The sequence below is a fragment of the Python bivittatus genome, unplaced genomic scaffold (assembly GCF_059951505.1).
Source record: "Python bivittatus isolate LINGU-HERP-01145 unplaced genomic scaffold, Pbiv_v1 ctg000840_np1212, whole genome shotgun sequence".
In the NCBI taxonomy this organism is placed as follows: domain Eukaryota; kingdom Metazoa; phylum Chordata; class Lepidosauria; order Squamata; family Pythonidae; genus Python; species Python bivittatus.
In genome coordinates this window covers 31,591,662-32,683,869 of record NW_028277113.1, presented here as the reverse complement: position 1 = coordinate 32,683,869, position 1,092,208 = coordinate 31,591,662, and the positions used below count along the sequence as shown (strand labels likewise).

The 1,092,208-nt window shown below is 37.5% G+C and overlaps 6 protein-coding genes, 1 long non-coding RNA gene and 1 pseudogene across 24 annotated transcripts; 7 read left to right on the top strand and 1 right to left on the bottom strand.

Moving 5' to 3' along the window:
• Positions 1-98,414: 98,414 nt before the first annotated feature.
• On the top strand, positions 98,415-130,790 carry LOC103061425 (nicotinamide phosphoribosyltransferase pseudogene; annotated as a pseudogene).
• A 32,188-nt stretch (positions 130,791-162,978) lies between these two features.
• On the top strand, positions 162,979-689,398 carry PTPRM (protein tyrosine phosphatase receptor type M). Of its 6 annotated transcripts, XM_088130895.1 has the most exons (34): positions 162,979-163,500; positions 309,976-310,098; positions 352,030-352,298; positions 359,731-359,809; positions 360,847-360,962; positions 391,753-391,927; positions 401,095-401,388; positions 454,333-454,641; positions 456,002-456,111; positions 459,299-459,500; positions 466,438-466,540; positions 496,314-496,587; positions 497,587-497,623; positions 504,552-504,626; positions 531,110-531,242; positions 541,581-541,610; positions 573,631-573,782; positions 575,474-575,548; positions 577,150-577,176; positions 584,497-584,684; positions 608,005-608,092; positions 619,638-619,714; positions 622,934-622,970; positions 639,185-639,282; positions 666,870-666,986; positions 667,585-667,739; positions 668,962-669,097; positions 670,848-670,997; positions 671,208-671,381; positions 673,667-673,798; positions 680,265-680,390; positions 681,442-681,605; positions 687,368-687,503; positions 688,533-689,398. In XM_088130895.1, exons 1-34 carry the CDS (start codon positions 163,428-163,430, stop codon positions 688,584-688,586), a joined length of 4,488 nt encoding a protein of 1,495 aa, XP_087987021.1. In that variant the 5' UTR covers positions 162,979-163,427; the 3' UTR covers positions 688,587-689,398. The 6 variants fall into 6 exon arrangements, with proteins under 6 accessions (XP_087987021.1, XP_087987024.1, XP_087987022.1 ...); XM_088130898.1 differs by lacking the exon at positions 504,552-504,626 and having other exon boundaries at positions 162,980-163,500; positions 688,533-689,397; XM_088130896.1 differs by lacking the exon at positions 541,581-541,610 and having other exon boundaries at positions 162,980-163,500; positions 688,533-689,397.
• Positions 689,399-725,265: 35,867 nt separating this feature from the next.
• RAB12 (RAB12, member RAS oncogene family) lies at positions 725,266-743,913 on the top strand. The gene is made up of 6 exons (XM_007439731.3): positions 725,266-725,681; positions 732,290-732,350; positions 739,269-739,407; positions 740,236-740,325; positions 740,968-741,072; positions 742,108-743,913. The coding sequence occupies exons 1-6, from the start codon at positions 725,444-725,446 to the stop codon at positions 742,219-742,221; spliced, it is 747 nt and encodes a 248-aa protein (XP_007439793.1). The 5' UTR covers positions 725,266-725,443; the 3' UTR covers positions 742,222-743,913.
• Positions 743,914-766,945: 23,032 nt separating this feature from the next.
• Positions 766,946-886,296, top strand: MTCL1 (microtubule crosslinking factor 1). Its single transcript, XM_088130690.1, is given in 16 exon segments — positions 766,946-768,426; positions 785,079-785,303; positions 788,378-788,536; positions 818,919-818,978; positions 837,968-839,293; positions 840,150-840,305; positions 857,488-857,580; positions 858,933-859,163; positions 860,645-860,833; positions 863,784-863,951; positions 864,919-865,167; positions 867,867-868,169; positions 872,615-872,646; positions 872,908-874,441; positions 884,910-885,024; positions 885,027-886,296. Coding segments are annotated over 16 exon segments (5,871 nt in total). The 5' UTR covers positions 766,946-767,445; the 3' UTR covers positions 885,077-886,296.
• A 45,809-nt stretch (positions 886,297-932,105) lies between these two features.
• Positions 932,106-960,172, top strand: NDUFV2 (NADH:ubiquinone oxidoreductase core subunit V2). 2 transcript variants are annotated; one of them, XM_088130604.1, is made up of 8 exons: positions 932,106-932,261; positions 940,160-940,225; positions 946,333-946,395; positions 946,548-946,664; positions 947,027-947,195; positions 955,018-955,127; positions 958,795-958,871; positions 960,015-960,172. In XM_088130604.1, the coding sequence occupies exons 1-8, from the start codon at positions 932,220-932,222 to the stop codon at positions 960,106-960,108; spliced, it is 738 nt and encodes a 245-aa protein (XP_087986730.1). In that variant the 5' UTR covers positions 932,106-932,219; the 3' UTR covers positions 960,109-960,172. The 2 variants fall into 2 exon arrangements, with proteins under 2 accessions (XP_087986730.1, XP_087986731.1); XM_088130605.1 differs by lacking the exon at positions 940,160-940,225 and having other exon boundaries at positions 932,138-932,261.
• Positions 942,604-967,701, bottom strand: LOC148213722 (uncharacterized). The gene is made up of 2 exons (XR_015793916.1): positions 967,477-967,701; positions 942,604-942,693 (listed from the first exon to the last, which is right to left on the bottom strand). It is a non-coding gene; the product is annotated as an uncharacterized LOC148213722 (long non-coding RNA).
• A 56-nt stretch (positions 967,702-967,757) lies between these two features.
• On the top strand, positions 967,758-1,062,627 carry ANKRD12 (ankyrin repeat domain 12). 7 transcript variants are annotated; one of them, XM_088130596.1, is made up of 14 exons: positions 967,759-967,967; positions 996,558-996,654; positions 1,005,476-1,005,612; positions 1,022,394-1,022,541; positions 1,031,728-1,031,796; positions 1,034,530-1,034,676; positions 1,035,956-1,036,156; positions 1,039,644-1,039,786; positions 1,041,112-1,041,259; positions 1,042,267-1,046,834; positions 1,052,450-1,052,548; positions 1,052,914-1,053,057; positions 1,057,883-1,057,978; positions 1,061,320-1,062,627. In XM_088130596.1, exons 3-14 carry the CDS (start codon positions 1,005,526-1,005,528, stop codon positions 1,061,503-1,061,505), a joined length of 6,036 nt encoding a protein of 2,011 aa, XP_087986722.1. In that variant the 5' UTR covers positions 967,759-967,967; positions 996,558-996,654; positions 1,005,476-1,005,525; the 3' UTR covers positions 1,061,506-1,062,627. The 7 variants fall into 7 exon arrangements, with proteins under 7 accessions (XP_087986729.1, XP_087986722.1, XP_087986728.1 ...); XM_088130602.1 differs by lacking the exon at positions 1,061,320-1,062,627 and adding an exon at positions 1,059,250-1,061,302; XM_088130597.1 differs by lacking the exon at positions 996,558-996,654.
• Positions 1,062,628-1,067,335: 4,708 nt separating this feature from the next.
• TWSG1 (twisted gastrulation BMP signaling modulator 1) lies at positions 1,067,336-1,091,372 on the top strand. 6 transcript variants are annotated; one of them, XM_007429193.3, is made up of 6 exons: positions 1,067,336-1,067,960; positions 1,069,130-1,069,283; positions 1,069,895-1,070,055; positions 1,082,623-1,082,722; positions 1,087,443-1,087,709; positions 1,088,011-1,091,372. In XM_007429193.3, exons 3-6 carry the CDS (start codon positions 1,069,936-1,069,938, stop codon positions 1,088,190-1,088,192), a joined length of 669 nt encoding a protein of 222 aa, XP_007429255.1. In that variant the 5' UTR covers positions 1,067,336-1,067,960; positions 1,069,130-1,069,283; positions 1,069,895-1,069,935; the 3' UTR covers positions 1,088,193-1,091,372. The 6 variants fall into 6 exon arrangements, with proteins under 6 accessions (XP_007429255.1, XP_007429257.1, XP_007429253.1 ...); XM_007429195.3 differs by lacking the exon at positions 1,069,130-1,069,283 and having other exon boundaries at positions 1,067,336-1,067,618; positions 1,069,900-1,070,055; XM_007429191.3 differs by lacking the exon at positions 1,069,130-1,069,283 and having other exon boundaries at positions 1,067,336-1,067,618.
• The last annotated feature ends 836 nt before the right edge of the window (positions 1,091,373-1,092,208 follow it).

The window sequence follows — 1,092,208 nt, the reverse complement described above, 5'->3', positions numbered from 1 at the left end:
CCATTTAGAATTACAATTTAATTGCAGATTTGGACAGACGCTAGAAATCTTATACAAGACTGTGGATAGGGAAGATATCACATACAATGCACGTATGTATGTCTCGAATAATACACTGATAACAAAGCAAAAGATTCAAGATTCCCTAGACATGTGTTAAATTTTCCCCAGAGCTTTGATGTTATCTTGTCAAGGTTGCCAAACCCAGAACTTGGGGCTACAAGGGTCAGCATGGGGAGTACAAGGATCATACTTATATGATGATAGCTGATTATCATAGGGGATTATATGTGGTAGCTGTGACCTATAGGTTGTGTTGTATGCAAAATATCACAAGTTCAAAACATAACATCCCCATATAGGGAAACATGCTACTAAAAACTCTGGAAAGCAGTGCTAGTCCATGTTGATAGTACAAAGCTAGATAGACTAAGAGCTTGCCTTAGTATAGCAGGTTTATAAGTTCCCTTTGGAGATACTTTAGGATGTGACCCAAGGCTACATGAGGATGCTGCTCATGTTAATTATAGCTACTTCAGTCACACATTTGTTTGGTACACAGTCCCTAGAGACTAGGTATGCTGTTTTCGAATGTCCTTAAATTGTTTGCAAGTAAACAAATTCTATTTCAGAGTCAGCTGATATGCAGCTCTATAAATAGTGTTAGATGCTCCCCAATCAAGCTCTAAGCAAGCATAGCAAAAGAATCTCCTCGCAATTACAAATTAATTAATTCAATTTTGATTAACATATGCTCTCTCCCTCTGCATACTTCTCAGTGCATATCAACTGTGTCCATCTTGCAATGCACACTGAATTCTTTCCTATCTGGGAAATAAAGACGTTAAGTATACAGTTTAATGTACTAAGAATTTATTCAATCCAAATTGCACAAATGCATTGAAACCTTGGAGACAATTAATATAAACATTTATTTATTTACACCACCCTAAGTATGTTTGTATGGTTACATTGCAGCCTGTCAAAAGAATTGGGATACTGTTTAAAATGTGTTGTCTCCTGACTGTTACTCAGTAGACTAATAGAATATTTTAGTCTTATTAAAGGGTCACTTTTAAGGCTTTTGCTTGTTTACATATATAGATTTTTTTCTAGATAAATTTATCTTCTCTAGAGTCTAGAAGCACTAAGTGGGATGTAATCAATTATCTCCAGTTGATAGGCCACTTTGACTCTTTCAGAAAAGCCTGATCTAAATAAACTAATTGGCAGCTCCGTTTTGCGATAAGTGCTGGGAATATATTTCTTAGCAAAAACTTTCTTTATGATTACTCAACAGTGAAAATCCTTCTAGCAATAGACTTGAGTTTTATTTGTCGTGTGCCATTTTGTCACTAGCCTGATTTCTTGTCTAGACCCTGAATCTTTCCTATTGACAAGCTGGGAAGGCAAAGGTTAAAGAAAAGGATGCTGCATCACCAGGTCTTGATGAAAGAAAGCAAACTTCAGAACAAATATTTCTCAAGACCGGCCTCATTTGAACTGACAGAATATATATCCAAGTGCTTTCAAATATACCACAGCCACAAAGAAACAAACTCGGCAGCCATCCACAGGTTTTTTGTTCATAAATGTATCCTGGCAAACTGAGCCAGCTAAGAAGCTTTTGCATTCAAATCTGTCAATCACACCTCAAGAAAGGAAGTTATGATCAGCGGGTGGGCCAACAGGCCGGGAATTGACAATCAATCATGCTGTGCGGCATGATTGAGTCTTGTACATTTCTAAATGGGAGAATTCAACCCACCCAGGGAAACTCCATATAATACAATCTTTCTTTTCCACAATAGTACTTACATTAGTCAAAGTTATAAACTCTTCTATTGCCAATCTACATATAAAGTATTTTATATATTTATATTAAAATTATGTATCTATCAATAAGATAAAAGGTAAAGTTACCTTCTCATGCAGCTGAACCCTTGGTGACAACCTGGATGTATATAATTTTAATACAAAGTGTAAAGTATTAATTCAAACACAATAATCTGTTTGGAAGGCCACATTGACCCCAACACTACTCTTTGGGGGATATACAAATAGATGGAACTGATGGGTAAACACAAAAAATACTCATTCATGAAAACATTCATACACAGAATCACTGGAGTAAGTTTGATTATCTATTATCTACTATGGATATTATCTATTATACACACACACTACATACACATCATATATTTATTGATTATGGGATTGCTGAAGCTTGCAGTTTTATTCTTGCCCCCTCCTCATCACCCATACACACTGCACATCCATTCATTATTTCCTTCCCCTTCAGTCCTTTTCCAATACCACTGCAAAGAAATAATCCGGAACAAAACAGAAGTTTAAGAAACTTTACCTACTCTTCCTTTCAGCAATCCTATCCCAGGTTTATTTTAATCCTGTTATTATTGATTGGGAAGCAGAGGTCTTGGTCATAATCAGTTGATTGTTCATGATTATTGTTCTCTACTGCTCTTAGCAATAGGAAATATAATTATTATCAGGGCCACAAATGTGTTTCTTAATCTTCATCGGTATTTATCTTAGAGTCATTTAGGATATTTTCATATTCTAGGTTTTCATCTTAAGGATGATGTGGCCTCTCCAGTTTTGAGACTGAACAGAAAAACAGGAATTTAATAAAACTAACTTCAAATGTGTAATCAACATTAGTGAATTGGAAGAGAGGAGCATGGACTGGACTTTATGACTTAACCTTTATTGTCTAATAATGCTAGTAGAAAAATAGATACTCTTTGGATATCCATTGTAAATATATTGAATTATAAAGCTCATACAATTATATTATGAAGACTGCATAATCTAAATGTTGTTCCTAATGCAGCCATGTGTTCTACCTCACTGAGGACAATCCTCTATTTGAAGGACTCTATTTATAGGATAAAGAACTATAGAAAGGGAGAATCTAGATCAGGAGTTCCTAAACTTTTTGCCATCATACCTCCCTTTAGTGTAATCTTAATGTATACACCTCCTCTAAAAATCCAAACACCAAAATGGACACAAATGAACAATGAAAACAATACAATAAAGCTTCGGGAAAGGTGAATTTATTATAACAATATAACTAAAAGGTTCTTCACACTTCCCCTTGGCTCTGTCTGTACCTCCCCAAGGGAGGTTCCCCTCACAGCTTGGGAAATCCTGCTTAGAGGGCCTTTCCTATTAACAGTCCCTGAACACCTATCTAAGCACACTGTTATTTGCTATAGTATTGTGAATTATATTTTTTCTTATAAATTATAGGACTTATTTCTGAACTTGCTGTGTAAATAACAGTATCTGCTAATTTCATACAACACTATGATTTATTTCCTTTTTTCTTTTTTTTTCTTTTGCCATGGGTAATAGACTGCTGTAAGTGTTACTGTTTTACCTATTCTATCATGTATATGATGTAACAATATAGACAGATAACAACAGAAACCAGGAGACTGTGAGTTCTAGCCCCACTTAGGACATGAAAGCCAGCTGGGTGACTTTGGGCCAGTCACCCTTTCTCAGCCCACAACGTCAGGCTCGGATGACAAGCCAGTCAATTCCTGTCGCAACCAATGGATCAACATTTGGTTGATCCGAAAAAAGTAGACCCTGCACCCGTGGGAAAACGCTAGGAAGAAAAAAAAAATGATGTAACAATATAAAAAGAGCTCAGCTGGATTAAACCATAAGCTATTCTAAGGTTCTGCATCACACAGGAGCCTATTTGGGATGTATTTGGGAAGCTCACAAGCCTGGAATGGAGGACAATAACCCCTTCAACTCTTGCTTCCCAGCATGTTGCCTTTGATCAGGAGGTAGTAAACAACCATCAATATTAGTAGCCATTGACAGCTTGATTCAGCATGAGCCAGTCCAGTCCCCTTTTAAAGCTATCCTGATCGACTGCCATTATCACAACTGCTGGCAGTGAATTCCACAGTTAAACTATTCCATGTGTGGAAAACAAAGCTCCTTCTGTCAGTCCTGAATCTCCCAGCATTTACTTTCAATAGATGACCTTGAGTTCTGAGATTGTGACAGAGAGAGAGAAAAAACTTCTCTCTGTCCACATTAATTATGCCACAGATGATTTTACATATCTCTATCATGTTTCCTGTCACCACCAAGCTTCACTCCAAGCTTTGTCACATCTCTAAGGGAGGTGTTTCGGCCCCCTAATAATTTTACTGCCCCCCCCCCGTTTGCACCTTTTCAAGCCCTAGAACAGTGTTTCTCAACCTTAGCAACTTTAAGAAGTATGGACTTTAACTCCCAACAATCCCCAGCAAGCATGCTGGCTAGGGAATTTTGGGAGTTGAAGTCCACACGACTTAAAGTTGTTGAGGTTGAAAAACACTTCCCTAGAATAAGGATTCCTAACCTTTTTGTGCCATGGACCCCTTTGAGGGTGATGAAACTTGCAGATTCCTTTTCAGAAAAATGTATTTAAATGCATAGCATAAAATACATAGATTATATTACAATGGAACCCAATTATGCTCTAATACAGTTACCAAAACACTAAAAAACAACAAATATATAATATAGTAATACTTGTGATTTATTACACCATTAAATCAACAAGATAATACTCCTTTTTAGGGTATGACAGTTGTAGATAGTGAAATTTATTGAAGTTAACAAACATTTTGGAGTCTAGAGGCTATAATTACTTTGCTGCCCACACATATATTATTGGGTGAAAAGCTAAACTTCAGTTAGAAGTTAGTAAAAATGAAGTTGTAATTTTTTCCCCATCCAAGTTTATGGACTCCCTGAAATCTAAGAACCCCTGATCTAGAATATACTTTTTAAAATATAGTGACTCGAGGATGGTACACTATACTTCAAGTTGCTATAGATTTGTGTTATGCCATTGTAATATCAGCAGTTCTATTTTCAGCTCTCTTCCTAATAATTCCAAGTACAAAATTGCCTTTTTTAAATAGCAGCTGCACCTTAAGTTGACATTTTGATCAATTTGTCCACTGTGACTCCAAGACCCTTGCCTGGTCAGTCACAGATGAAGTTTGGGGTTGTTGTGCTAACATATATAACTTTAGAATTCTCTATCATACATTTGCCATTCTAAAGCCAATTTACCCAGGAGGACCCTGCTTTGCACATCTAGACTGTGTAGGAATTGTCCATTTTTATTTCTACTTTCTATTTCCTGATTTTTAATCAGTTGCCATGGCACTTCTCACCACAAAATTGAGCAAAACATTCACTGCAGTGCTTCTTTTGATAGAGAAAAGAACTGGCTAAAAGCTATAAGGTTTGTGATCTGAAGGGGGAAAAAAGGGGGGCAGTGAAAATTATAATCCAATTTAGAGAAAATAATAATAAGAAAATAATGTTTTCAAAAATGCTTGGAAATAATATGCCCAGACGTTTACTTGAATGAATGAGTGATTGATCACAATTACATGCTAGTGTTCAGGAGTATATTGTGGCAATAAGGCCAGTGAAGCATGTTACTTCTCCACACTTATTGTGTCTGCAGACTCACATCCAGCCACTTGATCTGGCCATTTTGGAAAGCTACCAACCAATCTCTAACACCAACATCCCCCATTTTTAGGAAGGCTTTTGAAAAAGTGGTGAAGCTTCATCCTCAAAAGATTGTAGAGGAAACAAATGTTATGGACCCTCTTTAGTCAGGTAGGATTTAGGTCTAGTGGGTTATTTTTCTTGGGACCTGGAAAGAATGCCTTCCTGACCTATTACACCTCTCAGTGACATACAATCCCTTGGTATCCATCTGGACCACCTATGTGGGTTGAGGATTGCTAAGTCGCAATTCTATTCACTGTTGGGGAAGAATGATGGTGCTCCTGGTTATCCAATGTAGGGTACTACAGGGCTCAGGGCTCTCTCCTATGCTATGTGAAATTGTTGGAGGAGATCATCTGTCACTCTGTAGTGAGGTATCATTAGTATACTCAAGAATACATCCCTGCCCCAGGCTGGACCAGAAATGCCATCAACATTCTGGCCTGCCGCCTGGTGGCTGTGAGGATGGGTCAAAAAAAAGCTAAGGTTAAATCCTGAAAGATTTATTGCTGATCTATTGGGTTTTATTCTGATTCCAAATTTGGTTTTGGATGGGGGCATATTCCCCTAAAGCAGTGGTTCCACAATTTGGGGGTCTTGTGGGTCCTGTTAGAACATCAGGTAGAAGGTATTCGCCCAGCTTTGGCTGATGCACCAATTAGAGCCCTGTGTGGACTACGGGGTTCTGACCCCAGTGACTCATACCTTCATCACCTAGTTATACTATGCACTCTACATGAAGCTGCATTTGAACATGGCTCAGAAGCAACAAGTGATCCAAAACATAACAGCCCATTTACTAACTGGGGGGGGGGGGGAGAGATTTAACTGTGTGAAATCCATATTACAGACAGTGCATTAGTTACTGGTTTGCTTCTGGGTCCAGTTCAAAGGGCTGGTTATCACTTTTAAAGCCCTGTATGGCTCAGCTCTTTGGTCCTTATCAGCTCATCTTTCCCAGCAAGATCTGTCTTTTAAGGGAGTGTGTTTCTTATTCCACAAGTGAAGCAGTGAGAGCCCAGTGACACACCTTCTCGGTGTCTGCTCCCAACTCTGGAACCCTTTGCCTCCTGATATCTGGGCTGCCCGTAATTCTTGGCCTTTATTCTGCTGGCCATTTTGGTATTGATGGTGGAATAGCTGCCTTAACACAGTTTTCTTTTCTGTTGTAATTATTGAATGCTTCAAAGTAGCAATATATAAAACCTTGTATAATCTGCCTTAATGTATTTTCTACTTCTGTCATAATGTCTGCTGGCTATTCCATGTATTATAAAAATACGAAGAGGAAAATACTTCCACATAAAATAGAAATATTTGTATATTGCTGATATGATATTTATGCACATTGTTTTTTTCATTCTACATAAATATTAACTGGGGGCTTGTAAACAACCAAGGTTTTTCTCAGTAATTGATGAGCTAAACACCTCACTAAATGAGGGTTTTTTTAAACAGAAAACTCTGCATCTGGGTGATGTCAGAGGAATAAGATCCAGCAGCAAGAGTCACCAGAAAATCAATGGACGTTTCTTGCAAAGTAAACAATTCTTGATCCTGCGGATACTGTTTTCCACATTTTTCCCTAAAGACATCTTTCCATAGTACTCTCTTTTGAGGAACTGTAATATCCAATCTGTCTACCAGACAGAAATCCCTTTGTTATTCCTATATGCTTTTTATTTTATTTACTTTATTGCTCAAATACTTCACTGTGGTTGCAACCTAGTTTAACAAAAATAATATATTTAGAGGCTCCTGGAAAGCGTGTATATATATGTGTGTGCGTGTGTGTATGTATGTATGTGTGTGTATGTGTATATATATATATATATATATATATCTATCTATATATATATTTACACGTATATATTCATATCATTAGCACAGCATATTACTTCTAGCATTATGCAAACACAATGCTTTTGATGAGGTCTCCCACTGATTACATATAGTACATCCTGGATGTCCATTTTGTATTTCTGCAGTACAGCTTCATATCTTCCCTGGAACAGAAGCTGCACATTATGAAACAGTTTCTGCAACTACACTGACTTTCATAACTGCAGGATCACAGTAGGCCATTTTGTCTTCTCTTCCTTGCAATAGGTAAAAAAGAAAATACTGGATTCACGTCCCCAGCTTCCAGCATCAGGATATGTTATCTGAGACTTAAATGCATGTTTCGATATCTGGGGCACTTTTGCCTTATTGGGGGGCCACATTGCATTGATAAAATAAGCATCAAACCACTGTGCCAGAATGATGAGAAAAAGCAAAACCAAAATGAGAGGTTCTTAGCAGCTTATCCACACCCCTCCCAACTGCCTACAATGACAGATGTTTGCCATGAATACTAACCAAATTTTCAGCAGCGTCTTTCCTGCATTAGGAAATGGGAACACATTAATGATGACAGGTATCAGCAGCTGGCGTATCTGAACCAGCACTGATCATTGATTAACTAGAGGCCTGGAGAGGAAAATTAGAATTTACATTTATTAGTACCTTGGAATCTTTCCATTATATGTGAGTCTCATAATGCTAGATTTCTCATGGCAATACATTACAGACCCAGCTCTACTGTTCAGGTAAGATAAGTAAGAAGTTAAGGAGCAAAGGAGATGAAGTAGGAGACAGGCAGGAGAAACCACTTAAAAAAGCAAGCAGTGGTGCTGCTTTCATAACTATGAACAGATATTATCAATATTTTTAAAACTTAGATTTGCCTCTCTAAGCAGCATCACATTGATGCTTATAAATATGCCATTTTACTTTTAACTGGTATTGTAAGGACAAGATTTTGGGTTAGAAATTTAGACTCCCACTTAACTGAAAGATCAGGAGGGTCACCAAGCCAACTGGGTTGACTTGCAACATACAGAACTACATATAACTGTCCATGGATGGAAAGGAGGCATAAGGCTATTGTGTTCACATCTAAAATTACTAAACAGCAACCAGTGAATGCCACATCAATCATTGTGATGCTATGAAGCCACCACTGTTTACTGTTATTCAAACCTCAAAAAGCTGGAACGCAGTCCAAAATAGCAGTGATTATTTGTCCTCAAAACTAGCTATGCATATGAAACAATGCAGTCGGGAAACTCAATGCCACTAAGTGAAGAAGCACACGTGAGATCTGAAGACTTCAAACCCATTGTAACTCAAACCAACCTCATTCCAAAGATAAGGCTTGATTGGGAATGGTTCAGCAATCCCCTAATCCCTTGAGAAGTAGCTGCCCGCTACCCGGTTTCCTGGCAGTTACAGCAGAACCTTTTTATATATTTGCCCCAAAGTCAAATATCTAAAGTTAATTCCCAGGCATCCTGTAGTATAGATTTCTGTATCAAATCTCTGTGCATGGAGAAAGGAGAATTCCCAGGAATCAAAGTACTGACGCCTAGCAAAAAGGCTTCCTTGGAAGATCTTAAGTAGTAATCATTCCTCTATTATGGGCATGAAAATCGCTTCTAAAATATTACTGTGCTTGGATGTATTCCAGACATCTCTGTTAACCAGTGTCAAAAAAGTACATGAATTTTGAAAGTTGAACTGGATCAGATTCTATGTCATGTATGTACATCAACAATAAACCATATGCTTGTTCTCATAGTGGTACCATTTGTACACACTAAAATGATCTTGAAAGAAATGGATTACAACTTGAGATAAGTTAGTCCATATCATTTATTTATTACAAGTCAAATGGGAGGGATTTAAAATGTCTCCTTGCTCTCCCTCTCCAGGCTTAATAGGAGTTGCTCTGGAGAAAACTAACACAGGATTGGAATACAATCTTAAAAAATAACATAGGTTTATTTGATTTCTTTTCCTTCACAAATATCTTAAAAGTCTTAGGATATTTTTACAAAACAAAAGTTCCTAGAGCTGATTTGGGAGGTATCAAGCATAACAATATTTTATGCATGGTAAATAATTAATGATGAATTCAGATCTTACCTTGTACCTAAAGAAAAATATCAGTGAGCTGAGATAAATTGGAAACTGCACCTGAGCCAAAGAACTGAAGCCAAAGGAGTTCCATTTTTATGTTTATGTTCTATTAGATGCTGATTTTAAAGGCAATGTTTTATGATGTTCAGGGACTGAGGGATGTGATTTAAAATGCTTTTCAAATAACTAGTCAGTGGGCTGATCTGTACTCTCTGCTTGCACTAGTGCAAGGGCAGGTCATCCACCATTTTGAGAGGGCAGGGATGGTTGACATCATCCTCAGCCTATCACTAGGTTACTAGGAAGGCGATCTTTATCCGGGGGGGGGGGGTTGCTCTGTGTTAAAAGTGGTGTTTTTCCCTTCTGCTGTTCGAGCAAGGCAGTCTAGTGTCTTGATACTATCTAACAACAAATATCTCCATTCCAATTGGACAGTGTATTTTATGGTGGGTATGCCCCCCTCCCAAGTCCCCCCTTTCTGCCATTGACAGCCATGTCATGCTGGGCTGTTGGGCTGCCTGTCACAAAAATGTCACAAAACACTGGACCTTTGGTATTGGTGGTGGTGGTGGGAATCATTAGTGAATGATGAAATGCTGGCCATTTCTGAGTTTTTGGTTCAACAGCTTCAGCAGAGGAACAGAGAAAAGCTGGCTGTTTCTTTGATGATGACTATATGATATTGTTTTAATTGGGTAAATTGACAAAAATCCTTCCACGTTTCTTCTTCTTACCCAAATGACAAGAAAAACAGTAAAGCCATTGCGGTTAGGTTTTTTCCACTCCACCAGTCCTCAAATTGTGACTGGAAAACAATTGGCACTTGCATTCCTGGCACTGGGGTGGAGGTGGGGTAGGGGAGAGGCAGGAGAATCCACCAATCAGAGTCCAGATAGAATACCTGCCATCACTGTAGCCAAAGGGGAGGAAGTGACTGAAACCCAGAAAGGATTTCATAACCCAGCTCCCAGCCAGGGAGATGAGCAGTTGAAGGCTTCAATGCTGAAAAGCCCGGATCTTAACTGACTTTGGATGACTCCAAAAAAGCTATGTAAGATTGGACCTGGTTAGTACTCAGATGCAAGACTAGGGGGCTGTAGTCTGGACTGGGAAGTAAAAATAAAACATCTCAGAAGGAAACTAAGGCAAAGTGCCTCTGTATTTTGACAAGAAAATAGCATAGGCATATCTATATAGCTTTTAGGAGCTGAGGTCAGCTTGAGGTTGACTTTAGAACAATGATAGAAAAAGATTTACTGTGAATTCAATCAAATACCATTTTCAGGATTACTCTGTGCCTGTGATCATACTGTACAGTATAAGTTGTCGAGATTTCTTCATTGGTAACTTATGAGATCTTTTATATCAAGATCTCCAAGGCTTGAAGGATATCTCCATGAGCCATAATAACCAGCTTATAGGTCACTTCTGGGATAAAATTGCTTGCATCTGTACTAACAATATCTGATAATCTCTTCTACTATTATCTGTAGCAATTAGTAATTAAAATAGAATTGTTTACCCTCTTTTATGGAGATTGAGCATATAACTGCAATTAACATGCAAGAATTCCAGGAACAAATGGATTATTTGGACCTATTTCAGTCTAGTGTCAGAGTTAATATCACTCTAATTGATGATTGCCCATGGAATCTAGATAAGGGAAGAAGGCCTTGTTGCTCCAACTGTATTCAGCTCTGATACGGATATATTTGTCATGGATCTGTATAAAGGATTAGCAAACTTTTCAGTTTTGCCTGATGACTCATTTAAAAAATGGCTGAAAACTTCAGAAATCATCTGAAGTCACAAAATTTTGGCAATCTATCTCCACAGTCTTGCACAATAGCAATATGATTTTCTATATGTAATATATTTTTGTCGTTTCCTTTCTTTCTCTGTTTTTGTAAGGTTTTTCTCTTTTCTATCCTCTCCTTTTTGGACTTTTATATTTGTTTGTATAATATATTAAATCAATTAAAATATTTTAAAATACTTTAAATGGGACCTCAGAAGCACACTTGGAAATTTCTATTCATGCTAAATGCTGCTGCTGCTGCTGCTGCTGCTGCTGTTAGAATTTTAGATGCCAGGTCATTTCTGAGTACAACTCAACCTTTAAAGTGTGAAATGGCAAAGGATCTGGTAACATAATGAACTACCTTCCCCCATGTGAATCTCCCTGTACTTTAAGTTAATTTGTTGCACTCCTGTGTGTCATTGTCTTCAAAGTCATGGTCAGTAACATCATGTTCTGAGCCATCATGAGCACAGTTCCAGAGTAACTGAGTCTTTTGTAGTCTTTGCCTGAAAACCTTTAAGTGTCTTTGAATCTAAGCATCATTTCTTTCTTTTCCTAGTCTCTCTTTGTTACCTTTCTACCTATTTGTGCCTTCTCCCATTCAGGAAAGTGCAAAGTAGTAGAATTATTTCAATTCCATGAAAGCATGTAGCACCTGACAATGGTGGAGCAGGGTTTATAGAAAACTGAGTGGCTATTCTCAATCACCAAGACAAGGTGGGCCAGATGAAGCCTGTGGGTTGAAGGCTCTCAGTAATGTACAATTGAAAAATTGCCTTTAAACTCAAAAAGATTGTAATGTTTTGTAGAAGGATGGGAGAGTGAGAGAAGTTATAAAAAGAGAAGAATGGACAGTTGGATAAACAAAGTAAAAGAACAATTAAGACCGAGGAGGGTAAAAAAATACGTTGGTCTACACAGCCCACTCCAAAAGAGATCCTGGCTGACTATTGCTATAAAATATATAACTTGAATGACTGTGGATGGCTCACAATATGGCAAAGAAAATAAATTACAATACAATTCAAAAATATAAAACCAACACCAAAAACACACAGGATAAGAACAAAATAAAGAACAAGATGGAAAATCCAGCCAACCACACAGAAACGTATATCAAGAAAACTCACAAAGGGCTCCAGCCACCCTAACCCAAGGCCTGGAAGAACATCAGGTCTTCAAGGCCCTCTGGAATATTATCAGGTGGGAGCCACCCAGACCTCAGTGCTCTAAAATGCTTCAAAGACTGTGACTGTCTAGTCAGTCATAATTGGAAACTTGCCAGGATGTAGAAAATCATAATCCACTAAAATGGGCAGCAGATGGTGCTGTTGTTCAGGAGACAATCAGTGCCCTCCCTCCCCTAAATTATATATCCTGAAAAGCTTCTGTGAACTTGCTATCATTTTTCCATGCTGGAGTTCTTCCGTAATTTCATCAGTCAGGTTTATTTGCTTTTTTTTTTTTTTTTTTTTTTTGCCATTTTACTATAATCTGGAGTTATGTACAATTTATGCATTTCTACATTTATGGAAGGAACATTGCAGGTCTAGTGGGAGAAAAGATACATCAGAGTGTTGACTCAAATCAGTCACTTTACATCAGAAAAAGACTATCACCTATTTGCATAATGTTTCCCACTGGATCTTATGTATACCCAGTTTAAATGAGGTTCTAACATTTGAGAAACTTTTTTTTTTTTTTTAAGATTTTAGTACTAGTCTGTGGGTGTTGGGAAGTCACTAAATTTTATTAGATATTATCTGGCTCATGAAAATATTTCAACAGATCATTTCATTTCTATCTTTCTGTTTGATGTCTTGATTGGTATTGACTTATTTTGTTTCAGAAAATAACAATGGTGGCTAACTTTTGGGCTGTTCTTCAGTTGTACCTCTTTGTATGGGCAAAGAGAACTTTTGTAGCTCATCCATTGTTTACTTCCTATGGGGATTTTTTGTGTTGCAAAAAAATATACAGTATGTCTGAAAGCACTTCTAAAAGTGATTTCTATTCATCCTTTTTGGCATTACAGGTAGTGACAAAAGTTGGGGATGGAACAGTCTCCAGCCTCTGAACCTAATGTTACCTTCCAGTGTTAGCTCTACCCCATCATATCCTATGTTGACCAAGTAGGTCTGGATTCCATCTAAGCATGAAAACCTAATTCATGCTGGCGACATGGAGCTTACACCAACTGTCTCCAGCCACAGTTTGTTGTGAGCACTACCCCCATCCTCAGTGATTTCAATGTCAGCAATGCTAGATCCAGATGCACCAAGTAAGAAGCTTGATTTGTGAAGGGCTAAAAGCAGTGAGCTATAGCAACTGACAGAAGCTAGCTAGCTTGGGCTGATCTCAAGAATCTAAGCAGGGTTGGACTGGTTAGTTATTGGATGGGATCCCACCAGAAAAACTCAGAATGTTAGGCTAGACTATAGAATTTTTTTTTTTTTTTAAACCAGAAGATGGCAATGGCAAACCACTTCCATACTGTTGCCAAGAAACTATGCTATCACCAGACATTAAGCTTGATTTGAGGGAGTCTTTCCTTTACAATTGGTTGGGATTGTTATTTTCCCCCTTATTTCACAGAATAGCTGTGAGGCAATTTGGCTTTGGAGGCCATAGGATTAAGCGATGTGCTGACTGTGGTGAGCAATGTCGGGACACAGACACTGAACTTTTGGCAAGTACCTTTAAACTGAAAAAGAATTTGGGAGTTGTACAGAGAAAAGAGCTTCTGTGGGATCTAAATGGGTTACACATAGAAATCTGGGTCTTAGTCCAGAGAATACCTTTGACACCCAAAGGGATTACAGACCCAGCTTTTGGCCTGTTTTCAACACAGGCCTGAATCAGCTTACTCTATTAGCAGATCCACACAACTTTTGAACCATTGCACATTCTTCTTATAAATTAAGAAACTGTAATTCCAATCATCTGTACAGATCAATCTAAATCCTGTCTGTACTCAACTGTAGATATATTTTATTAAATATCCACATTGTTATGCAAATTATAAAAAGTACCAATTTGTTTGTGTACAAAATTTTCCCTAACAAATGCATATTTGAACATATGTTTTTAATTTAGAAATTGTACTGCAAATCTAGAGAAGTATATAATTTACATAATCATTTGAAAAATACAGACTCCATTTAAAAACATGGACCAAATTAAATTTCTGACACCCTTTTCATGATGGCTTATTATTTACAGGTAGAGTCACATTTGCCCTTCAGCTTTAGCTACCTTACAAGCATTACCAAATGTTTCTGCAGCTTGGTGGCATTATTATGGAGCTACAACCAGTGAAAGAGTTGGCTTGTGCAGTAAACTATATTTCTACCTGTACTTACTTACAGGTAGCCCTCAACTTACAACCATAATAGGGACTGGAAAATTCATAGTTAAGCAGTGTGGTCGTTAAGTGAGGCATTACGTGACTACACCCAATTTTACAACCTTTTTTGCTGCAGTCATTAAGTGAATCACCATGGTTGTTAAACGAGACATCATGTGACTATGACTTGTGACCTTCCCTGACAGCTTCCCCAGTGACTTTGCTTTTTGGAAGTCGGCTGGGAAGGTCACAAATGGAGATCACGTGACCACAAGATGCTGCAACCATCGTAAATGGATGATGGTTGCCAAGCACCTGAATCATGATCACATGACTGCGGGGACACTGTGACAGTGGTAAGTGCAAGGACCGGTCATAAGTCACTTTTTTCAGTGCCATCGTACCTTTGAACGGTTGCTAAACTAATGGTCATAAGTTGAGAACTGCCTGTATTTTTTAAATTGTAATTCACTTTTCCTTTGCCTCTGCCACAAGTCTCAGTATAAAAAGTATAAAAATGACTGGAAATCATGAAAATGTATTTAGAACAGGCTAAAAACAGCAGCAAGCCAAAATTAACACTCTATAAATAAAATAAGCAACAATAGAATCAAGTACTTGTTGAAGAGGTACATATGCAGTTGCTGCCAGAAATGGATAAAAAAGTAAGATGACCTAACATTTTCCAGCAGAGAATTTCACTGCCCTCAAGAAAACCTTCTTACAAGCTTCTGCCATCTGTGCCTCTGCAGGCAATGGCACTGAGAAATGACTGCCAGCCAATCTGAAAAGATAGGAGAATTTACATGGGAGGGGAAATCTGTTCAGCAGGATACCAACTGAGAACAATAGCCTCAGTAATGTGCATATATTTTGTGAAACGTTCCAGAAAAAGAATGTCAGAATGTTAATTGTTACTTGCTTTAAATTGACATTCGTGTTGGATTTGAGACGGGCATAAATTAGACACAATTATTCCACTGAGGTGATTCCTTTGACTTAAAACTTCACAGGCAGCTTGACCAAGCCCTGGTGCATGGCCTCCAAGAAGCCATATTTTCTCACTCATAAAATGTGAATAATAGCACTTCCCACTTCACAGAAAGATGTGAAACAAATACATGATATAAATGTGTATCATATCCATCCAGAGTTTTGAGCAACATTTCTGTCAATACTTGAAGAGATTTGGATGTTCACAGGATCCAATGGCAAGGTTCATTCACTACACCAAGCCATTATGCTATCTGTTTCTATTTGCCGTCAGCTTTATGAGTGAATAAGGCCATTATACCTTGTTTCACAAACCGTGGTTTAAATATTGCAGCTTAAAATAGTGTAGACACAGCCAGTGTGTAATTAATTCTGTGCCACAATCTCTCCCATTTTTTTTCCATCATAGAACAGTCCACCACCTTCCTCTTTAATTTCACTTTCACCAGTTCTTCCTCCTCCTTTCTCATTTTCAGGAGTGGTATAGAATTTCCTTATAACTTCTTTTGATGATAATTGAGTTTACTATAATGTTGCAAGGTGATACAGGTAGTCCCCAAGGTCTCCCCTTAAGGTGAATTTGTATGTAAGCCAGAACAGTATTATTGTATAATCCTGTATATGTAGTATTGTGTAATGAATTCGAACCATTGTGTATTTAACTTGAATCATTGTGTATTTAACTCAAATTTTGCTACAATAAACTCTGTTCTTAACAGTGGGTTGTCTGTAAACCAGGCGTTCTTAACCCAAGAACTACCTGTAGTAGGTACTGTCATTCTTGCTTTCAGCTACACATCTTTCTACTATTTCGCAGTGCTTCTGGCTGTACATGTCTTTTGTTCTAGAAAAAAGTCCATGAGCAATTTTGTCTTATGATATCTCTTTCTTCAAATTTCATTGGCATATGGAAAATCAGGGAGCTGTAAACTCCTGAAGAGATGATGGTTTAATGAAGGGCAGGACAGTCAAGAAGTGCTGTTAGTGCAAGAATCCTGCATTTCACCCAGGAGAATGTCACCAAAAATTGTTTCCTGCAAAATAGAAGAATTGAAACATACAGAATTAATTTTCAGCATACCAGTGGTCCTATCAACAGCACAAGGAACAACCCATCGTTGCCCTTTTGCTCTGGATTCATTTCCCTTCCTTTGCAGGATACAGCATTTAGCCCTCCCAAAGCAGTGTTGGACAACATCCATGCATGGTTCTAGCAGTGGAGGGGAGGAGACAACATTTCCTTCCTGTTCTTTTGGGCATTTGTGGGCAAAAATAGCATTAGGCCTCATGGAAAGCAAAAGAACAGACTGGACAGCTGTTTCAAGACCTGACTCACTTGTCCTCCACTCCTTTTCTTCCCCACCCTCTGCCTCACTATTCTTTGCCTGCCCAGTTACATCCTTCAGTCTGCCTGATGACTGGATGCTGTGCTGCCCCATATTACTGTTAGCCAGCAGAAATTAATATAGCTACCTCAGTGCCCTCAGCTGCCCAGCCTTTTCAAGTCAGAAGGCTGATCTGCTAGTGCCCGGAGCCATACAAGTCACTACTTGCCACTGGCACGTAAGACACACTGCTGGAATGTGATGTTACTATCAAAGCTACTAATAAATCCAAAGAGTCAAAGAAAGCATTATTTTGCCATGTTCCCTTCATTAAGGCAGCCAGAAAACATATGCTAATGGAAAATATATATTGTCTCCTAATCTAATACACTCAAAATTAGCATATCAATCATGAAAATTAGACAATAAAGTCTAAACCAAAAACCCTGCAAAAAATATATTGCAAAAATAATTAAGAGATAATGTCATTTGGAGAGAGCTTTATCGTAAGACAATGGGCTCCATTTTTTAATCTTGCAAATGACAAATCACAGGCATTTATCAAAAACTATCAAGTCAAAGGCATGTTTTTTTTTCATAGCAAGCAACACATCCATTGACAAAATTTCATTACAATGACACTATTTCTATTAAAATGTATGATTGATAGATGCTTAGGGCAACTGAGTGACAATTTGTTCAGCTGCTTCAGAAAAAAGTTTCTTTCTATGCCAATAAAAGACTGTTGTGAATAAAAATAGATTTGAAAAAAGGAAACTATTCATATTAATACAGTGGCTATGGACTTATAATAAGCCATTAGATACGATGCAACATGACCTAACCAGCTTATATTCCAACTCTTTTTTTTTTTTTTTCTAAAAATGGTTCTTGGATAGAAACTAGTTGTGAAATTATTGCCAACCTCTTTAAAAGATATTAGCAGGTTGCATCTGTGTATTTTAATTTATTTTAATTTTACAGTTGAGAGGCTGCACAACTCCACAAGACTCTGAGTGGATTACAGTGTTAAAATCAAGTACAATAATAAGGAAAAAAGTTATAAATGTCCAGGCAGAACAATCCATAACCAATGACAAATTCTACAAGGGTTTGGCATCCACCCAACCCAGGTTTTCAACAACTTTCTGAATATCACTAATGTGGGAGCCATATGGATCTCTTTGGTGGGGGGGTGGAATTTTACTTTACTATTTACTTACAGGGACACTTTCAGATTATTTTCAAAAGCAGTTTGACTACCTTAAAAAAAAAAAAGAATTGAATGTACAGTTCTCTTGGTTTTGATACCACCCTAACCTTAGGATAGTTTTTTACTCAGAACAAAGTAATTAGTGTCCCATATAACTGCAAATAGTAAAAACAAAAAGTTCGTTTCAAAGAAATTGAACATAGCTGGGATATAGGCAGAGTGCTTAATGTTCAGTGTCTCAATATGATATACTCCCTACTTCACATCCCAAATAAATGGGTATAAGATTACAGTTTTAATTATTTCTTTTCCCTTCTTCGTACTGCATTCCTCTAGTTATTGAAAATAAACTACTATTCACAATCACCTGATTCACACAACACTTCATTTCAACTCAAATAGCACAGAAGGAAAGGCCCTAACCATGTATTAATGGTAGACTCCATTTGAAAGACTGGCCTGGTAGCTATTTTGGAGTTGTTGCATGATCAAACAGAGGTGATGTTTGATACTGGACATATGAGTGACAATGTAACATGAAGTTACTTGTCCCACCAGTCTCACCCCATAGACACCCATGACAAATATGCATGCATGAACATGTACACCGAGCAAGAATTGAACTTGGGCAGGAAAAACCCCAGTCTGAATCCTCACTTGACTACAGAGCTCATTAGCTTAGTGGCTAAGTTCAGTGGGAACTTAGCCACTAAGGTAAGTTTGAGGGGCCATGGACAAGAAGCTTCTCCTCAGCCACTTCCTTTTACTCAGTCTACCATACTTCCCTTTTACTAACTGTACCATTTCCATTCTGGCCACTGCTATCCCATTTCCTGTCTGATTTGTAAAAGTGCTATAGATGCAAAAGCTACACATCCTTAGCCATTTCCAGTTTTACGTTCAATAAGTGACCTGGGTGGCAAGGGATAAGGGCTGTCATTTCTCCACTGCCTTCATTGGCAACACCTTAATAAAGGCAGTTTTTTATTGGTTATGAACTTCTCATGTATATTTTAAGGAATGTCTTTTGAAAATAGGGACATAATGTTACCGTGATGGCCAGGGCTGTAGCTTCCAACTCTTTGAGGGCTTCCTGGTCCACAGGGTAGGGGCTTGCAAAGTGGGACTTATTTACTTAGAAACATTCAAAAGTTTATGCTGTATTTGTAGGGTTACGAGTTTCCATGAAATGTATTCTTGAAATACAGCAAAAGACCGGACAGATAATCATTTTAATTTTTGTTTTTATTTTAATATTTATCTTGGTGTATTTATTATTATATTTCATAATTTAAATCTTCAATATTTTCATGAAATAAATAGTTGACTTCAATTAAAGCATACTTTCATATTCATGTAGGAGCACCTTCTTGAAAAAATAAGCTTTTTTATAGAAAAAAGTAAATAGGCTTGAAGACATCTGAATGGCCACAAAATACATGCTGTATTCATATCTTGGAAAGAGATACTAGACTTTGAGAAGCCAACTATTTTCTCTTGCATATACTTTGGAAAAACAAATTGTATGTTATATTGTCACACAAGAGCATTGTTATAAGATTTTCAATTATTAGAATCTGTTCAAAAAAAAGTTAAACCAGATAATATCAGAATCCAACTGTTGTTCTCAAACAATAGTCCTCCCTGGAAGCTCTCCAGGTGAGTTGAACTTCAAGTCCCAGCACTGCTGCAAATTATGAGCATTTAAATCCAATACGTCTGGAGAGAAGCTTAGCTGAGACACACCTACCTTTAAAAATACCCAAAGAAACAAATCTCCTCCTTGTTCCAGGTGACCTCATAATGGGGACAAATTGGTTCAACAACCCATAAAATGTGCATATGTATGAAAGAAGGACCTTGCCTCTTGAATCAAGGAAAAAACACTTACCTAATTCAATAGGAAATATGACTTCACTGCTTGAAGGTGAAGGGACCATTATATTCTTAGAGGCTAGGATGCATTGGAACGTACACAGCACGTGCTTACTTTAAAATGAACCCAGTGCAGAGATAGAAGTGCAAGTTTCTTCTTCCTTATGCATTTACTTCTAACCAAGAAGCAATGTTTCCAAATGCATTTTAATTACAAAGCAACCGCTGTGTTAACATTGCATTATAAAAGGTAATGCATATGAGATGCGAAACCACAGTGTTACTTTTTGGGTTTAATTAAGATCTGGAAATATGTTTTTTACAATGCGAGCCATACAGCTTAACCTATGAAGGCCATGTTAATTGGGTGGTACAGAAATTATGCCTTTTAAGCATCATGTACAAAAGACCACTGAATTTGGTTTGCTCTTGTGGTTTTAAAAACTGTCTATGTCTATTTCTTTCTATATTGTCTTATTACCAGAGTGACTGCAATTCCGTCTAAACTATTTATCAATACAGAAATATCTATATATTAAAAAGTAACAGCGCAGAATGAATCACCAACAGTTAAATGACAATCAAAATTCTATTAAGGGTTTTTTTTGAGGAACATTCTGCGAGTAATTATGCTACGATATTACTAAAGCCTTGGTATTTTTGATATATTCAGTCTTTGGAGTGATTTTGTACATGCTGCCATCTGTAGGAGCTTGTACATTACTAATTTATAATGATAGTTTTTAGCTTTGTATTGGTTCCCATGGGCTAGGCTTAGCAATACCTGCTCATCCAGATCCATCTTTTTTGCAGAGATAATCGGATTATTCATTTTGTGAGGACAAAAGGAGAGTTAACAAAGGAAAAGTGACAGAGAGCATAAGGTCAGATCTGAGGGACCAGCAACACTTTTTAAAAATTTCTCCCGGTCTTTTTTTGTGTGTGTGCATGTGATGGTGGTGGTGGATATAACAAATCCCCTCTTATTGATATAAATAAAATAAATTAATTTGTACCTGAACCATGAGCTCTATCTATCTCTACCTAGTTTATGGCTGTGGCTGAGAGATGATAGATGCTGCAGAACTTTGCCTAATATTGATCTATTATTAGATTTAGAGACCACCTGACTCCCAGAAGTTGAGGCCACTTACAATAAACAGAAAAAGACAAAACGATTTTAAAAATGTGTGTCCAGAAGAATAAAACAACCAAACATATCTGAAACCAACAAAAAAACTAACAAAACCTCAGTATCTACCCTAACTTTATAAAGCTAAGATGGCGGAAAGAGCAAGAGCCTTGGACAGGTTGTCCTCTTGTTAGCCTGTTTGCTTGTTTGACTTGTATGTGTAGGGATGTGTTGTGGAAGAAGGCTGGCTTCTTTTGGTTGTGCTGCTGGACGACGGACTACTGGAGAATGCATTCGTTGGAGGCATCTCGGGCTGGCTGGAGGGTAGAACCACATTTGTTGGAGGCATCTTAGGCTGCCTTGAGGAGGTGGCTGGTGTGTGTTCTTCCCCCAGCGAGCATTCTTCTCCAATGGGGGCTTTGTGGAGGCTCGTCACAAGTTTGTAGAGAGCCTTGGTGACAGCTGAGTTGACGCCTGGTTGATTGGCAGTGGTGGATGGCTGAATGCTTGCCTGGCGGCAGCAACAACAAAAGCAAAAGAACCAGTTGCATGCTTGAGATGTTTGTGTCTGATTTTTGATTGCAGGAGAGACATGGGGCCCTGTCAACCAATGCTGGGAACTGCACCTACTAGGACGTTGGGGACTGTTGGTGGTGGCTAGGTGGGGTGGAGTGGTGGTAGAGTGGCAGGCTGCTGCTACTGAATGCCAGGTTGGCCTGCAATAAGGCCTACCTCATCTGTAATTTAATCACAGATGAGAGGGTCGACGTGGCATGTATTACCGAGACCTGCTAGGTCTGGAAGGGAGGATGGCCCCTTCAGAAATGTGCCAAGCTGAGTTTCGGGTGTGGCATCAGTCAAGGCTCCAGGGAAAGGGTGGTGGGTGACAATTCCCCACTTTCAGGAGTGCTGCTTTCAGGAGTGCTGTTCCTCAGGTTGCCAGTTGTGAGAGCCTGTTCATTAAGTTGCAACTATTGCTACTGTGCCAGCCTCCCTGCCTGAGCTTCTGGACTCCATTTCTGGGTTGGTGGTGGAGTTCCCCAGACTGATGATCTTGAGGGACTTCAATCTGCCTTCTCTAGGTGTGGGGTCTGAGGCAGCTGAGGAGTTCATGGCTACCATGACAGCCATGGCCCTATCCCCAGTTATCCAGGGCCCGACACGGGACATGGTCACAAACCTGATTGGGTTTTTATGACAGAGCAGTGGCAATGTGTTCTGGAATTGGGGGAACTGCTGGTGTCCCCCTTGTCATGGTCAGATCATGCCCTTATTACCATGGGGTTCTTTGGTGCCACCATCCACTGCAGAGAGGCAGGACCTATTAGATTGGTCTGCCCTCGGGAACTGATGGACCTGGATGGGTTTCAGAGGGAGCTGGGGGCTGTGCCTGCTAGTCTGCTGCATGGTCCATCTGAGGCCTTGATTGCCACCAGGGACAGGAGGGCTGCCGAGGCCTTGAACCAGATCTTGCCTATGCAACCTCTCCCTCTCATGGATCCCGTCATTCTCCATGGTTTACAGAGGAATTGAGGGAGATGAAATGGGAGAAGAGATGTCTAGAGCATCGCTGGCACATGATGAGAGATGAACTCAAGTGAACACAGGTTAGAGCTGCTATAAGGCCTACCTCATGGCAGTAGGAGTGGCTAAGCATCAATATTTCTGCACCCTTATTGCAGCTGCAGATAGTCATCCCTGTTTTCGGTGACATATATCCTCTTGGGTAGAGGGGTTGCAGATACCCCCCTGCAGGGCCATCCAGGAGAATTTCCTCAGCATTTGTTGGATAAAGTTGCTTGAATTCATTCTCAGCTGGACACCGATCTTATTGCAAGTCCTGAGGAGGTGCCCAGGGTAGAGTCTTGCCCTGTTATCTGAGAACAGTTTGAACCTGTTGGACCTGAGGAAGTGGACAAGGTCCTTATGGCTTTGAGTTCAGCCACTTGGTCTTTAGATCCATGCCCCTCCTGGCTAACTAAAGCTGTCTGGGGGGTGTCACGTGAATGGGTTGTGGCAGTGGTGAATTCCTCCTTGGGTGAGGGGATGGTTCCTTCACCTCTTAAGGAGGCGCTGGTTTGCTTCTCCTCAAGAAATCATCGCTGGACCCCACTATACTGGACAATTTTTATCCAGCATCTAACCTCCCCTTTTTGGGGAAGGTGGTGAAGTTTCAGAGGACCCTGGATGAAGGGAATTATCTAGATCCCTTTCAGTCAGGATTCAGGCCTGGGTATGGGACAAAAACAGCATTGATCACACTTCTGGATGATCTCTGGTGGGAGCAGGATGGGGTTGTGCATCCATCCTTGCTCTGCTTGACCTGTCAGCAGCTTTTGATACCATTGACCATGGTATCCTTCTGGACTGGCTCCGGGAATTGGGGGTGGGTGGCACAGTGCTGTGCTAGTTCTCCTCCTTTGTCTGGGGTCAATATCAATAGAAGGAGATTGGGGGGGTGAGAGATCCCACCCTTGGCCCCCTACTCTGTGGGGTACTGCAGGGTTCGATGCTCTCTCCCCTCCTATTCAATATCTACATGAAGCCCCTGGGTGAGCTCATCTGTCGCCATGGGGTGAGGTATCATCAGTACACTGATGATACCCGTTATACAGTATATCTCTGCCCCTGGCAAATTAAGCAATGCTGTTGATGTCATATACCTGTGCCTGGAGGCTGTGGGGATCTGTATGGGGATCAACAGGCTTCAACTGAACCATGGTAAAACTGAGTGGTTTTGGGTTTTGGGGCCTTGTCATTCTGGGACTATACCATCCTTGGTACTGAATGGGATTGCACTGCCCCAGACAGACCTGGTGCACAACTTGGGGTCCTCCTGGACTTGCAACTCCTGCTTGAAGAGCAGGTGGCAGTCATGGCTAGGAGGACCTTTGCATAGCTTTGAGTTGTGTGTCAGTTGCACCTGTTCCTGGATTGGGAGACTCTGCTCATGGTCACTCATGCCCTGGTGACCTCCCAGGTGGACTACTATAATGCGCTCTACATGAGGCTGTCCTTGAAGAATATCTGGAAGCTTCAGTTGGTGCAAAATGCAGTGGTGTGGGCAGTTATGTATGCCCATAGAATGGCACATGTTACACTTCTGCTCCATGAGTTGCATTGGATGCCAGTTTGCTTCCAGGTTCAATTCAAGGTGCTGGTTTTGACCTTTAAAGCCCTTCATGGCATGAGGCTGGGTCATTTGAGGGACTGTTCTTTCCCAATTACTTCCACCCGTCCCATCAGGTCTGGCAGAAGAGGCTTGCTCCGGGTCCCATCTGCTAAGGAACTACAATTGGTGGGACCTAGGAGGTGGACCTTTTCCGCCGTGGCGCCCATCCTGTAGAACATCACCCCCCTCCCACAAGGTGAGACTGGCCCCCTCTTTGACATTCTTCTGGAAGTCCCTTAAAACTTGGTTATGTCAACAGACTTGGGGGTCTTGCAGAAATGGGGATTTAATGAAGTGGCTACATTGTGTGTAACTTCTATGCTCTCCCTACCTTTTTAAGGGTTTTTTTTTTTTGGTAATAATAATATTTATGTTTTAATTCTAGAGTATTTTTGTATTTACTGTTTTTTATGGTTTTATTGTATGCCACCTGGAATCACATTTCTGTGAGATGGGCAGCATATAAATATGATAAATAAACCTAATGCTGCAATTTACATACTTGTGTCAGACTTTGGACACAAATATAAAAGCATGTCATTTACATGATTACATCATTGTATACATGCTATTTTAGCATCATTGTGGTTTGCTCTGGACTGGTGTCTATACTTTTCAGTATAGTATTGGGATCTTTGATGAATAGAGGCTTTCATTGGAAGTGTAACTGATTCTTCAGGAGTTGTAAACCTTGCTCCACTAATCATTGGTTAGATTAGATTCCTACCCTCAGGAACACTCATATGAATACAAAAATGTTTTCCCTCCAACAGGTTCATGGGCTGAAGTTAATGTACAAAGAGGTTCCATAATGGAGAGAGAAAAGGTGGATCTCTTGAGCAGCTAAAGGAAAAAATTGAAAACAAAGTGGACAACTTTCAGAGTCAAGAAAGTTTTACCCTGTGGAGAAGTGGAAAGGACCAGAATTTTCTTTCTGGCATTTCAAAATGAAAATGCTTCTGAAATCCAAGGAATCACCTTTGTACTGGACAAAGAGGGAGTCATAAAAGCAGGGAAAGAGTAAAGGGATGGTGCAAACAATAGAGCAGATCAACCTAGCACTGAATGACTTGATTCTTGTGCATTTATGGGACTGGGATCAAGCCAAGCTTGTTTGGAAAACCATCTCGGTCTTATTTCAGAAAAGATCCAAAGTCTCCAAAGTGCATATTGTCAGAAAGTTATGCAACAAACAGTTAAAGGAGGGAGGGAGTCTAACTTTGCAATTAAATCAGTATGAGAAATTGCAAGATAATTTGAAAGGGAAAACATGGTTATCTGTCAGCCCTTTGAAGTAGTCCAGACAAGAAGCACCAACCATACTAACACTACCTTTATTGTAAGGTTACAGTAACAGAATCTTGCAAGTCTGAAAGTGCCTCTCCCCTCCTTACTTTTACTCTCCAGAAACTAGGAAGGTGCCTTCTAAGATGCTTTCCTCACCTACCCCTCCTTCAGACTTAGATTTCATTTATCAGAACAGTGTGTCAAAAATTCAGAAAATGCCTACTGGTGTGTCACCCCCCCCCAACAAAAGAGAAACAATTCTTTACATATTCATTTATTTTTAAAAAAATACAATCCAATCGTGTGGTGCTATGCATTATATTGTCAGGTTCAGCCCAAGGAACTCCACGAGACAATGCAAATACAGTTCTGTACGTTTATTAGCTTCCACCTCAAGACAGAATCTCACCATACTGAACCCAAGTTCCCAAGCCAGCCAGCCACAACACCGTGAATTCTTTAGGGAGGTGCCAGCCTCATCTTCTTGAACTTCCCACGCTCCTGTTGGGGGCTAAGAACACACTTATCTCCCTGAGCATGGCCTTCATAAGTCCATTCCATCACATATATAATTAAACGTCAAGTAAATTACAAAAATGAAATATGAGTAAAACAAATTCAGTTTCTTTAGTAACTCAAACAGGGAGAATAGTTGTTGTTGGGTGTTGGTGATTGCTGGTGTGTCACCCAAAATGTCGTGGCGTATCGCCTTTGACATGCATGTCATAGGTTTGTGTGATGGAATGGTTTGGTGAAGGCCGTGCTCGGGGAGATAAGCATTTCCTTAGCCCCCAGAAGGAGCATGGGAAGGTGAAGAGGATGAGACTGGCACCACCCTAAGGAATTCACAGTGTTTGCTTGCTGGCTTGGGAAGTTTAGATTCAGTCTGGCGAGATTCTGGCTTGTAGGTGGAAGCTAATAAATGCAGTAGAACTGTATCTGTACTGTCTTGTGGAGTTCTTTGGGCTGAACCTGACAGTTTGCCATCACTGGTCTAGGCTGCGGCTCTTCCTCCTGTCTCCCAAGGTCATTCCCACATACCATTGCACTATACAATTAGAAAGGCTGATTGTTTTGATTCTAAATTCATTGCCTATAAGTTACCAAGCTGTGGTGTATATATTAGAAAGAAGGAGATATTAATTGTACAATGAACCTCTTCCAAGGCTTTGATCTTCTTGAAGGCCAGGAGAAAAGAAAGGAAATGCTTCCTTTGCAATGGCTTGGGTCATTTGCAAATCAAATGTCCTAAGTGAGAAAGACAAGAACCTCTTAGACTACATTCCAAATATAAAATCTGACCTTGGCTCAATATAAGAAAAAGAGATAAAGCTCTCAGAGCAAAAGTTCATGGGCTACCAGATGGCATCATGAGTGACCTCCACCTTTATCAAAGAATAGTAGAGATTTATTGAACTGCCCAATGAATATGTTGTGGCAAATCTAATTCCCCAAGAAAACAACAATTGGAGAGGGTCCAAATGATGATATTATTAGTCCAAAGCTAACAGGTTACAGGGAGTTTTTGGTCTCTTGGATCCTAGGAAAGAGCAAGAGACACAGGATTGCATAGATCTTATGAGGAATGTTTTCATAAAACAATATGAGCAAGCTTCTAGTAGGGGACCCTAACTACAAGACAGTTGCTTTACAACTGATAAGGAAACATAATAACCACAAAAGGAGACACTAGATATCCCTCATTGTGTAAAATTGGCACAGAAACATTCTTAAAAAGCCCCCATAGTATCTTTGACATACAAATTGAGCCAAGGTTCTCACTGTTATTCTAACAGACTGATCCTGTATTTATAGCAGGAATAGATAAGGAATCATGATATCATAATGCCTTGAATCTTTGAGGTGTGATCTCTACAATCAATTAGTCTTTACCAGGCACAGATAGGAACGATAATAAATTCCAGTCCTAAGGTGTTATATGAGAGGTATAGGGAAGGGCATCTATAAACTTAAAGAGATACATGACAGTACTAATAAAAGCAAATATAAGCAAGGCTATAAAATTGATTCACCCTGAGATCTTATTCCCATTAACCACATTTATAAATCTAACATTTTACTTGTCAAATGGATAAAAGGTTACCTCAGCTGGGAGAGGTCCTGCAAGATTCTGTTGAGTGTTAAGTAGAGTTGCCTACATTAACAATTAAAGATTTCTTATATCTGGAATCAAGGCTGCTCTCAATAAAAGATATCTTACAGAAGGGATAATCAAATAAAGAAAATGTGTACAGTACTTGAGAGTTCATAAGAATTGCTTATGAAAGGCACCAACAAAGAACTGCAATAAAAAAAAAATTGCTTAAATTTATGGCACAAGAAAATGAGACATAAAGGCTCAAATGCTGTTTGTGAATTGGGCATTTTAGCCAAATGACTGTAAACCAGTATTGCTTCACATATTATATAGAGGCAAAACACATTACAGCAATAGATATGGGGAAAAAAGAAAGGAATCATTAGACCCAGGGTACAGTGATATCCGTGTGCCAACTCCTGTCACTACACCAAGTGAAAACAATATATGTTAACATTCATAGACAATTTTATTAGGTTTACATTTTGCTACTTACTCAGTGAAAAGATTCAAGTACTGGAGAAATTTAAAGAATATGTGGATTTAGTGAGCAATAAAAAAAGACTCAAATACTGTACACAAACTGTAAAGTCAAATATACACCAGCAGAATGCAAAAGTATATGAAAGAGCAAGAGACTGAGCATAAAACTAGAGTGGTCTATACTGTGGAACAGAATGGTGGGACAGAAAGGGAATTTTGTTCCATGAGATCATGAGATGTTGCTGCAAGATACAGGACTGGCAGATAACTATAGGGAAGAAGCAGATAACAAATAACTAGGCTATTTGCAAAACAGATTCCAAGCAAAAGTCACAGAATTAATGCCATACGAGCTACCACACAGAAGGAAGCTCAGCTTACGGCATACAAAAGTATTTGGTTTTCATATGTATACATATGTGCTAAAAGAAAAGAGAAACAAGCTGAATTGCACGTGTGAGGAAGAAGTGATGGTTGGATACCTACAATATTGCAAGAGAGACATGATCCTAGATCCTGCCAAACAAACCATTAAAATATACAACATTGCTTATTTTGATGAAAGGGAAAAAGAATAACCATAAGGTGTGCAACAACTGGAATCCTATGTAAGAAGGTAAGTGCAACAATCAAGACAGACTGGTTTGAAGTCAAGAGGGTGAGCAGATATTAGGTACTGTATACTTAGAATTCAGACTGCCAGTTAACAGCAACCCCAAACTGGTAGGTTACATGGATGCAGACTGAGGACACAGGACAGTCTGCAAGTGGACGGTTTCTCTATGGCAGGTGGAGTGATGGCAAGTGGAGTGATCAATTTGGTAAGCAAAAAGAGACAGTTGTTCCTCCATTGTCCACCAAAGCAGAGTGTACATCTTTATGCAAGCATGCCAAGCGTCTGTGTGGTAACATAAACAGTTATTGGACTGTGGAATAGATTTGCTAAAGCCAACAGTTCTGTCTCTGGACAATCATGGATGTATTCAAGTCTCCCAGGTGGAGATAATTACATCCAGGAGAAAGCATATGAACACCAAGGACTGCTATGTGTGAGGTGCACAAGAAGAGGGGCTTACTGAACCACTCATCAGAAGAAATGCTGGCAGATGCTGGCATTAAGCCTTTGTCCAGTCAAGGACACAAAACCGCAAGAGATTATGGGAATTGTGGCTTGCCACGTGAGCCAGTCAGTGGCACTGATTCTTCCACCCCTCTTGTCCTATTGACCCAAAGGGCAGTGGGATGGAGATGGAGAGTTAAGAAATCTTTCTGTGTCCCTTGTCTATCATTCTACCTGCTCTTTGTCTATGAGAGTGCTAACTTCAGATAATTACCTTCTGCCTTTATTCCCAAGCACACATGCACAGAGTGATTACTTTCTGATGGCTCTTCCTGGTAAGGTTATGGTGCTAGGCCCTGCATATTTCTGTGACATAGTTCCATAAATAAATCTCCTTTCTGGTATGGTTTTATAATAGTTATAAAACCTTATTCACTATTCAATGCTTAGATTAGATCCCCATGCTCGGGAATGCTCATACTCATGCAGAAATGCTTTCTCTCCACACCTTTTGCTTGCTGATTCCTGGACCAGTAAGAGACCACATACTTTGTGTGGTCACATTGTTGATAATGAAATACTGGGGAAGAAGACTGAATAATTTTTCAAATAAAGAGAGAAGAAATCTCTCATTTATCACATTAACTAAGTTAAGCACAATTCCTACCTTTTCCTGTTATCAGTATTTTCTAGAGAATTATGGGCATTGGCAGGACTTGGTTCTAGCTAATGTTTGTTCTTCTTTGGATCCATTATAGTGAAATAAATAACCAAATGCTTCCCAACTGGATATTCTTTCTAAGCCTTACTCAGGAGGTGGTGGACTTTCCTTTACTGAAAACATGAAAGTGGAAAGGCATGCTACAGCTGCATTCTTTAGTGAAGTCCTACATTGTTAATCCAGTTTGAGTGGGGAGTTGAACAGATGTCCTCTAATGATCTAGATCAGTCTAGGTTCTAGATCAATCACTGGGATCAGCAGGGAATGTTTGGTTGGCCATACCATGAGTTTTCCATCACCTATAGTAATCAGCCATTTTTGCTACCCCATGATACATACAAATAATTTTATGCCAAGTTAAAGAGGATTCAGAAAGATGCATGCTTTTTGGGAATTATGGGAGTTGCAGTCCAGCAGTTTTAATCTCTATTGAGCATTAGGTGGTAGAAAGCCAATTATAAAATCTAAATCAGAGAGGCAATTTGGCATGATACAGGGCTGAGGAATTTTTAGGGTAGGCTATTATGCTTTTAAAAATAGCTGTTGAAGTAAATATATGGCAGGTTCCTTAACAAGTCTGCTATTTGATATACAAGCCCTGTTGCTGTTCTTCTGGAAGGCCTTGACTTGCAGAAGCTTCCAAAGTCAATTATAAACTGAAATTTTGAAATATATTCACTTGATTTTGTTTCTTCCTTTTATTTACCTGCAGGTATCTCAGTATATGTTATGCTACAACCTGATTAGGTTCCTCAATTTTTATATTAAATCACTTTCAACTCAATTTGCTTTCATATTATTTCAAGCCTCTGAAAATGATGGTTAAGGAGAAATGCCCTATTCCCTCTATTTTTAATATTCTTGCATATTATTTCTGGCTTTTATGTATCTACTCATACGCAGATATGGACTTTCTTTAAAAAGCCCTCCCTTGCATAATTTTTCTCCACTGCTTTTAACTTTTGTCTTTTTCCTCACAAAGGAATTTGAAAAGCAGACACTCTCCTCCATTGATGCCTTTTAGTCGGCATTTTGTTTTCAATGGATTTTTTTCTTCAAACCATTTTACATTTGCGACTTGCAGCATCTCTATCCTCTGCTCTTCACAGAATCTCTTCATGATATCCCTGGAGGTTTTTGCCCAATTTTTCAGAGAAAGGATTGATACACATTCCTTTGCTGAACAGTCAGTGGAAAAGCAATGAAGGTCTTAAAGGGTTTGATGCCCAGAGCCAGGCTTCTGATATCCCCAAAGAATGCTGGAAGATGATGCAGCATGGACTAAGTTCAGAAAGAACTTCGGAGATAATCTTTTTAAAATGCCACAGGAAGAACAAAAATGGTTTATTCTCTTTTACCAGCAGCATTCTAGTCTTAGGCTAGCGATGATAAACAACCAGCTTGATACTCCTTTAAAGCAAATTGCTGAACCCCATACTAATCTTTCATGATCTCCTTTTTGCCTGTTTGGGTTCTGTCAAAAATTTCAAGGATATTAAATGCAGTTTCTGGTTGGCCTGCCTTTTATACTCTCACTAGTCCTGAGTTCAAGAGATGATTCCCCCAGAGATTTCTCAAGCTGAATCTCTTTCAGCTCCTATAGAGTTTATTTTCATCAAGCCTGCTGTCAAATCTTCTATCAGCAGAGATACTCTAAGGGGTAATCCCCAGCTCCAGTAAGAAGTTATGAACAGACAACAGATTCACTTTTCCATTAAAACCGGTAACTATACATCTCTACAGACAATATTACAAAGGACACTGATCGAAAAATAACTTTAAAGAATAATAGTTATTGAACTCAATGGGGATGAATCCCTCAGTCCTGAGAGACTGGTTGAGAGATAGCTTCCTTGTGCTCATGCTCTCTTTCTCTCTCCCCCCACCCCCCGGCCACTCAATAGAGCTCCTTAACAGGGCCATATCTTTTAAACACACAGTGGACTAGTAATTCAACACCACCATCAGTTCCCCTCCCCCCCCCATTAGTAAGCCACAGCTGCCTTACAAAAGTCTTATGGAACTGTTTCTCCTGTTCTTCTTTGCAGCTGGTCCATTGTTTTGGAACCACCTCCTTGCTGGCTCATCTATCCAAATCCTCAACATAAAATCAGGATTCATTAGGTGAGGATGATGATGACGGGGGGGGGGGTAGAGTATTGACATTTGTGCTTCTGGTGGGAGAGCTGATCTATCCCTGGGCAACTACATTGTGGGGTAGCACAAATGCACCTCTAAGAGCTTAGGGGCAAAAACAGAGGGTGGGCAGAAGATCCCTCAAACACTTAGCACCTGACAAAAACACTTACAAAGATTTTTTTTGCAGTGTCTGGTGGGTGAGATGGAATTGTTATAGATTATAATAACACCTCATTTTGGCCATGCAACTATAAACCTAGAAACCTGGTGGTCATAAATGGGAAGCATTCGCTGCCTCCAGTCCACCCATTCACATGGTAGTGATCCTGGGTGAAGTCCTGAATGGCTAACTTGAGGCTAACCTGGGATTCAGCAGTAGCAATCTAAGACACCACTGGGTTCTCGATAAGCTCATTTTATGTAGGCAAAGAAAATAAAAGAAATCCTGCTGATTTCTAATTTTCTATGCTTTCAACTGGTCTCATTCAACTCCAGGTCCTTCTTCATCTGAGACTGTACCACATCAAATGAGTTAACAGAGCATTTCATTGCAACTGATCACATTATAATTGATTTATTTTTATTGCTGTATTTTCTTTCTTCTTTTCTCCTTAATTTACTGAAGAGCCATAGTCCATAGGTATTTGTGCAATGAGATATGAATGGAGAAAATTGGTGTATGGCTATGAAGACTTTACTCTAAGAAGGCATTTTCACATTGGTAAATAGGTTTGTCTTACTAGAAATATGGAATAAGGAGGATTCAAGCTTAAAAGTCCAGCACAATTAATCATATACTGTAGCAATAGAAGAAAATGTCCGTAGCACACTCTGTTGCTCCAGCTGCCTGATGTAGGTATTTTCTTTAGGTTGCATGTAAAGCTGTGGCAAATTGAAAGGAAAACAAGATCCGGAGATGCCTAGTCAAGCAGGCAAATGTATTATGTCTCCTTAAATGTGCTGCTTTCCTTTTCAGTTTGCACTTAAGTATTACACAAAACAAGCCTTGCACAGCCTGCTGCATCTGTCTTAAAACAACTACACTGAAACTCTGTCTGCAATGTTTCCCAAGCGATAGTATTTTTACAAAATCCACCCCCAAAGCCTGAATTTTCTTTGTAACATTGTAATTCACCCTCTTAAGTAATGTACAGTCAGAATTCTTCATGAAAAGCATTGAGAAATACCAGACACTTTTATCAAAGAAAATACTATTTTTGTAGAATTAGAACATGGATTGATATACAATGTACTCATCCTTCCAATCTGGTGAGAATTCTTTCACCTTCATAGGGCAAGGGCATCAATTGCCCAGTTTGCCTTTTGCTGTACACTGAGTTGCTGCTGGAAGCTGGAAGAGAAAATTGGGTTCTGGGGGTTGCTGCATGTGTCTTCTTCCACCAAAGTTGCTGTTTGAAATTGGAGCAAAAAACAGTAGGTTTTTTGTATTTTATGGAGCAGACTCGTTGCACAGCAAATCCAAATAACTTTAAGATTAGTAGTGTGTAACAGAGGATGTGAAGATGATTCATTTACTGTAACAACACGAGGAACAATATTTTCTGCTACATCAGCAGAGAAAATGTCCCACATGGATTGACACTGTATCTCCATAGATACTATTGGGGGTACCAAGCTGGGAAGACTGGCTTAACCCATAATCATGTACTTGACGCTTGGATGTCACAAGCATTCTTGAGTGCTCATGAATAGGATTTAGGTATAACTGCCCATTTTCTCTTCTCGTGGCAATTGCAGGAAGCATCAGGGAATATGGGTCTCTATTCACACAGATTGGCTCCCAGCAAAACCTTAGTGTAGAGTTAACCTTATGAGAATAGCCTGGGATGTTTATGACTGTTTGACTTCCAGTGTGTCCTAACAGGACATGTGAGGTTGTCAAATCACAATCTAAAGAGAGTGTCTTATTCTTTAGAAGTTCCAAATCAAGAGGCAAAAGTGCAGCTTTGCCCCATAGGCATGTTTCTTTCACCTTGTTCTCTTGACCACCACCACCTTCATCTGCTATTGCAAGCCAATTCACATGTTGAAGAAGGAAAAGTAGAATGTGTTAGTGAAGGAATGAGCTGAAAAGCTCCTTTTGTGTTTTTCTTTCAAAATATGTCCTGTATCCTGTTAACTCTTTATTCTTTTTATTGTTTGGGGTATTGTAAACAAACCTAGGAAACTGAGCTCACCGACACAAACCTACCTGGACTTCTGCAGCTTCCACAATACCACAATGCAAGAAAAGAGAATGGGAACTTCTATTTGTGTATACTGTGATAAAATCTCAAGGCTTTGTTCTATAGTAAGTAGAATATTTTTTCTCTGTGTTGTTTTCTGGGCTTCTAGTTAGGAGAGGTTAGCTTGTAACCAATTACTTCTTTATAGCATCTCCAGTCTGCTTCTTTTGTGTCCTCTGGGCCTGCACTATAATCATGAGAACCTTATAAAATCTTTTCTTAGCCCCATTAACTTGTGGAAGAGCTACACTGTGAAACATAATTTGTAACTTTATGAACATTAAGCCATTCCAGAAACAGATGACGCCTGGTACCCTGGAAAAAAAAGAACAGTGTGGTGATGCTCAATGCAATTTTCCTTGGAAGGAAAGGGGGGGAAACATTTTTTTTTCAAAATGTTTGCAGTTTAAGTCCCCAGTAGTGCATTTCAAGAGGTCCCAATGATTGTGTTATTCCCCTTTTCCAGGAACACTGTTTCTCAGACTGCCTGCTCCTTGAATATCCATAGTTCTTAGAAGAATTATTCTCTTCATAATTTTTCCATTGCACAAACCTGAGCTGGAAAATGGTACAGAATCCCTTTTTTCTCTTCCAACCTCAGCTCCAGTGTTTTGTTTTTGCAAATGCAGGAACCACATTGCACCAAACAAGAAATCCCCCTGTAGCAACAGTCACAGCAGAATGCTTCCTTCCTCTCTCACCCCCATTTTACATTTTCTGAAAAGTGCTTCAAAGCTCTTTGGTACTAGTGTCACAAACAGCAACATCAAAAGGAGGAACCAGACTATATTTAACCAACCAACCAGTTTAATATAGTCTAAGAAGAGGGGAAAAAGATCATTCATGTAAGTTCCAAATGGCCTGTCAGCCTGTAGTTAGAGTTGAACTTACTGGAAGTCTAAAATTGATAAATGACAATGATTTGATCAAGAAAAGGGTAACATTGACCTATTAATTTAAGAGAAAAAGGATATCTTTGAAACCTTTGTATCTTCTGTTAAATAAACCACCTTTGAGTTTTTACAAGACATTCATGAATATTTCATTATTTCCTGAAAAACTAACATGTTTAAGTATTTATAAAGCTTTCAGATGAATAAGTCAGCTTTAGAACCTGCTTATTCAGTGGCACTATATCTCTGATAGCCAGATGCATGTGGAAATCATAGGACAAGATCATAGTCCTCATGCCCTTTTTTATGACTTTACCAAGGGAACTGCTGGTTGTGGGAAAGGAATGAACCTTAGTCTGCTCTAAAGCAATTCCTTGCCCTTTTAAAAACAGCAGAAAAAAAAAATTACTGCGTTCTGGTTGAAATGAAATTTCTCAACAACAAAATCATTACTTTTTGATGAATATAAGTGTAACATGATTAATTTTACAGGATGGCGGAATATGATGTTTCTGATTACCTGATTATTTTTAAAATGAGAAAGAAAGAGAAGAGGGTGAAACAACAGTAATGCCTCCAGTGTTGGGGCCCATAAGCAGAAGCCAATCGCCTTGCTTACATGGAAGTCAAGCTGAGTCGCCATCCCTTCATTTCCTGTCAGGCTATTAAAAGGTGAGATGATAGAACAAAGTGACAGCTGTGCCTCTAATGTCAGCACCACTGATAGCTGCAGTGATGTCTGTGCACTGCAGTGCTAGAACATTAGCAATTCTTAATAGGAAAGGTATTTTTACTTGTCTGGCATTATTATTTATTCATCCAGCTACATGTAGTGGGAAGTGCATCAGCAGTGTTAGGCATCCACCTCTTGAAATTAGGCCGAATTCTATAATTAGAATAAATTATGCAAAATGGAAAATGATTGTGTGCCATGCATAATTTATTCTGCTTACAAAGTTCGTTTTAAAAGAATGTATTTCTAAAGAACAACAAGAAAGAAAAATATGAAAACTGGGATAATAGCTTGAAAGGCTATTAGCTTAGTGAGCAACGGACAAAGTGGGCTTTGCAATAAAATGCATTTATTGTTTTATTTTATTTCAATTGATTGATATGGATGCTCATCTCACAAATGCGAGCCAGCTAAACACAAAGTGGCATCCAAAAACACCACATACCAGCAGCGTCGGCTCAATTACTCTCCTGGATCCATATCTGGGAAAACAGCCAGGTCTTCAAGGCTTTCTGAAAGGTGAGCAGAATTGGGCCCAGCTGAACCTTGGTCAGCATGGTGTTCCAGAGGCCAGGCTGAGCTACTGAAAGGCATGCTTCCTGGGCCCTAGTTGCCAAGTCCTGGTTGACAGGACTGAGAGCATACTCTTCCTGCCCAATCTAATAGGATGGGTAAGGCCATGGGAGTAAGGTGGTCCCTCAAATACCCTGGCCCCATGCCATGTAGGCTTTTATAGTAATAATCAACTTCTTGAATTGCACCTAGAAACAAACTGGGAGCCAGTGCAACCCCATCCAGAATTAAGGATGGGGAATTACCAGAGTCAGGAAACCTTAATACTCAAAGCTGTTCCATCTTGCTAGTGTTGAGCTGAAATCTGTTCATCTCCATCCAGACTACAACCTCCAGGCATTGAGCAGAGCCTCCACAGAATCACTTAGTTGGCCAGGGGCAGAGATATACTGTACAGCTGAGTATCATCAGCTTTTTTATGATACTTCACCCCATGCATTTATGATACTTCACCCCATGCATTGAATGATGTCACTAGCAGCTGATGTTAAATAGGAGTGGAGAGAGAGTCAAGCCCTGATGCTTCCCACATAAGAGGGGCCATGGGGGAAACCTCTCTCCCCCCAACAACACCAACTGGAACCAACCCTGGAGGAAGGAGGAGAACCATCATAACACTATGATCCTGATTCCCGAGGCTGGTCCAGAAGGATCAATGGAATGGAAGGCTGCTGAGAGATCACAGAGAGCAAGGATGAACATGCTCCCTCCATCCTGCTCCCTCCAGAGGTCCTCCACAAGTGTGACCAATGCTGTTTCAGTCCCATATCCAAGCCTGAAACCTGACTGGAAGGGGTCCAAATAGTCCACTTCATCCAGGGTCTCTAACCTTCTCAACACTTTCTATTAAAAAGGAAAAGGGAAGGTTAGAGACAGAGTGAAAACTGCCCCAAATTGTTTGGTCTAGGGATGGCTTCTTAAGGAGGGATCAGACTACTGCCTACTTAATGGATGGCAAAACCATTTCCTCTCTCAAGGATTCATTCACCACCATCCAGACCCAATCGCATGTCATCTCCTAGGCAGCCTTGGTCAGTCAGGAGGGACATGGATCCAATACCGAGATGGCTGAACTTATAGTCCTGAGAACCCTGTCCTCTTCCTCAAGACTAACAGGGTCAAACTCAGCCCAGATAATCAAGCTAGGACACACTTAATTCAACTCCATGGGATCTGCACCAAGGCCAGAGTCCACTTTAGAGTGAATTCTACTATCTTCTTCACCATGGCCATCTAAATGGATCTCCACCCCCAACTTTCCCAGAAGGGCCTGGGTCATGAAACAGGGCCACCAGGTGGCTATCTGTTGGCATAATAAGGATGGAAAATTAATGATGCCACTCTTATTGCCATAAAGTAGGCCTTAAAGAGGCTTTAAATCATGTTCAGTCAGATTCCATGTTGTCTTCCAACAGTGCCCCAGGGATCTCCTTCTCTGCTTCATCTCCCTAAGCAACTCCATAAATCAAAGGAAGATCTGGGATCCAAGAAGGGAAGATGCTGCATAGGCAAGATTCAATCCAAAACCCCAGGTGCTCTCTCATTCCAAGCAGCAACTAAGGCTTTGGTTGGATCCTGTGTTAAACCAAGAAGAACCCTGAGTCAGCTTGGGGCAGACTAATCAAATAGATCCAACCTCCCTGTAGCAGGGAGCAGCCCCAGAATACTGTAAAGTGATCAGAAAGTGATATTGACCATGACAAGGGAGTGACGGAAATCTCTCCCAACTTTAGATCACATTGCCACTGCTCTGTCAGGAAGACCAGACCCAAAGCGTGACCACCACTATGTGTTCAGCTTTGATTGCCTGGATTGGTCCTGAGCTGTTTCCAACTCAGGGGAGGGCAAATTAAAGTCTCCCAAGACCATAGGCCTGGGGAACTCTACTGCAAACCTGGCCACAAGACTTCAGGAACTCAGTCTGGGAGGTTGCTATGCAGCAGGGAGGCTGGTATAAAAGCCATGATCTCATCTGATCCGTAGACCCCAATTTAACAAACAGGGTCTCACATCCAGTCACATGTTACTGTATGTTGTGCTTCCATCCAGGGACCTCAGTAGCATGGATCTCTTTTTTCAGGATGCTTCACTTTATTCCCCCTTGGCATCCCTTCAGTCTTCAGTTCCCAATTTCTTTCAGTGTTCCAAGTCAGACAGTGTTTCATACCACAAGCCTCATTGGACAGTTTGGGTTCAGCCCAAAATATACTAAACAATTTCTGCACATTTCTGTGAAACTTGGCATTTTTCTGAGCTTACTGATACTCTTATCATGCACAGGAATTTTGTATAATTTTGTCTACATTAGACTAGGGATATAGCAGGAGTGAGCAATCTGAAGATTACGAGTCATCTCCCCAGCACTGTAGTGATTAGACCATTAGAGAAGGTACAAGCAGGCTCAGAGTCATATTCTCATCCACATGGACTTCCCTGGATGTCTTGTGGCCAATCACCATCTCTCAGCCCAGAGCTGTTGCTCTATGGCTAAACATAGGAGTAATCTTTTGTATGCTTTCTTGAGGTCCTTAGAGGGATGGTGGGATACAAGTATAAGAAATAAATACTTCTTTGTGTGGGTTATGAAGTCCCCAATATTCTACTGATAAAATTCAGAGGCAAATTGCAGAATTGTGGCAGTATGATTTCCTACATTTTTCTATAAAATTAGCAGTGAAATAAGTGTGTTAAGCTCCAAAGATTTATTACTTTACTTCAATAATCTACCACCATTTTAAAATGTAAAAGGCTCCCTAATTCTTGATTTGTACCATCACCACCACAGGAATACTATTTAAAGAACTCCTCTGTTTGAGGCCATTTCATTTCATTATTTGTGTCCTATGAAACCGGGAATTTTGCCTAAGTGAACAAACTATAGAAATGCTCCCATGCATTTTAAACTAAGCCACCAAAAAACCAACTATGTTTATGCAACTGGAAATCCAAAATTGGCAGTGTAGGCTGAAGAATACAGAGGCTGAGATCCAACACATCTGGAGAGCATCAGCTGGGAAGGAGCTACACTAAAACTATGTTTTTTGCAGGTGGTTGTATTAATATTCACCTATTTATTTTATGCACATCATATGCACAAAACAACAATAACCCACAGGTGAAACCATGGTATGCATTACAGTAGAGTACAGTTAAAGACAAGACCTTATCATTTCATTAAAACCCTGCTCTCACTGGGACAGGAGGCAACACACTCCACCAAATGATTTATGATGAATATTATAAGTAACCTTGAAGCAGCTTGGATACAAATGAATAAACCACTGGAGTGACACTGACCTGTGGATGATAACAATTGTACAAAGTCAAGTGACCATTTGCTCTAGAATGTTTGTATGGGGGATCTGAAGGTTCAAATCATAAAGCATTAAAACATATGGACAGAGGTTGCTCCTTACACGGAACTGAACATCTGCATTAGTTCAATATTTCTCAGAGAAAAGAGGCAGCCTGCCACTCACTCATCTCTGCAAGATAAAGCCTTTCAACTGAAAATGACGTGTGGCAAATTACTTGCACCCTGCAACAATTTCTTGCTGCTGGGATTCCTGGAAACACAAGCTGTCAAAACAGTCAGTATATTTCTTTATTATTTAAGAGTACTTAACAGGGAAGTTAATCAAGTACTGTATATTATTTCCAGATGCAGATATATTATATCAAGAGGTCTAGCCCTTCAGTGAAGGAGATGGGCTATTTGTCTTATTTGCAAAGGCTCCCTGCATGGAGGATCAAGCCAGGCAGCTTTAAACTACTATTGGTGTTGTGATACTTGGCATTTTCACTCCTGAGAGTATTGGTAAGCTATTTAAGAAGGGTATGTAAGTATCTGACATCATCTATAAGTCAAATGATATATTGGTTAAGCCTTTGAACTGAATTGTTTCTTAAGAACATGACTGGCTCAGAAGCTGAGATTTCATATATGAAATTATGGTTCTCTGTTTTGCTTTGTCCAAATGGCTCCTGCTTGGGAGCAATTTTTTTTTTTGTCCCCATTGGTTACAAAGGCAGTTAGTGACCCCAAAGGGAGTTAATGCTGGGCAAAAGATGAAGATCAAAATTTCTGAAGTTTGCTCCCTTGTAAGTTGCTGAATCTGGCTTTGTATGCCTTGTGGGCTGTCAGGAAAATTTACATTGCTCAAGCATATTTTAGATATGTTTTTAAAATTATTTCCCCCTTCATCTAATTCCATCTGTAGTATTCTGGTATCCTAATTCCCCACCAGGAATAAATGCTATAAATATGTACCAATTTAACCTGTTTTTGAACCTACCTTCCTACTGGGGAAAAAAGAAAATAAACCAAAGGAGAATTCCTTTGGAGTTTATTTACTTTTTTCCTCACTTTTTAATGATTGGATCTGCTGCAAAAATGTACTTCTTGGCAGCATTCATTTTATTCTTTTGTTCCTACATCTTTCTCTATTTTTCATTCAAGGATCATGTTCTTTTCTGTTCTTAATCACTCAAGCATCTCCCTTGGTTGCCTTTCTCCATTTTCTTCCTTGTCCCTTTTCCTTTCCTTTCCTTTCCTTTCCTTTCCTTTCCTTTCCTTTCCTTTCCTTTCCTTTCCTTTCCTTTCCTTTCCTTTCCTTTCCTTTCCTTTCCTTTCCTTTCCTTTCCTTTCCTTTCCTTCCCTTCCCTTCCCTTCCCTTCCCTTCCCTTCCCTTCCCCTTCTTTCCCCTTCCTTCCCCTTCCTTCCTTCCTTCCTTCCTTCCTTCCTTCCTTCCTTCCTTCCTTCCTTCCTTCCTTCCTTCCTTCCTTCCTTCCTTCCTTCCTTCCTTTTTTCTTTTTTGCCTGCTGTTTCCTCTGACCAGATACTGAGATGACGAGAGGAGTTCTTTTGACTGATGGAGCACTGTAGTGATTAGAGTGGTGCTTTGGACCTTGACTTGCACAGAGAGCTCTTTCTTTGTCTTGCTTATGTGTATTTGTGACACGGGCTATTGCTGTCATCTGTTTTACTTCTCTGCACACAGTTTCATTTGGCTGAAACAATTTATCATTTCTGTTTGTATGACATTTTCCCCTACTTCATTTGTGGCCTAGTCCTTGGAGTTTTCTGTAATTTTCTCATGAGTTGTCTCTCACAGAATACTCATATCTGCAAGTTCCAGTTGGTGGCTTCTGCTTGATTTCAAGGACAGGATACAAGCAACTTGATTAACGTAAGGACAGCCTTCTTACAGAGTTTGGAGGGATAAACCCTTATAAATAAGAGACTGTAATGGAAAACTATACAGTTCACCTCTCTGCCTTATGGAATAAATATAGATTTGTGGGGTATTTTTAATTATTAAAAAAAAACATTGTAATGAAATTGACTTCTTATCTTCCTCCAAAATGATAATAGTAATAATTAATTAATTATTCAAACAGGTATACTTTCAAAGCTCTAAGGCATTTCGTTCATCATAAGCAATAAATTAATATATAACAGAATAAAACTGAATAGACATACCATCTGAAGCTAAACCACTTGGAATCATATCTCTAGACTTCACATTCTTCCAGCCATAGATTCAAGGTACATTTTTAGCTGTAAAGAAGGATCACTACCATGAAGAGCATGGTGTTAAAATTGGTGGAAGAAACAACAGTAACCTGTGCTGTGCTGATGACCCTATTCTGATAGCTGAAAATGCAAATGATCTGCAAGCTCTAGTAATGAAAGGCAAGGAGCACAGTGAAAAAATGGGGTTTAGAGTAAATATAAAGAAGACCAAACTAATGACAACAGGTACAACAACCAGTGTTATAACTGACAATGTGAAGATATTGAAGTGATGGATAGCTTCTGCCTTGTACAATTGACTATCAACAGTAAAGGAACTAATAGTCATGAAATATACTGCAGATTAGTAGTAGGTACAGTAAAAATGATATTGAGATGACACAACTTGTCTATATCTATAAAGATCAGAATCATGCAAAAAAAAATTTTTTTCTTTGACACTTTATGGAAGAGCTTGGTTCTGAAGAAAGAGTATTGACACTTTTGAACTTTTGAAGAGAATACCGTGGATAGCCAACAAAACAAAAAATTGGGTCAGAGAACAAATCAATCCAGAATTCTTATTTGAGACAGAAATGATAATTTTTTGGACAGATTATTTGAAGACCCAGCTCTCTTGAGAAATCTATAATGCTGGGAAAAGTGAAAGGAAATAAAAGAAGAGCACGTCCAGCAGCAAGGTAGATGGACTCAATCACAGTAGCAATAGGTGAATAGTTGGAGGATCTAAAGGGACAGATCATCCTGGAAAAGGTCCATATATGTGATCTCTAATAATTGACACTGACTTGATGGCAGGTAATCAAATCACATCAGCCATGAACAGCAGATATGGAGGGCAAATTAATGCTGGCTTCTTGCTTCTAATTAATTGCTTGTTTTGCCATAACTGACTACTTATAAAGTATTCCTATCATATGACCCCATTCAAAAAAAATACCTGCAATAACTCAGCACAAATAAATTAATCTGTAGTGCAGATACAGTGGTACCTCAGGTTACGAATTTAATCCGTTCCGTGACTCTGGTCGCAACCCGATTTGTTCGCAACCTGAAGCAAATTTTCCCATAAGGTTCAATGTAATTACCGTTAATCCGTTCCGGCGTCTGTGGACCACGCATCAAGGGCGGAAAAACGGCCGCGGACCACGCGGCAAGGTGGAAAAACGGCCGCGGACTGTGCGGCAGGGTGGAAAAACGGCTGTGGACCGCGCGGCAGGGCGAAAAAACAGCCGCGGACCACATGGCAAGGGCGGAAAAATGGCCGCGGACCATGTGGCATGGGCAGAAAATGGCCGCGGACCACGTGGCACAGGCGGAAAAATGGCCGCAGACCACGTGTCACGGCGGAAAATGGCTGTGGATCCGGTTCGTACCCCGAGGCGGAGTTCGCAAACCGAGGTAAATTTTTGTGGCCAGAGCTGGTCATAACCCGAAAAGTTCGTAAGCAGAGGCATTCGTAACCCGAGGTACCACTGTAGTCCTATTGTTCCTTAAAAGAGGAAGAAAATGCACATCTTCACCATTAGGGGGCATCCTGGCTCTCAACTTTGCAGGCAGGAGTAGTTCTTACCTGAACGGCTTTTCTCCAAACACTTTGTGAGGGAGTAGAAAAGGAAATACAGCCTCCTGACAATGAATATGGCTGAACTTTAACCAGGATGATGTATGTGTATGAGCATTCAACTATGTGATTTCCTGCTCTGCATTTGAAATCATATAATCTCAAGGAAACTTTATTTCATTATTCTTAGAATGATTGTCTTAAAACTCTAACCTTGCCTTTTCGTATGGGTTTAGTTACATTCCTAAAAGTCCCTGACAGCACAATCAGGCAATTATGGGAGCAGAACTTCCAAGTACTTTGGAAGACACTAAATATGGAGGGATTAGTGAACATTTTTCTTTGCATAGCAGATACAGTAGTTCCATGAACATGCTATTAAAATAGAATTCATATTATCAGCATTCTGGGAAATATTTTATTAAAGGTCCTGTTATCTAAATAGAAGCTAGCAATGATTCTACATATCCACTGTAGAATTTGCAAGTGAAAAAAATTCAATGACTATCTATAATAATAGTGCCCAAAGATGAAGGGACATCTGAACAACTTCTACATCTGGTTGGGTGAAATAAATGTATGACATACATACATTACTCCCTTGTTCACCATAAGATAAAATAACATCATCAAGCACTCATAATAAAAACAAGACATTTCTTTGAAAGAGTTACTTTTAAAGTTATTCTAGGAATATGGGATTCAAGTCTCAATGAACTCAACAGGACTTATTCCCAAGCATATACTGTAGGCTGAAGAGTCCAGCTTAACACACCAGAGGGAATGTGGGAGAAGAAGCAATTAAACCCGTAACACAAGGCAATGAATTGATGTAACTAAGGTCACATAGAACAGGTCAAAATATAGAGATGTTATCCAAGTACAAAGTGCCCTGACTAATGTCTTGTTTATTAAACTAAACTCCTCTCCTTGGGGGAAAAATGCAAGTCCTTATCAGCTCTTAGGCTTTAGGGGACAAGCAGAATGCCACCAATGACAAAAACTAACCTTTTTTAATGTCAGAGGAATCAATTAAAATGAACAGAACTTTCTGTCCTGTAGCCTTGAAATGCATAGTGCACAGTAGTAAGAAAAGGATGAGAGCGCACCCCTATAAACGGGGATTGCTCAAATAGAACAGAAAAATGAGGCTGGAGAGACATGGAGCTTGTGCCCTCCCAAACCTAAAATAGAAAAAAATGACAAGAATCTATAATGAAGAGAAATCGTAACTACTTTTAACTAGGCCATTTCTTCTACTTCCCAGGATTATTGACTCCATTATTGTCAAACCGAACATGTGTGTCACCCTTTGGTTGGAAGCCTTTCCTTTAAAAAAAAAATCTAATTCACAGAGGGGGTCAGAAAAGTGTAATTTGTAAAGGGAATTGGTTTCTTACTTCAAGTACTTATAACGTTCCCTGATATACAGTGTGCATAAACAATTTAAGATTTGTAGTGGTGTTTTCCTGTAGTAGGAAACAAGACTTTAATTTGAAGATCTATCTGGAAACTTTATGATATTCACGGAATATCACAGAGCTTATAAAATAAGATGCAGTAAAAAATTCATTTCAACCAGAGTTTCAGCCTCTTATGTTATATATAATTGAAGAGAAGTCATACTTGGCATTATAGTAATACCACCGTAACGATGGATGCCCTCCATTAATTGACACTAAAGCATCTTTGTGTCGAAGTGACTGAATTGATTAGCAGCACTCAAGTGATGTCAGCCAGCGAATCCGATCAACAGTGAGCTGACATGCAAGCTTATCTGTGTTGTCAGCAGTGAAGCCACATTAAGAAGGTTGCTTACAATGTAATGCATTCAGGGTAAAGAAAGTGACCTTAGATTTATGACAGAGAAGAACAAAACAGCCTGGCCTCTGAGCTTCATGGTCTGAATTACTGATTTTCCATTTAGCTGGGCAACATGAATTTGTTTTTACAATTATGCCAACAATTACTACATCCCTGAATCATAATGCTGCTGTTCAGTCTGTCCTATGCTCTTCTGATATAGCAAGAACATTTCAGTTAGCCCATAAGCAAGCTGCAATTAGATTGTAACATCTCATTATTTTTTAGGTAGGTAAACAAGATTTTTTAGGAACCAGAGCAGGCATTATATACTTGCAGCCATCAGACTATTTGCAGCAAAATCAGTAGCACAGCTCCTTTATGGTGTGCAATTGTACCCTAGCATAACATTCCAGCCATACGAAAGAATGCAATCATATTTTTTGAGAGCCATATTCTCTACACCTCAAAGGGTCTCCAAGGCTGTACTTAGACTAGAGGCTAGGTTAAATAGCACTAAAACAAGAGCTTAGCAATTAATCATAACTTATTGGCTTAGAATCTATCTCCCATGAGACTTTTCTCCATTGTAGTACGTGATAACATTAAATCTCAGTAGGGTAACTAACAAGTTGCTCCACACTGGCATGCCCCTGATTTCCTTCTAAATATGAGTTTTACCAAAGCCACAGATCTTAATAAAGCAAGATGAGAAGATATTGAACTTCAGCATAATTTAGCAGCAGTCCCCAGGTTATATCATCTCCTCAGTGAATCAAGGGAATCACAACCTACATGCTTTTTATTTTAAGTTATCCCATACTCACTCCCAAAGGGTTTTTTCCAGAGCACATTTTAATGTCTCCCCTCTGCAGTTATGGATGGCAGATATAATGGAATCCCTGTAGTTCTTAGACTGCACTCTTGTGTCTCTGGTGAACCTGAAATCTGAACCTAGAACATGTTTTTCTAAGATGTAAATTCTATGCAGAACTGTGTTGCCAATTCATTCGCCCTCTAACTGAAAGACTGCCCGGTCATCCCAATCCATGTTACCTAGAAGTTTTCTTAAATGACAGGGCTCCTGAAATCACCTTTTAATTGCTAGGTTTTGTGCCTTAGCTATAAGGCTACATCATATCCAGATTTATTATTAGAAGCATACCATGCTGTTAGAATGTCATTATATGTTTTGGGTTGTACTTGGATTGTTTTAACTTATTTTTTTACTGGATCTGGACCATAATTGTGGGGAGAGATGGGAGGTGGAGAAATCCAATAAATAAAATAAATAAATAATAAAGATTGATTGATTGATTGGTAGATAGCTAAACAATAGAAACTCACCGATATTCAAAATAGTCATTTATATTAGTCTATAGAAGCAGAAGCAGAGAATAAATGCTCTAAGGATAATCTCGAGGCATGTTTGACTTAAGTGTAAGCTCCACTGAAGCAAACATGACTTAATCCGGAGAAAACTGTGCATAAATGGAGTGCACATTGATATTAAGACCCACTGAACACTACTTCATCTCCATCTCTGGAGGAAAAAAAAAATATTCTTCATAATCCGTGAATGGAAGTGTTGTTTTTGCCTTAGGCCTTACGCATGCTCAGGTAGGAAAAAGTATGTGCTGACTTTATTCATGATTGTTGTTTTTATTTCCTGAATGTTGTATTTAATATTCTGATTTTTCCACCTATGGTAGATAACTATCTGTGGTGGCTCAGCCCAGAATTTCGCAGTGTGTATCCTTTGCTATCTTTAGCAGCTATGCACAGTACTTATTTAAAAAATAATGTGTTCTGCTCATCCCTCACCTTCCATTAAAAAAGCCTCAAAGGAGCAAAGCTGTCCCTGAAGGCAGATGTTGGGGGGGGGGGGAGGCACTGGGGAAGGATTTCATCAAAAAGAATATTTGTTTTCTAGCAATTTTGTAGTGAAAATGCATGGTCATTCCAGTACATGCATCTCTCTAGTAAAGCTGTAAGTACAGGTAGTCTCCAGCTTAAGAACGATTTCGGTTCCCAAGGTCTGTCCTTAAGTCGAATTTGTATGTAAACCAGAACAGTATTATTGTATAATACTGTATAAGTAGCATTGCGTAATGAACTTGAACCATTGTGCATTTAACTCGAACCATTGTGTATTTAACGCAAATTTTGCTATAATAGACTCCGTTCTTAATTATGGGTCGTCCTTAAACTGGGCATTCTTAACCCGGGGACTACCTGTACAGGCAGAAATGTAAAGCTGAAAAGATAGTAACCTCTGACAAATCATCAAGCACTGCTTAAAAGCAATTGCTTTTCCTATATGGCTCCCCACCAATCAGTATTCATGCACCTATTGGCTATGGGTGGCCATTAGTGATTGTTCCTCTATCTTCATTATTGGAGTGGGTTACATGACCACTGTGTCCTGTCAGATATGTCAGAAGTAGGACCTAAAGCTACCAGAGCACCTGAAATGTCTTCAATCTTTTCTTAGGTTTTGTCTTAAGCATGATTTCACACATACCTCATTCCTTTAACGTTTCTTGCTTTCTCTCTCTCCCTCCTTTCTGATTTGTCTGTCTAATAAAAAGTTCAGGAGAACTTAATTTGCATTATTTTGTGTCATTTAAGTCTGCTAGCAAAGTATTGCCCAAATGTGATTCTTGAATACTATTATACAATTGCTGAATGTATGAGTTGGAAAGGACCTTATTTGTCATCTAGGGAAGCCGTCTGCTCAGTGCACAAATCCACTATGTCTAACATCTTGCCCCTGTTGGACATTCCCCCCAGCAAGGGGGAATCCACCAATCTTCTAGGCAGATGGTCTACTACTCAGCAGCTCTTACTATCAGGAAATTCCTCATCATTTTAACCTGAAAAAGTCATTGGCCCTTGTCCTGCTCTCTGTTTCAACAAAGAACAGTCCTGTCTCTCTTGCACATTACATCTGGCTATTCTGTGAAGAAGACAGAATGAAAATTTCTGATGACATTTTATTAATGCATAACTCTTAAAAGCTGTTTTAATGCAGCTGAGTAGTCAGTCTAAATTACTGGCTCATGTTTCATTAAGTCTGATCAAAGGTCATCATGGTTTTGCTTCTCTTATATCATTTATATTTGCCTGCCTGCGGCTGGAGTAAATCTTTCTTTCTTCCAGCCATGTCTGTTACCACTTTTTTTTAGGGCTATTAATTTGTCGCAGTGTATCGTAATGTAGTATAACATTTAGATATGGCAGTTTGATGTGCAATAATATTATTTTGCACAATTAATTCCTGCTTTCCATCTGTACATTCAAAGCACATTCAAAGAGAATATCAGTTATGCTGTCCTATTTTCCAATTATTTTAGCATGTGGGGTTCACACTACAGTATTCTCTTAGATATGAACATGATCCAGTAAATCAAAACATATTATTCTTTAAGCTGCAAAAAGAACAATCTGTGCAATAGTAGTATATATGAGTGCCTGAAACATAAAGAATATTATCTCTAAAAGAAATTTAATCTAGTTTAGATTCTCCCAATAAGTAAAGGGAAAGCTTAATTTTCTCTCCCTGACATTAACAAGGGATTAAAAGTGTTTAAGTTGGATCTGGTCTGGTTCCAAATGATTATAAGAGAAATCTGAATCCAGGTAAATTAGATGGATCCCTAATTTTACAAATATACTGTAGTATAGTAAAAATTGTGGTTCCAAATGAAGTTTTCATTGCCTTAATATCATATCTATGAAAAATATAGTAATTGAAAATGCAGCTCTACTTTCTATTTGTTATGAATATTCTGGTTAGGAAGCCAATTGTATCTAGGAAAGCTTTCATAGCATCTATAGTAGAATCTACTTAATTTGTAATTTGTTTATTGGAAATGTCAACTTATCATCTGCAATTCTGAATATTTGATTTATTCTACAGTACATATCTACTGCCCCAGTCAGGCCAATTCTAGGCTGAATAATTTGAGCTTCATCCAATATCACAAAGATTTTTATGAGAATGTATTACTTGTCCTAGATTTTTATGAATGCAGTTTGAAACGAAGACTATACTGCAGGGTATAGACACAACTAAGTTTATATTAATATATGCTCATGTTATGAATCCTCTTATTATGATTTGGGGAGGACAAGACTAACAGAATTTGATGTTAATATGCAAATTTTTAGATTAAATAAAAGCATGTGAGATAAGCCTGGAGTAATATGTAAAACGGGGGTAACCTCCCTTGGAGGTTCTTCTTGTGACTGAATTGGAGGTCAAGGTCTTAGGTAAAAGGGGGTGGGGTCAGAAACTACACACGCTGAACCACATACAGTACATATGGACATCCACCACCAGTATAAATTCTCATTTTTTTTCCCTTTCTTTCCTTCAGTCATTGAGACATACAGTGTCAGGAGATCTTGAGAGGCTCATAATGCCATAATGACTACTAGTAACTTATCGTAGCCTTATCTTTCATTTTATTTGATACATCTGCCTTTAATGCTGATCAAGTTGGAATCCATCACCACATCTAATGGAAATTACTTTCATAATTTAATAAGTTTGTGGCACACTTTATGTGCCCCTATTCTCCCTCCAATTACCTTCAATTTTGATTTCTCTACTTATGCCATAACACAGTTTCATAGATCTTTGTCTTCTACCTTCATACTTGCCCTTTTTCTAAACACAGTATCCCCACCTTTCTTCATTCAATCCTTGATCATGTTACTTGCTATTTCTACACAATTTTTCTCTGCACATTTTTCACTTTGCAGACTCTATCTAGTATTCCAAGTGTGGTTTCTCTTACAGGCATCTTCTAAAGATATGTGTGTGAAAGAGACAAGATTAAGTTTCACTCCATAAACAAGTTTTAACATATTTAACACTTATACATTAGAAAGAATTCAGAGAGCTCAGCATCCCTGACATACAATCATCAAATAGCTGCAAATTATCTCCCCAAACAGCCTCAACAGTTCTTAGTGGAAGGGTAAAATGGATTTGATATGGACAAATTCAGACTGCATCTGTATACATTGAAGAATAAAAATCCCTCTGAAGTGCATAGAACTAAAGGTTTTACAAATGATTTAGTACCTCTAAGTGCTTCAGAAAGCCAGATGCTGAATCAGCAAATAAGTAAAAAAATTTTCAACAGAATATTGGGATGAAGGGGAAGGAGAGGAAGGAGAAGAGTGAAAAGACTGAGAGTTCTGTTTTATAACACAAAGTAGAATTTAGTCAGAGCTTCCAAACAACAGAGTGCTTTGGATAAATCCTTGGATTATAACAAATGGGGATGTGCTAAACAACACTGAATGCCCATTGCCATGTATTGCATCGCTCTAAAGAATCTCAGGAAGTCACTGAAAGATTTTAGGGATCATCTCAAATCAAACTACTTATTAAGGATGAGCATTAGCTTGTTTGTGTTCTTAGGAGCAATTCTCAAATCAAAATCTTGCTTAAATTGTAATTAACCCAGCAAGTGTCATTTAATTTTGTCAGTAAACAGCAAACCTCTTCACCTGTCTCTCTGAATGATTTATCAAGGATCTTCATATGATGTCTATCCACCCACGGCCAACAAATTTGCTCACAGGTGGCCTGAAGGGAGCAGAGCTTTATTTCATATCCGATTCAGGGGTTCTTAGCAGGGAAGCACCTCCCCTGATCTCAGAGTTGCCTCCACATCTTTAAGTTCTCAAACACAGCCATATCTGGCAAGGTCAGAAGGGGTGATGCCCAGTGATTCCCAGACACTGTCCACTAAACAGGGTCAATGAATATATCTGCCCCCCTAAATCTACCCCATAACCCTAGCAGCACCAGCATAACCATACAGGTAGGGCAAATGTATCTGCAAATATCATTTATTTCTGTCCAAAATAAATTAAAAAAAATATTTTGCCTTCAGAAAAAGCAAAATATAACCATTGCAATTTTTAAAAGCCTGGTTCCAATCCTGCATCTGTTCTTTTGGCAGTCTTCATCCCCTCCAAGATTATAAATGATACCTCCAAATTTCCTTCCATTCTGCTAAAGAAAAAGTTACAGCCATTTGTGTTTTTCCAGTTCTAGTCAAACAGAGTTAAGGAAACTGCTTCTGATCTCAGCTAAAGCATGCTATTTTCCAAAGTAAATCACTGCAGGAACAATCAAAGATATTAGATGAGAATGAGACTCTCCCTGGGAGGCTGATATGAGTGTAGTTGCAGCAAGGAATTCCAACAGCTAAGAGGATGTAATCAGAACCTGTCTCTAGGTGCCTTGGCCATCCAACAAAGACCACACAGTGGAAGCCAAGGCACAAAATTGATAGATGGACCCTGGGAACTGAAATGAGCAAAGAGTCTTCTTCCTAGTCTGGATACACATTTTCCCACTATATAGATTTTGAAATATTTTTGCAAATACAGTATTGTCAGTGAATAAAAGAGTTATGGTTGCAATTATGTGTGCCTTTCCACCCTTCCCATAAGGCCCTTTTAAACTACTTTGTACAAAAATCAATAAAAAATTAAGTATTTATTCTTGAATTATTTTAGGTACTCCATGCCATGCAATAGCCATTTTTCCATAATATAAAATGTACAGACGGTGGGGGCAAGTAGCTCTTCAGTCCAATGAAATCCTATTTTTTGATATTCCTTGTTGTATGGGGGGGGGGGTGTTTCTGCAAGGTCATCATTCCACTTAGTGTAGTACATGTAGACTCACAGTTAGTAACTGCATTTGAGACCTGTTCACTATTGTCAGTGGTCTGAATTTTAGATTTTAGTACTCATATTGTTGTGCACACCAAAGAACTAGTTTTCAGCCACTGATCCATTTTTGCAAACCTACCATAATAAGCAGCAGCAAAAAATCATACAACAATTTTTTTTAAATTGTCATATAAAACAGTATAAACAGTAACTGGCCTACCGTTTTGCACAAAACAGATAGTTGAGAGTGGGAAAGACATTGCAATTTCCTACCACTGCTACTTAATGGTACTGTCTCACAGACATCAAATAGCAACAAGTAAAATGTCCAATCAAGTGCTTCCAGTTTGCAAGCTCCGCAGAGAAAGATCTCTTGATGGAAATCATGAAAGGTCATCCTGGAGGAGCTATATGATATCAAAGAAATTGACTTGCAGTAAATGTAAGTAGGAAGGGAGGGCTTAAGCAGCAAGTGGTCTCAGATCTGGCCAGTTGATTGGTGTCAAACAAGGGGAGACTGTGGACCTCCATGGACTACCAACAATCCATGGGCCGCAGTTAGAGAATAACTGCTTTAAAGGGTACAACAGTGTTGTCCAAACTTGGCCACTTTAAGATGAGTGGACTTCAACTCCCAGAATTCCCCAGCCAGCCAGCCAGCCTCCCAATTCTGGGAGTTGAAGTCCACTCATCTTAAAGTGGCCAAGTTTGGACAACACTGGGGTACAACCAGCAAGGAGGGTTGTTTTTTGTTAAACAAGAGCTGGGAACTCCATCTTGATTGAATCTAGACAATGCTTCTTCTCTTTTGATTGTAAAACTCTGCTGAAGCAAGAAAATGGGCAAATAACAATAAATGTACATTCTTCTCCTTGCAATGTAAATCTGTATCTCCAACAAGACAGTAAGAGTGGCAGCAGCCCAGTGATTTTTAAACCCCAGAATCAGAGGAAATAAAGTTAAATTAGCTGCCAAATTAGGCTTGGCCTTGGAAGAACTTTATTTCTCTTGTCTAACTAACTCAAGGATTTGCTCCGATAAATCTGGCTTACACTGCATTGAAATTTCTTCACAAAGAGCTTTGGTGGGGACAATGGTGGCTTACTCATCTCTCCGTGAGAGGGGAGATGGCACCATGGCTGGATCAGTGGCTAGTAGCAAGCACTAACTGCCCAACTTGCTCCGGATCAAGGAGGAAGCAAGAAATCAACCCATTCGGTCTCCGGTTGTAAACCAGTTGCAGAAATGGAAGCTTCTGTGAACGGCTTGTGAGCAAGCAGCTGGGAGGCGGGGGGTCCATCTTCGTTCACAGCTGTGGTGCAGCCTAAGTATGGACACTAGAGGCGGCTGAATCCCATTTCTAACCTACTTTGCAATGTAACTATTTTTTAACATGAAAGATCTTTCTTTGCTACAGGTAAGTAATTCTCTTGGTGTTTTTTCATAATTTCTGAGACATAATTTAGAATTAGACTTTTATTGTAATTTGAACAACTTGCAAAAAGCTGGAAGATAAGGAGATTACAAAAAAGGTATAAAAGTTACTTATAGTGAAAGGGGAAGATTTATTTGTTATACGTTTAATTTTACGGAACTCCATCTGTATTAATTGGATTTGATTTTTCTATGGGAAAACTTTTGTTTTTCTGTGATGTGCCTGTTAATTAGCTGGATTTTCAAAACAAAAGAAGTTAGTAATTTGAGCTTTTTGTGTGCTGCCTGTTGGTACATGCCTGCAATTACAGCTTGAAAGGCACCAGAGGGCATGAATTGTCTGCTTACTTTCATTTATACAATACCTATGGTTGCTTGCTTTGGGGGAAAGAAAAAAAATGGCTAAAAGAAGCCCTTTGGAGCAGCCATTAGAAGATAAAACTACTTCTTTAAGTTTATTCCAATCAATGTTTGATGAATTAGGAGCTAAATTCAAGTCCCTTGAAAAGAAGATAAAGAAAAGATTGGATAAGATGGTTAATTTTGAAATGAAGGTAGAGATTTATTGAATGTGGATTTGGAGTTCAAAAAAATGCTGGATTATGATGGGGGTATGAACAAAGATGTTGTGGATCTGAAAATGGATTTAAAAATGCCAAAGGATAAAAGTGATATGCAAAAGGCTGCCAGAATGGATTTACAAATGAAACCAACCGATGTCACCATGATCAAAGAGGACATACAAATAATGGAAAAGAAGAGTGACTTGGAAAGACTTTTTATCTTGGATTTGCAAAAGGTGTTGAATCAGTGAGGCTGTTCTTGGGAAGAGACAAAGAGAAATTACTGAGGCTGTTTCTGGGAAAAGACAAGTAGAGAATGACAGGGAATCAACTTGTGGGACACTATTTGAAAGGATTAAAGATTAAGCCCTTTAAAAGTAAATAGAAGGTTCACAAAGTGAACTTATTTGATCCTGATTAATATATATGTTGATGGTTTGGGTGGTTATTAACGGGATCTTTTTCTGACCAGGATTGAATGATGAGGTTTTAATCCCTCTGTGTATAAAGGGGGAGAGTTTTCGTTTGCTTTCTTTTCAGAGAAAATGATAAATTGGATTATAAAATGGATTTATTTTTGACTAAGTTTAAAATATATTTGTTTTTAAATTTATGGAATTTTTGTTCTTATATATGATAACTGCAGTAAGGTTTTTTTTATATGTACAAAGGTGGAAGGATATGACATTCGTACAGTGGAAGAATGGATGGTGAAACTGATAGAGTTGGCTGAGATGGTGAAATTGATGACTTTTATTTGAGGAAACATATTGTGTAATTTTAATGTTAATTGGAAACTTTTCTGGGGCTTTCGGCACGGAACAGGAAAAAATGAAATTATGTTGCATGGATTTGATTATTAGAAATAATATGGGTTTATAATAATAATGAAAGTTATGCTGTAAACTTAGAGCAAGAGATTGATGTTAGCTGTTCCTTATATCAGTTGTGAGGAGGGTCGGAAGTCAGTTCTTTTTCTTTCTTTTATCTTTCTTTTTCTTTCTTTCTTTTGTTTTGTTTTTTTGCACTTTTGAGCTTGGTCATTCTTTTTTCTAATTTTCCATTCTTTTTCTTATTTTCTTCATTTAATATTCATTTTTCTTAGTTTTTACTGTTTCTATTTTAAAATTTAATAAAGTTATTTAAAACAAAAAGAAATTTATTCACAAAACAAACTATACAACTTTAAAGAATCTCTCTTTGAAAGGGACACCAGCATACAGTATTAAACTTATTTTTCCACTAGGAGGCAAAGTGTTATGGACTACTGTACACAGGCAGCCCCTCCTTAAAGCAACTTGTTTTTAAAAAATTGAGATCACCCATATAGGTTGTAATTACCATTAGCTCCTGAGTTTCCAATGCTATAATGAGTAGGGTACATTGGTGGTGTTCACAAATGCAAAATTAGAAATCCCATTATGGGAAATAGGACAGAAAATGGTTAAATGGGATGGGAGCATGACAAAGTATTAAGCTGTCCTTGGAAAATATGATACTCTTATGAGATTTCTCACTGCAATTAAAGTCAGACATGCCAGATGTTTTGAAATATATCAGAGTATTACTGAAAACCTGAAGCCTTTAAAGATTAAAGATAATTCCAACAACCACACATTTAAGAATCTTCAAATTGGCTTGACTGGGAATGCAATGTGCACTTAGCACTAAGGAAATGGTTGAAGTGGATGAATCCCTAGAGGTATTAAATAATGTATTAATTTTAAAAGGGTGTATAAGGACTTCATTTAAGGGGAAAAAAGAAAGCTTTCCAAAGGCAACATTGGAACATTTTGGAGAATACAGTGTGCAGGAGAGATATCTTAATTTTGGAGAAAAAGTAAAAGAAAATATCTTGAAAATACCAAGAAATGAGTGGGAGAGACATTGTAAGGAGCTATTTAAGAGTAATGTTGCATATAGGTAATGCTGATTTTAAGTCTATAGAACCCTGGCAAGAGAGATTAAAAGTTTAATAGATCTCTTATGATCAATAAAGCATCAGGAGAAGGTTATATATAAATATAAAAAGTTCTTCAAGATATTTCAAGAACCATTTCCACTAACTAGAATCTGCCCAGCATGTATATTTTCAATGGGCCCCTTATCTATGTTAGATCAAGGGCATGTGGGTTTTCCTCCATAGCGGCCCCTGATCTTTTGAACACCCTGCCTCTAGAGTTTGAAGACTATCTAGATAATTATTTTTGCAGTTTTTGCTAACTTCTTATGAATGGATTACCACAGTTTTGTTTTTACTATTTGTGTGTGAGTTTTAGTTTTGTTGTGATTGATTTCTAGGTTTTAATCTTACCATAAACCATCCAGAGTTATATGAGCTAGTACTGTATATAAATATTGTAAATAAATAAACAACAAATACCCTGTAAACCTTCTGATGTCTACTGGTACTAAATTAAGCCAACTATGCATTTATTAAAATAAAATATATTTCATTCTTCATTTATGAAATAAAAATATGGAGCCTGAACATCTCTCTAAATATGGACCTTTTTTAAAAAAAAATGTAATTGATCCTTAAGCTATCTGTAATTAAATAAATGTTTAAGTTTTAAAAAAAACTGTATTTATTCAGCTGACTTGAATGCAAATGCAAGTAATAACTCTGTACCTTGGTATATTTGTAAATATAAAATTGACTGCAAACTTTATGTTAATTTCATTTCATATTTTCTACTTAGACCATTAACAAAATTAAGAATGCGGCAAATGCAAACCATCAATCTTAAGGGATTTTTTTTTTTGAATGTACTTTTAGGTATATAGGGAATCCTCAGGTAAATGACAACCGGTTTAAGGATAACCCATAGTTTAGAAAGGTGTCTTGTTCCAGGCCAACACACGCATGCACATGAAGAGGTGGTTGCAATGTTTTACTAGAAATGGCTTGGTAAAATAAATATAAGTGCAAACACACACACATAGTAAAGCAACAAGTCCCAACACTTAGCAAGCTTGCCTTAGCGTGTAAAGTCCAAAGCAATGGGCAGAGAGACAGAGTAGTCAGGCGAAGTCTGAAAGTCAAAACTGGGTACAAGGTTCATCAGCCGATCCAGGTCTAGAGTTGAGGTCATGAGGTTCACAGGTCCAAAATCAAGGTGCACAGAGCAGGGGTTAACAGACAGTTGTTGTCAACAGAGAAGTTGAACTTGCTGCTCCATTTTAGTACAAGCAGCCCCAGGGTAGCTCATTTAGCAGGGTAAGACTCCTTCCTCTCGAATAATTTCGCAGAGCGCCTTTGCTCTACTCTCTTTGCAGCCCACTGAGCTCTTGCGTTGGGAGGGCGAGGTAATTCTGCCCCTTCATCTTCGGAAAGTGGGAACAGCTGTGTCTATTGATTACTGGTCAGCCCCATCTCCTCTGACTGCTCAGTCGGCAGTCCGTCTGGAGCTCTGGAGCTGAAGGCTCATTGCCTGTGGGCACTTCTGAAGCTAACTGCTTGTCAGTCTCCTCCTCTGACTCTGAATCTGAGCCCACCATGACAAAAGAAGCCTACTGTAGCAAAATTTGAGTTAAATAGACAGTGATTCGAGTTAAATACCCAATGGCTCAGGTTCATTACACAATACTACATATACAGTATTATACAATAATATTGTTCCGGCTTACATACAAATTTAACTTAAGGACAGACCTTGGGAATGGAACTTGTTCTTAAACTGGAGACTACCTGTAGTATGTGGCAGAGACCAGGCAGAAAATCTTTTACATTGTTTTATTGCCCTATTTTAAGCTCAACCTATACAAAGCTTTGGTTCCTTGTGCAGGATGAGAAAATAGTTGACCAAAGTAACCAAATTCATTTTTAAATTGCTGCCAAGAACAAAAGAATGCTGCTGATGGTGACTGCTAAAAAAATACTGAAAAATATTGTAGCTGAATAATGCAGTGAACACACAATTGTATTTGATGTTTGATATTACATATTGCCAAGATGATAAATTGTATGTATCTTTTTACTACATACTGTATACTATAAACTATAACATAGTTTTGTGTTATTTATATCTATTTTTCCCTTGGTTGTTACGACCAATAGAACAAATATTATATTTTTTCTCTTACTTCCCAAACTGTCTAATCAAACCTTTATCTCAAGCTTGTTGCACACCCGTAGTTTACCATTAGGTAGTTTCTTTTAATGTTTGAAAAATATTATTGCTTAAAATGAAATATGCAGAAAAAAAACTATTTGGTAATAATGTGATTATTTATTGTGAATGTGCTTAGGGAAAGAGGTTTCCTACACCTATAACTTCTTTGTAACTATGAAGAGTTATATACAGGTAGTCCTCACATAACAACCCAAATCAGCATTTCCATCACTAAGCGAAGTGGTCATTAGGTGAAATATCATGTGACCGCCCTGCTTAGCAATAGCAGTTCTGGCAGTGCCGGTTGTGGTCATTAGGCCAGGACCATGCCATCATTAGGTGAGGACCTCATGCTTCTCCTGTCCTGCCATGCTAGCCTCCGCTTCCTCTCCTCCTACCCGCCTATCTCTCATCCCATCTCTGGCCTTTTGGCTGCCCTGCACTCCACTGCCCCTGCTGCCACCCTCCACCCCTAGCTGATTTTCACCATCTTCTTTTTTCCACTGCTGACAAGGTGTTCCTGGCCTGGCTCTTTGCAAGGCAACTGCTGGCCACGTAAGGCCTTCCCGAGGTCTTGGGTGGGCAGCTGGTGGGGTTCACAGGTGGGCCCATGGGGGCCATGGGTAGGGTAGCAGGAGCTGCAGATGGGATTGCAGGGGCTGCGGGCAGGTGATAAGGAGCATAGGCAGGCTGGAGGGGCTGCAGGCGGGCGCATGCTAGAGTCGAGTAGGTGATTGGGAGGAGAAAAAGCAGCAGGAGCGACGTACAGGAACAACTTGTGACCTTCACTGATGGTTTCCCCATTGACTTTGCTTGTGGGAAGCCAGCAGGGAAGGTCACAAATGGCCATCAAGTGACCATGGGATGCTGTAACTGTCCTAAGTGTGAGCCAGTTGCCAAGCACCTTAATCGTGGTCACTTGACTGTGGGGGTGCTGAGATTGCCGGAACTCTGAGGACCAGTGGTAAGTCCCCCTTGTTCAGCGCTATCATAACTTTGAACAGTCATTGAACAAGTGGTCATAACTCGAGGACTATCTGTAAATAAATCCAGAATAAACAGAAAATAATACAGTGATATATTCTTGGCTGTTGCACTCAGTTGGAATAGATGGGTACAAAAGCGATAGTAGGCAGTTTGTTTTATGAAAAACAAGTGGCATCAATGATGTTACAGGCTTTTTATGAGTTCTCAGGATTTGATGGAAACACTATGCAAAGCGCCTGCTGATATTTTTTTCTCTCTCTGTTTTATTTAAACAAATAGTATCTACTTTTGGTTTCAGTAACATTGGTTAGGGGGGTTATTTTCAGCTGGATAGGCTAAGCCTAAGGTCTTTTACCCTCTCCTTCCTATTTTTACTGATAACCACCAGGAAGAGAATAAAGTTACGTATGGTTTGTGATTTTAAATCAGTGGTTTTCAAACTGGCTGGGGAATGCTGGCTAGGGAATTCTGAGAGAAGTCCACATATCTTAAAGTTACCAAGTTTGAAAAACACTGATTTAAATGTTTTGTAAAGGGGCCTTTTTTTGTACTGAATATCATGCAGCTTAAATGTTGTCTACTGACCTACGTATGTATTCTACGATGCTGGTGTAGCATGTACATACACTGCTCTATTTCTGAAGACTCTGAAGACTTTGACTCTTGCAAGATTCTGTTAATGTAATCTTACAATAAAGATAGAGCTAGTATTCCTGGTTCTACTCTTGTCTGAACTATTTTGCAGGGCCAACATCAATCTTGCAAGACTCAAAGTATTTCTCCCCTCCTTTCCTTTTACTCTGTAGAAACCTTGGTAGGGTCCCTCCTGAAATGCTTCCTATCCCCTTCCTCTCTTTCTGTGGACTGAGATATCTTTTACATGCTGGTTGTCCAGTCTGCGGCTCTCCCTCTTGTCTCCCAAGGTCATTCTTATAAACCATTACAATATTTCACTGCAATCAAAGCACCCCTCTCTTTGATTTTAACAATTATTAATTGTAGCAATGGTGTACATCAGGCCAAATTTGAGTCTTCAGCATATGTTCAGATAGCAAATTGGACCTTTAATTGGACCACTAGACTCTCTCCCACCTCTGAAGATGACACCATTTTGAATTGTGGTTTGCATAATCTTTCCTATCTAGACAATTGCACTTTGCTAGAGCTTCACTATTTTTGGTCATAGCTGGGTGAATAACTAATACAGCAAACAACAGCAAAGATAAAGGCCAATACAAGTTCAGCAGTGAGCAATAATCCCTTGTCACTGGCCATGTTGGCTATTACTCATAGGAACCAAACTCCAGAATGTATTAGAAGGGCACCAAATTGCTTAACCCCAGCCAGAGTTAAGGTTTACAGAAGCCAGCAACAAATTCTAGTAAAAAATTATATTGTTTATTTATTTATTTACCCAATTTATATCCACCCACCTCAACAGGTGACTCTGGGTGGTGAAGAGAATTAAAATAAAATAAAAACAATTTCAAACATTACAAACTGTTCCAGCTCCTAGCCTACTGAGATCAAGGCCTTTTAAAGCTGAGATCTGAGAGTCTTCAACAAGCCACCAGCTGAGCTGGCCTAAGCTAAGCTGCTAGTCCACGAGTAGTTAGAGATAGTCTGGTCATGAGCATGGCCTTTCTCATCAATGGATTTTTTAATCATAGATGTTCTGCTTTTGGTTTTCTATTCTGTTAGCCACTGATTGAGTATGTGCCCTCTGACAGGTAGAGTCTTTGTAAAGTTCCCTTTCAGAATCATAGCAGAAATTCAGTTATTCAGGGGCAACCAATGTTGAAATGTATGCCACAACACAAACTCCACTCCTTACATATTTGGGCATGACGTTGTGATGCAGGTACAAAAGGGGAGACCTTATGTCATGACCCTGTAATTCATGTTTCAACATTTAATGTCATTGTTAATAGGAAAGGAAGCCTATTGAGAAATTCTCTTTTCTGAAGAGTTAGGCCCAAGATTATCACTCCTGAGGAATCAGGGAGCCCGTGGTCATCTTCAGAGTTCATAGGAGCAGTTTGTTTTCTATGGTTTTCTAGTTCAAGAAGCTCCAGCTATTTCTCCAAATAATGTTCATCTGTAGTTGATTGGCAGCTGGAAGGGAGGGATGACAAGTGTTCTACCTTTGCTGACGCCCTGATTTTCTGATCTTATGTGTGATGGAGCAAGATAAGTTTTCCATATAGCTTCCAGAGAACTGATAGGCTGAATAAGCAGGAACAAAAGTCAATGAGACTATTGAAATTTACCAGTAATGTGACATTATTATTAAATCTCACATATTGATACCTTCTTTTACAATCAAAGTTAAGGCAACTGTCTAGGCTAGAGAGATTGGTTGAAAAATTCAATCTGGTTTTCAAGTGCTGAGTTGTTTCAAAACCCCAAATCTAATAACCCAACTTCTGATGGCTCTGCAGTGGCATGCATGTAGTAAGGAATAACAACTTGATACTAGTTTAATAAAGGAACTCTTTTATAGTATATTACTGAAAAAGTACAGAGGGGCATTGGGTCTAGAGGACAGGTTGCTTGAATGCTCTCTTCTTCTTTGCAGATAAAAGAAAGAATGGGTGCCAGCCCTGCTCATTTCCCAGTTGTTCAATGGGAGAAGTGTTTGCTAGACTGAACCTTATTTCTCTGACTTACTGGAGAGACAGACAATAAAAATTCTGAATTGTTCTATCAACAGTGTGGTGAATGCCAAAGAAAAGCTTATAACTGAGAAATACCTCAGAGCCACATTAAAACCACAGAGCTAATTGTTATCTTTATTTCTTCATATTTTTCAACACATTTCTTGTGTCTACTTCTTTCGTAGCTGAGTAAAATTGTCTTTCCATATTCCCATCTTCCAGTTCATCTTTGACCTTCCAGTTTTTAGAATTTTTCTCACTCCATTCTTTTTTCCATCACTGCATTCCTTTCCTTTGCCATGTTTCAGAATGAAAGGCTCTTCGTTGCTCACAATTCCCCTTTTATTCCTTAGCTGTTGTTTTGATAAGCCAGCTTTTTGTCAATTGTATCAGGCTTTGAGCAGTAAGCCTACTTCAGTTATAAGATATTACTTGACCACTTTAGTAATGATAACAATACAAAGATATAATCAATTTCCCCCATTCCAAGGATCAGAAATCAATTGCAAAGCAATATGATTGTGCAGAAGAGTATATGAAAGGGAAGTTTCAGGATGGGAAAAAGGAGAGAAGATATAATTCATGGGCTTTCTAAGATTCATGAGCTCCCTAAAAATAATTTCATTTATGTCATGGTAGAAAACCTAATGGGGAGATGTATATTTACATTTTTAATTATGCTCAAAAAACAGCTGACAAGAAAATCTTAGAAAATGTACACATATTTTTATAATGCTTTATTTGAAAAAGATGATAGAGAATATCAGAAAAAAATATTTACAGTGCAGTCCTATATGTATTTTCTCAGAGGTAAGATTCCAGTGAGGCTTTCTCCAAGGTAATTTTGTCACAGAAAGTAGCTAATTGGATCTGTCTACAAAATACCCCATTATGCTCTGACATTTTATCTGGGTGGAATTCAAGGCTGTGCACTGACAATGGACACTAGTAGTTTGTAAATTTGGTGCAGTATAAATCCATCACACACAAGTGCATGCCTACACATATAGGAGGGTCCCCCACCCAATATACATTTGGAATCTAGCCTCTTGTAACTTAAATCCATTATTTCATGTCCTGGACTCTGGGACAGTGGAAACAGGTCTTGATTTTCTTCTGTGTGACATCCCTTCAGGTACTTGAAGCCCATTATTACCCTCTATCACTTAGCCTCCTTTCTCAAGGCTAAACATTCTCAAATTGTTCCATCTTCATGGGATTTGGGTTTTTTGTTTCTTGGATAAGTTATTGATTGGCAGTGGGGAGGCCTAAGATTTTAGCTCTCCATACAGGTATCACTTTGCTTTCCATCACTAGTGCCTACTATCCCAGCTAGCATGGTGGCACCAGACTTATTGTGAAACAGGATCAAAAGGTCCTTCACCTGTTTCTCTGGAACTCACCATTTTAAAACTGCCTGATTATTTTATACATTTTGTTCTTAATGCTCTGCTTATGAACTGCTGAAGTCAACAAATTCCTTGATTTCTCCCTGAGTTCTGAATCTCTTGTGAATCCTTCATAATTTTGCTAGTAGATATTTGGCAAATTTTATTTTTGATGCTTCCATCTTACAGCTCAGGTGTTTCTAGAAAACATCTTGCAGAGATAAATGGAGGCTCACTTCTTTATATAGCAAATAATTATGTCTTCCTTGCATGTGTTATATGCTATAAAGTGATACACACACACATACATGCACACACACACATATCAGCTGAAGAGCTTTTTGTGATATTTGATGCACTTCTATAGATATCCCTATCTATAGAAGTATTCAAAATCAGCTTATGTAACTACAAAATGGCATTATATAAATTAGATTATAACCAGAGCAGAGTATGTTCAGTAAGAAGCCAGTGTTTTCCCCTAAGTAAGGATTGCAAGATTTAACAGCCTAGTTTCTCTTGCTTCAGAGAAAAGATGATAAAACTGGCTTCTGCAGGCAAGTCTTTGAACACCTGGCATCTGCATTTGATGTTTCTGTGTTTGGTGCAGTGTAAAGCCTCGAACATGGGAGCATGTCATAATGTAACATCTATATATCTCTCTCTGAGAACTTAAGGGAAGATAGACTGTATATACTGTTCCCATAGATTCTATATATCTCTTTCTGCACCAGCACCCAGATAGCCCCATAAAGCCAATGCACTGCATATAGGCATCTAAAAGGAGGGATCTGTGAGTTCAGACCAACAGAGGTTTTGGATCCCATAGAATAAAACCTGGTTATGTCGATCTGATGATCACTAGCATTGTGTAGACCAAGAGCTAATGGGGTGAGTATCATATCATTAGTGAGCATGGAATTAGTTATGATAGCTAAATTAACTCTTCCCATTCTTGTTAGCCTAATCCAGCTAAAATTATATTATTATTATTATTATTATTATTATTATTATTATTATTATTATTGGTTGATTGGACTGCAAGTCAGACAAAAACAAAAAGGCTTATGCCATTAGGTTCTTTAGGACTCAGGCACAATTCCCTTCAGTTGCACAGGATCCTATGGCTCTGAAAAAGAGACTAAGGAGCCCGCCCAATTACAGCAACTACAAATCAGGTCTCATTATCCGCTGTTAGGTGTTAATCTTGATGTAGGTAAACCCAATGTTTCCTGCTGTGATTCCTTTCTAAAACGTCATTTGAATTATGCTTAAGCACCCATTTAAATTTACAAATGTTTTACTATAGCAGAAGTAGAGTCAAATCAGTTGGCAATCCCTAGCACAAGAGGACAAGACACAAAAGCATGCCTTTCCTGTGAGTTACTATGTATGCGTTATTATTCCCACCTCCATTGGCAGGAATTGTTATTCCCAGCATCTTCTGAGAGAAATAGGGGGGAAAAAACATCCACAAAGCTCCTATTTGCTCTCTCTTTGATGCAGACAACCAGTTATTCTTAAGTAAATCTATTCCTCAGCTGTGTTAGGACATCTGCAGTAGGTAAGGGTAATAGAAATAAGCTGAGGGGAGGGTTGGTTGCCCACTTATAATTAGCAATTGTATGCTCTCACAGAGTCCTATTAAAAGAGCACAAATAGTCATGCAGGGGCCTCGCATTATGTTTCACTGGTTCCTGTAATCATAGATGCTTACACAGGAGTCAAGTGCACATCCTTAACAAGAAATCAGAATATGCACTGTGTAAAAATAGAGAAATCCCTCCCCAAGGTCGTGTAAAGCCTCAAACATGGGAGCATGTCATAATGTAACATCTATATATCTCTCTCTGAGATCTTAAGAGAAGATAGACTGTATATACTGTTCCCATAGATTCTATATATCTCTTTCTGCACCAGCACCCAGATAGCCCCGTAAAGCCAATGCACTGCATATAGGCATCTAAAAGGAGGGATCTGTGAGTTCAGACCAACAGAGGTTTTGGACCCCATAGAATAAAACCTGGTTATGTCGATCTGATGATTCCTAATGAGGACGAAAACAGTCATGCACTCTCTCTTGGCGGTCAGTGTAACCAAGTGACTCTTGGTGAGCGACAGGAGGGAAAGCTGTAACCTGCAGTAAGATGAGGGATGTGGATCCATCCACATTGTTCAGAGGGGCTTGAGTGCTCCCTTTCATAATGGAAGGTATTTAATGCTTGTTGAAGAATATGTAACTTCTTAAGGGATTGCCTCTGGTTATCTGAAATACTTTGATATGTTAAAATGCTTTTTAGGACTTTCCTTAAATGTTGAGATGCATGACAATGGAACGTTTCTCTGACAAACATGAAACAATCAAGCCCGTAGAGTTACTCAGCTCCTTATCATGTTTACCAAAAAAAAATCTGCTAAGCAGTTTGACTTTTTTTTTTTTATGTCCATAAACCTGCTTTGCAGAAATGCTGGATGTGTGAATGTAACTAATGCTGAATCATAACAATTCCATCAGCATGAGCAATTGGTGACACCCACAGCCAGGTTTTATCACTTATCTTCCTTTATCTCCTCTGGAGGATATCTAGTGAAGGAAAACTTCCATGTATTTCTGCAATCACCAGAGGCACCACACTGTTTACCTGGGGAGAACAGAAAATGAGGCAAGGAGACAGCTCAGCAACTATCGGCCACAAAGTGCTGATGGGATTTGTTTCTTACAATCTTCTCACCTTGACTCAAATTGCTTTGCTGCTGTTGAAACAAAGAGAAGCAGGGGCTGGGCCAGAAAAAGAGATGGCGGCTTAGCAATTACGGGACATACAAAATGGCAGTGACTGTGTGCAGGAAATAGCAAAAGGCTGACAGTGCAAAGTTGTGGAGAGAAGAAGTGGTTACTGAGGTATATTTGAACTAGGAGGAACTTGTTGGAGAGAAGAACTGGCAAAGATAGAAGATCTCAGTAAAAATAGTCCCAATAAAGGCTTAATGCACTGGAAACATAATGTGCCACAGAATAAAAGTATGAAAATTTTAAAATGGGGGTTAAATTAGGCTGCATGTGATGACACAGAGCTTGGCACTCCAGTCTACCCAAAGAGGACATAATCCCATATCACTCTTGATTTATCCTCCTCCTCCTCCTCAATATGATATTGAGTTCTCATCAGAATTCCCATGCATGGAATGGGATCCTTCTCCCAGCTCTTCTTGATTTTTCCTTTTTCCTAAGCAAAATTGAACCTCTGCAAAACCAGATTGCAGGAAGGGTTAGGAATCTTCATTCCTTGCATGTTGGTCCTGAGCCAAACTGGGGGCCACCATCATTCTGCTTTAATTAGAAACTTAAAAATCAGAGGTGAAATTCGTTGATATGTGATTTATGTTATATTTACTTGGCCCCTTAGAGTGACCCAGCATGTAGTTATGGACCAAGTAGCAGACCTTGATCAGCGGCAGGACCATATAAACCACATGGATAGACACAGTTCTTTTCCATTTTCTGCCACTGCCCATCCCCCACTCCCCCAACCCCCCCAAGTCTTACTCTGCTACTACTGATACCATTGGTAAAAGGCAAATGCTGAAAAAGCCATTCATGACCTGAGTGTGTTATCAGCTCTTTCCTGGCAGGAAGTGTCTCACTGACCATAGAGGACTTTCAGAGTAACTAAACAACCACAGTGATTTGCAGCAGTTGGGTAAAAGAAGTAGACAAAATATACACTAAAAGGTGAATAATTTCGGAAGTGCATTGCTTTATCTGTTTATTTATATAATCCAAGCTAAACCAGGAAAATGGGTAAAACAATCCTCAAATTAGAAAACAAAATATAATAAACTAGAGGAAAACAATACCAAAAACCACTGTTGTCATACCCCTCAAAACTTGGGTGACCAGGTGGGTTTTCAATTAGCAGTGAAACAAAAGCATGTTGGCGATATTATGAGATGGGATCCCATAATCAGTGTGGCATTGTTGAGAAAGCTCTCAATACCTAAAGCAGGATCAGAATTCAGGCAGATGCAGTATGCAGAGAGAGCATCCTCACATCACATTAACATTCTAAGTAACAAAACATTAAACTCCATTTGTTCATCAAGTGTAGGGGCAATGAAAGTATCCTTAGCTAAGCCTCAATATTTACAACATGGAGGGAAGCTTTCGGGTGCCATAGGTTTCCTTTCAGGGGAGGGATTGTACTGCAGGGATGGGGGAAGTCAAGGGGGCATTGGATAATATGGGGGGGGGGCAGATTTGTAGAATGCTTTTTCCTGATACAGTTTATATGCTAACTATATTTTGTTTCCCACCAGAAATGTGCAATAAATCACACTTCTACAATTTAGCTCAAAATTCATTACAGCAATCTCTGCAGGCTTTGAATCTGTCTTATACAAGTAGTCCTTGCTTAACAACTGCCCTGTTTAGTGACTGTTTGAATTTACAACGGTGCTGAAAAAGTAACTTTACAACCAGTCTTTGCACTCATGACCATTGCAGTGTCTCTGCAATCACATGATCAAGATTCAGGTGCTTCACAACTGACAGGTGTTGACAACTTTTGCAGCGTCCCGCAGTCAAGTAACTGCCATTTGTGCACTTCACAGCCACTTGCAACAAGCAGAGTCAATGGAAAAGCCAGCAGTAAAATCGCAAGTTGTGGTCATGTGATGTCTTACTTAACAACCACGGGTGATTTGCTTAACAATCATGGCCAAAGTGAGGTTGTAAGTCTGCCGCAGTCACGTAGTGTATCACTTAATGACCCTGTGGCTTACCAACAGAGTTGCTGGTCCCAATTGTGGTCATTAAGCAAGGACTAACTGTGAAAGTTCAGGCCTGTATGAGGTCACAGGGTAATTAATACTAATATTTCTCAATATTTTGATAGCTACATAGATCCAAGACACATGTGATTGAATGGAAGGCAAGACTTGTTTCAGACTGAGTTTTTCTCATCACTAGCCCTACTGCAGTGTTGTCCAAACTTGGCCACTTTAAGATGAGTGGACTTCAACTCCCAGAATTCCCCAGCCAGCCATGCTGGCTGCGGAATTCTGGGAGTTGAAGTCCACTCATCTTAAAGTGGCCAAGTTTGGACAACACTGCCCTACTGGTAAGTGCTCACACACTCCTTTAAAACATCCTGTCCAATATATATGTATTGGTTATGAAGATAAGATGGCACCCAAAACACTTAATTTCTTGTGGCAAGAGAACCGATACACAAGCTCACATCCATTTGTTCATTCATTCATTCTTACTCATTGATCTGACTTGTCAAATTGTATAAATTCAGTTAGGCAACACTTTCATCCCATCATTTACACAGCCTTCCCTAAACTGGTGCTAGTAGTAGCCCCAGAAGAGCTGGGAAAGATGAAACAATATATTCTAATTATGCACCTCAGATCTCTACTTGGAAATTGTGTGTATCCTAGCTCTGTATTAATCTACAGTAGGGTACAACTTGCATCTTATAAACACATTTTGAAAGATTGGAAGTATACCTTAAGCTGCTGCCCCTGTTTTCATTAGCATGCAATTTTCTCCACCAAATCTCTCTGGCTTAGTGATTGCTTCATTTTCCCAAACAATACTATTGAAATGAGATCCCCTTGCTATTTGTACAACAAAATCTGTCTGGAAGAACTAGGCAGTTAAATCTGCAGAGTAAAATAAATCACTTATTTTTTGGGTAATAAGAAAATAACTTATTTTTCAGTATTTTCAAATCAAGCATCGTTTTGTGTTCTTCAGCTTAAATATATATGCAATTCACTGTAATGTTCATCTTGCTGTTTGTTCAGGAATTACATTTATTTCCACAAGTCTGTTAAACATTATGCACCTTCTATATTTTGTACAAAGATTGTAAGTCTGGATTTGGAAGCAGAAAACTGTATATGTGTGTATTGGTAGAGAATATTAATGTTCCAACAATGAAACAGTTTGACTTTGATAGACTCTACAGTGATGAGCAGCCAAACTGTTAGAAATAGGATTTTTTTCATAATGATACACACACCGAGTGGTACTAAGTTCTGTAAATGAAAATGTACCCATTCCTCAGCATAATCATCTGTCTGTAAATACTTAACAGCTCACCAGGTGCAACACTTTTAAAACTACCAGGCAGATTTTTTTTCTGTAGATAAGAGCTGGTGTGGAAAGGCCAAAGGGAAGGAAAAGGAAAAGGAAGGGCGTCCTGTCTGCATACATTCCCCCAGAAAGCAAAGGCAGGAAAGATGCTTTTCTAAGATATGTCTAGAGTTTATTGTTTTACACAATGCACTTGCAAGCAGAGGGTGCGTCATAAGTGCATGAATATACATTATTTCAAGTCAATGTGGATTTGTGTGGGCATTTTTGACCTGCTATTCAGTGTTCAAAAGTACAATCCTTATCTCCATTATTGGATGTTTTAATACCACTCACATTAACACCCATGTGAACACAAATATCTAGATGTATATAAATAAACCAGATCAAAGTAGTGATGCAAAATCAGAGATTAGCTCTGCACAGAGGCATAAAACCTAATGTTTTAAAAGAGTCCCATTCCATTGTTTCTTGAATGTTAACAAATCAGCTGTTTATTTAACCAAAAAGGTTTGCAATGGTTTTCCAAATGATCTTTTGCTGGGTTTGTTTGGGTTTCTTTTGCTATAAATTTGTAGTGGGTACTCGGTGGTTACATAAATCTAAATGTCTTCCCTCAAGGAAGTGCTGCTGTTGCCAAGAAATATTTTCTCAGTATTCAAAAAGCAATAATATAAAACAACAAAAGGGCAGAAAACAAGGCCTACCTTTCCCCCAGACTCAGCTCTGCAACAAAACCCTTCCATTTCAGGATATTTTTGCTTCTGAATCTAAAATTAAATACCTCTAGCACTAGGTTTTTCAGAAGCAGAGTTTCAAAGTCATGAACAGCAATGCAAGTCCCACACTCTTTATAGAAGCAGAAACAAAATAGATGAGTGGAGGCACCTAAAAATGATCAGATAAATTGTGGCCTTCAGTTCATCTGTCCATATGTTCCACGGTAATGCATTTCACTAATGTAGCTTTTTAAAAATTTTAAACAGCTGTTCTTTACTTTCTTACTTTGTTGATGATTTTTTACTCTATTAATTTTTATTGATCAATAAATCTTTCTATGTTGGTATAAAAATAGATAGATAGACAGACAGACAGATAAGCTACATGAATAAGCCAACCAATACTTACTTCCAATGGTTTCCATCCACCAGCTGTTAGATGGTAATGGTGGAATGGATTTCCTTTGTTTCCCCCTGCAATCTTCCCACATGCCCTGATCCAGTCAGAGGATAAAGCAGATTTGGAAAAAGGTAGTCTCATTGCACAAGTGGAAGACTTCACCCAGTATTGATCCAGACCTGAAGGAAGAATCTTTTTTTAATTATTATTTTTTTATTTTTTATTAACTAAAAAAAAAGCAAAGAAAAAGAACACACAAAATTATAAAAAAAAGGGGGGGAAAGCTAAAAAAAAAAAAAGAAACAAAAACAGACAGGGCATATATTTACAGACATATATCAATAAATGGAAACCATGATTCATTACAGTCATCCATACCTAATCTACATTAATCAATTCTGCAGACCACTGAATAGTTGGAGCTGATCTTTGCAATGCTGAACAGTAAGTCTTTTGGCTGTAATTGCTACTTGGAAATCTTTATACTTTACTTTGGACATTATTACTTATTTCTACGTGGATCATTTTGATGATTGTTGTTGTTATTATTATTATTATTATTGTTATTTAGATAGTTTATCTTTTTCTTCAAAAACCATATTATAAGTATCTTAGCTTGGCTTGCAATGTGATATGTTGTATAAAAAGGCAACCATTCCTGTTTAAATTTGGTTAAACTTCTGTCAATATATACAGTCAGTTTTTCCATTGCTGCATATTCTTCAGTTTTAGTCTCCCAATCCTATATTGACAGCAAGGTTTCTCTTTTTCAATGTTGTGCCAGATTGATTCTTGCCCTGTCAGCATATATCTTAATAAATTATGATGCATTTCATTTATATTCTCTGGGATCTTACCTAATAGAAATATTTGTGGTTTTAATTTAAATTCTATTTTCAGAGTTTTCTGAATGTTTTGTTATATTTCTTTCCAGTACTTTTGAGCGTTTTTTGCATAACTACCATATATGATAAAACATCCCATCTTTGTTGTGGCATTTCCAACATTTATTGTTGTATGATTTATCCATCTTGGCAATTGTTGATGGAGTTATATGCCATCTGTAGAACATTTTGTACCAATTTTCCCTGAGACGGTAACTTTTATTGATTTTTTTCCATAGATCTTCCCATTTTTCCAGTTATTGCATCTTTGAAAGTTTGCATCCATTTATCATACAGTTTTTAATGTGTTCTGTCTCTCAATCATATTTAAATAACAATTTGTAAATAATCCTAATAAATTATCTTGATTCTATAGTAATATTTCAATTCTGTCATCTTTCTTGGGGTCTCTCCTGAAGGAGGAATATTATGAAATCCAATCAAAAGAGCACAAATGTCTACTCAGATCTGTCTGTGGCCATCTCCCAATAGGGAAAAACATGATCCAGTTATTATTCTTATGCACACATGAAGCAAATTTATAAGATAATAAGACTCCAGAATTAGTTGATATACCAGAAGTTCACAGTTTTAACAGGCAATATTAACGTAGTGAATGTTGAGTCCTTGGGCCCTACAGAAAAAGAGGCAAGTGAAAAGTAACAGCTAAAGCAGATTGATTTAGATACTGCCCTAAAGATCAACAGAATAGGATCATGTTGTAAACACACTCACATCTGTGTTGGAAGACAGCTGTGCCCTCTGTCCAATGTAGGGTGTAATGTTTGTTTACTTATAGCACTTTCATGGAGACCATTACAATGGGTAAAGTGTGGTGACTACTGGAGCAGAAACCTCATAAAAAAGCATTGCCCTGAGAAATGAACTTGATTTAAGTGAATGAGCAAAATAGGAATCGCCATGCCCTCCAGCAAATTATTTCCAGTATTGTGATTCTTTGACCAGCAGCCTATGGGACTATCATTGTGGTTGCAAGACTAAGTAGAAGATTGCAAATGACTTTGATCTCTGACATGCTGTTTGCTCTTGTGGTTTGAACTGACACAATTTTTGAAAAAGACTATGCAAAAAGAAAGATGGTGTTACTATAGATTGCCCCAATACTGTACTTCACTAAGCCAGGATCAATTGCTGTCGTTTTTGTACTTTGCAGTACAAAGTCATAGATTCGGTTTTGTTGTGTATGTATACCTAGGGCAAAATGCCAGGTATAAACCCAATAAAAATAGAAGAATCTGCAAAGGAGTGTTGTTTTTTCTTACCCCAAAAGAAGGAGGAAATGACTTCTAGAGTCCAGTAATATTGATTCAGAATCTTGGGCTTAATAGATTTTTGATTAGGAATGAAAAAATAGGAAGAAGCAAATTGCAGCAATGGTCTCCAAGCACAGAATATTGGCAAATCAACCCTATGCAAATCAACATTCATAAGGCTATAATAAAAAACACAATAATTAGAAAGCTCCATTGAAGTCAATACGTTCTTATTTGAAGCAGACCCCTTTAGGTTGGGCCATAAACCTGTAGCCTATATTCCATTTGCTTTTTTAGAAGAATTAGCCTTTCAGTACAGAAAAAGGCAGATCAGTGCACAGTAGCAACTAGACCAGATGTACAAAATATCAGACATCCAGGCATTTCAGCTTCAGTTACACTTGATCTCTGATTGAGCCATTTGGGGCCATTAGGGGAAATAGATGCCAGTGAAGACTTCCTAGTAAGCCAATTGCATTTCATCACTACCTCTGCAACTGAAGATTTTAGAAAATAGTATGGTCATAAGGCAGGAGTGCAGCTAGCCTCCCATTCTAGTCAACCTAATCATGCCTAAGTGGGCATGGAAATTCAGTTTCACTTCTCTGTAGCGCCAAATCTTTTCAACAATTTCTTGCTGTTTTTTTCCAGCCCATGATTGCAACAAACATAGAGTCCCAATTATGGCTTAATAGTTTTCTTTAATTATATGCACTAGCATAATCTCCCTAACCAGTTGTCCTCCAGATGCATTGGTAATGCAATTCCCAGAATTCCCAGCCACAATTATTCCACTGGCTGATTTATGGGATTTGTAGTTTTAATCAATGACACCCACAGGGGGGAATGTGGGAGTGTGGAGCAATGCAAGCCATGATGTGGATTTTTCTAATGTGCCATGATGTCATACCTATGCCCCAACATGGCAGAGTTGGAGGTGTGGCACTGTGCCAATGAAAACAGTAACAGCCTAAGGATGCTGCTGATTTTAAGCACACCTAGAATCCCAGTCTGTACTTCCATATACAGTAAATCTTCATACTGTGCACAATATTATGATGTACATTCTGGTATCTCCTGATCTGATAATCCTTTATGGAATTTACGGCATATTTAGTTCCACACACTATATATCCTACTACCTCTTGATAAAACAAAAGTTTCAGTTTGAGTACTTGCCAATTGAATGTTTGAAATTTGCATTTGACTAACATTCCAATATAATTACATTAAAACATATTTCTGGCTAGCTTTGGTCCTCTGGAATTATTGGTTAAAATGTCCTGAATGGAAAAACAAAAGGAATGCAAATCAACTTCCAGTTCCAATGGATACTTGCAGCTGAAATGTTTTGCAGTGTTTTCTCAATAGCACCCAGTCCTATTCCTTTACTGGAAGTTTGCTACAAGCAGAATTTTAAATAATTACAATACTTGGGCAAATTAAAAGCTACCACCATATTCTTTTTTTTAAAAAGCTTATGTTCCTTATCTAAAGTCAGTGGAGAGAGCCAGTTTGGTGTAGTGGTTAAGGTATCAGCCTAGAAACCAGGAGACCATGAATGCTAGTCCTGCCTTAGGCACAAAGCCAGCTGGGTGACCATAGGCCAATCACTCTCTCTCAGCCCTAGGAAGCAGGCAAGGGCAAACCACTTCCAAAATCTTGACTCATCAAAGTCCATGGAAGTGTCCTTTACTTTGTTTGTTTGTGTGTATGTATTATATATATGTTCCATACAATCAAACAATTCTTTAAAAAAGCTCATTTCCTTTTAAACTCCTTCTGAATTTAGAGTGATTAAAACAATGACAGATTGCTTCTTACGTTTCTTTTTAGTATTATTATACCACTTTATCAGTTCTCAAAATGTTTAGCCAGCATGTGATTTTGGAGGTTGCAGCACCAACATATTTTGAGAGTTCTAGTTTGGGAAAGGTTGACCTAAAACACTGGTATATTAAAACAAGCTATATATTCTGTTATCCAGGCTAGGCCCAAGATGTTTTACTAAATGATAAGGAATCCTAGTCCAACAACCACTCCATTTCCATCATTCAAAGTGAATAGTCACAAATGCAAAGTCAGTTCCAAATATTTGGTCCCCATTCTGGCAAGAAAAAGACAATTATACTTAAGTCAGACATGACATACTAAAATCCAACATGACATCCATGATTATCTGCCTAAGGCAGTTCCTCAGTCTACTGGCCTTGTTGCTGTAGCTCTATGTAGTTGAGTTTTCTAATCACAATTCTACTAGATCAGCAGCCTCTCTGCACCACTGATGGTTGTTCAGTTTAGCACTGTGGCTGGAGTGCCACATGCAGGTCCAGGACATCATAACTCAACAAATCCCCAAACTCAGAGCTACACAGAGTTCCATTTTTAAAAAATATATCAGCAGAGGAACTGTCTTGGCCTTATCTTTGCTCAGCCTAGAGTCAGACGCATAGAGTCCTTCTGGAGAAATAAAGGTGCAGTTTTGTTCTGCAGCATCTGCATTATGTTAAATGTTAAAAGAAACAGAAAGAGGAAATGCCATTCTTGGTGCTTAATAAAAAGAGGGGAGGGAGAAAGAATGAATGCTCAGAGGAGAACGTCAAGAGAGGGCAACTGGGGAAATAGGAGCAGGATCTTTTTTTGGCACCACTGTTCACAGTTTTATAATATCCCTAAAATGGGTTATCAAATGACCTGTTAACAGGACTAGCAGAAAATTATGAGGAATCCACATGCCACTTTTTTTGGGAAAACTTGAGAATGAATTCAAGACTGTGATTTTTCTGATGCCAGAAGCTAAACATATATGTTGGAGCCTACTATACTCTAGAGATACCCTTAAGTGTCACTGTGTCTGCCTGAATAAAACTGGGTGATGCCATCCTGTTTACCACCAAACCTTTTTAGAGTGGGTCTTGGTCCCTCCACTCTGTCCCGAATAGTAATATTCTATTGCTCTAATTTTTATTATTTGAGATTCAGATTCAAGAAACTGTAATTTATCAGTATTTTTCTTTCAAAATGAGCCTGGTCAAAAAAGGAATCCTATTTTAAGTGATAGAACAATGAAATTTAATTAATGGAAGCAGCTTACAATCATAATTACAACTATCTTTTGAAAAAATGTTATACAGTACAAAGTATAAAACAGTTGAGGAGCAAGGAGCTCTCTTGGGAGTAAGTTCTACTGAAATAGCTGGTGCGTCTTCGTGTAGCCAAATGCAAAACTGTAGCATAAAGGTTCTGGGGAGTAACTTTCAAAGGAGGATCTCTTAATCTTTAAATCATCCAATGATCTCTGAGAGAAATGCACAAAAACAGGATGTTGGGGATGTTATGAAACTGGACTGCAGTAAACTAGTGCCTGCGATATAGGCAGAAGAAAAAACTATGGCCATGCAATGCATCTACAAATTTATAGGATATAGAAAGCAGCTACTAAAGGATTAGTAGGGGTCTGCATGTTATGTTTTTACAATTTTTATTTGAAGAGCATAAAGAAAAATGCTTCAAGGTTATCTTCATTCTAAGCTTATCTAAGTTATCATGCCACTCTTGTATTTTGGTGATGTTCCACAGGGTTATAATAAAATTGCTGTCTGAGAATTGCATATAATCTATAAGCATGAAGCATAATTTTCTGATTGTCTAGAGAAGAATACAATGGAATGCTTTGAGAGGACATATCTTTTTATACATTTGGAACTTAGCATCCAGATAAGCAAGGACATACGGGATTCATTACACAAAGCCTGGCTGCTTGCATTAAATTGCAGAGCCATAGGTCTTCCCCTTTGCCCATCATATTTTTTATACAGAAAGCCTCACTATTTTGAAAAAGCACTCAACTATTATGCTTTGAAGTGTTATTTATTTACATTTTATTTATATTTGTGCTCAGTGTATGTATGTCTCCAACATGATTTTTTAACGAGATGGGAAGTGACAAATTTGATTGATGATGATGATGATGATGATGATGATGATGATGATGATGATACCATCCAAATATATCTGGAGGGCCCCAATGATAACATTTCAGATTAAATTATTTTAAAGGAATCTATGTAAAGGATATGTGGTAGACATGGGACAAAAAGAATTTGATATATTAAGGCTCCTAAGTTCTTACATTGTTAAAAGCCTGTTTGGAATCTTGGTATATTCAATCATGATCCTGATTCTCAAATAGTATGATTCGTTCCCCCACCCCCACCCCGGAGTCTAATCTTTTACTGTTATGCAGGTATAACATGATCATCACTACATTTGGAATATCTCTATTGAATTTGGTAGGTTCATTTGGGTGAGCATTTTATTTTGCTCATTTTAAAAATAATAAGAATTTTTATGTTTTCATAAGGAAGAAAAAAAGGGATGCAAGATGAAAAAAAAGTTACTGTAAATGTGGAAAAATGTGAAACAAAGAAATTAGTCTTTCCTAAATGATTCCAGGGAGTGCACGGGGAAACAAGAGCAAGAGGCAAATCATGTATCTCCAGGAATGTAAATCTTTCAACATCAAATGGGACAACTGAGGATTGAAATCTGGGGAAAAGGGAGTGGGCAAAGCAGTGACATAGTGATATCACCGAAGTAGTAAGGCCATAATTTCCAGGATCCATGGTTTTGGCAGGATTATTTGCGGAAGGGTGCTTAGACTTTTTTTTTCTAAGTGGTATTCTGTTGAATACAACTTAAGGGACATTGTCCCTCTTTCTCTCAAGTCACAAAATCAAGGACTTTGCTTGCCAGTCCTTTAGTCTACAGACAATGCACTCCCAGTCCCTGCCTTAACTTCTTACTAAGAATGAAGTAGAAATATTACTAACATTGGAGGTACGGGTTAAATTAATATGATTTGCCTGGGAGGCTCTCCTATTCCCAGATTTCCTGTTGTCATTCAAAAACAGAGGCAGGAGAGAATGTAAAGAAAAGGAAAGGAAGCTACAGAATGGAGCACCAGAAAGGCAAGGGAGAATGCCAGGTCTGGATTGTCTCTAACAGTGTCACCATTTTGGAACCGTTGTCTGAAACCTGAGCGATACAGGTCATTTCTATATTGTTGTCAAGGAAACACCATGGACATTTCATCCATTGAAACACAAGAAATCAAAAAGACCCCAAGGAGATCTTTCCCTTTTTAGTCCACCTTGCCTGGAGCCAGCAGGTTGGGAAAGACTTCTATCTTCTTCATTGCGATCTCTCTGCCCTACTTAAACAGATTCTGCATCTATGCAGCAGCTCATTTAAGACAGCCCATAAAGCAGGTAACATTGAAGGTATTTATGTTTGCCCTAGAAGCCTAGGTAGATTTAATGTGCCAAATTGGATCCAGTGCATTAGGAACCATTCATCTTAAAAAGTATCTCTCCGTTTCATCATGTAATAACTGAAAACAACAACAGGTGGCACATCAAAAGACTGTCTAGCAATTAATTATGCGGATTTTTAAAGTTCATTTTAGAGAGATGTCTTCTGTGAAAAAACACTGAACTGGATTTTTGAAGCAAAGCTCTTTTACGATTTGTTGTACAATTTCAACGTATCTATTTGCTCCACTAAAACCAGTGTGTGTCAGATTTGGAATGACTAAGTCATAATTATTCTACCATATTATATTTCCTCTAGTTATTCTGCAGACATCATTTGGATCCCTCCCCCCCAAAATCTGACCTCTTTATCATGTAAGTAAAAAAAGGTAAGAAAAGAATAGTAGTTTGTATCTTTTAAAGCAACCTGTGGGTATGGAATTGGTTATCTTTCTCTCTACTTTGTTTCTCTCACTGAAATTCTGCGGGGAACAAAAGACAATAAATATCCATCTTATCTGTTTTGTTTTGTTTTGGCCTAATTGAGCAAAGAGTTTCCCAGCAGGAGAATGGAAATTTCAGTGAGTGAAATGACTCAAAAGTCCTGCTTTTAACATTTAAACTGGTGACTGGAACACTAGACTACAGACTTCCAACAGCCCACAGAGTTTGGCCCTCTATTTCCAAACAACCAATGATACCAAACAGGACCATGGTCAGTAAATTGGACCGGCCTGCGCCTGAAGCCTGACCAGACAAAATCAGGCATTTCTCAAGGCCCAATCAAGTAAATGGGAGGTTTAAACATCTGTTTAAATCTCTGATACTGAGGGGGGAAAAGTGCTTAGCTTGGCCTGGATTGTCCCCAGATTATAAATCAAAAGAAATCGAAGTGTGCATTTTTCACCATTTAACTTAAGGATAGAAAGCAAAACAGGTTTACTGTATTGCAAACTGCAATTCATTATCCAGCTAAAAAAATCAATTTGATCTAATATGAAGATCCCTGATTTATTTTTACTGACATATGTCTAAACGTGAATGCTGACAGTTATTGAAATGTACCAAAAGGCCACTATTTGAACTTGAATGAACCTTTTTAAATGCCCGTGGCATATGAATTTATAGCACAGTTATGTCAATGACTTTATTTGTAAGTTTGCATTTTTTGAATCACTAACTCGCCTTTCTGCTTACATAAGTATTCAGGGAAGTTGATGACAATTAAAGCAAAATATAAAACATGGCAATAAATGTAATGCAGTCAAAATTAAAATCAGCATCATTAAAATCAATTAACATTTTAAAGCTTTGTGAACAAGATCCATATTTCCAAACAAATCACACCTTCCTGGAGGGGCCAGTTCCTTCTGATATAAGCAACTGCATATTCCTAGTGGGAGAAGCAGTCTCTCGAACAGGCAGATCCTATGCTATGTAGGGCTTTAAAGGTCAAAATTATGAAGGAGATATTGGGAGCAAGATTTCCCAAGGCAGGAATGTTGAATATGCCACATCACACTAAGTGTGAGAAGTATAACAAAGGGTTTCCATTAAGTTATGGGAAGGGTGAGTGAGGTGCTGAGTTTACATTAAAAAGTTGCTTTAACTTCACCTATCTGAGGGCAATCAACTGTTTATTGTGCCTCTGTCATATTGTACAATAAAGATTCTCAGGTACTTGGCATGCAGTGTGAAGTATCTAAGAAGCTTCAGCCAAATGCAGGCCACTTAAGGGAAGAAGACTGACAAACACCAACTCTTTTGATTGCTTGAAGTAGACAACTGGCAACCAGTGCAGATATTTCAATACATGCTCCTTATATCAGTTGGCAGCCTAGCCATCACACTTTGCCCCAATTGCAATTTCCAGACACTTTTCAACAGTACCACCACACAGAGGGGGTTGCAGTAGTCAGAATAGACTGTAGTCAATTCATGGATAACTGTTGCCAAGTCCAGGAAGGGTTGCAGTTAGCACATTCACTGTAATTATTCAAACATGTTCTTCACCACATGAAGTGAATTGGCAACTTCAGCATGAACATAAAAAGTCCCACAAATGCCATTCCAGTTAGCTTAGGAAGACAGAGTACTTTGTAGTGGGTGGCAGTACAGTCAGAATCTTGCCACCCCTGCCACAATGCAGCAAAAATGCCCAAAATTGGTAGAATTGGCAGATGGAGTTTCTGGTTTTAGTGGGATGAAATTCTAAACAGTAACTAGATGGACAGAACTGGGCAAGGGTAACTCTTCGTCCTCTCTCAACCAGTTAATAAATGCTATGTAGGCATTTTAATCTATTATTAAATTCTGGATAATACTAGTTTTACCAACAATAGACTTGGCATTAAAAAGCAGGTCCTACCTTCAGTGTCACCTAAACTTCCTTGGTTGACTGAAATCTGAAAGGAAAGGAGGCCAAGGTTGCAGCCTCCTCCTGTATCTCCTCCTGCCAATTACTTCTTCAAAAGTTATTCCCAGTCTATGCTCTCTTCCCCACTCTTCCCCATTGCCCTGATATGTCTCATAACGTTAAGCCACAATTAATTAAACAACAAATTGAAACAATTTCAACAGCTTTGCTTATTGGAACCCCAACTCTCTCCTAATGCTCACATATACAGATGAAAAGGTTGGTCAACTCAAGGGCTATTCTAAGGGACAAGCCCGTTTACAGATGCTCATTCAGCAGTGGCCCCACCAGAGGTAGACCCTTCACCCCATGGACATGTGTGATTCATTTCTAATTCTTACATTTAAGTAGCTTTTGCTATAGGATGAGAACCAAGAGATTTTAAAGGGTCGATACTAAAGCATTTGTTTTGCTAAAATTCAACACTCATCTGTACAAATGGGGAAGCTGAGATAGGCTATCTGGACAAATTTAGATAATGCATGCTTGGTTTCTGTACACCACAGCATGGAGACCCCGGTTGTCTTTCCTTCCCCATAGATGATGTGATATGCAATGTTATCCCCTCTTCCTGGAAACAGTCCTACAGATGCTCATGACTCTACAGGTTCCTCAGCTTACCCCAAAGAAAACTTTAAATGACCTGATCCATCAGAGAATAGGAAAACAGGATGCATTCCCAGTCTATGTATAGGTGACCTCAGATAAAGTCTTTATTGTTTCAGAGAGTCATATATTGTGGCTTCACTTAACTCTGCATGTGTGATACTACCAGCTCCCAACTCATGATTCCAATACAAAAACTGTAATAAGCCCAGGAGTTTTCTGAGCAATGTTTGTTAGGGGCCAGAAGCATCTGTGATTCTTAATTCATACGCTTCAGTAGAAAGAACCACAGGATTGTAAAACTCAGATTCTAGGGGAAGATGTTGCATTACAAAACTAAAACCAAGGAAGCAAAGTAGCTGTGCATGCACATATATTCAGAAAGATCAGGGAGTAGCTTCTGAAGTCACCATGTAATAAGTTACAGCTGCTTTATTGATTAAAAGAGAGGAAGTTTGTACACACCCCTGTATATTGCAAAATACCTCTTTCAAAGGTTTTGTATGGCCCCACAGGCTATAGCTTCAAGGTCAAGATTCAATGTTGTCAACTGCCAAGAGAAGCATCAGCATGACAACTGATCTATCTGGGAAAGTGTGAGGCACTAATACTTGATCACATGAGATCCAGTGTAGTTTCATTGATAAGTTAATGAACTGTTGATGGATTCAAATTCTCACTCCACCATGAAGCTCACTAGTGCCCAACTTACTTCACAGGATGGTTGAAAGATAGAAGACTCATGTGGAAGGAAAAGTAAAAGCATTTTTTAAAATAAAAAGTAAGGGAAAAAAGGAAACTTGCTCAGCAGGACTGTTCCAAGCCCAGCAAAGTTTTAGGAGGTGGTATTTCTCAACCAAGGTCTTTCCCTTAACATTTTCACAAGACCGATTTGGATTTTCCTCCTACTTTCTGTTGGCATGTTGAAAATTACACCATAGAGGAGTTGCTACTTTTCCTATAATGAAGATGGATGGTAGAACGTTTTATTTGATCTTTAGTTCTGAAAGCAATAGAAATTTCTACACATTATGGAAATCCTGAGATCAATCAGTATCCCCAAGTGTTATAAAGAACAAGGTCATTTCACATTACGTTAAAAATGCACATACCAGTTCTGACTGCAAAATGCCATTATAATTTATTTGTGCCTGGCAATGTTGCTTTGGGTGGAATTAATATGAGCTTCTAGGCTGAGTTTAGCATTATTTTCAGAGCTTGAAAAGTTCCTATTGTGCATTCACTGTGTTACATCTGAGCCACTGTTCCATACTTTTGTCCAACATGGTTGTAATTATGTATGAATACTAGTGCAAGGAGATGAGGACATGTTAATGTATTTTCAGGGACAGTTAGAATTTCATACATCTAGCCACTCTATTTTAAAGCTAATAAATAAAAAAAATGGCAACATAACCAGAACTTATTAATGAGTAATAAGAAAATAACCCACTTATTAAACAACAAATTGAACGTTTACCACAAGGAAAAATATTGGCAAGCCTTTTCTCACATCAATACACAGCAAGTTCATAGATGGAGCATGAATATATTTCATCTATTCAAAATGTAAAATCAGGTGTGAGAAAGTCTTTACATCAAAATAAAACCATTTTTTTTAGCTATACTCCATGTCTGGTATATCATAGAGTTCTTCATTATTAGAAAGGAGGGTAGGGTACAACACAAGAATTCCAGTGAGTACTTTCGTTCCAAATGCTGGCTGGGGAATTCTGGGAGTTGAAGTCCACACATCTTAAAGTTGCCAAGTTTGGAAAACACTAATCTAAGGCAACGGCCCTCTTGTCCGTTTGCTCAAGCCTTTTGATGCCAAGGGAAGGAATCTCTTTTGTGAAGTTGAAGCAATCTGTGCATGTTCATTGTTACAGTATAAGAAATAACTTTCACACCCTTATTTTGCTTCACAGCACCATATTAACATATTTAATATGTTATGTTGAGTAAACAGGGACCACCATAGGGGAAGTCCCAAACATATGTGTCAATGTACCTTTTATCGTTTTGCGCTTCCAATATATTGAGGATAAAATCCATCCTTTATTAAAAATCCTCTGAATAGTCCAGAAATTCTTGAAAGAGAATCTTTTGTTGGATGAAATTCATCTTCAGGTCAAAACATACATATTTTATATTCTTCAACACACCCACTGATTTTTAAAAACAGGATATTCCAACTCTTTATTCTACTTTTCCTTTAAATTGCTAGTATCTATGTTTATACTACTTTTCAGTTGTTTATACAAAAACCTGTAGATTTTGAATCAGTGAAAGCTTTCTCCAAGAATAATAATTTCAGACAAGACTCAAAAGATATTTTAAGTGAATATATTGCTATTCAGCAATTTTAGGCAATTGAAAATCTTGTTGCAGGACCGCATATGTTTTATAAGTCTTCTTGAAGATAAGCTGAACTAAGATATTAATACCAATTTTTGTCCATAATTTGAGAAAAAAAGTTTTATCTGCAATTCGAACAAGTGATCTCAGAAAGTGTCACTTTCTCATGGGGAAAAAGGACAAATTTAAACTTCCTTCCCAACAACATCCAAGCATGTCTTGCAGTTTTTAATGCAAGATAGACAACTGATATTTGAGTAATATCAGAGTAAGCCCCTGCCAAAAGAATACAGGGAACATATACTAACTGTCTAATTCTGCCCATGAAGTTTTTGAGAAGAATCACTTATGTTCCATAAAGAAACAGAAGTCAAGATATCAACCCAATAACAAGGCTGAAGATATGGGAAGTTACAACCTCCCTCTTCATAAGAACATGTGAAAACCTGGAGATTTATCCTTCCCATAACAGCTTTCTTGATATCCTATTAATCTGTTTAAAGAATTTGGTGGGGATTAACATGTGCATTCTACTCAAAATACATATCAGTCTAGGAGTAACATTTATTTAAGCAACATGTACTCTCCCCACAAAATATAGGTTATTAATATCAAAGGTAATCTGAAATAAACAACTGGAAATATTAACCTCAACAAATGTACAGATCTTCCTAGGAATAGCCATTCTGAGATATTAAAACTACATAATATGAAAGGCTTTCTCCACATCCAGCAAAACTCCCACTACCAAATCCAATGTATCAGATTGAATTTCTACTATATCAATTAATAATCTGGAATCATCCCTTGCTTCCAAGCCCTTTTATAAAACTTGATTTTACAGAATGAAGGCAATTATTTTGAAGTTTTCAGACCAAAGACATTGTAAAAATGTTAGCATCTACAATGAGTTCAGATGGTAGTTTGCACCATCAGCAGGAACTTTACTAGCCTTCAGAAATCACTGTAATAAAAGCATCATTAAAACAATAAGGAACATATTCATTCAAAGAGGCATCATTATAAACCTCCAACAGCATATGACGAAAAATACCTCAATGAATGTCTTATACCAGTACAGATAGTCCTTATTTAGTGACTGCAATTTGTTCTGGCGAACCATGTGACTGAGAGAGAGAGAGAAATGCTGGGAAGATCACTGGTTACTGCCATCTCATTCTCTTGTACAGTGTCCTGTATCTAACCCATTTTCCTCCTTTTTTGACCCTTCACAGGGCAGAGAGATTGTTTAAACAAGTTTCTCTGTAGCAGCAGGTTCCTAAAAAGTGCTAACTGCCAGTTAACAAGCTTAGCTCTATGACTTCCTTGATTAGAATCCTCCAGCCAGCTGCTGCCCAAAACTGACCAGATAGTAATCAGTTTCAACTGAAGGCTTTTGTTGTCTTAAACCCATTGGTTGGAAATCAATGTTTTATTATCATTTACTACTGTTGTATTTGCAAACAATCGCTCTCCAAGGCAGTTGCTAAACGAGGACTATCTGTATGTTAGAAAAACATCAGAACCCAGTACCATTCTTAACTGATTTACTGTAATAGTATCAGCTAATTCATTAAGATATAACAATGCAGCTAAATAAGCAGTTTGGTCATGGATAATCTTTGAAAAATTTAATGTATCTAACAACTGTATAATATATTCATCCAAGACTCATGAATCTAGTTTATAAAGTTAGCATTTTAAAAATGTGAATTTATCAAATTCATCATTCATTATATATTTTATCCTGAGAAACCTTTATAATAGGAATGATGTTACTTTGTTAATATTATGTCATCCTAGAAGCCAGTACTTTACCAGGTTCTTTAGCATTTCTTCATTTTAAAAGTTGTGTTACATGGTCATTAAAACTACAATCTAACTAAATCAAGCACTCTTTTGGTATCACTGATTTCAGCAAGAAAGTTAAGCATGTACTTAAATACCAGCCACTGAAACTGGTAGGACTTAACATTATTAATACTGGTTGGATCAGGAAGTTTTATAGAACAACAGGGAGAAAAAGTAATGAATATGATCTAAAAAAAAGAGTATTAATACATAATTTCAATAGAAAATAGAGAAGCATGAGGAATGATTGTTAGCGTTTGCATGTTCTATTTATAGAATACAGTTCTTAAGTCTCTGCGGTTCATTTAGTAGTTTAGGACATATCTCTAAACTCTAAATATGAATGAATTTCAAATCCATCTAATTATAAAGCCTTGTAGTAAAAAAAACTCGAACTAAAATATTAGAGTTCTCGAATAAAAAGTTTTCAACATTATCAGACATTCTGTGGCTTGTCAGGATGAGAAGAGGTTGACTATTTTTTTGAAAGTGTTTTACAACATTACTGAAATACAGTAGTGATATTCTGCACTGTACTAGATGTGGTGGCCTAAATTTAAACTGCTTATAGCATCATATCAGCTTGTTTTACTTCTTCTGCCAAGCAAGCCTGTCACTTGTTTGTTATTTAATGCCTTTGTCATGCACATTAAAAAAAATATTTTCTTGCAAATTACTTTTTATTATTTCCATGGTCACACAGTCTGCACTTTATAGATGCATGCTGGCATCTCTTTGATAACACGTCAAATGAAAGATATAGCGTATTAATCTAACATTATTAGAGGTAGTATTTGTTAAAAATAAGGGGAAAATTGTTTACTTAAAAGCAATTAAGCCAATTTCATACATAAGTGAAAAAAATAATTGCATTCAACCACATTCAGTGCTGCAAGCTAGCTTTGTTAGGATGTATTTATGTGTTCAACATGTTTTGTTGAAAAGATATGTGTGGTTTAAAAAAAATTATAAAAAGTGGCTTAATTTTATAATAGCCATATTTTTAACTTCTTAACTCATATCTGGCTACAGAAGCAAAATATGTGCTGGAATAACACTGCCAATTCTGGTAAATGCAGATTGAAAGTTTGTGAAAGTAGTATGATTAATTACCTTTTTAAATTCACTGTTTCTTAGTCTCTCTCTCTCTATGTATATATGTTATATTAAAAATTTTTTAACAAGATAAAAACCATACAAATATTGAAAAGAAAGAGTAGATAAAAGTAAAATAGTGCATAGTGAGAAGATAGAAAAAAAAAGAAAAAAAAAGAAAAAGAAAAGATTATAAGGAAACAAATTCTGATCTTAACAGCGGTAATAAATGTGTTTATATTTTGCCCTCTCTAAGGTTATATCATAGTTTCCTTCTTCCTTAAGCTGCCCTTTTTAATCATCAAACCCATAAATCACAAGTTCATTTCTTTTTTCAGCAAAAATGTCCATAAGGGGTTTCCACTCACCAATAAATGTAGTTATTAATCATTCTCTAATCAAACTGGTCAATTTTGCCATCTCTGCTAGTTCTGTCATCTTCACCATCCATTCCTCCATTGTAGGTATCTCAGAGTCTTACCATTTTTACACATATAGTAATCTTGCAGCAGTGATCATATATAACAGTCTTCCATAACTGTTTTCTAATTGTCTATCCATTAATCCCAGCAAAAAAAGTTCTATGCTTGTTAGTCTTGCTTTGCTCATTCTTCCCTCCTTGTTATCTATTCCTTTACTGTTCACTTCTCCCCTTATTTCTATGGCTGTCTTCAGCCAGTTCCTGGGTTACAAATGAGATCCATTTCTAAGTCTGTGTTTAAGTTGAATTTGTAGGTAAGTCAGAACAGGTACATATGGTTCTTATTTAGTGTCAATCAGTCAAATGACTGATGGCGTTTCACCTCTTTCTGATCGCTTTATTATTTCCACTTTATTTTCATCAACACAGTGTTAACGGCAATGTGAACTGACTTAAAATGGCAGACAGCATTCTCCTTCCTCGATCCAACGAACTGCTGAAGCCGCGCAATGTTTTCATGAGCATCACAAAGTAGTGCATGCTTTCATTATTACAAACCATTGTATTTGACTCAATTTTTAATATAATAGGCCTTATGGCAGTCTATTTGTAAGTATGAGTTGTCTGTACGTTGGATGTTCTTAACCCGAGGACTGCCTGTACCCACATTGTCTGCACATAAGCATCCATACATAGAGGACACTTTTGACAGAACCGGCTCAAAAATGAAGCCACTGTTTGAAAATTAAATTGCATACTGTTGATCCTAACCTTTATAGCTTAAATAGCTTAGGGCCTGACTATCTGAGGAATGGCTTCTCCCATTATGAACTGACCTAATCAGAAACCTCTCTCTCCAGCTCATGGAGAGGGTAGGACTTCCTGTTCTGTAAAAAACCAGATGACCACTAGATGGCAGCAGAGTTAGACTTTTCGGTATAGGTAATCCATGCTTAACGACAGTAATTGAGATTGACAACTCCAACTCCATCGCTAAACAACGCTGTCATGAAACACGACATCACTTGACCACACCGAGTTAACGATGGCAATTGCAGCAGTCCCAGTTGTTAGGTGAATCCCACTCAGTCTCAGTGTCCTGTGATCATGTGATCACCATTTGTGACCTTCTGCCAGCTTCCCCACTGGCTTTGCTTATGGAAGGCTGCAGGGAAGGTTGCAAATGGCAATCGCGTGGCCATGGGATGCTGCGATGTTCTAATTGCAAGCCAGTTGCCAAGTGCCCAAATCACAATCACATAACCATGGGGACACTGAATGGCCACAACTACGAGGACCCATTGTAAGTCCTCCTCATTCAGCACTGTTGTAACTTTGAACAGTCGCTGAAAAAGTGGTCATTCAATGAGGATAACGTGTACCACTTTGTGGCCATTTTAGTGATCATATGGCTTTTGCAGTGTAGACCTGGCAGCCTCAGCAGACGGTCTTCTCCCATATCAGTTCCAGGCTGTGGAGCTCTCTTCTTCAAGAATGTGTGGCTGTTTCCCTTTTTCTTTAGGAGGGCAACCTTTTTCTTTAGGAGGATACACCTCCTTCACCAGTCCTTTAATCTGCATTGGATTTAACTTGGAACATTCATTTGTTGATGTTATTGTTAGCGCCTTGAACATGCAAATGCAGTAAATAGGTGGAAAATAAATGCATATTTACATTATATATATTTTCTATCTGCACACCAAAAACGCATACATATTTTACATCATTATTTCAGCTAGGATGGACAAATGGGATTGATCATTATTTAGTGGGAAGGAATTGCATATCAGTGGCCAGTATATATTTGGCCTACAGAAAGTATTCAGTCCCTGGCATCTTCAGACTGGGAGTGTATTGCCAACCAGTGCTGACAATGGACCAGTGATCTATTGTCTGATATAAGTCAGCTTTCTTTCTCCCTATGGTCATATATGCATCTAGTCCTCTTGAGCAGCACAATTACCCATCAAAAGCTCTTGGGAAATTTAAGTGTTTGAAAGGAAAAGATCAGTCCCCCTCCTAATCTGCCCACTCATCCAAATCCTCAAGAGGTTAGGAGACTGATTGAAATGTACAGATAGAGCATCAGCATCTTCTGCCTGAGATCATCAGGGCCAAGGTGTGTTCAGTTCTCACATTCCTCAACAGGAGAAACTTTCTAAAGAAGCACAAGGAAAGCAGGCTTTTGCTGCTGAAGCCAACTCCTGCTCACTTGCCTTGGTCCCAACTTCCACTAAAAATGGAGATGGCAGGGGTGCATGAGAGGGAAACGGAAGGCTCTTCATCACTTCTGCCCCCAGTCAACAGGAATGCTTGCCTTTGAGAACATCTCACTCCACTTCTCAAGCCATCTTGAACTATGTTTTATGATCATAATGGTAGGATGTCCTTTCTCAGGCCCTAACATGACTTGGGAAATCTCTTCCCTTCCTCTGTCATTTTTCTGAATGGTTGAAATAAGGCAAGGGTTATTGGGGGAAGGATAGAGTTCATTACTTTTCTGTTGCTCTTTTGCCTATCTGGATACCAACACTTAGCCAACCTTGGCTGATTTTGAAAATCCAAGCAGGATTGGACCTAGTTAGTACTTGGATGGGAAGGCACTGGTAAATTCCAGAATTATAGGCTGCACCAGGAGGTCAAAAAACTTCCCAGAAAACAATGGCAAAGCACTTCCAAGTCATGAAATCCTCCGGGGTTGAGCTCAGCTCAAAGAGCTTTACTGTTACCTTATTTTAGCCTTATTTTGTTTATAAACTCTGGAATGTGTCTGGTATGCAGATAGTACCAAATAGGTCACCCTCCTAACCCCCAGTAAAATTGCAGCAGTAGCAGCAAGAGCAGGATGTGTTGAAAAATCTAGCTCTTTTCTTGGGTCTATCCCTGTAAACCATTTTTACAGACCTCAAGAGATCTAAGAATGTTACTTACTTGTCCTTCACAGCACTGGAGAAAAATACATTTAACTGGGCTTCACTGTGCCCCTGAATCATAATCTTGTTGCTTGGTAACAATTCCCTTGATCCCCTCAATTCTTGTCAGTGATACTGCATTTGTACTTTGCCCAAATCCTTGATGTGGCAGTTTTAAAATGGAGTGGTTCCATTTTGCATCATCTGCCATCATCATCCCCACTCCACCTCCAAGTTGTTTTTGCACATGGAATCCAGTTTTGGAAAAGAGCTGAGATGTTTCCTGCAATCAACCCAGCATGTAATATAAATGCTTCTTTTCAGATACATCTGGTGATGGCTGTTTTTGTGGATTTATAATTTTTCAAACAACAAGAATAGTTATAGTGATGCTTATTCAGACTGCTATTAACTTGCTTTGGACTTTGGATTGATTGAAAACTTTCTTGCCTGTTCTCCATCAACAGCCGAGTCTCTGACTCCCTAATTGGAAGCTCTGTTGTTATAACTGACTGCCATATTGACAGTACTCCACCTCCAAGACTTCTTAGGAGAAGCATGGATAATGTCTCTTCATTTTTACAGAGATTAAAACTATATTGTACAGCATTTGGGGAAATGCACAATATTTCCTAAATCATACTTAGAGCTATAATCATTCTCAAAATGTATTGTCAAAGTGCTCGCTAAGAGCTATTGAGAAGGAAAAGCTTAGAGAAAAGATGCTTAAGGGAATAACTAAAAGGACAGATTTTCATACAGCAGGTTTTGGATTTCATTTTTATACTGATGATATCAACATCTTGTTTCAAACGCTGCACCCTGCTACTATGTATGTTTTATAATAAGGAGGGATTAAAATACTGAAAATAAAAATAGGAATGTCAGTAATAATCTCCTAAGTAAAAGAGAAAACAATTATTAAAATTGGTTTTTGGTTTCTTTGCAAATTATAGAATTGAGGTATGTTACTGAAAAATAAAGTAGAATTTGAAGACTTTAACAGAAATCCATTAATGTAATAAGATGCTATTACAAACCTGGGGGGAGGATAATTTAACACACCTTCCTTTCAGAGTTTTCTGGTAAAAAAAAAAAGTACTTTGGTTCTCAGCAGGCTAAACTTTCTGACTTATGGCTACTACTTGATGGGCAAGTAGGACCAGGCATATATATGGGATCCTGTCAGTGTACTTGCCCAGACTGCTGCCTAATGTAATTCTTAATTGAACTGACAGAGTTGGTCTCAGAATTGGTGTTAGAGATCCCTAGGCTCAGGATTAGGGGATTTCAAAACGGCTGAGGTGTTTCGAATGGCTAGGAATTCATAGCAGTCATGATAACTATGGACCTAACACAGCTGATCACAGGGCCAACCCATGATGCAAGTCATGTACTTAATTTGGTATTTTGTTCTGTTCGGGTGGAGATTCCTCAGGTTTTCCTGCTCTCATGGATGGATCACTGTCTGATTAAGGCTGGATTAGTGGCTACACCTCATCTCTGTAATGGACTTATTAGGATTATCTGCCTGAAAAGATGATTGGAATCAGCTGGATTCTAAGAGAACGAGGGGCGTGAGGCTGGTTTTTACTATAAATTCCTAGGAGATGTTGGAGTTGACAGTATACCAAATCAAATCGATAGAGCTTTAATGGAGAAAAGGGGAATATATGAAAAACAAGGGAAGGCAAGAATCACACACTGAGAATTTCACATAAAATCAATCCAAACTAGCTTTTTATTATCTCCTAAAAGAATATCTTGGGTGGCAGCACATGTACAGGATTCATTGGAGAAAAGAGGAGGGTGAAAGATCATTTGGACTACCTGCTTGGATGTTGTCAGCCAGACCTTCCTTGCTGCTGCTCTTTCCTTCCTTCTGTGAATACTAGTTCATTGGAAGGACAGATAAAGGGATGGATCTATAGGTAACCGAAAGCTATCCTCTTTAGTTAGACTGATAGTTTTCCCAAGTCAAAGAAAATGTAGCCTATCTCTGATATCTTGGGTCTAGCTAGCCAAGTAGAAATTCTCTAGAGACTAAATCTGCTTTCCTAATGACCCCTTATAGTATGCAAGGTTGATAAAGGTGCAATATAGTTTTTGCTAGATCTGCTATTGTAAAAATTGGATTAGATGGGATGTACTATTCTGGGGGGTGGGATGGGTTAAATCTCACTTATTTAGGTCTCTTAGCATGGAGTCAACTTGCTAGATGGTTTAAGGGACAATTGTCCCATAGCAAACCTAGCAGCTTGTCACAGGCTCAGAGAAAATTTATGCAATTTCCAGCCTCAGATTGACATTGTAAGTTTGAATCAGAAGAGTCATCAGGGCCTTTTCCATTTTCTGACAGTCAAACAAAACAGTTGGTTATTCCTATTGACAAATATGGGGATTTCCTTTCCTCCTGAACGATCCGGACAATATGATGCTGCATTTTTTAAACCTTGCAGATATAAGTAATTTCATGTAAATTTGGCTTGGATTTTGATATGATTTTAAATGTTGCAATTTGGTTCTTCACGCGCTGAATATGTTTCTAAATCTTTAAGTGTATGAGCCCAGATAGAATCAGGGGATTTTAAAAGGATATAACAACCAAAAGTAATAATTCAACTGAAAGAAATGGTTTAGCTCGGTTAAAAAGTTCGGATATGACTATGCATTGTGATATGCTAGCCTTTCATTGTGAGGTTTCTTTTTCAGTGACTGTTTCATTTTGATCATTTGCATCTTGAAGCAGTACCATCTCTCCCAGGGAAACTACGGTGCATGTTTTTGCAATCTATACGGTCCATTCTTAAGAAACCCACGGTCACAATTGTAATCCATACTGCTCCATAACGGTGTTTAGCATTTCAGGCTTCAAATAAATCTAGCTATTCTCTTTGCCCTGCTTAACCTTTTACATATTCCTGATTCATCACAATGTAAGGAAATATGTTGCAAAGGCTACTATTTCCCGAGCATATCAGACTTCTGACCTTGCAGTTGTTGCTTGTAAATCACCGTGTCACATCCGACGGTGGTGGATCATGTTATAAATAAAAGTATTTGCTTGTCAACCATCGTAAGACTGCCAGCACCAGTCTCTGGCTGATATTGAGTTCATAGGCTCAATTCAAATAACTGAATCCCTCTTAGTTCATTTTGCAGCCGTCCCTAGGGCAAATAAGGGCTTCTTCATATGCACACCATATAAAAGAGAGATGCATTAAAAAGTGAGGTAGAACAAGAACATCTGAGCTGACATAAGTCTGTTAAAACTTTATGGACAAAGAGGCAATTTCTCAAATGTTGAAAATCAATGGGAGTCCAGCTTGGGAATTATTATTCATTGTGTCTTGTGGTATTGTGTAAACTTTATTATTCACTTTGTGGACAATGAGAGGAAGTGGGTAGGCAGTACTGCAAAACGATTCCTGACACTTTGTAACATTAAGTTGTACCCCAAAGAATATCTTCCCTGAAACACCTCCACTTTACCACTCTACCGAACCCTTTGTTTTTAAGAGAGAACATCTGCTAAGTTGCTAAGGGAGTGTTGCCATTGTTTTTAAACTGGGATCCAGTTCTGCCTCTTCCTTGTGATAGATCTCAGATTAATTATTATTCAGGAGATGGAATTCTAGATTTATATTACTAATAAGTATGTACTTTGTGTAGCTGCCAGTGCAAGCTGTTTGGAATGCAGGATTGAAAAACGGAGAATTGACATATAAACACTGCAGATCTTGGTAAGCTACAAAGGCAGACAATGCTGTAACAAAAGAGAAAAAAAACCCACATATGTGTCATGGTTCCAACAGGCAACCCTTTCCATCTGACACAGTCACAATTTGCCAAGTGAGCAGCATTTCCCATTCAGCACCTGCTTTATTCAGAGATCTTACTTCCTTCAAAACCATGGGCATTTAGTTATGATTCCTGCATACAAACAAACATCTCATGAAAAGAGACTGTTTCAGGGATCCCATGTTGCTCCTTTGATATAGCTGCAGTTGGATGAGGTTGCTAGAGCAGCAAAATGTTTGGATACCAAATTTAAATCGCAATCCAAGCAAACTCTGTTTTCTAAAGTCTTCAGCAAGGCATGTGGTAACTTAGGAGCGACCATTAAGCAAAACCCTCTGAAATAGGCAAGGAAACACACCTAAGCTTTCTCTTAAGAATGTCTTGCTTCAATAGGAGATCATGCTTTTCAGAAGGAACAGCTCCTCCTGTTTGCCTTCGCATGCCACAAACCCGGTTAGCAAAATTAATTGGGAATGAAATAGAATCTCTGTCATGTGAGAAAAGTTTTTCTAATAAAGTGCAGTGAGCAACATTTGAGATATCAGATTCTATGTCCCTTATTTAGAACAAGAATCTGGACACAGCATGACAGTTTGGGAGGTCATAAATGTTTCTTTGTCCCCTTTCCTTAGAACTTAGAAATGCATTGCTAACCTTTCCAGAATGGCCTTTGAGACCTAACTGGTCCTGATGCATCAAGTAGCCACAGAATACTTTGAGGACTTGGGGGATAATGAGATGGCTGCCTGGGGCCAGAAATGTTGGGGCCAGGAGGCTTAATCCTGTGAAGACCATGCAGATCATAAATAAAAAGTAGTATATTATCTAGTTTTTCAGTTGTATATTCAGTTCTTCATCTAGCAATTGGGGGGAATATTTGCTACACATTCTCCCTTCAATGTCTACAAATAAAGGAACTGTGCCTCACCCAACCAAAATTGGACCTGTTAATAAAACAGCCTGGAATATCCATGAATTAGTCAGAGATGGACTAAGATTAGGGAAATGTATTAGAATGGGGTCAAATTTCTGATGAGATAGCTTAAGCTTAACCTTCTACATGGGGACTAAATGGAGAAAGAGTCACATGTTAAGAGAAAAGGGAAGAGAAAGAGCAGATAAATAAAGCAACTTAGTCATCCAAACTCTATGTTACAGAACCCTGATAAGGAGAAGTGAAATCATATATTAGATTTGAACACATTGTACATGGCAGAAGTTCCCAAAATGTTCCAAATGTAAATGTCAGTCTTCATACCTAATGACAGCTTTTCCCAGCCTGGTGTCTTCATATACATATTGGACTATAATTCCCATCATGTCCAGTCAACATGACCAATCTGGTAGCTTTTAGATTCTACCTTGATTTTGTTTCAACAAACTAAAGCGACTATCCCCCTAGAATATGAATTTATTATATTATATGTACTATATATAAAACCCAGAATTCAGAATTCAGTCTATGAAACCACAGTAGAAGTGAGGCAGAATAGTAAACAGGGAAATCCTGCAAGAGCAATAGTAAATGGCATCTTTAATAGCATCTTCAATACTAACGTATTTATTAGAATGTAAGCTTTTGTAATAACAGTCTATTACATTTATTATTTATTTTTATTGGGTTAATACACAACATGGGGAAAAAAACAAAAAAGAGAAACATAATGTAAAAATAATCAGTTTTTAAAGACAGCAGTAAGCCTTAACCACATGGTATAATACTGATAATTCTTTCCATTTGATCAACAAAGAGCCAGTTCATGAGGGAACACATGCCATTAATTCAAGATGATAAACCCAGAATGGTTCTCTTCCCATTGTAACCAATAAGCTTATTTGCTTGATAAATTCAAAGTTCTTCCTCTATTGATAAGGTTCATATTTTTGATACATAGTTCAACATCAGATTGTCATATTTAATCTTTACTACTGCTCCCCAAAACATAGTAACAAACAAATATTACAGATATTAGACTAAAGAGCGGGACAAGCCCATATCATATGTATAGGTATCTCTCCACTATTTTACCCTTCCAGCATAGCAAACTTGCAGCCCACTTTTCCTAAATATTTCTTGATGTGGCTTTAGTGTTCTTTAAAACACTTGCAGCATAGATGCTGAGTTCTTTTTCAACTAAGAAAATCCAGTTTCTGTTACACACAGAGATCTCACTCATCCCTTTTCCTGGCCTTCATGGGACACTGAAATACAATCACAAATGGCTGGTGTGGGTCTTCCGGGCTGTGTGGCCGTGTTCTGGAAGTTTTGTTTCCTAACGTTTCGCCAGCACCTGTGACTGGCATCTTCAGAGTGCAGGAGCACAGACAGGAGCAGTTCTCTCTGTGCCCAGGGTGATGTAACCCTTTTGTGGGTATTTATAGAGATCTGGGGGGGTGGGGGTGGGGGGGTTGGGTTACTGAGTAGCTGCTTGTTTTGGTGTTAGCATCTGTGTGTATCTTCCTGGGGATTAGGCAGGGTTTTTTCTTCTATTGAATTGTTAACGAGGGGCTGCTAGGGGTGATTAGCAAGTTCATTGTGTGAACTGTTCACATGTCCTGGTGGTTGAGCTGAGTTCGTTGACCTTTTGCAGGCTGTATTTTTCAGGATTGGTAGCCAGGTTTTGTTGATTTTTAGACTCTCCTCTTTTTTATTGAAACTGTGCTGGTGTTTGTGAATCTCAATGGCTTCCCGGTATAGCCTGGTATAGTGGCTGTTGGTGTTGTCCAGTATCTCTGTGTTTTCAAATAGGATTTTGTGTCCAGTGTGCTTGAGAGCATGTTCAGCTACTGCAGATTTTTCTGGTTGCTGCAGTGTCTTTCGTGTTCTTTTATCCTGGTATGGATGCTGCATTTTGTGGTCCTGATGTATACTTGCCTGCAACTGCATGGTATGCGGTATACTCCTGCGGCGGTGAGGGGATCCCTTTTGTCTTTTGCTGATTTTAGCACTTCTTGTACTTTTCTGGTGGGTCTGAAGATTGTTTGGAAATTGTGTTTTTCCATCAGTTTTGCTCCTGTCTGAGCTCCTGCACTCTGAAGATGCCGGTCACAGGTGCTGGCGAAATGTTATGAAACAAAACTTCCAGAACACGGCCACACAGCCCGGAAGACCCACACCAGCCATCGTATGCCGGCCATGAAAGCCTTCGACAATACACAATCACAAATCTTTGTTGTACTTTGACAGATCATAAGAGACATTATCAGCCCAATGCCTCTACCTTAGACTCATACAGAAGGTACCATTTAGGCCACTGAATCCAACCTGTGTTCATTGTACAAAGTCATATTAAAGCACTCCCAACAACTTCCTAAATCTACAGATAATTTGTATGTATGTAGCAAAATAAAGGTAGGTCATTTGCAAGTAATTTGGATTAATGATGTGGAATGTCTTGTTTTAGCAAATCAATGGGTTGTAGTCTTAGAATGTTAAATTAGTGATGTATGATCTTAAGATGAAATTAATTCAATAAAAGATTCTTTTTCAAGCATACCCCAGAGAATGTACAGGGCGGATTGGGTTTCTGCCTCTATATGCCGACATGTATGCCAGATACACATATGCAGTATGGCAGGAGGGGCTTTGACTCATGTGCTTGCTCTACATTGACATAATTTGGTTTAATATTTATAGGGTTGTAAATAGAGTGTTCAGGAAAGACATAAGGGTCAAAGACGTGAATATGATGTTAAATTATATTTCAAAATGTTGGAACCTGTCAAAGTATGAAGAACTGTGGATTTATTGATCATGGGCAATAAAATAAAGCAAAGAAGATTGCTTAATTTTTATGGAAAAACTCTAGTATACCCAAATTAAAATCCTAGATAGAAGACATGCTTACATTGTCTACAGTTGATGCAGGAAAACTGATCAATATTATTCCATGTGCTTAAGATTTAATTTGTTGTTTAAAACTTGAGTGCCACTACATATGTACTTGTTTTAATATTTTTTAAAAATCTATTTTATTTCTTTTTCCTCTAAGCTTTAACTATTTTCTGGATTACTTCATTTTTATTTTCTGTATTACCATTTATTATTGTATATGCTTGTTGCTTCCTTTTTCTTTTCTTCTACAGATTAAAAAGCAATACAATATTTTTAAAATAAAGGATATGACCACTGCAGAATAAATAGAATAAATATTTATTATATGAACACCCCCATAAACTTGTGCACTAGATTTGTTTTCTTAAGTAAAGATCATTACATTTGAAATTCTATTATTTTCAGCCCTATCAACATTATTTTGATTTCTGTTTCTCTCTCCTATGTCTCATCTAATTTGCAAATCTGGTCAGCATGCCATTCATCATATCTTTCAAGTCATTCATAAAAATGTTTAACAATATTGGAATCAAGACCAAAGCCAGTAATATCTAGTAGTATTCAACATCTACATAAAATGTCCTTCCAGTTTGATGAAGAACTTCCTTCAGTATTGTTTTCGAGATAGCTCTGGATTTATAATAACAATCATACTATCCAGGCCACATTTAACAAGCTTGCTAATTAGAACATTCCCAACTTAGAATATATAACATCCAATGTTCAAGTCCCCTTATGGCGTAAGAAAGAGACTTGCCAATTCTGCAAGTTACTTGAGAGAAGTGGGCAGGTGAATATTACTAGATCAGAGCATACAGTATAAACTGGTAAAATGTATAGCTGATATATAGTATTCCAAGTTCACAGATTCATAAAGTTCAGTAGATTCTGTTTCAGGCTCCATATAAGATAATCTCTAAGATGCCTACAAGTGATGTTATTCCTTTGTTAGGTGAAATTCAAGAAAGGAAGGTCCTGCTTGATTATTCAGCTGTACCATTCTGTCAAGTTGAACAATACTTCACTTCCTAGAGGAAGTCATGCTACAACCATGAACCTCATGACTGTCCACAGAAAAAGCCGTGTGGCTTTGCAGATGCCCCAGGCAAGAGATTTTGAAGACTGGATTCACCAGCTAAAAATATCATATAGGGCCAAGCAAAATGAGGCACGCCTCAAAATCAAGAAGAATGATCTTCAGATACTTGGCGGATCTGGAGTAGGAGATGGTATAAGGAAGGAGTAGTAGTGGTAGGTGGAGAACATATGTAGCATATGGACTGAATTTGCATAATCTTGATTTATTGTATAAACAATTGTTCAGAATCCCACATCATGGTAAGCCATAAAGTGCAGTTTATAAACCATAAGGCTGAATTCACACCATTTTAATCCATAACTGAACAATTCACATTACAGTTTAGAGTGTTGTATAAACTAGATCCTTGCCTACGTAGCAAAATGTCCTAAAAGCAGCATTCATCAACTTGAAAATGTACCAGACTGTGCACATAGGCATCCATTTCTGATCACAAAATGATATAATGTGTGTTGTGATGTCAAGAGGTAAGCCCTGTCCTTTCATACTTGCCCTGCAGTGTTGCATGCAAGTATGCAAGGGGAGGAGTTTGCATCACAATGCATGTTTTGTCAGTTTTCTTCCTTCTGGATCCCTATGCAGTTTTCCTGTTTCTATACTACCACACAAAGTGCCCTTTAAAGCATTCTTTTTCTAGTTCTCTGCAGAAAGACAGAGAAATTTTGTTCAGCCTAATCACAATTCGCTGCTTTGACTTTTGTTATGTCTGGCAGAAATCAAGAAAACAGTGCAAGGCCTTTATTTACAGTGATGCTTTATTTTTCTCCCCCAGCACGTTAGTATGAACAAGTAAGGGAAATCCGGCTTATCTTGGCATCCATTTGCCACGACTTGATGTAATCAGCTTTTAAGTCAGACTGTTCGATTTTAGATACCTTGTTGACTGCTTCCAGTATCACTTTGTCCCTTTGCCCAAACATCAGGCAACCATGATCAGCTCAACTTCCACCCTCCACTAGAAGCTGATTATCTCTTTACACTCATGACAACCTTTGACTCTGATCCTGTTTTTCTTCTGGAAAGCAGCTTATTAGTTTCTCAGAAATCCTCATCTGTAGGCCTATTACTTTGCTAAGTTAATGAACAAGAGCCATCTGGACTCATGCCTGGCCGTGTTTGTACCTATGACTGCATTTGTTCTCACTAGTCACATAAGCTATATGTTCACTGGTAAAGCATACTTTATATTTTTTAAAAGTGGAAATCTAGAGGCCAGTGGAATAATCAAGACTATAGCAACGGAGCTGAGACTTCAAGCAGAATAGAGTATAAGTGATAATTAAACTAAATTTTACTTACTTAATTACACTCCTCAAATATATTGTTCTTTCTTTCTAATTTAACAAAGACCGTGCATCTTTAAATTTTGGCTTCTATTAATTAACCAGGTAAGAAATTTCAGAGCCTGGCCAAATCCAAATTATCATTTAAACTGCAGAACTGTGTAAATTCATAATGCAATGTAGTTTATCAGTACAGACATTAGCAGATGTAGAGGGACATTCAAATTCATAGAAAGGTTGGCTTCATATAGTCTGCTAGGCTAAAATATGCTTAGCTAGCATGTGTCATAGAGTGCTTGGTGAACCCAGTTTAATTGTTCAGTAAACCATGTTTAAGTAAATTATGCTTTGTGTATAGTGCAAACATTGCTAGAGTGTTTGCAATTACTATGGATCTATGTCATTTAGGTAGGTGGAGACACCTAGTTGACCTTGGCTGATCTCGCCAAAAGATTAAGCAAATCCAGGCCTGGTTACTACTTTGGTGGAGACTGCCTGGAAATATCATTATTTTAAATAAATTGTGTGGGCAAAAAAATCTGGAAAAAAGATTGTGGAAAACTTATTTATTGTTGCCAAGAAAATGTGAACATGTACATGGTCTCCCAGACCTCAACTTAATTTGAAGGAGAATTTATCTTTAGAAAGCTAGATAGCTAGAAGATAATCAGTTATTGATTTCCTCTATCCTAAATATATTTAATATCTGACTGCTAAAAAAGAGGTATAGTGCTAAAAGACTAATTAGTTTATGGAGGATTCAGTTCTAAAACAGATCAAGCCAAATGGAATATTTTAATTCCTGGGAATCACTTGTATGTGGAAGACTAATCAGAAACAGGAAGCAAGATAAGGTGGAGATCCGGTGCAGAGAACCTGCGGCCTTTACATGGTTGTTGAATTATAACTTTCAGCCACTCCTCATCATTGCCCAAGCTGTCTTAGGCTATTGGTAATTAAAATTCAGCAATGTTCCTGATCCCTAAGATACACCGTTCATGATGTTCTAAATAATTTTAATGACATATCTAAATGAATCCCTGAACATGCAAGCAGAACCTAAACTAGAAAAAAGCACATTTGTTCAGATTAATGAAAAAGATTGAAAAGCAGGACAAATAACACATTTGAATTTTAATAACAAAATATTTAGACAGATATCATGACCAGAATACTATTATTACTACTTGCATAGCTTCTACTGATTTTATTATCAGTATTATTATTATCAGTAATATGAGAAAGTTTTGTAGATACTGTACAGAATCTTGTTTTCTTGTGCCCTTTGGGGCATTTGAAACCCCTCTAATTGCTTTTGCTGAACATTAAACTTTGGATTTGCCTCTCTTATTTTGCTGTTGCTTCAGCATTGTATTTTTAAATATGTTATTGCTATGTTGTTGTAACCAATACTCAGGCTATTTAAAGGGCAATGATAATTCTATAAACAGACATATAAATACACTGGCTATTACACTATAATTAAAGTAAATTGTATACTAATGAATATGTTATAATCAATGTCTATTTTCATCATCTGGTGCTATGTAGTTTAGCCTACCTAACCACTATACGCACTGAATTGCATTCCCTTGTTTCCTGTGTAGAAATAGAAGCCCAATTTTAACTCTCTTTGAAACATTAACCTAACAAGATTGCAGCTTAGTGTTTATTGTCCTGATCCTGCTTAAAGCATCAGACTTTGTCACTAGAATGCCTTTAGAGCTGCAGCCTTCATCACATGGTTACTTCCAAACACATGCTGAACTATACTAACCAGACCAAGAAATAAAGCTGCTGAGGTTTTTCTATTGACCTGAATGGAAGTTGTAATAGTTGAGGGCTATTTGAGCTGTAGGAGGTCTGCATGAATTTCAAAAGGATGCTTTTTGTAGTACTTTCCATGGGAGCAAAAAGAAAAAGTTCATCCCTTATTCAACTTCCATGAGTTGTAACTTTCTAATAGTACCTAAGGGTACCAAAATATAATGTTGAAAGGTGGCAAATACTCCATAGTTAACCAAGTTTCCATGCTATATACAACTTGTTTTACTATCTTGTTTGCATTTGCTAAGCTCCACATAAGGAGCATTGAAAATAACATTCATGTTATAATTATTATTATTAATAATTATTATTATGTCATCTAATCCTGTATAGTTTTTGCATTCTTGGTTTAGTTTCTAACCAAAATCAGAAATTCAGGGAAGTATTGAAGCAAGTATCTGAAATATATTTGTGTTTCCCTTTGGAATCTAATACCATTTGTCCATATAAACTGCTTAGCACGTTTGAACCCTCTAAACCAGTGTTTTTCAAACTTGGCAACGTTAAGATGAGTGGAGAATTCTGGGAGTTGAAATCCACTTATCTTAAGTTGCCAAGTTTGAAAAACATTGCTCTACACTGTAAGGTGAAGCACTGGCAAGTTCAAGCTTTAAGAAATGTATGTAAACTTAAGGCATATCTCTCAACTTTCAAACCATCACCTGATACCTTTCAAGTACTATTGCTCTTAGAAAAAAATGAAAAAGGGACATGGATGAGAGTGCTGAAAAATACTCCATGTAGTTAACTTGCATTATCCACAAAGTGACGCATGACTTTCCTTTGCAATTTTTCTTACTTTCTTCAGAGTCTTGATATCAGTACTAAATCAATTTGTGGAATGAGTTTCTCCAGAAGTTGTAATCTATATCATAGCTTCTGTCTGGAGAAGCCATTATTCTAATACGGGGCACACATAAGATTGTATTGGAATCATCCCTCAAAATTTAAACATGAGTAATACGTATTAAGATTTTTTAATGTAATTTCAAAATATCCCAATAAGAATTTAGCTATAATGAAAATAAAATATGTCTAAGATGTTTGGGAGACAAGGGCTAAGCTAAACTATATAGTTGGCACAAGTAATGAACTTCTTGGAAGGAGGCAATCCAGTCATTCAACAACTTATTCACATGGTTTAGAACAGAGATTCCTTCCAGCATATAAATCTATCACAGTAGTTGAGTGCATAATGGGGACATTGATGAACTGATAAAGAATTCTTATGTTCCAGTCCTAATTCCATTGTTGAAATTAAATTATACTGGAATTCTGTTATAACCCTTTGGGTGGATCTTTTTAGACAAAGATGATATGCTGAGGTAGCTCTGGAAACCACCAAACTAGTGGCTTGGGAAGAACTGGCTCTGGGGAAGAATTTAATCCAGATTATCAAGTACAACCTCCAAAATCACAAGCTCAAAAGGATGAAGGATAGAAAAGTACCAAGTTGCAGGAAATGGTTATCTATAAATACTCCTAGGAGTTGCTATTACACTTCTCTTCTGAATCTTGGTCTGTCCTTTGACTACTCTGTGGCTGTTCCTTTAGACTTAGTGGATTCTGATCTCTGAAAAGAAATATAAGATAGCAATATAAATACTTCATCAAAAGTTTGATTGTGCCCTCTGTGACACCTTTCTGTACATTTTTTTGCTATTAAATTATTATTACTATTATATTTTAAGAAAAGAAATTCTAGTTTAGATGCCCAAACTGTCTTAAAATTAATGGTATTTTAGAAATATTGGCCAAAAGTTTTAGCTGAGACACTTCAGAAGCATAAACAGATGTTTTTTAAAAAAGGAAATAAATAACGTTTCATCCTTTCCAATCAAACAGGTGCAGGAACTGCAATCTACTTGCAGAGAATGTAAGAGATAAAATGTAATGAGTTCATTACATTTCCTCCCACCCCCACAATTGCCTAAAGTTTAGAGCCTATAATAGTTTCAATCACAAATCTATCTACTCTGACTCAGAATCAGATTTACCAGGCCTATCAAGGATATTAAGATTGGATCTATCAACCAGAAAGATTATAGGAAGCAATCAATTAACATTACCTTTGCACCGAAAGAGAAACCACAGAATTGAAGACCTTGATTCTGCAAATAACGTTAACTTATGAGACTAGTCCCATTTTTAAATAATACATACTCAGTTGGGAAGGAGTCATTTCCAAGAATATGGCTTACTTGTTTCTCTAGTTTTTACATTCATTGTATAATGTGTTAACATGCATTATAGTCAAGTCTGTCCTAAAGATGACCCAGAAATGATTAGTATGGAAGGCAGCTGCTTAAGGAATTTTAAAAAGTCCACTGAAAATGAATCTATTTCCACAATCAAATCTGAAGGTTCTGGCACTTACCTCTAAAGACCTACATGGCCTGTGCCACTATAATTGAAGGAAAAATATTCATAGATCAACCTTCTTCTGCACTGAACCCATAGCCTGGTGTGTCCCCTTCCAACTGTCCCAAGCATCAGTGGGACAGCAATTTTCTGTTGGGCTTCTCCATTTCTAGAATTCTCTCCAAGGCCAATCGTTTGGAATTCCTCCATTATCATTTGGACGCCAACCAGATCCTCCTACAAAGCAGCCTGAAAGAGTAACTTTGAGCAGCAGATGCCACTGAGAACACAGTTTCCCACATTCACCATGTTCTTGAGACTCCAAGACCAGGATGAGAACAGCCTTACACTTCAGATGTGCAACTAGCCTATTGTCACTGCAATCTAAAGTATATAATAGGAGATATACTTTTAATTGTTAAAAGAATAATGCTGGGACGGGAATAATCAGAACTGGACCATGGTACACAGATGCCAGGGTTAACTCTTTCCTTTGTACCAATGCAAATCTATCCCTTTCTTGAAGCTGGTATTTGCCTGGCATGAAGGGAATTCATGCAAACATGAAAACCACAGTTGGGGCTGTGATCTCAAATTGTACTAAATAATACCAAAGATTTTACTGAATAGTCTTTTCCAGAACACCCAACATGCAAAAGAACCCCAGAATTCTCACTGTTGTTCAAGGTTGGCTGTATTGCTGCTTTTTAATAATAAATACATAAATGTTGAAAGGGACCACAGTTCTTGTTTTACATAGTAACCATTCATGAAGAAATGGCCTTGAAACACATCCAAGTGCTGGAGGCACACAATTTATTGTTCCTGCTGGAAGCAAGAACATCTCTGACTGTGGCCTTATTTTTTATGTTTTTATAAAAAAAAACATTCTGAGTAATCCGATGGCTCAGAAAAGGGTCTCCAGAGGGCAACATAAAATTTAAAACTTCAAAATAATATATAAACTCTAATAATAAATAAAATATAGCTATGACAACACTGCATCTACTACTAGCTCAGTGTGGCAGGCCTTCCATAAATCTATACGCCAAATGCTTTCTTTAAATAGCTATATGTCTATCCATTTTGGGAGCAAAAGAGCCAATATAAAATTACTCAAAAATGGTGGACCACTTAGCTACTGGTCCAAGCAATTAGACTGACGAACTACAGCAATGTCATCTTTCAAGACAAACTTGTCATTTATAGGAAATGCCCTACTACATAACATTAAAGATCTATCTAAAACATCGTCCCATTTCATAGACTGGAAAACCTAATCCCTTTGCCTGTCACAGTGGAGAACCTAAAGGCAATCCTCTGAGAAATTGGAACTGTAATCTTGGATGCTCTGCCTGTAATGAATGCAGCCTGTCTATGTTCACTACCTAGGTTGCAAAATTGCAGTACACATACTATAAAACCATCATAGATCTCCAATGTGCTTTCAATCAAAAGAAAGTAAAATACAGACAATACTGACCCTGACACATCCCACTCTTCAGGGAATTGAAATAAACACAACAATAGACCTTCCTATGCATCAAATGTGAGGGATGAGGTCCAAGAAATGTGCCATGATAACTTTGCCAGTGCCACAAGATCTTCGTTTTTGTTTCATAGGTAAGATAAAATTTCTTTAAGTTCACCTGTCCCCAAAGTGAGTGAATATCACTCCCACGTTTGTAGGCAGAAATGGCCCTGTGAAAATTGAGAATATGATATCTAGGACACAATTACCTTCCACCTGCATTTCAAAAACAGAGAAGGATAAACAGCAGTAAGGGATTTTCTAGAAAATGACAAAGATAATATATTAAAATGTCAACAAAATCTACTGCTTTAAAATATCACAGTGTAACTAGAATTAAACATTTAGAAATGAGGTTTTGGACTATCTTAAACTTGAACAAAATATGAGACAAAGTCCCTAATAATAGTACCAGAATAAAAATTCAGCCAAATTACCCTGCCTGTGCTTTAGTACAGTCATAATTGCAAAAATATCTGAACAAAAAACGAAGCAGAATCCCAATGCAACCATATGAAAATAATCAGGATAGTCAAATACATTGTATATACATGATTTTAGAAATATACAAGATTAACAAGATGCCAAACCCTCTATTGCGAAAACAGACAAGAGAAAAACATTTTAATAGGTTCAGTTATATAATCACATGGCATATTTAATAAAAAAAGTAAACAGCAAAACTTAAAATGCTTGGTGAGACAAAGAACAAAAAGAGGAAAATCCACAGAATGTCCAAAACCCTTTTATCTCTGGTAACTGAAGTGAAAACAACTCATGTGAAATACATAATTTCAAAATGGCTTGGGCGACGGACTACTTGTTACAGTTGCTGAATATATTTTTGAATCAATTGTGAGAGTCATACATTCTCCAAGGCCTGGGTATTAAAAGAGGAAATGGTTGTATTACAGCTGCAGATACAGGACTGAAGGAAAACAGTGAGGAAAAACAACAACTACCGTACGATTTTGAACCTTCCAAAAATAAATAAATAAATAAATATGTAAACACCCACAAACTTATTCAAGGAAGCAAAATGGACCTCATTACACTTTTACACTGGCATATTTCCATGCCACAAACCCTCTGCAAATCCTCAGATCCAGTCTTGCAATTGTGCGCTGTTTATTCAACACCATCCATTGCCAGATTAGTACCACACACCCTGCCCTGCCCCTGTATCACATTTGTTTTTGTTGTGAAAAGGAGAAAAAAAAACATATGAAACACAATTGCTGGTGGGTTGGCTGATGGGCACCAAGGTGCAAAGGGCAACCTGTCAGCCATGGGAACCTCTAAGGTAGGGTTACCAGAAACCTGAACAGGCAAAGGAGGACACAGATAACCAGAAAGGAGGACAAATGGGAGGAAAAGGAGGACACACTATTTAACTTTCTTGTGTCCATGACACCTTACAGCAAAAAACTTCCAAAAAAAAAGTGCTTAGGCCTACATGAAATTACTTTTTCCAGCATCAGAAAGACTAGTTTTTCAATTGCAATATTTTTCAACAAACCTTTACTTTCAAGAACATATGCTGGCAATAATTTAGAATCAACGTTGACGTGCTTTCCAAATTTCACCATAGAGAGGGATGACAAGTCATGTGATCTACAGACTACAGTGATCATAGATTTGAAGTGGCTAGATAGAAGCCAAATACTGGAATCAGGAAATTAATTATGTAAATCTAGGCTGTTGAGTCTGTCGACAGAAGAGGAAGGAAAGAAGCAGACAATTTACCAAGTCACAATACTCAAAAGTTTCAACAACTACTGTTGTGAAAACAGTTCCTCCCAAAAAACAACCCAAGACACTCAAACTGCTGGACAATAGTTGATTGCAAAGCTATGCCTGCTGGACAGAGGACAAAAAGGAGACATGCGGGTGGGTGGGGGGTGAGTGTTATGGCCCAGTATAAGTGCAGCCAGGCAGGTGGGCACTATGGAGTGCAGATGGGGGAGTGCTGCGGGCAAGCATGTGCTACCGAGTACAAGATCCCCAGACTCCTTGGGAGGAAAAACAGCAGGAGTGGGAGCAACTTACAGGAGCAACTTGTGACCTTCCCTGCTGGCTTCCCCATTGACTTTGCTTGTGGGAAGAGTGGCAGGAAAGGTTGCAAATGGCGATCATGTGACTGTGGGACTTGATTGCCAAGCACCTGAATTGTGATCACGTGACCGCAGGGGTGCTGTGATGGCCTGAACTTCAAGGACCAGTTTTAAGTACCACTTGTTCAGCGCCATCATAACTTTGAAGGGTCGCTGAACGAGTAGTCAGAATCCAAGGACTACCTGTACATGAATATTGCACAGATACAAAAAGGGAAAGACAGCCAAAATAAGCAGCTAAAATTCACTGGTGGGCAAAAAAAAGGCCCAAATATTGATTCTGATTTTTTTCATTTTTACTAATTCATAATTATGTATAATTATAATCTAATTAGGTAGCTTAGACTTTAATGCAATTTATAACCTATTTCTATTAGCTTTAAATACAGTTAAGACTGATAGAAATGTATGACGAAGACTTCCGAGAACATAACAATTATAAAACAAAAACAAAAATCAAACCCTGAAATGAGGGTGGAAAGGGGATAGCATAAATAACCAATTGTTCTGTGTGCCCTGCCTCTCCAGTAATGTTCTCATCTATGCACTAAATCTCTTCGAAAGCAATGGTGCTGAATGAGGTGGGGATATGTTTTTTATTAAATCACACAAGAAAGGGAATCATAGTTCCAAATAGTGTCCAGTTTTGATTGTTCCATTATGTCTTTATTGTCGGTGAGAGTCCTATGAACCAAATAGCCGTGAGTGAATTTTCTGTGGAAAATCCTGTAGCTGTTTTCCATTGTTCTGTTGTTTCCCTTCATGCTGCCTGCTATAGAAAAAGTATAACTGTTGTACACAATACCGGGCTGATTCCTGCATGTTCTCCGGATTGTATTAATAGAGTAGTAAGTTTACATGGCAACCTCCTGGGTAACCCCTAGGAATAATTTTTATAGCAGTTTCCTTTGATTTTGCTAATGCTATCTTTAGCAGTAATTTTTCTCACACCTAAGTCTGGCTATTTGGGGCCAAGGGTGTCTGAAAGAGATCCTGTACCCATAATCATATGAAGTAGAGAAACGAATTTCCCCTAGCTTTGTGAGCAGGGTCCTTCGATAATGTTGTATCTTTCAAATAATTTTCATATCATGATATCGAACCTGTGAAAATAAGTCTTACATAGGAAAGGCAGTCTGAAATGGTGATAAAATGTAACTAAGCAGTGGAAATTACAGTACATTATTTGCAACCTGATTTGCACTTACACAAGGTGAAGTATTGAAGTTAAACGATGAATTCCAAGTGTTGAGAGACTTGGATTACTTCTGAAATCAGCCTAAAATTGAGGATGAAACAATCATAGCAGGAAGAATTATATAATTGTAATAGGTTGCTGTATGTTTTTAGCAATGTTCTCTAGCTTTATTTGTAATGGCTGCCAGGTTAGTAAAGCTAGAACCATGTTTATTTTTGCTATAACGTAAACTAAATTAATCTAATTAATCTAAGCTCTAAAGAAATGAAAGCAGAAGACCATTGTATTAGTCCATAGGTATGTGGTAGAAATTGAAATTACACAGATATGTGACTCATAATTCCTTGACACAAACCCCAGCCATTCATACTTGCATCCTGATGTCATATACAGTACAAGTACATGTATCATGCAGTTTCTAGTATGACATCACAGTTTGTTTCATCATTTGTCCCATACCCTTCTCCCTTGGTAGTTAATTCTGTGAGTGCTTTATTCTATTATAAAGAGTTCAGACATCAGTTTGATCGATTGGATACAGAAAGAACACAGTACTATTTTTGAATTACATAAGTTGTTCACATCAATATGTGAGCATGTTCTCATACATCCAGGATTTTTGAAGAATGTGAAATTAAATCTTTCATATTTCAAACTGAATTGATCATGTGAATTGATCACGCAATAGAATATTGAAGTGGACCATTCCTGAACAAAACCTGCTCCAGGTCACAGAATTATGATGCCACTAGGTCTGTTCCTACTATTTTTTCTCTTTAAATGCATCTGCAGGATACAGGGAAAACAAATCAGATTAGTAGTGTGATGTGAAAAAACTAGAGCCCTGCTCACAGCTGCAAAGAGAAGCCATGCATGAGTTAATTAAAGATAATAGTAGGGTTTGGCACAAAGCACTTTGGCTTCAGTAAACTTTTTCTTCTATTTGTCTATGATCTAATACAGGAAAACAATAAGCATTAACTATTTATCCACCACCTAAAATCTAAGGAGAGTAAAAAGAAAATTACTTGAACTTAGGAAGTAGAAAAATTATTAACCAAAGTACTGCTAGTTTTGGTCTATGTCTTCTAGAATCATCCAGTACTATTCTCTTAGGTATTGTAAGAAAGAAGAATTGAGAGAATCATTGTAAACTTTAATGATCAGAATCCTAAATATACATACTGTATTCATAGATAAGCTTAAATGAAATCAAATGTATTCCCTTTAAAAGAGGTATGTTACAAATGGATTGTGAAGACCAGTATGGTTGCCTTCAACAATAATTAAATGGAAAGAGTAGCGATTCAATCTAGGCCTTGTATTCTTGTTCCCTCTGTTCCTAATGGTTGATTGATATACTAAATGTTTTCTAGGATATGAAAAGATTGTGGAATAGAGTCATTCTATTCTGTCCATCCATCCAGTCTATCTCATTTGTCTCATCAAAATGAGTTTAATTTTGCCGATATGACTAAATGGTATGCCAATATTATGTTCTCTATAATATATCTTTACAACTCCCACGTTGTATTGTATACTCTTGACTGACCAAAGATCAGAATACTCCTTCTATCTGTGATGGCCATCCTCTTTCCCTGAGTGCGCACAGCTTCAAGAAGGACACACATGAAGTGGTGAGGGAGGAAGGGGACACCCATCTAGCCAAAGAGATCAGCCAAATCAACCCTGGCAATCAGTGGGGTGGCAGATGCCACACCTAGATCGCCTCCCATGCCCACATTGTATACATTTACAAAATTGATTTTAAACTAAAGTTTCTTACACACTTTCCAGGCCAATAACATAGTTCAGGCCATATGGATAATGCTGTATGTTTATAATAGAATGAACTTTACATTCAGCCTTATATCTAGTACATTTTTTACACAGTTCTAATCACTTCACTACCACTATGTTTAAAAGGGTTACATACTTTCCATACAAGACATCCCAGATTCAATCTCTGAGATCCAAGACCCTTGACAGAGTCAAATTCTATCTGAAATCTTGAAGGTACAACATCAGCAATAATAGACTAGATGAACACTAGTCAAACAGTAGCCTAACTTGGAAGAGGACAGCATTCTGTGCACCAGAATGGTTTGCAAGTGATATATGATACTATAACTCAGCAATCCTTTAACACTTACTGGTAGCTTTCTTCCACCAGTAAGATTTAATGCCATGTAGTTTTCCTAATATTTACTTCTTATTGCTCCCCTAAAACTCTGTTGCCCTGGAAGCTTTCGGTGTATTTGTTATGCACTCCTGGTGATTTGTTTCATAAGAGGTTTGCTTCTACAAATAAATATTTGCTTAGTCTAGGTTAGGCAGACACCCCAAATATCAGCAGCCACAAAAAAGGTGTTATTTTCTTGGTATAACTACCACTTAAAGATAAAATGCCTCTGGAGAAGCTTCAATTATGCTCTCTCCTTGTAAAGGTAACCCCTTAATTAACTAGATGTCCTTTGAAAGACAGTGTAGGGTGCTAGCCGGATGTGCAGCACATCAATAACATGCCTGTTGCAATTGAAAACATCTGTTTTTCTCGGAAGGCAAAGGACAGGGACATTACTGCCCGGTTGCCAGAATTGTAACTATTTCCCTATAGTTGATATCACTAAAAAAACAGAAAAAGTGTAACAATCACTTTATGGGGGAAACAAAAAAAGAAACAAACCCAAAGCAACCAGAGTTGACTGACTTCATTTCCTCTCCAGATGCCCAGTGACTATAGCTATACAAAAAGACTTCCTGTGCATGATCTTCTAATCAGACAATGGCAGATGGGCCCAGGAGGTAAAAAGTTAAGGCATTCTGGGATGGGTTAAAGTGTATTGTACATTCAAGTGTAAACAGCTATGCAAGGGGTTGCTTGAATGCTTGGAAGAATAGCCCAAGAAAAGCTGCATAACAAGCTAGTATTAATTATCCTTCAGTCACTGAGAAAATAATGAAAGATCAGGCATTAAAAATTAGATCCTTACATCATATAAACCAGGCAGGTTTCCCATTTCATTTCTTCCCAAAGAAACTAAACTTTGTATTCTATGTACAATGTACATTCTTGCATGAACTGCTTTTTCCTAAGGATCTCCTACATGGCTGTGATATTTAAATTATTAAATAGATAAAGGCTGATAATGTGCGTACTAAGTATTAAATATGTGTCCTATTAGAGAGAGAAGCAATCAACCAATCCAGCTTTGTAAGAACCATACCAGAAAGGCACTCTGACATGGCTAGATGTCCTAAGTAGTAGGCTAATGGAAAGTGGCTGGATTGTCCAGCAGGAACAAGTTGGATAGAAGCTAACTGCCATTAGAAAATTCAATAATTGCCATTAGAAAATCCAAATGCCTTCTGTTAAAACAACAAGGAAAAGTCTCTACAATGCAACAAATCTATTTCATTTTCTCTGGAGCCAATAACGGTAGCTTTTAGGCTTCTAAAGTAAACTGCAAATATTCTGATGTTTCATTCAGGGAGACATGGGGGGGGGGGGAGTACTTTTTATAACATAATAAATGGCAGCATTTCTCAGTACCGTTGTGCAATGAACTTTTTGTCTAACTAAAAAGTTCAAAATGATAGTTGTATCTGAATAGGGGACAAATCTATTGACTGATGTAGGTTTTCATATTCATTTGGACATGTCTTCTTATTGTATAAAGACCTTAGGCAGATGCTAGTTATATACAACTAATGTCAATGAAAACACAGTCTACCAGTAACTGGTTTTTATACAGGTACTTCCAAGCTGAATAGTAACTATCCAAAAGAACCTTCAGGAGGATTCAGTCTGTCCTATGTTTCTAAGCAAACAATGAGGCTATAAATCCAGGGGCATTCATGGGTGGGTGGGGGGATCAAAAAACCCCTCAAGATGGAAGCCATAACTGCACAATTGAAGTCTGACCCTTTTTACATGAGATCTTTGGGCAAGAGGCCTGCAGTTGTGTGGCACATGTAAAAAAGGGGACAGAGCTTCAATTGCACAGTTGCAGCTGCACCCATGACTTTTTTGACACCCATCCATCCATGGAAACCCATGCTCTAATCCATTACAATTCTTCCTACCTCAATGTCCTATAAATAGATCCATACAATTCCAAATTGCTTTGGTCTTACTGACTAGAAATTATGGGAATTACATACAACTGGTGGATATCAGGAAGATAATACTAACATCTGTCATGATGTCAGGAACGCCTTTTTTTAGAAAACGTTCATTAGATGTGGCAGTGATATATGTAACACAAATGTAAACAACTTCTCTACTGATTTCATTTATTTATTTACTAACATTTTTATCCAACTCAGTTCCCCAGATCCTGAGCAGCCATCATCTAAATTACAAAAAAGTAATAATAAAACAACAGCAATAACATTAGTAAAAACAAAAGGTAACGAAGCACCACAAGGGTTAATTTGCCAATGTAACATTGCAAAATGCCATTTCACTTGACCCCTGTGAAGGCGCACCTCTTGTACCATTGAACTTGGCTTATTTTGCAGAGAGACAACAGATGATGCCATGTTACTATACTGTTATTTCTATGTTGCCATGGGAGGTCTTTTGATTTTATACTGGCAAGAAAATAAGATGGAAAATTGGAGGTATTTGGGAAAACCATGTTTTGACTTGTTGCTTACTGAAAATTGCTGATTCAGATTTTGGTATGGAAGTCTTTGGGAGAATATTCAGGTCAGGCAGGAAAAGACTTGTTGGACCCCCTGAAGAATTACTGCCAGATAGTGGAGACAATAATAAATAACAGACCAATGATCTGATTTAGTATAAGGCAAATTTCTATGACCCTAAAATAGGTTAGAGAGCTTTACTATACATGTAAGTACATGTAAGAACAGACATGGTCTGTGTGTGTGTGTGTGTGTGTGTGTGTGTGTACACACAGTGGTATCTATGGGAGCAGTCAACAACATCAAAATAGGCAGGACCAAACAATCAAAGCCACAACTTTTTAACATGCACACATGTAAAAAGAGGTGGGGCTTCAATTGCCTGATTATGGCCACCATTTTGATGTCACTGACCACCCCTATGCAGGTGGATAGATGTGTGTGTGTGTCTGTGTGCATATATCTGAGTATACACACACACACATTTACATACAAAAATACTTACACACATATGTGCAAGATTGAACAATTTGGTATACCTGTCTCCAATTCCTCTGCATTCAATGTGGGAACTAAGCCAAGCTCACTAAAGCCAGTAGTACTGATCTTTTCCATTAATCTGGACTGGCAAAAAAATCCAAATATGGGCAGTAGAACTTCCCAAAATATCTTACAGAGTCCCATCAGGTTGTTCCCTCTGCTGAAATGTCTCTGAAAGAATTTAATTCAGGAAGCTTCACAGGAATGAATATGTTGACAGAAGTCCTCTTCCAACAGCCCAGTCAAGTATAATTGTGGACATTTTTGCGGACTGAATTAATGGAGTCACCCTGAGAGGTAAATGTTGTATTTTGCTAGCTGATCTTCCTAATGAATTCATTGTGTCCTGTCCAAGGTAGTTTTGCATATTCAGAGTCAACTGTTAGTTTTACGAACTAATAAAATCAGGTTCTTTATAGGCAATTGTCCTTCTGCTTACACTAAACTGCATATTGCAGGCTGTTCTCATTTACAGAATGAGAACAGGCTGCTAAATTGGTACTGTATTGAGTTCTGTTTTGCTCTTGCTTGCTTGGTATGCACAAATTACTTCCTTTGTTCCCTGCTTTTTTTTTAAAGGTGGTGCAAGAAAGCCAAAGGTTCCCTCTTTGTTTAATCAGACACTGGGAATGCAGTTGCTGAGTTTTCCTCAGTGCTTAGCTCGGAAAATGCCCAAGAACTGTTACAATGGAAGCATTCTACACATGATCAGGGACATAATCACTATGAGAGAAACATTTCTGCAGTTGTCCATTGGGCTTTGGCATCAGGCAATGAAAAAGATTTCTTCAGTAAAAGGAAATGCTTCAGAAGGTAGCTGTTTATCTCCTGTACTCTCAGTTACCCTTGATCCTGCTATATAACTGGTCTTAGGAGAAGATGCTATGGAATTACTGTTAATAGTGATGTTGAGCTGGATCTATCAGACTAGCAAAGTCTGCAGTAGGAGCATTTTGGGAGGAAGACCTCAGTTGTCTGAACAACAACCAAAGCAAAATCCATTTCAGAGTTACATAGACCATTTCTAAAGAACCTCTCTGGCCTGAAGCAGTCAAGAGGGAAGTAAGTCATTCCTGGAGTTTCAAACTTGCTTTGATGATTTAAAGATGGTGATTTTACTGTTGTAAAAACACAACATTGATATATTCTTTAATTTCTGGCATGCAGATTGATATAATGTCAAGAAGAGGAAGGATGCAGTTTTGTGATAGATAGATAGCTTAACCTTCCAACCAGGGCTGATTTCATGAGGGCCCTCAATCACAGTGGTTTTAGGAAGGACATTGAAATGACATTTTACAGACATTTTTTCACTCTCTTTGCAAGTTGACTTTGCACCCATGTAAGGAGATCTTTACACTGAATATCATAGCTATACAAAGCACCACAAAACCACAGAGCAGGTAGTATATCTTTTGAAAATCTTTACGTCAGTCTGAAATTTTGCAGGCTTTACTCCTTCAAAAGGAATTAGTTTGCCTGCAAATATCAATCAGTCTTGCCATTTGTTGACTTTCCCATTAGAACCAAAGGGGAAGATGTCTAGAGGACTGAATAAACAAACTGAAGAAAGACCCTGCTTTAGAAAAGAACTAAAGCAAGATGCTAGCAGAAATCAATAGTGTTTCTATTTCCCTCTTGTACAAACAGGCTGGAAACGAACTACTATTGTATTTTGTTTTTTGTTTTAATCAGAAGTTTTCCTGTTTTTTATTTAAAGAAGTTCTCCTTTTTTAAATGGGAATTCCTCAAATGAAAATACTACTTTTGAAAAATTCTTAGCACTATGGTTTGAGCAAGGAACTTACTGGTCTCAGTCTATCTATGGCTCTGTGGTACAGGTCCATATCACTGTGAGGAATCAAATAACTCTTTCAGCACACCATTTAAGATCAGGATATTAAGTAAATATTATCTCACTTTTTATTTCTATATGCTGAGGCCTGGTAAGCACTAACTTTTACTTTGTCCTGTTACCATCCTTTTGTTGCTTAAGACCTAAGTTTTTTGTCATGATTTTTCCCTAAGAATACTCTTCTAGATGAAAGATTCCACCTTTCATATGGCCACATCTTGGATCAAACTATAGCCTGCTCATTCTTTTGATCAACAGAAACAATAATCAAGAGTTTCTGTTGATTTACTAGAGTTTGTAGTGCAAGTAGACAGCTGCTGGCGTAAACCGGGCAAGGACCAATAAACATAAAGTTGGTGAAAAGACATCAGTCTAGAGCAGTGTTTCTTCCCCTTGGCAACTTTAAGATGGTGCTGGAGAATTTTGGGAGATGAAGTCCACATATCTTAAAGTTATGGAGGTTGAGAAGCACTGCTCTAGATGACTCTTCAGGCTGAGTTTTAAAAAAACAATTCAAGACTTAGCTGTAGGCCAACAAATATTGAAATGTTCCTACTAATGAAAAGCTCATGAAAAGCTCATTATTAAGTAAGAATTCTACCTCTTAAGTAGGTAGTCTTCCACCTGGCCATTGATTGAGCTTGGAATCTCTATATCATAGGATTTTATTTCTGTAAGCAGCCTGGAGTCACCATGAGTGAGTTGGGTGGCCATATAAATTGCTTTAATAAATAAATAAATAAACATGTTTTGGACTCGATGGACTTTTGGACCCAGACAACAGGGATTTTCTTATGCTTTTATGGCTGAGTGGAGGCTGAGCTGATGCTTCAGAGTGGGACACTTCCATTAAGGGAGACACTTTCCTAAATAAATAGGAATTCCCTAATCTGTCTCATAGGCTCCTAGAATATCCTAATATATAACTAAGGGAATTGTAGATATAATAAAAAGAGGAATCATGAGAAGTGGGGAAGAAGGCATGTATCATAATTATGCCAATGAGCACTTTGAATTTCACTGTCACGTTACCAGTGACAATATTTTCGCAACTGAAACAGAACAAAAATATATAACAAAAGAGCTAATACAGAAATCATAAGTTAAATAACCCTTCTCTCCCCCACCTCATATCTTCAGCTAAGAGGGCACCTATTTATAGCTATTTTAAGGTCTTTTTTCATTAAAAGTACCCCCAAATTATTGTCTCAATGCCATGCCTCTTGATCTCTTCCCGGCTGTAGCTGCTCTTTTCCCCACTTGTAAAAATAGCTCCAACTTTATTCATTCTCACATCTTTCAATCAAAATAGATTAATTGGGATTTCAGCCAATATAAAATCAGATACTTGTCTCCTCAGTCTTGGCTATAGAAGCCTTCACAATGGCAAAAGTGCTGCTTCTTAAGAAAGCCAGCAGAATAGCCTCTCAATATTTGGGGAGCGGGAGAGGTACTATATTCCTTTCATGGCTATCCGTCAATTATAAGACTCAATGAATCCTAAATACAAATAGGGGGTCTCGGATAAAAGTCAGCACACCCTGCTCTCCCCATCTCCGTAAATGTGTAGTTGAATTTTCAAAAGGTTTGGTTTTTTTTTTTTATCTCCTTGATTTCCTTTCATTAAATATACATCTAATCTGCTGGAAGATAAAAGACAATTTCATTTTGCATCTTTTGCGGCAGTCTCTTTCAGCCCTCTCATGTTTTGGTTTTGTTCTGGGAACACAGCATAATGGCAGCTGCTCCTACTTCAGTGAAAGAGGCTCCATGCAGAATTCACTTGTAAACATGTAATCACTCCCTACATGGGCAAAAGGGGTTGTTCAGAGTTCATGCACACCTGTGGAAGACTGCTGCTTCTGACTACAAAGATCTGCAGTCCGTATAGAATGACTGATCTTGTAAATGACACAAATACCTTTTTTGCTTCTGAACATCAAAAGCTGAGAAGCTCCATTTTAACAACATGCTATGCTTTGGAACACTGTATTCTATCTGGGAGGAGTAGATCTGCATCATAAAAATCCTATGAAAAGAAGTGGGTGTGAAGAATGATTACCCAAGCAAGAAGCTTACTGTAAATAACTTATACTTGTCTTTATTGAAAATTCCAATCTCATACAAGTTTTTGCAGGACACACATAAGATTTATTTATCATTCCACCAATGTATTGTAACAGTCTCAACTCAACTTTGGATTTGTTAAGTACATTAAAATGGTCAGAAACTGAAGTGAATTGAAAGATTTCTTTCAACTTAGGTTTGGTGCTCCTATAAATAGAAAAGGGGATGCTGCTTCTTATGTGTGGCCTTCATAATACTCTTGACATGTCAGAAACTACCACATCAAGGTTTCTTCCTGATGTGTTAGGTTTCTGCATGCAGGTAAAAGGTTTTTATTTGATGTTCAATTTATTCACAATAACTGCAAGCACTGCCCAGATATTGAAACCTTTCCCCAGTGGATTGTGTTGAAGTATGAAAGAGTGTATCACTTGTCAGTGCATTCTCATGGTATACAACAGAGTGTTCCCAGGTTTTAGATGGGATATTTATTTATTTATTTATTTATTTATTTATTTATTAATCAAATTTATACAGTGCCCATCTCACTATGTAAGTGACTCTAGATGGAGTCCTAGCCAGGTAATGAAATGTTTGCAAGAAAACAACCAAGCTCAGAGAACCCCAAGGACTTCACAGTTCAACCCTGAGCTATACATATTCGCTTCTATTGTGACTCTAGGCAGCTTACAAGTAAAACAACTATACAAATCTTTACAAACATATACAAAGCTAAAAAGCTACAAAAGGCAGACAGGGCATCCTCAGGCTACCAACCACCCCCAATGCTGTGAACCCCCAGTGGGTCCCCATGCAAGTTGGCAGAGCCAGGTCTTTAACACCCTTCTGGAAGGCCTATAGAGAGGGGCGTAATCTCACCTCAGGAGGCAAGATGTTCCAAAGGGCAGGAGCAACTGCAGAAAAGGCTGTCCTTCTAGACCTTGCCAGTTGAAATTCCTTGGCTGACAGGGTGGGACAGGTCGATGTAATTAGGATGATGCCCTTCCTGCAGGACTGGGTGGGACAGGTCAATGTAATTGGGATGAGACAGTTCCTTAGGTAACCTGGGGCCATGCCATAAAGGGCTTTAAAGGTAATAATATCTTGAATTGGGCCCAGAAGCAAACCAGCACCCAATGCAGCTTGCGCAGCAGAAATGTTACATGCGCAGTTCTAAGGGCACCCATAACTGCCCATGCCACCATATTCTGCACCAGCTGCAGCTTCTGGATACTTTTCAAGGGTAGCCCCATGTAGAACACATTCCAATAGTCCATACGGGAGATGACCAGGGCATAAGTGACTGGGAGAAGGGCCTCCCAATCCAGGAAAGGATGCAACTGGTGCACAACATGAAGTTGACCAAAGGCCTTCCTAGCCACAACTGCCACCTGTTCCTTGAGTAGGAATTATGAGTCCAGGAGGACCCCCAGATTGCGCACTGGGTCCGTCTCAGGCAGTGCCACCCCATCCAGGACCAAATATGGTAAGCCCTCAGATACAGAAGCGCCCCACACCCACAGCCACTCCACCTTACCAAGGTTCAGTTGAAGCCTGTTGTTCCCCATCCAGACCCCCGTAGCCTCCAGGCACTGTGAAAGAACATGATGCTGGGAACACCCCCTCCACCGAGAATGAATTCACCATCACTAGGACTACCCACATGTCATCTCCTGGGTGGCCTTGACCAACTGGGAGGGGCATGGACAGGTGGTAGCGCTTACAGACCTGAGGACCCTGTCCACTTCCTCAGGTCCATCAGGATCAAACTGTTGCCAGATAATTGGGTAAGGCATCTCCAAAGGACCTGTGTTATGCTTGGTCTCCAACTGGGAATGAATCCAGGCGATTTTATCTGCCAGATGCACAGCAAATTCCTCCCCGTGGCCCTGAAGGTAAACCTCCAACCCCCCTTACCCAGGAGGGTCTGATTAACCCTAAACAGGGCCACCGGGCAGCCCTCTACAAACACAATAATAGCAGAGAAATACTGATGTTTTGCCACTCTTACTGCCATGAGGTAGGCCTTAATAGCAGCTCTAACTCATGTCTGATCAGATTCTAATAAATTTAATTTTTTGTGACTTTAGCAAATGGTGAGGGTAGAACTTTAAGCAAGGTTATGGAGATTTGGTAAAGATTATGATTTGGTAAAATCAAGCTAAACAAAAGTGTGAATTAAGAGGTTCCAAATATTAAATAATTATTTATATTCAAAATCAGTTGAGAGTTGCTGTTGATGCTCCTTGTTGGGTTTAATATGACTGATTGCCTACTGGGGGCAATTCCAAGTACTGAAAATGTCGCTGACGGATGAGGCTTTCTGGAAAGACTGCAAGATAGGAATCAGGTCCCAGAATTCCTCAAATACTTAATATAGGACTTATTTATTTGTAAACAAAAGGGCAAAGGTTGCAGACCAATAACATTCAGAACCAATATTCAAAGAAACTCATCTTTCAGTGGATGGGTACACATGTTAGGCTAAACTATAGGGTAGCTTGTTTAGTTTGGGTTTAATATGACTGATGGCTTAGCACTCCAATGTGCTATGAGTTTGAATTATGGTAATATACTTTCTTTGACTATTTGTTCTAAATTAAGTGAATATGAGCATGAACTAAGTATTTGTTCTAATTTGTTTTAATTTGAACCTGGAACAGTTTTACTAGATCAATATAAATAAGAGTGCGTGATCTTCTCTGCCTCAATTATTTTTTAAGATTTTTCTCCCGCCTTTTTTATATATATGCAACTCAAGGCAGTGAATATACCTAATACTTCTTCCTCCTTTTTTCCCCACAACAACAACAACCCTATGAGGTAAGTTGGGCTGAGAGAGAATGACTGGCCCAAAGTCATCCAGCTGGTTTTTCATGCCTGAGGCAGGACTAGAACTCACAGTCTTCAGGTTTCTAGGCCAACACCTTAACCACTACACTAAACTGGCTCTCAGGTTCAACCACTGATGTCTGAAATCTAAACCCAAAAATTATCTGGCAGACATAGGAATCAAGACAGACAAGGATCCAGAATACAGGTTACTAGGCTGCAGTTTTCCAATGTTTTCCCCATTGTTTCAGTTGTACAGAAGTGGCTATTTCCATATTTGTTTATTTATTTCATCCATTCATATGGCTACCCAACTTGCAAACTGTGACTCTAGGTAGCTAATTTAGGGTTAAAACAAAAGGACAAGCTAATGAAGCAAAAATAAAAACAACAGAAGAACATAGTATATCCAAGGTCAACTACAATTATATTCCCAACCATTATCAAAAAGGCTCACATCCAGCTCTGTTCAAAATGCGATGCTCATGTCAGCAAAATACAGATGATTTCAGCAACAAAATGCAGTTCGTGGTTTCTTTAAAGGGTGCATTGGACAAACCACTGTATTATAGAAGGCATGAGAAACAGAAATAGACATCTTGGTGAATGGTGAGATACTATAGAAATACAATTATAGCAGGGAAGGAAATGTGAATAATAAATTGAGGGAAAACAGGGGGCAAAAAGCAAAAGGCTTTAGGGTAACTAGTAATATAATTATACACAAGCAGAAGGCATATTTCTTAGGATACAGAAACATGTAGCTTTGTATTTGACCTTCCAGTAACCTAGTTGTAATTATAGATCCTCTTAGTTAGCTAAACTGCTGTTTGATCATTAGACTTTTCTGCTGGCATGACTGCCATTCACATTAAAAGAGTTTGCATAGACACAGCAGTTAAAGGCAAGCAAAATTGCAAGTACAGTAAGTGAATGAGTTGAGGATAGATAAAACACAAGGCCTGGGGCTAAATCCTGAAGTCTTAACATTCATTGTTACAGGAGTGTTTTCTGCCTCAAAGAAAATATATACGGATGAGATTGAAACAGTTGCTGATGCACCAGTACAAGAAACAGTAAAATTTTGGACTATATTTCTTTAATCGCTAATAAAGAGTGCCAGTGTTGATATGAAGACGAAATGGTAAGGCACAGGTTCCATGTGTGAAAAGTCTCAAGTACAGTTCCTTACATCTCTGGAAAGCCACTGCCAACCAAGAGCCATGCAGACCAATAGACTATTCACTATAAAGCCATTTCTAATAATTCCTACAACAACTTCAGTGTTAAGCAGGTTGATGTCTAACCTCAGCATCAGGGTTCCAGAGAATAATCTTAGCCACCAAGTCAAGCATGTTGCATTTTGGTTGAAGAAGCAGTGTGACTAGCAGAACTTTCCTCTCTGGTGGCATCATTGCAGGGACAGGATTATAAAAATCCAAAAAAGAAGGGCAAGGAAGGGCAAAAGAAGAAGGCTTTAGCATTTCCGGCTTTAAGACACAGACAGCCTTAAAGCTAGTCACCCACATTGTCAATGTTGTAAATGTACTGATATTGTTTGTTTCTTTAGAATATTTAAATGAGATTTTTCAAGTAAAATCCCTCTCCCCAAAGATAAATTTTTAAAAAATCAAAACATACAAAAAATTGAATCGCAAAAACTAAAAACCAGCATTTGAAGGCAGTTTACATCCAGCCCACAACTGTTTTAACTGTTTTGAAAGAAAGAACAAAAGAAATATTAAAGTTCTGCTTAAAAATTAATGAAGGTGGAGTCATAAGTCAAATTCTCCATCATGTAAATGTTTAAATATTTTAAAAATAATAAGACAGAAGGGTGTTTTTTCACACTTAATATTAAAAATTAAGTCATTATATCTATTTTACCTATCCTTAGGGCTCCTTTCATCCCGTGTCTGCGCTGCTTTACATAATCTATGCACAAATAAATACTATCATGCTGTAGACATATCTAAACTTAGCAGTAAGTACCAATGTCTTAAATCCAGCTAAAAGAATAATTGCTGTCAGTCTGAGCTGAAAATATATAGCTGTGAAAAGATGCTGTTGAGCTGAAAACTTCATTTGCAGAGCAAATTATAAAAGCAGTCCCATGATGCTTTTATTTAGCAAGCTGTCATTCACAGATAAAAGACAGAATAATGGTCCCAGTGAGTTATGATGCTTTATGACTGCTCAGTAAACAGACAGTTTTGGCAACTGGACATGACTTTAATTGGACTATCTTGTGCATCAGTGCTGACTCAGTTTTAGAGGATGTCAAGTTTCAATTACAGGTAGAAAGGGTCATTGGTCAAATAGATTACCCCCTTTTTTTGGTCTCATTATGTATCATTCTGATAATGTTGAAGTGGGAAGAACAACTATGCTTACATGAAAACTATTTCTAAAAACAAAATGATGATGAAGTAAAAATGAGAGGTTTTAGACTTTCACCAGGTCTAGACATAGATGGAGCAAATGCTTTAAGAAAATTAATCTAAAAATAGCATGTAAAAACAAGCATTCCAGAAACCACTCCAATTGTCAGATCTCTTATTCTTAGTGAATTTCACCTCAACTGAGCTTGAACTCTCTTGACTAATAGATTCACATAGCCCTTAAGGGGAAATGTTTTATGTAATTAGCCATTGCTGTATTATCTATCACATGTAAGCAGTGAATTTGATTCTTAATTATTTGAACTTCTATTTGTTGCTTACAGAAGCAGAAGTAAAATTTAAAGCCTTCCTCTCCATATATTCTTTTCCATTAGTCTCTTTTCATTCAGTAATCAGTTTGTTGCTTGTTTGTGAAATTTAAGTACTTTCACTTTGGGGCCTCTTGGCAGAGGAAGCTCTGGCTAATTCTTGACACAAAGGCTGGATCTTGCTCAATTTAGAATCAATAAACAATAGTTACTACCAATTTGGATTGGAAGCTATTTTTTCTTTCCATGCATAATCACACTCAGTGTTAAATAGCCCTTCAACATTCCTCTTCTTTTTCTCAGTTACTGGCCTGTCTTCTCCTCCACCTCTTAAACTAATCAAGCTTTTTGTCCTCTGAAACTCTCAAAAATTCAATTCCTTCCATACAACCTAATGTTAATTGTGAAGATTTTATACTTGCTTTATGGTTATCATGGCTTTTTGGGGGGCACCGTATTATTGTATTTTCCTGCTTGTAAGACACTTAGAGTTGCAATGACTGAAGTGACATACGTGCCTTTGTAAATAAGTGAAGATAATAAAGCCTTTCTTGAGCATGAGATACACACCTCTGTGTGTGCACACATAGAGTAACCCAGCTGTACAGTTAACAAAAACAAAGGAAAGGTAGAGCTGTTCAATTCTTTCATATTTACCACAGTCTTCTCCAAAAAGAGAGCATGGTTTCATCTGGTAACTGTGAAGAGCAGGATGAAGGGCAGGATAAAAGCTTGAGATTGATAGAAAAGTGATCAAGTAATAGCTGTTAACTTTAAAGTGCTTAATTAAAGATGAATGGCATCTTTACTTGCTGATGGTACAGCAGAATGATGAGGCTACAAAGAAGGCAAATACAATGTTAGGCTGCATCAACAGAAGTGCATTTCCAAATCATAGGAAATAGTAGCATCACTTTTTTTTAAGTCTGTCAGACCTCATCTTGAACCGTATGTCCAGAGGTGTCCTTGGCGAACCGAAATTAAATTAAACGATGGCATTTGTATAATGATACAAACTTTGCCTTAATGTACTTGCATCTTGATATCTGACGCAAGTACTTAATTTTCATTTTTGTGTCATGATGTTGTGGAGCATGTTTCATCCTTTTCTCCCCTGGCTACTACTGTAGAGTCCTTGGGGTTCTCTGAGCTTGGCTGTTTTCTTGCAAACGTTTCGTTACCCGGCTAGGTAACATCTTCAGTGCTGGAATGGAATGGGGTTTGCTCTCTGTTTATATACAGTGGCATGCCCTGCCAGTGTTGGTGGGGGTGTGAATTTTGTTTTGTTTTTTCCCTCTGGTAGTTCCTTGATTAGGGTATTGGTTACTGCTGATTGTATGTCTGGTGATAATCTTGGTGTTAATCTCTGCTTATGTGGGTGATGATTGCTGGTAAGGAGATGTTCTGGTCTTTTGTTTTCCTTTTTATGGTCTCTTTTGAATAGTGTGTAGATGTTGCTTATCTCTATGTGCCTGTTGATGGCTGCCTTGTCTGAATACCAAGCTTCCAGGAATTCCCTCGCATTTTTGGATTTAGCTTGGTCTAAGATACTGACAGTTTCCCAGTTGAAACTATGGTTGAGTTTGTCCATGTGTTCTGAGATTAAGGAGTTTTCATCGTGTCTTCTGAAAGATGAAACCCCATCCCATTCTAGCATTGAAGATGTTACCTAGCTGGGTAACGAAACATTTGCAAGAAAACCGCCAAGCTCAGAGAACCCCAAGGACTCCACAGTTCAACCCTGAGCTACACATATTTGCTTCTATTGGTACCTTGCTACTACTCCCATGGATGCTTATGGTATGTCCACACATTTTAAGGAAGTTCCAGAGAAATTGGATAATATAAGATTAGAATACCTTTTACAGTTTTCCAGAAAATGTATTTTAAGAGTAACAAAACATTCTGTGAATCAATTGGTGTCTCCATTCCTTTTATTTAAATGATAATAAATCTGAGCCAGATGATTCTGTGGGTAATTTTGGCAAAACCCCTTTGAAAAAAATAGGGTGCTACAGATCACTATTGATCACTGTGTGCTAAAAAACAAGTTTTAGATAGGACTAATCAGATCGCATGGTGTCGCAGAGCAGATGTGACTAAAGTAAATGTTTTCTAACAAGAGCCTACTGCTATGACTGCCACTTAAACAATTTTTCTATCTGGACTAGTCAGGCAGAAATATGTTTAGATTTTTCTCTGTGAAAATGCATTCAGACAAAAACAATATAGCCCTTTAGTATATGTATTAAATGAACAAATTTATATATTAGAACTGAAAGTATAAATTTATTCATAGCAATGATTAATTTAGGAATCAGACAATAGACACTATAAATCCTTTTTCACATTAAATGGTAACCTGATCTGATCTTCAAACAAAGAACAAACAAGATAAATGTACTACGAGATATAATTGTTCAGTGTTATTTTTTTTCTATTGTCTGGACATGTTTATCTTTGCTTTTAACTCTATTTCTTGTTTTCTTTTCCTTTTTAATTTTTAAAAAATTATTGAAGGTCACTATGGAAGAAGGTAGTATATAATATTTAATACATTAAATCAGTAAAAAGATTAGTTCTATCTTTGGTCAGGTTTTTTATAGACTTCCTTTTAAGGGGAGGGGGAGGCACTGAAAATAACATTTGTTCACCATCATTTTACCTATCTAGCCTATTACAATTATTTGCAGAATGACCTCTTCACTGTATGTGTTTTGTATACTTTGTGGCATGTCATACCGTAGGTTGTAACTGAAAGGGTTGTTTCTCAAGACATCTCTGAAAAGAACAAGATCTGCTTCAATTTTTTTTTTAAAAAAGGAATAACTACTAGTAGAATGTTAACAGTGATAAGCATCAGACAAGAACACACAAAAAGGGCACAAGAATATATGTTATTATCATGTATTCTGCACAAACCATATATGGCTGAATTTCATGAACTGCTGTTCAGAATACAGATTTTATAGAAGGTAACAGCAATATCTGGGCAAAATTTTTATATTAAAGAATGGATTTGCTGGATTTTGCTAAATCTGGATCTGTCTGCTAAATCAGGCCTACCCATCTTTGCTATGTACATATACACCTACATCTGTGTAAAGTTTTGAAGGGGTGCTTTGCTAGAAGAGGCTTCTGTGGACATGTTGTGCATGAACAGAAGCCTCTTCTGATTCTTCTAGTCAGGTACTGCCCCCAAGCCCCAAAAGCAACTCTGTGTTTGGGCAATGCAGTACAAAACACTCTTCCAGCCACCTGAACTGCTCAACAAGATCTCAATGCAACATGGAGCACCTTGACGGGGGGACATCACCTTCTATACACATGCACACACAACCTCCTTTCAGTATGTATGCCTTCTTCCTTTTTGTTTCAATAGATTTTTAAAATATATTAGTTTTTCCAAATGTGGTTATACTGGACTAAATTTATTGATCCTGTAGCACACTACAGGCTACACAGAAATAAAATATTTTCTGAACAACAGGACAAGATTCATATAGTTAGAATTAACAGTATAGAATTTTTTCTTAAAGTTATAGCTAAATCCATTTAGTGTTTTCCACTGCCATCTTGGGAGGTGTTCCTTCAGAGAACCACAGTCTAAACACTGCTCTAACAATGTCCAGCAGACATAGGCCTAAAACTTTCCTTCGGCAGATCTCTAGTCCTTTTGAGGAACAGCCATTTTGAGACAATCAATTCTCCCTCATGTTTCAGGTTTTTTTCTCCCAATTTTCTCTTAGGCTAATCCTTTATTTCTTCCAGTTTCTCCTATTCTTTGGTAAAGCACTTTAGTTTTTTCCTTCTTTTTCCAGATCTTCCACATACATTAATTTCTTTTCCTGATTATTGCCTGGTAATGTGTCTCCTTCACTCACTCTTGTTGTCTGACCTTGACATTCCATGTCTAGTTACCATATCAGTGGGATGGTAGTTATTTACAAATCTTAAGTCCCATCCATTTCAATGGGTCTATTCTAAGTATAACTAATTCTGAAAGCAGTCAAGTATCTTTTGCTGAATGGAAAGAAAATAGGGCAATTTCACTGCTGATGACTTTGGAAAAAATAGATAGATGAACAGACCTGAAGTTATACTGCATAGCAGTATAAACTTCCAGAGAAAGTTTAAAAAGAAATCAAAATGATGTAAATAATATGCGGTCAATTCAAGCATGTGTATTGCTCCTCACCAAAGACCTCTATAGAAAATAATCAAGGAGATTATTATGATTACATAACAATTTTCAGCACATCAGTCAATCATTACAGCAATACAAACACAATGTAGAGTATGTTGAAAAATACTGTGTATTAAATATCTGGAATGTGATTGCCATATAGGAAATCCAGGGCTAGAAATAGTTTGGATTTCTTATGCTCTGCATATATTTAGAAATTTAATTAGACATCTTAAAATGTTAAGATATTAAGCCTCTGGATAATCTTTTATCATCAAAATTGTCTTCTGCTCCTTTCTAATAATCATTGAGGTTATTAGATTTTATTTTTATTAAGGTGGCTTTTGCCTTTAAAGAAATGAATATATTTATTTCAAAATGGCTTACATGATAAGGCTCAGTACAGGAAGATAATTAAGCAGTAAACATTAACATAATCCTCAAATGATAAAATATATCCAACAGTACTAACATGTAAAATTATTTCAAGTAAACAAATCAAAATGGGGGTGGGGGAGTCTCATTGTATATAAATATTGCAAATTGGTCAAGGTATAAAGAAGAGGAATGTTAGAAACCAAACACCCATATACTTTTTCAAGCAACTTCTTTTCCTTCTTTTCTTTTTTCTTTCTACTTTGTTTTTCTTTTTTATTATTTATAAACAACAAATAACAATGCAAAGGAGACCTTAGTATAAGTATTAAGCTTAAGGTTGAAACCTTGATCATATTGCAAAATAATTCAGTGCATTTTGCAATAGTCTATTGAGCTACACTCAGCTTTAAATATATAATTTAAGCAACCTTATGTTCATTAACATTTCAGAAACTATAGTTAATATTGATATAAACTTTTTATAAATCAAAGAAAAAAGAAAAAAGTCAACATGCCAACTAGGAATTCACGTGTAAAAAAGGGGCAGTACTTCAAATCTGGACTTTTTTGACACACACACACACACACCATGGACTCTCCAGGCTTGCCACATAAACCTGATAAACCTCAGAAGGCCTTTCTTCTTGTGCCTTCAGTCAAATGGTTCTCAAAAATGGGAAGGTGAGAAGCACTTCAATTCTTGATTTCAAAATCATTCTTCAACTAACTTGGCCCCACGCCATTGAAAGTCTGAAAAGCTAAAACCCAGCTCTTTATACTGAATGCAGATTGTGGAGGTGTACAGTATGATCCTTCTTCCTCAGCCCTACCAGCACTTGGGTGCCTTTGGTTTTTTACCAGATGAAATTTCATAACTGACTTCCAAAGCAGTCCAAAATGTTACAGTAGTCTAAGCTAGGTGTCAGTAGGGCATTATGTCCACATAAGGGAACAGCTGGCATATCAGCCCAGCTTGATACAAAATACATTGTGGCTTCTACTGGACCAATGTTTCTTTCATAGACTCAATGCCATTCCTTTTGAACATAAAAATTCATAGATATTGAGTCCAAGCATGTTTCCATGAAACACAGTTCTAATCTGATTCATTGCAACTATCCAAGATCTTGGGAGGAGTTCTTTCAAAGCATGCCTTCCTGTGATCCATTTCACTGAAAATGCAGGGGACTGAGAACACTGGGCTGACTATATGGAAAGCATGTGCTCAGTCACCAAGCTGATGATTGGTGGCATCTCTTCCTCTGCTGGCATCTCTTCTTCCCCCTTATTCTTGCGCAGAGGCTGCTTACAGGGCACGTTGGAAGGAGTGGTGTTCATCCTCTCCACTGCCCTTGTGCCTACCTGGGCCCCTGGCAGCATAGAAAGTGCCGCACCTGGTAACACATTATAAACAAAATCCACCTAATATGAGCAGTTTATTCCTATTTTGAATGTTATGAAAAGATGGAAAACTCCAAATTAAGGAGGAAAAATATGAGGATTTTTTTTAAGGGCTGTAGTACACATTTAATAAATACTTAAAAGGCAAAGTGGTAACCAAAGAGAAAAACAGGCAGTCAAAGAAGTATACAAAAAACACTTTCAAGATGATTTCTTCAATGACACAGGATGGAACTATATTCTTGAGAAGTATGATGGAGGTCTTCTAATAAAGGCCATTCCTGAGGGCTTTGCCATTCCAAGAGGAAATGTGCTTTTCACTGCTGAATACACTGACCCACACTGTTTACTTACACAATAGATCAAGACTATTCTTGTTCAGTCATGGTACCAAATCACAGTAGCTACAAACTCCAGAGAACAAAAGAAGAAATTGGCAAAATACTTGCTAAAAACTTCAGGCAGTTTAGAAGAATTGAAATATAAACTTCATGACTTTGGTTACAGAGGGTCCTTTCACACGAGACTGCAAAAATAGGAGCTTCTGCACAATTGGCTAACTTCAAAGGAATCGATACCATAGCAGGAATTGTTTTAATTATGGAATATTATGGAACAAAATATTCTGTTCCAGGCTATTCTGCTCCCTGCTGAACACAGTATCATAACAGCTTGGGGAAATGACCATGAAAAAGATGCTTACAAACATATTGTGACACATTTTTCTTCAATGCCTGTATCCGAGGTCAGTAACAGTTACGATATTTACAATGCTTGTGAAAAAATGTGGAATGCAGGTTTAAGGCATTTAATTGAGTTGAACCAAAAGTGCAGAAACTCCACTCATTATTTGACCAGGTTCAGGAAATCCTCCTGATACTGTGCTAAAGGTTTTGAAAAGTTTAGGAAAGAAGTTCCATATTATAGAGTATGCAAAAGGTTATAAAGTGTTGCATTCTTACCTCAGAATTATTCAAGGAGATGATGCGGATATCAACACGTTGCAAGACATAGTTATGGGAATGAAACAACAGAAACGGAGCGTTGAAAACATTGCCTTTGGGTCAGGAGGAGCTGTACTGCAGAAATTAACCAAAGATCTCTTGAACTGCTGTTTCAAATCCAGTTATGTGGTTACCAATGGCCTTGGGGTAAACATCTTTAAAGATCCTTAGCTGATCCTAAAAAACATTAAAAGAAAGGAAGATTGTCTTTACTCAGAACTCCAAACAGAGACTTTGTTATAACAGAATAAGGCAAGGGGGACCTAGAAGAATACGGGCAGAACTTCCTTCATACCATGTTTCAGAATGGAGTAGTAATGAAGACATACTCACCTGACAAAGAGAAAGTCCCAAGGTGAAGACTAGTGAACTGCCCATGGCACTTCACTAAGTTTATGCCATGTTTGCGTATGTACAACAATTATGAACAGATAATGGTTTCTTGCGGATATCTGTGTGTTTGCCACACTCTAGCCAAATTATTTGCTAGTTTATGGACAACAACACCCTATTTTTTATTTCTTTATTGTGGCCAGTCTTAAATCAGTGAAATATTTACAGCTGAAAACAGGGCCCATGTGTTCCTAGGGGTCCTCTGCTAGTAGTGATTCAATCTGGTATGGATCTCAATGAGACAATGATGAGATGTTTGGTAGGCAGGTCAAGAGATGCATAATAGTACATCATCATTTTAAGCTTATACTTAACTTGTTTTTTTGTAAAATAAGATTACGTGAAATACATTTAAAGTTTTAATAATTATGTCCTTCCAACTTTTCACGACTTTATGAGCACTCACTTTCAAGAAAATATTGGGGGGGGGGGAACACTCATTGACTTTTTGTCTATCGATCAGCAAATAAAACATGCCCTAAGTTTTATTGTGAAAATGTATTGAATAAGCTCTTGGCACTACAGGATACTTTAAAATTATGCATTAGTTTTTATTTTTAATTAAATTCAGAAAACTTAAATAGAAGGAAAAAATAATCAGTATAGTTATCAACATTAATTTATGTTGTATATTACAAGCCACTTAATTTAAATTGATGCAATATATAGTATACAAATGAAAAGAAAAGAGGGAAAAGGGGAAATGGAAAAAAAGAAGAAAAAAATTTATAGAAATAAATGATAATCATCTAAACAACTCAAGGACCAGTGACCAAATCATTTCAAATATCCATTCATTTGTTGCCTGTCTTGTCAAAAAAGAGCCAATTCAAAAGTTGGCAAACATACATTTTATATAATATGAATGTGTTAGTTTTAGGAAAGAGAAACTAGCTAGTTGAAAAAAGAGTAGCGGTAAAAGATCAATGGTACAAAGCATTTAGCTGTTGATTAGTTAGACAATTCCTTCACAATTCTTTTTCTTTCAATACTTTTGGCAGTAAAACAATAAGTGCCATAATGTTTCAAAAGAGGCAAGTCTCCAGCATTATGGCAAGATAGGAAAATATCTCCAGTAAAATCAAAGATATCAGTTTTCATCAGCAAATTAGGAAATCAATCAAGGTCAGAATAATAATAATAATAATAATAATAATAATAATAATAATAATAATACCGCCGCCGCAGTGAGGCACTACCTTGATGTGATTGTGGGGCTTGTGTGCTTTGAAAAGGATGAGAGCTATGCCAGAGGTTCAATCATACTAGACAGGTCTCATCAGAGGAGCCAGACGAAGAATGTCTCTCCCATAAACAATATGGTGAGATGTAATTTTCAGAAACCCATACCGGATTGGTTGTTGCCTGGGTCAACCAGGACTGTGCTATGTGTTCTAGTTCCTGGACATCTGGTGACAAGTGGGCTACAGGACTCAGGACTGCTGGCTGGGCAACCAGGGCCAGTAGATGCAGGAGTACTGGAAGAAAAGTTGTTTACCTGTCGCAAATACACAAAGACTGAAAACAAAGAAATAATGATTTGCTATTATAAATCAAGTCCAACAAGAAGAGGATATTTGAAAAGAATGCACCAGTTCTGGAAAGAACAACATCCAGAATTAGAAATAACAGAACAGAGGCTAGCAGATCAATGTCAATTTATAACATGAAATAATGTATTCACCGAAGTAGAATGGGAAGAACTGCCAAGGTCTACCCAGGGCAAAGAAATCAAAGCCTTGCCAGAAGTAGCTCAGACAGTAGTCTTCTCCTCATAAAGAACAAAACCCTCTAACTAAAAAACAAGAGGAATTGAAACAAAGAATAACTGAACATCTAGAACAGTGCAAAAGGAACAGAATAAGGTTGCCCGCATTGAAACTTGTTACAAAGAAAATGCTAGCACAAGTATTAAATGATGCCAACAAACAACAACCTTGGATGCAAAATCAACAAATAAGAAAAAAAGCCAAACAATGCACCGCAAAAATGGAAGATCAGGTTGGAAAGTAAGATCAGCATGCTAAGATCAGATGCAAGCAAGCTAGAACAGATGAAAGAAAAGAAGCTGAAGAACAAAAAGACCAAAGAATACCTGATCAAGAAATATCACTTAGAAACAAGGAAGATCAAGGAAGTACTGGAAATAATGAAGCAGCAAATAACAGCCACAGCCAAAAAGATCAGCAGATACGAGGCTCAAATTGCACACTACAGGCAGAATTTTCAATTTCAATTGAATCAGAAATGTTTCTACCAATCCATCAATAGAGAGACTGCAATGAACCATTCAACATCTGACAAAGAAGAAATAGTGCAGTTCTGGGCACAGCTATGGGAAAACCCAAAGAAATACAACAGGAATGCAGCTTGGATAAAAGAGGGGGATAAGAATAAAAAAGAAGCTGAAATGAAAGAATTTTTCATTTTTTCTTGACTTCAGTGAGCTTGATGTTGTCAGCCTGAAAGATGCCCAGGTATTTGTAGTGATCTTCTTCATCCAGATTCTTGATGTGATTTCCATAGGGCATCTTCATTCCTTCAGTTTTCACTACTTTTCCCCTGTTGATGGTAAGGGTGCACATTTGTCCAGTCCAAACTCCATTGCAATATCTTGGCTCTATATCTGGACAGTGTTGAGCAGCGATTCCATTTCAGATAGTGTTTTTCCATACAGCTTCAGGTCATCCATGTAAAGGAGGTGGGATATCCTGGCAGATGAGTCATGCCCTTCATCCACACAGTGACATTGACAGACTCTACTTATCAAGGAGCATAGGTGGGCATGGAATGTTGCAAGTACCCCAGACAGTTGAAGAAAAAAAAAGGGGCATTGGAAAAATATCTGAAGGACAGTGAAGAAGATGCACTGAAGCTACTACACCATGAAGGCTTACTGAATACTGAAGACTGGCCTACAAGAAAGACCAAATGAAGAATAGAAAAGAGACATGGCAAGTCAAAGTACTACATGGCCAGTACACAAAAGAAACTAGCAGGCAAAGCAGATAGCAACAAGACCTGGCAATGGCTAAGAGGAGGAAAGTTGAAGAAAGAGACAGCTAATTCTGACTGCACAAGACAAGCCTTATGAAGAAATGCATACAAAGCCAGAATCGAGAAGATGGCAACAGACAGCAAAAGCTGCCTCTGCAAAGAAGCTGAAAGAACAGTGGACCACCTAGTTAGCTGCTGCAAGAAGATTGCACAGACTGACTACAAACAATGGCATGACAAAGTGGCAACAATGGTGCATTGGAATATCAGCAAGAAATACCATTTGCCTGCAAGCAAGAACTGGTGGGACCACAAAACAGACAAAGTAATAGAAAATGAAGAAGCTAAAGTACTCTGGGACTTCAGAATTCAAACAGACAAGCACCTGCCACACAACACCCCAGACTTAACAATTATTGATAAGAAAGACAAAAAAAGTCTGGATAGTGGACATTGCAATACCTGGAGACAGCAGAATAGAAGAGAAAGAACTGGAGAAAATCACAAAATATAAAAACCTGCAATCAGAAGTAGAATGACTATGGCAAAAGAAAGCAAAGATAGTGCCAATAGTTATAGGCATGTTAGGTGCAATCCCAAAACATCTGGAGCACCACCTGAAGAACATCAGCATTGACAAAATCACCATCAGTCAATTGCAAAAGGTAGTTTTACTTGGAACAGCTTACATCCTGTGATGGTACTTTTACCATAAACAACAACATCTGCCTATCCCAGGTCCTTGGGAAGGACTCAATAAGTGGATAAAAATGCCAAACCCAGTCTAAACATCTGTCTGTGTGACCAACCACCACCACCACCACCACAACAATAATAATAATAGTCTACTCATTCAGATGTTCAATCCCAGAAGAAAAGATTGGTGTAGTGAAATGATAGATACATAGATAATGCCCACAAATCTGATTATAATTACCTGGACGCCTTGGATGATGATAAATCTGTCATGCTTCAAAGACAGTCCAATAAGATTGATTAACCTGTGTACAGTAACCTGTCGTGACAGTTTGGAGAACAAGTGGGACAAAATTTTACAACATATAGTGCTCCTGATTCAGAGTTCAGCCAACCATTTTTTTCAGAATATTCTATTTCCTTCTCTTTATCCTCAATGTTTTGTTGTCTGATGTAATAAAACAATTATCTCACAGACACGTAAATGAAATTCATCCTTAAGATTGACCCAGATACATGGTCAGATTGAAAAAAAGGTGTGTTAATCTCAGGCCCCATTGCTAAGCAGGTAAAAGTAATATTACAGTACCCATCCTAAGGAGATGACCCACTAATCAAAGACAAAGCCAAAACCAAAGCTGATTCCAAGGAAGTTTTCATTAGGAAGCATCTATTACAACAGAATCAAGATTCTTTCTGTGTGACTTCTGTTGTTAAGGTGATTGGAGCCTGAGAACATATGGTAGCCCTACTGTAAAAGGATCTCCAAGCATATGGTCAACATATCCTAGCATCCCTTGAGAATTCTAGGTAAAGAGGCACTGGGACGAGCTGCTTCTGATACAAGAAAATAACATTCATTGTCCCACAAGGTGTTCCCTCTCTTATTTTCTCTTTTGCATTCTAAAGCTTTCTGTTGCAACTCTGTTTCAATTGCTGTGCTCTACCTGGCCCATTTAGCCAGAATCTCCCTCTTTCTCCCCAGGCATCATACATGGAGTTAGGTGCAGAAGAATCCTGCCGAGTATTGTATTATCATTTCTCTATGCAAATCCAAGAGAGTTATACTTCCAGTTCCCTTTGTCTTCCCATTTTCCCTCTATTCAATTATTTAGGTCTAAGTTCTGCATCTCTGACTCTTGGTAACCTATACTGAAAGCCTTCTAGGTGCCTTACTTTGAACCTTATTTTCAGACTTAAAGGTTATTGAAGTATCTGTTTGATTGCCAATTGAATGCCACTTGAATAAGCTTGCTCCTCTTCCCTGGCAATGTATGCTTTTAAATTATAAAATTGAAATGAAATATTGTTTTAGTTTCTTTTTAGTTTTTTTCCTGAATAGATACATGCCAAGCCTGTGTCACAAAAATCCCTTAGCATGTCATTTCCCCGCATGTGCTAATGCTTAAAAGTTTGCCAGTATGTTGCAACCACTTCAAATCCTTACTGGATTATCCCATGGCTAATTGTATCTCCTTGTGCGTGGATGGTGCGGTTTTGATGATATAGGTATGGACAAGTGAGTCTGCTGTTAGTATATATGATGTGTTCAAGAACAAAAGAGCCTTAATGAAGGACATGCAGATAAATTGTGTGAGAAGATTCTGTCTAGCCAAGCTAAACCTGTTGAAATTGACGTACAAAATGTGTCAATATGGACCATGCTGAATATCCTCAGATTCATACCAAGGTGGAGGAGGGTGAGGGGGCAACTTGATGTTCCCAGAAGTAAATCTTCCAAGCTGAAAATGGTTCAATGTGTTCCAGAAAACATTCTGGACAGAGCATCTGGGTTCCATGGCAGACCATCCCTAGAACATCTTAAACTCTTTCTAGCTTGGAGGATTTATTTTTGGAAACCACTAAACTGCCCAAATAGCATGTTCTGAAGGTAGATGGAACATTCCAGAGTTCTCCAGAGCAGTCTGCTCCCAGAGTGACAAATTTTGCATAACCCAAGAGTTAAACTAAGGAGGTATTTATCACAATTTTATCCAAGGAGGAAGAAATTAAGAAACAACCAGTTTTTGTGCATATAATCTGTAACAAGTATCCCATATTTTTCTTTTTAGCTTGAATGTGGTATCATCTGAAATGCTTCTTCACTGCTCTGAAGTTCATTTTCTTCAGCCTTCTAGCAATTTCTGTGTTATGTATAGTCTGAATTTTGTACCAGTTTTAATGTACTACAATTGTTTAAAATGACATAAAGTAAGCATCTTTATAGTGCAACATAGCCTATAAAACTTAAGACTTGTTGAACATTTAGAGAAAGAGTGTGCATAACTAAGTTCCATCTCACCTGAGGCTTTTTACCTGCTTTCATCATTTGCTTCTGCTGCCACACTCCCTTTCATCCCTCCTCTTGATCCTTTCCCTTTCTTTCTCTTTCATCCTTGTTTGTTTCTGGAGCATTTTATTTCCCAGTCACCCATATTAGCTTTGATGCTGCTACTTTCTCACCAGTTGATCTTCATATATCCTCTGTTCCTAGTCTTCCCTAATTCAAATCTCCAATACAAAGTGCCGGCATTTACTTTCAGGCTTCAAGTCAAGCCATTCCTTGATTATGTTAACACATTGTGGCACACAGTCTCTTTTAAGAGGCTCAAATCACATTGAAACAAAGCACTAGCTTAAATGAATCCTGGAAAGTGTGCAAGACTCAGCAAGAAGAATATGACTAGAACTTCTACTTGATATTGCTTGATATTTAGCAATATTTCTGAAAAGTGACCCATAGATATTCTATGCAATGTGAAATTGCATCCTGCATATTTAATGTCTTTGGCAAACTTTTTAAAAAAATGTTTGGGATGGTTTTTTGAGATAAACCCTTTTTATTAATTTATTTAAAGTAATTTTATTGAGCTTTTCCAATTTTCAAGCATCAAAACATTACTCGCTCATTATTAAAGAGGCTTTAAGAATCCATTATAATAAATATTAATTTTTTAAGAGCTGGATTTTAATATCTTCATTTTTAAACCGGATTTTAATAAAGGGGGTGGGTGGGTGGGTGGGTTGGTTGGTTTATTATGCTGGGTTTAAGTTCAGCTAATTTTCTCACACAAACCAAAAGACTTGTGTATTCTCTATATCCATCTATATATCCTGATAATTATGCTGTGCTGTACTTGGATGTTTTCTCACCCAAGGAATATAAAGTATTCATAAAAACACACACCACCTGCAAAGCTCAAAACAATAAATCAGATTCAGAGCCTATCGCTCCACTGTCTCCAGCAAGAAGTTTCTGAGTATCAATCTTAAAATTGGATGGGACAATGGTGTGTGTTCTGCTACAAGGGAATATTTGGAAGATACTCTCAATCACACCAGCTGCCAATTTATGCTGCTCCCTATTGTTCACATCTGTTGCTCTTCTTCATCTTTATTCTGTGTCTACATTCTCAGTTCATTAGTCCGTCTACTGTTGTTTTTATCACTTGCTATTTTTTGTTCTGGTTTTGTCTTCAGTCTGTGCATTAACTTGTTTTTACTTTCTCCTTCCCTTACCTTGGTCCTTGATATATTAAATCACCTTATTTGTGAATGCCATAATAAACTGTAACACATGTGTTAAAAAAAGAAGAAGAGGAAAATTAGATCATTCCCAGGAGTAGACGTAATTAAATTATCACACAAGGCATAGAACTGAGAGGTGATTTTACATATTTATCTCTGACATCTCAGTTACCAAGGATATCTTATAAGCCACAGTTTCAGGCAATGCAAGCTGAATTTTTATAAACTGCAGCATTAGCTGGCAGGAAAATGCCCTTTAAGAGTTAAAGGAAGACTTGCAATGTTACTTTATATTCTTCCTTCTCCAGATTCATCTTGCTGTAAGAAGGGAGACACTTTCCTAAAGTCTGTGAGCTTTCAGAATCCCATTAACTATGTGGGAAGTAATAATGTTAATTACACATATTTGTATTTAATTGATTTGATGTTAATCAAATCAATTATGTTTTTGTCCTGGTTCTATTCACCTGTTGACAATTCTAGCCTTTTAGCCATATAATCTTTCAAGATATTCCAATCTCAGTCTCTCCCTCCCTCCCTCCCTCCCTCCCTTTCTTTATCTCAAAATAGCTGAATATGGTTTGGTCTCATGTGGCTGTTTGAGAATTGTGTATTTTGTTTTTCTCAAGTTTTTTTTTCTTTTTATTCTGCAAATACATGGAACCTTAAAAACTGCATATGGATGGGACCATATACAGTATAAGGATCTAAAATTGCCGCTATAAGGATCCATATCTGCCCTTTGTCTCATGGGTTTATACCAGATATGGGGAACTAGTTCAAAGGCTGGATTAGCCCTAACCTGAATAATGTCATTGTGCAGGGCTCCAGGTCCTACCCCGTCATCCTTCAGTCACCACTGCAGCCAAATTCTATATAAAGGAAGGACTACCTTTCTCTATGTAGAAGATGGAAAAGATTGCTTCCATTCCTTCTTCTGCAGGGAAAAAAATAAACCGGGGGGAGAGGACCCAGAGAAAAGGACTGCAAAATGTTTGTACTATGTGCTCTATTCTCTTTTTCTGTGCTGATTGCTCTCCTTTTTCAGCATGATAAAAAAGGAAAACAGTGAGAAAGGAGATCTATGGAGAGTAGAGACTTCTTGGGGGAAAAAATCCCCAAATTCTGGGTTTCTAGATCGAGGAACCTCTGGTCCATGCAACCATGAACCAAGGTTTCTCACTCTAGACACCCAGAATTTAAGTTAAATATTTGAGATGCAAAAATTTAGAAACCCACCAGTTGACATCAGAGAGTTTTCTGTAGCCCTTTATTGCCTTATAGTGGTTGTCCATAGTTTAGCAGCCAGATTTGGTACTCCTAACAGAAGTATTACATATTTAGTGCCTAACACTAAATCAGAGAAATTTCTTACGTTTTCATATTTGGAGTCATTCTAGCATAACATTGTAACATTTCTGAACACAAACAGGCCAATTGAATCACACACTATTTTCTTTCATTACAAAGGAAGAGTCTCTGGAGCTAGATGAAATATAAACGTTAGTAAATAAATAAAATAAATAAAACAAATAGCTTTTTCTGGGATCAGTCATGTCACTTGGATCAGGAAACAGCAGAGACCCTACAGGTGATCAACCCCAAGTCCTCTATATCAACTTTTATGCCTTTGTGACCTGAGAATTGCTTCCCTTCTATCACTTGAAAGCTCATTCTGCCATTTCCCAGGCACATAAGAATCTCAGGCTTCAGAAACGGGGTTAAGGCCCTTTAAGTCCAGAACCAGCAGCAAGCAGAGGAATCACCTGGTTCTTCTGTCTTCTTATGGCCTCAATTGAGACTAGAGTGGTACTGGAGCAATAGCACTTTTACTGAGAGTTACTATAGCCTTGGAGATTTCCACTATGGAATTCCTCCAAGATCCTGACAACTCTTTGTTTTGCCAGAGCTCAAACTGGCCTTGCCCATTCACGTTCAGTATCATTCCATAAAGTCTTTTTATGGAAAACTGGCCAGGCTAGGAATTACATCTATTACCTTTTGTCTGTGTTCTGTCACACTAGTTAACTGTGCTTTAAATACTCAGCGAGTGCTCTGAAACAGCAGAACAAACAAGCACAATTAGACAAATAAAATAATTGGATAATGTAACAGGAATGTAATAAGAATGTCACAGAGGCATAGACAAATTCATAAAGATGATATCTGGAAAATGCTAGATAATGTTTTGGCATACCGATTAAAGCAGCAACAAGCTCCAAGTTTTATTTCCACTGACAGATTTCAGATTTAAAGACAACTGAAGAATATAATTTTAAGATTTCATGAATTTGATTAAAAATAATAGAAAATGAATTTGACCTTCCCCCCTCAGCTGAATTTTCAGCATATTGTAAGACTCACTTTCTGAGACTATCCGTGCAGAAAAAATAAAATACATTGTTTACAGCATAAAAATAGTACAGTGCCAGGGCTGCATGCCTCTCTTATAGGACTATGTAAAATGCATACATATTCTTTGCACTTAACACCTTAAATGTTTTAACAGGATATGTTTAAATATGGAACCCTACTAGCTTCTTTTTTTTTTTTTAGATTTTTTTTATCCTGCCTTCCTTATTTTTATAAATAACTCAAGGTGGTGAATGTACCTAATACTTCTTCCTCTTCCTTTTTTCCCCACAACAACAACCCTGTGAGGTGAGTTGGGCTGAGAGAGAGTGACTGGCCCAGAGTCACCCAGCTGGCTTCCATGCCTAAGGCAGGAGTGGAACTCACCGTCTCCTGGATTCTAGCCTGGTGCCTTAACCACGAGACCAAACTGGCTTTCTTTTTAGTGCTTTCATCACTTCAACTCCTATCACTGAATTATAGATTGATTTAATTAACAAATACTGATATTAAAATAATATCTGGCATGCCTGCTAGCTGTCATCATAAGAAATTAGCATATTTGAAAGATCCCTATTCATTTTAGATAAGGGGCTGATAACCTAGGATGATTAGGAAATTTTGTACTTTTAATAAAGCAACAATGATCAGGCTATACTGTAAGTACAGTATTTCACTGGAAGGTGAGAAAGGCTTTAATATAATATATTGACATAGCTATTTTTTATTCTTTCCAGATTTTCCTTTCCTCAAAATTTTTAAAATGCTTTTTAAAAATTTCTTTCCAGAGATACAAATGAGGAAGATGGGGTCTTATCTAGCTTATTTTTATTAAAGAGAAACATACAACAGGGTTTTCTTGTTCTTTATTGTTTCATTTGTATTTGGAAACTTTAGCATGTTCCATAAATCAGAATGGGAAGATTCGTGGTTTGATTTTGCAGGTAAAAAAGTATATTGTATTCCAACTTGCAAATGATACTTTGCACGTAAGAATAAACTTGAATCTTCCATACCAAAATAATAAATAGTTTGGGACTTTTTCTGGGTATAATATAAATTAAATCTGAACTTAGGAGCGCTATTTGTCGATATTTAAATTAATGTGTCTCACTCAAATTGAGTATCCAGGATAAAATTAATATGTTAAAAATGGACATTTGGCCATGAATTAAGTTATGTGTAACATTCTTCTATATATTCCTAAAATGTATTTTCATAGGTTTGGTGTACTGTTTCAGAGGTTCATTTGAGAAAACCTTCCTCTTTGTTTGTCACTCAGGTTTTAATTTTCCACATTTACATTTATAACATAAAGCATATCTTCTTTCTTCAGTTAACAAATGGAAAAGTATTCTATTATAAATTTGCCTCCGTGGCCTATCTTGGAATTGGGATATTTGGCATGCTGGTTAAAGCCTCCAGGGAAGGGGCATGTGGGTAGATCATCCCTATTTTTTGAAATAGGAGATTGTTCCAACGGCTCTGAAAGAAAAGGTGATGAACTCCCTCTTTAACACACCATCCTTGGATCCAGCCGATCTGGACAATTTCCCTAAAAAGGAAGAGTTGTTGAGAAGATGGTCACCCTCCAGCTTCAGGGAGTCCTGGAGGAATCAGATTATCTGGACCCTTTTCAGTCAGGAATCAGACTGGGCTATAGTACTGAGATGACTTCGGTCATGCTTGTTGATGACTTGAGGTGACCTCACGATCAAGGTGGTGCACCCATTCTGTCTCTCTTTGATTTCTTAGCAGCCTTTGATACCATCGACCATGGTACCCTTCTTGACCAGCTTACTGGGCTGGGAGTGGAGGGCATTGTTTAGCAGTGGTTTTCCTCCTTCCTCTGAAGCTGGTTGCAGTGGGTGTTGGTGGGAGGGAAGTGATCCAGCCCTAGGCCCCTACTTTGCAGATGCCTTAGGACTCTGCCCTCCCCTTCTTTTTTAGTATCTACATAAAGCCATTCGGGTAAAGTCATTTATTGGTATGGGGTGCAGTATCTTCTATATGCTGGTGATACCCAGTGGTACATTTCTATCCTGAGCTGACCAAGCGAAGCTGTGAGGGTCTAGATGAGGGAGAACAGGCTTCAGCTCAACCCTGGCAAGACTGAGTGGCTATGAGTCCTGGATCTCTTGGATCTGGAAATTGGAATGTTTTCATCTTTGGTTCTGGACAGGGTGGCACTGCCCTGTTCAGACTTGGTATGCAATCTGGGGGTTCTTCTGGACATGCAGCTCCTGCTTGAAGGGCAGGTGACAGTTGTGGCTTGGGGGGCCTTTGCACAACTGGACCTTGTATGCCAGTTACACCCATTCCGGGACCTACAGGCCTTGCTCATGCTAAACAATGCCTTCATCATCTCCTGATTGGACCATTGCAACATGGTCTACATGGGGCTACCCTTAAAGTCCATCTGGAAACTTCAGTTGGTCCAGAATGCAGTGGTGCACACACTTATGGGTGCAGCTCATTATGCCCATGTGACACCACTACTCTGTGTGCTGCACTGGCTCCTAACAGTAGAGGAGCCAGTGCACCCCACTACGCTGGGTGTGACTGAAGGTTCTAGTTATCACTTTTAAAGTCCTAGATGGCATAGGACTAGGTTACTTGCAGGATTGCTTTCTCCCAAGAAAATCTGCCTGCTCCACATTCTCCCATAGAGAGGGCATGTTTCAGATTCCCTCCTTTAAATTTTGCCATCTAATAGGACCCAGGAACCATGTCTTTTTGGTGGTTGCCTCTGTGCTCTGAATGATTTCCTCCTGAATATACAACAGGTCCAACTCTACTTGCCTTTACAAAAGCTGTTACAATCTGGCCTTTTCCTAAGGGGTTTGGGTGATTACAATTTTATATTTTATATATTGGGTTGGTGGTGGTGGTGGTGGTATGATTATTTTTTTCTCTGTTTATTCTTATTTTTGTTGTACACTGCCCAGGGTCATATTGTTTGAATTGGCTGGCCCTGTAAATCCATTAAACAAACAAACAAATAAATAAATCTATACATATTCTCAGCTCAAAGTTATTGCCTTTAGATGCCTCAGAGATTGTGCAGAGAAAGCAAATATTGACAACACAGTAGCTCCCAAAGGTACTGTGGCTTTTCTGTGTATAATATCAGTTTCTTAAGCCCTCTAAAGCATTTCAAATCACCTTTCAGTAAAGGCATAGATAAGCTAAAAATTAAGACTAAAAAATAACTAAAATATTTAATATTAAATAACAATTATTACAAATAATTAATTAATAAATATGTAAAAACAGCAATCACAGCAGCCAGAAGCATTTAAAAAATAAGAGAAAAAGTTAAAGTGCTTTTTAAAAAAAACTGCAAAATGTATCTTCACCTGGTACCTAAATTGCTTCAGCTTTGATATTAATCTCAACCAAAGTGATAACACTCACATTCCCCTCAGAAAAAAAGAACTAGAAGCATTTTGAGAGTCTGATTGCTAAACAGAATATTTGTCAGCATCATCTAGTTTAGCCTACAGGTGTCAAGATCTTCACTACCAAAAGCTCTATTTTTAATCATCTTTAATAGTCGAATCCAAAGCATAGTTTTCTGACTGATATGAACACTCAGCACTAGCAACTATTTAAAGTATGTACCCCCTTTTTGCAGAAATGTGTGGTTTATAAGAAACGGGGCACACTCAGCACTGAGAATGATAAATTAGGGGTTTACAGAATGTGCTCCCAGCTTCTTTGTCTTCAGTTATGAAAACATGTTGATTTGTAATACCCTATTCAGCAGAGAAAGCTCATGAGAAACCATGGACAGCCAACAGAACAAATGGATCCCTGACAAATCAACCCAGAGTTCTCACTCAAGGCACAAATGATCAGGATCAAATTATTCTACTTCAGACACATTATGCAAAGACCTAACTCTCTGGAGAAGGATCTAATGCTGGGAAAAGTGGAAGGAAAGAGAAGAAGAGGACAACCAGCAGCAAGGTGCATGAACTCAGTTATAGTGGCAATGGGTGTACAGTTGGAATACCTGAAGAACCAGGTTAGGGACAGATCATCATGGAGAAAATCTATCTACGTGGTTGCTAGGAGTCGAAAATGACTTGATGGCACATAATCAATAAATCAATTCAGCCCAGAAAGATATGTGCTGAATTAGGTTATTAGAGATTGAAAAACCACTGCAGATTAGGTTTTCAGAGATTAAAAAAAAAAACGTGCAGGTTTTGTTCCTTGAGATATTGTACCAGTTGTAGGAGGACTCTGGTATAGACACTATTAGGGGAAAAATTCACAATTATGGCTAAATTTGAATTGGAGTATGTGACTAGTATTCATATAGTGTATTTCTTACCGGTATATACTGACTCATTTAATTTCTTTCTTGGTTTTGCTTTAATTATTATTATTATAACAGAATAATATTGTCTGGAATCTATTGTAAACCTTTCTTATCTTTTGAATTTCATTCAACTCATATCATTTTTCTGAAAATTATCCCCCCAGTTCATGGCCTAAGATTATAACTAAACACTTAGCACAAAGCACAATAATTTTACACAATAATACTTAATTACACTAAAAATACCAAAGATAGAGGAAAACAAAAAGAATGGCTATCATTAACACCAAGGATCATACAGTTGTAAACTCTGGAGTGAGGGGAGAATTTTAATCAAGACTGCAAAGGCAAATGTATTTTCCTGGTATTTATACAGTATATATTCATGCACACATGCACACGTGTATGTGTATGTATGTACAAACACATATTTGCATCTATATATATCTTGCTTTTTGATGGTTATGTAAGATCTCCACATTTCTAAAGAGGTAAAGAATAAAAGCTGAATAGGGAGCTGAATTCCTGTGTTTCCACAATAATGTCACACCCTGCTCTTTGCTAGTAGAAGACCTCATTCCCTGGAGGAGAGTCTGGATATTGTGCTGTGCAATGGCAAAAAACGATTGGTGACTTGTAGCAGCTCAGAAAAGACTGAATATAATAATTGAAAATGGAAAACCTGTATCCATCAGAAAGTTTAGATGGAATACCACATTTCTATGAACTTCAATTCAAATATCTATATCCTATATTACATGTCACCAGCAACACCATAGAGTTTTTAAACACTGGATTCAAAAGGTGGTTGGAGATCATTAGAAAAAAATGTAAAAGGACTCCTAGAATACTGTGGTATATCCTTAAAACTACTAGGCCGCTGTAATAGTATAACACCTGAATTATGTTGACGTAGAGAGATGATATAAAGATTTTGGAAGCATGAAACTATGTAAGTTTCAGGTAACAGGATTAGATCTAGACTTAATCATAAAAACACCCACTGAATTAACCTGATAATTTAGTCAATGACTTTGACTAAGTCTGGATCCAACTCAGCAATGACTTGCAAGACATTATTTAACTTTCCTTGGGTAGGTAGGTGGCTATATAAATTTGTTAAACAAACAAATAAATAAATGTTTTTTTTAAAATGGCTATTATTTTCTTTTGGTAAATGGTCTTGTTAAGTTCCATAAATATATTTAAGCATTTTGGATCATGCATAAATACATGTGCACCAGCAAAGACAGTTTCAGGGATAGAGGATAGGAGGGAAAAGATTAGGGCTGTTGATGCATGAAGTCCTTTTCTTCTAACAGTTCAGTGGGATTTTCTGCAACTCTGTAGAGCAGTGTTTTTCAACCTCAGCAACTTTAAAATGAGTAGACTTCAGTTCCCAGAATGCTGGGAGTTGCAGTCCACCCATCTCAAAATTGCCGAGGCTGAGAAACACTGCTGTAGAGATTTTTAAAGACTTTCTTTCCCCTTCTTTCTGAGAATAAAACTGCAGTAAAATAAACTTTCAAATGCCTCTCCTCCTTTATGTAAACTGAATGAGAGTACTTCCTTACGTCATGCTTGGCTCCAGAAGACTTTGGTCTTGTCCTCAGTCTGCATGCCCTATCCCTTTGACTATTTAACCTCTAACTAGCAGTTGATTTCAAGCCTTTTCTTAACATTTAGACTTGTGGAAGTTGTTCCTGCTAGTCACGCTGGCCTCCTAGTCTATACCTGGATGCAGCCCATTTTAATCTAGACTTTTAATTCCCAATTTATGTTGCAAATTACCATGGTCGATGATATATAGTCACCTTTCATCCAATTTTAAATGACTTTGACAAATCAGTGACAGTTAAGAGCCTTTATCAGCATCTTGCAAAATATTTTTTCTTCTTCAAGAAAATAAAGGTATTTTCAACTGAGCACACATTTCATCTCTTACCCTCTCATGTGTAAATATGTTTCTTACTTATCAGGCCTATACATATCATTTAAATAAGTTCCCATTATTTTTCAGTGGAGTAACTTGCTGTAGGAAATATTTATGTCTCTTCAGTGGACATCTGCTATTGGTACAAAAGGCAATTCAGGGGAAAATGATTCTATGAAACATGCTTAACTTTCATGCCTCCCTCTTATCCTTCTAAAGTGAAGATCAGGCAGACACTCAATCAATAGTACTGTGGATGAATCCAAACTATTTTCATTTCATAGCTATAAAAAGCAGTACATACATAAGAATAGAAGGCAACTAAAAATGATGGCTTGTACTATTGCCAGAAATATTCACTCACTCTGATAATTTTACTTACCATAGTAAGAATATTAAATAATAATCTTTTGAACAACACAATAAGCGAAACCAACAACTAAGCATAAAGTGAATGTCTGAATACCTGCAAGGGTATGATTTCTTTAAATTATATAGTACAATCAATTCCCGACTTCTAATGTCACGAATTCAAGCTCAGATAATCTGTATAAGAAACAAGGGTCAAAGATTTTATTTATTTATTTAGAAAATTAGTATATCCATCCATTTTAAAAACATAACTTTGAGTGACAAACAGTCCATACAAAAACAATATAACATCCCTCAACCAATTAAAACAATCCAATTAAAAAAACCTTGAGTTACTATGTAACAATTCCTCAAAAACTGACACACATATATTGGATTCCCCTAACATCCTGCCCCTAACACTTGCACAAAATGCCAGGTTTTAACAGGCTTCTGGAAGGCCAAGAAGGTTGGGACCATCCGACTCTCAGATCGGAGGCTATTCCACAGGGCAGCACCACAAAGAGAAGGCATACTTCCTCAATCGAGCAAGATGACACTATTTAATAGAGGGGACCTGGAGCATGTCCACCCTGTCAGATCTGATGGAATGGGCAGAAACCCTCAGATATAGACAGTCCCACAAGTAAGCCGGCCACATGTCATGCAAAGCTTTAAAGGTGATAACCAGTACCTTGAATTGCACCCAGAAGCATACTGGAAGCCAATGCAGCTTGGTGTGTTACATGGGTGAACTTTGGAGCACCCAAAACCACATGTGCCACCATATCCTGCACCAATTGAAGCTTCTGAATGTTCTTCAAAGGCAGCCCCATTTTGAGCACATTGCAGTAATCCAACTGGGAAATCAATTAAGGCAGTACGTGACAGTGGGCGACAGTAAGCAGAACAGTAAGCAGATCCAGGAGCAGGCGCAATTGCCACAGATGAGTCCGTACAGACAGTACATTTTGTTTGACTTATTTATTTATTTAATACAATTTATAGGCTGCCCAACTCCCAATAGCTCTGGGAAACTTACAATTAAAAAGTTAAAAATTACAAAAGACAAAAAGAAACAATGAATACCCCAAAAAACAACATATAACCAAAAACCCCAACCAGCAACAGCTCAACCTTCACTCTGCCCCAAAGCCTGGGAGAATAGCCAGGTCTTTAATAGGTTCCCAAATGTCATCAGGATGGGAGCCATCAGGATCTCTGGCAGATATCATTCCAGAGGGCAGGTGCTGTGACAGACAAGTGTATAGGTATAAAGTATTACATTTGCTTGATATTTACTTAATATATTACTATATTTTTGTAATTCTGATATTGAAATAAAGAGCAGGCATCACTTCCTCTGCTATTCAAAAGACAAAAGAATCACTTCAAATTCCTGAAGGGCCTGGTGGTATGCGAAGCCAATTTTTGAATCAGTTTGAAAAATACAGCTGACAAAATAAATGCAACATATCAGGTACAACTTCAGTTATAAAAGATAAAAGAAGTTTCCATTTTATTTTCCAAAGAAGTTGAACGTAATGAATGGAAACATGTAACAGGAAGAAAGGAATATGTGTTATGCATATATGGTAGTAAAAAAAAAAAGGTAAATACAGTAGGTGTGTAATAGATAACCAGATTGCATTAGAGTAACAGTATTAAACTCTTCCAGTGAGTGAATTAAAAATGATTACAGATACTTTGATTCATTAGCATATTTTATTAACTGCACTTTAAACAGCATGTTCATTTACCTTGATTGCCAAATGAACGGTTACATAGGGAAGGCCAATAACCATTGCTAGCTATGATTCTGAGCATTGCAATCCTTTTATTCTTGGAAGGTATCAGCTTGGAGAAAGCTGGAACACCAGCCATTCAAAAGGTACTATTCTACTGAAGCACTGTTTTTCTGTAAGGAAGAAGTCAAGAAGATCCATAGTTGTTCTAATCAGCTATCCCCTTCTACAGTGCCTATGATTATGAATCAAGATTTGCAGATCAATCTTGATCTAAAATAGAATTTTAAGAGATAATCCAACATACTAGTTGGTTGTCAATTTAATGACATTATGTTTATTAACTGTGCTGCAATACAAAGCTCATCTCCCTGCCATAATGTCAATCTTCCTATAAAGACATGAATACCAACTTGGATTCTTATCTTTATAGGAAGGTTGACATTATGCTGACTAGGACATCAAAGTGTCTTGTCATGCTCTTAGCACTCTGCAATACCTGCTGGGCCTGTCTTCTTGACTGCTGGACCGTTAACCAGTCTCCTCTGCTCAATCTGCCAGGGCCAAACTTCACATGCTGGGATAGACAAATCCCCTATCTGGTCATCCACTGCATCCCACTGCATCCCTGGTCATCCACTGTAGCAGGAGAGTCTCCAGCCATAATGGTTTTTCATGCCACTGGATTAAGGTCTCTTATGCCGAGAGATTGAGACTGCCCCTGTGCAATGGCTGTTCCACTTAAAATGCCATCATGCACAGATTTCCGTTGTGCAATTCATCTTCATCTACAACTCATCTGCAAATCATCTCAGTCCAAACATAATTTGTTGAGCCCTGTGGTGACGTGGGAGTGGCAAAGCAACAGGTGGAGATAACCACTGGCAGTTGTAGTCACAAACCTGCACGTGGGCAGCCCTTGGACCAGTGGTCATTCATCTCAGTACCCTGGGCAGCAGAGTTGTCTGGCAGCATCCAGGGCAAATGGGCAGCCCTTCTAGGATAGAACTGCCCACCCTCGCATGAGGGAGAAGGTTAGAAAAGGTACCCTAAACATTGCCTGCCCCACATCTGGCTAGCTAATCACAGCTGGCAGATCATCTCGTTAGCGATCAAGCATCAAGGAAAACAAATAAAAGAAAATTCACCCATTGGAACGTCCACACCTTGCTGGACAGAGACAAAGTGTCAAGCCCTGAAAGACAAACAGCACCCATAGCAGCTGAACTTCGTCATTATAGCATTGACATTGCTGCATTCAGTGAGACCAGGCTGGCAGACGAGGGTTCATTACAGGAAGCAGTGAGTGGATATATGTTCTTTTAGAAAGGGAAATCACAGACTGACAACAGGACTCACAGAGTAGGTTTTGCATCAAAACTGCTCTGCTGAAGAAGATCTCTACTATTACCCACTGGAATAAATGAACACCTTATGAAGTTCTGCTCTCCTCTCAGCAAGTCCCAGTATATCACCATTGTCAGCGCCTACACACCAACTCTCATGAGTCCAGATGAAGACAAGGAAGATTTCTATGAGGACTTGCACCAGATTATTCAAACAATCTCCACCAGCAACAAACTCATCACTCTGGATGATTTCAATGCTAAGGTGGGGATAGACAGCAACAACTTGTATGGAGTCCTTGGGAGACATGGGGTGGGAAAACTAAATAGCAATGGCCTGCAGCTTCTGAGCAAATGTGCCAAGCACAACATGTGCACCACTAATACAATGTTCAGACTTGCAAATAAGTACAAAACTACCTGGACTCATCCCAGGCCCAAACACTGGCACCTACTTGACTATGTCATAGTATATCAGCGTGACCTTAAAAACATCACCATCACCCGAACCATGTGAGGTGCTGAGTGCTGGACAAATCACAGGCTGGTGCAGTCAGTCCTCAACCTTCACATAGCCCCTTTACATCGTAAGCAACCAAGGACTGTCAGAAAGTAATTCAACATTGGCAGACTGCAAGACCCAGGCCAAGTCCAACGTTTCCAAGATGTACTTAATGAAAAACTCTCTGGCAATTTACCGCTTGTAGGAACTTGTTCTGAAAAGTAGATGCAGTTTAAAGTTGTCATCATGCAGACTGCAACAACTGTATTCGGACTAAAAACCCGGCCACATCAAGGCTGGTTTGATGAAAACCACAAGACCATTTCAGCAGCCCTCCAGGCCAAGAACAAGGCCTATTCAGACTGGCAGAATGATCCATCATCTGTCTCAAAGAAAGATAAGTTTAAGCACCCGCAGCCCAAAGTACAGATGGAACTGCGAGAAATTGCAGGATGAGTGGTGGCAGAGAAAGGCTGAGCAGGTAGAATGCTATGGGGACATGCATGCCACCAGAGGGTTCTTCAGCATCATAAAGTCAGTTTATGGTCCTTCTAAATCAGGATGCTCCCCCCTGCTATCATTTGATGAGTCAAGATTGATCAAAGATCAGGAAGGACTGAAAAACCGCTGGACTGAACACTTTTCCAACCTACTCAATAGGCTGTCCACAGTTGATCATTATGTCTTACAGCAGATTCCTCAGCTGCCAGTCTTGGTTGCCCTAGACCTGCTTCCCTCTAGTGATGAGATCAAGAAAGTGATCTCACAGATGAACTCAAATAAAGCAACAGGACAGATGGCATTCCTGCTGAGATCTACAAAGCACTAGAGCCAGATGCCTTACAGGCGTTTCAAGACAACTTGGAAGACATTTGGTCCATAGAGAAGATGCCGGATGACTTCCACAATGCCCTCATTGTGGCTCTCTGCAAAAATAAGGGAAGCAAATCAGACTGTGGAAACTACAGGGGTATTTCACCGCTGTCCATTGCAGGCAAGATCTTTGCCTGCATTCTCCTGAACAGACTTGTCACTGTCTTGGAAAGGAACCTCCCAGAGATGCAGTGTGACTTTCAGCCAGAACAGAGTACAGCAGACATGATATTTGTCATTAGGCAAGTCCAGGAGAAGTGCATTGAGTGGAACAAGCCTCTTTACTCTGTCTTCATTGACTTGACAAAGGCATTTGACGCTGTAAACAGGGAGGCTCTCTGGATCTCCTGAGACGTTATGGATGCCTGAGGAAATTTGTGAAGTTGATTCAGCTACTCCATGATGGAATGACGGGACAGGTTCTTTACAATGGTGATACATCAGCTGCATTTGCCATTTCCAATGGGATAAAACAGGGTTGTGTGCTAGCCCCAGTCCTGTTCAATCTGTTCTTCACTTGCTGCAAGGGTCTGAAGGAGGGAATGTACATCAGATACCAATTGGATGGTGCTCTCTTTGACTTTTGCCGCTTGAACACACAAAGTGCCTCCACACAGTCATCAAGAAATCCTCTTTGCTGATGACTGTGTGTTCCTGATGCACAAAAACAGTGATCTACAGTTGATGCTAAACAAATGCTCAGATGCTGCTATGCTCTTCAGCCTGACTATCAGCCTGAACAAGACTGAAGTACTTTACCAGCCTGTGCCAAATATCAACCCCCTAGAACCAAAAATCATTGTTGATGACACCCAGCTGACAAATGTAAGCAGCTTCAAATACTTGGGAAGCATCATCTTGAGTGATGGGTCTTTGGACAAAGAAATTGATACCAGGATCAGCAAGGCCAGCCAGGCACTGAGGTGGCTGCGTACTAGAGTGCTCAATCAACACAACATCTGTATCTCCACAAAGCTGAAAATCTGCAGAGCTGTGGTTATCCCTTCTCTTCTATATGAATAGGTGTCCTGTACTCTGTACTGAAGACAGATCAAAAACTGGAGAAATTTCACATGTGTGCTCTCTGTTCTATCCTTGACACTCCTTGGCAAGACCGTGTCTGCAACCTGGAGGTCTTGGATCATGCAGAGTCCACCAGCACTGAGTCCCTGAGTATCAGAGCCCAGATGTGGTGGGTGGGACACATAATCAGAATGGATGACCTCTGTATGCCTCACCAGTTGCTCTAAAGTGTACTGGAATCTGGGAAGAGACCCCAAAATCGACCACGCAAGTGCTACATAGTTGCTGTGAAAGAAACTCTACACCACTGTGACATCCAGCCAAAGGAACTAGAAGCTGCAGCTGCTGATAGAACCCGCTGGTGAGCCCTATGCTATAAGCCTCCACTGGCTTTGAAGACAGGTGCTGCCAAAAACTGATAGAAAACCATGAGAGGCATCACAAAATAACACCCACAGTTACTACTACAATGGACTTCCAGTGCCCCCATTGTGCTAGACTCTGCGTTTCCAGACTGGGAATGCAGAGCCACCTCCGTGTCCACAGATGAACTGCACAACAGTGTGTCTTCTTTGAACCTGAAGGACTATCATATACCATTAAGCTACTGACAATCTGGGACAATGCTGAAGCTTTGTAAAATCTGTAAAGTAATTTTGTTCTATGCAAAAAATATAGAATTACAGATTTATAGGGAAAAACCATTATTTTCTTATAAACAATAACTATTGGAGACTTAAAGTGATGTATGTAGAATAGACTATAATGTATAAAAATGATTAGTGTCACTACTTTAGGATAAGCCTTTTCTTGAACTGAAGCAGCCCTCTGAATACAAGTAGTCCTCACTTAATGATGGTAATTAGGACTGGTGTTTCTGTCGCTAAGTGATGCAGTCGTAAGTGCTACATCACATGACTGTATTGCTTATTGACGGCAATCCCGGCAGTCCCTGTTGCCATCGTTAAGCAAGGATCATGAGTCATTAAGCAAGGACCTCCTTACAACTTCCTGCCAGCTTCCAACAAGCAAAGTCAACTGGGAAGCTGGCAGGAAGTCACAAGTTCTGGGTGGCTTGCAAGCAGGCCAGTGGGTTGATAAGCAGCTGCTGCAGTGCAGCGCAAGTGCAGCCGGGCCACGGGTGGCTGCTGCTGAGTGTAGGAGAGTACACCGGTGACCGACATGGCCAGGTGGGCATGCACTACAGAGTGCGGGGGGGGCATGCTGTGGATGGGCGTGTACTACAGTGTACGAGATCCCCAGGATCTCGTACTCCATAGCCACGCTCCTTGGGAGAAAAAGCAGCAGGAGTGGAAATGACTTACAGGGCAACTTGCGACCTTCTCTGATGGCTTCCCACATTGACTTCGCTTGTGGGAAGTGCAGGGAAGATCACAAATGGTGATCACATGACTGCGGGGTGCTGCAACTGTCGTGTGAGCTGGTTGCCAAGTGCCCAGATCGTGATCATGTGACTGCGGGGGCGCTGGGAAGGTTGGAACTTTGAGAAGCAGTTGTAAGTACCACTCGTTCATCACTGTCTTAACTTTGAACAATCACTGAACCGAGTCATTAACCGAGGACTACCTGTATTTCTAGTAGGTTCTGCAGTAATTTGCTAGTATTTCCATAACCTTAAACAAGTAAGGTTTTGTCCCAGAAACAAGGTTTCATCTAAATCCTATGCACAAGGGAGAGAAAGGTGAAAAGCTTTCTCTGTCCTGTTAAAGTCAATTTTTCTGCAGTGGGACAGAAACCTAACAAAATTATAGTAGAATACCAAAGGGAAAATCTCTCTTTGATATTTCTAGTGCTAAAAATGATTGTGTAAATATTTTTCCTGGAACAAAGACCCCTTAGTGTAGGCTGTTTGAGGAGATGAATTTGTGTGTGCATGTGTGTGCATCCATGCATTGGAGGAGGGAAGAATCACAAAATACTGTATTATATACATTATCCCAATATTCAGTTGTATTCTTTCCCTCCCATTCCATTCTTCCATTTATTCTACATAACCTATTTTAGTCTTTTGCTTAAATCTTATTTTTGTTTGTGCTCAGTGCAGTAATTATTCTAACAGAAGAGAATATATGTAGCTCAGGGTTGAACTGAGGAGTCCTTGGTACTCTCTGAGCTTGGTTGTTTGCTTGCAGACATTTCATCATCCAACTAGGTAACATCATCCTCGGAGAACACCAAGGACTCTGCAGTAATAATTTTCACTGCTTATCACTTTGTATGTTTCCCCCTCGTCTACCCATTATCCAATAAAATGGATGGTCTATGGTCTATGAAAGCTTTTCCTACACAGCAATACAAAACTGGTCAGATGCTACAAAAAGTATTAATTTTACATGTGTGTAAGACTTTGGATGATCATGCCCTTGTGATTCCTTCAGAAAATAATAGAGGGTACCAGCAAAGAATTGAAATCTAGGACAGGAGCTATTTTGTAACCTTTTGTTTCAAAACGGTTTTAAATCTGATTGAAATGTGTTAAATATTTCACTCTTTTATGGCATCATAAGATTTGTAATAGCAATTTTACATGTGTCGGAAGAGAAACTTAAAACAATCAAGCAAAAAGTGAACTAACTACAGTCTTCTGGAAAGCAGGAACATTGTAATTTGAAGGAATACTGAACACATCTGGAGAAGGTGGAAATGAGCTGTGTTGTAATAAATGTTGAGTATAGCAGATGCAAAAGATTAGGATTTGCAATTTGTCTTCATGTGACCAAAGCAGAAGCAAGAATAGTTTTAAATTAAATCCGGTTGGAATGTTCAAACCAATGGAAGTTTAGTCTAAATTTGAGAAGAACTGAAATCAGAAGAAGGGGACACTAAACCCTCCTGTTTGTATTGCAGGTGAATGGATCTTTAATTTTCAAGTGTTGCTCCTTTTTTTGTGATAACCACTATGCTTCCCAGAATACTCCTTGGAAAAGTCTTTTTGAGGGATGGAGAAATAGGATAGCCAGGTCGTATTCTATTATGTCCACCTGAAAAGAGGCAATCCACTGCCTCTTTTGTAGCACTGTAGCACTTTGTAGCACTGATGTGACTACAAAGCTAAGAAGTTTGGGACATTAAGAAGACAAATACATGCAGGGCAAAAGTATTTCTAAAACACAGAAACAGCCAGCCTTGGGGTAAACAAAATCTTATCATTAATAACAGCACAAGCAAATAGAAGGGCCACAGAGGGAAGTAGAAATAGCAAGCCTCCCATATAAATGTAGGATCAGCAAAAACATAAATTCCTGTCAGAATAATGGACTAAAAATATATGGGTTTTGTTGTTTTTGTTCATAACACTCTAAAGCTAGAGGAGGAAAATATGTCTCAAGGTAAAGATATGTTTACGCTGGCATAAATAGCATTGCACCATTTTTTAAAAAACTTTTCAGTAGCAAATATCATTTTATTAGTTCTATGATTGTTTGCTATGCCAGGAAGGAATTCTCAACAATGTTGCCCTTTTGACATTTTTGCACTGGAAATGAAATACCAAATTTGCTCTCCATGTTCAGTCTTAGAACTCATTTCATTCTTGGAACTGGAGTGGGAACAAAGTGTTTCTCTTTGAGATACATTCTTTGAATTGGACTACTTTATTTGACTTCTGATTCCCTTGGCAGTATTCAATAATATCCTGCTTGGTCATGTCCTGTTTATGCTACAGCCACTGAATGGGTCCTTTCCTGTGCCTGTGATGTGGGTGGCTTTGGCCACTGAACCATAAATAAATTGGTTAAGTACCATAGCTTTAAGGAAATTTCCGTATAGTCCCTCATAAAGCACCAAGAAAGTGACCTGTAAGCAGGTTCACTTTTGCTGACTCAAAAATAAAGACAGTATAATGCACTTGAGAAGAGAGCATGCAGAGAACATCATGAACCAATCAATGTTCACTTTCTTTTCTTCTAGCTGACCAACAGGGAAGTGCAATGAACATCATTCTGTCCACTGAACTGCCACCAGTCATAGACTAAAAAATTTCCTCCCACCTTTGACAGTTGGGTAGTCTCAAAACTGAATGAATGAATGAATAGATAGATAGATAGATAGATAGATAGATAGATAGATAGATAGATAGATAGATAGATAGATAAAATTGCTACCCTCCATATTTTTCAATACGTATATTTCTGTGCATTTGTCAAGTAGTTTAAAAAAATCTGAGACTGCTATGCTGAGAAGCAATACAAGAGAAGCTTGATTGTAAAAAAATATAAACAAAAACTCCTTCAAAAGCTTCCTGGCTACTTCCTATGTTGAATTTAAAAGCCTCTGAGACTTGTGAAGATAGAATAATAATATTTCAACTATTTTACAACCAGGTACTTTCTGCAATAGCTGTGACCAAGTGCATGTTGATATGGTGGCTGGATTTGGGGATCAGTGGAATTTACATAAAGCATACAGGAAGAGAGAAAATTGATAGCTGGCTTTAACCCAGGGGCCAGGATGCAGGCTGAGACAAAAGTTCTTGTCCATGAGAAAACTGACCACTCAAAAGATTGTACCAGTTTTGCTGTGGTTTGCAATAAACCAGAGAAGAGACATAAGTCAATTCAGCAGCTCCAAAACATTTAATGTTGTAAGTTTGATCAAGACCAGATCCAATCCCAAGTGGTGCAAAGCAGAGTTTGGGTGTAGAGTAGAAGTCATTTGTTTCTCTAGTGCTTCCATTGAAAGGCTTGGCATCTATTTGTCAAAATGTACTTGCTGCTTCAGAGGTCTATGCTGTTACAGGAACATATATTCCTGCTGGATCAGGCCAAGGCCATTTTAATCTAGTATTTACTTTCTCACAGTGACCAACCAATTGCTGAGAAAGAGGAGGCAGAGAGAAACTCTTCTGCCATTGTTGTTTCCCTGAAACTGGCATTTGGAGGCATTTTCTATGCAGCATGAAGGTAACACTGAATCTTCAAAGCTAATAGAATTCCACAGATCTGTTTTCTATGAACTTATCCAATTTGTTCAAGGAATGAGCAAATCATTAAAAAGGAGTTTCAGAAAAGATTATTCAATCCTGAAAAAGAGGAAAGCATGAGAAAGAAACTCAAATAAACTCCAGCTTCATTTTGCTTGGTATAAGATGGAGTAGAGACAAACATAACAGGCTTTCAAGATTCTGTTTTTCTATCCTATAACAATAATGAACATTCCTTGAATCCCTGCTGTGCTAGTTTTTTGACCTCACCGACTTTGAAGGGTTGACAAACAGTATTCCAGGTTTATTTTCAATCCCCTTTCTAATGATTCCTAGAATGGAATTTGCCCTTTTCACAGCTGCCACACACTAAGTCAACATCTTCATATTCTCTTTGACCATAAGACCCTTTTCCTGATTAGTTACAAAAAACTCAGACCCAGTCAGTATATATATGAAGGAGATTTATATCCCCATGTACATCACTTTATGGTTCTTTAATGTGAATCATATGTGCCACTTGGTTCATCTTTCATCAAATTTGAAGAGATACTGTATTTCTAGGGCTCTTAACAAACACTTTTAGTTTTCAGCAAAAACAGAATTGGCAAGAATATTAAAATAATGATTCATGCAATTCCAATGAATAAAAGTTGCTAAGTTCCCTTATATTCAAATGCTACTTTTCTAGAGCTCTTAACAAACACTTTTAGTTTTCAGCAAAAACAGAATTGTCAAGAATATTAAAATAATGATTCATGCAATTCCAATAAATAAAAGGTGCTAAGTTCCCTTATATTCAAATGCTACTTTTTCAACAATCTAATTCTTGTTCTCCAAGTAGATCTCCTTATTTTGCTAGGCTTCTGTATGACAACAATTACTGAGTAAATGGAAGTCAGAGAAGTTGGTAATAAACCAGTCTGCCAATGGTCTACTACGATATCAGATAGTATTTCTCAGTGTCCTAAGAAAGGCAAGGAAAGCAAAGAGTTCAGATATGAAAAAAGCTGTTGCAAGAATGAAAATTTTGGAAGAGTTCATAGAAATGTTTATAATGTTAAAATACATATGTATATGTATACAATACATGTAATATACCTTTTTTTTTTTACTGTGGCTTGGATTTCATCTGCGTGATATATATTTAATGGCACTACTGTATTACATATACTTTAAAACAGTAGTTATGTTATATGACTGATTTCCCAATGGACAAATAGCTCTCAAATCCTGGCCATTATATCAACCACAACATATCAATATATGTAATTAATTACAATATATGTAATTCTCTTCGCTGAAATAATATTTCTTTCCAAAAAAAGTTAATCTTTTTGTATTTTCAGTATCTGAAAGTTTGACTAGATTGTAGAAAGGTTTGTTGATCCAAAAGCATTTCAGTGCTTAGTGTGTTAAAACATATTTTAGAATGGTTTATGCTTGATCATAATTAGTTGGTTTGATGATTGGTGTATAATGGATATAACATAAGCTCTGTAAGTAGCCTAGAAACAATTCCTATTGCTAGTAGCCAGACTGTCATTGTGCCATTATATTTTCTGCCTGTTGCTATTTTACATTTCCTCTAAGCTGCATGCCTCAGAGCAGCACAGGGCCAGAACACAATGGGGAGGTATATTCAGGCTCAGCTGTCAAACATGGAAGGGGGGGAGGGAAAGAAGGAAAAGGAATGATTTTATGAATTGCACAGCAAGTGAGAGTGGATTTATTATCACACAAGGAACTTGGGTATTGCTTTTAGGCTTCTTCATTTTTATTTATGATCAACTGCCTCATTATTTTTCTGATGGGGGGGGATGAGCCCTGAGACCGAATTCTCTAGTTGCCATTGTTGACAGTGCAGCTGAGGCTGTGGTGTGATGCACTAAATGAGAAAGCTAATGAGACACTTTTGTGAGCTCTGGTTTTCACAAACACACCCTTTCTCCTCCAGCTGAAATAGCTTCCTGCCAGGAACACAAATCCTGATCGGGCTCCTCTGCAAACAAAGCAGCTGTGGGAAAGAGGAAATGCACTCAGTTTCCTCTAGGGCTCCTAAACAGAATGACAAAAAGGAAAGGCACTAGACTCAAATAAAGAAAGAGGAATGGGCAGTAGAAAATGATAAATTCTGCCCCTCCTGAATCTATATCATTTATATGTCTCTCCTTCTATGAAGGTAACCCACTGAGGAACTAGGTTCTGTGTTAGAGGTGTAACTCATCCTGAGATCACCCAAATTTGGAAAATGGGGGAAAACAATAGCTTCAGATTTGGGAGTACAGCATAAGGGTCAGGCCACATTTTATGTCATTTTTTAAAAGGGTAATATACTACCAGTTTTTCACTGAAGACGGAGCAACAGATTTTGCTTATAGGGACAGATATACAAAGTTAATGACCCAGCACTTGGTCATAAGGTTATTTGTTTGTTAGATTTACATGTTGCCTTTCATTCAAGAACTCAATGAGGCATACACAGCATTCCCTCCTCCCATTTTTATGCACAGTAACTCTGCGAGATTTGGGTTGAGTGGCCTAAATCACCCAGTGAGCTTCTGTGATTGAGAGTTGACTTGAAGCCAGGTCTCCTTGGTGTCAGTCCCAACAACTTAACCAATACATCACACTTGAAGAAATCTCTGCCTATGATCCAACCCAAAGGATTGGTCACAGAAGAAGCAGCAATGTTGTCATTTCATCTGATTCCTTAATTTTTTCTTTGAGCAGTACAGAGGTGGTAATTGAGTTCAGTCAACCATATTCTCCCTACAATGCCACTTAGAGATGGAATAAACCAAAGGAGGCAATCTTTTTCAACTTTTATATTTCGTGGCAGGAAGGACTGGGCAAGTGGTGCTTGCCCTACCTACTCACATGCACCCTACCACTGGGTAATCCAGGAGAGAACCTGATTCCTGAGTAAGGAAGAAAAAGAAGGCAGTTGATTAACTTTTTGGGAGCAGCTGCACTTTGTCCTATTTTACCACTTAGCATGAGGAATAATCCCCCCCAACCAGATTTCCAAAGCAGAGGTAGCAAGTTACGGGCTTAAAGCCACATGTCCCCTCAGCTTTGTTTCAGAAACTCTCTGCAAGCAAGCAACTTGGAGCTCTGGTAAAAGCTATGTGTCTAATCCCTGGCAACCTGCTGTGTAGGATGTGGGAGAGAAAACAGGGGTACTGAAAAGAGAAAAAAGTGTGAGTATAAGAGGGCTGCCTATTTTTGGCTCAGATGCTTGCTACCTACCTACCACCTGCTTTGGTCCCACCTATGAGTGGCATACTGCTACTGCATGAGATTCCCCCTCCCACAGCCCAGAGGGAAAGATGAAGTGGTTTCCATGACTAACCTTTCTTTCTGCAAGGTTCAGAATCAGAAGGAGAGCAAATGGAGTGGCAAAGGCAGCCATTCATAATGCATCAGTGTGGGGAAAGCAGCGTGTCAGGAGACTCATATGTAGCCACTTCTTCCCCCTACAACTTCTCTCCAGCTGCGACTGCAGAATGGCTAGGGCAGGAAGGCTGAGATAGTACTAGTCATTATTTATCATTTGACAATCTCTCCTTACCAATAATAGCAGCAGATCACCTGCTTTCCCTGGAAAATGAATGGCATCTGTAATTTGCATTACCTTCCCCCATTTGATGCCCTCCAGATATATTGGGACTTTCATTCCCAGAATGCCCAGCCATAAAGCTTGAGCTATCTGGAAAGCATCAGGTTGGGAAAGAAGAAATAAAACACATTTTTATAGGTGGGGGAAGTTCGAAGTCTGGGACTGGTGTTGATTCAGTTGATGTTTACTTGGTCCTGGATAGAGAACAAGGCTAGTTCAAAGATTGTATGTGTTTGTCTCTGGTTTTAAGCAAGAAAATGTGACTCTGAGCTATAGTGGCTCCTTTTTGGGCTGAACTTGTTTCATACAAATTTGGTCCTTATTGGATATTATAGGTAGTCGTGATTTGTTATGAAGCAGTCTGGAGAAATTGCCTTTAAAAAAACAAAAACACATTTTACTCCTGGGTTTCTCTACTAAAGAACTATTTAGAAATTTCTAAGAAAGACAGTTTGATGTAGTGGTTAAGGTACCAGGCTAGAAACTGGGAGACTGTGACTTCTAGTCCTACCTTAGGCATGAAGCCAGATAGGTGACTTTGGGCTAGTCACTCTCTCTCAGCCCTAGGAAGAATGCAATGGCAAGCCACTTTTGAAAACTGTCGGCCTAGGCCAGTTGCCAGGAGTCAACACTTCCTTGAAGGAAGAAAACCCCCGCATACTTTAATTTCCCATTTTTCATATATATGGAAGACTGTTATTGATATGGTTGAGTCAATCCTGACTCCTGCTGATTAATGAACAAGTCCATGCAGTTTTCCTGGGAACATTTTTGGAAGTGACTTACTAGTACCTTCTTCTTAGGGCTGAGAGAGAGTGCCTGGGCCAAGGTCACCCAGCTGGATTTCAAGCTTAAAGAAAAACTAGAACTCAGGGCCTCCTGGTTTCTAATCCAGTAGCATTAACCACTATATCAAACTGGCTGTCATATGGAGAACTAGTTTGAATGATTAGTTAATGTTTTAAATGGAAGGGGAATATTTTCTCTTTGCATTTTCTTTTTGCATATAAAATAGAAACTACGGCTTGAGTTAGCCACCATCCTCATTCAACAGAAAACAGATTTAGGATATCTGCACTCTGCAGGTTTGACATTTATTTAAAGTTACTCACTAAAGCATACACATCTGCAAAACGGGTATACTTCTAGGATTTGCGCGGACTATGGAGATAGTTCATGACATAACTGGAAAGAGAAAGCTGTTGCTTTAAACAGACATTTATTTACAATTACTCACTAAAGCATACACATCTGCAAAAAGAGTATACTTCTAGGATTTGCGCGGACTATGGAGATAGTTCATGACATAACTGGAAAGAGAAAGCTGTTGCTTTAAACAGATATGCACCGACAGAATATATTCTCTGAGCTTGTACACTGAACAGTTTTTCCTTCTTTTGAAGAAGACTACAAAAGAGCCTAGAGCAACCACATGGCAGTTCCAAATTCTGTATTGTGATAGTTCCACCATTTTGAGACTCCCGGGGTCAACACACTCGGCTGTAAAAACGGGCCTAATCATTTTGCTTTGATGTTTGCATTTTCGAGTGTCTGAAAACATTCCAACAGTGAAGGTTAGCAGCGATGTGAGGTTGCACCAGGCCCACAAAGCGAAGTCTTGAAATAATTTCAGGTTTTGCCTCCTGCAGCTATGACTGCTCTGCCCGCCTACGCTGCTGCATAATACAAACTCGCTATAGTTTATTCTAGGCACGGGACTCCCTCCTTCCTGCTATTTTTATGGGTAGTTCCTATTTTGTTCCCTTTTGTTTTCCCTCGCTCGCAGTCCTCTTGTTTGAGTCCGCTGTTCTTACCGAACCGCTTCTTTCTGAGGGGAGCGGCACTCAGCTAGCGAGCGCGGGCGAGCACGCCTGTCCCGTTAGCTCTTCCCTCCCTCCTCGCCTTCCGCCACAGAGAAAGAGCAGCGTCTTTCGAGTCGCCAGCCAGGCCGCCTGGCTGGCGGCTGGCGGAGGTGCTGCTTCTGTCGCCGCCACTCGCCCTCTAGCGGGGGAAGGCGGCGCTGTCGGCGGCTGGGCGTGACTTGGCAGCTCGCTCTCCGCTGCCTGCTCGCCTGCCTGCCGGGGGGACCGCGAGTCAGTGCGGGGACTCTAGAGCGAGAAGCGAGTTCGTCGCGAAGACGGCGCGGCGCGGCGCGCTTGGCTGAGAGGCTGCGGGGCTGGAGCGGCGCAACAGGAAGCGCGGGCTGAGTGGAGTTGCCCGGCCGCCGGCGGGACTGCTCGGCGGCGCGAGGAGTAAACGGAGCGGCTCTTGCCGCCCCCTCTGCGAAAAGCGGGCACCGTCCAGAAGGGGCCACGGAGGGGGCTGTGGCGCCCATTCTAGCCTCCCCCCCGACCTGGGAGGGCCGGAGACGGGTCTTTGTACGAGGAAAGGAAATATGGGGAAAGTTGAAACTTGCCTCCTGACTTTGGCTGGACTTTTGCTGGCAACGGGAGCAGAGACGGTCACAGGTAAGACACCCCGGAGCCCCCCCCCCCCTTTCCCTGCGAGCAAAAACGAAGCCTGGACTCCCGGAGCAAGGCATGGATGGGGAGCCTCTCACGGGTGGGCTACCGCTGGGTATTGGGAATGATTTTTTCCCTCGTACGGGTGTGACCTTTGGAGCGGCTGCCTGCATGGAAAAAAATAGCAGGGGGGAAAGGGGAGAGACGCCTGGAAGAGAGCAGGGAAGTTCCAGGCGCGGTGGGAGGGAACCCGTTAGTCTGGCTGCCTAGTGCAAAAGTGCAAAAGGAAGGGGGAGAGACTTGGATCGAGTCTGGCACGCTTGAGCCAGCCTCGGAGAGGCGAAGAGAAAAACCTTCTCAGCCAGGAGATCGGGATTCGGGCCAGGCTTTGAGGGGAGCTTTAAGGGCGGTTTAAATCCAGAGCCTTATAAACTTTCGGCTGCTGGCCAGCAGCTTGAGGGCGGTGGCAGGGAGGTTGACCAATTCTGAATTCCTTTTCTTTTCGGGACGCTCCGTCCAGGCAGGGCTGGCGTGGAGATGGATCTTTACCGCTGCACGCTCTGCTCGGTGGGCTTCTGGCGAGTGGTTGGCAGTGGAGCAGAAAGGCTCCGTTGCTCAGAAATCATCTAGGCACCCGCTGGACCTGGGCAGCTTGCACAGACACTAGGCGGTGTGTTCAAGCCCTTTGACAGCAGTTGGTAACATGGCTGGAGATGCAGAAAGGGATGGACCTTCCGGAGTTGCATTGAACGCAAATTGGGCTCCCCTAGAAGTTGGCACGACCGTTTGTGGAGGCAAATTTGGCTCCTCTAGAAGTTGACAGGACCGTTTGTGACAACTTGTGGACAACAGAAGGGAAGCAACACGTGTGCTTTGTTTCTTTCCCTTCTCCTCTGTCAGGATTTAATGTCTTCCAGCTGGTGACAGCAATATTCATCAAGGCATAACTTTTATTGTAAACAAAATCGACCGGGCAGCCTTTTACTTTAGCATCCTCTTTGCTCTGCCTTCCTTTTCTGTCCTGGATCTCCTCCACTATGTATAGCAAAGCAACATGGTTAAATGACATGTGTATATATTTGTAGTGCACAACCTCCTAATTTTGGTCTGTAACTGGGTTGCGAAACAAGACATAGTTGGAAGGAATGATTAACTTCAGATTGTTTTGTTTTCCACACAAAACTTGAACTGTAAAAACCTATGGCAGAAATTGAAGACATCTGGGTTCCATGTCGTGCGTTCTTTGATTAGGAGCGGAAGTAGGACTCTGCTTGCCTCTGCTGCAGAGAGTTTGCTGCTTTGTGCACTAACTTGGTCTTGTGTGCTGAAGCATCCTTGCGTAACTAAATTTTGGGTCTCAAAAATCCACACTTACTTCTATTGACATAGCCTAGTTTAATGGAGTGCTCTAGGGAAGCTCAGAAAATACAAGTCTGTGGTTCCTCAAAATTCTCTTCTCCATCCATAGTTAAGTCAGGAGGTTCATTGGTGTAAAAGATGTTCCAGAGATTGCTTCACTATGAAGCACAGCATTGAGGAAAAGCTCCCCCTGGCTCCCTCTGTGATTTCAGTGATCTTATGCATAGCTGTGAATTATGAAATTTAACATACAGTGTTTCTATTACTGGAAGTCTTCAAATCCATGCTTTAATTAGTTCTTACGTTATTCAAATATAGCTGTACCTCAGTGCCTAGCTGCATAATTTTCTTGACATTTTGTCAAAACTGTTGAGAAAAATGATTATTCCTGTTGAATTGGATGTTTAGAGTTATGTGTAACTGCTAACCAATATTATTATTGCTGTCTTTACTTTAATAGCAATACTTTTTAGTCCACCTCTGCAGTGTTCGAGGTCACATAAGCTGATTTTCATACTAGGTGAGAAGAGAGGTGTTTTTGCAAGTCCATGATTTTGAACCAGTTACATGTGTTGGATGTGGACAGTTTTATGCTAAGAGAGTTGCTGTTATAATTATCTGGGTCAGTCTTTCTACAAAATAGAAGGTACCATATATATCACTATTGACTGGCCTGTCTAACTTATTGGAAAATGAAAGTGTAGTAGACTAACATTTTGTATATTCACTGTAGAATTAAATCATTTGTAATAATACTTAACCATCAAAATTTGAGTAATATATTGAATGTTGAAGTGAGCACCTACTTTAAGAATGGTGTTGTGTTATTGGTGTAGTAGCTTTACTAAATAAATCCAGACATGTAGTTAATTATATCACTCTAAAAGTATCATACATTCAGTTACTCAAATAATAAATCTTTAAAATCAGAAAAGCGTTTTCTAAAACATTTAACTTTCCTTTTAATATCAAATATTGAATCTTAATGTAGAATTTTCAAATTGTGATCAGGGAAAAAAAAGAATCATATTGTAAAAGACTGCTTTAAAGTTTCTGTTTCTAAGCTTTCAAACAATTCTTGGAGAACAAATTAACAATAAAAGCATTGATTTTTTTCTGTGAAATTATTCATTGACAAATTTTATATTCAAGCCCCTGATATTTAAGATAGTAATGAGAATTGATTACAAAGTAAGCAAACACTTATTTGATTATGTCAATAATTGTTATTGTGATTAAAGTCCAAGATTATGTAAACACTAATGTTTTCAGATTATTGAAAAACTTTTACATTTTCATCCTAAAAAAGCAGTTCTGTTTCTTATTATGAAATTTTAGATGCCCATGGAATTTCAGCACAGTTAATAGGCCACCCTATCCTAATAAAGTTTGCATATATTTATTTAATATACGCAAGCTTATTTAATAGTTATTATTGAAATATGGCTATTGAAACAATTGCTGAAAATCAGATACTATTTCTAGCATGCAGTTTTGTAGTCTGTTTATCTGATAGGTTATTTATGACCCAGAGAAGACACATTTTGAAATTTGTTCAAAGGAACCACATTAGAGAAATGAAGAGAGGCTTTTGATGATCTTTCTTGATCATGGAATTTGAATGATGGAATTTGAAAACAAGGTATATTTATAAGAATCTTTTTTTAAAAAATGGCTATACATCAAACAATATTTAGAAACTTGGTGCTTTTTAAAATAAACTTGTCCTAGAAACAGAAAGGCCTGTTATTTGGCTGTACACTTACTTTATAAGATGCAGACAACTGATGCTCCAATCCTGAAACCATTTATTCAAAAGAGTTAGGATTTCATACTAACATTTTAATTGTGTTGTCAGAATGAAATTTTGCTCTGTTTGCTGCCACAGCACCAGAACTGGATTTTAATTTCTATTTAATGATGTGTTTATGGGCTTCTACTAATAGGTCTGAAATAATGTGAAGAGTATAAAAAAGTGATGAGGAAGCAGTTTAAGGCCTTAATTACCTGTAATATCTTTAATTTCTTACAAGGTATATTCATTTCTTTCTGTTATTTTGTTTTTAAATTGAAAGGTTCAAACAGTACAGTGGAAATCTACTGGATTACAAACCAGCATCTGTAAAAGCAGTAGTCATGACTGAAAAAATAAATCAGCATTTGAAAGTCATACTGATAGTGTTAATAGTATAAGCAAATACATTAAAGTTAAGAGCAGTGTTGTAATATTCTTGAATAAATACTTGCAAAAGCAAAGCTGTAGTTATTAAAATATATTTCCATTAATGTAACACATCATTCATTGGTAAATGGAGTGCAGTGATATGTATAAAAATTCTGATCCTGCAATCCCTGTTTGGTTAAATACAAGTTAACTTAATCGTTAAATTCAGAAGTTTCATTGGATCAAAAATGCAGAATTATGACACAGCTGGTACAAAAGCTCTGTGGATACATGCGTAACATGGGAGAAAACTGAAATAATGCCATCTGTACCAGCAGCTTACTGAGTATCAGCCTTATTCCCAGTGAAGTATGTTTGTGTATGCTGGACATTTTTATTAAATAGTGCTGCCCTGTGTGTGTTTTGTGTCTGTGTATTTGGGTTGAAGCACATAGACTCTTATTTAAATGTAATATTCATGCAACAGACTCTAGGCACTATAAGAGACTATTGGACTAGTATATTGAGGATATGGTCCAAGTGATTTACACTATTCTCAGCTTCAGCTGCATTGAGAAAATCATTGTCTGCATCTGCTATACATCTGTACATGTCAATTTATTTCTCTGTGTTTGGCTAATCATTTAACTTTCATGTTGGATTGGTCAAGTAACCTCACTGGAAAGCATTTCATGTGGAGTAATGATTACCCCATAACTATAGTGTAGTATAGTAGTTAAAGGATAGCTAGAACTTGGAAGACCCTGGTACAAGTCCATTCATCCCATGGAAACTTACTGGATAACTTTGGGCCAGTCATTCTCTCTCAATCCAACCTACCTCACAGAGTTCTTGTTATGGGATAAAATTAATAGAGATCACCATAAAAATTGCCTTGAGGTCCTAAAGGAAGTGGGGCTGCAAGTCTTACAATTTAGAACAATACAGTGGTACCTCAGGTCACAAATGCTTCTGTTCACGACCAGTTTGGGTCATGAACACCACCATTTGCAAAATTTTGCTTCTGTTCGCAAACTCGGGTGACGAACAGGATCCATGGCCATTTTCCCTGCTGACACACGTCGTCGTGGCTTCCGGTAGGGAGGAGAACTCTCCCTCCAAACAATAACCGCCTCCCCACCCGCCTTCCTGTCCTCCACGCCTCAAGCAAGGTTAGTGTTCTCCATACTGTACTGTATTGTACTTTGTGTCATATTTTTGTGGTTTAAAAAAAATACATATGGTTCAGAATGGATTAATCGTATTTACATTGAACCTTGTGGGAAAATTTGATTCAGGTCGCGACCAAAATTGGTTGGCGACCAAATTCGTAGGGGTCAGAACGGATTAACCGTATTTACATTGAACCTTATGGGAAAATTTGATTCGGGTCACGACCAATTCGGGTCGCGACCAGAGTCACGGAATGAATTAAGTTCGTGACCTGAGGTACCACTGTATATCATTTCATCCACAGAGGTCTAAAACATACTTATGTGCATCTTCCATCAATTTCTTTTGTTTCTTTTGTGATAGTTTCTAAGCGGCGTGATCCCAGTCCAAAGACCTCTGTGGGTATTGTGCTGCTGTAAAATACTAAAAATGGCAAATACAGGATTACCTTGATGTTTATGCAGCCCTGGGAACTGTCTCATTGTTTTCCCTTGGCCTTAGATGTGGAATTCCAATGATAGGGGTTTCAACTACACTTTTTGCTTTCCTAATACTTTGTTTCTTGTCTATGTCTGTAGTTATGTGATGATGTTAATGCTGAAACTATATCAGACTTGTCTTGTGTTACTTATTAAAAAATTAAAGTTTTCTGTTCAGTCACTGATTAAAATGGCACTGTTATTATGATAATATAGAAGAGAAAAGTATACCCTACAGCCTATTACAAGGATGTTATTACACTGAAGAATTTCTATAATGCATCTTTGGTTTCACAGTTTAGTTATCAGATTCTGTAGGAAAAATTACAGTACTTTAAAATAACCAAGCAAAACATATATTATTTTAAAGCATTAACTGTTGATGTCATCTTTTCGAATGACAGTTGAAAAGTCTGAATTCACACATAGTTGCCGAACACAGAATGCATGCTTGTATACTCAGCTTCACCAATCAAGTAATAATTGAGGATAGAGGGAACAGAAAATGCCCCGTGTCTTCTTTGTCTGAGAAAATGTTCCAGCCACTTGTGATGTGTGTACAGCTGACTTTCCCATTGGGAACTGAACTGAGATAAATTAACAAACTTGCCAAAATAACTGACCTTCAAGCAAATCAGATGCTGCAGTTCCTTGAAAGAAACTGCTGCATTCTTGATAAGTATTCAGCATGCTTTGATTTGGCCATACCTCAGCCTTGCCCAGTAGTTGAATATTAAAAAGTTATTTCATTAAACTATTCTATCATTCTTGTAGCTGGATTACTTCCATTTAAAAGACTATTTTTTTTAAAAAAAACCTTCAGAATTCAAAGAACTACAGTATGTTAGTACTTATACTTCACCATGTTAGTACTTATAGTTCACCCACCAACTTAAGTTGGACTTAAGCAATCTTCAACAACTTTGTACTCTTCAAATGTATTGGAATTGCAATTTCTGGCAATCCTAGGGCCATGTTAACTGGGAATTTTGGGAGATGCAGTCCGAACACATCTGGAGGATGTCACGTTGTGGAAGGCTGAACTTGAGTTACTCAGAGGAGGGCCCCCTGTGCCACATGTCAAAGCACTTTATGTAGCTCAGGGGCTAAATAAAAACAGTGAAACATAAAACAAGAATAGGTAAAATCTTCCTGGGCAGATTTCAGTAGACCTAAATAAGTTATTTGGAGTCTGGGCATTTATTTAGTTAAATTTAAATTATCAGTGGACTTCCTGCATAATGATGATAACTAAAACAACGTAAACACTACTACACTACTGTATATAACTGCTTGTTAATAATTAACAAACCTCTTAACTACAAATGACATAAAATAAAAACAATAAAGGATACATTGTACAACTTTTCAATGTGTCCCATTTAATTCAATAGCAGTTTTTCAGTACAGCTTTATTTTAGTAAATAATGCCAACATATTATTCTGAGTATTATCTATAAAATGTGTGTTCTTCCCAATTTCCTTTTAAATGTGCTTTCCTTATTCCCTAAGTTTTTATATTAAAGGTGTGAAATCTTTCAATTACAAGATTTTGTTTGCTGTGATCTACTGCTGATCACTAGGTGTAGCTGCGTCTCCAAATCCACATTCCTAAACCAAGATTGTAGGCTGGGTTGACTGAGTTTGGCATATTTCAAGCTTAAGAGATTAGAAGCTTTTAAATGAATAAATAATTTGAAATAGTGATGTGTACCTTTTGGAAGGAAAATAAAACATAATGAACAAGGACTCTTGTGATCATTTGTTTACTCTTTATGTTGTTAGCTTATACTTTGCTAGTAGTTTTAACAGAGAGAAATTCCAGTAAAAAAAATTTGTCCATGTTTGGTGAAATAGTACTATAATATGCCATTATATATGTATTTCTGAGATTCTCAAATATCATGTGCTAAAAGTGTAGCATTAAATATTCTGCCAGAATATATTCAGAATCGCTATGCATAAAGGCAGGATAAAAGTGAACTTTAATTTAGCTTGAGATCATATGTTAATGAAATATCAGCTTATGACAACCTTATTGTACCTTCCCAAAGCTCTTTGGATAGTTGTTCCTTTAACACTAGGTTCTATTTTTTTACTGCTGAGTAATAAACTCCTCTTGAACTGAGGGAGACCTAAAAAAAAAAGTCAATAGTACAACCTGAGTTTTTGCGCTTCAAGAAGCAAAAAAGTAAAAAAATTCATAGGGTCAAACAGCTGTTGGGTACCTTCAAAATAATTTGATAGAAATCAGGTACAGTGTTGTAGGACTGCTGTTATTTATTTGAAGGTGTAGCTGCCTTTTGAATATATAATAAATTCTTCAGTTTGGGCATTGCATTCATAGCAACAGACATACGATAGCAACATAAAATCCATAGGATATTTGGAATATATTTAAAACACATGGTACCTAGTTCCATAAAAGTACCCAGTGACACTGAACCCACAATGGGTTTCCCTTTTTTTTTGGTAATAATTTTATTAAAGTTTACAAATATAAAGATAAAAGACTAATACATATAATATAAAAAGTGAAGTAAAGAAAAAATGCAGAGATAAAAAAGAAAAAAAAGGAAAAAAATATGAAGAGGAGAAATATAAAGAAATGACTCCCCCCTCTCTCCAGACAAGTATAAACAACTTCAGTAACTTAACACCTTCTCTGGTATTTCAATAATAAAAAAAAATCTCTTCTTCCCATATCTTATCTTTTATCAGTAAACAAATTGTAAAAACTCATCATTCAGTCCTATTCAGCAAAAGCCCATTAAGAGCTACCAGAAATAATAACATATATATTTTAACCTTAATCAAATAAATCCATTTTATACACCAACTTATCACTTTCTCTGAGGAGTAAAGCAAAAGAAATCTCTCCCCATTTATAAACAAATCTTCAAAGCCTCCCCATTCAGTCCTGGTCAAGAAAAAAATCCATTAATAGCAACCAGAAACCACAACATACAAATTTTAACTCTGATCAAATAAATTATAGTCCTTCTGTTTACTTTTAAAAAGCTTGGTCTTTAATCCCATCAAGTAATATCCCAGAAGTTGATTTCTTATCATTTTTTCTTTGTCTCCTCTGAGGAACAGCTTCAGTAGTTTAACACGTCCCTTTTGGAAATCAGAGGAGGCTATCCAAGTCCCTCTTCTGATTTATTACTTGTATGTCCACTTCAGTTATTGAAATATCAGCCAGTTTCATTTGTAAATCTATTGTGGCATCTTTTTCCATATCACTCTTATAATCTGTCATTTTTAAAGCCGTTTTCAAATCCACATCAACTTTTTCCACATCACTCTAGTAGTCTGGCATTTTTTTAAAATCCATTTTCAAATCCACATTCAAGTCAGCCTGAGTCTTTATTCTGTCCAATAAAATTTGTTCCTCTTCTGCAGCCTCTGTTAGATCCATTTTTATAGAGGCAGACAATCTTGAAAGTAGTTTCTGAGTACATTCTTCCCAGACAGCCTTAATTTCTTCTATAGTCAGATACTGTTGCTCCATTGTATTAATAGGTCTCTTCTCCTTTAATTGTAATCCTTAGTTCTCTTTGGTTTCCTCTAGTCAACCTTCAAAGTCTGCTCTTACCATGTTTATTTTACAATCAGCAAAACTTTCCCATAGATTTCTTACAGTTAATTTCAAAATCTTCATATATACTTTATAAAATTTTAAACAACCCACAGGAAATATTCTTTCAAATCCATCTGACCCTTTAACTTTCCAGAATCAACATTCTAGTCCCTCTTTTGCTGTTTTCCAAAAATTTTTTTTTTCTTTTTATTCCTTCAACTTATATGAAACTTCTTTCATCCAGGATAGAAGGAAGCTCTCCTGGTATAATGGAACTTGCCCTTCAGAAGGTTCTTAACATTCAAAAGATCAATAACAAGCAATTTCCCAAGGTAGTTAAGAGAGGAAGTGTGTGAACCCAGCGTCTGTTTGAAGGTGCCAAGCCGTGGCTTAGGTAGGATGGTTTTCCCTGGCTCCCAGAGCTCTCAAACCCATCGGAGATTGCTATTTTGCAGTCTCTTTGAGGGCGAGCCTCTATATGGAGCAAAATTGTGGGTTATCTTAGTCATCTCCTTGATCTGGAGAGGGGTTCTGAGAAGCCGATCCATTCATTGGTCTCTCTGCTGTGGCTGTCTTCAGTCCACCATTGCTTCCCCAGAAGTCTTGTATTAACAGGGAATTCTAATGTTTGAGTGATAATTAGAATGGTACTAAAGTGGGAGCATAAGAATTTTTAGAAAGAATATTCATACCAATTTGATGAAACTGACAACTGGTATGTGGTAATTGTCATCTCAGAGAGTTGGAAGGTCTGCTAGCTATTGCAATTGTTAGTATAATCTGGTTTCAGACTACATCCAGACATACTAGGATAGGGACTCCCTTCAAGCACTGAAATTTTCACATGGTTATTTAATGAACTGTAGCCTAATGTTCTTGTATGAATAGATATTATTCTTATACAACATGGTAGTTCCTTTGTTTTGAATGTCTTAATGAACATTTACAGTTAAATAGCTGTAAGCTGGCGAAATGTGGTTAGGATCCAAAAGACAGTAAGGTGCTATGTAAATGCGTGCACACTTCTAATAAAATTGTTAAATACTCATTTCCTGCATGCCGTCGGACTCTTTATAGCTCCACAGAAAGCTTTTATTTATTTTTTTATAATAATTTTGCTGGATATTACAATTAAAAGATAAGAACTAATACAAACTAAAAGAAAAAAGATAAAAAAAGAAAAAATAGTGCAGAAAAGAAAGAAAAAGAAATATATAAAGAAATGACTTCCCCCTTCATAACAAGTATGAACAATTTTAGAAACTTATCACTTCCTCTTAAAATACAACAAAAGATCTCTTCTTCCCGTATCTCATCTCTTAACTTATCTATTCTTTGTTTATTATGATAGTTGCATTACTGTATCCCTTGTCTGTCTGTTGTAAAATTTTACAAAAAATTGCCATTCATCCTCTTATCAGTGAGTATTATGTGGTCAGAGCTTATGTTTCCTCTGTATGAATGCTTTGTGTAAAAGGAACAGATGGAAGACATGAGAACCTGCTTAGCATTTGATGGCATCTGTAATGTTAGAAGTTGTTGTTAAGAGGAAAAATGGATAGTATTACAATAGTAATATTCACTAACAAGTTTTTTTAAGTGCCTATACTCAAACTTGTACTCCCATCTTTGTTGCCAGGGAAGTGATAACATATTGAAACACTGCTGGGGTGGATTTAATTAGTTCATCTGTTTTTAGGTAAGGTTGAATGTGGGCATGTGCAGAGAAAGATAATGGGCATTAATCAGAGTTAACCTCTGTCTCTTTTCAAAGTGAACTTGGGATCTGAACCCACAACCCTTAAGAAAAAGACTATTAGAAATCTTATTGTCAGTGCTAGATTATAGATAGAGAGAAATAGATTGACAACTACTAGATTGAAATGAATTTTAAAGCAAAACCAATTCTCTTTTTTTCCAGCTGTCTCAGCATGCCTCTGCGAGTTGCTATCTTTGGAGCTAACTGTGTGGTGATGGTAACACTCAATTCATTCAGTTTCCCCTCTTAAATGTGGGCAGAGGATTCCTTCTTAAGAGCCTAATCAGATAAAATGTAAATAGCTAGCAATTGTGTGATTGGTTTTTAAAAAGCAAGTTGGAGGTGTGTTATTGGAAGCATCTTTCCTGGTCTGAATCAACAAGCTAGCACAAGGAAAGGGAGCTTTAGTGTGAGTTTGAGATGGTTCTCATATCTGTAATTTGCACTGTGGTGTGCTGAGGTGGATAGGAAAGAAGGCTCAAACAGGTAATCCTCATTCAGCGACCACTCATTCAGCAACTGTTTGAAGTTATGACAGTGCTGAACGAGGGGACTTAACGACCATTCCTCATAGTTGTGGCTGTTGCAGCGTCCCCACGGCCATATGATCATGATTTGGGTGCTTGGTAAGTGGCTCACAATTACAGCGGTCGCAGTATCCCACAGTCATGTGATCACCATTTAAGACCTTAACTGCTGGCTTCTGGCAAGCAGAGACAATGGGGAAGCCGACAGGAGGTTGCAAATTATGATCATGTAACCGTGGGACACTGTGACTGCACAGGATTTGCCTAATGATGGTGCATTGCTATCTCGGTGTCTCTAAACTCTGAACATCATAACTGATATTAAAGTAATGTTTTCATCCCTTTAATAAAGCTATGTATAGATATAATTATAATTAGTAGAAGAGTTGGCAATCCTGTTTTGTTGCTAAAGCCTTTTTTTGCCAGCTTCAGGTGCTTCATCAGCAGGAAGTAGTCTGGATACTATAATCCATACTCTGGTAATCTCTCATTTGTATTACTGTAATACATTATAAATGAGGCAGGTCTTGGAAATAACAGGAAACTTTCCACTGGTGCAGAATATGGTGTCAAGAATTTTAGTTGTCTCAACTAATTTTTTGCATATTATATCAAGTTTAAAGCAAGTAGCAGCTGCCTGTTTATTTTCAGGCCCAATTAATTGTCCTGGTGCCAATATTTAAGTCAGAAATGACTTGAGGTACTGAACTAGCATCTGTTTCTTGACAATCTTTTATCAGCAGAATCATATTTAATTACAAAGGAAAGCTTTTTTTTGTAGTAGTAGCATGTTGGTTACCTTTACTGTCCCAAGTAAGAGACAAATTATACAATAAGCAAGGTATACTACATAGCTGTCTTTCAAATATTTATTTCTCAAAATTGAACACATGGTGGTCTAATAAGAATAAGGGAAATCATGCAAGGAATGGCAGAACCTGGTCATTTCCCCCAGCTTCTTTGTTTGTTATATTAAAATAAATTCACAATTCCTAAGAAAGCAATTTAAGGGGAGGCTGCAAAATTGAAAAACAGATTCCCCCCCCCCATGGTTTTAAGTGGATCTAGATGAAATTGGCAATATATGCCTTTCAGTTGTCATGGTCATTTTTTAAGTTTTAGGTAGATCACAAAGCTGGGACTAGAACTCACAGTTTCCAGGTTTCTAGCTTGGTGCTTGAACCATTATACCAAACTGGCTCTCATTTGATACTGGAATGAGTACCAAAAGGATATTACAGTGGATATATCCACTGTCTCTCTTTTCACAGCAGATGAACTGGTTGTTTAGCTTGGTTTTGGGTTATGAAAAGTGAAAACAGAATCAGTGTCAAAACGGTACTAAGCATTTAGAGGAAAATGGTTCTTTTCAGTCAGTTGTTAGTCTTATGACAACTGTGTTAGAAGAACATAACAATATTATTATTACAGAAGAAAATGCACACAACAGCTAGATTCTAGTGAGGATAAAGTCATGACTTCTGAGGAAAGTATAAGAAAGAACTGACACACAATAGGTTCAAAACTTTTTTTAGAGCTATTGATAATTATTGGATGCAGATCAGATCTGAAGTCTGGTTCATACATTACTTGGAGTATTTGATCACCAATGTAATATATAAAGCGAGAAGAGAGAGATAGTTAGTATAGGCAATTGTCACAGATTTACCATAAACTGTGTGAAAAATAACAGTGAAGGCTGAACTAATATTCTGTGGGTATTGATTAAGTGGCATCTCTGTTATTGTTTCAACACAACGGAATGTTGGAAAGAAATTAGGTAAAGGGGCTTGGGACAGCAAGATAACTCTCTGAAAATTGAACAGAATGGGAAAATCTAACAAAAGGAATAGTGAATGGGCCAGATCCTAAATGCAGTTGTAGAGAAAAAAAATTCAGAAAAATCCTCAAATGCTTCCCTATGGAAGAAGTACGTAGGCAGTAGCTCAGACTGTTGTTGCTTCTTCTGTTCTACGGCCCTCCTTCTTCTGTCTCAGGCACATAATCCACAATGTAGCTGTTATTAAGGAGTCTCCAAAACCATGGTCTGCATGCTTTCTCTGTGCTTTCTCATGCTTCTTAAAGAGCATATATAGAGAAGGGCAATTTGGATTAGAGCAAACCTCTGTTTGTTTTCTCCCTTGTGACTAATTAACAATTAATTGCTCTTAGGTTGACATGTAATTTGATGGAATATCATCGACAGAGTATATTCCCCAAGTTTAAGTACATATATTTTCAGTGTAGTCAAGTTGTATCAGTGAAAAGTTTCCTCCTGTTTCTGTCTGTATTCATATGTGTACAAGTTTACGTACATGCATAAAGGACCCTGGCAGTACTACACATGAATCGTCTATTTATTTTTTCAAGTTGCTTTCTAATGCATATTTAATTAAATATCCTTCAATTTGGCAGAATTTATTTTGACTAAGCATGCTTAAGGCTGCACTACGTGTCATGTTCTTTTCCCTAAAGGAGCAGTGAACCATTCCCTTCTTTTCTGAGTTCAGATACAAAGTTGAAAATAAATTGCCCAAACTTTAAGTTAAAACCTATGATAATTTAATTATTATGGAGATATGGAGCATGATGATGGATAGTCAAAGTCCACTGCTCATTTAAGCTTAAATAGAGAAAGTGTTACATAGTTAAGTAGGCTAGACTATTCTTAGCACAAAAGAGCATAATATTCTGTAGGTCAGAGAACTGTAACTCTTTTTCTTTGAAAATAAAAAATAAGCAGTTAATTAGGAAGCCTATAAATAGATAACATGGGATATAACTTTCTGAATGGACTTTTGTAATACATACTATGCCACCTAGAATTAATTATCTTTTTCCTTCTCTTCTGCTGTCTTTACTGCAAGGGACTCATATATTTCTGTTTGTGCTAGTAGCAGCTCCAAATAAAGGCTGATTTTTATATTTTCAAGGGGGAGCACTTCTGCTTTCTGGGTCTGTCACTTCCCCTAAGTCTGTTCTGTTTCTATCATAAATTGTGATAAACTGCAGAATTGGGCCTTATATAATGCTGAGCAACATCTGTTTCTATACCTCTTGACTCTGCCTTTTTTTTTACACCATCCAGATTGATAAACAATTTTGATTTAACATAAAAACTTGCTTACTTTTATACAACTTCTTAATTGGTCCAATAAAGATATTATGATACTGTTGCTTAATGGATTTTTTTACAGCAAAGTAACAATCTCTCTCTCTCTGCGTATGTATATGTAATAAGTAAGAAACGTCTCATTAAATCTATTTTTAAAAATTAAGCAGTGTGTGTGTGTGTGTGTGTTGCTTAATTTTTAAAAATAGATTTAAGTTACATAAAAGAAAGAATAATACTATATAAAACTAGAAAAGAATTTAAATAACATTGTTTTGGGAAGAGGCCTTGGATGCTAATCAGGGCCATTGTTTGGGGTTGGCATCTTCGGCACTTGCTGAAGCCAATCTCCAGCAAGACTCTACTGCCAACTACAGAACTTGTTGGCTCTGCTATTCCATCTTCTTGATGTCACTGCTTCTTTAGCTGTCTCCTCTGAGTTTGAGTAGTGATATTAATAAAAAGAAGAAACCGCAACTACTCTTGCTTATTCCTCTGGCACAAAGATAAAGGGATAGCAAATAGGCAACAGTGACAGCAATGGGAAGACATGGACATATTTCAAGGAAAATTAGAAGAGTTGTATGGTGACCATTGGTCGAGATTAGAAATGAGAAGTTACCAATTTCCATTCAAATTTATAATACTAACTTGTTCATCATTGCATGGAAAGTTAAATAACATATAAATAATAATATTACAAGTTGTTCTTTATTATAAAGAATATTCATTAGTTATGAGTGATGACTTTTTATGCACTTCTTAATCTATGGGGTCCTTGGGGTTCTCTGAACTTGGTTCTTTTCTTGCAAACGTTTCATTACCTGGTTAGGTAACATCTTTAGTGCTAAAATGGGATGGGGTTTGCTCTCTATTTATATGCTGTGGCCTGCCTTGCCACTTCTTAATCTCCCTCTTGGGTAGAGTTTCTCTGATTTGGGGTTGAGATTTTTTAAAAAAATTTCCAATAGGTTTATAAATTTATGATTTAAATTATTAATTGTATTAAAAGTATAAATATTAAATCTTTGCAATGATGAATTAGTTCACTGAGCTTTGGGAGACTATATAGCAAATGTACAAAGTTGATGGAAAAATAAGTGGAAAAGCTGTTTTTTAGAAATACTCTAAAAACATTAGAAATACTATTCTTTACTGACTAAATGGATTCTGTAATTATGTGAACTTGCTGCAGACCTTTGTAGAGAAAGGAATTCTAAACTGCATTAAATGAGAAAACAAAATATATCCTAGAGAATCTTAACATTTTAAAAGTACTACTCTGTAATGAAGAGTTAAGGTGGCATCTATTTACTGAACAGTTTACATCTTTATAGATATGTAATTTTAAACTTCTGCCTTCATTTCAAAAAAATAGTTTTAACTATTTCCCATAGAGATACCATGGTTCTAAGATAGCAAAATGAATTATTTTTTTTAACATAAGCACTATTCACAGAACTGTTTCTCTAACTAATTTTTCCCATCCGCCCCTTCCCCCCAGAATAAGTCTTATACTTTGTAGTGTAGATCATTTTGAACTCCATGCTGAATTCAGTATATGCTAGGTTTGACACTCACTCTGGAATTATATTTGTACATGCATGCATGGCTGAAAAACTGAATTTATGGTGAATGTACTCAAGGACAGAATCTGATACTGGTTCAGATACTTTTGGGGCAACCTTCCAGTTTGCAGAAGATTATTTAATGTTTTTAATATGGGATGAGAAGAATATTTCTTTAATGTAGAATTATAGCTGTATTATGTGCGAGTCCTTTTTGTAATGACTTCAAGTATCTAAATTCCTTGTAGTACCAAACAGTACACATAATGTTTGCCAGGAATGTTCTTTGCAGTGGGCCCAGTTTGTGTGATTCTGCCCCCCCCACCCCGTTACCCCAAATTGATGGATTGTGTGCATGGCCTTCTGAGGGTAAGGCAACATTTAGGGCAGGATCTACATCAGAGACTCTTCTGTGTATGAATCTCCACAAAGGAGATTAATTCATATTATTGTTTGGTAGGCACATGAAATGAATATAATATAGTATTCACTGTGTTTAAAATATGAACGTAAGGCACATATCAGTATATAGCGTTAAGTGCTAGGAGGAGAACATGGTCACATGCTTTTCACCATCTATAGCATTCCTTGTAGCAGTTGCAGTTGTTGATATAGTCATTTACTTCTGAAGTCTACCATGGGGACAAATATGCAGATATATACAAAAACAAATGTCAAAAATGTTATATAGCATATGCTTCTCCCATTTTCTGTATGCCTTTTTTTTTAATGGAGGCCTATCTATAAATGTAATTACCATAACAGATGACTCAAATAGGACAGTCAAGAAAAATATTTATTACTTCCTTTGTTGTTTTGTAACAAGAAGACCTCAGTTTCAGGCGGGGAACAATAAACAAACTCAGCAAGAGATACTGTATGTGGACACTGTAGGCCTTATTAGTGGATGTGGCCAGATCATGACCAGAATTAAGAATCACATCCCACTTACCTTTATTAGCTTCTGAATTGTGCATAGTGGATTTGGATATAGTGGTCTCCTTAGTATAGCACTTGGTAAGTTACAATATTTTGTGGTCTGACATTTATTCAGATACATATGCATAAATTACACATTTTGATTATATCCAGATTAGACTACACCTTGAGCACTATGCAGGACTTTAAGAAAATTCGGAAGCTGTACTTTATTTAGAACACAGCAAACTTAGTATCACTGAGGTCAAGTTTTTTGTCATGTTAAATGAATTTTATATCAGTTGCATTTTGTTGCCAATAAATTTCTAGGGTCATGTTTAAACTTCTGGCTTTTACTTTGAAAAAGCTTTCATACCTTGAGGCTTGATTCAGGGATCACCTGTACCCAGATTAACCTGCCCAAGCACCAAGTTCAGGTTCAATAAATGAACTATTGGATTAGGACCCCTTAAGTGACCTTTTTGAAATTCTTTCTTAGGAAGGTATATTATATTAGTATATTTTAAAAAAAGTTATTTTGTTGACAATTTTATTGATGCCTTTATTTGGCTTCGTGTTTTAGTAGCTGCTGTTTTAATTATTAATTTATTATTTTTGTTTGTAATATTTAATTCAGTATTTTTATTGAATAACTTGAGTATTTTATATGAGAAGACATGAATACATTAAATAAACGAATACATAAATAAAATGTTTATTTTAATATTCACAAACATCAACTTGATGGTTGAATTTTGGTTTCTGTTATTTATTTAATGCCATCAGTACTGTTCGTAGTGCTCCCAAATTACTGTCCTTTTTATTAGAAACATATACTGTTACAGGTTTTCTGAACATGAAAGATCAAGAAAAATGCTAATAGCGGAAATTTACAAGGGCACATTTGGATTTTATTAGAAGTCTTTGTGAGCATTGTGACAAAATGGTTGTCAAAATATCTCAAAATATCAGTTTGTGCACTAACATCCAAGATCCTGTGTTTAAAAATTTCCTTGGTCTAATATCCAGCACATGTCTACATTCCTGATTTCCATCGCCTCCTAGGATTTCTTCCCTGTTCACTCTTTTATTGCTCTTCCTCTGCTGTCGCTGGCTTTTCCTTTTCTCTTTTCAGCTTCTTTTATTCCTTGCCTCTGTCTATGTCTCTGCCCCTCATTGCTGCTCATGATCCTCTTTAGCAGCTTTTAAATAATTTCATTCATTTCAGTTTGGGCTCACAGAATCAAAAGCTATGGCACTCTCATTTTCACCTGTTTTGCCTTCTTTCTTACCTTTCTGAAGAATGGTCTGAATTTACGTACAGCCTAGATACATTTTGGAAAAACTAAAGGAAGAGAGGTGGTTGGATGGCAGGTGAAACTCTGCTTTCCAGCTAAAGCAAAAATTATTCTTAAACATTAGGAGAAAAAATGTACAAAGCAATTTGAGGCAGGAGGTCTTCATATGACTGTGCCAATAGGCATTATGCTACTGAGCCCAGTTCCAGACTGGATTTCGTTTACTGTGTTTAGCTTAAATTCAGTTGTCAAAACAGTACTATTATGTGTATATATACATATCTCATCATTTTTCCAAACACAAAAATTGTCCAATTGAAATACTTGGAGGGAGGGAGAAATCAATGTTGAAATTGCTCCATTTAACTAGTGTTATGTCCATTCCTGAATTAGTGTTATCAAGTAATGCAACCCTGCCCAAAATAAATGCAAAAAAAAAAAATATGCAGAGAATGTTCTATTCTATATGATAGGCAGTTCCTATTATAGAATTGAATTATTATTATTATTATTATTATTATTCTGGCTGCACAAAACCAAGCCTTAAGAACAAATGCATACAAAGCCAGAATTGAGAAGACAGCAACAGACAGCAAATGCCGCCTCTGCAAAGAAGCTGAAGAAACAGTGGACCTCCTAGTCAGCTGCTGCAAGAAGATCGCACAGACTGACTACAAACAATGGCATGACAAAGGAGCAACAATGGTGCATTGGAATATCTGCAAGAAATGCCATTTGCCTGCAAGCAAGAACTGGTGGGACCACAAAACAAACAAAGTAATAGAAAACGAAGAAGCTAGAGTGCCGTGGGACTTTAGAACTCTAACTGACAAGCACCTACCAACACCCCAGACTTAACAACTGTTGATAAGAAAGGCAAAAAAAGTCTGGATAGTGGACATTGCAATACCTGGAGACAGCAGAAGAGAAGAGAAAGAACTGGAGAAAATCACAAAATGCAAAGACCTGCAAATAGAAGTAGAATGACTATGGCAAAAGAAAGCAAAGATAGTACCCATAGTTATAGGCAAATTAGGTGCAATCCCAAAACATCTGGAGCACCACTTGAACACCATCGGCATTGGCAAAATCACCATCAGTCAATTGCAAAAGGCAGCTTTACTTGGAACAGCTTATATCCTGGGACAGTGCCTTTAACACCATCAAACAACAACATCTGCCTATCCCAGGTCCTTGGGAAGGACTTGATAGGTGGATAAAAATGCCAAATCCAGTCTAAACAGCTGTCTGTGCGACTCCTCCTCCTCCTCCTCAATTTATATGCTGCCTGACTCCCAGCAATTCTAAACTAGAACTGTTCAGACTGTTAATAGCAGTTTTCCTTAACAGCCATATATAAAGACACCTTATACCTTTAGGTGTAGGATCCTGTACTTGGCATCATATAATAATAAGTATTATGTGGTACTTTTTCAGAGCTGTGAAAACTAACTTAGTTTAGGAAAGTACTTCCTACTGGTATTCCATAGCAAATAAAAATAATATCCATTGTTCTTTGCGTCCAATTAAACACTCTATTAATTGATTTTTAGTTAACTTTGCAATCATGTATGGTTAATTACTACATCATTCTTTGTATTTTATTTCAAATCTTGCTGGATGAATTAAGATAAGGCCTCAGGGTGGAATACAGTATTAAAAATATGCAATAATAAATAATCTTCATAATAATAACATTAGAAAAAAAAATCCCTTTTTTTTCTACAGAAACTTGATCTGGAAATACTATAAAGTGAGTGGGTTAGGAGGATGTTTTATTTCCACAGCAAAAACCATGGATATCTGGACAAGGTTTTGAACCCTGTTTGTTTCAGCAACCTATTGTCACTCTTTTCTCAGATAGGTCTATTGCTGATAGAGGATCGTGGCTGTGGAATGAAAGTATGTTGGAATAAAAAAAAATAGGAGTAGAATAGTTTTGTGTGTGAACGAGGTAAGGTAAGGTTTTGCAACTGGTTCTACTTTTGCTCTTAAAATAAGGCTCCTCTTGTTTATATTGATAAGGAAGGCTGTTGAAAAACTCAGGTATTGCCCCTCAAAAGGCAGTTTGTATTATTTTTGAAAGATGTCATTTGCTTTTATACTGCAACTACTATTCACTTTAAGTCATGACTTTTGGTGATCAAGAAGCAAATTTCTGTTGGCTTATTAGTTATGTCAGAAAACGACAGACACGGGTTCGGTTATCCAGTAGACAGAAGTTTTTATTGGGCACGTTTGCAAAGGTGGGTCCCTCCCGCAGCAATGGAGGAACCCCGAAGCAAGGTCTGACAGGTTTTTATACCCCCTATCTGTCCTCCCCCTCCTGCGAGGGCTTGGCTCACAATCTCACCTTTTTTACTGCCCCGGAGCGCCGCTAATTAACCGCAAAACCGCAGACATTCCACTTTCCGAATCCAATCAGCGCAATACACATTCCAATCCCCACTTGACCCGACAGCCGCCCCCTGCCGTTTCTCTTCACTCTGGTGCGAACGTGCCTCTTGCCTGCAGTCTTTCCTCCCTCCTGCCGTCCCTCTCCACTCTGGTGCGAGTGTGCCTTCTGCCCATCCTCCCTCCTGCCACCCCCCCAAGGCTGCCCCATGGTGCACAGCGCTCTCCCCTAGCAAACATGGTTCGTTTGAGGCCCTCACTTCTCCCTGCCTTCTCACAATCCCCCTTTTTCTTTTCACGCCTCTGTTGGGCCTCAAACCTGGCTAACAGGATTGCTCCCTCGTCCCGGACCCGGGGCTTCACACACTGGGACAGGTAATTCCCACAAGCAGGGAGACATTGCATTAAGCAACATACTAGGACCAGTAAGGCAATGAAACCAATGGCTAGTACAAAAAGTTGTTTTAACCAAGCAAAGTTAGGTAACCAACTAGTGAGCCACGACCAATTCCATCCCTCTGGATCCTCGGATATGCGAGAGGCTAAGGTCTTCAACTTGGCTAGTTTTGCTTCAACATAATTCTTATTGTTGGTTAGGTTAAAGCAACAAAGACCTTGAAAAGATTCACAGCCTTGTCCTGCCCTTAATAGGAGATAGTCTATAGCTATCCGATTTTGAATGACCACCCTCCTGATCTCAGTGACTTCTTCAGTGAGGGCTGCAATGAGAGAGGATGTAAGGTTGACACTTTTAGCCAGGAGGCAGGCCACCTTCCTTAGGTCCAGGTAAGTTCTTCCGCTTAGTGCAGGAACCCCTACTAAGGAGAGGGCCAGAGCCATGGCTTCTGTTTCGGACAAGAGTGTCACATCACTCTCACAATCAGATGGCAGCTCCCTTTTTCTTTTTTCTTTTGATGGGTGCGCTTGTATTGGAGGCAGGGCATATAGAGAGGTCAGGCGCCCTATGGCACAAGGGCCCCCTGAACTATAGGCTGGAACATAGGTGTAAGCTTCATGTCCACATAACAAAAAGAAACCTTTAGGTAGGTATAGAGGGGTTGAGGCGTAAGGGATATTATAGACCCCTCCACAAGTGAAAGCAGGACCTTTTGAGGGCATTGGGGTGTACGGTTCTGGGTATTGTTGAAATATACACATTGAGTTGCATTGGTTATCCCCAAGAGATTTAGAGCCATTTGCCTTTGATTAGTCCAGGGTCTTGGTATGGGAGAAGACCCAAAATGATAGAACATCCCCCACGGGGATCATCCCCAGTGATCAAAGCTGTCTGTGCCAATTCTACGCCTTTATGTTGGTCATCTCCTCCCCTGCCTTAGTTCAGTTCCTTTTAAGTTTTACTTTGAGTCCGTCTCCCGAACCGCTGATTCAGTTGTCAGAAGAACTTGGTATGGTCCCTCCCAAGACGGCTTCAGCTTCTCATCCTTCCACGTCTTTATCAGGACCTAATCCTCTGGCTTGTGGGGGTGTTGGTCTTTCAGCAAGGGGGCCGTTGAGCGAGGAGTCCCTGTTTTCTTAGAGACAAGAGAGATTGTGACAGTACCAAGAGATACTTTCTCAGGAAGGCATCCTTTAGCTCGGGGATAGGCTCTCCCATTGGAGCCAGGAAAGGTCTTCCCATCATCAGCTCGAATGGGGAGACCCCCACATCCTTGCGAGGGGCTGTCCGCATTCGAAGCAGGGCAACCGGAAGTGTCTTTGTCCAAGATAGCCCTGTTTCCAATCCCAGTTTGGTGAGATGTTGCTTCAACACCCCGTTGGCCCTTCCCACTTTCCCACTGGAGTCAGGATGCCAAGGGGTGTGGAGTTCCCATCGAACCCCCAGGCTCCAGTACCACGGCTTTACAGTGTCTACCAAAGCCTGCACCCCCCAGTGAGACCCTTCATGCAGTTTCTCCACCATCCCCCTCATGCCAGCACGGCTCACTACTGGGGTCCCCTCAATTGTAACCCAATGACCTGCTTCCTCCCTGCAACCTTCCCTTTCCAGCAGCTGTGAGTAAACCCCGTTCCAGCCAAATTTTCCCGAAAATGTGCACTACTCCCCAGGCATATCGCGAGTCTGTGTAGACGGTGAGGGACACTCCCTTTCCCAACTCTAGTGCCCGTTTCAAAGCGTGCACTTCACACAGCTGAGCCGACCAATCCCCTGGTAGTGCCCCCTTCTCTATTGTCTCTCCCTCCGCCGTCACTATCGCATATCCTGACTTCCTTTGTCCCTGCTCTACTCGGCTAGACCCATCCACAAACCAGACTTCACCCTCCTCCATCGGGACCGCCTGCAGGTCCTCCCGGGTCTTTGTTTGCAGCTGCAACAGGGTGGAGCACTCGTGCTCCGCCGGCTCCCATTCTTTCTGCTCCCCCGCAAGAAACTCCGCTGGGTTCAAATTCCTGTCTGTTCCTACCACCACATCAGGACTTATCCGGAGAACTGTCTCATATTTCAACATCCTCCCTTCTGTCATCCAAGCAGCCGCCTGCTGACTAAGCACACTTAAGATCTGATGGGGTGAATGGACAATCACGGGGCTCCCAAAAGTGAGTTTTTTCCCTTCTGTCACTAGTACAGCAGCGGCAGCCACTGCCTGCACACAAGTCGGCCATCCCCTCACCACCGGTTCTAGGGCTTTGCTCAGGAAGGCCACTGGTTGATATTTCCCAGCCCGTCTCTGAGTCAGCACTCCAATGGCAGTTCCCCCATGGGCTGTAACGTATAGGTGAAAGGGGGGGGGGCAAGTTCGGTAGAGCCGGGGCCGTCACCAGGCTCCTTCGTAATTACCCCACTTCTCTGTGTCCCTGTCTGTCCATTCTACCCTGTCAGATGATCCTTTCAACTTCTCATACAGAAACTGAGCCTTGCTCATGTACTCATCTATCCATAGCCTGCAATATCCTACTAGACCCAGAAACCGCCGCACCTCTGTTTTAGTATGAGGGGCTTCAACTGCATTATCCCCTGTATGGGAGAAGGATCAATCAACTTCTCGCCCTTCCGGAGTACATGTCCTAAATACTTGACCTCCCTTTCCACAAATTGGACCTTCCCTTTTGACACCTTCAATCCTTCTTCAGCCAACCAGTTCAATAAAGCCACTGAGTCTTCTCTCACCTTTACTTCCTTCTCTCCAGACACCAACAAATCATCCACATACTGCAGCACCCGAGAACCCCCAGGGGCCCGGAACCCCTGGAGTTTCTCTTCCAATGCCTGTCCAAACAAGAGGGGCTCTCGGTGTACCCCTGGGGCAGCACCGTCCATCTCAGTTGTTGCTTCAGCCCACGCCTCCCATCCCGGGACAGCGGGTATTGGGCTTGCCGCAAACCCGTCACCCCTGGTTTCAAGGGGATGCTAATTGGGGCTATGCGAAACCGCCCCGCCCCCCCTTCTCCTGCCCATACCTCAGGGTTCACAACCTCCACGTCCGCCTCCCGCAACAAACACATCCTTTCTGCCTGTTCCACATTCCACAACTCCACTCCTAGACTACCCATGAGATCCCTTCCCAGCAAGTTCACTCTCGCCTGTGGGATCAGTAACACATCTGCAGTTACCTCCTTCCCATTCCACTCCAGTCTCACTTCCTCCAGTACGTCTGCCTTGACCAGAGAGCCTCCCACCCCCATCACCGATACCGATGCGCCCCGGGATTTCGCAATCCCTGGGATGTTCGAGAGGCTCTGGTGTCCACGAGGAACTGCCGTTCCTCGCCGGTGGGACCCACCGTGATGTTTACCAAGGGTTCCCCGTGGGTCCCGGTTGGGGAACCATGACCCCCCTAGTCGTACAGGGGGAAACTCCTCTCATGTTCTCCCGATGTTCAGCATTATTGGGATCCCAATTTGGGTCTGCCAGAGGGAATTTAGTATCTGCGGCCAGGGCATTTGGGACATTTGCATTCCTTTGCTCCCAAGCCCCGAGCGCAGCTCGCCAAATCTGGCCCCTCTCTTCTGGCGTATAGAGGTGGGCTAAAATGTAATTCAGTTCCCCCAGGAGTATTCCACCGGGCCGAGAAAAAGTTCCAATTGTTCGGCGGCGGTATGGGCGTTCTCTTGCATACGAGGGAGGGTCCTTTTTAATTCCCTCAACTCACTGGGTTTGATGGGAATCGTTACGTAACTGGTGACGGCCACCCCCTGTGCGTTCGTTCCGTTCGGGACTTCCCGGACGGGGAAGGCACTGGCCAACCTTAGAATAAAGGGCACGTTCTGAATGTCTTGGTTCAGCTGGTCCAGCTCTTTCCGCTGCCCGGGATAGGGTGGGGGCGCCGGAGGGGGAGCGATAGGAAGAGGAGGAGGAGGAGGAGGTGGCGGCCCCCATTGAGGTCTAGTCAGCCAGAGGTCCTCCTCATCCTCCTGTTCTTTTTGGACAAAAATTTTGGCTAACTTGGGTCGAGGCCCCTCCCAATGAACATGGAACCAGACTTCCACATAGGGTTCCTGTGTTAACATTTTATGCTCCACAATGTAGTTTTTTAGTTGGGTCACCCAGTAATTACTGGGGATTCCAATGGTAGGGGAATTCGGGGTCCACTAGTGGATATTTTCGCCATTCTTTAGTGCACAAAGTTATCATGGTCGGTTTTTCCAGACCCCTGGTGAATGGACACAACCAGGGTGTCTCCCACTGTTGCAACAATTGTCCTAATGGAGAATCCGTGGGGATTCCCCTACTGCGTTTTTCCCACTGGCCCCTGGCCTTACACTCTTACTCTGCGCCTTACCCATCCTTCCTGACTACGTTTCCCACCTTACAGAAGGTCCCGGACTCTTCTGTCCCCTTGCGGCGTCCAACGCCTCGTAACCACGCTAATCTCCCCGAGATTATGGGTAGGCTGTACTCACCAGACCTCCCGGAGGTCTCCTCGTCGGCCGACTTCCTCTTTACTTCTGTCTGACTGGCGATTGGAGTCCCGTCCTGGACCCGACTCCGGGGAAAACGGGAGACACCTCAACGGGGTGTTACGGCCGATTACTCACCGGTTCCCCACAGTCCGGTCCACGTCGAGGACTCCTGGCTGGCTCGCCAATTTTGTCAGAAAACGACAGACACGGGTTCGGTTATCCAGTAGACAGAAGTTTTTATTGGGCACGTTTGCAAAGGTGGGTCCCTCCCGCAGCAATGGAGGAACCCCGAAGCAAGGTCTGACAGGTTTTTATACCCCCTATCTGTCCTCCCCCTCCTGCGAGGGCTTGGCTCACAATCTCACCTTTTTTACTGCCCCGGAGCGCCGCTAATTAACCGCAAAACCGCAGACATTCCACTTTCCGAATCCAATCAGCGCAATACACATTCCAATCCCCACTTGACCCGACAGCCGCCCCCTGCCGTTTCTCTTCACTCTGGTGCGAACGTGCCTCTTGCCTGCAGTCTTTCCTCCCTCCTGCCGTCCCTCTCCACTCTGGTGCGAGTGTGCCTTCTGCCCATCCTCCCTCCGGCCACCCCCCCAAGGCTGCCCCATGGTGCACAGCGCTCTCCCCTAGCAAACATGGTTCGTTTGAGGCCCTCACTTCTCCCTGCCTTCTCACAGTTATTATCTGTGCAAAGAACTTTCTTTGGAAATACAGCTTAAACTAAAGGTGATTAGTGGTTCAGATCCCATTTGATTAATTAACTTCTGAAACTAGAGGCAAGTGCCTGTGCTCAGTAGCTAAGGAATGTTTCCAAACTTTCCTGATGAAGGACAGAGGGCAAACATTTCAGATTTATCTGATACCCAGAAGAGAAACTTTGAGTGCAGCACCCAAAAGCTGAAGGAGTGCCCTGACCTCTTAGGCAAGCAGCTTCTGCGGCTTCAGTTCAAAGTTGGGCAAGAAGATTATTTGTCAGAAAGCAGTGGCACTTCACAATAGAAACATAATAGTTAAAGCCTACTTTAAAGATATAATCTACTTCTATTCAACTATAGTAACTGTTCTACCAACCAGAGTTATTGAGATGCAGTTGCATAGAATGGATTTTGTTCTGCTTTATAATTCACTTTTAGGCTTTGACTGTATGGTTGTGGCTGTCATCTTGATGCCCCTTTCCCCCAGGACACCACTTTTAGATTATATAACCAATAAAATGGGTGAGTTGGGATTGAAATTAAGATGGCTTTCCACATATGAGCTGTAAAGGTTTTCCTCTCCTTCATATGTAGTCCAACAGTGCAGTTTAGATATTACTAATTGTTACCATGAGACTTGGAGGGAGGTAAGTTTTTTCTCTTTCATTTTTTATGAGGATAGGGATGGTCATCCCTTCCAGTTAAATATACTATTTTATATAATGGGAGCAAAGATTGTGATTATTCCCCAATTTTCCTTAATAAAATACAAAAATATCAATAACGTGGAACCATAATATAGAGTAGATGAATTTTCCAGTGATAGCCTGCTATTATTCTGTTCTACTACTATTATTACTACTACTACTACTATTCCTATCCAATGATATTTCAAAATAAATTAACAAACAAATCCACCACAGTATATTCCAATATTTCTTTGTTCATCTAGCTGTTCATCTAGTGTGTAAATATTTTTCATTTATATTCGTGTTAGAAGTGGTTTATTTAATATAAACTTATGCAGTGGAAAGGGAGAAATTTTTCAGAAAATGGATCTAGGGCCCCTTCTTTATGTGTGTAAGCACTGTAAAACAGAAGGCCTTTTGTAGACTAGCTCATTTCTGGTCAACTTTCATGATTGTATAAGGATGGGGTAACATGGCTGGGCCATTTTGTTCCAAGAAGAGTGAACTGTCAATTTTTAAAAATGTTTCAGTGCATGATTCTCACTTAAACATTTACAGTTCCAGAAGAGAAGGAAGGAATTTTGTTATGGGAACACTTACAAATTTAGTTTATTATTTCTTGATTAGTCAAATGACCATATCAAATCATAACACAGCATCAGCATAGTAAAATTGAGTAAAATTGATACAATGTATTGAAATAAACAGAAAGCATTCATATTTATGAGTAACTATAAAAGTGGTGTGTGTTTGTCTCTATCTTTAGTTACAGTATGTTGTTGAAACAATAACAGAAGTTCTCTATATGGTTTATAGCTGCAGTTAATAAAACATTGATACTTTAAAAGTACTTTAAAAGGTCTGTAGTTAGATTTATATTTAAATGCTTTCTGCATGAATTATCTACAGCTCTGGTATATATATTTTTTAAAAATCTGCTATATTGCTGATTTGTCTATATATTGTCTTTTTTTTCTAAGCAGGAATGGTATTTTAATATCCACTTAGAATGATTTTAGGAATGTTGGATATAAGCTAAGTGAAAGGAAAACTTATGGTACAACTTATAAATGTATAAAATTGACTACTTAGTGACTAATTACCAGTACAGTGTGTTTATTTCTGTCTTTTTTTATCATGAATTGACTACATATTAATAAATTCTATTCATTTCTGGGGCAGAGCAATGTTTAATCATTTTATAGACATGCATAATAAAATATCTAAAGAATTAGCATAATAAACAGTTATTGCTTTCAGGGGTTTTGTTCTTAAGATAATAAAATGTTAAAAAGCGAGCCACTTGAGTAGAAAGTAATTGCACTGACAAGCACCACGCAGCCAGCATTCACAATAAAGTAAACCTTCTTTCAATGTCAGCCTGATTTGCTACACACATAAATGCTTCCTTACATTATGGAAATGTGCTTTTTCTATCAGTGCAAAAGAATAAAAATCTGGATATCTAATTAATCTTATCTGGCAGTTGATTTTATACCCAGGTTAAAAGCAAGAGGCAGGTGGGTCTGTCCCCCATCCTCCTTGTGCATGTCTACAGGCAAATCTTTCCATTAATGTCAAATTTCACCTGTATTTTTAGACATTGTTGCCACATGTCAGTCATAAATGAATTAGTATTGCTATATTTGATTCCTGTACATCAGGGTTTTTGTGGAAAGGGTTTGGTAGAGACCTGCAGGTAGATATTTTAAGCAAGTCCTTAGATCTGAATAAAATGGAAATGAGAATTGATAATTGATATCAAGGAAACTTCTCCAGTAAATTTAATGTCAACTTCAAAATTTAAGTAAGTTTTGAAGAGAGTTTTTGCTTCATCAAGAAGCAGCTTGAGGTCTCCAGTGCACTCTTTACAGTGCTCCAGTATTGACATCAGACCTGCTGTCCCATTATACCAATTGATTTTGAAGACTCAGTGTGTTTATCTGAAACTATAGTATAAGCAGGATTTTTTTTCAGTGGTGGATTTTCTTTTGGCTTTGCTCTTCTTTACTGCATCTCTCAGTTTCTGGATATAAGCAGACCATTGATTAGTGATGGCTGCAATCAAACTATGTAGGGAAGGAATACAAATATACATAGCGCAGTGGTTAGAGCATCGCCTTTGACGTGGGAAACCAGGGTTCAAATTCTGGCTGGTACCTACCTTACCAGTGGGGGTCCTTGGGCAAAGACCCCTTAACGCTTCATCTGCCTACCTCAAATATGAGAGTGACATGGACTTACAGAGCCATGCCAGCTTGGACATTGCCTGGATTAACAAGGTCCACATCAGATGTTGGGGAACCAGGTCAATCTGACAATAAGTGGGCTACTGGAACAAACCATACGTGACGAGACAGAACCTGGAATTGATGGAATGGTACTACAACAGTAGACCTAATGAGGGGATATATGAAACGTATGAGAGAACTATGGATGGACAGAAGACCTACATCCACACTGAGAAACAGCTAGTTATCCAACAATTCAACATAGTGAAGAAGAAGCTGCTCTCACAGCTTGAGATAGACAATCTACACATTACATCCCGGACTCAAGAAGACCCAGAATAACACTTGAATGTGCAGCCAACACCTGAAGCTGGAACGTCACTGCCACCCCCTCCATTACAGAGCACAGCAGCTCAGAAGGGTATTGGGAACAACACCAGAGGCTCAAAACACCAGTTGCTCATAGATAGAGCAGTTACACAAGACTCAAGGTCTAGACAGACCAATCTGAGCACAGCCTGGATTCACTACAGGAAAGCCTATGACTCCATGCCCCACACATGAATCTGTGAATGCCTGACACTATACAAAGTCAACAGGAGACTAAGGACCTTCCTCAATAACTCATTGGGACTATGGAAGACAAAACTGGAAGTCAACTCAAGACAGCTCACAGAGTGGTCATCAAGTGCGGCATATACCAAGGTGATGCACTGCCCCCACTGCTGTTCTGCAGAGGCTTGAACCCCCGCAGCCAGATAATCACTAAGACTGGATATGGGTACAAGTTCAAGAGTGGAACTACCATCAGCCACCTCCTCTACATGGATGACATCAAGCTGTATGCTAAGAGTGAACGAGACATCAACTCACTGATCCACCTCACATGGATCTACAGTGAGAACATTGGGATGTCATTTGGACTGGAGAAGGGTGGCCGGATATAGTAAAGAGAGGGAAGGTAGTTAAGACTGAAGGGGTAGAACTACCAGTGGGCCACATAGCATACATAGAGACCAGCTACAAGTATACCTTGGTATACCACAGTCACATGGGCACCATCATGGTAGTAAACAAGGACCAGAAGCAGTGATGGTGATAGATGTAGCAGTGCCAAGTGGCAGCAATATCAGGAAGAAGGAGTATGAGAAGCTGGAGAAGTACCAGGACCTGAAGGAAGAACTAGAGAGGATGAAGAAAGTAAAGGCCAAAGTAGTCCCATTGGTGGTAGGAGCACTCAGGGCTGTAACTCCTAAGCTGGGAGAGTGGCTCTTACAGGTCCCAGGAACAACAGCAGAGCTCTCTGTCCAGAAGAGTGCAGTGCTAGGAACAACTAAGATACTGCGTAGAACCTTCAAACACATACCACCCATAGGGATGAGAGGGGATTTTATATATATATATATATATTATAAATCCTTAGTTTCACAATCCCTCTTGTGAGGTTGCTGCCTCAAGGTCTCCAATAACTAAAAGCCAATTCTCTCCATTTACCTGTCACCTCTCCCATCCCAAACAGCTGATCTCTAGGCTTTGAGGAGTGGTGGGTAAAGGGGAGAGTCAGCTTTTGTAAAGTTTCCAGGTCACAAACCCCATGAATCAACCAGTGGAAATCTGGCAGGTAAAGAGCCACTTCCTCCTTTTCTCCTGCCGCATCTCCCAGCCTCTGCAACTGGAAGGGGAGACAGGTGAAAGGGGATAGTTGGCTTTTTCAAAACCTCCAGTTCTCCAATCCCATAGACAGGCCTGGTGGGTGAGGGTGGGGATGGCATAGTGTAGTGGAAGAACTTCCTCCTGCTTCATTATACAACATTTCCCCCTCTAGCATTCTACTTTGGGGGGGGGGCTTGTTTTTAAAAAGCCTGTGAAAAACACTTGTGCAAAGCCTATGGCAAGGTTTGACAGATGGTTCAATTGCCGTTCCTGCTCTTTGTCAAAACTTAACTTCTGTACTATCCAGTTCCATTCCACATTATAGAGGATGATGAGTGGATGTTTTAGTGATGGCGGGTTATATTTGGTAGGAGGGGAAGGAAAAAAACTATGGAATCCACTAATCCCTTTCTTCAACATTTCTTGGAAAGAATAAGGACATATCGTTTGATGGGATCCTTCTTGTGTCAGATAGGGCTGCCAGTGTGTATATTGTATTTTATGCCTCGGACATTTTCTGTGGGTTAAAGGATTGGTGGATAGCACTTAATCTATGAAGAAAGGCTTAAAGTCTTTCTTGCTCTGCTTCAGTGATTCAGTTACTTTATTTTTAATAATATGTTAACTCTACATATTTCATTTCTTACAAGATGTAAGTGTATTACTCGGTAGATAGAGTTGTTAGCGCTGTTGAAGAGAGGAGATATAATAACATTGAAGAGGAATTCTGGCCAATCATTACAGTTGTTTAACATATCCATCTTGCCTTCATAATGCCACTGGACTAAACTATTTTGTCAATCACATTTGTTCATTTAAGGAATAGGTGGGATATGAATATTAAATGATATAAAGAAAAGCATATATAAAACCACATTTGTCCTTGGGATTCTTAGCTGCTGTTAGTTGTGCTAAACCTTTAAAGCCTCAGTAGAATGGCTTTCTGTCTGTAGTCAGGAGAAACTTTTCCAGTGCCCTGTTTCTGTTACTTTCATGAGTGCTTCGTATTCTGTTGTACTCTGATAAGATTTTAACCAGGTCTGAGAGGCTTTACTATGAAACTTTTCCATATGGATATCAGAAAATAATACTTTGTTGTAGTACATTGGTGCTAAGCCAGACAGAAGTACAAATGCTAATTAATTACACCTCCATTGGCTTATGATATGTGCATTCAGTCATTCCATCCCTCCATCCCTCCAATTTATATAGCTGCCCATCTTACCCCAGGCGACTCTGGGTGACATACAACAAAGCTAACACTCTCAAGTCCCTTCCAAAGCCCCAAGCCTTTCTGGCTTGTCCCCTCTCTGCACACAACACTCTCCCGTCCCCCCACAGATGGCCTTCCTGGTCCTCTTCCTTTATATCCTGTCTTTCCTTCAGAAACTCAAAGTAGCATGTATAGCATTCTCTTTCCCAATAATAACCCTATGAGATAGTCACTCCCTGAGTGACTGCCAATTTTATATCTATCCTTGGATCTGCCGTATTTTTCCGACTATAAGACGCCCCCATGTACAAGATGCCCCCCATTTTTCCAACCCAAAATTAAGAAATCAATATTTTAAAGATAAAGCAGATCACATTTTTATTTAGTAATTAGGTAACATTTACCTGATACACTCAGTGGGAGGAGGTCTAAACTGTCTCTCTGCAGCTCTGTTTCCATGCTGTTTTGCAAAACTGATTACATTCAGTTTAAATTTTGCACAGTAAGACATTCTCTTATTTATATTTTTATTTTCTGACATCTTTATGGGCTCTCCACCTCCAATGGGATGTGTTCCAATTGGTTTGTTCAGCATCAGCTGACATTAGTTACATAAGGCTCGTGATTGGAGGAAGCCCATTCGTAGAGACAAAGTATGGGCAGGTTCACTTGTGGTTGGAGGCTTGTGATTGGAGGAAGCCCGTTCGCAGAGACAAAGTATGGGCAGTTTCACTTGTGGTTGGAGGCTTGTGATTGGAGGAAGCCCGTTCGCAGAGACAAAGTATGGGCAGTTTCACTCGTGGTTAGAGGCTAGCAATAGGAGGGAGCCCGTTCGCAGAGACAAGGTATGGGCAGTTTTGCCACCACGCGGTTCTCTTTTCGGCTGACTTCCTTGAATAAGACGCCCTTCAATTTTGAGCATAAGGATTTTAGAAAAAAGTATCGTCTTATAGTTGGAAAAATACGGTATTTATTTTCTATTTATTAAGATTATTGTATATTGTAATTTTAATTGATTTTAACTGTTTTGTAAACTGCCCAGAGCTGTTTCTGCGAGATGGGTGGTGACAAATTTGATTGATTGATAAATAAGTAAATAAATAAATAAATAAATAGGTGGTGCTAACAGATGGCCACATACTTTGTTGGAAAATAAAATTGGGAGACCTTTAATACTATATGTATATCTTTGCTGAATAAGAAATGTGCACAAGGAATAAAACTGGGCATGAGTGCAAAAAAAAAAGTTCACATTGCTGGAGGCAACTAGCAAGTGGGGCATAGAAGTAATGCATTCTTTTTATTTATTTTTCATTGTGTAGCAACAGAAGGCAAAATGTAGTTATTCATTGTTTCAAAAGTTTTGCTCTGTAGGGAAGATAATAAAAGAAACATGCAGGCCTAAAGAGATACGGGAAGGAAAACAAGTTCATTTCTTTTTCCTTTCAAGGTTCTTATAAGATATTTTTCAGGGTTTTTATAATACTCTGTACCATAAACTAAACAAACTGGCTGAGTTTCCACAACACAGTAGAGTAAAATGTGTTAAACTAATTTGTGAGCACTATCAGCTTTAAGATGGGATGCAAATTTCATAAGGAACCTACTGAATTAGCAATGCTAGATTGAGTTGTCATGAGAAAGTAGTCAGACTCACACTCATAGTTACTTTATGGTAGAATGATGATTCTATAGCTTTCTAAAGACCAGGAAATCGAATTAAGTGGGGATAAGTATAACTGACTTTTGACCCTGTACTGTTAACTTTTAACTATGTATGAGGTGATATCAGACAATTTAACTGACAAATGTTTCTCTTGGCTCTTATTTATTCATTTGAGCCCATGTCCCATTCTCTTTCTTCATGGCATGAGTATCTTCAGCCAATCCTGGACACGATTCTGCCCTAGTGAAATTGATCAGTAATAGTACACCAATCATTGCTACTGCTACTTAAAGTAAAATACTTTGGTTTAAAATGTGTCCAGATTCAGTTATAGATGTTGAACATTTTTAAATTGTTTTCAATCTGCCTGAAAAAAAGAGGATGGCATCTTACACATACTCCCACTTCATATATTGGATGCAACAGATTTATGAAAAGTTTGTTCTGTGCAGGGAAGAAAGATTGTTGCTGGTAAATAACAAATGAGTTCACTGAAATCTAGATGCATCATTATTGGAAGGGCTGATATGAAAGAGACTGCATAAAGCAGAAGTTTCTATAGCCTATTTTTAGCTAAGTAGTTAATATATACCCTTTCTATACTTCCGTGAGGACACAATACTTCAGCCCATATGGAAGACACTAGTTTTATTTGGAGAGTGTACCCATGTGACTGTATGTCTTCCTACTACTGTAACTATAAGGCCAAATTCTCCAGTGCTGCAGATTAAGGTGCACCAGCCTTCTTCTGTTTACCAGAATTTGGAGAACATTTTCTCTTTTCCTATTTTCCTCCCTCCCCCCAAATTTACATTGGTTGAAATTATACATGTGGCCTTAAAAGAACTACTGCACTTAAAAACAGTACCATAATGCTTTAATCTTATTATCAATCCTCTTCTGTCCTGATTTTTTAACTTACATCATGGCACATGAGGAAAACAACTTTGCTTTATTTATCATGATTGTATGTGAATGTGCATGCGCACATGTGTGCGTGCACACACATGTGCTACTTTCCATTTTTTTCTAGGCCATCAGCTAAAATAGCAACCATATATTTTTGAAGCAGATGAGGAAAAACTTAGCAAAGACAAATTGCTTAGTGAAGACAGATATATTACTGTGCACCTGCATAAGCAATGGTAGGAATATGCTTTGTGGAATGGAGCCATAGTATTGTAAGACAAAAAAGGTTACACTACACTTATTTCATACATGCTGCCAGTATAGTTACCTATATTTTGTTTTATCACAACAATATTTATTTACAAGATCAGAATATTTGAAGTCATACCATTCAAAATGCTTAGAGCGTGGTTATTTCTATTAGTATTCAGTGTGTTTCTGTATTCTGTGGAAGTTAATATTTGGGTTCTGTCTTTAAAATCCTTCCAAATTGGGCAAATACAGATTTTCTCTTGCCTTTTCAACATGACGCAGAGGTTCTAATTGAGCGTGAAATTAACATGGATTTGTTTATTAGCTCAGAATGTTTTATTCACTTTATCAGTAAAGGCAACACAACTCTGGGGATATTGTTGGTTAGTTTGAGCTGGCTTGTTCTTGTATTTTTACGTCATCTGTAAGCTCTAATTTTTTTTTTTAAAGGTATTTATAACAAGGTGAATTTGAAGTTTCATTTCAGGAGAAAGTCAGTACTCTGAACAACTTCCTCCTCTTCCTCCTCCTCCTCCTCCTCCTCCTCCTCCTCCTCCTCCTCCTCCTCCTCCTCCTGTACACTCCTCTCCTGTACACAAAAACGTATAGTTGTTTTTGTTTTGGAATGAAACTTGTTTTTGACAATATTAGATTGGATTGGATAAATATGTTCAGTCTTTCCATCCCATCCCATCCCATCCCATCCCATCCCACCCCATCCCATCCCACCCCATCCCATCCCATCCCATCCCATCCCATCCCATCCCATCCCATCCCATCCCATCCCATCCCATCCCATCCCATCCCATCCCATCCCATCCCATCCCTTGAATTATTAAACATTACCACTGAAGTACACTCATTCTTTTCTTCCAAGCATATATTTTCCAGCATGATTTTACAATTCTCCGTTATGTAATGGAGTTTTTAAAATGAATCTTTGTTAATTTGAGACTACAGCTATTTAAAGAATAATGGTTGAAGAACAAGGTTTAGTTTAGCACAAGGTGGTATTACTATTTGGGCCAACAATCATCTCAGAAATCTACCATGAAATGGAGTAGGAAAGAATTAATCTGTTCCAGTTGCATATTATTTGAATACTATGTAGCTATACATTATATAAAACTTAAATTATATAATTATTAGATAATAATTATTAGATAATAATAAGATAATTATATAAAAATTATCTTAAACAATCTTAACAAAGATCAAGCTCTTAACAAAGGATGAAATCCAGTACAGTGTTTCAGCTGATAGAACTGCTTCCCTTTGCAGAACAAGAAGGGAAGAAATGTCCATTCTCCATCTATCCTGAAAGCCACCATGCTCCCTCAAAATTTGTTTCAGATTTTGTGGGCTGGGGCTGGGGTTAGGAGATGTGAGAGGAAAAAGCTGTATTATGTAAGACGAGACATGTGCATAACATTGGATTTCACCCATATAGCATGAATTTTAGAACTGGGATAATTTTATGGAAGTAGTTTCTGCAGCAAAAACATTGCTCTCATACATTCATCTTAAGCACCTGCTTAAGCACCTGCTTCTGGGACCTTTGCTTCATTTAGGATTTAAGAGCATGTACATGGTTGTGTAAATCCTGATTTAAACTTCTGTAAGCAGTTTAGTAAGCACTTGGGTCTATCAGTGGAAAGACCTCCTCAATCACTATATTGTGAGATAACTAATAGATACATTTGCAGACAGCTTCCTGACAATGCTTTGATTGAAAAGATTTTCTGAGAGCAGGAAATTTGTATCAGTATTTGATCTCTGAAGAATCTTTGAATTAAGATAGATGTAGCTTGATGGTTAATATACCAATCTGCCATTTTTGTTGTAATTTGTGTTATGCTATATAAATCATTTAGGTTCAAGTCTACATTTGGAAAAGCATTCTGAATAACCTTTCTTTTTCAAATCTATTAAAGCATAACAATACCCTAGTGGCACTCTTGATGTGCTGCAAATATAGCATGGCAGGAGCAGATGGATTTGCTTAGACAGGAAATCCTTTGTGGGTTCAAGTATGAAATATCAATTTTTCAAAACATTCTTTTGGGATGCTATGGTGTCAAGTCATAAGAAGATAACAAATGGCTGTTCGGAGCTTTTCTTCTGTGTTGGGTAAGAGTGTGGGTTGGCATATTCTTCATTCATAAACATTGTATAGCACAAAATATGTTAAAAGAACAGATGATTAAATAAATTGAATCCTTATCCATATCCTGTTATTTTAAGAAGTTTGGATGTATATAGTTAATATGTTCATCTGAAGCACATTGCTACCCATCTTCTGGTTTCATATATAAGTACATAGATGAACACTCAAATGAATATGTGTACTTTTGGATTCTTGAACAAAGATCTTTTTCAGAGGTGTGATTTATGTTTCATCAAAAGTGGAGTAACTATATGTAAGTGGGGGATAATTAGTTCCAACAAATATTTTAGTCCAAATTTTATAGACTTTGAACATTTCAGTAAAAAAGCGACTTAATTAACATGTTCACTCATTATCATATAGACTAATACACTGTATCTAATGATCCTAGTTGATACAGAGAATAACAAAGATTGAATTGGAGATATGGCCTGAAAAGGTCATTAACAAAATGGCAGGGCACAGATTGCTACATAGGAGAAAAACTTGAGTGCCAGTGGGACATGGTAGGCAAAATGGATTTAGGTAGAGGAAGAGAAAAGAAATAGGAGTGAACTATTGTAAATGCTTGAGTAAGAGGGTCATGAGAGACTTCACTCAGGACTGGTCATAGTTAGATAGAATATAATCAAATAGAACGTACATTAACATTGTTCTGGAATAGTACTATTTCTGCTGCAGATAAGTAGTTACCTATTTGAATGCTTCATCATGTGAAGCAATCATGTGAAAAATCATTAAAACCTCATCCATTGCCAGTGTCACTGGAAAATAAATTCTGATTCACTTACCTAACATTTAGTTTTCTAAATTCAGGGAGTTTTTCAAAATCATATTATTTATGAAGGCATATGGTTCCCAAATGTGTTTACCATCTCATCACTTCTTTTGGTAATAGTAAAGATAAGAACCACTTTTCTGACAGTCTAAGGTTTGTGAACAGTTACAGAGTTCCGAGAGTCAGCTGATTGATTAGATTATTCAAGGAGTTAACACTTCGGAGATGGCACCATATTCTGTGTTTCTAACCAAATTATATATTTGTTTGGAATACAGTATACAAGTCAGCTTAAAATTGCATTCTTAAAGTTGCAAGAAATGGTTTGAAATACAGCATTGGCACCTAATGGATCCAATGGGATTTCAGAAGGAGCTTGGGGGATTTTCCAAGGCTTTGCTGCACAATTCAACCACTTGGAATGAGAGTCACTGCTTGGAATGAAAGGGTGACAGTTGTCTTGAATTGCCCAGTGTGTGAATTCTGGGGCTCCCTAGTTTTCAAAAATGTTTTGGGAGATGAAACAACAGAAGAGGTGCCTAGTGCACTGCTGGAGAAAAATGAGAAATGAGTCCAACTGAACATATGTAAGATCCTGTATAAAGAGCTACATCAGGGCAATAAGAAGGGGAAAACATAATTATTTCTGTACTGGTCAATGGCCCTGTTCAAGATGATTTGTCCCCTATTGGGAAGGAAGAATCTGAGGAGGGCCACAAGAGGATTATTCTAGGCATATGATGGATAGAGTAATTCAGATCTGTTCTGAGCTAGATTCCTGCTGCGTATATCCTGTTGAGGTAACTGAGGAATACTCTGGCTTGATTTTTTGGGAGGAATTGTAGCCTGTAAATCTTAAAGAAGTGGACAGGTTTCTTGGCGCTATGAGCATAAAGCCATCTCTTTATTAGATCCATGTCCCTTCTGGTTGGTCAAGGCCTCTCAGGAGATGGCATGTAGTCGGGCCCAACTACATTCACCCATAGTGACAGGGTGGTTCCATTGGCCCTTAAGAACATGGTGGTCCACCCTTTCTGAAAGGAGCTATCACTAACTCAAAGTGTTTTCCAATTGTAGAGAAGCTACTTGGGTTGCAATTTCAGAGGGCTCTGGAGGAAGTTGGTTATTTAGCCAAGGCATAATACTAGAGATGGCATTGCTTGCACTTGTGGATGACCACTGACAGGTGTGGGATGGAGATAATATTTCATTCTGGCCCTTCTTGATCACTTGCTGGCTTTCAGTATAATCAATTACAGTATCCTTCTGGATTGGCTCAAGGGCTGGAAGTGAGAACATGATGTTAGGATGGTTCTTCTCCTTCCTCCAGGGCCGTTTCCAAGTGTTGGTAGGGAGTGAGAGATTTAATTGCTGGGGAAGGGGGGCTCAGGTCTTGATGCGTTCCCCTCTCCTACATGAAGCCACTGGGTGAAGTCTTCTGCCAGTATGGGGTTAAGTATGATCAGTATGCTAATGATAACCAGTTACATATTTCAACCTTGGGTCAACCCGACACAAGTGATGCCATCAAAGTTATGTTTCAGTGCCTGGAGACTGTGTGAATGGATGTGGAAGAATGGGCTTGTTCAACCATAGCAAGACTGAGTTCCTGTGGATTTGGGGGCCCCTTGTCAGCCTTGTGAAGTAGACCACACAGGAAACAGCCAGATAAGCTAACTCTACTTTATTGTAAAGTTACATTAACAGAATCTTGCAAGTCTAAAAGTATCTCTCCCCGTCCTCTTTACAGCCCAAGAAACAAGTGAGGGTCTCTTCTGAGCCTTTTGCCCTACCCACATTCCTGCTGCAGGCTAAATTGCCTTTTATCTAACCATTCCCTTGTATCGTGTCCTGTCTTCAGTGAAGGGAGAGAACACCCATGCAGTTGGCAGGCAAAATGCAGGTGGCCTGGGGGCAAGGCTTGCAGAGGTGCTGAGCAGGAATACACACACAGTGTGTGTACACTGTGGAGGGAGTGGAGCATTTAGGAGCAATGTGTTTGCAGTGAGGCTTGTAAAAAAATAAGGAAGGCTTGTTTGGAGAGATGGCAGCAAATGGGTGGGGGAGGCAACAGGAGAGGAGTTGGGGAAGCAGGAGAAAGAGTGACCACATTCACGATAGCTTACTAGAGTCTGAAGAGAAGGCCTAATCTGAGTCAGACAGTCTGTAATCAAATACCACACAATAGCTTGAAAAGTACTGAGGGATGAGCTAGAGACTTAGTCAGGAACACACTGAGGTCGAAACGAAGTAGGAGTCAAGAGCAGGATTTCACAAAGCCAGAAGCCAAAGTTGCTTCCAGCAATGGAAAGCAGTCTCTGTGCAGTTTAAATCCTATCCCCACTGAGAGTGCACAGCTGAGGCTTTCCCTGCTAAGTGATAATGAGGTACCAAGCTTGCTTGCAGAGTTAGCATCTTGCCGCTTGCTCATGAGGCGCTTACTTTGACAGGGGGGATTCTCAGGCCAGGGGTTTGCCAAAGGAGAATCAGTGTTGGCTGAGGAAGAACCCAAGAGGGCATCAGTGCTGGATTCAGTGGCCGCTGAATCAGCAGGGGCAGTGCCCGGTTGGACCTGATCTGCCTGCATCTTGGAGCTTGGTTCTGAGGCCATGACACCTTGGCTGTGTCTCTTCGCCCGGTCTCCCAAGGTCATTCCCACATACTGTTATGCCACTCAACTCTGGAGATTTTTCATTGTTAGTTTGAGTGGGTGCGTACTACTCCAGTTCAAATTTATATGCAGTTTTGGGTCCTCCTAAATTCCTGGCTCCTGCTGGAAGAGCAGGTGGCTAGGAAGGCCTTTGCACAAATTTATATGTCAGGTCTTTCTGTTCTTGGATCAGGGCACTCTAGTCACAACCGCTCATACCACAGTTACCTCCTGTCTGAACTATTGCAGTGTGTTCTAAATGGGACTATTCTTCAAGAAAACTTAAAAACCACGACTGGTTGAGAATGCAACAGCATGAGTAGATATGGATGCCCCTTTATATAAAACTTTCAGCAAATAGGATGACAATTTCTGGCTTTAATTCAGACTGATACCAAGAAGTCACAGGTGCTTAATATTAAATGACAACTTCATCACAGACTATATCCAGATCTAACATAAAAGACCCTTCTGATTCTAGTTGTGCTCACTGGATATATTCCCAATAGAAATTTATTTTTTTTTTGGCCATCTAACGACCATGGTTAATTCCTGTAGCAAATACATGTGAGGGGAAAAAGCGTGTTCACAGTTTTCTATTAAGGTGCAATTTTTCATAGCGATTCCTAGTGTTAGATATTGTGGTCCTATTTACATGAATCTTTATTGTGCAATCCTTTCTTTTTTCCAATACCATTCATTAAAACATGAGTGATTAGTGGGAATTGTGCACACACCTAGATAAACACTGAGTTGGTATTATCTCTGCATTATTTCCTAGTAGATTAGCATACTGCATACTGCTCAGTTTTTAAAAAGATAATGAAATAAATATTTGCAGTTTGAAAGAATATGAAGTGAAATTAAAACAGGCTGCTTTGTAGAAGTTAATATGATCATGAGCAATACTCTAATTAGTTCATAAGAGAAGCTGCAGAGGAATGCATGCCATGAATGTATTTGGAATGGGAGGATTGTAATGGTATGTGGGAATGACCTTGGGAGACAGGAGGAAGAGCACCAGCCTAGACAATAGTCTGATAAACAAAATTTGAATCCAAAGGAGGAAGAGTGGAGAAAGTGTCTCAGAAGGGACCCTCCCTACTTTTCGGAAAGTAAAAGTGAGGGACGGGAGGGGTACTTTCAGACTTGCAAGATTCTGTTCATGTAACCTTACAATAAAGATAGAGCTAATATTCATTGTTGTGCTTCTTGTCTGAACTTCCTCACAGGGCTAACAAGGATCCACCTATACTATGTAAAATTATTCTTGAGGAGTTGGCAAAATGATGCATTCTGATAAAACAAACTTGAATACCTGTGGGCAGCCAGTCACGAAGCAGAACTTTGAAATGGCAATACAGTAAGGCATATGGATGTGGGGGATGAAAATAAAACAAGTTGGGGAAGTGAGCAATAATATGAAGGAGTACCAACACATGTTTCACCCCTCTTCTTTCTGTTGCCTTGGGAAATGCAACTCATGTAAGAAGAGAAATAATGCAGGGTCACATCCATTGCAGATATGAATATCAAGGATGGAGGGAGTACTTCAAATGTGAACATTTTCCACTTATTCTCACAGAGTTGAGTAGAGCATTATATTATATACTAGATTTTCTAAACATGGCACATATAAAAGTTCGCATAAATAGGACAGAAATTTTTTAAAACAGTTATCAAAGCAATTAGTTGTCATGCATGAGCAACTTGGGTTATCATATTGGAAGCTGTCCCACGCTCTCTTAATATTAAGACACAATCACTCATAGATAAAGAACTGGGAAATGCTCTGACCTTGCTCTTCCAATCTCTATCTGCCTTCACATTACTTAGCCTGAATCTTTCTGTCATTGAAAAAGATGAACTCCAAATCCATTTTTCTCCTGCATTGTTTTAAAGCCAGCAATTAATTTGAAAAGCCACTTATTGAGCTAGCTGGAATGATGAGATTTCAATGAATTGAAAACTTTTTTTCAAAGTAGGGATATATAGAATTCATTCACTGAGGAGTTATTTTTTTATTTATGATAGCAAGTTTATGATCTGAGCGAATTTTAAAATCATTTACTTGCATGCAAAAGTTTATAAACAGCAATAAAGCAAATGGGAAAGTATGCAGTGATTAGAAGAGGATTTAGAGGTTCCTACTTCTGATCCTTAAATACACAAAGTTGACTTTTTTAACTAGCAATAGTACTGAAAATGTTGAAATGAATTATAACGATTTCCTAAGATTTTAGTTCTATTTAAATTTAAGAATAAATCTTCTGTAATTAAGTAAGGGTTTTTCTCATTATTGGATTGGGATTATCTTTTCTTACTCAGTTTGATTTATCTGTCTTAAACCTGGTTTAAACTTCCTTCCTAATGGCTCTCAACCTCCTTCTCTGTTTGTGCACATCTTAACACCATAGTGTTAAGCATCTTCCTTGGGCCTGTTTAGAAAAAGAAGCAATACTGTAGTAGTGCATATGACCCTGCTTGAACATTGAGGAGACATCTTTGTCTAGCTGAGATGAATTTAACTAGATCTTCTCTTGCCCAACTATCATAGACCTTGAATTTGGTTTAAATGGACTTTAAATTCCAAAGATATGCTAAGGGATAAGATACACTGTGTATTAAATATGGGCAGATAATCTTTGTTGTTATTATTATTATTATAATAAATAAATGGGGGCCCATATGGGTGAGGGAAATTTGCTAAATTATCTGTCCTCTACGCCCACCCCAGTGCATTTGTTTTTAAGCACTCCATCAATGCTAATGATTTTTTTTTCTTTTTTAAGCACCTTTGCCAGGGATCAAATAGTAAATAGAATACCACAGAGATTTTGATCAGGGTTATCCCCTTCCCGATTCACCATTAATGTCAAAAACAAAAGGATTGTTAATTTGAGTTGTTTAGCTGCCTGGCACACTTAGCAATATGGTTCCTTGAAATAGGTGGTCTTGATTAACATTCCAGTCTAGTTCACTGTGTTTTCATGATTCCAATTAATAGCCCATCTTCCTTCAGGGGTCAAAGAGTCCTGTTTTATGAACTTTGGTGTTAGAATCAGCATAATTGAGTGCAGTTAAAAGAATGCTTTGCAAACTGTTGTAGTAAAAAGTTTTATCTTTGCAAGTTTACTGCATTAGTATTTTCAGTGGTAAATTGAAGCTGCTTAGGATTTATGACTACAGATATAGAAACATGTTGATTATTTTCTTTTCCTTTGTTATAGTAATGCTGATGATAAGAATATTAACCAGAATAATTAATGTACTCTTCTGAAATTTCTAATATGTTTATATAAAGTATAGTTGTTTTGCCATTCAACTACGTGGTCCTTGTTAAGCTTATTGTATTTGCAGTGGCAATCATTCTGGAATACAGAAGTTATTGCATTAAATCCTTTGTTGGCAATTTAGTGTGGGATTGAGTATTGAAATGCAGCAAAGCAAATAATGAAGGCATATGTTTACCTATAACTCTTTTTACCTTGGGAAAAGAATTAAATAGGAACAGTTTGGTCGTTGTCACATTCTTAACAGTTGCTTTCAAGCATGAAACAGTCCCCTGGTTCTCAAAGGATTTACTTAACAGTTTGAATGGAGAGGTCTTTACTGCTAATGGAACTGAGATGGCAGGCTTAAGCAATGGGGTGCTTTATAGTCTCTTTAGCCACTTGAGAAGATGTAGCTTCAAATAGCTGAAATGTCCCTATTTCCAGTGGTGTGCGGGAAGTTGCACAGAGATTGCTGAATAAATAATTTAGAATTGTAGGAATGTCTGCATGTCAGAGTGTTGCATGTGTCTAAAAGCCTGATTTCACAAGGCTTAATATCAGAAGATGTTCTATAGCTTTTGCTTGAGTTGTACCCCAGGGTGCATTTATCTTTTTTTTTTTAAATACTTTTTATTAAGGATTTCAACAATACTAAAAGATGACACAAATAAAAAAATAGAAAGAGAAGTAATACAAACTGCAAAAAAAAAAAGAAAAGAAAACAAAAGAAAGAAAGAGAAAGAAAGAAAAAAGAAAAGAAATAGAAAAAAGAATATTTTAGGAAGTGACTTCCAATCTTCTTCACAGGTATAAGCAAATTTAGTATTTCCCCATCCCTTATAAAATTATGAACATAGTCCACTTCTTCCCATAATCCCCCCTTTCCAGTTCACAAATCCAAAAATCATTGTCATTTCTGCTGGCAAAAAGTCCATAAAGGTTTCCAGCATTTTATGGCAGTATTTTTTATTTTACCTTTGGTCAAACAAATCAACTTTATATCCCCCCTTTTTTTTGGTTCTCACAATCTTGATCTTTTAATTCATCAGGTTGCTGTTGTAGGCTTGAATCTCCATTCAAATTTTCTTCCTGTTTCAAAAATGTATTTAAAACTTTAGAAACACTCTTTTGTAAATCCCTTAATAAGTCTTTGTCCAGGTCATTTTTCTTTCTTTTTTAAATAACTTTATTAAATTTTAAAAAGCAAATAGATAAAAAAAAAACTAGCACAAACTAATAATCAAGAAGAAAAGTAAAAAGCAGAAAAGCTAGAAATATAGGAAGAAAACAAAAGTGATAGAAAATAGAAAAGAGGAAAAAAGAAATATAAAAAGAATAACTTCGAACTACTTATGCAGCAGATATAAATGAGTCATAAAATAACCTCTTACTCTAAAACTACATCTTGACATACATATTTTGTATAATCTATTAATTTAAGTAATCATCAAATCCATATATCATAATTTCATTTTTTTTCCTGTTTCCTGCAAAAAGTCCAAAAGGGGCTTCCAACTAGCCCCCTCCATATTAGTTAATGTTTGGGTTTCTGGGGAAGAATACAGCTCCATTCTTTGTGGAGGTGACGCCCACGGCAGTTAGAGGAATTGGCCTTGCTCCTGCTCTTCGGATCATCTCCAGATAAAGGAGATCAACAGGATCATCCACAGGTACTCCTTACAGAGATTCCCTGTGAAGAGATTGCAGTCTAGCAATCTATAGCAGGTGGAGTGCTCTGGGAGTCAAGGGAAAGATGGCTGGTGTGGGTCTTCCGGGCCGTGTGGCCGTGTTCTGGAAGTTTGTTTCCTAACGTTTCGCCAGCACCTGTGACCAGCATCTTCAGAGTGCAGGAGCACAGGCAGGATCAGTTCTCTCTGTGCCCTGCCTGTGCTCCTGCACTCTGAAGATGCCTGGAAGACCCACACCAGCCCGGAAGACCCACACCAGCCATTGTATGCCGGCCGTGAAAGCCTTTGACAATACAAAGTCAAGGGAAACATCGAGCCCAAGCCAGGGTGCAGAGCCATCAAACAGACACTAGATTTGCTTTACTTCCTCTTTTAGCTAACATCGTAAACTGCCTATTTGTGATTTATTTGGCAATTAAAAACCTCCTGAAAGACAAATTGCTGTACACCGGGAGAATTTCCTACTATCCTGGGAGAAAAAGGACCAAAGTAAGTTTAAAGATCAAAAAGAAATATTTTAATGTTTGGAAACAGTGAAATGGAATTAAGAATGTTGATTGGGGACAATTAAGAGGCTAGATGGATTTGAAACAGCTTTTTAAAGGATTGTTTTAAATGCTTAAGAAAATACAGTAAGTGAATTTGGATTTAATTGCAAGAAAATCTGCCCTGGGAAAGTTTAGCTTCTGAAAATAAACATAAGATAAGACAGATCCTTCAAGGTCAGAAGGAAGAGACACTAACAATATATCTCTTTTAACATAATAGAATTTTTAGCTGTTTGGAATCAGTGTGTCCAGGACCTCTTTGTAAAATTGGGGCTAACGGAGGTTGTAGGGAAAAAAAAAAGATTTTACTGGACAAAATAGCAGTGGAGGACAACTTGAATACGGATTCTAAAATGGACTTTAAAGAAATGCCAGATTATAAGAGAGCCATGGAAGATACAGAAAAAGATGCTGTGGATCTGAAGATGGACTCAAAGTTGCTTGATTATAAGAATGATATGGAGAAAGGAGCTGTAATGGACTGGAAGAATGACTTTGAGAATTATCCTGTTTTGGACATAGAGAAGGGAAATACCAAATCTCTGAAACCTTTTCTGAAAATAGATAGGAAGAGTATGATAAGAGATTGTTATCTGGGGTTTTATTTGAAGAAGAGGCTGAAGACTGAGCCTTTCAAAAAGAAGAGAAAGGAATTCAAGGTAGATTGATCAGGTCAAGGTTAAATTGTCTATGTTTTGAACTTGGATTGTTAATATTGGATTTTCTGTTCCTGACCAGGACTGTAAGATGATGATTTATATCTGTAAGTGATTTATTTGGTTTAGTTTAAAACACACATCTGATTATTATTGGTCTTTTATATGCTTAAGGGGAGAGATCTTTTAGGTTTCACTTCTCAGAAAAAACTTAGAAGCTAACATGCAAAACTGACCTATTTGTTTAAGCTTAAAATTTATAGTTCATTTTTACTGGCACTCTTAATCCTTTTGCTGATTAGATTGATTGTTGAATATATTTTATAATTCAGTTATTATTTAGGGATGAGAAAGGGGATAAAGAGGGTTTTTTTTTTTTTAGTAATAATAGAGAAGGTGTTAAATCACTGTTAATAAATATACTTGTTTGGAGGGAGGGGGAAGTCATCTTTTACATTTCTCTTTCTTTCTTTCTTTCTTTCTTTCTTTCTTTTTCTTTGTAGCTTTTTTAGTTTTGTATTAGTTTATATATATATATATATATATATATATATATATATATATATAAACTTTAATAAAATATTTTTAAAATTAGTCAATGTTTTTTCTATGAGTAAAGCTGTCAATTTTGCCATCTCAGCTAATTCTATCAACTTCACCATCCATTCTTCCATTATAGGTACTGTCAAATCTTTCCACCTTTGAGCATATAAAAGTCTAGCTGCAGTTATCATATAAAAAAAACAAAGGTCCATGAGTTTTTTTCTAGTTGTTTATCCATCAGTCCCAAAAGAAAAGTCTCTGGGTTTGACTGTATATTAACTTTCAAAATCTTCTGAATTAATATATGTATTTGAGTCCAAAATTGATCTCTCTTATCCAGAGAGATTTCATTAGACCAGGCTCATTGCCAGTGGTTTGGTCTTTGCCAACAGCATTGTCTCTGCTCTTCCGGAGATGGCTTAGTTTGCCATTGCCTCACTCGGAAGTCCCTCCCCAGAGTGGATTTATCAATGACTAGTAGGGAGAACTTACTCTGTAGTGATGGACTTCTGTAAAAAAAGGGTATAATTGGCAATTTCTACATCCAGAGGGAATTCATTGGGAAAAAACACACACAGTTAACTTGGCTTTGCTGAATCTGATATTCCAGAAGCTTGGGGGGGGGGGTGTCCATTGCCTGTTGCATCACGCCCAATTAAACACACCAGAGGTGGAAAGATTTTAAAAGCTTTATTTGCACACAAAGAAGGGTGCAGGGAGTAGTCTCCAAAGCAGCACACCATCCTCTAGTGAACAGGGTTTTTATATATTCATACAAGGAGATACAAAGTGAAAAACGAAGTTATAAATTGTACATCCTCAGCTACAAAGCAATAAGTCAGCAGATTGCAAAATTCCCAGTCAACAGGTACACTTGCGTTGCCCTATACTCTATACCTATGCTTTTTACGGATACAAAGGAGACACCTTCACATATCATCCTTATAAGCTTCAGTTGCCTAGTTGCACATTTATGTCATTTACCTCCCTGATTCTTGCTCACGTGCATTGTTAACCCTTTGCACATTGCTTGCAAGCTGCATCTGTGCACTTTCTTCTCTCTTCACATGTCCCAATTATGCACTCATTACTAAAGCTGAAAATTATTAAATAAATCTTTGCAAGGGCGTAACCTTTTACTGCATCAAATCTGTAATGATAGAAATAGAAATGGAAAAGTAGTAAATGTATAACACATAATATATTAACAAATGTCATTCCTTTATAAGGGCATGTTATGACAGAAAAACTGTATAAAGTTCTTAAATGTAAAAATTGAAATTCTTAAAATATATTTATTTTTAATGCCAAGAATATTTCAATTGTTCTTAGTGAATGTTTTTAATTAAAATATTTTTCTGAGATTTCATTGAATGTACATAAAGAAGCACATACTGTATAAAACATTCTGTCTTTGGGATTATTAAATTCTTGAGGCAGTTGTGCTTTGACATTCTTTTGCTACAAATCTCCAGGTTTGACTGATTTCAGTACCACTTACTAATTTACTTACTTTTACAGAACACCTCTCCACTCACATATTCCAGCCAATAAACTCCCACATGCCTCCATCCTCTGTATCACCACATGCTTGTCATACTAGTCAGTTAAGGCTAACAGTCTACTGTTGCTTAGAGCTGTTCAGAGCAGAGAGTGCTAAACAGGGAATTGTTCATAAAAAGGAGAGGTGAAGGAATTAAATGTGAGATTTTGGGGGGAGATTCGTCTCAGTGCTTGGTGAAATTTCTGAGTTTTTTTCTGAGTGTTTTGCTGGCTTGGACTAGTTACAGGTAGTCCTCAACTTATGGCCATCTGTTTAATGACATTTTAAAGTTACAGTGGCATTGAAAAAAGTGACGTATGACTGGTCCTCACACTTAGGGCCATCACAGTGTCTCCATGGTCACTTGATCAAAATTTGGGCGCTTGGCAACTGGCATGTATTTCCAAGGGTTACAGCATTCTGGGATCATGTCATCGCCATTTGCAACTAACAGCAAACCAGGGGGCTTCTGACAAGCAAAGTCAAATGGGAATATCTGGATTTGCTTAACGACTGCATGATTCGCTTAATGAACATGGTGATTAGCTCAACGACTGCAGCAAAAAAGTTTGTAAAATCGGGTGCAACTCACTTAATGATTGCATTGCTTAGCAACAGAAGTTCCAGTCCCAATTGTCATAAGTTGAGGACTACCTGTACTAGATTTCCTGTTCCCTAACAACCAGGGGTGGAATCAGAGAGTCCTTGAGAGGGAGGAGGAACTAAAATTCAAACTTAAAACAGTGGCCATGCATCATCTAAAAAAAAAAAAATCCTAAAATAACAACAACTTAAAAATAACAAATTGTTTTTCTTTTTTATCTTCCAAAGCATATTTAAGCGATCAGGCTAAATATAGATTACATTTAAATAAGTGTATATCTTTTAAAATAGATATGAAGGTAGACAGCTAACAGGAGTGTGAGATATATGTGGTATGCTGCACTGAGCGTCTGTCTGACTACTGGACAGAATCATAGGTGTATGCTTGATGCAAGGCACTCAGGGAATCAGTTAGATCTCATGAGGCCAAGGTGGATGTCATTCAGTGTGAGGAAGTGTAAAGTGATGCACATTGGAGCCAGAAATCCTAACTACTCATACAAATGAATGCAATCAGAGCTAACAGTGACTAATGAGGAACAAGATCTTGGAGTAAGGGTAAATTCAATGAATTTCTCAACACAGTGTGCATCTACCGTAAAAAAGGCCAGTAGCATATAGGGATAATAAGAAATGGTATTGAAAAAAGAGATCCAATATCATAATGCTCTTATATAAATCAGTGGTGCAACTACATCTGGAATATGTATGAATTCTGGTCATCGCATCCAAAAAGGATACAGTGGATCTGGAGAAGGTTCAGAGGAGGGCAACTAAGATGATTAAGGGGCTGGAGCAGCTTCCATAGGAGGAAAAACTCTGATATTTGGGGTTTTTTAGTCTAGAAAGGAGTCAGATGAGAGGGAATATACACGGTGTTGATAAAGTGGACAAGGAGAAGCTATTTTCCCCTAACCCTAACCCTAACCCTAAAATACTAGAATCAGAGTTCATCCAATGAAATTGAATCCTGGAAGAATCAGGACAGACAAAAGGAGTTTGTTTTATACACAAACATGTAATTAACCTTTGCAGTTCACTGCCACAAGATGTGATGCTGGCTGCCAGCTAGGCTGGCTTCAAAAGTGGGTAGTCATGGGGGTCAATAGCTATTATTCTTGATGGCACTGTGACTGCTTCTGAAGGCCATTTGCTAGAAGGCTAGTGGGTTTCCTCATGCAGTTGGTTGGCTACTATGACAACAGACTCCTAGACTAGATTGGCCAGGTGTCTGATCCAGCAGAGCATTGCTTATGTTCTTATATACTGTAGTAGAGAGTGCCAAAAGATTCCCATTCATGCAACTCCAAAGTTGTAATCAGTAACGGCCCAGCTATAGCCAAGCCATTCCGTACAGGCAAGTTTAAATCCCAGTTGTTTGTGATTGAGCATCATGCACCATAAAGAGTTAAATAAGGCAGCAGAAAACCACCCATATAGCTCCTTGGGCAGGATTCTTGCAGAGAACACCAGTTATCCTAGAACAATTCAAGATTCAGTTGGTCTTGAATTGATTCACTGAGTCTTGAATTATAAAACAACAATGTCATTAACACCCTTTTGCATCAGAGGAATCTGCCAAGATACAGACACTGCCAAGATACAGACACTAACAGAGGCTTTAACTGCTTCATTACATATCTCATAGGGGTAAAAGGAAGAAGACCAAAATTAAAGTTCATTCAATTTTTGTATGCCTGGAAGGCAAAAAACCCCAGGAACAAAAGAGAAGAAGACCAACATCAGAGTTTCTAATGAACAGTTCTCTAATCCCTCAGTCACCACAGAAGTGATTAATGAGCCATTAGTTTCTCCTTCGTACTCCTAACCCCCACATTTCATCATATGTTCTTGATGTCTCACAGAGGACTTGAAATTTCCACACAAGTTGAAGGTTTTGCAATTAGGGGTAGCGGATAAGCAGGGGATTTAGACCTTTTGTAATATCTGTTGCTGAAAATCGAGTTACCTAGGGAATGACGTTGGAGTTTATTTGCCCAACTCAAACACATAGCCTGAGGAGTCAATAGGGCAGGGTTTCTCAACCTCAGTAACTTTAAGATGTGTGGACTTCAGCTGGCTGGCTGGGGGATTCTGGGAGTTGAAGTCCACATGTCTTAAAGTTGATAAAGTTGATAAACCTATAATAGGGGCTTAGCTGGGCTGTTATAATTGTAGCATTGGACTTAATTTTTCAGTTTGAACAATTTACCACTAAAAGCAGTCTTTCCTTGCTTTTCCTGACTTCCTTTTTCTTTACCATGTTGGAACTTGGACCAATCTGGCTGACTGCATATTCTGTTCATTGCTTTGTACTTCAATCTTATCTTGGTTTCATGTTTATCTCTGAGTCTTCCAACTGACCACTCACAAGCCTATTCCTGCAAAATCCTGACTCACCAAGCTTCGAGTTTCTTTATTATATTAGTCAAAGAACAAAAATACAGAACCACAAAATTGGGTAAATTGCTAAAAACAATGAGGTACAGTAAAAATATTGATTCTAAGCAGTCTTCTCAATACAGATTGTATAGGCAGCATGACACTATTTAGAGACATAATAAAATTACATCATCCTTATCTGAGAGTAGATTTTGAAGTCAGAATGAATCTTACTGCTGTGGAAACTTATCTTTTAATGGGAATATACATTATACTTAGATGTCCTTATGAAAAATACAATGTAAGAAGAAAGAGCTATGGTTTCCACAAGTCCATTCCACATGAGCGAATCTTCATATGGGATTTTCCTGTTCCAGTAGATCTGTTGGTAACACATTAAAGTGTGCTAATGACATAGCTGTACTATATTTTGAAATTTCAGTTTGACTTAACTATCTAGCTGCACTGTAACAGACTGATTACCAAGATAACTCCCTGTTGGCAGATGTGCTGGTACTGCTTAGTCCCCTATATCTAAACTCTGTGCCTTACTTCTGACTTATCTGATCATAACCCAGAGCTTTTATATAATAGAACCTTGCCATTTAGTAATAAAGTTATCTGCTAAAAGTACAGAAGCAAAACCACCACCAACAAAAAAATAACCAGTAATTTAAAATGTTCATCCACACTGCAGTTTCTACAGTGCTTCTTGATGTGGATTATATCTGCTTATTGATTTGGAACCACATTTGGGACTCACCAGGGTACCAGGAGTGCATTCCTGAAGAACTTTGATTACAAGGACTCCAGAGCTGCAATATTACTAAGTGTCCGTTTATCAGCTTCATAAAGCCTCTGCATTTCAGCTTGGGCTGTAAATAATTTAATTGCCAGCAGTACATATAGAGCCCTTCTGGATCGTTAAAAGGCTTGGATGGCCAGAGTTGACTTCTAAACATTCAGTCATACATAGTCTGATTGCCAGAGATATTTAAGACTGTACCTATCTACTTTGTGTGGTTCAACTTCTGGGGGAAGCTTTTAGGGTGCTTTGCAAAGGTATGTATTTTGGTCTTATTGTAATTTATGTCTAAATCAACCTCTTTGCAAAACAGGGCAAGAAAGTGTAAAGCTCATTTCAGACCCACTGAAGGCTGCAATAGTATAGCTGTATTAACATAAAGAACTGCTGTGATGTGTTTATATGCCAGCTTTAGAGGATGGTGAGTCAGCTTATCTAAAGACAAAACTGGGTTGTTTATATAAAAGTAAACAATAATGGTGCCAAAACACAACCCTGGCTAATGCGTCTCTCAGTCAGAATTTCCTTGTACAGACCTTCTACTTTACATCAGACAGTTATGCAGTAGCAGCAAACACTGATAAATAGGGGACTCCTTCAATTTGTGACTGAATCAAAATCAGACCTAAGTCTACAAAGGCTGCATCTTGATCAAGATCAAAGGTGATCTTGGATTAAATGGATATTTTTTGACCAAATATTGTAAAATTAAGGCTTGATATATCAAAAATCAGCCCTTCATTTATTTATTTACTTCCAGCTCACATTTTAATCCTGTACAGAGTGTTTTTTAAAGAATCAGATTACATGTGGATGACCCTAATTTGTGATTTGAATCTTAAAAGACAGCTGAAAAATATGGATGGAGACTGTTGGGCCTGCTAAGATAATGCATTTCCTGTGGTATGTCTATACAGTATATGTATATGTAAGGGCCTGAGCAGGGTGGGGCCTCCAGTTGGGTGTGTTTGTATTCTCCCCTTGTGATGTGCTGGTGTATTTTTGTGTGTATGTGTGCCCTTGGAAGCATGAGGTGGGCTGCTGTGCAGGACTCTGCTCTGCGTCAGGTGAACGGGATTGAGGAGGGCTTAAAATGGAGCAGTCAGCTGCTTTCCTGGCATATCTGACTGCTTCTCCTGTAGGGATGCACTGGGGGATTATTTATTTATTTATTATTTTGAGAGAAAATTGCTCCTCTGAAAAGCTATTTTCAAACTTGACCTTTCTTTTGCTGGCTTCTCCCATCGCACCAAATTTAGACCCCTTTCTGTTTTGTTTTCTGAGAGTTATCTTGCTGATGGATGGGCAGAGTCCTGACCCTCTTTGTGTAATTTCTTTCCAACATTACACTGGGTTGAAAAGAATAAAATGAAGTATACTGTATAATGTAGATGGTTTTCTTTTGAAATATCTACAACCTCTACTTTTTAGTTTCATTTGTAGAAATGCAGATCTTTCTGGATCAGTTTCTAAAAGTGAAGGTGCTGATCAGAACTGCTGGTGAACCCTTTTATAGAAAATTCTACTATTAGATCATACGAATTAACAGTGGTGATGGTGATTCTTTGGGAAATTCTGTGAATAGGATGCAGTAACATTTTGCTTCTATCACCATGCTCGGGAGAAAAACAATCCTAATAATATCTGGCATGAGCTATGTAGGTTCTGAGAGCTGATACCAATTTCTGAAAAAGTAGAGTGGAAAAAATCTAGCTCAGCTTTAAAAGTCTCTGAAAAAGTGTGACCCTTTTATTAGCTTTTTGCAATATTGTTATGTTTGACTTCCTCTTTTTAGTAACCCTTTTAGTGGCATTTCACTATGGTAAGATAAGCACTTTTATTTAGGTCAGCAGACTCAGTTGCAGGATTTGAAAAGGCAAGCAGCTATAATTTCTCCTTGGGGACTTCTTGACCAAATTTTGTAACGTAGTATAGAATTAATGGATGTAGTATTTTTCTTGTTCACAGAACATGATACTCGTATTTCAGTATGGGCATCTATAGGCACAGTACATCATGAAGCAGCTCTTGGCTTTGATTTTATGAGTGCCGTATGGCTGACTTTAATAGAATGCTACAGTTGTGTAAATTGGGCTTCCTTGTAATAATGGACTGTTTGATTTTCATGCAGTTAGTTATTTCATGGGAACTATAAGAATGAGCCACTTGTACTCTGCATTTCTTACACTATTCTAATATTCTAATATTTCTAATACTGTTGTCTCTTAAGCTAGAGACATGTGGGACTGAATCTTGTATAATAAGCATTCCAAATTCAGCCTTGCCTTTTTCAGTAAATTTAATAGATATAAGTTAATGGGGACTTGAGAATTCTGGCATGGCTTATTCATACTGCTGGCCTTATTGTTTGAGATTTGGCAGCTCAGGAACAGAAAGATTTTGAAGAAAGACAACCCTCAATTTAAGATGACTCTCCTGATGGAAAATTAGACAGATAAAATTTGTCTATCTCTATTATTATAGTCTTGCTAAGTCTAAGATTGGTGTCACATTTTAAAAACAAATTATTTGTCTTTCATATAAAAATAGTTTGTGAGGTATTAGTGTTATGAGGATTATTATGTTATCATATTAATATATTAGTATTATGTGTTGTTATGAATTAGCAATTCAAGGTGCTGGTTTTGACCTTTAAAGCCCTTCATGGCATGGGGCTGGGTTACCTGAGGGACCGCCTCTCCCTGATTACATATGCCAGTCCCATCAGATCTGGCAGAGAAGGCATGCTGCGGATCCTGTCTGCTAGAGAATTACATTTGGCTGGTCCCAGGAGGTGGGGCTTTTCTGCTATGGCGCCTGCCTTGTGGAATCTCCTCCCCCCGGAAGTGAGATTAGCTCCATCCCTCTTAACATTCTGTAAGTCCCTCAAGACCTGGCCATATGATCAGGCCTGGGGTTCCCAGGGGACCGGGTAGATTTTATGATAGCTCCCTTATTAATTTTATCCCCTCCTGTTTTGTGTCTTTTTACTGTTTTTTATATGTAATTGTTTTATGTATTTATTTCTTAATTGTTGTACGCCGCCTAGAGTCACCTTGTGTGAGATGGGCGGCTATATAAATATGGTAAATAAATATGATAAATAAATTTGAAAAGGATTTTTAAAATATTAGTTTTATGAAGACCCTGTTGTTCATAATATATATTATCTATTCTAGCACTGTGCAATTTTATAGAGTCACCCATTGGGGGAGATGGACAGCATACAAATTTAATAATTAATAAATAAATAAATAAATAAACATAAAATAGGAAATGCCATTATTTCCAGTATTTAAATGTAATCCTGATCAGGTGAGAAATGGCAGTTTAAAAACTGATGACATTTATAATAGCTTAGCAAACTATTTGTGGGTGTTGGGAACATTTTTGTAAAAAATTTTGATTGCTTAAATTGCTTTTAAAAATTCTGTAAGCTGACTTGTTTTTCTCCAGATTTCAAGGAAAACAGATGTTTTTCTTGAAAAGAAAACAGATAAAGCTGATAAAGAGCAGAAAGGTTGTTTTTAATGGATGTGAAGTGACAATAAACAGCTTGGAAACTAAAATCAATAAATATGTCATAAACCAGCACTGAAGTGGTAGCTGCTCTTTAACAGAAATGGTTCTGAAGCCCAGAACTCTTTGGATAATGCATTTCTCTTAAGGTCATTTTGTTTTCCACTGATTTTAGTAAACCTACATTTCCTATTTACTGGATTCACCATTCAGACTCTTGTGTAAATTTCCTATTGGATAGAAGGAGGATTGGGAGTTATACATCTTTATTTTATACCATACAAGACAGATCTTTCAGTTTTCATGTTAATCAAAGTAAGGTGGTATTCTTATACTGAACCTTCTTGGATTTTGAAGCACAAGTAGAAATTAAGCATATTTTCATTTTAAACTGAAGACTTCTTGATTATTGCATCTGACATACTTAATTTTCCTAATTCAATTAATAGGATGTCATTAAATATGTAAAAATTGGGAAATCAGAGGTCTTGCTGAGAACCAGGTCAGCAGCCCTGTCAGGCAACCCAGAGTACAAATTAAAATGTGTTTTTAGATTGACTAAAATGATTCAGTCTAATGCTCTGAAGGGGTATAACTATATCTGAGAGTGTCACCTCCGGAACAACATACTGTGTTTAAACATCGAAGTAGAATATTATGTTTAAGCAAATTGTTCCTTGCTGTTGCTGTTGTTCTGTGAACTGTTACCTAAATTGTTCTTTGACTAGGTCAAAGCCCACAATTTCTGTCCATTCTAAGAGTCAGAGTTTTTTCTGTTTTGTTTTTTAATTGGGTCAAAGTGTCTTACAATTAAAAAAATAAAACATTAAAATTAAAACAATAATAAACCAAACAGAAACAAAGAAACAGTGTCTGAAGAAACAGCTATGATCTCCAATCGATCTACTTCAGGGTTTCACAAAAGAATCAAATTTTAATGGCTTTCCAAAAACCAGTAGAATTGGAACCAACTTAATCTTGGCAGAATTGCTGTTGCAAACAAAGAGAGTAGCTACTGAGATGGCTTGTCCATGTAGTCCCTGAAGATGGATGTTCTTTAAGAAAAGGAACTTAAAGAGAACCCAGCTTTCCCAATCTTACTGTATGCTGTCTTTCATATTTTGTTGTTGTTGTTCAGTCGTTAAGTCGTGTCCGACTCTTCGTGACCCCATGAACCATATTGCGCCAGGCCTTCCTGTCCTTCACTGCCTCCCTGAGTTTGCTCAGTTTCATGCTCATTGCTTCAGTGATGCTATCTAACCATCTCATCCTCTGCCGTCCTCTTCTCCTTTTGCCTTCAATCTTTCCCAGCATCAGGGTCTTTTCCAAAGACTCCTCTCTTCGCATGTCTTTCATATGGTTGATGGTAATTACCCACATCTTTTTTTTTCCTTGTGCTGACTCTGCAGTCGGGAATTATAACATATTAGTCAGCTGTGTCCAGCATGAGGGGTGGTGTATTAATCCAGCTTTCTTTTCTATAAATATACAGTGGTACTTTGGTTCATGAACTTAATTCGTTCCACGATTCTGGTCATGAACCGAACTGGTTGCGAACCGAATCAAATTTCCCCATAAGATTCAATGTAAATAAGGTTAATCCGTTTTGACCCCTACGAACGTGGTCGCCAACCGAATTGGTCGCCAACCGAATCAAATTTTCCCATAAGGTTCAATGTAGATAAGGTTAATCCGTTCTGAACCATATGTATTTTTTTTTTAACGACAAAAATATGAAACAAAGTACAGTACAGTACAGTATGAAGAGAGAGAACACTAACCTTGCTTGAGGTGACACCAAAAAGCTTTACAGCAAGTGTCTGTCTGCGACTGCGATCTCGCCTAGAGGAAACCACAACCACGTGTCAGAGCAGGGAAGATGGCCGTAGGTCGTGTTCGTCACCCGATGCAGAGTTCGCGAATGGAAGCAAAAAATTGCGAACGCGGCTGTTCGTGAACCGAATTGTTCATGAACAGAAGCGTTCGTGAACCGAGGTATTACTGTATATGATAAAATAAACAATGGTGTATTTCATCTTTAACTTTTGTTAGTATTCTTACACTAATTTCTTATTTTATCTAAATTTTCTGTGCACACCACTGCTTTGGAAAACATCTTAATATCCCTGTGTACTTTAAGTACATTTTACAGTTATATGTTTCCATGTATATGTGATTGAGGATATACCATAGCATTATTATTTCAAGCAGTGCAGGAAGGGTTTGAGGACAGGTCAATAGATTTTTCCATATCACTCATCCACTGCTGGCAACATATTCATTGCCAATAGAAGAGAAATACCCAGAATCATGGACCTCATCAACCTCTGCCTCATTATATACTTTCAGTTTTATGGACAAATGTACCAACAAATCAGAGGAACACCCATGGGATCATCATTCTCAAGACTCATAGCAGAGAATGTAATGCAGCGTCTAGAAGCTGTAGCACTCCCACGCATACAACAAAAAATATGGATTCAGTATGTAGACATCTTCATCATAATAAAAAAGAAATAACTAGAGAAGACACATGAAACAAACATCTTCAAAGGAATAAAATTCACAAGGGAAGAAGAAAACAACAACACACTACCCTTCCTGGGTATCCTCATCAGCAGAGGAAATACAGCAGTTTAGAAACACAAGTCTATCAAAAAAACAACCCACACTAACCAAATATTCCATTACCAAATTAACAACCCAACTTCCCACAAGAGGAGCCATGTAACAACATTATTCAGACAAGCACAAATGTACTGCAGCAACCCAGAACACTAGAAAAAGGAAACAGATCACTTGTACAACATCTTCAATCCCACACAACTTTATCAAAAAGTGCCTGACCACTCAGCCCACTACAGCACAACCAACACAAGCTATGAAAAGGATAACACTGACATACACCACAAAGATCTCAGAAACAACCAACAGACTATTCCAACCACATGGCATCACTGTAGCACACAAACCAACTAAAGCCCTCCAAAACATCTTAAGTAAACCAAAGATTCAGTAGCCCAAAAATAAAAAACAGGAGTCATCTACAACATAAAGTATAAGGATTGTAATAGCCACTATGTAGGACAGATAAGCAGAAGACTAGCAGAGCACATCCATGAACAACAACTAGCAGTCAGAAGACACGATGAAAATTCCTTAATCTCACAACACGTGGACAGACTCAACCATAGTTTCAACTGGGAAACTCTGAACATTCTAGAGCAAGCTAAATCCAAAAATGCTAGGGAATTCCTGGAAGCTTGGCACTTAGACACATCAGCCATCAATAGACACATACAGATAAACCACATTTACACACCATTCAAAAGAGATAATAAAAAAGCTAAGAAGGAAACAAAAAGACCAGAACACATCCTCTCCAGCAGCCTACACCCAGATAACCAGGAATTAATACCAGACAAACAATCAAGCAAAAAACAATACATTTATTAGGAACTACCAAAGAGACAATCAAGCAGAAAACAGTAACCTAATCAAGGGACTACCAAGGAGAAAACCACACCTCCACTAACGCTGGCAGGACAAGCTACTGTATATAAACAGGAAGTGAACCCCATACCCACTAGCACTGATGATGTTACCTAGTTGGGTAATGAAATCAAACAACCAAGCTCAGAGAGCACCAAGGACTCCACAAATTCATTGTTTTGGAACTTCTGTTTTTTAGTGGGAAATGAAAATTCCTAGTTAAATATGGGGCTATGTTATAAAACCTACAAATTCAAGTTTTTCATTAGTCAGGAGCCCATAACATCTCTAAATGTACTGAATCAACAAAAATTAAATTGGCCTGTTAAGAGCATTGGCATTTCCTTGTTTGAAATAAGAAAGTGCATTCTCTTAATTAATGTTGCAGTATTGCAAAGCGTACCATAAAGGAATAATTCAGTTATTGGCCATAGCATGCTGATATACAGCTTGTAACTGCTTGGTATGTCCTAAATAATAAAAGGCTTTGGGGATTCCAAAATATCTGCTAACGGCAAGGATTGCAGCATTTTTATTATTATTATTGTGGTTGGTCGCAAAGTCAGCCAGATATTTAGACTGGATTTGGAATTTTTATCCACCTGTTGAGTCCTTCCTAAGGACCTGGGATAGGCAGATGTTTGATGGTGTTAAAGGTATCATTGAAGGATGTAAGATGTTCCAAGTAAAGCTGCCTTTTGCGGTTGACTGATGGTGATTTTGTCAATGCTGATGTTGTTCAAGTGGTGCTCCAGATATTTTGAGATTGCACCTAATGCACCCATAACTATGGGTACTATCTTTGCTTTCTTTTGCCATAGTTGTTCTATTTAGAAGTCTATATTTTGTGATTTTCTCCAGTTTTTTCTCTTCTATTCTGCTATCTCCAGGTATTGTGATGTCCATTATCCAGACTTCTTTGTCTTTCTTGTCAACAATTGTTAAGTCTGGGGTGTTGTGTGGCAGGTGCTTGTCTGTTTGAATTCTAAAGTCCCAGAGCACTTTAGCTTCTTCATTTTCTATTACTTCGTCTGTTTTGTGGTCCCACCAGTTCTTGCTTGAGACAAATGGCATTTCTTGCAGATATTCCAATGTACCACTGTTGCTACTTGGTCATGCCATTGTTTGTAGTCAGTCTGCACAGTCTTCTTGCAGCAGCTGATTAGGTAGTCCATTGTTTCTTCATCTGGTGGTGGTGGTGGTGGTGGAGGTGGTGGTGGTATTATTATTATTATTATTATTATTATTTTGCTGTAACAGCAAATACATTTTTTTCCTTTAAAATTCCTGGAGTTTTAGATACCTAGAGTGACTTAATCAGCTGTGATTTTTCTGGTGGAGGTCTTTTTAGAGGGTTACTTCTATGCATGTCTTCAGTGCTTTAATGAAAATAAAGTGTAGCTAATGAATAATGAAGTGACTAAATGACAGTGAGGAACTAGGCTCGAAGCTAATGATATTATATAATTTGTACTACAGTAGAATTGAACAAAATTCTGTCTCCGTTAATGTAAAATTAATGATGTTCTGAATTTACATGGGTGGTGCTGGTATCAGAATATGTTTAAGAGATACAGACAACTTGGAAACCATTTTCCTTCTTTAATTAAATTTCAAAGGTCAGCAAATATCACAGATAATTAAGGATGGATTATCTTGGATATAATTTTTGTTATAACCTTGAGAATGGAAAAAATTCATGTCAGGTTTTCCATAGGTAAATTTTTAATTCAAGACATATATTTAATATAAAGTTTGCTTTGCAATAACATAGTTTGTAGTTTTATGTTCTATTAAAAACATTTACCTCTAGAATGCTGCATCTTTACTCCTATAGAAAGTAAGCTATAATCTTTGGGAATCTCAGACAAATACATGTAGTTTCTTTTATAAATTCATTTTAGTATTTATCAACAGCATAGTCATTGTAATACATTGTTGTTGTGAGATGTTAAAGGGAGAAATTGTCAATAATAAACTATATTGTAACAACCCAGCTGTTCTGTTGTATATGATCCGCTTGATCAGGAAACATCATATGCAGTATGATTGAAAATAAGATAATCTGGGTAGGTAGGAGGGAGGCTGAAAAGGAGAAAAAGAAGCTGAGTTTAATAAAAAACTTAACAATTAAATGCTTCAGGAAATAAACAAGTGAAGGATCAGGGAGCTTATAGGCTAATGGTGGAACGAGAGCATAAAATCAGCAGTGACATAAAAATTTGAAGGAAGAAAAGGTAGAAGGCTCAGAGGTCTCAGTAAAAGAACAGATAAGTCAGTGATTTATTGTAAATAGAAATCTGCTAGTATACAGTTCTGTAGCTTTCTCTAGGTTTTACCAAATTCTTATCTGTGGAAGAAAAATGGCTTCGTGAGCCCTAGTCCTCCTTTCCATTTTAATCTCATGTTATTAAGAAAGGTCTGCTCTAATGGTAATCAGGATCCATGAAGCACTGTAATGCGAAAGCAGTGGGAAGAAACAGTGGAGCTGGAACATATGTTCCATATTTTCTCCATAGGTAACATTTTATAATCCATGAAGAGGACTGATAACATTAAAGTGTTAGTTGCCTCACCATTGGTCACTAATACTATTAATGTATTAGATTTCCTCCTGTGTTCTTTGAGCAGAAGTGTTTCCCACTTCTGCTAGAGATTCTGTAGGTGTTTTAAAATAGTTTGTAAGCTGAGATAAATGTGAATTAAGTTGAGGACTACCTAACAATAATTATTATAATTATAATAAGATGAAGACGATGATGGTGGTGACGATGATGATGAAGATGATATTTAATCATATTTTTACCTATCAGTATTTCTCAATAGTGGAAAGTATCTTGCATGGCCCCCTTCATGGATCACTGCCTTGTCGTGGCGAAGGGGCTTGCGTAACTCAGTGAAGCCATGAGCTATACCGTGCAGGGCCACCCAAGATGGACAGGTCATGACAGAGAGTTCTGACAAAATGTGGTCCACTGGAGAAGGAAATGGCAACCCACTCCAGTATCCTTGCCAAGAAAACCCCATGGACAATGTTAAAAGGCTAAAAGATATGATGCCGGAAGATGAGCCCCTCAGGTCGGAAGGTGTCCAATATGCTACTGGGGAAGAGCGGAGGGCATTTCCAAGTAGCTCCAGAAAGAGTGAAGCGGCTGGGCCAAAGCCGAAAGGACGTTCAGCTGTGGATGTATCTGGAAGCGAAAAGAAGGTCCGATGCTGTAAAGAACAATATTGTATAGGTACCTGGAATGTAAGATCTATGAACCAAGGCAAGCTGGATGTGGTCAAACATGAGATGACAAGATTGAACGTCGACATCTTGGGAATCAGCGAACTGAAATGGACGGGAATGGGTGAATTTAATTCGGGTGACCATTATATCTACTACTGTGGGCAAGAAACCCTTAGAAGAAATGGAGTTGCACTCATAGTGAATAAGAGAGTGGGAAAGGCAGTAATGGGGTACAACCTCAAAAACGACAGAATGATCTCAGTGCGTATCCAAGGCAAACCATTCAATATCACAGTCATCCAAGTCTATGCCCCAACCACTGATGCTGAAGAAGCTGAAGTTGACCGCTTCTATGAAGACCTACAACACCTTCTAGAACTAGCACCAAAAAAAGATGTCCTTTTCATCATAGGGGATTGGAATGCTAAAGTAGGAAGTCAAGGAGTAATCGGAATAACAGGCAAATTTGGCCTTGGAGTACAAAATGAAGCAGGGCAAAGGCTAATAGAGTTCTGTCAAGAGAACAAGCTAGTCATAGCAAACACTCTTTTCCAACAACACAAGAGACGACTCTACACATGGACATCACCAGATGGTCAATGCCGAAACCAGATTGATTATATACTTTGCAGCCAAAGATGGAGAAGCTCTATACAGACAGCAAAAACAAGACCAGGAGCTGACTGTGGCTCAGATCATGAGCTTCTTACTGCAAAATTTAGGCTTAAATTGAAGAATGTAGGGAAAACCACTAGACCACTCAGGTATGACTTAGATCATATTCCTTGTGAGTACACAGTGAAGGTGATGAATAGATTTAGAGGATTAGATTTGGTAGACAGAGTGCCTGAAGAACTATGGACGGAGGTCCGTAACATTGTACAGGAGGCAGCAACTAAAACCATCCCAAAGAAAAAGAAATGCAAGAAAGCAAAATGGCTGTCTGATGAGGCTTTACAAATAGCTGTGGAAAGAAGGAATGCGAAAAGCAAGGGTGAAAGGGAAAGATATAAGCAACTGAATGCAGATTTCCAGAGAATAGCCAGGAGAGATAAGAAGGCCTTCTTAAATGAACAATGCAAAGAAATTGAGGAAAACAATAGAATGGGGAAGACTAGAGATCTCTTCAAGAAAATTGGAGATATGAAAGGAACGTTTAGTGCAAAGATGGGCATGATAAAGGACAAAAAAGGCAGGGACCTAACAGAAGCAGAAGAGATTAAGAAGAGGTGGCAAGAATACACAGAAGAACTATACAAGAAAGATCTTAATGTCCCTGATGTCCACGCTGGTGTGATCACTGACCTTGAGCCAGACATCCTAGAGAGTGAAGTCAAGTGGGCCTTAGGAAGCATTGCTAACAACAAAGCTAGTGGAGATGACAGGATTCCAGCTGAGTTATTTAAAATACTAAAAGATGATGGTGTTAAAGTGCTGCACTCAATATGCCAGCAAGTTTGGAAAACGCAACAGTGGCCACTGGATTGGAAAAGGTCAGTTTACGTTCCAATTCCAAAGAAGGGCAACGCCAAAGAATGCTCAAACTATCGCACAATTGCACTCATTTCACATGCTAGCAAGGTTATGCTCAAAATCCTACAAGCTAGGCTTCAGCAATACATGAACCGAGAACTACCGGATGTACAAGCTGGGTTTCGAAGAGGCAGAGGAACTAGAGATCAAATCGCCAACATTCGCTGGATCATGGAGAAAGCACGAGAGTTCCAGAAAAATATCTACTTCTGCTTCATTGACTATGCAAAAGCCTTTGATTGTGTGGATCACAACAAACTGTGGCAAATTCTTAAAGAGATGGGAATACCAGACCACCTTACCTGTCTCCTGAGAAATCTGTATGCGGGCCAAGAAGCAACAGTTAGAACCGGTCATGGAACAACCGATTGGTTCAAAATAGGGAAAGGAGTACGACAAGGCTGTATACTGTCACCCTGCTTATTTAACCTATATGCAGAGTACATCATGAGAAATGCCAGGCTGGAAGAATCACAAGCCGGAATTAAGATTGCAGGGAGAATCATCAACAACCTCAGATATGCGGACGATACCACCCTAATGGCAGAAAGTGAAGAAGAACTAAAGAGCCTCTTGATGAGGGTGAAAGAGGAGAGTGCAAAAGCTGGCTTGAAACTCAACATTAAAAAAACTAAGATCATGGCATCTGGACCCATCAATTCCTGGCAAATAGAAGGGGTAGAAATGGAAGCAGTAACAGACTTCATTTATTTGGGCTCCAAGATCACCGCAGACGGAGACTGCAGCCATGAAATTAAAAGACGCTTGCTCCTTGGGAGGAAAGCTATGGCAAGCCTAGATAGCATATTAAAAAGCAGAGACGTCACCTTGCCGACAAAGATCCGCATAGTCAAAGCTATGGTTTTTCCAGTAGTAATGTATGGCTGTGAGAGCTGGACCATAAAAAAGGCCGAGCGCCGAAGAATTGATGCCTTTGAACTGTGGTGCTGGAGAAGACTCTTGAGAGTCCCCTGGACTGCTAGGAGGTCAAACCAGTCAATCTTAAAGGAAATCAACCCTGATTGCTCATTGGAAGGATCGATAATGAAGCTCAAGCTCAGATATTTTGGCCACCTAATGCGAAGAGAGATCTCTTTGGAGAAGACCCTGATGCTGGGAAAGATTGAAGGCAAAAGGAGAAGAGGACGGCAGAGGATGAGATGGTTAGATAGCATCACTGAAGCAATGAGCATGAAACTGAGCAAACTCAGGGAGGCAGTGAAGGACAGGAAGGCCTGGCGCAATATGGTTCATGGGGTCACGAAGAGTCGGACACGACTTAACGACTAAACAACAACAACAATCTTGCATGGCAAAGGTGCAGGAAAACCTGTTGATGGTACCTGCCCCACTTAGCTTCCTTGGCAGACTAAATGTCTTTCAGACTTAGAGGAGATAGGAGAAAGTGAAGTGCTAAATCAGTTACTCTGCACTCGTCACTATGCAGGATGGTCTTTGTACTTTATAATGACAACTTTTTCATATGTCCAGTAAATTAGGAAGAGGTTAGTGGTTATACTACTGGTAACTTTACATCCAGCATTTGACAACAGTCTATATAAATCTCGTCATGTAAGTAATTTGGTCCTGTTTTTATGGAAATAAAACTTTCATACATAGTTCATAAAAAATTAGCTGTAATCAAGTATGTAAAATGATTTTTTTTCATAAAACTACAACTGATATGAAATCAGTCAATGTTATACTTTGCATAATTGCATGAGATTTTCATGAATGTAATTGATTTATGGAATGATATTCACAGAAATAAATAAATAAAATTAAAAATCATAAAGCATACTAGGGGTTGCACATTAGGTCTGTTTTTTGTCTCGGGGCAGTTGCAGCTTGATCAGGTTTTGGAGGATGTTGTTATCAGTCTGTTGCCGTGGTCAGATCACTCTCTGATTGCTTTTTGACTTGCTGGTGTCACCTCACCTTGCAGGGAGAAAGGGCCTGTAAGATGGGTGTGCCTCAGGTGCCTGATGGACTTGGTTGAGTTTCAGAGGGAGCTTGGGGTTTTCCCTGAAGATCTGCTGGGCAGTTTGACTTGAGGCCTTGGTTGCAGCCTGGAATAGGTGAGCGGCAGAGGTTCTAGACTGTATTGTCCTAAGTGGCCTTTACTCTTGTACAGATCCTGGGGTGCCCCTTGATTTTCTGAGGGTTTCAGAGAGATTAAGTGAAAGAAAGGACTCCTGAAGTACTGTTGAAGAAAGATGAATGAATCTGACCGAACATGAATAAAAACCCATATCAGGGATTACATTGTGGTGATAAGGGTGGTGAAATGATATTATTTTTCCATCCTTATTGCATTTGCTGAAAGCTGGTCAGTGGTCCTGTTTAAGGTGACCCGGTGCCTGCCAGGGACGGGCAAATCATAGTCTGCTGGGCCACTGTGAGAAATATTCTCACTATATGACAGATAAAGTCGCTTGGATCAGCTCAGATTTGGACTCTGACTGGATAGGTCCAGATGAGATACCCAAGGTATAGTCTTGTAAGGTTATCTGGGACGTAAGGTTATTATTTGAGGAAGTGAACAGGATCCTCCAGGCTGTGAGCTCACCCCCCTGTCTGTTAGATCCAGGCCTCTCTTGGATAGTTAAAGCTACTGGTAGATGATCCTGCAGTTAGGCCCATGCAGTAGGGTCTGTATCTCGTGGAAAGGGGTAGTCCCCTTAGCCTTGAAGGAGGCTCTGGTGTGCCCTGCCCTTTAGAAGCCATTGTGGTATCCAACAATTTCCATTCAGTCTCCAATCTTCCATTTCTAGGGAAAGCATGGAGAGGGTAGTCAGGTTCTGGGGGTTCTGGAGACATTTCATCTTTAATCTTTAATAGGGTTGCACATTCCTGTGCAAGACTGGTCTGCAGTCTGGAGGTCCTCTTGGGCCCACAGTTTTGGCCAAGAGGACCTTTGCACAGGTTCACCTGGTGCCCCAGTTGCACCCATTCCCAGACTGGAAGGCCCTTCAGATAGTCACTCCTGCCTTGGTCATCTCACAATTGGACTACATGGGGCTACTCTTGAAGACCATTCGGAAGCTACAACTGGTCCAGAATGCAGCAGCCAGGGCAGTGATGGGCAAGTTGTGGTACACAAACAGGTCTCCACTGCTTCATGAGTTGCACTTGTTGGCAGTTGGCTTCTGGGTGCAATTCACGGTGCTGGTTATCTCTTATAAAGACTTTCATGCCATAGCCTTTCATGGCATAGAGCCTGGGAGGGACCGCCTGTCTTCATATGTTTCTGCCCATCCAATGGGGTCAGCTAGAGTAGGCACAGCCTGGGTCCCTTTGATTAAGAGACATCATCTTGCAGGAGCCAGAAAGCATGCCTTCTTGGTGATGGTTCCTGACCCTTGAAATGACATCCTCCCTAAGAACTGTACTGCTCCCACCTTACTTATTTTTTGCAAATTGTTAAAGATTTGGTTTTTTTCCCAGGCCTTGGATTATGATGGTGGGTCAAGCCCTTTGGCGGCAGCGGTGGCTGCTGCTGCTGCTGCTGCTGCTGCTGCTGTCGTTGTTGTTGTTGTTGTTGTTATTATTATATTCTTGTGGTCTTTTGTCTTATGGTTGCCTCTTCTGCTCAGTTGTGTTCCTTTTTCTTTGATATATGTTGTTTTCTTTCTGATTCTTTTTAACTGTAAGTCACCCAGAGTCATTGTGGAATCAGGAGGCTTTGAAATTAAAAAAATTAAATTAAATTAAATAACCTCTGCATATAATCATATAAAATGTAACTCTGATTTAGCTAGCCCATAGACCTAAGTGCAATGGAACAAAGGACCTTTGTTCAGCATAAGGTCCTCTATGTATTTTGGCCCATACATCCCATTCTCCATTCATCCTGACACCATGGTAGAAGTGGTACTACATCATCTATGGATGCTGTGTTAGTTAAGACTATTCTAATACCATTCAGAATTCAGATGCAGCAGATTAGCCCTACTTTCCCCTCTCAGTGCTTCTCATCTCTCTGCATGTGAGGATGTTGGGGCAGGGTCCAGTCCATTTTACTTATTTGGTATAATGCCTCAGTAGACATATACTGTACACTGAAGTATTGAGGAGTTCTTTCTTTGATGAATACCTCAGTCTAGGAGATAAGTACAGTGGTACCTCTAGTTACGAACTTAATCCATTCCGTGACTCTGGTTGCAACTCGAGTTGGTCTCAAGTCGAGGTAAAGTTTCCCATAAGGTGCAATGTAAATACGGTTAATCTGTTCCGCCCTCCGAATTTGGTTGCACCACGAGGCAAATTTCCCCCATAAGGTTCAATGTAAATATGGCTAAACAGTTCTGAAACATATGCATTTTATTTTTAAACCTCAAAAACCTTCCAAACGCCACAAAAACCTTCCAAACGCATCAAAACACACCACAAGCCTCACCGAACGTCTCCTTGCTACCGCGATCTCGCCCACAGGAAGTCGCGACCGCGTGGCAGCAGGGAAAATGGCCGCGGATCCGGTTTGTAAGTAGAGGCAGAGTTCGCAAGTAGAGGTAAATTTTTGGGGCCGGAGCTGGTCGTATCTTGAAAAATTCGTAAGGAGGGGCATTCGCAACTAGAGGTACCACTGTATAGTAGACATAGGTACACAGACACATATATGTATGTGCATTCCTGTCTATACTGCAGTCGTCATTCAGTTAACACTGATTTGACAAATGCAGATGAGAATGTGCCTTCCTATTTGTGGTTACTGCCGGTTGTACATCACTGGATCCATGCAACAACAGTTGGATCATGGCCACTCTGTGTCTGCTTTGATGTCTAAGTTCTTATACTGCATTTTGTACTGGTTCTAGAGTATTGTTAGGAGAACTGAAATTGTAACAGCCTCCTAGATTCTTAACTCATTTATTTTGTTTTTATCCTCAGACTGCCTTTTTCTGCTGTTGTAACACCATTAGTGTTAATGACATACGGTAGAGTGATTGAACTTGGACTAATCCTGAGGTTTAAACAAATGAGTCTCTGTTATCTCTAGTTTTCATGTGCCACATCAGAAATCTGATAGAGTAATGTAACATAGTTACATCTAATTGCTGACATAGAAGCATTTAGGCTATTAAAGCAATGACAAGAATGTGAAAAAGATGTTTTCATAGCTTTCCAATGCAGTATGCTAATTCCAAGAGTAAAAAAAAAAAGTCTGCTGTGAAGAATCACTTACACATGGGGGGGGACTTGGTAAGGAATGAATTAAGTTTTTCACACTTTTAATTATTTATTTTAATGTTAATAGTTTATCAAGAAACCACTGATGCATCAGTTGGCAATTATATTCAAAGTTTGAGGCAGTGTTAATATAAAATATTAATATAATATAATATTAATTTATTGAAAATATTTCTATGACTGCCCATATTATATAAAATAACTCCAGGCAGCTAACAATAAATTGACAGGTACCAATATAGAAAAAAATTAAAAACCTGACACCACTAAGTGCCATGACAATTCTATCACAAAACCACAAATGCGGTTCACTTCCCCTCTTGATCCAGTGCCTGAGGGAAAAGTCATGTCTTAATGGCCTTCTGGAAGGCAAGCAGGGTTGCCCCTTGACACACCTAAAGCCCCCTCCCCCCCAGCACCATCTTACTGGAGAATTTTAAAGATGTTTTAGATTTTCTAGACTGGCTTACAAAGGGCTGGTATATGGGTTGCCTTGCCTTCTATCAAATTATTTTATTTTGGATTATTCTAATTCTGGTATGCTGTAGCTCTTGACATATGAGTTGTGTGTTCATGTAGAGGCAAATTGAGACAACAGACACGTCCCTTGGACAGGGAAGCATCTTATTATGGACTGTTACTAATAATATTTTTATTTTCAAATGCTGTCAGCAGATTTGATTAGATCAACAAGAGAAAATAACAGTGGTACAATAAGATTTTTAAAAATAATAATAAAGGGGAGAGAAAAGATTGAAGTGGCAAAGTATCTGAAGAACAGAGGTAGCAAGAATAACAATGATAACTAGCTGGAGAATTACTGTTGCTACTGATGTAGAAGTATGCGCAGCTTTCATATCAGTCAGTAGTAGATAGGGAAATGGATGTTTATATGGAAAGCCAGCGATGCAGTCATCCTCCAGATTGGTGTCCTCCAGATGTATGGGGCTTAGAACTGCCAGAATTCTCAAGTCTAGCATGGCTACTGGTCCAGTAGCCTGGCAATGGAAAGACACCAGGCACCTTATGGCCTTAATTGGGTCATTTCTTTTCTTTGTTGCCAACAAGTTCATCCTCTCCATTCTTTCCAGACTTTGAAAGAGATTGGTGTCCAAAGACACAATGCTTAGTTAACATAATCCTATTCAATATTACCATTGGAGGGTCAATGAGGTAAGAGTAATCTGTATCAATTACTTTGAAAAATAGAGGGAGAAAGATGTATCTTTGTATATTAGTTATGGCTGCATTTAGATTATCAAAATTAACAATTGGGAGTATTTCTTTGTTTACAAAGAAGACCTAGTTTTAAAATTAGATTACATTCAGTTTCTTTTATAAAATTGCTGGCAGTTAAACTCTGTCTCAGCAATTGAAAAATTTAAACAAATTGGGTAGTTACCCAATAACATCTTTTAAAAACAGTCCTAATGTTCATTGAGTTCTGGAAACTGCTTTTTAAAAGGAGACCTAAATCTGAAATACCATATTTATATTGTGAACACACTTCAGTTTACAGATTATTTCATGCACTTTATAAATATCTTGCCATTTATACAATTCTGGGTTATTGAACTTTAGGGAATAAAAGTCTTTCCTTGAGGAGAAGGAGACTGTACTTGCTGACTTTTCCACATCTATGAAGGTTAAAACATGTAGCATCTCCCTTTACTTTAGAATCCTGACTATGAAGAGTTTTAAATTGTGTGAGGAACTATTGCACACAGACTATGCTCCTGTAGCCATAAATTTCTCCTCCAACACACAGACATTTGTGATGGGAATATGATCAGGACTAGGAATATTTGCTATTTTTTCTTACATTGTTGATGTGGATATAAACTTCTGAATACTGTATAGCTAATGAAGATAATGTACTGTTTTATAGCATTTTAATGCCCAAATATCTTTCATTCCTTTAAGTTGTAATCATAAAGCTTTATTTTTAGTTAATAAGAACAGCAGGGATATAAAATGGGGAGGAAAAAAGTATCACAAGGAGACTTTATAGAATATCCAAAATTATACTTCTCTCTTTTCTTGTCTACATGTGTTCAACAAATCTTTTGAAGCCCATACCATGTGATATATTAGAATGGAGTACTAATCCAGTCATGCCAGGAATTAAAGACTACATACCTTCTGAGTAGTTTTATCTCTGCCTTTCAGGTCTTCTAATAAATAGTGTTTATAACACCTAGAATGTTGTTCATGAAGAACAGTGGCAGGCTTCCTTTCACTTCAATTATAACTGACTCCTTACTATCTAAAGCAGCTGGTCTGAGCTAGTAATATAGTTTGCTTTATCAAAGTGTATCCTATATTGTAATTTCTGCAATGGTTCAGTAGTTTCCTGCCTGTTTGCAAATATTCTGCTAGTTTTTTTCCCCCTTTGTCCATTCTCACAAAATCCTTCAAAACTTTCTTTTGTAAATCCAATATCGGAAAGTTATGCAGATTATTCTCTTGGTTTGTTATTTGTATATCCCTTTTAATTATTAAGACATTAGCTGGTTTCATTTGTATATCTAGTGTAGCATCTTTTTCCATATCATTCTTGTGGGCTGTCATTTTTAAATCTACTTCCAAGTCAGTCTCAATCTTGTCTGGTAAAATTTGTTCCTCTTCCATAGCATCTTTTAAACAGTCTATCTATAATGGCAGACACTTTTAAAGTTAACTTCTGTGTTCATTATTCACAATTGTCCTTCAATATGTCCAATGTTAATTTTGCTCCATTCTGTTTTAGTAAGTGAAATTTAAGTGTTATCCTTCTGGTTCTCTCTAGTGTCCAATCTTCAAAGTCCAATCCTATCATGTTTTTTTTTTTTCAGAATTCAAAACAACAGCATTTTCCCAAGGGAAGGATTCTTATAATCAATTTAAGAATCTTATTTCAAATCCATCTGGACCCTTAGTCCATTTGTAACTTTCCAAAATCAATATTCTAATCATCCTTTTGCTGTTTATTTCAAAAAAAGCTTTTTTAAAAAAGTCCTTAAACTTGTATTTAAAACTTCTTTTGCTAAGGATTGAAGGAAACTTACATGGTGTTTTAAAACTTGTTGATCCAGAGATTCCTAATAGCTGAAAAACTGTTAAGAAGCAATTTGCTAAAGTGATTAAGAAATGAGGCTTGGCAAACCTTATGTCCATGTAGGCTGCATTACAGCTGTGTACTTGATTGAAATCCCTCAACTCCCAGGTGCCCAAATCATGAGCTGACCATAAAGACCTCAGTTCCTGCAGTCTACTCGTGAGGAGCAGCTGTCTGGAGTGCAAGTGAGTGATCTCAAAATCTCCCCTTTATCTGGAAAGACTGCGCCAGCCAGAATTCACTATCTGGCCGCTGATCTCCACCACAGTGTGGTGCCCACTCCTTCAGGAATGTCTAGTTTGCCATGAATCCTCACAGGAAGTTTTGAAGAATCTTGTGAGAAGGGACAAATAAAAAATGAAAAGAAATCTAGTTCAAGGACATTTTCTGAAGGGATTATAGATCAAGATAGTTAAAAGTAAAAGGAAGGAATATAAAGTTGGTTTATCTGATCAAGGTTAAAGTAGATATGTTGTTGTCCTGGTAAACCTTAATGGTCTTTTGCTGACCAGGACTGAATGATGAGGCTTTAAGGATTTGTTTATAGATATGAGATATGGGAAGAAGAAATCATTTGTTGTATTTTAAGAGAAGATTACTAAAATTGTTTACACTTGTGATGAAGGGGGAAGTCATTTCTTTATATATTTCTTTTCTTGTTACATTACTCTTACATTCTTATTTTTTCTTTCTTTTCTATTTTTCTATTTTTTCTATTTTTTCTTTTCTGCACTTTCTATTTTTTCTTTTTTTCTTTTCTTTTTTAACTTACATTAGTTTTTAATCTTTTTAATTATAATGTTTAATAAAATTATTATAGAAAATAACCTGTTAGAATTACCATTCTCTGATACTGGCAACATGTTTTATCCCCATTTGCAATACATTCTTGTGCCCAAGAATATATATTTGATTTCATACCATAACATCTGTGAGAATACCATTAAGATGTCCAGTAAGCTTTTGTTAGATCTGTCCTCATTAGACCTTTATTTGTCAAAGCATCTTTATCTGAACTTTCTCAAATGGAATTCAAATAGCATATTGCATTCATAGTGTATATAAGGAATTGTATTTGACACTAATTGTGACTCAGTTTTAATTAATGTAATAGTACAGTGATCAGTTAATTGCTTTAAGTGCAATAAGAGTGAGCCAGCATTTTGTTAGTTATTTTCTAATATCTGATTCCCAGAATGAAGCCAATATAAAATTTGCAGCAAAATAAAAAGACCTACCAAACTAGCTAGTCCTTATTTTTAGAAGTGATTAAATGAATGCAGAAACACAGCTCCATATGTTGTTTTTATCTGATATGCAGAATTTTTTGTTGTCATACTTTTACCAGGAGCACCTATCCTAAGCATACATCTGTTTAGATGTTTATTTTTCCATACACTGCATAGTTTTTGTTCTGCAGCTTCCATCTGCTTTTAAAAATCTCACTCAGCTTTCATTTTAAAGCATGGTGATCACAAGATTATCTGTAGATTAAAAAATTAATTATGAAGCATTTGTTATTAAGAAAAATGGGAGTATGGTTTCTCATTATGCAAAATATGTATGCTTTTGCACTACTGTGGATTTTAAAAAACCCTAATAATCTATCAAATTAGAACCTCGATTTAATTATCATGTTCTGACTTAATATAATAAATATACTACTTCTAAGTCCTGGATTTCAGAATGCAGGACATATTATGTAGATTTTCTTGCATTTAGTATCTAGAATCCCTACAAATCCCTTTAATTCAACACTGTTTACGGATAATCCTTGCAGCTAAGTTATGTGATAAATAAATAAATGTGCTTGCTTTAAATTTATAGCACTTAGTCTTTTATTAAAAGTGCTATGAAATAATGTGTAAAGTGGTGGGGCAAATGAAGATGTAGTTAAAGAAGTCCAATTTTGATTTACTGAGTTTGAAACGTATTTCTACAAAATGTGGTACAGTTATAAACTGGATCTTAAGCAGTTAGTGCTGTTGATTCAAGTATAGCAAGTTAGGGCCTTGAGTAGGATTCTTTGGGCCCCAAGGCAGACGTTTCAGATTGGGCCCAACAATGGAAAGAGAGCTCAGGTACCAACAACCCCCATCTCCAGGCTGCAACAATTGATGACATATGGGAGAAAGGGAAGAGGGTCTGACAGCTAGTTGTTCTCTGTTGCAGTAGAATTAATTAACTAGGGGCTGTACATCATCCTTGGCTGTCCTTCTAAAAATGCAGTGTAATTGTAAATAAGCTATGGTTTCCACAGAGCCCATTCTCCACAAAGCCAATCTTTGTATGAGATTTTCCTGTATCTCCATTCCAGTACAACTGTTGGTAATGAATTAAAACTTATCAGAAACACGTTTTATTTTAACCAGGTTAAAGTAATTTGGTATAGCAAAAGAAGTTTTATTTACCCTTGTCATGCTATGCAGTTCATCAACACTAACTAAATATCAAGATGCATTTACTCCATAGTAGCTTTGACTTCATTTATAGCAAACATAAGGATTACCCTGCATCTCTTTTTCCTGGTCTACATAGGCTAAGTTCACAACCTATAAACCATGGCTTATGAATTAACCACAACTGATGAAGTATGCTTATAATGCTATGCTAAACTCTTACAGTGTGAAGAGTGAACCAAGTCTGTGATTGAGATCCTCAAGGCCAAAGTTTGCTTGGTGAATAACAATACACACGGTGACACATCCACATGCATATATACAACATTTAAAGTCAATTTCATAAAATCAACAACAGAAGTTTGGTTTTTTTTAAAAAAAGATCTCTTGATAATTAAAAAAAGTATGCAAAAGACTGAGCCCACAATCTTAAGTTTACTAAAACTGTTTTATGAGAAATGTTCACCATCTGTTGTTGTTAGAACATTTCTATAGCATGTACTGAATTAAAAATTTTAATGAATAAGATAACCATAAGTTATTTTAATAGAACTACATGCCTGTCAATTTAGATAATCTTACATTTGGAAGTTTTAAGAGAGAGATAAGGCCTTTATCTGTTTCAAAAACAGATTGACTCTGGTTGTAGTATGAAAGACTGAAAGGTTTGCGGCCTCTAAGCAATGCTTGATCTATTTTTCTGTTCATCTAGAAATGGAGCAGGGACATTAATTATTCTGTTTTCTTTTGTTAACCCTCATATCTGAATTATTATTTCATTTAGAAAACAATTCAGCCGTAGAGTTGCCCATTGCAAGTACAATAGATTAACCAACTTTTCTTAAGTTACATTAGAATCTCAATTTGCCATATACCTGCTACTAAGCAGGTACCGGCAGGGGAAAAACACAGTATGGATACAGACATCAATAAAGCTTTTATGAAGCAAAAACTAAAAGAAGCAGGTGGAAGTTAATGTCAGAATTGATTACTATGCAGCAGACTAGCTAAGAGTATGGAATATTTGAAATATTGATACAATTCTTATTGTAATATTTAAATGTCCACCATTTTTTTTATTCATAACATCCTTGATCATAATATTTTATAATTTGACACTATATACTTTTTATTTAAATATTACACATAATTTTTGGAGCATTTTTAATGAATAGTTCTTTCTTCACCGTAAATTAGCAGCTTAATTTAAGACACTTAATGGAAATTGATATAATTGCTAATAGAGATATGTAGAACAAAAAACATTCCATAGTTGTAGTCAAATTAGATGTCAAAATATATATAGATGTTGTAAGAAATCTTGAATAGTTTAAGTGAGGAGCTCACTACTTTCTTTCACCCCAAAAATCACCTCCCCAAAATTGCTATTTACACTTTACAAGAAGCTTCCAAAGATACCAGTGGGACCTTTTTCTGAAATACAAAAAATCAGATATAATGAGATGATTATGTTGGTACTGTGGCAGGGAAATCAGTTTTGACCCTTTCATCTAATCTTCTTTGTCACAAAGGTATTTTTGCTTGCTAATTTACTTCATATGATTAATGTTGGATTTAATTGGCTCTGGAAAGAAAGCAAATCTTCCCAATAAGAAAAGTTCAGTAGTCATATGTCCTCTAAGTTTTATTGCTGTTTTATTGATAAGCTACTGTGGCTGCATTCCCATACCCCATTATGCCATAAACAATGGTTTATAAGCCACAGTAGTTTTGAACATCACACTTTTAATATGATTTATATTGTTTTGGCTTACTGTATGTGTAAATACAGCCATTGTGATATGCCTAGTTTATGGCAGGGATGGGTAATTTGTGATCTGCAGCCTGAATTCTATTCCGAAACATCCCATTTTGCAGCCCTTCAGTGTTCCAAGTTTGTTCCACTTAAATACAGCATTAATTAGTAGGATTATTTTTTCTGTCCCCCCCTCCCAAAAAAGGATGAGAATGGGAGCATCTGGCACATTTTTTCAGGATCTGGGTGAGGTTAAGGGAGCATTGTCTGATCTGGGTGAGGTGAGCATTCATGATCTGGGTGAGGTTAAGGGAGCATTGGAGCATTGTCATTTCACCTTTTTTTATAAAAAATAAGAAAAAACAAGAACTACTCTGAAAAAATTCAGCCATAGCCCTTCTGGTGATATCTCCATGTTACTAGAAGTCCTCCTATAGTGTCCAGCTAGTCAGTGACAGCAAGCCACAATGTTGTCCACCCCGAATTATGGTTTACCATCATGTTTAAACCCAGTCTATGATTTGCAACATTTTTTCAGCGATATGTTTTGCTGAATAGCCATAAGGAAAGTCTCATATGAGCAAATGTGAAAAAAAGCAGCGGTTTCTGTTTCCCAAAATGTTGAGGCAGTTGCCAAGAGAATATTAAAATCAACTAGGCAAGAATTCATCAACAATTATGTTTGATTTGCATAATTAAGAATCACTTTGTAAAATATGTTCTGTTAGGCTACCAATATATGATGTTGGGAACTGACAATTGAATTCTGTCAATCTTGCCACTAATATAAAGTTGCTTCACAACAACTGACATTTTGCAAATTTGCTGAGATGGAGCAATCACTTTATAAAATCTTGAAGCATATTCATTTACAGCCTTTGTGTCATTACAGTTCATACAAAGGTTTCTAGTGAGTCTGGTCTTTTCATTAATAACAGTCAGTTGAAGGGCAGTTTCATTCACACACCTTTATTTAAATATCCTATCTCCATTGAATTCAGTGGAGATGCCCTTTGAAATGTTCTGTCTGTATGTGACACTGTATTGATCAGATATGGGCCAGACTTTCCCAGAAAAAAATAAAGCTATTTTACAGAATTTTCTGCAAATATTATTTGCCAATTTTTGTGGCTGCCACTATGTACCCTTTCTCCACAGGGTGCCGTGATAGAGCTAGGTTCAAAGCATTGTGAAGAGTTAGAAGTGGTGAGCTGGTTGCTAACAATTTGAAAGAGTGAAATAAAAATGAATTCATAAAGGGGTGGGGCGGAGAGAAGCTGCGACTTATTAACACTGTTTATGGTTAATTCTATTTGTACTGAACGGGCAGAAAAAATGCCCACCCCCTCCTTTGTTTCGGCCTAATAGTAAGATGTAGAATTTTGAGTGGCCATTTCCATCACGTTTTACTGACATTTTACAAACATTGTTGAGTCACAGTTTATGTGAGGTTGTTCACATATAACACTAAGCAGAAGTACAGAGCCTTTTGGGAAGAATATACTGCTTTGCTTTTTAATGGACTGCCAGGAGATGGACTCCAAATATTGATGGGGCCAGGACAAAACCTAAAGTAAATTTCATTTTTAATTAAATTCAAATTTAAATAAAAAAGTCATGTTTGCATGTTTATTTCCTATGCACACATGAAAGATGGCAATTTGGTTGTATTTTTTGGGAAATTTTTTGGGTGCAACACATAAGACTTTAGTTCGCTTTAAATTGTTGACCTTTTCATTAAGCATAGTTTACAAACTACACTGGCTGAGTTGACAATACCAAGTAAATCACATTTGGTTCTGCGCAATGTATGAAACCTCAGTTGTATTCCATGTGTTTACACCATACTTCCTCCAGAGCTGGTGCTGTGGATAATGTGAAATTAGCTAGCATATAAAGAACCTAATCCATTTTTCCCAAGTTATTTCGGCATTTATTGTATTACAACATGCACGGGATGATGTGAATGGCTAAGTCTCACTAGTGTTATGCACCTGTGGACATACCACTTTTTTCCTGGAGAAAAAGTGTATATTAATCAGGCAGATGAAGGAGAAAAAATTTTCTCCTTGGGATATCTTTAAACTGGAGGCCAGGACATATGTACATTAAAGTATACTGTAAATTGATGTATTGACAAGAACAGTACTGGAGACAAACAGGTAATGCCTGGAGGTGGCTGGGGTTACAGGCCTTCTTTATTGATAGATGCAAATGATCCCTTTCACCTGATTGGTTTCATTATATTTACAATTAATAAGCATCAATATAATAGACCATTATTTTTATACTGTTATGCTTTTTGTTGAGTTTATAGTGCAGCCTCTTAAATTGCTCCACTAAATTTTAATTTATAATTGAAATTGGAGTTCAATCTAAAATCCCCCAAATTCTTCCTTCACAGAAATGATAGATACTTTTGTTAATCAGCCATAAATGATAGATACTTTTTTCTGAAGTTTCAGTGACCTGAAACTTTTCCCTTGAGTACTGTGAGACCCAGTTTAGTCAGAGCAGGAGGCTGATGCAGAATTCTGGGAGTTGAAGTTCACACATCTTAAAGTTGCCAAGTTTGAAAAACACTGCTCTAGATGAACAGAGAGGACTGCCGCTCATGGTGAGAGCAGAGCTAATTTTTTCTGGGCTGAATGCAAGATAAGGCACTGAACCATAATCCAGAAATCTCTAGGAAGTTGTCAGGCCCAGCCCAAGAACAACAGTGAAACAGCCTAGTTGAGTAAAGTTCCTTTATTTGCTTACACCTTATAGACAGAATCTTGCCAGACTAAAACTATACTACAGCAACTAGTGGATATACCCTGGGAGAATCTAGGGAGCAGCTATCCTGAACCTCTTTCGCTGCAGATTGTTTTGTCTCCTTTCCCCTCCTGGAATGAACCCCCTCCTTCCTGATAGCCTTGATCTCTCACATTGCCTCCTTTTTGTAGACACATTCCATTACAGAAGTCAACAGGAGCTAAGAAGATTTGTTTGTTTGTTTGTTTGTTTGTTCATTCACTCATTTTATATAGCTGCCCAGAGTCTCTGGTCAGAGTTGGGCGGCTGTATAAAATGAATGAATGAATGAATGAATGAATGAATGAATACTTCAACCTTAAAACTGGTGTTTTGGTTTTTATTTCTTCAGAAGGAGACAGAGCTGCCCACATACCTTAGGGCAGTGAGGTAACACTGCAGAGTTGGGTTTCCTCAAATGTCATCATCATCATCATCATCATCATCATCTTCATCATTATCATCATTAAGTTACTTAGGGCAGGGTTCCTCAACCTCAGCAACTTTAAGATGGGTGGACTTCAACTCCCAGAATTCCCTGGGGAATTCTGTGAGTTTAATTCAACCCATCTTAAAGTTGCTGAGGTTGAGGAACCCTGACTTAGTGTGTAAGAGCCCTATCTCTCTCCAAGCCCATATTAAGGGGAAGGAGCTAGACAGTGGGTGGTACTATATGATGACATGTAGGTAGTCCCCAGGTTAAAAATGCCCGGTTTACAGATGACCCATAGTTAAGAATGGAGCCTATTGTAGCAAAATTTGAGTTAAATACACAATAATTAGAGTTAAATACACAATGGTTCGCGTTAATTACACAATACTATTTATACAGTATTATACAATAATGCTGTTCCAGCTTACATACAAATTCGACTTAAGGACAGACCTTGGGAACGGAACTTGTTCTTAAACTGGACTGGGTCCAAAAAGAGCTTTGGTCAAGAGGGTTGAGGCCCCTTCTACCAATGTGCATCCTTCCTCTGGCCATTCACAACAGGCTTGAAATAAGAAATAAGCTATATTTCATTCAAAATTTGTTATATTATCTTCATGTTCAGTGAAAAGGTGGCACAGTGCCTAAGTACGCATATCATACTAATAGGTTACACATGCTATGATTTATTTAATATACCTAGTTTAAAAACAACTTTGCCCCAGCTCTTATTATTCCTCCATATTAGTACAGCTTAGCCAATCTCCCAGTATAGACCAGAGCTTCCCAACCTGGGCAACTTCAAGATGTGTAGACTTCAAGTCCCAGAATTCCCTAGCCAGCATGACCATTGCTAAAAATTCTAGTAGTTGAAGTCCACGCATCTTAAAATTGCTCAGGTTGGGAAACACTGATCTACAAGGAACAAAACTGAAAATTAGAGACTTTTCTTTCTTTTTCCTGTTTTTCTATAGAAGAATGCTTAAGTGATGTGTCTGGAGTCTGAAACTCTATTCAGATAATGTGTTTACTATCTTAATGAAAACTAGTTGCTTGCTTTCAGGTATACAGATTTACTTCTGTGTATGTATATTATATTACAAGACAGTTGTTATGAACAAGATGATTCATAACAACTTCAGAAATGAATCTATCATCAAATGTTTAAGCACACAAATGTGTTAAAAATAGCAAATAAATTTCCAAAAGATAATTATGTCTATGGTGTAAACATCTGCTTACCAAGTAGCTTATTCAGAATTGATCCATTACTATAATTTCCCTTTCCATTTGACTGATATGTTTGCAGAAAACCAGATCAGTCTGATCTTTCTAGCAAGAGACTGCTGCCATCAACTTTTAGTTGTCATTTTAATTTGACAAAATTAGATGGTGTGATATGATTGTTGGACAAATGAATGAAAATAACTACTGTTTTTGAGAGTAGTATTGTGTCAAAATATACCTATTGCAATGGAATTTGTGATATTAAAGTGAATGTCCAAAAAGTATTTCATTTAGATAAACTACTAAAAACTTTCTTTTATATTTTTTGAAGGAAATTTTAGCACTCTTGAATGATTTCTAAGTCCTTCTTAGTTTATGAACGCTGAATAAGATAAAACATGCTGTTAGCATTACGAGAAACATTTTGTTATGAGTGTGGGAGGGAGAACTAAAATTACTTTTACGTTTGGGAATGTGATTTTTTCCATGAAGTAATAATCCCATTATCTGACAGTTTTATGAAGTGTGTCAAGAGGAAAATTCTGTCTATAAAGCTATCATGCCACAAAATTATTTGTATCTCTGATGGATATTGAGTCAATAATTTCTTTCCATATACAAAGTGGCCCATAAAGAAGATCCATCTTAGAAGAGTAAATTCTGAATATCCCTTCTATAATAGGAATATTGTGCGATATACCTCCAGGACTCAGCAGCCATCCTTCTGCATTTAGTTTTAAGTGCTAGCATCTGGAGTTGGCAGAGAGTGAATGCAGTCAATAACAAACATACATTTTCAGATCTTTCATAATATGACAGGATAATAAGGGTCACTAATACTGTGCACTGGATATCATATTGCTTTCTTATAAGGATCTTTTATCTCTTTGGTGAGAATGAAGTGTTCTTACCAAAATGTTACAAAGGGAGTTTCTGATATTTGCTGCTATTACAACACCCACAGTTACAATTTATATTCAGTAATTGTAACTGAGAAAAACTTGGCGAATGTAACTATATAACAAATTTATACTATAGAACACAAACACTTAGTTTATTTTTGTTGTAGGTTATTTACTGTAAATCCCAAGAATGGTTATATTGATTAGAATAGCCCAGCCAATTTTAAATACATGAAAGTTGTGTTTATATGGGATGGTAAGCTACAGTGGATACAGTCCTGTTTTCCTGGTTTGTATAACACTGGAAAGAAACAAAAGGTAGAACCATCTGGATTTTTTAGCCATACCTGTTGAGGAACTGGCAAGAGTATTCAAAGCAGGGCTGCTTATTCAATGCATACCTGAATAATTCTGGCTTAACAGCCTTATGAACTCAGTGTTTGTTCTGATGCATCCATTTACATTAGAGTAAGACCACTGAATTCAGTAGTGATTATTTCTGAATTAACATGCATACATTTGGTTTTTTTAATAATTTTTATTGAAGAATTCTTTAACAAAATAAAAACCATAAGAGAAAATAAAGATAATAAAGAAAAATAGTAAATAGTGAAAAAAGGAAATAGAAATAGAAAAGAAAAGAAAGGAAAAGGAAAAGGAAAAGGAAAAGGAAAAGGAAAAGAAAGATTGTAAAGAAGCAGCTTCCAGTTGTCTTGACAGTGGTTATAGTTATATTTTGCCCTTTCTCTCTAAAGTTATATCATAATTTTCTTCTTTCCATAAGCTACCTATTCTAATCTTCAAACCCATAAATCACAAGTTTATTTTTCTCTTTTTTCCAGCAAAAAGTCCATAAGGGTTTCCAATCACTAATAAAACATACATACATTTGTAATGTAAGTTCCATTGACTCAGTGGAATCTCACTTTAGATATTTTATTCAGTGAGAATACAAAAATTCTAATTTAGCAAATGAAGTGATTATTGCTATGAAAATGGTTGAATAAAATTCATAGAGCTATGTGTATTAAGCAGTCCTTTTGGTACAATTTTGCATTTCATAATTTTTTATCAGTATCGGTGATTAGTAAACTATTTGAAACAGTAACTATTCAGGAAAAAACTCCAGCTTGCTTACTTTTTACAGCTGAGATCACTCCTATTCCACACTGAAATAGGACTGCCATTGGGGAAGTTATTTCCTGATATAAATCTTTCCTACAAAAAAAATGTAACAACTTTCCTCGGAAGATGATCTATAGATCTGAACTGCAGTTAAACATAAATTACTGTTCAAAAGAAATGTGTGCTGCAGTGAAGACCAGAATGTAGTAACTGGATAATACAACAACTATTTCCTAATTTTCCCTTGCCATTCCCCTCCTTTGAGGTTTATGTCACTTTTAGTAAAGTGGTCCAGCTATTCTGTTACAATTTTTGTCTTAATTAAATGCAAATGAAGATAGCACAGTATTCTAGCCCTGGGCTCTCTGTTTTGTGTAATTAACCAATCTGAAATCCTGGAAAAGTAGATACCAAGTGCATGATGCCTGCCTGTTATGGAAGAGAATAGCTAGGATTCTTCTGAAAAATCTGAGGAAATCAAATTGGCAAGGTATGGCAAAATAAGGTTGCCTAGCAAATGTATTTTGAAATGGGTCATGTTATGTCATAGACATTCATATTGAAATTAGTGGTTGTAAGATTTCCTTTTTTATATATATTCCATTGAGAAAATTCTTGATATAACTTCAATACAGAATTTTACAATTTTATAGAAGAGTCTCTTTTTCTCTTGCTGACACTTGTTATCTAATACAAAAATTTTTGAAAGCAGAACTGATTGTATAGTTATGCCTATCATCCCAACACAATAAAGAAGCACTTCATTTCCATTCCTGCCTACATACATCTTTCATTTGGAGATATTATGAAAATGTCATTTTCACCTGCAGGTACCTGAAAGTAAAGTGATAATGAGATTGCTAAAAGCAGCCCTTTATATTGCAAATTAATTTGACAGCATGACATAAATTAATATGATTAAATTATTATCTTAACATTGTACAAATAAACAAGCATTAATATTTCCATAACTTTATCCAGGTCCAGTTTCATCATGTTCCATGTCCAGGTATTCAATATAGATAGGAAATTGTCTCTTAGAGGAAGAAAGCCATCTTCATTGTGTTTCTCTCTAGTCAATGCTTTTTTAAAAAGTTCTTAGTTATTTTGATTTGTATGGTTGCCCCTTTCACCAGAACAACTCTGGGCAGCAAACAGAATTTAGGATTAAAATAATAGTGTAAATAACTGTAAAAAACGTATAACATAAAATCCAAAGATAAAGAAATAGCCGAGAATAAAAAAACCCTCAAAATAACAATAAATGACCCAGGTTTCACTAATTTTCCAACCTCCATACCTGGGCAAACGGCCAGGTCTTAAGTGCTTTCTGGAAGGCCAATAGGTTTGGGACCAGTCTAATCTCAGGGGATAAAGTATTCCACTACAACCAAAAAGGTACACTTCCTGGTTCCTGCAGGATTGGCTTTCTTTTATTGATCTGGAGCATGTCTTTCCTGCCACATATAGTGGCAGGGTGAATAGAGACAACCAGAGAAAAGCAGCCCTTCTGTTTTCCATGTAACTAAATGCTAGGTGCATTTCTCTTAGGCACATGCAAAATTTGTGTTTCGCATTGATTTTATGGAAGAAACTCAATTGACTTTCTTGGTGAATACATTATATTTAATGCAATAAATAATACTAGTATCTACCTATGTATGTTAACAATATGTGCCAATTTTTGGATTTGATCCAACAACTCTTTTTTTAATGTAATTCATGAGTGACAACAGTAAACAGGATACTTGTTAAATCATCTGCAGATTAAACTTAAGGATACAATTCTTCAGAATATGTTAGGCATCTGTTGGATAAAGTCATTCAGATTCACTTCAAGCTGGATTCTGGCCTTGAGGCACATCCTGTGGGCATGGTCTTGCTTGAGTACCTGGGATGAGTTTTATCTTGTTGGACTTGAGGAAATGGAAAGGGTTCTTGGAATGGTAAACTCAGCCACCTGAGATGTCCCACCTGGTTAACTAAGACTGCCCAGGAGATGATGTGTGACTGGATCCAGGTGGTGGTGAATTCTTCCTTGAGATCCAGAGTGTGGTTCTGCCAATGCTGAAGTAGTAGTTTCTTCATTTAACTATCACTGGACCAGACCATGTTGGATAATTTATACCCTAACTCTAGTGTTCCCTTTTTAGGGAAGGTAGTAGAGAAAGTGGTCATGCTCCAGCTTCAGAGAACTCTGGAAGAAGCAGATTATCTGGACCCCTTTCACTCAGGTTTCAGGCCTGGGTATGGGACCAAGATAATATTTGTCATGCTTGTAAATAACCTCTGGTGGAAATAGGATGGGGGTGTACATTGATACTTGGTCTTCCTGACCTCTCAGCAGCTTTTGATACCATCAATTGTGATATCCTTCAGAATCAGCTCAAGGGGGTGCAGTATTGAGGTAGTTCTCCTTCTTCCAGAGTTGGTTCCAGTTAATGTTGATGGGGAAGGGAGAGACAGAGAGAGATCCAGCCCAAGGCCTCTTCTTTGTAAAGTGCCTCAGGGCTCTTCTCAGTGCTGTTTAACCTCTACATGAAGCCATTGGGTGATACTGCTGGTATGGGGTGAAGTATCATCAGTATGCCGATGGTATTCAATCACGTATCTGTTTCTCAGCCTGACCAAGTGATGTTGTTTATTTATTTAGCATATTTATATTTATATGGCCACCCAGAGGTACTCTGGGTGATGAATAAGATAAAAACAAAGGCAAATTCACAATCCATTAAAGAAAAACCATATTGAGCCCCTTTTAAAAATCTTTATAATAGCATAACAAACACACCCACATCAGGACTCCATTAACACTCTGTCTGGAGGGCAAGCAGGGTCAGGGCTTTCTGTATCACAGGGGGCAGGCTGTTCTACAAGACAGACACCATGACAGGTAAAGCATGCTTCCTGGGACTTACCAAGTGACACTGCTTCACCAGTGGGACATGGAGCATGTCCACTTTGCCCAATCTTGTGGGATGGGCAGAAACTATCAGGGAGAGGCAGTCCCCAGGTAACCTATTGAGGTCCTTTTTTGGTGTCTGGAGACTTTAGGCTGAGGAAGAACAGGCTTCAACTCAACTCTAGCAAGAAGAAGTAGCCTTGGGTTTTATGGCTTCCTGGATCCTGTGATCTGTCATCCCTAATTCTGAAAGTTACTGCACAGTTCCATTAATTCTTTTTTTCTTTAATTATTCCTATGAGATGTTTACGTTGTGCAAATGCTGCTGGAGGCTCTGATACTACCTTCATCCTTGGTTTTCTGATATTAGTGCTGTATTTGTAACTCCTGGACTGTTATGGGTTTGGCTGAGTCCATTCCGTTTGGTCTTTCCTCTCTTGCCATTAATCTGAGGGAAAGCCAAGCTGTAATAAACAAACTGTGGACAAGCCTGACAAACATCTGCTTGATACCCTTTGATTTTTCTCTTAATCACTGTCTTTCTAAATAATGCATAGATGTGCTTACTCCCTGTTTGTGAAGTTCACGTTGACAGGAGGCAGATTGCAGTGAAGACCATAAATAAACTGACAGTTTAGGACAAGCAGCTTTTGGCCTCTGGCAATTGAGGAGGCATCCTGCTCCATTTTTGTGACTAAGGACGTTTGTCCCTTTTGAGGACCCTTGTCCTTTCTGATGATAAATTGAGAAAGACAGGCAGCACATGGGTAGGCAAACACCTCATCCAGGCGCTCTGTGCCATTTTACAGTTTCCTCTTGTTTCTGACATTTCCTTTTCTCCCTTTCACCTCCCTCTTCGCAAACAGTTTCTATCTAACATTTGTGACACAGAACTAATAGAAAATGACAGGCTTCATAAATGAGCTCTATTACTCATTTAAAATTATGTGTGGGCTAGTTTAATTATACTGTGCCTATGAAAGAGCTATTTACACTTAATTATCAGCTCCCAGTAATCATCAATCAGGATAAGCAGATTTGGGAGAAAAGAAAAAAAGAGAGATAAGAGCAAGCAGATGTACAGGTATTTCACTTTCAACCTGAGTAATTTTTTTTTTCTTTTAGCCTGTATGATAGGTTTATCTGTTCACAATAGAGGAGCTTGGTTCTCAGCCCTTCATTTGTTATTTCTAATTGTTACTGAATTTTTCACCAGTGCAAATGAGAAAATGGGACCTTAATAGCTAGATAGACCCTGCGTTGTGGCCTGAGCAAGGATTGTAATTACTGTTGATGTCCAGTGTTCTGTTACATAATAAAAATATTTGAGGGGGGGAGTGGAGTTTCCAACAAGTTGGAATTTGTTTGCCAACAGTGTGTCAGTTGTGCTTTGTGTTTGGTCTGGATATATTTTTATTAGATCACTTGTATGTGGATGCATGTATGCATATGGATTTATTCAGATGGTATTCTCTTTTCCTTTTCAGCTGTCAGGCTGCCACTGGGGAAGTACAGTGGGCTTATTTAACCAGTAGAGATGGTAGCAGAAAGTTGGTAGCCTGGCATTATATTACCCTGGTCACCGATATCTAGTATTTGCTACAGGAATGCACTACCTATGGCAGGATGGCCAGCTTGCCCCAAAGCATGGGGGCAACCCCAGAGTTCATCCAAGAAATGATGTCAAAATGGCATTTTTATTTACATATCTAGATAGTAATCATACACTTGTTTTTATTGAAGTTATTGTATTTTAATTTTAATTGTAAATTAAATCAAATTTAATGTTTGTTTTGAGTGACACTTAAAGCTGTGGTATAGTACTAGGCCCATGCAAAGATTATATAATATCAGCTCATAAAATAATGTACATCAGTCTTATCTGTTATAATGGTGAACAGAGAAAAAGTATGTTATTGATGGGAAGCAGGTAGCTGAAATAGATGTTAGGCATGGCTTAAGTAAAATACCAGTTTTTCACAGAAGGGAAGCCTGGTTTGTCTGTAGTTTCCTGGGTTCCTTTCACATAGGGTTTTCTATAATTGTACGGTATCAAATGATAGAAAATTGAAATTGTCAGGGTTGTGTTTTGTTTTACTTGCACGGATGTTTTCCATGATCTATTTGGGTTAACATAAAAAGCTTTCCAAAATACATTTTTAAACATGCTCAAAACTGCTTCATGTTCTTGCTACTTGTTATATTTTAGCCATTGCTGAGAAATAGTATATTGCATTTACCAGAATTCAACTTTAAAATGCCTTAAAATTTAATCACTGAAAAGATCAATACAGACAGTGGCTATCCAGTAATTCCCGAAGCTTATGGGAAGTTTTGAGATATAGTACTTCAATGAATTATTGAATAGTATTTTGGAGAAAGAAGATACTTAAATTTACTTAAAATGTTAGGCTTTTATTTTCCAGTTTCTATTAATGGAATAAACACTTGGAATAAAATTTGGTGACAACTTTCACTAGTTAAAAGGAATGGCACTGGACTTATGAAAACGGCCACTTGACTGTTATCCTTCAGTACGAGTAATTTAGTCCAGAAGCAAAAATGTATTTTGAGTTTTTGCAAAAAGTCACTAGTCAATTGTAATATGCTCTAAATGGCTTTCAATGAGAGTAATACATGCATAGATTTTGGGGGGTTACATAAACTGTATGCCACTTACTAAAATATTCATATTAGCCCAAAGGTGTAATTATTCGGTGAAGCAGGAACCTAAGAAATTAGTTCCTTATTAATGCTTATATGGGCAGTTCATTTTATTTATCTCAAAACTAACTTTTAAATTTTAAAATTCTTAGGGTATTTCATATGCAATATACTCATAGTTTATACATGTTGCTTTCCTGCTTTATTGTTAAAACAAATTCTTTCAATTTAAAACCAGTATCTTAAAACTGCCTTTGTGTATAATTACGTTCATGTATATCAATGCTTTTTAAAGAGTAGATATATATACTGTATGTAGGTCTTTTTTAAAAAAAAAAAAAGTTTTATCTATGTAACAAGCTATAAAATATTTTACATAAACCCAAGGTGTTAACTTGGTCCATTTATCAACAAAGTCATTGAATATATATGCATATATCATCAGAAAATGAAGAAAAAAATATAAATGGAAAGCCCAAAAGTGTGATTGCCAAAGCATGGAATTAATAATAATAATAATAATAATAATTCTATATTTCTTAGAGGGTCAAGATGTGGAAGAATATACTGCAGAAACCAAAAATAAGAAAGAAGTGTTTAAAAATGCATCCAGTTTGGCCTCTTTGTAAAGATGAATATGTTTTTCTATACTCAAGATGTTCTGTCACTATTTTTATATCATCCTATTATCAAGGGCAGAGCTGGGCCTTTCTAGCATGCAATCAATTCTGTTCTTTGCAGGCATGCAGCCTATAAAGCGTTGTATAGAATTAATTTTTTATGTAAAACATCTGTCTCAAAGTTTGTAAAAATACTCGGCAGACCTATTCCAGGATCTCTTGTAAAATGATATCCGGTAATAGTATTTATATGGTAAAATGCTTGTTATCCTGCTTGCAATACACATTTAAGTACATCTGAATCTTCTTTTCTGTGTTCAGGCAATAAGTCCCTCTGGCACATGAATGATTATAGGGTATTATTGTAGTACTTAAGGGAACCTCTTCCCTCTATGACCCTGACTTTGTTCTGCTGGAGGACAGTTTTAATTAATACAGAAAAATAGAAGATGAAATTGTAAGTTAAATTAATGAAGGCTCCTGCCAGAAGAAAAGGGAGAGATCGAAAAGATGGAGAAATTATGATGCGGCAACAAAAGCAGGAATGGCTGTACCATAATTCCTTAGCATTTTTGGAGAAAGGCAGATTTAAGTTACATGTAAGATTGAAGGTAGTGAGGTAGAAATCTCTAATGTTCATGCCAGAGAAAGCCAATTTGTAAAGAAAGAACAAATGAAAGAAACCTTCCAGACTGAGGAATGAGTAGCCAGCCACATGTCCATTACTTGAAAACTTGAGAGGAAGAGATCTAGAATTCAAACCTTGATATAAAAACAGAATGTATTGACATTGTTGATGGAGAACTACTTGTATGTGTGAATTCCTTGTCTGCAGTAAAATGATGTAGCTAACTCTCTTGAGTCTGGCTGGAGAATACAGAGTGAGAGTCTGCTTTAAGTTTTAACACTAGGAGTCTATAGAGGCATAAAGAAGAAAGAATGGAGACTGAATGAGTTTCTGACATTGTATATCAGTGATTCATTATAATCTTTCCAAAAATATATTGAAGACTAGAAGGGGCATGAAAGCTTCCACATCAGGATAGAAACAAATAGGAAGAACAAAAAATACAGCATGGCAATGCTTTATTAGCTGAAGACTCTGGGAAGGTGAGACCTATAGAGGTGAGTGACAGTATTTAAAATTTGCAAAGCTTAGAGTTGGTGTCTGCTGAATTCAGGCTGTGTTAAGTTATTTAAGACTAGCTAAGTGTTGGAACACAATTGAATGTAGAATTAGTTACTTTTGAAAGATTTCCACATGAAACAAACCACCATACTTCGGTAATCTGTGTTGGGACTATGACACCCACTATCCCGAGGCAGCATGGCCAACATACTTGGGAATTTGGGAACTATAATCCAAACATATATGGAGGTTCTCATGTTAAGGAAGGCTGGTCTATCCTTTTGAAATAGAAAGTTTCATTACTTTATTTTTATTTTCATTTCTTTAGATAATTTGTTTTAGTGGCAGTTGGGAAGTCAAATTTGTTCAGTTCTAAAGTGTCTCTTAAATGCAGATGGATACAGGATTTCTTTCGGGTAGAAAAGCGGGCTTCTGCATTTCCAGTTCTTTGTTTTGAAGGCTACTGAATATTTTCTTTTCAACTTCATCAAAAGTTGCAAATACTCCTGGAAGCAAAATTTGTTCTGGCTAACCACCTCCTGTAAGCTATTACACACAAGTTGGAAAAATGTGAGAAAAGACCTTAGGTATATTTGTATCTAGAATTCTTGGTGAGAGGAAATTTATGAAGTATCATATTTTTCTATTAATCATTATTTAACAAACTTCACCAAAAAATAAAAAATGATTAGATAGAACACCACAGTTTCTTTCCATATTGTCAATTCTCCAACATTTTGTATCTTGGTCACTTTTATTTTAGGACCCATTAAAATATATTCACCTGTTTGTGGCTGCTTCAGAAACATATTTGTGCTGTTAAAACATGGTTGATTTCCTCTCCTTCACACACAGGTCAAATGGCAATTCATTGTTAACATGCTAGCATTGTTTCCCAGAGTGATACACAATTCAACCATGCTAATTGTTAATGTGCAACAACTAAGCTGTCAATGGCGACATGAACTGCAGGTGAGAGGAATTCAAATGTTGTTCTTTGCATATAGATTATTGGTGTGAGCAAGGTTTTTTTTTTTTAATAACAATTATTCAGTGCATGTGAATTACCCTACAACCTTAAGGATCACATCTGAATTTATAGCATTCACATCAATCCATTCTTTGTCGTAATTTCTTTGGCATATTGGAGCTTTGTCATCTTTTCTTCACATTTTATTTATTCTTGAAAAAAAATACACATGCACAAGCACGTGCACACACACACACATACATACATATATACATAAACACATGCACACACACATAGTGATCAGGGATAGAGTATTAGATGGTGTGTTTTAACTGCAACAACATAGAATTTAGCCACAGTCCTGGTAATGACAACATTAGAAAGCAAAAGCTTTATCTAATGAAGATCTGTTCATGCTGGATACTGTCACAGAAAAAGTACAATAAGAGAATTATTATGTCCATGTACAGTGACGTAAGAAAATTTCTTTGTCCATGTTCAGCAGTACACAGGCAGTGTATTCTCTTCCAAACCATAAGAGTGAACTTGTTCAGTTAAAGGGATTTTGGAATATCTGCCCAGTAGGAACACTAATGATAACACATTATGCCTTTCCTTCCTCAATCTGGGGAAAGTGAGAGATGTTAAATATTTGTTTAACTTATCTCTTCCCTTCTGTTCCTCCATTAGCACTGTCGATCCAGTGTTCTGTTATTTCCATTTAAAAAACCTGGATCTTAAAACATAGTTTGAATATTGTACAAGATCTTGGCTATTAAAATGAAAATAAACTATTTTATTTTTGTTTTATTTTTCCAGTTAATTTGTTTAAGAATTATAAAGAAAAGAATAAAAGCCAAATATAGGCTACAAAAAATATAAACAGAAAAATAAAAAAGAGAAAAAAGGGGGGGAAAGGGAAAAAGGGGGAACAATGGAAAATAGAAAAAGGAAAAGAAAAAAGGAAGAAGTAACTTCCCTCTTTATCCCAGCAAGTAAAGACAATCTTAATATCTTATCACTATCTCTAAATATAACACAACCTCTCTTCACCCCATATCTCATCTATTGAATAATAATAAAAATAAAAACAAAATCCAAATGCTTTGTCAGTCGTTCCTTACCAGCAAAAGTCCAGTAAGTGCAACCAGATGTAACCATTTTTCTCCTTTAGCCCTGGTTGAATAAGCCAACCTTGTATTCCTTCTCTGAGTTTTTAAAAATACCTTTTAACTCCTTCAAAAAGAATCCCAGAGCTACTTTTCTGTTCATCTGTGTTTCAAGCCAAAAATCTTTCAGAACTTTAGCAGATTTCTTTTGTAAATCCAGTAAGTAAAGTTTGTCCTTTTGTTTGTCATTTCTAATAAAGACCTTCGAAAACTTAAGAGAGCTCTTTTCTATATCCAGTAGAAAAATATTATTCAACTCAGTTTCCTGGTTCAGTATTTGTATATCTCCATTTGGGAATAAGTCATCCATCGGTTCCATTTGTGTGCCATATCTTTCTCTATATCTTTCTCATTACTTGTTACATTTAAGTCCCCCTTCAAAGTAATTTCATAATCATTTCTTGCAACTTGTTCTTGTTCTGTAATTTAATTACAATGTGCTCTGTTAAATTTATCTAGTTTGTCAAGAAGCTTGGCAGACAGATATTCCCAAATTTGTATTATAGAGTTCTGCTCCATTTTCTTTATCCTCTAGCTCCCTCTAGTGTCCACCTTTCAAAGTCCCCTTATCATGAAAAACATGATAAAAACTCAAAACAATCACCATTTTTCTCATGAGAAAATTTCTTCTAGTTAATTCAAAGCTCTTTGTGGGCATTTAAAATTATAATTCCAAGTCTATCTGAGCCTTTAATCCATTGTTAAACTTTCTAAAGTGCATATTCTGAGCACCCTTTTGCTGTTTGATCGGAAAAAAAATATTTTTCAAAAGGTGATAAAAATCGTATTTAAAAGTTCTTTCTCTAAGGAGAAGGTGACTCACCTAATGAATACAATATTACTTGCCGTTCTGAAGGTTCTTAATCCTTTTAAAGCAGCAGGAAAAAAAACAGCAAATATCCAAAGTGATTAAGAAGTGAGGCTTAGTCGAGCTTAATGTCCTTTTAAAAAGGCTGCATTAATGACTGTAAGTAAAGATGGTTCCTCCCTTGACTCCAAAACGACTATTCCTGTGGTTTACTCATGAGGAGCAGCTGTGTGGAGTCACTTGGGCTATCTCAAAGATCTTTCCTTAATCTGGAGAGCATTTGGGCAGCCAGGATCCTGCATTCTCTGCCGATCTCCATTATAAAGCTGTCCTGCTGCAAAAAGGGACTTTTAGTTCGCCATGGCTCTCAACCAGAAGTCAACTATTTAATTTTTTTGGATGTAACAAGTAACTCATATAAGCTAGGATCACCTTCCTGTGGCTGTCAAATAGAGAGGAAGTGCATGGAACAAAATGCTGATAATTTGCTAAATTATAATTTAGCAGATTAGGTCAACTTTGTCTTAAACCTTAAAAAAAGATATAGCCATATTATTTTCTAATTTGTCTGTTACGTACTCTCTCCATGGCCACAATCTTACCTTTGTGCTTTTCTGATGATTAGCACTTTTTTTTCATAAATCCAAATTCTTGTTTCATTCTGATTTTAGAACTCTAAATTGAGTTTAGAATTGTTATATATAGTAAGCAGACAAGAAACATTAAAAAGTCCATAAAGATTCCAAAATAATGGGACCTGGTCGAGTTAAGAAAGGAGGCAAGAGGCACAGATAGCTTTTTTGCATCTTTTTTCTATTAACAGCTGCAAAATCTTGAGAGTAATGGATTTATGCTCTTGGCATAATACATAAGATTTTATACCCTTAACATACAAGGAAAAATATTCTCATGTATTCTTTTGTCTGACATTTTCTTCATAAAACTGAAAATACATTATAAAAGATAGATATTCTTTTTAAGAAAAAGTAGCAGTTCATTTTATCAAATAGGGCATTTGGAAAGATGACAAGAGACAACTTAAAAATGAATAATAAATTTGAAAATATTTCTGAAGTTCAAATGCATATAAAGTCCAAATTTTTCTATTAAATTAATGCCATCTAGTTATTTGTTATTTTCTCAAGAACTTCTTTTCATTCCTGTGGCTGATGATCACAAGAGGCCAATAAATCTTCAGGTAAAGCTTGGTTTATTTGTGTGGAATTGGTTAAAAAGTATTTGATAGAACATTGCTTCAGTTTCTGAATCCTTGTCCAGTTAAAAGTCTAGTTCTTTCTTCTTTATGAAATAATGTATAGATGTTGGTACTTTCTTATTAAAAACAAACAAACTAAGGAAATATTCCACTAATTCTTAGTTAAATAATCATTATTATTTGGGAGGAGAGGAAGGCATTCTAAATAGAATTGAACCTTTTCCTCCAGATATATACTAAATGAAAAGTGTAAAATGAATTTATTAAACTTTGGAGTTTATTGTAACTTCAAATACATTATAGTGCAATAAAAAATATAAAATACAATATTTTTCAAATAGGTAGATTATAATAGTGTGCATAATTGTGAGATAACATCAATATTATTGAATAGGAAAGCAATTTGGTGAATTAGCATGTGAAATACTTTTAATTTTATAGCTTTGTTATCAAATGATATAACTAAAATATATTGCAAAAGATTTGTTGAGTTTTTGCAATAAATTCTGAAAGGTGGGCTACTTTTACTATTTCTACATATCCTTAAAAAATAAATGTTTGGTAAAGCATACTTATACTAAAGCTGTAGCAAAATGAGGTAAACCATTCCCTCTCTCCCTCCACTCCAAGTATATAGCCTTGATTACCTAAACAGATAATTTATATAAAAACCTTCATTTAACCTTGGCAAATGGTGAGAGATTGGAGTATTATCTGAAAATGAAATGCATTTAGTTCATAACTTCTTTCCCAGAGAGATCCTGGTTTTTGTCACTGAACTTTTAATAAAGCAAAATGCATTGTCAAGAAAAAGACTGTTTAAATGCCATATGGTTTTATAAACTAAGTGCCATTTCTAAATTGACCGTGGCATGCTACCACTAATGGTATTAAAGGAAGCTGGGCTCACTTGTCCTAATTATTTTAACCTACCATCTCATGCTGTTTCCATTTGATATCTTGATTATCACTGGTGTAGTGATACCCTGAAGTAGAGGAGTATGTATTATACTGTATCCTGTTTTGTATAATACATATGGAAATATGCATTCTTAGTCCATTGGCTCAAACAACATGGTGCTGTAGTGAATGACTAAATCTGGACATAAGCCAATTTATTTTCTTTTCCTTATTTTTTGTTCATTTGTTTTAAATTCCAGGTAAAGTTATTGATGAACATTTAATTTCAGTCTGAGAAAGTAATTAATTCAGTAATTAATCATGCTCAGGGCCTCAGGCAACATATTGTCTTGACTTGATGTTTCAGCACAACCTGCAATGATATATCAAAACTGCAAAGAAGCCTCTACTGCAAAGTATTTCACTGTATTTCAGTGTTTTTCAGTGTAGAGTGGAGGTTCAGAGGCTGATCCTCCTGACTGCTAATTGGCAGAAGCTGTTCATAAGACATTACACTACACTACAGTTTTAGAACACTTTAAATGTATTGATGCATGCTTACAATGTTTCTAATGATTTTTACCCTACATAGGTAGTTTTAACAACTCAGCTAAAAAACAATGGAACATTTTAGCGTCAGTGATGTGTGAGATTTTGCGATTCTTTAAACTGCATCCCTGCAGGGTTGATTGTTTCCCTCCCAGGTCAGTTGCCCTTTCTGATGTTTATTCCTAATCTTCTCCAGAAGAGAAGGGGAGGAGGGAAGCCAACTTTTTCCTAAACCTTGTTAAGAAGGACGTGTTTGCTGAAAAGTTTGAAATCAGTTCTAATTGAGATACATAGTACCACATATGCATTTCTGTGCCTTGTGTAAAAAAGTTCATCTTCCTTTCTGTACTAGCCAATTACTGATGTACTCACAAAGAAAAATAGATCTGTAATTACAAACACATTAGAATTTAATCAGAAATGGCTTTGCAGATTTTCTTTCTGTTTTATGAAAGCCTGAAAGATGCACACCTCATAAATTACTAATAATAACAACCACAAATAGTAGCATACTTTGTGGAACCACACTGCTGTTAGGATAGACTCAACAAATAAACACAATGTAAAGATGTAAGTGGACATCTTGCAAAAGAAGGGAAGAAAGAAGACATCTGTTACTTTCAAAAAAGTACTACTTTTCCTTAAATACATTGTCATATTTTCTAATAAAAGAGGAGCTGTGTCTTGTTAAAAAAACACTTTATTCCCCAATTATATTGTTTTGCAGTATCTGGAACACAGACTTTGAACATATGTAACCAGTCATCCTATTGAGTATCAGCTGAAATGCACTACAGTGACCAGCTGGGCGTGGAACAGAGCTTGATAAATGCTATATTGTACATAATTATAGTTATGCATATTGTATTTACCCAAAAAAGCTGACCCTCAAGATAACTCCCTCCCCCAAATACACACTCACCCCCCCCAAAGTGTAGACAAAAACGTTGAAACTCAGACAGAAATCCTGCACAATGCACAATTTTCAGTTTGTCAATTTAGGGTTGCTAACTCCCATGTGAAACTCATTCTCTAGACCTCCCTATGTCCAGTTAACATGTGCAAGTGACATATATGTACATTGCATACATAAATATTTCAAAAGCTGCATTAGAAGCAAAAGCATGCTATATAAATAAATGTTAATTTAATTAATAAGTACTGATTTCAAATAATCTATAAAGTAAGATGCATTAAAAAAAAAAGAATATTCATTCTCTGACATACATAACATAAATAAAATTTATTTCTCTCTTCCCAGAAGATACAAGAAAAAGAAGGGAAAAACAAGATGGATGATTTAAGGTGAAGGAGTTTCTGTACTCTGAAGGGAGGAGAAGAGCAAGGTGGTTGTAAAACTGGACTGAGATGAGATGAGGGATAAGGTAACTTAATACAGAGGAAAAAGAGAGGGTTAAGTTCCCTAAAGAAACAATCCTTCTCAAGCTGATTAGTTGATACAAAAACTAAATTTAATAGGCAAGTAGCCTCTCCCATGCAAAAGCAATTCTTAAGCTAATCCTCAAAGGTATCCATGCTTTCCAGCAGCTTCCATTTGCACCTCTTTAACAGCTTATTAGTGAAGGGAAGATAACCCCCCTTTCCCCATTTCATAGTGAACAATTGACAATAGCACAGATAAGAGAAAATCTGACACAATGAAGATGATACTAATTTTTGTCTGAACCCGTGAAGTTATCTCTTGCACAGACATGCATTTTTAGGAACAATGCAGGCAAGAGGACTCATGGAATAGATAGAAATGCTACTGTCTTCTACCAGATGGCTACACCTGTGTATATTAAAATTTAAACTGTATATGATTATACTTTCTTTCAGCCATTTCTTCAGTTCCTTCATCTATATCAGGTTAGGTTTATATAACAGAATTTCATCCATAATATAATTTCTCTGTTACCTCTTCTCATAACAGAAAAACATGTCGGTTTGAAAAAGCTAAATAGTTTATTCATACATACCTGTTAGTATGTTTTTAATCAGGGGCAAGCAATTTTACATCAGTCAGGAATCACAGATCTTCATATACAAGTTCTATTCAAATTTAGCTAAGAACTTGTTTTTTATGGAATGAGAAAATGAGTGCTTCTGGGTCTATTTCATTTCCAGATCCCTACAAATTCAGGAGAATCTGAGATTGGGCTATAGATTATGCTGCTGTAGGTGAACACACCATTTATATCTTACTGTGATGGAATGGAATTATGAAGGCCAAGCTCAGGGAGACAAACATTTTCTTAGCTCGCCAGAACCGTGTGGGAGGAACAAGAGGATGAGACTGGCACCTCCCTGAGGAATTCACACTGTTGTGGCTGGAGGACTTTGGGAACTGGGGTTTTAGTCTCGGAAGATTCTTGCTAGAGGTTGTAGCTAATAAACATCGCTGTACTGAATTGGCATTGTCTCTTAGAGTTCCTTGGGCTAGGCCTGACACTTACATATAAATATTAGATGACAACATCTCAGAATTCAGAGATTATATACTGTAATTCTGCTTGTCTTCTGAGCTCATTCTTCCATCAATTAGGGTAGACTCGAATATGATTATTAAGTTGGTATTTGTTCTACCAACTTAATTGTGTTATCTTACACAATAACAGAGAATGAGACTTAAATTTCAGATTCACTGGTGTTCTCATGCTCCAACCTACAAACTTTTAGTTACCAATAGAAGAGAATAGATGTAGCTCAGGGTTGAACTGTGGAGTCCTTGGTGTTACCAGAGCTTGGTTGTTTTCTTACAGATGTTTCATTACCTGACTAGGTAACATCTTCAATGCTAGAAGGGAGTGAGGTTTGCTCTCTGTTTATATACAGTAACTTGCCTTGTCAGTATTGGTAAGGATGTTGTTTTCTCCTTGGTAGTTCCTTGATTAAGCTGTTGTTTACCGCTTGTTTGTCTGGTGTTAATCCTCATGTTAATCCTTAGTGTTAATCCCTGTTTATCTGGTTGTTGATTGCTGGCGAGGAGGTGTTCACACCAAGTAGCAATCAGAAGGCATGATGAAAACTCCTTAATCTCACAACACATGGACAGACTCAACCATAGTTTCAACCGGGAAACTGTCAGCATCTTAGACCAAGCTAAATCCAAAAATGCAAGGGAATTCTTGGAAACTTGGTATTCAGATAAGGCAGCCATCAACAGGCGCGTAGAAATAAACAGCATCTACTCGCCATTCAAAAGAGACAGTAAAAAGTAAAAAAGGAAACCAAAAGACCAGAACAGATCCTCTCCAGCAGCCTACGCCCAGATAAACAGGGATTAACACCAGGATTAATACCAAACAAACAGTCAAGCAGTAAACAATACCCTTGTCAAGGAACTGCCACCACTAACAAGGCAAACTTCTGTATACAGAGAGCAAAGCCCATTCCCTTGTAGAACTGAAGATGTTTTCTAGCTGGGTAATGAAATGTATGCAAGAAACTTTTAGTCACTTTTGTGGCTATATTTTGCAAGTGAACATATGTGACAACCCCCTCAAAGAATACTGTAGCTCCTTTTAAGAAACCAACTTTAAGTAACAATGAAATTGACTGTTTTATCACCCCTGCAGTATCTTCCACTCCTGATCTCTTTTTTACTTTTGTTGGTGTCCTGTGAACAGGTTTTTGCTGTTGTAAAGCTATGCATTGTTTGTTTCTAGGTTGAGTGACCTCAGCCTATCTTCACTGCTACATAAGGCTGACATACACATGTTAATTGGTGGGGGTGGGGATGGCAGAGGCACAGCGTGTGAATCTTGTAGAGTCATGCACGTTGAAATGCCCTGAAAGGAGAATGTAATTATATGGCTTCCCTAATTAAACAGTGTAGCATAATTGATTGTTATAGTGAAACCATTCCTCAGACTTGCACATAACAGCAAATTTATTCATCCAAAAGTTCAGTAGGAGAATGGCATTTAAACTTTAACCAATTCAACAATTCATCCATGAAATTGTAAAGGAGGCTGCACTAGCGTCCATCAACTAAAATAAAACTACCCAATGGGTTGGAAACTTCAAATTAGAAAAGCTGAAAAGATGCATATGTGTACTTTTTCTGTACTCTTGGGGTTATTCAATTATACTGTGAATTACTATTTCAGATTACTAAAGAACATTTATAAGTCCCTAATGTACAATTAACTGTCCCCATTGATACTGGCCTTGCAGAAGTTAGTGATAATTCAAGAGGGATTCTCAGGAAAACTATGTGTACAACATTCAGATTGATGGATAGCATTTTTCACTAATCAAATCTAATCAAAGTTTATTGATTAGCCCTTAGGTCATATCAAAATACAGAATTTCAAACACAAAATATTGATAAAACCCTATATAAAAACAAATTAAGTAAAATGAAAATAAAGTACGGTGATTTAGCATACAAATAAGTGAGAGTACAAATCATATTTCTATGTCACCCTTACAATTTACCCCAATCAACCCCACATATGCAAACCTCAACTGTATTGTTTTATTCAAATACTGAGATATATTATATATTATTTTCAAATTCTGACCACACATAAAATATGTTGTTTTAATATGTGATTCCCAATGGGTCATTCGTTTAATGTGTGATCCAAGATACATATCTCTCTCCTTCTTATACAGGTTACAATCAAATAATATATATGCTAAATCTTCTATCTCTGATGCCTCACAGATACAAATGCATTCGTTATAAGGAATACGATGAAACCTCCCATATCTAACCATTGTGTCAAGCTGGTCAAATCTCTCTTGGGTAAATACCTCCCTAAGGTGTTTTGGCATTTGTATCTTTAAATAGTTGGCAGTTTGAAAAGTATGTTTATATTGGCTCAACCATTTCAAATTGCCAACCTTACTAAGCGTGATTTTCACTAATCAGCTGATCAAGGCAGCTTAAACTTATCTTATTTAAGTCTTTAAAAATGTATAGTCAATATAACCTCAAAGTTCTGCTATGTATTTGGAAAAACAGGAAAGCTATCCTACAGACTTAGAAGACAATTACCACCCTAATAAATTCTATATTTTAAAATGGCTAATATGGTATGTAGATTTAGAAAGAATGTCACTTTTCTTGCTTTGTAGAATGAAAAGACATAATTGAAATCTATGGTAACAAAGTTAACTGTCACTTTTTCTTCCTCTCTCTTTGTTATATAAGAGCCAGTTTAGCCAAAAAAAAAAAAAAAAAACCCTAATCAGCTGGGAAATTAATATATCTAAAGTGGTTGGTTTTAATAGGAGCAATAAAGCATTTAAAACTTCATATTCAGTGTCAGTCTGTATTAAAAATCCCATGTGATTTTAGGATCACAGACATCACACTTGTTTTAAAACTCAGCACTCAAGGTTATAATGAAGGTATTTGTATAATTCTAAGAAGATTACACTCACATAAAATGAAAGGATTATTGTTTATCTCTTATTTTCTCTTTGATGTGATAGTCCTGTTCTATTAAGCTACCTAAATATAATCCAGTAACAATTATTGAAGTATTAGAATTCTTCCATTATTTGTTTACTGATTCTGGAAACAATGAATAAGAGACTGCAAAAATGGAGGTGATTACCTTAAGCTAAAATGCAGTTGACAGCATTATTTTCCCCAGGATGGCATGAGCCATCCAGGGCAATACTTAGACAATTAATGTTCTTTGCATAGTTTGGATGATTGGATCCAACAGTGATGATGATGTCTTACTATTGGGTTTGGGATATACAGTTCAGAATACAGACAAGTATGATTATGCTTTTTATAGTCAAGTTTAGGAAGGCTTACATTTAGGATCAGTTGTATGGTTACCAAACGAAAGCCCTGAAAAACATCAAATGGATATAAAATATGAATAATATATATTAGCAGCTTTTTTTTCCTTTTGATAAGAAGCTCATTTGTTTTTATTTTAACATACACATCTTCCCTATTTTCTTACTACTTGGTATAACGCAAACACTTCTGTGAATGAATTGGTGTTATGTTGATATTGTTACATTGCAATCAATACTTGTTTATATGGTATTAGTACTTCTATCAAGATGTGCTTTTATTATTTAAGGTACTATTCTCATGATAATGAAAATATCCAAAACTGTTCATATTCCTGAGTTAACTGGTTTACTTTATGTCAAGAATATAACAATACCAATTGGCTACCTGAAGTTTTCCATCTGTTAAGTGGAGAACAAAGAAATGAAATCTAAATGTACATTAGAAAGCAATGAATATACATACCTGTCAATAACTGCAATTAGTCTCTGCAGGATTTACATTTTGTAACTAAATTGGGACATATATTAGCAAAGTTTTACCAACAAGAATGTTTATAGACATGTGTTTGCAAACAATACTAAAGAAGTGGGCTGAAGATAACAGAATTTTAACAAATTTAACAGAAACAAGTGCAGAGCTTTTCACATAGAAAAAGAAATCAAATGTACAGGTAAAGAGTGAATGATACCTAGCTTGATAATAGTAGTTATAAAAAAGTCTTGAAATTGTAGATAATTATAAACTGGATATGAGTCAGCAGTGTGATATTGCTGCCAAAAAAAAGAGAGAGACATATACAGTTTTAGAACGCATCAACAGAAGTTTAGTTTAAAAAATGCAGAATTAATCATTCTTCTCCACTCTGCATTGGTCTGCCTCCCTTTCCAAATACTGTATGCATTTCTGGGCACTCCACCTGAATTACAATTGAAACAAATTGAAACTAGTGCAAAGAAAAGCAAAAAGATGATTTGAGGAATGGAAACTAAGTCCTATGAGGAGTGATTAATGGGGTTGGTCATATTTAAAAAGAAAAAACAACTGAAGAAAAAGGAACGTAATACAGTAGTACCTTTTAAATACTGAAGGGCTGACATGCAAAGAAAGACATGACTTTCTTCTTCAGATGAGTGTAAAGAGCATGGAATAGTAGTAATCAGTCACCAAAGACAGATTCTGTTTACTCAAAACTGTTAGTAAGAACAGTTCAACAGTTGAGCTAGTCTCCTAGGAAGAGATGGACTGCCTTTCTTTTGCTATCGTGAGGCAGAGGCTGAATTTGTATTTCTGCAGTGAGCAGGGCAAATGAACTGGCCTGCTCACTGCAGAAGTACAAATTACTGACCTTAATGAACCTTTCCAGGTCTAGGATTCTGTGTTTTTTTTTAGTATCTCCACTTCTCTCCTCCTATGTATATTAATGCATCAAAGCAAAGCAGAAATATGAGAAGGAAGCCTATAAAATACATGCAACATAAAGATCAAATGGTGTAACTACTGACTATTTCTTGGGCATAGACTGCCTGTGGGATGTAAAGCAGGATGTTCAATGTTCAGTCAAACTGAATTTGACTGTCCAGTTCTCCTTGTCTAATGTTTGGGAGGCCCTGCTGACCAACCTCTTCCTTGGAGTCTTTGATTCCTTAAACAAGGTATATGGCATACAATAGCACTCCCATAGTTTGCTTCATTAGCAGGTAAAGATAGAATGGGGCCTTTGAGGGTTGCTGCTTCAAGATTTCCCAGCACCATGAGCCAGAACAGCAGTCTCTTATTTGCCCTTTGGTTTGTCTCTCTGAAAGGGTAAGGGGCAGTGAAAGTGGATCAGCAATGTGACTTGTCGTAGTAAGTACTTCAGGGAGCAGCGACTTTCCAATGGGAAAGGCAAGCAGTATCTGAAGAGGCTCCATGAGCTGATGTGAACAGAGATAACACTGTGTGTTTGTGTATGCATGTGAATGGTGTGCTGATATGTTTCTGGATAGAAGCAAGGCTATTTAAGATACACTTTTGATTTTTTTCTGACTATCTGGGAGCATGAGGAAATAAAGTGGAAATAAAGGAGTAGATTTCCTTTTTCTGGTTCCAGGCTAGACAGAGACCATAGTTAATTTTGGAATTCATCCCAGTCCTGATTTGTATATATTTCCGGTAGTCTTCTTTTTAATATATTAATTTTACCCCAAATATCACTTTGGGATATGAATACTGACAGACCTATTATATATGACAGGAAAATCAGCATGGCTATTTCTAGAACAATATTCCTTTAATTTGAAATATATCGTATTTCTTTTTAAATGAACAGTGTGTGTATGCACATACATTTGTAGAGCAGTCAGTGTGTGTGCAAGTTATCATGGTATAATAGCATTGTATCCAAAGCTGCTTTTCTTCATAAATCCTTATGTTTAATCCTTCAACCCAGCAAGCAGCATGTTGCCTAGAGAATTAACTTCAGATTGGAGATAAAGAAGGGTCTAAAGTTAATGACATCTCAAAAAGCAAGATTTAATACAATTGCAACTGAAGAAAATAACAGTACTTTAAAAAAAAGAGAATCTTTATAAGATAGTTATGGCAGCTTTGAACTGTATAGTATTCAGCTGTGAATATTCATTGCTGGCTTCAGTGTTATCATCCAGATATATAATTAATATATAATAATATATTTAATAACTACATCCAAAAGTTTATCACCATGTTACTGCATTCTAAAATCACTTTTTTAAAGTTTGTTATTAAACTTCATTTGGCTTCTAATAGTGGATTTAGTACTTGAGCCAAAAATATTGGTTTTTTTTTTCCTCATGGAAGAATGTATGCTATTTAATTGTTTTTAAAAACAATAATAAGATTTTATATATAATAATTTTATTTTAGCTTTGTTGAAAATTTTATGTGGAATAATATTTGCAGTTGTTAGTAATAAAAATGTTCATGAGTTGCCTGAAGTTAACATATTTTAAATAAATGTATTATTGATGGTCCCATCTAAATCTATTTACTGTTAGCTGGGTACTAAATACAGAATCTTTCCTATAGAATCCTTTATATACATATAAGCTATACATATACAATATCTATGGATCAAATTACTCACTGGCACCCTTTCTGCAGCATTTTGCAGCATGGTCTTTTCCAGTTGTACCTATAAATCTGGAAGCTACAGCTGGTACAGAATGCAGCGGCGCGGACAGTTCTTAATGCCCCTAGGAGGGCACGTATAACACCCCTGTTGCGTGAGCTGCATTGGTTGCCAGTTTGTTTCCGGGTCCAATTCAAGGTGTTGGTCATCACCTTTAAAGCCCTTCATGGCATGGGACCAGGTTATCTGAGGAACCGCCTCACCCCGGTCATTTCAGCCCGCCCCACTCGGTCCAGCAGAAGGGGCAGGTTGCAGACCCCACCCATCAAGGAATTTCGATTGGTGGGGTCTAGGCAGAGAGCCTTTTCTGCTGTAGCGCCCGCCCTATGGAACATCTTGCCGCCTGAGGTGTGGTGTGCCCCCTCCCTCATGGCCTTCAGGAAAGAGATCAAATCCTGGCTCTGCCAGAAGGCCTGGGGGCCAGAGGGGAGCCTGCACCTGTGGAGATGGCTGGTGGGGGGAGGGGTTGCCCCCCCCCCCAGCATCTTACAGGTTTTTTAGGGCCAAATTATAGGAGGTTTTTAGGTCATTTTTATATATGTTTTTTAACTATTTATAGATTATGTCCATGTTTGGAGAGTCCTGTGTTTTTTCTTTTTATTATTGTGAGCCGCCCAGAGTCACCCATTGGGGGAGATGGGCGGCATACAAATTTGAAAATAAATAAATAAAAATAAAAATAAATGTCTTAGAGCTTGAACCTGGGGCATTTTTCTTCCAAAAATATGCTTTAGCCAATCTTCTGGAAGCCTAACCTAGATTTCTTAAACTAAGAAATAGTTACACATTGTTGAATATATAGGCTGAAGATAGGATGAATTTTGTTAAAGACATTGTAGAAGAGCTGTGTTAGTTTGTGATGGCCAAAAATCAGGAGCATTTCAACTTCCAGGGCACTGGATGACAGATCTGTTTTGGAAAAGCAGGACTTCAAACAGCATCATCAAGTGAGAAATTGTTGAACTCTCATATCTTAAATTTTGACCTAAATTATAAATCTGAGGAATGTGCAGCAGTCCATAGGTTAGCCAGTTTCTCTTGCAACCATCCACAGAGAGTGGTGAATACATGCAGTCCCCACCAGCACTTGCTTCCTAACGTTTCCCCAGTGATTTTTATTCTGCTGCTCCATTATTCCATTCTTTGCTTTTTCAGCTATTTTTGCTCCCTTGTTCCCTTGCTATCTTTTTTCCCTTCCTCACAATCTCTTCGCTGTCTTTCTGCATCTTTTGTGTCCTTTAGAGAACATAGCATTTCCACATGTACCACTTTGGTAGCATAGCCAGTTCAGACTTACCTTAAATACTATCACACAAAGTCCCATCTTTCAGGCAAAAGCCAGGAGAGTGATGGAATATAGTGAAGTAGTGCCAAGTGCCAAGTGACCAAGTGGTCAAATATTTCTTGAAGCTCTGGTTCATGGTTTAGCAAAGGCCTTAGTTGTTGCATAGAATTAGCATGTGACAAGGGCCCTGGATCAGATTGTGCCTATGCAGACTCTGTGACTGTGAGTCCTGTAGAGCTCCTTGATTTACTGAGGAACTGTGGGAAGTGAAATGACACAAGAGATGCCTAGAGCTTCGCTGGCGAAAGAAGAGTGAAGCCAACTGGACACAGGTAAGAACCTTTATTAGGACTTAACTTGTGGTGATAAGAGCGACCAAACATGATTAATCTTACCAGCTCCCTTGGTGAGGAGGAACCAGGGAAGCCCTTGGTGGGCCGCTGTGAAGAATGTGCTTAGAGTTGGACATTGGCTGGAAGGTCTTTTGGAAGTCACTGAGGTAAAACTAGACTCTCTTATCTGGGAAGAATTTGAACTGGTGACTCACAAGGAAGTGGACAGTGAGTTCTGTCACTTGTTGCTGGACCTTCACTCCTACTAGTCGATTAAGACCTTCCAAGAGGTGGTATGTGGTTGGGTCCAGGAGTTAATTAATGCTTTACTGTGGGAAGGATGGTGCTGCCTGCCTTGAAGAAGGCTATAGTATGCCTCCTCCTTAAAAGGCCATCCTTGGACTAACTGTGTTAGACAAGTTTTGTCTGGCCTTCGATCTCCCCTTTTTAGGAAAAGTGTTGAGCAGGTGGTTAGGCACTCAACTTCAGAGTACCCTGGATGAACTGGTTTATCTGGATCTTTTCCTAAATCTCAATATTTAAACTGTCTTTGGGCTTAGATTTTCATCATTGCAAAGGTTTATGTCAGTGTTTCTTGATCTTTCAACTTTAATATGAGTGGACTTCAAATCTCAGAATTCTGGCTGGTGAATTCTGGGAATTGAAGTCCATCCAACTTAAAGCTGCCAAGGCTGAGAAGCACTGGTTTATGGCTAATCTGAAGAGATTCCTGTTTCTTGCCCTAAATCTGTGTCTCAGTTCAGCTATTACAAAACTGAGTAAACTGATAAGATACTGAAGATCACTTCAGAATTTGATTTTCACATTACCAGTTGAAATAGCTAGAAATAATGATTTAAAGCACTGATCATTCAGAATGCCCACTAGCTATAAAATATAAATAGGATTATCTGGAATAAAAAACACATTTTAAAAAATCTTGGCTTGGCAAGTTACAATGATGTTCTTACTGCTTTTTGAAAGAAAGACCATTATGATGATTTTTGTAAATAATTAGAAGCTATGATTCTCTTAAGAAACATTTGCTTCTTGTCATTTAGCTTCATAATATTGATAGGTTATGAACTATACATCTGCTAAAACTGTTTGAATTGTGCAAATGTATTGTTGTTATAAATAATTGGCTGGCAAAGCATTTGGGGATGCAGGAAGTTTTAAAAGCACTCTTTAAAATCAGTTTTAATTTTGAAAATCTGCATGGTATTCCAGAGTACAATAAAATGCTTATATAAACACTGAAATCCTGCAGTAATTCATTACTAAAGCACAGAGCACGAAAAGACACTTGAATCATCCATTCTGATCTCTTTATAATGATAAAGTAATATTCATTTCTATGTATATTCAGTCTTATTTAGCAGTGCAAAACCTGTCATGTTTATCCTTGTAAAAATGTCTACATAATAGCTTTTTTTCTCAGTAGAATTATTAAAGCTAATATGATTGTATGATTGTAACACTTGTAATGTAAAACATATTCATTTTGGTTTAGTGAAAAATACCACTGACATAACTTTTATAATAGCCTTACTAAGAATTTATTTTTAAAGCTACAAGAAGATTGCATACTGTACTCAACACCACCTTAATCTTTTTTAATGATTGATTCACTATAATGGAGGTAGTTAAGTAGACCAGTTTATTAGAACCAGAGAGTAAGTTATTTATAGCTTGCATTTTAAATCTCAGTATACATGTGCTGAAAGAAGTATTACACGAGAGAACTGTTTAATGACCTAATCCTCTTATCTCAGGAACTAAGCAATAAAAATAGTTATTATTTTTCTGGTTTTATGTAACTTAACCTTGTAATTAAGCATTCTAAATAGAATCTATCCCTTTCCCCTCCCCCCCTTTTTATATGGAGAATTTGATATTGTTTTCTTCCTTAATTTTTGAGATCTGACTTACTAAAGATGCAATATGTAAAGTACAATTCTACATGTCTGTTCGGGAGCAGCTTTCATGGAAATATGTTACTTTCTCAAGGCACTAGTTCTTTCCCCCTTTTCTGGCCAATCCACTGTGCCCTTCCCCAAATCTGTTTTAGAAAGTTCCCATTCTTCAAGTAGGAGGATGCAATCTGGCTTTCCAGATATTGTTAAACTACAGATACAGCATCTGAACTAGCATGAGCAATTCTAAGAGATGCTGGGAATTCAGTTCAGCAACATCTACAAGGCTATGTAGCATACCTCTGGGATAGAAGGAGTAATAGGATGCAGCCTGAGTGGCTGAGTAATGCAGAATTTAGCAAAAATTGTTCATTTGGAAAACCTTACCATATTTTCAGGAGTTGAGTCAGTAGTTTTGTTCTGTAACTATGAAAATACACAGCTTAAAAATTGTCCGACACATCTAGATATTAAGATAAGTGTGTTTGCATCAACATTAATAACTTAAGTACAACAGCTTGGGTCCAAGACCCATGAGCAGTTTATGTGTATGTTTTTGCTCCTATTTTTTACTGCAGCTCCTTGTGCATCCTAAAAAGTCATCCAAGGAATTTGTAGGACATTGTGCAAATGTCAACAGATTTGTGTGCATAGAAAAACCATACGGAATTTGACATTGTTCTCATATTATAAGCAGACATGCCTTTACTTCTGTAAGTGGCTCTGTAGGTCCAGGTCTTTGCCTTTTTATTATCTACTTTTCTGTTACTAAAGCCCAGGGAATAAAGAAAAAAATACTACCTTTAAAAAAGCTGTCCTAAGAGAGTAGTTTCCTTCTGACTTAATCAATGAGGTATCACATTAGGAATAGGGCGTATTAGTATGAACAGGACAATGATGTGCTTTGTCCTATGCCAAGCACAGAAGTCTCTTTGAGACCAGTGCAGCTGACATGATTTTGATGAAGATTTTTAGACAGATTTAAATTGTGCCAATGCATATTCTTTCTTCACTGCCCTAGGAAAGTAAACCACTGGATGGACCTCAAATGATTTCTCCAGAACTATATATCTATCTTGTGTTTCTATAATAATATTGTATAATAACATTATTATTATTATTATTATTATTATTATTATTATTATTATTCTTTGTAGTTGTCACTGGCTATTTATTTATTTATTTATTGAGAGAGAGAGAGAGAAAGAGAGTCATAGACCAAAAATGGGTATTATTTTAAAATATAAACCAATTTGCAAGCATTTGAATATGTAAGAATTGTAGCGACTATATAGAGAATTCTTGTATTCCAAACTAAGAAAAATTACAAATTAATGTGCAAAATTTTAAATTAAAAGTGACAAACCATGTTCCAATTTTCTGATTTTTTTTTCTGGCTTTTTACTTTTCACTGGGTGAAACTCCGTGAAAGGTAGGTATTGGCCCAACAGTGAAATCCTACTTTGGCTCAGAACCACTTAAATTTATATCTAGAGGGGAAGTCAGGTGGGTCTATGTAATGGTATGTGGGAATGACCTAAGAGGCAGGAGGAAGAGCTGCAGCCTAGACAACTGTCATGGAAAAGGTATCGTAGCCCACAGAAGGAAAAGAGATGTGGGAAGCATTTCAGAAGGGATCCTACCTAGTTTTCTGGAAAATAAAACTAAAGAAGGGGAGAAATGTTATTAGACATGCAAGATTCTGTTACTGTAACCTTACAATAAAACAGGGGTTCCCAACCTGGGATGCCCGCACCCCCAGGAAGTGCGAGATGGAATTTCAGGGGGTGCAACAATTTTATGCACTGAGTTAAAAGCTTATTTTTTTTAAGTTCAATTTGTTCACCTGCAGTAGAAGTTAGAGTTTTTTATCTTCAAATGTTATATTAATTTTGTAGGGGGTGTGAACATTAATCAAACATTTCCTAGAGGTATTGAGCATAGAAATAGTTGGAAACCACTACAATAAAGGGACTTCTGGAGGACGAAATGGCAGAGTGAAGATGGCTTCATGAAAAGCAGAGCTGACAACTGTGGCACAATTAAGAGCCAGCAAGTGGACCAGCTCTTCGAAACGTCTCTGGGCAAGGAGAGGACTTATGATTGCCCACAAGTGCTCCAAACAGCTGCTCTTTATGAGGAGACTGCAAAATAATGGTCTCCAGTGGGTTTAGAACTCTGGAAGATGAGGGAATAGCCATCCTTTTCTAATCACTTTTGGAAATTGCTTGTTAACTGATTTTTAGCTATTAGAAACCTTTGGATCGACAAGTCTGACAGCACTGGATGAGTTTCCTTCAATCCTTAATGTAAGAAAGTTTTAACTACAAGTGTAAGAAATGTAATTTAATTTTTTTTTTGAATAAACAGCAAAAGGGTGATTAAAATTATGATTTTAGAAATGTACAAATAGAATAAGGGTCCAGATAAATTTGAAATAAGATTTTGGAATTAATTACAAAGAATCCTTCCCGTTGGAAAATACTTAAAAAAAAAATTTTTTTTTTTTAAATAGTAAGATAAAATTTTAAAAATCGGACACTAGAGGGAACTAAAGATTACAATTAAAGGAGAAGAACACATAAACTTTACTTACAATTACATAATGAAGCAAAATATTCTAACTTTGGACATATTGAAGGATATTTTTGAAAAATGAATGCAGAAGATAATAGTGTCAACAGAGACATCTGCCTCTATGGAGAGACTGTGTCTAAAAGATGTTATGGAAGAGGAACAAGTTTTATCTGACAAGATCGAGACTTTGTTGAAAGTGGATTAACAAATGGCAGGCTACAAGAATGACATGGAAAAAGATGTTACACTGGACATACAAAAGAAACCAGCTGATGTCTTAATAATTAAAAGGGATATACAAACAATAAGCCAAGAGAGTGATCTGGATAATTTCCCTATATTGGATTTACAAAAGAGGCTTGGTAAAGTTTTGAAGAATGGAATGAAGACGGGACAAAGAAAAAATGAAAGGAAATAAAATTCTGTGATATTATTTGAATGGACTAAAGATTAAGATTGTTAGTAGTAAAAGGAAGGAATGTAAAATTGGTTTATTTGATCAAGGTTAAAATAGATGCATTGTTATTTCTGGTAACCCTTAACAGACTTTTGCTGACACCAGGACTGAAATGATGATGCTTTATGGATTTGTTTATAGATAAGAGATGAGATAAGGGAAGAAGAGATCATTTGTGGTATTTTAAAAGGAGGTAATAAGTTACTAAAATTGTTTATACTTGTGATGAAGGTGGGAAGTCAGTTCTTTATATATTTCTTTTCTTTTTCTTTACTATATTCTTTCTTTTCTTTCTTTTCTATTTTTCCATTTTTCTCTTTCTTTTGTACTCTTTTGTTTTATTCTACCTTTCTTTTAGTTTGTATTAGAATTTTTACTATTGTAATTATAATCTTTAATAAAATTACTATACAGGGGAAAAAATCTTACAATAAAGGTAGTGTTAGTATACATGGTGGTGTTTCTTGTCTGGACTACCTTGAAGGGCTGACAATCTATGACTAGGGTGTGAGCTAAAGAAAGAGGACAGTGATTTGTGATATGTACTAATAACTAATGTATGTACTAATATGTGTACTAATAACAAATGTATTACAGATAGTCCTTGCTTAACGACCATTCATTCAGCAACTATTCGAAGTTATGGCAGCGCTGAACAAATGGTAGTTACAACCAGTCCTCAAATTTCTGACCATTGCAGTGCCCCCGCGATTACATGATCAAAATTTGGGCACTTGGCAATCCGCCCGCACTTATGACTGCAGGGGCACTTCAGCTTCCCCCACCTGCCTGTCTTCCCCCTATCTTTGCCCTTTTGGTCTCCCTGCACTCTGCTGCATACCCTTGCTGCCTCCCGCTGCTGCCATCACCCCCAGCTGACCTTCACCATCTTCTTCCTCCTGCTGGTGGCCTGGGATACAGGTGCTACGTGAGGGTGCAGCCCTGGGATGTGCACAGTGAGTGCAGCAGGGCAGCGGAGACTTGCCTGCTGAAGGAAGCTTGCCAGGCCCAGCCAGAGAAGAGGCAGTGGGACAGCGAGGTGCTGGTTGAGGCAGAAGAGGTGGCCGCAGCTCCTTGTGCAATGATGGAGTTGTGTGGGAGGCATTGTCCAGGGTGGCAGCAGAACTGGAGGAAGCAGAGGGACAAGAGCTTTCCGGAGGCACAGTGTATACTGTGTAGCTCACCTTGGAACTGCTCCTGGAAAACTGGTCTGCTCTGTAAAGGTATAAAGGAGATGGTGGGAGATTTGTACTTTGAGATTTGCAAGATTGATGTCAGACTTCCCAGGTAGACCAGACAGGAAAGATGACCAGATGAGCTAATTCTACTTTATTGTAAAGCTATATTGATAGAATCTTGCAAGTCTGAAAGTACAAATCTCCCACTATCTCCTTTATAGTCTGAGAAGTTAGAGAGGGTCCCTTTTGAGCTTCTCTCTCTACCCATTATGCAGCTGCAGGCTATGTCTTCTCTTATCCGTCAGTTCCTTAGGCAGCATCTCTTTGCCTCGTTTCTCAAGGTCTTTCTCACATACCATTACACAGTGGCAAACCACTCCCAAAATCTTGCCAAGAAAACTGCAGGGACTTCTCCAGGCAGTCACCAGGAGTCAACCCTGACTCAAAGGCATGCACACACGCACATATATGCAAAGGTATTAGACAATAATCCTTATTTGTAAATGCAGTACTGAAAAGGAACTTTAATCATTAATTATAAGCAGTTATAATTGTTACACATGCAGTACACAAAACTTACTTTGACTTGGGCATCTTTCAGCCTACTAAACACTTTTTTTCAGGCAAGTGATGGGAAAAGGATGAAATACAGCATTTAGTAAAAGGCAGTTGTTTTGGCCACTGACATTTATTGGTAAATATCAGAATTTATTATATTATTGTTAGTCCACTAAAACATTCTACATTAGTGGTAAACTAACCACAAAATCATGACATTTGTGTGTGGAAGATTTTCTGTAGTAATAAGTTAACACAGTCCCAGCTATTATTTCCTTGTTGGTGTAAGATGAGTAAATATATCTTTAATATTTTTATATTTAAAAGGAAAAAAATATTTTACAGCTTTAGCACATTTATATTGATAGTAGTTATGGATATAATTTTGAATATGGTTTATGCACTTAGAGAATTAGTTACCTTGAACTATTTTTCCCTTTTAAGAAATAAGTGCATTCTAGTCAGTTTTGTATGCTTATGCTCAAATGCTGGAGACAAATGCACATATTACTGTAATATTCTTTTTTTTTCCTCATAGAGTATTTGATTTCCATATTTATCTTAATTACGCAAATGAAGCTATTGCCATATTTTCATTTCAGCAGATCTCTATTCACTACCCATCCATATATTTGTCTCATTGCTGCTGTTCTCATGTTTGCAAATGATCCACAGAAATACAAACAAGACATTTGTAGTTACAATATTTCATTACTAAAGCTGAGAGATGTCAGGCATAATTACTAGGACTAACATCTGTACAGCTTTATTGAAGGATTGTTACCACCAGTGCTGTTAGCTTATACAAAATAGCATTATTCATATGACTAAGGCTTTATAACTATTGCTAAGTTAGGTAGGTAGTATAAGCAGAAACATAATATCCAACAGAGACTCTTTATGGATATACCTCCTGCAAAATTTTTTAAAAATAAAAATCCATAGAGTAATTATCAGAGAATTTAGAGGTAATGCACACCATCCATCTGTAGAAGCCTACAGATGCATTTGGATTTGTATACAAGATTCATTTCCACAAGCTCTCAGTAGAGTGATATGTTTCTGGTGAGGTTTTTTGCTTCTTATAATACACGAAAAGTGAATGTTGTTTTCACACTTTTTTGTCTGAATTAATGCCTGATGTTATCTGGGTAAAGACCTGGAATAGTTAACAAAACCTTTATGAGAAGAATGGAGTAAACATTTCATTTCCTTATGGACCACATTTGTCCATTTTTACACATCTTTTGCCTTTGGATAAGGATAATTCTGTTTAATAACATTTCAGTTGCCAGAAAGCAGTTGGTGTTATCTACGTATATTCCTAACCTTTTAGATAGCCATATAGCTTACATCCCAAGAATTTATGTACTTGCTCATTTGCAAATTAAGGGTACATAAATAAGCAATGCTAATTTGCATTGTATTCTGTGGTGTCTCCAACTGTCAAAAGGCTCTTTGATCAGTGGCCATGTCAGTCAGTGGATCGGAGTTACAGACTTTATTTATTCTTCCTGTTCCACAGCAACCATATTTCATGCAGTTTGATGGGATCCCTGAAATCTTTAAAGCACTTTGGACCCACAGGAGGAAGGGAAATTTGTGAGAATGATATCTCTCCTCCTCTCTCTTGTGCTAATGAAAGCCTGTACTGGTCCCTTGAATAGAATACCAAAATGAAGTGTTTTGCTGTAGTGTGTAATTGATGACAGATTGTACTAAAAACCATTAATTTTATTTATGGTAGGGGCAGTTAAGAGACTTGCTAAGGTTCTGAAGAATTTTGCAAGAAGGGGCAAAAAAAAAAAAAGAACAAATCAAGTTCTAGGACATTATTTGAAGGGATGAAAGAGCAAGTTTGTTAAAGGTAAAAGGAAGTAATATAAAGTTGTTTTATTTGATCAAGGTTAAAATAAATATGTTGTTATCTTTGGTAACCCTTAATGGACTTTTGCTGATCAGGACTGAATAAGGAGGGTTTAAGGATAGATGAGAGATGGGAAGAAGAGATCATTTGCTGCATTTTAAGAGAAGGTGATAAGTTACTAAAATTGTTTATACTTGTGCTGAAGGGGGAAGTTATTTCTTTCTTTATATATTTCTTTTCTTTTTCTTTACTATGTTCTTATTTTTTGTTTCTTTTCTATTTTCTATTTTTTTCTCTTTTCTACACTTTAATTTTTTTCTTATTTTATTTTTTCAGTTTGTATTAGTTTTTATCTTTTTAATTATGTTTAATAAAATTACTGTAAAAATAAGGAGATTTAATTTATTGCAATGTAAATGCACTTTTGAAAAATTTAATAAAGTATGGTAAACTTGTGATGAGGCAATATAGCTAGGTACAGGTAGTCCTCAACTTAACGATGGTAAGTGGGACTGGAATTTCCATCACTAAGCGATTCAGTTGTAAAGCACAACATCACATGACTACATTGCTTAGCGACAGCAGTCACGACACTCCCTGTTGCCATTGTTAACCAAATTCCACTGGTTGCTAGCTGAGGACCCACCCCAATCCAAACTGTAGTGCCTGGGTAGCCCCAGCAGCTTTCTTGAGCTTTGCAGCGTGAAGCCACAGTGCCTGAAGAAGCCACAGCTGTCCCAGCCCAGTCCCAGCCACAGTTGCCCTCGCCCCCCTGCCATCCTGCACTCCACCGCCCCAGCTGACCTTTGCCGTCTTCTTGCTCCCGCTGCTGATGAGGTGTGCCTGTCCTGGCTGATGATGTGTGCCCGCCCTGGCCCCACGTGAAGCCTTTCCCAGGTCTCATGAGGAAACCGCTATGCACAACCTTTGGAGGAAAGGTTTGTGTGGCCAGCAGCTGCCTTGCAAAGGACCAGGCTGGACATATTTGGTCATCTGTGGGAGAAAGAAGATGGAGAAGGTCAGCTAGGGTGGCAGGGGCCGCATAGTGCAGGGGCCAAAACAGCATAGATGTGGGAAGATAGGCAGATGGGGCGAGTTGAAGCGTCCCTGCAGTCAGAAGTGTGGTACTTGTAGAAAAAACCTTACATACTTGTATATTTTCCCATGTTGTGTTAGAAGTTAACCATCTTAAGGCACATTTGTGTCTCATGATTTCTGCTCTTCAACTTTCTTTTCATAGACTATATTATGTTTTCTGATTATGGAATTGATTGATGTACTAACAATCTTTTGTTTATTACTATGTTGCCATGGTTTATGTATGTTTTTTCTCCATGCTGTCATGGTAACATTTCAAAATATGAAAATGTGTAGTGGGGGCAAATAATTTTCATATTTCTTCCTACCACATACATTTAGATCCACCCACATAGTTCTGGGAACTCTATATGATAATGTTTGAAAAAAATCCTAGATTTATCTTATTATCAGAATCTTGTACTGCATAGCATTATCTCCTACTTTAAAAATTTTCCTCTTTTCTATTTAGCTATTTAATAACAAAATCCATTTTTTGTTTTTATCTGGTATTGCTGAAAAAGCAAGGATGTTTGCTACAGATGTATGTCAGTAATGTGAGACCTCTAGGGCAAATTAAATATGTAGGCTTTGTAACAGACGACTTATTGTAAGTAAGTAAGTAAGGCAAATTAAATTTAGTGTTCAATACATGCTATTATTTTTTTAAAAATTATGCAGTGCTGACCAGCTTCTTAGTAGTTTAGGCCTCCACCAATACTTGTGGAATTGGAAGGCAAAAATGAATACTGGTCATGAAATCCAGTTATTAGAGTTGCTTGTTCTGGTAGCAAATGAAAGAAGCCTGTATAAAAAAAAGAGATAACTTAGGAAAGCTGTTAGCAATTTTTTTTCAATTAATGTTTCAAAGATAAAATTAAAAGCACATCCTGAAAAAAGTATACAAGTGATTAAAAGGATGTAGAGAATAAAAAGATGGTTGGTGCTGAAAATGCAACCTAGATGTACAACAGTACATCTTTCTTGGGAGTGTTTCGTAATTAGTGGACTCTGAAAAGGCATACAACCCCAAGTAGCAACTAAGTGTAGGGGTGATAAAGTGCATGTGAAGATGCACTGAACAGGGCACTTACCAATATCTCACAAAATATCTCTATCTCTATCTCTATCGCTATTGCTATCTCCCTCCCTCCCTCCCTACCTCCCTACCTACCTACCTCTGTCTGTCTCTCTCTCTCTCAAGATTTATGCAGCATACTAAGCGATAAGCCATTGTTCTAAACCACTGCTGCAGGATTCATACAATATGGTAAACCAAAAGCAAACAAATCATATTTTTTTTTAGTAAGAAGTGAGAACCCCCTGTGCTTGGAAATGAACCTAAAGTTTCGTCAGCTTTCCTATTTAGATTTTCCATTTTGCATATGCAATTTGTATGTAATAGGTTTTTGTTTTTTTGGTTTATAGCTGTTTATTGCTTTAAAATAATTATTTGACCTTTGCAATAATTGAATGTGTGCTTAGGAGATGGTGAACATGGTTTATTTTTACCCTAAATGTAAACATGTAAATGTATTTATTAATTAAAACATTTAATTTTTGATATATGTTAAATGTAATATGGATCTATTTATTTATTTATTTATTTACATTATTTATGTGCTCCCAACTAGTAATAGCAACTCTGGGTGGCTTACATATGATTAAAAGAATAAAACAGAAAAAGCAACAACAGAACACACAAACACCCAGCACAGCATAATTGAGGCTAACCATATAGCATATTGCCATTCAAAAAAAATTATTTCTGAACAGGCTGATGCAGTACTTTGGCCCAGTGCTTGGGGCCATTTGAACTCAGGGGGAATGCTGTTCCAAAGAGCAGGTGTGTGACAGAGAGGCCCTGCTATCCAAGTCCTGCTACATAACATTGTTTCATAGATGTGACCTGAAGATCCACTGTACTGGATCTCAGGGGACGGGCAAAACAAGAGACTGGTGGTCCTGCAAATAACCCTTTCCTGTTTCATGAATGGCTTTATAGGTGATAATCAGCATCTTGAATTGCACCCAAATGGCTACAGAGAACAAGTATAGCTTGTGAAGTCATAGGTGCACTATGTATACATAGTGCACTATATGCACTATGTGTGCATAGGTGTACACATAGGTGTACTGTGGTGGACTCCTAACTATCCACACCTCTGCATTCTTGGCCAGTTGCAGCTTTTGGATGCTCTTCATGGACAGCCCCATCTACAGTGTTTTATAATAGTCCAAATGGGAGATGCCCAAGGCATGAGTGACTGTAAACCAGCCTCCTCATGTTCATCCAAGAACATGAACAATTGGTGCATAAGATGAATTTGTGCAAAGGTTTTTTAGCCATGTCTGCCACCTTGTTTTATTTGAGGAGCTGAAGTCCAAGAGGACCTCCAAATTGTGCACTGGTTGGTCTTGAGGTGCAAAGCCATTCAGAAGTAAAGATAGAGAGTTCTTAGTACTGGGGGATCCTAAAATCCAAAGCCACTTGATCTTCCTTGGTTAAGCCAATGCCTGTTGTCCCAATCCAGACCTCACAGCCTCCAGACCCTGGGAAAGAACCTTGATGGTACTTCTTGGCCCTAGATGCAAAAGTATAACTGAGTATCATCAGCATGCTGGTGATAGCTGATCCTATACCATTAGATGACCTCACCCAGTGTTTCATGTAGATTTTTTTTTTGCCTTCAAGTCAGTGTTGACTCCTGGTGACGGCAGTTTTCTTGTTAAGATTTCAGAAGTGGTGTGTTACTGCCTGCTTCCTAGGGCTGAGAGTGATTGGCCCAAGGTCACCCAGCTGGCTTCGTACCCAAAGCAGGAGTAGAGCTTACGGTCTCCCATTTTCTAGCCTGTTGTCTTAACCACTACACCAAAATGGTTCTCAGATGTAAAATAGGACCAGAGAAAGAGTACAGCCTGAAAAACAGATCTCTCCCCCATATTAACACTCAGCCCCAAAAGAAAGAGAACCACTATAATACCATGCCTCCCATTCCTAACACTCAAAGTCAGCCTAGAAAGATACCATGACATCTAGTAGTTCAGAATTCTGTAGATGGTAGGTACAACCTATTGAGAAATTATATAAACCTTTGAACTACATGGAATGGAATCAGTAAGTAATCAATTTGGGGACAAAAGGATGTTAATATATAAAATAGCTTTATCTGAACTGGTGAAATATTCTGGGATTGATTTTTATTTGGTTTTAGGATTGATAATTTCCTTCTTGGGCTTGATCCTACAACAAGAGCAGACTCAGTGATATTAGACTTTTTAAAAAAATGTTGATGTATTTAGATAGTTGCTACTTTATTTTTTTGAAAGCTTAAGCCATAATAAAAGTATTAATATTTTTAAAGCAACAGTATATTTTTATGTATAAGTAATCTTACTAACTCATCTTGCAAGCTGCAGCAGGGTGGCTACCTACCTTTCTTGTACAATGAATACATTTTTGGAAGAAATATACTTAGCATAGCATGTTAAAAATAATAATTTTTATTTTAACTTTTCAATATTCTACTCATTTCCTTTTATTTGTCCTTGCTAACTGCAAGTTCTAGCATTGGCTGTTCTTCTAAAATCTGCCATAACAGAGATTTACTGTATGCCATAACTTCCAAATTCCTATCTTCCATATTGTATTAAGCAAGCTGTCTGTCCTTCTAGAACATATTCTTCCTATACATTTAGAATATAATAATAATGAGAACTTACCCTTGCTTTTCAGTATTTGAAATGATTAATCGAATTACACTAATGATGAACATATCTTTGTGGAAGTGCAACATCTTGCTCTGGTTTTAGGTCTATTGGAAAATGTCTCATTAAAAACTCAGATCCTCTCCACCCCTCCCTGACCTAGAAAAAACAGTAACAAACAGGAATTTATTCTTTCATGAAAGATTAAATAAAATACCAGTTCTTGCTTGCTGTTGGGGCTTTTTACTAATTAAGCTGCATGACACAACATATGCAATTCCAAGGAAACAATGTGTAGTGTCAGTGGAGAATTTGTGTAGTTAAAAATCCAAGCAATGCAATAGACTTTTTTTTTTAAAACCCTGGGCCATCATGGTGAACCTGTCTTTCACTTGTGAAGGTAAATATTATAATGTGTGAGGGCTTTCTTGACCAATTATGTGAAATTTTCAGTAAACTTATCAAATTTGATAAGTTTAGTGATGTCAGAAAGTCTTTAGTATACTCTTGCTCTGTTTTGCTTATTTGTCTGCTCTTCATCCTAAGAATTTTCTTTTTAAATTTTTTACTTCAAATGAAGCATTATTGGAGTTCATAATTTTTCATATGTGAAGCTTGATCTAATATTCTTCTGTATTTGTGCTGCCAGATTTTCAAGATTTTTCTGCCATTCATTGTAGGCTACAAAAAGATGCTAAGCAACAAAACATGCATATAAAGAAAATGCCTGGAGTGCAAATTACAGTCACATCCCACTGTGACTGCACTGCTCCCACCCACCCCCCTTAAAAATTCCTGCAAACATAGGTTTATAATTCATCTCTTTCTCTTCTGAATGTTTTAACTGTGTTTAAAACGGTTGATTTTTTAAAAATAAAACTTGATTTGGAAAGCCAGTGTGGTGTAATGGTTAAGGTGCTGGAGTAGGAATGGGGAGACCCAAGTTGTGGTTTTCTCTTTGGCATGGAAGCTGGGTAGTGACTTTGGGCCAGTCACTCTTAGCCCAGATTAGCATCAGGCTTTATGACAAGTCGGCTGAAAAAGAAAACCATTGATAACTTCCCTATGAGAACTAGGCGAGTGCAGTGCAAAAACAAGTGAACCTTGAAACCAAGCAGGACAAACACTAAGAACAACAGTAGGTGCAAATTAAGAAGAATTTGCAAATACTGAACATGCTATGCCTTCCCAGATTAGATTTCAATGTATGTTAATGGCCAGATATTTAGCATGATTGATGGAAATAAGAACCACATGCAAAAATACTTCAACATCTCAATCTTTTATATTAAATTGCCCTGTTCTAAAAGACTGAACAATATAATCAAGTTCCCTCTGTGTAATTTACCAGAGATTACTGATCAAAGGGAATAATATGTTTTGTTCAGAGGCTTTTATATTTAGATCCTAAAATGTGCAATCCATAAATTGAATTTAAACTTTTGCTCTGCTCTTAGCTATTTCAAGCTTTTACGCTGTGAGTTAAACTACGGGTAATATAATGAGTACTGGAACAGGTGTATATTATATGGAGTAGGATTAAATCATCCCTGTCATCTCTAGGAGTGATAAAAATATGAATTTAGGGATATATTTTTTTATGTTCAATCCTTTTAACAAGGCTTATCTTGTATCCTTAATTGCAGGTGCATTAGAATCCCAGCAGTAAACAAAATACTCAAAAGTTTTAATATATTTCATTCAAAAGCTCTGTAAATTTCATTCAGATACAATTAGAAGTGGTAAAATAATTTCATGCTTCATATTTTATTTCATGCATCATATTTATTTAGTTATTTAACAATTGTATATGCTGTCAATTTCAAGTGGCTCATAAACACATAATAACAATAAAATTACAATCTACCAATAAAGACATTCAACAAGCAGTATAAAAATGCTAGAAGGCCTGCGTAAAAAGTAGACGAAGGATGAGTGACTCTAAGCAGGGTCTCCTGACCAAACAATGGCTGCAGTTGGTGCACAAGATGTATCTGTGCAAAAGCCCTCCTAGCCACCCATTACCTGTGTTGTTGGTTCAGTCAGAATATCTTGGGAAGCCTTAATGATATAATGCTAGATATAGCAATATGCTGTACATGGGGCTGCCTACTTGGAAGTTCCATTTAGTCCAAAAAGCAGTTGTGTGGGCAGTGCTGAGTGCACCTTGATATGCCTGTGTGTCATTAATGCTGTGTGAGCTGCATTAGTTGCCAGTTTGCTTCCTGATGCAATTCAAGATGCTGGTTGTAAGCCACACAGAATCATTTGGGAGTTGGGCAGCCTTCTAAATCTAAATGAATGAATAAATTGCAGAAAGTCTTATCTGGTCCTGAAGGTTTAACATACTTTCTATGCTTGTTCAATGTACTTATTTCTATAGCTGTTATTCAGAATACTCTTGATATGATGTGTAAATAAAAATGGCTTTGAAATGGCGGGCATAGAGATGAATGAGATCTAAATGAGTGTCAAGATTCGAAAGGCATAATAGTCATAATCGGCAAAATCATGTGATTTTTCTTTTATAGTATCTTAACCTCTTTCAAGTTTGTCACCAGCCATTTTGGTGTTCAATAGTGAACAGCTAATAGTGAAAGCTAATTCTAAAATATTCAGCAACACAAACTAGACAACATTATTTTTTACATTTTAAGATTGTGTATACATTTTTGTGATTTTATCTTAAGTTCCATCATATTAGCATTTTAAGAACTGGAATCCAATAAGAAAATATATTTGATTTCACTAAAGTAAGGTGGGGGTCTTTATGGTTAACACATTAGTTACTCAGTTGATGTCAGACGTGCCTATTTTGTCAATATACAGGTAGTTTTTGCTTATTGACTGTTTATTCAGCGACTATTCGAAGTTACAACAGTGCTGGAAAAGGAGATTTACGACTGGTACTTGAACTTGCAGCCATTTTGCAGCATCCCCATGGTCAAGTGACTGTGATTTGGATGCTTGGCAATCGATGCACATTTATGACAGTTGCGGTGTCCTGTGGTTATGTGATTGCCATTTGCAACTTTCACAACCAGCTTCTGACAAGCAAAGTCCATGGGGAAGCTGGCAGGAAGTTGCAGGTTGCAGTCATGTGTCATTGTGGTTAACGACCACAACCAGAACTGATGTTGTAAGTCGGGCACAGTCATGTGATATTTCACTTTATGACTGCATTGCTTAGCGATGGGGTTGCTGGTTCCAACTGTGGTCAGAAAGTGAGGACTACCTGTACATTATTTATTTATTGGATACTGCTGGAAGTTAAGCTTTCAGATAACATGAACCTATGGTTTTTAGTGAAATTAGAAGTGAAATTAGAAGTAATATATAAGTTCAGTTGCAATGAGTAAGTAGGTGATTGGGTTGCTAATGACTAATTAGTATAGTCTTAATTTTTGCAGAGCAACTGTATCTAGTTGGTCAGTTATGGTGTTACATATTGAGTGGTAGAATGTTCATGTAAAAAAAAGGCCAATAGGAAATGTTTACTATGTTTAAGAACAATAGTAGTGAAATGTAAGTTAATCTTCTTTGTCATGCTTTTAAACAAACTTTAAAAATCCACACCTAGCCTGCCATCACTTTTAATGTTGCAGTTTGTACCCTAACTTGAATTGTTACTGCCATTAACGGCAAGAAATAGTATGTTACAAAAAGGCAGGCAATATTCATTTTAACACAGTTACTGACATATTATGGACTAATAGTAGCAATTAGGATCCTGTTCAGAATGTAAGGGACATAAAGATTGTTAACTTCCGCAAACTGCACCTTCTCCAATATAACTGCTGCATTTATATAACTATAACTATAAATATATATGTATATGTATAACTACTTTATTCTTGGAAACTCAGAGTTAACCATTGAGTGAGAATATGTTGATGAAGATTCTCAGTCATCCAGGTGGAATTATCTGGAGGTTGAGTCATGGCAACTGGACTTCTTTTCTTATGGTTTGATACGTTTTGCTGCTTGTCCAAGCAGTTTCTTCAGTCTAGAAAGTTGGTTGGGGGGACCCCATAAATGTCTTCCAGGGTGGCTGCGTTTCTCACTAACATGATGGGCTTGTTGAAGGGACAATAGGAGATGTGATTAGTAGAATCTTTGGGATGTGGATGTCTTGCTCCTAATCCCTCACTCATCCCCAAGTGGGTCGTTAAGTGCTGCCTCCCTGGTGAATTTGTGAAGTGGTCTTAATCTTCCTGGGGACTCATGAAAGAGCAGCATGAAAAATGGGAGACAAGTTGTGTCTGAGGCCTCCACCTCTAATGAGGGAAAGATTTTCTGTTTTGGCATAAATGGATTCCTTCACTCCTCTCTCAAACCACCTATCTTCTCTGTCCAAAATGTGAACATTATTGTCCTCAAATGAGTGTCTTTTTTCCTTTAGATGAAGGTAAACTGCTGATTCTGGTCCTGTTTGTTGCTCCTCCTGTGCTGGGCCATCCTCACAGGCTGTTTGGTTTCTCCAATGTAGAGCTCTGAACACTCCTCACTGCACTGGATTGCATATACTACATTGCTCTTCTTATGTTTTAGTATTCGATCTTTATTTATTTATTTAATTTATTTATATATTTGATTTATTCTCCGCCCATCTCCCCCCAATGGGGAACTCTGGGCAGCTCACAAAGTATATATATATATAAACCTAACAATGAGAAATCTTACAATTAGTGCTATTACACTATGTGACCAGCGGGGGTCGCTGGGGGGTCATCCGGGCTTTTTTCCTCCTCTGTAGATCTTTCTCGCCGCTCGCATCGGTCGTTGCTCGTGCTGGCTGCATTCGGAGTTCGGCCAGCACCAGTATTTTGCTCCCCCGTGCAGCACCGCCAGTTCCTCCCATCTAAACGGGAGTCCCCATTTATCTACTCGCAGATGGAATAGCTTTCGAACTGCTGGGTGGGCAGGAGCTAGGACAAGGGACAGGAACTCACCCTGTCCCGTGGAGCTGGGCCCAAACCCCTGGAGTGCTGACCATTTCTGACCGGCAAACTCCAGTGTCATTAAGCCCTTGTGCCACCGCGTCCATGGCGTACAAGCCTCTGTCTCAGTGTGTGAGACATACAGCCACCCTGGAAGACATTTATGGGGTCCCCCCTAACCAACTTTCTAGACTGAAGAAGCTGCTTGGACAAGCAGCGAAACATACCAAACCAAAAGAAAAGTCCAGTTGCCACTCAACCTCTAGACACTGAGTGAGGAAACAAACTAACCTAGCTCAAGTATATCACAGCTTTATTTCTTGCTGTGTCCCTGAAAAAAAATACATTTGGGACAGCCATAAACAGTTTGAAAATGCAGGTTTAGACTGGAATAGCTTTTTTTCAACTTCAGCTGTAGTAATGCTAGTGCCACACTGTATAATTACCGTGTCATCCTTGAATCACTCATTTTGGTGCTTTATATTCTGACAGATATAATTTTAAGGCATATTATTTTATTTCACAGATATTTATAAAGGTATAAAGTATGATTGCAGTTTCTAAATGTACATGTTCCTTTAGGAAAGGAAATATTTGATAAAAAATGTTCTTTTGAATGGTGCTGTTAAATAGATCCAGAACTAACTTTGTATATCAGGTGTTAGGGTCACTTTTTAAAAGTTATGTCCAGAATGTTCTCTATTTTGTAAGTCATAAAATAAAAACATATTTCACTTAAAACTTCTGAAATATTTCTGGCATAATTAGAATATTTTTATCAAAATCAGTGGGGCTGATGACTAATCTAAGTCACATTGCTTCTGTTTAGGAGGGCTACTTGCTCTTTTCAGCAAATGAGACATTGGAGTAAAAACAAAAAAACCCACTAGTTAAGAAAGTGGGTATATGCTTGGAAGTTCAAACTGCATTTGTTTCTGTTTAATCATTCAGATAATGTGAAACATGAGAAATCCTATGCATTCTTATTTTACATAATCTTGTTATTCACATACAATCAAGAGCAATAATGTGTCAGAACTGAGATTTCAAATGTTGGTTGGGCTAGAAGTAGGGAGACCCTGGTTCAAATTCTTAATCATGATTTATGAGATTCACATGCATGAATTACATACAGGGATGTCAGCAGAGATAAGTCACTGACTTCAAATTGGTGGGTGCAACAAGGTGATCACGACCTGCCCTTTTCTGTGTGCATGCAGTGTGTGGTGATGCATGTTAAAAAGGGGTGGGACTTTGATTGCCGATCATGCCCACCATTTTAAAGTCAGTGACTATCTCTGTGGACACCTCTGATTCTGTGCAGAGCCTATTCAGAATTTTCTAGAGTTTACAGAATACTTGGTGGAAATCCTGCCTTTGTACCATGCAAGGCTATACCCAGCTCATGCTTTTTTTTCCTTCTTGTTATCTATTTTATTTTAATTTATTTTACTTATGTCCTTTTTCTGCACCTCAAGAATTTGGAGCAAAACATCATCGTCTCTGTTGTTCGTAAACCTTCTTGTCTCAGCCGTATAGTTTTAAAAGCTCTATTTGGTAAATGCCAGCACTGTAGAAGCAGAAATCTCTCCTTGGATGGGCACAATCATTGTCTCTTCTGCCTTGGTGAAGATCACATATTAGACTTTCATAGGCAGACTAAGCATTTAGTAAACAGGCTCCTCCTAGTCAGTATTTGGGAGCAAGCTCTTAGAATGGCAACCTGGATAACTACTCTAGATCCTTTGACTTCTTGTAAAGCTCATTCCGTGTCTTAGAGGTGTGTCCTGGGACCATGTTTGAGATACTGTGACAGTGATCACTATGTATACTGGCCTTCTGCTCCATATTCTTATGGTCCTCTGCCTAAACACCATTGCTCTCTCCCTAGTTATAATTCTGATTTTTCAGAGCAACCCATAGCTAGCAACTTTATACAGTATTGTTTTTGTATTCCCAGAATGTTTTTTTTCTTCAGGATGTCCCTTAAAAAGCAGATTTCACATCCATATTCTAGATCTCTGTGGCCTCCCTCAGACTGATACATTTTTCTCTGTCAATAGCTAAATGTGCATATTCTGATTTTTCCTGTCCCCAGAACATTAACTGCTATTGACCCTGGTGATCTGCTGTATTAATCATACCATAACATTCGGGCTGATCTTTAAAAAGAAGATAGCTTATTCCAATCAGTTTCCCATCTGTTTCATTACCGTATGCTGAGTTAGTGGACAGGCACCTAGTTTTCCTCCAGGAGGGCTCTGTTCCTATAATAAACATAATTAAACTACAAAGCAGACATAATAGAATAGCATCACCTTTTTGTGGGAGAAAGTATCTGTTCTTATTCCATCAGATCTTTTTCAGATAGAGGGATAAGAATTTACTTCATGAGAGCTTAATATGGCTTACCATGCAGCAGATTCAGCAGTCAAGATTATGGTGTCTTCGCATGCCCTTTTAAGGAAGATAATATCTTTAGTAGCTGTAATATCACCTCATCAAGCAGGAGAGTTAAATGCTTTGTATAGAGAACCACCCAGTCCTTCACCTAGACATCATCTTCCTTCAAAAAGCCATCTCATTCCATTCTGCATTTCATTGAGTCAGAACATTTTATTGCTTAACTTTCCCCAGTGCTTCAATTCTGAAAGAAAGACTGCCCCATTTGCCTGATGTCTAAACTGCACTCATCTTGTGCTTGAATTGAATGGCATTATTCCAAACCAGCTTCTGCCTTTGGCCTTCCAAGGCTTTTCTAAAAGTATAGTCACTCTTCCCAATAATGGTCCAAATGGATAGTAGTAATCTTCACTTTTTTTTAACAAGCAGGCCAAACAGCAGTGCCTCTTTTGAATTGGCCCTGATTGTGCAGGAGCAATAGCAATGTCTATAGCTTTCCTTTACAGAATCCTACTGCTGTAACTATGCCAGGTTTTGTCTCAGTCTTAACTATCATCTGGACTGCTCTCAGAAAAGTAAAGCCTTTGAAAAAGCCAGCTTTTCTTCAGATACCTTCATTTCTTCAGTCATTTTCCTTCTCCAGGTAAAAAGCTACCTACTCACTGATGTGTGCAAATCACAGAGACCACAATGAAGAAGAAACATTTATTTCTCAGTAATTGGAATTCTTCAAGTGGTCATATATCAATTCATGCAACCCTCTCTACTATCCCACTTGCTATCATGTCATCTCAGCATTTCTTCTCAGTTCCACTGTCAATTTCAGGAACCAAGGACAACAATATGAGCTGTATTTAGTCATCTGTGGTACTATATCTATCACATCCTAATTCTTTCCTAATTCTGAGTACAAAGGCTAACAAAGAATAAAGCTGGCAGTTCCTCAGCTGTCCTGAATTTTTTCTCCTTCAGTACTCAGGAAGGGTGGGACTCAGAACTCAGTGTTCTGTCAAAAATAAAAGATTCAAAATGGGCTCTGTGCAGGTGAGTGTGTATGTGTATATATAGATATATATGAATTTTCAAATAAGTCCTAATTCTATTCTAAGAATAGGATTCTAAGTCCTATTAGTCAAATAGCTAATTTTTCCTGCTGAATGGTGACTTGGGGATAGTCTGATCTTTTACCCCAGCCTTTCTCCCTGGGTGGTTCAGCATGTGCCTCTTGAGTTCCTAGAGGGATAGTGGATATGAAGTAACAAATAGGCCTTGGAGTACAGTTCAGAGGGCCTTGGGTAAGGTCTTTAACCAAGACTAAGTGGAAGGGTTTGTTTATAGTGCTTGGGTGTAATTGAATGTTTTGTTTCTATATAGTAATATCTTAATTTTCCAAAACAATGTGCTGTATTGATTTTTTTTTTCAGATTACATTTAAATTATATGTGCAAATCCTAGACCACTGTTTGATTGCATGGTGAACTGGATGAGGGTCAGTAAAGTAAGATTGAATCCTGACAAATAGGCACTAAAGCTAGAGAGGTTACCTACTTTGGATGAGATTGTGTTCCCCTGAGAGAACAATCACAATCTGTATTTCCTAGAGTTCCTAGATAGGGATAATCTGACCACAGTTATCCATGAATTATAGTGACAATATTGTTGATGAAATTGAATACTTCATATGCTGATTGTACAATGATAGATTTCTCCAAGAATTCCCTACTTTGTTCCCTCTCTCCTGCGTCCTGTTCTTCCAGTTGTGCCTTGCATTTCTCCTTTTCCTGCTCATTAAAGTTCCAATCCCATATGTTATTCCCTGCTGAATGAATGGGAAGAGGATTACATTTCACTTTTTAAGCTTTTGTTCCAGCTGCTTATTTTTGGTAGATTTTTAGGTTTGGAACTGAAGGCCAGTAATCCATTTCAACTAATAAATGTTGGTATATCTTGAAATATCTGTGACAAGCCAAAGTGTTTTCCCATTCCCGTGGAGGGTCCATGGCTGCCCACATGCTCTTTGGTAATTCAACAGTAGATATATAAGGATTTTGTATTAAATATTGCCCTTCAAGGTTTACATTTCTGAAATATCTAACTCTGCTTTTTTTGGACAAATCTTTGATTATCACACCATGCCTTTTAGTATTGCAGTTCAATTTTTGAAAAGCTTAAGGTAAGCTTGTGAAATTACATTCACTGTTCCAGGAATTTCACAGTATGGACTTTGGGTTCTGAAGCAAAAGAGATATAATATTTTCAGTGCAAGTGTGATGGAAATGTGCAGTTAATTATGTCCCTTTAAGGATAAGGGCAAATTGCAAGTTTACTATGCTCTATACACTTCACAAGATGAAATTGCATTGGATAACTACTTTTTCCCTTCAATTAAGAGTAGAAAGTTAATAGGTCATCTACTCATTTCATATTTAATATCTGTAACTTCTTCTAAAATTCTTCTTAGAGCAACAGTTAAGAATGACCTTTAAAGTCTCAAGTCTTTAGACCAAAGCAGATATGAATAGCAAGAAAATGGGAATAAGAATGATGTTAGACATTATACTCTCTTAAGCTGCACCTTTTGTTAGTGAATGTTTCCCTTTTTTTGGCTTATAATGATTTCTGTTCTGTCTATTTGGGCAATAGAGCCTATTTCAAGACTGTTTTGCCTGGAATTACTTTATGTGCAAGGCTCTGTTTTGTCTGAAATGAGGAGATGATTGCTGGGCACTGTTGAAGGACATTCCTTCAAATGCAGCATGACTATTCAGAGAATAGTCTTATTGAGCTCAATGGGGCACGCTGTCATTTGAGTGGATCCTTAGGCAAGAACTTTAGATAAGATTCCCTCATGAACATTTCAGCCATGTGATTTCTGTCTTGAAAAAGGAGTGATTCATGCCTTTTTCAGTGATTTATCCCATTTTCAGTTATATTGGTGATTTCAGTGATTTATCCCATTTTCAGTACAATTGGTCTGAGACCTATAGACCAATTGTAAGCCACAGTATACATACTGGGGGGAAAAGAAATCATTTTCAGTTTGTTGATACAGTTGCTCTACATTCATAAATGAGTTCTTCCTCCCATCAATAGGTTGTACTTGGCTTTCTTAGTATTTTAGCCTTTCTCTTTATCATTATTTCTGACTCTTAAAAGCTTCTAGAAAAAGAATTGCATGTAAAAATGTTAAATAAAATTGAAGAGAAATGGCATTGAATCTGTTTAATATATGTAAGTTATAGACAAATGGTCACAACTTAATATATAGAAAAGTAAGAGAAAATAACTGTAATTTTAGATTTAGTAAAATTTTGTGTAAGAACTTATCAGAAAGGAAAGCGTTAAACCACATTGTATTAATATTATTTCTGCTTTCTACCTAGTAATTTAACAGTATGATTCTTAAAAGGGAGATGGGAGGGGCTAGCAAAATAAATGAGATCATTCTAGAAGGCTTTTGCTCTATTTGAACTCTGTCCTCTCAGCATCAAGAAAGAGAGTTTGGTTTGCTTTACAAATATTTGTCATCTTGAATCTTTGTATCTTGAGCTTATTATTTTCATTAATGGCTCAGAGCAAAGAGTAGAACTTAATACAAATTATTGTAAGGGCCCTTATGTCTTTTAATTGATCAACATGGCAAACTGAGTATCTTTGTCTTGCCTTGTATAGTCACTTTCTGAAATCAGCTCTGGAAAAGAAGATGGTGGAAGCACCAAAGCCGATCACATAACCCTAATCAGGGGGTCCTGGGAATTCCTGATGAGTGAAGGATGCAAAGTTTCTGTTTGTCAGTGTGTGATGCAACAGAAACAGACTTTTGTTTGTTTGCAGAGAAAGACAATCTGCTCTGCAGACAGCAGTTGCTAAAAGGAGATAAGCTGAATAGCTGATTTTGTAGTTAGCACATGAGCAAATTGGGCTGAAACTATAGTAGCCTTTGGCAGTGAAAAGAAACCGATTTTTTCTGCTTAGAATGAATAATTTTTCAAGCAAAACAAAACATGAAGAAAATAAAGTATTAAAAATGCCATAGGCAAAGTGAGTAAAGAAAGTATGGCTATAAATACTGTATACTGTGGTTTTATTTTGTTCTGCATATGAATTTCTTCTCCAGGGAATATCGTTGAACAAAAGCTATGTACAATGAAGTAGTTGCTCAAATGTTTATCTATTATTGCATAAAATACACATATTAAACACCTATAAAAATGCAGGTAATAAAATCTGCACATTGGGCATACTTGTACCTACTGTTCATTAGAAATACCCTCCCTCTATTCTCTACAGTGGATTTGTGCCGAGTCAGTATGTTGTGGATGAATGCATTCCTGCGCTTGTTTGAGCATCTGGAGATCTGATCAAAATCACTTACACAACTTTTTGAACAAATGCTGCTTGCTTGTGATGATGATATACAAATGTTGGTACTACACGTCAGAAATACATTCATGAAGGATATTGGTGCTTGTGTGTAATCTTAATAGATCACTGGTTATTGCTGGAATATTTCTTTCTCCAGACCAATTAAAACTCTTAGACATAAAAAACAAAAACAAAACTAAAGCTGTTTTGCTTCCACATTTAAAACTAAAGAACTGTTTTAAATTGTTAAACTGTTTCCTGTTCCTGCTAAATATGTTGGCATCTAAACATACGCAGTGGAAAAGCTATCAAGTAAACAGAAAATCCCATCCGGATTATTGTAGTAATTTGTTGGCTGGCCTTCCTGACTCTTGTATCTGCCCACTGGCTAAGGACCAGGATAGTGTAGTTGTGATACTAGATCTTTCTTAATTCATCCCTATTTTTTTTTTCACCATTCCCTACATCTCCTGGGTCTTCAAGAGCACAGTCAGTTTAAATTGCTGATCCTGACCTATGTACAGCGATGGTTATTTGCTGACCTATGTTCAGTAATTGTTTGAATAACATGCTTACAATTCATGTTTCTTTGTGCTTACTTTGATTGTACAATCAAGGCAAATTAAATTTCCTCACGTTAAAATGGCCACCTCATGTTTTGGGGTTTTTTCCCATCTAGCTCCTAATCGCTTGTCATTGAGTGCCCTTTGAATTATATCTAGGATATGATATTTTTAAGTTTTACAAGACCCTTGAAAGTGATTCCTTTTGCAGAACCTCTGGGAAGCTAATAAAATCAATGGATCATGGAGTCTCCATGTCAGAGATGAAGGAAATGGATACATGCTTTTTAGTAACAGCACCTGCAGAAGAAACTTATTCGTTTCTCTGACTGTTTCAAATATTTATCTGATTGTGATTTCTTACATGCTAACTTGTGTTTTAGCCTGTGCTTTAACACAATTGTAAACATTTTTTTTAAAAAAATCAGTTTTATGTTATTAGTTATTTTGGGGATGGAAGTATTTTGGTAAATAAATTAATTATTAAAAGACACAGTTGTTTTTGTCATCCTTCAACAGTTTAGTAATGCCAAACTTATTTCAATGGTGAGTTTTATTTCTTTTCCTCTTTCCAAAACATAAAATTGTTTCACTTTATTTTTTAGCAAGGATTAAATTTAATTCTAAGCAAACCTTTAAAAAGTGGTGTTAGAGATCCAGGATATAGTATAATACCTGAGAATTATTTGTAATAGTAGGTTTTATATAAATAATAGAAACTTTTATGTATGTAAAATGTCATGTTAAAATATTTTCCATCTGATGTCTAATCTAGCTGCTATAGTTTAACTTCTTAATTGCAGCATATACCTGTGCTTATTAATATTTTATACAACTTTCATTCTTCTGGTTAGGAAAAAAGGTTCTTTATAAACTGCTTTGATATTCATGTCTTTCATAGCAATGCAGTTTCAACTTTATTTCTACTTTGAGCATCAAATCTGTCAGAAGAATGAAGCTTTGATCACTGTTCTTTTTTCTTTGTGTTACACTTAAAACGATTTTGGTATGTATGTTTGTTATCTGCATGGGTTTTTCATATACTCTGTTTCTTCCCTATTTTATCAGGCACAACTTTTTGAATATGCTAAAATTGTTCAAATTTGCATTTACAAAAATACTGGTTCATTTTAGCACCCTTTCCAGATTGATTTACAATTTGGCCCCCTACCTCAGAAAGCTCTTTGCAAGATTTCACACATTAGTCGTTTCATTACAATCAGTGATCATACCATATGATGTGACACAAGGTGATATAAATTAACATAAAATAAGCCCAAATCTAAAATCACAAACAAACGGTCTCTGTTTTACAGTTCAAATAAATTAAGGAAGTTGCTTTGTATTTATCAAGTGAGAGCAGTACATTTTTCTTCTCAGATTCTACGGGCCATGACAGAAAATTTGGCTATCTGGGTCTGAATTTGTAAACAAAAACAGGACTTGACATACATCTGGATAACATCAAGAGGCCTTTAGAAGCAAAGTGAGAGTGTCATATGTCTGTATAAAATACATCACTTAGAAGAACATGCTATGCTAATTCAAGTTCTCTAGATTGGCAAGGGCAAACCCTTACTAAATACAGAATTTTTGTATTTCCCTGCTGAGGGCATTGCATCTTGCCAACCTCAAGATCTTTCTCTAACTTGGAATTGATGCATGTAATAATCTGCTGGTTTCAGAGAACAGGTGATTCTATTCAAATTATAGGAACCTGCAATCAATGACATATATAGTTAGTCAGCCATATCACTTCTTCTTTGTTTGCTTGCTTGCTTCTTTATTTATTTGTTTATTTATTTATCACATTTGTATAGCTGCCCATCTCATGTAGTGACTCTAGGTGACATACATAATAAAACAGTCCAAATACATAAAAACTATTAAAAAGCAACCAATTTAAATTAAAAAGATAAAAACAAAAAACAAAATAGTGGGAAAGCATACAAGAGAGTACATTAAATTAACTATCATCTAACCATCCTGCAGGCTCCACTCTATCATGGGATCTCCAGACAGTTGACAGACAATATTTTAAGGGTCTTCCAGAAGGCCAACAGGGATGGGGCCAACCTCACCTTGGGGGGAATGATGTTTCACATGGCGGGGGCCACAGCAGAAAAGGCTTTCCTCCTAGGTCCCGCCTGACAAAATTCCCTGGCTGATATGCCTCTCCTGCCAGACCTGGTGGGACAGGTAGATGTAACTGGTAGAGGTGGTCCTTCAAATAACCTGGTCCCATGCCATGTAGGGCTTTAAAGGTCATAACCAGCACCTTGAATTGGACCCAGAAGCAAACTGGCAACCAGCTTACAAAGCAGAGGTGTAATGTGTGCAGTTTTTGCAGCACACGTAACTGCCTGCGCCACTGTATTTTGCACCAGCTGAAGCTTCCAGATACTCTTCAAGGGCAGCTCCATGTAGAGCACATTACAGTAGTCCATTCAGGAGTTGACTAGGGCATGAGTGACTAAGAGTGGAATCTCCTAATCCAGGAATGAGTGCAACTGGCACACAAAACGAAGCTGTGCAAAGCCCTCCTGGCCATGACTGCCATTTGCTCTTTGACCAAGAGTCATGAGTCCAGAAGGACCCCCAGATTGCACACTCGGCCTCTTTGGGGCAGTGCAACCCCATACAGTACTAAAGATGGTGATCCCGTTTTATGTTTAATTAAGTCCATTTTAGCTTTAATATCTTTTTTCTTTTTCTTTTTCTTTTTTTTTTTTTTTGAGAATTTCTGCAGCTCTTCTTCCAATTTTTTATAGTCATCCTCAATAGTTTAAAGATCTTTTTCTGCATTGTGTTTCTCGTATAGTCTATTATCTTGATAAACCTTCATTGAGTCAAAGGATTCTTTATCTTTGTTCTTACCAAAAATAAGAGAAAAAAAGAAGCAAAAGGAGAGAAAAAAAAAAAAGAAGGAAAAATAAAAAGAAAAGGAAAAGAAGGAAAAGGCTAAGCCTCTTTAAAAAAAAAAAAAATCCATCTGGGGGGGGGAATAAAGAGCAAAGCAGAGCTTCTAGCAGAAAAAAGAGCTACTGCCACTAATCAAGGCTCTTGTGACTGGCTCAAACTTTCCATCTTAATATTTTCAAAGTCGCTTTCAACTCCACTTTCTTGTTTATAGTTACGGATGGCACCTGTATAAACATGCACATCCCACTATCTAGCACAGGGTCTTTGAGCGTGCGTCACAATGAGAAAAAAAAAAAGCACTAAATCGCGCCTCTAAATGGCAGTGCAACTTTCTTTCATTTACTTTCTCTTAACTCCACTTTCCCCATTTCAAAGTCAAAAAGATATAAATTTCTTATAACAATAAAGAAATCTTAGTAAAAAAAAAAGGCTTAAAATAAAGAGTTATTGAGTATTAAAAAGAGAAAGCCAATCCAGTTAAAAATATATTTTTTTTAAAAGAAAAACATCTTGTCAATTCCACTAAAAAGGGAAAGTTGAAAAGAAAAATTTTCTCCCCCTTCTTTTTTTTAATAGGGTTCAATCTCGCCGCTTAATCCACTTTTCTTCACTTTTAAAAATCTCTTTAAGTTACTTAAGGTGTTCTCTAAGAATAGTTGAATAGTAAAAGTCCATCTCACCCAGTTGACACCCTTCTCTTCCATCTTCCTTTGGAGCTGTCCCGGCTTTCGCAGCCATTTTTGGCTGCCTCTCCTCCGCCGGCTTCAAGAGCTTCTCCCCGGATCGATCTGGGACTTGCGGCGTCCCTGAGATCCGCGGGACACGCCCTTTGCATTCGCCATCTCTACGGGACGGCTTAGGTCCATCGGGACCGTCCGGGAGAGGAGATATCGGCTGCCATCCTGGGAGCCCAGGATCGCCCGCCGTATCGCCGCGACGCCAGCTCCGCCCTCCTACTAAAGATGGTAAATCCCCAGATACAGAAGGCCCCAAAATCCAAAGCCACTCAGTCTTGCCAGGGTTTAACTGAAGCTTGTTGTTCCCCATCCAGACCCCCATAGCCTCCAGGCACTGAAAAAGGACCAACAGCATTGCTTAGCTCACCAGAGGCAGAGATATACAACTGGGTATCATCAGCATACTGATATTGATTCTGGCACTCTGACCTATAGCCAAGAGGGTTCCAGAAAGATGCTATATGACTGAAATCAAACCTTCAAAAGGCAGATCCGAGGAGAATCGAACCCTTAGGTTTAGCTTCTATATATTGATACAAATCTATTAATATAAGAGGAGTTAAGTCCAAGGACTTTAAATTTGACTTTAGCTAATTTTAAAGACAGTGATTCAGATTCCCACCTCTACTCTCAGAAGTCCAACCTCAGGTTGCACTAAAGGCAGTCCTTGAATTACGACTACAATTGTAACTGGAATTTCCATCACTAAGCAATGTAGTTGTAAGGTGAGACATCACATAACCACATCACTTAATGACCGCAATCCCAGCAGTCCCAGTTGCCATCATTAACCGAGAATCACACGTCGTTAAGCAATTGCCCACCCCAATCCAAGCCATTCTGGGCTTGGACCCTCATGGCACCGAGCCTCAGTAAGGTAAGGGACTGCCTCCAACTGCCCCCCACCTATCTACCCCTCTATCTCTGCTCTTCTGGCCACCCTGCACCCTGCCTTGCAGGGTAGCAAGCAGTCCCAGAACCATGTGGCTCTGGGGCTGCTTGCCATGCCCCAGGAAGCTCCAACTACCCCAGCTCTGTCCCAGCTGCAGTCAACCTTGCCACCCTGCACTCCAAGACCCCTGCCACCCTGCGCTCCGCTGCCCAACTGACCTTCGCCGTCTTCTTGCTGCGAAAAGCCCCTTTGCAAAAAGCTTCTGGAGCGTGGCATGTCAAAAAGCTTTAGCTCTGGAGGGCTAAGGATTGCCTAGTGTAACAGGGAGTGCATGGTGGGCCCAGTCTACTAGCCATCCTGAGAAGGAGGATCAGTCTACCTGTGGAAAACAGAAGGGAGAGGGTCAAAGGAGGCAGACAGGGCCCAGTTACTTGGCAATTGCAGCCAGAGGACCAAAGTTCCAGAAGTGAGCCGGTCTCCCCGCGGAAGAAGGGAAAAAAAAGGAGTGGGAGGGAAGAATGGGATGCTGATTTTTTTTTTTTTTTTGCAAGGTAAGTCGAAAGCCAGCCCAGCCCTGCTCAGGAGTTTTTAGCAAAGGGCTTTTTGCAAAAGGGCTTTTTGGAGCAAGAAGATGGCGAAGGTCAGCTGGGGCAGTGGCGTGCAGAGGGTCATGAAAGCATAGATGAGGGGAGATAGGCAGGTGGGGAGAATTGAAGTGCCCCTGAGATCGTAAATATGGGCAGGCTGCCAAGTGCCCAAATTTTGATCACATGACTGCAGGGGCACTTCAGGCACCAGTCGTAAGTCGCTTTTTTCAGTGCCTTCGTTACTTCAAACCGTCACTGAAAGAATGGTCCTAAGTTGAGGATTACCTGTATAACACTGTGAACACAGGAACTTGAAATATTGCACTTAGGAATTTTGATTTACTAATTCCAAGAGGTATAGATTATCATGTGATCCAAGTTGACCTCTAGGTAAGATTTGTGTTAGGGCTCTTGCCTCAAAAATTTATTCCCTAATGTAACCTTTTTTAGTGTACCTTTTTTAGTATGATTTAAATAAGCCAAATGATTATAATTGATAACATGAACTTTTTTTAAAAAAAGGATATATTTGTATATATTTGTAACAATACTACAACTGATTTTTAGGCTTTGATTAAAAAAAAGCTATTTTTTAAAAAATATCAGAACTGCAGTATGATACGTGTTTTGGAAATTTAATTTAAACATACAAAAAAGAAAGAACTATAATATCAACATAACATTGGAGCTCTTGTTTTAGGTAACTGTACAGCACTATAGAAATGATATCATAAATAAAATAATCTCCTGCCTAGGATTAGGGTGAAAAATAGAACTAGCAGTAACTGTGTGATTGCTATTCTCTATGGGGTGCTGTGATTTGTACACAGTGTAGTGACATAAAGTCACAAAAATGTGATTCTCACTGTAACATCCCTTGTGTATCAAAGACTTAACAAAATGGGAAGAAAGAGGCAAAATATGACATTAACATAGTCTTGGGTCCCCTTGTAATAGAATATCATAGCAGATTTCACTGAAATGCTTTGACGTAAAAAAAAAATATTAGTGGAATTGAATGTTACTGTGATACATTCATTGTAAATTTTAAAGAAGGGAGGGAAGAAGGCAAAGAGGGAAAAGTGTCACTTTAATTTAGAGCCAGAAATCCAGTTCCATAAAGGTGTATCTGGGTGAATAGATTAACTGAAACCATTTTAAAGTGATTTTCTTACCCACTATGACAATAATAATCTGTGAGAAACATTAGGCCTGAAAATTTCCACTGAAATGCACTGCAATCAAAGCAAATGTAATGAGTGTTAAAATCAGGATTATTGGTAACTAAGGACCTTTTTTTATAAGTTGTTTATGAAGTTATTTTAAGATTTCATTGAAGTTCTGCAGCAGGTGCAGCAACAACTGAAACTGTGAAAAGTTTGTTGTGCCAGACACTTCTCCATGAGCTAAAGATATCTGGGAAAACATTTGACATAGAAACAAGGCAGCATTTATAGAGCAGCTTGAAAAAAATCTACACACAAAAAGATTCCAAGTAGGTCAGTAAGTTATGCATTTGTGTGAAACATTCTATTAATAAATTGGCTTAAGTACATATTGTAAAGGAAGTCTGCCACATCAGAAATGATAAACATCTATGGGCTGACATTGCTTCCAACATGAGCTCCATTGCAGAGGTTTCTAGTATCTGTGTTGCATGAGAAGCAAGCAGTGTAATCCAAAAATGCCCAAATGGGTTGTCAACCATTTTGTATGTATAGTAGTAAAACCTCTTGGATTAGCCTATGCATCTGGCTAATGTCTCCTAATTATGAGGATTTCTGTTGACTTAGGCTGTATTGTTTATTTGTTTGTTGGCCAGGTACTTAATCAATTTTACAGAAGTATTTTACTAGAAAATAGTGTGTCTAACCACTTTGAACTTAAACAATTTTGTAAGTCATTTTAGTAAGCTTCCTTAAGTAATTATTATTCACTTTGTCAAATCTCAATTAAAGTTAATGTAAACTAGCTTTAATGCAGTCTCTTTTAAGTCAACCTCATCTCCTGGTGACTTCACGGACATGGCCATGCAATATTCTTGGCAGTGGTTTGTTGTTGCATTCTACCAGGATGTTTTTTGACATGTGGTCTCCCATCCAGGTGCTAACCAGGCCTGACCATTCTTCACTTCCAAGCCCAGACAGGGTCAGCCAGGTGCTAAGCAAATGCAGTGTAGAAATGTGAAGAAACAAAGTGGGAGGCAAAAGGAAGAGGGGTTGACTTGTTAGTGTTGTTATTTAGTACAATATCATTTCCTTGATTTATTGTTATTTAAGCTAAATATTTCCTATTGTTGGGTCACTTTAGTCATGGCTGTTCTTTATGTTCCCATGGACCTTTATATAGGGATCCACATGATGCATATCTAGAAATGTATGTACATGTTTCTGGAAATATTCCAGAGAAACTGAATAATCATGTTTAATTGATCACAAATAGTATTTTGACATAAGCATACTCCAATCTGCATTTGTCTCTCCCTTCCCCACATGGCATGTAAAGTACAAAAAATTCTTTTTAAAAATCTGAACATATATGCACAACTTCAGTCTATATTTGTTTAGAATTTTACATTTATGGGTTGCCTTTCCAAAGTTTTCCTCATATACAGTATGTATATTGAAAAAAAACTTTTTGCTGCAGTATTTATTTCCTCAGAAAATTAGCCACATTAAAGAGATCTTCCAATATACAGGTAGTCCTCACTTAATGACCATTTGTTCAGTGACCGTTCAAAGTTACAATGGTGCTGAATGAATGGTACTTACGCCTGGTCCCCGAAGTTATGGCCATTGCAGTGCCCCCATTGTCACATGATCAAAATTTGGGTGCTTGGCAGCCCACCTGCATTTATGACCGCAGGGTGCACTTCAACAACCTTTACCCGTCTATCTTCCGCATCTCTGTCCTTTTAGCCCTTGCATTTCGTGGCCCCTGATGCCCTGCACTCTGCCATACCCAGATGACCTTTGCCGTCTTCTTGCATCTGCTGCTGACAAAGCACGACTTGCCCAGCCCTTTGTGAGGCAGGTGCCGGCTGTGTGAGGCCTGCTTCTAGAGGTCGCGCATGGTGGTTTCCTTGTGAGATCTTGGGAAGAAGGCCTCACTTGGCCAGCAGCTGCCTCGCAAAGGGCCAGGCTGGGCGTGTGTCAGGCCCAGCCCAAGAACAACAATGAAGCAGTCCAGTCGAGTACAGTTCCTTTATTTGCTTATACCTTATAGACAGAATCTTGCCAAACTAATATAGCAACTAGTGGATATACCCTGTAAGATTCTAGGGAGTGGCTGTCCTGAATCTCTTACTCTTCCCACACTCCCCCTGTGGACTGTGTTGCCTTTTGCCTTGCTGGAATGGCGCCCCTCCTTTCTGATAGCCTTGATATCCCACATCACTCTCCTCCTCATAGATGCATTCCCTCACAGTGAGCCTCATCAGTGAAAGCAAGAAGACGAAGGTCAGCTGGGGTGGTGGAGCTCTGGAAGGCAGGGGCCTTGTGGTGCAGGGCAGGAAAGGTGGCTGTGGCTTGGGCTTTGTGCCACACTGCAGTGTTTGGGTGACTGGAGCTTTGCACTGGACTGTGTTACTGGGGCAGCTGTGGCTTCATGCCCCACTGCTGGGCTGGGGAAGCTGGGGTTTTGTACTATGCTGCTGGGCTGAGCTGAGGTGACTGGGGCTTCGCATTGCTGAACTGGGCTGGGGTGATTGTGGCTTTGCACCATGCTGCACTGCTGGGATGGAGCAGATGTGGCTTTGTGCTGGGGTACTTGGGCAGCTGGGCTTTGCGCAGCACTGTGGTACTGGGGCAGCTGTGGCTTTGCGCCACACCTCTGGCTGGGGTGGTTGGGGCTTTGCGCCAGTCTGCTGGGCTAGGCTGAGCTGGGTGGGGCTTCGCACTGCTGGGCTGGGGTGGCTGCAGCTTTGCACCATGCTGTACTGCTGGGCTGGGGTAGCTAAGGCTTTCACTGTGCTACTGGGCTGGAGTGGCTGCAGCTCCATGCTGCCCTGGCATGCTGGGAAGGCTGGGGTTCACACTGCGCTACTGTGTTGGGGTGGCTGCGGCTTTGTGGAAGGCCATAGCAGTTGCTTACATGCCCTCCTGTCCCTGGCAGCAGCCACCCCAGTCCAGGAGCTCCTTGTGACTTCCTGCTGGCTTCCCCATTGACTTTGCTTGTTGCAGGCCAGCAGAAAGTCACAAGGAGGTCATCACTTAATTACCACGATTCTTGCTTAACAACAGCAACAGGGACTGCTGGGATTGTCATCATTAAGTGATGTGGTCACGTGATGTTGAGCTTTATGACTGCATTGCTTAGCGACAGAAATTCCAGTCCCAATTACTGTCATAACCCGAGGACTACCTGTAAAATGTAAATACAGTGGTACCTCTACTTACGAACTTAATCCGTTCCGTGACTCTGATCGCAAGTCGAGTTGGTCGCAAGTCGACGTAAATTTTCCCATAAGGTTCAATGCAATTACCGTTAATCCATTCTGGCATCTGCGAACCACGCGTCACAGGTAGAAAAACGGCCGCTGACCACGCGGCAGGGCGGGAAAATGGCCGCAGACCATGTGTCAGGGGCGGAAAAATGGCCACGGACCACGTGGAACGGGCAGAAAATGGCCGCGGACCATGTGGAACGGGCGGAAAAAATGGCCGCGGACCACGTGGAACGGGCGGAAAATGGCCGCAGGAAGAAAAATGGCCGCGGACCAAGTGGAACGCGTGGAAAATGGCCGCGGACCACGTGGAACGGGCAGAAAAATGGCCGCGGACCACGTGGAACGGGCGGAAAATGGCCACGGACCACGTGGAATGGGCGGAAAATGGCCGCGGATCTGGTTCGTAAATCAAGGCGAGTTCGTAAGTAGAGGTAAATTTTTGGGGCCGGAGCTGGTCGTATCTCGAAAAATTCGTAAGTAGGGGCGTTCGTAAGTAGAGGTACCACTGTATTCTATCATGAAGGTGATGTTTAGAAGAATTATTACAGTTCACTTTCTAAAATTCTGAGCATAGACTAAAAGTATATATATAAATGATGCTGTGACTTTGAGAATGTTTTACTTTTATAAAATTGAGGATGGCTATTTAGCCCAGGACATAACATTAATTAAATAAATAAATAAATAAATAAATAAATAAATAAATAAAATAACATAATTTGTAATGAAATCAGTTCTAAAACTTAATCATACAGTAGACCCTTTATGAAAATAGAGATGTAAGCTAATATGCTTTCTTTGAGGCATATTGCTTGACAATGCAATGGTATGCATATGTATTAAGAATAAACCCACAATAGTTGTTAATAGAATATTCTAAACTGTGGTTTGTGTAACCATGGTTTAATGAATAAACCAACATTGCTGACTTGACAGGGCAAAACATAAATCATGGTTTGTAAAACCACATGAGGAAAAATTCACAGTCAATACACATGATAATTATATAAACCTAGCCATTTGTTTATAAACTTATGGTTTCTATCACAATTTTTTCCACATTCAGAGCAGCATAAATATACATTCAAACTCTTTAATTGTCAGAATATCCCTCACAATTGATTAATTAAGCAACAGCTGATTTAACCTGCCACATAAAATGTATGCCTAGTGTAAGATCCTCAGTGTCAACAGTCAATGTCTCAACAGAGTCAAACAAACTGACTCTGTTTTCTGGAATTAGTGGATAGTAAATTATTGTGCCTTTTTCACCCTTCTTTTGTACTTTTTGGATACCTTCTAACATTTCTTACACTGCTTCTAAATTCTGTGCTTAATCCCCCACACAGTTTTTGTCCATAAAAACCAGAAACTCATGCTTAGGATGTAGTAAATGAGCAGACATCTTAAACCACCTCACATATGTTTTGAATTCAATGGTGCTCCAATGAGATTTGAATTCAATCTCATTGGAGAGATTGACATCCACTTTTTAACAAGTTTTCTCTTGGGTAGAAAATGCAGGGCTGCCAATTGGTCTAAACGATTTAAAGATAATGACTGCAATTTTTAGTTAGAACACAGTGTATAATCATTCTGGCTGCTTCCAGCTGCTGCTTCTTAATGCCAGGTTGGTCTGTAATAAGGCTGCCCTCATCAGTGATTGATTTAATCCTTGATGAGAGGGCAGACCTGGCATGTATCACCAAACGTGGCTGCATCTGTAAGGTGGGGTTGCCCTTTCGGAATTATGTCCAGTTGGGTTTCTGGTGTGGCATCAGCTGAGATCCTGGGGCACGGGTGGAGATTGTCATCCGGGAATCTCTCACAACCTTTAGGGCACTGCATTGCAGGTCACTGGATGTGAGACCCTGTTCATTAAGTTGGGCTCTACGGATCAGTTGGGATTGCTGCTGCTGTATCAACTCCCTGCTGCACAGCAACTTCCCTGCCTGAGCTCCTTGACTCCATTTCTGGACTGGCAGTGGAGTTCCCCAGACTTATGGTTTTGGGGGACTTCAATCTGCCTTCTCTAGCAGTGGGGTCTGAGGTGGCTTGGGAGTTCATGGCCACCATGATGGCCATGGGGCTATTCCAGATCATCCAGAGCCCGACACAGGACAGTGGCCATGTAATCTCAAATTGAGGGAGCTTTCAGTGTCTCCCTTGTCATGGTCAGATCACGCCCTGATTACCATAGGATTCTCCAGTGCCACTATCCACTGCAGGGAGGCTGGACCCATTCGATTGGTCCGCCCCCAGTGACTAATAAACCCAGATGAGTTCCAGAGGGAGCTGGGGGTTGTTCCTGCTGGTCTGCTGCACGTAGTGGGTGTGATCAGGGAGTAGGGAGGCCATGGAAAATGGGTGCTTTTATACAGGATGAATCTACCAGTTGTTAATCGTAAAAACATCTCCAATCTTTTAAAAAGTTGCAATGCTACAACTTTGTAAGTTTACACAGACTTTGAAAATTCAAAGAAAGAATAACTTAAAAAAAACCCCATAGGATTAGAAAAAAGTATTTTGTTGCTATCTTGAAATTATGATTGTGTTATTTCAGATAGTGTTTAATATTGTCTTAAAAAGTGCTAACTTATTCTGTGAAGTTCTCTAAAATCCACAACAGTTTTCTGCCTTTGATTATCAAAGTAAGAATGAGCTTTTTAAATCCAATCATTTAATTGGGCACACAATTTGTCTTTATATCTGGATTTAGAATAAAGTTTAATACAGGAAGAAGCCATTAGGTATCTTCCATGGGTTTTGGATTTAAACTCCCATCAACTTAGGGTCAGCACGACAGTTATGAGAGTTTGAGTTACTTAGCCCTGGAATGATATATAAAACTAATATAGTGTAACCTGGTTTAATAACAAACCAACACTGGGTTATATCTAGATGGTTTAAATCTTTGAATAGCAGGGTTTCTTCTACTCATGAAACCTGCAGAGCTTCAATAGGACAATTTCCCCCCTTTCCCTCGCTGTTCCCTTATACTATCTGTCATATGGTTTCTTTGTCCTTTTCAATAGCATTTAAGAGCAGAATGGATAAAAAAGATTATCTGCCTTCTCCAGGGCACAAATGGAATTCTTGATCCATTGCTGAAAATATCCTATTATATTATTATATATTATATGATTAAATATCCATATTATGTATAATATGCATAGTATGAATCATTAAGAATTTTTAAAATAACGTTCTGAATGTAATTATAAAACAGCACTATACAGACTGAAGATAAAACCAGCTGTTGGGAGTTATTGTAAGTAAACATTTAGGCTGAAAGAGAAAACATAATTTAGATGTGGCCTTATGCATGTTTCTTAAACTTTACAACACTACAGAACACTAAGCAACATATACACACTCCAATGTTCCCTGTAATGTTTTTTCTTTTGGAATGTGCCAGTCCAGTCTTTCTGGAGTAGCAGTCACAAACCGTATTTGCTCTGGAAGACTTGCCGCCAGAAGACTATTTCATTAGCCCCCAGATGGCTCAGTGATGCAGTCATGAGAAACACAATCCTTTCTTTTAAAAAGAGAGTGAAAAATACATTGAAGTATGGTACTCTTATTTATATATTTACACTAAATACACTGATTATTAATTTTAATGGAATATATGAGCCTACATATCACCATATGTTTCATCAGTGTCTGGTCTGAGGTTTGTTAAATAGAGCCTTATTGGAGGTATAGAAATTCAACATGTTTTGATACTAGTTTTTAATTCTGAGTGCTGAAAATTCACATTCTCAAATATGTATTTATTTGATTAGTAAAATTGGATAGATTCAAAACTTCCCCAAACTTTTTTTTTGGATATTCATACCAGCTCTCAGTCTTCAAGGTGTTTGGGAAATATTGACGGTCTGCCAGTTTAAGATGCACTGGCCTAGAACACCAGTATGGTCTTCCCTAACTGGTGCCTTCCAGATGTGTGGTCTTCTCATAATTCTCATAATCCCCAGGCATTACCATGTCCAATATATTGGAAAAACATCAGTAACTGTGCTTGTAAAGTTATTTAATCTACCCTAGTCTAAATTTAAATGGAAGGAAATATTTGCTATGCCAACAAAGATATGTCTGACATCAGAAATTACAGTCAGGGTTATACTTATTGAGGGTACAGCATATGAATAAACATAATCAACAATACATGCGGTGACAGAATGCAGTTGCAAATAGTCTAAGGGGAGTGTTACTGACCCTGTTTTGGTATGTGGATCTTAATTTACTATATGCCTTTGTTGTTACCTCCTTTCTCTGGGCTTAGTGTCTGTTTCATGTATAGGAATGGGACAGCAAATATTGTTAGTGAAGGGCCCCAATTTTCACATATAGAAAGCACATTCTAATTATGTAATTCTGGAGCTTGCACCTCAGTAGTCTCGTAAGAAAAGAGCCATCCTTTTATTCATTATTCAGTCCATTGCTCATGTACCCATTTCCATGCTGTGAATATGTGACATATGTAGTGATTACAACACTCTGGTGCTATTCTGGGGAGTGTGGGGATATTATCATCAGTAAATTCCCACACTGGCTTCTGGGACTGCTCTATCTACAATTTGCTAGTAGCTCTCAGTTCAGAACTAGAACAGGCCTTTGTCTTGACAGATGCTGTACATGACACACTTTGCATATATATCAAAACCTAATCTGTTCACATAAAACTGTGTAATATATCTGAGCCTTAGGAAGTCCTGTCTGATATGAATGGAGCTGTATGATTACATTTCTGATTTATTTATTCTTAAGTGTAGCAAGTTGCAATGTATTTATAATTAAAGTTCAGCTTTGATAATACTGTAGTCTCAGTATCCTAGAAACCAATTTATGTTGAGTTCTTTGGAGAAAATATACAAAGAAGCATGGGTTTGTATGTGGGACTTTGAAGAAAGCAAAAGAGCTCCACTCCATTTTTGAAACTTTCCTTTTTTTCCTTTTTTTCCCCCAGGTGGCTGTTCATTTGATGAACCATTTACATCATGTGGATATAGTCAGTCTGATAATGATGATCTTAACTGGGATCAAGTGAACACATTCATAAAGCCCACAACAGATCCATGGATGCCCACAGGTAGTTCTCGTTGGAAATAATAGTTTTTTATCTGTCTTTTATCACATTTTATAAAGAAATATCATAAATACGTTTTTCCCCCTTTGGTTATATTGTTGCTTAGGAAACATATTAAAATCTGATTTATTTAACATATGTATATCTGGAATTTGAAGTATTACCAAAATTAGAAACTGCTTAGAAATATTTGCTTTCCTGCATTAACATTGTATGTACAGGTAGTCCTCGAGTTATGGCTGCAATTGGGATTGCCATCGCTAAGCGATTCGGCGTGGCATCACGTTACCGCATGGCTTAGTGACAGCAATCCAGGCAGTCCCAGTTGACATTGTAACCCAAGACGCATGATTGTTAAGTGGGAAGCAGAGGGAGACGCAGGTAAGGAATGTGAGGGGTGCCACACGGGGGGGGGAGGCCCTGGGAGGCCTGGTGCAGGCCATGTGTGAGTCGGGGGGGGAGGTGCTTGGTGCTCCATGAGCTTAGGAAGGCCAGGGAATAAATCGCGGGGTGTACGCGATCACAAGGAAGCTGGGGAAAGAGGGCGTGGGGTCCTTGTGTGTGAGTGTAGGAGGCCGAGGAAAGAGGGCACAGGGTGCGTGCTATTGCAGGAAGGCTGTGGACAGAGGGCACAGGGTACATGTGTGTGATAACAGGGAGACCAGGGAAAGATGGTGCGGGGTACATGCGTGCATGTGTGTATGCTCAGGGAGGCCAAAGAAAAAGGGCGCAGGATCTGTGTGTGATCACAGAGAGGCTGTGGAAAGAGGGCATGGGGTATGTGTGTGTGATGTGTGTGATCACAGGAAGACCTTAGAAAATGGGTGCAGGGTGCATGCATGCATGCGATTGCAGGGAGGCCAAGGAGAGAGGGCGTAGAGTACATGTGATTGCAGAGAAACTGGAAAGAGGGCATGCGTGTGAACATAGGTTGGCCAAAGACAGAGGGTGTGGGATGGGTGGAATCACAGGGAGGCAGTGGAAAGAGGGTACAGGGTATGTGCGTGCATATCTGTGATTGCAGGGAGGCTGTGGAAAAAGGGCATGGGGTATGTGAGTGTGAGTGTGCGATCGCAAGGAACCTGTGGGAAATGGGTACGGGGTATGTGCATGTGTGCGATCACAGGGGAGCTGTGGAAAATGGGTGTGGGGTATGTGCATGCGTGTGTGCAATCACAGGAAGGCTGAGGAAGGAGGGCATGGGGTGTGTGCAATTGCAGGGAGGCTGTGGAAAGAGGGTGCGGGGTACGTGCATGTGCTTGTGTGATTGCAGGGAGGCCATGGAAAATGGGCATGTGGGTGTGTGATCTCGGGAGGTGTGGAAAGAGGATGCAAGGCACATACATATGTGTGTGCAATTGTAGGGAGGCCGAGGAAAGAGGGCGCAGGGTACGTGCATTTGTGATCACATGGGAAGCCAAAGGAAAGAGGGGGGAAGGAGGGCATGGTGCATGCAGCAAATAAAGGCCAGGGGGAGGGGATTGTACCCCAGTGACTTGAAACCTTCCTTGCTGGCTTCCCATTGACTTTGCTTGGGTGAGGCTGGTAGGGAAGGGCATAAATGGCAATCACATGACTGCAGGATGCTGCAACTGGTCGTAAGTGCAAGCTGGTTGCCAGGCACCCAAATTTTGTTCACTTGACTGCTGGATCACTGCAGCGGCTGGAACTTTGAGGACCAGTCGTAAGTCCCTTCATTCAGCACCATCATAACTTTGAACGGTCGCTGAACGAATGATTGTAACTTGAAGACTACCTGTAATTGAGTATGTAGCCTGATCAAGGTTAGAGGGCTTCTAAATGTAATGTCATATCAAAAGGATATTGTACTCTATAGAAATAAGAATGATCAGAAAGGAGCAAGACCAGTAAAAAAAGTCCTACTTTACATGATGTTATAATCTAAAAAGTAAACACCTTTTTATAGATATTTATAGATTAATTAAAAGCTCAGAAATTATTCTCCTAACCATATTCACAATTCTGCTGGGAATATTTGTGAATATTCACAATTCAGTATAATCACTTGTGTAATATGCATTTTTTTCTGTAGTTGTTTCCTATTTTTGGTGTTATATAACTATTACATAATGCATCTGTAGGCTGCAATCAGCCAATTTAAACTGAACTGTTAGAACCCTACAGAATTCTGGGCATCTTATTTATAATCAAGCATTTCCTCAATCTGATATTTTGGGGATTTTCCCCAACATCATCTTCTGAATTTTCAGCAGAAGGCCTGATACATAAGTTAAAAAACTTGGCAGTATTGAAGGTGTCACAGTTTTACCTCTTTTTCTGTCTAATGAATGTTTCTGAATATAATACATGTATTTATATAATAATTTTATATATAAAAAAGGTAAACAAGTCTAACATCTATAAAGCAGAGTGAAAACAGTAGTTGTGAATCCATATTTTGTCTTACAGCATACTCCTTATAGACATTGGTTGCTATTTTGGTTTCTCCAGTTATAGCCTAAACCTTATTTAAATCAAATTGTTAAAAGTCTAGTCAATATTGCAAGCTATCAGTTAAACGTATTAGCTAAACTGAAGCACAAAGTTGTAGCCTATAGGAAAATATATAGAATATATTAAACTATTCTAAACTAGCTTTTAAGAATGGCACGTTTTATTCTTATTATTTAGCTATACCAATAATGGCCAATATAAATAGATTTTAACACATGCAATTGTATAATCTCTACTAAAACCACATAACTTAACCATCAAAAGCAATTATATTCATATTGGTCAGTGGAAAAAAATTCAAAAATCTATATTTGTTCAATCTTTTTAATTACACCCAATGAAGATGACAAAAAGTGTTTCTACTCCTGAGGATTTCATTGGACATTACAAGAAGCAGAGTTTGGGAAAGAGCATGAAAGTCCACCATTTCATCCAGAAGTTTGTCATGAAGAGTGAACTTCAGTCAGTCGGCATTGGCTGTTGATTTCAAGCTACACTATGGGACAAATATTCTGAAAACACAAATATCATTAGTGCCAAATTTGGCTCTTGTGATCTAGGTGAAACAAACAGGCATCTGGACCAACAGAAAGTGGATATGAACATTACAATCTGTACATCAGTAAAGCAAGGGATAATGAGTAATGCCTTAAGTAAAAAAAAAAAAAAGTCAAGCCAGATAGTGTAGTGTTACCTAGTGGTTGGAAGAAATTAAATCATAAAATTTCAACATCCTTCTTCAGACTGCAATAATCTTTCTGCATCCTTGGAAGTTGCAAAGGTATTTTCCAAAGCACAGAAAAACAATTAAAACTGTCACAAGCAGTATTTCGCAGTCTTTGATGAACAAAGCTCATGAAAATAAAATATGCAAATTCCATAGTTGAATTATACTTCCATTATGAGCAATCAGAATGGGTCAAGTGTTTCATAAGAGAATACAGTATTATTACCACAGATGGATTTTTTTTTTTTTAGTTCCAGGCATTGCATCCTCCACATGGCTTTGGTCTGGTGTCTAAAAAAACCAAGGAAAAATGTGAATGCACAGGCAGAGTGATAAATTATTTGTTCTTATTCAGTTATTGTCTTGCTTCCAACTCTTTGTGACCCAGTGGATGTTAATAGAGCAAGATTTTCTGTCTGTAGCTACTGCTTTGACTTCTTCTAAACTCATGTTTGTGATATCACTGGTATGTACTGTAGCTCTTTTGCCTTTTATCAGCCTCTTTTTCAATATCTTTGATTTTTACCAGCATCAGCAACTTTTGCATTAAGATTGTGTGTCTAAAATAGTTAGACATTTTCTTCCTTAATTGTGATTGATTTTATTCATTTATTTATTTATGTATTTATTCAGTTTTGGCACTGTCTAACTCCAGACTGACTCTGGATGGCTCACAGTATAACAAAACAAGATGAAAAACTGCAGTACACAATAAATGCTGAACAAGACAGGAAATCCAGCCAAACAGCACAGAAAAAAACATATACAAGCCAAAACTAACAAGGGGCTCCATCTGCCCTTTTAGTGTACTTTATTTTACTTCAACGTGTACTTGCTGATTTGTTATTTTGTGTATTTGGGTCATCTTTTCTTTATAGCTTCTTTTTCCAGTATCAAACTGGAAAAAGACTTTTGCATAAAAGTTTCCTTTATGCAATTTTCTTAAATAACTCTCTTTTCCTTCTCATTCAGTTGTTATCTTTAATTTCTTAATTAATTTTTTCATCTCTTCTGCCAAACTCCTGTTTGTTCTCCCTGTTTGCTAAAGAGTAAGCTCGCTTTATGAGAACTGGGTTCCTATATCCTCTTCAGCTTGTTGAGCAGGAAGAAATGCGTCAGTCACATGCAGTGACCAACAGCAGCAATCGGGAATCACTTAGCATCCTTTCCCCCTCCTAGACTTTCTCTTTTCTCAGCAAAACTTCACACCAAACTCCTATTTGGTCACTCAGTGAGTGACAGTGGATGCACCAGAGGATCATTTGCATATTCTTAAGTGATTCTGGGAAGAGACCAGAAGTCACCACAATACACAGAGCTTGAGCAGCTCAAGCCATAGTTATGACAACTTCAAAAATTTACTTTTCCTCCCTTCCTCTAAAGTATATAAGGGACATCATTACCAGAAATGGGTCCTAAAAGTTACCTGCAAAAGATGTGTTATGCTTTCATCCAGAAGAAAAAGTGGACTTTATTTGTATAAAGTGTCAGTTTGTGGAAATTCTGAAAGCAAAAATTGGTGAACTGGAGGCCAGAGTATCATGCATATACCTCATTTGTCAAGATGAAGACATTTTCAGTAGTGCAGATACTACTTGAGGAAAGGAGGGCAATTTAAGCTTACAGCTTCATCAAAGATGAGAATAAAAGCAGCTGTCAGCACATCACTGTCAGAAGCAAACTAGCCACAAAGCAGCCTTTTCCCCTAGATCTTGACCATCCTCTAGCTTCCAAGGTAGTTTCTGCAAACATGAGTGACGTACAAAAGGCCTGCACAGTTGAAGCTTGTTACCTGATCCATGTACAAGTAGTCCTCACTTAATGACCACAATAGGGACCAGAAAATTGATAGTTAAGCAAGGTGGTCATTAAGTGAATCACCATGTGACCAGACCCAATTTTATGACCATTTTTACGATGGTCATAAAGTAAATCACATGGTCTTTAAGCAAATCCAGCTTCCCCATGACCCTTTTTGCCGGAAACTGGCAAAAAGAGTTGCAAATCGCAATCACATGACCTCAGGACACTGCAACTGGTTGTAAATGTGAACCAGTTGCCAAGTGCCCGAATTGCAGTCATGTGACCGTGAGGGTGGTGCAGCAGTTTGTGATGGTCATAAGTGTGAGTACAGGTCATAAAGCACTTTTTCTGAGGCCATTGTAACTTCAAACTGTTGTTAAACAGTCATTAATTGAGGAATACTTTACAAGGCATCCATCACCAGTGATCAAGAAGAGAATGAAAAGAGATTGTGGCTTGCAGGCAGCACCCTCTTGAGAAGTACAAAAGTTCCCATTTGTCATCCAAATCTGTCATTTTGGTGTGTGTATTGTACCCCAAGTGCCCAAATCTAAGATGTGACAGAAAGATTGACAAGGCTCATCAGACCTGCTAATAACAGACCTTTCCTGCTCATCCATATAAGCACCAATGATACTACAAGGCATGACCTCCTGTGCATCAGGAGTGATTTCGTGGCTTTGAGGAGGAGGGTGAAGAGGCTCAGATGATGTTTTCAGCAATACTTCCCATTGAAGGCAAAAATCCAGCAAGAAAAATAATTTTTAAAATGAACTGCTGGTTGCAACACTGGTACAAGAGACAGAAGTTTGGGTTTTTCCACAGTGGTTCAAGCTTCAGGGAGGGGTTGCTGTTTGAAAAGATGGAATTCATCTCACTGGGAGGGAAAGTACATCTCTGGATGATGACTGATTAACCTGGTCAGGAGGCATTACATTAGAATACAAGAGAGTGGGAGTTGTAAAACCATTGGTGAGTAACAAATTGGCAAGTAATAGATGGCATATAGCAGCAAAGTGAAATGTTTGGGAAATTGCCAGTTTAGCAAAGATCCAAACGAAATGGAGGCATAAATGAAAAGGGAAACCAAGCACAGGGAGTCTAGTCTGTTAATCTAAATGTCTCTACATTAATGCACAAAGTATGGGTAAGAAGAGCCAGTTTGGTGTAGTGTAAAGGTACCAGGTTAGAAACTGGGAGACTCTGAATTCTAGTCCCACCATAGGCACAAAGTCAGCTATGTGACGTTGGGCCAGTCACTCTCTCAGCCTTAGGAAGAATGCAATTGCCAGGAGTCAACATTGACTCAAATGCATCTGTCTGTCTGCCTATCTATCTGTTGTAACAAGCAAGGTAAGCTGGTTGTAATGAATACAAAGGCAAGTATGATATAATAGGGGTTTCAGAAACATTGTGGGATGAATCAAGTCAATCCACATTGGACTTGATGGATATACCTTGTTTCAGAGGTGGTAAGAGTATTATCAGAATCTGGGAAAGAAAATGCAGTTGCTCAAAACATAGTAAATGAGGAACAGGTAGACATTTCAGCCTTATCTCTTAAGTGAGGCCTCAGTCTGTGAGTTACAGAATCAATGAGAAATAAATTCAAACAGCTCAGACCCCGGCCATAATATACTCAATAATAATCGAGGAACACAGTTTTGTTAGTTTCCAAGATTTTGTATTCTAACCCCTTCTTCCTGTGATTAAACTTAATTAATGAGACTCTGTGTGAATCTTGCTTCCTTGGCCATGCACTGCTGTTAGGGGCTTGACAGGAGCAAACACCCGATAGGAGGTGGTTTAATGTTGTATAATAGGAATGAATTTATCTGTACAAAGGTCCATTGAACTAATGGTAACACAAGTATTGAAAGCATCTGGCTTACCATAAAAGGGCAAGCTAACCAGCAGGGACATATTGCTAGGAGTCTGCTACAAACCATCAAACTAGTCAGAAGAGGTAGATAAAGGTTTATTAAAGCAGATAACTGAAGCCTCAAAAAACCATAAAGTGGTTGTGAGGAGATGTTTCACGTTGGAAGACTAATTCTGCCAGACACAAGATGTCAGATAAATTCTTGACTTGTGTCAGTAATAATTTTTACTTTCAAAGCATGGTGGGTGCTAGGGGATCTAATTTGATCCTTACTAACAGTAGGTATTGAAGTAGTGAGAACTTTTGGTACAAGTGACCACACATTAGAATTCTTAATTTTAACAAAAAAGCTTAGTTTTAAATAAACAAAAACCATGGATTTTAGAAAGGCTGATTTTAATAAATGAAGATGGTATGAAGAAAAACTTAAAGGGAAAGGTATTATAGGTGGCTGGGGCTTCTTGAAAAGGAAATTAAGGATAGTGTAGTCTCAAATAGTACCAGTATGGATGAAAACTATGAGACATCTAAAGGAGCCTTGTGATTGAATAAGCAATTCACAAAGGAGGTAAGACTATAAAGACAGATGCTTATTGGAATGGAAAGGTGGGCTGACAACCAAGGAAGTCTAAACTTCAGTTCAGAAATGTAGAAATGAAGTCAGGAAAATATAGGTGGAAAATAGGCTTTGTCAAAAATAGGTCATGTGAAAGAAATCTCATTTTCCTTTATAAGAAAACTACTTTGGTGAACAAACGAAATGCTGAGGATATAACTGGTTGTCAGCATGCTTCCAGGTTCAGTTCAAGTTGTTGATGGTTACTTCTAAAGCCCTTCATGACTTGCGGCTGGGTTAGTTATAGAACCATCTCTCCCAAGTTGAATCTACCTGCCCTGTTAGATCTGGCAGGAGAGGCATGTTCTGGGTATCAAGGAGTGTCACCTGGTATTCAACAGGTAACACTTTCCATGCCAGGACACCCATGATTTCTCCATTAGAAATTGGTTCAGGGGACTCTGTCAGCAGTCATCTCCTTGTCATGGTGATAATAGTGTTACTTGTTTAGTCTACTAATGTGCCAAGTATGAGCTGACATATTCATTGTTAGTTGTTTCAAATGTGGGTAATCAGGTAATATAAAATTAATCCAATAAAGCAGGATTAAAATCCAATTAAGGTAAAAGTATTAAATAATGAGATGAACTAGAAATAGACTTGCCTTTGATCTTATAATTAGTGAAATTGCAGTGACTTGTTGTAACACTGGATATACATTTATTCCTTCTAACCTATGCCCAAGATTGCATATTATTTTTTCTCCATGTTTTTAACTGTTTTTCTGTTTCTATCATAATTATTTATTCATAGTTGTTATGTTATCAGCTGTGACTTTCTAAAGCACATTGAAACCATATTTTCCCTTCCTAGAGTAGGAGGTGCAAGTTACAGGAAAACATAACCCTTTTGTAAAAATAATGAGGATGTAAAAATAATAGGAGCAATTACTTATTCTGCATAGATGATGTGCTCTGTTTCTAATTTGACTGCAGTTATTAATGATCAGAATGTGGGCTGAGATGTCAGCGTTATTCAAATGTCATTAAAAGCTAAAAAAAAAAAAAGCCTGATCAGTAGCTCTCTTTTCTTCGGCTCCTTTCCCCCCAAACTTAGTCATTTTGAATTATAGATTGTATCGTTGTTGTTATTTTGAAAGCTTCTTGGACTTTTCAGCTTTTCTCTCAGTGTTGTATTTCTTTTTATGCAACTTGAATCAAAAGTCTTAGTAAGGTGTAAAATATGGAAGCTCTCCCATTTCAGAATGTGGTTGTAGTTTTTGATTATAATTCTCTCTATATATTCTCTCTTATGAAGATATAATAAATTAGAAATTTATGTTGCTGAAGGGACAAATAATATTACATTGTCCCTGAGTCCCAAATATCACTAATGTCAGAGAAGGTAGGTAATGTTCCAGTCCACTAAGGAAGGTCATGGCCTTCTGAGAATAATAGCATTACTCCCCTGGCCCTTGAGGACTTGTTTTCCCCAAACACTCTGCCTAAGAGATAAGAAGGGAGGATGCTGTGTAGGTAAAGCAAACCAAAAGTTAATTAAGTATCCCTGGAGAGCAGAATACATTATTGAGTTGCCTTTTGCTCCTGAAAGACATTTGATAATATAGTAGAAAAACAGAAGCTTAGAGGTGTTTTAAATAGCTACAGTGGATTCTAGTCTGGTCTTCTGGAATTTTGTAATGAGCTACTGACTCTGACAACAGATATAAACTAGTATTTTCAAAGGCAACTTCTGATGGTTCATATCGATTCCACATAATTCACATATAAAATATTAGGGATCTACTCTTCTCCATATAGGACTAACTGCTTTATATAGTGAAACATCCAGAACAAAAGAGTCTAATTGTATTCCCTCCTATAGAGTTATGTGAATACATGAAATATATGATGAACGGTCTTTGAAAAAATGTAGTCTTCTTCAAAGTGTCATGTGATGCTAATAAATTTATGAAGAAGAATTTGTCCACTCATCAGGGCATATTAATAGTCTTTCATTTTTAATAGTGTTTTATCTATTTAAATGATGTACAATGAATAGGCTTTGCTAGGTTATGGTTGGGTTGAATTGGTGCATTGTGGAAAAACCACATTATATAGAGAGTATGATAAAAAGCCAAGCTGAAGAGCTAGACCAATTAGATAAGTTCAGTCTCAGAAACTTGGTTGGCAATAGAAGATTAGTTAGGATAAAACAGACTTAAGTGACAGAGGCAGCCTTGAATCAACAGGGGGCAGTATGATTAAAAAAAATTTCACCAGAGATTTTGGTAGGAGCAGATTAAATTCACAGCAGATCCATGCCAGGATAAATACTAGATAGAACAGGATATAGTCTATTGTTCATTCTTCTTGGAAAAAAACTTAGTAGGTAGATGAATGTTTCATTTACTTCTAAACTATACCTGGAGTTTTTAAAATTGTTTAAAAAGCTTAGTTAATTTACAGCAGCACAGGGCTGTTGTAAAGAACGGACTTCTTCATGATGCTTTCAAGAGCGTCCATGTGACCAAATCAAATTGTCTAAACTAATAGGTAGAGTAAGAAAAAGTGTGCATTGTTCTAATTTTAATGTAGACTTACCCAAATTGTAGTTTTGGACCTCATGTGCAAATCTAGTCATGCTCACCCACTGGTGTTTGAAATTTGTAACATCATACATTTAATACATTTTCAAAATAGTTTGGGAAATATGTAAAAATTTGTAAGGAAAAGGTTTGGGCATACTGTGCAGTTTTGTGTAAAACAATACAAATGGGGAAGAACTTTCATGAAATGCACATGAATTTTGTGCAGACATTTTAAAGTCCCAAATTAATGAGGAAGCAAGATAAAATTAATTTAAATCAACAGATATCACTGTCTCTATTATCCAGTGACCTATTTCGCAAACAAAAATAAGGGAATTTTAAAATGTTGGGTAGTCAGAGAGCCATTCCCCCATAATCCTCAGCTATTCTGTATAGGTGAAAAGACAGGCTCTTAGTGCTACAAGCCATATTTTGGTTGTCTGCAGTCAGAAAAAAAATCTTAATTGCTTAATATGTTACTAGGTTTTAATTCTTGGATCCTGTACCTATCTATAACAGCTGTTTCCTTTTCAAGTGCTCATGAGTGTCTGTGAATCACTGTGGGAAATCATTGTAGTTTCACATTGGAAAATCACTATAGTTTCACATTGCATCTAACACACTCAGGGTTTTTTTTTCTTGTACTTTTGTTTTCTTTATTTCTTTGCCCCCTGCCCCCCCGTATTATTGGTGTGCATGCCATTGTGTAATCATGATAGGCTTATTGTTTTTATCGCAAGGTCAAATACTGTGAATTGCTTTTGAGAAAGGCTATCCTATGGTCCAGATAGAATACCTGTAGCTATGCATAAAATTGTAGTATAGTAATATCATATGCTGTGCAAGTAGAAATATGAAAAGCACAATCATAGAAGGAAAAGCTGATATGCCAGTAACAGTGGCTGTTTGTTTGTTTTTTTTAATCTGCGCTCAGCCGTTACCGACTCTGCAGTGACTGCTTTGGACGAGTCCTTTGCAGTTTTCAAGGCAAGGTGTTTTGGAAGTGGCTTGCCAGTGCCTCCTTCCTAGAGCAGAGCCCAGCTGGCGAGCGCGGGAGGCGGGGTTTCCGTTGCTTCGCGCCCTTTTCGGGCGAGCGTGGTTTTTTCGCGCTTACCGGCAACTGCTCCTGGCTCCTTTTTGCAAGGCGCCGCCAGCATTTTTCCTCCTACCCATTTATCTACTCATGTGAATTTTCGAACTGTTGGGTTGACAGGAACTGGGGAGGAAACAGGAGCTCATCCTGTTAACGCGAAGGCTGGACTCGAACCGCTGAAGCGTCAACCATTTCTGGCCAGCACCTTTCAGCGTCATTAAGCCGCTGTGCCACTGCATCCAGACAGTGGCTAGTCCTGAACAAAATGTTGCTACCAACTATTGCTGTTGTTCAGTCGTTAAATCGTTTCTGACTCTTCGTGACCCAATGAACCATATTGCACCGGGCCTTCCTGTCCTTCACTGCCTCCCTGAATTTGCTCAGTTTCATGCTCATTGTTTCAGTGATGCTATCTAACCATCTCATCCTCTGCCGTCCTCTTCTCCTTTTGCCTTCAATCTTTCCCAGCATCAGGGTCTTTTCCAGAGAGTCCTTTCTTTGCATTAGGTGACCAAAGTATCTGAGCTTGAGCTTCATTATCAATCCTTCCAATGAGCAATCAGGGTTGATTTCCTTTAAGATTGACTGGTTTGACCTCCTAGCAGTCCAGGGGACTCTTAAGAATCTTCTCCAGCACCACAGTTGCTCTGCAACTATTACTGTCTACCATTACCCTGTTCCTTCCAGTAATGCTGCACATTAACCATGCATAGAAGACATTAATCACTAAGTGATGGTGGCAGTGCCATGATGACATACTAAGTTCATTCCATGCTCTCTCACACAACAGTCAAGGCTGCTAGCTAGAGTCCTAATGTACGGTATTGTTAATGTTGTGCTATAGCTCAGTGCTGAAAAGGATGTCAGCAGATTATTGCATCGACAGGCATTTTAAGTCCAATAGGTGGTAGCTGAATTCTTTGGTAGCAAAGTTTTCAGCAATATAATATGTATTGCATTTCATGTAGGCTGTGTTGAAAAAGTGTTTGAATGATAAGATACCATCTGAAAAAAATTGGAAATGGCATATTTGAAATTTAGTTACAGTATTTTATTAATTTATTGAACATAATTAGAATTTAATATAAATTGTGATAAAATTATTCAAGGGTTGTTGATTTTCTGGGCTATTATAGATGTTAGCGGGCTTATGATTGCTGGTTACCACATGGAGGCTATCAACACAGTCAAGTTGGCATAGAGAATTTCTTTACAGTTAAGTCATGAAGGTAGTACATATCGATGTGTTTCAGTTAAAGTATTCTGAAACATTTTTAGACATTAAAACTGATATAAGAAACAGTAGTATTATAAGTTACTTGGGGTAACTTCAGTATGGGGTTTTCGATTGGTCTGGTCTAGTCAAACAATTAGTTATAAATAATGGAAAATCCTTATTTCCAATTCAGCTTTACTATTTCTCTCTCCTCTAGACCCTGGAAACCCTTACTTATATTTCTGTATTTATTTCTAAATAGGTAATATTTTCATCTTCCTTGTATCTTGATAGAAATTGACTTTTTGAATGGTGCCAACATGATATTGAATGGTGCCATCAGATATTGAACTACAGCAGGTATTCATATAACAAATCAGAAAAAAATGGCAACACAGATACTATTTTAATTTCAGCCCTTTACAATATTACTTTTCAACAAATAACATAGTCAGATCTTGGGGCCATGATATCTGAAAGCATGACTATTATCCATTTATTTATTTAGCAAATTTATATAACCATCCCATCACAAAAAGTTACTTTGGGCGGCTTACAAGCAAAATAACAATTAAAACCATACCACAATGTAAACATCAGACATAAATAGCAACAGAAATAAAAACACGATAGAACATAAAAGAATCCCAAGAGAGTGGGAGCACAGCCATTATTTAGCCTCATTCAGCTACTTTGCAGGCTTGCCATGGGATCCCTAGGATTGACGGAAGAACTTTGTTTTCAAGGTTGTGGAAGGCTAATATAGATGGGGCTAACCTCACCTCAAGGGGAATGATGTTCCAGAGGGTGGAGGCTACAGCAAAAATGGTATGTCTCTGCGTCCCACCAGATGGAACTCCATTGCAGATGGGACCTGGAGCATATCTCTCAAATCCCTCAAATAACCTGGTCTCATGCCATGTAGGGCTTTAAAGTTTAAAACCAGCACCTTGAATTGCATCCAGAAGCAAACTGGCAACAAATGCTGCTCAGGGAACAGAGGTGTAACATGTGCCATCCTAGAGGCACACATAATTGTGTGCATAGCCACATTCTGCACCAGCTGAAGCTTCCGGATGCTCTTCAAGGTCAGCCCCATGTAGAGCGCTTTACAGTAATGCATCTTGGAGGTGACCAGGGCATGAGTGACAGTGAGTAGAATCTCATGGTCCAGGCAGGGGTGCAGCTGGCACACAACAAAAAGCTGTGCAAAGTCCCTCCTAGCCACAACTACCACCTGCTCCTCAAGCAGGAGTCAAGAGTCTAGGTGGACTCCCAAGTTGCGCACTGGGTCTGTCTGGGGTGATGCAACCCCAAGCAGTAACGAAGATGGTAAGTTACCAGACCCAGAAGGCCCCAAAACCCAGAGCCACTCTGTCTTGCCAGGGTTCAGCTGAAGTCTGTTGTTCCCTATCCAGATCCCCACAGCCTCCAGGCAGTGGGACAAGAAATCAACAGCATCACTTAATTTGCCTGCATACTTATGATACCTCACCCCATGGCAACGAATGATTTCACCCAGCAGCTTCATGTAGATGTTAAATAGGAGTTGAGACTGTACCGAATCCTGCAGAACCCCACAAAATAGGGGTCAAGGGTGGGACCTCTTACTCCCAGTCAACACCGATTGGTACTGTTCCTGCAGAAAGGAAGCGAACCAGAGCAAAACTGTGCTGCCCACTCCCAGCCATGGAGCTGATCTAGAAGGATACTATGGTTGATGTATTGAAGGCTGCCGAGAAATCAAGAAGAGCAAGGACAGATGCACTACCCCTGTCCTGCTCCTATCAGAGATCATCCAAAAGTGCCACCAATCCGGTCTTTGTCCCATGCCTAAGCCTGAACCCTGACTGAAAAGAGTCAGATAATCTGCTTCATCCAGGGCCTGCTGAAGCTGCTGCGCAACCACTGCTCCACAACTTTCCCTAAAAAAGGGAGATTGGGACAATGGATGAAAGTTGTCCAGTATGGTGGTATCCAGTGATGGTTTCCTGAGGAGGAGGTGAACCAATAAGGTTTTCTTAAGGGTGGCAGAACAACCCCCCCCCCCGGAAGGATTAACTACTGCTAGGATCCAACCACACAACACCCTCCTAGCAGCCTTAACTAGCCAGGAGGGGCATGGATTTAAGGAGCAGGTGGCTGAGCTCACAGTCATAAGGACCTTGTCCACTTCCTCAGGTTTAGCAGGATCAAACCATTCCCAGATAATTGGGCAAGTCTGTACCCCAGTCATCTCCCTCGGACCTGTATTAAATCTGGTGTCCAACTTGGAATGAAGTCAAGTAATTTTGTCCAACAGATGCTCTGCAAATTCCTCCACCCAGCCTTGTAGGTATACCTCCAAGTGCTCCTTCCCCAGAAGAACTCGTGTCACCTTAAACAAGGCTGCTGGATGGCTGTGTGTGGATGCAATAAGAGCAGAGAAGTATTGTTGCTTCGCTGCTCTTACTGCTACAAGGTAGGCCTTATTAGTGGCTCTCACCTGTGTTTGATTGAGTTTGTCCCTTTTTTACCTCCAGCAGCGCTCTAGATGTCTCTTCTCCTGTTTCATATCCCTCAGCTCCTCCGTGAAACACAGGGAGCAACAGGATCCACGAAAGAGAAGAGGTAACATGGGTGCGATTCAGTCCAAAGCTATAGCCACACTCTCATTCCAAGCGATGGCCAAGCTTCTGTTGGACCGTGCACCCTCAGGAATAACCCCCAGCTCCCTCTGGAACCCATCCAGATCCATCAGTTGCTGGGAGCAGACCAATCTAATAGGTCCTGCCTCCCTGTGGCAGGGGGCAGTGCCAGAGAATTTCATGGTTACCAGGGTGTGATCTGACCATGACAGGGGAGACACTGAAAGCTGCCCCAATTCCAGATGATGTTGCCACTGTTCCGACAAGAAAACCAGATCCAGGGTGTAATCACTGTCCTGTGTCAGGCCCTGGATGACCTGGGATAGGCCCATGGCTGTCATGGTGGCCAGGAACTCCTGAGCCACCTCAGATGCTACTCCCAGAGAAGGTAAGTTGAAGTTCTCCAAGACCCTAAGTCTAGGAACTCCACTGTCAACCCCAAGACGGAGTCAAGGAGCTCAGGCAGAGAGGTTGCTATGCAGCAGGGAGGCTAGTACAATAGCAACAATCCCAGGTAACCCCTAGAGCCCAATTTAAGGAACAGGGCCTCACATCCTACAACTTGTGGAGCAGTGCCGCTGAAAGTTGTAAGAGACTCCTGGATGGCAACTGCCACACCCCCACACCCCTGCCATAGAGTCTCAGCTGATGCCACACCTGAAACCCATCTGGGCACATTTCCAAGAGGGGAACCCCCACCCCCAGACCTAGCCAGGTCTTGGTAATACATACCAGGTCAGCCCTCAAATCTGTGATTAGAGGCCTTATAGGGAGGCCTTATACAGACCAACTTGGCATTTAGCAGCAGCAGCTGAAAGTCAGGACCTCTGAACATCTGCTGACCAGGGAATGGGGCTGAGACCCAGGTTCTGAGACCCAGAACCAGTATGAGGCACTGGGCCACCTTCCTCACGAGGGGCCTGTCTTCAGTCTCCCACCATATCTTCCCATACCCATCACCACCATAATGTCCCCCTCCCAACCCAGGTTCCGTATTTTGCCCATAAAACTCGGGTGCTTGAGTCGGCATGAAGCTGGAAAGAACCTAGTCCCTGAATTTGAGAGAGAAACACCCAATACCTTTGCAAAGTGGCTTTTCAACGCCCACCCCGCCCCCGACAATATGAACCACAAGTACTTCAGGCAAAGCAAAAGGCATTTATTAAGGGTGGCCAAGTCTTTATATAGGATACAGAAACAAATGATACATACATTTGATATATATGACGCATCAGAAAGCAACAAATCAAACAATAAAAGACATTGGTGTGCTTTGTCAGATGTGAAAAAAGACAGACACCCTTAAAGTATGTTGCATCTCATCCTTTCCCATCTGGGTATGTTTCTTTAACACTTGCAACTTTAATCAAGGACTTCAGAATATAGCCCTATTGTTTGGTTGCTGAAAAGGCTAGTTTTTGCACATCAAAGGAAATGGCTTTGGCTCAAAGGAAAAACATGGTTTCCTGATCTTCAAAAGGAGGCAAGTATGCCATGCTAAAATGCTAATATCACCTTTATTAAAATGCTAATAAAGGCTAAAATTTTACGTAACACCTACATGCCTCATCCTATGCCCTCTGGATCTCAATGGAATCTTGCCATTCCAACACCCCCTCCCAGAGGAGCAAGTAGCTGTGTTCCCCAGGCACTTTAGCTAAAAGCTCTCAATGCCACGGGGAAACTCCAAAACCCACCCCTCTTCCACAATCCATGCCCCCCCCCCACACCAGCCGCTCTCACCAGGCTGGCTAGAGGAGCTTCCAAACAATCACATCAGCCACCCCCTTTCCCCCTTCCCATCTCTCACATGGGAGGACAATTAGTTTGACTACAGAAAAAACCCCACCATCTAGAATCTTGCATTTCCAGCCAAACCTAGTCCATCCACCAAGTGGCATCTGCACGTTTAATTTCAGCAGCTCTAAGATGGCCACTGTGCTGTCATTTCCCGGCTCCAGTAACTGTCCAAACCCTAGAATCAGCTTTACAGCCCTGTCCTTTAATATCCAAGTATATCCAAGTGGCATGTGGCTATTTGGTCTTTGGGTCCCCAGCCTTAGAATTCTCCCAAAGACATACAACTTTGCTGTCTTTTTAGCAACGTGCAAAGCACTTTTGTTCTCCCATTTGCTTTTAATATTTTATATTTTAAGTTCTAATCTGTTTAGATTGTGTTGTCAGTGGTTCATGTGTATATGTGTAAATATATAGAGTGCCAGGATTGCCATCACTAAGTGATGTGGTCATGTGACATTGCGCTTTACAACTGCATCACTTAGCCATGGAAATTCCAGTCCCAATTACCGTTGTAACTCGAGGACTACCTGTAAGCAGCTTATTAAAAGAATTTAAAAGGGAAAGAGTGTTTGGAATTGGTTCTAAACTATTCAAAGGAAATTTGGCAAGACTTGGATCTGAAAGGAAAAAAAACCCAAATATGAGTATTGCAGCATAGTTTTGTAGAGAAATTGAGTACAATACTACAAAAATGGATTTGATCAATCTGTTTGTCATCCAGAGATAAATGGAAAGCAGTAAGCAATTATAATGAGTAGTGATAAGATTACACTTTTAATTTTCTCTCTTATTTCCATAAATTCTCTCGTTCAGTGTTCCTTTTATTTTTAGAGAATTAACATTCAGTCTGTGCAAGAATGAATGTTGAGGTTTTAGCAAGCCTATATTAACTTGAGGTTAATTCTGATTTAACTGGTTTATAAATCATTTTGGTTCTTAAGAAATAAGGCATGCTATTATATTAAAGCATGTAGCACAATATCCCTAATTTGGCATTGTATTAACTGGACTTGTTAAATATAGATGATGGGCATTGATAACAGTGTTTGAAGAGAATTGTATGGGGCAGTTGTAGGACTACCTGAACTGAATTGCAAAATCAGGGCAACTGCTAGATAACAACAAAGAGTTAGAGATTTTTGTATCTCTACTGCATGTCAGTATTTTTGCAACCCAGATTTGGTAGTCCTAACAGTTCTGTTGGTTGGCTTAACCTAGCGTTTGGAATTCAGCACAATTTTCAGGAAAAGACATCTGGTTGCATTTAGTTTCTGTTAGGATGTATTCTTGAGGTCTTTTCAGGATTTTATACTAGTCTAAAGGTACCTGATTTACCCAACAGGAAGGCAAGTCCTCCCCCATAATACTTGTGCATTTACAGAGGTCTTCATTATCAAGAACAGAAAATGCTATGTGAATGGGCAGAGCTGTAAATTGCTGCAGACCTTCTTGCAGAAAAGCATGGATGCCTTTAAAATTTAGCCATTGCTTGGAAGGGCCTGTTTGCCTGTTGAATTTAATCCATTATAATGTCTAAAGAGGATTTCTTTCTCTTTTCTTTCTTTCCTATTCAGTTACTTCTTTTGCTTGTCCCATCCCATCCCATTTTGTTCCTCTTACCTTCATTTTCCATTAAAACCTTCTCCTTTTCCTGTCTCCACTCTGTTATTGCTGTTCTTATTTATTTTATTAGATTTGTATTTTGCCTATCATTCAAGAACTCAAGGCAGCATACGTTGTATTCTCACCTCCCATTTTTCCCCACACAGCTCTGTGTGGTGGATTGGGCTGAGAGAAGAGGTTGGACTAGAACTGGGGTTCTCCCACTTCTAGTCTAACATCTTAACAACTAGACCACACTGGCTCCTTCTTCCTCTTCTTCTGTCGTTCCCCCCTCCTTCCCCAGAAGGAGAAGCTGTGATTATGTAGTGTTTTTCTATGTGTGAGAAAGAGAATATATTAAGATGACGAATTGATTTATTTTAATTAGCAATTCTTAATTCAATGTATATTTAATTTTTTTGCCCTGGTCCTACCCTTTATTTTGGAATGTGGCTTCTGACAAGTGTACACATATCTATACAGTATGTGTGCAAATATATATGTGTATCTTTGAATGTTCACCGTCCAAACAAACATTTGGAGAGAAGCTGATAAGATTACAGCTGCTCTGCCTGCTCTTTTTGCAGAATCAGGCTGGTTAAATTCTGCCCATGTGAAATCGTTTTGCAGAGATTCCAACATCTGGTCCTTGGCCATAAACAGAATATTTCCTAGAGTGGGAAGGATGCCACTGGTGGGATGATCTCATAGGAGGTTGTCCCTTTGGCAGTCCTTTAAGGGGGCCCCTCAGATGGCAAAGAGTATCTTAATGTATGTGCATTGGAGAGAGTTGTGGGGGAGGAGAACATATTTCATTTTGCTTGCTTTAATAATTGTGGTTTGGTGCTAAGATACAGAGTTGAAGGAAAATGGGCAATGTACCATGGCTTTAGAGTAAATGGGATTTAATAAATGGCAGCAGAAATATGGTGGGAGGCTATAACCTAGCCATTTTAATGAAAGGAGGTAGGGTATTGATTGTCTCCATTCAAGCTGCAGTCTAACAAAAGAAGTACATACAGGTGACAGCAGAAGTAAACTCTCAAACTTAAAGCTCCTGATTTTTAATGCCAAGTCAATTGCTAGTAAAGGATATCCAGGATTTATTCTTATGAAAGCAGTGACCTGGCAAGTATTATGGAGAACTGGCTGAAAGAGAGGGAGAAGTTAAGCTCTTAACCTCCACCCCTGTGGATTACTCTGTGTTGCAGCCAGCTTGGGTATGAAGGCGGGAGGTGGTGTGGCTTGCCTGTATAAAGGTACAGATACATAAGAATATATGTCAATACAAACTGGTCTGAGTTATTTCATTCCTGTTACATCACTGAACAAATCTTATATGTGTGTTTATAACCACTGTTAGCAGACTCTGTTAAAGCTGCTGAAACCTTTGATCAGGGTAGACCATTCAACTGTATGGCCAATGATAAAGGATTGTGTCAGCGATTGTCTAAAACAATTTATACATACTGTAGATACTACATATCACAAATAATTTAGCATCCTCAATCTGGTTTGATAAACGTCATGTATCTCCTAGTTTGTGGAATATTGGCAACATTAGAGACTACATTGCAAGGTAACTTATTTATGTAAATTCTCTTGACCAAAGCCATTATGGCCAGCAGAAATGAATATCTGTGGGCCAGCCTGGTGACAAACATAGCATTTAATCAGATCCTCAAAATGAAAAAGGCAAGAAGTATAAAGTACAAAAGGTAATAATATATTAACCAGTGATGGAAGAGATTTCCAGGATGGAAAGATACTGAAAGGTATAGTGAGTGGTGTTGTTGGTGTAAATTAGATTTAGGTCAATTCCCTTTCTTTTTTCTTTTTACCTCCTGACTAGAAATAATTGGCTTTTTTATTTTTAATAATCTTTATTATTTTTAACAAAATAAACATTAATTTTAAAGAAAAAGAAAATAATTTAAAAAATAAAAGTACAAACTAAAAATATAAACTAAGAAGAAAAAGAAGGGAAAAAAATCTAATTTATGTTTTATACTTATCAGTAGTCACTGGTTTACTAACGAATTCACTAGTATAATATGAACAATACAATATATTATTGTAAGATATCAGAGAATCTCTGCCATAGTATCACGTGTTGTTGCATCGTTTGATTAGTAGAGAATATTGCCATTTCCAAAACAGATAAATCACACATTTTTGACAACCATTCGTTGACATCTGGAATAATATCACTTTTCCAGTTTCTTAATATAATTCTTTTTGTCCCCCCCTTCTCAATACAACTATAATTCCTGATAAATAGTCAAATTCCAAAGCTTTGGTATATAATTCAACATTACATTAACATCTTTAATATTTAAACATTTTCCCATAAATCTACTAATATACAATAATACACTGTCCCCAAAAGATACTAAAGATCACATGCCCATATCATATGGGTCAATGAGTCCTCAAATTTTTTACCCACCCAGCATAGAAAATCTGATGTCCATCCTTTCAAATACATTCTTTGGGGAGTCCAGTACACCCTAAATACAATTTTTGAGGTATTTTTAATTTCAGATCTGTAGATACCATTTTAACATTTTAAGAGCTTGGTGCTGATAACTTGAAAGATCATGTAAAATTGGTTCAAACATAGGCATCCTGACACATGAAGCCATTGATGTGGCTTTATTGGAAATTTCACTTCTTTAGTCCATGTTTGAAATATCCCAGAAATGTCCACTTTAAAAATATTCTTGAGCTTTTGCTAAAGATATGTTACAGGTTTTATTTCTTTCATAGATTCCAACAAGTAAGAAAGCAACTCAGGTGCCTTTGAGGCAGACAAAGTGTCTGGTCCATATCGATCTGTTAGAACATGCTTAAGCTTAAGATACTTCCAAAGTTACAAATTGGGAAGACCGAATTCAATTTTAAGTTGGGAAAAATCCATAAAATAGTAATTGCATAATGGTTGATTGTCAGCCCTTTGAGGTAGTCCAGACAAGAAGCACAAACCATGAATACTAACAGTATTTTTAGGTTATAATAACAGAATCTTGCACATCTGAAAGCACTTCTCTCCTTCACTTTCATTTTCCAGAAAACTAGGGAACGCCCCTTCTGAGACACTTCCTATGCCCCTTTTGCTTCTGTAGGCTGAGATACCTTTTGCATGATGGTTGACTAGTCTTTGTTTCTTCCTCCTGTCTCCCAAGGTCATTCCCACATACCACTACATGATCTCAGCTTCCACCCAAGCTTTCCAGTAAAATGATTGGCTTTGTGATGGAATGGACTTATGAAGGCCAGGCTCAGGGAGATAAGCGTGTTCTTAGCCCCCAGCAGGAGTGTGGGAAGTTCAAGAAGATGAGGTTGGCACCTCCCTAAAGAATTCACGGTGTTGTGGCTGGCTGGTTTGGGAACTAGGGTTCAGTCTGGGGAGATTTTCTGTCTGGAGGTTGTAGCTAATAAATGCAACAGAACTGTATTTGCATTGTCTCCTGGAGTTCTTTGGGCTGAACCTGACATCAATCTCCCCAGATTGAACCCTAGTTCCCAAGCCAGCCAGCCACAACACCGTGAATTCTTTAGGGAGGTGCCAACCTCATCTTCTTGAACTTCCCACACTCCTGCTGGGGGCTAAGAACACGCTTATCTCCCTGAGCCTGGCCTTCATAAGTCATTCCATCACAGGCTTACAAGTTTTTTACTCATTTTCTGTGCTTTGCTTAAGGTTGCTTATTCTGAAAGGGAAGAACATGACCAGTATGTAAATATGTATACATATAGGTTTTTGTCATAAATAAATTATACTTGTGCCTTACACATTGTTCTTAATAGTTTCCAGGAAGTTAACTTTAGAGTTTTTCCACACAAGTGGATTACAGCGCTTAATTAAGTTCAAATACACATACCAGTTACATTAGGCAAGCCATGCCTAAATCATAATGTTTTCCCTGACCCTCAAACTTTCTCCACAGCTTTTTAGGTCCTTAGACCCATTTTTTCCCTCAACAGAATTATTTCCCAATGCTGGGTGGCAAAGTATTCTTCTATTCTGGTGATTTTAATTTGTTACCCAAACCACTTCGTTCAGGTTCACCAAACCAGGTTCTCCTCCCTCATTCTCTTCAGTAGGTTTCTCAGTTTACTACTACTACTTGTGTAATAGTGGAGTGGAGGAAACATTTGATAGTGTGTGGGGTGTGACTTTTGGAGGGAAGATAGGGAGCTCCATAGTTTATCCAGTTTTGGACCAGTCAGAAACTAAGTTTTGCTGGTGTCTGCGACTAACCTGCACAAACCAAAGCAAAATGTAGCTCAGGATAGTAATAATTGTGCAGATATATTATTCTCCCTGATGCTGTTACCTAGGGTTTTTTTTTTAGATTTTTTTATCCCACCCTTATTATTTTTATAAATAAGGTGGCAAACATACTTAATACTCCTTCCTCTTCTTATTTTCCCTACAACAACCCCGTGAAACGAAACAAAGAAGGATGGGTAGTGCTTGTATATATTTATATAGAAACAGAGCCTTGGATAAGGTGGTATATAAAAGATATACAACACTTAAATGAATGAGGATAGTTCAATCAGAAGAATTAAAGGATAAAAGTTAACAGAATTAAAAGCTACCATCTGTGAAAGTTAATAACTTTGTATATGCAAAATACTGCCACTCGATTTGGTAAATAATATAAACTAGTCTATCGTGATAATTTCTGATCATTACTTTTTATGGTCCTTTGAAATTTTTATTAAGAATCAGGCTTCTGGGTGAGGTGTTATGGCCGGTTAGACATCTCTGTGAGCAGCTCAGCAAGCAAGGAAGCACAGCAGTGGAATTTCCAGCCAGGACATGGTTCTGGCTGACAGAAATTTCTCCAGAGGAAGCAAAAATCGAAGGATCAACCATTTGTGCTCTCATGAGAAAAACTGCAGGAATTTAGTTTTTTGTGGTCAGTCATGGGTTGAGCAGCTTGAGAGCTGAGGATTTACAATGTGCCCTAAATTGCTGTGCAACCTTTATGGACAATGGACTGGCAAAAGCCTTACCTTCTTTATCACTTTACAATTTAATTGCTTTACAACCTAAGAGAGAGATTCTGAACAGCAGTGAAGATCAAAAACTCTTGGTGGGTGCCTTCTTTTTGAAATTAAGAAGAGAAAAAAACCTGCTATTGTAAAGGATTTTAATTTAAAAGCAAGAAGCGTAATAAAATTGTGTTATAAGAAAGTTTCAAACAGACAAAGAGGACAGTGATTTAAAAAATTAGAAGAAATAATTTTTCTGATGAAAGTGCCTTTGAAAATAGCAAAATTAATTAGACTAACAGACTGGACCTTTGTGGGAAAGCTGTTCATTTATTTTTAAGGACAGTAATAATTGGTGGATTTTATAAAACAAGAAGATAAGAATGACATGAGTCAGACTGTATGACTGTGACTACAGAGAGACAATTGGGACTAAAGTGTTAAAAATAGAGGGAAGCAAAACATAAAAAAGAAAGAAGACTGCCTTTTACTTTCACCATAGTAATTGACATGCTTTCATTTTCTCACCATGGCAACCACAAGGAAAGTTTGTGAGATGGGTGGCATACAAGTTTGATTTATAAATAAATAAAAGCCAGACTGTATGACTGTGACTAAGGAGTGCCAGTTGAGACTAAAGTATTAGAGAGAAGGAAAACAGGAAAGAAAGAAGCAGCTTGCTTTTTACTCTTATCATAGTAATTGACATACTTTCACTTTCTCACCATGGCAATTACCAGGAAAGCTGCCAAATTGGGGCAAGAACAAAGGGTTTATTAGAACAAATTACAGAAAAGGGTATTTCATTAGATTTATTGCAGAAAATGTTTGAATAATTTGGCAAAAAGATGACTGGAACAGTTAAAAAGGAAATGGAAGAAGAATTTGCAAGGATGAAAAAATATCTGAAAGAAGAAGTTAAGAAAATTGAAGAATCTGTGAGACAATTGCCTGCAGACTTAAAACAAATTACTGGCAAAGTGGAAGTTTTGGAAGGTAAGACAGAAGTTATAAATAGAGAGTTGGAGAAGGATTTGGACAATTTGACATTATTGGAACTGAGAGGAAAATAATTCTGCTTAAGATTTAGAACAATTCCAGAAGAACATGGAGAAGATATCAGAGAAAAGATTGTTAAATCTCTGTCTGATTTTCTGGATTGGGAGGAAGAATATACTGATAGAGACATTGATAAGGCCTATAGAATCAATATACATTTTGCAAAATTAAGAAATGTACCAAGGGATGTCCTTGCACACTTTGTCAGGAAGAAGACAAGAGACCAAGTTCTACAGCAGCATTTTAATACTGGACTGAAGGTTGATAATACAGATATAATTATACTTAAGGAAATCCCAATTTGAATACTACACAAGAGAAAAGAGTACTTTTTTCTGACAAACTTGAACTGAAGAAAATTCCATTTACCCTGTTTTTCCAACTATAAGACGATATTTTTTTCTAAAACCCTTATGCTAAAAATTGAAGGGCGTCTTATTCAAGGAAGTAAGCCGAGGAGAGAACCATGCCTGCAAACAGGCTTCTTCCTATTGCTAGCCTCCAATCACGAGTGAAATAGCTTGTCTCTGCAAACAGGCTTCCTCCAATCACGAGCCTCCAATCACAAGTGAAACTGCCCATACTGTCTCTGCAAACAGACCTCCTCCAATCACGAGCCTTATGTAACTGACATCAGCTGATGCTGAACAAACCAATTGGAGGAAGTCTGTTTGCAGAGACAAGCTATCGGCAGTTTCACTTGTGACTGAATGTAATCAGTTATGCAAAATAGCATGGAAATAGAGCTGCAGAGAGACGGTTTGGACCTCCTCGCACCAAGTGTATCAGGTAAATGTTACCTAATTACTAAATAAAAATGTGTTCTGCACTATCTTTAAAATATTGATTTCTTAATTTTGGTTGGAAAAGTGGGGGTCGTCTTGTACATGGGGGCGTCTTATTGATGGAAAAATATGGTAGATGGGACAAGTTGGATGATGTTTTTGTTTCTGGCAATACCTGTTTTGACAATGGATGTACCATTTAAATAATGACAGAAAGACATACCTAAATTTATACAGCAAGGGAAAAAAAATGAGTTAAATATAAAGTGTTACAAGATGCAAAGGAAAGAGGAGGATGGGGTTTACTAGATTTGAAATTGTATTTTGATGCTTGTTGTTTGGTCTGGATGAAAGGATGGATGTTGCTGAAAAACAAAATACTTTACAGTTAGAAGATCACAACCTGAGGTTTGGATGGCATGGATATATGGTATGATAAAGTTAAAATTAATGTGAACTTTAAAAATCATGTTATTAGACATGCCATATTGAGAATATGGAATAGATATAAATCCAGATGGTGCTCATAAACACCTTTATGGATCTCAGTTCAAGAAGTATATTATAGAAGAGAAATGGCAGATAAAGATAAATGGTTGATGTACTGGGACTTACTGGAAAACTATCAAGGGGAATTTAAGATCAAGTCAAGAGAACAACTAATAGCAGAAGGATACAGATACCAATGGTTTTCCCATTTACAATTAGTTGAAAGATTTAAAACAGATAAAAAGACTTATGGAGCAAAGTAAGTCAGAATTTGAAATACAATTGTGTACTGATGATGAACATGTAATTGCTAAAATGTACAAACTTTTGTTGAAAATTGAAACAGGAACAGGTTAAAGATTGTATGATAAAGTGGGATAAGAATTTTAATATAATATGCAAATGGATTAGTGGGAAAATATGTGGTTAAAAGGGTTAAAATTTATATTATGTTATGATCTCAAAGAGAATTTTTATAAAATGATGTATTGTTGGTACGTGACCCCAGATAAATTACCTAGAATGTATAAAGGCACTAAAAATGTATGTTGGAAATGTGAACAGCATGAAGGGACATTTTATCATACTTGGTGGACAAGTAAAAAAGCTAAAAAACTTTGAATTAAAATACATACTTTGATGCAGAGGATTTTAATGATTAATATTCAATTGAAACTGCAAGTTTTCCTTTTAGGATTAATGGACAACAGTTAGAAAAAAGCCATGAAAGATTATTTCAATATATGATTACTTTGGTGAGATTACTATATGCACAGAGATGGAAAGATTCAACACTACCCACTATGAAGGAATGGTTGGTGAAGTTGATAGATTTTGCTGAAATGGGTAAATTGACTTCTTTGATTATGGAAAAGACACTATCTACATTTATTGGTGATTGGAAGCCTCTTATGAACTTTTTTGCACAAGAATGAAAAAAGTGAACTTGTGATTTATGGTTTTGATGATTAGACAGGATAGATTATAGAAAGAAGAGCAATATGATGTACCATTAGAGAGAGATGTTAAAAATATATTTGTACTTATAACTGATGTGAAAAATATTGGAATCTACTTCTTTATATCTTTTTTCTTTCTTTTCTGTTTTTTCGTAACTTTTTTTCCTCCTTGTACTCTTTGCTTTTTCTTCTTCTTTCTTACTGTATATTAGTGTTAGTTTTTATTTTCTTGTTTAAAAGCTTTAATAAAATTATATTAAATAGACATTTTTATTAAGAATCATATTGCAAGGAAACAGAACATTATTCAAGGATTGTGAAATGTACATTTAAAAAACTAAAACAGTACTCATGGTTTCTTATCTCTTTCTGAATTCACAACTTTGGATCACTTACAATGAATGGAAGATGTCTTAAATGTAAAGCATGTTTTTTTCTTTCAGTAAGTTAGCTTACTTAATGTTTTAAAATATTAGTATTCATTTCTAATCTTTTACCCATACTTTTAAAAAGATAATATATTTGTTTCAGAAAACCAAAACAACTAACTTTTATAGAGATCTGAATTGGCTGTTGAAGATTCTCAGATCCATAGTTAAAAGTACACACAGTCAGTTTAGGGTTGTTCAGGAACTCCACTTGTTAACTGGCAGTGTAATGCTAACAGGTACCAAAAATGATACAAATATTTTTTTTATTCATTTAAAATATAAACTTGCAATTAAGTACGATCTGACAACAATAGGGACTGGAATTTTAGCGATTTGGTCATTAAGTGAATCGGAGCTGGTTTTATGACCTTTTTTATGATGGTCATTAAGCAAATCACAGTTAAGAGAATCACATGGTTGTTAAGTGAATCGTGGTTGTTAAATGAATCCAGCTTCCCCAGTGGATGTTTTTTTGTCAGAATTTGCTTGACCACATGATTCGCTTAACGACTGTGGTGATGTCAGGCCTATCCCAAGAACAACGATGAAACAGTTCAGTTGAGTACAGTTCCTTTATTTGCTTACACCTTATAGATAGAATCTTGCTAAACTAAAGCTATGCTACAGCAACTAGTGGATATACTGTGAGAGTCTAGGGAGTGAGAGTGTCCTGAATCTCTTACTCTTCCCACACTCCCCCTGTGGACTGTGTTGCCTTTTGCCCTGCTGGAATGGCGCCCCTCCTTCCTGATAGCCTTGATCTCCCACATCACTCTCCTCCTTGTAGATACATTCCATCACAGGAGATTCGCTTAATGACTGTCATAAAAAAGGTTGCAAATCTTGATCACATGACTGCAGGGGTTGTAAAGCACTTTTCCCAAGGGCGTCATAACTCCGTATGATCGTTAAACAAATGGTAATTAAGTGAGGACTACCTATAATATAATAATTGAATCTGTTTATAGATTCATGCATTTTGAATGGCTGTTACTGCATGGCTGGAAACAAAAGAGTAAAGAGAATTAAAATTGATGAGCAAGTGTAATAATTAAATAACCCACCCCCAACAAATTTTGTATCAGAGGCAGACCTCTGTGGCATTGAAATTCAACCAGCAATAAATCAATTTTATCCTTTTCTAGGAGCCCTCCATACAGGTAGAATTATTAGTCCTCTTGTACTTATTTTTAGGACTTTGTTTTGCAAATGTGAGAACAAGTGACCCTTCAATGAAAACTGTGAAAACTGATTGGCTTCCATCTTTCACTTTAGCTTAACTTGGAACTTGCACATTCATGAACTGTACCACAGCCAATCCCTGGCCATCTCCTTGCTGAACTCCTCCAATCCTACTACCAATAATACAGTCAATTTTATTTCCATGTACTCTATCTGGTGATGTTTATGCAGACTCATTTTGGATGTTTGAAGACTATTTTAGCAATGAAGAAATTGTTAGATTGGCAGTAACTGATAAGTCATTCTTCTGTTTCCTTTCATTTTTCTGGGTCATTCGGTCCAACTACAGGTAGTCCTCAGGTTACAATGGCAATTGGGACCAGGATTGTTATTGCTAAGGATGCAGTCATAAAGTGCAATGTTATGTGACCACATTGCTTAGCAACGACAATCCTGGCAGTCCCAGTTACCATAGTAACCCCAGGACACACAGGTCATTAAGTGGGAAGAGGTGGGAGTCTTAGCTAAGGAGCACAACGGGCTGTGGGGTGGGGGTTGCCGTAGGGGTGGGGAAGCCTTGGGAGGGTCAGCAGAGACTGTGTGAAGGTCAGATGAGGCCTTGGGAGGGCTGGTGGAGGCTGCATGTGGCTCGGGAGAGGCCAGGGGAGCCTTGGGATGGCTGGTGGAGGCTGCATGCGGGTTGGGGGAGGCCAGAGGAGCCTTGGGACGGCTGGTGGAGGCTGTGTGTGGGCAGGGATGGTGCTGCGGGTGGGAGAAAAAGCAGCAGGAACAACTTACCCAAAGTGATTTGCAACCTTCCCTGCCAGCTTCCCCATTGACTTTGCTTGTGGGAAGCTGGCAGGGAAGCTCACAAATGACAGTCATGAGACCACAGTGTTCTTTGCTCATCCCTTCCAGAAATATCCCCCTACCACAATTAGGCAACACAGCAGGACTGAAGGGGATATGGAGTGTAGCAGTATATAAAGTAAGCAAATAACACAACAATCATGTATTATGACAGTCTACCTAAGAAGCTTGCAAGTAACTGCTTAATAACCACCAATATTCAGTATCCAGTTTATGTTTCTTCAGGAATGGATGGATGTACATTTATCACCTTCAAAGAGACTGTAATAAACCATCTCACACAGAAGTATTTGTCACTTCTGGATAGTTAGCCTCTCTTGTCAGATTTAGTAAATCATGAACAGACAGTCGAATAGTCATGTGAAGGGCCCTATTTCATGTATCTTATCAATATCCTGTATCTTCAATAGCTGAAATTCTTCTACCAACTCCCAACCAAGTTGTTAAATAGGCTTTTCTGTATGTTTTATTGCAAAAACAGTTGAATCAAAGTTGCTGCAGATGGAAACAATTTTATCTTCATAGAAAATTTCTGTGATATTAGTTGTGCATGTATAAACTTATATCTTGCTTATGTGTATGTATATATACATGTTGATAGGGAGCAAGAGGTCCAGCCTGTGGCCCCTGCTTTGTGGGGTGCTGCAGGGCTCAGTGTTCTCCGGGCTCCTTTTTAACATCTATGTGAAGCGGCTGGGTGAGATCATTCATCACCACAGGATGAGGTATGATCAGTATGCTATTCAATTATACATGTCATTGGTTGCCAGTTTGCTTCTGGGTCCAATTCAAGGTGTTGGCTATCACCCTTAAAGCCCTTCATGGCACAGGACCAGCTTATCTGAGGAGCTGTCTCACCCCGGTTATATCAGCCCGCCCCACTCGGTCTGGCAGAAGGGGCATGTTGCAGACTCAACCGGTCAAGGAATTTCAGCTGGTGGGATCTAGGAAGAGGGCCTTTTCTGCCATGGCCCCCACCCTGTGGAACATACTACCTCCCGAGATGCGGTGTGACCCCACTCTCATGGCCTTTAGGAAGAGCGTGAAATCCTGGCTATGCCAGATGGCCTGGGGGCTGCATGGGGGCTCACACAGTGGAAGTGTCTTGTGGGGTAATTGATGTAACTCCCCCGTCATCTTGGATGTTTTTTAGTTTTTATGTGTAGGGTTTGTTTCTGTAGTCCAACCTTTTAATTAATTAATTAATTTTAATTAATGAATGGGGGTATTTATTTTTTAACTGTTTGTGGCTTTTACTTTTGTTGTGAGTCACCCAGAGTCACCCACTGGGGAAGATGGGGAGCATACAAATTAAATAAATAAATAAATAAATAAATAAATAAGGATCTAAACATGGTTGCAGAGAGGCAACGTTTAAAACAAGAAAACTCATTGGTTGACTCTCAGGATAGTTTATCCTGTAGAATAAAAATTACAGTATTTTTGTGAAAAGTGTGATTCTTTATATTAAATACTAGAAAAGAATATGAGTCATTTATGCATCATATACATGTATAATGGATACTACATACAGTATTTTGCAGCTCCATGTTTTTGTTTACAAAATAAACAGAACTCTTAAGACTTTTGTGCAAATCTCTTGGATAATATTTGCAGAATTGGATAGCAATCAGATTTAAGCAAAATAATAAAATGAAAACAAGTAGGCATGTGTAATGAGCTGTGAGAATAATCTTGAGGAAGCGGATGAAGCACTACAGCCAAGGCAACAGTCAGACAAGAGAAATCTGAGTCCAAAACAGGGATGTAATTTGAGAAAGCGCCTCAAGACGTGACCCTCCCTAGTTCTTTTTAGGATAAAGGCAGGGAGTGGGGAGGCACATTCAGAATTGCAAGATTCTGTTACTGTAAACCTACAATAAAAGTAGTTTTAGTATTCATGACTTTGGTGTTCAATTCTGGTCTATCTTGCAGGGCTGACAGAATACCTTCTATTTGGGATGAGTTACGTGATTACTGTTCACTAGCAATTTTTGTTTTAACCTCATTTTCCTGTAGTGTTCTGTAATATATGAAACCAGTACGTCCTGGTAATAACATAAATATTTTTAATTAAACATCCTTTATAAAAAGCTGCATTTTATTTTATGTTGTTTAGAAAACGATTAAAGCTCTGCTTCATGTAAAATTCTGTTTACTATACAACAGCTTTTGCCCAGCTGTACTACAATTATTTACATTTGCAAGTATGAAGGCACACATCCAACCAGCATTTCAAAGCGGTATTTTATTTAGTTTTAATAAAGCTGGTTAGTCAATATTATTATTTTTTTCTTTTTTGCAAAAATGCACTTTTTAAATGTATCATTCTTTCCCTGAGACTTAAATGAAACTAACAGCAGAGCTTGTGTTACAAAACTTTCCACTGCAGTGCATGATTTCATTTACTTAAGATGTTTTGGAGGGCTTTAGTTGGTTTGTGTGCTACGGCGATGCTTTGTGGTTGGAATAGTCTGTTGGTTGTTTCTGAGATGTTTTTGATGTATGGCAGTGTTATCCTTTTCAGAGCTTGTGTTGGTTAAACATCTTAAATAAACCAAAGACTCAGTAGTCCAAGAGGAAAAAACAGGAGTCATTACAACATACAGTGTAAGGACTGTAATAGCCACTATGTAGGACAGATAGGCGGAAGACTAGCAGAGCGTATCCATGAACACCAACTAGCAGTCAGAAGACACGATGAAAACTCCTTATCTCACAAGTCATGAAGAGACTCAACCACAATTTCAACTGGGAAACTGTGAGCATCCTAGACAAAGCTAAACCCAAAAATGCTACGGAATTCCTGGAAGCTTGGTATTTAGATAAATCAGCCATCAATAGATACATAGAAATAAACCATATTTATACACCATTCAAAAAAGACAACAAAAAGCTAAGAAGGAAACAAAAAGACAAGAACACATCCCTTCCAGCAACCAACACCCACATAAGCAGTATTAACTCCAGACAGTCAAGCAGGAAACAATATCCCAGTCAAGGAACTACCAAGAGGAAAACCACACTCCCACCAACACTGGCAGGGTAAGCTATTGTATATAAACAGGGAGCAAACCCCACAATCACTAGCACTGATGATGTTACTTAGTTGGGTAATGAAATGTCTGCAAGGAAATAACCAACTTCAGAGAGCACCAAGGATTCTACAAAGAAAATTATCCCCTCCCAATATAAGCAGCCAACTAATTACTTCCATATTGAATATGCTTCAGTAATCTACTACTATGGACTTTGCAATTTCTGGTTTTCTTAGATACCTCTAGAACTGAAGCTATTTTGTAAGTGATATAATTCAATTATATTCAAATTGGATCTATTAATTAGCTTCCTTAGCAGGGAGGGACAGAACACAATGAATTAAAACTCCATAATAGTAGAATATCAATTTAAATACATTTTTTGCAATGGTAGCTTATAATGGTGATCAAATATTACAAAAAGTTTTACTATATTAATGAAGAAAGACACAACCTCTAAAGTATCACAAATGACCATTTGGTACAGTGTTATTGTTTTACATATTAAGATTAGGGATCAAAGGTCTGCTCTTTTTTGCAGCTTGCTTTTACAAACAGATGTTTAATCTGAAAATTACCCTTATCCCTAATAGTAATAAAATCATAACATTCCTCCTTTCTTAAAAAGCTTTGTTTTTTAATTTCTAATTTATGTAGGCTATGGATCATTGTCATACTAATTCAGTGTAACTGCCAAATTGATCTCACTCATTTCATACACTTGCATACAGTCTTCAGTCAAATTTCTAAAGCCTCTACAAGAGTTTGTTTCATAACTGTCTCCTTCCAGGAAGCAGCTACTAACAGAAAGACAGAGAGAGAGTTAGGGGTACAGAAGAAATGGATTGCCAGGATGATAATGGTTCAGACCCCACCACTGATTGCTTCATCACTGCCAGTATGATCTCCTAGCAGATTACCATTGGGGGAGGTGACCCTTAACAACAACAAAAAAGATGTTCACCCTTTTTTCAGACCAAAAGCTTAAAAGACCCCCCACCCTTCACCCACCCACAGTCTGGCATCCAACTGGCCAAGCCTCATGTAGTAGAAAAACATTGTCTTGTAAGTCACCTAGCACTATCTTCTAGATTTTGGATTGTTCCAACCAGAAAGGATGATATCACAAACCGAAGCACTGGTTGTTCCTTTATTTTCTTCAACATTTAATGCACACATGGTTCTCACTTTTATGTTACAATATGCTTGGGGATACTGTGTGAAAATGGATTTTTTTTAAATTCCTTTTATCATGGGTTCTCCAGAGAGCTGATGAAAAGGCACATTAAATCACGATTACACCAAAAAAGAAAATGAATTGAAACATAAATATGTAAAGAAATTACTTTCCCCTTCATCACAACAGGTATAAACAATTTTAGTAACCTATTGCCTTCTCATAAAATACAACAAATGATCTTTTTTTCCTCTATTCCCCTCTCTTATCTATAAACAAATCATTAGTCGTTCAGTCCTGATAGCAAAAATCCATTAAGGATTACCAGAAATAACAACATATCTCTTTTAACCTTGATCAAATAACCCAACTTTATATTCCTTCCCTTTGCTTTTAACAATCTTGATCTTTAATCCCTTCAAATAATGCCCTAGAACTTGATTTCTTTTCATTTTTTCTTTGTCCCTTCTCACAAAATTCTTCAAAGCTTTAACAAGCCTCTTTTGTAAATCCAGTAGAGGAAATTATCCAGATCACTCTTTTGGTTTGTTATTTGTATATCCCCTTTAATTATTAAGACATCAGCCGATTTCATTTGTATGTCCAGTTAGCATCTTTTTCCATATCATTCTTGTAGCCTGTCATTTTTAAATCCACTTTCAGATCAGTTTCAGTCTTGTCTGGTAAAACTTGTTCTTCCATAACATTTAAACACAGTCTATCTGTAAGGGCAGACACTCTTAAAAATAAGAATGGGCCCATTGTTCAAAAACATTTCCAATGTTAAAGTATTTTGCTCCGTTCTGTAATTTTCCCATGAGAAGGATTCTCATAATTAATTTTAGAATCGTATTTTAAATTCATCTGGACCCTTAGTCCATTTGTAACTTTCCAAAATCAAAGTTCTAATCATCCTTTTGCTTTTTATTCCAAAAAATATTTTTTTAAGTCCTTAAACTTGTATTTAAAACTTCTTTTGCTAAGGATTGAAGGAAACTCACCCAGTGCTATAAAACTTGCAAATCCAAAGGTCCCTAATAGCTTTAAAGCAGTTAAGCAATTTCTGAAAGTTATTAGAAAAGGAAGTATGTAAACCCAGTGTCCTTAAAGTCACTGACTGCGGTTTGAGCAAAGATGGCCATTCCATTGTTTCCCAGAGTTCTAAACCTGCCAGAGACCGCTATCTTGCAGTCTTCTCATGAGGAGCAGCTGTCTGGAGCACTTGCGGGCAATCTCAAGTCCTCTCCTTGACTGGAGAGGAATTATGAACAGCCAGTCTACTTGCTGGTTCTTCATTCCACCGCGGTCATTGGCTCTGCTTTTAACAAAGCCATCTTCAGTTCGCTATTTCTTCCCCAGAACTCTTTTTTCTTTTTTCTTTACTATATTCTTATTTTTCCTTTCTTTTCTATTTTTCTTTCTATGTTTTTTCTTTTCTGCACTTTCTGTTTTTTCTATTTCTTTTTTTTTTTACTTTTTTTTAGTTTGTATTAGTTTTTATCTTTTTAATTGTAATGTTTAATACAATTACTATTAAAAAAAAATGAAATGTACAGAACAGTAGGCAATTCCTTAGAAAATAGTGGAAACAAAATATTAAATGATACATACATTTAAAATACAATAAATGAAGCAATTGCAATGTAACTGGCTAAAATTCTACTCCAATGGAAGTTTTAAAATCCTGAGTTTTCAAATGCTAATAGAAGTGCCAAGGGAGGAGAGAAACACCTAAAACGTTAATGTTAACTCATGAATAGTCTACCATGCTGGGGAGTGAATCTAAAATCCTAAAGGTAGAATAACACCCAGCAGCTTGTCCCACTAATATCCAGAAAGAAGCAGTGCCCCCCTCTGTCTGTACTCAGCATTTGTCAGCCCACTAGGTAGAAGAGACCAAGAAATAACTCCACAGGATTGCAAAAACTACTTTTATTGACATTGGCTATAATAACAGAATCTTACAGGTCTGGCTGTGGTTTATCTCCTCCTCCTGCTTATTTTTCTTATTCTCAAGGAGGTGTCTGAACTGCTTACAAATGCTTTCTGTCTGTTGTGGACTTAACATATTTTTTACTCCTTGTTGCCCTAGTAACAGAACTTGCATATCTCCATCAAGGTCATCTTCCTTACTCTTTACATTTTTATAATCATGTGTATCTGGGGGATGCGGTGGCGCAGTGGCTTAATGATGCTGAAAGTTGCCGGCCAGAAATGGTCGACAGTTCAGCGGTTCGAGTCCAGCCTTCGCGTTAAACAGGGTGAGCTCCTGTTTCCTCCCCAGTTCCTGTCAACCCAACAGGTCGAAAACTCACGTGAGTAGATAAATGGGTACTCTCACTCCGGTGGGAGGAAAAATGCTGGCGGCGCCTTGCAAAAAGGAGTTGGGAGCAGTTGCCGGTAAGCGCGAAAAACCGCGCGCGCCCGAAAAGGACGTGAAGCAACGGAAACCCCGCCTCCTGTGCTCGCCAGCTGGGCTTTGCCCTAGGAAGGAGGCTCTGGCAAACCACTTCCGAAAAACAATTGCCTTGAAAACTGCAAGGACTCGTCCAAGCAGTCACTGCAGGGTCAGCAATGACTGAGCGCAGACAAAAAAAAAAAAAAAATCATGTGTATCTATCTCTTAGTAACAAAAATAATATCTCCTGATCTGACTGATCATTGTATTTCTAATGTCACTTTCAATTTAACTGAACCCTATTTCTTTTGGTTTTTATTGGCTGCTGGTTCCTTCTTGGGTTCTTCAATATGAAACTAATACCATGTTGCTGGAACTTTATTAATTTCTTTGTTCCTATGCTTTTTAATTAATTTTCTCATATCTAAACTCTATTATTAAGTAATCAGCTTGTAACTCCAACTATTCTTTTCTTCCTTACTGAATTGCCTAACTTGACCTTTCAATTAGAAGGGAAATATGAAATAAGTACAAATAATTTTATACTATATATAGTATACGAACAAAGTAAAATGTGAAGCTCCTGTCATTTGATATATATTGATTGTCACTGACACAGCAAAGTTGATTAAAGTTGATGCTGACTCTCAAAGTAACTGCAGCTAGATCAAATCACGCTTATGTTTCTGTGTTCCAGTGAAACAAAACTATTTTGTACTAAATTACTGTACAACAAAGCTTTGTGAGAAAAGTAATATCACATGAACACAAATTGAAATGTACTTATATAAAAGCAATGTAAATTTTTAAAACATGTTTTCTGTTAATTTCATTAAGTTCTAGAATATTCTAGCAAGTTCTTTATTCTTTCATGATCAAATCATAGTGCTATAAATAAAAAATTCATGCTTTTTATTGCTGATGTTAATTATGAGGAACTACAAGTATGTCATCTTCATTTAGTCAGACTTCAGAGTAATATTTCACAGTGTATAGTATCTCAGTTGAATTATGTCCCATCAAGTTGTTTTCAACTCCTAGTGACCACATAGATAGATTTTTTTTCCATGACGATCTATCCCTAACATGTTCTTTCAAGTCTCTCAACAGTGCACTCATCTTCACTGTAACTGAATTCCTCCACCTTGCTGCTGGTCATTCTCTTCTTCTCTTTCCTTCCACCTTTCCCAGCATTAGAGCCTTTTCCAGAGAGCTAGATCCTCACATAATGCATCTAAAGTACAATAATTTGAGCCTGGTCATTTGTGATTCAAGTAAGAACTCTGGGTTGATTTGTTCAATGATCCATCAGTTTGTTTTCTTGGCTGCCCATGGTATTCTCAGGAGTCTTATCCATCCACAAAGTTCAAAAGTGTCAATATTGTTCCTATCCTGCTTCTTTAAAGTCCAACTTTTGCTTCCATAGAGTGTCACAGGGACTACTGTCACTTGCATGATTTTGATCTTTGTAGGTATAGATGCATCACTGCATTTGAATATCTTTTCCAAGGCCTTCATAGTTGCTCTACCAAGTGCATGTCTGTGGTGTATTTCTTGACTGCTTGTTCCTTTATTGTTCCTGGTTGATCCTAAAAGGCAGAAGCTATCCACCACTTCAATAGCTTCATTGTCAATTCTAAGTCTGGTTGTTGTACCTATTGTCCTTAGCTTGGTTTTCTTTCTGTTTAATTTTAGTCCCATTTTTTCACTGTGCTTTTGTGATGGACTGGAATGGTGGGAGGGGAGTAAAGAATGTGCTCTCATCTCCAGAGGAGCAAAGAAGAGATAAGCAGAGGAGATTGGCACCTCCCTGAGAAATACCATTGGTATGAACTGGCTGAGCCTGGGAACTGGACTCCAGTCTGGGAAGATTCCTGTAAATGGGTTGTAGCTAATAAACCTTGCTGGATAATTTCTGTATGGTCTCCTGGATTTCCTTGGGCTAAGCCCGACAGCTTTTTGACTTTTAATACTAGGGCTTGCAGATCCTTTGCATTTTCTATTATCAGGGTAGTGTCATCAGTATAGCACAGGTTACTGATGTTTCTTCCTCCAATTTAAAACCACATTGATCTTTTTCCAATCCAGTTTCTCTTAATGTACATTCAGCATATAGGTTGAATAAATAAGGGGAGAGTATGCAGCCATGTCACACTCATTTGCCAACGTGGAGTCAGTCTGTTTCGCCATGTTTTGTCTGTACTGTGGCTTCCTGACCTGTATATAAGTTTCTCATGAGGACAATGAGATGTTCTGGGATTCCCATTTCTGAGCACTTTCCTCAGCTTGATGTGATCAACACAATCAAAGGCTTTTGTATAATCAATCAAGCACATACTGACTTCTTTTTGGTATTCTTTGGGTTTCTCAATTAACCAACATGCATCAGCAGTAATGTCTCATGTCTAATGTTCCTTGGCCTTTTCTAAACCCAGCTTGAACATCTGGCATCTCTTTTTCCATGTAGGGCTCTAATTTGTGTTGGATGATCCTAAGCATTATTTTGCTAGCATGTGAAATTAAAGATATTGTATGATAGTTTACACACTCTGTTAAGTCTCCTGTATTTGATATTGGAATGTAGGTTGACCTCTTCCAATTGGTTAGCCACTGTGTTTTCTCCAGATTTGCTGCCATAACTTGGTTAGAAACTTGACTGATTCTTCTTCTGTTGTTTGCCATATTTCAGTGGCTATTTCATCAGTTCTTATAGCCTTCCAACTTGGTAATGACCAGAATGCTGATCTATCTACATCTTCTAGTACTAGAGTTTCTTGTAAGTAAGGAATATCTTCTAAGATATCTTGGATATTGACATCTCTATTGTATAGAATACTCCTTCCATCTTGCTTTGATCTCCTTTGAATCAGTTACTTTCTGTCCATTGGCATCCTTTAGTATACCAATTCGAGATTGGAACCTCCTTCTGAGTTCATAGATCTTTTTAAAGACTTCCCTTGTTTTTCCATGTCTGTTTCCATCTTCAATGTCTTTAAAGATGTTGTTGTAATACTGCTTTTGTCTCTTCTAACAGCTCTCTGAAACTCTTTTTTAAGTTTCTTTCTGAGATTTTTGCCTTTCTTGGCTTTGGCTTCTCTTCCCTTGGCAATTTCCATGATTTGTTCTGACATCCAGTATGCTTTCTTCTCTGTCTTCAGTTTTGGCAGTCTCTTTTCACATTAATTCTTAACAACGTATTTACGTTCATTTAAGTTCATTCCATAATTCCTCTGGTTCTCTGTCAATGAAGTTCAGGACTTCAAAGTGATTCCTGATGTTCTCCTTGAAAATGGTGGGTGTATGTTCAAGATCATATCATGGAAATAGATTGGCTTTCTTTTTCTTCTTTAGCTTAACTTGGAGCTTGCACATGAGAAGTTCGTGATCTGTTCCACAGTCAGCACCTGGCCATGTCTTTGATTCTATAATTGAGCTCCTTCATTTCCTTTTAGCAATAATATAGGCAATTTGATTTCTATATACTCCATCTGGTGATGTCCATGTATAGAGGCTTGTTTGAAGACAGTGTTAGCTATTAAGAAATCAATTGGAGTGGCAGAAATTGATACGCTGGTCTCTTGCTTCATTTCGGTTTCCTAAGCCATACAGTCCAACTACATTTTCCTCTTTCATGTTTCCAACTTTGGCATTCATGTCTCCAGTCACAAGCAGCACATCTTGCATGTTCTTTCAATTTCAAATTTAACATAGAAGTCATCAACCTCCTCTTCTGCATTGGTGGTTGGAGCATAAACTTGAATTATCATCATATTAAAGGGTCGTCTAACCCTAACCCTAACCCTAATTGATGTGATTCCGTCACTGATTGCATTGTAGCCAACTACTGTTCTTGCTATGCCCTTTCTAATTATAAAAGCAACATCGTATCTTCATTGTTTTTCATGTCCTGAGTAATACATGGTGTGATCTTCTGACTGAAAGGGACCCATCCCAGTCATTCTTAATTCACTGATGCCTAAGATGTCAATTTGTAGTTGTTTCATTTCAAGTTCTACTGTGTTGAGCTTTCCTCTGTTCATGCTTCTTACGTTCCATGTTCCTACTGTAATTCTGTCTTTACACCTTTTGATTTTCTTTTCCTGTATGGCAGCATCAGCAACTGGATGTCCCAAAGGCTTTAATCTAGCCACGTCATAAACACTGTTAGTATTCCAAAAGATCCTTTACTCTTCCTCAGTAACATGTTGAGTGCCATCTGAGCTAATGGGCCCATTCTCCTTCGCTACAACATCAGTCATTTTACATTTTCTATCCATGTGGTTTTCTTGGTAAAAATACTGGAGTAGTTTATCATTGCCTTCTCCTATGCAGTGTGAATTGATGCCTTTGCCATTGTCCCTAAAGTGATCATCTGCCTTCAACATCTTCCTATATCGCTGTTGCCCAATATAGGTGCCTGCTTGCTTTATCTGGGCAGTTGGGATGATCTTCACACCTTGGGTAAGCCTGCTGGGAATATACTCTTGGCATGCACTCCCAACATTTTTTGCTCATCCATCCCAGGAACACCCCCCACACACACACCATGATGAGGCAGCACAGCAGGACTTGGAGGGGATTTGTCCATCAAACGCTTTCATAAATTTAAATTTGGCTTTGATCTTTTTGCCCTCACACTGATCCCTTCTTCACAGATTGAGTCCAATTCTCAGTAGGTCCAATTATTATCCCATGTTCCTTGCTCCTAGTTCATAGCAACAGAAACATTGTGTTACTAGGTATATTCATTTTGTTCATTTTTCAGTCAAATCTGCGTAGGACTGAGTCCATCATCAATAGTTCAAAATAAATGTGCATAAGATATTGCAGTCTTTATATTCCTGCGCTTTTAGATATTGATTTCCTTAGTAATTTTTCTATATCCCTAAATTAATATTTATATTATTTTAATATGGAAGAGTAATTCTGTACCTATCCACATTCTGATAGTAATAAGAAACAGCTGAACAAAAAATCCTATGTATCCTATATAAAATTTATGTTATATATAAAACATGTCATTGAGCATATATGTGGCTTACCCAGACATTTGATTTTGATACAATATCCTTCATTTATTTATGTAAACTACCTGAAAAATATACTATGCATACAGTACAGATAGTCCTCTGTTAATGACCATTCTTTCAGCGACCATTCAAAGTTACAGTGGGGCTGAACAAGAAGACTTATGGACGGTCCTCAAAGTTGCAGCCATGGCAGTGTCCCCACGGTCATGTGATTGCAATTCAGGTGCTTTGCAGCTGGCTCGCAATTATGACGGTCGTGGCATCCCGTGGTCATGTGATTGCTATTTGCGACCTTCACTGCCAGATTCCGACAAGCATAGTCAATAGGCAAGCTGGCAGGAGGTTGCAAATGGTGATCATGTGACATTGTGCTTAACAACTGCATGGGATTTACTTAACAACTGCAACTTGAACTGCCAGAACTGCCATGTAAGTCAGCACGGTCATGTGATTGTCACACTTTACGACTGTGTTGCTTGGCGACAGAGTTCCTGGTCCAATTACTGTTGTTAACTGAGGACTACCTGTATAAGACACTGAGTACACATATGGATTATATTGATCCACACAGTGATAACAAGAGTGAATAAGTGTTGTTTCATTAGGGATTCTACAACTTTTTTTTTTTTTTTAGAAAACTGTGGTTTTATTCCTTGTAATGAACAGATGCAGGGAGTCAGGGCAAATATTTAATATTCCTGGGTGTGAATGGAATCACAAAACTAGGAAGAAACTTACTTCCAGTTTGGTGGGTTAATAAAGCTAATGTCTCTGCTTGTTTCTCACCTAGTCCAAAGTAAACCTTATTCTGAGACTGTTTTATAATTATTATACAATATAATATAATACCAACTTACAATGTGTAATTGTAATATATCATAATTGTATGATAGTAGGAAAGCACAAAACATTTTTAATATTTTGAATCCAAAACAATTGTTTCAAGTTTGAAATGGGTTGTTCTGATCATTGTGGACGAGCTCTATCCTTAAAAAGTTTCAAGCTCAAAACATTTTACGCATTTCTATAGGACAACAGAAACTGCATAGCGTGAAAAGAAGAAAAGAAGATGGGGATAGATGGGAAGAGATCTGAAACTATAACCATTTACTGATTTTCTTTTATTTATTTTCTGCAGGATCTTTCATGTTGGTGAACACTACTGAAAGAATTGGCCAAAAAGCCCATCTTTTGCTACCACACCTTAAAGAAAATGACACACATTGCATCGATTTCAATTTTTATGTTTCCAGCAAGAGTGGTTCCAGTCCTGGAATTCTGAATGTTTATGTGAAAGTCAATAATGGTGAGCTTGGAAGTCCAGTTTGGAATATCTCTGAAGCTCCTATTGGTATTTGGAATAGAGTGGAATTGGCAGTCAGCACCTTTTGGCCAAACTTTTACCAGGTATTTTTTTTTTTTTTTGTTCCTTCACTTCTGAAACAGTTTAAAATAAAAATTCTTCCTCCTTTTTCAATGTTTAATCAATTTATACAGTGACTAATGGTCTTATTGGTGTTATATAAATTATTGTAAAAAACACTCCTTTACAAAGTGCATTGGATGAGCCAAATACCTTCTTTGAAATGTGAAAGCAGCTGAATGTACTGGAAGGGTGAGCCGAGCTGCTTCAAAGGCTTTCCCCACCTGTCTGCGTGCTTCTGTGCATGCCGTTTACTTCGCTGGTACTCCTGCAAGTGGTATGGTGTGTGGATAGGCACATAGAGCATTCTGCTGACTCTTTCAGTGGATGCTGCTCCTTAATGCTAGAAATGTGTGGCCCTCCATCTAGCCACATAAATCTTAGAACAAGAAGAGCTTTTAACAAATTAAAATTAAACAAATTAAAATACCTTTTAAGTTGTGATTATGTTGAACAACATCCATGTTGTTTTCTTGGAACAATAGGGCAGTTGCTTGCCATTGTCTTTGTGGGATTTTTTTAAAAAATTCCCCATTCTTGTTTATAGCTCTGGATTTTTCTGATGCTTTCCCATCCAGGACTATCAGGTCCAGCCTTGCTGAGCATTTTTTGAGATCAGCCAGTATCAGCTACATGTTGCAATATGTTTCTGTTAGACAATTATCTATTGAATGAAATTCATCTATTTTATTGTGAGATTCCTCAACTATTCTATGTAATGAAAAGATTGTCTTCCACATAATGATTCCTATAGGCCTGTTTCTCAGAAATCTGCAGACTGTTTAAAAGTCAGAAATTCTTATCTCACAGACCATTTCTCCCTTGAAATATTTATAAAGGAGTGTGCCTCAAGAACAAGTTTAGTTTAACAATTTGATTTTGTTTGATTCAAATCAAATCAAATTTACTTTTTTTCCTGGACCTTCTTACTTTTTGGAACATGGTCCTCACTACAGTACTTAAAAGCCAAATGCATTCCTTGGGGGCTGTCAGTAATTGTGGATCTCTCTTCTGAATGGTTAGGTGTAGTAGATTTTAAATTATCTCTAAAATAAGATTTTATATGAAGTCCCAATAAGGAAAAAGGTCTACATTAAGTCAGAAATATGGGAAGAAATTTTAGGAAATTGTAAATGGTGGATTGCTACTTTACAAACTAGCCGTCATTTCAGCTCAATTTTAGTATCATCATTTTTCAAATATTTTTGTAGTCATTTGATATGGATGCACTTTTTCTTTGTAACATAGAAGTATGAGTTTGCAGCTGTTACGGAGTTTGTAATTAAAAATTGAATTAATCAAAGTCTTAGGGACTATTATTAAGGACTGACTCCCCAGTCACCCTCTGGTGGAGATGGGCAGTGTATAAATTTAATAATAAATAAATAAATAAAAATTATATTCTATGAACTGTTTACATAGGAATAGATTGGTGGTTGGAAGGATATTCAGGTACCATGATGTCTCTGTACCTACAAAGATTAGAATAGTGCAGGCAATGGTATTCCCTGTGACCCTCTAGGGAAGTAAAAGTTGGACTTTGAAGAAGCAGGATAAGAAAGAATATTGACACTTTTGAAATTAGGTGTTAGAGAAGAATCCTGAGAATACCAGGGACAACCAAGAAAACAAACAAATTGAACAAATCAACCCAGAGTTCTAACTCGAGGCACAAATGACCTCGACGGTCAAATTATCATACTTTGGACACATTATGTGAAAACCTAGCTATCTGGAAAAGGCTCTAATACTGGGAAAGGTGGAAGGAAAGAGATGACAAGCAGCAAGATGGATGGTCTCAGTTACAATGGCATTGGGTGCATTGTTAGAAGACCTGAAAGATAAGGTTAGTCCCAGATCGTCATGTAGAAAATCTATCCATGTGGTCACTAAGAGTTGACACCAACTTGATGGCACACAATCAATCAATCCATCAATGAACGATTGGTGGATTCCAATTCTGGCCAGATTAATTTCTTATATGAATGCAGTGGATAAAATTCCTAATAGTTGGCAGGGCACTCTAAGCTGAACCTACCTCACAGAGTTGCTGCTGTAGAGAAAAAAAAAATGAGAGAAAATTCAGAATAAGGCTTAGGCTAATTTTGCTTAACTAATATAGATAAATGTTTTCTTTTATTAAATAGTTATAGTCAAAAATATTTTTGAGAGTAAAAATGTATCAAGAACGTTGAAAAATTAAAACAAATGGAGGTATGAAAAAGATGCATTTTGAGCCTTTTTCCACATTTCATTTTTCACTGGCAGTGAAATCATGACTTAACTGCAGATAATATGCCTGTTACTGGTATAAGGAGAATTTTGAAAAAATAACTTAAAGCTTGAAGTAATGATTGTAAGTTATGTTATGAAAGCTTGTGTTTTGAAAGACAACATACACATTTTTGAATAGCTAAAACAGTGTTAATTTTTTTTACAAAACAATCGTTCTGATGTGCTTAGGGACTTATAAAGTAAGTGGATCTCATTTTACCAGATCTTGGATACAACAAACAACTTCACTCCCAATAATCAAGGATTCTCTGTTAAATTAAGATTTTACTGGGAATGATGCTATTTACATCAGTGACATAAATTGGTACAGTTTGTTTTGTGAATTATTTTCCCAGAAATTTCATATTGAGGAACTGATGTCTTAAAGTAATTCCAGATGAACCTAACATTTCAGCCAACAGTTCTATACAATCTTAGACAAGATCATATATAGCTAAATGCCCTGCAGCGGTGGCCCTTGATCATGCAAAATGTTATTCGTCAGGTACCCAATAAAATATTTTATTTTCCAAAATACTATTTTGTCTATTTGAAAAATATTTTTATTTTGTTTTTGGAGGGTTTTTTCCCGAAGAAAATACAGGCAAATAACTCCCACTAATGCTTATTGAATAGACCCAAGAATCTTAAAAGCAGAGTATGTCACACTTCTGTAGACATTGTGCTGTGTGATACCTCTATATTTAGAAGTTTCTACTGAAATGCTTCTTAGTATGCATGGCCTTCTGAACATAGTTATTGTTTCCTTTCAAGATGTGTGTTGTAGCTATTAATTATTTCTCTAAGCCATGTCTTGTATGAAACAATATAGCTCTAACCTTCATGTTAATTCATGTGCATTTAAATCTAACTTTCCTAGCTAGGTAGTTATTTAATCCCTTCTTAATGATTTGCTTATAGACTGTCCATCAGTAAGTGGTCCACTAGTAAGGTCTCCATAAGTAGACTTCTTCTAGATGCATGCCAAAAATACATCACTATAAAAATGGCTTGCATAAATTTACATCTGCTGTTTAGCTAGCTAGCTAGATATAGATATAATTAGGTATTACATTAATGTAATATAAACATGATGAGTGTAATTTAAATATATATCAGCATAATGAGGAAGTCCTGTATGATCTTTTTACCTATTCATTCTTCTGTCCAGATGTTAGTTAATAATGGATAACTTAAAGGCACCTCTTCTATTTCTTACTTTTTAAAATTCTTTGATCAATCTGTGATCAGCTGATGTAACTTTTGTATCTGCTGCTTTAGAGGAGATATCACTTTCACACTAAAACAGTCTTTTTAAAAAAATTTCAGAGGATTAATTTAAAGCATGAAACTAATTATCATTTAAAAAACAAACTTCCATTCTTCTAGCAGATTCTGTTACAGAACCCTGATGGCAGTTAGTTTCCTTTTGTCTTTAATTTGATATACCCACTGCAGGCAGTTTGCATAACTCTCAAATAAACTCCATGCTCTTTGTCTATACATCATTGCTTTCTATTTTAGGTGAAACAAAACAGGCTGCTGAAAAGCAAACATAACATGAATCCTATGAATCTCAAAATCCATAGCTAAAACCAAATAAAGGTGTGTATGTATGTATGTATGTAAGTGGACTGTTTGTTTTTGATTGAAGGGTATTATAATTCAGTACAGCTGAATTATAAAGAATGAACAGATAAAGCTAATAACCTTAGCTTTTTTGTTATGTTAATTTCTTTGCAGGGCATTTTAAGCATGTTTACTTGACAATACCTCAGTAAGGCTTAGTCTCTAGGAAAGGTATTTAGGAGAACTGCAGCTTCACTTTTATTTAATGACAGATTTAAACTTTCTGATTGCTGCTTCTACAAATGAAGTGCTTGGGGAGCTTGACACTCTGGGGTTTCACATCTATCTGTGTTCAACTCTTATAGACTGCCTTATATCCTGAGTGCTTCATATTATCAAATTTAGTTCAGACTGATCTTGAACCAAGTTAGCTTTTCTCAAGCAGTGAAATACACAGTCTTGTCTCCTTTTATGTTACAGAAGGGCTGTGAACCTAACTTTAATGTAAATAAAATAGGTTTACTGTTGAAACTGCAGGATTATAATGCTTTCATTTAACTTTCTCTGGTCAAAATGTCCATTCGGTGTGGAATTCAGAAAAAGCCATCTTATAATAGCTTGTGCATAGCTTAAAAACAGCTATCCCATAGATTTATGCCCATATGCAACAATAAATAGACACTTGATTCAAGTAGTATCAGTGAGATTCAATCACTACTGCTAAAGATACTGACAGAGACTCTGAGAATAAAATACCGACAGAGACTGAGAGTAAAAATAGAACAAAATATTGCCCTTAACTGACAAGCAATTTACTGTGGAGTAGTTGAAGTCCTTATGGAATAAATAGGTTCAGGATCATGGGCCTTGAAAAATAAATCAGTACAAACAACGTCATAATTACACAAGCCCAATTTTCACTGTTCATATTAAATCACTTCTTTGTTGGAGGCTATAGTTGACATTAATCTCATAAGTTCTTCTTTATCAGTAGAAGTACAAATGATAATGTGAAATGCATACATAAAATGTAGTTATGTCGGGTTGGAGGACATACAAGATGCAAGACAAATAATCCAAGGACTAAATTTTCTTTTTGCTATTTTTTTTTCTAGCTTATTTACACAAGTGCCTTAATTACCCAAATTGATATGAGTAAATTCTTACTCTTTTTCAATACGTTATTATAAATTAAGTTTATGATTAGGTACAATTCACCTTTGGACTACAGGAATTTTAATTGCTTAGAACATGAGGACATGTATTGAAAGAAAATCTATTTATTCCTTTTGTTCTATAGAGCTGACAAGTTGTTTTTACTAGCACGTTTTCAGCAGTAAGCATTTCAGGTAGCAAGTAAGCCCCCTCCCCCATTTCCATTGAGAAGGGAGAAGTGGCAGGAATGAAAAGCTAATTTTGCTCTTCAATGAAGCAGGGAGGATCGGGGACAGTGCAATGTTAAACCGCTTCCCTGTTTCCTGTTTGGCAGGCATCTGAGGGATAGACTGATGTAAGACATCTCTAAGGCAAACGTCCAGCGCTATTTTTCATGAGTACATGTAATCTGTGTTTTAACCAGTTTTTTCCTGGCTGATACGGTAGCTAACTAATATCCCAGGAATCAGAGAAACTGTGTTTACAGTAGCTTTTCTATTCAAGAGGGCTACTTTGCCTCATCTACTTGGTGATTTCCATTTCAGATGTTTCAGCTATGTTGAATTTAAAATGGACAGTTTGGAGTGAAAGTACTAATATTTTTAGAACCTGAAAATCATATAGAAAATAACATCCCCCCCCCCCCCGCAAAAACAGAACATCAAATTCTTCTAGTGTTTCTTTTCATTGTTTTGTCTAAGACTTTCCAGAAGCAGTATTAGTCAGTTGCAAGAAAAATTGTGTTATTTAAAGAATAATATATGGCATATTTTATTTTACAATAAAAAAGCTATGCCATAATAAATGTATTAGACTCTTCATTGTTTTAACTAAGGCACCTTTTTACAACCCAATTCACCTCAAATATTTGAAGTTGACTGTATGATTATTTTATTCAATCTGACTTTGGAGTGCATAAAACACCATAAACTAATAAATTATCCTCTAGCCAACTAATAGGGGAATGCCAAAACAATATGTCAGTGCATATCCCTGAGCTACAGCAGCTCCTGGAAGAACAAAAAGCCCCCTGCCCATTGTAGTTCTATACAGAAATAAGGGGAAAATGCATTGCTTGTTCCCCCTTTTCAGTGCTTGTTATGTACTACTTTCCAGCTGTTTGTTCAGAGAAATATTTGCATGATTGCACTGATATAAAAGTATTTGTTATTAGTTAATTTATTAATTAGTATTTATGCTGAAAACTATGACAAGATTTATAGTCAGGCACTTTTCCCAATAACAGCAAGTACAGTTGAAGTATAGAGATTTTATTTGCGTATTGGGTATAGGGGTAGGGATAGAAGAAAATGGCTTGATTTATTTATTTTGAATATAATGGGAGTAATGCCAGATCACTGACTTTGAATTTATGAATCAGTTTTCCTACTAGCACATCAAGACAATTTTCCAGTTGTCTTGGCTGTGTACTAGGAAAATAGCTTTATATTGGAGGTATGTATCTGTTTATTTTTCTGGACTATCCACCAGCTTTCACTACCATCAAACATTGTCACTTTTTAAGGCCTCGTTGGCTGAACAGAAGCGTCTAACTTTTCTTTCTTGCTTTATACTAATAATATACATAAGAATATATATTATATGAATTATATTATAGGTAGTGCTTATTTAGTGACTGCCTTGTTTAGTGACCATTTGCAGTTACGACGGTGATGAAAAAGTAACTTTGCACCAGTCCTCACACGTACAACCTTTGCAGGTCTGTAAAGCATAGGAAAGCTGAAGGAAGATCTTAAGCACAGTTGCAATTTCACTTAGCGATTGCTTCGCTTAATGACTGAGTTACCAGTCATAATTGTGGTTGCTAAACAAGGACTACCTCTATCTGTGTTATATATTAGATTGATTTCATGATAAAACTTCTTAGATTAATGAATAGGACAGAGCTTTAATGTCTTTCCTCAATATTTTAATCTTTAATATAATTTTCAAGCAGCCAGGAAGCATCAGGGGAGCAGCTGTAGTACGGTACGTTGATGAAGTAATGTTATATTACATTATACTATCTTTCAGTTGATATCACTGTGGAAGAAAACTTGCATACTAAGTGTACAGAAGGTATACTCTGCCAAGTAATTCTTATCCTAATATTTAATCTAACTTGCATAAATTAGATAAACATAAAAAGTTTGGGATTATTTATTGAATCAGGTAATGCATAAGAAATTGGCTGCAAATAAAAATAACAGCCAATGAAGCTGTGCATGGATAAAATTATTGATGTCTATGAATTTGGATTCCTATACTTTCCTGTATTGCTTGAAATGCTTAAGTCTTTGTATTTTTAAATAGTCAGCATTTTATTTAAACAAATAAATAGCTGTACTTATACTAACATTTCAGAAGCATAAATCTATCACCAAATATATTGATATTACTTGCTTTTTCATCTTTCAGGTAGTTTTTGAAGTTATCACTTCAGGTCACCAAGGATATCTGGCTATTGATGATGTGAAGGTTTTAGGACATCCATGTAGTAAGTGAATATTATGTTTTTAATTATTTCATAATATTGTTGGAATAAAGGTAATTTCTTTCTTCTGAATCCCCAAAGGGTTTCTTGATAAAGGGCCTATTTAACTCGGTAGGTGCCTAGAACTCTTGAAACCAAAATACTATGTAAATTTTCTAAGATTGTTGGAAAGCATACTTTGCTAGCTGAAGGTATGAGACTAAGTTACATGTTACATGAACCCGCAAAAGGCAATTGGAGCAGGATCCTGGCTTTCACATATGGGAAAAGGCATTGTTCCAACAGTGTAGTAGATGCTGAATCCATATCACATGCATTTCCTGATCATTCCCAGTAGTAAAATACATTAGTACTAAAATGCCTCAGCAACTCCTGGCTGACCTCATGTGCACTCATAACTTAGACAGTTTGAGACCTAGTTATAGTACTTCGTGGGGAGCCCCTTAGTGAATTGTAAGGCTGTAGGCTAGACTGGAGAGTTGAAAAACATCCCAGAAGTTCATAGCAAGTAAATTCCATGTTATTGCCAAGAAAACTATACAGATGTGTTCATGAAGTCAGTAGGATCTGAACTCAACTTGAACAAGGCTTGATTTTGCTTATTCCACAATTTATTTGAAGTACATAAACTACCTTTCTTTGAGGTACATAAAAATAGTGGTCTTGATAATATCCTAATATTCTTGTCTGATAACTGGTTTCAGTATTTATTATAGCTTTTATTAAAAAACATCAGTTAGATTTTAATCCAGTCTTTATAGAAATGTTTTCCAAGAGAGTTACACAGCCAAAATAATTTGCTTGCTCAATAGAAACAGTAAGCTAAAATTGTTCTTTTATTGGGACTTAGATTCTTGTAAAAAAGGAACATTGGCAATGTAAAACATCTTTATAATATATGATATTGTGAATAATTAGAAACAAATATTTTAAAATTAATTTCAGTCTCAATTTCTCGGCTTACAATACAAATATGTCATTTAGAACAATGTGGTGCTAATAATATAATTCTCCCTTTGCCACTCTTTTATTTTCAACAGCCAGCACACCTCATTTCCTGCGTCTCCAGAGTGTAGAAGTCAATGCTGGCCAGTTTGCTACTTTTCATTGCACTGCCAATGGTAGGACTGTTCAAGGAAACAGGCTTTGGCTACAGGTAACCGTGTTTGTTTCCCTTTCCTTTCTCTATCAAAGGGATACTTTTGAAAATGTGATAAGTTCATGGCTATCCAAAAGCCAAAGTCCAAGAAGGACTGTATGGCAAATGAGAAACTACAACATAGGCACTAGTAATTTTTCTATTTTGGTTCCAGTAATTAAAAGCAAGGGGAAAGAGGTTACATTAATACAAATATTCAGCATCCCCCGGAAGATGCCTAGTGTGTGTTTTTTTTTTTAATCACATGGTATTTATTATTTATAAAGCAGCAGCATAAGTAAGTTTTTTATAAAATTGTGCACTTTTGGAAAAAGCTCCAAACTTACTTGAATTATAGACTAATATATGGCAATTGTATTCAGATAGGAAAACAAAATGATATATATGTGGGACGCAGTGGTGCAGGGCTTTATGACGCTGGGGTTTGCCAATCAGAAATGGTCAGCACTCCAGCAGTTCGGGCCTGGCTCCGCGTGACGTGGTGAGCTCCTGTCACTCGTCCCAGCTTCTGCCAACCTAGCAGTTCGAAAGCAATTCCATCTGCAAGTAGATAACTAGGTACTCCCATTTCGGTGGGAGGAACCAGTGGCGCTATGCGGGGAGCAGAAACTGGTCCGAGACCCAACCTGAATGTGACCGATGCGATCGATGGGAAGAAAGACGTACAAAGAAGGAAAAAGCCCGGATGTGCTGTGACTCCCTAGCGACCGCTGCTGGCTAGATAGTATAGCCGTTAAATTGTTAGATAGAATTAAGATTGCTTAATTGTATATGTTGTACTTTGTGAGCTGCCCAGAGTTCCCCATTGGGGGGAGATGGGTGGAGAATAAATCCAATGTAATTTAATTTAATTTAATATACATATTACATATGTATGTATTTTCTTGCAACTTCAGAGCTGTGGCGTGCCAAGAAGCCCCAGAGCCGTGGCATGAGAAATAGCCACAGAGCTGTGGTAACGGGGCTGCTTGCCATGCCACAGCAGTGGGGCTGCTTGCTGCACCATGGGGCTTCAGGCAACAGTCCTCAATGGCGGTAGTAAGCCCAGCAGACGGAAACAAAACAATGATTGCGACAAGGGGGACAGGGAGGAAGGTCTGTTGGGATGGTGGCAAGGGAATTCAGCATCCTCTTCATGCTGTGCGAGGCAGCCAAAACGGCAGAGATTGGCGGGTGGGGGAAGCTAGGCAGATGGGGAAGTTGAAGGGGAGGCTGTTCCTTACCTTGGAATGGCTGGAAGGGATCAAGCTGGGAATGGCTTAGTTCGGGGGTGGGTCCTCGCCTAATGACCCGCTGAATTCATTTAATGACAGCAACAGGGACTGCCGGAACTGCCATCGCTAAGCAGGGTGGTCATGTGATGTTTCTCTTAATGATTGCTTCACTTAGTGACTGAGTTGCTGGTCCCAATTAGGGTTGTTAAGTGAGTACTACCTGTAGAAAGATGTAACAAGAGCTGTATTTCTAAGAAGAATAACTTCATGTGCTGTTCTGTGAGCTTGTTAGGCAAAATGCTCCAGTATAAAATTTTTAAAAATGGGAAACAGCTTTGTTCAACACTCTTTACTTGTTAACCTTAAAAAAATAGTCTCACTTTTCAACAATTTATATTCATATATTTGCCTGATTTCTATGATTGTAGGCAGTTTTACAACATATATGGCTGGTACATTATTTGCAACATTTGTGCATATCTATCTCGTTAAATCTTGCTTGAGATCCACACATAGTAACATTTTTTAATAAAATATTTGTTTGGTCTTATGTAGATATAAGTGTCCCTTGTTCCAGCAATTATCACTATGCATTTATCCAGAAGGAGCTTTTATGCAAAAATATAAATCGCACCATTTTTATTATGTGCAATCTCTAAAAAATCCAGAAATCATGTTTAGTTTCTGTTATGAAAAAGCTTCAGGCTGGTTTTAGTCAATACTATCTATATAGTATTTGTGCATTATATATGCAATACCTATGTATCTGGATCTTGTTCTGCAGCTGATATTAAGTGGCCCAAGAGCTTATTGAGTGGGAATTTTTGGAGGAAGTGGAAAAAGGATGAAGTTGGAATTTCTTTAGTTCCTTTGAAGTTCAGAAAGGAAGTAATTCTAAGTAAGGAAACTGCCTAACAAAGAGAAATCAGCTGAGGAGCTCCAGAGAGAAATTACCAGTGGTGTTGTCAGGCCACCTTGATCCCACCAATTTGATTTTTAGATTAATAGTCTCATTCCATCTGGTTAGAATTTTTTTTTTTTAATTACATTTAGACCACTAAGTAATGGTCATTTAGAAGATAATTTTAAACTGGAAAATTAACCAATTTAATTCTAATGTATATGAAGTCTTAGAATTGCTATATTCTGTAATATTGTTCTTTTAAAAACAAGGTGTTTAGATCATAGCAGTAAAATCACAGCGTTTTAATAATATATCTGTCACCAGGGCCACTAACCAATGTTTTTTGGCACTATAATGGTTGCTTCACAGATAGGTCTATAAAGAATGTTCCATAATAGTTCAGTTGTACTACTCTAAAATAAGTGCATGCATAAATATTCTCCTTTTGGCATACTTTTCTCTAGATTTTCCAATCCCTGGTTGCACTGTGTTTGTTCACTCCAAGAATTTATGATTAGGATAGCACTGTGTATCATGTGAAAAAGCAATACATAAAAAAATCTCAGGGCATGTGCAGGATTCTTGCTCCTAAATAGCTACAGTTTCTTTGGCCGTATAACGGATGAGTATTGACATTTAGCACTCTCTGCTTTCTGTGCCTGATTCAGCAGTCTAGTTAGCCTTCAAAGACCAGCATGAGATTACTATATCATTAGGTATATTGGCGGCTTTCAATACCGTAGACCACTCTGGCTTCCAGAGGCAGCAATGGCGGACTGAAGACGGCTCCGCTTTCGTGGACCTGACAACCGCAGCAAAAGAGGAGCAGGTGAAGGGATCAGCTCCTCAGATCCCCTGTCCAGATTAAGGAAAGGACAAGGATCGCCCAATAATTTGCTCCATACAGAATCTCCCTGAGAGGAGATTGTAAAATAGCGGTTTCCAACAGGTTTGAGAGTTCTGGGAGCCAAGGGAAAAACATCCTGGCTAAGCCACGGTTTGGTGCCTTTCAAAGAGACCCTGGGTTCGCTTTCTTCCTTTCTTAATTACTTTAGGAAGTTGCTTTTTATGGATTACTTAGAAGTTAAGAAATTTCTGAAGGGCAAGTTCTATTACACCAGGAGAATCTCCTTTTACCTTGGATGATACATGTAAGTCTAAGGATTAAAAAGAAAATATTTACTTTCTGAACAGCAAAAGGGTTTGAAAAGTTAAGGAGCTAGAGGGAAAGAATATTTCCTGTGGGGTGTTTAAAAATTACTAGAAAAAATGAAGATTTTTAAATTAATTGCAAGAAATCCTCCTGTGGGAAAGTTTTCTTGTCTGGGAAATAAACAGATGATAAGGGGACTTGACTGAGGGAACCAGAGAGAACAACCAATTCCATTTAAAGGAGAAGATACAATGGAGCAATAATAGAATGGAGCAATGTTGTATGACTATAGAAGAGTTTAAGGTGGTTTGGGACCAATGTACTCAGAAACTACTTAAAAGATTGTTTGACACTTCAGTAGAGGATATAGAAGAACAATAGATTTCATTGGAGAAAACAGACATTGAGGCTGATTTGAATGTGGATTTGGAGTTTATAAAAATGCTGGATTATAAAAGTGATTTGGAAAAAGATACTGTGGATCTGAAAATGGAAAGATGCTAAAATGGATTTACAGATGAAATCAGCTGTTATCATAATAATTAAAGGGGACATACAAATAATAAACCATAAGAGTGATTTGGAAAGCCTTTTTATTTTGGATTTACAAAAGGGATGTGTTAAACCAATGAGCTATTCCTGAGAAGAGATAAAGAGAAACTATTGAGGCTGTTCCTGAAAGAAGACAAAGAGAAAATGATAAGGAATCAATTGCTGGGCACTATTTATCAGGATTATCAGAAGTCCTACAACACATTCTAAAACTAGCACCAAAAAAAGATGTCCTTTTCATCATAGGGGATTGGAATGCTAAAGTAGGAAGTCAAGGAATAATCGGAATAACAGGCAAGTTTGGCCTTGGAGTACAAAATGAAGCAGGGCAAAGGCTAATAGAGTTCTGTCAAAAGAACAAGCTGGTCATAGCAAACACTCTTTTCCAACAATACAAGAGACGACTCTACACATGGACATCACCAGATGGTCAATACCGAAACCAAATTGATTATATACTTTGCAGTCAAAGATGGAGACGCTCTGTACAGACAGCAAAAACAAGAGCAGGAGCTGACTGTGGCTCAGATCATGAGCTTCTTACTGCAAAATTTAGGCTTAAATTGAAGAATGTAGGAAAAACCACTAGACCACTCAGGTATGACTTAGGTCATATTCCTTGTGAGTACACAGTGAAGGTGACAAATAGATTTAGGGAATCAGATTTGGTAGACAGAGTGCCTGAAGAACTATGGACGGAGGTCCGTAACATTGTACAAGAGGCAGCAACTAAAACCATCCCAAAGAAAAAGAAATGCAAGAAAGCAAAATGGCTGTCTGATGAGGCTTTACAAATAGCTGTGGAAAGAAGGAATGCGAAAAGCAAGGGAAAGGGAAAGACATAACCAACTGAATGCAGATTTCCAGAGAATAGCAAGGAGATAAGAAGGCCTTCTTAAATGAACAATGCAAAGAAATTGAGGAAAACAATAGAATGGGGAAGACTAGAGATCTCTTCAAGAAAATTGGAGATATCAAAGAAACGTTTAGTGCAAAGATGGGCATGATAAAGGACAGAAAAGGCAGGGACCTAACAGAAGCAGAAGAGATTAAGAAGAGGTGGCAAGAATACACAGAAGAACTATACAAGAAAGATCTTAATGTCCCTGATGTCCATGCTGGTGTGATCACTGACCTTGAGCCGGACATCCTAGAGAGCGAAGTCAAGTGGGCCTTAGGAAGCATTACTAACAACAAAGCTAGCGGAGATGACAGTATTCTGGGTGAGTTATTTAAAATACTAAAAGATGATGCTGTTAAAGTGCTGCACTCAATATGCCAGCAAGTTTGGAAAACGCAACAGTGGCCACGGGATTGGAAAAGGTCAGTTTATGTTCCAATTCCAAAGAAGGGCAATGCCAAAGAATGCTCAAACTATCGCACAATTGCGCTCATTTCACATGCTAGCAAGGTTATGCCCAAAATCCTATAAGCCAGGCTTCAGCAGTATGTGAACTGAGAACTACCGGATGTACAAGCTGGGTTTCGAAGAGGCAGAGGAACTAGAGATCAAATTGCCAACATTCGCTGGATCATGGAGAAAGCATGAGAGTTCCAGAAAGACATCTGCTTCTGCTTCATTGACTATGCAAAAGCCTTTGACTGTGTGGATTACAACAAACTGTGGCAAATTCTTAAAGAAATGGGGGTACCAGACCACCTTACCTATCTCCTGAGAAATCTGTATGCGGGCCAAGAAGCAACAGTTAGAACCGGTCATGGAACAACCGATTGGTTCAAAATAGGGAAAGGAGCACGACAAGGCTGTATGCTGTCACCCTGCCTATTTAACTTATATGCAGAGTACATCATGAGAAATGCCAGGCTGGAAGAATCACAAGCTGGAATTAAGATTTCAGGGAGAAACATCAACAACCTCAGACGATACCACCCTAATGGCAGAAAGTGAAGAAGAACTAAAGAGCCTCTTGATGAGGGTGAAAGAGGAGAGTGCAAAAGCTGGCTTGAAACTCAACATTAAAAAAACTAAGATCATGGCATCTGGACCCATTAATTCCTGGCAAATAGAATGGGTAGAAATGGAAGCAGTAACAGACTTCATTTATTTGGGCTCCAAGATCACCGCAGACGGAGACTGCAGCCATGAAATTAAGAGACGTTTGCTCGTTGGGAGGAAAGCTGTGGCAAACCTAGACAGCGTATTAAAAAGCAGAAGCATCACCTTGCCGACAAAGATTCGCATAATCAAAGCTATGGTTTTTCCAGTAGTAATGTATGGCTGTGAGAGCTGGACCATAAAAAAGGCTGAGCACTGAAGAATTCATACTTTTGAACTGTGGTGCTGGAGAAGACTCTTAAGAGTCCCCTGGACTGCTAGGAGGTCAAACCAGTCAATCTTAAAGGAAATCAACCCTGACTGCTCATTGGAAGGCTTAATAATGAAGCTCAAGCTCAGATACTTTGGTCACCTAATGCGAAGAGAGGACTCTCTGGAAAAGACCCTGATGCTGGGAAAGATTGAAGGCAAAAGGAGAAGAGAACGGCAGAGGATGAGATGGTTAGATAGCATCACTGAAGCAATAGCATGAAACTGAGCAAACTCAGGGAGGCAGTGAACACAGGAAGGCGTGGCGCGATATGGTTCATAGGGTCACGAAGAGTCGGACACGACTTAATGACTGAACAACATTTATCAGGATTAAAGACCAAACTTTTTAAAAGTAAAAAGGTTAATAAAGTGAATTTATTTGACTATGGTTAAAATATAGGTTTTGGTTTCTGGTAGTTACCAATGGGATTTCTTTTTGACCAGGAAGAAGGATGAGGTTTTTAAGATTTGTCCATAAGTGGGGAGAGATTTCTTTTGTTTTATTTTTTTAGAGAAAGTGATAAATTGGACTATACATTGATTTTTTTCCTTAAGGTTAAAATATGTATATTATTTCTGGTAGCCCTAAATAGACTTTTGTTGATTAGGATTTTTTACAATTTGATTATTGATAAGAGATGAGATATGGGAAGAAGAGAATTTTTTAATGAAATACTAGAGAAGGTGTTAAGCTGCTGAAACTCTTTATGCTTGTCTGGAGGGAGGGGGAGTCATTTTTTATACATCTTCATTTTTCTTTTCTTTTTTCCTTTCTCTATGTCTTTGCATTTCTCTTTTTTCTTTCTTTACTCTTTATAATTTCCTTAGTTTGTATTAGTTTTTTATCCTTGTACTTGAAAAGTCTAATAAAAATTGTTATTAAAAAAAAATACCATAGACTACTCTATTCTTCTGAGCCGGCTCCATGGTTTGGGGATTGGGCACACCATATTACAGTAATTCTCTTCCTTTCTCCTGGGCTCGTTCCAGTCAGTATTGGTTGGCGAGGAGAGACCATCCCCTAGGATTCTCCTTTGTGGGTTGCCACAAGGTTCTATTCTCTCTCTCCTCCTTTTCAACTTCTACATGAAACCACTGGGTGAGTTCATCTGCTGGTTTGGGGTTCGGCATTGTCAGTACACTGATGATACCCGATTATGTCTTTAGACGTCGGGCTGGCCAAGTGAGGCTGTCGAAGTTCTGCCCCGGTGCCTGGAGGCTGTGTAGGTTTGGGTGGGGAAGAACTGCCTCCGACTCACTCTTACCAAGGCTAGGTGCTGTGGGTGTTTGGAACACCCAGATTTGAGGATGCTCCAACTTTGACTGAGGATGGGGTGGCATTCATCCATTCAAAGGTGGTACGCATTTTGGGGGTCTTCCTGGATTCACAGCTCCTGCCTGATGAACAGATGGCAGTTGTGGCCAGGAAGGCCTTTGCCCAGCTTCATTTGGTGCACCAGTTGTGCCCTTTCCTAGACTGGGGGACCCTCATGGCTTGACTACTGCAATATGCTCTACATGGGGCTTCTTTGAAGTCCACCCAGAAGATTCAGTTGGTCCAGAATGCAGCAGCATGGGCAGGAATGGGCGTTCTTCAGTATGCCCATGTAACACCTCTGCTTTGTGAGCTGCACTGGTTACCACTTTTCTTCTGGGTGCAATTCAAGGTGTTGGTTGCTACCTATAAAGCCCTATATGACATAGGGTCTGGTTACTTGAGAGACTGTCTCCCACAATATCTGCCAAGGCTTGTTTTTAAACATTGTTCATAATTTAAAACCATCCAGAGTCACTGGAATCACATGGCATATCAATTTAATCATTATTATTGTTGGTCGCAGTCAGCCAGTTTAGACTGGAATTGGCATTTTTATCCACCTGTCAAGTCCTTCCCAAGGACCCAGGATAGGCAGATGTTGTTTGATGGTGTTAAAGGTATCATTGCTAGGTGTAAGCTGTTCCAAGTAAAGCAGCCTTTTGCAATTGACTGATGGCAATTTTGTCAATGCCAGTGGTGTTCAAGTGGTGCTCCAGATGTTTTGGAATTGCACCCAAGGTGTCTATTGCTGTTGGTACTATCTTTGCTTTCTTTTGCCACAGTTGTTCTATTTCTACAGTATTTGCAGATCTTTGTATTTTGTGATTTTCTCCAGTTCCTTCCCTTCTATTCTGCTGTCTTTGGGCATTGCAATGTCCACTGTCCAGACTTTTTTTGTCTTTCTTATCAACAATTTTTAACTCATGGGTGTTAATATGGCAGGTGCTTGTCTGTTTGAATTCTAAAGTCCCAGAGAACTTTGGCTTCTTCATTTTCTTTGTCTGTTTTGTGATTCCACCAGTTCTTGCTTGCAGGCAAATGGTATTTCTTGCAGATATTCCAATGCACCACGGTTGCTACTTTGTCATGCTGTTGTTTGTAGTCAGTCTGTGCGATCTTCTTGCAGCAGCTGACTAGGAGGTCCACTGTTTCTTCAGCTTCTTTGCAGAGGCAGCATTTGCTGTCTGTTATTGTCTTCTCAATACTGGCTTTGTATGCATTTGTTCTTAATACTTGGTCCTGTGCAGCCAGAATTAGCTCCTCTGTCTCTTCAACTTTTCTGCTCTCAGCCATTGCCAGGTCTTGTTGTTATCTTCTTTTTCTGCTAGTTTCTTTTGTGTATTGGCCATGTAATACTTTGCTTTGCCATGTCTCTTTTCTATTCTTCATTTGGACTTTCTTGTAGGCCAGTTTGGTCTCTTCAGTATTCAGTAAGCCTTCATGGTGTACTAGCTTCAGTGCATCTTCTTCACTGTACTTCAGATATTCTTCCAGTGCCCTTTTTTCTTCTTCAACTGTCTGGTGTAGTTTCAACATTCCATGCCCACCTATGCTCCTTGGTAAGTAGAGTCTGTCAATGTTGCTGTGTGGACAAAGGGCATGATTCATTTCCATTATTTTTCTGGTCTTCCTATCCAGGGCTTCTAATTCTGCTTGAGTCCAGTCCACTATTCCAGATGTGTATCTAATGACTGGAGTTGCCTAGTTGTTAATTGTCTTGATGGTATTTCCTCCACTGATTTGGATTTTAAGAACTTCTTCACTCTCATGATCACTTCGTATGCATCTACTAATCTTCTTCTTGATTTCAGTATGCTTGATGTTGTCAGCTTGAAAGATGCCCAGATATTTGTACTGATCTTCTTCATCCAGACTTTTGATGTTATTTCCATAGGGCATCTTGATTCCTTCAGTTTTCACTATTTTTCCTCTATTGATGGAAAGGGTGGCACATTTGTCCAGTCCAAACTCCATTGCAATATCTTGGCTGTATATTCGAACAGTGTTGAGCAGTGATTCTATTTCAGAAGGTGTTTTTGCATGTAAAGGAGGTGGGATAGCCTAGCAGATGTTTTTGATGTTTGATAGCCATGGCTTAACTTGTTTAGTATTGTTGACAGAAGAATCAAGAATCAAACAGTAGTGATGCTAGCGAGTCTTCTTGAAAGATTCCTGTCTTGATATTAACCTCTCCCAGTCTATCACCATTGATCAGCAACTGTGTCTTCCATTGTGCCATTGATCTTTGCACAAAACATCTGATGTTTCTACTGGCTTCTGTTATTTCTAGACACTTGATTATCCAATCATGTGGCAGGGAGTTGAATGCCTTCTTGTAATCAATCCAAGCTACATTCAAGTTGGTCTTCCTTCTCTTGCAGTTTTCAAGATCATCTTGTCAATTAAGAGCTGATCATTTGTTCCTCTGCTGTTTAGGCAGTATCCTTTCTGCTCAGATGGAGAGAGCTTGTTTTCAACTAGATGCCATTGGACTGTATCAGCTACAACACCAGTTAGCAATTTGAAAGTTGTTGGTAAGCAGGTAATTGGCCTGTAGTTGCCTGGTGCTGCCACTTTTGCTGGATCTTTCATTATCAGGTAGGTTTTGCCAGATGTTAACCAATCTTCAATTTCACCTCCTTGCAGTATGTTTTTAAACTGCTTGGCAATGAGTGGGTGCAGAGCAGTCAGCTGTTCCAACCAAAACTATGCAGTTCATTTTCACCTGGTGCTGACCAATTCTTGATCTTCCTTGCCCTTTTCTCCAACATTTCTGCTGTTATTAAAAGTTCTTTCACGTCAGCTTCTTTTTTATTCTTATCCACCTCCTTTATCCAAGCTTCATTCTTGTTGTGTTTCTTTGGGTTGTTCCATAGCTGAGCCCAGAACTGCACTGTTTATTCTTTGTCAGGTATTGACTGGTTCATTGCAGTCTCTCCATTGATGGATTGGTAGAAACGTTTCTGATTTGACTGAAATGGAAGATTCTACCTATCATGTGCAATTTGAGCTTTGTATCTTTTGATCTTCTTAGCTATGGCTGTTATTTCCTCTTTATTATTTCCAGTGCTTCTTTGATCTTCCTTGTTTCAAGATGATGTTTCTTGATCAGGTATTCCTTGGTCTTCTTGTTTTTCAGCTTCTTTTCTTTCATCTGTTCTAGCTTGCTTGCATCTGATCTTAGCATCTTATTTTTCAACCTGATCTTCCATTTTGATGGTGCACTGTTTGACTTTTTTTCTTGTTTATTGATTTTGCATCCGAGGTGTTCAGTTGTAATGTAATGCTGTACATTAGTTGGTTTGTTTACTTGGTGTTTATATTTGATATTACAGTATTGGCTTTTCATAATTGTGGTAGCTGTTTCTTTGTAACAAGCTTCAATTCAGGCAACCTTATTCTGCTGTTTTTGTGCTGTTCTAAATGCTCAGTTATTCTTTGTTTCAGTTCTTCTTTTTTCTTTCTTCTTTTGTAAGAAAGCCTTATTCTTTCTAAGGAGAAAGCAGAAGGGTGCTTGGTTTGGGAATGAAAACATTTCAATAGCTATGCTACTTCCTCTACTGCTGACTCCCCCTGGTTTGCCTCTATAGTCTGAACTACTTCTGGCAAGGCTTTGGTTTCTTTGCCCTGGGTACACATTTGTAGTTCTTCTAATTCTACTTCTGTGAATAGTTTATTTTGTAGTATAAATCAACGTTGATCTTCTAACCTCTGCTCTGTTATTTCTGATTCTGGATGTTGTTCTTTCCAGAAGTGGTGCATTCTTTTCAGATATCTTCTTCTTGTTGGACTTGATTTGCAATAGCAGATCATTATTTCTTTGTTTTCAATCTTTGTATATTTGCAACGAGTAAACAACTTTTCTTCCAGTAGTCCTGCAGCTGCTGGTCCTGGTTGCTCAGCCAACAGTCCTAAGTCCTGTAGCTCACTTGTCACCAGATGTCCAGGAACTAGAACACCTAGTGCAGTCCTTGTTGACCCGGATGAAGACCGATCCGGTATAGGTTTCTGTAAATTACATCTCACCTTATTGCCTATGGGAGAGGCACTCTTTGTCTGGCTACTCTGATTATACCTGTCCAGTATGGTTGAACCTCTGGCATAGCTGTCATCCTCCTTGGAGCATTCAAGCCCCACAACCATGGCAAAGTAATATGTCACTGACAGCATTGTTGTTGTTGTTATGATTATGATTATTGCATTATTGTTGTTGGTTGCACAGCTTTAGGCACATGTTTAGAGTGGATTTGGCATTTTTATTACATTATTATTATTATTACACTGAAATGAGCATTTATCTTTTTTTCTGGTGTGCCAAGATGAGTTGCCCTGATGGACATGTCATAATGTTATATTCTCAAAGTTAAAGATTTTTTTCTAAGTACTAGAATGAGCTCAGTGTCATGCCGACACTGAGAAACTATGCCTAATTAAAACACCTGGATATCTGCCTTGTGAGTCAATATACATAATAGAGCAGTGTAAAGCAGTGGAGAGGTTATTGGACATTGTTGGAATTGTCTTTGTATGGCATGCACTGGGATAATATGTGCATCAAGGAGCAGGTGGAGGAAGCATCTAAAACTGAAGACCCAACAGGAGCAAGCAAGACCTAAAAGAAAGATCTACTGTGCAGACTTTAGCTTTCAGAGGATAAAACAGACATCAGCGTGACAAAGGTGCTAGAATGCCAGAAGCTCAGGGAAAAAATAACTTGTTGCTCTTTCCATTCACCTTTCTTAGTTAAAAATGAGGGAAAAAATGAAAGTACTAACAGAAGCTGCAGGTCGGGTGGGGTGAGAATGAAACATCAGACAATCTGAAAAGCATCATTTGGAATTGGCTGTATAGAACTATATATATATATAGTTTATAAGGCCACAATATATATAGGAAATACACATAAGTTGTCTACCTAAAAGCACTGTAACAAAAAACATCACTGTAATTTAGAGAGGAACAATGTGCCTCTATGTGTGTGTGTGTCTGTGTCTGTGTCTGTGTTTGTGTGTCTGGAAAGTGTCTATTTTTTCTCATAGAGAAAAGAGTCAGAAAATTTCCTTGTAGTCCTTTCTTGGTTAAAGCAAATCCTTTTACAATAGAGGCATTTTGCTCCTTGGCTCAGAAGAAAACAAGTTATTGTTACTGAATTGTTTTTTACTGCATGTCTTTACATTGTTAAAAGCATAGTCTTTCAGTAGTGTTAGGCAGTGGTTTTTCTTTTTAATGACACCATTTTAAGTTAGCTGTTACTTCATTTTGTATCTTAGTCTTTATATAGCTTGTCTGTCTGAGATACTTCTTCTTTGCTCCTGTTTTAAAACTGGCTACCTTGTTGTTTTTTTCTTACTGGAGCCACAATCTGCTTTAATGTACTATTTCTTATTTAGCATACATGACCATGAGAGGTTAAAAGCATCCACTTAGTAATGGAAAAGAAAAATAATCACTTAAGCTAGAAAGTGGCTATCAATGAATACCATTAAACTGCCAGTCATATTCATGTTCAGAAATTCACATAAGAAAATAAAGGTAAGAAACTCAAAAATCCAAAAGCTTTTGTTATTGTAGAGGCAGAAGAGCATAAAGCAGGATTAATGATTAAGAGAAATTCATGTTCTCCATAGCTGATGAGAATGAATAAGAAATAAGTACCTTAATACCTTAGTAGCTTCATGCATCTTCTATTCATGGCATTTCTATTGCATTTTTTCTACAACTTAAAATGTTTTATTTCCAGACATAATTATAGTATATATTACACACATGGATAAAATATTTGTAGCTATTCATGCTGAAAAATAAGTATGAAATATCTTTGAATAGTATCTTTGAATAATATACATGTACAGTAGTGTATGTTATTTGGGGCATCACGTTCACAACTGGAACATTTCTGTCAATATCTAAACTAGTAAAGACTATTTTTAAAACAGGTGTACCTCAAAAAAGAATTATTGCCAGAAGGGGAGTATATGCTAAAATTGTTGGGTGAACCAGTTTTATTTTACAAATCTTACTTTCAGATCAAGCTTTCCTATAAATTACTATGAAATTATTTAAAATAAATGATTCTGATGTAATGTCATTCTGTATTTTCATATCCAGCTATTATGACATAGTTGTGTAGTATTTGTGAACTTGGGATTTTAAAGTATCTAATGTAGTCAAACTAATGTTTTCAGCATAAAACATTTACTAATACTAATATTCATAACATATTAGGTAAAATAATTGTCTATTTAATCCACTCTTCCCATTATACTATTTTATCAAAATGCTGCTTGGCTTGTCAAATCTAAGCATTATTTGGAAAAATGATATTACCATTTGCAAAGAACACTACATGGGGCATAGCTACAGTTAATGCTGGTAACTGAGTCTACAACTTCTCTGTCTTAGTAAGGTGTGTTATGTGAAAACCTTGACAGACCAAACCATAATGGCAGTGGAGGTCAACATCTTTGTGTCTCTCCGAGGCTACCATGACATATTAAATATTGTGACTTGGAATGCAAGAGGAGTAAATGATAGAGCTTGAATTAACAAATAAAATGAAAGTGATACATTCTGTGTCTGTGGAACTAAGAGAAAGGGTAAGGATGTACTAGATCTGAATGAAGGTGGTCTGATCTTATGGAATGGACTGGAACATTTGCAAGGAAATGACAGTAGAGATTTAATCGTGAATCAGAGTGCTAAATGTATATGAGAAGGTGTAGATTAGTGTCATCTAAGTTACTGTGAATGCATGTGGAAGTAGGAGTCCATAAACTGGTGATAAATGTGTGTTTTGCTCTAGTGAGTAGTGATGCTGGAAGACCCATAGATGAGTTGGGGTGGGGGGAAATTATGCAATATTATGAATGAATATGTTCCAGGAGAAACAGTTACTGTGCTAACTGTTGCTAAGTGACATGAATGGATCAGTGGGAATCAGATTAGAGAGTATGAAAAAAATGACTGAGCAATCTGGAGATCCAAGAATGAATGAGAATGCTGACTGATCATGATGCAAGACTGAGAGAATTAAGTTACCAGCATGAGGAGAGCTTCTGAACATGGACCAGATCATATTGTCAAAAGTGTACTTTGGGATAAAATGGAAATGGAAGAAAAGAAGTGAAAGAAACTAAGATAAAAATAGAATGACTACAGGAAAAAAGGACAGATAATTAGTCTGCCACCAGAATAAATGGAAAGTGGTTGTAAGAAAAGAGAATGAGAAATAAACTGAAAAGAATTATATTATAGAGTGCCTCAAAAATATGTTTTGAGAGTTACACTAATAGGAAGAATGATAAAAGGATGTTTGATGGAATGATGAAATGAAAGAGACAGTGGATGAGAAAAAATGCACATAAGAGTATTACTTCTGCAAAAATGAGAATGAGAGAATGTTACATTCTGTGTACAAAGAATGTAGTCAAAAATATTTAGGAATGGTTAAGATTAAAAGAGAGATATAAAATATAGAGCTATTTTGCTGGAAATAAAAAAAAGTTTTGAAATGGGTGGAAACAAGGAGCTTCCAGCAGAGTGAATAGAATTAAAAAATAACAGGATGAAATTAATTCAGCTGAAATTGAAGTGAGAGAATTCTGGAAAAAGTATTTTAGAGATTTACCAGGAGTCAGTGTTCATCCTTGAGACTGGGTCATCAGATCCTTAGTAACCCAGTCTCCAGGTGCTGCTGCTACTAAATGCCAAGTCAATGTGTAATAAAGATATCCTTATCCATGACTTGATTATGAAAAAAGTCAGCTGACCTGACCTGTATAAATGAGACCTGGGTGGACTCAAGGGGAGGAGTCCCCTCTTGGAGATGTGCCCACTTGGGTTTTGTGTTTGGCATTAGCCAGAACTCCAGGGCAGGGGAAGAAGAGTGGTAGTTATTACCAAGGATGGTTTTCAGAGGCTCTGTGCTGCAGATACCAGATATGAGATTGTATGATTGAAGCTGGACTCCAGGGAACAGTTGAGTGTGGTGTTGTATCAGTGTCCCTGATGCACAGCAACCTCCCTGCCTGAGTTGTTTGATTCTGTTGTGGATTGGCAGTTGACTCTCTGAGGCTGATGGGCCTTGGGGATTTTAACTTGCCCTCAGCCGGTATTGAGTCAGGAGCAACTCAGGAATTCATGGCTACTATGGCAACCATGGCTCTGTCCCAAATTATTGAGGGCCCAACGGATGCTGTGGGATGAATACTAAATTGTTTTTTGTCTCTGGGCAGATGCAACATGATTTTGTCAGGAACAGATTACTATCTGATTGCTTTTCGGCTTACAGGTGCTATTTCTTTCCCTCAGGGGGGCAGAACTTGTTAGATCTGCCTAGTCTAGTTGCTTAATGGACTCAGAGGTGTTTCAGTGAGCTCTTGGGTTTTTCCTGAAGATACGGCAAGCTATTCATCTGAGCCCTTAGTTTCTGCCTGAAATGGGCAGGTGACAAGGGCCTTAGATCAGATAGTTCCTATGTAGCTTCTTGCTGTACATCAGTCTTGGTTTTCTAAGGACCTCTGAGAGATGAAACATCAGAAGAGATGCCTAGATGCCACTGGAGGAAGTCAAAGAGCAAATTCAACTGAGCAAGTGTAAGAACCTACATTAGGGATTACCTTGTGGCAATATGAATGGTGGAATAGATATTTCTCTGCTGTTATTGTGTCTGTTGATAGCTGACCAACAGCCCTTTTTCAGGTGACCCCCTCTTTTTTGGGCAGAGATGAGCCTCATGACCATCTTTTGAGCTGCTTTGAAGAATATTCTAGGCATCTAGAGGATAAAGTCACTCAGATTCACTCGAGAGTTGGTTTGACTGGGCTGGTCCAGTCAAGTTACCAAAAGCATGGACATATTTAACTTGGGAGGATTTTGATCTTGTAACTCCAAAGGAAGTGGCCAGGAATCTCGGTACTACAAGTAGTCCTCGCTTAACTATCCTAATTGGGACAGAAATTTCTATATCTAAGTGAAGCAATTGTTAGGTGAAACATCACATGACTGCATCACTTAGTGACAGTAGTTCCAGTAGTCCCAGTTGTGGTCATTAGGCCAGGACTGTGACATTGTTAGGTCAGGACCTCATGCTTCTCCTGCGCTGCTGTACCTGCCTCTGCTTTAACTCCCCCTACCCACCTATCTTGCCCTCATCTCTGCCCTTTTGGCCACCCTGTACTATGCTGGCTACCCTTGTTGCCTCCTGCTGCCCCCCGCTCTCCCCAGCTGACCTTCGCCATCTTCTTCCTCCTCCTTGGCACAGGGGCTCTGTCAGCACTGGGCTCACAGCTGCTATTGCCACCCCAGTCACTGAGCTCTTGGCAGGCCTGCCCTGCTTCAGCAGTCTCAGCCCACCTCACATTCCCATATGCATGCCTGTTCCGCCTGCCGGGGCTCCGTGCACCAGACATGGCTTGCTGCCTCCTCCCAGCTGCTGGCTGTGGTCTTGCAAAGCAGCCACTTGTTCCATGAAGGGTAGTACCTCCCAGGAGGCAAGTGAAAGAAAAGTGGGTGCAGGTTGCAGATCATGACCTGGAGCAGCCATGGTCCGGCTAGCAGCTCCCTGCTCAGCACAGCTCTGGCGTGTCTTGGAGCTCCATGGACCAGGTTCTTGCTGTGTGCCTTGCCTGCTGTGCTGTGTACCATCTTGGGGGCAGGGGTCTTTGAACGGTCAGTCTGCCTGCCAGCGCACCATACACTGGACACGGCATGCTGTCTCCTTCCTCCTGCAAAGCCTTGTGAAGGGCCAGTAGCTTCCAACGCACTGAAGCCCGCAGACTGGTTCTCCAGGAATGCTTTCAGCATGTACCCTGCAGCTCACATTGGAAGCTGCTGGCTCTTAACAAGCCTGCAGGCTTCAGTGAGGGGTAGAGGTGAGCCCAGCCCGACAAACCCTACCAGCAGGCCCTCTGTTCACTTGGCCCAGCCTTCTTCCTGCAAAGCTTCATGAAGGGCCAGCAGTTTCCAACACACTGAAGCCTGCAAACCAATTCTCCAGGAGTGTTTCCAGCATATGCTCTGCGGCTTGAGTTAGGAGCTGCTGGCCCTTCACAAGGCTTTTCAGGAGGAAGTCTGGACCAAGAGTGAGCAGAGGGCCTGTGGGCAAGTTCTGTCAGTGCTGGGCTTGCTTACAACTCTGTCTGAAGCCTGCAAGCCAATTCTCCAGAAGTCTTCCAATGTGAGCTGCAAAGTGCATGCTGTACATCCAGGAAGCCCTCATCCTTCTGCTTCCTCCCATCTGCCACCATCCTGAATAGTGCCTCCAGCACAGCCACCACCTTCACCTGGGGAGCCACTGTTGCCTCTCCTGACTTGCCCAGTGACAGAGCATATCGTGCCTCACCGTCCCATCCTGCTGCACTCTCCATGGTCTGCTGGCTATCACTCTCAGCGCTGCCAGCAGAAGATGGGGTTCACTCCTCCACCTGCATTGTTGCCCTATCTCCACTGCTGGCTCAGTCCTGCTGCCCTTCTCTGTGACAGCAGCTGGCCTTAGATGGATGAACAGGCATTGTGAATCATGACAAATATGGATGGAGAACCTTTGCTCCCTGAATGATTGCTGTTTTTACTGGTGTGATTGTTTGGTCTTGTATTGGTTTTTTAAAGGTGTCCAGAGTTGTCTAGAATGGGGTAGCCAACAAATCCAATAAATAAGTAACTGGGAAAATGTTGAAACATGGATGCGGTTTGTTAATGAAGAAGTTGTGTGATATAATGCGTTTGTGAAGACTGCATATGTGCCTGATGATTGAAAGGTTGCTGTTATTGTTATCTGTACAAAGAGAAAGGTAGCACAAGTGAGTGGTATTAGTTTAACAGTGTATGAAGCAACATATGAATGTGGTGGAAGAAATGTGGTTTTCAAGAATACAAGCTATGGACAGCTATAATGAATGGTGTTGTAAACTATTTTTAGCTGTGTTTACTTTTTTTCATAACTTGTGCCTTTCATTTCTTCGGATTATTGTTTCTTACTCCTTTTCTGCATTCTGCTTATCTCAAAAAGAAATAGTATCATGGGTATGTGCTGTACATATGTACTATTATTTAACCTCTACATGAATAAACACTCTTAATAGTTTGTCTTCATATAGATAGCTGATGGTCAAAACATTCATGGGCAACTCACAGGATTCTCCTTACATATTTGAAGTATACAAATACCCTTTACTTTTTTAGTTGAAAGGCAGTTATCCTATTTCTACTTTTGCTGAACTGAATATTTACAATATGTTAAAAATAATAATCAAGACTTATCAGGACCATGTAGAATGCACAACACTTGGAGACTTCCGGTGAGTACCATAACGAGCTGCTGGCAATGGGACCGCATTTACGAGGAAAATCGTGGTTGGATGTTGGATCCAGACTAGCGAAATCTCTTTTGAGGAAGGAGAGATCATTGAGATAACTCACTTGACTCTGGACAGCCGCTCTTCGTGAGTAGACCACTGGAACCATTGTTCTGCAGTCAGCTTATGAGTTGAGTGGCTGGGAGTCAAGGGACACCATCAAGCTCATACTTGGAACTCAGCCTTTTAAGAACATAAAGCTCGACCAAGCCTCATTTCTTAATCACTTTTTGGATTTTTTTTTTTTACTGTTATGAAAATATTAAGATCCGTCAGATCAGCAAGGTTTTATTGTATTCATCAGGTAAGTTGCCTTCTCCTTGGAGAAATATGTTTTTAAATATGATTTTAAAGCTTTGGAAAAAATATTACTTCTTGGATTAAACCACAAAAAGGTGCTTAGAATATGGATTTTGGAAAGTTAATGGCAGATTAAGGGTCCAGATGGACTTGGAATTATAGTTTTGAATTAAGTAGAAGAATTCTTCCCATTGGAAATGGCTATTGTTTGGACTCCTTTAAGAGGAAACATGATAATGGGACCTTGAAGGTTTGACACTAGAAGGGGGTAGTGGATAATAAATTTGTTTTGTTAACAAAGAAATAAAGAATGGAGCATAAAACCTTAATGGATGTTTTTGAATATTGGTCTTCAAAATTACTTGGTATGATAGACGGATTGTGTGTTAATGAAGTTACAGAAGAAATTGCAATGGATAAGTTTGAAATTAATTTGAATATGGAGTTAAATGTGTCAAGCAATGAGAAGCGTATGGAGAAAGATGTACCGGATGCACAAACGAAACTGATAAATGTTTCACTGCCTAAAGGAGATATACAATTATTAAATCAGAAAAGCCATTTGGATAACTTTTTCTTACTGGGTCTACAAAAGAGGTCTGTTAAAGTCTCAAAGAATTTTATGAAAAGTGATTGAAAAAGGACAAACTTTCCTTACTGGATGTACAAAAGAGGTCTGTTAAAGTTTTAAAAGATTCTTAGGTCAGAAAAAGGATGAGCAGAAAGCAAGCTCTGGGAATATATTTGAAGGGGTTAAACATTAAGATTGCTAAAAATTCAGGGAAAGAATATAGGGTTGGCTTATTTGATCAAGGTTAAAATAGAAAATTAGTTATACCTGGTTTCCTTTACTGGACTTTTGCTGACAAAGAACGAATGAAGAGGCTTTTGGATTTGTCTTTTTAGTTAAGAGATGAGTTATGGGTGAAGAGAGTAAATGTTGTATTAAGAGATGGTATAAGCTACTAAAACTGTTTTTACTTGCTGGAATGAAGGAGGAAGTTACCTCTTTTTCTCTTTTTTTCTTTTTCTTTTCTTTTTTACACTTTTTTCCTTTTCGTATTTTCCTTTTTCTATTTCTGTGTTTTTTGTAGTTTGTATTAGTTTTTAATCTTTCTATTTGTAATCCTTAATAAAATTTTTTGAAAAAAGAATAGAATGCAGAATACTTTATAAGCCTTTTAGTAGTGTGCTTTGGAATGTAGTGTTATAGAGTCAAGACAACTATTTTATTTATGTTTACTCTTACATTTAATTATAAGTATATATAGTTAAGATTATTGCTGTACTATCAACTTTGCAAGGGCTGCACCTAAGGCTTTTGGAGTAAACATATTGCTGTGGAATCTCCCATTGTAAATCTCAGCATGAACTATAAAAGCTTAAAATTGCATTCCATTCCTTTTATCATCTTTTGCCAGGATTTTTTTCCAAGTTGTAGGAGACTCAACAGAGGCTTGTGTTTCCACAATATTATTGCCTATTGCAAAACATTTTTTTCAGTAGAATAACAATTAAAGTATTTTATTAAAAGCATGCTTCCCTTTCACCTTCCCAATAGCTTTTTCATTTTCAGATTTATATATGTAAGTTAATGTTACTTTCTTGTAAATATAGCAGTATAACCTTTTTAACCGACTGGCAAAATATTTTTGAAGACAAAATTCTGAAAACACTGCAATACATCTGCTGTTTAGCTGTGGAAGTTTCACTGGCAAAACAGGTTTATTTTTATGATTAAACAGATTTAAAAGCAGATTATTTTGTTAACATTAAATGTATTTAACAAAACAGATTGTACTTTGAATAAAATGAAAAGGTTGCTGTTAGAGAATTCATAGAAGCAGAAGGCATTTCATATGTGGGCTTCGTTAGGTGGTTATTGGAAATGAAACCAGTTTAGAAACATTTAGAAACAGGAATAAGAAATGAAACCATCAGCTACTTGGTAGCCTTAAATTTTGATATACCTTTTAAATAGGGGCCATCTATTTATATAATCTCACCCACAACCCTACAGAGGACAATATTGCAAGACTACTAACTTGTCATTCTTTCTGGTTATGAAGACCTGTTAGTCAAGATGCAGTAACAGACTTCATTTATTTGGGCTCCAAGATCACCGCAGATGGAGACTGCAGCCATGAAATTAAAAGACGCTTGCTGCTTGGGAGGAAAACTATGGCAAACCTAGATAGCATATCAAAAAGCAGAGATGTCACCTTGCCGACAAAGATCCGCATAGTTCAAAGCTATGGTTTTTCCAGTAGTAATGTATAGCTGTGAGAACTGGACCATAAAGAAGGCTGAGCGCCGAAGAATTGATGTCTTTGAATTGTGGTGCTGGAGAAGACTCTTAAGAGTCCCCTGGACTGCTAGGAGGTCAAATCAGTCAATCTTAAAGGAAATCAACCCTGATTGCTCATTGGAAGGATTGATAATGAAGCTCAAGCTCAGATACTTTGGTCACCTAATGTGAAGAGAGGACTCTTTGGAAAAGACCCTGATGCTGGGAAAGATTGAAGGCAAAAGGAGAAGAGGACGGCAGAGGATAAGACGGTTAGATAGCATCACTGAAGCAATGAGCATGAAACTGAGCAAACCCAGGGAGGCAGTGAAGGACAGGAAGGCCTGGAGTGTTATGGTTCATGGGGTCACGAAGAGTCAGACACAACTTAACGACTGAACAACAACAACAACAAGCCTGTAATCAATGTAGTGGTTTCACCTAGAGCTGGTTTTGGAAGTTTTGTGAAGCAGGTTTCAAACTGTTTTACATATATAACATCTTTTTTAATGTAGCAAAATGATTAGCTCATACAACTAGATTAAAGGAAATGCCCTAAGACTGAGGAAAATATTATATTACAAAACAGAGATAAATCTTAGGGAAGGATTGGATGCAAGAATTGCAGCAAATGCAGAGTGCTATCAGCATCTCATTTAAGTTGCAGAGCAAAAAATTCTCCCATTTGGTTTAATAGCTTTAAATTACACTCATCTACTAATTGGATAAGCACCCAAGAAAAGAATGGTTGCAATAAATCAGTCACTGGGATTCACTGCAATAGAGATATTTCCAAATATACTTAACTTGGTATAATTTACAATGATTCATGATAAGGAGAGCTGCAATTTGCAGTCATGCAGAATAACTGCAGCTATGCAGATAGGTTTAATGCACTCTCTATTTTCACCAAATACAGAGAGCCAAAAGAAAGTTAAAGGATAAAAAGCTTCAGGAATGAACCACAATGGCCTACTCAAAGGAAAGTTCAGATTTATTTAGAAAATGAAGCAGTAGTAAAAGTTATTGGAGAGCCAGGATTTGCTTAGTTATTTTGCTCTTGTCTTTGCTTCTGAACTAACTGAGAACTTTTACCTGAAGCTGGCAATGAAAAATCTGGAATAGTCTAAAAGAACTTCTATTACAAAGAACAGTGAAACCTTTTTTACATTTAAAATACATTAATTGTATAGGGTTATTTTTGCTCATGATAGAAAGTAATCTATTTTTATCCAGCTCAGGGAAGAGACATGCTGGAGAGACTGTATGGTTTCAACCCTTCTGGGCTTTAGGATGTTTTGAGGCCATTCTCTCTTGTAGGAGGGTAAAGGAATGTTATCAATATTGGCATATAAGTGCATACATGAGTTTGTTACTTTGTTGATTGTTTCTTACTGTTTTGACCTTATTTATGGATATAGCTTGTATCAGCTTATCAGAATCAATAAGACGTATAAAAAGAGAGAGCGAGAGAGCGAGAGAGCGAGAGAGATTGAGATTCATGTTGTAATCATTTATTGCTTTGTATGCCTGATTTGGGAGTTTTGCCTATCACTGATTTGCAAAAATGAGTATAATCTATGTCCATTTAGTACTGAAACTATTCCTGGAAGCCCTGACAGAGTCACATAATATAGTGATAGTTCTGATTAAATTGATAACATCATTTCCTTTTTAGAAGCTAGAACATCTCCTATAAATCTTTCGCTTCCACCTTGTCTTTTTGTGTACTCTTTCCTCTTAATCTGTTTTATTTTGTTTTTTTAATACTGTATGAGAAGTAAATCCACTTTCGGAGACTCATGGTCATTAGATTTCCAGCTCACATGGAAACTTACTAGATACACTTCTTACACATGTTTATAAGGTGGGTGTAACCACAGGAAAGCAATATCATTTCAATATTGTATAGTAGAATATAATTATTCCAATTGGACCAATATGAAATAAAGAAGGAAAGAAGACCTTACAGCCAAAAGTAAAAAGAGACCTTATAGGTTAGTGAAAATGCTAATATATGCAAAGTGTAATCACAGCTCATTCCCATTTCTAAGGAAGAGAATTAACTTAGTTATGTAAGCTGCTCTGGGAAGTCATTATAAAAGTAAAATCAGGAATTCTGTGAAGCAATTTGCTTGAGAGTATAATGCTATTATTTTTACTGTTGCTTGTCTCTTTCAAGCAAAATTTCCTCTTGGCCTTAAATAAATAGTAATCGCATCTGCATGATAATGCAATGCGCTATGTAGAATATACATATTACAGAATATTCTAGAGCATTTTCTATTAAATCAGTGTTTTTAAATCGACCCATTATGTGAATGCTTACCTACTTTTTTTTTACTGTCATAAGAGTAAGTTATTTCAAAAATGGCCTGAAGGAACATAATGTGCTGAAAACAATGTAGCTGTATTGTTTGTAAAAAGGATTCAGATGCAGACTCAAACATGCTTCCCTTCCAAGCCAACAATGTTATGAGTCTGGGCTGGGCTCCTAATTAGCATACTACTAACCATTCTTTCAGGATGGTTCTTAGGGATTTCCAAAGAGGAGGAAGACAGGAAATAACCACCAGAGAAACTGCTCGGCAGGACTTTTTCCCTCCTCCCATAGCCATTGTTGCTGTGGGTAAAAGGATATGGGAAGGAATGTGGCAACCACTGCATAAACATTCAGTTTGATTGTTGCATTCCTCTCCTTGCTGCAAGAGCCATATCCACCAACTATCCTGTGGAAATAAAAGCATTTGCTTTTAAATAATTTTTACTTCACTTTATTTATAGCTGCTTGTCTCGCTTGTAAGCCATTTTGAGGGCGTCCTGAGAGGCAATATATAAGTTAAGGCTGTATAAATCATTAGGCCTCTCAGGACTTGCTCCACAAAGGTCTGAAGTGGCCATGGCTACTTTGAGGCTTTCCCAAAGTCTTGTGATTTCAGCTGTCTGTCTGAGTGAAAGTATCTTCTGGGCTTTCATGTGCATGCTTGAAAGACATTAAGAGGGCCTGAAGCAACCTGGCTGAAGTTCAAGCTTTTTAATGGTTGCATTGTTTTCTGGTTTCAAGGAACAGATCCAAAGGGGCTTTTCACTTGTGAATGATGTATCTTGTCTCATGATTTGCTCATGCACAATATAAATAATTGTGAATAAATGTGATGTTTGTGAAGAAGAATCAGCAACAGGGAGGACTAGAACCTCCCTTTATGAACTTTATGAACCTTATCAATAAAATGCTCCTGAGCAAAATTGGAAACTTAGGAAGCTGCTAACTCACACATATGTTATCTTAGCAATCATGTTTTGTAAACCATGTATCATGGTTTAATATGAGGTGTGAACCAGGCAGCTATTTTAACTAAAAACATAAATTAGACCAAGGTGTGAGGCAGGTTATTAGATTAGACCCTTAGTCCATTTTGATCAGTATTTTCATTAGTGGCTAACTGAGGTCATGATGATTTTTTTTCTTGCTGTTCCTGGATTGATTCTGGGACCTTCTGGGAACTTTTTCTAGCTGTATTTGGAGTGAACCTGAGATAATCTGTATGTAAACCGCATGCTTAGTTGTGAGTTACAGCCCTACCTGTTGGAATGCACAAAACTTCTAATATTACAGTATAATTAACAAATCTAGAGAACTTCAAAATTATAACGCCCATCCATTTCAGATGGAACAACAAAGCTAAATATTTTTAGAAACATTTTAGTATTAACAATGAGATCTACAAATGATATAAAATCCAGCTCCCTCCCAACTGTTCATACGCCACCATCAGAGAATGACTGACAGACAGAGCAACAGAGTGAACAAGTAGAGAGTTCTTCCATCAATATTTGAAACATTCTCTTTTTTTCAATAGTAATTTTATTAAAAATTACAACTACAACAATAAAAAACTAAAACTAAAAAAGAAAAAGAAAAAAATAGAAGGTGCAGAAAAAAAAGAGAAAGAGAAAGAGAAAAGAAAGATATAAAGAAATGACTTCCCCCTTCATCACAACGAATATACACAATTTTAGTAACGTATCACCTTCTCTTAAAATACAACAAATGATCTCTTCCCATATCCCATCTCTTATCTATAAACAAATCCTTAAAACCTTGTCATTTCAGTACTAGTCAGCAAAAGTCCATTAAGAGTTACCAGAGATAACATACCTGTTTTAACCTTGATCAAATAAACCCACTTTATATTCCTTCCTTTTACTTTTAACAATTTTTTAGTCTCTTCAAATAATGTCCTAAAACTTTCTTTTCATTTTTTCTCTGTCCCTTCTCACAAAATTCTTTAAAGGTTTAACAAGCCTCTTTTGTAAACCCATTATAGGAAAATTATCCAGGTCACTCTCTTGGTTTGTTATTTGGAAATCCCTTTTAATTATTAAGACATTAGGTGATTTCTTCTGTATGTCCAGTGTAACATCTTTTTCCATATCATTCTTGCACCTTGTCATTTTTAAATTCACTTTCAGATCGGTCTCAATCTTGTCTGGTAAAACTTGTTCCTCTTCCTTAAACACAGTCTATCTATAGAGGCAGACACTCTTAAAATTAATTTCTGGGTCCATTGTTCAAAAATATCCTCCATTATGTCCAATGTTAAAATATGTTGCTCCATACTGTATTAGTAAGTCAAATTTAAGTGTTCTTCTCCTTTAATTGTAATGTTTAGTTCCTGTTAATTCCCTCTGGTGTCCAGCCTTCAAAGTCCCATCCTATCATGTCTTTAAAAAAAAAAAAGAATTCAAAATGAGCATTTTTCCATGGGAAGGATTATTTCCAGAATCGTATTTCAAATTTATCTGGACCTTTAGTCCATTTGTAACTTTATAAAATCTAAGTATTAGTCACCCTTTTGCTTTTTATTCCAATTTTTTTTTCTTGCCTTAAACTTGTATTGAAAACTTCTTTCGCTAAGGATTGAAGAAACTCACCCAGTGCTGTAAAACATGTTGATCCAAAGGTTCCTAATAGCTTAATATCACTTAACAAGCAATTTCCAAAAGTGATTAGAAAAGGAAGTATGCGAACCCAGTGTCCTTAAAGGCACCAACTATGATTTGAGCAAGATGGCTACTCCATTGTCTCCCAGAGCTCTAAACCCACCGGAGACCACTGTCTTGTGGTCTCCTCATGAGGAGCAACTGTGGGCAATCTCAAGTCCTCTCCTTGTCCAGAGAAGAATTAGAAAGAGTTGGTCTACTCACCGGCTCTTGATTCTGGTGTGGTTGTCAGCTCTACTTTTAGCAGAGCTGTCTTCAGTTTGCCATTTCTTCCCCGGAAATCTCAGTATTTGAAACATTCTCAAAGTACTGTCAGAAAAGTACAAGCTGATTTACATGAACTAAATGAAGCTTGCACATCACCAACCAAAATGTACTGGCAATATTTAAATTAAGTTGCTCTAAGGAAATAATTTAATACATATTGTTACTGAAAATTTAAGAACAGATTTAGTACATCTTCAGGAGTTGGAGATCATCTTCAGTAGTTTGTTTTTAATTTTTCAGTGACCATTTTTTCCTACATGCATTCTGTTCATAGTACCAAACTGAGATCATTCACAGTAAATCATGTATACATGAGCTTTCTCTTTTATGCCTCTGTGAGCAGTAAAATTATTATTACTGTTAAGTTAGGTTATTATAAGAACATACCATTTACCACTATAATATAAAGAATTATTATCTCCTTGTGACTGCATTCTCTAGCAACTATCACAGTTGCATTTAAGACCAATATACATATTGTAGGGGGTAGAACTGCAAATCATGATAAAGAGATAAAAAGATCTTTTTCTGCTGGGAATATAGATATTCACTGTTTATATTTGATTCTATATTTGGATTAATGGTAAAAAATGCACACATTCCCAACAGCATCATGCAGTTTTCCCTAAAATATGTATTTTTGTGCAAGAATGATATTATAACATTCTAGCGCCTATTCGAAATATGATGCTGTCCAGTCTGCATATTAATTTAAGAAATTCGGCTGGATATCAGTTACCCAGATGAGGGGAATACAGATTAGAATTTGACTTCAACTTTTTAAAAAAGAATGTACTATGACACTGCAGCCTTCCCTCCCCCCAATATGTTGATTGAGAATGTCTGTCAGAAGGATGTAAATGCATTTAAAGGTATACCATTACTGTATTTCCCAGTTTGTGAACCATGTTCAGTTTATGCTATCATAGGGCGAACAGTCTTGATCACCTAAACACAGATACAACTTTCCTAATACTTCCCCCATTAACATGGACGCCTCCATTGTACTCATAATTCTTTTTTTTTCCCTTTCTTTTTTTAAGCTTCTGAAGAGGGGTAAGAAGTAGTACAAATATGATAAATAAAAATCATGGATGGATGAAGTTTTTGGTGTTTGGTTATTATTAAAGAGAGAACTAAACATTCTCAAAATGATTATGTTTTCAAAAAAACCAACAACAGATCCCCCCAAAAGAAGATTGGTTTTTTGTAAAACAAAAGCAAATACAGTTCACTAACAGGATGTCTGAATGCCAAATTCAGGTTCAGTTAATTCCGATTAATTCACCCTGTTTCACATCAGGTTCATTTCAGTCAATTCAAGCTAATAGTCATACGGTTGGCTATGAATATCACAAATTTTCTCTTTCTTATACTGACAAATTCTGTACTGAAATAAAACCTTTTTAAAGCAAAATCTACATTCATAATCAATATTCAAAATTGTTTCCAAGCATTATCACTTTTTGGGCTTCAGCTTCTGAAATTTAAGTCTGAACAGTTAATAAGGCTGCACAGTAAAATCACTTGTAGAAGTTAAATGATTTCATTATTGTTATATTTATTACTGAAATTAAAATTTGTTGTTTAATGTTCAGTCTCCAGTTACTTGGCATAACACTGTTCATCCCTAACTTTCACCTCATGAATTATGTGCACAAGTCAGTTCATATTGACATTATGCAGAGTTTTCTAAAAGCTATAAATAGCATAATAAAGTTACTTTCAACATGTTGACATCTGAACACCATAATTAACAGACTGAGTTCAGCATCTCCTTAATAGGTTGTCGGTTTTGTTTGCTGATATTTTGTTAGCTTTTTCCACTTCATAAAGTCTGGAAGGTTGGGCTTCATATGTTTTGCAACTTAAATGATAAAATGTTAAAAACATAAAACCACTGGCACGATTCAGAGGATATTAGATACGCACAGTTAAGCACTTAAACCCTGCAGATACTCCTGAGCCTTACTTAAGCCGTTGGTTATTTGCAGTACATGGAAGTTAAACCTTGAAGTTTTCTATACATTTTCCTTGCCTAGGCAGTTTCCTTACCAAATCAGTGTTGGTGGGAAAGTTGATAAATGCAAGAGAATGTTCCTGTCCAAGAATGGAACAGGCACCTCAAACAAACTTATCTGTTCCTTGGAGCCAGTCTGTCCAGAAAGATTCGGGGATTCTTTGTAAGGGATCTGGGAGGGGATGTGGCATGTAGACGCTACAGTGGGAGACAGCATTAAGGAAAACTGCTGTATACGCTGTACTCTTCTTCCGTCTCTTGAATATAGCCCAATGATTTAACTCCACCCTGTTTATCCTATACAATCCAGAATTGAATGAGGATGCCACCTGCAATTAAAATCTGGATTTAAAACATGATGGGTAGGGAGGGAAACAATTTTTAGAAACTCCTTCATCTGTACCAATTCTCTAATTTCTCACTTTTAATCATATTCAAGAAAAAAAAAACTAATGGTGCTAATGCGGTTTACTTATTTCTTTCTCTGCTCAATGAACCAAAAATTCAGAATTCTGTAGTTCAGAAACTACTGCTAGTGTAAAACATAGCAAAACTATCAAATCAAATGTATGAATCACCTTGCATGCTCTGAATCAGTTGTAGTGATGTTCTGACCCTTTCTGAGTACAGTTTAAAATGGTTGCTGAGAACTAGGCTATTTGACGGACCACCTCAACATGAGCCTGCCTTGAGTTTTAAGACAAGCTTCTGAAGGTCCTGCCAGAATAGTCATGATAGAAGAAAGGCTGTTTTATGTTTTACCAAAGACTGTTTTGGAATAGTCTTTACTATAAGGTGCACTTTTAAGTTATTTATTTGCCTGCTTATTTGATATATGAAATCTTTTTGTAGCTTAAGCCTTTAAAAGTAATACAATACATTAAAAAATGAAAGAGGTGCATAAATGTCGTAGACATAAATATAAGTCTTTGGAAGAAAATTTTTGCTGAAACAGATGAAACACAAAAAATCACCACTGTGCACTTGAATGTTTCTGTCTTTCCACTACTCCCTGTATTGGTGCTGTTCCTCCATTTTTTAAAAACATATAATAAATATAGAAAACCATATGTATTCATCTATTTAAAATAATATTGATACAGAGATTTGTCTTTTATCCCCTAAGATAGAGATCATAATCCCTAAAGAAAGATGTATTAAGCTAGAACGTTATTTTTAATGTATATATAAGTACATCACAAAAGCTAATTTGCATTTTTTAAAAGATCCAAGATGCTCAAGTGTCACTTGAAAGCAGTACATACGCATCTTGGTTACATGTTCTGTTGATTTCAAATTGAACTTGATCATAAAACTCATCAACCTCCTCTTCTTCTGTATCGGTGGTTGGAGTATAAACTTTAAGGATCATCACATTAAAGGGTGGTCCATGAAGTCTAATCTATATTATTTGGTCATTGATTACATTGCAGCCACACACTATCCTTGTTATACCCTTTCTAACTATAAAAGCAACATCATGTCTTCTTTGTTTTTTATGTCCTGAGTAATAAACAATGTAATCTTCTGACTGGAAGTGTCTGATCCCAGTCCATCTCAATTCACTGATGTCTAAGATGTCAATTTGTAGTCGTTTCATTTCATTGTTCAGTGTGTTGAGCTTTCCTCTGTTCATGCTTCTTACGTTCCATGTTCTCACCATAATTCTGTCTTTGCAGCTTCAGATTTTCCTTTCCTGTATGACAACATCAGCAACTAGATGTCCCAAAGGCTTTAATTTAGCCACGTCTTAAACACTGTTAGTATTCTGAAAGATCTTCTGCTCTTCCTCAGTAACATGTTGAGTGCCATCCAAACTGAGGGACCCATCATCTTTCACTACAATGTCAATCAATTTATATTTTCTGTCCATGCAGTTTTCTTGGTAAAAATACAGAAGTAGTTTATCATTGCCTTCTCCTGCACAGTACAACAGGACTTGGAGGGGATGGGAGGACAAAAATATTTTATATATGCTTATTTATATACCAAGTTTAATCTTAATTTTTATTGTAAAATATTTGTAAATGAAGTATTCCTCCATTATAATTTAAAAAGTTAATTATTGCATTTGTTTTTCATTAGGGATTGCTTGTACAGGATGCACCTCTGAAGGATATGAAAATTTTTAATGATCGTCGATTTGTAGCGTCTTTTAGTGTGGTGAATGCTACTAAACGGGATGCTGGCAATTACCGCTGTATGATTCGCACAGAAGGAGGAGTTGGAGTATCAAATTATGCAGAACTAATCATTAAAGGTATTTCAGAATTGATATACAAATGAAAAGGTTAGAAACCAAATTCCTGAAATGTTTCATATTGAACAAATTGTTTCCATTGGTGATGTTACAAAGTATATAAATTAAAATGACCAACTCAGGTAACTCCAGGCTTGATGCTAATATTAAATGATCTTAGAGGATTATTGGTTGAGGATATGAATTTGCATATACTTTAGTATGCAGATAGACTAAAGACTAAGAATCCAACAGATTTATAGAAAATGTTATACAGACTGTATGATGCACCAAAGAGTATAGATCTGGAAATCTATAAGGTACTTGTGTTTTAGACAGGGAAAATGGAATTAATGATATACATAAATAGGGAAGGGTTAGATCGAGTAGATGAATTTGTATACCATGACACAGTGTTTACCACTTATGGGAAATTGGGTGAAGAAGCAAAAATGGCTGTGTACAACAGCATGTTTCTGCCCACTTTGTTATATTGAACTGGGAGTTGGATATGCCATGTCTATTCAGGAGAATACAAAACTGAGCAACCATTACAAATGAAGTATGTTGAGGTGGTTGGGTATGAAGACAGAGTTATGGGATGGAGATGAAGGAAAGATCAAGAAAACTGTAGAGTTGATATGATCATCAAAAAGATAGAGGTGAGAAGTCGAAAGAACAAAAAGCAGTGTACAAAGCAGTATATGTAGAAGGTGGAACCAAGGATAATTTGCAAAGAACGAATGTTGGAAAATTATAGCAGATGGTTTTGGTGTAAACTAGTTTGAACTATGTTTCCTTATCTTTTTCATAGCTCATACTTTTAATATCTTTGGCTTGCCATTTCTTACTCCTTTACTATGCTTTGCATAGCACTCATTATCCTGAATGGGAATAATGTGATGAATATGTATATATGTATGTATGTATATATATATGGCACTAAAATGGAAGAGGAAAAGGGAGTGATCAACAAAATTATAGCCAGAAAAAGAGGAAAACGAGAAAAAGAAATTCTTTGAAGTTACAGCAATTTACTGCCATTGGTCTTGACCCCACTATGTTGAACCTATTTATCATATTGCTATAATATTTGCTCTTTTCCACCTCTCTCAGCACATTTATTCTGTATGCAGGGAATAATTGCTTACCCTTAGGGTGTAATCCCATTAGCTACTTGTAGTTTGATGAAGTAATTATGGTAATCCCTGTTGCTTGTGCTTTAGCTTTTATGAGACCACATGCAGATCATTCCTTGTGACCTAAAAAGCCCATTTAAACAGTGTACTAACCTTGGAACAGATTATGTTTAAATAATAACATTATGGGGTCTTTAAGCTCATTTACCTGGTTACTGATAGACAGTTACACAGTATTTACATTTCTTTAATTATGTTTCACCAAAAATTGCTTATTTCCATGAAGCATGTTTTTTAAATATATTATTATCGGTAAGGTAAAACAATATGCTATTATGAGTTCCCCTTCAGGCTTTGTGATTAGTTTTGAATGGCTAAGCTTTTTATATAAGAATAATGTTAGTTTGTGTTCTTGTGTTTTTGCTGCATTTTGGGGATTCATCATATATAAATGTTTTCTCATCTGTAGATACACATATAAAGAAAACGATGGTATGTGTGGGCCTTTTCAAACATAATTTCAGACCATAATTTAGCATTATGCATATGAGGTAATAAACAACTTGGACTCACACACTCTCCTTTCTAAGTTTTGCATGCCTTCAAGAAGATTAGGGCTTTTATTTTTAAACCAACTAGAATTCTTCATTAAGTCCAAACACAAAGTGAAGTCTGATTAGGTCAAATAGAACTGGTCAACAAACTAGATCTAACAGTTTGATACTGGCTTATGATACTGGCTTATGATACTGGCTTATTTCATAATAGTAAATTAAAAAGTCAGTCTGAATTTCAATTTAATAATTAAAAATGAAAACAGTTGCTTTTTGTCTCCTGCTAAACATAGGAGGAAAGAAAGGAGGATGGAAGTGTCAGGCCTTTTCTGTGTGACTTTTGCTGCTGGCAGAAGCAGCTAAACAAAACACACTGTTTACCATAATAGGTGACTGGCTTGTTTTGAATCAGCCAGAGTCAGAAGCTATGATTTTTGGTTTCTTTGGAAAAGACAAGCCATGGATTCCAGTTTCTGTATCATAGTAAGCAAACCCCAGGAAACATGATCTGTAGTTTATTTAGCTGCTCCTGCTGAAAGCAGCTTGTTCCTGGAATGCCAAGGAACTAGAACTGATGTCACCCAGGCTAGCTAGGGAATAAAGCATACTATAATCCATGTGCAGTACAATTACATATGAAAAGTGGCGTTTTCATGAATTTTTCTGCAATGGATAATTGATATGTGATTACATAAGGTAAATTAATCCTAAAAAACAAATATTTTCAATTTTATACTAATATTGATTCTGACTGGGGACAGTGATTAGAGTTGTTCTTTAACAGGCTGACCATTGTAGTTACATAATGTTGCCACCTATAATTTGTCATAGAATTAATGTGAAATATTATTTTTTTAAAAAATTCAAGACATGTAATCCATTTATTATAAAGCAAACAACTCTCAGAAAATGAGCATATAACCTAGTACCTCTTTTTAAACAGGATAACATAAAAGAAATCAGACTTAGCAAAAATGAAAAACAGCATGCTACAATAGATTAAATGGGAAGTAAATTAGCATTTTATATACACACTATGTAGAGCCTTTTCTAATATTGGTCAGCTGTAACAGAGATTAGTTTTAGAATAGAATAAGGCTGCCCAAGAAAATTCCAGATTATAACAGAGTTCAAATATTTTTTGAGGTCATACACAGTAAATCTAGTGGTGTCACAGACACAAAGCATTTTGTTAGGTTTTTAAATAAGGGATGTGAGGAAACTATCTTTACTATCCATGGTTTATATTTCTTAATGTTAAATGGAAGATTTAGCATACTGAATAAAACAGAACAAGCCAAACACCTGTAGAACAGAATGTGGAATGTAAAAGCAAGGGATAACATTTTGAAAACTGTGGCAAGATTCAAGATAATATTTCACACAATTAGAGATATGAACTGATTAAAATACTAGTCTTCCGTCTGTCAAATTATTTCTGGATACAAACATCCATGTATCTACATATCCACACTCTCTGTCCCTATCCTTCTAAGGTATCTTCCTATTTATATATTAACACATTATTTCCAAATAATTTATTCTGAGCGAAAGACTACACAGTATTTTCCTCAGTAGTATTACATCTATAATGTGGTTGAGCATAGCTCTATTACTATAAACTGTGAATTGGAATATGTTTTTTCTGATATGATTGCCATGTATGGGGTCTTTTAATGGTTTTCTGTTTAGTGACTCAGTCATGCATACCTGATCTGTTACATGAACAATCTTTGTACATCTTATTACAAGCAATATAGCAGGGACTGATCTCTATGACTCATTGTAATCTTCACATTGTGGCCATTCAGGAGAAGCTGTTCTTACTCAACGTCTTGTAGCAGTATATTCACAGAAGTATGATCAATGCTTAATCTGTAGTACAAAGGGATAATATCTATGATTCACCATCAGAGTTGGAAACACTTTGAAGACATCATTTCAGATGATGTTCTCCCTTACCCCCAAGTATAAGAGCATAGTACCCAAAGCTAGTACTTCAGTCCTGAAGCACAAAATTCTACCAGGTACACTCCCTCTTTTGGGTAGTAAAATTATAATAGTAATAACTTAAATGGCTAATTTGTTGCTCCTTTTCTGACATTCCAATGCAAAGTCAAGAAAAGTAATGACTTTTTCACTCTGCCTAATGGCAGGCGCAGAGGTATCATTGCAGAGGTAACATTTTGATTTTAAAACTATTGTATTTAAATCTGTTGTGAGTCAGTTTCATATAATTTAAGCTGGGTAGTTTAAATTATATGAAAATAAGTAATTGAATACATATTGTAGTGGTGATGCTGGTGATTTTTGGTGTTCTGAGCACAGCAGATCAAAAAATACCCTCAGGGATAGAAAACCATTAAAAATAAAATCTGTTACAAAATACTTGCATGACCTAAAGTAAATTGGTATAAGTACTAACCTTGATAGGCTCAGTCCTGAATGTGAATTTTGAATGGCAGTTCAACAGTCCTTACCAGCACTTGAAATCAGGACGTAATTAACTGTTGTTTCAGCATGGCTACATAAATGCCTCAGGATGCTCTATTTCGTGTTTTGGTTGAAGAAACACACTAATGATTTTAAATGAACCTAAATCATTTTGAGTTAAGCCACAGCTATTTAAATTGCACAGATTCTGCACAAATCTCTGGATTATGAACAATGGAGTAACTGTCTTTGAAATGACAGTGAATTAATAAATATTAAAATGTTTAAGCTACTTTAGCATCACATACTAACAATGTGTGTGCATTGATTGAGTAATATAATTAACAAAAATTCTGTAGGCATTTTAAAGAGTTGAGAGATTTGTCATTTTTATCCCATAAGTAGCAGTAACTGATGCATGAAATCTTCTTGTACTTGTAGTGTTTTTCTCTATGACATTTACCATAGAGAAAACTTTGTGCTATTTATAATAATTATAGGCTTATGCAGTTGTAGGAAATGCCATACACAACTTTACTAGCTTTACTAGATACATTGTCTAACAATTGTTTTTTACTAGGAAGGAGTAAGAGCAAAAGTCGGAATATTAGGAGATAATTACAGTCATAGGGTTGGAAGGGACCTTGGAGGGCTGGCCGGGGAATTCTGGGAGTTGAAATCTACCTGTCTTAAACTTGGCAAGGTTGAGAAACACTGCCTTAGACCATTCAGACAGATGGCTGTCCAACCTTTGTTTGAAAATATCCAGTGATGGAGCACCTACAACCACAAGAAGTAGGCTGTTCCATGCTTAATAGCACTCCTGGCGAGGACATTCCTCTTATTTTGAGTTTGGATCGTTCTCTTTAAAGCTTTGCAAAGCTTCCACCCACTGGTTCATGTCCTACCCTCAGGCACTATGGACTATAATATATAGTGTTATAATAGTGCTAGCAATAATGTGAATAATAGTTTTTAACAAACCCATGGTAGCTTCTAGTAATCACCTTGTTCTTTCTAAGTGCTTGCAAAACCACTGTTTGATTATCTTTTCTAAGATTTTCCCAGGTATTAATATCAGGCTGATTGGTCTGTAGTTTCCTGGGATACTTTCCCCCCCTTTTAAAGGATTGGAACGATGTTAGCTGTTCTCCAGTCTTCTGGCACTTGCCCTGTAATCCAGGAATTCTCAAAGTTACAGTGAGTGGTTTTCAGATCACATATGCCAGTTCCTTTAATACTCTGGGATATAATCCATCCAGCCCTAGCGACCTGAATTTATTCAAAGCAGCTAGGTGCTCTTTCACCACTTCCTGGCCTATTTTGACCTGTTTTTCTCTTCTGCCCCCCGTTGTGCAGCTTTTGACAGATTGGACCACTTTTTCTTTTTGTGAAAAGACAGGTGCAAAATAGGAATTTAGTAGTTCAGCCTTCCCCTTCACCATCCATCCGTCTTCTCTAACCAGTGGACCAAACATTTTCTTGACTTTCCTCTTGTTCCATACATGGCCAAAGATCCCATTTTGGTGGGTTTTTTTTTTTTTTTTTGACATTCATTGCTCATTCTGAGCCTTAGCCTTTGTAATCCCATTCTTACAGATTTGGGCTACTGTATTTCCTAATATTCTGCTTTTGATATATGCCTCCCTTTCCATTTTTTAAACTTGTCCTTTTTTTTTCCTGTTTACCAGGGACTCTTTATGCAACCACAATGGTCTCATCAGCTGTCTCTCATTTTTCTTTGTGTTTGGTATTATTTGTATTTGGGCCTTAATTATCTGTTTTTTCAGAATCTCCCAACTCTCCTGAACTGTTTTTCCCTTCAGGATTTCCATCCATGGAATCCTTTCTCTCTTCCTCTTAGTTTAATGAAGTTGGCTCTCTTGAAATATAGAGCAATAATCAGACTACCTTCCATTCTCTTTGCTTATGGTGAATTATGCTGAATTCTAGGATCATGAGGTCATTCTCTCTGAGGTACTTACAGTTTCCTCAGTAATTTATTTCCTGCTAGTAGATATTAGCTGATTCTCTAGTTTCCTCCTCCACCTTTTGGATACTGAAGTTGTCTGCAAGGTACATCAAGAACCTCTCCCACTTGCCACAGAGTTTAATTCCCAGTACATGTTGGAATAGCTGAAATCTCCCATTACAACAATGGTATAATTGCTGGACATAGATCTGATTTGTGAAAATTTCACCTATTTGATTGAGTGGGCTGCATACACACACACAGCAGAGTCATTATTGTTTCTTTTCCCCTTAATATTCACCCATATGCTTTTGGCAGGGTTTTCACCCTTGAGGTCATGAATTTCCATACAGGTATAGTCATTGTTTATGTATAATACGATTCTCCCCCCTTTGTTGGATCTGTTTCTTTTGAACAAATTATATCCTTCCATTCCAATTGGAATATTATATTCCAATAATGCATTCTGTCCCACCAGGCTTCAATAATAACAACTAAGTCATCCCCATACTGGGGCTTACGTTCTTTCTATAGATGAGAATAGAATCTTTCTATCTATTCTCACTATTTTAGTTTTTGTCTTTTTCCTTTTAGTTCTTTCTTTGCTATGCTCTCTGTTTTGTATTTTAATTGTACTTTTTATATAATATAATAAAGTTTTTATTAAAAAAAAGTACTGCCTTTCTTAAGTTTTCTTGCCACATCTCCTGGTATATTCCTGAGTGCCCCTTATTGCTACTTCCTTTCATGGTGTATGGTTTACTGGCTTCAAACTTATGTTTTGAGTGTAGTTCTGGGTATTGGTATTCCTTTCCCTCCAGATTTAGTTTAAAACCTGGTAGACGAACTAATCAAGATGTCTTCCAACTATATTCTTTTCAGTCTTTGTGAGCTACAGCCCATTTCTTGCCAGAAGCTTTCCTGTAGATAGTGTATAGACCATGGAATCCAAAGTTTTCTCAGTGACACCATCCCTTGAGCCATCCATTCACCTCCAGAATGATACATTCCTTCCTTGGGCCATGAACTTCAGTCAGAAGTATGGATGAAAACACCACCTGTACTCCAAAGTCTCCCTAGCTCCTCTTAGTCCCTCAATATTCTTCTCAGGATCTTTTTGGCTGTGTAATTTGTTCCAAGATGAAACAAAAGAAAGGGATAGTGGTCAGTAGGTTTGATTAGTTGGGTCAGCCTCTCTGTCATGTTCTTCATGAACTTCACACCTGGGAGTCAATAGACTTCCCTTGATAACATGTCTGGTGTGCTGATTGCTGACTCAGTTCCTCTCAGCAGTGAGTCACTCCTCACCATCACATGCCTTTTCCTTTTTGGGACAGCCATTGGATTCTTCACCTCCATGGAAGACTGAGCTTCTCTCCTTCCCATCCTTGGAACACAGGGTGAAAAGCCATCTCTGTCTGTGAGTTACCTTCCAGGTCCAAGGTCCTGAAATTGGGATGAGGCGGGGTGGGGGAGGGAGGACAAGACAGGTTACTTATACAGATACAGACCTTCTCAACAAAAAATGGATTTTCAACACATTGCAATTGTTAGTTGATAAGGTACTTGTAATCTATCTCACATATAACCTGCATCTGCATAGCCAGCCCATCTTCCCCTCCCTCCCATCCTGCCTCATCCCAATTTAAAGCCTACACCAGTGAAGCCACTCTTTGCATCTGATGAACTGAGCTGCAGCTCATGAAAGCTTATGCCTTTTAATAAAATTTGTTTGTTGAAGAAGGTGCTACCTGATTTTCAGTAAAATTATGAACCTCCGGTTGAGGAACAAGCTTTACTGGCTTAGTAATGCTAGCCTCCAATAAAATAGAAAAGGATTTTAAGATTCTTAATTCTTCTTTAACATGGATTAAAATCCAGTCTAGAGAAGGGTTCTTAGTTAAGGTATTGCTTTCACAGGCTGTTGTAGTTCATGTGCATAATAACAGAAATATCTGTAAATCTGCTTAACAGGAATATTCTTCAGAGCTGAAGCAGAGATGCAGGAGTCCTTTGACTTGCCTAATTAGTGTGGGTCATGTTTTTGTCAGGGAGGGAAGAGAGTTTACAAGCTTTGAAAAATATTACAAGTTCTGGCTTTGGTGGAGAAAGAATATAGATAATTTCTAAATTATTTGGAGATGAGTGGTAAAGAGCTCATCTATCTCCATTAGGAACTGTTAATCACAAAAATGAATAGAACTATTAGATGTCATTTTAGGAGAACAGATTTCTTTTTTGTTATTTTGTAAAATGTAATTTATTGATTATAGAATGGAGTAATTTATTTTTAGTTACTTTGAATTTAATTAAGACAAGATAGTCTTTTTAATACTTTTTCAAGTAATGTAATATAGTATCAATAATATCAAGACAAGATGGAAAATTAGAAACCGGGCGTTTATAAACTGAATACTCTTGAACCAAGGTATTGGATGATAAAATAAAATAAACCACTCAGTGTGGTGCACCTAAGATATCACAGTCCTACTATGAGACCAAAAAAAAAAACCCCAATGGAGAAATGTAAGCAAGGGAACTAACAGGAAATGAAAACAAGGATTTGTCACAGTGGTGGTCAATGCAATTTAATATGGAGAAGTAGTAGTGAACAGGAAAGTAGCACTAGCATACTAAGAAATTCCCTCCCACTCTAGTAAGGCAGATTTACTGAAAACTTATTAAATCATTGAAAGGTGCAGTGGTTATAGAGAACTAGAAACCTCACTATCTTTAAATATCTGAGGGTTAGTAGATAGTCCTCTTACATTATGCACTCTAATAAAAAAACTGGTATAAAATTAGAAATGTGTTCACCAAGAAAAGTAAGACTATGCAAAAGCAAAAACTTTTATCAAACATAGTATTTGAAGAGCAAAATGAACTTATCTATATGTTGGGTGGGGAGCTGGCTCTTGTCTTCTCCCTTGTATCCTCAAAAGAAGAAGAGAGATGTCAAGTCCCTGCTTTTGCATTTGAATAGAACAAATGAATAGTAAGAAAATTTTTGCAGAAAAGCCAAAAGTATAGAAAAGTTTCATGTTATATGAGTTTTTTAAAATACATATATACACATTTTTTATGTTTCAGAGCCTCCTGTTCCCATTGCACCTCCTCAACTGTCGTCAGTTGGTGCAACCTATTTATGGATCCAGTTGAATGCCAACTCTATCAATGGAGATGGACCTATAATTGTGAGACAAATAGAATATCGCACCTCAAGCGGAAGTTGGTACGATATACAACCAGTGGATTCGACAAAGTATAAAATTGGACACCTGGATCCTGACACAGAATATGAAATTAGTGTGTTGCTCACTAGACCAGGTGAAGGGGGTACTGGATCTCCTGGACCAGCACTTAAAACAAGAACAAAATGTGCCGGTAAGTAGACCTCTGTATAAAGTAATTCACAATCTCACCATGTCACTTGAAATAACTGAATTTTTGAATTCCAGTTCAACTGTAAAACATTAAAACTAGCAGTTGCTGTCTAGTTACCTAAGTAGAGATTATTAAACTAGAACACTGTTAGGAGTTACTGCTTTCAGTTAAAATGAAGCATGTGTTGAATATTATAATATATTATTTCCTGTCTTTTTATGCCTTGCAAGCTTGGGTCTGAAGGTAGTGCCATCTCAATCTGGGTAGGGAACAAATGCATTTATATGTCTTATATGCTGTTGTCACCTGATCAAGTTACTCCAAGAGAGAAAATGATTGCTGGCTTATCAGTAGGTGACATTTTGAGAGAATAAACATCCTCTTTAGAGATTCAAAATAAATACTTAATGGTAGGCACCTTTGTTAGCAACCGTGTTTCAAGACAAAGAACATAGTAGTCTCCATTAATAAGGCTCTTCATAATCACCACAAAGTAATTATGTGTGATCTCTAATTCTAAAACCATTTGGATTTTACCCAAACTGGATAAATGGGAAGAGAATAATCAAATCTGATTTCTATTCCACTAAAAAGGACGCTTTGCCCCAACACCTCACCTGTAAATGAAGTGAGAATAATGAAGAAATAGTAGAATCAATTTTTGTTTTTTTCTCTACCATTGAATCAACTTGTTTAAGGTCTTTTAGGATGCCACCATAAAAGTGTGCTTATAAAAATATAAACAATTAAAACATTATCAATTACATACTGTACAACTATATGAGGTATAATAAAGGCAACATTAATTTCAGGAGATGGATATAAAGTGAACATTAAAATCATCCCCCAAACCATCTTCTGCACTATCCTAAAGCCCAGTAGTGAAAAAGTTGTGTGTAGTTCTTGGGGAAATATACATCCTAATAGCCCTTAACTGCAGGATTAGAGAGAACTGCTTAAAATCAACTTTATTGTTAGGTGGGTTGAAAAGTTACTGTACTTAAAAACAGGGCCTCTGGGACAAACATTTAATGACGGTCATAAATGAGACAGCTAATGTTTTAGTCAAACACCTTCTATTATACCTCTAATAGTGAGAGTGAAATTTAATTATCAGTAATGGAAGTATATAAAATTGTGGCTGTTAAGAAAGGATGCCAATGGCACTTTGTTTATTCAGCAGTGTGAAGCACAAATTGTTGCACTAGTATTTGTGTAGAGACTTAGGTATGAAAGCAAAAGAAAAAGGTTAAGTTAGCATCCACAGCTGCCAGAAACTGTAAGTGCATTGACATTTATCTACTAGCAGAACATTGTTTGCCTGACACATTATTACTATTTTTTTAACAACTTGAAAAATATCAAGGGGGTGGTGAAACAGTGTTGAAACTTAATGGTGACATATAACCTGTCACCATGGCAACTAATTTAACGTAATGATTTATAGATGTCATGCCAATACAAATATGTATTCAAATGCTTAAAGTGTGCATGTGTATTTATGTATGTATGCCGAGTGTTTCACAGTTGGTAAAAACAAAAAAATATAAAAATAAAATGTTTAAATTGCAGCATGATAACCAAAGCCTCCTAAAATCAGAGATAGTTTATTAAGATTACAGGTGGTCTTTGAGTAACAACCACTTGTTCAGCAAACATTCAAAATTGCAGTAGTGCTGAATGAGCGGGACTTACGACTGGTCCTTGGAGTTCTGGCTGTTTCAGTGTCCCCACCGTCACTTGATCATGAGCTGGGCACTTGGCACCTGGCTTGCAATTCTGACTTTGCAGCAAGCCATAGTCATGTGATTGTGATTTCTGACATTCCCTGCCAGCTTCTCACAAGCAAAGTCAGTTGGGAAGCTGGCAGGCAGTTGGAAGTCATGGTCACGTAAGGTCCTCACTTAACAACACGCATGGTATTTGCTTAACAGTGGCAACTGGGACTGCTGGAATTGCCATTGCTAAGCAATATAGTCAAGTGATGTCGCACTTTACGACTGAGTTGCTTAGCAGTGGCAATTCTGATCCCTATTGCTGTCATAACCCAAGGACTACCAGTAATCACAACATAATCTATAAAGTTTGAATAAAGTAAAAGAAAGTCAAGCTGCAGCCAAAAAAACCTTTCTGTGATTTGGTGCAAAGGTTTCAGATTGTCCCCAGTTTTTTTTTTTTACAGTAGCTTACATTCTTCCCAGTTTGCCTTTTATAGATTTAATTTGAAATCTATGCACCGTGCATACTTGAATGAATAAATACAAGACAACTGGTTCCTGCTGTTAAATCTTTCACTGTAATTAGCAATGCTAATTTTTCTTCTTGTAAGTGCAGTATTTTGGCCCACCAAATATTCCTAAACTACACTTCTCAATAGCTGTAACCAGCTTGCCAGTGTCAAGAAATGGCACCCCTTATGTAAACTGATGCAGAACTCCAGGTTAAACAAATAAACTAAACAAATCGATGTACAAGTAGTAAAGAAACATGAAGCGTCAGTGTATAAATAAGATTATAGGAAACCCAGAAAAGGATGAATGTATGAACTGATATATGGGCATAATGGAATGTAGGATAATTTACAACAGAAAGGTACAGAGAGAAAGTGAAAGGTATAAATGAGGTTTAATTATATTTCCCATTGCATTATGATTGTAATTACTTTTGCATGTTACTCCTTACTCTTTACTCCTTCTGCACATCACATAATGTTCCTTTGATTGATTAAAGTCAGTGTAGACTCTTGGTGACCACACAGGTAGATAATGCTGTTTAATCCAAAGGAAATAGTGTGATGAGTGTCTATTTAAGTATACTAAGATCCTTGAACTATCCTGAAATTTTATGAAGAGTGCTATAGAAACATTTTAAAAAACCCTGAGAAGTATGAGGCTGTTTTTAAACATTTCTCTCAGTTAAAGGAACCATTTTTGAAAATGCAAGGAAAAGCCTGAGTATATAAATATGATATTTGAATAATTTATCTTAGTTGAAATATTTCATTATACAAAGTTGGTTACAAAAATTAGTTGTGACGTATTGTTACAGATTTTTTTGCCTTTCTGGAGGCAACACAAGAGAACAGCAAAATAGTAGCCAGGAGATGCATTCTAGTCTTCCTTCTTTTGCTAAATATAGTTCCATTTACTATATCCTTACAAGGCGTTAAATGGTTAAAAACGTACACTTATAATAAATCAGTAAAATGGTGAACTTATGCTATTCTTAAATGTGCACTATCAGATTAGGAGAATAGAGATTCCTTTAAGAGATGAATCACAGTACCTTTCAATTGTAGTGATAATTGTATGCTACAAGCTTGTTCCCTTAGGGAGGAACAGACCACTTTGCAATTCAAAGCACTGTACCAGGTTTTTTTTTAAGAAGTCTTAATAGTTCCCCAAAATGCTTGAAATATACTTTTGCATAGCACAATGAGATGCCATTCAGTTAGAACAGTCTTTCACTGGTAAATAAAGCTGCATCTATAATTAGAATGAAAGAAAATAAAGACTTTTCCAAAGGCAGCTATAGAATTTGCAGAAAAGCTGTTTTCACATACTTTATGAAAATCTTTTACATACTTTAGAATTCAAATGTATAAACTAAGTACAAGAGGTTAAGATCTGAGGTTAAATAAACACAATTCAATTCCAAATTGTGCAAAGTATCTATAGGCTTCTGCCTAAATTGCTTGTGGACTGCTGGATGTAAGTTGTAAGATAAATTGTCTGTGTTTGATTATCATATTTGATATGCACTAGACCTCATTCACACTGGAATATGTAGTTTACCACTGAAATCATAAAATTCTTAACTATGACTACTAGTTACCACAATACTAAAGCACTGTATTATAGCACCATATCCAAAGCTGTCCAACTAGAAAGACTACAAGTTAGAATGGTAATTAGTACATGAACTGAATCCCTTTTCTGTCCCAATCACAAAATACCAGGTTCCAAGACAAAAATTGATCGTATTCCGCTCTTGCTAAAAGTTTTGTTATTTATGTACAGTATTTATTTCATTTTATTTCAGTGCCACCTGACTCCAACTGATTCTGGGTGGCTCACAAGAAGGCAGTCCAGACAACACACTAATACATATACAAACATATCCAACAAGTGGGTTCCATCTACCCTACTTCAAGGCCGGGGAGAACAGTCAGGTCTTTGAGGCCTTTTGGAAAGCCATCAGGGTGGGACCCATCTGGATCTTAGGGGGAACCTTATTCCAGAGGGTGGGCACCACTACAGAGAAAGCGTGCTTCTTAGGTCCTGAAAGATGACACTGGGAGTTGGTGACACATAATCAGTCAATCAATCAATCAATCAATCAATCAATCAATCCAGTTCTTGCATTTGCACTTGTATAACGCTAAGCCGAACTTGAATTTCTGGAAGTGATGTTCTTCCTAGGATGAAGTGTTCATCTAGGGTATCTGGAGTATACCCATTCTGGAGTACTGGCTAGGCAGAAACACAGGTGATAGGAAGCCCCTCAAATAATCAGGCTCTATGTCATGTTATAAAGATTCCTTTAAGAGATGAATCACAATACTTTTCAATTGTGGTGATAATTGACTAAGCTGGAGTTGGTCTTTCCCCATCCAGGCCTGCACGTACTACAGGCACTGGGACAAGGCTTTGACAGCCTTACTTGGCTGATCTGGATTTGAAAGATATAGTAGAATTGGGTATTATATGATTTTTTTTTTTAATTTAATCTGTGCTCAGTCGTTACTGACTCTGCAGTGACTGCTTTGGACAAGTCCTTTGCAGTTTTCAAGGCAAGGTGTTTCGGAAGTGGTTTGCCAGTGCCTCCTTCCTAGAGCAGAGCCCAGCTGGCGAGCGCAGGAGGCGGGGTTTCCGTTGCTTTGCGCCCTTTTTGGGTGCGCCTGGTTTTTCACGCTTACCAGCAACTGCTCCCAACTCCTTTTTGCAAGGCGCTGGACTGGACTCCAAACCAGCAGATGACTTCACCTAGTAGTTTCATGTAGTGTTGAACAAGAGGGAGGAGAGGATTGAGCCCTGTCGCACTTCACAAGGGAGGGGTCTATGACGTACTTCTCCCCTGCCAATCACCAGCACTGACTTGTGTTTCTGTGTGTGTTTATGAATAAAAATGCAATCAAGATAATTTCAGTATGGAATGTCTGCACCTAAAACATTTTTAGAAGACCTAATATTTGTATTATAGAAATTTGAATTTCTATAGAGGCATGATATTTTTAACAAAGACATGCACATTGAAGAATACATGAAAGGATTTAGCTTCATGACAGAACCTCACTGATCTAGAATAATTAAATGTAATTTGGTGAAGTCTTACCCTGTACCCATTAATTTGTAGGTAAATACCAGCTTGGTGTAGTGGTTAAGGCATCAGGCTAGAAACCTGGAGACTGTGAATTTTAGTCCCATCTTAAGCATGAAGCCAGCTGGGTGACTTTGGGCCAATCACTCTCTCAGTTGTAGGAAGGAGGCGATAGCAAGCCACTTCTGAAAAAACTTGCCAGGAAAACTGCAGGGACTTGTCCAGGCAGTCGCCAGGGGTCAAGAGTGACTTGAAGGCACCAAAAAAAAAAAAAAAGACCTTCTATAATAGAAAGGATATTTATTTAGTAATGGCTTGTTGTATTGTTTATAAATGTTTGGGGCCATTCAGCATATATCCTTTTTAACCTATTATTTTCAGAACTAATTTTTACATGTCTTAGTGTGCTCATTTGTAGCTAGTAATAACAGACTGTGTAGTTATGCTCAGAGAATATAATTTACTGATAATTATTTTGAAGCATAATTACTCTTGTGACAAATAGTGGGCCATCACAAGAGGAATGGAGAATATGGTCACTGTTAGACAACCTGATGTCTCCAGGTGTTTTATTTATAATATTTCTATCCACTTTTTCATTATTAAAACAGTTGCAAAGTAGGATTTTGGACTATAATACCTGACCATTAGTGATGCTATCAGGAAAAAATGGAGAGCATCAGGTTATCTATCAATGAAAAATGTCAGTAAAAACAAAACCTATTGTTCTAAAATAATGTTTACTGTATATGAACCAGATTTTGAAGGAAAATAGTAAATCAGTAGACATTATGTTTTTCTTATTACTAATATAATCAGTTATTCAGTTTTAAAATAAAACCAAGATTGAGCAAATATACAGTTGGAATTCCTACATTACAGGTAGTCCTCGGTTTATGACCACTCATTCAGTGACCGTTCAAAGTTATGACTGTGCTGAATGAAGGGTCTTACGACTGGTCCTCGAAGTTGCAGTTGTTGTAGTGTCCTGCAGTCACATGTTCGCCATTTGTGACCTTCCCTGCCAGTTTCCCGCATGCAAAGTCAATGGGGAAGCCAGCAGGAGGTCGCAAGTCGTTTTGGTAAGTCATTTCTGCTCCCGGTGCTTTTTCTCCCAAGGAGCCCCCAATGCCTGTACTTAAGCCAGACTGTAGCACCTACCCCTACTGCATATAAAAGGCAGTGAGAAAGTCAGAAGTTATTTAACAAATTAACAACTGCAATAAGATAATTGCAGCTTCAATAAAGAGAATCCCTCAAAATACTCCACAGAGTAAAAAAATAAAGTTTCACATCTTTTCTAAATCTGGAGCCTTCTGGATGTGATAAGTTCATAGCTATCAGTATTCCCATTGCAGTGAGTACAAATGAAGGATTTTGTCCTTCATCAGAATTTTAGAGGGCTTGGGCAAATAATGAAGTTATTCCTTTATTTTCCAACCCACTTGCTTCCACCACTAGAGTTTGTTGCAGGGTAAGAGAAAGAATTGCCTCATTATTTGTTTTGAAAAGAGAATCCTATTCATTGTTACTAATGTCATGCAAAATGAGAGGTTGACATCATTCTTGAGTTCTTCCTACTTCTTAGGGGATTCAGAGAAGCAATGACCTGAATAACAAAAGCAAAGAACGGCTGACTGCAACCGGTTTCCCAGCTAATATGGAGCTCAACACTCTCATGGTTTGTGCAGGGAGTTTCTATGAAACTTCTTGTTGCTCTTACTTGGAGGAAGTAATGTTTTTGTTTGCTATCCAGGGTCGCTTGAAATGCTGTGTGGGAGGTTCCATTGTCCACCAGCATTGCACTAACCTACATATTTGCTGATAATAAAAAAAAAGAGTAGTACTTGTTTTAGATTATACAGTGTAGCAGACACAACCTTAGTTTAGTCATTCCATATCATGTAAAAACAAAGAGCTTTTTCTGAAATAATCTCTGCTATTCATTTATAAAATTTGTACAGTATATTAAAATAATGAGCACATTTTATAAAAACGAGCCATGTGTGTATTTTATTACAGTAATTTGATTAATAGTGATGTATAAATAGCTAAAGTTAATGGTAGAGAGAAATCTGTTCTTCTCTACAGCTTCGGAAGTTCAAATTATAGAATTTTAATTGAAATGTTTTTTTCATAGTTTAAAATTAAGACAAAACATGTTATTGTTTATTGGGATGTACTTATGAATTGTGAAGTTTCTTGGCCTATTTTCCAGTATTATTATTTAATCAAAATATATAGGTAATATGCCAAAAAAAATCACATAGTTATCTTTTTAACCAACGAGCTATATTTAAGAACAAAATTAAATATAAATATTATTTCAAAGGAATATCTTCAGAATACATATTATTCAACCATATGAGATATATTTTTATTATTAATTTATTTTTTTCTTGGCTACTGTTTTGTCATTAAAAAAAAGAAAAAAACAGTATATAAAAATTAAAAAGTGTCCTGTCCTTTGAAGAGGACTTGCCACTGGCAATCCAGCAATAATATTCAAATGGGGGTTGAGCAAAATACAAAAGACTTTTAATTAGCATTAAAAAGAACTTTTGCTAAATTTGTTTTTCTGCATGAATAAATAGTGCAGAATTATCTTGGTCATGGGAGAGGGCACTGCTGGATATTGGTGTGGAGTATTAATTAGTGTTTGGGATCTCTCTTTTATTTTGTAACAGGAAAATATAGAAAAACAATACCTGAATTATGCTAAAGGTTTATTTATCAATAAAATTAATCAAGGAACTTACTTTGTATACTAGTTTTTAATTTATGAAAATATTCTCTGCATTCATCTCTACTGATTTTCAGAGATATCTGATTACCTCACTTTTAAAAAAATTGTACATACGTAATATTATAATCAAAGATCTAACCCATGTTAGCCATTCTTAGATACCACATGGTAAATCAGCTCGAGGGGACTTTTAGTTGGCCATGTCAACTAATTGAGTCAAATGGACACATCATCTATTCTTAAAGTCATTGATTTATGAAAACATTCAATCATATATGCACACAATTTTTCCCCCAGAATATTACCTATTTTTACAGGCATCAAGCTATTTTTTTTTTTATCAACATCCTAAACATCCACCCAAGTCTGGTTTAGTCTGAGGAATGAGCTGAAATATGTGAGCTCAATTTAAAAATGAAAAATCTTCAGTTGTTTTACCCCAGAGATGTTAACTTTATCTCCTCAGAGATGTACGGGTGAAACTCGAAAAATTAGAATATCATGCAAATGTTCATTTATGTCAGTAAGGCAACTCAAAAGGTGAAACCAATATATGAGATAGACGCATTACATGCAAAGCGAGATATGTCAAGCCTTACTTTGGTATAATTGTGATGATTATGGCGTACAGCTTATGAAAACCCCAAATTCACAATCTCAGAAAATTAGAATAGTGTGAAAAGGTTCAATATTCTAGGCTCAAAGTGTCCCACTCTAATCAGCTAATGAATCCATAACACCTGCAAAGGGTTTCTGAGCCTTTAAATGGTCTCTCAGGCTGGTTCAGTAGGAATCACAAGCATGGGAAAGACTGCTGACCTGACAGTTGTGCAGAAAACCATCATTGACACCCTCCATAAGGAGGGAAAGCCCCAAAAGGTAATTGCAAAAGAAGTTGGATGTTCCCAAAGTGCTGTATCAAAGCACATCAATAGAAGGTTATGTGGAAGGGAAAAGTGTGGTAGAAAAAGGTGCACAAGCAGCAGGGATGACCGCAGCCTGGAGAGGATTGTCAGGAAAAGGCCATTCAAAAGTGTTGGGGACTTTCACAAGGAGTGGACTGAAGCTGGAGTTAGTGCATCAAGAGCCACCACACACAGGCGTATCCTGGACATGGGCTTCAAATGTCGTATTCCTCTTGTCAAGCCGCTCCTGAACAACAAACAATGTCAGAAGCGTCTTACCTGGGCTACAGAAAAAAAGAACTGGTCTGTTGCCCAGTGGTCCAAAGTCCTCTTTTCTGATGAGAGCAACTTTTGCATCTCATTTGGGAACCAAGGACCCAGAGTCTGGAGGAAGAATGGAGAGGCACTCAATGCATGATGCTTGAAGTCCAGTGTGAAGTTTCCACAGTCTGTGTTGATTTGGGGAGCCATGTCATCTGCTGGTGTTGGTCCACTGTGCTTCATTAAGTCCAGGGTCAACGCAGCCATCTACCAGGAGATTTTGGAGCACTTCATGCTTCCTTCCACAGACGAGCTTTATGGGCATGCTGACTTCATTTTCCAGCAGGACTTGGCACCTGCCCACACTGCCAAAAGTACCAAAACCTGGTTCAATGACCATGGGATTACTGTGCTTGATTGGCCAGCAAACTCGCCTGACCTGAACCCCATAGAGAATCTATGGGGCATTGCCAAGAGAAAGATGAGGGACATGAGACCGAACAATGCAGCGGAGCTGAAGGCCGCTGTTGAAGCATCCTGGTCTTCCATAACACCTCAGCAGTGCCACAGGCTGATAGCATCCATGCCATGCCGCATTGCAGCAGTCATTGCTGCAAAAGGGGCCCAAACCAAGTACTGAGTACATATGCATGCTTATACTTTGCAGAGGTCCGATATTGTTCTATTTCCAATCCTTGTGTTATTGATATCATGTAATATTCTAATTTTCTGAGATTGTGAATTTGGGGTTTTCATAATCTGTACGCCACAATCATCACAATTATACCAAAGTAAGGCTTGACATATCTTGCTTTGCATGTAATGCGTCTATCTCATATATTGGTTTCACCTTTTGAGTTGCCTTACTGACATAAATGAACATTTGCACAATATTCTAATTTTTCGAGTTTCACCTGTATATATTTTCTTTTGATTTGATTTTTAAGGTTTAACAATTATGAATGCTATGGTTGGGTTGATGTGTCCATTTTGATAATAGCACAGCAAAATTTAGAGAGGTCTTAAATCAGTTTAGATTGAAAATTCTGGATAGTTTACCTTTCTATTTAGAACCCAAACACAGTTTATTTCAGTATCAAATAATATTTTCAAGCACAATGTATGTATATCAAACAGCTTTAATATAACTAACAGTGAACAGTTTGAAGAAGTTCGCAAGCAGAATACAAGGGCAGTACGATCTTGATTTGAGATGACATGATTAAAAACTAGTATGTTGTGGAACTTGAATAAAAGTAATCACAAACAAATAGAACAAAATTCAGAATATGGTATTTTCCCCATAAGTATCATGAAACTCAAGCTAATTGTTTGTAAATCTTTTTTTAAAAAAACCATTTTTCTTAATGGATGCACATTGATTTTGTGACTTTGGTTGAAACTTTACATTGAAAATCAAGCTTCAGAATAGCCCAAGGGATCTCCTCATGTTTGAGTAACATAATAGAAAAAAAAAATGAGTGTTAGAGATGCAGTATTAGGGTTTCATAGCCCTTGCTATACAGAATTTATTTAACACATTTATACCCTGCTGCAACATGCAAGATTTTGTTACTGTAACCTTATAATAAAGTAGTATTAGCATTCATAACTCTGGCATTCTAGTCTGGTCTGTCTTGAAGGGCTGACATCAGTCTTGCAAGTCTGAATGCGCCCTCCATTTATTTTCATGAGAACTAGAGAAGGCCATGTCTGAGACACTGACTCAAACTGCATTTCTGTCCCAGACTCATTTCTTTTATCTGACCATTATCTTGGTTGCAGCTCTTCCTCTACGTTATTCCTCCTTCCCATTACAGTTGGTCCCTGCCTGAAAGGTTGTTGGACATTCAGAAGAGGGTTACTGGACAAGACTCTGCCAAAGCAATTAAAGAGGAAAAATAAGGACTTTGCCTCTCTTACTGCAACATGGGCTTGCACCCATTCTTAGTCAAATTCACCCTTCATCATCCTCCAGGCATTGTTTGTTGCTTCATCTCTTGTGTGGCCTCAGAAAACCTAGGAGACAGCTGGGATTGGCAAACATAGAGAGGCTGCTTGAGGGTGAACAGGTCAAGAGCCTGAGGTGCCACTTCTTGTCAGCAGTGAACCAGGCCCTCAGTTCATTCACCTGCCAAATCACTGGGGCATCCCCTAGCCCCTGCCAGAAACTGACAGAATTAATAAGATGCCTAGGGTGGACCACCTAAACGAATCCAGCCTGGTGGAGGGAGAGAACAGCAGTCAGTCACAGCTACACCAGGAAGTGATGTGACCATGACAAAGGGCAGATGGTAATGTCCTCCACATCCAAATCATACAATTGATTGGAGTTAACACCAGGTCTGATGTGTGACCATCACATTCATTGAAGCCAAGATAACTTGGGACAAGCTCATGGTTGTCAAGGAAGCCATGAGCTCTTGAACTGTACTGGGACTGAGCTTCCCAACCAGAAGTACCAGCAGATGAGAATCTCCACCAACAGAATGGCAACCAGATCCAGGCATTCAAGAAGGGAATCTAAGGAGCTGCAGAGTGGCTGGTAGTCCAATAGGACCCCTGGCTTGTCCCTTCACTTAACTTCACATATAGGTATTCACACTCAGTAACCTGCAAGACAATGACCGTGGCTGTAGTCAAGGTATCACAAAAGATCAATGCCACTCCTCCTGAGCCCTAGCATCTAGGTTAGTGCAGGAATTGAAACTCAGATGGACAAATTTCTAAGAGGGCCAAATCAGAGCCTCACTCAGCCAGGTCTCAGTGATGCATGTCAGATCTGCCCGTATATCCATCACCAAATCATGGAGTGACAAGATCAATGCCTTTTTTAAAAAAAGAAAGGAAACAAAAATATTCCAGATATGAATTTAACCTGTATTTTTAAGCACATAGTCCAAAATCAATGAAGTACAGCAGCTAACTTGAAGGACACTGTGGTATGAGCCTCAGGAGTCTCTTAACTTTTAGAGCCTCCTAATGGTGAATGAGATTCTATTCCCCCAAAAGGTACATAAACAATAAAAGTTACTTTGAAGAAACTCTAATACTTTGGCAAAAAAAAGATGAGCTGATAAAATACTCTAATAATTAATGATGCTAGAAGTATATTTTAGAAAGATTCAGTATTTTGATACCCTTATGGAATATGTTTGTTGAAAATTCTAGTACTCCAAAGTTTTCTAAAAGAAATGCTGTTCTCTGTGGTTACTCTGAAAAATACTTAGCCCTCAGTTCTAAATACACATGGAAGGAAATTAACCCAATTTATATCTGAATAAATAATCATGCAATTGTTTCTTGTGGAAGAGGTCCATAAAATACATTTAATTTTTTCAGTTAGGTATAAATATCTAGTAAAAAGTATTTTGCATAATGAGATTTTAATGTTGCTGTTCTTTTAACAGACAATGTAAGATCATTCTCATTACATCAAATGGAAATTGCAGAGCATTTGATATTTACAGTAGGAGTAGAGTTCAATGTGTTCAATGTAAAGCAGAACATAAATCAATAAACAGCTGCTAACATGCTGTAGGAAAATTAAGGCCTGACAAAGTAAGGTAAGCAATTGACAGATTATCAAACTAAAACACTCAAAAGAGTACACTTTTGGGTGCATATGCTGTTTAAATAAGACAAGGGAAAAAAATAAAAAATGCATCTTTCACTGGAGTTCAGTTAACAAGCTAGAAACATGTAATGGAGATCACTTGGGTATTCCAGCTATTCAGATTCAAACTTCTTAGCATTTCTTTTAAACTAGGGAACACTAAACAATTTTAAAATAGAAGTCTGAGCTTTCTGAGTCTAAGCTTTCCCCCTTCCCACCCTTAGAATAATTTGAGCATAAATTTTTATTTCTTGTTGAATTTACAGCAAAGTGTTTCATGACAGTACCTTTATATTCAAGTGCTTTTCCCTCTTTTTTTCACACCAATGGGGTTGTTAATATATACGCTACCTATTTTCAGTCAGATGTTGTTGTGACATTATGATTTTAAGGACTAAGGATTGAATGCATTTCAGTGTTTGCTGTTCAGTTCCACCAATCTTATAGTTCCTGAATTTTTCAAATCTGTATGAATTATTAGTTAAGCAGAAAATAACAACTTGAATCCATATGAGTAGCTGAATCCTAAGTAGCCAAAACAGCTTCATTTTGTAGTGAGGTTTCCTGAGCCTGGCTGGGGGTTGGTACAGATTTTTCATTTGCTCTGCCCACTTTCTTATTATCTTGCCACGGCTTTTTTTGCTCTAGGCTGATCTTATATTTGCCTTGGCAGAAACTGCTTCCATCTAGTTGAAGTGACTTGGGCCTCATCCTAATTCCTTCCAGTACATTTTTCACTCAGGTTAGTGCCTGGAGTTGATCTGCATTAGTCTCTTTGACATCAATGGCAATTAATGCATAATTCATATTCACATGAATGGCAATAAAGCAAAGAGAAGGAACTTCCTTCAGTCAAAGACTGTATCATAGCAAGTGGTAATTTATTAGTAAGGCTGAAACAAATAGGATTAGAGTTGAGAAATGGTTGGGCTCAGGGTTCCTCAACCGTGGCAACTTTAAGATGGGTGGACTTCAACTCCCAGAATTCCCCAGTCAGCCTTGCTGTCTTAATTCCCCAGCCAGCCACCTGTCTTAAAGTTGCCAAGGTTGAGGATCCCTGGTTGGGCTCATTCTGTCCCCTGCCCCCCCCCAACTCCCTTGCAGACTTTCTTCCCTCTTTTGCTCTGTTCCGTACAATTGCTGGACAGGGGTCAGATAATTCTTGCCAGAAATCTAAGTAGTGAGCAGGCTGCAAGATACAATTCTTTTTTGAGAATTGTTTATAACATTTACTATAAGCAGAATTATTTCTAAGTATACCTCCTTTGAGGTATTGGGAGACATGTTTATAGATTTAAAAAAAATTACCTTCATCTTTGTTTTTCCTCTCCTCTCAAGCATGTACATGAAAAAGCATATGGAGTATGATAATTAGATTTTCTTTTTTAAAAAAATGTTTCTTACCAGCACATTGTGCCACTATTGCACCACAAAATTCAATGATAAAATTTTGTATCAAAATGGATTTGCTGACAAACTGTTTATAACTTACACATCTGAACGAAACTGGAAACTGTTTTATATTGATCCAAGACCTCTGTATTTCCCAAGTATCCTTCTATCATGAGTAAATAAACTGAGATTATTCACCCATTGTATTACATTGCAGTAATGTATGAATTCAGAGAAAAAAATGTCAGTTACAGATATTCACTCCCATGCTCTAGCAGTCAACTAGTGCCTTGGAGAAAAAGGTTTTGCTCATCTATGTTCTTCACATTTCATTTCCAAGAGTGGAATTTCATCTGCAAAACTCATTCTGATAAGCTCACTGAACTGCAGAGATTGTCTCCTTTCAATAAATCTGCATTTACACATGTTGTTTAATGCAGCCACCACTGACTAAATCATAGTTTGAAAGGGCATAAAATTTGTACATGTCAGCATACAAATTGTATCTGGTTCCTGACCCCAATCACTCCCTTAACAAAATGGCATACCCTGAATAGATAGGGTTGTTGTAGTCATAATGAAAAATTGTTGCTCAGAGCCTCTGTGTTCTTTTCTTACATTTCATTAGGTGCCTTGGAGGAAGGAGAGCAAATACATTTCTCAAATGACTGGTGTATGTGTGTATCTTAAATTAAGTTCTTCTGTTGCTCAAGTTGCATTCATGACATGAGGCAGGGAATTTTATAAGCATGAGAGCAAAACAAAAGAAAAATGAGATACAACAATGGAGAATTATAAGGGATCAGCATTTGAAAGCTCTCAGTGCTTATTAAAACCTTTAGGTCTTAACAGTGATTTATATTTACATTTTACAAAAAACTCTCTCTCTCTAATCTGCATAGCTCTAATGAAATTTAAAAATTAATTACTGATAATTTAGTATGGAAATTTAATCTAACCTTTAGTTCCCTCCTTGTTTCAGAATTCGGGACAGCACGGTTAATTTAGCATACTAGGAGTATCTCTTATGATGGTCTTAATGCTTATGCCCAAGAATCACTATGAGTATGCATTCAGATATATGTAGTTACACGAAATGGAAACAAAAACAAAAATAAAATAAAGCAAAATAGCATATGCTACATTTTATAAGAATTGTCTTTCACAATTCACACATCTGTGCAAAATGAGTTTTCTTCTCACTATGAAAACATTAAACCCAAATTATAACCACCTAGAGAATGACTGCAGACTGGCTTAAATCCATAGTTCTCTTACTGAAAGATTTAAAAAAAAAAATCTACAGAAGACTTTTGACAAACTAGAGCTTTATTGCTAGTAAAACAAGGAGATAAGGATTTTTTCCTTTGACTCCTCCCCTCTACATGAAAATGCTGCAGGTAGTAGCCTTCAACCAAGGTTAAACTGAAGAAATGGTGGTGGGAGCTATAAAAGGCAAACCAGCAGGACTATTATCTAGATTAAGCCAAGATTGTTCCTCATGGTAGCCCTTGTAGTGGAGGTTGAAGCTCTGGGCTACAGTTATTGAACATTAAAAAGTTAATGTCTTGTTTTTAATTGTACTTTCTCCAAATATCTATAAAAGCAGATTTACACTCTTTTGTTGTATAATATAGTGTAAATATAGTGTAAATGCCAAGGGGAGACGTCATTAGGGAGCTCTTCCCATGGCTTTTTCCCAGAATGGATAGTGTGGACAGCCAGGAAGGTTGCAGTTGTGAGTCAGAAAATAGCAGCAGTGGACCTTCTACCATATCCAAAAAATAAAAGCTCAATACTCACCAAGAGAAATTTCAAAGAAATCCTCAAACACATTGAGGAAGTCTCTCTACCTGAAAAAAGCTTCTGAGAAATTGTTAGACAAATTTTTGGAACACGACTAGTTGTAATAGAAGAGGAAGGGCTAATAAGGGACAACATATTTCAGCAGCAAAAAGCACATTAAAGTAGAACACTGACTTCATGTTTTGTTACATCTAATGGTAGGACCAGGCTAAAAGCAGGAAAATTGAATTCTTGAGGCAACCGTTATTGTAGGAAAATAGAAAAGCAAGTGCTCAGTCAGACTCGAAGGTTTTTCTCGCTAGGAGTTCATGATGTATATAATTCAGAATGGAATTTTTCTACAGCCAAGTTAATGTCCTTAGTGGGTGTAAAATCTACTGATGGGGATGAGGGTGAGAGGGGTGGAGAGGGGACAAGGTAGCTCTAACTTACTGTTGTCTATTTTATTATATGGATTCTGAATAGTTTTTAAGGTTTGAAAGACTATAGAAAAATACTTTATTGCATGTATAAGAATTTAATACTAATATTCCCTTGATAACATTATCAGTGTTTAAATATTGTTCTGTGCACCTTTGTAACAGAACATATAACCCTTATCCACTGAAAAGTATGTGGTTTTCAATTGCTTTCAGTGATGTTTCAGAGCTAGTTAGCCTCTCTGAGGAGTAGTGTTTCATTTTAAAGCAGTCAAGTGAGTCAACTGTATCAGCTGATATACATGCGTGAAGGACTTGAAGAGCATAGCACAATTGATTCCTCTGTTATTTATCTTTGTTATCCCTTCTTCACTTGTGATAAATTTAATATATTCAGGATTGCCATTCAAAAGTTGACTAGACTACAAACATTGCAAGAAGTTACCAGTTAAGAACATTGGCTTAGCTACTAAAGAGCTTTTATTTCTTATTTTTAGATGAAACATTCTAACTGTGTTTCCGATATGGTCTAATTTGTGGTTCAGAATGTTAACCATAAGAAAGAGGCATCATAAAAAACAATTCTACGTAGTAGCTAGAATATTATGCTCTGCTTTTCCTTATTTTGTCACAGGGCACGAACCCTCTTTGCCTTCAGGCAGAAGCAGCATCTGTTCCTTTGGCCTCCTTATGAAAAAGAAATGAAACTTTTACTAACATCTGCATCCTTATTTTTAAAACCAGTTCAGGAAATGTTTTGGGTCCCCTCAATTACACAGTGTCATCTATCTGCCTTTAAGAAAGCCCTAAAATGTGGCTCTTCTCTCAGGCTTTCAGTTAGGGTGTCTGGGACCCCTCTATATTAGGGATGATCATCCTTTCCATTGTTCCCTCCAGACACTTTTAAATGTGCCCCCCCCCCCCGTTTTTAGTTTCGTGAAGCCATTATACTTGTTTTAGAGTTGGGTAGCCTAGAAACTGGATAAATAAATAATTAAATGTTCCCACAGTAGATTTTGCATTTTCAGATAAAGTCCTCCCTATTAATATAGGCAGGCTTATAGGTAAACTCCTTTCAAAAAAATTAGGTAAATGTCCTTGCCTCTGTTCTACACTTAATCTATTAAATGGAAAATAACATTTATGTCCTGAAGTAGCATACAGGCTACACTAAAGCATTCAGAATTTTAGTTTATAACAGGATAGGATAGGAGTCAATTCAGTTAATAATGGGAAATGAGACCACCTCGACTAGTCCTGCCCCTTATACAACTTGGTCGGTCGGTCGGTCGGTCGGGTGGTCGGGCAGTCTATCTATCTATCTATCTATCTATCTATCTATCTATCTATCTATCTATCTATCTATCTATCTATCTATCTTGTATGGCTGCCCATCTCACCAAGTGACTCTGGGCAGCGAACAAAATTTAAAAAATAAAAACAATTAAAATAATGTAAACATCAAAATACATTGCAGCCAAGAATAAAGCACCCATCATAATGATTAAATTATGATGGGTGCTCTATTCTTGGCTTCCCCTGACATCTGCTTTGCCCCTGACATGTGCATGTTCCATACAAATCTCTATAGTTAGGAAACTATATACAGCTGTGATTCGGAACCTCTTCATGCTGCATTCTAAGTCATATAACCTTACAATGGCATTGTGGACATGAGCTCAATGTTGATTGAATGTGTTAGTGAAAATTGTGAATAGTTACATTATAATCAGCATAAGCAGAGTTCCTCACTTCTTTTATATGCTTTGATTTAAGTGATTCAGCCTGACAAAGGTAAACTAGTAACAAGAAATGCATTAAAGCATGCTCCCATACCTATTCATTGTTACAAACAGTCTTTTCATTTCACAAGTTTGACTTCTGATCCATGTTACAGTTTGGAAATTATCATTTAACAATTTATTTATTTATTTATCATATTTATATAGCCGTCCATCTCACATAAAGTTATTGTTAATTATGATTAACTGTAAGAAAAGGAAGATCTGGAAAATTTGAAGCATTAAACTAGAAAGCATCCACAACATGAGTGATTTCTGTTGAATTGCTTTGGACTAAACAAGCTGAATACAACACTTTTCTTCATTTCCTAACATTTGCCATTTCTAGTGAATGTAAATCATTTAAAATTGCCAGTTAGACCAAGTACTGGATAGTAAAATTTGATAAATGTCAAACAAAAAAACAAGCCTATAGCCTTCTAAGACTTCTACCATACTACTAAATAAAAGAGAGAAAGAGATTTTTAAAAAATATGAAGATGATAAGAGGTGCTTAAAGGAAGGTGTGGATTTGTCACATTCACAGCCAGCCAAAATCTATGTTTGCATCCACATATTCATGGAGAGGTGTCCTCTTCCTCATAGGCATGGAGAAATATCCACAGTCTGTCCCTTGGTTGAGATAGAAGCTTTCTGTGATTTTTAAAACAAAGAGAGCTCTGAGGAGAACAGGAAGAATATGTGTACTGGGCTGGGAAAGCAATGAGCTAGAAGCAGCCTTCTCCTGTCTGTGATTAAAGTGGACTTTAAGAAAAGGAATTTCCAGGCCAATTAAAGCAGAGGCAATAGCTGTTTCAAGAGTTTTCTGCTTTTGTAGAACTAGGTAAAATGTCTACCTAGAAACTGTACTAGGATTCTTTGATTTATTTTTTTTCTTCTGTGTATAACTTGAATGTTTAATGACAGCTTTTATTCATTCAGATTGGGCAGGAAGTATTAATTATATGTAGAATCTGTATTATTTAGTCTGTATTATTTAATTCAAGTGTCTCCTATTTCCCAAAGGTGACTGAGGCTTTTATAGCAAATCAGAACTATCTTGGGAGCCTGTTTTGAACATTGCATGTACTTGTTTACATTTTTAATTTTTTCAAAAAGTTTTTTAAAAAGTAACATTTTATCTTTTTATTTTTTAAAAAAATAAGTTGGATTTTATTTATGTCAGGTAAGACTGGTGTATCTCCCAAGTCTTGGATAGGGGGATGAAGAGCTGATTCATCTAGTCATGTGCCTTGATGCTATAAAGCTCAGAGTTGCTATTAAGAAAAATTATTTCACTTTTTTCCTTTTTAATTGCTAGTAAGGCAGCATAGATTATGGCAACCCTCTCTCACCCATGCTACATGTTGGGCATAGGGGGAGGGACCCAGGTAAAGGGTCCCCAGAAGAGAGATAATGGAAGCAGTAACTATTTTGGAGTATTATTCCAAAAGGCAAGAGAACTGAACCAGAGTGTGAAGACCCAGAAGATTTCTGGAAGAGGTTTGGAAATTCCTGCCTTCTGCCCTAAGGATTGAGATATGCCACTGCAGTTGTGGTTAAGAAATTGTGTACAAAAATATATGCAGTAGGAAAAAAGTACAGATAATAGGAGAAATGCTTCAATAATATGCACAAATTTTTATAGAGGCCTCAAATTACCAATGATGTAATTTCATCATTACAAATTATGAAAAAAATGGGATAGCATAAATATATTTTTATTAGTAGCTGCCTGTACACAGTAACGAAGATGACTTTGAGGGAGATATCCAGGAACCGTTACCTATAAGCAAAAAGGGATGAAACATTTTTAAAGTTCAGAACAAGATAACATTCAGAAGTGACTCAGGCATTTGTACATGTAACTGCAGTAAGATTATTGTATGCACAAAAATGGAAAGATTGGGCTTTAATCACAATGGAGGAATGGTTGATGAAGCTGATGGAACTTGCTGAGATGGCTAAATTGACTTCTTTGATCAGGGAAAAGACAACATTTAAATTTATTGCTGACTAGAAACCCCTTATAGACTTTTTGCATGAAACAGAAAAAAATGAACTTATGATTTATGGTTTTGATGATTAGCCAGAATAGATTATAGAAAGAAAAAAATTATGTTGTAACCATAGAGTAAGAGGTACATTTATAATTGTTCTTACAACTGTTGTAAAGAAGATTGGAATCTACTTCTTTGTATCTCTTTATTTTCTATTTTTCTTTTACTTTTTTTCCCCTTTCTTGCACTTTTAGCTTTCTCCTTCATTTCCATGCAAAAAAAAAGAGAGAGAGAAATGGAATGATTCAAAACCCTTTAGTTTAGTGCGCTCAATTTTTTAGTCCAATGTTGAAAGCTTCTCATTTTTGCAAAGAGAACATTAATTTCTCATTGCTTTGTGATTTCCTGTAATTTAGAAAGTGAATGCTCAAAGATGGGTATAACAAAGACATAGAAAGACCTAGTCTGTGAGTTTAAGTATCAAATGTTATTAGAAAACCATGCCAAATTCTACTTCTTGTTTTGTTTTAAACTTTACCTATCTTTAAATTTCTTCACTGATTGTAATGATTGTTGCATGGTAGTACAAGTTCAAATTATTTTTAAACAGGATGTTTTGTAGAAAACTACTGCAAAGTCTATTTATTTCATCATCCAGAATAAAAGCAAATGACATTTGATAAGATATTTCAAAGAGACCAAAATACAATATACATTTTATTTTTTATATTAAAAATTATATCATTTTATTTCTTTGCTTGTAAAAAGTTTTTTGAGATGCCTTGCATCCCAGAACAGCTGTCTTTTTTCCATTCATTTGTTCTTAATTTTACTTGACAGAATTACTCCTCTGTCTGCAAACTGAAGTCACTATTTCACACACATGGACATCAGATACTTTTGTTCTGAAGCAATGATTTTCTAACATATTCACAGTTATAAAACGTTAGCACAATCAGCAGAATATTGAGTGCAGCAGTGCTGAAATCTCTGTCTTAATATTTACAGCCTTAATTTTCACTAGTTTACATCACTTGTCTTCCTATCGATTAAGATATAAAGGAACTGTTAACATGTTAAATTCATTGTTACTTCACTTAGTCAATGTTAATAGTTCCTCAGGAACTAGGAAAAAAAGTGAAGCGTGCATAATTACATCTGAAGAATATTTCAAAATGATTAGAAGACATTATTTTGCCTCCATGATTGTAGTAGTACAAAAATGTATGTGTGCATCCCGGGGCTGCACCCTCGCCCAGTGCCTGAATCCTGGGCTGGCAGCAGGAGGAAGATGTAAAGGTCAGCTATGGGCAGCGGGTGGGGGGGCAGCAGAGGTAGGTGGCAGAGTGCAGGGCAGCCAAAACGGCAGAGATGGGGGAGATAGGTGGGTTGGGGGACTTGAAGTGAAGGCGAGCGCAGCAGGGCAGGTGAAGCGTGAGGTCCGGGCCTAACAACGGCGCTGTCCTGGCTTAAGAACTGCAACTGGTACTACCGGAACTGCCATCACTAAGTGGTGCGGTCATGTGATGTTTTGCCTAACAACCACATTGCTTACCAACGGAAATACTGGTCCCAATTGTGGTCATAAGTCAAGGACTACCTGTAGTTACATTGGTTCTAGGAGTGTAAATCAAAAGGTTCAGTTCAAGCCACAGGGATAAACTCTTTTTCCTTTAAAGATAATGTTTACAGTGTGAGCTATAAACAGTATCTAATTTTCAGATCAGGGGGTCACTTAATCCAAATAAGTGAAATATTTGTAAGTCTAGTTTTGTGAGGGTGTTTTGAACTGTGGGAAAGAAAGTCACTTTAAAAATCCAGCAGACAAAGATGCACATTTCATCCTTATTTCTTAAATGAAGCATAATTCGATCCGTCAGGAAGTCTGGCAAAAAAAGGACAAAACACCTCACTAAGACCCCACCTTTATATTCTAATTAAAACAACAGCTGGAGTATATTTGCCTAGTTTCCAAAGTTCTGTAATCTAACCCTTTTTTCTGGCATTAAACCTGATTAATGAGTGTGTGAATCTAACTTCCTTGATTATGCACTGCTGTTAGGAGCTTGACAAGTTTCTTCAGAATTATCATCTTAATTTTGACAGAACGAAGATGTTCTTTTACACAAGGAGCAGTAAAAATGGTCCAGAGGTTCCATTTTGCTGCAAATGCCATCTTTTAGACATTGAAATGTGAAGAGAAGAAAATTATCACCATTATTTGTTTCATTACTTTTGCTTAAACTACTATTGCTTTGCTGAGAATTTTTCACACATATTTGACACAATAAAGGCTCTTCATTCTTTAGGAATTTGAAGAGCCCTAGTGTTTAATCTTTTAAAAACCCAAGAATTCCAAGTTGAACCTCAGCTTTTTATTTCTTATGTCTGAAAACAAAAGGGCAAAAGGACATCCTGCCAATCTATTTCAAAATGGATTGTTCTTTTCCTCTAAACGTATGCATTAGTACGGGTTCGTGCCATTTTCAGGTTCACAGACATTCTGCAAGGGCGCAGACTTCATTAGATGCTTTCCTGAAAGGACTTGGCTGTAAAAGGTAGTTGCGAAGCTGAGACATGGTTAATGTCATGTCTCCCTGACAAGCTTTGCGCCCTAGAAGTTGACTCTAGAAAGGAAACAAATGTGTACATGGGATTTTGTGCATGTGGTTTGAAACCAAGCTTGCTAGTTTCCCTATGTGTTCACAAAAGAGAAAACAGAGTTGTCTATCATCTTGGTTTTGTGTGCATTAACATTACCTGTATTTCATTAATACAGTCCTTCTGTTCCTTCCATCTATTTTTCCCATTGTGAAGGCTCTGTAATATACAGCAGCTCTATAATAACTCAAGAAGCAACTTTAGAAGGTATGATCTTCTTTTATCTTGAAATTTTTAAAAATGGTCAAAAATAATAAACTATACAAGAAAAACTAGTCATACTCTTAGGAGAGTTATTGAAGTAACTTGTAAGGGGAAAAAAGTAAAGTCACTAAATAAACCTAAGGTTTTTTTTTAATCAAAGTATTTAGTCATTCTTAAGATTGTGCTTTTACTAACAGAAATTTAACAAGTATTCTGCTGAAGTCTTGTTAGCTTAGAGCTAGCCTTAAATACATTAAGTTTTACTAATGCATACTTTTAGTCTATCTGGAACCTGCAGGGAAAAATTTCAGAACTTGTGAGAGTTGAGCAATAAGGTTTAAAAGAGATTTAGGGTGGTAATATTTTATCATGATAGAAACCATAAGTATGAAACATTAAGTAAGCTTAATGTACATTAAGTACAAGTCATCAAGTAAAAATATGTGTATAAATGTAACATTAATGTAAAATAGATATTGTGAGAACATTGGTATACTTGAAATTTTAAAGCCCATGGACATTTTATTCTTGCCACTACAAGAGGAACAATGTAGAAAAGGATTAAACTACCTTAGGCTGTAGCATTGATATAACACTGTAATTTGGATATTTATTTGAAACATGCTACTTATGTATTTGTTGCATTTATTTGTTGAATTAATAGGTGTACTAGGAGCATATATTACAGTCATTGTTCCCCTTAAGCCAAGTCTATGCACAGCCACACAACAGCCATTGCACATCTGCGCACAAGACTCAGTGTTGCTTACTTTTCCCCTTCTGACTTTAAGCAACTGCTCTGGTTCCATGACAGATGCTACTGTTCAAGAGATATTTCTGCAGACCAGAAAACTAGAGGACTTTGGGGTGATGCCCATGCTGCTGCTTACTGACCCCCAAGTGCTGGGGGAGTTTGCCTGATGGGCGGACAGGTTCTCACTTCCCTGCCCAATGCTTATTCATTCACAAACACACACTCCCCTCTGCATACCTGGGCTGCCCTCAGCTTCCTTCCCTTGCTTCCTTCAAGCATCTATGAACTGAGAAGCATCTATACTTGCCAACTGCAGAAAAACTGCCCCCTCTGTGAAGAGCTACTCTAGGAAAGACAGTGCCTCCAGCTAAGCCTTCTAGGGAACCTCAGCAGCACCTTATCCGTGTCTGATGCTGACAAGGCTGCCATCCCCGAAGAGGCCTCTCAGTCCCAGCTGTGCCTGGCGGCAGGAGCTCTTGGTCCCTTGGATATCCTGTCCAGTGGTCACGTCTTGACTGGAGGTTAGAGCTAGGCTAGACCAGCCTTCTGCTGTTCCCAGAATGCTTGAAGGAATCTCATCTGCATCTCAAGATGTAAGCAGCCTCACTTAGCAGCTGCTATCTGGAGGAGAATGTTTCTGTACACTGTACACTGAGGGGTCCATAAAGGTAGCAGAGCTAACAGTTATTGAAAGGCCAATGATTTCTGGCCTGTCCAAGTATAGTGGTGGTCATGTGCACCAGGACATATCTCCACTTCCTGTTGGAACTGGAATACAAAAGTGTAAAAGTTTGTGCACAACTGGAATCTTTGAAGGTTTTCTCCTTGATTTACATGGGTCTAACAATTCAACAGGCCCAAGCCTAGAGGAAGAATCCAGCAATCTTCTTTTGCTTGTGACTCCAGAAGTTTGGAGACTGGAAAGAAATAACCAGGCTAAACCTATCCTAGGCAATATTCCATCTAAATGTTCCCCCAGACTTGCCATTTGCTGCTTAAAAGACATCCTGACTTGTGTGTATGCTTCTGTGGCTTAGAGGGAACAATAATTACGTTGTAAAATAGAAAAAGTTTGACCCACAAATCATATTTGTGGCATATTTTTATTGAAACCCTAGAGTTCCACTACTGGTTAATCTAAACAACATTGAAATTGATGGTCTACTGTAGTAACTTGAGTCTGAAGAAGGCAAATTCACAGAGGTTAAACATTTACCTGTTTTATGCCACAAATTCTAGAGAATAGAGGTAGCAGCTATGAATCCTGAGATCCCATGAAGTAGTCTGGTACTTCCAGTTAGTTTCTAGATGAAATGGTGACAAGATGCTATTTTGTCATTTGTCTACAGTCAACAAAGTATCTTGGGCCAGTCCAATTAAAACATCTTATGAACAGATATAAACACAAGTGATCTTCGTGTTTGTGAGTTCCTTCTCCTCTTCCTATGTGGTTGAAAGGAATCTTTTCACTTCCTCTTTATATTATTCATAGCTTCTTCATGTCTTATTAACTTTGGTTAAATTGACTACAGTTAAATATGGCTAAATGAATTACCATTAATTTAAATTTGTGAGCTTCAGAAATGATATTGTGAAGTTAGCTTGTTTTAAAGGAGCCCCAGTTAAAATTATTCATAGTTTATAATTCAGATGACATAGTAAGCTACAGCTCTTCAAAAGTGGAAGTGAAGACTTTGAAATTCTTCTTGGTTATGCAGATGAAGACAGATCACAGGTACTTTGCAGCTCATGCTGCTGTTACTAAATTTAGAATAGATTTACAACACTGACAATTCTGAGAAGAGAAAATCAAAGTTCAAAATACTCTGAATCAATTTTATTTTTCTTATTACTTACAAAATTCAGAATGCAAAATAATGATCTGCAGATGAGCTAAATGTCTTTTGGTGCAAGCTTTTTTTTTCTAGTGCAAAGATAAATTCTTTCTCACACTTATTATTTCTCTATCTCATGATTATAGATTTTAACACAATATAGAAAACCTCTAACATTGTAATTTAGTTTAGAATTCTCAAAAAGAAAAAAACCTCACAGACTTACATATTTTTAAAAATTTCCAATTTCATCTGTTTTGACTCAGTTCAGAATCAATGTGTAGAAATTTTGCCCATTGTTAATTTTATTTCTCATTTGTAAAATCCAACATGATGTTTATTGTATATATCTGAAATTATGCACAAAATTTGGTTCAATCTAGCAAAAGTTCTGTTTATTATTTTTTAAGTTAATTTCTTGTACTTGCAAAGATTTTTTTGTTGAAACTAAAACTTGAGTCTAAGCATGAATTTCAATTACTTTCACATAACCATCCATAGCTATTGTCCATTATCAACTATCTTAGTTTATTTTTTTAATTAAAAAATTAAAAAGTTGTGTGTATGTATGCACACACACACACATACATACATATACATACATGAGATTCTTTGCAAAATGTTATATATCTGCAATCGTATATTGCTTTAACTGCATTAAGCAGATATATTGTAAATCAGAAACTTTATACATTTGAATAAAAAAATTTCCAATTCAGGCTTGGCATCTTCAGTTTAAAAAATGGAGGGTCAGGGGAGAGGTGAGAAATGAGATAGAAGTTCTGATTCCAGGGTTAGAAGATAATTAAATGAACAGATATATGGATAAACCAATACTGCATGAAATGGACAAATAAACCAACGTCTTATATCCTTTTCTTTTGCAGACTAGACAAATTCCTATTCTGAAGCAAAATGTTCATGAACTTCTTTAGCATATAGTTTTGTACTTTTTAATTCCTATTTTCCTTATAATTAAGTCATGGACACCTTTCTTTCATATGTTTCTTCATACAGATCTGTTTAACATTTGCTACAGATTTCTTATTAGGCTGAGATGCAACAGATCTGTTAAAAGAAGACCTAAACAACCATCACTTGGAATATTCTAGCCACCTGTTTGAATGTTTCTCCAAGTGAGATCTGGAAAGCTGAATGGCACCTACATCGTATGGCAGGCACACAGAGGGTTAGAATCCTCACTTGCAGCCTCCTACAAATGCAGAAGCTGTTTCTCCCTCCCTACTTAGCCCCAAGTCACCAACTTAGGAATTTTCCTTCCTCAACAATTCTGCATAAAGATTCCTCTAGAGAAAAGTCATTTGGGATTATTTTGTGTGCAACTACTTTCTCTGCACAATTGTAATCTCAATAACATGCCAAATAATAAATGATGGTGGGTGAAAACATATGTATGTGGATAGCTGGCCATATTTTCCCAAACATCCACTTGTACAGCCCCAGAAAGTTCCATGGGCATCATTGTAGCCCTCCATGCCAAAAATATTAAAACAGTGGCTATGTGTTTTAGGACCTAAAGCTATTTATTTAGCTCACAGGTGAGACCACATCTAGAATACTGGGCACAATTCTGGGCACCACATTCCAGAAAGATATTGGCAGGTTAAGAGAATTCAGAGATGATATAGGAACTTGAGGTCATGTCTATGCTAAAGGAACTTGGGATGTTCAGTCTGAAGAAAACAAGAGGAGGCATGATAGCAATGTTCTGGTACATCTACAGGGAAGATCATAAAGAAATATTTTCCCACGGTCATAGAAAGTAGGATCAGAAATAATGGGTATCACTTGCACCTACCTAGATTTTGATTAAATATAAAGAAAAACTTCCTGATGGTAAGATCTGTACAGCAGTGGAACAGTCTGTATATGGAAGTGGTTTTTCCATCTCTGGAGGTTTTTAAGGAGAACTGGAGAGCCATATCTCATGGATGGTTTAATTGGTTTTCTTGCACATTGCAGAGGGTTGAACATTGTGGACCCTTCCAACTCTATAATTCTTTGATTCTATATGCTGTTACATTCTTATTATGGCTTATTATTGCAAATCACCTTGATTTCTTTTTGAGATGAAGTGTGATATTGTTTTTTAGATAATAATTATGTTTTACTAAATTTTTATATTATGCTGAGTTAATAAAAGACATCCTGGTCTTTCTATAAACTTTTCTAAAGTTTAATATTGAGGTAGGTCTGCCACATTATTTATGTAAAATATATGCGGGAGCCGAGTATGTGTTATCAGAAAGATTTAGGATAGAAATTGTTTCTGCTTTAGTAGAAAGCTAAGTTTGACATTTAATGCTTGTGTTTTGCAAGGTTCCTTCTAATTCTAGTATTCCATGACTGTAATGGTGATTGCAAGAATTTTATGAAAATAGAAATATTTCTGTGCACTACAATAAAGACATGCTAGTTTTATCTCAGCAGATAAAGATTATTAATTATCAGAGATCTGTTAACATCCCTCATGAAGATCTGTCCTCCCTTAAATTTGGCCATTGCTATGGTTTCTCAAAGATATTATGCTAGTTACTTGAATCCAGTACTTGGTTCAAAACATAGCAAATATTTACATTAAACATTTTGTTATTCACTGTTAACCTTATAAGAAAATTTCATGGCATTCCAAATGTGAATCATTCCATTTATTATGGAATAAAATATTTAATTTACAGTGAAGAAATTTTCAGACTATTCATACATTTGATGTTGATACTTTTGACATTTTGAAATTGTAGTATTTTAAAGTCCTGTGTTTTCTTCTCTACTTGAGTCAGAATATTCCAACCAAAGACAGCTATCCGATGTTCATTATATTTATTTTTTCACATGCTATAAACAGAAAAAGCACTTCTACATGTCATTTCATACCACCAAACTCCTTTGTTCTTGTCAGTCTCATCTTTGGGCAACCAAGATAATTGGGGTGGGGGGCTTCCCAGATAGTAAAATGTATGTTGTGTGATTTGCAACAGGCAGGTTTCATACCAGTGAGAACTCCTGCTAGTGCCTATTTCCAGGGTCCATGGTTCCCACCTCTCCCAATAGCTGTTATGCCTCCAAAGCATTCCAATGCTCTCATGTTGAGTTTTCCTTTTTTTTTTTTCCTTTGGCACAAATTAAATCTTTCTTTTTATATTTTATCCCACCTTTATTTTAGTCAATTCAAGGCAATGTGCATGCTTAATGCTTCTACCTCCTGTTTTGCCCACCACAACAACCCTGAGAATTAAATCGGGCTGAGAGAGAGCAACTGGCCCAGAGGACTAGGACTCACAATCTCCTGGTTTGTAGCCCAGTATCTTAGCCATTACACTAAACTGGCTCATTAAATATGGCCAGGCAAAGCTGGGACAATGTGGTAAGGTGAAAGGAAGAAGCAGATTTCTTCCTCCTTTAATAGTCAAATTGATTCTGGTTATATTCAAATAGCTGTGACAAATAAAATGTTAGGAGTGGTTTTAACGGTTTGAGAATTGTTTAGATGATGGCAACAGTAGCTCTATGGAAATGCTCTTCAACAAAGACACATCCCAGTGCCCACATCCCATAGTAAATTCTTCTACAACTTCTGATGTCTTTTCAGTTCTGGAGGGATTATTCTCTAATAGCTTCCTCTTTTTATTGAGATGGGTACTTTTCTAAATGGTAACCTTCTTGAGATTTAATGTGACCTTCTTTGTATATGGAGATAGTATTATTATTCCAAATGCGCACATTAGTTAATCAGTCATACTATATGTTGATACTGCTCAAAAGATTTTGCAATATAAATTGGAAAAAAAAATTAAATTAAGTGTACCACATGTGGGAAGACCCCCACTCAGGCTAAACAGCCAGAATCAGATTTTGTCCCTTCCATCCCCTCAGGCTCACCAGGAGCAAATATTCCTTCTAGCAATTAGATTTCTTCATTGCTTTCTTCTCCTTTTTTTTCTTTTTACTTGTTCTCCTCTTTTTTCCTTAAGCCTGTGATCTCCAAAGTCTATTTCTTGCTCCTCTCCCTCTGTTGCAGTCTCCCCCTAATTTTGTTGCCATGCAGATCAACGCAGTCAAGGGAGATCAACATGAGGGAAAGCAAACTCACCTTTATAGCATCTTGGATACAAGGTACAGCTGCACAAATGGCAGTGAGGGCAGAGTTCAGCTTTGATGCGATCCATATATCACACTACCAAAACCCAGTATTGGAGTCTTTACAGAAGGAAAGCCAAGCCTAATCTGGTTTATATTTTACCAGAAGCACATCCAGCATCTTGGGATGGCAGCTCAAAAAAAACCTGCTCCAAGAGTTCTTTCTTGTCATCCAAGTGGCAGAAACCACCATTTTAACCACGTTAGGCCAACTGAATCTGACTAAATCCATCTTCTAGCTAAGAAAGAAAGAAAGAAGTAAGGTGAGATATTAAAAGTAATTGAGCATCAGGAGATTGAAGAAATACAAAGGAAGCTGCAGCAGCTGTTTTTTTTTAAAAAAAACTTGTCTGCAACAATACATTTAATTTAGATTCTGTTGAAAACAAGGGCAATAATATACCAAAATTACAACTTTATAGTCACTACAAATAAGAAAACATCTATAACAAAATACCATCACAATGAAATAACCAAGTTATTAGTATGGTTATAGAATGAACTTGGGTTTTTTTTCCCTGTGTGTTTTTGAGGATGATAGAGACAAAGACGAAATATATTCCATCTATATTTTGCTTCTTTTGATAGAGTGCCTTGAGAATATTTATTATTTTCTTTCTTGATTCCTTGTCAACTGGGTGAATAGAGAAAGTTCAAATGCAGTGTTAGGAATATTTTTCCAAAATGTTTGAAAAAAATGCCTAAGGCTAGAATAAAATATTTTACATTTAGCTCATACATTCTTCATGCGTCTTTACTGTATTCTGTGTGAATTTTTAACACTTTCTGCCTCCAAACATTCCAAGTACATTTATAGAGCAGATTAAGGTCTTCCCATTTTAAAGTTGTAACTCAAGTGTAAACTCTGTTAATATAATTTTGTAGCCAGCTTCCTAGCTAAGAAAAAAATGTAAAATATGAATATGCACTTGGACACATATCATTGAAAGAAGAGAGTTAAAGAGGACACAGAACCCAGGAAATAGAAATTGCATGTACAGTTTAGGCATCCCTGATCAAATTGTATGTTTCAACTTCTACATGGTACATTGTTAAACATGCTGTCTTTCTGCAGATTTGTAAGCATGCTTTTTCTATTTATGTGTAGTTGTTTACAATCTGAAAATTTAAAAAATAGTGTACAGTATTTGGCAGTGCAAAAGTTTGGACATCCATTTGGTCAATACTTTGTAACACCTCCATAAGAGTTTCCAATGTTTCCTATACTGTACAGTAGCCAGCTAAGAAATGTTCTATTCTTGCTTTCAGAATTTTTTTCACTCTTCATTGCACACCTCTGGTCATGGACTAGAAACTAGGAGACTGTGAGTTCTAGTCCTCACTTAGTCATGAAAAACACCTGAGTGACTTTCGGCCAGTTATTCTCTCTCAGCTCAGCCCACCTCACAGAGCAGTTGTTGAGGGGAAAATAGGAGGCAGGAGCATAATGTACATTGCTGTGAGTTGTACAAAATAGGGGAGATAAAATCTAACAATAAATTTAAAACAATATTCTTGGGTTTCCTTGCATGCATTGCATATTTGAGAACTTCAAACAGATTTTCAATAATATTCAAGTCTGGGGGCCAGGAAGATCATTCCAAAACCTTTATTTTTCTTTCCTGTAAGTTATATATGATATGTTTTGGATCACTGTCTTGATGAAATACCCAGCTTATTTTCAGGTTCTATTCCCTTAAGGAGTCATTGAAACGTGGTTTATCCAAGGGTTCCTAAATTTTTGCAGGCAACTATATTAATTGTATAGATGAAGATGTAGAAATAATTATTATAATTTAAATGCATCTAGGTACCCTGTGGTCAGTCTGCAGTTCCTGTACTAATTGTTTCTCAGCAGTTTCATCTTTCTCTTCTTCTTCCTCCCTTTTTTTTTTGGTCATTACATCTGAATTGAACTTGACAGCCATTCACATAAGAGAATTGTCTTCTGTACGAGTCCTTAATGTACTATAGGAATAATTTGCTAAACAAATTGCCATAAATAAATTATTCATTTAAATACAGTCTCTTTTAAAATGAAAGATGGCTGAATTACAAGTGGTCTAAGGAGTAAGTCCAATTCATTTCACTGAGGCCTGTATAGGGAAATTTCCTACGTACGGTGCTCCAATGATTTAATACTACTGAAACTGCTGTCAAAAAAATAAATATCACCCATATTAGTATGCGAGCATTCAGGCATACTAGATTTTGCATAATGTATACAAGCAACAATGAGTCTGAAGTTCATGCTACCTTTTTTTTTCCAACTTCTTTCATTCTCTTGCAAAAATTCCTTTTTTTTTCTTTTTTTGCCTAGAACTCCAAACAAGTATTATAACTCCACAATTATATATATTTAGTTAGTTATAAATGCATACACACATACGTGCATTATGCTGACAATTGCTCCTAAAATATATTATTCAGAGAAAGATTCACAGAAAAAGATTTCAGGTGCAGTTTTACCGCATCTTCATGTAGGTTAAAGCATTCTGGAAACCTCATCTCTCCAGTCATAAGTGTAGGTGTACATATGTAAAATGAGTTCAGCAGAGATCCAAATGCACATCATTCTGTGCATGCAAATATTCTTTTCCACACTGTGCCTTACAGCACTTTGTTCTTGAAGCACATTTCAGATTTGGGAACAGATTATTTTTTATTGCATTGATAGTAGCAGTTTCTGTAGTGTGATTCCTGTGTGCTACTCTTGTTAATATACAAGGAACATGGAATGTTACATTATTCTAAATCATATTGGTGGTCTATATAGCTTGGTATTTTGTGCAGTAATCGACTGAAGCTTTTTAGGGTTTCAATCAAATGAATGCACAGTCATACGTCAAATTTAGCACTAAGCTCTTCAAGAGAGTTACACTTCAAGGTTTGTACAGATAAAGTGTAGGTTCTAGGCAGAATCCAAAATCCCATAATGCTGCCACCTAACAGTTGTTAAATATTTCTTGATCTGAGAAATCACATGGCGTTCCATCCATGGGGAAGTTACAGCTATATGAATAAATAAACCCGATGTCATATGAAACCAGTCTTGATTACACATTATATCTAATTGTGGACACAAAACTCATATTATGTTCAGATTCTGAAGTTCCAAATATGCATACATCACCAAAGAAGTTTATAATTGATTCAACTAAACAAATTTAAGTATTTACTACAGTTTAATATGTTTTAAAGCTTATGCCAAAATTGCAAGAAATGAGTCATTAATGAATTAATTATTAATTTATTTTATTAATAAAAAGAATGTTCTTATTTAGAATTTCAGAGCTTGTTATTAGTGAAACATGATTCTGAATATAATCACATTTTAATGAAATGTAACATAATTAAATGGGTTGCCGCTGTTATCAGTTTAAAAATTATATACCCCTAACAGCAGAGTCTTAAAAACTATTGTATCATAATAGAATATAAACAAATGTTTATGCTTGGTTATCCATTGATGTTGGGTCATACTTTTATGGATATTGTTTATAACTAGAACTAGAATTTGCATAGACTAATTTATTGGATTTAATGCATATGCATCACCAAATGCATCTTCCCTCTATATCCTTTACTCTATGCATTTTTATTGCCTGTGAATAACAATGGGCACTATCTATGATAAAAAGGTTAAGTTGTCCTCTGGTTGACTGTATCCAAGCAGTTTTCTTGGGAGCGTAACGGAAATGGTTTGCCACTGCTTTCGGCTGAGATGTTTTCTTGACTTCCCTCTCTAGCCAGCAGCTCTTACATTCCCAAGTGCCAATCATCCAAATACTAATCACGGCCGATCATGCTTAAGTTCCAAAATCAATGAAGATAATTACAATTATAAATGTAAACTATCTTAGCTTTTTAGTCCAATAGTGCTTTTCAAGCTGTAAATAAAATGTGTATCACAGAGAATAATTACATGTACTATATCAGCAGGAGTAAGTCATTTCACTTGGAACACAAGCACAACACAAAACTGTGATCCTAGCTAGAATAAATTGCATTCTACCTTACAGACTTTTAAAAAAATCATTAGATAACCAAAGTCTCAAGAATCTACTTATCAGAGATAAGAGGCAAACGTGTGATCTCTGCTTATGGCATATTCTAATTTGAGTTTTATAGGCAAATTTGCAGACAATTTATTTTCAGGGCAATAATTGCTCTCATCAAGTCCTTTGATTCTATATCTAGGCAACATTCCTGCTTCATTTTCTAGAGTCAATCAATTCTTGAAAAAACAAGTATTGCATTTGGAACTTTCTCATAGGGGAAAAATACTTTAGCCCACAGAAAGGAAGAATGGCTTACAGAAAATGTTAGCCTAATCTTTTCCTAGTAAAGACTCAACATGAAGCTTTATTTATTTAGAAATGTATTATATGTATTCCAGCCTTCCTCAACCTAGTTCTCTCAGGATGTGTTGGATTTTATAATTACTCTAATCCCCAACCAGCATGACCTTTATTATTCCGGTTTGTGACCTGGAGAGTATCTAGTTGTAGAAGGCTGGTCTGTTCTTTAAAAAAAAAGTTAGCCATGAACTAATTGGGAAGGAAAAGTCTTTTCAGTTTCCCAGAATCATGATAAAGTGCTGGGCTTAAGAGCTTTAGTGATATGTGGTAAAACTTTTTTGTGCTAGTTAGTTGATAGATTTTGCCACATATCCCATTAACCTCCTCTAAGCTTTATCTTTAAATATTATCATGGCAATCTTCCCAGAATCTTATCTAGAACTGGATATTAGTATTTGTTCATCACCTATTCTTGTTTTCCTAATTTTTGTCTCTTCAGGAAAAATCTATGTTCCCTATCCATGTGTCAGGAACCAAATTAATTGCATTTGCTGAATCAATGGTCTTGCAAATACAGGTGGAATAAAATAGCAAAAAGTGAAACTTATTATACAAGAATTAACTGAGCATATAACAGATAATAGCAGGTACTATATACTACACACCTTTTCTTCTTTAAAAATACTGATCTAATAGCAAATGAACATGGTACTTTCTCTTGCTTTATAGCAAATGAACATGGTACTTTATAGCATGGTACTTTATAGCAAATGAACATGGTACTTTCTCTTGCTTTCTCTTGCTTTTCTTGCTCGAAAAGCAAGAGAAAGTACCATGTTCATTTGCTATTAGATCAGTATTTTTGGTTTATTTTATAACTTGCCTCTAAAAGCCTCACATTGTCTCCACAGGAATTTTTAACAGGGTGAGAGTAAAACTGCAGTGTGGATTATGATAGCAATTTGCACATATACTTCATACTACAACAACACATCTGAGGAAAAGGGCCCATGTACTAGAATAGGAGCATGATTGATTGATTGATTGATTGATTGATTGATTGATTGATTGATTATGTGCCATAAAGTCATGTTGATTCTTAGTATCCACATAGATTTTCTCCAGAATGATCTGTCTCCAACCTTCAGGTCTTCCAAGAATGCGCCCATCACTGCTGTAATCAAGGCCATCTACCTTGCTGCTTGGTGTCCTCATTTTCTCTTTCCTTCTACCTTTCCCAGCATTATAGACTTCTTAAGAGAGTAGGCCTTCACATATTGTGTCCAAAATATGATAATTTGAGCCTGGCCATTTGTGCCTCAAATGAGAATTCTGGATTTTTTTTAATTAACTAAATATTAAAAAATGAAGGAAAAGAATACACAACATTACATTGATGTCAGTTACAGTTGATTCATTTCATCTTTCACTGTGTTGAGCTTTCCATATTCATGTTTCTTATGTTCCATGTTCAGACTTTAATTTGGTCTTTCAGCTTTAGATTTTCTTTTCCTGCACATACTTTCTATACAGGCAGCAGCCTTTAGTATTTCTGGTTGGTGAGTTTCTAGGCCAATCTGGAGAGACCAGGGATTACTCCTAGATCTTCTGTATGTAAAACCATTGGTCCACCTTTGAGCTAAAGCTTTTCCTTTAATCTTTGAAAAATACTTGAGCATTCTGGAAAGAGCATGTGAGAAAATAACATTCTTGGTCAGGGTTTAGAGCTCATTTTAGTTTTATATAGATGAAGAGCCACTTGGTTCATCAGGTAATGTAACATGAGAACATTTGCATTTTACACTGGATGGCTGCTTTTAAGGTTGTATGTAAGTTCATGGAGCTGTTAATTTTGTGCCTGGTAATAACAACAGCAGCCTGATAGGATCAGAGAATAGATAACCATTTCTGCCAATTCTTGTAATTTAAGCAGTTTATACAGGTCTACCAAGATAGACAAGCCTGAAGTTGAAAACTTGGCATACTAGATCTCTCCTATTTTTTCAGTGGTAAGTCTAGGATTAGGACAGTAACTTTTCACCAGAGGTTAAAATTATCAAATACTAAATTCAAGGAAGCAAATCCCAACATAGTATCTGATAATAGTCATGGACTGGGTGAAGAAAAATGAATTATTGTTTAATTCAGTTTGGACAGAGGTGCTCCTGGTCAATTAAAAGACAGATCAAAGAATTGCTAGTTGTCATGAGAGCCATGTTAGAGAAAAAGGCAGGATATAAATCTAATAAATTATAAATACATACTTTCCTGTTTTCTTTCAACTAGCACTTGGACTCAACTCACAGTTTGTTCTGCCAAAGATCTGGGTATCTTCCCAATAGAATTTTTCATGATATATGAATTCTGAATTGAATCCACTCTCCAAATTAATATTAATTGAAGTAATAACCATTGATAATGAATTGCTTGTAAATTAAAATGTATATTTGTAAAATTAATTTATCTCAAGTCTGCTTGTACAAATCATAAATTGTTCTGTTAGGTGCCCGTGTGTGTGTGCGCACACATACACACACACACACACACACACACACAAAGACTAGAAATGTAGGCTCAGGAAACAAAACTGTGCATGAAGTAAATCCCATTATAGTAAGTCTCTTTGAGCATAGTTGCTGTTACTCTCAGGAGTAAGAGCCATTGGTACTGCTACCTATGTAGCTCAGTTTACTCCATGAATACTGGAGTAAATACTGTTTATTTTTTCCATCTGTTTGCAAAAGGGAAATGGGTTGATAAAATGCATTCTTATTCTGTATTAAGTTTGTTCCATTGAGTTCAGTGGCTTTTTTGTTTTTGTTTTTTTTGGGCGCCTTTGAGTCAGTTTTTTACTCCTGACAACTGCCTGGACTAATCCCTGCAGTTTTCTTGGCAAGGTTTTTTTCGAAGTGGCTTCCCATTGCCTCCTTCTTAGGGCTGAAAGAGAGTGACTGGCCCAAGGTCACCCAGATGGCTTCGTGCCCAAGGTGGGACTAGAACTCATAGTCTGCCAGTTTCTAGACTGATGCCTTAACCACTACACTAAACTGGCTCTTTCAATGGCTCTTACTCCCAGATAAATGTACTTAAGATTTCTAATATTCAGTGAGCATGCTAACCTTGTCTTCCTCTCATCTACATCCATGCATAGAGAGTAACTGTAACGGAGGTGACAAAAGGAAGCTGGGGGGGGGGGTTGCCCCAGACTCTCCTTGAAGTGATTGACAGATTTTTTTTTGGTGCCTTATGCCTCCTTTTCAGCCACTTTATACTTCTTCTCTATATTTGCTTACTTTCAGAAATGTCTTCCTAAATTCTAAGTAAATAAAAGATAGTCCACCCAATGTGCAGATAGTTATTTATCTATCTGTATATATTCCCTCCTTTTGAGTAGCATTATTTGCTGACATTTTTTTCATAAAACTTTTTCATAGTTTTATGAAACTGCACAGCTTTATCACTTGAACTCACAGGTATAATCTTAAATCTTCAGCTAAGTTAACATTGCTAAGTTAATTCAGTTTATCAATAAAATATTAGAAAAGAGATAGGCATGAAACAATTTCTGGGAAACAATTTCTTCCCTTTATTTTTGAATATTTTAAATAATATAAATTTAGATTAATCATAGTTATCAGGTAGATTTTTTTCCTTGAAGACTTAATTTTTTTTTTCATAGCCAGTTCCTTACATAAAAAACAGGAAGGTTCAAAACACATTTGAAATATTTCAAGTTACAAATGGATTGTTCCAATCACACTGGAAGTTTTCTGTGATAGTTCTATTTCAAGAGGCTTTGAACTGGGATGAAAAGGGATATACTGTAGTTTTGGGCTCAGAACAGTTTGTGAACAGACAGAGCAACACTGGAACACATCTGGTAGGATAGAAACTCAGAATGTAGCAGGTCACACTTGAAACAGGGTTTTCAGCACAATTCATTTTGAATCTGAAACACTTTGTACACCATGAACTGAATTTAATTAATAAAATACATTGTTTTCTTCATGAATTTATTTTCTTTTTGATACTCCACAGTAAATGCAAAAGAACTTTTAAGACACAACAAGCTCTTTTGCATTTACTGTGGAGTATCAAAAAGAAAAAAAATCATGCAGAAAACTATTTTAATAATTAAGTGTAGTTCATTTTGAGTTTCCTCTATAAACAAATGATCCACAAGAACATTACTGTAATACCATCATCAAGAAACTTTTCCAGAGCATGGAACATTAAATTGCAATCTAACTCCTTCTGCGCTGTAACTTGATGAATCAGGAATGAAAAGAAAGGACAGATATTAGGCAGCAACTGATAGGAATGTTTATTGATAAACATCTCATTATTGTGAGATATTCATTAGTTAAGATATTATCATCCATTATCAGCTCCTTAATAACTGGATATTTAGTAAACTGGAAAGGAGCCCTTCCAGCTGTAATGTGATTGCCCTCAAAACACAAGTACACTGCTCAATAGACCAGTTAGATAAATACTATTTCTACATATTTTCATACATAAATTATATTTACACAAAAATCACAAAAAATAAAGGTTAATAGAGTAAAGCAATACATTTGGTTAAAGTTTTTAAAACTTCATTTATCTCAATAAATGTTATGAAAGAATAAAAAAAAGGTTGAATTTATCACCGATAGTAATTTTTGTTCTTTTTAAACTTCTTCTCTATTATTTATCAAATGTATATGCTGCTGCATCATAATCTACTCCAGTCTATTGTGTGGCTTTCAACAATATAAAACACAATACAATCACTACAATATAAACAAAAGTGAAACAGCATTACAATAACCAATACAGAATATCAACAAATTAATTAATAAAATCTAGTTTTATATGGAAGAGTTTAGTATACATTATCTGTTGGAAGGCCATCATTTAGAAGGCCAGCCTAACTCCTGGAGGGAGGCTGTTCCAGAGTAGGTACCATGATTAAAACAAAAACAAAAACCTCTGTTTCCTGACTTGGGCAACCCGTTCATTTAACAAAATTGAGGCACCAGAATAAGTTTCTCCCTTGTGGATCTCCAACTGGTCAACTTGGGTTGGAGTTGGTAGTCATAAAATTACCTTGGTGCTCAGCCATAAACAGCTTTATCAGTCAAAACTAGCACTTTGAATTGCACCCAGAAACCAATTGGTAACCAAACCAAAATAAATGTAATATGACCCTAGTAACTAGCGTCAGTAACAGTGTGGGTTGCTGCATTTTGGACCAACTATAGTTTCTGAGTAGTCTTGAAAGGCAGCCCTGTATGAGTACATTGTATAAATCTAATTGTGTAATGCTAACACCAAATTGTTACCCGTGGTCTTTAGTTTTCTTTTCCCAAGAATTTGCTTGATACATCATTCTGGAATACCGTGGATCCAAAATTTGGGAAAGCTAAATTCAGAGTATCCTGGCAAAATAAAACTGTAAGTCTCCAGTACTGCTTTCTACAATGATGGCGCAGTTTTAAAAAGGTGGGAAAGAAACTGCTTCAAACATCAAGTGTTCAGTACTAAGAGACATTTGGCAGATTCTCATGCACCCTAAATTTCCTTTTCCCAGTTTCATCTCACTATCCATATCTTTTCCCTCTGAGCTAGTAATTCTATGCTGACAACTTTTGGTTCAGTTCTATTCATCTTCAAAAGGTTAGTAAGGCTCTTTAAGTGTGTATTTTAATTATAGTATTATATTTATATTATTGATTATTGATTGCATTTATATCTTGTTTCCTCATAGAGGAAAGATCCCAGCAGCAGCTTTCTAATTTATTATTGCTCTTGCTCTTTTTTGTTCCTGCTAAAGCCCTAATACTTCAGTCTTTCCACATCTTTGGTTTGCCTTTCTTCTTTTTTACCTTGTGTGTCTTCTTTTGTATGTTGTAAAAGCCCTAGGGAAAGAATTTCTTTTCTGAGCTGTATCTTAGAGCACTGCCTTAAACCACTGTACTTCTTGTATGTTCTTTGGAATATAATTAGTACAGCATATATACATGATAGAGACATAACAAAGTATCTGGTTGAGTAAATCCATAATTATTGCATTTCTAATCTGTACTGAGGGATAATTACCATAAACCTGAGTGCTTCCTACAGATTTGCATTTTCATCACAGCACCTGGAATGCACTTGGGGTGAATTGACAATGACATAAGTGTGAAATGAAAAATACATGTCTGCACTCCCATATTTTTTCCCGTTTATCAGTAAGAGTCAGGCTTCTTTCAAGCTCAAGAAAGAAAATTGTAAGAACCCATGCTTGTCTGTCTTTGGAACTCTCTAGAATTAGGCTGTCATGAAATGTAAAACTAATGTGTGGTTGTAAAAACTATCACCAGCATTTTCCTTGCTACTGGCTGATGCCTAAGTAGATTTGGGGAAGAAAGGGGTTATTATAAAGTGAGTACTGAATAGCTAGGTATGTCATTTTAACTAAGTAACTAAAATGTCTTACTGGATTTGGAATATAATTTTGTTTATATTCATAGGATTTTTAAAAATGAAAAATGGTTTTCTATGGCGGAGAGATAAGCAAGCAATCTAAGAAGTTTGAAAGTAGGATTGAGCAATACATTTCTTCTTATAAGACATATATATTAGAATTTCAATGAGTCGATTTTTTAAAAACTCTAAATTTTTTTGTGGATAGTTAGATCAGAATCACTAGCTCTTTGATAGACAACACAATAAATGGGTTGTCAAAACAATGTTTCTAGATTTAAGTAAAGTATAGGTAATTATTCAAATAATTTTAACCTCAAGGATATTTGCTTTGAAACAGCAGTTTTCAATATTTTTCTATATGCAAATTATATTGCCATCCAAAGCTTTTGTGGGCTAGTTTCAGAGCAAGCCAGCTTAATATACTTAACTTTACTTAGAATGGCAAGAATTAAAGATATATCATGGGCTGTTAAAAATATAGCTATATCTAGTAATTTATTATACACCTTCACAAACAGTGTTCTTCTCACAGTACATTTGCCTGCAGTAGGCTTACCAGTGTGAAAATAATACTGACCTAATGAGAAAATCTAATTATAATATTATTACATTAACTTCATGAAATAGGCATGGGGGGAGAGAAATATAAGGAAAATGAGTTACAAGCAGGTTGGCAGGCAGATAAGTGGCTGCTGTCGGGTGTGGCAGGGTGTGTGGGGGATGCATGGATGACCAGTGCGGTGCATGGGTGATCCAGTGGGGTGTCTGCTGCAGGGCGCAGGAAGGTGTGCAAGGGGCTGGTGCAAGCATAGCAGGGCTTGGGATTGTTACTGCAGGATGTGGGAGGTTGCACAAGGGTGTACAACAGGAGGGTGTGGCGCAGTATAAGTGTGGCCTGGTTTGGGGTGGCTGCTGCAAGATGGAGGAGGAGCGGGAGGGTGCGGGAGGGGCCGGTGGGGCACAAGTACAGCTGGGTGGGGGTGGCTGCTTCTGGTTGCAGGAGACTTACCAGAGTGACTTGTGATCTTCCCTGCCGGCTTCCCCATTGACTTTGCTTGTGGGAAGCCAGCAGGGAATGTCACAAATGTGATCATGTGACCATGGGACGCTGCAACCGCCATAAGTGTGATCCAGTTGCCAAGCACTCAGATCATGATCACGTGACTGCAGGGATGCTGGGACGGCCAGAATGTCAAGGATCAGTCATAAATACCACTTGTTCAGTGCCGTCATAACTTCAAACATTTGCTGAATGAGTGGTCATTAACCAAGGACTACCTGTATCAAAACCCACTGTGATGGTGAAAATGGAGTGGACAATTGCAGATTATGCATAAATAATGAAAAGAGCAAGTAGATGAATTTATGTACCATGGTAGAAATATTGCTAATGAGGGAAAATATATGGATAAATGTTAAGATATGCAAATGCTGGTAGAAAAGTAATGGATAGTATATGGTCTGTTGCAAGGAATGAATGCTTGCTAGATAAAGCAAAAATGGCTGTTTATTAGAGCACGTTTCTGTTATATGGAAGTGAGAGTAAGGTATGTCAGGAGAAACATGAAACTAAATTGAGTATAGTGGGAATTGTATATAGAAACAGGAATTATAGAGGGTCAAGAATGAATGGTTCTGAATGAATATGCACTGTATATAAAACTGAACAACCAGAACAAAAGAAGCACATTGAAATGGCTTGATCATTCAGAGAGAATTAATGAAGTTCAAATTGCAAAACAAATATCAGAAGGAAGAGTAAACAGACTGAGAGATAGGAAAAGACCAAAGAAGTCATGGCTGAATGGGGTTCATGAGATCCTCAAAAAAAGAGAGGTGAGAAGTTTAAATAGCAAAACAAAGTGTAAAGTTGTTGTATGGATGTGATGGAAATAAAGATGTTTAAAAAGGTGTAGAGAGGTATAGTGAGTAGTGTTCCCATCACTAGTTTTAGCAAAGTTTCCTTTTATTTTTTAATCTCATGCCTTTAATTTCTTTGGCCTATCATTTCTTATTCCTTTTCTGAACTCTGACAACATTACTTATCCTAAAATGGAATTGCATAATGTGAATGTAAGTATGCATACGTTTGCCTTTAAATTATCAATAAAATTGGTTTTCCTGGAGGATTATAATTTAGATAATTACTTGATCAAGATTAATTATGTCTGAAGGCATTATGCTATCCTGTAGTGTTAAAGAATATATTGTTCTGTCACCCAGAGTACTGCATGTGTTTATTTTTTAAATGAATGACTGGTAATTTCTCCACTTGGCCAGATGAATTATTGGGAAAGCTGTACAAATACAGCCAGTGGCTTCTGGTGCACAAAATTAATACATCCTCTGGCTGCAATCCAGCATTGTGTTAAGTGTGCTTCTTGTATTGATTTCAAAGGTCTTAAGCATGTTTAATGGATTGTTGTACAAATGAGAAAATATGTTAAGATTTAAATCTCTCATTTTTCAAAATGGCAGTATTCAGAGTCTAGGTCTGATCTCTAAATAATGTTTACAATTAGATTTTAAATCAGACTGAGCAAACATTCTCAATTTTGTTTTGTTTTTTATGTGCAAAAAGTTTGCTTCTGAATGTTCTCAGAAAATTAAAACCAAAATTTTCTGAAAGCCAGATAACTGCACTCTTCCTGAGAATATTGAAGAAGGCAGTGTGAGATGGAATACTGGATTAGCATTTTTGAAGAATACAGAAGAAATAAAACAAAAATCTGAGATACATTTGTGCTACTACAGAAGGATATTACTACAAAAGGAATATGCTGTTACTGACCAAGGATAAGCATAATGAAGCCTATGATTTGTCATGCCAGAAAGATTTGTCCCACTGAAGTCTGGATTCTACTAAAGTGGTGAAACTAGGTGATAATTTGTAATGTATAGTGGAAGAATGCAAACAATATTGGCTATTTTCCTGCAAAACCTGTTTTGTTTAATGTACCATAAAGCTTATGCCTTGTTAGAGGCTTATATGCCATAGACTGGAATCGTAGAAGAGCTGTCATGCTTAAATATTACATCTGAAATTGTTGCCAATTCACCAATGATATTTGAAAAACGTAAATTTTAGAGTATGAACCTAGCTTTAGGATGACAGGCTATAAATTAGGCCAGCTGATCCAAGTGATTGAAAAATTTCATTAATAATATCCAATATTTATATAGCACTTTTTAATAAAGATATTTCCTAAAACATTGTCACAGAATTTAAACAATTTCAAAATAAACCTTTAGCAACTCCACTTCAAGGGTGTAGAGAGAATTAAGACTCACTGTACTCAGTGCAGCTTACTCCTCGTGTAAGATTGCTGGTTAAAATAACAAGATGAAAAAGAGCTATTCAGAACAAAAATAAAGCAAAGAATGTTAAAAATGCAAATAAGTTTTTGTAATTCTGCAATAGCTCTTAAATATCATGTTTTATCATTTACAACCTCTACCCATATGATTTATATCCACAAATTTCCATCATTTTCTAATATATATTGCAGATTTTCCGCATTCTTTGCTAAAATTCCTTATTCATTAGATTTATATTCCACCTTTCAATCAGGACCAAAGGGCAATGTACATAATGTTTATTGAGAGAAATAAAGTTTTTTCATTGACATTTTAATAGATCAGCTTTATTTATTTTGTTATGATGTAATCTTATGATCTTGCTTATTCCTGCATTATTTTTTGTTTTGTTTATTGACTGCTTTCAAAACACTCTTTGTGTGTGTGTTTGTGCATGTGTAGCATTTAAGTATCTGATAGGAAAGAAGGAAAACAAGTTAAAAAAGAAAACCCCAAACCCTATGAAATAATAGTGGCTGTAGTAAACGCTTATTGCCTCTAACTAGGAGGTGTACATAGGATGCCAGGCAGACCAGTTAAAAATATGACAGTGTAAACCGCATTCAGAGAATGAATAGAAAATGAAGGAGGCATATTCTTACTTGGTGATGTTTATTACTGTCAAGCATTTAATAGCAGCTGCTTGAACCAAGAGTGATTTTTTATAGGCATGACTCTCATAGAATTCTCTTTAGCAAGATTTATTAAGATGAAATTAGTGGTTATACAAGAATTCCAGCAAGTGAAGTATTTGCCATTTAGAACTAATATATCAATGTACAGTGGTACCTCGGGATATGAACTTAATCCGTTCCGTGACTCTGGGCGTATCACGATTTGGTCGTAACCCGAAGGAAATTTCCCCATAGGGTTCAATGTAAATCCGGTTAATCCGTTCCGTCCTCCGAATCTGGTCGAACCCCGAAGCAAATTTTCCCATAAGGTTCAATGTAATTACCGTTAATCTGTTCTGGCGTCCGCGGACCACGCATCAGGGGTGGGAAAATGGCCGGGTGCCGCGCAGTGCGGCGGAAAAATGGCCGCGGACGTGTCAGGGGCGGAAAGATGGCCGCGGACCACGTGTCAGGGTGGAAAAATGACCGTACCCCGAGGCGGAGTTCGCACATCGAGGTAAATTTTTGCGGCCAGAGCTGGTCGTAACCCGAAAAGTTCGTTAGTAGAGGCATTCGTATCCTGAGGTACCACTGTATATATTAGGCAGTCTTTTCTTCGCAGCCTTAACTTTCTCACAGCGCATAATTTAAGTACACAGAATTACATATTACCTACATATTTTGCTCAGTGTATTATGGATTGATCATTTTTAAAAATGCCCTATTTTCATCATGTTTAATTAATACAGTGAGTAACAATAGAAGTCCCATCTCTAAATTAAATGGTTATCTCTTTTAATAGCATATGGTACATCCCCACAATTTCAGCCTCCTATTACTTTTTGTGCTGGAATGGACAAGCAAAAGGAGGAAAAAGGAAGTAATTTTATATACTGGAAAATCTGGAAAACCCAACCCAAACTGCGTTAGAAAGTTAGGAGCCATTAGTGCTTGTGCAGCACAGGCAGCTTATATCTGTGTATTGGTTTCCAGTGAGCAAGCAGTATCCATCTATCCAGCTTGTCGAAAGATTTGAGCCTTAGAGAGGTGGGACCTGAACATATCTTACCCAAGCCTTCTATCCAAATTCTGTATAAAATTTTCTGTATAAGCAGTGAAGCAGACATATACAGCCATATCATTGTCTTTTCATTTTTATGATTCTATTTCACAATCCCCCTGAAGTTTGTAATGAAGCATCAGGGCAGGAAAAAAATCATTGCACCCTGTGCTTTGCTTCTAACCCAAGTTTTTGATTATTAATGACAGGATCCTAAAATTACACCTCACAGATTCTGAAATTGAGTTTTTGAAAAAGCACAGTAGATGTAATTGGAGGTAAAGTATGAAGTTCCAGTGGAATGAGCTGTGAATGGAACCTGCAATAGAAATTGATCCCATCAGTTAGTTTTTTGCTCTGTTCTCTGGGAAAGAAACAACCACCACATGTTACTGACTGTCAAGGAAACGAGGACCATTGATTAAATAGGATGCTCAAGTGCCAGAGGCTACAACTAGACTAGCTGGTACCTAAGACTGTGAGCTGCAGCTGTCAGATTTCACTGCTTGATACCTAGATGAAATTGGCAGAAAGAGAGCGGCATAAAAAATATTCCAGGTGCCGTCAGGTGAATAGCAAAAAGGTACCAGAGAAAGCTTTAGGCATCACAGATTTTGTGCTCCTTAGGGAAGCAATTTTGGCCTCTTACTATGAATCAGTGGTCCTGGATTAGCAATGTGATTCATGCCATTCTGACCAATTTATAATAGGCTAGCATGCTGAGCTCTATGACTCCTTCAATCAAACTGTTATAAAGCGGGAAGGGTCTAGCTTTGTAATCGGTCCTTCCTTCTACAGAATTCCACAAAGTGAGAAGAAAATAAATATATCATGTAAGATTTATATATAATATACAAAATGGTTGCCCTACCAAGTAAACTGCTTTTGAGAGAGATTTAGAATGTAGCACATCTAAATCACACTTTCCTAGTTATGGGCTGATTCACTGAAGCTTGATTTTGTTATTTTGTTTTTCTGTTAATCTATTACAATGATGTTACCTCTTCTTATAGCTCATTCACTTTCAAACAGCCCACTGACTCAAGGTACATTCCACATAGTCTTCATTCTACCTATTCCAGAGACAAGATAGATGCAGTTGAGGCTTCATGGCATTCGGTCTTGGTCAGTAGAATGGAGGAATTAATTAGATGATATTCTGACACACTTTCAACAGAGATACAGAAATTTAGGATCTTCTGCAGTAATGAAATGCTCAAAAGAACAGAGCGCACATGGAGTCTCTGATAATTTAGAAAAGCTTTATTAATTACAACTGCTACACACACATACTCAAAATCATACTCTTGCTCCACTGCAAAACTGGCCAGAAGGTCGGGGAACACAGAAGCCTAAATAGAAGTCTTCCAACAAGTCAGTTTTCCTTTTTATCCTTTGTCAGCTGCATTTTGTCACACATTCCAGCATGATCCCATCTCATCTGTCCTTTTGATGAGCACTAGGTTGCTGGGTCATATGTGACTTGTTGCATGGCAGTTAACTTTCTTATCTCTGGTTGCTGTCATCTGGTCCTTGCCTGATTTCAAAATTGACTTCCTATCTCTTCAGTTGGCTTGCTTCTGTGCATGAATATATTCTTCTCTAGGGTCATATCTTGATTCTGTTCCATCTGTTTCTCCCAACATTTTAGATCTTACAGCATACTCTTCCCCTTGATATTATTTTGGCTTTATAACAAATTCACACATTCATTCACACTACTAACATACACATTAGTAATATTGATTTGCTGCAATCTTAACAATTATTGAGCTCAGGACTTCCAGGAGAGGCAAACTAAACATGTCTCCAAAAGAGCAGAGACAACAACTGTGGCAAAGACCAAAGAACCAGCAAGTAGACTGGTTCTACAGAACATCTCCAGAGAAGGAGAGGATGGGAGATTACTCACATGTGCTCCAGACAGCTGCTTCTCCATGGATTTGAGCGCTGGGAGACACAGGGATCAGTCATTATGCTCACAATCATGGCTGAGCCTTTTAAAGGACACTGAGTTTGCTAACCTCGCTTTCTAATCGCTTTTGGAAATTGCTTATTTAACTAAGGCTATTAGAGATCTTTGCAATGACAAGTTTGAAAAGCCACTTGGTGACTTTACCTTCCTTCTTAAACAAAAAAAAAAAATTAACCATAAGTTTAAAAATTGGAAATAAATGGCAAAAAGCTAAATAAGATTTTGATCTAAGAAAGTTATAAACAAATTAAGGGTCCAGACTAATCTGGAATTTTGAGACTTTTACTATAATATTTTGGAAATAATTAAATAAGAAACTTTAGGTGGGACACAAATTGTTTTGTCTATCTTAAGTCATAACAGATATATGATACTTTATGATTTCAGAAATTGGACTCTAGAGAGGGATAAAGATTCCAGGCAGAAAAGGAAAAGGAAAAAAAAGTGTAAACTTGCCTTTGGTTTTCAGTTAGAGATTTACAAAATGACACAAAACACTATAATATTTGAAATACTTCAGGAGATTTTCAAAGAATGGGGCCAGAAATTAGTGGCTACAGTGTCAGCAATGTCAGCAATGGTGTCTGCTTCCATGGATAGACTATGTCCAAAAAATGTTAATGAAAGAGTGACGGACGTAAAAACAAAACAAAACAAAACCTGATGCAGAAATAGTAGAACCAGAAATACTGGATAATAAAGAGTGTGCATTACAAGATAGAGAAGGCAGCTAAACTGGAAATACAAATGACAAGCCAAGAGAATGATCCTGATAAGGACTTTCTACTGGATTCACAAAGAAAGCTTCGAAAATCAAAGTGGAATTACAAATGATAAATCAAGAGAATGACCTGGATAATGACTTTTTACTGGATTTACAAAAGAGGTTTGCTAAAGCCTCGAAGAAGCCTTTGGGATGGGAAAAAGAAAAACTGAAGAGAGACCAAATCCAACAACAACATCTGAATGAATTAAAGATCAAGATTGTCAGAAGTAAAAGGAAGGAACATAAAGTTGGTTTGCTTGACCAAGGTTAAAATAACATACGTTTCTATAAAACTCTGGTGACCCTTCACAGACTTTTTGCTGACACCACCCCTTGTAAAGTTCATTTATGGATTTGCATATAGATAAGGGGTGGGTTATGGGAAGAAGAGATATTTGTTTGTAACCTTATAAGGGGTGAAGAGTTATCAAATTTATTTATATTTGTGATGAAGATCGGAAGTCACTTCTTTATTTCTTTTCTTTATCTTATTGTCTTCTTTTTTTCCTTTCTTTGTACTCTTTATTTTTTCACTGTATTTCTCCTTTTTCTGAGTTTAATTTGTATTTGCTTTTACTATTGTAATTAAAATTTTCAATAAAAATTGTATTAAAAATTACTGAGTTCACACAAATACTGTTTACAAATATATAAAATTGCATAGAAGTTTTATAGAAATAAAATCATTCTTCCAACCTATTAAACTATTGCACGACCCGTTTTTATTATTGCTATATTTTTATCCCGCCTCTGTCTCTCCCTCTCCCTTTTATGCCTAAGGGAGGCCTAAAACGAACTCACAGTCTCCTGGTTTCTAGGCCAGCACCTTAACCGCTATACCAAACTGGCTCTTTAGTTTCATATAATTTCTTCACCGTAGTTTGTTTATCATTGATCACTTCATGAACCTCTTTAGTAGCATCAGGAATAAAAATATAACATTCTTCTTTTATCAGAGTACAAACACTTTCTTTTGTGGTTATGTAATCTAAAGCCTGTCTGTTTTGTATGTCATTTATTCAATTGCAGCCACTTCCTTAAATAGGCCATAATAGCACTAATACCCCAATTTACTATGTCATTTGCAACTTCATATAAAATACAGTTCCATTTCTTGATTTCCTTAATTGTTCAGGCTACTCTTTAGTTTGGAATCATAATAGCAAAATTTATATCTATCTCAGTTATTGCTCTTTACTTCATCTATTACCTAACTGAAAGTCTCTCATAGAGGCAAATGTTATCAGTATAATAATCCCCTCCCCATCTATGTGGCAAATGTTTGTGTGTCTTGGCTCCACAAATAAAATATTGTCCCACTAAGCAGAGAACCCATTTTTTATAAGATATTGTGTATCAAAGTGCTAGGCTATAATATCCTGTGATATTATGATCTTGTGGTATCATAGCTGAAGTAACATTTCCATTGTTTGTTCAAGCTCCATTTGTAACGTAAGTCATATCACTAGACCTCCCTATGAATGTCAACCCATTATACTGTAAACCAGCATTTCTCAACCTTGGTAGCTTGAAGATGTGTAGAGTTCAACTCCCAGAATTCCCCAGCCAGCCATGTTGGCTGGTGAATTCTGGGAGTTCAAGTCCACACATCTTCAAGCTGCCAAGGTTGAGAAACACTGCTATAAACAATCCAGTCCAATGGGAGGCTGGTATACTCTAATATAGTCATTGACATTTCTGTGTATTATTCACTGTGTGTTTCTTTTAACTGTTATTTCAGTAGGGTTTAATTGATATACTAACATGGGAATCCCTCTATATGCATCTATGGGTATTTGATCACAAATCCAGCAATTGCTTATATTTAAATCTAAAGAATATTGCACTACAGTTTGTAAAAAAAAGTATTCCCTATGCCCCCACTCAAAAGCCTCCAAAATCAAAAACACCAAATACCTTCATGTTGAACGCTGAAAAATAGAAAGCAGGCAACAATGGTCATAAATCTTTGTGCCAATGTTGTACCAAGTGGAATTGACAAATTTTACTTTTACTTTCTTTAGCTTTTCTATACACTGTAGGAGGAGGCCCACGTTTAGTCTGTGATTGCCAAAAATCATAAAGAGTCTGGTACACCTTTTCAGACTAACAAATTTTAGGTAGGATTTAAATTGGGATAAGGCAGGGTAGAAGTACTTTTAATCTGTCTCACACGTAACCCAAATTTGTATAACCTTCCTGTCCTTCTCTCCTTCTCTCCCCTCCTCATCCCAATTTAAATCTATATCAGTTTAGCCACTCTTTGCATCTGATGAAGTGAGCTGTAGCTCACAAAATATTATGTATTTTAATAAAATTTGTTAGTCTGAAAAGGTGCTACCAGATTGTATCATTTGTATGGGATTTTGAGTAGTCCTATCTCTTCTAATGCATATTTCCTCTTTTGAAATTTTGAAATATTTTGGGAAGCCTCTAGATACTCTGCTGCAATAGATTGTTTTGTGGGTAAGATGTGCATATGTCCAGCTCCAGTTGTGTGCAGGCACAGCTATTTAATATGGGCATAGTCTAAGTAAACAGATGTATCTGGTTGTTGGAGTCTAAGCAATTGGAATGGAATCTGATGCTATCAGGCCTTTCAGAAATGAACATAGTGTGCCCAACATATTCCTCTTTTTAAACAATGCTGTTCTTGGAAAATACGTCTTTCATAGACTGGATAGAGACATCATCTAACTCATTTCCCTAATTACACTGCGCTTGAAAACCAGTTTTCAAACTTCAGTTGTTAAAACCAAAAATCTTTCTTTGTATATATTCTTGCATGGAATACAACGAACTTTTGATTGCAGGATACTCAGGAGAAACTGAGTATGCCAACCAAGGAACATCACCTGGACTGTGAAAGCATTGCTCCTTTTCTCCCACATAGAATTTAAGATGGGTGGGGAGCACTTTTGTATGGGTTATATGGGATCTAAATTTTCAGAGTACTTTGGAAATGTTTTTCCTCCAGGAATTTGGCCTGTGCAATGATCACCTCCTTCCCCTATTTGCATAGTGGAGTAGGAATGTACTTGAAAACCAACAGAGAGAGAGAAACAAGTTGAATATCATTACTGAATGGGAGATGCTAAGCTCTCATCCAGCCTCATTTTCACCTCTCTTCCTGTGTAACTAACCACAGAAAGGTGGGAAAAATTGAGTTTTCATGCTCACTATGTATATGACTTATTGCCTACTCTGACTGCTCAACAGATATACCTGACACCATCATTTTTGCATAGGTTAAATTCCTTTTTCACTTAAGATGGATCAGAACTAAGAATCAGGATTAGCAGTGATCATGGTTATTTGCACGAAAAGTTTGCTAGATCAGAGCCAATAGGACAAAAAACGGAATTGAGATGAGAAATATACAAGGAGTTTCACCGCAGACATCTGCCAAACAGATGACTGGAACTGGAAATTAGAGAAAGTAAGAAGGATTTAAGCTCAAAAACCTGAATGCTTCCTGAACAAAAAATGGTTGCTGAAAACAGTAGGTGTGAATATTAAGAGTATATAGCTTGTGATTTTTCTTGCAGATGGAAGAATCTTTGAACATCGCAAGCTTACAGAGATTCATTCCAAGCCAAAAGTGGGGGACTCTTATGGCAATTATTTAGAAAATTCTTAGTGAAAATACATTGATTAATAAACATGAGTTAGAACATGCATATTAATCTGTTTATTATAAGCATTTTCTGGCTCATTAAAACTTATCTTAGTGTACAGCTAGTGAACAAGGAAATTGTCTTTTATCTTCTTGAGTACTTTCATCTGAAATAAAAATCAGATTATTCTGCTACATTTGTATAATAACTCCACTGACTACGTTCTATAGAGTATTTTTGTAGACACACAAAGCAAGTCCACCCTATAGTATAATATAAGAGAATGGTATTTTTAAACTTCCATCGACTTTAACTGTTTGGACAGCATGAATAAAAAGAATATTTTGGTTTTCATGGAAGAGTCAAGGCAGTAACTGTCATAAAATTACTTTTAAAAAATTCCCTATGATACTGTCATCATAAAAATGACTTTAATATAACAAAACTAAACATAGCTCTTGTTGCTGTCTGCCTGTTGCTTGTTGGAGATCTCAGAAAAAAATGTTAAGCTGCTTCATCATTATTTGAGCTGCATGCATAAAGAAATATTCTTTATGGATATTCATTTCACTCTCCAACTTTTTTCCTGAGTTTGTTCAAAAATTAACATTAATTTTCTTGTACATGAAAATGTACGTATGTTTTCTACTTGACTTCCCTTACAGTAAAAATTTTAGAGTAAACATTTATTTTCCAAAACAGTTTTTAACCCTTTTCTATTCTATTTTATCACAGTATTCATGTAAAAAAAAATTAATCTGAGAATTGCATTGCAGTGTTTGGAGAAGCAGAAAATACAAACAATATTTACATTCCTATTCACAGAGTAGTTTGGAAAATTTAAATTAAGTCATTTCATACTAATACAAGAGCCTAAGCAAAGTTCCCCTTTAGTATCTTCAAATGCTTACGTTCAAATGTACGCCTTCACTTTTTTCCAGATCCTGTGCATGGTCCAAGAAAGCTTGAAGTTGTAGATATCAAATCCTGGCAAATCACCATCACCTGGGAGCCATTTGGGTACAATGTAACTCGTTGCCATAGATACAACCTCACAGTCCATTACCGTTACCAAGCTGGTGGACAGGAGCAAGTTAGAGAAGAAGTGAGCTGGGATACTGACAGTTCACACCCTCAGCACACCATTACTAATCTGTCCCCCTACACTAATATCAGTGTCAAACTTGTTCTTATGAATCCTGAGGGACGAAAAGAAAGCCAAGAAATTGTGGTACAAACTGATGAAGATGGTGAGTTTTAAAATGTAACGTTTGTAGCATTTAATATGAATAGAGTGAAATTCTGCTAAGAGGGTCTTTAAAAAGTGTTTTGCATGAGGGAAGTTCCCTGACAGTGTTTGGTGGCTGCTTTACTAGCAGTCCCAGTGAGAGTATTGTCTGTACAAGCACAAGCACACACAGACACCCGGAGACAGCCTTTTAACACAGCTGCATAAGTCTTCCAGAGGCTGTGGCTGTTTTAATGTTTCCAGAAGTGGCATTCCACTTATGCAACACCCTATGTGAAGTCTGCCTTTCTAAAACTTTGCCCAGCCCTAGAGTAGACACATATTTATAGAACTGCTGATTCATATTTGGTCAGGATGAAGTGAGTAAAGCCATGTGCAAGGAATGAAGTTGGGAAGTTAGCAATCAGCAATTGAAAAAAAAGCTTAGAATTTCAACTCAGGAAATGGTCCCATATAAGGGCTTTGACTTCTGTATACTGCAGTAGACAAACCCAATGAACATGACTTTATTCTTGTCGGTATACATAAATATGTAAGTGTATTTTGTTAAGAGAGAATCTATAGTTGAATGGACTGACATGAGAAGATATATTCAGATATGTATGCATGTATGCTATGGTTTTAGTAAAAAAGTTAAGTCATATCTCCAAAGAACCTGGTATTTCATAAAGAAAGCACTTCAGTCTCTTCTCAGGACAGTTTTTTCACACACTGAATGCAAATATCCATTTGCTCATTATGGGAAAATTTTGGAATAACAGGTACAGTGTCTTTTTAAATATTTTCTTAGCAGCAATAGCAAGAAAAACTAAAAAATCTCAGACCCCGTGAAACAAATCAATATGCCAGCATTTCTCAACCTTGGCAACTTTAAGATGTGTGGACTTCAACTCCCAGAATTCCCCAGCCAACTCTGGGAGTTGAAGTCCATATGTCTTAAAGTTACCAAGGTTGAGAAACACCGCAATATGCTATTCTTTAAATACAGAAATCAGCATTTACTTAGATAACATGTAGATATTTATTTACCAGATGCAATTGTAGAGTCTTCCATGCTGCAGAAGAACAACTGGAGACTTGAACCTATATATCTTGCTTTAATAATACCATGCAGTTGTAGAGTTCATTAGCTCTTCTAGTGATAGATCAACTACATGATTTTAACTATTTTGCTGAAGCAGTTCATAGGACAGAACTCTTCACCAGATGTTTTGCCACTGAAAACCATTGCTTCTTTAGAACTGCCTGAATACATCTTATGAGTGTCATTCAAAATGATTTCTGTAATCTTAACAATGAAAGGTCAGTGTTCCTAAGTTACAGTGTACTTTGTTAAACATCTGTATTCTTTTATCCATTAGTTCCAAGTGCTGTTCCACTTGAGTCTATCCAGGGAAATGCTTTTGAGGAGAAGATTTTTCTTCAGTGGAAGGAACCAGTACAAACCTATGGAGTGATCACTTTATATGAAGTATGTTAGATCATACTGTTTAAGTATGGGCTTGATTTTAATAAATATCATAAAGTACTCTTCTTATATATCTGATGGTTTGACCCATTGTTGCAGAATGCAGTTTTTAATTACACTCATGCTGCTTTAGCATTTTAATTAGACACCAGAAAATCACAGAGGAAAAATATAATGTAGTACATAACAATCTCAACATAAGGTGTTAATTTTTGGAACTTGTGATAGCTGTGCTGCTTGTACTTCCATAATATTTTTTGTCTGATAAGTGCAATAGGGTTATATGTGTGCCTCAACTCTACTTTCTAGGCAAATCTCTTTATCATTACACCCCCTTTATCACCTTGGGTGTGTAAACAAATTTTCTCCATCCCATCTCATTCTGTTCCCAAATTATTTTATGCCAACTCCTCTTTTCTACTAATTGATAGGAATCTAACAAGGTTGCAGTATTTTTATACTGTCACTTTGATTTGATACTATGGTCAGATATTTTTAATATTATATACCCATGAAGGGTTTATTCCTGATTCTTTCAAATTTACCTAGCAGAAATTAGGATTTTTTCATAGATCTTGAATCTCTGATAAAGTGATAAAAGGAAAGCAGGAGAGTTGATCTTTAAACAAACAGAATTTAATATTGGTTCAAGGTGACTTTTAGAGGGCTTGTTAGAAAGATCAAGGCAAGAAATATTCAGGAGACATCAACAAAGGAAATGTTTAATCCAGTTGCATTATATGGGAATATGTCTACTCCATATTAAAGCTGTCTTACCTGTTTCCTAACAAAATGATAAAAATACAATATGTGGATACTGTGCCATCCTTTCCAAGGATCTTGCAGTCATATTTTTAATCTGAGTACGTGTTGACCCTGAGACTTGAATAGCTGTAGAAAAACAGGAACATAAGAGACTTCTAATTCAAGGCAGCTTGTACAGAGAATCTTTCAATTCAGTACTGATTATTGGTAGACAAAATGAAGTAGCATTCACATATCTTCCTTCCCATGTTAGAGGTCACTGTTTTTCCCTATAAACTCTTTGCAGACTTTGTAATAAAATAAAACTTACCAGGATTATTAAACTCTGTTAATTATCAAGCCTGGAGTATTATTCTGGCCAGTCATATACATGAATACATGGGTTTTACCAAAGGTAGACTAGCCTAATATTGAAGGGTAAAAAGAGAAAGAGAATCTAATGCTGACTATTATTCAGTGGTGTGCTGGTAAATATTTAAGAACCGTCTCTGCTGGCTCCATGGTTGCCGCCATGCCACACTGCTAGCCATGAAGCAGCTGATCGGCACACTAGGCATAGCTCGGCTCTGCTTTCAACCTGCTCAAAAAATTCTAAAAATTTAACAATAGTCTCTCGCGAGCCAATACGAGCTGGTTACAGGACACCACTGCCATTACTGCATTTTTACAATTTTATTATAACAGAAAATAATAGAACATCTCATTTCTTAAAATGCAAATTCAACAAAATTATATGTTATTTGTTAGTTTAACAGAAGTACTGTAGGGCACCTCTGCCCTTAGATATCTTGGGTAAATATACTGACAAAGGATTATACATATTTTGTTGTCAGCCTATAATCACTGTCAAATCTCTTATCTGACCAAATTAGCATGTTTTTTACTTCATCTGCAGAAAGAGATGTTGAAATGCTATGGAAAAACAAAATAAAAGAAAAATATCTAATTTGGCTTTACAAAGCTTTCAAGTTTTACAACTAGTTGTGAAAAGCTATTTTATTATAAAAGAAGAGATAATTTACTGTGGAAAAATCCCTAAAACTGACTACATTAGATAATTAAAATTTTCTTGGTAATGAAAAAGTTATTCTTCTTGTGATTTATTTTATGTCTAAACCAGCCTTTCTGAGCTACGATTCTGTGAGAGGTTTCTATGGCTTCCACTTGTAGTGGCAGGAACTTTTACATGCCCTCACTCAGCTGCTGGCCTGCTGTTTTGCTGTTGTAAATGTTGTAAAATGTGGATTGAATAGGTTAGAAGTTAATTGTATAGTGATTTTTTAAAAATGTTTATGCCGGGGTTCCCTGAGACCTGAACATTATTTCAAGAATTCCTGCAGGATAAAAATGTTGAGAAAGGCTGATCTAGACCATCTAAATCCATAGTCTTTCGAAACAGAATGAGAAACAACATAGGAGATATAATGGGGAAATATTATGCAAGAATTGCCTCTGAAGAAGCAGTTTGTAGCTGAAACAAAATTTTGTGAGCTGTACTATCAGTCAAGCCTCATAAGCTTGAAAAAAGGTGTTTATTCTGAATGCTTTTGAGCATTGAACAAGGCAAACTATTTTGTTACAACTTTCAAACAAAACATGGCTATTTCAAGAATAGTGATTGCAAGTATTCTGTCTGTTCTACATCCCATGGTTGGAGTGTTATCTTGCCTCTTGCAATTATATTGTTGTTCTTGGGTTTTTTGCTTGTTTATTTAACCTAGCTAATATAGCACCAGGACTTCCAGGTAATTCCTTAATATTAGCATTGGCTTAGACTGGATGGAATGATTAGGAATGTGGGGAGAAATCAGAAAGCACAGTAGTGTCAATTTACCTTGCCAGAAATGAATCTACCTATCCAATTCAGACATCTAGAAAGGGTCTTTTGAGAGTCCCTCCCCCAACGAGGTACATGGGATATGGACTAAGTAGTAGGACTTTTGTAGTAGCTCTTGCTCTTTGGGTCTCCTCTCCCTAGAGGTTCATGCCCCAACCTTGCTTGAATTATTTTAACAGGTTAAATGTATGCCTTTAGTTGATTGTTGGGTGGCCATCATATTGTCAATTATATTGTTTTTAATGCTTGATACTGTTTATTTATCCAATTCATTTTTGTGCTTTGTTGTTAACCTCCCAGAATCCATTTAGAGTGGAGTAGCTTACAAATATTCTTAAATTAATTAAATAAGTATGATCAAACTATTGCATTCTCATAGTAGTTACAATTGTAATCTAAGCTCCTGTGCCTAAAAAAATAACTCATCATACTTTTGTTTGAATCTGTGTTCTATCATTGTATTTCAGATTTGAAACCCTTAAGAGTAAAATAACTTATCACAAGATGTCGACATTGCAGTCTAAAAGATTTAATGAATTAAAATGCAATCTTTGTCCAACTTCTGATGATATTGGTATTCTTTTGCAGGTCACATACAAGGCTGTCAGCTCCTTTGACCCAGAAATAGATTTATCAAACCAAAGTGGACGGGTTCTAAAGCACGGGAATGAGACACATTACCTGTTTTTTGGACTGTATCCTGGAACTACTTATTCTTTCACTATACGAGCCAGTACAGCCAAAGGGTTTGGACCACCTGTAATAAGTCAATTCACCACAAAGATATCAGGTATCATTTAAAATCAGCAACATTTCCATTATGATAAATGTTACATCAGTTTTAAATTGTTTAAAATTTGTAAATTTTACAACTTTATTAAGGAGGACAGGAACATGAAATTAAAATATATTTCCTTTCTAAACAATGGTATCTAAACATTTTTGTACACATCCCTTTCTATACAAAAGTATTATTGATATGAATTTATGTAACTGAATTTTAAGAATGTTGAGACAAACTAAGATAATCAAACATGAAAACATTCAACTCATATCTATATTAATAAAAGGTGGGTTTTTTGGTCAATTTACAAGTTTCTGATCATTTTTAGATTATTTAGTATACAACATCTTTCCCCTATGTAGCATGTGTTTTAACTATATACATTACCCAGAGTCACATGCAAGTGAGATGGGCGGTCATATACATAATAATAATAATAATAATAATAATAATAATAATATCACCCAGTGAGGCACTACTTGGACATGGGTGTGGGACTTGTGTGCTCTGAGGAGGATGAGAACTATGCCAGAGGTTCAACCATACTGGTCTCATCAGAGGAGCCAAAAGAAATGTGTCTCTCCCATACACAATATGGTGAGAAGTAATTTACAGAAACCTGTACAGAATTGGTAGTTGCCTGGTCAACAAGCACCGCGCTAGGTGTTCTAGTTCCTGGACATCTGGTGACAAGTGGGCTGCAAGACTTAGGACTGTTGGCTGAGCAACCAGGGCCAGCAGCTGCAGGACTACTGGAAGAAAAATTGTTTATCTGTTGCAAATATATGAAGACTGAAAACAGTGAAATAATGATCTTCTGTTACAAATTAAGTCCAACCAGAAGACTATATCTGAAAAGAATGTACCAGTTCTGGAAAGAACAACATCCAGAATCAGAAATAACAGGCTAGCAGATCAATGTTGATTTATAATATGAAATAAAGCATTCACAGAAGTAGAATTGGAAGAACTGCAAAGGTTTGCCTAGGGTAAAGAAACCGAAGCCTTACCAGAAGTAGCTCAGACTATAGAGGCAAACCAGGGGCAATCGGCAGTAAAGGAAGCCAGCATAGCTATTGAATTGTTTTCATTCCCAAACCAGGCACCCTCTCCTCTGCCTTCTCCTCAGAAAGAACAAAGCCCTCGGATTAAAAAACAGGAATTGAAACAAAGAATAACTGAATATCTAGAACAGCACAAAAAGAACAGAATAAGGATGCCTGCATTGAAGCTTGTTACAAAGAAACAGCTAGCACAAGTATTAAAATATACCAATACTGTAATATCAAATATAAGCACCAGCTCACTTCAAGAAACAAATCAAATAATGTACAGCATGGCTGCAGTTATAATTGAATACCTTGGGTGCAAAATCAACAAACAAGAAATAGTGCACCATCAAAATGGAAGATCAGGTTGGAAAATAAGATCAGCATACTAAGATCAGATGCAAGCAAGCTAGAACAGATGAAAGAAAAAAAGCTGAAGAACAAGAAGACCAAAGAATACCTGATCAAGAAATATCACCTAGAAACAAGGAAGATCAAAGAAGCACTGGGAATAATAAAGCAGCAGATAACAGCCATAGCCAAGAAGATCAGCAGATACAAAGCTCAAATTGCACGCGAAATTCAGTATCTCCAATTTCAATTGAATTAGAAATGTTTCTACCGATCGATCAATGGAGAGACTGCAATGAACCAGTCAACACCTGACAAACAAGAAACAGTGTGGTTCTGGGCTCAGCTGTGGCACAACCCAAAGAAATACAACAAGAATGAAGCTTGGATAAAGGAGGTGGATAAGAATAAAAAAGAAGCTGACATGAAATAATAATAACAGCAGAAATGGTGGAGAAAAGGGCAAGGAAGATCAAAAATTGGTCAGCACCAGGTGAAAATGAACTGCATAGTTTTGGTTGAAACAGCTGACTGCTCTGCACCCACTCATTGCCAAGCAGTTTAACAACATACTGCAAGGAAGTGAAATTGAAGATTGATTAACATCTGGCAAAACCTAACTGACAATGAAAAATCCAACAAAAGGGGCAGCACCAGGCAACTACAGGCCAATTATCTGTTTACCAACAACTTTTGAATTGCTAACTGGTATGGCAATTGATACAGTCCAACAGCATCTAGTTGAAAACAAGCTCTTTCCATCTGAGCAGAAAGGAAACTGCCCAAACAGCAGAGGAATAAATGATCAGCTCTTAATTGACAAGATGATTTTGAAAATTGCAAGAGAAGGAAGACCAACTTGAATGTAACTTGGATTGATTACAAGAAGGCATTCAACTCCCTGCCACATGATTGGATAATGAAGTGCCTAGAAATAACAGGAGTCAGTAGAAACATCAGAAGCTTTGCTCACAGATCAATGGCACAATGGAAGACACAGTTGCTGGTCAATGGTGATAGACTGGGAGAGGTTAATATCAAGAGATGAATCTTTCAAGGAGACTCACTAGCTCACTACTGTTTGTCATTGCATTGATTCCTCTGTCAACAATACTGAACAAGTTAGGCCATGGCTATCAAACATCAAAAGCATCTGCCAGGCTATCCTACCTCCTTTACATGGACTATCTGAAGCTGTATGAAAAAACACCATCTGAAATAGAATCACTGCTCAACAGTGTCTGAATATAGAGCCAAGATATTACAATGGAGTTTGGACTGGACAGATGTGCCCCCCATACCATCAATAGGGGCAAAATAGTGAAAACTGAAGGAATCAGGATGCCCTGTGGAAATAACATCAAGAGGCTGGATGAAGAAGATCACTCACTACAAACACCTGGGCATCCTTCAAGCGACAACATCAAGCACATTAAAGTCAAGAAGAAGGTTAGTAGATGCATACAAAGTGATCGTGAGAGTGAAGAATATCTTAGTCTAAACTCAGTGGAGGAAATGCCATCAGTGCAATTAACACCTGGGCAATTCCAGTCATTAGATACACAGCTGGAATAGTGGACTGGACTCAAGCAGAACTAGAAGCCCAGGATAGGAAGACCAGAAAAATAATGGCAATGAATCATGCCCTTCGTCTACACAGCAACATTGACAGACTCTACTTACCAAATAGGGTAAGTGGGTGTTGAATATTGCAAGCATACCAGACAGTTGAAGAAGAAAAAAGGACATTGGAAGAATATCTGAAGGACAGTGAAGAAGATGCACTGAAGCTACTATACCATGAAGGCTTACTGAATACTGAAGACTGGCCTACAAGAAAGACCAAATGAAGAATAGAAAAGAGACATGGCAAGTCAACGTACTACATGGCCAGTACACAAAAGAAACTAGCAGGCAAAGCAGATAACAACAAGACCTGGCAATGGCTAAGAGCAGGAAAGTTGAAGAAAGAGATGGAGGAGCTAATTGTGACTGCACAAGACAAGACCTATGAACAAATGCATACAAAGCCAGAATTGAGAAGACAGCAACCGCAGCAAATGCTGCCTCTGCAAAGAAGCTGAAGGAACAGTGGACCTCCTAGTCAGCTGCTGCAAGAAGATCGCACAGACTGACTACAAACAACAGCATGACAAAGTGGCAACAATGGTGCATTGGAATGTCTGCAAGAAATACCATTGGCCTGCAAACAAGAACTGGTAGAATCACAAAACAGATAAAGTAATAGAAAATGAAGAAGCTGAGTTCCCTGGGACCTTAGAATTCAAACAGACAAGCACCTGCCATATTAACACCCGTGAGTTAAAAATTGTTGATAAGAAAGACAAAAAAGCCTGGATAGTGGACATTGCAATATCTAGAAACAGCAGAATAGAAGACAAAGAACTGGAAAAAATCACAAAATACAAAGACCTGCAAATAGAAGTAGAACAGTTTTGGGAAAAGAAAGCAAAGATAGTACCAGTAGTTATAGGCTCCTTAGGTGCAATCCCAAAACATCTGGAGCACCACTTGAAGACCATCTGCATTGACAAAATCACTATCAGTCAATTGCAAAAGGCAGCTTTACTTGGAATGGCTTACATCCTGTGACAACACCTTTAACACCATCAAACAACAACATCTGCCTATCCCAGGTCCTTGGGAAGGACTTGGATAAAAATGCCAAATCCAGTCTAAATATCTGTCTGACTATGCGACCAACCAAAATAAATAATTCCAGAGGTGTGTTTGGACTATAGGCTGACAAATATTTTTATGCATTATGCATTAGTATTGCTCTCTCAAGCACATAGTCTAGATAATACTTGGATGGGACCCGTCAGAGAATCCCAGGGTGATAGGCAAGCCTGGGAGGTCAAAAAGAAGTCTCAGAAAGAGTGGCAAACCACTTTGGTATTGCTGCAAATAGAACCACAGGTTGTTGTTGTTTAGTCGTTAAGTCGTGTCCGACTCTTCGTGACCCCATGAACCATATTGCGCCAGGTCTTCCTGTCCTTCACTGCCTCCCTGAGTTTGCTCAGTTTCATGCTCAGAACCACAGGTAGTCCTCAGCTAATGTCCATTCATTCAATGACTGTTCAAAGTTACAGCAGCACTGAAAAAATGGACATACAAATGATCTTCGAAGTTTTGGCCAACTCAACATCTCTGCAGTCATGTGATTGCAATCCAGGCATCAGATGCCTGGCTCACGATTATGATGTCACAGGGAACTGTGGTCACATGATTGCCAATTGCAACCTTCCCTGCCAGCTTACCACAAGCAACGTGAATGGGGAAGCTGGCCAGAAAGGTTGCAAGTTGCTCTGGTGAGTCCCCCTGGCTTTCCTGTGCTCGCACTCATGCTGTGCTCTCCACCCCATGGCCTTCCTGCCCTCACGCGGTGCCATAGCACCCCCTCCCTCGGTCTCCCCCAACTCTCAGATGGCCTGCTCTGGGCTCCCCCCCGTCATCACTGAGCAATGTAATCACATGATGTTGCACTTTACAACCATATTGCTTAGCGATGGCAATCCTGATCCTAACTGCCATCGTAACCCAAAGACTACCTTTACAAAGATAGGCCCATGAAATCACCAGAAGTTTATCTCAGTTTGAAGGAGATTTTATTTTACTTATTACATGTATTAAAACCATTTTTGTGCAACCTTCAATTTAATAAACTCCCAGTTATAAAACAATAGTGCTTCAGTTATAAAACAGTGTCCAATAAAAAAAATCAATAACAACAATATAAGTGAAGTATTAAAAAGTTGAAAGCAGCACAACTAGCAAGAGGCTTAGGCCTAGAAAAAAGCATTTACCTGGCACCTCCAAATATCAGCCTTTTACAGTGGATATCTATATGCATATGCATTATAACTGAAATACTTTCTCTTGGGTAACCTCTACTTGATTTTGGATGGAAGAAAGAGAGAGGAATGAGGGTCTCTGATGAAAGAAGTAAAGTTAGGGGCAACTGAAGGCAAATCAGTTTGCTATTTTGAATGTTAGCTCAAGCCATTTAGATTATGTTTAGAAATACACTGGTAGCCAGAGTATTATTTAAAAGCTAGTGTGCTATATAGCCTCAGTAGTCAGTCCTAGCCCCATGTCCATAGCGATGCTTTTTTTTAAGCATAGTTATCAGAGCGTCAGTAACTCTAACAAACTTAATGACAGAGTTAATTAGTGAAATAGTTTTAGTAAGGCATCATATAGTATTGTGTACTGTTACTTAGGCATATATTTTATTTACAGATTCTATTAAGTATATATGTTTACCACCTGAAATCCCAAGAAATAAAACATGGATTATTTCTCAAAAGTTCTGAAATCAGTAGTTTCTTGTGCCAGTAACGTTAGGATCTATTCTTGGAAAGTGATGTGAGCGCTGTTCAATTTTTCTGAATTTTAAGGAAAGCATAATTAGGACAAACTTAAGATGGTTAAGCACACTACATTTAAACTTATATATTCCAATATGCCCAATCCAATCGTATTTTAAACTCTAAAATGAACAGGACTTTTGTTTGCTTGTTTGTTTATTTGTTTAGAAAATTATATGGCTGCCTTTCTTAATATAATAATCCTAAGTAGTTTACAGACTGATACCTTGATTTTTGTTACTTACCAACAGCCATATTCAATAGTCTGTAACTTCTATTATTTGCAGAATTATTAAATAATAATGTAGAAAATTTCATTAAAATGCCTGTATTAGCAGGGACAAGCTTAACTTTTCCTCAATCAATACTGAAAATAGTGTACTGCTGAAACTCAACTGTCAACCTACCAGCTGTTACTGTTAAATTAATTTTTTAAAATCTTATTGCATCACCAGCAACAGAATAATGGAATTAATTAAATTATTATTGATTACAAGAAACTTAGAAAAGTGTGGCCCCTCATAGAAAATGAAGTTCTCTTAACTTCCTTTTGAAAGGAATAGACTAAAAAAAAAGTATTCATCGTTGATGTCTGCTCTATGAAATTGAGGATATCAAAAGGATACCCAACAATTTGATTCTGTTTTAAGGCTACACACTTTATCAGTCAAGTTAGAAGGACTATCTGAGAAATCTGGATACAAATTAGGACATAAGAAAGATGAAAACCTAAAGCAGCATGCCCTGACAAAAGTGGAATATGGAGAGCATCTTTGGGAATATAAATTTAAGCTTTTCTTTAGTTCAGTCCTGACTAACAACAGAGTAAGTTATCTTGGTGTCCAGAAAAGATAATAATTCCTAAATTAACAGATTAAAGATTAATGTAAATGGTTAAATAATCAGACTTCATATAAACTCAGATTGTTCATGAACTCACTATTGAGTGTTCTTACATAGAAGGATATCCTAACAGAAGAGCAACATGGTTATTGGTAGGCTGACAAGTTCATTGAAGATAGAGAAATTGGTTTAGAATACTCTGGGTGGATGGCCCTGCTCTAAACATTATTTTAGGAAGAAGATTATTTTAGGATCTAGATGATATGAAAGACATTAAATGAGTTGCTTCATGTGTTCTTGTTTGTCTAGCACCTTCTATGCCACCCTATGAACTGGAAATACCTTTAAATCAAACGGACAGTACTGTGACAGTTCTGCTGAAGCCTGCACAAAGCAGAGGTGCACCAGTCAGGTATTGTGGTGTTGGGGAAGATGTACAAGATTAAAACAAAATTGATTAATTTCTTGACAGTGTTTTCTGGGGATCTTTTCTAATTCAGCACAGTTTAAATCCATGTTTGCATTATCTCTAATTAAACTAAATGGCATACAAGTAAGAAAATCCTTTGATGTAGAGCACTCAGGTATTTATGTGGAGGATTTCAGAACTTAGTCTTTGAAAATAAAGAACAAAGCTGCAGTACTCTTACGTGGGTGGCTTCTTTACTTCAACAAGGTAATTGCTTATTGCAATGCTGTGAGTTCAAGAGTGCATCATTATTTTGTCCTCTGCAACTATGTTTTCTATAACTAATCTCTCTTTTGCAACTGAGGATTTAATCATCATTATTTCAGGTAATCAGCTGAGATGCTAGGAAATTTAAAAACTAAATTAGATCATAATCAAGTTAGGAAGGAAGAAGGAATATAACAATATCCCCCAAAATTCATCTTTAGAATGTTCAACCTGTTTGAAAGCTAAGAGACTGAGCTGTAAATCTACCTTACCTCTGTTGGGAGGTCACTAAATAGTGTTAGGCCAGGTAGTCTTTCAACCTCAGCTTGCTAATCTGCAATATGATGATAAGTTTAATAATATGCTGCAGAATTGCTGTAAGAGTTACAGCAAAATAATCTAAGTCAAATGTTTTGCAAATCGTAAAATGCCATGTGAATGTTTTTCCTCCAGTGCTAAGCATTTTCTATCTTGTTTTTCATTATTTAAGCAAGTTCAAATATTTCTAGCTTGAGCTGTTTCTTGTGCTTGAGCTCTTTTGGCTAAAAATTAAGATGTACTCTTTTGATATTTAAATAGTAGGTAAAATTACCAGATGGAATTCTGGATACTGTGTCAGTTACATTGGCAGTAAAAAGGAAAATAAATCTAATCAATCCTATTTATTATTGTGGAATTTCTTCTTTGCTAATTAGCAAATAGTATGGAGGACCGGATGCTAACTTTCTTCAGCTACCCACTGATAGCACAATATTCCCTATGGGCTGGGCAGGGGATAAAGATAATATTAGAGAATATAGGTTTTTATTTCACCATATGAGGTTAAGCGTGGGAGGAAACACTGATGCTCAATTACATGGAATTTCTCCTGCACATCGTACTTTCAGCATCAGAACTAAACAATTAAAATTATGAAGGACTGCATAAGATGAGATGAGGCTTTCTGAACCCTTCTACAGTGACTTTTTAAAATTGCATTTTCCACTCTTTTTTCTTGAAACAGAAATTATATATAATACTGTATTGTCTTTTAAATAAAAACAATGCCTTATCCTTTCATTGTTAATGACATAGATTGTAAAGTCATTCAAGGATAAAATATAAAAATACATCTTTAGTTATAGTTAGACGGGGGCATTGTTGAACTTCAGATAAGTAATTCAGTTTCCAGAAGCCTCATTTTTAAAAGGTGGGGACAAGATTGTCACATCTATGTTCATTCTAAAGGGCTTTGAGCAACAGATTTTCCCAGTTGATTGTTACTTTAATCTGTATTCATTCTGAGTAAGAAAAATGTAGCCGTACTTTATGTTCTTCACTAAGTGCAATGGCTGTCTATTGATCCTGCTGTAGCTATCTGGCATGGTTAATGCAGTTTCTTGGAACTCTTCTAAACTTTTCAGTGTAAATGATTGTTGTTGCTTTATTGATCAATACATCAGTTCTGTCACATAAAAATCTTTAATTCCTCTGACAGATAGAGGGAGAAAGGTAGAAAGAAAGTAAGCACAAATTCTAGCACATTATTGCCTAGGACTGCTTGTTTACAATTTATACCTCCTTTTATCTTTACACCTAGGAGAAATATAAAATTAGAATGTTGCTTTCTGTTTTAACTTTATTTGGATTCAGTCCACTTCAGTTAGAGTTGCAACATCTTCAGGAACTGACTACATGGCATAATGAATTTAAGAAGCTTTTTAAAAAGAAAACAATTCTATAGAACTCTTCTGAACAAACTGCTATCACTTAATGTAAATCCTCAAAAGCAAACTGTTAGCTTTTAGAAATACAATTTCATTTATTATTGTAATCTTTATTAATCTATACAAAACGTGGAGATTGTTCATTCTATGATCTTGCTTAAAGAATTTTGGAAAATCATTTTGAACTTGTTTGAACTCTTATTTCAATTCCCCCCCCCACACACACACACACACTTTTAGTCTCTTAACTAAATCTTATCTGCATACCTTTGCCCTCCATATCAAAAGAATGTATCTTAATATTGGCTGATATCTTCAATTTGCTAAGTGAATTCTTGTCATCCTCATATATGTAAATATTCTGAGTATATAAAGATTAAATGACTAAGTACTGCCTGCTTTCAGTATAAAATTCAGCCAATGAAAAGAGGTTCAACCTGTGTTTCAGATATATAGTAAATTCCTTTTCTCTCTGCATTCGCTCCAACAAAGAATATGCAACTACCATGTTAATTCTGAGGGAATTTTGTTTCCATTTTCTGAGGTATAGCAAGCATGCTTTCATGGAAAATATGAGAATTTAAACTTGAACAGATTTGTAATACAGTTTTTAATACTTTATTGATTAGTCACTTTAAATCAAGACCACAGATAGTTCATCGTAGTTTTCTTCCATGGATATTCTTTCTTATTAATGCAGAAAACCTTAGAATTTTAAAATTTCATACTACTAGGCCAAAGGGTTATCTTCAAAATATCAGATATAACATCTAATAAATCTGTATAAAATTTAACAAGAATATTTCCTTTGAGTTAGGATTATTGCATTGCTCTATACATGGAACTGTCTTTTAAAAATACAAAATGAAGCAATGACAGTTTTAAAGATGACATTTTGATCATATATTTATTTTTCTATATCAAATTTGTCACTGCCCATCTTGTTAAAAAGCAACTCTGGGCGGTTTACAGAAGAGATAAAATATAATATAAAACTATTTTAAATAATTAATAAATAAATTCTAAGGAATGATAAAATTGGCAAACAGCTCAGGGAGTGTCATCAGGGCACTAGCCACCCCCAGGATTGATTACAACTCTTGTGACACCATGCCAACTGACAAAGTCAGGTCTTAAGTCCTTTCTGGTAAACCGAGAGGGTAGGGGCCCACTGCACCTTGGGGGGAGAATATTCCAAAGGGCGGGGACAACAGCAGAGAAGGCTCTCCTCCTGGGCCCCGCCAGCCAACATTCGCTCGCTGACAGGGTCCGCAGCATGCCCTCTCTGTCTGACCAGGTGGGACCGGTTGATGTGATGGGGGTGAGATGGTCCCTCAGGTAACCTGGATCCATGCCATATAAGGCTTTAAAGGTGATAACCAATACCTTGAATTGGACCCAGAAACAAACTGGCACCCAATGCAGCTCCCGCAGCAGAGGTGTTATATGTGCCATCCCTGGAGCACCCAAGATTGTCTGCATGACTGCATTTTGAACCAGCTGTAGCTTCTGGATACTCTTCAAGGGTAGCCCTATGCAGAGTGCATTGCAGTAGTCTAACCGAGAGATGACCAGGGCGTGAGTGACTGACCGGAGAGTCTCCTGATCCAGGAAGGGGTGTAACTAGCACACCACATGAAGGTGGGCAAAGGCCCTCCTGGCCACAGCTGCCACCTGCTCCTCGAGCAGGAGTCGTGAGTCCAGGAAGACCCCCAGATTACGCACTAGGTCTGTCTGGGGCAATGTAACCTCATCCAAAACCAAAGATGGTAAATTCCTGAATACAGAGGGTCCTCCAATCCACAGCCACTCTGTGTTACTAGGGTTCAGCTGAAGCCTGTTGCACCCCATCCAGACCCCCACAGTCTCCAAGCACCATGAAAGAGTGGTCACGGCATCACTCAAGTCACCCAGGATGGAGATGTATAACTGGGTATCATCTGCATATTGATGATACCTCCTCCCATGGTGATGGATGATCTCACCCCGTGGTTTCATATAGATGTTACAGAGGAGCGGAGAGAGTACCAAACCCTGTGGCATCCCACAATGGAGGGGCTATGGGTTGAGCCTCTCACTCCCAGTCAACATCAATTGGGATCAACCTTGGAGGAAGATAACCAGCACAAAACTGTGCCACCCATTCCCAACTTCCCAAGTCAATCCAAATGGTCAATGGTATTGAAAGTTGCTGAGAGGTCAAGAAGAGCAAGGATGGATGTACTACCCCCATCCCACTTCCGCCAGATATCATCCATGAGTGCAACCAATGCCATTTCTGTCCCAAATCCGGGCCTGAACCCTGACTGAAAAAGATCCAGATAATCCGTTTCCTCCAGGATCCTCTGGAGCTGCAACACCACCACCTTCTCAACCACCTTCCCTAAAAAGGGGAGGTGGGAGACTGGATATAAATTGTCCAATATGGTGGGATCCAGTGATGGTTTCTTGAGGAGGGGATGCAACAGTGTTTCTTTAAAGGCAGCTGGGAACACTCCCTCCCTCAAGGATGAATTCACCATCGCCTGGACCCACCCACATGTCACTTCCTGAGTAGCCTTAACCAGCCAGGAGAGGCATGGATCTAGTTGACGGGTGGTGGCATTGACCGCCCAGAGGATCCTGTCCACTTCCTCGGGTTCAACACGATCAAACCATTCCCAGATAACAGGGTAAGTCCATACCCTGGGCATTTCTACAGACCATGCCCCACACTTTGACATCCAACTGGGACCGAATGCGAAAAATTTTATCTTTCAGATACCCAGAAAACTCCTCTGTATGGCCCTGTAAATGGGCCACTGGGCCCCCCCTTTCCCAAAAGGGACCGGGTGATCTTAAACAGGACTGCTGGGCAGCATTCTGCGGATGTGATAAGAGCAGAGAAATATTGATGTTTCATTGCTCTTACTGCCACAAGGTAGGCCTTAATACCAGCTCTAGCTTGTGTTCAGTCATGTTCTGTCCTTGTTTTCCTCCAGCAGCGCTCTAGGCATCTCTTAATCATTTTCAAGGTCCACAACACCTCCTTAAACCACGGGGAGTATTGGGCTTGATGGGTTAAGAGAGGCTGCACGGGGGTGATCTTGTCCAAGGCCTCAGCTGCTTTCCTATTCCAGGTAGTGGCCAAGGCCTCTGCTGGACCATGCAGCAGACCCTTGGGTATAACCCCCAGCTCCCTTTGGAACCCAATTGGGTCCATCAGTCACCATGGACGGACCAGTTGAATAGGTCCCACCTCTCTGTGGAGGGGGGAAGCATAGTAGAATCTCAGGGCCACCAGGGCATGATCTGACCGTGACAAAGGGGGCAGATGTAATTTGTCCTTCAGATCCCATTGCCACTGCTCTGACAAGAAAACCAAGTCTGGTGTGAGGCGGCTGTCCCGAATCAGGTCACAAATAATCTGGGACAGGGCCATGGCCACCATGGTGGCCATGAACTCCCGAACCACCTCTGAGGCACGCCCTAGGGATGGCAGATTGAAGTCTCTCAAGACCTTAAGTCTGGGGAATTCCACTGCCAGCCCTGCGATGGCCTCCAGCAGCTCAGGTAAGGAGGTTGCTATGCAGCAGGGAACCTGGTACAGTAACAATAGTCCCAACTGTTCTTGTGAACCCAGCTTCAGGAACAGGGTCTCACAACCAGCCACTTGTGGAGCAGCCCCCCTGAAGGCCAACAGAGATTCCTGGATGACAACCACTACCTCTCCTCCCCTGCCCTGGGGTCTCAGCTGGTGCCAGACCATGAACCCGTCTGGGCACATTTCCAAAAGGGGCACCTCTCCTTCAGGGCCCAGCCAGGTCTCAGTGATACACGCCAGGTCATCCTGTTCCTCAGTGATCAGATCACATATAAAAGGGGGGGGCTTGTTAACCTGGTGTTAAGAAGCAGCAGCCGAAAGCCAGGGCCTCTATGGGTCTGCTGTCCAGGGCCTGGGTCTGAGTCCAGAGGGCTGGAACATGCCATCGGTACCAAACACAGGGGGCGTCTTCCTGACAGCGGCCCACCCTCTGATTCCCATCATAACATCCACTCCCCATCACCAGCTGAATGCTATAACCCCCCCAATTCCACCCGGTCCCAGACCTCCAGCTACATAGGTAGGGGACCTTCCATCCTATCATCCAGTAACACACAATCGGGGTGGGTGGGCTCCCTGGCACTTCAGCTCCTGCTCTCAGTGCTGAGGGAATCCTGTCCATCACCCACTGCACCCCCTTCACTGGCTTCTCTCATTGGCCGGTAGGGGCACCCAGTCCATCCCCCGTCACCCCATCTCTCACTCGGGGATGAGTATCTTCACTCACACACACTTACCCACAAACTCAAGAAACATCCTCAGATTCCCCTCCCTGTCTCTCACAATAAGGAGGGAGACCCAACTGTCACTCACTGGAGGGCCCCCAACCCCCTGCCTGGGATCGAACCAGCCGGTCTTCAAATCCTTCGGGCCTCCTCAGGCTGCAGCCGCTGTTCGGCCACCAGCTTCCAAGCCGGTTGTCCAATAGATGCCCTGGCCTTGGGCCTATGCCATCAGTCCAGCCAATTTTCAGGCCCGCAGACTGGCCCAACATCAAGCTCAGCCATATTCCAGGCCGCTGCAGCCCAGGTCTCTTCTCCAGCCGCTCCAGCTGCTCAGTCACTGTGCCGCCCAGCATAACCACGGAGCTCTGTCCGGCCCCTCATTGAGCTCCAACCACCCACGGCTGAGCTCCACTGACCTCCAGGCATATGGGAACAAAGTCTGGGCCACAAACTTCTTCCTCTCCCAGGAACCTTGCCACTCGCTGCCCACCACTCTGCACTGCTGACACAGCTGCCGCTTGCTGCACTGCACCGCCCAGCACAGCTGCAAAGCTCCACCCGGCCACACTGGCCCCCTCTGAGCTTCACCAGGTATATGGCACCAGGGCACCCCCAAAGCCCACAAACCAGCCTTAAGAGCTTCTAGGGCACTCAGGTAAGCTCTCAGGACAAGCACTCCTTGCCTTAACCTAGCATGTTGGCTGGTGCTTGTTCCTGGCCGCCATCTTGGAAATCAGGTATGTTATATGCCACCATTCCATTAATTATTATTTTTTAAGACTTCATTCCATGTTTCAAAAAAATAATTTGAAAGAGGTACCTCAGAATGCACAGTAGCATACAGTAAGTACAACACCTCTTTAAAGCAGCTACAGGCTTCTACATGAGCCTAAAAAAGATATACGACTGCTTTAAGGAGTCACATTAAAAGACAAGGCTCGTTTCTGTAGGCTTCCACACATGCCTGAAAACAGACATAGAGTGCTTTGAAGAGGTGCTGCAGTTGTGATCCTACATGTTCCAAATATCTCTTCTAAATCATTTGTGAAGTGTGTACAGCCCTATCTTCCAACCTGATCCTGGTCTGCCGCTAAGACTTTGGAGGAAGTCTTGCTCTGTGTTCAACTACGGACAGAAATATGCTTGGTGGATATATAGAACAAGGTCTACTAAGATTCTGGAACTGTCTGTCAAGTGTTTGGGCTGGCTTTTTCTTTGTTGCCATTTTAGGTAGAAATAATATTCCAGTGCCTTTGTAAGGGTGCCTAGTTTTAATAATCTGGTTATGTAAGATGGCATGAGAGGGAAGGAGGGAGGGAGGGAGAGAGAGATTGATTTGTATTTTTTTTTCATCACTTTATGTGATTGAAATTGTCTTGGAAACTTTTTAGAGCAAGCAGGAGAAAGGATAATAAATGTGATTGGCTCATGACCTCTAATGTTTCTTGTAGAATCCTGTATATCTGTCTTACAAATTTATCTTCCTAACTGTTTTGCCCATAAGAGCTGAATATGAAACTGTTTCTCTAGCCCTTAGTTACCTTACAATACTGTATTTAACCCATAAGATCTGCACCCAGTCATTGCTTTTCATCAGCTGCGTCCTGATACAAAGAAGATCCATTCCATTTGCATTTTACAACTTTTTATCAATATGTATTCCTAAGATAGATATGACTGTTCTATGATGGTCTGTCAGCACTATATTTAAGAAACAAAAGTTGTATTTTACTTTTCTTGTCTCTTTTTCAATCCATAGCTGAAATTTTGGACAATAGCAGCATAGCTGTCAACTTCAGAGCTGTTGTTCAATAATGAGTAATTGACAATTTGTGCAGAAGAGACTTAACTGAGAGATAACTGTCAGACACAGATATAAATAATAACAGTATCATAGATTATAGCAGGCATTAGGTAGTAGAGTGAGCACTTGAGGGATGGGTCTTTAACATTAAGATTTACTCTTTTACTCTGATTGTCCATTTCATAGAGTGAGAATTCCAGTCACACTGTTCCTATTTGCAGATGGAGCAATTGTTTTCATTTCCCCTCTTCTCAAATTCCCAGCATTAGCACCTCCACTGTTGTGGAAGGTCCCAAACCTCTGGAACAGATGCCAGGAAACACAAAGAACTGACTAAAGTAAAGTTAGCAAAATTCCCCATCCCACCCCATTTAAACAGTAGAATTGACTCACTGAATCAAAGATTTTGACAGATTGCCTTGTAAGTGGGCTAAACATTCAAGCATTAGTCACTCATGAAGCTGGTCAAGGACTTTTGATTTAGGCTGAAGAAGATGAACAGTTGAATGGCTGAATGTCCCCCCTCCCCCATCTTCCCATTCATATCCTTAGATCTAGCAACTTTAGGATACAATCTGGGAAAAGGCTTGAAAGTCCCTTCTTTTCTCACATTTTGTTTTCCTGTACATTTTAATGGGAAGCATTTAGACATGTCATTTCCATTACCTGCATTGTGAAGGTGTACAGTCCAGGAAATCTAGACAAAGTCTAGGTCGTTTTGTAGTCTGAATTATGGACATTATGAGTATGTACTAAAGCAAGAATGAGGAACTTGTGGCTATCCAGACATTACTGAACCATAATTCCTAGCACCCCAGAGAGTGTAACCAATTATTAAGGATAACAAAGAGTTGTGGCATAGCAATACCTGGAAGCTAGAGAGATGGGATGTTCTAAAACTTAAAGATTACTTTGTGATATTTTCACAGTGTTTACGCTGCCATTATAAATGTCAAACAGATATTGTTAGCATCTAATTAAAATTAAGCATTAGGCAATACAAATCAAAGTTTCAGTCTATCATACACATCAATTATATTTGAAATAAACCCAGAATTTCCTTCTCCTTGTGTGTGATAATTATTATCTTACTTTTAAATACTTAGAAAAATACAATTTTTAAGCCAAGCTTCTTACAAATATGTTCATTTGTTTATATTTTTGTAATGATAATTTGCTTCTCTTTTCATTTTCTAGAGGACATGGTTTAAGAATCTGTACAATTGTAGACTTATAGTATATGCTGTAGGTTCATCTCTTTCTATTATGGCCTAAAAACACTTTCTGAATTATAGCTTAACAACCTAAAACATAGTTGAGCAATTCTGTGATATAAAAGTGATAGAGATTTATTGTGGACTGTAATTGTCACTCTATTATGGCAGGCAAATATTCTTATTTATAGTTAAATAATTAATTCCAGTTACATTGACAGAACAGTGTGGTAATTGCTTATATTGTAAACATTTTTCATTTCAATATAACTTGTCCTTGAATTTCACAATGACTAAAATTAATAGTTTTGTTGGATAAGAATAAATAAGGTGTTTGTACTTTACTGATTTATAAGGCAAATTATATGACCATTCCTATATACATTTTAATATAATAGTCATTGGGAACCTCATGAAAAGTTTGCAATAACTTGGTGCTATATGGCACATGACTAAAAAAAACCCTCTAATACTCATTCTCTGAAATGAGTGGGAAGAAAATTCAGAGTAAGAGAATATACGAGGGGGGACCAAAAAAAACCCCCAGAATTATCTTCTGGAGGGCGGGGCCCTTGTAGTACAGGCTTTCCCCGCTAGGTGAGTGTCCTAGGAACCCATCTGCATCAGTGTACCAGCTGGGTTGTTGTGAGAGGCTGTTTGGCTTCAGTGAGTGTTTTGTTTAGAGACTCTTTCAAACGCATTTGCCTATTTTGTGATGGGTGATTCGTGCCTCGCTTGCTCACCCCTGAACAAAGAGACAATCGCCTGACTGCGTGCCGTGCTTTGAAGGAGCAGTTGGAGGCTGACCCTGATTTTTTTTCAGAAGTCATAACTGGAGATAAATCTTGGTGCTGCACCTACGACCCCGAAACGAAACAGCAATCCAGCCAATGGAAAACTGCCACATCCCCACAACTCAAAAAAGCACAAGTGAAGTTGAATGTGAAAACAATGATCATCTGTTTCTTTGATGTGAGAAGGATTGTGCACTTGGACTTTTTTCCTCTGGGTGAAACGGTCAACCAAAGTTTTTATCTGGAAGTTTTGAGAAGGTTGCATCACGATTTGCGGAAGAAACGTCCCGATTGGTGGCAAACAGGTGACTGGTTCTTCCACCGTGACAATGCACCTGCACACACCGTGCTGAGTGTTCAGCAGTTTTGGACCAAAAACAGCATGACCCTTGTGCCCCACCCTCCCTATTCACCCGATCTCGCCCCGTGTGACTTTTTCTTGTTTTCCCGGATGAAAAAAGTCCTCAAAGGGAAATGTTTTGCCAACGTGGAGGAGGTGAAACAAAAAACGGCAGAAGCACTAAACGGCATCAAAATTGACAAGTTCAAAACCTGTTTTGAGCAGTGGAAAAAATGTCTCGATAGCTATATTGCATCAAACGAAGAGTACTTTGAAGGTGACTGAAGTTTGAACATGTAAAAATAAATACACAATTTTTAATAAATAAATTCCAGGGTTGTTTGGGTCCCCTCTCGTATATATGAGAGACTTACATACGTAACACAATAATATCAAAACAGGACATCTAATAAAAACTCATGTTGGCAGTTTTCCATTGTTTAATGGTCTTCAGTTTAGGAACTTATGTTACCTAATCTTTACAGTAATAGTCAAAGCTTAGTTTGAAATTGTTAATTTCTGCAATAGTAATTCAAGGGGTATATTTGTATACTGTTTAGTGTATTATAATCACACTTCTGAACAGCCTCTTTACACAAGGTTTGGGAAGTTAGAATTAGAAGGGGCTTTTGAGGAAGTTTAGGAAGTAATCTGTACTCTTTAATCTTCAGTATATAGAATCACCTATTGAAAGGGGCCATTGGAACCACTGAATTCAGTCCCCTGCTCAGTACAGGAATCTGAGTTAAGATACACTGAACAGATGATTATTCTGGATAATTGATTTTTCTATTAAACTGCTCATCATTAGGAAGTTCTCAAAATTCCATCAAAATGTTTATTCTTGTAATTTTAAGATCATTATTCTATCTTATATATCTCGTAGTCTGGGTTCCTGACTATATCCTGTAGTCTGGGATGACTGAAAACTGATCTTGATTTTCTTCTATGTAGCATCCCTTCAGATACTTGAAAAATGTTGTCATATCTCCACCTCAGTTGTCTTTTCTCAGGGCTAAGCATCCTATTTCCCTCAGTCTCTTCTCAAAAGACTAGTTTCCAGTCCCCTGATCATATCCATTGCTCTTCTTTCTGTCTCTTACAGTTTCTGTGAATCTTTTTTTTAAATATGATGCCTAGACATCACACTCAAGGTATGCTTGACCTGTGACCAGTGGATTTGCTAAGAACATTCAGCACATATCACTGTCAAATGTGTATTTGTACATGTATTTAGGACTTGTCAAATGATATAGAAAAACACAAATGATTGCAGCTATAAAAGCAAGTGGGCAGTTTTGTCTTCAGCTAGACATAACAACTGATGTGAGTGATAATGCATAATTCATAGCATACATATACTATCTAGGATTAGCAATATGAAAGAAGAATGTTTGTTTTGCCGACACTGACTGCTGTAATGGGAGAAGATATTTCTTATAGACCTCTTGATTCTTGAATACTAAGTAGATACTGAAACTTGCTGATCTTTCAGATATATTTGCAGAACTCAGTAAGTTGAATGCTTCAGGGCAAGGTTATAATCACGTGCTAGCCAGAGTAATAGAAAAGTGACAACTTACAAAGGAAAGCTGAAATTATGAGAGGAAAATTGAAAAAAAACCAAGATTGCTTTTTTCCTCATATTAAACTTGCTTCTGGAAGATGAAAGTATTGAATTGTCTGACAAAAAAATGTTACTGTTGAACATTTGAACAAATTAAATTTTGACTTCAACCTCTATAACCTGGAAGATATGACTAAGCACAGCTAGGAGTGTAACCCATTTAACATTATCACTGAAAATTATGATAATAACATTTGAAGCATTGCTGGCCTTCAAGAGAAATCCACTGATGAGGTATTGTGTGGCAATTCTTAAAAAATAAACATAATCACTAAGCACATTCTGGATCAAAGCAGAAAAGATAAAACCAACCCTGGGAAATCAGGTTTTTAAAATTTTATTCCTCTTTTCTGCAATATATTTGTGTGAAGCAGAATTTACTGCATTTCCAATCAGAAATGTCAATCTTTAAAGCTAGGTCATAGCTTAAGATGCAGCATTTCGAATACACTATCATGGTTTGAAGAATTTTAAAAGCTTGTATGAAGTCAAGGATAGCATTTCATGGCTTGACTACTGCATTGCACTTTACGTGGGGCTGCCCTTGAAAACCACCCAGAAGCTTCAACTGCTCCAGAATGCAGCAGCGTGGGCAGTGATGGGCATACCTCAGGATGCCCATGTAACACCTCTGCTTTGCAGACTGCAGTGGTAGTCAAGTTTGCTTCTGGATGTGATTCAAAGTGCTCGTCATTATCTTTAAAGCACTACATGGCACAGAGCTTGGTTACTTGACTCTTTCTCCTTAATACCTGTAGAGAGTAAAGAGGGTGATGACCTTGACAGAGAGAGGGAAGATCAGTTACCAAGGCAATAAGTAGATAAACATTGCTTAAGGTAAATGACAAGGAAGGTTTATGAAATGTCTAGACAGGCACCCCCCTAATTCACATGAATATAAAAGTGAGAGAAGAAGAAGCTCATTCAGACTTCCAAGATTCTGTTAGTATAGCCAATCTTAATAAAAGTTTTAAGGTGGTCCTTGAGTTATGACGGTAATTGGGACTGGAATTTCCATCACTAAGCAATGTGGTTGTAAAGTACAATGTCACATGACTGCATGACTTAGTGATGGCAGTCCCCATTGTCACTGTTAACCAAATCCCACTGGTGTTCAGCAAGGACCCACCCCAATCCAAGCCTTTCCCTCCCAGCCCCAAGCCTCAGTAAGGTAAGGGACTGTCTCCTCTGCCTCCTCTTCAACTCCCCCCACCTGCCTATCTCCTCCCTATCTGTGGCAGTGGCACTGAGGCTAAATTAAAGGCCTGAAGCCTTCAGCAATTTCAGCCAGTCACCACTGCCCCAGCCCTCTACTTCAGCCCTAGCACTGCCACCAAGGAGTGCTGCCTTAAGCCCCACACCACAGCCATCTGCCACAGTGCAAAGCCCCAGCTGCCCCGACCACCCTGTACTCTGCAGGCCCTGCCGCAGCCAGCTGACCATTGCCTCCTCCCGCTGCTGATGAGGCGTGCCCAGCCTGACCCTATGCGAGGCAGTTGCTGGCTATGACAGGATTTTTTTCCGAGACCACCTCCGCCATTCTCCAAATAGTGCATGCTGTTCTCCAAATAGAAGAAGCTTTCCAAAGGCTTTCCAAAGCATCACAAGAATAGTGCTAAGACTGCCCTGGGCCTCTACTTCAGCCCCAGCACCACTGCCACCACTTAGTGCCACTGTGCAGGGCAGCCAAAAGGACAGAAATGGGGGGGGGGATAGGCGGTTGGAGGGAGTTGAAGCACCCCTGCAGTCATAAGTGCGGGCGGGCTACCAAGTGCCCGAATTTTTATCATGTGACCGCAGGGGTGGTCCAACAGCCATAACTTCAGGGACTATGCTTAAGTACCATTCGTTCTGCACCACCATAACTTCAAACAGTTGCTGAATGAATGGTCATTAAGTGAGAAATATATGTATGTGGCATCTGTTTCTTGATCTGGTGTACCTCGCAGGGCTTGACAGCATCTGCCTGGCTGATTTGGTCTGGCATGGTTGGTGCACGCCGGGTTCCTTTGATTAACCAATGTCATCTATTGGGACCCTGGAAGCACACCTTCTCTGCCTTCTGGAATGAGGTTCCCCCAAGATCTGAGCGGCCCCCACCTTACTGGTGTTTTGAAAGGCCTTTGCCCAGGGCTTTGGTGAGCACAAGTGAAGCCCCTTTGGATTATATGGATCTGTTTCTTTTTATTCCCATCCAGTGTCGTCATCTTGCCATCTTTACTCTTGTCTCTTATTATTTTTCTTGTTTTTTAATGTCTTATTTGTAAACTGCCTAGAGTCATTGGGAGTCAGATGGCATATAAATTTAATAAAGTAGTAGTAAAGTAATAAAGTAATAGTAATAGTATTTAATAATACTAATGTCAAGGATCAAATTAATATAATAATGAAGTAAAGGATTGCAATATATAACTATAGCTGTTTTAATTTTGTGCTGTTGTTCAAATATTTCTAAAACTCAGATAAAATAACTATCACACTTCATGATTATATATACAAGTACCTAACTTTCTCCCTGTCCCCTCACCCACAAGCCTTGCTATGGTGCCTCATTGTCAGTCATTATCAGCTAACTTCCTGATCATTAGTTATGTTTTAGAAACTATATTGTTTCTAATTTTGTAGATAGTAAAAAGCAGTATTAATACAAAGAGAAACATGGTCACAGAGCTCACCCTCAGATGAAATCCAAGTCCTCACCAAAGAGAGTAAGAACTCCTGCCTTAAGTGCTTTTGTGGCTGATGAAGATAGATCTTCTGTGGTGAAAATTATTTCTAAACTTGAATTCCTTTTGCCATTGATTACTAGTGCAAATAGCCTGCCTGGATCTGTGAGAATGTGTCTAAAGGCTCTGCTTTAATATCCTGACTTCCTTGCCGAGCAGCCTTTCCCACCATAGTATGATTCAGGTATGTTGGACCGGAAAAGCCATCCTTCCAGCCTACTGACTCAGGATTATATTGTTCATTTCTGGTTGAGGAGATAGATAATCTTGAAATCCATATCTACGTGTAAACTAGTGAAGTCAAATTACGTCAGTTTCCACGGCAACAGGCCAGTATGGCCAGTTGTAAATTAGTATTACATCTCACAGAATTGTCATAATGTCTCTGAAACATGGGCAATAGCAGACAAGGAAATGCCCATATTTTCTTTAAAAAGTTAGCATTACTATGTGTAAAAAAAGATAGAATTATGGGAGCAGCTATAAATTAACCATAGAAGAACCCTAACTATTACCCCTTCTTATGCACATTCAAGAGGATCTGAAATTGTTCTGCAGTGCCACACAGAGTAGTAACAAAGGTTCATAAACATGAATATGATAAACAACCTTATTCATAACAATTTTAATTAATTACTTGGTGAATGTAGCATGTATAATGGAAACCTGACCACCCCCACCCCCAATCTCTGTTGGAAGGGGGACAGAATTCCAGTACATTACTGATGTACATTGATAGCTAATTTAGCTAAATGAGATGAATGAAAAGATCTGCCAACCAGGGTTTGCTCACTTGGAATTCTAAGCCAGATGTAAAGATTAATAATAGGTGGCCTTTTAGGGAACTCTCAGATTCATTCTAATGTTTTACTTATTACTTTATTATCTCAAATGTCCACAACTGGGGTTTTTTTTCCATCTTGCCCTTTGTTCACAATATGGGCTAGTAATTGAGTTCATATTTTTCACCCAACCTTTCAGCTGTAATTAATATTTTATTATATCAGATTTTTATCACTAAATAGCCTAGCAGCAGGATACTTAGCTGCATATATGGGTTTTTAAGTTCTAGTGACTTACTGATGCCAGGTTACTTTCCTGTAATGAGTTATGGTTGAGAGGACACAAAATGCATTTATGGTTCCCAGCTAATATTCGAAAGCAATTTATGACTGATCTTATCAAGATCACAGCCAGACCAAGAGAAATTAAAGTAACAAAAATGGAATATTCATCAATAAGATCCATTTATCATATACAATACAATATACGGAATGTGATCAAAAAGGAGAAAAATGTATGCGTAAGGCTAGTTAAATCTCTTTTTTGGATGTGCGTGTTATTCCATTGTACAAACAAAATCTGGTTAGATCAAATGCCTTTTATACTGTGATTATCAAAGCTTTTCATTATATAGTGAACAATAAATACTTTAACAATGTGATAATCGTTAATACAAATAACCATTTTTATATGTTCATCCATGTATACATAAATCAAAATGCATTTCACATACTTACTAATTATTTAATATAATTAAATTAGTTTCAAGATAGCAGTATTCAACACACAGTTAAAGATATTAATACTATTCTGTTGTATCTAGATGCAGTTATACTATTCTGCTGCATCTAATACATTATCAGAAACTAAGTTTGTAAAGAACACAGAAAATCCACAGTTTTTGTCAGATAGGTTTCCTATTTTGCTACCATTCATACATTTTGCTTCACAAACAATACTTTAGCACACAGTATGTATTTTTATATAATTTTGGGATATACAGTGGTACCTCAGTTCACGAACTTAATTCGTTCCACGATTCTGGTAGCGAACTGAATTGGTTGCGAACCGAATCAAATTTCCCCATAAGGTTCAATGTTAATAAGGTTAATCCGTTCTGAACCATATGTTTAAACCACAAAAATATGAAACAAAGTACAGTACAGTAAGTACAGTATGAAGAGAGAGAACACTAACCTTGCTTGAGGCGACTTCTGGCGTGGAGGACAGGAAAGCGGTTATTGTTTGGAGGGAGAGTCCCCCTCCCTACAGGAAGCCACGACTGCATGTCAGAGCAGGGAAGATGGCCACGGGTCGTGTTCGTCACCCGATGTGGAGTTCGCGAACGGAAGCAAAATTTTGCGAATGGTGCTGTTTGTGAACCGAATTGTTCGTGAACAGAAGCATTCATGAACCGAGGTGTACACTGATTTTTACAAATTGTTCTTCTCAAGAAAGAACAGATAGTAGCAGATACTTTAGCCTTTTATATTTCTTGGTTAAAGGGATCTATGAATGTTGTATTTTGTTTGTATATTTGTATTTTAGCCTACTTTGTACCCATGGTGATAAATCTTAGTACATATTTCTTCTTTGTGTTTTGGTTTGAATGATCCACTGTTTGATTTGGTCTTGGGCCTACTTTTTCTTGCAGTTATAAGCCTATGTTACAACTGACTTCAGAATGCTGATAAAACTCAATTTTTTAAACAAGGGGCAAACATTAAATAACAAAATCAACAAAAACTCTGTATCCAAACACAACGTTCATATTTCAGTAAGGACTACTCCACAATCCACATTTCATAATTTGGGAATAAAATAATGCGATTGTACACTTTATGTATGTTGTATTTATTGCAACAGAAGCTGGAAGATTCAGTCTAAACTGGAAAAGCTGGGGGTTTATTTGGCTTTAAAATAGTCATCCTATGCTGCCTTATATGAACAGAAGAATGTTGTAGCTTTCTTTTCTTTTAAAGGGAAAATGATTATCTTTGCCAGGTATGGTTCAGCCCAGAATAATTAAATATTAAAATGTATGTATCACGTTGAGCTATGGAAATGTACTTACATTCCATGTATTTAGCTAAAACACATTATTCAGAATGGAAAGATATGCAGCTTTGAATCTCCCCAGGCTCTGCTGCAATCAAGATATAATATAAATTAAAAAGCATTTTTCTTCCCTGAGGAAGTAAATAATTGGTCTCAGTCTCATTGTAAATGCCCTCCTGACAACACAGAGGCAAAAACATTCCTTCACTTTCCATTGATGATCCACTTTCCTTAACAGTAGAACCACAGGGATTTCCTGTCTGTGTGCATAGGAACGCTAAGAAAAGGCTTTGCTTGGATCTCTTCTTGGCAGAAAATCCCCTTTGTAAATAGTAATTTAAATCTTTAGAAATATTCCTGTGAAATGGTTGGATGGTCCCAAAGAAGCTTAAAGATTTTGTTCGTTCTCTCTCTCTCTCTCTCTCTCTCTCTCTCTCTCTCTCTCTCTCTCACACACACACACACACACACACACACACACTCTTTCCTTCCATTTTTCCTCCTGTCAAGCTGGAAGTGTTACAGAATATCTTATCCAAGCTACTGGAAAATTTGTATTGGGTATTTCATCTTTAGAGAATGAAATTAAGCCATCTTTTATTTTCTCCTGCTCTAAGACTACATTGGCAGTTTTCCTAGCTTTATTTGTGGAGTCAACCTGCAGGAAACTAGAGGAAAAATAACAGTTTGGCCTACTTCAGAGATTTATAGCCCCCTCGGTTTGAATGAAGAGCATCAACTTAATTCCATTTGCTGGGGAATACGTTACATAAAGATAAAGGAAGCTGAACATGATGGCCACAGCAGGGATAGTTTTGATGAATGCAGATCTCATTTTGCAAACCTACTTTTTGCACTATCAACTTCCAATAAAAAATTGAGTGTCATAAACTGTCAATAGCTTTGAAGGCTAATTTCTTATCACCAGGTTTGAAAGAATCCTTTTGAACAAGAAGGCAGCATGTGTTCTTTCCAATACTGCTGAACTACAACTCTAGCATCCCTTATCCTTGGTCATCCTGGCTAGCAGTGCTGGAAAGACTTAAGAATGCAGGAAGACTAATTGTTTTTTTCTAGTCATGACAGCATTTGCTTAATCTAAACAATTCAGTCAACTCTTTAAAATTAGTGTTTAAATTGGGGGGGGGGAATCAACTACCCCTCCAAAAAGGGGAGTGTTGATTTTTGAAAATAACAGTTATCAATCAGTAAAGATGTGGAGTGCAAAATACGGGCTATTATGCTAATAAACTATCTCAAAGATATGTTTGCGTGGGAAAGAAAAATTAAATTAGCTGCAATTTTCAGAAAAAAATACATGTTCTTCATATTGTACTGGAACAATTGGCAACCAAGAGGACCTATAAATCTAGATCAGGGCTACTGTTATTATTTTAAAAGGTAAGGTAGCTGCCGCTAATAGTAGATGCCAGGGGCTGGGAAATAGATTGCCTATGTTCCTGAAGCTCATCTATTCCACTTAAGTACAGTGAAGACAACTTTCCTGTCACTCTAGTTGCCTCCTCTGTGAAGGCCAGGAGGTCATTTTTTCCTTGGTCTCAGCAATCTTTCACAAATATGCCAAACCTGGACAGTGTGAAATTCAATAAGATACTGGGGAATTATTTTCCTTCTAATGTTTATTTCTGTACTAAAATACTTTAATTTCTCATGGAGAGATATTTATTATAGATAAATACTCCTTCAGAAGGAATTAAAATATGTTAGCACACTAATAGAACACATAAGACATAATAATGGAACGCATAAGGTCCAAGTGCCTTTGTACTCAGCTCCCTTGAAGCTGGGAAAAATCTTTTCTATCTAATTAGGATAAATGCTGTCAGTCATAACAGAAATCATATAATCTGGATGAATCCTATTTCTGACCCACTGCAATAGGTGAAATGCTAAGAGTGCTTAAAAAGGGCATAATGCAACTTCAGACAGCTGAGAAATTATTAAAGAACAAAAGAAATATAGAGATCTGGTTCAATGATTACCAGAGCCATATTTTCTTAATATACATCTCACCAGAAAGTATGTCCATTAGTAAGATTTAAAAAGAGGGTTCACATTATGAATGTAACTCAAAATATCTTGTAACGTTCATTAGCAAGACGAACTCATTTTGTACAGATTTAAAACATATAACTCATAGAATATAGTCAGGTTACCATTGACCTAAGTGCTTATAAGGTGTTAATTTACATCAGAAAGACAGTCTTGTGTGAAAATGGGGCAGCAGACAGGATTTAGCAATTTTTCATTACCACTTGGACTTTGATAAAGGGGAACAGAAAAGAGCTTTGTGACCTTTCAGTGCTTAAATTATTAAAGAGCAAATAGATTTGAGGTCTGGTTGCTCACAGATCTAATCTGTCTTTTAGAGAAAAGATGAAAAGATATTTTGGGTTTGAAATTGCTTTAGTCAACTTGGTTCATTCTTTAATGTATCTCAGGATGAATTCACATATTTTAGAGTGCAGCATACACACACTTCTATACCTGAAGGGTATTTTCTATGCAGTTTTCTGCATTCTTAAGCTGCAGACTGAATCCTATAATTCAGAGAAGTATAACATTGAAAGGATAACTGTATTTTTATCTACTTCTTTGAGAGCAATATATCAAGTCAGTTCATGTTCAAACTTGAACAAAATCCTAATGCTCCTTCTTCCAATTTTCCTAAATCATTCAGTGTTTTGAAGGTAAGTAGTTGAGTACCTCATCAACAGCATTTGGGTCTTACTTGATTATGCTTCTGGATCAAACTATATGTTGCATTATATACTGGTTGACATACTTCAGTGCAAGCATGCAGGTTTCTGAAGAAAGATTTGAACTGTTGCCTGCAGGTTGGGGAGACTTAAAACATCCCATTTTCTCATGTACAAATTAACTGTCCCCAAGACCAACAGAAACATCTGTTCCTGATTAGATTTAATAAAGCAGGAAAATTAAAGGTGGCAAGTTAGGGCAAGTCAACCCTGTCCACATCCTAAAGCTGAAAAACTGAAAATTACCTAAGCAGTAGTGGCTAGACAAGTGAGTGATCATGTATCATTCCAAAATTATTGCTAATGTGGCGTCTAGATCTGAGGATATGCAAACAACTTTAACAGCAAAATGAATGGAAGTAAGTCATTGCAGGGGTTCAAGAGAATGAATGTGGCCTTACTCTTAGTTGTTAAATTATTAAACCATTATTCTCCATCCTCTTCTCTCCATGGGGAACTTTAAAGTTGAAAACGCTTTTACTTGCAAATAGCCTCCAGCTCTTTGTCAATATTTAGTGTTGTTAAGACTAGTTTACCGTACAACTGGGGGGTATAGGTGGTGAGTGGAGATACTGAACATAGCAGCTCAAGTCCATAGTTCAGATCAAATTCATAGTGCTAGAATGGATGTTATATCTAAAGATATTCTTTTACATGACAATTTAGTTAAGGTTTCTGCTACTTCACACCTTCTAGATGTGCTGCAGCTCCCAGAATTCTTGGCCATGCTGATCAATATTGGTGAGTTTTATTACCAATACATCTGAATGGCACTTTTCATGGCCTGTTTTGTGGTTATACTTTCCATATGAAAATGAAATGATAAAGTCCATATAAGCTCATACAAGAAAAATTAGCACTTTTGTAATGGAGCTTATATATTTGTAATTTTGGGTAGAGTCACAGCAAGAGTTTACTCATTTGCAAATGCTTCTAAAAAATAATGTATTGCCTCCCATGAAGTACTTTGAGTTACTTGTATGAAAACCATAGTCTTATATAGTAGCATCGTAATATCCAGAAACCTGGGGAAGAGTGGTACAAAGCTACTCCTCTGTATATTCAATACAATTCATTCCTAGCCTACTGTAAAGGCAGATTTTGCCAATCTTTTCTTGTTCCACTTCTCAGAAGTGGTGTTTCTCAACTTCAAGCTATTCCAAGTGATCATTTTGCAGTGAATCATTCAAATATAAGTTTTGGATCCTGTTGTAATGGATGTGGGAATGACCTTGGGAGACATATGAAAGAGCCACAGACTAGACAAGGTCAGACAAGCGGCAGCTGAGCCCATAGAAGAAATGTGGGTGTGGCAAATGTCTCAGAAGGACCCTCCCTAGTTTCTTGGACTGTAAAGGCAAAGGGGGAGAGATGTAGTTTCATACTTGCAACATTCTGTTAATGTAACCTTACAATAAAGTTAGAATTAGTACTTCTGGGTATGTTTTTGTGTCTCGACTACCTTGCAAGGCTGACACCTATTGACCACCTGTGACTACTGTGGACATGCCTCTCCTCTGTTCCCTGGCCACTAATTTTCAGGATCATTTGCTTTTATCTACAGGAGAATAAGGGTATTTCCACTGTGCCAAAAAGCTATCTCTCCTACTTCTCTTGCCAACCCATGGGTGGCAGTAGAAGAGGACAGAGAAAGGGGAAGCAACTCCTTTTGTTCCAGCTTTCTGCCTCCAAAATTATCCATTTCCCTGTACAGAAAGGAGATGTGGGTAATTGGGCCTCATGGGTGACAAGCAATGGGGAAAGAGAAGGAGGGGAAATGGATCTCTTTTGTGCCAGTTCTTCTGACAGAAAAAAAAAAAAACACTTCTGTCTACAGAGTGGTTGCTGAACTGCTGATTTTCTCTCCTTTGGGTGCTGAGAGAACAGTTCCCCTCCACAAAGGGAAAATGAAGAGTGAATGAAAAAAAAAATCTAGGGAGTGGTAGATTGTTAAATGTAGCTGGAAAGATGTTTAGTACAATTCTGATTTAAAAGATACAAGAAGTGGCAATGAACAAATTTTGGGAAATCCATTGTGATAATATACCTGGCAGGGATTTGTGCACATTAGATTTTTGTACTTCAGCAGGCCATTTAGGTAGACATGAAAGTGAGAATGAAACACAGTTTATTGCTGATTATGAGAAAGCATTTTATAAAGTCAGTAGAATGAATAATGGAATCTCTTACATGAATATGAAGTTGAAGGTTGGTTGCTGAATAAGGTAAGAGCAGTATATGTTGGCTGAGAACCTAAATTATTTGCATCAACAAGGAATAATTAATGTATGAAGGGTATTTGCATTCAACAGGATTATGAGTGAATGATTGCAAGCTATACATAAATGATTTGCTTCTGCTCACTCTGTATGGAAATGAGAGATGAATGTGTTAAGAGAAATGTAAAGATCAGTTGAATACAGAGGGAATGGGATACTTAAGAAATGTTTGTATGGAAAAACAACAGATAGAATCATGAATGAATGAGTGAGTGAATGAATGATGAATGGATATGGACTAAACGCAGTAGTGACAACCAGCATAAAAGAAATGTATTGAGATGGTTTGATCATAACATAAAATTATTGAGAACCAGAAAAGTTAAGTATTTCAAATCAAATTAAAGTTCTACAGCAACAGCCATCTATGTTAACGGTGAGAGAATTGGAAAAAAAGATGAACTATGTTGTTGTTTAGTCAAGTCGTGTCCGACTCTTCGTGACCCCATGAACCATATTGCGCCAGGCCTTCCGGTCCTTCACTGCCTCCCTGAGTTTGCTCAGTTTCATGCTCATTGCTTCAGTGATGCTATCTAACCATCTCATCCTCTGCCGTCCTCTTCTCCTTTTGCCTTCAATCTTTCTCAGCATCAAGGTCTTCTCCAAAGAGATCTCTCTTTGCATTAGGTGACCAAAGTATCTGAGCTTGAGCTTCATTATCGATCCTTCCAATGAGCAATCAGGGTTGATTTCCTTTAAGATTGACTGGTTTGACCTCCTAGCAGTCCAGGGGACTCTCAAGAGTCTTCTCCAGCACCACAGTTCAAAGGCATCGATTCTTCGGCGCTCAGCCTTCTTTATGGTCCAGCTCTCACAGCCATACATTACTACTGGAAAAACCATAGCTTGGACTATGCGGATCTTTGTCGGCAAGGTGACGTCTCTGCTTTTTAATATGCTATCTAGGCTTGCCATGGCTTTCCTCCCAAGGAGCAAGCGTCTTTTAATTTCATGGCTGCAGTCTCCGTCTGCGGTGATCTTGGAGCCCAAATAAATGAAGTCTGTTACTGCTTCCATTTCTACCCCTTCTATTTGCCAGGAATTGATGGGTCCAGATGCCATGATCTTAGTTTTTTTAATGTTGAGTTTCAAGCCAGCTTTCACACTCTCCTCTTTCACCCTCATCAAGAGGCTCTTTAGTTCTTCACTTTCTGCCATTAGGGTGGTATCGTCTGCATATCTGAGGTTGTTGATGATTCTCCCTGCAATCTTAATTCCGGCTTGTGATTCTTCCAGCCTGGCATTTCTCATGATGTACTCTGCATATAGGTTAAATAAGCAGGGTGACAGTATACAGCCTTGTTGTACACCTTTCCCTATTTTGAACCAATCGGTTGTTCCATGACCGGTTCTAACTGTTGCTTCTTGGCCCGCATACAGATTTCCCAGGAGACAGGTAAGGTGGTCTGGTACTCCCATCTCTTTAAGAATTTGCCACAGTTTGTTGTGATCCACACAATCAAAGGCTTTTGCATAGTCAATGAACCAGAAGTAGATATTTTTCTGGAACTCTCGTGCTTTCTCCATGATCCAGCGAATGTTGGCGATTTGATCTCTAGTTCCTCTGCCTCTTCGAAACCCAGCTTGTACATCCGGTAGTTCTTGGTTCATGTATTGCTGAAGCCTAGCTTGTAGGATTTTGAGCATAACCTTGCTAGCATGTGAAATGAGTGCAATTGTGCGATAGTTTGAGCATTCTTTGGCATTGCCCTTCTTTGGAATTGGAACATAAACTGACCTTTTCCAATCCCGTGGCCACTGTTGCGTTTTCCAAACTTGCTGGCATATTGAGTGCAGCACTTTAACACCATCGTCTTTTAGTATTTTAAATAACTCAGCTGGAATACTGTCATCTCCACTAGCTTTGTTGTTAGCAATGCTTCCTAAGGCCCACTTGACTTCACTCTCTAGGATGTCTGGCTCAAGGTCAGTGATCACACCAGCGTGGACATCAGGGACATTAAGATCTTTCTTGTATAGTTCTTCTGTGTATTCTTGCCACCTCGTCTTAATCTCTTCTGCTTCTGTTAGGTCCCTGCCTTTTTTGTCCTTTATCATGCCCATCTTTGCACTAAACGTTCCTTTGATATCTCCAATTTTCTTGAAGAGATCTCTAGTCTTCCCCATTCTATTGTTTTCCTCGATTTCTTTGCATTGTTCATTTAAGAAGGCCTTCTTATCTCTCCTTGCTATTCTCTGGAAATCTGCATTCAGTTGCTTATATTTTTCCCTTTCACCCTTGCTTTTCGCATTCCTTCTTTCCACAGCTATTTGTAAAGCCTCATCAGACAGCCATTTTGCTTTCTTGCATTTCTTTTTCTTTGGGATGGTTTTAGTTGCTGCCTCCTGTACAATGTTACGGACCTCCGTCCATAGTTCTTCAGGCACTCTGTCTACCAAATCTAATCCTCTAAATCTATTCATCACCTTCACTGTGTACTCACAAGGAATATGATCTAAGTCATACCTGAGTGGTCTAGTGGTTTTCCCTACATTCTTCAATTTAAGCCTAAATTTTGCAGTAAGAAGCTCATGATCTGAGCCACAGTCAGCTCCTGGTCTTGTTTTTGCTGTCTGTATAGAGCTTCTCCATCTTTGGCTGCAAAGTATATAATCAATCTGGTTTCGGTATTGACCATCTGGTGATGTCCATGTGTAGAGTCGTCTCTTGTGTTGTTGGAAAAGAGTGTTTGCTATGACTAGCTTGTTCTCTTGCCAGAACTCTATTAGCCTTTGCCCTGCTTCATTTTGTACTCCAAGGCCAAACTTGCCTGTTATTCCGATTACTCCTTGACTTCCTACTTTAGCATTCCAATCCCCTATGATGAAAAGGACATCTTTTTTTGGTGCTAGTTCTAGAAGGTGTTGTAGGTCTTCATAGAAGCGGTCAACCTCAGCTTCTTCGGCATCAGTGGTTGGGGCATAGACTTGGATGACTGTGATATTGAATGGTTTGCCTTGGATACGCACTGAGATCATTCTGTCGTTTTTGAGGTTGTACCCCATTACTGCCTTTCCGACTCTCTTATTGACTATGAGTGCAACTCCATTTCTTCTAAGGGTTTCTTGCCCACAGTAGTAGATATAATGGTCACCCGAATTAAATTCACCCATTCCCGTCCATTTCAGTTTGCTGATTCCCAAGATGTCGATGTTCAGTCTTGTCATCTCATGTTTGACCACATCCAGCTTGCCTTGGTTCATAGATCTTACATTCCAGGTACCTATACAATATTGTTCTTTACAGCATCGGACCTTCTTTTCGCTTCCAGATACATCCACAGCTGAACGTCCTTTCGGCTTTGGCCCAGCCGCTTCACTCTTTCTGGAGCTACTTGGAATTGCCCTCCGCTCTTCCCCAGTAGCATATTGGACACCTTCCGACCTGAGGGGCTCATCTTCCGGGGTCATATCTTTTAGCCTTTTAACATTGTCCATGGGGTTTTCTTGGCAAGGATACTGGAGTGGGTTGCCATTTCCTTCTCCAGTGGACCACATTTTGTCAGAACTCTCTGTCATGACCTGTCCGTCTTGGGTGGCCCTGCATGGTATAGCTCATGGCTTCACTGAGTTACGCAAGCCCCTTCGCCACAACAAGGCAGTGATCCATGAAGGGGAAGATGAACTATACCAAACAAAAAAAACTTTGAATTTGCAAATAAGCCAGGGAGATGGTTGGTGTACAGATTAAGAAAGAAGAAAGAAGAGAAAATGATTATAAAACTTCAAGAAGGAGATACTGTAATGACGGATAATGTGACTATACAAAACATTTTTTCATCAGTATTATTCTAATTTATATAAAAGACAGAAATTTTCTCTGGAAAAAAATAGACGACTACCTAAAAAAACAAAATTTTCCAGAGCTTATGGAAAACCAAAGACAGATTATGAATGGACCTCTAACAATAAAAATGGAAGTATCTGAAACTATAAAAAAGATTAAACCAAGTAAAGCACCAGGACCAGATGGGCTCCCGGGATCTTACTACAAAAGCTTTGAGGATGAAATTTTATAACCACTCCATCCTATGAGGAACTCTATATCGGTGGAAGGTGGGATGCCAGAGTCTTGGAAGGAGGCTAATATAGCATTATTACCTAAAGAAGGACAAGATTTGAACCTAACTAAAAATTATCGACCAATATCCTTATTGAATAATGACTATAAGTTATTCACAACGAATTTAGCAGATAGATTAAAGGTATATTACAAGAATGTATTCATGAAGACCAATGTGGATTTTTATCTAAAAGACAATACAAAGATAATGTTAGAACAAGTGTTGGATATTATAGAATATTTGAAACAGCACAATGAAAAACAAGCTGCATTAATATTTTTTTGGATGCAGAGAAAGCTTTTGACAATTTAAATTGGCCTTTTATGTTTAAAGTTTTGGAAAATATGAATTTTGGAGAAAACTTTATAAAAGGAGTGAAATCCATTTGTATATCACAGAAAGCGCAAAATTATTGTTTTTGTCCTTGTTGTTGTTGTCCTTGAAAGGGATTGTCCTTGAAAGGGATATTGTTGTTGTCCTTGAAAGGGATTGAAGTTTTAATGAAAAAACTGAAAGAATTTGGTGTTTTGGCTGGTTTTAAAGTTAATAAACAAAAGATTAAAATGTTAACAAAAAACATGAACACACAAGAAAAGAAGTGATGAATAAAACAGGTTTTAAGATAGAAAGGTTAAATAATTAGGGGTGAATCTGACAAACAGTAAATGTTGTTTCAAAATAATTATGTTAAGACTTGGTATGAAATTTTTAAAAATATGTTAAGATGGGGAAAATTACGATTATCATTGTTGGAAAGAATTTCTATAATTAAGATGAATGTTTTACCTAGAATTTTATTTCTGTTTCTAACAATACCTTTCGTGACAACTGATGTTTCATTTAAAAAATGGCATAAAGATATATCTAAATTTGTGTGGCAAGGGAAAAAACTGCAAATTAAATATGAAATTTTACAAGATGCTAAAGAAAGAGGAGGTTTAGGTCTTCCAGATATGAAGTTGTACTTTGCAGCTTGTTGTCTGGTTTGAAATAGTGGGTGATTGAGAAATAGGAGATTATTGGAACTAGAAGGGCATGACCTAAGATTTGGGTAGCACAGCTTTTTTATGGTATGATAAAGTTAATGTAGATTTTAAAAATCATTTTATTAGACATGCCATATTTAGAATATGGAATAGATATAAATCTAGGTTGTCTCTGAAGGTTCCTTTATGGCTGTCACCATAAGAAGCTTTTTATAGAAGAAGTTAACCTTAAAATTACACAATGTCTTTTCTTGAGTCAAAGCTGAATCGAATCAAAGTTAAATGGTTAACTTATGGTGATGTATCGGAAGTTTCTCAAAGGGACCTTAAACTATAGACGAGAGGATTTGATATTAGAAGGATATATGTATCAATGGTTTTCCTACAAGAAAGATTTAAAATAGATAAAAGGACTTATGGTTTTGAATATGGTAAAACTGAATTTGAAGCAGAATTATGTTCTAATGATGAACATGTTATGGCAAAGATGTATGAAGTCTTCTTGAAATTAGAAACAGAAGATGAACAAGTTAAGGATTGTATGATAAAATGGCCTAAAAACTTTGGTTATAATATACAGATGGATCAATGGAAGAATATGTGGTTGAAAGGACTGAAATTTACATTGTGTTATAGTCTTAAAGAGAATTTTTATAAAATGCTGTACTGTTGGTATTTGTCACCAGAAAAATTATCTAAAATGTATAAAGGCACTTCAAATGTATGTTGGAAATGTGAACAAGAAGGGACTTTTTATCATCTCTGATGGACTTGTAAAAAAGTGAAAAAAATTTAGAATCAGATACACAATTTATTTCAGAAGATTTTAAAGATTGAAATACAATCAAAACCAGACTTTCCTGTTGGGTTTGATAGATAAACAATTGGAAAAAAACTCATGGAACTTTGTTTTTATATATAAAAACAGCAGCAAGGCTTTTATATGCATAAGAGGTGGAAAGATATGACATTACCTACAATGGAACAATGGATGATGAAATTGATGGAGTTGGCAAAATTGGTGGCTTTGATTCGAGGAAAGACATTGTGTAATTTTAAGGTTAATTGGAAACCTTTTTTGGACTTTTTTGTGAAAAAAATAAAATTATGTTGTATGGATTTGATGATTAGAAATAATATGGGTTAATATAAATAATGAAAGTTATGTTGTAAACTTAGAGTAAGAGTTTGATGTATACTGCTACTTATATCTGTTGTGAGGAGGATCAGAAATCAATTCTTTTTCTTTCTTTGCTTTTACTTTTTTCTTTTTCTGCACTTTTGATCTTGACTACTACTTTTTTCTAATCTTCTTTTTACTTTCTTTAATATTATTTCTTAGATTTTACTGTTTCTGTTTTAAAATTTAATAAAGTTATTTTTAAAAAATCTCTCTGGCTTATTGGACTGTATTATTTTTGCATACTGGAGGGATTTGAAGACCTGGCTCTGCCACCTGGCCTGGGGTGGGGAGGGAAGACATCAGGGGTGAGATTGGCTAGCCCCTTAGAGGCCTGGCATTTGCTACTCTGAACCATCGGCCTCCTGGACTCTTTCTTTTTTAGTAATTGTTTTGTATAGGTTTTAGGTTTTATGTAATTGTATTTTTATTTATTGTTTTAATGAGTTGTGAACCGCCCAGAGTCCCCCATTAGGGGGAGATGGGTGGGGATAAATTTAATAAATAAATAAATTAAAATACCATTTTTCAGCACATTTGAAAATGTTACTGTCTTATTCACATAAAGCAAGATGGAGATTCATACTTACTTTCTTCAAAAAACTGCACCTGGAGACTTTTATCACTATTAAATAGTTTCTGAGAAATATGTCAGACAATGTATTTTATATATTAATATGTACATTTAAAAAGAAAGAATATTAATAATCTTTAATATTAATTTCAAACATTTCTGGTTTTCAAACAATACTGTACTTTATCATAAATACTAGTTCATGTGATTTAAGAGTTGGTTTATTTTCAGGCTTCTAAATTAATGACATTTTTTCCTCATTCCTTGTCTTTCTAACCCTTGCTAGTGTCTACCAAATAGTTGTTGAGGAGGAGCGCCCTCGCAGAACCAAGAAAACAACAGAAATCCTGAAATGCTATCCTGTACCAATTCACTTCCAGAATGCTTCAATTCTGAACTCCCAGTATTATTTTGCAGCTGAGTTTCCAGCCAACAGCATTCAGATTGCTCAGCCTTTTACTATTGGTGACAACAAAACCTACAGTGGCTTTTGGAATACTCCTCTTCTTCCTCATAAAAGTTACAGCATTTATTTTCAAGCCGCCAGCAGAGCTAATGGGGTAAGCCTGAGAACTTTGGTTTAATGCTGTATCCACATCAAGAAATAAAGGCAAAACTAAAACAGCCAAAGGACAAAAATCACACGCACATACACAGTGATTAGACTACCTAACCACCATTGTTTGGAAAAGAAATGAAGCAGGCAAGAATTAAACAGTTGTATCAATGGAAAAAAAAATGGGGGGAAAAAAGTCTGTTCAAAATTATCTTATATATACTCTTTCCAATCTCACTTATTAAATTGTTCATACTTTGTATTATCTGCCTCCTTGGCTTTTTCAACTATATAATATCAATTTACATCAGCCTGAACACTTGTGTTCCCTCTTGATTGTGCTGATATAAACTTTTGGGGCTTTTATCCCCCCTTTTTCAAATAATAAAACAAAAACAAACAAACAGACTAAAAAAATTGTAAAAGGCCCCTCCTTTGCAGATTATATTTTATCTAACAGATTCTAGAATTGTTTTCCATTTTCAGGGCATATGCGCCAGAGCCCTTCAGCTTCTGATAAGCTTTGGTTGTCTCCCTTGACAGCAGAAAAATGTTTTCTGCCAAATACCATAATGGGCCATGTCTTAGAGTGCACTGATAGTGCAGAAATGTGAAATACCATTGATTTTTGTTTGCTTCCCTTACATTGTCTGGTATGTTGTTTAGAACTATCTCACTGACTGTAAAGAAAAGAAAATATCCAAGATCAATGAATTGTCAAAAGGAAAAAAAAAGTATAATGGCTAATATCTCATTCATGTTCTGGTTTAATGTTAAGTGAAGTATTGATGTTACATGTCCAAGTACATTTTCATTCATTTATCTATTACAGGGAAATGAACTAAACTTTTTAGACTAGAGCAGGCAATTGTTAAGCATGAGGACATTAAATAAAGATGATAGGGTTTTTTGACTTAACAGTGGTTTGACACATATAAAAAAACAAACTGTTATTTTCTGGATGTAACTCAGCAAATAATCCCTCCTTTTTTATCTGCTATAGGAAACAAAAATTGACTGCGTCAGAGTAGCTACAAAAGGTATGCTCCTATTATGCATTTCTTCCTGGCCTTAAATCTGTTGACTTCTGTACCAGATTATTTACATTGTTAAATAGACTTACAAGATCCTTTCATGGTACTAAGTATAGATTACTTACATTTATAAGACATGGAACTGTTGGTTTCATTTAATGTAGAAGCCATAGTCTTATAATATATGCATTTAGCTTTTTCCACTCCATTAGTAGCTTTTTGATGCTGCTGTTTGCCTAATGTAAAGCATTATGTATATGGATAATGCAGCATATGTAGGATGCTAGGAACACCATTGTTTTAAACAACAACAAAAAAAACCCATAACATTATAATGGTGTACTTAACTTTCAAAGTTAATTTTTGACAATTTTGGTCAAAAGCTAGAAAAGCTAGACTCTGTATCAGAAATAGACTAATCTACACCATCAGCAGCATTCTGTTAAAAAAAAAAGTTTTGTAAATTTAATGAGACTATAATTCTTACAATTTAGGGAAAGACTTGCATAGCTTTATGAACATTTTTATAACAATTCTTTATATTGTGTTGCAAAGAATTTTTGTTAACTCCTGCTGCAAAACTGAAAGCTGGCTTCTCAGGCATTTCCAGGCAAATGTTCTTAGGATAAAAAGGGATCAGAAAGCCCACAATAGGAATTGTTGCAAGTGCAATTTTCTTATATCATTCTTAGCACATCTCAAACAGCTTTGCTGACACTAGCGCTACTCATTTTATGTATTATTATAACATACATCCTTTTGGCATGATTATATGGTTGTTATAAATGTTTATAAAAAATTATAGCAATTAATTGTATTTCGATATTCTTCATGATGGTATAATATATATAAATGTTCAACACAAAGAGCACAACTGATGATAATGAACAATAATGACGTTTCTTCCATATATTATTCCTAGTCAAGTGGAATTCTATTTACCTTTCCTCTAGTGTTAAATAATTAATCAAGAAGAATAATTGGCCCAATTTATTATAAATAGATGAAATATTAATATTTGTAATCTGATTTTTGTTTAGAAGTTATTCTGCCAACTGCTTCACCATTTGGTAGCTGAACCTTTTTACTCCTATGCTTAGCAAAACAAGGAGAAGTCTTTTCTGCAGTGAAGTTGGTACCATAGCAACAAATAATATCAAAGTAGCCTCTTCAAGAAAAGGAAAGGAAAAGATTCAGCTTTCATTTAAAACATATGCCAGTTCATTTAATGTTATAAAAGCATCTTTGTGAGTACTTTGTAGAACCTCTGAAAAGTCTGTAGTATTCTCAAGGATATAGGACTGGGGGCACGATGTGTGGCATTTATTTGGCAACTCCCTTCCAGAACAGCAATAGCTAAGGTAGGAACAGTTTTAAGTCATGTTTTAGAGTGGAGGTTGGCCATGTGGTATCCATTTGTTGTGCCATGGTGATTGTAATGTATAGACCAGTAAATGGTGTCCACTGACCTCAGAAGTTAGTTACAAATATGAAATTAGCTGAAATCTCTTAAGATTCAAAATAATTCTGCAGAAGTTATATTCATATGTGATATTTGGTCAATTGTTGTTTTTGTTGTTATTATCCTTTTTAATGCAATTCTTTAAAATACTTTGTGTTTTTAATCCCTGTAATACATTTTCAGAATACAAATAACCCTATTATTATCTGAAACAGATTTTTATATCTCAATAAGCATTTGACCAATCAGTTGCATTAACACCTCACCTAAATATAATTTCTGAATATATATGTTACAATACAAGCATTATTTTTTACGTAAATCTTAGTAGTAGTATTCATTCTTTATTATGTCCTGGTCATCAAGATTCTGACCAGAACAAATTCTGCAAGGGAAATGGAAGCAAGCTTTCTGGAAAGAGTGTTTATAAACAAAAAATTGGGAGTCCATCCTGAGACTTCTCCAAGAAACTTCATTTAATCTGTCTTCTGCCAATGAATTCTGAAACAGGGCTTTCAGTCTAGTTTTTTAAGTTACGTATGGCGAGCTAACTGCAGTGAAGGTAGGAAAGTATGGTTAGAACTATGACTTAAAAAGAGAACTAGATTTAAATAATATTTTTTATTGAATAGTACAGTACAGTTAGTCCTCACTTACTGACTGCCTCATTTAGCGGCCCTTCAGAGTTACAGTGGTGTAAAAAAATAGCTTTGTGACCAATCCTCGCCTTTACAACCATCACAGCATCCTGCGGTCACATCATCACCATTCACGTGCTTTGCAACTGGCTTGCAACAAGCAGAGTTAATAGAGAAGGCAGAAGTAAAGTCACGGTCACATCATTTTTCACTTAGCTACTCCAGTACTTCACTTAACAACCAAAGGGGAAGTAAGGTCATAAGCCCATCATGGTCACATGATTTTTCACTTAGTGACCAAGTTGCCAGTCCCACTTGTGGCCCCTAAGCGAGGACTACATGTATATAAAAATTTTTAGTCTTAGCTGTTGGTTGCATGTGTGTGTGTGCCTTTAAGTCAGTCTTGACTCTAGCAAGAACAAGTCTCTAGCAAGAAGAAAAACAGTTTTCTTGGCAGCATTTTCGGAAGTGGCTTGCCATTGCCTCCTTCCTAGAGGTGAGAGAGAGTGACTGGCCCAAGGTCATCCAGCCACCTTTTTGCCTAAGGCAGGATTAGAACTCATGGTCTCCCGGTTTCTAGCCTAGTGCCTTTAACCACTACACCGAATGGGCTCTTTATTTGTTATTAAGATTCATTTATATATAAGATATGAATATTTACATATTTCTTTTTACTTGCTAAGTAAATCTCTGTGCCTGTTCTTTGCATGCCATATTATCCTGCTTTTGTATTGGCCTATTACAGTTTCCTTAGCAATATAATGTTGGTAGAAGAAATATTAAAGATTAGGAACCAAGTTATTTTGAAAAATATCTGTTCAGGTAGCACTGTCATTTGTATCAGTTCTTGTTCCATTCTTGCCTGCCAAAACGTTTTTGCCTACCAGTGAGTTTTGAGTACTAATCAGTTATGTTCACTTATTTTGGTTGTCTCATGCTTTTTTTCCCACCAAATGAGTTAGGGTTAGAGTTCTTGATCAATGGTTGACATTTACCTCTGTGATTTTAGGTATCCATGCCATAATCACAACAAAGCTATTCCACCAATTGATTATGTCCACAGCAGGCAAAAACTTTCTGTGTGGGATTTTAACACTAGTGGCTGGCAAAAAAGGAACAAGAGCCCTTCTGTCTTCTACATTTGGTGGTTCTGGGAATCAAGGCACAGTCCTCTTTGGTGTATAAGCTCAACATGTCATTGATGCGTTTTTCAGTTTTTGTTAAAATGATACATTGTTTGATTCAGATTAAATTTGCAGAAATAAAGTATTTATGTCCCAGGATCAGGAGAAAAGTCACTAACACAAACTTAGGTATCAGCTTTTGTTCCAAGAGATGTTTATTATGTAGAGCAACATAAGGGCAATTATGATAATTAAAGTGCTTCAACAATTACAAGATATTTATCTAAATATATAAATACATTTCTTTTTATATCTAGTCATTGCAATGCCAGAGCCCCATACTTGTCTCTTTTCATGCTTAAGAAGTCAGTCATATCACAACAGGGTAGAACAAGGAAATTAAGAAGATAAAGAGAAGCCTCTTAAATATATTATTGCAGATAGAGGCCTCAGTGACTACATTGTATTTGGTGAGCTATACCTGAAACTGTCCATGCCTGTAAATTTCTCCTGAAAAGAAAAGTGTAAGTTGGACAGTCCCAAAAGTTTAATTTCTTAAATGTTGATAGCATGTTCAATTGCATTTCAGGAAAAGAAACAGCTAAGACAACCTTTATTGATACTAAGGAGTGAAGTATTCTGGGAAGGTTGTTCATTACCACTAGGGAAATGTGCTACTAGCTCAATTCCAGAAAAATGAGATACACTGGACAGTGCATATGCCTGCATGCAGACACACACACACACACACACACTTTTTCCTTTGTCTTCCTAAATTATTGCCATTAAAGTGGGAAAAAAGGGGAAAATAAATGACTTCCAAATGTATCAGTTCAGTTTCATTTGGTCCATCCTAGAACATATAAATGCCATGGAAATTCATCTTTTTAGGAAACACTTCTCTCTTTTTCTTAGGACTGCTACACATAGATAAAAGAGAACTTTGAGTAGGTTGAATTTCTACAACTTATTGAACATTGTATTTACCTTACATTTATAGAAATATGAGCAGTGGTTTTATTTATTAATTTATGTTTTTATATCCTGTTAATATTTTGTCTTTCTACCAAAAAATGTCACTCAAGGCTAACAGTAAGAATAAAAATAAAACAAAAAATCCAAAATGACATTATAAAACACAATAAACATTACTGTTTTCTTCTGTACTTTAAAAATAAGTGCTGCACCTTCCTGAGTTTCTCCCAGCCTAAGTTTTTCTTTCTGAGCCAGATTCTCATGGAAATGACAGTGACAAATCCTCAGCCACACTATCGTACTTGGATATGTCTGGCAAAAATAAAACCATAAAGAAAAGCATAGTTTTGAAATTACTGGAATAGTTCAAACTTTGTTTTGTAATAAGAATTCATACCAGTTGTAGAAGAGAAATCCTATTATTTTTATTATGTATTATATTTTATACATGCTTAAGTCTTTTATCAAGAGTCTTGTAAGAGTTACTAACACCACAGTGTTTCAGAGTTACATGGAGATATTTCAAATAGCAATTTTGAACATAATTGTCTGCAGATAGAGAATAAACTCATTTCTTCATTCATTGCTACATACCTAATTGTACTCAAGCTTTTCTATATACATTTACGTTTTTATATAAACCTTTCCCCCTTAATTTTCAGGAAGGGTTTTTTTTTTTTAAAGCCAGGCCAGAATTCAATTTCTCAGAAGTGTCATCGTAAAATTGTGAATGCTGCATCTGACCTTTAAAAGTTGCTTTATCCCTTCCCTCTCCTCCATCAAACATACTATGCATTGTATGTCTAAAAGCTTAGGAACAATTCAATATGGAAAAGGTTTGAAAATATATTGCAAATACTGTGATACTGCAAATGTGTGATTGTAATCCTTTTAAAGCACTGGTCACCTTTCCTTCTATTCATAAAAGAGACTGTACTTATTTTTCTGTAGTTAGTCATCAGTTTGCAATCAGATTTAACTGGAAGTGGGGACCTGATTATCTGTGGGAGTTATTATTATTATTCTTAAAATAAGACTAACAATAATAATATTAATTTTATAAATATGTTATGGTTTATTATATTATAACCACCCAAAGTTGCTGGGAGTCAGCCGGCATATACATATAAAAAATCTTTGTTACTATTATTAGTGGTAGTAGTATTTACATTTGTATATCACCCCGTTCCCAACAGCTTCATCTGAGTTTCAGATTCAAAGATACTTGTGACTCACAGCTGAAATAAAAAATCCATAATAGTAGTTTTTTTAACATGACTGTTACAGAAACGTGGCTTTTAAATTATGCATTTTACTAACCTTATTTATATTGATTTTTAAAGTTATATAAAAGATTATGTATACATCAAAAATATGAAAAATTTGCTGTAGATATTATTATACAAACATTAAAAACAGATAGAAGGAAGACAGCCAAAACTGTCACAATATACAAAGAAAACAGGTTAAGAAAGACATGAATTCTGCAAAATAGCCTGTATTTGGATGTGCATGTAATATTGAGAACATGTCACTGGAAGAAACTGTTACCCTATTGTTAGTGACAATCTGCTCCAAATCAGTCCTCTTTCACCTCAAACTGCTATTTGCAAAAGTTTTTCAAAAGCATAGAGGTAAGGAGATCCACAGAGGGAATCACCATCATGCAAATAATGGGCACAACCAGGCAATCAAAGCCCTGACCAGTTTTACATGCATGTGATCCATGCAATGCATGTTAAAAAGGAATAAGATTTCAATCATCTGGTCATGCCCACTGTTTTGCCCTCCTCCCCACTGACACCCCTACAAAGATATACATTCTGGTGTCTCTGATGCTACATCCAGTTTTGGCCCTTAACCCAACTAGAGTTCTTTAATTTATTATCTGTAAAGTTCAACATTTGTAACTTAAGATAGAACTAATAAGTTTTCAAAGTGGGAGGGTATTCCCAATATTTTTTAACATAAGAAACATACTGGTTTTTTTTTAAAGAAATGTATTGTAGGATAAAGAAAACTGAATTTATGAATATTCATGTAGTAATGGACATGGGTGAAACTACTGCCTTTCTGCTGCTGTTTTAAGGAACTTTATTTATGAAATATTCAATTTATTTTAATCCCATCAGAAGATCCAATTCAGTTTGGCATTTCATGTGTTATATTTACCTTTTCTGATTCATTTAGTTATTTATATACATTATTTTGGAAGAAATTGTTTTATTTATTTTTCATTGAGTTTCTGCCTTTCTTCTGGTAACTCAAGATAGTACACATAGGGGCAATTTTAAAGTTGTCATACAAAGAACATCAGAAACTGGTTTACATTGCTACATTTCTTCACGTGGTTTTGTATAACTGGATGAAGAAAGGTTACTAGGAATGAATTATACTTTTAGTTATTCAATAGACATACCTGAAATTGTGATTAGTTTTTTTACAGCAGCCATGATAATAAAAATTACTGTCAGTTTATCCATGTATAGTTCAGTTCACATTAATCTTTACTCACATGATTGTGTACCCTAATTAATATCATGATTGTGATATTAATTAGTGTAAATCATTCCTAACTCCTCCCTCCCTCCCTCCCTCCCTCCCTCCCTCCCTCCCTTCCTTCCTTCCTGGAATCAAAACAATTAAAATGGAACAATTTTTTCTTGCTAGCTTAGCTTCAGTCTGGCTTTTTTTTTTCCCATGCATGCTGACCTGGAAATCTTCCTTTGCCTTAGCTGCGATAATCGTGACTCAGCTTACAACACCATACATTCGCATCGCCCCTGCTGCAGGTGATGATCAACTAACAGGTCAGACATTCAAGTACAGACAAGTCATCTTACCATTCCATCTTGCTTTTTTTTTTTTTTTACTTTTTTTCTTCACATCCTCATCATTCTTTGCTTGTAGCTGGTTTATTAAACTGTAGAATTTTTATAGTTCAGCTCTTACATCTTTTGATCATTTGCTAGATTTTGAAAAGTTGAACACTTGTATTCATGAGTGCAAACAATTGGGCTGCATGTTTCATTGTGTATTTGGACATTGGGTTAATTCTTTTAAAGCCTAATGCTGTAAATAATTTCATTCGCCTGACATTCTAGCAGCTTATACATACTTCAGGACTTTGTCATACATACACAGAATTGAAACCAAAGAGCCATTCGCATAACAGGGTAGTAGATGCTGAATTTCCTTGTTCCCAGTGTTTCTTGGAAATATGCTGAATGGGATGGAATTTATAGGAAAGAGGGAACTAATGAAGAATGAAACAGGAATTATACTTCCACCTGATTATCTATTATATTCCCTCATTCCCCTGAGTGTTAGCAGGGCCGTACTGCAGGCCTCTTGGGGAAAAATATTTAGGGACCTTGAAGACCTGCAAAGGTAGAAAGACAGGCCAAGAAGTTCATTCAGCTCCATTATGCTGACAAAGCTCTATTGCAATATTTAGATGTGTCTCAAACTGGATTTATAGAGCATGAGTTACTAGATCTAAACATTTACATTTTTAATTCTAGAAAATTTGAAAAATGCCTTTAACATCCTGAACATAATGTATACAGCATTTAAATCTCTCCTGAATTAAGTAAATATATCATGATGTATATATGTCAGTGGTTAAAAAGGGGGAAGGAAAATACTGAGTATAATATAAAATTCACTATCATACTTGTTACTGAAGAATTCTAATTTTTAGATTTGCTGTATTCTATTCTACTATATATCTCTCAATATAGGAATATGTTAAGAATTTAGTCAGTACCATTCCCAGGAACACACTTTGTAAATATGATGTAACAGCCATTAAATATTTTTTTCTCTCATAAAGTAGCCATTTAGTAAACTTTTATGGGGCTAAATGGTCCATCTTGCAAGGACAACTTACATAATGACACTTTTAAAATAATTTTTGCATATGCATTCTACACAATTTTGAAATAACTTGTATATGTAGATTTTTCTCTCTTTTCGTGTGTGGACAGTGTATGAGTGTTTCCTTTAGTGCTTTCTTTTGCAATCCGTGTGCACAATGAGTTGTTGGCAATGGAAAGTTCAGTGATTATTACACAGTGTTGTAGCACAGACTTAATACTAACCCATACTTTGTTTAGCTATAATTTGTTAGTTGCAATTGCCTAGATTCACATATCAGACTTAACTATAAAATATGATTTACAAACAAAAATAAGGTGTATAGTATAGTAAGTTCTATAGGTGTAGAATAGTATAGTAAGGACCACAGGCACCCAGAAGAATCCACAATGTAATTTACATCAGTCACATCATGACGCAAATGATGTACACTATGTAATTTGTATCATGCAATGACGGTATAATATGAATAACATCACTTGCCGTTTCTGTGGTTACCCTATAGGGCTAATCTTTTTTCTAGAATCTCTTAAGTTTGAGAATTTGTGCAAAGATTGCAGACTTTATATTCCCCCAATCCCATGGAAATTAAATTGGGAAAAATTGAATAAAAAGGATGTTTAGGATACTTTTCCTGACTTACGAAAGTATAATATTTTTGTTAGAAATGGAGAATAGTGAATTATCGCAACATGTATTGTTCTGAAATTACACGAGGCACAAGAAGAATCCAAAATAGAGTAGTAAATATAACGTGTATTAAAATGCTTGTTAGCTGAAGCTATTTCTTAATAGATATGGAAACTGTGATATATGCTAATGTAAGCCATTTTTCGGCAGGATTTCCCCTCAGATTTAAACATTATGTATTTCTATCCTGTTTTAAGACATTTATTGTATATATAAATAATAGCAATACACTAGTAAGTTCACTACTTAGTAAAGAATCTATAGATTATCAATTGAGCTCTGACTGGCAAAAATACCTTATACCAGTGTTTCTTAAACTTTTTGCTCTCAGGAACCCTTTCTGCTTTTAAAAATTATGGAGGACCCCAAAAGAGCTTTTGTTTGTATAGGTTATATTTACTGTATTAAAATTAAATTCATGCATTTGTAGAATATTTATCTATTGAATCATGTATAAATAACAATATTACACCCATCAGATATTAAAATAAATAAAATATTTTTTGTGAAAAGCCCTATTTTCTTAACAAATAAAAAAAATGAGAAGAGTGACATTAATAGAAGAGAATATATGTAGCTCAGGGTTGAACTGTGCAGTCCTTGATGTTCTCTGAGCTTGGTTGTTTTCTTGCAGACATTTCATTGCCCGACTAAGTAACATCTTCAGTGCTAGAAGGGAGTGGGATTTGCTCTCTGTTTATATACAGCAGCTTGCCTGTCAATGTTGGTGAGGGAGTTGTTTTCTCCTTGGTAGACTGTTGTTTACTGCTTGATTGTCTGAGTTGGTAGTTCCTTGATTAGGGTATTGTTTACTGTATTGTTTACTGTTTGATTGTTTGTCTGATATAAATCCTGGTGTTAATCCCTGCTGGGTGTTGTTCGCTGGTAAGGAAGTGTTCTGGTCTTTTAGCCTCCTTTTTAACTTTTTATTGTCTCTTTTGAATGGAGTGTAAATGTTGTTTATCTCTATGTTCCTGTCTGAATACCAAGCTTCCAGGAACTCCCTCACATTTTTAGATTTAGCTTGATCCAAGATGCTGACAGTTTCCCAGTTGAAACTATGGTTGAGTCTGTCCATATGTTGGATGATTAAAGAGTTTTCATTGTGTCTTCTGTCTGCTAGTTGGTGTTCATAGATATATTCTGCCATTCTTCTGCCTGTGTGTCCTACATAGTGGCTGTTACAATCCTTACACTATACTTGTAGATGACTCCCGTTTTTCCTTCTTGGACTACTGAGTCTTTTGATTTACTTAAGATGTTTTGGAGGGCTTTAGTTGGTTTATGTGCTAGGGTGATGCCATATGGTTGTAATAGTCTGTTGGTTGTTTCTGAGAAGTTTCTGATGGATGGCAGTTTTATCCTTTTCGTAGCTTGTGTTGGTTGTGCTGTAGTGGGTTGAATGGACAGGCACTTTGTGATAAAGTTGCAAGGATATCCATTTTGTTGGAAGATGTATAGATGATGTTTCCTTTTTTTGGTGTTCTTGGTTGCTGCAGTGCATTTATGATCATCTGAATAATGTTCTTACACAGCCCCTCTTGTGGGAAGTTGGATTGTTACTTTGGTAATGGAGCACTTGGTTAGTGTGGGTTGTTTTTCAATAGACATGTGTTTCTAATTTGCCATCATTTTCCCTGCTGCTGTGGATATCCAGGAAGGGTAGTGTGTTGTTGTTTTCTTCTTTCTTTGTGAATTTTATGTCTTTGAAGATGTTGTTGTTTGTTTCATGTGTCTTCTCTAGACAAACCAGACAAACAATCAAGCAGTAAACAATACCCTAATCAAGGAACTATCAACTCAGACAAACAATCAAGCAGTAAACAACAGCCTACCAAGGAGAAAACAACTCCCCCACCAACACTGATAGGACAAGCTAATGTATATAAACAGAGAGCAACCCCACTCAGAACACCAAGGACTGCATAAGAGTAACATTGTTTTACATTTTTGCAAATACCTTCAATATCTGGCAAATAATTTTGATTTTGTAGAGGGTCTTGGGGGAACCCCAAGGGTCCTCAGACCACACTTTAAGAAACACTGCCTTAATATTACACCCAATCCCAACAAGAACAAGGAAGGACTACATTTGTCCTGGCACTAGGAATTTCAGTTTGTGTAGTGAGTTCCAAGTCATTTAAAAAGATGTTTGCTCAGAAAATAGCTTCCATATACACTTTGGGTTAAAAGATTAGCATCCTTGGTCCCTTCTCTGCTGCTTAAAAAAGAGAGTTGAAGGTGTCAAAAAGAAGAAATAGGGACCATTAGAGACAGAGAGAAAGCCTAATGGACTTTTGCCCTGCCTCCACCCACTGTTATCTTTAGCCCCAACCACCACATATCCCCAAATAGAAAAAGAACTCAGTCCTTGAAACCCCCCCCACACCAAATTGCCTTTATTGCAAAGTGCGTAAGGTACTGTTTTTGTACATTACACTGTTTTCAATTAACTTAAGTGTTCAATTTGGAATATTTATTTACACCCTCAAATATTTTGGCTAATTTAAAACAAATTTCTACCTTACATGAGTAGGATGTCTGGCGCCAAACAGAAAATCATTTTACTCCACTGAACTGCTTCTGTAGAGTATATGCACATCTGTAAAGCTATTTTCTTGCTGCAATACTTTAATTCTCTTGTATATTAAAATGAATTTTCTGCTTGAAGAAGTGGCAGATAGCAACAATTAAACACCTATAGTGAAACATGATGCAAATTTGGGATGTGTAAAACATATTCACAGTCATTCTGTTCATAGAACAACTGTTTTCAGCAGTTATGCTTAAACTGAAACATGGGTGTTAGTCCAGATACAGAGTGAAATGGAGCTGTTTTGTTCCAGATGCAGATTGAAATGCAGTTGTTCCAGAGAGAACTCTTTTGGGGAATAAGAACAGATAAAATCCAAGAATGGTACACAGAGGTAGATGGGAGGAAAGGAAGGTTCTAGAAACATCAGGGTTGGACAGGCTGCTGTGGTTGGACATCAGTGGTGGCATTGCTGTGAGGAGGGAGGATGTGATATACAGCAATCTTGCCTTGTTCACCCTGTAAAATCATTCAGATTCCTGAGGGCTTTGTTTGGGTTGAAACCTGGAATAATAAAAATGGTCTGAATTTTTTTTTTTTTCTACCAAATCGTTGCCCATCCACAATACAGTAGGTTTGTTCTGGGTTTGGGAAAAAACACATTTTCTGTTTCATGCTCAATTTCAGTTTTTAGTGCCACATGGTTTGCTGCTGAGGCATCATTCCAGTTTTGTCGGCTAAACAGCAAAATGCTGAAACTGGAAGAATTACTCCAATGTAATATACTAATGCTGTAACAATTTTTCAGTTTTCTTACAAGTTCTGAAATTATCAATTCATAAGGTGACATAATTTGATTGGATTTTTCTTCAGCTAATAAATGTATATTTTAATTTTATCAATTGCCTGATTAATGCAAAAGACTAAAAACTATATAATACAATAATATTTGTAGAATTTCTCAGAAAAACAAAAACAATTACCACTGTTACTTTAAAATAATAATTATTGCTCTACATGTTGATAAAGGTTGCTATTCCCCACTGCCTTTATTTCTGGTGATGTAATTTAATGTATAATTGTCTGAACCTGAATACCAGGTGTATCTTTTTTTTTTTTTTTTTTGCCATCTACTTGCATACAGTAATGATCATTTTTCATATGGAACCAAAGATTAAAATATGCTAGGTTATTATATCTCAAACTAATTCAAGATGTCATGCACAGTCATGTTTGTCTCAGAAGTGCCAGTGTTCCCAATTATAAAAGTCCAAATGCCTTTAGAGACATACGTTAGATACTTGGAGCCCAATAAGACACCCTAAGAATAGGGTGTTAAATGAGGCATGGCTGGTGCTGATAGTACATATTTACTACAGAAACTCATAGCAAACAAATACAAGTGCAAGACATACTGAAAAGTATGGAGCAGCCATCACCTGTAGCTTCTAGGTTTGTTTGTTTATTTATTTTATTTATTTATATTTCAAATTTAGATATCGCCCATCTCACAAAAAGGTTTAGATAAAGTCTTCCAATTGACAGGCTCCATCAATTGTCGAACCTGGCTCTGTCACCAACCTTATTGCCTGTATATCTGCTTCATTAGAGCTCCAGCATTTGCTGCATTGATTTTTCAAAGATTCTGAGTCTCTGCATTCTGTAGAGCAGAATGTAAAGTGAATCGAAAATGTGCTTCTTTCTGCAACACCAGCTGAATGCATTTTAATAGGCTGTAGTGTCACTAGTGATTTATTGCCCTTTTTTGTTCTTTTATGTGTTGTATTTGTCATTTCTGTGGTGGCTGTTTCATCTGTAAAACAGTATAGTTACAAGAAAATGCTAAGAGGATCTAGAATTGCCATAGGATGAGGAGTTTCCTTTCTCCCTTGCCCAAGAATTGCTCTTTCTGTGTCCACCCTACCCCACAGCTTTCTCCTTTACAAAAAACTACTGAGTTAAATTACTTTCCCAAAACAAGTTAGTATATTTCAAGTATATTTATTCATGTAGAGCACAAATAAATAATATAAACTAAATAGCTGCAGTTAGTGAATAATGCAGAAGTATAATAGGAATAGAGTATCTTCTGGTAGCAACAACCCCATAAATAGTAAAATAACCCTTTCCCAGTTGTTTACAAAATAAAGTGAAGAACTGATAAGAAAAGTCAGTATGATAAAGTATGATAATTATTGGGACTGCTTTATCACTATCTTATTGTGAAAAACGTAATAAGGGGATATGGTGCTTTGGTTTGCCCTAATTACAGTTAGCCTCAGTGGCTAAAGTCAAGAGTTCCAAAGCTGTCTTTCATTAAATAGTGATCTTTATTATCGTTATATATTGTTAGCAATAGAAATATTGCAAGACTATCACAAAAGTAAAAGGGAAATAAAAAGTCACATTCTTTCTTTTTTATTATTTTCAATCCAGTAGAATGTTGGAAATAATTTATGTAAAAGGGGTTGAGACTGTCTGTTTAGTCATCATCAGTATAACTCTAAAAACTGAATAGAATGTAGTAAAATTTGGTTTGGTCAGAGAAGTTGTTGAAAGATAAATTGAAAAATTGGTCAAATCCAGCTAAGGGTGGCAGGAAAAAAAAATAAAAAAATCTCCCAATGCACATTGTGGAAAAAGACATGGGGCTCAAAATAATAATGACTGATCAGAATAATGGTGAATAAGTCCCCTCCCTCCTGATAATGTGAACCAGAACAGAGCATATGGAACCTGCTCCATGCTTCCTGTACGCATGCATACAAACATGAGAAGAAAGCAGAAAATGCAGAGAGATGCAGTACACAATTATTACATTATACAAAAGAAAATACAAATGCCTCCCATGACCACTGCTGGTAAAGGAGTTAGAAAGAATTCCAGAATAGTTTCCTTATCTTATTATTTTTAATTATTACAGTAGTTGTCTTACCGTTAACAGTATTCTTAGACTGAACAACATCTAGGGAATTTTTACTGAAGTGTGGCTTATACGTATATATTTTAAAATATTAGGATATATGTTTTTTAAACCAGTGATGAAAATCTAGATTTCTTCTGTCCATGGAAGAAGACTATAGGTTCTAAAGCCAAGCCTGTTATTACCATGTGCATTGGCACTGGTTGCCAGCTGGTAGCCAATAGGTTCTTTAGGGTTCAGAGACAATAGGTGCAAATCAGGGTGAAATGTCCAAAACACTTTTACTGAATAAATATTAATAGAGTTGCAGAGAAAAAGATATGCCAATACACATCCCTTCAGCTTGCAAGGAACCACAAAGAAATGGCAGCAGACAAAAGCCCTTTAGGGCTGTCTTTAAATCTAGGCTCAGGTTCAAAATGTAAGGGGTTTTTGTCATCTCTTATACTTTTCTTAACAGACAGTGAAATGGTCTGGAGACTTATTCATTAAACCTTTTACTTACTTAGTCTTAACAGACAGGGAGTATAAATAATCACACCTGGAGATGGCTTGGTGGCACAACTTATCAGTGACTTGTTCATAATTCAGACAGTTGACCCACTTCCAGGGATATTTTTAAATAAGACAGGGTCCCTAGCAGACAACACCTGGAGAAGGCCTGATGACATATCTTGTCAATAACTTGGGAACCCCAATAATTGTCCCTCTGCAAAAGATAATTGCACATGAGATTATTTCTAACATACCGCTACTTTCCCTGCTTCTGTACCTGTCAGGTTAGAGAACTCATGTTGTCTTCTTCATCAATTGTTACAAGTAACAATATAGATAAAAGGCTCAAAGGCAAGAGTGATTTACAATACAATTAAGCAATTTACAAAGCTTACTAAATAACTCGTTCTAAGTGTGCATGTGGAAGAATTCACAATACAAAGCTTATTAAGTTTTACACAATTTACAAGTTTGTCAGAGTATCTTTCTTATATGTGTAATGGATGGCATGAGCAGGGAAGATTCTGGAATGGAACTTCAAGGTTGTCAGGAGGGAGGAAGGACATTCCAGGGCAAGCACCTCCTCAGCCCGCAGCAAGAGTGTGGGAAGACGAAGAGGATGAGGCTGGCCCCTCCCTAGAGCCTCCTGGCTAATAGCCACTAGTTGCTTTAGCATAGTCTGGCAAGATTTTGTCTATTAGGTGCAAGCTAATAAAGGAACTGAACTGTACTGGATTGCCTTGTTGCTGTTCTTGGGCTGAACCTGACATCAATCTCGCCAGACTAAACCTATGCTAAAGCAACTAGTGGCTGTAACCTGTGAGACCCTAGGGAGGGGCCAGCCTCATCCTCTTCGTCTTCCCACACTCTTGCTGCGGGCTAAGGAGGCACTTGCCCTGGAATGTCTCTCCCCGCTCCTGACAACCTTGAAGTTCCATTCCAGAATCTTCCCCGCTCTTGCCATCCATTACATATGTGCAAAATGAAAAAGTAGATCATACCACTGGCTTCTTGACAATCTTCTGCAATGCCACTACACATTGCATTAGTCAAGAAATGCATTCATTTCTGTGGCTTTGCACATTTTCTTAATTGTCTATATTTTCAATAAAATATTGCTCTAGAAGTGTAAGAAGATCCTACAGCTGAGCTGAAGCCTTCTACAATGGTATTTCCAATTTTGCTAGAGGAAGAGTTAGAAAATCTTTTGCTGCTTCTAGGAAATATGTATTCTCTCTGCCTAGCTCTGGAGAGCACATGCCCATCAGTTCTGCTAAGGTCTCCCTTAATATCTATAGATTTTCATCTCTTTCATTATTTTCTTTTTTCCTTTTTTTCCTCTTTTATTCATCTCTGGCAAGGTCAGTGGATTTCCTGCCATGATAGCAAAGCACAGGCAGTAATTCATTGTCTGTGTATACATCAGAGAAATTCTCCAACAGCATGGGCTGAGCCAGGAAGTCAGTGGTATACTAATCTACTCTTGTCTTCCTGCCATGCTCTCCCCAGAAATTACTATTTATAAACAAATCACATGACCCTCACAGCAACCAGAGGGCCCATAATTAATTTACAGTTAAAGAGAGATTTTCTGAGTGACAGAATAAGAAAATTCCACTTGGTGAGTCAACATTCTTTCTGGATTACAAAGGGGAAAAACAGTTTTAAAGATGTAAAAACTTTTGGCAAAAAGCATAACAAGGAGTTGATGTAAAAAAGTTTAAAACGGATAAAGGGCATAGTTAATTTCAAAGATGATGATGATGATGATGTTGATGATGATGATTTTGTGAAAGTGCTTTTGAACAAATTGGAATTAAAATAGACAAATGACCAGACCTTCGTGGGAATTTTTTTTTTTTTTTTACTATTAAAGAATGCAGACAATTGGTGGACTTTACAAAACAAAAGGTAACATGAGCCAGACTGTGATGCTAACTGTAACTATGGAGTACCATTTAAGACAAAAGTATAAAGGGCACAGGAAAACAAAATAGAAAAAAGGAGGGGGAAGCTTACCTTTTCTCCTCCTCATGCAGTTGTGACACTTTCATTTTTGGATTACAATATTATAACAGCAACCACCAGAAAAGTGGCAAAAACAGCAGAGAGGAGGAGAGGATCACTAGAGCAACCTGCAGAGAGAGGAATTTCACCAGATTTAGTTCAGAAAATGTTTGAAGAACTGGGCAGTAAGTTAGCTGAATAATTTGATACTAAATCACTTGATACTAAATTGACAGTTTTTGAAAAAAGAATGGATGAAAGACTTGTAATGATGAAAGAGGAGATGAAAGAAGTTAAGATGTAAAACAAGTGTCTGGAGATATAAAACTAATGACAAAGTGGAAATTCTGGAGAGTTAGAAGTTATAGGCAGAGAGTTGGAAAGAGAACTAGATAATCTGGCTTTATTGGAATTGAGAGAGAATGAATTTTGTTTGAGATTTAGAGCAATCCCATAGGATTCTGGTGAAGATATTAGAGAAAAGTTAAGCTTTAAGCAATTTTTTTGGATTGGGATGAGGAGGATACAGAGGCAGAAATTGATAAAGTATATAGAATAAATACAAGATTTGCAAGAATAAGAAATGTTCCAAGGAATGTTTTGGTGCACTTTGTCAGGAAGAAGACAAGGGATCAAGTTTTGCAGCAGCATTTTTATACAAGACTGAAGATTGATAAGGCAGATGTAATTGTTCCTAAAGATATTCCTATTAGAATCTTGCATAAGTGAAAAGAATATTTTTTCTTGACTGAGAGATTAAAACAGAAAAAGATTCCATTTCGATGGGACAAATTGGAAGATGTGATTTTTACTTTTTAAACAGCAAAGGTTTTGACTGAATTCTGTCCAGAAGGCAAGGAAATTTCTAGAAAAATTTAAAGAGGAATTGGAGGAGATTCAAATGGAGATGTCAGATGAGACTATACAAAAACTTTAACAGGTACAACAGGAAACTGAAAGGGATGATACTGAACTAGGCACTACAGGTATTGATTTTTCTAAATTTTTGGTTGGCTTATGGATTACAAATGCTTAACATGGAATATCAATGGAGCAAATGTTCCTCAAAAGAGAGGGGGGGAATCATTATTTTAAAAAAATTAAAACAAGATATAATTTGCCTACAAGAGATACATATTAGAAAAAAGGACATAAAATATTTGATTTATAAAAATTTGGATGAAGAATTTATTTCAGTGGGAACTAAAAAAAAGAAATGGAGTTGTTTTGTATATAAATCCCCAACTAAAACCAGAACTTGTATTGACTGATAAGCATGGCAGATTTGTTGGTGTGGAAGTTAATTTGCATGGGACTAAGACTTTGATATTAGGAATTTATGCCCCAAAAGAGGTTAAAGTACTGTTCCATAAAGGACTTTTGGAGAGACTAACAGGTTTCTCTTATGAAAATTGGTGTTTGATGAGGGATTGGAATGGTGTGGACTCTCTGCAACTGGATAGAACTTCTGAGAAGAATATTAGAATTACTCATGGCAAATTACCAAAAAGTTTTTTTTTTTAATTTGATGGACAATGTAGGTTGGTTGATATATGGAGACAAAAAAAAATGGCAATTCAAGACATTACACCTACTTTTCTGAAAGACACAGATGCTTTCCAAGAATAGATAATGATTTGGATTTCAAAGAATTTAGCTACTAAGTTAGAGATATTACCAAAGACTTTTTCGGATCATAATCCTGTGAGTTTGGTTTATAAAAGGAAATCTAGTTCTTTTACAAGGAGACTAAATTAAATGTTGCTACAGAAAGAAGCAATAAGGCAGGATTATAGAAAAAAATTAAAATATATTTTTTTAAATATTTTAGATAAAGGTACTGATTGAAGAACGGTTTGGATGCAAATAAAGCTTTCATTAGAGGTTATTTTATAGAATATAATAGTGAACTCAAAAAGAAGAGTCAAAATGCAGGCTATTTTGGATGAGATAAAGAAGATGAACTATGAGGAACTAAAGTCAAGGTTAATGTGGACTTTAAAAATTATTATGTTAGATGTGCCATATGGAGAATGTGGAATAGATTGAAATCCAGGTTGTGCCTCAAAACACCTTTATGGCTCCCAGCATAAGAAGCATTTTATAGACAAGAAATAATAGGCAGACACAAATAGCTAACTTATTGTGAGATACTAGAATTTTCTCAAGGGGAATATAGAATAAAATTAAGAGAATAACTGGTGGCGGAGAGATATAGTTGTCAATGGTTTTCTTATCTACAGTTATTAGAAAGATTTAAAGTAGACAAAAGAGTTTAAGGTTTTGAACATAGTAAATAGAATTGTGTACAAATGATGAATATGTGATTGCTAAAATGTATAAACTTTTATTGAAATTTGAAACACGAAAACAAGTGAAAGAATGTATGATACCCTGGGCTAAAAATTTTGGTTGTAACAGATGAAACAATGGGAAAATATATGGTTGAAAGGATTGAAATTTATGCTATATTATAATCTTAAAGATCATTTTTATAAAATGATGTAGCGTTGGTATATGTCACCAGAGAAATTGTTTAGGATGTATAAAGGCACTTCAAATTTATGTTGGAAATGTGAACAAGAAGGGATATTTTATCATGTTTGGTGGACATGAAAAAAGTTAGAAAATTTTGGATTCAAATACATTACACTGATTCAGAGGATTTTAAAGATTAATATACAATTGAGACCAGAAGTTTTTCTTTTGGGATTGATGGACAAACAGTTGGAAAAAAGTCTTGGAACTTTGTTTTTGTATATGATAACTGCAGCAAGATTATTGCATGCACAAAGATGGAAAGATTCGGCTTTACTCACAATGGAGGAATGGTTGGTGAAGATGATGGAACTCGCTGAGATGGCTAAATTGACTTTGACCATAGAAAAGATATGGTTTATTGCTGACTGGAAACCCCTTATGGATGTTTTGCGTAAAACAGAAAAAAATAAACATGTGATTTATGGTTTTGATGATTAGACAGGATAGATTATAGAAAGAAGAGAGTCATGTTATAACCATAGAGTAAGAGGTAACTTTATAACTGTACCTATAACTGCTGTAAAGAGCGGAAGCAACTTCTTTGTATCTTTTTTTTTTAATATTTTTCTTTTATTTTTGTCCTTTCTTAAACTTTTAGCTTTCTCTTTAATTTCTTTTTATTTTCTTTTTCTTACTTTATATTTGTTTGTTTTAGTTTTTATCTTTCTTTTAATTTTTTTTTAAATAAAATAATATCTTAAAAAAATATTTCCTCAACTTGCTCTGCCAGGTCATTTCCCTAAAGCCTGGTCACTGGTTTTCTGATACCCAGAAAATCCTGGCATACCAAGGCAGTCCACTCCTCTTTGGATAAAGCTTTACTAGGGACCACCTATCCAGGGTAGTGAACAAAATAAGCAGGAAATATTATTTTGGAGTGCAATAACCAAATCAAACAGTAAGGTGGAAGAAGTGGACAGGGGAAATGGTGCCAATTCCCTTCTCCTCCTTCTTCCTCATACTCAAAAACCACCTCTCCAGCCTCTTAGAGGCTGAGGCCTAGTCTGCCTTTGTAGGAGGAGTGATCTAGACAATCAAGAGAAAGAGGAATATCCAACCACTATTCTCTGTAACCATAGAAAATGAATCATATGTAGGAGTATCTCTGGACAAGAAAAAAGACCAACAGCCAGTTCCCAAATCCACCAGGCTTTCCAAAAATCAGACTTTCCACAGCTTCTCAAGAAAGTCTGCTAGACTCTAGGCCTCAAGGAACCAGAATCCCCACCCCATAGGTAACCCAAAGGATCTGCAGGGGGCAAGAAAATCTCCTTTTCTGTCATAGTGCCCACCCTCTGGAATGTCATCCCTCCAGAGATAAAATTTACCACGTCCCTGTTGCCCTTCCACAAGTGTCAGCCTTGCAAGGTACACCAGCCAGAAAACATGCCAGGTGAACTAATTCTACTTTACTGTAAGGTTACATTAACAGAATCTTGCAAATCTGAAAGTACATTTCCCCCCTGTCCCTTTACAGCCCAAGAAACTAGGGAAGCTCCCTTCTCAGCCATTTGCCCCACCCACATTCATGCTACAGGCTAAGTTGCCTTTTATCTGACTGTTCCCTTGGCTACATCTCTTTGTCCTGTCTCCCAAGGTCCTTTCCACATACCATTACAGAAAAGCCTTAAAGACTTGGCTCTGTGCTCTGTATGTGACAGAGACTGTTTCTTGGTTGTAAAGGCCTTAATGTCAGGACTGTTCAGAGTAGGTAAGCTGTTCAGAGAGGCCCTAGATGAGGTCCTAATCAAGACCCAGACAAAAAGAAGACCTTCCTTTAGCTAGCAAAAAACACAAAGGCAAGAGCCTCAAAGCTTCAAACTACATCTCCCATTTCTTTTATCCCTAATCCCTCATGGGCACAGATCATTTTGGGAAACAGAAATGCAAACCAACTTCAACCCCAATCTAGGAAAATAAATCCCTCCCCCCCGAAAAAAAGGGCCTCAAACCATAATCTCAGCCTCCACAGGTGGGAGGCTAATAGAATTTGTCAATTTATAACTCACATAGCATCAATTACTATTTTCCAGTAACTACAATAAGAGTCATGATATCATTTGATCGATTATATGCCCTCAAGTTGTTTTCAACTCCTAGCAACCATGCAGATAGATTTTCTCCAAGTCAATCTATCCCTAACCTGTTCTTTCAGGTCTCCCAATGGTGCACTCATTGCCACTGTAACTGAGTCCATCCACCTTGCTGCTGGTTGTCCTCTTCCTCTCTTTCCTTCCACCTTTCATGATATTATTAAGCCTAGTATATTTATTCTGGTATATTTGCTGTGGTATGATCTTAGGGTGACATAACTGTTATCCTGTTATCCTTCGTTGGTTCATATACTCCATAAACTCATAGAACATAAATCAGTATCAAATGAGGAGTTTATCTGTAAACAATACAGAAAAAATACTATGATACCCTTGTGCAATTTTAACAACTCCATTTGGATTTAAAAAAAGAATTCCTTGTAAATCTCAAATATATACACTCAGCCATGCATCTAATTCCACTTTAGCTCTTTTACACATAGGATACTTATTCTGAAATTCATTTGCTAAGAATGGTGAGTTTTTGTTAGAATGGTTCATCACAACAGACTTATTTTTTAATTTAGTATCAGATCTATTTTCCATTGGTTTTATTATAGAAACTCATTTGTTTTTCCTAAAGGAGGAGCATTGATGTAGGTAATGGTATATATACAGGTAGTCCTTGCTGAACAACCCTAACTGGGACCAGCAACTCTGTCACTAAGCAAAGCAGTCGCTAAGTGGGAAATCACGTGACCGCTACTCTGCTTTCTGGCTGGAAAGAAACATGACTACACAGTTCCACACCTTTGGCTTTTGTTTGCCTCCTAACCACTCCCCTGCCCTTTGGAATGCTTGAGTGCCTGGTTACTATCTTGTACACATCAAAAGCAATGTGATCACATCGCGGACTGGGGCTGGGAGCACAGAACAACGCATAGTGACTGTAGTGGCAATCACATGACTGAGGAATGCTGCAAAGGTCGTAAATAATCGTAAATTGGCTATAAAGCTATTTTTTCAGCACCGTTGTAACTTTGCTGAATGAAGTCAGTAAGAGAGGACTACCTGTATATCTTGCTGAAGGGTGGACTAGTAAATGCTGTTAGTATAAAGGCTAGTGTTATTGTGTCCAGAAATATGCAGGAAAGAGGTGGCACCTAGTTTTTCTGGGTTACATGGATCTACTTTAGACAGTAAATCCAAATAAGACTGTACTGTAAAAAGTCATTTTTTGACATGATTATGGAAAATTTAAAAAATGACAACAAATTAACATGAGTTTCCTTAGTAGTACAATTTTTATCAAATTTGAAATGTTTGTACCATCTGTGTAGCATGTTCTGACACACACATCAGCTTCATTAACACTTGCCAATTCAGAAATATAAAGGAATTAATGTTTTGGAGAAGTTAAGTTTTCCATTTTTCTATCAGTACTTCTTCTTCCCCTTACCCCTTATGCACCTTTCAATAGAAGATGCTCTGACTCTTCTGGAGAAACTATTTGATTGGTGCAGCTTCATATAGAGGAAAAGAAGAAGGTAGAAAACTTGTGAAATTCCTTAAGTTAACTTACTTTAGGATTCCAGCCAATGATTTATATATCAAAAATAAAAACTGATATTTTATAGTTTCTTCTCCTTATTTGCTGACTTTGAACACATGAATAGATGCTGAAGCAGAATTTGAATTCATATGCTGTCTATTCTGCTAAGGAGATCATGTTCAAAAATGGGATACTCCAGATTTTGAAAAGATATAAATTAGGGTGTTGACTATAACCTGTGGGGAAATATTGTTACAAAATATGGAAATTCTTATTAGAAGTTGATATCGTTTTCATTTGAGGCTGTAACTTAGGTAAACAGACAAGGATATCCTTTTAAATCAGGATTGTCATGCAGGCCTCAAAGTAATTTCACTCATGCACATATACACACTAACCACACACTGGTTAGACTTTTCTGTCCCTTCTGTAAGGCTTGGGAAAGCAAGAAAAGTCAGAAAGAGAATCGCTGTCTCTTACCAGTATGGCTCTAGCTCCATGCACACCTTGTTTCAATTTCATCTGCCGTCCTTTTTTTGCTACCCAATTTTTTTTTAAATTGTTGGGATTAACAAAACTTTTTTTTTTTTTTTGGTGCCTCCACGTCAGTGTTGACTCCTGGCGACTACCCAGACAAGTCCCTGCAGTTTTCTTGGCAAGGTTTTTCGGAAGTGGTTTGCCATTGCCTCCTTCCTAGGGCAGAGAGAGAGTGACTGGCCCAAGGTCACCCGGCTGGCTTTGTGCCTAAGGCAGGACTAGAACTCATGGTCTCCCAGTTTCTAGCATGGTGCCATAACCATTACACCAAACTGGCTCTCTCTGTACATGCCAAAACTATGCAGCAGGTATATTTTTCAGTTACACCTACACATTTACACACACACAGAGCAGCCATATTCACATTTAGGGTGAGTTGTGGAAGTAGAGAATCTGAGCATCAGGCAAGATTGTGCAATAGTGCCCAGAGCCTTAAAAGCCTGAACCGATGGTCAATTCCTATTAGAATATTCTTGCTTAAAAATGCAGGTGCGTGGTACAAGCTGGCCGAATTCATACTTTGAGCCATAAACTTTTGCAAAATCAGTGATTACAACTTTAATCATATTTATGAAAGTCAACATTCTTTTAAAATAATAATGACTATAACCTATAGGGTGACATGGAAGATTTTGCATAGCATCTGCTGGGCAAACTTGCTCAGATTTGTTCCCAGTTGGACACCAGCCTTAGTACAAGTCCTGTGGAGTTGCCTGGGGTGCAGCCTAGCCATGTTATCTGGAATGAGTTTGAACCTGAGGAAATATAGAGGGTCCTCATGACTCAGCCACCTGTTTATTAGACTCATGCCCCTCCTGGCTGGTGACATATGATTGGTTTTTAGCAGTGGTGAATTTTTCTATTGGGGGTAGCTCCTTCACACCTTAAAGAGGCATTGATCCAACCCCTCCTCAAGAAGCCATCACTAGACCCAACTGTACTGAACAATTTTCATCCAGTATCCAACCTTCCCATTTTAGGTAAGGTTGCTGAGATGGTGGTCGCACAGCAGCTTCAGAGGATCCTTTTTTTTTTTTTATAGTACAGTAATTTTATTAAAAATTGCACTTAACAACAATAAAAAACTAATACAAACTAAAAAAGAGAGAGAGAGAAAGAAAAAATACAAGGTGCCGGGAAAAAAGGAAATAGAAAAGAAATAAAAAATAATATAGTGAAGAAGAAGAAAAATATATAAAAAATGACTTCCCCCTTCATCACAAGTATAAACAATTTAAGTAACCTATCACTTTCTCTTAAAATACAACAAATGATTTCTTCTTCCCATATCCCATCTCTTGTCTATAAACAAATCTTTAGAACCTCGTCATTTCAGTCCTGATCAGCAAAAGTCCATTAAGGATTACCAGCAAAAGGAAGGAATATAAAGTTGGTTTATCTGATCAAGGTTAAAATAAATATGTTGTTATCTAGACCCCTTTCAGTTGGGTTTCAGGCCTGGTATGGGACTGAAACAGCATTGGTTGCACTTTTTGATGACCTCTGGCAGGAGTGGGATGGATTACTGCATCCATCTTTGCTTTTTTGGACCTTACTGCAGCCTTCAGTACCATCAAATATAGTATCCTTCTGGACCAGGTGCAAGGGTTGTGGTGGGTAGCACATGTCAGCCTGCAAGGTAGTCCAAATGAGAAGCACACCTAGAAGTATTAGCTCTAACTTTATTGTAAGATTACAGTAACAGAATTTTGCAAGTCTGAAAGTACATCTCTCCTGCTTCTCATTTACAGTCCAAGAAACTAGGGAGGGTCCCTTCTGAGATGTTTACCACAACCCCATTCCTTCTGTGGACTCAGCTGCCACTTACCTGATAGTTGTCTAGTCTGTGACTCTTCCTCCTGTCCCCCAAGGTCATTCCCACATACCATTGCAGCGCTGTATTGTGCTGGTTCTCCTCTTTCTTCACAGCCAGTTTCAGTCAGTGTTGATTGGGAGCAAGAGGACTTGTCCTCAGTCCCTACATTGTGGGATACCACAGGGTTCGGTACTTCCTCTGCTCCTGTTTAACATCTACACCAAGCTGCTTGGTGAGGTTATCCGTAACCATGGGGTGAGGTATCATCAGTATGCAAGTGGTACCCATCTGTATATCTTGCCCTGGCAAAGTAAGCAATGCTGTTGATGTCCTGTCTTTGTGCCTGGAGGCTATGGAGGTTTGGATGGGGAACAACAGGCTTCAGCTGAACCATGAGTGGTTTTGGGTTTTGGCACTACCAGCATCTGGGAATTTACTGTCTTTAGTTCTAGATGGGACGGCACTGCCCTAGACAGACCCAGTGTGCAATCTGGGGTCCTTCTGGACTCACGATTCCTGCTTGACGAGCAGGTGGTAGTCGTGGCTAGGAGGACCTTCACACAGCTTCAGGTTGTGCGCCAATTGTGCCATTCCTGGATCAGGAGGCCCATGCTCAGTCACCACCCCATGGATTGCTGTAACATGCTCTACATGGCCCTGTCCTTGAACAGCATCTGGAAGCTTCAGCTGGTACAAAATGCAGTGGCGCAGGCAGTTATATACACACCTAGAACAGTACACATTACACTTCTGCTCCATGAGCTTTATAGGTTACCAGTATGCTTCTAGATTCAATTCAAGGTGCTGGTAATGACCTATAAAACCCTACATGGCATGGAACTAGATTATTTGGGAGACCACCTCTCCCCAATCACATCTACCCATCCCATCAGGTCTGGCAGGAAGGGCATCTTGCATGTTGTCATCTGACACCACCCAGAAGGAGAGCCTTTTCTGCTGCAGCACCTGCCCTTTGGACTATCTTTACCCCTGAGGTCAGACAGGTTCTGCTGGCCTTCCAGAAAGGCCTGAAAATATGGTTTTGTCATCTGGCCTGTGGATCTGGGACTGTGGGTATGAAGCCTATAAAGTGGCTGTATTAATAGGGAAACTGAGTGTGCTCTCCCACAGATTATGGTTTTTTTAATGGTTTTTGTTATGTTTTTGGTTTTTTTGTTGTATTGTTTTTTGTGTTTTTTAACTTTGTATACCGCTTAGAGTCACATATGTGAGCTGGGTGGCTATATAAATTTACCAAATAAATAAATAAACTTAAATAAGAAAGTATTTTGGTTAAGAAATAAAATAAACAGAATTCATTCTACTAAACCTATTGAGACTGAATTAAGGTTACATTTGGTAGATGTACAAATAATGCTTCACTCTTACTTCAGGATCTACATGCTTTTTAAGTTGTTTATTTTGGTCCTTGGGTATCTGGATCAAACAAACAAAACATTCAGAGCTGCCAGCACACATACACCAATTTATATTTTTTAACATTAGCATAATATTATATTGTTCCTGCCAGGGAATTTTTGCAAGAATTTTCGGGTGTTGCTGGCATAGGAGCTATTCTGATTATCACTGTTGTACTGGCTACATGCCACTAAAAGCCACATTGACATCATATGCGTCATAAAAATGACACAGATGATGCAACTTGTATCAAATGTGTCATGACATAAATTGCATATTTCATGCAATTAGTGTGCTAACACAGATCATTCCTCCCTTCCACTTCCCTGCTGTATGTAGAATAGTATCAGTGGGATGGGAGTGAATGCACAATGAGTTGGGGAGAACTACAATTTGCATGGCTTTTATCCTCCTCCTTATTCTCTTCCATGCTTAAATCTTTTGCCCCCTTCATATTCCAAGCTCCCTATCTGTCATCAGTCCTGAATACAGCCTTTTAGGATTTAGGGTCCCTGTTCATTCCCAGCTGAAAATACAGATGAGTCTCTTGAACCGATGTCTTTAGCATTTGACCCAGTTTCTGCATCAACAACACTGCAGCTGCAAGTGCACAGGATCACATACTGCTACAAAAAGGAAAATCTTGAATATTTTCAAGACACCATTTCATTCTGGTAAGCCCCTTGAATTAGGTAATAAAAAAAAGATGCACACCTCTATTTGACAATTTAGTCCAGTCCTAATTTACATGAATCTATGTGCCTAATCACAATGCAGCTGTCACACAGGAGTATAGCATTTCATTTCCTAACTTTGCCTGCAATATGGGTAGGCACTGAAAAGTGATACTACTTGGATCCTGCTGTCTAAATAATAATTTGATTGAATGTCTCTTAAAGATATAAATTTCTGAAGGTGTGATCATTTTCTTTTCCCTCAGGAAGAACAAATGGATGTTTACCAGTTTCCATAATGCACAGGTCAAAAGTCATAGCAAGAGAAAGCAAAATAGAGGAAATATAAAACTATCTTGGGCCAGTTATATCAGGATCTGCCAACTTCTGTAATTGGTTACTGTTCAGTCCATGATGTTCTTTTTTAAAAAAAATATTCTAAAGTGTTGCCCTTGCAATAGTTGATAGGAACATCTGTACAAGACATCCGGTTACAAAAATGGCTGACGAACAAGTACATTTAATGTTGATGAAAAGAAATGCCCCCACTTCTGGTTGGACTTAAAGTAAAAATTAAAGTGCAGTCAATATGTTCTCATAAAGAATGGGATTCATGAATAAAGTAACATCTCAGAAGAAATATATACCATTATGTACACACGTATAATATAATGTTACATTTAACAGGGGTAGTAATGAGTTCAGTGTAGTGAATTAGTGATTTACACTCCAATGTATTTATATTAAATCATTTTCATACCTCTGGCTTTGACTGTACATTCCAGCTGGCAGTTACATGCAATGAAGTCATGTATTTCAGTGGCACTAATAGATGATTACTTAATGTCCAGACTGTGTAAGAGCTCATATGGCTTAGCAAACATGAGACCACAACTGCTTACTAAGATATCAGGACTAGCTTTATTGGTGGCAATTGCAGACCACAGTTCCTCAACCTGGTGCCCTTCATATGTGTGGCTGTAAGGTCTCGGTATCTCCAGCCAACATGCAACTGATAGTTAATCACATCTGGAGGGTATTGGAGAAGGCTGTTGCAAATATTTGTCTTTTTGCCCTTAGATACTGTATTACCTTTTATTACCATTAATGCTTAATTTAATAATTAATTAATACCCATTAATTCCTGGCAAATAGAAGGGGTACAAATGGAAGCAGTTGTTGTTTAGTCGTTAAGTCGTGTCCGACTCTTCGTGACCCCATGAACCATATTGCGCCAGGCCTTCCTGTCCTTCACTGCCTCCCTGAGTTTGCTCAGTTTCATGCTCATTGCTTCAGTGATGCTATCTAACCATCTCATCCTCTGCCGTCCTCTTCTCCTTTTGCCTTCAATCTTTTCCAGCATCAGGGTCTTCTCCAAAGAGATCTCTCTTCGCATTAGGTGACCAAAGTATCTGAGCTTGAGCTTCATTATTGATCCTTCCAATGAGCAATCAGGGTTGATTTCCTTTAAGATTGACTGGTTTGACCTCCTAGCAGTCCAGGGGACTCTCAAGAGTCTTCTCCAGCACCACAGTTCAAAGGCATCAATTCTTCGGCGCTCAGCCTTCTTTATGGTCCAGCTCTCACAGCCATACATTACTACTGGAAAAACCATAGCTTGGACTATGCGGATCTTTGTCGGCAAGGTGACATCTCTGCTTTTTAATATGCTATCTAGGCTTGCCATAGCTTTCCTCCCAAGGAGCAAGCGTCTTTTAATTTCATGGCTGCAGTCTCCGTCTGCGGTGATCTTGGAGCCCAAATAAATGAATTCTGTTACTGCTTCCATTTCTACCCCTTCTATTTGCCAGGAATTGATGGGTCCAGATGCCATGATCTTAGTTTTTTTAATGTTGAGTTTCAAGCCAGCTTTTGCACTCTCCTCTTTCACCCTCATCAAGAGGCTCTTTAGTTCTTCTTCACTTTCTGCCATTAGGGTGATATCGTCTGCATATCTGAGGTTGTTGATGATTCTCCCTGCAATCTTAATTCCAGCTTCTGATTGTTCCAGGCTGGCATTTCTCATGATGTACTCTGCATATAGGTTAAATAAGCAGGGTGACAGTATACAGCCTTGTCGTACACCTTTCCCTATTTTGAACCAATCGGTTGTTCCATGACCGGTTCTAACTGTTGCTTCTTGGCCCGCATACAGATTTCTCAGGAGACAGGTAAGGTGGTCTGGTACTCCCATCTCTTTAAGAATTTGCCACAGTTTGTTGTGATCCACACAATCAAAGGCTTTTGCATAGTCAGTGAAGCAGAAGTAGATATTTTTCTGGAACTCTCATGCTTTCTCCATGATCCAGCGAATGTTGGCGATTTGATCTCTAGTTCCTCTGCCTCTTCGAAACCCAGCTTGTACATCCAGTAGTTCTCGGTTCATGTATTGCTGAAGCCTAGCTTGTAGGATTTTGAGCATAACCTTGCTAGCATGTGAAATGAGTGCAATTGTGCGATAGTTTGAGCATTCTTTGGCATTGCCCTTCTTTGGAAGTGGAACATAAACTGATCTTTTCCAATCCCGTGGCCACTGTTGCATTTTCCAAACTTGCTGGCATATTGAGTGCAGCACTTTAACAGCATCATTTTAATATTTTAAATAACTCAGCTGGAATACTGTCATCTCCACTAGCTTTGTTGTTAGCAATGCTTCCTAAGGCCCACTTGACTTCACTCTCTAGGATGTCTGGCTCAAGGTCAGTGATCACACCAGCGTGGACATCAGGGACATTAAGATCTTTCTTGTATAGTTCTTCTGTGTATTCTTGCCACCTCTTCTTAATCTCTTCTGCTTCTGTTAGGTCCCTGCCTTTTTTGTCCTTTATCATGCCCATCTTTGCACTAAACGTTTCTTTGATATCTCCAATTTTCTTGTAGAGATCTCTAGTCTTCCCCATTCTATTGTTTTCCTCGATTTCTTTGCATTGTTCATTTAAGAAGGCCTTCTTATCTCTCCTTGCTGTTCTCTGGAAATCTGCATTCAGTTGCTTATATCTTTCCCTTTCGCCCTTGCTTTTCGCATTCCTTCTTTCCACAGCTATTTGTAAAGTCTCATCAGACAGCCATTTTGCTTTCTTGAATTTCTTTTTCTTTGGGATGGTTTTAGTTGCTGCCTCCTGTACAATGTTACGGACCTCCGTCCATAGTTCTTCAGGCACTCTGTCTACCAAATCTAATCCTCTAAATCTATTCATCACCTTCACTGTGTACTCACAAGGAATATGATCTAAGTCATACCTGAGTGGTTAGTGGTTTTCCCTATGTTCTTCAATTTAAGCCTAAATTTTGCAGTAAGAAGCTCATGATCTGAGCCACAGTCAGCTCCTGGTCTTGTTTTTGCTGTCTGTATAGAGCTTCTCCATCTTTGGCTGCAAAGTATATAATCAATCTGGTTTCGGTATTGACCATCTGGTGATGTCCATGTGTAGAGTCGTCTCTTGTGTTGTTGGAAAAGAGTGTTTGCTATGACTAGCTTGTTCTCTTGCCAGAACTCTATTAGCCTTTGCCCTGCTTCATTTTGTACTCCAAGGCCAAACCTGCCTGTTATTCCGATTACTCCTTGACTTCCTACTTTAGCATTCCAATCCCCTATGATGAAAAGGACATCTTTTTTTGGTGCTAGTTCTAGAAGGTGTTGTAGGTCTTCATAGAAGCGGTCAACTTCAACTTCTTCAGCATCAGTGGGAAGCAGTAACAGACTTCATTTATTTGGGCTCCAGGATCACGGAGACAGTAGCCATGAAATTAAAAGAAGCTTGCTCCTTGGGAGGAAAGCTATGGCAAACATAATCAGCATATTAAAAAGCAGAGACATCACCTTGCCGACAAAGATCCACATAATCAAAGCTATGGTTTTTCCAGTAGTAATGTATGGCTGTGAGAGCTGGACCATAAAGAAGGCTGAGCGCCGAAGAATTGATGCCTTTGAACTGTGGTGCTGGAGAAGACTCTTAAGAGTCCCTTGGACTGCTAGGAGGTCAAACCAGTCAATCTTAAAGGAAATCATTGGAAGGATTGATAATGAAGCTCAAGCTCAGATAGGTTGGTCTCCTAATGCAAAGAGAGGACTCCTTGGAAAAGACCTTGATGCTGGGAAAGATTGAAGGCGAAAGGAGAAGGGGACGCAGAGGATGAGATGGTTAGATAGCATCACTGAAGCAATGAGCATGAAACTGAGCAAACTCAGGGAGGTAGTGAAGGACAGGAAGGCCTGGCACAATATGGTTCATGGGGTCACGAACAGTCAGACATGACTTAACGACTGAACAACAACAACTGTCTTACTACTAAGGCCATAAGGAAAATGTGACAAACTTAAATGGATATAAAATAGATTGAATTGTGGTTGTGCATCTCTTGTACTCTTTTCCAGCATGGGACCACAGTTCCCCCACTGCTGATCTTTGTGTAGAGTTACAGCAAAGGCCATAGTACGAACACAGTTGGCTATTAAAAAAAAAAAAAACAGAAAGGCTGTAGTGAAAATAACTATAGCTTGCTGGCAGTGTAAAAACACTGACAGTGTAAATTTGTGTGGCCCAGTAGTAAAATATTACCATCTGTAGATCATTATTTCCTCACACTTGGCACATATAAAACATCTGGCTCTCTCAATACTTTCCTCACTTCCCGCTTCTTAATCATGGAAATAACAAAAAGCAAGATAAAAAATTGTGAGATATGCCATGTGAGGAATAATTCAATACTACTAAATACTGGGACAACCAGAGTAGTACTTCCTCTGGTTAGCAACCTTGATATTGTGTTCATTTGTCAAGTTGATATATAATTGGTTCTGGGAATTTTCCAGTGCAGAGAGGATATATTTATCCTATTTGTAGATCGAAAACAAGTTCAATTCTTTATTAGGCACAAAATGGATAGTCATTGTTCAACTAACATTTCAGTTAATTTGTGAGACTGTGCCTGTAAGCTAGCAAAAAGAATTTTGTAAGCCTGATTTTTGCTTGATTTAATGTGAATTTATTTATTTGTTTTATTTGTTATTTACTTACTTATGCTATATGTTGCTGTATTTCCAAAGATTCAAAGTGGCATTGAAAGTCTGACATCATTAGATGTTGAGTAATTTAAAAACCCTGCCTCAGAAGGATTCATTAATACAGTTTCTATGCAAATGATGGCCAACCCCCCCCCCCCACTTAATCAGAGTACTCAAAGACCTTGATGCTATTGTGTGCAGTTCCCCAAATGTTAAAATATAATTACATTTTACTCTTTTCTCATTCACGTCCATGTCAGTTCACAGGAAATTTAATTAGAAAGCTTATAAATCAGACTTGTTTCCAGGATGGTTTGTCTACCTTGTGAAGGTGACATGGGGCCTCAAATGATGGATACTGTCATATTTTGATTAAAATGTCAGAAGGCCTGTAAGGAGGTCAACATAGTGAACTGAATAATGTAGCCTTAACGGTATTAATGCTAAAGTTATTTTTCAGGAAAATGAATGTTCATAAGACATAGATTCTAACGTTCTGTCACATTATGCAATAAACAGAACAAACAGTTTTGTTTTGTTTTTGTAATGAGGAGGTTATAAAAGCTTAAGACAGTAGCTGCTGTAAGGCACTGGTTATCTCATTTAAACAGATATGAAATGTAGGTGCCAGTGGTATGATCATCAGCTGTTTTCTATTTTATGAATAAATTGCTTAGAAGGACTCATTTGCCTGCCAGATGTGACCTAGATTTAGATTTCCAAAGGCAAAAAAGTCTATTGTGTAAAAACAAAACAATTGCTGGTAAAAGGCATGCTAAATTAGCTTATCTCACATTTCCAGGTGTTTAAGCTAATATGTTAAGGAATTAGTGCTACATTTATTAAAAAAATTGCAAAATACATTTCAGCAAATTAAATTTGGATAAAAGCTTACAATAGTTATTGTTTCAATAACTACAATAAAATAGCAAAACAAACTGGGAAGGCAACACCTATAATATAAAATATAACAAATTGGTTTGTGAAAACAGGGCAGTAAGCTGTTGGCACTAAAATTTAGTTTGGCATTAGGAGTAATTACATTTTCTATAAACAACAGCAAGTCCTAGAAATAAAAGATTTAATGCCTGCCAGCCATGATAACTCTTCTTCTTATGATAATAAACTAATAAGCAAAGCATTCAATGTCTTAATTATTTTCTTGTCTCTTTTCAAATATTGACTTTAGGTGCTGCCACTAGGAAGCCAGACCCTGAACCAGAGAAGCAAACTGATCATACTGTTAAAATTGCTGGCGTCATTGCAGGAATCTTGCTGTTTGTTATTATATTTCTTGGAGTTGTATTAGTTATGAAGAAAAGGTGAGTAGTTAATACATTCTATTCTGCTTAATTATTATATTTTATTTTGCCCAATAAACATACTTCTCTGAGTGTTTACGGTCATAAATCTCCTGTATATTTTTAAATAAAATATATCCAAACTTTTTGACCAACCCCTTTTATGGGTGACTTTAAAGAAGTAATGCTGCTTATTACACCTAAAGTTTGCAAGTGTTGAATGAACTCTGACGGCATTTTCCTTTGACAGAATTCTAAGCAAATTAATGTTAGAGTACTTGTGTTAAAATACCCTGACCCTGACAAGTCTATCAGAATATACTGCATGATCAGCCCAATGACATAAGAATAATGTTTATCGGTATCTCTACTGTAACTTGGAGCTAAGGTGAATATTTAATTCCATATGGAAATCATGTAAAATTGCTCAATCAAATGGGCAAGAAGTTGCACAAGCAATTATAGAAAGTAAGTAACATCTTTGGTTTAGTTTTATTGCTTGTACAACAATCCAGTGGAAGAAAAAAATAGCTCTTCCCAAATGGACAGTTCCTTCCACGTGCAAAAGAAAACCTTTAAATTCAATCCAATTCAAGGACAAATGTGAATTTGCTATTTGATTTTTCTTGAAAATTCATATTTTTCTGTCCATAGGGAAAAATAAAATAAAATGATTATACAATATTAGTTTCATTCCAGATAATTTGGGGCATATTTACCAAGTGTTGTAAGGGCAGGGAAAGAATTTGTTCGGAATATTATTAGAGGTTTGATAACTGATTAATATGAATAGCATTATGGAAATATCAGGCTTCGGAACCTCTGAATAACATCAAGAGGTAATATCAAAGAGAAAAAGACACTATTTAAGGCAATGTAAGTAGTGAATATTGCATACTACATTAGGAAAACTGTAAAATCAGTATCTTTATAGTAATTTAGTTTATGCTTAGATTCTTTCTTAAATTTTTATTACAAATTTAGAAAAAGAACACAAAAATACAAAAAAACCAACTTACTAAAAATATCAAAACAATTATAAAAAAATTTAAAATAGAAGAACATCATTAATAACAGAAACAAGCAAAACAGAAAAAAGGAAAAAAATATGGAAAATCTAGGCTTATCACCTATATATGATGCATGAAACAATTTATGAACATTTCAAATGAGAAAACAAACTGTTGTTGCAAAATATCATGAAATCTGTGTCAAAGGGAAATATATTGCATTATTTTTCATTAAACCTAAGTATAATAATTAATAAACCTATTAATTAGTAAACCTCTTGATTGATGGGATTGTAATGTCTTTGAAAAAGATTTGAATGATTGTTTTTAGAATTTCCCTAAATTCATATTATTTAAATGGTATAGACCTTGGAGAGTTTAAGCCATGAAGTAATCTGTCAATTAGCTAGATTCAGAAGATATTTCATGTAGATTAGTTGTATATTAGTAAATCACCATAGAAGATCACTTCGTTAATGTAACAGAAGGGATTTATAAAGAAATTGGAAAGAAATTAATGACAGAAGTAAATGAACATCTGTGAGAAAACCTCTGGTATTAAATTTGGGTCTTGGGTGAACATTGCATCTCTGCATTCATAAAAATATATAAAAATACTTTTGACTTACTTTGATCCCTTTGAAGAAATAAACCCAACCACTATGAAATGGCAATCTAGCCTAAAGAAGAATATGCCCCAGAAGAGGAAGAATCTAAATTACATGTCTAGATCAAGAAATGTTTATGTTTACTTTGATATAACTGCCCTTCTCCAGAATAATAATTTGTCCATTACCAGAAAGTATGTTAAACTAAAAACTGGGAAACCTAAAGTCATAATGTGAGTGAGGATCTTCCAATGGCAGCATGTACATACTTTTAGGAACTACAAGCCAGAATTGCAAAGGAAATACTTACATGGGATTTCAGAAATGAAGCATCACAAGTATGGTTCATGCAAGAAAGGAAGCTGAGAATCTCTGGGGTATATCATTTGTTCTCATTCTGAGCCAGTTCTTAGCAAATATGAGGTTTCCCCTGCCATTTCATTCCTTAATATAGTGGAAGTATTATGCAGGTAGTTCTCTAACATATATCTTTTTTTCTTTTTCATTTCTGATCCTGCTCTTAGAACATATTCATTTTTATTTTTGTTTGCTTGTTTTCCTATTCCATTTTTTCTTTTATGTTGCTTGTGATGTTATAAACCACCATCCATCTCCATCCTCTCCAGAATCAGTACATCGAGCATGGATCTTTCTGCAGCAGGGAAACCTATATACACTGATAAATAATTCTAGCAAGGATTTGGGTGACAAATGGATTATGAATATGTTTATAGGTCTTCAAACCCTATTTGATCTATCTTAATAGTTTAAAACAAAATGAAACAATACCATAAAATAACAGGGCTGATGAAGCAATTTTTATGATATGATTGTTTTAGCTTGGTTAGAATTCCATTTTTAGGTTGGGAATGAGTGTGCGTATTATTTTTCAAGTTAGTAATATAGCAAACTAAAATCTGCAGAGTAAGTATATCAATTTGTCAAGTTGTGTGGTTGTATAGCCACAGTTTCAGGATAAGTATAGTTTATCCACAATGAAACTATACCACATAGTTTCTCTTTCTCAAAATATTTGTATGCTTAATATATTGTGCCCATGCTTTCAGCATTCAGAGGACTTTTAAAACAATTAGGCTTGTGATCTAAATCAAACCTGAATCAGTCCTTCAGAAGTTAATGCTGCATTCATTTACCATGCAAGCAAAGGTAGCAGAAGTTTCACTTCTCCAAAAAATGTTTGAAAATAATGAGTTGTTCTTTTTTTGCAAAGAGATTATAGTTTTAAATTATAGATTTGTAACATGAATTGTGTAATTTTTTTTAAACAATCTATTGTTTGGTATTTTGAAGTGGTGCCTTAATGCCTGTTACATTTGGCTTTGCAGCATTAATTCTATGTACTTCTGGTAAAAAAAAAAGGTGCAGTCTGGCAGGAACTGCTGCTTCCAGTAAGGTCAGGTTTGGAAGATCACTTGCTTCATTCCCAATTCGGTATATGTTTGAATCCTCTCTTTTTAAATATCAATTAGTTTTCAGCCTGTTCTGATAGCATTTCATTCATACCTCTTCAAAATATATGGCTTAGCAGATGTATTTAACTGAAGTTTTTTAATTTCCAGTAAAAAAAAAAATCCAGTAGAAAATTCCTTCACATATTGGTTATGATGTTATAAACCATCATCCATCTCCATCCTCTCCAGAATCAGTACACTGAGCATGGATCTTTCTGCAGCAGGGAAACCTATATACATAAATCTTTAATATCACCCTTCCGTGTTATTATGACTCTGTGATTGCTTTTTGATGCTCAGTATACAGATGGCAGAAAAGTGTACAGGTAGTCCTCGCTTAACGACTGTTTAACAACGGTTTGAAATTACTACGGACTCGGAAAGGGTGCTTTACAGCCTGTACAGCACTTCCAGCCATCATACAATGTTGGGTCGCCCCCCCGCTCCCACAGTCACGTGGCTGCATTTCAGATGCTTAGCAACCAGCTCGCCTTTACAACCAGTTGCCAAGCACTCCACAATCATATGATCGCCATTTGCAATCTTGTTTGCCAGCTTCCCCAGAAAGTCAGTGCAGGGAAGGTTGCAAGTGGAGGGGACAGAGGGAAACCTCTCAGCGGCGTGCAGGAATGGAGCTCAAATCCTGAAGATTTGAGCTCCATTTCTGCACACAGCCATGAGGTTTCCCCTCCCCCTCTCATTGGTGTGCAGGAATGGAACTCAAATCCTGAAGATTTGAGCTCTGTTCCTCCAGCCCCATGAAGGATTTCTGTCAGGCCCAGCCCAAGAACAATAGTGAAACAGTCCAGTCAAGTATAGTTCCTTTATTTGCTTACACCTTATAGACAAAATCTTGCCAAACTAAATCTATACTGCAGCAACCAGTGAATATACCCTGGGAGATTCTAGGGAGTGGCTATCCTGAACCTCTTACTCTTCCCATGCTCCTCTTGCGGGCTGTATTTTCTTTTGTCTCCTTTCACCTCCGGAATGCAACCCCTCCCTCCTGATAGCCTTGATCTCCCACATCACTCTCCTGGTAGATACATTCCATCACTATTTCCCCTCCGACCACAGAAAGAAGGAAAAACCCTTCTGTGGGCTTTAGGAACAGTTGAGAGCAAAAGGGCTGCCTGCCGGGAGGATTTCAGCTCTGTGCGAAGTTGAAATCCTTCAGCAGACAGCTCTTTTACTCTGTCCATTTAATGAGCCGGGAGATCACTTAACGACCACAACTGGGAGTGCCTGGATTGCAGTCTTTGACCAAAGCAGTCACACTCGCTTAATGACTGCTTTGCTCAGTGATTGAGATTCCAGTCCCAATTGTGTTCATCAAGCAAGGACTACTTGTATCTATATATTTTATATGGTAATCTCTAGTAAAGTGCCTTGTGTGCATTTGTGTGTGTGTGTGTGTGTGTGTGTGTGTGTGAATTAGGCTTCTTCATAGCTGAGAATGCTGATTCCAGCTATGGATGTCTTAGGACTCGCGTGGATCTTGGGAACTGAAATCATGCAGTTTTGGGAGTATGGCAGCAGTGTTGCCTTGTTTCACTTCTAGGATATGGACTAGTGCAGGTAAATATTAAGTACATTTATTTAGTTTCATATCATAGATTCATGTCATCGGTAGTTAAAACAAAAGCTTGATAATCTGTAGTAGTAGCCATGGGCTATCAAGATCTGACGCTTAATCAAAATAATAAAAAAGACATAACTTTTCAGTACAAAAGGATGCTACTACTAGACTGTGGATAATAGCAGAGCTGACCATGCTGAATAAATTATGCTGCAGACTACCACATTTCTTGGCTGTTTATAAATTATATAAGAACCGCAATATCAAGCAGAAAATCAGCCAGGTCTTACTTGTCTTAAATTTATTATAAAGCTTATCTTTCTCAATGAAGTTTTCACAGGCATAAAACTATTTGTCAAAGAAGTTTTCACAGGCACAAAACTATGATTTAGTTTTGATAGGCATAATAGCCACTTACGACTTTATTTTACCATAGTAAGAGCCATTGGGATGTATGACTGTTTTGTATAATGCAGCAATGTCAGAAAATTCAGGCCATGTAAAAGGTGCTTTCCTTATATTTTTTCTTCCAGTAGCTGAAGTTACCATAGTATGAGAAGAACCTGGGTGGCAGGCTTTCCTCATGTCCTCTGACCATTTAGTCTTCTAGATAAATAAATGAATTTTTGGTGGTATGAGAATAAAATAAAAAAAATAAACACATGTTGTTTCCATAACTGTAAAGTAATGTTAAAAGGCACTATTTTATTATTCCCATTGATTTATGTAGAAGCTTCAACATATGAACCAGTGATTGGATTTATTTATCCACGGTTGATTGAATAAATCACAATTACTTCAGTTCACCTAAAATACTGTGTCTTGCAAACCACAACGACTGTGTTAAGAATATAAGAACAAGTGCCCTGCTGGATTGGACCCCTGGCCCATTTAGTCTAGCAGTCTGTTCTTACAGTGCTCAACCAACTGCACAAAGATGCCCATTAGTCTCCCAGCAGATGGCCTTCAGAGACAGTCACACTGCTATCAAGGCTATTAGCCATTGAGTCTCATGACTTCCATGAATCAGTTCAACCCCTTTTTTGAAACCAGCCAAGCTGGTAGCCAGTACCACATCTTGTGATAAAGAATTCCAAAGCTTAATTATGCATTGTGTTTTTAAAAATACACTTTGTCCTGATTCTTCCAGGATTCAATTTTATTGGGTGGCCTCTGGTTCTACTATTTTCAGAAGTGGAAAATAACTTCTTCTTGTCTACTTTAGTAAAATTACTATGCATAATTTTATACACTTCAGTCATGTTCCCTCTCATTCACCTCCTTTCTAAAAAACCAAAATATCACACCTTCCTTCATAAGTAAGCTGCTCTAGCCCCCTGAGCATCTTACTTTCTCTCACCTGAACCTTCTGTACTTCCACTACACCCTTTTTGAGGTGTGTTTCACACAATATTCCAGATGCAGTTGTGCCATTAATTTATACATAGATAGTTTTATATATTGATAGATATTGGCATCTCTATTTTCAGCACTGTTCCTTGTTATACTAATTAGCCCTAACATGCTGTTGGCTTTTTTTTTTTTTTTTTACAGAGGATGCATACTGTGTTGACACCTTCATTGAACTGTCTATGGTTATTCCAAGTTCTCTTTCTTCATCAGTCACTGCTAGCTCTGATCCCATTAATTTGTATGAGTAGTTAGGATTTTTGGCACCAATGTGCATCACTTAGTGACACTGAGACAAAAGCAAACAAATGATAGACAAAAATGATGATGTTTGAATTCAGACGTTGTTAAGGATTCTATTAATTTAAATAATAATTTTAAAATATATGTATTTCATCCAATTTGAGAGCTAAAATCATTAAAATACTTTTATTTCCATTTGAGAGCTAGCCATAAATCACCAAAACATCTAAATTTGATTATCTGTTTTAATCATTGTTAAACTGAACAAATCAAGGATTCAGGCTCTTTAAAACGTTTAATTTTTTCTTCATACAAGAGGAACCTGTAGTGTTTAGAACCAAAGGTCCCTGTAGATGAGTCTCCACAGTTTCTGTGGTTAATATTTTGTTGGAACCAGACCATTCCATGCAGTAAAGAATGTAATCATGTTTGTAATCTGTAAATATGAAATCTTATATAAGCTAAGTCATCAAGTAGAACTAAGAGAAACAGTTTGATTTGGACAGGTTATGTTTAGGTTATATTAAGTTAGCAGTGTGTAAAACACTGAAGTGCTATTTTTCTTAATCACTTTGCATAAACAGATTAATTCCTCCCATATAGCCTATAGCATCTCAGAAGTCTCCAACTTCTTTAGAAAAAGTTTGTGCTCATCAGATTACATGCTACCTGCTTTAACCAATTCATCTGACATGAACAGTGGAATTCGACTTCTTTTTTTTAAGAAAAGCATCCCCATGATACTATCAAGACATTGCCAAACTGAAATTTCAAATCAGCAAATACTGCAGAAATCCTTCAGCTTTAATATATTTGCATGAATTATGCAAACACAACTCCTTATTTCATCAATCTTTTGATAGGAAGAACCATTCAAATTCTTATCAAAAGCCTGTTGATATGGCGTAATGCCATTTCACCAGCTGTTTCTTTCTAAGCCCCAAATTGGATCATTATTGCAAATGAGTAAGGGGCAAGAAAAGTATTTAACCAAATGATACTTAAGCCATTGTTCTTGACACACATTAAAGTGTCGAGACCAGAAAACAATAGAAGAAAGTTTTCAAACAATAGTAACAGAAAACAAGGAAGGAAAAATATAGAAAGATGGAAAGATTGCTTTTATTCTGCTGATATGTAGTCAGTAGAGCAGGCCTGCACAACATGTGGTTCGCCAAGCAGACTTGGGTGGTCTGCCAGTGTTTTTTAAAAAGTAAATAAATTTGCCGCCTTTTCCCCAAAAGGCACACTGCCGAGCACCTCCAGCACCTTCAGGCCTCACCAATGTCACAATTCCATTGCTGCTGCTGCCCCGCTAACTACCAAACAGCTGATCTACATGCCAATATTCCTTTGCAGCCTGCAATGATTTTTAATTTATTATTGGGACCCTTTTCCCCCTACAAGTTTTGCAGGACTGCAATAAAGCATAGGACATTCTGGAACATTCTGAAGTTGGAGTGCTTTAGGGAGGCATAGGATTCCTCTGCCTGTGGCATGATATAAGCCTTGCTAAAATTAACTAGTTAGGTAACCATAAGAGGAACAGTATTTTCTTCTATATGTTTTAGTCTGTCGTTTGACTCCTGTCAAGTGTGTGTTTGTATAAAATCTCATCATCTCTTAAAATCAGGGTAGAGTAACTGAGTCAACATCCTGTTCAGTTTTCTTATATCAAGTAGTAGTGTGAAACATTTCCTGAAATTAAAGCAGCTGATTTCTCAATCATTTTAATGCAGAATAATAAATCTCAATATAATTTTGGGAGAGTTCTTCATCCAAGCACGTAACAATTTTATACTGATTCATTATATTTATTGCCATTTCTGAAATTACTTGACAATTCTGAGAGGTATGGTAGCAGCAACTACTTTACATTCCTGTTTTTATAATAAATGTTAGAGAGTGCTGTGTCTTGAGATTCTAAAAAGAAAAGAAAAATGTAATTCTCTATCTTCAAGATGTAGACTGTCAGTATTTCTATAATGCACAGCAGTATGTTCGAAGGAGTTGTTTTTTATGCAGTTCAAAAATGCAATAAATATATAAACACAGCTTTCCTTTTGAAACAACATATTACATCCTCCCCTTTAAACATAATTTTAACATTTGTGAATTTAACAACTCTCTACATGGGGGACGCGGTGGCGCAGCGGCTTAATGACGCTGAAAGTTGCTGGCCAGAAATGGTCAACGCTTCAGCGGTTCAAGTCCAGCCTTCGCGTTAACAGGGTGAGCTCCTGTTCCCTCCCCAGTTCCTGTCAACCCAACAGTTCGAAAACTCACGTGAGTAGATAAATGGGTACTCTCACTCCAGTGGGAGGAAAAATGCTGGCGGCGCCTTGCAAAAAGGAGTTGGGAGCAGTTGCCGGTAAGCGCGAAAAACCGCGCGTGCCCGAAAAGGGCGCGAAGCAACGGAAACCCTGCCTCCTGCGCTCACCAGCTGGGCTCTGCCCTAGGAAGGAGGCTCTGGCAAACCACTTCTGAAACAATTGCCTTGAAAACTGCAAGGACTCGTCCAAGCAGTCACTGCAGAGTCGGTAACGACTGAGCACAGATAAAAAAAAAAAAAAAACGGGGTTAAATATTAAGGAAGTAACTTCTTGGGCATAAACAATACTGGAAAATAAGAATATAAAACCAGCAAACATTTCTATAGGCAAAGAAAATGAGATATAAAATATGATGAAATCTTTCTTTTTAATGGGATGTCTACAACATGTAGCTGGAATAAAAATAACACTATCTACAATAGTGTTTGGCCTATTTATGGTGAAGTGTGGATTGTTTTGTTTTATTTTGCCACAGTCAATAAAATACTGTGCTTATTTCTATATATTATTGTACTGCTACTTGTATATTTCTGTTACCTGTCCTTGCAGCAAGTTAAAATGAATAAGTTGTACCTTAGTTTAGGTTTTAGAATTATTTCTATCTGAAACGTTTCTGCTGTTCTTTGAAGAATCAATACTGCATAGGCTCTTATTTTTGTTTCTATAATTATCAATTTGTTTCTATAATTATTTTTGCTCTAGAGAGAGCTGTATTGTCCTTTAAAAACAAAACAAAACCTAGCAACTTGAATAAATGCTATAGCTCCATCAGGCCTACCAGGGCTGACGCTTGCCATTGGCCTTGATTGTCCAATCATCTCTTTCCACCTTGTAGTACTGGCGAATACCTGCAACCAACTTAACATTAAAATTTTCTGTAATGTGCAGGGAATTATGGGTAATTAAAATGGCTGATAGTTTGTAGCCATTCATCATAGTGTTGATAAAACTGTCATCACTGCTTGTACAGCCACAGTGAAGAAAAGCTATACTTGAAAAAATCTATTATTGACCTACCTGGTTTTTTTTATCATCAGGAAAGAAATAATTTTACTGTAGCAAAACTCTTTAAAAATAGAGATACCAGTAAAAGGCTTCTTTTTGGTATAATGATATCAAAAATATATATCAAAAAATTGATTCCAAGTCAAATAATTATTGTGGATTAAAATACAGACTATAGTTTTATACTTTTAAACTTTATTCTTAACTTTTCAGATCTGAACAAATAGAAATATCTGTTACATTGAAGCATAGCTGACCTTTCAAAAGGTACAAATCTAGAAAGAGCTGCATAACCCACAGTACACTGGCAAAATAAAAACTTTTTTTTTCTATTCCAAATGCCTTAATTATGTTTTAGAGATGTCTGCTCTTATTTCTCCTGGAAGTATTATAATATGAATTATCTGTCTGTCTCTGTATTTATGTCCTATTTGCACGTGAGAGATATATAATTGTTACTGATGGCTACTAAAAAATCTCAGTGATGAATTTACTGCTAAAGATGTTGTGAAGAGTGAATATATCATCTGTCTTTTCCAGATGTGGTGCATGGTATGAGATGCATTCTTGCTATCTTTTCATTTGTTTCTCCAGTTCTAGCCTCATCTCGATTTTTTCATACATTAATATTTGGCTTTTCTTTCCTTCCATTTCATCTTTTCCTACACTGCCTAAAAAATCCTTCCACCATCATGGCAGAAGAAGCTATCACTCCTACACTTATTACCTGTAAGTAACTTACTTGTGCATCATCAGAATCATGCTTTCTGCCATGTTGTTCTTCTGTGCATGAATAGTATATACTAATAATTCCAGTTCTCTTGTGAAACTCAAAACACTTTTCAGCTTTGCTTGAAACAAAACATCCACATGTCATTGCAATGAAATCCATTTCCCCTTAAGTTCCTTTGCCACGTACTGTGTGTTGAAGTATTGTATTTTTTTTCCATTGAAAACAGTTGGAGAAAATAAGCAGAGTTACCAGAATGTACTCTTAAAAATAAGACTCAGTATCTTTAATTAAAATATTTGTACCAGACCCTCTACCTATTTCCTTAGAAGCAATTCTAATCTTATTTAGAATGAGGCCCCAAGTGGGGGTGGGTGGGAGGTTATCTGCTTTTTTGTCCTTATTGAAAACATGGAATGTATATACATGTACAATCGTTTACTGTATATCCACTGCTTTTTAATCTAGTTCGTAACAATGACAGTACTGCTGGAACGTTGTTGGATAATATAACATCAGGCAGTCTTTTCCAATGTAGTGTCTTTTTATACTTTGGATTTCAAATTCCATAATTGTTGCCATGTGGGATAATAATTATCTTGCTGAAGTCCAGTATGTTTGGAAGAAACTAGGTTGGGCAAGGCTTAAGACAGTGATTACCATTTTGATAAATGAGATTCACAAAACAGGAAAGAATGCATATTTGAATTTTTCAAAAAGTTTGCAGGATTTTGTTTACATGTATCTGTGTTCTAAATTCACAAGGATTGTTTATATGATATGATGGTGTAGCAGATAAGTGGACAAGGACCAGAGAGCCCTGATTCAAGTTTTCCCTGAACCATATAAGCTTATTCCTGTCAGAATATCTCACTAGACTGTTGTTGCAATACTAAATATGCTATCTTGAGCTTCAGAATATTTTTACAACTGTAAACTATTTTGTGTATTTAGTTGAATAGAAAGGTAGAAACTGAATGAATGACTAAGCAAATACATTAATGATTTTTCGTTCTTAAAATATCAGATGACTATTACATTTGTCTCACAAATATATTAGGCTTATATATACATCTAGTAAATACTGAATTTCATCCCTGTCCCCCCTTGTAAGAACACCTGGGTTTCACTCTTGAGTCCAAGAGTTCCACCTCCAGTTGTAATAATTTTTTTACAACTTTGGGAGCAACCTTAAATGTGAAGAAACCGTTTATAGATGTTTATCTATAATATCTGTCATTATGACATTTTTTGTCATAAGTTATCATATTTGCATGTGTTTATACTCTTCATATTATAAACTGACACTTACAGTGTTCTTACTTATGGAGGCACAAAAATAATTCCTGTATATGAACTAATTTATCCAGTAAATTGAGAGTCAACCTTACATGGAGACTTCTTATTCTGGCTCAGGCAAGTATCTCAAAATTACAGAGTAGAAATTCAGGAATGATTTCAATGTAAGTAATGTTTTTGTATATTCATCATCTTTACATTGGAGAAAAAATGGGTATAATTTAAAAAGCTGTGGAAAAGGACTGAATAAAACTTTGAAAGTTTTTATTATAAGTATTTAATAAAAATATATTAAGTACTTACAATAAAAAGGTACATTGAACATCTACTTTTGTCTTTGACTATCTTGACCCCTATTAATCTGTGACGAAAAAGTTTATTTATTAGTTTATTTGCCTATTTTCATGTTAGCTGACATTGGAAGCATTATTGTATGTACGGTCTTCTCTATACTGTTTGTATATGGAAATACTTCTTAAGGCTGTGTAATGCTGCATGATGAAGCTACAATTGGATAAGTAATTTATATTGTTTTGGGACTGTAGTTTCATAACAAATTGAACTGTTAGTTTTCAGGGTGATTTAATGAAATATTGAACCATTCCAAGAGCACAACTATAAGAAATGAGGTAAATACACACAAATCAGTTTGTAGCTAAATGAAAGCAACAGATAAAGAAAATGAATTTAGATGTCTTGTTCATGAGCTTTAGTAATTGTTCGCCCAGAAAAGTTAAAGCACACTGTTTATTTCTGTGCAATGACATGTTTTCATTTATATAACTACTATTAATATTCATATATGATATTTAATTGAAATTTATTCTACATTTAAATCCTACATAAGATGCTTTGACCAAAATACTTATCTTGATCTTATTGATGGAAGTTATGACTAGAGTAATATTGATTTGATCTGAGATATGATTTGTCAGAATTCTTTCATATTTTTCACCAGGTAATTAGACTTAGCTTGAAACATTTCTTCATAGTTCCCACCCACCCTTATCCCCCATTATTTTTTCCTTCCCCTTATATCATGGAAATGAATACATTCCTATTTCAGAATTAAACACCCATCTAAGTTTGTACTCAGGAGGAGTCCAAATGGTATCAAATTGTGTTTACCATATAAGAAAGACAGGCAACATAGCCCCAAGGCTAAATACACTAATTTCCTGTGGCGGGGGAAAGCCATAAGTTCAAGATTACAACTGGCAAAGCACTGCTCAGGTTAGTATAAATATGGAGTGAGTGCATTCCAATATCAAGGTTGAGAAAGAATAGCAAAAAGTCCATTGACTCAAAAAGGTTGGGGGCGGGGGGGGGAGAAAAAAAGGCTTAAGATTTAAACCCTGGGCCTGAGAGATACATTGGGTGCTTGATTTCTGTCTTCTGCAGATATAGAACTCTCTTTTTTTCTGCAGTAAAGCAGTTTATCTAGGAATACTGAGTCCTTGACATGTTGTTATCTGGTTCCTGAATGCAGTCAACCCTTTGAGGTAGACCAAATCAGGAAACAGGCAAGTGCTGTTCTGTCATTGTCACAAAATTTCTCCAAAGCTGCTGGAGGCCATATCTAGCTTTCTACCAGGCTTCTTCCTTCCACACAATTATCTAAAAAAAACTAGGTGCCATGTTTATTGAACTGCTTCCCATATTTACACAAATTAATCATATTGCCTTTTGTCTGCAGCTTTGAGCCACACTGAAAATACATCCAATTTTCCACTGTTTCTGCCTGATCCTAGAACGTTCCCCTTGCTCATTGCACACAGCTGCACCGTTACCACCTTACCTAGGTCAGGAGAAGAGGAAAAAATTGAGGTGGAATGTATTTTGGACTTCCAGCAAACATTTAATTTACTGGAAGGCTGCTCAGATACAAAAGCTCATGGGAAGCAGCTGGTGATGTACACAGCCCCACCCTCATTCAACAGTTTCATTTTCAATACAGCCCAAAATACCTCATTGGCCACATATTCCATCTGCAGTATCTGAATCCTGATTGCCAAAGAAGACATGAAAATTCTCCTCCCAATCCAGACTTCCAGGCTGGAGGAGAGGGGGATAGAGAAATTTAAAGGAGACTTTGTCAGAAATGGAACAAGGACACAATATCTTCCAGACTCACACAGCCAGAGGAAATGAGGGTAAATAGACCTCCAGGTCCAGTAGGACAAAGAAATGAGAAGTTAGAGAGGCAGCTAGCATAAGAGCTAAAGCCAGATAAAACCATTGCATAAACATAGAGCAATCTCAAGACCAAGAAAAAGCCCAAAGTCCATGTACTCAGAAGAGAAGGAGAAAAAGGCTTGAGACTTAACTCTGAGTCAGACAATCAATTGATCAGTCTGTCATAGGTAGTTCTACATATATGACTTCTTTCTTGTCTATGATAAAACAATTTCTCTAGAATTATTACACTGTTGACATTTCCGCTATTATGTAGTTCCTAAATGCAGGTTGAGTTTCTGAAAGAGTAAAGGTTTATATCCATGCCTGGCCTTAATTCTGACAAAAAGTGCCTGCTACAGGAGGAGGATGAAGGGAGCCCGTTATGCTTTGTATCATGGGGCTGAAATCAAATCCCTTCACTGATTAATCTAGTTACGTTACAGGAATGAGGAGAGAATGATTCCTCCATACCCCTCTAACCCTTTGTATGCCCCCACAATTTGCTTGCCAAAGATTGAGAATCCTCCAGAAAACATTGGAGGATTGTTAAGAAATACAGGGGGTGAAAATGGATAAGGAAGTTCTGTTGCATACAGTGACTTCCACATTATTGGTTTTCATCCTATGGATATATACTAGGCTTAGTATAGGATCTTTTCTTTTGTCAAAATGATAATCACTACATACATGCACAAAAAGGGAAATGTGTTTTATTTTGAGCTTGGAACAAAATGACGAAATACATAAGCCCCATTGTAAATGTTTTATTAGCTGGAACAAAACTTGAAATGGGCATTCCAATTTTTGTCTGAATAAAATTCAAAACATCTCATATGTCCAACCCATAAAAAACAATGGGAATTCAGGGCCAGTTGCTTTCCCTATTCAGTGTCAAACAACACAGCTGTTGCCCTCAGAGCTATTAGACTCAGGATTGTAACCTTTAAGTGCAACAGCCACTCAAACAAAAAAATCATAGTTATTGCGCAGGCATGGGGAGGAGAGAGATTGGTTGGTGGGAATGTCCCATTAATCTCTCAGGTCACCTGAGCTCTATTATGCAGGTGTTCCATTATATGCTCTGTACATAGAATACATTGTTTTTAATTTACAATTTTACACTGTAAATATTTGCTACTTATTTTGATGGGATGAACAGCAAACAGAATTCATGTCATTTTCAAGAATATTGTTTCATTCTTACAAACTTTGGTGCCAAATAATCATCATAGCCATGATATAAAAAGAACTGCCAATTAGATTTTGCAAAACTTGTTCCATCCCACCACTGTCAGTGGTGCTATTCAATGATAAAGCTCAAGCTGTTTATTCCTCATCTGGAATATATTTTTCCTATTTATATCTATGAAATGACAGCAAGTAAAAGAGGAAAAAATGGAAAGAATATTTACCTGTAACTTTAGAAATTAATGATGCATTATATTAGTTGAGCCTGTCAACTTTAAATCATTGGTAGTTTCTCTTCTTGAATTGGTCCTGAGATTGCCTGCAAAATGTATTAGGTGGCATACATTTTTTCTGCACCATGAGAATACAGAATACAGTTTTATTTCTCTATACACGTGCCTCTGAAATTACCAAAATGATGCCTCCTTCTGTTGGATTTTTAAGAATCATAACCTGCCCTGTTTTAATTCATATAGCTTCAACAATTAACATTATACCTGAATTGTCTACCTGAGTCCAAGTTTTCAAAATATTCAAATCTGATTGTATGTATAAGACCAGCCTCATGTGTTTTTAATATTACCATTGCTTATTTTATGAAGTACAGTAGAGTCTCGCTTATCTGACATAAACGGGCCGCCAGAATGTCGGATAAGCGAAAATGTCGGATAACACACAGTAACGATTGAGTGCGGTAAAAAAAAAACACAAGAACCCCGATCCGCTGCGCCTGTTGCAATCGATTTTTGCGTTGCGGCACCGCACCGTCAGGAGCAACAAGAAAGAGTACACTCACGCTCGCAAACAAGCGGCACTTTTCTTGTCGCTGATTTATGTGTGTTGTGTTTTTTTTAGGGGTATCAGATAAGATGGAATGTCGGATAAGCGAAGGTCGGTTAAACGAGACTCTACTGTATTTTCTTCACTGTTGCTCTCATTTAAGAGAAACCATTATATACCAAAATTTGGGGTACAAATTTTCATGCAAAATTTGTTGCATGAAAGCTTTAATGAAATCTACAAACTGGCTTAAAAATAACAAGAATCAAATTAACTGCAACCAAAGCTGTGCATTTGTTTCCATGACAGTCCTTTGCACTGTGGAGAAAGTGCAATCTCTGTTCATTTATCTGAATTAGTAAACTCAATATCCCTTTTCACTAGAATGTTATGTCATTGTTTTGTCTTACATCTGACACAGTACTTCACAAATAGAGTCTTTTCCAACTACTTTCCCATAAGATGCCATAATTGTAGATCCTTGAAGTGGAATAAGCTGCTCTCACTTTTCAGCACAGTTGGTTTTTGTGATATCTTCTCTAGGACTGTACAATTTAATTAGATTATAGTATCATTAAGTCAAATTTAACCAATGCAAATATGGTATCAGAGGTTGTAGTAGATTAGATTTATTATACTGCATTACAGATAAATTAATAAGCATCATTATTATTGACTTTTAATGAACTATAAGCAAAAATCTGTATAAAGTAACATTAAATCCTCAACTTTAAAATATGACCAAAGTCAGCAAATACTAAACTATGCTTGATTCAATTATCTATTTTTTTAAAGTTGCAGTTTTTAAATAAATGTGTAATCAATTATCAGATGCTATTTATCTTTGTCTATATGTGTACCTCAGTATAGCATGAATCAGAATATATATTCTGAAATAATTTTTTCAAGTTATTTCAAGGTTGTTTCAAATCTGATAATGTGATTAGACCACTAGGAAAAATAATTTACCTAAAATGATAAAATAAATTCCTGAAATTGATCAGTCTGCTCCAAAGAAAACAGAATCTAAAGTTTGCAGTAAATTATTTAAATGTACAGTTCCTAGCTTGCACAGAACAGACTACCTTTATTTCCTACTGAATATACAAATAGAACACAATGCATTGTTGTTTAGTCGTTAAGTCGTGTCCGACTCTTCGTGACCCCATGAACCATATTGCGCCAGGCCTTCCTGTCCTTCACTGCCTCCCTGAGTTTGCTCAGTTTCATGCTCATATAGCTATTTAACATGATTTAGAGCAGTTTTCAACTATAAATATGATTGCTAAAGAAAAATCTTCATTCCCCATTCCCTGCTGATAACAGTAGAACTTGCGTTTGAATAAACATATTAATTTTGCATTGTAAGTAACTCAGTGATTGGCACCTTAGTTATGACTGCAGTAAGGATAATATGTGTTTTTCTATTCTGCTTTTCTAATTATTCACGTAGCTGTGGGATTAATATAAGATAGAAAAGGTCACTTGACGTAATTGGTTACTGCAACACTATTTATGGATTTTTTGGTGATTGTTAGGGTTATACTGTCAGGCAATCAAGCAAATGAGTTCAGGCTAGTGATCCTTAAGAAAATAAATTAACCTCAACAATAAATAAAAGGTTACTATTTACTTCAAGCTCTCCCAAACTACCTAATCTTGATTAATTGTGTTTTCCCCTTTGGGCAATATATACACTTTAAAATGCTATTCAAATTGTTAATGCATATTAATATATATAAAATAATGCTGGTTACTAAATATAATGCATTATTTCTTCTGATAATTAAAATATTCATTTCAAATCTTACTAACATCAAATTAACTTGCTAATATACTGCCCTTTTTTTGAAGGATAGTGCAATTTAGTGTTATTCTAACTTCACATTCACTTTCTAAAATAGGTTTGTCAAAGAGATTGTAATCTGTTCAAGGTTACGGTGAAACTTCACAGTAAAATGAACTTTTAGCCATAATTATGACACCCAATTTTATCATAAACATTTTAACTGGGTTTTTTAAGTTAAAATGTTCAATAAATGAATTGATTGTATCACTATATTTATATAGCAAGTTCAAAACCCATTTCCTGGGTTTAAATTTTAGACCTTAATCTTGGTGTCTGATACTATAGTATTATTCTGTAGTTCTGAATATTTCTGGATTCTGAATGTTTCTGTGTTTTATTTTAATACATAAAGTAAAAGCTCTAATATACGTAAATCAAAAATAAGTGTCCTTACTAGCTTAAAGAAGAGTGTCAAATCTACTAAAGATTAGCTTTGAAAATCATTACTGCAGATATCTTTTTTAATGAACCAGTTTTGTCATTTCTGTGAATAGTTATATTTTTAAATGGCTTGAAAACTAGAATCTGAATTTTAAAAACTGTGTCTGCATTTTGTAATTTCACTGTAAACTATTTTGTTCTATTGAAGGAATAAAATTATAGTAAATTTTAAACACAGAATCCATTTAGGGCAGATGCTGTCCTTTTCATCCCTGTTCTAGTATAGAAGTAAGATATACTACTTGTCATTATGATTGAGGTAATATTTTTATAGCATGCCTCCCTAAGAATGTTTCTCTTTTTGCAATATCTAATTAAACAGTAGTGCATGTATAATTTTAGCAGCATGTTCTTCCCTTCTCTTTCAGTTTTCTCTTCTGGGAGTACTATGCGGGTGGTGTCTACAATATAAGAACTTTTCAATCTTTTTTCTTATGGTCAGAATTTAAAACACACACACACAAACCAGTTTTTCATCCTGCTGTACCAGAAACAGACTGACATTTAGAGTTAATTCATAAATGTAAAAAAGTACAGTATGGACATTTTCATTAATTTTTACATGGATAAATATCTGAGGAAACGGAATTGAAAAAGAAACTTGTTACCTGAAAAACAAAATAAAATAAACCCCCTAAAATATTTGTTTAAGCTAATTGTAGCAGTTTTAGCAGCATGGAAGCCTGAAAAAAGTTGGGCTGCTTTAATGACTGGCACAGAGGTGCTGTGTTCACACAAGGTCCAAAGCACTTCTCCCAAACCATTTCCAAAGAACACAGTGTCATAATAAATATCTGAATTATGTTTCCAGATAATGTATATTGCAATCCACTTGTAGTGCTTCTAGTCCTCTTCCCCAGTGATGTTCCTATTACCCAGCTAGGCATTTTACCATGCTTAGCTATGAAAATGGTTCCACCTTTATACCTTCCAATCTTAATCCTACCTTCCTTCTAAAAATGGAAAAATAATTTGAATTTGACTTTCTGATCCCCAAAATTCTATGCTTCTGCATGTCAGCTAGTAACTTAACAGTACAGAGATCTGGATCTAGCCACAACAGAGGAGCTACTGCTTTCCTCACTGCAGTGGTCTTGGCAGTGTAGGATAATAGTTGGAATATCTGAGGGTCTAATCTGATTGCAGAAAGGATTGAGAATCTAGCTTAGTTTTCCAATGCAGAAACAGACCAGTGGAATTATTTTTGTCTCCCAAGTTCACTTCCCCCTGCAGTCTTCAGCATTATTACCATGTTGTTCCAGAGGTTCTTTCATCCTTCCAGAAGTATAGATAGATGCAAGAAATCATCATAAATTAATTCCCCTTTTTTCCCAAATAGAGTTTCATTGTGAATTGAAACCCATTCACAGGTATTCTGGAGCCAATGTATCAAGTAATGTAAATATATATGACAGGTGTCATTCTCAGATGAAGCATCTGAAAAACTGGAGTAAACTGTTCAGGTTACTGAGAGTGAAAGTAGCTTCTATTTCTAGATAGAATGGGGGACATGGAAATAGCTCATCAGACAGGTGATCACTTAACAATTTATACTTGGAGGAATCTGGCAACCTACCAGTCCTTGGTAGCACATTGTCATGAGATAGCAAAACCAAAAGTAAAGCTTGAGAAATCCTGGGAAAATAAGCACTGTTCATGAAACTTCTGGGATAAAAGTAATGACAAAAGCTTTTCTTATTCTCTCCAAATATATCAAACTCTGTTTTGCTGGTGTCAGCCATCATCAATTGTGATCCATTTTGATGTATTCTCATGCTCCTTGTTTTTATTTTTGTTTTCCTTTGAATCCCTGATGTTGCTGAAGTACATCATTTGATTTATCATTTGGTACTGGAATTTCTTACTCTTTTCTTGGCTTGATCTTCTGGCCAAGTATTGATCTCTGTGCCTGCTGCTACTGTTTCCCTGTCAGCAGTACTCTCATTGCAACTTTGGGTAGAGCAATATATGTTTGAAGAAATAAAGGTTTTGCTTGCTTGCTTGCTTACTTAAGAAGTTCTTGTTCCATCTTTTAATTAAAAAATATTCAGTATGCTTAAATGAATTAGAATTCTATGTTTTTACTTTCAATCTATAATTGATTCATACAGTTTTCTTAAATGTAAGTGATCTGCAATAGGTCAATCAAACACTAAAAGCAGCTAGGAAATTAAAACAGCAAAACAAATTGAGCAGATTAAATTGTTAGATCAGTTCATATCAGAAGTCTCACGGATTGAAATATCCCCAGCCAACAGCTGGGGATATTTCACCACAGCTTTTAACAATGAGCAAATCCAGAAAAGGGCTTCCGAGAAATACAATTATACCTGGACAAACTCAGATAGGAAATAAAGAATATGCAGACAAAGCCCAGTTCTTTTGTTTTAGCACGTAGGTAAAAATAAAGAAAAAAGGCAAGGAAGTAACAGAATGTTAAGGCCTTATATTAATATGGGAGTAGCAAGTATGACAATGCAAAACAAAACGGGGTGAATTTAATGATATTTTCACATTGCTCTCTGCAGTTAGCACTCTCTCAATCAAATAAGAGAGAGCATGAACCAGGAAGTTTTCAGTGTAATAACATAATAACCCACCAGGGCAGAAATTGCTGGTTAAAGAAATAAATTAGGAACTTTATAGAAAGAAAAAAATTGGCTTGTCTATGGTAGTAATTATGTACTTGTTGCTATAGTAAGAAGAGAAAGATTAGACTGTATTAAGCCTATAAATATCTCTTGCAGGAACTTATGCAACCACCAGTGAGCAGGTCCAACACATGCTATCCATTCAACAAAAATGTAGAACACCGAGGGTGCATTTTTGCAATACTGTGAATAAGGAAAAAATCTGTTGCAATCGGTGGGGCTTTTTTTTTCTTTTGGCCTTACCTTCAAGAATGATAATTTTAGCTGGAATTGCTTTGTATTATTTCTATTAGGAGTTTTTTTTTTTTCCTCCCAAAGTGTATATTGTCAAAACTAAATTGCTTAACAGAGGTTTCCTTCCATTTTACAAGCCTTTTGAAAAGTTGCTCTGGAAAGCTGAAATCTGTCTGGAGCACTGTGAGGAAAAACACAGGAGACTTCAGCATAAAGAGAAAATCAGCAAACATCAGTTTTCTGATGTCTTTTCTTCATACAATGAACAATAGTAGTCTAATCCATTGTATTTATTTGGGGCCTCCAGACCTGGAGAATTTCCATCCTTGTTCTAATTAGATCCAGGTCTTGCTAACTTAATACTGAAAAATGAAATGATGCTTCTATGTCATACATTGTGCCACTTTCCTCTTTTTCCATTTTTTAAGTGCTGTCAACTGTGCATTTTTCTGGTGATCTTTTTTTATGCAATAATTAGATGGCATCCACCTAATATTAATTCTTAATTTTGGAAAGAAAATAATGTATTATTAGGTATCCTGCAATAAGTTTAGGTAGCCTTTTCAAAATCAGAAGGATTCTAAAAGATTATGATACAGGTTACAATTTGCTTCATACTTCAAACAGAAAATTTTTCAGACTGGAAATCTGAAGTTGGAGTATGAGGTTCAAGTGTTAAGAATCATGCAGAGAAAAATGTGGATCTTTTATTTCATAAATATACATTAGGAGCTTTCAGAAGACAATTTTATCATTGTGACAAACCATACAAGAATAGCCAAGCAAGTATCTCTTGTGACTGTACATAATGTATAGAAAATAATTACGTTTCATTCACAATATTTCTATAGTGCTTTTCAACCGTAATTATTTTCAGCAGGTCCATGATAATGCATCAGATTTAACAGACGTTTCTTTACAAAACAGGATAATGTCCTGGTGGGGCTATAAAAAGTAATTGCTTTCTCTGACTTTGACTTGTGTTTTGATTTGTTTTGATAGTCACACCATAGCTTGAACTTGTGTGATGGGACCAATCGCCTGAAAAGTTTGTCATATATAATACAGTGTACTAGTTTTGAGTTTATAACTTTGAGTTTATAAGAGTAAGGAAACCACATGCAGTCATCCTGATATACTAATATTTAGCAACAGCAACATTTTATTCTCACTGCTGGCAAATATACTATAGAATATGTTATTGAAACTGATATTTTAATAAGTATAGTTGTTTCTGTGCTTAACAGCATAACTGCAAGCTTACTAGTATATAAATTGGCAAAGCAACAGAATAGAGATTTGGGATTGCTAAATTAGTTAAACAGATGATATACTGAGCCATGTATTTGGTTTGATGAGTACAGCTTACAATGGTGGATACTTTACAGTGCTACTGTAAAGAAATTGGGTGGTATTTCTCTTCAGAAGCAAAGATAGTCTTTTGAACCCGCTGGAAGTTGAAACATTTTGTTTGCATGTGTGCATTTGTGAGAGCAGGAATCTAACATGAGCAATGATTAGTGAAGCAGATTTTATAACATAAAGGAGATCCAATTACAGGAAATGCATTAGATGAATCGGCAAAGCAAACACAGGACATGAAAAGAACATGTTCTATCTTCATGCATGCTTTGGGAAAGCAGAAGGAAGTTACCTCAGATTAGGAATCTTGTATACAAAGAATGGCAGAATGACAGACAAAGAGGGGACACGATCCATAAGTCTGTTTACTCCCAATACATCCTTGCAGGCAGTAGCTTGAAGTGCTGGAGAGTTCATGTTGCTGGATCTGGACTTCCAAATGAACAAACAAGAGATGGAGGGAGAAAGAGAGAAAGAGAGAGAGAGAGAGAGAGAAAGAAAGAAAGAAAGAAAGAAAGAAAGAAAGAAAGAAAGAAAGAAAGAAAGAAAGAAAGAAAGATTCTCATGTTTAATATAGTTATTGTTAACTATACTACAGTTAACAACTATAATACAGTATAGTTAACTATACTACAGTTAAGTAATTGCTTGCCAGAAGTATTCTAACATTTTTCCTACCATTCCAAAAAATGTTCCAAATGTGTGCTCAGTATGTATATGTGTGCATGTGGATAAGTATTGCAGAGTCATTGGTCCCCATCTCGTACCATTCTCTCAGAGGTCCATCAATAGCCATTTTCTCAAAAATATGACAGTTTTGTATGATAACTGTTCATGATAGCTTGGGATGCATTTTATCTTCTTCTTTGTGTGGATTTGAAAACCCTAGTGAGGAGAATTGAATCTTGGCATTTTGGAGTGAACTAGTCCTGGATTGGGTTTTTTATTTATATTTATTTATACACACACACATACACTCCCCAGTTATTTAATGAAAACTGCAGTAGAGAGGTATTTTTCCTTCTATTGATCTATAAATAGAAGGAAGATTAGTTTTAAAAGCATAATAGCTTTTTAGTGAGTGTTTAAAAGAAGGGCAATACCTTATTGTCAGGAAGAGCTTTAAGGGGAAGAAAAATTCAAAAATGAAAGAAAGTGGCCTGCAGCTTAATAGCTATATCACTGAAGGATGCTGTAATGAGACAGAAATGAAAAGTATTTTGATAAGGAAGGTCATTTGCTATTATTCACTTCACTTAAAACTTTCCTGAAACTCCATTTGGGTTTAATTGAGGATGGAATCAAGGCTGAGAAGTCTGTGTCTTTAAGAAGTACCTAGCATATAATTTTATGTATTCATGCCTTTCAACCATTCTTAATTCTTACACAACCAGATATTCCATTTGTTCAGGACTGGACTACAAGGTTCTTAACCATCAAGCTAACACAGTATAATTTAACTTGGCCAAAGTAACACAATGCATGAAGAATTACAGGACAGGATAAATACACTAGTTAAGGGTCCCAATGTGATGTTGAATTTGGAACTTCTCATTGGACCTAGGCATGGCAAAGAGGATAATTCTATGTAATTGGAAAGAAAGTCACTTTCCTGATCTGGGATACGTGTTTGTTATCTATTTTTGATAAAGTATCTGTGTTCTAAAAATGAGAAGGAGATATAGTATGTTGCTATATGACCTAGATTTGATGACAAGCTTAATGATTGAATTAATTGTAGATTATCTGTACTTATAGATACTTCTGTTAATTAGGTTTTGTTATATTAATTCATTCTAATTATTGTAATATTTAGGGATTTTTTTATTCACTGCATTTAATATAGACCTTTTTCTTTTGTATTTCACCATTTTATCAAATAATATTAATGCTAAAAAATAAGAATTATGGGAGACAGTGGTCAGTAAAAATCACAGGTGCATGGAAGGTTCCAAACAGTATTATACAAATGTTAAAGGAACAGAAACGTGATAGAAGTTAATGTATTTGATTATTTTAGAAGCATTTGTCTTTGAGCAAGAAAAAATAAATTCATTTTATTTAGATAAGACATAATATAACAGCATAATAGAAAAACATATTGGATCAGACCAATGGCTCATTTAATGCCAGATGGTGGCCAACCAGAAAGATTCTGGTAGCTCACAACATGGATTGGAGGGTGCTATAACTATAAGTTTTCATCCTGCCTTAGGCACAAATCCAGCTGGGTGACCTTGAGCCAGTCACTCTCTCTCAGCCCTAGGAAGGGGGTAATAACAAGGCACTTCTGAAATCTTGCCAAGAAAACCACAGGGACTTGTCCAGGCAGTTGCCAGGAGTCAACACTGACTCAAAGGCACAATCAATCAATCAATAAAATAACTGGTTCCCAATTGTCACTCAAGGCATGTTGCATTTGACCCCAGGGGAATAAATAGTCAAGGCTAAGAGCCACTGATAGCCTAATCCATGATGAAATTATCCAGACATCTTTTAAAACCTTCTAACTATTGATATCCATCATTCCATTTGTTGGCTACAAAGTTCAGTTTAATTGTGTGTTCTATAAAGACCTAATTTTTCCCATATTTTTCTCATTCCTTAAAAGTTCTGTTAAAACAGTACAACATACACATATCTCCTAAAAATAGCTGGAGCCAATGCATGTATATTCAGTGTTCTGTCACTTTTTCAGAAACTCTTCCCCCTATAAAAATGCATATGTCATTACTATATTAAATGTTAGCTTGTGCTTCAGCCTTCTATCTTTCAGGTACTTTAAGCAACTCATCATTTAAAATAAGATGGTTTCTTCTCTCTTTCTCTCTCTCCTCATGTTATTTGTTTCATGTGCAAGATCAGATAGACAGGCAAAGTTAAGGAAAACTCATTTTTTTAAGGCACATTGGACAATATGTTGAGATAAGTTAGTTCTTTTACAAAAGAAAAATTGCTGTTTAATCAGGATGGAATCATGTATGTAGTACCCAACATTACAGATAAGGAGAGCAATTGTTCTATGGCCTGGACTTTTTTTAAAAATGTTTTTTCAGTTATTAAGGGCTAAAGGAGAATGACTGTGATGAGGTGTTTTTAAATAACAAAAATTGTGCTAACATACTTCATCAGTTTGCCATCAAATTGAACAGCATGATCTTGTGGAACTCTACAGGGCATAAAATAGAAGCTGCCTGCAGATTGCCTATCCTTGTTTTAGTTAGACCTGGATAAAACTAACAGGATCAGGAGAATTTCCAGGTTGGGATAAATGGCTGGAAGAAAAGTGTGCAGATAACACCAAATTAAATAGTTTGTGTAGTTAAACACAAAGATGTAGCCAATGGCTCCAAATAGATCTAACTAGACTGGGAGAGTATCCCTTAAAATGGCAAATGTGGTTCAATTAAATAAATGTAAAATTTTGTACACCAAGACCAAGTCCCCTAAAGCCCCAAAGACTCATGACTGCTCCATCCCAGAACTGCCCCACAGTGCTTTAAACCCCAACTTTTACGGGGTCCAGAAGCATACTATGGTCACTGGTATGGAACACTGCCAAGAGATCTAACAGACCAAGAGGAGCATATGCTTCCATCCAGGTCCAAAAAATGTCATCCACCAAAGTGACCAGTACTGTTTATATCCCCTACTCAGGTATGAATCCTTACTTTAAAACGTTCCCAAAAATCTGTTTCCTCTAAGATTTTCCTGCACCCTCCCCAGCCACTTGCACACCCTCCCCAAGTCTCACTAAGCTTGCGCTGTGCTTCCCCAGCCACTCACACACCCTCCCCCACCCAGCAGCAGCCACCGTTGTGCTCACACCATGCGTCCCCTGCCACTCGCACACTCTCCCCGAGCCTTGCGGTGCTTGTGCCACGCCGTCCCAGCCACTCACTCACCCTCCCCAAGCCTTGCTGTGCTTGCACTGCACCTCCCCAGCCACTTGCACACCGCATTGACTTTGCTTGTTGGAAGCTGGCAGAGGGTCACAAATGGCGACTGTGGGACGCTGCAACCGTGTGGGATTTGCCTAATGACAGCAACTGGGTTGTCACCATGGGTGAGTTGGGCAGCCATAGAAATTTGTTTAATTGATAAATAAATAAATAAAATAAACTGGGACTGCCACAACTGCTTTCATAAGTCAGCACAGTCACGTGACATCGCACTTTACGATTGCGTCACTTAGTGGTGGAGTTGCCGGTCCCAGTCAGCATTAAGTGAGGACTACCTGTAACTCCAAAAAATGGGGTTTCAACTCATTCTGGCACAAAGACCTGGGGGAAAAGCTAGGTCTTAACCACTTTCCTAAAGGCCTGCAGAATCGGCCAGTCATATGTCAGAGGGGAGGTTGTTCTAAAGATCAGGACCTATCACTGAGAAGGCATTCCTCGTGGGTCCAGTTGTTTCAAAGAAGGAACCTGGAGTGTGCCCTCCCTATTGGAGCATATGGGACAGGTGGATACCCTTGGGAGGAGGCGATCCTACAAAGAACCCAGTCCTGTGCCATATAGTTTTGTAAGTGATAACCAACACCTTGAATTGTACCTAGAAGCCTATTGTGAGCCAGTGCAGCATGCAGAGTAGCAGTGTCACATGGGTGTTACAAGAGGTGTCATAACTATCCTCATCAATGCATTTTGGATCAATTGCAGTTTGCAAATGGTCTTCAAGAGCAGCCCAATGTAGAGTATGTTGCAGTAGTCCAGGTGGGAGGTAACTAAGGCATGAATGCGCATAAGCAGAGCTTTGCAATCCAGGAACAGGCACAATTGGCACACAAACATAGTTGTGCAAAGGCCTTCCTGGCCACAGCTGCCACCTAGCTAGAGCTGTGAGTCCAGGAGAACCCCCACACTAAATCCAAATGAGGCAAGCCAACTCTGCTCAGAATCAAGGATGAAATCTCTCCAGTTCCAGGCCCTGTGGTTTTGCTAGGGTTGAACTGAAGCCTGTTCTCCCCCTTCCAAACCCCTGCAGCTTCCAAACACTGAGACAAAACCTTAACAGCTTTACTTGCAGAGCTGGGGGCAGAGATGTTGATGATACTGCCTATGGACCCTATGGACAACCCCTCAGCAGCTTCATGTAGATATTACAAAGGAGGCAGGGGAGAGCCTGAGGCATCACAAAAAGCAGTGGTCTAGGACTAGATCACTTCCTCCCCACCAATACCAACTGGAACACCACAAAATAGTGCCCCCTCTTCCTCACCCCCTAAGCTATTCCAGAAAGATACCATGGTCAATGGTATCAAAGGCCATCAAGAGAACAAGGAAGGCCAGGATAGATGTATCCATCCTGACTCCCATAGGTCATCCACAAGCACAACAAAAGCTGTCTCAGCACTGGATCCCAATCTGAAACCTGACTAAAAGCATCCAGATAATCTGCTTCCTCCAGGATCCATTAGAACTCTAAGCCAACCACTGCCTCAACAAGCTTTTCCAAAAAGGGAAGAGTGGAAACTGCATGAAAATCCTCCAAATCTGTGGGAGCCATAGATGTTTCTGGGGAAGAGGTGGCCACCACCTGTTTCAGAGATGATGGAACCACACCCTCTCTCATGGAAATATTAACATGCACATGGATCCACCCACACATACCCTATCTGGAGGTCTTAACTAGGAAGGGTGTGGATCTTAAACACAGGTGGCACACTCACAATGCCAAGAACCCTGTCTACTTCCTCAGGACTAACAAACTTCTCCCTGGTAACATTGCATGACCATCCCTCAGTCACCTCTATAGGACCTGTCCAGCTGGAATCGAACTCAGATTAAAATTACTCATATCTATTGGGCATTGGTCATAAGACGTGTGTTGTCAGTCTTGTGGGGACTATCAGCCATAGGGAGGAAAGTAAAGCAAAACTTTCACATATCCCTAAATCTGCATCAGAATACCCCAGGAGGAACAGAGAAAATGAGTTTAACTAAAACCACAAAGTACAGAAGGCCACAATTTTTAATAGGAAAGCAAAAAGCAGAACAAGAAATGGATGACTATGTAGGAAAACAAGAACAGGAACAAAGAGACACCTAACTTAAATGGCAAGGCATTAAGCTGGAAATAGGAATAAAATAAAAAGCAGAGTTACAGAATTGTATCAGTTGGATCCACAACAAGTTCACCAGGATACAGGCATCTAAAGTTTAGTCCAGGATCAATGCAAGAAAACAAGCATAATCATGCTAATCAGAAAGTGGACAATAAGTATCCAGACCATCAGTTTCATTCAAATTTAATTGTGGGCTTTGCACTCAAGCCTTACTTGTGTGGTTCCCAGTAGGTATCACATGTACATTATGAGATTACAATGTTGTACTAGTTAGGTCTTCTTCAAGATCCAGGAGTGCTCTTTTTCACGATAAGTTAGAGGTATATAACAGAAAGGCTAAAAGTGCATGTTTTTCAGGATTCAAAATTAACATGATGGCTAGATGAATCCTGTTGATATTTTACATCTTTGAAGCCAAAAAAATACTCAACAAAAACCATGATGAACCATCAACTATAAGTACACCTTATAGGGTTTGAAATATAATGGGTGATAGAGCATTTTTTGGGCTGACTACTGCAGGGAAATAGCAGGTTCAGGAAAAAGTTTAAACTGTAGCTGATCATTTAAAAGTAGGTCTCTGTTTGTGCAGAAGACACATAATGACTATGTCAGTTGTTATTTTTTAAACACTGAAAGGTATGTAGTTCATTTACCAAAAAAAAGGGCTGATTCTACATTGCAAGGATTTGTATCTGCTGATCCAGCAAGTTCAATATACTGTGCAAAAAAAGTATGTATCTAGCCTGAATATGCTGGCACAAAATTCCCCTTTTTTCATTTGCAAATGCGTGAAAAAGTAACACACAAATGCATGTGAAAGTAACACCCAATTCTATACCACACCACAATAAAACATGATTTTATATTGTAGGTTTGAATATGGGGGGGGAAATGCCTTTTGTGATCTTCTTTCCCGACTTCCATGTGCAGTTTGCAAGCTGAGATTTCTGTTTTTGTTAACAGTTAATGATTTTTTTCCTACTTTCTACTCCATAAAGTTGCTTGTTTATGAGTATCATTGATGCAGAAAACTTGGCATCTCTTTTACTTACATTTTTATTAGCTAATTTTTGTATTAGTTTTATTTTTAAAATGTATCCTACATTTTCATAAGTATTAACCCCCTGGGAGTAATCTGAACAGAAAGGTGAAGCATAAACAGAATAAAATAAATAATTACGGCAGCTAAGGGGGCTGAATTCAATGTTTTAAATCATGGCAGGCAGAATATTATCAAAAGCACACTTGAACTAACAACACAGTTGGATCATAAGAAATGAAGAAGGCACCCATTTTAGCAATCAACAGCCAGGGGCAGTAAAGGAGCAGGCTTACTGTACATGCTCTGTAATTTAACAATAATTGTGCAAGCTCTGTTTAAGTGCCTGGAAACTGTGCAAGAAGCAGAAATGCTTGCTGGAGTTTCTCAGTATATACAGTTCCATTAAAAAAGAGTATTTTCACTAAGAGATATTTAGTAAAAGGCAAACATTTGATACAGAAGAGTGTCATATGCCAACTTATCATATTTCCATTATGCTTCTCTTTAGATTATAGGATGCAAAATATCAGACACAGCATCATTTATTATAAAGGCATTTCAAAATAAATTGACACAACCAAAATAAATATTTCAGCTTTTGGTTCAGAAACAAATCTGCTGAAATGTTTTTCCATTTCATATATAATTGCCTATCTTCATCTCTAAATTTAATGTTATGTGCATAATAGCTTTCACATTTTAGAATTGGCTTTGTTGACATTCTCCCATGCTAAGAAAGCTGTTTTACTGGGAGAAGATTTGTAAAGAGAATCAGTCAGTAAACACAGTAAGTTTTGAAAGTTTTAACTAAACAATTTCAATGTATCCTACCAAGGTAGCATTTTTATCTTTATTATTTAAAATAATAACAGACTAATAACAGGTTAGATTCAGTAAGATTCACTTAATTATATATTTAGAGGTCCTGTGAAATCAAAGACTAATCATCCATAAATTTATTAGAGAAGATAAGAGTGCTCAGTCTTACTGAGGAAACATTACATTCTGTGAGACTTAAAAGAAAGCAGAAAGTATAATTAAGACAATCAACAAATGACAAAAAGAGAAATCTTTTCTCTGCCTACTTTGATTTTCCATTTGAAAACCAAGTTAAAGAAGTTGCATCCTATCATTTTCTTGGTACTGCAATTTCTCCTAAGTTGCTACTCTTGTATGAACAGCAGTCATCAGGTTTATAATGGCTCAGCAGCTGTGTCTGGATTGGGAAAAGAATTCCCCAAAATGGATCCTATATTGGTGTCTGTCAGACATGAAAGCTTGTCATAAGATGTCATCTTGAAAATGTATACAGATTTACACATTTAGACACAAGATTTCAGCTTTTTTTCTGGAAAAACATAGTGTATATTTTGATGAGCTGATGAATGGAGGTTTAAAGTGAAGGAATGATATCCTGACAGTTTGTTATTAATGGTTTGGAAAAGCTGACTAATACTTCTGTTTAGAAGGTCTATTTTAAAATGTTTGGTTTAAGATTTAAATGAATTTCCTAGGGGATTTAATTAATTTTCTTCAGCATTTTGTTTTGAAAAAATTAAGCATGATGCGCATGTACATACACACACACAGAAGAAAAGGTGGATAAGCTGTCACTATCCTGGATCAAAAAGTAATGTTAAAAAAAAACACCCTTAGCTACACAAACTGATGCATAACCTCCCTTAATATATTCTTTGTAAGTTCTTTAACAAGACTTTCCAGGTGAAAAGTTATGACTTGGCTGACAGTGTTGCCACCTGATGTTCAGCCAGGAGCCAATAGGTTCTTTAGGATTCAAAGACAATAGACTCAAACCAGGATGAAATACCAAACAGGAGAAAGATACAGAGAAAGAAAGATAAACCTCTCCAAGTCCCTTTGATTCGGCAGGAACTCAGTGGGCAGCAGAAGGATGCAAATTGACATTTCTGGTCAATAACTTGGGAATTCAGATAAGTGACCCTTTGCTAAGAATATGACTATGAGAGCATTGCTTCTAGTTGTAGCTATTATTCCCACTCCCTTTAGGAGATGTTAGATTAGAGAATTTATACTGTTTTCTTTATCTTGATTGTTTCAAGTTAGGAATATAGATAAGAGGCAAGCAAGAGTGATTACAATATAGTGATGCAATCCATAAAGCTTGCTAAGTAACTTCTAATGTGTGGAGGAACTTTCAGTAACAAAGCTTGGTAAATTACACACAAATTGCCTCAGCTGGCTGAATAAGCCTTCCTATAGACATTTCTTCCATGTGCAAAGGGAAAAAAGAGCTCCATCTTTGTGCCCATTTTCCACAGTGTCAATAACTGACCTTCCAAGACCACACAGTTTTCCAAAACCTAACTTTTGAAGGTTAGCTTAAGAACTGAATTGCTCTACCTTTAAAAAATTTCCCTTTGATCCCATTCAGCATTAATTGTCGGCAGGTTTCTTTTTTTACTCACTCAGGGATATGTTGACATAGAAAGGGTCTGTGTGGTGACATTTACCAAAAGTTTGGAGAAGAATATTAAACACCAACAAAAAAAAGTAGATGTACTTTATTTTCGCTTAATTCCAGATCCATCTGAATTATTTCAGCTCCAGTTTGTTCCAGATGAAGTCTGTGTTAATAAAAAGCTTGGTATCCTTTAAGCAGAACTAAACATGCATAGTGGTTTGCTTTGGTCGTTGTAAAAAAAAACAAAAAACAGTCAATTAATTAGTTGGCTGGTTTTTAGGAAGTAATTAAAAAGAGTGCGAATTACCAAAACAACAACATTTTGGAGAATGCTTATTTTTCTCAGTGATTTTAAATAACAGAAATTCTTTCAGCTCTTTTCAGCTAATCACTTAAATGTGCGAAGGCTTGAAAGTGATGAGGTCCCATCCTCTGTTCTCTCAGGCCTTGACAAAGTCAGCCAAGCAGTCCAAAGAGGCTACCACTCAGGTTTATTTCAGCTTGAGCATGGCTCTCCTGCTTTATTATGGTTTTAGTTCATAAGGAGATGACTTGCATTCAAATAAATTAATATGTAACCTGGTCCTTTGTCCATGTATTCAGGTGAATACCTCAAGAACGCACTGGTCATTATAAAAGCTATGAAAGAGTCCACTTGGTAGCATGAGATTGCAATGAGAGAAACAGCAGCCTCTTTGTCACGTCTGTATACTCTGGAGGTGTGTCTTCGGAGGAATTCAGAAAATATTTCTAGCCTGTTCATTCCCAAACTGAATTCTTTCTCTCTGTTTCAGATGTTCCCTTCCTCTCTGTAACCAGACAAATGGGGGTGGGGGATGCATAGGAGATGATTCTTAGAAAGCAGATAATTTCAATCTTCTGTGTTTAATGAGCCAGTGTGGTTGCCTAGAGGTATTCTATATAATAACAATTTTAATCAGTCACCCAAAATTTATGAAGCCAGAATTCTAGTCTGAATTAGCATAAATTAAAGATGTAGTAATTTGTTTTTCCAAAATGATTTGTCTTTAGTAGTTTGGCTATCTAGTACTTTTGTCACTTGACTTTGCATGGAAATCATCATTTGTATAAAAATGCAGACCAGCCAGAAATATGAAATCACTTTTTCCAAGAAAGGCAAGTATTGTAGGCATGAATTGTTTCTTGGGAGGCTGGGGAAGTGGGAAAATATGTTTTATGCTATATGTTGTTTTGCATTATCTGCTATGTGGTTGGAGTTAGGGTGTGAGCTTGCTGAGTAAGGAAATAGAGAACTCTTTGATCTGTCACTCAAGCCAGCACAAAGTCATTGGTAAAATACAACAGTACTTCACTATCATTCAACCATCATTTGTTCCAAAATTAAGGCACGGGAGAAATAGTGCTGTTTAAGGGGGGGAAAAAATCTATATGATTTAAAATGTGGGTTGCAGTGGCAAGGCTCTTGGCTGCCTTAAGATCTATCTTGAATATGTATCTAGCTGATACAAAAGCACAGCAGGGTGACTAGAAACCTATAAGTTCCCTAACTGTCTGGAAAAGATCTGTCTGATTTCATATCATGTAAGGGGCTTTACACAATGAGTGCTACCCACTGAAATAAATTAATCAGTACTTTATTGGGTCAATTCATGTTATGGAATTACTAGTTTTTGTGATAATTATATTTATTTCAGTCAATAACACTTAATCACCATGGATTAGGTTGAAAGAATTTGAATTAATATCCATAATAAAGAAGTGGTAATATTTTCTTCCCATTTCCACTTTCATGAGAGCAAGATATTTGTCTGCCCTAGCACAGCCACCATTTTAGTGTGTTGTTAAAAAAAAACTACTATGTAAAGCTTTACTTTCTGATCATTCTCATGGTAATATAACAAATCACACAGATACTGCTTTAGTTGTGGCTCTTTGCAATTACACCCAATTAGAATGATAATGATTTAAGGTAATCTCTCTCAATAACATAATATTGAACGGGATCTTTAAAGAGTTGAAAAAACAAAATAATAGCAGGATTTGTGTTTTCCAACTCATTAAACTTACACCAGAATTTAGTTTGTATTATGAAATCTAAAAAGTTAAATTACAGCTACGCATGTCATTTTCACAATGTAGCAAATGTCTGATTTTAATGCATGATGTAATGGACAATTTAAATTGCAATGTTTGTCAAATTTTTCAACTTTGTTTCAGAATGGAATATTAATTATGCTCTTAAATATGAGAGGTAAATAAAATGAGCATCCACTGGCTGCCTAGGGGTAAATTGCAGATTACTGACAACGTGACATGGTGTGTTAAATGTCAGCTTTGTCAAACAAATTTAGAGGAACCGTTAAACTATTAGCTTCCTGTTGTTAGCAGGGCTTTTTTGCAGAGCGTGGCTGATCCAAGCAGCAGGAACACTGTACCATATGGAACACTAACAAAGCTAAATTGAAAAAGTGAGATGAATGAGGAGATAACAGCACAGACACACTCAATTAGTTTATAACTGTCTATTAACTTCTGCCAGTGGCTTTGAATAAACAATAGATTAACCACTACACATTTTTGTTTTGTGAGTCTGTGGTAGTATCTGGAACACTGAGACATTTTTCTCAGCTGCTTTTACAACATGACTGCTATACAGTAACTGTTGGAAACTAACTTTCTGTATCAGTTGCGTTATGTTATGTTAGGTCTATGGCTGATTTTGATTTTATTTTATCTCTGTTTTACTGCTGTTATCACAGGCTTTTCCTAGGACAGCTGGGATGAAGTGTGAGAGAAATGGCTATGGAGGGAAGGGAGAGGCAGACAGGTACCATGCCTTCTGATCTTTTCCAAACAATTCCTCTTTCAATTTCCCATTGCATCTTATCCTACTGCTCAATATTAGGTTGGTATGAAACAGCAATAACCCCAGGAGTGGATTTATTTCAGAATGCTAATTAGGTTTGTCTGGGTAGGTAAATAGGGTGGGCTTAATTTATCCTTGCTTGTTCAACTAAGTTCTCAGGACAGCAGCAGTGTTGTAACTAGTAGAGTGCCAGCAGTGTAGTCTCTGCACAGTGCTTTGGATTTGAAGGCAAAAGAAGTGTTTTGAAACATATAGAACCTCCATGTAACTCCTTAAACCATACACATCTATTCCCACCCATCTATTCACTGCAACTGCAGAGGGCAGCTGTGCAATCTCTGAAAAGATGTAGCTGCTTTTAAGGAATTGTAGACAAGGTCCATGTGTTTGCCTGTATGCTCCAAAGCACCTTTTAACCTTTTAATCCAAAGTGTTTGAATCCTAAAGCCTAGGAACAGGGAATATAAAGGACTAGAGGTTCTCTCCCCATTTCTAGTGCTCTATCCAAATAAAAACTTTGGCATAATAGACATTGCCAGTTGGATACTAAGCTATTGCTTTTGGAGACAGAATATGCCAAGAGCGATAGGGTGACTGCACTACATATGGCATGTCAAGCCTAGTGTTGGATGGAATCTAGTTAAATTATTTCTCTCATGCTTTCAGGGTGATTGCTTTGTAATCTTTTAAGTTGTAAGAGCTGCTATTATAGACATCTCATGAACTGAACATTTAGTCTTTTTGTCTCTAATCAGCAGTCATGATCTACATACAGTGTATATCCATTTTTTGCTCATTTTGTCTGATACTTACATTGCTTTTTTGGACCTCGTATATTGATTTGAACCGTGATAGTACTCTGAGATTTCTTAATTATTGTATCTAGACTAATGCGAGAAGTTTTTATTAGAATTATGGTTTGCAAGCACTTCCATTATTGTAGGATTCTGCTTGTTAATATATTTGAATAATATAATACACTGGCATTATTTTCTATCTGTAAAACGTATTGTTTTATAGCAAAAATAATTCGGTGTAAGAAGAAATACTAAGAATTAGTATGAAACATATGTCTCTGTATAGTCTTCCCCAAGTTCTATCTTAAGAAGACAAAAGTTCTTAAAATTTTTCCCCAAAGATTCAGAATTGCACTTATTATGCAAAATGCTAAAATGGAATAAAAGATAACATACTTTCTATTTATTTGTGTAAGAAAGCTAACATTAAAATATAAATATGAAAAAATACTGTGGTACTCCCCAAACTGATTACATGATTGTTATAGCAAAATAATATTGTTCATCTTTGAGAACCTTCTGTTTCAAACCTTATTTAGAAATCAATCTCCTTAAATTCTGTACCTACAGTATTTCACTACATGTAGATGGATGAATACTATGTGCAGCTACAAAAAAAGTAACCATAATTATTACATAGAATTTGCACACATGATGCAGTTTCTTAATTGATAACATGTAATGCATTTAGATTAATCAGGGCACTTCCACATAGGGCTGTTTCCTTTCCCCAGTCCCTCCAAAGTAATTTGAAGATGGCTGTGCAATTGTCTTAATTCCTGCTAACCAGAGAGCACTGCCAATCAGGCAGTGTTTCAGGCAATATTATATTTGTGTGCCTATTCATTCCAAAGCAGCTTTTTGAAATCAGATCTGAAGTGCTAGGCAGCCCTAATAAGCTGCGAAAATCAAACCAGCTTGTTTTTAACAGTGATTCTGAAACTGATTAGCAATTAGTTTGCTGATAAAATTTGCCTGTCAAATCTACTATACCTGGGGAATGGGGCTTTTTTTCAGTTTATTTTTTGCAGCCTACTTTTTTTTGTAGTTTTAAACATACACAAACGTATTTCTTAAGACTTCAGAGGAACTTTTTCTTCTTTCCTCCTGACTGGATCAAAGATCAGCACTAGCACAGAGACCACACTTTGGAAAACACTGTACTGTATTAGAGTTCAGGTAGTGAGAGAAGGGATAAGGTAAAAATCTCCACAAATGAAAAAAATTGTGTGGCTGGAATTTCCAAGGAGCTCTTGCATCACAAATCACAAAATGGATGTTTTCCAGTTTGAACTGCACCATGAGTAGAACAATTGGCTAAGTTATCCAAAAAAGATGTTGTTCTGGGAACACACCAGTAGGCCCTGAGGGTGGACTGTGGTAGGTATCATATGTGGAGAGAGACTCGTACTAAAAAAAGGGAGTGGTAGTTCAACTTCAGATGCTGGCCTTCTCTATTAGGAAAGTTGTAACTCTTGAAGTAAAAAATATGTTTGTGCGTGCGTATCTACACATTAGAGATCACAGGGCTACCATGTTTAGGCTGCAGAAATGCAAATGACTAATAGATAATAACAATGATTTTTTTCTGTAGCTGTTTGCTGCCATCTGCTAGTTCTCTAAAGCAGATATAATAGCCCTAATATTCACATATATGCACAAATACAAACATACAGATGGAAAGGCACATCTATACATATTCATACAGATGAATATTTATGAAAAAATTCACACAGAAGGTTGGAGCATTATGATTTTGGGGTTTAAGCTTTTCAGGGAACAGTACTATTATTCAACAGCAATTTACTTTGTTTTCCACTATGTTGAGATACATAAGTGTTAATACTACTTGTGCTTAAGGCAAATAACACTGTATTGCCTGTGCTTTACTTCAGAAGAAGAAGAAACTAAATGTTATTTTTATAAGCTACCTATTGGAAATTATACATTAGCATAACATCAGAATATTTAGTTATGGCTACAAAGCATGGTGACACTTGAAGATATTAGTCCTCGAGTTATAACCATTTGTTCAGTGACCATTCAAAGATGGTGCTGATCAAAAGGTCTTATGATCAGTCCTCAAAGTTCCAGCTGTTGCAGCACCCCCACAGTCATGTGAGCAAAATTCAGGAGCTTGGCAACCAGCTCACACTTATGACCAGTTGAAGCGTCCCGTTGTCATGTGATCACCATTTGTAACCTTCCCTCCTGGCTTCCCACAAGCAAAGTCAATCAAGAAGCCAGCAGGGAAAGTTGCAACTTGCTTGGGTAAGTCTCCCTGCCCCTTTCTTTGCTCACATGCACCATACCCTCCTTTCTCCCTTCGCTTGTATACATCGCATGCCCTCCTTCCCAGGCCTTCCTACATTCACGAACCCTGCACCCTCCTTCTGTGCTCTCCCTGTGCATGTGCACCACCGCAGCACCCCTTCGCTCAATTCATGTATGGTCTGTGCCAGGCCTCCCAGGGCTTTCCCCATCCCCCACAGCACCCCCACTTGTAATCCGGGACTCCCGCTGCTTCCTGATTAATGACCTGCATGTCTCGTCTTGGAGTTACAAGGGCAATTGGGACTGCCTGGATTGCCATCACTAAACAATGTGGTCACGTGCCGTTGTGTGTTACAGCTGCATCGCTTAGCAACGGCAGTTCCGGTCCTCATTGCTGTCATAACAGGAGGACTACCTGTACTTTAATCCTGAACTCTGAAATGTTATCATAATATGTGTTAATAGTGTCTTGAGCTCTTGTATGAAATGTGGATCTTCCATGGGCTTTGCTATTTTATAGGAAGGCCCTTCAGGCTATATTTGAATTAGCTTTAAAAAGTCTACCATTTAGTTTTATGAAAGTTTAAAAAGGAATTGACATCAGCAGCTCATAGCTCCCATCCATGTTTCAGGCTCTGCCTGCAACTAAAAGCTTGACTTGAATATGAAGGGACTCTTTAATTATTAGTCTTTTCCTCCCTAAACTTATAATTAGTCTCAAGATGATGTTATCAGAATATGTCTATATGGAAAACCAGTTTAAAAATATCATGTCTGTGTTATCAGTTGTCATATATTATCTTGTTAGTCCCAAAGTTGGCCTCAGTATTGCCTATTTATTCAATATTTACTATGCTTATGTGATATTCCCAAAAATACAGAGTGGGGAGGGAAGGAAAGCTCATCAAATATCAGATATAATTTAATAATATAATTTTTAAATAAGAAGAGAAAATCAAACTTCTTACTGATAGAAAAAATACATTGTTTTTTGAATACTATTTTTTCTATTTTTTCATATTTGATAGATTTCTCCTGTTTATTTCTACAGTGCAGTGTCCTCTTGAATGTGCTTATTGAAATATAACTTGGAATAAAACGTAATGAGTACATATATAGCAATTGTAGGTATTATTCTAGTATAATATATAAACCTGTTGAATATATTAATTAAGTAGCAGAGGAAATAGAGACAGGAAATTCAATAGTCTTACATCATCATTCAGTTAAATAATAAACTAGCATCATTCAGATTAATATTTTCTTTTATATAACTATATCACTAGGTTCATTTTCTGGCCAAAATATATGTCTTAACCTGGAATTTTCCCATAGAGTCAGAAACATGCACTGGCTTTTGATTGAGCTTGTAAGGTGATACCAGTAAAAATTGCACTATATTGTATGCCTTCTGAAGTGCCAAACAGATGAGACAGAAGATTAGTACTACATTTGAAATAAGAACGTGCAGGAGCCGTCCGTATATTTGCCTTCTAGATCTGCCAAGTTTTTTTTCTCACTTTCCTTTTCTGATACAGGGAATGTGAGGAATGGGCCTTTGAAAGGGGCAGCTGAGAGTAACATCTGTTGTAACTGTTAAATTCATGTTTACTTATGACCTGGGTCAAGAATTGAAGTGAGTTCAAATAACAAGTAATGCAAATTCACAGCCCAGCCCATAGTTTCCTGACCTTTCAAGCAGCACACATTTTTTGTACTTTCTAAAAGGCTAAAATGCTGTTTTCAGCTCAACCATTCTGCACTTTTCGTATCTGATGAGAAAACAAATATATATAAAAATTTACATATAATATATAACAATTAGCTCTCATGTTGTTTTAAAACAAAAAGAATAGCAAATGCAGATGCAAAAATAAGATTTTATTTTTAACTGACTAGTAATTGGCCTCGTCAATCGTATAGTTACCCTGAAACCTTTTATTATTTTTGTCATTTTTGAGATACTCTGACTATAGAGCCTGTACAATATAATAAGCTATCCTGAACTATATCAAACATCATACGAAAAATGACCAGGGCCTTTTGAGAGAACCACCTCTGAAAGGTCAAAACATAATAGATAGAGAACTCTGAAGGAATATGAAATATTGGGGGAATGTTATTGGTTTTTCAGTCTCATAATGATACGGACAACTAAACTTCTTTCCACATTCAGTGAATGTGTGGAGGGGGGAGGGGGGAAAAGAAATTGTGTCAGTTGTCCCCACCTTTGATCTCATAATGGTTTGAATACAGCCTGCAAACATACTCTGTATACTGGCATGCATCAGGCATCCTGCTGATATGTACTGAACTTGTTTATGTACGCTTGTTTCCTAAGTTCAAACCTTCCAGTGAAAATTGTATGATCATCATATAGAAGAAAAGGAACAATAGGTGCAATTCTAAGCCCTGCTTTACATATTTACCCAAAAGTGCATGTAAATTGGCCAATCCCTTGTTTTTCCACTCTCGCTATAATTACTAAGGCCACAAAAAGGAAACTACATCTTAACCCATGCTTGAAATATTTGAGCAGACATATGAGGGGTATTTTACTGCAGGACAGGAATTTATAATATAGAAAGTAGAGAATCGGTTTATGAGAAATGGATCATAGTAAGAAAGAGAACCTGCAGCTTATGCTTTGCAGGATATGCTTTGGGTGGAGAACATATTTGGATTCTAGAACCTTCAGTTAAAAGGGTCAGAGACCAGATGGTGAGAAAATCTCCACCTGAGGTAATCTCTCCACTAAAATAATTTAATTCTGGATTAAATGGACAGGAAGTCTGACCTGAAAAACAAGACATGCTGGATTAGACTGAAGCCTATCTTAATCCAGCATTATGATTCTCAAAGTGGCCAACAGACTTTTTAGCATTCTCACTGATTGCTTTCCAACCAATGTTCCCTTGTATATTGTCTCCATCAAGGTGACATTCAGTCTTAAAGACTGAGAGCACTTGATAGATCTGTCCTCCATGAATACATCCAAATCACTTTTAAAATCCTGCCAATTAATGATTATCATTACATCTGCTTTTAATGTATAGTGCCATTTCCTGTATAAGAATAGTAGACAAATTCAGTTTATCAACAGTGCATACATAACGGTATAATGCCGTTTGGGTGACAGCTCTCACAGTCTTTCCCTGAAGCACTGTCATTGTGTTCAGTAAAATTTCATTCCAACCATTGTTACTGGTGCTCTGATATATACTATTTAGAGTTGTTCAGACTGATAATAAACCTGCAGCTCCAAGGTTCTTCAGAGCACTGAACTTGCTTTAATTTTCAGAATTCCTCCACAATTTGCCACAAAATTATAATTTTAATGTGGTAGAAGAGGAAAAAACAGCTTTTGGTTTTCAGTGTTTTTCAGAGGATTTTATATAGCTTTGTTTTTTTGTTTTTGTTTTACTTCCTGAGTTATTCTCTTAATATAATTGAACAGATTTTATCTTGGCAGCATTAGCTGTCAGTCTACCAAAGCAGGGCTCGGCAATCTAAATCTTAGCCCCTCAACTTCACACAGCTTATCTTGGCTACTAGGCTCAAACTTGTCTGAAGTCTCTTAGACACACAACATGGCACAACTAGATAAGAAATCTTAGAATGAAGCTTATTGAACACTGATTACCCTCAGACAGTGTGAGAATGCGGTTTGCCTTTGATACCCATAGCTATTTAAACCCATTGTTTCTTTTTCCCACATTTCAGTGGATTCTTCGCCCTGCACTTCATGACCTGAAGCTGAATGGTTATCAGTTATTGACGTAACTGGCATCTCTAGCCTAAGAACTGCTGGCTTTAGGTTTATGTCTCACACCTACTATGTTGTAAGCGTAGTATTTAATGCATCTGATACCCTTATTTGTAGGCCTAGTGAATCTGATCATCAGTTTATACATTTCTGCATCATCTAGCCGTAAACTGAATTAAATGAATTAATCTGAAAATAAATTACATTGATTTCAATGCCTCTTAAGTAGTCACACCAAACTCCCCTGCTCAGCTCTTTGAAATTCAGTCTTGTCTTGGGACTTGCACTCAACCAGGGTCTGGACCCAACTGCCCATTGTTAAAGTCAGGATCCACCTACCAAATCTAGCTAGTTGCAGGACTTTCCTTAGGTGGCTGACAGTCTGCTGGTCCCCCAAATGCAGGCTGGCAAACCAACAGGTTTTCCACTCCAGTTTTAAAATCCAAGGAGTCAATGACTCAGAGACAGCCCAGGATTCTAAAGATGTACTTTGTGCTCAGGAATCCGTAATCCATTTGGTTTTCCTTCCATCTCTATACAGTACATATAACTCTGTAATTATGTATTTTATTAATCTAATTGTATTTATTGCTTTTCTCATTTGTTTTTAGTAGAAATATTTTAGCTGTTTTAAATGGCTTTTATTTTATTTCCATGCTGATGTAGGGGTGAGTGTATATATGGTTGGGGGGGGGAGTTCTTTTTAGCAGAAGTGAATTTACAAATGACATGAAATGATGAATTCTACACTTGCTTATTGAAGCATCATCTCCTTTCTTTAATGTTTCTTCCTCAAGGAAACTGGCTAAAAAGCGAAAGGAGACATTGAGTAGCACACGACAGGAAATGACAGTGATGGTGAACTCAATGGATAAAAGCTATGCTGAACAAGGCACCAACTGTGATGAAGCTTTCTCTTTCATGGACACACACAATCTAAATGGGAGATGTAAGTTGAAATCATTTTAATTTCTGTAGAGCAAATAGAAAAGGGAAGTGTAAAAGGCTCTTAAACGCTTGTTACTCAGTTAGTCCATGGGCAGACTGTTGACCCATCCATGGACTCCAAAATCTCACACTGTGCAACATCTCACATCATATATCTGGGAGATAGAATAGAGTCTTTAATAAAGATAATTTTGCATTTCTGCCTTTCTCGTGCTTCCACATAAAACCACTGACATCAGTGCAGCAGGTGTTCCATTCAATTTCCTCATTTATTGTATAATGCTGCCTGATAGCCTTCATGTTTTGGGGGCCATTTTAAAGAAATGTCATAATGTTTGAATGGTGGTTCTTTAGCTACAACTGACAAATTTCAGAGTTCCTACTATAAGAGAATTCAGTAAATTAATAGTTGTTTTGGAGCTATATTTATCCAGATTTGGATAAATATGGCTCCAAAAAAACTATTAATTGTTGTTTTGAGTACAAGAGTAAAATGGTATTTAAGGTTAGATTCCATAATGCTTTCCTCTATAGTTCCCTTTTTTTTCTCAGGAAGATTAAAGCAGTATATATAGGAAGCTGCCTTACCCAAGGTCAGACAATTTTTCCATCTAGCCAGTATGGACTATTTCAACTATCCCCAGAATAGTACAATCCCAATGTGTAAGAGACTGCAACTTCCATAGAATTCTGAGTAATGCCTCCCCAACCCATGAGTATATATGGTAAGGTATAGCTGATCTATTCTGACTGACAGCAGTTTTCCCAGATCTTAGGTAGTGATCTTTAAACAGATCTCAGCTTTGCTATTTGAAATCTATTCAACTGAAGATGCCAGGAAATGAATTAGAGTCCCTCTTTGGACTCATTCGTTGCTATACTATATTTAGAAGAAGGCATAAACTATACAAAAGTATTTTTACTACTAGTTTTTAAAAAAGAGAAGGAAAAAAATGCAGCCATGAATTAAAATATAATATGCATATAAACTATAGTGCAATAACCCCAAGGAAGAGGATTCAAAAGCATCTATTAGGGCTGTGAAATGCTCTACATTATATTGTAAAAAGACGCCTTGGAACACTTAGGTGCATGAACACAGCACTTGTTTGTAACTAATTAAAGGAGCCACATCTGTTATCTGGATCATATGGCTACAGTAGAAACCTATTCACAACAGCCACATGATTCTGAAAAAGGATACATATTAAATGTCCTTTAGTTCAGTGGATCTTTGTAAATTAATGGGTATAAGATTGTAGCCTAATATAAAGCTTTTTTGGACTAAGTCCTTTCTCAACATTGCCTTTAGCAGCTTGTGGTTTTTTCCTGCACTGTTCCTTCCAGTATCACTGGGGAGAAATCCATACTGCATCTCCATTTTATGATAGATGATCCAGGTGTGGCAAGATATATACCAGATTGAGGCAAAGAGTTCCTAATTGCAGAAGGCACTTACAGAGCATGCAAGAAAATGAAAGAAACACAATATCTATCTAAGAAAACACAAAACATTTAAATAATACTAAGTTACACAAACACTATTGTTCATTTTTCATGGGACGTTTTCTCCACAAAATCATTTTGCTTATCAGATTTGACAATACTTATCATCTAAGGGGGTGACACAAATGTGCTGTTGTTTGCTAATGCCTTTGTTTAGGTTTACTACGTAGTGTTTTCTCTTTCCAGCTGTATCATCACCCTCTTCATTTACAATGAAAACAAACACCCTGAGTACGACAGTTCCCACTTCATATTACCCAGGTAACCAAATATTTCATTGGTTTTTAAATACTATAAATGGTTTACTTTTATAACAAATGGCTACCACAGAGAATGAGAAGCTCAAGCATATCTCTTATACACTCATCCAGCCATCATGTCTCCTCTAGGGTATTGTCGAAGGCTTTCACGGCCGGCATACGAAGGCTGGTGTGGGTCTTCCGGGCTGTGTGGCCGTGTTCTGGAAGTTTTGTTTCCTAACGTTTCGCCAGCATCTGTGACCGGCATCTTCAGAGAGCAGGAGCACAGACAGGAGCAGTTCTCTCTGTGCCCAGGATGATGTGACCCTTTTGTGGGTATTTATAGAGATCTGAAGGGGGGGATTGGGGGTGTGTGGTGGGGGGTTAGGGGGTGTGTGGGGTTTGGGTTAACGAGTGGCTGCTTGTTTTGGTGTCAGAATATGTGTGTATCTTCCTGGGGATTAGGCAGGGTTTTTTCTTCTATTGAGTTGTTAACGAGTGGCTGCTGGGGGTGATTAGGTGATTGGGTGAACCACCAGGATGTGTGAACAGTTCACACAATGAACATGCTAATCACCCCCAGCAGCCACTCGTTAACAACTCAATAGAAGAAAAAACCCTGCCTAATCCCCAGGAAGATACACACAGATGTTGACACCAAAACAAGCAGCCACTTGTTAACCCAAACCCCACACCCCCCCACACATCCCCTAACCCCCCACCGCACCCCCCAATCCCCCTTCAGATCTCTATAAATACCCACAAAAGGGTCACATCATCCTGGGCACAGAGAGAACCGCTCCTGTCTGTGCTCCTGCTCTCTGAAGATGCCAGTCACAGATGCTGGCAAAACGTTAGGAAACAAAACTTCCAGAACACGGCCACACAGCCCGGAAGACCCACACCAGTCTCCTCTAGGGCCTAGCCCAATGTTTCTCAACCTTAGCAACTTTAAAATATATGGACTTCAACTCCCAGAACTCCCCGGCCAGCTGAGAGTTGAAGTCCATATATCTTAAAGTTGCTAAGGTTGAGAAACACTGACCTAGCCTATCAGTTTTTTGAGTACAGGCTGAAATGCTGTACATGGCCAAAGTTTAAACACATACATAAATAATACATTCTTGTGATTGCCCATATAAATAAAATCCTTCCGAAAGAGCTAAATACCTTTTGCATGAAATAACAACTTTCTTATTAGAGTTTTTCACACTTTAGAAAATGATTCTAAAGAAGCACTCCAGACTTTGTTTGAACACTCTTCTACTATTCATTAAAGCCGCATGGCTTTTTCAGGCTTCTGCATGAACTTCAGAACAGATGCCACTCCTCTGAGGAATCCACACATTAAACCAAGATGACTCTTAAAGCAGCAGACTAGTTTTCTTCTTTTCTTCATGCAGAAGCCTGAAAAAGTTGACCTGCTTTAACAAATAGCAGAGGTGCTGCAATCATATGACATCTTGAGCAGTTCTTCAAAAACATTTTCAAAGTGTAAAAGCTCTATTGCTTCTAACTTGTGGCTTTCTGAGCAAAAAAAAAAAAATGGGAACATTTACTAGTCATTTACTTTTCTTTCTCTTTTTACCTTTTCTGCATTGACCTGCTTATGATGTATGACAGATCCATTTGTGCCAACTGCAATTTTAGGTGAGAACATTTCCCTTTATCAGTGTCTGTTGCAGAAACAATAAAAGTTCAGACCTAGGTAGTGAAACATTGTATTTAAACAAGTGTAATATTCTGTTGAAAATGTGCAAACTGTTCTTAATTTAAAATTCAAATGCCAGTTATCACACTGGGTTGTTATTGTCATAGGTGCTTTAGTAGAATGGGGGGGAGGGAATCAGAGGCTTTTAATTATTGGTCATATTTATAAAGTAATGAATTGATAAATCAAAGAACGCAAATTTCATGGCAGTCAAAAGTTCATCATAATTTAGTTTAGAAGTTAATTAGTGTTAAATATGATTTGCAAAATCTGTTAAACTGACATTTTCCTGTTGCCTACAGCATAGTAAAGATTTCCATTTTGTTTTTTATTTGTGTATCACAAATAATTACAATGGGATTGTGACTATCAGAATAACAGCATATAATGTACCACATCCCATACAGGTGGAAATACTATACTAGAATTCTGAGACTAGAAGCATATTTTTACCTTTCTTTTAGGAAACTAAAAACTACTGATTGTCCAGTAAAAAGAGAATGAAGGGAAATGGGTTTACCATGCTGAGATAAAAATAACATGAAATATTACTGCATATGAAATAAATAATAACAAAAATGGGCTGTGCTTTGTACTATTACTGTACTAATCTTAGTCTAACCCAAGCAAAACAATCCGATACCATGTAGTAAGAATTCCACTCCAGTATTTAAATTGTGGCTGCTTTTCTCCTTGTCCTTCTTGGCGTGTAATTTTGCCATAGGAAGTCCAGTTTGAAGTTGTTGAATTTATTATAAACTGTAATGTACATGGGCTTTAAAAAGAGAAAGCAGCTTTAAAACCCACCCATCCAGCAAAAATATTTTGGACTTAAAAATATTAGTACAGGAATCTGCCAAATCATATTCTAAATTGTTTTTAAAGTACTGAAAGTCAAGCGTGATTTTCCTTTGTTTTGTCAGAAACAAAGGCAAAAGAAATCCATTGTGCCTGACTCAACTTGTGATTTCCCCCTACCCACCTCTACAAAATATAAGAAATGCTGTAGTCTAATTGTAATTTGCAAAGATCATTTTAACTGGTATCTAAAGAAAATAATTTCTTATAAATTACCGGAAAGGAGACTGCAGTCACCACAATAATCTAATAATGTGTATGCAAATGAAATTTACACTGATTTTTAAGCATCTGAGATTGTTACACTTACCTTTTCTGTAGCAAGTTGTAGATGTTATGACATTTTCAGCAAACAAAGAGAACCCATTATTATTAAATCATAGAGCTCTGTATGTTTGCTTCTTAATTAGCACAAGGACAGCATCTCACTGTTGTTCATTCAAAAACACACATATTTTTCAGCTTTCAGCATAAGCCTTAAAAAAAAGGTGCCACTACTTGAGGAGTATAATTATCTTAAAGCAGATCCAGGTTTTTTAAAGCTCACGTGGAAGTCTGAAAACAAGATGGGCTGCTTTAATAAATAGCAGAAAGGTGCTATGCATGTGTGAGGTCTGAAGCTCTCCTTCTGAATAAATTATAAAGTTTTGTAGGAAGAGTCCAATACACTTTATTGTTGTATATATTTGTATCTTTTGCTCTGTGTTACAGTTGATAGAAACTACTTTTTCTCTGGTAGAAAAGAGAATTACTAAGCAATCACTTTGATTAACAAAAGTGCATGTTGAGATGTTGTATTTTTATTGCACCAATTAATGAAGTGTTGTTCAAGAACTATTTTGTATAACTTTTAGAAAAGAAACCTTTCTATCAGTAACCCACAAACCTTCCTTTTAGAACTATTTTAATTTCCCTCCTGAGACACCTCTGAATGCCTTAAAATAATAATAAATGATAATGTCAAAGAACTGTATCACTGTTACTTCTTATATGCATTAATTATAACCCCAAACCCTAAACTCCTTTGAAGCTCATCTTAAATGTTTTCAGACATAACACCAAGCTAGATTTATTGTTAGGAGAATAATTAACCACAAGCCTTAGGTGGGTGGGTGAGGGTACCTCTCTTTCCTCTTTTGCAAGCAGTAGTTAGTAGTTTCAATATTTGTATGTATTCCCAGCAAGTCATAGTTTGTCCAGATGACAAATATGTGGCTTGTTATTTGCTTGCAATAAGGATTAAATTCTGACTATTCTCTATAGTCACATGACACCAAATAACTGAATGCCCCTGCTTGTGTTGAAAATTGTCTGATTTGGGGGGGGGCTCTGTGGAGCAAAAGAGGTACTGAGAGGAATGTGAACTTTTTCTGTTTAACTCATAACCATGCAAACTTTTTCAAACCAAGAACTTCATTTGGTTCTTGAATAGGATGCCAATGAGCCATTTTAATAAAAATGTGGGGGGAAAACAAATTATATCTATTCAGTTTCTAAATAAGATCACTTCCCATGCACTTAATAATTTTCCCTTCTGTTACAGTAAAATGATTATTAACATGCAATTTTTCCTGTGCAAGAACTTGGCTATAGTTACATATCTGTTCAAAGTAGCAATTCTTGTATGCTATTTTTTTATGGAAACTAAGTGACTGCAATGTCAGGCCAAGGGTAAACAATTTTAAAATATTTTTAATCTCATTAAATTATAGATATGAAATATGCTTTTACATTTTAAGAAATCTTCAGTAACAGTAGCAGGGACATGCCAACCAAAGTATAACACTTTTAAGTCCAAGCAAGTAGAACTGATGTAAACAGTTCACTTTGACTGTATTCATTTCTGTGTATTTTTTATGACAGTGCCTTTCTGTAGATAAATTTATCACAGACCAGCAAGAACAGCAGTATTCCCATGTAGTTAATTTAATATGGGATGTCTCAGTTAAATTAAAAATCAGATAATATAGTGATGTGCAAAATATCTCAAGTTGAATCATTTCAGGTGTGGAACAGGCCCTTCCAAGCATTTTTGGAAGTCCATGTCTAGGCACACATTTCACACTCAGAATAGATGTTCTGCATTTGAAACAGGACATTCTGCTCTCACAACAATTCAGCCTGAAAATTCCCTATTAGATGTCATGTTCCCATCAAAAATGCTCTTCACTTGAACTGAAAACAGTAAGTAGGCCAATGATATTTCAGTCAGTTTCTCACCACATTGCCATCTTGTTCTGAAACTTAATACTGCAAAAATAAGTAGATATGAGAATTTGTGACTTTCCAAGCCACTTTACACCAGAATGCTGTCAACTTTGTTTCACATATTGGCAACACAGTTTAGAATTTCACATCATTATACATTTTCTAGCAGAAAGGAATAACAGAAGTATAGTATCCAAGTGCCTGCAGATGGGATATTTCAAAGATCCATGTAAATTCCTTTATGAAAAAGTATGTTTCTAATATATAGAGTGATCTGTCAGAAATAACTCTAATAGGCTCTCCATTTTTTATATAAAAGCACAATGTATGAATATGTAACATATATACAAAAGTTGCATTGACCTCGTTTTACAGCACTGCAGTGGACCCCGTTGCTTAACTATAATGTAATAACCTAAAACAGAAACCATAAAGTCTCTACATAATTTGTTTTGAAGTATCATAAACCAATTTCCAACCCTTTCTTTCTTTACTTATTTTCTTATTTATTTTGTCTTTTTGTGTCTCAGCCACCTTGTAATATTCAGGTGCCATTTCAGCAACAACATATTGTAACAACACTTCTCTATCGCCTTTCATACCATGCATCCTAATGCCATGCGTCCCAGTTTTGTTGAAGAGAAGCTAAAGGGAAGTCCATATATCCGTATTTGTATCAGGATAATAAGACAGTCCCACCCCAGAATCTGGGAGAAACTGCCACATTCGTATGACATACATTTGCTATGTATATTCAGAGTTAGGATTCAACCGTTCACCAACTGCTCACTGGGGCAGTGCACTCCATCAGGCCAAAATAATTTCAATAATGTTGGTGTTCTTTCCTTTATCATTTATAGTTCTGTATACATATATTCTGGTTCTCGTCCAGCGTACATCACCTGCCTGATCTAAACAGCAGGGGTATTCACCTTCCAGCCCCAAAGCCTTAATTAAAACTCTCAGAGACTCTCCAAAATGTTGTTATCACATAGTAATTTTAAATGTAACATAAGGGGGAAAAATTCTTCAATACATTGGAAATAATCATAGTATGGAGCTCAACACCTATACATGTAATATTATATTTAATCTAAATCAATTCAAATTAAGCTTAGTTTTAATCCTGACTTTACTTACTTTAGGCCGTGATCCCTCCTTCCCTCTCTCTCTGTCTCTCTCTCTCTTTTTGGGCAGGTGGGATCTGGCTCCCTACATTTAAAAGCTCCAGAGGTTTGTGTAGTACTAATTAAGATGGATCTTGTATACAAATCTAAAAATATTACAGTTTTCATGAGTGGCTGGATTTATGAAATGTGTCTAAGACCCCAGGTGTATTACCGTGGAAACAAAGCAAATAGTTTGATTCTTAAATTCCTTCTTCATTCACAAAAGAAGGCGAGACTTCCATCAATTCCTCCATCCATTCCATACAATTTCTAAAGTTCCTTCAAAATTCAGATTCCAAAAACAGATTTTTGGAAGATGGTCAGGGCTATGGAGAAAAGAAAAAGCCACATTTCATGAAAATTAAATATGTTCAGTTCAATGTTAGAGAAATTAGGTTTAAAATCAATATCTGCAGATTATATTGTTAGCGGAGCTATAGATTAACACCTACTAAATATGAACAGTGAAAGTCATGTCCTTTCAACTGTCCCTTTCATATACCATTTAATCTAACAATGTAAGATAGATAGATAATGTATCCCACTCTTGGAGGAACTCTGATGAGTGTACAGAAGTCTGCATACCCCTCTAGTTGTCTCCAGTGAGCCAGAGGTTTTTTGCATATGGGTCAAGGGTATGACATGTGCACCTGGAACATTTCCTGTCATACCCCCCCCCCAAAAAAAACCAAACAACCCTAAAATGGAATTTCATGTCAGTGGCAAACATGGTGCTGTAAAGCTCAACTCCCACTTTACTTCCAAACTGGAGAGAGAAAGGATTATTTTAAGAAAAGAGTGTTTCTTCTACCCCATTGCTTTTCTCTCAGTTGCTTTTCTAAACATAACGCAACAAATAGTTGTGTAGGTGCAAAACTTGGTATTAAACTGAACAGCCCAAAGTTTTGATTGGCTTATTAGTTTAGGTTCATTCTAGAATAGTCTCTCTAAATGCTATTACTGAAGCACATCAACTTTCCTCACTTTGGTGCCCTCTTCCCCCTCCCCCCAGCTGCACTGGGCTACAGTGTCCATGATTCACAGTGCAGAAGTTTGAACTGGGAATTGTGAGAGTTATTTAAGATAAGGTATTTGGGGAAAGCTAAGTCACACATTTAGACACATTACATAAAAAGCAAGTTCTGAACATTTCAATTTATATACCGGAAGGAAATGCTAAAAATGCTTCTTCTAATATCTGTAGTTATCCCATTCAGTTAGTTCCTTTTCAAAATGTTAGAAGGTACTAACTAAGCAAGGTAACTGGAGATCCCAGCCTGATTTATTTTTTCTTTAGCCAGTATAACATAAAACCAGGTTTATGCTATTCAGATAAATACTTGTTTCAACTTTATATTAATATTTAGAATTAAATATAACATCATTACCAAATCTCCATTAGGAAGATATGCTGGGATTGTACTCATATGAGGCTGTTGTTAGTCATACGTAATCGCTACAAATATTGATAAATGAATATTGAAAGGAGCATATATTGGGACATACCTGTAATTCATAAGGAGCTACAGCGGGATGGTGTTAAGTTCTCATACTACCTTCTCATCCTGGCACCATCAGAAGTGTTGGAACTGTAGCTCCTAGAAGTCCCATTCAACATCTAGAAAGTGTCAAATTAGACACAACTGTTAACAGTCAAAATGTTTCATGTATCTGTGTCTCTGTTTTGCCACTTGAGATTAAATTTATTGGAACCATTAATACACAAACAATAGTGGGTATTTTTTCACACAGAAAGTTAAATCTGTAAAAACCTGCATTACATATTCATCCTTAATGTTCCAGACAGCAAACCACATGATCCGCAGGCTGTCATTTAATCTGATTTGGTCCCATGTAATAAAATAACCCTGCTTAAGGATTTGTGAGTTGCCCATAGTTTTAGAAGGTGATATACTTGTTTATTTTAATTTATATTAAATAGCTTTGTGAATGCTTAATTGTTACAATGGGAAAAAAACTAAAACATTTCATTCTCAGTTGAGGGTGTTTCCTTTTTTTTTTTTTTCCTTGTCACATTAAATTAAGAGCACCAGCACAATTTGGTAAAAGAAAAAGAACATTTTTCTGGTTGTTCAGCCCTTTATGTTTACAAAATATTCAGTTTGTCTGACAGGAAACTAAACTGAAGGTGCTTAAATTACAACCATAAAAATACCTGCAATTATTACTGTAGTACTGTTGCTTATGGCCTGTTTCCTTTTTTTCTTCTCCTCCTTCTCTTTTTTTCCTGATACGTATCTTCTTTAAAGTGCCAATAAATGGTAAGTTTCCCATTGCCCCATCAGAGCTGTGGAGGGTGGGAGTTGGTTTGCTTCACATCAGTTTGGATCGGTCCAGTGGGGTTATATTGTTTGTTGGCCTGCATGTAAGTTGACATGTAACATTTCATGCCTGATGTGATAGACCTTGTTATATATTTACCTAAATTTGCAGCATGCTAACTTCAGTCAAGCATTATCTCCAATCAAAAGCTTCCTCATAGTTATTCTGTGTATTTTCTTTCCTAATATATCCAATTTCCATTTCCATTTTTCTCTTGCTTAACAACCCATATCATTTTATGCATTTTTAAACATTTTGCTTTCCACTAACATGAGTCCTGAATTATTGTGAAAAATAATAAATAGTATCCTACTCCAAGAAATACTTAAGTCCTTATTTATTAGACTAGGACTTGATGAAGTTTCAATCTGAAATTTCTGAACCATTCAGAACTCAATATCTAAAAAAAATTAGATTTCCTAATTTACTGGTAGGTTTAAACAAGTAAATAAAATAATAAAGTATGGTCTGCACATTTTTTATTGTAAACCAATAGACTTCTGCCTCTTTCCAATATCCCGTGATATCTCCATGAATAAGTTACTCAGTAGTTATAATTAACCCACCTAGACAGAGATTATAAAAGATGATGATGGTGTTAAAAGCCATATTCAAATGTATCATTAAGTTTGCATATTAACTGGAAGTAGTCCGATACTTTATTGAGTCTTCTTTTCTTAGATGAAACTCATACCGTCGGAAGTGACACAAGTAGCCTGGTCCAGTCACACACCTACAAGAAACGAGACCCTGTAGATGTGCCATACCAGACAGGCCAGCTTCATCCAGCCATTCGTGTTGCAGATTTACTGCAACATATTACTCAGATGAAATGTGCAGAAGGCTATGGATTCAAGGAGGAATATGAGGTAAGTAAGCTCCATACAACACATACTATGCTGTGTTGTTCTTCCACCAGCTTTTTTAAATTGCAGACAAATTCCCTGAATGGTCATCTATGATGAAGTGATGAAGAGGAGACAGTAAAGAACATTAAGGTCTATCATTTCCAATGTTCTGTTTCCCTCAGAAGCCAACAGAAGTGAAGCCTACAAACAGAATTTGAGCTCTAGGCCTATGCAAAGTTTGAAAGGACCATTTCATTTTGATTTAGTCTAATTAGTCTTAGTCTAAATTTAGTCTGTGCCCCTTCTATAGAGTTTCATACAGGGAAATGACAGTCTGCTTCTAGGACCTGTGGAGGAGCTGCTGCATTGTGCAAAGCAACTACTCTGCTAGCCTTTGACAGTCAGCAGTAGGGTTCTTTGGGATATTCTGGGATCTGGGAAATCTCTTTACCTTTTTCTGGACCGAGGTCAATTTTATTTAAGGAGAAGGAAGAGAAGTTAGCAGGACTCTTTGACTGTACTTTCAGTCATTCTAATAGAAGTCCTTGCTGGTGTGAGCATGCTTATTTGAATGCTCATAACCCTTCTTTTTTTAAAATAATTTTTATTACAGATTTTAACAATAGTAAAAGGTAATACAAAACAAGAGTAAGAGAAGAAAGAAAAATAAAGAGAAGAAAAAATGTAAAGAAAAAAGAAAATGTGTAGAAAAAAGAAAAAGGAAAGGAAAGGAAAAAAAAGATATTTAAGGAAGTGACTTCTGATCTTCTTTACAGCAGTTACAAACAGATTTAATGTACCTCATCCCCCTTTGAAATTACATTACATAGATCACTTTTTCCCATATCCAATCTTTTTCAATTGGTAACTCCTAAAACCATTAACTCAGTTCTATCCATTTTCAGCAAAAAGTGCATAAAGAGTTTCCAGTATTTTGTAAAAGTACTTATCGTCTTGTCCCTGATCAAACAAGTCAATTTTGTATTCCTTTCTCTTACATAGTATTCTGGCATTATTAATTCTTAACTTGACATTAAGGTTGTGGTGGACCTGATCTCCGTCCATATCTTCTTCCCATCCTAAAAAACATTTTAATGCTTCAACAGCCCTCTCCTTACTATTTTTACCAAGTTGTTCTATAAGTACTCTTGGACTGAAATAGAATTCTTTCTCTTTTAATCCAGTAATCATTATCTGCATCATTTTTCGTCTCTTGACTTAATATTTGTATTTCCTCTCTATTATTTCTAGTTTATTTTCCAAACTTTCCACGTTCACTAATTTGTTTCACCTCTCCACTCATTTGTCCTGCAGATTCCTCAGAGTTATTTTTCATCTCTTCTTTTATCTCTTCTTTCAATAGAACAGAATATATATAACTCTGGGTTGAACAGCGGAGTCCTTGTTGCTCTCTGAACTTGGTTGTTTGATTGCAGACATTTCATTACCAGACTAGGTAACATAATCAGTGCTAGTGACTGGGGGGTTTGCTCCCTGTTTATATACAGTAGCTTGCCCTGCCAGTGTTGGTGGGGGTGTGGTTTTGTCCTTGGTAGTTCCTTGATAAGAGTATTGTTTTCTGTTTGATTGTTTGTCTGATGTTAATCCCTGCTTATCTGGGTGTAGGTTGCTGGAGAGGATGTGTTCTGATGTTTTTGTTTCCTTCTTGGCTTTCTTATTGTCTCTTTTGAATGGTGTGTAAATGTGGTCTATGTCTATGTGTCTATTGATGGCGGATGTATCTGAGTGCCAAGCTTCCAGGATTTCCCTAGCATTTTTGGACTTAGCTTGGTCTAGGATACAGTGGTACCTCGGGATACGAACTTAATCCGTTCCGTGACTCTGGGCGTATCCCGAGTTGGTCGTAACCCGAAGGAAATTTCCCCATAGGGTTCAATGTAAATCCGGTTAATCCGTTCCGCCCTCTGAATTTGGTCGCACCCCGAGGCAAATTTCCCCATAGGGTTCAATGTAAATCCGGTTAATCCGTTCCGCCCTCCGCCCGAATTTGGTCGCAACCCGAGGCAATTTCCCATAAGGTTCAATGTAATTACCGTTAATCCGTTCTGGCGTCCACGGACCACACGGAAAGCGGCCAGGCGCGGCGTGCGGCGCGAAAATGGCCGGGTGCAGCGCGGCGCGGCGTGAAAACGGCCCGGCGCGGCGCGAAAACGGCCCGGCGCGGCCCGGCGCAGCGCGAAAACGGCCCGGCGCGGCGTGGCACGAAAACAGCCCGGCGCGGCGCGAAAACGGCCGCGGACCACGCGGCAGGGCCGGAAAAACAGCCGCGGACCACGTGGCACGGGCGGAAAAATGGCCGTGGACCACGTGGCACGGGCAGAAAATGGCCACGGACCACGTGGCACGGGCGGAAAATGGCTCGTACCCCGAGGCGGAGTTCGCAAACCGAGGTAAAATTTTGGGGCCAGAGCTGGTCGTAACCCGAAAAATTCGCAAGCAGAGGCGTTCGTATCCCGAGGTATCACTGTACTCAGTTTCCCAGTTGAAACTATGGTTGAGTCTGTCCATGTGTTATGAGATTAAGCAGTTCATCATGTCTTCTGACTGCTAGTTGGTATTCATGGATGCACTCCATTAGTTTTCTGCCTGTCTGTCCTGCATAGTGGCTGTTACAGTCCTTACACTGTATATTGTAGATGACTTCTGTTTTTTCTTCTTGGGCTACTGGTCTTCTGGTTTACTTAAGATGTTTTTGAGGGCTTTAGTTGGTTTGTGTGCTACTGGGATGCCATGTGGTTGTAATAGTCTATTGGTTGTTTCTGAGATGTTTCTGGTGTATGTCAGTGTTATCCTTTTCATAGCTTGTGTTGGTTGTGCTGTAGTGGGTTGAGTGGTCAGGCACTTTTTCATAAAGTTGCATGGGTATCCATTTTTTGTGGGAAGATGTTGTACAGGCTATCCGTTTCCTTTTTCTGGTGTTCTGGGTTGCTGTAGTGCATTTGTGCTTGTCTGAATAATGAATAATGAAAAACTTCTCTTGTGGGAGGTTGGGTTGATACTTTAGTAACAGAGCACTTGGTTAGTGTGGGTTGTTTTTTGATAGACTTGTGTTTCTAATTTGCTGTCATTTCTCCTGCTAATGAGGATGCCCAGGAAGGGTAGTGTGTTGTTGTTCTCTTCTTCCCTTGTGAATGTTATTCCTTTGAAGATGTTGATTGTTTCATGTGTCTCTTTTAAATGATCCATTCACAAAGATCCTTTGGAATGCCCCAAGTGTAGTACTTTTTTCTGTCATTTCTGGAAGTTTCACTACTTTTCTAATAACAGCCATTTCAATCCAGAAAGGGGGAATTAAAAAATGGCTGTTATTAGAAACGTAGTGAAACTTCCAGAAATTGGAATTCCTTTCTGTAAATTGTCAAGTCTTTAGACCCATTCAGTACACCATAGTTCTGTAGTCAGATGGTCTTTAGCAACTTTCCCTTATCTTTTGTTTTGCAAAGCTGTCCAATTCTTGTCCCTAATTAGTCCAAATAAAACTCTTTCCGACAGAGATATATATTGTTTACTTGTTTTACAAATACTTTCAAATCAGTAAATCCAAATTCAATGGTCCTCTTAGTCTGTTTTAAACTTTCTTAATTTAAACTCTTGGCAAGCTTTTTGCCTTTATTTTGAAATTCTTTAAATTATTCCTTTGCTCTTATCTTTAATCTGGGATGAAAGATCACTCACTGGGTGGCTTGACTGCTCTGCTGTATCAAAGATCTCTCTTTAACTTTGAAATAATTGTCTTCCAAATGTGTTTAAGAAAGTGGGGACTTTTGCAAACCCAGTGCTTTTTTGCAAGCTCTACTGAAACTGAGAGCTCACTGTCTCAGACTCACAAGAAGATTGCAGAACTTCTTCAGATCTTGCAGGTCTTCTCACAAGAAGCAGCCTTTTGGAGCACAAGTGAGCAATCTCCTGGCCTCTCTCTATCTGGAAAGGTGTTGTTGACCCGGGTTTAGTGCCAAGCCACTAGTCTTCACTGCAGTGTCGTCTCTGCTGTTCATGGAGGCACATCAGTCTGCCATTTTCCCCCCACCCAGAAGCCAATGCTCATAACTCTTCTGTCTGCTAGGCTTAGATCTTTTGTCAAATAAGGAGTAAAATGCCACTATAATACAGGTAGTCAACCTACAACCATTCATTCAGAAACTGTTCGAATTTACAACGGCACTGAACAACTGGTCCTCTGGCCATCCCAGCACCCCGCAGTCACATGATCACTATCCTGGGTGATTGGCAACCGGTTCCCACTTACTACTGGTTGCAGTGCCCCACGATCACGTGATCACCATTTGCAGCCTTCCCTGCTGGCTTCCCCAAAAAGTCAATGGGGAAGCCAGCAGGAAAGGTCACAAGTTGCTGGGGTAAGTCTCTCCCACCTGCGCACCCTCTCCCAGCCCCTCTGCACTCACGCCACGCCAACCACTCGTGCACCCCTGCGCAGCCTCCCCAACATGTGCTGCACTCTCATGCACCCCCTCACACCCTCCCTGACCCTTGCCACACCTCCCCCACACACACCCTAACTCACTCCCCCACCCAGCAGCAGCCATTTACCTGCCTGCCAGCCTGGGACTTGCAATTTCCTGCCACTTCCCCACAGACTTTGGTTGTGGGAAGCTGGCAGGAAGTTGCCTTACCTAACAACCATCAGATTTAGTTAATGATGGCAACCGGGACTGCAGGGATTTTCGTTGCTAAGCAATATGGGTGTGCTTTACAACCACAGTGCTTAGCAATGGAAATTCTGGTCCCAATTGTCATAAATTGAGAATTACCTGTCCTGAGCTCAAATATTTATTTATTTATTACAATTTATATGCCGCTCTAATTGAAACTGGACTCTGACATTTATGACCACATCGCTTAGTGACAGAAATTCCAGTCCCAATTGCCATCATAAGTTGAGGACTACCTGTATGTTTGAAATCTTTTTCTATACAACTAACTAGGATATACTTGTAAGAATGGAGATTTTCAGGGGAAAGATCATTATTTCTTATTCCTGCCTCATTGCATGTAGCTATCTGCAAGTTTGTTTTCATTTAGACAGTATTTTTTTAATAAAAGACAAAATACTGAAAAACAGAAATTCCCTGAAAACAGTATGATATGTGCAAGAAAGTGTGCTTTGCTGTGGTTGTTGATACATTGCAGGGCATGTTTGCTTTATGCACATTGGAAGTGCAACTAAATTGCATTTCCAAACTGTAAACTCTGGTTTTTCTTGGGCTAGTGTGAATGGAGCTGCAAACAGCATGTGTTTTTTGTTGTTGTTGGCCAGATCACCATCTTGTTCATGTTTACTTTTCTTGTTTTTTATTTTGTTTATTCATATTGTATTTTATTGTTGTTATATTGTGACCAGCCCAGAGTCGTTTGGAGTCAGGCGGTGCCTAAATGGAATAAATAAATTAAATTATTCTAATTTCACATTACACAGTGCCAGCTGAATCAATCAACTGTTGTCATTACTTCAGATCATTTTCTATTGTACATGCTACAAATACTGACCAAGGCAAAAATCAGTATGGACCACTGACTGGACCCCATCAACAATTAAAAATACCCCATAAATAATTTAAAAAAATAATCCATTAAAAATCAAGTATAAAAAACAAACCCTGTACATAAATACTAAAAACATTCAAGATGATGGGGGAGGGGGGAATTATATGATTATCAGAATATCCTGAAGTATTTCAGGATTTCTAATACTTTGCTGGATAAGGCTCTGCCATTTGACAGAGATAAGAAATATATTTAATCTGATTTTATTATTTTAGCTTGATATTTGAATGACAGACATTTTTCACTACCAGATCAGTTCATACTCAAAATCATATTACATTGAATTATGTTATAATGAGTCACCCATGCAGAGAAACTATTCACCTTCCTGCAGCTGGAGGTTGTTGATCTTAGTCTTAAATGAACCTCCCCTATCCTAAACACACACAGACATACAGACAAAACAACCCTAGAATAACTCTAGTTTTAATTCTGCAAGAATTGAATTGGGTGAACTGCAAATACATCAAGCTAGATTATGCATGCTTACTTAGGAGTCATTTTCACTAAACTCTGGGGCTTGCATCAAAATGACTTTGCCAAGTATTAGCCTGCAACTTACCTTTGAGGCATAACGGGATGAACTAGTCAAAATGGACAAGAAAAACAATATTAGTGAATTATTAATAGTTATCAAGTTTCATTCTGAACATAAATAATGATATAGGAGTAGAAATTTGCTGATTACGTTGCTATTGTATGAATCTCCTGACTGGACCTTTACAGCAATTTCTCTTTCAACTTCTATTCACAAAGAGGCTGTTAAATATTTAGGACATAAACCAGGTGGGAAGACAATCAAAATGGCCAACATCCTCTTGAGGTCCTCAGAACTACCTGAGTTGGGTGTGTGTTTGTTTTTTTAAGGGACCAAATGACTGCCCTCAGCTTTGCATAGGCTTAAAGTACTTTTTTGAGTGATTGATTGATCAATTGCCCATGTTTCTACATCATTGCAACCCAGAGACTTGCAGTGGCTTACATTTTACTCATTTTTTCATTTTAAAATCCCTCAGAATACAGGTCCTGCCCTTGATATATCATGTAAAACGCGGTGCAGCCCTTGAGCTGACAGAAGTGAAACGCTTCTGCTATAAACATTCAATAAATATTCTATATTTATTTATTCATACATTCATTGGATTTATATCTTACTGGAGGCAGGATGCATAACACTACCTCATCTAATTTTCCCCCACAACAACTCTAAAAATTAGATTGGACAGGAAGAAGCTGACTGGCCTTAAGTCATCCAGTAAGCTTCCATGGCTAAAATTAGACTTGGAGATAAGTCTTCTGGTTTTAGACCAAGATTCTGAATATTGTTTACTGGCACACTACATATACAGGATAAGAATGGACATAATAAGTAATGGGAAAAATGCAGAACAAAAAAGATTAGCCTAAAATATATCTGTAATTAATTTGATGCAAAATTTTTCATAAATGATACATTTATAAGGCTCTATGTACTTAAATGCATCCTCTACATTTTGTACACATTTTTAAAATATTTTATTGAACATTTTAAAAGAAAAAAAGAGGCATAATCAAGAAATAAGAGGAAAAATGAAAGCACTTAAATAAGCAGACAAGATTTGCAAGCATCATAAGATTAAGTAAATTAAGAACAAATTCTCAGAATAATGTTAATTTAGTCCTACGTATTTGAATCCCTTACTTCATTTGAAGACTACAGATGATTATTAAAATCAAGTTAATATATGAATATCAAGAAGAGTAATCAGCACAATATGAAATACAAATTAAAATGAAAAATTACAGTCTCATCTAGTCAATAAGAAATTTATTCTTATTTAACAAATGATCCATGACTTAAGTTTAAAAGTTTATGTCAAGAGAAACCCAAATGTCAGATGTGTTATAAGTCCATGGGAAGAATTATAGTCCTAAACTGGTTTGTAGATTAAATTAAATTCTGTATCAGATTTCTTTTTCAAATATGACATCAAGGCATACTCCTATAACTTTGTTTGCCATTCTTCTACAGATTTTATGAGTTATCTGCAAATAATTAGATTTTTTTCTTACCATTTTTATATTTAAAATATTGCTTTTTGGCTAGATAAAGTATTTTATCAGCAGCAACATCTTCTTAACAGCAAAATAAAATTGGTTATAGTTCAGCTATTATATTTCAGATTCACTCTAGTACTCCTTTATAATACTTTCCCCTTTAAAGGTTGATTATTCTTCCAAAATATATAAAACCCGAGAAACAAGTTTTAAAAAAAAAAAAGCTAATATTTAATTCAGTCCATATACTCACTCACTTCCTACTAAAGGAAGTGGCTTGTTTTTCAGAGGATTTTCAATTTCGAATACAGAAGACTTATTTTAAAAGTATTATTAAAAACAGTGAAGATGATCCTAGCACAATATTACTTCAGATATACTTTATATCCCTAAACAGTATGAAAGTTCATATGAGAAAGGGGGCAAACTGGACTCAGAGAGACCAGTCCTCTCACACACGTACCCAGAAGTTTTTGGAAAAAGAAATACAATTTCCAGTGAGCTTGATAGAAAATATAGGGTTGAAAGTATTAAATGAAATTAATATGATGTAGTTCAGTGTTCAGGATATAAGTTATTCGTGCACAGGTAAAGTGTGGGGATACTTTGTCTGTTATAGAGTACACTCAATTAAAGCTTGTAAGTGTCATGCAGCAAAAAAAAAAAACCAGTTTTAGGCTGTATTTATAAAACTAATGCTTGAAATTAAGTGTTCCCCTTTATTCTGCATTACTTATCTGGAGTGCTTAGACCAATTCAGGATATAATGCTTTAATAAGGTACTTTAATACTTATTAATACTTTAATAAGGTATTGTGAGGACTAGCTCTGGCTAATCAGAAATAAATACAGGTAGTCCTCATTTATCTACCACAATAGGGACCAGAAAATTGGTTGTTAAGGGAGTGGTTGTTCAGCGAGTCACCATATGGCCAGACCCGATTTTACGACCATTTTTACAATGTTGTTAAGCAAATCCTGTTTCCCCAATGGATGTTTTTTGCCAGAATTCACTTAATAAGCACATGATTCGCTTAACAACTGTTGTGAAAAAGGTTGCAAATCACAACCATGTGACTGCGGGGACTGGTGCTATGGTTTGCAATGGTCCTAAGTGCAAGCACAGGTCATAAAGCACTTTTTCCAAGGTCATTGTAACTTTGAACTGTCATTAAACAAATGGTCATTAAGCGAGGACTACCTGTAGTTTGAGACAAGGAACAGGTGGGTACTGCTTCTCCCATCCAGAAGTGTCCACTATAACTAGGGCTTACATTTTAGACTTGACAATTGCCAGAATTCTTTCCAAATAGTTTCCTTAGTCTTGCAATAAACATTTTTATCAGAGAGCTGTCTTAATCATTCCCCTCGAGGCTTCTAGTTGTAGCCTGTGCTGGGGGTAACAAAAATTCTAGCAATTCCTCCCACTATTACTGGAGGAAGGAATAACTTCAACTTCTTAGTCCCACACCATTCCTCTTTTTTCAGATTTCCTGGAAGGGAGGAGAGAAGAAAACACTTTTTCAGTTCCAGCCAAAGCACAGATAGAAACAATGGAATAATCATAGGACCTTCCAGGGCCATATATCGAAGGGAAAAGGGAGCAGAGAAGCAGCAAGCTCCTTTATGAACAAGGAAGTGTGGAGAGATAAAATGGAAGGGAATTGATATGAGGACTCATTCTGGGAAGTTCAGAACCAAACAGTCTGAAACTTGACTACTCCATTACGACAGCTTGAGGGCTTCAAGCTTTTGTGCAATGTGGGTAGGAGAAAAGGGTACAAGAATCAGGCACTGTTCCACTATAAATAGAGCTTGCATTTTACTGTTGACAGTTGTTTGAACTCTTTCTGAATGGTTTCCTTAATCTTGCAATAAACATATTTAACAAAGAGTGCATCTTTGAATCACTGACAACAGTGTTCCTAGACTTTGTCTTTCCCATGAGAAGCTGACAGGATTAGACAAATTAAACTAGCTGATAAGGTTGGTTAGGGATACAGAAAAGGAACAATGTGAAAAAAATAGGAAGAAACTCATTCTTTGTAACTTATAGAATACATGACTAAGATGTGAGTGATATCATGGTATTTTGACAATCTTGGAGGTACTTGCCATGTCCTTTTCTGAGATATTTTAACAGGTATACTGCGGTTGTATCCTGAATTACAGTTTTACACTGGAAACAGAACCAGAAATTGGACTAGATGACCACTTACATATGGCTGGCCTACTAGCCAGTTAGTAACTGAATATTTTTAAATAAGTTAAGTTATATTTAAAATGGCTTACCTAATTCTTAAGCTGAATCCACCTTCTAGTTTGAATACTTAGAGTTAGATGATACTACCTTTCATTTAAATGCACAGTCTCACATGTTAGATATTACAAAACGTCCCTTACTAGTTGAAGTGATGATTGAAAATGTGCCAGAGAAAAGTGTAGAAGACCAATGCTATTCCTAAACCTAGCATGTGTCATACCTGAAGATGATTATGGTGGGAATAATATCTGAATAGACCAAGTCATACACAGATCAAAACAAATAAAGAAGCTAGCAAAAGAATAAAATATTCTCTGATATCTTTAAGAATGAGAGTCTCTATTAATTCCTATTTAAAGAAATATAAATGTTTATAAATGCCCTGAAATACCTCAACTTATTCAAACAATTCTTCTGCCCCCCCAAATAAGATAATGTTGTTGCACATTCACACATACATTCTCTCTCTGAAAATGTTTGTATGTGTGTATATGAGTTTTTGTTGTACTTCTTTGCTTTTGCAAAGCCATCACTCACATATTCATGCCAAATCTACTGCCAAATCTATGCCAAATCAGTAGTTTAAAAATATTATTGAAGTGACATTTGGTTGGATAGAATGTTGGATTAAGCCAACATGCTTTTCTCCTTATGTTTAAAACTGTGAAAACAGCTCTGACTTGCTAGTCAGCAGTTGTATTTGAGTAAGTGTCAGCTGAATATGATTCATTTCTTGTCCTCATTATTCCCCAGAATAGATTCAGATAAAGTTCTGAAGGATTAAAAAGAAAAATTAACTGTCTGGTTGGATTTATAAATATATTAGATCTGTCCATCCCTTCGGTTTGCATAGCCCTGCTTCATTGCTGGCTGTATTAGTTTCTTCCCTTCCATATACATGTATCAGAAAATGGGTGTGTGGGTATCCGAGAAGAGAGAGAAAGATACATGAAAACATTTAAGACTAAAATTCAGTCAGCACATTATGGGGAAAATGGTTATTATTCCTAGCCTGCTACATGATTAATACAATGTACAGGTAGTCCTCAATGTATGACCATTCGTTCAGCGACCAAAGTTATGATGGCACTGAACAAATGGTGGTTACGACTGATCCTCAGAGTTCCAGCCATCCCAGCATTCTCACAGTCATGCGATTGCAATCTGGGCACTTGGCATCCGGCTCGCACTTATGACCAGTTGCAGCGCCCCACAATCACATGATCACCATTTGTGACCTTTCCTGCCGGTTTCCCCAGAAAGTCATTGGGGAAGCTGGCAGGGAAGGTCGCAAGTCACTAGGGTTTTCCCTACTCGCGCACCTCCCCCAGCCCCTCTGCACTTATGCCCTGCTGGCCACTCACACACCCCTGCACACCCTCCCCGAGCCTTGCAATGCCTCCCCTGCCACTTGTGCACCCCCATGTATCCTCCTTGATCCTCGCCATGCCTCCCTTGCACAATTCCTTGTGCACCCTCACACACCCTCCCCAACTCTAGCTGCATCTCCCTTGTGCCTCTGTGCACCCTCCCTGATCCTTACCATGCCTCCCCAACACCCTTGCGCACCCCTTTGCTCCCTTGCACACCCTCCCTGACCCTTGCCACACCTCTTTTGCACCCCCTTACACCCTCTCCAACCCTCGCCTATGTGTAGTATCTTTTTAGTTGCCTGGAAAATCCTCTGTCCCCATTTTAAACGTAAGCATATGTGATCATGTGTCTGTGTATATGTAACTATAGAAGGTCAGACTAAAGGATAACCCAGCAACAGTGATGGAGAGATAAGGCAAGAAATATATGGATCAAGAAAACATTGCTGAAGAAATAGATATAAACTGGTTTTAATAAGATTGAATGAGATACAACATAGAATTACAGAGGATGCCTGTGATGGAATGGAATTATGAAGGCCAGGCTCAGGGAGATAAGCATTTTCTTAGCTCGCCGCAGGAGCATGGGAACTACAAGAGGATGAGATGATGTCAGGCCTAGCCCAAGGAACTCCAAGAGACAATGCAAAATCAGTTCAGCTATGTTTATTAGCTACAACCTCTAGCAAGAATCTTCCCAGACTGAAACCCCAGATCCTAAGTCAGCCAGCCACAACAGTGTGAATTTCTCAGGGAGATGCCAATCTCATCCTCTTGTAGTTCCCATGCTCCTGCGGCAAGCTAAGAAAATGCTTATCTCCCTGAGCCTGGCCTTCATAATTCCATTCCATCACAATGCCTCATTTTTCCTTTCTTGGAGACTACATGAAACTGGCTTGGAATTTAGGCCCAGCACCATGTCCAGCCAGGACTTATTTTTAGTTTACAGAAGATGAGGACAATTTATTAGAGGTTTTTTTTTAATTAGCCAAATTAATTTTGTTAGAGGGTGCCTTTGCTTTCGCCTCCTGCTCTTAAAAGACTTGTGAAAGAAGATTTCAATTCTGAAACATATTTTTTAAGATTAATTAGCTGCTCCTCAGCTAAGTTTTTTTTTAAAAAAATTAAAGATTACAGACTTCAAACAAGGACCATATTGCTTTGCAGTACAGTAAGACAGCTGTCTCCACAACTGATCTTGCATGCTAGTCCAATGCAGGTTAAACAACATACCATGTAATTCAATAAAACTTCTTTCCAAGTATATGTGGGTAGAATCCTAAATACAACACACTGATACTTCTATTAACAAAATACTGTTAGGTTTTGGAGGTCAGTGATAATAAACAATCTGGATTTTATAATTAAATTACAAAGTCAAAGTAAAAATAAAAGATTTTTTACAATTTTAACAGTTTAAATTTAAATTCTAAAATTTTAAAAATAAATGTACGATGCACATGTGCATGTATGGTATTCTACTGACTTTCTGGCAGAATTAGCCCAGAATGCAAAGAAATCCTAAAGAAGGAACAGCGCCTAGAAGGATCAAAGAAAATACACAGGTCCCAGTAGCCTTTCTGAGACCATCACCCTGGGGAGATAGCCATTCATAGCATCTCGGGGTTGTAGCCCCTGAAGAGTCACAACTAATCTCACCCTTCAATGTGCAGACAGTGGCCTAGAACTGAAAGCACTATGTCCATCTGAAGCACTATTCCAAATATTTCTGAGCCTTCCATGTGGGGAGGAAATGCATGTGAAAGCAGGCATCTCAAAATAAGCAAAGAAGGAAGAACCATGTCACCTATAAAATGGCTCATTTGGAAGAAACTTTTACTGGGAGGATGTATCTGAACATCATTTCTAAGCTTAACAAGTCATTCCTGTCATAGGCACATGCATATATTTGGATATAAATTTGTGTGGATAATTATATACAATATAATTCACATTGACAGGCATAGGTTTCTAAAATATTCTTGTTAGAGAATTCACTCTTTTGTACTTTATATTTCTAGGTTGTTGGTTTTTTTTGGTCACTCTATTCATAACTCTCCACTGGACACCACATCTGCGGGATATTTATAGATGTCCCTGGATCAACCCAGTTTTGAGAAAAGAGGAATTTCAAAATGGACTTGCACTCTGATTAATATATCAGAGGACTGTTGATAACATAAGAAGTAATTTGTTGCAGACAAAGCACAGTGTATTAGAGAGCTCCTTAATCTAGCAAAGGAAGACATAAGGAGGACAAACAGCTAAGCCTTGGACAAACTCAGCCAAGAAATTAAATATAAAGTAATAGTAGTGATTTACTATTACCATGGATTATCAAGGGAGCCGGCTTGGGATTCTTCATTATTTGCAATTCTCCAGCAGAGACTGATATTGGTGTTAATATAGTGCTTGAGCCAAATATGATTTAATGCGTTGGATATGCTGTAAAATTTTAACAGAGGGGAATTCATTTGCACTGCTGAACAGAATGTCAAATAATGGAAATCAGACTATATCTACAGTACTGTATTCAGCAACTGCAGGTTCATTGCTATAAGAAGGTCCTGCGACAAAATATTATAGAGTACTGCTTCCTGTTCTGGGCCATGAGCCATTTCTCCCACTGGTATACTGATCTCATCTGATTTTCCGCTTTCCTCCCAGTGATGGGAACACAGCCTCTGAGCATACTTAATCCTCACTGGCTGTTTTGGATTATTCTTCCTCCCCACACAAATCTGGATTTAAACCTGTCTGATTTTAGTGTGTCCCTTTCATACCTCTGGACAGAAAGGCTGGATGAAGAAGGAGGAGGAGGAGAAGGAGAGGTGGTAGATGTATCTTTATTTAATTTTCACATCAAAATGATGCTTTTAGAGGAAAGAAAAATATTTTGTAGAGAATCTTTAATTTTCATAGAATCATAAGGTTGAAAAGTACCTTGAAGGTCTTCAACTCCAACTACATGCTCAGGGCAGGCCTCCTCATACCATCCCAGGCAAATGGCTTGCACCCTTGCTTCAAAACCTTCAGGGATAGAATCCTCATGACTCCAGGAGGCAGGTTGTTCCACTGCTTTGTAGCTCTCAAAGGCAGGAAATTCCTCCTTATTTCAAGTTTGGGTCTCCCTCCTTCCACCCATTGGTTCTTGTCCTACTCTTGTGAGGTTTGGAAAATAAAACTTGAAGGGCTGTTACTTTCCTGTAACAGCCCTTCAAGTATTTGGAGATTGCTTTCATATTTCCCTTCAGCCTTCTCTTCTTTAGGCTAAACATACCCACTTCCTTTAACTGTTCTCTGTGGGATTTAGTCTCCAAGATCTTCACCATCCCTGTTGCTATTCTCTGCACTCCTTCTTGTTCCTCAGAGTCCTTCCTGTATTGTGGCAACCAGTACTGGACAGAGTATTCCAGGTGCGGTGTGACCAGAATAGCATAAAGTGGAACCATAATTTTCCATGCTCTTTACTTTTGTTGATGTAGCCCAAGATTGCATTAGCTATTTTGGTAACTGCAGCACATTGCTGGCTCATATTTAATCTCTAGTCTACCAGGACACCCAGATCCTTCTCACAAATACTGCTGCTGAGGCAGGTACCGCCTATCTTGTACCTGTGCACCTGGTTTTTCTTACCTAAATACAGAACTCAACATTTTTTGCCATTGAATTGCTTTTTGTTGGATAGGGCCCAATGTTCAAGTCATTCAGTGTCCTTTTGAATCTTGATCCTGTTTTCTGAGCTACTGGCAATGCCTACCCTCCCATCTACCTCATCTTTTTGAGAAGGTTCACCATCTTGTTATTCTTTCCACTGCTAAAATTTCTCCTTTATTCTGCTTCCATATCATTTTTTCTTTCTAATTAAAACTTTTTTTCCTTGAAGTAGCTACCTAGAAAATGCCAGTGCATCAGGAATCAAATGCTGAATGTGATTATGTCATAGGGCTACATGGCCGCGAGATTTTATTATGGGATGAAAGAATGCATCACTGAAGACAATCAAAGCCAGTTCAGAATAAGAATAATGCTCCCTAAACAAAAACAATCCCAAATTGTCAAATTTTATCCAGCCAAAATTGCTCACAGGGAATATTTTTGGATCAGCTAATAAACAATCCTCTCAAATCCTTTAAAACTTCAACAAAAACACCATTAACTATACTACATGAACCTTCCAATTCTTTTTTTAATATAACATTTATCTGAACACAGGAGAATTATTTCCTTGCTGTACTATGAAAAATGTATAGTTACATACTTGCAGTGGGACATTTAAAATATAGTTTATTTGATTGTGAAAGAAATGGGCTTGTCTATATTCATTGAATAACCAGTTTCATGAAAAATGAGAGCTGCTTCAACATCATGTTAAGACTTTCTGGTTGTTTCTTCAGGGAACAATATAATGTTCTTTCCTGCTTAGTTCTTTGTGGAGGCATTTCTGAAGGCCAAAGACAGTTTAGTTATTGGATAGCTAATTATCCTGTACCTACATTATAGGTTGAATTATGAATATCTACTTTTCTTTCTCATGAAAATGGTTCTTCTACCAAGTAAGCTATTCTGAAAAAATGGATTTCCATTTGGATTGTAAGTCTTTATTGGGCATTGTCTATGTCAAAGTTAGGCATCATTGTACCTATGGGCAGCAATGTACCTGAGAGCACCTCTTTTGGTGCCCACCCAGCTGTATGTGCTAATTAAAATTTCCTTTAATTAACAAAAATTAACTGATAACCAGGCATGTTACAAAACAAATACTAGCTTTCAGCATTACTGCCATTTTCAAGAACACTTCTGGGCCTCATATAGATGCTAGAAATATTAGGAAATAAATTTGATGGGGGCTTACAACCCTGTGCTAGGTTTAATAGTGTTCCCACATACCCAGGAAAAAAGGGGGGATGATAAAGATCATCCTGGGATGTTTAGGTGGGATTATGTCAGGCCTAGCCCAAGGAACTCCAAGAGACAATGCAAAATCAGTTCAGCTATGTTTATTAGCTACAACCTCTAGCAAGAATCTTCCCAGACTGAAACCCCAGGTCCCAAGTCAGCCAGCCACAACAGTGTGAATTCCTCAGGGAGGTGCCAGTCTCATCCTCTTGTAGTTCCCACGCTCTTGTGGCGAGCTAAGAAAATGCTTATCTCCCTGAGCCTGGCCTTCATAATTCCATTCCATCACAGACTAGGAACAATCTCATCAATTTGTCTTTTGGTAATTAGGTACTTTGTATCTGTTTATGCCCATACTTGCAGTTCAAGTGCACTTGACCCACATTAGCATGTTGTAAGGAATCTTATTAAACAAACCCTATGCCTCTGTAATAGCATCTCTGTTTGGCTTTCGGTACAGGTTATTGAACTATTTCTAGTTCAGTAGTTCTCAATATTCTCTGGTACTGTCTGATCTGCTTAGAGAAATAAGAATTTGAATACGGTCTGTGTTACATTTTTTTTTGAAGCATTCTTAAAATAGTGCATTGAATAGGAAGCTATATAGATAGGTTTTTTGATAGTTAAACAGAATCTGGAATCTGAATGAGCTAAAATCCCTCCTGGCAGGTTAGGGTTTTATTTGCATTTTGATAATGTAAAATATTGAGAATCATTAGGGAAAATGTTGTAACATTCAACCTGGACTCACCCATCATTTTAGTTGTGTTTTATAGAACTGAACTGTCTTTGAAAATTGTATCTATGCTGCATGAGAAGCTTACAGTACATGATATATATCCCTGACATACGCACCCTTCTAAATAATAATATATCTGTTTGTGAGAACTGGGAGCTCTAGTTTTAAATACCTTGGTTCTATTTTGTACTTGCAGTGTCCCGGGTTGTACAGTTGAGATGTGTAATTATATCTTGAGAAAATTGATGAGGGAAGAGCAGGGTAATCTGGAAGAGGTTATTGAATCACCAGGCATGTATCTTGCTCAGGAAAAATATATGCTTGTCTATTGGGATGTTTCATTTCCTTATGTGGTACATTCAGAGATAGTTTTGAAAATGCAAAGTAGTTGATATTCATGGAGAGCTTTCATTTTATTGTATAATATTACAGACTCTCCACTATTATGGGTGTTTCCAAGGTTCACTGACTTGCTGTAGAATATATGAGATGTAGTTGGAAACAACACTTTAATTACAGGCTATAAAAAATAGAAAATGGAATTTATTTGTGAAAATGCAACATATATTGCAAAGCAAGTATTTGTTTAAGCTCTCCTGGTAGCATTTTTATTTCAGAAGAGGAACGAACAAGCCTAAATTTTTGGTACACAAGTTAGAAACAATATACCCTGTACATTAATTACACTATAAATGTGCATATTGTACCTAAGGGATTTCTGTAAGAGGAGAATTATAAAATCTTATCAGTTCATTCTATTCATTCTTAGACATAAATCTTAAGGACACATTATTTAAAGTTATAGCTAATTACTTTGCCAAGGAGTATATTGCTAAATTAGAATTTTAATTGTTCTTCCTAGTATATTCTTCAGATAAATGAAAAGTAAGCCCCATATAAAAATTATCTTTCTACAAAAACTTATATTAGAATTTAAAAGGAAGAAAAGTTGCTAGAAGTCTATTAAAATCAATTTGCTTTCTGTACTAATTCTAATTAAATAGGGAAGGGTAGTTTTGCTATTCAAATGTTTTAATTTTAAGACAAGCTTTGTTCAGAAATCACAGCAGGGAAAACTTTAATATACCGTATTGAGCTTATGAAGGAAAGATAACAAATAAATAAATGTCATTATGCAGCCTGTCCAGATGTGTTGGATTAGTCTGCCATTCTCAGAGTTTCCCTTTGGTCATTTGGCTAGGACTTCTGGGAACTGCAGTCTCAATCCTTCCAGAAAGTGCAGGATTAGGGATGGTTCAAACATTACATGCATGGCGCATTCATGAATGGTTGAGGCGGTATTGGGAGTTCTGTGCCCAGACTAAAGCAAGTGTGCTTTCCCTGTGCATAGAGCCTGCATGTTCCATCAGAGGGGCTTTGTGGTGGAAGGCTGGCAGAGAAAGGAAGGGCAGCAGTGTGTGGCAGCAGAGAGGTAGGACAGGTTGGCAAGTGGGTGCAGGGCAGCAAGAAACAAAGATACGCAGTGTTGGAGAGGTAAGGTGAGTGGGTCAGGTGTGTGTGGTAGTAGCAGGGAAGAAAGGCATATGGCAGAAGAAAGGTTGGGCAGGTTGATTGGTGCCTGCAGGGTAGCAGTAGGAAAGAAAGGTGCAGAGAAGATAGGATGGCAGGCTGGATGCCACTCAAATTCAAGCATCTCAGTGGCTTACAGAAAGTAAGGGAAAGAAAGGCATTAGGAAAATTGACAGATGGGCTGGTGCAGAGGCCATGCAGAGGAGAAGGGAGAAAGGAACAAGCTGCACCAGTCTTGCCCTACTTGCTCCTTAAGATTTCTCCAGATTTGTGTCAGCAAAAATTTAAATGGACCAGCTTTTGCTTTGGTCAGATTATGACCTGTCCAGAATTTGAACCACAATGCATTTAGTCTGTGCATGGAACAAAACACATTCTTTTATTTAGTGCATACCTCTTTTATTTTATTTAATGGCAGTTGCTGCATCATATATTTTATCTATCCCTTGTGTTCTTCTTAGGCTGATATGTATTGTCCATTAATTTTACTTGCAGAGTTGGTACTCTTTCCACTAGAACTTGCCACATATTTTAAGGATAAGGTAGTTTTTAAAACAGTTTTTTAACTGTGTTGTGAATATGAGCGTGCATTACCTGTTATTTATTAATGCTACCAACTTTAGAATAGAAACTTGCATTTTGCTCCTGGAGAGCAGTGCTGGAAGGTGGAATCAAGATTAGAAGCAAAAAACAAGTGAGAAGAGTTTGAAATTGTGTGCATCAGTGAGATTCTCCTTCTTTGCTTATTTTAAGCTTTATGAACTCCATTTTATAAATAATAAACAAGCTGCAGAAGTAAAATAATGGTTAGTGTTTCTTGGAAGCAAGCTTGCTTTGTTATTTTGCAGTAAATGGCATTGCTGGTTATCACATCTGACTGGACCTGCATGGTTACATACATGAAACCAGGATGGTAGCAATCTTGCTAATGAGTCAGCACTAACACATGGACATTATTTCTTTAAATTAGGCCAGAGTCCATAATGGTATATAGGACACATAAAAGATTGATTGTGATATGAATTACATCAGGAGAAGATATTCTAGAAAGCTCTAGACAGATGCTAGAGAATGCTCTTTCGAGCAATTTCAGGGAAAGGACATAGTGAGTGGGTTCGAACCACACACTAAAACCTAACCTTGAGTTGACATATCACAATTACTGAATTCATTTACTTAATATACTGTGTGCCCAAATAAACAAACCGTAACAAGTCTTAAGGCAGTTATTTGGCTCATACACAACATGCTAAAACAAATGGCTGGGTTTCCACAACCCTCAGCTATAAGCTACTTAGCCCTATTTTAGCTCAATTGAGCGTGCTGTGTAAATCCAGCCTCTCCTTTCATCAAAAAGGGAGTCAGCACTGCCCCTCACTTCTTATGTTGATTGTTAGTGCAGGCTGCATTTTTTTTCTAGAAAGATATGATTCAGTGGTTAATAACCTTGAATAAGGTGAAAGCTGCATTGAGTAGTTTGTAAATAATATCCTTTGGTGCCAGCCTTGCTGTGATTTACTCAGCAATTTAAGCAAAGATAGGTTTTGCTGAACCTGTCCAACAGTTTTTTTTATTTATATTATTTAGGTGACAATGAGCTGATTTCTCATGTATATATCATTCTGTGTTATTGATTATGAGAACCAGTATGGTTAACATGTTGGACTAGGAGTGGGGAGACCCAGGTTGTAGTCCTCCCTTGGGCACAGAGGCCAGCTGGGTGACTGAGCTTGTCAGTCTCTCTCAGCCTTGCACTGGGAGGTTGAAAAATATCTCTGAAGAAGCCACTTCTGCTCTACTGCCAAAAGAACTGCATGGCCAAGAATCAAGACTGACTTGAAGGCACATATGTATATGTCTGGATGGATAAATTGATGGAATTACGGCAATAGAATTGACATTTCAAAATTCCAACTAAACAGGGGTTATTCTCACTTACTCAAAGTAACATGAGATTTACATTTAAAATATAGTTTGTACTGCGGTTTAGAGTCTTTAAGGTTTTTTAAATGAGCAGCTCTCCTGTAGGATTCTAACACTGTTTATTTTATCTTGAAAGAGAAGATATAAATTCATAGCAGCCAAACTGTTTTTAGCACTAGTCATTCAGGTTCCATCTGAACAGTGCCCACTACTGTGTGCGCTTGGATTTTGTTTCTTTTCTGTGCAGTGGCATACAGGCAGCATTTTTAGCCAAAGCATGATATATACCAAGTAACTGAGCTCTGGCTGATTCCTAAGATAAATTGATTAGTCATTATATAAATTTAATTAAATCCTAATGCTATGATAAGTAAGCGTTAAAGCATTAAACTTAAATTAAAGCGTTAAACCCCAATGATGGGAAATATCACCTGTAAGAAAGCTGATAATCAAATACCCTATTATTTTTTCCTTTGGGCCAAATTTCACTATTAATTGTTGTTACTGAGTTGTCTTGCTTAGTAAAAGAAGCAAAGTGCTTGCACTTCCATCAAGGAGTAACTTTGCCTATATATTAGTCATAACTGCTAAGTTTAAACCAACTTGATTTCATCTGTCTTTCTCTTGACATTCAATTTTTTTATGCATCCTAGTGCTATGTAATAAAGGCCAGCACATCAGATTTAATGATATTGGTAAGATGGAGGCATTCTTTATTTGAAAGCATTCCCATCCTCAGGTCAAAATGATCATCCAATTAAAAATGCAATATGAACACAAGAAGGCACAAAAAAGGAGTATTCAAAACAATTGTTCTTCCATATGAAGACTGTGCCAAAGTAATAATGAATGAACCCTGAATTGGTGTGGAGACCTTCTGGGTCAGGTAGACTTTGCATTTTTCCCCCTTTCTGGAACATTCAGAAGGATTTATAGCTAGCTTTAAAGATGTATAAGACATGCTGAATTCAAGCTGCTTTAAGCTTGGAACAGTTCTTTGGAATGCAAAATGATCATTTAGACCGTTTTAGAGGTGTATAGAATGATAGAAAAAGCCAGTTTTTAAGTCTGAAGCTTAAAACAGGTTATTTCAAATTCAAAATGGCTTGTTTTGCACCCCATACTTAATTAGTTACTGTGGGTTGATGCCTAGAAATTGGTAAGTGCACAAGTGACATTAAAGAATACTGATTCATACATTTTTAACCTTGTACAAATTGTTAAAATTTTATTTATTTATTTATTAGCTGCTGATTGCTTTGTAGAGGAATATTTATTAGCAGAACTGCTAGATTATTTGTTAGGCTAAAGAAAGATTTTTCATTTGGGATATGGTTTTATTTTTATATATCAATTTCTCAACTTCAAAAGATTTGCTAATAATAGAAGGAGTGGGCCAAGCCTGAAACTAAGCTGATTTTTAACCCTTTTAAAATAAAGGCCTTTTTTTACATTAAGCAATGTTTCCTGTGACTGCCAGATGATCTTAAAATCTATTAGGAGTCAAGCATCACGTGTCTACCTCATTTGTGTATGGTTTATTTAAAACAGTTTTCACCAGCTCTTCAGGACATATGGCTATATTTATATTATTGTGTCTTGAAAATCTCCCCAATCATGAGAGTCCTTGGGGTAAATTATAAACTTATTAAAAGATTAAAAGATTTAGAACTAACAAATGCCTCAGAAAACATTTGAGGAAATATAGGTCTCCAAAGCCAAAATTGCAACATAATTTTTAATTTTATTTTTATTTAATAAATTTATATGGCTGCCCAGCTTGCACTCAGTGACTCCAGGTAACTGCAGCATAATACAGGCATTTAAATAAAATCAGAACAAAATAATCAAAACGTAAAATGCCTGAAAAATAATAAATAGCTTAAATTTCTGCAAAACGTACAGGCACAAGAGAAGCCACCTTAGGAAGGTTATTCTTTGAGCTGGACCAGGAGTCCTGGGAAAACCTGTCTCTCTGATATACTTCTGCCTAAATTCATTTGGCAGAACCACCCAAAGGAGGCCCATGATTGATGACCAAAGTGCCTGAAAGGAAGACATCCTTAAGAGCAGGAATAGAAATACTGCATACTGCATCCAGGCTCCAGAATTCTGCAAAGTGAAAAATCCACAGGGCTTGGAGAGGGTGGGGAGGGAGGATCAGACCAGGATGAAAATTATACTATGAAGAATAAATGCATTCACACACACACACATACACCACACACACATAGTATCCATTCCCATAATGGCTCTGGGTGGCTTACAACATACAATGAAGCCACACATAAAAATAATATTAAACCATAACAGCAGGCTTAGCTTTTGTGATTCAGTTTATCTCAAAGGCACCGGATTGAGGGTGCTTATTTTATAAACTTTAATACAATTTTTCTGACCTTATTTGCTCCATCTGTTTTGTTCATGACAATTTTGTGAATACTCAACATTCCTAAACTCTCTGCCTCTGCCTCTGCCTCTGCCTCGAGGTATATGAAGAATTGTATTTATAAGGGAGGGAATTTATCACATTTTAAAATATTAGGGCTATGCACACCCAAAAAGTCACTCAAGAAAAGTACTTTTGAGACTGCAAACACAGCACCTCTCAGCTATTTATTAAAGCAGCTGCTCTTGTTCTCAGGCTTCTGCATGAGCTGTTTTAAGAGCCCTCTTAACTTGAATGAACTGACTGCTTTTTTCAGGCTCACACAGAAAAATGAAAAGAGAAGGACTATTTTAACAAACTGGAGAGAGTTGCTGTGTTCTGCATGGTCTGGAGCACTTCTTCCAAATCATTTTTTACAGGAGCACAACTCTAATTAATATTGTATATTAAGATAGTTTCTAAAGTATAATGGTTTATCACCTAATAATTCAGTCAACATTTGTTTTTTCAAAGTTTTTGTGTGTGTCTCTCTCTAGTGTGTCTGTTGCTACATATTTCCCTTAGCATATCATTCCTTCCCTGCTCCCTTTTTTTTTTTTTAACAGAGTTTCTTTGAAGGACAGTCTGCACCATGGGACTCAGCTAAAAAAGATGAGAACCGCATGAAGAATAGATATGGGAATATCATTGCATGTAAGTGTTGACAACATAATTCTACTACTGTGCAAATTCCTTTTAGTAACTGACAACACTGCCCACTGATATATAGCACTATGTATCTGGAGGAAAAATTGAGTTCTAACTATTATAATAAATAATAGCTAGATAAGTTAGTTAGATATTTATTTATAATAAATAAAGGAATAAATGAATAAGTATTTAAGAATTCAAAAGACTGCAAAATAAAGGAGGTATAATTAACAAGCCATTGTGTCTAGAGTACTGATGTCACTTTTGGATACAGGTACTTGGGTTTGAAGCCTAATTCAGCCATGACACTCACTGAGTAAAGTTGTCTATCTTATCTCTCAATGGATGTGAGGATAAAATAGGAAGATAAAACCACATATACCATATGAAGTGTACAATGGCAACTTCTGTTGCATCATACAATCTGTCTTTACATTCGCTGCAAATCTTTTGAGCTATCTGCCAATAACATGGAAATCATCTGCTTACTGAGGTACACACACAATCTTGTCTCTCACCAATACACTACTACTGTCACTGCAAACATTCCTTATCCTTTTTTCCATAAATACATTAAACAACTGAGGGAACTTCTTGTCTAATTCTCTGCTCAATGTTGAATCATTGGCTAAAGATTCCATTTAGTCTCATGCAAGTTTCACTTCCATCACATACTGTTCTTATCGCATTCATCAACCAAGCCTATAGTCATGCAGAATATTCCATATTTCAAGCCTGTTCACTTTTATCATACATGTTTTCTAAATCAGCACAATAAAGTTTCTTTCATTCAACATTTCTTTTTTTTAAAGAAACTTTATTAATTTTCAATAAAGAATAAAATATAAGGAAACAGAAAAAACAAAGAGAAAGAAAAGTTCAGAAAAAAAGAAATAGTTACAAGTGCAGAAAAGAAAAATAAGAGAGAGAGAGAGAGAGAGAGAGAAAGAAAGAAAGAAAGAAAGAAAGAAAGAAAGACTTCCGACTTTCTTTGTTGCAGATACAAATATAGAAACATAAATCTTTTACTCTAAAAATGTAACTAATACAAAATACTTCTCTAATCCTAAAATCTAACAATTATCAAAACCCCAAGTCAACATGGCATTTTACAATCCCAAGCAAAAAAAGAAAAACAAAAGCAATTTCAAAACATATGCATGGCTAACCCCCCCCCCCGCTTTTTTAAAATTTAAATACATTGTGTAATACATTGTGTCACCATCTCTGCCACTATCATTAATGTCAAATCCTAAATATCTCTGTGTTTTTGTCATCTATGTGCATATAAAAATCTCACTAGTATTATCATATACCACTAGTATTATCATGTACCATCTGTGTTTTTGTCATCTATGTGCATATAAAAATCTCACTAGTATTATCATATACCACTAGTATTATCATGTACCATCTGTGTTTTTGTCATCTATGTGCATATAAAAATCTCACTAGTATTATCATATACCCTTCCCGAAGATAATAGAAGGCACTTTCGTATTTCCCAACATTCCCTTATATAGTCCTAGTAACTTCCCCATTCAGTCCTAATCAACAGGAAACCCCTCTAATAATATCAGGAGTCACAACCTATATTCATTTTTACTACTATTAAGGAACAATAATCTTAATAACATCGTCATACAGTTCTGGTCCCAAAAAATTACCATTAATCTATCAGAAACCACTGCCTATGGTTTAACCATAAGCAAACAGATTTACTTTATACACTTTCTGTTTACTTTTAAGAGGTTCATTCTTTAATCATAACAGATAGTACTTTGCATATTGAATCTTTATTATTTTCTTCTTTTCTTCTTCTTTCAGGAGCAACTTCAATACATTCTCTTTATCTTTTAGTAGTTTAAGACCTTCTCTTTGTAGATCCAAAATAGTGTTACCATTAGACTGATCCAAGTTCTATTTACTCTTAGAGAATCCATTCTCTAAACCTAGCAAACAATGCCTCACAAGTTGAATCTTTACTATTTTCTCCTTGTCATCTTCTTTCAGGAACCATTTCAATAATTTCTCTTTGTCTCTCAGTGATTTAAAGCATTCTTTTTGTAAATCCAAAACAATATCATCACTAGGCTGATCCAAAGTAACTAAGTCCAAAATAAGATTCTTTTTCTTTAAGATCCAGTAAGATATCCATCTCTCTTCTTCCATATCTTTATTATCCATGTTATTCTCCAAAATATCCAACTTGTGTTCAACTTGCCTCACATCAATAGCAGGCTCATTTAATTTAGCATCGAGTTTCTTGTTCAAATTATCAAATTTATCCTCCAGTGACTGAATTATTTTTTCTGCAAAGTTTTGAAACATAATCTTGAAACACTCATCCCTATAGTTTGCTCTCTTAATAGCCATGGTCAATAGTGCTCTCTAGTGTCAAAAATACAAATTACATTCTATCCAAAGTAAATAGTGAAAGGGAGAAAGTCTCTTTATCTTGTTTAAAATTCCTCTCCAGTCAGGGCCAATTAAGTAAGAAAACAAAGCAGTGTTCACACAGTTCCCATATCCACATTCCAATATCAAAAACCCAAGCTCAGATTTGCCAGGAAAAAATAATAATAATAAAAAGAATTCCTTTTCTCTTGTTTCTTAAAAATTAATAAAAAGTCCAAGCCTTTGCCTTTTTTGCTGAATATATAAACTATTTATCTAATTAAAAACAACAACAACAATGTAAATCTTTCCACGAAGCACCTATAGTAGCCAAAAGGAAAAAATACACAGTAACTAAAGAAAGCCTCTCTTTAACCCTAAAGAAGTAAAAACAAACAAACAAACAAAAAGTGATTTTGGAAATGAGAAGGTCAGTGCAAGTGTCCTTTTTTTTTTTTTTTTGGCTTCTTTGCAGCTTGGAACTTGCTGGTAACCCCTTCTCCCAGCTGATCACTCACCAGTTGATCCCAAAAGTCTCCATTTTGAGGTCTTCTGGCTGTGAAAGGCTGTCCGGAAGTCATATGGGATGATTTCTAGGGTTCTCCTTGGATTCAGAGAATTCTTCAGGCTCCAGGAACCTGCCTGAGCCTGAAAAAGTCTGAGAAGATGACTCTTCACTTGAAAAGGGGAGCCTAGCGTATGGTCATTACTCACCGGAAGTCTCATTCAACATTTCTTAATGACCTAGTGAGGAAGAAAATTTGGTCCGCACACCTTCCAGTTGAACTGTACTTCCTAAATTTTGCTCATTGTCATATCCTGTACTCTTTTAATCAGATATCTGCCAATACATTCCCAAGCACACTTAAAAACAAATCCCCCAGTAATTTTTTCATTCATTCTTTCTGTCATTCAAAAGGACCCCATTATATCCCTGCAGCTTGCAAGGTCTTTCAAGCTAAGGTAATACCTCATCTCCTTTATGGTTCTCAGATTTGCTCCCTTGCAAAGCTTAATAAAATTGAAACCATTCAGAATAAGTTTATTAGAGCCATTTTGATGGTACCAAAAAGTGTTAAAAACGCCATCCTAAGGGTAGAATTAGGTATAGTTTCATTGGATGCCAGAGCATGGTGTCTCCTTCTTACCTTCTGGCTAAAGTTACTTCTGTTTCCTATAGGTTTAGCCCCATTAGTATTTAGGGATCATTTCAAATCATCGTGGCAAAAACAAGCCTCAGATATAATTCAATTGCTGGGCTTCTCTGTGGAAAGTCTGTGGTTATTAGGATTTAATAATGCTAGAACCGCCCTTAAACAACGTATCTGGGATATAGATCTACAAACAAATTTAAGTAAGGTGCTACACCCCAATATTTGTCATTTTCTACCACAAGGGTTTGTTCCAGCTTCTTATTTATCATCTGTTACAGTTTTGAAATTTCATAAAGCTTTCTCCTTAGCCAGATTGGACGCAATGCCCTCAGCAGTCCTTTCTGGATGCTTTAAGGGCATTCCTATGCACCTTCAATTATGTCCATGTGGAGATGGCTCAATAGAAACACTAAGCCACATGCTACTATATTGTTCCCTGTATAAGGACTCTAGACAGATATATATATACCCATTACTGAAGATATTTCTGGCAGGGAGTGTGACTTCTATCTAATGCTACTCCTTTCGGACAAAGACCCGGAAATATCCTCCCAAGTTGCCCGGTTCTGTGCTACCATCTGTACAATATGCTCCACCATTATTTAGAGTTAAAATTCCACAACATAGTAGCCTACCTTGATATATTTTAGCACTGTTATTTTAATTACTAGATTAAATAATATTAATTGTTTTGTTTTATAGATATATATAAATGTAAGATGGTTGTTATTGTATACTTTGATTGTATCTGGCCTTAGGGCTGTAATAAACGTGTGTGTGTGTTTTTCCAATAACCCTGTCCTGTAAATACTCTCTCCAGCGCTCTCACTTCAGTTTCATCCCAGATCATTTCATTATTTTTATTTTTAATTCCATTCACTCTGCTGGAAGCGCCATCAAAATTGCTCTGCATTTTCTCTGCTTCTTTTAATCTTAACCACTTCTTGGCTTCCTTGACTACTTTCTGTAGAACTATCTTTTTTCTCTACATACATTGTACAATATCTTTCTCTCCTCATCTCTTGCAACCGTCATTCTCTTATACAGTAAGCATTTTTTCCATCTGCAGCCTCTTTCAGCTGGTCCACAAAGCATTCTTTTTCGTACTTTCCATTAATGTAACTCACACACTTCTGTGATACTTTGGAATATAATTTTCCATTGTGTTCCAAGCTGCTTCCATATCCTCTTTCCTTATATTCACTGTCTGTTCACTCTGTTGGGAAACTAATCTCTCTTCTAATACTTTTTAAAACTGGATTCATGCTTTTTCTTCTTGCAATCATTCCACTTTCATTACTTGGGTTTTGTTGTGGGGTGTTTTTTTTTTTTTTTTGCACCTCTTTCCTTTTCCTCAAAATCTATTTTTCCCAAGTTCCTTGGTAGTACCAAAAAATGGTTTCTCCCACATTCAGAACCTGTCATCATCACCTTTATATCCTTCACTAACTCACCAACACACTTTCATCATAAACAATCAAATCAAAAATGCTTTTAGATTTATGTTCACTCTCATGCCATGTGTAAAATACAACTGAGAGGGAATTCGATATGAGTTGATAGAATTATGAATTATATGTACAGGTTAAATAAGCAAAAATGAAAGGCCAGTATATTAAATTAATGGACTAACAGGAAAATAAACATGTATTTCTTTGGCAACATGTCATTAAACTATGTATTTAATTGCTGAAGGGTTATAAGATTGCTTATAATCAAATAAGATCACTATATTAATGGACTTTAAAATGGATGATATAACTTATGGACTTTTTATTCCCTACGAATTGAAGAAATGTATGAATTACATACGGCATTTACCAGACAGGATGATATATCATAAAACATATTGAAAATTGAAGAAAACTTCTGCATAATAATACCTATGTATATAACTATAGAAAAGATTAAAATATTAATTTCTTATCAAATCAGACTTTTAATTAATCACAGAGATAAGTAAGGAACATTATATCATAAACATTGAATCTATAAATCATTAAGTCCAAGGATCATCACAAAATTAAAATTTATGTCCTTATTACCTTGGTTGCCAGGAAGAAGGCTTTTAACGGTTTTATCAGCCTCTCAGGTAGAGGGCTGGAAATATTTATTTGTTATGAAAACTTGTTACAGGGCCTTAATTTATATGGCCTTCAAAACTAACACCAGGGAAAGTAACAGGTCTATGTGAAGGGCAAGTAATAGATGATAGCTCTCTATCAAGTTTATAGAATATACCTGCCCAAATTCCAGTGCAGAGAGTACTGTTATTTAAAAAACAATACAGAAAACTGGTTGCCCAGTTTTTCAGAATGTTGGTATATCTTATAATTTAGTTTAGATCATGATTGTGTTATTTACTTGCACACCAGTATTCTGTAATTACATGGCAAATTACAAAATTCTTTCTGGTTGCTTATAAGGTCCCTTGATCTAGCTACCAGATACACTTATAGAAAAACATATGATATGTTTGGTAGAATAAATTATTTTAAATGGATATTTGTTTAAGAGAAGTAGGCAAAGCTAATGATTGCTCAGAAAAGAATTCTTTAAGAATTCTTTAAGCTTTAAGAATGAATCTCCTTATTTATTTATTTTATAAAATTAACGTTGCTACCCATCTTAAGTACATAACTGGGTGCCGAACAGTACATATAAAAAGCGTATTTAAAAAAAAGAACCCTTACTATTAAAACAACACAATGCAAAGAAAAATAAATAACCACGTAACGATTCCATAAAGCAAACATATACATTGGGCATCCTGTTCCTTATGGTTGGGGGAAAAGCCTAATTTTAATAGCCTTCCAGAAGGCCAAGAGGGTTGGGACCATCCAAACAGGGAGAGGCTGTTCCATAGGGCAGGCACACCTTCTTAGTCCCACAAGATGGCATGTTTGATAGAGGGGACCTGGAGCATGCCTGCCCTGTTGGATCTAGCAGAACAGGCAGAAACCCTCAGAATTAGATGGTTCTACAAGAAACCTGACCATGTAGTGCTTTAAAGGTGATAACCTGCAACTTGAATTGCATTTGGAAGCATATTGGAAGCCAATGCAGCTTGGGCAAACTTTGAAGCGCCCAAGATTGTGCACACTGCCACATTCTGCACCAGTTGAAGCTTCTGTGCGCTCTTCAAGGACAGCCCCATGTAGAGCACATTGCCGTAATCCATCCAGGAAGTGACTAAGGCATGTGTGACCATGGGCAGAACATCCCAGTCCAGGAATAGATGCAACTGGTCTGCAAAATGACTGTGCAAAGTCCCCACAGCCGCAGCCGCCACATGTCATTCAAGCAGGGACCACGAGTCCAAGAGGTCCCCTAGACTGCACACCAATTCTGCCTGGGGGAGTGCTACCCCATCAAGAGTTAAGGATGAAGAATTACTAGATCTAGGGGCCCAAAAACCCAAACCCACTCAGTCCTGACAGGGTTGAACTGCAACCTGTTTTCCCCCATCTAGATCTTGACAGTCACTAGGCACTGAATAAGAACTATGACAGCATCACTTTTCCAGCACCATAGTAATGCCAAATGTGTGTGTGTGTATGTATGTACGTATGTATGTCAGTACTTTTCCTTTAAAGCTCCATTCCCCAATTCTGCATCCTCCAAATGAATTCAGCTATAATTCCTGTGACCCTTAGCTGGTATAGTAAACACTGGTTTAAAGAAATTTAACAATTGAACTAGTTCAACCCATGGAAACATTTCTGTCTGTGTAATCTCTGTATTTACATATGTATAGAATATATTGGAAATGAGGATCGAAGAGCAAGCAATGCAATTGTGAATTCTTTATCAGAATCCCAAACATAGAGGAAAAGATTTCCTGCATATTTTCCACAACGCTATCCATTCATTCATTCATTCATTCATTCATTCATTCATTCATTCATTCATTCATTCCAAATATAATCTTAAGGCAGTGACAGTAACTTCATTCCTACCTAGGGAGTATAACATTCTCAAGGTGAGAAAGATATTTTTAAGCCATTTTATTGAATCAAGCCCCTTCCCAGGCACACGAGAATATCGGACATCTTTTAACAACTATATGCCATAACCTGTTATTTTAAAAATGGTTTAGAGATCGCAAAATAGTACTATATTTTAATATCACTATAGCAGCACTATTTTGTCCCTTTTTGTTAGCAACAGAAGGCTAGTGTAAATCAACAGTTTATTTCATAATAGCAAAATCAATGAGAAATTAAGCAGTTCAAATTTCTGAATACTCTCCAAAATGGAATTACTGGTGATGAGGTAATTATTATTCAAATATAGAATGCAGGTTATGTTCTTCAGACTATTATATAATTGAAAGAATAGGTGTTTCTCCTGTTATTTTCCAAAACATTGATATTGGTATATAATGAAAAAGAACACAATTCAGTAAGCCTTCCAGAGAAAAAATAATGTGTCCATAAATATATCTCCATATTAACTTCTGTCAAAAAGGTAGCTAGCATAGCACTTGTATATATCATTTCAATGATCATTTTCTTATAAAAAAAAAAGATGTGTAATTGTCCAGTATGCATGAAATATTATTTTTTGCTGAATTTTAAATATGTAAAACAGGCAATTATGCCCAAATTGTCTTCCATTGACATTCATATACTGAAATTCCAGTTAATCTATTTTGGTGTATTCTAGATATGTTAGTCTAATGTAGTATATTCTAGTAACTATTTATAAATAGAAATTTGTAGGCTGACTATTTAGTAAAGAACAGGTTACATCAATTTTAGTATTACAACTAAATTTAAGTTTTAATTTTTTTTATTCTTATTTTGTGGGTCACCTTGAATACTTGCTTGGATAAAAAGGTAGGATATAAATCAAATAAAGCAATCAAATAAAATAATGTCCCCTAATGTTGGAAAGGTTTCCTAAGGATCACTTAGAACTTCCAACTTTATCTAGATATTGAAAGGTATTTGAAATTAATTTCTTGTCACTCAACACTTATTGGCAAATGGTAGTTATAGAGCAGCTCCTCAAATAGTTAATATTCTTCATGTAATCATATTAATTGATCTAAGGTATATTCAGACTCAGCTGATAAAGACAAAAACTGTTGAAAATAAAAGATTGAGGATGCAAAGGAGTATAATCATCAGGCTTTGAACACTAATCTGAAATAAGCTGTTCCTGGGGAAGGGGTACTTGATTAATTTTAATTACTTTTGTAACAGGACTTTTCTTCCCTGTTAAGTGACAACTTCCCCTGATCTCATCTCTAGCCAGTGTTATTCTTTCTTTTCTCTTGCCCTTTCCTTCCACAGTGCAGGTATCAATTCTTCTCACTCCTTCTCCATCCTGTTTCTTTTCTTCTGTGCTTTTTTGCTAGAAACAGTAAGGTTTCTGGGTATGTATGTGTTTTCTTGTGTATTTCTGTATGTGATGGGAACTGGTATGTGTTTTTCATTATATACAAACATACACAAACACACAACATGATAGCAGCAAATACGTTTAATCAGGTGTTATTAATTCCTGGGTTTGCCTTTTTTGGAGTGTGGATTCTGGCAAATATATATAAACATATACAGTCAGGTCCAGAAATATTGGGACATCGACACAATTCTAACATCTTTGGCTCTATACACCACCACAATGGATTTGGAATGAAACAAACACAATGTGCGTTAACTGCAGACTGCCAGCTTTAATTTGAGGGTAGGTACATCCAACTCAGGTGAACGGTGTAGGAATTACAACAGTTTGCATATGTGCCTCCCACTTGTTAAGGGACCAAAAGTAATGGGACAGAATAATAATCATACATCAAACTTTCCCTTTTTAATACTTGGTTGCAAATCCATTGCAGTCAATCACAGCCTGAAGTCTGGAACGCATAGACATCACCAGACGCTGGGTTTCATCCCTGGTGATGCTCTCTCTGCCAGGCCTCTACTGCAACTGTCTTCAGTTCCTGCTTGTTCTTGGGGCATTTTCCCTTCAGTTTTGTCTTCAGCAAGTGAAATGCATGCTCAATGGGATTCAGGCCAGGTGATTGACTTGGCCATTGCATAACATTCCACTTCTGTCCCTTCAAAAACTCTTTGGTTGCTTTTGCAGTATGCTTTGGGTCATTGTCCATCTGTACTGTGAAGCGCCGTCCAATGAGTTCTGCAGCATTTGGCTGAATGTGAGCAGATAATATTGCCCGAAACACTGCAGAATTCATCCTGCTGCTTTTGTCAGCAGTCACATCATCAATAAATACAAGACAACCAGTTCCATTGGCAGCCATACATGCCCACGCCATGACACTACCACCACTATGCTTCACTGATGAGGTGGTATGCTTAGGATCATGAGCCGTTCCTTTCCTTCTCCATACTCTTCTCTTCCCATCACTCTGGTACAAGTTGATCTTGGTCTCATCTGTCCATAGGATGTTGTTCCAGAACTGTGAAGGCTTTTAGATGTCGTTTGGCAAACTCTAATCTGGCCTTCCTGTTTTTGAGGCTCACCAATGGTTTACATCTTGTGGTGAGCCCTCTGTATTCACTCTGGTGATGTCTTCTTTTGATTGTTGACTTTGACACACATACACCTACCTCCTGGAGAGTGTTCTTGATCTGGCCAACTGTTGTGAAGGGTGTTTTCTTCACCAGGGAACGAATTCTTCGGTCATCCACCACAGTTGTTTTCCGTTGTCTCCCAGGTCTTTTGGTGTTGCTGAGCTCACCAGTGCGTTCCTTCTTTTTGAGAATGTTCCAAACAGTTGTTTTGGCCACGCCTAATGTTCTTGCTATCTCTCTGATGGGTTTGTTTTGTTTCTTCAGCCTAATGATGGCTTGCTTCACTGATAGTGACAGCTCTTTGGATCTCATCTTGAGAGTTGACAGCAACAGATTCCACATGCAAATAGCACACTTGAAATGAACTCTGGGCCTTTTATCTGCACATTGTAATTGGGGTACTGAGGGGATATCACACACCTGGCCATGGAACAGCTGAGAAGCCAATTGTCCCATTACTTTTGGTCCCTTAACAAGTGGGAGGCACATATGCAAACTGTTGTAATTCCTACACCGTTCACCTGAGTTGGATGTACATACCCTCAAATTAAAGCTGGCAGTCTGCAGTTAACGCACATTGTGTTTGTTTCATTCCAAATCCATTGTGGTGGTGTATAGAGCCAAAGATGTTAGAATTGTGTCGATGTCCCAATATTTCTGGACCTGACTGTACATATATGCACACTTAAGTGTGACACAGCAGGAACTGGGAAGCATAGTTTGGAATATGGAACAACTGGCACTTGCCTGAATTTTTGTCTGTATTTGTAATTTATTTCTATACACTTTTCAATTTAGGTCCACCTTTTTCAGTAAATGCCATATTCCTTTTCAAAATTCCTGAAGAAAAGAGGATTTAAAGAATGAAAAAATAGAATTCACTTGTATATAAATATATAAATATATATTCATACTTTATATGAAGATCTTGACTAAAACATCATTTCAGTAACAGAATAGCCATTTCCCTAGCAATATCATTTATTCTTCTCTGCTTCCTACTTTGTTATATATCCACAAAGACCAGGAAACAAAAAATAGTAAGAAATAGGAAGGGATGGGCTTTAAACATTATTTGAAGGACAGGTCAACCTAAAATCACAATTAACTTGGCAGTTCGTTCTAAGGTCTATTCTTTTAGTATGTGGATATACATACATAAGGTTGGAAGTTCCTTGGCTTTTCCTTCCAGAGAGTATTCTGCACCTGAGGGAAACATCAACTCAAAAAGAAGGAAAAAAAATAGCTCAATTTTGTGTTCATATGAAACCAAAACCAGCCTTTTAAAGCTGATAATTATACTCCTAATGATAAATATTAGGAGCCCAAAATATATCTTTTAGAAGCAAATGGGTATTCTCTCCAATACAAATATAACTGATCAATGTTATTTTATGACTACTAAGCAGAATACAAATTATTTAATTTATTTTTGTGTGTTCTTTTTTTCAGATGATCATTCTCGAGTGAGACTTCAGCCTGTTGAAGGGGAATTAAACTCAGACTACATCAATGGAAATTATATTGACGTAAGTATACTGATTTATATACCAAACATAACAATTTGTTCAAATATTATTTATTTATTGGCTTTTTAAAAATAGATACTATATATAGGCCAGCTGCCAGTTGCTAAATATTATGAGAACTCATAGTCTGTAAATCTCATGTTTGACATTAAAGCTACCAAAGACTTGTTCATATGAAAATTAAATGGCTCGTTTCCTAACACTGTTGCATTATGGAGTAGAAACTTCCCAATAGTTTTATCTGGCTACTTTTCCTCCCAGGTTTTATGTGTCCCCTCCCCCCACATTAATTTTAGTTTCTGTCAAAGTTTGGCATATAGTAATTCCCTTTTTAAAAGGAAGCTGTTTACAAGATTAATGTGATCAAACTCCATAATTTCTAATGCAATGACTTGCAATCTCCTTCCATCATTTTACTTTTAAGCAACCTTCAGAGTGGAATCTACATCTGTTAACTAGAACTTCTGATGCAAGCAAGACATTTCATTAAATATGTATATTGATTAATTATTGAAGACCGCTTCTTTGTTCATTCTGCATCATGTTAACTTAATGTTTTACATTAGAATAAATTCTTTAAGAGAGAGCAGTTGGAGGGATTGAAAGAATCAAAAGTAGGAGTGAATATTAAGAAGCCATGCCTTTCTGAGTCCCAGCCTACAAAGTGCTTCAAATGTTTTTTGCACATAATGTTATTGTTCCAAAACATAATAATTTGAACTTATATTTTTTCCTTGACTTTTATATACCTTAGAGACTCCTTGATACCATTTTCTAAAACTGATACTTTCATACTCAAAAGTACATTTGAATCATTCTTTTCATTAATTATAATATACAGGTTACAACAAAATCAGGCCACAAAGACCCATGACCTTTGAGCATTCTTAAGTACAGTAAGATTTTCTCTGAAAAGAATATTAATTAATAAAACGTTGTGATTGGTCTATGGGGCTTGACTTTTGGTACACCCTGTATATTTCTGAATATTGTTTTTTACACTGGAAGGCTTTTATTTCACTTTTAATTAAACAGTCTGAACATTATTGTTTATGAGTTGGATACATACTTCAGACATTGCTACAACTTCATTCATATAGCAGATTAATTCATAATCAGTTGGTACCATTGCTCATCATTCACCTGATTGCACGTGTACCTGACTGTTCTTACAGCATTTGCAAGACATTTGCAAACAAGACTTCCATTTGCAAATAGCAGTTGTCCTTATAGAAACATCAGCCATTCATAGTATTGTCTTTAAGTGGCAAAGAGACTTCGTCACTTTCTAGTGATTGGGCAGAGATTGGTTGAGACATCTCTGTTTGGTTACTGGTCATGAAGTGCATATTCTGATTGACTATTTATGCAAGCACTACAGGCTCACAGAAAAGGGTGCTGGTTAAATGTAACAGTCAATAAACTCTGCTTCATTTCAAGTGGGAAATTAGACGACTAGGGTAATGGAAAGGCTGGGTATCTGGAAATATTCTAATCATACTTAGAAAATATCCACTGAAATCATGACTAATTGGAGTCCATTGATTTAAATAGCTTGAGTGTAACTGTGTCTAGATCCAACTCTGTACTAATTCATTTGTTTGAAACTAAATTATAATACAAATATTAATCTAATACTTTCTTTACCAAGATAAATCGTAATGCTTCAGCTAAATCACAGTTCATTATTTAATCTTTCTTAGCTGTTTTCTCCCTATTATATAACACTAAAGTTACTCTAATAGTAAGACAATTAATATAGTTTGGAGTCTCCTTACTATGTTATTAATGGTATGTTGAAGCCGCTTTAAGTCACTGCATAGAATGGCAAATCATTTATGCGTATTACTCATTGAATGAATATTTTCACATTTTCTTCTCTTTTGTGACATGAAAAGAATCCCTTAATTTGCTTAGCAAAATAATTAAAGGAACATCTAAAAGGTTTTTCAGAGGGCATTATATGTATTTTTGTCATCTATCTCATGGTACTGATAAAGATTATGAATAATAACTTTAAATCCTTATTGATTTGGTTGGATACATACATTTATATATTATACATTATACATATATATATTTTATACATTATATTTTTTATTATTATTAGTATATTTTTATCCTGCCTTTTTTATTTATTTATTTATTTATTTATACACACACACACACACACACACATATATATATATATATATATACCCACACTGTATGTATGTATGTATGTATGTATGTATGTGTGTGTATATATATATATATATATATATATATATATATATATATTTAAACAGTTTTAAAACTAATATGGATGATATAACTATGTGAATGTATGTTCAAAGTTTGGCAAAGTTGCTATAATAATAATTTTTAAAAATACAAAATACAATGTGCTCTAGACCCAAATAAATGTCAATTATTTGGTATTAACAAAAAATGTAAATTATTAAAATTAGCTTAGAAATTGTTTTCTCTTTTTTCCCAGCTGGATTTGAGCAACTAATCCAAGTGCATGTATTAAATAAAATGATTTTTCCAGTTGTAAACCAATGACAATTTGAAAGGATTTCATAAGGACTGAATTGCTAAAGATTGTAAACATCTAGTATTAACTTTAGTCATATCAATAGCAGGGTTCTGCTGTGAGCAACATTTCAATCTAATTCTAGTTTACAGATTCACTGTGCAAGACAATAAGAATGACATTTAGGTAGACCAGAATTTTGATTATATATTCATTTGCAATTATATATGAATTTGTAATTATACAAATAAATATACAGTTATAGAACTGTATGTGGATATGCAATTGCATATATATTTTCTGCTTCAGAAACATTGAATGTATTCAAAAAGTAGGATGCAAAAGGGAGATGTGTATGTTAATGATGCAAGTTAATCTTCCTGCTAGTACAGCGTGTACAGGCAATTTCTATTCCAGAGATTGTGAATGTGCAGATTGTCCAGTAGGTCAGATACCATTTACACATTTCTAAACCCCAGTGGTAGCTACTAAAATATTGCTTTGCATAGTTCCACTGACAATCCATTAATTTCAGCATTATTTCTCATACTAAAGTCATATTTCAGTTATTTATTTGCTATTAAGTTTAAAATACTAAGGCCTCTTGCACTTATAGTAAAATAATTTGTACGTGATAATGTTTACATTTTTCACCTTGTACATGTGATAAAACTAGTCACAAAATATTTCAAATATTTCAGGGCTATCATCGACCAAATCACTATATTGCTACTCAAGGTAAGTTTACATCACCTCTATGATTAACTTGATTATGTGTGCTTTTCTTTTTAAATGAGAAACATCCCTGTAAATATTTTGCATTTATTTAAATTATAGTAAATAACAATATTTTAAACCCGGAGTTCATTAAGAGTCCTAATTTCTATACATTACTACTCTCATCTCACAATGCTATATTTTTAAAAAATACCATGGGGGTTTCAGGCAAACTAATATTACAGTTGATACTTGAATATATTTCCATTCCTACAAATTCAAAACTGATAGAGAATAAAAAGCATAATCAATCATATTTGCAAGTGAAGAAAATAGCCAGGAGAGACAGACAGACAGACATCCTGAATTTAGAAAATAGAGTGTTGGTTTTTCTTCTTTATGTAATAAGGAAAGAGACCTCCATTTCTTAGTTCTTTGTAATGAGCACGTAGCATTATTTCTGTTTTCTGTTACACCGTGCTTACCAAAATGATTATTGTGCTTCAGGGATGAACTGGGAGTACAGCTGCCTCAGAAACATTCTGTATTCAAGGATACAGACCTTCAAATTGATTGATTGATTGATTTCCCCATTGTTGGAGAAAACTGTTCAGCCTTGTAGCCTAGTACATTCCTTAGCATTTTGCTTTTGTTTATATCTTAAACTCCGGAGAGAGAGAAAAAAAAATTATAACAAAAGTACTTAACAAAGAGCAGAATTTCATGAATTTACCCAGTTAAAGATCCACAAGAGGTTTGTTTACATATCTGAAAACACTTTTTAAATCATTTAAATTCAAGTCTGTGTTGTTGAAAACAACTGTTAACATCTGTAGAGATTCTCTACTTTATTCCCTTGAAAACATGTGGTTTACACTTTCATTAAATTAATCCTGACTTATTCTTTAATGAATGTATGTAATAAAGACAACCTGATTCCAGAAAACTGGAGTTTCCATCTCCTCCCACAGAAAATGAGTAAAAGATGGGCTATTTTTCCAAAACTATTGTCTTTATTTTATAAGCTAGTGTTGCCACTAACTAGACAGCCCCATCATTCTGCCTACTGACAATTTATTTCAGTTGCAGGTATTATAGTAAGCTGCATCCCATCTAAAAAGAAAAAAAAATGTCATATTTAAACATGATTGGGACAAGTTTAGATAAAGCTCCTTAGTTTAATGCAGATTAATGACCCCACAAAGACAAAGGCATACACTGATGACATAAGCGTCATATTTAGTTTTGATCAGTTTAGTAAAACACTGTGCATTACAGCTGTGTGGCTTAATTCATCCTCACATTTTAGTGACAGAGCATTACTTTCTGCCATCTTTTATAAGTTAACTCTTATTTAGACATTGGAACGTATATGCTGAGAATAAATGGAATTCAGCTTTCCTTTATTACGGTCATACACCTGCATAAGGAGGGTTCAGCTTTAACTATCCATGGTCACCTAGATCCTTTGCTGATAAAAGTTCTGTCCAGAGAGAGAGATAATTTAGAATGGATGCACTACAATAGATAAGTGTGGAAGTTATTTAAACCAGATGAGACTTCTTTATATAGCTTGTGTTCCTTTTGATATTTTCGCTTGAGGGCCTTATTTAATCATTTAAAAGGGGAAATAGTGAGAAGAGCTCCTAAAAATTAATGAGGACCAAAATTGATCTATTTTAGATTGGTCATAAATGGATGAAGTTGAAGACAATTTCAATAATCACCACCACACCTGTTTTCAGATTCTGCTGTATCACTAATAATCATTAACACTGCTGAAGCTGAAATCCTGCAATCCATATTTTCAAGCTCATGCAATACATATTGTATGGGCAGTCCCTGAAGCTTCCTCAAATGTATTCATATTCTTTGTGAAATATACCTATTTAAAATTTGTAAACACTTTATCTAAGCATCTGAACTAAATGCTATAGAAATTCTCCCTTAAGCTATTATGCAGTCATTCTTTCAGCAGGATTTCTGATATAGCTTTTTCTCATCTATGTGGGCATTATGCTCTGTGAGGAAAAGGAATCAGCCCAGGAATCAGTTCAACCTCCCTTAGAGTTGGTTGTGATTGGTATTGTCTGAGGGCTCTTCTTCAGTTCTATTCAGCACATCAAGTGTTGATGAGCAGGTATAATTGGATGCTGCTAAATAGTAGCAAACATCATCAGTTTGTAGTAGGCTACCAATCTGACTTTTAACAAAGCTGGAGAGTTGCATAATCACTTGTTTCTATTTCAGCATCTCCCAAGTGAATCAGAATTAACTTATAGGATTTTGTTTGACAATGGCCTTTTCTTTCCTTCTAATTGTTGTTGAGGAGAGAGTGGTATAAGAAAAGCAAAACATATTTTACCTAATGGTGTATCAAGGGATAATCTAACTACACTGTAAATGGAATACATTTAAAATATGCAAATTGGGGTGGTACTTTATCATTTACTTCTATTCTGCAGAGTGGCTATAATAGACAAAATTTGTCATTAATGGAGACTGAAATGATCTAATGTAATTGGCACTGATGAAAACAGAAAGCACCTTGGTGATCTTGTAAAACTATCTTGTACATCTTCCATAAAATGTATCTGCAGGATAAAGTGAAATTAGAAAGAGTTGTACATTACTCATAGATACATTCATGAAACATTAATTTTGAAGTAACAAAGATAGCCAGCAGTAATTTGAACATGCTTAGATAAGAATCAATGTTATGTATAGCAGATTGTGGCCCTCTTGAAATCATATCACTGAAATTCAGAGGAAAACCACTGAAAAACAGAAATTTGATTTTCCATAATTTTTCAGTTGTAAACCTTAGAATCAATTACAAACTGTACTGTAGGGCTTAACACATATATAAAATAGGCAAGAAAAAGCACACTTGTTTGATCAATCCACTTGCATGACCTTATCAAGATAGCCAAAGGCTGCAGATGGCTGGGAGAAAAAAATTAAATGCAGCTCCTAGTCACCCAAACCCTGGCTCCTGCATCCTCCAGGCCACTACTGAAGATAGCATGGTGTAGACCCTGCTAGGTTTCTCTAGCTCAGGAAGACCTTGAGGTGGTCTCACTGGTACCTCTCCACTGCCCCCTGAGATGGGGAATCTGCCACCTTCTGGGTCATATCTCCACTGCCTCTAGGGCCTCTTCAGGAAGATTTTATTATAGAGTTGCCATTAACTTCTCAAGTTGCTACAGTTCTTTGACTTCCTTGACTGTGATAGCTCTCTTACACATTCACACCAGGTATATATTCTTTTCCGTTTGTGGGCAAAGGTCTGATAGAAACCAGGCACCTTCCATCTTAAAGTCCTGAAGTTCCTCCTAGCACTTTCTGAGATCAGTCCTAGCCAGGACTTCACCATGCCTTTGGACAGTGCATAATTATCCATAATACTTATAAAGCCCTGTATGGCATAGCGCCTGGATATCTGAGAGACCGCTTGTCTCCAACTGTTTCTGCCCACCCAGTATGTTCCAGCAGAGTGGCTGCACTCTAGGTCCCCTCCACTAAACATTGCCATCTTGTGAGACCTCTAGAAAGCATGCCTTCTCTGTTGCGGCCCCCACCCTCTGGGGCATCACTCCAGAGATAAGGATGGTGCCCTCCCTCCTGGAGTTCCAGAAAGCTTTGAAAACCTGGCTTTAGTCCCAGGCCTGGGGTTGATGTTTCTTATTTGTTCGGTGGCCCCTGTTTTGTTTTGTTGATGTTGTCTATTAGATTATTTTAGTCTGGGCTGTCTGCTTGATTTAATGTTTTTGGCTGTTTTTATGTTTTGTATGCCATGCAGAGTCCATTGGAGGTGGCAGCCAATAAATCTAAATAAATAAATAATAATAATATTGCTGCAAGGCATTTTGTAGGCTACTAATCATACAAGAGAGCTCTTGCTATCCCATTGAATCTTAAAAGCTAGAAATAAAAATAACTTCTTTCTGTGCAAGTCCCCTTATTTTTCTGTTAAATAGAATTTAGAAACAAGAAAGAAAAAAAAGGAAAAAAAGTGCCTACCTGTCCCAGCTTAAATGATTGCCTTTGTAACATGTACAAATACCAGTGTCCTTTGAAAAAACAACTTTAAAGAGGACTTTTTGAAAAATCTGGGCTGAGCCCATCATGTAGTAGCATGATTGAACATATCAAGTGGAAGTCTGTAGATTTCAAACTTCCACTTGCAGAAATCCTCTTGGTCTTTACATCTTTGCTCTGCAGTCCTGTATTTGGGGGCATGATGTAGGACTCCTACAATTTGTGTTGCTTTACTGGATATTATGGGTAAATGAAAGCTGACATTAAGCATCCTACTCTCTAGAGAGCCAGTTTGGTGTAGTGGTTAAGGCACCAGGTTAGAAATCAGAAGACTATGAGTTCTAGTCCCACTCACCTGCAGTTTTCTTGGCAAGATTTTGGAAGTGGTTTACCATTGCCTTCTTCCTAGGGCTGAAAGTGACTGGCCCAAGGTCACCCAGCCAGCTTCTTGCCTAAGATGGGACTAGAACGCCAGTCTCCCAGTTTCTAGCCTGATGCCATAACCACTACATCAAAACTGGCTCTATAATATGCTATATTATAGAACCTATATTATATAATTGGATGTAGACACTATAACATAATGCAGAAGTTGTAGAATGACATACATTTTTAGCTGCATGGTTTAGTACAGTCAGTATGGCTGTTAATAATTCTTGGCCAAATTTTTTAGTTTCTCAGTGTGTTAAAATTTTGTTCTGTCTTGAGATAGAATTCTATATACAACTTTCTAAGTGGGTCTCAGAACTGATTCTCCTATTTTAATCATTCAGTGACTTCATTTAATTTATGTCATCTAGCTAAATATCCTGCTTAAATTTGTTTTATTCTTCCTGTGTAGAATCTGGGAGCCTACCTATCCTTTAACAAGGAGTGCATTTTTACCTAGCTGAGAACCACACATAATATTTGAGTGGTGGGAGTGACCAATACAAAAGCTAAATTTGATTTTATTCATTTACATTTGAATTAACTTTGTAGTTAACATGATCACTCACCAGTCATGATTTTAATAACTGTTCATTTGTGTCACGTTAAACTTATAATTTGATAAGAATTTTTTTGAGGTCTCTGGAAATAGCATCTGCGAATTTAGGATGGCAGCTGCTCTGGATCATCAGTTTTTGCATCTCTGCCTGAATGTCTTAGATTGGAGATTACTCAAGTTCTAAAAGAAAATCATTCTAAATATATGCATTCTCTTTTAATAATTGGATATTTTTCAGCTTATTAAAAAAAGGACTATTATGATTAATCATCTTCATCCTTAAGCATGATGGCATTATAATTTGACTTTTGTTTAAATTATTTGTTTAAATTATTTAAACAAAAGTATGATGACATGTTTATCCACTATGATATAATTTTTAACCATGAGATCCACTAGCCCACCCTTTTGCTCTGTTTCTCAACCATGCATTATTTCAATAAGTGCCAGACAACATCATTTTGCAGACTTGTTAAATAGTAATAGTTTTTACCTTTGCTCAACTCTCTATTCATTCTCATTAGAGGCTAACCATAAATATCCTAAGGTTACATTAAGCCATAACTGCATATTTCATCCAAATAATGTTCTAGCTTAATGCTACCTAATAAACCAAGAAAATAAAATAGGCAGTATCTCCTGTAGCAGCAATGTATCTCTTGTCTAGCATAATTTCAGTTTTAAATTCTCTTTAAGTATCCTTCATGCTTGTTTCTTCTCATTTTAATTAGTGTCTATGTTGTGAAATCTCTGCTATGCCTAGTCATTTAGGTCATAAGTCCCACCAATCACTTTATCAAAGAACTGATACTGTAATAGAAGCAAAAAGGCCACTTTTTCTGAGGATGAAATGTATATGTTTACATGTGTTCTGCTTTTACATTTATTATTTATAGTAAGTGTAAAAGAAATAATTAATGCTTCAATTACTTACACTGTGGCAAATTGAGTTAGTCCCACTATTGTAGTATAGCACTGACCAAGAATCATTTTTTTAGGGGATGCGCAAATCTTGCCTTTGTCCCAATGTAGAAGCATATTGGCTCATCTTTTTTTTTTTAATTACAGAAAATATCATCATTATGTGCAACTGCTACTGAAACCGAGGTTTTGTAGAGATCATTGTAGCAGTTCCATACTCTAAATGGTTATTGTGCTGCAACTTTCTTAGCATTGTTAGGAACTTAGTCTTTATTAAGGAAAGTAATAATCAATAATGAAAGTAAATTGAAGGGGCTTTGAAGGAGAAACACCCCTAGTATAAACTCTGATGAGTCATTTCTTATTTTGGTTGTTTTGTTGCTACTTATCTGCTAGTCAGTTATTTGGTTTGTCAAGTAAACCTTGTACATAAAATGTCACATTATTATATAAAAGCACTGCTCTCCCTAACACTCTAATCATTCCAGGAAGTTTCTAAATGTTGACTTTTTCAGGACAAAACACTGAGAAAATATATGCAAAGTAGAACTAAACTGAGATTCCATTTTGTTGAAATTTAGTCTTTGAGGAATTTCAGTCTTTTTTTTTTCAGTCTGTAAATACAGATTCTTTCAGACACTGTCTTTAAATTTAATTTGTATAACAGCTGAAATAGGATGGATATTTTAAAATCCCAAATGCTGAAATTATGCCTGGTTAAAATAAAGTATACATATTGTTCATAGTAATTAGCCAATCAGATTACTGGGTTAATAATCCACAGTTTTGCATACAAATTGAGACACATACTGTGGGAACTCTCCATAGAGATTGTGCATTAACAGTTTTAGTATTCCATAAGGTTACATTAAGAAGAACCACATTTCTGAACTTTTAATTAAACCACTTGGATGCTGTTATTTTGGTTACTGTGTCATCTATTTTTTGGCCTCAGAAAAATCAAATGACATTTTGAGCTCTGTTTCTAATGTATTTTGTTGGCAGCTGGAATTCAAAGCTGCAATTTGAAACACTAAGATATCATGATACCTTTTCTTACAATGTTAGCCTATCCAGATACTAACCAGTGAAAAAAATAGTGTTTTAATTTTCATTTTTTAGTATCCTGTCACTATATTTCTACTAAGATGCCCTATTTTCTGGAAGGATCAAAGTAAGGGGGACAATTACCTTAATTAGTTAAGAGAAATTATTTTCATAAAATATTAAATATTCTGTTGAGAGACTATATCTCAGAAAATCTAGTGATCAGACATAACAAAGCTTCACCACTCCACAAGGGCAAATCAATAGTCATTCTTCAATGTCATGCAAAGCCTGGCACCCAGCAGAGTAAGTGGAACAGTAAGAGTTTAGTTTTAAACAATTTTCAACATTTTTAGTTCTAAAGAGACCTGCTGCATTCATTCAGCACATTAGGCTTTTTGTTGCACATTCTGGAGGTTGCTGTGCTGTCCTTTCCTCATCCCTACTATCTCAGTCTTAAGAGGTAAAGAGAGAATACTAAAAAAAAAGTTATTGCAGTGAGCCCCTTTCAGTATCCATCCAAAACTTGAGGATAGGGATGATGTTTTCACCACAAAGGATATACCATCTCTGCTAATATTATCCAATTCTGTCAAAACAAATGAGGAGCTGTGAGCATTTTGATGTTCCCCATTGCAGCCTGTGGTTGAATCTTTTGTTAGAATTTTGAATGTCTAAGAAGTGTAATCAAATCCGTTTGGCCTTGAACTTGATTCACAAGTTCAAATCAAATCATGCCCTCTTTGAATCCAAATCCCCAATTTGAATCAAATCAGAGCTGATTTGCCCAGGCCTACTAAGCATTATGTTGAAAGAGGTATTAAATACAACTAACAATCCTAGAGAATTGTGCAATTGCAACACATTCTTGTACATTTATGTCCTTTTTGAATAGCAAAAAAAGTCATATTTATCATTTTCCTTTGCTGAAGAGCCTTTATAATAAGCATCATTGTTCATTGTTAGGAGGTTTGTCACTGGATTCATAGTATGAAAAAACTGCATATCCCATTAGGTATCTGAGAATAAGCTTGTTCATAACTGGTACTAAGCCTTGCTGTTTATTTTTGTGACACTCATTCTGACAAACTTCTAGGTCTTTTCTATGTAATTAGTTAAGGCTACACAGAAGCAGGACTTGGTGGACTACGCTCTAAACTGTAAACTTGGTTTCTACAGTGTTTCCTGTGTCTGTTTCCTCCCATCTTGAATCTCTGGAATAAAATTGTTCAGTTTTTGATAACAATAAATCCTGTGCCCCTACCTGCCCTTTAATGCTTTTCAATTCTGTGTCGAGACAAGTGACAGAGTCATAATTTATTCAGATGTCAGAAAATAATTTGAAAAATGTCAAGTAGAAAAGAAAAATAGGATAGAAGAGAATTACTTTCGAAGACAGACAGCTAGCCTTCTTTTTTTCCATGAATATTCTCAGTACAAAAGAACTTTGCTGGGTTTCTGAAGTAGAATTCAGAATAAATAGATTAAAAGTTCTTCATTAAAATCTCTTCCCTCAGATAATTTTAACTACTATTGTCTGGCTTAAGAAACCGGAGTGAGGAGGCAATGCAAATGAAATTTTAAAGAAGACAATTCCCCTCATCATTCATTCCTATAAGATCATGATCTAAACCTTCAAGTTGGCATGGCTGAAAAATATGACTTGAAAAGGGAAAAAGATTGATGGAGTATCTTGGAGGAAAACTTTGATCCAGCTCCTTCCAAAGCTATTGGGATCCCTAGTCTTACAAAATTATATTTCATCCTCTACATCTTTCCCCCCATGCTAATTGTTAGGATCTATTTTGTGGCATGATCTATGACTTATATTCCCCAAAAATATAAATCTACACAGAAAAGACTGTGTGCTAAAGATTAATGGCACAATTTAGTGCCCAGTCATGCAAGCTTAATTTCCACTAATTTAAACAGGACTTACCATAAATGCTATGCAAAGAAATTTGCATATCTTTGCAGAGTATAGAAATAATTATAAAATATACAGGAAGTATATTTTTAAAAATGCTTAGGTGACAGATGCCAAGTGCAGTACCATAAACCATGATGTATCATTGCAGAAGCATTGCTACAGAATTATTTTACCTCATTTCTGATATTGTAGTGTTTATTATCCTATTGGATACAGCATGATATCATGGGCTCAGCTGTGTAATTAAGGAAAATAGCATAGGGCTCTTTTTCCCTTGCTAAACTGCCCTTGGTTATGCACAGTCTGGCAATTACATGAAATTGGAGCCCAATGCCTGTCATGATATCTTGAGCAATTGCAGTGCCCCATAATCTTTCTTGAATTGACTCGCCATAGTGTTCTTGTAGTTCATACATTGCAAGTGCAACCTATACATAGGTTGCACTATAGAAGGCTCAGACTATCTAGGGTTAGGTAAGTCTTGTTCCCTTAGAGTAGCTAGTTTTGGATAAATTCTGTTGCTTCAAATACCATTGTCTTGCTTAAAAGAAATGAAGATATATTTCCTCCCCAGAGATCTGGAATTAGATTGGCTTATTCGAGCCATTTCTAATCAGTCCCAGATGGTGGGAAACCTATTACATCTGACCAAACTTCTCAGACAAAAGTTTCTTTTCCTGCATCAACTGGTCATCAAGACCTTCTTATCTGTTCATTTACCTGGCTCCTGCATCTTATCATCTACTACTGCAAAAGAGAACAGGAGTAAGACTTCTAAATTTCCTAGCCACTACTGAGTACTGATACCTGATTCAGTGTTGCAGCAATACCATATTCAAGCAAGAAGCCATCAAAGCAGCAGCAGTAGGCTGGCAGGCAGTTAAAAATGCATTGGCCTGGCTAGAAGGCAGTTGGCAATCTGATGGTCTGATAAATGGGAATAAGGAGTTCAAGTGGATTGACAGCTTGATTAAAATTTTGGTTGAACAAAAGAAGAGCCAGAATGCCATCTTCATTTTTGAGGCATATTCTGACCCAAGCCATCCCAAAGGTAACTGACACCTCCATTTACACACATATAGGTGCATTAGTGTTATGTCTCTCTCATTCCTCAACATTATTTGAACAGTCATAAATTGAAATAATTAGGCAACAGTGATGCTCTCTTCAGAATGATAAAGGGGTTTGAAGTCATAGAAAAGAGATAGATAAATCTGCTCAAATAAAAAGTTGAGGATACTGGTTTGGGTGGGGTGGTTGTCTGTAAAGTATTTTTGCAGAAGTAGCTAATTCATATCCTTAAGAATGGACAGCTTTTTCAATAAATAATAACTCCTTATAATAAAATGCACCTGCCCTGAGTGCTCCCAACTATTGATACTGATTTTGTGAAGAATAGTTACCTAATTTTAATAGATCTGCTCCTTTTGCAAAGGACCCTGAGACAAAAAAGGGCAAGAGGTTCCAGAAAAATGTTGAACCTTGGAACCTTGTATTTTCTTTGTATTTTCAAATTCAGCGAATTTAACAAATTACTTTAATGAATTATTGTTAAGTGGGCATGTAGGTGGTTTTTATAAATAAAAGTTTAATAGTATTTTTAAATGTTCTTGCTCTTGAAACAAGTGAGTACATCTTAAGATGCAATTAGAGATGTAGGTTATTTGTATCCCCTGCTGGACAAAAACATTTTATTTCAAGAGTGATTACAGCTGCAACTTCTTCTCAGATGTACACAGTTCTGATTTTAAAATGTAAAAGTTATGTTTCAAGAAAGCATCTTGAGTGAGAATAAGATAATAAGTATATCTGTTTCTCTCTAAAAGAGTATATGTGTAATATTCTCATGAATAAGTGACCAACTATGTAGTGTTGTGAGGAAAATTGGAATGGCTACGTATAAATGGTGGATTTTAATAAATGGTAATGATCTATACCTCCAATAGATTTTCTCTAAGCAGGGTGACCTGACAGAGCAAAAAAATACAGTAACAAAGGTCCCAGAAGAATACATGAAAAGCATCCCCTTTGCTCTAAAGAATCAAGTTCATGTTTCAAGAATCAAGTTCAAGTTCATAATTTGATTCCAAAATAGCAAATGTGGGCCGGATTGATTGATTGATTGATTATTAACTAGATTTATAAACTGCTCCAATCATAACCAACTCTGAGCAGTTTAGATATCGAAACGCAGTAATAGGATTTAAAAACTTATATCTCAAAAGAGCCCAAGCACTGAGGAACCAGCAATCCATATACAAACACTCTCCTTACAGGAGGGATCAAAGTCAAAAATTTTCAACTCCAAAGCCTTGCTGAAAAAGTGAAGTCTGAATTACCTTTTGAAAACTTAAAAAAGAGATGAGGCTGATCTGATCTCCAGGGGAATGTCATTCCAGAAAAGGGGAATGCAACTTAGATCCCTATAGATGCTACTCCGTAGGGGTAGGGACCTGGAGGGATCCTTCTCCTCCAGATCTTCACAGATGGGCATATGCTACTGGGAGTAGGAAGTCTCAAAATCATCCAAATCCTGACCCTTATAAGTGCTTTAAAGATGGCAACCAGCAACCTGAATTACACCTTGAAGCAAACTGCTAACCAGTGCAGCTCTTGAAGCAATAACGTTATGTAGACAAACCAGCTGGTGCCCATAACTGCCCGAGCTACTGCATTGTGGAGCAGCTAAAACAGTAAGCTAAATTACACATGGCCAAGGCATGAGTGACAGTGAGCAGAGCCTCCTAATCTGAAAAATGTAATAATCTTTCCAGTATATTTCATCTAACATAGCAGCTGTGCTTTTTGTTGAAAGATGCTTAATCTTTGTTGTTCAGGTCTTAGTCACCTTCATATAAATCTGCTTTAATGAACTCTGCATCAGATTCTCTATGAAGGTACTTTAATTGGTAGAGAATGCCAATGACTTAGCAAAGATTGACACAGATTTGAATAGCTGTACTGTATTTCAGTTGCATTGAAACATCTGGCCTAATTGAAAGGGTCACCTTTTACCTTTAAGGTTGTACATTATCTGGGTTCTGGGTAACTCAAGAAGCATCTTGTCCCATATAAAGATCAGTTAATTTCTAAAAAAATATGTTTCTAGTTGACTACCACTTGGACTTTGGTTGAAAAGCATTGCAAATATTTTATAAAATGTTAAAGCTTTGCCCATTTCTTTAATTTCTGTTTATCTTTCTGCCTTGGATTAGTTCGTTACACATGAAACCCATATTCTAAAATACTATTTGAAATATCTTAAGATAATGAATTCACACTGCATCCCTCCCCTCCTTTTTTATAAACAGTACACAAGGCTACACAATATCTAAAGAACAAACATACACACAGAGTAAAACTATCTAAATATATCTTAAAGCAAAAGCTAAAAGGAAAACAAGCATTTATGTCCATAGAAATTGGATATCTGAAATCAAGAAAACCAGCAGGTAATGTATGAAGCACGCAATGACACAAGTTTTGCTGCACTATTAGAAATACCCAGATATATAAACAAAGATATGATATATAGATCTCAGACTGCCTACCTGGAAAAAATTCCTAAAAGAATTTAATCCACGTCCTTCTGCACGACAGTTGAATATCTCTCCTGTTGAAGAATGAATAGTGTTCTTCTGCACGACAGTGCAGAAGAACACTTTTCATTCTTCAACAGGAGAGATATTGGTGTACTTGGTTATCTATTGTTTATTGGCACTGAGACTGCAATATTAAATAAAGTTAACATAAAAATCCTATAGTATTTTAGCACTATGATATGAGAAAAATAAGCGGTGGCCAACCCTGCATAGAGATAATTGGAAAACAAACATCCATCCCTTTGTAAGTCTGAATCCCAGATACATTGTCTGTGCACTTGGCATTTCCAAAACCAATAAGATAATAAATCCAAGAGAGGACACAGAACTGGAGTTTTTCTCCAGGATTATTTTCCATGGGGATTTGAATTTGTCTTCTAGTATTAAAGAGCCCAAGTTGGCCACGATGCAGGAAAAAATTAGCCAAAGATTGCTTCTACTGAGACTAGTTCTATTTCCAAGCCTAGGATTGCATTTCGTACATACTTGGCAACATGTCAGATGTAAAAAGGAACCATGGTTTTCTACTACATGAATGCAGCAACATTCAGACTTTGCTTGTATCCTCAAAGAATAGATTATAACCTTTCAGTTGAAATAAACAGATCCCCACAATGTTTAAACTTAGGAATTCTCACTTGTTTTGACCCATATTTAGTGAAAACCAATCAGAATCAAACAGAATTAAGATCTCTGCTTTATAGTCTAAACTTGGCTTTCTCAAATTCAGATATAATGATTCATTTTAAATGGCTTATTTAAAGTCAAAAGTGAACATTTCTAACCTCTCACATGCAAAAAGTAGGTAAAGGAAATAAAGAGCACCCAATCTCTAAACTTGCACAGATTTCGCTCATTTAGGAAGAAACATTATTTTATGTTACATTGAAGTTCTGTATAATCCTGTACACATAAGCAAAGAATAGGAATAGACTTGTGTCACCTAAACAACCATGAGTATATGTGCAGAAAAGAAAAGTGCAAAGAGCAAAGTGTTTTTTTTTTTTTAAGCACCACACTGATTTGTGTAGACTACTGAGCAGTGAATTCATTGAAATAAATTGTGGCTGCTAACAAATATATTGAGGTAAAAGTATGCACAGTAAATTACTAATTGAAGTGGCATTGTATTTAATTCCTGAATAGACACTTCTGGAATGTGCCTTTTGAAAAAGAAAGACACATCATATTAGTTCCAAAAAATAATTGATTAACCAGCTTTCTTAGGATAAAATCCAAAATCCTAATCGTGCTTGAACGGAAGTAGATTACCAATTAGAAGGGTAGAATGAGAGGTCATATTCATAGAATATTTCTCATGCAAGAAATTCTTTAAAAGGGACTTCTAAATGTATACTGCAAAGAATTAATACACATGGCCAATTTTACATGTATATATTTTAGGACATTGGTATGAGAGAAAATCAGAATATCAGTGGAAGGCTTCCATAGCATATGTATAATACAAAATAATTACCCATATACTTGTTAGATCAGCTTACGTGTAACTTCCATGTATTCTGTGTGTGTGTAGAGACTTAACTGAAACTTCTATGCATTGAGCATATGTGAACTGAACCCACCAAAATAAAAGGATACTGGCAGAGGTACTATTTCTCCCCAGCTCTCTTCCCTCATTAAGATCAACGGCAAATAAAATTGTCAGGCCTGGCATTTAAACAATTTTCTCTATAGTTATTAAAATAATAAACTGTCTCCAAAAATCTGTCACTTTCAGAAAGAGCAATTTGGGAATTGAGCTAATTAGATCGATAGTGCAAACTCAAGAGAAATATTAAAACTGGAAATACAATCAGTTGAAATGTTTCTTGTGTCAAAAACTTATTTTCTCATGTGAACCCGATGATGTGGATAAATTACTTGAAGTCTTTGGAACCATATCCTTCCAAGTAATTAAAAATCTTCCAGGGCTGAGTTTATCATCTGGCCCTTAGAGATGGTTAATCAGGGACAGTAAGTTCCCACTACATTTAAGGAAGCTGTAGTTAAACACTTGCTTAAAAATATAGAACTTTAAATTATGGATAAATATTACCCACTATGTTACACATCGTTCCTGACTAAGATGATGGAGAAGATTAGCTCTGAACTCCAGGCGATGTGGAATGATACTGATTTTTTGGACCCATTCTGATCTGGCTTCTGGTCTGATCTGGGGACAGAAACAGCCTCGGGTGCTCTCATTACTGAATTAGAATAGAGAGTGATTAGGAGAAATCAACATCCTTGCTACATCATTTCAGCGTGTTTACATTCAGGCTAGATTATTATAACATGCATTAAGTGGGGCTGCCTTTAGAGACAGTTAGGAAGCTGCTGCAGAACATTGCTGTTCAATTATTTGCAGAGTTTAGGCGATTAGAAGATATAACAGCTACCCTGCATCAGTTGCCAGAGCATTTCTAGGCCCAGTTTAGAATGCTTCTGATTATCTTTAAAGTCCTAAATAATTTGTGACTGTGTTATTTGAATATCCACCTACACCTCTCTGTGGTGCATGATTTCAAAGATCAGCCACAAGAGTGCCAGTCCTGTGGTCGTAATACTATTAGGTTAGGACTCCTAACCTAATACTATTAGGTTAGGACATAGCTATGGTAAGCAAGAAGATGGCTCCATTCTTCTCTGCACAATGCTGATGTGAATCCCTGACTGTTTTTAATTAGATCTTTAAAGGCCTGGGTGTTCTCATCTGCCTTTAAATGAGTGGAATCGGTTTATTTTACAAATTTCAGCTTGTAAAATACCAGCACTTTAGTTTATTGTATTTCTGTTGAGAGAGAGAGAGAAATGCCTTTAGGAAGTTTTGCCTTAGAAGGTGGAGGGAATACATTTTTTATCCTCTCAGCCTAGTTAATTAAGGAAAATAACCTCTTCTGTGCGCAGTAGTCAACTCTTCATATTAAGAGGAAACGGTGCATATAAAACCAAATGACAACAAGAAGTTATTAAATATATAGCACCCTAAATCAATCAGCTGCCTTTCTCAACTATTCTCAAAGTTAGTGTAATTGAATTTGCTCTGGAGAAGCATGTTGCAATTATCTTTTGAGTGAACAGAAGTGCCACCCCACATGGCCCCCCAATGTGACTGACTAGACCCATTCACATATAGGCCTATATTCTACATGCAAATCTTTATTCATGCACATGTGCATTGATTTTTAGGCAGAAGATACACATGGAGAGACCATATGCAGCAGACTCTTTCCCCCACCCAAAGTACACCTCTTTAAAAGCCTTCACTAGGACCAAATGAGGCTTTAAAAATGTGATTGCAGAATCAATGAGATGACTTTTCAATAGGGAGTTATAATGTTTAGAGAAGGGATGATTAGCTGATTCTTCAAGCAACAGCTCTCAAAAATATCCCTCCATGTGCCAATTAGACTCCATTGGCACCAAAGAGGGCTTTTGAAGATTTGATTGCAATGCAGGAAAGGAAAAAGCTCTTATGTCTAATTTCTTGCTGATTAGTGAGAAAAGCTTTTTCCTAACTTGGAAGGACAGGCAGAACTTGAAGAAAGAAGCTGGTGGTCCACATGGGAAACTGGAGGTTTCCTATGCCTGCTGAAAGCTACTTTATCAGTTTCAATTTTTTTAAAAAATGTGTCTAACATAATGAAAGTACAGTGTTCCACTTTTCAAATATGCTGAAAATTATCTCTGTATTTATTTGTTTCAGGACCAATGCAAGAAACTATATATGATTTCTGGAGAATGGTCTGGCATGAAAATACAGCAAGTATAGTCATGGTGACAAATCTTGTGGAAGTGGGAAGGGTAAGAATATTTTAGGAACTGTATGTGTGTATTCTATGTGTTCTATTTGCAAACAATAATAAATAATGTGATCACCATAAAGAGGTTTCTATAACAATGTATTCTATGTTTTCTAAAAATATTCCCAATGATCATATAATTAATTTACTTCAGGAGTGAGGAAACAGTGTACCTCCAAATATTGCTGAATGATTATTCCCAAAATTCCCCACCATTGGTCATAAAGGTGGGGCAACTGAGATTTGTAGTACAGCAACATCTGGAGGGATACAAGTTCCTACTGTCATGGAAGGTAAAATAATGGAGCACAATTCTGAGGAGGAAGATTACACATTTTATTGAGACAACAGTTGTTGGGTTTCAACTTGCAGAAGAAGAGGAATAGAGAACAATAGAAAACAATTTAATAGACAGTTTGAATCCTGGCGTTGTTGCTTTTAGGTCTCTGATTCGTTGCTATTTTTAGGAACATAGGAGAAATAGATCCAATTGGTGACTAAGCATAATTGTCAGGGAGAGTTCTGCTGTTGGGAAGTACTAGCAATATTAGAAAAATATCTGTTTATTCTGGTGGAGTGTTGATGAAATTAGGCACATGTCTCCAATCTTCCATGGGATGTTGTGATTCCTGCCTAGGTTTTGTTGTTACCTTGTTGATCTGTCCTGATTAGTTTATACCTAGACAATTGTGTGGAACTTACTTCCTGCTGTTTCTAGACAGTTTCATCCTGCCTGTTTGTTCTAAAGTAAGCAAGGAGCAAAGATTTCTTTTTAGCTGTAAAGGAATTTCAGGGGTAGGAAGGAAATATTTTCATTTATAAAAGATGCTCCAGGGGTAGGGAGAAAACCCAATTTCAGACACTGATTATATAAGACTTGAGGTCACAAAGTGGAATTCTCAGCTGTGTGCAGAAATAAATCAAATGATAATTTTTCCTTATTATTTCAGCCATAACACTACATTCTTGTGATACGATTACTCAGCATTTGACACTTAACACCATAAATGTATTCAGACAAACATAGTGGCACAGTTAAAGGATAACAATAACACAGATAATTTTCAGGAAGAATGAATTCTCATCCAGGAGCAAAATATGTGATGTTATTTAATCTCTTAATTCTTTCTTTCCTAAAAAAGGTTGGGTGGGATTTGGGTGTTTATTATGTCATCCTTCTGAAACCTATTAGCTGCATTGGAGGAAAACATACACTATCATTGGAGGCACATATATTACATTGTGAGGGATTTGAGGTAGGCAGAGTGGATTAATCCACATATTTTATTTTTGTCTACACTTTTTAAAAAAAGAAAAAAACTAACTCTCAACTAAAAATCCTAGTGAATCTTGATTTCCTTAATAATTATTAATAACAAATATTAAATGAGATTCTGCCTTTTAGAACACATGGCTGGTCATTCAGTTTACTTTACATTATTGCTGTAAGGAGAAATGAATTGAGTAAAATCTTTGTCAGCTACTGCAATTCCTAGAAAAAAAAGGATAAAATTTAGTTGCGTTTTTAAACAAACACACATTACTAAAAGGGCAGAGATGTAGGTCAGGGTATTCCATATTTGGAAGAAAGACTATTTTCCAATGGTATGTTTCATTCCCAGATATTTGGAGGGCTACAGAAAAATTCACCTGAGCTTGTTCCAGCATCTAGAAAAAGAAGAAACAAACTCCAAATTAAAAAAAAAAAAAAGGATTCCCTTGTTCCCTTGGGCACTAAGTGCATAAAATAAATGGGGAATGGAAACCATCATGAGATTTCTGTCTAATAACTAATGTGTGTGATATAACTGCTATCTATGATGACCAGATTGCTTAGCGTTACTTAGTGAAGCTATGTTTAGCTTCTTTAACTATTGAAATAAGAGAGGCAATGCATGCATGTTAGAAGTATGTTAGATTATGTTCATCTTATTTTCAAAAGACAGTGAAAAAATAACTAATTTTAAATGATTAATTAGGCATGGGTCACTAAAACACTTGTGATACATGTTTTTAATATCTTGGCAACAGAGTAGTTTATAATTTCCCCTGAAAAATAGATGTGTGGACTTTAGAGTGATCAATTAATTGCTCAATAATATAAGTATTCATGTCATTTCCAACTTCCTTTATTGTAAATTCAGGTTACATTCTATGTTTAGAAATGGGTATTGCTCATGGCTTATTGTGAGTTTAAATCCTACTGCTTAGACATCTAACTGCCTGAACCTGCTCACAAATCAAGGTATAAGACCATATTTTGAGACAAAGCAGTACGATTTGTGAGTATAATTAAGGGCTGCTACAGAAGCACAAAGATGCAACCACTTGGAATGGCAAAAATAGTCTAATTCCTGGAAAATCAATACATTAACTTTCCCTCTTAATACAGAAAATTAAAACAAATTTATTGCTATGAAACAGTCCATATTTATTGCATCTGTTTGATAGCCACATTCCAAAAATGGAGTATATTTAATTGTTATTTATTTATTACATTTGTAATACAGCCAAAATCTGCAAACACTAATAAAATATCCACCAACTATATAGTGTTTAAACACCCGAGTAAGAAAAGTGTAAGACACAGTAATTAAAACAAAAGACAGTGTCATCCCAAACTGTCCCTGAGCACTCTTCAGAAGAACTCCATTTGAACCAACTTCCAGAAAACTATTTTTTTAAAAGAAGTTGTTAAAAAGAAATTAAAGAAGAAAAGCTAGCCCAATTTCTGGAGGGAGGCTAGTCCATAAAATGAGTGCTAAAATTGAAAAGCAACACCTCTGGGCTTCCACCACATTCACCTAATGGAAATAAGGAACCACAAGTAGCTTCTCAGACAAGTCAACATTGGCTGGAGAAGGCAGTTGTCCAAGTACTTTGGCACCAAGCCATTTTGAGAGATAGCTGAATAATTACTGTAGCCTAATTACTGTAAATCAGTTTAGTAGAACACAATAGGTCACAGAAAACACTGTGGAATTTATATCTCTACCAAAGTAATCTGATTTTGTTTCAATATGATATTTATTCAGGTTCATCATTCCATAATGAAACTAACATTGATTTATTTTTAAATAATATTTTAAATAAAGGTTAAAAGATTTATCAGTCCAACATTTGTACTTTACCCTTTCAAAATCAACACTGTCCTACATGTATTTTATCATTATAGTGCTACATCATCAGTCGTTTCCATCTTTGAGTGGTAGTATGGCAGACATCAAGATATCTTGACCTGATATTGTAACATCAACTTTACAAAACATCTTAATACCCTGAAAAATGACACAAGCAGTAATCTAGCTTTCCCCAACTTGATGCCCTGGAGATACGTTAGGACTGTAACTCCCAAAATTTTCTAGCCAGTTAGCTGGAAATCCTAGGAATATTCATCCCAATACATACGGTAAACACCTTGTTGCAGGATTTTCTGTTCTGTAAGCAACACTCCAACATATTAGAATCAATTGAAAGTAACAGTTCTTTTCAGCAAGACCATGCAGCTATTTAGAAATATTATGACTGTCTCTTGTTTTCAAATTATTCAAAAGCAAGTACTGTATGAATCAGAATCACAGCAAGACAGAGGATTAATATCTTCTGATGTGGAATCCCAATTCAGATTCAATCCCTTACCCTTGTTTTTGAATAACAAAAAAGAACAGAAGCTATTACATGCTATGAATTAAATGTTACTTTGACCCTTAATCCCATTTTTCTCTTTTGGGAATGTCAAAATTTTGAAAATAGAATCCATTTATTCTAGGTTAGATCCAGTACAGTATATCATGAACCATATTTTGTTTTTATTTAAAAGATGTATACAGCTGCCCATCTCAACATACTGTGTAACTCTAGAGAGCTAACAACAGTTCATATTATTATAGTATTATCCACAATAATATTCTTGTTTAGCTAGGGTGAAGCATGAATAGCCTGATCCAAAGCTATAGTTCACATTCATGTATTACCTCTTACAAATGTTATCTATCACACAAGAAAGAGTAGGCTAGAACCTCTTTCTTAAATGATAGTCAGGGAGGTTATACAATATCCATGCCATATCTGTGCATTCTCTGTCTGCAAATAGCAAAAGTACAAGCAACTGCCCCTGAATTATATTTTGCAAACCCAATTTTGTTACATTTCACATGGAAATGTAAACAGTGTTCAGCCAAGTTTATGTACAAATAGGAATGCATCCTATTAAAATGATGTATTTTCATAAATCAGACTGAAAAGTTTGGTAAAAGTTGGTTATTTATTTGTTCATTTCATGGAAGCGTGGAGCCTGTAAAAAAGTTATACTGTTTGTAAGTTTTGGAATGCACTGTCTTGATTTTTGTTTTATTATAGTTTTAGCTGTTTTAATTGTATTTTAATGGTTTTGTTTTTAATTTTTTGATTGTTCAGTTTTTGTTATTTTAATCGTGTGCCACCCAGAGTCACATATTTGAGATGGGTGGCTATATAAATTTAATAAATAAATAAATTCAATTTCTATGGCCACCCGCTCAACATATGACTCTGGGCAGTGAAGGGCAAGAGAAAAACAGTAATAAAAACATCAACATGAACTTAAATGCATCATATCTGGGGCAGCACACATAACCACATCAATAAACCCTTAAAAACAGACTCAGCTAGCTCCCTGTGCCTGTCGGAAAATCTAAGTTTTTAACATCTGACCAAAGATCATCTGAACCTCTGCAGAGACATGCTGTTCCACAGGGCAGGTGCAGTGACAGAGACGGTGACTTTTCACTGGGAAAATGATCTCCATGTGTGTATTTGTTTTCCAGTTTTTTGTTAAGAAATTGCCGTTAAAAGTTGAACTAATGTACAACCTGTGTTTTTCCTTCCATCAGTGCCTTGGCACATAGGGCTGTGTTATGTCTCAGCATCTCAGTGTAGTAATTTTAATGGATTTGCTCTTGATTTGGGGAAGATTATGTAGCAGTTCTGTATTTTGAGAATAGGCCAGGTTCCTGCAAAGCCAGACTCATTAATCTTTCTGATTTTGAAGGGTTCTTCTTCCTTCTTTTTTTCCGTTGCTACTCCTCATAACACTCCCTGCTACCATTGTTATTTGACTTTTAGATTTGTTGGGAGACCACCTACCCTATTTGAATCCAAAAGCAAAAGAGGAAGGGAGCAAAGTCCTATTATTTTTCCAGGAAAAAAATAATACCTATTTAACATATTTTCCACATAACTTTTGATAGTCCTTCATGAATTATTCATTTAGGGGTGGATGTGTGTTTGTTTACCCAGCCTGCGTAGTCATTAACTCGGCTACAGCTTTTGCCCTGGAGCTCTCTGCATCAGCGTGGTTTTTAATTGCAGGCAGAGGAGCCACCGAGAGGTTTTCCCTTATGCAGGCACCTGCTACAGATGATTCAGCAACGTCCTTCGCCTCTAGCAGAGCCCAGATACATCTGCCAATACCTGTCATTATCTGAGCCAGGCTTGTCAAAAACCCAGCATCCTTTAAGCTCTCCTGAGTGCCAGCAAGGGACCCTTGTCGGTTTTCCTGGCTCTTGTAGGCTGCCCTGCACCTGGTATTTCAGTTGCAGCAAAATGTGTTTTGATTGTTTTCCTCCTTTAATGAACCTACCTAAGGGACATTTAGCTCTTTATCTGGTAGCATGTTATTGAGTTGCTCACAGTTATCCTGTTGGTGCAGAGAGATGGAAAAAGAAAGCAAGTGAACCAAGCCCCCTACTCTGCCATCCCCATTCCTTGCATTCTTCTGCTATTACACTGATCCATCTGCTTCAGGTCCTGTGACAGAAATCAGCCAAGGACCCCTAGGAATATTTTGCTCTAGTAATTTACACTAATGATTTCTAAGCATATTTAGCCAGTTTTATGACGACCTCATTAGAATGTGACTGAGTTCTAAAAATGCAAACAGTGCTTCATTGTAATTTAAGGTAGCAGCACTGAGTTGCCATGAAAAATCATTTGAAGATGATATATGTAAGAGTTGACTTACAGAGACCTCATGCTGTTGTGGCACATGTGGATTTTAAGAGAAAGATGAATGAGCAGGTCTCTGAAGGAATAACAGTCTGAAGCAGGGGTCTATACTGTGAATCACTACCCAACCAAATGAAGGAACTTTGACAAGATACAGCAAAGAAACCCTACTACCCCAGAAGGTCAGACTCCAGTCTGATGTGCAGAGGATTCTGGTTTGGGCTGATTGACTGGTCTGAGCACTCCAGACCTGGGCTCCTACTGGTGATGGATTGCTCCACCACCTCATTCCATCCTTAACTCAGTGGGAATAGCATCTAAAGTTGGCACTGGTTTTTCTACCAGTCTTTGTAGGGATAAGCAGTTTTGTCCTGTTATTCACCCACTTGCCTCTACAAGAATGATTTCAGAAACATTATTCATCGATGGGCAAGCATAAATTTATTTGGCCAACCTGCACATTATTAGTTAAGGGTGAAAAAGAAATTAATTCTGTGTAGAGATCATTATAATTTTATCATTATATTTACACACATCCACTCACACACATACGTGTACATGTGCAGTAAAATATATGCACAGGTTTGTTTTTTGTTTATTTTGTAGTGGTTAAGCTATTAGACTAGAACTGAGGAAATGCAGGCTTAAATCTAAGCTGAGCCATGGAAAGTCCCTGGATGAGTTTCTTTGGGCCAGTCACTCTCTCTTAGCTCAACCTACTTCGCAAAGTTGTTGTTGTGAGGAAAAATCGAAGGAGGGAATGCTTTGTACACTATCTTGAGCTCCTAGAGGAAAGGCAGGCTATAAATCTAACATATATATGTATGTATAAACTTCATGTAGTTATGAATCAAGTTTCATGTTTGATATAGCATGGCCTTTGGCAAGAAGCAAGTGGCTGTCGGATTCCCATAATATATCTATTGAAAGTAAAATGTTTACTTTCTTTATGTGTGTATATATATAATTTTTATTAAAGCAGTTTTTTACCAAGTTAAAAGATAAACACAAAGCAATATAAAAAAGAAAGAAAAAGGTTTTGAAAACAGTAGAAAGCAAAGAGAAAGAAAAAAACTCAAAAGAAGCGACTTCCAATGTTCTTTACAGCAGTTATTGACATACTTGAAACCATACGTCCCTTCTAAATTACATAAGATGGTTCCCTTTTCCCCATATTCAATCCTTTTTTTTTTTTTTAATCCGCTTTCAATCGTGACCGATTCTATGGAGACTGCCTGGATGAGTCCTTGCAGTTTTCCTGGCAAGGTTTTTTCAGAAGTGGTTTGCCATTGCCTCCTTCCCAGGGCAGAGCCCAGCTGGAGGTCACAAGAAATCAAGTCTCTTCCGTTGCATTGTGTCCAGCAACTGGCAATCAATTCCCGTTTTCCTGTGCAAGGTGCCGCCAGCGTTTTTCCTCCCACCTGGGTGAGAGTACCTATTTATCTACTGGCTTACGCTTTCGAGCTGCTAGGTGGGCAGGAGCTGAGGGCGCAAGATGGGAGCTCACCCCGCCGTGCGGAGCTTGGGCTCAAACTGCTGAAGTGTCAACCATTTCTGGCCAGCAACTTCCAGCATCATTAAGCCGCTGCACCACCGTGTCCCATATGCAACCCTTATTAATCAGTAAATCTAGAAATCACCATTTTTATCCATTTTCAGCAAAAAGTCCATAAAGGGTTTCCCATATTTTATAAAAGTAGTTATTGTTCCCTCCCAAATCAAACAAGTCAGTTTAGCAAGTTCTGCAAGTTCTGCCATCTTCATGATCCATTCCTCAGTTGTGGGCATTTCTGTATTCTTCCATCTTTGTGCATATAATAACCTCGCTGCAGTTACCATATATAAAATCAATCATCCATGAGCTGCAGTTACCGTATATAAAATCAATCATCCATGAGTCTTTTCTAATTGACTATCCATAAGTCCTAATAAGTAAAACTCTGGTTTCATCTGAATGTTATTTTTTTTTAATTAACACTCTGCATCATCATATGTATTTGTGTCCAATATTTTTTTGCTTTTTCACAAGTCCATCATGCATGGTAAAATGTCTCTTCATACTTTTCGTATTTCCAAGAACAATTAGAAGTAACTTTATACATCCTAGATAATTTCTCTGGTGACATATACTAATAGTACATCATTTTATAAAAATTCTCTCTTAAGTTATAAGACAGTTTGAATTTCAGTTCTTTCAGCCACATTCTTTCCCATTGATCCATCTGTATATTATAACCAAAATTATTAGCCCATTTTATCATGCACTCTTTAACTTGTTCTTCCATTTCAAATATTAACCGAAGTTTATGCATGTTAGCAATTACATGTTCATCATTTCTACATAGTTCCATTTCAGGGCTAAATGTTTACTTTCAAGTAGACACACTTGGAATTACGCCATGGATGATTCACCTAGAATTGTTGTTGTTCTTCAGTTAATTAGTCACTGTCTTTATGCCCTGATGGATATAATTTTGCCAAGACTGTCATGAAATGCTTCTTTGAGTTCTTACAAGCTCCTGCTTGTGCCATCAGTGATAGCATCTAGCCACCTTGTCTTCAAGCATCACGGTCTTCTCCAGTGACTCTTGCCTTTGTATGATGGGTTCAAAATAAAGAAGAGCTTCATTAAACAAAAAGAGATTTTTCTAAATGTATTGGATTATGCTTAAATGTTGAACAATGGAATGGGAACTCCTGAAACAAAATTAATTATCAAAGTTCAGGTTGTAAGTAGAGTTCTCCTTCACACAAATATACTTCTTTATATGCTGACTGAAAACAATATAATCATTTCACAATAAAACATTTAAACTGTTATTAAATTCTCCACAAATGGAACAACAAATAATGATAAATATACTCATATTCTTATATTCATTTATCCTAGTGATGACCTTTTTTTAAAAAAAATGTAAACTGCTTCCCAGTGGAAATTATGTAGACATGATAGATTGCTGAAAAGAGGATGCTTTATGAAGTTCAGCAGTTTAAAATCATCTAATCTGGCAGATCAGTAAATAAGATAATATGTCTTATCAGTCAAATAAGATATCTGCTTACTAAATATACAGCCAGGAAGAACCAGTTGGCTTTATTCCATAATTCATAGCAGGAAAGATATCCTTAAGGAGAATAATTGGCGGTTATTCTCTAGGAAGCTAGGCAGATCTTTGTAATCATTTAATAAAGATGTTCCCAGATCAACATTGCTTGCCTCACTGAGCCAGATAGCAGAAAACATGTGCAAAACATTACCCTTTGTAACACTGAAAAAGACCTAGTCAGTTTTCTTACATTCCTTTTTATGTAAGAAGGTGCTGCTTTCGAAAACATAAACTCAGTAGGGAGCCATATATTAAGCCTTAATAAATTGAATAGGAATCCATTTCAAAAGTATGAATATTTAGTTTGAGGACTATATAGATCCCTGAAGAAATGTTTTGGTTCTCAGGTAATGAGGGAATCCAGAATTTACATGTTAGTATCCTTAGGCAAAGTGGTGTCACTGTCTTTTCTACATTGCTACATTGTGCATAGACCACATAGAGTAAAATTTTAATTATTTATTTCTAGAAAGGAAAGAAAGTTGCATGGATGGTTGTTCCTAACCACAATGTCACCAAAATAATGAAATGTGCATTATGATATCATCATACAAGTTCTGCTCTTTTGTACTAGACTCATACTTAGCTGAATACTCTCCAGTATGCAGCATGGCTAGATAAGAACCTTTATTACATACAAGAAGCCACTGAAATATTCTGGCATGTTTCTTTCCCGTACTACCCATGGCTTAATTTGAGATTTTGGCTTTGAAGCTGGCATAGGATATTGCAGCTAGTCACAATTAGACCAAAATAATCAAATGTGCATTGTGACATCACAACTTAAGCTCTCTTCTTTCATACTTTCGTCATAGGTTGCATTTGGATACATAAGAGTTTGTATCACAAACACAGGCAGACACTTAGGGGGGATTTTAAATTCAGTGTCATCTTCCTTTCAAGTAAATGTAGTACATGAGCGAGTTACTCTCTTTCTGTTACCTTCGTACTAAAGTCTAAAATAGTGTCTTGCCTAAGGCTATTTCATGAACTCATGATTGTTATCTGCTGATTTTATTCTTAGGAAGATATTTTTCTAACCTTCAACTGGAATCTTTTTTCCTGAATCTTAACGCTATTATTCCTGTACTCTGTTTTGAGATTTTGGTGTTCTTTCTACCCATTCAAGAAGGCTATCATATTCTCTGTCAGTCTTCTCTTCTCTTCTTATATCTAGTTTCCATCATCTTTTCTCAAAGCTCTCTGCAAAAGACCAGAACATCTCCTCACCAGCAACCATCACCCAGACAAGCAGAGATTAACACCAAGATTATCACCAGACATACAATCAGCAGTAACCAATACCCTAATCAAGGAACTACCAGAGGAAAAAACAAAACAAAATCTATACCCCCACCAACACTGGCAGGGCATGCCACTGTATATAAATAGAGAGCAAAGCCCATTCCATTCTAGCACTGAAGAAGTTACCTAGCCAGGTGATGAAACTTTTGCAAGAAAATAGCCAAGCTCAGAGAACTCCAGGGACTCCACAGTTCAACCCTGAGCTACACATATTCTCTTCTATTAGTTCTGTCTGACCTGAGAATGGCTGGTTCTCACCTTGTCAACCTGAGCCACCCAGTAGTCCAGCTAGAAGGGAAATCATCAGTACTTCAACTGATTTGTCAAAGCATAGTCCAAAGTATATAGTTGTTATATACTTCAAATGGGCTAGACAGCTATCTGTCTGGGATGCTTTAACTTGAATTCCTGCATTGAGACTAAATGGCCCCTCTCTCTGGTTCCATGATTCCTAGTGTAAACTCATGATATTCAGCTAATATTGAACTCAGTGATATCGGATATACTGTTATATGCTATTTTGTACACTCAGCAGTTTTTTACTGTACTCAGCTACTTTCTTTGGTCGCTTGCTGTACCAAAATGTAGCCATTACTCACAGTCACTGTAAAGAGAGTTTGGAGAACTGAGATTAAAAATCTAATATACAGTACTGTGACTGTAAATGACTTCTGTTGTAAATCAAATGGCACCCCCTTTTCTTTCCTTGTTCTAAATACTTTTGAACCCAGCAACTTTAAACCCAAAGCAACTGTACTTTTCCTGTAAGTCAACATTCCTATATCATATAAGAAAAGGAGATGCACATATTTAAAAATGGTTTGTAATGGTTTAAATATTTTCATATCTTGGATCAATGCATCTTAAAAAGAATTACATATAATAAATTATTTTAACTCTATTAAAATTAGCACATGCAAACGTATCTATGCGGTTACTTTCAAATGAGCTTCCAATATCAAGCCTACTATAGATAATCAGGAAGTAAGTTTAATTGCATTGTCTACTACAATATTAATCTGGCTACCAGTTGGTACAATATTAGTACAATATTTATAGCATTCTGAGCTGTAAAGAAGTATGAATTGCTTTGCTTGGTCATCATTACAAATTCCTTCAATTTATATTATGGTCACTTCCCAATGTACTTATTCAAATCTGGGAATAGAATGTTTGCGATCATTATTTCTTCAAAATTAAAAGCTCATGAAAATGTAGAATTAGAAAAGTATTTTATTAAGTCTGACTTGGTAAGAGATAAGGGTGTGCTCAGGGTAATGTTTCAAAAACAGTACTGAAATTCATCCATTTTCTCTACAAACTGGATGAGTCCGTTCTTTTTCCTAAATGTTATTTGATTTCATTTAATATATGGCCATGTCTGAAGCCATATTGCTTCTAAGAATTCATCAGTCTTTAAGATGGAAACCAGCCTTGAATACTCGATAGTCTAGTATATTTCTTAATAACAATCAAGCTTAATCTGTTTATCAGTTCTCATATTTGGTTTCTCATAGATTTTTTTCTTCTGGAATTATATCAAGCCCTGTCGAAAATCATTTAGATAACTAGCTATAACCTGAATTACATAGCCTTTTTAAAATATTTTTATTAAAAGTTTTACAAAGCATTTAAAAACGAATACAAACTAATAAAGAGTAGAAACAGTAAAGAAGAAAGGAAAAAAGAGAGAAAAAGCAAAAGTGCAGAAAAAAAGAATCAAAAAGAAAAAATAGAAGCTTCCGATTTCCTTTCCAGCAAATATAAGTACAATTGCAAAATTATCTCTTACACTATGATTACAAAAAAAGCTCACTTTTTTCTATTATCTTTTTTTTTTTCTAATCATCAAGACCATAAATCATAAGTGCATTTTTCCCCCATTTCATGCAAAAAGTCTGTAAGAGGTTTCCAGTCAACCGTAAATGTAGATGTTTTTTCTCTGATCAAACAGATTAATTTAGCTATCTCTGCAAGTTCCATCATCTTCACCAAACAATCCTCCATTGTAAGTAGTGTTGAACCTTTCCACTTTTCAGCATATAATTAACAAACATTCTCACGCTGGGCTATTCTGTTTAGTTAACTTAGTAATGAAGTATTAAAGCACTTTCGTCAGAAGTAAAAATAGTAAAAATAAAAATAGCAGAATAAAAAAAAAAGACTGTCCCCTTAACCATTTGAAACTTTCTTAGATCTTGTCTTAATTGAGCTTTTTGCCAATAAGTCTTGAATCTTTAAACGAAAGTCTCTCTTGTATTTTTTGTAGTCTCAAAAGAAGGTTTAATTCACCACGAGGAGTCTTATCTTTGCTGCAGAAAGAAATCTCTCTTCAGCTGTAATTGATTACTTTATTAAAGTGATTAAGAGATGGGGAGAGCAAGGCTGTAAAGTCCATAACAGCTCTGCTGCAGTTAGGAGTATAGATGGAAGTCCAGGGTTCTTAGCAGCTCAACTCCTGATCTAGCTGCAAAAACTTTTCCATATCCGCAGTTTTAATCAGAAGGAACCGCCATCTGGAACACACGTGGTTAATCATTCGATCTCCCTTTGGTCCAGGGAGATAAAAGCTGGCCAGAAACACTTCCCAGCCAGCTTCCAAACCACAGGGGCTGATCACACTTTGGAGAGTGTCAGGCTGCCATTCCCCATGGAAGCAACTCCCCTGAATTACATAGCCTTGAAACCTATTATATATATAAGCATCAGTCGCACAAGAAACATATTTCAGAATTAGGTTGTTCTTGGCAATATATTTTATTCCAATCCTCTCACAGTTTAGATGTTTAAATATATAGATAGCTAAATCAGTTGTGTCTGTAGTGGTGCTCAAAAGCAGCCCTTCTTTTTTTTTCTAATAATAGTTGATTATTAAGAGCAAACGCTAGAAATTTGGACTTGAATGTGGGAGATCTTACACAGACATTTTAGTAAAGATTTCAGATGTGTTTGAAACAAAATTGTCTGGTTTGGCTTGAAATTGGCAATCTTTTAATTTTCTTTATTTTTTTATTTGTCAACGTGTATGCCACCTCAATCTCAACATGACAATATATATTGCCCATATATAAAAAATGAAATGTTTGCCAGCTATGTACACCAATTTTATTTATTTAGATTGTAGTCCAATATATTGTAAACGTTAAATTAAATATTTTACTCCATCAGCTATGGTAACATTTTGAACTTAGATTTTGAAAGATATCTTAAAGAATGGGATCCTACTCTTCTATGCAGAACCAATTTCTTCACATGCAGACGCACAGAGGTAATGCTAAGAGAGCACTTTTGACACTGTTGGTAGATTTTAGGAATCAAGAAAACACTAAGGAATGAAAGAATGTTTTAAGTAGCTGAACCCAGGATTGTTTAGCATTCTAAATGTTAAATACAGTACTCAATTCAATACAATTTATTGTATTCATAAAAAAATAATATTACCCTGGGTGAAGTTGGGTACCATCTTTGACATTGGTTGAAACTCTGAAATATATATTATAGCCTAACCTGAGAGATACAGTGGTAAATTGATAAAAAGTGATCACATATTCTTCAGTTAAAGAAGTTAGTAAAGTCACACTTCGTCACTGCCATACATATGGATTCTAGAATCCTGAAATGAAGCAGCAGAGCACAGAGCAAATGTTAAATGCCCAGAGTCTCTGGGTAGCATATATAGTAAAGTTAATTAAATAAATAAATAAATAAATAAATGCCCTTATGTCTTTTCAGTTACACATTTTGGTGTTCATTATTTCAGACTTTATGGTTACATGTCCTATCACCTTTATTCTATAATCCTCCTGCACAACATTCTTTTTTTATACAGTAATTTTTATTAGAGTTTTCAAATACAAGGATAAAATACTTATACAAACTAAAGAAATTAAAAAGGGTAAAAAAAGAAAAAAGAGAAGTGCAAAGATATAGAGAAAAGAAAGAAAAAGAAGAAGATATATAAAAGATGACTTCCCCGTCTCTCCAGACAAGTATAAACAGCTTCAGCAATTTAATACTTTCTCTAGTATTTCATAAAAGAATTCTCTTCTTCCCATATTTCATCTCTTATCAATAATCAAATTATAAAAAATAATCTTTCAGTCCTAATCAGCAAAAGTCCATATAGGGCTACCAAAGATAATAACATATGTATTTTAACCTTAATCAAAGAAATCTATTTTATAGTCCAGTTTATCACTTTCTCTAAAAAGTAAAGCAAAAGAAATCTCTCTCCAGTAAAAATCCTAAAAACCTCGTCCTCAATCCTCAATCTCTGTTTTCTCCAGTGAAATCTGTTGTTCTTCTATATCCTCTATTCAACTGTCAATCTTTTAAGTAGTTTCTGAGTGCATTACTCCCAAACCACCTTAAATTCTACTATAGTCATATAGTATTGCTCCATTCTATTATTGCTCCATTGTATCTTCCCCTTTAAATGGAATCGGTTGTTGTCTTTGGTTCCCTCAGTCAAGTCTCCTTAGCATCTGTTTATTTTCCAGACAAGAAAACTTTCCCATGGGAGGATTTCTTACAATTAATTTCAAAATCTTTTTTTTTTTTTGTAATTTTTAAACACACCACAGGAAATATTCTTTCAAGTCCATCTAGCCCCTTAACTTTTCAAACCCTTTTGCTGTTCAAAAAATAAATCTTTTTTTTTAAACCTTAGACTTACATGTAGTTTCTTTCATCCAAGCTAAAAGGAGATTCTCCCAGTGTAATAAAACTTGCCCTTTTAATCCATAAAAAGCAAGTTCCTAAAGTAATTAAGAGAGGAAGAAGGTGGACCCAATGTCCCTTTGAAAGGTGCTGAACTGCGGCTTGGGTAGTATGTTTTTCCCTCGGCTCCCAGAACTCTCAAACCCGCTGGAGATCGCTATTTTGCAATCTCTTTGCAGGGAGATTCTGTATGGAGCACACTTGGGGGAGATCCTTGTCCTCTCCTTTATCCGGAGAGTTCTGAGGAGCCAATCCCTTCACCAGCTCCTCTCTTCATTGCGGTTGTCAACTCCGCAAAAGTGGAGCCATCTTCAGTCTGCCATTGCTGTCCCCAGAACATTCTGCACAACATTCTGAGAGGTGAACAAATGGTATCATAGCTATAGAAAAAAGATCTATGTGAGGTCTTTTTTCTAGAACATCTGGAGGACAAGTTGAGAAAGGCTATTTTAGGATATTAACAATGATCATAACCAACGTTTTCTTCCTCTTATTCCCCCCTTATATCATACATTGCATGCTTTTTACCATATGTCCATTATTTATTATTTAAATTTCTAGCATCTCCATACCTGGTTATAACTGATTTATGTCATCTTACATGAAAAGTGTCTTGAGGATGTCAGTGAACAAGTATTTATTTCAATGTTGTTGTCTAAAGTAATACATATTTCTGTATCCCAAATTTCTTCATAGACTAATGCCAGATATTGCTCATTTAGCATAACTCCAAATTTGAATTAAATAGCATTAATGACAGTGTTTTATACATATTAATGCCAAAATCTACCCAGATTTAATACCATTTTCCTTATCAGGTTTACCTGTAAATGTAAATTGAAATGAAACTCTTTCCCATCACTTCAGTGAGCACAGTAAATCAATATTTTGATGACATTTATATATCAAAATGTAGATCTGCTGAAGTAGTGCATAAAAGATAAATAGTGCATTAAAACTATTTTTATTCGTTTATTCGTTTATTTAAAGGATTTGTATGGCCGTTCAACTCAAACATTGTGACTCTGGGTGATGTACAATCAAGCGAAAAGGAAAAACAACACAAGATGAAAAATCCTAATTAAAATCCAACAAACATTAATAGGAGACCAGGGTCCCAACACCCAAGGGGGGGAAAAAAACAGGTTTTTAGTACCATTCTGAAGACCAACAGGGTCAGGGCCAACTGTATGTCAGAGGGATGATCATTCCAGAGGGTCAACAGAAAAGACATGCCCTCTGGTTCCCATCATAAGGCATTGTTACAAAGAAAGAACCCTAAATGTTCCCATCATAGTAGAGCATATACTGAGTAGGCAGTACCTGGCTCAACAGTAGTGCCTACGAGAGGGATCTAGGTGTCCTGGTGGACCACCACTTAAGTATGAGTCAGCAGTGTGCTGCAGCTGCCAGAAAAGCCAACACAGTCCTGGGCTGCATCCACAGAAGTAGTATCAAGATCAAGGGAAGTGATAGTATCGCTCTACACCACACTGATGAGGCCACATTTGGAATACTGCATCCAGTTCTGGTTACCACAATACAAAAAAGATGCTGTGGCCCTAGAAAGAGTGCAGAGAAGAGCAACAAAGGTGATAAGGGGTCTGGAGGCTAAATCCTATGAAGAATGGCTAAAGGAACTAGGTATGTTTAGCTTAACAAAGAAAAGACTGAAAGGAGACATGATAACAGTCTTCCAATACTTGAAGGGCTGCCACAGGGAAGAGGACATCAATTTATTCTCCATAGCACCTGAGGGCGGAAGCAATGGGTGGAAGCTCATCAGAGGAGATCCAACCTGGAAATAAGACGGAATTTCCTGACAGTGGAAGTGGAACAGGTTGCCTCCCAGAGCTGAAGGCACTCCATTGCTGGAGGTTTTCAAGAAAAGATTGGACAACCATTTGTCCAAGTTGGTATGAGTACCCCTGCCTTGGGCAGGGGTTGGACTAGAAGACATCCAAGGTCTCTTCCAACCCTATGATTCTATGTGGGACAGGTAGATACCAGTGGGAGGAGGTGGCCCCACAAACACCCTGGCTTTGTGCCCTGTAGTTATGAATATATAGCAAGATTTTTAAAAACTACGGCTAGTATACCCTTAAGACTATTGATATAAATAATACTTTTTATTTTTAAAAAGGCTGAAAGAATAGGATCAGTTTGATAGAATGAGTAGATTATCAGATTCACATAGCTATATAGTTCAGTGGAAGCATCAATCATGGTCTGGTCCTCTTATTGAACCTGTTTCATTGTGGCAAAGAAAAATAAATCAAGTGGAAAGGGTATTGACCTCTGAGAAATATAGTATAAACTTAGGAGATAACATCTGTGCCTACGGTACCTTTTCCCAGTTAGCAACGAACTGCTAAATCCTATTTATCAGACTGTTAGCCTTCCAGAAGTTCATTTTTGGAAAATTGTGGAGGCTGCTGAGGAAATAAAGGGTGGGAAAATCAGTTTCTGTTCACCCTCTTCCACAGACAATGTGATGGTCCAATGTACATTATGCTATATTAGACTGCAAATTAGATCTGAAAATCCCAAGGAAGGGTGCTTTAATAGTTCAAAAGTTAAAGTCTAATTATTGTAATGTCTTTATGTGTTATACATCTGAATGTGGTTCACTTAAATAAGGGGCAGTGGACCCCCTCCCGTGTGCCTTGGAGGAAATGAATTATTCTGACCTGTTTCTTATGGATTAACCTGTAGTGAAACTAGGATGGGGATGTCCTGGTCCTGGTCCTACTTGATCTCTGAGCTGCCTTCAATACCACTGAGCCTGGTTCCATCTGGATCCCCTCCAGAGATTGCATTTTGTAGTAGTTCCTTTCCTTCTCCAAGGATACCTTTGAGGGCAGGAGTGAAGAGGTCAAGCCTAAGGCCCTCTGTTGTAGAGTGCCATAAAGTTCTACCCCTTTGCTCCTTATAATTCTATATGAAGCCACTGGGAGAGGTAATTCACCAGCACAGGTTTGGAGTTATCAGGATACCAATGATATCCACTTGTATATCTCAAACAGGAGATATGGTCAAAGTGCTCTCCCCAGTGCCTGGAGGCTGTGAGGGTCTGGATAAGGAAGAACAGACTAATTTCCACAAGACTGAGTGACTGTGGGTTCAGAAACCAACTGAGACCAATGATATTCCATCTTTGGTTCTGGGTAGACTCATACTCCCCTGGACTGAACTGGTTCATAATTGGAGGTCTTCCTAGACTCAAACTCCTGCTTGAGGGTCAGATGGCAGCTATGGCTAAGAAGGCCTTTCCACAACTCGAACCTGGGCGCTAGATACAAGTATTCCTGGATCAAGAGACCCTGCTCACAATCACTTATGGTCACCTTTCATTGAACTGTTGCAACTTGCGCTATATGAAGTTGCCCTTGAAGACCACCCAGAAACTACAATTGGTCCATAAAGCAACAGCAGCTCAAGTAGTTAAGGGCATCTCTCCATTCATCCAGATAATACCATTGCTGCAAGAGCTGCACTGGTTGCAAGTGGCTTCCAGTGCAATTCAGGAGGCTGCTTGTCACCTTTAAAGCCCCAAATGAATCAAGACCTGGATATCTTTGGGACTGCCTTCTAGTGGTTTCTGCCTGTGCAAGAAAATCTAATAGGGATGTGCCTCTTTTGGTACTACCCCTCTTCTTTGAAACAGTGCTTCACAAAAGGTGAGATCAGCAGCGATCATTTTGGTATTTAGAAAAGCCACCAAGACCTGCTTATTTTGGAAATCCTTCAGGAATTATGAGAATGGTAGGTTCCCACCCAATGGTAGGTTCCTACCCAATGATTGATTGTTACTGATAATGCTATTCCTCAGCATGATGAATAGGAAGGTAATTATTATTTACCATGTGTCATGTTATTATTTATTGTTTATATCTTTTTTGTTTATATATTGTAACAGTGTACAGCATTGTGTTGCCATCTGGTGGCTAGGTGGGAGCCAATACTGTAGGTTCTTTAGGATTCAGCAATAATAGGCTCAAACCAGGTGAAATACTAAAAAGGATTTTATTGAGTAATATTAAGAGAGTTACAAAGAAAGAGAAATATCCCAGACTATATCCCTTCTCTCACTGAGAACTCCCAGAATGGCAGCAGATGCCTGCTAGAGTCAGCAGGTAATTGCACAGCAACTTTTTCTTCCGGGGGCTTTAGGTCTGTGCCAAGGTTCAAACTGTCTGGGGACTTTCATTAGCTTTTTATACTTTTCTTAAGAGACAGTAATATAAACAAACAATAACACTTGGAGATGGCTTGATAGCACATCTTATCATTGACTTGGTCATAACTCAGTGGACCTACTGCCAGGTGTATGTTAAATAAGGCATTATCCCTAGCAGAACAACACCTGAGGATGATCTGATGACATATCTTGTCACTAACTTGGGAAGTTATTTGACCCTTTGCTAAGAATATTGTTATGGGAAATATCATTTCTAGTGTGCAGCTGCTGCTGCTCCTTCTTGACTCAGGAGGTGTCAGATCTTAGAACTTTTTTATCTTAATTGTTACAAGTAGGAACACATATAAAAGGCTCAAAGGTGAGAGTGATTTACAGTACAATGATGCAATTTACAAAGCTTGGTAAGTAACTCCTTCTAAGCATGCATGTGGAGGAATTCATCAATACAAAGTTTGTTAAATTACATACACTGTCTCTGCTGGCTAAGTAACCCCTACTACCCCTCTATGTGCAGAGAAAAGAGGGTCCACACCACTTTCTCCTCACCAATCTTGCATGATGCCACTACAGATACTTAATGTTGCAATTAAAATGGCCTGTAAGCCTGAGTAAATAAATAACTAAATACACTTTCTCCCAAGCCTTATTCCCACCAGACATGTTGTAGGGACCTTTTTACAAGTTTTTCTGCACTCTACCACTGAGCTATAGCTCTTCCTATAACATAATGACAAGAGCGAGAAACAACTGTAGATCAGTGGCAGTGCATCTGCTCTGCACATAGATGACCCCATTATTAATCCCTAGAAGAGCACAGGAGAGGCTTTCATCTAAAATTCTGGAAAGACACTGCCAATCACTGTAAATAAGACTGGATTAGAAGAAGCACCAAAGGCAGCTGTCTTCCTATGCCCAATCTGACCCAAAACAATTGGGACTATCCAAATAAATCCATACATCAACATGATTTGTTGGGAAGCAGACTTAGCACCAACCTTAGAGATAGCCCTGACTGCAGTCTTTTACTTTCTGATATATAAGAGAACGTTGTCATTCTGTGGGGAAAATTAAATCACAGGGCCTATTGCTGAGAGGGTAGTATCTCTTAATCCTTGTCAATAGGTGGTCTGGCCTTACTGGCAGACACTCCACAGTGGACTAGGAATTCTGGGAATACAGTCATAGACTTATAGGGTTGTTGTTCAGTCGTTAAGTTGTGTCCGACTCTTCGTGACCCCATGAACCATATTGCGCCAGGCCTTCCTGTCCTTCACTGCCTCCCTGAGTTTGATCAGTTTCATGCTCATTGCTTCAGTGATGCTATCTAACCATCTCATCCTCTGCCGTCCTCTTCTCCTTTTGCCTTCAATCTTTCCCAGCATCAGGGTCTTTTCCAAAGAGTCCTCTCTTTGCATTAGATGACCAAAGTATCTGAGCTTGAGCTTCATTATCAATCCTTCCAATGAGCAATCAGGGTTGATTTCCTTTAAGATTGACTGGTTTGACCTCCTAGCAGTCCAAGGGACTCTTAAGAGTCTTCTCCAGCACCACAGTTCAAAGGCATCAATTCTTCGGCGCTCAGCCTTCTTTATGGTCCAGCTCTCACAGCCATACATTACTACTGGAAAAACCATAGCTTTGACTATGTGGATCTTTGTCGGCAAGGTGACGTCTCTGCTTTTTAATATGCTATCTAGGTTTGCCATAGCTTTCCTCCCATGGAGCAAGCATCTTTTAATTTCATGGCTGCAGTCTCCATCTGCGGTGATCTTGGAGCCCAAATAAATGAAGTCTGTTACTGCTTCCATTTCTACCCCTTCTATTTGCCAGGAATTGATGGGTCCAGATGCCATGATCTTAGTTTTTTTAACGTTGAGTTTCAAGCCAGCTTTCGCACTCTCCTCTTTCACCCTCAAGAGGCTCTTTAGTTCTTCTTCACTTTCTGCCATTAGGGTGGTATCGTCTGCATATCTGAGGTTATTGATGATTCTCCCTGCAATCTTAATTCCGGCTTGTGATTCTTCCAGCCTGGCATTTCTCATGATGTACTCTGCATATAGGTTAAATAAGCAGGGTGACAGTATACAACCTTGTCGTACACCTTTCCCTATTTTGAACCAATCGGTTGTTCCATGACCGGTTCTAACTGTTGCTTCTTGGCCCGCATACAGATTTCTCAGGAGGCAGGTAAGGTGGTCTGGTACCCCCATCTCTTTAAGAATTTGCCACAGTTTGTTATGATCCACACAATCAAAGGCTTTTGCATAGTCAATGAAGCAGAAGTAGATGTTTTTCTGGAACTCTTGTGCTTTCTCCATGATCCAGCGAATGTTGGCAATTTGATCTCTAGTTCCTCTGTCTCTTTGAAACCCAGCTTGTACATCCGGTAGTTCTCGATTCACATACTGCTGAAGCCTAGCTTGTAGGATTTTGAGCATGACCTTGCTAGCATGTGAAATAAGTGCAATTGTGCGATAGTTTGAGCATTCTTTGGCATTGCCCTTCTTTGGAATTGGAACGTAAACTGACCTTTTCCAATCCCGTGGCCACTGTTGCGTTTTCCAAACTTGCTGGCATATTGAGTGCAGCACTTTAACACCATCATCTTTTAGTATTTTAAATAACTCAGCTGGAATACTGTCATCTCCACTAGCTTTGTTGTTAGCAATGCTTCCTAAGGCCCACTTGACTTCACTCTCTAGGATGTCTGGCTCAAGATCAGTGACCACACCAGCATGGACATCAAGGACATTAAGATCTTTCTTGTATAGTTCTTCTGTGTATTCTTGCCACCTCTTCTTAATCTCTTCTGCTTCTGTTAGGTCCCTGCCTTTTTGGTCCTTTATCATGCCCATCTTTGCATTAAACGTTCCTTTGATATCTCCAATTTTCTTGAAGAGATCTCTAGTCTTCCCCATTCTATTGTTTTCCTCGATTCTTTGCATTGTTCATTTAAGAAGGCCTTCTTATCTCTCCTTGCTATTCTCTGGAAATCTGCATTCAGTTGCCTATATCTTTCCCTTTCGCCCTTGCTTTTCACATTCCTTCTTTCCACAGCTATTTGTAAAGCCTCATCAGACAGCCATTTTGCTTTCTTGCATTTCTTTTTCTTTGGGATGGTTTTAGTTGCTGCCTCCTGTACAATATTACGGACCTCCGTCCATAGTTCTTCAGGCACTCTGTCTACCAAATCTAATCCTCTAAATCTATTCATCACCTTCACTGTGTACTCACAAGGAATATGATCTAAGTCATACCTGAGTGGTCTAGTGGTTTTCCCTACATTCTTCAATTTAAGTCTAAATTTTGCAGTAAGAAGCTCATGATCTGAACCACAGTCAGCTCCTGGTCTTGTTTTTGCTGTCTGTATAGAGCTTCTCCATCTTTGGCTGCAAAATATGTAATCAATCTGGTTTCGGTATTGACCATCTGGTGATGTCCATGTGTAGAGTCGTCTCTTGTGTTGTTGGAAAAGAGTGTTTGCTATGACTAGCTTGTTCTCTTGCCAGAACTCTATTAGCCTTTGCCCTGCTTCATTTTGTACTCCAAGGCCAAACTTGCCTGTTATTCCGATTACTCCTTGACTTCCTACTTTAGCATTCCAATCCCCTATGATGAAAAGGACATCTTTTTTTGGTGCTAGTTCTAGAAGGTGTTGTAGGTCTTCATAGAAGCGGTCAACTTCAGCTTCTTCGGCATCAGTGGTTGGGGCATAGACTTGGATTACTGTGATGTTGAACGGTTTGCCTTGGATACGCACTGAGATCATTCTGTCGTTTTTGAGGTTGTACCCCATTACTGCCTTTCCCACTCTCTTATTGACTATGAGTGCAACTCCATTTCTTCTAAAGGTTTCTTGCCCACAGTAGTAGATATAATGGTCACCTGAATTAAATTCACCCATTCCCATCCATTTCAATTTGCTGATTCCCAAGATGTCGACATTCAATCTTGTCATCTCGTGTTTGACCACATCCAGCTTGCCTTGGTTCATAGATCTTACATTCCAGGTACCTATACAATATTGTTCTTTATAGCGTCGGACCTTCTTTTCGCTTCCAGATACATCCACAGCTGAACATCCTTTCAGCTTTGGCCCAGCCGCTTCACTCTTTCTGGGGCTACTTGGAATTGCCCTCCACTCTTCCCCAGTAGCATGTTGGACACATTCCGACCTGAGGGGCTCATCTTCCGGCGTCATATCTTTTAGCCTTTTAACATTGTCCATGGGGTTTTCTTGGCAAGGATACTGGAGTGGGTTGCCATTTCCTTCTCCAGTGGACCACATTTTGTCAGAACTCTCTGTCATGACCTGTCCGTCTTGGGTGGCCCTGCACGGTATAGCTCATGGCTTCACTGAGTTACGCAAGCCCCTTCGCCACGACAAGGCAGTGATCCATGAAGGGGTTATAGGGTTGGAAAGGGTAATTTAGGTCACCTAATTCAGTGCAGGAATCCAAATTAAACTGTCCCTGACAGATGGGTTGCCCAGCCTCTGCTTGAATACATGTAACAAACAGGAGCCCGCATCCTCTCTGGATAATCGTTTATACTGTTGAGCTGCTCCTACTGTTAGGAAGTTTTTAACATTTATTCGGTTAGGTGGCCTTGGCTAAGAAAGACTGAACCTGCTTAGAACTGTGATGGGAGATGAACAGGAAACTGCAGGACCCTGGAAAGTCGAAAGATATCCTGAGAGAAATCAGTGCCAAATCTCTTCCATATTGTTGCCAAGAAAACAACAGTACATGGTTGTGTACAGATAGTCACCAAGAGTTAAGCTTGACTTGGAGTTTTTAACCTTGAATATTGTAAGATCTTTTTAATAAATACTCTTGCCAACTAGATATTTCCCATCCTGTATCTGTGCATTTTTATTTCTATTTCCTTGTGTTTGTCTCCAGTTAAATTTTGTTGTGTTATTTTCAGCCCATTTCTCCAACTAGTAAGACTTTTGAATTGTACTTCTTCTAAGGTTAACTTGTTAACTGTTCCACCCAATTTTGTGATCTCGGCAAACCTGATAAATATTTACATATCTTCATCTAATTTATCACAATAAATCCTCAAATTAGCAGATCTTGGTTTAGCAGACTTCAGATGCAATAGACTGAATCTGTCAGTACTCTATACTGTATGTTTCTATGCAGGCATAATGTCCCATCTGCATTTTCCTTATGTGTAAAATGTACAAAGACTGTAAAATATACCTATGTAAAAGCCTGTCCGCCATTTTGCACATATGTATAGTGTGCAGGAAATGTGAATGAAGTCCCTAATATAATACACTTTTCCATATAGACTATATAGAGGTGTTCTATGCTCCTTGAAATATAAACATTCTCATTAATAATAATAATTTATTAAAGTCTGTTATAGGGCTTCTTATATTCAGTTTCATAATTACCACCCAAGATTAGTTGCTCTGCAGAAGTAAAGGCATTGCAAAAGTAGCAAGTGCTTTGCAGACCATTTTTCTTAAAACAATCTACTGTTCCCTCGTGTAAGGGAGAAATAATTACCTCCTGCCTTTCTTCTGTTTATCTTCCAGTAGCCAGACACTGAATAACCTGGCCATTAGATCTGGAGGGAGAAAAAGAGTCCCACAGTGCACAGTCTGAAATGCATGATGCATATACAGAAGCCTGCAGAAGTTGGAGAAATCTCTTTTTTAAAAAAAGAATGTATTGAGAAGCCACATTGTCTAGACCTCACGGTTGTTCTGCAAGGAATTTAGCCTTTTTTTTTTTTTTTACACTGTTTAGCCAGCACTATGGAAATTAGCAAGTATTCATCTCAAAGCAATTGTGCTAAAGTTAGATACCTGACTGAACCCTCTGTTGCAGCTGTTTCCTTTTTTATATGGGCCTTGGATAAACTGGAATGAATCAGACTTTACCTATGGAACAGATAGACCACAGGAAATGGAGTCACCACAAGTTTTGGTGATTTACACCAATCTGATGATAATGGGAAATATAGCCGCTTCTGAGCAAAGCACAGGAAAACATATTGTCAGTGAGAAGGAAACCGCTGTGAAACTTTAAACAGGGATTTGAACAATTTTCTCGGTCTTGATTATCAAGCAGAGCAGACAGCCAGAGAAACAGTGAACCTCCATACGTGTTCCTTAAGATTTTGGTTTCCTGACAGCAGCACTTTATGAAACTCTTTCAAAAGGAGTTTTAGGAAATGTTACAGAACTCACAATAAAATGCCAAAAGTAGACAAAAATGATCAGCAATAATGATTTCAGGACTTTCCATCTAGCATTCACGACTCCTCCAGTGCTTTTGAGAAGAGAAATGATCAAAGACTTAAGTACACACCTACAAAATTCAATACACTACACTGTGTGCACAATTATTAGGCAAGTTGTATTTTTGAGGATGAATTTCATTACTGAACAACTACAGTGCTCTCGGTCAATCCAAAATGTTAATAAACCTCAAACCTGAATATTTAAGAAAGTAAAAGTGAGGTTTTGGCTCTCTTAGGAGCATATCTATGTATGCATAATTATTGGGCAACTATTAGTGTGCAGAATTATTATGCAACTAAATGAAAAATGAAAATTCCCCTATCTCACTCGTTTATTTTCACCTGTTAAAGTGAGAATAATAAACAAACAACTCAAAATTTACAAATAAACATTTCTGACATTTCAAACAAAAAATCAGTGACCAATATAGCCACCCTTCTTTGCAATAACAGCCATAAGCCTTCCATTCGTGGAGTCTGTCAGTTTCTTGATCTGTTGATGATCAACTTTTTGTGCAGCAGCAGCCACAGCCTCCTAGACACTGTTCAGAGTGGTGTACTGTTTTCCTTCACCATAAATCTCCCATTTGAGAAGGGCCCACAAGTTCTCAATAGGGTTTAGGTCAGGTGAGGAAGGGGGCCATGTCATTATTCTTTCACCTTTGAGGCCTTTACTGGCTAGCCACACAGTGGAGTACTTTGATGCATGCGATGGAGCATTGTCCTGCATAAACATCATGGTCTTCTTGAAAGATGCAGACTTTTTCCTGTACCACTGCTTGAAGAAAGTGTCTTCTAAAAATTGGTAGTAGGTCTGGGAGTTGATTTTGAGTCCATCTTGAATCCGAAAAGGTCCAACCAGCTCATCTGTAATAATACCAGCCCATACCAGTACCCCACCTCCACCTTGCTGGCGTCTGAGTTGAAGTGGAGCTCTTTGCTCGTTACTGATCCAGCCATGGGCCCATCCATCTGGTCCATCAAGAGTCACTCTCATCTCATCAGTCCATAAAACCTTTGAAAAATCTGTCTTCAGATATTTCTTGGCCCAGTCTTGCCGTTTCAACTTATGTGTCTTGTTCAGTGGTGGTCGAGTTTCAGCCTTCCTTACCTTAGCCATGTCTCTGAGCACTGAACACCTTGTACTTCTGGGCACTCCAGGTAGGTTGCAGTTCTGGAATATGACAGCACTGGAGGATAATGGGTTCCTGGTAGCTTCACGTTTGATTCTTCTCAAATCTTTGGCAGTTAATTTGCGTCTTTTTTTCTCAACACATTTCTTGCAACCCCATTGACCATTTGCAACAAAACGTTTGATGGTTCTGTGGTCACGCCCCAATACCTTAGCAATTTCAAGAGTGCTGCATCCCTCTGAGAGACTTTTTACAATTTTTGACTTTTCAGAGTCAGTTAAATCTCTTTTTTGGCCCATTTTGCCTGAGGAAAAGAAGCTGCCTAATAATTATACACACCTTGCTATAGGGTGTTGATCTCCTTAGGCCACACCCTCCCTCATTACACAAATACATATCACCTGATATGCTTATATCCAATAAGCATTCAGGTTTATACAGCTTGGAAGTGGAAAATATGCATACAAATGATGATATGGTCAAAATACTCACTTGCCTAATAAATGTGCACACAGTGTACAGGCTCAACTGTCTCACGTGCTAATCCAGTTGGGACCAATATTGCCGTATTTTTTTTTCAGTAGCAGCCGTGTTGGAAGAGACAGATTGCAGAAACAGGAACTTCTTTGGGTTATGTGTGTGCATGCACACATTTTTTTCCCCATTTTGAACTAAAGAGTACTCCTGTCTTTAATTCTCTGAACTTCTGTTGGAAGAAGATGCATATTCTTTCAATCTTATTGTCCATTTCCTTATGTAGACAGCACGACTGTTTTATGTGTCATTAGTTTGTATAGCACAGATCACTACAAAAAGTTTAAAGGAATGCTTCAAACTGAAAGATTCAAACCTTAATTTTCTTTTGTATTTCTGAAAGGTCAAGTGCTGTAAATACTGGCCAGATGACACTGAGATATATAAAGACATTAAAGTTACTCTAATAGAGACAGAGCTTCTCGCAGAATATGTGATTCGAACATTTGCAGTAGAAAAGGTGAGCAAAGATACAATTTCTCAATATGTTTTCAGCCATGGCCTTGTTAAAATTAAGACATCTTTAAGTTAACCCTTGTTCCAAACAAAGTTCTTTGTGACTAAAGTTTCACTGTTCTGTACTGGTGAGGTCAGTTTACCCTATTTATTTGTTGCATTGATTTAAAGAATGCCCAGCTCCAGATTCTGGATGCTTTACATAATAAAAAAGACAAAACAATGAAAGAGAAACCAATTATATGTGACTAGAAATACCAAATACAACAGAAGAAAATCATACCAAACAAAAACTTAGATGGGCTCACCCACCACCCTTTCAAAAGCCTGAGAAAATAGCCAGGTTTTCAACATCTTATGTCATATCAACGGAGGGGGGAGGGGGGGCTCATGGATCTCTGGGGAATGCTATTCCAGAAAGCAGGCATCATGCCTTTCTCCTTTTCAGTGGCAAATAAGATAGAAGATGGGAGGTCAACTCCAAATAGTCACTCCAAATTTTAAAAGAGAGCAATATAGAGTTATGTCTCTTTCTGTGTCAGTTGAAAATGCTCACTGCTGCTGCTTTCCTCTTCTCTTGTGATCTGACAATCAATTAACAGAGAGGCGCCCATGAGATCAGAGAAATCAGGCAGTTCCACTTCACTGGCTGGCCAGATCATGGTGTACCGTACCATGCCACAGGTCTTCTCGGATTCGTCCGGCAGGTCAAATCGAAAAGCCCACCTAATGCCGGCCCACTAGTTGTACATTGCAGGTTAGTATTGTGGCTTCTTTAGTTGAAAAAGATGTTGGTCACATTTTATCCTTTTTAAATCCAACACAGCTGGAGCTATCTGGGTGCAATTAATTTGTATGTCATTTTTTAAATTGCTGCAGTTTATGAAGTACCATTCATGGACACGGTATAATGATATATATATTTGTACTCTGAATTTATCTTCCTCAGATGCAACAGATTGAAAAATCTTATTAGATTCAGACCCAATTTAAATGTTATATAGTCTTTCCAAAGGCTTCTGGAATATATTTCTCCATGACGGCAGTTTGCAGTCATTGGCACACCAGTATTACAGCTACTTATTTGAGCCACCATACATGAAAGATGTCATGCACAATGTAACAGTGCAACACTGTTAACCAATCAAGATGAGATGTTAAATGCATTTTTGCATTAGACAAATGGATTTTTAAATGCAAGCAGCACTGATAATTAACAGGATCATTGCAGGCCTGGAGAGAAGATTTAATTGCTGCTGTAATCCCAAAGAATCCTTCATTGTTGTTATTTTAAGTAGAAAGGAAATTCCTCATTAATGCCAGCAGGGATTTTTCCCAAAGCAGACATAAGGTTCAGAAGATAATAATTTGGCCATTTGAATGTTTTACAGCATAAACTTGTTGTTTTTCCCAAGTAGAGAGAGTCTCCTCTCCAACTATGGTGATTAAAACTATTGCTTAAAACTGAGATTCTGAGAAGACTTTATACCATTCTCAGTATGTATATTTTCCTAGGTTTGCAAGCATGTATCCTACCCAGTAAGGCACTACCTTAAGTCAAACCTGTAATACAAAACTACTGTATAAATGCTTTTTTCTATTAGTTAATGTTCTCATGATCTTTCTTTGGCTTTTTTTTTTTGTGCCTTCGAATCAGTGTTAACTCCTGGTGACTGCCTAAATTAGTCCCTTCAGTTTTCTTGGCAAGATTTTGGAAGTGGTTTGCCATTGCCTGCTTCCTAGGGCTGAGAGAGAGTGACTGGCCCATGATCACCCAGATGGCTTTGTGCCTATGTCAGGGCTAGAACTCATGGTCGCCCACTTTCTATCCTGGTACCTTAACCACTACACCAAACTGGCTCTCTCACAATCTTTCTTTGGCATGCCACTCAAGAAAGACATAATCTTTCCATTTTGGTGAAAGGAATTGCTAGCATTTTCTGAATGTTAAAATGATAATTGTGCTTTTGTATTTACAGTGCAGGTGCTGGAAGAACTGGATGTTTCATTGTCATTGACATTATGCTAGACATGGCAGAAAGAGAAGGAGTTGTAGATATATTCAACTGTGTCAGAGAACTTCGATCTCGAAGAGTTAACATGGTGCAAACAGAGGTATTTTAAGCATTCCCTCATTTTCAACTTTCCTGTATTGAATACAATAAAAATGTCTTTTATTCTACCACATATTGAAATGTAAATGAATTTAAGTGTCAGGTGCCCTGTAACTCTTTCTTGAGCTTATTTAGCACTGGTTGTATGGATATTATGCTCAACAAGGTAGCAGCGTGCAGCCAACTTTGGATGATCTGAAAAAGCTAGACCAGGTTGGACTTGGTCAACTGGGAAAATTAAAAAAAAAAAATTCTGGAAGAAGGTGATTGCAATCCATTTCCATACTGTTGCCAAGAAAATTACATGGATATGTCCATGTAGTCACCAGAAGACAAGCTCAATTCCAAGGAGACCTTATGTATACCATACAGAGATGACTCCATTTAGATATCTTACTGTCTTTATTAGATGGTTATCGCAGAAAGAATTAAGGAACACAGAGTAGTAATGTGAGTTGGCAGTTGGCACTAGGAATGCAGAGAATATGAAGTTATGGTGATTCACAAGTGTAATTTTGAAAAGAGAGGCTTAGATGGGAAGAAGGCTTCCTGTTCTAGGCACAGGATAGAAGGCATGCAGGTAGTGATGTACAGAAAACTTAAAATGGGGGACTAAGGAAAAATTAAGCATTTCCCAGAGTAGCAAGTTAAAACTGAGACTGCACATTAGACCTTCAAATTGCTGCATAAGGCAAGTTGCTCACTGCAGTTCTCTAATCATTTGTAAAAGAGAAATGGAGCTAGCTATTATTAATGTACTGGTGACAAGAAGAGGAATTAATTGTATTATGATGAGCATTTTTATAATATTGCAGCTGTTTCTGTGCCATTGATCAAAAATTTTGCAAGATGGCAGTCGTAGCAGTGCGACTGAAATCCTGCCCCTTTAGATGTGCAACATTAACACACATACAGAAGGAGTGGAGCTTTGGTTGCAATGCCACAACCACCATCTTGCCTTTTTTGACCTTCCTTGGAGACACCACTATGATATTATATGCCAAAATAAGAAAGGAAGCCAGTTTGGTTACAGAATTCAGGAGGTGATGGTAGGTAGGTAGGTAGGTAGGTAGGTAGGTAGGTAGGTAGGTAGATAGATAGATAGATAGATAGATAGATAGATAGATAGATAGATAGATAGATAGATATTGATTATGTGCCATCAAGTCATTTTCAACTACAGACACCCCAGTACTGTGCCATGTCAATTCATAATGTAGTCCCTTCCCTAAATCAGGTCCAAAGAGAAAGCAGTATTCTGCACACATTCTCGTTCTCCCTCTCCCTCTCTTTCTCTCATTTTTTAAAGATAAAAATGAAGTATCCTTTCCGATTCTGGTATTCTAAGAGACTCAGTATTTTTTCTTTAGTAATAGTATGATTTTACACTCATTGACAGTCAGAAATAGCATAACAAATATAACAAAAGCAGCATAAAATGAAAAATAACAGTAAAATAAAAAATAAGATAGCTGAATCACTAAAGGAAAAAAGAAAGATTGTATTATCCTGATACTATAATGTATTAAAAATAATACTTTGGGTTATATGAGTTTTTGCCTCTGGGTCTTGGACCTCAAATCCAGGCATTTTTTAATCCTTATTTTCTTACTTGCACCAATAATGAAATCAACAGTCGGAACTGTTTTAAAAATTTGGTGGGACCTATCCCAGATAGAATCTGAGTATGTATTTGATTTGGCTGTGGAACATTGTTTCAACTGTCTGACATCTCTTTTTAATTTCTCCAGGAACAGTATGTATTCATACATGATGCAATACTGGAAGCCTGTCTGTGTGGAGATACTTCTGTTCTAGCTTCACAAGTTAGGTCAGTCTATTATGAAATGAATAAACTGGATCCTCAAACCAATTCAAGTCAGATCAAAGAAGAATTTAGAGTAAGTAAATGATTGAAGCACATTTCAAAAGCCAAATATTGCAAATGGCCCTTTGCCATAGGGTTAAATTTAGCTAGCTTAATTTTTAATATTATTCTGTAAAGCATAGATTGTCTTTAAATCTAACTCCCTGGAAATCAATGTAAGCCCAAAGACATATTCATTCTTGAGTAATTTTCTGACAACTTCATTTTATTTTATTTTTGGTAGACTCTAAACATGGTGACCCCAACCCTACGTGTAGAAGATTGCAGCATAGCACTTTTGCCCCGAAATCATGAGAAGAATCGGTGTATGGACGTACTTCCTCCAGACAGATGTTTGCCTTTCCTTATCACAATAGATGGAGAAAGCAGTAATTACATTAATGCTGCACTGATGGATGTAAGCTCTTGTCTTGGATTTCTTAACTGGGAAAGTCTGTGCTTATCAAAGAACCTGGAAAGTAGCAGGAAGCAAAGCTCCAATCTTTAAAATATGCTTTCCTAAGTTTATTTTAAAAACATTGAACATTCAGATACATTCAACATAAGCTATATAACTGCTAAGCTATTTAGCTGCTAAGATCTGAAAACATTTGTTGAGAGAGAAGCATGCTCTACTAACCAAGGAAGCCAGCCAACTTCACGTTGCATAAACCTTTTTTTTTTTTTAACAAGCCAGCGTCATCAAGTTTCATACATTACTTTGGATAGTTAGGTGGCAATACCTAGCTGACCATGGCTGATCTCAAAAAAGCTCAACAGAGTCAGACTCCATTAGTGCATGAATATAAGGACAAAAAAATACTGGACAGATGGACTGGACTGGGAAGCCATAAAAAAATCTAAAGAAAGGCAATGGCAAACCACTTTTGCATTGTTGCCAAGAACGATATGAATGTGTCCCTGCAGCCTCTTGGAATTGAAATCAATTTGAAGGATAGCCTTTATTGTGATAGTACCGGACATGGTCACACAAAACAATAAACAATGGTTTATATACCATAATGGCTAATTTCACACAACAGACCAAATAACAGAACAGCTTTATGTAATATGTGAGTCTAATTTATATGCCTCATATCTAATGTATGCATATTAACTGTAAAGAGTAGCTCATTACATAACTAAGGCTACAAATATATACATGCTTACTGAGGCTTATTTCAAAGTGTGTGCGAATATGTGTATACAGGCACACATACAAAATGGCTCTTTAAGGCAGCTAGTCAACATAATAATGTTGGGAGAAATTTTTACTTTTCTTTCTCATTTTCATGGTAATGAACAGAAGAGAAAAAAAGCCTGTTGGCATAGATAATACACAGGCCATTACTTCAGTCAATTGACTCTTTTGTAACTGAATGAACATTTGCTAAAGAGTCTTTTACCACCATCCACATTAAATACAGATATGGAAGTTTTAACAACAGTTACATTACTTAAGTAAAAGGATACTTAAATATGTTTTACACTCTTTAGAGATTGGTAGAGTATCTCTGACATTTTAGAACAGCAGTAATTAAGGCTGTCACACATACATACACACATGCCAAGAATGCAGACTTTGGAAAAGGACAAAGATATTCTCAATAACATTCCACGAAAGCAATCTTTTCAAAAAGGACTACTAGTACATAGTTAGCATTTCTATAATTTATAGTAAAGATACATGGAAGGATTGTGTGCTCATAAGGCAGGAGTATCACAGTAGTGATTATGCTATTGATTGGCACTGCCTGTACATATCCAATGTATGGATAGTATTACCAGCAAGTAACCTTGTGATTGCTGAGTGTAATAGGGCCAATGTCAGTGGCTGCTGGTGTTGCTCGGTTGTATTTGTTTCTTCAGTTCCTGTTGTGCTTCTGAGAATATGTTTGCAGCCAGCAAAGCCCTTGCTTGCAGTAGCCACTTTTACTGGATCCCTCAACCTACTGCCCTATAGATGTAGTCCTTCAGCCAGCACAGCTGTTAGGTACATCTGGAGGGCACCAGGCTTGGGAAGTCAGCCTTATTTCATGGCTGTTCCCTCTTCTCCCAAGAGTTGTCAAATAGTACACCTCAAGGCCATCCATGGAGGGGGTTCAAAAAAGTCAAGATGGCAGCCACAACAGCACAATTAAAACACTGCCCCTTTTTTTATATGGGTTGACAAATGTTAAAAAGGGGCAAATATGGTCACAGCTGCCATATTGACTTTTTTTACCCCCTACCCCACGAATATCCCCAGTACATAACTAACCCTTTATCTATTCTTAAAATAAGCCTTGCTTCCCATTCTTTGTCCCTTGTGTTGATAGCATTCTGCTAAGGTACACATTTCACCAGTGACAAGAACCTCTGGTGCAGCTTTAATACTGTATCTATATAACTTCACTATCTCCAAGTTCCGTTGGAAGAATGGGGATTTAAAAGCAATTCTGTTCCTAGTCTGAAGGGCTGTAACTGCTTTCATGTCAGTTCACCAGTAGGTTTCTCTTCCATTTCCATAACATCTAGAATAATTTTTTTTTAAAAAGACTATTCAGATTCAGTGATGTACCAGTTAACTCTGCTACGAAACATATTCTGTGCATTTGTTCTGTTTCTCTCTCTTTCTGAAGTTTTCTTCTTATATTTACTTTCCTACTATAGCTTTAATTCTGACTATTCCTCCATCAAAATATTGTTCCTCTTGTTTTTCAGAGTTATAAGCAGCCCTCAGCTTTTATAGTCACTCAACATCCTTTACCAAATACTGTCAAAGATTTCTGGAGACTGGTTCTAGATTACCATTGCACATCCATAGTGATGCTGAATGATGTGGATCCAGCACAAGTAAGTCAAATAAATGAATTCAGTGAAATTGCATACTTCATAAGTAATGTCTCCTTCAAGTTGAGTTTGACTTTAAGAGACTTCACCTCCATGTAGTTTCCTTGACAACAGTATGGAAGTGGCTTTCCATTACCTGCTTCCAGGATGTTTTTTCCAACTTCCCAGTCTAGCTTATGGTCCTGGAAAAGACCTCCCATTGAAAAAGGAACCAGCCCCAATATATTACAAGATTAAAGCCCTACCTGGAACATCAGTACATGAACATAACTGCAATCTCTCACTAAACACTCTAATTTCTATAAACTCTCAGGCCTTTGCATTCAGTTCTGAAAAGGTGCTTCAAATAACGATGGGGCACAAACATAGCACCTGTATGCAAGTGATTCAAGCAGTGACATCTATAAAGAGTTGCAGCCACACACACACACACACACACGCACATTCTGAGGTTTCTTGGAATTGAATTCAAAGTACTGCGGTACCCTATTAAGACTGAAGCCCACCTTAAGTCCTACTGTGCTGCCTCATCATGGGCAGTGGGGGGTATTCCTGGGAGGGATAAGCAAAGAACACTGCAAGTGTATGCCAAGATTATAGACTTCCAGCAGGGTCACCCAAGGCATTAAGGTAATCTCTGCCAACCTAGCTAAAGCAAGCAGATATCTGTATTGGACAGCAGTGAGATAGAAAGGTGCTGAAGGTAGATGATCACTTTAATGACAACAGCAAAGGCATCATTTCATACTGGTAAAACCTGTATTTTACCAAGAAAGTCATGGATAGATAATATACAATTTGATGATATAGTACCAGATGATGGGCTCTTCAGGTGAGATGGCACTCAATATTCTACTAAGGAAGATATTCAAGCTGGTTTTAGAAAAGGCCAAGAAACAAGAAAAAATTGAAAAAGCCAAGGAATATCAAAAAGTAATCAATATGTGCTTCATTGATTATAGGAAGGCCTTCAGTTGTGTTGGCCATATCAAGCTGTGGAATGTCTTTAGGAAAATGGGAATCCCAGAACATCCATTGTCCTCATGCAAAACCTATACACAGCATAGCAACCCTCACTTCCGATGGAACATAGCAAAACAGACTGGCTCCAACCTAGCAAAGGAATGAGACAATATATATGCTGAATATATATTGAACAAAGCTGGACTGGAGAAGAAGATGAGCATAGTGTTAAAATTGGAGGAAAAAAACCAGTAATCTGCACAATGCTGATGACACTACTCTTATAGCTGAAAATGCAGATATCTGCAAGCTCTAGAAATGAAAGTCAAGGAGTACATGAGAACATGAGATTAAGATTAAATATAAAGAAGATTAAACTAATCACAACAGGTACAGCAGCCAACCTTAGAACTGGCAATGAAGTGATGGATAGTTTTGCCTTTTAGGATCGACTATCAACAGTAAAGGAACTGACAGTTGTGAAATACTTTGCAGGCTAGCACTTAGTAGAATAGCCATAACATTTTATTCTTGAGTGGAAATGTGAATCCTCAGTGTACTGGTCCAAATCAACCATTATTTACTGGGCCACGTAGATGCAAGTTCTGTTTTTGTGATGCTGAAACCCTGCTATTTACAACTGCTTCTTTCTTTCGGAAAAAATGAACATCACTTACTGTCAGCCCCTTTTTTTAATAGGAAGAGCGCCATTAATTGCGAATCCTCATGGGAACATTTTCCTGGGGATGCTGAATGTCAGCTTAAGGAAATGCACTAGCTTATGCTACCGGGAAAGAGACAATTATTTCTCCAGAAAAAGTGTGATACAGATGGTGGCCTGTCATCAGTGCTGCTCAGTAGCCATCTGCACTAAGAACTAAAATGGCGCTGGCATGACTTCCTGAAACACCACACTTCCTTTTAGCCTTACATACAGTACTGTGTTGTGTTCCTCCTGCCTCTTTCTAACTGAAATGGCAGCAAAATCTGTGTCAAGAGTAGTCACTTAGTTCCTGGAAACAACTGAAAGATGAAACTGTCTTACAAAACACTGATGGAATTGAAAAAGTGGTGCCCATACTAGAGTAAAACATGTCTTGTGCAACTATCTGTAGTTGAAATACATAATTGCTAAGCCCTGTTCTCTAGAATTCCTGGCTCATAGTATTTATTGTACTGTTTAATGAAATACTTTGGTTAAAGAGAAGAGCATTAACAGCTGGATCTGCTGTATGCTATATTTATCATAAATAGTTAAAGGAAAATGCTTTTCTTAACACTTGAAATATTTTTGTCATTATTGTTTTAAAGTTCACAAGCAACACCCCTTCTGTAAGTAACTATACATTTCAGGCATTCACTTGCATATTTTTGTATCCCAGCCGCACTCACTTGTCTCCAGGGAAATGTATGAAAGGCAAAAGATCTTGTGTGCTAGTGGGTTATTTTCAGAGTGAACAAGGAAAGGCTTGTGGGATCAAGATGTTTAGTTGCTACTAAAAAGTGCATTTCACTTCTCAGCCATGCTTTCAATGTACAAGAGCAGGAAGCATTTTTAACTTTCCATTGGCCTTTCTTGGTTACCTTTTAAAATTTTGGGGGCCTGCTGTCTGTTGGCAACCACATCTGTTTTGCTACTTCTCTAATGTCTGTTCCAAAACACTAATTAAGGATACATAGGGTGAAGTGGGAGATGAAAATGTACACTTGGCTGAAAATAATTTGTTTACACAATTGATACTACCATACTTGTTTACAGCCTTTGGAGGGGAAAAGTAGTTCTGGTGTACAAATTGAAGAGAGGTATCCCATGTGGCTGACAGCACTGAAAGCTTTCTTGGTTTGGTCAGATAGATTCATAGAATGTAGGGGTTTGGAAGATCATCTTCTCCAGCCTTCTGCAGGAAACCACTACTATAGCATTCCCAACAGATAGCCATGGAGTCCCTGTTTAGATACCTCCAGTGTAGAAGAGCCCACCACCTGCCAAGGTAGTCTGTTCCATTTTTGAACAGTCCTTACCATTATGAAAAAAAATGAAGTCCACACAAATCTACTTCTTTGTCATTTAAACCTGTTACGTCTTATCTTGTCTTCTGAAATAACTCCGAACAATTCTTTCCTGTCTCCTACATGACAGCCCTTTAAAAACAGCTGTCATGTCTCCCTGTAGTCTTCCCTAAACATACCCTCCAACCTTTCCTCATAATTTTTCCTTCCAGACCACTTATCATCTTGATTACTCTCCTCTGGACATGCTCCAGTTTATCAACATCCTTTCAAAAACATGGTGCCTAAAACAGGACACAATATTCAAGGTGTGATTCTAATGCAGCATTAGAGAGGAACAATGACTCCTTGACACTATACTTCTGTTACTGCAGTCTAGGATAACTTTTTTTTTTTTTTTTGCCAGTGCAGCATGCTGTTGGTGCATGTTTAGTTTATGAACAATTAAGAGACCAGATTCTTTTCACATGTAGTTTTGTTCATTATGCTCCCTTCCCATTGTATACTTATGCCTTTGATTTTTCCTACTCAAATGTAGGACTTTACATTTGTTGTATCATCTTGCTGGTTTCTGCCCATTTCTGGCCATTGTTTCAGCTTGTCAGTGTCCTCCTGAATTTTGATACTGTCCTATAAGGAATTTGATATCTTCCTCTTTGTGTCATCCAAAAATTTGAAAATCTCATTTTCTAATCCATCAGCCAAGTCATTTATGAATAAGTTAAACAGCACAGGGCTAGAATAAAGCCATACAGTACACTACTTGACACTCCCTTCTAGTGCTTTTTAACATATTTATAAATGATCTGGAATCAGGCATGACTAGTGGAATAGCTACATTGCTGATGACACTAAATTGTTTAGACTGGTAAAAACTATAAGGGACTGCCAAGAGCTCCAAAGGATTCTTTGCACATTAGAGGAGTAGATGTCAAAATGGCAGATGTCATACACTGTGAGCGAGCATACAGTGATGCACATTGGTGCCAAAAATCCTAACTACTCATACAAACGAATGGGATCAGAGCTAGCAGTGACTGACAAGGAAAGAGATCTTGGACTAATGATAAACAGTTCAACGAAGGCGTCAACACAGTGTGCATCTGCTGTAAAAAAGGCCAAAAAAGGCATGATAGGGCTAATAAGGATAGTAAGAAAGGAATTGAAAACAGAGATGCCAATATCATAATGCCCTTATATAAATCAATGGTGCTGCCACATCTGGAATATTGTGTGTAGTTCTGGTCACCGCACCTCAAAAAGGATATAGTGGAGCTGGAGAAGAAAGAGACAAAGAAAAAATTATAAGAAATCAACTTGTTGGATATTACTTGACGGGATTAAAGACCAAGCTTTTTAAAAGTAAAAAGAAGGACTATAAAATGGATTTATTTGATCAGGGTTAAAATATATATGTTGTGGTTTCTGATAGCTATTAATGGAATTTCTTCTTGACCAGGACTGAATGATGAGGCTTTAAAGATTTGTTTATAAACGGGGAAGGATTTCTTTGGTTTTATTCCTTATAAGTTGGAATACAAAATGGATGTATTTGATTAACATTAAATATATATGTTATTGTTTCTGGTAGCTCTTAATGGACTTTTGCTGAATAGGATTGAATGATGAGTTTTTACAATTTGTTTATTGATAAGAGATGAGTTATAGGAAGAAGAGATCTTTTTTATTATTATTGAAATACTATTGAGGGTGTTAAAGTTACTGAAGTTGTTTATACTTGTCTGGAGGGAGGAGGGAGTCATTTTTTTATATTTCTCATTTTTTTCCTTTTTCCTTTTCCTTTTTCTCTCTCTTTGCACTTTTCTTTTTCTTTACTTCACTTTTCATATTTCTCTTAGTTTGTCTTTTATCTTTGAATTTGTAAATTTTAATAAAATTATTACAAAAAAAAGAAGAGTGTCCAGAAATTGTAGTGAGTGCAAAATGCATCAACCTCATTGTTAATCAGTACAAGATACAGGAATCACGTGATGCTGGTACCAGAAGATGGGTTCTTCTTGCTAATTGCTTCTTAGGTAGCATTTAAGATTAAATTTAAAGCCCAAAATGTCTAAGGGTCTGCCTCTCCCGATGCAAACCTCCGCAAGCATTAAAATCTGAAAATGTCCCCCAGTCTGTCCAGCATGAAATAGAGGGCATTTTCTGGTTGGCTCCCAAGGCGAGAAATGCCTTTCCTCAGGAAATGCAGTTAACCCACATTCTCTTTTCCTCCAGGGCATCAGCCAGGACATGCATTTTTCACCAAGCTTTTAATTGTTACTTGATGTTTGCAAAATTTTAAAATACATTTTTCCATTTTTATTTTTGTAGAGTTCATCTTATTGATTACCAGCCTTGCATATGCAAATGAGTAGAGGGGCAGGATATAAATTAAATCCAAAATACAATCCTTCAATGGTTCCCTGGGTTTGTTTTATTTTGGGTTTTTTGCCTGAGCTGTCTGATGGAGCCCATTTGTACATTGATGTCTAGAATATTGGGAAATGGAGGTTCTGGAAGGATTAAGAAGGACTCAGCCCACATAATACTATCTGCTATTTAAATGGTCCAGAGTATCACTTTGATCCCCTGTGATTACTATACAATGCAGTTGAAACACGTTTTCAAAGTGGAAAAGGAGATATTTATATATATGGAAAGCAGCAAAGGTTCTGATGATATTCAGTATTTTTAAAATAAAGCAAAATGTCTTGAAAAATTAAAAACAGATGTGGTGTTTCATACCCATGATAACCAGCAAGGGAAGGACTTTTTGTGATATCCTCATAGAAACAGAATATTTTCCACAGAGAATTCCTCACATGTGCTTCCCAGTTCTCCTTTTAAAAGAAATTGAAAGCTTTGTTCCATCGCCATTTGGAAATAATTTGGAAAGAATTGCTTTTCTTTCTATTTAGTTTTAAATTATTAATAGTTAAATTCAACTTATTTTAGATTTTTATTTTATTTTGTAAATAATCTTCTAACCATTTTTGTGAAAACAACTCTGTTAATAAGTAAATAAAAATAGAATTATAAACACTAAGTGTCCTTTATAAATGGTTTCTCCTGTAATATATGTATTCCACATTTATGTATACATGTACTACAGATTTCACTGGAGCCTGTGTACTGGAGTAGATTATATTCTCAGAGGCTGAGAATGGTTTCTGCATTTTTCCTTCTAAAAAGGCATAATTGCAGAATACATTAAACACAATAATCCTTTAAAACGGACTTTTCTTGAAAGACTGCAACGTTTCATCCAAAACTTTTGGATATATAAACTTATGTACAAGCGTGATGCCCTTTGATCTTTGGAAATAATCTTACTGTTCTCAGTTAAAAAGAAGTGATAGCCTTTCTTGTATAGACCTCTGTGGCTTTTGGAACTCATATTGGTACATAGAAAATAGCAGTTGAGTATATGGAGCCATCCTGACTTATGTTTCCTAAATGATATAATTATGCATGAATGGATCTCTTTCTTCTACAGTTATGTCCACAATATTGGCCTGAAAATGGTGTTCATCGACATGGTCCTATTCAAGTAGAGTTTGTTTCTGCTGATTTAGAAGAAGATATTATCAGTCGGATATTCCGAATTTATAATGCATCAAGAGTAAGGACCTTATTTAGTTATCTGCTAATTTTCTTATGAGTGATAGAAAAAAATAGATTGGGTTCACATTTTAGGGAATCCATATTTAATTGATGGTTTAGTTTATTATTTATTATTTAATGGAAGCATTCCAAATTATTATTTATACAAAAAAGTCCGATGTGTTCATAAAACACTCCAACTGTAATGTAGAGTAAGTAATGTTCTATAATTGGAACCAGCCTAGAAGCTTCAATTGGAACAAAACAGTGTTACCAAGATTTGGATGAACTTAGAAAATCTAGACCATATCTGGCCAGTGTTAAAGTGCTTAATAAAAACTATGTTGAAATACAAGAATGAAGAACATTCAGTGAGCAACTTTGCCAGGCCTTTTAGCTGGTTATTTATTTATTTGCCAGAATTAAGGGTATATACAAGAATATTATATTTTGAACATTTTTGAACATTAGATACAGAGTGTACAAATTAATAATCCTGAAAACCTTTTTTTCAAATCCCAATTCTATTGTCTGTCAGTAGAATTGGGGAATTTGAAAACCTTTCTTTTCTTTCCTTCTCTTTGTTATAAATTAATAGAAAGTTTCAACAGATAAACAAAATATAGTTTTGCAGAGATGCTAAGGAAGGGAGGATTATTCTGAATGAATGAGTCTGTATTTAGTGTGTTAACAATCAGTCATCAGAGTGAAAATTCATTTCAAAAATTTGACAATAACAAGCATATTAAAAAAGGAGCAACATTATTGGAACTATATTGCACATTTCAGTTTGGTAGCCAGTGATTGCTGTAATATTAATCATATATTCGGCTCTTGCAGCTGTACCATTGTTTCACTCCAGCATATCTGTATTTTCAGCTGTTTAAAATATCATCTTCTTAAATCTGAGATTCAAAGTCACAACTCCAAAATGTAAATTCCTTCAGAACATTGTAAGGAGCAATCTTCTATAATAATGTTCAGTGCAAGTATGTAATGCATATATTATTTGAACTCAGAATAAATAATGCTGTCTTTTTATTCTTCACCTGTTGGTTGGGTCCCCACAGCCCCAGGATGGCTATCGAATGGTGCAGCAGTTTCAGTTCCTGGGATGGCCTATGTACAGAGACACACCTGTATCAAAACGGTCTTTTTTGAAACTCATACGTCAAGTGGACAAGTGGCAGGAAGAATACAATGGAGGAGAAGGCCGTACAGTTGTCCATTGCTTGTAAGTGAATAAAACTGTAAGGTGATCAACAACAGCAACAGTTACAAAGCTGATGTAGAATCTAATTCAAATTCTACAACAACTCTGTAGAGTCAGAGTTGTAATTCTCCATAGTACAGATGGGGCTTATAGGGTGGGGGTGAGGTTGAGAGCACATAGCTTGGCCTAAAGTCACCTGGTGAATTTATTGCAAAAGCAATATTCAGAGTGGAGAGTTCCTGATTTACAGCCCAAAAGCAATTTAACAAACTCATAGACTATCTGTTTGTCAATAGTTGTTCAATACACACAGTGTCTCTCTGAGTACTGCCATACTGAGAACTAAATCAGAGAGGGCTGTAGCCTTTCTGCTCTCCTTATATTCGTCCTGGAGATAACTGTTGTTAACATTGTTTGATGCAGAAGGTTGGATTTTACCTTGCTCCTTTGAAAGGAAGAGGATACCATTCTGCCATTGCTTCATTCTTTGCAATGTACATGAAAACCAATTAAACCATCCTTGAGAGGTGGCTATCTGCCTCTTCTTAAAAATCTTCAGAGATGGAGAACCAACAACTTCTGTAGAACTTCTGTTCCACTATTGTATGGTTCTTATTGTCAGAAGGTTTTTCCAGATATTTAAACATAATCTAGGTACCTGCTCAAATGCCCATTATTTTTTCCTTCCTAATTTCTGTGGCAACAGAAAATAGTTCCAGACCACCTTCACTGTGGCGCTCTTTTATGTACCTGCCCCTCAGTCTTTTCTCCAGACTGAACATAGCAAGTTACATCCATCATGCTCATAGGACATGTCCTCAAGCCCCTGTATCACCTCTGTCATCGTCCTCTGAACCTGATCTAACTATCAGTGTCCTTCAGGAAATGTGTCCACAAGCATACTCAGTATTCCAGGTGTGGTTTCACTAGTGCAGGGTAGAGAAGAACAGATTTTGTCTATCTTGGTATAGTGCTTCTTCTAATATTGTCCAGAACTGATTTAGCCTTCTAGCATCATCTGTCTCATACTGCTGGCTGGCTTATGTGTCAATGATCACACCCAAGTCTTTCTCTGATTAAGCACTTCCAAGTCATAATTCCGCATCTTACGTGTCTGCCTTATGTTTTTCCTCCCTGAATGTAATACTTTACATTTCTTCCTACTGAAGGACATCTTGCTCCTGTCTGCCCAAGCACACATAAAGTCTTTAAGTACTATGCTAGTCATTTTAAAAGAAAACAATACAATAACAAATAATATTAATAACAATAATAATAGCAGAGTGATAAAAATAGAATTTTAATAAGAGGGAATATGAATGCAGAGTAAAATGAACCAAGACACACATCAAGAATTAAAAGCATCTATATTTAATAAGGATAGCAAACTTTTTAAATGCCTAGTGTCTTAATAAATGATAGAATTATATCTACAATTAATAGTGGATATCTAATCATCAGTGTTACGCAGGTCTGTTCATCTAGTACTGCTGCAATAATGAAAGACACAGAAAAAAATTCTACCACATGATGCTAAATACAACATCAAAGGAGGATAGAATTCCAGTAATAAATGATTGGAACACAGGAAGATTTGGATTGTGATAGTGCAGTAACAAAGAAGATAAGATAATAGACTTTTTGCAAAGAGAATTCTTTGTTTATTGCCAACCTGCTTCAAGCAACATAAATACAGAGTCTATATATAGACATTACCGGATGCACAACGCTGCAATCAAACTGACTACATAATAGGAAATGGAAGATGAAGAAGTGCAATCTATTGAGCCTGGTAGAATAGACCGTGATTTATTGATGTCAAATATATGGGCTAACTTAAGAGAATGAAACTGATTGGGTTAACAAGATTTGATCTGGACAGTATACAGTCAGAATATAAGATCAGTGTAAGGAACAGATTCAGTACAATCAATTATGCACAAGAGAATATGAGGAGCTGTAGAAAGAAATGAGACATTGTGAAATTGAAGTGGTAAAAGCAATCCAAAAATGTCAAAGATGAGAAGGTCCAAATAGCTTTCAGAATATGAATGTGGACTTCTAGGACTAGTAAGAAAGAACAAAGAAAGATACCTTATTTGAGAATGTCAACAAAAGAGAAAAACAGTTAAAAGAATGTGAAATGTTCCCTGTGTTCAGAAAAATCACAGAAAAACTTACAGTTGGATTAGAAATGCTCAAAAGTAATCAGGGAAGAGATCTAATAGATGCAAATGAGATTAAAGGAAGATAGATTATACTGATTACTAGATGGCAGCCAAGAGAAACAGAAAACTCTAACTCTTTGCTACCATCTGGTGGTCAGGCAAGCAATAGGTTGATAATCCTTGGTGAAAAATAAGGGGAAACGATTACTGTACTGGATGGAAAGCCTGAAGCATACAGGCATCACAAAATCACATGTTCTGTATGATGGTCGCTTTTTCCACAATTAGTAATGTTGATGGGATTCAAAATTCAGCTGGAAAAATCACTAGTTGCTACCCTCGCAATATCACTTGGTAGCACTAAATGGACACCAGCACAGTTAACAGTCTGAGATATGCAGATAAGATTGCTTGACTAACATCTGATTAACTGTAGAGGAGTGAAGGTGGTAGATAGTTTCGTTTTCTTGGGCTTAAGAATAAAGGTGGACAGTATGCTGGAGGAGTAAAAAGGAGATTAATCCTAAGGAGGAAGACAGTGACAGACAAGATCACAAAGGATAAGGACATTTCTGTGACAACAAAGATCAGAATAGTTAAAGTAAAGTACAAATCCATGTACTTCGGGAATGTGATAGAAGTGGACGAAGGACTAGAAAAATTTACTACATTTGGCCAGGTGAGGGATGAAGAAGAAAACAGTGAATAAGAGGGATGGATGGGGCCAAGATTAAAAGAATGTCCCTGGACGAATTATGGTTGTTGCTAGAGATGGGTCAAGACAGAATATTGCATTTGTCTGGCAGTCACCAGAATCAAGCCTGATTCAATGACTCCTAGCCAAAAAATGTCCAAGAGTACAAAAAATAGACACATACTGGGAAATAATCTGTTTACTATATTCTGTAGTTTGGTCCACAATCTATAAAACCATCTTCAGTGACAACCAGACAATGTCTAAGCTGCGTCAGTATTTCAACTGACTCTTCTTTATTTATGCCTTCTACATTTATTTCTAGCCTTAGTCTAAGACAAATCAGAATAAATGCTACTTTTGTTTAGCATGTTTTGTGAACCCAACCATTTGATTTGCGAGGGGAGTGATTGTGAGAACCTAACCAATTGTAGATTATTCAATAAATGGTGGTCAAACCATGGCTTAGCATGATGTGTGAATTAATGTATGTTCTTCACTTTCTCTCTCTCTCTCTCTCTCTCTTTCTCTCTCATGCACACATACACACACACCCCCTTTCTGACTGAAACGTGACGTTCTTTAAAAAATTAAAAACTAGATTTTTATCTAGATTTTGTTAAAATTACCCCACTTTTCAGCTGATCGGGGTCAGGTAGTTTTATCTCATTGTTTTCTAGTTTTTTCACCTGTTGAATAAAAATTATAATACTTTATTTTGGGAGAAGGTTTAGCTCGTTAATGCTTTGAGATGCACATCTGGGAGGCCCTTTTCAAATGCAAATTGATATTATCTCCCTTGATCACTCATGATATTAAATGGTTGTACCATCTCTCATGTGTGTGCACACGTGCATGGCACTTTGGGGTGGCATAGGACAGAAAAAACTCCAACATAATCCTTTTAAATGACTTTGGTTTAATTAGATGCTCAAAGAATGGCACAATATTATCCAGTATTTTGGCAGCAGGGAGCATTCTTTTCATGCTGTCTGGATGTGACAGATGTGCCATATTGTAGTTTCCTTTGAAAATCAACCATTTGTGCATGTTGTCTTTAAAGAGTTGCAAGCTAACTAGTCTGCACTCTGGTAATTATTAAGGTTTATTATTTTCAATGAAGTGCAGACTAAAGATGCTGATTAGAATAGCTGTAGAAATAATAGGGTTTCTAGAATGGGAGAGAGTCTCTAGAAAATTAAAAATAACTAAAGATAAAACATTATTAAATTTTGGATTTAGTCATGCATCTAAATTCATGCAACACATTTTTTGCAATAAACTGCTTTGTGTTCTGATATTCCTGGGACAAATACAGTTCTTCCAATTGAATATCTACAGTATAAATTCTTGGTTAGCATTAACCATATAGAAGGAACGTTCCACTGCAGATCTTAATGTTACCTATTTGTTTGTTTATTCATTAGATTTATAGGCCGCCCTAATCTGTTATATATCTGGAGAGTTGATAAAAACAAGCAGAGAAAAAAGCTCTTGTCTTTCTAGTGCTATACACATTCAGAGTAGCTAACAAAATTTTAAATCAGTAAGATTCCAAGAAAAAACAATATTAAATATGAGAAGCAGGCAGATACAGCAGGTAAGTTAAGGTATCAGAAATAATATATACTCTCTATAAAGGACTTGATTAAAAAAATGTCTTCATGAAGCAATGAAATACTGCTAAAAAGAATGCAGGCTTTGCCTGTGAGGGAGAGAGCTTCCTAATTAGTCCCTTTTTTCTGTCCCTCTCAACTGGGCGTCCACCACAGTTTAATCATAGAAATAAGTTTTTCCATCAGTTCTTGTATGGGAGAAAGAAGTTTAAAGGTATCATATAAAGATCATGACCTTTTAAAGGCCATCAGTCATTTGAGGTGTGTACAAAAACAAATTGATACTCCTCACAGTCTTTATAGGATAGGTATCATATGGTCATGATCTCAAGCCCACTATTATTCTCAAATAATAATAGATGCAGCGTACGAAGGTTCTTCAAAGGTTACAAGATAGACTCATGTAGAGCATGTTGCAATACCCCCATCTAGATGTCTAAGGCAGGTGTCATCTTGGCCAGGTCTGTCCAAATAATCATAATAGTTTCATTCAATTTAGAAAGCAGGATATTTTTTCCTGAAATAATTGTTTCTGCTTAATTTCACAAAATAAAAATGGAGAAATCTCAAAAATCCTGAGTAGAAAGTGGATAGAATAGATTTGATATCAACACAAACATTCATAGATTGAGCTAAACCCTGGTTTATTTTAATGTGGGTTGTTGAAAAGGCCACAGTTACCAGGTTTATATAGTAAACCAAAGGCCCAGTAGACCAAAACCAAACAGTTAACCTAGAATTGTTACGTAGCATTTTGAGAGCAGAGAGACTGAGATGCTAATCCACCCTCAGCCACAGAAGCTGACTTGGTGACTTTGGGCCAGTCACTCTCTCTTGAAAGGGCCATTTAGTGGAGAAAAATAAGAGGAAGGAATACTGCGTGTATTGCCTGGGGCTCCTGAATGAAAGGTAGAATACAAATCAAACAAATTATACGTTCATATATCCCCAATACATTGGTTCAGCTCAAGTTTCATTGTTAACACAATTCCTTATAGCGTTTCTAATTTAGCCTAACAGGCATGGAGAAAACAATTTTGTGCTCAGGCACAAAGAGTGAAAAGATGAGAAATCTAGGACCCCAAAGTCCATAGCTAGGCTAGCCACAAGCGGTAAACATTTATTCTGCTTAGCCCATTGCACAGTGAATCCAGTCTGGATGGACTATTGAGACAACATGAGCACTCATTGGTTACATAATGGAATAAAATAGGCTTATTTTGGGAGGTGAAAAAAGTCCTTAAGCACTATAAGAAATAACAAAATCTAAAAAGTAATCAAGTCATTTTGCTGTTTTTCTTATAGAAATGGTGGTGGCCGCAGTGGGACATTTTGTGCAATCAGTATTGTTTGTGAAATGCTACAACACCAGAGGGCCGTTGATGTATTCCATGCTGTGAAAACTCTGAGGAATAATAAGCCGAATATGGTGGACCTTCTGGTAGGAGCTCTTTAAACTGCACCACTAAGTAGAAAATTATTCCTGTTCTCATAAGGCATAGTGACATTTTTGTGATTTATGTGGAAAACTGTTCATAAAAGCAAGCCTGTTGTTTTCTAAAGGGGATAATGAAATCACTTGACTTGTAAAAGTATTTTTATACTACTTCTTCCTGAGACTTGTTCTAGATGTGTTAGACTTTTTGTGCAAACGTAACAAGTTTAAACAGAACATCCTTATTAATTTTCTTTTCTGGCAGGGCAATCCAGAAGGAGAACAGACTTTGTATGGCAGAAATAATAGTCATGTAAAATGAAGTGCCAGATTTTCAAATTATATATTTTATAAATAGCTTAATCTCCTAATATTTATCAAGACTGTGAATTTCAGTTTGACATTTAGTGTATTGGACTTAATTATGGTTCTTCTATCTTGCAGAAAGATTAAAAGAGTTCAGAAACAAAGGGCCAGGAGCAATTATTTCCTTGTGTTGTACTTTGTGGAGCTACTTGAAATGTAGAAAGGCTGAAATGCCATTGGTGTTTTACATGTGTGCAAGTATGCACACACACATGGCAATTCAACGTGTCAGGATATAGTCTGTTTTGTTCATATAATATAATTTTGTTCATTATTAATATAAGAAAAAGTTGTGTCTATCCTTGTAGTCATGAAGAAATTCCACTATCGTCATTTGACAATTTGCTAAAAAGTCTCTTTATGTAGTGAAATAAAGTACTTAGGCTATGCTATATAATCAGTTTTTGTTTTGTTTTGTTTTTTCCTGCGAGGAACATGCAGGGTTATTCTTAATCTAGATTTCCAAGTATTCCACTTATGTATTGTGGAGCAGACCATATCATATACCTGGATAATCTTATTGCCAGCGTGCACATGTTTTCCAGACTGAGTCACAGTGGCCCTTTCTCGTAGATGCAAAGGATCTACCCAGAAACCTTTGTCATTAAATATTTTTAATTAATTCATTGTACAACTGACTTCTACTCTTTTCTTGTTTTGATTCTTCAGGATCAGTATAAATTCTGCTATGAAGTGGCTTTGGAGTACTTGAATTCTGGCTGATACTGCGAATAACGTTGGGGGAGGCAAAATGTTTCACTGCTGCAGTCAGAGCGCGTTGCTTCATGATATCTGTGTGTATGAGACGAGGACTTCTCAGTGTTACACTTTAATTGCTTTGTATTGGCTCTTTTCCAGAGCCCAAGAGAGTCTTTCCAAAAACGCTTGCACTGCCCATTTTCCACAGTATGGCTGTTGCTTGAGCCACCCACGGTCCCACACCAACACGCTCCGGGGCTGGACGCCACTGTCATGCAAACCCATCAAAGAGCCTACTCTACCTGCCTAGTCATCTGGTCAATTAAAGAGCACAATTCTATTCTAATGACAATGTTTGTACTTTTCTGTTGTACTATTTTTTGTTGCCAGTGATCCTTGTTATTGTTAAAGCCTAGTGTACATTTTTGTTCTGTGGAGAATGCCGTCTAGCATTTTGATACTGTATTTTAGTTATATTTGTATTGTATTTGCTCCTAATAAACAAAGCACCTGTAGCTTGAACTGAACTAATAGCTACGCCCACAGACCACATTAACCTTGCTGACTTCTATTTTCTGTCCAACTTGTATTGTTTCAGAAGGAGAGATTTGATAAACATCCATTAAGAAAATGGAAAAAATACAGGAGGATCAGATTACTATATCCAAAGCTTTTCCCGTTTGTTTATATTGTAAATATTTTTTATTTCATCAAATTATTTATTCATTAAAAAGAAATCTTTTGTGAAGCACAATGAGTGACAATCATTTTTATTAAATCTTGGAAATGCTTATTGTATTATATTGTACACATTTGTTTATCCTGTCTGGATTTTCAGCTTAATAAATAAGTACATATTTGATAAAATCTCATTTAATATATAGCATCTTATGGCCTACATTTGCCTTCAGGAAAAGCTAAAGGTTTCCAAACTTTCTATTTAATGTAGTATACGCTAAATAGAGCTTCTGACTCCTTATGTTTATAGCTCCGCATTAGAGCAAATTATTTGCATACGTGAATCTCCCAAGTCCTACTCTGTGCTCTCCAGTCATAGAATTTGATAATACTAGTCCGTCTGAAAGTAAGAAAACCAGTTTTGAGGACAATGAATCATTAGGATTGACAGCACTAGGGAAAGCAGATGAACATGTATTTTAAATGAATATAATATAAATATCTTTATATAATATAAATACATTGTATATTAAGCATGTTAATGTTTTACCGTAAACCACCCACAGTCACTTCCTTGTGAGATGGGCGGTGTCTAAATTTGAAATATAAATTAAATAAATAAATAAATATCAAAGCCATTTGGCCCTTAGATGCCGGGTTGTGGGTATACTTGCACACATACAGACACATATCATTTTTACACAGTAGGCACACACCATTCTTACCAGATGTGCACAGAATCTCTGGGAAGTTGAGGTACTAGCCCAGTGTTTTCCAACCTTGGCAACTTGCTGGCTGGGCAATTCTGGGAATTGGAGTCCACACATCTTAAAGTTGCCAAGGTTGGGAAACACTGGTCTAGCCTCTCAATCAACATTTGGGATTGCTCTGCTCTCATTGCAAACAGTGGCAAAGAAATAGTCTCCTCCAGTTTTGCTCCTTTGCCTTACCACAGTGCATCCCTTTTATTATCACTGCTGTTGTTGTTAAATGACAGATGCTTATGACTGTTTATGAATACGGCTGTTCAGGCCTGGTGTTAGTGGCCCCTCTCTTCGCCACTCTGTGTGAGTCTATAATCCATGAAGAACCAGTCTGGCCTTTTAGCCAGTTAATATCAGTGACAGCAACAGCAGAACCAAAGACAAGACAAGGTGCAGTAGAGGAGGGAGAAAAGGATTGTGGGCATCCATGGCCAGCCCCAAACAGCTCATTGTGCATCTACAATATATGATAGTTTGTTACTCTTTGGGAGCTGCTCACATGAAATCTGGGACAGCCTTGAGTGGAGCCTTTCATCCTCACATTGCAAGATCCTGCATTATTTGAAAGTTGTTCTAACACACCAGAGGGGTTCCAACATGGTTCTGACCATTTCAAAATAGGAACAGTTCTTCTCTTTGAACCTCAAATTCTGTTTATTTTTCTACCCTATATGTGTAACTGCTGAGGTTAGGTGACAGAATGCTGATCTATGCTCTCCTCTTGCCAACTGGTCAGTGCCCTTGGCTACTATCTTGTGCCCTGAATTCATAGTTCTTGATGGTCTGCACACCTATTTATTAAATTTCACACAAGTTCTCTGCTATCTAAATCATGGTGTCACTTTTACATCATCTTTCTGACACATACTTCAGTGCAGAATCTGTTTTCCTGACTCAAAATTATTGACTGATAGGTCAGATTTAAATCCCACCTTCAGAAGCTCAAGGAAATATACCTAGTGCTCCTCCCTTTTTTCACAACAACCTTATGAGTTAGCTTGGGCTGAAAGAATATGACTGGCCCCCAAATCACCTAGTGTGCTTCTGTGACTAAGAGTGGACTTGAACCTGGATCTCCTTGGTGCCAATCCAATACTTTAACCATTAGACCACACTGGCTCTCAGTTAAGTACCATGGTCAACAGTATCACACAGGAAGATTCCTTTTCACTTCATCATATATATTCCATCCTGATTGACTTAGTCACAGGTTAAAAAATAATTGGAAAGAAAGTATATTCCTTTCTATATTGATAGCAGCATGTAATTATTGCTATTAACATATGATTCTGGGCTGTTTCTAGTACTAACTTTAAAAACTTTTATATAAACATTGTTACATTAAAAATCATGAATAAATCAGAAATTCTACTCTGACATGATTTATTGGGAACTTAATTGCTGTAGAGCTGTTGGTGATTACAGAGCAGAAAAAGATCCCCCCTTAAGGTAAGATCCAGTTTTCCATAACAGTTTGATGCATTACAGTCATGAAAGAGAAACAGTTTTTAGTGCTATCATTGCCTGTTATCAGAAAATGCTACTTGTTTCTACAGATAGTCCTCATTTAGTGACTGCCTTGTTTAGCAACCATTTGGAGTTACAACAGTGATGAAAAAGTAACTTTGTGGCCAGTCCTCACATTTATGACCTTTGCAGGTCTGTAAAGCAACAGAAAGCTGAAGGAAGATCGTAAGCACAGTTGTGGTTTCACTTAGCGATCGCTTTGCTTAACAACCAAGTTGCTGGTCCCAGTTGTGGTTGCTAAACAAGGACTACCTCTTTAGATGTTTCTATGCTCTCGAAGTTTTTCTTAAATGGGTTTACCATAACTGGGCTGCAAAAATCCCAACTACAAGATAAAAGCAAAAAGACCATTTGATGTACTGTCATCTAATGACTGGGTTTTAGCAACTTAGATATAGTAGCTCTGGACTCTGTCCTGGAATCACACACCAAGCATCAGACTTGAACATAGATGCTATCCCGGAAGGAGAATTAAGAAGAACCTTGGAGAAAAAGAACCAGTGGGGACTAATCTTGAAGCTAAGTTGAAAACTGCAGTTCTATTAAGTGCACAGGCTTTATCCACATAACTGTCCAAACTCAATGTCAGAGGTGTCAGAACAAAGAAGCAAAGTGTGGTTGCTAAACAAGGACTACCTGTTTTGTGAAAAGTAAGTATCTCTTACATCAAACCTAAACTATCATGAAAGGTAACCAGATGTTATTCTCACCAGGTGATTTCTTTTGAGCCATTTTTCTCACCAGGCATTTTATAGAACATTTTTCTAGTGGGCAGGTTGGTTGAGCAGTGGCACAGTCATCAGATAGGCATTTCATGGGAGGAAGTCCCTTAATTGGTGAAAGAAATGCTGAGATAAGTAAGTTCTGATCCTGGAGCAATCTTGTTTCTCTCAGACTTCTGGTTCTATTCCTGTTATTGTTGTTTTTCAAAAACAAAATAAATTCTTCAGCCCTAGTGGCAGTAAAATGCTAACCAAAATACAAAGCCCCCAAAACAGCTATTCAAGAATGCCAACATGGCACTGAGCATTTCTGGAATGCTTATCAAGGACATTCCTCTGTTTGAAACAGTGCTTGTTTGACAGCCTGCCCAGTCAAAGTTTAGGTAACAAAGAGTCATAAAGAAGGAACTCAAGGAACTGGAAATTGCTTATCAACAGTATTTGGCCAGCAGTCTGAAAGTCGCTGTTGAAAAAAATGAGTGCCTTGTAGAGAAATACTAAATGCACTTGATCTAAATAACTAAATAAACCCAAAGTGCACTTTTGATGGGAAAAGTGCATTTTAATTTCCTAAATAGCATTCACAGAGATATCTTAAGGAACATAGCAGAACAAGACCATCGTGATGTGCCTTTTGTTCAATGCCTATGGATGATGATGGCTAAAGAACCAAAATCTTAAACCCTGGTCTGCTTCACTTAATGTAATTATAATAATCCTGAAACAGTGTTATTATCTAAATGGATTCTGTTCACAATTCATATAAAACATAACACTGTGCCTATTAAACTGGATCTTTATTACATCCCATGGCAATCTTGATTTGTAAAGTTATAGCAATAAATATAAAATATAGATCTATCTGGGCTTGAAATTATTGGAGATACGAGGCAGGTATTGCCTCCCCACCTGAGAACAGGAAGAAACTCCTTGAAGGCTTAATTATCCAAGTTCTAACTTTGTGTCCTTTAGTCCTTGTAGGTGTTGCGTCAAATGCCTGCAAAGTACCTGCCAAGTTATACTTAAAGGGAATTGACCTTTGCTGAGAACAGCTTTAATTTGTATCAAAGGCACACACTGCTTAATGCCAAAGCTATCTTTATTGTCTTCCTTGTAGCTGAGTGCTGAAGAGAAACAGTCTTCCCTCTCCCCCCACCTGAATTTGAGAGAACCTGGATCAGACTGTGACGCCGGACATACTTTTATTGGATAGTGCTTTGGGGAAGATATCTTGGCAGACTCGGGCAGGGAAGCTCACACGTTGAAAACAACCATGCAAGGCTTGCTATTCCATTTTTAACAGTGTGGAAACTGAATTCCACAGCCCTTCCCTAATTTCCAGGAAAGTTTCTAATGAATTCAAGAGTGTTTATTGTTATGTGTAACACGGCTGAGGCCCAGAGCATATAAAATCAGGGGTGGAAAAGCCCTGCCAGAAGAATGTTCCTTCATTTCTCCATTCAGCAGACATAGCACACCCAAACTGCTATTAATCAGGAAGTCAAAAAAAGGAAAACTTGGTCCTGCCCATTTATGGAACTATGATAAATTCTTGCCTTGCCACCTGCAGCCCGGCCCCTTTTTTACTTGCATCATGCATTCAATGTACTTAAAAAAGGAGCAGAGCTTTGATCACATGGTTGTGGACACCATTTTGACTTTTTTGAACACACCCCACAGATCCCCCTACTGCACCAATACAAATAATACTGGGTAAAAAGAGGGGAGTACCCAAGTTCAGAAATGTTACCAGCCTATGTCTTAACTAGAAACATGCCTTAAGAACATAAGAGGTTGCAAAGAACAACACTATAATTCCCCTTTTGTTATATATTACAAAAAACAGAGATCTTACAAAGCTGGAAACACATAATTTTCTTTCTTTTTAAATGGATTGAAGACACCCACCAAATGTCCACCTTGCAGCTCTGAAGGTTTTTCAATCTTAATGAAACAGTAAGAAAAAAATTAAACAAGGTGATTAAAAAGATGAGGTTGGAACGAACTTTGATTCCTTAAAAAAGCTACATTAACGGCCCAGAGCATGATGTAAGCCACAACTCCCAGCTGATCGCAAGCGGCGGCAAAAACGAGTTTCTGCTGCCAACTCACAAAAAAAAAAAAAAAAAAAACAGCTGTCCGGAATGCGTGAGGGTAATCTCAAAATCTCTCTTTTATCCAGAGAGAATTATGGGCAGTGTGGATATTTTTTCAGAAGTGGTTTACCTTTGCCTTCTCCCTGGGCCTAAGAGCGAATGAGTGGCCCAAAGGGGCCCAGCTGGCTTCCATGCTTATGGCAAGCCTGGATCTTGGGTTTCTCTGCTCCTAGACCGCACCTTAACCACTAGACCAAACTGGCTCTCCTACTTTACAATCGTCAAATAGCAGCCTATGTCATTCTCTTGACCCTGGTCCATTCTGCAAAGGGGAATGCCTGAGCGTACAGACTAGACTTCATTTAGGAGGTTATGTTGTAATTTGGTCAAACCTTTCACATACTATTAAATTCTCTTTAGAGCTAACCAGCCAGAACAGTTTTTGCAATACAGTTTCCATGACCACTGCTATAAAATGTACTGTATATCTTTCCTCATCCAGGATGGCAGGATCTTCTCCCTGTCCACAGCAGCTGCAGAATTAAGAGCCAGTTGACTCTTAAGGCTGCTGCTCAGCCTTGCAGGACTCAGTGTAACTGCCTATGCAGAACAACAGGAATCCTCATGGGAATGTTGGCCCAGCCCAACAGTGGGTTCATTTTCATCCAGCGCAATGAGCCAATAAATCACGCAGAGTTGAGGAAAGTGGATCCCAACACTTTATTTCTGTGCAAAAACAAAGAGGTGCGCTCAGGACCCAAGTCCACATCAAGCGCCCCTTCATGAAGCCATACAGTGTAAGCAAGGAAGTAATCAGCTGATCAGTACACATCTCAGACATGTGCACAAAAGCATTCTACCCCATAATAGTCCAGTGGGGGGGAAATTAGCATATGAGATTTCCACCTCCGGGTGTGCTTTTTAGCATGCTAATGATAAACTCCAGACCTCTTGTCCGGATCCCTCTAACTGCAGCTGGAGCTGAATGCCACGTCTCCTTTCTTTATCCCAGGAATGGGCTCGCTTACACAATTTCTTTAGCAAGGTGTCAGAGCAACAACCTGCCAGCTAGTCCATGTATGGAACGTTTGTGGTCAGCCTACGAAGGCTTTGTGGCCAGTTTTTCTAGCCCCTGCTAGCAAGTTAAGGAAGTGCTGATTCTTAACAAGCAAAAGCACAGACAAAGTGATTACAATGGAATAACTCTAGCTGAAGCTAATTCAGGCTTATAAAAGCCTCTAATAGTTTGTTAATAAATTGATTCCATTGGCCTCAGGAAAAAGAATCTACTTCTCTTGACAAAAGCTTTTGGAAGTTGAATTATTTCAAGATCTTTACATTTCTATGAAACAAAATGTGTGAAATTACTGCCTTGCTGGATAAAAACAATATCCATTTTATTCCTACTTGAGCTTCATTCTCAATGTCTACAAGATTCCTGTGTTGCATTAATGCATTCATTAACTTAATTCAAAATGTTATCGGTGTTAAATATCAGAATTCTGCTGCACTCAAAACGTGACTGAAAGGAGGGAAGCACAAAATGGTTCAAATGGGAAACATTTTGTCTTTGAAACAGCTGTCTTGAGTGGTGCATACTTGAACCAAAGCATGGAGCAGAAAAAATAAAAAAAACAGAGTGGACTAGTTTTGACTGTTCTCCCTGACTGGAAGTTGTCTGGATTTTGCAATTGGCGTATTATTTTCTGAATTTTCTTCTCTGGGCCTGGACAGCAGAGAGGGATTCATCAAGTCCCTGTTGCCATTGGTTTAGGCTTGGAAGGCTGGGGATGGGGTGAGGGGACGTGGAGACCCGAAGCAAAAGCAGAGCTGAAGCAGACATTTCAAGGGGCCTGTGGCACAGTGGGGGAGCCGTTCTGGGCCTGACTATTTCTTCATCATGCCATTGCTGGCCCATCTAAAACATAAGCCGCTGATGTTCTTCAGGCATAGATTCCTATGGAGAAGTTGGATTTCATGCACGAGTTTGTTTGTATGGTTTCAAAAAATAAGCGGTTAGGAAGCCAATGCAAAAATTATGAGTACAAGGGTTGGATTGGCCTGCTGAGGTTTGGTCTGTGCATATGCATTTCGGGGATGCTGTTGGGTTGTGCTGATTCTGAGGTTTATAAATGCAGTGAGTCTTCGTCTTCAGGGGCTCTCTGAAAGTTCGTGATCACAGAGTCCACATGAGTTACTAGTATCTTTTCTCTCCACAAATTTTCTGTGTTGATGGGTTGCCTTGGCTTGGTTAGCAGCTTGGATATTGGTTCTTGACTTTGAGTATACAGTGGAACCTCGGATTACGAACTTAATTCGTTTCATGACTCTGGTTGCGACCCGAATTGGTCGCGACCCGAAGCAAATTTTCCCATAAGGTTCAATGTAATTACCGTTAATCCGTTCTGGTGTGGAGGACAGGGAGGCGGCTATTGCTTGGAGGGAGAGTCCCCCTCCCTACAACCACGTGTCAGGGGTGGAAAATGGCCACGGATCACGTGTCAGGGGCGGAAAATGGCCGCGGACCACGTGTCAGGGTCAGAAAATGGCCGCGGACCACGTGTCAGGGGCGGAAAAATGGCCATGGACCACATGTCAGGGGCGGAAAAATGGCCGCGGACCACATGTCAGGGGCGGAAAATGGCCGCCGACCAAGTGTCACGGGTGGGAAAATGGCCACGGACCGGGTCACGGGAGGGAAAATGGCCGCGGATCCTGTTTATAACCTGAGGCGGAGTTCGCGAACCAAAGCAAAATTTTGCAGCCGGAGCTGGTCGTCACCCGAAAAGTTCGTGAACAGAAGCGTTCATAACCCGAGGTTCCACTGTATTTGAAAAACCAAAAAGAGTAATTCTGATTTGTTGACTTGCCACGTTCTTGGTGTTCTTCATTGCATGCTTGTGCCTTTTGTTTGTGGAGACTTCATAGTGCCTCTAAAAAGATATAAGCCAGTACATGGTTGGCCTATGTGTTGTTCTGCTCATTTTCTTACGTGCTGCTGTTGACAGCCTATTTTGCTGCAAATGCATGTTTGAATTTTTCGGTCTAACCTGCTACAGATCTTGAGTCCTTTTGGCACTTCAGGTGTAAAAAGAAAAGCTGTTTGTGTCTGAGCAAGGGTTATGACTCATGATAACTCTTTTGTTCTGCCTGCTATTGAGGATGTAAATTACAGGTAGTCCTTGCTTAACAACTGTTCATTTAGTGACTGTTCAAAGTTACAACACTGCTAAAAAAGTGACTTACAACCAGTGCCTCAAGTTACAACTGTCGCAGCGCCCCCTGTGGTTGCGTGATCGCAATTGGCAACCAGCTCACACGACAGTTACAGTGTCCCAGAATCACATGATTGCCATTTGCGACCTTCCCAGCCAGCTTCCAGCAAGCAAAATCAATAGGGAATTGTGTGATATGCTTAACAACCATGTGATTCACTTAACAACCATGGTGATTTACTTAACAACCACCACAAAAAGGTCGTAAAATTGGGTCTGGTCATGTGATGATTCACTTAACAACCTCATTGCTTAGCAACCCAAATTCCGGTCCCAATTGTGGTCATTAAGCGAGGACTACCTGTAATTTACATTTAGGATGTAAATGCTGCCAGTGAGGCAGACAGAGTTTTCTTGTGTGTCCCAGAGTGGAGCTTCTTCTCCTCAGCACTTTCCTTCCTCCTCCTATTTTTTTTTTTGCAAGCTGGCTTCTTGTAGCCTTCAGATGAACTGCTATCCTATCTACATTTGTGATCTTGGGAAGAAAAGAATGGTGCGAGAGACTTTTGTTTTCTATGGGCAAAACACTAAAACCATTGCAGCTTTGTTTCAACAAAACCCAGAGCACTTAAACTGAATCAAAGTTGTTTCCATTAAAATTCAGGCAGCTCACATCCTTTGGACAAAAAATTCTGGGTGAGGTATTTATCAAATTTATACTTGCTGCAATCTCCAGACTGTTAGTTGTTTACAGTAATGAAACATTTTAAAACATTAAAAACCTAAAAACAAAAAAACCCCATATATAACTCAACTGGGCATCCTAAAACTCACCATAGGTGCCCCGGGATATTTCAGTCTCCAAAAGCTCCTGGGAGGCCAAAACAATGGGGGCAGCACCTACAAGCCTCTGCTCACCATACCGCATAGAAATGGGCCATTCCCAACAGTATTCCCCAGGTTATCCCCAGAGTTGCTCTTGAGTGAGATGGGCGGTGACTAAATTTGGAATATAAATAAATAAATAAATCAGATGAGTGATCCTGTTTGGAGAAGGCAATCCTTGAAGGTACCTTGGGATCAAACCATGTAGGGCTTTATAGTGACAACTAGCATATTGAATTGCACCCTGAAGCTAATAGGAAGCCAGTGCTGGGCCTAGAATATAGATAAATGCTAGCTAATAACCATGCTGCTTTATTCTGGACTAACTGAAACTTCTGAACAGACATCAAGAGCAGCCCCATGTAGACCACATTGCAGTAGCTCAGCTGAATGATGACGAAGACACAAATGACTGTTCAGAAGTTATCCTACTCCAAGGAAGGGCTCTAACTGGTGGGCAAAGACCTTCTGGCCACAGCTTCCATCTGCAGTAGCTGTGAATCCAGAAGGACCCCAAAATCATGGACCTGCTCCTTTAGTGCCACCTTCATTGAGAGAGAACATCAGAACAGCCAGAGAATAAACAGCAACTCCACTGTTCATATGTTAGAGATATATAAGGCAGATCAGGGTAACTAATCTTTTATTCTGTTGCGTTTCAGTAAAGATAATGGCTTCCTGTCTCTACACCTTTTGTGTTTTGTGTTTTTCCGTTGCTTTTCCTGTCTTTATTTTTCCTGCAATTAAGTGCTGCGATGTACTTACCAGAACAGCTGTTAAGGAGGGAAATGCGGAATAGCAGCATAGTCTTTTTGTAGGTGACAGAAAAATATGCAACAGTTGGAGCTGTCCCTGAGGAAGGTGAGCAGCATTTGGGAATGTTCTCCTTTCCTTCACACACACACGCATTTTCCATTACATAATATTTTTATGTTCCACAGAGTTCTAAAAAGTTCTTGGGCTTTTCTTTTTCTTCTAAAGTGTTTTTTCATAAAAAAGGAAGTATTTTTGGTCACCTAAAGCAAACCCAGCTTCCACCTTTCTTTGCAGGTCTTTCCTGAACATTCCTTCTCTTCTGGAGAGAATGTGCTTAACTATCTTCACTCTGCTGCACTTTACTACCTCGTTAGCGGAATCTGCTAAGCTTTTTCTTTTCCCCAAAATGTGCATGAGCTTGATCTAGCAAGTTAAGAGTATTAAGGAAAAATTAGAAGGAGGGGAGGAAAGGATAATTCCCAAAGTACCAGAAACCATTTCGGGCTTAGTCAGTTACGATCTTAAAGTTAACATCCAGAGATGGTTCTAGAAAAGCAAGGCAGCTCTGCATCAAAAGGACAGTGAAACAAGATTTGCTGCTTAATAAAACTGAAAGTAGAATTACAGTTATAAAAATTGTGCTTAGCAGACAGAAAATATGCTTAGAATCTTGTCTCAGGATGGATAACCTATGTGCATATAAGTACACGTTGGTCGTTACATGAGGAACAAGATTTAGAAACTAACCAGGAGCTATTTGCATCTGTTGTACTGATTTTCTAATTATTCTGTTTCAGCAATATGAGGTTTTGATTATTGCTGGTAGCCCATGTTCTCTAGGTTCTCCCTTATGAAAAGCCCAACCGTAAAAGAGGAGAAAAGATAATGCAACCTGGTAATAATGGCATATGCTAATTTATGAAAATCTACCTTGCCATCTTGCAAGTTCTGGGCAGCCCATAATCCATCAGGTTTTTTCCTGTCACGGCTTGTTATTATTCAGCCCAGGCCTGCAACAGGCCCTTGTTCAGAGCTTGCTAACCTTGGGATTTGCCAAGGCAAAGAGCAAAGATGTTCTAGGCAAAGAACTAGATCTGACTGACCTTTGGAAACCTTTGGTCCAGAATTAAACAGAAAGGCTTTCATACTTTAAAAGCAAACCAGCGAAGTACATTTTATTTGGGGCTGAATCCTAGGAATCACTTACCAAAGCAACATGCAAGCACAAGAGGGAGAATTCTGCAACATGATTCAAGCTCAACTTTTTCTCAGTTGCTTAATGGCAACAGAAAATTCATTAAAGTAGGTTGGGGAAAATGAATACCTTCCAGGGAGGAAATTCAAGCTGACCAAATATAATCTGAGATGTTTATGTGACTTTCAGGTGATTCCTGTATTGCCTTAAGCAGAACTAACACTGAAGCCGCTTGGTGATAGGATTTTTCTTCACACACAATTGCTGTAGTCTATTTAAAGAGAAACATACAGTCCAATAGCACTTGCATTTATAATGTAGGAGGAGAGCCATGTTAGTCTATAATGGCCAAAGATTTGGAGTCCAGCAGCACCTTCCTGACTAATAAATGCTATGAAAAGGCACAAGTGTTTGTAAGCTGCAGCTCACTTCATCAGATGGGTTTATAAGTGAATTTATTCATGTATAAATGTATCTGAATTTACTGAATTTACAATGTCCTGCAGTGTCCTACATTAGCAGGTAGGGTAACAGTAGGAGAAGGAAATGGTGCTTGAAAAATTACCTGTTCTTATCATTTGCATTTATAATTAGAGCACAAACCATTAGTATTGTGCTACACTTGAAAAACTGAGAGATTATGTGGCCCATTTCAGCTTCCTTTTCTTAAAAAAAGTCTGGTAAATGCATAGGAGCGCAGGTTGTAAAATAAAAGGGCTGCAAAGTTTCACAGCTGCAGACTTGTGTAGGTACACATCAGAAATTAGCTTTCCCCGTCTAACCTAGAACAAGTCTGATGAAGAAGGTCCTTTGTTGAAGAAGAAACGGAGGGAAGCCATATACTTCCTACCTGCAAATATTTTTGCCTATCAGGTGAAGAGTGAAGGGGATGGAGAAGAAATGTTGCAGTGCTGGTTCTACAGTGCAGAAAACACTCACATTGGCAAGAACTGTGTAACAGCTAGATTGGAACATGCCTAGTGCCATTAACAACAATAAGGATTACAAATGAAATATTGGAGAAGAAATATATACCATGTTGTGTATATCATATTAAAGCCTATTGGCTGCTCTATAAGATATGGGTGAGCCATTAAGGACAAGGGGAGGCAAGACCCAGCTATGAAATATGCAGAGTTCAGTCCCTCCAGATGTGCGAGTCTGTGCTTTATTCACAAATGTGTTCTGTCTAGAGAAGAAATGGAGAAGCAGGAAAAGGCTGGGTTTCTCACAGACATACCTTTTAAAGTAAGTTCAATATCTACTATTGTAGATGGATAAATATATCTCAGCTTAGAGAACAGGGCCTCCTGTTTTTTCTTTGAACTATAGGATTGCGGCCTGAAACACAGAGGCCCTTTTATTGAATGAGTTTTTGTACACATTTTCTACTGAGTGTTTGGATGCCATCTTGGTTATTTATATCGTATTGTGCTTTTTGTTTGCTTCCTGTCTGATACTGCGAGCCACTCAGTTGTTTTGGAGTTTGGTGGCACCTAAAGCCAGTGAAATAAATGCATGCATACATACAGTACTTCCACATGAGGATGTTGAACCAGTTCTAATGCAGCCCTGGACCTTTCTGATCCCATGAGGCTGCTCTGCTTGACAGCTCAGCCAATTTATTTGAAACTGTAGTAAAACAAGGAAGGAAGGAAGGAAGGAAGGAAGGAAGGAAGGAAGGAAGGAAGGAAGGAAGGAAGGAAGGAAGGAAGGAAGGAAGGAAGGAAGGAAGCCAGCTCTGCATCTCTGAGGAATTTGTAGAGTTTGTTTCCCTAGTTTGCTGGACATCTTTTAACCTCCACCCAATAGAATCACCAGGAGTTTGGGAAGAAATTTTCACTTATTTACATAGAGTAAGGGCTTAGAGGGAGAGATATAAAAAGTTTCATTTCTCTTTTGCACTGGGGCTGGTGGTAGTGAAGATATTTTCTTTTCTCTGTAGAATATACAACAGCTCTGAACAGGTCAAGGCAGTTATTGTTACTTTGCTTTTAGTGTTTAGCGGCTGGCAATTCTGAGATGCAGAAACTGTGGTCCACAGTCTCTATCAGTCCTGAAAAGAGAATTCCATTGTTAATGGGGGTGAGGATATTTTTATTCATTCATTCTCAGACTTGGGGGCTTCTCTTTGAAGACCATGGCAGGCATTCAAAAGAAAAGCAAACGAGAGGCTGGGAGAATATTAATGAGAAAAATAAATAACTTGATTTCAGCATCAGCGTTGCGATTGGGCTGGATATTTAAGCGTAAACATGCCTTCCAGGGAACAGAAATGACCAGATATGACCAGATACGCAATTTTAATTAATTTCTCTTTACCTCTTCAGCGCTATTTCTCAACATATAAGAAAACATCTGTGTAGCAGGGCATGAGCACTGTAAACTAGATTCAGAAGATATGCTTCAATATGCAAATATAGAACCTATCCGTGACTCATTAGAGTAGCTGCCTCTGTTTTCAGGATTCTGTGGCAGAAGCTGGGTCACCCCAGAAAAAGAAGTGGCTGCTTTAATGAGTCACAGACAGGGATTACATTTTGCACTCCCATGCGTTCCAAAGCACTTCTTAATAATCAAATTTAAAAGATTGTACAGTGCTAGTAACTGGTACATTGGGTGGGGAGACAGGCAATAGGATGGCCATGGATCAGTTTTATAGAGGGCTGGGAATCTTGACTGTTGTTTTCTCACTACATTTGTAGGAATGTAGGTTGAGGAAACGTGGGCTAGATATAGCAGATGGCAGCAAGTGACCACCTAGTGTGCATATAAGCACCTACCCGCTGCCTGTATTCCTTTTCTCCAGGACAGAAGTTTTTGACAGATACAAATAGTAGTCATCATGAAAGCTGCAACACATGCTGCTGGCATGTCATTTTCAGACCTATGCATTCATTACAAAGGAAATTGATCTGTGTATGTCGTTCCTTTCACTGGCATCCATTCCTAACTACAGTGAAATTACACCAAAATGACAACAGGTGTGTCAGGACATCCCAACACAAGCTCCACACTTTTGTACTTGCATCATGATGTCAAATACGAGTACATAAGGGGCAGTCTGCCTCACAACATCACAATGGTTTGTCACTTGTCTGCCCCTCCAATGGCTGCCTGTACTTCCCTGAATTTCATTTCTGTATATGTGTGGATGTGTCTGTAAAATATTCCCTGTCTAAATCAAAGCTTGCAGCTGCATTCGGATAAATTAACCTGCCATTATCTCCTACTTGTTATGAGGAGAAATCAGTGAGATCCAAAACTTTTGTTATCATATATATTCCTCAGTTGACTTGGTTTTCATTAAGGTTTTCTGCGTCCTTTTTTTCCTTCCTGGATTCCAATGGTGCCTAACTTTTGCATATGCAGAACTGGCAGCATTTGTTCCACACATAGCACATGCTTTAAATATACCTGCCAACATTTCAACATCAGAAATAAGAACATAGTTCAATGTGACGGACTTTGCATGCAGCCCATTTTTTCCTTCCACTCCTGCCCCTGCACATATTTGGTCTCTCAAGACCTAAAGAGAGAGTCTTTGTTTAGATACAATAAAAGAAGACATCAAGGAGAGCTAATTAGCAGCACAACTTGTTGCTTTAAAACAGAATTTCTCTAAGCACAACCTTTATGCATGACATGACAATACAAATGCTAAGTTGATATATAAATTCTAGTCATGGAATTATCCAGAATAGATAGTGGCAGATCTTCCATCTAAAAGAAATTCTCCATAAATTCTAGCTATGTTTTTTATAATTCACTAAACCAATGGCACGGCTAGATCAGCTGATGGCCATGTCCATCATGATACCATTTTGTGAACAGGGAGACCCCTGTCAGTGGCCACCATTTTGTAAGAGCACAAATAACATGTCCTCACTACTCTAATGATCCTCCTGGTTCAAAAATGTTGCTGTTAGTGGAATAAAGTCTCCTATCGATAAACAACAAGACCTCGAAATCAGAATCTGAATAAAAATATTGACTTAGTGGTGCTTAGTGGTGTGAATTGGACTAACTAGTAACATTTTTAGACTATAATCCTAACTATGCTAACTATATAGTAACATTTACTCATCAGCAAACTGAGTGAGGCTACTCGGTCTGGCCAGTAAAAATCTGTATACTTTTCTTTGCTGCCATCTCATGGATGTTTGGATCTTTGTGCCTAGATCTGATAGCCCTAATAAAAAATATGTATTTCCAACAGTGTACCAATAATTTTGGTAAAAGAAAATCGCCATTGAAGTCTAGAACATCCAAGTAAGTGGGGAAAGGATTGTGTTGGTGGTGGTGGAAAAGAGGGACTAACTGAAAAAGTATGTTTCCTTTTTGCTTTGGCAGGGAGAGAGATTTTTTTCTTTGTAAAGAAGGCAGCTTTCCTTCCAAGAAATTTGGACTGACCTCACCACCAAAATAATTCCTAACAAGAATTGGCATCATTCTTTTGGCTGCTCTTGTCTGCCACAAACAGCTGTGAGGAAAACACATCTACAGTAGAGAGAAAATAAATGGGACTGGGGCCCACCCTCTCAGTAGCACAGCAAAGTTCATCTGTCCAAAAAGATTTTCTTTGTATTCCAAAAAAAAAAGTATCCTTAATCTTTGCAGTCAGAGGAAATTAGTCCCATCTTGTGCCAAGGCTGCGCTTGTCATGGGCAGGGAGCTTCCTTTTCCATTGTGATCTATAAACATCTTGAAATGTTTCAAGGGCCACCAAATAGAAAATTGCTTTAGCAGCTACAAGAATATGAATGGCATTTTCCAAATCTGCAAATGGTTATAGCCCACAAAATTGCAGGTTGCGTACCAGGAAAAAAATCAGGTTTTACTGGATAAATAATTTTTTAGAACATACAAGAAAAGCTTGACTAATATTAGAACAGTCCACACTGGCTGGCAGAGACGGTGTTTATTATTACACATTTGGAAAAGACCAGATTGGGGACCTTGTTCAGGACTTTGTTGTAAAGAAAATCCAGAGTTTAGTTTTGTCACTATTCAGCTGCTTAACAACAACAACGAAGAGTTTAAAAAAAAAAAAAGACACAATGACAAATGAGCAAAACTGTGAGAAAATTCAAGAACACTATACCTGGAATTTGCCATGATCTGGAATCCCATAATATTACCTGTCTGAGGCTGGGAGACCCCATAATAAAAGTCTAGTCTGGAAGCACTAAAAATTGTCACACAGATAAAGGAGTGTTCTCTGCTGCATGCAGATTTGCCTCAGGGTAAACTTACTTGGAAAATGAATGCAGATTATCAATCAGTCAGAACTATCAAATTGGTTTCCTCTTTCACCAACTTGAATATTTAACTGAATTTTATATTCCAAAAATGGTACACATTTTTGCTTTTTCTTCTTCTCAGCAATCTCTGGGAGAATCCTTGTGATCAGCACTACTTCTGCACTTATGATGACTGAATTTGCAAGGCTGAGGGCACTGTTTCCCAAGCACCTACCTGCATGCTTCCACTTGTATTCCTTCCTTCAATCTGGGCCCTGACTTCTTCACCTGCTAATCCTCTTTTGGCTGCAAGGGAGACCAATGTGCCTCTTCCTGGTGACTGCTGCTCCCAGGGAAGTCTTAGCTCCTCACTTCCTCTCTATGTGTTACCTTTACAACTTCCACACCAATCCCCACAGGTGTGGAAGTTGTAAACTCTTTTCTCAAACTCCAGCTATTTAGCAGTACTTATTCACTGGCTGCATCTTGTTTGCACACTTTGGTATGACCACTTGATGGCAGCCAAGAGAAACAAAACATTCTGACTGTTACCTCCCGGTGGTCAATAGGTAAAACAGTTGACCCATCAACCTATAGTTTTAAGATTTTTATTTTTTTTTTACGTTCAATCAGTTGACAGTACAATGGGAAAGAAAATTGCTTTGAAAGGTAGGCAGCTGCCCAAGGCTATACTGACCCTATAACGGAACAAAGAAACTGCAACCCACACAAATACCTACGCAAGTTATCTATTCCAAATATTGCTGGGCCTTCTCTAGAGCACACTTCAATGCCTTTCCCTCTGCAATCATGGATGGTAGATCTAATCAGGTACCTTTTTGTACAGAAGATAACCCTGTGCCTCTGATGAAGTTGAAACCTTAGAACATGTCTTTTTCAGCTGTAGATTTTACAAAGAATTGTGTTCCTAACTAATTCAGTCCTTAATAGATAGACGGTCTGGCTGTTCAGATCAATGGCATTTAGATTTTTTCCTAAAAAATAAGTATCCTGAAATCACATCCACAATAGCTGAATTCTGTGCCCAAGTTATAAGGCTTCAGTATGTTCAGAACCAACAACACAAGTAAATGATTTACTGAATTAATAAGATATTGTCGTATTCTCAAATTGTATTTTGTTGTTTTAACTTTTATGATCTGGATCATAAAAGTTAAAACAATAAAAGATCAACTTTTATGATCTTTAACTTTTTGGCCTGGAATAAAATGTTCATTTGCTTATTTTAAAAGGTAATGTATGCCAGTTGGAGGCGTCTGTTCACACGGTTGGTAACATTGGGTGGGACAGGAATTTCAGCCAACGGAACTTCCATTCACAGTCCTTAAAATGTTGTCTGGTAACACTATATGGATAGCAACACAGCACAGACCCATTCTAGGGGCACAGTTACAGCATTCTGTGGGGACAGCAAGATTTGGGGTGATGTGATTTCTTGATGGCTCTGGACTGAGAGGAGAACAGCACAGCAACTATGTGGATGTGACCTATTATAAAACTAGCTTATCTACTAGCCATTTTCTTCACTCCATTATGGAATTTTTTAACCATTTTGTCTAATGAAAACTTTTTTAAAAACCTCAAAAGATTGTATACTATTTTACAGTCTTGGCGCAGGATACAAGGGATGATGAGAGCTTCTGAATGTTAGACTTACCATTTCTTAGTGGTGCCAAGAATGAATCTTGAAGAGAAAAGTACACAGAAGACAAGTGAAAGAAATGAAAGTGAAAGTAGAACAACCACAGGAAGGCAAAGTTCAAGTCTGCTATAAGAAAATACAAAAAGATAAATAAATCTCCCAGCAGAATGAATGGGAAGTATATATAAAGAAAGAAGATCTGGAAATGGCATGGAACTGAAGGGAAAGAATTACATTGTGTGACAGAATAATTCCTGCAAAAAATGAGAAGTGAAATATTCTGTAGAGTCTGTATAGAGAAAAGAAAGTAGTTGCACAGAATGCAGCCAAAGAGCAAGCAATGTTTTGCATGAAAATAGAGTTCACAGTTGATTGCAGAATGCAGTAAGAGCAATACAGGATGGAAGAAAGTATGACAATAAATAGAATGCTTAAGAAATGGGTTAACATTGAGTAGGGAGTAAAACAAGAATATGTGACATCACCTTAGTTCAGGCCATGAATATACATGAATTTTTATATGCAGATCATGGTGTATTATTTGCTGTGAACCTGAACAATTTGAGCAAATGTTAGTATGATGCAACAAGGAGTATGGAACTGAAGATTAATGTATCAAATATCAAGACAGTTGCATTTCGCAGGGGAAATAGAGTGAACAATTGCAAGTTATACATAAATGGAGAAAAAAACAGAGCAAGTAGATGAATCTGTGTACCTTGCTAGAATGTTTATGAAGATGACAAAATGGACACAGTTTAAGATGTGCAAATGGTGTTGCAAATAATAAATGTTTATTAAAATAAACAAAATGGCTGGGTATAAGATCATACTTCTGTCCACTTTATTATATGGTAGTAAGAGTGGATTATGTCCAAGAATCTTAGAAGTGACTTCAATGCAGTAGGAATCATTCCTTAAGAAGTAAAACCAGAAGACAGGCAGTCAGGAATGAAGTGATGCTGAAAAAATGTGGATTGAATACAAAAGTGAGTGATCACTATCAAATAAGTAATTTGAGGTGGCTTGGTCATATTAAGAGAATGAGAGAACTGAACAGCACAACAAATGTTGGAAAGAAGAATGAATGGATTGAGGAAAAGAAGAAGACCAAAAAACATGGTTAGACGTTAATGAAATCCTCTAGAACAGAGAGGTCAGAAGCTTAAAGAACAGACAATGTATGAAGCAGTGCACGGGCATGGTGGAAGATAGTATGCAAGGATAGGAAATGAGGAATAATGAGGAATAATGAATGGTGTTTGTATAAACTAGTTTGAACTATTTCTTTTTTCCCCCTTTCATCTCATAACTTTAATTTCTTTAGCTTACTATTTCTTGTTCCTTTTCCACACTCTGCCTTATCTTGCTTATCCAGAAAAGGAATAGCATGTACATACTAAAGGAAAAATCCATTGTTGATTGTTAAATAGATAAATAGAATAGCCTCTAGTTTGTGTTCTACAATTTATGTTTTGTTAACTGGAGAAGCAAGTTACCCATGGTTCTATAAGTCTGGACATACCATGCTTCACATCTATTCCATTTGTTTATCAGAAATTAAAGCTACCTACTTTTAGATTAAAGTAGCAAAAATATTTTTAAAGAAAATCTATGACAGCAAACTGAATTATTTGGAAAATTGCACTTCAAAAATAAATTCCTCAAGATGAACAAGGTTCCAATGTGCTTGAAAAAAATAGGAAATAGATTCTGAAACTTGATCAGCTTTTTCAAAAGCAATGTGACATTAAAAGAAGAAATACTTTCAGTACATTAGTGATCTGTATGGGACCTCAGAGAGAAGGTAAGACAGGGCAATTGGCAGCAGCGTCCATGGCTAGGAGAATAGTCAGATCCACTGAAGGCATCTTCTGTAACACTCTACAGACTTCTATCTAGAATCAGGCCACTAGTATGGACTAGTGATTGCAATGCTTACTTCAATACCACTTACAGCTGATGGTAAAACCCAATTCATTATCTGAATGTAGCATGCCATCTCTTATTATTAAAAAGGGTATATTCATTTGGCAAAACTATAAAGTAACAACCAGTCCCTGATTCTAAGAATATAACTGTCTTGTAAATTAGTGTGTAACTACATAGGTATAAAATTATGTAGCCCAAACGGCCCATTTTACTCAATCTCACTTCTGTTAGAAATGCATATAATTGTAGGCCTCTGAGGATAGCAAATCAAACTTTTGTTTTCAATGAAGCACAATATGCATGTTGGCTTACTGTCAGCTGTCACAAGGTTCACCATCCCAGCAATCCAGTCCTTGATTCAGTATAAAGATCGTGCAGGCTGGTGGCAATGGGGAAGCTGAATTTTCCCTGAACGGGCACCCATGGATCACTACCCCAAAGCAGCCACAAGAACAGCTAAAGAGAAGGGTGGGATTTGGTAACAGAATCGTATATTTAACAAAAGGTGAGACAGAGAGCAATGGAGGTACAAGTGGAATTTAGCCACAAGAAGGTACCTACTTCAGGAGGGGAACCAAGACACTTTCTGCAATGCAATAAAAATCTTAGGGAAAAGGAACCGGTGGGCTGCCATAGAAGAAGAAGGGAACCACTGACACTCTCCAAGTGACCCTTGACAGGTTTCTCCTCTATGACCTAATCCCCAGTTGGCAGGAAACTTTTTTCTCTCTCTCATGCACTGAAATCTAGGCTAAACACAGCCAAATCTGAGACAGCTACAAGAATACCTGAAACATCAGCTGGTCAGGAAAAATGTTATTTCTTAACTTACACACTAGATTGAAAAGACAGGAAATGAGGGCCGTATCTTGCCAAAAAAGACCTTTAAGGATACTTTTGAAGCATCTTACAAAACACAGTGCTGGGAAATTCGCTGCTACTGAGAGTGGGATTAATTACTCCAAAAGTTAAGGACTTGCAAATCATTTCCAGACAACAGACACAGCACTCAACTAGAACTGCAGGGAGCTGTGAACTGTGACATATGGTTGCTCTCAACACTTCCTCCTCTTCATCTGCCTTGTGTTTGAACCAAACTGGATCAGTTCAGTTACCCTGTGATTATTTCTTTGGTCTCAGAATAAAACTAGAGGCTGGATATTGGAAAATTTCTGCGTGCAGAGTTTCGCTCAGAGATTTTTGTCTGTAGCCAAGCGTCTTTCCATGGGAATATTCAGAGCACCTTCCATTAAGTTGGGCCCCAGTTACCTGAACTGCCATGCTAGCTGCAGGTCCTGGAAGTTACTGTGCCAACCCACCTGAAGGCTGGTTTGGAGTACTATTTTATCAGGTCCAGGTTTTCCAAGAGTGTCTCTCTGCAGGTCTGCTTTCAGAAAGCTTATTTAATCCACTCTCTCAGAAACCGTTATAATCTTACAAATCCCCATAATAGGGCAACTGCAAAGAGGAGCTTTCCACAAGAATAAAGATATGGAAATGCCAGAACCACTTTCTGAAAATTACCATTAGATATACGGATGCTTTCATTAATGAAAACTGATTTATGATTGGAAATCCAGTCCATGTCAGTGAGTTACTTTTCACAAAAATGTGTGTAAAAAGTACAATGGCTATTGTATAATTTCTAAAATGCAGTCTCATTTTTTCTATAACTTACATAACTGCACCGATTTATAAATACACACCTATATACTGTACTATATACAGTTTTTATCCTGATGTTTACAACATGGTTGGTCAAGATAATTTCCACTCAGCACCTTATTTACAGCCTCCAGGACCCTACACTAAAATGGCCAAAGTCTAGCAATGTATTTTTCTTTCTTTCTTTTTTTGCCAAAGTTAAGGGTAGTGAAAAGTTTCACGAGGCAAACTGAACTCATTCATAGCTGTAAATACCCCACAGACTCTGAAAAAGGTCAACATTGTGGGCTATAGTTCAGTCATTTTGCTTGCACGTTTCATCAGCATAATTTGGGCCCATTTTTTCTCATCTGGAAAGTGTTAAGGGAGGGGAAAATATCATGAAGACTTCAGAATGTGAACCAGTCCTATTCTCATCTCAACCATCACCACCCTCAGCCTGGGCTCTTTTGACCTTCTGCCCTCTTATCCCAGGGAAGAATTCTGTCAGTTAAGGATTTTGCCCAGGCTGTTAAAAGTAGCTGATCTTGGCCTTAAAAAAAAAAAAACACACACACACAGCATGTGGGGTTTTTTTCTTGCTTGCCAAGCTTGGAAGGGCCTGGAAATTATCCAGCTGCTATTAGCCTGCCTCTAGTTAAAGCATTTACCGTAGGCCTTTCAGCTGGGTGCCACGTGATTTCATTTCATAGAAACAAAACAAAGAATTTCAGGAGTTAGAATGGGGTGCTGATTTATATTTATTTAAGAAGTAAAAACTGAAGCAGATAATATTCCATTGTGGATGAGTGACAGATTTTTATATAAGAGGTTTAGCACTTCTATTCATTCCTGAGAAATGTATTTGTCCTTGCTGCAGTGCTAAACTGTTCCAAAGAACTGGGATGTCTTAAAATATGCTTTTTCCTGAAACAGAAGGAACATGTTAATAGAAGCTTTGACAGAATATAAAATATTATCTGGGCAGCTTCATTTCAGGACCATTGTTTAACTACAGTTTTCAGAGCAAAAATGTTAATATTGATCTGATCTGATATCTACAGCTGTTACCAATCCCTTATTAGCACAGTTTTTTGGGGGGAGAAGAGTAATTGACAAAAAAAAAGTCAAAAAATTGGAATTGAATGGTTTTAGTTCTCATTTCAGCCAAAATATTTTGAGTTGTATAATGATTAAAAATGGGGAGAAGCTTTCCAGACCACCAGATCATGTTTCCTAGGCATATTTTAAAATTTGGAATATTTCTGAATTGACTTTCTTTTTTCAAAACTGTGCCAATTTTCATGTCACTATAATCATGGGCTTGTCTATATTTTTGTGAGTCTAGAATTTGCAATCAGCATCAGTTAATCAATGTTCAGAGTAATTGCCTCAAATATCCTTGAGTCTACTTCACAATGCATCAGGAAGTGAACTCCCAAAAAAGCCTTCAAAGTCCTTCCACCAAGTTAAAATAAAATAACTCACTGCTCTCCATCCACCCAAGAGCCACGTATTTGCTTACATATAGCTAGCTGTCTGGTTGGTTAGCTCCAAAAACAAAAAGCCAAAAAGCTAAGAGGCTGCTTCATCAGGAGTAGTAGAAGAGAAGAACAGAGGTGGTTTGGCCATTGTTTATCAGTTGCTTTGTTTGCCTCTGCTCCGGCTGAGTTTGTTACAATCATGGAAATCTATATATTTCAAGCAGATGATCACCATGCTGTAGGGAATGTACAAGGACTGGTTAATTTCTCTGTCAGTTCATCTCTACAATACGATCAACAGGACAGGGACTTCTTTCAGCTCCCTTTCCACACGTTGCTCCATCTTCTTTACATGAGCGTGAGGACCTGAGTCCCCATTTATGGCGTTCTTTTAAACCTCTTCTTCAGCTCCCCCCATCGTGGGATGTGTTTAAGCAGGATTTGAAAACTTACTTATTTAGACAAGCAGACTGATGATGCTTAGCAAAGTTAGATGGTGATTGAGAATGGCAGTTTGTAAAGTTAAATGATAGGGCTGTTTGTTGTAAATCTTATTGTAAAGTTAGATGGCAAGGGTTTCAGGTTTATAAGTTTAGGATTTCACTGCTGTATAAATGTTATTTTTAGCATGATTGTACATATATATCACAATGTATATTGATTTTATCGCTTTTGTGTAATTTTGACTTGTTAAATTTATGTTAATTTTGATAGTTGTTGGACCATGCTTTGGTGGGAGGCATGTTATAAATATTTTTTTTGTTTTTGCTTGTATTGATCTTAAAAAATGGGAGAGAATAGCCTCAGCCGTAGCAGTTCCATGGTCCTGTTACGTAGCATGCAGAAGCCCTTCTGAGTGGCTTCAGCCACAGGGCAGTTCAGCAACAAACCTTCATAGAGAGCGGTTTCGAGTGGCTTCAAAATTCCTGACAGGATGCTAAGTCTGCATTACAGATTCCCTTCTGAGAAGCTGAGGAAGTTGAGGAAGATCCGTTCAAACAAAACTTCCTCAAAATATTGGATATTTTCACAGGAGGGGAGGGGAGGAGAAAACTGATTGCAAATGCTAGGCTTGAAATGGAAATGAAATAGTTAAGCTAAGCATAGAATTTGGAAGTATGGCAAGAATTCCTTCCAGTGGAAAGCAGATCACTTCCATGTGGCTACAGCACAGGTTCCTAGCATTACACAGGCAATTTTCAAAGGAAAATCTGGTTTTCATTGTTTAGGAGAATGATGGAAGGAAGACAAGTACATCAGATTTGAAATGAGAAGGTTTTTGCATAATGAAAATTGCCAGTAGGTGGGGCATTTTACTGGCAAGCTAAGAGAAGAGTGAACTGCTTTCAAAACTCAAATGGGCCTTAAAAAGAAAGCATTGCCCCACTACGTACTGTTAGGTCTATTATTATCATGAAGGGATTAATTTGTATAAGAGTTCAAACCTGACATTATCAATGCCAGAAACATGTGACACAGTTTTAATGGAGAGAGTATACCTCAACATGTTTTTTTTTTCATGCCCACAGTGTTCGTCTAGCCAGTGCGATAAACCTAGCTTTAAGAGATGGGGCGTTTTAGATCTTCATCCTGTATTTTGGAAATTCAGCACTAATTTGAGCAGCAATAAAGCTTCAAATGTGAATTTTGTTACCAGTATTTTGATAATGAATCTGTGTATTTTTCATTTCCCTTCCTGCATATATAGTGCCGTAACATTACAAAAAAAAAAAAAGCTTTTTTTTTTAATTGATATGCCTGTACAAAAATGCAGATACAGTAATTTATCTTTTATCCACTGTGCAGGTATCAGGATTTTGTTTGTTTTTTTCTGGAGAGTATATAAATAAACATGTATGTGATTTAGTCATACCTGTTAATATATATCACTTGTCATTCAGGTAATCCAGTTTCTTCTCTCAATACAGCTTACTAAAACCTTATGGAAAAAGAATTCCCTTCACTGCTGTTCTGTTGAATAAGAACTGTCAATGCTTTATAGATGAATCACTCAATATTTTAAAAATTGGAAGTTTGCTGTATCAGGCTGCAATCATATTTGTTCAGGGCCAAAGGAGAGATTAGGTTCCCCAAAGTGGTCAATATCGACCCCTAAGGATTGATGGGACTATCCAAGGGGTTGATGTTGTTGTTGTTTTTGTAGTACTATTAAAGTATATTGATTAAATTATTTTCATATAATAAATATTTGGGGGTCGCTGAACAATCTGAAACTTCATGAAGGGATCAATGAGTTGAAAAGTTTGGGGACCCCTGCCTTAGGAAGACAAGGTGCAAGGGCTGGCCTCAGATAGAAACATGCAAACTTCCACCCCCCTCATAGCTCCTGCAAAAATCTCTGCAGGGCTTCCCTTGCTGATGTTGGAGTTCTGTTGGGTAGGGCTTAAAGGAAGGCAGATCCAGAAGTGTATTATGGGTAGATTGGAATGCTTTAGTGCTACTTCATCCCACAAGGCCTATTGCCCTCCTAGTCCCCAGAGAAGGTCCTAGTATGTAAAAATATATGCGAACCCAGAAGCTGGAAATCCATAATTACAAGCAAAAGCAGTGAAATTGTTTAGAGAAGGGAAGGACACTCTAGGACAGGAAGGGAATGAGGAAAATGCCCCTCTCCTCTCCTTTTTGCCTCCCTGGTGAGCCTGGGAAGATTTGGGAAGAAGGATATTGTCTCTTTTTTTCTTCCCAGTGAAGCAAGTAGTATTTTTCTGATAATTTTAATATACTTCATAAGTAATGTTTTTGCTTTTTAAAAATTCTGCATGGATAATCATCACTGCTGCAATACTCCATTAATGTAATATTAAGGGTATTAAGACCCACAATTTATGGCCCTCAGATCTTGTTGAGTGAAGACTTTCTTCATCCTTTATCATTAACCATAATGGTTGGGATTGCTAGATGCTGAGCAACATCTGGAGAGCCTCAAGTTCCCTATCTGCGTATTAAGAGAAAGAACATTTTAGAGGTGCAATGGAGGACATTTCTCTGTGCCCCAAACATAAGCAGCCTCTTCTGAAGTCTCATCTAAAATTTAGAGTTTAAAATCAATACTGAGATCAATACTTTCACACAAAGCAAAAAACCAAGCCAGGTAAAAATGAAATCCCAAACATCATTTCAATATTTTGGGTTTCCATACACACTCCTATTGTGTGGTAGAAGAAACCTGACATTAGGCTTATCTACACAACCTCTTTTGCTGTGCTTTTCCAATCTTGAAGCCATTAAATATTGTTGGCCCCCAGAGTGCAACCTTACCAGGTATCTACATTTTTGTGCATATATCTGTAGATGTGATACTGTAAGTAACTGATGGTTTTTCCTGGCTGAAATTGAAATGTCACCAACAAAAGCTGCCACTTATCACCACACAGAATGCACACATCCATGCAGAAAAATGCTCATATGGTCTGGGTGCTCTATCCTATCTCTTTTTTTCCCCCAGAAGACTATCTACTATTGACCTAATGACCACCAGATGGTAGCAAACAGTTAATCTCTCTTGACTGCAGTGTGCTGGTCATCCAGAGTTGTGTTGCTCAGATGTTGCATAAGTGTTCTTGGCATTTGGAACTATTTCCACTGACTTTAGCTGGGCAAAACACATCCTTAGATGACATTAATCAGTCTACTAGTAATGAATTTACCATTAAACTGAGGGGAAAAAAAGGGGGGGGGGAATAGTTGGAGCCTTGGTTTGCAGCTACTATTTGTACAAATTAATGTATGGAAATCTGAAGTATGACTGAATTTATGTCTGCATAGGTGGACTTGAAAAATCTGTATTGGAGAAAAAAATAACAGCAACTAAGATTGGTTATATGGGGAAAAAATTCTACTGTCAAATATTTAGCATATTCTCAGTTCATTGCTATACACTATGCTATAAATAAATAAATTTGTTACAAATATTAAAGCTGTCATTGGTAAAAGTTGCAATAATGATAACATTTTGCATTTTTGGTGTCAGAATTAATAATCATTGGCATGTTTCCAAACAGCTGTAGAATTCATTTTAGGCAGTATATTTGTGGTTAGGGAGCCATCTTGTGGTATGATCATACTGATAAAAAAAACCTTAAAAATGTATAACCATTTTCTGTTTCATCATAAATAGATTTATGCATGATTAGTCATCTATGTGATCCTTTGTTGCTTAGAAAATAATAAAAAGAGGAAGGATTAGCATGTCAATGTTACAGAGGCTAAGAAATATTTCAACCAGTTTGATTCAAAATGATATATTCATTAGAAGCTTTATAGACTGATTAATGTTATCAGAGAATAGCACAGGATGTGTTTGGCCCAACTAAAGTCAATGGGAACAAAGCAAAGCTCAAATTTTTATATTAATGTTCCCCTTCATCATTATTTCATATAATGCAGTCTGGCACTTAGATTCTCTGCCCTGCTGTTTAAGCCACTTGCTGTTAATAGATTCAATTTTATTAAACAGGTAGAATTCAGGTATAGATAAGAATGTCATTCCAAGTTTAATTAAATATGAAATATATGCACCATAGGCTTCAATGCATAATTAGTAGATGTGATTATTTCAAAGGAGAAGAGCGCTGGATTTCTCTGTTCTATTTTCCAACAGAGTGTTAATTAAATGGCAGCTGTGCCCAGTAATACGAGGAAGTGCCATTTGCAGAAAGTTATGCTGCCCTTGGCCAATCAGCCCACTATAGCTTATACTATTCTATCTCCAGCTGAATAACTCTATGCGTTAATAATGTGTGTATTTGTTGTTCAGTTGTTCAGACTCTTTATAATCCGATGGACATCATTTTCCCAAGATGTTTTGTCAATAACTATTCGAGTTCTTATAAGCGCGTGCTTGTGTCATCCGTGATAGTATCTAGGCATCTTGTCTTCTGTGAGCCTCTTTTTCGATTGCCTTTGATTTTTCTAATCATCTGGGTCTTCTGCAGTGACTCTTTCTTTCACATTATGTGTCCAAAATATCTAAGCTTTAGCTTTTAGTTATTACTGCTTCTAGTTGAGTAGTCTTGTTTCATTTCATTTAGTATTGAATTGTTTGTTCTTGTCAATGGTATTCTCCACGTTTGTTTCAGAAACACAAAGGCACACAAAAGCCATAGAATTTCCTAAAAATCTCATAAAAATTATTTTTAAAAAAAATCAGAAATGGTTATTGTTTTTAACCAAGCTGATATTACATAGAAATTAGCATGTTTTCTGTGTATCAGCACAATCCACACCAGAATATACAGAATCATGCGTGATTCCCTTCTTCTACTTCCCCTCATCTGATGGATTCAGAACAGTGTGATTGGTGAAGGTCATACTGTAACATGTACACTGCAGCCAGCCCACTGCTCTTCTGTCTTAACAATATGGCAGCTTTGCAATCTTGGTTCTCTCTAGCTACATGGACTTTGTTTTCCAGAATGGTCTAGAAAACAATGCTGATTGCGGAATTCTGGGCACTGAAGTCCTTGCATCTGGAGGGAGCCTGTATTGTGAGGTCTAGTTTATGGCAGTGCTCAACCATATTGGAAGATTCTCACTCTGTCATGAGGATTTGAATACCTATCTTTGTATGCAGATAATACTGCATTTTTGGCTGAAAACATGAAAAATTTGTAGCATATGTTAAATTATATGATGCATCAAGGAGCACTGATCCAAAGATTAATACAGTGAAGACCAAGGCAGTTGTATTTGATAGAGGAAATGGCATGAACAATTGTAAATTATATAATATTCACTAAAATGGGGAAATGGATGTAGAGATTTAAAGATGTGCAGACGTTGGTAGAAAGGCAATGAGCTGTATATGAACTGTTACAAGAATTGAATGTTTGTCAAAATACCTGTGTATGGTAGCATGCTGTATTATATGGAAACAAGTGTTGGATATGTCAGGAGTACATAAATAAGTTTTATAGTAAAACAGGAAGAGATAGGGTCAAGTACAATTGGGTGCTGAATAACGTGGATTAAATACAAGAGTGACCAGTATGAAAGAAGGTGGTTTGATCATACTGTACAGAGAAAACAAATATTTAAAGGAAGGGTGAATGCATCAAAAGGAAGAATATTGTGAATATAGAGGGGGAGCGTTGCTTCCCAGTAGGCTCAGACAAAATATACATCGCCTCATACAGGCTGCAGACCTGACAGAAAATTCATATTCCCATGGTAGGTATAGCTCTTGGTCACATACAGAGTCAGATTACCCCACCCCCTTCATCTGCAGGGGTAAAAATTCAGCCCTTTTAAAAACAAAGTGCAGAACTCAAGGACACCATAGATAAAGTTTTCCATCCAGCAGCCTTACAAACAGCACTGTAATTTATCATCTCCATTTTACTTTTTAAAGTTAAAAAAAGTTTTTTTAAATGTATTTTTTCATTGTTTTAATAATTTTTTTGTTTGACTGTTGTGAGCTGCCTAGATTCGTTGAGAGTCAAGCGGCAAAGAAGTTGCTAAGTTGTTAAAGCCCTCAGGAAAATGAAAAGTTGAAAAATCTGGTGCCAAAAAAGAGGCACCATACAGTAATTTTCCCTATTGCTACAGGTTCTCTGATGGCTGAACAAGGGCCCCTGAAGAAAATTATTGACTGGTACAAAGACCCATTCACTTCCAAACAGGACAAAACTCAAACCTTTATCTGTTCAGCTCCTTCATGACTTTTCCAGAATAAATGCTTTGCATAGCATTTTATGGTAGTGGATCCAATGTCTGTTTACTAGCCTTATCCCAGATTATAGCTAAAAGATGCATAATCTATCACAACTACAGTAATGATATACACTTTGGAAATTAGCAGAACTGTACTGAACATGCTCAAAAAGAAAAGAAAAAAAAGATAAGGGGAGGAATTTCTAATGACTATTAGCCAGAAACATGTTCTCTAAGGAGCAACTATGTAGTCAGAATACTGCTAGAAAGTGAGGCTGTGCCATGCATTCAAATGAGATCCTTCGCAGTAAGTGGGAACATGAACTAAGCACATCTCTTCAAATCAACGTATGCATTCATGTATAACCGCTTCGCTGGGAAGACAGCAAAGCAGATGGATACGTACAGGGATATATAGACTGCCAAGAATGGTGTTCAAAGTCACTGGGCAAGCCTTGCATAAGGCACATTTGCTTCAATGATTCAAAGAAAAGTACTTTGTTCACGCTCCCAGACACTGCAAAGTACCCCTTTCAAGTCCTTTGTGTTGCTCTACTACAAACTGCTAGATACAAATAATTAGAAATTGGTGCTGCCATCTTGCACTGCTCATTAACACCCCTGGGACAGCTGGTTGATATGCATCAAAGACACTGGACTGAGCTGCTTGACCAGCAGGGCAATTATTTTCTTCTAAGATCCTAGAACACAGCAAGGGCACTGGGCTCTAAAACAGATCTTATTTATGTCCATGTAAATTAGTTGAAGACCAGCCTGTAAAATGTTAATACGCCAGAAACTTCTGCTACAATCAGTTATATGGCATTTTTAAAGACCTATTGTTACTGCTGGAACTCTGAAACTTAAATTTCACTACTGTATATGAGGAATATGGAACAACACAAAATGTTAAAAGGAAGAGTTTCAATTGATATTCATGGAATGGAAATGTAATGCTAGCAAAGAACTATCCATTACCAAAACAAAGTTGAAAATATAAAGATCAATTTTTTTCCATTTGTATTATTGTCATTTTCCAGACAAATCAAAGATTCTTTCTATGTTCTTTGTAATCAAATAGTATTTTGCATTTTTTAGGGTTAGGAAGATTGCTTATGGAGGGAAGAGGATGGGGTTGGCTAACTTACCTTAATGATGGGTACAATTTCTTTAAAAATCAGCTCTATATTTTAGAAATAAAAACTGTGGATATTAGCATTAGATCAGCAACTGACATACTTAAAAGTAAGCTTCTGTGAAGACAGTAGGATTTAATTAGGAATAAACTTGCATATGACTTATGGGCAGAAAGGCAGGATATAAATCAGCTGTAGGATGGGCCTGCCATACCTGAGCTGGCCTGCAAAGCTATACAGGAAAATCTAACTCTTTGCTGCCATCTACTGGTAGCTCAGATTAAGCCTAGGAACTGCCAAATGATTAACAGCTGTATGGCTAAATAAAAATATATTCTTTCAAAACAAGCAGTCTTTAGTGCATAGATTTGTAAAATCATCATGAATAAAGTTTGAGAATATTCTCTGTTTTGTTTTTGAATTTTATTGAAAGGTATCACTGGTGTGATCTGAGCCGAAACAGTGAAGTGTGATGTTGGTTGTGTCAACAGAAAGATGCATGCACCAGACCAATGCTGCAGCTAATATCTGAATATTTCATAACTAATGAATAATACAAAATGTTAGCTAGCTTACAGTGGAGCTCCTACAGCTGAGCTCCAAAATACTTCCAGCTTAATACTCAGCTGCTCGTGAGGTTGTACCTAAAGTCTCTACATTTATCAGCTTTCAGTCAACTATCTGCTTGATTTAATTCTTATTGCAGTTTTTGCACAAAACATAACTCTTTCTAGTGACCAGAAGCTACCATTTCTGGCATTTTCCACAGGACAATAAGCATTTCATTCTAAGCTACATTCATGGACTTACAACAGCTTCCCACTCCCTCTCCTCATTCTCCCTCCCTGTTTCTCATTCTCTGTCTCTATATAAAATGAAAGTGAAATTTACCTATTAAAGTTTAAGTCAGACTCCTGCTCATTCCACACAGCAAGACTGAAATCCATAATATACCTTTTTCTCAAATTGGGTTTTAACAAAGCAACACAATATAATATAGAGTATAATCTATTAATTAAATTCTATTTAACTTCCTTTCCTTCAAAGAGGCTCTACAGCAGCACTCAGTGTTAGGTTAAATTGAGAAAGAATAGCTGGGCCAAGATCACCTTATAAGTTTACATCACGTCAGTTTTTCAACCACAACAGTATGTGAGATAAAACAGTTGTGTGGTACATTTTACAAAACAAAAAACCACCCCACAATTTAATCACCATGCTCTACTGGCATTGAAATTTTATGAAACCAGATCGCACAACTATTCATTGTAAAGACATAATTAATTTGTGAATATGTGTGGTTGCTTAAAAACATTTTTAAAAGCCATAATTAGTGTAAATTGGGTGGTTTTCTGAAAAACCTTATTCTACATAATTCACATATTCTGGCCATTAAAAATTCATACAAATTACATATAAGTTCCTGAATTCCATAAATGTGGTGCTTTCCGAAACATGTACACAGTGTTGTGAAAACCTTTCTTGTGTACTGCAGTGGCTAGGAACCTCTGACTCTCCAGATGTTCCTGAGCTCCTCCATCCAGCATATCCTGTTTTGAAGAATGGTGGGAGCTGTAGTTCAGTACTATCTGGAACCCTACAAATGTCTGCCCCGTTTAACTGGATCTTAGCCATCTTATAAACAGGCTGAAAAGGCTACAAGAAGCAGCTTTGTTGATACTTAAGCTCTCTCCATAATAGCTTCAAACAAACTCAAAAACAAGTTATTATAATGTAAACTCAGCAAAACAAGGTAATTTTTGAAAGACAGATGGATCTGGAAGCAAGCAAACGAAAAGTGAGGCCATATGCTCTTTGTTTAAATTCCATTGATGAGACATAATATTTTGTAAAGGATGTAACTGAAATCTATGATGAGCATATATAATGTTATTATACTAGAATCTATTTATATTGTTCCCTCAGAAGCTTGATTTATATCTGCCTATAAAAACAAGGAAATGACTTCTGGGGCAGACAAACAAAGGAGCACAATTCTGCTGTCATTTCTGAATCCTATTTATAGTGATGGCATTTTAAAAGTTCAAATGGTTTCATTCTTTACTCTTATAACTGCAGATCTTCTGTCAGCTTTTGTCCCCAGGTCCTCAATTCTGTGAAAATAAAGGTTTAATTTATCACAAAAACAGCAATACTTGGATTTTATGACCTACTGACTTTTCAATTGTTTTTTCCAAACAAAATAATTATAGACATCATCCCAACTTTGTGCCTCGTGGACATAAGGTCCTTAGAAGAGGAGATCCAGAGCTTTTCTTCAGCTATTTTTTGCTTAAGGAAGGAAGCTGGAAGTACGGTTGAGAATTGACGTTTTAAAAGATGTTCCAGCACATTCTTGTGATTGTAACAGTGGCTTCATGTTAAGGAAACATAAGATGAATCTTTTCACCGCTTGACAATAAAAATTGCCATTTTTTTTTTTGTAACTATCTTTGTAGGATGCTATTCTGAAAGGCACACTTAAAGCAATCACTTGAAAAGTTAGCAGTTCTCTTTGAGACTCACTAATATAACCATCCATTAACTGATGTTATATTTCTTATTTTTATATGTTTATATTTATGAGCTTCCCAAAGAGGTACTATGGTGATTTACAGTGTAAAACAATACCATAAATGTAAATCAATATCAAAATATACCTATTAAGAAAACAAATCTTCAAAAAATAGAGAGTGAAATGAATTATATGTAAAGTAATCCAAAAGGGTTGTGAAATGAAAAATTTTAATGACCCATCCTAGGGTTTCCAGATACCTGAACAGGCAAAGGAGGACATGGACAATTGGAAAGGAGGCCAAATGGGGGGAGGGGGGGGAAGAAGACACACTAACTATTTAACTTCTTAGCATCCACAACAAAAATTACAGTGAGAGACTTCCAAAAAAAAAAAAAAAAGTAAGGCCTACATGTATATGAAATTACTTTTTCCAGCATCAGAAAGACTGGTTTTTCAATAGCAGGAACTTGTTAGAAATAGTTAGAAGACAAAAGCCTTCAGCATGTAACTGATTAAGGTCTTGTCAATTTCAGGCAGCAGTGGAAGATACTACAGGTAGTCTTCCTTTAGCAACCACAATTGGGACCAGCAACTCCATCGCTAAGCAAAGCAGTCGCTAAGTGGCAAATCACATGACCATGACTGTGCTTTTCTTTTCCCCACTCCCTCGCCATTGGAATGCTCACGCACTAGGATAATTAACAAGAAGGGAATTAATGTTTGTATTTACATGTATTGAAGAGAAAGGGATTACAAGAGAGTAAGCAGGCACATAATGGGGAATACACTTTGAAAGCAATGTGCTGGTGTCAGCAGCCATGAATGTGCTCAGCAAACAGCTGGTATATTCCCCATTGTGTGCCTGCTTACTCTCTTGTAATCACTACCTCTCAAATCTCTCTGCTCCGCAAGGGGGGGGGGGAGAAAAACAACAGGTTAAGCACCCGACAACTGACTGTAATGACAATCACATGACTGAGGGACACTGTGAAGGCCATAAATGTGGGCATGGTCGTAAAGTTATTTCTTCAGCACCATTGTAACTTTGAATGGTCACTGAATGAGGCAGTTGGTAAGCGAGGACTACCTGTATAGTTCTGGCCATAATATAATATATTCCCCAGAAAAGGGAAGACAATTGGTGCAGCCATCTCTTTTGGCTTTTGTTTATTCAATAAATTAAATAGTTAAACAGGTTAAACATGAGCCAGCAGAGTGATTGAGCTACTAAAAAGGCAAATGCTATATCAGGATGCAATAATTGCAGCACAGAATTCAAATCAGAGGTAGTAGTTTTTCCATCTACTCTGCCATGGTCAGACACCATTGGGAGTATTGTGTTCAGTTCTGCATGCCATAAAGGACAATGTCAAACTAGACCAAGTTCAGAGGAAGGCTACCAAAGTGAAGGGTCCAGAAACCAAGCCCTATGAGGAAGCATTAAAAGATCTGGGTATGTCTACAGAAAAGACAACTAAGGGTGAAAAAGTGACACCCAGAAATGGGTGGATTTATTCACATTACCCCAGAAGGCAGGATTTCAACCAGTGATCTAAAACTACAGGAATGGGGTTCAGGCTAGACATCCGAAGGATCTTCTTGATTGTATGAGCTATCAGCCAGTGGAACAGGCTGCCACATGATATGGTGAGTTCAAACAGAGGCTGGATGGTCATCTGTCAGAAATTTTCTGACAGGACCTCCACCACTAGATGTCTCCTTCAACTCTACAGTTTTATGACCACAGAGTAAGACCATTATATCTGGATTGTGAAAATCTAATTTACTCCTAGAGGGTAACAAAGAATTAAATGCTTTTGAATTAAAAAGTGGCATTCTACAAGCAAGGCACTAACCTCCAACATCATTTTTATTTTGGAATGGATTTCAGCCCCAAACGGGCTCAATAAACTTTTTAAAATGAACACAATTACCCCAGTGCATTGTAAGTCTGCCCACCTACCCAGAAAATATAACAATTAAGGAAAATAGGGACTGTCCTGTTGCAGAGGCTTCCACAAGAGGTTTCAGAAAAGTCAAGATGGCAGCTATGATCAATGTCCTGCTTTTTTCTACAACACACATAAAAAGGGGCACAGCTGGCATTGTAGTCACAGCTGCCACCTTGACTTTCTTGCCACCCCAGCAAAGATTAAGAACTGTGTTCTAGACCACTATTTTGGGTTTTGGCATTGCAAACAATTTCCCAGTATAGGAAACACAACAGATAATTAAAGACAATTATTAAAATACAGCAATGGCTGAAAAGTTGAGAAGGCTTCTATATTGGGGTTGCCCATTAGCAATGGAGCAATGGTACTAAAGATTAAACTACTTTTTAGCAATTTAAAAGGCATTGAACGGACAGAGGTTTTAAAAACATACTCCCTATAAGAACTGCACTCCCAGCCCCAGAAAGCTGTGCTTGAGGGGCACCCGACCAGCCCCTTCCTCCAGACCACTATTGATCCACATGACCACGTATGCTGATTAAATAGACTAAAGTTTCCGTTTCCATTTCCAGTCCTCCAGGCCGCTAGGGGGCGCTTCTTGCCATCGACTCTCTCGTGCCGCCTCTGGCTTCACTTCCGGGAGGCTGCACCCACTGGCTGGACCCCGGTTCTCCCCTTCTGTTTCTTCTTCTTCTCAGGCCGGGGTTAAGGTGTCGCGCACGGCGAGCGAGGGCAACCGGTCCCGGGCCGGGCCCTGACTGAGGTGGCGGGAAGTGGGCCGCGCGAGCCGCATGAGTGGATGGAGCCGGGCTCTGGGCTGCAGCGAAGGGGGCCGGGGTTCGGCGGGGGCGGGCTGGGCTCGGCCGGGGTCTCCCCCGCGCTCTCGGGGCCTCAGGCCCGCCGCAGGAAACAGCCACCACGGCCGGCCGACTTCAAGCTGCAGGTGATCATCATCGGCTCTCGAGGCGTCGGCAAGACCAGCCTGATGGAGCGCTTCACGGACGACACTTTCTGCGAGGCCTGCAAGTCCACCGTAGGTACGAGGAGGCCGGTCGGCGTGTGGTGGCCGGGAAGGGAGAGGAGAGGAAAAGCCTCCCTTGCCTTGGGAGATGGACGGCGCCAGATCGCGTGAGAGGCGGATGCGGGGAGGGCGGGGGCGGGGGGGTAGCCGAGGGCATTGTTCAGGGCTGGGCAAGTGTTGGATTTGCGCTTTGAACTCCCCGAGATACTGCAACCCTCCGCCTTTTCTTTCGGGGGATGCCGCTTCCCTAACAACGACTGTCCTGAAGTCCTCTTTCCTCCTTCCCTCGCTTTCACACACGCAATGCCACAACTGGAAGCGCTTCTAGTGAGGATTGCTGGTGGGATGCATGTCAGGGAAACTCTCCTACTCTCAGAAATGTAGTGCAGTGTTTCTCGACCTTGGCAGCTTTAAGATATGTGAACTTTAACTCCCAGAATTCCCCATCTGGGAATTCTGGGAGTTGCAGTCCACACATCTTAAAACTACCATGGTTGAGAAACACTGATTAGTGCATCATTTTATTACAGGACCAGGAGGCAGTATTTCTTGATTCATCAGGGAAGAAATGAAAAATAAAGCTGCCAATACATCAGTCCTTTTATACACGTTTGTAGAATACTTACACCTGGGATACTGCACACACTTCTGGTCACTTTGCCTCATAAAGGATACTGTAAGAACCTACAACCCTGAATTAAAATGTCTGGAATTATTCTTTTATAGGAAAATGTTACAAAGTTTCACAGAATTTCACAGGCTAGAAACCAGGAGACCATGAGTTCTAGTCCTGCTTTAGGCACAAAGCCAGCTGGGTGACCTTGCGCCAGTCACACACTCTCAGACCGAGGAAGAAGGCAATGGCAAACCACCTCCAAAATCTTGCCAAGAAAATTGCAGGGACTTGTCCATGCAGTCGCCAACTCAAAGGCACCCAAAAGAAAAATTAGATTATATTTGCTGTTTTTGTGTTTTTTTTAACCAAGCATCAGTGGACCTTCAATAACCACAGTACAGTATCTGTCCATTGCTACTGCAGGCACATTCTGTGGTTCTTTCTGTCCATTTGGACATAAATGGCCATGATCAACTGTGATCTAGCAGCAAATGTGTACAAGGGTTTTTCTTCAAGAGGCATGTGACTATAGGTCTCCCTTGTTTTGTTTCTAGATTGTCATGTCCAACTGCAACATGGTGCTTTTTCTCACTGGAACAAGCCAGAGAGGGAAACTTAATGAGAGATAATATATCAATTGATATCAATATATCAACATAGAAACAGATCATGGAACGATTTGCAGCTACAGCTTGGGGAGGGTTGCACATCCATAGGTAAATCAAGACTGGTCCGTATCAGCCTGAATTTTTACAGGCAGAGACCATGAAAATACTACATATTGCACTATCTGCAACCTTTGAACAGTAAAAGTTACATTTTCTTTACAGATTTACTTTTTAAAATTATCAGCCATTTGAAACACTCCTCTATGGTGTGTACATTTTTCCTAAGGAAAAGTTGGGATTGTCATATGGCAGTGCTGTGCATATTTTTTCAGAAGTAAATTCCACTGTTTTCAATAGGGCTTACTCCAAGGTGTATTTAGGACTGCAGCCTTAGTATTTTAATACCATTCTTTTGAGTGAAACCTTTATGGATTAATTTTAATAATTTATAGAATTCCTGCTTCAAATAATACTTCACACATTCTTTTGTCTCCTGGGGAACCTCTGGGCATGTGCCATATGCTTCATTTGCATTGGAAAGATGATTTGTAGCTTATCTTGAGTTAATGAAATGCATTAGCTATATCTATGTGCTTCATAATCAACACATTAAAATTATGATGTTGATAAGCAAGCTGCTTTTCATAAAAATTATACTGACATTAGTGACCTGTTAAAAGAAATATAGTGAACTTCATTCACTAAGGTTCCCTGGTATGACTTGAAAACCACTATCTTGAATTATGATTCAGAAACCAAATAGATAATTCTAGCAGTTCATTGTACCTGCTAAATAGATAGAATTATTCTCATTGGAATAGGCAAGTCAAGTGAAGAAATTAATTTCCTTGGTCAGACCAGATCTACTACCTCTCCTAAAATATTTGTGAAATAAACGTGTTTATTGTTTGTTTCATAAAATGTTTGTGAACATGCCATTTCATGGTTGTGAAAAAACTGCTGCTGGAACTTGACAATGGGGGAGTTGGCTTTTAAGGTAGTTGGTATATCATTTTAACTATCTGCATACTTTATTAAAATTAATTAGTCTACCATGGTAAAATCTTATAGCCATCATATACAGCTCAAGATCAGTGAAGTTTGTATACTTGTGAGACTTTATAGGACTGTCCATTACATAAAGTTGCAGAGAATCTTTCTATATGCTTCTCATTTTACACCATGTTAATGTTAGTAGGCCAATATACATTTAAAATAGATTTATAAGGACTCACTGTGAAATATATTTTAATAGATATAAATTGCATTTACTGCATTCATTAGATTTTAAAACTTAATAGTTCACACTCTTGATTTAAGTTTTCCCTTATTGTGGTTAAAGGATGGGATTTTTTAAATTTAATATGGATTAGTTAATGTAAGGAAATTTTAACTTAAATCAGAATATAGTTATACTATAGAATATAATAACAGATTACTTTGGCTTCAGTTCTATACCTTGGAGCATATCTCATTGCAATCAGGAGAACTTACTTCTGTGTAAACATGTACAAGGTTGCAATATGTGTTTCTTTTAATAGTAACTTACCAACTCTCATGTGTATACTAACTTTAGAAACTGGAAGCAAGAATTGCAGAAGTTAATGAATAGCATTGACTCATCATAGAATTTTTTTTTTTAATTTTGTGTTTGTTTTCAGTGTTTTAGTAGCTGATATTTCCTACATAAAGTGCAAAATGCCTCTTAAAATCTGGAGCAGAGACGTCAAATCCATTTCCCATCCTTCCTATCTTGTGTTCTACCATATGAGAACAGTTATCATGCCACGCAGTCTGCCAAATTCTTGATAAACTCTATTTCTGTAAACCTCTTCTCACATTATATCCACACTTTGGCTTGGTTCCCACATAATACTAAGCCACTATATGAATGTACAAATCATACACTGTATAATTTTTTAGACAAATTTAAATTGTAAGTTGACTCCTTTCTGAGTTGAAAGAAGATTCAGAAATTAATTGTAAATAATATGTGTAAACTAGCTTGATCTGCCGCCTTCAAGAAGAGATGCAGCTGACACAAGTTGAGCAAATATTTTCTTAAACAAACTGCAGGAGTTGTGTCAAACCAGAAACATTTCAAAGTTGCAAACTTCAACCTCCTCAGGTAGTCCTACACCATACAGGATAGTGGAATTCCACTTCCCAGGTCAATTTGTCCATTAATTATCAGTAGTTTGTCTTGACCACATTCAGTCTACTACTGCAGCCTGATAGTAGTATAAGATTGCCACGACTTTTAACATTTGGCACCAGATGAAAGGAGGGAGAGTATATTGATCACATTTAATGGCAAAATCCAGAATGACCTCTCCCAGGAGTTTCATGTAAAGGTTTATTGGGTATCCCAACAGCCAGTTAGTAATGCTCTACTGAGCCTGATAACTTACAGCAATGAAAACATCACAACATAGCTCCATAGACCAATGTCCCCAAAATATACAGTGTTTGAAATCAACATTAGTATCTTAAATTTAACTTGTTCTAATGCCATTACAATGCATTTGTGAAAAACGAAGAAGTAAGTTACACATATTTTGAGTTTAGAAACATCTATAAAGTTTAAAAATAATCTGAATATATATTCTGAATATATAAAATGAACTAAAGAGTGTTATAGTTGCCACTTCTTTATTTGAAAACATTTTAAATAGTCCCTTGCTAAACATTCAACACAATATATATGGAATAAAATCAGTTGATGAACTAAAGACTTGTATCAGCTCATCACAAACAACCAAAAAACAGCCAAATAAGTTCTGAAACAAAGTCTTACATGTCTTTGGAAAAGTGAACAAATGGAGAAAATCTCTGGATTTCAACAAGCCAAGTACTTACTACTTAACGCTATAAACATAAAAGCTTTACTGCTTATTCTGTAACATTTTTCCTTACGGAAGTACAAAGTTGGTTTGATTTGTTTGAGGGAGTGTCTTGTCCACAACTGATTAATGTCCTTCAAAATCAATAAATATTTTTAACTTAATCCTCATGTAAAAAGCCAACATTTAAGCCAGTGTCTCACACTGGCTCTCTGAAAAGGTTTTTGTTCCAAGTTCAGATTCAGAATCCACCTTGTGCAGATAAACATGTGAATTGTAAGAATATATTATGCTAGAATCAAATATCCCATTGCCCCTAAATCAGTTGGCAACCAATAAAATGGAGTACTTTGCTTAAGTATATTGTAAATTTTGCTTTTAAGACTGAACAATCATTTATTCTGGATTGGGTCATCTGTGACATCTAACAAAATGAAAATTGAACCAATGAGTGGAACTAAGTATAGTAAATGAGTGCTGATTTCAAAATAAGAATGGAGATCAGCTGTTAAGTTATAAATATCTGAAGTAGTATAGGAAGAAACAAAACAGATAGGCATGATTTTGTTTTATGATTAACTTCAATTTTGGCTTTGGAAAATAAACGATTTGAGATTCTTAGTGTTTTTCAGTTATATAGAAAGAAGTATATGACTTGTAGGACTTATCTACTAGGCTGTAGGAAAATTACTGTAAGAATTTCACACCAATGTTATTTATGATTTTATCTTAGCATTTTTCAGAATACACTCAACTCCATGATAATTCGTCTAACTTTTAAAGTTGTACAGCTGTAAACAGCAATGATAAAATATGGTTTTGATTTTATAGTCTACTGCAGCATTATGAAGGATATCTTTCTAATGTGTGATTTGGTCAAGCTTCAGGGCTAAGTCTATTCTATATTTGCCTTTTTTTCCCTTTGGCCTACTTGTTCCCTAGTTGACATAGCTTAGACTACAGTTCTGTGCATTGTTATCTGGGACTAAACTCTAATAGATGCAAAGAGATCACTTCAGAATGTGGCTTTTGGCATGTCACTTAAAAGAATGGCCTTTAACCCCTCTCCTCCAGTTTTGCACGCAAAGTTTTATCGTAAGTAGTAAGTAAATAGGAATTGCCAGTCCCTTTAATTGCTTTCCTGTGCATTTTTTTCCTGCCTACCATAATTCTCACCTCTCTTCTTCAAGAACACAAAGTGCTGCTATTATGTTCTTGTAAACATCCCTTGGGGTTCCTCTCCTAGTACATAAACAGAACCAAAGAATACCTGCTAATAATTGTGTCTAGGAGAGTACACTTATTTTATTTTCCTTCTCTGAGACTTAGAGATAAGGGCTCTAAATTGGGGGAGAATGTAAGTACCTCAGGCTGTGTTAGCTTTTCATAGGCACTTCATGTTCAAATGGAAAGAAAACTAAAACTGGCCAATGACAATAATAATAAGGCAGATAAGGAGATTTTGGAGGCACTATAGGGGATAGTTTCTTTCTCTGTCCACCTCAGGAAGGTGAGAGACAGGCAATTATGCAACTCTTAGATCAGATGATCTACATCTGGAGAAACATGACTAAAATAAAATCCAAAAGGGCAATTTGAGACATACCGAGGCTTTGACTGATCCATTTTTTTTTAGAAAATTATCAGACTATTATGGCTTAACACCTATTTTTTTTCTGAACCTCCTGTACATGGACACATGAAAGAGTATACATGTTATGCTATTTGAAAAGCAAAGACCAAGTATTCTTTTGGGTACATAAAACAAGTTGCATGCTCTGCAGATCCTGATCGGGATTTCTGAAAAAACGTTTTTGTCATATTTTATGTGCATTAGATGATATTGTCTATGTATATAGTATATCTTCATGTTGTCAATGAATAATGTTTTCTGTGAGTTTAATGTATTTTTAGTAAATATTGTTTGAAGTCAGTGATACTGCACTCATGAGTGGCTGACCGTTTATCTCACCCATTTGCAATGTATTCTCAAGATCAGATTTCAGTATACTGTGGTGTAAGTTACAGTACCTGGGAAATGTATATGATATATATGAACTTAATGGAGGATCGTTTTTAGAGGTTTTCAGGTTTTTATTGACAATAGTGAAACAAGAATACCACAAGAATGCCACATAAGATCCATGAGCACACTGAAATGGAACACAGTTCCTTTCAGTAAGAATAGGACAACCTTGATTTTTCTAGCTTGATCTTTCTCTCCACTGAAAGGGCAAAATTGAGTTAGATGGAGTTAGAAGTACTTTTTTTAAAATGTAAAGTTTCAGATGATTCCTATAAAACTGGTGAAGGTATGAGGACATCTAGTTTAAGTTAAATAAATCATAACACCAAAGCCTTTGCACTTATTTAAAGCATTTTCAGTTCTGCAGTGCTTAAGATCCATATAGAGTACGTAATACCTGTCTTTTGTCTCCCAGGTAGTATAGGTCCTCATGTTCAACTTGCTTATATATGAACAGGTACAAAACAATCATACCTGTATTTGCATTTGCTGCTTATTCCTCCTCTTTTATTTACTGTATTTTATTTATAGGTGTTGATTTTAAAATCAAAACAGTAGAGCTAAGAGGAAAGAAAATTAGATTACAAATCTGGTAAGTAAAAAAAAAATGCAACCAGCAGAATGTTCTTTGAAGTTTTGTGTTCTAGCATGGTTTCAGTATGCTGCCTAATATGATTAACTTTTAACCCACTTGCTGCTGAATTTCTTTCTCTCACACGGCATATAGCCGTAGGAACAAGCAACTTGTAAAGTAGTGATAAAAAGGTAGAAATGCATATTGTATTATTTATTGAAACATTCTATTCCTACTTTTAAGCCAAATCAGTTTATAATAATTATATGATATAATTATAATAATAATAACATTTATTAAATTATTTATTTATATAATAATTTATTAAATGTATATGCTGCCCGACTCCAGCAACTCCAAAAAGATCAGTTAAGTAAGGAGGGCCTAGTTTAATGATCTCAACACCTTTTCCTAGCTGAGCAATTATCAATAGTTTTTTGGCTTTTAAAAAAGCTGAGTTGGGTTGTCTGGCTTTCTTATTACAGATAAACTTACGTTCTAAAGGGAAAATAATAGTGTAGCAATAGTGTCTCCTCCATTCCAGCATCAGTTCTTGAATCTAAATGTTATTTAATTGATAGTTTATTCACAGTTTTAAACTTGGATAGTCAGACTTGGGAAAGTCCCTGCCATATATGATACTGGCACCCACGAAAAACTGAAGTAAAAAAAAATACAGTTCTTTGATTGGTGATTTCTGACAATAAGAAAAAATGTATTTAAAAGAGTAACATAGTTTAGTTTTTCATAGTCCAAAATATGAGTGATGGTGATTGTCATAAGCAATTTCTTTTATTTAATATCAGATAATTTTTTACACTAGCATGTTACATACCACAAAATTATTCACAGTAGTGTAGTGAAAATAGCTGTTGTGAGAGACTAAACCAGCTTTATTTAGACAATCTTCTGTAAGATAGCTAATGTTATTAGCCCAGTGTATTAATAATACTTCATGCATAATTAATACTAGTAATAACTGCTAGATATGCTAACAGTCTAGTAGGGATGAAGGGGAATTCAATGGTTGTTTGGATAATACCATGGAAACAATTTAGTAGTACTTAACTTTTGCACAGTCAATTCAGTTTACTAACTCCTCTTGGCAGGTCACCATCAACTCTATTTGTCGCACCATGTGTTTGTCTTGCTTCCATCTGAGTTAATTGCTGTTGCATCTTTCGTATCATCCGTTACTCTAATACTTGAAAATTACTGGCATGACTTCATTCCTCATCTGTGTTCCCATCTGGAATCCTAAGGCCACAGAGTTGGTACTTGAGCCAGAATGATGGTTAGCCATGATGGTTTGTACTGAAGCTAATATGAGGTAATGTAGATTTTTCAATGTGCCACTGTCTTTTAGAATAAAGTTAACCAATTATTGTGGCTTGGTTAAACCAATATTCACAGAACAGTTTAGCTTTTGGAAATATACTGGGTGTTCAATCCTTACTGGTGCATGATAGAGAGCCTTTTGGTCCTGAAATTCTCCATACATAGTATTTCCTTAGATATCCCAATAAAAGTTTTAAAAATAGATTAAATTTAGAGCTTAAACAAATGGAACTTTGCACATATAAACGTGAAGTAGTATTTCATTGAAAATAAAGCTCATATGAGATTTCCTACACTTTAATATATAATAAGATGTGTTAATGGTGTTAACCTAGTTAGTTGTAAGGCTTTTTCCATTCAGTGAAGGTGGGCAAAGCATACAAGGATTTTTCTCACCATTTGAATGAATGAAGATGCTCTTTAGATGAAAGGCTTTCACAATACAGTTGTGACTGACACACTCTATATTTTAATATTTGGGCTAAATTCTCATTCAAGTTGTAGTATTTTCCTTTTCCCTCCACTTCCCAATTCATCTTCTAGAAATTGAGAATCTTACTCTATCACTGTTGCATAACATTCTTAACTAATTTCACCTGTAGAATTAAGCAGAGGCTGTTAAAGAATCTGGGCTTCAAGCTTGGCAAATGCTTCTGCTTATCTTCTATTCGCTGTAAAAACAAACCTGATTAGTACTTGGATGGGAGACGATCAAGGAATTCCAGGTCTGTAGACTGGGGGTGAGGGGACTAGAAGAAGGTAATAGTGAACCATTTCTGTTTTGTTGTGTCCAAGAATCCAGTTTGGAGGAAACTTTACTTTTAATTAACCAATTTAACAAGCATTGTTCCTTTTCTTGTTTCCCTTTTCTGTTATCTTGTGTTGGCACAAAACAATTATTTAATCAAAGCTAGAATTCAAGTACATGCCTTTGCATTTTAAGCATGCCTTCATATTTAAGCCTTCTAAAAATGTTTAGTGAAACTAATTTCCCGTTGAACGAGTGTAATTAAGGCTTACATTATCTGCAACAGCAGTACATCAAGATACACTGATTATTACATTAGGAATGGTTGTGTTAAAGTACATACTCAGCATGCCTTATTTTCATTTTATTTAGAAGTACTTATATAGAATCTAGGTCAATTTTTTTCTTTTGTTTGTCCAGTTATGAATTATAGAATATAAAGCATAATATTTTCATAGTCTAGGCAAAGGTTTTCTGAAAATAGTTGAAAAAAAATCTTAAGAATGGCATATAGCAGGAATACATGTATTACACATTCACCTTTTGCTAACCAATATGATAAACCAATATAGGCAGCATAGAAAAGTATAATTGTTAAAAAAAAAATCCCCTCACTTAGAGCCTTAAAGCTTAAATATTTGGCTCCTTTCATAATTGCTCTGTTCTTAGGCCATCAGTTTAGCAATATTTTTTACCCTGGCATCTTCCCTGTTCACATTTGCTGCCTAAAGGTGGGAATGGCAGGAGAAATATTGCTATTTGGAGCAAACTTTAAAAATCCTCTGTTGACTGTTCTACCACAAATAGATAAATGTTATATTGGATAATTATATTTTTAAAGCAACTTCATTTGGTCAAAAACTTACTTAAAATATGAATAAGTTTTGAAACAAATTAGAATGTAAAGCTTGTGGACACAGTAATTGCAAAAGATTTAGATTTCAGTGTAAGCTGCACAGAAACGAGGTTTTATTCATATTTGTGCTCAGTGGCGTTCTTCTGGGAATCATGTGTTGTCTATTTCACCTTCCCCCTCCCCCCCAGCTCTTTGTGCCCAGTGCAAAAGAGTATGGAGGTCTCTGGACCAGCTTGCCTTGGTACCTGTAAGAAGAAAACCAATTCTGAGAACATTACTGTCCTATTTACTTTCTCCAGTAGCAGGAAATCATCTTTGGCTCCTGATTTCCTCTGTGGATCCCACTCGTCTTTCAGCCATCTGACCTCATGGACTTCATATGCTTTTATTGTACAATAACTAAATACGTTATAGTGCCATTGTCTCAAGTATGTAATCCCTGATTTGCTAGGTTCACTTGATCCAATTAAATAGAAATGGTACTGTCTTGGCAGCAGTGAAGAGAAAACTGGCTGTGAAAAAATGCCACCAGGTACAAAATGTAGCATTATTGTTGTTACTGTTGAAACAGAAAAACAAATTGGAATCCTGCTTTGGCAGCCCTACCTTTTCAGTATCCAAAAAGACTAAAAGGATAAGGTAAATATAATTCCAACAATTCAGTGGCATTAAACTTCAAGGATGATTATGCAGCTTGGGCCTCCTTGTTGTGGTAAAAAATTGTCAGTGTAATGACTAAATATAAATGATAAGGTCACTGATTATAATGGACACTGATAATAATGGAAACTAACCAAATGTTTGTTTCTCAGTCTAAAGTGGGAGAACATCTCTTGGGTTTTCACATATATTTCCTTATTCTGCACTGTTGAGTAAAAAGTTGTATTTGACCTATGGATTCGATAGATCTATGTCTGCCCAGGTTCTTTTTGAATCTGCTATTGATTTGTAGATGGAGAACTCAAGGAAACACGGTTTGCAATGCATATGACTGAGACATAGCATTATCTACTATAGGATTTTCCATACTGCTGTTTTTGTTGTTTGGTACTATTAAGTCTTTAGTACCTACATACTGAAGTGTTTATGGCTTGTTTTCCCATTGTAGCTATTCAGTCTCTCTAAACATTTCTCCTCTTGATTGAAAGAACCTCCAAGCTTGTTAAGGAAGAGATATTTGAGGAAAAAATAGATAATCTTGCTGTGCATACAGAAGCAGTTTTGTATGTGCATTGAGTTTATGAATCCTAGTCAGAATACTAATTTGCTTTTTCTACACATGTATTGAACTGTCATAATGTGTAAGAACTGAAACTTAAGGACTTAAGTGACTGAAGGCAGGGTTGGGCAACTAGGGGCCATAATTAACATGAGAGGGGTCTTGATAACAAGATGGGTGTAGCATATCATATGTGGGTGGGCCTGGGTTTGGGAGAAATTGGGAGTTCTTTATGCCTATTTTAGAACATGCCTTATGATTTTCATTTATTTCCCAACTCAGCAGAAAATTGGTGTGTTTTCAACACTCACCCTCTGATGGCCCCAGAAAAGGGTCTCCAGGAACACTGCAGCTCAGGGTCACATGTCCATTTCTGATTGAAAGAGTAGTTTAGGCCTCCTTTGCCCCTCCCTCATGTTTCCAGGCCAGTAAAAATTAAGGGGTCTTGATAACAAGATGGGTGTAGCATATCATATGTGGGTGGGCCTGGGTTTGGGAGAAATTGGGAGTTCTTTATGCCTATTTTAGAACATGCCTTATGATTTTCATTTATTTCCCAACTCAGCAGAAAATTGGTGTGTTTTCAACACTCACCCTCTGATGGCCCCAGAAAAGGGTCTCCAGGAACACTGCAGCTCAGGGTCACATGTCCATTTCTGATTGAAAGAGTAGTTTAGGCCTCCTTTGCCCCTCCCTCATGTTTCCAGGCCAGTAAAAATTAATTTCCTTAAATAGCTGTTTTAATGTTAATATCAAAGACAGTGTCCCTTTGGGGAGAATAATAGTTTCAGGAAGAAACTATGCTTTCTGTAAATGTTGACTCCATTTAATGCATTGTCTACTGTGACCTAAGAATATGGTTTGGCATATTTTGCATTCTGTCTTGGGTAAGAAAATGTAAACCATGCAATATTTGGGGAATCTTGTTCAAGGCTATTGAACTTACCTTGAAGGTATTCCTGATGCTGCAGCAGTGTAAAACTTTTTCTAATCACATCAGGGAAAAAGTTGTTCTCAACATGGCTAAGATGACCTAGTGACATCTAGAAAATGCAGGTAAAGGCAGCATCAGTATCCTGTACACAAAGCTGCCATACGCTGCCCCTTTCCTTGTCAATTTGTTACAGTCATGCTCTTTTCCCTATATGACAAAAATGAAAATGTTAATGTGTATTAAAAATGCAGAAAAGGTGCTAATAAGGTACAGTATTTGCTTTTCCTGGTGAGGAGCTTAGAAAATTCAGAAAAAAGTACTGGAACTGCAAGCTCTCGTCATCCAAAAATTATGTTGAAGAATGAGAATGCCACTTAAAGGACTAATATTACAAAAAGATCTAACTTTCCACATGCAGGGAACAAAGGTTCATAAAAGCGCATTTTTTTGTAAAGATGATATAGCAGTTAAATAATTATTCCAATATTCATACAAATATGCGTCTCCCTAAAAAATATTAAATGCACTGCCTGAAAGGACTTATGGTACATTGATACTTGAGTTCATTAATGTATATGGTAGTATATATGTATATTGTGTGTGTTACAGGATATGCATGTGCTTTGTTTAATGCATACTGATTGTCTGGAACAAGATTAGAACTTCATTTCTTTAAGAGCTTGAAGTATGCAGATTACTGAATGTTTAAATCGGGGATATGTATAAAAACTTACAGGGGCAACTTCAACTTTATTTTATTTATTCAATTTATATCACCACCCACCTCACTTAAGTGACTCTGGGCAGCTTACATAATTAAAAAACAACAATTAGGAATAAAAGCAAAACAAAAGCCATTTATTCACAGTTGCTCCTTCTGGAACCACTTAGAGTGACAATGTTGTTATAGTAAAGTTATAGTATTGTTGACAGAGAGAACTAAAAGAATACTCTTAGTAAGTATTTTTCTCTTCCTAGAAAGCCTAAAACAATTTGATGAACTGAAAGGATTTTTTCTTCCACATGAATAAAACCTATAATAAATTGAAATTCTTCCTTGATGAAAGACAGTTAAAAATAATTATTATTCTCAATTCAAGGAGGGTTGAAATTCTAAAAACAAAATCTCTCATGATCTTTAACATGCTTCTTTGAATCTCTCTTTGAAACTAGGAGGATTTAATTATGAGCAAATGTGTTTGTTTTGAGATAAGTGATTTGAATATAATGGAGCATGAAACATATGCTCAAGGCATATTTCTTGCCATCAGTGCTGCCCAAGAGCAAATGGAGCAGGTCTGAACACTTCACTCTCTTGTACTATTGGAGGGAGTGATAAAGTGACATCATTTTTGTTGCTATATCTAACTAGAATCCTGAGATTATGCAACTCCATGTCTCATTTCTCTGAACTTCTGCTTGGCTTATGCTCTTGTGTTCTTTGTTCTTTTTTTTTTCTTTTTTTTTAACATACCACAATATATGTGTAGCCATAACTGGTGAGATTCTAAAGTAGAAGCTAAACCATTAATAACAAGATTTATAATCATTATATTGCATGCTTGAATCCAGTCACACAGTAGTCTTGTATGAATTTGCCACTGCAGTCACTCACTGAATAGATACATAGTAACAAGATGGGCTTCTGCATGTACATTTCTTACCAAGAAATTATTTTCCTTTGGGGAAGGTTTCTTCTTCTTTTTTTTACACTGCCTGAAGCTGGTACCTCTTGCCTGATGGGTAGGAAAAATGCAGATTTAAGATACAAGTTTTATTTTTTGTAGAAATTTGGGATGATCAGTAAAATGCTTGTATCAACCTTTGCTGCTGCTTCTTAGGGACACAGCAGGTCAGGAAAGATTCAACAGCATTACCTCAGCTTATTACAGAAGTGCCAAGGGAATAATATTGGTATATGATATCACAAAGAAGGAGACGTTTGATGATTTGCCAAAATGGATGAAAATGATTGATAAGGTAAGCTTCAGTTTCTCAAAATGAACAGTGCTGATTTTGGTCCTTAAACTGGGCTTAATGTCAGTGTTAAATGTGGCAGTACAGCTCTGAAGAGTTCTCTAGTAGCAATGCAGCCATTTTCTAGATTCTTGAGTGTTAGCTATCAGTTCTCTATAGTATTGCATTATCAGACATTTCCAAATTGTTAATTGTTAAAACTGAACAGGGTAAAAGATCAAGTTTCACAAATCGATTATATGGCTTTCTAAAAATAGGAAATCTTTATGATCTTTTTCCCCTTCATTGATCTATATTTAAGCATTAAGTGGTAGCACATTATTGAAAAGGCTGGCTTCTAAACATAAAATAAAACCAAAAAAATAGCACTAAATTTGTCAGCTTTTTGTGTATTTATATGCTGAAAGCATTGAAACAAAGCCTCCCCTACCCAATATGATTTAGTACATTATTTTTCTACCTATTTTTCTTAAGTATTTAATAGTCATATAATAGTAGATTGTATTAGAAACAATGTACATCAGAATGCCAATGCATTTCACCAAAAATTATATTATTTTGCAATATTGCTGCAGTATTTGTTACAAATAGGAGTACGTGTGGAACAAAGATGAAACAAAAGCAGTTACTTAATTGTGCTGCTAGAATGATAATTAAGAGAAAATGAACAGGATAAGGCAGAGTCATTCATGGTAATATGTGCACACTGATCCACAACATAATTTATGAAGAACATAACAATCAAATATCTTCACTCTCTTTTATATGAAAACTAGAGCCTTATCTGGAAACAGAGACCATTCTATGACTTCATTGTTGTTTTCCTTCCAGTATGCCTCAGAAGATGCAGAGCTACTATTGGTTGGAAATAAGTTAGACTGTGAAGTGGACAGAGAGATTAGTCGGCAACAGGGAGAAAAAGTAGGTGAAGATAAAGTGAACATCCATTGATTAAAGGAGGGAAGTAATTCTTGTGGAAATGTGAAGGACACAGAAGCATACACAAAAATGTATGTTTAATATCAAATCTATTTCCATTTGTTTGCCTTTAAGCACTGCTTAAGGCAAAGCTCATTACAAGTGATATACAGAGTAAACAAATCAGGTGGTAACTGAGAATTTCTGAGTAATTTATAGCTGGGGTCTGTTTCTCCTGTCAGTCTCCAGATCTTCTTGGTACATAAAAAATAGTGTAATCTTTCAGAGGAATTCTGCCACTGAGGAAATTGCAAAGAAAAGACAATAAAGATTTGCTAGGATTAGAAACCAGCATCATGATAGTGAAAATAAAATTTTAAAACCATAAATCAGCTTATTTCCAATGTTAACCATTTAAAAAAAAAGAATTTCTTTTAATTAAATTAATCTGGGATCCAATCCAGATTGTTTACATTAGTTATCAAACATATTTTTTATTTCTTTTTAATATCACCCATTTAGTTACAGTCACCTAACATTATTGTAACATAAGTTTTAGGATTATTTTTTAATTCAGTGAAACTTAGTTATGATTTTTGAGATTGAAATAACCCAGAAATATAAACCTTTATTTTTTCTCAACAGTTTGCTCAGCAGATAACTGGGATGCGTTTTTGTGAAGCTAGTGCCAAGGATAATTTTAATGTGGATGAAATATTTTTGAAACTAGTTGATGACATTTTAAAAAAGGTAAATGATCTTTGTACTGCAAGAAACCTGCTGTGAAGTCTTATACAAGTAAGCCCTAGAGTTCAGTGGGATTTAATCTGAGGTAACTGTATATAGGATTGTGGCCTTAAAATATTGACTGTTTAAAGTATTATTGTCCACTAAACATAATTGCAGATCAGTTTTATCTACAAATTCTCCACCATCTTTATGCAACATTCAGACTTCTAACAGAATATTGGTTAATTTATGAAACAATTTTAGGAGCTTTTATCAGTGCAGTTGCTGAATTATTTCTGCTTGCTTCAGTTGAATAAGGATTGTATCTTTTTGTTTACTACCATAAGGCAGTAATAAAAATGTTTCATAGGATCACTAATTAACATGGTTGAATGTTAACAGTATATAAGGAAATATGAAATTTTATGGATAATTCTTTAACATATTATTTAAGCAATTAGCATAATCTTACTTTAAGGTACAGTTTAGACCAGATTGTAAAAGCAACACTATGCTTAAATTCTAGACTAGGGGTCTCACACTTGCAGCCTAGGTGCCACGTAAGGCTCTTCAAGTCATTTTGTGTGACTCACTCTCAGACACAGCAGAGGAGAACTCAGTTCAACCTATCTATTTTGAGATCAAGGTTGACTGATGAATGTTGGTAAGCAATACAGAGGTTGACTGTGTGTTTGAATATAAAACCAAAACCTGGTGTTCTGAGGAATGAAAAATGCTGTCAGTAGTGGCCAAAGTGACATGATTAAAAAAATAATGCTGTTGCATAGTAAAAATTGTTTTTCCAGTTAATGAATTTATGTTATTTATGTGGCATATAATGATACTTTTCATTTTCTTCATTTTTGATTTAAAAGAGATTTTTGTATCAATGTATGAAAAACAAAAATGCTGCCACTCTCAGGCTAATGAATTAGTCCTTACATGGCACTCATGAGAATTTGAATTTGAGATCTCTTATAGATGAAAGTATATCAGCTTCAGTAAGATTCTGTGTAAGATGCTGCTGACGTTAATATTTTTGGTTTTCATTTTAAGATGCCTTTGGATGTAATAAGAAATGAATTGTCCAACAGCATCCTGTCCCTACAGCCAGAGCCAGAGATTCCACCAGAACTGCCTCCTCCGAGACCTCATGTCCGTTGTTGCTGACTTCCTGTTGCTTCCCCCAGAATGGAAAAGTTGACTAGCATAAAGGAAGGGGAAAGCTGTTTTATTCTGCATTACAATCATATGGCGGTTGTTTGTTGCACTTTGATTCAGAGTCAGAGCTACACACTAATTTGTAAATATGCAGATATGCAAACCTGGGTAAGATAAGGCTGTAACTGGTTAAACATTGCTCTTTTCAAAAGTGTTTTTTCACTACTCTTTCCCCAGCCCTATAAATATTGTACAATTTGGTGGGAAACACAGCACTCCCAAACCTAGGATGTAAGAAATTAAATGCAAACTTAATTATTCTGAACATAAATGTTGTAATAGTCCTTGATATAAACAGAATCTCTTAGTATATGGTGCTTTCATAGCTTTTTTAAAAAAAATTTTTTTAATTTCAATTTTGACATGTATAATGCTTTCTGAAGCAGCATTATCCCTTATAAATTCAAAGAAATTGAATTGTAGCATCTTCAAATGGCTGGTTAAAACACTTCTGTGTATGATTACTCAGAAGTAAGTCCTTTGGTCATTGGGGCTTAAGGGTTTACTCTAGCGTAGGGATCCAAAGGTTTGACGCCTTTGAGCGCAGTCCATCCAATAAGTATTACAGTAGGCCTCCATTAATTTCAACATGTGATCTCAGACAGGTACTACTGAAGTGAAGGGAGATTGTACAGCAGCAGGATTGAGTTCTAAACACACAGGCAAATGGTGCCACCAGTGCTTCTTTATTTATTAACTCTTACCCTGGGCCATTTGTATGTGTGTACCAAGGCGCTGTGTTCTGTGTAGTTTTTAAAGGATGAATTGGCACCTTGACCTAATTAGTGTCCTCAAAAATAAATTAGCTAGCAGTCAGATTCTGTATAAAGCAGAGAGAGATTTGCAAATTATTTTTTAAAAAAGGTTTAAGAGATATTTCTTCTGTCATAGACAAATTCTTTTAACATTATTTTTAAATCATTTCCTGTGTTATAAGGAATAATATATGTTTATTTGTCTGAAAGAAATTGGAGAGGTTTTTTTTTTTAATATAAGTAAGCTTATTCCCATCAAAAATTCTGAGTTAAAGAAGGATTGGATTTTTTTTGTTTTTGTTTTGGTCAGAATGAATTTGTAAACTGTATCTTTTTGGTATATCTTTTATTAAATCTGCACTGTATACTTTAGTTGTGGTAAGCCAGTAGTTTTGTATTTGAATAACTTGATATGTCTTTAATGTTGTGGTATTGAAAAGCATTGTCGTTCTATACTAATGACATGCCAATAAACTTTTGTATTTATGAATGACAGTGGAACTGCATCTCTTACTAGAATGCCAAATCTCAAATATTGCCCCCCCCAAGAAGATCCAATTTTGAGAGAAATTGTTAAAATTATCTTTATAGTTGGTTAAGCCTGTATATATGGATGTATTGACTTGCAGCAAAATCTTACGCATGCTTTCTCAGTTGTGAGTTTCATTGAGTTCAATGCAATTCAGTCCCTTATCAGTGTTTAGGACTAAAACCCTAATCCAGCTGGTATCCTGTGGCTTGTTACAGTTCTTCAAGAGGCTGTAGCAAAAGTAATTATGATTTATCAATGCATGAACTTCAGTTGTATGTGCTAAGCAATTAGTCTGTATTCCACTGACGTTTCTGCCATTTTCTCTTCAGACTTCTGGGACATAAAAAAGTTACAGTTTAAGTATACAAAATGGTTCCTACTGAACTTAGTATACCTCATTTAAATCATTTAGGTCCAAGTAATTAAAAATGCACAATTGAAATGTATTTCTTCTACCACAATGTGCCTATACAAGTGTCATTCTTCATACAGATACTTTAAGGCTTTCTACCATAATGATTAGATGACGTTTGCCATTTTTGTACCATTGTAGACTTGTATTATAGGTGATAACCGTGAAAACAGACTTACGGACAATACATTTAAACTTGATAAACATTTAGGTGATCTTCCTGTATTTAAAATTTGTTGTTTGCTTTCAATTCTTGAATAAAAATATAAGAAAACAGATCTATATACATGTTTATATCTTACCAGTACTGCTCCTTCTTGTACATTCCATGGAGGACTTTATATATTTTTGGCTGCCTAACAGCCTTCAGATGATGACTAAATATCCCTAGGATTTTTATATTGCATTAATGAGTTTTGACTTTTCATTTTGTTATTACAAAAGAGATGGCTTTGCAAGCTTCAGAGCAATACTCTTGTTCATGCACCACAGGGACCTAACTCCCATAGAAGTGCCTATAGGAGTACAATTAGCAGTCATTTAATTTATGATGAATGCAAATAAGCCAATCAGACTGTTGGAGAAGAAATACGAGGTGCATAATTTCAAAGTAAAAAAAATAAGGGTTGCTAGATTGGGTCACAAATGTTTGTACAGAAATGTACAGCATAATAAGACTTAGGCCTTGGCTAAAACCTGTAGTAACATGCAAAGCCCGTTAGGGGTCACTGGTTTACTTTATATAAAATTCTTTGCACACTATTGCACTTAACATTTTTTAACTAATGTCTTGAACTGCAGGTTTTTTTTTTTACAAGAGTGAGTTGTCTATGCTGCACACAAACTGGAAATACTTTATACAAAAGTATATTTATATATATAGATACAAACGTGCTGTTTATACAAGAACAGCAGAATCATTGCACCAAATCAATGCAAAAAGGCAAGCCTGCACCTCCAGATGAAGGCATTAGGGTAAATTTTACGAATAATTAAATGTTACTAATGTGATCTACTTGGGAATCAAAAAGTGAGTTTGAAGATCCAAGTTGAGGCTTAGGGTCTAGGGCCTTTTTCAACAGTAGTCCTTGAAAATTAGAAATCCTGTCACTGATTTGGATGTAAACAAGAAAAAATCAGGTTACTATTAATTATTTGCTATAAGATGACAGAGAAAGTTATTCCTGGGAGAAATTCCTGGAAAACACTTAAGATCTCTCCAAAGGGGAACAGAATGCTGCTTTTGCCCAGAATTGTATAGCTGCCAATGATTTCTTGCCAATACTTCCCTAGGTTTCCTAGCCATCCCGCCGCCCCATTTAATCCATTAATTTTTAGAGGTTTTAAGTACGTGTGAGTTATTTGCTTCTTGTCTCTCTGCTCCCCCTGCTTTCTTCAACCATAATCTTTATTCACATAGTAAGAATTGTATTTGCAGTACCTATAAGTCTTAGTGTTGAATTTAATGATTAGACATCAAACCATAGGAGACCAGATATGTTATAGGTTAACACACTGAGGAGGCACTCTGATGTTCTGCAGTTATTTTTAACTAGAACTAGACAACCTATGGCCTGTTGGGTCATCCTTTTAGAGATATTTCCTTAACTAAAAAGAAACAGAATGACCACAGGTGGGCAAAAAAGCAGAGGGAGCAGGAGCGACTTCTGACTTCCTGCCAGCTTCCCCATTGACTTTCCTTGTGGGAAGCTGGCAGGGAGCATCAGAAATCACTCCTCCTCCTCAGCTGCCTGCCACTTTGCTGGGTGGAGGGGGAACAAAGGGAGGCAGACCATAAGGAAAACCACCCCCACTCCTCATCCCGGTGTGTCCCAAGGGCACCCCCCAGGGAGGAAGAGGACTCACCCGTCAACCACCGGTGCCCCTCAGCCAGTTCTACCTCACCAGTAGGCATCCAAGTCACTCCCTTGTTCTTCCCTCACTGCCAACCGCTGTTAAGATTGATTTCAGATTTCAGCCTCAGTTCCAAAGCAGCCAATCGCCACTTGCCCGTCAGGCCTTGCCACCAGTCAACTGGGTGCAGGAGCCAGAGGGAGGTGGGAAAGAGGGCAGGAATACACCCCTCCCATCTTCCCTTGCTCCATGCAATGTATGGGCTTCTGGGAAGTGTAGTCAGAAGGTGCAGTGATGCAGAAGCAGCCACAACTTTGCCAAATTTCAATCCCACTGGAGTACTGGGTCCCCAATTTTGGACACATTCTCTAAATTAGCCCATTTGAGGTACGTTGATTCAAAAATGGTTGCCTATGATTCACCATTTTGCCCAATTGAAGGTTACAAACAGGCAAACACAGAGTTTTAGTGGTATATAGATTTCCACAATTTCTTTATTAGTGATGCTCGTTGGGCCTGATACGGTTGACCAACTTTATTAGGTTGCCTCCTTTGCTCTAAAAGATAAGCCTTTGATAATAAAATATAGAGGTCATACACAGGATGCATTCAGTGTGGTAACTAAACTATAAATCACACATCATATTTAAGAGTCACTAATCGCAGTCACATGTAAAGCCTTTAAGGAACCTCATATCACATAAATACACAGAAGATCATTTGACTTAAATGGATCCTTCAAGCCTATTTAAATGCATTCTTGTGTCATGGCTGTGTAATATTTCTAAACACATTTCAGGTGGACAATATATTTCATAAAAACAAACCAATGACATCAGCTTCTGTAACTGATTTCTATCTACCCATTTAAATTGGGGGGAGGGGGGCTTTGTAAAAATGTTAATATCTGTTCATGCCCAGTCTTTGCTTAACTTCAAGAAGTTGGACAAATTCTCTATATGCTCTGGATGGTCCAATACACTGTGATAGAACATGAGAGAAAGGTGAATTCTTAAAACTGTTGGATACAACTAGAATTGTGGCAGCAGGTACAGCTTGCACTAATACTGAAGCATTGTCCTTTGAAAAGAAAGTGGGAGGGAATAGTACGATCTATTTGGTTCAAGTAGCAGTATTGTTCACTGATACAAGTAGAAGATTGGAACTGGCAAAACTCCGAAAAAAAAGAAAAAGGAATGCCCAGAGGAATCCTGAAATAGGACAATGGGAGGCACTTTAGCAATTACAATCAATAGCTCTGCCTGAAACTTGCTTTCAAAAGATGAACCATACCATTTAAACCAGGTTGATATATTTCAGCATGGTCAGCCATCTCTGAAATGGACTTCTATTTTTGGAAGATAAAGTAGATAACATTTCTAGAATATTTGATTAAGAAAAACTTTTAAAAGCAGCATGTCCTTAGCTTCGGTTTTCTTGCTGTCAAAATGTATTAATGCTGCAGCTTTATCCGTATCTAGAGTTAAACAGGGTGTAACAAATTCTTTACTACACTAAAAAGACTTCTTGGTGCAATAAAATAGAACCCATGCTATTTGATTCTTATCTCTATATATTATAAAATCATCTATCAAAAATCAATAGCTCTATGGGATACTGGGTTGGCGTAGCTGAAAAGTCTGAAAAATTGGTTGTCAAATGATATATTTGTATACGTTTAACATGCTAATAAGCAGGAAAATACATAACAGCAAGAACAACAAAGCAATGATTTTGCATCATTTTCCAGATGAGCATGCTTCCAGGATGTGCTTGTAGAATCTGAATGGTGAGAACTTCACTATGATAACAGCTAACATTTGTGAGATTTATACAGAAGAGGCCTGGTCCAAATCAGCCCTGACTGTTAAATGAAGTATTCATGCAACTGGCCTTCATTATTCCTTTAACACATGTTGGCTGACTTTGTTATGGAAATAAACAAAAGAGTCACCAAACTTTCACTCAGATTCTCTTTATGGGACCTACAAGAAACTAATATTCAAATATATACACACATTCAGAAAATCTGGAAGGGGCCAAATATTTTTTCACACAATGGTAGTAGACCTACGTATATCTAGCTCAAAAATTCAAAGAGTATTCATTAAATGGTTCCTCATTAAACTGGGTGAGATGGCAAGTGGATGCTACAAGGATCAGTCTTTGATTCTCAACTCTTCATTTTCACTCATGATTTGGATGATAACAGGAAGGAAATGTTTATCATATGTGCAGATGGTACAAAATATAGTGGTCTAAAAGTTACGCTCAACTAGCTTTGTACATGCTAAAAAGCTGCTAGGATATTCTACACTTCCTATTGGAAAGTATGTATAATTCCTTCAGGAGAAGAATGGCAAATTACATTGTGGGAATATGCCCCTCAATTGACTCCCATTACACTGCTGTTATTCATGCTGCACTGGCTCCCAGCCTCTTTCCAGGTGCAATTCAAGGTGCTGGTTATCACTTTTAAAGTCCTGAATGGTACAGGACCAGGCTATTTGTGCGACCACCTCTCTCTGAGGATATGTGCCTATCCCACCAGGTCCCATCCCTTAAATGTTGCCATCTGGTGGGACCTAGGCAGGGTGCCTTTTCTATAGCAACCCCTGCCCTGTGGAACACCCTTTCCCCCCAGGATCTGGCAGAGCCCCACTCTCTAAGCCTTCTGGAAAGCCATTAAGAGCTGATTCCTCCCCCAGGCACTGGGATAGGGTGAGATTGGAGCCCAGGGATGGTTATGTTGTATGCATCAGAAGAGGATGGCTCAGGCTCCAGGTTTAGTTTGTTTTGTGATTTTACTGTTCTTATTGTCTGGTTTTTATTGCTGTTGGGAGCTGCCCACAGTTCTGTTTCTTAAGATGGGTGGCCATATTTATTATAAAATAAAATAAAATAAAATAAAATAAAAGTCTTAACATTTAAGTCATGGATAATTTGTTAAATAAAGGTAAATTTCTTTTTTATAGTGCCCCAACAATACAAGATATATTCTAATGGCAATGGAAGGTAGCTCTACCTCCATTCTTAAATAGGCAGCGGGGGTGCCCTGTGGGAGGCCCAAAATCTTCCTAATGAAGTTGTTTTGGACTACTTCCAACTGGGCAATAATCTTCTCATCCCAGCCCCAGATCCCAGCCCCATTGAACATCTGGGCTATCACCTTGCCTTGAAATATTTTAAGTGCAAGGACTACAGTTGCCCTCCTTTAGAATAGAACAATTTCAGAATAGCACCCACTGTACACTGGGCAGTTGCTAAGACAGTAGTTAAATGTGTTTTCCATAAAAGGGACTTATGAAAGGTGATGCCTAGATATTTAAAAGAGGGGTATTGCCCTATTTGTTGGGCATTAATTGTTCATATGTGTTTAGTATTACTTCTGCCAAAGACCACTACCTTTGTTTTATTATAATTTATCCTCAGTTTTTCCCTTTTACAATAAATATCTAGTCCAGCCAATAAGCTTCTAAGGCCAACCTTGGTACAGGAAATAAGAGCCATGACATCAGCATACATTAACATTGAAATTTTCCAACCATTGAGTGAAGGAGAGAAAAAACTTTGTGTCTTCATGGTCACTACAATATCATTAACATACATGTTAAATAACAAGGGAGCAAGTAAATAGCCCTGTTTAACTCTTCAATAAAATAGGGTCTGACAAGGACCCTTGTTAGCCCATTCTTACTCTGGCTGTAATGTTAGTATGTAGTTCAATTATTAGTCTGAGAAGGTGCTTATCAATGTCTGTCCTGGCTAATTTCTCCCAAAATCAAGACCTGTCAATAGAATCAAAGGCAGAGGTAAGGTCAATAAAAGTGACATAGAGTTGTTTTGTATGCCCATCGGTGTATTTCTGAATAAGGGACTTCGAAGTGGTACTAACAGTAAGGGTAGTTGATGCTGAAACCAGTTATCCAGAAATATGGTGGATATGTTCAAACAGAAGCTAGACAACTATTTGTCTGGGATGTTTTAAATTGGCTTTTGGCATTGAGCAAGAAGTTGGATTCAACTTTAATGGCCCCTTTCGACTCTATGATTTTATTTTCTTCATAACCTTTTCCTTATCCTGCATAACCTTATCCTATAGACAGATATACAGATGGATAGATTTATCTTCAATTATAAAGTTGTGACTTTTACAAATATGAGCTTTGCTTTCGTATCTACAGCTAAAGATTTTTTTTTCTTAATGGGCCCGGAGTGCTCAAAAATGATTTACATAACATTACATGTGTTTTCTTGGAAGTAAGTTCTATCCAGTTTACAGGCAGATTGCCAATGAAGTGACTTAGGACTGAGTTCTAAGGGTTTTTTTAATAGCTGTTCAAATACTCTACTGCATTTGCCGCCTCTTTCCTCTGCCTGTGTCGTTTTTTCTTTTGCTTGTTTCCTCTTCCTTTTTTCCCTAGAATTTCTGATTCCTGGCTGCTGCTTGCATTTCTCACATCAATGATATTTAATGATTTTTTTTTAATGAATTATGTTGGGTTTTGAAGTTACATTGGTTTAGAACCCATTAGGCAAAATCTGTAGTTCCTCACTCCCCCTCCAATTCTTTAGAGCAAGCTCGAAGATGTGGGGAAGGGGGAGTTATCCCCATTTCACTGCAAAAAGCAAGCTCCGTTGCCTTCAAGAAAAGTGGGACTAGATTCCATCCATTTGGTTGATCTCTACTATATGAAAGCTGATTGTAATTGCGATAACTTCTTGCTATCACCAATCAGAAAGCTGATTGGTGATAGTGAGAAAAGTCAGAGGAATATATTCTTTTTCACATTTCCCAGATCTAAAGCCCTTATCAAAAAGAGCTTCTGAATCTCATCATCTACTCTATGTAGCACATTAAATCTGTGCACTCACTGTGTTATTTATTTTACAGTAGTTTTTCATACATGTTCTATAGGATAAATGACACATATACATTATATTGTCTTGCAAGAATATAAGTTACAAAAGGAGTTTATATATATATAAACTCCTTTTAAAGCAGGATTGCCCCTAAGCTGACAAACAGTAGGCCTCCAAAAAATCCAATCATATTCCACAGCTCCCAGGAACTGAACTGGAGATCTTGTGCATGCAAAGCACCACTGAACTACTTTTTTTTTTTGGTGCCTTTGAATCAGTGTTGACTCCTGGCGACTGCCTGGACAAGTCCTTGCAGTTTTCGTGCAAGATTTCAGAAGTGATTTGCCCTTGCCTGCTTCCTAGGGCTGAGAGAGAGTGACCGGCCCAAAGCTGGCTTCGTGCCTAAGGCGGGACTAGAACTCACGGTCTTCCAATTTCTAGCTTGGTGCCTTAACCACTACATCAAACTGGCTCTCACTGAACTACATATCTTCCTCAAAGTAAGAGCATTTTACCTACTCTCTGAAGAACCACCACAACAAAAGCCACTGATGTTAATGTACTCTTTGTTCAAATGGCCCACTGAAATAACAATATCTCAATTTTTAAATGAAGTACTAAAAGAAGCAGATTCATGACAGAATAAGCAAATACTTGCTTATTTCCAGCTTGCATAGACATATATGCCTGGATGGAAGTGTATAATTTCTTTGTTGGCAAAGTTTTGTCTCTTTTGCATGAGCAAGAAGAGGGTCATTCTGTTCGTGTATAATAGAAAGGCATCCATTTCATCCAGCTGCTGTGTTATTTTGTACAGCATGACTCACAAGAGCAGAGCACAAGATTATCGGGTGGAACTGATTATATAGGATCTTTATTTACCTGTTATTCAGCTGCATAGGAAAGGAGCAAAGGCCCAAATTACAGAAAGTCACTAAAAGGCTTTTTAGGGATGAAAGTGATAGCAGAAGCTCAGTCTTTTAAAATGCTCCATAACAGGTATTGGTAAATACAAATTCAAATGCTGCTCTTTACCATGCCTGCTCAAGAGTAGGAAATGGAAAAATAATACCGGGAATGTCAACAAGTGAAGGTATGTTTAACTTCAGTTTGATTTGTTTTTCCATGCTCATTTTGGTAATGTTTCTCAACTCATGAATATTATGAGCCTGAAATATTTTGCATCACCACACATTAGCTATAGTTTTTCCCTCTATATATTTCAAGGTAAACATAAGAAAAATCAGTGCAATGATTACCACCTATTTTTTTATGGAAGGAAGCATTCCTTTTCTGAAGCCGAACAAATGTCTCATATTGATTTAGACTATTCTGGCATAAATAACTTAGATTTTCCAGGGACACCAAGGGTGGGTGAACAGAAAAGCAAAATGGAGACTGCAACCACGCAATTGAAGTTCTGTCCTCTTTTATGTCACACACGGAAAACTTTTTTGACACCCCCCCCCCGCAGACAACCATGGACTTCCCCAACCTGAAATGTGTTTGGAATTTTCTGAAAATACAGCAGAAACTATAATTCCTAGGCCTCATATTTTTATGTACAATGACATTTACTACTATACAAGGCATGTTACAAAAACCATTATTAGATCAATCAGCTTATCACCTCTAAATCATATTAGTTTCATTTTAATTTTTATTCTGATAGAAAAAGAAAGTGTCAGGCCTAGCCCAAGGAACTCCTGGAGACCGTGCAGGTTCAATCAGCAAGGTTTATTAGCTAGCGCTTATTTACAGAATCTTCTCAGACTGACCAGTAGCTCCCAGGGACAAGTCTCTACTATCTTCTGGAATGTTTAGGGATGCACCAGCTTTCTCCGCTTATCTCCAGAGTGTTGCTCTGGAGACGAGAGCACCGTTTTCACCCCCCTTCCTCCATTCCAGTCCATCACAGAAAGGGAAGAAAAGTAATATATGAATACAAATAGAACAGAATAAAACAGATAAATCAATAAACAAAAAAGGACAAAAAGCTAAATCAAAACTAAATAAAATACAATACCGGACAATTATATCTCAAAAAAAAAGTACTAGAACTCAGTTTTTAAACAATAAATTGAGCCTTGACCACACAGATTCAAAAACAGAGTTGGCCTGTTTCATCAAGCCAACTTTTGATAACTAGTACACAAGAGTCTTTCCAGGAACACATGGTAATATTTTGGTTACAGTCCAAGCAAAGTAAATCCAAAATTCTTCATAGACAAATTCCACATTTTTGGAATATAACTTAATAATGTACTGCAGCTTTAAATCTTGAGTTCCTTCCAATAACCCAGTGCACCATAGCAAGAATAATTAACCAATAAGAAGCATGGACAAAACATGTATATTAGCATAACCTGAAACTGATTGCATCCCCAACCTAAGAAGTTCAAGAACTACATTCTGAAGCTTTGGTTGGTGAGTCTTGACTGAATAAACTGAAGATCAAACTTTTTGATGAATCAGCCTTGATCTAAGATCAAAAGAAACTTAAGACACTTATTTAATGTTTCTTAAACTCTGAGACCATTGATGTTGTAATACAAGAAACTACAAATCTCTATTCAAAATTTCTGATCCATATTTCTTTTAATAAAAATTTGTAATACTTGATAGAAGTGAATTCCTGGTTTAGTCTCTAAAAGTACTTTCTCTAATAGATTCAAAACTGTAAGAGTTTATCAGGCAACCATTGTGTGCAGTCCAAACAAAGAACATAACAAATGCTTTGGCTGAGTAAATTGTCATTCTGCTCTTTCTGGCAGATTATATTCTTTTTATAATCTTTTGAAAATTTGAAGATATTCATAATGAGCTGTTAACTATCCCGTTTCAGCCCATATTTCCCCTCTTGCCAAACTTTGGGCCTCATATGAGTTTCATGATAAGTATATAAAATTATTTAATAGATTATATAATTATATCATGTGTTATATAAAACATAATGTCTGTGAAATAATGAGCTCAAAAGATTTTTGAAGTGGGATATGTAATCCAAACATTTATAACATGAGGAAGTGGCAGGTGGGAAGTGAAGGTGTTGCTACTATTAGAAACTGTGCTAAAGAGAAACAGCTGACATGTTTTCATCTCATCTTTTCTAGTTTATAACCTAGGGCAAATTTGACCTTGAAAGACGATTCAATAAGGCTGATCTCGACAAAAGAAATAAGCCAATGTAGATAATTTTGCTGAAGTGTAACCATAGCATAAAACCAAGCCCATTTCTTCTCCATGATTACATTTTCACTTAAAGATAACCTGTTAGTAATTGCATTTGTTTGAAGGTTTTGATCCTGCCATCCTCTCATTTAAGTTTATGGTGATGCTCATTTAAAACAGTATAAAAGAAACTCATTTACTAAATGCAATCCTGAAGGCTTACTTTAGGTGAAACACGTCAATCATGGAAGAACCAATTAAACAGTTAACTCGACAATTCCACATCTACTCAGAAGTAGACTCCTAAGAGTTGAATAGCATGTACAGACAAAATCAGAGAATTGGATTTCAAACTTTGGCAAGGACAAAATTGTAGCTCCCACAGGCATTAAAATTGTGCATGAGAAGAATGTAACTAGAAAATATTATACCCTCTTTAATGAGAACAAGCAGAACATGGGCGAATACCAATATGAATTCTATGTCATAAAAAAACATGAGAAAAATTGCAGAGGGCAGTATATGGTAAATGGATTATTGATTTTCATGTAACCATCCAGAAAATCATATCTGACATGAATTTGCTCCAGAAAAAACAAAAACAACAAAACCAGCAGTAGTGAATCATAATATTTTGTCATGGCATTTTCTGCACAGCTACATGTGCCATACTCTCTGTGATTCCTAATTGTTGAAACTTTGAGACAGATTTTTTTCCAAAATAAATCACATTATGAATAGAGATCAGGCTTTACCCTTCATAACAGTTGCCATTCTTATTTACATAAGAAGCTGCTTTATAATGACAAAAGATATTGGTCCATCCAGCTGTTGTTGACATTGGTTGACAGCTAATCATCAGGAATTAAGACAGGGCTTTTTCTCAGCTACACTTGAGCCCATTCAGGTGCTATATTGTATTAGCTAGAATACTCCCATATAAACCCACTGCCTCCTGTCAACATCATTATAAGGATATCAGCTTCTGCAGATATCCTCTCATTATGTGATGTCTGCAGAAGGAATATCTTAACACATACGGCTGAATGCATGTTGGCTTCAACATAAGCAGGCAAAAACATGTTATTACCCTTCCTGGTATATAGAGAAGGGCCTCTTCTCCTGATTTTATGGAGCAAGTAGCATGATATGGGAGGAAATTATCTTTCTGATACCCTGAACAATGTAGGACTGTAAAGGCAATCACCAATATTTTGAACTGTGTTTGGAAGCAAATTGGTAATCAATGTATAATCCCTCGGACAGGCAGCCAACATCACCCTGGACCTCAAGAATGGTATATCACCTTCAACTGATTAAAGCTGCCACCTGGATCTCTCAGGTGTAAATCCAAATCCAGGAGCATCTTCAAAGTGGATTCTTCTAGTGTAATACTACCTTAACCAAAATATATTTTCCAGCATTCATCTGTCTCTGATCTGGAGAACTTCTGTTATCTGTGTTAAGCCTGGTTTCTTTTACTGATGTTTTAGACATTGATATTGCATTTCTATACCAACCCATCTTCACTGAAGTACAGTACTATCTTATGCAAAACATTTTGAATTTCCGTCCCAGGGTCCATCTGTCTTTAATATGGAGCACTTTCAAAATTAAAAGTGAGTTGTTTTGGCACTTTCTAATATTTGTATTGATATTCCAACCCATCCCTCAATAAATATTATGGCTAAACTAGGATTTGAATACAGGTTTTCAAAATTCAAGCCTCCCAAACTGCAAATGTACATGAAGCAGTATTGATGTAATTTTGTAGAGAAATACAAGTGAGAATTTGCTCCTCTATTTGATTTTACTTGTAAATTTTCATTTTTACCTTAGCAATATACATACTGCATGCTTCAGAGACCAGTTCTTGCGTTTCTTATAGCATCCAGGCTATAATACTGGTACAATCTTCTTCAGAATTTGTTAAAATTTCATAGTACAGTATGATGTAACAACACCCACAATTGTTTATATTCAGAGGCAATACATAGAGGTGCTTAATTCATAACATTATTTTACTGGTTAATGCTTTTTGCTTGTTTTGTTTTGTTTTTAGGAAAGAAGTCAATATTCCTTGACAAGTAAAAAAAGGAATTGTATTGTCGAAGGCTTTCACGGCCGGCATACGATGGCTGGTGGGGTCTTCCAGGCTGTGTGGCCGTGTTCTGGAAGTTTTGTTTCCTAACGTTTCACCAGCACCTGTGACCGGCATCTTCAGAGTGCAGGGGCACTCTGGGCACAGAGAGAACTGCTCCTGTCTGTGCTTCTGCACTCTGAAGATGCCGGTCACAGGTGCTGGTGAAACGTTAGGAAACAAAACTTCCGGAACATGGCCACACAGCCCAGAAGACCCACACCAGCCAAAAAAAGGAATTGTCTGTCTGTACTCAGTAAAATATGAATGTATTCTTTTTTTCAAAATAAAGTGCCAATAGTGATCTGACATTGTATTACGGATAGTAAGAGACATACACTGGTGGAGTTCACCTACAGCACTAAGCCATGTGATTTTTTTTGTTTGTTTTAGATCATGTTTGAACTAGCTGTTTTGATTTATGTCATAATAGTATGTGTGAACCCAGGACTGAAGCAATAAACCCATAGCTTGACATAGCATTGGGCACAGACAGTCTTCCATGCTCTTCATACTCTAACATAAAAATGTTGAAGCTGTAATACTTTTTGTATTGTTGTGCTATGTCAGTTGTAAGCATGAGACATCATGTTAATATTTTCTTTGTTCATTTATTTTAAAGATTTATATGGCCCCCACCTTGTGGCACACAATTCTGGGCAGCTAACAACAATGATAAAATCACAAAGGGTAAAAACAATTGAAACAATGTAATTTAAATACATGAAAGTTTTGCTGAGGTTTCAGTGATAATTTAATCAGATTATTATTTTCTTTTAGAAAACTAAAAGTTTTGCTTACTTTTTGCTGGTCTTGTTGTTTGTAGTGACATGGGAAAAATGTCATGCTAGAAGTCAGTACTAGAACATATACCGTATTTTCATGTAAAAAGCACATCAATTTTAGTTCCAACTCAGATCCATCTAAAATGGTATCTCAAAGTCGTGACAATTGCAAGGGAGACACAGTAGTTTCAGTACTTCCCATAGGAAGAGTGAAAAAAAAAATCTCTTGAAGATCTTCCCTCTGTCAGACATAATGCAGTTACTACCTTAGGCTCCAAACACCATGTGGCTTTCTTGCAAGGTGAGGAATTGCGCAGCAAACCAGGCATGGCAAAGGCAAGTCCCAGGCCTGTGACTCTGAAAACCTCTTGCCAGCGAAGAAAGATAATACCTTGTAGAATGGGATATTGATCTTTCTTATGGCAGCTTTCTAAGATTAAATCTGTTAATAAATCTGATTTCTACTACATGGGAACAATCATAAATAAACTGATTCACTCCAATTTGCTATGCAACGTAGTTCTTGTTAATGGAGTCAGTGAAAGGTATACTATTGCACTCTAGAGCAGTGTTTCTCAGCCTTGGCAACTTTAAGATGTCTGGACTTCAACTCCCGGAATTCCCCAGCCAGCCTGCTCAGCCTTGGCAACTTTAAGATGTCTGGGCTTCAACTCCCAGAATTCCCCAGCCAGCATGCTCAGCCTTGGCAACTTTAAGATGTTTGGGCTTCAACTCCCAGAATTCCCCAGCCAGCATGCTCAGCCTTGGCAACATTAAGATGTCTGGGCTTCAACTCCCAGAATTCCCCAGCCAGCATGCTCAACCTTGGCAACTTTAAGATGTCTGGGCTTCAACTCCCAGAATTCCCCAGCCAGCATGCTCAACCTTGGCAACTTTAAGATGTCTGGGCTTCAACTCCCAGAATTCCCCAGCCAGCATGCTCAGCCTTGGCAACATTAAGATGTCTGGGCTTCAACTCCCAGAATTCCCCAGCCAGCATGCTCAACCTTGGCAACTTTAAGATGTCTGGGCTTCAACTCCCAGAATTCCCCAGCCAGCATGCTCAACCTTGGCAACTTTAAGATGTCTGGGCTTCAACTCCCAGAATTCCCCAGCCAGCATGCTGGCTGGGGAATTCTGGGAGTTGAAGTCCAGACATCTTAAAGTTGCTAAGGTTGAGAAACACTGTTCTAAAGAAACTGCATGAAATGGACTGAGGGTCGGGAAGCATCTTTTGTTATAAGGAAGGCAAGATAGGCTATTTTATTTTGTGAATAGTTTATTTGTCTTAGATTACAGTACAGGTTCTTGAGTTTTTATAAGATTGCAAGTTATCAACAGAATACATTAATTGATATCTGTTAATAAATCTGATTTATTTGTTAAAGTTAATTGCTTTGGTTTTAGAACACAAAGGCATCTGAATTATTTTCTGGACCTCCATCAATTGAGATTTCAGATAAAATACAACACTAAATGGCTTTGTGTCAAGGTTTCATTACCAGGTACAACAACAAGACTTTCCAAGCAAACTTAAGAATATTATCTAAGTATAGTCATTGTAGAAAATTAGAATCTACTAGAATGGCACCGTATATACAGTCCACATTCCTTTAAGCTCAAAGAGAGAGAGAGAAAGAAGGAAATACAGATGTTATAGTATGCGGTTGCCTTAATGGATTTGTTTGTTTGTTTATTATATGGCTGCCCATTTTAAGAGACAACTCTGAGCAGTCCGATCTTTATTGGAATCAGCACCGTGACCCTGCTAATTCTCCTGAACTTCTTATTAACTTTTCATATCATTGTTCATGGTATCCTTCTGGACCACCTGGCAGGATTGGGCCTTGGGAGCACTGTTTTGCAGTGGTATTGATCCTTCCTAACAGGCTGTATCTAGAAGATACTATGGGACCAGTGGTTGATATCTAAGCTATTAACCTAAGGTGATGTGCAGGTTTCCATCTTGTTACCCACTGTCAACCCTTCAAGGTAGGCAAGGTCAAGAAACACGCACAGAAGGGATCCAGGAATGTTTTTTATTGTTGTAAGATAGAATAACAGAATCTTGAAAGCCTGTCAGAGTTTGTCTTAACCAAACAGATCAAGACAGGGTTCTTTTGAGTTTTTTTTTCATGCTTTCCTCTTTCTTAGAATTGAACAACCTCTTCTGAATCTCCCTTTTTAGCTTTTCATTCATCCCTTACTCATTCCCAAGGCCAGGTTTACTTTCCTTCACATTTGTGCTTTTCATCTACAAGAAACTGATGGGGGAAACTGTCTGGAGTTTTATTGCTTCTTACTACCCAACTCCAAAAAAATGGATCTGTTCCACTGATCCTGATCGTTGCTTTCATTGATGAATATAGATGGTTGATGATAACAATTAAATTATGCCCAAATTTCCGGTAAGAACAATACAAATTCCTTTTTTGATAACTAGTTTAATTGACCACAGAAATTCAGTGGACATAGGATACCTTGACTTCAACAAAGCATTTCACAAAGTCTTCCTGAGATTCTATTAGAGAAGATTGCAAAATGTGGGCTGGACTTCATTACCATCAGACGGATATAGAGCTGGTTGAACAATTATACCTAGGAAGTACAGTGGTACCTCAGTTCACAAACTTAATTCGTTCCGCGACTCTGGTCGCGACCCAAATTGGTCGCGACCCGAATCAAATTTTCCCATAAGGTTCAATGTAATTACGGTTAATCCGTTCTGAACCATATGTTTTTTTTTTTAAAACCACAAAGATATGACACAAAGTACAGTACGAAGAAAGAGAACGCTAACTTTGCTCGACGCAACTTCTGGCGTGGAGGACAGGAAGGCGGGTGGGGAGGCGGTTATTGCTTGGAGGGAGAGTCCCCCTCCCTACAGGACCACATGTCACGGCAGGGAAAGTGGCCACGGATCCTGTTCGTCACCCGATCTGGCGTTCGCGAATGGAAGCAAAATTTTGCGAATGGAGCTGTTCGTGACCTGAATTGGTCATGAACAGAAGCGCTCGTGACCCGAGGTACCACTGTATATGCCAATGGCTCTGTGTCTAGTTGGAAGGAAGCATTGAGTGGTATACTGCTGGGCACTCTTCTAGTCCCTGTGTTGTTCAACATGTATAAATGATTTGCAGAAATTAGGGGTTAGAAAATGTGATGATCAAAGATAGGGGGACAGCAAGCATCTTAAACAGTATTAACATTCAGAAGAATCTTGAAAAGCTGGAACAATGAGCAGAATTAGCAAGGTTAATTTCAACAGGAACAAATGTGAAGCTTTACATATGTTGGGACCACCCTGAGCAGCAATACATTCAAAAAGGAATTGGGTGTCTTGGTGCATCATAAGTGAACATGAGTCAGCAGTGTCAGGCAGCTGCTAAAAAGCAAATGCAACCCTATATTGTATCAACAGAAATACAGTCTTAAGTTTAAGAAAAGTAATTTCCTCTCTATTCTAAGTTGGTCAGACCACACCTAGAATATTACATTCAGTTCTAGGCAGCATATTTTAGGAAAGACACTGATATTGACATTATCTGGAGGAAAGCAATCAAGATGATAAGTGGCCTGGAAGGAAAAAAAACCCAATGAAGGTCAGTTGGAGACATTGGATATGTTTCACTTCCAGAAGAGAAAACTGAGGGGAGATGTAATGACTGTCTTCAATTATTTGAAGGGTTGTTGTGTAGAACACAGGGCAGAATTGTTTAGTGTTCTTCCAGAAGACTGGCAATAAACAGTGGGTTTAAATTGTAAGAAAGCAAATTTTGGTTGAACAGCAGGTAAAATTTCATAACAGTGAGAGCTGTTCAACAATGGAAGAGACTGTCTCAGAAGGTGGTAGAGTCTCTTTCCCTGGAGGTGTTTAAATGGAAGATGGATGGCCTTCTATCAAAGGAAACTGTACCAGATTCATGTTCTAGGCAGAGAATTGAACTAGATGATCTCCACAGTACCTTTTATTTCTAACATTCTATGATCAAATCAATCAATTAGTACAATTATCTGTTTAATTATTTAGCAGGAGTCATAATAGTCAATGTTGTTTCAGCACTGAGCAGCTATTTCCATATTCTGCTAAGGATTTTTTGTGATGGGAGACAAGAGAGGGTTGTGCTGCTAAGCTCAGCCATTCCATTCTAAAAGATATCAAAACAGCTTCAAGCTGCTAACACCAGTGCTAATTTCATGAGGCTCAAACTGTCAGCAAAGTTTGTAATTCAGGGATAAGTGGGTAAAACTCAGATCTATCTCACTTGCCTCATTTATCTGCACATAAACCTACAACAAGTGTGAACACCTAGACCAACAACAATTGGGCTCTTGAGATATTCTGCTGTGTATCAGGGCTTACTGCTTTCTCTTTGCAGTTTTTATAGTTATCATCTGGAATTAGGGTGCCAAGTAATTTAAAAGTACTCAGCCTTTGATCTGATCCAAGGTTTTATTCCAACTGAATCAGATGTCTGAGCCATGGTCTTTTATTATTAAAATGGAAAAAAACACAGGAAGATGTTCAAATAGAAGTGCATTCATCAAAGAAGCAACATGAACTATTTCTTCTCTAGCAGAACAAAATATGCCTTCTTCAATACAGATACAACAAACCATGATTTTATTCATCAACAAACAGGTAAAACTCAGCTGCTTTTAAAAAGATCACTTATAACCTTAAGGTCGATGTAAATATAGACTGGAACAGCAAAGGAATTTATTTGTTTTCACCTGGGAAAAGGGAAGGACTTTTTAAGTTTTGCAAGACTTGAGGACAGAACGTGTGCATCAAGCCTTGTGTAGTCCAATGCATCTATTTTGGCCTTGATTTTGAGAAAACGCTGTAAAACGCCACACTGCCAAAAATGGCAATTTTGCTGCTTGAATCCTGCTGTGGCTCTGGAAACCACAGAATGGATTTGGGACTGCAGGGTGATCGTCCCTATTGTATTGATTCTATTGCTCTGTTGACCTCTACTCGACAGAGGGCAATTGTCAGCAGAAACGAGAGATGGGCAACTGATCTGTTGCATCTTCCCAAGCTCTTTCCTATGAGAGTCTAGTGCACATGTACTTCACAAATGAATCCTAACCCTTGAATACTTAATCTGAGCTACTGAATGGGCAAACTATTTTTTAAAAATGTAACTGATCATGTGTAAATACCAGCTTTTAAGCTAAAGAGGACCATATCAAAAGAAGATCTTCCAGGAGCTGTTGTTCCTGCCCTAAGGATTCATGTAGATTGCAGTATCAACAGTTATTTATTTTTCTAGTAGTACAGACATAAACCCAAAGCACAGGAGCTGCTGTTTGTTGGCAAACACAGTCTGCCTAAAATAAAGATACTGTACTTCCTAAGAAGAATTTCAATTGATTAAAAAAAAACACCTATTTATTTACATCCAATAGTTAATTTCTGGTGGAAAAATATTCTTCAAAACTGGTCAGAAAGATAATATTCAAATGTCTTGTGGAAATAACATGAGGAAGCATGAAATTAAGCATCTCACTTTCTAAAAACAAACTATATCACAGTTACAATATAAAATCCTCTCAGCTCTAACATCTCAGGTCCTGGAAGTATGCAAATGTGCCATGCACACTTCAGCACACAGCATATTCACTCTGCATATCTTGGCACCTTCTTATGAATCCTCAGCTGCCAGAAAGTTCTCAACCTCTATAATGCTCAAAAATAAGAATCTGTCTCACCTTTAATTCATATATTTGAAGCACCTGCCAGTGCTAAACACTAAAGAAAATGCAACTGATATATTGGCATGACATGCTATTTATCCACCCCCAGCCCCATATATGATGGCTTAATATGATGGCCTTGGTCACATAACATACTGAAGTACAAACCCCAATTTAGCTAGTCTAGTTGTGTAAACCCACCTCACACTATTTGCCACACAAAATACATAGTTTCTTTAATTTATCACATTCCTATTTATAGTGATCCTAATTTTATTGTTAGTGCACAGAATTGCAATGGTTCACAAAGTGGTTAATGCTGATGTGGCAACAGATATGTAGGAAACAATAGCATTGCCCTACAAGTATTATCCTGTGCAAATGACACACTTATTTTGTTATGAAAGTATCCTTAATTTGTAAAATGCTGAGATCTGGCTCCAGATCTGATGAGGGAAGTTTAAATTATTTGATAAATGGGCTAGCAGAATTAGCCATTCTTCCCAATCTATCCATGTCCATATAAGGCCATCAGTTAGAGTTTACAAAATATGCTAGGCATGGTCATTTGTAGTTGGGGTATCAAAATTTGAAAGATTCCCAGCTGTATACAACTAGTGCAGGAGCTTTTCAGGATACTGTGTGACAATTACCATGAGGAATCAAAGGGAATGGTAACTTGCAGCCTATGAGAAACTCTTTCCTCTTGATGAGAAGAGGCCCTGGATCCAAAGAGCTGTGGAACTTGTTCTATAAATCCATAAAGCTCTTTAGATTTTCCAAATGCAGGAACCCCATATATTCCATAGGAGTGTCCATTACATGTTCTCAAATTCTAAATGTACACAAAGACCCAGAGAAATTTGGGACCCTATGATGAAAGAAAAAGGATTAGAAAGTACAACTTGTTTGGTCCAAGTCTTGGTGTGGGGCAAAGGAGCAACTTGGCTATGAGTTTAAAATTACTATTCAGGGAATGTCTTAATGACTGTTACTCAGATAGTATTTGGTTAAGCTGCTTAATCTGAGGATTTAAATTCAAGTGTTTTATCTTTGAAAAATAGATGTTGGCCAAGTTCCCTTCTCAGTTCCCTTCAAACACCCTCCCCCAACTCAGTTAAGATATCAAACATCTGGCACTGTGTTATGGGACAACATGAATGTTATGTTATGTGAGAATAATTATTGTTAGCATCGTTAAATTGTTACATGCTCTTTTATTGGTTCCAAAGCTATTTGTTGATCACAATATGTCTGTCAATTTCTCAACTGCAATCAGTTATACATTGCAGCTCTATTTTACTTTGTAAAGCAAATCTAAGATGATAATGCTTATGAGCAAAACACATGATCATCAGTATGTTTATGATACGCACCTATTTATATTGACTACTTAATGCTGTCAAGAGCTTGTCCCAGTGCCTGGAACTATTTGGGTCTGGATGGCAAGAAACAGGCTTAAACTAAACCCTGAGAAGACCCAGTGGCTATGGCTGTATGATTCTTTCCATCTTTGATTCTGAATGGAGTGGCACTTCCCCATATAGAACTGGTACACTACTTTGAAGACTTTCTGGGCTCATATCTCCTGTTCAGAGATGGCAGCTGTGGCCAGGAAGGATTCATTTAATGTGCCAACTGCATCCTTTCCTGGATTGTGAGTTCCTTCCCATGGTTATTCATGGCTTAGTCACCCTGCATGTGGATTATTACAACCTGCTCTACATGAGATTGCCCTTGAAGACCACTCAGAAGCTACAGATGGTCCAGAATGCAGCAGCATGAGCAGTTATGAGTGCACCTCAGTACCCCAATGTAAAACATCTGCTGTATGCAAGTTGCACTGGTTACCAGTGAGCTTCAAGGTGCAATTCAAGGTGCTAGTTATTATCTATTAAGCTCTTCATGACATAGGGCCTGGCTGCCTGAGGGACTGCTGTTCTTCCATCATTTCTGCTTGCCATGTAAAATCCAGCAGAGGTGTATTTCACATTCTATCCATTAAGCCAAGGGTTTTCAATCTTTTTCAGGCTGTGAAACCTGTTTATTAAAAAAAAATCCTGGAAGCCCTGATCAAGAGGCAAAGCTCAAGTCATAGAAAATTGGCTGTAAACATGTTTTTTTTTCTTTTAACCATAGTCTCTTAGTACAGAACCCCACACTAAGCAATGCCATCTAATGGGATGTAGGAAGCATACCTTCTCTGTCACGGCATCTGCCCTTTGGAATAGCATCTCCCTAGAAGTTCAGACTGCCCTGCCGTTACAAGCCTTTCAACGATTGCTAAAAACCTGTTTTTTCCCCCAAGTTCTGGGATACATCAGCTGTTCCCATCTGGTATGCAGTATCTCTTTCAGTTAGGGTATGTCTTGTTTCCTAATTATAATGATTGTTATGTTTACTTAACATAACAATCAGATAAACATTTTATCTGTTTTTAATTTGTACACTGCCCAGAGTCAGGGTTGAATTGGGCAGCCTTATAAATCATAAATTTTACAAAATCCAACATACTTTGCAGCCATAGGTATTACACATGCTTACTTATATATTGCAGTTATAAAACAGTTTTGCTGCATACAACTCCCTAAAGTCAGGGTACATCCAAGAGAATATTTTACTATTGGTGGCACTGCTTCATCTTTCTCTCTTCCTCATTCTGCTAGGTAGAAAGATGCAACAGTATTCCAATAGGCCACTGCTTGAGATAATAGTCTGTTAAATCATTTTGTTATTTTCAGGTTGTGTTATTTGTTTTGCTTAATATCAGGTAAGTATTCTTAATGTTTGTGTTTGCTTTTATTATCATTGCTAACAATAATCCCAAAAATCCAAAACTAGAAACTTCACCTATCTAATGATAGGGCCTACTGAAAGTTATACTGCTTACTCTAGTAGGAAAATAATTTTACAATTTATTTATTTTTAAAAGTCATACAATACATATAATTGTATTATTTCCAAACAGCCAAGACAACATACAAGGCAGGATAAATACTATTTAAATTTATTTACATGGAGACTCAACAGAAGATCATTTTGAGTGACACATGTCTTAGTTTTTGATTTCAGTAAGATGTTATCTATTAATTAGCCAACTTAGACACTTGCACTGGTTGAGATTCCAGTAACAATGGTAAGCACCATCTTTCATGATTATGCCATGACTTTGTAATAAGACAGGGTTTATCTCTATAGTAAACTACACTACATATTACTGAAACGTTTGTTTTCAAGTTTTATACACACTCAGTAAATTACAAGTTCTACTCAGGGACTAAGAACCATTGAAATAAATAAGACATTAAACTAAGACAAGGTTAAGTTCACATGAGAAGTAAACTTAACTTCATGAGAAGTAAAATTGTTTCTTTTTCAGCAGAGTGCTAATTTATTGTTTCATATATTATCACTGTGCTAGAAATATCTACCTTTCATTTTACTTCATTTGCATTATTTTGCTAGACCCTAGCTTTCTTCCCTTTTTTTCTTAAAAAAAAAAAAGCCCAAACAAATCTATCACCAACGCTATTCCACCTATTCTACCATCTTCTATAAAAAATTTTAATGTGAAATTTTCTCAACAAAACATTTTGAATTCTTCATTGGCTGACCTATATCTGATTTAAAAAACCCTGATGTTAATAAATAGTTATGTAAAATATAAAATGGCGAATGCTCAGATTTTGAATTACAAAACACTTCAAATAATTTTAATAAAATGTGTTCAGTTCTTATCTTTATCTTCCACATAATTACATTGATCTACATGACTTATGCGCAGATGACACACTACTACTACAGGCAACATATTTCATTCTCAACATTGGAAAAATGTTCTTTGATCAAATGATCACAGAAATAACATCAAGAATAGGAAACTGGATAATTCCAAGATATTTCCAAAAGTCACAAGAGAAAACAACATTCAACATGGATAAGCCAAAAATCATAATTTCCAGCAACCCACTTCACAAAGATAAAACAGTAAGTCAAGTCTGAGTGCAAGAATACCAGTGTGGAGATCACCGTATCTGTGCAGCACAGTGGTGATGTTCTGTAATGTTACCTGATTGCTCCCCATCCAAACATAAAACTTGTTATTGTGCCAGCATGTGTTACAATAGGCAGAGGTACATGGATGCTGCTGATTCTGTAAAGGGTTTGTTTTTGCCAGGCAACAAATGTTAAGAAAAGAATTTAGGCAGGAACAAAACACCCTAATGGCCACAGAATTAACCCCCCCCCCCATTTATAATAGACGGTAATTGGCACAGGAGCCCCAATAAAAAAGCACGCAGCAGAGATCTCTAGGGAAAAAAGTGGCTCGCGCGGAGAGCAGTTTGGCTGGGTGTCAGAAGGGGAGGATCATGCGCACAGAAGGGGCAGCGTCAATACGGGAGACAGCGGCGTTTGCAGTTTTCTCTATTTCAGGAGCGAAAGCGAGGAGGAAGCAGCCTAGAAAGATCGGAAGATGCGGGAGGAAGGAGGAGGGCTCCAAGGGGATGAATGAGCGTTGGTCTGTGAGCTAGCGAAGCGGAGGAGGGATCCGGAAAACAGTTGCCTTCATGGGAGGCGACGAAAAGGGAGTCGATGTTGCAGGCTGCAACGTTTTGTAGAACTGCATCCAGAGGACTGGGGGAGGAAGAAGAAGTAAGCTTTGCCACCGATTGTGGTTTGTGTTTTTCGACACGGCGGGGGGGGGCGGGGGGAGACAGGCAGAGAGAGGAGAAGTGTTGTTGAATCACAGTAGCGCCAAGGAAAAAGTGTGAGCTTTCTGGTGAGAAAGAAGTAGGAGTGATGAGAGAGCAAACGGGAAAACCAGAGGAAGCCACGGTTGCTGCTGGGCTCCACCGGGAGTACGGTCGTCTCTGCTCTGCTCACTCCTGCTCCTGGGAAAGATTGGAGGAGCCTCAAGTGTCCGCCACTCCCTGGCTGCTCTTTCACCAGCCGGGACTATGGAGACTTTAAACGACACCAGCCTCACCGAGCCTCTCAAGCCGCTGCCGCCCTCGCCGCAGAGTCCCCACCACTCCTTCGCCGAGAAGAAGCGGCTCCACCGAGCTCCTTCTCCTGCCAGACCTTTCCTCAAAGATCTGCACGCCCGGGCATCTTCGGCCAAGCCTCCGCCGGTGCCTCCCAAGTCGCCCAGCCTGTCGGGCAAGCCGCAGCCCCAGCAGGGGGGAGCCCGTCCGCAGTCGCCGGGGCTCTTAGCAACCCAGAGCCGCCTCTCCCGCCGCAGCTGCGCCCAAGGCGCAAAGGCAGCGTCGGCGTCTTTGGGGGCCGGCGCGCCTGGCAAAGTCAGTACCGCCAAATCCGTCCTCTCCAGCAAGAAAGTGGCCCGGGCCCAGGACCAGGCGGGCGGGAAGGCCATCGCAAGGCAGGTCGGGGGTGAGGCCGGCCACCCGTCTGGCAAGAAGAAGGGAAGGCGGTGCGTTCCCTTGGCTCAGCCAGGTGCCTTGGCCCCAGTCGCGGCTGCAAGGATCAGTCACACGGACAGCAGCTCGGACCTTTCCGACTGCCCCTCCGAGCCACTCTCTGATGAACAGAGACTGGCTCAGGCCGCCAGCAGCGATGCTGAATCTGGCACCGGCTCCAGCGACCGGGAGCGCGAGCCGCCGCCTCCCCCTCTTCCCTCAGGACCAGGCGGCGGCCCCCAGCATTCCATGCCCTGTCCGGAGCCATCGAGCAAAGGGCCGGGCGCGGCACCTGCCTCCCCGGCCCCCTCGGACCTCCAAGGCGAGGAGCAGGGCGAGGAGGCAACCCGGGGGAGAGCTCCGGAGAAAGCGTCCGCCAAAAGTGTGCAGCCTGCTGGGAGCCTGCGCCTGGGCGGCAAAATCCCAATGGTGGTTCCCTCCTATGAAGGGCAGCTGGTGGCAGACCAAGAAGAGCTGCTGAGGGAGATAGAGGAGCTGCGCTCAGAAAACGATTACCTCAAGGTAAATGGCGGGAGGCAGGAGGGAGAGGGAAGACTGGGCCTGAAAGGGGGGACCTGAAGGGCCGCGGACGTTGAGAGAAGGAACACCATTTGCTGAGACAAGGGCAGCTAAAAAAAAAAATAGTAATGAAGGAACTCCCTAAGCCAGTTGTTCAAGTCATACAATTGTATTTAGGCACCAGAAACCCCAGTATTGCCCCCTTGCTCATAGGATACTGCTCTTCCTTGTTTTCAGCTCAACAGTCTTGTGCCACTCCTTTGCCTTCTGGAAAATAATGCTGAAGCCCCTACAGAGCCATGATTTATAGGCTGTTGCATCACTCTTCGCCCATGCTTTCACCATATTTATTCTACAGAGGAAAGAAGTTTTGAAGCTGGTGATTCCAGAATGTCTTCTGTTGCAGATATTGTGTTTATTTATTTATAAATTTAGATCCTGTCTTTCATCCAGGAGCTCAAGGTGGTATACATAGAGCTCCTTCTTTCTGTTTTTCCAACAACACCCCTGCAAGGTAAGTTGAGTGAGAATGACTGGCCCAAATCTCCCATTGTGCTTTTGTGGCTGAGGTGGATTAGAACCTAGGTTTCTCTGCTACTAGTCTGACACCTTAATTAATAACCATCCTAACTCATCATTTTATTTGATGCAACTGAAATTGGGTCACATCAAACTTTTTAACATACAGACATGCGAACTCTTTAAAGCAGCTTAAATATGTTGCATTCTCTAACAGGTTTGCATTTCCCAACCTGGTGCATTCTAGAGTTGTTGAATTTCAAAATAGCTGACAATTATTGGAATTGAAATCTGACACATCTGGAGGTATCAGTTTGGAGAAATCTTGTTTAAAATCATGCAGGTGGATAGAGTTAGACTTGGAATTCCTTTATGAAGCATTTTAATTCCATAAAAGAAACATAATGTAGATAGAGTTTGAAGAATGAGAGTTGTTGAAGAATATATTTTTGTGGGCAAAGGAGAATGGAAGGAAGATGAGCTGTCATTCCCTCTCAGTGATAAAAGACTCTTTTCTGTGTTTATGTAAGTGACTGAAGTATCTTATACTGGAAGTGAGTTATCAGTTATGCCAATATGAAGAAAACCCTTATTGGTTGTTTTAAATGGAAGTTGTATATCCAAACATTTCTTGTGTTGTGTTGCACTTGTACCGTAATACAATTTGCCCACCAGTACACATGTTTATAAGTAAGGCCTGTTGACTTCAGTGCAACCTGCTTCCAAATGAAAGTGAGAGCTGCATGTAATTGCACAAGTGTTTTTAATTGTTAAATAATTGATTAAAACTTCAGTAAGAAATATATTAGTATAAGTGTTGGACATCTTTTGCCAGGAGATTCATTGTAGTAGCATAATAGAAATGACAGTTAAAGGCAATACTATACTAATCTGACTTAAATGGATTGGTTTGCAATGTCAGCATTCTTAAATTAGAAATTAGATTGAGTATGATAGATACATTTTTCATATCTATTTTAGTACTTGATTGTTTTAGGGTTAATATATCTTCTTTCTCGGAGGTAATTTTCTCTTTGCCTTTTAAAAAGGAAACTATAATAATTGATTATAATATAAACTATAAAGTCAAAAACAATCAGAAAAGTTGATTATGAAGTTACAACAGCTGGTTTTGATATTCTGTATATATCATAAAGTATTGTTTGTGAAAGAAATGACAGCTGAGAGATCACACATAACTGAAAGCCTTTCTGAATGTGGAATTGTCAACATTTTTTATATTATGCTGTATAACAGCTGCTTGGCAGCAAATAGTAGAGGCTTTTCCTGCTATGGAAATTAAATGATAGGAAATCTTCTTCAGCTAAACTTCTGCCTGCTAGGCAGCTGATAAAGAGACAGAAATTCTAACGGAAAGAGAGTGGTAATCCTGCCTCAGTGTATGTTGTTTTTTGCAAGGCTTTTTTCAATGCCTGCAGTATGATATCCTAACCAGAAATAATAGGATGAGAAATGCAGTACCTCGTGCAGCCTTTTATAGAGGGCTAAATATGTGCTCTGGATCTGGAGGCTAGGAAGGCAAAGTCCCCAGTTAAAAAAGGAGAACAAAAACAGTTAAGTTTATATGTACATATGTAACTGTCTCAGTGTGCTTGTGTAGACTGGGTATAGTTTGTACATTAAAAAAAAAAAAATGGCTCTTGGCTACTGAGGAGCCTCCAAATAAATAAATAAATGGATGAAATAATGTGAGCATATGGGATAGAGGCCTGTATCACAAGCTGATCACCACATCACAAATAACAGAAGTAAGAACTGCTCAAGCTGTAAAAAAAATAACCCAAGTGAAATTACAGGTAATCCTCACTTAACGACTGTTCGTTTAACGCTGGTTCGAAGTTACGATGGTCTTGGGAAAAGTGCTTTATGACCTATACTCACACTTACAACCATTGCAAACAGTCGCATCCCCCCCGCAGTCATGTGATTGCAATTTGCAACCTTTTTTACAATTGTCGTTAAGTGAATCACGTCATTAAGTGAATTCCGGCAAAAAAAGTCTATTGGGGAAGCTGGATTCGCTTAATGGCCACATGATTTGCTTAATAACCATTATAAAAATGGTAGTAAAATAGGGTCTGGACAGATGGTGACTTGCTTAATGACCGCCCCACTTAATGACCAATTTTCTGGTCCCTATTGTAGTCATTAAGCAAGGACTACCTGTATGAAGCATTTTTCTTCACAGAAAAAATACTGTAGTTTGAGTCCTGGGGTAGTTTTTTTTAAAAAGTGTTGTTAAAGGTGAAGGATATGCACCACAATGAGAGACATAACAATTATTGAACAAAAATTGATTGGTAAGATGACCCAGATGGGAAGATCTTTACAAATGGAACAAATTAGTTAAAGTACTGAATTAAGAACTCCAGAATTAAGGAATATGGCAAGCGTATATGGCTTTGTTTAAATGTAGTTGTAAACTATATATTATATAGATGAGTCTATGACTTGGTTATGCATCATACTAAACCAGGACTAGGTAACCAATCAGCAACATAGGTATATTTGGGGGAGGGAGGGAGGTATGAATTGTGTCTTATGACACAAACTCTACTCCTTATTTATCTGCAGCATAGTGATGTGAGTAGAAAATGGCAGAGCTTGTCTTCATGGCACATTTTTCATCACTGTGGCTAGGAATGAACATGTAGACAAGTCCCCCTTCTTCAGCCTTTGGAGACCATTGTAAGATGTTATCAAAATCACTGTTTTCATAGCACAATTTTGCATTTTAAAAATGAGCACAAAAAATAAACTTATGTGGACCTAACATGCATACTCACTAATCAAAACATGCCCTTCGAAGAGGACAAAATTCTGTCTCCCTTGGCCATACAGAGTGAAAAAATTATTTTGCTGCCCCTACCTTCAGAAAGATTGTTTGCCCCTGAACTAAGTCATGTTTTGTTGAATAAGCAACAGTTGGCTGGTTTCAGATACAGTATATAAAGCTAAACCATAAATTATGGTTTATAAACCACAGCAGATGATTTCATGCATTGTACTAAGCCAAAACTAAAGAAACTACATAAAGATTAAGTGCAATATGTGAAACCATTCTTATGACCTCTGGGCTCATGTATTATGTTATCTTCCTTAACAGGCACTAGGAGATTGGAAGGCTTTTGTTATGGCTTTTTTTTTTTTTTCAATCTATAGTTTCATCTTCACTAAACCAAGCCTCAGTTAATCTTAAATGGTTAATTAATAATTAATTAATAAAAACCAACTTAAGTTATGGATTAGGAAACTGAATTGTATTTAACCATAATTAAAAATAACTGTGGTGTAATGTTTGGACATAATGCCATTTTAAAGTGAAAGTAAAAGAAGAAAAGAATACTTCTGAATTAGTCTTTCAGATTATTCTGCTGCTGGCAGTGATAGAAATGATATCTGGATTTGTAGCTTACACAAACTTATTCATATAACAAGTTAAATATTACTATTATATTCAAGTGAATCCACTGTCTTCCATGTTATGTGCTTGAAAGTCGTCTAGTTGCAGGAAGTCTCATTCTGCTTTTAACTAGGTTAGATAAACAACAGGAGTTTTAATCTTAATAGGGTGTGGGCACACATTTCCTCTTATTGTAATAAATTAGTTGTCATTACCTTCTTATTGGAGAACAAGAAAATTCCATATACTGGTTCAGCAGATACAATTATAGATAATTAGTGGATTCTTTCCAAAGAGAGTGGGATCTGGTGGAGGGCTAGGAAGATGTGAACACTATGACAAGAATGTTGCTGTTCAGAATTTGGGTATTGAATATGATGACCAGAGAAGGGGAGGGGGAGAGGTGGAATAGCAATGCCAGTGTCATTTGTAACCACTTGAAGTGAAATGGAATACAATCCTATCTGGTTCTAGCTCACTCTCACCATTGCTTAAATGAAAATGAAAATACAGCACAATATCTTAATTCAGTTAACCTGCTATAGAGTATTTAGAATTGTGGCTAATCTAGCTGTGATATAAAGAAATAAACAATACAGTTGGGGAGTGTAAACTTCCTTTTTTTAACCATAGCATAAGGACAAAACATGCTGACTTGTTTTTATCTAGTTAAAATACAATTTCTCTATTCCTCAGTTTGAAGTGGAAAACATACCATTGGTACTACTCTGTCTTATTTGCATATTTGTTCCATAACAAAATCCTCAGCAGGATCTCAGAAGCTAAGCAGGGCTTGACCTGGTTAATACTTGGATGAAAAACCATGAGGTAATCCCAGGGCTGAACGCTAAACAGGGAAGTTGAAACCATTTCTATATTGCTATCAAGAAAACCTGTGGATCTTGTTCATCAAATCTCAAAGTGTTGAGCCTGACTTGAGGGAGACTTTACTTCTGTAACATAACTCATTAGTCATTTATTAAGAAGGGCCATAAGTGCAAGAACCAATGATAACAGTGATAAAAATATTATAAGAAAGATATTGCTCATTTCTCTTAATATTAAAATTTCTCATCCATATATAGAAGTTACTATTTAAAATGCTCCTGAGTGGTTTTTATGAGCTGGAACTTCAACAGGGTTTGTATTTGATCTTCTGGCACGGCAGTGAAGTTATGCTCAGAAAGATCTATAAATAAAAGAAACTGAGCTGATTTGGTAACCACAAATACTGTGCCACTTGACTCGCCCCTTTATGAATATTGTATTTCGAGTCTGCATTGACAAAACCTACTGTCTATAGCCTTAGACTAACAGAATTTATGGGAGTTTGAAGCTCATGTCAGAATCGGGCTCAAACTAGTGGATTATAAATAGGCAAAGCTTGCAAGGAAAGACTAAATAATAACAAAAAGGACTATGATTATTTATAGAAGGTGTCTGATACTGTCATCCTGGTCATCACTCTTATGGATGCTTTACAAGGCTGGATTAGTTTATGGCCAGACAAGACATGACACAGTAGCCTCATCTGCTCTATTTTTATCCAGATTTAAGAGGTCCAGCGTATGCCACAAAATTAAGTAAAACCACAGTGAAAAAAAATCAATAAAACTATTTACTGTATACATGGTTACAAATATAAATATTCTGCTCCCAAATTGCCTTGCTGCATTATATTATTTAAAGGACTTTTGTGGCAATATAGCTTCTATTCCCACTGTACAGATAGGAAGGAAAGAGTTCAGCCCCTAACCTACATTCACCTTTTGTTATAGAAAGTAGATAGCCACTTGAATTAGACAAAGGAGTCAGGCTTATGAATAGTAAATGCAATTGCTGTGACATATCTAGTTGACCTGCATTCAGTTGACCCAAAATGGCAGGCCAGTTTTAATTGCTGGTGTAACCTTTTGTTAAAGCCTAGTGAATTTTATCACTTTATATTTTTAAGTGTACCATTGTACAAGATATTGGAATGATATTTGTTATCTGAAAGATTTGAAAAGCACTTAATTAAATAGTTTAAATAACATCACTTCCTTGACTCATGACTGAGGCTTATGTTATTTTAGAGTATGTAACCAGAACAATCTGAGCTGATTTTAGCCAAAATGAAGTCACCAAATAGAAGCTTCATGGGGCAAGACTGATCAGGATTGACTGAACAAGTTTTCTTTAAGAACCAAGCAAAGGGTGTATGTATACATTTCATTGTTCTGGCTCTATAATCTATTTTATTGTGGGGAAGATTTAATCTCACCTAACAAACTGTTTGCAAATGCTGGGGCAGTCAGCTGCTAGAGGGAAAGATCAGGTTGGTGAACAATGCTTGTGGGTCTGTGTGTCTTGTTAGTCACAGCTGTGGCTCTGCTGAAACATGGCATTGTCCAGAGGAAGCTGAGTGGATTATTTGTATAATGTGACAGTGATTGCCATCTGTAGTTCTTAACAGATCATATTAATATATTATCTGCCAGATGACTATTGGTGACTACTGGAACTATTTTAAGCTGTAGGAAATCTGAAAACACACTGATTCTGTAAACAATTTTAATTGTTTTACATTTTAAATGTGTAACCTTTGAGACGCTTTCATTGTCATAAAAATTGTAGATCTATAATAAGTATATTTTGATTCATTAGACTACTCATATATTTATGATTTTTCAAATAGATTAAATGCATTGGGATAATGTATAGAATTTAGAGATAAATTGTTTAAGTTTTCTAAAACCTTTGATTTTTTTTTTTAAACCCTCTTGGTGAAGCTGTCCCTTAAACTTAGTCTTTTGAAGCCATTTAAGTCACAGGAACAACTAAAATTGCCTCACTGCAGATGTTATATGCAGTGTGTAAAACTGAAGCACAATGCAAGAAATAGTATAATTTCAAAAATAGTAAATAATAATAATGCTGGAAGTAAATTGTAAACTGCTAGAAGGATCTCCTTCTAGCTATTTAATCACCAATGGCCTTCCAGAAACGAAAAGGTTTTAATTGTTCTCCAGAAGGCCATAAGAATGGAGATCAGAAGACCTTCAGGAAGTTTCCCTGTTCACATGAGCAAGCAGAATTTACTTGGGATAGCAATTTCTAAAATACCCAAGTCCAAGCCATATAAGGCTTTATAGATAATATCAGCTCCTTGAATTTCACTCAGACTGGTAACCAATGTACCTCACAAAGAGCAATATTATATGACAATACATGGGCAGCTGCATTTTGTATCAGTTGAAGTCCCTAGGTGGTCTTCAAGGATAGCAACACGTCAAGCAAATTGCAGTAATCCAAGCACAAAGTAGCAAGGACATGAATAACCATTTTAAGAGCATCCTGTCCTAGATAAGGCTGCAGCTGAATCTGGGCAAAGCACTTCTGACCACGGTCTGTACTTACTTCTCCAACAGTTGCTGTGAGTCCAGGAAAACCCCCAGATTGCAAATCTGCTCTTTCAGGGGGAGTATAATCCCATTAAGAGACCAGTTTGGTATCATCCCCAAATCAATTGACTTCTGAACTCCACTTTGCTTAGGTTCAGTCTGAACCTGCATGTCCCATTCAGCCTGGGTTGGAGATATATAGCTGGGTCTGTGCCTCACCCCATTCTGATGGATGACATCTACCTGGAGTTTTTTTTTTTTTTAATATGATCTGAAGAGAAACTAGAGTACCTGGAGTTTCATGTTAGGTGTTAAACAGGATAGGGGAGAGTAGCCCATATTAGAGCACCTGCACATTTAATCTCTCCTCTGCATGTCCCACTGCCCACTCCCCAGTCACAATCACTGACTGGATACTTCTGCTCAAGAAGTAGCACTACTTTAAATGGTGCCTCCTAGCCACAGTAGGAATCCAGAAGAATACTGTGGTTAACAGTTCAAAAACTACTGAGAAGTCTAGCAGAACAAGGATGACTGTGCTCCAACCATCCATGCCTCTCTACAAGTTAGCAACTTCTATAGCAAAGCAGTTCCTATTATAAAAATCACCCTTTTAAAAAAGCTTTATGTAGTTTGCAAGTAGTTAGGATTACAGTGCATTTTTCTACTTCATGTTTATTTTCGCACATATTTAGTTTTAGTGTTTATATTTAATTCAATATATGTACTCTGAGTTTTATGAAGAACAGCTTCAACAAGGAAAGCAAGTTGTGTTTAGAGCATGGCAGCTCTTTCAGTTGTTTTAATATTAAGCTTCTCACTAACCATTGTTTAATACAATATCTCTTCTCTTTCTACCTTTCCTTTAAATAGAATAAAACTGGGTTCATCAAGGAAACTAAGCAAAGAAGCTGCAGTTGCAACTACCGTTCATTACTGCAAAGCTTAGCATGGAGCACCATATATATCTGATTAAATGGAATAGTAATTTATCTTTATGATTGCCTTCTATAGCTAATGAGACTATGGACTATAGCAGAGAGTAAGCTTAATTGAATTCAGTGGGGTTTTAAAACAACATAGGATTGAATTGCACATGTGTGCACCAAAAAGATGTGAAATTTCAGTCATAATTTGTATTTTACTTGTTTTTGTACAGTGTTGGAGGCCTGGATGTCATAATGACCATACTGTGTGAAACATGCTCATGAGTGGAAAAAGGCAGCTAAAGATATTTCTAAACATAGATCCCGAAAGTTCGATGCCTACTGCAAGAATAAAAATAAAAGTGACCTAATTTCACTTTCTGTTTATTTGTGATGCTGAGCAACCACATGCACCTACTGCCCAAACTAATAATTCCTCTTGTATTTAAAGGTTTAAAACCAGTCCCTAGTGTAGAGTTTACTCTCAGAATTTAAATTTGAAGCCACTTAGTGGAGAAATATTTAACAGCATTAAGATAATGTTTCAATTGTTTGCAACCAATCAAACACTGCTTCCATAATATTGCATAGAAACCTGGATAATGGGCATATAAAATGGTAAACTATTGTGGGTAAATTTATACATCATCCTAAGTAAAAAAAACAAATCACATTATAGACTACCATTATGTGGTGAAGGGATTCTTCAAAATGTTTGAAATCTGATGTCAAAATTGTAGATGAATGGATGGGTGGGATAGAAGCTGCTTTCCTTAAGGAAGCAACATGAATGAAGTATTCTTCCATCATGAAAACGGATGCGCTATTTTGATTCACACTTTTTTGTGACAGGTTGGTTATGCAGGTTGGTTATGCAGATGCAGGCTACATGTGAGACAGATTACAAGTACCTTAGCAATTAGCCTTTGTAACATGTTTAAAACCAAAGAAGAAAGTAGTATCAGAGGACTTCAGCCTCCCAGAAAACTTTGTGCCAAACCTCAAAGTGACTGTTTTGAAAAAATGGGACTTTAACAGCACCATTGAGTGCTCACATAAATCAAAAGATTTTGGGCAGTCTCAGAAGATCTCAACAAACACAATGAGTTTTAATTAAAATTTGGTAGTTGGAAAAGGTGCTATCAGAATCCTGATTAACGTGGCTCTCATACAGCATTTGCTACAAGGGGAAATTCCCAGAATTTTGATCCACCGTGTAGCACCACACAAAAATGGGAAAACAAAAAACTTGAACCAATCAAGTGTACCAACAATAATGCCCAAGACTGTATCCTAGATAGGAATGTCTGGTGTTCAACTACATCAAATACTGCTGTCAATCTAAAACAACCAACACCAATTTAAGGCACCTTGGGTACAAGAATGGCATTCACGTGATCCAGGATCTGAAGTAGTGCTGTCTCGGTTTAATGACCTGCCTGAAATCCTGATAAATTATAGATTGAGAAAGTCATTGAAAGTTAAAAGGAATCTATTGTGAGAGGGCACTTCTCTCAACAAGTTTAGATAAAGAAGGAAGCAAAGACAGTGGAAATATGAATATAGAGAAGGATTCAGAGAAGGTTTCTTCAACAAAGGGCAAAAAGGAGTCTGCTTAAAAGAACTTGGAAAACTGCCAGTAGTTAACTACCAATTCACAAGTAGGGTAGTAATAGGACTGAAAAAGAGGTAATAGAATAGGATAAAAGAAGGAGAGGGATCAGCTAGGGGGATAATATAAGGAAAGCCCTCCATTTTTTGTTGAACCTCTTGATCTGAAACAGAGATAAATTCAAATGTGTAAATACACAGAGCTGTGGGAGATCTAATGAGAAGAAAGGAATAAACAATATTGATCACTCTATTAGAGAAGAATTCTTCTAAGCCTTCAGCTGAAAGAAAGGAAGTATATTTGCTACTTCAGTGGGTGCCAATAACAATTGAAAGGTACAAACAAGCTGAGGAATGGTCTTGGCCTGATATTGAATTATATCCCGAAAGAAGTCTTGTTTTGCCTTTCAATAATAATAATAATAATAATAATAATAATAATAATAATCCAAAGCTAGTTTATGTATGTCTACAGCCTGGGAAGATGAAACTCTCCCCAGACAACTTTCTGGCCATCTAACCAGGTCCACTCTCTCCTCAGAGCTGCAGACATTCACAGTCAGCTAGGCCTGGCCCTCAGTACATATTCCAGAACAACCTTACTGGTATTAATAAACAAGTCATCTGAAGAACTAGCAGTAGTGGGCTCAATAGGATAGTCAGAGGAAAAGGTATTGCCAGTACACTAAACTGAGAAGATGTCTCTGAGAGTGCAGTTGAATATCAGTCATGTGAGATACATGAATAGTTATGTTAACATGCATTATCAGTTAGAAGAAAGGGTAGTGTCAAATGTAGAGACCCCCCCCCCCAAAATTATAGAACACTGCAAGGACCAAGATTAACTTCAGAGAAGGTATAATAATTGAAGGCAGGACTAAATCTAAAGTTCCCCCATCAATGTGATATGAGTAGTAGAAAGACCATACATTGAAATAATAGGAAAAAAAATCTGTGTAAGGAATTGATACAGTAGCAGCTAGGCCCTTTAATAATAATTCTTCCTGGGTAACATTTACTTATCCTCCTAGCCATTTCACAATTATTTTTGGAACAGTTCTCTTCAGGGCTGTGTGACTTTTTGTTACCATGTCCTTTGCCATTTTGTGAAAATTTTAGTACTGTATCTCAAAGATAGTAAGAGAGACATAACTAAAAGAAGTCTTTCAGGGGGCTAAGACTGAATGAAAAATTACAGCCACCCTTTTCCATATGATAGAACTACATGAACACAGGTATAGCTTGCAGTTCCTAAAGTAGTAAGAGCAAGTTACTCATTTTTATAAAACCAAGTCTTGGTCATAAATGTAAAGGAAATATTATACATAAGCATATAACTAATAAAGAATCTGTTTTCTTGACCAATGAAATATTTCATACCAGATATTTTACAGGTGGCTGTATGACTGAACAGTGTGTGAGTCAGGGAGCCTCACTGACTTAGAAAAACGCAATGAAGAAATTGCTCCCTGATGGAGTTCCTGACTGGGGTAGACTGTGTCATGGAGACATGTTGTTGTGTGATACACAACAACTTGCTTCAGTCTTGTTACAACTATAGTATTACATTTTACTGCCTTGGCCTTCAAGGTACTATCTTTACAGTCTCTGACCTTACCATTACCACAGGAGACCACCAGTCCACAAACTCTTATCACTACTGCTCCATTTTAAAGATAAGCTGTGAAAAGTTAGCATTTCCACTCAGTCACTGAACTACCATACTATTTCACACAAAAACTTGCGTAAGTAAAACAACGTGCAGCAAGCAGCATTCCAGAAGTGAAGCTCACAAAAACAAAGACTGGATTTATATAACACAGTATGCCAAAACCAAACAAATCCCATTATACTGTAGCTCAGTGTTTGAAACCAGCCTTAGAAACAGAAAAGCTGAGACAAGAAGCCTTGTATCATAGATGCATGGATCACTGAATTTATTAGGAAAGATATATTTAAAGTGTATATAGTAACCTCCTGAATGAACTGGGAAATACACATATTATTCCAAGCAATTTATATTTATGCCTTGGAAGGAAGTCTTTGTTAGCTAAACATGTTACAATACATAACTTTAATCATTATTTCCATTGAAACAGAACTATTTCTTCTAGAATAAGGGTGCAAAAGTAAGTCTTGCCCACTTTTGGAATGTGGCCTTTGCCAGGCCACATGTAGCATGGAGTTGTCTACCCCTATTCTAGAAAAAGATGTGCCATGTTTAATGAACTACCCTTGCAAGAAGCTTATATTATATAGTGGTAGACATAACTCATTAACTAAAGCTTGTTCGTGTAAGCAACTCCCCACTAGGCCTGTCCCATCTAACTAGGACAACCCAGAATGAATGCAGCACTAACAGCTTTCACTAGTATTTGCTTCCATCGCCTTCTTTCCTTTACCTCCCCCAATGTACGAGGAAGAGAACAGGAAAAAAAAGCCTTCCTTTTTCTGTTGAGCAGCAAAAGAGCAGTTTAAGCCTAGCAACTGGTAGTCAATTTGCAGAGATCTAGCAATATTTTCTATTTAAAATAATATTTAATGTATTAGAAAACTCAAAATAGCAAAGGAACCTCAATATGAATGCTGGGCTTAAGGTTTCAATTCTAAGAGCAAGTGTAAATAGACAATAAACAATCACCCAAAATTAAGAGGGAACATCAGAGAAAATAGCTGTGAAAGGAATTGGGCAAAGCTTTGAGCCTATTTCAAATAAAAGAAATGCACTCTGATTATTTATTGTGCCTAAAAACCTGTGTGTGATTGCTTTTGTTTTCTAAGATACTTGAAGATTCACATTCCCCAATTTGGAGTGGGCTTAAGGTTCTTAAAGTTTTCTCTCTTAGTCACCTCTGCTGCCACAGAGACTCAGAGAACAAAGACCTTTTAGCAAGTTCCTTCCTCACTTTCTAATTTCAAGAGGTAGAGAATTGTGTTTGCGAGAGTTTTAATCATCTGTCCCTTCAGGGCTTCTGTATTAAAGGTAGAAAATATTAAGTTATGGCCCCTTGTGTATGTTTTCTAATCCAGCAGAAACTTCTGGAAACTTGCTTGGCTAGTGCCATCCATTATAGTTTGGGGGGGGGGGCAGCGGTTACATGTTTACTGCATTAATAGAAAATCTGATCTTTGGCTATTTTTCTTCTGACAGCCATTTTACCAAGCTGTTAATTTGAGCCCAATTTCCTGAAAAATTTGACACACACCCTTCTTTTTCAGTTATCCAACCTTAGTATAAGTAATGAGGCAAAATGATACTAATCCTTATCAATGTGACTCATACAGAAAACATATTTACTAAAATGAGGGTAGGCAGACTTCAGGCTTATGGGACCCACTGTTTGTGAGACCCCTAAGGGCGTTCTTATTTAAATTTGTGAAGTTGTTTGCCAACAGAAATCTGACTCCTAAGCGCTTCTTTTATAGCCCTGGCAGACATACCTATTTTCCTGAATCATGGCTGTTTGTGCAAAGAACTTCATTGAATATCTTTATTCTACTCGCTTAATCTTTCTATATGTGCAAGAGCTGAGGATGTTTCCCTGCTCAATCTCTGAAATAGTTAACTCAGCCTGCTACTGTGGTTCTGTAACAGGTGGTTGGTTATCTGACTGCTCCAGAACTGCAGGCTCATCTTCCAGCAAGTTTTTCTATTTCTGAGCCTCATCTGCAGATAGCTGAGAGCCCACTGGCTCCTGAACTCTAGGGTAAGAATCTGTTTCTACAATTCAAAGTCTGACTCATCATAAAAGCCCATAATACATATTAACTTCTGCTTTGTTAGGGTATAGAGGACACACTGGAGTACTGTGCTTAGCTGCAATATCTTACAGTTTTGGCTTACCTGAATATTTTATTATTCATAAATATGTATACGTGCGTTTGTGTATGTGTCTGAGAGAGAATTAGTAAATAATAATTGAAGCAGCAAGGACATAGTAATCGTTTTCAGTTTGGAGATACTTCTATATTTTCCATGAAGAAATATTTTCAGTGATATGTTTTTGTTCTGTAAAGAGAATTACATTGGAATTATGGAACATGAGAAGCATGAACCCAAGAAAGCTTAACACAATGAAATATGAAATGAAATTACTACAAATTGACATCTTAGGCATTAGCAAATTGTGATGGACCAGGATTGGATACTTTTCAGTCAGAAAATCATGCTGTTTCTTACTCAGGACATGGAAAAGAAAGACGGAGCAGGGTTGCTTTTATAGTTAGGAAGGGTATAGGAAAAACAGTACTTGGCTACAATGCAATCAATGACCAAATAATATCAATTACACCTTGTGGACAGTCCTTTAATATGATAATAATCCATGTTTATACTCTAACCACTGATACAGAAGAGGAGGTTGATAAGTTTTATGATCAAGTTCAATTTGAAATTGGCAGAAGATGCAAGCAAGATGTGCTGCTTGTGATTGGAGCCTGGAATGCCAAAGTTGGAAACATTAAAGAGGAAAATGTAGTTGGATTGTATGGCTTAGAAAACTGAAATGAATCAGGAGACCAACTTATCAATTTGAACCATTCCAGTGATTTCTTCATAGCTAGTAATTTTTTCAAACAACCAAAATGACACCTCTATATATGGACATCATTAGATGGAGTATATAGAAATCAATTTGACTATACAGGTAGTCTTGTTTAGCAACAGCCTCATTTAGTGAATGTTTGCAGTAATGACGGTGATGAAAAAGTAACTTTACGACCAATCATCACATTTACAACCTGTAAAGCAAAGGAAGACTGAAGTAAGATCATAAGCACAGTTGTGGTTTCACTTAGCTACTGCTTCACTTAACAGTCAAGTTGCCCATCCCAATTGTGGTTGCTGAATGAAGACTACCTGTATTATTGCTTAAAGGAGGTGGAAAGGCTCAATTAAAGCATCAAAGGCATGGCCAGGTGGTCTGTGGAACAGATCACGAACTGGTCATGTGCAAGTTCGAAGTTCAGCTAAAGAAGAAGAAAGCCAATCAGTTTCCATGATATGATCTTGAACATATACTCACCATTTTCAAGGAGAACATCAGGAATCCCTTTGAAATCCTGAACCTCATTGATAGAAAACCAAAGGAATTGTGAAATGAACTTAAAGAAGTTGTTACCGATAAATGTGAAAAGAGACAGCCAAAACTGAAGATAGAGAAGAAAGCATACTGGATGTCAGAACAAACTATGGAAATTACCAGGAAAAGTAGAAAAGCCAAGAAAGACCAAAAAAAAAAAAAAAAAGTTTTTGAAGGGAGTAGAGAAATTAATTCAACTTGTTTTGGAGAGAGGTGCTCCTTCATGTGCTGGAGGCTATGGGCTCAGGAGCAGGTCAGCTATTACTGAAAGGCTGGCTGGGTGCATGCTGTCCAGGGAAAAGCACAAGCTTGCTGCCTCAGCTTAATTGCAGCAGCCCGGGGGGCTTGAGAGAGAACTCCTGTCATGTGGTGCTCCTGCTCAGCCCACGTTGCAGCAGCACCAAGCAGTCTTTGCCACTGCAGTTAAGCTGAGGCAGTGAGCTTGTACAGGACTCCTTGCAAGTTGTGTGCCCGGAGTTTTGGTGATTGGTGACTAAATTGATTATTTAGCTTTAAAATGTAGTAATATCTGTGTTTTGTTGTATATTTATTTTATTTTCTTAAATATTACCCAGTTACATTTTAATTTGGTTCAGGCCACACTCAGAACTGTTGTGGGCCACATGCAGCCCGCAGGGCCATGTGTTTGACACCTCAGCTCTGAGCTACAATCTGTATGTATATACATAGATATACTTGTGTGCTACAATTAAAAAAAAACATTATTCCCTGCCCTTCATTTCTATGATTTAAATACCTATGTAATTTGGGGGGAAAAAATCCAATTATTTGGTTTTGGGCTCTTAATTATTTGTTCTGTTCTAGGGTGAACAGGCCTGTAGAATTGAAGATAAAATGTTATTGGAAGTCTATGAGAGAAATGCTCTTTAGAATTGCTTTCCATCTTCAGCTTTAACTATAGAATTGTTAGTAATAGGATAGAGTTCCTCAAGTCACAATCTAGCAAGTTAATATACAATGAGCCAAAATATAAATATGTTAGCTTTGATGATGCTGATGCTGATTTATGGAGAAAAGACCATAAATTATAGCTGTGTAGTTCTGTTAATCATTTGAAACAAAAACAGTTTTGCAGCATCTTAAAAATTAAATTATTTGATGAAATATGGTCCAGCAAAGCTTATGCAATAATGAATTAAATACTCTTTAATGTAAAACCTAAACCCTTTGTTATTCAGCGGAGAAGATAAAGTTTGTAGTATTGGCGTTGTAATATACTGGATATTAACTCTCCTCTTAGCTTTGATGTATAATGTTTTGCTTGGAAGTGTATGTTACTTTAAAGATAAAATATTGATGCTTTGATTTGCAAATCAGAAAAAAAGGTTCTTAACTATGGTAATATAAATATACATAAAATAATTATATTGCCTGATTTTGGTGCCCTAATAAAAGAAAAAGATGGCCTCATATTACTGTGGCAGATGAACAGTTCCTTATATAAACTTGTACCTATAGACTTCTTGTTTTCATTATTTCTTAAGATGCAAATTATAAATTGCATCAACATGCTTTTAATATAATTTCAGTAGGATTTTTCCTATAATTTCCACAATGAATAGAGATAGAGCAGCAGCTGTAAATGCTGGATGATTCTCATAATGTCGGGATACAAATCTAACAAAAGTACATGTCTTTTGATGGGGACTAAACAACCTTTGGATCTCTGACGCTGTTTGGGTTATAACAGGATGAACTGGATGAACTCCGGGCTGAAATGGAAGAGATGCGTGACAGCTATCTTGAAGAAGATGTTTACCAACTACAGGAACTTCGACGAGAGCTGGATCGTGCAAACAAGAACTGTCGCATCTTGCAGTATCGTCTCAGGAAAGCTGAACAGAAAAGCTTGAAAGTTGCACAGACGGGTCAGGTGGATGGAGAACTAATCAGAAGCTTAGAGCAAGATCTAAAGGTGGGTGAAGAACTTAGACATAATGGCATCGAAGTCATGAATAGAGCCTTTGGCAGAATTGCAAAGTTTTATGTTATCCTGACATTTCAGAATTAGAAAGGGAATTATATTTTATATATGAGAATTGAGGAGTCTATGTATTGCAAATGAGTTTGTTTATTAACTTGGTTTCTATACTACCCCAATCTCTAAAAGAACACATACCTAATTTGATCATCAAGATCCAAGAAGTATGGCCATGAATGTCTTATTAATAGCTTTGGCTGGTATACTATATATGCTATTTCCTGTGTAGGGACAGCCTAGCTACAATTGTTCATGCACCAGTAATCTCACATTTTGATTATTGTAGTATGTTCTATGTGGGGAACTTATGCTCCTTTTGGAACTGTAGCTTGTCTAGAATGCAACAGCGAAGTTTCTGACTGAGGCATCTGTCCATATACATGTTCAACTTCTTTTGAAACAGTTGCACTTGATTGCCATATTACCAAGCCAGGTTTAAACCTAGGTCTTCATATGTCAATATAACTTAATTTATGTATTCATTTATTAGATTTATCTCATGCCTTTAGTTTGTACAACTCAAGGCAGCATACATAATGTTCTCTTCCCTGTTTTCCCCATAACAACAACCCCGTTGAGACCATAATAATTTATGGACCTGATCTATCACTCAGTTTATTAGAGGAAATCCTGCTACATGTATGCAGAGTGATACTACTACCTTGCAGTTACTCACAGGCTTTTTCTGTGGTGGTGCCTGTACTCTGCAATGTTTTCCCCACCACCCAAAGTTTGTAAGGCACCAACTATTATGTGTTTATACTGGGCTGAGGTTCTCCTTTAATGAATTTTTTAAATCTGTTTTTAAAATATATACAGGTAGTCCTTGCCTAACAGCCACAATTGAGACCGGAATCTCGGTCTTTGACAAAGCGGTCATTAAGCGAGATGTCCACGTGACTGCTTCACTCAACAACCGCACTCCAGATACTCCTGGTTGTGGTCATTAAGTGATCTCCTGGATTGTTAAGCAGACAGAGTGAAAGAGCTGTCTGCTGAAGGATTTCAGCTGAGCATGGAGCTCAGCAAAAGGGCTGCTTGCCAGAGGGTTTCAGCTCCGTGCTGAGCTGAAATCCTCCCAGCAGGCAGCCCTTTCACTCTCTAATGTTCCTAAAGCCCGCCAAGGGGTTTGCCCTCCTCTCCAAGGATGGAGGGGAAATCCTTCCTGGGGCTGGAGAAATGGAGCTCAAATCCTGAAGATTTCTTTATACCACCAAGCTCCATTTCTTTACACCACCAAGCGGTGGGAAGGAATGGAGCTCAAATCTTCACTCACACCGCTGAGTGGGGAGGGGAAACCCCTTGGCGGTGTGAAGGAACAGAGCTCAAATCTTCAGGATTTGAGCTCCATTCCTGCACGCTGCCGCATCCCCTCCACCTGCAACCTTCCCTGCTGGCTTCCAATGGGGAAGCCGGCAGAGATTTCAAATGGTAATCATATGATCGCGGGTCACTTGGCAACTGGTTGTAAATGTGAGTCGGTTGCCAAGCACCTGAAATGCAGCCATGTGACCACGGGGGGGGCGCAACATTTTGTAAGGGCCGGAAGTGCTTTACAGGCCATAAAGCACCCTTTCCGAGGCCATAGTAACTTTGAACCATTATTAAACGAATGATCGTCAAGCCAGGACTACCTCTATTTTAATAATGTTTTTTAAACTGCTTTGAGATGTGTTTGTACTTAAAGAGATATAGAAATATATAAAATAAATAATGTGAGAGGGCATATTTGAATACTGTATAGACATACTTCAGAACTTAGAAAACACTTCTCAAATGAGGTGCTAGCTTTCTGGTCTTAGAAATTTCTGGTCTGGTTCTGGTCTTCGGGTCTTCACAGAAATTCTTCTGAAGTAGCATTGAAATATCCCATCCATTGTGTGCATTTTGAAGGATTGCGTTAAAAAATGGTTCAGAATTGGGCCCAGCCTTCCACTGCCTGAATAATTGTTTTTTCATTGCTCCAAATTGCAGTCAATAAGCATTATGAGAAGAACAAAAGACTTGTGTGTGTATAGCAAGGTTCCCAAGGGATTTCTAATATATTTTTATATGTACTTTCTCTGTAATAATAGATATTTTCTTAATTGAAAAAAACTTTAGAAACTAAATTTTGTCATGATCAATTCTATATCACACTAAATCTGATTAATGAACTAATTTATGTTTAATACCTCAAGAACTTAACCTTGTAGTTTATTTTATTTGTTTGTTTGTCAAATTTATACACTGCCCACCTCACTATACAAGTGACTCTAGGTGTCTTACACATAAAAAATGATAAAAACAATAAAAAATCTTTATAATATCTATATATATCTATACAGGGTTAAAAGATGAGGGAAATGTCATCAGTATTCTTTATCTTAAGAATATTGTGGATAATACTGACCTTGAAGTGATTACATTTGTTCAAGGCTGATATACTACTGCTACTACTACTATTAGTAGTAGTACTACTAGAAGTTAACATTTTTCACTTCAGAAGGAAACAGAAGAATTTAAAGAATTGAGGTATTGAAATGATGTGTAAATCATCTGGATGATGGATTTATTTAAATGTTTTCATGGAATGTTCTGGAGAAAGAAATGTATAGATAATAATTGGCCATATTTGTTACAATCTCTGTTGTCTTATCTTGGATTTGGTAGGGTTTTTCTTTACCAGTAAGAGCACTTGTTCCTCTTATGTCACTTCAACCAGTGGAGAGGAGAAAAAAACTATTTGTTGATATTTTCCCATGTCTGTGAACTAATTCCACACTGCTTTGTAGATCCAAACAATCACCTAGAAAGTATGGACTGGAGAAGGAGAGCCAATCATCAAGCATTACTTCTTTATCTATGTTCCCAGTGGAAAAATTTCAGAGTAACAAAAGCTTTATAGTTATTTCATCCAAGAGTCAGTGGATAGGTGGGAATTCCACATTCAAACCTATATAGTCTTTATTTAGATAATGAAATGGCTTTTTAATTTATTATGTTTGTGTACCTTTTAAAAAAAATAGGTAGCCAAAGATGTATCTGTCAGGCTGCACCATGAACTGGAAAATGTGGAGGAAAAGCGTGTTAAAGCAGAGGATGAAAATGAAGTTCTTCGTCAACAAATCATTGAGGTGGAAATATCCAAACAGGCACTGCAAAATGAGCTAGATAAACTGAAAGAGGTAAGTGGCAACTTAAGACAGATAACTAGCAAAATATGTTACTTTGGGAATTAGAAATAAAGTGAAAAGCAGTCATAGTCTTCATCATTGCATACTCTGGGAAGAAGTAACAGCAATTTGGATCCTATACTAATACATAGATTAAGTTGACAAACTATAGCCATATGTCATTTAAAGAACAAATTAATGTGGAACATTTAAATTTGATGAAGTAAGACATATTCTCTGAGCTGTATCCTGGTTTAGAGAACTGCTTTAATTATATACAAATTAATTTTTCAACAATAAGTGAAAAAATTGAGAAAAGGATACTTTAAAGTGTAGCTTTGTACTCATAGCTGAATTGCAAAACATTTCTGGGTGCTACCTGTGGATCAGGCCATCAGCTAATAATCACAGAAACACACATCAGACTGAAAAAAACTAGAAAAGATCCAGTTCCAATGAGATGTAACTTACAACCTATTCTAGAAGAATATAAGATTGAAGTTAGAAATAATTTGAAGACCTGGTGGATAGAGAACCTGAGGAATTATGGGAAGAAGTTAAAATTATTGTGAAAAAGCAAGTTGGAAAACTCATAACAAGAGTCAGAAAGAAACAACACAATGACTATCAGGCAAGGCCATAGAAGCAGCTAAGGAAAGAAGACTGGCAAAAGCCAGAGGAGACATAGGGAAAACTAGAGAACTTAATGCAAACTTCCAACAACAGGCAAGAAGAGATAAAGAGGTATATCTGAACTCAGAGTGTAGTCAACTATAAGAAAATAACAGAATGGGAAGAACAAAGGGTCTATTTAAGAAAATCAGAAAAATCACAGGAACATTCCAACCTTGTGTCAGTGTCACAAGGAACAAGCATGGAAAGGAGTTAATGATAGAACATAATGGGGAAAAAATATAGAAGAAATATACAGAAAACCTGTATAAGAAGACCAACTTAGGTGACATCATATTTGAGAGAGAAGACTATGCGGAGGATCTAGTGGTGCTTGAGGAGGATGTCAGATGGGCTATAAAACAAATAGGAAATAGGAAAGCCCCAGGGTGGGTGAAATCCCCACAGACCTCTTGAAGGAAGCTACTGTGGAAATAACAAAGACCATAACAGTCCTCTGCCAATAAATAAGGAAAAACAGCACGGCCCATAGATTGGAAAAGGTCTATGTATATCCCAGTCCCTAAAATAGGGAGATTTAAAGGAGTGTTCTAGTTATAGGACAATAGCCCTAATACCACATGCCAGGAAGATACTGTTGAAAATTCTGCGGAAGAGGTTATTGCTCTATAGAGAGAGAGATAAAACAATGAAAGAGAATATGTGTAGCTCAGAGTTGAACTGTGGAGTCCTTGGGGTTCTCTGAGCTTGGTTGTTTTCTTGCAAACGTTTCGTTACCCGGCTAGGTAACATCTTCAGTGCTAGAATGGAATGGGGTTTGCTCTCTGTTTATATACAGTGGCATGCCCTGCCAGTGTTGGTGGGGGTGTGAATTTTGTTTTATTTTTTTCCCCCTGGTAGTTCCTTGATTAGGGTATTGTTTACTGCTGATTGCATGTCTGGTGATAATCTTGGTGTTAACCTCTGCTTATCTGGGTGATGATTGCTGGTGAGGAGATGTTCTGGTCTTTTGTTTTCCTTTTTATTGTCTCTTTTGAATAGTATTGGATGTTGTTTATCTCTATATGCCTGTTGATGGCTGTCTTGTCTGAATACCAAGCTTCCAGGAATTCCCTCGCATTTTTGCATTTAGCTTGGTCTAAGATGCTGACAGTTTCCCAGTTGAAACTATGGTTAAGTCTGTCCATGTGTTGTGAGATTAAGGGGTTTTCATCATGTCTTCTGACTGCTAGTTGGTGTTCATGGATGCGCTCTGCTAGCCTTCTGCCTGTCTGTCCTACATAGTGGTTGTTGTACCACTATATAGGACATTGTACCTAGCCGGGTAATGAAACGTTTGCAAGAAAACAACCAAGCTCGGAAAACCCCAAGGACTCTACAGTTCAATCCTGAGCTACATATACTCTCTTCTATTGGTACCACATATGGGCATCAAACACTTCAGAAAGGATGCAGATGGGAGAAATTTGCATGCAGCCAAACCTCCACCAAGGAACAACTGTTGTTTCTACATGAATGCCTAAGACAGCGTACCCTGCCCACCAGCGTCAGATACAAACCTCCAATAAACTGCATAGCTGGATGGAAAATAGCTCAACAAAGTGGCCGTAAAATGATACGACTAATGATCATGGATGCACACCTCAGACTTAACAAATACTAGCATACCATAGATAACCTCAAGGAACAACTGGAACAAACCATGACCCCAGAGCATACAGATGTACTGACAACCACTCCTTCTCCTTCTCCTTCTCCTTCTCCTTCTCCTTCTCCTTCTCCTTCTCCTTCTCCTTCTCCTTCTCCTTCTCCTTCTCCTTCTCCTTCTCCTTCTCCTTCTCCTCCTCCTTCTCCTTCTCCTTCTCCTTCTCCTCTCCTTCTCCTTCTCCATCAAGACCACATCCCTAAGACAAGCTGAGAAAAGAAAAACAAAATTTCAAACTAAACTGGTCAAAACTAAACCCCAGAAACAAAGAGGTACCTGAACCAGAATGGGTAATCCACATGTTCAGCTGACCACTATCCACTGCAGAACACAATAACCTCCAGAAGGGCCTCAACTATAACATGGACAGTGCTAATCAGCTAGAATTCTGTGCAGCCTTAGAAGCAGCATTTAAAACTACAGGACTTAACAAAGAGACCCAAAAAAACATAAGGCAGAAAATCATACCACAGATCAGAAGAACACAGTATCAGCATCAACTCAAAGCAGAGGACAGAGCAGCCCTCAAAAGCCTAAGGAAGGACCAAACCATCATCCTCCCCCCAGCAGACAGAGGCCAAACCACAGTTATTATGGATAAATCACAATACTTGCAAAAAGCCAAAAAGTTATTAGAGGACAAAGAAACCTACATCCCAGTTAACACTAACCCAATACAGAAACTAGACAACCTAATCAAGAAAACCCTTAATGACCTAACCAAGAAAGACCAGATTGCAAAAGAAGAACAGTGGTGGATGAAAAGCAGTGGACCCATCCTCCCACGTTTCTATGGACGACCAAAAATACACAAGCCTGACATATCTCTTCGACCAGTTGTATCTTTACCAGGGACTCCAACATACAACATAGTGAGAGAACTAATAAAAAAGCTTGAACATCTCACAGAGAAGAGTGAATATTCTATCAACTCCTCACTACAGTGCGTCCAGAAAATCAAAGATGTACTCATAGATGAAGATGAAATTATTGTCTCATTTGATGTCACAGCACTTTTTACATCCATAAAGCCAGAATTAGCGGAAGAATCCATATCAGCAGTACTACGCAACACACCCAACCTAACCAAATACACTCAGATCGAAATACCCAGAATCATGGATCTCATCAACCTCTGCCTTACTACCTATTTTCAGTTTGATGGACAAATACACCAACAAATCAGAGGCACACCCATGGGATTACCACTGTCAGGACTCATGGCAGAGATTGTAATGCAATGCCTAGAAACTATAGCACTTCCACACATACAATCTAAAGTATGGATCTGCTGTGTAGATGACACCTTTCTCATAATAAAAAGGAACAACTAGAGAAGACACATGAAACTATCAACAACATCTTCAAAGGAATAAAATTCACCAAAGAGGAAAAAAACAACAACACGCTACCCTTCCTGGATATCCTCATCAGCAGAGGAAACAACAGCAAATTAGAAACCCAGGTCTATCGGAAGACAACCCACACTAATCAAGTACTCCATTACCAAAGTAACAACCCAAACTCCCACAAGAGGAGCCGTGTAAGAACATTATTCAAACGAACACAAATGCACTGCAGCACGCAGAACAGCAGAAAAAGGAAACAGACCACCTATACAACATCTTCCAACAAAATGGATATCCACACAACTTTATCAAAAAGTGCCTGACCACTCAACCTACTATGACACAACCAACACAAGCTATGAAAAGGATAACACTGCCATACATCAGAAACGTCTCAGAAACTACCAACAGACTACTACAACTACATGGCATCTCCGTAGCACACAAACCAACTAAAGCCCTCCAAAACATCTTAAGTAAACCAAAAGACCCAGTTGCCTAAGAAGAAAAAACAGGAGTCATCTACAACATACAGTGTAAGGACTGTAACAACCACTATGTAGGACAGACATGCAGAAGACTAGCAGAGCGCATCCATGAACATCAACTAGCAGTCAGAAGACATGATGAAAACTCCTTAATCTCACAACACATGGACAGACTTAACCATAGTTTCAACTGGGAAACTGTCAGCATCTTAGACCAAGCTAAATGCAAAAATGCGAGGGAATTCCTGGAAGCTTGGTATTCAGACAAGGCAGCCATCAACAGGCACATAGAGATAAACAACATCCACACACTATTCAAAAGAGACAATAAAAAGGAAAACAAAAGACCAGAACATCTCCTTACCAATAATCATCACCCAGATACGTAAGTAGAGATTAACACCAAGATTATCACCAGACATACAATCAGCAGTCAACAAAACCCTAATCAAGGAACTACCAGAGGCCAAAAATAAAACAACACCCACACCCCTACCAACACTGGCAGGGCATGCCACTGTATATAAACAAAGAGCAAACCCCATTCCATTCTAGCACTGAAGATGTTACCTAGCTGGGTAGCGAAATGTTTGCAAGAAAACAACGAAGTTCTGAGAACCCCAAGGACTCCAGAGATACAACAATTAAGCAAACAAGTTTCAGAAAGAACAGGGGAACACAATATATACAATAACCAGGAAGCCGCAATGAGAACCGACTTTGGTAGTAGTTTACCATCAGAAAGCAGTCAGACAGGGCTGCATTTTATCACCATACCTGTCCAATCTATACATTGAGTATAGCCCACAGGTCTGGATTCAAAATTGGTGCATAGAATGTCGATAATCTGAGATATGTGGATTACGCTACCTTGGTTGCTATTATATCAGCTGGAAAACTAAAAGAATTTAAGATAAAAAATGAGACAGTAGAAATAGTTACTGTGACAATTTTCTAGGTTCCAGAATTGATAAAATGGTGGGTGTGCAAAAGTTTCAGAGAAGAATAAAAATGGGCAAAAAGGCATTGAGAGGCTTAGACAAACTCATCAAAGACAAAGACAAAAGTTAAACTGGTCAACCCAATGGCATTACCTTATGATATAGGGATGCCAGGGATGTGCAAAGGCAAGAGGAAGAAGATTGACTTCTTTGAGCTAGAGAAGGTTGTTTTGTATTCCTAGGACAACCAAGAGAATCAATCAGTACTAAAGGAAATCAAAGCAGAAAGCTCACTGGAAGCAAGACAATGAAATAAAAACTATCATATTTTGGACGCTTCATAAAGGCTGATACATCTATGCTGGGCAAGGTGGACAGGAGGAGGAGAAGAGACTAACAGTGCATGAGGGGATAGGCAGAATACTGGAAGCCACATAAATGCACCTGCAAGAATTGAATATTGTGTGAAATACAGGATGGCTTGGAGAGCTTTTATCCATGTGGTCACCAGGAGTTGGCTACAACTCAGCAGAGCATAACAACAACAAATTCCTCTGTGATTTCTAGTAACTTCTGTATGTGCTTTAGTTATAAGAAAATCTGGATTTTCAGTTGATTTGAAAATGCAACATTGTGAAAGATTAGCTGTTGATATATTCTACTTTTCCCTAACGTGATGCTCTCCAGATGTTCAATCTATTGTATGCTGGAAAGAAAAATGATGAGAAGAATCTGCTCCTTGTGTTTTACAGTTAAGCCACAGTTATACAGTTCTGCACCAGTAAAACTATCCCAACCACTGGCTTTTTAGCAAGATATTATAGCATTTCTTGTATGTTAAATGTTTTCCGGATGTTATAATAGTAACTGTGAGTGAGGAAGAGGAAATAATCAAATGCATATAACTTTTTAATGGAGGGGGCATAATTGCAGGAAAATACAGTCAACTTTTGCTATGATGAAGTTTGTCAACTAAATATCCTATTCTAAAACATTGGGCTGATTTACCTGTTGAATATCAATATCCAAACTGGATCAAAACTGGGTTGCAACACCATCCCATGAAATGGCAAACACTGTAAGTTAATTTCCAAATGCACATTTTAGCTAAAAATATGTCTTTTGTAAGTGTAACTGAAGCCAGTAATTGTAGAAGCAGTCGTAATGTAAAATAGAAAATCTTCCATCATAACAACCCTCAATCTTTTTCTGTATCTTTAGCCACATCCCTATAGTTGAACAATTGCATAAAGATCTAAGGTAGCAAAACCTTTGTATATAAGTCTTTTTGCATGAGATTTCTTTGGATTGTGAAAGTGTAACACGTTCTCACACTTTTTTAAGGAAGTTATCCGTTGTTACTCTATTCTTTGCAATGGGAGAAAAACTCTTCTTGGCACCAATAAATATTTTCTCCCTACTGCTGGTTGCAGAACAAGGGTGCAGTTTTTGGAAGAAAAACTTTTTAAAATTTATATATGTTTATAACGCATTGTTCTGCACTGTGCACTTGGGAAATAACTAATCTTCATAAATTTATTTGCAGGAGACTGATGATACTGTTCTAATAAAAATAATCTTTTATGGTCTCAAGTGAAGAGATAACACATTCCTCGCCCTTTTTGTTTACAAAATAGCTAGATTAATAATTTTCAAGGGTGTCTATGGAACCCTTGAATTTCTCAAACTTATTCTGGGAGTTCTGGTCCTGTCAAACCTTGTTAAATAGATTATTAGCAGTTTTTACTTTTCTTTCTTTGAGGAAGCAAGGAGAGATTATTTGACTTCTACAGCAGATCACAACAAAGTACAGGCATTTTAAGTGAAAATCAATTGAGCTAGAAGCTTTTCCTGCAAGATTTACAATGATTGGCCATTACCAGCCAAGGCATATAACGTAAAGTGGGGAGCAGCAGACTGGGCTTTTGAAGAGTCTGTAAATGCCTTTGTAGATGCACTATGCTGTATATATAAATATCATTTCGCTTTCTCTGTTGTATAGCTTAACTTGTCATTCATTCCTATGACCCAAGATTTAGAGCTAGTTGTTGTAAATCTGATAATGTTAGACATCGAATATTATAGGCAATAATTCAGTAATTTAAATCCCACTAGCCATGAAAAAGCAGTAATAGGCTAGTCCTACTCAACATTCTACAGGAGTATTGCTTGGAACCTACCTACGTTGTCCTCAGTAAAGCTTTTGAAGTGTAAGTTACCATGCTCTTTGTCTGGCCTAAGCACTCTGAGCTAAAAAAAAGACAGACATTACCACGGTAAAGTGCAAGGTGCTTTCCAAAGGGTAGTACTGTTGAAAGAGATAAAACATAAGGAGGATTAAGAATAGAGTGGCAGCTGCAGAATGATTTGACACAATGCTGTAAAACAAGTTAGTAAGAAATGAATGAAATTGTGTAAACTGGTAGAAAGAGGGATTTATTTTCTGGGCAACAACTGTAGTGAGCAGCTGATGATACTCTTTTTATTTTGTGGGCCTTATGAAAGTGAAATGATCATTGAGGGAGTAACATAAAAGCCACGGGAGTTAGAAAAAGCCATAACCTCTTTTATGCATGTTTTATATAGTACAAACATAGATGTGGAAAACTAGGTATATAATTCAAAACATTGAACATAATAAATTTTGTTACTTAAAATGTATACCCATATTAAGAAACTTAGAACTATGCTCATCTTTGTCCTAATGACACTAAACACAAGAAGAAAATGTGTTTTATGTTTATGTTAAAAAAAGCAAAAGCAACTTTAGCATCAAGATGCTTCACAAAGCCCTGATTGTGGTTTTCTTTTAGAACACTTTGTGATATTGTAGTGTTGCTACAAACAGAAGGACAATTAAACCATGGTACCAATCAGTTAATGAAGATTTATGTCAGCTGTGTGCAACATGGTACCATCACTTGATATTTTCTGTGCTGGTGTTTGAAACAAATAAGGGAGTACAAGTTTCTGAACCATGACATTTATTCTTTGCCTTGGTTCACAAGCAACAAATAAATGTTAAACTACACAGTAACAACTTTCTCAAGTGTCTTCTCTAAGAATATAGTTATAAAGAATAATTGAGTATAAAGAACGTAACAATCATAGCAATGAGCACGTGCTGCCTCCTTCAAGGCAATTGCTATTCCTACAAGCATCCATGTACTACATGCTGCATACATAAATATCAAATATCAGGGCAAACATCAAGAGTATATTCATCTGGTTGCACTGCTTCAAGTATCCAGTCCCCATATCACGTTTCAACGAAACTGATGTAAAGAGGATATGTGATACCTTATTTGGATATGCATCAATGGCATATTCAGATTGGCATGAAGATGAATGTTTTTATTTCCAAAGTGCTTTTCAGGTAGGTCACGATAGACATCTGAAGACTCCAATTCTCTGTTTATTAGAGTTGGTATTAAAAGTCTTTAAATCACTCAGGCCTATTTTACTGTCTATTCAAGGATGCAGTGCCTTCTTTGCTACCTTTACTGCTATATGAATAGTAAAATAATGAGTTCTGAGCTGTGTTCAATTTTTTTTTTTTGCATTGAGTTTTCTGCAATCTACTTTTTAAACTCCATTGTTTCACCTTAACACATTTTTTATAGATTCTCTAAAAATGAGAGAACAATCTCTGATCCACAGAATAGATCCTTGGTGGGTTGGACAGACCTATTACCTGGAAAATCCCCCAAAGCATTCAGAAATATAGTCTCCAGAGGTAGATCATCCTAATAGGTGCCCCTCCAATCAGACCAGTTGGCCTTCTGTCCAAATCTTATTGGAAAGTAGGCTGATCATAACAATGGGATAATAATCACCCTCTTCCCTCAATTTTAGGCCACATATTTCTTCTGGTGCAAACACCAAATATAGGATATATCCTGCTCCCTGCATTGGGTGAATGACATATTGATGAAGACCCATGATTGTCATAGTAGCTTTAAAATTACAAGCTGGTCCTGATGAAGCAAATTTGATATAAATTGTGAAGCTTCCAAAAAGTCCCTTAGGCTTTCTAGCAATGCCTCTGAATCATTCTACCAGCTCAGGAAGTTTGTGCAATAGGGTAGATTATATATCAGCGAACTTTCCGTTCTGTCTCTGTGGCTTAACACCAGGTGCATGTCCTAAAGTCCTACATCAGAGTAGAAGGCTCTCTTTGTGAGGATAATGGAAGTTTTACTGACCATGGTCATACTTTCAGCTTATCTCTTCAGTCCCTGCTTGTGCTGTACTGAGTATCAAAATAGGCACAGCTCTACTGGGCTAACCTCAGAGCCAACTTTCCATGGCTCTGTCCTGTGTATGAGTTCATTCTCATTCATAGATCATTGATGTTTTATTTTGGCATTAACAGCATTAATAAGCTGGAGGGCATATTGGTATGACAACATGGATTCTGATCAGTGGGTCAGTTTTTAGCAGCTCCTTTCTTGTGTCAGTCCACAGTGTCACGTCTTCATGGGGAGAATATTTTTAAATATAAAACTCACTGCAATAGTTCTACGCCAGCAAGCTGTACTAGATGCTGTATCAAAGTATAGTTTTATTTACAATGTTCATCTGCCCCTCTTCACAAAAGCTCTCAGAGCATTTTATAATTTCATCTCATAATTTTAGTAAGGATTAAAGCTCTTGAATTCCCCCTCCACACACATACTGTACTTATCTACTCATCACCTCCCAATATTTATGAAACTTGTTGCCCTCCAATAGAACAGTGAAATTTGTGGGGGCAGGAAGGGTCAGAGATTTGGATCAGTGTTTACTACATCCCAATTAGTAGACTAGTAGTTAGGGATTCAAAAAGCTATCATAACATAAAATTCTATGATGTATAATATGCTGTCTTGTTACAGATTAGTAGAGAAGAAAAAGTCTTCTGCTAAATGGATGGGATGCTGCAGATAGTTGCCTCTGGCAGTATTTGTAAATAATGCAGCCTGGAGATTAATCATCATTATGAGTAACTCCTCCAGGTTGTAATGGGGGAAATAAAATAATCATAGGCTGTAATCCTAAACATTTACCTTGGAGCAAGTTCCATTGAACTTATAGTAGATCTATATTAAGTAGACAAGTTAGATACTTTTTTATTAAAACAAGGTTGAATTACTTCCTCCAATAGTTAACCATGCTAAAACCTGTTTAATGCAGCAAGGCTTTATATAACAATACATTATGAGTTGTGGGAAGGGAGTCAGAAGTCCACAACAATTTTGCATAATTTATCTATAATTTAATATGACCAAATTATTTTCATAAATCTGGTGTATTGTTTAAGAAAATCTTAAAAGAATTGCTACCTTGCATGTAAAACATTCATAAAATCTTGAAAAACTATAGGATTATTTAAAATAATAAATCTGAGTTGTTTCAGTGTCTAAAAGTTAACTAGAAGTATATGTTAACATTATCAAGTTTTACTGTTTTTATATATGTGTGTGTGTCTCTGCCCTGATGTCTTAGTACAATTCTGTTTTAAGTTCTTTTTGCCTATGTAACTGGTTTCAATTATATGATCTCAGAGTGAGTAGTTCATAGGAATCATTTTATAAAAATTACTGCTTTTCAGAACTGATGGGGATTTATTCCTCCCACATTAATATAATCCTCTAAATGTAATCCTCTAAATCAGCCTTTATCAACCTTTTCACCCCAGAGGAACCCTTGAAAAAATGTTCAGGTCTAAGGAAACCCCTGTATAAAAATTGCAAAAAATACAAAAACTTCACAATACATAATCTGCATTTTACAGCGTTTACAGCAACAGCAAAGTGGCAGGCCAGCAACTGAATCACAGTGCATAAAATTGCCATCACTGCAAGTGCTAGCAATGTGCAGTGTGCAAAGTTAAAAAAAAAAAGTTTATTTTTTTCTATCATGATCTCTTACAGTTGAGAAAGGCTGCTCAAAATAGTTGCTAGAAGCCAAAACAATGACAGTGCATTGCCTTTTGGGAGAAAATAATACAAAATGTACAAGCTGTGTGATCTGATGGACCCTATGATTGTATGATATGCAACCTAAGTACAGGTAGTCTTTGTTTAGTGACCACAATCAGGACCAGCAGCTCTGTTGTTAAGCAAAGTGGTCACTAAGTGGGAAATCACATGACTGCAACTATGCTTTCCTTTTCCCCACTCCCCCACCCTTTGGAATGCTCACCTGGGTGCTGGGATAGCCGGCTCACAGCTCCTGCCTGTAACTGACAAGACTAATTGGTTCATACCTTTGGTTTTTGTTTGCCTCCTAACCACTCCCCCGCCCTTTGGAATGCTCACCCTGGCACTGGGAGAATTACAAGAATTACAAGAGAGTAAGCAGGCACACAATGGGGAATACACATTAAAAGGAACGCAGTGGCACCAGCAGCCCCAAGCATGCTACACAAACAGCCAGTGTATTCCCCACTGTGTACTTGCTTACTCTCTTGTAATCTCTTCCTCTCCAATCTCTCTGCTCTGCAAGGCAGGGGAGAGAAAACGGGTCAGGCACAGGAGAGATTGCCTACAGAGATTGCTTGGTTTTTTCTTTCCCTGCACCCTCACTCATTTAAATAATTTCTTTGCTTTGCAAAGGGGGAAAAAAGAAAAAAAAACCAAGTGATTTCTGTAGGCAATCTCATGACCCATTTTTTTCTTCCCACTTCACAGAGCAGAGAAATTGGAGAGGAAGGGATTACAAGCAAATAAGCAGGCATACAATGAGGAATACACTGATCTATTTGTGTCACACACTTGTGGTCCCCAGCCCTGAGCATGCTCAGGGCTGCTGGCACTACCACGTTCCTGTTGACATGTATTCCGCATTGTGTGCTTGCTTACTGTCTTGTAATCCCTCCCTCTCCAATCTCTCCACTCTTCCAGTGGTGAAAAAAAAAGAAAAACAGCAGGTCAGGCACAGGATGTGTACTGACTAATGACAATCACGTGACTGAGGGATGCTGTGAAGGTCATAAATGTGGGCATTGGTCATAAAGTTATTTTTTCAGCACTGTCGTAACTTCAGACAGTCACTGAACGAGACAATCAATAATTGAGGTCTACCTTTATGTCCCTGGTGTGCCAAATAGCAATTCAGAATAACAGTCTCAACATAAATATAGCTTTCTTTTCTAGTTCCATTGTGCTTTAATTTTCATTTTGCCTTTGGCCAAATTGGCTGGAAATTAGGACATTTGATATCTAATATTGGAATTGGGAAAAGCTGTGCAAAACAAATGGCCTTTGCTTTAGGTTCTTCCTTTAGTTTGATAGAGGTTGAAGAATTTGGAAGGTTTCCCAGGGTTGTCAAAATGATAAATATTGCACACTTCATAACAATCTGTCATGGAAGAGCCAGCATTTTTGTGATTGTAAATGCTAATAAATTTGAATTAGAATTAAGATGAACAACTTAACATTCATGTCAGACTTTAGTTTCTTAGCATTTTTAAGAGCCAGGATACAAAATTAGTAGTAATGAATAATGAGCTCCTGATTAGTTTCTTATTAAAGATATGAAAACAAATAGAAAAAAAATATATACTATTTTTTTAGTAAAATATATTTCTTCATTGTTCATTTGTTAGAAATGCATTACTTTCATAATACATTTCGTCAGTTTATTTATACCTGTTCATACCTTTTCCTTCCTTTATCAGAGATTTACTTACTTAAATGCTGCCTGTGAATCTGCAACAGGGTTTGTTTGGCATGGCAGAAGAAAAAGTAAAGTGAGATCTCGTTTGTGTTGAGCTTGACTCCTATGTCTTCATGAACAAGTCCATATAGTTTTCTTGAAACAAAAGTATTTTGCCATTGCCTTTTTCCAGGATTTTTTTTTTTCATTTTTGCAGTCTAGGCCACAAGCCTGGGATTCCCTGATGAATTCCTGTATTAAAAATACGTTCTGTTCAGCTTTTCAAGATTAAGCAGATGTTAGTGCTGCCACCTCTTTGGGTGACAGAAAAGCAAACGAGCAAATATGGTTTCCTTTTGGTTAATGTTAATTAGTACTTGTGGGGTGACTGGTAACATGAATAAGATACCAGCCAAGCTTAGAAGAGTCTGAAAATATTCTACCTGAAAAAAAAAAAGGGGGGGGGGACAGTAGAAAGAAATGGTCCAAAAGCAGGCATTTTAAAGGCAATATATGCATGTATGCGCGCACGCACACACACACAGCAGCCAGGTTTTTTTTCCTTGATTATTTGGAAGTAATTTTCTACATTTGTTATAAAGTTCAGACTCTGATCAAAAAAATTGTTATCTGTAGTCTTAATGTTGGTTATAAGGTTAAAGTAATCACTTGTCCCCCAAAGGACATGGTTCTAGGTGTGGGTTGATTCTATTCTGCATTTCCTGTCAGCAGTTTATATCTGGAATAACTGAAGAACAGTTAAGACAATTCCATTTTCCTGGAATATGGTGTGTCTCCCAGATCTTAAACATTATGAAAATATCTTTATTATACAGAAAATTTCAAAGGATGTTTTTCTGTTCAGCAAGAATATTCTGAAAATATTGTTTCATATTTTATCTGTAATTTTCACATAAGAAATACTGTATGTTAGATCACAAAATGGTGTGTTCTAATTGATAAGAGGAAATAATAATAATAAGACCTGTAAATAGAAGTAGAATGACTATGGCAAAAGAAAGCAAAGATAGTACCAATAGTTGTAGGTGCCTTAGGTGCAATCCCAAAACATCTGGAGCACCACTTGAACACCATCAGCATTGACAAAATCACCATCAGTCAATTGCAAAAGACAGCTTTACTTGGAACAGCTTATATCCTGTGACGATACCTTTAACAGCATCAAACAACATTTGCCTATCCCAGTTCCTTGGGAAGGACTTGATAAGTGGATAAAAATGCCAAATCCAGTCTAAACATCTGGCTGACTGTGCGACCAACCAAAATAATAATCTATTAAATTTATATGCTGCCTGACTCCAAATTAATCTTGGGAGTAAGTAAGACTGTTGGAAATGTAGATCTGTTGGAAATTCCAGCAAGTGTTACTGGCTGAAGCTTAATATATTCCTGATGGACAAAACACACACACCCAATGCAGCAGGTAAAAGGTCATGCATTGTTTCAGCAGCTCATCTCTACTTCTATGATGTTTTAATTTTTATATTGCAATTTTTTTGGAAAAAAACCTGAAATCCCCATGGCTCTGGCTATTAAGAGAGCATCCAGATATTCAAGGTTGAAAAGGAATTTGCCCAGAAACAAACATTACTTCACTTATGTGTGCTGTAATAACATCCTCATATGAAAAATATGAGGTGTGGCCTGGTTATTCATAAAATGCCACTAGATTGTAATAGTTGCAGTACTGGTCAAAAGTATTTAGTGTTAAAAGTTGTACATATCCCAGAAAAAATCAGTTCCTATCCCAAGTTACTTGAAGTTGAAGACAGAGCAAAGATGAAAGGACTTTTATACAGCTAAGAAAGAACTCGCAGAAAAAAGTAACAGAAAGTTGCTTGATAGAAAACACTTGGCAGATACCTTCAGAAACCACTTGACTTCAAGATCAAAGGTGCTATCTAGATCTCTAATAGAAGGCTAATCCAAATGGTTGGTAACACAACAGAAAAGGACACGTTTCTTACTTTCCTTCAAACCTTCCTTTGGAGAAACTTTCAACAATCTTAAGGCAAACTTATTTGAATGATACAGCTGTCTTGAAGTAGTCAAAATGTGCACTTCGAGTTGTATCCAGAGACCCATTGGCAAGTATAGGTATGTATAGGTCTCTTTTCAGAGTGTCACAGAAGGACATGGAAATAGGCGAGATATAATCTTGCTCATTTCTTCCATGTGGCCATTAGAATGTCTGAAGGGGATAGGATTAGCTTTGGAGGGCTTCTAGCTTCTGAGTTACCTGATAGTGCATTAAATCAGAAGTCACAACATATATAATGCACTTTAGTCGTAATAGCAAAGCCTTTACCATTGACAATCTAACCCACATATCAGGCTATATCTGGTTATGCATATTAGAAGCATATGAGGGCAGATATTTCTAGCACTTACTAGTTGGGCAATTTGAGGAGACATTCAACTACATGACAAATGAAGCACCTGTGATTAGATCCCTGAATATTTCCTTTAAAATGTAACCATAGGAGTTGCCTATGAGGCCTCTGGCCTGTTGAGAAAGAAAGGTAGCCTGTTCTTTCTGTACAAAATTTCTCCAGTCTTAATACCTTCCCTCTATTTGCCCATTTCTTTGTAAAATGAAATGTGCTAGTTTTAGCATTAGGAACCACTCTTAGAGAGTTTTCATACTTGAGTCGTAAGCATCTCTGCAGCTGTTTGTCTTAATGTCTTACAGATTGCTAAAGCACAAATAAATATAGAAGAGAGGCATTTAAGATGCAAATGATCATTCTGGCATTTGCATTACAAAGCAATTGCAGCAGGAACTGCTTTAAGCATTGAGTAAAATACTCTCCCCCTTTTATTTTTTGCTTCTGTTTGCTTATTCTAGAATACAAAAAACAGCAGGTAGAACTGAAGCTGGGGCTTTGACCCTGATCACTTAATAAAACTACGCATGATATGCAATCAACTCAGTGCTGAGAGCAAGAACTGAAATCCCTGGGAGCCCATTACACATACACTCCCGATTTGATTGATTGGGAATTTGTAATTGTATGGTTGGATGGAGGGTCCCTTAACTGGGGAAGTCGAGAGTTCAGGATTTGGGAAAACTGGAGCCCTTGTGGGGTTTAGGGCGGGTTATACCATTCAGGTGGTGACGGGGAAGGGATGTTATGACAGGAGTTAGAGGGTGAGATGCTCTTAGGGAAGACATCCCCTGTGTTTATTACCAGTGGTGTGTTCCGGCCCTCTGGACTCAGACCCAGGCCCTGGACAGTGGGCCCACAGAGGCCCTGGCTTTTGGCTGCTGCTGCTTAACGCCAGGTCAGTTAACAAAGCCCCTCTTATATGTTATTTGATCACTGAGGAGTGGGCCGACCTGGCATGTATCACCAAAATCTGGCTGGGCCCTGAAGGGGGGGTGCCCCTGTCGGAAATGTGCCCAGACGGGTTAACAGTTTGGCACCAGCTGAGACCCCAGGGCAGGAGAGGAGGGTTAGCGGTTGTCATCTGGGAATTTCTGTTGGCCTTTGGGGGGCTGTTCCACAAGTGGTAGGTTGTGAGACCCTGTTCCTGAAGCTGGGTTCATGAGAACAGCTGGGATTGTTGTTGCTATACTAGCCTCCCTACTGTGTAGCAACTTTCCTGCCTGAGCTGCTAGAGGCTGCCACAGGGCTGGTGGCGGAATTCCCCAGGCTTATGGGCTTGGGGAACTTAAACCTGCCATACCTAGAGCGTGCCTCAGAGGCGACTTGGGAGTTCATGGCCACCATGATGGCCACGGGCCTGCCCCAGATTATTCATGACTCAACTTGGGACAGTGGTCTCACACCAGACTTGGTTTTCATGTCAGAGCAGTGGCAATGTGATCTGAAGGAGGAGTTATATCTGTCCCCCTTGTCATGGTCAGATCATGTCCCAGTAGCCCTGAGATTCTACTATGCTTCCCCCCTCGACAGAGAGGTGGGACCTATTCATCTGATCTGCCCATGGTGACTGATGGACCCAACTGGGTTCCAAAGGAAGCTGGGGGTTATACCCAAGGGTCTGCTGCATGGTCCAATGGAGGCCTTGGCCACTACCTGGAATAGGAAAGTGGCCAAGGCCCTGGACAAGACCGTGCCTGTGTGACCTCTCCTAACTCATCAAACCCGACAGTCCCCGTGGTTTATGGAGGAATTGAGGGTCTTGAAAAGGATTAAGAGATGCCTAGAGCACCATTGGAGGAAAACAAGGACCAAACATGACCGAACACAAGCTAGAGCCACTACTAAGGCCTACCTTGTAGCAGTAAGAGCAGCGAAATGTCAATATTTCTCTGCTCTTATTGCATCTACAGAATGCTACCCAGTGGCCCTGTTTAAGATCACCCAATCCCTTTTGGGAAAGGGGGGCCCAGTGGCCTATTTATAGGGCTACGCAGAGTAGTTTTCTGGGCATCTGGAGGATAAAATCACTCGCATCCAGTCCCAGTTGGATGCCAAGCATGGGACATGGTCTGTAGAGATGCCCAAGGTAAGGACTATCTTGGAACAGTTTGATCCTGTTGAACCCAAGGAGGTGGACAGGGTCCTCCGGATGGTCGATGCTACCACTTGTCAACTAGATCCATGTTCCTCCTGGCTGGTTAAGGTGACATGCAGGTGGGTCCAGGTGATGGTGAATTCATCCTTGAGGGAGGGAGTGTTCCCAGCTGCCTTTAAAGAGGCATTGCTGCACCCCCTCCTCAAGAAGCCATCACTGGATCCCACCATACTGGAAAATTTTCATCCAGTCTCCCACCTCCCCTTTTTAGGGAAGTTGGTTGAGAAAGTGGTGATGTTGCAGATCCAGAGGATCCTGGAGGAAACAGATTATCTTTTCAGACAGGTTTCAGGCCCGGATTCAGGACAGAAATGCCATTGGTTGCACTCATGGATGATCTTTGGTGGGAGCGGGATGGGGGTAGTGCATCCATCCTTGTTCTTCTTGACCTCTCAGCAGTTTTCGATACCATCGGCCATGGTATCCTTTTGGGTCAACTTAGGGAGTTGGGAGTGGACGGCACAGTTTTGCACTGGTTCTGTTCCTTCCTCCAAGGTTGGTCCCAATTGGTGTTGATTGAGAGTGAGAGATCCAGCCCACGGCCCCTCCATTGTGGGGTGCCACAGGGTTCGGTACTTTCCCCACTCCTTTTTAAGATCTACATGAAACCACTGGGTGAGACTATCCACCACCATGGGATGAGGTATCATCAATATGCAGATGATACCCAGTTATACAGTACTGTGCAAAAGTTTTAGGCATGTGTGAAAAAATGCTGTAAAGTAAGAATGCTTTCAAAAATATATATTGTAATTGTTTATGTTTATCAATTTACAAAATGCAAAGGAAGTGAACAGAAGAAAAACCCAAATCAAATCAATATTTGGCGTGACCACCCTTTGCCTTCAAAACAGCATCAATTCTTCTAGGTACACTTGCACACAGTTTTTGAAGGAACTCGGCAGGTAGGTTGTTCCAAACATCTTGGAGAACTAACCACAGATCTGTGGATGTAGGCTGCCTCAAATCCTTCTGTCTCTTCATGTAATCCCAGACAGACTCGATGATGTTGAGATCAGGGCTCTGTGGGGGCCAAACCATCACTTCCAGGACTCCTTGTTCTTCTTGACGCTGAAGATAGTTCTTAATGACATTGGCTGTATGTTTGGGGTCGTTGTCCTGCTGCAGAATAAATTTGGGACCAATCACATACCTCCCTGATGGTATGACATGATGGATTTCTCAGCATTAAGGACACCAGTGATCCTGACCAAATCTCCAACTCCATTTGCAGAAATGCAGCCCCAAACCTGCAAGGAACCTCCCCCATGCTTCACTGTTGCCTGCAGACACTCATTATTGTACCACTCTCCAGCCCTTCGGCGAAGAAACTGCCTCCTGCTACAGCTAGATATTTCAAATTTTGACTCATCAGTCCAGAGCACCTGCTGCCATTTTTCTACACCCCAGTTCCTATGTTTTCGTGGATAGTTGAGTCACTTAGCCTTGTTTCTACGTTGGAGGTATGGCTTTTTGGCCACAGTTCTTCCATGAAGACCACTTCTGGCCAAACTTCTCCAGACAGTAGATGGGTGTACCTGGGTCCCACTCGTTTCTGCCAGTTCTGTGCTGATGGCACTGCTGGATATCTTCTGATGTCAAAGGGAAGTAAACATGATATGTATTCCATCTGCTGCATTAAGTTTCCTTGGCCAACCACTGCGTCTACGGTCCTCAACGTTGCCTGTTTCTTTGTGCTTCTTCAAAAGAGCTTGAACAGCACATCTTAAAACCCCAGTCTGCTTTGAAATTTTTGCCTGGGAGAGACCTTGCTGATGCAGTATAACTACCTCATGTCTTGTTGCTTTGCTCAGTCTTGCCATGGTGTATGACCTGTGATATGAAACTCTCTTCCACAACCTCACCTTAGTAGCAGAGTTTGGCTGTTCCTCACCCAGTTTTAAGCCTCCTACAGAGCTGTTTCTGTTTCAATTAATGACTCTGTTTCAACCTACATATGAAATTGATGATCATTAGCACCTGCTTGGTATAATTGTCTAATCATACACCTGACTCTAATCCTACAAGATCTCTGACTTTATGCAAGTGTACATAGTGTGCAAGTGTCAGAACTGATGCTGGTTTGAAGCCAAAGGGTAGTCACACCAAATATTGATTTGATTTAGATTTTTCTTCGGTTCCTTTGCAATTTATAAACTGATAAACATAAACAATTACAATATATATTTTTGAAAGCATTCTTACTTTACAGCATTTTTTCACCCCTGCCTAAAACTTTTGCACAGTACTGTATATCTCCATCCTGGGTGACTTGAGTGATGCTGTGACCACCCTTTCACAGTGCCTGGAGGCTGTGGGGGTCTGGATGGGGCACAGCAGGCTTCAGCTGAACCCTGGTAAGATGGAATGGCTGTAGATTGGAGGTTCCTCTGTATCTGAGAACTTACAATCTTTGGTTTTGGATGGGGTTGCACTGCCCTAATCAGACCCAGTGCATAACCTGGGGGACCTCCTAGACTCACAACTCCTGCTCGATGAGCAGGTGGCAGTCGTGGCCAGGAGGGCCTTTGCCCACCTTCATGTGGTGTGCCAGTTACGCCCTTTCTTTGATCAGGAGGCTCTCTGGTCAGTCACTCACGCTCTGGTCATCTCTCAGTTAGACTATTGCTATGCACTCTACATGGGGCTACCCTTGAAGAGTATCCGGAAGCTACAGCTGGTGCAAAATGAAGCTGTGTGGACAATCTTGGGTGCCTCAAGGATGGCACATATAACAGCTTTACTGCAGGAGCTGCATTGAGTCCCAGTTTGCTTCCAGGTCCAATCCAAGGTGTTGTTTATTACCCTTAAAGCCCTACATGGCATGGGTCCAAGTTACCTAAGGACTGTCTCATCCCCATCACATCAACCTGTCCCAGCTGGTCAGGCAGAGAGCATGTTGCAATTCTCATCAGTGAGAGAATGTTGGCTGGCAGGGCCCAGGAGGAGAGCCTTCTCTGCTGTTGCCACCGCCCTTTGGAATATTCTCCCCCAAGAAGTTTGGTGGGCCCCTACCCTCCCAGCTTTCTGGAATGGATTAAAGACCTGGCTGTGCCAGCTTGCATGGGGCAATAAGAGCTCTAATCATCCCTAGGAGTGGCTGGCACCCTGATGACGCTCCCTGAGCTGGTTGCCAATTCCCATAATTCTTGGAATTTATTATTAAGATTGTTTTTATATTGTATTTTAATTGATTTTTTATCTTTTCTGTAAACCACCCAGAGTCACTTTTTAATGAGATGGGCAGTGACAAATTTGATATATAAATAAATAAAAATAAATAAACTGTGTTATATTTAATCAAAAGGAAGGTTGTTAATCTAAAAGTATAATTGGAGTGGGGGAGAGATTATAACTGCTTCTTTTATTCAAGGTGATATATATGATTCTTTCCTTTTAAGTGTCACAACAACCATGTGAGGTAGGTTTGACAAAGAGATAGTGATTTGCCTAATGCCAGCCTCTTGGGTAGCTGCCTAAATTGAAAGTGATTCTTTTCCAAGCATGATTTTCGCAGAATTCTCTTTTGTAAGATTTACTGAGATGGACTAAAGTATTTTTAATTTAGAGGCAATATTGCATGTATACTAGGTTGAAACTTCAAATGAACCAATAAAGAATTTGTAACTGGCTGTTTACATAATGATCTCTTGAATGTGGTAACCAACTTTTACATCTAAAGCTAACTACTGAGCTGACTCATTGGGGATTTTCACTTAAGTCTCTCTGATCCTACTCTACTTCTCCAATCATTATTCTTCATTAGCTGTCTTACAAAGCAATTCTGGACTTTTCTTACTCCAGCTCATTAAATAAATTATCCAGTACTTCATGTTAGCTGAGCTTTAGCCTAGTTCAGTGGCAGCACCTAGATAACCATGGCTGATCTAGAACAGCTATGTAGATCAGAAGGATAGGAGATTACCTGAAAATATTAGGGTGGGGGATAAATTTCCTGGAAGACTGGAATGAGAATTTGCTGCCTAACTGTTGTCAGAATCCCCTATATGTTGTTCATACAGTCAACCGGAACTAAGCTTGATTCAAAGACGACTTGACTTTACTTTAATCTACCTGAAGTGTTTCTGGTTGCCAAAATGTATGTTATCTTAGGTTTGTACTTCTTGAACAGTCTTGTTTTGTTGTTTTCCCACTGGTTATCAGAATAAGTCCCCCAGAATAAGAGTGCTTAATCTTTCTTTCCCCTACTCTAATCTTTGACCCACTGAACACAGTGTGACTATTTATATTGCCAAAAAAGAGCCCATTAAAATGATTAAATCCTTTTTTTGCCAAGTAAGGTTGAGACTGAGATTCAAGTTACAGTGAGAGGAAAAGACCAAAACTATCTTGCTCCCATGCTGTGCTCCAGTATGAATCAAGCCCTGAATCAGTAATTTATGTGTGTTGGGGAGGGGAATTCATTGATGATCAGAACTGTGCAATTAAAAAAATCCTCTTAGTATATCCTCTTACATAATTAAAAGCATATGAAAAATCTTGCTAGATCAGAAAAATATGTATGTTTTGATCCATAATTAAACATTAATTTAGTTATTCTTCAAAATTTGTGCCAGTTATAAGTTCACATTATGTGATGATTGATTTAACAAAAATGGTCATGTAGCTTCATGAACTTGGTTGCAATATGCTGCAAAAGAGAAATGGGAAAGAAATAACAATATTGAGTCATTAGAGCTCCATAGAATTCTTACTTTATGAAGGGATAACTGTGGTATGTATTTTAGACACAGTATAAAAAGCTCTGAAACAGTTAAAATGGAATGACAGAGCCCAGAGAACTATAAAATAATAGAATTATGCCAGAAAAAAAAATAGCATATATGATTTGCAGCAAATCTAATTCACAGGTTTAATAAATTAAATGTACTGAGTAGGATTTGGCCTGACCATGTACTAGTCAGATAATCCAATCATATGTTTACTTTTATAAAACTAAAGATGTCTGCTTATTTTAATTTAAATTACCAGATTAATATAGAATTTTGCACTATTAAAATATTCAGATACCACTTATCTTTCCCTTTTTAAAAATTACCTTACAGGAACCTACTGAACATTTTAGTTTACTTTAAACTAGTACATGCATCTGAGAATAAATACTATGATTCTCAGGCAAACTTAAATTGTAGCATTTTGTCATACCTTAAAACTACAATTTGGAATCCAAGGTTTTTTGTACTCTCCTGTGTTTTCAGTTAGTCCACATGAGATGTGACTCCTTCTCCTCCTCCCTACTATTATTGCCACCATTACATTTCCAGGAATGTAAGTAGGAACTACAGGATAAATGTGCTTTACATCTCTGAACAGAGATAGAACTCTGCACTTTTATTTGAATTCATATTTTTTATACAGAATCCTCTTCTAACTTTCATTGGTAGAAGGTTGGAAGTATGGGTCATTTGTAGTATGAGATTTGGACAGAATGAATATAACTAAGCAAGGTAGTGCAAATACAGTTGCAGTGAACAATATTCTTCCTGTTGTAGGCAGTACATGGATAGATGAATAAAAGTAGATTATAAAGATTATCTGAGACGTGTCCTGTGCAAAGAGGATTATAGTGAACTTGGTGTACTCCTCCTCTCAGAATTTAGCCTAATATTTCATAGAAAGAAGAGGCTATTTTGGTCTGGAAAAGCTGAACTATTTATTGTCTGTAGTTTTAAAACTTCAGCTCATAAGTTCAGACTGAATATGGACACATTGAAAATGAATTAGACTATGTTTTCATTTTTATTTTAAAGCTATGCCTTTTCTGATTTTATGATACATTGTCTTGTATTAACAATATATTATTTTGTCTTCTGATGGATTTAATGTGCCTGCATAGCTAGAAGCATTTGCTTTCTTAGAATAAAAAAAAAGTAAATATATTTGCATTATGAAACATTTATATTTGAATTGCAAATATTTTATTAATATATGTAATCAAAGTAATAGTCTATAATGTTAAACAAAGCTTCTGAATAAACATATGTTTCAGTCTGCAATTTGCTTCCTTAAGTGTTATTAGAGAAGAGTGGCAGATTGGTTTCCAGATAATGTTTGAAGATGAAGAATGCTATACTCGGATTTCTGTTCAGCTGTGAAACTCACTGGCTGACCTTGCATAGAATTGTGAGGGGGGAAAAAGGTTATGACTTTATTGAAGGAATTTTAACAAATAAATAATTGGCTGGTGTGGGTCTTCCAGGCTGTATGGCCGTGTTCTTGAAGTTTTGTTTCCTAACGTTTCGCCAGCACCTGTGACCGGCATCTTCAGAGTGCAGGAGCACAGACAGATGCTACCCCAACAGTCTGGTTCCGATTTGTGGATGACACCTTTGCAATTTGGAGTCAGGATGAAGAAGACCTAGAGAAGTTCCTGAACCACCTAAACAGCGTCCACCCCAATATACAATTCACCATGGAAAAAGAAGTGGACAGCCAACTTCCATTTCTAGACACGGTCATACGCAAACCAGACCTCAAATTAGGACACAAAGTCTACAGAAAACCCACCCACACAGACCGGTACCTACACAAAAACTCCAACCACCACCCACATCAGAAAAGAGGCATTATCAAAACCCTCATGGATCGTGCCAATCAGATCTGCGAAACCCAATTCCTAAACTCTGAACTTAACCACCTTAATTGGGTCCTACAAGTGAATGGCTACTCCAAAAATGAAATAAAAAGAGCCATCAAACCAAGAAAGCAACATGCGACTGAAGAAGAAAAACAGCCACCTACCAACAAAGTATTTCTGCCCTATATCAAAGGGGTCACAGACTGCATGGGAAAACTGATGGAAAAACACAATTTCCAAACAATGTTCAGACCCACCAGAAAAGTACAAGAAGTGCTAAAATCAGCAAAAGACAAAAGGGATCCCCTCACCGCCGCAGTAGTATACCGCATACCATGCAGTTGCGGGCAAGTATACATCGGGACCACAAAACGCAGCATCCATACCAGGATAAAAGAACACGAAAGGCACTGCAGACTACAGCAACCAGAAAAATCTGCAGTAGCTGAACATGCTCTCAAGCACACTGGACACAAAATCCTATTTGAAAACACAGAGATACTGGACAACACCAACAGCCACTCTACCAGGCTATACCGGGAAGCCATTGAGATTCACAAACACCAGCACAGTTTCAATAAAAAAAGAGGAGAGTCTAAAAATCAACAAAACCTGGCTACCAATCCTGAAAAATACAGCCTGCAAAAGGTCAACGAACTCAGCTCAACCACCAGGACATGTGAACAGTTCACACAATGAACTTGCTAATCACCCCCAGCAGCCCCTCGTTAACAATTCAATAGAAGAAAAAACCCTGCCTAATCCCCGGAAGATACACACAGATTCTGACACCAAAACAAGCAGCCACTCAGTAACTCAACCCCCCCCACACACCCCCAATCCCCCCCCCCCAATCTCTATAAATACCCACAGAAGGGTCACATCACCCTGGGCACAGAGAGAACTGCTCCTGTCTGTGCTCCTGCACTCTGAAGATGCCGGTCACAGGTGCTGGTGAAATGTTAGGAAACAAAACTTCCAGAACATGGCCACACAGCTCGGAAGACCCACACCAGCCATCGTATGCCGGCCGTGAAAGCCTTCAACAATACAAATAAATAATTGTGCCTAGATTTTTCTGAATGTCATGACTGATCTTTATAATTAGTTATAGCTGTTGAGAAAATCAGTATAAAGTATATACAAATCAATTGTCCAGAACTTAACAGTGCTAGTAACTATTAACCAAATTTATAAAATTATTAATCGAGAATAATTATTAGAATTATAAAATACTGGACATATATTAAGGACTACTCAAATTACTATGCTGGGTCATCATTCCTTGTGCTGAAATACTTCTTTTTAAAAGCTTATATACTCTTCCTTGAGAGTAAGTCTCACTGACGTTAGTGAGACTTCCAAACCAAAAAAAAAAATTGTGTAAGGTGCTACTGTTAATATTTGTAATATCACTGGCATTGGTTGGCATATGGGCCAACTCATTCTTAGGTAAAGATTTTGTTAGATGCTGTTGTAACTATTTCCAGTTTTTATATTTGCTATAGTCTGTTGTATACATATAAGCATGGTAGATCTGGATTTCAGCCTGCTTTGTTATTTCATTGCATTGAATTCTCAGTAAGCAAACTATTAAGGGTCAGTTAAAGGTCATAGGCTCATATGATTGTCTTTAATGTAATTGTAGCTCTGCTTTGGGAAACATCAGAGTAGTAGAAAAGTCAAGGAAGTTAACTTGATAGTGCAGTTACACCCCAATGTTGGAACCAGATAATTCTTTGAAAGCTACTTTAAGATCCACAATAGTCTGTGGATTTTGTTATTTTCCTTTGATATATGAAGTTAAAGGAAAGCTGTGAAACAGGAAGCCATAACAAGAATGCCTAAAAATTGGAATTGAAAGAACAGATCCTGTGTGGAGGAGTCATGTGTTAAGTTAACAAGTGCTTCATCTAACAAAGGAGCACTACTCATCATGACACAATTCCTATCTGTATCAATATGGAGTCATAGTTTTGTCCTTAGGAAAACTTTTGTATAGTTCTTTTTCTTGTATTCATGTATAAAGTCATCCCAAAGTGATTTGCTATATAGTATTTGATTTGCAATATGGGGCAGATTGGAGTATTTTGTTTGTCACAAATAAGTGTACGTTTGCGTTAGTTATTTAAAGAAGTTCAAATTCTAAAATAATTGCAGTGAATGAGTGAATTATTGCAAATTAATAGAAACATAATGGATTGGGTCATACAATTGTTGAAGAAGAGATCCTTTGAGCCAATAGAATTCTCCCACAGAAGAATAAATAAGTAAACAACAGCATTTGGAATTTTCTAACACTAAGACTGCAGCCTATAATATATATTTTCTTAGGAACAAGTCCCGTTGTTACTTAATAGTTCTGAGTAAACAGATTTTAACCACAATTAGTGGGATGTACTTCAGCAACATCTAGTGGATCAACATATTTTCCACTACTCTAGAAGAAACTTAACTGAAGCAGGTATTTGGTAAGATTCATTGTTTTTTCAAGGACACTTAAAGCAGTTTTCATTCTGAATGCTAGATAATGATACTTAAAAAAAATTCAAATATGGCTTCAGTTAATTGCTTATACAGATTATTAGAAGAATAACATTTATAGACTAGTAATACAGGCATTGAGCCAGCATGGCATAATGCTTAAGGTGGTGGACTAGGAGCAGGGATACCTACGTTCTTCTCCTCCCTTAGGCATAGAAGTTGGCTGTACTTCTTTTAGTCCTAGACTGGGAAATCAAAAAACATCCATCTACCAACTTGCATTGGATCAGCATGGTAGATTAAGGCCCATAACCTTCAGTGAAGAGGCCTTCAACCTACCGTGGATTCATTTGGGCTTAGTAATAATAATGCAATCATTAGACAAGAATAAGTAGAGATAGATGAGTTATTTGAATCTGGCTTTATCAGAATTCATTATTAGACTAATGCATTTTCCATCATTTAGGCCAAAAGAAAATGGATGAGTATTTCATTATTGCTTTTGCTATTAAAATCTGCACAAAAAGTCTGATATATTATACAGATCACAAAATATGAGGAGTCCAAACTCCCAATTCCATTTTGCATGTTCCTTTGACAGTTGGAAATAAACAGTTCAATGTAGAATCCACTGAATTCCACTTGCTGGGAAAGATGAAAGTTTATTGAAAAATTGTAAGGGTATGTGGGCTTCCATAAGCATTTGATTACTTATAGAAATGGACAATTTGAAGTCCCAGGACTGTATGTAGCCCACAGAGCTACCTCTGGGTATGACTGCTGAGAGCTGCTGGCATCTTCTTTAGGGTGGGAAACATTAAAACTGCAGTGTAAGCTCTGAAATAAACATATTGCAGTTTTAGAAAACAAAGACAATCCCCAAACTCTCAAAAGAAGTCTTGCCAACAAATATAAAGGCCTCACCCAAAACACTCAGTTTTCTCAAGGGGGGGAAAATAGGTGTAGCCCCTTGGCCACAACATTTTTTTCCACCCTGGCTGACTGTGAGAATAAAATAAAGATTTCCTAAGTCTTGATAGGTAGATATTAGGTCTTTGATCTCATTCAGCATGGTCTAGTTATATTTTTAAGAAGTTCAGTTCCTACTTTTGCAGTTTCTTTAAGAAATGTACTTCCAAAAGGCTGTATATCCTAAAATTTAAAAATAGTATTGGCTATTTTTACCAAATATTTACCAAATATCACATAACTTTTCCTGTAAATTGGATTAGCCTTTCCCAACATTAAGTACTTCAGATATATTGAAATTATCACCAGCACTGCCATGATCATCACATTTATATCCTGCCATAATTCTGAGGATTCAAGCAGCTAATATGTGGATTTCTCCTAATTTTATGCCTGTGGTAATACTGTAAGGTGAGTTGGCTGAAGGAAGGTGACTAATCCAAAGTCAACAAGTGAGTCTTATGATCAAATGGGAATTCCCTGGTCTAGGTCCAATATCATAGCCAATAAGCTACACAAGTTTGGTAAGAATTCTGAGATTCAAAGGGCACCATTTGTGGAAAGTTGGTGAAAAGCAAGGCCATTGCTCAAGAAACCATGTAAAGCAAGGCTGTTGCTCATGAAAGCAATAGTACATAAAATATATAATTAAAGAACTGTAATGCTAAGTATGCTCAGTAACTCCCGGAGGAATAAGCCTTTTCACCAACCAGATAAGGGGTTCAAAGATGATGATAATGCTGCATTGTGTTTAAAGCAACAGCGTTTTGAGGCAAGTGAGTCTTATGTTTGGCAGTGAAGAAATGTGTGAATGGTTAACCTAATATAAATCCAGGCAATGGCCTATTCAAGATTGTATGTCATAATAATTTGACATTGTGGTCCTAAATAGCAAAATGGATCACAATTGACAATATACAAGTAGTCCTTGAGTTACGACAGCAATTGGGACTTGAATTTGTGTTGCTAAGCAATGCAGTCATAAAGCGTGATGTCACATGACCACATTGCTTAGCAGTAGCAATCCCTGCAGTCCCCATTGCCATTGTTAAGCAAGGATCGTGGTTCAATAAACGAGTACCTCCTCCCAACTTCCTGCCAGCTTCCAACAACCAAACTCAGTGGAGAAGCTGGCAGGTAGTTGCAAGTCCCAGGTGGCTTGCAAGCAGGCTGACAGGCAGGTAAGTGGCTGCTGCCAGGTGGGAGAGGGTATGCAAGGGTGCACAAGTGCTGGGGGAGGTACAGCATGAGCATGGTGGGGCTTGGGGTGGCTGCTGCTGATTGGAGGAGGATGCACAAGTAGGGGAAGCATGGCACGAGTGTGGTGGGGCTTGGAGTGGCTGCTGCTGGGTGGCAGAAGTTGCGCAAGTGGCTGGGGAAACATGGTGTGAGCACAGTAAGGCTCTGGGAGGGTACATGAGGGTGTGTGGGTGGCAGGCGGAGCGTGAGCACAGAGGGGCTGGGGGAGGGTGCATGGGTGGGGAAGACTTACCTGAGCAACTTGTGACCTTCCCTGTTAGCTTCCCCATTGACTTTGCTTGTGGGAAGCCAGCAGGGAAGGTTGGAATTCACAGTCACATGTCTGCCGGACGCTACAACCATTGTAAGTGCAAGCTGGTTGCCAAGCACCCAGATCATGATCACATGACTGTGGGGGTGCTGGGATGGCTGGAACTTCAAGGACCAGTCATAACCACCACTTATTCAGCACTGTCATAACTTCAAATGGTCACTGAACAAGTGGTCATTAACCAAGGACTATCTGTATAAGCAGTTACAAATCACAATAAGCTTTAAAGAAGATTACATTTGGAACATGAAGGAACAAAAATAAATTGTATAGTAACTCAAGCCTACATTACACTCAAGTCCATGTTACACTCACTGTATATGAGTAACCTGTAAATAACTCTGATGTTCAGAATACAGGTAAAAGCAGATTAATTGTAATCTTCAGCATCTGAGTAACTGAAATTATTCTAATTAAACAGCAAGTAATAAAATGTCAGTTGATTGTGTTGAATTCCCATACAACATATACTAGAGAGTAAAGTTTCCTCTAATCCAGTGATTCCCAAACTATTCAAAGGTGAAGACCCCTTTTAATATCTTTTTTTTTTTTTGCACATGATGGCAGTTTTACTCCTAAGAGATTGGAAATATGGTTGAAACAATGAAAATTTATATCTGGTTCCCCATCAGCTTTGTTTTGGTATTTAGATTTCAATGCAAAAAGTACAGAATATCCACCTTCACATATATAAATTCTGGGAAGAGGCATCTGGTATTTCATAGCCTTAGCAGGGAGAATGGAGCCAGGCAGCGCTGGAGCCTGACAGTCAGGCTGGAGAGTAAACTAATTGCAGCTGCTGAAGGATTTGGATTGAGTGGATTAGGTGGGACGGAGGAAGGAAGTGGGTGGGCCAACAAGTCAACTAGTGATCAGCCCATCTGCTGTACTTGGTGAGTGCAGCCTTCTCTTCAGTGGCAGAAAACCTAACTGGAGTTATAAACAAAAAAAAGTTCAAAGTTTACTCCTGTGTATTTTTAAAGAAAATCCTATTGATTCCCAGGCACGCAGGATTTTGACTTTAGTTTCATCAACACTCCTGAATCCTTCAAATGACTTACATCATATACCTCTCTCTCCTTCATTCCACTTTAAAAACAAAGAATTACTTATAAATTATTCATAAATTATGAATTATAAAAGGGAAAGAACACTAACACATTCAAATTTGCTTCATTTGCTCTGTAAGATCTCTAGAAGCACTTGGTTTTTCACATCTTATATCTAGTTATATTTCCTTTGGGATAACGATTATACCCGGTTTTATTACTATGACATAATGCTTCAAGCAAAATCTAAAACTTGTACATTTTCTTGTTAGACTGCCACACAGTTATTGAAATGATAGTGTCAGACAACTTTATGTTATTATTTGGAACATTTTGCTCATATTGTTTCTTTTGTGTGCATTTTTAAAAATCAGTTTATTTTAAACTGTGTGTTTTTTCAGAATTCCCTGAAGAGAAGAGGCAGCAGGGATATTCATAAAGAAAAGAAGGCATTTGCTCAGGTATTATTCCCAGCTGGATATATGTCAATGCTATGTCAATGTAACCTGAAGTAATCAAGTCCATGTAATTGGTTTGCAGGAGAGAGTATTTTTATATGAAATGCTTATATTATTTTAAAAATCTTCTAAACGTTTTATCTGATAAGTGTCTTTTTGTAGATAGAGGCTGAAAAAGTTCTTACCAAAAAATAAAACAACCATGTGTCAGAATATTTGGAGCAGATAGATTTATCCTTAGTGTCAAGGTTATGTGCTAATGATTATCTTAACACCAAATACAGTTAACACATTAAAACAACACATATTGTGTCATTGTTTTAGAGTCTGCCACATTTTTTTTTCAAGAGAACAGTTTGTGATATCAAGATAATGAATTTCTCTTGTTAAAATGGGAAACTGAGGCCATTCACTTTGACCCACTTGGAATCACATTTTATTAAGTTTCTGAAGCCTGATTTTCCTTCTTTCTTCAACTAAATGTAAAAGTAATTGGTAGTGTTTTTTTCCTCCTCACTCAACTTTCATGCTAGTAGCTGTTAAATAGCTTGGGCACAAGGATTGGATTTCTACTCAGTGAGAAAGAATCATTGCAGCTTCTTGGAAAGCTTTTATTCCTCAACAGTAAAACAAATTCTATGGATTTGCATTACCAGCTGGAAGCATTCTTTCTCATACATTCCATATGAGCAGCAGTGTTGTGTTATACTCCCAAGATATACAGCCAATATACAGTGCTATAATACTTTACATGGATTACCATACCCTACCCTACCCTACCCTACCCTACCATACCATACCAGAGACTTTATGGGATTTGATCAAATAGTGCATTCCATATAAGGGAGAGGATGCATGAATTCTCACTTACTTCATAGCAATTGGGTTTTTTCCCCTTTTATTGTAATTTTATAAATCTTGATACATTGTATTATTTCAATGCAGTTTTCAGTGCAATAATATGTATGTAATATGATTATAAATTATGAACATTCTATTATTTAGAAAACTTAAAGTATTGAAAATAAGAAAAAATAAATAAAAATTCTGTCAATAGAATTTTAGGATGTCAACATTGCAAGCATAAAATTATTTAACCTTTCATCCAGAATTGAATATAACATAAAAAAGGACCAGTGCATATCATATCAGAGTAGTAGTTAAGTGACAAAAGTTTTGAACTGAAACTAATTACTTAATATTAAGATTTCCGTTGTATTATTACTTTGTATGTGTGTGTGTGTGTTGATAAAAGGAAATAAAAGAAAGATGAAGCAAATTTAACAACCCCCCCCCGAAAAATAGAAAAAAGGGGAGAAAATAATAATATTAATAATAATAATTTTAAAAACTTGATTTCTCTCCCCTTTTTATACATATTTCTGACTCCCCCCTTTGTATACATACTTTGTAGCAATTGTGTTTACCTTTTCTCAGTTAAAACAAAAGCACCTGATCAAGCCCTTAGATATTTATTTATTTATTTATTTATTTACTATATTTCTATCTATTACAGTACTCAAGGACTCACTGTATACAGTTAAAATCACAAACAAAACAATGAAAAAAATCATCAGTATAAAAGTCAAACACATACAACCATATACTGTAAATCCTATATCAAACAATAATTCAGCCAATCCCAGTTCTGTTTTCAAGGCCCTCCTAGAGCTCAAGGGGTCACTGACAGAAACCATCTCAAAAATGCACACTCTCCCAAATCTTTTGTAGAGGAGAAATCTCCGAACATGCCTATCCGGTATGAGCATACCAGATAAGTAAGATCAATTTAGCGGATGATCCTGCAACTACCTGTGTCCCAAGCCATGTAAGGCTTTTTTTCTCCCAAAAACAATTTTATTAAGAATTGTAAATGAAAAGAATAAAAGCCAGTACAGGCTACAAAAAATGCAAACAAAAAAATACAAAAGAAAAGAAAAAAGTGTGAGAAAGAAAAAAAAAAGAAAAAATAGAAAAAGAAAAAAAGAAAAAAGAAGTAACTTCCCCCTTCATCCCAGCAAATAAAGACAATCTTAATAGCTTATCACTATCTCCAAATATAACATAATGTCTCTTCACCCCATATCTTATCTATTGAATAAAAAAAAAAAAATCCAAATGCTTCGTCAGTCATTCTTTATCAGCAAAAGTCCAGTAAGTACAACCAGATGTAACTATTTTTCTCTTTTAGCCCTGGTCAAATAAGCCAACACTGTACTCCTTCTCTGAGTTTTTAAAAATATCTTTTAACCCCTTCAAAAAGAATCCCAGAGCTAGTTTTCTGTTCATCTGTGTTTCAAGCCAAAAATCTTTCAGAACTTTACCAGATTTCTTTTGTATATCCAATAAGTAAAGTTTGTCCTTTTGTTTGTCATTTCTAATAAAGTCCTTCAGAACCTTAAGAGAGTTCTTTTGTATATCCAGTGAAATAAAACTATCCAAGTCAGTTTCCTGGTTCAATATCTGTATATCTCCTTTTGGGAGTAAGTCATCCATCACTTCCGCTTGTGTGCCCATATGTTTCTCCATATCTTTCTCATTATTTGTTACATTTAAGTCCCCCTTCAAAGTAATTTCAAAACCATCTGTTGCAACTTGTTCTTGTTCTGTAATTTCATCAGAAGCTCTGTCAGTCTTGTCAAGAAATTTATCTATTTTGTCAAGAAGCTTGGCAGACAAATATTCCCAAATTTGTATTATAGATTTCTGCTCTATTTTCTTTATCCTCAGGCTCCCTCTAGTGTTCATCCTTCAAAGTCCTCTTATCATGCAAGAACTCAAAACAATTGTCATTTTTCCCATAGGAAAAAGTTCTTCTAGTTAATTCAAAGCTCTTTGTGAGCATTTAAAATTACAAGTTCATCTGAGCCCTTAATCTGCTGTTAAACTTTCCATATTCTGAGCACCCTTTTGCTGTTTAATCCAAAAAGTAATATTTTTCAAAAGGTTATAAAAATCATATTTAAAGGTTCTTTCTCTAAGAAATACAATATAATATAATAAATATAATCACCTAGCAAATACAATATAACTTGCCATTCCAAAAGGTCTTAATCCTTTAAAAGCAACAGAAAAAAAAATCCAAAGTGATTAAGAAGTGAGGCTCAGTCGAGCTTAATGTCCTTTAAAAAGGCTGCATTAACAACTGCGAGCCAAGATGGTTCCTCCGTTGACTCCAGCCGCTTGACCCATAGGCAAACCGCAAAACAACTATTCCTGCAGTTTACTCAGAGGAGCAGCTGTGGAGTAACATGGGCTATCTCAAAGGTCTCTCCTTAATCCAGAGAGTATTTTGACAACCAGGATCCTGCATCCTGTGCTGATCTCCATCGTAACGCTGTCCCACTGCAAAAAGGGACATTTAACTTGCCATGGCTCTCAACTGTACATCTCGCTTTATAAGGCTTTTAAAGTCAAAACCAGAATTTTGAATTTTACCAGGCAATCTGTTGACAACCAGAGTAGCATCCATAACACAGGCAATATATGTGTATAGTGACTCTTTGTGATGGAAGGCTTGAGTGAGGAAGTCCAAGGTCATGGGGAGAGTGAGAAGAATCTCAAGCATCTCCTCAGCCCACAGCCTGAGCGTGTGAAAAATAAGAGGGTGAGACTGGCACCACCCTAAGGAATTCAGAGTGTTTAGTTGCCGTTGTTGGGGGTTAGAGTTAGTCTGGTGAGATTCTGTCTAGTAGGTGTAAGCTAATAAAGTAACTGAACTGATCCTGAATTGTCCCGCTAAGTTTCTTGGGCTGAATCTGACACTTTTGCCCACTAAAACATGGGCTACTGAATTTTGTATCAACTGTGGCTTCCAAGTAATCTTCAGAGGCTTCCCCATACAGAGTGCGTTGCAGTAATCTACCTTAGAAATAAGAAGTGCATGAGTTACTGTATCTAGGGCCTCCATCACCAGGAAAAGCCACAATTGGCACACCAGCTGAACCTGGGCAAAGGCTCCCCTAGCCTCTACCTGATATCCAGCAGCAGCCATAAGTCTAGGAGAACCACCAAGTTACAAACCTGAAGTGGAACCCATCCAGAGTAGTCACTGGAGTAGTTAGGATGCTGGATGGTTTCTGGACAAATAGTAACTCAGGCTGACTGCAATTCAACTTAAATCTCCAGACACTCACTCAGGATTTCCACCATATCACAGCCCAGGATGGCAGGGCATATTTGGATATCATCAGCATACTGATGATACCTCATCCTGGATTGGCAGATGATTTCACTGAACATCACGTACATGTTGAACAGCAAGGGAAAGAGGAGAAATCTGTGGCACACCACACTGGAGTGGCCAACAGATAGATCTGTCTTCCCCCACTACCACTAACTGGAACCACACACTTAGGAAGAAGCAGAACCACTGTACAACAGTATCTCCAACTCCCAATTCTCACAGGAGCTCAGTGATAGATAATATTGAATGCTGCTGGGATATCTAGCAGGATCCCAGTGAAGTCATCCAACAGTGCAACCAATGTAATTCTGTCCAAGGTTTGGAAAGGATTCAGATAATCTCCTTCCTCTGGGATGTTTTGTAGTTGAAGCCCTACCACTCTCTAAACCTTCCCCCAAAAGGAGTAGTGGAGACTGGGTAATAGTTGTCTAACATAGCCTGATTCAGTGATTGCCTCTTCAGAGGGGCATGCTACCGCCTCTTTCAAAGCCAGTGGTACCATCTCCTCCTTCAACAAGTCATTGATCACCTCCCTGGTCCAGGCAGTCATCCCCCCAAATGCCTCCTGAAAAAGCAAGGGTTATAGCTGATATGTGGAGGAGTTCATTCTGCCTAACACCATATCTACTTACAGGATAGAATAAGTCCCAGATCACATCACAAGACTCTGCCTCTGTCAACTCCATAGTTCCTGCCCATGAGGAGTCAACACTTGAGTGAGTTTATTGGCAAATGTTGCCTGAAATTCTCGCATCAGCCTGGTGTAGTCCTTGCTGAGACTGAGTCCCCAAGGGGAAATGAGTCACCCGAAACAGGGCTGCTGGGACACAGTCCACTGATGCAGTAATGGTGGAGAAGTAAGAACAATTTGCAACCCTTATCTCCATGGTATAGGCTCAAACATGAGTTTGTACCTGTGTTCAATCAAGGTCATGTCTGCTCTTTTTACACTGACATTCTAGGTATATTTTTGTCTATTTTATCTCCCTGAGTCCCTCAGGTAAATAAAGGAGCCCTTCAGTTTCTGCAGATGGGGAGAATGCATCCATGAAATTAAAAGATGCTTGCTCCTTGGGAGGAAAGCTATGGCAAACCTAGATAGCATATTAAAAAGCAGAGACATCACCTTGCCAACAAAGATCTGCATAGTCAAAGTACCGGTTTTTCCAGTAGTAATGTATGGCTGTGAGAGCTGGACCATAAAGAAGGCTGAGCGCCGAAGAATTGATGCCTTTGAACTGTGGTGCTGGAGAAGACTCTTAAGAGACCCCTGGACTGCTAGGAGGTCAAACCAGTCAATCTTAAAGGAAATCAACTCTGACTGCTCATTGGAAGGATTGATAATGAAGCTCAAGCTCAGGTACTTTGGTCACCTAATGCGAAGAGAGGACTCTTTGGAAAAGACCCTGATGCTGGGAAAGATTGAAGGCAAAAGGAGAAGAGGACGGCAGAGGATGAGATGGTTAGATAGCATCACTGAAGCAATGAGCATGAAACTGAGCAAACTCAGGGAGGCAGTGAAGGACAGGAAGGCGTGGTGCGATATGGTTCATGGGGTCATGAAGAGTCGGACACGACTTAATGACTGAACAACAACAACAAATCTCATCACAGCAGTGGATTCACTGGAATGTCCTCCATCTTCAGATCGCAAAGCCACTGCTCTGAGGTGAAGATTAGATCTAGAGCAATGATTCTTAAACTGGTGATAATTACCAAAGGGGGTAATTTGAGCATATCCTGGGGGTAATAGAGCAATTTGTGAGTCAAGGATCCAGTTTGGGATTGCTGCTGCTGAGATACTTGTGTAAAACAATAGAGTCTGGGTTTTTCATTGGGGGTTAATGATATTATTTGAGACTGGGAAAAGGAGTAATTGGGTCAAATAGTTTAAGAACCACTGATCTAGAGTGTAGCCATTTAGTGTGCATTGGGCCTAAGGCCATGATTGCAATGGAAGCAATGATTTTCTGAACTTTCTAGGATCCCCAGGCCAGGGCGTGAAAGTTGAAGTCTCCCAGCACTACAAGCTGTGGAACTCCAATACCAGCATAACAGCAAGCTTTAGGAGGCAAGGCAGGCAATTCACAAGCAGCATCCCTATCTTTTCCCTTGTTCCTTTATGTCACATACAAGCTCTCACAGCCTATTACTTTGTGAACATAGTTGCCACCAGATTTATATATAGGATCTCTACCATCCCCTGCAAAGTTTGGTGCAGGATCCCAAACGGCACATCTCAGAGAGGGTAATACTACTGTTGTTGCCCAATATTTTTAGTTTTAGAATATCAACTTCATCAAATGGGAAGGCTTTCAAGCCCAAAACACATTAACAAGATGAGAAAAAAAGTTAGGAATTAAAAGCCTATCTTGTAGCCAACAACTGAAATAGATTGCAATGTTGGAAATTTCAGAAATGGGAGATAGTCAGGCTTTTTGGTGAAAGCTGATATTGGGAATTCTTGATATTCGTCAAAGAAAAAGAGGAGTAAGAAGAAGCTCCAGCTTTGGATATTTATTCATTAAATTTATATGCCATCTGAGTCCCAGCGGCTTTGGGCAATTTACAAATTGTTTAAAACAACATAACAAAAAAGAACACAAAACAAAAAAGAACAAAGATGGCAGAGATAACAAAGATAACAAATGTTGAGCCTGTCTAGGGATAATTAGCATAATTCAATCCATGCAATATAGATATAATTGATTGCAAGGACAGTGATATGTAGTCCTCTTCCTGATTTCTGTCCTAGCCAGCTAAGGAAACAAATTAAGCTGGTGTATGGCTGCAGGGAGGGAACCGAGAAAATATCTTGAGGCTGTTTATTGGCTGATAGTGGCATGATAGTTGGTGGCATGTATTTCTTGACCTCTGTTCTGATATCAGGGGCACATCTCTATGGAATCTAATGACTGGTCAAGGTTGGGCTAATCCAATCCCATACTCATGCCTATGTACAGAGGGGAGGAAGCATAATAAAGTCCCCTTGACTTTATGACAGCTAGCAGTTTTGTATACAGGAAGGTTTGGCATGAAACTTCATAGGTTTGGCATGAAAATCATAGACTGCTGATGAGATAAAGCCAGAAATATTCAACAGAGAAATTTAGGGTTGTTAGGGCAGTCTAATGCACCTATAAACAACACATGAGAAAATGACCATATGCTTATGTGCATACAGGATTATTTTGGGAAAAAATAGCAATGTGACTTTTTATGCTATATATTGATACTGTTTTTCTAAACTGTCCTTTTCAAAATCCTGTAAATATTAACTGAGATGCAGTAGAAGTTAAACTGGGAACAAAAGGAAAAGTTATACAGGGAAGATATAAGATTCCAACAGTCTCAGGCTTAAAATGACCGAAAAAGTAGGTTGGCTCCAGAATTAGTCATAAACTAGATCACTTGAAAATAACGGGCCTTATGTAAGTTGTGATTAAATTAAATCAAGTATCTTTAATTTAACTAAGAATAACCACATCTGGATGTAACCTAGTAGCTTTAATTTTTCATGGAATTCTGCAGAAAATCACAGAAGAATCTGAAACACCAGTGTGGTGTAGTGCTTACAATATTGCAGTATGACTGACAGACCCATACTTTGACGTGTTAACTTACTGGATATCTTTGAACCCATCATGATAATGACTTCCCCTAAATTATTTTACAGGACTGTGATTGTGGAGATAAAATTGGTAAATATGGTATGCTACCTTTTGTTGAGAACCCCACAATCATCATATAAACCAGGCTCACCAAACATCCTGGCCTAAGCCTTAAGGGAACAGTCGGGTCCTTAAGGCTTTATAGAACGCCACAGGATTAGGATCATCTGGATCTTGGGACGAACATTGTTCCATAGGGCAGGCACCACAATAGAGAAATGTAATTACATTTTGCGGCCCTTATCGTCACAAGGTAGTCCTTAAGAAACGTTCTTAACTGTGCTTGTTCAGATTCACTTCATCCTCTTCCATCCTCTAGGCATCTCTTATGGCACTTCACCCAAAATTCAGTTGAAAACCAGAGCAGTCTTTGGGATTCATGTACATAGAGGGCTGAGATAGATGTAGTTCAGTCCAAGGCCCCCATCATTCTCCCATTCCAAACAGTGACTAAGGCCTTGGTCAAATCATGCACCAGGAAGATTGAAGCCTCTCAGCACCATAAGCCTCTGCCACTAGTCAAGCCAAGCCTCAGATAAGAAGGTGGTTATGCAACAGGGAAGCTGGTACCCTTCTGATCTGTACAGCCCAGCTTCACAAATATGGTCTCATACCTGACTATCTGAGGAGTAATACACCTGGCAGTCATCGGGGTTGTTGGGGAACAATAGGCACATCTCACCCCTGCTAGAGTCATGACACAACCCAACCAGACACATGTCCAAGAGGGGAATCCTCCCCTTCACCCAGCTAGATTTTTATAATGCATACAAAGTCAGCCCTCTCTTCTCCAATTAAATTGTGGAGGAGGGGTATTATAGGCTGACTATGCAACAGCCAGAAACCAGGGCCATAGAAGCTCGGATGACCAGGCATTGGGGCAAAGCACAATAGGCTAGAACACAATTTCAATGCCAAACACTGTGGCTGCTTTCCTGACAAGTGGATTACCTCTTGGCTCCCACCATATCCCACTATATCCCACCATATCTCCCTTTACTTACCATCACTATAATGTTTCCACCTGTTCTTCCCCCCCACACACACCAAAAATCACCAACTTGCTCCAAACCTTGCCCGCCCTCCTCCAGGTCAGAAGGCCCCATTCTACACCAACTACTCAACCAGCTGATTGGTCAGACAACAAGGGCATTTCTGTTAGCACTCAACATTCTTCAGTCTAACCAATAGCCTACACTCTGCACTGTAGTGCATTCTTTTCCTCCTTTTCATCCAAGGGAAAATGGACAACCATACCACAGTCAGCGCCCATCCCTCAACATCAACCAGAAACAGTCCAAACCAAGAGTTTCAAGTCCAAAGCCTTCTGATCACCAATTTTCTGAGATAGTGATATAACACTCTGGAGCCACATAAAGATGGAATAGACAGGACAGGTGCAGGACCTTCTGGGCCCCACCTATGCAAGTAAGATGAAATGGACAAGATGAACAAAATGGCCACCGATCAGCATAGCTGACAACACAACAGCCATAGGATGCAATGCTGTTATCTCAGGACTACTGACCTTCTCCAGCTCCCACTGTCAGCCTGCACCAGTCCCCAGGAGTCTATACTTTGTAAACCGAGGCCAAGACTCCCTAATTAATGTATGTCTTAACTCTGCTTATATGTCAAAATCCTGATAGATAATACTACAGTGGTTTAAATTAACTTTAAATCATCTTACCTCCACCCATGTTTCAACTATCTATAAACTGGGCAGGGCAACTTGTGGTCCTTCAAGCTAGCACAACCAATTAGGAGTTGTAGTTCAGCAATATCTGGAGGGACATATTTTTCCCATTCCTGATAAAAATATTATATAAGAACTGAAACTATAGAATAAACAGAAATAATTGCTTTATGAATGGGCTAAGGGCAATGGATCTTTCAGTGAGTTCACCCACTTTAATAAGAAATAACATCATAATTAGCTAAAACTGTAACACAAGCATTGTTCTAGAATACTTGAACTAATTCATAGCTACATCTTTAGCATTCTGTAGGAAGCCATCACTATATTAATAGAACATTATTTGAAATTGTGACTTTGCTCCATGCTATATTTTCAGTCTGTCACACTATATAATTTTAATTTCCTTTGTCCATTGGCTCGCTGAATGAAAACAGCGTTAGAAGACAGGAAGGGGCATATTTACAGTGGATAAACACAACTTTTCTGTGGTTTGATTCTATATTTGTACTTTCAGATTTTTTTTTCTTGAGAGAACTATTTGGTGAATATTCATTTTGTCAGAAATGTGTTATCAGTCCTGTTGCACATGAATATACTCCTGCTCTATTAAGCTTGCTGTACCACTCAAAATTATACTGTATTACTCCATGGTCTACTACAGGAACATCTAGAACAGAGAAAACAAAACTGTACTTTTTCTGCCTTTAGTTTTATTGAAAAAAAAGTTTCTGTTCAGCAGAGTTGCAGAATGGAACTTCTTGGAAAATGCCAAGCAGCGGTCAGAACACAAAGAAAACTGTTTCTTCAGCATAAGGTAGGAATGTTGGCACTGGCCCAGTTTCCTGGGCAACAGCTATGTTGCCATTTCATTCAGCTGACATTCCAGTAAGTGCATTCTGCCTGGCCAAAACCATTGAGGAGATGGTAATGGAATATTATCTCTTTTGTTTTGTGTCATCCTGCTAATCAAATATATAAAATATATACATATTTTATGTATGGGATTGTGATTAAGCCTCAGCCTCATCACAGCTTTAGCACTGCAACCCTAATTTGTTCATAGTGGGTTTTTCTCATCGTGTGCATCTAATTTATATTTCAAGCTGTTTTGTAGTCAAACTATGTCCACGCACATGCACTCTATCTATCTATACTGCTGTCTGAGTAGGAAATCCTGTTTTTGAGAGCCTTCTGTATAGTAAGGCAGAATATAAATGGAATACATTTTATACATACACACACAAACACTATACAAAGTGCTAAAAGAATTAATAGTTTATATGTGCATAGGGTAAATTCAGACAAACCAATCAAAATATATAAATAAAGGCATGGGGCTAGTGGCTGTGCCATCCATTATTATTACGATTATTCATGTGTATTGACAGAACCAATATTACCCAAATTGGACTACTTTTCTCAGATAACTTACCCTTGGAATTGTAGGATCACCTTAGATTCATTAAGAATATGATAAAAGAGATAGACAACTTTTTTTTCTGTCTAATACATGAGGTGGCTCATCTTAAATTTACAGTAAGCTTATCATTCTTTCAGGTAAATGGAATAATAGAAAACAAGATTGTAGAAAACCTTTAAGAGAAACCTGATTCCACTGTTATGAGTTTCACAATCTGATAGACAGATTTAAAAAATGGGGCACACTTAATGTTTGGATCATTTTCACATTGTGGGTTTATCCAGTAACAAATATGCTGACCTTAATTATAATGTAGCCAATGCATGGGACTTTCATTTGCAGATTTTACAATATTAGCTTGTTATTCTCATGCTGCTTAATAGCCTCTCTCCCTACCAAAGTTTATCACTCTTTTAGTTAGCATGCAGTTTGGCAACTACTGTATACTTATGTAATGTTTATTTATGAATCCACACAATACTGTAGGCTAGGGGCATGAAAAGATTGAAGAATACTAAACAAATTAAACTTACCCAGATTTAATCTAAGTTGTCAAATATCAATCATATTTGCTGTAATTAAAATGTGTGCTGTGGAACTTGTTTCAAATGTGTTTGCAAATATTACCACATGCTTCTTTCCATTTTGCTCTTTGCCTCTCTATCTCTCATGTACAGACAAGCACGCAGCAGGACTTCCTAAATTTTGGGGGCTGGTGGCATGAGCAGAACATATTGTGGGCAGGAAACGGTTATATCATGTTTGTTCATTCATATATGGCTGCCGTGGGGATATAACTGATTACAAAATTCAGATTTATTAGAATGCTATCTGCTACCACTTCAAGCTGTGTCCTCACAGGTTGCTCCCTATCATATCTGTTTCCCTTTCCTTTTTGTCTGCACAGATATTGCAGTGGGCTCCAAACTGCCCATCATTTCTATCTTCAAAAAAAAGCTTAGGGAGTCCATTTGGTCATTAATGAAAATAAAGGTGATGCTAGAAGTTTTGTTTTACAGCATACTGGCACCCCATTTTTGTTATTTAAAAGAGGGGGGTAATGTAAACATCAGGTGGAACAAGAAACCTGCTACATACTAAGGAAAATCCCATGGACATGTTGATGCTCCAGAAGCACATTAGGGATTCCAGCCAACCCAGGATATTAGATTGTTCAATACCGCTCTTCAGGCATTTTGGAAGCCAACCACAGACTATTTAGGTTCAGGAGATGTAGAGACAAGTATATTGCTTCAGCTTTCCTGTGCTAAGCCTCCAAAAAATGATAGAAGAAACTCACCACTAGGTATGTAGCCTTTTATACATTGTTGCCTTTTATACATGGACAGCAACATGAGAAATGGGGTTCTTATTGCCCTCCCCAACATCCTATAAAATATTCCTGCTTTATACTGTACAACATATGAAGAAAATTAAGAAATGCAGGAAATTGTTTTTAGACTGCAATCTTACACATACTTATATGAGAATAAATCTTATTAAATCCAAACAGACTTTTTTCTAAATAGACAAATATAAGATTTTGCTGTAAAATTATAAACTTTATTACACAATCATGGAATCTGAATGACATTTAACTAAGCTCAGTGGTAGGTCTGTAGGAGGAGTCAAACCAGTCAGTCTCATGAAATCAGCATTGTCCTAGCCCATTTGTACATGCGTTGCAACATTGCACGCACACCTAAAAGGAATGGAGCTTGTGGCACAACAGCATGACATTGTTTTCATAATTTTACTGATAGCAGCAGGAACTGTGGGTACCCATGATTAAGATAGATAGATAGATAGATAGATAGATAGATAGATAGATAGATAGATAGATAGATAGATAGCTACCAGTTTACATACCATTATGGTTTTTTAAAAGTTTTGCTGGTAAAAATGGAACAATTTACCAAGTGATATATTAACAGTACAGATAGCTTCTAAGCAGTTTCACTGATAATTTTAAAATTGGTTAAGAGGTTATTGCACAAGGGTATTTTCTATTATTAATTTGTTGAGTTTTAATATCCAAAGACTTATTAAATACATTACATTCTTCTGAAGACAGTTTTCTATTTATTAAGCACTTTTTTCCTTTTGATTTTTTAAAACTTTCTGTGAATATCCAAAATGAGAAAAAAAATCTTAAAAAATATATTACAGATGTAAAACTGAAAATGATAATGCAGTAATTCATAACTGAGACAGAATTCATACATATATGGACATCTACATTTTAAGAACTTCACAGTGCAAATAGTGAGCTAAACAGGTAAATAATAGCTAAATTATTTCATATCAATAGAAAAAAATAAAATACAAGACAGTAAATAAAGTCAAAAATTATTTAAAACTTAGTTTGCCCTCTTCCTTTGAGCCAATTCTGATGCCCACATAATTTGAAACTACATATCCCAGAATTCAAAGGAGACTGAAGCCTCAACATGTCTGGTGATTGCCAGATTAAAAAAAGTGAAACTGAACTAATGAGATTCATGATATTCTAAAACAAAATCCTTTTTAATAGTTATGCATTTTATTGGATTGAGTTTTTATTAACATTGCTTATTTAACTTCAGTGCGATTGGATTTGCATTTTTTTCTTACGCATTTCCATTTGGCATACCATGTCCATAAAGTATTATAACATATGTATAAATTATTTTTATATGCAGTAAGAATTATTTTGAATGTTTGGCTTCATATCTGAGACAGTAATTTAGGTCTTGTTTTCTTTGTTACTATTTATATATTTATCTTCCTGATTTTGTAGGAATAGCTCTCCCCCCCCCGCCCCCCCAGTATGGCAGTCAAAATATTTAGACATTCTGTGCCTTTGAGTCAGTCTTGACTCCTGGCCACTACAAGGACAAGTCTGTGCAGTTTTCTTGGCAATATTTTTTGAAAGTGTTTTGCCATTGCTTCGTTCCTAGGACTGATAGTAACTGGCCTAAAGTCACCCAGCTGGCTTCATGCCTAAGGCAGGACTAGAATTCACAGTTTCCTAGTTTCCAGTCCAGTACACCAAACTGGCTCTCTGAAAAACATGCCAGAAAGCTATTTCTAAAATGATGTCTCCAAAGTACCCTTTTTTGTAGTTTACTTATCAATTGTTCATGAATTTCTCCTTATTCAAAAGACTGCTTTTTACACCTTTTGGAAACTGCTTTCTTGACAAAAATTATTCTTTTGATGCCAAATTTCAGTAAATTCAGTGAATGATAACAGAAACCAATGTTTATTCAAAATATATATATATATATATATATATATATATATATATATATATATATATATCACTTTAAAATGTTACCTTGGTTTTTATTTCTGTTTAATACCCACATTTCCCCCCCCACACACACACAAATAACATGCAGCCTCTTAGATTATGAAGTATCTTGGTGCTCTCTAAGCTTGGTTGTTTGCTTGCAGATGTTTCATTACCCAACTAGGTAACATCAGTGCGAGTGAGTGTGGGGTTTGCTCCCTGTTTATGTACAGTTTTGGTGGGGGTGTGGTTTTCTCCTTGGTAGTTCCTTGATTAGAGTAGTGTTTTCTGCTTGATTGTTTGCCTGGTGTTAATCCCTGCTTGTTGTTGTTGTTTAGTCGTTAAGTCGTGTCCGACTCTTCGTGACCCCATGAACCATATTGCGCCAGGCCTTCCTGTCCTTCACTGCCTCCCTGAGTTTGCTCAGTTTCATGCTCATTGCTTCAGTGATGCTATCTAACCATCTCATCCTCTGCAGTCCTCTTCTCCTTTTGCCTTCAATCTTTCCCAGCATCAGGGTCTTCTCCAAAGAGATCTCTCTTCGCATTAGGTGACCAAAGTATCTGAGCTTGAGCTTCATTATCGATCCTTCCAATGAGCAATCAGGGTTGATTTCCTTTAAGATTGACTGGTTTGACCTCCTAGCAGTCCAGGGGACTCTCAAGAGTCTTCTCCAGCACCATAGTTCAAAGGCATCAATTCTTCGGCGCTCAGCCTTCTTTATGGTCCAGCTCTCACAGCCATACATTACTACTGGAAAAACCATAGCTTTGACTATGCGGATCTTTGTCGGCAAGGTGATGTCTCTGCTTTTTAATATGCTATCTAGGCTTGCCATAGCTTTCCTCCCAAGGAGCAAGCGTCTTTTAATTTCATGGCTGCAGTCTCCGTCTGCGGTGATCTTGGAGCCCAAATAAATGAAGTCTGATACTGCTTCCATTTCTACCCCTTCTATTTGCCAGGAATTGATGGGTCCAGATGCCATGATCTTAGTTTTTTTAATGTTGAGTTTCAAGCCAGCTTTTGCACTCTCCTCTTTCACCCTCATCAAGAGGCTCTTTAGTTCTTCACTTTCTGCCATTAGGGTGGTATCGTCTGCATATCTGAGGTTGTTGATGATTCTCCCTGCAATCTTAATTCCGGCTTGTGATTCTTCCAGCCTGGCATTTCTCATGACGTACTCTGCATATAGGTTAAATAAGCAGGGTGACAGTATACAGCCTTGTCATACACCTTTCCCTATTTTGAACCAATCGGTTGTTCCATGACCAGTTCTAACTGTTGCTTCTTGGCCCGCATACAGATTTCTCAGGAGACAGGTAAGATGGTCTGGTACTCCCATCTCTTTAAGAATTTGCCACAGTTTGTTGTGATCCACACAATCAAAGGCTTTTGCATAGTCAATGAAGCAGAAGTAGATATTTTTCTGGAACTCTCGTGCTTTCTCCATGATCCAGCAAATGTTGGCGATTTGATCTCTAGTTCCTCTGCCTCTTCGAAACCCAGCTTGTACATCCAGTAGTTCTCAGTTCATGTATTGCTGAAGCCTAGCTTGTAGGATTTTGAGCATGACCTTGCTAGCATGTGAAATGAGTGCAACTGTGCAATAGTTTGAGCATTCTTTGGCATTGCCCTTCTTTGGAATTGGAACGTAAACTGACCTTTTCCAATCCCATGGCCACTGTTGCGTTTTCCAAACTTGCTGGCATATTGAGTGCAGCACTTTAACACCATCGTCTTTTAGTATTTTAAATAACTCAGCTGGAATACTGTCATCTCCACTAGCTTTGTTGTTAGCAATGCTTCCTAAGGCCCACTTGACTTCACTCTCTTGGATGTCTGGCTCAAGGTCAGTGATCACACCAGCGTGGACATCAGGGACATTAAGATCTTTCTTGTATAGTTCTTCCGTGTATTCTTGCCACCTCTTCTTAATCTCTTCTGCTTCTGTTAGGTCCCTGCCTTTTTTGTCCTTTATCATGCCATCTTTGCACTAAATGTTCCTTTCATATCTCCAATTTTCTTGTAGAGATCTCTAGTCTTCCCCATTCTATTGTTTTCCTCGATTTCTTTGCATTGTTCATTTAAGAAGGCCTTCTTATCTCTCCTTGCTATTCTCTGGAAATCTGTATTCAATTGCTTATATCTTTCCCTTTCACCCTTGCTTTTCTCATTCCTTCTTTCCACAGCTATTTGTAAAGCCTCATCAGACAGCCATTTTGCTTTCTTGTATTTCTTTTTCTTTGGGATGGTTTTAGTTGCTGCCTCCTGTACAATGTTACGGACCTCCGTCCATAGTTCTTCAGGCACTCTGTCTACCAAATCTAATCCTCTAAATCTATTAATCACCTTCACTGTGTACTCACAAGGAATATGATCTAAGTCATACCTGAGTGGTCTAGTGGTTTTCCCTACATTCTTCAATTTAAGCCTAAATTTTGCAGTAAGAAGCTCATGATCTGAGCCACAGTCAGCTCCTGGTCTTGTTTTTGCTTTCTGTATAGAGCTTCTCCATCTTTGGCTGCAAAGTATATAATCAATCTGGTTTCGGTATTGACCATCTGGTGATGTCCATGTGTAGAGTCGTCTCTTGTGTTGTTGGAAAAGAGTGTTTGCTCTGACTAGCTTGTTCTCTTGACAGAACTCTATTAGCCTTTTCCCTGCTTCATTTTGTACTCCAAGGCCAAACTTGCCTGTTATTCCGATTACTCCTTGACTTCCTACTTTAGCATTCCAATCCCCTATGATGAAAAGGACATCTTTTTTTGGTGCTAGTTCTAGAAGGTGTTGTAGGTCTTCATAGAAGTGGTCAACTTCAGCTTCTTCAGCATCAGTGGTTGGGGCATAGACCTGGATGACTGTGATATTGAATGGTTTGCCTTGGATACGCACTGAGATCATTCTGTCGTTTTTGAGGTTGTACCCCATTACTGCCTTTCCCACTCTCTTACTGACTATGAGTGCAACTCCATTTCTTCTAAAGGTTTCTTGCCCACAGTAGTAGATATAGTGGTCACCCAAATTAAATTCACCCATTCCCGTCCATTTCAGTTCGCTGATTCCCAAGATGTCGATGTTCAATCTTGTCATCTCATGTTTGACTACATCCAGCTTGCCTTGGTTCATAGATCTTACATTCCAGGTACCTATACAATATTGTTCTTTACAGCATCGGACCTTCTTTTCGCTTCCAGATACATCCACAGCTGAATGTCCTTTTGGCTTTGGCCCAGCCGCTTCACTCTTTCTGGAGCTACTTGGAATTGCCCTCCGCTCTTCCCCAGTAGCATATTGGACACCTTCCGACCTGAGGGGCTCATCTTCCGGCGTCATATCTTTTAGCCTTTTAACATTGTCCATGGGGTTTTCTTGGCAAGGATACTGGAGTGGGTTGCCATTTCCTTCTCCAATGGACCACATTTTGTCAGAACTCTCTGTCATGACCTGTCCGTCTTGGGTGGCCCTGCACGGTATAGCTCATGGCTTCACGGAGTTACGCAAGCCCCTTCGCCACGACAAGGCAGTGATCCATGAAGGGGTAATCCCTGCTTATCTGGGTGTTAATAGTGATGACATTATAGTGATGTATGGTACTGATATCAAAAACATCTCAGAAACAACCAACAGACTATTACAACCACATGGCATCCCCATAGCACAGAAACCAACTGAAGCCCTCCAGAACACCTTAAGTAAACCAAAAGACCCAGTAGCCCAGGAAGAATGAACTGGGGTCATTTACAACATACAGTTAAGGACAGTAACAGTCACTATGTAGGACAGATAGGTAGAAGACTAACAGAGTGCATCCATGAACACCAGCTAACAGTCAGAAGACACAATGAAAACTTAATCTCACAACACATGGACAGACTCAACCAAAGTTCAACTGGAAAACTCTGAGCATCCTAGGCCAAGCTAAATCCAAAAATGCTAGGGAATTCCTGGAAGCTTGGCACTCAGACGAATCAGCCATCAATAGACACATAGAAATAAACCGTATTTACACACCATTCAAAAGAGGCAACAAAAAAACTAAGAAACAAAAAGACCAGAACCCATCCTCTCCAACACCTAGATAAGCAGGGATTAACACCAGGCAAACAAACAAGCAGAAAACAACACCCTAATCAAGGAACTACCAAGGAGAAAACCACACCCCCATCAAAACTGGCAGTTACCTGGGTAATGAAATGTCTGCAAGCAAACAACCAGGCTCAGAGAGCACCAAGAACTCCACAGTTCAACCCTGAGCTACATATATTCTCTTCTGTTGGAGATTACACATAGTTTTTTTTAAAAAGGGCGCAATTTTATTGTTCATCTAATTTGTAACTTGTTTTTCCTGGAATGAGAACTTACTTTGTGGAAAGGAAACTAAAAGTATATATTCTGAAATGTAAAAAAGAGTTCAATTTTTACATTATTGCTTTTTCCTTAATTTAAAAGTGTGCAATGTTTGTATTGTAACTATTGTTTTCTGGAAATTTATAACAAGATTTTTTTTACCCAACATTTAACCAGCAATTCCTTTACTGAATTCTATAGAGCACTTGTGTGCATACACACACACACACACACTAGCCTTCCCTAATTTTGTGTCCTTTTATACCCATGGTGGAGTTGAAATCTAACATAACAGGAAGCTACCAGGTTAGAAAAAGCTGCTTTACAGAGTTATGGGCAGAACATGTTTGCCTTTTTCCTCCTTTTGTCTTCATATTTGTTGCTTTTATTGGCAGGAAGACAGTGCTGATTTGAAGTGCCAGCTTCAGTTTGCCAAAGAGGAAGCAGTATTGATGCGTAAAAAGATGGCCAAGCTAAGCAGGGAGAAAGATGAACTAGAACAAGAACTTCAAAAGTACAAGTCCATCTATGGGGATGTGGAAAGTCCTCTCCCCATTGGAGAAGCTGGAGGACCACCCAGCACAAGAGAAGCTGAACTGAAGCTTCGTTTAAAACTGGTGGAAGAAGAAGCTAACATATTGGGCAGAAAGTTAGTGGAACTAGAGGTAGAAAACAGAGGTATTAAGGCTGAAATGGAAGATATGAGATGCCAGTATGAAAGAGTATGTCTTAGCCAGGAACGTATTTCAAGCATTCCTACCTCACCTTATGGTGATCCTGTGGAATCAGCTGCAGAGTTGCGCCATCATTTGCAGTTTGTAGAAGAAGAAGCAGAACTGCTTAGGAGATCAATCTCTGAAATTGAAGATCACAATAAGCAGTTAACAAATGAATTAAATAAATTCAAGGTTGACCCTGGACAAGAATCTGGTTGGTTTGATGAAAATGCATCCAAATGCAGTGGATCCTTACAAGAAGAACTGAAATCAGCCCGGATGCAAATCAATGAATTGAGTGGAAAAGTGATGAAACTCCAGTATGAAAATCGTGTATTGTTATCTAATGTGCAGCGCTATGATCTTGCCTCTCACCTAGGATTGCGGACATCCAGCCCCAGGGATAGTGATGCTGAGAGTGAGACAGGAAAGAAAGAGTATGACAGTGAAGAAAGTCATCTACCTCAACCAAGGAGAGAAGGACCCATTGGGGGTGAAAGTGATTCTGAAGATTTATATGAAAAGACATCAGGTTTTGGGAGTGGGAAGCAGTCAGAAATTAGTAACCTGTATTCCACTGAATTAACAAGGGCCAAAGAGAATTCAGACTCTTTGATCAATATCAGGTGTGAGGCTGAAAGGCTTGAAAGAGCTATGGAACATCTTATCATTGATACAGACAATTTAATATATGAAACAAAAGTCCACATAAATAGCAGTGCTTCCTCTGAACAAATTTTTAAAAAAGATGAAGAAGAAAAAGGGAGCAAGAATGAACCAGAACTTTTAAACACTATTAATTCAAGGATGAAACACTTTCAGAAAGAACTGCAAACCTTCTTGGAGAAGGTTGACAACATTGGGGCTGGCTTCAAAGAACAACTGGAAGATCTTTCCCCTCTTCCTCACCTTACAGAGTCCTCTAGTTTTCTATCTACAATGACATCCATCTCTCGAGATTCACCCATTGGAAACCAAGGAAAGGAATTAATTATAGATTTCCAGGTAGGTGGACTTCTTGCTTCCTTTAATATTTTGTTAGTCTTTCTTGCTGCATTCTGGTGCTAATTTCACCTGTGTTTGTTTTGTTATGATTTTGAAAAGTAAAGTGTAAAACTTGTAAATTCTTCTTTTTAACTCTCTGCTATTTTGGTACAGAGGCTGTTCCTTGTGACAAAAAGGCTACTAGAAACAAACAGCATCTGAGTTTTTTGTTGTTTATTATATTGGATGCTATATTTTATTACTGTTTTGTTATGATATGTAACAAAACACATATGCACATACTTTTCTCTTACACTTCTAATACGAAATGTATTTTCAAAAGGACTTGCCAAAAATAAAAATCCAAAATGAAATATTCTTAAAAAGCCTGCTTTTAGTTCTTTCACATAAGCAAGGGGTGAGCAAAAAGGCATTATAACCAGCAAAAGACTGCCTTTCATAATGCATTTCCCCATATTTATACTGTCACAGCTGCCATACTGAATAGGAATTTTTCTGCACAGCACAAGTAAGATTGGAAGAGCCTTGTATCCCCATATGCTCCATAACTTATATGCTTGCTGTTGGTTTGACTCATGCATCCCCATTGCATGCGCCTCATAACCAGTATTTGCATTCTTTCCCCTCTCTCTTTTTTGCTTTTCAGATGTTTCAGCCCATTATTTTGCTCATCCTTATTTTAGTTCTATTCTCTTCACTTGCTTATGCCACTGCATTTAAGTTGATTTTTCTGTTCACGCTTTTTTTTGTCTTGTAGTTTTTTCAATTGCCTACCTTATCCATTTTTTTTTTGTTTTTTTTAATCTCCTCCGGTCCTGATTTTTTATGTTATAATCCCCACCCATGCACCTAACAGTCCAAACAAAAGGATCAGATGGAATGGCAGCGCAGCCAAGACCATGGAGATGAGAAAGAGATTCATCAACAACGAGGCACCACCGAACCACATGGCAGAACTGATGGAGACCTTAAATTCTACAGGCCAGGAAACAAGAATTGTTTCAGTCTAGAGGTTAGCACAGCTGAATAAAAATTCCTTGAAAGGGAGCAGTACTTGTTTGTCATAGAAGCTAAGGCAAAGTGGAGGGAATAATTCATATGAGCCACTACAATTTGCATTTAACTATACAATCTCCACCTATTTTTTTAATGAAATGGAAATCTATTTTTAGTATTTTTCTCATGATAACCATCACCAATACAGGTAGTCCTCATTTAGCGACTGACTCATTTGGCAACTGTTTGCAATTTTAACGGTGATGAAAAAGTAACTGTGCCAGTCCTTGCATTTATGACTTTCACAAGTCTGTAGGAAAACTGAAGGAAGATCATAAGCACATTCAGAGTTTTACTTAGTGACCATTTCACTTAAAGATTGCGTTGCTGGTCTCAATTGTGGTTGCTAAACGAGGACTACCTATATAGCTATAATACATCTGGAAATAAAGAGCCAGAATTTCATGCGTGAAACTAGAAAGATACATTTATATTACCATGTTTCATATGGCTCTGGAAAATCCTTGGAAGTTAAATTTTATGTTTCAGCATTCTAATAGACTCTGATGCTTTCACAGTTATAATGCATCCCTTTGTGATTCCCAGAAACTAGAAAAGAAGTTCCATTAACTTTTGTACTTTTTTTTAATATAATCTAAAATATTTATAAGTGATTTTGATTTTATGGACAAGATCCCACATCCTTTTATGAATAAGATCTCTCAGAATGTATATAAATAGCGCTCATAGTTTATATCAGCCATTCTTAACCCCACTCTCTCCACATGGGTTGGACCTCAGCTGCCACAATTTCAAACCAGCATGCACAATTGCTACACTGTTTTAGAGGTTAAATGGACATTGAAATCGAACCCAACTGGAGTGACAGTAAATTGTGCAAAAAGCTATTGTATGTTCACCTCTTCCATTGTTTTGGATCAGAACAACAGCCTTCAACACACAGAGCTCCATGGCCACTTTGAAGGCACAGAATTGTTAGACCTTATTTTAGTCATATATGTTATATTAAGAATTGCCATAAGAATTAGAAAAATAATCTTTCTTATAATGTCTGGTTGATAATGTGGCCTAGAACTAGCCAGATTTGAATGTTTAGCTGTGGATGATTGCAAATGTACATTGTGGAACAGTATTCGCCTCATTTTGCAAAATGTACAGTCTTATAACCTGTATTGAAGTGATTCTATATCTTTACATCAGAAACCACAATTAATAGTCTTAACTGGAAATGATTGACTGGAAAGCAATGATTTCATTAATCCAGCTGTTTCCTAAAGTAAATTTTCAATATTCTAATAATTTTTAATGGGGAATTAATGTACACTTAATTTTTTATATTTTGAAGCAGCATTTTTAAATAAAAAGTCTATCTGAGGCAAGACAACTTTGTGAATTCAACATTTGATTTGCTAGCCATTAAGTGCATTATAAATTGACTTTTTAGATTGAGCAAGGAGTTAGATTAGAGGTGCAGGGGAGCAAAAAATGTAGCATTCTCATTTGCATATATGCAAGTCTTGGATTGATTGATTGGTTGATTTAATTGTGATTCAGCTATGCCCAAGTTGAATGAACAAGATATATCCTTGAGAAAAACAGAACATTGATATTAGCAGAAATATCATGCTTTGGAAGCACGTTGATGAGCTAAATGGTCTAGGTTATTAAAAAGCATGTTCTCATAAATTTTTCTAAGGTCCAAGACTGCCTACTTGGTACTAGATTCCCTCTTCATGGAAGAAAAACATGCAAATTGTCCCAAAAGCAAAAACTTATGTTTTCAAAAGAAATAGTCGGTTTATTCAAAAGATTTTTGCTCAAATGCAGGAAAGGATTACTAACTTGTTATGGTGTGGTGGCTTCAATAGCTTTAGTGATCCTGATAGTAATGCAGATGGGAGTAGGAGTTCCAAGTAGGGTCATGCTTGCTGATAGAATGAAAAAGTGGTGTAACTTTAACAGTAATCCATAATAAGGGGAAGGACTGCTAGAGTTGTGGAGGTATGAGGGAAGATAATGCAGCTAAAAGAAGGAATCAAACTCAGAGGAAGACAGTGGCAAATGATTTCTGTATAGTTGCCAAGAAAATTGTATGGACATGGCTGAAACATTTAGACAGGTTTATGTGATAGATGAAGAGACCCCAAGTAGAAAGACATTCATTTTCACAAACAGAGCTAGAGATGATAACATGGTCAGATCAAATCTGTAAAGAAATCTGGTCAGTGATGGAAGAGGAATTTCTCATTTTACAAGGAGAGATGCAACTGGTACATGGAATATGAGAAGAATGAACGAAGAAAAACTTAACTTCCTTGAAGTGAAAATGTTTTTGGAATAAGTGAACAGGGCCATTTTAACTCAGTTAATATAATATGTATCAGAGTATGAGGCCACACAAATGAGTAGAATGGCAATGATACTCCAAAAAGATAGCAGGTATGTGCTTAGCTATAACCTAATAAATGTGTCATTGAACATTAATGTTATACAAGAATATGCAATTATTACAGAGGCAGTGGTGAAAAACACTGAAGAATTACTGAGCGCAAAATCAAGAAGTGCTAAATACAATATCAGGAAACAATATAGTACTACAAACGGGTGACTGGAATGTAAAAGTTAGAGAAACTGAGAAATCTGGAATTACAGGAGAATTGGATTGAGTAAAATATAATAATGGAGAAGGTTAACAGAGTTTTGTAATTTTTTGTTTATTGAAGCATCAGTTTCAAGCCACATAAATGCAGACTTTACACATGGACATTACTGGATATTCAACATTAGAATAAAATGTAATACATAATAGGAAAGAGAACATAGAGAAGTGCAATCCAGTCAACCATAGCACTCTGAAGTACAGATTATAGAACAGATCATATGTACAGATGCCAAATATATGAATTAAAGAGAGTAAGGGTGTGAGCAAGATTTGACTTGGAGGAAATACACTCATCCGTGCAAGAAACAGATTTAGTGTGCTATGCAGAAAAGAAGCTCAGGAGCTATAGAAAGAACAAGAGACATCATAAAAACTAAGTGGAAAATGTGTTATTAAAATTCCAAAGAAAAGATTCAGCTAATTTTCAAAACAAACTATTATAAGAGCCAAAGTAAGATGTGAAATGATGCATTGCAATTGAACACGTCTACATCACATCAAGACAAAGAAAAAAGAAGGAACAGAATTTAAATAAAGAATGTCAACAAATGAGAAAATAAAGGAAAATGAGAGATGTTTTTAAGAAGAGAATTCATGGGAAAAGTCACAGTTAAGGTAGATCTAGTACTCATGGAAGAGATCTAATAGAGGCAAATGAAATTAAAGAAAGATGGAAAGGCTATACTGAAGCTCTTTACAAATTAGGTTACAGAATCATAGAGCAATTTGTAGAGATATAATATATGAATGAACCTTCTTCCTAGAAAATGAGATATGACAGGCAATAGACCAGCTGTCAAACAAGAAAGCGCCAGGATCAGATGAAATACCCATTGAACTATTTAAAGCTGCAGGAGAAAAAGCAGTTAAAGTGCTAACAGCTGAGAGAGCAAATTCTCACACTGTCACAAGCAAATAGTCTTAGACCAGATAAGCTGATGTAGAAGATGCAGATTGGAATAACTGGATTCATTGAAAGGTATACCCAGACACAGACATCTTTGCCAATTCTGTTTGCAATACACACATAAGCCTGGGACTCCTAGCATGCATTCTAATGTTCCCAAATCACCTACTGATTTTTCAGACTCTGATAGAGAGGGAGCCAGGTTAGACAACGGGGGGAAACAATGGGTTTATTGCTTAGATACAAACCAGCATTCACAGGATACTTATGGACAATAATGGATACTGACTAAACTGTACCAGAAATATTCTTTCCCTACCTGCTTCTGATCCTCCTGGATGGATAATTCTTATCTGAGGAGTATTTCTGATTACAAAGTCAGAACCTTCCCCAACATAGATGTCTCTGGAGAAGATGGAGATTTCTCCTCCCTACCCTCTCTGGGCTCTTTGAACAGGAGAAAGGGAGGACGGAGTAGAGGTTCCTTTCCCTTCAGAGGATAGAAGAGAGAAGAGCTCTTCAGCCTCAGTAGAGATCTTGAGAAAATAAATAATCACAGTTCTTCCTGGGATGTGTGACAGCAAATTCCCAGATAGTTACAAGCAAACAGTCTGATATCAGATCAACCATTACCAAACAAGAGACAGATGGAAACTATCCTTCTTGCCTGAGAGTGGCTTCTAGCCTGATACAATGCAGTCAGGAGAAAAAGGCATAAGAATTTGAACTTCACTATTCTTCAAATAGGGCTTGCATTAGATATATTGCAATTACTTTGTTTCAGTAAATCTACTTACCAGAGCTTTGGTGTCCTTGGAAGTCTATTTTTTCAGTTTCTGAGAAAAGTCTGACAATAGCTCTATGACAACAAATACAGAATAAAGACTCTTGTCTGGAGATTTGAAAAGATTAGTGTATATTCTCATACCAAAGGCAGAAATGCAAGAGAATGTGCACATTACTGAATCATTGCAGTAATTGTTTGCATAAGCAAAGTTTTGTTTAAAATCTTACAAAGAAGAATAAATTCATGCACGGATAATGATAAAGGAAGAAAATACAAGTGAACATTAGTTTTATTAGGCCCAAAAATAAAGGTAGACCGTATGCTGGAAGAGTGGAGGTTACCTTTCTGCAAAAGGTAATGACAAAATTAGATCATGAAGTATAAGGATATTTCTGTGGCAATAACGATCAAGGAGTGGTCTTTCCAGTTAAAATATAATGCTACAAAAGCTGGACATAGAGGGAAAACAAAAAAAAGGAAATAAGACCATTTCAGATTATGAACCTGGAGAAGATTACTAAGAGCATCACAAGCTGCAAGAAGAATCAATCAGTCTTGGAACAATGAAACTATTTTATTCAGATGATAATTAGCAAGAAGAAACTCACACTTTGTGTATCTGATGCAAAAGGATTATAGCAGAAAGAAACAACTATGCTTGGCAAGGTTGAGGGAAGTTGAAGGAGGAGATAATGGACAGGATCAAGGTGATGATAGGAATGTCTTTGGAAAAACTACAATGTGTTTTTTGTTTTTTTTTGTCTGCGCTCAGTCATTGCTGACCCTGCAGTGACTGCTTGGACGAGTCCTTGCAGTTTTCAAGGCAGTTGTTTTTCGGAAGTAGTTTGCCAGAGCCTCCTTCCTAGAGCAGAGCCCAGCTGGCGAGTGCAGGAGGCGGGGTTTCCGTTGCTTCGCACAAATAAAAATGGCAAATATTTGTCTGTGCAGTCATTAAAAGTTGAGCCTGACATGATGGCCCTAAGTAGTATAAACCAAGGAACTATAACGTATATATTAAGAAGTTTTAATTTTGGTTACAGTGTAATTTCAGTGCTTACAGCAAGAATCCACTATATAGTTTCCTCGTATTAAGCTCATGAAACACAATGGAACATATTTCTGATCTGAACATGCACAGGATCAGACTGCATGTAACTGAAATGCTCTTCTATACAGAGTTCAATAGATCTGCAGTTTGTTCATGTATCGGCATAATAAAATTAAGTAACTATAACCTTTCAAGAGGAAGTGCAAGGTTCAGTTATGCTGTGCAAATCAGATAAAGGTTGGATAGCATCTGTAACTAAGATGTTCAAATTAATTAAGCATTGCTAAAGCATAAACCAGACTCCTCTGGCTAAAAAAATAGATATTCACAATTTCTAATATTCTTTGCCATTCAAACCCACTGACAGGATGTCAGTGAAATGAATCATCAGGTTTAAAAATTGTCACTATTATTTAATGTCCTTCCCCCTTTAATTTTGTTTTAACATTAGCTTATGAAAATTAGAAATTCACATCAGCTTTGGCTGCCTTAGCTCTGTCTAATCTTCTCCCTTTAATTTTGTTTTAACATTAGTTTATGAAATTCAGAAATTCACATCAGCTTTGGCTGCCTAGCTCTGTCTAATCTTTTCTGCTTTAAGATTAAGGAATTAAAAACTACAGAGAGCAAGAAGGACAGAATGCTGCAGACATTTTAAATAATGAATTAATTTCTTATATACTGCCATTTAGGACTTCTTTCATCTATTTAATTCTAATCTAATAAATTAAATTCTTCTGTAGTAGGCATTGGCTTTGCTTCTTTATTTCTTTTAAAATAAACCTGTGGATCTGTTCCTGTTTGGGACTGCTGTATTTCCCCCATACTGTATACAAACACCTAATGTATCAATAAAGAAAGAGAGAGCAAGAGAGACGCTTACAAAACATCACTTGCTGTATTTTTTTCTTTTACTTAGAGTAGATATGCAGCACTCAGACCTGTTTTTTGCATCTCCCAGAGCTACTAGGGATGCTGTTGAATTTCAATAGCAAATTACAAAAAGCATGATTTCCAATGTGAGAAAAGATTTTTTTTAAAAAAAGCCATAATCCAGAACTCTCAAAATTCCCTCTTACATGTGTGATCAGCCATGAGAATATAAAAAATGTATGGGGATGGAAGAATTAATCTTCCCCATGTATAGGGTCCCAATCCAAACTAAGGTCCTGCATATTCACTTAAAAGCCACGTTAGAGAAATTTTGCGCAATGCTATGAGCACTTTGTAGAATTTCAATAGCACCACATTATTGCCTGAAATTTCACAGTCTTATATAAGATAAATAAATTGGTTTTTAATTTAATCTTGTAGCTCCATTAGAAGCCATTTAAGCATACTGCAAGTATTCTGATGCCTGTGTGCACTACTGATGATTACCGCTTAAGGATAAAGTAAAATAAGATTGTTGCAGATTACACAATTAATGTAATGTGAACCTTAACTATAATCATCATCTCAGACCATATTAGTTGTTCCATTAAATCAGATCAGAATGGCAGAAATGAACATTTAACTCCTTATTTTTTTGGATAGAAATATTTTATTATTGATTTCTTAGTGATTGTCTAGCTTTATTATTATTGAAAAGACTGTTGGTCTCGTAAATTTCAATTGAATTTCTAATTTCTGTATCATTAACATTGACATTTGTTTTTGTAAAAATTTAATTGTGTATTCAAAGTCTCATCCAATGGATTGTTTCTCATCTCAATCTCTTTGTTTTTGATTTCATCTAAAATCAGTTGCATCTTCTCTTGTTTCTTTCTCTTCAACTGGGCATTATACTGAATGAAATAACCTCTCATGTAAGCCTTGCTAGCATCCCAAACAGTCTGTGTGTTAGTGCCTTTATTCATATTCAATTGAAAAAACTTATCTTTTTTTTACAAGTATCTACTATTTCATTTTTCCGTAAAATTGTCTCATTCAGTCTCCATCGAAATGTACTCTTTTTCCCTTTAATAGTCAACTTAACAGGATTATGGTCTGGGAAAGTCTTAGGTAATATTTCAACTTTAGTAACCTCCGTCATCAAAATTTTAGAAATTAAAAACATATCTATTCGAGAAAAGGACTTAAATCTCTCAGGGTAAAATGTATATTCCTTGGAATTTCCATTTAAAAGTCTCCAAATATCTTGTAAATCCAACATGTCTTTCAAATGTTTGGGGTAGTTTTCCTTGTTTAAGTCTCAGCCCCTTTGGGGACTGTTTGTCTTCCATTGGAGAAATCACTCCATTCCAATCACCCATAAGGCACCAATTCTCATATTGTAAGTCCATCAATTTATCCATCAAATTTTTATAAAATATCCCTTTATCAACATTTGGGGCATACAGTCCAACAACTAGTGTTTTGACCCCTTGTATACTAATTTCAACTGCCACATATCTTCCTCCATCATCAGTCAAAATCAGTTGTGGTTTCAATTTTGATTGTATGTACAAAACAACTCCTTTAGTCTTTTTTGGTCCAGCCGATATAAATTCTTCTCCAATTTGTTTCCGAACCAAGTACTTAATATCTTTTTTACAAATATGTGTCTCTTGCAAACAGATTATATCCAAATTCAGTTTCTTTAAAAAATAAAAAAAAAATCTTTTTTTTTTGAGGAGCATTTGCTCCATTTATATTCCAAGTTAAGTATTTGTAATCCATAAGTATATTTATATTAGAGTCTTTTATGATCCACTCCAGAAGCCCCAAGTCGACACACTGGTTTCGATGTCTTCTGTAGTCTTTTCTTTTTATCTTCTATTTCTTAATGGGTATTGCAAAAGTCTGCCTTATATTTTTCCAAAAAGGCTTCTGCCTTTAAAATAGAATTTATTCTGAATCTTTGCTCTTTATACTTATACAATGGTCAATGTTGGCAGCAGTGTGGAACATTTTTTGTGGCTTAATGCAGTCCCAGTTAAAAATTTAAGAAAAAAATTCCTCCTATTCAAATGCTACTTTCTGTTGTACACTATCTTTAAATCGAATGTGACAGATTAATTACAGACAACATAAGTCTACTGTCTTGCATTCTATTAGTCTCATTCCTTTAAATTGCTACTATTGTTCAAACAGCATTAGCACTTATTAGTGTAAAGTGTTATTAGGATGTATTTATGTCAGCTCTTGGGTTAAATACATGCTGCAAGGGAAACTGATCGTTTTAAAATGCCTCAAATAAAATACTTCCTTTTATTTCTTAAAAACAATAATTCAGCCACTTTGATAAAGAGGAGATAAATGCACGTGGAGAAGCTTGTGCAGTTAATTACTTATGAATACAGGTGGGATGTTTCATCCATCAGGTGGGAGAACATCCTTTCTAAATCTATAATAGGAACAGATTGCCAGATCAAAGAATTTCATTGTCTCCCAATTCCATGCTTGATAGGCTTATTCCAGACTGGAGTCCTGCACGCTTTATTTACAGCAAATAAACACAATTTGGTAATTAATGTAACGTTGCTTGAGCCATAGTGTTACTTCACTCAGTCCAGTGTCTTGTAAATAGCATGGAATACTGTGTAATCTCTATCTATTTAACTTTTTTAAAAGTCTGATTAAAATAAAAGATGGGCTAAAATAGTTGTTTTTAGGCTAATAAACTGGAACTATTTCTCAAGCTACCCCAACATTTTATACACATAAAAGAAAATTCTAAATTCTAATAGTTGTTAGAATACATGTTAATTAGCTCAAATGAGAGCTCTATTTGAGTATTTCCTTCTTAAAAAGTATTCGTATCTAGATCTTCTACAGAATAAGAAAGCAGACCAGAGATATCTTGTCCATAAGTTGGGGTGAAAAAGTTTTCTTTTTTTAAGCAGAAAAAATGTGGAAATCCAATTCTTTTCTAAGTACATTTTTTGCTAGATGGCTGTCTTAAGTTTATGGGACTGAAAAGACAGTTTTTAATAAACAAAATTTTGAATTAGGTAATAAATGCAAGAAAGCATTGCAATAAAAACATCAATAACGCATTTGTTATTTAATGTAATTGAAAAAAATAAGTAAAAAATGGTCCTTGTATAAGGACCAATCCAGGAACTCTAAATACAACAGCATTTTCATCTGACTGATTGCAGATAGATAATAGAAAGCTTTCATGTATGAAATTAGCCAACAGGATGAAGAGACTGAGATATGCATTGTTCCTTTTTACCTCTTCCAACTCTCCAAATGTGTTGATGCTGGGCTAAGCAGTCACCTGTTATAAGAGATGGAAGACAGAAAGCTGTGCAAGTATTGCTGCCAATAAGACTTATGACAGTTTTCTTGGACTGAGATGTTGGTGTACTTTCCTATGCTTCGATAGATTTATACCAGTCTATCACACTGTACATGTAGTTGTCGCTTGACGACCATTCACTCAGCAGCCAGTTGAAGTTATGATGGCACTAAACAAATGGTAGTTATGACCAGTCCTCAAAATTACAGCTGTTGCAGGGCCCCTGCTGTCACATCAAAATTCGGGTGCTTGACAACCCACCCACATTTATGACCTCAGTGTGTGCTTCAACTCCCCCCAGCTATCTCCCTTCATCTCTCCCCTTTTGGCCACCCTGCACTCCACCATTGCTTACCTCTGAAGCCCCCCGCCGCCCTTAGCTGATCTTCACCAGCTTCTTCCTCCTGCTGCTGATGAGGTGCGCCTGGGCGAGGCAGCTGCTGGCCCTTCATCAGCAGCAGAAGGAAGAAGACAACAAAGATCAGCTGGGAGTGGTGGTGGGTGGCAGCGGAGTGCAGGGGGGCCAAAAGGGCAAAGTTGAGGGGAGATAGGCAGGTGGGGGGAGTTGAAGTGGAGTAGGGTAGGAAAAGCATGTCCCTGCCTAATGAGCAGGACTACCGGAACTGCCATCACTAAGTGGTGCAGTCGTGATGTTTCAGCTAACGACCACTTAGTGTCAGAAATTCTGGTCCCAATTAGGGTTGTTAAGCAAGGACTACCTATATATTTATGTAATGGTATGTGGGAATGACCTTGGGAGACAGATGGGAGAGCCACAGACTGGACAACTGGCATGTAAAAGATTTCTCAGCCCACAGGAGAGAGGCATGGGAAGCATTTCAGAACAGACTGTCCCTAGTTTTCCAGAGAATAAAAGGAAGGGAGAAATACTTCCAGTCTTATAAGATTCTGTTAATGTAACCTTACAATAAAGATAGAGTTAGTACTCATGGTTGTGCTTCTTGTCTGGACTACCTCAAAGGGTTAACAATTTATTCTTGTGAATTTGTGATTAGTTGTACTTCTATACCAACATAGCTGAGTACAGCCCCTGTTGAATTTGATTGCTGTTATTTCTGATGATGGTAACTTGGTTTTATTATCAAGCTTCTGATGAAGCATAAACTCCTCTTTGGGTAGAAAGGCACAACTGGATATAATCTATAAAAAAACAAAAGAAGGAAGTTTTTGGATTTAACATGGATTTTTATTTATTTTATAATTATATTCCCCATTGCTGCCTTTAAATTGGCTTCTCTATTTTAATTTGCTTACTGAAAATGACAAGAAAAAGAGTACTGGGAACATTTCAGATCCCAACTTTCCTTCTGTTCATAAAGGAACTTTTGGATACACTCCTGTATGTTGTACACACATCCTTAAATATTACCCACACTGTTCCAAAGCATCCCAAAACTTTAAATCCCCCCTTGCCATTCACAGAAGCCTCCATTAGAAGGATATAGTTGAATATAATGTTGCTGTTGTTACTATTGTCCAAATATACATTTTCTAGCAAAATAACTGCATACTGGTACACTGCATATACTTCCTAGTTGGTGGAATGCAGGCAAAGTATGTTGCTTGCAAACTAGTCTCTAGATAAGACATTCTTACATGCATAGAACAGCATGAACATTCTTGGAGTAAAATTGGGTTTTGGTTGCGCTTGTGGCATATTGGCCAAAATATGCCCAAACTGACCATACTATTCCTACTAAAAAGCATTACTTGAAAACCTCAGTTGCAAAAACCAAGATTAAAATAGAAGTTAATATCTCTGGGCCGATCTGATGATAATACTGGCATTTGGAACATATGAGGAGTAAATGGTAAAGGGCATTAATTAATTAATTAATTAATTAATTAATTAATTGAAAGAAAGAAAGAGAGAGAGAGAAAGAAAGAGAAAGGAAGGAAAGAAAGAAAGAAAGAAAGAAAGAAAGAAAGAAAGAAAGAAAGAAAGAAAAAGAAAGAAAGAAAGAAAGAGGAAGGAAGGAAGGAAGGAAGGAAGGAAGGAAGGAAGGAAGGAAGGAAGGTAGGTTATATTTCTCTGAAAATAAGAGGAAGGGAAAGGATGTAATAAATACAAATGAAGGTGGTCTGATCTTGTGGAGTGGAGTTATTGAATATATAAAAGTATGTACTGATATCTAGGTGGGTACATATTAAAATAGGAATCCAGAGGTTGGTGATAATTACGACACTTCAGTAAATAGTGATAATGAAAGCGATGAGGTTTGGGGAAATTATGCAGCATTCTGTTGATGCTGAGAATGAGAGAATACAGAAAAAATAAGTGGGCCGTTCAGAGACCTAGAATGAATGAGAGTGGCAACAAGCTATTTCAAATATATGGTTTAAGCAAAAGTATATACATACTTGGCATAAGAATGAATACATTTCTGAAACTACAATTGATTTGTTTATGATGAAATACTCAGAAAATTAATGAAGGATACAAAGATATTGAGAGATTCTGGGTGTGGGTAGACCATTATTTGATAGTGTCAAGAGTAGTTTGGAGTGTGGGGGGAGGGGAATAGACAAGAATAATAAACACTGCCGGAAGAGAAAATACAAATCCTGTATGAAAAAGCATTAGAGAGTACCCTTTCCAGAATGAATTTAAAGTTATATAAGTAAATTATGTAATTTTGAGCACCACTGAATTAGAAATACGAAAATGGATGCTTGGGGTAATGGAGTGAAAGAGGCTGTGGATGAGAAAAATGCATATAAGTGAATGATTATTTCAAAAATGAAGATAGGAGAAATATTGTATTACATGAGTACAGAGAAAAGGTGCTTGCCAGCTATGTTGTCAAGCAGAGCAAGAAATGTTAAAATTAAAAGGCAGAGAAAATGAAGGACTATTTTGATGACAACAAATTTCGGAAGTAGGCAAAGAGGCTAAATAAGCCTCCTGAAGAGTGAATGGAATTAAGAAACAAAGCGATGACATGATTTGGGAAAGACTGAAGTGAAAGAATGTTGTAAGAAGTATTTTGGAGGTTTGTATGGGAATATAGCAGAATGGAACTGAAAAAGTGCTGCAAATATTTGTGTCTGAGAAACAAAGATTTAAAAGTGCTGTGAGAATGTTGGAAAATGATAAGGCTACAGATGTTGATGGTACAATTGGAGAAATGTGATAATATAGCAGTACCTATATGACTGGTTTAAGATATGTGAAAAGGATGAATCTATGCTTGATAGGAAGAATGGCATTGTTTTTCTTCTGCACAAAGGGAAAGATAGCAAGGCTGAATGGAAAAACTAAAGGGGGGTGGTAGTTTCTTAAGTATTTCTGGGAAGATATTTGGCAGAATTCTGATTGAAACCATACAAAAGGTGACAACAAACAGACTTTTAAAAATGCAACATGGTTTTATGCTATCGGGGTGTGCGGAACATATTTTTGCTCTTTAGTAAACTAAAGAGCAAAAGTAAACTGAAACTAAAACTATTAATGTTACTAAATGTATGAATGTGAGAAAGAAATGTAATTGCATGTGTACTGGTTTATAAAAAGCCTATGATAAAAAAATTAGGCTTGAATTATGGATTACTGTATTTTGTGCAAAGATGGATTTTAACATTGGTATAGGCCACTAGAAGCATGCCAAATGCGATAGAAATCAGCGGGAGAGTTTTCAACAACATCACTTTGACGTTTATTTTGTTTCCTTTAAGTGTCCACACAAAGAGAAAATTCTTTACCACTGATGGCAAAAGGGAAGGATCTGCTAAAATAGCAGTGTTTCCTGAAAAGATGACTGCAAAACCTTAATTAAAAAAATAATCTATTAGCCCAGTAGTTTCAGCCTAACTGAATCCAATACCAGTTTCATTGCCACATATCATCATTTTTCAAAATCAAGAGTAATAACTGTAGCTGTTGATTTGATCAAATTAGTTTTTTTCAAATAAGGCAGAAGCAAACTGGAACTGTGAAGCACTTGCACTTCCTGATCTTCCACACGTATTCTCACATCTGAACTTGCCACATGCACCCACTTTTTTTTATCAGTTTGCATAATTTTAATTACTCATTGGTTTTAATAAGTTTATTTTTTCTACCTTTCTAACATTTACTCAAATTTTGTTACTATATTAATGAAAACTATGAAGTCTTGTTTATAACAGATTTTATCCTTAAATACACAACGCCCTAAAATTAGACATTAAGACTCTCATTATAGAACTTGTAAATTATGTACAATGTATAGCTTTAAAGAAAGAATCCCTGGTCCAGATACAATTAATCTCAGCATGTAGACAACTGTGACTTGTGCTTCTTTATCTTCATTGGAATTAGGATTGACATACTGTACATCTGTGCATGGACACCTTTTAAGACAAAGAGAGAACAGATTGATTCTTCATCTCTCTATGCATCAGATGCATTTTGTATCTATATGAAGCTTCATTGAAAATAACTACAGCTGAGATTTTTGGTGAAAAAAATGCTGCCTAGATTTGTAGCTCCCTCATTCTCTTTAGTTTCTTTTCAACTGAGAAAGCAAGCACCTTATCTGGAACTTTTCAAACTGATTTAGCTGAGCTACTTACTATTTCTTCTCTCTTTCCCTTTCATTTTGTTTTCCTGTTTTCAGCTGGTAGCAAGAGGTCTGTGGCCTCCAAGGTACCATTCCATAATTTGCCAACTTTGGCAGTGGAACTACTCTAACAGTGGATATTCATTCACAGAGAGAGCGGTATCATCAGTAGATGATTCACCCAGTGGCTCTCCTTCAGCCAATTACTCATATTATACCAAGACCCATTAATAAGAAAAAAGAATAATCATTCCAAATTCTATAGATCTCCATTGTGGGTATATCATTATTCTTTGACTGAAGAGAATTGTATAAAGATGCCTGTGATCCTTGAGATCATTAGTGCAATCCCTACCTGCAATATGATGAGAGAAATCTACAAATACTGGTATTTTCCCACCATATTATAACAGATTGAAATGGATATATATGATAGCCAAGTTACCTGATGTTGAATCTTCAGTGGTAGACTGATTTATTGTGGTACCATCCTTGCTACTGATCAAGCCAACAAATTTCTGTATTTTCCATACCAGCAAGCATGTACTACGATGACATTTCAGTTTCATTTCAAACCCCTACAACATAACTGATAGGATCATCATCTACAGCTCAGCTGATCACTAAAATGACAGTGGCCCCTTCTCAAAGACAAGAGACTCCCACTCAGAGTCACAAATAGATGCAGTAAGCCAACAAGCACAAACCATAACACATTTACTTTATCATATTACCAATCACCAGCTTAGTGGGATATCAGCTCTTCCTTTAAGAAAAAAATATCCTTTTCTCTTACTTGCTAATGGATAAAAAAGACCTTGCCCATTTTATTCAGTTGTCAGCACAATAGATTAAAACAGCCATTAATCTAGTTAATTGTACTGCAACTTCTGTGATAAATGCTACAGCGTAAAGGCACCAAGATCTAATCACAGTACAGTAGTGGACAAACATCTGCTACTTACAGCAAAACATCCCTTTTTCAATATTCCTTCCATCCAGAAAAATCATGGGAGGTGTCTCCCAGATGAACTGGAATTTCCACTTAGGCCAATTAGTCATTAGATGATGCTGAACTCTTTAAGAAAGCCAAGCTTTCATAAATTATCTGCAATTCTTGGCAATACTGAAAGCAAAGTTGGCAGTATTAGCAAGCCTGTCTGGGGTTTTGAAACTAAACAAGGTTGAGCCTGGTTAGTACTTAGACTGGGAAGTTGAGAAAAATAGTAGCAGAAGAAGTCAACAGCAAACCACTAACACAATATTGTCAAGAAAACTTCATGGACATTCCTGTGTAGCCACAAAGTCAAGTCAAAGAAAACTCATATATTTGAATCAAAACTGTGAAAGGTTATGCAAAATTGAGCCACCATGATTTGACTGTAAGATTCTTCACTGATCATGGGGAAGTTTACAACTGTTTGTTTACACAATGGTTTCCTGAATCTTTATCAGTCTGGAAACCAACTCTTACGGAGTAACCTCTTATAGGAAGAGAGACTGGTTGTTCTTATGCTTAACAGCTTGGGTCCTGTAACACAGTCATTTTCAGACACTTCAAAGGTCTTGGTGGTGGTTAACCAATCACCAAGATGAAAATCCTATGCAGGAAGATAATCTCATTTTACCATTTTGACATCATCTCTAAGTAGTATATGCCAAATACCTGTGGGATTAATACTATATTTGAAATTACCTTCTCTGTAAAGGAACAAAGTCTTTTTTTGTCATTTATTAAAGTGTTTGTGGTAGCTATCTCAGCAGATACTGAGCCTCACAGTTTTTCTTTTTAGAGTACTCAAAACCATCCAAATACAGAATACTACCTGCATCTTAAGGCAGTATTCCTTGCAGCAGTTACATCACTTAAAAGTGCAGGTGTACTCTGCAATTTTCTTCAATCCATCTTTTCTGTGGTTCTTCCTGGAAAACATAATTCTCTAGCCTAATGTTATTTTCTTATCAAATGTGTCATCATATTTTTTTACATGAAGCAATCTTTAATCCTATCTACATTTTCTCTTGCTGTCCATACACCTGGAATATTTTTTGTGGACAGTGGATGTGCACAGAACCCCAGTATTTTGTATTGAATACACAAAGATAATTTGCTATTCTAAAAGACTGTTTAAACATTATGCAGGCCCCATGAAGGACAAACCTGTTTCACTTCCAGTATTTCCTGTCAGTAACTTGTTAATGGCAAGAGATTCTCACAGAAGGATTGTAAAAATATAAACTCTCACTAATGACTAAGTGTGGGTGATGGAATGCAAGAAGTCTATTATCAAGGGGGAAATGCAGAAAAAGAAGGGATTGGATTTGAATTAGGAGATACAAGTTCTGAATCAGTCTTTTACAACTGTCAACTGTAATGGCTACTGTTGCTGATTTAGATTTACTTACTAACAGTGCGGTTCAGGATTTTGGAATGCTTCAGCCAAGTTCATGCCTGCCTAATGAATTCTCACTATCCTAATGAAGCATGACATTACCTGGGTCAAAGAACTCATTAGCTTAATCTCTCACTATCTGCCAACATTCTAATTTTCAGGTACTCTGGTTCCAGGAGTGTTGTGTTGATGAGGCTGAAACCAAAATAGGCTTCCAATCCAAAATTTCAGATTCAGTAACTTTTGTAAGGGCTTCTGCGCAGTTCCAAAATCCATACATGTGAGTGCACAGGTAACTATGGTTACAAGTAACCTACCTGTTCATACCACATAGCTAAAGCAGATCCTCGTATGGATCTACTTCCACATTCAATCAAAGTAAGCATTTCCAGATTCACCAAAAGAAATTTTTTGTGCGGGTTTTTCATTTATTAGAATGTTTCACTAATTATGAACAGAGCATGTATTTGAACATTGTCTTGATTGTGTAGTTTTGAGTCTCAGTGGCATATGTCCTATAGTTTTGTTACCCTTGTAAGAACTGTTATCCTGCTGATCAGCTCAGGGACTGCCATGTTTTACCTGTACAGAATGTATCGATACAGGAGCTTCAGGCTCAGCTCGAGCAGGAGGTGAAACTTCGTCAAGAAGAGCAAGAAACATTTTCAGAAAGGATAATTCAGGTAAATACATTTAATAATTACTGGAAGAGAACTCCTTTTCTTACTATTGGAAGCTCCATATATTTGTGAAAAAGAATTCAGAAGTTTCATAGATGTTTGGTTGCTTAGAATTGTTGAAATAGCATTAAGAGAAAATTTTTATATATATATATTTGGCCTATATAAATTTCCTGTATAAATAGGAATCAAGTTCTGGCCTTTAGTCATATTATTTGGAAAGGGGATTTCATGATTACAAGAATATTATTGGCTACAGGAGTATTATATAGTATAAAGCTTTGTGATTCTTACTTTGATTTTCTGTGTAGTTCAGTTCTATATATTGTAAGCTGCTGTTGTAAAACCTATGTAATTGGAATCTACTGAAAATTATTAGTGTCTGGAATAATAATTTGTTATTGTCTCTAATAACAGTTTATATAAAAGAATTTTGCAAAGAGCATCTAGAAGTTGTCTTTTAAAAATTATTTTATTATATGCTTTATTATAGATAAAGCAGATATGAAATTGTAAGTTTTATTGTGTAATATTTGGTTTTTAGATACAGCATAGCATCAGTTGATTGATGGATTACAGTACTATAAACTTTTAGTAGTGACATTTAATTGACTATATATATTTTGCATGTTTCTTTGTTTAAAAACGCAACAGTAAGGTCTTAGAGCAGGCAAAAAACAAATCTGTTGTTGGATATTTGAACATTTGAGTAGAGAGAGATTCTTCATATTCTCTGCCTGGATGGTTCATATTCATATCATATTCCCTGGATGGTTTCTTCTACCAAGATTTCCAAGGATGATTCATTACTAAGGCCTTGTCAACAATTAGCCTGGAAAGCAAGAGTCTCTCTTTCCTAAGACATAAAAATAGTACTGTACTCCTCAAAAAAGAAATATTCCCCACCCAAAGGAAAAGAAATAAATTATAATTAATAAACCCTATTGGTTTTTCTAATTATAAGTTGAAAATGAAGTTAGGAATTGCAATTCCTTCATAAAACAATATCAAGTTCAGGATCATATAAGCAACATATTGAAAAGATTCAGTGAAGAGTCTGTGTTTATACATAGGGAATACAGATGCTTACGCTACAGAAATCTGATCCAGCTTGTTACAATAAATGAGCTGTGTAATTTTTTTTTCCAGCAGGCTATTATGGTTAATTAAATTAAGTCTGCAACCTGTGATCTTTGGGTTTCTTGAAAGACAGATCCCTTGACAAAATCAGGTGATAATAATTAGAATTAGCAATCTTGGTTTATTTGCTCAAATGGGTGTGGGGGGAGATTCCAGTAACAAGCCTCTTAAGGGCAATATTCTATTCATGTTGTGCACACTTGTTCTATTTAAAGTTGGAAGAAAACCATCTGCAAAGCTTACAAAGAAAAGATTTGGAGGTACAAAGCTTGACTTTGCAGAACAAACTGGAAGAGAAGACTTGGAGTCAGGAGAAAAATCTGATGGATCAAGAACTCAGGCATTTCAAGCAGAACATTTTTATCCTCTATGTCAAATTGAAATGGTTGCTGAAACACTGGCGACACGGCAGGCAGATAGAGAAGCAAGGAGAGGACATACTTGAGGTAACTGTCCCATGTTATATAATGGAGTAAAAGCTAGAAAGAAATGTGATGAGGAAATTCCATTATAAGCAAAATACGTTTTAAGAAATAACATTGCTTCAAGTCAGGACACCAGAACTACTTTAATTGTGGCATTGTAATCTCTGTCACATTATTTTTAAGCAGAAAAGATACTAAACTGGTGTTTGAAACTAACTAATTAGGCTTAGCAAAGAAAAAAAAGGTAGGAGTATATACTCATTTATGCAGTAATCCCAGATTATCTGTTCTCTGAAATCCTAAAGCTGCCACAAGACTGTGGGACAAAATAACTTTGCAAACCCAACATTTTGCTGCCTCTCCTGTAGTTTGGGGTAGCCCCATCTTTCTTCAGAAGAACCAAATGATACTTTACACTAGAATCAAAGTATTATATGGGAAAATAGAATTATAATGTATTCTGTTTATTATGAGTGACTTTGAGCCAGTCACTCCCTCTCGGCCCAATCCACCTCACCAGGTGGTAGTTGTAGGGAAAATAGAGGCCAGAGGATTTTGTATGCTACCATAAATTTACAAAATAAAGGCATGACAGAATTATGTATTTATTTCCCTTAGTAACTTATCACTGAGAATGAATGGGAAGACTGTTTTTTAAAGCTATTTGGCGAAAGTAACTTAGGAAGGAATCCATAATCATTTTTTGTGTCGTATTGATGCATCTGTCATATTTGCCATGTCTTTTACCATTTATTAATTTTGTAGCACATATATTGATTTTATCCAAACTAACAACAGGAGCAATAAAAATAATTATACAGCAGCATATTCTCTTTTTAAATTCATTTATATACTATAACATATATAAATGTATAGTGAGATATAATATATAATGTATAGTATATAATGTATAGTGAGATGGGTAGCATATATAAATTTGAAAAATAAATAAAATATATCACCAGTATAGAGGCCATATCAATACAATTAATTACAGTTGCCCAATATAAGATTAGATCTGCAATCACCATCTTGGAAACTACAAGATTTGCTCATTATGATTAAAATAATGGTTTGTTTACATATGTATTGATTTTTAATCTATGAAGTGTTTATTAATTTTATTAAATCAGCTTTTTCCAAACTACAGTCCTCTAGCTGTTAGCACCATACAGTTTCCTGTTAAAGAATTCTGGGCTATTGGTGCCAACACATCTTGAAGGCACTAAATTTGGGAAGCTTAGTTTAATACAAGTCATGAACAAACTATAAATTAAAAAAATAGATTCAAGAAATAAGGTTACTCCCTGACATAAATTTTTGTCCACATGGGTCTTTTTTACTTTATCAGTCTGGTTTCATAAACAATTAAGTATCCATAAACTCATAGAAAGGGAATAAGGAAAATCTATAAAAGCAGGTAATTATATGGTTACTGAAACTGATGGATCAAAGCTTTCATATACGAATGAATTTTTTATTTAATTCATTTGCAATTTTAGTTGGAACACCTTGATCCCATGCTAGAATTCACCTTTCAGTCTGAACAAAAAGGTGATGAAGAAGGGGAAGAAGAGGAAGAAGAAGACATCGTTTTTGCAGTGACAAATTACTCCCATCATTCCACAGTGGAAATAAGTGACCATGGACCACAACTACAGACAGCAGAGTTGTTGCAGCTACAAAAGCAGGTATCAAGGTGCTTATTCTGTCATGAGAGTTACCTGTGTGATCTGTTATTCTATCTATTCTGTCTATTGTATTTTTAATAATAAACATCCCAAACAGAAAGCAGTGTTTAAGTGTTTTATCTATTATATTTACATTAATTGGGAAGCAAAACATGTTACTATTTTGACTAATATTTAAATGAAATATTCTATTTCGTTTAAATAGCATGCTGAGAAAGGTATATAATTGACTGGTAGTTTGCAGAATGTACATGTTTATCTCACCTAAGCATCTCCATAGCAAGTTACTGTCTAATAATTACTGTAAGAGTTAATTCATTTTAATATCTTTTTTCTCCCAAATGGATTGAGAGAGTTTCCTATTTGGGGCATGATCTAGATACATATGCAGTTAGCCAATGTAATTTAGCCAGTGTATTTTGATCTTAAGTATGATAACTTAAGATCACTTTGATCTTAGTATGTTAACTTAAGATCAAAGGAAAAAAATAATTTATCATTCAATAAAACTTTATTAAAGCAATGAACAATATAAATAATAAAACATAAGAATTAATTAATAACTGAAGCAAATAAAGATAACCAAATAATAGTTTCAAATAGCTGTGATGAGCAGTGTTGTTACATTCAGAAGTCAAAAGCTAATCTAAATGCAAAGGGTTTTAAAATGTATTTAAATAAATCATGCTCTCTGTTCTATTGGACTTGATACATGACAAGGTTTCACAGTCTTGGGGTTAAAACAGTGCATCACTGCTAATTCTACTAATAGGCACAAGTAAAAAGGTATATATTTTAATAGATACGTATAGAATAAATATGTTGAAAATGAAAATTGACATGAATAGTAAGAACTGGTAAATGCTGATATAGATAGAAATATTTCAGTTTGTGTATGTGCAGCAAAGCAGTAGCATTTAAAGCAATGTTTCCAGGGAAAGAATATAACTAGGTTTAAACTATCTATGAAAGGGTATTTGAATTTCCAAAATATTACAGAAATGACGTTCCACTTTTTTTCAACCTTGAAAGATATCTGCATATTTTCTTGGGATAATAGTTTGAGTAGTTCTATGTTTGATTCATCATATGGTACCGAGTCAAGGATGTATTTTACAATGACAAATTACTCCCATCATTCCACAGTGGAAATAAGTGACAATGGACTACAACCACAGAATTGTTGCAGCAACAAAAACAGGTATCAAAGCAAATGTGCAGGTGCTTATTCTGCTTCTCCAGAATGATCTGTCCTGGCCCTTCAGGTTTCCAACAGTGCACCAATTGCTGCTGTAATTAAGTCCATCCACGTTGTTGTTGGTCATCTTCTTCTTCTCTTTCTTTCCAATTTTTCCAGCATTATAGACTTTTCAGGGGAGCTGAATCTTTGTGTAATGTGTCCAAAATATGATTATTTGAGCCTGGTCATTTGTACCTCAAATGAGAACTCTTCCCTTGTGTTTCCATGTCTGTTTCTTCTTCTCTCTTCTAATGGCTAATTCTTGTCCACCTTTAAAAGTACTTAAGAAATGTGGGGAGGGAGGGAGGAAAGGCCTTTGTGCAAGTACACACCTAGTTATCTGGAAAATTTAGTTATAGCTCTTGATGTGCCTGTGCGCTCAACCCAGCCATCTATTACTTTCTCATACCAAAATAGCCACATCATGGCTTTTTCCCAACTACTGTCAGTCCTCTGGATTCAGTTTCCACCAGAATTACATTGGAGCCTGAGCCATCACAATTTAAAACAATATCAAAAATATTTTTGTGGGCCTTTGTGATATTGGTTTAAGTATTTTAAGTAGAAATGTATTTATATTTAAATATAAGTTTTGGTGATTATTTTAAACGTTATGGGCCATTCAGGTTACTAGGCTCTGTATTTTAGTTATGATTTTAAAGTGGGTTTTACTGACTTATTGTATTAATTTTTAATGTTCTGTATTATTTTGTATTGCTCTTGGTAATAGGAGCATAAAAATAAAACTAATACTACAGTACTATTCGAGAATGAGGCAAAAATAAAGAGTTGCCTCAACAATTGATTCCCTGCCAGTCACACTTGAAATAAATTGTTTCATTTGATCTGAAGTAACAATCTATTAATGTAATAAACACAAAAATGCTAAGATGATCTTACTCATTCTAGAACATTGCTGTTTTGTGGGACTGCATCCCATTTTTATGGAATACTGAAAGTTAAAGACTAAATAGAAAGGATGAACAAGAAAGTACAAAAACATGCATGTATTGGGTGCAGGCCTTATTAGACATTTACTCTTGCTGGAGCATTGCAAAAACCATGCCATTTAGCTAAGTTAAAATGCAGTCCTCTTCATGCTTTGGTGTAGGAGTTAAGATAACGGACTAGGACTGAGGATAAAATGAAGAAAGAACATCATGCAAAGCACCTTGTGCTTGTGAAACATGAATGTAGCAGAAAATAAGATACAGTGCAGTGTCAGCCTGCAAAGGCAGGACCAAACACTAGTGTGCTTAGTGAGAGAGGCAGAATAGATACTAAGGCATATGAAATAGCTATTATTTCTTAAATTCTGACTTTATCTCTAATATAATAAATTTATTGGAAAAATAAACATGACATTTTAAGTTTCACCGCTTCCAAAAACTAGCAGGAAAAAGTTCTGAAAAGGAAACGAAGGCCTCCATTTTCTGTGTGCTAGGGACCAATATACTATATACTGTTTTTAAATGACTATCTATCCTAAAAATTAATTAGTTCAATCACAGTGTTAAAATTTATTATTAATTGGGGAGAAGCACCATTGGCAAGTCTTTTATGGACTTGCTGAATATTCATTTTTTCCAGAACATCCTCCTTTTTGAAGCTTACAAATATATGGGGAGAGAAGACTTTTGATCCAAAGGTCTGTAAAGTGGTGGTTGATTTACGATATTTCAGAACTGCTAATAGCTTTGCTTTTTTCAGGCAAAGGAAAATAGTCGACTCTTGCATGCCCTGAAAATATTGTTGGATAACTTCCAGTCAGAACTCCAAGATGATGAGCAAGAACGTCTTGATTTGCAACAACAATATGCCACTGACAAAGCTGCATGGGAAATGGAATGGACTAAACTGAAGTGTCAGATGGAGCAGGTATGGTTCTTCCCATAATTTGAGTCAAAGGATATAAGGCTGTAAGTGAGGTACAGGTCCCAGCAGAGATGTGTGCAGGGTCTGATTGATTTCATCAACATTTTGAAAACATTACGAGAGCCAGCTTAGTGTAGTGGTTAAGGCATCAGGCTAGAAACTGGGAGACTGGGTTTTAGTCCTGCCTTAGGCACAAAGTCAGCTGGGTGACTCTGGGTCTGTCACTCTCTCTCAGCCCTAGGAAGGAGGCAAGGGCAAACCACTTCCAAAAAACCTGCAAGGACTTGTCCATGCAGTCACCAGGAATCAAATACTGACTTGAAGGCACAAAATTTTAAAAATTATTTATGACACAAGTTCCACTCCCTAGGGATGTATGGTGTTATCATAAGTTATAAAAAGGGGCAGAGCTTGTGTTTCAACTTGCCAGCAAGATTTGTGAAATGCTGGATCTTCCCCCTGAATTACTCTGTAGACTGTCTGTTGCTTTAGAATGAGGGCACTTCCACATGGTGCTTTGGTGCTTGGACTGGCACTGCACCTCTGTGATCCTATGCTGTCATTGGCATTGGGTAACTCAGATTATTTTTTTCACACAGTTCATATTGCACAACCACGGTTTTCCCATTTGTGATGTAGTATTGCTGGTGTAGTCAGGTAAAGAAGGTTGGTACATGAAATACATTTACATTTGGTTTGTAGCTCAGAAAATACCCCAAGGGAACTATAAGATTGTAGTACTTTCTTTGTGCTATAGAGCAGCAGAGATAGTATACATTCTGAGCCATGAATCATGAACTTCAGTGAGATATTTAATTGAATTGCAATCTTAAACTATCAGTTAGATAAACATGGTTCCCATTTTATAGTTGTCCTTTGAAATCAAAATGTTTTAAATGTTAAAGCATATGTCAAATTTCATAGCAAATTCTAATATTTTCATTTCTTGAAGTTTTGTTTTAATTTACAGCTGGAAGGGAAGAATGAAAAAGCACAGAGTCAGACTGGTTTTGATGCCACAACAGCTTTCAAGAGGGAGAGAGAAGAACACAAGAAACTCTTGGCAGAGAGTCATCGATTAGTAATGGACTTGCAATGGCAAATTCAGCACAATGAGAAAAACTGGAAAAGAGAAAAGGTAGAGCTTCTAGAACGGCTGGACAAAGACCGGCGAGAGTGGGAGAGGCAAAAAAAAGATCTGCTCAGGAGGGTAGAACAGGTACGCTGCAATCTTCTGACTAAGACAAGATACATCTTGGGGACTGACTGCTCCAAAGGCATATTATATTTATGCCCTTCAGTAAAATTTGTTAATCGGAAGAGGTGCTATCAAACACCTTCCAGTTTGTTGCCACCATAGTCTACCATGGCTCTCCTTCTACAAAGTCTACAACCAAATAAAAAGCACTCTTACTAGTACTTGGGAAATTTGTTAAAAATTAAGTTTCTTTCCTTTTTCATTTCATTTCTGTCAGAAATATTACTTTGCTTCTTAGACCTCACATGTTTTTCCTTTACTTTTGAAAACCAAAATCCGCAGTGCTTATTTTTCTTGAGATTCTCATCATAAGTAAAATTTTTAACAGGAAAGCAGTTGTAAACTGCAACATATGCACTTAGAGGTGTTCAGCTGCAGGAGATAAGTGTATTTTGAAGTTTCTATGACCCTATATGGAACCAGGAGAATTCAGATTTTGCAATCATGATAGCCTTTTGCAACAAAAGCAGAAAATTTTTCTGCCATGTTAAAGACTAACCAGTTAATTATAACATGAACTTTTATGGACTAGCCTTCACTTTATTAGATACATTTTTAAAATTTATTTTATAGGTGGGTACTTTAGTCTCAGAGATGCCTGCTTTAAATATTTATGTTATGAGTCTTTATCTTAGACAGTGATGAAACTTCCTAAATAACTGAGCCACCTTATATCTGATGGCCAGTTGCAAAAATTTATGAAATAATGGGATTATCCTGCCTGTACATTATAATATACATCTCTTCAATAGAAATTTTACACAGATACATGTTTTCACATACCAGATATTTTCCAGCCTAAATTTTTGTCCATGAATTATTTAGATTTTGTGATCCTGATTTTCATAATGAATGTTCAAGAAGGCTAATACACAGTTTCCAAAGATTCATGTGCATGATCACTAATCCTTTATTTTATAAATAAACTGTACTTAGAAAATTTATAGATTGCTACAACAATAAATCTAACTACAACTGAAAATAATAGATCTTCTACCTCCAGTAAAAATACTACAAAATCACTTCATATCTTGTTGGCTTTTGAAATTATAATTAAAATGCTTTTCTACCACTGGCTGAGTTTTCCTATCCCCAAAATGGAATACTTTGCTTAGCTTCCACTGACATGTGAGAAAACTAAAAAGGAGACTAGACTATGGGCGGATCAGTTACAGAATAGCAGTTGAAAATCTGGAATTTGCCTCATATATATATATACACACAAGCATATGTACTAATAATGAAACAACACTTGTAGGGCAGGATATTTTCAGATATATCATTGCCCGTAATTCAGCAACTTTTTAACAGCCAAATGACACTTTCTGTGGACACCATTTGTGAATCTCTGTAAACTCAGTGTCTGGATATGCAACATACACAAGAAAAAAAGAGGCAATAATTTGAAACATTTAAAAACAAATGGGAGTCAACATATGGTAGTGATTAAGGTGCTGATCCAGGAGAGTCATTCACTTTCAGACCAGTCTACCTCACAAGACTGTAAGAGTAGGAATAAAATGAAGACCCCCATGAGCTTCTGGAGAAAAGGCTGCATGTAAATCTAACAGATAATGACACTAAAAACAACATTAAAAATAAGAGGCCAAGACCATAACTAATATGTGTTGATTTATAATTCTTAACCATTTTACTTCTGACAAGTTAGGTCATGTTACAGAAAAGAGAAACATTTCCAATTATACAAAGCGTACATCATTTGGGGTAATAGTACTAGCTTATATATATAAGAACATTGACCTACATTTTAAAGGAATAAGACTATTCTCTTTCAAATTCACTGTTATAGTGTTATCTCCTGAGACACATCAAACCTAATTTTATCCTGTCTGCAGCTGCAAGTTTTTAGGTTTTCATATTACATGTTTCACAGTTCATTTTTCTTGTTCTCTAATTATGAAGAGAAGCTTTTTATTATTCCAGTATGTTACATATAAACATAAAACGTAATGCCAAAACCTAAACAATATTCATTTAGTAAATGCCTACATTGGTCTTAAATTCAGCGCATTTAATTCCTGCAAGCTATTTAGCACTCAGGCTAACTGCAAGACTCGCCCTATGGCAATATGCATCTCAGAAAGTGTTCACTGTCCTAAACATGGTGGTACTAACTCCATCAAGCGGAAAGATGTACAATATCCACACAATATAGTGTCCATGGGGTTTCTTCCTGCATACAAAGTCAACAAAGAAGCATATATTTAAAAGTCTAAATAGAATACTGTTGCCAGGATTAATTTTCCATCCAAACTGCGACAGTAGTGCCTGCACAGAGGCATTCACTGGTTTAGACTTTTTATCACATTCATTTTACCCCTCTCCAACTTTTACCCTAAAGCAAGTACAGGAAAATAGTATTTTAATGCAACAGTAGCAGTGCAACCCTTTCTAGTATTTATTCAGATACAAGTTTCATTTAGTCTAACCAATGTACAATTTTAATCTCTGCCTTTATTTATTATAACAATACAATAATTAAGTTTCATATAAATAATGCTAATATAAAAAAAAGATGCAGTAATAGAAAGGAATAAAGTAGCCTGAAATACTAAGATAGACCTTGCATACTTTCTCTCTCTTTCTTAAGAACTCTCAGTCTGTATTAATTTTTTGTCCATTATTAATCTCTTTCTCAGCCTCAGAAAGTAAATCCATCAAGGGGGGACAGCATCCTTTCTGATTCAAAAGAAACTGCCTTTCATTCATTTTCAAACCAAGGGAACCATCATGTGCCTCATCCATTGGGGTCAAGGTCCTATTCTGATTCAGACACCATGCAATTTGAGGATCGATCACTGTCTAAATTGAAAGAAAGTGACAGATGCACTGCCACAGAAAACCTATTTCTAGATACATTGTCCCTTGATTCTCCAGATGATTCTGATGAACCACAGTCTCAGAAATTGGAACGAGAGAGATTCTTAACTTGTGTAAATGAGGTAAATGTGCCTTGACTTTTATGGTAAAAGTATGCTATTCATGACAAAATGTTTTCATCAAATGCCTATAGTTTATAAGCCAGTGGCAACTTCATCCTCATCTTTATTTTTATTACCTACTGTGAACTGAAATGAAATATCAGTAATGTGTAAAGCTAAGCACTATACATAAAGTAGTAAAGTAGTCAAATAATATTTTTGAAGTAGTGAAACTATACAAATGATGGGAAAATATGCCTTCTTGTGCTGCTCTCTAGGCGGCCTGTTCTTGTAGATATCCTTAATGTATATTCATCTTTGAATATTTATTTATTTTATTTATTTGGGTATTTGCATCCTTAGGCAAATACCTAAATCAAGGGGAAAGGGTTTCACAAAATACTACAGAACAGCGATTATATATGTATGTATATGTGTGTGTATGTATATGTATACATGCATACACACACATGTACACAATAACAGATATGTTAAAATTTGAACAGTTCCCTGAATCATTTTAAGGCAAATTTCAGCATACCAATATGTATATTAGAGAAGTTAGGGGAAGGGGGTTCTAATTTGAAGAAAATTAGATGGATCTTTATATTGTCCAGAGGGGCTTGCAGTTGCATGGCAAATATAAGCTCTTCCATGGACTTGAGGATGTTACTTATCTCAGCACCAGAACAAGGTGTTCTTGATAAGATAGGAAAGTTCTCCATGGGGAACACTGACTAGGTGATCCAATTCTCTTCTTATATTTCCGCTCCTGGGCTTGTAGTGAATTCCATTGGAAGAGAAAAAAAGCATTCTATGGGAGATATTCATGCTACATTCTTGTGGATGGCAACTTTTGGAGCTGAAATATTCTCATAGAAGTTGACATAATTTAAGAGTTTGCTCACAAGTTTAAACTGGAGGCCAAGGCAGTTGCTGTTTTGCCCTTTGCATGTTCTGTAGGAGTCCATTCTGGCAATGCAGCTATCCTTCAGAACCTAATTATGTATCTGCCATTCCTTGTCACTTTCACTGTCATATTCTCAAGGTCCCAAAACAAATAGTACTTAAGTGGCGGGAAACTTCAGCAGCAACTGTACACAGTCTGGTACCTAACACTGAACAGTTAAATTCCCAGTCTAAGCTTCCTGGTAGAATGATGCTCTTGTATTGGGTGCTGTGTCTTGAACTGCCCTTCATTAAAGCTGTCTCCTCCTGGGTAAAGTTAATTATGTGGTTCAGAGTCAACTTCATAGAGAAGTTGACTTGGTTTTTGAACTAAACAACCTTAATGCTATAAATGGACATGTTCTTTATTTGACCTTCTGCTTGGTTATAGATCTTTCCAGACTGTTTTCTGTAAGCCAGTGCACCTTATTGATCTAGTGCGGCAGTTCTCAAAGTATAGTCTTGGAACCCCTGGGGTTCTACAAGACCCTTTCAGGGGGGTTAGCAAAGTCAAATAAATAAATATTTTTAAAATTTCTCAGTTTTAATTTCTAATACAGTAAATATTGATAGATATAACCCACATAAAGAATCACTTGTACAGCTAGATGGGCAGCATATATACATTTGAAAATAAATAAATAAACCCAAGCTCTTTGGGGTCCACAATCATTTTTAAGAATATAAAGGGGTCATGAGACCAAAATGTTTGAGAACCACTGGTCTAGTCCTGTCCACTGATCAAAAAAATGTCAGGTTGTGTACATGATGTGATGCTTTACAGAATTCAGCAATTTGTTATGCAATTTGGTTCATTAGGCTTCAGAACAAAAGTGGAAGCTGGAAAGATACTGGAAAACTTCATTAATTAAAAGCATGAAAAGCATTACTGACTTGGTAACTCTAATATAGAACAGATTTAGGGCCATGTGGGCCAGTCAGCTAGATTTTATCTGAAATATAGTCATGTGATCCAGTAACCTTTTCAAAAAAATGTAAATTTTTAATCCAGACCTAAGGTTAAGTATCAAAATATTATTCTCACCAATTATTTTACAGTAAGGGAAGCAACCTTGCTGCTGCCATTCAGTGTTTTAGTCATGTTTCCAGCTAATTACTGGGCCATCTTTATGACAAACATTTAGAAGAGCCTCAGGGCTTGTCTTAAAGATAGTAAGTGCAGGGTGGTGCACTAAAAGAAAAATGTTCTGTTTGTTTTTTGTTTTAATTTGGGAAGTGGGTGTTCTTTATCCATAGAGAATGAATTATTGTTGCCAATAGTATTGCTGTGATTGTGTGTTACTGAATTTACTTCAAAACAAAAGGTATAAAAATGATACCGCTCTTATTTCATGGTGTTTTTTTTAAAAAAAAGTCACTATGCTATTAATACAAATAAAGCCTCAAATGGTGCTTTGATAGGGTTTCTGAAACTTTGTGGTGCCGTGACCTCTTAAAATAATTAATCCTTGTGCCCCACTCCCCATGAATGATACTGATGATATTGATCATATTGATAAAAGAATTAAACATTCTGCAATTGTGTAGAACTTTTTACACTAGGCAATTTTCTATGTGAGTCATCAGGCCTTCAAAATCCTATCAGAAGCCAGCTCTCCATTATATTCCTGGCCAATAATTTTGATTGTCACACAGCAGCTTTTATCATATAGGACAGGACAGGAGTTCTAAGAAATTTCAAGCCTGCTGCTGCCTATTCTGCTCATCTACCCCACTCATTATCACCTTCTTTTCTTCATGTGACACCTTCTCCTCTGCTGCTGAAGTAGCAGCTAAAGCCCCAGGCTAACAGTGTCTTGTAGGCACCGTCACTACTGAATAAAACCTGAACTATCACTCTGCTACTACGATTGCTATTAAAACTTGGGGCTTTTATCTGTTACTTAGTCTGGGAGGACAGGCAGGGTCAGAAAAAAAAGGGGTGGCAATCAGAGTACAGTAGGTGAACAGAAAAGGCAGCAGCAGGTTCAAGAGGAGTCTGAAGCCAGGCCTGGACATGGCTGCTAATGTGACAACCATGCCACTGTGACAATCAAGATGGCTAGTCATGGAACAGCACAGAAAGACAACTTGTCCAGGCAGAGTAAGAACATGGTCTTGTCCAAACCCCCTCCAAACTTCAACCCTCCAGAGCAGCAGTCAGAGTTTAAGGACCTCTAAGTTGTGGATTATGTTGGTGTTGTTACATTAATATTGCTCAGGCATGGGTTGGAAGGGAGCAGAATGTAACATCCCATCAGTTTCCTGGCCTGGTGGGTTTTTAAGAGAAATTCAGTGGGAAAAGAGAGAGACTATGGCTTTGTGATGAGAATATACAATTAATGGCTTCTTATCCATAAATTTACTAGGAGCTAATTGATATCAATAAACAAACAGAGCATATCCTTAAGTGAGCAAACAATGTTTAAGGGACTTTCTTTTCTTTTGCATTAGTGCTATCAAATGGTGCTATCAGTTCTGTAGATATTTTTTTCATACCAGGTAGGTTTTCAGATGTCATGAAATGTGACTTTAAGCAGCAAGTGTACACTCACAGAGGACAATAGATAGGTGCTATTGCAGGGTAGAATATGTGTGAGAATGAAGATCACATCTGTTAGCATACTTCTAAATTTTTCCTAGGGAAATGCTACAATATTGTTTCTTTTGTCACCTAGGGCTGATTATGGGTATGATCTAACTCTGAACATAAGCTCACAGAATTTTTTTCATGAAGCAGCCCTATTTAGACATCATCACACATATGCGAACAGATTATCACAATTTTACTGAACCTCAGTCCATAAAGAAAAATTAGGAAATATAATTCCTTCCTCTGGGCTTTTAATAACAGCAGTTTTTTAGCTCTCATATTGTGGATGCTATCTAACATTTGAATATTTTACTAAGACCCCAAATCAGTATCTTTTTAACTCTGCTTCAACAAAACAAGAGTTTTTAAAACTTAGTCATATAAATTAGAGCAGAGAAGTATTTCCTGTGGTATAGCAAATGTCTTTATAGTATTTCCAACATGAAGAGAGCCCTGCTACACACATAATAGCAATCATTTTCAGCTAGTGTCATGTATAGTGAATAATAATGAAACAATGTGCCCCAAAAGTAGATTTTTAGTTCAAATCTTAACATTGTTAGATTGTTAATATCAAATACAATAACATAGAAAAGGAGGTTTATACATGCAAATATGATTTCTAATATATACCATTTGTCTTTATGATCATTTTATTGTAATTAAAAGACATTTGAGAACAGAAGGCTATGATCAATCTTTTTTTCACAATGCAAGGAAGACTTTAGTTAATCAAATGGTGAATTATTTATACACATGCATTTAAGGCAGTGATTCACTTTTAATTATCAAAATATGTAGAGAGGATTTTGATACATTCTTCAAAGGATTTTCAGGTATCTGAACAATTAAGTAAATTAACGCAAATACAGCAACAGATACACATATATGCAAGATCAAAATTAACTCTTTATTTTACCTCCAGGAAGAAGAAATGCACAAGGGAAATCTACAAAGGTGAGTAAAGATGAACGAGAGAAAGAAATCACAAAATGAACTCTGTGGTATATTAATACACTTACCTATATATGCAGTGAGCTCAGATCTATTTGAAAATTACTCTTAGAATCTTTCCATGACAACTGTATGTTATTTGTTTGTTTATTACATTTTATGCACAAGCATCCAACACTCAAAATGAAATCTACAATTTAAAGTTGGGATGGATCGGTATTTTTTAAAGGATTTTCATATAATTTCCTTCCTTCCTTCCTTCAGGGCAATGTCAGTTTCCTCTATGTCAGAGTTCAAGCGTTTGATGGACATTTCTCCCTTTCTTCCTGAAAAGTCTATACCATCCTCTAATACCAAAGAAGATACAACACCTCCATTATCTCCTGATGATTTGAAGTACATAGAGGAATTTAACAAAAATTGGGATTATAATAATACCAGAAGCCAGAGTGGAGCTTTAGAAAGGCCTTCAGATACATGGGCAGAAAGGACAGAGATGGGAAAGACAGGAAATAATTCTGTTCCAGATCCATTCCAGCCATCTTCATGGTACCTTACCACAAGTGTTACTATGACAACTAATACCATGACAAGTCCTGAACACTGCCAGAAACAGTCATTGAGGAGCCACATTGTTACAGAAAAAATAGGAGTTAGAGTCTTCCATAGTCCACCAGCTGTTCGCAGGTTTGATAATTCACTTGTCACTGGCAATGAAGGGAAAAATCAGCCTGAGACAGACTTTTTATTTCCTGTGACCAAAGCTAAGGGAAATGTGGGTGAAATAAAAAGCGCTTCATCAGAAGTGTTTGGACGATGGTCTTGTGACCTCTCCAAACATCATAATGATTTCCTAGAAACTGGACTTCATCCGATTGAACATCCTATCTGCACTACAGTGGGCTTTGCCTCATCCTTGCACAATCTGGAGCTGTCGAAAAACATGAGTGATGATATGAAAGAGGTAGCTTTTTCTGTCAGAAATGCAATACATTCAAGCTCAACAGATCTTCAGTTCAGAGATACAGCTTGTCAAACTAATGGGATGAGAACAATGGGGACACAGACTACTCAAACAATCAGTGTGGGCTTACAGACAGACACTTTGCGTACAATAACTAGCAGTCCACATAAATGTCTGACACCAAAAGGGGGGTCTACACCTGTTTCATCACCATCAAGAAGTTTAAGAAGCAGGCAAATGGCTACTGCTATTGAAAAGATCCAGGGCAAATATGAACGGACATGTTGCTCTCCCAAATACGGCTCCCCAAAATTACAGAAAAAAGTTTGTTCCAAAACAGATCAGCCAATTAACCGGACATTACCAAGCACACCTCAGAAAGGATTTAGTGAATCTGCTTGGGCCAGATCCACCACTACAAGAGAGAGTCCAGTTCATACTACAATAAATGATGGTCTCTCAAGTCTATTCAATATCATTGACCATACCCCTATAGCTTATGATACTTTCCAAAGATGCTCCAGGTCCAGCAGCAGGTCAAGATCGGCAGAACCCAGGCCAGAACCTGGGCCTATGCAAGATATATGCACAAGCATACGTGGCAGGTCGCCCAGTCCTCTCCGTTTGGGCACAGAACCACAAAAAGATGAAACAGGTGAAATAAGTATCAGGCAAGATTTATCTGTTCCTCCAGGATACACTCTAACAGAAAACGCTGCCAGAATCCTGAACAAGAAATTTATAGAGAATGCCTTAGCTTCACACAGCCCTCCAAGTCTTAGCAATGAAAATCGCACAAAAGAAATAGTCAAAGTTGAACCAGGATCCATTGAGGTAATAAGTTTTATCCTTATATTAGTAAAACAAATTAGAAATGTTAATGCTATTTATAAGTGCTGCTTAGTACATATGCTCACATTGCTTTGACTCAAAAAGAAATGGATTGCAATTTTGTATGTTGTGTATTTTGGAAGAACTTGACAACATCATTACCTTACAAATGGATTTTTGGAGACATGGTATTTCTATATGATAAATAACAATGCACTTAAAGTTGGATTTCTAAAATGAATATAGTTCTGTGAAAAAATATTCACTCCCTTTTGGAATTTTTGCATATTTTTGCCACTGAATATTATCAGAGCTTCTCATGAGCCCTAATGATATACAGAATAACTCTTAGTGAACAGATAACACTAAAGGTTGGTGCTTGTTTCATTTATTTCATAAACAAGGTGTTCAACAGTATAGAAAAATAATTACTCCTTGATTCAGTTAATTCAATTAAAGGGATAACTAGGGTAGTTATTGTTATTATAGTTATTATTAGGTCATTGAACAATCAGAACTGATTTATGTATAAATCTAATAAGCTTTGGCTTTCATTATTATGATAATGAAGTTCTCACCATACAAATTCAAACCATGCTGTCCTGAAAATAAATTTTGAAAAACCTCTGCTGTTTGGTAGTGTTTGTCCATCAGACTCCTGCATGAAGCTCTGAGGACAATCAGTTGCAAAGATACACAAAAATTTAGCAAATTAGAAAAGGGGATGAATATTTTATCACAAGACTATATATCCTGGTAATGGTTCTCCTATCTGGAAGATAGCAAATATATCAAAATGCCATTATTATAACTTCAGTTTTCATTAATCCAACCTCAAGTATGTTTCACATAAAAATGTTTATTATGTCTAGTTAGTATGGTTAGAATTGCTAAAAATAGCTATTCTAAGTGAAGGGTGCATGTTTATTAATATCAGTTACTTTCTATATAGATTAAACATTTAATTCTTGCAGACCTTCCTACCTGATGCCCTTCAGATGCTTTGTATTTTAATTCCCTAATTCCTCATTTTGAATTATCAACACTAATGAGTAGGAAATTAATGGGAAGTGAAGTTTAACCCATCTAGAAGATTCCAAGTTAGGAAAAGTTCAATATAGCATTGAGGAAATGTTTTTTAGATATCACACTTTGCCCCCACTCTACTCCATCCTCAGATAACTTAGCTGCAAGGAATGACTGCCTAAAATGTACATTGATTAAAGAATTGAATGTGAGGTTATAATAAACTATCAGATAGAAAACAAGTCTGCATCCTTTGAATTACATACATTTGCTAATGTAGGCTTCCAGACTGTTTAGATTCCTACTTTGTGGAATCCACACAGTACTAAACAGAAACTGGTTTAGATAATGTGGAGAAATGTGGAGAAAGGAAGTGCAAGTGAACTGCTTCCAGGTCATGTAGAATGAGAGGTGGTCAGTAGAACTGGCATATCCTGGCAGGGAATAAACAGTCCTTTTCCAAATAAAAAAGTTTAGGTTTAGGAACAGAAGAGGAGCTACAGCTACTTAGGGATGGTTGTTTTGTTTTTTTTAAGGTGCTATTAATACATCACTTTCAATGAATTTTCATTATAATAACTAAACTCAGTTTATTATATTAATTTTTGAATTTGATAAAGCTAGTCAACCTTTAATAGATAGAGATATTAAATACCTCTAATACACACTGTTACATTAACATATATCTAACAGTGTGTATTAGAGGTATTTAATATTTCTATCCATTAAAGGTTGACTAGCTTTATCAAATTCAGAAATAAATACTTATAAAAATAAGATACTTTTATATTCACAGATTCCCAAAACATTTATCAGATTGTCACAAATAGAAAAAGCGCAGCTACTTATATTGCAATGCAGTAATTCTTGTTCTAGTATCTTTTGAGTGGACCTTGTCAAGATGACAGCAGCTTCATACTAATTGATTTATAGTGCAATTCTATGGTATTTTCTTAAAAAAACCACTGGATTCAATTACTTTTTCTCTCAAGTGTGTATTGTTTTGTTTTGTTTTTTTTGCTTTGCTTTATTTTATTTATCTATATACTACATTTCTGTTTATTCCAACAACCCAGGGTGACTTTCAACAATAAAAAGCAGAGAGTACAAACAGGACTAGTTCAGAAAGGTAGTTGGTATACTAGTTGCAACTGTATAAACATGTTCCTGATCACAGCCATCAAAAATAAATCCAGTGATAATTGGATATCAAGGAGCCCTCCCAAACTGTGAACATGTTCAGTGCAACCCCATTCAGAACAGGATTTCCTTCAATCTATTAGGTTGACTAACTGCAAGAATTACATTAATAAATCTATTTACAGGTCTTTACTCCAATATCCTATTAATGTCATTAGTACTTCTTCCCAAGTGCTGTTTCTGTAATAACTTAAATTTTCCACAGATGTGTAAATTCTTAAAGGCAAACTTTGAAAAATACAGCTTCAAAAGACATATTTTCAGAAAGTGTTATGTGTGATCAAGTTTACAATCAGAATTCACTTACCGCAAAAGGCTTCCATTCAGAATTCCTTGTTCAGATACATTCTTGCTCAAGTTTAGTAACTAGGTTGTAACCTGAAATGACATTCTGTGTAAAGTAAAGCCATACTTTGTCAGGCATACTTTTTGTTTGTTTGATGAAGAGCATTTCTTATTTTTCCTTGTTAATCAATTATTTTGAAGGACAGTTCTGCTCTCCTAGCAAGGGTCTTACTGATTCTGAACACTTGAACGGAATGCTATTTAGAAGGTTTTTAGTATTTTATTTATGTTATTTCCCACTGCTTTCTTCAAATGATTCAGTTAGGAAGCATTCTGTAATACTTGGTAAAGTGTAGAGGACTTCTGGGAAATGCAGATATGTATTATGTGTATATATATTAAACACTTAGGAATAGGTATTCTTTAACTTGTGCCAAGGGCTAGATACTAAATTCATATCTATAAAATGCAGTTTTAAGAATAGCTGGTCCATCATTTCATTAAAATTCTAATTATTAAGCCGCAATAGAGATACACTGAGTCCCCTTCTGTAAGTTAAACAAAAATATTTTCCAGTTTGAGCTGGAAGGAATCTTGCATATATTAGTCATCAGAATATTTTTTTCAAGAGTCTGAGAAAGAAAAAAGTTGTTGAAGAAAGTCATATCATCTGACAAAAAGGCTAGTTGATGTAGTGTTCTCCCCTCCATTTTTTCTTCCTAATAACATAATTTTTGCTGTTTTGCCCTCTGACATAATTTCTATAGTGATAGTATATGGTAGTATATTGTTTTCTTTACCTTATATTTCTTTTTCTCTTTCCTAAATAGAGCTCAGAGGCAAAAATAAAATAGCAAATTCATGTCAGTGCCATGCAGTCCAGTATTCTTAATCTTGGGGTGGGGGGGGGGGAGAAACTTTCTCATCTGGGATCAATTCTGATTTAAATGAAAGTTTGCAACAGATTCTAACAATTAAATGTACACTTTATGATCATACTCTCAAATTAGGGTGTGTCTGCATTTGTTTTCTCAATGTAAAGTTAACAGTTTACCTCTTTTATATAGCCTTGCTAATTTAAAAAAAAGGTGTTAATAAATTAAATTTGGAGAGTGCTTCAATGCTGATTAAAAATTTCTTGTTTAAATATTCATTCCAAACTGCTTGCTTTTTTTCCCCTGTCTTGTCTGTGTCCAGAACCAAACTGTCTTACTAACTGCCCCTTGGGGACCCTAACCCTGCCTGCCTCAGTACTGTAAGTCTTTCCTATCTTTGTTTCCAAAAGTCTTTACTTAAAAAAAGAAGAAAAAACAACATTTACTTGGTGGAAAAGTATGAAGTAAATATGCAACAGCATTCCTGATATTAGCAAGAAGTGGCACTGAATTTTAAATGGACTAGCAAGACTTTGAGTCCTGGATTGTCTTTAAAATGTTTCTTACTGATCATTATTTATATGACTGCTCTCAAATCACTGAATCTAAGTGTTTCATCTTAAACCAGGTTCATTCCATGGAACTTGGTTTTCAGAAATATGCTAGATTTAGGAGTCTGCCCCTAATAGCCATTTTGAAGGTTCAAAGGGATATGTTTTATCTTTGCTATTTTCATTTCCCAAACATTTTTGCATCCACTAATGTAATTTGCATTTTCAAAATTGACACAGCAATCATAGCTACAGTGCTATAATTTACTGCTTGTAAGGCAATAATGTAAATTCATCTATAGGATCATAGTCAGTAAAAGTCATTCTAGAAGTCAAGAGGCTAGAAGTAAAATGGCAAGAATTACATTTTCTGTATATTTAATATTTAAGGACTAAGAAGATATTTTTATTCATGGGATGATTTCCATTACAGCATCTTAGCTTCATCGTTGCAAAAGCTTTCATTACATAGAGACTTAACATTTTCATCTTAAATGGAAAGAAAACAAGACACGTAAGGAAAAAGGATGACATCATTATCTCATTATCTGATTCCATTCTAAGGGTGTGCACAAACATACAGAATTGAGAGATGGGACTTCTGGGAACTTTTCCAGAGTTCCAATTCACAGAAGAAACCAATTCCAAATATTTCAAGTAAAAGCCAATTATGCATACTATTAATATGCTGGAATAAGCATAGTTTCTAATCTGCTTGAAAATGTAGATGGGGAAGACAGAATGAATAGCTAGTTTTTTTCACAGTCAATCATATTTTCTTACATTTAAGTCACATAGAGTTCAGTTGAAACTATGCCTGATTAAGAGTGTGAAAGATAGAAGAACTTTATAATATTTAAAATGTATAACATATCTAAAGTAAACAGAAGGCACAAAAGCACATTCAAATTACAGATTGGTATGCCTATCAACTCCCCCCGAAGTCCTGCTGTGCTGCCTCATCATGGTGGGGGGTGTTCCTGGGAGGGATGAGAGAAGAATACCAGGAGTGTATGCAAAGAGTATATATTCTCAGTAGAATCACCTAAGGGGTGAAGGTCATCTTAGCTGCCCAGTTAAAACAACCAAGCACCTATACTGGGCAACAGCAATATAGAAAGATGCTAGAGGCAGATGATCGCTTTAGTGACAACAGCAAAGGAATCAATTCATACTGTATGGGAGAAGGCAGTGGTAAACCACTTCTGCACTTTTACCAATAAAACCACATGGATAGGAAGTATAAAATGATTGATGGTATAGTGCCAGATCATGGGCCCCTCAGATCAGATCGCAGTCAAGACTTTAACATTACAATTATCCAATGTTATGGTTCAACCACTAATGCAGAAGAAGAAGAGGGTGTTGAGTTTTATGATCAATTTCAATTGGAAATTAACAGAACATGGAAGCAAGATATGCTGCTTATGATTAAAACCTGGAATGCCAAAGTTGAAGATATTAAGGGGAAAATGTAGTTGTATGGCTTAAGAAACCTAAATGAAGCAGGAGGATGATACACTGATTTCTTCCAATCTAATGATTTCTTCATTGCTAACACTGTCTTAAACAACCAAAATGACACCTGTATACATGGACATCAACAGATGGAGTACATAGAAATCTATTTATTTATTTATTTATTTATTTATTCCATTTATGTGGCCACCCATTTCAAACATATGATTCTGGGTGGCTAACAGAGAATAAAAACAAGATAAAAACATCAGAAAAACAATAAACAACAAAGATAGGAGCCAAGATAAAATCAACAACACAGTCAACATAATGAAGATACAGGCTCAACCGTACACCCTGGCCTCAGGCTTAGCAACAAAACCAGGTGTTTAGGGCTTATGGAAAGCCTGGAAACTAGTCCAGGCAGTCACCAGGGGTTAACAAGGACTCAAAGGCACCAAAAAAAAAAAAAGATAGCTTCTGTATTTTAGGATCAACCGTCAAGAGTAAAGGAACAAGCAGTCAAGTAATAAGCCACAGTATAGCACTTGGTAGAGCAACCATGAATACCTTAGAAAGGATATTCAGATGCTGTGATTTGTCTATACCTACAAAGATCAAATAGAGCAGGTAATGGTGTTCCCTGTGATACTCTACGGAAGTGAAAGCTGATCTTTGAAGAAGCAGAATAGAAAGAGTTTTGACACTTTTGAATTTTGGTGTTGGAGAAGATTCCTGAGAATACTATGGACAGCCAAGAAAACAAATGGATCATCAAACAAATCAACCCAGAGTTCTCACTTGAGGCACAAATGACTAGGCTCAAATTATCCTACTTCAGACACATTATGTGAAGACTGTAATGCTCTCTAGAGAAGACTGTAATGCTGGGAAAGGTGGAAGAAAAGAGAAGAGGATAACCAGCACTAAGGTGGATGGACTCTGTTAGAATGGTGATGGGTGTACCATTGGAAGACCTGAAGGGCCAAGTTAGGGACAGATTGTCCTGTAGAAAATCTGTCTATGTGGTCGCTAAGAGTTGACACTGACTTGATAGCACATAATCAGTTAACATCTATCAACTGCATTGCAAGTGTGGGAAAAAGATGGATTCTACCTGTGGAAGGAAAAAAAATGTGATGAGTCCTATTTATTTATTTATTCTGAAAAGCATTTTACTGCTTATCATGATCCCAGCTAAACCATTTATTAAAAGAAGCTAATGCTGAAATATTTAGTCTTTCCTTCAGAATATAATGTATCAATCACACCATTCATTTTCTAGAAAATCAGAGTGCAAGTAAAGCTAATTTATGCTGGCATTGAAAAGAAATCAGTTTGTTGTAGTGGTTAAGAAGCTGAACTAGAAACTGAGAAACTGTATGTTCTAGCCATTCCTTAGGCACAGACACTGGCTGAATGACTTTGGGTCAGTCACTTACTCTCAGCCAAACCCAACCCAGAGTTGTTCTTTTGGGAAATTAAGGGAGTATTATGTACACCACTTTGAGTTGCACAAATAAATCTGATTAATATAAGTCACAAAGTATATGTTTTCCATGCTGTGTAATTCACAGTGAAGGCTGTAAAAATATGATTGCATTTTTAAACAATCGGTGAATTTATTGCAGAGCCAGTGTATTCCCCATCCTTATATTTACTCCAGAAATATCCAAAAATAATGTTCACCAGGAGACACACAGCATACATACTGGCTGAATTAACACAAAGCACTAGATTTGGCTAAAATTGGATAGTTTGTAGTTCAGCATCTTTCATGCACCAGGGCATAGCAAGGTATCAGAACACATGATTTGTGTTTTGTTAACCTGGTTTTAGGTTTTTTAAACAGGACTACACTGTGTGAACTTTGAATCAATCCTCTGCAAGAAATACACTTTGTGCACTAATGGCATCCTGAACTCTAGTGTGTAGAATTACATGTTCATATACCTTTAAGAAACAAACCAAACAGCACACTTAAATATACCCATAACCAGTCGTTATTCAATGAAAGAAGATATAATCATGTGTGTAATATAATTGGAGTGCACTTTGTTTAGAAGTACGGAAGGACAGAGAGGGAAATGTCTAATTCTACATTTCTGTGAAAACAGTGATAAAGAGTCAATTGAATTAGGAGAAAGGCAATTATAAGTAAATAAATGTGCCTCATTCTGTGTAACAAGAATAATTCAGGATAGCCTGAAATGATTGAAAATGTAAATTCACATTGTTCTACATCATAAATTGGTTTTTTGTTTTTGTTGTAGATAATAAGTGAATCTGCCCATTGTGGTTTAGTATTGTGTGAACCAGATCATTATAATTTATTCAGCAAGCCATGATTAAAAAGTTCTGGATTAATGCTATTATTTTAATCAAACTTTTAGTATACCTTTCCCTGGATATTCTGTTAATACGTTTCCTAAAAACAGCAGTTTTAGCATATCACACATTAGGGCAACATTTTAACTATATGCCAGTTTACAATTTTTTTGAGTAGGTGGCTGTATTCTTACATTTATTGTTTCTTTAAAAGCTTTTAGAACAAAAACTCTATAGATTTGTAAAAAAAAAAAAAAAAATCCTGGCCATTCCTGATCTTAAATGCTGGTGAAGAGATCTTGAGGAGTAACCATTTATCGTGATCACTGTATATTTAGCTCTTGTTGAAAGTCTGACTCTCCAGCGCAAGGTAGCTTCAAGGAAATATGGGATACATGTCAGAATTATATATCATCTTTCCTGTTCATTTTCAGACAACATTGTCCACAAAGTGTTCTAATGTCTTCCATCTCTATAGTGAAGCACTTGATCCTTGAAGTAGCTTAAAGACAACAGCATGAGTGCAACAATTTTTTCTTCATTTCATAACATTCATCTTTTGCTTCCTTATGCTGTTTCTCCTGTGTGCCATTCTATGTGCAATTGCATGAAAATAGATGACACTGAATTTTGATGGGACTTCTCTTTGAATAAACAAGTTAGAATAGTATTTGGTTTGCTTCAAATCACATTATCGAGTTCCATTTCCTGTAGTCTTTGTTTCTTCTTTGTTCCATACTTATAGCATAGTAGAATAAATCCATCACTTTATTTAGCTTGTGTTTTTGGCACTTGCCATTCCATAATCCTACCTATGTGTTAAAAGATTCTATTTTATATGTTGCTGTGTACATTTTTATCACAATGAGTATAAGTTTGCACATCACTCTCACCTGCATAGTAACTAGAACTTCAGTGAACACATCTCTTTATCTCAGCAAATTCAACACTTTCTTGCTTTTAGATTTTTTTAAGGTGAAGGGCTTTTGATATTCTGCTTCTGTAACTTTACACCTCTGAAGTTTATTTTACCTTGCAGTACATTGTGTGCAAAATGGTTTGTTCTGTGTGAAAATCAATCCTTGTTAACAATCATTATCAGCTCTGAAATATAAATAAACTGCCAGTGTAAAATACTACGTATTTCAAACACAAGTAGGTCTTAATATAGTGCTAATATAATTTGATAATTGAATAACCTTCCATTACATTTAATTTTCCAGTTTTCCCCTTTAATAGATTCATGTTTCAGTTTAATTTATGCAGCTACAAAATCCAGCATTCTCATGAAGCAATCTGTTTAGTTAAAATTCCAAAAATGGCACCAAATGTGTATCTATAGCATTGTTGTTTAATTGCACTGTCTCCAATTTTTTAAAATGAACAATAATCAAGAATTGTGGGAACAATGAGAAGGAAGAACATGTTCATCTCTCACAAGTACAAAAATATCTAAAGTTGTCTTTAACTGGAACTGTTTACATAGAATAGTTCGAAATTTGGGTAGATAGAGCTAAAAGTTACCAGTATGAATGCAACATGGTGATTCTACTAGTAGCATGTGTTGAGTAGCAGTGGTTTATATAAGAGTGTTTTAAATTCGTGATGATGATTAGTGAGATATCAGATCTTTTTGCTCTTTAGTCCAAATTAAACTTTAATATAATAAAGAGGTAATAAATTCTGTGTCTATTTTTCAACTAAATATTCTATTTTAATTTGAAAGACCATAATCCTTAAATAACCTAACTCAGGGCTAACATAACAGAGAGTATCTTACAGATGCTGGAGTTGAGGTTTCACATAAAATATCTGCCTCTGATCACATATTTTAGCTACATTTTGCAACATATTTCATAACAGTGTTGATAAATATGAATATATAATGGGAGCATCATTTTCCTGGATTTATATGCACCTATTTGGACCCAAACTGAATGTGGTTGCAGGAGATTTGTATGTTAAGATGAAATTTGAATAGCATGTGGGTGCTTTGGGGCCTTTTTTTGGATTGGGATAACAAATTCAGAAGTATTTATTTATCTATCTATCTATCTATCTATCTATCTATCTATCTATCTATCTATCTATCAGTCAATCATATTTATACAGCTGCCCATCTCACACAAGGTGACTCTGGGCAGTGTTATTCCCCCACTGTTTAGAAGATTTGTAGGAAAGCATGAATTGGTGGCTTTCTCTCTCCTATACTGCTATGACACTGTTCTTCAATTTTGTGGGCAGGACTTAGACTGGATTTTACCATTGTCTTGTCTTTACCATTGCCGTGTCTTATTTATGTGGTTATAGAATATGAGTGAATAATTGTTTATCAGATACACTAGATCATTTACACTATAGTAGATCATTTAAGCCCATGTAAGCTATGGTCCTCTAGATGTTGCTGAACTACAGTTCCCAGCATCTTATTATCATTAGTCATGCTACCTAGGACTGCTAGGAGCTGATGATTATGAGAATTTAAAGGACCACAGATTGCTTTACTACATATAACTCTTTTCTTAATCCATTTTACTTCTTATTGGCTGAAGGTGGAACAGATCAAACATTTCAAAACAATATACAAAAATGACTTTGCTGCTGCTTTGCTTTCCTTTTTGTCAAATTATATATGTACATATTTAATATTGTTTTCATTCTTTGTGCAATGTGTGTATTATGTACATGTTGTATGTATTATGCAATGTATGAATTAGTAAATTTGTTCCTTTTTTTTTCACAATAAAGGAACTACCTTGTTCTGCACTAGCTCCATCCTTAGAATCCTGCTTCTCCAGACCTGAGAGACCAGCAAATCAGCGCCCACCTTCCCGATGGGCCTTACATTCTCCTACTGCCTCACTTCCGAAGACTATGTAAGCCAGGAACTGCTATTGGAGAATTCAAACCAATGATGCAAACCTGCATGAATTATCACATAATAATTTGCTGTCTTTTGTATGATAGATCCATTATCATGGCCAATCTCTGTCAGTGAGAACAGATCAAGTTCCAGTGGTCAAGGAATGTTCTAGAATACAGCTTCTTAGTATACAACTAGAGAAACCGTGATGTTTCTAGAATGAAACAGCTAATGTGCCTGTTAATAACTTATTTTTTCATAGCTCAGAAAACTATTTTTGCCGCCATTTTTTCTACACACAGTATATTAACTAAAAGGATCTAAAAGCTATACAGATAAAGGTAAGATTTTAAATAAATAAATTTTGTTTCAAGAGACAGTGAATCTGTTGTCTCTTGCTCTCTAACTGCTGACTGCCTTCTGATACATTTGCACTGTTAAGATTTAGGTTATTTGTCTATTTTTCTGTCTTTTTGGTTTAATCTCAGACTCTTAATTTTATTCAGTTTGGTTTCATTTAAAAAAGAAATTTCATAAAGGTGCTTTAGCATGACTGAAGCAGTAAATGTTATAAATGAAGGAAACCCTTGAACTAGTTGACTAGAGTTATCTTAAATTAGAAGGGAATATAGAGAATATGAAATGTTTAGAAAAGGGAAAAGGAAGAGAGGAAGTGAGCTGTACAGTAAACACACACTCAAGATCTGCATGTTGTTAGATGGTTAGCACTTTAGTGAATGTACATACTGCTTCTGCACTCTCACTGTCTAGATCTCAGTCTCTTTCACTGTTATATGATTGTGAATTTATCTGTACTGTACTTTTAATGTTGGTATTCTTGATTGATTGTACAAAAAGGTTTTTAAATAGTTGTCAAATAGTTCAACTGAATATGTACAGTGTTTATTGAAAACTTCCCTTCTTTGGGGGAAAGCACTGAGAACTCTGGGTATACTAAACTGTAACTCGTCTTGTTTTAAGAGTCTCTTGAGACCATGTGGTGTGGAAATAAACTCCTCAGAATTTACAGATTCCTGGAGCTTCTTGAAGTTTGTTATAATGATGCACATATTTAAGCAAATCATCAAGTTTTCTCAAGACATTAGAAAAATGAATAAGAACAATGTTATTAATAGCGTGTATGTAAGAGAGAATTATTAGTCATTAGGATGACAGCTGTTTTTCTTCATATTTCTTTTGATAATTACTCTGTATACCCGAATAGTATTTGATAATGGGAACATGCTAATAACACCTATCAAATAGAATAAATTAAAAGACAACTTTAAAGCAGATTTGTATTTTTTCATACACGTCTCTTGTAAGAAATAATAGAGCAAAGAAACTTGGTAATTTCTACTGACACTTTTTATATCATTAACACGTACAAAGAATGAGAACTTTTTTTTAATTACAAGGACATTCACTCTAATAGCTGGGCAGTTGAGACTGCAAAGCAGATTAGAACCATATGATCTTGCAACTATTTTTCTACTCTCTTTAATGCCATATTGTCACATATACCTCCTGAATGGTTGCCTCATCCCTGACTTTCCTTTTGATGCTGTTTCAGTGGCCTTGGGCACCCTAGTCCAGGCTGGTATGCTGAACATATAAAGAAAAAGGATCCAAAGTGAAAGACTAGTAGAAAATGTGGTTTCATGAAGTCAAAACTGAAAATGAGCACAATATAAAACAACCCTCTAGATGTGTGTGTTCTGCATTAACTATGTTAACTGGGAATTCTGGGAGTCTTAGCCTAAAACATCTGAAAGGCACTAGGCTAAGGAAGATTATTAAGAATATTTTTACTGTTTAAATGAAATGAAACTTAAAGGAAGTGCTCTAACTTACTATTTCCAGATGTTTGATGCACACCTGGCTTTAAGTGCACAGAAGTGCCACTCTTCCATTCACAGAAGAGTTCTTTTATTCATGAAAGCTATTTAAGCCAGTTTGGTGTAGTGGTCAAGGCACCAGGCTAGAAAGAGGGAGACCGTGAGTTCTAGTCCCACTTTAAGCACAAAGCCAGCTGGGAGACCTTGGGCCAGTCACTCACTCTCAGCCCTAGGAAGAAGACAGTGACAAACAACTTCGGAAAATCTTGCCAAGTAAACTGCAGGGACTTGTCCAGGCAGTCACTGGGAGTCAATACTGACTTGAAGACATCCTCCCACAAAAGAAAATTGAGGAAAAGGAGCTTTCATGAATCAGTGTTCATTATACCCCCTCCCCCCATACAATCCCCTTCATGGATCACTGCCTTGTCGTGGCGAAGGGGCTTGCGTAACTCCGTGAAGCCATGAGCTATACCGTGCAGGGCCACCCAAGACGGACAGGTCATGACAGAGGGTTCTGACAAAATGTGGTCCACTGGAGAAGGAAATGGCAACCCACTCCAGTATCCTTGCCAAGAAAACCCCATGGACAATGTTAAAAGGCTAAAAGATATGACGCCGGAAGATGAGCCCCTCAGGTCGGAAGGTGTCCAATATGCTACTGGGGAAGAGCGGAGGGCAATTCCAAGTAGCTCCAGAAAGAGTGAAGCGGCTGGGCCAAAGCCGAAAGGACGTTCAGCTGTGGATGTATCTGGAAGCGAAAAGAAGGTCCGATGCTGTAAAGAACAATATTGTATAGGTACCTGGAATGTAAGATCTATGAACCAAGGCAAGCTGGATGTGGTCAAACATGAGATGACAAGATTGAACATCGACATCTTGGGAATCAGCGAACTGAAATGGACAGGAATGGGTGAATTTAATTCGGGTGACCATTATATCTACTACTGTGGGCAAGAAACCCTTAGAAGAAATGGAGTTGCACTCATAGTCAATAAGAGAGTGGGAAAGGCAGTAATGGGGTACAACCTCAAAAACGACAGAATGATCTCAGTGCGTATCCAAGGCAAACCATTCAATATCACAGTCATCCATGTCTATGCCCCAACCACTGATGCTGAAGAAGCTGAAGTTGACCGCTTCTATGAAGACCTACAAGACCTTCTAGAATTAGCACCAAAAAAAGATGTCCTTTTCATCATAGGGGATTGGAATGCTAAAGTAGGAAGTCAAGGAGTAATCGGAATAACAGGCAAGTTTGGCCTTGGAGTACAAAATGAAGCAGGGAAAAGGCTAATAGAGTTCTGTCAAGAGAACAAGCTAGTCATAGCAAACACTCTTTTCCAACAACACAAGAGACGACTCTACACATGGACATCACCAGATGGTCAATACCGAAACCAGATTGATTATATACTTTGCAGCCAAAGATGGAGAAGCTCTATACAGACAGCAAAAACAAGACCAGGAGCTGACTGTGGCTCAGATCATGAGCTTCTTACTGCAAAATTTAAGCTTAAATTGAAGAATGTAGGGAAAACCACTAGACCACTCAGGTATGACTTAGATCATATTCCTTGTGAGTACACAGTGAAGGTGATTAATAGATTTAGAGGATTAGGGAAAGGTGTACGACAAGGCTGTATACTGTCACCCTGCTTATTTAACCTATATGCAGAGTACATCATGAGAAATGCCAGGCTGGAAGAATCACAAGCCGGAATTAAGATTGCAGGGAGAATCATCAACAACCTCAGATATGCAGACGATACCACCCTAATGGCAGAAAGTGAAGAAGAACTAAAGAGCCTCTTGATGAGGGTGAAAGAGGAGAGTGCGAAAGCTGGCTTGAAACTCAACATTAAAAAAACTAAGATCATGGCATCTGGACCCATCAATTCCTGGCAAATAGAAGGGGTAGAAATGGAAGCAGTAACAGACTTCATTTATATGGGCTCCAAGATCACCGCAGACGGAGACTGCAGCCATGAAATTAAAAGACGCTTGCTCCTTGGGAGGAAAGCTATGGCAAGCCTAGATAGCATATTAAAAAGCAGAGACGTCACCTTGCCGACAAAGATCCCCATAGTCAAAGGTATGGTTTTTCCAGTAGTAATGTATGGCTGTGAGAGCTGGACCATAAAAAAGGCTGAGCACCGAAGAATTGATGCCTTTGAACTGTGGTGCTGGAGAAGACTCTTGAGAGTCCCCTGGACTGCTAGGAGGTCAAACCAGTCAATCTTAAAGGAAATCAACCCTGATTGCTCATTGGAAGGATCGATAATGAAGCTCAAGCTCAGATATTTTGGTCACCTAATGCGAAGAGAGATCTCTCTGGAGAAGACCCTGATGCTGGGAAAGATTGAAGACAAAAGGAGAAGAGGATGGCAGAGGATGAGATGGTTAGATAGCATCACTGAAGCAATGAGCATGAAACTGAGCAAACTCAGGGAGGCAGTGAAGGACAGGAAGGCCTGGCGCAATATGGTTCATGGGGTCACGAAGAGTCGGACACGACTTAACGACTAAACAACCCCATACAATCATATTTATATATGTGTGTGGGTGTGTTTCAGAAAGCTGTGAAAGTTCTAACATGGTAGTCTTACAATGCCTGAACTGCAAAAATTCAGGGATGGCAGAAAAGTTTGTATTTTCCTGTTGTCATCTAGTGTCTGGATATGGTAGGCCACTATAGGTGGGCAGGGAAATTGACAAAAATTGTTTATCCACCTACCATAAATAAGATTCTGCAATGCCAAAGAGCTTCCCTCAATGGAATGAAACCACTGCATACAAGTCACTAACTTCCCATAAACCATTTTAATCCTCTTATTGAGTAGTAGTCAAGTTGTTGACCTATTCTTCAGTCCAACCCAGGTTTAGGGACTTTCACTGCACCACCTGATTGTGCTATTGAAATTTGATAGCCTTTTGTAAGTTTCTTACAAAATGAACATGCAATCCTATATTTCAGAATAGCTTTGTCTGAGTAAATATGTACAATTAATAATTTAAAGTACTTCAATCACAGTTGTATTTTCAAATATTGTATAAAAAGGCTACACAAGGAATGTATATGAATCAAATCTTAAAGCTTTTTAGAAAATGTTATCTTAACATATTCTCCTGTTTTTTAAAGATAGGCTTAACTATGGGAAAACATATTTCCAGTTAACAATAAAAGATTTCAAAATAGTATCTTTATTTAATCTTAGAACCAGAAATATCTCATGGATTTAGGAAATTGATATATTTTATTAGATTTCCATTACTTCATTTCAGACTCAATTTTAAAAATATCAACTTGAATCACTTTGTGAATTTTTCTATTTTCCAAATAGAAAAGCCCACTGAAGTAATGTTTATGATATCTTTAAGAGACTGGTGAAACAAACATCTAGATCAGTGCAATTTGTTAACAGAAATATTATTGTTTTCAGGCTAAAGCAGTCATTCTTACATTAAAAGGTACAGGAATAAAAAAAAAGTCTTATATAAGTCAGACCAGCCTTTGGATCATACTGGGTTTGGGAAAGCAAGGCTATATGACAAACTGATCAAACAAAGACAGCGAGCAGGAATTTGGCAGTGGAGTTAAATGCAAAGAATTTCATTCATTTGTTTGTAAGTTCATTCAGTATGTCATACCACTTCTGAAGACTTCCAAGCAATAAGGAAAAGGATAAGAAAAAGAGCAGAGTGATCAGAAAAGTTATGTGCTTAGCTGTGAGGGATGAACAAAATATTTTCTGAATAGCTACTGATTGCAAGAGGTGTTTCCAGAGAGCTCTTGATTGTCCATTGTGAGTGATGGAGCAATTGTTTCTTATTGAGTAAGCAAAGATTAAGGAAAATAGAAGGCAAATAGGTTTTAGGGAGTAGGCTCACTGAGTGAATTAACAGGAAATGCTATTGGGAGTCTGCCAGTGGAGCTCAACACAACTTTCTTTTTAAGTGAATAGTGTGTACTTGGCTAACCTGAGAGACTGAGAAAGGAACAAAAAGAAATCAAAACCTACTACTGATGCTTTAAGGAAAAGTGAATAGGGATTCTATAGTTGTGATCTGAAACGCTTAAGTCATCTTGGTTTTCCTATCTGAAAATAACGTGACATATATTTGCAGAAACAGCAAATGTATACTTGAAGTCAGAGAATTAGAGTAATGAGAGACCTCCTTATTAGAACGGGTAAAGTTTTAGCAGGTTGAATTGACAAGGCACTACAAAAGAAGATGACAAAGGAAACTACAGATAGTCCTCGACCTATGACCATTTGGTCAGTGACCGTTCCAAGTTATGATAGTGCTGAAAGAATGGTGGTTATGATCAGCTCGGAGTTCCAGCCATCCCGGCACCCCCATGATCATGTGATCATTTGCAATCTTCCCTGCCATTTTTCCCAGAAAGTCAATGGGGAAGTCGGCAGGGAAGGTCACAAGTTGCTGGGGCAAGTTACTCCCACCCATGCACCCCTCTAACCTCTCTGCGTTTGGAAGGTGCTGGCCACTTGTGCACCCCCATGTACCCTTCCCAACCCATGGAGGGCCTCTCATGCACCCTAGCACACCCACATGGCCTCTCTCATGCATACCCTTGTACCCTCCCCCTAATAGGTCCCATTAATCCATTCAATTCAAAATTAGAATGTTGGCTCATAAAGTTCATAACTTATTTTTGTCTGTACACTAATATTCAGAACATGGGAAATTGCCAAGATGGGCTTGAGCTTGGCAAATGCAATTTCATAGAAATAATAGGAACCTGGTTGGATGACTCCCACAAGTGGAATATAGCAGATGAAATATACAATTTATCCCAAAGAAATAACAGAAATATAAAGAAAGGAGGTATTATACTATAAGCTAAAAATATCCACACCTGCTCAGAAATTCATTTGGCAATGCTGGAGAAAGCATCTGAATTAAAATAAGTGCAGGAAGAAATAAAAGCAGTATTGTTGTCTATTATTGCCTATCCTATCAAGGAGAAGATGCTGATCACATTCTGCTTCAGAAGATGGATGAAAGCCCAAAATACAGCTGTAATTGATCTTGGCACTTACCAATGGAGAACGCCAGAAAACAACAGTTGGAATGGAATACAAAACAATGAAATGGTTCAAAATTGGGAAAGGAGTGTGCCAAGGTTACTTATTAAACTTTTATGCAGACTGTATTGCGAGAAATGCTAAATTAAAAGAAATAGAAATTGGAATTAAAATTAAAATTAAAATTAAAATTGCTGGTTAAAACAGCCTCATATATGCTCATGATATCACTTGGATGTCTGGAAGTAAAAATTTGGGGAATAACTTGTTTGTTAAAGGTGAAAGAAAAAAATACAAGAACTAGATTGCTGCTCAATATTAAAAAAAAAAAAGATGTCAACAGGTAATGATAATGCAAATTGGTGGAGAAGAACTTGAAGTAATTACAGACTTTATCTTCTTAGGCTCAAAAAAATCAGATACAGTGACTATATGAAATACCAAGAAATGCTATCATAAAACTAGACAAAATATTAAAGTGCAAAGACATTACACAGACAGACAACAGAACATATTGTCAAAGCCATGGTTTTCCCAGTTCTAACACATGCCCATGAAAGTTGGCCCATCAGTAAGGCCAAATGTAGAAAAAAAGATGCTTCTGATTTTTGGTGCTGGATAAAATTATTAAGAATATCTTCAATAATAAATCAGTGCTGGATGAAGACCATCCACTGGAAGCAGTAACAATGAAGCTATATGTCCCCATTATATTTGGGACATACAGTGTGAAAGCAAGAGTCGCTGGAAAAGACCCTGATGCTTGGAAAAATTGAAGGCAATTGAAACAGAGACCAGCAGAAGATGAGGTAGCTAGATTGTATCATTGATGACAAATATAAGCTAACAAGAATTCAAACAAGCAGATAAAGATAATTCTGATGAAATTACATCCATCAGGTCATGAATAGTTAGACACAACTGAAAACAAGCAAACAGCAACAACAGAGAAGAGTCACCCAACAAAGTGAAAGTATCAGGAACTTTGAGAAAGCGACTATGCAATGCTGGACTTCTTGATTTTAAAGGAAGCTAAAGCTGAGTGTTACCAACTACATAACTTCCACATACCAAATTTTAAGAAACTCAAAACAATTTTAAGCTACATTCCATAGCAAATTAATGGGGAAAATGGATGGGAATTCCTGAAAAGGGTAATACTAAAAGCTTAATTGCAAAGAAATCCAATGAGGAAAAAGAATGGAGGATAGCGGAAATCAGTAGGCCTATTCACACATCATGTTTAATCCAGTCAACCAATACAATCGCTTTATTAATCATTCTGGCAGGACACAACCATGTTTATTGTCAGGCCCTTTGTTTCCACCCATACAATGAGGTCAGCTTTGTGTCCTGTCAGTTAAGTGTACCTTCTCAGCTGTGGCTCCTGCCCTCCAGAATGATACCCCCCACACACACCCACATACAGATCCACACTGCTCCCATCTTACTGATTTTTCACTAATTGTTAAAAAAATGTTCTCCCAGGCCTTGGGTTAAGATAGTGATGGAGCCCCTTTGGTGTTGTAGGTTTGGTCTTCCAGCTGGTTGTATTCTTTCTTTGATATATGCTTTTTTCTTTTTAATTCTCTTTTAAGCCACCCAGAGTCACTGAGAGTCAGCCTCAAAATTGAAAAATTAAATTTTTCTGGGGTCAGAGTACCAGGAATGGTTGCCATTTCCTTTTTTCCTTTCAGTTTCTGACTGAATGCTGATATCCAGCTGGAATTGGCAAAATGGTCACAATTTCAGAATTCTCCTTTTCTAGTCACTTCCAGCCAGGAGGGCTGAAAGGCAATGAGGAAGTCGGCCTTTGTGCCTCTATCCTCAGTTACCCAATCCCTGAACTCCCTTTCTATCAAGTTCTCCTCCTATTCGCCTAGGTCAGAATCTCTGTCAGTCACAGAAATTATATAGTTGAAGTCCATAACGTTTGTGAGGTGACTGCAAATGAAAATGGTGAAGGGGTGAGATACAGACATTTGCTGATTCCTGGAGTTGCTCAGTGTCTGGGTAAGTCTTCCAATGAATCTAATGTTCAAGTTGCCTCCTTCTATGTCATGAGTCCAGAATGTGCTCTGCCTCGAACTGCTCCCTACTACTGAAAAGATACGGTGGTTAAATTAAAAGTTGTACTGCATATTAGGATGAAGTAGTGGTACTGGACCAATTGCTTTCTGTCAACTTAAAGACTCTTATGCTCATGGCAGTCAATTACATTTCTTTTTCCCATGGTTTAACAGACAATTTATTTTCACTTTTCAGCCTTGGAACTAGGTGAACATTACCAATCTTTCTTCTGTTAGAAACTCTAGCTCCCAATATAACTTCCAAATTTTTCATCCTTTTGGGAAAATCAGAGTTCTTCTCCATTTTCTTCAAAAAGTATTTGGTACTCCACTGAGATCTGGTATTCCTTGTACCAGGAGAATACTTAGCAAAGTTTCATGACATCATTGTCTCTGTCCCCAGTGAACAGCTAGGCAACAGTAAGCATAATTGGCTATTGCAGCTAGAAGGTGTTCAACATGTTCTCTGTCACCAGATCTTGGCAATGAATTCTGAAGTGAAAGATGTGATTTTTTTTCCAGCTATTTCTCTCCAGCTCTTATTCTTAGAGGATTGGGCATACAAAATGGGTGAATTGAATGGTTTAGGTATTCCCATGTCACAACTGAGCACATGGAGTTAGTTTAACTAGATCTGTGCTTATTTACGTTTTGGATCAAATTTAACCCCCTTGCAACTAGTGAATTAAGTGACTCCTTTTGATAATCCCACAACACATTAATTTCTTCCTTCAGCCAGTTAAACATGTTGTAATAATAGGGCTTCTACAGATACCTAAGGACTGTGAACAAAAGAGGGACAGATCTTCATACAATGCTACAAGCAGATCGCTCTGAACTGTAAAGATGGTGTTAGGAGAGTGAAAGCTCAGAATGAACTGTGTTTGGTGAGGGATACTACAGGAGGGCAAACTTGAACAAAAGGGTTTACGTTCCTCCAGGCAATTGTGAAAACTAGGAGGAATGAGAAAGATTCAAATTTGAGATTGATAGGAACATGGTTAGGGAAAATCTATCACTTTGCATGAGTTGACATCTCCATGGCTCAATGACTTCCATCCCAGGGTATTCAACTCACTGGTATTCTGACCATATCTTGAGAAATGCCTGTTGGAGAGCAAATGTATTTTGAAATACCTTTGAAAAGGTGAAAAAGGAGGATCCAGGGAATTACAGATCAGCCTGACATCAATATTTGAGAAGAGGTAAAGCAGGTCATAAAAAGATATTTCTGTAAGTTCTTTGAAAAAGCTGGGGTCAATATCAGACCATGTTGAATTTACAAATACAAGTCTCACCAGACTAAACTTACGTCATTTTTTAAAAAAAATCAAGTATTTTTTAAATACAGGGTTGGAATACTGTAGATACAATATACTTTAATTTCAGTACAACTTTTGACAAAGTAACACATGATGTTCTGATAACCAAGCTAGTTAAGTGCAGGCTGCCTGGGATCACAAGTGGATACATTGTGGACTTGAAACATGATCATCTCTGGTTGCTTAATCAAACCAGAAGAAGGCTTTGGGCTTCTGCCACAAGGGCTTCAACATTTTTATAAAAGATTTGGATAAAGAAATGGTTGTCAGATTTGCAGATGACACAAAACTGGGGGGGGGGGGTAGTTATTTGGGGCTGTGTAGTACATTAGATTCACTTCCCAAAAATCTTTGATGTTCAAGAGTACAAATGTGGTACCTGTCTACAATTCCTTAAAGCAACCGCATCTTTTCCTGGACTCATAAAACAGCTATGTGAACCTGAGAAAAGGCACTGCTACCTCAAAGAATTTCTAACAAGTGCTATGTTTGTGCCACCATGTGTTCTAAGGAATCTCTGTGGAATCAAATCTAAATTACTGCACAGCTCTATAGCTAATAGCCCGAATAAAATAAAATTCAAAGCAATCTCATGAAATTTAACCCAAAACAAATGCATTTAGAAAATGGAAATCAAATGCTCGGGTGTAGGATGTAGGATTCTATCATGGTACCAAAAATCTTGGAACAGTAGAAGATTGCAAATCGAATATGAATCAGCAGTGGATATGATTCCCAAAGGTCAAATGCAGCTTTAGGCTAAATCAACAGAAAGTGCAGCTGTTATCATCATGTGGCAATAATTTTTTTACAATGAAGAGATAAAAACTGAATCACCTAATTATATCACATAAATGTGAAATATAGTCCTGCAAATGTTCTATGAGATAAAAAGAACAATTATCTTCCAAATTAATTCTGCACTGATATTGCTCAGAAGGAATAATTTCTTCCCTCCACCTGTCCTTTTCTGCTAAAAAAAAATGGTGACTTTAACACTTTTTTCCCCCAATCAAAATAGAAAAATGAGAAAACAGATGACCTCCCCCCCAAAAAAATTCACCCTAGGAGATGTCTGAATATTCATGGTCCATCTTCTTTAAAAGAAAAGAGAACAGAGGCAGACTTTATGACCTACAGAGCTGGTTAATGACTGAGAAGTGATGTTGTTCTCCAGAATCACTGAACACAGCTGAGCCCTCGGATTAGCTGTCAGTCATCCTGAAATAGTAAAGCGTGATAGGATAAGCAGCTTGCCACAGTCTGACAAAGAAACTGCAGGAGTTACAGTCAGTAACTGCAGGAGATATTGAGTCAAGAGGCAGACTGACCATAAGGAGCAAGAAAAGAAACAAAAAAAGAAAAGAGGTCAAATGTATATGGAAGCTTCTGCAATGATCTGAAATTAACTTTAATTCAAAGTTATGTTCCCTGTTGCCAAGTTAATAAACATGACAACATCAAAGGTGTTGCTCACAGATCATAAAAGCCTGCAGGCTTTCATGGTTAGCCACTACGATAGCTTTCTCTGTTTGTTTTAGCAACAGAAATTAGATAGCTATAGTTCTCTGTTATGAACAATCTGAATCTGAAATATTAAGCTTGCAAGAAATTTACAGTGTAATCTTATATGTAACTTCTGATAAGTTAATCCCGCTGAGTTTGATGGTGCTTACTCCCCTCTAAATATAAAATCCAGTTATAAACTGTAATCTAAAATACAGGTGGGGAACCATTCAGATGTTGCCAAACTGTAACTCCAGTCAGCCTAATCAAAAATGAGGAATGATAGGAAACATCTGGAGCTCTACAAGTTCCCATCCCATAGGCGTCAAGTATAAGGCACAACGACAGTGTATGCATCATAATGATAATCACACAAACGTCATGAATTATGTAATTTGAATGAGTTGCATTGTGACATAATGAGTGTCATTTACACAATGACATAACACATTGCTTGCTCCCCCTTGCAGAGACTCACATTCCATCCCTGTCCTAAAGAAGTCAACCTCTGCTTTCTAAATACTTGAGGGTCTCCTGGTGCTGTTGCATTGATTCTTTATCCCAGACCTTCCCAACCTGCCACACTGGGCTGTACTGGAATTTCTGGGCAACTCCACAGGAATTATTAATGATGGAGGGCACCAGGTTGAAGAAGACTGAATTCAACCAACAAGTTAAAGAATTAAGCAAAAGGTTAGAATTATATCAACACACTGCTGAAGGTGGGCATATCCATCTCCACTTTGGTAATAATGTTCCAATGAACTGTATTTATAATTTATTCCATGATTTTAATAGGCAGGAGCCTTCAAATGTGGAAACAAAATATGCGCATGTCTTTTCCTACCTGATAAGGCTGAAAGAAGAGAGTTGGAGATGAAGCAGCCAACACACATGGGTAGCCAGCAACCCCTGATGGAAATGCAATTCTATATATGCATCATCATTTTCAAAACCTTGATGTGAATAATTGGTCTACTGGTAGCTGTCAGATCAAAGATAGCAGGCTGTAATAGAAAAATAATGTTTCATGATCTCTGAATGATTAAACCTGAGGTCACAGAAACACATTTTTACACCAACTCCAGTTTTCCAGTAGAGTGGTTCCCACATTAATCATCTAGCCATTTAGGTAGCTTATCTTTTAAGTGGGACATAATTAGAGATTCTTTCTATAACTACTAAATTAGATTCCTTTCTTCTTAAAAGTCTGGACAAAGGGATGTAGCAAGTAAAGTTTCTAAGCAAATACTTTAAAGGCTTTAAAAATAAAGGGACAAGATCAGTCCCAAAACTAGTGTAGTGATTGGGTTAAATGGCTACTATTTTTAAGAAACATCCAGGGAGTCCTCAGGGAGGAGTTCAAAAAAGTCAAGATGGAGGCCACACCATGAGATCAAAGCCCCACCCTTTTTTCTGAGTGCTCCGCATGCCTTGTTCTCCTTTTTGTAGTTGTATTAAGCAATTAGAAAGAAACATATATCCCAATCGCGCTGTTCCTTTTCAGGATGAGCAAGGTTATGTAAAGTGCAGAAATGGATTGACCAATAGTGAAGCAAAGAAATTAAAGGCCTGAGATAAGAATAGAAAAAGAAACATAGATTTATGTCAACATATTATACACTAGTTTATATCAACTCCCATATATTTCCATAGCTATCTTTTTTTCAGGATGAAATGTAGGGAAAATAATCTACATCACCAAAGAAAAAAAGAAATACTGATTATATAGTGAAAATAAACCTAAATGTATTACAGTGAATAAACATGACAAAAAGAAAAAACAGAAAAAATCCATATGCTAACTATAAGCAACTATATAAAATTCTTTCAATTTCTCAGCTTATCATTAAATGTACACCATCTAGCAACATGTCATTTTTTTTTCATTTTTAGAACACAGAGACTTTGCAAAAATAAATAAGAAACTCATATCGTGCATTCATTCCTTTAAAATCAGGAGAGTAAGTTTCTTTCCAGTTATATAAAATTATCCTTTTTGCCTTACCCAAGCTCTTCATGAGATGGCAAATCCATGTTTTAGGAATACATTTCAACATCACACTGAGATCCTTAACTATACTTCTTCCCCAAATGGTATTAACACATGTAGTGATTTGAAGCGCAAATTACAAATTTGATATGCAGCTTTACATCTCCATCGCTGGTGAAGTAAGTGATGCTGTGGCCACCCTTTCGCGGTGTCTGGAGGCTGTAAGGGTCTGGATGGGGAGCAACAGGGTTTGACTGAACCCTGGTAAGATGGAGTGGCTGTGGGTTAATGGCTCCTCTGCATCCGGGATTTTGTCATCTTTGGTGCTGGATGGGGTGGCACTGCCCCAGACAGACCCAGTGCATAATCTGTGGGTCCTCCTAGACTCACAGCTCCTGCTTGAAGAGCAGGTGGCAGCCGTGGCAAGGAGGGCCTTTGCACAACCGGGTTGTGCATCAGTTACGCCCTTTCCTGGATCGGGATGCCCTTCGAACAGTCACTCATGCCCTTCTTGTCTCCCAGATAGACTACTGCAATGCGCTCTATGTGGGGCTACCCTTGAAGAGTATCCGGAAGCTGCAGCTGGCCCAGAATGCAGCCGCGCGGGCTATTGTTGGTGGCCCAAGGAGGGCCCATATAACACCTCTGCTCCGTGAGCTGCATTGGGTGCCAGTTTGCTTCCGGGTCCAATTCAAGATGTTGGTTATCACCTTTAAAGCCCTACATGGCATGGGGCCAGGTTATCTAAGGGACTGCCTCTCCCCTATGACTTCAACCCATCCCACCCGATCACACAGAGAGGGCATGCTTCGGACCCCTCAGTGAAAGAACTTCGACTGGCGGGGTCCAGAAGGCGGGCCTTCTCTGCGGTAGCCCCTGCTCTTTGGAACATCTTGCCCCCGGAGGTGCATTTATCCCCCACATTCCTGCCCTTCCATAAGGCTTTAAAGACCTGGTTCTGCCACCTGGCCTGGGGTGGGGTGGGAATTCCTCAACCATGGGGATGGCTAGCCCCATAGAGGCCTCGTCCTTCAGCCTCAGGTTTTCATCCCCTTGGTCTCTCCTTCTTCTTTTTAGTTATATTAATTTAATTTAAGGTTTTATGTGTTTCTATATTTTATGTTTTAATATTTATTGTGAATTGCCCAGAGTTCCCCCATTGGGGGGAGATGGGCGGTTGAAAAATTTAATAAATAAATAAATAAAATAAACCAGAACAAGATGTTAATAGAACCTTCAAACTTCTTACATCACCAACATAAAAAATTAGATGTCCATCCCCTTTTAAACATTTTTGGGGGACCAATAAGCACAAAATAATATTTTCAGATGAATTCATTTCATTTGTAAATCATAAGAAGTCTATTTTTTTTTAATACTTAGACCCATTGAATTTTCAAATTGGATATTCCAGTTCTTCATTCCACAATTCAAATATATATCTAATGGTGACTTTCATTCCACTTTCTAATGCCTTATAAAATTGAATTGGTTTCCATTCAAGTGCTACATCTCTCAAGGAAACTAAAATTGCAGGTTCCTCAAAGGCTACTAGAGCATCAGACCATACTGTTTAATTAATTCATATTTTGGCTGTATATATTGCCAAGTGTATATTGTAGATAGGTCAAATTCAAGATGCAGTCTCTCAAAAGCCTTAAAAGAGCCATTAGAAATCAATTAATTTACAGTGTTAATCCCTTATTTAATCCAAGCATTCCAATAGCACATCTTCCCCGCTATTTTCAAATGTGGGTTTTCCACAATGTCAGTTTTTCATGTGATTCAAAATCAAAACAAAAGATCAGGGGTTAGTACATCTGGACTCTAAAACTTGCCAAAAATTCAAAAATGTCACACACTTGCTGTCTAAATGGGTCCAAAAGTCTCATACCAAAAATATACACCTCTCCATAACTTTCTTGCCTCTTTCTTTTCGAAAATATCATCTCTGTTCAGTCACTATTTTCTCAGTCTTCCCATTCATTCTTCCTTCATATATTTGTTTTGCAATTTCATCTTCATTCATGCTCCCCTACATGACCCAAACACCTCAAAGTATTTATTCTTTTCTGGCAGGACTCAGTCCACATCCATTCAGCACCCATCCATTCTTACCCTACCTCTTTGTGTCTTACTAGGCACACTTTTAAAATATCCTATACCCAGGGCATTCAACACAGGTTTATGTTTCTCCTGACAAACCTAGCTCTCACATTCACTTTTCTACACAGCCATTTTTGCTTATTTTGAAAAACGTTCATTCCCTACAACAAACCACATACTACCCACAACATTTCTACATCTCCAAATTGCTCTATCCATTTTTCCTTCTTTAGCAAATATCTACTGAGGAACACAAATTTATTTACTTGCTTTAATTATTCACCATTATACATAACTTACAGTTGTTCACCCCAGTTCCTGCTCAGACACAACCACCTTGATTTTTGATATATTAATTCTCAGATCCATACTCCTTGTTGCATCATACAATCTAACATTCACTACCTTTCATGTGGATTGTTAACCAACAAGAAGCCTTTGTCTGCGTACATTCTCTGCAATCATTCACTCACATTCTATTTATTCTCACACAAGCTTTACTTCCATCATATGCTTCTCTTACTACATTCAGCAACCTTCATATCATGCAAAACACTCCTATTCAAGCTTACTCACTTCATCATACACTTTCTCTAAATCAACAGCATTCATGCATTTCTCAATGGGTTGCTGAAGGGCAAAAATCTGGTCCGCACGCCCTCTGCCTTGCATAAAGCCACATTGCACTTTGCAGATTTATTCACCACTCATATGTTATCGATCAGAATTCTGCCAAATGCCTTCCCAAGAACAATTAACTTAATCCCCTTGTAGTTTTTGCATTCACTCCTGCCTTTTCCTTTGTAGAAGGAAAGAGTGACACCATTCTTCCCCTTGTCAGGCACACGTGCAGCCTTCATATATAGGTTAAGCAAGCCCCACCTTAAGCAGATCACATCCATAACTGCACATTTCTCCTTTTCATTCATTATTGTTCTTAAATGCTCTTGCATTTATAGCATTTGCTTCAATTCCACTCTTCTTCCACATATTACTATAATTCCCATGCAAATCTCTAAAATGGTCCTTCCTGCATTCCCTCACTTCACTGTCATCCCTAATCTTTTATCACTATTATTTTTAGTTCTATTCACTCTGCTGAAAGCCACCCCCCACCCCCGATTTAAGAACTGTTCCTCATTCTCTCTGATTACATTCTTTGCAACTCGCTTTTTCTTCCTATAGACATTAAGCAATATGTGACTGTCTTTTAAGTATGTAAGAGCTTGACTCCAAGATGCCCAACTGGACCTTACATTGTTGATCTTTAGCAAGAAGGCAAAAATGGTTTTGTCTTGCCAGACCTCTGGGGCCTAAGTGGTATTGGTAGGGTTGTCTTTTTGTTGGATTTCTTAGCACTCATTTTGCATTTTTATACTTAATTTTGTGTAGTGTTTTTAACTTAAATTATTAGACTGATACCTGAATTCTAGAGGATTAATTGTGTTAATACTAACCCTAACCCATATTTCTGGCAAAAATAGCATATTTTATTTTATATTAGGAAGTACTAAGTCATAATTAAAAGGTGGACAATTAACAACCAATCAAATAAAAAAAATCATTAAGAAATAAAGAACTGTACCCAGTGAAAACCAATTCATCAACAAGCTGGCAGAGAGGAAAGTTCAAGAACTGGAAAACAACAGAGAAACCCTTATTCTGTGTGCCTCTAGTAATGGTGGGACAGAGAGAAAGGCCTCTCCTGGGTAGCTTGGAACCTCAACAGACCTCCATGGAGTAGCACAATCTTTCAAGTTGTGAAAGCCCTGTAGCCCTGAAGGTGCTGATGGCCAGACAGACCTGCAGTTAGTGGTGCTGTTCTCATAAAGAAGTCAGATGCTGCATACGCTCCCTATATTTGGCCCAGGCCAATGATTTTACCATGGCATTCTGGACCAGTTGATGTTCTCAAACAATATTAACTACAACTAATGCAACTGATAGACCTGCTGCATTGAAAGAATATACCCCAAAGTTCATTGGAATGCTAAAGTCACTGGAGAAAACTTTGTTTTAAATGCATACAATTTACAGAAACACTCTAAAAAGTGTTTGCTATCTGTATTTTTACTGTTTAGATATTAATAGCCCTAATATATTTTCTAGGGTGTAATCTTGACCGTAATTCCATAAATACTTTATTTGGAGTTTGCCCTCTTTAATAAAGTGAACTTGAATACAGCAAAATACAGAAGACTGAGCTATTACTGTGTTAAAATACTTTTTAGTGTGAGAAAAGTTATCAACTTAAAACAGGCCTACCTTAATGCTGTGGACCACATTTACATTACAGGGCAGATTTTTCTCTTAGGAAACCAATCTGCTACTGAAGATATCAACTTATATCTGTTGCATCTGTTGCACTGGCAAGACTCCAAGCAGTCACCTCTTCCTGCTCTGATATCACAATCAAGGTCAAAGAGAGCATAGGCAAGAGAAAAGCCTGAGGATTGCTTTGAAATAGCAGTTGCAGATTATGTCAGTACCACTTCCCATTTGAATTGAATATGCCATTACTAAATCAGTGCTTTCAGGCTGGGAACCTTCTAGTGATCTGGGTGATCTGAAGCAGATGGAGGGTGTTTTTCTTCCTTTGTTAAAACCCGCATGGATTTTGTAAGCAAGTAGCTAGGGAGAGGCTAAAGCTGCCTTTCCTGCCCCCACAATGTACAGTGGTTTCAATCAGTCTTGGTGTCCTTTGTGCTCACACCAAACAAAGGGCTACATGTGTTTGTTTCAGGGGGCTTCCTGGTGTCAGAAGAACAAATGCCTTGGAACAAAAGTTCCCCATCTAAGGAAAGGACAGGGATATGTTGAGATTTTATGCAATTGCAAGCCTCAGTTGGTCACAATGTCACTTGCTCACCAGGGGAATTATCTTATATACAGACAAGAAGTCATCGATCCTCAATTGTAGTAGCATAAACATATTACAAAGAGCAAAATTTCTGCTTAGAGAATGGATGCTTACATTTCAGATAGTCCAAAGCAGTGTTTCTCAACCTTAGCAACTTTAAGATATGTGGACTTCAACTCCCAGAATTCTCCTGCCAGCATGCTGGCTGGGGAATTCTGGGAGTTGAAGTCCACACATCTCAAAGTTGCTAAGGCTGAGAAACACTGGTCCAGAGATAATCCAAGAATGGTCAGTTTCCAATCTAAACTTCAGCCAATGAATCCAAAGCCACCTTCAGAGAAGGTCTCAGATAGGCCGGGGGGAGGGAATGCTGCAAATCACTGGTTCCTTTATATAGCCCTTACCACCAGCTTGAATAATTTGATGAATCGTGCTTCTTTCTTTCAACTAGATTTCCTCTGCTCTTTTCATCTTCATATACAGTGCATTGCTGGACTGGGACCTTGCCTAATGCAGGCTCAGGGTCAGCTAGGTCAGCCTGCACTCTGCCTCCTCGAGGGTGTCCTCATCAGCTAATTCCTGGGTGCAGCTGAGCTTCAGTCTGTCCAGCTCTTTAGCTTCTGAATCTCTAACAGTACAATGCAATTCCTCAAGCCAGTCAACAAAGACAAAAGAAGCAGAATGTACAACCCTTTGAGCCAAAGTCTTGCTGGATGGCATGACCTTAATTGTTGCTCTGATTGTAATTATGGTTAATAATATTTATGCACTCTTCATATTTGAGAAGAACATTCCAAAGTGAGTAATAAAATTATGGAAGATACAGAATATGTGAACAGACTTGCGGGGGGAGTATGAAATCGTAGTAAATCTAACTTTTGCTTTCAAAAGAGCTTTAAAAAAACCTCAAACTTTTAAAAAACACATTCCAAGCATAACAAATCATTTCAAGGGGAACGCTTTCATATGATACAGTTTCAACAGTATTGCTAGAGTTGGATCTCTAAGCATAGGTCTAGGGCTCCACAGCCTGAAATCTCCCAGTTAAAATTTCCACTTATTTGAGGGTGGAAAAAAGGGAGCTTAGAGGGAGCTATATGGATGCGTGCAGCAGCTTACCGCTTTCATCAGGATGACATAAGCAGTGTGGTGGCATCACATTGCAAACTCTGCCCATTTATACATGTGTGACATCATGATGCATGTACAAAACAGGCAGAGCTTGAGTTGCAACATCACAATGCTAGTTTTGTGGTGCATCCTCTTCTCCCACCTATGAATGCCACTGGGAAGCTATTGGGGAAAGTGGAAATGAGAGGAATGAGACAGTCAGGAATATGCACAGCGTTTCCTGATTTGTTTTAATAGAACTAATTGAATTTATAATTGAATAAAGTTGATGTAATTATGTTGTGATGATAATGGACCTACACTGAGCCTTCTACAGACCCGGGCCATCTGGATACATTGGACAATAGCAGCAGGAAACGATGCAGTAGTAGCCCTATAACTCTGCAGAGCATCAGGTCTCTGAGGGCTCTTTAGGACAGTAAGACAAGGACTTCAGAAGGAGCAAACACTCTTTCAGCACAGGTGAAGTTTGCTCTGCTGCCTCCAAGTGCTATTAATTATCCCCCCCTCCCCCCAAAAAAGTAGGAAAGCATACAGCAAGAAGGCAAAGAAGAAAAGGTCAAGAACAGTACAAAATGTTGAGGTTTTTCAAAGAATGCTCACTGGTAGTTTCATCTCTTATTCTGAGAATTTAAGTTTGACTGTAAGTGTATAAATCAATTTCCTTTACTTAGGAGACTAGTATATACTCCCATAGCAAAATAGGAATTAAAGATTTACCAGCATCATTGTTGTTCTCAGGAAGTAAATACTGTCTGATGTAATGGAATTTAGATGTAACTTTTATCCTCCTCATTCTGGGGAGATGTGTCTATGATGTATGTATTAATAATCCCTTTCAACTATGCTCCAAGAGCATTGCTATAAATGCTTCTCCAGACACATTAGGAAATAGCACAGCAAATTAACCATCAATAATAAATAATGCAGAATTTATTTCATATGTGCGGAAAGCCCATCTGTAATGTTTGTGCACTCCTATGCTCACTGAAAGTCTTTTTATTGATTCCCTTCCTTCTATTCAGTTAGTACCATGGATGCTATGAGTCAATTGCTCTTTCCTTGAAAAAAGTGTCCATTTGATGTCCAGTATGTGTGTCTATATAGCCAGTTCAGCATCAAGACCTTCCTGCTTAAGATTCATGTCTCATTTAAGTTGTCAGTTCCACTTCCTAGTGCCTGAGTTAAACCCTTTTGGTTTATATGTATTCTTCAACAAATGCATTATTTAAAGCCTTGTAAAGTAATGCTCTAGAATCAGATAAGGCAAATTCTAAATGAGAAAATATTTCATTGAATCTGATCACAAAAAGCTAAGCAATGTCAGGCTTGGTTTGTACTCAGACAAGCAACCCCCAGGGGAATAGCAGAGCAACTCAGCTCAACTCAGCTGAGCAGCTAGAAGAACATCCCAATGGCAAATCTCTTCTAATTGTCGCTTAAGCCTGCATGGGCATATTCATGAAATCATCAAGAGTCAGACTTGTTTCAGAGAACAGTTTATTGTGTATTAAAAGAGAAGGAGGCAATCTTTTTCAGTCAGGGTAGTACTTTGGTTCTTATGAATCTTTTGGGGCCTGTATAAGTGGGCAATAATGGTGGATGGAGACATAAGACATACAGAAGCACACATATTCTCACATGTACATGCCTAAGCAAAGACATCCATGCACACACACATATGCACACACACACATTGTTACTGGTGAGAAGGAACATTGAAATCTTGACTTTCCAGCAGGGAAAAGACATTTTATATGGATTATTAGGCAAAGGAAAAGAGGCTTTCCGCTTTGCCTACCCACAGCAAGGCCACTGGAGGGAAGTCAAGATTAAAACCTCTCCCTGGGTTTCAGCAATCTTGAGGAAAATTCTTTGTGGCTAGTAGCCACGTTTCTGTAAGTCAACTGCAAAAGGAGTTTCTTTGTCCTGTCTTTGCTTAATCCACACCACCAATCTCGTTTACTTTTATTGCATGTAATACTTATTAGCACAACATATTCTTGCCAGTATTTATTCTCTATAATGTGGAAGTCATGGGGATCAATGGCTTGTTCTTCATTTTGTCCCCCTTGTCAGTGATCAATTTTTGGATAGTGGTGTGTGCTTTTGCAAAATGTCTGAATTGGTCATGAAAATATCTCAGCCTAACTCTGGAGTGGCTGTTAATTTCCTTTAAGAAGCCATTGCACAGAATCAAAAAGTTTTAGCAATAGGTATAGAAGTATCATTTTTTGCAGAATGAAGGAAAAATGCTCCTTTCAATACATTTTACAGTAGAAGGATTTCAGCAGACAAAATGAATTCACTGAACAATTATTAAAAATATATTTTCCAGTCTTAGCCTTCTGTGTGCCTGACTGCACATCCAGTACAAACTGTACCTGACAAAGTTACCTTGGGGTGGGGGTGTATCCACCAGCATTCATGCGATACGATCCTCTTCTATTAAACTTACAATAAGATGAGATCATAATTCTTCTGCATGATAGTTAGTATTAGGCTAGTGGCTAAAGAACACTAGGGATGTGCTACAGATGCCTAAGTTATCAGTTTATATTAGGTTCTAAATTTACAAAGGAAATTCTACTTGGCAAGAAGTCTTTATAGAAAGGAAAAGCTTAGAACCCAAGGGCAGAATGACATCAGTGGATCAGACCTGAGAAAACTGGAATCTTCCAGGTGTTTTCAACCTCTGACTCCCATCAACCACAGCCAGCATGGCCAATGATCGAAATTAATGGGAGCTGAAGTCAACAAGCATCTAAAGATCACAAGTTCCCCACCCCTAAAATGTTGTTTATGGCAAGTGGAGTGTCTGGTCGACAGCCACTATGATGATATCACTGCAGTGCTTCACTTAACCAGGTTGAAGCATAAAAGCTTTTTGATAGGAGTGTCCAGATAAGAATAATGAAAAAAACAGATGAGCCTTCCATTACCCATCCTTCCCAGCTCTTATTGATGGAACATAGTTTTCCATGGAGTCCTTGGGGTTCTCTGAGTTTGGATGTTTTCTTGCAAACGTTTCGTTACCCAGCTAGCTGGGTAATGAAACGTTTGCAAGAAAACATCCAAGTTCAGAGAACCCCAAGGACTCCACAGTTCAACCCTGAGCTACACATATTCACTTCTAAATAGTTTTCAGTCAGAAAAAGATATTTCCAGGAAAAAAAAATACTCAGGAAGAACAAATCATTATTGGAGGAAGAAGATATAAACCATAACAAAGAGGCCCACATCACGTAGGACTGGGATATACTGCAAATAATAATTTGTGATTGAAAGATGGGGGTAATGGGAAATATTTTGAAGGAGAATATCCCAAACTTCTCTAATTGTTAGTGTTATCTTCAAAATGAGTAAGTGAGGCCAATTTTTCCTTGGAAATTATCAATTACATCATTTTTTAAATCCATGCTGGAAATTACCATTTTCACCAATGGATTTCTTCTTATTTGCTGAATTGGTCCTGACTTACCACTTTTTTGAGAGAGACCTTTGCACAGATGTTAAGCATCCCTCGAAAGTTAACTTAAGGGAATCCCCTGTCTGAGTTGGGAGTAAGAATTGTCACTCATTTCACACATGCTCCCTTGTGTATAATAAAACTGTGCATAACACTCCATCACCTATGCCAAAGTAAATATGCACAATCCAGAAACATAATCTGTGATTCTAATCAGAAGGAAAATTATATTCCATCCCAAAGTCTTGACTATGGCTCTATTCATAAACCTGGATGGGATTTGAAAATATTTTAGTTTGGGATATTTTGGGTCATGAGTTACATCTTTGCACAATAAGATAGATACAAACTTTTAGCATGCAAAAAGTAGGGAAAGGGAATATTGTGAATAATAATGAAAAGCCAGAATATAAAAGCAATAATAAGTCATAAATAAGTTCAGCATTTAATATCTTGGCCATTGGGGACAGGATGTTTTCTTCTCTCACAATAGAGATGTCCAGCTCTCCCAATAGCCATGTAAAAATTTCTAAAGAAAGACTAGGATAGATAAATTGTGGTCCTCCAAGTATTGTTGAATTCCATGAGCTCCCATCCAGCATGGCCAATGATCTAGGATGGTTGGAGTTTTAATACAGCAATAACTGGAAACCCATGGGCTGCCTACCACAAAATAGACTATCATAATTCCACATATGTTTCTTTGAAAGACTACAGTTATTATATGCCTGCATAGAGAGCTTCAGAAAAAAGATACTTCCCTATTGTTGCCATGAACACTACACCCATGTGCCCATCTAATCAGCAGGAGTTAAATTTGGCTCAAGGGAATCTTTCCTATTACTGCATGAGTCTAGGCACTCATGCAGTAATAATTTTAACAGAGGTATCCTTTAAAAATTGCTCACTAGAGAAATAACCGAGAATGGTGCTAATTTCTTGCAAAATTTGTCTCTGTTATTTCCATGCTCATTTATTGATCTAAGAAGGCATCATCTCAAAGGAGCAGAAATACAACTGTGTATCTAACAGCAGCACTGATAAAACCCTTGCATTACTTCCTCTGGAATGCTCCCTGGAATAAACTTTGTGATGGGGTAAAAGTCTGCTCGTCTAAGTAGTGTATGAATATTGGCCCAATGCTGAAAAGAACCACCAATGAAAGTCTTGATATAAACTGAGCCAACCAGCACCCCTGAAGTTCATTTGGGTTTTGATAGGTAGAAGACAAATCCAATGAAGTCTCCAAGAAGTCAGCAACTAAGTTTTTATGCCCTCATGATGATAGATCAGTTTGATATTATTCTTACACATATATCTAAATCTCTTTGACTTTTCCTTCAAATGTCAATCCTTTCTCATTAGGTTTTCCCAGCATGAAATTCTACTTTCATTAAACAAATGTTCTTTTAGGGAACATGCTGTCGTCTTAACAACCAGCTGAACATTAATCAAGATATCATGATTTTATATAAGTAATGCATGCTATAAGTAAGAGTAAGCCAGGCAGTTGCTCAATATGGAAAATACAGTTAATTCTATATTTTGCAATGCCCCCCTTTTAAGCAAAGCTTTATGTTTAAATACAAATGGGGAGAAAAACACCATCTAAACCAGTCACTTGGAATAAGCTTAAACATTATTTACTTATAGTTACTTATTCCATGTATAGATGTGTACTTATTTAATATTTATATGAAGTATTTCTATGCCAGTTGTCCAAGCAAAAGAAATGTATGGCATTAATATGGTCAGTAATGTAAAAATGCAAAAACTCAATACTTTAAATAAGAATTTAAGTGATATTTACAGTCTTATTATCCTGTGAACTCAGAATTGGTCTCCTTCCTTTTTAATCTAAACCTAGTTTTGGCATGACAAAACAATAATGATGAGTGAGGAAAGCATAGAGGTATCCCCTTTCTTAAGGGAAATATTTATAATTTCAGCTCTTTATGAAATGAAGGATTGGCCTTTTTCTAAATGGCATATGTTTTGAGTTCTCAAAATAAACCTAGGAAAATGTCCAATATAACACAGCACAGAGGAAGTGCTAAAAAGCTGCAAAATTGTTGGAGAGGTAAGACATTTTGCATAGTCTAGTTGGCAAGTCTAATCCATCATCTTCCAGTCACTGTTTATAACCAACAGGACAATCCCTATTTAATGCAGCTGCCCCCTGTTTATTCCTAAGTACCATCTGTTTGCGTTGCCTCTCCACCTCACACGTTCGAAGCTACTGTTTCTCGGAGTGACAAATGAACAATCTACGGTAAAGATAATTCACTGGCGTAAACAAGAGCATAAGATCCAGATGGGCACCCTTAGAAAGAAACAGGAGCTCTGGAATAGAACACCCTGTTTGCAGAATGAATCACCATAACAACAGCAAATTCGTTTCACTGTAGCACAAATGGTTACGGTACTTTTGGCCTTCTGGAGATGTATGATCAGGAAATGAACAGCCAGCAGATGCCATCCTATTGTCCATTTTGGGAAGAGTGAAAAGATGAGAGGCTTCATATCTTGGCTAGAATCTAGGGAAGGAGGGAGAGAGAAATGCTGTATTTTGCTCCAGGAAAACAAACAATAAGAGATGGATCTGCATATTTTCTTCTCTTCATACTGTATATGTGTACACATGCATCCATTATTTCTGGATACTGTAACTCCCTGTTGTATTGAGTTCATGTTAAAATATTGTGCTAAAATCTGAATTAATAAAATGAAATTCAGCTTCATAATTACATTTGGGCTAAACAACACATGTGTAACTCTTAGCTAACTTAAGGTTATTTCAGGCTAGTGTTCTGACTACATAAAGAAGGATTCTAATTTGCCATTACCAAATTCTGATGATGATAAACGGGGCAACTGCAAAAGGTATTTAAAAGAGGTGCGTTGGAAAGCATGGCAGCATGATCAAAGCACCTCTTTCAAAGTGATGAAGAAGCCGTATCCTTGGCTCAGCCTGTGCAGCTGCCTCAAAAGCGCTCCCTGGTTGTTTCTACAGACCAGTGTTTCTCAGCCTTAACAACTTTAAGATATGTGGACTTCTGGGAGTTGAAGTCCACATATCTCAAAGTTGCCAAGGTTGAGAAACACTGCTGCAGACTAACAACCCTTGCACAGGATAAAATCCAGACAACTACCTTTGCTAGAGGGCAGCAAAGATGTAGAAGTCTTTTTTTTTTTTTTTAATCTTGCTGCTATGATTTTGTGGTCAGAAAGAACTTTGCAGTCCAGATCTGATAGCCCTAATCTTTCAGATGTATTGTGTTTAATTTTTCTTTCTTTTGAATCTGAGTTAGTATCATTGACCCAATATAACTGAGTGTTTCTTCTGTTTCTGTAGCCTTTCCTTCATTTACTTTTGTGTTGGCCAAACGGAGCCCTCTTATTTTATCTGTAAGTCAAACAGGTGTACAGAGAAGCATTCGGTTGCCCGAGTCATTGGCTTCCTTTTAGCAAGTTACTGCCATTTACCAATATTTTAGACAATTCTGGCTGGCTTTTAGCCTTCCACTTTCATAACTGATAAATATGCACTTATACACGAAAAAGGGAGTGACCTGTAGCATTTTGAAACCTAACTCTAGTCTTGCTGTGTAATGCGATATCCTTGAACTATATAAAATTGTTATCCAACACACCTATCCTGCTAATTTCAGTTGGATATCCATGTCTATATGATTTCACAAGTCTAATTCAGTTACTTCATTAAGTGATGATGATACTAATGCAGACTCTTAGGCAGTACTTCACTTTAAATAGCAATGTTCCCTTCTGAACATTGCTACTTCAGTCTTAACAATGACACTTCTGAATTTGTAGGACTGATGCAAATCCTGAATGTAAGGGGCTTATTTCTGTATCCACCACCAATGGATCTATTTTGTCCGTCTCTGGTTCCTCAGCATTGCTGGCTGGGAATCATGGGAGTTGACATTCAACAGAGATGGAGGGCACCAAACTAAGGAAGGTGGTTGGTGATTTGCATGGTTGTCTTGCATTCTGAGCATTTCCCAATACTCCTCCCATCTTGTTTCTTTTCCCCAGAAATAATCTGAGAACAGAAACACTGATTGGTGGGAGCAAGAGATGTTTTCTGGAAGCATGTGGAAATGTTTACCTGGAAGCAGGTAAAACTGCAGAAATTTACTTCCAAAGCTGAGAATAGTTAAGGCTCATCTTTCTTTAAAGACTGTTGAAGAAGGGAAAGCCTTCTCTACAGCCCATCATGTCTAAGGGTGGTTTATTGAAGCCTTTACATTAAAGTGTTCCTTTAAATTTTCATTAAAAAATCTCCAAATCGTCATTGGGTGTTCCCTGTCATTACTGCCCCCTTTCAGAGAACTTCTAAGCATTTGCAATAAAGCTGTCTTAGTGGCCAATAGTTCTTGAGGATGTGCTATATCTTGCTGTCATTCCCACAATGTGAGTTCTATTAATAAGATTTCTTAAAAATCCAATAAAAAGATTATTTTCTCTTCAAGAAGACAGAGCACCATCTAGTGGTAATGAAGCTTGTGATAACATAGGATGAGAGAGCAAAATAAGTACCAAATAAAAAACAGGATTTGATCTTTTGGCTTTCAGAAGGTAATAACATTCACTGCCCTATATACATCTAGTTGGCTGCCCTGATAATGAAGTCAAAATAAAGGAAAAAGGCATCTCCTATTGATTTTATGCAGATAAAACCCTACAGACTGATCTGGCTCTCTGTCACCTACTGCTTTCATGGTGGAAACCATAGGAAGCAATTTCCCTTGGACTGTGAGCTCTGGGCAGGTGAGGTCTCAGCCAGACCCACTGAGCCTATGAGAGATCTATGTCTGGTGCCCTGTTCCTTCTCTCTTTTAGTCTGAAATCAGCTACAAATGCAGTCAGATCTTGATAGGAGTAGCAGAGCTGGAGAATTTTTTTTTAAAATACACGTTCCTCCTCACAGTATTTCCAGATTTAAAGTTCCTATGAACCAGGATGCCTGCAAAGGGCAGCCAAAAAAGTCAAGATCGTGGCCACAACTGAACAATCAAAGCCCCACCACTTTTTAATATTTTGTGTAAGGGGCAGGGCTTCAATCCTGCATTTGCCATCTGGACTACCTTGACATACCCTTTGGATGCCCTATTATGAGTCCCTCTCCCAGTACATCACAGGAAAAGTTGGTTACAATCCAGGCCCCTCTCTGTCAGTTGATGGGAGAAGGACATAAAGCTGCTTCGTAATGGTGATTTAAACCTGAAATAAGGAAAACGGTTGACCACCACTCACCCTTAGCACTGCTGCCTCAGTCAACATTGGTATTGACCAAAAGAATACCCCTTGAAAAATCCACTCAGGGAGATCAACTTTATTGGGTTGTGTACAATCACTGTTTACACCCATATCTGCCCCCTTAAGGTAGGATGGGAAGCCTTGTTCAATTTATGGCATTTCCTTATGGATAATCTGTGTGGGGAGCTGCAGGGTATGTGGGGCAGAAGCAAAGTGGGAGTTGGCCAGAGCCAATGGAGGAAACCATTTTCTCTCTGTCGTAACTTCTCGTTCCAAAAATCTCTTCTCTTAAAGGAGAGAAGGAGACAGATTCTTAAATGTATTTCATGTTGGAAAACATAATGGCTACTTGGTACCTTTCTTTAGAAATAGGAAAAGTTGACAAATGAGTACATTCCAGTGAACATTGCAAGAAGAATAAGATGCACTTGGGATATGTGTTGATGGTTCTTTAATTCTGTGATCCATTCCATTACCTGTCTCCTAATGGTGCCAGTAATAATCCAGGACATTGAAGAACACTGAGTTAGCCGGCTAGTCTCCTTTGTGCTCAGACAGTGGTTATTTAATAGCATAATGGCTGCACCACATACGTCCCTAGACTGTAAGAAAGATGAAAAAAATATATTGTTCTTAGGAAGGCCTAGATAGCATGGCTATAAGGAAAAAGCCTAAAACTGGACTGTAATTCAGGAAGGAAATTCAGATTTACAGCTTGGATAAATCTGAAATCCTTTCCTAAATTTGTAGATATTTATAGTTACCCACTAATTCCTGGACATTCAAGAAAGCAATAATCCTCGCTCAGCAATATTTTTTATCCTAAATTCATACAAACTGAATTGAAAAATCAGTTTCATTATTACACGTGTGGAACATTAGTTTCTTTCAGTTGAACTCCACATAATATTAGAAAAAACGTATGTGTACAAAAAGACATGCAGAGCAAAAAACAGAATCAACAGAAGGCTGTCTTTTAGAAGCTTACACAGTTCTTGAAGTCCCATTGCCTGAACCCTGTAGGAAGAATAGATAATATATAATAATATATACACCAAAATACATTTGTGTATATGTGTGTGCGTGCAATAGTCTCTCCTCTTTCTCTCTCTCTCTCTCTCTCTCTCTGTCTCTGTCATTTATGTGCTTGATGCTGCACTTCCTAGCTTGTGTAAGGTGCTAGTGAGGGGATGAGGAACTGGGTTTGGCTGATCAATCACTAGGAGTAAAAGAAACATTGTGAGGATGCTGTAACCTTGATGAAAGCTACTGACTCTAGAGAGGAACTATATTAACCGACAAGTTCAAATGAATTTTGCCAGCTGGCAAAAGGATGCTTTTAGAGTAGTCCACTTGAATTAATAAAACATTTTAATAGCTGCTTCCTTGACAGCAGAAGGTCAACATCTGATCTCTCTAATTAGAAAAAAGTGCTGGTGCATCATTGAGAGACTGACGCCTTGTTTTCCACTATGGAAAAATTTGCCTAGAGATCCTTTGTGAACTGATGTGAGATTGCACTCATCCCCACGCAAAATAATGAATTTTTAAACCAACAAAGTTTGTGATTTTCTGTGATATAGATTTTAAATTTTCACCCAAAAACAATAATTTTATTTGGTAATTATTGTACTAATATTTCATAGTGGTTATCAGTATTTAACTGTCGCAGGAAATTACATTCTATCAGTAGTCAAATTGCAGCCACTTTTTTCTTCTGCATTTGTATGTGTTTCAGTTGGCATACTAACTATGATGGACACCTATCATCTAATGCTTCTTCTTCCCATCTATTGTTTGTGTCATTTTGTGAACATAAAGAAAAATGTTCCAGCTTCCTTAGTAGTTCCTTAATAAATGCCCCTCATTTATTATTCCTGTTCAGAAATATGGATATACTAAAAAAAAAAGTTGGCAAATGAGAGTATGCTAACAAGACTCCATCCTCCCTTGCAGAAACCCCAAGCCTTTGGGGATATGTCTGCTTTAGTTTGATATTTACCCCCAGGCAGTATGTTCTCGACTTTTCTTTGATCACTATAAAGCATAAGCAAAAAAGCACAGAGTATCCCACAGCATAGTTACCCTCAATTTAACAAGACATCCATCAGTTAGATGGGAACAGAGTTACTAAAGAGGAATATCTAAAAATAGTCAGTAGTGATAGCTTACCTAAGGCATTACTGAGCCTTCTGATGATGATGGGCTAAGCTTTGGCTCTATAACCTGGGTCTCACCTTTTACGTGAAGAGGTAAAATATAGTTCTTATTGTATAGGGCATATATAAACTTTGGCTTTGAGAGCTCCCTTTCCTCCTCCTCCTCTCTCTTTTCTCTGTAAAGGATAACAGGAAGGATTCTTCTGAAGCACTGTTCCCATTTCATGTTTTCTGTAAACATGCCTAACAGAGAAAAACTAACACTCCCTCAGTCCAGTCCAGCAAAAAATCAAGAGATCAGCATATCTTTGAAGAAATCTGTATATGTTGCTTGACAACTCAACCATGCAGTGATAGAGCGCTTCCTCATGCTAAGCTGACAAAACAAAATTGTTGACATGCACATTTCATGAAAACTACTTTGTTTTCCCACAGACTACAACTTTTGATTCATGAAAAGGATGTAGAGCTTGTCAAGATCTGATCGTGTTGGCAGCATGAAAAATGAAAATGATGATCCAGATCTGAGAAGCCATGAAAACTAGGTCTTATTAACTCCTGAAATATATATTACTAGCTGTATCTTATTTTCTTATTACAGGATTGTGCTTCTTTACCCTGCTCTACTAGTAAAAAAAAAAGTAGGAGAACATAGATTTAGAACATAAGAGAATCTTATATGAAGATGCAACAATCCAATCTTTAGTTTTAGAAATTAGCCCTGTCCTGGGCAGCTGAACAGTCCTCCAAAGGGCTAGCTATGTGGCTAGTAGCAGGTACAACTGCCTTTCTCAAAGGGCAAGTATCAAGCTCTGATGAAGCACTGATCAAGAAAAGCAAAATTCTCTGAACTGTTGGAGAATTATTTTTCCAACACAGCTTCTCAGTTAGTTAGTTAGCTCCTTATTTTACAGTACTTACAACTCACCCAATTCCAGAGGATTCTGGGTGATGTACCACATCAACCCCCATCCCCCGCAACATAATAATATGCCCAATGGAATGATTTTCCCCCAGAGATCTATGCTGTTCTCACCCTCTTGATTTTTTTGGAAATTGTTGAAAACCTGGTTGTTCTCCCAGGCTTAGTCATTCTTTACATGTGATTCCATTACAAGGAATATGGATGTACTAAATGCAAGGATAGCTTTCCCTAATCTGATATTCCTCAGATGAGTTGATCTCATCATTCCAAGCCACCATGGCCCTGTACAAGATAATCTGAAGACTTTGATCCCTGCCCTTTCCAGCAGCCACAGCTAAAAGAAGGTGCAGGTGCCCTCATTGCCCCGGGCAAAGAAGTGCTTGGTGTTGTCAGCTAGGAAGCATGTCTAGGTAAAGTGCTGCTCACTGTTCGCCAAGCTGCTGACGGTGCATATTGATGTTGCTGGCCTCAGGGCTGGGCAGGATAATGGAACTGGTGCTCAGAATGCCATAAAAGATACCATAAAAAGCAGGAAGGCCATGGATGGATGCTTCTAAAGGCTTCTCTGTCTTCCTCAGCCACTACCACAAGTAGGACTTCCTTTCTTTTTCTTGTGAGAGGGCATCTCCATTATGGAGCAGCCATAATCTGTGTGGATGGCTGCATCCCAGTTAGCCATGTCCTCATGCAGCTCACACTTAAGTACTATTCTATTCCTGCTAATATATGCAGTGTTTCTTTTGCAAAGGGATCCTTTTAAGAACCCTTTTTTCTACTGGAGTCCAAAATATCACAGTCCACTGTTACTTGCTTTAAATCATCACCTCTAATTCTGCTATATTTATTTGGCAGGTATCCCTCCATCTCCCCTAAATAGTTTCTGCATATTATAGGGTTAAGAATTTACTGCACTACACCATGTTTATTTGAGTAGGTTGGACTTTAGAACCGTGCCCCAGAATCACCTATTGGCCTGCTTCTTTCCTAAATCAGCACTAATGAACATTCAAACCAGCCTGTTCCTGGGCATTAAGAAACTTGCTGCCTAATTGCCCAGGAAAAACTACCCAAGAGCTGATGGCACCATTGAAAAGTCACTAACAGCTACAATGGGATCTGAACTGCTGTGCCAGCCATTAGACACGATTACTGGCAAATATCCCAGTCACAGAGATACATTTTTGTAAGGGTGAAGAAAATCTTTAAGGACTTGTTTGCAAGGATGGCTCTCCTTGGTTCATAACCTCTGTTTGTTCATTTAAATCTAGGGAGAAAGAGAAGTTTTTTAAAACACCCAGGAAATGCATACAGAAGTTTCTGGAAGTGCACCAATAACTCCTCCTGCAGCCTTGTTCTGATTAGAGATTAAAGGGAAAGAAAATAGTTTTGTAAGAAGAAGCACCTCATGCACCTAAGCACCTTAATTTAAGGCGGGTCTGGTCTTGACTTGGGGAAAAGTCTTCTTCTCTGAAGAGACCTCAGTTTCCTTATTCCAAATAGCTATCCATGAAAAGTATGCATTGGAAATGTTGAGAACAGGGCCTAACCACTCTTTTCATCTGTTTCCTCGAGATCAAATAAATTTATAGGCATTTTTCCTGGATAGTTTTATTTTGCCCCTCACAGTGTCTAGGCCAGTGTTGTCCAAACTTGGCCACTTTAAGATGAGTGGACTTCAACTCCCAGAATTCCCCAGCCAGCTTGGCTGGCTGGGGAATTCTGGGAGTTGAAGTCCACTCATCTTAAAGTGGCCAAGTTTGGACAACACTGGCCTAGGCTATCTTAAAGGTGCAAGGTCTAATGCACGTTTACTGTTGTTAGCAGTAAGACATCATCATGTATGCTGTTAAAATGGATATTACTATAGGGTAAAAAAACAAACAAACTCATAACTATGGAGGGTGTCTAATTTATTAATTTTTCTGGGTCTGGCTGAACCACCATACTTATCTATGAGAACATGGATTGCTAAGCCAGTGTGACACACTATTCACATTATACTCATACGTTTCATACTTTTCAAATTTCTTTTTCATATATTTTAATTATTAAAATAGTAAAACAAAAAATACTGAATAATAATACAGTGAAGAAAAAAACGAAATATCCTACGGTGATTAAATGAATTAAACATAATGGTGTAAAGCTAAAGACAGAACATACCCCATCAAGTGGTGTGGTGGAGCATTATTTGCATGGTTACTGGAAGGGAACCCTGGCTGCATGTTGAAGAAATAACAGTAGGCTGTCAGGGAAAAGAAGAGTTTGCTTCATATTAAGACATTTTGTTTTGGTCTTATCTATGGCTTTACTGAAAAATCCTAACTGATTCTGTTCCTCAGGATATACAATATGGCCTATGACTTGGACAGCCATTGGTGGAATAGTACACCAGGAAGTAGATTTACTGCCTTGGTCAACTCATGGTACCTTTGAGGCAGCTGCATTTGGTTAGCCTCACCTGGCCTAGGACCAGCAGAGACAGAGCTATAAACATCTCCCAGCTTCGGTTTGCTGATCCCGTAGCCCAAATACTTGTAGCTGGAAATAGTTCTGTACCCCATTGCTGGGTCTCAATTTTAACACTCCCCCAAATCTGGCATCATGGCAAATCTGAGGACACAAGTTTCAAAATCACTATAGTACTTCCCAGTCTTTAGGCAGGAAATAGTAAATGAAGGGGGAAAATACAGATATATTCAACATTACAAATATTCCTTAATACCCACTTCTTCCCTTCTCGCTCTTTAGGCAGGTCTAAAGAGTGGAAAGGGAAGTGGTGGGTGTTAAGGAATATTTGTAATGTTGAATACATCTGTATTTTTTTCCCCTCCATTTACTATTTCCTGTGTGAAGAGGGATTGCTACTTGGCAGCCAAACCTCAGATCATGGGCCCAATCGTTACAATGGTACTACATCAGCAAAGGAACAGTTAAGCATTGAAGACTTCCTGAATTCCTGTTGGGTGTTCCTGCAATATGACAAGGGTCAGCACATGGAACAAGCATGGAGTAATTTCAGAGTCATAATCTGAGTTAATGGTTTAAGTTTGGGGCAGAAAATTTTAAATGTCTTTTCCAGAGTCCACTGAACAGTTAGGGAGCACTTAGTGTGTCAGCACAGTTGAAATATGACATACATGATCCCTGTGAGCTCCTATTGAGAAAGATCTCAGAGTCTTGTATAATATCAGTGTCATATTTCTTCAGATAGAATTGTGGTCCAGGAATGCTGTGCTTATCCAGTCCAGATTTTTTTAGAAGGGGGCACTTTAGAGATTTATAGGATTTGGAGTATTTGAGTTTATTTACAAATATACTGGTTTTCTTAAGGTGTTGATCTAGAATGGGGGAGACCCAGTATTGTCCATTCTTAACTACAGAAACTCACTGCATAACATAGCTCTGTCACTCACTCTCTCAGACCAGCCTTCCTCAGACTAGTTTTTTTCGGGGGGGGGGATTGGAGAAAGGGATGCTATGCACCCTGTCTTTAGCACCATGAGGAAAGGCAGGATATAAATCTAATGAATAAATATTCTAGCAACAACATCATGGCCTGCAATGTATCTCCAGAGAGTGGGAGGTAGATCCCCAAATGCTTCTGCATTTCAGAAATTACTTCACCTAATCCTGGGTGTCTCACTCAAAAACTACAATCTGTCCTTGTTACTTCATTGTCAGAAACGGGGGTGCGGTGTGGGAATATACCTTTGTTACATTCGGAAAACGTAAAGTAGACCCAGTGAGTATGACCTAATTAGGTCCAACTCTGACAGCGTGATTACCCATCATCCCAAAGCCAAATGGACTCATCTCCATTTATGAAATGGTACGCTTGTAGCTAATACCTCTGAAAAAAAGTACCGTTTTGTGAAATGGGCCTAACAACTTTTGAGTCAGCTCTTTAATTCCATGGAGCATATATAAGGTACACTATTTTCTGATATACTATTAAAACATTTCTAGTATTATGCAAAATAATACAATTAAATAATTAAAGGCCTGCTTTTCCTTTTCTTCTTTTTTTAACATTTATAAACAATAATAGTGGAAATTTTGGCACTAAGTTCAAAAATTCATACTTATTTTTATATCATAAAAACCATTTAATACACTCTGCTTGGTATCTTTAATGTTATACTGAGCAATAATTGTATAACTTCATTAATTATCTGTTCATTCATTGATAATATTTTTTTTGAAAATACAACTTTGTTTTAAATAAAATAAAAGGATTATAATAAGACTAGAAATAATAATAAAACAAGCACAGAGTACTGTTAAGGGACATGAAGATATATCTCTGAATCTGTATATGCTGTATTATTGTTAAATAAAGTTTTAACTGTTAAAAAACAATAATAATCATAATAACCTAAAATACTACACTAGCTAACAAGTACTATGTTTGTTTTTTCTGTATTTTGAGACATTGGTGTAAGCACAGTATAGAACATGAAGCTTACTTTGGGGAAAGATTTCTTGACATTTTAAAAGGGAAATGACACTTGGTTTAGGCTTTTAAGGAAATGTATGCTATACAGAGAGATTTTTGAATAATAAAATGAAGAGAGTAGAACACTGCTGTGTCTAATGCATTCCACAATCAAGTGTGCAAGTCAATTTACCACTTACATTAAAGATGAATATGTCTCAACTGAGTAGTAAACTCCCAATCTAATTAATTTTGCCAGGAAACTAGCTTTTTTCTCACTGAAAAGGTATCTGGAATCTCTCTGCACTTCCCAAGCATCACCATTTGGCCTTGTATTGTGTCACAAACAGTTTGTTAAAAAATAAAAAGGAAATATAAACTTTCTACAGGTCACCAATTTAGATAAGGAATGTTATGAAAAAGGACTTAGAGGGACTGTTTTCACACAAAACATAAAGCCAGAATGTGGTTTGTTTGCTTTTGGGCTTTTTTTGTTTTTGGATTTTTTTAAATCTTGCCATTATTATTATTATTATTATTATTATTATTATTATTATTATTATTATTATAATAAATAACTCAAGGTGGCGAACATACCTAATACTCCTTCCTCCTCCTATTTTCCCTAAAATAACAACCCTGTGAGGTGAGTTGGGCTGGTAGAGAGTGACTGGCCCAGTCAGCCAGCTGGTTTTCATGCCTAAGGTGAAAGTAGAACTCACGGCCTCCTGGTTTCTAGCCTGATGCCTTAACCACTAGACCAAACTAGGCCCAAACTAGACTCAAACTGGTTTAATGTATGGATGAACCCAGCCAATTTTGGTTTATTCAATAAATCATGAGTAATCAGTCAGTTGGGGAAGAAAAGCCACTCTTGCTTGTTATGTAGCATCATGCCAAGGAAAGGAAACCTCTAGATCAGTGTTTCTCCACCTTGACAACTTTAAGAAATTTGGACTTCAACTCCCAGATTTGGCTGGGAATTCTGGAAGTTGAAGTCCACACATCTTAAAGTTGCTAAGGTTGAAAAACTCTGCTCTAGATAGCATAACACTCAGTGAGCGAAAGGTGTCAATTGCATAGAATGTGCCCTAAATGGCTCTCTTGCTTGCTTCCGTACACTTAGTAAACAGTAGAGATTTTAGAAAGCCTTGTGCTGTGAAAGAAGATTCCCACCCAGTTTGAAAGTTTTCAAAAACATAGTCACACTTAAATAGGAGGAAACAAAGTTTCCCGTGGAAGACCAGGCTCACCACAACAGAGCCCTGTGGCCAGGAAGGCCTTTGCACAGCTTCACTGGGTGCTCAGTTGCATCATTTCTTAGAGTGGGAGGCCCTTCAGACAGTCATTCAGGGCCTAGTCACCTAATGGCTCAGTTACTGTAACACACTCTACAAGGGGCTGTCCTTGAAGACCACTTGGAAGCTTCAACTAGTCCAGAATGCAGTGGTGTGGGTCATGATAAGCATGCCTCAGTATGCCCATGTGACACCCCTGCTTTGCAAGCTGCACTGGTTGCCAGTTTGCTTCCAAGTGCGATTCGAGGTGCCAGTTATAACCTATAAAGCCCTATGTGGTTATTTCCTGTGGTGTTGGCCTGGCTGGCTTGATCTGGAAGAGTTGGCACACTCCAGGTTTCTTTGATTCAGCAGTACGATCTCTTGGGACCTGAGATGTGTGCCTTCTCTCTTGTGGCAGCCTGCCCTCTGGAATGAGGTTCCCCCTTAGACCCAGAGGGCTCCCACCCTGATGGCGTTCCTGGGGGCTTTAATGACCTGGCTGCTCTCCAGTCTCTGGGCTAGGATGGTTGGAGCCCCTTGCTGGGTGTATGATATGTTTCATTATTGCTGACCAGATGCCACATCTTGTTTCAATTTTTCTAATTGGATTGCATATTTGTTATTCTGTGTTTATACTGGGAACCAGCCAGGGTCTATTTCAACGTGGGAGGCATCTAAGTCTAATAAAAAAAATAAAAAAACAAAAGAACATTTAATGTTTGTCATTAACTTTTATCACTCTAATACACTAATTTCTCACCTCATTCCATCGCTTTATACTATATTATTGCTTTCCTTTTGGTCTTTATATAAAAAAGCTTCAACTGGTACAAAATGCAGCGGTGTGGGCAGTTATACGTGCCCCTAGAGTGACACATGTTACACCTCTGCTCTGCAAGCTGCATTGGTTGCCAGTTTGCTTCTGGGTTCAATTCATGGAGCTGTTTTTGACCTTTAAAGCCCTTCATAACATGGGACCAGGTTACTTGAGGGACTGCCTCTTCCCGGTTACATCCACCCACCCCATCAGATCCAGCAGGAGGCATATGTTATGGATCCCATCTGCTAAAGAGTTTCATTTGACAGGACATCATTCCCCCTGAGGTGAGATTAGCCCAGCTCTATTGGTATTTGGGAAATCTCTTACAACCTGGTTCTTTCAAGTGGCTTGGGGATCCCAAGGAAAGAGGGAGCCCACGAGGTGGCTACACTGTGTGTAGGATGCTGGTCCATTCTCCCATGGTCTTATTTATATCTGTATTTTAAACCATTTTAAATTGTTTTAATTTTTTAAATTGTTGCATTATATTGTTGTTTTATAATTGTTTATTTGATTGTTTTATTGTATGCTGCCCAGACTACTTACTTGAGATGGGCGGCTATATAACATAATTAAATAAATAAAATACATACTGTGTAAACCTTGCCATTGAGATTTGTAAAGTATAGTTTATTGTTTACTGTAATGTGTGAGCACAACCTGTGACTTATGCAGTAAACCATGGTGAAACAAACTGATTTACAGTAGAATGAATAACTTCACATTTTACAGTAAATCATGATTTCTTGAATAAATCACAATTGACTTGAGTTCACACAACATACTAATCCATGGAATAAACTATGTTTTGACATAAACAATGTAGAAACCCACCATAATATGATAGTTAGCAGTGTTTTGCAATTAATGAGAAGAAAAGAGCCTCAAAGGACAAGACAGGGATGATCCTCTGACTGAAAGAAATTTTAAGAATACAGCCAACATGCATGTTCGGTTTACTGATGTTTAAGTCGCTCAACAAAATAGAGCCTATGATTATGGGATTATTATGACCAGTAGAATCATTCTGGAAGGATGGTCCATCACTGATCAGCATCTTGCAAATATAACCAATTTCTTTACTTTCTTTCTTTGATATCAAAATGAATGCCAAAATTAATAAGACATGGGAAACTCGGCATTAAGTAAGAATACTTATCTTTAAGAGTTAATGCATTATAGCTTAATACAGATCTCTTGATAGGAGACCTGGATTAATTATTAAAAAAGGAAGCTGCACAGTTCTTGATCTATGGAGGGAAAAAAAGGAAATTGCAATTGGCATGAAAGACAAGGCATATGAAGGTCATAATGCTACAAAAACTGTGTATAAAATCCTGTATAAAGAATATTGAAAGGCTGGAAAGTTAGCTAAGAAAAACATGTACTGAATCCCCCAAATAAGAAGCAAAACCAAACTTCTTAGTGAATGGATTCATACATTGCATTAAGGATGGTTTATTAAATAAGCCACAATTACAGATAGCCCTTACTTAACAACAGTAATTGGGACCAGAATTTCCATCACTGATACAGTCGTACAGCACAATGTCATGTGACTGTGCTGCTTAGCGATGGCAATTGTGGCAGTCCCTGGTTACCATCGTTTAGTGAATCACCATGGGTTGTTAAGCAAGGGCCTCACATGACCATGACTTCCAACTTCCTGCCCGTTTCCCCATTGAGTTCACTTGTGGGAAGCAAAGGGAATTGCGGGGAAGGTTGCAGGGATGTTCACAAATTGCAATCATGTGACTATGGGATGCTGCAACCATTATAATGGTCAGAAATCCAGGCCAGTTGCCAAGTGCCTGGATTGCAATCACATGACTGCAGGGATGCTACAACAGTCAGAACTTTAAGAACTGGCCATAAGTACCACTCATTCAGCATGTCATAAGTTCAAATGGTCGCTGAGTCATTGACTGAGGGCCACCTGTATTTGAGTATATACTCCATGTTAAACCACAGCACACAACTTTATTGTTACCAAGATATTCTATTATTATTATTATTATTATTATTATTATTATTATTTTCAAGGACCTCAAGGTGTGTGGTTGGTGATGGAATAAATAAGGCAAGAATTTTGCTCCAATTTGGGCAAAATATAAAGGAGGCCATTCAAACAATAACAAAAAGAAGAGGGATAAAATTATGACTGTAATCCTTACTCTAATCCTGTGATTGTACACTTACATACTAAGTCAAAACCAGATGTTATTAGTGTGATATGGGAATCCAGCTGATGTGTGATGTGCTTATTTTTTTTTAGAGGTTTCATATTATAGAATAATCCCCTCTCACCCCTATGGGTGGTGTGTGTCTTCCTCAATCTCAGGTCCTCTACCAGAGGCCTGAGAGTTTGAGGGTTCTGCGCAGTATCTGAGCTATTCCTAGCCCTGCATTCTTCTGGACAGAGAGCTCTGATGTTGTTTCTGGGATCTGTTGGAGTCACTCTACAGCTTAGGTGTCACAGCCCCAAGTGCTCCTACCACCACTGGGACCATTTTGGACTTTACTTTCCACATTCCTTCTAGTTCTTCCTTCATTGTATAATATATACAATATATAATATACAATAGTTTCTATATTTGAGTATTTGTTTTACTTGGCTATATTTCTTGATGTAAGAATGATAAGCATCCAGTAGAAGTCAAATGACATCAATCACATCATGACATCATGTAAATGATGAAAATTATACAATTGCAACTATGGATCTTTTGTGCAATGACATTATGACATATATGATGTCATTTGCCAAATCTGTCTGCCCTTTATAGATGCCCATAGTAAGAATTATAAAAGTTGACTATATCATGTGGCTGAACATGTAAATTATAACCCTTACTTAAACAGCTTTGAATATTAAATCAGGATGGATTCACACATCATCTTCAATGATTATTGTGGTTGGTTTGGTTTTACATCAATAGTTCATGTGAACCTAGTCATAGTAGTTCATAATCCATAGCATGTCATATGAACCGAGCCAACTGGGGCATATTCAGTAAACAATGGTCCTACAGATCATTGGGAATTAAATGTATTAAAATTGTTATACTTACAACTTCTATTACATTAGCAGGTACAGACATCTTATAATATCATAGCTCTGTACTGAGCAAAATAGAAACTTGATTTTCCTGTTTTCATTTATAGATGAACTGTGCAAAATTTGTGAATTTCTATATGCCATTATAGTTGAAATGTATTTGGTCTGAGGTTTTCGTTATTAGTATTGTGAGATTGACAACTTTTAATGAAGAATTGGAGGAGTTTTTTTGTCCCAATCTATATTTGCGTGTGTGTCTTATATTTCTGCATTTGTTTGTTTATTTTAGTTGTTGATATGCACCTGTTTAGGGATTATCATATGAAAGGAGTGAACTGATACAAATACAGATCAATTCATTTAGGATATAATCTATGAACTGGCCTCACTGCGAATGTGTGTATAAATGTATGTGTAAATAAATTTGATAGCAATTATACTTTCCCATTAGCAAGTGTATGTATCAGGGAGACTCATTCCCTGCCAGGGGATGCAACAGTACCATCTACTGGTTCAATAACCAGTCTTATGAAAAATGCTAAATCTACAGCATATTCTGAACTAGAAGAATGGGGAATATTTATGGCTGCTGAACTATAGCTCCCAGAGATCCCAGCCAACTTGACTGGGTAGTGAGTAACATCTGAAGGGCTACAGCTTTCCCACAAACATACACTCCCCCCACCACCACCACCATTATGGGTACACAGTGATAGGAGATAGAAATACATTGTTCCAGCAGAGCATTATGCGAAGTACCATTTACAGTACAGGTACACATTACTCTTTGTTGACAATATGTACATAGGCTGATCACATGCCCGGCAACCTCATTATGCTGCCAAGCAATGTCATTATTCTGCCAAGTCTCCATGTGTTAGACAAGCTTCAGCTGCCCTTAACTGTTTTAGTACTAGTTTGTGACCCTTAAGCTGGCAGCATCCTGAAGCAGTTCCAAGGTATGTGAAGTCTGACATACTTTACAGACTATTCTGTCAGGAATGCAGCCAGGTGGCCAGTACAAGTGGGAACAGTCCAGCAACTGTTGGCCACTTGAGGCTGTTGCGCACACACCATTACTGTTTATGCCCCTGGGCTCTCTCCCCTCTGCCATCATTCTTCCCCACCCCCTTGTAACCTGATTTGCTCTCTGTTTCTAAACTTTAACCCTAGTTGGTTTAACAGTTGTACCACTCCAACACTCCTGTCTCCACCATGAGGCCAGAAACATGCTTTGCAGCAAGCAGTTCGCTTTTATAAAGAAGCTAGCACCTGTGCTCTAGAAGAAGGATGGCAAGCATGCAGGGGGGTCTGCAGAGAGACCAAAAAGGTGAAGATGGTGACTATAACCATGGGATTGAAGCCACATCTGCTGGGATTGCTGTCGCTAAGTGATGCAGTCACATGGCATCGCGCTTTACGGCCGCATTGCTTAGCGATGAAAATTCCAGTCCCAATTGCCATTGTAACCTGAGGCTACCTGTAAGCGCTATCTGTTCTTCCACTCCTCTGTTCAACCCTTGCAAAATTGTAGGCATTGCTTAATAGAATAGTGTACTATAGAAATATTTACCAATGATTTGCATTTATAATCATTTGCAACTTCCTATTTAAGCAAAAATTGAAGGATTAGTTATACTATATATACAGATGTAGACAGACACAACGGTTCACATTAAATAGTGACCATATCAAAATAACCCAGCTGTATCCCTTCTATTAGCTTGTCATGTACTTCCTGTGAACAGTATAAATCAATAGATATTGGGAAAGTCCATGCCGTCACTGAAATATCTTGTCAAACCTCTCCACTTTTTTCCTTCTTGGAAGTACTTATAATTGCAGAACATTTGTTCAATCTGAAACCACAACAAAAGAATGGGAATGAAAGAGGAAATTATATCCATCGAACAATTGAAGCCATTTGCAGTGTTCCTGATTGTGAGCTGCAAATGAAAACGACGGTGGAATTTCTGCATTCCTGGCAAGACAGAAGCAGACTCTGCAGTATCATTTACTCATTTTCTTATGACCCTCTATACAAAATCCATTGCCCTTTGCCAATTTTGCAAGAATTGTAGATGTCAGCCTTGAGGTAGTCCAGATAAGAAGCACAAACCATGAGTACTAACACTACCTTTATTGTAAGGTTACAGCAACAGAAACTTGCAAGTCTGAAAGTATTTCCCCCCTCTTTTACTTTCACTTTCCAGAAAACTAGGGAAGGCCCCTTCGGAGACATTTCCCACGCCCTTTTCCTTCTGTGGGCTGAGATACCTTTTGCATGATAATGTCTAGGCTGCAGTTCTGCCTCCTGTCTCCCAACGTCATTTCTACATACCATTATGATAGGTCAGCGCATCTGAAGAGTACCAGGTAGAAGGAGAGCAGATGCTACTCACATCAGGAAAAAGCATCCGTCTATTTAGCAGGTTAGAAATACACCCAAACAATGTTTATGCTTTCTTATATTTTCACACATCTTTCACCTTTCACCTCAAAATCATGGATGTCATTCTCTCCCTTCCACACCACAGTCCTGTGAGGTAGGTAGGCTGAAAGATTGTGAGTTAGCCAAAGAGTCCCAGCAAACTTTGTATGGAAATTGTATTTGTGCTCCCCCTTCCTGTCCTAATCCAACACGTGCACTACCACACTTCCTTAGCAGTAATTTCAGGATGCCTGTGGAGAACACAATTATTGATCCATTTTCCTTTAAATTGCCAAAGCATGGCCCAAACAAATTACATGTTCTGTGAATTGTTTAACAGCAGGTACTAATTTAATATGAAGAAATGTTGATGAAAGAATGAGCATTTTATCTATTTCGCAGTGAGAATATATCATTTTTAGCCCCACTGTCCTCTCAGAATTGTGAATATAAATGTTAGCATTTATCGTGCTATTAGACTGGAATTTATATCTATACATAAGTACTTGAAATTCAGAAATTTGGTGGCTAATCATCCTAATTCTGTTCACATGCAGACAAAAAATTGAGTGCTTCATGCATTTGTCCAGGAGATGGCAGTCAATAAATGCTATATCAGTTGTTTTCCTAGAACAAATTAATTCTTCATTAAACTTTTTAATTAAAGGATACATCATGATGAAAATATTTCTTAATTGTTCCTTCATTTACAAACCAAATTGTTTCTCATATCAAAAGGAGCATTTACAGTATCACCTGCTGGCTCGGATTAAGTCTCAATCTTAGTTTCAGAAGAAGCAGAAGTACCGCTTAAATACCTAAATCTGATCAACATCCTTACTATCTTAGTCAAAACAGGTCTATTTTATTATTACTATAAGTTCAATCAACTACCTGTATATTACATTACTCGGATGCCTTTGATCCAATGTTACTGCTTCTGATGTCATGAAGAGTGTTCACCCAGATGTCTTTCTTCAGGAAAACTGATCAAAAACTGAGTTCACTATGGATGTTTATTTAATAAACTATTATATAAACTACATCATATCATATCGTGTGTGTGTATGTGTGTGTATCTTTATTGCAGGTATAGGTTAAATGCTAGACTTCTGTACTACTTATAAGGCTATTTAATTTGATATAATTGTCAACATATGTGAAGAAAAACATGTATATTAAAACTGGAACAACTAGCAATCTATTTTATTTCTAGGAAAGTAGATTGAACGTAAACATTGGGAAATACCTTTCAGTGCCATGAGTTGATGATACTGTATACTCTAAACAATTTTTATAATTTTATATCAGCAAGCTAATGCAGGATATTTTACTGGTACATCAAGAAGAATATCGACTGCAACATAAACAATTACCATTCATTTCCAAATGTTATATAGTAGAATTTCAAAAACCGATAGAGTCAGGACACACCGTGGGAAGTAAGAATGAGGAGAAAGGATTATTTGCATGTAGAAACGCCCTGCAGAGGATTAAATTTTGGCAATGCAGCTTGCATTGCTGAAGATATTCCCTTGATTCAAGGATTATTTAGGGGTTTGTGAACTGGGTGCTAGCAGTGAAGAATATGTTAAGATGACCTCAACTGATGTTGCATGTACAGTCTGTACTTCGGTGTCTGCAGTAAGCAAGAACAAAACTGAGAAAAGAGTTGTAAGAGTCCAGTTCTAAATTCAGTAGGTTATCCTTCCAGATAAATATTTACAGGCCAAAGTATATTTGCACAAGCTCTGTGCTGCAAGACAAGATTTAAACATTCAATTCTCATTTTGGTTGCTGAGAACTTGGAACGTGTGGTCCTTATTACTACGTGGAAATTGAGAAAGTTTAATCTCCCTTGGAGTTGAATTACAGCAACATTATTTGAGAATTGGAATTGGCAAACACAACCTAATATTCTACCAAACTATCTGCTGTTTGTAATACCTTCCTAATTTGTTTTGGGTATATGTAATATCAATAATGAGTTAAATAATAATGCCCTATTTACCCAATAGGAAGATGAGATTGCTTTTTCTCATATAACTACCTATATTAAGAATGCAAATGTTTATATACTGATGGTGCAGTCCTAAAGGGTAGTCCCTGGGTTAAGAATGTCCAGGTTACAGGACCACCCATAGTTAAGAATGGAGCCTATTGTAGCAAAATTCGAGTTAAATACACAATGGCTCAAGTTCATTACACAATACCACTTATGCAGTATTATACATACTGTTCCAGCTTACATACAAATTCAACTTAAGGATAGACCTTGGGAATGGAACTGGTTCTTAAACTGGGGACTACTTGTATATTAGGGATGGGTGATCTTTTGGTGACCAGGAAACACACTTAATTTTTACCAAAAGTACCATAGTGGACATGACTTTGATGACACACATAAGCAAGGTCAGGATTTCCGGGGGGGGGGGGGTTGTCCTAGTTTTGTGAGGGAGTGTTGTTGTTTTTTAAAATAATTTTTAAATACACAGATGAAAAACCTAGAGTTCCTGGACTAAAACATTTCAGAAAACTGGAATTTTTCATTCCACACCTGTATCACACCAATCTGGACATTCCAGGGATGGCCCAACATTTTTATGGAATAGTATGCTTTACATAGATCTATTTTTAAATGATGCCAGGAATATTTTAGGACTTAAATTACAATAGTTCTGTTCCCACCTCAAAATAGGAAGAAGAGTGGTGCTGACTTTGGCAACTCTTATCAAAAGAGGCTCCAACAGCCTCCAAAATGGGAATCAGAGGCAGCATGCAGCCATGGGGTGCCAGACTGCTAGCCCCTACTAATCTTCTTCTGAAATTTATTTTTAGATGGATTTACACAGGATTACACTATAATAAGCACATATCCCTGTTCCTGTCAGTTTCTATGTATAAGGATAAACCTAAGCGTCATATTAGTTTGCTCGATTTACTGCTCAGACTTACTGCCCTCTTTACTGCCCTTATTATTAGCATATAATGAATCGGGGGAGAAGGGAACTCGGTCCTCTTCTCGGCTTCCGGAAGTTAAGTAAACATCTCAAGCGCAGGCTCGAACTGCACAGGAAGACACTCTTGTAGAAGTGTGGTTTTGCACTTGGGCGAGTTCGGACTTTGTTTTAAGAGAGCCAGCAGGCTTAAAAGTATGCATTATGAATCAGGATTCCAGGCTGAAATAGAGATTGCCAGTTTCCATTTCTGGTCTTTTCCTCGGCCCTCATTTACAACACTTTCGAAAGGGAAACCTCGTCCTGTCTATAGCAGCAATCCGACTCTGAGGGGCGCGCGCGTCCATAACACGGGTCTGAAAGAGCGCACGCGTTCCAAGGAGCCGTCTGTTTTCACTGCGCTTGCGCATGCGCTGTCGAGAGCGTCCAGAGTAGTGCGTTTCTGTGACTCTGAGGGAGAGCGAGCTGGGTTGAGGCGGCGGCGGCTGTTGCTGCTGCCATGTTGTTCTCCGCTCGTTTTCGGACTGCCTTTCCACGCTTGGTAAGGAGAGAGTCGGGAAAGGTCGGCGTCTTTAAAAGGGCAGGTTGGGCGCCGTTAGCGATCTCGGGGTTGGTAAGAGCGGCCAAGGGCACGGTGGCCTTCCTCTTCGGGAAGGGGAGGAGCGTGAGGCTCGGGCTGTTGTATCTCACTTCCTCGGCGGAGGAGAAACGAAGGCAGCGGTAGGACAGGGTGAGTGTCGGGGCAGCGCTATTTTCCCTGCAAAGGCGGGCCTAGGCCGACGAGTGAGAGGAAGATGGATGCGGAGGGAGCGACCTGCTCCTTTGTCTCTCCGAAAATCAACCCATCTTAATTCTCAGATGCGCTCCGTGTGTGCCAACTTGTACGTTTTGAGAGTAGAAGTAGGTGATAATGGCATAGGATTGAAATTGCAATCTTCACGGTCGCGCGAACAGTTTTCTTGCCTGTTGGCTTCTACAAAGATCTTCTTGCGTTGGACTAAACCGTAGCTGATTAATAGAAAGCACAGGAGCTGAAGCTGTATCCCGGGGTAATGTAGGCAGCAAGTTGATAGTGTAAACGTTAAGGTCATTTCAACTATTGGGCCATTATTACTTTTCTAAAAATAGTTGGGAAGGATAGGTTGCACTGTGCTTTTCCATTATGGCTGCGTTATTAAAATCTCAAGCAAAAAAAGTATTCAAAATATGTGTAATAAGCCCCACAACACATAAAACAGCTGCAAGGATTTATGAATATATATTTATAAAAGAATAGTCTCATTCCTTTATGGCATTTTCCTCATTAATTTGAGTTGGTTAGTTACACATATCTGCAACTGTGCTGTGGTCTGTTATCCTATTAATTCTCAAGTAACATTGGTGTGAAAGAGAGATGGATGTTGATTTCTGAAAGAAGCCTGAATCTTACAGATCAAGAGTTGGAAAAACAAAACTCAAAGGCTTACTGCACATCTTTCCTTTTAATATTGTCCAAGAAATTGAACACTTCCTGATTCTACCTTTATTTTTTAAAATATGGTAAGGTATAATAAACAGAAAAATAGAAAAGGGAATAGTATAGCAGGCAGAGAAGTGGACAACATGTTTACATTGGTACACCAATCCATTCTTTTTGTATTTGTGTGCCCTGGTTATTGTAGATGGACTCTGCTCTCCACAGAAGGCAGCTCTTTTGGTACCTAGGACAGTCAAAAGCCCATGACCCAGGAAGCTAGCAGTCATATCTTGTAGAATGTTTCTTTGTTCAAAGTTATAAATGTCACTCAGCTGTATGTCTGGCTAATAGCTGCACCAATATTGTTTTTAAACATTCACATTAATTCCTATACATTTGGTCACGTCTGCTGCATGTGCCATATATTGCCTCTTGCATGGAGGCTATCAAATCATAGATTCTTATTTCATAGAACTGGAAGGAGTCATTTAGGCCAACAAGGCTAAGCCCTTCACTAAGTGCTGGAATAGAAATTAAAGTATACCAGATAGTCTGGGTGTATTCATTAACTTAATGAATGGTTTGTGTAACCATTTTCATACATTTGGTAAACAGAAAAAAAAAAAAAACTCAAGATCAAACTGCCACCTCAATCATGGCAACTCATCTTGCTATACCCCCACTCCTGTTATCTTTTCTCGTGGCTAAATATACCATTTCCTGCAGTCTCTCTTCATATGACTTAACTTTCTAGTCCCCCAGTCATCCTCGTTGCCATTATCTGAACTTACTCAGTTCCTCAGAATTTTTAAAGGGGGGTGCCTAGAGCTAAACACTGTCCTTGATATGCTTTATTCTGAGCAGACTAAAATAAAGTGGAATTGTTATTTCCTGTGGTTTGGAAATTATATTTCTGTTGATGAGATCTAAAATTATATTTGCCTTTTTTACTGCCAGATTATACTGCTATTATTCCAAGATCATTTTCACAGCTCTTACCAAAACAAGCATGCCCCACTTCTTACTTCTGCATTTGATTTTTGTTTCCTAAAGGAAACTCTTTACAGTTTTCTCTGTTACATTTCATTCTATTCCTTTCTATTATTTTCAGCCCATATCTCTAATATGGCAAAATGCTTACATACCTCACTTAATTGTGTGTTATACATAAATTTGATAAGCATTTCCTTATAAATATTAATAAAAATGTTTACAAATAGAAGATCCAGGACTGATCCTTGTGGCATCTCACTTAATATCTCTTTCCAGTTAGATTATGGAATGTACAGATTGGAAGGACCTTGATCATCTAGTTCAATCCCCTGCCCACTAAAAGCCACCACTAAATATCCCTGACTGATAGCCATCAAGCCTTTATTTACATGCATCCAGGGACAGGAATCAACCATCTCCCATACCAGTGTCTTCCATCATTGAACATCTCTTATCATTAGGAATTTTTTCCTGATGACTAAACTTCCATCTTAAACCCATTGTTTCTTGTTTGAAACTTCTGTGAACAATTTCTTCCCTCATCTTCTACCTGACAGCCCTTCAGATAGTTGAAGATAGTTATATCTCCATGCAGTCTTCTTTTTTCCAGGTTCAACATACACAATGCCTCCAGCCATTCATCATGATTTTTTTCTGCCTTGCCACTTATTGTCTTAGATTTGACGAACACAGAATAGAGAGGCATTGTCAGGAGAGCTTCAGAGGTTTGCAGGATTTGATTCAAGAAACAGCACCCAAGATGTGTGTGTGTGTTTGCTCTCTTTTAACACAGCAAAGTCAATTTTGGCTTCAGGTGGTATTTCATTACAGCAGCTTAGCTAAACAAGCCAAATAACTTTATTCCAGGTCTCTAATGTTCCTTGCTGTTAAGTAGCCAAGAAGTATAGTGCATCATTCAGAAAGTATTCAGACCCCCTTCACTTTTTTCAATTTTGTTATGTTGCAGCCTGATATTACAATCGTTCAAATTCATTTTTTTTCTCATTAATCTACACTCAGTACCCCATAATGACAAAGTGAAAACAGAATTTTAGAAATGTCTGTAAATTTATTAAAAAGAAAAAACTGAAATATCACATTGGCATAAGTATTCAGACCCTTTGCAACAACACTTGAAATTTAGCTCAGGTGCCTCCCATTTCTCTTGATAGTTGCTGAGCTGTTTCTACACCTTGATTGGAGTCCACCTGTGGTAAATTAAATTGATTGGACATGATTTGGAAAGGCACACACCTCTCTATAGAAGACCTCACAGCTGACAATGCATACTGTATCAGAGCAAAAGCCATGAGGTCAAAGGAACTGCCTGCAAAGCTCAAAGACAGGATTATTGCAAGGCACAGATCTGGGGAAGGCTACAAAAAAATTTCTGCTGCACTGAAGGTTCCCAAAAGCACAGTGGCCTCCATAATTTTCAAATGGAAGAAGTTTGGCACAACGAGGACTCTTCCAAGAGCTGGTCGCCCGGCCAAACTGAGCAATTGGAGAGAAGAGCCTTAGTAAGAGAGGTGACCCGGAACCTGATGGTCACTCTGACTGAGCTCCAGAGATCCTGTGTGGAAATGCGACAAAGTTCCAGAAGGACAACCATCACTGCAGCCCTCCACCGATCTGGGCTTTATGGCAGAGTAGCTAGATGGAGGCCTCTCCTCAGTGCAAAACACATGAAACCCTGCTTGGAGTTTGCAAAAAAGTACCTGAAGGACTCTCAGACTGTGAGGAACAAGATTCTCTGGTCTGATGAAACCAAGATCAAACTGTTTGGCCTGAATTCTAAACGTTATGTCTGGAGGAAATCAGCACTGCTCATCACCTGCCCAATACCATCCCAACAGTGAAGCATGGTGGTGGCAGCGTCATGCTGTGGAGGTGTTTTTCCAGCAGTAGGGACTGGGAGACTGGTCAGGGTTGAGGGAAAGCTGAATGGAGCAAAGAGATATCCTCAATGAAAACGTGTTCCACAGCACTCAGGACCTCAGACTGGGCCGAAGGTTCACCTTCCAACATGCCAGTGATCCTAGCACACAGCACACAGCCAAGACACCACAGGAATGGCTTAGGGACAACTCTGTGAATGCCCTAGAGTGGCCCAGCCAGAGCCCTGACTTGAACCCTATTGAACATTTCTGGAGAGACCTGAAAATGGCTGTCCACCGACGGTCCCCATCCAACCTGATTGAGCTTGAGAGGATTTGCAAAGAAGAATGGCAGAAAATCCCCCAATCCAGGTGTGGAAAGCTTGTCGCATCTTACTGAAAAAGACTCGAAGCTGTAATTGCTGCCAAAGGTGCTTCAACAAAGTACTGAGTAAAGGGTCTGAATACTTAAGTACATGTGATACTTCAGTTTTTTCTTTTTAATAAATTTACAGACATTTCTAAAATTCTGTTTTCACTTTGTCATTATGGGGTACTGAGTGTAGATTAATGAGAAAAAAATGAATTTGAACAATTGTAGTATCAGGCTGCAATATAACAAAATTGAAAAAAGTGAAGGGGGTCTGAATACTTTCTGGATGCACTGTAGCAGTAAATCCATAACCAAAAGCAAAATTCGTCAGAGAGTTGACATTTATAGTTTCTAAGCATTCCAAGGCTAAATTACTTCTTTACTAGTAAAGAAAAGATTCCTTCTGGTAAAGTCTGCAGTTATGTGTGCAATCTAGAGTGTTGGCTAAATATGAGCACTGCTAAATCTACATTCTATTCCTACTTTCTACTTAAAACAAATAAAGGTTTTAATTACCCTGACTGGCATTCTCTCAGGTTGTCAGTCTCTTTCTCTGGCTAGCAGTATGTGACTTCCCTTCCTATTCTGCTTCCTAGAAGTCATCTACATTGGGTAGATTTGTCCAATGGTGGTCTTCAGCAGGTTTTTGGATCTCTCCCCACCCATAATTACATAGAAAGAACAACTTACAGTATAAGGCAGGACATGTGAAGGTTAGCAGAGAGTCATGGATGACTGCATGCTGTCATAGGAACAATGACTTCTTTTGATCTTGGTAGTAAGCGCTTATTGATGCAATCCAGGATTATTGTTGTTGTTGTTGTTGTTAGTAGTATTTTAACAGGTGCATCATGCTTTTGGCTTATGTTCACTTGTGATCCACCAAGACACGAGATCCTTTTTGCATGTGCTGCTGCCCATTATGGTCATCCCCATCCTGTACTTATCTTTTTACTTTTATTTATTTATTTAGCAAATTTATATGGTCGCCCAACTCACACACAGTGACTCCAGGCGGCTTACAGAGTAAAATCCCCAATACAAAAACCCATCAACACCCACCTCCCGCAGTGGCCAAAAAACACAACACAACCACTTGATCGGCTCCTTTTCAGCTTGGGGTCCCCAGACCCACTGGCAAAACCATGTCTTCAGGGCCTTCCGGAACAACATCAAGGTGGGGACCAATCTTAATTCAGAGGGAATGACATTCCACAGGGAGGGGGTCACCACAGAAAAGGCCCTTCTTCATGATCCCATCAGTTGAACTTCCCTCAATGATGGGACCTGCAACAGAACCATCCTCCCTGTTCTGGTTGGCTGGGTAGATGTAACTGGGGAAAGGCAGTCCTGCAAATAACCAGGCCCTAAGCCATGTAGGGCTTTAAAGGTGATAACCAGCACCTTGAATTGGACCCAGAAGCAAAGGCCCTCCTGGCCATGACTGCCATCTGCTCCTTGAGCAGGAGTTGTGAGTCCAGGAGAACCCCCAGATTGTGCAACAGGTCCATCTGGGGCAGTGCCACCCCATCTATGACCAAAGATGGTAATTCTCTCAGAACCAAGGAGCCCTGAATCCAAAGCCACTCTGTCCTGCTAGGGTTCAGTTTCAGCCTGTTGCTCCCCATCCAGACCTCAACAGCCTCCAGGCACCAAGAAAGGGCAGTTGCGGCATCACTTAACCCACCATGGGCAAAGATGTATAATTGAGTATCATCAGCATATTGATGATATCTCACCTCATGGTGATGAATGATCGAGCAGAGAAAGCACCGGCCCTTGTGGGACCCTGCAAAGCAGGGGCCATGGGTTGGATCTCTTGCTCCCGACCAACCCCGACTGAAAATGGTCTCAGAGGAAGGAAGTGAACCAGGGCAGTGCAGTGCTCCCCACTCCCAACCCCCACTCCAGAAGGATACTGTGGTTGGTGGTATTGAAAGTTGCGGAGAGGTCAAGTAGAGCAAGGATGGACGAACTACCCCATCCTGGTCCCACCAGAGATCATCAAAAAGCATGATCAATGCCATTTCCGTCCCGTAACCAGGCCTGAATCCCATCTGAAAGGGGTCCAGATAATCTGCTTCATCCAGGATCCTTTGGAGCTGCAGTGCAACCACCTTTTCAACAACCTTCTCCAAGAAGGGGAGGTTGGAGACAGGAAGAAAGTTATCAGGTAGTGTCTAGCGATGGCTTGTTAAGAAGGGGGTGAACCACAGCTTCCTTGAAGGGCTGGGGCACCACCCCCTCACTCAAGGATGCATTAACCACCGCCATTACCGACCCGCTTGTCACCTCCGGCAAGGCCTTTACCAGCCAGGTGGGGCACAGATCTAAGCTTTAGCTTTAGCTCTCCAAACATACAAATTTACATTTGTCCCTGTTGTAACTTTCTGCTTATTGTTCCAGTTTGTTAAGATCCTCCTGATGAGGAATCAGTAATGAACATTCTTTGAATATGATTTGAGTCTGCTGGGTATCCACTTAATTGTCAGAGTATCTATTCCACACTTAACTAGCTTGCTAATTAACTTATAATTGAATACTTTTTCAAATGCTTTCAAAATTAAGATATATTATGGCTGTAACATTCCCAGAATCCATTAAGGAAATTACATGATCAAAAAGAGGTCAAGTTAGTCTGGTAAGATTTGTTCTGATTTCTGGCAATTACCACATTGTTTTCAGGGTACTGTATCTTTTTATTATCTGCTCTGGAATCTTCTCAGAAATATTGAATATTCAATGTTGAAATCATATTGACTAGTCTATAGTTTGTTGGAGCTTGGTTTTGCTTTTGTTTTTCTTTTTTCTTTGGAGTTAGGGACATTTGCTATCATTCAGTCATCTGTCATTTCATCAGTTGTCTAGGATTCCTCAAGGAGAATACGTACAGCTTTGGCCAGATCATCAGCTAGTTCCTTTAGTACCCTAGAATATAGTTCATTTGTTCTGGAGATTTAAACTCATTCAAAGAATAACTGTATTCCCTGAGCATATTTCTGTCAATCTCCTCACCCCCTTGTCATCCAATTTTTGTTCAAAAATGAACAATTTCCTTGTTTGCAATAATTTCCTAATCCATTTTACTAGGGAACTGTTTTTAGGCTGTTTTAAAGTCATAATATAACAATATTATTACGAAGATAACAAATTTTATTATTTCAGAACTTGCAGTTTCTTTAGTGTGCCAGCAAAGATAATAAGTCAGCTGCTAGATGCCTCTATATTAAAGATTTATAATCTACTTCTCAGGATTCTAGTCATGTAGGCAGATGTGTAGGAGGGGATGAATATTATTGTTGATCATGTCACAAAAGCACTGAAGATTTCTCTGGATAGGATGCCTTTCACGGCTTTCTTTTTTTTAGTTCCTGTAGAAAAGGAGCATTATAAGGATTTCTGAAGAGCAGGCTATAGCAAGACTGTTCAAGCTGTTTATCTTTCCTATTCTGAACTTCCTGCAGGTATTTCTCCTGTTAAATCATAGAGATTTAGATGCAGGAAGAGGGCAGATTTGAAACGTTAACATATTTTTAGATATATTGTTATTACCTACTTTGCTTTTCATTTAATACTGTATACTTCTGGTTTATATGTAGAGTAGACTAATTATCACAAGTACAGTAACCTAAAATAGACACACTGAATTCAGTGAGGATTTAAGCATATTTTAAACTCAGTTTGGTCTCTTAGCTTTAATTGGAGACACAATCTGTTTACTTTATATGAAATATTTATAGGTGACACATATTCGCTGCCTTCATACATCAACAAAATGCAGAAGTGGTGGTGGAACTCTGTTTGTGGTAAGTAGTTTACATATATGATTATACCAAATGTTAAGTAAAATGGAAAAATGTGGCTTTTATTTATGGGCAATTTGTTAGTGGGTATTTATAATAAAGTTGCACCTCCTTTCTATTAGTAATAATGAAACTGCTATATATAGTCTTGTAGTTGGTTGCATATATGGCAAATGTATGAACCTACTGAACAATTATGTTTACTTAGAAGAAAAGCTCATTTTGTTTAATGAAATGTAGTTCCAATAAGTGTGTAGAGAATATCAGCCCCCAAAGTATACATGTCAGTCTGTTATACACATATATATCCAATTGAGCAGAAGCATGCATAGGCTTCTTCCATTAGTTTTATATACACAAAAATGACAGATGTACAGAATAATAGAGAATGTGTGATTCTATCTGAGCAGATTACTGTTTTTGTCATCTATGAAGTGGGAAAGAATCAAAGTTGGAAATATAAACCACAGATTTTGTAGCTTAAAAAGTATATTTATTGAACAACTAGTCTGGTATGGTTACAGTATTGAGGATTAGTAGCATATTTAGTTGTTAAATTAAACTTTATAACACTGAATTTCTAACAATATAAATTAATTTTACATAAACATATTGATATTTTGGGTTTAAAATAGTGTGTTAAAAAGCATTTTAGTCATTCCAAAGAGAAAATACTTGATTAGAGGGGGTTTTTTTCCAGTGTTCACCTCAAACTTTTAATTTTCTCTGTTTTTTTTTTTTTCTCCTCCTCAGAAAAAAATGAGAAGAAAACAGTTTATTCCCAACTTGTAATTCTGGAAATTATTCATTATTAACTGATTGCTAGGCATAAGAAAATAGAATATTGTAAATTTGTTCTTCCTGACATGATTAATGAATGTGCATCTTTATTTCAAATTCTCTGCTGTTTCACTGTAACTTCAGTTATTGCTGCTTGAAAATAATTACTGCTTTTAATTTTTATTTTGGCTTGTAACTGATATGGTGCCACAGAATTGTAAGGCATTACCAAATAAAAAGGTAGGCTCCTGCCTGCACAGAATTTACAGTATAAAATTCAACACTGAGAAAAAAATATTGGAGTAGAAATAGAAAAATGACATTCAGTTATATGGACAAAGACTTATTTATTCAACAAGAGATAAGAAGGCTAAGGGGTTATATAGCACTTTTGCAGGAAAGGTGAGTTTTGAGGAGACATTTGAAGGGAGGTAGCTTTATATAGATAAAGCAGTTCTGAGCATAAAGGTCAGGAAAAGAGAAAACAAGTTTTGAGGGAACAGAAGACCTAGGAAGAGTGAAATTAATTGTGAGAGGGGGTACTAAATGTGAAAATAGAGAAATAAACTATGAGAGGCTTTAAGGTAAAACTAAAGCAGTTCTTTTTTTATCTAGTAGAATGGAAACTAATGAAGAGTTTTCTTGGTGGGAGAGATTAATGTTACCAGAGCCACGAGGTGGTAAATTATTTTGACTCTGGAATAGCGAACAGAGGTGAGGGATCAAAATTGAGATAGTAAAGGACTGTAAAGAAATTGCAGAGAGACTAAATGAAGGTTAAGGTATAGATAGATAATTTGTTAAAGAGAAAGAAAACGTATTTGCAGTTATTAAGAATAGGAATGTTTTTTGGTGTAGGGCTAGGCTGAATACCAGGAACAAAGGAATACTTTATGCCTATTAGTATTGTGGTTATCAGTGGAGAAGAGTGTTGTCAGGAGAGATAGTCTTGGGTAGAGCAATTTAGCCTTAGATATGTTGAGTCTGAAATGTTCCATAATCCATTTGGATTATTAGAAAATATTGGAGAACAGTTGCAAATACAAGATTGATGAGAATGAAAAAATTCTCAGTAAAAAAAATAGAACCATATACAAATAGCATACAGTTGGTACTAAAAGTCAGAAGGTATAATGAGGCCATCCAAAGATTGCTTGAAAAGAACAGAATGGTGGGCCAAGAACAGAGACTGACAGATAACAATAGTGAAAGGAAAGCAGAAACATCTCTCCACAGTGGGGTTATTGGATCACAGCAGTACTCTCCAAGAGTTTAGAGGGAAGGGATAGCAGAGAGAGTAGATAAATCAAGGGATTCTTTTATGAAAACAAGGAAGGATATTTGAAAACAGAAAAAAGGAATTGGGAATGGGAAGATTGTTTTGAAGAAGAGGAATAGCATTTGGAGAAATGGACAGCATACATTGAAAGGATCAAGACATCATGTGGAAGAATGATATAAATGAAATCATAAACTTAAATGGGGAGTAAAGGAAAAGGTTGAAGAAGGTATAGCAGGAAGGGCAATTGGAATAATTGGTGGGAGGAATTTTAAGGCTGGTTTTGATTTTAGAACTGAAATATATAGCAAGATAGATCTTACCAGGATCTTAAAGTTAGAGATGATGTTGTAAAGATTTGATGAGTTGGTTGCAAATTAATTGCAATGGTGCCAGCTTGCTTTTTTTCAGTCTAGGAGAAGAATAGGAAACACAAAATAAGTGTTCTGTAAGTTCTGTTCAGTAATTGCTTACTCCATTTTAATTTAGTGCTATATCCTAATTGATCTGGCACAAAACTGCTTGCCTATTTGGATCTTGGTTTACTTCATTTGGGTAAAAAAAGAATATTCTGTTTCCAGTACATATTTCTGAAAGCTGTTGCCAATGTGTTTTGACAATGGGCATCACTTTTTTCTCCTTTTTTTTTTTTTATCGCTGATTTTAACATGATGGGGGGAAAGTATAATTACTACAGAATTCATTCTATCTGCCATAGACAGAAGGGGTCCTTCAGGAAGCTTCAGTTCTGTAGCAGGTTGGCTCAAAGTATTCCAACGTATTGAGGACTTGGACTATTATCTTAGTAACTGTTTGCTGTTTAATGACATTAGAATTACATTCATATTGCTTTTCTAAGATCCCTGGGGTTTGTATCAGATGCAGTAGTTTATCTGCAGTTAGATCATAAGCCAGTTACATTGTATCAGATATCTTTATTTGAATTAGCAACCTTACATTTAGAGTTACATAATTGTATTTTTTTTCATGTTAACCAATTTTGTTTATATTGGAGACTGTTCTATTTACTTTTATTTATTTATTTGAGGCCACCCAATTCCTCAATGAGAGCCAGTTTGGTGTAGTAGTTAAGGCATCAGGCTAGAAACCAGGAGCCTGTGAGTTCTAGTCCTGCCTTAGGTACAAAGTCAGCTGGGTGACCTTGGGCCAGTCACTCTCTCTCAGCTCTAGGAAGCAGGCAAGGGCAAATCACCTCTGAAAAACTTTGCCAAGAAAATTGCAGGGGCTTGTCCAGGACTGACTCAAAGGCACCAAAACAAAGCAAACAAACAAACCCCAACCAAACCAAAATAAACAAAACAAACCCAAACCTTCTTGATGACTCTGGGTGGCTTAGGAATAAAAGAAAAAAACAGTTCATATAAAAGAGAACATGGCCAAACATAAGAAAACTAAGCTAAATTAAAAGGGGCTCCATAACCATCCTATCCCCAGGCTTGGAGAATAGCCTTTAGCTTGTTCTCTACAATGAAAGTTAAACTCAGCTAAATAACTGAGTCTGATAGAGCAGGGTATTTTTACCAATGGAAAAGGGGGATCTTCTCTCCCTGCTGCACTATACCTCCCTCTCCATTCCGATTAGCAAAGTGAATGCAATTTAAAATAAAAATTATGAAATGATTTGAGATGGAATTGTGACAGAATTCTTTGATAGTATTTTTTAAAATCTGGATGGGAATCATCGTGAATGTAGAACATTCTCCCTTTATATGCACTTCTAAAATATGACTGATTTTTTTAAAAATCCATTAATTTTTTTTTTTTTGCATTTTCTTTGCCTCTTAATCTTAACCATACCTTACTCTTTCTATTCACTACACTCTTTGAATTAGCATTTCTTTCTATACACATTACATAGTAGCATTCTCTTGTCTTCATTTTGGCAGCAATCATTCTCTTACTTTACTTTTCCACAGCCTTTCACTTCATCATTCCACTGAGCATCCTTTAGTATCACTCCGCACATGTCTTACATTTGTGGTACTCTGTATTATGATTCTTTTCATTCTGCTCCAAGCAGTTCCATAGCCTCTTTCCTTACATTCAATTGGGAAATTAATATGTCTTCTAATACTTTTCATATAGGACTGGTACTATCTCTTCTTGCATCCTTTCTACTTTCACTTTTGTTTCTTTAATTTCTTTCCTTCTGTTTCCATTTTCTCCCAAGATCCATTTCTCTCTACAAAAAAGTGGTCTGTCCCATATTCAGAACTTTCTATCACCCATGTATCCTTCATTAACTCTCTCAAGCTTCCATTATAAACTGTCAAATCAGTCATGTTTTAAAATTCATATTTATTCCTTTTCCATCTCTACACATATATAGAGTTATAATTAAACCATGTATTCTAAACAAACCAGTTTTCCTAAGCAGATATTTACCAGTCACCATTCTTATTCACTCTTGGGTCTCTGAATGGCTTGGTGTCTTTCAATATACTCTGGCATTAACAGTTTTCCATTCATGTTACAAAATCTAACAGAGTAACATTTTCTCCTGGATCTTCTTATTCAGAATAATAAGATACAGTTTCTCCTGAAATTCACACAGGGTTCTTTCACTATCCCCATTCAATGGACTGTAACATGTAACTATCGCTAACCTATGAATTCCTACCTTTATAGGTACCCACAACAGTCTAAATGGTCCAAGTCATTTTTAGATATATATTTTATCCTTTATGTTCATAATTAAGTCTTCATTTCCATACATGCATTCATCAGTCCAGTCCACAAGTTCAAACCACCTTTATTCAGGTCTGTTACATCCATCCCCTTTCCCTTAGTTACAGAAATATACAGCATAGACTTTCTTTCATTCCATTCCATTCATACTTTTAAATTTTAAATCTGTGTTCCATATGGCATGGTCATCATAAGCTAAAAAATACTGGCTTCTGCTGCCCAATAGGCCTTCACATAAGTCTGTTCATTAAGAGAAGGAAAGAATAATCTAAAATTAGCAGCTTTAGATGTACCTGTGCCACATGCAGCACTTCCTGGTAACGATAAGGACAGTACTGGTCAGTTTTGGCTCATTTTGACTTGTATGCAGTTAAAGCCTAGTTTGGAGGCAGGAGGCATGTTTATACTGTTCTATGCAAGTGAGAATAGAAATTCTAGAAATTTGGAAGCCTATACCCCACCAACTGGGGGTTGATGAACTGTAGTGATACATTATGGATGTAAATGTTTGCAACTCAAAAATGTTACTGAAAGTTCCTATAAAACTGAACAATTTACTCAACAGTTCTTGGTCTTACCTTAAAATACAAGGATTAAACTAAAATTGCAACTTTTGAAAAAAACAAAGTGATAAATAAAAATAAGGGTCCAGATCTTGATTCGTGTTTATATTCTCATTTATGGCTACCATTAATAGTAGGGATCAGGAGGAAAAGCTTTGGTAGCTGCTAAGTTTGTCCCTGATTCTCAGAGCTGAGGAAAAAGAGTCTTGCTCATAAATGACAGTATAATAATATTTTTAAAAACAAGTTATTTCCTATAATGGTAGCATGCTTAGCTTCATGGAATATTTGACAACAGGCAAATCACACTGTAATATTTGATTGGATACAATAATTTTTATAGTTTCAGGGTGATCAATTAAACAATATGCAAATTGTATGGTTTATCAGAAATATTTACTTTTCAGTTCTGCACCCAATTATTGCAATTTGTTGGAATGAACTCATTAACTGACATAATAAACATGCAAGATTGAAACAATGATAGTTAAAATATTCACTATTAGTACAATTTTTTCATATTCTGTGTGGCTTAATTAAATAGCATGATGCAACATTTTATTTCTGAAACTATTTTGAGTAGACTGACAATGCATAGAAGATGGTTCCTGTAATTCAGTTGCAAGTACAGCTTTTCATATCTTCATCAAAAGGGATGTCTGTCCTCATGAAGCTATGCACAGTTATTAAGATACAAGAGCTATGACCTCTCTACATGTGACCATCTGAAATTTGTTTTTCTATGTATAAATTTCATTATTTTATTGTAATTTGTACAGCACAGAGATACTCCTGAAAATAACCCAAATACCGCATTTGATTTCACTCCTGAAAACTATAAGGTATCTTTACTTTATTTCTTTATTTACTTACTTGGGCTTTTATGCCATTTCAATCCCTTTTTGACAACCTGTCATGCTTTGATGGATGAAAGGCTATATTTCTATTTCAAACAAAAACATTTGATTGTTGTAATATTTATTTTCTTTAATAGAGGATAGATGTAATAGTAAACAACTACCCAGAAGGACACAGATCTTCAGCAGTGATCCCAGTCCTGGATTTAGCTCAAAGACAACATGGATGGCTACCTATATCAGCTATGAATAAGGTACTTCACTTTAATCTGATATTTTAGTATATGTATAACTGAGCAAGAACTGTATTACGCACAAAATAACTTTAATATTCATTGTATATCTCTTAAATAATTTAGAATGCTATCAGTTCATATAACTAACTAGTATTTATCAGTCTTAAAAATACTCAGATAATTTGCAATTAATATTTTACAGTATTTACTGACTTCAGATTGTACTCTGTTACTACTATATTCTGGAAAGGTTTCTGTGGGTTATAATTTAGGAAAATTAAGACATTGTGAGACTTTTATTGCTTCTGCTAAAAGTATTAATATATCTAAATAATATATGTAAATATATTCAGGTAAAAAATGATCTTCTCTTATTATAGGTTGCTGAGATTCTACAAATGCCTCCTATGAGAGTTTATGAAGTAGCAACTTTTTATACAATGTTTAATCGTAAGCCTGTTGGAAAGTATCATATTCAAGTCTGCACTACCACACCTTGCATGCTTCAAGACTCAGATAGTATATTAGAAGCCATTCAGAAGAAGCTTGGTATGAAGGAACACTTAATTTTCCTGTATCATGACTCTGTTCATGTTGTATTGGCTTTTCTTATTAACCCAATTTGTATTTTACTCTGAAAGCATATTTGCGGGGAAACTTGACCATGACGAAGTTGAGAGATGGGCAACAGGGTTTTTTTAGCTGTTGATGGTGGAGCTGCACAGCCTGAGAGGCTTTGTTGTTTAGTCGTTAAGTCGTATCCGACTCTTCGTGACCCCATGAACCATATTGCGCCAGGCCTTCCTGTCCTTCACTGCCTCCCTGAGTTTGCTCAGTTTCATGCTCATTGCTTCAGTGATGCTATCTAACCATCTCATCCTCTGCCGTCCTCTTCTCCTTTTGCCTTCAATCTTTCCCAGCATCAGGGTCTTCTCCAAAGAGATCTCTCTTTGCATTAGGTGACCAAAGTATCTGAGCTTGAGCTTCATTATCGATCCTTCCAATGAGCAATCAGGGTTGATTTCCTTTAAGATTGACTGGTTTGACCTCCTAGCAGTCCAGGGGACTCTCAAGAGTCTTCTTCAGCACCACAGTTCAAAGGCATCAATTCTTCGGTGCTCAGCCTTCTTTATGGTCCAGCTCTCACAGCCATACATTACTACTGGAAAAACCATAGCTTTGACTATGCGGATCTTTGTCGGCAAGGTGACGTCTCTGCTTTTTAATATGGTATCTAGGCTTGCCATAGCTTTCCTCCCAAGGAGCAAGCGTCTTTTAATTTCATGGCTGCAGTCTCCGTCTGCGGTGATCTTGGAGCCCAAATAAATGAAGTCTGTTACTGCTTCCATTTCTACCCCTTCTATTTGCCAGGAATTGATGGGTCCAGATGCCATGATCTTAGTTTTTTTAATGTTGAGTTTCAAGCCAGCTTTTGCACTCTCCTCTTTCACCCTCATCAAGAGGCTCTTTAGTTCTTCTTCACTTTCTGCCATTAGGGTGGTATCGTCTGCATATCTGAGGTTGTTGATGATTCTCCCTGCAATCTTAATTCCGGCTTGTGATTCTTCCAGCCTGGCATTTCTCATGATGTACTCTGCATATAGGTTAAATAAGCAGGGTGACAGTATACAGCCTTGTCGTACACCTTTCCCTATTTTGAACCAATCGGTTGTTCCATGACCGGTTCTAACTGTTGCTTCTTGGCCCACATACAGATTTCTCAGGAGATAGGTAAGGTGGTCTGGTACTCCCATCTCTTTAAGAATTTGCCACAGTTTGTTGTGATCCACACAATCAGACTTTTGCATAGTCAATGAAGCAGAAGTAGATATTTTTCTGGAACTCTCGTGCTTTCTCCATGATCCAGCGAATGTTGGCAATTTGATCTCTAGTTCCTCTGCCTCTTCGAAACCCAGCTTGTACATCCGGTAGTTCTTGGTTCATGTATTGCTGAAGCCTAACTTGTAGGATTTTGAGCATAACCTTGCTAGCATGTGAAATGAGTGCAATTGTGTGATAGTTTGAGTATTCTTTGGCATTGCCCTTCTTTGGAATTGGAACATAAACTGACCTTTTCCAATCCCGTGGCCACTGTTGCATTTTCCAAACTTGCTGGCATATTGAGTGCAGCACTTTAACACCATCGTCTTTTAGTATTTTAAATAACTCAGCTGGAATACTGTCATCTCCACTAGCTTTGTTGTTAGCAATGCTTCCTAAGGCCCACTTGACTTCACTCTCTAGGATGTCTGGCTCAAGGTCAGTGATCACACCAGCGTGGACATCAGGGACATTAAGATCTTTCTTGTATAGTTCTTCTGTGTATTCTTGCCACCTCTTCTTAATCTCTTCTGCTTCTGTTAGGTCCCTGCCTTTTTTGTCCTTTATCATGCCATCTTTGCACTAAACGTTCCTTTCATATCTCCAATTTTCTTGTAGAGATCTCTAGTCTTCCCCATTCTATTGTTTTCCTCGATTTCTTTGCATTGTTCATTTAAGAAGGCCTTCTTATCTCTCCTTGCTATTCTCTGGAAATCTGCATTCAGTTGCTTATATCTTTCCCTTTCACCCTTGCTTTTCGCATTCCTTCTTTCCACAGCTATTTGTAAAGCCTCATCAGACAGCCATTTTGCTTTCTTGCATTTCTTTTTCTTTGGGATGGTTTTAGTTGCTGCCTCCTGTACAATGTTACGGGCCTCCGTCCATAGTTCTCCAGGCACTCTGTCTACCAAATCTAATCCTCTAAATCTATTCATCACCTTCACTGTGTACTCACAAGGAATATGATCTAAGTCATACCTGAGTGGTCTAGTGGTTTTCCCTACATTCTTCAATTTAAGCCTAAATTTTGCAGTAAGAAGCTCATGATCTGAGCCACAGTCAGCTCCTGGTCTTGTTTTTGCTTTCTGTATAGAGCTTCTCCATCTTTGGCTGCAAAGTATATAATCAATCTGGTTTCGGTATTGACCATCTGGTGATGTCCATGTGTAGAGTCGTCTCTTGTGTTGTTGGAAAAGAGTGTTTGCTATGACTAGCTTGTTCTCTTGCCAGAACTCTATTAGCCTTTTCCCTGCTTCATTTTGTACTCCAAGGCCAAACTTGCCTGTTATTCCGATTACTCCTTGACTTCCTACTTTAGCATTCCAATCCCCTATGATGAAAAGGACATCTTTTTTTGGTGCTAATTCTAGAAGGTGTTGTAGGTCTTCATAGAACCGGTCAACTTCAGCTTTTTCAGCATCAGTGGTTGGGGCATAGAGTTGGATGACTGTGATATTGAATGGTTTGCCTTGGATACGCACTGAGATCATTCTGTCGTTTTTGAGGTTGTACCCCATTACTGCCTTTCCCACTCTCTTATTGACTATGAGTGCAACTCCATTTCTTCTAAGGGTTTCTTGCCCACAGTAGTAGATATAATGGTCACCCGAATTAAATTCACCCATTCCCGTCCATTTTAGTTCGCTGATTCCCAAGATGTCGATGTTCAATCTTGTCATCTCATGTTTGACCACATCCAGCTTGCCTTTGTTCATAGATCTTACATTCCAGGTACCTATACAATATTGTTCTTTACAGCATCGGACCTTCTTTTCGCTTCCAGATACATCCACAGCTGAACGTCCTTTCGGCTTTGGCCCAGCCGCTTCACTCTTTCTGGAGCTACTTGGAATTGCCCTCTGCTCTTCCCCAGTAGCATATTGGACACCTTCCGACCTGAGGGGTTCATCTTCCGGCGTCATATCTTTTAGCCTTTTAACATTGTCCATGGGGTTTTCTTGGCAAGGATACTGGAGTGGGTTGCCATTTCCTTCTCCAGTGGACCACATTTTGTCAGAACTCTCTGTCATGACCTGTCCGTCTTGGGTGGCCCTGCACGGTATAGCTCATGGCTTCACTGAGTTACGCAAGCCCCTTTGCCACGACAAGGCAGTGATCCATGAAGGGACCTGAGAGGCTGGTATAGAGCTAAGAAAAGGGGGCAAAAGAAGTAAGAGCCTAAAAAAGCAGGAGCCAGCAACTTGAAAATGAACTTAGGCAAAGTCATATTCAGAGAAATAAGAATAAGAACTGGAGAGCTGCTGGCCAAATGTTGCATACAGGTGTGCACATGAATGTTGACTCCTGGCAACTGCCTGGACGAATTCCTGCAACTTTGTTGGCAAGATTTCTTAAATGGTTTGCCATTGCCTCCCTAGGATTGAGAGAGAGTGACTGGCCCAAAATCACCCAGCTGGCTTTGTGCCTAAGGGAGGACTAGAACTCATGGTCTCTGGGTTTCTTGGCTGATGTCTTAACCACTACACCAAACTGGCTCTCTAGCATATAGGTAGTCCTCAGTTAATGATCACTTGTTCAGCAAGCATTTGAAATTGCAACAGGTCCTTGTCGCAGCACCCCCATGTGATTGCAATTTGGGCACTTGGCAACCAACTCACACGACAGTTGCAGTATCCCCAAATTGCAATCACATGGAGGTGCTGCCACAGCTGGAATTTCAAGGACCTGTCCCCATGTGATTGCCATTTGCAACCTTCCCTGCAGTTTCCCCCAAGCAAAGTCAATGGGGAAGTTGGCAGGAAAAGTCACAAGTTACTCCAGCAAGTCACTTCTGCTACTTTTTCTCCCGAGGACCCCACTATAGAGTATGAGATCCCAGGGATTTTGTACTCTGTAGCGTGTGCCTGCAGCCCCCCCACTCCACAGTGCATGCCCACCCACCTGTCTGCACCTGAGTGGCACTGCAGCACCCCTCCCCCACCCACCCACCGTCCACAGCTCTCGCCTGCCTGCCAGCCTGCTTGCAGACTGCCCAGGACTTGTGACTACCTGCTGGCTTCCCCATTGACTTTGCTTGTTGGAAGCCAGCAGTAAGTCACGGTCACGTGAGGTCGTCACGTAATGACCTGAGAGCCTTGCTTAATGACAGCAACGGGAAGTGCCAGGATTGCTGTTGCTAAGTGATGCAGTCACTTAACATCGCGCTTTACGACTGCATCACTTAGTGATGGAAATTCTGCTCCCAATTAATGTAATTAAGCAAGGACTGCCTGTAGGTGACTAACTGCAAATTAATTTGAAATAACCAAATAAATGTTAATTTATTTTAATTAAGAACTCAGTCCTTAAACACAGAGAAAGTTGACAAAGAATCAGTGTTCTACAAGTCTGAAAACAAAAACATGATATTAACTAATGCCACAAAACCAAAAAGCATACTTCAAAATGAATGTTGAATCAAAATTATTCCATTCTTTAGAATAAGCTTGACTAGTTTACACTGAATTTTCAGGGATCTGGAATAAATGTTTAATACAGGCCATTCGTTATTTTCTTTGCCTTAACCTAGATTTTTTTTTTCTTTCTAGATGTTTAAGTAATATGAAGTCAGTCTCATAAATTAATATATTTAGATTTAAGAGGATCAGACTGAGACACATGCCATGTTAAAAGTCATGCACTCTTTAAAATTAGTTAGATATTAACACAATCTTGGAAACATTTTAAATGAGAGCATAAGGCTACTCCTATTTTAAGGGACATGGACATTTGAAATATGTTTTATGCAGGAGAAAGAGAAAATCATCTTATTTAAAAAGTGATATCTTGTCTTCAACTGGAAAGAATTCAAAGGCAAGATACAGATTAATAAAAACAAAAGTCTCTATTCTGTAGCTCACAATCCAAAAAGACAGAACACAAAAAGGGATAGAGAAACAAAAACAAGAAACTCAAGACACTACCTTTTAATTTTTTTTTTTAAATAATGAACAGTCATAATGGAAATCAATTGTTTATTTAAAAAAAGACCAAGACACTGATGACCTAGCTTTCATTGAAATGGCTATAGTAGAGCTGATTTTACTTGAGGATGCTTTTTAAAATGTAGTTGTACAATCAACATCCTTTTGTAGCTCTCAGAGTAACTTTTGAGAAGAAGGGGGGAAACATTTTGGCTTTTTGGTGGGGTCCCTTAAGGGGCAATATGCATACATTTAAGCTTGCTGAAATTTAAAGTTACCATTTCATTCCTCCGCCACCCCACAAAATAGTTTTGTGTGGAGTTTATGAAATAAAATGAGTGCCTTCATTTAAGATAGTTTGGCTCATTATGTTCCTTAAAAAAAGGAAAAAAATACTTTATTCCTGCCTTTTACAGTAATGTCATATTCCTTGCAGTTGTTAGAGACTAAAAAAATGGGGAAACATTGTACACTTTTGCTTTGAAAAAATAGGCCCTGCAGAATTGGAGGGGGAGGGGGGTTTGCTTGCTTCCTTGCTGGCATTATATAGAGTCAAGCAGATCTTTGGGAAATGAGTTCCAGTATCAGAGCACTTGTAGAAAAGATTTTGCCTAGTGTTTTAGTCAACTTAACCTTTCTTGGTGGTGGGACTGGCCCTGCAAAGACTGCAAATAATGGACAGGTTCAAAGACAGAAATGGTCTTTCAAATAAAATGATTCTGAGCTGTTTAGAATCCATAAATCAGAAGTAGAACTTTGAAATTGAGCTAAGAAATAAACTGGAAGTCACTGTAATTATTCACAAGTTTGTTAATACATTGTTTTTAAAATGCTCCAATAAACTCTGCTATTGCTGCATATACACTACAGATAGTCCTCGGTTAACAATGGTAACTAGGACTGGAATTTCCATTGCTAAGCAATGCAGTCATAAAGTGTGACATCATGTGACTTGCATCACTTAATGACAGCAATTGCAGCACTCCTCATTGCTGTCATTAAGCAAATTCCACCCGGTCGTTAGATAAGGACCTACCCTGATCCATGCCATTCTCAGTTTGGTCCCTCCCAGTCCTGAGCCACATTTTTTCCAAGGTAAGGGACTGCCTCCTCTTCAACTCCCCCCAACTGCCTATCTCCCCACCCATCTCTGCCCTTTTGGCCACCCTGCAGAGTGGCACTCCTTGGTGGTGTGGTGCCGGCAGTGCTGGGGCCGAAGTAGAGGCCCGGAGCCTTTGTTGTCTCAGCTGGCCGCCACTGCCCCCAGATGAAGCCCCAGCTGCCCCAGCCCCATGGTGCAAACCCCCAGCTGCCCCAGGGACAAGCCACCCCCGCTGCCCTGCACCTCTGCTGCCCTGAACTCCACCAGCCCTGCCACCCCCAGCTGACCTTCACTGTCGGCTTCCTCCCACTGCCGACAAGGCCTGGCCCTTTGCAAGGCAACTGTTGGCTGTGTGAGGCTTTCTTCCTGAGGCCACATGTGCCCTTCTTGTGAGGCTTCAGAAGCCTTCTGAGGCCTTCCAAAGCCTTGCAAGAAGGCTGCGGATGACTTAGAGAAGGCTGTGTGCGGCCTCGCAAGGATTCAGAAGGCCTCAGAAGGCTTCTAAAGCCTTGTGAGAAGGCTGCACGCAACTTGCAGAAGGGTGCATGGGGACTTGGGAAGAAGGCCTTACACAGCCAGCAACTGCCTTGTGAAGGGCCAGGCTGGGTGGCCCTTGTCAGCAGTGGGAGGAAGATGACAAAGGTCAGCTAGGAGTGGCATAGTGCAGGATGGCCAAAAGGCAGAGATGGGGGGGGGAGACGGGGGGAAGTTGAAGTGCCCTTGCGGGTCGTAAGTGTGGGCGGGCTGCCAAGCGCCCACATTTGATTATGTGACCGCAGGGGTGCTGTAATGGCCATAACTTCAGGGACCGAGCATAAATTACTATTCAGTGCCATTGTAACTTCAAATGGTTGCTAAACAAATTGTTGTTAACTAAGGACTATCTATACATGCAGTTCTCATTTCACAGGTAGCATCATATTGCATCTTTTAAGGTCCTGATATTATGGTCAGATTTCCTTTCTTCCATGTGTTGGACGATGGACATTTCCATATACTATTCTAGCATTAAAGAGAAAATATTTTCATGCTGTAAGACATTATTGAATGTGCAATTTTCATAGTATTTTCAACCAAAAAATTACTGTAGATCCTCATAACACAAATCTTTGCTAAAGATATTCCAGTGGTGGAATGTGGAACTATGTTACTATGGCAGGTACTAATTTAATAATTTATTACTTCTAAGCATTAAATCCTGTAAGGTATTTCAGATATTGTCTTGAGATGTTTCATTCTGTTAAATACTGATTTGAAACTTGTCTTTGTCCAGTAGTGTTTGAAGTGTAATGTTAGATCTCAATCTGCTCTTAACAGCCAAATGTGTACCCCTACATTCCTATAAACTGGATTGCAACTGTAGTGGCTAGATCAGATTGGGAAACCATAGACACATGTAAATCCAACACAGATTTATATACAAACTCCTATGTTTTTGAACATTGCTGTATTGACAAATAGCCATAAAAGTTTTCATTTTTACAATTTGCTTTATTACAAATTAAACTAATTTGTCTTGCCTCAGGTATAAAAGTTGGGGAAACTACACCTGATAACCTCTTCACTGTGACTGAAGTTGAATGCTTAGGAGCTTGTGTAAATGCACCAATGGTACAAATAAATGACAACTATTATGTAAGTAGAAGTAAGCCTCAGATTTTAATCTTTCAGGGTATCCAGCTTGTGTGTGCTTGTTGCCTGAAAAAATTAAATTAGCATAAGCAAGAGTTCCTGCCCTAATGTGGGTTTTCATATGATCATTCTAAAAAGGGATATGGTTATGCAATGTGCCAAGCATAGAACAATGTATTTTCTACCCCACCTTACCCTGGCATGCATTCTGTCTCTGAAGCCCTAAAGGAGTAGATGCAACAATTTTTCCCATGTATTATCTAAGATTGTACTCTCATGCAGATATCCCAGGTAAATTGTAGGGTGATACAGAGTTCTCAGAAACCAGAGTTATTTTGAAAAACTTTAATTGATCTAAAAAATGTATTGCCTCAAAAAATGATTTTTTGCTTTTTTCTCCTTCATTGTCAACAGTTATTTTTGCTTGTTAGTGGCAAAAAAACAAAAAAGAAGCACCTTAATTTATATTTTTATTGCACCCAAATGAAAAATATAAATTAAAAAAATCCCCAGCATTGTATAAAAATAAAGATAGAAATAGAAATAAATAACATGAGCACACTAAAAAAGGTACCTGTCCAACCAAGTAGAACAAGCAAAACACTTGTAATCCTTTCCAGTGGTCTACTGTGCTCAGTTCCCCTTTCTTTTTAATTGGCTGGCTAGACATACAGTGGGGCAAAAAAGTATTTAGTCAGCCACCAATTGTGCAGGTTCTCCCACTTAAAAAGATGAGAGAGGCCTATAATTTTCATCATAGGTATACCTCAACTATGAGAGACAAAATGAGAAAAAAAATCCAGAAAAATCACATTGTCTGATTTTTAAAGAATTTATTTGCAAATCATGGTGGAAAATAAGTATTTGGTCACCTACAAACAAGCAAGATGTCTGGCTCTCACAGACCTGTAACTACTTCTTTAAGAGGCTCCTCTGTCCTCCACTCCTTACCTGTAGTAATGGCACCTGTTTGACCTTGTTATCAGTATAAAAGACACCTGTCCACAACCTCAAACAGTCACACTCCAAACTGCACTATGGCCAAGACCAAAGAGCTGTTGAAGAACACCAGAAACAAAATTGTAGACCCGCACCAGGCTGGGAAGACTGAATCTGCAATAGGCAAGCAGCTTGGTGTGAAGGAATCAACTGTGGGAGCAATAATTAAAAAATGGAAGACATACAAGACCACTGATAATCTCCCTCGATCTGGGGCTCCACGCAAGATCTCACCCTGTGGGGTCAAAATGATCACAAGAACGGTGAGCAAAAATCCCAGAACCACAAGGGGGGACCTAGTGAATGACCTGCAGAGAGCTGGGACCAAAGTAACAAAGGCTACCATCAGTAACACACTATGCTGCCAGGGACTCAAATCCTGCAGTGCCAGATATGTCCCCCTGCTTAAGCCAGTACATGTCCGGGCCCATCTGAAGTTTGCTAGAGAGCATTTGGATGATCCAGAAGAGGATTGGCAGAATGTCATATGGTCAGATGAAACCAAAGTAGAACGTTTTGGTCTAAACTCAACTTGTTGTGTTTGGAGGAGAGAGAATGCTGAGTTGCATCCAAAGAACACCATACCTACTGTGAAGCATGGGGGTGGAAACATCATGCTTTGGGGCTGTTTTTCTGCAAAGGGACCAGGACGACTGATCCGTGTAAAGGAAAGAATGTATGGGGCCATGTCTCATGAGATTTTGAGTGAACACCTCCTTCCATCAGCAAGGGCACTGAAGATGAAACGTGGCTGGGTCTTTCAGCATGACAATGATCCCAAACACACTGCCCGGGCAACGAAGGAGTGGCTTTGTAAGAAGCATTTCAAGGTCCTGGAGTGGCCTAGCCAGTCTCCAGATCTCAACCCCACGGAAAACCTTTGGAGGGAGTTGAAAGTCCGTGTTGCCCAGCGACAGCCCCAAAACATCACTGCTCTAGAGGAGATCTGCATGGAGGAATGGGCCAAAATACCAGCAACAGTGTGTGAAAACCTTGTGAAGACTTACAGAAAACATTTGACCTCTGTCATTGCCAACAAAGGATATATAACGAAGTATTGAGATGAACTTTTGATATTGACCAAATACTTATTTTCCACCATGATTTGCAAATAAATTCTTTAAAAATCAGACAATGTGATTTTCTGGATTTTTTTCCCCATTTTGTCTCTCATAGTTGAGGTATACCTATGATGAAAATTACAGGCCTCTCTCATCTTTTTAAGTGGGAGAACTTGCACAATTGGTGGCTGACTAAATACTTTTTTGCCCCACTGTATGTACAGCCCTACCTAGAAGAGGGGAAGATGAGGCAAGGCAACAGAGCTTGGATCCTACCAAATGGTCTTCAAGAGCATTCAAAAGCACAGAGGCCACTGGATGAGGCTTAAAAGTCTTGACCTAGCAAACCTCCTTGTCTAATAACAGCAGCAAAGATTGCTTCCATGAGGAACAAACTATAAGCCTGGCTAAGGTACTCTCAAAAGTAGGTATAACATAATTCACACCTTACTCTTGGCACTGAGTGCAAATTGGTCATTAGTGTCACTGGCCTTGTGACTGGGCAGAAGTATATACCTAATGTCCATATTGACTGAGATCATAATGGGAAGGAAAAGCCATGAGTGAGTAGGGCACCTGCAGGACAGTGTCTTCATCTCTCTCAGTGATGACTCTAACTTCTTGTCAAGAGATGTTGTCCATTGTGGAACAACTGCATTCTTTCTAATTGGCATGTGTGCCCTTATGCACTTCATATTGATCTGAATATATTAATTACTTCTTCACAAGGGGATGCATTATAGACTTTTATCCTTGCAACCCGGAATATTGCAGTCCCTTCATACCAGGTTAAAACTCTTGCCCCTCATTCTGTTGCAGTTGGCATGTATGCTTGTGTCCCACCTAGATTGCTTTTGTGTATTTCTTGTGCTATTTGTACACTAAATCAGGGTTTTTCAAACTATTCTGCAGAACACTAGGGTTCCACGAAAACTTGATGGAGTTCCCTGAGAGACTAAGGGGGGGAAAACGTCCATTCAACACAGCCAATTTTCTACCACTAGAGCCTTTTGACCGGGGGTTCCAGAAATTAAAAAAAAACAACGAATAGGTTCCACAACTTGAGAAAGCTTGAAAATCCCTGCACTAAATCACATGTAGCGTTGCTAAGAGGAAATGATGCTTTTGTAGTTCTCTTTCTGTTTGGAATTCAACTCAATAGACATGGTAACCATATTGACAAATTTTAGGAATATCCAGACTTCTGTTGGACAATTAAGAAATCTATTCTCTTCAAATATCTAATTTTGCCAGTATTCCCTTGCTAATATAATAACTGCAGGGTAAACTCATCATTAACTATGCATTTGATACAGATACAGTAAAATAAGTTAAATGTAATTAAAGTTAAAAATCTTTCATGTTAATATATACAGACAGTTTTTGGACTACATTCAGAATATCAACTACAGTCGCTATTGAAAGATAGGCAGCTATATAAATAGAATAAAATATAAATAAATAAGTCTAATAACTTCTAAGGTATAATTATTGTAGTGTTCTGTAGCAAAAAGGAGTCCTATACCATCTTAGAGACAATAACCATACTCGTAGACCAAGAAAATGTCATAATAATTTGTAGAATATTTTGTTTTCTTTTAATTTTACAGGAAGATCTGACAACAAAAGACATTGAAGACATAATTGATGAACTGAAAGGTGGAAAAGTTCCAAAACCTGGACCAAGGTATTTTATTTGTACAATAAAATAAATACTGTGAAAAAAACAGAAAAAGAGAAACCAGCCACTAAAACAATCCTCAGAAAGTTCTCAGGATATGTATTTCAGTGTGAGATTAAAGATTTTATTACCAAGACATTTTCCTTTATATGTTCCATGCTAAGCTGGCCTACAAGAAGCTACTTCATTTTTAAGAAGCAGAGAAAGATGTTCGTAGGTGATTTTGCAAAGTAATATCAAATTTTTGCCAAACTCTAGTGGAGATAGACTGCTTTTCTTACATATAAAATATTTTTCTCATTTCTAAATACAGTAACATTCTGTCAGAGCTTAATTTGGCAGCCTTATATCCCCAGATTTATTTAAAATGTTATGTTATGTGACCTTTCTAGGCAAAGTCTCAGCCAAGAATGATCAAGCTATTTTGATTCTGTATAGTAAAAAATAAAGTTAATTAAAATGCTTTTAGTAGTTATACTGCACTGTAACTCATTGATTTGTGATAATCATTTGGTTAATTTTCATCAAATTCTGATGTCTCTTGAAACTTGAGGTTTTTTTAGTTGTTGAGAAACCATTTTCACTTGCTACTTGATGTTAAATTCCGTTGCTCTTGAGAACAAAGATATGCCTATAGGAAACGTGGTAAAGTATTAAAGACAGAAGAGGAAGAAAATCAGATTCATATCCCCATTCCATCATGACAGTTGGTGACTTTGAGCTAATTGTTATCTCTCAGTTTAACTTGCCTCATTGAGATGCTGCAAAGTTAAAATTGAAAAGTTTGGAAAAGAGCCAGTGTATATTAGTATTAATTTTGCATTGATAAAATAATTCATTTTATGATTAGGTAGTCATAGAATCTAATCTTGTGCAGAGTTATTCTGAAGTAAGTCTGATTTCAGTGGGATCATACCCAAGCAAACATGTATAGAACTTCAGTGTAGTCAAAAATAGTATGTGTATATTTGGCAACTAGAAATACAAAAAACTGCATTTCAGTTTCTTTCCATACACATTCTATCTAGTATTGAACTAAAAGATGCTCAGTACAAATCATCCAAAGTTGAAGCAGACTTCTGTTGATGTTTCAGAATGACTGGTATTACACTGAACAATGTCGAATATTGAATTTCTATTCCTTTTCAGAAGTGGACGTTTCTCTTGTGAGCCATCTGGTGGTCTGACTTCTCTGACAGAGCCACCCAAGGGATCTGGCTTTGGAGTTCGAGCAGATCTTTAAAACTGTTGTTCTAAGTGTAAGAAATTGTTGAGAAAATAAATTGTAAAATATGGACAGATGGAAACTCAAGTTTACATTGATGTTATTTTAGGACACCTACTAAATATGTGTATTTTATTTACTAGAAACAAGAAATGGAAGAAATCCAAAAATTCCAGTTACACAGAAACAGCAATGTAGATCAACTACATTTATAACCTGTTAACAAAGCAGTTATATCAATATCTCACTCCTTAAATTATATATAACACATCAGTGGTGCATAAAATGAATGTAATGGGAAAGATAGCATGTTATTGCTCACCGATTAGGATCATGCTGCATAAAGAGGATTTTGCAAACAGAAATGAAGATCTCTGGCATCCCATAATACAGATTCAGTGGTACACTGAGGAAATAGTCACAATGCTGTAAAGACAACTTTATGGAGATACTGGTACAAAGCTCTGAGAATGTTAAAAAAAAAATGTGGTTCCTAAATAATATCCTAATAAAAATACATATCTACTGTTAAATGAGAAGGCAAAGCTAGACTAATTTTAGTCCCTAAAAGAGGAGGTCCATGACTTGGGAATCCTCCTGGACTCACAGCTAGATGGGCAGGTAGAGGCTGGGGCCACGGAAGCCTTTGCCCAGTTCCAAATAGCTTCACACCCCTACCTGGAGCAAAAGAATCTTGTGAACATAATTCATACCCTCACCTCCATTTACCTAGAGGATTAGAATGCTCTCTACATGGGACTGCCATCGATGAGCATTTGGAAACTTCAGTTGGTCCAGAATACAATGGTTGGGAACCTGCTGATGCGAGTATATTGTACCTGTGCTTTGGGTCTTGCACTGACTCCCTATTAGTTTTGAGTGCATTTAGAGTTTTGATCTTGAAGATACTGTCTGGCTTAGCAGCAAAGTACTTACTTAATGCCTTCTCTGGCCAATTTTGGATGTCCTGAGAAAACCTGCTTATAACCCCCATTTAAATGAGATGGGGGGTGGAGCCTCCCCACAAAAAAAAAATTGATCTGCCCCCCCGTATTGCCTTTCCAGAGGCTATTCAAAACTGAGTTGGTCTGGAGAGCCTTTCAGGAAAGAACTGACATCACAGTAACTGATTATTGTGTTATCCTTTGTTTTTATTATTCTCTTACCATGGATGTATTATTGTATTTCTAATGATGTGTGTGAACCACTAAGAGTCTTTTTAATTGTGGCAGCATACAAATTAAGTAAATGTTATAGCAATATGGCATAACTACCTACCAATTAATGCCAACTATAGCCATTTTTGAAATAAGTATCCAGTGTAACTGACAACCAAAAATTTAAAAATTTGACAAAGCAGTCACTCTTCCAGACAGTAACAGGAGTTCTTGAAAATATGAAAAGATAAAAATCCAAATTCCCAAGTCTGAATATATAGTTTTTAATATCATCTTGGAGAAGTTTCTTACAATTGTAGATAAATCTATTTGATCTTTTGCTTTTCCTGGCTTCTTTATATTTGGTTCAATCATCTCAGGCTTCATTCTTCAGGCATACATACAGGCACACTAAGATATCATACACTAATATGTAGACAATCCTGCTTCACAATTTATGAGATTTTATCTTATGTATATTAAATTGTAAAATTTAAATTGTGTACACCACCCAGTCACATATGTGAGATGGACGGCTATATAAATTTGATAAATAAATAGATAAATTGAACAAAAGTTATATTTTTTTAGAATTTCAGATTGGTAGCAAAATGACTTAGAATCATCATCTCAATAATGATAGACTAAAAAAACCAAACTGTAGATCAGATAGTGAGATACAATGAAAGAACTAAGCAATAAAATTTTATTGCATATTCCTCCAAATAAGATATTTTGGAATTGTTTAGTGGCATAGTTAGAACCTTTGATTCTTCTTCTGCTGCTTGCCATATTTCTAGAGATATTCTAGCAATTCCTGCAGCTTTCTGACTTGGTAATGACCAGAGTATGATCTAACTTCATCTTCTATTAGAGTTTCTTGTAAATAGGGGAAATCTTTTAAGGTATTTTGAATGCTGACATATCTACTGTATAGAATTTCAGTACGCTCCTTACATCTTGCTGATCTTTGAATTAGTTATCCTTTAGTATACCACATCCTTCTAAGTTCAGAGATCTTTTGGAAGACTTTCTCTGGTTTTCCATAATCTTTTTCTATTTCCAATGTCTTTACAGATGTCATTGTAATACTGCTTCTTGTGTCTTCTAACCATTCCCTGAAATTCTTCATTAAGTTTCTTCCTAAGATCTCAGGTTTTCTGAGTTTCGGCTTTTCTGTTCTTGGCAATTTCCATCTTCTGTTCTGACATGCAGTTTTGTTTTATCTTTCTTTTACAATATGCTTTTCATATTAATCCTTAACTTATTTGATATCATTCTTTAGTTCCTCTAGTTCCCTATCAATGAGGTTCGGGACTTCAAGGCAATTTCTGATGTTCTCTTTGGAAATGGTGGGTACATGCTCAGGATCATATCATAGAAATTGGTTGGCTTTGTTCTTTCACTTTACCTTGACTTAGAACTTGTACATGAGCAGTTCATCTGTTCTGCAATCAGCCCCTGGCCACATTTTTCTGTTATAACAGCTTCCCAGTTATAGTCTATTTAATTTCTGTGTGCTCTGTCCATATATGTAGGTGTTGTTTTGGTTGTTTGAAGAATGTGTTAACAATGAAGAAATTATTAGATTGTCAAAAGCTGGTAAGTTGTTCTGTTTCAGTTCTGTTTCCTAGGCCATACAGTCCAACAATGTTTTCCTCCTTACTACTTCCAACTCTGATATTCCAACCATAAGCAGCACATCTTGCTCACACATTGTTGATTTTAGATTGAGCTCAACTATAACATTCATTAACCTCCTGTTCTGTATCAGTGATTGGAGCAGGGTTGTCTCTGAAGTGTAAATGATATTATTTTGTCAGTGATTGTACTGTACCCAGTACTGTCTTTGCTGAAATCTTCCTATGAAATAAATGCCATTCTTTGTTTTTCATGTCCTGAGTAGCAAAAAATTAAAAAATGATCTGATTGAAAGTATCCAATTCCAATCCATTTCATCAGTTATGGATGAAAGATGCCAATGTGTAGTTGATTCATTTTATCTTTCACTGTCTTGAGCTTTCCCATGTCCATGCTTCTTATGTTTTATGTTCCCACTGTAATTCTGTCTTTGCAGCTTCATATTTTATATTCCTACATAGCAACATCAGCAACTAGACGCCCAGAAGTCTTCAATCTAGCTATATCATAAACAGCATTAGTGCCCCCAAAAAACCCAGCTGTTCCTCAATAGCATATTAAGTGCCATTTGGCCTGAGGGGCCCATCATCTGGCATTATATCATCAATCAGTTCATTTTGTCTGTTCATGGGCTTTCTTGGTTAAATATAGGAGTGATCTACCATTGCCTTTTCTCATACAGTATGAAATAATGTGTTTGCAGTTGTCGCTAAAGCAATCATCCATCTCCCTATATCACTGCTTCCTGATACATAGGTGCCTGCTTGCTTTAACAGGGCAGCTAGGATGACCTTCACACCTTGGATTTATTCATCTCTTATCCTCCTAAGAACAACTACAAATCCACTATGATGAGGCAGCATAGCTGGACTTGGAGGATACACATACATGATCTTCAACTTAATATAATTTTTCTTTGCCTTATTCCAAATGAATTTTGAGTTTGGTATGAATAGCTGCAGATTCTCAAACTAAATCCAGTTCATCAAACAGACTGCCCTAAAAGAAAAATGTTATTGGAAATTTGTTTTTAAGGTCAACAACTTGTGCACTACAAATTCATCTAATATATATACGTCTGTATGTATGTGTATGTGTGTATGTATGTGTGTGTATATATAGAGGGAGGGAGGGGGAATATGAATTTGATAACCAGGGGCTAATTCAATATTCCAAATATATCATTCCTTTTCTTTCATGAATAACACCTAGAGGATTCCCTAGTTTTGCCCTATTTTCTTTTCATCTGAAAAATGTTTTCTTTAGTGATATGTCATATTTTAAAAGTAGCAATCTTTAGAAAACTATAATTAATGACATCTTTCGGGCCAAGCCTAAAGTAGCTTTAAGTCAATATTAGTAGCACAGCTAGAGTAGTGTTTAATCACTATTGTGATTAAACAATCATAATGAATAGTTGCTGTCATTGTGTTCCCATTAGATAAATAATCTGTTGATTGAAATAGCAGTTAAACTTTAGCACATAAAACATTAAAGTAGATTTCTGGCATCATCATTCCATTTGTTCCCATGAATTTAATATTTTATAGATTGTCTTCCACTCAGAATCTAACCAATCCCAATGTTACATAGCTTAAAGCAAACTGCATTCATTAATCACACAGTGTGATGTATGTGACTACCTTTTAGGAACAGATATAAAATTATCAAAATTTTTGAAATAAAAAATGGAATATAAGGAATTTAGCATGTCTTAGTTTATTAAAGATTCTGGCTTATGGCCACTGCTGCTCTGATACATGACAAAAACCATTTATGGTACTGCTTTCAGTTACACCTGGGATCTGAAGCAGCAGAAAGAAAGAAATGGGAGAAAAGAGTTGAATTGCTAAGCATATATTCAGAAGAGATGCTAATATAAGCTTTAATCTTGTTGTATGTTGACAGAACAACATTCTTTATTATAATGTTTATTATGGCCAAATGTTTATTATAGCAACTATGCTTCCTTTCCTATGCATCCCCTACACTACAGAATTAGAGGATCCTCTGCACATAAGGGGGGGGGGTCAGAGAGAAACAAAATGAGAAATCCATGTATTGTGGAGGTGTAGAAAAATGGCATGACCTAAGGATATATTAAAAAAATCAGTATTTTAGATTAAACTCAGTAATTTAAAAAATCTGTAAGCTAATGGATCAAACTGTTCAGCACAATAGTATGTCTTCATTTCTCCTTTTCCAAAATAACAGTTCACTAAATCTTTTAAAGAAAAAAATAATGCTTTGAATTATATTCAGTTGTGTCTAGGAAACAGACCCCCGCTCCCAATTTTTCATATTGCATATATCTGTTTTGGAAAATTGAGGAATCCTCTGAAGCAAAATTGAGGGAACTCATGGATAGAATGTGACAGTCCCACTGCAAAGAGAGTAAGCAATTTACATAACACTGAATCGTTGATATTTAAGCTCAATTGTTTTTTCTTGAAATTATGGCAATGCATTCTTCCGACCAAGATGACTTTAGAAAAACTCTACAGAATCCAACTTTATATTTTAAAAGAGTTATTCAAACCAAAGTATCTATTTGATTTTTGTTACTGCAGATTTGACTTTTTCACTGTTGCCATGGACAAAAGTGGTTATTATTTACGTATCTGTAGGGTCCATAAGAGGGGCAGTTTGGTGTAGGGATTAAGGCATCAAGCTAAAGATCAGGGGACTGTTCTAATCCTGCCTTAGGCACCAAGGCAGCTGGGTGACTTTGGGCCACTTGCTCTCTCTCAGCCCTAGGAAGAAGGAGGCAGTGGCAAGCCACTTCTGAAAATTGTGCCAAGAAAACTGCAGAGGCTTGGCCAGGGAACCACCAGGAATCAAAACTTACTTGAAGGCACACACAATCCCTATCTTTAGGGCTAAAAAATCCGAATGACCACTAGGTGGCAGCAGGTACCTTTTGCCAGCCCAGATCTGTAACCCTAGTTTCAGAACAAAGTCAATAAGTCAACTATTTTTCAGGCCACAGTTTATACACAATTATAAAACACAAATACAGTTACATTGAAAACAAGGGCAATGAAGTGATTTCCCTATTTTTTTTCTGAATCTCTCATTGTTTAAAATTAAATATCTTACCAGTTCAGCTTCATCATTGATGCTATATAGAATTATTCACACCTACATTAGTAGCTACCTAAAAACTGACTAATCTTTTGCACAGGTCTGGAAGAATTTTGGTGAACTGATTACTTTTTCACTTCTGCTTTTTTAATATCCCACCATAATTTAAAGAACAAGTGAAAATTATTAAGACTTTCTTGGGAAATTAGTATTAATTGCATTGGGATATTATCAGCATTAACAGTTACTGTTTTTACTGTACTGTAAAACAATTACATTAGCATTACTGTACTGTAATACTTTCTGCTTTGTTCATTCAGTCCTAAAATGTTTAAATAGATAGCCAAAAATACGTTATGTAATTTGAGGAGCCTCTCAGTCAATACGACAAATAAGATTATCCAACTACTGTGAATACAATTAGTGCTATGACCTTCCCATAAATAATGTCTGTTGCAGCTTAAGATCTATGAATTCAAAGAAGTGGTAGGCTCTGGAATGGGGCCCCTAACTATTTGCTATGTGTGTTTATTAATGTTGAAACAGAACTACTATCTTAGAGATATATTGCCTACAGATAGTGCTTTATACACCACCTTTTCAGGTTGTAAATATAAAACCTTACGGTATGAAAAGCCTTGCATTAAAAGCCACTTTTTAAAGGAAAACATTTTTACTAGTCAAAATTCATCCTAAATAGGCAAAAGAATCTTCATTTAGCAGCAAAGATAACTTTATAATACTTTGTTTACAGCACTTGTAACCCAGGAGAATCACTGTGTATCCACCTGTCATTTTTAACTAAAGAAAGTTCAAACTTAATAGCATGGTAATTGATAACTTACCAAAATACAACATTTTTATTTAAATTTTAATCAAAAGCCCATCTTTCTATACTCAAGCAGAGACAGGTAGAGATCACGATTAAAACATGCAAGAATGTTCCGAGCAGCCTTCCGAGCTAATGTAACGTCGGCATCTACTCAGAGCTTCAAAAAGAAACCGGTTATTTGGGACGCTATTACTCAAGCAAAAGGATTACATGGCAGTCGGCCTACATTGACGTATCAATGGTGCACTGAGCTCCATTCATGGTTTTCACGCATCCATCCTCCAGAAAAAAAGGGTCTGCAACAAGTACAATGAAAAAAGCGAACACCCAAACGTGGCTCAGCACCTGCTCCCGGACGCCTCTTTTATTAGGATGCAGCGGAGCTCCTGAAACCAGCCACGCATGCGTGCTGAGTGTTTATTAAAAATTCACTGCGCCACCGTCCCCGAAAAGCCCTTCCCTCGGGAAGGGAGTAGCCTGAATGAATGACTCCAGAACGAAGGTGCTTCGGTTCCTGTTCGAGTCACCTGGGCAAACCAAGCCCGTAGATTCTCCTCTCCCTTCTACCCGTCTTTACAAAACCACCCCAGGCCCCGCGGCCGCTATTTCCAGAAAGTTCTAGCCGCACCACCCAAGAAAAGATGATCTCGGCGCTTGCGCACTGACACTCACTTTCTCCGCCCTCTAATGGTAACAGGGCCCGTTATTCTTTCTTTCTCCTTCTGGTCGGTGGGTACATTAAGAAACAGGTTAAATTGCTGCCGCCGGAATACTTAGAAACGCTAAGAACGGGCGATTGTGACGTTGGCCCTTGATCCGAACTCTCCTCACCTCCCTTCGCCTCGCTAATGCTCACGACGGTAGCGCGTGTCTACCCGTTCCTCTCGCCCGACTCCCGTCACGTGAATGGCGTTTCCACCAATCCGAGAGGCGAGTGACAAACCGACATACTGACGGACTTGAGGGAGGGGGAGAGGCGAGGGAAAGGGGAGCGACTGAACTGAGGGGAAGGGGTGTCGTCCAAACCCGACTACTGCCGTGGCTGTTGGAGCGGGGTTGGAACTCGGGGCGCCGCTCACTGGCAGCGGGTGGCTGAGCAGCCTGGCTCTCTTGGAAAGGACATCCCGTGTTGTCAGGAGTCGCCTCTCTTCCGCTGAGGGAAGGTAAAGAGAGGAAACTGCCAGTGTCGCCACCGCAGATTCGGGTCCAGGGAGGGGGGATGAAGGAGGCGGTGGCGGCAGCAATTACGTGGATGACACCCCTTGTTAAGATCGTGGTGAGGTGAGGGGGAGAGGCGGCGGGAATGAAAACAGCCGCGGTAATGGCTTAACGCTGCTCTGAGATTCTGTCGCTCGCTTCCTCCTGCCATATATAGATATACGTGTCTATCAAACTCGCTCCTTTCTGCAAATGTGGCTGTTTTTCTTGGTAGAGGTGAGCGTGTACGTCCACCCCTCTCAGCACCAACCCGGTCTGTACGTGGATGGATGGATGGTCGTCGGCGTGTATATGCATTCGTGCCCGTGTGTGTGTGTGTGTGTGTGCGCGCGCGCGTACGTGTGTGGACCCGGGTCAGTGCACAGTCTAGCGTGGTGTACCCCGTGAGTCATCCCTCTGGGGGTCCTGGGTGAGCAGGAGTCGTTTTGCTCCGCTGTGCTCCCCCGGTGCTTCGGGTGCGCGTTTGAGAGGAGGAGAGAACACTCCCCCTGCTTCCCACCCCCTTTCTTGCATTGCCTTTCCTCGTAATGGAGGTACTGCAGCCGGTTTGCCTTCCTGGAACGGGCACGAACCCTTCCTCGGCTCTTCCGACACGCCTTCTCTCAGCCTCCGCTAAGAGGCTGCGTTCTCAGGAACTGTCGCTCCGCAGGCAGCAATCCCTGCTTCTCGCGCTCCCAGCCTGTCACCTTTGGCGCGGCTGCAGCTGGAGCCATGGCTGCCGCTGCTGTCACTACTTCTCTCAGCTTGTGGGGCTGGTCCGTGATACGTGTTCTCTTCGCATTCCCCATCCTATACTGAGGCTTCTATTTTTATGGGCAAGAGTAGGGTAATTCATAGCAATCCTAGTGCTGCTAACTCCTGAGTTTTCTGGTCTGCAGCATTGTCAGCCCTTTTTAAAAGGAAGAGGCGGTGGTTAGCGGGCGCGCGCGCTCCCCCGCCCGCGAGTGTTTGCGTAGGTCTCTACAGGCTGCTGGGGAAAAAAGGAGAAAGCATAAACGGTGTTTCTAGAGCTTACGGAAATAGTTATTGCCAGCATCATTCTGGTAGATAGTGTGTACTAGGAGTAAAAGACTTTTTAAAAACTGCGCCTTAAGTTCAGGCAAGCCGGGTAGCCTAGTTTGGTGCAAGACATGTGTCTCTTGGCTGGGTCTTAAGACTGAATAAAATATTTACATCAAATACCTTTTACTTTAAATAGCTTTCTGTTTCCTGCTTGACTTTTGCTAGTGCTAAAATTCCTGTTTAACTTTTAAAAGTGAAACGGCTTAAAAGTAAAGGAAAAGAAATGCATTCTTTCACTAAAAATGGCCAGAGTTGCTTAGAATGAGAAAAATAGTGTATTGAGAACCATAGAGTTTGGTGAGTGTTGATATTAGATATTTCTGTATGTCTTTAGACAAAACACTTTACAAGCTTGTCATAGTGAACACTTAATGCAATTATACTGAAATAATATAATAATTAGTTATATAATTAATATACCTGGAAGACAGGAAGTGCTTGTATAGATTTGGTCAGCTCTCTATTACTTGCTACTGTGCCTCACACAAGCAATCATTATTGGATCATACTGACTGAAAATAGTTGCAAAGTCCTACATGTCACAAATGTATAATAGTATTTAAGTGGTCTTTGAGGTGGTCTTTATCTGGTTCCAGAAATTCCAGATTGAAAGTTGCTGTTTCTTTCTATACTGAGGATAGGGGAAAGTCACTTCCCTAGGAGTACACTTCTGAGAGTACTGTCCTGTATATAAGAACTGCTTACCTATCTGATGTTATAAATGAAAAATTTGTCTTCCTTCCGCTCACAAACATTTTGGAAGTTTTCCTTCTCATCCATTTCCTTAATATTCATCTTGTCCTGTATATTAGAGTAAGTCACGCATAAGACTTTGGTTAGCCATGGAACGGGGTGCAAAGGATTTTTGTAATTTTTTGTATATGATAGATACTGATAACTGTGTGCAGCATGGGATAATGTGAGAATGCCATGCAGTGTTGGCAGTATTTTGTCTGGTAGAAGAAAATGAGATGCCATGGTAACTTGGCCAGCTTTGACCAGAAAAAACTAGCTCAGGTTGATGACAGGTAGAACTGCAATTGACCCACTGTTTCCTTAGTTTAGCTCTTTTCCAGGATTGTTATTCAAAGTCCTAATCATAAGTGTGTTGAATTATTGCATTGCATTTGTATTTAAAATTGTTATTTAGTAATACATAAACATATTTCGGGAGGAAAGTTTGGTAATTTCAGCTTGACACTAATATTCATATAGAGATGAACATTTAATAGTTGTAAGTAGGCCAAGAAGGTTTTAGCAGCTGTGTAAATCAACCTGCCCACCCCTGAGATGAATTAAAAACTGCTCCCTCATTCTGCTGTTCATAATCAGTAATATGGACCACTGCACCACAACATAAATATGTGCTGGAATAATGGAAAAAACAATTCAGTATTTCTAATAATCATGCTTGTGGTTAAGAATATTCATTCTTATTCATTCTTATTCATTCTGAATAGTGTTCATATTCATTCTGGAAAGTGTTCTACCTGTACAGGAAAAGGGTTACACTCCCCTTAAAATATCAGGTAGATAATATGGAGGTACTCTTGGATCCATTATTATTACTAGAGGCTCAAGGGTCTCAGCCTTTACTGCTGTTTATTAAAATGAAATCATAGTGTGTGTACCAGCCTATTTTGTAACAATCATTCATGTTCTCATAACTTCCTACACTGCAATTATTTATGTCAGGCTGGCTGCCTTTGGAAACAGTGTAGAAACTACAGTTCATTCAAATCAGCATCTATGCCAACTGAACTGGCAGATGCAAAATGCTATTGCTTTGCAATCTGGCTATAGTCTATTTCCAAACCCAATTCAAAGTACCAATGTTTAATTTTCAAGCTCTAAATGGCTTAGGAACATCTCTTCCTAATATTTTTACCTATTTGGATTCTAGTGATCTGTAAGGCCTCTCTCCAGATATATTTGCCAAATTAAGTGATGCAGTTGCTCACAACAAAGGCCCTTTTTAGTGCAGGTGCCTTGTTTATGAAACCAGGAAACAAACCTGGAAAAGTTTGTTTGGCACCTACTTTATTGTGTTTCTTGGACCAGGCATTTTGCTTCCAATTTTATTCCAATTTTATTTTTAGTATTGTTATTCTTTGTTATTGTTCTTGGTTTTTATCTCTGCTGGGTGATGTAGAAATGTAACATACAAAATAAATCAAATATTGAGATTATTGTGTTTACCAGTACAATAATACTGTTGCCAAGTTGAAAGATAATGACTCCATTTATAGGCTAGCTGTTTTAAATAGGTTTCGGATTTGCTTTCTTCTTCTCCCTTAATTACATATTTTGATTTTAATCTTGTCTAAAGTGAATTACAAATCCAGTTTGAAGTACTTTGGTTTCCAGTTCTGATTTAAAGAGAAATTGTGGCTGATTCAAGAGTCTTAATAAACTACAACTTATGGGTTGTAAGGTTAAGGTTGTAAGGTTCATATTCATGAACCCAAAATATATCCACAAGAGACAATCTATAGTTTGACTATTACTTTTGAATCACATTTATTTTATTTTGCTTGCCTGGATTCCAAAGTAATATCGAAATTATTCAGACAACTGATTTTAATCATAAATTAAAAGTTGAAAATATATACATTGCATGCATAGTACCTACAGAGGATTCTCATTATTTGCCGTAGTTATATTCTATAAAGTCACTGCAAACAGTGAATTAGTGAATACTGAAACCTCAGCTGGGAATGTGTACATTGAACAACTCACATTTTTTGCCGCTTTGCTTGTTCATGAATGACCATGAAAGCATCGCAAGTATTGATTTTTCAGTTACAGAAAAATTTTAGTCAGGAAGCAAATCTGCAGATACAGAATCCACAAATAATGAGAATCGACTATACAAATCAAATAAATAAATACAAATAATAATTGGCATGTCACTTAAAATATACTGGTTTTCAGTTAAAAATAATGTTTAAAAATCAGAAGTATAAGATGGACTTTTTGATCTTCTAAATCACATTTATGGTTTTAATGTTTTGTGTGAGCTGCCCAGAGTCCCCCATTGGGGGGAGATGGGCGGCGAGAAATTTAATAAATAAATAAATAAAATGCACTGCAGAATTATTATAAATAAGATTTCTGTAGGACTACCTCTGAACACATACAAAGATACTAGACAAGATCATTTGCAAAATGGATAAATAATTTTAATTGATTTTCACAATATTTATACCATTAATATCTTAAATTTATCTGTTCTTGTTTAAATGAAATATATATAATATATATATACAAATATATGTATACAAATATATATATATATATATATATATATACACACACACACACACACACACACAAATATAATTATATTAAACATAGACCCTTGCCAAATCAGTGTGATGTTGTGGTATTAGAACCCCAAATTTGCATGCTATCTCCATGATGAAGCATCACCCATAATTAAGCTTTTCTGTTTTGTTTTGTTTTTTGGTTCCTGTAAAAGTTATTCTTTTTCTCAATAATGTGGCCCTTTGTAGCTCATTCAGAGGCCTAGATATATAAAAATACTTCATCCTTCAGGGATGGCCACTCTTCTGTGAGTTGAAGTCCAAGTGAGTATATATATTTTTTCAGAGTGAGGTGGATGCTTTCCTCTAATCCTCTACCTTTCTGCATAGTATTTCATCATGTCTCTTCACCCCCCACAGAATTAATTAATTGATTAATCCACCCATTAATCCAGTTAAATTAATTAATCAAGCCATTCTAGTGCCACTATAAAACTTTTTTTTCCAAGAGGGTACTAATTCAGTTCTCTCCTTTCAAAGGCCATTTGTGGAACAAATATCCAGGTTCTAAAAGGCTATGCACTCTTCATCCCTCCCTACTCAGTCAGGTTACTTGGATGTTTTATTGGCAGAAGACAAATGATTGGATTGGGGTAGGGGGAGAAAAACTACATTTTTTTCCCCTATGCAGCAAGCTACTTTCTTCCTTGTTTTCTGGGCCTTTTTCAAATGAATTTCTTTGCAAACAACTAAATATTTCTCATTTCACTTGGTTTGCAAACAGTTTGTCACATGTTGAGCATACACAATGATAGCAGGCATTTTGAGTTCATGTATACCTGATAACAATAGTGCATTATGGAAGAGTGTAGCAAAGCTGTGCTGTTATTCAGTTAGCAGGTGAATGACATGTAGAGGGAAGGCAGGGAGTTCCATGGATTGGTCTATTTTGGATCAATCGAGTTCTAAGCTTTGGGATCTTTCCACTGATTAGAAAAGTTAATATGGTTTTCTTGCATAAAATAAACAAACATGCATGTTGAGATCAAGCATTCTAAATATGATGCAGTACGTCATGCAATCTTTTGTTTAAACACTAGCCTGGCAGCCGGAGGTGCTAAAGTATTTTATATAGATGACTATACTGGAAGAGGAAAACTAGTGCATTTGTCTCTCTTCTGAATTTAGCATAGAAATACAGTACCATTGATTTATCAATGCAGTGAATGTAGATACTAAGCAGAATGGATAAAAATGATTTTAAAATGAATGTAAAGATAATTAGACTGTTGAATATATTAAGTTTATCTCATCCTGCTTAAATCAGAAGTGTATAGCTTTGAACAAATTTCAGTCTCCTCTGAGATCTCAGCAAGGAAGAGAGCACCTGATGCAAGGCTCATACTACTCAAACCTTTTAACTATAACAATAACCAAAATCACACATTGTCCTAAATGAATGTATTATTTGTTTGTTTGTTATATCTTACTTTTTGTTCAGGAGTTCAAGTGTTTAACCATTTAACCATGGTATGTTGAGTAAGGGATAATGGCCTGGTTCCCTGGAACTCTCTGGCTAATGGGTAAGTCCACAAATTAAGCTAAGCCAAAAGCAAACAAATCACATTGTGGCCATTGTGATATTTTAGAATATTTAGAGAGGTATGTGAAAACATTTTGAGAACTGTTGGAACAGCATCAGAACACTTCCAGTAAGGTCTGAGCAACCCATTTCAAATGACTGTGGAAGCAACAACTGTTTTGAGCTCAAAATGTTTTGAATTTAAAATATTCTGCATATTCGTACTATTTAAATGTGGTTTTCTTTCTCCACAGTGGTTCTGTTTTTAGATATATTTGACTGAGATAAACTGAAATATTTGTTTAAAAATATGTAGACTTTCATATATTTGTATAAATACTGATTCTATTGTACACTGATTAGAATGCCTTAATTTCCCTGATTAGAATGCCTTAATTTTAAAGACTTATTTTATTCATACTTTTAGAAACTATGAAATATTTTTAATTTGTGTTAATATTTTTGTAATTAAATGGAAGAATACAGTTTCATGATTATTTCTTACCTATATCAAATATACTGTACAGCAAATTCTTCGTAGAGTATACTGTTTCTCTCTCAAACATCCATCAAAAGTTACATTCTTGGGATAGACATAGATGCTCCCTTGTGATCTTTTCTGAATTATTCTGCCCATGTCAGAGGACTTGGAAAAGTGGAACATAATGCTTTCTGTATTAAGTTGGGGTGTGGAGCAAAACACTTCAAAACCCAATTTCCTGTATGATTACATTTTCTTTTCACTGGATTTGGCTTTGGAGCATGCAGGAACTCACAAAAGAGAATTAAGCAGAAGATTTTTGCATCACTATGCATCATGTATTGGCTGCACATTATTGTTGATGAGCTGATTTTGAATTTTGTGGAATATAAGTTTGCTTCAGCTTCATTGCTGATTCTAATGAAACTGCTGAATTTGCTACCTTTGATGTGAGATACAGAGTTTTAAATTTTTTGGATAACTTTTCAGTCGTTAAGTTTTTAATGACTTGAAATGTTTGCATCTGATATTGATAGTGGTGATGCTACCACCCATATTTTTTCAACTTGGAATATGGCTACAAATGCAGATTTAAAAAAGTACTACCAAATGTCAGAGCTCTCTTTAAAAAAAGCAGGTTTTGTGAAAAAATTTTGTGAATGGGAAAATAGCTCTGCAAAGCATAATTAAATGCAGTGAGAGTAACTTATCTGAACATTAGGAGTAACTAACCTTTAAAAACTACAGGAGACTGTATATAGTATTTGTCTTCATTTTAGGCTTAGTGGTAGGAACCTATAACCATAGTTCTGTGTTTATTAAACAACCAACAAAGGTAATTTTGCTCCAAGATGTTTTCCCTTGTTTAATATTCAAAGAGACAACACTTATGTTGCTCTCCATATTTGTTGTGTGAGCAATCTGTTGCAAAATGTTCTGGCATTTTCCAATGTGATGGTAATTGTATGAAGCTTCCAAAATAATATTGGATGAACTAATTTTTTCTATTTACAAACATTGAGTTAAACAAGTAATAAAATAAAAATAAACTTAACTTGCATTCTAATTAATTTTAAAATACAGTATAAAACATGTTTTATAATTTAAATGTTTTCTAGACATTTACAAAGAAAATAGCTCCCACTTAGGAGAATGAATAAGGCAATGATAGTTGTAACAGTGTCTTAAATTGTATTAAAAATTGGGCAATATTGTTTAAAAAAAACCCTTTCCATGCATGAATATATATTGCATACTTATACAGTATAAACTTCATACACCAGAATCAGAATTTTTTTCATGTGGCAGGGATCAAAACTAATTTTTGTAGACAGTTTCAGCAATCTCACTGCCTAAATTCTTGTGAGACCTTATATGAGAACATTAGTATCTCATAAATTTTACAATTTTAGTATATGCTCCACCTATATGATATTCAATTCAGAGTTATATGTTTTTAAAAAATAAGAACACAGCGTTCAGTAGCACTTACTCCCAAACAATATTATCTATTTATTCAATTTTTATGGCCAGACACTCAACATAAAATTGTTTGTTTGTTTGTTTATTTATTTATTAAATTTTTTTCAACCGCCCATCTCCCCCCAATGGGGGAACTCTGGGCGATTCACAACAAACATTAAAAACATAAAATATATAAATACATAAAACCTTAATTAAAAACATTACTAAAAAGAAGAAGGAGAGACCAAGAGGATTGATTGATTAGTCTTACGACCATATCAATAAAATAAAATAAAGGTAAAATACAAGGTCTATTTCCCAGATAAAATAGGTAAAAGAAAATACAATAATAAAATACATGTGTGATACTTATAGTCAACGTTCAGATAAATACATTGCCTTTAAATGATCCCCTGATCTATTCAATGTAACAGATTCTTAGCTGAACTGCCTTGTCTATAAACTTAAGATTTCTGTTAACAATGCATACATCAGAGTCCAGGAGGAAATAGGACAACCTGCAGTTCAGGTCCCAGCGTGCTATTCTTTCAAGTAGGGATTTTAGATATCTAAGCCTAAAAGGGGCATACAGTTGACAATCAAATAAAACATGATCAATATCTTTGATGCATGGGGCATTGCATATACACATCCTCTCATGATATGGCAAGTAATGGAAGCATTCATATTTGGCCATGGAATCCAACAACTCACATCTTGCTCTAGAATAAGCCCTTCTTAGGAATTGCGCCAAACTCATTGACAGGTATTTTTTTGTTTGGAAAGTGGTTTTGTTCCTGGCCAGTCAGTTTAAAAATCTAATTTTTGACAATAACATCATGTCTGTTTGGGCACTGATATTTAGGACTCTTTGTTTTAAAATTTCCTTTGCCTGGGAAGCAGTTGAAAGTAAATATTGGGTGGAAAACCCATGCTGTAAAATAACTTTGGTAAGTCAACTTACCCAGGAGGTGAGTTGAGCCATACTTATTTGTTCAGCTAAACATATTTTGGGTAGCCTGTCAGGGTCCATTGAATGAATCTTCTGCCAGTAGGTGAAACCTTTGATTGATGAGTGGCTGTGTTTGGAGTGAATACCTGTTTCTGCTCTGACTGCGGGGGCTGACGTGTTCTTGTCAGTTCCCAGTACGCTTCTTAAAAAACAGGTCTGAATTTGTTCAAGTAAGATAGCTTTTGAAAGGACCCTCATTTCCGTCCCATAGGTCAGAATTTGTACCATTAGAACCATATTGTCAGAAAACGACAGACACGGGTTCGGTTATCCAGTAGACAGAAGTTTTTATTGGGCACGTTTGCAAAGGTGGGTCCCTCCCGCAGCAATGGAGGAACCCCGAAGCAAGGTCTGACAGGTTTTTATACCCCCTATCTGTCCTCCCCCTCCTACGAGGGCTTGGCTCACAATCTCACCTTTTTTACCGCCCCGGAGCGCCGCTAATTAACCGCAAAACCGCAGACATTCCACTTTCCGAATCCAATCAGCGCAATACACATTCCAATCCCCACTTGACCCGACAGCCGCCCCCTGCCGTTTCTCTTCACTCTGGTGCGAACGTGCCTCTTGCCTGCAGTCTTTCCTCCCTCCTGCCGTCCCTCTCCACTCTGGTGCGAGTGTGCCTTCTGCCCATCCTCCCTCCTGCCGTCCCCCCAAGGCTGCCCCATGGTGCACAGCGCTCTCCCCTAGCAAACATGGTTCGTTTGAGGCCCTCACTTCTCCCTGCCTTCTCACAATCCCCCTTTTTCTTTTCACGCCTCTGTTGGGCCTCAAACCTGGCTAACAGGATTGCTCCCTCGTCCCGGACCCGGGGCTTCACACACTGGGACAGGTAATTCCCACAAGCAGGGAGGCATTGCATTAAGCAACATACTAGGACCAGTAAGGCAATGAAGCCAATGGCTAGTACAGAAAGTTGTTTTAACCAAGCAAAGTTAGGTAACCAACTAGTGAGCCACGACCAATTCCATCCCTCTGGATCCTCGGATATGCGAGAGGCTAAGGTCTTCAACTTGGCTAGTTTTGCTTCAATATAATTCTCATTGTTGGTTAGGTTAAAGCAACAAAGACCTTGAAAAGATTCACAGCCTTGTCCTGCCCTTAATAGGAGATAGTCTATAGCTATCCGATTTTGAATGACCGCCCTCCTGATCTCAGTGACTTCTTCAGTGAGGGCTGCAATAAGAGAGGATGTAAGGTTGACACTTTTAGCCAGGAGGCAGGCCACCTTCCTTAGGTCCAGATAAGTTCTTCCGCTCAGTGCAGGAACCCCTACTAAGGAGAGGGCCAGAGCCATGGCTTCTGTTTTGGACAAGAGTGTCACATCACTCTCACAATCAGATGGCAGCTCCCTTTTTCTTTTTTTTCTTTTGATGGGTGCGCTTGCATTGGAGGCAGGGCATATAGAGAGGTCAGGCGCCCTATGGCACAAGGGCCCCCTGAACTATAGGCTGGAACATAGGTGTAAGCTTCATGTCCACATAACAAAAAGAAACCTTTAGGTAGGTATAGAGGGGTTGAGGCGTAAGGGATATTATAGACCCCTCCACAAGTGAAAGCAGGACCTTTTGAGGGCAATGGGGGGGTACGGTTCTGGGTATTGTTGAAATATACACATTGAGTTGCATTGGTTATCCCCAAGAGATTTAGAGCCATTTGCCTTTGATTAGTCCAGGGTCTTGGTATGGGAGAAGACCCAAAATGATAGAACATCCCCCCCCACGGGGATCATCCCCAGTGATCAAAGCTGTCTGTGCCAATTCTACGCCTTTATGTTGGTCATCTCCTCCCCTGCCTTAGTTCAGTTCCTTTTAAGTTTTACTTTGAGTCCGTCTCCCGGTTGGGCAGTCCATGGTCGGGGGTCGGGAGCTCGCTTAACCCGATGGTAGTGGGTCCAACCCCCCTGTCAGGTCCGAACCGCTGATTCAGTTGTCAGGAGAACTTGGTATGGTCCCTCCCAAGACGGCTTCAGCTTCTCATCCTTCCACGTCTTTATCAGGACCCAATCCTTTGGCTTGTGGGGGTGTTGGTCTTTCAGCAAGGAGGGCCGTTGAGTGAGGAGTCCCTGTTTTCTTAGAGACAAGAGAGATTGTGACAGTACCAAGAGATACTTTCTCAGGAAGGCATCCTTTAGCTCGGGGATAGGCTCTCCCATTGGAGCCAGGAAAGGTCTTCCCATCATCAGCTCGAATGGGGAGACCCCCACATCCTTGCGAGGGGCTGTCTGCATTCGAAGCAGGGCAACCGGAAGTGTCTTTGTCCAAGGTAGCCCTGTTTCCAATCCCAGTTTGGTGAGATGTTGCTTCAACACCCCGTTGGCCCTTCCCACTTTCCCACTGGAGTCAGGATGCCAAGGGGTGTGGAGTTCCCATCGAACCCCCAGGCTCCAGTACCACGGCTTTACAGTGTCTATCAAAGCCTGCACCCCCCAGTGAGACCCTTCGTGCAGTTTCTCCACCATCCCCCTCATGTCAGCACGGCTCACTACTGGGGTCCCCTCAATTGTAACCCAATGACCTGCTTCCTCCCTGCAACCTTCCCTTTCCAGCAGCTGTGAGTAAACCCCGTTCCAGCCAAATTTTCCCGAAAGTGTGCACTACTCCCCAGGCATATCGCGAGTCTGTGTAGACGGTGAGGGACACTCCCTTTCCCAACTCTAGTGCCCGTTTCAAAGCGTGCACTTCACACAGCTGAGCCAACCAGTCCGCTGGTAGTGCCCCCTTCTCTATTGTCTCTCCCTCCGCCGTCACTATCGCATATCCTGACTTCCTTTGTCCCTGCTCTACTCGGCTAGACCCATCCACAAACCAGACCTCACCCTCCTCCAGCGGGACCTCCTGCAGGTCCTCCCGGGTCTTTGTTTGCAGCTGCAACAGGGTGGAGCACTCATGCTCCGCCGGCTCCCATTCTTTCCGCTCCCCCGCAAGAAACTCCGCTGGGTTCAAATTCCTGTCTGTTCCTACCACCACATCAGGACTTATCCGGAGAACTGTCTCATATTTCAACATCCTCCCTTCTGTCATCCAAGCAGCCGTCTGCTGACTAAGCACACTTAAGATCTGATGGGGTGAATGGACAATCACGGGGCTCCCAAAAGTGAGTTTTTTCCCTTCTGTCACTAACACACCCATGGGCTGTAACATATAGGTGAAAGGGGAGGGCCAAGTTCGGTAGAGCCGGGGCCGTCACCAGGCTCCTTCGTAATTCTCCCCACTTCTCTGTGTCCCTGTCTGTCCATTCTACCCTGTCAGATGATCCTTTCAACTTCTCATACAGAAACTGAGCCTTGCTCATGTACTCATCTATTCATAGCCAGCAATATCCTACTAGACCCAGAAACCGCCGCACCTCCGTTTTAGTATGAGGGGGCTTCAACTGCATTATCCCCTGTATCCGAGAAGGATCAATCAACTTCTCGCCCTTCCGGAGTACATGTTCTAAATACTTGACCTCCCTTTCCACAAATTGGACCTTCCCTTTTGACACCTTCAATCCTTCCTCAGCCAACCAGTTCAATAAAGCCACTGAGTCTTCTCTCACCTTTACTTCCTTCTCTCCAGACACCAACAAATCATCCACATACTGCAGCACCCGAGAACCCCCAGGGGCCCGGAACCCCTGGAGTTTCTCTTCCAATGCCTGTCCAAACAAGAGGGGGCTCTCGGTGTACCCCTGGGGCAGCACCGTCCATCTCAGTTGGTGCTTCAGCCCGCGCCTCCCATCCCGGGACAGCGGGTATTGGGCTTGCCGCAAACCCGTCACCCCTGGTTTCAAGGGGATGCTAATTGGGGCTATGCGAAACCGCCCCGCCCCCCCCTCCCCTGCCCATACCTCAGGGTTCACAACCTCCACGTCCGCCTCTCGCAACAAACACATCCTTTCTGCCTGTTCCACATTCCACAGCTCCACTACTAGACTACCCATTAGATCCCTTCCCAGCAAGTTCACTCTCGCCTGTGGGATCAGTAACACATCTGCAGTTACCTCCTTCCCATTCCACTCCAGTCTCACTCCCTCCAGTACGTCTGCCTTGACCGGAGAGCCTCCCACCCCCATCACCGATACCGACATGCCCCGGGATTTCGCAATCCCTGGGATCGGTTGGCACAGCGATGTTCGAGAGGCTCCGGTGTCCACGAGGAACTGCTGTTCCTCGCCAGTGGGACCCACCGTGATGTTTACCAAGGGTTCCCCGTGGGTCCCGGTTGGGGAACCATGACCCCCCTAGTCGTACAGGGGGAAACTCCTCTCATGTTCTCCCGATGTTCAGCATTATTGGGATCCCAATTTGGGTCTGCCAGAGGGAATTTAGTATCTGCGGCCAGGGCATTTGGGACATTTGCATTCCTTTGCTCCTAAGCCCCGAGCGCAGCTCGCCAAATCTGGCCCCTCTCTTCTGGCGTATAGAGGTGGGCTAAAATGTAATTCAGTTCCCCCAGGAGTATTCCACCGGGCCGAGAAAAAGTTCCAATTGTTCGGCGGCGGTATGGGCATTCTCTTGCATACGAGGGAGGGTCTTTTTTTTTTTTTTTTTAATTCCCTCAACTCACTGGGTTTGATGGGAACCGTTACGTAACTGGTGACGGTCACCCCCTGTGCGTTCGTTCCGTTCGGGACTTCCCGGACGGGGAAGGCACTGGCCGAACTTAGAATAAAGGGCAAGTTCTGGATGTCTTGGTTCAGCTGGTCCAGCTCTTTCCGCAGCCCGGGATAGGGTGGGGGCGCCGGAGGGGGAGCGGTAGGAAGAGGAGGAGGAGGAGGAGGTGGCGGCCCCCATTGGGGTCCAGTCAGCCAGAGGTCCTCCTCATCCTCCTGTTCTTTTTGGACAAAAATTTTGGCTAACTTGGGTCGAGGCCCCTCCCAATGAACATGGAACCAGACTTCCACATAGGGTTCCTGTGTTAACATTTTATGCTCCACAATGTAGTTTTTTAGTTGGGTCACCCAGTAATTACTGGGGATTCCAAGAGTATCCCAATGGTAGGGGAATTCGGGGTCCACTAGTGGATATTTTGGCCATTCTTTAGTGCACAAAGTTATCATGGTTGGTTTTTCCAGACCCCTGGTGAATGGACACAACCAGGGTGTCTCCCACTGTTGCAACAATTGTCCTAATGGAGAATCCGTGGGGATTCCCCCTACTGCGTTTTTCCCACTGGCCCCTGGCCTTACACTCTTACTCTGCGCCTTACCCATCCTTCCTGACTACGTTTCCCACCTTACAGAAGGTCCCGGACTCTTCTGTCCCCTTGCGGCGTCCAACGCCTCGTAACCACGCTAATCTCCCCGAGATTATGGGTAGGTTGTACTCACCAGACCTCCCGGAGGTCTCCTCGTCGGCCGACTTCCTCTTTACTTCTGTCTGACTGGCGATTGGAGTCCCGTCCTGGACCCGACTCCGGGGAAAACGGGAGACACCTCAACGGGGTGTTACGGCCGATTACTCACCGGTTCCCCACAGTCCGGTCCACGTCGAGGACTCCTGGCTGGCTCGCCAATTTTGTCAGAAAACGACAGACACGGGTTCGGTTATCCAGTAGACAGAAGTTTTTATTGGGCACGTTTGCAAAGGTGGGTCCCTCCCGCAGCAATGGAGGAACCCCGAAGCAAGGTCTGACAGGTTTTTATACCCCCTATCTGTCCTCCCCCTCCTACGAGGGCTTGGCTCACAATCTCACCTTTTTACCGCCCCGGAGCGCCGCTAATTAACCGCAAAACCGCAGACATTCCACTTTCCGAATCCAATCAGCGCAATACACATTCCAATCCCCACTTGACCCGACAGCCGCCCCCTGCCGTTTCTCTTCACTCTGGTGCGAACGTGCCTCTTGCCTGCAGTCTTTCCTCCCTCCTGCCGTCCCTCTCCACTCTGGTGCGAGTGTGCCTTCTGCCCATCCTCCCTCCTGCCGTCCCCCCAAGGCTGCCCCATGGTGCACAGCGCTCTCCCCTAGCAAACATGGTTCGTTTGAGGCCCTCACTTCTCCCTGCCTTCTCACAATATCATCAGCATATAAAAGAACATTAATGAATCTTTGGCATATGAATGTCTGGAGCATACAGGAATCCTGGGATATCATTGACATAGAGGTTAAAAAGGATTGGGGCTAGAATATAACCCTAACACCTTTATGGGTAGGTAAACTCTGTGTTAGAGAACCATTTACACCGGTATGCACTTTCAGGTAGGTGTTTGAGTAGAGGGCCTTAACCAGGGGTAAGAGTCTGGGTTCCATTTTTAAGGTGGCAAATTTCTTCCGCATAATGTTTCTATTTATGGAATCGAAAGCCACACTGAGATCTATGAAGGCAGTAAACAGTTTCTTGCCTTCAATTACTTCTTTTTTATGAGATGGTGTAAAATAAAACAGTTGTCTATTGTGGAGCGCTCTGGTCTATATCCAGCTTGTTCCTCCACTAAGAGATTTTTTTCCCCATCACCCAGTCTTCGATTTTACTCAAAAAGTGTTTTGCATTCATCTTAGCCATGATTCTAATAAGGCTATAGATCTATAATTTTGGGGTCACCCTTGTCTCCTTTTTTATATGTGGGGACTATAATGTGACTTCCCATAAATAATATATGGGAGAACAGCCCTGCTAACAATGGGGCCTACCAATCAATGTGTGTCCTGAAGAGTTCCAGGGGTAGAAAATCTCCAGCCACCTTATTGGGTTTGTGAGATTGAGTAATAGAATTGATTTCTGATACTGACACTGGAGGCCAGGGGGAAGGTTTTCAAAGCCTAATGGGTCAATGATTTGGTTATCTGGGAAGCCCTGGTTAGAATTAGCAAATAAATTTGTGTAAAAATTCTCCCAACTGAAGGTGGAATAGGGCTAGAAAGTTGGAATTTACATTCCTTCAATAAACCAAGTATGGTATTCCAGAAAAAAATTGAGTTTGTCCCTTTTGCTGAAATTTCCAGTTCTGACCAGATTTTAGCCATGTAGCAGGCTTTTTTGGAAGCTATCAGTTTCTTATAATAATGCCTAATTTTTAACATGCAACATCAACTCAGGGCAGCAAACAGAAAGTTATAAACAATAAGAACATCAACCAAAACTGAAACACATCATGCCTGGGGCAGCACACATATCCACAGTTATATGCATAAACTTGCAGTGATACTTAGCTGTCTTAACTTCTATCCAGTGCTATAGTTCACTAGTTTAAAAAAGTACTTATATCTTGTGGCATTTGTCAATAACTGTCTGCTTATCAGTGAGGACAAGAAGAATATATTTTGCTGGGGATGAGGAACAAAAGTAGTGTATAAATCTATAAATAGAAGTTTACAATTTCTTTGTAGAAGACGTATGTATCAAAATAAAAATTGTTCATCGCTACTAGCAAATTATGGTAGAAACAAGTCTTAGGTTCTGTAGGGAGTCTATATGACAGATGATGAAAAGGTAATGGCTGGAATGGCAAAAATAGAAGTGGCCATATTTTGCTTTTATCAGATTTACTTTGGTTGCTTGCATTTTATTAAGTGATGTAAAGGTTTTAAATGTTTTCAAACTATAGAAAATACTACTCTGAGTTTTTGTTTCTGTTTTTTCTTAATGAAAAATGTAATATTTTGGAATTTAAAATATTTGCAATATATAATTTATCAAGTCTAAGATTACTGTATAACTTTTGTACAGAAATGTATTAAAGGGAGGGATTCTTGATAAGTAATACAGTGCTTCCATTAAGAGTACTGTATATTCTTCAGCTCTGAGGGTATGTTAGATTTAGTTTTTCCTCATGGATTTTCAAGTGACATTTCTGATCTATATTAGCCTTTTTTCTCCTTGCTTAGTAATGGTTTTTGCCAGATAAACAGATTTTTGACATGTTGTCCATGGTTTGTTAGTTACGACAACTAACAAGTTAGTGTCATCTTTTTCTCTTTGAGTAGTATTCTTCTTTTAGGGCTTATGGTAGAATTTTTCTATTCTGTCTCAAACTAGTAAGAAACTAAGCTTGCTGTTTTCAACAATCACAGTTAGAAGGGGTTTCAAGGGCCATAAGAAGAGGTCCTGTAACTTTACGTTGCCCGCTCCTGTGCTAGATTAATATAATGTGAAAATACCAGTAAAAGTGCTCAAAAACTGTAAGTGATACACAATAGCCAGTATATTAACCAGGTCTTGCCATGTGGGATGGCTTAGTGATCTTCATATCTTTTTTCTGAGAGTAGTTCAAGATACTAGTTTTGTCCCATAGAATCCTTCTAGCTGGTGGCATTTAAAGGCCCCCAAAATATTTTTAGTTTGTATAAAACAGACTATGCATCACAATCGAGCCCAGTCTGTATTTGGAGATTGGACAAATGACTCCAAGGATTTAAAAATATTAGTTAAGTATTAAGTTTCATTTTGTTTTCTAAGCCTAACTCTAACCTTTTACAAACCAAGATAGTTATTTAGGGGTTCCACAGCTACCTTAATTGATAGAATGAGCTGTGTATGAAGGAATGCTAAATAATCCTAAACAGCCTTATGAATAAATGATCCAGAATATGATGGACTGTGGTACTGAACAATGTGAAAGGGTCTATTACTGAAAAGGAAAATCCTCCTCCATTTCCTACTGTTAGTCATCTATCACACTAACCAAGGCAGTTTCTTTTGAAATTCTGACTTATGACTTGATTAGAAGGGTCTAAAATAATTAATATTATCCAGAAAACCTGGTGTTGGGCTACCATTATGCACATGACAACTCTTCATAGGAAGGACAGAATAGGTGCCAGATTATAATTGTCCCAGTCAGATCCAAATCTTATCTTTTCTGTTTATGGTTTTTGATGAATATACAGATTTGATGTATACAGACATATTCCAGGATAAGAGTTTTTTATAGAGTTGTAGCACATACTCAACAGATTTGTGTACTACTGTATATGTCATTAAATAAGGAATAAGTCCCTCTAAAATGGGGAGTAATTTGCTCAGTCTTTTTAATTCAAAAGTTACAGATTTTTATTTATAATTAACAGAAATACAGAAAAAGTAGGCATGCATATTAGAAAATAAAAATATAACTGTATTAATATATCAAAACCATAGCAGGTGAACTGATACATTATTTCTAATGATCCTAATGCAGGCTTCATCTCTTGTGATCTAATTATCCATCCAAATTCCTGTGACTGGACAAATGAGGAAAAACAGCTCACAAAGATTTCTCTAATTGGGGCAAGTGTTAGTGGTCGGATTTCATTCTGAGTTTAGGACAGCTCTATCAATCATTGCATGACGATCTCCTTTTTATTTCCCACTATGGCATTTTTTTCTACAGTGGTACCTCGGTTCACGAACTTAATTCGTTCCACGACTGTGGTCGCGAACTGAATTGGTCGTGAACCGAATCAAATTTTCCCATAAGGTTCAATGTAAATACCGTTAATCCGTTCTGACCTCTACAAATGTGGTCGCCAACCGATTTTGGTTGCCAACCGAATCAAATTTTCCCATAAGGTTCAATGTAAATACGGTTAATCTGTTCTGAACCATATGTATTTTTTTTAAACCACAAAAATATGAAACAAAGTACAGTACAATACAGTATGAAGAGAGAGAACACTAACCTTGCTTGATGCAACTTCTGGCGTGGAGGACAGGAAGGCGGGTGGGGAGGCGGTTATTGTTTGGAGGGAGAGTCCCCCTCTCTACAGGAAGCCACGACCACATCTCACAGCAGGGAAAATGGCCGTGAATTCTGTTTGTCACCCGATGCGGAGTTCGCGAATGGAAGCAAAATTTTGCGAATGGTGCTGTTCGTGAACCGAATTGTTCGTGAACAGAAGCGTTCGTGAACTGAGGTATTACTGTATTGGGTGCGGCTCTCCTAGGGGTGCCATTTGTAATGAACCATTGCTCTGGAAGGACAGCACAGAACTGGAGTTTTGCATAGAGTTTTGATTCACAACCAGATGAGTTACAGGCATTTGCTTCATCTTATTGAAAAGAAAATGAATCTCAAATTACTCTGATTTTCCTTGAATTTGGCATTTTCCCTAGTTAAAGGAACCAATTATTATGAACTTGCTGCAAGACAGGAATAGTAAAAAAGAGCCCCTATATGGCTTTATTAACATGCAGGGAATCATGGGATTTTGTCATCTTTTGACAAAGGGGGCAAGTCAAATTATGTTGACTTAAACGAAAGGATGTGACCAAAGTGAATAGCACTATAAGGGTTGAAGAACAGAACATTAACATGAATACTACAACTGGCAAAGAAAGAGAGCTGCTTCATGAAGCTTTGACTGCTTTGTGGATTAGACTCATGGTAATGCTTTTGCTATGATCACACTAAGGTTTTACAAATAAGGGAATAGGTAAGGAAGGAAGATTTGAGGCATATAAAAACTAGGTGGGATTAAGATCTCGTACTATTGACACAAGCTCCACTCTAGTCATGTTGGATAGAGATTGGATGAGGAATAAGATGGCAGAAACTGAATAAGGAAGTTTGTCTTTAGAAATTATGCTTGCCTGGGGTAATTAAAAAAAAAATAGAGTAAAGATAAAGATTAGCTCCTTGACAATGCAGCAAGGATTACTTTAAAAGATGTATAATGTACAGTGGGGCAAAAAAGTATTTAGTCAGCCACCAATTGTGCAAGTTCTCCCACTTAAAAAGATGAGAGAGGCCTGTAATTTTCATCATAGGTATACCTCAACTATGACAGACAAAATGAGAAAAAAAATCCAGAAAATCACATTGTCTGATTTGTAAAGAATTTATTTGCAAATCATGGTGGAAAATAAGTATTTGGTCACCTACAAACAAGCAAGATGTCTGGCTCTCACAGACCTGTAACTACTTCTTTAAGAGGCTCCTCTGTCCTCCACTTGTTACCTGTAGTAATGGCACCTGTTTGACCTTGTTATCAGTATAAAAGACACCTGTCCACAACCTCAAACAGTCACACTCCAAACTCCACTATGGCCAAGACCAAAGAGCTGTTGAAAGACACCAGAAAGAAAATTGTAGACCTGCACCAGGCTGGGAAGACTGAATCTGCAATAGGCAAGCAGCTTGGTGTGAAGAAATCAACTGTGGGAGCAATAATTAGAAAATGGAAGACATATAAGACCACTGATAATCTCCCTCGATATGGGGCTCCACGCAAGATCTCATCCTGTGGGGTCAAAATGATCACAAGAACGGTGAGCAAAAATCCCAGAACCCCATGGGGGGACCTAGTGAATGACCTGCAGAGAGCTGGGACCAAAGTAACAAAGGCTACCATCAGTAACACACTATGCCGCCAGGGACTCAAATCCTGCAGTGCCAGATGTGTCCCCCTGCTTAAGCCAGTACATGTCCGGGCCCGTCTGAAGTTTGCTAGAGAGCATTTGGATGATCCAGAAGAGGATTGGGAGAATGTCATATGGTCAGATGAAACCAAAGTAGAACGTTTTCGTCTAAACTCAACTCGTCGTGTTTGGAGGAGAGAGAATGCTGAGTTGCATCCAAAGAACACCATACCTACTGTGAAGCATGGGGGTGGAAACATCATGCTTTGGGGCTGTTTTTCTGCAAAGGGACCAGGACGACTGATCCGTGTAAAGGAAAGAATGAATGGGGCCATGTCTCGTGAGATTTTGAGTGAACACCTCCTTCCATCAGCAAGGGCACTGAAGATGAAACGTGGCTGGGTCTTTCAGCATGACAGTGATCCCAAACACACCGCCCGGGCAATGAAGGAGTGGCTTCGTAAGAAGCATTTCAAGGTCCTGGAGTGGCCTAGCCAGTCTCCAGATCTCAACCCCATGGAAAACCTTTGGAGGGAGTTGAAAGTCCGTGTTGCCCAGTGACAGCCCCAAAACATCACTGCTCTAGAGGAGATCTGCATGGAGGAATGGGCCAAAATACCAGCAACAGTGTGTGAAAACCTTGTGAAGACTTACAGAAAACGTTTGACCTCTGTCATTGCCAACAAAGGATATATAACAAAGTATTGAGATGAACTTTTGATATTGACCAAATACTTATTTTCCACCATGATTTGCAAATAAATTCTTTAAAAATCAGACAATGTGATTTTCTGGATTTTTTCCCCCATTTTGTCACTCATAGTTGAGGTATACCTATGATGAAAATTACAGGCCTCTCTCATCTTTTTAAGTGGGAGAACTTGCACAATTGTTGGCTGACTAAATACTTTTTTGCCCCACTGTATACATAAGGACAGTTCTTTTTTAACTAGCCTTAATGACAGTTAGTAACTGAAAAGAAGAGCACTCATTTTAGTAGTCTTCCTCTCAGAGGCTCTTACTGACTAGCCAGATCAAGTAGTTTTTGGCTTTGGTAAGTAGTGTCTGTTAATACATCATACTAGGCCATAATGTGGTTACTTGAAATTGGTCTAGTACACTGTAAATTCAATCACTGTGATTTATAAATCATTATTATGGTTTACTCACTGTGGTTACAACCTAGCCAGTGGTGGCTTTTTTAATAAGCAGTGGTTAAGCAAACTGTAGTTTAGTATGGTGTGTGAATCCAGTTGATATATGGCAAAGAGAATGAGGCTGGATTTTTTCCAAGTGAAATTCAGTATTTTATGTGTAGAATCCTAAATAACAGGATAAATCAAGAAGCTTCCATGGTCTCTGTTACTGTGCTTGTCTTATCCTTGCTGCACCTGTTGATGAAAGTAGAAAGATGAAAGTTAACTGCATATATCACTTGGTTCATACAAAGATAGATTTGGGCCCATTGACAGTCTGATATTTATGTCCTTTAGTAACGTATTACTGTGAAGAGATTAACATGTACAAAATACAGTTGGTTTTCAATACCATTCTGTAGTGAATATATCACTGTGATGCACACATTCAATTCCTAAACTTGGATAAATTCCATGAATGTGTGACTATATTTTTGTTCCTCTGTATGAGGATATGCTCTAAATATTTACCATTTTTATCAGCTGTGCTAATTTTGCAAATTTTGCAAATATTCAAATAGAGAATAATGGTAAAACAGATACTAACAGATAATAAATTACAATGCAGGTGGTATCCTAGATGTGCCCTTCAAAGTGGTCTTATTCTGTTGTAACCAATATATAACTTAAATATAATTTAACTTCTATGAAAAGAAGCAATTATCCTTCATGTACATTTAATAAAAATCAGACAATATTGCTGTGTTACCATCTATTGCCTAAAAGATCTTACATCATCAGGGCACTTGATCTGTACTTATTTGAAAGTCCTTGCTGCTAATTTATGATAAATTTCATATAGAGTCATATACATAACATAACAATGTCCATTTTAACTAGTAAGTTGTAATATTTCAAAAGATGGTCATTCATGAGTTATCCAGAACAAGAAGGGAAGTCCATCAAATATTCTTTGTTCTTTGACCTGCATTAGCAGAGCCACACTTGAGCATTACTTTCAGTGGAGTAAAGTTGATTTTATAAGATGCTTAATTTATCTAGATAAAAATTCCACTTTTTAAGCTTGAATATTGGTTTTTTCTCTACAGTTGGGAAATCAAATTATAATCCAAAATCAGTTGCTAGCTTCCTTTTCCCCTTTAGGTGGCAGCAAAATGTTAGCTCCTTTTGATAGCAGTAGCTACCTTCAAATTGTGATGTCAGCTCAGCAGTTTCTTGGCTTTTTTTCCAGTGTGGGGAACTACTTGTTCGTTCAATTTGTACAGTCACTATTTTCTTTTCTCTTCTGGAATAGCCATCATGTTCATTTAGGAATGTGGAATTAATAATGAAAAATACCTCTTATTTTTGAAGTGTCATCCAGAAAAGGCAGATAGATACAGATACCGATATAGATACAGATAATAGCTATAGATATAGATATATATACTGTGAATATATAGGCAGAAGTTGTGGATTCTCTTTAAAAGTAAAAGTTCAGTCCTCTGTTGGGTAAGGGAAGGCAAAAAGGTGCATTTCAAATTTGAAAATATTATATCAATAGTATTTATTTTTAGAATTCTAATGTTTGGTATCAGTTTTCTTCCATTTCAATTTAGAGCTCAACGGTTTATATGTAGTTACCATAGATCATCCTTGATTCAGTTGAAGAAAAATGAATGAAAATATGAAATAGTGAGGAAAAACTTTTTCTTTAGCTCTGGGCTTAAGGAGAGATTGACGGTGCTCATCTTTCAATTGGATATGATCAACCATCTTGTAGGCAGGAATCTACTGTTAAATATTCAGGTAGTCCTCTGGCTACGTCCATTTGTTCAGCAACCATTCAAATTTATGACAGCAGTGAAAAAACAGACTTATGACCAGTCTTTGCCCATACAACCGTTGCAGCGTCCCCGTGGTCATGTAATCAAAGTTTGGTTGCTTGGTGAGTGGCCCACATTTATGGCTGCCCCCAGCTGACCTTTGTCATCTTCTTTGCCTGCCTCCCTCCATTGGGCTCTCTGATGCCGGCTGGCCTCAAGCCCTACAGCACGGGGGGGGGGGGCTCTGTCAGCCATGCTGTGCAGGGCACCCTCACCACTGCCTCTAGCCGCCTTGCCGCATGGGAAGCCCTTGGCCAAATAGCGCTTGTAGCAGGGTAGTGTCACCTCCAAGTGCAGGCAGGGTCCCTTGTTGCCATTCAGCAAGCACAGCGGTGGGCAGGAGGTCTCATCCAATGAGTAGGGAGGTGGGGAGCCATTCAGCTGCTGTTCCTGACGCTGGCACTGCCCAGCACCCTCCAGGTGAAGCACTGGCTTGGCCACAGGCTTGCAAGGCTCAGCTGGCCCTGCTCCACACACTCACTGGCTAAGTTAGTGCTGCAGATGCCCCGCCGCCAGGCATCCCAACCAGGGGAGGTGCTGCGGAAATATCCCTGCCTCGCTGCCCAGCAGGAGGATTGCCTGAGCCAGTAGTGGTGCACAGCAGTGTGGAGGACTTGTGGCCTGGGCCCCTCCCTTCCCAGGAGGGCAGCAGGGGACAGTGCTCTCTGGATGGCTTCCTCCTTTGTGTGGGGCAGTAGCAGCAGAGGAACTTCCTTGTGTGGGGCAGGAATGTGAAGAGCATGTAGAGCCCTCCCGGTTGGCAGTGGGATGAAACTGGTGATGGGGGCAGGCCCACCAGGAGCCCGGTGGCCAGGGAGACAGTGGCAAGGGGCAGGGGCACCCTGCACAGAATGGTGGACAGAGTCCCCACACTGTAGGGGTTGAGACAGTGGTGAGCCCAATAGAGAGGTGATAAGGCAAAGAAGATAAGGTCAGCTTGGGGCAGCAGTGGCGGGGGCAGCGGCGGAGGAATACAGTGACCTCTTCATCTTGGCCATGCTGTGCAGGGTGGCCAAAGGGCAGAGATGTGGAGGAGGTAGGTGAGTGGGAGGAGTTGAAGCAGAGGCAGTTCACACTGGGCAGGAGAAGCATGAGGTCCTGGCCTAATGACCATGCGGTCCTTGCCTAACAACTGCAATCAGGGCTGCTGGGACTGCTGTCGCTAAGCAGTGTGGTCATGTGGTGTTTCACTTAATGACCACTTCTCTTAGTGATAGATATTCCAGTCCCAGTTAGGGTCATAACCTGAGAACTACCTGTAAAGCAATTGATAAATTGTTCCTGGTCCTGACAGTGATCCTGCCATTGGTATCAACATCAGCTTCCATCCATGCCAAAGAGCAACAAATGGAGGGGGATTTTCATTGGAATGACAGCATGGAGATGTGTACAAGGATTTTTTTTTAAGTTGCTATATGTACTATAGGCCTAAGCTTATTTGATCATTCATGGCTTTCAAAAATAAAAACAATACATATTAAATTGCATATCAGTTTGGTCATTTCATTATTTGTTTACTCAAGAGTAAATATTAACACGTAATGCCAATATTTAATTTAGCTACACAAAATGTTAATTTAAAATTTTGAACCAGCCTATGGATCTTTTAGCTCAGCCTCTTGTATGTATTGTCTTTATATTCCCAAACTCATGTAATATTTTAACTCCCTTTGGTATTTTTATTTGATATGAACTTATATTTAAGCAGAGCAAGACCTATTTTTAACTTGATTACAAAGTTAATCTTTTTGAGAACAAGGGGCATCATTTGATTATCTTAGGTGAAATTTAGTCTTTTAATCAAATTTTCCAGTGTACAAAGGACTAGAGAGGTGGGTTGAATCATGGCCATTTTAAATTCTATTTAAATAATTCTATTTAAATATTTAAATAATCAAGAACATAGTTTGAATAATTTAACATTTAAATCTAAGTCAGAATGTATATTACTAGTTGCATCTGTAAGTGCAGATTTGATGTAGTGGTTAAGGTACCAGCTTAGAAACCAGGAAACTCTGAGTTCTAGTCCTGACTTAGGCATGAAGCCAGCTGGGTGTCCTTGGCCAAGTCCTTCTCTCTCAGTCCTTGGAGGGAGGCAGCAGCAAACCATTTCCAAAAATGTTGCCAAGAAAACTGCAGAGACTTGTTCAGGCAATCACGAGGAGTCAAGACTGACTTGAAGGCACCACCCCCAAAAAGTTGCATCTATATAAACATATTTATAAAGAGACTACTGATTTTGATATAATTGCAATGATGTATCACAGTATTTAACAGACAAAGGTATAAAACAGCCTTTGACAGTTTGTGTATATCTAGATGTGTGGACTTTTGTTCTCAAAATATGTATTTATAATCACATTTGTACGCTACCCATTCAGAATAATTCTGGGTCATTATAATTATTGCAGGGATGGATTTCTAGAAGTTGACATCCACATATTTAGAAGGTACTTAGATTAGAGAAGGCTGATGTGAAAAGATCACCCAGGCATATTAATGGATGGTATGTCTATCCTGGTATTATTAAGCATTATAAGGAAGATGTGATATACAGGAAGCTGGTAAAATAGAATAATATTTTATTGTATATGGTCTATTGACCTTTTTGTACCAGAATAAAGCCAGAAAGATATTTAAAAATCAGTATTAAAACAAATCTTAAAACTCTTCATGTTTATAGAAGTTATTTTGAGATAATTTAAGTACAAGTATGTACTTATGGATAGCAACTTTACTAGTTTGCTTTCTGCTAAAAGGGTGTTCTGTGACTGGCTATGATGGCTGTGGTAGCCATCTTGTAAAAAATGCCTGACACATTTTGTTCTCAACATTCTAAGTGAGTCCATTGATCTCAGAAGGTTGCTTGCTCCAGATACAAGGGCAACCTGTTTTGGTCTATGAATACTAAGACATTTTTTATCAATTTGTTCTTTAAATTGAATATTTTCTATCTAAGCAGAGGAAAGAATGCCAGAGGGTGCCATGCCCCTGATATCTCATAAACCATTTTAGAGAAGTGAATCAGCTTTTGAGGTGTATTCTGTTCCCTACCTCTGGCTTACAAAGAAAAGGGAGGTATGTGTGTTTGTGTATGTGTGCAGAAAAAAAAATCCCCTCTCACCCTTATGGGTGGTACGTATCTTTCTCAATCTCGGGTCCTCTACCAGAGGCCTGAGAGTTTGAGGGTTCTGCGCGGTATCTTAGCTGTTCCTAGCCCTGCACTCTTCTGGACAGAGAGCCCTGATGTTGTTCCTGGGATCTGTTGGAGTCACTCTCACAGCTTAGGTGTCACAGCCCCGAGTGCTCCTACCAGCACTGGGACCACTTTGGCCTTTACATTCCAAATCCTCTCTAGCTCTTCCTTCAAGGCCCTGGTACTTCTCCAACTTCTTATACTTCTTCCTGATGTTGTTGTCACTTGACACCACTACATCTATCACCACCACTGTCTTCTGGTCCTTGTCTAATACCATAGCATTTTGTTGATTGGATCTGGAAGTCCTACAGGATCTTAGCCTTGGGAGGGTCACACTGTGCAGATGTTCCTGTACACAATGCCAGCTATTTGGTTGTGCCTTTCAGTGTATGCCTACATCTTATACCCTGCCTACATCTTATACCCTGCCACTATGTGTTGGATTGTCTCTGAGGCCTTTTTGCACAGTCTGCACCTTGGGTCCTATCTAATGTGTAGAATCCCTGCTTCTATGGATCTGATGGTTAGTGCTTGTTCTTGTGCTGTAATGATTAGTGCCTTAGTGTCATTTTTTAGTCCAGCCCTTTCCAGGCACTGGTGAGATTTCCCAATGCCAACCATCTCAGCTATCTGTTGATGGTACATCCCATGCAGGGTCTTGTCTTGCCATGGAACTTCCTCTGTTTAAACTTCCTCCCATGTCTGCTGCCACCTCAGGCATTATGTCAGCAGCTCATCTTTGGGTGCCATCTTACTGATATATTCCTGGATGCTCTGGTTTCATCCAGGACAGTGGCTTTGACACTTACCAGACCCCGCCCACCTGCTTTCCGGCTGGTGTAGTCTCTGGGTGTTGGACTTGGAATGGAAACCTCCGTACATTGTGAGGAGTTTCCAGGTCTTCACATCAGCAGCCTCCATGTCCTCCTTTGGCCAGCTCACTATATCGGCGGCAGGGTATCTGATGGCATATGTGTTGATGGCATGGATCTTGTTCTTTCCATTGAGCTGGCTCTTCAGGACCTGTCTTATCCTTTGATGGTATGTGGATGCTATCTTCCTTGCCTCCTTCCTTGCCTTTGTGCTATCTATCTATCTATCTATCTATCTATCTATCTATCTATCTATCTATCTATCTATCTATCTATCTATCATCTATCTTTCTACGCATACATACATGCATGCATACATACATACAAAGAAATCTCGGTCCTAGCTGGAACACCACAGTGAAAGACCAAACAAAATTTGTTGCTTCAAATATCAGTACTTATCTGGATGAATACAACAAAGAAATGGTAAAGTGATTTTTAATTTATAACTAGGCTATATTAAAATATAAGCATTATAACTAAATATTTTAAAACATGCATTTTAAATCTATTAAAATCTATAGATTTTTTTTTTCAACTTGCACTGGGGTGGTAACACATTGTGCCACTTACCTACTATTATCGTGAGGAATTGCTTTGGAGAGAATGCACTGGTAGCTGTTTGGTTTCGTTTTATGTTTCCTAGAGATAATATATAATAGATTTCTCCGGGTGCTGTAATATACTGATTAGTGTTTTCTATGTATATTTAATATGGAGTATTTATGCAGTGCTATAATTGAGTATAGGTGAAGCTATTGTGGCTATAGGTGAAGTTATTGTGGATTTTGATGTCACGCAATTTGCTTTTACTCATATTGTTTTGCTTTATCCATTGATACTGAGTGTGTACTTCACAATTTCCAAAGTTATATTAGGACTGGTAGCACAGAGAAACCTACGATTCATGTTATGCACAGTGATAGATTCTGACTGTTGTATTATATAAAAGCTCATTCATCCATGCGCGTTGCCTAATTGATGATTATTTGAATTTACATATTTGAATTTACTGGTAAAATGGCACAAGTAGGCCTTCTCCTATACAAATGTTTTTCAGTACAGTAGTTTGCAGATTGATATACAAGTTATTAAGTAGTAACTAAAAAATGTTAATGTGAAATAATACAACTGACATTATTAATGTTTTCCTTTTTAGTAATAGCATATAGATATTACATTAATTTAATTTTCAGTAGTGTAAATAATATATATTAATAGGCTATTAATAGCCGATTTCTGTTCCTAGAAAGAAAGAGCTACAGTTCTTTATTATCTACATTTGCCTTAGTATTATTTTCATTTTTATTTTTTAGGTCTGTGTTGGATATTTTGTAACAGCTAAAAATAAGCAGATATCAATTTTGGATAGTGCTGGTTGCCTGGAACCTAATTACAGTGATTTCACACTAGGTAATCAATCTCTTTTTCTGTTTTTCTCAACTTGTATTTTGTTCAAATATTGAGATCTCTTTCATATATATATATATATACACATACATACATACATACACACACACACACATACATACACACACACAAATATACATACATACATACATACTCTGTGTGTGTGTGTGCACGTGTATATATGAAACATGGAAACTTTCATGGGAACTATATCTGTTTTCATTGTACCTTTGATTTTTTCCCTCAGAAAATGTCCCATTTTTGAAAGCCAGTTTTATAATGTTTTTGGAAATGTTGAAGCCATAGAAAAAGTACCCTGTGTAGAAAGGTAGGATATACATTGAAATAATAACAACAGTTTATAAATATTTCAGGAAACATGCAGTTCTTATTTTATCAAACAAACATTCAAAATATATTTTATACTTCATATTGTCATATTGTACAATTTAATATATTTAGCAAGGAATGTGCTCATTATGAATTATTTTGTACTCCTTAGAGCACTATAAGTTACCAAGAGCAAAGATGTCAAACATGCGGCATGCAGGCTACATGTGGCCCACAGCACTCCCGAGTGCAGCCCGAACTAGATTAAAATGCAGTTGGGTAATATTTAAGAAAATAAAATAAAAATACAACAAAACATGGACAGTGTTACATTTTAAAATGAAGTAATAATAAATTTAGTCACCAGTCACCAAAACTCTGGGCTTGCGACTCGCAAGGAGTCCTGCACAAGCTCACTGCCTCAGCTTAATTGCAGCAGCAAAGATTGCTTGATACTGCCTTGGCATGGGCTGAACAGGAGCACCATATGACAAGAGTTCCCTCTCAGTCTGCTCTACAGCAACCTCAAACACCCGTGGCTGCTGCAATTAAGCTGAGGCAGCAAGCTTGTGCTTTTCACTGGACGGCAGGCAGGCAGGCAGGCAGCCAGTCTTGCACTAGTAGTCGATCTACTCCAGATCCCAGAGCTTCCAGTACATGAAGGAGCACCTCTCTCCAAAACAGGTTGAATTAATTTCTCTGTTCCCTTCAAAAAAGGTTGAATTTTCCTCCTCCCTCCAAAACAGGTAACATTCATTTCTCTCCTCCCTCCAAAATAAATTGCATTCATTTCTCTTCTCCCTCCAAAAGAGTTTTAATTTCTTTCTTCCCTCAAAACAGATTTAATTCATTTCTCTTTTTCCTCCAAAAAATGCTTAATTAATATCTGTTGAGTTTCAGGCTGTACAAGGTCCATGATCATTGTTAAATGTATAAAAAATTCAGTTTTTAAATTAATAATTGAAGTTTAAATAAGTTCAGAATACATCCAGAGAAGAAGGAAAGAATGGGAAAAATGAAAGGGGGTGATTTTTGTATAATACTTTTCTTTTTTTTCTTTTTTTAAACATTTTTCTTACCTTTCTTAAGTGTGTGTCTTCAGGTCAATGTTGACTCCTGGTGACTGCCTGGACAAGTCCCTGCAGTTTTCTTTGCAAGCTTTCAGAAGTAGTTTGCCATTGCCTGCTTCTTAGGGCCGAGAGAGAGTGACTGGCTCAAGGTCACCCAGTTGGCTTTGTGACTAAGGCGGAATAGAACTCATGGTCTTCCGGTTTCTAGCCTCATGTCTTAACCACTACACCAAACTGACCTTTATATTATGTTATATTACATTACATTACGTTACAGTATCAAATTCCAAAAGAAAGAAAGAGATTTAAATGCTTACAAATATTGATTGCAGTTATCAATGACTGCTGAGTTTATATGATAATCTGTAAGCATGTATGTGTAGAGCCAGTTTGGTGCAGTGGTTAAGGAGTCAGACTAGAAACCTGGAGACGGTGAGTTCTAGTCCTGCCTTGGGCACAAAGCCAGCTGGGTGACCTTGGGCCTCTAATTTCCCCCCTCCCCAGGAAGAAAGAATTGGCAAGTTAATTGCTTAAAATGCTGCCAAGAAAAGTGCAGGGGCAGTTGCCAAGAGTCGAAAATAACTTGAAGGCACAACTTTTGAGCGTGTGTTTGACATACTGTTATACTTTCTAGCTTCTACGCTTTAACTAAGAAATACATAAATATTTTAACATGTCACTATTACATGTATTTGCAGTTTACTCATATTCTTGTATTCTGGCACACAAATTTGTACTTCGTGTGAGAAAAGTTACATAAAACATTTTTTTTCTATACATGGGATGTCAGAAATTAGAGGGGACATTGCAGGGAAGTGATAAGTAGGAGTAGGAATAGGAAGTAAAGAGGTTGCATGATAATTCGGCGGTAGGCCAGGCAGAAGTTCCGAGTGGGGAGGTGGGGAAATATATACGATATATACACGCACACACACACACACAAATATATGTGTGTATGTTTGTATATATATATGTGTGTGTATATATGCGCATATATATGTGTGTGTGTGTGTATACATTGTATACATTTAAATATATATAAATACACATAAATATTGAAAACAAATATCAAATTCATAATAGTTTCTTTTTTTATGTATTATATCTAGTTCCCATCTGATTTTAATGTGTTGATGTATTAATAAAAAAATAAACATATAAATATGTGCAGTTTTCTAAGTCAACATGCGGCCCACAGGGATCCTTATGTATGATTTAGTGACTCCTGTTTCTATTTCAGTTTGACACCAATGACCTAGAGTATAAGATCTGTGCTCACACACTCTGTATGCTGATGCAAACATACTATCTCTTTTGTCATCGTGGCACATTTGATAAGACAACAAAAGAGATCTAATTTGAAAGATCAGTCTCAAGACCAATTCCATAATCTATTTCTAATACTAAACTTAATATTTTCACATAAATTCTTTCTTTAGAAAGAAGAAGAATAGATCTATTTAAATAATAAATAAATAAAAATCAGGAATTATTTCTGGTTGGCTTATTATAGAAATTTTGTGAGGAGGCTCTAAATTTATATATAAGTAATGGATTACATTAGAAATAGCTTAGACCTCAGAATATTATTAATAAATAGGAACATTTGAAGCCAAATATCAGAACATGCGTTGTCTGTTAATGTAATTAAATGATAGCAACATGTACTTATTTCATTATACTATATAATAACTATTTAAGAGCTCGGTATTGTTTCATTGTTGTATATAAGTTATATATTTTATAGAGAGAAAAAATCAGTCTTCTGTATCATTTACCACATTTATGATCTGGTGCATCTTAATATATAATATATACTTGAAAATAATAGTGTAGGTTGAGCTAATTCTATGCAGAATTTGTGATTTTTTTCATATAAAAATAAATAAGATGTGATATGTGCCAGACTTTGTCTCACATGCTATCCACTTCACTGGTGTGGTAGCTTGGAGAAATCAGAATTTTTTGTTCTGTGCATAGTTTGCTATTAAAAAAAAACTATTCTTAACTGTGATTTGCAGAAAGAAGATAATTTATGAATCAGCTACTATGATGCAGTGATTAAAGTGGTGAACCTGGTTCTTCCCAGTCTTAATCCAAATCCACTATCATTCCTGAAAACCACTACTTGACTTTGGCCCAGTTACTGTCTCTCAGTCCAAGCAAACAAATAGTTATTTTGAGAACATAAAGGGAGCTCTCATTGGCTGGTGTGGGTCTTCTGGGCTGTGTGGCCGTGTTCTGGAAGTTTTGTTTCCTAATGTTTCACCAGCACCTGTGATCGGCATCTTCAGAGTGCAGGAGCACAGACAGGAGCAGTTCTCTCTGTGCCCAGGGTGATGTGACCCTTTTGTGGGTATTTATAGAGATCTGAGGGGGGGAGGGACACCCTGAGTGAGGGACACCCTGGCACTCATCAAATAGATCTTCCCAGAAGACATCACAGCTTTATCTCAGCACTGCCTAACAACCAGTTACTTCCTATGGGATAATGAGTACTACGAACAGATGGACGGTGTCGCCATGGGAAGCCCCCTGAGCCCAGTCATAGCAAATTTCTACATGGAACATTTTGAAAAACGGGCTTTAGAAACCGCACCCGTTACCCCAACAGTCTGGTTCCGATTTGTGGACGACACCTTCGCAATTTGGAGTCAGGATGAAGAAGACCTAGAGAAGTTCCTGAACCACCTAAACAGCGTCCACCCCAATATACAATTCACCATGGAAAAAGAAGTGGACAGCCAACTTCCATTTCTAGACATGTTGGTCATACGCAAACCAGACCTCAAATTAGGACACAAAGTCTACAGAAAACCCACCCACACAGACTGGTACCTACACAAAAACTCGAACCACCACCCACGTCAGAAAAGAGGCATTATCAAAACCCTCATGGTTAGTGCCAATTGGATCTGCGAAACCCAATTCCTAAACTCTGAACTTAACCACCTTAATTGGGTCCTACAAGCGAATGGCTACTCCAAGAATGAAATAAAAAGAGCCATCAAACCAAGAAAAACAGCCACCCACCAACGAAGTATTTCTGCCCTACATCAAAGGGGTCACAGACCGCATGGGAAAACTGATGGAAAAACACAATTTCCAAACAATCTTCAGACCTATCAGAAAAATACAAGAAGTGCTAAAATCAGCAAAAGGCAAAAGGGATCCCCTCACCGCCGCAGGAGTATACCGCATACCATGCAGTTGCGGGCAAGTATACATCGGGACCACAAAACGCAGCATCCATACCAGGATAAAAGAACACGAAAGACACTGCAGACTACAGCAACCAGAAAAATCTGCAGTAGCTGAACATGCTCTCAAGGACACTGGACACAAAAGCCTATTTGAAAACACAGAGATACTGGACAACACCAACAGCCACTATACCAGGCTATACCGGGAAGCCATTGAGATTCACAAACACCAGCACAGTTTCAATAAAAAAGAGGAGAGTCTAAAAATCAACAAAACCTGGCTACCAATCCTGAAAAATACAGCCTGCAAAAGGTCAACGAACTCAGCTCAACCACCAGGACATGTGAACAGTTCACACAATGAACTTGCTAATCACCCCTAGCAGCCCCTCGTTAACAATTCAATAGAAGAAAAAACCCTGCCTAATCCCCAGGAAGATACACACAGATGCTGACACCAAAACAAGCAGCCACTCAGTAACCCAACCCCCCCAATCCCCCCCTTTCCCCCGCCCTCAGATCTCTATAAATACCCACAAAAGGGCCACATCACCCTGGGCACAGAGAGAACTGCTCCTGTCTGTGCTCCAGCACTCTGAAGATGCCTGTCAGAGGTGCTGGCGAAACGTTAGGAAACAAAACTTCCAGAACATGGCCACACAGCCCGGAAGACCCACACCAGCCATCGTATGCCTGCCGTGAAAGCCTTCGACAGTACAATGGAGTTCTCATTGTAAAGCTACTTTGAGCTCCAATGAAAATAAATAAATACATAAAATAAAATTGTTTCCCTAAACAATTTTTTAAATAATAAAACTGTACTCTTTTCATAGAGCCAGTTTGGTGTAATGTTAAGGCACTGGGCTGGAAACTGGGAAACAGTGAGTTCTAGTCCTATCTTAGACACAAAGCCAGCTGGGTGACCTTGGGCCAGTCACACACTCTCAGCGCTAGGAAGAAGGCAATGGCAAATTATTTCGAAAATCTTGCCAAGAAAACTGCAGGGGCTAGTCCAGGAGTTAACAATGACTTGAAGGCTCACAGGAAGAAAAACAAAACAAAAAAACAAAACTCTGCTCATTGTACTATACCAAAGTAGGATTCAGTGGTTGACACTGTTAGGCAGCTTTTTTATTTTATGCTAAACTATATTTTTGTGTTACTTATACCATTAGATTATATAATTATAACCTAATTATTACATAATTAGGCATGTGTCTGAAATATCCTTGTGTCAAATAATATCTTAGTTTGGGGAAGTGTTATTTGTATATGTTTATATACTGACTCACACTGTCTTTTGTGAAATTAAGAAATGGAAGGTTTACTCAATTTGAAACTGACTTCTCATTTTAAACTTTATTACCAGTTTCTTTAACAAAAGATATAGCAACCTGAATAGTTATTAGAAGAACAGAGGCTGTTAAGTTCTTATTAATGTGTTGCAGGAGCAACATATTTAACATATTCTCAGAGTGAACTCTTGCTTGCTTCCTTAAAATATTCTGCATCATATGAAAGGGATCTACAACTATGCAGATTTCTTTTTGTAAAAAAGAAAGACAGACTATCCAGAATACTTAATTGTTGAAAAACAAAACATGGTTTATGAAAACTCACTTTTTTCCTGTTTCAGGTTGAAGAAGTAAAAGGGGATTTTTCTATTCCTATATACCTGTAATGAAGTTAAAAAATGATCTTTAGCCAGCTGGAAAAGGTTTTCTAGTTACTCAGGATAATATCAAAATCTTAAGAGAAAATCAGATCTACGGAAAAAAATAATACATTGTCACTTAGTTTATCTAATAATTTACATAGCACTGTGTAATTGCACTGTGTCCATTTTTACTTTTAATTCTTTAATAGTGTACTTTACTATTGCTGGCAAACATACCCTATATGATACAGCTTGAAATTGAATTGCTGAGCAAATTCGTAATTATGAGGATTGCTAACCACACAGGAAGCTCTAACATACATGTAGTCCTCACTTAAGAACCACAATTGGTACCAGTGACTCTGTCACTAAGTGACTTGGTTGTTAAGCAAGACATCACGTGACCGCAAGGGGGTTACAAGTTCACTTCCGCTGCGGTCATTAAGTGAATCACCCACGCTCATTAAGTGAGACATCATGTGACCATGACTTGCGATTTTACTGCCAGCTTCTCTATTCACTTGGCTTGTTAGAAGCCTGCTGTGAAGCATGCAAATGACAATCACATGATTGTGGGACACCGTGATGATCATAAATGCCAGTCAGTTGCAAAGTGCCCGAATTTCTTTTCTTTTCTTTTTAACAGTAATTTTATTAAAAATTATAATTACAACAAAAATCTAATACAAACTTTAAGAAAAAGAATTAAAAAAAGAAGGTGCAGGAAAAAAGAAGAAAAATAGAAAAATAGAAAAGAAAGAAAAAATAAAAATATGGAAAAGGAAAACAAATATATAAAAAAATGACTTCCCCCTTTATCACAAGTAGAAATAAACAAATCCTTAAAGCCTCATCATTTCAGTCCTGATGTCAGCAAAAGTCCATTAAGGGTTACCAGAGATAACAACATCTCTATTTTAACCTTGATCAAATAAACCAACTATATATTCCTTCCTTTTACCTCTAACAATTTTGATCTTTAGTCCCTTCAAATAATGTCCTAGAACTTGATTTCTTTCTTTTTTTTGTCCTTTCTCAAAAAAATCTTCAAAGCTTTAACAAGCCTTTTTTGTAAATCCAATATAATAAAATTACCCAAGTCACCCTCTTGGTTTGCTATTTGTATATCTCTCTTAATTATTAAGACATCAACCAGTTTCTTTTGTATGTCCAGTATGATATCTTTTTCCATGTAATTCTTGTAGTCTGTTATTTTTAAATCCACTTTCAAATCAGTCTCAGTCTTGTTCCTCTTCCATAACATCTTTTAAACACAGTCTGTGTATGGAGGCAGACACTCTTAAAATTAACTTCTGGGTCCATTGTTCAAAAATATCCTTCAGTATATCCAATATTAAAATGTTTTGCTTCATTCTGTATTTGTAGTTGAATTTAAGTGTTCTTCTCCTTTAATTGTAATTCTTAGTTCCTTTGAGTTCCCTCTGGTGTCCAGTTTTTAAAGTCTTATCTTATTATGTCTTTTTTTAAAGAATTCAAAACAAAAGCATTTTCCCATAGGAAGGATTCTTTATAAATAATTCCAAAATCTTATTTCAAATTTATCTGGACCCTTAGTCTGTTTGTAACTTTCTAAAATCAAAGTTTTAATCACCCTTTTAATCCAAAAAAAAAAATTTTTTTAAGTCCTTAAACTTGTATTTAAAATTTCATTCACTAAGGATTGAAGGAAACTCACCCAGTGCTGTAAAACCTATTGATCCAAAGGTTCCTAATAGTTGAAAAGCAGTTAGCAAGCAATTTCTGAAAGTGCTTAGAAAAGGAAGTATGTGAACCCAGTGGTTTGAGCAACATGGCTATTCCCTTGTCTCCCAGAGCTCTAAACCCCTGGGAGACCACTGTCTTGTGTTCTCTTCACAAGGAGCAACTGCCTGGAGCACTTGTGGGCAATCTCAAGTCCTCTAATTGTCCGGAGAGGAATTATCAAAGAGCTGATCTACTTGCTGGCTTTTCATTCTGCCACGGTCGTCAGCTCCACTTTTTTTGGAGCTGTCTACAGTCCGCCATTTCTTCCCCAGGAGTCACAAAGTGCCTGAATCTCAATCACGTGACCACGGGAACGCTGAAATGGTCATAAGTATGAGGATCAATCTTAAAGTTATTTTTTCAGTGCAGTCGTAACTTCAAACAGTTACTAAACAAGGCAATCGTTAAGCGAGGACTACCTGTACATGCTGGTTAGTAATATATGGATGTATGTGTGTATAGTTTATGATGCTACATTAACCCCCAATATTTTTATTAAGCAGCTGAAAATGATCATGGACTGAGTCTAATTCTTTGAGTATTGCCAGAGAGAATGCCAGTCACCTCATCTCCACCATTAACACAGGGGGTTGTTTTTCAGGTCATTATCTCTATCAGATGAATAAGGATAACAGAAACATATATCTACTATATTTATGTTTATAAGAGCCTTGATGTAATTTAATTATACTACTAAATCTAAACAATTCCATAAACAGTGTATTTCTTATCTGTGTAGCTGAATAATTTCATACATGCAGGTGATTATTTTTATTTCTTTTTCTTTTTTTACTTGGCAGATACATAATGAGCATATTGATGCAAGATAAATTTAGTGAACAACTATAAAATGCCCAGGTTTGGGTCAACAAAGACAGTTCAAGTTCAGAATTCTGTCAGCGATAGCACCATGGTGGAGAAACCAACTGGAAGAAAGGTATAAAAAGAAACTTGATTAAGATTACATTTTAGCTAATTTATGGAAATATAGAACCTTTGTGAGTCAAAAAAAAAATTAGTTGAAGAAACGGTTTTTAATGGTACCAAAGAGAGCTGTTGTAGGCACTTGCTAAAAGAAACCCTACTCCTTTGATAAGTTGTTATTGCTTATTGTAATTTTTCTTTTTATAAAACATTTCAGTGCATCGTATGTAATAATTGGTGAAATTGCTTGAAGGTAAACTTGCTCCTTCATGCAGTATACTGAAGATGATGTTTCATAGCATTAATTTTAATGTTTAAAACAGCAATAATATAAGGGTGAGATGGGGAATTGTAGTATAGGAATTACCACTTCCTATGCTATCTCAGCAAACACCAGCCAGTGTGAAATATTGGAAGAGGAGAAAAATTATGAAACAACTTGAGATTTATTTTTCTCAGGAAAGATTTTGTCAAAAGCAGGGATCACTGATGAGTCATTTCCTGTCTGTGGAGGGGAGGTCTGCAGTATTTGTAATCCCTGGAATACTCATTCAGGAACAATAGGTTCATAGTTTTAATATGTGGTGAAGCTGAAATGTTTAAGATATTTAACTTTTTTTCCAAGAAGGATTCATTATATAATATTAATACTTGCCTAAGTGAATTTTAATTTACTTTATTCTCATTAAGGTTTCAAAGGGAACCATAATTTGATAAAATAATTTTTGTTGTTTTAAATAATGTTAGTTTAATAAACCAGTCCTGAACTAAAGTTGATGGTGTTTCCACACCAACATTTGTAACTGAAACTCTTATTCTGTGTACACTTTTTATGGAGAATTACTGGTTGGTATTTTCTGTTCCCATGCATACATTCCATTAAAAAATATTCTTCCCATTTCAGTTTCCCTGAATTTGTGCATATCTTTGGCCCTGAATGTTATCAAAATTTCATGTAGATCCTACTGACAAAGTTATCCAACATGAAATGTGCCAGTATCATTCTCCCCCCCAACTTCAAGCAATTCAATTAAAGGGATACCTATGGTCAGCTGTTTTGATACTTCATTAAATAATCAGTGCTGATATGGGCCAGCTCTGCCCTTTGTAAATCTCACAAACTTTAGCTTATGTCATTAACAGTGAGATTCTTATCAGATAGATTATAGACCATGTCCTGCTCAAATGAAATTTCTGAAGACTTCTATAAAAGTCTTCTAGTCTGGAAAAGATTACAAAAAAATATGTCTAAAGCTCTGGGGCTCAACTGATTCATAATCAGAGACAGTCTTGAAACATGGAACAATAGTGAATCTTCCCAAGATTGTGGTTCTGTCAAAACCATTCCAAGTTGCAGCATAGAATCATACAGGAAATCATGAGGCATGACAAAACATTCAGAGATCTGCAGGCCTTTTGTTTTCCGTTTGTGTGTGTGTGTGTGTTGGGATCAAAACATAGGAGTTTTAGAAAAAAGCTTGTTCAGTTTGGTTTTTGTATGTGAGAAGGGCCTGTATGGAGTCATAGGATCTTCAGACTCCCTTTGGGTGAGAAGTTGTGGTGAAAGTAACAGCAGCAGCAGCAGCAGCAGCAAAGCCTGGCAGCACAGAGTGTTGGGCTGGAGATGCTGTCATTCAGCTGATGAAGATTTGGTTTTGTGCTTGTGATAGCAATAGAGATAGCTACATTTTTCTTCCAGATGGTGGTGGCACATTTGGCTGGGCTGGATTCCTCTTGTCTTCTTGAGAGGCAACAATGGTGTCAATCTGGGGATACCCTCACTTGGTGTTCTGGAGAGTGTGAGCACCCAGGAAATAGTACTGAGAGACAACAGGAGCAGGTGATGACTCACTGGAGGGCAGGACTGCTGTAATGTTGCAGTACCTTTCATGCTGGTAGTACCATCTTGCCTGGTACATACTGCAGTGGGACTAAGGGGAACTGGAGTGTGTATTATTTGTTCCGACACTCCACAGTTCCAGAATTTGCCATCTGTGTGTTCAAAAAATGAGCTGTGGTTACATATAGAACTTGTGATCTGTGCTGAAAATAGGTTAGTGGTAAGGATTGAGGGTCTGATGATGACTGTAAATGTTTACTCTGGTGGGTGATAGTGACTCTCCAGTTTTCCCAGCTCACTGCTTGTGAACATGATTTAGGCCTCAGGCTACTCCAGTGATTGAAAGGGAGGACAGAGAGTGGCATCCTTTTGGTGTATGGATACTAACGAGGTAGGTAGGCTGACTGTTGAGACTAGAGATGCTGAGTGCTGAGTAGAAGGTCCCAAAGAACTGGTTAGACAGCTGGGGGATAGTTATATGATCAGAGTGTGAGTTGAGTCCCTTTGGGAGGGAGAGAGGACATGGTAGGATTAGTGTGTTGAGGGTAGGGGCAGGCTGTAATATCGCCATGGTGATGGGCAAGGGAGATACAGTGGGAGATGGATCAAGTTACTGTCAGGGAAGGCAATCTTGACATCTTATAGAGATTCTGCATTCCAGCTCTTGTGCTTAGGCCCAGTTCCCAGCCTTTGGACCTTCAGTGTCCCAGGCTTTGACTGTTTTGCTATTGAATGTCAGGTTGATATGTAATAAGCCGTCCTCTTCCATGAACTGATAGAGAGGGATCCCCTCTTGGAAATATGCTGACTTGGGTTTTAAGTGTGGCCCAATCCCAGTGCACGGACAGGGAGTAGCTATTGGCATCTGAGAGACCCTGGTGGCTTTTAGGCACTGCTCCATAGCTAAATGGTTATGAGTTTCTACTAGTGAGATTGGGCTCTAGGGGTCAGATGGGACTGCTGTTACTATACCAGCCTTCCTGCTATGTTGCAGCCTCCGTATCTGAGCTGCTTGAGACTGTGGCTGGGTTGGCAATGGAGTTCCCCAAACTGATAGTACTGAGCAACTTCCTCTTCTCTGGGCACGAGTTCAGAAGCGGCTTGGGAAAAGAAAAGAAAAGAAAAAGCCAGTTTGGTGTAGTGATTAAGGTAGCAGGCTAGAAACTGGGAGACCGTGAGTTCTAGTCCCACCTTAGGCACAAAGCCAGCTAGGTGACCTTGGGCCAGTCACTCTCTCTCAGCCCTAGGATAGAGGCAGTGGCAAACCACTTCTGAAAAAACTTTGCCAAGAAAACTTCAGGGACTTGTCTAGGTGGTTGCCAGGAGTCAACACTGACTTGAAGGCACACACACACACAGGAAAACCCCCCCCCCCCAATAACAGTGATCACACACTACACCTAGTTTTTATCTTGGGGCAGTGGCATTGATCTCAAGTTGAGGGTTGTTACCATCATTCCCTTGTCATGGTCAAATCACTCTTTGGTAGCCTTAGAGTTTTCTGCAGCTGCTCCTTGCTACAGGGAGGAAGAATTAAGTTTGCCCAGGTGTCTGATAGACCTCCTCGGGTTTTAAAGAGAACTTGGGCTTGTTCCTGAGACTCTGATGCACATTTCAACTGAGGTGTTAATCACCACCTGGAATGAGGTGGAAGGGGTGACAGCCTTGGAACAGATTGTACTTGTATGGACTTTCTCTGTCCATGCATTCCAGAAAGTTCTCTTGTTTTCAGGGGCATCTGGGAAGGTGAAGCACAGAAGAAGACGAAGCGCAAATCTGATAAAGTACAAGTAAAAACCCTTTCCTCATGATTACCTTAAGGGTTATTTTGGACCTAATCTTGTCCAATGGAGAGGAATAAGTCAGTGAATTGAAGGTACCAGGCACCTTGAGAAAAAGTAATCACATCAGTGGAAGGCAGGTGGAACTTTACATCTAGTGGTTGAAATGGAGTTTTCCAAAAATGTGACATGAATTTAATAGCAAAAGCTGTTCAGCAGTGGAACTGCGCCTTGGGAGGTGGTGAACTTTCCTTCAGTGGAGGTGATAAACAGACTGAATGCCCATCTGTCACGGATGTTGTAATAGTGGATTGGCGGGGGAAGGAGGGGGAGTGGATAAGGAAGAAATCTAAGGAGATGGTGAACACATTATCTTCAGAAATTAAAGATTCATGGAAAAAAATATAATAGAACAAGCTCGGTTAATATATATAAGCAGTTAGAAAGGAAAAGGAGAGCTTGATATTTTAGAAACTGACAAAATATCAACCCAGAATGTATTCTTAAACAAAAATATTATGAATTTGACAAAAATGTTAGGTTATTCAGAAATAAGTTTCAACAAGCAAATACACACACACACACACACACACACACACACTGTTCTTCCATACCTCTCCTAAAATACAAATCCTTCAAATATCAAGGAATTATTGTCACTGAAAACATGAACAAACTGTTTAATAATAATTTTATCCAAATGTGGAAACATTTTTTAAAAAGAAATGAAAATCTGGGTAAGAAATATTGAAATATTCTGGGTCAAATTGGGTCAGTTAAAATGATGGATCTTTCAAAATTAATTTTTTTTATTTCAAACTCTTCCAATAGAAGTGCCAGATAAAATATTAACATAATGGCAAAGAAAAATCAAACTTTTTATTTCAGTACTAAAAAAAAAAAAAAGATCATATACAGTATAGACCTCAGAAAAAAGGAGGGTGGGAAATTCCATTTTGTAAATTATATTATCTGGCAGCATATTTGGGATATATTATTCTTTCACACTGAAAGATCCAACAAGACAATAGATAATTAGAAAATATACAGGACACAAATCTATAAGCCAGATTTTTTTTCACAAAATAATTTATAAAAATAGGTAATATAAATTCTATGTTCTCAAAAGCTGCATTTCAGGTTTGGAAAAAAAGATATGCAGCTTTGATAGAAGGCTAACACCTTTACTGGTATATTCAGTATTTTATAATCAAGATAGATCAACTCAATTGAAGCCTTGGAAAGATTTCAGTGGCAACAGAATAGGAGACTTCTACAATAATTAGACACTACATAGTAAAGAAAATAGGTTCCCATCTATCTTGGCTAACGTGGCTCCGACTTAAATCCTTTTTTTTTTTAATAAGAAGGATATAAAAGAGTCAGCATCTCATTGTTTAACTATTTTTGAAAAATTAATTATTAATTACCCTTCTCAACTCAAAAGAACAATCTCAAAAATTTATAGATTTTAATTAGAATTGGAGGTGGGTGACTTCCATAGGCTTAAAAGAAGCTTGGGATACAGATTTAGGAAAACAACTGAAGGAAAAGAAATGGCAAACTAGGTGGATTTTTTTTTTTTTTAATCATCTTCCATATTAGAGATGCAGTGGAAGTTACTACATTGCTGGCATTAACTCCAAATATATTAGCACAAATATCTTAAAATTATTGGAGGGATTACACTCAGAAGGGAATATTTTTTCACATGTGCTGGACTTGTGAAAATGTGGTGCCTTATTGGAAGATAATATTTAAAGAAGTTAAAGTAATAACTAAATAATAAACAAGAAGTAGAAAATGTACCAGAGTTGGGATTATTACACATTTTTCAGGCAGATAACTCTAAACCAAACAAAAAGGAGTTTATTGTTTTCTTACTCCTGGCTGCAAATTTAATAACTGCTCAAAAGTGGAATTTTTTAGATGATTATCACTAATATGATAATGTTAATATCACTAAGTATGGTAAATTGCTCTTATGAAAAAAGTTACAGATAAAATTCAATTGTTAATTTCTCAGAGGGATGAATCACATTTTTATTGGATCTGGAAAGATTATATGTTATGCTAATAATAACTTTGATAAATTTGGCATTATATGTAAACTATAACTGAATATTGAAATATATTGTTCTGGGCTGGGTTTTGTTTTTGTTTTTTTGTAATTTTTGTTCTTGCCTTATGGAACATTAAAAATAAAAATAAAAAACATGCTATATATCAGGTGGAAAAGCACAGTTTGGTTTTTAAAAAATTCTTGGCCTCTGAGGGCATGGGGGCATGACCACTAATATACTAACATCACAAGGGTGGGCAGGGCCAAGATATTTAGTCTGTTCAAGGAGAGTTGGATGTGGGGAGGGGTTTAAAGCATGAAATAGTTTATGCTACACCTCACAAACATTGTAGCATACCCATTACACTCTGTGTTTTGGCCAAAAAAAAAAGAAAAAAAAATTACATTACTGATTTTGAAATAATTGGGAACAACAGTGTGATTTAGGAATACACTGAGACATGGAGCTGGAGTTGCATGTGGTCCCTAGGGTTAAAGTTATCCACCCCTGCTATATATGGAAACAAACCAGACATTTTACCAGGAGTCAGCATTTTATGTTTCTGAATATACTGGGTAGCTATCTTTCTAGATGATTGAGATAGATGGTTCAAGAAAACAAACAGTTATGAATAGACAAAAGTTAAGAGAAACAGAACCAAACATTTGATAAGCTGAGATTTTGCTCAGGCTAGGGCATTAGAATAGTTTGGTTCTGAATAATGAGAAGATACTTAGGAAGGTTTTGACTCTATTCATATAGATCTGCTTAATGAAAATTGTACTACAAGAGTACGCAACTAAAATGTTCACATGATTTAGTGTTGGGAATACTTTAGGATTGGGCTATTTGTCTCATCTTGGCTCTTGATGCCTACTGTACAGATTTTTCTCATAAATTAGGCTGCTGTACAGTGGCTCAGCTTTCAGTTTCTGAGAAATGATAGATAATTCCATGGGAACAGATCCCTTTAGTCTAACAGAGGTTCCCCGATTGAAGACACACATATCTTACCTTATGTTCATCAGTGTTGTGATGCATAACTAGGTTCTTCTGCTTTCCTCTGGATCATCATTCTTCCTAGCAGCCTAACAGAGTGATCAAGGAAAAATACATGACATGGTTTAGCATGAACACAGAGCCAGTATATTTTAGCTTCTGAATTAATGTGTTAAAAAATGTTGTTGTAAATTGTTGCATTCTAATATTCCTGTGTTATCCAATTTTTTAAAAAAATAATACATTGCTGTAATAAAACATAATTTTCATAGCTAGTCTACTGAGTATAAATAGGGAATTTTTTCTTGAGGCTTTTAAGACCTATTGTGCCCAAACCCCAAAAACGTTCTGCTTGCAGGTTCAGCATGTTTTATTGCTTCTGCATTGTGCAACTGAGAGATTGTGTAACTGAGAGGGAATTGTCCTTTAAGTCACTTTTTATATGAAGAAAGCCAGGTTTTTCCCCACTTTGGAGGCTTGGTTTGAATTTCTGACCACAATAGTGTTCGTCCATAAACTATCCTGAACAATAAAATAATCTAGTAGCAGTTTCCTATAAATGTATATTAAAAGAAAGTCCTACAGAGTATATCTGTGCTTATTCTGTAACAAATGTTATGGAGTTTCAATCTGAATCAGCGAGGACATTTTTGATTGATATGACTGCACTGAAAGCTTACTTCTGAATACAGGTAGTCCTCAGTTAACAACAGTAATTGGGACCAGAATTTCCGTTGCTAAGTGATGTGGTCATAAAGCATGTCACGTGACCACATTGCTTAGTGATGGCACTCCCCATTGCTGTTGTTAAGTGAGGATCATGGGTTGTTAAGTGTCAGGCGGTTTGCAAGCAGGCAGGTAAGGCACAGCGTGAGCATGATGAGGCTGGGAGTGGCTGCTGCCAGGCAGGGGAGGGTGTGAGAGTGGCTGACGTGCAGCAGCATGAGCACAATGGGGCCAAGAGGATGCACAAGTGGCCTGCAAGGCATGGCGCAAGTGGGGCCAGGGGTGGCTCCTGCCAGGCAGGGAAGAGTGCACAAGTGGCCTGCATGGCAGGGCCGGGGTAGCTGCTGCTGGGCAGGGGAGGATATGAACGACTTGCCAGAGTGACTTGAAAGCTTCCCTGCTTGTGGGAAGCCAACAAGGAAGGTTGCAAATGGTGATCACGTGACCATGGGACACCGCAACTGTTGTAAGTACAAGTGGGATGCCAGGTGCCCAGATTGTGATCACATGACCGTGGGGGTGCTGGGATGGCCAGAACTTCAAGGACCAGTCATTAAGTACCACTTGTTCAACGCCATTGTAACTTCAAGTGGTTCCTGAACGAGTGACCATTAAATGAGGACTACCTGTTGTTATTAATTTAGCTATGGGAAGGACATTTTCTGATGGAAAGAGGCATATAAATTGTAGCATTTTATAATTTCAAGGAATCCTTCCATTTTCATTGTCAGTTATAATAACAGTCCATGTCCAGATAAAGCAAAAATAAACAAATGAACCTTTAGACACTGTCCTTACCAAATTATTTATTTACAAGGCATACATGGAGCTTTACATGGTAAGTTAGGCAAAAGATAGAGCTGAAACATGGAGAGTTTATCTAATTATAGCTAGGTGCAACCAGTTAATCAGCCAAATCTTCCATTAGATAAATCTGATTTATAAAAGAGTTACTTAAATGTATGTAAATTTAAATTCTAGATTTATGAACTTCTTCTGTGATAGTAATAATATGAAAACTGAGTACAGGCATTCCTTTCATCTCACTGTTGCCTCATCTCAGCAGCAATGTATTGTCAAGAACTTCTGCAATATAGTACGTAGGTATGGCATAATGTCCTAGATGATTGTTTCTAATCTGTAGAAAATCTTACATCTGTGTGAGTTCAGCCATTTTCAACCTTGCGCCCTCCAGATGTGTTCCACTCCTATAAGCCTCAACCAGCATGCTATTAGTCTACTTGTGTGTCATGGTGTGTAATTTATGTGCCTAGTAAACGATCATACCTTTTAAAGATTTGTTAAATAGCATAAGTGAATGAGGTTTCCTTGCCATTATTTCCTGTAATAGTGGCTTTTGGACTTCGAGGGATTTCTTGAAAGAAATATATTAATCTGTATACTATAAGAACGTTTAAAACAACAACAACAGTCTTGCTCCTGATAATAAAACCATAAAGAACAGTTTACTGCAATTAAGCTATGGAACATTTTCGAGAATTTGTAAAAGAAAGGGATGTAAATTGTCTTGTTGAATCCCGGACAGAAATTTTTAAAAACTAATGATGACTAGAGGGCCGGATGCCACTAACGTGATGATGATATTAAAGAGGAGGAGAAGTAGGAGGAAGGCCTATCCTGGATGGCTTGAATTGCACCTTGAATTGCACTTGGAAGCACATTGGCAACCAACGCAGCTCATGGAGTAGAGGTGTTACATGTGCCAAATAACCGGCGCCATTTACTACTTGTGCTGCCGCATTGTGCACCTGTTGAAGCTTTGGAATGCTCTTCAAGGGCAGCCCCATGTAGAGCACATTGCAGTGGTTCAGACAGGAGGTCACAAGGGCATGAGTGACAGTGAGCAGGGCTTTCCGGTCCAGGAACAGGCGCAACTGGCACACAACCCAAAGATGTGCAAAGGCCCTTCTAGCCACAGCTGCCACCTGCTGTTAGAGCAGGACCAGTTAACACAGGAGGACCCACGGATTGCACACTGGGTCTGTCTGAGGCAGTGCCGCCTCATCCAAGACCAACAATGGAAGGTCCCTGGCACTAGAAGGTCCAAACATGCAAAGCCATTCCGTCTTGCTTGGGTTGAGCTGAAGCCTGTTGCACCCCATCCAGACCCCCAGGTTACCCTCTTAACTTTAGGATTGCTTTCCTGAGAAGAATTCTTTCCATTCATAGAACAAATATTTGGAACTAACTCATTAATGGCTTAGTTCTGGAAATCAGTTGGTATCAAGAATAGATATAAAATCATTTAAATTTAAGGAAATTAATGAAATTATAAATTAAATGACATTATTAAATTAATAAAATAATTATTACCAAGCTTAGGTAGGAAAACATGGAAATGAAATAATATTTTCTTCCTAAGTTTTAGTACAAAGTGTTAGAGGGTACAATATATACAAGAGTAGTGTTGCTTAGAATGTGAAGTCAGAAACCACATATCTGTTGATCTAAATTGGCACTTATGCTTGTCTCTTCAGATTGGTCTTTTTAAAATATATAGTTTAAAATATTTATCTGATTTATACTTATTTATACTTCTTAGAATCAACTGGTTGGGAAACAATTTATTTTGCCATTTACCAAAGGTATTGAAATATGTCAGTAATACTATGAATATGTAGCTGTCTTTCTGTCCTTGATTCTTGCCTTGAGATAAATTGCTCAGACTACTGGATGTATTTTAAGCTGACCTTATTAATTTATTAAAGTACTTTTTGAGGAACCAGTGATAGTTGTGCATACTTCAGAGACAAAAAAAATGAGAAAGTTCAGAATTCCATAATTTACATATGAGCCCTGCATGTGCCTTTACAGACAAAAAAGATGGAATTTAATTATTTGAATTGCTATCAGATCCATACTCCAGGAAGAAACAGGAAGTCTACTTAAAATAACCCTTATTTTAAAAATTCTGAGATTAAGTAATGGATATTCTTAAATATAAGCTGGAAATAACTAGCAGAGGAAATCAGTTCAACTTATTTAAAAACAGAGCAGTATCACATTAACTGCACATTGAGGTCAAGATTGTTGAACTGGAAGCAATTATAGTGGCAGCACTGAATGTATTGGGTTATTGGTAAGAACCTCTTACATGTTCTATACACTGGTAAACTTAAGACTAATAGAATAGAAAGCTAGTTGAGGAGGTAGGTGATGCTGCCTGTCATCCATGTAGTTCTGAATTGAATAATGAATCAAGTCCATCCCATCCTATACCACTTCTGGGCTCTTCACTGTCTGGCATGGCACTGCCATATCTAGTTTCTTCTCCCCTCCCCCCATTTTTGTGCTTTGCCAACAATAAACATTGGCACTACTGAATTAGTTTAATTGCGATTATGTACTCTTGCAATCCTAACTTTATCTTCTAGACTTCTGTCTCTAGTAAATTCCAAAATTGCTAGTAGTTAAAAACATTTTTAAAAGTAAATATATGCTGCCAAAACCTTTTGGATGTAAACCTTTTTAAAGGAAATGGGCACCGTTATAATGCTATTATTTAAACTTTTCTTTGAAGCTCATGCCTTGGCAACCTCTTTATTCTACCATGTCCTTATGACCATTCCCTCATTTTATCCTCAGACAATGAATGAGACAAGTCTAAGACATCTGTAACTGTTCCAGTTGTAAAGTAGTGCTTTCTCCCTCAAGCTGGCAGCAATCTGAGATACCTTCAAAGTGTGTAAAATCTAAATTTTCCTTGGATTATTCTGTCTGCAGCACAATCAGGTCATTTATAGGGGATGGAAATAGCCCTCTATCTATTGGCTGTTTCAGGCTGGTGTGGGCATGTCCCCTGTCTTTGGATCCTGAATGCTTTTCTTTGCTGTCATTTTTTCCTTTGGGAGGAAAGTGCTGAGCACAGCTCCTGATTGTTGCTGTATCAACAGCCCCCTGCAGCATGCCAAACAACTTAGTAGCTGCCAGGGGAAATACCACAGTAAAGTAGGAGATCTGGGCCTCTTAAAGAGCTCTAACAAAACAATCCAAACACACAGCTGATAGGCTCAATAGGAGAGTACATAAAATGAAAGAACTGCTCCTACTTCACTGAGCAACTCCTTATCCCATCACCTAGCTGTTTTGCTAGCTTATTTTGAGTATGACTTTTGTGCTTGTTCAAAAGAGGGCATCCAGTTAAACCTGTACAGGAGGATTATGCTGAAAGTCAATCAGTCTAATGTTTCTTGGAATTTAATCATAATGTCATCATTTGATTATAAAGTAGCTCTGAAGGCTGAAAGCGCATGCATGGTGAATTGGAATCAGAGAAATACTTTTGAGTAAATAAATTCTGGATTAGATTACAAAATTATTTCTATTCATTTTTATCTAGAAGATATTCACTTTTCACTATTCACTTTTCTCTTTCCTCTGTGGTTGTGATGCACCTTGTCATAAAACAATCAGAGAAATCAGTGGAATTTCTGAATGCAACCAACAGGGCATGATTTTGCCAAAACTGAAGTACTGATTTAGTTACATAATTTATAAATGAATGGGACATATTGATACTTTTAAAATTGAAAATTATGTCCATAGAACTGAGTCACTTGCATCAGTTTCAGTTTTCTTGAAATTAAATAATTTTACTTCTTGCCGAGGCTGAAATTGATACTTACTTGAGAGTTAGCACCCTGTAAGTTTACTCAATCAAGGGCACTCAGATCTGCATCCTTTATGTTCTAATATTTCTTATTTCTATTCTTATGCAATTCCTCCTGCTTCCACGACACTATTTTAAAGGTATTCTTTTCAACCATGCCATTTCAAGGGGCAGTTTGGCACTTTCTGGAAGTAAACCTCTGAACTGGAAGCAGTTTGAGATGTCCTGGACATAGCATTCCATATGAAATATGTGTGTTTGGACCTGGACACTTCCTGGGACACCTTGAAGTGCTTTCAGTTCAGAGGACTTACTTTAGAAAAACACCGAAGCAGTCCTGGGATGATTATATTCCAGAGGGAAGTCAGCATAATCTGGTGGGGGAATGGATCATTCCAGAATCCTCTGTAACATTCTGCTCCCAAATAAGTGAGTTTTGGAGATCCCAATACTGTAGTTAGTACATTTAAGTGTAAATAGAGGATGATAACTGCAGCCTACCTGCATTTATTCAATATCAGTAATATAGCAGGAATCATGTCTTAAGGACATATTTGAATTGGTGAATTGATGAGATGGCTACATTGTTTTTAACATCAGTTCTCTCCACTATCTTGTTAATAATAATATTGCTGATGTTTTTTAATTGTAGTTATTTTTAACATTTGGATTTTATTATGGTTTTTATTGTAAGCCACCTAGAGTCACTTTATTGTGGGATGGGTAGCTATATAAATGTGAGAGATAAATAAATAAATATTTAAATAGCAGGATAATAAGTTCTAAATGTTGGAATTTACCAATGTATATACATCAAATGGCTAAAACATTTTGTTTTGGGAAAAATAAGCTCTGTGTTTAAGATTCTAAGTAGGGATTAGATTCAGAAGTGTGATTTTCTCTATTTCATATCAGTGTTTCAAAAGAGTTTGCTCTCATGCATTAACACTGTCTGCTTTACAGCAATAGCTTTTGCTGTCTGATATAGCATGTCTTCTTTGATTTATTCCCAATGTTTTTCTGTATTCATCCTGGTGAACTTTTGAATACATTAACTACTTCGGTGTGGGAAGGCTGCCAAATGAATGCTAGACTCCCACCATCCATGCATCAAAGTTAATGAAGAATGTATCCTGTCATTTCAGAGAACAATTGCCAAATTCAGAACACTTCTGGAGATGGCTGGATTTATACATAAAAACCAGGAAATGCCCCAGAATTTAGTAGAGGATATTGCCAGCTTGAGTTATAGTAGCTCCAATTCTACTAAGCATAACTTTAGGTTCAACCTCTGTCTTGGCTGTCTTATAAGATGCCACCAAAGTAATAATAGAGATTTCTGTATTATCAGTCTTAGGTGGCATCCCACTTGTTGAATTTGAAGTTTTGCCTAAAATTATTAAGTACTATACAACATGTGAAGTTTCTAGGCCAGTTACTACAAGCCCTAAATATAGGGATGATAGGAAAAGAAAAGCCAGGTGCATTTTGACCTTTGCTGATGATTGTGTAGAGAATTATTTTATTAATTCATTAAATTTGTACTCTGCCACAATCAAACACTTATCAGCAGTTTCAGTGGAAAAAGCTTGTCCACTTAACTTTTTGCTGCTCTAAAACAGGATGCTAGATTTGCAAGATGTGAAAGAAAGAGCTGGTTTGGGTCTTCCCAATTTGAAATTGTACTATGTAGCTTGCTGTTTAGTATGGCTTAAAGAATGGATTACCTTGAGAAATGAAAAACTATTAAATTTGGAAGGTTATAATTTGAGATTTGGATGGCACGGATATTTGTGGTATGATAAAGTCAAAGTTAACGTGGACTTTAAAAACCAGTATATTAGAAGATCTTTATTAAAAGTTTGGACTAAATGTAAACCACTTTATGCCCTAAGATGCCGATGTGGACCTCTGTACAAGAAGCATTTTATAGAACTGAAACAAGAGATAAAAATAAATGGATGAGATATAAAGACTTATTAGAAAAAAAACAAGGAGAATATAAAATCAAATCAAAAGAGCAATTGGTTTTAGAAGGACATACTTTTCAATGGCTTACTTATTTGCAATATAAAGAAAAATTCAAAATTGATAAAAAAGAATTTGGATTTGAACAGAATAAATCAGAATTTGAAATTCAACTATGTGAAACAGATGAGCACTTAATAGCAAAAATGTATAAATTATTGTTGAGAAAAGAAATGGTTGAAGAACAAGTTAAAGAATGCATGATTAAATGGGCAAAAAATATTGGACATAATATACATATGCAGCAATGGGAAAATATGTGGTCTAAAGGACTAAAATTTACTTTATGTTATAATTTGAAAGAAAACTTTTATAAAATGTTGTATCGATGGTATATGACACCCCAAAGATTATCAAAGATGTACGGGACAATCTCCAACGTTTGTTGGAAATGTAATCAACAAGAAGGGTCGTTTTACCATATGTGGTGGACATGTAAAGTTGCAAAGAAATTTTGGACTCAAATACAAGCTTTGATGCAGAGCATACTACAGATACAGGTTCCATTTAAACCAGAAATATTCCTGTTGGGGATAATGGACTTTCAAATTGGAAAGCATCTTACCAGAATTACTCAATATGATTACTGCAGCAAGACTTTTGTATGCACAATTTTGGAAAACCCAGACACTACCAACAGTACAAGAATGGTTGCTAAAACTGATGGGAATGGCAGAAAATGATAAACTGACTTGTTTACTAAAAGAAAAATCAAATAATTATTACCTTAAGGAATGGAAACCATTGATGGACTATTTGCAAAATGCAGGCGGGGCGAAGCTTACATGGGGATTTGAAGATTAGATTATAAATGTAATGGGATATGTTTTGACAAAGAATTATTCCTACTAAATGCATTAAAAACTAGCACCGATGACATTCTTATTACTCTTAAGACCAGAGATAGATTGGAAGCTATCTATTTTCTATGTTTTTCTTTCTTTTCTTTACTTTATCTCACTTTTTCTTTTCTTTTTCTTACAATTTGTATTTTTCATTTTCTTTTTCATTTCTAACTTTTAACTTTGTAATTTTAAAACTTTAATAAAATATTATAAAAAAAATAAAACAGGATGCTAGAGAGAAGGATAAAATATAATTCACTGTTTTTCTCTCTGGGTATATATTTATTTATTTATTGTATGGCACATTCACATTGCAATTCAGTAGAATAAAACACAAGAGATAAAATACAAAATATGAAATATAAAATATAAAATATAAAATTATAAACATATGTCTAGATTACAAATATAATTTTTTACTTCATTTGTCACAGCCAGGAAATCAACAAAATCTCCATTATAGGCTCTATTTTGGCACTCTGTCACTATATGTTGGATAGTTTGTTTTTCAGCCCTATAGTCACAATTTGGCAATCTTATTTTGCCCCACTTATAAAGGGCATCTGCATATCTACCATGCATTATACCGTGCGAATTCTGTTCAATGTTATCCATATCGCATGAGGCTGGTCAAATCCAGATGGTTTTTCTGAGATGCAGAGCAAGCTTCGACATTGGGGGGGGCAATTTTCTAGCCAGTACTGTTTCCACATGTTGTGGATATTAAAATCATCTTCTACAAGTGATTTAGCAGTTGAAATGGCTGGGTGTCTAGATCTCAGCCTGTTTCACTCCAGGCAGATTGTGTCACTCAATATTGGTAGCTGGGGGTTATCAATAATCTTCCGGTATTCTTGAAGGAGAGCATTTTTCCGTCTTACATCCGGGGGTGGTATATGACTCAAAACAGGCAGCCAGTATGTGGGAGTAGATCATATTGTCCCACTGACAATATGCATTGACTCATGCAGTTGTGCATCAATCCTGCTTGTATACATATATACACCATTCTGGGTGTATATATGTATACAGAATAAGTGTGTGTGTTTTTCTCCATCTGCATCTATAATTGCATTATATCTTTGTGAAAAAAGCACCCCTTGATTATTTGCTCAGTCAGTTACTCAGGTACTTTCTGTAGTGCATTATGTGTATTAGTGTGATGGAATGGCTTGATGAAGGCCGCACTCGGGAGATAAGCATTTCCTTAGCCCCAGCAGGAGCGTGGGAAGATTAGAAGATGAGACTGGCACCACCCTAAGGAATTCACGGTGTTTTGGCTTGCTGGCTTGGGAAGTTTAGATTCAATCTGGAGAGATTCTGTCTTGGAGGTGGAAGCTAATAAATGCAACAGAACTGTATCTGTACTGTCTCGTGGAGTTCTTTGGGCTGAACCTGACAATTAGAACACACAGACTGACATACCTGAAAGATTCAAGGAATCTTGAATCAGTTTAGTATATTCTATTAATTTTTTCCTTCTGAATTTAATAAAATATTTAGATGTAAGTTGACCTAACTAATAATTTGTTCCTAGAATTTTTCTTGAGATAAGGATATTTGGAATAGTTTCTTTATTTAATTATTCTATTTATTCTAGCTCAGTTTTGCACAATGCCAATTATTTTATTTTTTATCAATAAAAAAATAGAAGTTGGGCTCTTTAGTGTTATATTACAACTATATTTACAAAAGTTTCACAGTAAAGTCTAATAATCCTACTAAACTGTTGTAAATTAAGGAATAGTTTATAGGCAAAAATGTTGTTGGTTAGCTGAGTTGAATACTTTTCATGGAATGTACTTATTTTGAGGATGATGTTTAATATCAGTCTTATGCAAACATTGTACTTATAACATAGTATACTTTTTGTTTATATTAGAGCAAGGACAAGATTGCCTCCTTCAGCAAAACTGCAAAAGTGGATAGGAGTGATGTGGGAAAGGAGATGAAAGAAAAATCTTCCATGAAACGTAAACTTCAGTTTAATGTTAGTCCATCCAGAAATGAAGATCGAAATTCAGATACAGGTAGAGCCCTTTTTGTTTTATTTTCTCTTTTCATCATGCTTCTGATTTTGTTAACGTTGGTTTGTCACAAAATATGAAAATTAATAGTGAAATATTTGCTTGTATCCCATTTTGTTAGCCATTAGTCCAGCAAACTGATTATCTTAAATCATAAGGGAACCTATTAAAACATTTCAGTTTGTACAATTCATAGCAACTCTACCTGCTATGCATCTGTTTTACAGTCAGCTTGATAGCAATATTTTGTGTGGGCATTCCTATTATGTATTCAAGTAAACACATACCCATACATGTCTATGATAAGCACAATTGCTTATTGTAAGTGATGTGTCGGTAGGGGAAGAGAATCAAATTGATAAAGAGCATGGGCAGATATTTTCTTGCAAATTAACTTATTGCTATGTAAACATAGAGGGCACAAATTTAAGCATCTTTAAATCCCACTTATTTAAAATATAGAATTAAATACATCTTTAAATTTCTCAGCTGAAAGAGCTTAAAATTTTCATTTGAACAGGCAGTGTACTAAAAAATGATGCAAATGTGCACTGCATTAATTAAATTACATATTACATTGTTTTAAAATGTCTAATGACCATGCTCTTTTAGAGTTTGTATTTTCTTTTCAGTGAACTATTAAGGATTTCTCCTTGATCCTTAAGATGTCTTAGTGCCTGCCTGATTTTTCAGCTATGTTAGTGTCTAAGGGAAAGTAGCAATATTTAACTTCAGTACAGTGCCATATCTTTACAAAAACACTTCTAAAGCACACTTGATTCCTTGTTGACTTAATTAATATGTAAAATGAGTCAAACACGTACATGTTATAGATCACAGAAAGCACTCCTCTATGGGATTATAACTCATTACAAAATAATGTGGTCTAAAAGGAGCTTCTCTGAGATAGTTTTTTTCATTGGTTCGTCTCCTCCTCTCCCTGCCCCCTCTGGTTCTCTAACACTAAATTGACAGTATAGGAAAAAATCACCAAGAAGCAATTATTCTTCAGAAAGCCATAGAATAAAACTATTCTGTTTATTCTAACAGTCACTCAAGAGTTATTTATACGAGTGAAATCCAGTAAGTTCATTTTCATGGAGGGTTTCAAACAGCTTCCTTCAGAGGCACTAGGATCACCCATCTGTTTAAAGATACATTCATATCATTTTCTCAGGTTTCATTCTTCTGACAGTTTTATCTAGCCAGAAAAAACAAAATCAAGAACACAAGCAGTCAGTCTCACTCTCTAAACATTATGTTCTTATATTTAAATTTGCATACATGCTGAAAAGTTGGTTGGTTGGTTGATTGTTGACTTTTTGTATTCTTCTGGGTTACATTTTGCTGGAAGATTGCTTCTACATATTATCCTGTTTCCCGTGTAATTTAGCATTACACGGAGCTAGTAAAGATAATCTGGGGATTTATGCTGAGTATGATCAGTAAGATGATACTCAGCTTCTATTTCGTGATCCTAAAAGTAAGGATTTTGAATCAGCATGAATGAAAGTTTGGTGGTGTTTTGTTTTTGTTTTTTTTGATATGAGGACAATAAAAGTAAAGATTATTTAGACAGTTATGAATTGGGAGATTTGATGATTTAGAAGTATATGTTGTTTAAGGGTTCACATTTCCTTTGTGCAACAGGTTTTTAGAAATACTCCTAGTAATTTATTTATTTATATTTCACATTTATCACCGCCCATCTCACTGGAAGTGGCTGTGGGCGATTTACAGTAAAAGAATATTAATTAAAATACAATATAACAAAATTCCTACAAATAGTAAATATCTTCCAAGATATTGATGGTAAACTAAAAATTATTAGGCTCGGGGAGCATCTTCAAATCATCAGCCACTCCCAGGGTTGGTTATATCTCTTCTCGCCCCATGCAAGTTGGCAGAGCCAGGTCTTCAGTTCTTTCCGTAAAGCCGGGAGGGTGGGGGCCCACCTCACCTCTGGGGGGAGAATATTCCATAGGGCAGGGGGAACGGCAGAGAAGGATCTCCTCCTGGGCCCCACCAGTCAACATTCTCTTGCTGACAGCGTCCGCAACATAACCCCTCTTTCTCTTTCTCTCTGTATGTACGTGTGTGTGTGTGTATGTGTATGTCTGTGTGTGTACACACACACACACATATACATACATACATACATATATATACATACTATATATATATATATATATATATATATATATATATATATATAGTGTCCAGGAGTCCTTTTTACCAGTTGTGTCCTTTCCTGAGAGAGAAAAAAAGTCATACTCTCCTCTTTTTTCATGTCCTTCTATCTACCTACTCAATAAGCCTGTTTTAAGACACTCCATAAATTTGAATTGATTCACAATTGGGATCTTCTGACTGGACTTGCTAGATTGGGTCACTTTACTTCAACTCTTTACCAACTGCTACTGATTACTAATTTGCTTCCAGGATTAATTCAAAATACTGGGTTTGACTTTTAAAACTCTGAACAGGGTGGGGCAAAAATATCTCACTGACCTATAGTATTATAAGTCTACCTAAAAAGAGTTGTTTTATCTGATTGTTTGGTGTAATTAATTATATTATTTTCAAGTGCTATGTAGAAAGATAGAAATATTAGACCTTAAAGGAGGGCTAAAGTACACCTTCTGAATGTTATCTCATTAAAAATGTTCCAGACCCTTTTGCCTAGGCAACAGTTATTGCATATATCCATCAAGATCATACAGGTAGTCCTTGCTTACCAACTGCCTCGTTTAGCAACCATTTGAAGTTACAACGGTATTTAAAAAAAAGCTTTGTGACCAGTTCTCGCATTTATGACTGTTGCAGAATCCCATGATCACATAATGCTATTCGGCAGCTTTGCAACTGGTACACATTTACAACCGCCACAGCGTTCTGCGGTCACGTGATTGCCATTCGCTTGCTTCTCAACTGCCTTGCAACAAGCAGAGTTAATGGAGAATGCAGAAGTAAAATTGTAATTTGCGATCACGTGATGTTTCACATAACAACCATGGCAATTCACTGAATGACCAAATTGGAAGTGATATTGTAAGCCCATCACAGTCACATGATGTTTTGCTTAGTGTCCGCAGCACTTTGCAGTGGAGATGCCAGTCCAAATTGTGGTCATTCAGTGAGGACTACCTGTATTCACATTCCTTACTTATACTTCCTAACCTCCTCTTCCCTGCAGTGAAACTGGCTAATGAGTCTCTCTGAGACTCTTGCTTTCTTGATTATGAGCTACTGTTAGGAGCTTGACAACAAGTAAGATTCCTAAATTCATTCACTGGTTTTTAAACTGTAGAGATTATTCAGATGAATATTTGCATAGGATGTACCAAACAGTTCACAGTCAGTTGCCAAGCCTATAGTAGGCTATATTGATTTCTCACAAACAACATTTTCAGACAACTGGTAGTAGAAAAGCCCAACCATCAGGGAATTGTAGCCCAGATTTGATCTTGCCATTTATTCTCCACTACCATCAGAAATGTTGTCAATGGAACTATTATTCCAGTAGTTCAGGGGTTCCAGCTCCTTAATAAAACAGAAGTAGAATAAGCCCTGTCAAGAAGGAAAAGACCAAGAAGTGTTGTATCTCTCAGTTCATGAAAGGGACATGTGCAAAACTAATATGCCACCCAGAGTCACCCGTATGCTGCCCAGAGTCACCCGTTGGGGGGAGATTGGTGGCATACAAATTTAATAATAAATAAATAAATAAGTATAAATTCTAGAAATCATATCCTTGAGGCTTTCAGACTCAACACTGGAGACTGTCTCCAGCATAAAAACAGGATATAAGGGGATCCTTAACTTGCATTTGTATCAAACACAAGACTGAAAGTTTGTTGGATAGAATGGCCAGCAAGAGATATGGATATTCCTGCATATCAAATCTGTGCTTCTGCTATGTTGACATATTTAGCAAACATATTTGGGAGATTCATTTTTTGCAATGCATTTATGTATGTCTTTGTAATATGTGACAGAACAGGATATTTTTTATCCAAGATCAAGTTCTGGATAGCTGATATTTTCCAGAAATCTGTTAGTCAGCCAAAGTACCTTCAAGGCAAAAAGTTTCAGTGTAACATCTTAGTTGGGAAAAGTAGTAAAATGGGGAATACCTATGAAATATTTAATCTTTATTTCTCTTAACTCATGTATTGCGTTTGCACAGCCTAGGACATGAAAAACTGTGGTTCTAAAGCTGTTCTGATATTTCAGTTATCCTTCAACTCAATTGCTCAGACATATAGTATAGAAACTGGTAAATTTTCATTGCTTTAGAAGTGGGTAAGCATAAGAAATCACTGATTAGTTGACTGGTTCTGGAGTAAAAGAAAAAGGCAATTCCACAAATAAATCTGCATCTGGCGAGTAAAGATTTTCAAGTATGCTAGGATATAACCTGTTATTTAAATGAAATATAAAGAATGCTGTAAATATGAAGAATGCTGTAAATATGCTTTATTTATTTAGATTATTTATATGGCTGCCCAGTTTGAAAATAATGATTCTGGGAAGCTTAAATATGATTAAGAACAGAGAAACCAGTAACAAAAGGCACAAAGTACCACAATATAGAATAACTGGGTCAAACCAAACATTCCAATTCAAAATCATTTCAGGACAGGGTGATCCAGGAGGGACATTTACCTAATACACAGGTGGGCATATAACTCTGAGGACCCTGTTTACTTGCTCAGGACCTTCAGGTTTGAACTCTTCCCAGGTAATCACAGTAGACTGTGCCTCAGTTACTTCCAAAGGACTTGCACAGTGGATTCTACTCAGAACAATTCTGAATGAGTTTGAGACAAATCCTAAGAACAGTTTTCAGAGTAGGCTTGCAGATATTCCTCTGGCCCCTCCTTCCCCAGGAGGGATTAGGGCACCCTAAATATGGTTGCTAGACAGCTATCTATGATGCAATAAGAGTGGGAAAATACTTACATTTTGTCATTATTATCACTACAAGGTAATCCTTAAGAAAGGCTCTTACCCATGCTGAATTGGATTCACTCTTCATTTTCCTCCAGTAGCACTTTAGGTATCTCTTCTGTTTCATCTCCTGGAGTTCCTCTGAAAACCAGGGAACTCTCCGGGATTAATGAGCGGAGAAGAGAGCATTTGCATAGCTGCAATCTGATCCAAGTCTTTTGCCACCCTGTCATTCCAGGAAGTGACCACCTTAGCTAATTTCTGAATAATACGTTCAGACAATGAGTCCTGCCACACAACAACCAGTTGGGAACATAAACCATTCCCCAAAATCTGTTGGGTATATAGACTTTTTCCAGTAGGAGGAAATCCTGCTTATCCTACAAAACAATTTCATTCTGAGCACTTTGAAAATCATGTTTCTGATCCTTTTTAAACTGTGTATCATGGGCAACCAACAAGAAGTATCCCTCCAATAGACAGGCAAAAGTCATAAGTATTATGCAGTCAGGCATGTTGCTCCCCTGTGTTATAGGGACCTAAAAAATTATTTTCTGGGGGGCTTGTTTGTGATATTCTCTGACATGTTGCCACTGCTTTGCTGCTATTCCTGTGAGCACCAAGAAAGCTTACAATATTAAAAATAGCATTTTTGCCATGTGGGACAGTGCTCATTAATGCAAGGGTAGATGACATGGTGCCCATATACCTCAGTGCCCCTCCAGATCACTTCTTTCGGTGTCCATCAATCTTTCTGTTTCACTAATTACTTAAATATATTTTAATTAGTAATATTAAATATAAAGCTTGTATGCTAGAAAGAACACCAGCCTATAGCACATTTTTGGGCTTCACAAAGGTCCCACTTGGTGACAGAATCCTGAGAGGCTAGTTTGCCTTGTTTGAATTTATGCCACACCCATCATGGCAATTATTTTTTGAATAGGCAGTTCAAAATGGTGTGGTATCCATTTTGTTAATGTATTTATCATATATTGTCAAAATTCCAAATATGTTCTTGGCCCAAAAAAGATGTCTACCCCAAGATTTATACCTAGATTGATGATGATAATGATGATATGATGGTGGTGGTGGTGGTGATGTGCCATCAAGTTGGTGTTGACTCTTAACGACCACATAGATAGATTTTCTCCAGGATGACTTCTCCTCAAGATCTTGCAATGTTGCACCAATCTGTCACTGTAATTGAGTCCAACCACCTTGTTGCTGGTCATCCTCTTTTTCTCTTTTCTTCCACCTAGAAGGAAATACCTAGAACTAATTGGACAAGTATCAGCATATATTTCCTATTATGCTTTCAAAAATGTAATTAGATTAGACAGGTTTGATGTAGTTTCTTGTTAGATTTCTAATTACTATAGTTTCCTGAACTGTTGGAACCTATTTTTGCATACAAGAAACACAGAAAAAATTAGAAGAACAATTGATATCTTTCACATGTCTTCTGCCCCATCAAGTGTCCTCTAAAAAAATTGGGTGTATAGCTGATTCCTGATTCAATCTATTAATACAGTAAATTTTACAGATCCCCATTTTGTAGACTTCAGATCCAGTAGTCAAAACTTCTGTACGCTATCCCCCTAAAAGACAAATGTGTTGCAGCTGAACTCCCAAAAAGGAACTTACATTTATGTTAAATTATGTTATGTTAAAATAATTTATTCCATAATTTGTAATAATAAATGCCATAAAACTTCATGAATGTTATAATTTGTGATCATTTGCATAATGATGTCTTTATACAAATTATTATTATTAGATTTTTATCTTGCCTTTTTTATATATAGCTCAAGATGGCGAACATATCTAATACTCCTGCTTCCTAATTTCCCCACAACAACAACCCTGTGAGGTGGGCTGGGCAGAGAGAGAATTATTGGCCCAAAGTCACTAAGCTGGCTTGTATACCTAAGGGAAGCCAAGAACTCACAGTCTCCTGGTTTCTAGCCTGGCACCTTAACCAGTACACCACATGGCTCTCTAATGACCTAAGTTGTCACAAATAATGTACTTTTAGATTTCATGGAGATTCAGAAGTAACCGAATCTCCTTAACGATTTGTTAAGATTTTGAGGTCTTCCTGTGTATATATTATCTTTAATTTGAGGTTTTCCTGTATTGTTTTCATGTATAATAGTGAGAGTTCACTTAGTAACATGCTTTTATAAGGGAAATAAATAAATATTTAACTGAGAAGAACAAACTACATTTAAAACCAAAATTAGTTTTGAGATGTGATTAAGATTCCTGTGGTCATGAATTATTTTTTTAATCATTGTATATGCAATTTAAAAAGCATATACATGCATTAACTTTTTCTCTCAGAAATGTATAATCGTTAATGTTTGCTCCCACTGAGTTGATAATGTGTAATATATTCTGAATATTGTGTAATATATTCTGAATATTTTAAAAACTTCAACTATGCCATAGAACCTCTTTACTTCACACTTCCGAGAAGATTAAAGCAGTGTATGTGAATTTCTCTGTATTGAATTTTAAAATGATCTTGGGTATAAATTTGATGGTTACTGGCCCTTTGTGCAGTTGATTGTTATCGTTACATTTTTTACTCACTTTAATATGACTGAAGGCAACATAATGTAGTGTTCTCATTTAGAAACAGAAGAGATCCAGAATGACACATACATGTTATATTTAGTTTCATATTCTTATTAAGTATCAAATATTTGTTGTACAATGCTTTTAGCTAATATTTACTCAACAGTTTGCAGAACTTTAAAGAGTGAATTAATTTGACCTTTCTTTCTTTGAATCTAGATTATTTTATATTGGGATTTAGGTTTAATTTTAATAAATTATAATTTGCATTTTGGATTTAATAAAATTATTTTTATGAAACAAACTATAAAGCACATTTTATAATATTGTTATGATTAAGCAAGTATGTTATAGTGGTTAAAATGTTGGATTAGGCCCATGGAAATCCAGGTGCAAGTCAACCTTCAGGTATGAAAATTCACTGGAACAATTTGGGCCTGTCACTATCATTCAGCCTATCTCCCAGGGGTATCGTGGAGAAAAAATGCATGAGGGGATGCTATATATTCCATCTTTTGTCCTTGGAGAACTAAAAGAATAAATCTAACATTGTATTTTGTTATAGAACAATCTCAGCCCTCTAATGCAGCTATTTCATATTGGTGGTCCTTTAGGGCCCTTCTCCAGTTTTTAAAAATGAAAGTAAATATGAGTGGATACAGCTATGCGTGCCTCTGTATACTTAGAACTTTATGTGATGTACCAAAGGAAAAATTCTCATCTGGATGTTCTGGTAGAAGTGTGGTCTAGCTAAGTGCGTGCATGTTTGAAAACCCACTTTTCTTCCACCTCATCCTCCCCTCTCCCAAATTAGCAAAATATAGTGAATATACATACAGTCAGTGAAAAGCAGTAAAGTTTTTTGGAATAAAATCAAAGCAGGCATAGGTAGTCCTCGATTTATTACCACAACTGGGACTGACACTGCCATTGCTAAGCAATGAGGTTGTTAAATGAGTCACACCCAATTTTACAACCTTTTTTGCTGTGGTCGTTAAATGAATCACATGGTTGTTAAGCAAATCCAGCTTCCCCCATTGACTTTGCTTGTCATAAGCCCCCTGGGAAGGTCGCAAATGGCAATCACGTGACCCTGGGACGCTGCAAACTTGGAAAATATATGCTGGTTGCCAAGCACCCGAATTTTGATCATGTGACCATGGGGGTGCTGTGATGGTCATAAGTGTGAGGACTGGTTGTAAGTCACTTTTTCACTGCCATTGTAACTTTGAATGGTTGCTAAACGAATGAGCATAAGTCGAGGACTACTTGTAGTTACTGAGCCAATCAACATTGGAAAAGGTGTATCAATTTATAAATAACAGAAAACTAGCACCAGTTAAAATTACAACTTTCATGTAAAGCAATACTAAAGTGGAGCACTAAAAAAAAAAAATATGATTAAGTGTGCTCCCCCCACTATTGTATAGGTGTTATACATCACCTATATTTATTTGATATCACCAGTGTGTTTAATACAAGTAGGAATTATTCTAGAGTTTGTTAGGCATTTTGAAATGACACTATAGAGGTTGTAGATAGATGCTAAGAAATAACCAAAATATGGTGTGTAGTATATCTATCTTGTATGCCACGCTTCTTTCCTCTTGCTCTTCTCCATCCCTTTTCTCCCATGTCTTCTTCATTCTATAGATTCAGATCCAGGACATACAAATGAAAACTGGGGGGAGAGATTAATACCTTCTTACAGGACATATTCAGGTAAATGGATTATCAGGTGTACTTATTATAGTTGCTTATTTACATTTGTTAATGTCATCACAGTAGTTGTTCATTTTTTGTGCTAGTGAACTACCTGCAAATAACTTCCTTATTAATATAAATGTAACATACTACTTTTCATTGGAAAATTAAAAGTGCTAATTAAACTTGTAGTGTAGTGTATTTCCATTCCAGTGAAAATTGTTTACACCTGTGGAGGAAAATGGCGGTTACCATGAAGTAACCACTAATTTATTAGCAAAAACAGTTTTGATTCTAAATACAATTGCACCATGGATAGGTTAAATAGTAAAAGTGATTCACATCTAGAACAATATATTTATTGATGGGAGTGAAGCAGGAGATTTACTTTCACATCTAAAACTTTACATATCAGCTAAGGAAGAAACGGATGGGAACAATATCAATCTAGCAGATCTTTTTTCTTTAACTTTTCTCTTGTTGTATGCACTGGCGAGGACTGAGTATTTGCCACACTAACTCCAGGCTAATGTAATTGAGAGGTCCAGTCCTAGCACCTAAGGAATTGGGAGGCAGGGTGGGGAATGTGATGGCTTGGGATTAGTTGCCTGTAGTACACCCTGTTTCTGCATACTAAAGCTCAACCAGTAGACCTTTCGTCAGGCAGAATTGGACCACTAGGGTGGAAAGAGTCACTGTGTGATGAAACTCTTCCACTGGCAAAAGACACTTCTGAGAGCTAGGATTCTGAGCTGTCTTTGGGCATTTGGACTGGTCTGTAAAATAATTGTCAAAGTGTTCCTAATGCTTCTGTTGCTAGATAGGTTTTCTGCAAGTGTAATATAGACAATATATTTATACAAGGCGAATATATTTCTTAGAAAATAGTTTACAAATGATAAGTCATGCCAGACAAGCTTGACCTCCCTCTTTTATTAGAACTACAAAAGCAGCTATTCAGTCTAACCATGGCAAGTCTACTTTTTATTCATAGCTGATGTCAAACTAATACAGTGATAATAAATAAGTTAAAGGTATAAATAACTCTAGCATGGATGTTTGATATATAATTTATTTGCAGAAAAAATAAAATGAAAATTCTGTTACTAAATGTAGCTTGAAAGGCAATATATGGGGGGGGGGGAAACCCTAATTGTAGCAACAATTTTCAGGTTGCAAAAGTTAAAGATAATAATAGAAAAGCTCAATAACGAACAATAATTGTATATGTTACCTTTTTAAAAATAAAAATTCTAACTTTTTTTACTGAAGAATTCCATTTGCCTATGTAATGCGTCATTGTAAGCTTTTTTCCTATTACATTTGCTAGCAAAACTGCACACAAAGTATCTTTTTACTTTTGGGTGCCTCTGTGTGTGTTTAGTGAATGGGGGAAGAGACTTCAGGATTTCTCAGATGTAATTATCAAGGCTTGAAGGCAAATATGTAGGCCAGTAAAGGGTGAGAACTTAAATTATGTGGCTGTAAGAACAATTGCTGATTAAAATAGGTGCAAGAAAAAGCTGGGAAGCTGTTGATTGATGCATATTAACCCCTACCTCATTTCACCTTTAGAACAAACATGGTTTCCCATCACCAGTAGTCTCCTGATTGCATGTATATCCCTTGAGTGCACCTGATCCAACAACATGAAAATTACTGATTTATCATGAAGGGATATCAGAGACAAAATAGTCATAATTGGGAACTCAACCTGCTGTCCTATACATCATAATAAATCGGAATAAATCCTGCTGACATATTTGTGAAGAGTTATGTGTGTAATTGAATCCTAATGCTCTTGAATATATGGTCATATTACTAACAGTATATTTTTCTTCATTTTATAATGTTGATCCCCAGAAAAAATATCATAAATATAGAAAATCATCAATATGCTTACTTATTTATGAAATGTGTTACAAATTATGATTATTATGGCAAAAGTACAGTTAAGGAAATTCAATTATAAAAATAATCATTTTTCTTTATGAATTTTCTATGAAAATTATATTTATTCAGGATAAGGAAATAGAAAATTAGTATCCTGCTGTATTATTTTGAAGATTTTGTATCACATGATATAAGACATATCATCAAGCTAAATCCAATGGTTGAATGACCCAACATAGATCAAGTAAAATACTTATAAAATATGGCATTATGCTTAAAATGGTATAGGAAGGAAATTTTGAAGTCTTACTTTTCCATATTCCCATCTTCCCCATTTTTTTCTTCCTAGCTGTTTTTGCTAATGGGGGGAAGTATTATTTCAAATCATGGTGTTCCATCATGAAAAAAAAAGGTGAAATAGTTTTTAAAAAGCATATATTATGAAGAAACAGTTCAGTACCAGTCTCCCAGCTATACTTCATCCATTCTTTAGGAGTTCATGTTGATAAAATATGCTTTTACCACTTCTACTTTATAACCCTCATATGCATGGGGTAAGCTTAGATGTACAGTATTGACTAAATCAGTGCCCTAGAGTAAAAAGTGTTACTTATCATGTATTTGAATCTGACTCTCTGAAGTCTATGGTCAGCACTCTAGGTGCTTCACATTTACTCAGTTTGGAAAGCCAGACTTGTAGAGAGAATATTTAATGCTCTTGGATTTCCACCAGCATGAGGAACTCATTTAATAACTTTAGGGAGTTATTTCTCCAATTTCAATCTTCGTTTGTTTTATTTATAATCTGCTATAATTGGGAATATTTTGCTGCTCTTATGAGTCTACTGGTATTTCCAGAGAAAGAAGTCCCAGAAAAGAAGAAAATGAAAAAGGAAGCTGGAAATAAAAAAACAGCACCTGTTAGCATTCTTTTTGGTTACCCGCTATCAGAACGTAAACAGATGGCCCTTCTTATGCAGATGACTGCAAGAGACAACAGCCCAGGTAATAGCAGAACTGTTTCCCTTTGTATATGTATCTAATCAAAGGCATGTAGAGGATAAGTTAACATGGCAGGAGGTTTGGATTTTCATTGAAACTGTAGGATGGGAAAAGGAGTATTAATTCACCACTTTATTCATGAATCTATTCCTGATTTGGGATGGGTGGGAGGATAAGTCAACTGCATTTTAAAAACATCACTTGTATTCTTACAATTAATGTAACATGATTAATCCAGAGATGCACTTTATAACAAAAAGTTTTACTAAGCTACTGTTACATGTATTCTAAATATACATACATGGGATTGATTTATGAATTAACTATTTCTAATAGTTGCAGAGTAAAGTATTCAAGTCATGGCTTCATATTTTGAATTTGGTAATATTACCTTGCAGATTTATTTTCCTTCCAAGTGAGGCTATCTTAAATATAGTAATCTTGAAAAATTTTCAGAGTTTTGTTTAAAAGTAACATTAAAATTTAATCTACCAGGTAATAACAGAAATGCAGTTTATTTTGATCATAAACTATTTACAAAGATTACATTCTGTTTGGTCCAACAGCAATTAATATTAAACAGTTTAGATTCAGTTGTGTTGTTTTCTATTTAATTAACTGTATTCCTTCTATTTTAATGTATATCAGTGACTCACAACACTTTTGTTTTTAAAGTTGAGAAAATGAAACAATGCCAGCATTATAATTTTATTCACTTAATAAGGTTAATTGATAAGCATTAAAACTATGCTAGGAATCAATAACTATGCATTTTTGCATATACTTGACTTGTCTGTCATGGTCTGAATCTGATTTGTGTTCTTTGACAGTTTGTGTATAAAAATGGGATAGAGAGATACCAGGCATCTCCCTTCCCCTCCCTCCCCCCCCCCTTTTTTTTTTTGTTGGTACCTTTGAGTCAGTCTTGACTCCTGGCAATTGCCTGGAGTCCCTGCAGTGTTTTTGGCAAGCTTTCAGAAGTGGTTTGCCATTGCCTGCTTCCTAAGGCTGAGAGAGAGTGACTGGCCAAGGTCACCCAGCTGGCTTTGTGCCTAAAGTGGGACTAGAACTCATGGTTTCCCAGTTTCTAGTCTGATGCCTTCATCACTATACCAAACTGGCTCTCTTTACAGAGAGAGAGAGAGAAAAAATGAGAATGGGAAAGTGTGTACAGAATGAATGAGGAGTATAGTATGTATTTACATATCTGAATAAATGATTGAGTTAACATTCCCCTTTGCAAATTTTTTATTGATTTCATACTTTGAACTTTGTTTTGTAGATCCTAATTTAAATCATCCTTTACAAACAGTGCCAACACAAAAGAAAACTCCAAGCTCCTCATCACGCCAAAAAGATAAAGTTAACAAAAGAAATGAACGAGGGGAAACTCCCTTACATACAGCTGCCATTAGAGGTGATGTTAAACAAGTTAAAGAATTAATTAGTCTAGGTGCAAATGTGAACGTGAAAGATTTTGCAGGTAAGTTTGATAAGCAGTCCATTTTTAAGACTATTTAATGTATTTTACAATTACTAAAATTATTGATCCCTTATCAAATATAAAACTAAGTTCCAAATTTAAGGTTCATTTACAATACAGATAGTCCCTTGCTTATGAACAGGTTATGTTCCAAGAGGCTATTCATAAGTCTGTTTTGTTCGTAAGTCCAACCAAGTAAAAAGTAAAAAAAAAAGAGGCAGGAGGCAGGGCAGTGATGTGGGCAGAGGAGCCCTATTTTCTGCTGCCAATGTGTCGCCAGGTGAGGCAGGAGAGGGGGTGGTAGCAGAGGAGAGGGGATAGAGGCATGCCGCAAACTAACCCTTTCCTGCCTTCTCCCACCTTCCAGGAAGTTGGAGGTTTGCATTGGAGTTGGAGTTCCCAGAAAGGGTTAGTTTACATGGCGTGCTCTGTTGCCGGGTGAGGCAGGAGAGGCGGTGGTGGCTCCTTGGGCGAAGGATGAGCTGGTGGGGCGCGGCGCGCTCCATTGCCGGGTAAAGCAGGAGACCTCCACCCCATTCCTCTGTCCTATGCCACCACCCCCCTCTCCTGCCTCACCTGGCGACGGAGTGCGACGCATAAACTAATCCTTTCTGGGAACTCCAACTCCAGTGCAAACAGAAGGCGGGAAAGGGTTAGATTGTGGTGTGCTACAACCTTTTTCCTCCTTCTCCTGACTTCTGGTTACAACTCCCAGCCTAACCTCCAGTTCTGACTTCCGGGTCCATCTTGTTCATATCGGTGAAAGTTCGCAGCGTGAAAGTTCACAAGTAGTGGACTATACACATTTAAAAAAAACAGTGAATTTGCGTATTTAGAGTTTCACAAAGTGACCATTGATAGAGTGCTGTTTTACATCAGTGTTTTGGCTTGTTGTAAGATACTTTCTGTGCAGTGTTTTTAAAACCTATTCACAGTAGTAAATAACTACTTTTCCACAACTGCCATCTTAGCTATTATTCTCTTCTCTGGTGGGCCCTTCGTCTTCCAAAAGTGCAGAGAACTGTAACTGAGAATGAGGAATTGGTAATACAGGTAGGTCACACTTAGTGTGAGTTCAAATAACATGATATTCAATTTAGTGTGATTTATAAATTGATACCAGGTCACATTTAATGCGAGCCAAAATTCAGTCAGTGCAAAGCTAGTACATCTGCAGGTGAAGATAGTGCATGCACAGTTGCCGCTGGAGTTTAGACGCTAATCATTGTGTATGCAAAATGGAGAAAAGGAAGAAGGAAAGCTCAAAAAGCAAGAGGCTCATTTTTAAGAACTACAGCAGAATATAGGTCATAGCAGATAACACTTCAGATATGGGTTTATGTTCTTTTATTGTTATACAGAATTTCATTAATAAACATATACAAATTTATGTTTAAACATTTTAATTGTTTATTTCCATTGAACTGGAACCAATTATTTTATTTCCCATTAAAATATCACTTTGAATAGTGCAAATTCAAATAATGTGACCATTTCGTGGAATTCATTAACCACACTAATCGAGCCCTACCTGTATATACCATCATTATAGAAGTGTTTCTGTTTGTCAGAGAATGGTTCTTGGATCCAAGGAATTTGCACACTGTAACTAAAGTTATAACTGTAGCAGGGATATGTGTAACATGCACCTTCCCATCCTTTACTTGAGTTCCACAATCTAGGTATAACTGGATATAGAGTTCCAACAGGGAAACTGGGAGATATCTTCTTTTCAAATGGAATCTGGTTGGGCAGAACAAGGAATTCTCCAGGACTTTTAACCAGGGCCACCAGGTCTAAGCAGTTCGGGAGTATGTGTATTACACAAACCCAAAAGTGGAGTAACAAAGAATAATGTATTTTTATTTTAATAAATGCAATGAAGTAAGTACAGGTAGTCCTCAAGTTACAACAGCAGTTGGGTCCAGAATTTCCATCGCTAAGCGATGTGTCATAAAGCACATCACATGATTGCATCTCTTAGCGATGGCAATCCCTGCAGTCCCCATTACCGTCATTAAGGATTGTGAGTCGTTAAGCTAGCACCTCCTTGCAACTTCCTGCCAGCTTCCAACAACCAAAATCAGTAGGGAAGTCGTCAGGGAGTTGCAAGTCCCAGATGGCTCACAAGCAGGCTTGCAGGCAGGTAAGTGGTGATTGCCAGGTGGGAGGGGATAAGAGGTGGCCAGGGAGGCACAGTGCAAGCATGGCAGGGCTTGGGGTGGCTGCTGCCAGGTAGGGGAGTGTGCGCAAGTAGCTGGGGAGGCATGGTGCAAGCGCAGTGAGGTTCATGGAGGGTGCACAGGTGGGGGAGACTTACCCGAGCAACTTGCAACCTTCCCTGCCAGCTTCCCCACTGACTTTGCTTGTGGGATGCTGACAGGGAAGGTCACAAATCCAATCACATGACTGTGGGATGCTGCAACTGTCATAAGTGCAAGCTGGTTGCCAAACACCCAATCATGATCACATGACTGTGGGAGTGCTGGGACAGCTGGAACTTCGAGGACTGGTTGAAACCACCACTCGTTCAGTGCTGTTGTAACTTCGGTCACTGAATGAGTGGTCGTTAGCCACTATTTTGTTCAGGAAGTCTGCTTCTATAGTTGCTTCTATAATCCTTGCTGCTCTTAGGAACTGCAACCACCCTTGATTCCACCTACTTGCTTCTCATTAGAAAATTATGGTGCCTTTATAAAACTGTGGACTTAACAGAATCACCATCTAAACTGCCGGCTTAAAATAATAAAATGAGATGCATCAAAATTAAATTAAAATATATTGTTTTCAGTACAATGTGGCCATGCATAATTTCAGTTGGATTGGATTTTTTAGGTGGTAGAAACACAGTAATATATAATAATAAATTTGTAAATAAGCGGGACATGTAAATACCTCATCTAATTAATAATTTGTGGGGGGAAAAGAATTTGTGGATTGCTGCATTTTGCTGAATCCAGTTATTTTAAAGTCCTTAGAATTTAAAACAAATTCTAAGGATTTTAAATTCTATTAATTATTCTTGCAAAAGAACAGAATAATTAATAACATTATGCAACTTAAGTGTCAAAAAGTTCAAGTTAATGTTTCTAGAATATTTTGAACATTTTCAGCATTGTTCTAGAAAGCAACATGAAGTATGTCTTTTGAAAGTCTTGTCTAAAAGTATATAATATAAAAATCAATTGCTTTTTTCCAAGAACAGTTATACTGTAAATCAAGAATTTTGCCATGTGATATCTTTAGCTTCCAGCAAGTTACATTTTTAAAAACACATTATGTCAAAATTGACAAACTATATTATGTGCAGTGTATAAAACAAAACAATCCTCTGGCTTTAAAATTACTTGTAGTTTATTTATAAAAGAAATGCCTGTATTTGTATTTATACTACCTGTATTTTGTTTAAATTATATTTTATGGTCTATTGAAAAGTTGGTAAAGGCCAAATATTAAAACTAAAATTATGTTTGGACTTTTGTTATAGGTTGGACACCACTCCATGAAGCTTGTAATGCTGGTTATTATGATGTTGCTAAGGTCTTGATAGCAGCAGGGGCAGATGTAAATACTCAAGGCTTAGATGATGATACACCACTCCATGATTCTGCAAGCAGTGGACATAGAAAAGTAAGTATCATTCATGAAAAAATTAAATACATAATATGTGTTATCTTTAATAATCAAAGCTAACTAAACATAATCTAACAAAGGAATCCTATATACCAATTAGACCCTTGGGTGATTTGTTATCAGCATCATTGGCAAAGACAATGGTGATTATATTATTGCAGATCTCAAAGTATCTATTCAAACAGAGGTTAAAATCATGTGTCATTCACGACCATAATTTTGAAGTACAACATATAATGACACAATACAGTACAGCTCTACTATGCTATCTGTGAAATTACACAATATAGCTCCACAGCGCTGTCTGGGAAAGAAGCATGCAAAGGAAACACAGAATCTTCTTAGGTCAAAATTTCAAGACCATTTATAGAGAAAAAGCTCTTTTAGCAAGTTATGAAGGCAAAAAGCCAGGAAATGCAATGGTGGCAGATGCTGACAGTATGCAGTGTCTGGTACCTCAGTTTATAGGAAAGCAGGGAATGGGAATTTGTTCTACTAAAGGGGAATTGATTGATTATGTGCAATCAAATTGGGGTTGATTCTTAGCAACCACATAGATTTTATCCAGGAGAATCTCCAATAGTGCACCCATCGCCACTATAAGTGAGTCCATCCACCTTGCTGCTTGTTATCTTAGTCTTCTGTTTCCTTCCATCTTTCCCAGCACTTCTCCAGAACACTAGGTCTTCACATAATGTGTCCAAAATATGATAATCTGAGCCTGGCCATTTGTGCCTTAAGTAAGAACTCAAGGGTTGATTTGTTCAATGATCCTTTTTTTTTTTCTTGGCTGTCCATGGCATTCTCCAACACCAAAGTTCAAAAGCGTCAATACTTTTTCTATCATGTTTTGATAAAATATCTGTCTTGGTGACATATCTCAAGTTATGTCAAAGCCTTTTTTTAAAATTAATATTCTGTATGTGTCATGTTTTGACATAATATCTGCTTTGGTAAAGTATCTAAAGTTCTGCCAAGTCCTATTTTTATTCAGCCAGCAGAGCTTGATTATAAGATTGTTATATAAAAAACTTTAAACATTATATGCCAATAAATATTCAGTCTATTTTGTTTATCTTTTTTAATCTACTGCAACTTCAAAAACTGCTTTAGAGTAATCACAGATGGAATGTTCCATATAAGTAGTGTGAGGATTTCAACATTTTTGATTCTATCATGTATTTACATAGTCAGCACACATGGCATTTTTCAGAGTAAGAATGTTAAAAATACAGGTAAATGTTAATGTTTTCAATTTATTTATCTCCTGATGAAACTTTTTTAAAATGGGGTTTTCAGCTGCAATGAACCTAATATTTCAGATTGTAAAATTGCTCCTCCGACATGGTGGTAATCCATTCCAAGCCAATAAACATGGAGAAAGACCTGTTGATGTAGCTGAAACAGAAGAACTAGAACTATTATTGAAAAGAGAAGTTCCTATTTCTGATGATGAAGATGGCTGTTCAGGTCAGAAAAAAATCCTTTTAGTTGTTGGATGATCTGTGTCTATATATACTATGTTTAAATTGTGTAATATTTCAAAATACTAGGACATAGGGGTATGCAAATGGAGTTCTTTGTTCCTAAATTTTGGTATCAAAAGACTTGCAAATTTTAAGTTAACTGAGGGTATTTGACTTGATAAATTGAAAATAGCCTAAGTGGTATATATGTAAGATTTATTAATAAACATTATAAATATGAACTTCAGAAATATTTTGTTATTCCATTTATCTTTCAAACTGTACATATTTTTTTTTCAACTAACTTGCTTGGTGATAGAACAGATAGAATGAGTTTGCTTGATTATTTCAAATGTCTTCAAAAAGTATCCTTCTAGAGAGATACAGAAGTAAGAAGACAGATTTTTTACTTTGTAAAATATATAATTATTCCACAGGAGTAGGTTCCTTATACCTGTAGGTCCTAGTTTTTGTTGCTGAAACATGAGTAGGGATATCAGAGTAAGAGAAATACCTTTTTGGGTCTCCTGTTGTTTCAGCTATTTCTGATATTTGTGTTTCTATTTTTGGTGTGTATATAGAATTATCATTGGTATTATTATTGTATACACCTATCATCTAAACTTGTTGTGGCTTGCAAAAGCATAAAATACAATAAAACATCCATGGCAAGAAAAAAAATGCAATAAATTATGCAAGGTAAGGAAAAATAACATAACTAGATTAAAATGTAAGAAAGATGAATTCATAACCCTAAATAACATATAATACAATTGGTTTTCTGAATTTGCAGTTTATCCCTGGAATTTCCTGTCCAAGTACTATTATACCATGTTAAATATAACACTGTTTTATTATAGTTTTTCTTAAAATAACACATTTCATATTTACTTCTACCTAATTTATACTATAATAATTTGAGCTAATGAAAATGTATGACAAATATGTAAGATTTGATTGCCATTAATAGCAAAGGAATGAACACAGCAGCAACATGTTTTTCTATTCTAGATCTTGATGAAGCACCATCTGTAAATCCTTCCAGCATAGATGGCAATATGGATTCTGAGACAGAGAAGGAATCTCTAGCTAATGACAACAAACATGTTTCTAATAAGACACCTCTTTCATCTGCTCTTGATGAATATGAATTTAAAGATGATGATGATGAAGAAGTTAAGAAAATGATTGATGATAGACATATTCCTCGGAAAGATCTGAGAAAAGAGGATACATCTGAAATAGAACAAAGTAATCTATTTCTTACACAGGAAAAGCTATCATTTCCAAAATCATTTAAAAATAAAAAACAGAAGCCTTCTAGAGTCCTGTATTCAAGTTCTGAAAGCTCAGATGAAGACATTCTTCAAGACAAAAAGATAATGACTCCTTCATGTACTGTTACAGAAATTTCAAATTCTGATGCAAAGATTAAAAAAGAATATGTTTATAATGAATATAAACAAAAAGGAAAAGTTAAAAGAAAACTAAAAAATCAAAGCAAAAATAAAGAGAACCAGCAATTAAAACTAGAAAAAGATAATTCCAGAGTGACAAACCTGGGTGTTTCCATGTTAGAATCTTTAGACAAAAGCAAAGAAGATGATAATTTCCGAAAAACATTTAGCCCAAAGGAAGATTCTTCTTTGCCTTTACTCCATATTACTCCTAGCAGATCTCCTAAACATCCATGTGGCATAAATGAAAAACAGTCTTCAACACCTAAACAAGAAAATGTTAAAACTTGTTTATCTCCAGGAGGGTCTGAGGTAACTTCACAATCTGAATTAATTCGATATGATCATAATGCAGATTCTGATTTTCTTTTGGAAAATTCTAGTGGTAAATCTTACAAGAACAGAGATAAAAGTAAGCATCAGAAAGAATTTATCTTAGAATTTAGTGAGAAATCCAGTCCTAAACTTAAAGAGGAAGATAACAGTCCATTCTTTGAAAATTCTGACTCTATGATGAAGAAGATTGACAAGGAGGGAAAAACACTTAAAAAGCATAAATTGAAGCATAAAGAAAAGGAAAGGGATAAGCATAAAAAGGAGCAGGATGGAGAGAAAGAAAGATATAAGCATAAGGAGAATTCCAAGGATGTCCAAAGGAATGTTGAGTTTGATAGAGAATTTTGGAAAGAGAATTTTTTCAAAAGTGATGAGACAGAAGATATGTCAACTGTAGACCATGACCCTCAAATGTCAGAGAAGAAATCTAAACTGGAAAAGGTCTTAATTAAAGAAGACAAATATGTGAAAGAGAGAAGCTTTCAGAAAGATAAAAATTTTAGAGAGGAAAAAGAGAGAGAAAAAATTAAAAAAGAAAATGACAAGGAAGAGAAAACAAAAGAAGATAGCATATTTATTGATAAAGAAGCGGAATTTTTTTGTTTAGGTGTTAGGGACATAGCAACAAGTATAACTTTTACAGAAAAGGAAGACATTGAGAAACAAGAAAAAAAGGATCATAGAGAAAAAAATGAGAAGCGGAACTCTGCTATTGAAAAAATAGAAAGAAAAAATACAGATAAAGAAAAAAAAATAAAATGTGAACATAAATCAGAAAAAGATAAATCAGACTCTCTTGAAAATGAAAAGACAAAAGAAAAGGAAAAGGTGTATTTTCAACAAGCAGAAAAAACTAATAAAGAACATGATAAATTAAAAAGCTTTAATACTATTAAAAAACTTGATGACAAAGAAAAAATCAAAGAAAGGTTTGAAAAGAAGCATGATAAAGAAAAAAATGATAGATTCTTGTCTGAATGTAAAGAAAAATCCAGCAATGATAAGAAATGCAAGAGTTCTGAAAAGGATGGTGAATATTCAAAAGTGGAGAAAGGAAGAAACAAAGAAAAGGAAATGGAGAAAAAAGAGAAGTCAAAAGAACGGGACAGTTCAGTAACTACAAACATAAAGCAAACAGCGGAAGAGAAAAAATGCAGTAGTGAAAAAACTTTATTCTTAAAAGAGAAGCCAAAGGATGAATTGCTGAAAACTCCTGATGGAAGAGAAAAGGATAAAAAAGATAAAGATATTGACAGATATAAAGAGCGTGACAAATATAAAGATAAAATACAGCAAAATAATGTACCTAAATTAAAATCTGAAACTGAAAAGCTTAAATCTAAACCATTACCAGTGTCTAAAGACACTCGACCTAAAGAAAAGAGATTGTTAAATGATGATTTGATGCAGACAAGCTTTGAAAGAATGCTTAGTCTTAAAGATCTGGAAATTGAACAGTGGCATAGAAAACACAAAGAAAAAATAAAACAGAAAGAAAAAGAAAGATTAAAGAATCGATCCTGTACAGAACTTAACAAAATAAAAGATAAAGACAAAATAAAATATTCACTTACTGAATCAAAGAACAAAGAACTGATTCGTTCAAAAAGCTCAGAGTTATCAGATGCTTCTGGAAAGGATAAGCAGCTAAAGGATGCTACCAGTAGTAGGTCGCAGTCAGTTGATATAAAAAGTTCTGGTGGAAAACCATCCCTAGCATTGGACAATAGCTTAAGTAGGTCTCCTAGATCAGAAAGTGAAAAAACTGGACTAACATCCAGATCAATATCCATGATTTCAATTGCTAGCTCAGAGGATTCTTGCCATGCTACAGTAACTCCTCCAAGACCTGTTATTGAATATGATTCAGATTTTATGCTTGAAGGATCTGATTCTCAAATGTCTTTTTCACATTCACCATTTTTGCCAAGTGCCAAATCACCTGCAAACTATGAGAATGATAGTTTGTCAGAGTTGCCAGAGCGTAATAAAGCACCTATTTTAAACAGACTTCCACCAGCTTATGTTAGATCAGCATCAGTCGAAGATGTGAAATTTGTTATAAATGATTGCAGACCAGTTGTAGAAGTGCGAAGATGCAGTATGCCAGCTGTTTATGAAAATACAAAACAGTCCCGAATATTAGAAGAAAATAGTCACAATACTTTGCTCTCAGTTCAAAGTTATAATTCTTTTCCTAAACATGAATGTTGCAATTTGCTTGAAAAGGATTCCCAGAATGGACTGACCAGCTTGTATTCCAGTTCTGCTTTATCCCCCAGTAGACCTGTTAATAAACTTAATGCATTAGATGCAGTTGGTAAAAACGCTGCTCCTTCAAGCTCATCAGGAGAAAGTCATACACTTTTAGAACATAACAATACAACCCCATCAAGTAAAACATGGGATGTGCCTTTGGATAAATGTATTTCATTAAATAGTGAGTGTTCCTGTTCAACCTATGCAGGCTGTGAGCCTGATACAACAAATGTCTCAGCCATAACTAATTTTGAAAATAAAACTATGAAAGAGCAGAAAAATTCTGAACGTTTTTGTCATCATGCTGAAAGCATATCAAATCCTACATCACAGGATATGGCAGAATTTTTGTCTGTTCAGTCATGTTGCCCTTCTCAGATTCAGCCAAGCACAGATTCAATCTATATGTCAAAGCATGTAGCTTTGTCAGATACAAACAGCCAAGAGCTTCTGATTAAGAACCCACAAAGTTCCATTCAACCTAGCAATTCAATATTAGACATAGATGCTACCAGCAAAAAAAAGATAGAAAAAAATGTCTTCTTGTCAAACAATAAGAAGGCAGATATGTTTATCACAGTTTATCCTGAAAGTGTTACTAAAGATATTTCACAAAATTTTGAAAAGGATTTTGTTGCAAATGATCCTCGCTTACACACTAGTGCAAGTTCATCTGTAGTAAGTAAGCTCATTTATAAAACATCACAAATTGATGAACTAGATCATAGCATAATTGATATTCAGTTCCAAGGTGAAAAAGTCCAGTCCACTGACATCTGTTCATCCCATATGGCTGGTAATAAAAATGACCTAGATCTACAGGATCTAAATGGTAGAGCACTGAAAGGAATTACAAATGAGTACAATAGAAAATTTTTTAATATAGACAGTGCAGAAAACAGTTCAATGGAAGAAAACCTGCAACAGTACCTGTCGTCTAATTTGGAAAGCCATTCACAGTTAACTGGACATGAAGTACATAAATATAGTCCAACTATTAAATCAGAATTGGAAGAAGCTGTAGAAGATCCTAAAGCACAACAGTATGAAATTCCTCAAAGAATTACAAGGAATAGAGCAAATATGCTTGCTAATCAAAGTAAACAGAACCTTTCTGGTTGCTCCCAGATCTCAGAAAGAGATTTTGACTCATCTGCCTCTTTAAAAGGACGAATAAGATTAACTGAGGAAGATGATGCTCAAACACATCATCCACGTAAAAGAAAGCTGTCACGTGTTCCTCAGCCTGTTCAAATAAATCCATCTTTAATGCAAGCTAAAGAAAAAACTCATCAGTCTCTGGCAGCTATTGTAGATTCTCTAAAACTAGAAGAGATTCAGCCATATAGTTCAGAGAGAGCAAATCCATATTTTGAATATTTGCATATAAGGAAGAAAATAGAAGAGAAACGTAAATTACTATGTAGTGTTATTCCTCAAGCACCTCAGTATTATGATGAATATGTAACCTTCAATGGATCGTACCTCCTAGATGGCAATCCCCTGAGCAAGATATGCATTCCAACAGTAAGTAACAGGAAATTTGAGCTACTATAGAATTTATTATTGGCTCTTAGCTATTGCTTTAACAGCTCCATGTCATTGTAAGCTAACAATATCAATGTTTATCTTGCTGTTATGCTCAGTTAGAACATGCAAACATAATCATGTTTTACTCATGCATGCTCCTTTTCCTCCCAACAACAAATATATAGTGTGTGTTATGCAAATAAGGAATTAAAGAGAGATGCCTGGACCACATCATGAAAAAATTACATATGGTACAACCAACTGATCGTGAAGAAAGGGTGCAAAGAAATTGACATGAGTAATATAAGCTTTCGACATTTCTTTTCCAATGTAATGTTCTCATACCAATTTTTATTTACATTATTTGTACAATTAGGAAAGCTATTACAAGGGCATGTTTGCCCTTCTAACATTAACTGAAGTCAGATATAAAATAAAAAGAGGATTACAATGGATTTCTGCCAATTATGCTCTTGAAAAAACAGTTGTGTTTTATTGTTCCTTTTGTTAAAGTTAAGGGTTGATTGAAATGGGAAGAGTATTTGCTGCTTCTTTCTTTTGGAACCATGCGTAACCTGAGTGTACCAGTTCACCAGTCTCTTAATCCCTTATCAGTAGTCCATTGCAATGGGTGGGGTGCCATATGGAGAACAATTAGCCCTTTTATCTGAATATCAATAATTTATTAAGACCTTTATTATAGTAATAAATAGCAACTTATAACTGAAATGTGAATAAAGAATTTTTAAAAGCAGTTATATCATTTGGTAGAAAATAGACCTGGTCTAGGGAAGTGCAACCTTCTTGGTCTTCCTTGACTTCCTAGCAGCTTTCAAACCATTGATTATAGTATCCTTCTGGAGTTGCTCTTTTGTAGTTCTCTTTCTTAAGGAGTCAGTTCCAGGTGTGTATGGGGGAGGGGGGATAAGCAATCTCTCCAGAACTCTGCTCTGTGGAATGCCTCAGGGTTCTCTACTCTCCCCATTTCTCTTTAGCCTCTAACTGCTGGGAGGGCTCACCTATCAGCATGGGATCAGGTATCATCAGTATGCTAATTATACCCAATTATATATCTTGGCCCCTCATCAGACAGGTGATACAGGAGAAATCATGACCAAGTACCTGGAGGATGTCAGAGTCTGGATGGGGAGGAACAGACTCAGACTGAACCTTTCCAAGACAGGATGACTTTGGGTCATTGGCTAAATGATTCCAGGGTAGCATCTAGTTCTGAATAGAGTTGTATTCTTCTGCTCAGAGGTGCTCTGCAACATGGGGATGCTCCTGGACTGACAGTTCCTGCTCAGGGAGCAAGTTGCAACTGTCACTAGAAGGGTTTATGCACAGTTACATCTTGTGTACCAGTTCTAGCCATATTAGTGTAACATGCTCTATGTGGGGCTGCCCTTAGAAAGCATTTGGAAGCTATGCCTGGTACAAAATGTGGCAGCCTGGGCAATGATGGGTGTTTCTCATTATACCTGGGTTACCCTGCTGTTTCAGGAGCTGCCCTGGTTTCCAGTTGGCTTCTGGGTGCAATTCAAGGTGCTAGTTGTCAACTTTAAACCCCTACATGGGTCTGGACTGGGTTATGTGAGGGACTGCCTTCTCTTATAGTTACAGTGACTATATGTCCTTTATTATAAAAGAAAGTTCTTTATCTCAGTAAGCTGTCCTTTGGATTTATTTATTTTTCAAAAACTCATTTTTGTCTTTCATTTTGGCCTTTTACTGTACAAATAGTACTTGTACTGTACAAATAGTACCACATTTAACTTTTACCATACAAATAGTACCACATAGCGCACAGTCTTTCACATTCATGTGAAAATATGGAAATTGAATTGTCTTTTTAAATAAATTTACATTTATTGTTTGATTTTAAATATTTTTATTAGAATATGTGTTTTTGTAAAGTTTTTCTTGATTTTGCTCTTGAATTCTCCTTTGTAAAGCAAAGTTATGAACAAAAAGCTTTTATCCTTATGAACCTCTTTCAGATTTGCCCCTTTTTCAGGTTTGTCCTTTATTTTTTCCAGGAAAACATGGTCACCATACTTATATTCATCTGCCTGTCTGATCAGATCAAAAAAGATCAGCTCCCTTCCAGGTCCCATCTATCCAGCAATACTGATTGATAGGACCTAGGAAAAGGGCATATTCAATTGCTGTTCCTATGCTTTGGAATTCCCTCCCTACGGAAATCCTATCTACCTCCTCCCCCTTGGGTTTAAGGAGAGAAATTAAGATACTTGAATATAGGAGTCTATTGGTGGAGGCTTTAATTATTTTTTATTCCACATGATGCTATTTAGATTGGTATTTTTTCAGTGGGTTTATTTTTATTCGTGAGTTTTTATCTATGATAGTTAGCTGCTTTTTATTGGCAGTTTACTTCTGAATGTTAGCTGCTCAGAGCCTTTGGGAATGAGTACATACAGATATTGTAAGTAAAAAAAAATGTAATGTTAATAGAAATATGGAAGAAGGGAGAAACTGAAGAATATCAGGTGATAGTCTTTGTTCTTTGGCACAGATTGCGCTGATATTTATTTCATTCTCATGTAATGCTAAGTCAATATTTAGTATTACAAAAAAGACATGTGGCCTCCAAACCCCATTTTTTAAATTAGGACATCTCCAACTGTTGCCAAAAGTCAGTATTACAATTTCACACTATTTTGAGGTAGAAAATACATGAAAATACAAATTTTTAAATAGATCTAAGTTTTTAAAAAACCTCACACACCATTTTTCCTTTAATGTTGCTACAATCAGAGAGGAGGAAAATGGCTATAAACCATACTGTATTCCAGGATATGATAGCTAAAAGGGATAGCTAACAGTCTGTGAGCAAGAAGAAATGATATTTCAGAATTTATACAGAGTCATATCTCAAACATTTTGCACTCTCTTGCAGTGCCCTTTTTGAAGAGAAGACTTCAATTGTCCTACATATCTAGCTCTCGTAGTGTCCAGTGATGCTTATTTTCATTAACTGCATTCCTGCTGTCCCATTCAGATAAGTTCACCAACTTAGTTTCAGCCAGTTATTGAGCTTTGATAGCTATGAGCAAGAGGTGGAAGTTTGCATTATTAACATTTTACTGTTGTACTTAAACCATACATTATTGTTGATTATAACTCTGGTTTACTAAAGAAGCCAATTTTATATATCCCATTGTTGATTTTAGGAAATATATACAGTAGTTAAGAGTAAGTTCACTTTAGAGTAGTATCTAAGCTGCAGTTAGGCTCAAACAGAATTCAAAGCTTCTAAACTTTTCATAGCTACCCAGAAATAGGGGAATAAATATATGAGTTCAAAACACTTGTTAGTATTAAACTGTGGTTCAGTAATGCATACATTACATTCAAACACAAACCCTATGTGTGTACATTCCTCCGTTTTTTTTTTTATCATACAAATTCCTAAACATAGTGAAAATTACTCATCAGCATCTTCTCAGAGAAATGGGAATGCAAATTAGCTTAGTTATCATGTATTAAATTAATGTGGTAGTTTGGTGAAAATTCTTCTTATTTATCCTATATTAACTGATAGGTAGACAACTCCCCCACACACACACACCAAATAATTACCTATGAACTGAGGACATAGCCTGGTAAGAAGTTGGAGAAAACAAGGGAAGAAGCAGGAGGAGCAAATAATAGCAAACCTCACTGCTGAAAAGTTGGTTGCCTTTGCAGATTAGCCTAAAGATTAGCAGTTGCTTGGGAGTGTTTGACCAAAGGAATTTTGACCCCTTTTATAATATGTATCTAAATAAGGGTTTGCTTTCTCTCCCTATTCAGTTACCTCTTCCCCTTGTCTTTCATCTCCATTTGGTTTTGTTCTCCCCTTTCTCTTTTCTTTCTTTCCTACCTATTCTTTTCATCCAGCCTTTATTCTGTTCCTTTTCATTCTTTCTTGCTTTCAGAAAAAAAGAATGGGGAATGCGTATGAGTACATATGTGTTTCTCTGTGTAACAATGATTTGTGTATGAAACAGAATGGTTGGAATATGTAAATACGGGATTGGTTTTATAAATGAGTTACCTTATTTTACAAGCAATTAATTTTAATAAATATTTATTGCATTTAATACTTCTTTGTTATGGTACTTGTATTTTTATGTAAATACATAATCCTTGACCTGGCCCTGACTTTTTTTTTGAGTGACTGGAAATTATGTCTGTGCACATACAAGTGAGATATATGCACACATTTATTAGGGAGGGAAAATTTCCAGAATTGGTTTCAGCTAGAGCTGTCAACCTTAGGCTGACAAAATGAGAAAACTGGACATTGCATAGGCTTTTTGTCTGGGTTTACATTTTTTTTCTATTTACTGTTTTTTGGTGAAGGCGTTTTAAATTGATGGTGATTTTTTTTTGGTGTAAATATTGTATATACTTGATGACACTCTTGAGGGAACCTAATGGTGATGCAAGATTGCAGTGTAAAATGTTTAGAATAATCTTGTGTGAACGATCATTTTTACTAGGACCAAACCTTATGCCTAGCCACGCCTTAGGTCCTAGTTCCAGGAAAAGTTAGGAAAAGAGTGGTTTAGAACTGAAAAGCTCTATAAGGATAGTTCCAAAGAGAAAAAGAAAATTTTGAGCATGGGAATGTGGAAGGAAAGTCTCAGGGCTGCTGAAGCCATTCCCCTGAGGATAACCACTGCTAAAAAGATATCTGAAGAGTGAATAACATTTTTAGTAGAGTAGGAATTCCCCAACAGACCTTAATAGATCAAGGGATGAATTTCTAATCTGCTGTATTAAAACACCTATACACATATTTAGGAATACAGGTAGTCCTTGAGTTATGACGATAATTGGGACTGGAATTTCTATGTAACTGCATTGCTTAGTGATGGCATTCCCAGCATTCCCTATTGCTGTCATTAACCAAATCCCATTGGTTGTTAGGAAAGGAGCAGGGCAGCAGGAGCAGCTGGGGCTTTGTGCTGTGGCGCTGGGGTGGCTGGCCGCACCACGGGGCTTGAGGCGGCACTCCTTGGCAGTGGCGCTGGAGCTAAGTGGAGGCCCAGGGGCAGCGGCTGAGACTGCTGAAGGCCCTGGCTCTCTTCTTCAGCCCCAGCACCACCACCACCGAGGAGTGCTGCTGTGCAGGGTGGCTAAAAGGGCAGAGATGGGCGGAAGATAGGTGGGTGGGGGAAGTTGAAGCGGCCCTGTGGTCATAAGTGTGAGTGAGCTGCCAAGTGCCCAAATTTTGATCTCATGGCCATGGGGCCACTGCAGTGGCCGTAACTTTTGGGACCAGACATAAGTACCATTTGTTCAGTGCCGCCAGAACTAACCAGTCAAATCTTAGCTCCCAAACTGGATTGGCAGACAGAGAGATTTTAAATTATGTAGACCAAGAATGCATAGAGTTAACAGTCCATATCCTTAGAAGACTCTACTTTAAACATTTCAAGAGAATACAAGACAAACTACCCACTTTCAGTATTCCATTTTTGTACAAATAGTACAGAATTTAGCCACTACTAAATACTGTAATTTTTCCCTCCAGTTGAATATATCTTTTGCATATGCCTCTGTGCCTACAGTTTTATATCAAAGTGATATTTCTTTCACAGATCACACCACCACCATCACTATCTGATCCACTTAAGGAACTCTTTAGACAGCAAGAAGTTGTAAGAATGAAACTCCGTTTACAACACAGTATTGAAAGGGTAAGAATGTAATAAAATCTATTGATTAGCTTCTTATTTAGCTTTATTTAGCATTTCTTCAATTGTCTATAAAGACTGATCATCACTTTTAAGAGGTTTTCATTTTTAAGTGAAAATTATAAGTAAGAAATTATAGTTATTAAGTTGGTTAATTCAGAACTGAACATTTCCATTTTTTTCAAGGGAAATTTAAAGTACAATGCATTCTTCCTTCCTAAAGTTCTGTCTTATATTTCTAACAAGATTCCTTCATAAGAATATGGAAAGGTTGCTTTTTCAGAGTGACAAGATATGTCTTTGAATTTTTTTTAAAAAAATTATGATTACATGATTTTGCTAAATTATATGTCTTTTAATTTAATTAGGAAAAGCTTATTGTTTCCAATGAGCAAGAAGTACTACGAGTCCATTATCGAGCAGCAAGAACTTTAGCAAATCAGACTTTGCCCTTCAGTGCGTGTACAGTACTGCTGGATGCTGAAGTATATAATGTGCCTCTGGATACACAGGTAGAAGAAAGTTGTTTGAAGCAGTGTGGTAAAAAGTAAAAATGCCCTCAATATGATGTTGACCCATAGTGAATATATGGACATATCCATGCAGTTAATTGGAAACAGTAGAAAAATTGTTTGCCATTATGTTCTTCCAAGTTGTTTGGTTTTTTTTATTTCCAGTCCTGACCCTGCTTAACTTCTGAATCCAAACCAGGCATGCACTGAAACCTCCTGAAAAACATTATGGAGTGCTTGTTATTTAAAATTAGTAATTTCATGCCAATTCATTACCTTATTTATTATTTATTTACTACAATTTATATGCCACTCAGTGCAACAAAACTCAAAGCACCTTACAACAACAGCAGCAACAAATACAACATTAAAATAAAAATCATCATAAACACAAGAGAAACAAAGCAACAGCAGCCTAAGGAATAACCATAACATCCACAGCAGAGGGTCCCCCTCATCACCAATCTGTTCCAGGGCTCTCTAGAAGAACCAAGTTTTAATGGCTTTCTGAAACAACAATAAGGTGGGAGCCAACCTAATTTCAGAAGGAATGTTGATCCAAAGAAGGGTGCCAGTGACTGAGAAGGTTTCTTCTAGTGGTCCTTGAAGATGACATTCCATAAGAAAAGGGATCTGGAAAGAGTCCACCCTTCCCAATCTTGTTGGGTAGGCAGAAGCCACTGAGATAAGGTAGTCTCATATTCAAGTTCTAAGCCATGTAAGGTTTTAAAGGTGACAATCAACACCTCAAACTGCACCTGGAAGGAAATTGGTAACTACTGCATCTCTCTCATTAGAGGTGTTCATGGGAAAACACAGAAGTCCCCATCATTACACAAGCTGTTCCATTTGGACCAGTTGAAGTTTCTGGATGGTCTTCAAGGGCAGCCCCATGTAGAACACATTGCAGTAATCCAAATGAGAGTTGATCAAGGCACGAATGAGTATTAGCATAGCCTCCCAATCCATAAAAGATTGTAATTAGTGCACTAGATGAAGATATGTGTAGGTTTTTCTAGCTGTAACTGCCATCTGCTCTTCAAGCAGTAGGTTTTTCTAGCTGTAACTGCCATCTGCTCTTCAAGCAGTGACTCCAAAAGGACCTTCAGGTTATGAACCTGGGCAATGAATATCCCTAATATCAAAATGCTTCTAAACCCACAGCCATTGCAGCCTCCTAGAATTAAGCCTAAACTTGTTCATCCCTATCCAGAGCCTCCAAGCACCAGGATAAGACCTCCACCACACCTCCTGTTTGCCATAGAGTTGAGAATTACAACTGGTATCATTCACACACTGATGATACTTCACCCCATGCCAGCAGATGACAGCAATAAATTGAACCTTGATTTCATTATCAATAGGGCTTGATTTGATACACAGCCAGTATTGGAATTCTTTCATAATGGTTCATTAGCTTTTCTACAGTAAATACACTTTTGTGACTTTGGAAGTCTATTCTTGCAGTTTCCTAGTCAGTCAAAAGAAGTCTGAGTACTCACATATGCAGATAAAGCAGAAATTAGGAAAAATGATTAGGAGGAAATAGGAGATCTGTATACACTCCCCATATTCACATCCAGACATTATTTAAACTTTAAAAACTACTTGGTGGATATAGGTCTTGGGGCTTCTCTTTTACAGTATTTCAGTCTTGTTGGGCCATGTTCAGAAGGTGGTATTAGAGAACAATTTTCCATTATCTAAACCTGTGAGGTCCCACAAAGTTGCACCTTATCTATTTTGCTCTTCAGTATTGTAGAGACTAAGGAAGATTACCTTGATGGAGATACATGAGCTCTGTTATCAAAGCAATGAGGGATAAAATATATCTTAAGTCCACAACAGGCAGATAAGTGGCTCAGATAGACACCTCCCTAATTCTCTGAAGTGTAAGACGGGGAAGGAAATACTGCACAATCAGACTTGCAAGATTTTATTATAGACAATCTCAGTAAAAGTAGTTTTAGCCTTCTGGCGCAGTTGATTTCTTGGTCTAGTCTACCTAGTGGGGCTGGCAGTCATCTTGCAAGTATAATACCTGTTTTTAATATTTATATGAAACCACTGAGTGGAGATAGCCAACAGTTTGGGGTACATTATCGTGAATATACTGATGGTACCAAACTTTACATTGTCGCCCTGGGCTGTAAGAGAAATACTACTGACATTCTATCCTGGTGCTTGTGGGCTGCAAATGTCTGGATAGAAGAGAACATACTAAAGGTGAACTCAAGACCAAGTTGCTGTTATGTATACATTGGGATCCTCTGTTGACACTAGTATTGTCTCTGGATAGGCAGGCAATACCTGTGAAACAAAGGATTTGTGATTTGGAGTTCCTGGTAGAACAGCAGGTGGAGGCCATGGTTAGAGGGGACTTTGGCAGCTTCAGCTGGTGTGCCAATTGCAACTGTACCTGATGCAGAAGGACCCAGTTATAGTGACTCTTTATTATTTATTTATTTATTTTATAATATTTTTATTGAAGTTTACAAATACAAAGATAAAAAACTAAAATAAGAATATAAAAAGTAAAAAAGAAAAAATACAAAGTGCAGAGAAAAGGGGGGAAAAAAAGAAAAAAGATATATAAAGAAATGACTTCCCCCTCCATCAAGGCCAGTACAAACAACTTAAGTAACTTATCACCTTCTCTTATATTTCAGCAAAAAATCATAAAGCCTTGTCATTCAGTCCTAATCAGCAAAAGTCCATTAAGAGTTACCAGAAATAATAACGTATATATTTTAACCTTAATCAAATAAATCAATTTTATATTCCTTTACTTTAACACAGTAACTTATCACTTTCTCTAGGAATACAGCAAAAAAAAAAACCTTCTTCCCCATCTTATATCTTTAAAATCTCGTCATTCGGTTCTAGTAAAAAAAAGTCCATTAAGAGCTACCAAAAACAACAACATATATATTTTATTCTTGATCAGATTAAACCCACTTTGTATTCCTTCCATTTACTTTTAAGAACCTTGATCTTTAATTACTTCAAATAGTGTCCCACAAGTTTTCTTATTATTTTCTCTTTGTCTCTTCTCAGAAACTCCTTCACAACTTTAACATGTCTCTTTTGTAAATCCAACATAAGAAAGCTATCTAAGTCACTCTTCTGATTTATTATTTGTATGTCCCCTTTAATTTCACCCAGTTTCATTTGTAAATCCAGTGTAACATCGTTTTCCATGTCATTCTTGTAGACTGACATTTTAAAATCCATTTTCCTATCCACATTCAAATCAGCCTCACTCTCTGTTTTATCCAGTAAAATCTGCTCCTCTTCCATAACTTCTTTTGAATCCATTTTTATAATAGCAGACATTCTTAAGAGTAATTTCTGAGTGCATTGTTCCCAAATATCCTTGAATTCTTCCACAGTCAAATAATATTGCTCCATTCTGTATTAATTATAATCTTTAGTTCTCTCTGGTTCCCTCTAGTTAACCTTCAAAGTCTCCTCTTATCATGCTTTTTTCCCCTAATCAATAACACTTTCCCACAGGAAGATTTATTACAGTTAGTTCCAAAATCTTCATATATATTTTTTGTAAAATTTTAAACAACCCACAGGGAGTATTCTTGTAATTAATCACAAAAATTCATCTGGCCCCTTAATCCATTTATAGACCTTCTGGCTGATCAGGCATACCTTTCCTTAAGTTCTTGTGTATATATCCTAAAGATTTTCTCCATTTTATATTTATCTTACAAATGACGACCAGATATATCCAGAATAATGTCTAAATTTTATCATGATTGCTGTTGATTCTCCCAGAAAATGGTAATAAAAATTGGTTTTTTATTTATTGGTATAAAATGGTGAGCATTGCAATTATGTTAAAATATTTTGTGTTATAAATTTTCCAAATACATAAAATTCTTTATATAAATTAATTCAACTCACAAAAAAAGAAGTTGTGATACTAATGTAAAATTTTTATACACTTGTATATGTCTTGAAGCCAAGTGGCTACAGGCAGTAAAAAAAATTTAGAGATGTTTTATGAACTGTCATAAGAGCATTAATGGAGCTTACAGTGCAGCTCTATTGCCGAATTAGAACTATATTATCAAAGACATAGCAAATGAAGAAGACCACACACTGTAGGATATACACTAGCGGGCTGTAAAAAGATACAGATAGTCTTTGGTTAATGACTATCCTGTTTAGCAACCATTCAGTTACTAAATGGTGCTGAAAAAATAACTTTATGACTGGTCCTCGAACTTAAGGCTGTCGCAGCGTCCCTGCAGTCATACAATCACCATTCAGGCACTTTGCAACCAGCACATATTCATGACCATCACAATGTCCCACAGTCATGTGATCACCATTTGCAAGCTTCACAGCTGGCTTCTGACAAGCAAAGTCAACGGAGAAGCCAGCAGTAAAATCGCAAGTCGTGGTCATGTGATGTCTCACTTAATGGCTGTGCGTGATTCATTTAACGACTGCAGCAGAACTGATGTCATAACTCCAGCGCAGTCGTGATGTTTCGCTTAATGACTGCATCACTTAGTGACAGAGTTGCTAGTCCCAATTGTGGTTGTTAAGTGAGGACTACCTGTATTGAGAAAGATTGTGCAAAGAAGAGTTTCTCTGGATTGGCTGGCAAATACCCTTTTTTCTTTTAACTCTTCCACTAAATTGAAAAAAGTCTTTACCTAAGCAAAATAGCACCTTTAGAGACAAACCGTAGTTTTCATTAGTTTTAAATATATATTTTCATCAAAGACTGTGTATAGCATGGGGATGAATGGTTATTAGCCTATAATTAACAGCTGTAATTTTTAATATGTTTAATTTACAGACTGATGACAGTAAAACATCAGTTAGAGACCGATTTAATGCAAGGCAATTTATGTCATGGTTACAGGATGTGGATGATAAATTTGACAAATTAAAGGTATGTATCTTCATTTAACTCCTCCCAAAATATTTTTCCAGTAAAAAGTTCTAGTAACTCATCAGACATGCTGCCCACTCCATCCAACTCTTTTGTGTCATAACAAATTCAAGTGAGAATAGCATTTTATCTTGTTCTTCTAGTAAAACAACTCCCAAAATGCCTATAAACTATTTTTAAAAAACTGTCTTTGCTCTTAGATTTAAAATCTGAAAGAAATAGCAGTATAGCTGATGGAACAGCATTGGTATCCAAAATTCTCTGTTCTACACTTTCTAATCAAGTAATTGTTCTAGATGATACTGAGTCGGAAGGAGCAGGTTCCAGAGTTTCCTTGCATGTAGGAAGCTTCTCTATCCATTATTTCTGAGTTCAGTGCAGTACTTGAAGAACTGTGTGGTCAGAAATTTCTCCCATTATTGACTGAATGAGCAAGCCAATGCTGATCATTGTACAGTTTAGAGTACAGCAGAATTCTGGCTCAGATATTCTTAATGCACCTTTCCAAGTACACAACCAACACAAATGCAAATACATTCAACATTTGTTTCAGTAGGAGTTAAGCAGCACATTTTCCTCCTATTTTAAACAGAACCCTATTTGAATGAAACAATATAAAATTTTAGCTTATGAATAAGACAAGCTAGTGTGCAAAAGGTGCAGCAGAAAAACAGGGGGAAACGTTTTTAATGTTATTAGCTATAATAGCTAAAATGAATCTCCAAGTTGAGCAAATTGTAAGCAGTGAATCTACAGCAGCCCTATATGTTGATGAAGATTCTCAGGCATCCAGGTGGAATTATCTGAAGGTTGAGTCATGGCAACTGGACTTTTCTTTTGGTTTGATACGTTTCGCTGCTTGTCCAACCAGCTTCTTCAAACCAAAAGAAAAGAAGTCCAGTTGCCATGACTCAACCTCCAGATACAGCAGCCCTATAGTTATATTTGCAGTTTAGAGATGCGCAAAACATTTCATAGTCAAAATGTTCTATCTGTGGATTGTCCTGTTTAGACCTTGGAATGCAATTCTGAGCTAGTGTCTTAGAAGCTATCTGAGTTCACAATGTCCAATTTTGAGGTGGTATGTTTCCAGTGTAGTTCAGAGAGGAAGAAAAAACAAAGATAAATCCTATAGGGCACACATAAAGACTTCCATTTCTGTCCTTTGGAATCATATCACTAGTATTTTAACTATGGTATATAGTAACTTGTATATGTAAATGCTATTTTTGAAAAAATGGTGAAAACATATTTCTGCATTTTTTGAAAAGGAAACAAGACAGGAGTCCTCAACTTTATAGAACGGAAAATATGGAGGATTGATTCATACACAGTACAATCCAAAGTAAAACCCATTGAATTTAGAACAGGTAGTCCTCGCTTACCGACCACTCATTCAAGGACCGTTCAAAGTTATGACGGTGCTGAAAAAATAACTTTACGACCATTTATGACCTTCGCAGCATCCCTCAGTCGCATGACCACCATTATAGTCAGTACGCATTGTCCTGTGTCTGACCTGTTGTTTTTCTTTTTTTTCCCCCTTGTGGAGTGGAGAGATTGGAAAAGAAGGGATTAGAAAAGAGTAAGCAGGCACACAATGGGGAATACACATCAAAAGCATTGTGCTGGCACCAGCAGCTGCAAGCATACTCAGCAAACAGCCAGTGTATTACACATTGTGTGCCTGCTTACTCTCTTCTAAACTCTTCATCTCCAATCTCTCTACTATGTGGGGGTGGGGGGTGGCAGAGGAGAGATTGCCTATAGAAATTGCTTGGCAGGGCCCTTCTTTTCCAGGGGGGAAGAAGAGGGGCTGAGGTTGGCATGTGGAAAAGGGAGGAGGATAGGGAAGTGCCAGAGCGACTTGGGCATTGATGGGGGTGGGGGAGAGAGAGGCGCATGGGTGTTTCCTCTCTCTTGCTTTGCAGACCCTGGCGGGGCAGTGTGGTTGGAAAGGAAGGGATCGATGAAGGGAGAAGGGGGGGGCTTCCAGTTGTGCACATTGCAGGAAGGGCCTGTGGGTGCCTTCTCTCTGCAAGCACGCCAGGGAAGAAACTCCAGCTGCATGCAACTTGGAATGTCAAACGGCCAGGAAGGTGCCCCTTTGGATGCCTTCAGATTCAGGGCCAGCCAGGAAGAGATGTGCAGGAGGTGATGGGTATCTTTCCGAGGCAGAATCCCAGTCTCCTCTGTGGCCAAATAGGAGTAAGGGCCCTGATAGGAGCAGCAGACAAGGGAAGCCACCTCGCCACTCTACTCCACTTAGGGCTGCATCCAACAGGGCCCTTGGCAAAGCCCCATCCTTTACCACTTCTCCCTCCTCACCTTCCAGTGTCCATATTGGGCTAGGGATGCCTTCCCCCACAGTATGCATGACTGCAATCCCCCCCTTCTCCCCTCATTGATCCCCTCCTGCGTAAATGCACTGCCCCACCTGGGTCTGCAAAGCAAGAGAGGAAACACCCGCGTGCCTCTCTCTCCCCTGCTTCTGTCAATGCCCGTCACTCCAGCACTTCCCTGCCCTCCTCCCCCTTCCACATGCCAAACACAGCCCCTCTTCTCCCCTCGCCCACCCAGAAAAGGCAGTCTCTCCTCTGCCCCCCCTTGCAAAGCAGAGAGATTGGAAATGAAGGGATTACAAGAGAGTAAGCAGGCACACAATGGGGAATATACCATCTGTTTTCCAAGCACACTCACAACTGCCAGCACCAGTGCATTGCTTTTGATGTGCATTCCCAATAGTGGCCTTACTCTCTTCTAATCCCTTCCTCTCCAATGTATGTAAATACAAACATTTGTTAATTATCCAGCGCCAGGATGAGCATTCCAAAGGATGAGGAAGTGGTTAGAAGGCAAACAAAAGCCAAAGGTGTGGAACTTATTACTCTCATCAGTTTCAACCCAGAAAGCACAGTCATCGTTACGTGATTTCTCACTTAGCAACCGCTTCGCTTAGCAACCAAGTTGGCAGTCCCAATTGTGATCGCTAAAAGAGCATCTGTAAGTGCATGTAGAATTGAAGCCAAAGAGTGCTATTCTTTTAGAGGATAGATTGTTGCTTCTGGTTTTTTTAATTAATTAAAACACAAGATATTATTATTAAAAATTAAATTCAATGCTTACATTATTGTTACCATTATGGATTAAATTTTTAAAAGAAATCTGTAGATAAACCTTCTCAGAATAGGTCATAAGGACTAGGCCAAATCATTTCACAAGTCTGATTGGCTTGTGGATTGCCAAACTAACAGTTCCTGCGTTAATAGAAGTACTATGTGCTTGTTTATATAGAACTTTGCTTGAAGTAATTGAAGGTTCTTCTATTTATTTTGAAATAGACATGCCTCTTGATGAGGCAGCAACATGAAGCAGCAGCTTTAAATGCTGTTCAGAGACTGGAATGGCAGCTTAAGCTACAAGAACTTGATCCTGCAACTTACAAATCGATCAGCATTTATGAAATTCAAGAATTCTATGTTCCTCTTGTGGATGTTAATGACGACTTTGAATTGACACCTATATGACAACTAGCATTTCTTGCTGTTACAGCTCAAGACTGTGGGATGTTTAAATTATAGCACTAAAATGGAATACTGCCTTTATCAATATTCCATGTATTCCTTTTGAAATGTTCCCCAGATCTCATTCAGTATTGCACATGTGCATACCATTTAATAAATGGTATTATTTTAGCCTCTAAGTTTAAAAAGCATCTTCCCAATAAAACTATCTACAACAGTCTTTCACTAAAGATTTAACAGCGCTGGCAGCTGTTAAAAGTCCACCAAAAATTCTTGCTATTTAAAGTTCACTTTAATGGTTTTTATTATTAAAGTTTTACAAAAACAACAAAAACCTGTGGAAGAACTTATAAGCTTGTGGGAATGTGCAGAATGAGAGTCTATTCATCTTACATAATTTATAGGTTAACTGTACAGTTTTCTTTTTGAAAAAGATGTTATATTGTTTTCATTTTTTAAAATAACTTATTTTATACATATTGTGCAAATGTAAATACTCTTATATTTAATGTTCAGCCCTGTATAAATATAGATATTTTAATTGTAAAATTGTTTTGTCTAATGTTTATTGGACCAAAATTGTTGTTGTTTCTTATGTGTAATGTACAGGCAATTTTCTTTTAAAAGCATGGTGTTTGATTTAGCTGCTTGTTCATCACCATTACTGCTAAGATTTGATACTGAGTGGTACTGCATGCTAGCTCAGTTGAAATTTTTCCCTAACGCAGGGTACCTAAATGATTGAAACATTTGTTACCAATCCAATATACTGCTTTGTACAGCATCCATTCATTCAGAGGAATTTGCATGAATCCCCTTTCATTGTAGTATGTAGCAGTGCTTATTGGATTATGTCTTCACAGAGCCACTTGTCTTTTGCTCTGCTGCTATAATGCCATTTTTGTGACTTACCTTGAAAAGAGTATTTTGTTTAAAATCTTTACAAGATTAGAAAACTAGCTCCTAAAGCCTGGTCTCAAAAGGAGTTTTTCAATGTCCCATTTCTTTGCTTTTAAATGCCTCTCAACGAAAAATCTTAAATTGTATATTGTCTATTTTACTATTCCCTGATATGTAAATAACTGTAAATACAATGTTTAATAAATTCTATTGGTCATGCTAACAGATGGTTGAATCCTTGTGATGGTGAAATTTTCATTCTTGAAGTTTTATACAATTTGACAAATAAATCCTTGAAAGTTCCATGATAAGACTGTACTTGTATATTCCTATTGTATGTGAACATATGATTAATATGTTGCTATTATGTTAGCAAAATGTCTGCCACTGCCACTAAAAACTTACATTAAGCTTTTACTTGCATATTTTGGATCAGTCTCTCTGGCTTATTCGAATTTTGGCTTAATGTGATAGTTGAACTCAACTACTGTTGTTTAAAAACAGTGTGAATAAATATATCCATCTTGAGCTCCTTAAGAATGGCTAGACACTATTAAGAAAGGAATGGAATGTACTGTCATCTGTCCACTGTCATCTTCTCCCATCCATTAATAGTGTTGCAACTGCTTTCTAATTTTGCCCCCTGCCTTGCAATGTGAATAATTTAAAAAATGAACATTTGTTCAGGAAATTAATGAAATTATATTTTCTTTAGATGTGGTGGGGAAGGAAACACCCTTTTACTTCTGAACTATGCTCAGGTTAAATTTTATTTATTTTCCCCCATAGCATTTTAGGAAAATCAGTGTAAACTAAGCTGATTCCTACCTGCCAAAATTCATTCCAGCCAAACAAAAGCATTGAGAGCTAATAGATGGATAAGAGTAGAAGAATTGCCTTGATGGATCATTCCAAGAGTCTATCTCATGTAGAATGCTTAGCCAGATTCATGTGGAAAAGCTACAAAAAAGTTACTAAAGAAACCATTAAACTTTGTGATGAGCTATTATTATCTATTAGTAATTTTCTTTGGTCAGTTTTATATATTAGCTGTTGTATTAAAAAAAATCACAGAATATGAATAAAGTTAGTGTAATGTGGATATTCTGTTCATCACATAAGAAGCAGTTAAACTGTTTACTTGGTTTTCTAGGTTTTGGTTTTGTATTATCTGTTTGCTTACTCCATTTAAATGTTCACTTAGGGAGAGATGTACTTTTCTCACAGGAGATTGACTAAAAACATTGATACGTTTATTGTATTCTCATTAATGTTCCACTAAGTTATTGCAACTTGCACAATGATTGTACTCCAAAGGATGAGTATACAGATCAGTTATGAATGTTTTGTACAAATTTAACAATTTAACTGGTACAAAGTTTTGCTTAAGAACTTACAAAGAATAATACCATAAATCGATAGAGAATTACCTGTCTAAGCACAGTATAAGCAATTTTCAGAAAAGGCAGAGGGATGTGAGTTCAAAAAAGTAACATAAGATGGGTAATGAAAGAGAAGGAAAGGGAAGAGAGGAGGAGAAGGAGAAGGAAAAGAAGAAGAAGAAATGTTTGCTACCATGACTACAAGGTTTTTTTTATAGGAATATGGAAAATTTTAAGACTAATGTGTATGTCAGAACTATGATTATTATTCTGAGGAATTTACAATGAACAAGAAGCAGTAAGAACTGAACTTAGAGAAATAGAATGGTTCAGAATCAGAGAAGAAAAACAAGGGTGCATATTGTCCTTTAATTGGTTTAATGTCCACAGCAAATTATATTATAAAAATTACATGATTGGAAGATATGACAAAACTGGAGGTCCAAACACTAATACATGTGATATGTAGATGATACTGTTTTATTAATAAAATTAAATAAAAATCATTATGAATCCAAAAATGGAAAGTGAAAAATCCAGGTTAATGTTAAATATGAAGAAGTCTGATGTCAACATAAATACTTAGTTAACTTACAGCTGATTTTGAAGAAGACATGGTAGTACATAGTTTTATTTTCTTGGATTTAAAAATACATAAAGATTAATAATTTGTGGGAGAAATAAAAAAGGAGATTAATCTTGAAGAGCAAGGCAATTCAAACAAGATCATGAAGGATAGCAGCTTTCTAACAACAAAATTCACAATAATTAAAGCAGTGATCTTTCCAGTGGCAATGTCTAGCAGGGCATTGAGAAAGAGAGAGAGAAAGACCAATGCCTTTAAACTGGATTTGAAGAAGTTACTAAGAGTACCAGATTGTAAGAAGGACAAATCAAATAATCCTGGATCACATAAAGGCTGATTGCTCTCTTGAAGCAATGATCAACACATGATGAATAACGCTAAGTCATGTACATAGGATTTGTGTTGTGAGTGGATGATAGAAAAAAGATTTGACAAGCTTGAAGGTAAAAGAAGAGAAGGACAACAGAAATCAAAGACTGTAATGTCAGAGATTAAACACATTGTTACTATTAAAGATATGCCAAGATGGCAAGTATTTGTTCATATAGTTGCAGAGTTAGATATGCACAACTACTAAAGTGAAGGGATCAAAAACTAAACTGGCAATATCTAAATTGGCAATGTTAACTTCATAGCTTTAGAATATGCGCAGAGTTCTCTATAGCCAAGCTTCAGTACTAACATCATTTAGTGAAATTGCAAGAAGAAGCAACTAACCACAGATGAGCTAGCTCAGATAATAGGGAAAACTCCTCCCAAAGAGACTAAGTCTGAGGCCTGATAAGGAGGGAGGACACACAAGAAGGGTCTGCAGGGATTGACAAGGTATAAGGGTTAGCTGGAACTCCTTTAAGTTAATGTAAGCAAACAAGGGTGGGGAATAATGTATTCTGCTAAAGTTTCTTTGGCTGTAAAACTCATCTTCATTATAATGGTACTAAGATCTGACTTTTTAAAAATACTATAAAAGGCTGTGGTTTTGTCTCCAAGGGTGTGCCACCCTGCTCTCTCTTGGTGCATGGTGTGAGCACCCAGACTTTTGCTTGGCCAAATAAAACGCTGCTTAGAGAAGTCCCTGCTTGAAGTCTTTTATTTTGTGCTGCTGGTTGATTTCAAGTTTTCTGGGTAGCCGTGAACCTTACAAAAGATTTGTATGTAATGTTCAGGAGGTCCAATGACTGAACCGTACTCTGATTTCAAACCAATAATATTTACTGCTATAGATTATTAAATTATGTTGCAGTACTCCAGCTACTAATCTCAAAATGACTATGGCTAAGTAACAGTGCCTTACTTCTAGGGCTCCACAGTATTGATATGCATGTTACATGTTTGTTAAACATTTAGCAATTTTTACATTTCTGGCATATAAAAAACTCTAATGTTGCTACTGAGCTTATATTTTTTTACATATACAGATGCCTTGGTACGGCACAAATACCAAACCTGTAATTATCAAAGAGCAGGTAGCAGCTATGACAAGGAGGGCCTTTACACAGGTTCATCTTGTCTGCCAGTTGCACCAGAGGCTCTTCAGATGGTCACTTGTGCCCTAGTCACCTCACAATTCGACTATTGTAATGCATTCTACATGGGGCTACCCTTGAAGCTTCAGCTGGTCCAAAATGCAACAGCTCCTTGTGCTGTCCATGTGTCGTCACTGCTGCATGAGCTTCATTGGTTACCAGTTGGTTCCCAAGTGCCATTCAAGATGTTGGTTGTCACTTATATAGCCCTTCACGGCACAGGGCCTGGTTATTTGAGGGACTTCCTGTCTCTAGTTGTTTCTGCCTATCTCACTCTTTGCCTTTTCTTATGGAATGTAGTAGGCTAGGCACAAAAAACCAAGAATAATGCAAAGCTTCCCAGCAGGTCTTCTGTTTTGCCATTTTGTTCCAAGAAAAGAAAAAGAAAAGGATGCCATTTGCCCAAATCAGAAAATCATTAACAAGAGCTATAGCACAATTTTTTTTGCGCACCTCACATGTGCTGTGATCTTATTTTTAAGTGCAGTTATTCCTGGGATTCAGGTCACTGCTGTTCAGAGAAGGTAAGCAAAGCGTTAGCTTTCTGGTACACACTATTAACTTTTCTACCGTATCATTTGAAGTTCCTTGGTGTGGCTTTACCTACAAGCAGTCAGCTGTCTGGGACATCTGCTGCGCTCAGCTTAAAGGTGCCATCAGGCTTGTATCTATATAAGCACCTGCTCCGCTTACTGGAGGTGAAGGCTTTTTTCCTCCAAGGAGGGTGTGGGAGAAAAAGAGGAAAGCAAGCATTGCATTTACAGCTATGCTCTCATGCTTTGAAATGGATTACTTAAGCCCTTCACGGAGCTTGGCATGGACTGCAGGAAGCAGTGAAGAGTCACTGGCCTATTTGTCCAATTCAGTCAGTTGCTGGGTAAGCACATGCTAAGCCACCATTCAATCATAATTTATCAACTAAACCCAAATTGGCTGTTCTCATTACACGCTAAGCCATAAACTATGGCTTATTAACAGTTGGATTCATACAGCAGGCGAAACCAAATCACACTGTGGCTGAGAAATGTGCATGGATTATGATCTCCTAATTATAGGTCGTTTCTTATTCATATCTGCTCGCAATATCAACTTATACAAAAGGCATTTAAAGGGGAGGGGGAGACCATCCTTCTAGCCAGTCCACAAAGACTCAGGTAACATGGAGGGCCGGGAGAGGAGACCACGCGTTCGTGGGTAACGGCCGGGCGCTTTAAACTCTTGTGCCAGTATCCGTTGCTCATTTTATGCTGTTGCCCTGCCGGATGACAAAATGCGTGAAAGAAAGGCAACAATCTACTTCGCCTAGCTCTGCAGTTAAAAAAAAGTGTGTGCGAGAAAGAGGGAGATCAAATGTTCGTCCCGTTTTACAGGCTTTTCAAAAACGAATACGTGGACAGCACGAGCCAGCAACAGGTCATTGGGGGCGGAGTAGCTACTCATCTGGGTCACAACAGGAAGAGCTCTTCGCGTCCACGGCGGACAGCGAAGCCCTTTCCCCTTTCTGCCCAACTATCCTGGGCAGCCGCCACCCGCTGAGCCCGAAGGTGCGCCCCGTGCCGCCAAAGCAGGGGCCGGGCTGCCTTCGAGGCCGACCCTGGACGGGCAGCTCTCTCCCCAGCGGCGCTCTCCCGCCCCAGAGCGCCCAGGGGCCGACCTTCGCGATGCGCTCCCGGACCTTCTGCGAAGAGACAGCGCGTGGGCGAGTCCCTCCGGCGCCTTGAGGTGTGTGCGTGTTTGCGCTGTGTGTGTGTTTAAGGCCGAGAAGGAGGAGACGACTTGGCCAAGCTTTTCCCGCCTCCCTTTGCAACCGAAGCTGCTCGGAAGGCAGCCGCCGCGGCCTGTCCCTTTAAGGTACTTCGACGCTGCCCGCCGTCCGCCCCTGTGCAAAGGCAGCCAAGCGGGGCGGCTGCCGAAGGATAAGGCGCCCGTTGAGTCCCACCGCCGCGGTCGCCGCGCAAGCTGAAGCCGGGTGGCGGGGCGGTCTGTCGGGCGAAGGAGGAGGCAGTCGTCGGGGAAGAAGCGAGGCGTGAATACGGGCCTCTGAAGGAGGGACACGGGCAGGAGGTGAGCGAGCCGACGCGGTGAATGAAGGGTGAGATCGCAGTGAAAGCATGCGAGCAAGCCGGGGGGGGCGGCGGGGGTGTCCCTCGAGCCCTTGGAAAGGCAGGCGGTGGACGCACGGATTGATCTCCGCGCGTTGTTTTCTAGTGTCTAGGGATAATGGGATCTTCTGTTTTAGAAAGCGGCGTCGGTTGCGCCTCTTGCCCTGAAGCGAACTTTTCTTTGAAGCCCGGATGGCCGACTGCTGCTCCATCTCTCCAGTTGTCCTTTGTATTCCCTGCCGCCGCCGCCGCCGCCGCCTTTCGCTGGTCCACGCTAAGGGACTGGTCTTAGTTTACTTTGTGAGACTCGCTCTCTGCCTTTCAGTCCGCCCCCCCCCCGTTAAATTTCTCATCCTCCCCCAGCCACTAGACCCGATTTAGCGAGGCGAAGCAGACGGGCGGTGGGGGGGAGCTGTTTTTTTGGCTCGGGGTTGTATCTTGGCCGATGCTTGGGAGGTTTGGTTGAAAGTCCTTTTAAAAAAGTGTGTGCGAGGGTTGGGGGCTTAAGCATTCGAGAAAATTTGCTTTTGTCAACCACAGGGTCTTGATTAAAGATTTACTGAGTAAGGCAAAAGGATTTAACCTGGAATTTATAACATAAATTTAAGATCCCTTAATACATTTTGTTTGATTATGAGCTGGTAATCTTCAAGTAGAAAAAAGAATAATGTGGCATGGATGAACAGGTGTGAATAACTTCAAAATAACTTTGTTTCCTTTAAAAATCTGTGTGTCTGTGTGTGTGTGTTTTTTTATTATCTGGCATAACAACTTCGAAATGTAGAATCAAATAAATTTTCAGTTGTCCTTTTTGGTAATAACACATGTTGAATCTTGAAAGATCTCAGACTTTTCAAGTGATAGACCAGTTTATTTGTAGGGAAGTCATAAGTGAAGGACTGACGTAATGAAATTGTAAAAACTGGATTCAATCTGACAGGTGTCTGTTGGCCAAAATTTTCAAAAGATTAACATATGTTTTCAGATTATTTCTCTAAAGTAATTTTCCTGCAGAGTCTAAAATTACTGTTCAGGTCATTATCCCTTAATTCATAACTTTTAAGATCATGTTGAGTTTATAAACAAGAAAATAATGCAAAAAAGAATAATTAGAGGTGTTTGTCATTTCAGGTTTTTTCAACTTGCTCTGCTAAAATTCAGGCTTATCTAGTGAAGAGATGGTAGAATTTGTTCAACCAGAAGAAGCCCCCTCCCCATCTTGTGCTTGCTTCTTTATGTTTTGGTGTTTCTCAGCTGCATTGGTAGAGAGTGTAATAGGGAGACAGTAAGTAGAAAGATGTGACTTGAGTATGTAATATAACTGAATTAAGAGGCAGAGATGCAGAATGCAGAGATTGTTAAGTCACCCAGTTCACAAATGTATCTACTTTGTCAGTACAGTATTCTGTTCATGAATATGTGGTATCCATCCAATTCCTTCTTCAGAAGCTTTATTTGTAAAGTTACATATCTATATAGTTGGCACTGAAATGGGGTGATGTTAAAACATGTTCTCATTTATTTATCTCTCAGAAAGAACTCTTCTACATTAGTTCTCCTAGTAGGCCTCCTTCTTCTGTTCCTTCTGTTACCCCATGAAATAAATATGTTGCAAATAAATGCTTCACCGCGATGCGGTTGTAACTAAAATAATTATATTTATTAGCATTCAAAGTATTATGCTTTACATAACTTTGAAGTCAGTGGAAAAATAGTTGACTTGACCTATAATTACATGAGAATTCTTTTACCAAATATGCTGCTGATTTGAGAACAGAAAACCCATGGGGAAAACAAAACAAAACAAACTGCCTTTGAGAATGATGGGGTAAAGATGAAAGAAGCTTAGTATTTTACTCAGAAAATATGGGCTTTTCATACTGCTTTTTATTTCAGTACAGTCTGAACGTTCCAGAAATCTCCCCCCTGAAAGAAAGATGAAGTTGTGGTACTTCCCAGGGCTCATAATCATTAGTCTGCTATACTTCTGGATCCCATCATCAATGTGCTGTAATAAAGCTCTCTGTGCTAGTGATGTCAGCAAATGCCTAATACAGGTATGAGATAATTTACACTTATGTTTGATAAGAAGATATATCCAGGAATTTGTCTATAACAATAATTCTGAAAGGAGAAATGAAATAAAAATTATTTTGAATAGATACTTATTGAAGAATGTGGGAATGTTTATTTTGTATTTTCATTCCTTTAAAGCAGAAGGAAACATGTAAATGTTTATTAGAATCATTTTATGAAAAATAGCATTAGAATTTTATGTTGTTGAGTCAAACTGATTAATGAGGTGATCTGTTTATGTAATAACGTTCTAATCTACTGAGTGACTTAAGTTCTTGGACATATCGCAAAGTTAAATCATTGAATCATTAAGTTATATGTAATAAGTAAAACTATACATTGCTTTACTTTTACAGTGAAGCAATAAAATGCAAACAATAAATACTATAAGAAAAGCATAGAACATATAAAATCAATTATTCCAAAGCAGACCAGACACTTAAAATAATAGAAATGCCTGGGAGAAGAGGGAAGTTTATCTTGTGCTGAAGAGATATTTATGTGGGTATCAGGCATGCTTCCCTTGGACATAAATAGGACATTACAAGTGAAACATTTCACTTGGGGGGAACACCTGGAAGAAGGCTGTTGAAGATGTCTGAAGACCCTACCCAGCTACATAATGGAGGAGGCATTCCTTAAGATACTGAATTAGAAGCTAATTCTAATCCCTCTCTTTTTCATGCTGCATGAGTTTGTCCATGGATTGAATGATAAACTGCCTATCTTCTTCTCATTTAAACACATCATAAAACTAAATCTCTGGAATAAAACTTAAAATTGTCTGTAGAAAACTGCATGTGACAGAGAAGATACAGGAAAAATACTTTCAAACAAACATAAAAACATGACTTTTGATTATTTTCCTTAATATCGGGCTATAAGAGTTTAATATTCTATCAAAATTACAATGTCCTGGTTGAATATAATTAAAATTATAGGATGAGGGTTCTTATTACTCTAACTGTTGTGCTGTTCTTGGAATTTGGCATACCTCCTCATAATTGTTCATAGTATTGGTGCAGATCAGACTTATTTATATATACTCTATGCCAAAAAAAAAAAAACTTAAAAAACTGTCCCAAGGAATCATTATACTGTGACCAGAAATGAATATGTTTTATTTATGTAAAGTAGGCAAACAATACATACTTTTGTTTGGTTTTTATTTTTTTGAAGTGGACCTGTATGGGTCGGTATATGTGGAGGAAGCTCCTTTCTGTATATGCAGAATTGTGAAAGCTGATTTGACTTTAGAACCATGGTTATTAAAATAATTGAACTAGACAGATATGGAATAGTGTTCTGCTACTCTATTTTACAGGGGCTGCCTACAGAACACTATTGGATATATATGTGGGTAGAGTGAACCTAGTACCATTTTCTTCCTTCACCAGAAAATCAGGACCCAGAACACCAGTCACTTGTTAACATGGTGAAATATCCATATATACTGGGTTTTGTTTGTCTTATGTAAAGACAGACGTTATTTTTAATAAATCATGTTAAGCAAACCATGGTGGTTGAATCCAGTCTGTGGATTTATATGCAGAAATGTAAACAGCTAAAAACACAAAAAATGCCTAAGTTAGAGCAGCCAGGAATTATCTAGTAGATTCACTTAAATGAATTTTATTTTACTGTAATTATTTCTTAAATCTAATGTTTGTAGGTAGCCCTGTCCTCTGAGCCATTTATGTGAGTGCCCTACTCTACAAAGCCAGCATGATGATAGCAGAGGAGCATCTTGCCATGTATATTAGCTTAAGTTGTTGTACACTACTATAGACACAGGTTGTTGCGAGTAAAGAACAGGGAATCCCTGTTAGCTTTTGTCTTGCTTACAACAGTTTCCTTCCTCCAACTGGTATTACTCTTTTGTTGCTTCTGCTTCTGCAACAAGCTCGCTCTCATTATTTTCAACAGCTGTATTAATTAGGGTAGACTTTCTTAAAAGACCCCAGAAACTTAAGAACCTAAAATTGTTCTCAGAGGCACTAAGGACATGGGCTGGCAACTTAGTCTGGCCGTTGGTTCATGCTGTTCTAGCACTCTGGTTAGGCCAGTTTTCCCAGCCTGCTGTTCATGAAATCAATGAAACAAGCACCACACTTTGGTGTTATTTGTTCACTTCAAAGTCTCTCTCTCTATATATCAGTAGGACCCGCATGGAAGCTGTGGTAACATTTATTGGCAAAGATATGCAAAAATGTATAAATCAAAAGGAGCGAATACTTTTTTACAGAACCGTGTGACACATTTGTTTTTCTTTGTATTATGTTTGGGAAGTGATTCTAAAGAGAGTATCAGGTATTTCGTGTTCACTAATGCATGCACCCAACACTTGCTAGGTTTAATTCTGCCAAATTTACAGACTTTTCCTAGAATTGGAGCGCAGCATTTATGTGTACATGCTTTAATATTGAAACATTGTCCCTGGTTATAGAATTCCTTTACAGATAATCCCTGGGTTAAGAATGCCCGGTTTACAGACAAACCATAGTTAAGGACAGAGCCTATTGTAGCAAAATATGAGTTAAATATACAATGATGCGAGTTAAATACAAAATGGTTTGAGTTCATTACACAATACGACTTATACAGTAATACACAATAATACTGTTCTGGTTTACATACCACTTCAGCTTAAGGACAGGCCTTGGGACGAAACCCATTTTTAAACTGGGGACTACCAGTATCTGGAACATATTTATCATTTCTGTAGCTAGATCATCACTGAGAGAAAGAAGAAAACAAAGCAAAAATATCTCTGTAGGAAGCACTTTGCATGTGATAAATGACAGGTAGCTTTGGAGTGTGCAGTAATAAAGTGGCAAGTTTTTCCAGTAACACATCACCAGAGTTGTAAAACCAAAAATGAACTGCAAAGAGGTCTAAAAATATTTTTTCAAATGAGGTGAATGGTAATAAAATGGCAAACATGAGTCAGTATAGGCAAACGTTCCAGAATGTGGCGAAAATCATCGACCAAAGGCAGGAGGTAAACATTATAATTTATCATGATAGTTGCATGTTACCATCCCAATTTACTTTTGTTTTTGTTACTTTCCTGGGAACATGGATACTTCTGAATGAAGCACTGTGCTGGAACACATCTTTATTTTTTTTTTATAAAAATGCTTAGAGCTACCTCTTCTAAATAAAAATGAAGATGGTAGGGGGCAGTTTGATTTCCAGGAGCCAGCCAGCCTTTAATCTAAATAAAGATTAGTCAGGATGGGTATTGATACCAAGGGAAGTGTCTGCAGGCGTTCCGGCACTCAGGGTCATCTCATTGCCTACCTTTGAATTATGCAATAATTGTCCTGGAATAATAACTCTAATTCATCCATATACCTACTCCAATTCTAACACATATTTGAGGCTTATTTCTTTGCTTTTTTGCATACAGGTAGTCCCCAGTTTAAGAACAAGTTCGTTCCCAAGGTCTGTCCTTAAGTTGAATTTGTGTGTAAACCGGAACAGTATTATTGTATAATAGTGTATAAGTGGTATTGTGTAATTAACTCGAGCCATTGTGTATTTAACTCAAATCATTGTGTATTTAACTTGGATTTTGCTACAATAGACTCTGTTCTAACTATGGATTGTCTGTAAACTGGGCATTCTTAACCTGGGGACTATCTGTACTGGTTTTAAGTGAACATTAAACAACAGAGTTTTTGTTACTAAGCTCAAAAATTCATATTTCTTTTTTCCTTTTTTTTTCATAATATTAAAAAGGAAAAAAGAAATTGAATTTTTGAGTTTAATAACAAAATTTCTGTTAATATTATGAAAACAATTCAATGTACTTTGCTTGGTATCTTTTATTAATGTTCAGCATTAGTTGTACGATCGTAGTAGCTATCTGTCCATCTATAGACATTACCTTTTTTGAAAATATATCTATTTTAAATTAAAAAGAAAGAAAACAAAAGGGGAAAAAACAACTTCAACAATGTGAGACTTTACTGAAACTGTAGTATTTAATACCTATAAGGCCATATCTGTTAAATATCTTCAGGATTTTTAGAGTGAGAAGTGGTATATAAATTTTCAATCTATGCATACTTACATGATCAAATGTGCCTATTCTTTTCCCCCATATGTTGAAGAAGTTATGGAGTTACAAATGCATATACTTCGTGTGTGATTAAGGATATTTATTAACAGTGCTATGAGGAAATTCTTCACTCTTATCATCAAGATTACAAACTGAATAATTTGTTCTTAGATACCTTTCATCCTTTTTTTAGTAATGAGCATTTTTGTAATTTTCATAATTAAATTTAATAATCAGCATTTGCTCAAAAAACCCCTAAACAACAGAAAAAGTAAGTTCCTGGTGCACTTCATGGATAATGCTAGAAATCATTGACAACTCAAAAGGATAAATAGTAGTGTATGATAAAACCTCTTAATTTAATTTATGAATATATTATAAAGGGTCATCCCTAAATTAACCTTCTGCATCTGAAAAAAACCACAATTGTATATGAAAGCAAGCCCTGCTTAAATATTTAAGTTTCATTGGATACTATGTAAGTGAAATTACCATCACAGATTGATGTAACTAATTTTTAGTAGACAGTATTTTTTTTTCAGGTAATAAGGGCTTGTACTGCAGAGGGAGAGGAAGAACTGGGGGAGATTAATCTAGTTGTGTTAATCAAGTTCTTTCCTTCGTGTAGATAGAAGAGATTGCATGAACTGTACTCCATTTTATAGAATGCAGAGGGTGGTCCACATAAATATTTATTTTATCAGCTGTGTAACAGATGTGAATGAGATCAACAATCTCGGATTGAAGCATGCTTGATTTGTTTTGTCTTGCTGGATAATTCACTTTAAATCCTGTTAGGATCACATTTCAAAAAAATCTCATAAACTTTTCAGCAATCTGTATAACCCATTTAACCCATGAAAGTTTGAGTTTTAAGTAAAATATTAAATCTCTAAAATGTAACAACTTAAATAAACATATTAATGTTTCTAGCAAATCATATTGATATTTCCAGCAAATGAATGACTGGATTGCTTAATTGTACTGTGATACGATTTGTATTAGAGAGTTATATGAACCAAGCTAATTAACTTACTCAACATACCATGACTTTTCATAATGCATAAACCCAGTCTTTTGGACTCCTATACTATAAGCAAAAAAGCATGACTTTGGTTTTGGCTTGATATGCTCTGTGAACTCAGTCATTGTGGTTTGCTCCATAATAAAGCGTTAAAAACAATCCATGGGTTAGCCCATTGTATGAACCCATCTATCATTCAAGAGCTGTGGAAGCAAAGTTTATTTAGCACAATTTACTTTGCAATCAGTTTTTAAGATGCTAATTTTAAATCGGTAGTTTCCAAGTAGGGTGTCTGGCTCTTGCTACTTTATGAAACTATAAGCACATTAATGTTTTGGTAGCTTTGAGTGAAATATTTAGAGGTGGTAAAGGTGGGATGTTTGTAAGTAACATGCGATATGATTCTGTAATATTTATTCAGAAATATGTCCCACTAAATTAGATGCAACATCCTCCTGAGTAAGTGCCACCTATTAGCCCTAAATTTACTTATGGTATTTATTAACACCAGCAACATAAATAATATATATTTATTAATACTGTACTCTGGTAGTACAATGATGTGTGTGTTTTCTAATTATTGTTCATTTAAGGGTCTGAGAAAGTATGAAATAATGCTAAGTAAATATTTATCTGTACTTTTATATCTGCGTTTAACTTATTTTGAGATTAGAGACAGGTTTGTCCATAAGACAAATAAGGTTTTTCTCAGGAATGAATGAATGAATGAATGAATGAATGAATGAATGAATGAATGAATAAATAAATTTTTTTTTTTTTAAAAAACAAGGTTTTTCTCAGGAATTGAGTATTATCCGAAGTTCTTTGGGGGGAGGTCATAATGTAAGAATTTTTAATATATCATGTTTTGGTGAATATGTCTTATCTTAGAATTAAGGTTTATACTTAGAGGAAGGATTACCATAGCAAGATTCTTTTCATGTATGTTGCATTGTTCCACAAGCTGGTTTGAGATGAACAGAAAAATAGGCTCTTCTTTGTTTTCTGCTGGCCTAGTACTCTTTCATAGATTCTTCTTTCCTCTCTTCAATGCAGAAGTGTATTGAAGTACAGTAGAGGAAAAAATGATTTTTTTTTCTAGGAACTGGGAAAAATATGTCCACAAAGGCATGACTAAGAATATTTAATGTTTATGTTTAATTTTTGAAGTTAATGTTTAACTTCTGTTCAGTATTGACAGGAGGTATCAAAAATTGGTCAGGACCAATTGATGAATATGGCAGGGCACCCTTCACTTCTCCTGGGTTATGTTTCATTTGAAATATAGTTGTAAGAGTGAGCTTAAGATATATCTGCCTAATCCCTCTACTGTAGTTGGGAGGACGGTTGAAGAGCATGTAGATTCCATTTTGTATTCTTGGTCAGCTTAACTATGACCTTAATTACAGGTTCATTTTCTTTCTCAGATACAAATGTATGGCTGCCATAGCACTTTGTGGTAAACATTCTGGGAGCATACATTGAAAATAAGATTCAAACATTCCCAAGACACTGGTTTTCCTCCCATTTAAATGAGATCAGTAGTTGTAGTCCATTATGGGCTTCCACAGATATAAATGGAAGTCATTTAGTTTTATGGATAAAAATGAGCATACTAGTAGTCTTTAAGATTCCCCAAGATCCTTTGTTATTTTTTGACAATCAGGATATAATTCAAATTTAATTATTTTTGTTCTTCTTTTTTTTTGGTACTAATTATAGTCAGACTAGACAGTTCTTTTCTATCTGAGGACTATATGTTTTCATCAGTAGGGTATGTCTGTATAAACATGGCCTTCCTCCTCTCCTGTACTATCAAAAGCACAGTCTTTCTCTGAACTTAATCCTGTCTTCTCTCCTTGCCCCCATCTCAATACATGGTATTGGGAAGGTCATATTTCCTTTTGTTTTGTGCCTTCGAGTCAGTCTTGACACCTGGTGACTGCCTGGACTAGTCCCTGCAGTTTTCTTTGCAAGGTTTCGGAAGTGGTTTGCCATTGCCTGCTTCCCAGGGCTGAGAAAGAGTGACTGGCCCAGGGCCACCCAGCAGGCTTTGTGGCTAAGGCGGGACTAGAACTCACAGTCTCCCGGTTTCTAGCCCAGTGCCTTAACCACTACACCGCACTGGCACTCTATTTCCTATATCCAAAGTTATTTTTGTAATAACTTTATTAGATTTTTAAACAAGATAAAAACTAGCACAAAATAATATTTAAGATAAAGGAAAGAAAAAAAGTAAAGAAAGAAAGAGAGAACAAAGCCAAAGGTGCAGGGAAAAAGGAAAGAAAAAGAAAAAAGAAATGTAAAGAAATGACTTCCGATTTTTTTTTTACAACAGTTATAGGTATAAATTTAAATTAAACTTGTACTGTATGGTTACAACATTTTTTCTATCATCTACAATTTTTTCTACTCATTAAACCCATATAAGTTCATTTTTTTCTGTTTCACGCAAAAAGTCCAAAAGGGATTTCCAATCGCCATTAAAGTTAATTAGTGATTTTCCTCTAATCAAGGCTATCAATTTAGCAAGCTCAGTAACCTATATGCAAAGCTATTTTGAAAACACGAGCCAAGGTCAGCAGACTCTTCTGTAGAAGAAATTGCGCTATTCCCAGTAAATCAATTAGCTTAATCTGAGATAGGGAAACGGTATTTTTCTCCCACCATTTGTTAGTAGCGGCAGGTGGTACAGCATTGGTATCACTGCTAGGGATGTACACATAAAATCAGACAAAATCCACAAAAATCAGGAAAAGGCATAGATTAATAATGCAACACATCTTCATTCAGTGGAGCATTTGGAATTTGAAACTTCAGTTGAATAAACAACCATTTAAAGTCAACTAAAGGCTTGCTGTTTGGCCCTATAAATGCATTAAAATTTTAAGTGTTCTCTGAGAACAGAGGTTATTAAAGTATTGTGATGCTGTGTTAAGTGTAATAAATTGCAGATTAGAAGCTTGGAAGGAACTTTGCTTATTGTGGCATAATTACAAGGAGGTGATACTTCTGTGTTTCTGTTCTTGTGGATATTGTAGTAAATAGCTTATAGGGAGGGTATGCTGGAAGATTATGATAACATCCAGATTCAGCAAACACCCTAAAGAGAATCTAAAACAAAGAGAAAGGGCACTTGTCTTGCCCAACCTTAAATTTTATTATGAGTTGATCCCTTTAAAATATCTAGAGTATATTATCAGAAATGTTGGCTAAGATCCCATGGGTTAAAATGGAGTTCAGTCCTCAGGTTTCCTCATCTATGGGTATCTGTTCAGATAGTTAAAACCAAATATTCTAACCCTTATTAAAACTCATTCTTAAATGTATAGAAGGATTGCATAAAAACTTTGGAATTGCCTGTGTCCCCTGTTCTGAGAACAAGGAACCAACAACTGGCTAAGATGGGGAAATTTTCAGAAATTATACAGATCTGCGGATCACATATTACAAACATTCGCTTGATTTCAGCCAGGCTGAGGGCTTTCTCTGTTGAGGTTCTCACTCACCAGATGGCTGCTCAGAAATAAGATATGTGCCAACTATATCAGGATTTAGGTTTGTGTTGAAGAGTCAGTAATTATGAACTGATGATGGTGCTGTTGTACTGTTCGTGGGCATTGATTTATTCCTTTTATAGGGCTGGGCAAAGCATTTGGAAGGGGCATTTCATGAAGTACACTGGTGTAACTGAAGCATCCCTCTTTAAAGCATTTGATGCGGCTATTTTGAAGGCTTTTCTTGGGATCTCTGCATGTGGTACATGTGCAACAGCTCACTGGCAGTATTTCCTGTTCATGCTATGCACAGCCCTATTACTTAGGCCAGTGTTGTCCAAACCTGGCCACCTTAAGATGAGTGGACTTCAGTTCCCAGAATTCCCCAGCCAGCCATGCTGGCTGGGGAATTCTGGGAGTTGAAGTCCACTCATCTTAAAGTGGCCAAGTTTGGACAACACTGACTTAGGTGTTTTATTGGGTACTATAATTTTATATTCAGTGTTTTTAACTTTATACACAGCTTGTGGGTGCTTTGAATGACAGCTGGCATAGAAATAGAAGATATAAAATATTTATTTTTGTATTTTTAATTTACTTCCTGATCTTCAGAAAATGAACTCCATTCAAAAATGCTCAATTTTGTTGTATAACATTAATTATCTCAATAATTGTCAGAATTCCTACTATTTTATTCATCAAACCTTTAAACAAAGTTGACTATATTCTCCCTGCAACCAACAGTATCAGTACTATTAGCAAATTAAATATCATTGGTGCATTTTGAGTAACTGTGGATGAAAAAAAATTATTATTATTTCTTTTACTGGGTATAGAATTAAAATTAATTAATTATAGAAACTGTTTTTTTAATCTCTTTCTCCAAAAAAGTTTTCTGTCTACCTCCCCAGATGCATATAATCAGCCAATTTCAAACCATATTTCCAACATGTGCCATTTCATTAATTGGTTTTGGTGTCAAATATAAACAGTAAACCTTTAATTTACATCAACACCATCCAGTATACCACTTCATATTTTTTTAATCTTATAAGCCTGCGTTGCCCCCACCATATCCATACTCCACTTTATACATTCCTTCTCAGTTTTTAAGAATCTCGTCAAGTCCATCCAACCATGACTTTCTCATTCATCCTTTTCCCCTTCAATCCATTCACTCTTCATATTTGTTTTGTTTGATCCTTGTTCATTCTGTCTGTGTAATCAAATTACCTTACTGTCTTTTTTTGATACTAGTACTTACTTTTGCATTCAGTCCACATTCATACTTAAAACATTTGTTAAGAACCCCATTCCCACTGCATTCAGCTTACTTCTTTGATTCTCCTGACATAACTCTCATTTCCATGTAACAAAGTGGGCAAAAACAACACATTCATTTCTCACAACAGATCACATTCTACCCATGACAGTTTTACCAGAATTTGTATGTCTTAAAATTTCTCCACCTATTTCCCATTATTAGTATACATTCTATCAAGATGAAGAAATTCATCTACTTGGTTTAATTGTATGTATAACATGCTATTGTTCATTCTCTTTTCCCTGTCAAATGCAACTACATTGGTCTTTGATATATTAAATTTCAGTTCTGTATTCTTCATTGGATCTGCAACCTATCTAATGTTCACTGGAAATCATTTGGGTTCTCAGCCAATAATATTACTTCATCTTCCTACAAAATACATGTTCTTTCATGTTCTCATCCACCACAAGTCATTCCTTATATTCTTGCTTCTCTTTAGATCCTATAACTCTTTTGCCTTTTGCTATACATTTATACAGTACATAAATACATTGAACAACCAAGGGGACATTACATATTCTTGCCTTACTCCGTTCTTAATGTTGGACCATTCACTAAGCATTCAATTCATTCTCAGTCATGCTTTACTGCCATCATATACCACTTTTTCCACATTCAGCAACCAATCTTCACCTCCATATTCATGCAAAACATTTCACAATTCAAGCGCATTCATGTTATATGCTTTCTTTGAATCAACGAGCATATAATCATCTTTCTTTCTCACATTCATACTTTCATCAGTGACCCTAACCTACTCCATTTTCTGGAACTTCCAAGTTCATATATTTTTGTTTGAACATTATTAGCTCATTGCTGCTTGATCATAGATACACCAAAAAAATCTAGATTATTCTAATGTTTCTGTGCGCACTTTCTTTGCAATCAAAGAGATTATGTTTCAGATACCCCCTCTCTCATCAGATTTGGCAGAAAGGGCATGTTACGGGTCCCATCCCTGGAGGAGTTTCATCTGATGGGACCTAGGACGGGAGCCTTTTCTGCCATGGCACCCACTCTCTGGAAATGTATCTCCCCTGAGGTTAGACTGGCCCCAAACCTGCTGGCCTTTAGGAAGTCCCTGCTGTGACATCAGGCCTGGGGATCCCATGGAGGTGGGGAGCCTCTGAGATGGCTGTATTTGTTTGTGAGCTGTTGGTTGGCACTCTCCTGCATTTTTTTATATCTCTGGCTAATTGTTTTAAATGTTTTAATTGTTTTTAATTTTATTTATTGGACTTTGGTTTTCGTTGTTTTAACTTGTGAACTGCCCACAGTCACATATTTGAGATGGGCAGCTATATAAATTAAAGGAAATAAATAAATAAATAGTACTATATAAGATAGCAGAGAAGAATACAGCAAAAAGTATGGAGAGATATCTTCTGCTCCTTCCTCTTTGGAAAGTACTTTTTCCTCAGACTGATTACCTAAATAGTGTCAGAATGTATGGATGCATTGCAAAAATTGTTCAGAGTTCCTTTTCTCTTCATGTGATATAGATACAAATACAGATACAGATGCACAAACATGCATGCATATATATATACATATATATACATGTATATATACATTATTTAATACAGAAAGAGAACCCTTAATTTTCTCCATTTATTTTTCAGTTGGATAAGGATAGAAAAATAGTACATAAGCTTGTGCCATGTTTTCCCCCATATCAGTTGTTTTTTTTTAAAGATAAGCCTTTTCTTTTTTAAAGCAAATGTTAACTGTAGGTTTTATAAGTGTTTATTCAGACTAAAATATAAGGAGCTGCATTTCAGTTATAGACTTAATTTCTGATTTTATGGACACAATTCTTTTTTTTCTTAAAAAGTATGTCCCACTGCTGTATCATTGTGTTTAAAGCACTCTGCTTGTTAAAGTACGGATCCCTGTAATACAGGAATTCCCTTTGTGGGTCACAAAACAGTACAAAAAGGATGCCTGGTAGCTATTTTCTGAGTTCACACATTGCTTAAGGGTGAGCTGCATGTGCTGCTGTATGTTTCGGTGTAATAACTTGGGGTCTAGTCAGAAGGCTGCTTTTCCTGCAGTGGCCAGATTTAAGGGAGACAGACTGGGGAAGGGAAGTATTTTTCCTGTACAAGTTCATGGAAATAAATTAAGAGTCTTCTTTAGATAGTTGGCAAATTATCCCTCTTTCCTTGATTACAATTACAATTGCAATTGATTGCTACCAGCCTGTGTCCATTATTTAGCGCGAGATCAAGGAAGGAATTTTATAATTAGGCTATTTGACACTCGGGATTGTTGCCTTTCTGTACTAGATGGAATTAATGTTCATTATATTTTTGTCCAATTTGTTTTCCAAGGCATTAGAATGAAGGTAACTGGGGCTTGGAGACCCACATCCAAAGGCTGGGCTGACCTTATAAGTGACTGTGGCGGGGAGTTAATAAATTCAGCCAGGACAGGGACTTACATTCTGGCACCTCCTGGTAGTAGAGGAGTTCGCATGATTGCCTCATGCAGAGGTTGATTACTTAACAACCATAAATACAAATCATAATCTTTCACTGATGCTGCATATACAGAAAGATCTAATGTAATGTGGGTATGTTTTCAGTATGTACGTATGTATGTATGTATTTATTTATTTAACACATTATCCAGGAGCTGTGTCAGTGCCGACCTGGTGAAGGAAACTGTTCTTGCTGTAAGGAGTGCATGCTTTGCCTAGGCACACTTTGGGATGAATGCTGTGACTGTGTTGGTAAGTTCATTCTTTTTCCCCTATACTTAAAAAGCTACTTCCACTGGTAATTTTCAATGGCTTAATAGCTTTTAAAGTTCATGCCAAAAGTAGCACTGAAGTTGGATGGAATAATGCCTATTTTGTGTTTAATTCAGTGTATAAATGAGTTTAAGATTAACCATTTATTAGGGAGGAAGTGATTTGTGAAGTAACTCTTGGTGCTTTAAACCAAAATTCATGCAATGTATAGCTCATCCTATATAGGAGGAAGAAACTTTTGCTAGACCTGAACAAATATAGTGTATGCTGCAAGTCTTTTTGAGAAACATTGTTTTGACTAGGCTTTTTCAAAGTTGGAAAAGCTGTGGTTTAAGACATACAGATTGGGAACACACAACCCCAGACTAAAATGGGGTTGGATGGTTTATGATTCAACATGTAGGAACCTAGTCATTGCTTTAGAATGTTGTATGAACAGTGCAAACACCTTAAACTTTAATATGATTTATTTGTTTGAATATAGTATATTATGCAGACAGAGGAATTAATGTTTTGTTAACCCAACCATAGCATGTTGTGTGACCCCCAGCTATCGTTGTAGTTTGACGTGCTTAATGCATCTTTCTTCAGTTTTTCATTGCTATTAAATGTTCATGAATGGCACACGCACACCTGTCCGCTTATGGGAATATACCCATAGCAGTGTACAACAACTAGAACAAAGATGGAGATTTAATAACGTTGATTTATGGAAGGAAATCTCAGCTTGGTTCTTTCAGCTAAGATGAAAAGCTAAATTCCCAACTGTAAAGAATTACATTGAGGCCTTAAGGGAAGCTGAATCTTCATTTTCTAATGTTGTTTTAAGGAAAGATGATCCCCTCCACATATTTTATGGCTGCATCACACTGTGATACTGTTGATCTGCTTGATGTTGTGACTGAGTTCATTCTTGCTGTAATCTGCCAAGATAATCTTAATGAGTTGAATTATTTTTTTATGAAAACTCATTGAGATAGAGTTGGGATTCATCACAAGCCAGATTTGTTTGGAAAGAGAATGAGGAGGCTCTGTTTTTAGGTGTCTCTAGGCCGGTTCATAAATTATGGGAGAAATTAGATTGCTGCTTTCCTATGATTTGAATTATATGCCACTCCAATAAATATCAGTAAGAAGGAACTATAGAATAAAGGAAAAAGTTATAATTACTTACCACATAAAAAACAGCAGCTCTCTAGGAAAGTAATGGACAACATTGGTATGGAAAAAACTGTGCTAACCATCCACCCCTGTTGCTTTTAATTGATGTTACTCTAGGGAATTAGCTGGAATGAATTATCCTGTTCCAATAATTAAGTAGATTCCTGCTTGGAAGAACTTGTTGGATAAGAAAGCTTCCCTTCCTGTAAGAATTACATTGGAAGCCAGAGTTTCCCAGACAAAGAATGGAAGGTGCAAAAAATAAGTGCCAGATTTAAACTGCAGTGAGAGTTAAAGGGAATTGTACTGTCAGGCTGACAAAGAGCAGTCAGCTGCTCAAAAAGCTAGTAGGAGTAACTGATTCTTATCTAGCCTCACTATGTCAAGTGCTAGTGTAGATTCTTCTGAACTCAAGCAGGGTGCTTTACATTACACTGCTGACTGATAATTTCATTTTCAGTAGGTATAAGTTGCAGCGCTTAATGTAGTCCCATTTATCTCAAACTTACAACACAAACTACATTGTGTTGTATCTAACAGTATTCTTTTAGGTATTGTTACATTTCTGAGTCCTAGATTTACACAGCTGTTAGTTGTTCTGGCCAACTGTCTCTGTTAAGGAGAAGGAATTGTTTTTCTATTCATCTGAATTGTACAGTTTTTTTAAAAATTGCAAAATCGCAGTTGCTCTGAGCCATCTGCCAAAAACGGGCTACACATTTATGCAAATCAACAAAATAAAGTTGGTCCATGTGTACAATTGTCTTGTGCTGTACAAAATGGAAAAAGGAAGTGTACAACAATGCTGTAGCCATGACTAGCTAGGAACACAATAGGGGAACAACAGATCGGAATAGTGTTTGAATTGCCTCTGACGTGTTTTTGGGGAGGGGGGATTTGTATTGTTTTCTGTTTATGCCAAAGTTCAATAAGTGATCATTTGGCTGGTGTGGGTCTTCCGGGCTGTGTGGCCGTGTTCTGGAAGTTTTGTTTCCTAACGTTTCTGGCGAAACGCTATCTAGCCTCACTATGTCAAGTGCTAGTGTAGATTCTGGAAAAGATTCTGGCGAAACGTTAGGAAACAAAACTTCCAGAACACGGCCACACAGCCCGAAAGACCCACACCAGCCATCATCTGCCGGCCGTGAAAGCCTTCGACAATACACAAAGTGATCATTTATTAGAAAGTTCAGTGGTGATTATTTATGCTATTTGAATCTTACGTTGCTGCTTACAGATTATTAAAGGATATGTGGGAAACCACAGCATACTGAACACACATGTTCTTAAGAGTTGTTTGAGGAGGAGAACTGAAAGAAGTTACAGTAGATCATGCCTTAACTGAAAAGGAGAAGTAGCTATGAGTACAAATACTATATAACTTTAATATGTTTCCATGATCTGTTAATGTTCAATGTTTCCTTGCTCATAGTAGACCATTAGTGGACATAGTATAACAAAAGCAAAAAGATATTTGAACTATGTATAAGAATAAGTGTTTTCCTTGTATCACATAGAGTCAAAGTATAATGCAAAACAAATCTCGTGGCGCAAATTAAATATTCCATTATATAATATTATATGTTTAAACCAGCTGGTACAAACAGTGTTAGATATGTACTGATATGTGTTTGTATAGATACTATCAGCAGGAATATATCTACAACATATTTTCAGTTTAGTTGACAGAATAATTACGCAAGGTAATGACATATTCTGTTGAAACTTTAATTTTAGTGGATACATTTTATTTTTATAGTCAGCAGAATAGATTAAGAATTGTATTGGGTACTTCAGAAATCAAATGCAGTGAAGCAATTTTTCCAACTGTAGTTTCATATTTGATTACTTTTAAAAGACAATCCATATGCCCTTATTGTCTTTAGGGAAGAGTAAGATGGTGCACTAGCTCAGTTACTAGTGAATTAGCACATTCTTTTTTAAATATGCAAAATAAGTTATAAATGCAAAAACGTTCAGGAATATAATAGGCAATTGTCATGAAATGGATGTACTAGCATGTCTGAAAACATGAATGTGGGCTTGTCTTTGATTTGTGTTCCTGATCTTATAAATCTGGTAAAAGATTGCATTTATTGGTTGAAGCAAACAGCTCTTGAATTATGTTCAGATAAGGTGTTTTATGAATACAGTGGTACCTCGGGTTACGAACGCCTCTGTTAACGAACTTTTCGGGTTACGACCAGCTCCGGCCGCAAACATTTACCTCGGTTTGCAAACTCCGCCTCCGGTTACGAACCGGATCCACGGCCATTTTCCCTGCTGCCACGCGGTTGCGGCTTCCTGTGGGCAAGATCGCGGTAGCAAGGAGATGTTCGGTGAGGCTTGTGGTGTGTTCTGTGGCGTTTTGGAAGGTTTTTGGTGTGCTTGTCAGCATGGCTCCAAAGAAAATGCAGAGCAGGCTTGGCAAGAATAATGATGATGAACGATAACGTGTTCTCTCATTTCTGGAGGGTTATGCAGCGCAGGAAAAAATAACTGACTTTAGATAGGTTTTTCCCCAGAACTGAGCCTGCAGCTAAGAGGCAAAGAAGAGAGGAAACCCCTGAAGGAGATCTCCCCGATGTCCTTTTGGAGGGGGACTCTCCCTCCAAACAATAACTGCCTCCCCACCCCATTCTCCCTCTTCATACTGTGCTGTACTGTACTTTTTTTCATGTTTTTGTGGTTTAAAAATAAAATGCATATGTTTTAGAATGGATTAACCGTATTTATGTTGAACCTTATGGGGGAAATTTGCCTCGGGTTGCGACCAAATTCGGAGGGCGGATTAACCGTATTTACATTGAACCTTATGGGGAAATTTGCCTCGGGTTGCGACCAATTCGAGTTGCGACCAGAGTCACGGAACGGATTAAGTTCGTAACCCGAGGTACCACTGTATTGTCTTAATATATTATACTATTAAATTCAATTTCTTATTTGGATAAAGGAGACTTACAGCTGAGCCTTCTGTCATAAGAATTTTGACTTCATTGTCTATATGTTTGGAGCAGAAAGTACAAATATAGATTCTGAGGTTCACTCTATGCCATCTCCATGACTTTCTATCCTTTTTTTTTTTTTGGTCAGGTTATATTGGTAGTGTGGTATTGGTAGTGTGGTATTAATTACTGGTTAAAAAAGCATCTGGATAGAAGATCCAGAGAGTTATACAAGATAAACAGGACTTAAACTCTTTGGTCTCTTCTTCACCAGCCTAATAAGTACCCCAGGAAACAGGATGAAAAGCTCCTTTAGTCTCACGGAAAGTCTCTTAACCCATTAAAATGCAGTTTGTGGAATATAGATTTCTGTGCATATTGCATAGGAGAACTTTATGGCAGAACTAAAAGAGTTCTCTATTTAAAAAGAAAAAAGAAAAAGCAGGGTTTTTAAAATTCATGTTACAGCAAAATTTCATTCCAGAAGCAGCTTTTGTAAATGCCTAAAGTTGTTAATATCAACATTTCTAATGTTATTTCTCAAATATTCTTATGGGCACCTGTTGTTGAACAATTTGTCAAATTGTCTACAGGTATGTGTAATCCTCGGAATTTTAGTGACACACCTCCCACTTCAAAAAGTACCGTGGAGGAGCTGCATGAACCAATCCCTTCCCTTTTCCGGGCACTTACGGAAGGTGATACTCAGCTGAGCTGGAAAATTGTGTCCTTTCCCGTTGCAGAAGAACTGTCGCATCATGAGAATTTAGTTTCAATTTTAGAAACAGTGAACCATCCCCAGCATCAGAATGTTTCCATTTCAAACAACAATGTCCGTGCTTCATATTCTAGTGAAAAAGGTAAAATATTGTGATTGAAAGATTGAAATTTTATGTTGTGTTCACAAGTTTAAGCTTTTAAAATGAGGTATGGTGATTTTCATCATATTTTAGAATCGCATAAATAGGGTCTCTATTCCAAAATATGGAAAACATACCAAATATGAGCAGTGATCCAAAATATTGTTATAGGAAAAGCGAGATGGTGCATGAGAACGGTAATGCTATAGACTTAACAGTTTGGCAGAAGCTTTATTTGAATGATCCATGATTTAGACTTTGGGCAAAAAACTAAAATCTATCTTCTGCTTCGGTCATTTAGAACGTGTGTGTACTGTGGTTTACTTTGATGACTGCATGTCAATACATCAGTGCAAGATCTCTTGTGGATCTACGGGTGCTTCCAAATACCGATGGTTTCACAACGCCTGCTGTGAATGTATTGGACCTGAATGTGTCGACTACGGGAGTAAAACCGTAAGATGCGCAAATTGTATGTTCTGAAGTTAAACCATTCAGTTTTAATATTGCAGACACCAAAGAATATGTGTGTGTGTGGGGAAAGGGGATATATCTTGCATGTATTACTTTGGATGGTACAGCTGCAGCACAGCTGAAGGGACCTAGAGATGTATAATATTTTAAATATGTAATTTTACATTTTAAATCATTGGAACAATTAATTAGTAAATATTTAGATTTTGGTTTTGATTGAACAATGTAAGAAGTTTCATAAATTGAATTTTATTTCAGTCTTATCGGCTAATTTGCATATACAACCTTAGGTTAGATTATCATGAAGCTTCACCAGAATCATAATTTCGAATTCTGAATTAAGCAGTGTTATATTTTTTGAGCTTCTCACACGTCCAGCAACGGTGAATTGCTTTTACGGACCACACAGATTATGCATTAAAGAGCTCTCCAGCAATAGCCACTTGTTTGTAAGAAAGAAAAGGAATTTATTCTTCTTTTTTGTTTTAAGAGTTCACCCTTTTTAAGAATAGCTCTTTATAAAAAATATTTAATAAACTTAATTATGTCCTTTTCATTGCACCCTTCTTTTTTTTTTTGCTTCCCTAACTCTTGACCTCAGCTAGGCTGTTTTGAACAAAATGGAAGAAGCTTTGGAAATTAAATTATAAATCATAGTAGATTCGGAAAATATGGATATATAAAAACAATATGGGGCTTAGATTAAATAGGAAATTATTTTTAAAAACATAGTTAGTGGTATCTACTAAAATTTACATACTTGACTGTCCATTTTCCCATTTCCAATTATAGATTCTCATAATACACTGTTTAATTGTTACTGTTAACAAATTGCCTAGTTTACTACTGTGATTTGCCATTTAGGGAAACTATTCCTTTATATAAAGATATATTTAGAAATGGATACATTTATGGTTTTTATAAGAAATTGCATCCAATATCCAGACTGAGATTGGCAGAGAAATGGTTACTGTTCTCAAAGATTAGAGCAGGGTTTTTCAAACTTTTTCAGGGTGTGGAACCTGTTAGTTAAGAGAAAAATTTCCCAGAACGTCTGATCAAAATGCAAAGCTCTTAGTGAGTAAAAAATTGGCTGTGCTCCAGTGCACATATGATCAGGTTTTTTCCATGGAACATATTAAAAAAAAACTCTAGGTTAGAGCACCAGTCAGTCACTAAATAGGGTCCTGTAATGTCTCTTCCTCCAACAGATTCTGTTTCTACCACTATGCATTTATCAGGTGAGATAACATCATGCAGCATCAAATGGAACAGTTGCGTTCTAGGAGTTCAGTGACCAATTGAAAGTATTGCATGTTTTTAAATGTGAGCTACAGTTAACCTTTTGTATATTTTATCTAATTTAAGACAGTCTGGGTGGTAAACTTCAATACTTTTCATTCAGAACTAATATACAGTTGTAACACTGGATTTCCACGGAGGAAAGAAATATAACTGCTTAAAGGAAGAATCTGTAAATGAAATATTTCTCCTGCTTTTGAATATTATCATTCATTTATTTTGCAAACAAGTGGTCTTATAGACCATTGCTGGCTGGGGAATTCTGGTATTTGAAATCCACACATCTGAAAGTTGCCAAGGTTGAGAAACACTGTTATAGATCAATATTCCATTGTATTATTTTTAATTTCTCCAAACGTTCAAGGCAACCAGTTAAACATTGTGGGCTGTGTCTTATGGAACTATAGTGAGAGATGGTGAAATTAGGAACTTGTGCAAGCAATGCAAGTTCCTCCAGATTTGGAGGGGAGTGGGGTGGGATTTACTCTTCTCAACTACAGCTTCATTAAGACACAGGTGACCACGTTCAGCAGCTCTCCCAGCTCCCCGTAGAATCCTTTGAAACACTGAAGCAGAGGCAAGAGGAGAGGAAGGGAAATATCCATTGCATCAGTGTGTTGATGATCCACTGAAGCATTAAACTGCATGTTTTTCTGTTTAATTTAGTGCAGTGCTTCCCAAACCTGGATAAATTACCCAAAATTGGGTAAAAGTGTTTTTTCTTTGGGTAACGACATTTGAACCCATTCAAAACAGGGACATTTAAATTGACTTAGAGAATGCCACATGTACTAAAATATATTTGAAAATCTCCCAAAGTATTCCTATTAAGATGAAAATCAATGAAATTACCAATGGTAATTTGTTGAAATGACATAAAGATCATTCAATAATATTGTTTTTATAATATAGTCCTCAAGTTACAACCATTCATTCAGCGACCGTTCAAAGTTATGACGGTGCTGAAGGAAGGGACTTACGACCGGTCCTCAAAGTTCTGGCCATTGCAGCACCTGTGCAGGACAAAATGCAGGCGCTTGGCAACCAGCTTGCACTTACGACCAGTTGCAGCATCCCATGGTCATATGATCACCATTTGAAACCTTCCCTGCCCGCTTCCCACAATCAATGTCAATGGGGAAGCCAGCAGGGAGGTCACAAGTCATTTGGGTAAGTCTCCCCCACCCACCCCAACCTTTCTTTGCTTACCCACGTGCATCGCACCCTCCTTCCCCTCTGAGATTTGGGTAATGAAAGAAAAAGTTGGGAAGCACTGATTTAGTGACTTAATGTATTTTATAATACAATACTCACAATGTATATCTTCTTACAGTCTTGCTTCCTGGAGGAAACTGTAGCAGTCCTATGTAATTTAATTTGATTCTATCTATAACAGAAAATTACACCTCAAAAGGAGGACAAGTTTAACAAGTTGTATAACCTGGTAGCATTTAGTCAATTGGCAATGTATTGCAATATGAATTCTGTTCTATAAGTTGGCAAAGAAAATTGTTCAGTTAAACTAATTTAATAGCTCTCAAGCATTCAAAAATGTTTATATAATTTTTAATGCTCAGCCTGTAAAATGCATAATTCTGATTATTATTTTCTCATTCTGTTACCATGGATTTATGAGATTATCATTATAGTTTAAAAACTGTTACAAGAAATAATTGGATTCAGGGTGACTCTTCATTGTTTATGGTAGAAATTCTTCAACCTTGAAATATATATTAGCATGAGTGGTTCTCTTAATCTGTAATATAATTCATAATACAGTTAAAACTCATCTTTTGGATACTCATTGTACATGCAGTTACAATAGTAATGTACAGCAATAGTACATATTTTCTTTTTATATTGTTCAAGAATGTTTTAATAAACAACACCCTGTTTATTTTATTCATTGTTTTCTGTTTTCTGTAAATGAATTAGTATTAGTTTGCTTCTAGAAGTTTTTTTACATTGAACATGGCAAGCCTGTATCATTGCCAAGAAAACTACATGGATGTCTCAGTGAAGTCACCAAGGGTAAAGTTTGACTCAAAGGAGACTTTACCTTTAGCCAATCTGAATGTCTTTAGTGCAGCAAACTGGGATAAAAATATTTTAAATAAATGGATACATATTTAATAGGTATAAGTAGACTCTTTATAGTCAGAGGTCAGGCCCAGGCATGGATGGAAACTGTATTGCTTTTGCTGATTAACTATCATTGTCAGGACCTAGGCAGAGGAAGTGAGCCCTTTCTGTCCTATTAAACCTCTCAGCAGTCTTTGATACCATTAACCATGATATTCTGAACCACCTACAGGTTGAGTATTGGGGAGCCTGTTTCTGTTTTATGTTTTATGTAAATTAATTAGTATTAGTTTGCTTCTACAAGTTTTTTCACATTGAACATGGCAAGCCTGTATCATTGCCAAGAAAACTATATGGATGTCTCAATGAAGTCACCAAGGGTAAAGTTTGAATCGGAGGCTAGAACACATTACACTGATGCACAAATTGCTTTATTGACAGTGCTGGAGTCAAAGACAGGCCTAAGGAAAGGCGGGGTTACATTCCATTTTTATAGACGTATGCAAATTTTATATGTGATTGCATACAGCAGCAAGGTATTTGATTTGGTATAACATGTCATGTACCTAGTGAGGTCAGTGAAACAGGATGTAACTAAAAGATAATGGGGCAGAACTACAAAGACAATGGGATTTGGAAAC

Bases quoted from the DNA above. Each gene is read 5' to 3' on its own strand.
- PTPRM (XM_088130895.1), top strand. From the start codon at position 163,428: ATGGGGAAAGTTGAAACTTGCCTCCTGACTTTGGCTGGACTTTTGCTG. The intron at 619,715-622,933 runs GTAAGTATACTG...CAAATATTTCAG, and splicing joins TCAATGGAAATTATATTGAC to GGCTATCATCGACCAAATCA. The intron at 669,098-670,847 runs GTATTTTAAGCA...TAATTTCTCCAG, and splicing joins TTAACATGGTGCAAACAGAG to GAACAGTATGTATTCATACA.
- RAB12 (XM_007439731.3), top strand. From the start codon at position 725,444: ATGGAGCCGGGCTCTGGGCTGCAGCGAAGGGGGCCGGGGTTCGGCGGG. The intron at 739,408-740,235 runs GTAAGCTTCAGT...TTTTCCTTCCAG, and splicing joins GGATGAAAATGATTGATAAG to TATGCCTCAGAAGATGCAGA. The intron at 741,073-742,107 runs GTAAATGATCTT...TTTCATTTTAAG, and splicing joins TTGATGACATTTTAAAAAAG to ATGCCTTTGGATGTAATAAG.
- NDUFV2 (XM_088130604.1), top strand. From the start codon at position 932,220: ATGTTGTTCTCCGCTCGTTTTCGGACTGCCTTTCCACGCTTG. The intron at 955,128-958,794 runs GTAAGTAGAAGT...TTAATTTTACAG, and splicing joins AAATAAATGACAACTATTAT to GAAGATCTGACAACAAAAGA. The intron at 958,872-960,014 runs GTATTTTATTTG...ATTCCTTTTCAG, and splicing joins GTTCCAAAACCTGGACCAAG to AAGTGGACGTTTCTCTTGTG.
- ANKRD12 (XM_088130597.1), top strand. From the start codon at position 1,005,526: ATGCCCAGGTTTGGGTCAACAAAGACAGTTCAAGTTCAGAATTCTGTC. The intron at 1,022,542-1,031,727 runs GTAGAGCCCTTT...TTCATTCTATAG, and splicing joins AGATCGAAATTCAGATACAG to ATTCAGATCCAGGACATACA. The intron at 1,039,787-1,041,111 runs GTAAGTATCATT...CTAATATTTCAG, and splicing joins CAAGCAGTGGACATAGAAAA to ATTGTAAAATTGCTCCTCCG.
- TWSG1 (XM_025167272.2), top strand. The intron at 1,070,056-1,082,622 runs GTATGAGATAAT...CACATTATCCAG, and splicing joins TCAGCAAATGCCTAATACAG to GAGCTGTGTCAGTGCCGACC. The intron at 1,087,710-1,088,010 runs GTAAAATATTGT...TCGGTCATTTAG, and splicing joins TTCATATTCTAGTGAAAAAG to AACGTGTGTGTACTGTGGTT.